Source organism: Aquarana catesbeiana, linkage group LG02, assembly GCF_042186555.1.
Source record: "Aquarana catesbeiana isolate 2022-GZ linkage group LG02, ASM4218655v1, whole genome shotgun sequence".
NCBI lineage: Eukaryota > Metazoa > Chordata > Amphibia > Anura > Ranidae > Aquarana > Aquarana catesbeiana.
Genome location: NC_133325.1, coordinates 719,526,914 through 720,680,346, shown reverse-complemented (window position 1 = coordinate 720,680,346; position 1,153,433 = coordinate 719,526,914). Strand labels below are relative to the sequence as shown.

The window sequence follows — 1,153,433 nt, the reverse complement described above, 5'->3', positions numbered from 1 at the left end:
GCGAAAACTAAATTTTATAAACGAAACAAAGAGAAACTTTTTTTTCAAAAATGTTGGTCTTTTTTAGTTTGTTTAGCAAAAAATAAAAACCCCAGTAGTGCCACTAAAAGAAAGTTCTATTTGTGGGAAGAAAATGGTAAAAATTTAGTTTGGATATAGTGTTGCATGACCGCGCAATTGTCATTCAAAGTACGACAAAGCTGAAAGCTAAAAATTGTCCTGGGCAGGAAGAGGTGAAAGAGCCTGGTATTGAAGTGGTTAAGTAAAGTTTGATCTTGTTTTTTTCCCTAGCCTGTGACTTAACAGTGAAAGGAAAAAATGCTCAAAGTTCCGAACTGCAAAAATAGATATAAATAACCTGGAGGAGTAATGGGTCACAGAACAACAAAAAAAAAATACTGTAAAATCCTGGCTTTGACCCAATGCCAAGATATATACACAATATGGCTCCCCTAATCAGGCTGTCCAGAAATCTCACTCATGTGATATAAAACATAAAGTATACATTTTAATGAAACAATGAACAATAAACAATATACTCTAAAATATTTTGCTAAAAACACAAATAAAAACAATAAAAACATACAAAAATGACCTGCCCCCTCTGATTCTATTCTTTAATTCACTTCATAGTTTAAATGCCATTCACATATACAGTATCTCACAAAAGTAAGTACACCCCTCACATTTTTGTAAATATTTTATTATATCTTTCATGTGACAACACTGAAGAAATTACACTTTGCTACAATGTAAAGTAGTGATTATACAGCTTGTATAACAGTGTAAATTTGCTGTCCCCTCAAAATAACTCAACACACAGCCCTTATTGTCTAAACCACTGGCAACAAAAGTGAGTACACCCCTAAGTAAAAATGTCCAAATTGGGCCCAAACTGTCAATATTTTGTGTGGCCACCATTATTTTCCAGCACTGCCTTAACCATCTTGGGCATGGAATTCACCAGAGCTTCACAGGTTGCCACTGGAGTCCTCTTGCACTCCTTCATGATGACCTCATGGGAGCTGGTGGATGTTAGAGATCTTGCACTCCTCCACCTTCCACTTGAGAATGCCCCACAGTTGCTCAATAGGGTTTAGGTCTGGAGACATGCTTGGCCAGTCTATCACCTTTACCCTCAGCTGCTTTAGCAAGGCAGTGGTTGTCTTGGAGGTGTGTTTGGGGTCTTTATCATGTTGGAATACTGCCCTGCGGCCCAGTCTCCGAAGGAAGGGCATCATGCTCTGCTTCAGTATGTCACAGTACATGCTGGCATTTATGGTTCCCTCAATGAGCTGTAGCTCCTCAGTGCCGACAGCACTCATGCAGCCCCAGACCATGACACTCCCACCACCATGCTTGACAGTAGGCAAGACATACTTGTCTTTGTACTCCTCACCTGTTTGCCACCACACACGCGTGAAACCATCTGAACCAAATAAGTTTATCTTGGTCTCATCAGACCACAGGACATAGTTCCAGTAATCCCATGTCCTTAGTCTGCTTGTCTTATGCAAACTGTTTGCAGGCTTTCTTGTGCATCATCTTTAGAAGAGGCTTTCTTCTGGGATGACAGCCATGCAGACCAATTTGATGTAGTGTGCGGCGTATGGTCTGAGCACTGACAGGCTGACCCCCCTCTTCAACCTCTGCAGCAATGCTGGCAGCATTCATACATCTATTTCCCAAAGACAACCTCTGGATATGATGCTGAGCACGTGCACTCAACTATTTTGGTCGACCATGACGATACCTGTTCTGAGTGGAACCTGTCCTGGTAAACCGCTGTATGGTCTTGGCCACCATGCTGCAGTCAGTTTCAGGGTCTTGGCAATCTTCTTATAGCCAGGCCATCTTTATGTAGAGCAACAATTCTTTTTTTCAGATCCTCAGAGAGTTCTTTGCCATGAGGTGCCATGCTGAACTTCCAGTGACAAGTAAGAGCGAGTAAGAGCGATAACACCAAATTTAACACACCTGTTTCCCATTCACACCCGAGACCTTGTAACACTAATGAGTCACATGACACCGGGGAGGGAAAATGGCAAGTGTGGACATTTTCACTTAGGGGTGTACTCACTTTTGTTGCCAGTGGTTTAGACATTAATGGCTGTGTTAAGTTCTTTTGAGGGGACAGCAAATTTACACTGTTATACAAGCTGTACACTCACTACATTACATTGTAGCAAAGTGTAATTTTGTCAGTGTTGTAAAAAAAAAAGATATAATAAAATATTTACAAAAATGTGAGGGGTGTACTCACTTTTGTGAGATACTGTATATGTATGTACTGTATATCCTCATTTTCTATAAACCAAAGTATATTTGCTTCCTATAATAAGAAAGGATATCAACATGGTATAGGGACTCGGCTCCTCTATGTTGGAATTGGATCAATTTCCCTCTTAATGTTGTATAGATTCAAAATGTTTAACTAAACTCATATATGGTTTAATGTACTGGAAAAAGAATACCAATGTGAAGAAGCAAAGGACAAACTTCATATATTTGTAATTCGATAGATAAGGCTGTACTTGTGCATGATGTCATTATGCAGGCCACCTAAGTGATCCAGGCAGAAGTTTGCCCCCCTTTTGCCTGCAGCATTCTTGGACACATCACAGGTCCCAGAAGACTGTGGTACTATTTACAAAGCCCAGCGTGGCTCACACATGCGCAGTGAGAAGCTCACTGTGAACCTGCAAGGAGTCATGGCCGGCTTCCCTTAGTAAATATACTGGCCCCGGGGACTTGACAACCAGTGAAGAACCAGTCCAGATGAGTAAGTTCTTTTCAAATGATATATTGCAGTTCCAAAATGCACATTTTGGAGGGAGAAAATATCATGTGTGGATCAAATAGTTTACCCCCTCTGGTAGGTACATTTTACTTAGCTAAATAAGATTTATTTTACATAATGGAATATCTTCTTTAAAGTGAATTTGTGCCAAGACTATGCACACAAAACCATTAGCATATTCCAAATAAGCCATAAACTGATATAAAAACAAGCCCCGATTCACCGTTATAGCTAAGAATTTTAGAGAAGTTAATCTTCAAATGTCACAGTAGAGGCACAAAAATCTTAGCAATTTTGTATGGAGAGCAGAATCTTGGCAGCCTATCAGCTTTTTAATGTAAACATGCAGCAGGTGTTTATAAGCTGTTAGAATCCAACTAAAATCAACTTTTTTTAATTTAACTTTATTGCTATTTCAAGGGGTTAACAAAAACCAGGGAAAGACAACTCTGAAACCGAAAGTGACAAAGATATTGGTGGTTATTTACTTATACTGGAGAACTCAAAGTCTGGTGCAAATTTAGCATAGAAACCAATCAGCTTCCAGGTTTTATTGCCAAAGCCTAATTGACCAAGCTGAAGTTAAAAGCTGATTGGCTACCATGCACAGCTGCACCATATTCTGATTGCTCCGGGTTTAGTAAATCTCCCCCATTGCCTCTTATGGCTTCATTTAATGCTAAGAAAATGTAGGAATTTATGTTTTTTGGTCTCCTCCCACTCGCCATCCCGAAGTCCTCTGATGTAGTCCTGGGCTCCCAGTGTGGGAGAGCCCGGTCACTGGGGGCCAGCTGAAGAAAATGAAAGGAAGATTACAGCTGCTATTTAAGCTTTGAGCTTGTGTTGAACTGTTCACTCTGTGGATGTACTACATACAACCGAAGGGTCAAAGTGTTTAAAACTATATAATGTTTTGGCTCTATATACACTTTAAGGAGCTATTCCTTCATAAACAATATCAGAAGAAATGACAGGGTACATGTACATGTGGCCAGGATTACAGGCATAAGGTGATAACTTTACATGCAACCCAAATTCTAAAGCTGCAGTTGCAAAATACTTTGACAAATAACTGTATTTTTATGTACTGTAGATATACAGTAGGTTCAGTAAATAAACATTGTATTTATTAGGCAAATGTGAGATCCCATCTATATGTCACAAATAACTCCATATTTTACTGATGTGCTAGAAATATTATATTAAAAATACACATTATTAGAAAAAAACCTGTATGCACATTGCAATCTGTCATTATGTGCTTCTGTTTCCCTCATTCTATTGTTACAATATCTATCTACTTTATGTGCATCTTATGATAAAAAGACAGTGAGGAAGGGTAGCTTAGCATTTTATAAATAATTAAGGGAGCAGCTCCACAGCATCCCTACAATCGGTATAATTTGTTTGCCTTTAAAAAGAAAAAATATATTGCTGAAATCATTACGAAAATGTTACAAGCTCGCATCTATTTTTAAGAGTCATTTTTCATTTTGGGTCCTAGGAGAACAATTAAAACGAGGGCTTCCCTGGCCTGTAAAATAAAACTTATAGTCAGTTCACCAAGGCTGGATACTTGAGAAAGGGGAATAATTCCACAAATAGCTTCCCCTGCTGTCACATGATCCAGAAAGAAATCAGTGCGTGTAATAGAAAGCAGGAGACAGGATAAAAACAAGAAACAGCACTGATATAGGCAATAATTATTGTGTATATTGATTATCTGTAAATGAGACATCCCTTTCATCTGCCTCTTGGATTGTCACTATGTAGGTAAAAGATAACTAGATGTATGGTATGTATTCAATGTAAATGGAAATTCCATATTAAAAGAAGAACTCCAGTCTAGTTTAACCGCTTGCCGACCGTCCGCCGCAGTTATATTGCGGTAGAATGGCACAGGCAGGCGAATCTGCGTCATGGTACATCGGTACCATGGACGGCCACTAGGGGGGCGTGTTTCTTGCCCACAGAGCCGATGCGAGTGCCCGGTAGTCTCGATCACCTTCGGGCTCCCACGATCGCTCGGGGCACACGGAGAACCGGGAACTGTGTGTGTAAACACACAGTTTCCGGTTCTCTGAGGGGAGAACTGACAGATCCTCTGTTCATACAGAGTATGAATAGGCGATCTGTTAGTTTCCCTGCACAGTTCATCCCCCCTTCAATTAGAACACTTCCTAGGACACACATTAACCCCTTCACTGCCCCCTAGTGTTAACCCCTTCACTGCCAGTGACATTTTTACAGTAATCAATGCATTTTTAATTGCACTGATCGCTGTATTAATGCCAAAGGTCCCAAAAATGTGTCAAAATTCTCCGATGTGTCCACCATAATGTCGCAGTCACGATAAAAATTGCTGATCGCCGCCATTACTAGTAAAAAAAAAAATATTAATAAAAATGCCATAAATCTATCCCCTATTTTGTAGGCGCTATAACTTTTGCGCAAACAAATCAATATATTATTGAGATTTTTTTTTACCAAAAATATGTAGAAGAATACGTATCGGCCTAAATTGAGGGAAAAAAATGTTTTTTTATATATTTTTTGGGGATATTTATTATAACAAAAAGTAAAAAATATTGTGTTTTTTTCACAATTGTCGCTCTTTTTTTGTTTATAGCGCAAAAAATAAAAAATGCAGAGGTGATCAAATACCACCAAAAGAAAGCTCTATTTGTGGGGAAAAAAAGGACGTCAATTTTGTTTGGGAGCCACGTCGCATGACCGCGAAATTGTCATTTAAAGCAACGCAGTGCCGAATCGCAAAAAGTGCTCTGGTCTTTGGCTAGCTAAATGGTCCGGGGCTGAAGCGGTTAAAAAAGTGGACTGCTGTATTTAGACATGTTGTTGAATTGACTTCATATAATCTGTGAATATCATTAAAAATTAGGGTATGGCACAATCATAGTCTTAAGTAACAATACTTGTAAAAATACAGGTGTTTTTAAGTTAAGTCCAAACTGTACAAAGTACTTAGCCTTCGCTCTAATTAAAGTACAACTAAAGGCAAAACTTTTGTTTTTAGTTCTAGACAGAGTGGAGATGGATTAGAATTTGTCCTGATTATCATTATTATTGAAAGTTAAAGTTGGATTGTCCCCAGTAAAGTAATAGAGGGGGGAATATGCCAATGGGAACATTAGTTCTGGTGACCTGGGGCTCCCCAGGGGATTCCCTTAATTTGCAGGGATTTCCTCTCATTTCCTGTTTTGGCTATGGGACAGGAAGTGAAGGTAAATCTCCCCAATGGGACACAGATTCCACAAAATAAACTGACAGGGGTTATGACCCTCCCTTACTCTATCCAAAATGAAAAAAAAAGTTAGCCTATAGTTATACTTTAACCAGTTCAATACAGGGCACTTTTACCCCCTTCCTGCCCAGGCCAATTTTCAGTTTTCAGTGTTGTCGCACTTTGAGTGACAATTGCACGGTCATGCAACATTGTACCCAAACTAAATTTTTTATCATTTTGTTCACACAAATAGAGCTTTCTTTTGGTGGTATTTTTTCACAGTTTTTTTTGCTAAATAAACAAAAAAAAGAACAAAAATTTTGAAAAAAATGCTTCTGCTTCACTTCTTATATAACATTTTGCAAATAAATAATTGTTATTCATAATTTTAGGCCAGAATGTATTTTGCCACATTTCTTTGGTGAAAATATTCAAAATGCATGTATATTATTTAATCTGTAGGAAAGTTATCCAAAACTATGGTATATACACTATACTACCAAAAGTATTGGGACTCCTGCCTTTACACGCACATGAACTTTAATGGTATCCCAGTTTTAGTCCATAGGGTTCTATATTGAGTTGGCCCACTAGTTGCAGCTTTATCAGCTTCAACTCTGCTGGGAAGGCTGTCCACAAAGTTTAGGAGTGTTTCTATGGGAATGTTTGACCATTCTTCCAGAAGCACATTTGTGAGGTTAGGCACTGATGTGGCCTGGCTTGCAGTCTCCGCTTTAATTCATCCCAAAGGTGTTCTATCAGGCTGAGGTCAGCACTCTGTGCAGGCCAGTCAAGTTCTTCCACCCCAAACTCGCTTATCCATGCCTTTATGGACCTTGCTTTGCGCACTGGTGCGCAGTCATGTTGGAACAGGAAGGGGTCATCCCCAAACTGGTCCCACAAATTTTGGAGCATGAAATTGTCCAAAATATGTTGGTATGCTGACGCCCTAAGAGTTCTCTTCACTAGAACTAAGGAGCCAAGCCCAACCTCTGAAAAACAACCCCTCACCATTATCTCCCCTTCACCAAATAATTTGGACCTTTTTTGAAGTTGTCAAGGATGGTTGGCATATTTTGTGTATGGTCAAGTTAACATAGGATTTTAAGGCATAACAGTGTGCCTGCATTTGAGCAGTTTTTGTCCTTTAGACACTTATTAGGCCCAGGTTTACTTTTAAGAGGATATGAACTTTGGAAATTGTGCCCAGAAGATTCTAAATGGTCACTAGTATTACCTGTAGGTTCTCTTTTTACTAACTGTTTCCCTGTTGTGTCTCCGTGTGTGTCTGGTCATCTTGGTAGATCAGGTCCATGTGTATTATTGTTCTTGCTGTGGTGAAGTAACTAATATGCTGTTCAGTGTGTGAACACTTCAGAAAGTATGTGAAACATGAAAACAAAACATAAACTTCCATGCTAGAATTATGGAATAATATCCCAGAGCTGGGAATAATGCGAAAGATCCTGGAAAACATCTGGTGTAGCATGGGTACAATTAAAGACGTTAAACTGAAAAGGTTTTTTTTTTTTACCAGTGTAAATGTGGTACTTGATGATTGCACGGCCAATCACGACGTGCGGCACCGCTCGCACATGCACAGTGGGTGCCCGGTTGTGAAGCCACAGCTGGGCACCCACAGTTACAACGCCAGCGCCGCCGAGCAGAGGGGGAGACAAGCGGGGCTTCGATCCCCCGCTTCGCTGGACCCTGGGACAGGTAAGTGTCCGATTATTAAAAGTCAGCAGCTGCAGTATTTGTAGCTGCTGACTTTAATTTTTTTTTATAATGGGAACACCACTTTAATACTGCTGCACTGCAATTTGTCTGCAGTGCAAGTGTGCTGAGGATTTTAAGCCGTTAATCTGTGGTTTCCCTTAAACTTTCTATCATGACCTGCATTTTTGGCATGTTTTCTGAAAGTGCCCCAAAAATCCAGCATGTAGAAAAATAAAAAATCTAATGAAAGCCATGGGTAATCCACATGAAAACCCTGTAGCCAAACAACAGCACAGTGGTGTGAACCGACCCTTACTAGAAGAGGTAGTCCAATTGAATAGTTCAGTCAAGGACAGTTGTGCTTGTGGTGAAATACATTGTTCATGTATTTTGTGCAACAACTACATCAGCCAGGAGATGGCAGTGTTTATATGTTTGTAGCTGCATCTATGGTTAAACTCTATGTCTTTTCTCTGTATAGTAAAGTTCCTGTTTCCTTTCTGCAGTTAAGCAGCAGCAAAGCCCATGTGGACTGCGCACTGTCTGTCCTGTAGGGCTATATACAAATATTCTAATAGGTTATAGGCTCAGGCATGGTCCAGAAAAAAGCTGAGAACTCAGACATAACCCAGACACCCAGTTATAGTCAGCTACAGCAGATACGTTCAAGATACAGCAAACGAAAGAAGACTGCAACAGAATAAAAGAAAATGGCCAGTAATACAGCTGCAACATAGCTTTAATTTACAAATCCGACAAACCAGAACTACCAGTCTTGGAAATTCAAGATGAAAATGCTAATGTATAAATGAAGTTAGGCTAGAAGACCCTTCAGATGAGTGGATAGAGAAAGACCAAAAGCTCAGAGCACAATCTCTCTTAGCATAGAAGATGATTAAATCATACATGCATGTAAGTGTGGCTCTGCTAAAGAAATGTGGGAAGGATTACAAAACGTACAAAAAAGAGCTAATCTCAGCAATAAACTGTATTTGATTAGAAAGCTTTACCAAACCAAAGTGATGAAAGGCCAGGATATTCAGGATTACATAAGGCACATCTTGGAAATGGTTGAACGCCTGAGAGGTATAGTGTCAGAGCTGGCCGCTCACCTGTCGGCTAATTGCCAGCTCCTATCTCTCCATAGTTACTCAGCTGTTGGTGATATCCTGTTCATCAGTCCTGCCTACTTAAGTCATCCAGCCCAAAGGATCTCTGCCTTCACCTCGGTCAACATCACAGAGCCTAGCTCCTGCGTTCCTGTTTAAAGACTTGCTTTGCTGACATCCCTTCTGGCTTCACATCCTGCTTGCTTTTCCACTACATTGATCCCAGACTTCTGGCTTGGCTGACTATCCGTTCTGGTTATAGAACTTTGGCTATGTTTTGACTAAGTTTGTTCTTTTTACTTTTATTATGAAACAAGTGTGATTTAACTGTACTTCTATCATGGTCTGATTTCATGGTTTCTGACATATAGAAGAAATACAAGATGTACATGTTGTAGCACTGTTACTCTGTGGCTTACCAGAAAGTTATGAAATGCTTGTCACAGCACTTGATGCATGTCCAAATGATGAACTGACATTGGAATATGTTAAGGGCAAGCTTGTGGATGAATATAAGCAATATTAAAACTGAAAGCATTGATAGAGGTGGTGGTTCTGCACAGAGTCCACTTTAAAGATGAAAAATAGAAATAAAAACAGTAACAAGCAACAATAAACACATGAATTTTTTTTTGTGTAAGAAACAAGTTCATTTAAAAGCAGATTGCATAATCTGGAAAACTAGAATGCAAAAACAAAATAAACTACAAAAGGCCAAAGGCGTGAAGGAAAAAAATGATTTTAAAGGCATGGTGTGTTGATTCAGGAGCTGAGTCACATGACAAATGACAGAACTTTATTCACCTTGACCAGAGTAAAGCAGAAAAAAATCATTCCAGCTAATGGGCAAATAATGGAATCAGAAGGAATGAGATGTTTTTCTTTATTTTCCTTTTTCCCAGAGTGTCACCACAATGATATCTGTGAAAAAAATGTTGTATATGTCCCTGAAACTAATCTTTTGTCAGTGAAGAAGCTCACAAAACAAGGCAATGTAGTGACCTCCCAAGATGACATTTATGCCATCACAAAAGGGGATATTTTACTTGCAAAGGACAAAATTACAGATGAACTGTGTTAGCTGAACTGCAATGAGGTGGTTAATACTGCCAAGGAGAAAAAACATTCAAACTGCAATCACACATGGCACAGATGACTTGGGAACAGAAGTCCTGACATAATAAAGAAAATCAACTGAGAAAATTCCATATGAGCTGTGGATTGGAAGGGCCCCAAATTTGAACCATCTAAAGATTTTTTGACACAAAGCTTATGTGCACATCCCAGGAACAATGTACCCAATGGGATGTTTGCACAAAGGAAGGTGTACTTGTGGGGTACAGGGAATCTCAAAAGGGATACAGAATTCTACACTAAGACACAAACAAGGTCATCATCAGTAGAAGTGTAATTGTCGATGAAACCTCAGTGTGTAAAAAATATCATGACCTAACACAGACACTTCAAACTGAGGGAACATCCACATCAGTGTCACATGAAGATAAGAAACAAAGTGACACAGAAATAAAAATTAATGAAGACAAGCCAAACACTGAAGAATTAGAAACAAGGCCATAAAAGGCTTCAATCAGGAAATCCACCAGAAGCAATAAAGGCATCCCAGAGAAACGTCTGTCCTATGCTGCTTGGGTAGCTTTAAATCCAGAGCAAGATTCGTGGGATGAGATGAAAAAACTTCCAACTCATGTGAAAAAAGTAGATCAGAAGCCTTGACAAAACTGTTTACATGAAAAAGATTTATAGAACTGAGATCTGAAATGGAACTAATATAAGGGGTAGTTGTTGAGTGGGGGTGTTGGAATACATTGTTCATGTATTTTGTGCAACAACTACATCAGCCAGTAGGTGACAGTGTTTATAAATTTGTAGTTGTATCCATTGTTAAACTCTATGTAATTTCTCTGTATAACAAAGTTCATGTTTCCTGTCTGCAGTTTAGCAGCAGCAAAGCCATGTGAACTGTGTCCTGTGTGTTCTGGGTCAGGGGTGCAGATGCAATGTAGGGCAGTGATGCTGTGGGATCATGCTGAAGGTACACATTAGGTATGTGTCCAGGCCTTTCTGTGAATGAGAGGACAGGAACTCTGGCCTTAGAAGAGGTTTATGAGAGAAAGACAGATAGTTAGTTTGGTAGGGCTGAACTTTAAAGCATGTCTAAACCCAAGAGCAAATATGTAATATACTACAGATTCATTGGATGTGATGACTGCTGTTCTTTTTTAAGGCTTTTTTGCCTTTATTTATATAAGGTGATCCTGGCTTTAACTCTTCCTGTCCTAAGATGAAATAACTTTCTTACTGCACCATAGAAACAGCATCATCACCCTTGGACAAAAAGCATATTTGGACCATACAGTACTACCCCCTCTACTCCATACTATTGGGGGTACACATTTTGGAGTCCCAACACACTTCCTACTAACATTGTTTAAGATAAGACTTTCAACCAGATTAGCTAAAGCCAGGTACACATGGGTTGAATATCGGGCGATATTTGCCGGTTAAAAAAAAAAAAACAACCGACATTTGGCCCATGTGTATTTTGGTCTGTCCGACAGAAGTTTGGCTGGCTTCTGTCGAACGAGCATGCTGGAAAACCAGCAGCCGACTGACTCCTGATCAGTGCTCTCTGCCATTGGCGGTGAGCACTGATCGGAACACTTTCAGTGGTATCTTAATAGACTAAAAGGGAGAAATTAAGAAAAGTTAAGTTTTAGGGTCTACATAACCTTTAAGTTTTCTGATTACACCTCTGTATGGGATATTTATGTTTTGCTACTACATTTTGAAATGTACCTTGGTGAGTGAACTGACTTCTTGAAGTATAAATTTGATGCTGATCCCTACAATACAGTTTATTTATATGTATATACTATTTTAAAAAGCCATTGATTCTCTTTAGCTAAAGGGAAATATATTTTCTTAATTATGAATTTCATAATTTAACATGTCCAAGAAAATACACTTGTTTTCCTACAATAAACTTGTTCTAGTTTCTCAAGTAAACTATAATTGTTTGTGAAGCTAAACTGCTATTGTTTGTTCCCTAATCTTTTTAGTGGATTTAACTTGGAATAGGATTTAGCCCTAGTAAAGTTTAATAACTGTGAATTTGGGACGAGACGAATTAAAGATTTTAGGGTCATTGTGAGGTCTCATTAACACACGCATTTGAATATCTGCTCAGGGTAGGTTGCCAGACATAATGTTTACCGCAAGGTAAGCAAAGCTTCAACAAAACCATAGATAGGGATTATGGATGCGTATAGTATGTGACTTACAACAATATACAATGTACCTGTTATCAGAGCTGGTGGCAAGATGCAGGAATATGATCCAAGGTAGCAGTTCTGTTCCTTTTACCTGTCACTGAGAACATAACATTTGGACCTGCAGCAGTAAGTGAAGTAATAATTTTCTTCATAGTCTCATAGGTCCATTCATTAGTATCAGACCTTAACGTTTATGTATAGCCTAAACATTTTTTTAGTTTAGGACAGAGAAGGGAAGGATTGGATACTCTGTAATTTTTTTTTTTTTTTTTTTTAATAGGACACATGCATAATAGGCGCTAGATCTCCTATTGTTAATAATCAGGGTTGCTAAAGACCGTCTCATTAATCAACCTGATTTGCTATGGTGAAGCTGCCTACATATGCCAGAACACACTCAAGGACATGTGGTCTAATGGGGAGGCCAACAATGAAAAAAGTAGTTAAGGCATCACACCAATAAACAAAGGGTAAAAAAATGTATTTTATAAAATATTCAATAGACTAGAAATCCAACACGTTTTGGGGGTTCAGACATGTTTCCCTTCATTAGTATTAACTATGTATATAATAAGAATCTTAATACCAGAAGTTTATGCAGCATGCTGGTATATACATCCAACTATTATTACAATCCAATCCAGTCCAGCCTTATTTGAGGTCATGTAATGCTTCAAGTAGAATTCCAGTAAAAAGCTGGTCTGGTCTTAATAATGTCCCTTCCCCTCTCCTAACACCTTTACTGGCTAACTTGTGTAAAAAGATGCAAGTACTTACCTATTTTCAGCCTGCTCTGGTTCAGTCACGTGATCCAACTCCCTTGTGCCAGGAAGAGGTGGCTCCAGGGGAGAGGAGGGAGCACTGACAATGACTGGGGCATGTTAGCCTATTGATGATGTCAATGCTCCAGGCTTTACCAGACCTTGTTGAGGACTCTCTCTTCTCCCCTGCAGACGCCACTGGCTGACAGGGCATCATATTATGGAATGTGCTGAAAACAGGTAAGTATATGCATATTTTTTATACAAGTTAGCCAGCATTAGAGGGGGAGGGGACATTTTTAAGACTAGATAGGTTTGTGCTGGAATTCTACTTTAAGCTCTGATGGATGGGGAAATGACTGGTAGATTCGCGAGTTGTCACCAGAACAAGAGGTGAAACTAAATCTTACGATTGGGACATCTTTTCCTGCAATAACCAACCTAAGAGGGGAATTCCGCTCACTTTGAAGAAAATTATTTTCCTCTTGCATCTCTGGGACACAAGGAGCAAAAAATAAATGATAGATTTAAAGGAGTTGTAAACCCTAGTTTTTTTTAGATAAAAATAACAAACAGGCCAATACTTACCTGCTCTGTGCAATGATCTTGCGCAGAGCAGCCCTGATCCTCTTCTTCTGGGGTGCCCCGCCGGTGCTCCAAGCACCTCTTCTTCATCGCGTGCCCCCACGGAAAGCCTCTTTTCCTGGGGGCACCAGTGCAGGCTCGCTCTTGAGTCCCGCTGCTGCGGCCATTGACACAGACAGTGGGACTTGGCCCTGTCCCCTGTGTCACTGGATTTGATTTAATTGACAGCAGCGGGAGCCAATTGCACCTGCTGCTATCAATCTGTCCAATGAGGAGAGACACAGCGACTGGAGCCACTGTGCTCGTGCACATCGCTGGATCGGATCAGGCTCAGGTAAGAAAAGGGGGGGTCTGGGGGGGAGCTGCAGCACAGAAGGTTTTTCACCTTAATGCATAGAATGCATTAAGGTGAAAAACCTTGAGGCTTTACAACCACTTTAAGCCATTCTCTGCTCTAGCCATTAGTAATAAAACGTTTTTCACTATATACATCCATCTACACTAAAGATGTATATGTATCCATATACATCTTTGATGTATTTAGAGAATAAATTGGTTTCTAGTACAGCAAAGGTCACTTTTATGTGGGTAAATGTAAACTATTGTAAACTATTGGTAAACTAAGAGGTTTTATTGGTTCAATGCAGTGCTGCATGAATTTAAAAAAGCCATAAACTTTCAATAACCACGATTTTTATAGTTATAATGTATGTTCCAAGCTTTATTATTTTGAGTTTTGGATAGATTCAGAAAGGATTAAAACCTCTGTCAGGTAGTGGAAGGTTGGAGAACACTGAAAACCCAGTTAGCTTTTCATTGCTGTCAGTGTCGCTGTTAAATATTTACCATCACTCGTTTTCTGGTGAAACTGTTGTCACCTTGACAGTTGGTGAGGGGAAAACTTTCGAGCACGTGTTGACCCTTGCGTATGTTTGCAATTCTGGGTGAATGCAGGGCAACGGAAGTTATGTTAAACTTTTAATTTTTGCAGACCACCCTAGGTAATGCTCACATGTGATGCTGAGCCTCCATAACTGAAAAAAACTGAAATCCAATGAATAAAAGGGGTGGATCAAAGACAGTCACATAGGTGTGCGCAGCCTATTGCATTAGGGTGTGCACCCCAAATGTATTAAAACATGGACAATGTTAGTAGAGCAGTGGACTTGTCCGTAGGGCAGAGGTTGGTTTCAGTAGGGCAGTGGATGGTGTCAGTAGGTTTTTATTTTAATTTTTTATTATTAAAAAAAAAAACAATTTTAGGAGCCCTGTTATGGCCCAGGCACACCCAGCAAACCCCTTGCGCACACCTATGGACAGTCAGATGATGATGCTGAAAGTCCTCCAGCCAGGAACTGAGGTGGACTACATCTAACTTGCTGCAGCTTCTAATCCACATTTTGACAAGCTCACAGTGTGCAGTGAAATCCAACTAAGAAATTTTAGTACAGGAGAGGGGCCTGTACAACTGTTCAAGACTGAAGGTAAGGCTGGAGTTCAACTTTAACATGTCAGTAGAGTACAGGGTCTTAACTTATAGATCCAGCTATTTATATTGTTGTCTTCTGAGACTATAGACACTTAGAAGCACAGAATCTGAACCCCTGTATCATATATCGGGAGTAGTTTGGATCCCCTTTCCAATATCATGGACTACATAGGTGGCAGGCTTGTGCTTGCTAGAAGCCAAGTGCTTTTTGTGCTTGTTGTGAATCATGAAATGGTTAAGAAAAAAATGTATAAAATAAGGAAAAATAGAAACCTACTTATTATATTAACTACTAAAGAAAAAAAAGTTTCCCTTTTGTAATAGGTACCAGCAAGACAAAATGTCTCTAGGTAAAAGCTTCCTATCACTTTATCTCCCTTGGAGATAAAGGAAAAACTGTGCTTTAGTTCAGCTGCATACAGATTTTCCTATGTATTTTCCCATCACGCCTAAAATACGTGCATGGCGTTCTCTATGGCCATATATTGTTCCACAGAGCTTTAAATAATTCTATTTTTAATAGATAGCTGGCAAGCAAGTAGTCATAAGGGATTCTGAGAAATTTTCATGCGAGTGACACAGTATTAAAAATAAGTTATTCATATTCACAGCATGTAGCTTTGTTTTGATGCATTAGGCAGTCTCATAGTCGTTCTTATATATCTAACTGAACTGAAATAACTGTAAAACAAAAGCGCTGTACTTCTACTCATGATTTTATGACTAGGTCACATTTCAGCTTTTCCCAGTGGTACAAAGGAAAAACTAAAGTTTGGCTTGAGGGCACACTTAGAAAAAAAAAATTGTTGTGCTGCCCTTAGCAGCCAATTGGATCCCTGCTTTCTTTTTCTAACCAGCAATAGACAACTGACCGCCATAATATGATTGGATGGTACGTCTGATTTTTTTTTTCTACTGTGTGCTTTTCACGTTTTAATATTATTGTCTTCATTTTCTCTGCCATAACAAGGCTCCCCTAGAATGAAGATTTGAAATACTGACCTTTTCCTCTGTCTGCGCTGCAGAGTGCATATGACTAAAGACTTTTCAGGAACCAACACTTTGCATTCCTGGTCTCCTGTGATTCCTCCTGTTGACCCCTATGTCTCTACAGGGCATGTTTGTGACATAGAGGCAGGTTAGCTAAAGCACTGGGCAGAGCAGTGGACCAGGAAAATGACACTCCTGGAAATGTCAGATTCTGGAGCATCTTCAGGCATTAGTTTCTCATCAGTACAGCATTGTTTGGGTGGTGCAGGAAGTAGAAGAGGTGAGTAAATGCAAACTTCTTTATAGGGGACCCTTGTTTAGTGCTTGAGTCACTTAGAAAACAAAAAAAAAAACATAATACTTCAATTTCATCTCAACAAACTAGATGATATTTAGTTTGCCCACACATGTGTATCAAAAACAATTGCATTTTTTAAAAATATAATGCTTGGATTCAACTTATTTCTTTATTTTGTTGTAGGGTTAATGCCATTTATCCTTTTTGCAACCAATTCCTGTCTACATGAATACATTATCACAGAAGCTGCAAGTCATTGTTCAGGAAGGGCTTCCAGATGGTGAAAATGGCCACTTATAGTCTCCAATGAAAGTACCCGTGATTGGGTAACAATGCAGGAGAGCAGTTGGGAGACAGGAAAACAGTGTTGTAACACCATATTAGAAAAAGTCTGATTAAGACCTTCATGGAAGGATCATCAGCTATAAATTTCATAAGCTGTGAATCTTTGTATATATTTTATTCCTTCATTTTAACCACTTATAGCTATAGCAATTTTACTGCTACAGGGCAGCACTTCTGTGCCTGATCTTGTATATATACGTGATCCAGCATTTCCGGGTAGGGGGTGCGCATGCGTGTTGCCAGTGGCTCGCTCTTGCTGTGATTACACACAGTGAGAGCCTATCGGCAGGTTCCGCAGACTCCATGTACGCCGGCACCCGCCGATCATCCTGCAGAGTGATGGTATGGCGGTCTGCCTATGTAAACAGGGCAGATCGCCATTCTGACAGGAGGGAGGGCATGGATCCTGTGTCTCTGCAAAGCAGGGACTAGGATCCATAGTTTTCCCCTAGTAAAAGCACCTCCCACAGTGTAGTAAAACATTGGTTAGGCACACAGTTAACCCTTTAATCTGATGTTAATCCCTTCTGAGCCAGTGTCATTAGTACAGTGACAGTTCATATTTTTGTTTTAGCACTAATCACCATTTTAGTGTCACTGGTCCCCAAAAAGTGCCAAAAGTGTCAGTTAGTGTCTAAATGCCCACCGCAATATCGCAGTCCCACTATATGTCGCAGACCATTACCTGTAAAAAATAAAAATACAGTGTATCCTATATTTTGTAGACACTATAACTTTTGTGCAAACCAATCAATATACGCTTATTGGGATTTTTTTACCAAAAATATGTAGCAGAATACATATTGGCCTAAATTGATGAAGAAATTTGATTTTTTAAAATTTTTGTATTGGATATGTTTTATAGCAGAAATTAAAAAATATTGTTTTTTTGTTTTTTTAATTGTTGGTCTTTTTCTGTTTATAGAGCAAAAAAAAACTGCAGATGTGATCAAATACCACCAAAAGAAAGCTCTATTTGTGGGAAAAAAAGGACATCCATTTTATTTGGGTACAGTGTCGCACAACAGTGCAATTGTCAGTTAAAGTAGCATAGTGCCGTATTGCAAAAAATGACCTGGTCATGAAGGGGGATAAATCTTCCGAAGTGGTTAATGAAACCCCAATGCATTGCTATAGTACTGCAATGCACCACAAGTCATGTGTCCTGTATTACTAAAAGGTTCATGTTTGATTTGTGGGCTGCTGCCTTGTGTTCGCTACCCTTTCATAATGATTGGGCTGTCCTGATGCAATGCGCATTATTGCACAATGTAATGTGTGTTAACACACCACAACAGTCTGAAAAAATATGAATAGGCTCTTAAAGTTGCTTTGCTCTTATATTGTTTCTCCATGTTTTGAACCATTAGGGTGGGCCCACAGCTATCTATCTATCTATCTATCATCTATCTATCTATCTATCTATCTATCTATCTATCTATCTATCTATCTATCTATCTATCTATCTATCTATCTATCTATCTATCTATCTATCTATCTATCTATCTATCTATCTATCTATCTATCTCTCTCTCTATCTAATATATATATATATATATATATATATATATATATATATATATATATACACACACACACACACACTATTTACGAAGTAAGAACATTCTTTTGAGACACAGAAAGTGAAGATTGCAGACTGAAAAAGCCTTATTTTATAGTTTTTATAAAATACCATTGGAGTAACAGGAGACATGTAGACAAATTCAATACAAGTGAAAATGTCACATAATTTCACATTATCTGCTCCTTAGTGCTCAACTTCAGATCCATCTTGGCTGTGTTGACTCATTCGCAGCTTTATCTGTAGTCGTGGGTCTGTGTTCCCTGATGGAACTGATTTCATGTTGTGTAGCAAAATGGGAATTACTTAATTATGCGTTGGAGGATTACCTTATTTATCACTGTGAGTTATAATGGTCATTTTGCACTATTCGGAAGCAAAACTATAAGAGAGTAAAAAATATGTATAAACAGGACAGACAGAACAGGTGAATACGCCATTGTTCATTGTAATTACAAACTATAGTGTTGTTCTAGAAAACTGATAACTTAATTATTTGCTGCTATCAGTTTAGGAGAGCCTTCAAGCATGTTGTTAAAAAGAAAAGAAAAAAGGAAATCAGAAAAAGTGAAAAAGTTCCTTTACTGTATGTATGGATAAAAATACACTAGTCTTGAGGAACAAGGTTCTGACAGAATATGATGAATTACCTTATTAGAGCACCTTGCATGACGAATGTACATGATTGGTCTTACTTCTTGGTGATGGTTGAACTTCTCCTTTGCAATACAAGTTGAATGTATTCTAAGATTGAAGAAGTTGTAAAAGTGTTTTAAAGTTAAACCTCAACTCAGGCAGAAATATAACACAACGAATGTAATCTACTGTATGTGTTTATTAAAATCATAAAATGTATTTTTAAATGACGTTAATATGAATGCCTGAATCTGTCTTCCTATTTGCCTTTTGTAATCAAATGTATGAAGGCTCTCAGACTAGGAGAGGGAGGAACAGAAGTAGAGGCCAGTCAGGTTCTGCTGCATGCAAATGTGCGGACAATAGCACGCTGGTAGGATAAGAAAGCAAAGTGAGCAGAGGGAGGACCTCATCTGTCTCATTCTGCTCATTCACTCTACATTTTAGAGGTCTGGGGGCGGAGAGAGAGGACTATCAAAATCTCAAAACTCTTCATTTACTCGTTCTTGTATGGCAGATACACTCAAATAGTAAACTGGTACCATAATCTGTCACAGGGAGGTATCTCAAGAAAACGATGTTTATACAACAAAGCTAGCGTTGAGATACCCCCATCTCATCCGTAAACATGTCAATATATTCTTAAAAGCACAAACAATTTCATAAATAATATAAATACAAGACAATGTTATTTCATGCTATAGAACAAAAGGGCTTATACATCTCTGTCTGAATCTCTGCTTCCATCAAAAAGCCCCAAAGAAACAGTTATGGTTAATTAGATGTAATATTATTACATCTATTTAGCAATATCCTGGTCTTTGCTGCAGGGGTGAGCCACCCTTGGCTTTGGGCTGTGGGCTGTGTTGGCTTCTCACTTGGAATTTCTACATGTTTAATAACCAGAACCCCTTCAGCAAAGACCTAGCTATTGCTAGATGGACATCATAATACATCTAATGAACCAAGTAAATTAGGTGTTTCTTTGGGGCTCCTTGATGGAGGTAGTTAACAAAGGGACATATTCCAAGTTGTATAGGAGATTCTTTTTAGAGCATGGAGTAACATTATCCTGTATTTATGTTATTAAATAATAGGTATATGCTTTTAAAATGTATTGGTGTATTTACTGCTGGAATAGGGTACCACAAAAGTCTCATATGTTGTATAAACATTACAATATAATGTTTTCTTGTGATATGTAAATTTCAAAATTGTACAGGCAGAAATACAAATCATTTGGCAAGTAAAAGAGCTTTCTTTTAAGTGATTCTTTATGTAGATATCTGCTTGGATTTCAGCTTCAAAGTTTAATTCCAAGCATTTTTTTCGTTACTTGTCCCCTGTATGGGGAGAAAGCAGCTTTGACTGCAATTCTTACCTCTTCTCCAGCACAGTAGTTACTTTTTGCCACTCAATAACTCCTCTTCACCACTTGAAAAAAATCATCTTGGAAGACTAAGGACATTCTATGAGTGCAAAGCCATGGAACCACCTCCTGAATGTGTGTCACACTTATATACAATGATGCACACAACTGCACTGATATCATCACCCCTGTTTTCTTTCAGCCATGAGCAAATCCTGAATGCTGCATGGAGCAATTCCATGTAATGACATGATACCACTATCTGAGTCCAGGGCAGCTTGATGACATGCTCCTAGTTGGTGGATGTTTGACTGGTTGGAAAATTTTAATACCAAAGTAGAGGGCAGCATGTTTTTAAAAAACAATTGACTCTGCAGGTAGGCTTTTACCTGTATATTTAGCTGTTTGCCTGATGTTTGGATTTGACATATTGTCACAACTAAACCATCACAAGGTGTTACCATGGGTGTATAAAACCTTGTGCAAAGTGCCACATCCTAATTGATATGAAAAAGGAAAACATGGACTTTATAGGTACCAAATATAAAAATTAGTAATTTTATTGGTATAAATTCATGAAAAAACACTAATTAAAAACAATAGTTTAAATATGTATAATCAGATCAGGCTACTAGTGTATTCGGATGACCCAGACCAGTCCTATAAGGATAATACAACCACAACCGTTTGCTTGAAGGCTGGTAGAGTCCAGGAGAAATGGGCATATGTCAAGGTAGCCTGCTATAGCTCAACATGTTTTGTGAAAATTCACTTACTCGGGTGCTTAGGTATATATTCTGAATAAATGAGAATATATAATCAAAATCATCAAAAATATATAAAGCACATTCATCATGTTTACTTAAAGGAATGATGATATCAAAAAACTCTCGTAGGATTTAGAATTGCATACGTTGGGCTGGAAAGGGTTAATCAATTAGTGAAATAAATTACTTCACAGGTCCTATCAATACATCACTCAGATAGCCATTTCTGTAATGAACAGTTCATAGATACTATAAGTATTCATTGTTACTTAACATCCACACACATTAATGTGTCAACCAAATATCCATGAATATACTGTATAGGGCTCACCTGAATTATATTAGTGGTATAGTAACAACTGCCTATCACTGGGGAGTATAGTTACATACAGGGCTTTTTTTCTCAGAAAATAGGTGCAGGAACTCAACCACAACCCCCCCCCCCCAAAACCTCGGGGGGAGGGGGAGGTTACACACAGTGTGCAGAGTTCAGGGGTGCACTACACACAGTGTGCAGAGTTTAGCCCTCTTCCACAGCTGCTTACCTCTGCATCCCCCATCCATATCTCACTTTCATCCCTCTTCAGCTCTGACCTCTGCATGCAACCCCCCTTCCACTACCCCCATCTTCTCCCTCCCTCCTTAAAAGCGCCACCATTTTCTACTTGTCTTACTTGTGTTGCTGTATTAAACTGAAACACCCTGTTGGCTCTAGTACCTCCTCACACACTGTAGGTAGCTCCTCTCTCACTTGTAGAGAGATGATCCAGTGGGGGAGTTGGGATCTGCTCTGTACCTGTATCTTCCTTGTCCACTCAGGAGATCAGATCTGTGGGAGCCATTGAGAGACAAGCTGTCCCTTGTAAACACAGAAGCCGGACTTCAATGTTTACAAGTAATAGTGGTGAGCAGGGAGCAGAGGGCCTGAGCCAGAGCTGGTGGAACTGAGTTCCACCAAGTTCCAGCTGAAAAAAAGCCCTGGTTACGTAATGTCATGTGTAGCCTCCTCCCTATGAGGGGCTATGCCCAACTTTACAAGGACCAAGTCTCCAACAGTTTTGTGCACACACCAGTTAGCAATCCACTTGGTTTCTCACCCAAAGAACCGCACCTGCCTCCCCATCCCAGCCATGCTGGGTGTATATACACGTGTCCCAACCTGGATGCCAGCACTGGCCAAAGTGGCATGTGCACGTTTGGCTTCACATTGCAAAAAAAATACAAGTAAATGGCAAGGCTGACGTAAAATATAGCAAGAATTATTTAGAAGTGGGAAAAATCCACAATGCAAAAGTAGGCTCAATCCTTCATAATTGCAATCTCAGCCCCACTTTTTGGAGTCATGTGCATACAAGAAATACTGATATAAAATATATATCTTTTGTGAAATGCATCCGGTACTTGTGGTCTTTTAGAAAGCTGTTTTATTCCTGTACCATCTATTTTTTCTTGTGTTCAGAAAGGATACCATCCAACAGAACATTTTTTTTTTTTTACTTTGTTCGTTTACCAGCACTATTATGTCATATCAGATTATTGTTGTGATACATTATATTACAGAATTCAATTCATAACAATTGTATTTAATTATTTATTTGCCATCAATCTGGATTTTGCTTGAAGTGCATTTATTCATGTCTCTGCAGAATGTTGTTTTGTGTCAGAGATCATGTGGTCATTGTCGTCTTATTATTGAGCATACTAGTTGGAATGTAGAGCAATTGTGGGTGGATACTTTACTATTAGAAAAGAAACAGTGATTGTATTAGTAAACTTTTTGGAAAATTTAAAGTGGATGTAGAAGAAAATTATAATTCATATTGTTCTCTCAGTTTCATTATGTTACTATTTCTATTATTCCATTTCATAATGTTAATATTTTTCTGCAAATTGCCTTGCAAGAAAACAGTCATGATTGTGCTTATACAAAATGTGATTATTCAGTCCTAAAAAAAATACTTCAGGCAGTTATAAAATTCTTACTCCAGCATTAAATGTATTTTCAAAATGCAAGCTGTGTAAATACAAGCAATCCCTGGGTTACAAACAGGATAAGGTCTGTAGGTTTGTTCTTAAGTTGAATCTGTTTGTAAGTCAGAACAAGTGCATTTTTTAAGTGTAGCTCCAGCCAAAAAATGATTTTTAAGCTTTTTGGATAGCATAGGGATAGCATAGGGAAGGATTAACACCCCTGTAATGTTTGTTTTGCTGTCTGTGTCCCTGTTCAGAAGATTTCACCTCACTTTCTGTCCCCATGACAATTGGATTTTGAACATTTTGGGTTGTTGTGGAAACAAGCCTTGATGATAAAGCATCAGTGGAGACACCTTTTTCCCATAATAACTCTTAAAAGAGTGAGTTTCCGTTCCTAGGGGTAGATTTCCTCTCACTTCCTGTCTTCCTCTGTTTGTAAGTAGGAGTTGTTTGTAAGTCGGATGTTTGTAACTCAGGGACCGTCTGTACTTTGACCTGGTATCACTCTTATGCAATTCCTATACTGGGAAAGGGGGGGGGGGGGGTGACAGCACAAGGAACCAATCCAGCAGGATAAGCCACGATGATCGTTGGTGTGGTGTGTCAGTCTGACACACTGCATCACCGATCTTGATAAGGAGCCTCTGACGTAGGCTCTTTACCATGTGATAAGCTGTGTCCAATCACAGCTGATCATAGTGTAAACAGGAAGATCCGTATATCGACTTTTTCTCCACTCGCACTGATAGATGGGAGTAGAGGAGAGCCCACCAGCTGCTCTCCTGACAAGGGGGGGTCCACGCTGATTGATTATCAGTGCAGCCCCCCCTAGGATGCCCACCCGTGCCCACAAGGACCACCAGGTATGCCCACCCATGACCAGGGTTGCCAATCCATGCCCATTAGAGGTGTCAATCAGTGCCCATTAGAGGTGCCAATCAGTGCCCATCAGTAACACCTGCCAGTGCCCACCAGTTCTTCATATTAGTGCCTCATCATCAGTGCCACCTTATCAGTGCCACCTCTTCAGTGCCCATCAGTGCCACCTCATCAGTACACATCAGTGAAGATGAAAACATAATTATTTAGAAAATTTCATAACAGAAACAAAGAAAAACATTTTTTTTTCAAAACTGTACTTTTTTTATTTGTTTAGCAAAAAATAAAAACCCCACTGGTAATAAAATAGCACCAAAAGAAAGCTCTATTTGTGGGAACAAAAATTTTGTTTGGGTACAGTGTTGCATGACCGTGCAATTTTCATTTAAAATGCGACAGTGCTGAAATCTGAAAATTGGCCTTAGTCAGGAAGGGGGGATGCCCTGTATTGAAGTGGTTAAAGTGGTTGTAAACCCTTACAGACCACTTGTTGCTACAGGTAAGCCTATAATAAGGCTTACCTTAAGCTACCCAGGATATCTCCTAAACCTGCACAGTTTTGGAGACATCCCCTGTATTTGCATGTGCCGACATTATCGGCACATATGCACTGAAGCAAACTGAAGCAATGGCATGTACGTGCCATTTGCTTCAGTGAGTGTGCCATTACGGCGGCTCCCGCGCACATGCATGGGAGTGACGTCATTGCGGCTCCAGCCAATCACAGCGCTGGAGCCGCGATACCTGGAAGTAACCCCCGGGAGTAATGTCGCCAGCCGGTGCTGTGTATGGGCACCGCAGCAAAAGCTTCGATCTCAGGTGAATATTACATAATGAGCTAGTATGCTTTGCATACTAGCTCATTATCCCTTTGTCTTGCAGGTGTTGTTTTTTTCAAAGTGGACTTAAAACCACTTTAATGTGTAAACCGCTGGCAACAAAAGTGAGTACACCCCTAATTGGGCCCAATTAGACATTTTCCCTCCCCGGTGTCATGTGACTCATTAGTGTTACAAGGTCTCAGGTGTGGATGGGGAGCAGGTGTGTTAAATTTGGTGTTATCACTCTCACTCTTTCATACTGGTCACTGGAAGTTCAACATGGCACCTCGTGGCAAAGAACTCTCTGAGGATCTGAAAAAAATAATCGTTGCTCTACATAAAGATGGCCTAGGCTATAAGAAGATTGTGAATATACTGAAACTGAGCCACAGCATGGTGGCCAAGACCATACAGTGGTTTAACAGGACAGGTTCCACTCAGAACAGGCCTCGCCATGGTCGACCAAAGAAGTTGAGTGCATGTGTTCAGCGTCATATGCAGAGGTTGTCTTTGGGGAATAGATGTATGAGTGCTGCCAGCATTGCTGCAGAGGTTGAGGAGGTGGGGGGTCAGCCTGTCAGTGCTCAGACCACACACTGCATCAAATTGGTCTGCATGGCTGTCGTCCCAAAAGGAAGCCTCTTCTAAAAATGATGCACAAGAAAGCCCAGCGTTTGCTAAAGACAAACAGACTAAGAACATGGATTACTGGAACCATGTCCTGTGGTCTAATGAGACCAAGATAAACTTATTTGGTTCAGATGGTATCAAGCATGTGTAGCGGCAACCAGGTGAGGAGTACAAAGACAAGTGTGTCTTGCCTACAGTCAAGCATGGTGGTGGGAGTTTCATGGTCTGGGGCTGCATGAGTGCTGCCGGCACTGGGGAGTTACAGTTAATTGAGAGAACCATGAATGCCAACATGTACTGTGACATACTGAAGCAGAGCATGATCCCCTTCCCTTCAGAGACTGGGCCACAGGGCAGTATTCCAACATGATAACGACCCCAAACACAATTCCAAGATGACCACTGCCTTGCTAAAGAAGCTGAGGGTAAAGGTGATGGACTTGTGATGGACTTGCCAAGCATGTCTTCAGAACTAAACACCATTGAGGAGTGTAAAGTCTCTACCATCCGCCAGCTCAGTGATGTCATCATGGAGGAGTGGAAGAGGACTCCAGTGGCAACCTGTGAAGCTCTGGTGAACTCCATGCCCAAGAGGGTTAAGCAGTGCTGGAAAAGCAGTGCTGGCCACACAAAATATTGACAGTTTGGGCCCAATTTGGACATTTTCACTTAGGTGTGTACTCACTTTTGTTGCCAGGGGTTTCGACATTGGCTGTGTGTTGAGTTATTTTGAGGAGACAGCAAATTCACACTGTTATACAAGCTGTACACTCACTACTTTACATTGTAGCAAAGTGTAATTTCTTCAGTGTTGTCACATGAAAAGATATAATCAAATATTTACATAAATGCGAGGGGTGTACTCACTTTTGTGAGATACTGTAGTTAGGTGTTTGACAAATACATACTTTAAGAATACTTTGACAAATACTTTAGGAAATGGGTTGTAGTACTGATTTTTTTTATATGGGAGTGTAAATAATACAAAACAAACTTTAAAGGCAAGATTTCACACTGTACTCAGGTTTTTGAACAGGCCTTGAATATTTGCTGTCCTCCCTTACTGCTGATAGAAGAAATCCAATTTGATGCTGAAAATGGCATATGTGATGTCGGTCTGTATTTCACTCCCTTAGTGTCAGTAAATCAATACTGTTTGACAACAGTGTTATTGCATACCAGGGATTCTGAAAGAATACATCTTGTTGGATCTTTTTAATTGCATTACTTGATGTGAAACTGTAGATATATGTCAATCGTCTCTCATGACAGATCCTTGCTAGAGCATATGAATGATTTCATTGAAATTTCAATTAAAGGGGAATGCCACTGTCCTGCTTTAATCTGAACTCCTTAAGTCCTGTAAATATTTGCAAACGATTTTTATTTTTCCATCAACAATCCTGACAAATGCACTCTAGGGTATAATAAAAGGGAAACTGTCAACTAAAGAGGCTGAGATATGGATATGTTGGGCTAAATTATTTAAAATATATCTAAAGCTCAAACGTAGGGTTTTGTTTTCCATTTTGGATAGAGTAGGAAATACAGTGCCTTGCAAAAGTATTCACCTCCCCCCTCCTTGTCTTTTTACCTATTTTGTTACTTTACAGCCTTTAGTGTAATGTTTTTTTAAATCTGAATTATATGTGATGGATCAGAACACAATAGTATAAGTTGGTGAAGTAAAATTAGAAAAACATATACATAAAACTTTTTTTCAGAAATAAAAAAACTGATAATTGCCAAGTGCGTATGTATTCAGCCCCTTTGTTATGAAGCCCATAAAAAGCTCTGGCGCAACCAATTACCTTCAGAAGTCACATAATTAGTGAAAAGATGTCCACCTGTGTGCAATCTAAGTGTCACATGATCTGTCATTACACATACACACCTTTTTGAAAGGCCCCAGAGGCTGCAAGACCTAAGCAAGAGGCACCACTAACCAAACACTGCCATGAAGACCAAAGAACTCTCCAAACAAGTAAGGGACAATGTTGCTGAGAAATACAAGTCAAGGTTAGGTTTTAAAAAAATATCCAAATCTTTGATGATCCCTAGGAGCACCATCAAATCTATCATAACCAAATGGAAAGAACATGGCACAACAGCAAACCTGCTGAGAGAAGGCCACACACCAAAACTCACGGACCAGGCAAGGAGGGCATTAATCAGAGAGGCAGCACAGAGATCTAAGGTAACCCTGGAGGAGCTGCAGAGTTCCACAGCAGAGACTGCAGTATCTGTACATAGGATGACAATAAGCCGTACGCTCCATAGATTTGGGCTTTATGGCAGATTGACCAGAAGAAAGCCATTACTTTCAGCAAAAAACAAAATGGCACGTTTTGAGTTTATGAAAAGGCATATGGGAGACACCCAAAATGTATGGAGGAAGGTGCTCTGGTCTGATGAGACTAATTGAACTTTTTGGCCATCAAAGAAAATGCTATGTCTGGTGCAAACCCAACACATCACATCACCCAAAGAAAACCATCCCCAAAGTGAAAAATGGTGGTGGCAGCATCATGCTGTGGGGATGTTTTTCAGGAGTCGGGCCTGGGAAACTGGTCAGAGTTGAGGGAAAGACGGATGGTGCTAAATACAGGGATATTCTTGAGAAAGCTGTACCACTCTGTGTGTGATTTGAGGCTAGGACGGAGGTTCACCTTCCAGCAGGACAATGACCCCAATACACTGCTAAAGAAAAACTTGAGTTATTTAAGGGGGAACAATGTGCTGGAATGGCCTAGTCAAAGCCCAGGCCTCAATCCAATAGAAAATCTGTGGTCAGACTTAAAGATTGCTGTTCACAAGCCCCAACCATCCAACTTGAAGGAGCTGGAGCAGTTTTGCAAGGAGGAATGGGCAAAAATCCCAGTGGTAAGATGTGGCAAGCTCATAGAGACTTATCCAAAGTGACTTGGAGCTGTGATAGCCGCAAAAGGTGGCTCTACAAAGTATTGACTTTATGGATGGTGAATAGTTATGCTCATTGACTTTTTCTGTTATTTTGCCCTATGTGATGTTTGTTTCACAATAAAAAAAAAATAAAATCTTCAAAGTTGTGGGCATATTCTGTAAATTAAATGATGCAAATCCTCAAACAATCCATGTTAATTCCAAGTTGTGAGGCAACAAAACATGAAACATGCTAAGGGGGTGAATACTTTTGCAAGGCACTGTAAATAAAACCCATGTCAAATTTTTATTGCTGTCTGTGTGCTTGCTGAGGGATTAATCCTCTTTGACTAAAGCCACAAACAGATAGGGAATGCAAAACTGTTACTGAAACTAGAGGTAAGGGGGATCCTAAAATGTGACACCTGTTGCAGTGAGAACTGTAGCCAAGTGATAAATGGATGAAAGCCCCCTTGCCTCTATTTATGGTATTTAAGCAGCCAATAAAATCATACTCACCCACACTTACACAAGCACACCACCTTATCAAGACTGGGACAAGATAGACATATACACATGAAGCATATTGAGCAGCATTGGGATACTTGACCAAGCTATACCATGGCTTGTAAAAGCTATGGTATAAAAGCAAAACAGTTGTTAAATTACTTGATACCACTGAAATACCATATCCCTGAATTTGTTTAGGCTTTAAGGCAGGACTGATTGAACCCATGGGGGGTCACATTGACCTACACACACTTCTTAGAAACACCAATTTCTTCTGGTAAACTTCTTCTCATTCAAACCACTGAGTTATTGGAGGAAGCATTAAACTTGGGTTCATTGCTAACCCAATAAAAGCTAATAAGAATGAAGTGATCACTAGCTAAGGTGAGAACTTTGAGAGTCTCTGCTGCACATTCGATTTTTATCTTGTCAAAAAATAGAAACTAAGATTTCCTTATAATGTACCATGTACTATTATTAGCCTCTAGAGGATCTTCATACCACCCACAGACCTGAAATTTCATACCTTTAAAGCTATAAGTGTAAAGATTGCTAGTGGAAGTTTACTTTGACCATTACATTGTTTTTCTTTATTTTGTTTTTTTCAAAAGCTGAAAAGCTGGGTGAGATTAGTTGAAAATTCTTAGAGCTAGTGCTAAATTCCCACTCAGAAAATAATTGCATATTAACCAAGGTTTTGTTTACTGTAGACAGATGAGTTAGATGATTGCCGACCCTTTGCACTGTTTTACTTAATAGGCCTAATTGAGATTAAAGAACAGGGTCAAGCTAGATAAATACTATAAAACCTCTCTAAAAATAAATATCACATCTTCACATTTTATTCACACACATATTCGTGAAGGGAATAACTAATTAACAGGGTGAGGGGAGTGGATTTAAAAGTGGGTACCAAAGAGTTTCAAGATTGAAAGATTAAAAGATTTGTGACTGCAGAATCAAGATTCGTCAAACCAAGCTCATTAAATGATTCAGGTGCGCTTGTCAAGTTTTTTTCCTCCATGTAAATTTTATCTCTATATTAAAATGAAATAAAGCATATTTTCTGGTTATCTTATTCTTATGGAAATATGTCGACAACTTTTTTTTTTCCCCTTTTAGTGATGAGAGTTTTCATCTAAATTTTCAAAATCATTTGGGACATAAAGTTCAAGCCTTCCTTTTTTTCTGCATTCATAAAATAATTAGAGAACATTCATTTTAATATTCCACAATGTTCCAGTCACTGTGTGTGCTGCTGCTGCTGAAATAATATAAGCTTCAAAAACCTTTAATGATGTTGAATACTTAAGTGCAATAGCTTGTTAAGAAGGATGGTGTGATGACACAGGAAAGAATGAAAAAAAGAAGATGCTTTACTGATACTGACTACTATTAAATGTGTGCTGGTTCTATACAATGTACAGGATGCCAGGGATGGGTCCTGGGTGGTCTGGTTGGAGAGCAGAAAACTGATTTACAGTCCTCTCATTAAAGATAAGTCCTCGTTTGGGACTCAGAATTCAGAGGCTCTGATAGACTTTGGGTGGGAAGAGCATCCTGACTACGGGGACTGTTGTCCTGAAAGGGTTAAAGTGTTTGTAACGCTAAAAAAAAATAAATCCTGTTCCTTTAGGCAGAATCGATAACACAGTGATTGTGCTGTGTAATTTGTCCCTTTATATGTTGTAATATATCTGTTTGATCATGCCTGTTCCTGTGTTCCCCTGTGTGTGCTGACCATGGTAATCATGGCTGCTGAGCCATGATACTGTGGTCAGTTTATGTTTATCATCCTGCTCTCTCCTCTGAGGTTCTCCCCTCTCCCCCTCCCTCCCTGTCTGTCAGTGTGAGAGCCAATCTCCTCCCTGCCTCTCCCGCCACCAGTCTGCTGCAATATGCTGACGTCAGAGGGGAATCTCAGCCCCTCCCGCTGCTCTCCTTAGATCGGGGAAGGAGAGTGGAGGGGGATCACATGACCACACGGCTTTGGTGTGAGAAAAGGTATTTTTTATTATATTTATTATTTTATTAAAACACACACACACTGTAGTTTAAACCTGTATAAACCAGTGGGGATACCAGCAAAGTCACAATGTGACTTTACAAGCACTTTAACCTGCCTGCAGGAGAGGCCTGAAAGGGCACTGGAAGCAGTCAACAAGAATCTCTATGGTAGAGTGGATCAAAACACAGAGACGCAGTTGCTAAACTGTGCAGACCTCCTCTTTCAGATCCCATAGGCTGGGGGATCTTTGAAAACCTTATTAAGGGACCAGTTTTATGGACGGTAAATCAAGCTTTTATTTTTGTGTACTAGAAATTGATGGACTCATTCGTTTGTTTTCCCCATGCTTAGGATAAGCTGTTTTCTGTTTGCCTGTTTTTGAAATTAAAAGCACAACAAATACTTTGTGTATCACAAGAATGATTATATAGTCCTTGGTAACTTTTCTAACTTTTATGTTTAAGCAATTTTGTGCTATGAGAAATACAGGGGGCCGTTTTTGCTGAAGAGGCTAGTTTCCGGGCTGACTTTGGCTTTAGAACTTTGAGTTTGATCTGCAAATAGATGGCAGCAGGGCTTTTTTTCAGCAGGAACTAGAGGGAACTCAGTTCCACCGCCTCTGGCTCAGGTCTTCTGCTCCCTGCTCACCACTATCACTTCATAACACGAAAGTCCAGCTTCTGTGTTTACAAGTGATAGTTTATCTCCCAGTAGCTCCCACAATTCAGATCTCCTGCACAGATCCCACTGAGTGCCGGACAGGGACAAGGGAGATACAGAACAGGTGCCCAGGGTTCACCGCAGTCATGGGCAGGAGAGGGTGCTTGATAGGCTGCACCCTCTGTGGTCTCCATTTTTTCCCTGGTGACCAGTTGTTGATGCTCCTACTGCATGATCTCCCTTGCAAGTCACTGTAGTATAGTATAGTATGCTGGGAGGTATTACAGCCGGATAGGTGCTTCAGCTTAATATTGCAACAAAGGTAAGACATATGACAGATGGTGGAGCTTTTAACCACTTCAGCCCCGGAAGAATTTACCCCCTTCCTGACCAGAGCATTTTTTGCGATTCAGCATTGCGTCGCTTTAACTGACAATTGCGCGGTCGTGCGACGTGGTTTCCAAACAAAATTGATGTCCTTTTTTTCCCACAAATAGAGCTTTCTTTTGGTGGTATTTGATCACCTCTGCGGTTTTTATTTTTTGTGCTATAAACAAAAAAATAGCGACAATTTTGAAAAAAACACATTATTTTTTACTTTTTGCTATAATAAATATCCCCAAAAAATATTTAAAAAAACATTTTTTTCCTCAGTTTAGGCCGATACGTATTCTTCTACATATTTTTGGTAAAAAAATCACAATAAGTGTTTATTGATTGGTTTGCGCAAAAATTATAGCGTTTACAAAATAGGGGATAGTTTTATGGCATTTTTATTATTATTTTTTTTTTTAGTAGTAATGGCGGCGATCAGCGATTTTTATGGTGACTGCGACATTATGGCAGACACATCGGATATTTTTGGGACCATTGTCATTTATACAGCAATCAGTGCTATACAAATGCACTGATTCCTGTGTAAATGACACTGGCAGTGAAGGGGTTAACCACTAGGGGGCTAGGGAGGGGTTAAGTGTGTCCTAGGGATGTGTTACTAACTGTGAGGGGGCATGGCTACATGTGACACGTCACTGATCTCTGTTCCCAATCACAGGGAGCAGAGATCAGTGACACTGTTATTAGGCAGAATGGGGAGATGCTTGTTTACATTAGCATCTCCCCGTTCGGCCTCTCCGTGAGTCGATCGTGGGTACCCCCACAGTGATCGAGTTCGCGGGACCTGGACCCGACTCACAGAGCTCCCGGCCGGCGCGCACGCAATGGCACGGCGGCAAATACAAAGGGACGTATGGGTACGCCCATTTGCCCAGCTGTGCCATTCTGCCGATGTACATCGGCGTGCGCCAGTCGGGAACCGGTTAAGGAGGGGGGAAAAGATGAGGGCTACTATTTGATGCCATTTGGCAGGTATGTGTGTGTGTTGGGCATGGTTGAGTTCCTGCAACTATTCTCTGAGAAAAAAAGCCCTGGATGGTAGTAAACAAAAGTCAAAGGAAAGTACAGTCATTCTGGGTTAGTGATTTTGAATGTATTGAAGCCATGATAGTCATTTATAGATAGAAAGGTTGGCGATAGTAGCCTACATATTCCTTTAAAGTGGAAGTCCAAGATAGCTCTAACTTAGCTTAAAAACTGCCCCCACCCCCACTCTTAACTTCTATTCTAACTACCCTGTAGAAGAATGATGCTTATACTTAGCTAATCTCAGAGCGTTCCAGTACAGTCATGTATTCAGCTCCCAGCAGCCAGCTTCAGGGGAGAGGAGGGACAGACGACAACAGATGTCCTATAGTAAGCTTATGGATGATGTCACCACCCAGGTATTCAATTGTTGTTGGTGCTCTCTCCTCTCCCATGAAGTCAGCTGTTGGTGAGATCATGTGCCCAGACTGGAGCAGCCTGAAAATAGGTAAGTATAAGCATTATTTTTTACAGGGTAGTTAGTATAGGTGTTTGGGGGGGGGGGGGGTGCAGTTTTAAACTTAGTTATAACCCAGAATTTTACATTAAATAAGAAATATGTTAAGATGTGTGTTATTTTAATAGGCTTTGGCTATTAACAGATTTGAATTTTTTGTGTTCAAGCTGGATTTCTAGATTGTCGAAGAATCAGATACATATTTATTTTAGGGTCTTTGTATAAAAATTCTGGTGTGCAAATGTATTAATGCAATAAATCATCATGGTAATTTGCTTAACATGTTTATTTCTTATAGATCATCAGTGCCATCTACTTGCAGTAATAGTATTTTTTCTGATTGTGGTATTTCAGGAAAAATTGTGTTTTATTACCACTAGGTGGCACTGCCTGTCCTAGGAAGTACACATATTAAGCAAATTACAATGATGTTTTTGTTCCACAAATCATTTATACATAGACCCCTTAGTTCACCACATTAAACTAGAAGGATGCATGTCTTTTTTCAGCATGCCTAATTATGTAACTATGTAATTACCTAAGCTAAGGGGAAATTCTCTTGCAAAAAATTCTTGAACAGTGAACAATCTATTTGTTTTTAGCAAATTAACAATATTGGTTTAACATGGTCTATTTTTGCATTAAATTTGATTATTAATGATTTCATTTTTTTGTTTTGTTTTCCAGGTAAGCAATAACACCATTTAATAAGCTGAGGCCTACAAAGGTAAAACAGATCAATACTAATAACTGTGGATGCTCTAAATCTTTTCGCCCTGTACTAAAATATATGACAGGTTGTAATGGGTAATGATATACTTGTTCTGTGATTTGTAGAATAAACAGTTTTTGAAACGCAAGTAGGAAGATTGGGTAGTGGGAAATTCAATGGCACCACATCCCAAAATAGTATATCTATACCAAGTACGAAAGAAGCGGGATTAAAAAGGTGCCCATGAAATGAACCAAACGTTTTAAAAATTCATTTTCTATTGAAACAATATTTAATAAGCCATTAAAAACATAGGACAACCCTGTCCAAACGATCAATGATACATAAGTTGGTTCTGTCTAGATCTCTTCAATTGGCAGTTTCAAGTAGTGGCCTCGACATGTTTCACCATCGTTGGCTTCATCAGGAGAAACGTAACTACCTGAAACAAACTATCAAAGAAACATATGCATATTGAACCAAGTAAACTAATGTATCTTTGATCATTTGGACAGGACTGTCCTTTGTTTTTAATGGACTCTATTAATATTGTTTTGATAAAAAACTGTATTGTTTAAGAAGTTTTGTTTTTTGGATGGGCTTTACTTTTACTTGATAAATAATTTTTGAAAAGCAGAACTTTTAGGCACAATTATACTTTCAGCATAATTTATGTTGTACCTTACTATTCAACCTCCAAGAGTATAATTCAACAGCCCTCTCCATTTAAACCATGCAATGATACCCATATGACACCACCTCCTATATGCAGCTGAAGCAAAGTTATATTTCATGCACTCTAAGTGGTTGAGAGGTGTTTGGACAACCTAAGTTTGCACTAGGGGCATCATGTTTTGGGATTCAGAGAGGACTGGCTACATTCAAAAACAACATTTCAGGTGGGAATTGACATTTTTAGACTGGAGTTCTTCTTTAAGAAGATTAATCATATACAATTGACTCATATATTGAAATATATGTTCTGTATGTAGCATGTTGATGGAGTAAGCTTCCAAGCTATAAAGTGTTAAAAAAAAATTGCCTACATCTTATAATTTTCTGACAAGGGGAACATTTTAGAAGCTATGGATGTTATACAAATGGAATAATGTATTAAATGTGATTGAATTGTAATGTTAGGATTAGATGAGGTTTTTGTGCTGTGTATGCTCACATTGTTTCAGGGTTTTGTTTTAATCTATTCGTACATTTTAAAAGTGGTGCAATGAAAAGAAAATGAATTGCTTGCCAACTGTGCCAGACAGACTATTTGAGCAATAGAAATGCTTTAGGGCAAAAGTCACTAAAATACATAAAGCTTCTCTTATGCAACAGTAGATCTGTGATGTTCAACTACAAAACCAAATAAGATGACTCCAGAATAATATATGAAGTTTTAGAAGAGATTGTGCCCATTAGCCATTTGTGTTTATTATGATGTCACTAAGTATTTGCAAATTGTGCCCATTTTTTCATACGCACAAAAGATGAGAAAAATATTCTTGTATTGCCGTGTCTAACAAATATACCAGTTACACTTCATTTCTCGATTTTTTGAAGATGCTGCAAATTCAAAATTTCAGTTCACTTTAAACAGTTAGGAAGGGTAGGTGGGGTCATTAAATCAGTGTAACCTTGCCTTTCAGTCCTAATAAGAAGATTGTGCAGTGCTATGATGTTAGGATCCAACCTAATACCATGGTGGCTGTAAAAAAATATAATAAAGGTCTTGCGAGCTACCAAATCAAAGTTCCCCTATCTTAAAATAGTATAATGATAGCTTCTAGCACTAATCACGTCCCATACTAATGTGTGAGAATCACAGATAAATAAACAAATCATGTGCTGCACGATCACCTTAATTATCTACTGAACCTGCAGCAAAAACCTTTAAAACAAAATAGTTCATTTAAAGTGATGTGTCTATAAATCAAATCCAAGAATATAATAATATATAAGCGACTAAAGTCATCATTCAGCTTACAACATCATAAAGCGTGAATATACACACATTTCATAAAATATAAATATTGATATTAAAGTGCTCAAGTGCATATAAGTCCGTGATACTCTGACCACCCAGGATCAGTTTTCAGTGTCCTTAATATAGCAATAATAAACGTGACTTGATAAGTGACTGTGAATATAGCGATCTGCAGCAGTGATTACACGCAGGTGCTCCCCACCCCAAGGTAATGGCCGCTCACCTGGAGTTTCTTTTTGATATTTATATGTGAGGAGGCTACATCTTTGAGCAGTGTGTGAACCTTGCAACCTGACCTGGAATCCGTTTTGATGATTCAAAAGCGCGTATTGACCAAACTTAATTGCGAGGTCACACGCACTGAGGTGAGCGGCCATTACCTTGGGGTGGGGAGCACCTGAGTGTAATCACTGCTGCAGATCACTATATTCACAGTCACCAAGTCATCAAGTTACGTTTATTATTGCTGTATTAAGGACACTGAAAACTGATCCTGGGCGGTCAGAGCATCATGGACTTGAGCACTTTTATATCAATATTTATATTTTATGAAATGTGTGTATATTCACAGTATATGATGTTGTAAGCTGAATGACGACTTTAGTCGCTTATATATTATTATTATATTCTTGGATTTGATTTATAGGCACATCACTTTCATTAACTATTTTGTTTTTTAGGTTTTTGCTGCAGGTTCAGCAGATCATTAAGGGGATAGGGCAGCACATGATTTATTTATTTACTATGGTGGCTGTATACTGGGATGCTCACATCAGCAGAGACTTCAGTCAATGTGAATGAAGACAGCTTAGTTGAAGTTGGCATAATACAAAGCTCATGCAGGACATGTAACCTAATGCTGGGGTTTAGGTCATGTGACTAAAATCCTGTTCTGGTCTGTTCTAGTGGAAAGGTATTTCTAAAACCATAACTCGCCCTCCCTTAACCTGCCTAATGCATCTCCATTGTTTATGACAGGTATAACATTTGGGTCTATATCCAGTTTAAAGGGAACCCATCAGGTTTATATTTCATTTATTGTAGTTTCATGAGCACATGTTCAGTGTATTGTGTTTAGAAGCCCAGGATCATTCAAAGGAAACATTGGAAGTAAGAATATGTTTTTATCCTAACTGCTAGATTGCAGTATCTGCAGTATCTTCTAGTCTTTCAAACAAATACAGTAAAACCTTGGTTTGAGAGTAGCTTGGTTTGAGTGCATTTTGCAAGACAAGCAAAAACTTGTAATAAAATTTGACATGATAAACAGGTGATGTCTTTATATACAAGTAGCGTCATGTCACAACTGAGCATAAAATAGAGGAGAGGCGCATCTAAGTGTAGCAATATGGTTACATTTAATAAAGGTACAACATTTAGCAACTGACATGGTTGATGAATAAAACAGGCACATCTAAGTATACAGGCATCCGGGGTAAAGCTGTCCCCACATGGCCATCAATGTCGTCCCTTCCACGCTGCGCTCCATGAGCACTTCAAGCCTCGCTTTCAGATCGCTCCACTGCAGGGTAGTCTTCCCAGTCACGATTTCAGACTAACAGCGGTGAGAGCCAGTGGTGCGGAGGACGGTCTATGTATTACACCGGATGCCTGCATACTTACTGTGCATGTTTTAATCATTAACCATGTAAGTTGCTAAATATTGTACCTTCATTAAATGTAATCATATTGTTACACTTAGAGGCGCCTCTCTTCTCTTTTATACTCTGTAGCTCCTGCTGGATTTTGCTTCTAAACCCCTTGTGGAGGTTGCCATTTGTGGATGAACATTTTATGGTTACACAACCTATCACATTGCTATAAACTTTTTATATGGACTATAAACTGAAGGACGTATGAACACATGATTGTGGAATGAATCATCTGAGTTTTCATTATTTCTTTTGGGGAAATTCGCTTTGATATAGTGCTTTGGAGGCATGTTTCCAGAACTTATGCTCGCAATCTAAGGTTTTACTGTATGTGTGTTTTGGTTTTGTAATCCAACATTGATTATTTTGAAGGAATATTACATAAAGCAGTATTAAACCCAAAAACAAACATTTATTTTATTGCAGCTTACTAATTGTTTGATGTGATGGATGCATTCGTTTTAGGCTTTCTTTACTTTATTTTCATGTGGTGACCCAGCCAGTAACAAGCTGCCCTGGAAATGTATCCATTCTGAGTGTTGAGACAAACCATTTACCAATGACAGGGGTGCTTACGAAGGTCAGCCTTTATTTTTTCAAGTAAAACCTTCATGTCAACAGCAAAAAAACTGTTTGTTTTAACTACTTGTGTAACTGCAGTGTGGCTTCAATTTGTTAGTGCATCTAAATCTGATAGTACATCTAATACTGCCCTTCACCAGATTAACAATGCTGCTATCTGCTGTGCCCCTGGGGTATGTTATTGGCCAGATCACCAAGTGAAAACAGAAGGAAAAAGAAAACGAAAAATGCTGTCACCACATCATTACCAATGATTAGTAAGCTGAAGCATATTACATTTTTTTTTTTAACAAGACATAAATGAACGTCTCTAGCTGCAGGTACTGTGAACTAATTCTTCCTCAATCATCATAACAGACTTTAAAGTCAGGTTCCAGTTGTTTGCAAACAGTTTACAAGCACCTGGTGTTTTATTTTACACCAAAAGGCTGCCAAGATACTATGTTTCCACTTCCATAGAAAATAAGGGGACATAAACTGTGATGTTAGTGTCTGCGTTATAAATTCAAAGGTTTCATTTCTCCCCAATGCCTAAAGATATGGAAACATTTGTAAAAGTAAGTACACCCCATGGAATTTGTTGGCTTTTAACATATTTGAACAGACAACAATTAGATCATTATTTAACCGGTTCCCGACCGGCTTCTGTAGATATACGTCGGCAGAATGGCACGGCTGCGCAAAGTAACGTACCCGTACGTTACTTTGAATTTGCCGCCATGTGCGCCGCGATCTCCATAAGTCGGGTCGCGGGTCCCGCGGACTCAATCGCCACTGGGATACCTGCGATCGCCTCACAAAGCGGACGAACAGGGAGATGTCGTTGTAAACAGCATCTCCCCGTTCTGCTTAGTGACAGTGTCACTGTTCTCTGCTCCCTGTCATCGGGAGCAGAGATCAGTGTAGTGACACACACAGCCCATCCCCCCTACAGTTAGAATCACTCCCCTAGGACATACTTAACCCCTCCCCGCCCCCTAGTGGTTAACCCCTTCACTGCCAGTGTCATTTACACAGGAATCAGTGCGTTTTTATAGCACTGATTGCTGTATAAATGACAGTGGTCCCAAAAATGTGTCAAAAATGTCCGATGTGTCTGCCATCATGTCGCAGTCCCGATAAAAATCGCTGATCGCCACCATTACTAGTAAAAAAAAAAATTATTAATAAAAATGCCATAAAACTATCCCCTATTTTGTAAACGCTATAACTTTTGCGCAAACCAATCAATAAATGCTTATTGCAATTTTTTTAACCAAAAATATGTAGAAGAATACGTATCGGCCTAAACTGAGGAAAAAAAATTTTTTTTTATATATTTTTTGGGGATATTTATTATAGCAAAAAGTAAAAAATAATGCGATTTTTTCAAAATTGCCGCTCTTATTTTGTTTATAGCACAAAAAATAGAGAATACAGAGGTGATCAAATACCACCAAAAGAAAGCTCTATTTGTGGGAAAAAAAGGATGTCAATTTTGTTTTGGAGCCATGTCGCACGATCGCGCAATTGTCAGTGATAGCAACGCAGTGCCGAATTGCAAAAAGTGCTCTGGTCAGGAAGGGGGTAAATCCTTCTGGGGCTGAAGTGGTTAAACAGTGTGTATAGTTAAAGATATACTGTATAGAGATATACCTGAACAAATGACACAAGAAAAAAATGACAAGGTACACTCAGTCTCATAATCTAAAGCAACACAAATTCAGATTTGTAGCCTGGAAGTAAGTGCACCTCGTTACATTTACCACCACTTTAAAACAATGAAATTAAAAAGAGGTGTTTCAGGTTAGTTGTCAGTGATTAGAATGTCCCTAGGTAGTAAGCAGGTGGAACATGATACCAAAGGTCTGGTATTCTTTTTGTTATTGCAGTGTGTGGTGTCATCATTAGGGATTGGCCGAACAGACCCCTGTTCAGTTTGCACCAGAACTTCTGAACACCGCGAAAGTTCGGACCCAAATAATGAACCTCATTAAAGTCAATGTGACCCAAACATCAAAAAACAAAAGTGCCCATTTTGAAGGCTTATATGCAAGTAATTGGGCAAACAATGGTTATAGGGGTCCGGGTCCATGTATCAATAACAAAAAGTTTGTAAAAAACGTCATTTTTAAATGAGCAGTGTTTTTTTTATTTTTAAAGTGAAAGCATAAAAATAAAAAAATCCTTCCAATATAGTGCCTGGGGGGTCCCCTTAGTTTACCTGTAAAGTGTCAGATCTGTACCATTTCTAGAATCTGCTGCAGCAATAATTGAATAAAGCCAAAAAAATGACATTTTCCCTGCAAGCTGCCTTTATTTTGCTCAGCAACAGCTGGAGAGCCAGTGTGAATGATGAGGCCACAATGTAGTGCACTGGGAACAAGATTAGAGATTTTTTGGATACATTCTGGTGTCACTCTGACTTTGGGTAGAAGTAATGGATGTGTAAAAATTAGTCTTTGGGTGTCGGTGGCTCCTTCCCACCATAACCCTATAGAGGTAATCTTGATGAAAGCAAGAATTGGCCTTGCTGTAAAAAATTGCAATGATATGCACCTGTCAAACAGGTGCAGAAAAATTGGTCTTTGGGTGTTAATTGTGTCGATGAAACCTATACCAAACACATTCTTCCAGATAAAATGATTGAACACCCTCAAAACTAGGCAGCCTCGAAGTCCTGCAGAGATTCCACATCCCAAAAAGACTTAATCAGGGACATCGGCATCAGGGGCTTCATAGCTGGTAATCCAGGACTGATTCATGTTTATAAAAGTCAAATGGTCCACAGAGCGTCTGTCTGTGGATAGACGCATTCTATGATCAGTAATAAAACCTCCTACACCACTGAATGCCCGTTCTGAAAGCACTCTGGATGCAGGGCAGCCCAACAACTCAATAGCATATTGGGCAAGTTCTGGCCAGTGGTCTATTCTCATAACCCAGTAAGTTAGTGGATCGTCAGCTGGAAAGCTCTCCATCTCTGTTTTGGCCCCGAGGTAAGCGTCTACCATGTGATGCAGACGCTGCCGATGGGATGTGGAAGCTGACAGCCCCGGGGCGGCGAGGACCAAAAAAAATCCAAAATGCCTCACTTAGGCGGACGCCTTCTCCAACGCTCCTCTCTTGACCAACAGAAGACTCACTACGCTGTTACCTACTGGAGTCAGGAAAAACTTCAATAAAATCCTCTTTAATGTGTCCTCAAGAGATTTTTATCTTCTGCACTCTCTGTGGGGACGGGATGAGTATTGAGACCTTCCCCTTATATTGGTGGTCAAGGAGGGTTGCCAACCAGTAATTATCCTTCCCCTTTATGCCACGCATTCTTGGGTCCTTTCACAGGCTTTGAAGCATGAGTTTGCCCATGCGCTTTAAATTTGCAGAGGCTTGAGAAGCAGACTCCTCAGGGTCACTCAGGATGACAACATCTGGAACTTCCTCCTCCCAGCCACGTACTACTCCCAAGGGTTCTGGGGTTGGAAAGCCATCGCTTATAGATTGACGCATGTCTTCTTCGAAGCCTATTAAAGTGCCAGAATTCTCCTCCTCGTCCTCCTCCCCTCTCTCCACCTGTGTGTTCTGTGACATAGGAATGATGGTATCTGGATAAAGTGGGCCTTGAGAGAAAAAGGAAGTCCTCCTCTTCCTACTGCTGCTCTGCCTCCAGTGCCCTGTCCATAATGCCACGCAGAGTCTGCTCCAGCAGGAACACAACAGAGATTGTGTCACTGATGCTTGCACTGTCATTGCTCACCATCCTTGTGGCCTCCTCAAATGGTCACAATACAGTGCATGCAAACTTAATTGACATGGGGAAAAAAAGCCGAAGCGGCCTGAGCCTGTGGTCATGCCGTACTGGCACAGGTACTCGTTGACGGCCCTCTGCTTCATGTATAGCAGCTGCAGCATTGCCAAAGTCGAGTTCCACCTGGTGGGCATGTCACAAATCAGGCGGTTTATGGTCAGGTGGAATTCCCGCTGAATTTCGGCCAACCAAGCACTGGCTGTGTATGACCACCTGAAATGGCTACAGACTCTTCTGGCCTATTTTAGTACATCTTGCAACCCTGGGTATGTACTTAGGAAATGCTGCACCACCAAATTGAGGACATGTGCCAGGCATGTGTCAACTTTCCCTGTCTAAAGGCTGACAGGAGGTTTGAGCCATTATAGGACACCACCATTCCTGGCTCCATCTGGCGTGGTGTGAACCACCTCTGTGCCTGTCCCTGCAGAGCTGCAAGAATCTCTGCTCCAGTGTGGTCCCTGTCCCCTAAACACATCAGCTGAAGCACTGCATGGCACCTTTTAGCCTGACTCATGGAATAGCCCTTTGAATTGTTCGTAGGACAAATCTTCAGCGGAGGGCATGGAGGTGGCAGAGGAGGAGGGGGATAGAGCTTACAGGTCTGGCATCATCACCACCAGCTGTATAAAGACGTGTGGGCACAACAAGCTGCAGCACCGAGCCCTGTCCTGCATTCTTTCGAGTTGCAAGCAGAGTTACACAGTGTGCTGTGTCCCTGCCCATGCTTGCTGGACCATGTGTCAGCAGTAAGGTGGATTTTATGGCTGACTGCCTTGCCCAACGATGCCAGAACATTCCCTTTCATGTGATGGTAGAGAGATGGAACGGCCTTACGTGAAAAGTAGTAGCGACTAGGAACCTGCCATTGTAGTATAGCACATTGTGCAAATTCATGGAAGGGGACAGAATCCACCAGGCTGAAAGGCAGAAGTTGGAGAGCCAACAGGTTTGACAAGCTTGCATTTAGATGCTGGGCATGGGGGTGGCAGAGACTGTATTTTTTTTCCACTGCAGGAAATGGGGGAGAGAAATTCGCCAGCTACAGTCTACAGCTGGTGGTGTGCTGCTGGCAGATGTGCTGCTAGGGCCTGGGACACCCTGTGCTATACCATCATCCCTGTCAGTGGAGGCTGCTGAGAGGTAATGACTCGGTATAGCAGGGGCAGACTGAAGTGGGTGAGGAGGAGGAGGGACAGATTTGTGCCCCTTTTGTGTGGCTTTTAGGTGCCTGGGACACCCTGTGCTATACCATCATCCCTGTCAGTGGAGGCTGCTGAGAGGTAATGACTCTGTATAGCAGGGGCTGATTGAAGTGGGTGAGGAGGAGGAGGGACAGATTTGTGCCCCTTTGGCTTTTAGGTGCTCTTGCCAACGGGCTAAGTGGTTGGACGTTAAATGCCTTGTTAGGCATGTGGTACCCAAATGGTTGGTGTTTTGCCATGTTTGATGTGCCTGAGACACAGTTTGCAGATAGCAACAGTGTGATCAGCTGCAGATGTGCTGAAAAAGGCCCAGACAGCTGAGCTTTGGGCAGTGGGCCGGGAGATAACAGCTGCAGTATGTGATGGAATAGGGTGATTGCTCTCTACTCTTTCTTGATGCTGGCCTCCTTGGGGTTGTGTAGCCTCACCTTCAGTTTCCTCCTCTGCTCTGTCTGGCACCCAAGTCACATCAGTGACCTCATCATCATCAATATCATCATCTTCATCTCCTCCATTTTCATCATTACCACTGGAGACAACTTGGCAATACACTGCGGCTTGGGGAACATGAATGCCAATTTGTCTACCAGTGTTCCTCCCTCTCTCTAGGCTCATGTTCCTGTCATCCACAACCTCAGAACCAACATCTGAATCCAGTAATGGCTGGGCATCAACAAGGAGTAAGCGGCTGACGCTGTGGTCAAATAACTCAGCTGACACCTCAATGGCTGATGTTAGGGCTATGGCAGGAATAGATGTGGACAAGGAGGCAGGTTTATCCACTCTGGGGACTGCACACTTGTCTCTGCTTGCATGACAGAGAATGAGGAGGTTGAGGAACGTTTAGTAAGCCAGTCCACCACCTCCTCTGTATGCTGTGGCTGGATAGCACGGGCAAACTCATTATACAGAGGAAATGATGCCCTGCCTGAGGAGTGACCACCACATCCACCTTTGCCTGTGGACACATTTGTTGCTGGCCCCCTTACAGTGCCAAGGGAATGTCTGCCTCTCCTTGTTGTCCTCCCAGACATTATTGGGATGGAGGGGGCGGTGCTTATAAGCAAATGTAAAGAAGTAGTTCAAATCTGTACATAGATGCACTTTAATCAATGTAAAGTGGTGTTTGGTGCACTTTAATTTGAGTACTCAAGCTACACAGACACACTCCATGGATACATTATAATATACTGCAATATAATGTGCCAGATGTACAGTGACGCACAGAACTATATGGCGTTAAACTGTCAGTAACGCACGCAAAACAAGATGACGTTAAACTGGCAGTAACGCACACAAAACGATATGGCGTTAAACTGGCAGTAACGCATGCAAAATGATATGGCATTAAACTGGCAGTAACGCACAGAAGTAAATGGCGTTAAACTGGCAGTAATGCACAAAACTATATGGCATTAAGCTGGCAGTAATGCACACAGAACTATATGGCATTAAACTGGCAGTAATGCACAAAACTATATGGCGTTACACTGGCAGTAATGAACGAAAAACAATATGGCGTTAAACGCACACAGAATGATATGGCATTAAACTGGCAGTAACGCACGTAAACCTTTATGGCGTTAAACGCACACAGAATGATATGGCGTTAAACTGGCAGTAACACACACACAGAAGTAAATGGCGTTACACTGGCAGTAACGCACAAAACTATATCACGTTAAACTGGCAGTAATGCACACAGAACTATATGGTGTTAAACTGGCACTAACGCACGCAAAACAATATGGCATTAAACTTGCAGTAACGCACACAAAACGATATGGCGTTAAACTGGCAGTAAGTAAATGGCGTTAAACTGGCATTAACGCACACAGAAGTAAATGGCGTTAAACTGGCAGTAATGCAATCAAATAGACGTTTCAATTACACTGACACTATCTGAACTGTCCCTACTCTAGCTATACACTAATTACAAGATTACTGACACCGTCTCACTACACTACACTGAAGCTATATGGGCTGTCTCTACTCCACGCTAATGTACAGTATGTATGAATGACACAGTCTCACTACACTACAGTGGAACTATCTGAGCTGTCCCTACTCTAGCTGTACACTATGCAAAGCTGAATGATGGTCCTCCTCACTACACTCACACTATCCCTAGACTGACACTAAATGAATATTCTACACTGACAATTGAAGCAAAATAGCACAGTATAGCACGCTAACTAACTGATAGAACTGAACAGAGCCCTGTTCTATCTCCCTCCATGCCAAAAACACACTGAAAATGGCTGCCATTGAAAGAATACTTTTATACTCTGGGGCAGAAATGAGCCATGATTGGATAAAGTCATGATGACAGTGTCCAATCATGACTCTGACAGTGCTTTGTGCCCTGATTGGCTGAAGCTTTCACTGCTTCAGCCAATCAGGTTTGCAATGCTCTGTTTAGCACAGCAATGCATTGTGGTCGGTTCGGGGGGCGAACAAATGATTGAACTACTGTTTGTTCGGCTGTTTGTCGAACGTCCGAACAGCTAAAGTTCAGCCTGAACTTACGCTTGGGCCGAACCGTTCGCCCATCCCTAGTTATCATGCCAAGATCATTGGAGCTCAATAAGACCCTGAGAAAGAAGTTTGTGGATGCATATACATCTACCAAGGGATTTAAAAAAGATTGTCAATTAATTGAAATCAATCATTCAAAGAAAATAGTCTACAAGTAGCATAGATTTTGAACAGCTACTAATTTGTCCATGACTGGCCTACCCAGCAAATACAGTAAAATATCTTATGGTTTGATGCTAAAAGAGATACCCAAGTACTCCAAAACTTAAGCTCAGGGTCTGCAGGTAACTCTTCCTACAGCTGGTGTCAAAGTACATGCATCTACAATTAGAATAACATTGTGCCTTCTGGGAGGGGTGCCGGAAAAAACAAAACATTGCTGTGCAAAAGTCGACTATTGAATGTTTAGGTGAAGACTGATCCTTCTACAACAAGGTGTTATGGACTGATGACTTAATGATAGAGGTATTTGGCCACAGTAACAGTTGACGTGCTTGGGAGAATCTGAGGACAGCATTTCAGGAGAAGAACATCATACCAATTATGATGTATGGTTGTGTTAATGTTATTCTTTGGAGTTACTTTGTTACTTCAGGGCATGGAAATTTTGCAGTCATTAACTCAGTCATGAATTCTGCATCATATCAAAGTGTGCTGAATTTGAAATGGATGTTTCAACACTAAAGTATACTAGCAAATCGACCAAGGAAAGGGTTTAAAGAAGGAAATTGAGGTCTAGTCAAAGTCCTAATTTGAATCTATTTGAAATGTTGTGAGGGGATTTCAATAGGGCAGTTCATGCAAAGAAATCCACAAAGATATTTAAACTGAAGGAATTGTGCAGTATTTTGGAGGAATGGTCAAAAATTTCAATAAGTCAATGTCTGAGACTGGTGCAAGTTAACACACCTACTAGAAATAATTTCTTCTAAAGGGGACAATGCCAGCTTCTGATGCCATGGATGTACTTAGTTTTTTCCACAGTACATCTTTACACCTATTGACCTATTGAAAATATTTTTTTTCTTTTGTTTTTATTCAGGTATATCATCTTTATCAGTAGGTATTGTTTTATTAAAGAATTAAAAGTTTGCCTGATAAAATATGTTGAAAACAGTTTCTATGGGCCATACTCACTTTTTCACATGACTGTAGATGTGCCTATCCTGAGCACAGGTGCACTTTAAGATTTTATATATGGCTGTATGAAAAATCCGATAATAAGGAAGGAAAACGATCATGCAATAGGTGGTGCCATTGAATTTATGATCATATTCATGACTGTACTCAGATATTATCTCATTTTTAAAATGTAAATTCAAGTATTGTTTTCTACCTTGAAAGTGAATGGTTCTGAATTCAGCAATTCAACTAAAGGCAAATTCAGATTATTATTATTATTATTTTTAGAAATAGTTATTTTCTGGTTTGGAATATAAACATTTTATTGAAGGCTAATCTCCAATTTCTGTGAAATTTCTCTTGCTTATACAAAATGATTACGGTACTTAATTCTGTTTTATAAAAATGTAAGTAGAGTAGCATCATTATATTTTACTGTGTACAGAATGTAAGCCAGTGAGGGGATGATGACCGGGGTTGAGGAGCAGTTACAGCTGAAAAGTCCTTCTGAGCTCCGTTTTTCCTTCCTATATCTCTTTTTGCTTGCACCATCTGATCGGCCTTACAAACATATGTTTAATTATGATCTAGCCATCCATGGTAACCCTATTCCTCCTATCAGCTGGTGAGTCTTTTAAAAGCATCTGTTGGATTTAACCTCTTAAGTACTTTGAACTGTTCAGTGAAGGCTATTTTCTCTCTTCTTTCAAAACACATTGCAGGATATAGGTTTGGTGGGCCAATTTTTATTGCCCTGCCACCTAGAATTAAATATTTTTATACCTACACAATTTTTTAGTCCTCATACATAATAGATTTTTTGTGTATTTATGTATCAGTTTCTTATTGTTTGATATATATTAGGATAAGAATTAAAAGGCAATCTGTAGTGTTTTCTCCTTAGCATTTTGCCATTAAGTGGGGGGCTGGCAAAAATTGCAGAGACTACATCACTAAAAAGCACATTATCTCTCCAACTTTATATATTCATTGACATTTGGTAGCATTTATCCATTAGGGAATACTCTTCTGAAAAATTATTGAATTGTATGTTCAGAAAGCGCTGCAAAAGAAAAAAAAATACTAAACTACAGCCTTAATACTTAAAGAGGAACTTCACACAGGTTTTCTAAATATTAAAACTCAGCAGATACAAGTACTGTAGCTGATAACTTTTAACAAACAGTTATTTAGCAGCCCATGGAGTCCAACATTGTCTTCCTGCTGACTCACCACTGCACATGCATGAGATTGAGTGGCACTGTGAGACTGCTCCTGCAACTTTCACGGATGTGTGATGTGTCCCAGGAGGCTGCAGGTGGGGGAGAAAAGGCCAACTGATGTCATTCTTGTCTAGGCAAGAATTGATGACAAGTACCTGTCAAAAAAGTTACCTGCTCCCCAGTAAAAAAAAAAAAGTTTGAAAATTAATTATGGGGAGGTAGAAGGTAAGAGGCACTTCTAGTTTTGGGTTAAGGTCTGCTTTAACTGAATGGAACCCCAACCTTTAACCCATTAACCCTAACTCTTATGCCCTGTACACACGATAGGATTTTCCGATGGATGTGTGATAGGACCATGTTGTCGGAAATTCCGACCGTGTGTAGACTCCATCACACATTTTCCATAGGAATTTCTGACACACAAAGTTTGAGAGCTTGCTATAAAATTTTCCGACAACAAAATCCGTTGTCGGAAATTTCGATCGTGTGTACACAAATCCGACGCGCAAAGTGCCACGCATGCTCAGAATAAATTAAGAGACGAAAGCTATTGGCTACTGCCTGGTTAATAGTCCTGACGTACGTGTTTTACGTCACCACGTTCAGAACGATCGGATTTTCTGACAACTTTGTGTGACTGTGTGTATGCAAGACAAGTTTGAGCCAACATCCGTCGGAAAAAATCCATGGATTTTGTTGTCGGAATGTCCGATCAATGTCTGACCGTGTGTACAGGGCATTAATGTTTACTTTTATAAAAAAAAATAATAAGTGCACATATTTTTGCAGGAAAATTGTGCATTTAATATTATTGTCCTTTTTTTTTCCATTGGAGCCTATAAAGCATTGCACCCATGATCAGTGGATCTCAGGGGTGCTATGCCAATCTTCTACAAACTCTTTCTCCAGCTCCCTTCCTGTACCATTGTCTGTTCTTTCAGTTATTATTATTTATATTATAATTATTATTATACAGGATTTATATAGCGCTGACAATTTGCGCAGCGCTTTACAACAGTAGGGCAAACAGTACAATTACAATACAATTCAATACAGGAAGAATCAGAGGGCCCTGTTCGTTAGAGCTTACAATCTACGAGATTGTTATTGACAGTTACTGAGCTGGAGGAAGTGTTAATGGATTATGAGTGCAGTGATCACCGCACCTGTATCCCATTGAGAACTACAATCAATCTGCTGCAGTGGAGGATGGGACTTGTAGTTCATTCTTTGACAGATTTCTGTAAAAGAATGTAATGGCTGTGCAGACAGAGCACCACACAACCACACCAATTTCATATTTGACAGCTGTGGAAGGGGAAAAGAACCCTCGCACACTGTCACGGGGCCTGCTGCTTTGAGGGTGGGAGGGTTACTTAGCAACATGTTACTCCCTAAATAGATTAGGGAGGTATAACATGCTAAAGGTGGAATTAGCCTTTATGTGAAGTTGTCATGTTACTGGCTCCCTGGAACAGCCTGCTTACCAAGCTGCCACGGCATAAACTGAAGAAAGGTCTTGCACACATTTCATGCATTTGCAGCTACTAGATATCAGCCCAAAAAAAGTAAAACTGAAAATGCACAAATCACTTACACACATCCATAATTAACAGGAAAGACAGAAAAAAAAAACATTTGTGTTTCTTTTGGCAAAGAACTGTTGCTAAGAGCATCAGTTCCAGTTTTATTTCCTACTAATTCCCACTTTCATAATGAGTCCGCACAAGAAATCAGAAGATCTGGTGTCACAAAGACAGGAAAGCGCTAAACAGCAGTAAAAGTACTGTCAATTGTTCTAAAAGATTACCAACCCACGCAGTGTCTCCACTGAATAGTTTTCCTATCACTTCCTGTCTTGGCATTGTAGGCATATTTCTGATCTCTGCATTGAAATATGACTTCTCACAAAACACCATGGAAACTCAGTGAAGGTTTATCTTCCTGCCAGTTTTAGTCAAATGAAGGAAATGTGACTACTTTACTACTCTGACAAACTCTGTATTGACTTTTCATGCTTCTCATTAAAAAAAAAAGAGAAAAAAACCTAAGCAGTCCCCAGAAGGCGTTTGTAGTTTTTAGAACAGAAGCATGTAAGATTCATGAAAAAATGTTGCTGAAATTTTTGCAGTACAGTATTTATGGCAGACCCTTTTTTATTTTTTTACTTAGCAAAGCAAATAAAAAATGCAGCATTTGATGATGTGATGGCCATAGCTGGTCCTCTAAAGTTTATTGACACCGAACATTCCTCAAAATACTTACTCTGAGCTCAGACTATTATGGATCTCCCCTTCCCACCCTCCTGGGGGGGGGGCTGCCTCATCATGTCAGACTGGGCTTACAATACTCCTGCCAAGAATGGCACTCACACATTATTCTATGCAGTAGTAAGGACAGTGGAAGAATAGAGGACCTGTGATGTCCTGTACTTGCTGGACTTAAAGTGAGCAAAATGAAATTGTATTAATAAAATTGGTGCAGGAGCGGTAGATTTGGGATTTAACTTGCATTTACTTCAACTCATGGGGAAAATCTAAAAAAACAAATGTACCTTTTTCATTCTGGGTTTGAGAAATTGTGCTAAGAACATTTGCACATATCTAAATTTCATTCTTATATTACCTTATTAAACAATCATACGTCACTCTCTGCTGCATACATTAGCAGAGACAGATCACAAGCTTCTACCATGTCCACTCTGGAAAAAAATGCTCCCCCCCCCCCACGGAGCATCGCTACGTCCTACCATTTATCTTAATTTGTGACAAGATCCTGTTGTTGGCATCTCCCTGAAATGTTATGCTTAGCAGTCCTTTAACTATGTGTTCTGTTGCAGAGCCGAATCCATTTAAAGACCTAGATTCTGGTTGGTGGTTTTATACTGTTTGCAAACAGTTCTTGGAAGTCAAATTCATTGTGGTTTCAAAAAACATCTTGTTTTGAGTACAACAAATATCACTATCTGCTGAAGTGTGCAAGGATTATGGATGCTGTTGTTTTCATGATATACACATAAGTCATTTCAATCTGATTCACTTTCTTGGCAAACTCCAAAGCTGCCACTGGGCTATTTTGGCAGGCGATTGTGAAACGGAATTCAAATATTTTTATTCTGTTTCCAGCTAACAATCCGCTGAGATGCATCCGCGCTTTTATTTTGATACTTAGAAAAAGCATGCACAAGCTTAAATTAGACTTTTAGCACAAGGTGTAGTTGTTTATTATATAGTATATTCCTTTTAGCATACGTTACACATAGTCAGTGATGTGCAATATGTTTTTTTCTTTTTTGGGGGGGTAGTTGTTTTTTTTTTTAGATGACTCATATGTTAGGCTGGGGTAAAACATGTTCAGCACTGAAAATATTTTTTTTCTGAAAAGAATTACAGTTTTAAAATGTTTACTTAACACGAGTTCATTTTAGAAAACAAACTCTGCCATAGATTTTTTATAGATTTTTAAATAAGATCTCTGGTACAGCATATGTAATAGGTTTAAAAGAAATGCAAGAGAATGAAAAATGGTTAAAGAAGAACTACAGATGATGGTGTTGTCTACCCCCAGGGCACAGTTTGTCCCCAAAGGGGTGTCCAGGGGTGAGGACAATACCCATTACCATACTTATCGACGGAACTTAGTAGTTAGTCTGCTGTTTAATGCTCATTTGTGCTTGATTTTTCTACCCATATGTGTTCACTGGATTAGTCTTGTCAACATATCATAATGTAAGACAGACAATGTCTGTTGTTTGTTTTTCTTGATAAACCTCAATAAAAAATGATTAAAACAAAAGAAAAACAAGCTTGAAAACTGAAAACCAGGAAAACAGCTATGTAGACTGTAGATGCAGACTGCTTGGGGGTTATTTACCAAAACTGCATGGTACAAAATCTGGTGCAACTCTGCGTAAAAAATGGTTAGCTTCCAGGTTTTATTGTAAAAGCTTAACTGAGCAAGCTGAAGTTAAAAGCTAATTGGCTACCATGCACAGCTGCACATGATTATGAGTGCACCAGTTTTACTAAACCCCCCCCCAGGGCCGATAACTTGCATATGGCCGTTGTATAAAAGATTACACGTGGGTGGCCAAGAATAGCTGTGAGAGCTGTGAGAGCTGTCAGCCTTCCATTGCCTCTAATCATGGGGACCCCTGCTGGGGTTATTGCATGTGATCACAGCATTCGCAGGTTTGAATGCACCTTCAAGCCGGCCATAGATTTTCTTTCCTGCAACCACAGGTTGCCGCCCCCACCGGCACCACTGGGTGAACACAGTGATTACTGCTAGCAATAATCTCATGTAAAATAGCAGCTAGCATTAATCACATGTAAAATCCAACAGGCTGGTTCTACCCAATTTGATCGATTCAGCCTGCCCATACCTGGTTTGAGTTTTGGCTGGTCCCTGCTAAACCAGCTGAGATTCAATCAGTCTATAGCTGGCTTAGAAGTCCAAAAAGAGAGACTTTATTCCAAACATATATTGAATGCAAAACCAATGCATTTTGGGGGTCACACCCCTTGCTTCTACATCAGGACTACATGATGTTGCCCTGATGAAGGGGGAATTGTGCAGCCCCTGAAACATTATGGATTTCCATTCAATATATGTTTGGAATAAAAATCCAGTGTGTTGCTTTGATTTTTACATTCAAACCCATTACATTCGCATCATGCAGCTTCTGTGATAGTTCCTTTAGTTTAGGGAACCCACCCACATGTAACACGTAATTGCCCTGGTGGGTCTTCATTGGTACAATTGTGATAAAATCAGTTTTGAACATAAAAACTCTATCCACTTAAGGTTCCTGCACCATCAGTTTACTGCTTCAAGAAACCAGTCTGTGATTGGGCACTAGTGTAGCTGGTTGGGCAGCTGGTTGCTAGTTGGGCAAGTCATCTGGTGAAGTTGTCTCTTTTCTCCCGTCCCTATCCCCCTTGTTAGCACATGTGAATGCAGCACATCTGATTGGACCCAAGCACTGTCCCGGAATGCTGTTGTACATGTGATTACAAGGGTTGAAATCAAGTCAACTTACTAATTAGTAGTTGAATCTAAAACATTTATCAATGAAAAAAAATAAAAATAACCACATTCATTTTAATTTTTCATCTGTATTTAAAACTTAACAGCTATACATATGCTGACACACAGTACAGACTAGAGAATTATCTGGCTGAAGTAGCACCAACTATCAGTCTCTGTCTGATAAACAGGTATCTTGACAATGGTTCATTCTTTAGGGAAACAACTATTTTCACAAAATTATCCAAATAAATTCCAGAAAAAGAGTACCCAGGTGCTCATATTAGAATGCTAGGTGTTGGGCATTGCATAGAGGATCATCAGTAACAAAGATGCTTACCTGGTTTGGTTTTATTACTGTGAACTGTGAAATGGTTCAGAGTTTTCCTTTTCTCATTCAAATTTACTTGACAGCGCATTCTACTGTGTTCTCAGTTATAGTAATAATTATAATATTAATAATAGTAATATGAATAATAACCAACAGCTCCATGTGCATGCTGATATTTCTTTTACCCAACTGATATACTTGGTACTTGCACAAAGTATTTCTCCTTAATACTGTTTAGTGAGTCATGTTCATCCTTGTTTGTAGAATTTAGTCAGTCAAGAACTTTGGGCTTTTTTTATATGTCCAGGATTTGGAAGCTTGTTAATGTTTAAGTCAGCAGGGTGGTGGCCTTTTATGGGGCTTACAGCCCCCCCCCACCCTTGTTTGATCTTCCCTCCAGCTTGAATCTTTAGCTCTTTTTGTCCTCCTGGATCCCCGGGTCATAACAAACATTGTTAGGATGGCAAGCAGGGGGAACCTTAAGAGATATAAATTCCTGATATCCACTGCAGAATGTAAACCTGAAAATACTCAACTCTGAGCGCTTCTAGGTTCAAAGCGGTTCAAAATGTGGCTGACAATACTGGTAAACAGGTGACTGAGCTTCTCAAACAATTGTAGTAGAAAGCAAGAGATACACTAGAGGTCAAATCACCAGAGGTCACCACAAAAGGCTATGATGACTTGTTGATGCATTTAAATTGTAGCCTTTTGATAACTTTGGGTACCAACATTTTTTGCAGGATGCACACAGCTTTTGGGCTTGACATATTTGGTATCTACTTACTCAACCTCATCTATTATTCTGTATTATTTTATTTAGTAATTTTTTGTGTGTATTTATGTATTTATTTTGTATTATTGGGTTCATACTGTGTTTGTGTGCACTAAAATGTATTTTGGTGGATTTTTTTTTTGGTGAAAATATAGAGTAGAAAACAGTGCAAATGGTATACCTAGTGGTAGTGGTTTGCCTGAAATTCAGCTTTAATCAAAACTTAACCTCTGAAAAGGTAATTCCACTAAATTAAATAGTTCAATGAGTTTCTACAGTATATTAAATAGAATTAGTCTGAAAACAAAAATTGACAGTGGAAAGTAAGGATTGATGTTGCCTTAAATAATCTCAGGTTATGAAGCAATTTACATCAATAGATAGTTTCTAATACGATGTGGGCTATCCTTTCTGGATGTTTTCTGTTTTGTCTTGTTTTGTTTTGTGTTTTACTATATACAAGGTTGCAACCTTCTTCTTTTTCTCAATAAAAATTCTTATTGGAAAAAAAAGAGCTAGTTTCTGAAAAAAAAAAGTTATAGAAATGTTTGCTCAATGTTACAGGGGACGTAATTTGTTTTAATTTTTATTCTATGTCAGGAACATACAAAAGCAGGAAGATTTTGAAGACAGGCTTAATTTTTTTCTTTCAATGATAAATTCAAAATTGAATTGGAGAAGCATTTAAATAGTTTTGCATTTTACATGTTTGTTTCTCAATTCTGCATTGTAGCTGAAATATCCCTTTAAGCGGACTATATAACATATCAAAAAGGCCACAGATATTCATTTTTTTCTCTTGTAAGCCCTCAGTTTTATAATAGATATTCCCAACCATTTTATGTCTATAAAATGCATTTTCTTTCTTCACTATTAATCTTCTCCTTTTGCTTTCAAATATACCACTGATTACTAATGGTAGAAGCACAAAATAACCAAAGGCAGTGGTGCTTCATTAAACTTGGACTGACATTCATTATTTATTACAAATAGAAAGAAAATGTCACTCTGTTGAGAAAAAGGAAAAAAATACATGATTAGTAATTTGCAGAACTTTTACGCGTGCCGAGAATAAATTTTAACTTTTTTTTCTCTGGTGTGATCTTTTACTATGCAAACTTGAGTTTACAGCAATAAAATGTTGAACTGTTCATGAAATGTTACCAATAATTTAATTTTTTTGGTTTATTACAAAAATGACCTTGACTATGTGAGGGTTTTTTAAATAAATATTGATACTACAATATATCATGTTACAAGTTCTCACTTTACAGAATATCACTTACTATTGTGAAATAATCCATAAAGATATTTTCTTTGCTATGCATTCAAGGCATTTTTTTTTTTCTTTTTGTTCTGTGTCCTTGAGACAGCTTTATAGCTCATCTCTTTCTCATTCTTTTACAGTTATTCTATTGCTATTTTAGGGCAACGTCAGGTCTCTCAGAAACTTGGTACACACATTACCAGATGTAGGTGAATGGTTAAGTCATATTTGTGTTTTCTGGTGTGCAATTGCCTTACACACATGTGCATTTAAATACTTAATGCTGTGCCATGATTTGTTGGATTTCTTTTTGTGGCACAGCTTTTTTTTTGACTATTGGCATTCTTTTGTTTTTATTATGTCTTGATGTTTGGAACTTCTTTTGGTTTTTAAAGCTAACTTTAGCTTTTATTCTGATCTTATCTGTGCTTGTCTGGACCCAACCCCGTTTTTTATATTAACTTAATTGTGGCTTACTTTAAATTGTCCTGTTGTCTCCTCAATTCCAGTCCTTTCACTTTTCTACCCTGGAAATCTTTCCAAGGCTTAAAGGATAAGTTTACCTTTTGTAGCATGTTACATATAATGCCCTGTACACACGATCGGACATTGATCGGACATTCCACCAACAAAATCCATGGATTTTTTCTGACGGATGTTGGCTCAAACTTGTTTTGCATACACACGGTCGCACAAAGTTGTTAGAAAATCCGATCGTTCTGAACGCAGTGACATAAAACACGTATGTCGGGACTATAAAAGGGGAAGTAGCCAATAGCTTTCGTCTCTTAATTTATTCTGAGCATGCGTGGCACTTTGTGCGTCGGAATTGTCCACACACGGTCGGAATTTACACAAATGGATTTTGTTGTTGGAAAAATTTTATAGCAAGCTCTCAAACTTTGTGTGTCGGAAATTCCAATGGAAAAAGTCCGATGGAGCCCACACACGACAACAAGCTCCAACAACAAGCTCCAATCGCACATATTCCATCGGAAAGTCCGACCGTGTGTACAGGGCATTACACATACGTATAATACACACATATTTGTAACATGTTACAGATGTACCAGCCCTGGCAGCCCCCCCCGCAATCCCCCATTTTGGCAGCGAGCGGGGATTCTTCTCCCCTTTTCTCCGCCTGCCCTCCCACCCAGCCACATCAATCATTCACTCATTCACAGTGTGAATGTATGGAGTACAAAAATCGACAGCCTTTGCGGCTGTTGGCTTGTAGTTATTAATGAACTACCATGGCACTGTTGAGCATTATAGTAGTTCATTGATTCTTCCTATTAGTGTAAAATTGCCTACCTGTATGTTGTGCGATGTATGATGTACAGGCAGACAGCTTACACTGACAGTCTGCAGGAGACCTGCATGTCATCAGCGATTTGCTGATCACTGGTCCAAAGCTTTCCAGGCTCCTAAAACAAAAACAGTAAATTCACATTTTTTTTACCTGCAAAAAATGTGCATTTATTATTTTTTGTTAAAAAGGTGAACTTATTCTTTAACCTAAGGTTCGTGAACCTGGGGGCTCAATTTCCTGACAAAAGCTGGGTACTTGTCATGATCTGTATACTCAGTCTACATAGTAGAAGGCCAACCCTTGGCGAGTGCAGAATCTGGTGCAGCTCTGCATATAAAACCAATCAGCTTCCAGTTTAGTTTTTTGTCAAAGCTTAATTGAGCAAGCTGAAGTTAGAAGCCAATTGGCTACCATGCACAGTTGTACCAGATTTTTACTCTCTGTCCTGCTACTGTACTTGCCACACAGGCAATTGCAGTGACCAGAAATGTTGTATTCAATGACATTAAGCCTGTGTTATTAATAGGCTCTGCATCACTGAAGTGCTTGGTCCACTGTGCCTGCCTGTTTGAGAGGTGCAGTGGCTGGGCAGAGAGCCCAGTAACTCAGAGTCTGTGATATATTTAGGGTGAACATTAATGGTTGTACTGAGGCCAGACTGTTTGATAAAGACACCCTCAGCCTCAGTGTCACTCCCCACTGCGTTTCACTGTGCACAACCCAGCATGCTTCACTGTGTTCAACCCACCATGCCTCATTGGTGGTACAACCCAATGGTGGTATTGATACAATAGAATAACGCGTTTAGGGCTATAATGAATCACTCATTAATTTCACTCATTTCTGTAATGTTCTCCAGTAACATAGACAGGCCAAGCTGTAAGAGTATATTTCATTGAAGGAAAATTGAACATTTATTATAACAAGATACCTAAACATGTTTTGATACATTACCCAGAATAAAAAGAAGTTTATTGAGCATGTTAAAACATAGCATTTGATAGACACTATCTATTCACTTTATCTTATAAGCTGGGAAGCCACGTTAACAAGCCCCACTGAAGCTTTGAGTGATCCATGAAGTGCTTGGAGCTCATCCAGCATTACCAAATACGCATTTGGCCAAACTGACCAGAGATAGTATTGCACAGTGCTTAAGCTGAACAGCAGGATTGACCCTTGTGTTTACACTCTTGAGCAGAGCCTGATTAAAGAGGGCCTTCTGCTGTTTGAGGTTTATGGGAAATTAGTTTTCACTTACTGCATAGCTAAACCTGACCAAATATTGAACTTTAAGAGAAAATTGGTCATTAAAACCTTTTTCGACAGGTTGCTACTATAATCTGAACAGCTGCAACAAAATATGTTCTACAGATTGTTTCATGTTAAATAGCCCTCATTTCAGATTACATATATGGTACCAGAACAGATGTCAACAGATAGACTGTATATACCATAAACTCAATTTCTTTCTAGTAAATTGCTTGCGGTAATGGATTTATTTTCAGGTATTCAATGTTGGTAAATAAATGTTGCAATAATGTAAAAATTTGTTGCATAAATTGATAATATATTTCACAGCTTATTTGACTTTTTAGTTGGTCACATGATTCAATGTTTCAATGTATTCCTAAACTTGACCAGACTTTGACCAAAATTTATCATGACTTAACTCCTTTTAATATTGCCTGGTGTTTTTACTTTCTTTACTATACGTGAATGTTAACTGAATGTAATTTAGTGTCTAAGGCCCTGTGTAAGCAACTGTATTTTTTTAAATACTTTTTTCCCCCTTTTTTTTTTCATCTTTTGGTGCATTTCAGTGTTGCTGATCCCTTAGAGCCTCTTTGCAGCCTTTTCATTCAGCATGCATTCGAGCTATGGCCAAGTGTTAGTATGTTAGAATGTTGTCATTGGTTGGGCTTAGATGTACTTTAACAATATTTATTATTAATTTATGACAGTTAAAATATTTGTTCTATTTTGTCCCTTCTGTTATTAAGCTAGTCTGCTAGAGTTTTTATATTAATAGTGATAATAATCATAATAGAAAATAATTACTAACAATCATACTAAATGAAGCAAAGGTCTTATTTATTAACCAGTTCAGCTCCGGAAGATTTACCCCCTTTATGACCAGGCATTTTTTTTTGCGATATGGCACTGCATTACTTTAACTGACAATAGCGTAGTTGTGCAAAACTGTATCCAAATAAAATTGATGCCACTTTTTTCCCACAATTAGAGATTTCTTTTAGTGGCATTTGATTACCTCTGTGGCTTTTTATTTTTTGCTCTTTAAATAAAAAAAGACTGACAATTTTGAAAAAAAATTTTTTTTACTTTCTTGCTATAAAACACATCCAATAAAAAAATTTAAAAAATGTAATTTCTTCATCAATTTACGCCAAAATGTATTCTACTACATAGTTTTGGTAAAAAAAATCCCGATAAGCGTATATTGATTGGTTTGTGCAAAAGTTAAAGTGTCTACAAACTATGGGATATATTTATGGAATTTTTTTTTTTTTTTTACAACTGACACTTTTCTGACACTTTTTTGGGACCAGTGACACCAATACAGTGATCAGTGCTAAAATTTTCACTGTCACTGTACTAATGACACTGGCAGGGAAAGGGTTAACATCTAGGGTGATGGAGGGATTAAATGTGTGGCCAACATGTTACTGTGTGTTGTTTTTACTAAACAATGTGCTCTTTTTACTTCCTGATTTGCAGGAAGAAAAAAACAGCACATTGCTCCTGTCAGAAGAGATTTATCCAGAAGAGGGTTTACCTACACAGGGCTCTCTTTGGTAATGTCGGGAGCCAATCGTCGGGTTCCGAGGACCAATCAATGGCTGGCAGCTGCTAAATGGTTCATGCTGCACCCAATCGCAGCACAGCCAGGGCAGAGGAGGGCATGCAGGCACGCTTTCTACCCCAGCATGCTGATCGCATACTAGGTACATGATCCAGCGCAGAGTGGCCGCCCTGCCGCTGTATATGTGCAGTGGGTGGCCATAAAGCTGTTAACAAAGAAAGAAAAATCACTAAAGTTCTGTATCTTGGCTGAGCTAAGAGGGAGGGAGAGAGTTTGGTTTGATGCGGGTTTGGCAAATATCACTAAAGTTTAGGTGCCAAATTTGAACTTCACCGAAGTCAATAGAAGCTGAATATAAAAAAAAAACAGTAAAAGAGTAAAATCCCCCCCCCAGGCATGCTTTTCAGGGATGATAAACAGAGAGATTGTTCTTGTTGATTGTCAACACAGAGCTCTGAGCTGTAAATGTCCACAGCCGATCAGCGGGTTCCAGCCGTGAATCATTGGCCGGGACTTACTGCCAGGCTCCCGCTATGTATAATCACAGCAAGTTCCAGGCAGGGGGCCCTTATATGCGTGCCCTAAACCAGGAAGTAGGCAGCAATGTATGGTTACGCTGCTTTGCATACACCGTCTGCCCGTCCCAGGTACTTTGGTATATTAGGAGAGGAAGTAGGCTGATTTTTGTTACTCAAAAATCGCCACCATTTTTTTTAACATTTGCTGTCAGCTGGGATTTCCTGGCTGGCAGCTGAATGGGCTGGGGAGGGGTGACTACTTTAGCTGTCACATTTAGCAATGATAGTAATACCTTTGCTAAATATTTCACTTCCTTGACCAAATGCCAGTTTATTTCTGCCATTTGCCTAACCTCATAAACAAGCGAAATCCTAGATTCGGACCAAACCAGCAGCTCATCCTTATGCACAAGAATAAAGAAACACACCCATAGACACTGCTTACTCCATACTATGCTTGTCTTTGGATTCTGCTAGGATTGTTGACATCCTTCAGCAGATAGAGCTATCATCCCGCTGGAAAACTGCTTGACCTAGGCCAACATTAGGTAACAGCCTGCCCTTTGATCTTTCAGTGTTGGACAGCTCAGCAGAAGTCTTCAGGGTGTTCTTGAAGGGCAATATCCATGTTTTCTTTTCCAGGAGATGGGATCTTTATTTATGATGCTACTGCCACAAACCTATTGTGGGGTTATCCTGCCCCACTGGATTTTAAGATGGTCTTGAGCAGTGACACCAGATAGTGTATTGGTATTGATAACCAAAATAGATTAGCGATTGAGAAATGTCTGATATATGTAGAGAAAGGTTTATGCAGTAAAAAAGGTTTTAATCAGAATTGTTATTTTTACATATCGTATAATATCATGTATCATAAAAATATCATGTAACGTAAAAATGACTGAAATTTATGCAAGCAGTCTGATAATTGTTTTGTCTAAACTTAAAAAATCTGTTAAAAAGTAAAAAAAAAAGGGACAACATATGCCAAATTTTTTGCCCAAAGAAATGTAGAATAATCAGATTAAACTGTGTAAAAGCCTTTTAGTTCAGTCATCATGGAAATGTATGTGTAAATAGCTTGAGTTAGTTGGAAAATACCTTTATGGTAAGTAATACATAATTGTATGTTATGATAAGTATGCTAGCAGTAAGAAGTAACATTTTGCCTTTTACTATAATCTTCAGCTGTGGTCTCAGCTAAGTCCACTTTGTTAAGTGTTCAAATTCATAGCTATTGAACTGAGCCATGTGGGCACTGTACAAATAAGCCGACGTAAAAATTACTACTTATTATTTTACTATACATGTTTATTTCTCTGTCGTCTTTAGACTCTGATTGCCTGTACCACTGCTTTCCTCGTTTAATCCAGAGATTAGCCCATAAGCAGGTCATACACTTTTTTCAATGCCAGCTTTTCTCGTTAATAAGAATACCATTAGGGAGAGATATTTTACAGCTTCAAAAGTTTTCTCAACCTTACCGGTGCTTTTCCTGGAGGTGAACCCCTTGTGATAGCATTAGATGGATGTAAGATTGATGTTTATTTGTCTCTGTAACAGCTGTTGTAACTCTGGCAGATGCTCTTAGTTTATACATTCCCTAACACCATTACACAAAATCATGCAACCTCTAGAAGATGAATGAGAAGAAAATTCTGCTCTGGAAACACTGATGCAATTGATTTTATTATCATAATTTTCTTCCAGTAGTGGGAAACTTCATAGGAAAATGAATATTTTCAATAATGATACTTTTCACTTACAAAAAAAGAATATCTCAATGACATAAAACAAATATGTCTTTTTATTAAGCACCATTCTGTATTTTCGACTTTGGCTCAAGTCCAAGAGGTAGAAAGGAAAGTTAAAAGACAGTTCTGCTGATAGTATTGCTATGTGTGTGCTTCTTGATCGTACTAACTTGTTCTGGGTAATTGGACATGCTGTGACTTTTCCCTTTTTAATTTTATTTTTATGATGTTTATTAACCCCTTGGCACCGGCCATATGCAAATGTGCAGCCTCTCTGCACCTGGTCCTTAGCGCAGAGGAGCCACATATTTACCTTAACTGCCCCCAACACATCTGCGCCGAGTGCGTGCTCGCTGCGCGCTCCCCGCACAGTTACCATCCCTTTATTGAAAGCTTTCAGACCACGTGGCCACGTGACAGCCAATCACAGTGGTCATGTGATCTTAAGCTGCACCCCACCTCCCGCTATCATTAACCTCTTAAAGGGCCAGGAGGCATCGGCGCCAAGAGGTTAAAAGTTTAGTTCACCCTTTGGAAAATGTTACTTGTTCCACCTATATTTAGGGTGGAACATATATTTCAGCTCCTGCAGCCAGTTCCCCCATTCCCCCCACTGCTTTTACTGCAGGTGATGGGATATCTCTCTGATGGGGGCAAAGACGGCAACAAAATGACATTATTTAGTACAGCAAAAAAAAAGCTAAACATGTCCTTATTTCTCTGTGCCACCAGTAACTCAAATTTATTTTGCTCTGATGTCACTGAGACAGGAATTAGGAAAAAAACAATGAGGACACAGACAGCACTACAAATTTCAAAGGATTTCAATGCCTAACATATAAAATATAAATTTTTGTAAATTTGTTATGGTCCAAAAAGTGTTTTAAGAAAGTACCTTTTAATGCAATTATCTCTAAATCCCTCCCATTTCTCCCAACTTGTTGGTCCCTACTTATCTTCTCCAATGGTTGTGGCCTAGCTGCCAAAGCTGTCCAGGACTATGCACGACTGCCCTGTAGACTTGAATGGGAAGTTGCATTTGCTTTATGGGTAGACCCCATTCAAGCCTTTAAGACCGTAATTTGCAGACATGGGCAGCCTGGCCCTGCTGCGATGCAGACAGTAAGAGGGGCCACAACCATTAGTGGGGTTAAGTATGGACTGGGAGGGTGGGGGCTTTGGGCTCCCAGCTGATTTTATTAGGAAAGCTAGGGAAAGAGGGCCAAGGTTGTTTACTAAACATAGCTTTGTACATTAAAGCAGAACGCCATGACTTTTCTATTCTCCCACGCAGTGGGGCTCTGCCCGCACTGCATGGGTTAATTGCTCGTTTTGTCTAAGGGCACAAGGGAAAGCTGTACTTACCTGGTCCTTCAATCCTCTGGAAAACCGCACTTCCCCATGTCCAGCGGTGCACTGTTTTTGCTGTCCTCACACCCAGAGCCGGTCTATGGGCATGATGACGTCAGGAACAGTCCAGTCACAGGACCGCTAGTGTGCGGGGGGCAGGAGTGGTGGGGATCAGTCAGCAGCTTGGTGGCTTAGGTAAGTACTGTATTTATTGGCGTATAACACTCACATGTGTATAACATGCACAGGTGTATAATATGTACCTTCAATTTAAGAGGAAAGTTTCAGGGAATTTTTTTTTTTAAATAAACTACTTTGAAGCAAAATAATGGTCAGTGCCCATCAATGCAGCCTTATCAGTGCCCATCTGCAGCCTCGCCATTGCCCAACATTGCAGTCTGATCAGTGCCCATCTGCAGCCTTGCCAATCATTTGCAGTCTGATCAGTGCCCATCTGCAGCCTTACCCATCATTTCAGCATGATCAGTGCCCATCTGCAACCTTGCCAATCATTGCAGTCTGATCAGTGCCCATCTGCAGCCTTGAAAATCATTGCAGTCTGATCAGTGCCCATCTGCAGCCTTGCCCATCATTGCAGCATGATCAGTACCCATCTGCAGTCTTGCCCCTCTTTGCAGAATGATCAGTACGCATCTGCAGCCTTGTTATTGCCAAAATAAACAGAGCTCGCTCGCAGTCCCACCCAGTCCCGCCCCTTGGCCCGGCTCTTATGATGGACATAACACTGGTCCAATGGCGGGACATCAATGCTAGGAGGCGGGCTGAGCGTGACTGTGAGCAGAGCCGAGTACACAGGAAGTTTGGCTCTGTCTATTTTGGCAGCACTCTTTCCCTCCTTCCCCTCCGAGGCAGCTGTTCGGCGTATAACACGCACACACGCGATTTTCCCCTGATTTTAAGCGGGAAAAAGTGTGTGCTATACACCAAGAAATACGGTATATCTCTATTCCGCAATCCCCTAGATGAAAATGAGCAGTTAACCCATGCAGTGCAGGCACAACCCCACTGCATGGGAATTTATTTTTTTCCCTGGAGTTCTTCTATAAATATAAAAACATAGGCAATGTATTTTGTTAACTAATTTTTTTTTTTTTTTTTTAAAGCCTTACATTACAAAATGTATACATGAGTCACCTATGTTTCTTGTTTTCATGCAAGTATCTATTGCTAACAACACATTACTGCTAGCAGTTTAATTGTGAGAACATGAAATCCACTGAGGACCTTTATATACAGACAAATTTGTAATTTTGTCCCCACGATCAGGTCCTCACAATTGGCTTTGCACAAGTCTTAGTCTCCCACTCTGATGTATGCACCCACCCCAACAGGTCCCCGTAGCCTTGATTTCAGCACCACAAAATTCTTTTCAATAACTTAGTCCCAGACCCTTGGTTGTGGACAGGGACCGCACAGTGACAGGCAGGCAGAGGTTCTCAGTGGCTCAATTCTAAGCCTCTATGGACATGCACCAGCCCTCTGTGGCTGTCTTCCTCGTGCAGACACCCACAGCAACAGGTCTACACTTTCTGGCTCCCCGAGTTGTTCAGCCGAGATCTCTGCAGATTTGCGTGTGAGAATCCTGGGTATTGGAGTTTGCAGCCCATAGCCTCCCTTAAGCAGCACTTCTTTAGAACTCCATAACCTATGGTCCATGGCAGCTGCATTCCTCTACAGAGCCCCCCTCGCTTATTGGCTCACTGCAGCTGCTAGGAGAGGGGGGGCAGGGAATCTCCTGCACACACACAGTTCACTGTGTCCTCAGTGCAGCAGTGAGGGGACAACAAAACCTTCAGCTGCACAGTCACAGGAGTGCTGGCTATACACTGGTGAGAGAAGAAAGGATGAGAGTTCACTATAGTTAAGCCCGCTCCACATAGCAGTCCGGCCAGGGGTGCGAGCACTACTGGCACAGCCCCCAGCTAAATACATTATTAAATATTCAGCAAAGCACTTTATCACATCTGTGAAACAGTCTGCATTCTAGTTAAACTGAGAAGGAATGTTTGTGCTCTCCTCAATAGGGTTTACCACCTTAACCACTTCAGCCTCGAAAGGTTTACCCCCCTTCATGACCAGGCCATTTTTTGCGATACGGCACTGCGTTACTTTAACTGATGATTGTGTGGACGTGCAATGCTGTACACAAATAAAATGTATGTCCTTGATTTACCACAAGCTTTCTTTTGGTGGTATTTGATCACCTCTGCGGTTTTTATTTTTTGCAATATGAACAAAAAAAGACTGCCAATTTTGAAAAAAAACTATATTTTTTACTTTATGCTATAAAACATATCCAATAAAAAATGTCTTCATCAGTTTAGGCCAATATGTATTCTGCTGCATATTTTTGGTAAAAAAATTCCCAGTAAGCTTATATTGATTGGTTTGCGCAAAAGTTATAGCATCTGCAAACTATAGGATATATTTATGGAATTTTAATCTATTTATTTATCTTTTACTAGTAATGGCGGTGATCAGCAATTTTTAGTGGGACTGCGACATTGTGGCAGACAAATCGGACACCTAACTGACACTTTTTGGGGACCAGTGACACTAATACAGTGTTCAGTGCTAAAAAATATGCACTGACATTGTACTAATGACACTGGCAGGGAAAGGGTTAACATCAGGGGTGATCAAAGGGTTAAGTGTGCTCCTAGAGAGTGCTTTCTAACTGTGGTGGGGGATGCTGTGACTGAAGGAAAACAGAGATCTGTGTTTCTGCTTAGCAGAAACACAATATCTGCATCTTCCTCCCTCACAGAACAGCAGTCTGCCTTGTTTACATAGGCAGACTGTCATTCTGCCTCTCCTGTGAACGACCAGTGCGTCCCGGCAGCCATTGCAGCTGCCAGACCCACTGATTGGCTCCTGCTGTGTCCAATCACAGCGGGAGTGGGGCGCTGTGCGCACGTCCCAGACCCACTGCACAAAATCACATACCTGTACGTGATTTCCCACAGGAAGGCCACCCTGCCATAGTATATCTGCACGGGGCGGTCCTTAAGAGGTTAAAGAGAGTTTCTCACCAAGTTAAAAAGTGCAGTAAAAACCACAGAAAAAAACACAGAAACACAGAAAACTTTTCCTTCCAGTCTTTTTCCTTCCCATATTTACTTTAATACAATACAATTATTTATCTGTTTCAATCTGTTTATTCAATTTTCAGAATTACAGTTAAACGTTGTAATTTAATACAAAAGAGTGCAAGATAACAACAGTCAACAACAAGTCATCGATAGCATGTTTTAGAGCTAAGGGATTAAGACATAAATCCATGGAGATCCGCCATTGGGTATTAGAGACTGTGACATAGTGGTCAACTTATAAGAAAACTATTATTGAGAAACATATTTGTTTATATGTCACTAATAAGTCAAACAACCTGTGGGCCTTGCATCAGGCCAACTTTGTACATTCACCATAAATTGATTTTATTCACTGGATTGTGCCTTTGAACTTGCTAAATATGACTACTCCAGGATAAGTCAATTTCCCTTTCCTCTTCTGGAAGAGTCTAATTACTCCCTGTGCTAGTCCATCTTCTCTGCCCTACTTTCACCTCCCTACCTAATCTTTTATGTTGTTTCCAGAGGAGGAATACTATACAGTGTCGCTTGAGAGACAGTTCTAAAGCCTAGTGCACACTGGCCAAATGTCGGGCAGCATTGGCCGGTTCAATAGAAACCAGCCGACATTGGGCCTGTGTGTACAGCAGCTGGTTCGACAGAAGGGTCATGTCGACCAGCTTCTGTTGAAGGGTCATGACCGATATAGGTCTGCCAACCGGCTCCTGATCAGCGGTCAGACAATGGCTTGAGAATGCTGACTGGAAAGTCCTGCCCGGGGGGCCATCCCCTGTCAAAACACAATAGCACAGCAGGAGAGAGTGCTGTACTAACATCAGATTGTTAGTACAGTTTTTTGTGTTTTTTTAAACAAAAAATAACTAGTAGTGTGTACGAAGTTTAAGTCTGCTAGGGCAACTGACATCAAAACCAAGATGGTGCACAGTGCATTTCTCTGGGCTTTTAGATGTCTACACAAGGAAGGCTTTTACAAGTAAATAACATGCATGAAATATGTTTCAAAAGCAAAAAACACTTTATGCATTTTTTTTTTTTTAATGAATGGTCTTGTAACAGGGTCTCTTTAAAATATGTAAAAAAACCCAAAAAGGTTAAAATAGTTTGGACCAAGCTGGTGCAAATGAACTATCAAATTCACTAAAAGATGCACCCACTATATTCTGGCAACAGGACAAGGATTTCCTGTCTTGCTCCTGAAAAAAAAGGAGTTGAGCATTGCTCAGCCATTCACAGGAAGCTTTGTATTTTATGAATGAGCACAAGGCTTCCTTTGATTGACTGAAATGGGAATTATGATGTCATCCACCCATCTCTCCACCTCAGCCAAACATTCAGAAAGTAGAAAGCTTTCTGTGAATGGCTGAACAGCACTCAGTCTGGCTTGAATTATTTCTAGGAACTGGACCGGGAGTCTCCATCTTACTGTCAGAACTTAGCGCTGTATACTGTATGTAGGTGATGCTAGATGCAATTTGTACAGTGCTCACAGCAGGCACATCTGTTTGTGAAGTTTGTAGTAGCTCATTGGGACCAAACTATATTAAAATGACAGAAAGCTGTAGTTCAGCTTCAGCATAGAGGGTGGGTGATACATTCCGAGAATGTTTTCCCTTTAGCTATTTCTTGGTGTTGTGAAGCAGCTCAGATGGTTTAAAATATCTTGGAGCTGCTTCCTTTTTCCAGCTCAGGAACACTTTTTTAATTTCAGCCTAAAGTAAAAGTAAACTAAAAAATGTATATATTTTAGCTTAAGGCCTCGTACAAACCATGGTGCAAAGATGTCAATTTTTCTGCATGCGTTCTGCAAGGGCGCAAAAAAAATAGTTCTTTATGTGCCCTGTTCACCCCACAGCATGCAGATTTTTTTTGCGCAGGAATCTGCAACGTGTATGCATTTTTCTGCATGGGAAAAAACTGACATGACATCAATATTGGTGTGAACAGGGCACATAACTGACACGCACGAAAACTGATGTCAACATGTATGAAAACTGATGTAAACTCCAAAAACAGGTAAGGATCATACCCTTCCCCAAAACTTTCACCCCATCTCTGTGATTAACAATGGCTTAAAGATTTTTGGCCGTCTATTAGCAGACTGCCTGGCGTCGGTTATCACTTCTCTGATCTCTCAAGATCAGACAGGCTTTATTCCATCTAGGCAAATTACAGATAATATATGCCTAGCAGCTAAGGCCATATAGGATGCTGACATTAATTCCCGGAAGGTTCTACTGCTGAGAGTAGATATTAATAAAGCCTTTGACAGTGTCCTCTGGCCCTATTTAGACTCCATCCTGTCCAAATTTGACTTTAATGTGAATTTATAAACATATTTAAGGCATTATATCATCGCCCCCAGACCTGTATTAAACTCCCAGGGTGCAACTTTGAATACTTTCCTCTGGGTCGGGGTACTAGACATGGGTGTCCCCTCTCCCCCCTTTTATTCGCTTTGACAATTGAACCATTAGCCCGCTCCATTTCTTCCAACCTTAATATTAAAGGATATACGTTAAAAATGGTCAAGTGTTTCTTTTGGACCCCCTAATCTCCCTCCCCAACCTTCTTACTACCTTAGACACCTTTTATCACCTTACAGGATTAGGAGTAAATCCATCAAAATGTATAGCTTTACCTATCAATCTCCCTCAGCCCTCAGCCCTTATTGAATACCCTCCAAACTAAATTTGAATTCACTTGGAGCTTGGGCACTCTACAATACTTGGGGATTCAACTAGCCCCCTCCCTTAAACTGATGTACATGCACAATTACCCCCAAGCCTTTTCTAATATAAAAAAAAAATACTCACCCTATGGTCATCATTCTATATATCATTCTTAGGATGAATTCAGGCAGTAAAAATGTCAATCCTTCCTAAGCAATTATTTTACTTTAGATCTTTACCCATTTAAGTCCCTATTCCACGATAATGGCAGTGCAATCTGAACTGTTTAAATTTGTCTGGCAAAATAAGAAGCCCCAAATGGGCTGTTTGTTGATGTATAGGGCCCAATCTAGAGGCAGCCTAGGCTGCCCAAACCTATGGAAATATTTCTTAGCCTCACGCCAACTAGCACAATGGCATACCTCCCCATTCTCTATTCAGTGGTTGTAGTTTGAGAGGATCTCTATTGTCCCGTTCTACCTCCCGGGTCTCCTCTGGTCACGCTCAATTTCTCCTAAAGATATTGCACCATTTAAAGGTATTGTGGGCCACTCCTTTTACCTCTGGTTCCTCTATAAGGTGGAATTCAAATTGCTCTCCCATCCTCCACGCTTAGCCTCCTTCTTAGGTGACCCTCAGTTCCCCCCAGCCTTCAATACAGGCCAAGAGTTTGCCAGTTGGACAAGGCCTAGTAACTCTAGACTCTCTACTGCAGGGTCATTCTTTTTGCTCATTTGAGCACCTACAACAGAATTACGCGCTCCACCGTTTTTCTAGTATAGTACCCCAGACCGTAGATTCAGCTAAATCACCACTTTTGCAGAGAGGCATCCAGAGATAGGGGGACTGTCTTGATCCTTTATCAATACCTTAATGATCCTAATACTACTGCCACATCTATAGCTATATTAGGATGGGAGGCGGAGGTTGACCAGGAGATCTAGGTGGAGGACCGGTACGACATGGTCTCTAATAAGCATAAATGCAAACGCTCTATCACTATTAAAGAGACCATATTCAAATGACATATCCTTTGGTATTGCACCCCCTTCAGGTTGCATAGAATTTACCCACTGGTTCCTGACACATGTTTCAGGGGATGCCGAGACAGGGGTACTCTCCTTTACACATTCTGGAGCTGTATAGTTCCGAAATCTTTATAGCAACGAACCTCTTCGCTGGTGCTCCAGATAACAGGGGTACCTGTGACCTTGACTTATCAGATGTGCATCTTATTTGCTGAGCTCCCAGGGGTCTCTCTCCCACATCAAAAGTTGGCACATACACTTTGTAGTGCCATCCAATGGGCAATTGCCCTAAACTGGCGATGTCCCTCTGTTCCATGTTCACAGGTGCTCCTTCGCATGGAATCCATTAGATTGATGTACTCTACATCACACTCTCATGGACTCCATGCACATTTTTGTACGCAAGTGAGCAAACTGGGAAGCCTACCAGGCATAATCAATAGATGAGGGTTTCCACTCCCCTATTTACATTGACTGGATTGTATTGAAGTTTTTACCAATGACCTATCCAGTACCGTTGTTTCTATTATATAGTTTTTTTTTTACTTGAACATACCTCACATGCAGTTATTTATATTTTATCTCGCAGAAGCAATGTTTCTTTGATTATATTTTCTTTATTCTGTAGTCCGTTATTTTATAATTTTTCTCTCTTATAGTCTCAATGAGAGATGTATACTTGTACAATCACACCTTGGTTCACAAATGTACTTTTTGTTCTCTCGGTGCATTTCAATTTTGTACTTGCTCAAAAATACTTTAATAAAAACGTTTGTAAACAAAAGAAAACTGATGTAAACTGATGTCTCTGCAAGTGAAATATGTGCGGTTTTCCCATCAGTTCCCATCAGTTTTCATGCACTTATGGTGTGAACGAGCCCTAAATCTGGTGGCTGCATTCATTTTCCTTTTTTAAACTTTTTTTTCTTTTATTTCACCTGGTGATCCAACCAGTAACACACTTTCTGTCTTAGGGCTCATTCACACCGTACGTGCATGAAAACTGATGGAAGAACCGCACAGATTTTACTTGCAGCGTCATCAGTTTTTATGCACGCTGACATTAGTTTTTATACACGTCAGTTATGTGTCCTGTTCACACCAATGTTGATGTCATGTCAGTTCTTTTCCCATGCAGGAAACTGCATACACGTAGAAAAAATCCACAGGAAATACCAGTGTTGTGGTGGGAACAGGACAAATACAACAATTTTTTTGTGCCCTTGCAGAACACATGTAGGAAAACTGATGGCTCTGCACCATGGTGTGAACAAGGCCTTAGGGTGTAAATGGTTTGCCTCAACCTTTTAACTTTTACTGGTCATCTTGGTCATATAAAAGAATTTGAAAAAAACACAAACTTAATGGTGAGATAATCAGGTGAAAATAAAGAAGCATAATTAAAAAAAAAAAATGAATGCAACCACCACATTTTAATTTGATACATTTTTGTTTTTGGGTTTAATATCGCTTTAAGTTCTGCTTTGATTTAATTGGCAGGGTCTTGAGTAGTTTGTCTCCCACTGCTTGGCTCCCACATTAAAGGATTTTCTGTGCTCTTGCTGAAAAAAGACTATCCTTTTAATAATAGTGATGTTGCATAACTTACTCTATGTGCTTTTGTAAGTGATAAAACAGGTCTGAGAGTCACTTGCAGGACTTTGGAAGTGTATCTGTGGCACATAGTTTAAAATTTCTTAAAACCTAACTCCAGTTTAGTTTTGGGTAGAATGTTCTCTGATCTCTCTGAAAGGTAAAAAAAAAATACCTGTAGTCTTACACTTACCAAGATATAAGGGGCTTAGGATGTGAACAGGTTAAGAAAACACTGCAGCAGTAGTAGTTCTGATTATTTTAGTTTAACTTGAAAAGCTACAGAGCTGCTGAATATATTGAATTTAGGATGACGTAGAGGGTAGTTCCAGTACAAGCAGTGATATAACAGGCACAGCTGCCTTCCAAGGTTATGGCCTAGCACAGGAAACTTTGATTTCTGTTTCTGCTTCTTTTTCCCCTACAGGGCCCTAAATTCACTGCCTGTTTGTTGCAAAACTTTGACACTTTTCTTCTTTAAATTAAAATTGGATACTGATGCTGACTAGCTCTGCAGAACAGAGCTAGTCAGAGCTCATGGAATATCATAGATCGATTCACATAAAAGGCTTGTTTTATTCAAGGTAAAAAAGATGTTCACTTTCCAAGGGATGTTGCACTTTGTAAGGGAATTTTCCCTTAGTGAATGTGGAGAAATTTCACTTTGCAAAGAATACCCAATCATGTGCACATACAAAAAAAAAAAAAAAAAAACATGGCTGGAGGATTGAAGTCAGCAGAGCTTTACCTCATTCACTAATCTAAGGGAGACTTCCCTTGCAAAGTGAACAACTCCAGTTTAAGCTGTTTCTACCCTATAAATACTGAGAATGCCAACATTCTAATTGAGTTACTAAAAGGATTTTTCACTGTGCAAAGTGAATAATTAGTAGGTAAATAGGTAGACACAATGCTCACTTCAATCATCTAATCACACACAGCTAAAAATCTATGGTTTTTTTCTTCTACTTTACCTTGAATGTGATTATTTTTCTAAATGGAAATAGCTTCCATGTGTATGTAAACCCTAACTATGGAGTTCTTTTTCTCTCCTCATTTAAATATCCCTTGGAAAGTATTTTGTTATATCTGATAAATAAGCGCATAACAAACCTGTTGCTCATATTAGAAATTTAGAGCTGTCCTGTGTGTTATGCACACTTCTCATGTTATCTCAAGGAGTCTTATTAGTCCTTTCCAATTCTTATCTTGGACTACAGAATAATTTGTCCCAATGTTGTGAAGATGAGAACAGTGGGAAGGATTCAGTAACTTTCCAAAAGACAACTGAACTGGGTTTACACCAATCAGTTCACTAATGCCCACAACGTGAAAGTATGAGCTACATGAGTGCATATTCGGCAGATCAACAGGCATTTTTCCCTACTTGGAGAGTCTTTAAAGGAAAATGATTCCAATAACCCGTTTTTGTTTGTTATTCATTTGCCTTGCTTAAAGCGGTTGTAAAGGTTCAAGTTTTTTTATCTTAATGCATCCTATGCATTAAGGTGAAAAAACATCTGATGATTACCGACCTCCCAGCCCCCCGGTTTACTTAACTGGGCCCTCAAAAGTCCCGCTCTTGATTCAGCGCTCGATCGTTGCCTGGGCTTCTCGGCTCTTCTCGCCTCTTCATTGGATAGATTGATAGCAGCACAGCCATTGGCTCGCGCTGCTGTCAATCAAATCCAAAGACGCGGGGCCACAGCGGTGGCTATGGACGCTGAATGCAGAACTCGGGAGTGCGCCCGCAAGGTAACCCCCCGGGAGAGCGCTTCTCCCAGGGGGTTATCTGAGAGGGAGGAGCTAGGAGAGCCGTCGGGGGACCCCAGAAAATGCCATTCGGGGCCACTCTGTGCAAAACAAGCTGCACAGTGGAGGTAAGTATGACATGTTTGTTATTTTTAAAAAATAAAAATCCAACCTTTAGTGTCACTTTAAGGATTAGCTAAGGTTCAGCTGAACTGAGCCCCCCCTACCTGCAGACAACCACAACCAACAAGACCCTTGTTCTTATCAACATGGGAAAAAGATGCCAGGAAAGTCCTCCCCATATTGTGGGCACCTGGCCTGGTATGAATCAGGAGAGTTGGGGTGTGCATGCTCATGTCCCCCTTTCCTGGCTTTCCAACCTGTATACTTAATTCAGGGTGGGAACTGCATATTTTCTGTTTTTTTTTCTTTTGTGAATGAAGTTCTTCCTCATATTTTGCAGGGATTCTGTGCAATTTTTATTTATTTTTTTGCTTGGATGCCCCTTAAAATCCTGACCTGAAGGGAGCACAACCTTCTTTTTTACACAATCCTCACTCCTGGGTTTAAATTCAGCTGTTAGTTAGGGATCACAGGCTGACAGCTGAATGGGTGGGGCGGGGATAACTTACGGACCGGGATGACTTACGGATGTTAAGATGCCAGCGGCTCCCAACTTCTTAACAACCAGCCTGCAGGGAAGCTTTCAAAGATAGTAATATTCTGCTAAATGTTTTACTTCCCAATGCTGCCAGAGACTGGACACCAATTTAGTTTGACTATTTGCTGAACATCCAAAAAAGCAAAATTGGGCAAGCAAAACCAGCAGCTCATTCACAATCACTAATGTGCCTTGTAGTGACATAATGGTCTGCAGGAGAAACCACAGATCACAGAGGGGGGCCATGCTTCCCACAGTCCCAGAAGTCAAGATTCTTCAGGCAGTAATATCTGATACAATGGGGAATATTGCTGCAAGCAGTGGGACTGTTTTGTTTTAAAAGACCAATTTTTCATTCAGTTTTTGTTTAAATCACCACTACATGGTGACACCCATATAAGTTCATCAGATTTTGGGTTACTGGATTAAAATCAGTATTGACTGAATTCATTTAGTTGCTATAGGTTATCACACTTTGCATATTGTTCTTTGCCCTAATAAATATCTGCCCAGTGGTGTTCTATTCACTCTCACAAACTGCTGCAGTGCTAAAATGTATATTATTATCACAATTAAAACTGAACAGCACAATCCTTTATTATCCAGAAAATCAATGTTTTATACCGTAGATTATAAATAGAGACTTTGGCTCTACTATTGTTCTGAATTTCTTTATAATGCAGATTATGGATAGCTGTAAGACCTTAATGCACCTTTTCCGACTCCATTACCACTAAGTGCGTTTTTGAGTCAATACAATTATTTTATCTCACCTCTGAATCATAGTTCATTCCCATCCCTTTAGAATTCGCTCTGAGAGCAGCAAAATCCATTGCAATGATTTGTTATGCAAAACACTGTCCTCCTTGCCATCTCCTTGTATAGGAGGTTTCATCAAGTCCACCGACTTGCATTAATGCTATTATATGAAGAAAATGTGCTGCTCTTTTGAGTATTTGTGTCTGGCACAGATCATTTAGAATATTCTTTTGTAAGTATTCTGTCTTGGTGATGTAATGCTGATTGCCCTTTTCACAATCTTTGATCTTTGAGTTCAACATGATAAAGCCTTGGCATTAAAAGATTGAGTTTGTCAAATGGTAAGCTGACATTACTTAACATTTGCTGTATCAGTGATCTGGTTGAAGACTACTGTCATTTTTTTCCTTTATCTATAAAGAATTGTTTGGTAATTGGTGGTAGCTGAACTAGATGGAAGAGACAGATTGCTCATATTATGTTAAAAGTACATTACAGAAAATCTTATTAAAAGGCTGTATCTAACAATACTGTGCGCAAAAACAAAGGAACCAAAACCATTGCCTCAATTGAACTGCATTTAAAGGATATGTACTATAATGGTATTGGTACTTGCTGTATAAACCTGGGTGCTCTCACTAATGATAGGTATACGCCCAGGCAGCAATAGTGAGACTCATGCCACATACACACGGGCGGACTTTTTGACCGGACTAGTTCGACCGGACTGGTCCAACTGACTTTCGACAGACGTTTGACGGACTTCTGACGGACTTTTGAACGAACGGACTTGCCTACACACGATCACACCAAAGTCCGTACGTGATGACGTATGACCGGACTAAAATAAGGAAGTTGTTAGCCGGTAGCCAATAGCTGCCCTAGCGTGGGTTTTCGTTTGTCGGACTCGCATACAGACAAGCAGATTTTTTGCCCGGACTCGAGTCTGTCAGAAAGATTTGAAACATGTTTCAAATCTAAAGTCCGTCAGATTTTTGACCAAAAAAGTCCGCTGCAGGTCCGATGAAGCCCACACACGGTCGGATTGTGTGCCGGATTCGGTCCGTAGGACCAGTCCGGTCGCAAAGTCCACCCGTGTGTACACAGCATCAGTGTTAAAAGAAAAAAAAAAGAACATTTTTTTAAATTTAATTTTTAAATTAATGTCCAATATTTTGGTAAGGAGCAGCCCTTGAGAAAAGTGGGCTGCACACAACTGAAAATTCAGACCAACATTAACCCTTATACTGCCAGTGCCATTTTTGCGGTTTTTGCACACATGTTCAACCACTTCAACCCCGGAAGATTTGGCAGCTCAATGACCAGAGCACTTGTTACAATTTGGCACTGCGCTGTTTTAACTGGTAATTTCACGGTCATGCAATGCTATACCAAAACAAAATTTATGTCCTTTTTTTTCCCACAAATAGAGCTTTCTTTTGATGGTATTTGATTGCCTTTGTGATTTTTATTTTTTGCAATATAAATGGAAAAAGACCAAAAATTTCGAAAAAAATTATATTTTCTACTTTTTTGTTATAAAAAAAATCCAATAAACTCGATTTTAGTCATACTTTTAGGCCAAAATGTATTCAGCCACATGTATTTGGTAAAAAAAATGTCAGTAAGCATATATTTATTGGTTTGTGCAAAAGTTATAGCGTCTAAGAACTAGGGTACATTTTCTGGAATTCACATAGCTTTTAGTTTATGACTGCCTATGTCATTTCTTGAGGTGCTAAAATGGCAGGGCGGTACAAAACCCCCCCAAATGACCCCATTTTGGAAAGTAGACACCCCAAGGAAATTGCTGAGAGGTATGTTGAGCCCATTGAATATTTTATTTTTTTGTCAAAATGACAAAAAAAAAAATTACACAAAGTTGTCACTAAATGATATATTGCTCACACATGCCATTGTTATATGTGGAATTACACCCCAAAATACATTCTGCTACTTCTCCTGGGTATGGGGGTACCACATGTGTAAGACTTTTTGGGAGCCTAAGCGCATACAGGACCCTGAAAACCAATCACCGCCTTCAGGATTTCCAAGGGCATAAATTTTCAATTTCACTCCTCACTACCTATCACAGTTTTGAAAATGCAAAGATAGCACAACCCCCCCAAATGACCTCATTTTGGAAAGTAGACACCCCAAGCTATTTTCTGAGAGGCATGTTGAGTCCATGGAATATTTTATATTTTGCCACAAGTTGCGGGAAAATGACAAACTTTTTTTTTTGTTTTTGTACAAAGTTGGCACTAAATGATATAGTGTTCAAACATGGTATGGTTATATGTGAAATTACACCCCAAAATACATTCTTCTGCTTCTGTGTATGGGGGTACCACATGTGTAAGACTTTTTGGGAGCCTAGCCGCATACAGGACCCTGAAAACCAATTACCACCTTCAGGCTTTCTAAGGGTGTAAATTTTTGATTTCACTCCTCACTGCCTATCACAGTTGCGGAGGCCATGAAATGCCCAGATTGCACAAAATCCCCCCAAATGACCCTGCTTTGGAAAGTAGACACCCCAAGCTATTTGCTGAAAGGATAGTTGAGCATTTTGCATATCTCACTATTTGTCACAGAGTTTTGAAATTTGAAAAAAGAAAAAAAATACATTCTTCTTTCTTCATTTTTAAAAACAAATGAGAGCTGCAAAATGCTACAAAAAAAGAAAAAAACAAAAAAAACAGAGGATGATCAAGGGGTTAAACCTTTAGGGGGGTTGGGGGGGTTCCTAGGCCTATCTGGGGGTACTACTAACGCTGATTAGTGTCACAAATTACACAATACAGTGATCAAAGAAAAATATGAACACTGCACTGGGTGACACAGTGACATGGAGTGAAGGGTTTTTCTGGGGGGGCGATCGGGGGATGAAATATGTGCCTATGTGTACTGTGTCAGTGTAGTGTTGGTGCAACTCACGTTTGGATGTCCTCTCTCCTCTCTCTGGAATGGAAAAGAATTCCAGAGAGGGAGATGACATCACTTCCCCTGTCTGTGTTTACACTTACACAGGCAAGGGAGGATTTCATTTGTCAGGACCGATCAGCAGGTCCAGGCCAGAAATCCAATTGGTGACCCCTATATTTTTTCTGAAAGCAGACACCCCAGAGAATAAATTAGTGGTAGTTCCAATTTTTTATGTCACACGATTTTCCTGCAAAGGTCTAGGAAATGCATACTTTCACCTGACAGGCAGCGAACAGGTTAAAATGATAATAAAGGCTTGTTGTTGTTTTTTTTTTTTTTTTTAAATAACAAACATGTTATACTTACCTGCTCTGTGCAGTGGTTTTGCTCAGAGCAACCCGGATCCTCTTCAGCTCAGGTCCCCAGGTGGTGCTCCAGGCCCTTCCCTCCTGCCTAGTGTTGCTGTCCAAAGGTGCCCTTGTGCTCTTTCATCCAGAACAGGGTCACTCTAATACTGGAGGTGTGTTACTGGTCAGATCACCAAATCAAAACACAGGGAAAAAGCCTACAAAAGAAAACAAATACAGCCATCACAGCTGACGATTGGTATTTTTGGTTTAGTATGGCTTTTAGGGTCCTTAGTACACATTTTTTTGCTAAAAAATAGACAGCTGAACAAGTTAGAGGAGTACCAACTGCTATCCTCCCCAGAGTAGAGACATAACTTCCTATAGACTAATTCCAGGATTCTGTCACTTTAAAGTAGTAGTTATTTAAGAATGTGTTGTAGACATAGCTGCAAATTCTAAAATTTGCTGCAGTAGTCAGTCATCTGAGCAAAACCATTACAATGCTTTCTTGAAATTGGTTTAAGGCTTTTTTAAATGGGGGGGATACAATCAGAACAGTTACTTTATTGAATATGTCCCCCGGTGTTTTTTTGTAATAATGAATCACAAGGAAGATTTTTACTCCAAATAACATATAATATATGTAATATGATTTGGTAATGCTAGTATCTATCTATCTATCTATCTATCTATCTATCTATCTATCTATCTATCTATCTATCTATCTATCTATCTATCTATCTATCTATCTATCTATCTATCTATCTATCTATCTATCTATCTATCTACAGTATCTATCTATCTATCTACAGTATCTATCTATCTATCTATCTATCTATCTATCTATCTATCTATCTACAGTATCTATCTATCTATCTATCTATCTACAGTATCTATCTATCTATCTATCTATCTACAGTATCTATCTATCTATCTATCTATCTATCTATCTATCTATCTACAGTATCTATCTACTTTTCATTTAATAAAATTACTAATGTTTGTCAGTTCTGTCTTTTGTCATTCCCTCTGTTTTAGTACCTAACAGAAACTAATAGCTCCGTAATTCACTCATTTAAAGAGATCTTTAGAAAAGCACTTTACTCTTCTACTTATTTTCAATCTAAGGGCTATTGTAGGTTTAAACTTGGCTCTAAAATTAGCTATTTTGAGGCACATGGGTTGTTAGGAAAAGTGCTTCCTAAGATACCTGTTGACTTTTATCAATACATGAAACAGTACCGTCTCTAATAACCAGTCCTTTCCACCAAAACTGACTTCACTTAAAGTACATCTAAAGGCAGTAGTGTTTTAAGAGGGTGACAGGAGAAAACAAGTTACTTTTTTAAGTTATTTTTATCGTTTTGCCATGTGTCCCCTTGTAAAGATTTTCCTTCACTTATTGTCGAAGACATTTCCCCAAAGTGCAGGAAATCCTCTATTAGACAGTTGGCACTATAACAAGTATCCACATTGGGAGATTTTTGCTCCATTTCTGTTTCAAGGACAACTCAAAATGTTGGATTTTGCCACACTTTCTTTCCCAGTGACAGTGTCACCAGGACAATTGGCGAGAGTGAATCTACCTTGCAGGGGCACAGACAGCAATTAAAACCTAGCATGAGTTCTAACCTTTCCCTACTACATATAAAACTGAAAAGAAAAGCTTGGTTTTAGTTACACTAAGGGTTCTGATTTCATTCTTTAAAGGGAAAGTAAACGCTGCCTCTTTTTTTTTTTTTTTTTTTTTTTCTTTTTTCTGACCTGTAAAGAAAAGCCATAATGTGTTAGTATGCATTGCATACTAGCACATTATGTGAAACTTACTTGCAAATGAAGCCCTTATTGTCAGCACTGGAGGCCACATCCATCATCGCCAGTCTGCCTTACGGGTCTGCGGACTTCGACTGTGTGACTGGCCGGAACCATGTGACAGCACTCCTGAGTATGGGTGCAGGAGGCATCGGTCATGACACAAGACTCTGGAAAAAGGGTGCCGATGGCCATTCCTTCAGAGCGTATGTGCCGATGATGTCATTGGCGACGTATGCAGTAAATATCTCCTAAATGGTGCAAGTTTAAGAGATATTTACAGTACCTATAGGTAAGCTTTATTATAGGCTTACCTATAGGTACAAACAATTCAGGAAAGTTTACTTCCTCTTTAAATGATTTAATGCTTAATTCACTAAGCTATAACAATTTTTATTTGGCACAACAACACTTATTTTCAGCAGTGAGAGATGAACAGTCAAATGGATGTAGGTTTGTTTTGTCTGGGTCAATTAACATATAGTGCAATATGACAACTATAAAAGTCCAGATAAGGTTTGTTACCCATTAAGCCCCTTTTACCGGCCAAATGTTGGGTGGCATCAGCTGGTTCAATAGAAACCAGCCGACATTCGGCCCATGTGTACCACTGCCAGTCCAACAGAAGCTGGCTGTCAAAGGGGCATGACTGAAAAAGGTCTGCCAACCGGCTCCCAATCAGTGCTCTCCGCCAACGGCACTGACCAGAGTGTTCTGGCAAGGGGGCTGTCCCCCTGTCAGAACACAATAGAACAGCAGGGGCAATCGCTCTACTAACATTGGATTGTTAGTAGAGTGGCTCCAAATAGCTGTCAGGTTTTTTTCATGTAGCCCGCTGAGTTGAATGAAAAAAAACCTAGCAGTCTGTACTAGGCTTTAGTGTACGACCTTCATCAGATTGAGATACTTTGTGACAACAGTAATGCTTCCATAACAATCAGGATAGGAAATAGTCCAACTATACAAAGCAATTAATTAACTATTAACCAACACTTACGTAGACAGCTCAATAAAGATTAATGTATATCAATAATGTGACAACATAATGCAGCTGAAAGATGCCTATTTTCTACATAGAAGAACCCTTTATCATCCATTCTGTGCATCTCTAGAATCACATTTCTTAATGATAATTAGCTGTTTCTGCTCTTTGATAGAGCAGTGCTACCAATTATGTCTGAAACAGTATTTGTTGGCCAATTCTAGGCATACATAGCTTAATGAATTCTGTTCCTGATGCTCATTATAAACAGCAGCACTCCTAACTACCAGTGCATCACATTCCTTGCCTTTACTTCAGTTACTATCCAGTTGGTGTAAACTTTGAACTATCTAAAGATAAACAGATTTCTCATTACTTATTGCATTCAAGGCAGAAAAATAACTTTTTTTCAGAAATGTCATTAATGTCAGTTAATCTGAAATTCCGCATAGAAGTTTGCATATTATTTTGTATCTTTATTCAAGATTTGACAGTTAGGTATTTAATAGAACTATGTCACCAAAAAGGGTACTTGGACATTCGGTAGTTTATTGATACTATATACAGGTTTGTTTTATAAAACTTAGCTGTCTGTTTCTGTTTTCTCAGGATAATAACAGGATTCAGGATTCAGCATTTTTTTTTAAGTGGTACTCAACCCTGCTATCCTTTACAGCTAAGGAAGTTGTCATATTTACCTATTTCTCATTTGCAGCTGTCATTTGCAGCTGCCATTGTAATGCACATGTAATCAGCTATGTCTTCAGCCGGGCTTGGAAGTTTGGTTGGGTGCTGACATAAACAAACTGGCAACTTTGATAGTTGTCACCAGAGGCATGCCTTGAATGTAATTGATTTGGGAAAGAGGGAAAATAATGTAAAACTTTTTTTTTCATCTTGAGTAGAGTAAGGCTGGCTTTTTTTCCGATCAGCCAGCAGGACGGCTGAAAAAAGCGAATGGATTCTTCCATCCACACAAATGATGTAGATGGAGAAATCCTTCCTGCTGTGCCATTGTATTCTGACAGCGGGACTCTTCCACTGTCAGGATAAACTGATCACTGGCTGCAACCATTGGCTGCAACCATTGATCTAAAAATGTTTTCCAATAAGCTCTTTGACAGTAGTCAATCATTAGATCGGCTTCTATTGAGCGTGAACAGGCACACATAGACTGACATTCAGCAGGGTTGAATTTCGATCCATCTATGGCCAGCTTTTTAACCACTATCAGGTTGGTTTTTTTTGCCATCTCTGTCACAATGTGGAGATATCCCCTTACAGAAGAAGAGTGATGACAGAAAAAAAAAAAAAAAACAAGTGGTCCATCAAGTCTGTCCCTTTTATATACATAGTACAAATATTAACTTTTTGTCTGATCCATGTTTGTCCCAAGAATGTTTGAATCCACTTACTGTTGACTGACTCCCTACCTCTGCTGGAAGTATATTCCATGCAGCAACTACTCTTTTGGTAAAATAATACTTTCTAAGATTAGTATGCCTCAAGCATGCTTGGGATAAACATAGATATAAACTCAGACAATAAAGATAAAAAAAGTAAAAGTCCAGTTCATTTTTTTTATTCAGTGGGATGCTTTTATGTGTGGTTGTCAAGAGAACGAGTGCCCCATTAAAAGATTACCCTTATTCTTGTTTTGGTGACAAAACAAAATATGGGATTTTTGTTTACTTTGACTAGTGGGGATAATGGCAAACACAACAGGAGAAAATTACGCTTCCTAATGGGGGCATAGGCGGTAAGAAAAACCTGACTTTATTTATACTTTAATCATTGTTTTTTGTTCTACTTTAAATGTATGGTCAGGAGTCAGGACAAGAAAGAAAAAAACATTCTCTCCAATGAACGCACTTTTTCCCATGTTTACCCTTATAAAAATTCAGCTAATACAGAAAACATATGGGGGCTTGCCTCTCTCTTAACATGCTTAAAACCCTGCTATGTATATTGTACTCTTATACAAAAAATGCCACTTCACTCTCATGGAAGAGCTCTAGCTCTAGCTACCACAGTAGTGGCATGGATCTGTTTGGCAATTCTGTCCTCATGTTATATCATGGAACTCCTTACCCCAACCTGTCCGATTATCTTCTACTCTATTAGCTTTCAGACGATCCCTGAAAACCCTCTTCTTCAGAGAAGCCTATCCTACCCACACCTAACAACTGCACTTTAATTTTCTCCATCAGTTCATCCACCACAATTTCACTTGACCTTTCACACCTTTTGTTTCACTTGACCCTCCCTTCTAGATTGTAAGATCTAACGAGCAGGGCCCTCTGATCCCTCCTGTATTGAATTGTATTGTAACTGTACTGTCTGCCCTCGTCTTGTAAAGTGCTGCACAAACTGTTGGCGCTATATAAATCCTGTATAAATCCTGTATAATAATAATAATATCACACTCACTTGTAAAATGAGAGATGAGCCACTAAAATTTGGGCTCATATCTTTTGGATTCAGTCTGATCAAACGCTTTCTATACAGGCCTTTGGTGATTACTAAGCTGTACTATTGATATTTCTTTGATACTCTGTATGCTCTGTATAAGTACTTTTGACAATATAATACAATTTTTTTGTCATCTGAAGAATGACTTGAAGCAAAGATTGTGAAAAGTATTAATAAAAATATCTTTAAAAAAGTAGAGAAAAATACCTGATGATCTGCTAGCAATTAGGTGAGCTCCTAATGTCCTGTTTGAACTAACAACACAGTCCCTTTGCTGCACTGAAAGCCCAACCAGCATTTTTAACCCTGACTGCTGGACTACAGAACTCCTCCTATCAACCACCCCCCTCTATCCTACTCAGCACTAATTTCTTTCTCAGCAAAACAGTGCTGCTACCTGGACTTCCAAGAGCCTGCTAAAACACTGTGTGTAGGAAAGGGGCTTTTGGGAGATGTAGTTTGGGGTGTGCTTACATTAGTTAGAGCTGACCTCTCGACCATTGCCCTGTGAGAATTACTCAAGGTTGTTAATGATGTAATATTTACTAGACTAAGTGAACATCCACTTTTCAAACTCACCACATGATTCTTTATTGGGTCACTAATAATAAGGTAGTTAAACAAGTTCAAGCCTAGCCTATTTTAGAATCATGCCCACGCTCCCCTTGCTTGACCTCTTCTGCTGTCTTCCTTCTCACTATCCCCTCTCATTTGTGCCTTTCTACTTACTCTCAAATCAATATGAATTATTCCCCCAAACCTTTAAAATACCTACATGGGGTAATGGAGTAAAAATGTCACCCCTTCCCAATTCCTGCTAATTTTTAGTAGTAACACTTAAAAGGTAACTTAATTTTTAATTTTTTTATGAAGTTATCATTTAATGTAACCTTTTCCCCTACCTAGAGATAAATGTTGCACCGCTTTGCTTTTAGTTCTTCTTTTACCTCTATGTTTCCTGCCAGTTGTGGCTGTTTTTAATAAAGTTTCATTCCTTAACCCCTTCCCGCCGACCGTACGCAGATATGCGTACTCGGCTTTCTGGGGTTATACCGGGATGATGCCCACAGCTGCAGGCATCATCCCAGTACCGTTGTTTACAGCGGGCGATCGGCTACCCGTGTATAACAACCGATGCGGCTAAAAGCCGCTCGGTTGTTATACCGGAGGAGCGGGAGGGGACATCCCCCCCTCCCGCTGCCTCCCACCGCTGTTACCGGGCCTCCCGTGCAATCGGGAGGCCCGGTGTCCAATCGGGTACCTTCGGTGGCTGGGGGCGGGCTGGAACGAAGCTGTGATTGGCTTTGTTCCAGCCTTCTCGTTGTAAACGCGGAAGCGACGTCATGACGTCACTTCCCGTTTACTCGGCTGCCAATGGTGCGAATTTAAAAAAGTACACAGTATTTAGAATCAACGTTTTTGGCGATCTGAATACTTTGAAGTTTAAAGGAGGGATGGGGGGTCTTTTAGACCCCCCATCCCTCCATAAAGAGTACCTGTCACCACCTATTACTGTCACAAGGGATGTTTACATTCCTTGTGACAGCAATAAAAGTAAAAAAAAAAAAAAATTTTTTAAAACACAATTTATAAAGTAAAAAAATAAATAAAATAAATAAAAAAAAAAATTTTTTTTAAAGTGCCCCTGTCCCCACGAGCTCGCGCAGCGAAGAAAACGCATACGGAAGTTGTGCCCGCATATGTAAACGGTGTTCAAACCACACATGTGAGGTATCGCCGCGATCGTCAGAGCGAGAGCAATAATTCTAGCCCTAGACCTCCTCTGTAACTCAAACCTGGTAACCGTAAAAAAATTTTAAAGCGTCGCCTATGGAAATTCATAGGTACCGTAGTTTGTCGCCATTCCACGAGTGCGTGCAATTATAAAGGGTGACATGTTTGGTATCTATTTACTCGGTGTAACATCATCTTTCACATTATACAAAAAAATTGGGGTAACTTTACTGTTTGGATTTTTTAAAATTCATGAAAGTGTCCCTTTTCCAAAAATTTGCGTTTAAAACACCGCTGCACAAATACCGTGTGATAAAAAATATTGCAACAATCGCCATTTTATTCTCTAGATTCTCTGCTAAAAAAATATATATAATGTTTGGGAACTCTAAGTAATTTTCTAGCACAAAATACGGATTTTAACTTGTAAACACCAAATTTCAAAAATAGGCTTAGTCATGAAAGGGATAATAGTCAACTTACCAAAACTTGCTGTAGTTAGCCACCTATACTTTTGTTCACTGTTTTCTTCCAGTTCTAATAATCTTCTGACACTTTTTCAAATGTATCTGTACATGTTAAGTGATAAGCCAGCTAATATTTTTGATTGACCCTTTCATAGATTTCTAAAACACCTGTGTTTTTATATACCTAAAAGTTGTTTTTTTTATTTAACTTTCAAGCACACTTATGTAAGCTTGACAGGACTGAATATGTCACCATTACAGATGACGTTTTAATAATGAATGTTCTTTCCAAATAATTTGACCATGGCTTTGATCCAGGTCACCTGGCTGTCATCCTAGACTTCTGTTAATTACCTGCTCAATGCCTTCTGATTTGTATCTTTTGATAGTGCTGTAAATGCACATTTACACTTTTAGCTCTGATGAAAAAGCAGATTGGGTATTCACTTAGGACATTTTTCTGCTGCACCTGTGAGGCTCCAGTATTAAATTAGTGGATATTCAAGCTAAGCAATTGCACCAAATTATCTCTTTGTGCTTAGCAAGTTGTGACTTTGGGAACTAATTTTAGTTGCCATTTACTTCTTCTGAGTGACTTCTTAAAGAGGATTCAATTGAAAAATGTAAAAATGCCATTTCAATTCATGAATATATATATATATATATATATATATATATATATATATATATATATATATATATATTTCCAATATCCAATAAATATTTTTATGTGTAGCAATGTAGCAATACCATTTATTTTTTCTTTACTCTTGGCCCTTGGGAAGGTCAGATTGCTTGCACATTCTGCTGGGACTGACATGCACCTTACTCTTTGAATATATATATATATATATATATATATATATGAGAAAGAGAGAGAGAGCAAGAGAGAGAATATAAATATATATAAATATATATACTGTAAATATAATATAAATATTGTAAAGATTAAAACTCTAGAACATTTAATGAACTTTACCGCAGCTAGTCAAGTATTTTTAAAGGCTGAGTTCACTTTCAAAGAAAAAAATAATACAACATTGTAAATTCACATATTTTCGAAGGAAAAAAATGTGTATTTATAATTTTGTTCCCTCAGGCGCCTGTAAAGGTTTGCACCTTTGATCAGTTGATTGCAGGTGCAATGTTAGTCTCCTGCGCACTTTTCCTTCAGCTTTCTGTCTATACCTCTGTACAGTCTTTTAGTTAGAAATCTGCCCAGCGCACCTGTAGTCCATTGAGAACTACAGTCCATCTGGGGTTTTGTTTGATATGTCACGAAATCTCACAGTTTTAAGGCAAAAATCACCCAGCAAGGAACTGGTGACACAGCCTTCTCAGGGTGCATCTTACAAGATCTTGCAGTTTAAACTAGACTTACCTGGGGAGGCACTGGTGATGCAGCCTGCCCAGAATGCGTCTTTCAGCTTTGCTGCCATTGCCTCATGTAAACTGGGAAGTAAATTAAGTGTAATTGATTTTTTTTATGCAAAATGTTTATTTATAAGCATTTAACAATTTGTTTTTAAATCAGCATGTAGAGATGCATGCATGCCTGGGGAATGGTCCACTTTATAGGCAGTGCAGAAAAATGTAATGCTAGTGATCTCTACCAGTTTTAAAAAAAATGTTTACTACAGCAAACCTGTAGTCTCAAATCATGCCTGTAGCATGCGAATAGTCTCCAGCTATCTTCTGCAGTATTTCTAGTCTCTGACAGTTAGCATTACATTTACTGTACATTAAGTATGCCCCATTGGATCTGTTGAAGCACTATATACAGCATAAAACAGGTTGACCACCACTGTACTAGATATTCTTTAATGTGACTATTGTATTAAACATTTGTACAATGCTCCTTGTATCAATAATGGTGTATCAAAAATATTATGTTAGGTGAGAGCTTTGATGATCGATTGTCATTGCATTCACTTTTACCCAACTTATTGTTAAAGCTAATACATGTTGGCATGTCACTAAAAAGAGCATTTTATCTTCATAAATGCTAAAACACCAGTTTCATAATGTGCACCTGACATCCTGTCTTTTAATCCACTTGTATGATTTCATTACTTCTTGTTTGAAGTTAAACTGTCAACGCATCTCGTATTCAAAGGACAGTGAAGGCAAAAATGACATTTGAAGGTTATATGTATATCTTTTTCTGGTGACAATCAAACCCTTCAAATAATGATGAACTTTCCAATTTAACTGTCACACAAAGAATATTATATATTTCTATAATAGAACATACAATTTGACTGATACTATGTGTATTTACAGTAAATTACTTCATAATCCGGGTAATTCCATGTTTAGCTTATAGAAACTCACAAGTGCTTTATTTTCCTACACACTGATTTGGTTTGAGGATTTTTAAATGCTCTAGTCCATAACATCTATGGTTATATGGTTTCAGACAACTATGCAGAAAGCCCAGACAGAAAAAAACACTATGGTTATGAATCTATAGGTCCAAACAGTCAAAAAATAGAACAATCAAATAACATTAGCAATGTTTAGCAATGTATTATGACAGGACCTCCAAGTGTATTTGATGTATGTTTATGATGTATATAAAATGTAGTTCCACTGCCAGCTTTTTAAACTACATAAGCCTCAGTTAGGTTCTTGTGAATATGCAGAAGAAGAATATAAGACAAGAGTGACAATCTTTAGGTTTCAAAGTTCCAAGAGGGTCTGGGTATTTGCTACAAGCATCTGTTTCAGTGCTCAAACTGCATAATGCATTGACCAATGAAACAGATGCCTGTAGCAAATACAGGAACCTGATGATAGGGGCCACTTAGGACCCTGAAACCAGTTGACTATTTTTTTTTAAAACAGGAATTATCACATCTATTCTAGACATACATTGGTGCATTGGGACTCTAATATTGTGTTCCTTTTCTGAAACAGTAGGCAATCGCAGTAGCAATTCTTAATGGGAAACCTATCCTAAGATAAATATATATTTTTTAAATGCTCGCTCTCTGACTGTCATACTGATCCAATGATTCAGTCACTGACCCAGAACAAGATTTACAAAAAAAATTAGCTAAAGATGTTATTGCACGGGTTCCGTGTTTTTATCAATAAAAGTAAGTTCACAAAAATGATTGTCCAGGTTAAATCTTAAAAAATACATTTTACTATGTTTACTGAGTCAAATGCAATGGCTACTGACCTTCTGAAAATAATAGTTATCTGATTGTCTTTAGCTTCTGTCTGTCTGAGTTACCCAATCAAATCAGGTATGCAGCCTAATGCTTGTGTACACACGATCGGAATTTGTCTGACGGAATTCCGCTCAAGCTTGGCTTGCATACACACGGTCACACAAAAGTTCTCAGAACTTTCCACCGTCAAGAACGCAGTGACGTACAACACGTACGACGGCACTGGAAAAGGAAAGTGTCATACGAAGCGCGCCACCCTTTGGGCTCCTTCTGCTAATCTCCTGTTTATCTCGTGTTAGTAGAAGTTTGGTGAGAGACAATTCACGCTTTTTAGCCTCATGGATTTCGGATCATTACTGCTCTTTAGTTTGTGCTTGTGGGTTCGTGGGTTGAGTGGCCAACTGACAGAAATTACACACCTTTGTGAGTTTGTCCATTCTCCTCCTCCTCCTCCCCCTCCTCCACCTCCTGCCACAACTCGATGAACAAAGCCACAGCGTGCAGGGAAGTGTGTTGTAGTACCACAGCCTGGGGACATATATGTGATCTGCTGCTGTTCCTGATCTCTCGGAGTCCAGGACCAGATTGTGCTCCCTATTGTATGGACTCCTCAGGCTACCAATTTTCTTTTTCTGAAGTTGATGTCTGCCCTGGGGTCCAAGGGCTTTGCAAATTTCTGCAGTTTCTCCAGCGTTGCCTTCACTCTTTATTTTGTTATGACCCAAAATAAATGCTAATTTTGTTTTCAGCAAATACTTGCCTATGTGTTTTTATTAAAAAAGTACAGTTTGTTTCTGAGTAGGCAGGTACATTTCAAAAATAAAATGTCAAATTAACAAGGGACACCAACCTCCTTGAGGTTAAAAAATACAAGATAATAATGTTGTTGTGGTAACTTGACACACACACACACAAAAATTATGGAGATCACTAGAAAATAATTTCAAAATAATCAAAAAAAAGGAGATCTTGATTTAAATAAAAAAGGGAAAAAATCACTATAAAAAGGAATTCTAAACATTATTATGGAGATCTGGCTTTAAAAACTAAAAATATTATTAAGGAGATCACAAAAATAATAAAGGAATAAGGTTGTCAGAACTCTGTGTGAATATCAGCAGCAAAACAACTTCATTCTTCTAGCATTATAAAGAACAAAAGAATGTGCTACATTAAATATACATCGTGACAAAGTGACGAATGTGCTATCTTCATTACTAGCGCTAGTTTTACCAGACCGAGCGCTTCCGTCTCGTACTTGATTCTGAGCATGCATGGTTTTTTGCGCGTCGGAATTGCATAAGACGAGCAGAATTTCTGATAGGAACTTTTTCTGATAGAAAAATAGTGCACCTGCTCTCAATCTTTTGCTGGCGTAAATTCCACCAGCAAAAGTCCGATGGAGCATACACACAGTCAGAATTGCCGACCAAAAGCTCACATTGGACTTTTGCTGGTGGAATTTCCCATCGTGTGTACGTGGCATAAGAATTTATGGTGAAGTCTGATTTGGATGTATGCTTAAACATCACGACTAAGTGGTCCTCACTTTACCTATGAAAATACATGTATTCCTTTGGATATAGATTGGAAATAACGGTGTTGCAAATAATCCTATATACTTGAATGTTTGTACCTATTGTACTGTAGGGCTTCTACAGTATAAACCTTTTTTGTAAAAGCATTCCTTGCAAGTGGAGTGCTTATTCTGTATATGTACATTTATTCCCTACTGCTTTCTCTAATCACATAGAAAAGAGTGTGTTAAGCCTTTTTATTGAGCTAGGAAAAAGTCCACGGTAGTTCACCAGTTAGACCTTTTACCTCGCAATGATCAATAGTTTAAGGTTTTTGTGTTGTCTGTTTTTTATGGATTGATTTGTGACTTAGAATATAAGATTATCCTAAAATAAAGGTAGTATGTGGTTCCTAAATTACTTTTCAACTAGTCCATATTCAGTGTTTCAAGTATTATTTTAAACACTTGATGTCCATAGGTTGTATATACAGTATATATAGTGACCGGCTCACGGCTTTTCAGTAAAAGTGATCTAGGTGACTGTAGAGCCACTTAATCACAGTGCTGCCTCTTCCCCCACTGCCCTTGGTGGTTACCAACCTCTGTTCTTCTGGGGAGTCCAGGACAACAGTAGACTTTGTCAGGATGCTGAACAGGAGTAGTGAGTTTAATGTTGTGTCTGTTATTTATGAAGTATCTTTTTTACTTGGAGTAAAGATCATCCTAAATTCAAGGTAGTGTGTGTAATACCTAAATTATTTTCCAATTGATATATTTTCAGTGAACCATTTAAAGAGACACTTATAATGCTGGAAGACTTTGTTTAATGAATAAGTGCACTTTAAAACAAAGTACACTTATTCCAAAGGCACTCATGGAAGCTATTATACATGTATTTTACAAAGCTGCTTTTAACTACTTGCCTACCAGGCCAATTCTGCCACTTCTCTCCTACATGTAAAAATCATATTTTTTTTGCTAGAAAACTACTCAGAACCCCCAAACATTATATATGTTTTTTTAAGCAGAGACCCTAGGGAATAATTTTTCAAATGCATTTTATTTTTTGTAAAAAAAAAGTTTCGGGCATAAAAAAAATAACATAAAGTTAGCCCATTTTTTTACATAATGTGAAAGATGATGTTACGCCGAGTAAATACGGTAGATACCTAACATGTCATGCTCGTGGAATGGCGCCAAAATTTGGTACTTCAAAATCCCCATAGGTGACGCTTTAATTTTTTTTTACAGGTTACCTGTTTAGAGTTACAGAGGAGGTCTTGTGCTAGAATTATTGCTCTTGCTTTAACTTTTGCAGGAATACCTCACATGTGTAGTTTGTACGCCGTTTACATATTTGGGCGTGACCTACATATGCGTTCACTTCTGCAAGCAAACACACTTTAAATTATTTTTTTTTATCATTAATTTTACTTTTATTTTTTCTATTTTGATGCTTTCTGTTTACATTTTCTTTTATCCCTTTTAGTCCTATTACAAGGAATGTAAACATCCTTTGTAATAGGATCTGAGATCTGGGGTCTATAAGTCTCCTGATTTCACCTTTAGGCTGGGAAGCCTGAAATAAAAAAAAAAGATCTCAGCTTCCCAGCCGAGGCAGCGTCATTTTTTTAAAATGCAGAGGCCGGCCGTGACGTCATAACATCGTGTCAGGCCTCTGAACTATCATAGAGATTTCTGTGACCATCTGGTCCACCAGAAATCTCTATCGCCAACATTCGGCGCCAATCAGTTCCTTCTCCAGCTCACCAATCACACGGGTGAGTCAGTAGAAGCATCGGAGGGCAGCGGGAGGGGACATCCCTCCCGCCGGCTGTAAGAATGATCAAGAGGCTGAACAGCAACTATGATTGTTTTTATGGTGAAGGGAATTGCCGGCTCTAGAAGAAGATATTTGAATGATGTCTGTAACTGCAGGCATCATTCAGATATCCCCACTCAAAGTCTGTGACATCATATAATGTTGAGCGGGCAGGAAGTGGTTAAATTAACGAATTAAGTGTCATGTAGACTACAACTGACCACATAGATCAAGGCACCACATTACCAAGTATTAATATAAATAAATATTGATTACAAGTTGGGACTTTACAGGCACTAGTCAACCCGTCACACATACAAAACATTTTTCACTTGTTAAACATATTTTCATTTACTGTAATCAAAAATGAAAAGGACTTCTGCTAAAAAATAAAATTCCCTAAACCTTAGGGTCTCGATATGACCAAAATTCTTAGTATTATGATTTCATGCAGTACACACTTTCTCATAATATCCTGGTTACCCTCACCCATCAACTTAACAAATATGTCCACAAAATATAATTGTTTGATCTCCTGCATTGGGTATACAGTAATGGTGGTGTCCAGGTAAAATTCTATGTATTTCTTGAGTCTATCGTCCTGCTTCATTAGGAACTGTGGAAAAGGTGAGCTGAACCATCAAGTATTTTGGGCCTCCCCCTCTCCCACACCTTTCACATGGGAAAGGAGAATTAAGGATAAAGCAGAGGGTCCTATATGCCAACAGGACCTGATGTGAAACAGGGGTCTTAAATTTGAAATTTACTTGAATTTACTTGAAATTTGTCATATGCAAGACAAATGGCAACTCAGGTATTACATGATAGATTCCTTTTTTTGTTTTATTTGGATTGCGTATTTCTTCCTTTTTTATTCCAAAATATCTACAATAATGCAAGGTGATACTGTGACCCTCCAATATTTGACCCTCTCTCTGCATCAGGACCAAGTCTGGTTAAATTATCCTTTTGCAAAAAGGGGTGGGGGGATGTTTCTATGACCTATTCCCTCTAATAGTTGATTTTTACCAAGTGGAAAAAGCTGTATATTATTGATGGATTTGACTAGCACTTGAGTCCCAATCCATAATCAATATCTTTATATATATATATATATATATATATATATATATATATATATATATATAGCAATAACTCACGGTGGAGCTGCTGATTTAAAGCAGGCTGTTTCCATTACCCTTATACCTTTAATTTCACCAATACCAGACTTAGAGTCCACGTTGAACTCATCATCTAACAATGTAGGCGCCAGTACTTTTCCAATGCTTTAATGGGAGATAACTGGAAGAAGTAGCAGGAAAGATATAGAAGAAGAGTTGCAGGGAAGTTCAAATACCTTTTCTTGGTGTAGCACTAAGGAATTGAAATCTCAGGGATGAATGTATCTTTGGTTCAGGATTAAATCTTTGCTCGCCCGGATAGGCCTCTCTCACTAACCTAGCAGCCGGTGCACAGCACAAACAGAAAGTCTCTGCCACAGACTTAAGTGAAACAAAACTGTACGATCCTCTGCCACAGGATGTAGTAGTTTTCAGTGAACAGCAACACAGTACCAGAACCTTTAAGCCGACCCGGCAGTACTATGTGGTAGGTTAACTTAAGATGCGTCCTCCAATTGAGTCACCAGGCACCTCTCCAGACCAGTGCTCCGCATGATCCTTCCATGACGGGTCCTCCCCTGGATTCTTCTCAATTGTCCAGCTTCTTCCCGCAGGACAGACAACACAGGACCATCTCCACAGCAGTTGTAGTAGGCCCCAGACAGACTTCTGGGCCCACACACACGCGGCAGCATCGCAGGCCTCCAGCCTGGAGGACCATGAGGTAGGACTCCTAACACATTCCTGTCGGCCAGGAGGGCCAGCAGGTGGAACGAAAAGATCCTGAAAATATGGCGTCTGTCCCTTAAATACCCCCTCCCAGAATGCACCGCAGGGGACAACCTCTGCTGAGTTATTTATGAGAAAGAAGAGCACTCAATACACTTCAGTCTGCTGCTTTCCAGCTCCGGTCTGTAGTGACACCGACATCTACAGGCAACGGAGTGGAACTGCATGCAACACAACCAAGGTTGGAATAGAAGCTAAATTAGCTATAGATTAAATCTAAACTATGTACAGAAAAGATGACCCACTAAATTTACATATAAGCGGTAGATTGAAAATCTGCCAGCACTACATATATATATACACACATATATATATATATATATATATATATATATATATATATATATATATATATATATATATATATATATATATATATATATATATATATATATATTAATTAAATGTTTCAGTATAGTGACACTGCCTCTTTAAATAAGAAATAAAGCCCTAAGCATTGGTAATTGTGAGGAAAGTGCCTTTCAGAAAATCTTTGGTTTTAAGATGAAATTATGGATAAAATTAATAAGCATAGTTGTAGATACTGCTTACCCTCCACATTACTTGTGAAACCCAATTTGTAAGTTCAAAGTCTGTACTAGGTACACATGGAATAGCACAGCAGAAAAAAAAAGTCCATCAAATTCCAATATCCTCTGCTATTTGTCTGATATGCCATTGCTTTTTACAGGTTTGTTTTTTTTGACAATGTGATTTCTTTTCCCACAGCCTTCATGCTGTCTTGCCATCGGGGAATTTTGATGCTGAGGTCTTGCTTGTACTGGCGGCCTGATTCCTCTCCTGCCCCCTGCTGTTCAGACTGAAGCACTGCTTTGTACTAGCAGCTGTGCTGGCTGATTACTACATGTCATCCTTGTTTTTTCTGTTAACCTTGTTACGCTGAGTCTTTGCAAAGTCTTGCTGCCTCAGTCAGTTCTTCTTTGCCTGGACCCTGCTGCTCTTCTTTGTCAGTAGAAGCTAAAACTTTCATTTTTTAGGCTCTTTACCTTAAACTCCTTCCCCTTCCCTTTTCCCACTGCTGCTAATCCTACATCAAATGCACAGTTTGATAACGTGTATCTCTCTATTCTGACAATCCAGAAAGTTTTAAGGAGATGGAGGTTTCCTGTTACTATGTAAAATATCACTACAAACAATATCCACTTTGGGACTTGTTTCAGCTAGAAAGCTTTCTTTTCCTCTTTCTTTTTACATTATCTGATTTGCAATACCTCTATAGTTTCAACAGTGGGGTGCTCTCTGGGTCCAAAGATATCAAGCTTTTAATGTGTTGGTTAAGATAAAACAAGCACAATATGGCCGCCTAGATAGTCCAGTACAAAGTCTTACCACCGTGCTCTGACAGCTCTGATAGAGCCCCACTAGAAGAGAGCTGATTGTATGTTCACATTCATCTGTAAACTTGTATAATTTGAGGTTAAGCTTTTTTTTTTTTTTGCCAACAATAAAAGTATTTCAATGTTACAAATGAACCAAATGCAACAGAAGGCATGTTTCTGATTACTAGAGTGGGACATCATTGTGTGTAATGGTTAGTTTGTTCTTTGAAATCATGGATGATGTCACCTGGGACAGGTGCAAAGTTTTACTGAATTACATTATTTCTTTATGTTTAATTACATTTAGTTACGTTCATTTAAATATAAACTCTGAGCATAAATACTTTAATTCAGTTCTCAATAGCCACAAAATATATAAAAACACATTGTGCGTATCAAATATCTTTGCTGTTCCAGCAAAGCTGTTCCATTTTAAAGTTTACATATACATGTCTGGTGGTAAGTTTCGTCTTTTCAATCACAAAACAGAAAAATCATCCATTTCTCAGCACTTCTAAGGCTGGGTTCACACTGATGCGCATTGGACGCAGCTTTTAACTGCATCCAATTCGCATTACAGGAGTTTGTTCCCGACTCTCAATGGAGCCGGTTCACACAGCTTCGGGTGGCCACGGACCGCACTGGAATTGGGTCCTGTGCGTCTTCTGGTCCATTTCAAGTGTGAATTCAGACAAAAATTCAGACTTGATTCGCACCTGAAACAGAGAATAGGGACGCACCGGACCCCCTGCTGCGATCCATGGTCGCAGCTACTGTGAACTCAGCCTCAGTCTTTACGGCCTATTTACACTTTTGAGTTGTCTTAACGTGTGTTGATGAGTTTGGGTGCTATTCATTCTGAAACACCCCCATGCATCTTGCTAAAGGATGCATGTTGCATCTGAGTGGTGTGTGTGCGCTGTGCCAGAAATACTTCATGTTTCTTTTTGTTGCATTTTGGTGAGGTAGACAGCCTATTCCAATAAATGAGGTGCCTTAATGCGCTGCACTTTAACGCACAATATAATGCATGCACTAACACAGAATAGGCCCTTAAACAAAAATCTCAGTGTGTATTCCTTTGCAAATACATGGGAATATCCACAAACAGGGCTCCTCCTCCTTAAAAATAAAAATACCCTTAACCACTTCCATACTGTGCAAATTCCAGCACTCCTCTCCTACATGGAAAAAATCATAAGTTTTTGCTAGAAATTTACTCCCAAAGATTATAACATAGCAGAGACCCTAGGAAATAAAATGGTGGTCCCTGCAACTTTTTATGTCACACGGTATTTGCGCAATTTTTTAAACACAACTTTTTTGAAGAAAAAAAAAACTCTTTCACAAATAAAAAAAACAAAAAAGTAAAGTTAGCCCAATTTTCTGTATAAACACATGTCACGCTTTAAAATTGCACACACTCGTGGATTGGCGCCAAACTTTGGTACTTAAAAATCTCCATAGTCAACGCTTTAAAATTCTTTACAAGTTACCTGTTTAAAGTTACAGACGAGGTCTTGAACTAGAATTATTGCTCTCTCTCTAACCTCACATGCATGGTTTAAATGTCATTTACATATGCGGCCTTGACCTACATATGCGTTTGTTTCTTATTGTTTTATTTTATTTTCCTTGTTTTATTTTTACACTTTCCCTTTAAAATTAATTTTTTGATCACTTTTATTCCTATTGTAATGTAAACATCCCTTGTAATAGGAATAGTACGTGACAGGTCCTCTTTATGGAGAGATGTGGGGTCTATAAAACCCCAGATCCCTCCTCCAGGCTGGAAAGCCTTAAATAAAAACAATTTACGATCTCAGGTTTTCCAGCTAAGTCCCGGCATTGTTTACTTCCGCTGGCCGGGACCTGACATCATAACGTTGAGCCCGGGCCCCCAAGAATCATAGAGATTGCCAGGGACCATCTGGCCCTTGGTTTTCTCTATGACTAACTTCCCGATCCCACGGGCGAGCCATTAGAAGCACCGCAGGGCGGTGGGACAGGGGGGATGTCCCCTCCCACCATCTGTAAGAACGATCAGCTGCTGCTATGATTGTTCTTATGTAAAGGGAATCGCCGGCTGAAAAAAAATTATATCTGAATGATGCCTGTAACTGCAGGCATCATTCAGATATCACCACTGAAAGCCCCGGACATCATATGACGCTCTGTGGTATGGAAGTACTTTAAAGTGTTTTTATTTCCTTTGTGGCTTTTGAGGCATGAGATGACATACATTTAAGGGACCTGTTTTACTTGCCATGTATTTGTATTTCTGTCCACCAAAATCTTAGATTTACACAGCTCTGCCACACCACAAAACCCTGTCTGGCAAAGAGTGAGATGTGATTTTGCTTAAGCTAAGCAACAATTAAATGTCTTCTCACCACACCTAACATGTGACTTGATTATGAAGGTTGAAGCACCAGCTTATTTCTCTGTCACTCTGCTACTATCAGCATGTTCCTTGCACTGCAGCACAACTGATTGGACACTTGTGCTGCTCATCTCTCCCCAGTCTGAGCTGTGCTCCACAGGGTCTTTAAGAGCTTGATATCATGTGAAAATCAGGTACTTACACTCCTTGCAGTTACATTTTATATTTTGTATCTGCCTGGGGTTTCAAATGAAAGGTTTGTGGTCAGAGTTGAGTTTTAATAATGTAGCAAGATATTATTCAGCAAGATAATATGCAGGATATTATTTTTCTGGTGCTGGTTGATATTATATTAAAATATTTTCCCCCTAAAGTAACGCTAGCATTTTGACCATGTCCACCATTTACCAGAGGAAGTGTGCCACCATTTATCTTTTGGCTGGTGCCTCTGGAGGATCATAGCAATACCACCACCACGTCTTTAAAAACTCATTTGGTTGTACTTTTACATAGTAGGAATTACTTCTGTTGCTCATTTCTGGTTTTTTTAAGTTCAGCTGCTTGTGTTTTTCCAGATTAGTCCAAGTAGCTCAATATTGCTATTGAGTATTTCTTTTTATAACCATAAGGAAAGTGCAGCCTTTGTCTGTAATTTCACATTAGAGTCTCGATGGGCCTTTTTAGTCAATTCAATGGTACAAAGCATCAGATGTTAAGTTTCAAGCAGCGATCATCTCTTCATCAACATAAATCATCTCAGCTTTCTGGGTGTAAAAAGCCATCAACTTTTCACTGCTCTGAAAATGGAACAACTGCCGTTCAGGATATCTTCAGTAATATTTATTTCAATTTGTATTTTCAGGCTTGATTACACTTTATATGCAAATGACTCATTATACTTTAGAAAAACAGGATGTTAATTTGATTAATTTCTTGCTTTATTTAATTCTCATGAAATGTCACCTGCCGTTCATCATGCCATCCAAGTCAGTTCAGTGGCAGCTGCAATCAGTGCAGGAAGTAGAATAAGTAACATTTTTCCAAGAAGCAATGAAGCTGGATCAGAAACGTTCTAGGGGAAGCCTGACACCACTGAATTTGCTGGAGAGGCTTTTTCTCTGCTTAAAAAGCTAATTAAGGTCATTCAATAAAATGGCTTCCTGAAAATGTTGATTATTGAGGCACAGATCACAAATTTGAAGAAGTAGTTAAAGTAAAGGACTTTTGATGGAGACAGAAAATTTGATTTGTTTTTTTTTCCCAGCAATGTGAAGGTGGAAATAAAAAACACGTCAGTTTAATGAAGCATTCTTTTTCTTCATTCTTAAGTCAGCATTTGCTGCTTTATACAGTCTAACATGATTCCACGGTAACGTGTTTAAGCCAAAGCACCATTTTTGTGAACCTTTAAGTCTCATTGCAAGAGGATAGCTGGATAATTGCAAAAAAATCATTTTTTGCTCTTATTCACTGTGAAGTAATACATCTCTAAAGTTTTATACCATGTTTCCCCAAAAATAAGGTCTTATATTAATTTTGGCAATCAAAAACACACTAGGGCTTATTTTTGGGGTAGGCTTGCCATGCAGGAATCCCCAGTATGAACATAGTAAAATTGGTTGAGGAATCCTGGAACCCTCTCTGTTACAGGATTGTGTGGTGTAAAATATGTGTGTATAGTTATGCAAATACCTTCTTATATTGGCGCTTCCATGGCCTGCCCCCGAGGTGTTGAAGAGCAGATCAGCAAAGATCAGCTGAGCACCTGCAGAGGGAGGGGGGGGCGAGATCCCCTGCTGACACCCAGTGCTTCCATGGACTGACCCAAGCTGTCTTCCCCGCTATGAACACTGCAGGGTGGGGAGCCGAGATCCCCCCTGACAGCCAGGAAAGGAGGAAAGAGATCAGCCGAGCGGCGCTGTACCGAAGGTATTTGATACAGTTGTGTTCCAGAAACACACACCTTTTACATTATATTCTATTGTGGGAGAATGGATTCAGGCATTTACAACCACTATAAGCTAGGGCTTATTTTCGGGATAGGGCTTATATTGCAGCTCTTCCTGAAAATCGCAGTAGGTCTTATACCGTAATGGTGACCCCACAATAGGAATAAAACTTTTCCACAGAAGAGAGTTTAACAGGACTCGTGGCCACTCATTAAAGTTAGAAGAAAAGAGGTTTAACCTTAAACTACGTAGAGGGTTCTTTACTGTAAGAGCGGCAAGGATGTGGAATTCCCTTCCACAGGCGGTGGTCTCAGCGGGAAGCATCTATAGCTTCAAGAAACTATTAGATAAGCACCTGAATGACAGCAACATACAGGGATATACAATGTAATACTGACACATAATCACACACATAGGTTGGACTTGATGGACTTGTGTCTTTTTTCAACCTCACCTACTATGTCTTAAATTTCGGGTTAGGTTTTATTTTTGGGGAAACATGGTAGCCGAAGCTTCTCAATGTCACTTAAAATTTTTTGGGGTGTAGCTCAGCTATCTATAAGCATAGAATAGGTGCACAGAAAGGGGAGGGGAAGTACTGGGACCCAACTTGAAATACTTCCCTTGCTTCCATTGTGAACATTGTGGATGAATTGCTTCACAGTCCCTGCAGTTACATTGGTCAGCGACAGCTTTTAAAATGTATTTTACTTTTTGGTAGCAAAATGTTAATACTTTATTGTCAATAGCTTTGCCACATATTCCTTTTATCTATGAATTTGTGTGTACTTATCAAGCAAAGAAAACATTATTGAATGTTTGAATAGTTATCTTTCTTGTGAAAATGTGTGATTTCTCTTGGTGTGTAGATAGATAGATAGATAGATAGATAGATAGATAGATAGATAGATAGATAGATAGATAGATAGATAGATATTGTTCTAATGGTCATGAATTCTAAAATGTTCCCAACCTCTTGTATGAGGGAATTTACATTTGGCACATCAGGATGATTAAGAACCAGCAGACTTTTCACAGCATGGAAAGAGATAGGATTTGATTTATCTCCATGCTTTCCTTACCACTTGCTGAGACTCTTCTTGTAAAATTTTAATATTCTTGTTACCTATAAGGCAACTGTTACGTAAGATATTAATCAAATTATTGAGGAAAAAAACACTTTGCTTTCTCACTTATTTTAAGGTAAATTTAACATTGAATGTTATGACTTACAGTTACCAGCTCTCTGCTCAGGGAGCCCTGACAATCGAGCGATCGGCGGTGTTCGAATGCGCAGTTCTCAGTGTTAGAGTCAGCGGGGGACAGATGCAGCATCGGACCAATGCTGCATCCACATACAGTAGGTAAGTATGATTAAAAAACACAGAAACACAAACCCCGTACTTCCCTTTAAATCATGACAATGTACCCATCTTAATCTCTGTCCTGTGGCATTAGGTGTAATGGTGCCCTACTGCTTTTACTTGTACATATTGCAAGATATTTAGGCTTTGAGCATTTTTTCCACATCATATTTCTTTTTTGCTTAAACTTCAGAAGCAAAATACTTCCACTTTGAAACAATTCAAACAGTTTTTGTAACTTATTATATCACTATTTGTTTTATTTCCTGCAAAATGAACACTGTTCTACAATAAATGTGCAATAATTCTGAGGTCCCAGCTATGTTTATAATCTGACATATGCAAATGAGAAGCACATCTCCCAGCGAGTGATTCCGACCGTATGTCAAATTTTAGCAGTTGAAATGTATACCATGAACATCGTAGCGATCTTCCTGTCTCCTGTTGATGGATAATATGCATATTTCAACTGAGTACATGGAGAAAAATATTTACAATCGTTACAGTGATTAGCATTCACAATGGTTCCTAAGCAAAATAAAAATACTGATGTTAGGTAGGTAACATTTCATAATAATGAGTTTACAGTCATCATCTGTCTAAATTTTAGTTATCATCAAGTTTCTAAACTTCTTGTAAAAACTTCAGGTATGCCAGGAATTCTTCCACTCTGCTATGTGAATTTTGTCAAATTCCTTCTTTTAATACTAGTAAACACTATTAGTGTTATTTTGCACCCAGGTGAGGACATCATATGGAATTAATGTGATATAAAGGTAATAGCAATATCAATATTGCCATCACACACATTCCTGGATAGGCTAAAGGATAGCGGGTGCTGCAGCAACAGACAGTTGGAAACTTGAAACTTTATAGGTCAATGTAAATAATTGCTAGCACACCATGGATCTTCAAATAACATCTAAAAGTTTTATTTAAAGTGATCATATTGCAACATTTTTTGGCCCTGAACATTGCACTCTTCCGCTGTGATGGGATCACTTTGAATAAAACCCCTGGATGTTAGGAGGATCCATGGTGTGCTGGCAAATATGTACATTGATCAAGGTTGGGGCAGCACAATGAGAAGAAAGAGCCATCAGACTGCACTCTTGGTGTGTCTCCACTTACCCTGATGTTTGAAAACTCAGCAATTAACTTATGATATTAATTATTTTTTGGTTTACTAAATATACTATTGAAAGTTTATAATGAGAAAAGAAAAGGAATTTTGGGACTTTAAATGAGGCAGGAACCAAAGGGGTAACTGCCTCCATCCCTATCATTGATTAAAATTGAGAGCAAATGGTGGGACTTTATATGAAGCACATAGCAGCACAAAAGGAAGTCAAGTGTCTGGGAAATACTGTTTATTCATGTTGTATAATCTAACATACAGCTTAATGGGTATATAACCTCCAAAAGCATTTGATCATTTACACCATAAGTTACATAGTAGTCCGCAATCATTGAGACAGTTGTAGAGCAAACAATGGATACGTATTTTAACCCTTTCATGACTAAGCCTATTTTTGAAATTTGGTGTTTACACGTTAAAATCTATATTTTTTGCTAGAAAATTACTTAGAACCCCCAAACATTATATATATTTTTTTAGCAGAGAATCTAGAGAATAAAATGGAGATTGTTGCAATATTTTATATCACACGGTATTTGTGCAGCGGTGTTTTAAACACAAATTTTTGGAAAAGGGACACTTCCATGAATTTTAAAAAATCCAAACAGTAAAGTTACCCCAATTTTTTTGTATAATGTGAAAGATGATGTTATGCCGAGTAAATAGATACCAAACATGTCAGGCTTTATAATTGCACGCACTCGTGGAATGGCGACAAACTATGGTAGCTATGAATTTCCATAGGCGACGCTTTAAATTTTTTTTTTTTACGGTTACCAGGTTAGAGTTACAGAGGAGGTCTAGGGCTAGAATTATTGCTCTCGCTCTGACGATCGCGGCGATACCTCACATTTGTTATTTGAACACCGTTTACATATGCGTGCGCGACTTCCGTATGCGTTTTCTTCGCTGCGCGAGCTCGCGGGGACGGGGGCGCTTTAAAATTTTTTTTTTTTATATTTATTTTATTTATTTTTATACTTAAAAATTGTGTTAAAAAAAATGTTTTTTTTTTTTACTTTTATTGCTGTCACAAGGAATGTAAACATTCCTTGTGACAGTAATAGGTGGTGACAGGTACTCTTTATGGAGGGATCGGGGGTCTAAAAGACCCCCAATCCCTCCTTTGCACTTCAAAGTATTCAGATCACTGAAAATGGCAATTCTGAATACTGTGTATTTTTTAAAATTCGGCACCATTGGCAGCCGAGTAAACGGGAAGTGACGTCATAACGTCACTTCCACGTTTACATTGAGAAGGCTGGAACGAAGCCACCCACGGCTTCGTTCCAGCCCACCCACAGCCGCCGGAGGCAGACGATTGGACACCGGGCCTCCCGATCGCACGGGAGGCCCGGTAAGAGCGGCGGGAGGTGGCGGGAGGGGGGATGTCCCCTCCCGCTCCTCCAGTATAACAGCCGAGCGGCTTTTAGCCGCATCGGTTGTTATATACGGGTAGCCGATCGCCCGCTCGAAACAACGGTACCAGGATGATGCCTGCAGCTGTGGGAATCATCCCGGTATAACCCCCGAAAGCCGAGTACGCAGATGTGCGTACGGTCGGCGGGAAGGGGATAAACAAGTAAACAAATATATAAAAAAAAATATAGGAAAAGAGGGGAGAAAAAAAATGAATAAAATAAATAAGAATAAAAAATAAAATAAAAAAGAAATATCATAATTCATATACTGAATGATTATAAACATGAATAAAACCGTAGAGAATATGAATTGGTCCATGGTAGAATGATAATAAAGTGTAAGGCTTGACGCGTTTCGCGGCCTTGTAGCCGCTCATCAGAAGCATAAACCATGGAAAATATCTGAAAACAAAAAATATTAGTTCTGAATGGTCTAATAGGATAATTAATTTTAGTTGAGGTAGGAGTAAGAAACAAGGCAAATAAAAGAAAAGATTGTATATGAAGGTTTGTTACCAGGTTGCACATTAAACTTACATCTGCATCTGCGCAGTGGCATGTGTGATCAGGCGCCCAGGTGAAAGCATCCCTCTCTTGAGTAATGTCTGCCCAATTGACGCTTGGGGCAGGGCTGTGGTAGATGCAGCTACTTAGGCACCTTCGTGGGTCAGTCCACAGGCACATTTCTCACTCCACACATCCTGGATCACTTCCACTTACATCGATCATTCTTTTCATCTGCAACTCATAGGTAATTATTCACTATCACCCCCGTGTTTCTGTTTTAATTTTTTTTTAAGCCATTACCACTCACCATTCACCTCACTCATTATTTTCACCTTTATTACCTATTTACATTCATTAGTCACTTTTCTTTCTCGTGTATTTTTCTTGCATCTTAGGTTTCCCATCAGGCTCACTGCTTTTACCCTTCACAAGGGTTGTTCGCTCACACACACGGCCTACGAATTGTCTGTGTTGGTTGCTATCGCCCCTTTGGTGACAGCGGTGCCAGAGATGAGACCCTGCAATTTTTTTGGAGACTTTCGATGCTGCACTGCCGCTATGCAGATGCAGATGTAAGTTCAATACGTAACCTGGTAACAAACCTTCATATACAATTTTTTCTTTTATTTGCCTTGTTTCTTACCCCTACCTCAACAAAATTAATTATCCTATTAGACCATTCAGAACTAATATTTTTTGTTTTTAGATATTTTCCATGGTTTATGCTTCTGCTGAGCGGCTACAAGGCCGTGAAATGCGTCAAGCCTTACACTTTATTATCATTCTACCATGGACCAATTCATATTCTCTACGGTTTTATTAATGTTTATAATCAATCAGTATATGAATCATGTTATTTCTTTTTCTTTTCTTTTTTATTCTTATTTATTTTATTCATTTTTCCCCCCTCTTTTCCTATATTTTTAAAATATATTTAACATTGTTTTTTACTTACCTATATTTATAATACGTATCCATTGTTTGCTCTACAACTGTCTCAATGACTGCGGACAACTATGTAACTTATTGTAAATGATCAAATGCTTTTGGAGGTTATATACCCATTAAGTTGTATGTTAGATTATACAACATGAACAAACAGTATTTCCCAGTCACTTGACTTCCTTTTGTGCTGCTGTGTGCTTCATATAAAGTCCCACCATTTGCTCTCAATTTTAATACTATTGAAAGTGTTTTTTATACCTGTTAGTTAAGTGCAAAAATATACTTGCTGATTATAACAGAAATATTGTGCATTGATTAGCTCCTGTGCTCTTTGCCTGTACTGAACTCTTATCAGTTTGAATTGTTCTCAGTTTTCTCTGTAGACTAGACATTCTGTAGTCCAAACACACTTCCTGTCTTAGGCCAGCCATACACGGTTTGAACCATTAATGGGCAGGCTGAATGTACCAAGTTGATTGATCAGTCAGCTTGGGTACAACCAGTCTGCCAGAATATCTTGCGATTATTGCTGGTGGCTTCTATAACTGCTAGTGATAATCACTGTCTTCTCCCAGTGGGAATGGCTTCCCCCACCCACCCCCCCCCTTCCCTGAAGGAAGACAATTGCTGATTCCCCTGTCAACACTGCCTGTGTTGATGGGAGAACCTGTGGTTGCAAGAAAGAAATTTGCACCATGTATGGCCTGTCTTAGGGTTACAATGCTGCTCTTTATAAATAAAGTACAGTGAGTACTTCACTGGTAAACAAAAAGGCAATACAACCATTACAGTACATCTAAGTACTGGAAAGCTGCAATATGCTTTTTGTTTGTTTGTTCTTGGGTTTAGGAACATCTTAATGGTTCTTCATGGCTGCCCATACAAGTGACCAAATACATTGCGTCCATTTGCCACTGAATACCAATGCCAACACTCTCCTTGAATAAGGGCAGACCAGAATAAATTTCACTTTTATGACATTTTTGTTTGTTCAGGTTTTTTCCTGCATCTTGTAACTGACCCAGATGGGCAAGTGGATTTAACAGACATACATCCATTTACATTGTTTTACCTCCAATCCATCATGTTTAGGTCTGAAAAAATTAAAAAGGAGGCAAACCTTTTTATGATTTTGTTTTTTTAACTAAGACTTACTTGGAGGTAGTCAAATATATATTAATGCTGTCTGTTTACATCTGTCTGCCCGTAGACCAATGTTGAGCTTCCATTCAGATCCACCTGAAAAACTGACAGACAGATCTAAATATTTAGGAAAAAAAAAGGGGGGGTAAAAACTGCGCTAAATCATAAATTTTAAACAAGTGTACCTAAAAAAAGTGATAATGCATAAAAATAATTGAATAGTGAGAAAGCAGCAACTCTGACTATATGACTCCCATATATCACTTAAAAATAGACAAAAAAAGAATCGCTCTAACCTAAAATTGAAATAAGTGAGTGTATAAAAGTACATGACACAATAATAAGTGAGACTAATCGCAATTGCAAAATAGACTGAAAACAATCAATAGATAATGGTCTCAATACATGGCGGCATCCAGTGTAAACCACCCATACAACATAAAAGTCCATAAGCAATAAAATGGATTATAGTCTCAATATATGATGACATCTGTGTGTGACCACCCGTGTAGAATAAAGTCCATGTAAATAAATAATGTTCACTCCATGAAGTGTGATCCACCACCAGGAATAGAAGGGGTTACTTCTTATAAACTTTAATAGGATTGCATAAAAACACACTTACAGTATCGCCTGATAAGGAAAGCCTTCAGTCCGGTCTGTTGGCCGTACCGACACGCACAGACCCATCCTGCTGGAGATGCGAGCACAGATTGGAGGTGACGTCAGCGCGTCGTCCTGCTCCACCCTGCCCTTTTAAAGTTTATAAAGTTTATATATTACACTATTTGAGTTCCATTTTTGTTACATGGTACACTTCTCTCATGAGTCGGTCTACACCATGCGATGATCTGAAGACCCCGCAGACTGTCACTGATGCAAGGTTCTTGTTTCAGCTGTTTTGCTAGCTATGATCCTCTGTGGTGGGGGATCATGGTATTCCAGTAAGAAGTAACCCTTTCTATTCCTGGTGGTGGATCACACTTCACGGAGTGAACATTATTTATTTACATGGACTTTATTCTACACGGGTGGTCACACACAGATGTCATCATATATTGAGACTATAATCCATTTTATTGCTTATGGACTTTTATGTTGTATGGGTAGTTTACACCGGATGCCGCCATATATTGAGACCATTATCTATTGATTGTTTTCAGTCTATTTCGCAATTGCGATTAGTTTCACTTATTATTGTGTCACATATTTTTATACCCTCACTTATTTCAATTTTAGGTTAGCGCTATTACTTTTTTTGTCTAGATCTAAATATTTAACCTGGCTCTTATTTTTTTTAGCTTTACCACCATTACCCATGCTTGGTTGAAGTGCATCTATAAAGATAAAAAAAAATAATGGGGAGGACGTATAATCCAAAAGAGATATTAGTACCTCCTCATGTTTACTTAAATGCTTTCTGCGCATATATATTTGGTTTGTTCTTGTCTCTGAAACATACTGCCTGTTAACAGTCTTAGTATTCTATGTATGACATGTAAAATGGGGATCTCAAGCTTTTTCATTTTTACCTGCATTAAAAAAAAAAACTATTAGCTAAGATCTGATTGGTTATAAAACTTAACACATTTGACTTGGATGTTGGTTTGTGTCAGACTTACTGGGGTTGATTTCTTAGAGGCAAATAGACCCAAACTGGAACTGCACCACCTTGTATATTGGCCAAGGAAAGACTAAATATGAACCTACCACAATTCCCTCAAAGACCAAATTAGCGACACCACTCATGTAAAACATATATCGCTTATTAAATACAACAATTGGAGACAACATAACAGATTGTTCACTTTGCAAGGCAATTTGCACATTGCAAGTATTTTTTTCCTTAGCTTAGTGATTATGGTGAAATTTCACTTTGCAAACAATATTAATTCATGTGCAAGAAAAACAAACAGTATTTGTGCTTGCACGCAATTGGATAATGAAAGCCAAAACAGCTTCCGCACATTCATTAAATTAAGGGAAAGGGCCCTTACAAGTGAGCAGCCTTTGTTCCTTTAGTAAATCAACCTTGCTGTGTTAAATGTTATGTGAGAAATACAGAGCAGAACATGGCTATACTTTATTCAAATATTTCTGCAAGTACTTTTTTGTTTGACAACTATGAATAAAGGGCAAGGGAATGTTTAGTATCTTAATAAATGGTGATTGACACTAATAGAGGAAGAAGTGATGTAAATTGCCCCAAGTGAAATGAACTCCTGAAATGATTAACTTTTTTAAATATTGACTTATTACAGCCGTGTAAATTGATATATATTTTTTTTAAAATGATGGCTCATGTCTTTGGTGTGCTCAGTTCCATGTTACATTATTTGGAATAAGTTTATCTTTACTGGCTAATAATTGTAGAATATAAGGTGGGTTACTGTATCTTTCTATTTCTCTATTTATCATAAGTATGTAAGTAAGTTTTTACTAAGCAACAGAAAAAAATAAAAAATAAGTAAACTCCCAGGAGTAGGGATGGGCTGGATGTTGACTCGAACATCATCTCATCGTTTGTTCATAGAGCGAATGAACATATGGGTTGTTCACGCAAAGTCGTCCGCCGCGGAGCGCCCCATAATGCACTGCAAGATTACAGTGCATTGACGGCTGCTGAATGGCCTAGGCATGCACCTGACCTGCATGCTTTGGCCAATCACAGCGTGATGGACTGTGAGAGCTATTATTGGCCAAAGGCACCCTGCATCATGGCTCAGGGGCTAAGTCCACGCTCCACACTATATAAGGCTGCTGCTTACACGGCGGTCATATATAGTGAATGGATGGAGGTTAGGCAGGTAGTGTAGTGTGCAGTCAGTCAGTGTAGTATATATAATACATTGCAGAGTATACAGTGCACTCAGTGTAGTATATATAATACAGTGGAGAGTATATAATGCCATCAGTGTAGTATATATAATATATTGCAGCGTATATAGTGCAGTCAGTGTAGTATATATAATACAGTTCTGAGTATATTGTGCAGTCAGTGTAGTGTATATATATATATATTATAGTTGAGAGTATATAGTGCAGTCTGTGTAGTATATATAATATAGTGGAGAGTATATAGTGCAGTCTGTGTAGTATATATAATACATTGCAGAGTATATAGTGCAATCTGTGTAGTATATATAACACATTGAGGAGTATATAGTGTAGTCAGTGTAGTATATATAATACAGTTCAGAGTATAAAGTGCAGTCCAGGTAGTATATATAATACATTGCAGAGCATATAGTGCAGTCCAGGTAGTATATATAATACATTGCAGAGTATATAGTGCAGTCCGTGTAGTGTATATATATATAATACATTGCAGAGTATATAGTGCAGTCTGTTTAGTATATATAATACAGTTCAGAGTATATAGTGCAGTCCATGTAGTATATATAATACATTGCAGAGTATATAGTGCAGTCCGTGTAGTATATAAAATACAGTTCAGAGTATATAGTGCAGTCCATGTAGTATATATAATACAATGCAGGGTATATAGTGCAGTCAGTGTAGTATATATAATACAGTGGAGAATATATAGTGCAGTCAGTGTAGTATATATAATACAGTTCAGAGTATATAGTGCTGTCAGTGTAGTATATATAATACAGTGGAGAGTATATAGTGCCATCAGTGTAGTATATATAATATATTGCAGAGTATATAGTGCAGTCAGTGTAGTATAAATAATACAGTGGAGAATATATAGTCCAGTCAGTGTAGTATATATAATACAGTGCAAGGTATATAGTGCAGTGCAGAATATATAATACAGTGTATTGAAGTGGTTAAGGGGAACCCTATGACAGAATTAAGAAAACAAAAAGGGCGTGGGGTCTCCCAAAATCCATAAATCCTTCTATATTGCCGGGAGCCATCAATACATTACAGCCACAAGCAAGTTTCAATTAATTTTTTTCCTTTAGAAATGTTGTTATTGCAACTTTACAGGCAGACTAAAGGGGCCCCACAGGCACAATATTTAAAGGAATATTTAATTTTATTGTTTCACTTTAAGCATTATTAAATTCACTGATCCTGAAAAAAACAGTTGTTTGAAAACCTTTTTTTGCATTGATACATGTCCTCTAGGGCAGTACCCAAGTCCCCATACACTTTTTATGACAATAACTTGCATATAAGCCTTCAAAATGAGGACTTTAATAAGGTTTGCATGTTCATTAGAACTTTTGCCTGTTCGAGGTGTTCTGGTGCAAACTGAACTGGAGGGTGTTCGGCCCATCCCTACTCAGGAGATGTTGAGTACAATGTACAATGCAATAAATTATAGTCATACAAAAAACACAAAGAAAAAAGTGTTTTGCATGATTTTGAGTTCTTAGATGAGGCAATCCCTATTATGATGTACCTGGGTGTTGGAGACATTTGAAACTACCGGCTATGTGTATGAGGTGCAGGGCTACCCTATATTTTCACCAAGTGGAGGTGAAATCTTTAAATAGACTATAGACTTTAAGCTGAATTCATCGCAAGTAATCCAGGTGAGAAGTTCATCATGTTGGCCTGGATTCCTTTTTTATAAGGTCCTATACAGGTCTACATTGTTTAAACTTAGCTTGTATACATGATAGCATCCTCAACAATCTACAAAGTTTTTACAGGCTTTTAGGAGTTTTCTTGAAGTATTGAATACAGCTGATATTGAGAGTGCTGACTGTAGCCCTAAAAAATCTTAATGTTCATTAGGCTTTTAGTAAGCCAAAAGCCTGATAAAAAAAACCTGGCTAAAGCTATATTAAGCACTGCTTTTAAGAGATAATAAGCTCTCCTAAACAAGAGCTGAAAAGTACGTTATGGAAAACTGATGGAATCCTTTTAATTGTTCATAAATACATGCTTAATTTGATCTTCTTTAGATTAGCATTTAAATTAGCATTTAAATCTAAGATTTAATGACATTCTGTCTAGATTACTATTACTATTACTATTACAGTATATATATATATATATATATATATATATATATATATATATATATATATATATGTGGGAAATCATGGGGTGGGAAATCATTCACTACAAACCTCGGACTCAGACATCCCCCTCCTAACAAATGACTGCTTTCAGAACACACTGATTAAGGATTTCCACGTGCTTATGTCAGACAATAATATCCCACACCTACCCCTTTGGACATACTTTCAGATTTGTAGCTATGTTAACAATATGCGCCGCAAGGGCCAATTTAGTAGACCATTAACTGACCTGGAGTCAGTGTGCTTGGAGAGCGATAAAATTCAAAAAGCCACCTCAGTATCATACACCTGGTTACAGAACTCAAATCAAGCACCTATGGACAGATTCAGAGAGAGCTGGTCAGAAGACCTTAATATGGTAATAAAAAACAGGCAATGGCAGAGGGCTTGGCTATTTGTGCACAAATGTTCTCTTAGCACCAGAATGCAAGAAACAGTGTTCAAAATACTTACACAGTGGTATGCCACACCTGCCAAGTTGCATAAATGGTATCCTCAAACTTCGGATCTTTGTTGGCGCTGCCAGAAAGATGAAGGTACTCTCTCCATATTGGACGAAAGTAAAGGGAATCATTCGCCATATTACAGAAACCAAATTGAAGCTTGATGCGGCATGCTTTTTGCTCCATGTTACTAATTTCTCATTCCAAAAGTACAAAAACTCTTTGTCTAAACACCTACTGAATGCGGCCAAATCTCTTAATCCGCTGTTCTGGAAATCAACTAGCACCCCATCCATTCGGGATTGGCTACACAGAATAACAGACATCTGTGATATGGAGGAGACTATTGCCCAGTCAAATGACACAGTTGAACGATAACATAAGGCATGGTCCCCTTGGTTCGCTTTTAAGTAATCACAGGAGTTTGAGAGGGTGAAATCAGACCGATTTCAGATTAAATGCTAACCTCCCCCCCAAGGAGCCTCGATCTCAACCTGAACCTTGATTTGAACCTTAGCCTATGATTGAACATGATTTGGTTTCTGGGTTTTAATGTTCATGTCCACCTGGATTACATCTTTGAGTTCGAATTCAAATACTGTAACAACAAAATTTTCAACTGTTAAATGTATATGAAGTGTTACGCCTTATGAAAGATTTTAACCACTGCTCTTTTCTTTCCCTTCCTCTGCCCACCCCCACCACCCCTCCTTCCCTTTCCACCTCTTCCTCCCTAGACCTGCTCCCCCCCCCTGCTCACTACCCTAACTCCATTCCTATCTCTCCTGTTTCTACTCTTGTATCCTCAAATATTGTGAATTTTAGATACTTCCACAAATGGGTATACATAACTGGTCATCTATACTAAGGTACTAGATGACAGTCTGAGCAGACCTTGTTTAAAACACAGCTCCAGTGAAATTTTTCGACATTATGCTAAATATGTTTTCTTTTAGCTGTTCCTGCGTCATTTATATTTGTATTCATGTGAACATAGTATACCTGTATACATTTGTTATCTTCAATAAAACCTTTAAATGGAAAAAAAAATAAATACATTTCATAACTGGGTTTTACAATCACTTAAAGTGTATATTACCCCAGCATTTCATATTAATGATATGTGTTTGTGTTACCTTGTACTTGTATAAAAAGTATCCTGTTCGCATTGCTTCTTTTGTGCGAAAGATGATCCTGTCAGTCCCCTGCTTTCCTATTTCAAACTGACCATGCCAGGGCATGAGAGCACATCCATCCCAATGTGGTCAATTTTCTGCCTGTACAGCTTGCCACTCCTCCAATCACCAAGACTTGTGCTGACTCATCACTTTACACAGCTCTACACGGGGAAGATCAGTGTTTTGCTGTTTCTCTGCCTGCGGATGACATGCCTCTCTGCACTCTCCATCCCACCCCTAAGCCCTTTATACAGCTTAGAACAGAGGTCATGTGATCACTTGTTAAAAAAAGAGAAACACAACTATTTATAATATTCTTTCTATGTTTGTACACAAATGTATTGCTTTGCTTTTCTATTTTAAACTGAATGGTTTGTTTTAAAAGGTGAGGGTTCACATATAGTGTAAGTTCTGTCTCACAGGGCTGTAGGGGGCATGCGTGAACCTGATAGGCATCCCATTGGTGAATTAAAGGAGCATGCAAAGCAGGCTGACAGTGCAGCTGCCAATTTTGATATAGTTGATGTTTTAGATGTGTGACTATTTTTTATGTTACATTTAGAAGTACATCAGTAATGGAACTGTTAGTTCTATATTTAACAAAAATCTAAATCACGAGATTCAGTGTTCTTTTGCTCATACAAAATTGCCTTGATCTTGGCTGTAAGTTTAGGCTCGGTTTACACTGGAACCTGCTGCGGATCGCACAGGAGCGATGTGCGTCCCTGTCCCCCATTTCAGGGACAAATCAGGGCCGATTCTATGCCTGAATTCGGCCCTGAAACTGAGCCAAAGTCTTCCTATACATATAAAGAAAATAATCTTCAGACATTCTTAAACAATATATGTGTTATGCAAATTGATTAAGGGGTCTGTTGGAACAACCAATCTGGCCTTCTATTTGTTTTATTGTAACTTAACTATCTAATTTTTGCCCAATACAGACAAATACAGAACCGGACGGATTTATAAAACTATATCAACAGTATAGCATAAAACAAAAGCTAGTATTTGATTGGTCACAAAATGTTTGCTTTTGCACTAGTTTTTACTGATGAGCTCAAATGCCACTGCTGTATCTTGCTTTAATGGTATATTTTCAGTATTTTATATTAAGAACAAAAAGTGATACTTTATTCATGAAGAATGAGCAGAAAAATGCCAGAACTAAGGTTTACATTCTGTTTCAATAAACATTTAACCTTATATTCTGCAATTGTTCCACCATAATGAACATGTTCAGCTTGGTGTATAATATAATAAAGGAAAACAATACAGGCTTCGCTAATCCCATAAGGATAATCTAGCAATAAAATGTAAAATATTGTGATAATACAGAGAGATAGCTAAGCAGTAAAAATGTGTTTTGCTGTAAACAGAAAGTGCTGTTGTGTTAGCTTGTGTCCAGACGTATGATTAGCAGTAAATAAATGATTTACATTATTTATGTAATGGTAGCTATGGTATAGAACTCATGTACAGGAAAAGATCGCAGTTAGCACAGAAGGAATTATCTGATGATAAAAGTACAGTATCCTCAAAGATTTTTTTATTTTTTTTTTTAATGTAGCTTAGCTGTTTCAAGATTATCCTCAGTTATGTTATCTCTAAATTCAAATTTAAACTCAATGTAAATATAAAATTAATATATTTTATACAATTATACATAAAAATGATAAATATAGTTAATAATTGCTTGTATAAATACATTAAAACTATCTTTATATTCTCTTCTCATTATCTCTCATTTTACAACTAACCTGAAGATATATGTTTATACAGTATATATATATATATATATATATATATATATATATATATATATATATATATATATATATATATATATATATATATGTGTATATATATATATATATATATATATATATATATATGTGTATATATATATATATATATATATATATATATATATATATATATATTCTCACAGGCAACTTTATTAGGTACCAACAAAGTCTGAGGAATGCCCAGGAAAAAGCCAAGGTCTACTTACCACCAGCTTGCAGACAACCAAATTGACCTATCTAACAGTAAGCGTTAAAAAAGGGGTTTAGTCCGCACGTATTTGCAAACGCATGCGTGAGCCACAGAGCTACGTCACGGCACCCTTGTATCTATGGTTCTAACACTAAACTATGAGTGTCCCCACAGTGGAGGCACATGCATTTTAATGGATAAATGAGAGCAGGTGGACTGGAGGGGAGCCCACCCCTCCTTAAAGGTACAGGAGCACACCAAACACCCAGCAATAGCACAATGGCTGCAAAGGTGTTGTTGCGCTGCTGGACCAATACAAACACTCACGTGATAACAAAAGCTTGCCACCACTCTCATTTATAGCTGGATATCGCAGTAAGCAGCATTGGGAGGCTAAAAAGGTACCAACAAAGTCTGGAGAATGCCCAGGAAAAAGCCAAAGTCTACTTACCACCAGCTTGCAGACAACCAAATTGACCTATCTAACAGTAAGCGTTAAAAAAGGGGTTTAGTCCGCACGCATTTGCTAACGCATGCGTGAGCCACAGAGCCACGTCACGGCACACGTGTTCAATTGCTTGGTAATACAAATTGCTAATCGGCCAATCACGTGGCAGCAACTTACTGAAGTTCAAACAGAGCATCAGAATATGGAAGAAAAGGTATTTAAGTGACTTTGAACGTGGCATGGTTGTTGGTGCCAGACAAGCTGGTCTGAGTATCTAAAAACCTGTTGATCTACTGGGATTTTCACGCACAACCATCTTTAGGGTTTACAGAGAATGGTTCGAAAAAAAAAAAAAATATCCAGTGAGCAGCAGTTGTGTGGACGAAAATGCCTTGTTGATGTCAGAGATCAGAGGGGAATGGGCAGACCAATTCAAGATGATAGAAAGGCAACATTAATTTAAATAACCACTCATTACAACCAAGGTATGCAGAATACCATCTCTGAATGCACAACACATCGAACCTTGAAGCAGATGGACTACAGAAGACCACACCATGTGCCACTCCTGTCAGCTAAGAACAGGAAACCGAGGCTACAATTCGCACAGGCTCACCACAATTGGACAATAGAAGATATGTTGGGAAAACATGGAAAAATGTTGCCTGGTTTGATGAGTCTCAATTTCAGTTACAACATTCAGATAGTAGGGTCAGAATCTGCCGTGTAATGGTATGGAGGATATTTTCTTGGCATGCTTTTGGGCCCCTTAGTACCAACTGAGCATTGTTTGCCACAGCCACGGCCTACCTGAGTATTGTTGCTGACCTTGTCCATCTCTTTATGTCTGCAGTGTACCCATTTTCTGATGGCTACTTCCAGCAGGATAATGCACCATGTCACAAAGCTCAAATCTTCTCACCACTGGTTTCTTGAACATGACAATGAGTTCTCTGTACTCCAGTGGCCTGCACAGTCACCAGATCTCAATCCAAGGGAGCACATTTGGGATGTGGTGGAACAGGAGATTTGCATCATGGATGTGCAGCCGACGAATCTGCAGCAACTGAGTGATGCTATCATGTCAATATGGACCAACATCTCTGAAGAATGTTTCCAAAACCTTGTTGAATCTATGCCATGAAGAATTAACGCAATTCTGAAGGCAAAAGGGGGTCCAACCCTGTACTAGCCAGATGTACCTAATAAAGTGGCCAGCGAGTGTATACATCCCACTAGTGCACAGCAATCCACATCATTTTCCAGGCTTAGATATGAATACAACTAATGGTAAATTCTAACCTGAAATAAATGACCTTGACACTTCAGGGATCAAAATCCTAGCCCTTGAATGGAAAGCAATCTGTTATGGTGCGCAGCGTGTATTCTGAAAACCGAAATCTAAAGCCTCTCACCATATATAGGTGAGAATTTGAGGTGACACATACTGATCATTCACAATCCTGTCATCCAGAACTTTACTATATATGAGGGGTCTTCAAAAAGTTTCCATACTTTTATATTTTCGTTGGAAGCAGGGAGTGCGGGAGGAGTAGTAATTGGTCGTGTCATATGACTAGTCTGTGTGGCAAGCTGGCTGACCTTGCAGTTTAGTATGAGTGATGTGATTTGGTTTTTACATTTTTAATAAAAGGGGTTTTAAATAAGTGTGGAAACTTTTTGAAGAACCCTTGCATATTTATTTATTTGTTTTGCTTGTTTGTTTTTTTTGCAAAAAACTGGCACCTTAAACTTATCTTTATATTAGCATCTCATAATTTCCTGCACATCAGAACTGGAAGTGTCAATACATGGGCTAGCAATGTGAGCTAGACTCTAAAGGCCCATACACCACGATAGGACTTTTTGACAACAAACATGCAAATTAGCTGTTTTAAGGCAACATCCTACCGTGTGTGCGCTCCATCGGACAAACTTTTTCGTTTTTCATCGGACAAATGTTGGCTGTGCAAACAGACAAACTTTCCGGCAACAAAAGTCCTATGGTGCAAAATCCTATCACGTGTACACAAGTCCATAGGACTTTAGTCCAAAGTACAAACACGCATGCTCAGAACCAATGCAAAAGATACGAAAACAATACAGAAGTTGACCAAAGGGTGGTGGTAAAGAGCTGAAAAACCACGTGATTTGGTGAAAGTTGGCTGAAAAAGTCCTGCAGTGTGTATGCTTAATTAGTTTACGGCCGACACCCTTTGTACAAAAATCCACAGGAAAGTTTGTACAAAGTCCTATCGTGTGTATGCGCCTTAACACTTTGCACAGTTCTCTCAGTCTGAAATGTTTTTGGGCACCGAATGCTCATAGAAAAATAGTTGTCTAATTAGGCTAGTGGTTGAAAGAGGTGATGAAAGCTGTATTTCTTAGCTGTAATAGAAAATTGTAGGTCACCCACGTGGCTATGAATTTTAATCATAAGATTGCTAGACAGCTCACATATAATATTGTGCCTTCATGTACATCTGTTATGTAAATTGTAAGTCTGCCCTGGGTCTGCCATCCTTGCCTACCCATGAGCCAGTGGGGCAATTTCCTCATAGTGATGAACCAGAGAGAATGCACAAGAGGTGGGGAAGTTCAGGCAGGATCTTGACTCTTTCCACTGAAGCTGAAATTAGCATAACTGAGTTATAGGATACTGATTACAAGTCAATTGACTTACAGGTATAGATTAAGACTGGAGGCAACAGAAAAAAAAATCAAGATCCACACAAATAGTACCTCTGACTGGGTTTAATTTAAGGTTCCCAACATTAGGTTACTGTATTAACGCAGAACTCCAGCCAAAAATTACAAGGTAAAACATAAAAGATAAAATAACAAAACCATGTTTTACTGCACTAGTCATTTTTATGCAACATCATTCAACTCATGTCTTCTGGATGGGCTCCATCCTGTGATTGGACACTCCAACTCTTATATACAAAGACTGTAAGGGATTGAATTACTAAAACTGGAGAGTGCAAAATCTGGTGTAGCTCTGCATAGAAACCAATCAGCTTTCAGGTTTTTTTTTTTTTTTTTTGACAAAGTTTACGTAAACGAGCTGAAGCTAGAAGCTGATTGCCCATCATGCACAGCTACACCAGATTTTCCAGTCTCTAGTTTTAGTAAATCAACCCCTCATGCCGCGTACACATGAGCAGAATTCCCGACAGAAAGAGTCCGATGGGAGCTTCTCATCGTATATTCCGACCGTGTGTATGCCCCATTGGACTTTTTCTGTCGAAAATTCAGACGGACTTAGATAGAGAACATGTTCTATATTTTTCTGACGGAACAAATTACTATCAGAAAAACCACTCGTCTGTATGCTGTTCCGATGTATCAAAAACGACACATGCTCTGAAGCAAGTACGAGACGGAAGCTATTGGCTACTGGCTATTGAACTTCCATTTTCTAGACCCGTCGTACGTGTTGTATGTCTCCTCGTTCTGGACGGTCGGAACTTGGTGTGACCGTGTGTATGCAAGACAGCTTGAGCGGAATTCCGTCGGAAATCCGTCGTAAAAACCTTCAGAGTTTATTCCGACGGTAAAATCGGTCGTGTGTACAGGGCATACGAGTCTGATATCAGCTAAGATTCATATGCATACACTGCCTGCATTTAAAAAATACTAACAACTAGGTATTAATAATTACGAGCTATATTGTATTTTATATAGTTGTGGCTAGATGGTTATGTTGGATACGGCACCTCATCCCAAAGTAATTAGATAACTGATGAATAAAAGGACAGGGGATTATAACGGTGCTAAAGTACTAAATGTGAAAATGAGAAGGAGATATAAAATTACAAAATTTTATTTCACAATATTGAATACATAGAAAGAACAATAAAATGGTTAACAACCAAAAAGCATATATATTGGGTGTGACCCAAATGCGATAGAGTGGGCTGGATGGAGACGGCCTTAAAGCAAAGGCTCGGTTTAAGCTGGACAGCCACAACATTCCAACATTCAGTTATGTTTAAAACAGTCCATTTTCTAGCGTTCCTGCTTGTTTATATGATGTTTTTTGTATTCCAATGTACAGATCTCTTTATATTGAAATAGAGCTCTTGTTCCCTGAGGAAGCCAATGCCTTGGCGAAACATGTAGGAAACCGAGCCTTTGCTTTGAGACCATCTCCATCCAGCCCACTCTATCGCATTTGGGTCACACGCAATATATATGCTTTTTGGTTGTTAACCATTTTATTGTTCTTTCTATGTATTCAATATTGTGAAATAAAATTTTGTAATTTTATATCTCCTTCTCATTTTCACATTTAGTACTTTAGCACCGTTATAATCCCCTGTCCTTTTATTCATCAGTTATTGTATTTTATATATTCATAAAGTCTAGCTTTAACCATGTAGCAGCCATGCTAATGAACAAGCACTAACTTCCCAATTTAAATATATTGGACATACATGAGTGCAATCACTTACTACACTTACTAATTAGTAAGTGATTGCCCTCGACATTCACACAGAGATGAGGCCTTCAAAAAATCTTATTAACACCTTCATACAAACTAGAATATTTTCTTTACTTATCCTTTCCGTTTTTTTTAGTGGACAAATGCAAAAGTAAAAATATATGGGGTTATATTTCCGTCAAGCCTAACCACATTTGTCTACCTCAATATTATGCAATAAAAAAGCTATATAAAATGCGTTCTCCTTCTAGAAAGTGTTTCAAGAGCTGGTAAATCAGACATCTCTTAAATACATTCAGCACATAGAATTTTTGAACATTTCTCTGCTGAGCTCATTTTAAGCATTGAAAGCCTTGTAGGAAATTGCCTCAAATTTCCTATTTCCTAAATAGTTGAAATGACAAGCTAATATTGCTGGTGTGCTAAATCATAAATTGCTAAGTTAAAAAGAAAAAAATAGAGAGAGGAAAGGGATATTTTTTGGAAGGACCACAGTGGTACACAAGATGGTTACTGCCAAGTTCTGTTCAGATGAGGAAAGTAAAGTAATACAGTTATTCAGAAAACATAATGGGCTTCATGTATCAAAACTGTCTGAAGAGAAAGCAACTGAGTTGCCCATCATAAATTAAAGGGAAAGGTACTTCTAGCAAGCACATTTTTAAGTTCTTGCAGTGCTAAACTTAAAGTTACTTAAGCAATTTTACATTCTAAATACTTAAACCACTTGACCTCCGGAAGGTTTACCCCCTTTTATGACAGGCCCCTTCATGACCAGCCGTTTTTTGTGATACGGCACTGCGTTATTTTAGCTGACATTTTTTCTCACAAATAGGGCTTTCTGTTGGTGGTATTTGATTACAACTCTTTTTTTTTTTTGCACTGTAAACAAAAAAAGGCTGACAATTTTGAAAAAAAAATTTTTTTTTTTACTTTCTGCTATAAAACATATCCAATAAAAACATTTTAAAAATCAAATTTATTCATAAATTTAACCCAATATGTATTTTGCTACATGTTTTTGTTCAAAAATCTCAATAAGTGTATGTTGATTGGGTTACGTAAACGGTAGAGCGTATACATACTATGGGATGTTTTTATGGAATTTTTGTTTCTTTTTTTTATACTAGTAATGGCAGCAATCAGAGACTTATAGTGGGACAGTGATATTGCAGTGGACTGTCAGACACTAATTGACACTTTTGATGCTTTTGAACCAGTGACACTAATACAGTGATCAGTGCTAAAAATATGCACTGTCACTGTACTAATGACCCTGGCTGGGAAGGAGTTAAACATCTAGGGTGATCGAAGGGTTAACTGTGTGTCTAGGCAGTGTTTTTATGTTTACTTTGTGCTGCTTTAACTAGGGGAATAGAGAGATCCTTATCTCTGCTTTGCAGGCCCCTTCCCCCTTGTCACAACTGAGATATGCCTTGTTTATACTGCATATCTCAAGTTGTTCGTGTTTCACTGATGATCTGCAAGAGTTGACAGGTCATAGACTCCTCAGAACTTGCAGATTAGCTTCTGCTGCGAATTATCACAGCAGAAGCGGCCCTCCAGCGGCGCGCCTGCATCCCCTGCAGGCAAAAATGTAGAATCACGTATATATATGCATGACTCTGCCCACAGCTGCTGGCCTAAAGCAAAAAAAAAAAATACTATAGGGCGGTCAGCAAGTGGTTAATGTTCCAAATTGTTGATACATTAAACATAGATTTAAAAGTAAACCACTAGAGGGAGCTGTTTTTTTTTACTCGGCTTCATCCAACCTTCATTTTTAACAGGTGATATAGGAAATTAGCCGCAGAGGGGGTGCATTGTTTTCAGCAAGTTAATTTCCTAGAGGAGTAGAGCATATTCACTTTACAAGGTGAATATTTACATAGTTTAGCAAATGAGATGAAGTTGCATTGACTTCCATTATTTAACCGTGTGCAAGTAAAAACCCCATCTTAATTTAATCTTTACAAGTAAATCAACCCCATAGATTTACGTTGCGCAAAGCAGAAAGCTGCATCTGCATATGTAATGATTAAACATGGCTGTCTGCATGTTTGTTTTTCTTCCAAACAAGAGAATGTATTGATAGCCTTGTTTATTTATCAATTTATCAATCAGCTATACACTCCCTTTAACTGGGTGAAAGTACATCAGTAGTTTTACATCCCACTGCCTGAAATGTACTTTAAGTAGAAACTCCATTTACTATTTGGCTAGTTTGCATCTAGGTTAATGCATGTCACTGTAAGCATATAGCTGTGAAAGGTCCCTAATTTCCTATTGTTTATAGATGACATGTCTAATTGACCATTATACTCATATTCTAAATATTAAACAAACCAAAATAATTTACTACAATTTTTGCACCTGTTTTAAAACTCAAAACAAATCCACATATTAATTTCAATGGGAAATCAGTTTGTTCTATGTTCAAAATAATATATCATACAGTGAAATAAAAACAAGCAGCTAAAAAAACAGAAACAAAGAGAAGAGATGACCTAAATATATTGACAGGATGTTAACAGAAAATTACTGTTTTTGCCTAGACTGTCTCCCCAGGGCGTGTGTGTTGTACATGGAACTTAGTGTATATATACCTGAGTGGATTGAAAACAATTAGGTACTAAAAGGACTCTGAAGGTCAGCAATGGGACTGCAGTTCAAGGAGAGTTGAAGAAATAACTGGCATTTATAGCGCTGTACCAGGGAGGTGCAGTCAGATGAACATTAAAAAAAAAAATGGGTTGCCGAGGGTCGTAGCTGAGGTCACAGAGACCCCAAATTTGCTGGGTAGGTAGCTAGCCCTCCACTGGTAAAAGTTTGTGCCTCCTACGACCTATGGTTCTGGATATACGGGGATCCTTGCGCAGCCTGTCAGAAGCTACAGAGTGCCCAGTTTAAATACAAGCTGGCACACTCTGTTTGCAGCAGAATGAGAGGATGAGCTCACAGTGCCTCTCACTTCTTGTCAGAAGCACTGAGCTTAATGGACAGCTTGGAGTGTTAAAGTACCCAAGAGCATTAATGGGGTATAGAAAGGAAAAAGAGATGAGAAAAAGAACATTCAACATCCAAAAATACAAGAGGTTCAACAATATACATGGTAACATAAACATAGTATCATCTTCGCAGGCTATATGCAGACATTAGAATTGCTTTGCCTAATCTGAACCTCAGGAAAAGGGAGGTAATGCATACATTTGATGCATAAGCCATATAAGCAATGGGAACCCAGTGAAGGAAAGAGAGAGCATTGTTGTGTGACAAATATGGGCCACCCATGCAGAATTAGGACAAGTAAAACAATTATAGGAAAAGAAAAGAAAGGAAGCAAGAAGAATGAGTACAGATAAAATATGCATTTTGAGGAAGGGGAATATCAGGGGAGACAGTCCAGTATCACACAGATGTGATCACAAAGGAGAATAAAAGGATCAAGTTAGAGATCTGAAATCATAAGTATCCATGTAAAGCAGAGGTGGTCAACTTTCTTGATACGGGAGGCCTCAAGTGCAGTCCTTGGCATCACGGAAGGGCTGCACATACAAATCAGTGAATATTCTTTGGCAGAGATGGCAAACACACAGCAACATATGACTATGGGCATGATACCAGAGATGGTTAGAGACTGAGGATTTATTACAAGAGATGGTCAAAGACTGCAGACACAATACTAAGCTATCATTTCCTCCATCCTTGCCAAACACTGTACTTTGCATTTAATGAGAAGTGCCCTGGGTGTTGGATATAAAGGATTTGCATTTGTAAGGACGCTTACTACAAGACCAAGGACTTATCCAGCCTTATTGCAAGATAACGGTATAGGTTGTTGGGAGACCTTAATATTCCCTAATGCTTGCTGTGACCACCTGTGTGGTCAGTGTAGTCGGTAAGGAGCCTCATTACTCACTTGGGTGTTCTTAACTCTTGAAAGTCTGGATTCTTTTTACTACGTTTTTTTTTGGGATCAGCTCCTGGATTACTTTATGGACTTTTTTTATATATTCTTTTTGCACTGTGTGTGATGGGACTCTTTCATATATTGTGATTATTATATATTTCAAAAGTTTTTTTACTTTATACTTTAATAATTTTTCTCAATTTTTGATGAATTAATTATCAATAGCACTTTCCATGATACATTATGATACACTGTGGAATATATATATACATGCATTTTCTTTTTACATGTTTCTGATTTTTTCACTTATTGCTTACTTTTAGCGCTGCATCGTTTTTATTTTATTTAATGAGAAGTGCCCTGGGTAGTGGAACTGACTGTCCTAGTTCAAATTTTCCAACCTCTGGCCCACAACACCTACACAGCAGTAATTTTTCAGTTCTGCAGGGGGCAATACAGCCATTGGACTTGTCCTAATCACTTAAGCAGGTTTAAGCATAGTTACAAATAGCCTGGAATTCTATTCTAAACTAAACTTTATGACTTTGGAAAAAAAAAAGAAAGACTTCTGTTAAGAGATGCAGAGATAGGTTTTCAACCAGAAAAGTTAGTTGTCATTGGCATAACAGAACACTCTAGGGGTTGGGTGGCCTAGATTGACTAGGATTGCATGTGCCTGTACTATGTACTGTATTTTCTGAAGTATAAGACGACCTTTTACACTTAAAAAAACTGGCCAAACAGCGGGGGTCATCTTATACGCTGGGTATCAAATGCAGCCGTCTGTATGTCAGCCCGCCGGATGTGCAGTAATACTGTATGTTGCTTCGGCTACATATAGTATACATCGCTGAGCCAATCCCAGCAAGCGATGTATTCTATTATTGAATACAGAGCCTGCTCAGATTGGAGTAACAGCCTCTGCCAATCCGAGCAGGCTACAAATAGTAGCCTGCTCGGATTGGCTTTGAGAGTCGGAGAGGCGTGGGCTGATGATGTTACAGTCTCTGCCAATCCGAGCAGGCTTTGTATTCATTAATAGAATACATTGCTTGCCATGATTGGCTCAGCATGGCTCCAAATACCTTTAGGAGGAAGGAAATATAGGCAATATGAAGCCTCCAAAGGGGGGTAGTCCTAAACAGTGAGTATAGGCAAAAACTGTAGAAATACAGTAGAATTAGGGATTCGTCTTATACGCCCGGTTGCCTTATACACCGGAAAATACAGAATGTATTTTTTGCTTTGTTTGTGTATGGCTACAGGTTTGCATAAAGTAACATACTCAGTTAGAGATGCTGTTGAGATCATAAAATTAATATGCAAAAAAAGAAAACCCATGCAACTAATGAGAACTGAAATCAAATCAGTGAGAAATGAATTGTGATTGGTTACCTTGCATTTTGCTATTTGCCATTTTGTATTTACCTCTAAGATGCAGTTAAGAAGATCCAATAAGTTAGAAAGTAAGAAAAGTACAGTTATTTTTATCATGCAATCAGTCTTTCTCCCCAAAGCTGTACTTTACTTTGTACATTGCCAGCAATTTGTGCTGCCTCAATGAATGGATCAAGGTAGTCCAGAGAGCCATTTTCCCATTTAACAGGAACATTATATTCAAGTCACACAGCTATATATTTCTGGTTAAATATTTGTACAGCACTATGTTCAATTTATATCAAAAAGGCATGTCTTTTATCTTAAATTCAAGCTGCTTTTTATGATTGTTTGAATTGTGAATCGCAGTAATTAACCCAGGAATGTGTAAGGTGAAATATTAAAATAATTAAAGCAGTGGGTTTATTTCTAATTTTCTGCCTAATTATAACTCAATTTAAAAAGTTTATTATGATTTTGTATTACAAGGCAATTGCCTTTCACTGGGCAAACTGTTCCAAATTTCGACAGATGTGACATAATTTAAGGTAGTATATTCATTCATTACATGACTGTGTTACTTTCCTAAAAAATACAATTTTTAAGAAACCTTTTAAATGTAAGCGTTATAAACAGTATACATAAGACGATTTATATGGCAACACAAACTTTGATAGCAAGAGCAATCTGATAAAAAACTGAGTATATTATGCTGTTGAGAATCATTCCATCTGAAATACTTACAAATGATCGCATGATACATTTTCTTTTCAAACATCAGTAACATTGGAGTATTTGCACTTTGACTACATTTTTTTAAATGTAGCCAATTTCCCCAAATTCGTATTGCCTGTAAATATCTGGCAATAAATCTCACTGTGCATTATTTTAGTAATTATCAAAGGCACTTGTTTGATTCATACAGTTTGTAAATGAGGCCATCAATTTTTTTTTTAAACTTAATATTATTGTAGAGCATACATATTGGGGAAAATACAGAGTAAACAGTTGAATAACGTATAAGCATACAAGTGGTGATTAAATTATCATATCAATCAATGGAAGGTCTACATACAGTTTTGAAGAAGTAATTGAGTACAGTTAACAGAGGTTTAGCAAGTAAGGGTGAAGATAAGCATTGTATTGTGTAGTAGGTGACAGACATATGAGTATGGGTAAGGCAATCAGATGTGGACAGCACTAAGGTGTCAGATATGCGGAAGTTCATTCATGGGAGGTAGGCATTTAGGGTGTTTGAGCCAAGGTCCCCAGTTCTTTTGGAATTTAGGAATTTGTAGGTGGGCTCTGGCGTGCATAAATTCCATTAGGCAGTGGTTGTTCAGGAGAGCAATTAGTTCCGAACTAGAGGGGGGTTGGGAGATTTCCAATTTTTGGCAATAGCCAAGCGAGTAGCAATAAGTACATGGGAGATGACTGTTTACAAAAGTCGGGGTCATAGTTCCATGTCCAGACCAGGGGTGGATCCAGGGGAGCAACAGGGCAATTGCCCCCCCGAAATAATAACACATACACTCTGAATGTAATTGTCTCCTGTGCTCTGCTGCCGGCCCGAGTCTCTCTCACATGTGCTGATCAGCGGCGCCGAGAGGGAGACTCGCGAGTGGTACGTACGGGCGGCGGCGGCAGTCACTGACACTGAATGAAGGATAGGTGGGTGGAGCCTCTTCCCTGCTCTGCATTCGTTGCTAGACGCCAGGCGGCCCTGGCATTAGCAACGAGTGACGTCACGGTCACTCACACTCACACTGCAGTGAGTGAGTGAGTCACGGCGTCATGTCGGAGGTCGGACTCGAGTCTCTCAGAGCCGACCGACGTGACAGTGTGACACAGTCTGGAGCAGCGCCGCCCCTGTTACAATACATACAGTATACACTTCTCCGCCAGCCCTGCATCCCTGCAGTAACTTCTGCCCTCAGTGGGCAGGCAGCAGAGAGATTACATTATCTCTCTGCTGCCTGACTCAGTCTGGGAGTCTGAGACACAGCAAGAGACAACCAAAACACCTCAACAGGCAAGTGACAATCCACAAGATGTGGCAGGTGACGTGGCAAGTGACGATCCACAATGTGTGGCAGGTGATGTGGCAAGTGGCAATCTGCAAGGTGTGGCAGGTGACGTGGCAAGTGGCAATCCGCAAGGTGTGGCAGGTGACGTGGCAAGTGACAATTCACAAGTTGTGGCAGGTGACGTGGCAATCCGCAAGGTGTGGCAGGTGACGTGGCAAGTGACAATTCACAAGGTGTGGCAGGTGATGTAGCAAGTGGCAATCCGCAAGGTGTGGCAGGCGACGTGGCAAATGACAATCTGCATCTGGTGGCAGGCAAGTGACAATCCACAAGGTGTGGCAGGTGACGTGGCAAGTGACAATCTGCATCTGGTGGCAGGCAAGTGACAATCTACAAGGTGTGGCAGGCGACGTGGCAAGTGACAATCCTCAACGTGTGGCAGGTGACGTGGCAAGTGACACACTCAGGGCTCCCACTGATTCTGCATTATGGTGAGTTGAGCTATTTCATTTTATATTATAATGTAATTATAAAAAATAATGCGCTTCAATCATCCTAACACTGTAACAACCATGGTGCTGGGATGATTGAAGCGCCAACTCCAGCTGTTTCCCCGATAAATTGCCCACAAAAATAAACGTATTTTCTGGCAGTGCCCCTCCCAAGACAAGACTCTGGATCCGCCCATGGTCCAGACCCAATAGAACCATTTGTGGTGTTAGGGGTACAGGGATTGGTAGAATAGAGAGGAGGAGGCTGGAGAGCATCGTCCAAAACTTGACGAGGATTGGGCAGTCCCACCAAATGTACAGGGGGTTTCCTGGAGATCCACAGTTCCACAACAGAGATTGGTGGAGGTTGGGTAGATGGAGTAATTTTGAACAGTTTCCCAATGAAGTAGACAATGTGAAATTTTCAAGGGTGCTTGGAGTGAGTGATGCCATTGTTGGGGAGTGTAGGAGCATTGTAGTAGATGTTAGGTAGAAGATAGAAGAAAGAAGATAGAAGAAAGAAGATGAAAAAAAAAGACTTTAAATAAAGGAATTGTCAAAAACTGTGTCTTGTCATTTTTAACATTTTTGACACTTTTTTGTGAAGTGGTAGGGGTACTTTTGTACCCCCTTACCATTTCACACGGGGGGAGGGTCGGGATCTGGGGGTCTCCTTGATAAAGGGGGCTTCCAGATTACGATAAGCCCCCCACCCACAGACCCCCACAACCACCGGGCAGGGGTTGTGGGGATAATGCCCTTGTCTCCATCAACATGGGGACAAGGTGCTTTGGGGGGCTACCCCAAAGCACCCTCCCAATGTTGAGGGCATGTGGCCTGGTACGGTTCAGGAGGGGGGCCGCCCTCTCGTCCCCCCTATTTTCCTGCAGCCTGCCAGGTTGCGTGCTCGGATAAGGGTCTGGTATGGATCTTTGGGGGGACCCCACGCCATTTTTTAAAAAATTTTGGAGTGGGGTTCCCCTTAAAATCCATACCAGACCTGAAGGGTCTGGTATAGATTTTGAGGGGGACCCCCACGCCATTTTTTTTTAAATTTTGGCCGGGGTTCCCCTTAATATCCATACCAGACCTGAAGGGCCTGGTATGGAATTTAGGGGGACCCCCACGCCATTTTTTTTTAAATTTTGGTTCGGGGTTCCCCTGTGGGTTCCCCCGTTTTTATCAATGAACTTTAATGTGTATTGTCAGACCGATAATTCATTAATAGACGCGAGTAGTTTTAAATGACTTTTTTTCCTTTGAAATGTCATTTTGCTGTCAGACTGTTCTAAACACGGGAAACATGCGCCCCTTTACAGGCATACTATAGACACCCCCCAGGTACGAAATTTAAAGGAATATTACACTTTTATTGTTTCACTTTAAGCATTAGTAGTCTTAGTGGTGGGATTGATAGTGTCAAGGAATGAGAAAGTCTCTTGGTGTTGCAGGAGAAGGGGACAGAGAGTCTGTTTAGGATGGGAGGTGAGTGCTGTTTTTTTCTATTTGGAGCCAAGTGGTTTGTTGCATCGGATTTCACCAGGTTTTGGCCTGGTCGAGTATAGTTGCTTTATAGTAAGCTCTTAAGTCTGGTGCTCCCATCCCTCCAGAGGTAACTGGTTTGCATAGGGTGATGCTTTTAAGACAAGATTGTTTTCCGCCCCATATGAAGGCTGTTATAATAGACTGGAGTTGTAATAGTTACTTTTTGAGAAAGGGTTTCGGCAAGGTTCGGAATGTATACAAGACATGGGGAAGGAGTAGCATTTTGACGAGAGCGATTTTGCCTGCCCAGGAGGCATTGGTGTGTTGGAGGTCTTGCATAGTTTTCTGGAGCTTGGATACAAGGGTATTAAAGTTGACAGAACATAAGCGAGAGGAGGGTGTGATTAGTTATATGCTCAGGTATGTGAGGATGGAGTTAGAGGACCACGAGAAAGACGTGTGGGTAGTAATGTGATTTTTGGTGCGTTGGTCTAGGCCAATACCGAGCATGCTAGATTTTTAAAAGTTAATTTTACACAAGGAGGCTTTACTGAATAAATCTAAGGTGTGGTGGAGTGCAGGAAGTGAATTGATAGGGTCAGTCAGAGAGATGATAACATCGTCGGCGTATAGGCCTATTTTGTGTGTTATGTCTCCAGTCCCAATTCCTGATATGTGTGGGTTGTCTTAGATTGATTGGGCTAGAGGTTCCATAATGAGGGTGAATATCAAGGGTGAGAGTGGACACATTAGAAATGTATAAGGGGTCAGAGAGTAGTACAGAGGTCATTACTCATTGACTAGAAGCCAAATTTCTGTAGGACTGCTGTCAAGTAGGACCAATCCACCCTGTCAAACGCCTTCTCTGCATTGAGGGAGATGAGCAGAGAAGGCCTTTGGTGTTCCACCCATTGTAGTAGGTCTATAAACCTGTGGGTACTGTCCGATGCTTGTCTGCCAGCCACAAAGCCCACTTGGTCAATGTGCATAAGTAGGATGATGCTGGAGAGCCATGTGGCCAAGAGTTTGGCATATAGTTTGGTGTCAGTGTTAGGCAGGGTGATGGGTCTGTAGCTGGCAGGGTCATCGGTCGGTTTGCCTGGTTTTGGAATGGTGGCAATAGTGACTCGGAGGGATTATGGTGAAATGGAACCAGTGCTCACAGTGAAGCTGAAGAATTGGCATAGGTAGGGGGTAAGGAGCTCAGAGAAAGTTTTGTAGTACTCGTTGCCAAATCCGTCAGGGCCTGGAGTTTTATGAAGTGGTAGGGTGGAAATGGCCGTTTCTACTTCTAATAGGGAGAATGGGGATGACTGTTGATTTAATTGGTCCTGTGATAGTGAGGGAAGGTGTACGTCATTCAGCAGAAAGTTGTCTATGTCGGTAGAAGAGGGTGGTGAAGCAGAGTTGGAGCTGGTGAGATTGTACAGTTTAGAGTAGTAAGAACTAAATTGGTCTGCTATGTCCTTAGGATTGGTGAGTTTTGTGCCACAGCGGTCGGTAAGGTATGGGATTTTGGAATGTGTTAGTTTGCATTTAAGTTGTCTGGCTAGGTATGCCCCAGGCTTGTTGTGCTGTGAGTAGGATTGTAGACGGAGGCGTTTAAGGTGGTAGTCAAAGTTTGTGTGAAGGTGGTCGCTTAGAGCCTGTCTGGCTGTATGCAATTCAGAGTTAAGTAGGGGGGAGGGCTGGGGTTTGTTGGCTAGTTTGAGTATGCATATTTGCTCTAGTAGTTTGTTCGTAGTGTTATTGTGTTGTTTTTTCGCGTGGCCCTCAACCTAATCAGAAGGCCTCTTATGTAGGCCTTGTTGGCATTCCATAGTGCGGTGGGGTTGTCTACAGATCTGGCATTGGTTGTGAAAAACTGTTGCATTTCAGATAAGATCTGTTTTTGATAGTGTGGTCGTGCAATAATAGAGGTATTGAACCTCCAAATGGTGTTGTTTTTGTTAGTGAGTGCTGGAAACAGTTTCATTGAGATGGGTGTGTGGTCAGACCACATAATAACTCCGGTTTTAGTCTCTTGGACCATTTGTAAAGTACGTTTGTCAGTCAAGAAGAGATCTATCCGAGAGTATGCGTTTTGTGTGTGTGAAAAGCAAGTGTAATCCTTTTCAGTGTCATGAAGGAATCTCCAGGTATAGGTCCTCCGAGTGGAGTAGAGAGGAAAGAGAGGTAGAACGTTTACGGGCAGGGTTAGAACTGTCTAGTGAGGGATCAACAATTTGGTTGAAGTCTCCATATAAAATCAAGGGGCCTTCTTTGAAAGATTATGAACCTGCCCTCAGGGTCTATGTCAGTATGAAGTGTTTGTAATGAAACTGTGGAGCGTATGGCAAGCCTGCTCCTACTCCTGCTTTTTTCTTGGCAGAGTTGGCGAAGTAGCAATGTAGGTATTGTTTGTGGGTGCAGGAGGGGGGTTTGCTGGAGATGAAGTGGGTTTCCTGTACACATAGTATGTCAGAGGTATGGGCTAGTCCTTCTTTCCATAATAAACTTCTTTTGTAAGGGGAATTTAAGCCTTTTGCGTTGATGGAAGTGAAGGTGATAGACATTTTGGCAGATGTTTAGTAGGGGGGGAGTATAGGGTTGTTTCCCTTAGTTGTCGCACAGAGGTGAGTGTAGGAGGAAGTAGACCTGTAATAGCATTATACAGTGGTCAAAACATTGCTAACAATCTAAAGTCAACCAAAAGTAAGGTATTGCAATAAACAGAACCTGTAGGAAACAAAGGAAAAAATACAAACGAAAAAAAAGAAAGAACAAAAGAGCTGCAAAGTGCATGGCACTTTTTCCTTCTCAGGGGAGAGAGTAAAGAGCATAGTTAGTAGTACGCTCATCAGGGACAGCGTTGAGATGTGAAAATGTAGGTGTGTTACAACAAAAATTTTCATGAGGCACCAGATGGCTTAAGAGAGAGGAGACACAGGAAATCTTTACCTGCGGGTAGTAGCAGAAGTATGGTGCCTGGTATCCTGAGAGTGCATTGCGGTCACTGAAGTAGTGGTTCAGGCGGCATTGAGGTGATTAGGCCCCAGTTGAGCAGTCGCTTGATTCCATCTTTGGGGGTAAAGATGTTGGTGCTCTAGTGCTTGTACATGACTACCAGTTTAGTAGGGAAGCCCCATTTGTATGGGATGTTGTGTTTCCGGAGGATAGCGGTGGTCTGGGAGAATTCTCTCTGTTTTTGAGCTGTGGCAGTGGAGATGTCTGTGTATAGGGACACAGATGAGTAAGAGTCAGGTAGTGGAGAGGTGGCTCTGGCAGCCACCATGATTTATTCTTTCACTTGAAAGAAGTGGATGTGTGCAAGTATGTCACGAGGCACAGATGCAGGAGGGAGGCTGGTTCGACAATGCGGTGCACCCGATCAGTAACCATGTCAGTTTGGCGCAGTTGAGGAATGAGTGTGAGGAGTAGTTGTTGGATGTAGAGGATCAGTTCAGGAGATTTAATAGATTCTGGCATTTAATATTATTCCTCCTCGAGCGATCCTCTAAATCTGCCATTCTACATGGCAGCTCTCCCGAAATAATCAGTGAGATGTTGCGGCTTGTGGAGTCTGGTATTACCCCTTCTGGACATACCACTCAGGTGCCCGATGATTCTTCTTCCCTTCGGTGTAGTGGAGGGGGGAATTTGCTGAGGATAGGCGCGGTAGGTTGCTATATATCCCACGGCTGAGAGGAGCTGAGGTTCCAGGCAGCCATCATGCTCTGCGGCCAGCCACGCCCCCCGAAGCCATCTATTTTAGGACAAGCCTCAGAATGTTCCTCCTCCAAACATTGGTTATCTTCAAACATCTGTCACTTTTCTTGAAAATCCAAGTCAGTTCTCCCCCAAACTTTTTGCTGTTCAGTTGGCCTTGTAGAGTGCACATCAACATGCTCCTCTCATTCTTCCCCCAAACCCAATCACTCTTCCTCTAAACATTTGTTACTACTTCTTCATTCTTCTTACATATCTTAACCATTCATCTTTCAGTCCTCAGTCCCTGTCAGTTATTCTTCTCATTTATTTTCCAAAGCTTAGTCATTTGTTTTTCTTAAAGGTTGAGGAGACCTTGGATTCTTGTACATCATACGCCATACACATTCCCTCCATACACAGCTTTTACTGATCATTTTCACCTTTCTTCATATAAACTGCTCATGTGTTCACATTACACTTCCTTATTCTTATCATTCATAATCCTCACTACTCCTTCTAATGCAAAAAAGAGTATTAAAAAGCATGTGTGTGCAGTTGAAGGCATAAGGGTTCATTTACACAACCCTGTGGTTGGGCCACATTTTACTGCTCCTCAACCACCTAAGACTGAGTTGGAGGAGAATGGAGCATGTACAGGAGAAGAAGAAATTGCAAATAGTGTGTGTAAGGAGGAGCACTGGTGAAGGGTAATTAAGCAGCTTGAGTGACAGAGGGTTGGAGGATTTTTGAGGTATGGGAGGAAACCCACACTGACAGGGAGATAAGACACAAATTCCTTCCAGACAGTGTCCCAAGTGGGATTCAAGCCCAGCATGAAAAAACTTCAAGGTAAGAAGTGAAGCGCTAAGCCACTAAGATTTTAGTTTTAAAAAGGAGCAGAGACAACTTTTTTCAGGGGAAGTGAGAAAAACTATTTATTAGTGAGTTTTTATAAGATATAGTGGTGAGGTAGTAGCCAAGATCTGGAGGAAGAGCGACAGACATTAGACATTTGTTGAACTATGGATGAGGTTTTGAGAAGTGCTGTGGCGTGTTATTAAATAGACACTGTACCTATATGCATGATCAGGTTATAGTTTTAGAATATAATCCTCCAGTCAGTTATGCAAATTCTACTACTTCAACTTTCTTAAAGATGAACTTATGATCTAAGTGAACATATTTTCACTAAATAGTTCTTTAAATTTGCATTAGAGCTTAAAACAAACCTGTCATCATAAAAGGTATCTTAATGTAAGCGTGTGATTCAAGCTGGACTATCTGGTGGCTGCATGTATCTTTTTGACTCAGATCAGGTTCTAAAACAACACACTGAATGTGACCTATAGCGAGGTACAAACAATTATTGAAGAATGTAGGGAGTGTACAAGGGCACTGACTTTTTATCAGGCAGCCCATAAAGGAGGAGTTCTAGAGCCCATGTTTACAATTATGTTGGTACAAATATGGTTATTTAACAGATCCAATTAGAAATACACAAAAATTCAACATATTTTACTTGTTTTGTTTTATCAAACTAGAGCAGAAAATTTGCCAATTGTGTCCTCCATTCTTAAAAAAATAAAATAAATAAATAAAACTTTTTAAACATTATTGCTGTTCTATGATCTCTGGATTAGCAAACATCAAATGACTATTCACTTAAGACCAGGCTGTTTGTGCAAGTTACATATCTACTCCCTTGTTCAGACTATCAAAACAGCTTATCTCCATCTTGCAGAGCTGTGTCTATGGCACATTTAACATTTTCTTATGGAGATTAACACAATGTTTTCAAACAATGCCTTTGTTAGTCTTCCATGCAGGTAGGATGCGAGCACTTACATGGCATTTCTTACATTGCTCATGCATTGAAATTAAATGCTGCCCTGGGTTCGCAATGACTCATTGCGAAACACTGCTGCAAATTGTGATAGGTTTGTAGTACAGAAAACAGATGGATATAAAATAACAGTTCATATTCTTTACAATATGTTGTCCAAAGAATCTTAAATTCAAAGAACGGCTAAGCAAAAAATGCAAATCTGCCACAATCTGCTGTCCTCTTTTGTATGCAGTTTCAATAAAAGACAAGTGTGTGACTTAAAGAATTACATATATTTAGCAATTCCTTTCTAAAGAATGAAGATGTTTTACAAAGGAGAAAGCCACTGGATTTGGTCCATTTCTGATAAGAATAAGAGAATACTGCAACGTGCCTTATGTCTGGTACACACTACAAGTTTTTTTTTTCATTCAACCCAGCGGGTTTTCTAGCATGCTCATCTGGCAGAAGCTGGCCAAATGTCTGGCTTCTGTCAGACAGACTGACATATACACACGGCCGAATGTCAACCTTTTTTTGTTGAACCAGCCAATGTCTCCCAACATGCGGCCCATTATGTACGAGACTTTGGTCTATAACAAGCAGTCAGATTTCAAGTTATTCCAGTAAGCTCAGTAAAGAAATGAGTTTTGATTAGTTGATAGGCCATATGAGTCAAAAGAGATATACAATATACAGTATATTGTCTTAGTCTGCGGTGCTTGTGATATTATTACACACACATACAATATATGAAAAACATCCTGCTTGTGTTTTGCTGAGTTTTCCATTGACCCTTGCTCATTTAAAGACTCTGGACAGAAAAATGTGCTGAAGTCCTCAAACCCCTTGTGTTGGTAGGTACTAAACATTTTGACACTTGGCCTACGGGACTTTCAACCTGCATAGCTCAAACTAAATAGGAGCAAAAATGTTAAACATTAACCCATGGATTCATTCTTTCCTCTTCTGCAGCCTGGTTCATTATGTTCATATATAGTGATTTGTCATTGTTTTTCTTTTTTAACTATGAAGCAATTGTTATCTGAATATATGTAACAAAGTATAACACCCTTCTCCCCAAGTGATGCCAGTGAAGTATATCAGGCTAACATCCCATTCGTAAAATGGTCATGATATCATTACATGTGGGTGGAGTGTTTGTGCAACAGATGGAGAGATACACTATAGGGCAAATAGACACCTGATAATATCACCTATACTATATGGCCAGAGGTAAACACCTATTCAATTTATTGGTTCAAGTATTTTATGGGTTCAAGTGAAGAGTACTGTTAATGATGTACACAAAAAGACATTCTACATAATTGTGTGCTTCCAGCTTTCATTCTAAATTCTAAAAACTATTACAATTCCCTACCCTAGCAATTCAGCTACCTGTCCAATATGATGCACAACCACTGATAATATAACCAAAGAATACAGTGAGTGCATAAAAATGTCTTAATGTGTGAAAAAAATGTTATAAAGTGCACTATCCAAACCAGTAAATTATAAATTAATTGAAATATTGGTACAAACTAGTTAATGCAATCCAAATAATTTAATTAACACTTCCAATTTAAAATGTCTGAATCCTTTTTGCCAGAGAAAAGTGCATTCCTTTTGGTAAATCTTTGGTAAAGTGTTTTCCTGTGGTAACAAACACCCTCAGTGCTTTAGTCCACTCCACCCTCTGTGGACAGACTCTCATCTTAAAAGAAGGACCTTATATATAGATGAGATCAGGAAATGCATGGGACAGCACAAAGGACTAAAATATATATATAAATAAATAAATAGACACAACACAACTTCATGTTGCTAATAATGGCCACGGCATTTATTAAGGGGTTACCCAATGAACAATAATCATTTATAACCAAATCTTTTAACTTAAATTCCATACCATAAAATATTTAATTTATTAATGATATCACGTAGTCCATCCAGAACTGAACTGGATGACAAACCCCAACAGCTGAAAGCCACTCAAGAACTGAGTGGCTGAAGCCCCCAAAATGCCGCGGCCTGCTCAATCATATTCTGCAATCCTACAATAAAAATGTCTAAACCAACTTCCGATAGGTGGATGAAATCAAAACCATATAAACCAGGAAGGAAACCTTCCAGCTCGACATGGCGATATGAAAAACCACCTTGGGAAATGACCAAATTGCATATTGTTCTATTAACACGTTTCCTAATCTTATCTATATAATGAAGATTACTTAATTCGGACCAAATGAGTCTAGGCACTATCTCTGAAAAAATTATTACAGTGGAAGGAAATAACAACTTAAAAGAAGATATGTCTCTTTTCATTTCACAAATCAACTCCCAAGTTTTGATCCTGCCCAGGTCATTGCCCCCGGCATGAACAATAAGAGCGTCGGGAGAAGGCCACTGACTTGACAAGTAAATTAATTGTTCCTTTACATTCCTCCATCTAAGCCCTCTTATGCCCCACCATAATACTTGAAAACGACTTTCATCCAAGCCAATATTGATTGTGCCATTCTTGACGGAAGCTCTCCTTTTGGCCCAGAATATAAATGAATGTCCAATTATCCAAATGATGCGCTTGGAAGGACCTAAGAGAAATTAAACAATAACCAGGGCGAATATACAATTTAAATCTATCACTATCCCAACGACCCAACTGCTTTAAACTATTATTGGAAAACCCAAGCAAGCTGGCTTCCGTAGCCGCCCCTATCCTAAAGGAATGAGAAGAGAAGTGAAGAGCAAAAAAATTAAGTTGTTTTAAGCAAGAAGACAGGACAGGTGAGAATTGATATCTGGTTAAAGGGGATAAATTTAGATGAATAAAAAAATGAACCCAAAAAGAGGGGACGAGCAGTCAGATACTGAGAAACTGGGCATATGGTTTCAAAAGGGGCTTTATGAAGTGTCAACCAACATCCCTTGCCTAACCTATCCATTTTTGATTTACGTATAAAGATTCTGACAGAATCATCTACAACAGAGATGTCTGAAAAAACTAAAATGGAAGGAGAGGATTTATTAGGTGCAGTAAATTCACCTAATCTCAGAGCACCAAAAAATGCCAGAACAAAAGCAGTTCTGAACAGCAAAGTTTCAAAAGGGGAAAAACAAACTAACTCCAGTGTAAGCATAAGCTGAATCAATAGATTAGAAGAAATAGGGCGTCTGCTATCTAATCTGGAGAGGATTTTTTAAAACCCTTCAGCATTTGTCTAACTGGAAAAAAGGAATTGATGGCAGGAAGACCAGACATTTTCAAAAAGAATGAAACCCCAGCTAAATTTTTTTTAATTGAAGCAGGGCCAAGTTTAGCTTTGATTAAGAAAGAAACAAAACATAATGACATTTCTACGGTAACTGTATTATACGCAAAATTATATTCTTCACAAAATTTGCACCATCTGAACCAAGCTTGTGAGTATTCTTCCCAAGTTTTAGGAGCAATGGAATGTCTTATATATTCTTCAATTACTCCCATATCAGGCCCCAGAGAAAATCTGGGCAAGAGAAACCTTCCTGGTCCGCCTCCGGAACAAGTTCCCGAAACCTCTGGAACTGCAAATGAGATAAGGAATCGGCAATCTCATTAGTAATACCCGGAACATGCTTTGCTTTCAGTCAAATGTTAAAGGTCATGCATTGCAATACCAAAAAACTGAGTAATTTTATCACTAACTCAGACTTAGATGACAAACAGTTTACTGCAAAAAATACTCCTTTATTATCTGTATGTAACATAACTTGTTTATTCTCAAAGAAATGACTCCAAATGGTAATAGCCACCACCACTGGAAATAATTCCAATAAAACTAAATTACGACTAGTCTCTGGTGACCTCCAAGAATCAGGCCATCTTTCAGCACACCAATGGCCATCCAAAAATGCGCCAAAACCTACTGAACCAGATGCATCTGTAAACAAGCGAATCTCGGAATCTTTAACAAATTCGCTCGGCCATACGGCTTGACCATTAAAGTTGATCAAAAACTGATCCCACACTCTCAGATCCTCCTTAATGGGCCGTGTAATAGATATATGAGAAAAAGGATTTTTAAAACCCCCAATAGCTAAAGCAAATCTCCGAGAAAAATTCTTGCCACAGGGATGACCCTGGATGCAAAAGCAAAAAGACCCAACAAGGACTGAACGTCCCTCAACAAAGCCCTTCTCTTGGACAAAATTTTTTTTATCAAAGACCTCATTTTTATAATCTTGTCCATCGGCAAATGGAATTCCATGGCTACAGAATCGATTGTTATGCCCAGAAATTCGATAACCGAAGTTGGACCGACAGTTTTTTCATTGGCCAAGGGAATGCCAAAAGAATTGCAAATGTTGAAAAAACAACCTAACATTTCCGAACAAATATGCGATTCAGCTGGGCCAATAAATAAAAAATCGTCTAGATAATGTATAACGCCACCTTGAGGGGAATTTTGCGACAAAACCCACTGTAAAAAGGTCGAAAAAGATTTGAAATAACTGCAAGATTTGGAAAAACCCATGGGCATGCATTTGTCAAAATAAAATTTTCCTTCAAAGGAAAAACCAAGGGAATTAAAACCACTGGGATTAACTGGCAAAAGCCGAAATGCAGATTTTATATCAGCTTTTGCCATAAGAGATACTCTCCCAAAACGCTTTAATAAGCAAAGAGCTTCTTCAAAAGAAGCATATGATACTGTTGACTCAAATTCAGTGATCTCATCATTTAATGAATTACCACAAGGAAAAGATAAATGATGGATCAACCGAAAAGAGCCTGGCTCTTTTTTCGGTACCAGGCCTAAAGGAGATAAACGGAAATTTTCAAAAGGAGGGGAGGAAAAAGGTCCAGCAATTCTGCCTTCTTTTAATTACTTAAAAATGTTTTCTCTAACTATATCAGGACATATCAGAACGGATCGTAAATTTTTTACTAAAAGACAGCCTTGTCCAGAAAAACCCGGAATTGAGAAACCAAATTTAAAACCTTCATAAAGAAGGTCCGCCATCCTGCGGTCTGGATAATGATCTAGCCAGAACTGCATTTTTGACAACCTCACTGGCATCAATGCCTTTTGCATTAATTTCCCTTGACTGAGATGTATTAGCTGATTTTTTGAAACACCGGGCTGCTGGGTGCGTACCTGCGCAGAATGAGCATTCATGCTTATATCTGCAGTTAGAAAGGAATCTGCATTGGGAATCGTTATATGCAAAGCATACTCCTTTACGAAAAGTCAATTGTACATTTTGTTACTGGAGGTCTCTGTGTGTATTGCGGCCTTTGTGGCAGCATCAGGTTTAACCATAAACCTACATCTTTAACCCCCCCATCTTAAAGATGGGTGGACAGAAAGCTTCTGTCTAAAGCTCTCATCATAGTTAAACTATGCACTTGCGCCAAAATGGCGGTATGCCTCCGCCACTATATCCAGGTGCTGAAATAAACCTGAACATTTATCTGGAAAACGTTCCCCTACAACAGAAGCAAAAATGCAAAAGGCCTGAAGCCAATTTTGAAAAGTGCGGGGAATTGCCCTCCTCCTATCTTCCTCAGACCTATCGTCTATTCTTTTATCAGATTTTAATAAAAATTCTTTAGATGACGGGAGTAATGATAAAATATCTATGAATTCTCCACGCCAATTTTTTTCCTTAACAGCATTAGATAAGTGATAACCAAGAGGGGATAATTCACAGGGGAGGACTTCTTAAAAACAAGATTCAGAAACCAAAGTTTTAGCAGGTAAAGAAAATGTAGAATTAACAACAGAAACAGGCATAGAAGGATTTACATTTATATTGGTATTATGTTTTATAGGTAATTTATTTTCACTCAGGTGATTAAAACTTATTGGAATGGCGGGGTTACCTTGTGAAAGAACAGCATTATCAGCTAAATTTAAACCTCCTGAGCCACTGCCACTCCACACATTACCAATATTAACAGGTTCACCCATTTTTGCAAGTACATTGGCTAAAGAACCAACTACTTTACCCAATTCTATTAAATGTAAATTATTTTTCTCACCAGAATAATGGTCCACGCTGACAGGTTGCCCAGAAGCTGGCACCTCACAGGATAAGCCCACAGAAGCCTCCTGAGGTGAATCTACTCTGGCTCTGTCTGAGGAGCGTGACCTTTCTTGCAAAAATTGTTCTCTCACAGGGGGAGAGGGAGAAATGTCACTTCTCAACCTCCTTCCCTTGTTACCTCTGCGACCTCTCTTTACACTAGCAGGGGGAGCTGGGAGACTGTCATCCATAATGACTTCCATAGGCACTGACTGGGCATGCTCCATATCAGCAGAGGCTGACGCTGACGGAACTGCATCTTCCTCTAGACACCGCCTTAACCATTCCGCCCCCCCACGGCTCTCAGCCTTTTGGATAAGGTGGCGCAGCAGCTCTTCCATACTTCAGGTATGCCGTGGAGCAGCGCGGTTCTGTCTTCAGCAAAGTCCCCTCAGGCGGTGACCGGAATGGGAAAGCCGCCAGCTATATATAGACACAGCCTGGCTCAATCCCGCCCGATCCCGCCCGATCCAGCCAATCCGGGGACCGTTGCTACCCACTCCACTTTCTGCCATCTCCTGGGGCAACCTAAAACAAACAGAGAGAGGGGGGGAACACTGGAAGACACCACCGCCCTCTGTACTGTCCCATGGAGCCCAGCATAAACGCTAGGGGCTCAGACATTCTCCTACTCAAGGGTTAAATAGCAGCAACAGATCTCCAGTACACCAGGTTTCTGGTTTCTAGCAGCTCAGAAAGATGAACATGTCCCATAGTGCTCTCTGTTTGATATCAGCCTCAGTAGTAATTTCCACTCTACCCTATGTGAGCAAACCTTTTTTTTTAAAGATGGATCACATGTAAAGACAAGGTCATGAAAGGTTTTCTCCCACTCGGGGGTTAAGTATCAGCAGTAATAGGGATCAAATTCAGCACACCAGGCTTCCAGGTTTTAGCACCTCAGAAGTAACATAGCCATATCCTGTTGTATTTTATGTATAATATCTGCTTTATTTATAAAGATAATTAATAAAACCATTCACCCTGACTGGTGCACTCTTATTGTGCACATACTGTAATACAGCTCAGAATGTTAGTAATATCAGGAATTCAGGGGTGCCACTCGTGCAGTGTTTCCGAATATATGCCCCTACTCCACGCAGCAAATTGACATCCCCAAGCTCTGCCATATGCATAATGTCACTTTACATGACAATATGTTTGTACATGAGGTCCATTTTCTAGGCTGGCAATACAAGTATCAGTTTTTTTGATCAGCCCACTGGACAAATTCCACAATCCACACAAGTGAGGTAGATGGAGGAATACTCTCCACTGTGTTATTGTATTCTGAGAGCAGGGACTCCTTAGCTGCAGCGCTGATGGAAGAACATTTTTCCAACAAGCTAGTTTGTGGAAAAATCGATCATTAGATTGACTTCTCTGGAACGGGAATGGCCATAGATGAATCAAAACTTGTCCAGTCCCTGCTGGTTCAGCAGGGACAGGCGAAATTTCAATCCATTTATGGCCAGCTTTAAGGTGAGAGTCTGTTCACAGGGGGTGGAGTGGAAACAAACACTGAGGCTGATTTCAACTGAAAATCACTAATGCCCTGTACACACGGTCAGATTTTCCGATGGAAAATGTGTGTTGTCGGAAATTCCGACCGTGTGTGGGCTCCATCACACATTTTCCATCGGAATTTCCGACACACAAAGTTTGAGAGCTTGCTATAAAATTTTCTGTCAACAAAATCCGTTGTCGGAAATTCCGATCGTGTGTACACAAATCCGACGCACAAAGTGCCACGCATGCTCAGAATAAATTAAGAGACGAAAGCTATTGGCTATTGCCCCGTTTATAGTCCCAACGTACGTGTTTTATGTCACCGCGTTTAGAACGATCAGATTTTCCGACTACTTTGTGTGACCTTGTGTATGCAAGACAAGTTTGAGCCAACATCCGTCAGAAAAAATCCATGGATTTTGTTGTCAGAATGTCCGATCAATGTCCGACCGTGTGTACAGGGCATATGTGTTATGTCCAGGTTACTTTCTGAGCTTCCAGAACCTAAAAGCCTTGTGTATTAAATTGGATCCATGTAAATGCTTCTACTTAACCACTGTGTCAGAGAAAGCTTTTCATGACCTTGTCCATCTTTTAGGTGAAGATGTTCACAGGTGGGAGGTGTTCACAGAAAGTGATGATGTGTGTTACCCCAGGAAGACACTAAAGGTTCACCAAAAGAAATACACTTTTCTCTGATAATAAGGATTTGGACACTTTAATTTGCGATTGTTATATATTATTATACAAACATTGTATTTTCTGTATATTTCATTGGTTTGCAAGGTGCGCTATATAACATTTTTCTTCCACGCTTTTACACTTTAAGAATTTTTTAGCGCTGTAGTCATTCTTTGACTCAAATAACAGTTTGGAGAGGGCTCTTTTCATTTTTAGCATGACTTTGCTACTGTACACAAAGCCAGGTCTATAAGGTCTTGTCTTGATAGGTCTGCACAGAGCCTTAACCTCAACCCTACTGAACACTTTTCAGGAAAATGTAATATATTTAAAAACATAGTTTTACAGAGTTTTCATACTTTCTTCATTCGCTGTGTTTTTATCATTTAAATACACAATCTACAGCAACTTTTGTAGAATGTCTTTACTCAGTGGCATTCAATACTTTGCAACTTGATTCCCAGTAGAGGTTGATTATAGTAATTTGATCACATGATTTTGGGAGACTAATGCTCTTATTCCTATACTGTGATTTTTAATTACCACTTTTATGCAACAGGAAACGTAGTAAAATATACTTCAGGGAGTTGGGATGTAACATCATATTCATCATATTTTGCTTATAAGTTTTTCATTTCACACATTGTACAGGCACATACATCAATTCAGTCTACTCAGCCCTAATACCTTGGATTAGCCAATATAATAAACAGCACAGGCACTTCATTCTTGGCAAATGCTCAGCATTGATCTATTTTAGAACAAAACTTCTGGAAATCCTTAGATTGTAAGAGAACACTGTAGATTAGCACCATAATTCATCAAAATAGATAATGCCCAAGGCAGGCAATGGTTTCTGAACAAAAAAAGTCTCTGGTAAGAGAAAACATTTAATGGAGTTTCTGAAAGCCAGAAAATGTAACTCTGTTAACAATAGACCTTCTGAGGATTAACTTTTTCAATATATCTTACCTAAATGTGGACCATTTTTAAACTTGTATTGGGAAGACTAGACTAATATGTAATGGTATATTTAAAAGTAAAAGGGTTTAATGTGTTTTTCATTTTATTTTATTATAATTATTAGTATTACTATTTTATTATTGATGACATTCTTATTTGAATTACTATATAGACATACTATATTACTATATAACATATTATGTTACAGCAATAGAAAAAAAGAACAAGAAAAATACTTTAAAAATGTTAACGAAAAAAACATAACAAATTAGAATCTGTTCTTATAAGGTGATACGTTAATGTATGTTGAACCATGATATTGAATGTTCTATGAGGGTATTAAATTTGTGTCAGTATAGGATTTATATAGGTATGACCCAATTTCCATACGCGTTTCATTGATGTAAAAAATTGGAGTTATACAAAATGTCAGATTTACAGAGTCACTATTCACATATCAAGACAAGAAGTCACATGCCATACGCATATAGAAAAGAAAAGACTGATATGGTCTACAAAATCAAGGATGAGATGGCATTCAATGAAATAATGAATAACATAAGTTAACAAATCGCAACATCCAACCAGACTAGAAAAGTAAACGCTCAAAAGAAGGGCACAAGCTATTGCAATAGAGTAGTGTCATTACCAGGGTCAATTACAGAGAGAAGAAAAAGAAGACAAAGGGAAAGAGAAAGGGGAGAAGAAGGGGAAAAGGGGATGAGAGAGAAGGTTATGCAAAGAAAACACAGGAGGAGTCAGTTGAGAAGCTGAAGGTAGGGTTCCAAGGTTGAAGATATAGACTTGTTCATTCTCCCACCCCCTGCAGTAAGGTACCTGGTTACTGGTTAGCCTTTGTATGTTTCAGGGGCAGAAGAGAGGACTCCTGATGGTTTAGGTCATGAAGGACCATATGAGCCCAAGGTGCATGCCAGCGTCCAGCACCTAGGGGCATAGGTCCTGGTAGTGAGAAACAACTTTTATTACTCTTTTTCACATCATCAGCAAACTTGTTAAAATTCTAGCAGAAACATCTACCAGGAAAGCAACACGGTGTCCCATGTCAAGTTTTGCTAATCTTGGCACAGCCCCCAGAACCACATCTCACAAGTGTCCTTCTCTACACACAGTATATGGGCAGTTCCTTGGCAGTCATGCAGCAGCATTGTTTTGAATAGAAATCATTGTATGGTTGAGGAGAGGGACAGATAGTGGTAAGAACAGCAGGAGAGAATGCAGGAATAGGTGACAACACTGCTTGAGAATACAAGGCAACAGCGGGCAGAATTTTCAGTCAACAACAGGAAGTAAGGAGGAAATAAGGAGCATTTTTATAAACTTACAGCAGTTCGTGATATATATATATATATATATATATATATATATATATATATATATATATATATATATATATACATACAGTGCCTTGAAAAAGTATTTATACCCCTTGACATTTTCCACATTTTGTCATGTTACAAGCAAAAACTTACTGTAAATGTATTTTATTGGGAATTTAGTGATAGACCAACACAAAAGTGGAACATAATTGTGGAGTGGAAGGAAAATGATAAATGGTTTTCAACATTTTCTTACAAATAAATATCTTAAAAGTGTGGTGTGCATTTATATTCAGCCCCCTGAGTCAATACTTTGTAGAACCACCTTTCACTGTAATTACAGCTGCAAGTCTTTTTGTTTATGTCTCTACCAGCTTTGCACATCTAGAGAGTGACATTTTTACCTATTCTTCTTTGCAAAATAGCTCAAGCTCTGTCAGATTGGATGGGGGGCGTCTGTGAATAGCAATTTTCAAGTCTTGCCACAGATTCTCAATTGGATTTAGGGCTGAACTTTGACTGGGCCATTCTAACACATGAAAATGCTTTGATCTAAACGATTCCATTGTAGCTCTGGCTGTATGTTTAGGGTTGTTGTCCTGCTGGAAGGTGAACCTCCGCCCCAGTCTCAAGTCTGTTGCAGATTCTAACAGGTTTTCTTCTAAGATTGACCTGTATCTGGCTCTATCCATCTTCCCATCAACTCTGAGCAGTTTTCATGTCCCTACTGAAGAAAAGCATCCCGACAGCATAATGCTGCCACCACCATGTTTCACAGTGGGGATGGTGTAATCAGGGTGATGTGCAGTGTTAGTTTTCCACCACACATAGCGTTTTGCTTTTAGGCCAAAAAGTTACATTTTGGTCTCATCTGACCAGAGATCCTTTTTCCATGTGTTTGCTGTGTTCCCCACATTTCTTCTCATAAACAGCAAACAGGACTTCTTATGGCTTTCTTTCAACAATGGTTTTCTTCTTGCCATTCTTCCATAAAGGCCAGATTTGTGGAGTGCAGGACTAATGCCGCGTACACACGGTCGGACTTTCCGGCATACTTGGTCCGGCGGACCAGAGTGTGCCGGACAATCCGCCCGTGTGTGGGCGGCGGCGGACTTTTCCGGCGGACTTCTTCCCAAAAGCCCGCCGGACCTAGATTTTAAACATGTTTGAAATCTTTCCGTCGGACTCAGTTTCGGGCGGAAAGTCCGCTCGTGTGTGTGCTGGTCCGACGGAAAGCCCGCTCGTGTGTAGGCTGGTCCGACGGACCAAATACGACACGAGGGGATGGTATTGCATCTCGCGCTCGCTGCAATAGGAAAAACAAATCTTCCTATTGCGGCGAGCGCGGGGCATACCAGGCCCTTAGGTCTGGTATGGATTATAAAGGGGAACCCCGCTACGCCGAAAAAACGGCGTGGGGTCCCCCTAAAATCCACACCAGACCCCGATCCGAGCACGCAGCCTGGCCGGTCAGGAAAGGGGGTGGGGACGAGCGAGCGGCCCCCCCCCTCCTGAACCGTACCAGGCCGCATGCCCTCAACATGGGGGGTGGGTGCTTTGGGGGAGGGGGGCGCCCTGCGCCCCCCCCCCCCAAAGCACCTTGTCCCCATGTTGATGAGGACAAGGGCCTCTTCCCGACAACCCTGGCCGTTGGTTGTCGGGGTCTGCGGGCGGGGGCTTATCGGAATCTGGGAGCCCCCTTTAATAAGGGGGCCCCCAGATCCCGGCCCCCCACCCTATGTAAATGAGTATGGGGTACATGGTACCCCTACCCATTTACCTAGGAAAAAAGTGTAAGTAATAAAACACACTACACAGGTTTTTAAAATATTTTATTAAACAGCTCCGGGGGGGGGATCTTCCTCCGGCTTCGGGGGTCTTCTTCCGGCTTCGGGGGTCCCTCCGCTTCATCTTCTCCCGGCGTCCGGTTGGTTCTTCTCCGCTCTCCGGCCTCTTCTCCCGGTGTCGCAGGTCTTCGGCCGGCCCCTCCGCTCTCTTCATGTAGCTCTATTGCGAGCGGAGGTCCGGACTTCTTGGCTTCTTGGCTTCTTGGCTTCTCTTCTCTTCCCCCAGATGTTGACACGACGCTCTCTCCGGCTGGACTGGTCTCTGAGGGCTGCGTTGTGACTTATATAGGCGGAGACCCCGCCCCCATATGATGTCACAGTCCCTGGGCATGCTGGGACTGTGACGTTTTAGGGGGCGTGGTCGACCACGCCCCCTAAAACGTCACAGTCCCAGCATGCCCAGGGACTGTGACATCATATGGGGGCGGGGTCTCCGCCTATATAAGTCACAACGCAGCCCTCAGAGACCAGTCCAGCCGGAGAGAGCGTCGTGTCAACATCTGGGGGAAGAGAAGAGAAGCCAAGAAGCCAAGAAGCCAAGAAGTCCGGACCTCCGCTCGCAATAGAGCTACATGAAGAGAGCGGAGGGGCCGGCCGAAGACCTGCGACACCGGGAGAAGAGGCCGGAGAGCGGAGAAGAACCAACCGGACGCCGGGAGAAGATGAAGCGGAGGGACCCCCGAAGCCGGAAGAAGACCCCCGAAGCCGGAGGAAGATCCCCCCCCCGGAGCTGTTTAATAAAATATTTTAAAAACCTGTGTAGTGTGTTTTATTACTTACACTTTTTTCCTAGGTAAATGGGTAGGGGTACCATGTACCCCATACTCATTTACATAGGGTGGGGGGCCGGGATCTGGGGGCCCCCTTATTAAAGGGGGCTCCCAGATTCCGATAAGCCCCCGCCCGCAGACCCCGACAACCAACGGCCAGGGTTGTCGGGAAGAGGCCCTTGTCCTCATCAACATGGGGACAAGGTGCTTTGGGGGGGGGGGGCGCAGGGCGCCCCCCTCCCCCAAAGCACCCACCCCCCATGTTGAGGGCATGCGGCCTGGTACGGTTCAGGAGGGGGGGGGCCGCTCGCTCGTCCCCACCCCCTTTCCTGACCGGCCAGGCTGCGTGCTCGGATCGGGGTCTGGTGTGGATTTTAGGGGGACCCCACGCCGTTTTTTCGGCGTAGCGGGGTTCCCCTTTATAATCCATACCAGACCTAAGGGCCTGGTATGCCCCGCGACGGGGCTAGCAAGGTGTCAATCTCGCCGATAAAAGCGGCAAGATTGACATCCTTCTCTAGTCCCGTCGCACCTGAGTCACGTTCAAAATGAACGGACTTGTCCGTGTGTGGGCAAGTCCGTTCATTCTGAAAGTCCGCCGGAACTCCGGCGAAAGTCCGTCGGAAAGACGGGCGGACTTAGCCCGCCGGAAAATCCCGGCGTGTGTGGGCAAGTCCGTTCGTTTTAAAGTCCGGCGCACCTGGCGGACAAAGTCCGTCGGAAAGTGTGCCGGACCAAGTAGGATAGAAAGTCCGCTCGTGTGTACGCGGCATATTAGTTGTCCTGTGGACAGATTCTTCCATCTGAGCTGTGGATCTCTGCAGCTCCTCCAGAGTTACCATGGGGCTCTTTGCTACTTCTCTGATTAATGCTTTCCTTGCCCAGCCTGTCAGTTTAGGTGGACGGCCATGTCTTGGTAGGTTTGCAGTTGTGCAGTTTCCATTTTCGGATGATGTATTGAACAGTGCTCCGTGAGATGTTCAAAGCTTGGGATATTTTTTTTTAAACTTAACCCTGCTTTAACTTCTCCACAGCTTTATCCCTGACCTGTCTGATGTGTTCTTTGACCTTCTTGATGCTGTTTGATCACTAAGATTCTCTAACAGACCTCTGAGGGCTTCACAGAACAGCTATATTTATACTGCAATTAAATTACACACAGGTGGATTCTATTTACTATTTAGGTGACTTCTGAAGACAATTGGTTCCACTAGATTTTAATTGGGGATATCAGAGTAAAGCAGCTGAATACAAATGCACGCCACACTTTTCAGATATTTATTTGTAAAAAATTTGGAAAGCTATTTATCATTTTCCTTCCACTTCACAATTATGTGCCACTATGTGTTGGTCTATCACATAAAATCCCAATAAAATACATTTATGTTTTAGGATGTAACATGACAAAATGTGGAACATTTCAAGGGGTATAAATACTTTTTCAAGGCTATATATATATATATATATATATATATATATATATATATATATATATATATATATATATATATATATATATATATTTATATATATATAATATTAAATATTCTTGAGATCTGCTTCATACATTTAAGAGAAACATATACTTGGAAAAGCACACCCCGAATACACTAGTTGCCTTATTCTCTGTTTATAATATTTTTCCTGTAACTGTAACTTACTTGAAACACACACAAGTCAATACAGAGTGAGGTCAGAACTCTGCTTACTTGTTGTCATTGACACTATGGAATTGATTTACTGAAGACAAACAGGCTGTTCACTTTGAAAGGGAATTTTCATTTTGCAAATACATTTTTCCCTATGCTCGGTGAATGTTGTAAAAATTCACCTTGCAAAGAGTACCTAATCCAAGGAAATGTAGAAAAAAAATGTTTTTTTGGCCTGCACATGACTTGATAATAAAAGTTAGCAGAGCTTCTCCTCATTTACTAAGCTAAGAGAAAAGTCCCTTGCAAATTGAACAGCCTATTTTTCTTTACTAATCAACCCTTAGGGCCTGTTCACATTAAACAGACAGCAGCCGCACAGTCAAACAGCAGTAACGTTACAGTGAGGCCACTGTCCATTCCAGCTGCAGATAGCCAGCAATTGTTTTCTGTGTGTCCTAGTGGTGACCTGCATTTTTAAGTGCAGTAAAATGGCAATTACTGTCGATTGGTCCTTAAGAATCAAATCCACTGAACGGGCAGGCAACTAACTTTCCCTATATGAGAAGTCAGCATGCTTTAACAATACTGTTTCATCTATGAAGCCACTAGAGGCCATACCAATTTTATATCTACAGGCCAACATGTAAAAAAGTGGTGATTCGTTTGTTGATTTTCAGATATGATTTGCAGGGATCCTAGCACAACCTTCTCAATCTGTGCTAACAGAGCTAAAATATGCTGCTGCCCTAAACACAAGTTCTAAAAGTCCAATCTATCCCTTTTAAGAGACTTTTGAAATATAAAGCTATATTTGCTTAAATGAGAAATTTGATGATTGAACTTGATTGCCTTGTTTCTTTTCTTCAGCATAGATAAACATCAGCATAGATAAACTGATACAAGAAAAATTGCAATTGTGGAATCCATTGCAAACAGATTTTTTTACAGCCTGTTTATGACTCAAAACACTTTTTTTTTTTGTTCTAACTGCTGTACAGTCTCCGTCTCTGAAAATGGCAGAGGGCGGCAATTGGAACTAGAGGATGCATTCTCCTGCAGTTTCACAGGTATATAGATACAAGGACAATTAGGAAAATAAGGCAGACATACCAAGAGGAATTCAAATTAGAAGTGTTTTGCAGGTAGACTGTAAGTCCAGAATAAATTAAAAGTTAAAATATGACTAGAAGGCAACCTGCATAAATATAAAGTACAATAAATGGTGTCCAGTAGTATTGTTTGCAAAACAATTTGGTATTCAGCGGCCTCCTAAAATATAGATTTGGTTCTTACCTATACAAAGTAACATGAGGGATTTTTATAATCAATACTATCACAGTTACAATAGTTAGCATGAATAATTATCCTGCAACAAATAGGGTTTTTACAAACCTCAGGCTTTTCAGAGGTTTTGCTTTTCACTCTTAGGAGCTATTACTAAATAGCTATTTCAGTAGTTGTAATCCAGAATCAATATTATAAATTAGAAATTCTTGGGCATTATTCATTGCATTTCCTCTCCAATGCATACAGCCAAAAATGGAAACCACAATCATTAGACCACGGTCAAAGTTGTTAGGTTTTCAAAAAGAGAAAACTATCTAGATACCAGTGCATACTGTATATTTTCTGCACAATTTACAGGCTTATGTGGACAATTCACATCAGCCATTGACCAGAAAGAAGCTTACAGTCTAATGTCACTACCAAGGCTGGATTTATATCTTGAGCCTCCTAGTCCAACTCTCTTGGGCCTCCCCCTCCTACCATTGTTGACTGGCTAACCTTACAATCACACAAACCATATAAGACATAACAAAACTGGGTGGTCAACAACCTGAAGGGGCAGGTTTCCCATTTCTCATCAATATATCTAAAAAAATACAACTAGAAAAGGTGGACAAACTGAAACGCTTCCCTGGCAGTAGTTCTGTTCGAGATGTATGCACTCTTAGTGAGTCAACCTGCAGGTAAGCAACTAATCAAGCAAGTAAAAAAGGCAATCTGTGCAAAAATGCGGATCCAACCAGATTGCATTGGCAGTCAGTAACATTTTATTATACAATGTGCTACTGACAAGCAGCAGGGTGTGTGGATGGATTTGCCAGCTATGCCTTTAATGCCATGGCCATTGTTTGCAGAAATCCAACCCAATTTCCTACACAGGCACATTACACAAATTACATTCAGTCTTAGCCTAGTTGTAGGATGGAATCTGTTAAACTACCAGTATGTTGTTAAATAGTGGGAGGAACACAGGTCAGCCCTGACCCCCGTGCACCCTTTCACCTTGTGATTTTATAAAAAATTTACAATGAAGAGTCTGATTACTGGGGGAGGAGACTTAAGAAATGCTTCCTCCTGCCTGCAGCAGACAGATGGCATCTCAGCCTGTCATCTGACTGACACTCAATGATTTTTTTTTTATTATACCATTGCTGTTTCAGAAATTATACCATGGCTGTGTTGAAAATAATACCATTGTTGTGTCAGAGATTATAGCATCCCATTATTCCATCCAGAATTTTTTCATACAGACTAGAAAAATTACTTGGATTTCCAAATTACTGAGACAAATGGGTTTTATTAGTTTCTTTATTTCATCAGAGTTATGTATAAATAAAGTTTTCTATATGTTAAAGTATTTTTATAAACCACATAATGATTGTTCTTTACAATCTAAACTGTGTTAGCTTTTGCCTAATTTTACTACTTCTTTGTTCATCTCTCTGCTAAATGGGCAGAGTCGATGATGCTATTTCTAATGGCAATTTAAAGTGTATTTCCATTTTTGTAACCAAATGATCCCATTCATGTAGCATTACTTTATTAAATATTAAAAAAAAAAAACATTGTTTACCTTTTTAAATGCTCTTTTCTGAAAACCCCAGGACTAGAAAATTATACTTAGCTTCCCCTTTTCATGAACGTTTGAGGAGCTTGGGGAATTAATGTTCACCATAATAACCCCTGTCTGTACTAGGTCTCATTATCTGTTGTGTAATAGATGTAAACACTAAAAACACAGATTACTACAAAGTTCAATGCAATCTCTAATTACTACAATGTTCTAGAATGCTAAAAATTACTCTCCATCAAATCCATGTGTGTGACACCAATCTAGATCAAGCACTGGTTCCATAATAACTCAAACATAGTTGTTATTTAGCTGCATTGTCTTTAGAAGGCTATTACTTTTTTAAGCTCTTTCTTCCAGAAATCTATTGAAAGTTAAATGTCTTTTGTCCAAAGTCATCTCTGAAAGCTGACAACTTTAAATAACAGATAATTTCTCATTTTAAAGCACACCACTTATTATGAAAATGCAGATCTGATCACACAGAGCTCATTAGCATGTTCATTTGTATCTAATTCAGCTTGAAAATGACCAACAGAGTCTAATAAACAAGGAATGTTCAGTTTATATAACGCTGATCTTCTTTGTCCTTGAAAAAAAAAATACTACTAAAACAATTGGTAATAGTCTCTGGGTAGGTAAAATGAAGTTACGAAACTGTGTAACTGTTTACCTTATAATTGTAGTTTGGGTAACATTAGGTAAGGTTTAGGTTATTTAATGATAATGAGATCAAATGGATGTGATCTATCTTATAAGTGTGTCCTTGGCTAAGTTGTTAACATTCTTGACCTGATGAGCTGGAGGTTCTGGGCTTACTTTCCCTCAGGAATTTGCCTGCATGAAATTTATATGTTTTAACAGCCAATTGAAACCAATACTCCAGGCAGACCAAAAACCTGTTGGCAGGAGTACATCTTCTAGCTGACCTGGGCATTGCCTCAGGAATTGCTGCCATCCTCAATGAAGCAAGAAAGAAAGTCTGGACAAACCAGTTAAATCATTTTCCTTTGTAAACTGTTACTAGAATAGGCTATTTAAAATATATAGATCTATCTATATATCTATCTCTATCTATCTATCTATCTATCTATCTATCTATCTATCTATCTATCTATCTATCTATCTATCTATCTATCTATCTATCTATCTATCTATCTATCTATCTATCTATCTATCTAGATATAACAATAGATGATACAAATATCATTTTAGCCCAGTTATTGTGGTGAAACTTCATTTTACAAAGACTATCCAATCATGTGCAAGGACAATAAAAAAAAGATAAATAGTATTATTGCTTACACACAGTTGGATAATGGAAGCCAGCAGAGCTTCACCTCATTCACTAACCTAAGAGAAAATTTCCTTTGCAAAAGTGAACATACGTTTTCAAAAGAAAACACCTATTTGGATTTAGTAAATCAACCCAATTTTTTACATCTAAGGTCTTTTTTAGCTAGCATATTTCAAACCTTGTTTTTTAATCCCCTCCCCACATATATCAAAATTATTTTCAGTTGTTGTTCAGAAGGTGTTGAGGTGCTATTTGGACTTATACACTGAGGTTATATAAGTTTTCTGATATTGATGCATGAGTGGAAACCTATTATATGCATTTACTATATTTATGGATATATCTTGCTTTGTATTTATCCAGTTTGAAAAATGCCCCTTGAAGTGGTAGTTAATAGGAGGAAGATTGTTCCTTACATTGGTGGTTACTGGGGAACCTGCTTCTTCTTGCAACCAGCCAATGTAAGATGCAGTTCATAAATTGGTAGACAAGTTGAAAGTGCTCTTACATAGGGGTAAGTGGGTAAAAAATAAGTGACATTGAATCGGACTGTATCAGAACATCAATCTGGTTAATAGTGTCGGCAGTCAGATGGCACTCTGTCTCTGGCTGTACCTGCAGTGAAGCACAACCATCACTGATCTAGGTACACCACTGAATATATAAAAAAACATTAAAGTGTAATAGCCCCCATCTAGCCAAAATGAATGATACCATAAAACAATTAACTTTAAAAGAGAAGTGTGGCTAAAGATTTTTTTTGCCATACTTCTCCTGTGGGTCACAGCAGTACACTTACTTGTGGTCTCCTTTGACTCAAGATCAGGTAAAGCCCTGACATCATAGAGCTGCTCCAAACTCTAGAAGGTTCCAAACAATACTGTCAGGATCCACCCAGATGCCTGATTGGCATCATGCTTAGCTTCTTAGTGCACTGTTGAGAACCTAAGCCAGCCACTTCCACCCCCTCTACAGCCTAGCACTCCAGTGAGCACTGGAGCAACAGAGCAGAGAGCGGTGACTGACAGTCACCGCTCTCAGCTCCAAGCGGACCAAGAATTGAGTGATTAGCTGTCATGTGATAACTCAGCTCTCAGGCTTAGTGGCGGAAGGGGACAGCTACAGCATCAGACTAATGCAGCAGGAGGGAGGCGAGTTCATATGTTTGTTTTTGGTATTCCCACACATCTATTTTAGGTATTTAAAGTGAACCTGTTGATCCAAATTGACCTGTGACCGGAACTGTGTGTTACTTCCTTCTCACTATTCAATAGGGGGCCTCAGCGGCCAATAGGGATATGCTACTATAAATATTTCAAAACTTCCCATCTTCCTTAAAGTTGGATACGTTAAAGGGCATTGGTTACTGTATTGTAGATCATTTACATGTAACTTGCATTTTGCTTTCACTGATCCTGTAAGCAGTGCCTCAGTATTTTAGCTTATACTTGTTTAATTTAGACTTCAGATTTATGTTTCAGTTATATAAAGTTTCATTATATATAAGGTCATGGAGGGCATATTTAGCGCAAGCTAACAAGATACTGCAAAACCCATCCCAGACACACCAGGTCATTTTTTAGTTTATTTATGCAGGCTACAAGTATGCCAGGTTTGATATTAGTAAATTACTTCTTTAGATGCAATATAAATCAAAATAATCACCGACAGTAATTTGGTGCATAGTTTTTTTTTTCTTTTGATAAAATGTACTTTTTTAAAATTTTGCTTGGTTAAAAAATATAACAGCAGAGAGGTCTATTACACTCAGCAGCAATCATAACTTATAACAATGAAAAGAAAAAAAAAACAAACTTGCCTTAAAGCTTAAGATGCCCATTGCAGCTTGACGTTCCATATATATATACTTTTTTACAAGAGATAAATCCATATTCCGCTTGTTTCAATCCTCTCCTAGTCATTCCAAGGGATATTAAAGCAGAGCCTGAAGGCTCCATAATCTGTTGGCAATCCCAGTGTTTTGCTTGTGCTTTGCTTGGATGACTTAAGCCAATTTTGATATTTCCTTTGGCACAAATCGTAAATTAGTTTAAGTCAATCAGAAAGGTCAGCATTTAGACTTTTATCTGGGCTCTTTCATTAAAGTAAAAAAAAAATTAACATTGGTGAACATACAAATGGTGCACCCTTTGTCTTTAGCGTATGGTTCATTTTGAAGATATACAAAAAATTGACTCATATATACCACTTCTTATAGTAACCAATCAGTGATTGACAGATTTCCCTACTGCAGATCAAAAAATGAGAGCTTTATTTAGCTGCTTTCAGCAAACTTCTACTTTTCACAGTTCATATATATGTCAATTTCCCTTGATTAGAGATTAAAAATCCACTAACTGTACTATTTTCATTTTAAGACAGCTGATGATTTTAAATGCAGCTCCAGAAAGCTGTTACTTTGCAAAAAATAGTATCAGCAATAAAGGAGCAAATGTGCATTATAACCTTATCTTTCCATCAACTTACACTTCATCACTTTGAGAATGTTGGCTAGATTGACTAAAAATGGAATTCAAAAAGTTTAAGACCATTTTGAAAAAACAGAGTAAAATAACATTTGAGTGTCATCCATAATCCTCAGATAGCTAGAAGGAGTTGTACTATCAGAAACTCAAGTGTGAAATGCAATTTTTCGAACATTACCAGTTTATAAAACTAGCATTATCTCTTGCTTGGTCTTATAATTGATGAAAGCATGAATAGACAAAACTTCAACCACAAAAGTCAGCTGAGAAAATTCAAAGCATGGCAATTTGAAAGAGAGCATATTATAAAATAACTGTAACACTCAGTACATTTGAAAAGGTTTATATTGGGTTTAAATTCCTTTTTTCTGACAAATGCGCTCTACGACATTCAGTATATTTAGAAACTTCTTTTCACAGATGACTAGTTTAGATCTTATATGATTGACTCGAACAAACAAAACACAGATAAACATAACTGTAAGCTCATATGAATACATGCAGTATATGTGGTTTATATATATATATATATATATATATATATATATATATATATATATATACAGTATAACACACTGTATATCATTGCCATGCCTGCCAATTGTTATTTTTGTTAACAATTTATTATATTTGGCACAATCCCCAGTGCCTATTTCATCCTCAGTGCTGGTCCTTCTACTTGGGGCTGTTAGCTTGTAGCCAATCAGTGGTTGCCAGTGTCATAGCCAAACTTTTGTCAGGCACAGTTCTAAATGGCAGCTATGCAAGTTACTCAGTATTCGAGCAACATATCTACACACTAGCAGATGGACCCCTCAGTGCCACCATGCATTCTCAGTGATCTTCTGTGTTCCTCTGTGCGGAAATTCCTCTAGTGTCCATCCTGCTTCTGTGACCTTCATTGTTACTCTTTTAGTGAATCTCAGTGACTCCCCATGTATAACTGCCTACAGCCATGGCCAAAAGTTTTGATAATGACACAAATAGTAATTTTCACAAAGTCTCCTGCCTCAGTTTTTTTATTGCAATTTGCATATACTCCATAATGTTATGAAGAGTGATCAGATGAATTGCATTTAACTGCAAAGTCCCTCTTTGCCATGCAAATGAATGTTATCCCAAAAAAAAAATTTCCACTGCATGAAGAACGCTTCAGGGCACCCAAGAATGTCCAGCAAGCACCACAGCTGTCTCCAACAGTTGATTCATCTGCGGGATCAGGGCACCAGAGCTTGCTCAGGAATGGCAGCAGGCAGGTGTTAGTATATCTGCATGCACAGTGAGGCAAAGACTTTTGGATGATGGTCTGGTGTCAAGAAGGGCAACAAAGAAGCCACTTCTCTCCAGGAAAAACATCAGGGACAGACTGATATTCTTCAAAAGGTACAGGGGTTGAACTACTGAGGTAAAGTCATTTTCTCTGATGAATCCCCTTTGCGATTGTTTGGGGCATCCAGAAAAAGCCTTGTCTGGAGAAGAAAAGGTGAGCTCTACCATCAGTCCTGTGTCATGCCAACAGTAAAGCATCATGGGACCAATTATGTGTGGGGTTGCTTCTCAGCCAAGGAAGTGGGCTCACTCACAATTTTGCAATACGTAAACAATGGTACAAAAACATCCTCCGGGAGCAACCTCACCCAACCATCCAAGAACAGTTTGGCGAGGATGTGGCCAAGAAGTTGATTGACAGCATGCCAGGGCGAATTGCAGAGGTCTTGAAAAAGAACGGTCAACACTGCAAATTTTGACTCTGCATGAACTTCATGTAATTGGCAATACAAGCCTTTGACACTTATGAAATGCTTGGAATTATACTTCAGTGTGACATCTGACAAAAGATCTAAAAACAATGAAGCATCAGACTTTGTGAAAATTATATTTGCATCATTCTCAAAACTTTTGGGCATGGCTGTACAACCTGAATCCCAGCACCTGTGCTATCCTCCTGCTTCCAGTGGCCCTGTGTAATTCTGTGTACACCTGTCAGCTTTCACTATCTCTGTGATCCCAGAGCCTCTGACAGTCTAAACTATACTCTCTAAAAACCTGTGATACTAGCACCTCTGTGTTGAAAGAGACTCTTCCTTCATACTTAACATTGTCCTAGATAGCTGCCTGCTCAGTGAGCCAGAGGGCTGCTACCTGGGAGCAGTCAGCAGTGAAACTGATCACCACTTGTGGGATGCTCTGAAGGAGACCAGTTAACCTCTTTGATTCTGCACCTTATTCCGTTCAAGGACCCTCACCTCTGCTGAATGAGTGGGCATGCTAAGCTTTCTCCTACGCTTGCCATTGGGTATCCTGCCATTTCTCTGCTGCTGCTCCAAGGCTTCCTGGAGATCCCTTTGTCACCTCAGTGGCTTACGCCACTGCCTGTCACCGCTGCTATAATCAACTTTGGATAAGCCAATCTGTCACTTAATGGGGACTGACTCTTATCTCTGACAAAATGTTCCATTATTATAAGCAGCACTTTTCTCTAAATAACCCAGCATACTCATGTACCTTCACTGAACACACTGACGCACTTTCCAGCAGTTTTTCATCTCACATTACTATATGCATGGTAAAAGCAGTACCAATAATTACCATACAAACAAAAATTGAAAAGTAAAATACAGCTTTATAAAAAGAAATAAACAAAAATGATAAAACAGTACACTAAAAATGATTGAACCAAAGTTCCAAAGGTGATTCTTCAGTTCTTCAAACAACAATGCACCCAAATTTGGAAAGCTGCTGTAGCTTGTAGTTAGAATTTCCCAACTTCCAACTATTTCCAACTATTCCTGTATCTGACCCTCTCTAACACAAAGTATAGAAAGTCCAAGGTCCTGGTTCAGAACATTTTCTAATGGCCCCTTCTCCTCAAATTAACCTACTATACTACTTAACTTAGAATGTAGAGTTTATTAAGATCTGAGACTTCATGATACCATGAAATACTTTTTAGTGGATTTTAAAAAGCATCCTGGTGGTGCATAGGTCCCAACATGCTGAGATTTAACATGTGTTTATAATAAATGAAAGGCTTCCTGCTATGTTACTCATCTTTAAGAATTTCAGTGACCAGAGTGACATGGCCTATATAACAGTATCTGTGAGTAGGAGTCTGCTGTAAAAAAAATCTTTAGAGTATAAATAACTTGAATTTTTAAACAAGGTTGGACTTCTTCTTTAAGTGATAGAGAAACAGCATTAAGTGAAAATTAAGTCTCCAAAGTAGGAATTCATCATTAGTACAGATACCCCAGCTGGACGTTTTTCCCCAACTTACTTTTGATAACAGTAAAGCCCCGTACACACGGGTAGAATGTCGGGAGACATTTGCTGGTACAAAAAATACCGGACGATATTATGCCCGTGTGCATGTAGTCTTTCGCCTAGCTTCTGTCAGTGACAGAGAGTGCTGCTTGGAGTGTTCTGGCGGGCAGACCTCCCCCAGGTCAGAACACAACAGCACATGGGGGAGATTGCTGCACTAAACTGGCATGGTTAGCACAGTGGCTCCCGACCGGAGCTGTCAATTTTTTTTCGTGCAACCCGGAAAAAAACTGTAGAGTGTACACGCCTTTACTTTTTACAATTCCCATCACTTTCTGTCCTGGTGACAGTGGACATCAGGACACATTGAGTGATTCTACCCAGTGAAGACAAAGACAGCAACAAAAACATGACAAGGACTCTTTACCACTCTATCCACAACTTGACTTGGGATAGATATTTAAACTAAACTCTAGGCAGTTAGCAAAATATTTGGTAAACATACATTATACACAGTAGTCTCTGTTTTGTCTGCCATAGAATTTATAATTTTGATTTCCACTTCGGTAAGAGTATAGTTTGCCCTAGAACACACCCACAGCCTGCTGATAGGAGAATGAATGATCCGCAGCACACTAACTATCAAGCACTTAACAGTATCTTTCCTGTCATCACAAATGCATTGCTGAATAGCCTGATTGGCTCCTAATACTGACTCTTATCTTCCCAATCTGAATTCTGTTGTGCAGGGGAGGACAAGAAGATATTAGGACACATTCAGCTACATTCCCCCAGCCCCCCTTATACTTACCTGAGCCTGATCCAGAGCTGTGCACAAGAGCAACAGCTCTCTTGGCTCTCGCCCTCTTCATAGGCTTAGAAGCCTATGAAGCTAGGCTGCATGAATGCCCCCACAGCAAGCAGCTGGGCACTTGGGGGGGGATAGCCAGGAGTGCTGGCAGGGGACCTGAGTAGAGGAGGATCAGGGCTGCCCTGTGCAAAATCATTGCACAGAGCAAGTAAGTATAACATGTTTGTTTTTTCTGAAAAAAATCACTCTAAAACTCATTGCTTTGTTCTTTTGTACACATATGTGAGCTAATAAAAAACATAAATTTATGGTAAGATCAGTAAGAATATGGAGTTCTGTTCCACAGGCAGTGGTTTCAGCAGGGAGAATAGATAATTTCAAAAAACAATTAGATAAGCACCTAAACAACCATAACATACAGGGATCTACAATGTAATAATGACATAAAAGCGCACACACACAGATTGGACTTGATGGACTTTGTGTCTTTTTTCAACCTTACCAACTATGTAACTATGCAAAACAAATATTCATTGCCCTTAAAGTATGAGTTCATTTATTCAAGGTGAAATACACATACATCTTATATATGTATGTTAAACTTATGTGAATGAACGTGACAAATATAGCAAACCTAAATGGGATTTATCGCTGGTGTATAAATATGTAACTTATCATAGTCACATGAAGTCACATTGAAAAATGTATTTTTAATTACTTAACATCACAGTTATTCACATATGAAAACATGCTAGTTATGAAACTTGACAGAACATGTACATTTTAAAAGCAAAATTGCTGTAAATAAATAGAGCTCAACAGCTAATTAATACTGTACAAAAGGCAAACAATATATACAGTACTTGGGGGCTGGAAAATCAGATATAGATATACGCTATATTACCAAAAGTATTGGGACACCTGCCTTTACACACACATGAACTTTAATGGCATCCCAGTCTAAAGCTGGATATACACTATACAACTTTTGTTGTTTGATTTCCTTTAGATTTACCTTCAACTATTTAGTACAAGGGTCTGCCTGATTGCATACAAATTGAAAGTGTTTAGGTTTCTCCTCATATGGTTTTTGGTAAATCTAAAGGAAAAAATCTAAATAAAATTGTATAGTGTGTATCCAGCTTTAGTCTGTAGTGTTCAATATTGAGTTGGCCCACCCTTTGCAGCTATAACAGCTTCATCTCTTCTGGAAAGGCTGTCCACAAGATTTAGGAGTGTGTCTGTGGTAATGTTTGACCATTCTTCCATAAGCCCATTTGTGAGGTCAGGCACTGATGTGGACGAGAAGCCTGGCTTGCAGTCTGCACTCTAATTCATCCCAAACATGTTCTTTCGGGTTGAGGTCAGGACTCTGTACAGGCCAGTCAAGTTCCTCCACCCCAAACTCACTCATTCATGTCTTTATGGACCTTGCTTTCAGCACTGGTGTGCAGTCATGTTGAAACAGGAAGGAGCCATCCCCAAACTGTTCCCACAAAGTTGGGAGCATGAAACTTTCCAAAATGTCTTGGAATGCTGACTCCTTAAGAGTTCCCTTCACTGGAACTAACGGGCCAAACCCAACCCATGAAAAACAACCCCACACCATAATCTCCCCTCCACCAAATGATTTGAACCAGTGCACAAAGCAGGGTCCATAAAGACATGGATGAGCGGGTTTGGGGTGGAGGAACTTGACTGGCCTGCACAGAGTCCTGATATCAACCCAATAGAACACCTTTGGGATGAATTACAGCGGAGACTACAATCCAGGCTTTCTTGTCCAACATCAGTGCCTGACTTCACAAATGCATTTCTGGAAGAATGGAACCTTGTGGACAGCCTTCAGAGAAGAGTTGAAGCTGTTATTGTTGCAAAGGGTGGGCCAACGCAATATTGAATCTTACAGACTAATACCCTGTACACGCGGTCGGATTTTCCGATGGAATAAGTGCGATCGGATTGTGTTGTCAGAAATTCCGATCGTGTGTGGGCTCCATCAGACTTTTTCCATCGGAACTTCTGACACACTTATGCCCTGTACACACGGTTGGATTTTCCGATGGAAAAAGTGCGTTTGAATTGCGTTGTCGGAAATTCCGATCGTGTGTGGGCTCCATCTGACTTTTTCCATCAGATTTTCTGACACACAAAGTTTGCGAGCAGGATATAAAATTTTCCGACAACAAAATCTGATCGTTTAAATTCCGATCGTGTGTACACAAATCCGATGCACAAAGTGCCACGCATGCTCAGAAAAAATTAAGAGACAAAAGCTATTTTCTACTGCCCCGTTTATAGTCCCAACGTACGTGTTTTACGTCACCGCGTTCAGAACGATCGGATTTTCCAACAACTTTGTGCGACCGTGTGTATGCAAGACAAGTTTGAGCCAACATCCGTCGGAAAAAATCCGATGGATTTTGTTGTCGGAATGTCCGATCAATGTCCGACCGTGTGTACAGGGCATTAGACTGGTAATGTAATGTAGTGTATGTAATTTTTTATTCTGAAAACTGCAAGGGCTTTTACTTAAAAGAATTTTAAAATCAGCGATATGAGTATTTCCAAAATACAGTTTTAATAAATGTTAAGTGATTATCACAGTCTGGAAATGTTTGCAAAAGGGAACCGTGGTAGGTCTTTGAGTTGTCTGGGACCTTGGCAATCACTTTCTAACTAGGAGGTTTATGCCACGACTGGACTTTCTGGCAGAAAAGGTCAGACGGAATCATTTCATCGGATATTCCGATCGTGTGTGGGCTACATCGGACTTTTCCTTTCGAGAATTCTGACGGACCTAGAAATAGTGCATGTTATAAATCAATTCCTATCGGGAAGACCGTTCGTCTGTATGCTATTCCGACAGAATATAAGACGACGCAAGGGCAGCTATTGGCTACTGGCTATTTAACTTCCTTTTTCTAGTCCCATCGTACGTGTTGTACGTCACTGCGTTCTAAACGATTGGACTTTGGTGTGATTGTATGTACACAAGTCCGTTTCAGCGGAACTCCGTCGGAAAAACTGTCAGAGTTTATTCTGACCGAAAAAACGGTCGTGTGTACGCGCCATAAGTGTCAGAAATTGGTTAAAACTATAAATCGCTGACCTTTGTAGTTTAACCACTTGCCGACCGCCGCACGACTATATACGTCGACAGAGCGGCACGGGCAAGCAAAAGGACTTACAGGTACATCCTTGCCTGCCCGCGGGTGGGGGGTCCGATCGGACCCCCCCCCGGTGCCTGCGGCGGTCGGCAAATCTCCCCCGGCGATCGGTGGTGAGGGGGAGGCCATCCATTCGTGGCCCCCCCTCGAGATCGCTCCCAGCCAATGGGATCATTTCCCTGCCTCTGTATTGTACACAGAGGCAGAGGAAATGATGTCAACTCTCCTCGGCTCGGTATTTTCCGTTCCAGGCCGAGGAGAGAAGACTGCAATGTAAGTGCACAACACACACACACAGTAGAACATGCCAGGCACACAAAACACCCCGATCCCCCCCCCGATCACCCCCGATCCCCCCCCAATCACCCCCCCCCGTCACAAACTGACACCAAGCAGGTTTTTTTTTTTTTTTTCTGATTACTGTATTGGTGTCAGTTTGTGACAGTTACAGTGTTAGGGCAGTGAGTGTTAGGCCCCCTTTAGGTCTAGGATATACCCCTAACCCCCCCTAATAAAGTTTTAACCCCTTGATCACCCCCCGTCACCAGTGTCGCTAAGCGATCATTTTTCTGATCGCTGTATTAGTGTCGCTGGTGACGCTAGTTAGTGAGGTAAATATTTAGGTTCGCCGTCAGCGTTTTATAGCGTCAGGGACCCCCATATACTACCTAATAAATGTTTTAACCCCTTGATTGCCCCCTAGTTAACCCTTTCACCACTGATCACTGTATAACCGTTACGGGTGACGCTGGTTAGTTCGTTTATTTTTTATAGTGTCAGGGCACCCGCCGTTTATTACCGAATAAAGATTTAGCCCCCTGATCGCCCGGCGGTGATATGCGTCGCCCCAGGCAGCGTCAGGTTAGCGCCAGTACTGCTAACACCCACGCACGCAGCATACACCTCCCTTAGTGGTATAGTATCTGAACGGATCAATATCTGATCCGATCAGATCTATACTAGCGTCCCCAGCAGTTTAGGGTTCCCACAAGCACAGTGTTAGCGGGATCAGCCCAGATACCTGCTAGCACCTGCGTTTTGCCCCTCCGCCCGGCTCGGCCCAGCCCACCCAAGTGCAGTATCGATCGATCACTGTCACTTACAAAACACTAAACGCATAACTGCAGCATTCGCAGAGTCAGGCCTGATCCCTGCGATCGCTAACAGTTTTTTTGGTAGCGTTTTGGTGAAATGGCAAGCACCAGCCCCAGGCAGCGTCAGGTTAGTGCCAGTAGCGCTAACACCCATGCACTCACCGTACACCTCCCTTATGCCGCGTACACACGGTCGGACTTTTCGTCTACAAAAGTCCAACGGACGCTGACGGACTAAAGCTGGCTGGTAATCCGATCGTGTGTGGGCTTCTCCGGACTTTCAACGGACTTTTTTAGCCTCAAATCCGACGGACTTTAGATTTGAAACATGCTTCAAATCTTTACGTCGTAACTACGACGGACCCCGAAATCCACTGGTCTGTGTGCTAGTCCGACGGACAAAAACCCACGCTAGGGCAGCTATTGGCTACTGGCTATGAACTTCCTTATTTTAGTCCGTTGTACGTCATCACGTACGAATCCGTCGGACTTTTGTGTGGTCGTGTGTAGGCAAGTCCGTTCGTTAGAAAGTCTGCCGCAAGTCCGCCGAAAGTCCGCCGGAAGTCTGTCGGACAGGCTGTCGGACTTTTGTAGCTGAAAAGTCCGACCGTGTGTACGCGGCATTAGTGATATAGTATCTGAACTGATCAATATCTGATCCGATCAGATCTATACTAGCGTCCCCAGCAGTTTAGGGTTCCCAAAAACGCAGTGTTAGTGGGATCAGCCCAGATACCTGCTAGCACCTGCGTTTTGCCCCTCCGCCCGGCCCAGCCCAGCCCACCCAAGTGCAGTATCGATCGATCACTGTCACTTACAAAACACTAAACGCATAACTGCAGCGTTCGCAGAGTCAGGCCTGATCCCTGCGATCGTTAACAGTTTTTTTGGTAGCGTTTTGGTGAACTGGCAAGCGCCAGCGGCCTAGTACACCCCGGTCGTAGTCAAACCAGCACTGCAGTAACACTTGGTGACGTGGCGAGTCCCATAAGTGCAGTTCAAGCTGGTGAGGTGGCAAGCACAAATAGTGTCCCGCTGCCACCAAGAAGACAAACACAGGCCCGTCGTGCCCATAATGCCCTTCCTGCTGCATTCGCCAATCCTAATTGGGAACCCACCACTTCTGCAGCGCCCGTACTTCCCCCATTCACATCCCCAACCAAATGCAGTCGGCTGCATGAGAGGCATTTTCTTTATGTCCTCCCGAGTACCCCTACCCAACGAACCCCCCCAAAAAAGATGTTGTGTCTGCAGCAAGCGCGGATATAGGCGTGACACCCGCTATTATTGTCCCTCCTGTCCTGACAATCCTGGTCTTTGCATTGGTGAATGTTTTGAACGCTACCATTCACTAGCTGAGTATTAGCGTAGGGTACAGCATTGCACAGACTAGGACACACTTTCACAGGGTCTCCCAAGATGCCATCGCATTTTGAGAGACCCGAACCTGGAACCGGTTACAGTTATAAAAGTTACAGTTACAAAAAAAGTGTAAAAAAAAAAACACAAACAAAAATATAAAATAAAAAATAATAGTTGTCGTTTTATTGTTCTCTCTCTATTCTCTCTCTCTCTATTCTCTCTATTGTTCTGCTCTTTTTTACTGTATTCTATTCTGCAATGTTTTATTGTTATTATGTTTTATCATGTTTGCTTTTCAGGTATGCAATTTTTTATACTTTACCGTTTACTGTGCTTTATTGTTAACCATTTTTTTGTCTTCAGGTACAGCATTCACGACTTTGAGTGGTTATACCAGAATGATGCTTGCAGGTTTAGGTATCATCTTGGTATCATTCTTTTCAGCCAGCGGTCGGCTTTCATGTAAAAGCAATCCTAGTGGCTAATTAGCCTCTAGACTGCTTTTACAAGCAGTGGGAGAGAATGCCCCCCCCCCATCGTCTTTCGTGTTTTTCTCTGGCTCTCCTGTCTCAACAGGGAACCTGAGAATGCAGCCGGTGATTCAGCCAGCTGACCATAGAGCTGATCAGAGACCAGAGTGGCTCCAAACATCTCTATGGCCAAAGAAACCGGAAGCTACAAGCATTTTATGACTTAGATTTCGCCGGATGTAAATAGCGCCATTGGGAAATTGGGGAAGCATTTTATCACACCGATCTTGGTGTGGTCAGATGCTTTGAGGGCAGAGGAGAAATCTAGGGTCTAATAGACCCCAATTTTTTCAAAAAAGAGTACCTGTCACTACCTATTACTATCATAGGGGATATTTACATTCCCTGAGATAACAGTAAAAATGATTAAAAAAAAAAAAAAATGAAAGGAACAGTTTTAAAATAAGATAAAAAAGCAAAAAAATAATAAAGAAAAAAAAAAAAAAAAAAAAGCACCCCTGTCCCCCCTGCTCTCGCGCTAAGGCGAACGCAAGCGTCGGTCTGGCGTCAAATGTAAACAGCAATTGCACCATGCATGTGAGGTATCACCGCGACGGTCAGATCGAGGGCAGTAATTTTAGCAGTAGACCTCCTCTGTAAATCTAAAGTGGTAACCTGTAAAGGCTTTTAAAGGCTTTTAAAAATGTATTTATTTTGTTGCCACTGCACGTTTGTGCGCAATTGTAAAGCATGTCATGTTTGGTATCCATGTACTCGTCCTAAGATCATCTTTTTTATTTCATCAAACATTTGGGCAATATAGTGTGTTTTAGTGCATTAAAATGTAAAAAAGTGTGTTTTTTCCCCAAAAAATGCGTTTGAAAAATCGCTGCGCAAATACTGTGTGAAAAAAAAAAAATTAAACACCCACCATTTTAATCTGTAGGGCATTTGCTTTAAAAAAAATATATAATGTGTGGGGGTTCAAAGTAATTTTCTTGCAAAAAAAAATAATTTTTTCATGTAATCAAAAAGTGTCAGAAAGGGCTTTGTCTTCAAGTGGTTAGAAGAGTGGGTGATGTGTGACATAAGCTTCTAAATGTTGTGCATAAAATGCCAGTACAGTTCAAACCCCCCCCAAATGACCCCATTTTGGAAAGTAGACACCCCAAGCTATTTGCTGAGAGGCATGTCGAGTCCATGGAATATTTTATATTGTGACACAAGTTGCGGGAAAGAGACAAATTTTTTTTTTATTTTTTTTTTTTTTGCACAAAGTTGTCACTAAATTATATATTGCTCAAACATGCCATGGGAATATGTGAAATTACACCCCAAAATACATTCTGTTGCTTCTCCTGAGTACGGGGATACCACATGTGTGAGACTTTTTGGGAGCCTAGCCGCGTATGGGACCCCGAAAACCAAGCACCGCCTTCAGGCTTTCTAAGGGCGTAAATTTTTGATTTCACTCTTCACTGCCTATCACAGTCTCGGAGGCCATGGAATGCCCAGGTGGCACAAACCCCCCCCAAATGACCCCATTTTGGAAAGCAGACACCCAAAGCTATTTGCTGAGCGGTATAGTGAGTATTTTGCAGACCTCACTTTTTGTCACAAAGTTTTGAAAATTAAAAAAAGAAAAAAAAAATTTTTTTTTTTGTCTTTCTTCATTTTCAAAAACAAATGAGAGCTACAAAATACTCACCATGCCTCTCAGCAAATAGCTTGGGGTGTCTACTTTCCAAAATGGGGTCATTTGGGGTGGGTTTGTGCCACCTGGGCATTCCATGACCTCCGAAACTGTGATAGGCAGTGAAGAGTGAAATCAAAAATGTACACCCTTAGAAATCCTGAAGGCGGTGATTGGTTTTCGGGGTCCCGTACGCGGCTAGGCTCCTAAAAAGTCCCACACATGTGGTATCTCCGTACTCAAGAGAAGCAGCAGAATGTATTTTGGGGTGCAATTCCACATATGCCCATGACCTGTGTGAGCAATATATCATTTAGTGACAACTTTGTGCAAAAAAAAATAAATAAATAAATAAATTGTCACTTTCCCGCAACTTGTGTCAAAATATAAAATATTCCATGGACTCAACATGCCTCTCAGCAAATAGCTTGGGGTGTCTACTTTCCAAAATGGGGTCATTTGGGGGGGTTTGTGCCATCTGGGCATTTTATGGCCTTCAAAACTGTGATAGGTAGTGAGGAGTAAAATCAAAAATGTACGCCCTTAGAAATCCTGAAGGCAGTGATTGGTTTTCGGGGCCCCGTATGCGGCTAGGCTCCCAAAAAGTCCCACACATGTGGTATCCCCATACTCAGGAGAAGCAGCTAAATGTATTTTGGGGTGCAATTCCACATATGCCCATGGCCTGTGTGAGCAATATATCATTTAGTGACAACTTTTTGTAATTTTTTTTTTTTGTCATTATTCAATCACTTGGGACAAAAAAAATGAATATTCAATGGGCTCAACATGCCTCTCAGCAATTTCCTTGGGGTGTCTACTTTCCAAAATGGGGTCATTTGGGGGGGGTTTGTACTGCCCTGCCATTTTAGCACCTCAAGAAACGACATAGGCAGTCATAAATTAAAGGCTGTGTAAATTCCAGAAAATGTACCCTAGATTGTAGGCGCTATAACTTTTGCGCAAACCAATAAATATACACTTATTGACATTTTTTTTATCAAAGACATGTGGCCAAATACATTTTGGCCTAAATGTATGACTAAAATTGAGTTTATTGGATTTTTTTTAGAACAAAAAGTAGAAAATATCATTTTTTTTAAAAATTTTCGGTCTTTTTCCGTGTATAGCGCAAAAAATAAAAACGGCAGAGGTGATCAAATACCATCAAAAGAAAGCTCTATTTGTGGGAAGAAAAGGACGCAAATTTTGTTTGGTTACAGCATTGCATGACCGCGCAATTAGCAGTTAAAGCGACGCAGTGCCAAATTGTAAAAAGTGCTCTGGTCAGGAAGGGGGTAAATCCTTCCGGGGCTGAAGTGGTTAAAGAATTGTGGAACATTTCATCCTTAAAGCTTACACAAGAAGGCCTGCAAAGTACCAAAACTCAAAGAATGCAATGAGGTTTTAACTGACGATAATCACATCCATGTGGAAATTAAGTTGGATCCTCTGGTTCACTGCATTAATAAAATATATTTTTTTCCTTACTGAAAAGTCTATACAGTATAACATTATTCAGCTAAAGGCAGTAAGAATAGGCCAAGGACAATTCTATGTGTGTCATTCAACCCATACAGCAGTTCACCTTCATTATGCAGTTTAATTACATTTATTTATTTTTGCATTGTGACCTTTTATATGAAACTATACTAGCTTTTGTCTCACTTTGTTTTCATAAGTATAAACATGTAGCATATCAATACAATAAACTGTAGTAGATGTTGATTGATAACATGCATTCTGGAAAAAAAATCAATGGATTAGATATTCTGGAAATAAATTCATTTCGGTTTCAAACCAAACTTTTATTTTTTGACTGGCTGCTCTGGTGAGATAATTGGAATGACAAACTTTAGTTCATACCTTGAACAGGGCAAACTTTTTTAAGTTGGCTCATCTCCACTCATCAGTTAGAATAAGTTGAGTTAAGCAGATAGGGTTTTGATCTGATTGCCAGAAATCTCACACACAGGAATTAGGAGGCAAAACAAAGTCTTTGTGTTTATTTTTAAATTTTTTTTTGGTGTCCATCACTGAATTTCACACTGGATCTATGTTGTTTAATGACAACTCCTTAGAAGCGAGTATCCTGCAATATGACATTTAATGATTTGTAGTTTCCAGGTTTTTTAGTAAATATTTTTTAATTTTTTCTTCTTAGTAAATTTGCATACAGATTTTTAAAAAAAGTCACATTTCAATACTCTTTTAGACAAAAAAAGAATTCTGATCAGTCCACCAAGAAAATGTGCTTAGTGTATGCTTTCCCGTGAAAGAGATTCATTACTGAGATAGTTTGAAGAGAAGAAAAAAAAAAGTCTTTGTCACCTAAAAACATTATTTCTCATAAATATTCCATACACAAGGGCAGGGCAAGAAACCAGTATTTACTTCCACATAAAACCAGGTGCAGCACTACAATGCTGGATGATGCTCTACAAAAGGCTTTTTATGCAAGGTGTTTATAATCAGAGGGCTGACCGATGTTGATCAAAGGCCAATCAACAGAGGGAATGCCAGGGAACCAGTCGTCTACCCAGATGCTGTTAGAAAATGTATTGTAAAAATTGGCATTGGCTCGATTTGCAAACTGCCAAACACACCTCATGTGTGGCTATATCAGCTGGCTGAAATGAAGGAGCAGATCCAGCACAGAAGAAAAAGACAGCAACAGCAATGCCAGTAAAATGAAGAAAAAGTGTCACATTTAGACAATAATTATATTGCAATCATTCTTTGTATGTCCTTTAGAATGTTAACAATTACATTTCTAGAGGAGCCTTCTCTTTTGTGCAGTGTTGGCTTCTTAGTGGATACTAAAAGAATGGTAAAAATCCATCCTTTATGGAGTTTGAGCTCCTGTAGCTATATAGAACGTGCTTGTAGTGGACATTTTCTTCTTCATGAAATGTTCAATAAACCTGAGCATGCTCCCATAAGACAAGACAGCAGAGTATTATGCCGCGTACACACCAGCGGACTTGCCAATGGGCTAAACTCCATCGGCATTTCCAACGGAAAGATTTAGAACATGTTCAATATCTGAGTCCATCGGAAATGGCGACAGAAAAAGTCAGATGGGGCATACACACGGTCGGAATGTCCAACCAAAAGCTCCCATCTGACTTTTTCTGTCAGGAAGTACGGCCATGTGTACGCGGAATTACAGTCCATCTTCAAGTTCTTCAACTAAGGAATTTAAGGTGTGTGCACACCAGTGAGACATCAGTTCATAGATTATGCTGCAGAATAAAATCCCAGTTAAGGGTTGTGTCTTCCTTCTCTGTGCACTCCATTTTGGCTGGGAATGGCCAATGCCACAAGTGAGAGAGAGCAGCTTGGTGGTTCTGCTTCTCTATAAACAACTCTATATCCGTCTATTATACCCAGTGGGAACCATCTGGGCTAACATATTGGAATATATAGAGATCACACCAATATTTGAAGTGATGAGTTAAGTCTGCTTTCGATAGTAAGTTGGCTAAGTTGTGTGCAGCTTGTTTTTACCCCCACAGTCTTCCAGGAAGCAGAGCTTGCCCGGGCATTGTATATCACTGTACTACACTATATTGTCAAAAGTATTGGGACATGTGCATGAACTTTAACCACTTAAGCCCCGGACCATTTGGCTGGCCAAAGACCAGAGCACTTTTTGTGATTCGGCACTGCGTCGTTTAACTGACAATTGCGCGGTCATGCAACGTGGCTCCCAAACAAAATTGACGTCCTTTTTTCCCCACAAATAGAGCTTTCTTTTGGTGGTATTTGATCACCTCTGCATTTTTTATCTCTTGCGCTTTAAACAAAAAAAAGAGCGACAATTTTGAAAAAAACCTATATTTTTTCTTTTTGCTATAATAAATATCCCCAAAAATATATAAAAGAACATTTTTTTTCCTCAGTTTAGGCTGATATGTATTCTTCTACATGTTTTTTGTAAAAAAAAATCACAATAAGCGTTTATTGATTGGTTTGCGCAAAAGTTATAGCATCTACAAAATAGGGGATGGTTTTATGGCATTTTTAGTAATAATTTTTTTTTTAGTAATGGCGGCAATCAGCTATTTTTATCATGACTGTGACATTACGGCGGACACATCGGACATTTTTGGCGCTATTTTGGGACCATTCACATTTATACAGTGATCAGTGCGATTAAAAATGCACTGATTACTGTGTAAATGTGACTGGCAGTAAAGGGTTAACCACTAGGGGGTGCTGTAGGGGTTAAGTGTGTCCTAGGGAGTGATCCTAAGGCCCCTTTCACACTGGGGTGGTAGGGGGCGTCGGCGGTAAAACAGCGCTATTTTTAGCGCTGTTTTACCGCGGTATTCGTCCGCTAGCGGTGCGGTTTTAACCCCCCCCGCTGGCGGCCGAAAAAGGGTTAAAACCACTCGTATAGCGCGGCTATAGCCACGGTATTACCACGGTATAGCCGCGCTGTCCCATTGATTTCAATGGGCAGGAGCGGTGAAGGAGCGGTGAATACACCGCTCCTTCACCGCTCCAAAGAAGCGGCTGACAGGAGATTTTTTCTTCTCCTGCCAGCGCACTGCTTCAGTGTGAAAGCCCTCGGGCTTTCACACTGAACAAACAGCGGAGGCTTTTTAGGGGCGGTTTGCAGGCGGTATTTTTAGCGCAATAACGCCTGCAAACCGCCCCAGTGTGAAAGGGGTCTAACTGTGGGGGGTGGGCTATGTGTGACACGACACTGATCACCACTCCTGATTACAGGGAGCTGTGATCAGTGTCAGTGTCATTAGGCAGAACAGGGAAATGCTTGTTTACATTAGCATTTCCCCATTCTCCCTCTTTGTGAGATGATAGCGAATATCCCCGTGGACATTGAGTCCGCGGGACCCGCGATCACCGCTCGCAAGCTGCCTCCTAAAGGGCAATGTACAGGTATATAAATCTGCCTGTACGTGACCTTCTGCCGCAGTATATCTGCATGAGGCGGTCGGGAAGCGGTTAATGGCATCCCAGTCTTATGCCCCGTACACACAGTCGGATTTTCCGATGGAAAATGTGTGATAGGACCACACATTTTCCATCGGATTTTCCGACACACAAAGTTTGAGAGCAGGCTATAAAATTTTCCGACAACAAAATCCATTGTCGGAAATTCCGATCGTGTGTACACAAATCCGATGCACAAAGTGCCACGCATGCTCAGAATAAATAAAGAGATGAAAGCTATTGGCCACTGCCCCGTTTATAGTCCCAACGTATGTGTTTTACGTCACCGCGTTTAGAACGATCGGATTTTCCAACAACTTTGTGTGACCGTGTGTATGCAAGACAAGTTTGAGCCAACATCCGTTGGAAAAAATCCTAGGATTTTGTTGTCGGAATGTCCGATCAATGTCCGACCGTGTGTACGGGGCATTAGTCTGTAGGGTTCAATATTGAGTTGGCCTACCCTTTGCAGCTATAACAGCTTCGACTCTTCTGGGAAGGCTGTCCACAAGGTTTAGGAGTGTGTCTGTGGGAATGTTTGACCATTCTTCCAGAAGCGCATTTGTCAGGCACTGATGTGGATGAGAAGGCCTGGCTTGCGGTCTCCACTCTAATTCATCCCAAAGGTGTTCTTTCAGGTTGAGGTCAGGACTCTGTACAGGCCAGTCAAGTTCCTCCACCCCAAACTCGCTCATCTATGTCTTTATGAACCTTGCTTTCTGCACTGGTGTGCAGTCATGTTGGAACAGGAAGGAGCCATCCCCAAACTGTTCCCACAAAGTTGGGAGCATGAAATTGTCCAAAATGTCTTGGAATGCTGACTCCTTAAGAGTTCCCTTCACTGGAACTAAGAGGCCAAGCCCAACCTATGAAAAACAACCCCACACCATAATCCCCCCTCCACCAAATAATTTGAACCAGTGCACAAAGCAAGGTCCATAAAGACATGGATGAGCGGGTTTGGGATGGAGGAACTTGACTGGCCTGCACAGAGTCCTGACCTCAACCCAATGGAACACCTTTTGGATGAATTAGAGCAGAGACTACATTCCAGGCCTTCTCGTTCAACATCATTGCCTGACCTCACAAATGCACTTCTGGAAGAATGGTAAAACACTGATGTTGGACAAGAAGGCCTGGCTTGCAGTCTCTGCTCTAATTCATCCCAAAGGTGTTCTATCGGGTTGAGGTCAGGACTCGCTTATCCATGTCTTTAGGGACCTTGCCTTCTGCACTGGTGCTCAGTCATGTTGGAGCAGGAAGGGGCAATCCACAAACTGTTCCCACAAAGTTGTGAGCATGAAACTGTTCAACATGTCTTGGTATGCTGATGTCTTAAGAGTTCCCTTCACTGGAACCAAGGGGCCAGGCCCAGCTCCTGAAAAACAACCCCTCACCATAATCCCCCCTCCACCAAATGATTTGGACCAGTACACAAAGCAAGGTCCGTAAAGACATGGATGAGCAAGTTTGGAGTGGAGAAACTCGACTGGCCTGCACAGAGTCCTGACCTCAACATGATAGAACACCTTTGGGATGAGTTAAAGCCGGGACTGCAAGCCAGGCCTTCTCATCCAACATCAGTGCCTGACCTTACAAATGCGGTTATGGAAGAATGATCAAACATTCCCATAGACACCCTCCTAAACCTTGTGGAGAGCCTTCCAGAAGAGTTGAAGCTGTTATAGCTGCAAAGAGTGGGCCAACTCAATATTGAACCCTAAGGACTAAGACTGGGATGCCATCAAAGTTCATGTGTGTGTAAATGCAGGCATCCCAATATTTCTGACAATATAGTGTGTATTAGATCTGTATATTTCCCATACTTCTGAGGAAACAAACTTGTTCTGAGAAATGTGACATGAAAATGACTATCCTCCAACCATCCTTGGACCAGCAACATACAGAAGGAAGAAGTTTTGCTCTCCTCAGAATACAATACCTGGATAGAGGAGGAATTGAATGTAGCACAATATGGATGTGTATCTTATCTGAATAGTGTTCAGTAGAGTGGGATGACTGTTTTTACAGTGTGATTTAAAATAAATACAAAAATAAACTTTTATATACATGACTATTTAATGTGTGACGCCATTCTGTATTGGTATATGAATTCTTAGAATCTTTCTCCAGGCAGTCCAACTGAAGCTTGCTTTGGATCGTGCTTGCCAACCATTTTCAAAGTTGGCACATGGCTACAAAGTGGGCAGAGCCCCAGGAAGAGTAGTTAAATTATTATATTTTACACCAGTCTTTAGCGTCCATCATTCAGTATACACTATATATTTTGACAGTACAATTCTGTTCCTACGGTCAGTAAGCTTATCCAAACAATTGAAATTCAACTCCAGGCAGATGTCTATCTATCTATCTATCTATCTATCTATCTATCTATCTATCTATCTATCTATCTATCTATCTATCTATCTATCTATCTATCTATCTATCTATCTATCTATCTATCTATCTATCTATCTATCTATCTATCTATCTATCTATCTATCTATCTATCTATCTATCTATCTATCTATCTATCTATCTATCTATCTATCTATCTATCTATCTATCTATCTATCTATCTATCTATCTATCTATCTATCTACCTATCTTATATTTTAAAAAAAAATTAATAATTGGACATAAAAAGCGAATCTAGGAATAATTTTCTTTAACAAAATGTAATCTAAATTTCTTAAGCATCAACATAGCCACCTTTTGCAGATACAACAGCAGAACATACTCGTTGCATTCGTGCTACAACCAAAATCAAATATTGTCTGTAAAGTTCTTCCTAACACTGTTGCAGAAGTTCCAGCAAATGTGTTGCACTTGTATTTGCTATGCTTTCACCCTCCTGTTTAGTTCATCCCAAACCAGCTTGATGGGGTTTAAGTATGGAGACTGTGCTGGCCATTCCATGATTTGGAGTGTACCATCTTGTTCTTTTCTTTTAAGGTAGTTCTGACAAGACCTGGAGGTACGTTTTGGGTCATTGTCGTGCTGTAGGCTAAACCCCTGACCAACTAGTTGAATTCCAAAGACTATTGCATGGTGCTGCAAAATGCTGTGGTTGTTTTTTTTTTTCAGTTTGCCACTCACTCATATACAATAAATAAAGTCATGTATCCACAGGGCTTATTTCATCAGAGAATAGGTGCAGTACTACCCCCTTCCAAGTCACCTTTTGTGTCCTCCTCCTAACCACCTCCCAGAACTGTCCCTTGTTTTTACCCCTTACTCACCTCCTATTCCCACCCCTTTTAGAGAAAACAGAACCAAGTATCATTTTGTGGTGCTAAGTAATTTGTATGACATGTGTTAATGATAATAAGAAAAGCAGAAGTAGGTCCCCTGCATCCAGCAATAATAACCCCCCTCCCCCCCAGCAACAAAAGATCCCCCAACAACAATAGATACCTACCAGCAACAAAAGATCCCCCCAACAACAATAGATACCTACCAGCAACAAAAGATCCCCCCAACAACAATAGATACCTACCAGCAACAAAAGTTCCCCCAACAACAATAGATACCTACCAGCAACAAAAGATCCCCCCAACAACAATAGATACCTACCAGCAACAAAAGATCCCCCAACAACAATAGATACTTACCAGCAACAAAAGATCCCCCCAACAACAATAGATACCTACCAGCAATAAAAGATCCCCCAACAACAATAGATACCTACCAGCAACAAAAGATCCCCCCAACAACAATAGATACCTACCAGCAACAAAAGATCCCCCAACAACAATAGATACTTACCAGCATTAAAAGATCCCCCAACAACAATAGATACCTACGAGCAACAAAAGATCCCCCAACAACAATAGATACCTACCAGCAACAAAAGACAAAAGATCCCCCCAACAACAATAGATACCTACCAGCAACAAAAGACAAAAGATCCCCCCAACAACAATAGATACCTACCAGCAATAAAAGATCCCCCAACAACAATAGATACCTACCAGCAACAAAAGATCCCCCAACAACAATAGATACATACCAGCAACAAAAGATCCCCCAACAACAATAGATACCTACCAGCAACAAAAGATCCCCCAACAACAATAGATACCTACCAGCAACAAAAGTTCCCCCAACAATAGATACCTACCAGCAACAAAAGATCCCCCAACAACAATAGATACCTACCAGCAACAAAAGTTCCCCCAACAATAGATACCTACCAGCAACAAAAGATCCCCCAACAACAATAGATACCTACCAGCAACAAAAGATCCCCCAACAACAATAGATACCTACCAGCAACAAAAGTTCCCCCAACAATAGATACCTACCAGCAACAAAAGATCCCCCAACAACAATAGATACCTACCAGCAACAAAAGTTCCCCCAACAATAGATACCTACCAGCAACAAAAGATCCCCCAACAACAATAGATACCTACCAGCAACAAAAGATCCCCCAACAACAATAGATACATACCAGCAACAAAAGATCCCCCAACAACAATAGATACCTACCAGCAACAAAAGAACCCCCAACAACAATAGATACCTACCAGCAACAAAAGATCCCCCAACAACAATAGATACCTACCAGCAACAAAAGATCCCCCAACAACAATAGATACATACCAGCAACAAAAGATCCCCCAACAACAATAGATACCTACCAGCAACAAAAGAACCCCCAACAACAATAGATACCTACCAGCAACAAAAGATCCCCCCAACAACAATAGATACATACCAGCAACAAAAGATCCCCCCAACAACAATAGATACCTACCAGCAACAAAAGATACCCCTGGCAACAATAGATCCTCTTCAACAAAATACCCCCCCAGAGAAACAATAGAGCCACCCCAGGAGCATTTAACCCCGCCAGCAACAACAGATCTCCCAGCAGCTAGTAACAATAGATCCCCCCCCCAGCAGGCAGCATTAATGGATCCTTCAGCACACCCCAGCATCCCTTGCCAATATATACATTCTGTGCTTGAGTGCTGGAGGTGCTGGAACTGCGCTCCTCTATGTTCCTGCTGAAAAAAAAAAGCCATGTGTATCCATTAAAAAAAATATTTAACATTTAGCTAATGTACTGTATGTACTTCACTTCAGCCTTTTGTAATGTAATGTTGGGCAATCAGGAATATTTTATACACTAACAGAAGATGAAGGATGAGCTTATCAGTTTATTGTTGCACCATCACTATCCAAACACAGACTGTAAATAGGGGGGTGACCAGGCTGTAGGGCATAACTGCAATATAGAAAAATCAGGGCATTAGTCTGGCTGTACTGTTTGGCACAATTATGTAAATCACAGGACTAAGAGGACAGTTATACAAATCCTAGTAAAGTAGTTCCCATATATGCATTCCAAGTATGTATTTAGCTGTTTCCCTGGAGTTCAACTTTAACATGAACATATTAGCAAAGGAATTATTTTCATAGCAGATTGTGGAGCTGCTCAGGGAGCCATCAAACAAGGCTATCTACAGGTATATAAATTTATTCAAGTACTGATATTATTTGGCAAATAATAATGGATAATATACATATAGCATACAAATATTTGACATCTTTATCGGTTTGCTGTTAAAGTAGATTGCCTGCTGCGGTGTATGCCCCACGGCATAAACTTAGATTAGATCTTCCTTATTTCCTCCTTTGATTAGACAATAAAGACTACTTCTATCATCTAGAGTCATAGCATAGATTGCTTAAATGTTTAAGGATGTCAAATATTATTGGTGTTTTCTTATCATTGGGTTTTAATGCACACATACTGTTATTTGGCCTATATGTTTGTAAATGCCGATAGCAAGGTAACTAATCAACTGCCATTTTCAGTTCCCAGTAAACAAAGCTTGGAAAATGTATGTGTATCACATGCCAGGGAGCAATATCAGAGATTTTTCATCAGCAAAGTAGACAAACAAAGTGTCACTTTTTTGAGAACTCACCAGTTTTATGGACGTAGAATCAGACAAGGCTACATCTAGCTAAAAGCAATTATAATTTCCTCTCTCTATGACTTCAGTGCTTAGTAAAGCTGAACTCTAGGCAGATATAAATAATGCAAATTAATTGAGCTTAAAAGTTTTTGTCTTTAATATGAGCAATGTAAGTACTTACATTTAGCTTGATAGCAGCCTCTTGCAATCTCCTGTACAGTAGAGCTCAGACTGGTAGAGGAAAAAGGAGCCCTAGAAGTCAGTTAGTTGTGCTGCAGTGCTCATGTGCTATTAAGCTGATAAGAGGGGAAAGCAGAGTGACAGAGAAAATGAATTCATCAGTCTGCTGCTTTTCCTTTTACTATCCAGTCACAAGTGGAAGGGGGTACAAGATCTGCAATGTTGTTTAAAGGAGTTGTAAAAGCAGAAGGGCTTCTCTGTGTGTAGCAGCCACCCCAGCACCCCCTAATATTTACCTGAGCCCCATCTCTGTCCGGCGATGTCCACAAATCCCTTGACCGTCTGGGACTTTCCCTCCTGATTGGCTGAAACACAGCATCGCCGCCATTGGCTCCTGCGGGCTGTCACTCAAACTCAGTTAGCCAATCAGGGGAGAGTATGAACGGACACACAGAGCTGCAACTCGATAGGAGGGAGGGGTGAGGAGAGCGGAAAAGGGACATGGGAAGAGCATGATCCAGGCTGCTCTGTGCAAAACCACTGTATAGAGGAGGTAAGTATGACATGCTTGTTATTAAAAAAAACAAAGAACTTTACAATCACTTTAACTTTACTGTTCATCAAATAAGTTTTAAAAGTGAATAAATGCCCTAGAACTATTGCTCTTACTCTGGCGTGCAGAGCTATACCTAATATGTCTTGTGCATTCATCATTTTCTTGTTTAAACTTTTTATTGAGGAAAAGAACAACGCTTACATTGTAAAGAGACAAAAGCGAGTCATCCCCTAAGGACAATGGGCAAGACAAAATATACAACATCACAGGGCAATGACAGGTCAAATACACATATTCGCCAGCACACCTCAAATCATCGATTATGTCCAAATCATTATTGAAGAATGATCACATCACAGAAGACATGGTGCAACGTTTTCGGAACTGCACAGGACCCCTTCGTCATTTATGTGATGAAGGGGTCCTGCTCGGCTCTGAAATATTGCACTATGTCTTCTGTGATGTGATCATTCTTCAATAGTGATTTGGACATAATCCATGATTTGAGGTGTGCTGGCGAATATGTGTATTTGATCTGTGATGTGTTCAGTTCCAGCTGGTTGTTGCTGCAGCTCCCGTTACTCCTAAAGCCCCATCCAGGAACATGTGTGATGGGAATATTGATACTACTAGTGCAATGACAGGGACGCAGTCCACACTAACTTAACATAATTGTAATAGGTACATAATAGATAAGGATTGGGGGACAACGCAGTGCGTGCATATACAAGGTGACACAAGTGTCCAATGCATTCCTCATTTTCATACGGGTGCACATACACCACAAGAAATTGTGTTTCTTGTGTGTATATATGTGGCAAAAGAGGGACTTTTTAAAAATGTTTGGATTTTTTTAAACTTTTATTTTATAAACTTTTTAAATTTACTGTACTGCTATCACAATGCCCCTTTGCAATGTACATGCATTGTAGTGTATCACAACATTAGGTAATGCACTACCATGCATTGTGGTACACTGCAATCACCAAACTTGCAATGCACGTTAATGTGCGTTCATTAAAAACACCACAATGAACCACCCTGGTGGAAATAAGTCCCTATAGAAATGTTATCTCTTCCCCACTCCACTACCCCATGTCTGGAACTTGTCTTTAAATATTAACATTTTAAGTTTTTAATTTTCAATTATTATATTATTATTATATTATTATAGGCTTTTGTTAGCGTATATTGCCCTACTTGTGGGTCTGCCAATGAAGACTAGTTATATATATATAGTTACATAGTTGGTGATGTTGAAAAAAGACATAAGTCAATCCAGTTCAACCTGTGTGTGTTTGTGCGTGAGTGTGCATTTATGTCAATAATACATTGTATACCCCTGTATGTTGTGGTCATTAAGGTGCCCATCTAATGTTTTTTTTTTTTAATTACCAATGCTCCCTGCTGATACCACTGCTTGTGGAAGAGAATCCACATCCTAACCACTCTGACAGTAGAGAACCCTCTACGCAGTTGAAGGTTAAACCATTTCTCTTCTAATGTTAATGAATGGCCGCGTGTCTTTTTAAATTCCCTTTCACTGAAAAGTGAAATTCCAGTACGGTATTTGTACATTGATATCATATCCCCTCTCAAGCGTATCCTCTCCAGAGAGAATAAGTTCAATGCTTTCAGCCTGTGGCCAGACCAGAGTGTTGTAGAGCGGGAGAATTATCATTTTATCTCTGGAGTTAATCCCCTTTTTAATGCATGCCAATATTCTGTTGGCTTTGCTTGCAGCAGGCTGGCATTACATGCCATTGCTGAGCCTGCCATCTACCAGGATCCCCAGGTCCTTTTTCTATCCTAGATTCCCCCAGAAGTTCTCCCCCCAGTGAGTAACTTGCATTCTTATTTTTTTGGCAACAAAATGCATTACCTTACATTTTTCAACATTAAACCTTATTTGCCATGTAGTTGCCTACCCCATTAATTTGTTTAGGTCTCCTTGCAAGGTTTCCACATCCTGTGTAGAAGTTATTGCCCTGCTTAACTTGGTATCATCTAGAATTACTATGGCAATCTTATTGCTGTTTAATACGACTTTATTCTATTTTGAAAGTCCTGTGTGTTCTTTAATAAATAACCAGACATGCTAAAGATAGAAAAAGTTGCAACTAATAATAAATAATATAATTGCATACCTTTACCTCACTAATGCCCTGTACACACGGTAGAATTTTGCGACAGAAAATTTTTGATGGGAGCTTTTTGTCAGAAATTCCGACCGTGTGTAGGCTCCATTGGACATTTTTCATAGAAATTTCCGACACACAAAATTTGAGACCTGGATCTCAAATTTTCCGACAACAAAATCCGTTGTCGGAAATTCCGATCATGTGTACACAATTCCGAAGCACAAATTTTGACGCATGCTCGGAATCAAGCAGAAGAGCAGCACTGGCTATTGAACTTAATTTTTCTCGGCTCGTCATACGTGTTGTACGTTACCGCGTTCTTGACGTTCGGAATTTCCGACAAGATTTATGTGACCGTGTGTATGCAAAACAAGTTTGAGTCAACATCCGTCGGAAAAAAATCCATGGATTTTGTTGTTGGAATGTCCGATCGTGTTTACGCGGCATAACAGTTTTAGAAAGACAGAGTCAATGTGGGCAAGTTCCCTTAATCCAATCATTATGAAATGTATCAGGACAGATCTTCATCAATCATCCTATTCTAGCTGAGCTTTTGTTGTCAGGAATATGGTCAACAGGACAGGACATCCAGATAGCAGTACAAACCTGACAGAGGTTCTAAACTATTCCCACTTAAAAAAAAAAAAGTTTTGACTGTACAAGCACTTTAACAGGATGGGACATGCTTTAAAGAAGAGGGATGCTTGATGTTAATTTGGGGTCATGCATGGAGATCACCTTTAAATGAACTAGCATAGAACTATGGGGGTTATTTACTAAAGGAAAGTCCACTTTGAACTGCAAGTGCACTTGGAAGTAAAGTCACTGTAGATCCGAGGGGGACATGCAAGGAAAATAAAAAACAGCATTTTAACTTGCACATGATTGGATGATAAAATCAGCAGAGCTTCCCCCCATTTCAGATCTACCCCTTAGATTTAGAGCGACTGCACTTCCAAGTGCACTTTCAGTGCACTTTCAATTGCACTTGCACTGAAAAGTGGATTTGCCTTTCGTTAATAACCCCCAATGTGTTCTTCTCCCACTCATTGACCTTTGGTCAGCAAGTCAGGAAAACATACAGAATTCCATATTGTAACTGATAGTGTTATGTTACTGAGCATAAGGAGTGGAGTGTAAATCACCCTTTACAAATTCACAGCAGGACTAGAAGGCAGCAGAACATCAAAGGCAGGATGTAGAGGGATGAAGCCAAATACCACAAGTAATTTTTAGAACAATATTCAATAATTATTTAAATTAGAAAAAAAATGGCAAAAATTAGGTTTAGTGTTTCAGTTTGTTTTGACCAAGAGCTAAAGTTTCTATAAAAAAAAAAAAAACATTTATAGCAAATATAGAAAATTTTCTATATGCACTACAGAGCATGTATTGTATAAACAAGTAAAAAAAACTTTTACAACAAAGTTCTAAAAACCCTCTGTGATACATAGGGAATTGAGAAAGTCATTTTTTTCTTTATTATTCTCTAATACCACAAGCTACTTAATAGTTCAGTTGGCAACATTTTCAAATGAATAAAAGCTTGATTTTATTTGTCATACTTTTGAGAATTGTTTGAATATACTAATCTTTACCACTGCAATTTGTGAGATTTGTATGCAAACCAAGAATAATTAAAAATATTATTTTTGTATGATCTTCTTTGTATTATTCAGTAAGTGCATGCTGTCACTGGGGACACTCGGAGAAACCCCACATACCGTCTTGTTTTTCTGACTTACATAAAATGTAAATGTATAAAGTTTTCTAGAATGTGGTCTGCTTAAGCCCTGAGTGCCAGCGGCCTAGATTTCTCTCATTAGAGCTTAGTATTGCCAAATCCTGATTCCTAATGTCGGGGGATTAATTACTTTTCTTTACTCCATAACAAAGAATAAGACAAGTCTGTACTACTGCCAGGCAGTTGTAGTTTGTTCATCTCACTTGTCTTTTTTTTCTTATATGCTGGATATTTTTTTTTTAATTTACCATAAAGCGAATCAGTGTTACATAGTTACATAGTCAGGTTGAAAAAAGACACAAGTCCATCTAGTTCAACTATAAAAAAATATATAAATAAAATAAAAAAAAGATACAATCCCATATACCCAATCCTATACCCACAGTTGATCCAGAGGAAGGTGAAAAAAAAAAAAAAAACGAGAAAAGCGGGATCCAATTTGCTAAAGCAGGGGAAAAAATTTCTTCCTGATCTCAGAGAGAGGCAATCAGATTTTCCCTGGATCAACTTTACCTATAAATGTTAGTACCCAGTTATATTATGTGCATTTAGGAAATAATCCAGCAGTTTCTTAAAGCAATCTACTGAGCTGGCCAGAACCACCTCTGGAGGGAATCTATTCCACATTTTCACAGCTCTTACTGTGAAGAAACCTTTCCGTATTTGGAGATGAAATCTCTTTTCCTCTAGATGTAAAGAGTACCCCCCTTGCCCTCAGTGTTGACCGTAAAATGAATAACTCAACACCAAGTTCACTATATGGACCCCTTATATATTTATACATGGTGATCACATCCCCCCTTAAACTCCTCTTCTCAAGAGTGAATACATTCAGTTCCTCTAATCTTTCCTCATAGCTGAGCTCCTCCATGCCTCTTATCAGTTTGGTTGCCCTTCTCTGCACTTTCTCCAGTTCCCCGATATCCTTTTTGGGAACTGGTGCCCAAAACTGAACTGCATATTCCAGATGAGGTCTTACTAATGATTTGTACAGGGGCAAAATGATATCTCTCTCTCTGGAGTCCAAACCTCTCTTAATACAAGAAAGGACTTTGCTCGCTTTGGAAACTGCAGCTTAGCATTGCATGTTATTATTGAGCTTATGATCTATCAAAACCCCCAAATCCTTCTCCACCATTGATTCCCCCAGTTGTACTCCCCCTAGCATGTATGATGCATGCATATTCTTAGCCCCCAAGTGCATAACTTTACATTTATCAACATTAAACCTCATCTACCACATAGTCACCCAATTAGACAGTGCATTGAGGTCAGCTTGTAAATTGGAGACATCCTGTAAGGACGTTATTCCACTGCATAGCTTAGTGTCATCTGCAAAGACAGAAATGTTACTTTTAATCCCAGACCCAATATCATTTATAAAGGTATTAAAAATGTATCAAATTACAAAACTTATTTATGTAGGCATGTAAACCCTAACAATGAACTTGTCCTACTGATATCCTATCTCTATCCAAAATTTGCTGCCTCAACCTCCGCAATCTCCAAGATAGGCCCCTTCCTGTCACCATAAAGCTTCTAATCCACTTCATGGTCAACTCCTGCCTTGACTATTGCAACTCCCTCCTCACTGGCTTACCTCTAAATATGCTATCCCCACTTCAGTCCATCATGAACGCTGCTGCCAGGCTCAGCCACCTCACAAACCGCTCAGCGTCTGCTATACCCCTCTGCCAATCCCTCTATTGGCTGGCACTCAGCCAACAAATTAAATTCAAGATACTAACTACAACTTACAAAGCCATCCACAACCTGGCCCCCAGCTACATCACTAACCTAGTCTCAAAATACCAACCAAATTGTTCTCTTCGCTCCTCCCAAGACCCCCTGCTTTTGTCACCTCATCATATGCTCACCTTCAGGACTTCTCCAGAGCCTCTCCCATCCTCTGGAATGCTCTACCCCAATCTGTCTGATTTTATCCTACTTTATCAACTTTCAGACGATCCCTGAAAACTCACCTCTTTAGAGAAGCCTATTAGGCCCCCACCTAACAACTGTACATTTATCTTCTCCATCAGCACATCCACAGTTATTACCCCTTGTATCTTTTCACCTTCCCTCTTAGATTGTACGCTTCAAGGAGCAGGGCCCTCTGATTTCTACTGTATTAAAGTGTATTGTATTTGTATGTCCACCCTCAAGTTGTAAAGCACTGCGTAAACTGGTGCTATATAAATCCTGTATAATAATAATACTGGCCCATTTTACTCTGCTAAGTATAATAAGGAAAAACGTCATACAATGTTCCACCATGCTTTGTTACAGTTTTGTCCTATGTACCTTTGTATACAATACTTGTTACTAGCTCTTATTGTATTACAGACAATGTTCATTTTCTGTTCACTTTGTTAAGCCTCAATAAAAATAATGAAGAAAATAAAGGAAAAACATGAAAAGAAAACAAATGCAGCCACAATATCTAAGGGATGGAAGGCAGCAATATATTAAATATTAGATGTTTTGGGTTTAGTTGCACTTTAGGGAAATTTAGGGAATGTCAGTTTTGTTTTGACACTTTTAGCTGAACATAGCAGCTTGGAGACATTGTGGGAGGTCAAGCAGTTGATACCTGCATTTCAACCTGAGTTAAACTGAGACAAAGTAAATACTTTATAAACAAACTAAAAAATTTAAAAATATTAAGTTATCCTAAACAGTTAAAATTTTAGACTGAATATTATTATTATTATTATTATATATTCCTTCTATGAAACTATTTTACTAATTATATTTCTGATATTTAAATACTAAAACAAACATTAGTAGTACTATATGTCTATAACAACATAACAGAAGAACTTTTATGCACACAGAGAGGTCTATAACAACATAACAGAAGAACTTTTATGCACACAGAGAGGGCTGTGGTAATATAGCTTTTAAAAGCAAATAACAATATTTTTGAACAGTAAAGCACACATGAAAACAATGTGTGTTTGTCACAGATGATTTTGCACAAATTGAGTTCTAGATTATCTTTACATAACTATAAAATTAATCCATGATTTAAAATTATGTTTTTTTTTCTAGAGTGAGTGGAAATTATTTTAACTGGAGCCAGATTTAAATCTGTAAAGGAAATTACAAAGCAGGCAGACACTGAATAGTTAGTATTTGGAAATTAGTAGCCAAACTGTGTAAAATGAAACAAAAATATTGTCACCACTTCAGGATTAACATGATCTATCACCCTGTCCAGGACATTTTTCAATTTTCAGTGGTGTAATAATTTGACAATTACTACATAATGCAGCACTGTATCCAATTAATTTTATATTATGTTTTGAGACAGATAGGATTTTCCTTTTATTTATTTATGTTTTTATTGACCACTGAGTTTTTATTTTCTAGTTCTAATATATAAAGGAAAAAAATACTGAAATGTTTGAAAAAAATGTGGTTTCCCTTACTTATTACTTACACAAAAAATCTAATTAAAATGCTAGTACAGTATAAACACCCCCAAAAGGACTACAAAGAGAATTGACCGGTCTAATAATATGCTTAAGGAACAGGGGTTTAGTTTGCACACATTTTCAAATACATGAGTAAGCTACAGGCCTCGTCAAGGCATCCTGTTTTTTGTAGTCCCTAACTTCTGAGTCTCCACAATGGAAGCACATGCATTTTAGTGGATGTGAGGACAGGTGGCCTGGAAGGAGCCCACCCCTCCTTAAAAGTACAGGGGCACACTGAACACCCAGCACATAGCACTATGGCAGCAAAGATGTCAGTGCATTACCTGACCAATATAATTAAAATACAAACGAGTGGCCACTGCCCCCACCTATAACTGGTCTATTGCAGCAAGGAGCACTGAAAGGGCGACGCATGTCAAACAAATACAAAGAGATTTCCAAGCTCAAACTTACAAACAAGCCGCGTGGTGCCTTGAGGGGGCCTGTAGTTTACGCATGTATTAGCAAATGTGAGCAGACTAAACCCCTGTTCTTAACGCATATTGCTAGAAAGGTCAATTTGGTTGATCGCTGGCCGGTGCAGTAAACATGGAAGCAAGTACTGTATATGCACATACCCCATCCTATTGTCCACTTCCCAGTCACAGCCGATCCCAGTGCAAATAGGAAGTGCCAGTTATCGGCATTCCTCTACTCACACTGACAGTGCGTGAGGAGAGGATAGCCAATAGGTAGTTTTCCTCACGGGGAGATCTGCACTGATAATCAGTGCAATGGTTATCAGTGCAGTCCCACCAGTGATGCCCATCAGTGATTCCAATCAGTGACCATCAGTGCTGCCTTTCAGTGCCTTTCAAAGCCACCTATCAGTGCCCATCAGTAGTGTACATCAGTGCTGCCTATCAGGGCCCATCATTACTGCCTATTAGTGCCCATCAGTACCCATGAATGTTGCCCATCAGTGCCACCTATCAGTGCCCATCAGTGCTGCCTATCTGTGCCGCCTATCAATGCCCATCGGTACTGCATATCAGTGACGCCTATCAGTGCCCATCAGTGCTGCATATTAGTGCCTCCTCATCAGTGTCCATCAGTGCTATCACATCAGTGCTGGCTCATCAGTGCCCATTAGTACCGCCTCATGAGTGCAGCCTATCAGTGCCCATCAGTACAGCCTCATCAGCGCACATCAGTAAAGGAGAAAAATTACTTATTTACAAACTTTTATAACAGAAACTAAGAAAAAACTTTTTTTTCCTTCAAAAGGTTTGGTCTTTTTTTGTTTAGCAAAAAAAAAACTGTAGTGATTAATTACCACCAAAAGAAAGCTCTATCTGTCTCAAAAAATGATAAACACTTTGTTTGGGTACAGCATGGCATGCCTGTGCAATTATCATTCAAAGTGCGACAGCGCTAACAGCTGAAAATTGGCCTGGGCAGGTAGGGGGTGAAAGGGCCTTGCATTGAAGTTATTAAGTTACAACTTGTCAAAGAAGAGTTAAAATAAGCATTTTCTACACAGCCCCTGACATCACTACCTGAATGCTTGTTCTAGGTCATTAAACCAGAAAGTTTATAAAGCAGAGGCAGCAACATAACTAGTATTTAGAAAATAAGGTCAGTGAGGGAAGCCCCAATATTTATCTCAGTACATAATAATTGAAGACATTTAGATGTACATGAACTGCTTCTCATTTGTAAAGAATAGGGATGACTGAAATTTAGAGTTTTTATTTCCTTGAAATGTAAATGAGTTACATGAGAAAGCAAAGTTAGGATGGCTTTGGTGGTTTTTAAGGTTGAAATTTTTTAATTATTCCTGGGGATTACAGTGTCTCCTTTTAGCCATCTTGAATATGTTCTTATGCCAAAAAAGAGCCCTTCATTTGCCTTATTATTTTGAATACACAAATTTAATTGAAAAGACTTCAAATACACAAAGAAAAAATAAAATATAAAATAAATTACAGTAAATACAGCCAGCAATAAAAAACACAGCATCTAAATAAAATAGTTGATTTAAAAAAAAAAAAAAAGCTAATTAAATGAAAATAGGAATTTGACCTTTGGCAAAATTTTACAACAATTGGTTGTTTCACATCAAAAACAGTTTTGCCCATATCACTCTACTGTAGTCTTCCCTAATGAAATGTTATTTCTATATCCATCCTCAAACACGCTGAGAAATTTCATCTGTGACAAAAGATAAAATCTAGAATATTATGAAGAAAGTAGTGTTTTATAAAATGCATTATGTATTAAGTACCGTACTTTAAACTTGTTTTTAGAGAAACTCTTTGTAAACAGCTGCTTAATGGGGTATCACTTAATAATGAATTGATTGTCTTTTCACAGAGGGTCTATATAACATTTGAAAAGATTGCCTAATGACTGCACACTTAGAAATAACATTGGGTTGAAAGTGCGTTCTTCAATTTGGGTATTTTTTTTCTAAATCACTGCTATGTATAATACCTTTTTTCAATTCTTCTTCTCTTTTACAGGCATGTACAGTAGAAGCTTAATGGAAGAAATAGTAAAGTACATTTATACTCATGAAAAACAACATAATTACAAATTATCTGTTGTAATACCCAAAGTAGAAAGTTAAAAATCAAAGTTTCAAATTTAAGATAAATAACAACAAGTAGCTGCATAGTAAATAACACATTTGCAGTAAGTGTGTTTTTATCCTTTCAATCTTTAAATCCCAATAAAAAGGTTTTAGATGACTAAAAAAATAAGCAAATTATGTTAGGGATCAAACAATATTAAACAAAAAAACAGCAAGAATATTTAACAAACAAACGTTGCGTCTCTTTTATTATAGTAGGCATCATGGATATATAACTGAATTATAGTGGCGCTATCAAGTGTAGGACTAAGGATCTAAAGATTTTTTTTTTTTTTTTAATTTTTGTTACTTGAGGAGCATTGGTCTATTACAGTAATAACCAACAAAAGCATTCTCCTGTAGTTATTTGTTATCCATACATAACACATAACAATTTTTGCTCCCTCTTCTTGGATGCCAGAGCAAATACTCTGGCAATTTAAAGTAAACCTTTACCCAGTTAATATTTTCTAATGTAACCAACACCCTTTAGTTAGCTAAAGAGCCTACACTTACCTTCCCTCATTTTTCCCACCACTGCTGGAACTTTCCAAAATTCCTCATCAGGTTTTACTTTTTTTTAAACTGAATAGCAATGGCTGTAATAGTGGCTGTTGCTGTAACAGGGGTTGATACCCGAGAATGCCTCCTAAAGGAGTGTGTGAGTTAGACCAGTGATGATAGATAGATAGATAGATAGATAGATAGATAGATAGATAGATAGATAGATAGATAGATAGATAGATAGATAGATAGATAGATAGATAGATAGATAGATAGATAGATAGATAGATAGATATTATTATGTTATTTCCTGTCACATAGCAAAAACAAGAATTGAGAAGAAAGTCCTTCAAATGAGGAAATCCTTGGTTGTCACAAGGATCACCATAACTAGTGTCCCCAATGAAAGATTTCTTTTTCTGGGGACAACTCAAATTTGCGATTTTCTTTCACTTTCTCTTTCTCTTTGTAAGTGGTACGTCTGGTTCCACTCTGCTTCCCCAGTGATTTGGGGGCGATCCAATCCAATACAGAGGGTTTTTCAACCAGGTTGAGATATACTTTGAGATGCTGTCCCAGGCGTTTCCCACGGACAGAAGCAAAGTAGGTTTCATGATATCTTTGCTTTCTGAGAGAGCCTTGGCCTGGGCAAACCCTCTATGGGAGACACAAAAACCTGTTGTCTTAAGTTACCCTGATTTAAGGCCTCCTTTAAAATGGTATTTGATGTTCCCGCATGCTCCACTTCTGCTGCCAAGTGCCTCATGTCCATCAAACAGAGTATGAGAACTGTTGCCGACTACGCAATTGAATTCCATACTCTGGCAGCAGAGGTTGCTTGGAACAATGAGGCCCTCGTGGCTGCTTTTTCTCATGGTCTCTCGAATTCCATCAAGGATGAGATTTCAGCCTGAGATATACCCACTGAGCTGGAGAAGTTGATCACATTTGCCATCCTTATTGACTCCAGACTCAGAGAAAGAGTCTCTTTTAAGGAGCGCTTGCGGAAGCCTCCTGTATGTTTGCCTCCGAGCTTTGCAGAGCCACCCATGCCTCCCTCACCTCCCATGCCTCCTGGTACTGAGTCGGTCAGTGAAGATGAACCCATGCACTTGGGCTTCACGCATCTCTCTGCGGATTAGAGAACCTTTAGGAGGAGGAAGAGATTGTGCCTTTATCGTGGCCAGGCAGGTCACTTTTTGAAGTCTTGTCCTACCCATCCAGGGAACACCTGAACCTTAAGGTCCTGTCACAGACAGACCTTAGGTGGCGTTGTTTCGTCCCCAGTTATCCAGAAGGATAAGCCTCTGGTTCCAGTCTCCCTTTCTTGGGTTGAGTCATCCGTCGAGATACAGGCTCTGATTGACTCTGGAGCTGCAGGCCTGTTCATTGATTCTGCCTTTGTATCAAAACACTCGATTCTGCTGCAGCTGCATGACGCTCCACTTGCCATTGAGGCTCTTGACGGGAGACCCATACAGCTTGCCCATGTGACTCATGAGACGGTGCCGTTGTCCATGGCCGTAGGGGCTCTTCACCATAAGATAATCCAATTCCAAGTTATTTCCTCACCTAAGTTTCCGCTGGTTATTGGTTATCCTTGGTTACAGAGGCACAACCCCTCTTTTGATTGGCTCCGTGCTGAGGTTCTCTCCTGGTTGCCACAATGCAGTGAGACATGCTTCCAGAAGTTAGCCAAGGTCCTGTGCACCTCTTCACTCTCCTCCCTGCCGGAGGAGTACCATGATTTTAGCTATGTCTTTGACAAAGGTCAAGCTGGTAGTTTGCCTCCACACTGGCCGTATGATTGCACATTTGACCTTCAACCTGTTGCCATACCCCCTCGTGGCCGGGTTTACCCTTTGTCAGTCTTGGAGGATAAGGCCATGGAGGAGTATGTTACAGACGCACTTTCTCAAGGTTTCATCCGCAAATCCTCGTCCCCTGATGGTGCTGGTTTCTTCTTCATGAAGAAGAAGAGTGGTGAACTGAGACCTTGTAGTGATTATAGGGGTCTCAATCCTTTGACGAAGAATGCCTATCAGATTCCGTTGATTACGGAGTTATTTGACCGCCTCAAGGGAGCAACGATTTTCACGAAGCTTGATTTGAGAGGGGCATACAATCTCGTGAGGATTAAGGAGGGCGACGAGTGGAAAACTGCATGTAATACCAGAGCAGGCCATTATGAGTACCTCGTAATGCCTTTTGGCCCTTGTAACGCCCCGGCAGTTTTGCAGGAATTCATTAATGATGTCCTTCGAGATATGTTGCAGTTGTGTGGTTGTTTATCTCGATGATATCCTCATATTTTTCAAGTCCCTGGAGAGCCACCACACAGATGGCTGTCGTGTGCTTCAGAAACTAAGAGAGAACAATTTCTATTGTAAATTGAAGAAGTGCGAGTTCCATCGTGAACAGGTTAAATTCCTGGGTTATGTAATTCCCACTGCTGGTTTTTCGATGGACCCAGAGAAACTTTCAGCAGTCCTACCATGGCCCCAACCCATGGATTTACATTCTCTGCAGCATTTCCTTGACTTTTCCAACTATTGTTGAAAGTTTATTTGTAACTTCTCATCTCTGGTCAAGCCCCTGACTGATATGACCAGAAAGGATGGTAACACACAGAGTTGGCCTCCGGAGTCCGTTAAGGCCTTTGCAAGTCTCAAGGCTGCCTTTGTTTCTGCTCCTGTGTTGGCACATCCTGATCCTACATTACCTTTTATCCTTGAGGTTGATGCTTCTGAGACTGGTGTTGGTGCCCTCAATGTTCTACCTCAATTACGAGATCACCCATCACCATGAGGTGACAGAGAGATGTTGGCGATCATTTTAGCCCTGAAAGAATGGAGACATCCACTCAAAGGTACCACTGTGCCTGTTCTCATTCTTACTGACCATAAGAATCTCTCATTCTTGTCTGAGGCTAAGCGCCTCTCTCCAAGAAGGGCGTGATGGGCTCTTTTCTTGTCAAGTTTCCATTACATTGTCTCATTCTTACCTGTTACTAAGAATGTAAGGGTGGACGCCTTGTCACAACAATTTACCTCCACTTCCAAGTTGGAGTTGGTTCCGGTTCCTGTGCTTCCTCCTGATCATATTCTGGCTACGGTTCGCACCAGTCTCACTTCTCCTTTGGGTGACAAAATTCTTGCTGCTCAGGTCCATGCTCCTCCTGAGAAACTTTGTGACCGCTGCTTTGTCCCAAGAGTCTCCGTACTGCCATGCCTCAGGCTTACCATTCTCTCAAGGCTGCTGGCCACCCTGGGAAGAATCAACTCTTTTGGGCTATTTTCCAACAATTCTGGTGGGCTAGTCTATGTGCTGATGTTACCACCTTCATAGCTGCCTGTTCCATGTGTGCTCAGAGTAAGACTCTGGAGCCACCTGTCTATGGATTTCATTGTGGAGTTACCCAACTCCCAGGGCAACACAGTTATCGTTATGGTGGTTGACAGTTCTCAAAGATGTGTCATTGTATTCCACTAAAGAAGTTGCCCACTTCTAAGGAACTGGCTTCCATCTTTGTGGAGATCTTTCACTTACATGGGCTACCCAAGGTGATTGTCTCGAACAGAGGTAGTCAGTTTGTGTCCCGGTCCTGGCGAGCCTTTTGTGCACAGTTCAGCTTGCTTTCTCCTCTGTGTATCACCTGCAATCTAATGGGGCCGCAGAACGAGCCAATCAGTCCTTGGAGCAATCCCTACATTGCTATATTTCTGACCATCACAACAACTGGTCATACCTATTACCGTGGGCAGAGTTTGCTCACAACGGTGCCTTGAATTCTGCTTCCCGATTGTCTTCATTTATGGCGAATTATGGTTTCCAACCTTCCATGTTGTCTGACTTATTTGTTCCACAGAGTATTCCTGAATTAGAGATTATAGGAGCATCTCTGTGGTCTTCGTTCTACTTGGGCACAAGTCCAGAAAGCTTTGCGGCATGCTAATTGTAGGTACAGACTCCATGCTGACCGCAGACTCCTGCCTGCGCCTTCCTACCAGGTTTGGGACAGGGTCTGGCTGTCATCTCGCAACCCCTGACTTCATGCTCCCTCACTGAAGTTGGCACCTCAGTTTATTGGGCCTTTCCTTATTCTTCGCAGGATTAATCCAGTGGCTTATGCATTAGACCTTTCTTCTAAAATGCGTATTTCAAATGTATTTCATGTCTCCTTATTAAAACCTTTGGTCTGTAACTGCTTTACCTCCTTGGTGCCACTTCCTCACCCTGTACAGGTTGAGAACCATAAGGAGCATGTAGTACGGTCCATTGTTGACTCCTGTAGGTTCTGTGGGTGCATACAGTACCTGGTGCATTGGAAGGGGTATGGTCTTAAGGAACGCTCTTGGGTCTCATCCTCGGATGTACATGCCCCTGTCCTCCGTGATTTCCATAGACGTTTTCCCCTCAAGCCTGGTGGTCCTCCAAGGGGAGGGGTCATTGATGAGGGGGTACTGTCAGGGCTGTGATCATGGTGAACTGTCTATTCCAATACCTGCTTTACATACCTAACATATATAAACTCAGCTTCTATGCTTATTAAGCCTTAAGACATTTACAGATATTCTGCAAAGCTCAAAGCTTGCTTAGGAACTGGACTGACTGCAAAGAGTTAATCAAAAAGTTTGTGCCTGCTTCCCAGAATACATTCAGAATATAACAGCATAACACAGTGGAGCAAGAGCAAGAGAATGCTGCAAAAACAATGATTCACTTCTGTAAATGTGCATCAGCTGAAAGCCAAAATTGTGTCACATATTTGTATTTTTATATTTGTGGTTTGTATGCGCCAGTCTTGTTGCAATCTTCAATGGAATTGTATAAAAGTCTTGAGAAGAGGAAATATTAAACAGAAAGTAATTTGACTCTGAACTAAGCAGTCTCAGTGTGAGCTTACTTGACGCATGCATGCTTTTGTATTCAACAATCTGATCAGGGTAGATATAATAATATTGGAACTTTTGTTCTTAATCCAAAACAGCCCTTCCTCCTCAGAGCTGGCTGCTCACTGTTGGCTAATTGCCAGCTCCTATCTCTCCACAGTGACTCACCTGTTGATGATATCCTGCTCATCAGTCCTGCCTACTTAAGCTGTTCAGCCCAATGGATCTCTGCCTTCACCTTAGTCAACATCACAGAGACTATCTCCTGCATTCCTGTTAAAAGACTTGCTTGGCTTACATACCTTCTGGCTCCAGATCCTGATTGCTGTTTTACTATGCTTATCTCCGGCTCCCTGATGTTTGGCTTGTCTGACTATCCGTTCCGGTTACTGAACTGTGGCTATGTTTTGACTACGTTTGTTCTATTTACTTTTATTATTAAGCAAGTGTGATTTAACTGTACTTCTGTCTCGGTCTGATTTCATGGTTTCTGACATAAGCATAACACATATAGAGGATGAATCTCCCCAATGGGGCACAGACAGCAATAACAACCTTAAAGGTGTTCTAATCATAACCCCCCTCCATTCTATCAATAAATAAATAAATAAATGTTGCCATTAGTTATACTTTAAAGTGTCATTAAACCCAGACCATGAAAAACTTTAATTACTTGCTATGTAACAGAGCATACTCACAAAGCCACTAATACATTTGCCATTAGTTATATTTTAAAGTGTCATTAAACCCAGACCATGAAAAACTTTAAATACATGCTATATAACAGAGCATACTCACAAAGCCACTAATACATTTGTTTTGTGTGGAGTGATCCTGCCCTCAGCTGTCCCTCCCATCTTCTCTGCATCCCCACTCCAGGTTGAGATTGTGTAGACCAGCTGGTGTCTTCTCCAGAGCATGCTAAATTTCAGTCCCCCATAAGCTCCTTTTTTCCTCCTTTTTCTTATCTGTGCAGCCCACAGTCACACGTAAGAGTCACACATGTAGGCATATATTCATTGGTAAAAGACACTCCCCTCCCTGGTAAAAGACACTCCACTGGGATATAGTATGATGATTGATTACATTCACTAAGAAGCACACAAAAAAGCGTAGTTTCAGTATTTATTTAGAGAATTTAAAAAAACAAAATACAGTGTCATGATATATGTGATGTATATGAATGAATATGGAAATTTACACTTCTCTGTTTAGCACTTTAATGTATTTTCTGGTCCTCTGTTAAAAACAAAACATAATCAATTTGAAATTACAACATTTTGATACAAATCTCTATGAATTTGTCATTGAAATTGATGTTCCTGTTGAGGGGATTATCCCCCACTCTCTGGGTTGTTATGTAGCCAAGAAGTAAAAGGGAATCTTCCTAAAGGGAGCATAGTCAGCCATGCAAACCTCATAGAGAATCATAGCCTTTCCCACACTAAACATAAAATGTTTAGCTTAACCCCCCTAGCGGTTTTCCCAGGTCTGGCTCGGGGTGGATTTTCAATACCAAAAGCGGTAACCCTGAGCCAGACTCGGGATCGCATCGCAGGATCCATGTAGGGGTTACTCACCTTGTCCCCTGGATCCTGCGATGTCTCCCCGCTGCGATCTGCGAGCCGCCGTGTCTCGCTCGATTCACAGTGCCGAGCTCCGTTCCCTGCGAGCGTTGCGATGCACGGGACGGAGTTCGGCGCCAAATTCAAAAAGTAAAACACACAGTATAGATACAGTATACTGTAATCTTACAGATTACATTACTGTATCAAATAATTACACATCCCCTTTGTACCTAGTGGTTTGTCCAGTGCCCTGCATGCAGTTTTATATTATAAAAACTGTTCTTTCTGCCTGGAAACTGGAGATTGTCCATAGCAACCAAAACCGTCCCTTTACATCAAAAGTGGTTTCAGACCAGCTAGAAAACAGTGATAATTAATTAGAATTACTCGCAGAATTGAGCGATAGTGATTTGTGGGGAGATCCGTCATCAAACACTGAAAAGTAATGACAGCGACAATTCTGCAACTGAGCAAATTTCAGTGTTTCTGATTTGATTACATTATTGAATAATTTTTATTATTATTTTGGTATAATTATTTATAGTTTTTTTTTTATATTATACTTTATGATTTTGTTATTCAAACTTTATCATACCCGGGATGTCTACTAGACTCTGGTTTGGACAGATTTAAGTGAATTATTCCTAAAAATTACAGGCCTACAATATAAAACGCCAAATTTCCATGCAAAATAATTGTACCACTTTCAGCACCTAAAATCTGAAATAATCATACTGCCAGGGAGGTTAAAATGTATACCAATATTGTTCATGGATTTTCAGTAAAATAATAAATAGTTTCCATGTAGTGTTTACTTTTTAGTATGTTTGTGGTACATGTAGGTAAGTATTTTGTGTACCTGGCCCTTTCACACACAGATCATCTCTGTAAATCTTGACATTTCATGGAAAACAGTCCACAAGGTTTCATCTCTTATTTATTTTGGAGATGAAGAGATTTTCAGTGACTTTTTGTGATGCCTCTGTGGCATACAGTAAGGAATTGAATCTCACTTTGAAACGTAACTGCTCAATCTGGCAGCTTCAAACCTTTATTGCTTATAATGTTAAAATTCCAGGAATAGTAAATACTCCTCCAGTCAAGCTTTCACCCTGTTCAGTAACTGAAACACATCCATACAGTATCTAATGACCCTGTAAATCCTTGGCCTCTACAAAATTCTCTCTCTACCGGTTTTTCAGTGGAACAAGGCTTACAGTATTGGTTGCTTCTCCATTTATTTATATGGTTCTAATAAAAGTCACTTTTTCTATAAAGTTGCCAGACTGCTAAAAAAAGTAACATATCTCATAAATCCTTTCATAAATATTTATGTTTTATAAACTTTAAAATGGTGAACAAAATGTTGCCAATTGCAAGCAAGCAATATCTCCTAAGAGCATTCAGAATAACAAAGGTCAGAACACAAAAATGTTTACCTGTAATACAAGCTGAAGACACTTCATGCTTGTATTAACATTTCATGCTTATTTTTTCGGAGAAATAAAATATCATGGATGAGTTATCTAAGACCGCCTGAACCTAGATTTATGCTAGATTGGGCTGATCTAAATAAAATATATGATCCCCACAAATTGTCATTCAGACTCCAAGTAAACCTTCAGGGTTCATTCACACCAGCCCCCATGCTAAAATGGGTGTGGGCTGGTGTCAGTATGGCAGTCTGTGTGGCAGCAAGGGGCTGTTACAACACAAAGCAGTGTTTACTTTTTTAGCTTTATTGAAATGACTCAAATAGAGTTGAGCAAATGGTTCGGCCAAGCAAAAGTTCAGCCCAAACATCGCCTGTTCACCAGTTCGGCAAACACCTTAATTTGTAGGGCATTCTAAGCCCTGTTTGGGCAAAGCTTTGCCCAATCGGGGTGCATTGAATAGATGATTGTTAAGGAGTGATTCTGGGAAGCCGACCAACACTTCCCTAACAACCGATGAGTCATCAGCTGTCAATGGGCTTCCCCACTGACAGCTGAATAAAAAAAAAACATTGCCGGCAATATAAAAGTGGAAAAAAACAGTGTGCCCCCCCAATCCATAAAAGGTTCTTCAGGTCCGGTATGGATTTTAAGGGAAATGTCATGCTGAAATGAAAAAAAAAATATGTGGGATCCCCCCAAAATCCATACCAGACCCTAATTCAAGCATGCAACCTGGCAGGCCAGGAAAGGGGGGGTGAGCGAGCACCCCCCTCCTGAACCATAGCAGGCCACATGCTCTCAACATGGGGGGTGTGGGTGCTTTGGGACAGGGGGGCTCACCCCCCACCCCAAAGCACCTTGCCCCTATGTTGAGGGGGTACATTGTAACCACAAAAGTGTAAAAATAAATAAAAACAAGAGGCAGTTTTTGACAATTCCTTTATTAAAAGTAAAAAAAGACAGTGTCTCCAGATGTAAATCCATCATCAATCACACCGCCAATGCCACCGCTGGACCCAAAAAAGTAACAAAAACGCTCCACTGCCAACTAAAGTATTGTCAAAAACTGCCTCCTGTTTTTATTTCTTTTTACACTTTTTTGGTGATTGGGTAGTCGTACTATGTGAACATAAGGACATGTGGCCTGGTACAGTTCAGAAGAGGGAGGTCGCTTGCTTGTCCCCCCCTTTCCTGACCTGCCGGGCTGCATGCTCGGATAAGGGTCTGGTATGGATTTTGGGGGGTACTCAATGATATTTTTCTTTTAATTTTGATGTGGGGTTCCCCTTAAAATCAATACCAGACTTGAAGGGCCTTGTGTGAATCGGGGGGCATATCCTTTTTTAAAAAACATTTTTCTATTTCCGGCAATGGTATTGTGTTGCCGGCAATTGTGATTTGACTCTTTTTTTTTCTTTAGAAATGTCAGTTTTGCTGCAGTAGGTTCTATCCCTGGTACAGATGTACCACTTTACAGGCAGACCCCCCAGGCACTTTATTTAAAGGACTTCTTCATTTTTATTATTGCACTTTAGGCATCATTAAAATCACTGCTCCTATAAAAACAATCTTTTTTTAAAAAATGTCTGCATTGATACATGTCCCCCCAGGGCAGTACCCAGACCCCCATACTCATTTTATGGCCAATAACTTGCGTAAACGCCTTCAAAATGAGGACTTTTGATTTTTCACATTCGGGATCCATTCTGTAGACTTTAATAGGGATCGGGTCAGAACTTTTTCCTTGTTCGGGAGTTCTGGTGCGAACCGAACATGGGGGTTTTCTGCCCATCTCTAATCACAAATGACAAATTATTTATTTCTACCTATCACAGTTGATCTACAGTGTAATGGCCGGAGGTGACATGAAGTGAGGTGCAAAAAAAAGCAGTTTGTCTGCATTAAAACACAATATACTGCAACCCACCTCAATGTAGCACTGTGGTGTGAACAGAGCACATATAAAACAATTGTTTGCTATATGCCCCATGCTGAACCTGTGTTGAACTACACAGATAGACGCAGCTGTACCAATGTGGTATGAATTAGGAATGAGTCAAACCTACCTTGGTTCGGTTTGAGGGAGGTTTACAAGAAAAGCTCACAAGTTCCCTCCTCCTAAACCAAACCAGGCCACATACTCTCAACAAGAAGAGGTCCCCATGTTAATGAGGATAAGGGCCCCTTCCTCACAACCCTTGCTCGACAGTTGTGGGGGTTTGCAGGTGGGGTTGTCAGAATCATGAAGCCCCCTGTGAACACAGATACCACCCCCCTCCAACATGTACACATTTTTTTACAGTAATTAAATACACTCTGGTAACTCCTTTATTTAAAAAAAGGCCCACTATGATGCTGACACATCAGGTCACCTCAAGCACACACTGAACAATAGATCCCTTAAGAATAGATGAATTGTAAGCGAAGGGGCGGGGATGGTGGATTATGTCATTGATCAAATATGGTCATTGCTATATTTGGTTAGTGAGGTCAGCCATCATCCCCACCCATATGTTTACGGTCATCTGTCAGCCAGGAACCCCCAGCTGACAGCTGAATGGCTGGGCGAGGATATGTCACTGGTTCCTATAAAGACTTGGCCACCCACAGTGGGAACAAGATGCAAAATGTTGGGGTTATATCACAGACTTGCTAAGTAAAATGTCAGTGGAACAAATCCTTTTGTACAGTATAATTTTTGGATTTATTTCTACCTAAAATATTTTCAGCTAACCTCCTGCTAATTACTGCACACTTAACAATTCTTTTTTTTTTTTTTTACTGACCTTTATCAAACTCTGTATTTGTTTTCTCAAGAAGCAGTCACTTGTAATGTTCTCAGAATATATTTTAATTTAGCATGTATGAGTAACCATAGATAATTATTGCATTGGAGGATACTAGTATCTATTGCTTAATATCATAGATTAGCTGAGCATCAGGAATGTTAATGCATCTTTAACCTGACAATTTAAAGAGGAACTCTAGTGTGAATAACAATATTTCTCTAAGGTGTAATGACAGTGAGGGCAAGATGTCTACAGTAAATATAACCTACTAATAGTGTCTGCATTTTTCAAACTGGGGGGCTTTGTACACAAATGTTATGATCATCCTGATCACATAATCATGTTCTCTGTGTCTATGCTGTTTTATGATTAGTGAGAATTAGCAGGAGCCATACTGTGTCTGTGTCTACCTTCACAACTGCATTGTCATGAGTGATGCCTAAAGCAAGGGAGGAAGAGCTTCTAGTGGTAATAAGCACATACTCCTTTTTTTCTTGCTTAATACCTCCTAGAAGAATATAAAAGGGGAAAAGGTAGAGTAGATATTTAATAGGTTAAAATAAGGCTTATCAAAATGATCACTATGTTCCAATAAACAGGCTGTATGCCTACTTTTATTTTCTTCACTCATTTACAAATGTCAGTATTTTTTAGCTCTTGGATGTGTGGATGTTTTTCAATCAGCACATTGCACAATGTTTTCAGAACAATGCTTTTGCCACCAAACTGTGAATTCCTAACTAACTTAAGTCATATCTACTGGAGCATCTTGTCATCAGACTATATTAAAGTCAGAACTTTATCCTTAGTGCTAAGCAGTCCACCAGCTAGTGCACATTAATCATATTGCTGTGTATCATCAGAGTTCCAATAGGCAGAGCTAATAAGCCAACATTTAAACTGAGACTAGTGAGACCAATTAGCAGCCATGGAGAGATGTCCCTCATACTTAAATTAGACACCACTCTCTGTCCCTAATGATTTCCTAATGCAGTTTTTTGGGGCAATCATTCATTTTCAGGGACATGTTCTGTACCAGTTTGTACTTTTATAAAATGCTGACAGTTTCTATTTCACTGCCTGCACAGTATTGCATTTCATTATTACTGGAGAAAGGGCCTCTTCCGTACTATGAGTTAAATGCACTACCAGTTAAATTTAGACAATTGTATTTCCCACTGGGATGAGGGGTACAGTTTCACACATTTAGAGATTTGATGAGGGATCCATCCTTAAGATGTCATTTGGTGTATCCTCAATTGTATGTCTCTTATTTCCCATGAGTACACCAAACCGGAATGTATTTTCTTTACCTAATTTTACTCATGTGACCCATTTTTATGTGCTCCTGAGATATTTATACTTTTTGTGCTTTTGTGTTTAACAGTTGCATTTTAAAAAGAAATACATTTGAGATACAATGGAACATAACTAAAAAGTGTGGTTTAATAATGCAGTTTTATGGAATGTCATGCTATGGTTTGAAGCTGACTGTACATCCGAGCATTATCACACGTAAATCTTATTTCCATGTTCTATGTCACTTTGTTTGGATCAAGCTGGTCCAAGCAAATTTTTTGCTTCACTAAGTGCTGCTGTGTCTCTAAGCACTGTATGTACAGCATGTAACTTCAGCTACATACAGTACACAGTGCTGGGTTTACGGCTGTGAGACAGATTTCCTGTCTCACACCCGGAACAAAACAGAGTCTGGCTGAGTGGCATTTAGCCATTCATAGTCAGTTTTGTATTATGTGAATCAATGTAAAGCTTCTTTGGACTGGCTGAGTGGGAGGGTTGGGCTGATGATGCCACTCTCAGACTCGGCCAATCAGAAGAAGCTTTGTATTCTTTCACAGAATACAAAACTGCCCATGAATGGCCGAGCACCACTCAGCCAGACTTTGTTTTGTTCCTGGTGTGAGACAGGAAGTCTCAATATTACAGCCAGAATCCAGCACTGTGTAATGTAACTTAAGTTATATACAGTTCATACAGTGCTTAGAGACACTGCAGCACTTAGTGAAGCAAATAGTTTATTTGGGCCAGCTTGGTCCAAACAAACTATTCAAAGTTACATAAAACATGGATATCAGCTTTAGCCCAACAATGGAGTGTATTTTCTTTACCTGGTTTTGCCCATATGACCCATTTGTATATATGGAGTTTTTATACTTGTGTTTTTTCCTTCTAACATCTGAATTTGTGTTTACAAAACATGATAGTGTTCCATATATTTCACTTTACCCAACTAATTAAATTCAAAATACTGACAACTACTTACAAAGCCATCCACAACTTAGCCCCGGCTTCATCACTAACCTAGTCTGAAAATACTAACCTAATCCTTCTCTTCATTCCTCCCAAGACCGCCTGCTCTCTAGTTCCCTTGTCACCTCCTCCCATGCTCGCCTCCAGGACCTATGGAACTCGTTACCCCAATCTGTCCAATTATCTCCTACACTATTAGTTTTTAGACAATCCCTGAAAACCCTCCTCTTCAGAGAAGCCTATCCTACCCACAAATAACAACTGTATGTCTATGTTCTCCATCAGCTCATCCCCCACAGTTATCACATTTTGTTTCACTTGACCCTCCCTTCTAGATTGTAAGCTCTAAAGAGTGGGGCCCTCTGATTCCTCCTATTTTGAATTGTATTGTAACTGTACTGTCTGCCCTGATGTTGTAAAGCTCTGCACAAACTGTTGGTGCTATATAAATCATGTATAATAACTAAATAATAATATTGTGTTACTGAATAGTGCATTTAAAGTTGACCATACACCAAAGCATGTAATCCTTTCTTCCAATCATGGATTGGTGTCAGTCTATACATGATTGGGCCATTTTTTATAACTGAGTTTGAGAGATCTGTCTGGTCCAACTCTAAGCTGAAATTTTGGATTGATTTAACCACTTGCTGACCACCCTATAGAAGTTTTACTGCTACAGGACGGCAGCTGTGCGCCAGATAACGTATATATACGTGATTCCACACTTCCGCCTGCAGGGGGCGTGTGCGTGCCATGGGCACAACGCTTTTGCTGTGATTATTCACAGCAGAAACCCATCTATGGGTGCCAGGCACTTGATGTCTGCCGGCACCCGCTGATCATCTGGCAGAGACTCAGAATGGAGCTCTGCCTATGTAAACAAGGCAGAGTTCCATTCTGACGGGGGGGGGGGGATTCCGTGTTCCTGCAATGCAGGGACTCAAATCCATCTTTTCCCCTAGTAAAATCATTCCACATGGTAAACACAAACACTGTCTAGGCACACAGGTAACCCTTTGATCACCCTAGATGTTTGACCCCTTCCCAGCAAGTGTTTTTAGCACTGATTACTGTATTAGTGTCACTGGTTTCCACAAAGTGTCAAAGGTGTCAGTTAGTGTTTAATTGTTTGCCACAATATCACAGCCCCACTATAAGTCGCTGATCTCTGCCATTACTAGTATGAAAAAGAAATCCAGTATACAATATATATCCCATAGTTTGTAGACGCTATAGTGTTCATGTAAATCAATATATAGGCTTATTGGGATTTTTTAACCAAAAACATGTAGCATATTACATATTGGCCTAAATTTATGAAGAAATTAAATTTGTTTCAATTTTTTTATTGTTTATAGGGCAAAAAAAAAATGCATTGGTGACCAAATACCACCAGTGGCATGGTCATGAAGGGGGTAAATCTTCCAGAGGTCAAGTGGTTAAAGAAAATAGTGGAACTGATTGTACAGTGACTGCAAGTGCTGAAAAAACCTTTTAGGGCTCCTTCACACAGGACGGATCCGAGCTGATCCGCCCCGTGAACATCCACTTGCTCAGCGGGGGATCGCTACGTGGATCCCCGCTGAGCAGGCAGATGACAGGTCCGTCGCTGCACACTGTGCAGCAATGGACCTGTCACAGTGCCGCTCTCCCCTATGGGGGATCGGATGACGACGGACCATAGAGTCCGTCGTCACCCGATCCGATCCGAAAATGGATGGAAAAGTAGGTTTTTCCTCCGTTACACTTTTTCGGTTCGGAGCGTATCGGATGGCAGCGGACATGAGGTCTATGGAGGGTCTGTTCAGGTCCACCTAAAAAACTGACAGGCGGACCTGAACTGATCGTTCGTCTGAAAGAGGCCTTACAGGATATTTAACATGCAACCCGTGCTAACTATTTCTATACTGGTTTCTGGACACATATACACACATGAATACATATAAATAGAAGGCATAAGGCTCAGGTCATGAAGGATAATGCTCTTTATTTTTACTGTGACTGTACATGTCAAATCTTACTGTACTTGTTGAATCCTTATTCTGGTATGTTAGCTTTGTGAATTGAGCCTATGACATGGAAGGGTGCCAAAGAGTCTGTATTTTTAGCTATCTTCTCAATAGAAAAATGGAAAGAGCATTTTAATAATTGTGTTGAATAATTTTAAAAGCTCCTAATTTTAAAATAATATTTTGTTTTTTTTAAGTAATGACTGCAGTCTTTAGGTAATATGTTTAGTACATTTGTAATATTGTCCACCTTAATTTGAATTTTTCCATAAGGTTGTGCAGGACCTTTTTTATGCCTTTGGGAGGAACTGCTGGCCCCTGCCAACCATTCTGTGATATGCATCATTTGTGCTTCTAGGTAACTGCTGTTAAGTATAAATAAGAATTGTGGATAATTAGCTCTCTTTGATCTTTATGTGTTAAGACAAGGGATTTGAGAACTACCTGGTGTGCATTTTACAAAGCGCAGGAGCAGAAATCCTCAGCAGACCAGGTTACTATTGACCCTACACAGTTCAGTATACGTTATAGGCACTTTAGCTCCAGGTATTTTCAGGTGCAAAGTTCACTGTGATTTCATCAAGGACACGTATTAATGTATGTTAATAATTCATCCTGGATCCTTAAGGAGCTGGTTTCACTGCTTTATAGTTTATGATCCATCTCCTGTACTGCACAGTGTTACCTAACATTCACATGCCACTCTCACTGAAATGACTAGAAGAGGGCTAAAAAAACTTTTTTTTTTTTCAACAATAGATTTTTTATTGAAGGTTTTATAAACAGTACAATTAGAGAACATGGTCAATAATATAAGGGACACATAAGCAGGGTCTACAATAAATCATCAGTGTACAACAAAGTCATCCCAGTCATACAAATGATGAAAAAGCAAGAAACTGCATCTGATAACAATAAATGGGTGGTCAAGAAAGGGGTCAAATGAGTCATGTGGGCCCATGCACACCACAACTGATTGAGTTTGTTTATAGATAAAGTTCTAAGGGCTATGTTACTTTCATGGTGGTAGGTTAGATTTATTAGGGCTATAAGCATGGAGAGGTTAGGTGTTTGGTTAGACTGCCAGAGTCTGGTGATAAGCGTCTTGGCAGATATAAGAATAATTACAGTAATATTGTGAAAGTGAGTGGAAAAAAGTTCTATACCTAAATGGAGTAAGGCCAGGGCTGGGTCAGGTTTTGTTAATATTGCTGTGGCTCGGGATATCAATTGGAAAACTTGATTCCAATAACTGGTTAGTCTCTTGCATGACCAGAGTGTATGTGGGAGGGTGCCAGGCTGTCCGCATTCTCTCCAACATAGTGAGGAATTATCAGGGTAAAATTTTGCTAGGCGGTATGATGTTAAGTACCATTTGGATAAAATCCTTTGGGATACTTCTTGCTGGGAGTAACATATAGCTACCTGCCACTGAGCATCAGTAAAAGACTGCTGAAGGTAATGCCCCCATTGAGACATAGGATTGGTTCTATGGAAAATGTCTTTGCTCTGGAGACTAGAGTAAAATAAAGAAATACCTTTGGTGGTGGAGTTAGGGTTTGTGAGGTTTTTCCAGGCATCTTGGTGCATATGTATAGAGGGTTTGGGGTGCTTATTCAGGAATGTGACCCTCACGTAAGTAAAAAGGTCCTTAGGTAAGATATGGTATGGCCCAATATGTTCTTCCATGGGTTTGAGTTGCTGCAGTTTGATGGAGAAGTGGGGGATAAGGAACTCCAGTGTGGAGAGGGGAGTGAGGAGTGAATGGGGGTGATATTTGGTAGCTCTGCAATGAGTAAAGGTGACCCAAGCCTTAAGGGCTGCTAGGGCTAAACAAACTTTGATGGAAGTATAACCATAAAGATAAACTTTAGATATAATTTTTTTTTAATTTTGGATAGTGAAGAAGGGTTATAACCTCTGTCAATTGTTATAGCTTTTAATGAACTCATTGGGGAATGAGATGAACTTTACCTTTTGCCATCTCTGAAGTATAGAATCTGTATTTATCTCTGGAAAATCCATTAGGTGAGGGTATCACGGTCTCCCCCCCCCATTAGATTACCCATATGGAGAGTGCACTTCAAAGAGGGAAACAAGACATTCAGTTTACAGCAAAATCCTAGGCGTCTCTTTGACAAGAAGTGTGGGGAAATGTTCTGTGGATACAGAAAGCAATTAAAAATATTACTGAATCTAACCATTATGTACCCTTTAATGTAATTATCCTTACTTACCTCTCTAATATTCTTTTATAGGTAAGATATGTACTACTTTTTTTTACATAAATAGTCAAGGCTACTTGAGAGAAATAATGATGTTTCAATCTCACAGCTAGATATAAATGCAGATAAATCAGTAACATTAAATGAAGCGAAGGCACACATTTTTGCACATACATCCATATATAAACATATACTTGAGAACCTAGAACAAAATAAAGAGGTAATGATGTGTTTAAACACAATATATGTACCTGTCAACACTTAATTTAAAGCTCAAATTGCATACATATATTCATAGACAAGGGGCTAATTCGGAATTTCTGCTTTAGTATTTTGCTTCATACTAGTAAGTAGTAATATATTCTTTGGAATTCCAGTATTCCAGTCTGGAAAAAAATGAAAATCTTTTATTGGGAAAAAGGACATTAAAGGTATTATTTTAGTGTTCAATATGCATAGAAATGATTATTTTCTGTTAGGATAAATTCATAAATATTGAAAGCAAGGGAAGTACATTATTTTATTAAATACTACAGTCCTCAAAGTCACAGAGTCACTTTAAAGGGTAAGGACGATTATAATCAAACCCCCTTTCCCGACTAGGCTTACAATCAAAGTTTTGTTGCCCCTTTGCCCTTACCTCTTGAACTGAGCTAGCCCACCCCTCCTTCCCTCAAAGCTCTATACGTATCAAGTTCTTTGTTTGAAAGTTTCTTTACCTTTTTACCTAGTTCAGGTCCCTTCTATAGCAGTTTTACTGCTACAGGGTGGAACTTGTGCGACAGGTCACGCATATACTGTATACCTGACCCAACACTTCCAAGTAGGGGGAGCATATGTGCGCTGGCTCGCTCCCACTGGCTTGCTCCCACTCTGATTACCCACAGCGGGAGCGATTCAATGGGTACCATGAACTTAATGTCCGCCATCACCCACAGATCATGAGGAAAATACACAGAACGGCGGTCTGCTTATGTAAACAAGGCAGATCACCGATCTGACAGGGGGAAGGCATGGATCCTGTGTCTCTGCAAAAGTGCAACTACGATCCATGTCTTCCCCCAGTAAAAGCACCTCCCCTAGTTTAGTAAAACACATGTTAGGCATGCAGTTAACCCTTTGATCACCCTAGATGTTTAACATCTTCCCAGCCAGTGTCATTAGTACAGTTACAGTGCAAATTTTAGCACTGATCACTGCATTACTGTCACTTATCCCCAAATAGTGTTAACAGCATCTGTTAATGTCAGAATGTCAGCCACAATATCGAAATCCCACTAAAAGTCGCTGATCACCACCATTACTAGTAAAAAAAAAATATATATATATATATATATATATATATATATATATATATATATATATATATATATATCCCATAGTTTGTAGATGATATAAATTTTTCGCAAACCAATCAATATACGCTTATTTGGATTTTTTTACCAAAAATATGTAGCGGATTAGATATTGGCCTAAATTTATGAAGAAATTTGATTTTTTTACATTTTTGTATCTGATAGGTTTTATAGCAGAAAGTAAAAAATGTTTTATTCAAAACTGTCAACCTTTTTTTTTTTGTTTATAGCGCAAAAAATAAAAAATGCAGAGGTGATCAAATATCACCAAAAGAAAGCTCTGTGGGGAAAAAGGACATACATTTTATTTGGGTACAGTGTCGCATAACTGCGCAATTGTCAGTTAAAGTAACACAGTGCTGTATTGCAAAAAAGCAGTCTGGTAGTGAAGGGGGTAAATCTTATGGAGGTCAAGTGGTTAATGGTGATGTTTGGTATAAAGAGGCAATTTGCTCATTCCCATTATGTATTACCATTAGACCCTTCTGCATTACCAGTTGCCCTGTTTTGCTTTTGTCAGTCTCTCTAATTTTATCACTGAATACAGTACCCACGCTCTACTGCTGGAGATGCTATCCAAGGCTGAAAACTGGTGCTCATGGCTGGGATGTGTAGTCCCTCAGTACCTTTAACGCTGATAGATATAAGCCGGCAACTCGGTGAACTTAAACGCTGAAAATCTTTATTAGCTACACAAGTACATCCAGTAAAACAATGCTAATACATTTCAACTGCTGTGGCCTTACTCATAGCATAATAAAGCACAAAGTGAACACAAATTATATGGGTTCCAGCATCTACTGCCCAACCAATGAATGAGGAGGAGCCCAATAATTAAAATCATTAGTAACATGACATATTTGAAGAGGAAAGCACTTAGCCAATGATGGTGGACATATAAACTGATAAATGTCAAATATATAAAGATTTAAACATCATTGTCCCAACAGAACATTATTTCAAAAATAAGTACAGGTCCCATCTATAGTTCAGACCGGAAGGAGCTCTGGTGCATGTCTCCCCCTCTGTCAGATCTAATAACTTTTTCTATGCCAATAAAAGAAAAATAATTCATATTTAACGATTACAATTATTTTCCTTAAAATGGCATGACACATTCAATATATATTTAGCATTTGAATAGTTCATGTCATTATATTGTTCAGCTAAACTGACCCTGAGGAGGTGCATGGTACACCCCACATACTGGAGTTTGCATGTCCCGCGCTCTTCCATATAAACCACATATTCAGAATTATGAGAAAAGATATGCAACAAGTGCAGCACGAGCCGCCCCCTTGGACTTTTAAGGCAGAAATGAGAGTAACAAATTAAGTAAAAGGCAACAAAGTGCCACTTTTATTGAGTACACAATATAATCAAATTTGTGAACATAAACACTAACATTAAAATATACAAAGTATACTAATGAACCAATTAATACATAATCATCAGGGGCCTGAGTGGAGTCAAAAAGCTGTACTATGAGAGATACATCACAATATGTATGAATTATGGTATCACTGATTATAGTATCCCCACAATATCAGAAAGGCACTCACATAGCTAATAGATCTATGGAACCATAGTATAAAGAATATAGCGCAAAGCAGAGAAGTCGAGATGTCACTGAACATAGTATATCTAAGACTTTGAAAAGGGAGCTATACATTTAATTCACAGCCCCCTGAGACAAAGCCTGGAAGAAAATATTTAAAGTTACATGCCTCATCTAGACTCCTGGAAAGGGGATACTCCAGTACCTGTCTCAAGAAAGCCTATAGAAAGACAATCAATTTATCCCATTGAGAATTACTAAATGCACACAAACAACCCTCAAATGACAAACTAGAATAATTATTAGTTACTCGACACAGCACAAACAGGTTAGGCGTCCTCAGCTGTTCTCTATACAGCAAATGAGGCCAGACACCTAGCACCATCCCCTGTGGGGATTGTCTCCCTCATTGGGCTACTCCCTATTTATAGTGCTCACACACAGCTGGCATGTCTCGGTTCAAGCACGGCCGCTGTGATGTCTGAACTCTCACCAGCATAGTGAAAGGTAATGTACTTTTGAACACAGGCAACTCTGGGCAACATATGCCCCTGTTTTGCTGTCACAGCACACTGGCTGTGTCTGTGTACTAATCCTAATACATTTATTAATTGCGTTTCTTTTTTTTTCTGGCCTTTTAAACATTATTACTCTTTTGCTGGTGCAGCCATCAGGGTGTTTCTTGTGGGTGTGAATCAGTGGTCTGTCTGGGGTTGCATGCTTGTTCACCTATGCTGTCCATGCGGACACTCTCAGCCAACATGGATCCCCTGTAATTGTTTTTATTATTTCCTCATGTTCTCTCAGTGAACCTTTTCTGTAAGTACCTCTAAGCCTAATACTATATAGATTATTATGTAAAACTATCTGTTCTTATGTACTATAGTGCAAACACTATGTAACTATATCCATGTTTCAGATAAAGATAAAGTCACCCAAATGTAAACCTCCCCTGATGAAGGAAAATACATACCAATAAATTTCCGAAACATGTTGGGTTACATGCTATAAATCTTCACGGACTGACCTCAGCTTGACTTTGGCAGTACCTGGATTATCTGCCTTGGGATTTATATATACAGTTATGTATTAATTGGTTCATTGGTATACTTTGTATATTTTAATGTTAATGTTTATGTTCACAAATGTTATTATATTGTGTACGCAATAAAAGTGGCGCTTGTTGCCTTTTACTTACTCTGTTACTCCCATTTCTGCCTTAAAAGTCCAAGAGGGCGGCTCTAGCTGAACTTGTTGCATATCTTTTCTCTCTATGTTCAGGATGTTGGCAGTCCCACACATTCAATTCTCATTAAATAGTTTCTCTCTTCCATATTCAGAATTACAATTAATATTCCGGGTAATTAAATATTTTATTCCAGCGGAAAAAGATATTACGTCAGTCGATTTTTTTTGTTTTCTGCAGTATTTACAAGTGTTTTACTGGATGTACTTGTGTAGCCAATAAAAATTTTTAATGTTGGAGTGCACAAGTTGCTGGCTCTGATTTTATATCTCATTTACAGTGTTGCTCTATGAGTTTTGTTGGCATCCACTGAGCAGATGCAAACATGGGGATCTACTTTACACTACTTTATTTTACTATAGGTGTAAAAACTCTGTAAAGGTGTATAGGTGTAAAAAAGAACTGTAAAACTCTTTAAAGAGCCACTGTTACCAAACATTAGGCATTTTGGCACAGTTTGCTCCCATAACCGCTTGCCAACTGGCTCATGCCAATATACGTCGGCAGAGTAGCACTCCTGCACAAACTGACGTACCTGTACATCAGTCCGCAAAAGTAGAATCATGCCCTCAGGAGCGTGCCCGCAGGTCCTGTGGACTTAATGTTCGCCAGCGGCCCACAATCTCAGTGAGGAGAGGCAGAACGGGGAAATGTAAACAAGTCCTTTTCCTGTTCTGCCTAGTGACATGACAGGGATCTTCTGTTCCCTGTCATCGGGAACAGTGATCTCTTTCATGTCAGTGGTAGCCATCCCCCTACAGTTAGAACACACTGAGGAAATACACATAACTCCTTGATCGCCCGCTAGTGTTTAAAGCTCTATTTGTGGGAAAAAAAGAACGTCAATTTTTTTGGGTACAGCGTCACACGACCACACAATTGTCAGTTAAAGCGACGCAGTGCCGTATCACAAAAAATGCTCTGGTCATTAAGGGGGTAATATCTTCCAGGGCTGAAGTGGTTAATAAAAGTCATTAGGCCAAAAACTTGCAGTCCTACCCCAAAGAAGTTTCTGTATAGTGCATCATACCTAAAAATGCACAATATAAACCTTAATAGTAACAAAATGACTTGCTATGCTCAAGTGTGAATAAGTACTAAAGACCTCTACTTCTGCTCTTGGTGCCATCTTCTTAAGCTACTGTACAAATGTTAAAAACACTATTGTGCCGTGATTACTGAATAAATTAGACATTGTTTAATATGAGGTTTGAATATAAAGCAGTGAATGTTACTTTTTCCATATATTCTCTGGTAGAGATTTGATCACTGTCATTTAAAACACATTGACCTGGTAGATTCTCCTGAATTAAAGTATTGTTAAATCCTACCCTAATATTTCCCTATCTTGTAATAGTCCCTAGCCGATGTGTGGTCATTTTTCTATTGTTTTATTTCCTCAGTATTTTATGTGGCTTTATACATACAAAACCTTACCCATCCAAAAGGTGCTTTTAGTTTCTGTGCCTGTGCCGTATGCAAGGGGCAGAACCCTTTTCAATGGTGTCTTGAGTCTTATGATGCCTTGTGCTTTCTGTGGGCTCAAACCTGTAAGTGCTGGAAAACTAATATCAGATTTAAGTCTGCATGTCTGGAAAATGGGAGGATCACTGGGTAAAAAAGCCAAAAAATTAAAAGAGTCAAATAATGATGCTGCCAAAACAAGTGGAGTGTAATGTTCTTAATGTTAAGTTTACATACGTTTAAAATGGGCACACCTTTCTTGGGATCAGAAAATGCAAAGTTACCTTGTGCCAGCTCTCGCAGATTATCTGCTCTAGCAGATGTTAATGCAAACATCAACTTGTCTAAAAGTCAATATTTGCATATTGCTAGGCGCACCCCTCTATACTTTTATGGTTCCTGGTGCTAGATCTTCTAGACACTGGACACTGTAATATAGAAAGGAGTAAGGAGCATGCATGTTTATTTCAAACCAAGAATTTCCAGTATGTTTTATGTGTTTGTATGTGTGTGTATGTGAGGAAGGGAGTGTTGCCGTACATCTTGATAATTGCCAGGTACATTCAAGGTACAGTGCAATTTTGCTTTGCATGAAGCCCTAATAATTATTAGAATTATAAATGCAAACTAACAATGAGTGGTTATTTATTTGCTCGCCAACTTATTTATTTTTATATTAACAATATATTGCCTAATTAATGAAGAATAAAAGATGGTGATGCCCCTTAACATTAAAAACTATGTTTTCTTAGTCTTTTATTGAAATGTCAATCTTTACTTTTGTTTCTGTTCCCTCTTCCTTTTCCTTTCTCTCCTTTCTCTATTGTTCACACGTACATAATTCATCCTGTTAAGCAGTATGCAAAAACACTGTTGTTGATAATAATAGGGGATACTTTTTCCACCTTCATTTATAGTACTTTGCAAGTTAAGCTTTTACTGTCTAAAACTGACAACCCTCTTTGACAAACTCAAATTTCCTAAGACTGACAGCACAGCACACAAGAGTTACTTATTTTGGTGCTCCATTATTTTATTTAGAAAGTTATAGTCTGAAACTTTATCTCAGCAGTTACTTTTCTCCCTGTATTTCCTATTATTTCTTATTCCTTTTTCACAGCTCATAAAGGACCTTAGACCTTTTTCATCTGCATTTTAAGTCTCAGAGTCAAAATAATGTTATTGATATTTTTTAAGCATCACATCAGTATGAAGATCAATTCTTTCTCTGGACTGTGATGTTAATTGATTTGAGTTCAAGCTTTCGCATTTTACATATCCTGCTGAGGTAATCTATCATCTTAGTATGGAACAGGAAATGCAATTCCTCACTGACAGATTCTGATAGGGCATTCTATGTGAGATTTGAGGCAGGAGCCCAGCAGTAATCAAACAGTTATGTTACATGTCACATACAAAAATGTCTATCACTTTATAAAGTGTAACCGTAGCATATATACTGGAACTGGCTTCAAAGCCTTTAGATACTCTGTGCTACATAGGTTTCGTTTGATAAAATGTAGCTTTGTGAACTAGTTATTGACAAATACTATATCATCAGTTCCACTCGGAGACACAGCCTAATAAGTAGAACATTGCCACTAATCTTCATTTAATCACCCTTAAAATGGTAATTTCGAATTGATGAGGGCACAGGGGATAGATTGTATGCATATAAAATGCTTCTAAAAATACCAACTGTTTGCCTTCACAGCTAGAACCAGAATGAAATGTCACCATATTGATGTTAGAGTAAGTACAAAACCTTCTTAAGATGTATTGCAGTGAGCTCATATTTACAGTGCTTGTAACCAACTGGTATTTATTGCTCCTAATGCAGACTAATATGATGAATGGTGTATGAGTTATGGTAAAATAACTCAGTTTACATTATTGGTTTGTTAAACAGAAATAAATGATTTATTTCAGACTACTCTGTATGCTTAAAAATGTAACAAAGCACCGCCTGCAAAATAAGAGTGTTTATACTAGTGGTGGTCAACTTTCTTGATATGAGAATCTCAAGTGTGGTTCTTGACGTTACCAAAGGGCAGCATCATAAAACTTAATGAATATTCAGTGTCAGAGACAGCAACACTATATAATCAAACACTTTTGAAAATGATCCCCCCACTACTAGAGGATGAATAATAAAGAGATAAAAAGGATCTTGTAATATATTCAAACACTGCACTCTTTGATTCCAATGTCCAAAAAGAAAAAAAATCTTATCCTCAATGACACCTAGAAGTATGTGGTGATCCCACACCTCCCAAATGACAGACACTCACTACATTTCCATGCCTTTCTGAAAACAGAAGCAAAATAGAATTTTTCAGCTTTCTGACCACCAAGAGAATAATAGCCATTAGGCATGGCATTAATAATTGGTCTGTGCACAGGATGAAAAGGACAAATTGAGCTTAAAGTTACCTAGAGGGACCGTGGTGATATCGCTGGTCTTAAGTGCTAGTATTGGCCTCTGGGTAAGTGGTGTAAGGGTTAGTGGATGGAACCATTGCACATGGGGACATCTGGAAGTATGAGATTTGAAGATTTTGTAAAACCATTGGACAGAGCCAAACTGGAGGAACCTGTTTAAGGAACTAGCCTTTACTCTATGGTGTTCACTTGGTAAAATAAAGCTACATTCACTTTAAAGGACAGAGTTACCTTTACATAAATGTATACCAGTGGCTTACCCTTGTCCTTCCTATCCCATAAATAACCCCTTCTACTTAACTCTGGTAAGGTAGTGACCTCTTGCAAGAGGTTTGACTTATGCTTGTCAGGCAGTACAGGTGTTTTTCAAAGCGCTGGGAGGCTGTGAGGTGGTTTCTCCTTTGTGCCTCATAGAGAAACCATCTTCTTGCAAGCCTGCACAAAGATGGTTTCTCTCATAGACTAGTTTCATACTTGTGTGTGTGGGCATTTGTGTTTGCAAGTCACAGTTATAGTAGCCCATTTATTTGAATGTGCTGCAGTACCTGCAAGAAATACAAGGAAAGAACTCCTCAACCCTTTTTTAAAAATGCGCCTCATGGAACATGTGCCTGAAAAATGTGGACAGTTTCTCAATGCTTGGGGGTGCCATTAGGAATTAATGGCACCCCTGTGCATCTGCTAATGAACATTGTCTTTTCCTGTAGGTTTGGAATGCACACAAATATGCACCTGTTCCCATCCTGCACATATGTGAACCTAGTCTTAGATCATATGAATTCACTGTTGTCCATGCTTAACTTCCTGCAACCTGCTGGCTCATTGAAGAGCCCTGGAGTGGTCTGAGCCAAGCAGATGTAGTTAGGACGAGCTTATGTAAAGATAGAGTTGTCCTTTTGTATAACCCCAAATGTGCAGTATAATTAAACACAAGTATAAAATAAATATTGAAGAAAGTATATGCTCTTTACTCGCTAAGATATAATTTAGTTGCACTTCAAGCAGTTATACTGCAATAGTGTATTCTGAAGAAGTTTTCCTCTAAGTTGATGAATATCCATATTTAGAGGATAAAATGCCAGAAGGCAAACTAGCAGAAAACAATGCATGTGAAGTTGAAACAACAGGCCCAGGTGCAAAGCTGCATAAAAAAAATCACGACAAGACAATTTTATCTTTTCCACTACTGTGCTTGAAGCAACAATTGACTTTGCAGAAGCAGTCCACAAACCTCAATAAAAAGCTAGCAGATTTATGTTTTATTGAAAGCCAACAATTACTTTCAGCCATAAAAATGCTCTAATCCAAAAACATCTTTTGCCTTGACTGCTAAACTGTATAAACGCGCCCTAAATAATCCAAGCTTCTAGGAAAGATTTGGAATAGTAGTTGAATGTCTGCACCCCACTGCTCATATTAATGCTGATTTATATTTCAGTCTGCATCCAGTAGTTGTAAAGGAAATTCATGTACAACATATTTTTTTCAGTGTTAATACAAGAATTATTTTCGTCGACAAGCAATACGAAAATGTATTTGAATATTTACAAAGCCTTCCCTAATATACATACATTTGCTAAGCAAAGAGAAGCCAAAGAAAAGGCTGACAACCACTATTCAGTTATACATTTAATTTTCCCTTAATAGCACTATAACTGTAGTGTTGGTAATCATTTGCGATGAGTAAAATTAAGATTTGTCAGTTCATTTTTGTGACATTTCAGTTAAAGTATATTATATTATTTAGGCAAGCAATGTCAGGGCTGGGCTCAGCCCTTCCCTCTCAGAGCTGGCCGCTCAGCTGTCGGCTAATTGCCAGCTCCTATCCCTCCACAGTTACTCAGCTGTTGATGATATCCTGCTCGTCAGTCCTGCCTACTTAAGCTGTCCAGCCCAGTGGATATCTGCCTTCGCCTTAGTCTACATCACAGAGACGCTCTCCTGCATGCCTGTTAAAAGAATTGCTTGGCTGACATCCCTTCTGGCTCCAGATCCTGCTTGCTGTTTTACTACGCTTATCTCTGGGACCCTGGCATTTGGCTTGTCTGACTATCCGTTCCAGTTCCTGAACTCTGGCTATGTTTTGACTATGTTGGTTCTATTTACTTTTATTATTAACCAAGTGGCATTTAAAGCAACATTTAAGGGGAAAGTCCACATTTTTTTTTCTATGGGTTGAACTAGATAGGCTTGTGGCTTTTTTCATCCTAACTATGTATCTATTGTGTTGGCAGGGGACTTTACATAACGTTCAGTTATGCACACTTAACTCTCTGTGTGCCATCCTCTAGCAGTGCCAGATCAGGGTTACTAGTATTGCTTCATCAGACAACAATCCTACCTCCACTGCCTCTTCTTTTGAGTTCCAGGGAGCTCCTCTTTGGTCATCGGACAGCCACTGTATTGCATATTGTCTCTAACACTCAGTGCTATTCTCAACATTTTGAGAATGAACCACGATGTACACTGCATGACGGCCGCTCTGTGCAGAATCACGTATATATACAGGTTTTGGGCGTGAGCGCACACCACAGGCGGCTCACTCCAGCTGTGATTTTACACAGTGGGAGCCGATCAGCGGGTCCCTTGGACCTGATGTCCCCTGGGACTCACTGATCACTCTGACAGAATGACAGTCTGCCTATATAAACAAGGCAGACTGTCATTCTGTGGATACAGTGAAGCAGAAATACCAATCCATGTCTTTAAGTAGTAACAGCACCTCCCCCACAGTTAGTAAACACTCCCTAGGCACACATTTAACCCTTTGATCACCCCTGATGTTAACCCCTTCCCTGCCAGTGTCATTAGTATAGTAACAGTGTATATTTTTAGCACTGATGACTGTAATAATGTCACTGGTCCCCAAAAAAGTGTTATAAGTGACAGGTGTCTCATTTGTCCAATGCAATATCGCAGTCCTGCTATAGGTCGCTGATCACCACCATTACTAGTAAATAAATAAATAAAAATATCCTATAGTTTGTAGACATTATAACTTTTGTGCAAACCAATCAATATATACTTATTGGGATTTTTTTTTAACAAAAATATGTAGCATAATACATATTGGCCTAAATTGATGAAGCACTTCGATTTTTTACATTTTTTTTTATATATTTTAGAGAAGAAAGTAAAAAAAATGTCCTTCCTGACCTGAAGTGGTTAACTTTTATTATTGTTGCAATTTTATTTTTTACAACTGCTTTTAACAAAAGTGTATAGTATTATACAATGTGCTAAAATATTGAATCCCTCTTTAAATGTTCAGCTGCTGTAGTGGGTCACCATAGAGTTGCCATAAAAAATAAACACGTAAATATACAGCACTTTAAACATAACACCAAAATTAAAACAAGTGCACAGTGCCAAAAATATAGTTTCCATAAAAAATAAACATGTAAATTGACAGCACTTCGCAAAAGCACAGTTCATCACCAGGGCCATGTAAATAGATTGTATTTCACAGCTTTTTCAAATCCTCTTCCACCTCCACCCTCAAAAAAAGACTCGCCAGATGTAATGACCCTTTATGGATGAGATAGGCCAAATTGCACTTTATTCATCCCAAAGGGTTTCCACCACTCCTTCACTGCACTAGATCTCAACCTAAAATTTTCACCTCTGATCTTCCAGTGATGCTTTTCTGAAAGAAATAGGAAAGATGATTCCAGTGAGCATGCATGGAAGGAACACAAAGGTTGCAAATTTCAGGTAGAATTGATATTTACTTATGAAGATAAAAAACAACTATAGTCGCAGATCTTACATCTTTTCTCTGCATATCATCTCCAGGGTAAACATGTGCTCCTCAATGTCATTAAGCACAATATAAGTGCTGACAGGTAATCTAATGGCTTGGTTAGCAAATTAAAACTTTTTTGTTTGTTTGTTTTTCCAAGCAAATTTTACCAAAACTGTCTGCATGCTAAAATTTGTGGCTACTATTGTGGGGAGGCAAAAATAAATAATTTTGCTGTGAAATAAATTGTGTTATATTACCAGCCCTAGATAAAATAATAGGACAACTACTACCTAGCTTTGAGGACTCTGGCTGGCTTCAACACTTTTGCAGGAATGTTTGAGGAAAGAAAAATATTCAATATGATATATCTGTAAACTAGTCGTGTATGGGCCCCAGACACAATGGCAGATCAGGAAGACTTGAAGAGGGATGCCAGTTGGGTACCATTGCTCCACAGCACACTGCAACCTTCTGTGTATTTTTGTCTATTTACATTAACATTATATCACTAGTCCTTTGTCTACATCTGCAATTATACATATTTTATTTCAATAGTATTAAATATTAACAGCTAAATTCTTATGTCTAATTACTGGAGTTGTTCAAACGTTTTTCTGACTCGGTGCCAACAATGACAGATTGCCTGCAACAGCTTTCCTTTGTGGAGGGGCCGACTGTTCAGGAGTCATTGCAGACCTCAATAGAAATGAAACAAGAGAAAGCAGCACTTAGTATTCTGAAAAATATGGAAGAGCTTTTAAAACAAGATACTCTGGCCTTTTGTTCTGTTTGCTTTTCTTAAAGCTGCTGCAGATGTCATTGAAAACACAAATGTCACAATTAAGCAGACAAAACAGTCAACAGTATATTCAAGCTGGTGTTTATTTCCTTAAAATATTAGAGCTTGCCTTTTTATTGACTGTACTAATGGACAAAATTTCAGGTTTTCATTTTATAAAAAAAAAAAAAAAAGAGTACAGCTACGGACTGGGAGCAGCCTTGGAGGAAAAAAAATGAATCAGAATTATTTAACCTTATATTGGGAGCATTCTAAATTCAATAGTAATTTTAATATAAAAGATTTCAGGAAACAGTGAAAAGCAAATCTTTGATCAGCCATAAGACTTTTTGGGCTTATGTTTCCTACCTACCAAGGCATAAATGCTTTTTAGCTGGAGGGATATTTATTTAGTATGTAATTACATGTAGACCTTAATCCTGATGTAATTATAGCTTATACTGTGATTTAACTATACATAGATCTGTTGGAGAAATTAAACTTAACAAAAGTTGTAGACACAAGAAAGCTGCCCCTTAAAAATACCATCCAGTATGGTATTTTAGGAATGATGCTATTGTCTGAAGTTTAGACTCTACCAGGACCTCACCTGCATGAGGTTTGTATGTGTATGTATGTTCTCTCAGTGTTTGCATCATTTACATTTAGTCCACTAAAGTGCCCTGTCTATGGATCATCTCAGTTAACAGTAGAATGGAAGCGTTGGATGAAAAAAAAATACAAATTAGTCTGTACTATCACATTTTTAGTTTTTCACAGATTTTTTAAATTATTTATTTTTTGCTAATGCAAAGGATTTGTAGCCAGCTCTTTTGCCCAGCCTAAGGTCCTCTCTTCAACCAGGAACAAAGCATAAAGCTTATGTTTCCCCCATGCTTGTGTGGAAGAGTTCCTTAATTTTGACCTGATTGCCTTCAAATCCCAAATTTTGTCTCAGATTAAATGTTCTTGGTATAGCCCTGTATCACGTATGTTATAATTTCCCATTGATTTTTGCACCTGGAAATGCCTTAAAGTAGTAGAGATAAAATCCTGTTCGTCACACTCCAGTGTTCTATGCTAGCTAAATAGGGACCATACCCCTCATCAAATGTCCTCATGTAGACTTGTGTTAAAGAGGAGTGTGGGCATGTATGACCAGTTTTTTTAGATAACAGAATGCAAAGTAGTCAAACATAGGTGCTCACTGGACTGCACAGTTATATTTCTGCACTCTGTGCAGATGCTATAACTGTGGATGTAAGACTATAAAAATTCAAACTTAAGTTCAATGTTTATCCAATTGAACATCTATTTTAGTGACTTCAATATGGTTTTTAGCTGTATCTATATGGTTGGGAAAAAAAATGATATTGCAAGCTTCTTTGGGGGCAGGGACTAATGAAAATACAAAATATGTTAAAGGAAAAGTACAGCCAAAGATCGTTTGGCTTTACTTCTCCTGTGGATCACGGGAGTGAAGTTTGTTGTGCACTCCTGTGACCTGTTGCTGAAGCCTGCTGTCAGCTGAGGTTACAGAGCCGGTCCACCCACATGCTTGGACCAGCACATGGCTCAGCCTCTCAGTATGCCGCTGAAAGCCTGAGCCAGCCGCTCCCACCCCCTCCACAGCCCAGCACTCTAGTGAGCAGATGCTGCATCCACCTAGGTAATAAAACACAAATTCCATACATTTATTTTAACATTGATTTTCTGGTCTAATGAAATGCTCTTAAATCACCCAATTCACCCAATTTCTACACATGCCCATTCTTGAGATTTTCTTTTTTTGGAGAAAAAAAAATGGAAGGACCAGGAACCTTTGTCCTGGGGAGCAAACACAATCAACTAGTCCCTTCATGGTAGGGACAGTCTCTGTGAGCTAAATAATGTGTACCAAATAAAGTGTCCCATGGTACTTGATTGGCTGGAGGACATAGTTAAAACTGGGTTTGGTGCTCCTAAAGGATATGAATTATTGTGGCATGCATTTTCACATATTCCCGCTTCAGCTTCTTGTACAACTCACAGCATTTCGTCACATGTCAACTACAAAGGAATCATATACTGTATATTAGTATTGGATAGGATGGCAAATGCCCCTCTGCCACCTGATTCAGTCTTCCCCTGAAACCCGATGTTTCTCTTACATGAAAAACACAAAACATTATAAACATCTCCATATAAACATGTGCTGTAAAATGGAGAGAACACTTTATTTTGCATAGAATGCACTTCCTATTTCTACAGGCTGAATGCAAATTTTATGTGTGGATATGTCAGCTCTCATAAACATTAATTTTGTGCAACCAACTAATGCTAGTGGCATCTTCTACATCTGTGTAGAAAGCAGATTGCAAGGTGAAAGTTTTATATTTCTGGTAGTTATTACCTAATGATTGACAGATGCTGATTATTCAGTTGAATTACTCCTAATTCAACTGACATATTTGTTTTATACAATTTTTTACTTTGCATAAAGCTACATTGGAAGGGGAACAATATCAATCTAATGAGGTACATGTAAATTGATACAGATGCTCAAATAAAAAAAAAAAACTTACATAAATTTAAAAAAAAAGTGGGGGGAGATTTGATGGACCACTTGGGGTTTTTCTGCTGTCACTCTTTTATGTTTCTATGTCTCTAAAGCAGGAATCATATACATATATACAAACTTCAAAAATTAAATAAAGGAAATTAATTAAGTAATGAGTGATACCTAACATATCACGTTTCAAAATTGCATACACCCATGAAATGGCGACAAACTACGGTACTTAAAAATCTTCATAGGCACCATTATATTATAATTACAACTTTAAAAACTCACCATGCCTCTTACTAAATACCTTGGAATGTCTACTTTCCAAAAAAGGGTCATTTGGGGGTATTTGTACTTTCCTGGCTTGTTAGGGTTTCAAGAAATGAGATAGGCCATCAGTACTTCAGGTGTGATCAATTTTCAGAGATTGGCACCATAGCTTGTGGACTCTATAACTTTCATGAAGACCAAATAATATACACCCATTTGGGTTACTTTTACCAAAGATATGTAGCAGTATAAGTTTTGGCAAAAATTTATGAAGAAAAAGTACTAATTTTCAAAATGTTATAATAGAAACAAAGAAAAATGCATTGTTTTAAGAATTTTCAGTCTTTTTTTCTTTTACAGCACAAAAAAAATAAAAAAACCCAGTGGTGATTAAATACCACCAAAAGAAAGCTCTATTTGTGTGAAAAAAGGCCAAAAATGTCATTTGGGTACAGTGTTGCATGACTGAGTAATTGTCATTCAAAATGTGAGAGCACCGAAAGCTGAAAATTGGTCTGGTTAGGAAGGGGGTTTAAGTGCCCAGTGGATAAGTGGTTAATGAATGATGGTATTCTCATGCTTTCCAAACTGGCTACCTCCCTGGCAGCAGCCTACAATGCTCCTTCCCTATTTAGTGACATATCATACTACAAGGTAAGTTCTATCATATGTTTTAGATTTGAATATCACTCAGAATCCTAAACAACGTCTTCAAAACAACTTCCATTTGCGTGAAAAGATGAAGGCATTTCCTACTTAGAAGTAACTGGCCAATATGCTCCAAACCTTAGCATCCCAAAGATATGCAAGGTTTATAGGTAAACTCAACGCACAACTAGCAGGACATGACATTTTGTGGTCTGGTCAGTCGGCAACTTTTAAAATGTTTATACTGCCCCAGATTCTTTATGTCTTCAGAACTGTACCCATACAAACCAAAGGTATCTACCTATCAACCCTAAAGAATAAAAAAGTAGGAGTTAGGCTTATCCCCTCACTATGCCCTTAATAACTCTTCAGGTTCTAAAACCCAATCTCTCCCTTTCTACCTGGCATCAAAATGGTATACATCTAGTACAGGATCTTTACAATGTGAAATCTATTAAAAGCTTTGAGGAGCTGATGCAGACCTTTAATCTTTCTGCTAAGAACCATTTTGTCTATTCCAAATCGTTCACTTTCTCTGTAAATATCCAGTTGAGTTCATATCCATTCCAAAATTGACATGGCAATTATATCCCCTATACTCCACCTAAGAAGAATATCCCTCTATTATAACATTCTACAAAATTATTGATGTTTAATAAAGCGATGCACTTTGTCAAATGGGAATAAGAACTTAAGACCACCTTCACTCCTGAACAATAGAGATATACTTTCCAATCAATCTTTGCAGCTATGTGTTGTGTAAACCTCTGGGAGCTAATGCACAAATTGTCCCTGCATTGATACCTAACCCCATACCACCTTTTGGAGATTTACCCAGACCATAGCCTACTTTGCTGGAGAGGTTGCGGTATGACTGGTACTTTGCTGCATGTCCTATGGTCTTGCAAATGTCTAAGTAGCTACTGGTGGAAACATTTTCAGATATTTTATTGACATCTCCTAACCGGCCCCTTGTTATTCTGAATCTTAATATAGATAGCTGCCCAGTGTTGTTGTTACACATATATTATTAGCTGCTCACCTAGTGATCACTAAACATTGTAAAAAAAGATATTGCTCCTCAGTTGTCTGAAGCTATTGCTTTACTTCAAACAAATTATATCTACGAAAGAATGCTAGCTCAGCATAATGGATAAATCTTATTGGTTTGCTGGAAATCATAATGGTTACATGAATAAATCTTCATGAACAAAGTTTATAATTCTGTCTACAACAAATAGTAGATTGTTGTGTATGACACTGTGCGGTTGTTTCTTTACCCTTTGTTACTTCTTTGTTTCCTTAATTGATTGTTTGGTTATATCTGGTACTACATTTGATGGCTACACATTGCACTTTGTCTATTGATTGGTAAGGATACAATGTTGTATATCCCATGCCTACTAATGGTTGGATCCATTATTTTATTTTCTTGTTTGTTTTTATTTTCTTCTGTATTTTGCACTTTGCACTTGCAATACTTGTCTGTTATTGGATAATTTGTACTGAAGTCTTATCTCTGTACTGTTTTACTTTCTAATAAATTAATAACAATGTATTGGGAAAAAATGTGCAGGAGTACATAATTATAAGTGCATCTGTACTTATAGTTTTTGCCTAAACTGACAGCAAAATGTCATAAATACCTGTTGAGTCTGCCAGTAAAGTCCACCTAATGCAGCTTCCTGTGAGGGTATGGCAAAGATGCTGCACTGCTTCTTAATTCACTCTAACCACTCTAATGTAGGTTGTGGATGTTGGGATGAAAAAAAAATGTTGCAGGGTATTTGCAAACCTTCAGCTTACCAGTCAGCACTTGACCACACCTAGTCCCGCCCACTGCTTTCTGACTTGGCAGCACTGCTTCTACCGTCGATGTCTTCTCACTGCTAGCTGCAGTGTCTGTGAAGGGGAGCATGTGAGAGACAAATGAAGATTTGGTTTAGTAAGGGAAGGTAAAGAAAGTTATTTGTTTACTAATGAGACATCACATTTGGTACTTGTTTAAACTGAATATCAAAACCTCCAAAAAAGAAAAGCCATATGAACTCTATAGACCTGTATATAGGTTCTAAAATGTTATTACTCACCACATACAATAATTACAACAAAATAAAAAATCTGAAGTATATCCCTCTTAGATAATTGTTTCTTAAACATACATCTTAAACCCATATACTCTGGTATTTTTAATTTAAAAACATTTTGGCTATTTAGACATCTGGCACATATTATATATCAGAAACATGTTATCAACATACCCAACCACTGTATATTATCCAACATATTATTTATAAATGTTGCCCCTCCTCTGATAACACTATACCATAATGTTTGAAAGGGTCTTTGTCCCTCTCTTAAGTGCTTTCTTCAGTTCAAGGGACATTCACAAATTATTTTTTTCAATTGGGCTTGTGCATATCAATTAGTGAGGTGGATCCAAGATGTACACCCTATAATCATCACCCTCTCTCATGTTCTGTTGTTCTGATTACACCAGGAAAGAAAATGAACATAAAACCAAAGCTTTGTGTGGCCACCAGAAGATAAATATTAAAAAAAGGTGTCCAATAGCCCAAAAACTGCACTCCACCTCTGAACGAGGCATGAGGTAGGTTTAAAGGTCAGTGCTACAGCCCAGGGTGCTGATGCCAAACAAGCTATACCAGTCCGAGATAGGTAAGCAGACACTCAGCATATGTCCTTGCTAAAACATAGCTTTATTTTTAGCACAACTGGTAAACTGACAACAAAAAAAAGCTTACATGTTTCAGCAAGCAGCCTTAGTCATATTGTGCTATGGCTAAGGCTGTTTGCTGAAACATGTAAGCTTTTTTTTGCTGCAATTTTACTGTTTGTGTTAAATAAAGCTATGCTTTAGCAAGGACATAGGTCAGGTGTCTGCTTTCCTATCTTGGATCAGAAATTGTCCAATGGGAACACTTGTTTCCATAACAACTGTCTATGAGGAAAAATATCTTACATTGGAGAACTATATTGTCACTTACTGTTGAGTTTAAATGACAGGAAGTGAAGGGATTTTTTCCTAATGAGACACAGATGGAAAAAAAGCTGATATCAGCTTTAACCCTCCTCCACTCCATTAATTTTTTTTTAAGTTTTACTTTAGATATACTTTTAACTGTCACATACATTTTAACTGTTTACCATGATTAGTCCAATTCCAGTCAAAACGTTCACGTTCTACCCTTGTGACAACAGCTTCCCCATTTCTTTTCCTGCTCTCATAGGCTGTCAGGGAGACAGAAAGTTAGGTAAAATCTCCCCAATAGGTCACGGACAGAAATAACAAAATTACAAAAGTATTTATTTTGTTAACCACTTCCCGACTGACCCATAGCAGATTTACTGCTACAGAGAGGCTGTGCTGTGCAGAATCATGTATATCTACGTGATTCTGCTCTTCTAGGTTTTGGACGTGAGTGCGCACCAGCGGCTGCTCACTTCTGCTGTGATTTTACACAGCGGTAGTTGATCAGCGGGTCCTGCTTACCCAATGTCCCCCAGAACCTGCCAATGGTTCGGTAAACTGACAGAAGGACAGTCTGCCTAAGTAAATAAGGCAGATTGTCATTCTGTCGGTACAGAAATCATGAATCCTGTGTTTCTGTAAAATAGAAGCGCTGACTTATGTCTTCCATTAGTAAAAGCACCTCCCCCACCATAGTAAAGCACTGGTTCGGCACACAGTTAACCCTTTGATTGCCCCTAATTTTAACCCCTTCCCTGCCAGTGTCATTAGTACAATGACCATGCATATTTTTAGCACTGATCACTGTAATACTGTTACTGGTCCCCCAAAAAAGTGTCAAAAGTGTCAGTTAGGTGTCTGATTTGTCCTCTGCAATATCACAGTCCCGCTATAAGTCGCTGATCGCCGCCATTGCTAGTAAAAAAATAAATAAATAAAATGATTTTATAGTTTGTAGACGCTACGACTTTTGCGCAAACCAATCAATATACGCTTATTGGGATTGTTTTACCAAAAACATGTAGCAGAATACATGTTGGCCTCAATTGATGAAGAAATTAGATTTTTTACGTTTTATTGTATGTGTTTTAGAGCAGAAAGTAAAAAGTATTTATTTTATTTTTTTTCAAAATTGTCAGTCGCTCTATTTGTGGGAAGAAAAAAACATAAATAATATTTGGGTACAGTGTTGCTAGACTGCGCAATTTTCAGTTCAAGTAACCCAGTGCCGTATCACAAAAATTGGCCTGGTCATGAAGGGGGGGTAACCCTTCCAGAGGTCAAGTAGTAAAGCTGATAAAAAATTTAAAAAAAGTTTTGGCTGAAGATGTGCTTTAAGAATTTGTGACGTTTACCACAGTCACACAATTATTACATAATTGTATTCAAGCCAACTGGGATCCACCTGCAGAGCATCTGATTTGCGAAACCACCTGTGATCATATCTAACTGTAATCTTTTGAAACAGAGCCTTTTGCATAACATGCTAAAAGTAGCATTTAGTATACCAAAGCTGTATTGAGGAATTTGAAGCGGTGCAGCTTCAAACAGTGTTTTAGTGAATATTTTGCTTTGTAATAGATTAAATATAAGTAATTACAGTCATTACCTTACTTGTTTGTGTTGATGCTTTAGTCCTTGTTGAGTTTGAACCATAATTGAAACATGGTAACAACTAGGAATGAGCTTAGGCCTGCTTGGATCCTACTGAACCCACCTAAGTTATTCCGCCAGAAAACTGTCATTGCGCACTGCCAGTCAAAAGCAGTCAAGGCATTCCCCACCCTGTAGCCACATATATAAAGAGACATGTATACATGGGGCTGCAAGGCAGGGGGATCCTTGGCTGCTACAGTGTAGTGACAGCTTTCTGGGGAGATACAGTAGCTCAGGCAGGTCCAAACCAGGATCCATAATGCCTTAGCTCCTCTTTGTTAGTAACCTTCTGAAGGCTACTAACATCTTTTTTAACTCCTTCGTGCCTACGGGTAAAACAAATCTAAATGCCTAAGCCCAAATTTTTCAAATTTAACATGTGTTAGTAAAATCATACATATCATCACAACTACTTTGTGCATCTAGATGGATTATATCTTTTTTTTTTTTGGAGAAATTGTGTTTCATTTGATGTTAAATGGTAATGAATATATCCTGATTTGTTTTGTATTATTATTGAAGGAAAGCTGGCCTAAAATAGTAAAAAAAAAAAAATAAAAACATTTTTTTTTTAAATTGTAACTGTATATTTCTTGCTACTTCCATAACCTACCACCAAAGAACAACCCAAAATTCTCCTGCTTCTGACGATCGCAGCAATACCACATATGCGTACATTAGTTATTGTTTGTACCCATAGTACAGCCCAGAATCAATAGTGCACATTTTGATTTTATGAAATCTTCACACAAACTGTCACTGATGCTAATTAAAAAAAAATAAAAATAAAACTCCTATCTAAAACATGTATAAAGAATGTGATCTGAAACCACCATAATTGGGATGTGCCTCCATCCCAATTTCATATATATACAGTATTTGCTACATTTGCCCTGGGGACTTTAGTTTAGGCATATCCCTCATAAAACAGCATAATGTATATATTTCACATGATTAGAGATTTATTGACAATGGTAAATCCGGTTAAAACATATTAAGCTGATTGGTAACATTTAATTCATACACAGTTCTGATGTTTGCATACATATATTGTTTGTAGATGTATATAACAAGCTGCATCTGATAAACTTGACACGTTTCGCGAATCACTGTTTGCTTCCTCAAGAGTAGATGCATAACATATATATATAGGGTAAAATAAAAGTAAAAGAAATATGTATATTCTAAGCCAGATAATGGTATCCCAGAAATTGAACAAATTGTTGTACAAAATCGGCCTAAACATAGCAGCGCTTGGGAAAAAGGCCGCCAAGAACGTCTGTCTCTAGAGCTGTGGCAAGACACCATATGGACCGCAGGGACAAATGGAAGGCAGGTCTGGTGCTGAATAAAATATTTTGTTAAAATTCATGCAAAAGAAAAAATAGCAAGTGGCCCAATGTTTCCCTTAATGCAGATTCCACCCAGTTATGGAAAAAACGTATTTGAGGGTATCTGCTTAGTTTTATGCAAGCAGTTAAGGTTTACTTCAAATAGCTCTGCTGCCCTTAGATACAGGGTTGACTTACTAAAATTGGAGAGTATGAAACCCGGTGCAGCTCTGCATAGAAACCAATCAGCTTCTATTTTTTGTTGTCAAAGCTTAGGCTGGCCATACATTATACAATTTAATTACAATTTCCTTTAGTTTTACCTTTAACTATGTAGTACAAGGCCCTTTCTAAATGGATACAATTGAAAGTGCTGTTTATTTTTTACCTCAATATTATATTGTATCGATTTTATATCAATATTATATGGTTGTTGGTAAATCCAAAGGAAAATTGTATAATGTATGGCCAGCCTAAATTGAACACGCTGAAGTTACAAGCTGATTAGCTACAGCGCACATCTGCACCAGAAATGTATAAATTTAAAATGTATAAACACAATAATTTGGAGACCAGGATTCTAATAAATATTTTATGTTAACAAATCCACACATTTAACCAAAGGGAAAGCAGAACAGTTGAATTCGGGTCAAAATAAGGTTTGTCCCTCTAAAAGATAACTGTGATTTTTACAGCCTGTCTTTTCCTTTTACAAGAAAAAGAAAATGTTTAAACTAATTCCAAAAAAATTAAGCATTAATCTAATTTTATTCCAATCTTCTCAAATTTACAGTTTTTATTTTTTTTAAATAAGCACCATTGTGCAGCAAAGAGCTATTTGTGATAGAAATAGTTGTTGCAGTTCATGCCTCTTACTGGTTGCACATCTGCGTATTTGTTCATAGATCCAAAAATATTAAACATATAGCAAATATGATATGAATCATACTTCTCATTATTGGCCAATGACCATACCGTAATTCAAACACAATTTTCTGGAAACAGAAAATCCCATTACAGTTCTATATTAAAACTCAGCCATGTGCTACATATTATATATTGCATGTATTAGTTTTCCATGTCTTTCTTTGGCTGGTTCCTTAACATCAGTGTGATACTAACCCTTGCATGTAATTCATACTCTAAATGCCATTTAAATGTTGTCAGGTGCTAAATTAAGACAACACACATTGCCTGTGTCTCATCTATATTCATTATGATAAGGCCAGTCTGTTGTTAAATGGTTGTATCACTAAATTATGGTCTTGTTGTAATTTTTGATTCACAACAAGACTTTTCTGAAGTATAAACTAGATATTATCTCATGACTGGAGGCAAATGTATAATCCACAATCTTCTCTTCTTGTAATTTGCCTGATCTGCTCTAACAATAATGTTCATGTGCTCTGGGTCCCCTGATCTGCCATTCTTTTTTTTCATTCTTTTTTTCCCAAAACTGCAAATACACAGCATTCATATTTTAGAATTGTAGTGTCTTAGGGTAAGCAAAAGCAAAGTTGTTTCCTCTGTGAAAACATGATCTTGTTTCTGCAGGACACAGAGCTGTTTTCTACCATGAAAGTTTATGAGAGGATGCAAGAATATGGGGGGTTTATGTGCAACATTAGCAACTTCAGGTATAATAATATGTTGCTATAAACAGATAAAGGGGTACTTTAGGTGCCTTCATTTAGTATGGAAGTATACCCCCCCGGGACAGGCTTTCTTTTGGAGGGGACTACAGGCTAGCCTCTTGTCTACTGACTATGGGCCCTGCCATTTAAGGGGGCTATATTCTTTGGGAGGTGTGTGCCTGGGGAAACTTTGGAGTAGTTTTAGTTCATATTTAAGTCAATGTGTCCACGAAACACACAGACTCTGAGAACTGGAGGACCAGATACAGATTTGGGGTCTCTGTGTTTTTTGGGGTATAGAATCAACAGCCCAAACCAGCATTAACTGTTTCAACCCCCTCCTAGACTCAGAGACTCAAAGCAGAGGATTATAAGCTCTAATCATAATCAGTGGGAGGTTTACTCCAATGTGTAATATTTGTTTTTATTGTTCACATGGTGATTGCCCATATTTTTGAAGTGTATACAAATCTATATTTCCCTTCAATAAACAGTTATTCCTTTGGATTTTACCTCAGAATCTTGCCTGTGTTTGATGCTTGGGGCTGGTATTAGCTACAGGCCTGCTGGAAGTGTTTGGAGGGCAGGAGGCACTGTTTGGCAGAAAAACCCAGTCAAGGGGCCAGGTGGTCCATCTCAAAACAACCTGATGCTGGGGTCTCCTGCTGGTATATGTAATCTGTTTATTAGGGTGTGAAGTGTCTTTCTCTCATTGTGTAATTTCCTCATAGTGTGGCCTCCTAGGCATACATTTCCATTTTTAATTGAGTAACATATTGTTTCAGTCTGGTTGCTAATCTTCTTAATTTGATTATTCTTGTGTCAACTTGATCGTGTTACCTAACCATTGTGGGAGGTTTACTCCAATGTGTAATATTTGTTTTTATTGTTCACATGGTGATTTCCCATATTTTTGAAGTGTATACAAACCTATATTTCCCTTCAATAAACAATTATTCCTTTGGATTTTACCTCAGAATCTTGCCTGTGTTTGATGCTTGGGGCTGGTATTAGCTACAGGCCTGCTGGAAGTTTTGGAGGGCAGGAGGCACTGTTTGGCAGAAAAACCCAGTCAAGGGGCCAGGTGGTCCATCTCAAAACAACCTGATGCTGGGGTCTCCTGCTGGTATATGTAATCTGTTTATTAGGGTGTGAAGTGTCTTTCTCTCATTGTGTAATTTCCTCATAGTGTGGCCTCCTAGGCATACATTTCCATTTTTAATTGAGTAACCTATTGTTTCAGTCTGTTTGCTAATCTTCCTAATTTGATTATTCTTGTGTCAACTTGATCGTGTTACCTAACCATTGTGGGAGGTTTACTCCAATGTGTAATATTTGTTTTTATTGTTCACATGGTGATTGCCCATATTTTTGAAGTGCATACAAACCTATATTTCCCTTCAATAAACAGTTATTCCTTTGGATTTTACCTCAGCATCTTGCCTGTGTTTGATGCTTGAGGTAAAGGGCTGGTATTAGCTACAGGCCTGCTGGAAGTGTTTGGAGGGCAGGAGGCACTATTTGGCAGAAAAACCCAGTCAGGGGGCCAGGTGGTCCATCACGCCCCCCTTCCCCAACCCATCAAACTATGATGCAAAATAACATTTAAAAAAAATGAACAATATGGACAAAAAAAATATTTAAAAGAGAAGTATGGGATTGTTTTTTTATTTTTGAATCATACTTACCCAGCTGGTTGCAGCATCAGTCTGATGCTGCATCTGTCCCCTGCTGGCTCTAACACTGAAAATCAAGTGATCAAACACTGCCAATCGCTCGATTCTCACAGCTTCCTGAGCAGAGAGCTGGTGACTGTCACTTTGGGAAACATGGCGGGTGCATGCAGGCCCTGTAGTAAAAGAGGTATATGGAAGCGAGCCAACAGCTGTACCATTTCCATCAGCTTTCATCGGACAGCCATCAGTCGTCTTGTTGACCTATATCAAAACCTTGATCTAGCTTTTTTTTCCTTATTTTTTCATTTTTTATTTCATTTCTAGTTATATATTGTTTACACATACTGGTTTATTTACATGTTTCTCCTCTGGCAAGGAGTGAAAGATACATTGCTTGTTATTCTCCATTCAGAAGAGAAAGCATACACCGGAGTAGTCTTTACAGTAATTGATCACTATGATAGCCAGTCAGATGCTATCACTGCAATCTGGTGATTCAGTAAATGGGCCTTCCAGTTCCTGATCATTGGTGTGGGACCCAGGACTCTCCCTGTGCTGGGAGTGTGCTGTGTAGCGTACTCCCAGCGCAAATACAGGTACATGTATATGCGGCCTTCCGGAAGAAGACCCACTTCAGTGAAGCTGCATATATGGTGAGAAGAGGTTAATTAAGTTGTTAATGGGTGACCCCATGCAAATATAAATAATGTGGGTTTCCCCTAAAAGTACATATTAGAACCTTATCTTTGATGAGCATGTGGTATAGGTTTTAAGGGGAACCCCACATTAAAAAAAAAACAAGAAAAAGAAGTGTGGGATCCCCTCAAAACCCATACCAGACCCTTATTGGAGCATGCATCCTGGCAGGTCAGAAAGGTTGAGACATGCAGAACCATACCACTCCACAAGCCTTCAACATGGGAAGGGTACTTTGCAGGGGGGGCTGTCCCTATATTGATGATAACAAAGGCCTCTTCTCCACATCCCTAGCCTAGTGGTTGTGGGGGTCTTCAGTAGGAGCTTCTCAAAATCTGAAAGCCCTATAAAATAAAGGGACTCCTAGATACCGCCCCATTTACATGAATGAGTAAGGGATGCATAGTGCCCTTACGCATTCACAAAATATATAAATAGTAAATAGACACATCCTTTTTTAAAAATAGGAAACCACAAAAATGTCCCATGATGGAAAGCTTTTATCAATCATGTCATCCAGCAATGCAGATCCCTGTTGATAACAATGACGATACCTCCGACTGGCCAAAAGAAAAAACACAGTGATCCACCAGCATGTCTGATCCTATTGGTTACTTGCTGCAAATTACAGCCTTCTGTAATCTGACATGGATATATTTTGTCAATGACCTCTCGAGGAAATGAGCATAATTCAGACAGGTAAAGGGCAAAATAAAATGGCCTGTTTGACATTTGGGGAGATCTTGAGACACAACAGGAAGTGCGAGCAGAGTTGTCTAAAGTAAGTGAAACCCTCTTATAGCTTGTGGGAAATAAAAGGGAAACAGGAAGTGCGAGCAGAGTTGTCTAAAGTAAGTGAAACCCTCTTATAGCTTGTGGGAAATAAAAGGGAAACCCTCTTAGTTTCCCTTTACTTTTATTTCCAGTGACAATTGTCTCCAGGACAAATTTAAAAAGCATAAATATCCACAGTGGGGACACAGTATAAAAAAAAAAACTGAAAGAGGTTCTACTTCTTATATATTTTATCCAAAACACAAAAAAAATTCTTTAGACATTGTTTGTATTGAAGATGCAATTATATTTAAAAGTTCTGGTGGCATTTTAGCTCATGGCTACACTTCAGTAATTGTTCTTGTCATCCTTAAAGAGAGTGGAATTTTGGATATTGATGCATCATACTTTTTAACTTCAAGTTGATGCTAAAATATAGATGGTCTTGCATACTACAGTCAGAATACTATAAAAGAATTATTAACCAAAAATGACTGAAATCCAATTATGGTGTCCTTGAACTTGCGTAACATAATTAGGTGTAAAAATATTCTGTCCTTAAAGACTCTTCACTTATTTTCGTTTCTAATTTGAAATGAAAATGACCTTAGAGCTACTAGGAGGTGACATCTGTGGTCCCTAAGAAACCTTTAGGAATAACAGGCAGTCTGATTAGTGCATCTATGAGGAACCATAATGCCACATTTTTGTACTTAGTACTCATTGAAGCTTACAGTTTGTGTATCTGAAGTCATACCACAATAGTACAATTGCAAAAACAGGAGTGCAACATTTAGGTTTAAAGTTTGCTAAAGAGTATATTTATCATTGAATCCTAAAAGCTTTTATTGGCCATTTCATGCTGCTTTAAATTCTGTTTTCTTTCATTTCCTTTGTTTTTTATATTGGCTAACATATGTCTTGTTTTTGTTTGTTTTGTTTTACTGTTTAGTAAACACTTGACCCCCGGAAGATTTTACCTCCCTTATGACTAGGCCATTATTTGCTATTTAGCACTGCACCATTTTTATATGTACTATTATGTACTTTTCACACAAGTAGAGATTTCTTTTGGTGGTATTTGATCACAACTGGATTTTTTATTTTCTTTGCAATATAAATCAAAAAGCCTGAAAATGTTGAAATATAAAACAGTATTTTTTACTTTCTGCTACAAAACATATCCAATAAAAAATTAAGAAAATCAAAATTTTGGCCAAAATTTATTCTGCTATTTTGATAAAAAAAATCCCAGTAAGTGTATCTTGATTGATTGAAAGTTATAGCACCTACAAACTATAGTATATAAACTGGAGTTGTTATTATTTTTTTAAACTACTAATGATGGTGATCAGTAACTTATAATGGGACTGCGGTATAAATCTGACACTAACTAATGCTGAGGGAAATGACTAATTGCCACTGACATCATTAGTGACATTAATACAGTGATCAGTGATAATATTATACACTGTCACTCTACTAATGACACTGGCTGGGAAGGGGTAAAGTGTACTGCTTTTACTACTAGAGCTCTAAGTTTCTCATCCCTGCTTTGCAGAGAGATTGTTTATTGTACACAGGCGATCAGCAGGTCTCAGTCATGAATCATTGGCCGGGACTTGCTGACAGGCTCTCATTGTGTCTCAATCATGTGAGTGCCCTAAACACGGAATTAGACACCCCCACAAGGGGTTAAAAGAGTTTCATCTAAGGACACATATACTTTTATATCAGTGTTATAAGAAAAGAGCCAGTCCACCCAAAAATCATAGTCAGTGAATATTCCAGGGGAGGACTGGAAACCTTTGACCTAGGGGGTAAACATAACCAACTAGCCCTTTCATGGTAGGGGATGGCTCTGTGAGCTTAAGAACATGTACCACACAAATTGCATAATTATGCTTTGTTGATTGGTGGACTTTGTGAAAGGCAGGTGTTGCTATAGAACATGGTTTATGATGACATTAACCATGTTTTAGCTAATTTTTTAGATCGTCTTCTATTACAATGTTTGGCAAGTCTGAATGAGGTAGCTCCATAATGTCCCACATGTGTCACTGAGTGCTGATCCATAAGATCACTAACATACCAATAGAAAATTCAATATGACATGGAAATACTTTATAGCATTATAACATCTAGAGATGGTCTCATGAGGGGCAAGGTTCAGTTTCAGGACTACGGATAATAAAAACAAATTCATTTTTGGTGTTATTCATATTATGTTTCGTTATAGTTTAATATAGGCAAATACTGTATATCTTTTTATTTGTCTTATAAGTATGAATGTAAAAGTGTTAGGAGTTAATGAATCCCCTTTACAGTAAAGATGTTGCAGGTTACAACCAATCAGCTTCCAGCTGCTGTCTTGCTAAGAGAGGTATGAGAAAAAACTCAGAATCTATAATTGCCATTGCTTTGCATTTCCCTTTATGTAAAAATCCATTATTAGTGTAAGTCATGCAGGAAACCACTCTCCAGTAAGAAATTACTGTATTTATTGGCATATAACATGCACTTTTTCACCCTGAAAATTGGGTGCAAATAGTGTGTGCGTTTTATACGCTGACACTTCAATTTTAGATGCCTCGTAGGGGACAGGGAGGGGGTGGGACGAGTGCCATCAGATTACATACAGTGAGAATCTCCTGTTTACTTGGCGGCCTCTATAATAGGAAGTCTCGTCTCCTGGGCTGCCATTGGACTACTGTTCTGTCTATCATAGGAGATTCTCACTGTATGTAATCTATTGTCGCTCATCCCGCCCCCTCCCTGTCCCCTCTAGGATGCAGATGGGCATCAGTCAGGCTGCACTGATGGCAATGTTGAGGCTGCTGCATTAAAGGCAATGGTGAGGCTGCTGCATTGAAGGCAATGGTGAGGCTGCTGCATTGAAGGCAGTGGTGAGGCTTCTGCATTGATGGCAATGGTAAGGCTGCTGCATTGACGGCACTAGTGAATCTGCATTGATGTGAACTGATGAGGCTGCATTGATGGCACTTGTGAGGCTGCTGATAGGCATTGATCAGGCTGCATCGATGGCAATGGTGAGGCTGCAGATTGGCACTGATCCTTATTTTGCTTCAAAGTTCCTTATTTAAAATTTTTTTTCAGAAACTCCCCTCTAAAAATGAATGTGCGTATTATACGCATGTGCGTGTTATACGTCGATAAATACAGTAATTATAAGACTGTGGTTTCCTAAGAATGATAGATATTCAACAAGTAAAAGTAAAATGAAACGCTTTCTTAAATGTCCTGCAAAATATGTCAATATGTAACTGTCTACGATTAGCGAGAACAGGGCATCGTTCAACTGATCTCTGGAGAGATTAGTAAACTAATAATCTGCAGAGTAGTATTTCAAAGTAATTGGAACTTTTAGCACTTTAGTAATTATAAGGTTCTAGACTTCACACATTTATAGGTCAATACATTCAATGTCAGGGATTCAAAATACTTGAAGACTTGTTTGACCCGATGTTCTATATTCTTTGATTAATTGTTTTTAATTAATGGTATAGTTCACTATAGGTTTATTCCTACAGTATTTTTTTTTTTTTTTTGTCTTGGCCCTAAAGGGTAACTCGCTTTGTAAAGTAATATTATAATTAACGTGAACAGCTTTTAAACCACAGTTTATATATATATATATATATATATATATATATATATAATGAAGAGAAAATGGACCGATGGCTTCATAGCCAGAGAAGCCTGATGAAGAGTGATTCACGCTCGATACTGTACAGTAGCTTGCACGTCTACACATTCAAGTTTTGTATGTATTGGAATTTTCAAGTAAAAGAAATATTTGCATTAAGCATTGGTCCATTTTCTCTCCAGTATTGATTTATGGTGGAAGATTGGGAGTCCACCCTGACGGTGCTGTGATCGGACTAAAGGACTAAGAAAAGAAGGTAACCCACCTGAAGTTTGAATATATATATATATATATATATATATATATACCGTATATATATATATATATATACACAGTATATATATAGCCACTGTCTGTCATTGCTTCGTAGTCCAGTTCTGATGTTCATGGGACCATTGTAGAAGCTTTTGGCTGTGGAAACAGGTCACCATGGGCTTCACAGCCCCATACACAAGAAATTGCAATGTCATTTTTGTTCTGTTTTCACCACATGAACTTCATAGACAACATGTTCACTTGCTTCCTAATATATCCCACCAATTTTCAGATGCCATTGTAACAAGATATTACCTTTACCTGTCAGTGGTCATAATGTTATCATTATGGGGGCTCAGGGGGTGCGGACCACACCTGGGTGACACCTGCCAGAGAGGTGACACCATCACATCTGTGACAGTGCACAAAACTAGCACAAACACGAAACTAGCTTGTCCTGCACCCAGCAGGACACTGTGGCAGGCTAGACAGGAGAAAGCCAGATGTGGTAGCCTGCTCAGTGTCTACTGCTCTGTCCTGCTCCTGCTGTCACTCCGCAGCGGCAGGTCATAGCACCTTGGCAGGCTGGGGGAGCTGCGCAGATGTGGTGGTGTGGTAAAACATCTCATTGGGGGGGTGATACCATGTTTTCCACACCAGGTGACACCAACACTTGTGATGCCACTGCATTAGGTTGTATTGCAACACAAGTGAATCACAAAACACAGCCTATTCTTGGTGCGCAAAGGTTACAATTCTAGCTTCTCATGGAATAGAACTTTGTTTATAATTATATCTATGGCTTGCCTAATGGGCTGGCATAGGTCGTGGTCTGCCCAGAGCATAATCAATTTCACAGTTCTAGTAAATTGAAGCACACAGTGTGATATCTACTCTACATACCATGACACTTCTTAACCCCCCTGGCGGTATTCCCGAGTCTGGTTCGGGGTGAGATTTTAGTACCAAAAGCGGTAACCCCGAGCCAGACTCGGGATCGCATCGCTGGATCCTGGAAGACGCGACTCACCTTGTCTCCAGGATCCCGCGATGTTCTCACACTGTGTTCGGCGGCCGGATCTTCCGCCCGATGCACTGTGTGCTCTGTGTGCCCTGGCTTCCATTCCCTGCGAGCGTAGCGACGCAGGGGGTGGAACCGGCGGCAAATTCAAATAGTATATAACACAAACACACTGATACAATGTAATCCTATTGGATTACATTACTAAATATAATAAATATAATAAAATTGACCTCAGATTGCCCCCCAGTGCTTTGTCCAGTGCCCCTGCCTGCAATTTTACTGTACTTTGTGTCTGGAAACTGCAGAGCGACCATGGCATCCAAAAAGCGCGCTTCAACCTCAAAATCGACATATGACCTGCTGGAAAACAGCGACAGCGAGACAGAATCGCTTGCAGAAGTGAGTGATAGCGAATCTTGGGGAAGTTCGTCATCAGGCACGGAAAGTGATTTCAGCGATGATCCTGCGACTTTGCCCAGCGATGTGCGGACTTGGTGCTCGATTGATTGCGGTACGGAGCACACAGCACCCCCAAGATTCCCGTTTACTGGAGCGCCTGGTATCAAAGTGGAGGTTGAAGATGACAGCCCCTTGGGATACCTCCAACTCTTTTTGACTGATGAGGTCATAGAAAGAATTGTTACGGAGACAAACCGATACCAGGAGCAACAAGCTGCAATACCTCAGAAATTTTCAAGGAGCAGAAAATGGGAACCAGTGACCAAGGAGGACATCTGGAAGTTTCTGGGCCTAATTATTCTCCAGGGAGTGGTGGGGAAACCCCTGCAGAAATGGTACTGGACAACCAACAAAATATTAGCCACTCCTTTTTTTGGCACCATCATGTTGGAATACAAATTTTCTCTCATAATGAAATATCTGCATTTTCAAAATAATGACGAATTTGATGAGACTTCTCATCCAGCTCCAAAACTGAAAAAAATTTGGGACTTATATCAAATTATTCAGAAAAATTTCCAGCAGACCTATGTACCAGACAGAGACGTCAGTATCGACGAAAGTCTTATGGCCTACAAAGGAAGACTTAGCTGGATACAGTACATCGCATCTAAGAGAGCGCGATTCGGCATAAAATCATTCATGCTCTGTGAAGCCAGCACTGGTTATATATGGAGTTCGGTCCTTTACACCGGGAAAGGGACCAAATTCAATGACAGATTCAGTCAATATGGAATGGCAACCGCTTCTGTTCTCACTTCGATTGAGCCATTGTTGAATCAGGGGTACTGTGTAACCACAGATAATTTTTATACTTCTCCAGAACTCTATGAGTTCCTTCTACAACACAAGACGGATGCATACGGGACTGTTAGAGCTAACCGGCGTGACATGCCGCCAACCTTTGCCAATAAAAAGCTCAAGGCAGGAGAAATAGTTGCCTGGCAAAAAGGCAAAATGATGGCACTAAGATGGCGAGATAAAAAAGATGTGTGCCTAATGAGTACCATTCACAACACCTCTACTCTCAAAGACGTTATGAAACACCTCAACTCGTAATGGACTACAACAACACAATGGGAGGTGTTGACAGAGCTGACCAGGCCATGACTTTTTACCCTGCTATGAGAAAGCAACAAAAAAAATATTACAAAAAAATCTTCAGGCATCTTCTTGAACAGTGCCTGTGGAACGCTTTCATTCTTCTAAAAAAAAAGAGTGACAGGCCTGTGATTCATACAGACTTCGTTTGGAAAGTTGCAGAACTCATATTTCTGAAGCACCAAACACCAACCACTGTAAATAGATCTGGACGTCGTGCTGCTGGCGTTGTGAACCCGGAACGTCTGACAGGTCAACACTTTATGGACCACATTCCACCAACGGAAAAGAAGGCAGCACCCACAAGGATGTATGTGGTTTGCTGCTCTAAACGTGACGACACAGGAAGGAAAGTCAGAAAAGAAACCCAGTTCTACTGTCCTGACTGTGACGTCGGACTTTGTGCTGTACCCTGTTTTAAAATTTACCATACCCGAGACGTTTACTAAAGCAATATGACTACTAATATTGCACTCTTGTTTGGCCAAAAAAAATGTCAGTGTTTTTGATTTATATTATTTACTAAAATTTATTGAATAAAAAGTATTATTACTATTATATTATTATTTGTTATTATTTATAGTTATTTATTATGTTATAATTTATGATTTTGTGTTTCAAACTTTATCATATCCAGGATGTCTACTAGACTCTTGTTTGGACAGATTTCAGTGAGTTATTCCTAAGAATTACAGGCCTACAATATAAAACGCCACATTTCCATGCAAAAATAATGGTACCGCTTTCAGCACCTAAAATCTGAAATAATCATACCGCCAGGGAGGTTAAAGTTCTTAGAAGAGTTCTGCTAGTGATGTGACATAAAGACACCTTAAAGGACCAGTAAACCCAATAAATAGGATGCCATCATGTTAAAATATGATGTCTACACTTTTACACTTTTGCCAGTCTCCATGCCTCTATTGTATTGCGTATGGTACTGAAGTATTTCTCTCTATATAGTATATACTATATAGGCTAACTGAGACCTACTGGAATCTCATATGGGATGACAGTTACCTAATCTGGCATTTGACCAAATGAGTGACAATGTCATGTCTGTGGAAAGTCCCTGATCCAGCTGGCTGGCTGTTGTTGAAAGAAACAAAATCTGAGCAGGAAACTAATCTATTTAATCATTACTGCTTCTTCTTGAGATCAGATTTGCAGACAGCAGTGTATGGCACTGCTCACCCATTATCTACTCCCTACGAACAGGAAGCAGAATGTCCCTAGATGTTGACCCATGGGTAAATCCCAATGCTTGAGAGTAGTCAAATTGTACATGCCCTTAAATCCCCTCTTGTATGTTGGTATGTACTCATACTTTAGTAAATGTAATCTTGTTACAAGCGCCCTAAATGAAGTAATTAAACCTTATAATCACCATTTTTTCCACAAATATCTTTCCTTTCTGGTAAACTCCTTATATTTTTACAAAGCATCCCTGAAGTTTAAGAGATTGGTTATTAAGCCAACTTTTTTCTTTATCTTATTACTTTTCTAAAAATGACAGTGTTCATGTGGATTGCTTTGAATATTGTTGGCCTTACCTCCTCGTTTTCATATTGCAAAGGTATACCCAATATACAATTTACATGAATAACATTATACTTCATATTCAAAAGTCTCAAAATTTCAACCCCATACTAGTTTATTCCTGATAGGTTGAAAGAAACAATATCTCTATCAGGTAAAGAAAGGGAATATTGTGTGACAGTATTATAAACCTATCTATATTAAAATTTGTTATCTTCTCCTGGTATTCGCTGCTGTTTTATACAGTAAAGTTTTCTTGGCAGCTTCATGCCATCCCCGGTAAAAAGGATAGACGTGGGGTGTCAAATGCTATCAAAATGACAACAAATCGCAGGAAAATGAATATTGTATTACATGGCAGAGTAATTTGTTGAGGGATCGGACTGGTTCCTACAGCTACTCGTACAGTGTCCTCCCAGATGTCCCCTTCGATAGCATGCGGGGAAAATGTAAAATTAAGCAGTCTGATTTACAATGAAATGAAATGAATCTCTGCAGAATAAATCAAATACCTGCACCTCACCCGTGAAGGGCAATTTTCTGTCTTTCAGTCACCAGACGACAGACTTCGAACAGTTATTTCTACTTTTCTTACTTGCGCAGTAAGCTTTTTTTGTTTTTTACATACATATTTTTAATAGCAGATATATGATATATTTAGTTTAGTACTTGGAAAAACAGAAATAAAATAAATGGATAGGACATCTAGTATATGCAAAGCATTGTTTGTATTTACTGAAGCAGTAATCTTGTGGATTAAAAAAATACAGTGGTTTACCTTTTGTGCATTGTGTTTTTAATTTGTCTTTGAAACTTTTTAAAGTTCCAATTTAGTTATGAAATTACCAATTTTTTCACTAAATGTTTTTTTTGCAAGTCTCAAAATTGTATTCTATGACATATTCAAATGCAATGTCTTAACTCTGCCTGTTCGATCCCTGGTGTTTCAGAGCTGTCATCCCAGGTCCCGGATAGTAGTGTTGGGCAAACGATTGTGGCTGATCAAATGTTTGGCCTGAACATAACCTGTTCGCCTGGCAAACACCCAAATTTGCGGGGCGTTCGGCATTAAGTTTACCCGCTGAGCACCCCATAATGCACTACGTGCTGCACAATGCATTCTAGGGCCCTAATTAGATTGGAAGGAATTTTTCATTTTTATTGTTTAACTTTAACCACTTAAAGACCAGCGACCGCAGTTATAATGCGGCAGGTTGGCTCTCCTGGGTGAATCACCGTCATGGTACATTGGCCGCTTTAAGACCACTAGGGGGTGCCAGCGAGATGGGAGCCGATGCATGTGTCTGGCAGCCGCGATGTCCGCCGGCCACCCACAATCGCTCCTGAGAGAGACCGAATGGGGATCTGTCAATGTAAACAGACAGATCCCCTTTATTTCAGGAGAGGATAGACAGATCGTCCGTTCTGATTAGGAACAGCAATCAGTCTCCTTCCCCAGTCACTACACTGCTCCCACAGTTAGAAATACTTCTCTAGGGAACACTTAACCCCTTGATCACACCCTAGTGTTAACCCCTTCCCTGCAAAGTGCAAAGTCTTTCTGCCTTTAGTAAATCAACCCCTTTTTGTGTTATCATGGCAGTTATGTCATCCCATGATGGCCAAGCAAGATGGCCAAAGACCATCAACCCAAATCAAACCAGGTAGATGTTGGCCCCAGTGAGGGAGCTTGCATATCCTGCATTGCAAGAGCAGAGGTAAGGATAGCCAGAGCTATTACAATTACAATTTAAGGGCTGCCCAAAGCAAATGATTGCTGAATCTGATGCTCTATTGGCAGCATTTACCAGCTATGATTAATGAATGCCTTTGTGATAGTGGTCTTATTATAAACCCTGCTGTTTGCACACCTCAAAGAGATTAGATAAATTAAAATAATGTAATAAGATAAGTACATAATACATTTAATTTATAAGAAAGCTGAAAATACATAGTGGAATCTGCATAAATAATTTGAACACAATTGCCATACCCCTTTATATTGCGTTAGTGTATTTTTTTCTGGTTCAGAAAATGCAGACTGTCATTATTTTAATTATTAACTCCATAAATTTGGGGATTTGTGAATTCACAAAACAATTAAAATAGGTCTCAGGTTTAAGTTTAATATAACGAAGATTTCCCAGTGTGATAGCAAAATGAATCTTGCCAGTTTGACGTGCTGCAGTGCTGCCTTATGAACTGTCAGGAACTCCAGAATGGAAAATAAGACAAGAATGTCAGTGGAGTTGTGGTATAAATGTAATCATTTTTACAATTTTTTTTTCTTCATTTCTACAAGCGTTTTCTCATTTTTAGTAAACTGCATTTATGAAAATATGTCTAGTCAAATGATTTGTAAAGTAATAAAAAAAAAGATCAACATGGACCTAAAATGTGTTTGTAATTGTAATGTGTTTGGGGACCCCAGTATCCCAAAGCTTAGTGAATGTAGTGACATTTAACCCAATCACATGTAAAGAAAATATAAAAAACTGAATTTTTGCTTGTACATAATTAGATGATGGAAGTCAGCAGAGCTTCCCCCATCCTTAACTAAGCTCTGGGGAAAATGTTTTTTTTTCAAAGTGCAACTTATCTTGCAAAGTGAACAGTCTATAATCCTTTAATAAATAAACCCCTAAGAGTTTCACTTCCCTTTACCTGCATTCAGTTGATATTCTGGTAAAAATCTTCACAGTTCAACAAAATTAGGAAATGGGCTGTTTTCATTTGGAAAGAGAAAATTGGAACACCTATGTGAATTCACATCTGCTTAGCATATAAGCCATCCTGCAAACACAATAGGTGTATATTGATTGGTTTGTGCAAAAGTTATAGTGTCTACAAAATAGGGGATAGATTTATGTCATTTTTATTTTTTTTATTTTTTTTTTACTAGTAATGGCGGTGATCTGTGATTTTTAGTGGGACTGTGACATTGCGGCGGACAGATCAGAAACTTTTGACACTTTTTTGAGATCTCTGAAATGTATACAGCGTTCAGTGCTAAAAATAGCCACTGATTACTGTGTAAATGTCACTGGCAGGGAAGGGTTAACACTAGGGGGCGATCAAAGGGTTAAATGTGTCACCTCAACTTGTTCTGTAGGGGGTGGGCTGACAGGGACATAACAGAAATCAGTGTCCCCGAGCACTGGGAACAGTAGATCTCTGATATGTCAAATTGGGGAATTGCCTTGTTTACAAAGGCAGTTCCCCATTCTGCCTGTGTAATAGACAAAATGGCATGAGCCGCCGTACAGCTATGGTGATTTGTGCAGGAGAGCCGACCTGCCACTGTATAATGACGGCGACTTGTTGGACAGTGGTTAAAGGTACTTATATAGTGCTGTCAATTTAAGCAGCCCTTTATATATACTGTATACAGTATTCACATTAGTCCCCGCCTTCAAGGAACTTACAATTTAAGGTCCCTAACTCACATTCATACATACACATACTAGACCAAAGTTACCTACCAGCATGTCTTAGGAGTTTTGGAGGAAACCCATGGAGGCACAGGGAGAACATGCAAACTCCAGGCAGGTAGTTCAAACTGATGACCCAAGTGCTGCTACCCTGTTTCCCCAAAAATAAGACCTAGCGTGATTGTCAGTGATGGCTGCAATATAAGCCCTACCCCCCAAATAAGCCCTACCCTGTTTCCCCCAAAATAAGTCCTACCCTGAAAATAAGACCTACAAGGACTTAAACTAGGGCTTATTTGGGGGGTAGGGCTCATATTTCAGCCATCACCGACAATCACGCTAGGTCTTATTTTCGGGGAAACAGGGTAGTTGGAAGCGCTAACCACTTAGCCACATATTAGCGATTGTTAGCTTTAACCCTAACCTCTAAGTAGTGCCAATCTTAACCCCAAGTATGCCCACATTGGAAGAAAAACACCCGCCTTGCCTATTTAAGGGTCAAACATCTAAAATATCTGGTGAAAATCTGAGCAGCCGGCACATATTATTTCCCACTAGGAGCAACATATGTATAGTCAGATTTTTTTCATGCCAGCATTTTCTTTTTGTTATTGTTTGCTAAGAATGAGATCACTGAAATGCAATAGTAATATGCTCATCACCCATAATACAACATTATAATTACAGGGCAAGTGATTGTTTTATTGTTTTATATCTTTACAATTACAGCACCATCTACCTAATTGTGTGTTTTTTGCCTTGAATTTTTACTAAAAAATTCATAGATAATGTTTAGCTTGTGAGTTACACCAAGAGTACTCATGGTATATACAGTATTCGCGACAGCTGTCTGGTTAAAGCTGCTGATTGCTAGCGTGGCTAGCAAGTATTGCCGCAGGCATCCAGTCTGTGCAACCGTTAATTGCATATTTTATCTCATGCTAGTTGGTTTATGATTACAATAACATTACTAATCAAGTCTAACATGCAGTATTCCAGAACATATTAAAGCTTGCCAATTTATTTCAAGAATTTCATATTTAGTATATTTGAAGGTAGCTTTGATGTTTTGCTGATAACATGCTGTGTTGCTGATTCAACGCTTCTTACAATATATTATGTGACTGAAGTGTATAATATTATTTCAGATAAATATGGAATAAAGTGCCGTTGCTAATCCCGATTTACTACAATGCTATTATAGGGATTCAACTTTGTGATTGGTGCAAATTAGAGTTCAACAAATTGTCATCAGAAGCACTAGAGCTATTTTACTTCTCTCTGCTCTTTAGAAGATTATGGTTTTCGCAGGGCTAACAGAAAGTGCATTAGTTTCAACCCATCAGACCTGAGAGAACTGTTATGCATAACCATTGTTCAGCACTACCAAATACGAATCACAGCTTGCAAATTTAATGGGCGAACATAGCTGCTGCAATGTACAGGTATAAATGTAAATTTATAGGTTGAAACACAGGTGACACAAGTGTGCCTGTAGGGAAAATGTTTGGTAAAATCCTTTCATCCTAGGCTCAACTGAATTGCCCAGATTTGTGTCATGATTTTTTAAAGTAAATCTTGCAGTAAAAAACAATGTCTGCCATTTGCCCTCCCCATATAAAATTAACTGCATATAGTTAGTTGTGCCTGTAAGAAAAAAGTTTGATTATATACTTACTTAAGCCTTGTCTTCACTGTTACAAGGGGTGACATCACTCTATCAAGATATCTTGGGATTGATTTTTACCCTAAATCTCATTCCAGTCCAGTGCAGAAGCATATTCTCATGAGGTTAGGCATCATCATCTTTCCCAGGATCTTGCCAAAAGGAGTATGATGTTTCAGTTGCCTAGGAGCTGTGCATGGCATTTGGGAGTAAGGTAAGTATATTGTCTAACATTTTCCTTACATGTATGCAGAGATTTTTATATAGGGAGGGGGCCCAGATCTAATAAGCAACCTTTTACTGCAAGGTGCACTATCATTTCAATTGACATCTAGGTGTTAAGAAAAATACACACCTATCAAGAATCTAAAGATAGAATTTTTTTGATTAGTGGAATTAAAGCAAAGAAGAAACAGGACCAGCCACTCTAAATACCAATCGTCTCTTGAATAACAGCGACGGCCAAAGAATCTTCAGCATTCAAGACACTTCCAGGTGTGTTGGACATCTGGTCCCTTGCCATATGCTGTGGTTCCATTTGCCTGACCTCTTTGTCACTACAACACACAGTTGTGACTAGTGATGAGCATAATGACCTAGGTTCAGTTTGTGAACACAACCTGAAATTTGTGAACTCTAAACATAATGCCTGATCCCCACTGAAGTCAATGGGAGCTGAATCTTATTTATTTCTGGCATTTTTAAAATTCATTTTGCAGACTTTTGGTAAAAAAAGGGGAAACAAAAATTGTAAAAAGTTCCAATCAGTGAGGAGTGGATTATTTAAGCATACAGGGAAACAATAAAAATGCACAATTGATTTAAATAAATAACATGCTTGGAGGATGCTTTAAAGTAGAAGCCCAGTCAAAAGCTAACTAAGATTGAACTTACATCTACCCCCATTCTAACAGTCACCTGATCCCCCCAGTTGCTGGCTTCAGTGAAGAGGAAATAGCAGTGACAATGGCTGCAGAGCCTAGGCAGTGACATCACCCCCAGGCTTACTATAAGGTATCCATTGTCTGATGTCCCTCCTCTACACTGAAGCCAGCGCTGAGACCCGACCATGTGACTGGACTAGAGTTCCCTTAGATTGGGTAAGTATAAGCATCTTAGCTTTTCAGGGTAGCTAGCATAAGGCTTAGAATGGGGGTTGAAGTAGGTTTAAGCTTAGTTAGCTTTTGAGCAGACTTCTGCTTTCAACTTGAACATAAAGTAGCTTTCCTGTACATCGTGATAACGCAAAAGTGACATTTTGAAATGTGAACTGGCCAAGCCTAGCCATTTGTCTGCCTTTTCGGTGAACTGCAAACATCTTGGGTTAGGGTTGAACTCATGATTGATCTAAATTCAAAGCGTATTCATAGTTGTGATGAGGAGTTGACAGAGAAAACCCTAGTGTGTAGCGGGGGGCAAAGGGTCTGATTTACTAAAGGCAAATAGACTGTGCACTTTTGCAAATGCAGTTCCCCAGAGCCTAATAAATGAGGTAAAGCTTCACTTTACTAGAAGAATGAACAGAAAAGAGGGCGTACCAGCCTAGTGCCTTATACCACATGTATTTATTTTGTATAAAAATTACTCACAAGCATAAAGATGGAAATACGCTCATACTGGCCACTCATTTGTGGCTATACAGTCCTGGAATCAGCAGTCTTTGGATCGTAGGGGGGAACTCACAGGCGCCCCTGTTGGTTGACATGCTTCAAAGGTTTTCCTTCTTCCTCAGCGCCACTAAAGCTTCACTTTATAAGGAATATCCAATCACATTCCTTATAAAGTGAGGAAAAGAAAAGATATATAGATATTATAGCTCCAGTCTTATCTAGGGTGTATACAGAGGCCTTTGTGCGTGGAGTATTACCAATCTCTATCTACGAGGCTACAGTAATATTAATACCAAAACTGGATAAAGATCTGAGTGAGTGTGCCTCTTATAGACCAATCTCGCTATTAAATATAGATTATAAGATCCTAGCCAAAATTCTTGCAAAAAAGGTTAAATATGGTTATTACCTCTATTATCCATAATTATTAAACAGGATTTCTTCCAGGGAAATCAACATAAATTAATATAAGAACGCAAATAGTAGCACATGTAAAAGATCATATTCCAAATACATCTGCATTGGCATTCTTGGATACGGCTAGAGCATTTGACTCTATAGAGTGGCCGTTTTTTAAGAGTTACAATGAAAAGAGTTGGATTTGGAGAAAGATTCATAAAATGGGTGGGTATTATATATAAACAGCCATGGTCAAATTTGCTGGTGAATGGTATGCTATCACCCCCTGTAAAGCTGTATAGAGGGACTAGACAAGAATGTTCCCTATCTGCATAACTTTTTGCAATAGCGATAGAAGCTTAAGATTCAGGCAGTCAAAGAATTACAAGGGAATTACTCTAGGGGAAAAACTGATTGTATTGAATTGTATGCAGACGACATCATATTATTTATGTCGGATGCTCAGAGTACATTAAATGAAGCCATGAAGATAATAGAGACATTTGGAGAGTTCTCTGGCCTGAAGATAAATTGGCAGAAATCTGCATTGATGCCATTAAGACAGGAAATACAGATGGGAGACGGGGGGGGGGGGGTAAACATAGTACAGTCCTTTAAGTATTTGGGAATTTATATTACCTCACAAGTGAAGGAGGGATTGAATGCCAATGTATATCCTCTAACAGAGCACATTAAATATAAATTGGGGATATGGTCTAAAATGCCGTTATCAGTAGTAGAAAGAATAAATCTGATTAAAAGTATAATGCCCCATACACAGGATCAGAAATTCTGCCAGCAAAAGTCGGATGTGAGCTTTTGGTCAGAAATTCCGACTAAGTGTATGCTCCATCAGACTTTTGCTGGCAGAATTCCAGCCAGCAAAAGATTGGGGGCAGGTTCTGTATTTTTCGGTCGGAAAAAGTTCCTATCCGAAAATGCGTTCGTCTGTATCCAATTCAGATGCACAAAAAATCACGCATGCTCGGAAACAATTTGACGCATGCTCGGAAGCATTGAACTTCATTTTCTCGGCTTGTTGTAGTGTTGTACATCACCGCTTTCTTGACAGTCGAAAGTCCAGAAAACTTTTGTGTGACCGTGTGTATGCAAGGCAAGCTTGAGCAGAATTCCGTCGGAAAAACCAAGTTTTTTCTGACGGAAATTCCGCTCGTGTGTACGTGGCATTATAGTCCTTAAATGCTTATATGTGTTTTCACGTTCGCCAATAATAATACCTAAAGTAATATTTAACAAACTGAACTCCCAGTTTATAAAATTCATATAGGCTAATGGAAGATGTAAATTAAAACTAACATTGCAATGACCTAAAGCCATGGCAGGTGCGGCTCTGCCGGATATATACCTATATTATTTAGTGGGCCAATTGAAGCACCTACAGAAGTGGATAGCTCAGGAGCAGGGAGATGGAGTGGAGAGGTATTGCTTAAGATGTTAGAAACAAAAAAAGTGGTGAGATATACTGATACTCCTTTGGCGATTCCAATCTGGAATAACCCAAACTTGGAGCAGTTAAAGTTATTCATGGACTGCGAGTTCTGGAAACGGAAGGGGGTAGTCACATTGACACAGTTACAGTGTATAACTATAGAACATTACACTCTCTATTTGAATATCAGTGTAAACAGCATGATATCTCATATAAATTTTTCATAAATACTTACAGCTTCATCATGTGCTACAGTTACAACTAGGTAACCAGAACCCTAAGATATCTAGATTTCCTCTTATAGGAGTACTAAGATCACAGGGCCCTAAGGGACTAATATCTATATTATATGCACATCGAATTCAGGCTAAAATAGGCAGTATCCCATTGAAAGTAAGAGATAAATAGCAGATGATTATTCTGAATATGACAGATGAGAAGTAGGAGGAGATATGCTCTATATATCTGATGGTCTCACCAGCAGCTAATAATAGATTAATTAATTATATATGGCGCATCATATATAATTTAGCCCAAGTAGACTATTTCGAATGGGGCGTAGGGCTACATTGAATTGCATGCGATGTCATCAAGAGGGAGCAGATTTTCTTCATTTAATGTGGAACTGCGACCACACTTTAAGATATTGGAACCAGGTAATAGGAAAGCTGTTGAATGTGGTGGGCAAATCGATCCCATGTAATGTGGAGGCATGCCTGTTGGGACTATTGGAAGACGAGATATGGCCTAAATATATTAAAATCTTACTGCAAGAAACATTATTTTTGGCACGGAAGCAAATAACGCTGGATGCAGGTGGAACCACTTTCGGTAAACCAATGGATGAAAACAGTTAATCAAGTGATACTCTACGAGAAAATAATCTATGAGTATAGAGGAGGGATAAAAAAATATCTAAAGATATGGTAAGTATGGAATAATGCACATGGAACTGTGGATAGGAATGAAAGATAAATTAATAAAAAGGTGACTGGCAGCAGCCAAAGGAATAAGTAAGATTGGGATATGATAGTAGTGAGAGTGTATAGAAGGTTGTTAGAGGTATGTATGAAATGTAAAATATATATATATATATATATATATATATATATATATATATATATAGATGTTGACAACGTGAAAGAAGTTTGTTTGAAATTTTTGAAATACAGATGTTTAAAAAATATATATATATGTATATATATATATATATATATATATATATATTAATCAAATAAAGCGTATTGAAAAGTGAGAAAAATAAAAAACAGCATTTTAGGTTGCCCATGATTGGACGTTGGAAGCCAGCAGAACTCTCCCCCATTTACTAAGCTCTGGGGAAAATGCACTTGCAGAATGCAACTACTCTTGGAAAAGTGCAGTCTATTCGCCTTTAGTAAATCAACCCCAAAGTGTCTGACACACCCTGAAATGTGTTTGATGTAGATAATATTTTAGATGGCAATGTTCTGGAAGAGAGAGTATGTTTTTTGGTGCAGGTAATGGATCATGTACATATTAATTATTTTCTTTGCCGAAATACTTTTTTTCAATTTTTAATCTAGGCTTTAAGCCTTTTACTGTAAATATTTCTCTCCACTATACTGCCATGATTAGTAAATATGTCCTGTATGTACAACATATCTATCCACACATCTCTTTCACATAAACTCTTTTATAGAAAGTATATCATGTATTTAAAGTGATATTTTAATCATTTCATTTCGCATGTAATTTTGTTCTATTTCTTAGAAATAATGCGTCTGGGAGTGTGAGCTGATTCTTTCACACTGAAGGTCTGATTGGGCTATTGCTTCAGTTTCATCCTAACAACAGGCAAACATGCAGCACAAATACCAGAGTTATTTGAGCAACAGGATAAGCATTTCAAATCAGTGATAATGAAAACATCAGCGGGATTCATTTATGACCTCCTGCTGTCAGATACTTTACCTTAGCTGTTGAAATTATATTGAATAACAATGAATGGTAAGACTGATCTCGCAGGAGAACAGAGAGGAGATTGGAAGTTGTAAAAGTGGGTATAATTGTATAACAACTTGCTTACAGCAAAATCTTTGCTTTAATTTTGCTTTGTTTGAATGCATTAGACTTAGCTGGTCAACCTATGTAGTCAGTGTACTTTTGTGGCTACCACACTTAATATTTCAGTATACTGTTTGATCTGCAATTAAACTACGGAGGTGGTGTTTATGTAATTGTTTATTAACTATTGTGTTTTTAACAGGTTAACTATATTGCACTGTGTATCTGACACTCTCTACAACTTACATTATTTGCATGATTTATTAAAGGGAAAGTACTGTATATTGTTCTTCTAGTGAGCATATATTTTGAAATAGTATTGCAGTGTATACCTTACAGTAATATTCTAGGTTCTTTTCAAAGTTTTTTTGTAATAAATATAGAAATTTGTAGATTAACAACTGGATGTAACTTTGTATTTAACTCCGTCTGTTTTAATCTCCCTGCTTAACAACCCCTAAGATAAGATATCCGAGGCACAGAGTGTACTTGTTAATAACCAAGTGACCCATTGGGGTCGATTTATTCAAGAAGTAGAAGCTTTGCAAAGCGGTGGCAACCCTGCGTTCAACACTTCTTACGGTCTCACTTTGATGATTCTCTCTTGCTACCCTAGTGCCCCAACGTTAATCTCGATTAGCCCTCCTTCTAGCTGACCTAACAGCTTGGATCCTCCCAAGATCCCACAGACCCCCCTTTCCTCCTCTTCCCTCTACATATTTTTTTACCCTTCTCCTTTTAAGATGTGGTTTCTTGGACACCCCTTCTTGTGAGTGTGGACTCTCACCACCTGGTAGGCACTACTATTTGACATATACTGCTAGTCAGTAACCCTGCACTACTGTCTTAATTCTAGCTCACAACTCTATATGTAAGCTAGCAAGTCTCCCCTTGTTATCTGACTAATGTTATTGACAATGGGGGTTATTTATGAAAGGCAAATCCACTTTGCACTGAAAGTAAAGTCGCTGTAGATCCGAGGGGGACATGCAAGGAAAATAAAAAACAGCATTTTAACTTGCACATGATTGGATGATAAAATCAGCAGAGCTTCCACTCATTTCAGATCATCCCCTTAGATTTGGAGCGACTGCACTTCCAAGTGCACTTTCAGTGCAAAGTGGATTTGCCTTTCGTAAATAACCCCCAATGTCTCAATATGTAATAGTCCTATACCTTAAGACCTTATGTTTTTTACCTTCTGTACTCTGAGAACCATGTCTTACTCTGAATTAATTAAAAAAAAAAAACTTGAATAAGGAAGAAGTAGAAGTTGTTGACCTAGAAAAATGAGTTTTAGTTAATAGGGTAAAGCTATGTTCACTATGAATGTAACTTGGTGTAAATAGTAAACGTACTAACAAAATCTCAAAAACCGTACAGTACCTTAAAAAATAAATGCAAGACTATATATATATATATATATATATATATATATATATATATATATATATATATTGTAAGCCAGTGGTGGTTTTCAGCATTTTTATTCTTAAAGTTGCAATAGGGAATAATTAAATCACATTAAACTATACTTAAGTTGCATCATTGCTAGCTTCACAAATATTTCCTTGTCCTTAAAACTGTAGTTCACAAACAATTATACATTGCAAGTACTTTTCACAGTTGTTGCGGTGTGTCTTTATGCCATACCATTATTTTCTCTGCCCAGAGTTTTCAACTTTTTTTGGAACTTAGAAGGTTATGATTCCACTATGCACAGTACAAGTGATATACTTTAAACCTTTGTTTCAGTTATCGTTCACCAGTGGGGAAATAAAATATTTAAAGACAGAGCAACTTCATGCAGCTAGTGAAATCAATCATTGAACTGCTATCCAGGGAACTGTTCAACTGTGCTAAAATCAGCAAGTTCTCTTACAGTAAATGACCTTAAAAGTAGTTTTATAAAATCAAATAAAACACAATCCTAGCATTATTTTCACACATTTCTGGTAATGGGTCTGCAGCCTTTTGCTAAATGATTCTTGACTGTGCAGTGTGTGCGGGTAAAGGTGCAGATGGTTCATGTGGGCCTTGAATCACTGAACACACGCTGGTCTGTATTTAAAGTCATTAGGAAATCTACTACTACTTACTATATGCACTCTATGCTTTTCATTTCATCTGTATATAATGTGCATTGATCATGTAGTTCTGTGTTGTTATTTGTTGCCCTGTACACATGGCCTATAGTAGAGTAAACCTTCACATTCCTTTGGCAGAAGTTTCTGTTTTTGTTCAAAAATGAGACATGGTGTATGGCACTGCACAGGTTAATGCATCACCTCTGTTTGTTGTCTAAAAACTGGCACTTCCTGTGAAGAAATCCCACAATCCATGTGTCTCTCAGTCCATCGTTCTTCAGGTGAGAGCTAAATAGTAAATAGATCTGACATAGACAAAAAGGCAGAACAATGAAGGAAAGGGATGTGTTACATCACATTAGCATCCCTACATTTGTCAAGCAACACAGAGGGAATTGTGTGGCATGGACTGTGACCCAGAACAAAAAGTTGCCTGTCCCTTTAGTGAATATAGACAAGCTAGGTGAATGAATACATGGACATGGGAGAATTGATCAGCCCTGACACTACAAACTGCAGCCACAATATGTGATCTCATCATTACAAAGTAAGGAAAACTGATACAGGAAATGTAACTGCACTAATACCTAGTTTAAGAAAGAAAGTTCAAGAAAAACATTTGAAAGTATACAATGCCTTTAAAAGATGTGAATACTATCAAAAACAAATATTTAGCTGCCAAGACAGTGAGGTACAAAAGGATGAATGCCAGGAATCAAACACCTTGTTTGCAAGTCATAAGAACTGTGACAATGCAGTCTTTTCATCATCAGTCCTGAGGTTTATTGTTCTGCCAAATAGTGTATCTATCCACACCCACCGAGCAGAAGTATAGCTTGAAGGTCCTGGACCCAGCAGAAATGAATGATCCAGGGCCTCTTTGTTATCTTCAGGGCTCAGGCTCAGAGATCAGTAGCTATAGCAGTAGAGAGGCTCCCAACGACCAGCTGGATAAATGCAGCAGTAGGTCACCTGGGCAGATTACACAGGATTACCCAAGTCTAAGGACAAACTGGTGTTCACCGGAGCTCCTGGTGGAGATGGGTTTTGCTGTAAGTTAGTACCAGGTCGTGGTCCTCAGGATCACCCCATCAGGAGGTGAATATGCCCAGTAGCAGAAATAGCAGGTAAGGATCAAACAGAAGCATAGTCAGTAAACAATCTAAAGGGTAGTAACAAGTGGTGGCAGGTTGGGTTTAAGCAGAAGCATAGTTGAGGAACAAGCCAAAAGTCGGTAATAAGTGGTGGAGATACAGACAGCAACAAGATTGGCAAGAGCAAGATATTGGCTGAAGAGAGCTCAATAATCTGGCAAACAGGAAGACTAAAACCAAAATGTAACCACTTAGTGACTGCCCAACGTACATTTACTGTGGCAGGGCGGCCGCCCTGTGTCAGATCACGTACCTAGTACATGATCTGACACTTTCGGGTTTTGAGGCAACCTCCCCACTGGTGCCCCACTCCAACTGTGATTATACATAGCGGGAGTCCAGTGGCATGTACAGAGGACTCGATGTTTGCCGGCGCCCACCGATTAGACAGTACAGAGGCAGAACGACAATCTGCCTATGTAAGCAAGGGGAAGGTACCGATCCTCTGTTTCTGCTAAGCAGGAACACAAATCTCTGCCTTACCCCAGTCAAAGCACCCCCCCCAGTTAGTAATGCCAACTTAGGCATACATTTAACCCTTTGATAACCCCTGATGTTAACCCCTTCCCTGTCAGTGTCATTAGTACAGTGACAGTGGATATTTTTTAGCACTGATCACTGTATTAGTGTCACTGGTCCCCAAAAAGTGTCAAAAGTGTCAGTTATGTGTTCCGAATTAACCGCCGCAATATTGTAGCCCTCCTATAAGTCACTGATCGCCGCCTTTACTAGTAAAATAAATAAAAATATAGTTTGTAGACGCTATAACTTTTCAGCAAACAAATCAATATACGCGTATTGGGATTATATGGGATTTTTTTACTAAAAATATGTAGCAGAATACATATTGGCCCACATTGATGAAGGCATTTGGTTTTTAATTTTTTATTTGGTATGTTTTATAGCAGAAAGTAAAAAATATATTTTTTTTTTCCAAACTGTCGCTCTTTTTTTGTTTATAGCACAAAAAATGCAGAGGTGATCAAATAACACCAAAAGAAAAAAATTTCTATTTGTGGGAAAAAAAGGACAAAAATTTTATTCTGTTGCAGTATCGCACAACCGCACAATTGTCAGTTAAATTAATCCAGTGTTGTATCGCAAAAAATGGCCTGGTGAGGAAGGGAGTAAGCCTTCCAGAGTAATTCTAAATAACAAACATGTTATGCTTACCTGCTCTGTTCAATGGTTTTGCACAGAGCAGCCCCGGTCCTCTTCTTTTTGGGTCCCCCACTGGTGGACCTAGCTCCCCCCCACTGAGTGCCCTCAATAGCAAGCCTCTTGCTATGGGGGGCATTCAAGAAGACTCACTCCTGAGCTGCGCTGTGTGTCCATTCACACACAGAGTGTGGTTCAGCCTCCACTCACTCCTCATTGGCTCACTAGTTGTGATTGACAGAAGCAGGAGCCAATGGCTTCCACTACTGTGAGTGCCATTGAGGAGACAGAGACCTGGGAGAGCCACTGCTCTCATGCACATCACTGGATCGAGATGGGGCTTAGGTAAGTATAAAAGGGGGCTGGGGGGAGCTGCAACTGAAGGTTTTTTATCTTAATGCATAGAATGTTTTAAGGCCTTGAGACTTTAGAACTCCTTTAAATAGGAAGTTCATGGGAAGTGCAAGGAGATCAATGTTCGGCAGAAGCAAGGCACAATGTAGGATAGTCCATTGGATTATAAATGTGCTGTCCGGTATCTCAGGTGGCTCAACAAGAAGGGACACTGCCAGAGACAGCAGAGGTTGTAGGCTCAGATCTAGGTTCTGACACTTTATTTTTTATGTTCTCAAGCCACTTGTCTGCATTGAACACCCTATATCCCTCTGCATGCAAAATCCTCCAATTCCAGCAGCTTGTGATTTCAACATCTCCCATAAATGATCATGCAAATTCAGATTCCAACCGTAACCATCGAGTCTAATCTGCATGCCATTCACTATCCGCATCAGCCAATTGGTGATATATGCAAGTAATATAACATATGTTAATATTACATAAAAAGCAGTGCCAGGAAGGACCCATAGGAGTCCAGCCACAGCTAAGATCTATGCAACTTCATTGTTCCTGAAAGAGGTCTTCCAAAGTTAGGTCTTTATTACTCTAAACTAAACTAGCTGAACTAAAATCACAGTGGTTCATTGATTTATATGCTGGTGGCCTAATGGTATTTATTAATATATTGTTTACTTTGAAAAATTATAAAATCAAAATGATGTGCATTGTGGTAATGCTTGTGTCCTGGCTGAATAGTTCATGCTGAAAATGGGAGCATACCCATGCCCTGCACAACAGCATGGTTAGTGCCTTGGTGTTTTCCAGCCGTACTACATACAGCTGGATATGACCATTTCAATTCAGAATGTTGCTTTAATATGTTATGATCAAGTATTTGTTTAAAGGGTTTTTTAGATAGTGATAACAGTAATATTTATTGATATAAGAAGAAAGACTATTTACATTATAAACTCAACATTCTAGAAAATGAAAACATAATTATATATTTATAAGCCATCACTATAAAATGACCTCCTCCTGTTTAATCCCGTACTTTGTCTAATATAGACCTAGTGGAGGGATATTTTAGATTTGTACATTAGATAAAATGCATTAGAAAGATGAAAGTATTCATAAATATATGTCTGCTTTGCAAGAACATTGAGACAGTTCTGTACTCAGTATGATAGTTCATATTCCTGTGTTATATACATTGTATTTGTAATATCAACACAGAAAAAAAATACATAAAAGAAAATAATGCAGAGAAGCACTAATTGTGGAAATCATAGATCGGGGTAGGCAACCTTAAAGAGGTGGAGATCTACCTGAACAAAATGGGAGAAGTCAAAGATCACCGGGCACAGTGATTTAAACTTCTAATTGCCATACTACCGTGTCGCAATCGCGTGCATTGCATGGCAATCATGGGTTTAAATCAGGTTGTTAGGAGGCAACGTAATGCCTCCACACCACCTGTCAAACACACTTGGATCGGTTTTCAGAGCAGCAGCAGTGCCTGCTACACTTGTGAATGAGCACTTAGTTGCATTCAGCAGCTGCACCCTTAGGGCTTGTTCACACGTATAGTGGTTGAGTGGTTGTGGTTTAGTCATTGTTTTACAGCTCTCAATCCCTACCCCCTTAAGCTTCCGAGGCAGCAGCCAAAGGTGTAAACAGGCTGCAGCAGGAATTAAACCCCTGTTGCTTTTGCTGGGTGCTACCACCTGCCAATCGCGACCCATTCAAGTAAATGGGGACACTCTGCAAGTGCTCTGCAACTGCATGCTTCTGCCAGGTCCAAGGGGTTAAAGCAACTGGTGAGAAGGTAACATAACACTGCCTGCTTTAACCCCTTGTTTGCTGTACTGCACACGGTTGCAGGGCATTCTGCAGAGTGGCCTCGTTCACTTGAATGGGTCATGCTTGTCAGGTGCTACACCCACCAACCATGATAGGCGTATAACTCCTGCTGCAGCTGCAACATGTGGTTGGGGTGGGGGTGATAAAAACACATCTTAACTATGGGGTTTTACCAACCCCAAACTGCACCGCATTCAGCAGCTTTGGTGCACTTTCAGAAAGTTCACCAAACCCGCAGGATAAAATAGAAGTCTATGTCTAAGTGCAGTTAACCCGCAGGAAAGCTGCAGGTACACTGCACTGCACCCACAGTATGAAAGCAGCCCTTTACTATTATGCCCAGTTTATTGCTTCACACTGACCTGAAGATCTCTTCTTTCCTGCTGCTGACAACACTCTGGAGACCACTAAGAAAGAAAGAGGCTTCCATCATGTCAAATGTGGAGTATGGTGGTCCCATCCCTCATGTATTAAACCAAAAAAGAGAATGCCCCCCTTAGTGGGACTTTAATAGACCACCAACTCTTATGATAAAAAATATATTTTAATGGTATACTATAAAAAGACGTGAAAATAACATACAAAAATACAGAAAATGCATTCCATACAGAATCAGAACAAGAGGTATACAAATGATAATATTAGATGTACTCTCCTAGGGGTGGTGTACCCCGATGCCCTAAGTGGTCTCTGGAGACCACTGGCTGGGATAAAAAGTGAAGTGCAGTTGGTATCAGGAGCCAGCACTACAGAGGAGGCATCAGCTTATGTGGCTCTTGCTCCCTACTACAGCTTCAACTTTAAAAGTCCAGATCTAGGCAAACAGATAATTTACCAGCTAAAATATATATAACAAAATGGGTTTGCCTGCCCAAGAATATGCCAAACAGAAGTCATTGACCTCCCTGCAGACTACACCGCAGTTGCGTAATGCAGCCGGGTCAATGCCCCCATCCCTGTTTTGTTCAGCCACACACCAATGAGGTCAAATCTGTTATTTATTAATTTTAAATGAAAACGCTCCTAGATTTGTATAGCTCTTGTGCGTTAAACTTAAGCCTTGTACACACGATCAGATTTTCTGCAGACAAAATCTCAGACTTTTGTCCGAAGGCGTGTGCCTGGATTTTGTCTTGCATACAAATGGCAAGAAATTGTCGGCCAACAAACACAAACGTAGTAACGCACTACATGGTTTTTCAGTTCTTTAGCGCCACTCTTTGGGCTCCTTCTGCTAATTTCGTGTTAGTAGAAGTTTGGGAGTTGTTGATTTACGCTTTTCATTTTTCGCTTTTCATTTAGTGCTTTTCACCTCGCACTTTTCATTTCGTGCTTTTCATTTAGCAATTTTCAGTTTGCGTTTTTCATTTCGTGCTTTTCAGTTTGTTTTTGAACAGCCGTTCATCAATCAGACATGTTGCAGAATCGGAGGAGATAACATGTTATTTATTATTGGCCTTGGATTTATTGCTTTTACCCAAGTCCAGTCCAGGAACAGGAGGAGGAGTTCTTGGACCAAAAATTGGTTGCTTTATTAATCGTCACCAATTATGTCATATGCCTTTGCTGCGGGAGCTCCAGGAGAATAATCCAGATGTTTTTCGGAATTATCTCCGGATGATAGCCCCTGCTTTCACCAACTCTTGGCATTGTTGACCCCCTATATTAAGAAGCAGGACACATGCATGAGGCTTTTATTTATTATTTTTTGGTTGAATAATAATGATTTGATTTGTTATATTTTCCATATTTTTGGATGCATAGAATGCACTTTTTGGATAAGCTCTTTTGGCAGATAGCATGTCTAATTTTATTTGTTTTCTTTTTTTAATGCACAATAAAAAAAATGTGGTGAATACTTGGCTTTTTTTGTGTTTTACTTCAAATGACAGTTTGGGAGTAGGCAGTTACATTTAAAAAAATGTAAAATTGACAAGGGACACCAACATAGTTATATCTTTGATCTTAAAAACTACGGGATATTGGTGTTGTGGTAACTTGCACCAAAAAAAAAAAAACCTTGAAAATTTGTTTGCAATAACTCCATCAGTATTACAAACAAAGCAGCTTCGTTATTATCCCACTAAAGAAGAAGAGAATTGTGTGTTGCATTTCGAGATTTATAATTTGCCATGTCACAAATGTTAATTCTCCATTCTGAATGCTAGTTTACAAGACCGACCGCTTCTGGCTCATCCTTGCTTCCCAGCATGCGTCTTTGTACTTTGGACTTTTGTCCGATGGACTTGTGTACATACGCTCGGAAAATCCGACAACAGACATTAGTCCGCGGAAAATTTTAAAGCCTGCAATCCAACATTTGTCTGCGGAAAATCCGACAACATTTGTCTGATGGAGCGTACAAACGGTCGGATTTTCCGCTAACACCCTGTCATCACACATTTCCCGTCAGAAAATCTGATCGTGTGTACGAGGCTTTAGGAATATTTTCTTGTTGTCTTATTTAGCAAACCTATTTATGAAGCAATAACTGCAAAATGTTTACTTTTATAAAGCTATATCAATATCAACCCCAGTAGCTTTGTCTATCAATAGCGCTAATCTGGGCAATTCCTCTTTTCATTTTCCCAATTTAAAAAAAAAACAAATAAAAGTAAATCATTAAATGAAATGATTAAATATAATTTATTTATAAAATTTTCCACTTGTTTTAGAATGGGTTCACACTAGCTGCGGTGGCAGCTCACAGCAGAGGGTCTTGTGCTTGTCACTATTTCAGGTGTGAATCAGGTCAGAATTTTTGGCTGAATTCACACCTGAAACCAGAAGACGCACAGGACTCGACTCTTCTGTAATTAGGACTGCGGACACCCCAGAGGTGTGTGAACTGGTCACACTCTCCTGTCAATCGAATTGGATTCCAATTTGCATCAGTGTGAACCCAGCCTTAAAAGCCTTAAAAGGAATTTTAGCATAACATAATAAATCACTTTCAGGAGAGGAAAGCTGGAAAGTAATTTTCACCAAGGTGTCATAATATTTTTTATTCTGACCAGTTTAACGTAGATGTCCACTTTTTGAAGTTTTCTTTTTATATCAACATAATAGCTATCATTGCCACATTGCAAATTTATTGTCTAATGAGTAGGCAGGTGACACAGGTTAAAAAAACACACAAAAAAAGTGTGTCTCCTGCCAGCCTATGCTCGGTGGTAGAGGTATGCTATCACTAGACTGGCTCAACAGAATTACATATTAATTGGCAGGTAAAAGTGTTCACATGCTGTATATATATTTTAAAGTGGGTCTAAAGACTTAAGTTTTTTTACCTTTATCTGCATTAAGGTAAAAAACCTTCTGTGGCACAGGTTTCCCTCCAGCCTTCCCCTTTCATATACTTACCTGAGCCTATGCCCAAGGAAAGCGTCTCTCTCTCCTCTCTCACTCTCTTACTCTCTTGCTCCTCACAAGCAGATTGATAGCAGCGGGGGCCCATGACTCTTGCTGTTGTCAGTCAAATCCTGCAATGAAGGAATGGGAGCAGGGCCAAGCATGCTGTTTGTGTCTATAGATGCCGGCAGCATGGCAGCAATCACATAGAATCTGCTTCCCTGCTGAAGAGCCAGGAGCACTGGTGGGTGACCCCAGAAGAGGAAGATGGGGGGTACCCTGTGCAAAACAATTACAAAGCACAGGTAAGTATACCATGTTTATTATTAAAAAAACAAAGAAGGTTTACAATCCCTTCCCTTTACTTACAAGTCATCTCTTATTAAAGGAGAAGTACAGCCAAAGCATGTTTGGGTTTACTTTTCCTGTGGATCACAGGAGTGCAGTTAGTTCTGTACTTCTGTAACCCGTTTTCAGCCAAAAGCAGGCAGAAGCCCACTGTCGGCTGAAATCACAGAGCTAGTCCAGGTTGGGGAAAGATTGCCACCATATGGTTGGGATCCACCTAGGAGCCTGGACCAGCACCTGGCTCAGCCTCTCAATGAGCCACTGAACCAGCCACTACTGCCTTCCCCACAGCCCAGCTCTCCAGTGAGTGTGGGGGGAGGCAGGGCAGAGTGCCAGTTACTGATAGCCACCAGCTCTCTGCTCATAGAGCACTGAGAACTGAGTGATCAGCAATGTTTGAAAACTTAGCTCTTAGTCCTAAAGCCACCAGGGGACAGATACAGCATTAGACCGATGCTGCATCCACCTAGGTAAGTATAATTTCTAAAAAAAATTATTCCAGAACTTCTCTTTTAAATAAATATGCTGGCTGCGTTGCTCAAATTCTTCTGAAAGGAAGTTGCTTGGCCATGTCTGGCATTAATATTTCTGAGCCACTAATCTGGAAGCATGCAGCAAATGAAAGTGAAAGAAAAGTCACCTTTACTTAGTTATTTAGTTGTTCCAGGTCAGAGTATGATGACAGCCTGGCAACTAGCATTTTTAGAAGTAGAGTTCAGTAATGGAAGCCTACATTTTTCTGTTAGGACACAATTCCTTTATTTGGTATTGTTCTGGTGCTCTGTTTTAATCTTGTCGTTGATTTCTAGATAACTACGTTTTTAGAGTAAAGATGGTATGCAACAGTATTTTACTAAAGTTAAATGGTTTAAAAGGTATCACAAAAATACATTCCCCTTTACTTTTGTTACATCTCATGTTCAAAATAAAATCGTGGATTCATACTGTAGTGTGAGAGATTGAAACCTTTTACGAATACAATGAACAAGAACATGAATAACATTTTCAAGTAGGTTATTCATACGGTCCAGAAACCACCAAAATATATAAAATTCACATATCGGAATCTCTAGCGTACAGAGGGGTGAATACTGTAGTCTCTGCTGATCTGCAAATCCCATTATGTCAAGTCAGGTAGGAAAAGAAAATCAGCCATGGCATTCATGCAGGGTTCGAAATCTCTAGAGGTGTTTTTACATGACAAAATACCTCTAAATGGAGGTTTGATTCAAATGTATGCTATCATACATCTATATCAGAAAATGACGTAAACATATTCTGTGTCCACTTACTTTCATCAGACCCATGGCATGAATTTCAGCTGTCTGTTCGATTCATATTAACTGGAGTCACCTTGACTTTTGCAAGTACAGAATTTCATGCTTTCTAAAAGGAAACTACCATGCATTCAGCAAGGACTCACTTCAAGTTATAAAGTTAATTTTAAAGGAATTGTTTAAAGAAGAACAATCATTACAATTTTTTACATTGTTCTGACTATACTGCCTTGCATAAAACATAACAGTACAGTACAGTGTGGACTTGTGATCACTAGAAAAATGTTCAAGTTAAAGCCATAACCACAACTGCTTGACCATGAAAATATTTTTACTGATATTGTTTGATAATATATTAAAAGTAACACTTTCTTTAAAATTCATTACAAAGCAAAAAAAGTTACTCTTACTGAAATATCTGAAGATATGATCACAGAGGTCCTCCTTTATCAAAGTATCTGAGAAGCAATAGTTTATTGTCTATGTAGAAACTTGACTCTTCTTATATTGTTCATGGAATTCCAAGGTGAATATTAATAGCCTTTTTTACATCACTAGGGCATTCATGTTTTTATTTCATGTATATTATTTATAAAAGAAAGTGCCACTTGCAATATGAGTGGATCAGGGTCACATTTCTCTCATTATAAAGCCAGTCCTAGGAAACGTAATACTGTTTATAAACGCATAAATTATAACTGGCTATATTTAAAAAATTACATTGTAGACTGCTGATTCAGGGAATATCCTATTGTCTTTTGAGATCAGAAATATTTTTCCCCAGTTTGAGTAAATTGGTTCATGCATTATACAATGTTTTTTTTTCCTCAAGATCATTTGTGGGTTTGAAGTATAACTAAAAGCACATTTTTTTTTAGTTTTGGACAGAGTTGAGAGGGATTAAAACACTTGTCAGGTTTTTATGCCATCTGTGTCTCCATTAAGGAGATTCATCCTCTCTATTTGTCCTTGTTTACCATTATCATTGAAAGTGAAAAAAAAAAAAGAATCCCACATTTTGGGTTGCCCCCAGAAAAGTAATTGAGGGGAATTTTCCAATGGGGACACTAATTCTGGTGACCTAGAGGGCCCCAAGAGATTCCCTTAGTTATCAAGGATTTCTTCTCACTTCCTGTTTGGCTATGGGACAGGTGAAGGGAAATTCTCTAAATTGAAAAACAAAATTGTCCATAGTTCTACTTTCAGGGCCTGGGGATGCATGTTTTTAGTGTATTTTTATTTTGATAAAGAATAAACATTAACCAACCTAAGGCTAAACATGTTCATGGGCTCAGTAGAGTATGGTGGTATGTAATGTGGAGAGTATGAAACAGGCTGAAAATACAAAAGGGAAGAGGTACTCATACATATATGGGTATAAAAATATTGTGGATGGAAGCTCTTACAGGCTAAAGTACTGAACTCAAAACATGGCCTATTTCACTAATAAAGTAAAATCCAACTATACTGAGTAGGAACCTAACTTTACTGATGGTAGTGTGTTAAGCCCCATTCAAACTAATTTGAAGATCCAGTATACAGTACACAATGGGGTTTATTTACTGAAGCTAGAAAGTGCAAAATCAGGCTCACTTCTGCATAGAAACCAATGAGCTTCCAGGTTTTATTACCAAAGCTTAATTGAACAAGCTGGGGTTAGAAGCTTATTGGTTTCTATACAGAAGTGAGCCTGATTTTTCACTTTCTAGCTTTAGTAAATAAACCCCATTGTGTACTTAAAAGCGGGGTATGCCTGTACTTTCCTCCTACCTAATATAAAGGCATGATCACTCCCTCTAAGGGTAAGATCTATACTCTGTATGACCTGTATTTTAAGCGGTTACTTAATTGATCCATGACACAATGTTTAGCTACATTTATGTTTTTTCTGTTTTCTTCTACTGTTAGACAGATGGTCCCTCATCCGATCATGTAGTCATCTAGTTGTCTTTTCAACATGTTGAATGTTTGGAATGGTGCTGCTTTTCCTGTATTGCTTAACAATTATGTTTATTGTCCTCACTGGCAGAAATAAAACTAGTCACTGAACCTTTCCTTGAAAGTATAGTATTAAAACTGGCCTCTGCTGTGAAATGACAGAAATGTATATCATGGGTGTATCTTTTTAGCAAGACAGCACTACAGCGCTTCCTCATTCTGCACTAAGGCTGGGGTGCTACTGTTTGTGGCATATGGGTGCACATGTCAGAGTATCTATGATGAAAAGAACAGATTGGTTGGCAGTAGGATGGTTTGCCAATATTAGGCTCCATCTTCTGTTAATTACCATTTTAAGGCATGAACTATCATGCCATTATCATAGAAATCATAGCGATGACATCACTGATTCACAAATATACTGTAAATTACAAACAAGCGTTATTTCTAGATTTAGATACGATCAGAACAGGACTCTACCAATAAAACCTGAGGAGTGGAAGCTGCTAAACTTGTAATCAGATACATAGGACAGGCTACTAAAACAGAAACAGATAGGATATGTGTGACAGGCCAGATGTTAAAGTAAATATTTCAGGGAATAAACCAATGGGCTAGAAAGAGGGGGATGTAAGGGGCTTATAATCCGAGAGAATCCCGAAATTTGAGTTTACCTAATGAGTTGGTTAAGTCAGCTCGTAAGTACCAGTCAGTGTAGCAGAATGGTTTTGTATGCAATGAAATTTCAGCAAACCAGGAGCAGGAAGATTGAGATGGGTATGCAGAGTTATTAAAAAAAGGGTATAGGCTCGGTGTGCAATTTGAATGGTGTTTCACGCCAAGGTTCACAGATGACCGTACAGTTCTGAGATCTACACAACTTTACCACACAGCACAGTCCTGTCTGGCAGGGCAGGAGACCTGATTTTTCTCTGCTTCAGTTAAATAATGCTTATTGGTCTTGTACCTCCCCAGCCTATAACTGAACAGTAACAGGAGAACCAGAAGACTGATGAGCTCATCTCTAGTTCAGTCTGCTTTGTCTTCCTACCATATTGCTTTTGCTATCATATGAACACAGAAAATTAGCAAAACTGAATGACTTCTTGTGCTGCTTCTCTTTCTCCCAGTATTGCTGCACAAGGATTACAAAAGACTAATACCAAGTCAAATTAAGAGAGAAAAATGTAAAAACTTAATAGTGTAAAATAATACAAACAATTTTACATCAATTAATGTCCTTTGCTTGTAATTCAGCTTTAAGAGGATGACAGTATTTTAAAGTTTTAACTTGAATATTAGTTTGCATACTTCATGGACCATATTTACAGAACTTTAGCATATATATCGCTACAGGTCATTTTATCAATTGCATTTTTAAAGTCTGCATACACAATTAAAGGAGGATGACAGATTCCCTTTAATGATTGTTGCCCGATTCATTGTTGCAATTTTGACTCTGACCTCCTGTTAAACTTGTTGTATCATTTGATATATCTGTGCTGAAGAAGATAAGAACAGAAGAAGCAAAGTTTGTGACATGTTTACCTCAATGCATACTCAACAATTGACTTTCATTGTCCTTCCGGATTATATTGTGTTTGCTCAGTGTAGCATATGCACGCTTTTTGTTCTAATGCAAACTGCTTTTAACATTGCTTTCTTTCTAGCAAAATCTGAAATGTGCTCAGAATTACATTTCAGTTTACATCCTGTGTTTTATAGTAGATAAAAAAAGTATTGAAATCTTCCATATTTCTTTATTAAATAAGCATTATTTTCAATATTCCACATTTATTCACTGAGTTTCTGATTTGCAAATGTGAGTGGAAGATTGACTTTAAATTTCCAGAGATGATTAGCTGCCAGATCTAATCAAATTGAGAAGTAATTAGCAAATTAAAGCTTGATTAGGTCTTTGCTTGATTTTGCTGAAATTATAGTTTATGCAGTTTAAATGATGGGGGAGGTGAAATCTTTGCACTTTTTAAGTAGTGTGCACAATTGAAAGCAAAAATTGTGGAGTCAGGGCATTTGTTGGATGCCAACCAAAGTGGTTTTCCATATCACTGTATTAAGAATGAGTTCCATTTGTATCGTTTAAAGAATAAGACTGTATCTAGCAAAATACTATTTAACTGTATTTCATTGGTGAGGATTGGGAACAAATAAATGGTTTTGAAATCAGACACATGCTTTTAGTTTTTTTTACTTTGCCACTCTATACATTTGGAACATCATGTTGTTGGCAAACATTTAATAGGGAAGTTTGCTAGTATAATTGTTATACACATTATGAAAGTAAACACTTTGCAGTATGGTCATTGAATCAGTTTTAATAATTGTTCTGCTCTAAGCATGCAATAATTATTTATATGGACATATTCTGGCATTGATACTATGCAGCAGCCAGTAATCTACAGGAACCCATACAAATTACATTTTACTGATCTGAGCACAATAAACCAATACCTGATTTGCTTTGGGTTACAAACTATAAGTGGAGCACAGCAGCAACACAGGGCAGATGCTGAAATGGAAGAAAGTGCACCATTGAGTGAGGCATTGAAAAGAGACTCTCTACCCAATAATCTCCTGCCTTTACATCTTACACACAAACACACACATACTTCCATACACAGAATTTGAGGTCTGTTGAATGGTTAATCTTAATGCAAGCCCCAGATGAAGCCATTATTGTAAGAATGATGGTTCTCCGGGTAGCTGCCTGGCTCACCCAAGGTTAGAAATGCACATGTTTGTACAGCTTTGTTAACCCCTTGGTGCCAGACACACTCAAATATGTGGCCTCTTGGCGCCTGGTCCCTGGCACCGAGAGGCAGCATATTTGCGTGAATTGCGGTCAATAGGACTGTGCCGAGAGCTCCCGCCTCAGTTACCGGTGCCTAACCAAAAGCTCCCAGTCACTGCTTGGGACTGGGATTTTTCAGATCACATGACCGCCGTGATAGCCAATCATGGTGGTCATTTGATCTTAAGCCCCGCCTCGCCTCCCGGAATCCTAAACCTCCTAAAGATCTGGGAGGTTCCGGCATGAAGAGGTTAAATAAGCTAATATGAGTAGATAATACTGTGTTTGAACTATTATACTTCATAAAATAATGGCAGTGAAAGGGTTTTAAAATGGAATTTACCTGTATCTGCGCACCACAAACTGAAAAGACTATTTATTTCATTTTTAATTTTCAAAGCAAACTCACCCATCCATACACGTGTCCATGCTTTATTTTGTTGAGAAATCACTTTGAAAAACAACCCCCTAGCATTTCTTGCTGTGGCCACCTTGAGTAAGGGCAGATGATTTATGTAGCTTTTTTACTTCCTTTAATTAATCTGCCCTTAACTCGGGCATGCACAAAGGAGGGTTTACTTAGCTGAAAAAGTCCCTCCTTTAGATGAAAAAAAAAATAACAATGAAGACTCCTGGGATGTATGACATCAAATAACTAATGTTAGCAGCATAATTAAAAATAGTTAATGTTGATTAGGAGAGTTTAATTCCCATTTATTCTGACAGTTCTCAAGATATATTGATCTAACTTTAAATGAAGCCAATAAATCCATCTTGCAATATTCTCCATACCATTCTCCTCCATTCAACCATTAAAACAGCTACAGCTGACAGCAAGTGAAATCAATAAAGTATCTTCCAGGAAATATTGCAATGCTAATTACAATAATGTGTAAATGCAACACTTGCAGATGTTTTTCATCTTTCAGAAGAGATCTCAGTATTTCTCTTGGCAAAGCCTGCATTTTCCTTTCTTGTAAGAAACACATCACTATCTCGATTGGGTATTTAGTTATTGGAAGGAAAAGCTGGCCTAGAAGTAATGCAGTCATAGAAATGATGGTGTATGGACAGTAGCTTTTATGTTCTTGCCTGTGTGTAAGTGAGTCATAACACACAGCTTAGCCTCCTACTGTTGACTGGATAAAAAGGATAGCTGCTCGATTGTACGTACTGTCTGGAGTTGGAAAAACCTCTCCACACTCTGACAATGATCCATGCGACAAAGTGAAGCCAGCAACCAGGTGTTATCCATAGATATCATTTATTCACTACATGGTGGGTTAACAGCACTAATGGCTAACATGTTTGAGCCTAGCCCAGTAAGGCTCTGTAGCTGAAACATGTTAGCCCTTTGTGCTCTAAACCCACCATGTAGTCAATAATATGAGCAGCACAGTGACTAAGGGGTTGATTTACTAAAGGCAAAACGTCTGTACACTTTGGAAAGTGCAGTTGCACATGGCAAGAGCAGTTGCTCCAGAGTTTAGTAAATGAGCAGAAGCTCTGCTGACTTTCATCAACCAATCATGTGCAAGCAAAAATGCTGTTTTTATTTTCCTTACATGTGATTGGGTATTCTTTGCAAAGTGAAGCTTTACCTCATTTACTAAGCTCTGGATCAACTGCACCTGCAGAGTACAATTGCACTTTCCAAGGTGCACAGTCTGTTGGCCTTTAGTAAATCAACCCCTAAGTGTTTAGCACTTCTGCCTAGTAGCACTAGGGTCAATGGTTTAAATCCCAGCCATGGCACTACCTGCCCAGAGTTTGTATGCAAATTCTATTCACAGACAACACCTGGTTGCTGGCTTCACTTTGTTGCATAGCCTCCTACTGTTACCTCCCACTCTGTAACTGTAAAGTGGTATGAAACCAAAATACAAAAATTGTATTAAGTTGCAGCCTACCAATCCTAGGATGTGGCAGCTGCTCTCATTTTCTTTTTTTTAGGCTTTTTTCTTGTATTTTCACCCGTTGATATGGACAGTACATTTGGTATTTTTCAGCTTCCTTTAACAGACCAAGCTATCTAGCAAAGTGTCCGAATATTGAGACAACCATTTACTACTGACATGGGTGCTTACAATGGTCCGCTTTTATTCATTTGTGTAAAACCTTTAACCCAAAAGAAAAAAAAAATTGTTGCTGTGACTGCTTAAAAAGTGTTAGCTGGAGTTTGGCTTTAATTTGTTAGTTAAGTCCATCCAAATCATCTAGTGCATCTAACATTGCTTCCCAATGGTGTCTCTGTTGCTCCTTTATGAGAGTGGAGTTACTCTAAGACCCTAAGACAGGAAGTGTGTTACTGACTGGGTGAACAGGATGAAAACAAAGGAAAAAGCCTAAAAGAAAAAAAGAACAAAAACAAATGCAACCACCTGATTTAAGGATGAGCTGCAATACGCTCTATATATTTTTTTTGGTTTATTTTGCTTTAAGAAAGTTACAGTGTACCAACTGAGTGGTCACTGGGAGGGGGGGGGGGAGAGACTGAGGAAATATGTACCCTTGCAGCAGTAGTCTGATGACTTGATTCTTCAAGTGTATATTTCTTAGGCAGATCTTGAAATTCTGTTTAGGCCTAAACACTTCTGTAAAGTTCAAAAATAGATTTTTAAAGATAAAAATAATGTAAAAATTATATATTTTATCATTTTCGTTTTTAGCTATTGATAGGTCAACTTTAGCATGAGCTCCATATGATGCTGCAAGATCTGGAATTCTCGATGCTGCAAAATTCTCATACATGTTACTTGGAGGGCTTGAAGTGAGATGATTAGGTACTCTGAAGCTTTCCTTTCTTTGGCAAAGAGGCAGCAGTGGGGCAATGGGCAGGACTGAACATACCGGGCTCAAATATTCACTTAGGTAATTGGTGTATTCAGGAAGCCATATCACCAACCATATTACTTCCCAATGGATTAGACTTTTTACTTTTGAGTTGAATGACTTATCACAGTCCTAGTAAACATTTTCATCAGGATAGAAAGTTGTATGGAATTCAAAGTTGTACAGTTCTAAGCAGAAAAGCGGGTGAGGTTAAATCTTACAATAGGATCACTTGTTCTGGTGACAAATGGTCTAAAGGGATTTTCCCTGAATTTATATAAATTTCCAGCTTCTTGTTGCATCTCAGAGTCATAGAAGAAAAAAAAATTGAAAAAGGGATTTAACATTTCCCTACTCGATCCAAGAAAAAAAATGTCTTGGCTATACATTAACTTATTAAAGATAAAATTATTCCTTTTTAACATAGATCACATGCTAAGGTGGCTTATGAAAGTACACAGGTATCAGATCTTATAGAAAATATTTGTGCTAAGGCAGGAGAGACATTCATGAATTTGTGTACTTGTGACCAATTTGCGCAACTATGCAATGAACAAGCCAACACAAGTTACACTTGTGTGCTAATGAGTGCCTTCTTTACCATTAGCACCTATAGATGTGTAAAGGAATTCTGCTTTGATAATTGAAACATTATTATTGATTGTGATAAGTAGGATGAATTCAGGGGCTTGAGGTACATTTCAATGTAAAAGGTCAGATCTGGGAAGTCTAGTTGTTCATTCTTTCCTATAACACTGCTCTTTGCCCAAAGATCAGATAAGGATTCAACCCATGTTTCAAAACTACAATTAAGATAATTGACAAAGACAAAACAAGTTCAAAATGCTAATTGGATTTTTCCATGTCTTCACTTTCAATTAGTCTCAATGAGATGACACCTTTTTTTCATTTTTAATGCTTTACAGTTATCTATGTACAGAAAACATAGTCAGTCAAGTAAGTAGTGATTACTGAAATAGTTCTGGAGCCGAAACAACATTTTGGGATGTTATAATTGCCCTCCTGTGTTTGAACAGCTGTGTCTTGTAATTAGTATTTACTTCATTTATATAGCAGTTGGGATATGCACTAAACATACGGAGAGCTTTTTGCATTACAGAACACACCCAGTTGACTGGAATGCAAAGAAGCCGGTGAGCAGAATGTCAATGACTCTGATGTGCTCTCTTACCCCTAGCATAGTATCTCTGGCAATTGACACCATTTCTTTTAGCTCTTATCTCTATAGTTTTGGGAAATTGCATATTTAATTATTTAACCCAGAATCCATTCCTGTGAATTTCATTATATTCGCCCTTGCAGATATGTTTTCATAAAACGAGGACGAGATAAAAAGTTAGATAGTAATTGAGTTTCCCTAGCATAACAGAAATATGACATATGCACCCAAGATGAAAGAACATGGACAAGTAACACAGGAGAAGAGGCAATGTTAATGAATGTTATTTTGCTTTTCTTTTAAGACTTGAACTTGGTGTATTGTATTAGTTTTAAGAGCATGATACAGTAAAACATTATCATATATCATTTAAACTGATTTAGGAAACAGCGGACCTTGCTCTTATTTTTATATTGGGATTGTGATAGCCCGCCCCTGGCTGTCCCAGTAACTACATTCCTATGATAACTGTTCTCATCTTCTAAATGACCCAGAATTTGATCTCTTGAAAACAGAATCAGTGTTACCTAACCCATGCACATTGGAGGTTAGATGCCAACCTGGTCAGATGCCTGCTATAGGTGGGTGCCTTTGACCACAAAAAAGTTTAAAGCAAGTCTGTCAGCCCTTTTTAACATTTAAAAGTAAAATGTAGTCCAATAGCTGGGGTTGGATTCACTTCAATTAGAATTAAGCCCCACCAGCTGTTTGTTACAAGGGTTTATTGGTCCACTAGGCACTCTCATTGCACAGGTGGATAGCAATTGCCAAGGCTTAGCCCTTGGCAAGTCAATCCTCTAGTATCAAATGAAACTTGATGAAAATTGTTCCAAAGGTGGACACAAAGAAGTGGTTTAAATAATAACAGACAATGCTGTTGGTTTACCAGAGGACATGTTCACTTCCAAAGCAAATCTTTACTGTACAAAACGATTTTTCACTTATTGTTGAATGAGGTGAAACAAAGTAAATACTGTTTTCAAAGAGTAAGTAATTATGTGCAAGGTTTTATCCTCACACATGATAGAATTAACTGAAGTCAGTACAGTTTTACCTAATTCAGTAAGCTAGGTGGATTTTCTCTTTGCAAAGTGAATTTTCACTTAGTTAAGTTAATGAGGTGAAGTTGTAGTTACATCTTTCCTCCTCATCATGTGTAAGCAAATATCAAGTTTTTTTCAAAATTTCCTTGCACATAGGTGTTCTTTTCAAAGAGCATTTTCACTTTGTCTCACTTCATTCAGTAAGATAAGTGATAATTCACTTTGCAAAGTGAAAAATGTACTTTAAAAGTGAGCATGCTATACTCATTCAGTAAATCAGGGTCATTATGATGTCTCTTTGCTTTAAGGCAAGCCTTTAAAATGTTCAACATGACGATCTGGGTTACATTAAATAACTTAAGTGGACTTTCTAGCTTTAACACCTTTGCAGTGTTTTTTTCTTAACAGCAATATATTTTTTTTTCCATAAGCAAAGTAAGGATTTTGTTTTACTTGCATTCAGTAATCGGTGTAGGGATTACCATAAGGCATGTGAAATTTAGTATAGCTGCCAGGTTTGCAGAATAGCCAACTGTTCTTGGTCTTATAACATCTTAAGATTCAAGCCTAGCATAAAACCCAAACCTATCAGTGCACCCTGTATACACCAACCTAGTTCTCATTTTACATTCTAAAAAGATTAAAAAGGTATGTGAAATTGGTTGCAACTGGTTATATTATTTTACATAATACAAATCTATGTATTTTTCTAAAGATATCAAAAAGAAAGACAGGTTTTACATTATGTTTTCCAAAAATCTTGATAGTAAGAATATGAATATGAAAATATTACAATCAGAAAGCACCTGAATCAGCTGGAGAGTAGAATTATTCATTGCTTACTTGAGCAAGTAAAATTTCATCTCTCCAACTTTCTTTTATGATAAATAAAATAAATATTTTCCTGCTAAAGACTAAGGTATTCAAAATCCATATAAAAGATGATGATAATGAATTTTACACCAGGAGCAACCATTGTTAAATTACCATGATTAACTCAATGATTATTTTATGGAATGTGAACTTCCTCTTGTTAATCTATCCAAATTAAAGTTTTTTCAGTCATGATAAGCAATCATTTGGATCAATGACTTTCAAATGCTGCCCTAATAATAACAGATATGTCTAGATAGTCTAGGTATGTTGTTTTCTTTGCAGTTTTCTGTATATCACTGATCTGAAAATTAAGAATACTTTTTATTCAAAATTATGAGTTTATTGAATTTATAAAAAAAAAAACACACACATTTACTGCATTTACACTAATTGTGGACAGTTAAATATTATATATTATAAAGTAAAGGCTTCTGAACTTGATGATGTACATATGTTGGCTGACCTCACTAGCTTGCTACTGTCTGGGAAAACAATCAGTTGGTCCCATTAGAAAGCAATTTCCTCCTACAGACTGCTGTGGCAGGCATCACCACTTATCTAATCTTTCCTTCCCCACTCCATTCTCAAAGAAAGCAATGTGTAGCTATGACAGCCCCAAGTTTGGACCAGTAACACAAGAATGTATTTGGACCAATAAGGGGACAGGGAGGACGTTGGGTTGATTTACTAAATGCAAAAAGACTGGTCACTTTACAAGGGAAGTTGCACTTTGAAAAGGTATTTTCCCTTAGCCTAATGAAAGAGGTGAAGCTCTGCTGACATCCATCATTCAATCAGGTGCAAGCAAAATTGCTGTTTTTTCACATTTGTCCTGAACGTGATTGGGTATTCTTTGCAAAGTGAAATTTCACAGCATTCACTAAGCTATGGGGAAAATAATATATATACAGGGATGTTGACTCTGGTTTAGTGAAACTTTAATGTTTATACAAAACACTACAAACTTGGTTATTACCAGCATAACAAGAAGAAGCAAAAACTGTGAAAAGTGTTGAGATGTTAAGCTGCTGAAAGTTCCACTAAACCAGATTTAACATTCCTGTATATACTGTATATTATCATGGTTATTTTGTATGGTTAGATATAGTGGACTAATAGGATTTTTTTTTATGCATACCTTATATTGGAATGGTTTTAATATTTTGTATGCAATAAAATGTAAAAAGCTTGTTTAACTATCATGTATGTCTGTTAATTCCTGAGATGCATTTAGCAGAGCATAAAGTCTCATATTTTGCTTTAATTTCTTACATTTAGGGATGTGGTGTTACAATACCCACTCACACTATATTTATATTTATGATAAGCCACCTAAATATTGTGTTTCATGATAGTACTTTAGTTCCACCAGCACATTGTTAGATGAGAATATTTGTGGTTTATATTCAAGTAACATTTTTTTTTTTAACATTCAATTTTTTTATTTAGTTATCAGAACATAACAAATAAAGACATTAAGACAAATATAACAGGATTCACACCATTACAGTTACATAGTATAGCAAATGCTTTTTTGATAAATACAATATGTCAGTATAATAATCGTGAATAATCCTTCAAATTCATATCTTTAAATTCAGTTTCTAGCTAGTAAACCTCCAAGAATAAACCTATTCACCCCTAGTGGAGCAAACTGTGAACAGGTCTATTCTAACATGAATAAACAAAAGAGAGAACAGGATGTCGTCTAGTAAATCAATGTATTCTAGCGAGTCTCTACAAGGAATAAGTGATACCAACAGGCTACCTAGTGGTAGTTAAGACTGAGCGTACAAGTCTTTTAGTACTGTAGATGCTTTAGGATGTATGATCCATACATGCCAGTGCTTCTTAAAGTGAATTACATTATAATTTTTAAGTGCTAACAATAATTCATAGTACACCTGGGTGTTGACTCTAAGAATGACATCACACAGATTAGGGGCCTCAATTGATTTCCACATTTTTGTTATATTCAAGTAACATTTTAATAGAGAGATGGTCCAAAGTTCTGCAAAGCCATCAGGGCTGGGATAAGGGGTGGGCAAGAGGGGCGGCTGCGCTGGGCACGGTGATATTGTGTGAGGTGGGGAGGGCACCACAAGGAAATTGGGGGGAGGGAATTTGTGTTGAGAAGGGAAATTCGAGGCGTGGCATCGGGTAAGATATGTTCTAGGAGGGCAAATTTGGAGAGGCGTGCTAGGAGTGGTGATTTGGGGACATTTGTGTTGAGAGTGGGGATGGGGAAAGAGGATTTGTGCTAGATGGGGGGATTTGGGGTGTTTGTGTTATAAAAGTAATATGGTAGAGTAGAAATATTTTTTTTTGGAAGGGGGGGATTTGTGCTAATAGAGATGATTGGAGGATTTGTGCTAGGAGGGGAAATTTGTGTGTGTGTGTGGGGGGGGGATTTGTGCTGGAAGGTGGGATTTTGAGTGTTGGAGGGGGATTTGTGCCTGGAGGGGATATTTGAGGGGGGAAGAGGATTTGTGCTAGGAGGAGGAATTTGTGCTGGGGGCATATGGTGAGAGAGAGGATTTGAGATGGGGGGCAAAGATTTGTGATGGGGGATTTCAGCAAGGGGGCAGATTTATACTAGGAGGATGGGAAATTTATGCTTAAGGGGTGAGCATGCAGATTAATACTCAATTTTATTTTGGTGGGAGGGGATTTTCCCCGACTTATAACGCTCATACATCTTGGGGAGTGGGCGTAATTTGGCTTGTTCGCCCTGGGCTCTAGATGACCTTGCCCAGGCACTGAAAGCCATCATAGGTCACCCTGAAATCCCTTCTCTATCCTGCCTCCACCCAACAACTGTACTTTTAGTTTCTCCATCAGCTCATCCCCTAAAGTTATTACCTTTTGTATCACTTGACCCCTTCTCCCTTAGATTGTAAGCTCTTTAGAGCAGGGTCCTCTGATTCCTTCTGTATTGAATTGTATTTTAAACATACTGTCTGCCCTCATGTTATAAAGTGCTGCACAAACTGTTGGCGCTATATAAATCATGTATAATAATAATATTAATAATGACTTAAGGGCGTTATGGCAAACCTTATGTTTTGGGACTACATTTCCCATTAAGCTCATGCACTCTGCAGTGTAGTTGAACATAATAGGAAATGTAGTTCCAAAACATCAGGGTGGGTGCCAAGGTTCACCATTACTGACCTAGGGCATGAGAGCTGGATGGAGCAGCATACTATCTCCCATAAGTCATGTTGCTGATTGTCAGTAACACATTTGGGCATTTTTGTTAGTGGAGATTGAACTGTCTATTTATTGTTCAGTAGGTCACAGTTTGCCCTACACATGGTCATCAGTATGAGGTGTACTGAAGCAGTCAGTTGATCAAAAAAAACCCTGAACAGTTTCCTTACCCACACATTTGAGGTGGATGAAGGAATCCTTCCCACTGTTCTATTGTATTCTGACAATGGGACTTTGCTGCCAAAGTACACTGATCAACACTTCAGCTGATTGGCTGAATGTGTTGATAGAACACAAAATTTCCAACATTCCCATTCTAAAGGACTTAATCACTAGGTTGACTCCTCTCAAACGAGAACAGACACTTTTTTTATCAATCTATGGCCAGCTTTAGGCAGTTGACTGAGGAATGGATGGGGAGTAGAAGAGAGTATCATATCCCTCTAGAAGACAGTTGTTCTAGAGGGATATGAAGTTTAAATCTCATCTTGAGTAGAGAAGAAATTTGCAGTGTTATTGCTATAACATATTTCCAAAGTGAATTAAACATGAATCAAAGCTACAATATAGCCTGTAAAGGTAAACACTAATAGGTTGCATTGCAATATTGTCTTAAACGTTTTTAACTGAAAGCATGTTTTCCGTCCAACAAATCTGACTTCTTTCTAAATTGAATGACATTGTTTACCTTCTGCACTTAGAGGCGCCTTTGTTTGTTTTTCATGTCATTTTAGACCCTGCTTCAAGTCTTTTAAAGTTGCAGCCCTTTTTGCTGAAGATTACCATCCTCTCATCCCTATCCACCAACATTTCTCCTGCTCATTTTGGACTGTCGATCCTTTATAGAGACATTATTTGGACTACAACAGTCCTGTGCGCCCTAGACCACTTTTTATTTCTAAATTGAATGCCCCCATATTACCGCCGCTGGCCTCCCTCAGTTACACACCTGGTTTGTCTTGCTTTCATTACAGAACATTCATTAATTTATTCATTCTTTGCTAACATTACAGAAAAGAGAACAAGGATCTACAAGTAACTCTCACATTATGTAACTCTCATTTTATATTTAAAAGACAGTTTTTTAGAGTGAGTACACTAGGTGTTTTGGGACTTCAATATTTAAAAAAATGCTGTATAGGTTATCAGTTGGGTATACAGTACTTAGAGATCTATTTGTACATTTGACATCTAGACAGTTGTTTCAGTTAAATTGAATTAACTCTTGAATATCCACTGTGCCCAATTAGGCATGTTCAAAATATGTTTGCTGTCATGGGAAACTCATGTTAGTTGTCTACGTGTGAAAGTAGTAAAAGTGTTAAAAATTTCTAGTCAAAAACAGGGATATGAAACACAGGATAGCCAATAAACATTCCTGCAACTCAGGATCAGGGCCCTCAATATCTTGTTCCAGGAAGGTCCACAGACCAAAGGGCCCCCTGATCATCATCTTTGTGAATGCAGCAAATGCATACTATCAGCATCAATGATGCTGCTATTAAAGCAACCATTCATTAAACAGAAGCCTGTACAAGAAGAAGTTTAATATTTACTATTCCAGTGGATGGGGAATTATATAATATCTCTCTTTTAGAGGCACTGGTATCCGACAATTTGGGATTATTCAGTTACGTAAATAAGATACAGCTACATGGAATATTCAATCTTATTCAAGAAAAAATAAGCTTTTCCCATCCATATGATTGAATTAGTGCAGTAAACATAGCTTAAAGTGTTTGTTAAGGTCAAAAATGTTCTTCTATAGTTCCATCTGGTATATAACACTAAGCTCCCCAGTGGATGTCATTTTAACCACTTCCCGCCCGCCCTATAGCGGATTGACGTCCTGGAAGTGGTTCCGTTATCCTGACTGGGCATCATACGACGTCCAGCAGGATAACATGCCGCCGCGCCCCCCGGGGTGCGCATCATGGCGATCGGTGGAGCGGTGTGTCAGCCTGACACACCGCTCCACCGATCTTGGTAAAGAGCCTCCGGTGGAGGCTCTTTACCACGTGATGAGCCGTGTCCAATCACGGCTGATCACGCTGTCAATGGGAATAGCCGTTGATCGGCTTTTCCTCACTCGCGTCTGACAGACGTGAGTAGAGGAGAGCCGATCGGCGGTTCTCCTGACAGGGGGGTCTGCGCTGATTGTTTATCAGTGCAGCCCCCCCTCAGATCACCACACTGGACCACCAGGGATCGCCAAGAGGACCACCAGGGAAGAGGCAACATGTGGATGGCCAGGTATGTACCCCATGGCCATCCACATGTGCCCAATGTGCCCAATCTGTGCCAATCAGGGCCCACAAATGGGCCCTGATTGGCACCATTATGTTGCAGCAATGCCCCCAATATGTTTTATGAGTGCCACCTGTCATTGCCCATCTGTGCCATCTGTCATTGCCCATCGGTGCCACCCGTCAGTGCCCATCTGTGCCCATCAGTGCCCACCTATCAGTGCCCATCAGTGCCACACATCAGTTCCACCCATAAGTACCCATCAGTGCCACCCATATGTACCAATTGATGCCACCTACGAGTGCCCATCAGTGCCGCCTATGAGTGCCCATCAGTGCCACCTATGAATGCCCATCGGTGCCGCATACCAGTGCCACCTATCAGTGCCCATCAGTGCCCATCAGTGCCGCCTATCAGTGCCCATCATCAGTGCCCATCAGTGCCACCTCATCAGTGCCACCTCATTGGTGCCACCTCATCGGTGCCCATCAGTGCCGCCGTATCAGTGCCCATCAGTGCAGCCATATCAGTGCCCGTCATTGAAGGCGAAAACGTGCTTATTTACAAAAAATTTTTAATAGAAACAAAGAAAAACTTGTTTTTATTTCGAAATTTTCTGTCTTTTTTTATTTGTTGCGCAAAAAATAAAAACTGCAGAGGTGATCAAATACCACCAAAAGAAAGCTCTATTTGTGGGAACAAAATGATAAAAAATTTGTTTGGGTACAGTGTAGCATGACCGCGCAATTGTCATTCAAATTGCGACAGCGCTGAAAGCTGAAAATTGGCCTGGGCGGGAAGGTGTCTAAGTGCCTGGTATTGAAGATATGCGGTATAATAGCTTACTTCAAAGTGCCATTTGGTACTCAGCTGACTGTCCGACAGTCTCCTGTCCCAATCTGATAGCTGCAGGGGAAGGTGCTGGGAAACCCCCGCTGACGTCAGCCCAGCCAGGTGCAAAATATATACTGTATGTCAGAATCAATATTATAGACATGCGGAACATAAACTGCGTCCGCTGAGTCAAAATCAGAAATGCAGAATTAGTCTGCACTTTCAATAATCTCTCTTTCTGCTTCCTCAGCTGTCTTCAGCTTTAGACAGTGATTTAGTTTTAAGTTTTAGATCACTGGGCTGGTCTTGGAGGCAACACAGAGTACATAAAAAGACAAAATAAAAGATATTCCCTCAACAACTGTGTTGTTGCTGTCTGCCATTCCAAAGCTGAGTCATGAGTATCACAGTGATGCACAGAAAATATTTATTAGACACATTTAGGATAAACAGGAACATGAAGCAGAATTCTATCAACTGGACACGTCTAACCAGAAAGCACAACTTATATCTTATATGAATGCAAAAGATTAATATTACATTTAACTTTAAGTTTAAAGACGTGTAGTTGGAATCTGATCACCATGTGGCTATTCCCAACCACCAAAAGGATGGTAATACAATTACCATACCTGTTGCATTAACCTGTTCCTGTTGGCTGTACACATATACACTATATTGTCAAAAGAATTGTGATGCCTGCCTTTACACACACATGCACTTTAATGGCATCCCACTCTTAGTCCGTAAGGTTCAATATTGAGTTGGCCCACCCTATAACAGCTTCAACTCTTCTGGGAAGGCTGTGCACAAGATTTAGGAGTGTGTCTATGGGACTGTTTGACCATTCTTCCATAAGCCCATTTGTGAAGTCAGGCACTGATACATATATTTCACATGTTCATATATATTTTATCTATGAATTTTATCTATAATTTTTTAGCCAAGAATACATTTTTTCTACTACAGGCATACCCCACTTTTAAGTACACAATGGGGTTTATTTACTAAAGCTGGAAATTGCTATTCAATTCTATCCATTGGATTTTTTAACATTAGTCCTGTTCTATGCATAGCCTGTCATTCGCAATTTAGCTATTGGCAACCCGATACTTAATTGGCCAATTAACTTCCTTTGTGTGCAGAGCATATAAAACCCGTTCCTTTCCTTTCCCCATATCACTTGACAAAGCAGTGTGCATGCTCTGTACGAGCTTTGCGCATGCTCTGAAATGAGTTGTGGTTCCCCATACCCCGGGGACGTCACACACAAAGAGGTGTCATGCTCTGGGCTAATCACTACAGGTTTGCCAGTCATCACACATGATTAGCCGGCATTCCTTCCTGTTTCACCGCAGTATTCGCGGCGGGTTCCCAGCTCACTTAGGAGACGTTCTTGTTGATGATCACGGGAGAATTCATTGCTTTTATTCATCATCCCTTACCTATATGTAAGTGTTGGAATACTTATATTACTGTACAATAAACATTGCACACAACTTGCGCTTTTCTGTTTCTTCCTATGTTGTCATGGGATACAGGTAGACTTTGTTTAAAAGATGAGCTTATAGTAAACAAAAGTGCAGAAGCACAGGTTACCTTCAGTGTAAATTACACATCAAAATAATGAGTAGGTTCAGAAATGTAGAAAGCCAATATATCTCAAGTCCCAATTTTCTTGCAATAGTTGAGCTTGGCCCCACCTTTTTACAAGGAATTGGATTTGTATGTATCTTCTGCTGACTATGTGTCTTGAGCCAATATTTTATCACTGTGATTTTCACTGAAGGTGACCTCTGCATATGCATTTTTCCAGCATATGCTCAGTTTATATTGCCCAGGTTTATTACAGGTTTTATTTAAATCACAGGTTCGTTCTTATCCTGTTATTTCCACAGCATGCTGAGAGCTCAGGTTAGAAGAATTCAAATGCAGTATGATGGAAGCTTTTTTACAGTTTAGTAATACAACATCAATCTCTTGCTGGCAATTGCTACATTTGAAACACACCAATTTAAAGGCTGACTCCACCTTTTGGACCACGTTACATATTACACCTGTATTTAGAGTGTATTATGTAGCATGGTGCAATGGAGGCACCCCCACCCTCAAAACGGAACCCTCATAGCCTCGTCTTTTTTTTTTTTACAAAGATCTGTGAATGAATAAACTACAAGTTCTGTTTGCCACTGCGGTCACCACTGCACTTGTAGTCTATTGGCACTTCCTCCAGCTCTCTAACTGAAAGTCCATATCTTGGTACAAAAAATAGGACTAGAAGTGTCTGCAGAAACTTGGCATTACACCCGCAATCCACGGATCATGGTTGCAATGATTTGCAAGGAAATAATAAATGAACATTTTATTTGCTGCAATTATATGTGCATTTATTCTTTTTTCTGTATAAGGTTGAATTTTAGGACTTGATAAATAAGACAATTGTCAAAACAGACTCTTTTACTACCAGGAGATTAAAAAAATGCCATATGTAGCCGAGTTCTTAGATAAGACAGCACAGCTGTTATTTTGGGAAGAAATAAAGACTCAGAAAGAAATCTTGAGAGAGAATGGGATGTGAGATGTGCCACCTTGTATTAGCATCGGTATCTCCCTCTAGTTTTTTCTCTATAGCTTGTGCTTACTTTGGTCTATCTCCTCAGTATACCATTCCAAGTACCAAACCTCACTTCAACCTATATTATCTTAGGTATTATCTTAGGTAAACTTTACCATAATAGCCTGTGTGTGCGCAGATGAGAAAAAAAGCTTAATGTAAACTTTTCTGCCTGGTTAGAGGTTCAAAACTAAAAGTTCACCCAAAGAGCAAGCACCACCAGTTTTCTGCCATTACCTTTATAGTTTATTAGAAGATACACTCTGTTCAGTCATTTCAGAAAAATTTGAACCAAAGTCACCATAACCTTTGGTATGTCACTTAGGGCCAGTTCACACCTACACATTTTTAGCACACATTAATGCATGTGCAGTTCAATTTAAAGGCTATGACCGTGAGTGCATTAAGAAAGCATGTCAACAACACACTTTTAAAACAGGATGTAACATAAGTGCATGAAAGGGAATCCATTCTGAGAAGGAAAACCTTTGCTGATAAAAATATGGGGGTCTACACCACTGACAGTAGAAGGAAATGCAAGGAAAGGTAACTGCACTCAAAAATTAAAAACCATAATTGAGGATTTAATGAATGGTTTGGGTTCAGACAGACCACCTGAACTCTGCCCTCTGGTGCATTTCACTTGTAATGAGCCTATTCAAAGAGTCACAGGTAACAGAGCAAAGCCTATATGAACCTAAATCTCTGGACCAAATTCTGAGTCACTGACCTAGAACAATTAGGAAAATCAGGAGTTCGGACTCTACTATGACCTCAGTTTCTGTATACTTGTTCCAGATCAGTGACTCTATTGAAGCCAGAGACAACCAGGCATCTAGTATTTTCAGAAGCAGGGTCAGCAATAGCAGCTTATGTGTATATTTTTCTTTCAGTACTGGTTTAAGATAAAAAGTAAAAGCAAACTGCACAGTCTCTTGTCTTACATGTGACCGATTTGATTTAAACAGTTTTTGAAGTACATTCAAAGGACCATCTATATATATATATATATATATATATATATATATATATATATATATATATATATATTTAGCAGATAGAAAAATACAGTAGTATACAGAATACAACTTTTTAAAGAAAGTTGTAGCTGGTTTTGTGCCTGCTGTAAAATGTCACCTTCTATTCAAGGCTGAAGGAATGCTCTTTAAAATAAATAGAACATTAATCTCCTTCAAAAGAGAAAGCAGTATGTGATGAGATAGTAAGTGAATGTTCATGTGTACATAATGCTTTATTAGGTGATGCATGTAATGCACTTCAAGTGTCAGGTCAGGACATTTTTATTAAGTAATAGGTTATAAAATCTGCATTGGCCTACTGCCAGCATGTCTGAGGTCATTCTGGCATTTGGCTACTGTTAATAATGTAAAATTGCAAAGTTTTGCCAGTATTTGTGTATTTTTTAAGCATACTTTTGACCCTGGGAACTGTCTTTGTAAATAAACCGTGCTCTTACCTGCTCCTTATTTTTGATATAATTCCATGCTCCGTTTATCTTCCAGGTCACTTGCAGTTCTGAAGAAAGCATTATAAATCAAACAAAGGAATTAAAGCTCAGTTGAGCCCTCTGCATTTATTACTGTAAAGCAGTCAAACATTCAAGGTTTAGTTGGGCTTTAATTTCTAAGCTTCATGCATTGTCTTTTATTACGTTTTGGATAGTGTTTAAGGGTTTTTCGGAAGGATGTAATAAAATCTTCCTTATTGAGGAGTAGGGTTGCCACCTTTGTTCTACCAAAATAATGGATGGGAACAGAGTAGAAGATAGGACACCCTTATACTGGCAGAATAAGGGATGAGGTGGGGGTAATGGGAGGGCAACATTTTTTTCTCACCCCATGCTAAAATGACTTTAAAGCAATCCCTTACAACAACACACATGGTTTACTGTGCTTCATTCAATGGAAGGAAACACAAGCACACATACGCACACACATACACATGCATGCACCCACAAGTAAGGAGCATCACAGACGACATTAACCTTAACTCCCGGAAAGTAGAAACATGAAGTAGGGTGTAGCTCAGTTAAACTAGATTATGGGCATGGCCTAATAAAACATGCTTTCAACAAGAAAAAAAAAATAAATACAATAGGGGAGCTTGTTGCTAACCTAATGTCCCAGTAAAAAGAAGGACCTCTACAGGTAGAAAGATGTATAATGCCTGTAAATCCCTGTAGTGCTATCAATTTATCAAATCAACAATAAACTGTAATGTGTATTGGCCACTACTGAGCAAAAAATGGAAAATGTGCATGTATTACAAAGATCAGATATCCTGCATGTTTTTATTTTTATGCATAGACATGTACTTTAACCACTTCAGCCCAGAAGATTTGGCTGCTCAATGACCAGGCCATTTTTGCAATACGGCACTGCATCATTTTAACTGACAATTGCGCGGTCGTGCGCCGCTGTACCCAAACAAAATGGACGTTCTTTTTTTCCCACAAATAGAGCATTCTTTTCTTGTTATTTGATCATCTCTGTGGTTTTTATTTTTCGCGCTATACACAAAAAACGAGCGCCAATTTTGAAAAAAAAAAAACACAAAATTTTGAACTTTTTGCTATAATAAATCCCCATTTTTTTTTAAAGGCTAATTTTTTCCTCAGTTTAGGAATGTATGTATTTTTCTACATATTTTTGGTAATAAAAATCACAATAAGCGTATATTGATTGGTTTGCACAAAAGTTATAGCATCTACAAAATAGGGGAAAGATTTATGGCATTTTTATTATTATTTTTTTTTTATTAGTAATGGTGGTGATCAGCAATTTTTATTGGGACTGCAACATTATGGCAGACAGATCGGACACTTTTGAAACATTTTTGGGACCACTGACATTTATACAGCAATCAGTGCTATAAAAATGCACTGATTACTGTGTAAATGTCACTGGCACTGAAGGGGTTAACAGTAGGGGGCAATCAAGGGGTTAACTGTGTTACCTAAGGAATGATTCTAACTGTGGGGGGGATGGGACTGCCTAGGTGAGGAGAGCGATCGTTGTTCATACTTAGTATGAACAACATATCGCTCTCCTCACCCCTGACAGCAAGGGAGATCTGTCTGTTTACACACTGACAGATCTCTGTTCTGTCTCTGTGTGGAGCGATCATGGGTGCCCAGTGGTCATCATCATCATGATGTCCAGTGGGCATCGGCATTGGCTCCAGTGTGGCACCCCCTAGTGGTCAAATGGCGCGCCAGCGTATAGCTATGGCTCGCCCAGGGGAGCCAACCTGCCACAGTATAACTGCAGCGGCTGGTCGGGAAGGGGTTAAAATCACATCATGTCAAATCATAATAAAACACCCATATATGAACATGATAAAAACAAAAAGTACAAACAATAATATGGTTATAAGTAATGTATATATATACACGCACTACAGTGTTCCTCTTCCCGTGCCTCCCTCCTGTAGAGATTTTGCTTCATACACAGAATTCTACAAAACTTTCTGTGTTGCTAACTTACAACGGACAGCTATTTAAGATGTCCTTGTAGGTTTTACTTCACTTTGACATCTGCAATTACTAAACGTTGTCCTGGGAAGCTACACAGGAAAGGTTGTGGACAGCAAGTTTTCACCCAGAGGTTTTTCTCTTTTTCTTCCCTGTTTTATTTAGTAGGAATGGCAGAGCAGGGTCATGGAAGTATGATTCAGCTGAAAGCGAAGCTTGTACACAAGTCAGTCTATTCCTAGGCCCCCCTCTGGAGATTCTTAGGTCATTCATTTCATTTCTGCCTGGGTGACAGCTTGTGTGTGGGATTCTATCAGCTGTGTTGCTATGTTTCTAAATTCTGCACCAGAAGCCTTTCAATCACTTCTCCTCCTTTCATGGTTGGCTTGCTAATGTATAGCCTGTTATATGTAGCATTAGCATACATTTTAACATTTTAGCCTTTTACCTGTGCTGCTGTGCCAATCACCAAGATTTGCTAAGTAATCTTGTAGACAAAAAAAAATAAAACATACTCTATATTCTCAATTACAAATATTTTCTAACTTGTGCAATGGGAAGACAATTATATATTTTGTTACACTTCTCATTGCATTATACTTCAGAAGGACGTGGCAGGTATACAAACTTCTTCTCTTCCAAAATATTTGCAATTGTGTTTAGCTTGTCTTGTTTTGAGACACCACTGTCAGATGGTACAAGCAAGTCTAACCCCATTTGAAACTACTTTGCAGTCTGCAATAAAGTTTAATGTAGAAATCAGCTGATTGGTTAATGAAGGAGCAGCAGAACACTAATATGATTATCATCCTACTCCCCTTTCAGGAAACTCATCATGTTTAACTGGCAGTGCTGTGCAATACTGTAGTGCCTGATTGAGTTTTGACTTTTCCTCTCCTGGGGGGTGAGTGGTACTGTGCAGAGGATTGCTGATTTCAAGACAAAATTAGATACTTTTTTCTTGCTTTGACTGAAAGTACATTTAGAGTATATATGAAATTAAAACTTTTTTTTTTCTTTTTAAGTTTGGATAAGGTGTGGAAGGGTTTATCTTTACTAGTTTGTGTCAGCTGCATATAGTGGAATTGTTTATTTTACACTTAGTAGAGCCACTGCTAAAAAAAATGTACATTTACTATTTTTTTTGTTTTAGGAACCTGTAAAGCATTGCACCAGCGTTCAGCAGATCGCTGGTACCATACACTCTACAGGTTTTCAGGAGTCCTGTATCTGTTGGCTCATACCTCATATGGGCAGGCAGATACTCACTGACAAGAAGAAGGAATGAACTACCACAGTGCTCAACAGTATGGTGGTAGCTCATTGAGGACTACAAGCCGACAGCCGCAAATGCTGCCGGGACCTGTTGTTTCCCATTCACAGAGTACTGTGAATGAAAGACGTGGCCAGACAGGCGGAGCCTATTTCACTCCAGTAAGTGGTAAGAAAATTAGAAAGCATGGTAATAGAAGCTTAATGCATCACCTGCTGGCTCAAAATGGGAATAGAAGATAATATGCAAGATAATATGCAACATTTCATATTTCCATGACCAAAAAAAAGGTAAAAAATGTAGTCCTGGCCATTTTTAACCACTTAAGGACCACTCCACCTACATATATTGTGACAGGGCAGACCTTAAGTGCGAAAGCACATACCTGTATGGGATTTTTTCCATTGGCTCGGGGGTGCGCACGCACTGCCAGAGCCCAGATCCCGCTGTGATTGGACATAATGGGAGCCAATCAGCGGGTAAACCGGCGATCGTTCCGAGAGAGGCAGAACGGTGGTCTGTAAACAAGGCAGATCGCCATTCTGCTAGTAAGAAAGACAGAGATCTTGTGTTTCTGCTAAGCAGGAACACGGATCTCTGTCTTTCTACAGTTAAACCATTCCACGCACAGTAAGAAAGCACTCCCAGGGAACACATTTAACCCTTTGATCGCCCCTGATGTTAACCCTGCCAGTGTCATTAGTACAGAGACAGTGCTTTTTTTTAGCACTGATCACTGTATTTGGTGTCACTAACCCCTAAAAAGTGTTAAAAGTTTCAGTTAGGTGTCCGATGTTTCTGCCGCAACGTTGCAGTCCCGCTAAAAATCGCTGCATGCTGCCAATACTAGTAGAAAAAAAAAAAAAGTCCATAAATATATCCCATAGTTTGTAGATGCTATAACTTTTGCTCAAACCAATCAATATACGCTTTTTGGGATTTTTTTTTTTACCAAAAACATGTAGCAGAATATGTATTGGCCTAAATTGATGAAGAAATTAGATTTTTTACATTTTTTATTTCAATATGTTTTATAGCAGAAAGTTAAAAATATTGTTTTTTTTTTTTTTTTTCAAAATTGTCTGTTTTTTTTTTTTTTTCACCGCAGAGGTGATCAAATACCACCAAAAGAAAGCTCTATTTGTGGGACAAAAAGGACACCAATTTTATTTGGGTTGCACAATTGTCAGTTAAAGCAACACAGTGTAGTATCGCAATAAAAAAGGCCTGGTCAGGAAGGGGGTCGAACCCTCCAGAGCTGAAGTGGTTAAACAAATAAATAAACAGTAATGTGCCAGGTCATTTCCTTAAGGCCCTTCCCTAAGTCACAATGTGAAAATCATGACTAAAGTAAACCTTAATTAACAAACAACACACACAGCACCTTGCTTTATCTTTTCTGAAACTCTTGTTTAAACAGTCAAGACCCTTGAAAATTTACAGTAACATTAAAGATACAAATTTATTTTTTTAATTTTTTTTTTTAATTACTTTTTTTAATTGTCAAATTAGGTGGCCCCTTTATGGCCAACTATTAATAGCTGGCCCTGCTAGGAGTGGAAAGCTAATACCTGACTGTTAAGGTTCAGGGATGATATTTTTAGTTGCTTCACAGAAATGATTTTCAAGAGACAGCTTGTACCTTTTTTAAAAGTCACCTTGATCTTAGGCAAGAAAAGAGCTTAGGTGGCTATAGACTGAGATGTAAAACCACAGGTAGGTTTTGATGAAAATCTTTGCCTCATACAGAGCACACACCTTCTATACAGCCTTGTAGTTTACCTGCTTTGTTTACTGGAAGCCGGATACATTGTGTAGTAGTTTTGTTTGATAGAGTACCTTTCTATATGTGGATATTGCTATCTTATTTCAAGGACATTTATCAGGCTGTTTGTTTTATCTAGTCTTTATAACTCAAGATGGGCATATTAAAGCAACTGACATTTTTTTCTGCCTCGTCCTTTATAGTCTTCATAGAAGCCCCTTGTTCTTCTGCGGTTCACAGCTATGTCAAACATTGAATGTAGGAATCAAACTCTAACACTTTGATCATTCTCACACTTTCTTTGATTAAGGTTTTCAGAGTATGCAGCCTAGCAGCAGGGGACAGGTTGATCTCTGTTGCTTCTAATGGGCAAATGCAAGGAGAGAAATAGTGTTTAGAGACCGTTTGAGATCAATCAGCTCTTTCTATGTTCAAGATTCAAAACAGAGCCATGAATAGACACTGTAAGTTTAACATTGAAACATTTTTTTAAGGTTCTAATGAATCTCACAAGTACATTTAAATAATTACTCTGTACCCTGGGAGCAACTAAATCCATACTTTCATTTTCACTCATTCAACCAATCAGGGGAAAAAACAGTAGAAGCTTTGTGTTCTCCCCTTTTTTTTAGCTAGGCTTAAATTCTCATTTAAATGTCACGTATCAATCCAGTATATACAGTGCAATATACAGTATATATATAGATATATCTATATATATATCTATATATATATATAGATATATATAGCAAAATCTGATGTGCATTTTCAACCATGTAAGGTAATCATGCTTATTCAGCAGATCAGTGTGCTTAACAATGAAGATGACCACAATTCGAAATACAACTCCTAAGAGCGAAAGTTTAGAAAACTATTTTTAACAACTAATTCTAGTTATCGTTGGTCTGTCGGCAATTGTATTGTTAAATTCATAAATATAAACTGATAAATACAGAGTTGAAATGCATTGCTGGGAACTGTTTTACCTGCTGGAGGGGGGGGATATGCTCATCATGTATAAATACATAAATGGTTCATATAATGAACTTGGTGAACAATTAATCACTTTAAGGTAATTACAAAAGACAAGGGGCACTCTTTACGCCTGGAGGAAAAGAAAAGTAGCCTCCACATACAGAAGGGATTCTTCACAGTAGAAGCTGTGAAAATGTAGAATAGGCTCACCCAAGAACTAGTTCTGGCCAGCTCCCTTGATTGTTTTTTAAAAAAAGTTGTATGCTTTCTTAAATGCTGGATATTGATATTTAGAGGTAATAACACCAGAGACCATTGATCAGAGAAATATCCAGTTGTCTTTTGGGGGATCAGGAGGGAATCCCCCCTCATCTGTAGCAAATTGGATCCTGTTTTATATGGTTTTTTCCATTCTCTTGATCAACTGAATATAGGGTTATGCATATTGGGCTGTTTATTTTTTTTTCTATTAGTTGAACTAGATGTTTTTTTAACCTGACAAACTGTGTAACTATGTATATACAAGTAAGAGGCGCAAGGAACTAGAAACAATAAATGTCCCACAGTTAAAGTTTTTTTGTGCTGCGTGGACATACATGATATGTGTATACTTAGGATAACATCCTATGAGTCCACAGTCTTATAGATAATTAAAAAGTCCACAAAACGTATAAGATGATGATGAGAAGGGGGGGTATTTTCTGAACTCAGGGCTGCCGTCCCAACAGTACTGCAAATAAACGAGGAAGAGGTGCCTCTGGGTGCAGAAGTAAAACAAATTTTAATGTAGATACATTCATGAGCAACTCACATTTGAGTAGTTAAAACGAGCATGGTCCCAACATGGGGGTATCATCAGTATGGTCAATCCATGTCTGCTGTAGGGGCACTTCTTAGTTTGTTTTGGACACCACTGGATGGAACCCGGCCGGCCGTGGTGGACATGCACTTAGAGTGAGGCTTGAGGCGCAGATGGATCCAGATGAGAGCGGATGATGTCACTGGTATGCAATGCATTTTGTGAGTGTGCTAGCTGCGAGTGATGTGGCAGCTGTACTCCTTCATCAAGCTCATGATGAAGCCTCACTCTGAGTGCATGTCCACCCCGGCTGGCCAGTTTCCATCCAGCAGTGTCCAGAACAAACTGGGAAGCCCCCATCCAGCAGACACGGATTGACCATAGTGATGATACCCCCATGTTGGGACCATGCTCATTTTAACTACTCAAATGTGAGTTGCTCAAGAATGTATCTACATTAAAATTTGTTTTACTTCTGCACCCAGAGGCGCCTCTTCCTAGTTTATTTGCGTAACTGTGTATTATGTTCTGTGGGCAGTGTTGTTGTATAGACACCCATACTGGACACCATCTGCTACAGCTGTGGAGCTACAGCTGGACCAAGGCAAACCCCAACCTGCTATATGGACAGTTAAGATACCCAATATGACCACTTTGTTTTCTCATATAAACACTGCTAAAGAAAGACCACAGCTAGATGCTTTTTCAGTTACAAATGTTTATTGGAAAAGAAACCAATACAGCATTGATGGTAATACACTGTGAAATGTCACGTTCACATAAAAATGTCAGTAGCATAGAACCATCATAATAAGGCTAGCAGGAGAGAGAAGCTATATTAACAAAGTATTAGGAAAGAGCTCCTTCTAAATGCAGCAATGCAACATTATGAATACATACACTATGAAGGTCTGGAAAGAAGGATTATAGTGGCCTTTCAGACAAACCAGAGGGACATATGCCAGAAATTTCGGAAATGCATAGAAAAAAGAAAACGTAGGGCTAGAATAGAATCATCAGAGTAAGAGAAGGAAAGAAGGGGAAGACAGGGAAGGGGAAGTGAACAGGCCAAAGAGAAGAAGAAAGGAAGGACAAAAGTGTAAGAGAAAGGACAAGAAAGGGAAGAGTCCCAGGGGATCAGCTTATATTGAGATTAGTTGGTAAGTAGAGAATCATCAAATCACAGAGGCTGAGAATAAGATACCCAAGGTTGCCATGTAAGGAGAAATTTGATGATGTGCATGTTGTCCAGTATTGCTATAATTCTTTTTACGTATTATAATACCAGACTTCTGCAATCATTCATTTAGTGCAGTGGTTCTCAACTATTGTCCTCAGGATCCACTAACAGGCCAGATTTTACCTTAGGGACAATTGGGAGATGCAGACTAGAACACTGCAATGTAATAACTTGTGATGTATTTCAGTTATCTTGCAAACCTGGCCTGTTAGAGGGTCCTGAAGACAGGAGTTGAGAACCACTGATCTAGTGGCTGTGAGAATGTGAAAAACCAGCGCATATTCTGTACTAATCATTCGAAAGTAGCACAAATTAAACAGTATAAACAATTCCTTGAGTGCTCACACACAAATCCTTTGTGCTAAAAGAAACAAAAACGAAATAAATGACATGTATAACAATAAAACAAGACACACACTCTATATTCCTGCATGTTGCTTCTGAGCTGAGTTGCTTCAATGTTGCTAATGCAGAGCAAGCATGTGTGTGCCTAATGCCTAACTCTAATAACAGTGCACATGCTACATCAATGCCCTTGTACTGGTGACATCACCTCCTACCAAACTGACATTTTTCGATTTGATACCGCCAATCTTTCTCAAGGAAGCTTCCATTGTTTTCAGAGGTTTTTTTGTATTGTATACAGTTGTCAGTGGCAAGGGCCCAGCCTGTTTGTGTTAGGTTGATAAGTGCTCCTCTTCCTTGCTCTGCTCCTATTGTACCTGTCATTAGGCATACTCATACTTGCACTGCACTAACAACATTGAAGCAACACAGCTCAGAAGCAACATGCAGGTGGCAATATAGAGTGAGTGTCTTGTTTTATTGTTAAGGCCCATACACACGATCGGACTTTTTGACAACAAACATGCAAATTAGCTGTTTTGGAGCAACAACTGACCGTGTGTATGCTCCATCGGACAAACTTTTTCTGTTTCCATCGGACTTTTGTTGGCTGTGCGAACGCACAAACTTTCCGGCAACAAAAGTCTGATGGAGCAAAGTCCGATCGTGTGTACACAAAAACATCGGACTTTTGTACAAACTACAGTACGCAGCCGCAAGAAAGTTCTCGGCGACAGGGTACTGTACATCTCGCGCTGGCTGCAATAGGAAAAACACATTTTCCTACTGCGGCAGGCGCAAGAGGGAATTCTCTGGGGGAATACCAGGCCCTTCGGTCTGGTATGGATTTTAAGGGGAACCCCCCTACGCCAAAAAACGGTGTGTGGGGGTCCCCCCAAAATCCATGCTAGACCCTTCTCCGAGCACGCAGCCCGGCCGGTCAGGAAAGGGGGTGGGGAGGAGCGAGCGCCCCCCTCCTGAGCCGTACCAGGCTGCATGCCCTCAACATGGGGGGTGGGTGCTTTGGGGGAGAGCGTTGAGTCAACATCGGAAGAAGAGAAGAGGGAAGAAGACTATCCGGAAGTCCGGGGCACCGCTAGCAAAAGAGCGGCAGAAGATAGCGGAGGAGCCGGCAAAAGATCTGGACACCGGGAGAAGACGCCAGAGAGACCCCCGAAGTCGTCAGAAGACCCCCGGAGTCAGAAGAAGACCCCCGAAGTCGGAAGAAGATCCCCGGAGTCAGAAGAAGACCCCCGGAGCTGCCTAATAAATTACTTTAAAAACCTATGTACCGTGTTTTTTTACTGACACTTTTTTCCCTAGGTGCATGGGTAGGGGTATGATGTACCCCTACTCATTCACAAAGGGTGGGGGGCCAGGATCTGGGGGCCATCTTATTAAAGGGGGCTCCCAGATTCCGATAAGCCCCTCGCCCACAGACCCCGACAACCAACGCCCAGGGTTGTCGGGAAGAGGCCCTTGTCCTCATCAACATGGGGACAAGGTGCTTTGGGGTGGGGGGTCACAGGGCACCCCCAAAGCACCCACCCCCCATGTTGAGGGCATGCGGCCTGGTACAGCTCAGGAGGGGGGCCGCTCGCTCATCCCCACCCCTTTCCTGACCGGCCGGGCTGCGTGCTCGGATAAGGATCTGGTATGGATTTTGGGGGGACCCCTTAAAATCCATACCAGATCTAAGGGCCTGGTATGCCCCTGGAGGGGAACCCATGCCCCTCAAGATTCATACCAAACACAGTGCCTGGCATTGGCGGGAATCCAAGTCGGATCCCCGCACCAGTGTGAACCCAGCTCGCAAGGTGTCAATCTTGCCAATAAAAGTGGCGAGATTGACAAAATATCAGACAACAATACAGAAGCTGACCAAAGGGTGGTGGTAAAGAGCTGAAAAACCACGTGATTTGGTGAAAGTTGGCTGGAAAAGTCCTGCCGTCTGTATGCAATACAAACTTATGCCCTTTGTACAAAAATCCAAGGAAACGTTTGTACAAAGTCCTACCGTGTATATGGGGCTTAATACATGTAATTTCTTTTTTTTAATGTTACTTTTTGCACAAAAGATTTGTGTGTGAGCGCTGCATTCATTGTTTATAGCAAAGCCTCATAGGTGTCTTTGTAAAGATTAGTTGGAAGTAATGCGAGAAAAAGATAATAAACCCAAATGCAGAGTCTGCTCACAATTGTCCACCAAATGTGTGGCATCATACCTGCATGAGAACAGACACAAATGGGGTACATCAGGATGAAACATGCCAAATGAGTTGGGGTGTAGTACCACTGATAAAGGGTTTTATGAACAATATTCAGGAATTAGGATGTTTATAGCTTTTGGCTGTAATTTGCCAGATGTCTTGCCAATCTTCTGTTTTAATAGAGGTGTTAAGTTCAGTTTCCCTTCAGATTTGATATGCCCTAGTAACAGCACATTTAGATGACACAATAGATGCATTAATAAGAGATAATAAACCAGGACCATGTGAATCAGACTATCATTTACTTTTTTCAAATTAGTAAGTCAGTTATTGATATTTCAATTTCTGTCTCTTAGCGCTGGCTGCAATTTTCAGAGTTTAGCCTGGATATGAATTGTTCTTTGTGTGGTTTTGATTGTGTGGTTATCTCCTGTTGCACCATACAGCCAGGAATGAAATACATAGTGCATTTAATTATTGGCAGTAGTACTCCAAAACTGTATTGTAACTGTTTTAAGGTGATCTGGGAAAATGTTATAGTCTGACGCCCAATGTCTTCCATGTTTATCCACAACAGATGTTTATTCCCAAAGGCTCAAACATTTTGATACAATATCTTGGGTTCTAATCCATACATTCAAAAAGCCCTACTTACTTGGATACTCTTAAATCTGCTCTTATGAAACTGAGAATTATGTCTTTTTCATTGTCTTCTAGATCCTTCTTAAAACATATTCTAGGTAATTAGCTAATACGCCAACCAAGAGGATAAATTGATTTGTTTTTGTATGTATTTCTTGCATGTTTTATTACATGTTAGTATGGGTGGACTCATGAACTAATCCACAGGCAGCCTATAAAATCTCTGCAGCTAACTAGTGTAGGTGCAGTACTGAACTAGCCACACAAAAAAATTGGTTCTGCTCTTTTTAGTATTCTAAGCAGATGGGGAAAGTTGGGTTAGGAGACCTTGCTTTTTTTTCCTTACTGTTACTTTTTTTTTTAAATTTCTAGTCAATTTTAAATAGCGTATGAGTAACACAAACTAATGATATTCACTAAAAAATAGGGAATATCAGAGTGGATTGCTTATTAGTAGCATTCGTGGGAATAAAAGAAAACCTTATTCCTGATTAATGTGTTTATTCTTTACCATTATTGCTCTGCCATATTAGTCATGATATATTAGTCAATAAATCAATAAATTAGTCAATAAATTGGTCAATAAATCTCTATTTCGGTAACAGTTCTTTTAGTCTGCAGTAATAGCACCTCAATAACAGGGTAGTAGTCTGCTTCCACAACACACCATTGAAATATATATATATTTTTTTTAATTTTTTTTTAATCGTGCGACGCTGTACCCACCCCCAAAAAAAATGATGTCCTTTTTTTTCAACAAATAGAACTTTTGATGGTATTTGATCCCCTTTGCTTTTTTTTTTTTTTTTTTTTAAACAAAAAAACGCTTTAAACAAAAAAAGAGTGATAATTTTGAAAAAAAACAATATTTTGTAATTTCTGCTATAAAACATATGCAATAACTTTAAAAAAAAAAAAAAACAAATAAAATTGGTGTCTTTTTTCTCCTACAAATAGAGCTTTGTTTTGGTGGTATTTGATCACCTCTACGGTTTTTATTTTTTGCACTATAAACTAAGCTATAAAAAAAATACAGACAATTTTGAAAAAACAAAAACAATATTTTTACCTTTCTGCTATAAAACACATCCAATAAAAAAAATGTAAAAAAAATCACATTTTTTCATCAGTTTAGGCCAATATGTATTCTGCTATATATTTTTGGTAAAAAAAATCCCAATAAGTGTATATTGATTGGTTTGCACAAAAGTTATCGCGTCTACAAACTATGGGATATTTTTATAGCATTTTTATTTATTTTTATTTTTTTTTACTAGTAATGGTGGTGCTCAGCGATTTTTAACGGGACTGCAACATTGTGGCAGACAAATCGGACGCCTAACTGACATTTTTGACACTTTTTTGAGAACCAGTTAAATCATTTATATAGTGATCAGTGCTAAAAATATGCACTGTTACTGTACTAATGACACTGGCAGGGAAAGGGTTAACACCAGCAATGTTCAAAGGGTTAAGTGTGTCCCTAGGGGATGCTTTCTAACTGTGTAGGGGGTGGACTGACTGAAAGAACACAGAGATCCATGTTCCTGCTTAGCAGGAATACAATATCACTGTGTACTTTCCTGTCAGAATGGCGATCTGCCTTGTTTTCTGAGGAATGATCGGTGGGTTCCCCCTCCCCCTCTGGCCAAACAGCACATGCCCCTGCTATCTATTGTATGAAATGACGTACAGGTACGTAGTTTTGTGCAGTAAAGCATTATATCTGTGGTGGGTGGTCTTTAGGTAGTTAAAATACGAGGGGTCTTCAAAAAGTTTCTGCACTTTTATATATTTATATATACAGTAGAGTTAAAAAAAGTGCAGAAACTTTTTGAAGAAACCTCATATTATATCTCTCTGTAGGTTTTGTGGCCTGTCTTAAGTAGCATTCTTGTCTTTGGCCATTCCAATTTGTTATATAAAATAAATAAATGTTCAGTGGGTATATACACCTACAGTGACATCAGAGAAAATGTGCCACAGGAAGATTTAGAAAGATTCTTGGCAGAACCTGATGAAAGAGATGCTGCCTTTCCTTTGTACGATAGATCACAGTTCAGCCTCTGAAACACAATTCAGAAAGGTGAAAAACATTTAAAACTCTGTCACAACATCACAAAAAATCATTAGGAAAGCCATAGTTTGTCTGGAATAAAGTCATAATTAGAATAAAACAAATAACCTTCAATAAAAATACTTATGGGCAAGCCAATATTATTTAAGATTTTGATTGGTTTAAACTTTTATACGATACATATAAAATATTGAGTACATCATGAACAATGCATGACCCTTTTATCTGCATGTGCAGCCTAATTTCTCTTTTCCTTACTATACAGAGTCAGAAAAGCTCAATTGCCAGTTTTTATTCCATGGAAAACAACATCTAAATAATGGACTTTGTTCATAGGAGAAAATATTGAATATTTTATTCCAAATGACTGGACCTGACTCTGTCTATTTTGCACATCTTTCTGTCTCTTAGAATTTTTATTTTTTTAGAAACTGACTTATAAATAAACCTTAAGAGACAAGGGCAACTGAATATACAATATTGAATACTGTATTTAATTGAGTATTTGATAGCAAATTAAGTGTATATATTTTTAGGAACTGTTGTAAAAATCCATTCATTAAGCCTGGCCAAGTGTCTACCTTACAAGGCTGACAAACGATGTACAGAACATTTTAACTAAAACAGTATGCAAAGTAGCTCATGAATATGATAATATTGTTGCATTTCCACCTTAGTCATTTTCAGAAGCTCATTAGTCCATATTTAAATATAGCTGGTACCTTAATAAACACTTGGATTTCTGAAACAATTTGTTGACTCTAATATATTACTTTTTAATGCGTAAGTATGTTTCTGCGAGTTAGGTACTGTTTGGGTACAATTTGTATCATATATTGACTGGAAGTTAATTAAAATAGTGATATGTCGATTCTGGTTTAATGTGCTAATGTCTTCAACTGCATTTTTCATCTTACCTTCAAGGCTATATTACCAAAGACCCCCTGTGGGCCATTGCCTACAGGCTTGTGTTCATGGACTTTAAATGTTAAAGCAATGCAACATAACACAACACAAAAATATGCATATGATCCAGTTATACGTTTTTTTAACAAACTCTGAGATTCACTTAAACTGCTATATTTTAAACAGATCTATGATGTCTGACCAAAGGTATCCAAGCAAATGTATATATATATATATATATATCCTTTTCTTTTTACAAGATTATAAGTATTTCTAAAACATTTTTTAAATCTGTTTTGGATTGAACAGGAAAGAATTAAACCTCTTTACTGGCATTTATCTGCTTTCTGTGTCACATTAGGGTGATCACTTTTTGTTCCAGAGATACAGTTAAAGAGAGATAAGAAACAGGTTTCCATTCCAACGACAAGCATGACAAGTTGAATTCCCCATCATTCTTTGCCCAGGGTACAATGGGTGGTAGAATGATTACAGAGGATTAATCCCAAGCACAGGCACAGACCGCATTAAAACCTGACAGTGGTTCTAATATTTTAACAACCTGTTCAAAACTAAAAAAAAAAAAAAGTTTTTTCTCGGGTGACTTTAATGTGGAAAGCTTGTAATGTCACTGAACAAAATCCATTGATATTTGTCACTGCAGCCTATAAAAATACCACTATGATGAGCTATGATGAAAATACTGTACATTGATAAGGAGTTACCAGCCCCCAGTACACTTAGTCTGGTCCTACGCTTTAATAACTTAAAAGGACACCTCACTAAGGTCCGCCCCATTAGTGAGATGGCGGTGTGAAGTGCAAGAAGCAACATTGAAGTTTGGCAAGTGCACACTCTTTCACATGTTTCCAGGTAGAAGACAATCCACGTTTAAAGAAGATTTTTTTTTTTTCTTTTTACTTTTTCTTTCCTTTTTATTTTTTAAGGTTAAGTCTTCATGATAATTTTTTCTAATCATCGCAGGAATGTGACTTTAACATCTTTGTTCCTTATAGGGTTTGACGTGGTGGGGGGAGGGAGAAACCACAGCTGCAGGAATACCCTTTAGTGGTGTTCCAATGCGGCGCGGGCAGTTGTTTCCGCGCCCTGCTCCGCTGCCTCCGTTAGGGGGGGTGGGGGGTGCGGAGGGGTTGGGTCAATCTCCCTGGTGGTCAGGGGACTGGGGGCCTTTTGGCCTCCGTGTCTGGGCCATCGGGGACTAAGTTTTGGTTGCACCTTCATGTCTTATAATGTTTCATCAATAAATGTTTAGTTCTGTTGTTTTTAATTCACTTCCACTAAACCTGAGTTCAAAGGTTCCTAGTCTCTGCTCTCAGCATACATTTATAAGTCACGATTGATAAATGATAGGTCGGTGGTTCCGTTGGACCAATGCTACCCCCGATGAGTCAGCACTTGACCGAGACGGCTGTTTCGGCCAACGTCTTACTCGAATGTGGGTCTTTCAGCCCACAAAATAATGCAATTAAGGTATTGTTGTTTATCCAACTTCGAGATTCCCTTATTACCTCTACCTTACCTGCTTCACTCTTTCTCTTGAGTCCTTTTCTTGTCCCCTGTCTTCTTTCCCCTTCCCCTTGGTCTGCGGGATGTCTGACTGGAAATTTATATAGGAGAAACCCCCTGTCCCCATGACCCTTAATTGGCTTACTCTGAATGTTCAGGGTATGAACTCCCCCCAGAAAAGGGTCAAGATCTTTAAATACCTAAAACAACAAAAATTAGATATCACTTGTTTGCAAGAAACGCATTTTTCTACTACCTCTTGCCCTAAATACTTTGCGGCACACTACCCACAGGTATTTCTGGCTAATGCATCTACTAAACACAGAGGTGTTCTGATTGCCATAAGTAAAACGGTTCCATTTATTTGCAGTAAGCAGATAGCAGACCCAAATGGCAGATATTTAATTTTGCAAGGCACGATTCAGGATAATGAGATAACAATCATGTCCTATTATGCTCCGAATACTAACCCAGGGCCCTTTCCTACCCACGTCTGCTCTCTGTTGCGATCCCACCAAAAAGGAACCCTCCTGGTGGCAGGAGATTCTAATGTTACGTTGAAGCCCTCTTTTGACAAGTACCCACCGGATCATAAACCCCGCTCTGCGGCCGCCAAATCCTTTTTACAGTCCCTACAGAATTCTGATCTAATAGATATATGGCGGGAACTCCATCCCCTAAGCAGGGATTATACCCATAATTCACATCCTCACCACTCTCATTCTAGGATCGACCATATGTTTGTCCTCCGCAAACATCTTCCCTTAATAGAATCAATTTCTATCTTTGCAGCCCCATGGTCAGATCATGACCCCATCCTAACGGTTTGTCATTCTTTATTGAGTAAGTCACAATTCTCCCCATGGGTGATGAGTGACTCTCTCCTATCCTATCCAAGATCTTCAAACAAAAACCTACTCCTACTAATCGCAAACTCTTAGATAAGGCCCGCACAGATTTAGACCTGTGCCTAACTGATGAAGCAGAACGGACCCTTCAATGGGCCCGACAGAAGTGGTATATTAAAGCGAATAAACCTAATGCAATGCTAGCTAATAGATTACGCACCTTTGCCCCGAAATTTACTCCTATTACTCTTCGCACCCGCCACAACTCCCTAACCGGTAATCCCCAGCGAATCCTGGAGGAATTCAGACATCACCTCACTAAACTTTATTCGGAACCGGATCATCTTTCAACCCAAGGCCTAGATACCTTTCTCAAAAACTTATCATTACCCTCCTTGTCTGAAACTCATACATCCTTGATGGACCGAGATATACAGGTCTCAGAAGTCCTCCAATGTATTAAGGAGCTAAAGGTGGGCAAGAAACCTGGCCCAGATGGCTTCACGGCACTTTATTACCGGCAAATGGCAGATGTCATTGCTCCGCATTTGACAAGGATGTATAATTCAGTCAAGGATGGTTGTCACTTCACATCCAATCAACTGACCGCCAACATTGTCATGATACCTAAGCCAAATAAAGACCATTCATCTTGGGCTAACTTCCGGCCCATATCACTCATTAACATTGACATGAAAATTTTAACAAAGATCCTGGCCACTCGCCTTAATTCCTTTCTTCCACGCCTAATAAAAAAATAGCAAGTGGAATTTGCCCCAAGGAGACAGGCAGGGGATGCAATAAGACGCCTTCTCCAAATACAACACATGGTTCATAACAGATCCTTAGAAACTATGTACTTATCATTGGACATCAACAAAGCCTTTGATACACTGTCCTGGCCATACCTGATCCAAACACTAAAGCACTTTGGTTTTGGCACTTCTTTTATGGGCTGGATTTCGGCCATCTATAATTCCCCTCAAGCCAAAGTGAAGTACTATGGGTTTGAATCATACACCTTCCCAGTCAGAAGGGGCACTTGCCAGGGATGCCCACTCTCTCTATTGTTATTCATTTTAGCATTAGAACCCCTAGCGGAAGCCATTAGATCCCATCCTGATATAACTGGCGTGGATATAGCAGGTACCCCGCATAAACTGTCCATGTTCGCGGATGACATTTTATTGACTATCACTAAACCGAGAATCACCCTCCCTAATCTGCTAGCCCTTCTGGAAACCTTTGCCAACTTCTCGGGTCTTTCGGTCAACCCCGCTAAATCCAAAGCAATGTCGATAAATCTCTCACCATCTGAATTAGAATCCCTACAGTCACACTTTTCTTTCCAATGGCTGAATTCTTTACCTTATCTTGGTATTCGACTTACTCCAAAGTATTCAGGTTTATACCAAGCTAATTTTCCCTCATTATTTAGAAAACTCACTAACATGCTCTCCTCGTGGTCCGCTCTCCCGTTGTCCTGGTTTGGTAGGATTACTACCGTTCGCATGTCCTACCTCCCAAAACTGCTTTACTACTTCAGGGTTCTCCTGGTCCAGGTCCCCTCCCATATCCTCTGTATACACCAGCGCAAGATTATGCAGTTTATTTGGGGCTCCAAGAAACCTAGGATTAAAAAGCAGGTACTATTTGCTTGTAAAATTAATGGAGGTTTATCAGTACCCAACCTACAAGCTTATTACACAGCGGCAGCCATAGCTCCATTATCCCATCTCCATGAGAAATCTCAAATGCCATTATGGGCTACTATGGATATGGTAGACTCTCACCCGATACCCTTAGCCTCTCTTCCATGGCTCCCCCAAGAACATCGTCCTAGTGTTATGGGCCCTTGTTTGGCCCATTCACTATGGTTATGGGATTCAGTCAAATACTCTGCAGGTTTAATCTCCCCACACCTTCCCCTACTTTCCCTTCTTCACTGCCCATTGTTCCCACCAGGGCACGATAACCCGCAACAATTCCAGTGGTGGACTGAGCAAGGCATTGTGGATGTCCACTCTATGCTTTCCCCAACTAGGATCACAACATTTGCAGCCTTACGCTCCTAACATGACATCCCCCTAAGAGAACATTTTAGATACATGCAAATATGACATTTCATAATAAACCCTTATAAAATCTCATGACGCCCCTTATACACTAACTCCCTTTGAACATCTTTACAGATCACGACCCCAGTCCCCAGGTTTGATTTCATTAATTTACGCAGCCATTATTGGCTCCACAAAACCGCCCATAAGAGCATATCATCTCCAGTGGGAAGCAGAGCTGGGTAAAAAGGTAGACCCGGAGGATTGGCAGGCCATGACTATTTCATTATCCAAGTGCTCCAAGAATGTTTTGTTCTTGGAAAATGCATACAAAATTCTTTATAGATGGTACTACACCCCAGCCAGATTAGCGAGGTTTATCCCATCATATTCCCCTTTATGTTTTCAAGGGTGTTCACATGAGGGCACGATGGCACATATTTGGTGGAAGTGTCCTAAGGTATGCAGACTGTGGGTCAGAGTGTATGCACTCCTTCGAAATCTCTTCAACACTACTATAAAGAGGGACCCCTTTGAAGCCCTTTTGGGGAAACCAATCACAGGAACTGTTGCGACCAGAGCATCAATTAGCATCCCATATACTTACTGCAACTAAACTAACTATTGCAAAATCATGGAAAACTCCAGCCCTAAGTTTTGAAGCAGTTAAAAACCACATTAATGATACCATGGTTAACGAAAAACTGACGGCAGTATTATCAGATACACGTGACAAATTTCTCCGAATATGGCAACCATGGGTAAACTATGCCCACCCCTCCAGATTCGACTCGGCACTACTGTCCTTGTAATGAATTCACAGGCTCCCCATCCCGCGGACCTCTTCCCCCCCCTCCTTCCCCCCCATCTCTCCTCTCCCCCCACTCTTTCTTCTCTATTTCTCTCTTCTCTTTCTTTTTCTTAATCACTAAGTCAGTTCCTCATTACTCCCTTTTTCTACCTTCATTTTCGGCTACTTTTTATATTTTTATATTTTTTTTAAATCCGCAGGTTTACCCCTGACGGAGATAATGTACAGGCTGACAACTGTTTACGAACATATTTTGCCTCTTTAGTGCTTTATGTATTGTTACATGGTCATATGATATGATTCCAGTTTTCATTTCCTTTTATTTTTTGTATTAAGACTATGTAAACATGTTTTCGCATTATGTTCATTTATATGTTTCTTCCGTTGTACTATTAATGCTCTTTATGTTCAATAAAACTTTTGTACAAGAAAATACTGTACATCAGTTTAAAGGAAACTGGTGTTACCCATATACTATATTTGAGATTTAATATCTCTCAAATATGATTTGGTTTAAATTAGAATTCTTTGACCATGGGTGAAAGCTTTAACACAGTAACAAAAATGTATTGGTATATAGTAAAGTAGGCCTAGACTGATACACATCAAGCTATCTAATTGTACAGAAAAATGGTAAAAATCATGGATTACATGAAGGAATACAGAGTATATTCCTTAAAACATTAATCTACAAACAGTAGGACAGAAAATACATAAGCAACATATATGACCAACAAATATGACCAACATATTTAGATACACATACAAGAAACATTTCCCATATTTACCATTCCCATAAAGGTTCCATTCATGTGACTGCTCTGCCATAGAGTGTGTGTTTCCCTCCCATCTAGTCTGTGTATATCATTACAGGCTGTTGCCTCATTGGTTGGCATTAGGGATGAGCCGAACACCCCCCTGTTCGGTTCGCACCAGAACATGCGAACAGGAAAAAAGTTCGTTCGAACATGCGAACACCGTTAAAGTCTATGGGACACGAACATGAATAATCAAAAGTGCTAATTTTCAAGGCTTATATGCAAGTTATTGTCATAAAAAGTGTTTGGGGACCTGGGTCCTGCCCCAGGGGACATGGATCAATGCAAAAAAAAGTTTTAAAAACGGCCGTTTTTTCAGGAGCAGTGATTTTAATAATGCTTAAAGTCAAACAATAAAAGTGTAATATCCCTTTAAATTTCGTACCTGGGGGGTGTCTATAGTGTGCCTGTAAAGGGGCGCATGTTTCCTGTGTTTAGAACAGTCTGACAGCAAAATGACATTTTGAAGGAAAAAACTCATTTAAAACTACCCGCGGCTATTGCATTGCCGACAATACACATAGAAGTTCATTGATAAAAACGGCATGGGAATTCCCCAAAGGGGAACCCCGAACCAAAATTAAAAAAAAAAAATGACGTGGGGGTCCCCCTAAATTCCATACCAGGCCCTTCAGGTCTGGTATGGATATTAAGGGGAACCCCGGCCAAAATTTAAAAAAAAAAAATGACGTGGGGTTCCCCCTAAATTCCATACCAGACCCTTCAGGTCTGGTATGGATTTTAAGGGGAACCCCGCGCCAAAAAAAAAAAAAAAAACGGCGTGGGGTCCCCCCAAAAATCCATACCAGACCCTTATCCGAGCACGCAACCTGGCAGGCCGCAGGAAAAGAGGGGGGGACAAGAGTGCGGCCCCCCCTCCCTCCTGAACCGTACCAGGCCACATGCCCTCAACATTGGGAGGGTGCTTTGGGGTAGCCCCCCAAAACACCTTGTCCCCATGTTGATGAGGACAAGGGCCTCATCCCCACAACCCTGGCCGGTGGTTGTGGGGGTCTGCGGGCGGGGGGCTTATCGGAATCTGGAAGCCCCCTTTAACAAGGTGACCCCCAGATCCCGGCCCCCCCCCTGTGTGAAATGGTAAGGGGGTACATAAGTACCCCTACCATTTCACGAAAAAAGTGTCAAAAATGTTAAAAATGACAAGAGACAGTTTTTGACAATTCCTTTATTTAAATGCTTCTTCTTTCTTCTATCTTGCTTCATCTTCTGGTTCTTCTGGCTCTTCTGGTTCTTCTGGTTCTTCCTCCGGCGTTCTCGTCCAGCATCTCCTCCGCGGCGTCTTCTGTCTTCTTCTCCTCGGGCCGCTCCGCACCCATGGCATGGGGGGGAGGCTCCCGCTCTTCTCTTCTTCTCTTCTTCTTTTCTTCTTTTCTTCTTTTCTTCTCTTCTTCTCTTCTTCTCTTCTTCTTCATTTTCTTCTCCGGGCCGCTCCGCAATCCATGCTGACATGGAGGGAGGCTCCCGCTGTGTGACGGCGCTCCTCGTCTGACAGTTCTTAAATAACGGGGGGGGCGGGGCCACCCGGTGACCCCGCCCCCCTCTGACGCACGGTGAATTGACGGGACTTCCCTGTGGCATTCCCCGTGACGTCACAGGGAAGTCCCGTCAATTCACCGTGCGTCAGAGGGGGGCGGGGTCACCGGGTGGCCCCGCCCCCCCCCGTTATTTAAGAACTGTCAGACGAGGAGCGCCGTCACACAGCGGGAGCCTCCCTCCATGTCAGCATGGATTGCGGAGCGGCCCGGAGAAGAAAATGATGAAGAAGAGAAGAAGAGAAGAAAAGAAGAAAAGAAGAAAAGAAGAAGAGAAGAAGAGAAGAGCGGGAGCCTCCCCCCCCATGCCATGGGTGCGGAGCGGCCCGAGGAGAAGAAGACAGAAGACGCCGCGGAGGAGATGCTGGACGAGAACGCCGGAGGAAGAACCAGAAGAACCAGAAGAGCCAGAAGAACCAGAAGATGAAGCAAGATAGAAGAAAGAAGAAGCATTTAAATAAAGGAATTGTCAAAAACTGTCTCTTGTCATTTTTAACATTTTTGACACTTTTTTCGTGAAATGGTAGGGGTACTTATGTACCCCCTTACCATTTCACACAGGGGGGGGGCCGGGATCTGGGGGTCACCTTGTTAAAGGGGGCTTCCAGATTCCGATAAGCCCCCCGCCCGCAGACCCCCACAACCACCGGCCAGGGTTGTGGGGATGAGGCCCTTGTCCTCATCAACATGGGGACAAGGTGTTTTGGGGGGCTACCCCAAAGCACCCTCCCAATGTTGAGGGCATGTGGCCTGGTACGGTTCAGGAGGGAGGGGGGGCCGCACTCTTGTCCCCCCCTCTTTTCCTGCGGCCTGCCAGGTTGCGTGCTCGGATAAGGGTCTGGTATGGATTTTTGGGGGGACCCCACGCCGTTTTTTTTTTTTTTTTTGGCGCGGGGTTCCCCTTAAAATCCATACTAGACCTGAAGGGTCTGGTATGGAATTTAGGGGGAACCCCACGTCATTTTTTTTTTTTAATTTTGGCCGGGGTTCCCCTTAATATCCATACCAGACCTGAAGGGCCTGGTATGGAATTTAGGGGGACCCCCACGTCATTTTTTTTTTTAAATTTTGGTTCGGGGTTCCCCTTTGGGGAATTCCCATGCCGTTTTTATCAATGAACTTCTATGTGTATTGTCGGCAATGCAATAGCCGCGGGTAGTTTTAAATGAGTTTTTTCCTTCAAAATGTCATTTTGCTGTCAGACTGTTCTAAACACAGGAAACATGCGCCCCTTTACAGGCACACTATAGACACCCCCCAGGTACGAAATTTAAAGGGATATTACACTTTTATTGATTGACTTTAAGTATTATTAAAATCACTGCTCCTGAAAAAACGGCCGTTTTTAAAACTTTTTTTTGCATTGATCCATGTCCCCTGGGGCAGGACCCAGGTCCCCAAACACTTTTTATGACAATAACTTGCATATTAGCCTTTAAAATTAGCACTTTTGATTTCTCCCATAGACTTTTAAAGGGTGTTCCGCGGCATTCGAATTTGCCGCGAACACCCCAAATTGTTCGCTGTTCGGTGAACTTGCGAACAGCCAATGTTCGAGTCGAACATGAGTTCGACTCGAACTCGAAGCTCATCCCTAGTTGGCATGGCGTGGCTCTGATTGGTGGGCTTCCTTATTCCTGGTTAAGGACTGGCTACATCTCCAATCCCTGTACTTTGCATAAGTCAGCCCCCTTTAATGCAAATCCTTGTGACTATTCTGGGCAGGAGATTAACTTGACCTTTTCCTGGGTTGTTAAGTATTGATTGCGGGTTGGCCTCCCTTCACTGCATATCCAAACATGGGATCCTTTGAAGTGATTATGTGTAGAACAAAGAAAGTTTGGGTGCCATTGTTTAGATACACAAGCCTAGGCACCGAATTGTCTGGTCTAACAGAGACTTCTGTGAAGATCATATTTTACGCCCTACATAGATACAAGCTAAATGAAATATAATTACAATATTTTACAGCTATTAATGGAGATTTCACATAAACTCATAAGGCAACACTGGCTTGACTCTGTATTTAAATTGGCGGTAAAAAAAACTTTTTTTTTGGCTGGAAAAAAGCCAAAAAGACAATTTGACATTTGAGTTGGGGAACCCGCACACTGATTGGAATTTGGCCGGTCCAATGTTTGGCCAGCTTTAAACAATTGTACTAAATCTCAATGTTGTTGTTTTTTTTGTTTTTTGTCTTTGCCTACTATATGACACTTATGGGCAAATGCAGCAGTGAAAAGAGTGCAAGGACACGTATAAGTAATCTTTGAAATACCTCTCTACAGCACATGCAACATGTGGGCATTATCTAATTTTTTGCAAATGTCTGACCAATGGCCTGTAGAGTCAACAGATAGCTTTGTTTGCGCTCTATGTGTTAATATACCTCCAACAAAATACTAATCACTGGCAATTATTACATGCTTCTGCTTACCCCACAACTCACCTTTTTTTTCTATGGTTCCTATATAATATCTTCTGATATTATATATTATATCTGAAATTGAGTAACATGGGTTACATAGAATGGAGTGTTGATAAGGAAAAGCATGTGCTGCTAAAAGAGGACATGAACTATAGACACCATGCCCAAATTAGGCAAAAAAATAGTCATTAGTATTGCTTCTGTGCTCTCTGCAGCTGACCTTTTTCCTGCTACTGACTTATCGCACATCATGAGTCTCTGTGTGGAGATGACAATCTTTTTAGAGACAGGGCTTTGCTTTCTTGTGTCAAAACTGCTTTCCTGATGACTGGTGATCTGATAAGTAATGGAAGTATAATCAAAAAACTAAAATAGAATTTAAGAAAGCTGATATCCACAGAAATAATAAATCAAAAGCAGAGAGAGGCTTGCAGGCATGCCCTGGGGTACAGCTTCTTCTTCAGTAAGTAGAACTATGGGCAATACAGTGGTAACATCATGAAGTCTCACTCAAGATCTCATGAGACTAGCAGTAAGAAGCATAATGCCTCTCACACTGTAGATATAAAATTGCAAGGCTGTAGGCACAGAAAGTGCTCTACTATTATTTTGTAGGAATTCTAAACAAAGGGTTCATTTTCCTGGGAGCACTGCTTAGGCACAATTAACACTTACAAATGTGCCCTATAAAAAAGCAAATTTCCAGACAGATACTATGTAAGAGGGAGTATGGCTAATTCTGCTTGGTTTTGTTTAACTTCATTGTACTGTACCTGTCCTGGTTGCTAAGCCACTAGGCTTGCCTGTTGTCGGAGGAAGAAGCCTAGATTCAGTGCTAGCTCCTGGAGACCTTCAAACAAAGTTTGCATTACATCTGCCTCCACTTATCCATAGTAGCTATATAACTGTCAGCCATGCACTATTTTATAAACACAAATACTTTTTTTAAACTGGAGATAATTGTGGACCATGATACTAGAAGTAGTGTCATCTAGATACTCTGTGTATTTTTTGTTTCACCCCAAATCAACCAAATTGAGCTTTTTTGGCCGTAGTCTTATTCCTAACTTAATTCTGGGAGTTATTAAAGCAGGAGAAGAAAGAGCTGTTGCTTAATCCATCCAATCAAAATGCTCTGTAAGTGGCAGATGACACTTGACTGGCTGCCACTGGCAACAGCTCCATTCTTGTGCTTGTTTCTTTTTCTCTTAATGAATCAGTGTCTGTATCTGAAGATAAAGCACATAGTCTGTTTCACTGTACATTGACGTTTTTCAACAATATACTGTGTTGTTTTTATTTACAGTGCTGTGTGAACCTCTATTTTCTAGGCTCATGCAGATGTTGTGCAGCTGTATAGAAAAGAACTAGTGAATCATGACAAATTCTATAAATGTCTACAGGCATGTTTCTCTTCTACTGTGATATCAAATAAGAAAGTATTTTCATGAATGCATTTTCCAGCAATAAACAATTTGCATCTGTAATGGACTAAAGTGAATGTCGGATGTGTGAGCTAATGTTATATTCCTACAGGTGTCAAAGTGTTCTATATATTATGCATGTTGATTGAGGCAGAAAAAAGCACAGAGATGGAAGAAGAAAAGTAATATAATTTATAGCTAAGCAGTTTTTTTTTTTACTTTATTGCAGTGTTTCAGCTAACTGCATGATTAGTGCAGGTGGGGATGTGGATCTTACAACTGCAGGGCTGATGAGTTTTCTTGTATGTTGTACAATTCACAATCTAAGCTGTTTCTATAATATATACAAAAAAGTATTATGTTGCTTCATTACATTTTTATTATTTTTTTCTTCCATCTTTATATGTAGAATAAATAAAAAATGTAAGTACATTAACATATACTATAAAGGAGGGCTTTCTTTGCAGCTGCCAGCCCATAGGTTACTAAGAGGTTTAACTATTTTTTCAACTGAATAGAAGCTACACAGGAGATTTTAGTGGTTCAAGTCTGCTAATGAAATTGCCAGTGATTTATTCCCTAGGTATAGCTAATTATCACTTTACAAATGGTAACAATTCCTCCCTATGGAGCAGGCTCCACAAAAAGCATGTATTGGCAATCAATCTAGCATGACTGCACAAGTGGTCTTTTATGTGCAATTGATCACTACAAGATGCTACATGTGTACCTTACTTCATAGAGAACCATTTGTTAATTCTGTTTAGCGATCATTTGCTACATCTACAGTAGTGATTAAATTGCTAGCAATCTTAGTAGCAGGAAAATCTCCTGTGTAGCTTTGGGTAGCTGTTCAGGTAACTGACAAAAAATAGATAAATCCCTTAGTAGCAACAGAATAAAATTGCCAGGGTACCCATGGCCTTAATGGTAGAATAGTTAAGAGATTTGAGGAAAAACTTGTTGATCAGTTTTATATTGGCATTTTTTAATGGAATTTACATATTTAGGTCCATGATCATCATGAAAACCATACAAAAAAGTAAGGTGGATCTTATTCCTTGTTTTAATATGTGAATATTTGCTTTTCATGTCAGACCTTTGCTTAAACAGGCATGTGGACCTAGGGTCAAGGGCAGTGAGATCAGCATATTTTCAGTTCAAGCAGTATGAGAATTCAAAAGAGAGCTTCCTGGTGTAGAATGAGGTAAATATGCAGAAGTCATTTTATTTTAGGGATTATTTTTTGGGTTAGCTTAGTATTAGGGTCAACGATAAGGGGTTGTTAGTTTAGCTTTTAGTGTTAAGTTTATCTAGGTTGGGTTTTCGGAGACTAGTTTTAAGTTTTAGTTGGTTTTAAGGGGTAAGAACTAAGGTCTCACTTTTGGTATAATGTTAATTATTAGGAGAGAGTTCAGTAGTTACTGTAGGTGCTTGTTTTTGGCATTAGATTAATTGTTACATGAAGTAGTAGGAAGATTCTGTTTTAAAGGAAAAGTTCACTTTTTGGAACATGTTACACATTACACCAATATTTAGGGTGTAACATGTAACATGCTCTAGACCTGCCCACTACACCCTGATCTCCCACTCTCTGCGATCCTCTCCCCGAACCTGCTGTCACAGTTCAAAAACTGTGTGACTGTATGGGACAACACCCACAAAGCTGTGTCATCCATTCACAACTGAATATCCATGAAGTAATGGACTACAAGTACTGTCTGTCACCATGGATAATGGCTTGTAGTTCTCAGTGAGGTGTGAGGGTGTCATAATTCATTGATTCCTCCTGCTCTTTAGTAACTGTCTGCCCATATGGAAAACAAAAACAGCACTGCCACCTGATAACTTCCCCAAAAAGAAAATTAAAAAGACCTGTTGACACGATCTTCTTCCTGCACTCACTTGCATCATTAAATGTAAACAAAGAGGGGTCTCCTGGGTGATGCCATTGTCATTGACCATGACAATATTTTATAAATGTCATTATCATGTCAATGTAATTTCCCAAATGTGGTCATATTTGATCAGTGATGTCAGCATTATCCCCACCTTCTTGTGTTTACTGAGGATTCCCAGCCAATAAATCAACAGGGCCAGGTGACATCACTATTTGCTAGGGACCCACTGCTTCCATAATAACCATTGACAGGAAGGCCGTCATATATAGTGGCAGTGGAAATGCTACAACTATGAAGTTTGGCTCCTGCTGAACAAGCTCATCCCTACTTACATAGTTACATGTTTAATCTGGTTGAAAGACACAAGTCCATTCAGTTCAACAAAAAGTTAAAAAAAAGAAAAAGAAAACCAACGCACTCAAAATATCCATATACACTATTCAATACACAGCTGAGCTAGAGGAAGGCAAAAAAAACAATAAAGCATGATCCAATTTGCTCCAGCGGGGGGAAAAAATCAATATTGATTTTTGGTATTTATCTGTTGGCAGGACAAACAGTGCCAGCACCTGACCATATTGGATAGGTGTGAGGGCTGGGATACATTTATTTTTTTATGTTTACCTCAATGAGGAAACAATATAGGTAATACATTTTTGTTTGCAAATTTATTTATGTTATCTGTCCTTACAATACCACAATATTAACCATTTTCCACCTGGCCTGTTGTCAAATGACGGCCAGACGGGACATTCGTGGTTCCAGGTGGATGTCACATGACATCCTCCCGGATCATGCCTCGCTGTCACTGGAAGGGAAGGGGTTAAACACTAGGCAATCAAGGGGTTAAGTGTGTTCTCTCTGTGTGTTCTAACTGTAGGGGGGATGGGCTCACTAGAACATAACAAAGATCACTGCTCCCGATCACTGGGAGCAGTAGATCCCTGTCATGTTGCTAGACAGAACAGGGAAATGCCTTGTTTACATAGGCATCTCCCCGTTCTGCCTATCCGTGCCACGATCGCGGGCCACCGGACATCGAGTATGAAATTTATTAATTATTTTTCCCCAGGTGGCTTCCTTATTATGTGTCCTCCCTGTACTGTATTTAGTGAAGTTCTCCATATTATTTATAATTAGCTTTGCTCCTGGCGTTTTTTATTTATATGGCCACGGATATGTGTTATCTTTCAGGTAGAACCACAATAAAATACCTATGGTGGTGACCTGCGGTTTCATTACTATGACCGCAGTTGTGGTTATCATTGGAATACACCTACAACAAAATGACGCATATTGTGGCTACACGTCAATGGCCACTGGCATAGTATATATTCTAGTAATCTCCACCATTCAATTAGATCACCCTGAGGAAGACACGTGATTAGCCCTGTGTCGTCACTTGTAGGGGAGGGGGCAGGACGGTGGAGGAGCTCGGATACATGCTTGTTTGTACAAGCTGCTGATACATATAAGTTTGGAAGTCATTTGGAGAGGAATCCTATGCTTAATGCTTTTATAGTTTGGTGTGCTGGAAGCATCTAAAATGTGTGAGTACCCTGATGTTATGTTTTCTAAATACATTTTTAAACTAGCGATAATGTATTATCCAGCCTCTTTCTTGTTTTAAAATTGAGGACATTCTGGATTTTCCTGTGGGATCCTGCTGAGCTAGTTTTACTTAGAGCCCAGGAGTGGTTCAATTGCTTATGTGGACCAAACTTAAATGTGCGGTCACACTGTTGGAGGTGAGTGCATTCACACAGGGGCACATGTGGGAAGTCACCCTCTTCTTTTTTTCCAAAAAGGGGTCATTTGGGGGATATTATTATTGTCCTGGGGTTTTCGTGTCTCAAAAATTTAGGCCGACAGTATCGCAGGACTGATACATTTTCAGATATGTACAGTACCATAGTTTATGGACTCTATAACTTTCCTACAGACTAAATAATATAAACTGATTTGGGTTATTTTCACCAAAGAAATGTAGCAGAATACATTTTGGCCAAAATTTATAAAGAAAGATTATTTATTTGCAAAATTTTATAACAGAAACAAAGAAAAATGCATTTTCTTTCAAAATTGTCAGTCTTTTTTATACTATTTATGAAAAAATAAAAAACCCAGTGGTGATTAAATACCACCAAAGCTCTATTTATGTGAAAACATTATTATCATTTAAAGTGTGAAGAAAGATACAATTATTCTTAAAAACTTAAAAGCAAACCAGAAACTTATGTGATGTGTAAATTAATTGCTCTCTATACTTTTCCACAGTAAATCAAGGTCACTATTTATTAATCCTTATTAACTTGTGTAGATCACATGTAATTATATGTTACAAGCCATTAATGTAACTACTTATGTAAATGCAAATTCCGCTAAGACCACTGTATGTTGATTTTTGGCTTCATAAATACTGCAATAGATACTGTTCCTGGTTATCTTCAATCTTTAATTAAACAATATCAGCCAAGTCAGAGTTTACGCTTGTCTACTAAGAAACTTTCATCACTACCTGGCACTCATTTCTGGATTAAATCCTTCACCTCTCTGGCCCCATTTGTATTAAATGCACTCAGCTTTATTTTTATATTAAACAAAAGCTTGAAAAATGCCAATAAAAGTTTCCATAGTTAAATAAGGTACCTTTCATTTTTTCTAATAATAATGAAGAGTGTGTAGTTTTTTTTGTCATTGTAGCAAAAAAGGTCAATGCATTAACGTAGTTGATCATTCTTTCTTATATCCTAACCTTGCATGCATATTTAATGAGCATAAGTCTCAGTTGTCATTTGTGGTGGAGAACAGCTAGTTAGGCTGGAAAGGAGAACATACGTGGTCAGAATGCTAGTTTAAAATCGAGATGCATAGAGCGATGACTAATGATATACAGTGACAAGCTTATTTGTTTTTAAATGGACCATGTGGGATTGTAAAAATTGTAAACCTACATGATAAGCAACTATCACCTTCAAAATGACTTACCATTTTTAACCCCATTTTTATGTTTAGCTTGGAACAATATACATGAAGGAGAGTTACTGTCTGTTTTGCTGCCTTTTTGCATTGGTTGCCCCCCTTTATTCTTGACAAGAGATGGGACACAATCAACTAAATTTTGTTTGCTACAGTCAACTGTCAAATCAATATAATTTATATTTGATAGGGCCTACATAGAGACAGAGTAGTGAACTTTATGTGACATCCAACTGTTATGTGCAGCACAAAAATACACGCTCTAGGGCCTGATTGGGAAAATCCAGTTGTGGGGACAGGCTGTCACACATCACAGGCTTGCTCTCCAAATCATAAAGAAGAACACCTACCAGGGTTGGCGCTACATAGTTTACATCAACTGACAAATCTATATTGAATGCAGTTGGTGAAGCGCCAGCTACATCTAGGACAGTGGTCTCAAACTGGAAGCCCTCCAGCTGAAACTACAAGTCCCATCATGCCTCTTCTTGAGGGAGTCATGCTTGTAACTGTCAGCCTTGCAATGTCTCATGGGACTTGTAATTTTGCTACAGCTGGAGGGCCGCCAGTTTGAGACCCCTGATCTAGGACCATGCCTTAATGAATTTGATTTTCCATTTTTATACCATTGAGGATCTTCTCAGTGGCATTCCACATTTCTGCTTTTTCACTGGGGACCTGCCAATGCTTAGCAAAGAGTAGTTTAATAAGAAAGACACAGAGTGGAGCCCATATAAGATTACAGTAAGTAGCAGATTATAGCATGGAAAGTGGTTAGATTACAATCATATGACCTTTTTTAATCTCTTGGTTCTCATGCTTCAATAACTAAAAGGGGAAGAACTTAAAGGCACCATGCAGTAAAATCTGAATTGTTGATGCTGTCCAGTAAAATTTGCAGCAATGATAAAGACAAGGGATCCCATTTCCTTTCCCTTAATATTATGGAATCCAATGCAGCCATAATCAGTAGACAGTTAAAAGGGCATTTAGATGATTTTGTACTGTACAACATCTGTCCCTTGGGCTACAAGTGTTAGGGTTGGAACCACTTGTTCACCTATAGTGAAGAATCAATATTACCACAGTCAGTTGTCTTATGTGCATTTCAAACAATGGTTTTCAACTTTGACTGCAGTGTGTCGCTCGAGTGGTCCAGGCTTTGTGTGACCCCAACTTGGAATCCACCCACATGCCTAAGAGCCAGATGGCTTAGCCTCTCAGCGCTTCTGTGAGCCTGAGGCAGTCGCTTCCTTCCCCTCCCCTGCCTGGAGCTCCAGTGAACACTGGAGGGGCAGAGCAGAGAGCTGGTGACTGACAATCACTGCTCTCTGCTCACTGAAGAATGAAAACTAAGCAATCAGCAGTCTTTGATCACTCTGTCCCTGGTGTCGAGGAGGCAGGTGACAAATGGAGCATCAGATCAATGATGCATCCACCTATGTGAGTATGTATGTTTGTTATTTTAAAATACAACACTTCTCTTAAGAAAAAAAAAATACAACAGAAAAGTTTATGTGGAATATACATTATATCTCCAGTCAAAGAATAAACTATTTAGAGTTTTAAAGTAATTCAAATTAAAATGCTATTAGTTTTATCCATCACATAGAAAGTAACATATTTGCGCTCTCATAGCTGAGGAAGAAGGAAATACATTAGTAATTATAAAACCGAAGTTATGAACAAGAATTTTAGAGTTCATGCTTATAAGTGAAGTTACTGGAGTTACATGAACAATCAATTATCCAAAATAGAAAAAGGAGAAAAGTAAAAATAAGTTAAAGCAAATGGGCATATCTTGTACAGGTCACGACATTTCCACAAGTGGAAATTCTTTTCTGCACCAAAGTATTAAATAATTGAAGAAGTCTGACATGCATAAACAAATTGAGTTATTACAAACTCATTATTTAAGAGATGCTATTTTATGCTATGACACACTGATTTAATATAAAAAAATGACGAACATTAAGTAACCATTATTTACTAATTTCTGATTTATTGGCAAATATTATTATAAAGAGTAGCTTTCATCCTTGGTGTTGAAGCCATGGGTGCTTCCAATATACTAATACCATTTTACATACAGTATGCTCCATTCAGTGAATTAATGAATGTACGAGATGGCAAAAAATAACCATGAATAACAGGTAAACAGTCCATTTCAACACTTGTAAAGTTTGTGCTATATATTGTAAGTCAGTAATTATACATTTTGAGCACAAACTATAACGTAAAAAAATAAATAAATAAATAAAATGAAGAAGGCAGAAAGAACAAGTGAATATTTAAATAATACAACGTTTTAAACTATAGTAGTTGATATATGTAGTATTACTTTCTTTTTTATATTTAAAAGTTCATGGTTCTGCTCTGTTTTTCTGATTCAGAGGCAGTAGTAGAGAGAATACAAATTAAAGCATAATTATTATTTATTAGTAGTTAAGCTAACCAGTTAAGCTAACCATGCACTAATCAAAATTGAGCTGTTTCAGCAGGAACCTGCCAAATTTCTATCAGTGTCTCATTGAGAATGGGGGTGGGGATTCCTCCATTGACCTTGTTTGCATGGATGAACCCATCTGCTGGTTGAAAAAAAAAAAGTAAGGTCAGCTTTAGTCACAACTTCACTTGTGAGTGGCTTCCTCAGTTAAAAAAAATATATACAGTGTCTCACAAAGTGAGTACACCCCTCACATTTTTGTAAATATTTTATTATATCTTTTCATGTGACAACACTGAAGAAATTACACTTTACTACAATGTAAAGTAGTGAGTGTACAACTTGTATAACAGTGTAAATTTGCTGTCCCCTCAAAATAACTCAACATACAGCCATTCATGTCCAAACTGCTGGCAACAAAGGGAGTACACCCCTGAGTTTAAATGTCCAAATTGGGCCCAATTTCTCCCCGGTGTCATGTGACTTGTTAGTGTTACAAGGTCTCAGGTGTGAATTGGGAGCAGGTGTGTTAAATTTGGTGTTTTTACTCTTACTCTCTCATACTGGTCACTGGAAGTTCAACATAGCACCTCATGGCAAATAACTCTCTGAGGATCTGAAAAAAAAAAAGAATTGTTGCGCTACATAAAGATGGCCTAGGCTTTAAGAAGATTGCCAAGACCCTAAAACTGAGCTGCAGCATGACGGCCAAGACCATACAGCGGTTTAACAGGACAGGTTCCACTCAGAACAGGTCAACCAAAGAAGTTGAGGGCACGTGCTCAGCGTCATATCCCGAGGTTGTGTTTGGGAAATAGACATATGAGTGCTGCCAGCATTGCTGCAGAGGTTGAAGGGGTGGGGGTGAGCCTGTCAGTGCTCAGGCCATACGCCACACACAGCATCAAATTGGTCTGCATGGCTGTCATCCCAGAAGGAAGCCTCTTCTAAAGATGATGAACAAGAAAGCCCACAAAGGTGGTGGCAACCAGGTGAGGACTTGGAGTACAAAGACAAGTGTGGCCTACAGTTAAGCATGGCTGTGGGAGTGTCATGGTCTGGGGCTGCATGAGTGCTGCCGGCACAGGGAAGCTACAGTTCATTGAGGGAAACATGAATGCCAACATGTACTGTGACATACTGAAGCAGAGCATGATCCCCTCCCTTTGAAGACTGGGCCACAGGACAGTATTCCAACATGATAACGACCCCAAACACACCTTCAAAACTACTGCCTTGCTAAAGAAGCTGATGGTAAAGGTGTTGGACTGGCCAAGCATGTCTCCAGACCTAAACCCTATTGATCATCTGTGGGGCATCCTCAAAATGGAAGGTGGAGGAGGGCAAGGTCTCTAACATCCACCAACTCCATAATGTCATCATAGAGTAGTGGAAGAGGGCTCCAGTGGCAACCTGTGAAGCTCTGGTGAACTTCATCCCCAAGAGGGTTAAGGCAGTGCTGGAAAATAATGGTGACCACACAAAATATTGACACTTTAGGCCCAATTTTGACATTTTTACTTAGGGGTGTACTCACTTTTGTTGCCAGAGGTTTAGACATTAATGGATATGTGTTGAGTTATTTTGAGAGGTCGGCAAATTTACACTGTTATACAAGCTGTACACTCACTACTTTACATTGTAGCAAAGTCTAATTTCTTCAGTGTTGTCACATGAAAATATATAATAAAATATTTACATAATTGTGAGGGGTGTACTCACTTTTTTGAGATACTGTATGTGTATATATATATATATATATATATATATATATATATATATATATATATATATATATATAGGATGAGTAGAGTGAAGCATCTTCAGCAATACAGGACAAGTCCTCATTAATGTGACTAACAACTACTGAATAATTACTATGAGCAATACCAGACCTGGATACATGGAAAATGTATTAAACATTATTATTATTGACATCATCATCATCATCTGATCTAAAGAGAAGGAGCTGCTATGTTAAATGCAAACGAATGTCCCTAAAATCCCTTTAGGTTTGCATGCTCCTTGTTCCTCCCTTCTCGACAATCCTGTAAACATGTAAAGGAATGCAATGGATGCTTGCTTGATTTATCCTTGTATGTACAGAACAGTGTGTCTGCAGGTAAATTCTGTTGGGAAATAGAACATTGAGAACATATTAAACAATCACAATTTACTTCTCAAAGGATGACAGGATAAAGGGTTAAAGGTCATAACTATGATTTTGCTTGATTTACTTGTCTTTGCTAAAGGAACCTTTATTGTGGTAAGTATGCAGGTCTTTATTGGTAGCCCCTCTTCAAAAGGGAAGCTGCCCAGCCGTTGAATCTATAGTTTCACTAATGTCTAATTCACTGACACTGAAGCAGTATGCAGACCAGAATTTATGACTTTATATGTGCTGCATGTTGATTACAAGTTAATGAAAGTATTAAAACAATGGCAGATATTTATTTCTCCCATAATTTTTAAGCACTGGAAATATTTTTCACAGTTGCATTCTACTGTATATTGAGAATCATCGATTTATATTTTTGTAAACACTGAGATGTCTCAGTATCATTTGTTTAGATGGTGTAATTGGGTACTGGTTATGACTCATGTTTGATAGGAGCATTTGTTGAAAGCTTACTTTTTCAGACAATAGTCACATTTTAGAAGCCCTAGTACCCATATGGCCATTAGGACCAAGATAATGAGAACACGTCTTCCATCTCTGCATTTGTGTCTCTGTTCATAATATGCACTTAGTTAAAGCCCAATTCAAGCAAAAAAATTGCCTTTTCACTAGGGTAGGGAATGGTTGGAACATTGTTTTATTGCTGTTAGCATCTTCCCTCATTCTTGTTCCATGGACAGATGTCACTAGTGGGGAAATTGCACCAACAGATAGACCAAAACCAAAATAAAGTTCAGTCTGATTTTTAGTATTGTTTTCATTCACAAACTTTGGCTTTCCAGTCAAGGGTGTCACCAGGAGTGGAAGTGAGGGGAATTCTGTCCAACAGAGGCACAAATGATGACAAAAACTGACAAGGATTCTCATTTTTCATCCTTCTATTTGAACCAAAAAAGAAGTTTTGGCTGGAGCTTCACTTTAAGTTACATAGTTAATCCTCTTCTGTCTTCAAAACTTCTTATCTGTCTGCTCTAATTTCTTCTTCTGTACAAATTATATAGCTATGGACATCTTCAGAAATAGCAGAATTTTATTGATTTTAATTACGTTTGTGAAGACCTGCAATTAATAAAACATAGTATGCAGTCTAATGAAAGTGATATGCAGTTGACTCAGAAATTCATTAGGGGAGCATCTTAAATTAATGCAAAGTTAAACCTACCTAGTGATTATTAGAGCAGATTAAAAATAAAAAGAATATACAAGGACTATTCTAATGATCTGCCTGGGTTATAAAATAATAATAAAATTTAAATATTTCATTACTTTCTATCTATGTATGTCAGACTCAGGAATAAAATTCTTAATAGAAAAGGAGAGAATCTAAAACATTCACTCAAGGCCAAGCTTTCTTGGTTTACGTATGTGATTTCCTACTGGAAATACAGTTTTTACTCAAAAGTGTCAGAAGTAATAATGAGATTAAAATGCTGATAAAAATAATATTGTTATTGTTATTCATTCCTGTTCATTAGGTCTGTTATTAGGGACCAGCTGTTGATGTTTTTTAAACAGATTTCACGGTGAACTGTGCATTATTTGCATTGGTTAATAACCCCACTTCATTATTATATTAAGTTGCTCCTAATTTGTCTCTAGATAATCAAGGTCTCAATTGATATTCATCCAATATTCTCTCTTTTTGCAATGCATAAGCCATATATAGAATGATCACGCAAATAGCAGCATGGTGCCCGGCTCTTAGGTGACAAAACAGAAATGTTATTAGTACTTGGAAGACAGTGCTTAGTCTTAGCATGCCTTACTACTTTTTTTTACAGAATTTGGAGGAATGAATGAATGGTCTCTGTGTAACAAAGTGTGTGAATGACTGTGTTCCTTTTAACAACCAATCTGACTCTGCATACCATTTTACCAGTGCAAGTATGAGGCCTAAAGCAATTGAGTCAAGCTGTAATCAGTAGACCATGGCAAAGAAACATGTTCACTTTAATTCTGCTCCCTACAAATGCTTACCTCTTCTTTGAAACCCCACTTCTCTGCTTGTGGAAAAAATAGAAGCAGGCCTATGTGCTCTCAAGATTGTGACTTTCAATCTGATTCCATGGGACAGCTCCAGTGCTTTCTATGTGTCCAGAAAGTGGAGAAATGATTACTTTATAATATGGTGCTGGTGTAAGTATCATTTAATATACTTGGCAATGCAGGCTTCTCTGTGGACACAGGACGCTATAAAGCTGTCCATACACTTTGTCTTGAAACCGCCACTCGCTGTAGCCAATCCTAGTATGGATGTATACTTGTGAAAGCTTCAGTCAATGCCACTCTTGCCATGCCCCTGACATGAGGCTTAATCATAGGGGAAGGGAGTAAGAGCAGGAAATAGAATTTATACATTATCGGCTGTGAAGAGTGAAGGAGTGACACGTGTGCATGTGATTGCAATGAAAACTGCATTGAAAGAGTGTGAGAAATAAAGTGAAGCTTCCTCTAAAGTGAATGGAAAAAGCAGGGAGGACAAAGAGTAAGAGGAACAAGAAAAAAAGAAAATAGAAAATAAAAATGATGAAATAATAAATATTTTAAATTAAATGAATTGTGAGTGTGAAGGAATATACATGAGTGAAATGTGCGAAAAATTAATAAACAATGAGTGTATAAGTGAAAGACGGATATGTAAAAAAACGTGAAAAAGTGTCCATACACTAATATTTTTTTAAGCCAGCAGTATGATTGAACCTTCCACTGAGGCTACTGTATTCTGACAGCCAGAACTAGCTGCTGTCAAAATACAGTGGGTGCTGCCAAAGAGTGACTGCAGCTGTTTGAATGCAGTCACAGTAAGGTTAAAATATGTCCACCCAGCTTCTCCAATTTTTATATCAAAGCATATCAGTGTAGTAGGGTGCTGATCAGAAACCAGACACAATATGATCACTGTATGGCCAGCTTTAGTTGCAGAAGGATAGTTTCCTCATCAGTGATAGAGCCAGGAGCTTGCCAGACTCCCATTGAACATTTCTATTGGCCAGTAATTGACCAAAAATTGTTTGTAGAAGGAGGGAGGAGGCTGATGAGTTATAGATGTTATCAGGAATAGGGATGAGATGCCAGGTTCAGACTTAAGTTTGCTTGTTTATGCATTCGTCTGAACGCTGTATTTTCAGCCCATTTGGCAGGAGCCAATCATATATAAAAATGTTTTTTTCTTCCACTACTATATATGATAACTTTGTTCTTCCTGTCAATGGTTGTTAATAAAACTGTAGGCGCTGTTTCCTTAAAGGAGAAGTATAGCCAAAGCAATTTTGGCTATACTTCTTCTGTAGGTCACAGAAGTATATTTCATTCTGCACTCCTATGACTTATTTTCAGTTGACAGCAGGCTAAAGTCAGCTGTCACCCGATATCACTCAGCTGGTCCAGGCTATGCAAAGCTCCAACCTATATAGTCAGGACTCACCCAGATGCCTGGACCACCACCTGGCTCAGCCTCTCAGCCCAGTGCTCCAGTGAGAGCTGAAGGAGCAGAACAGAGAGCCAATGTCTGACAGTCATGGCTCTCTGCTCTGAGCAGAGGGGGAGAACTGAGCGATCAGCTGTGTTTGATCAGTCTATTCTCACTGCAGTCTATTCTCACATCAGAATTGATGCTGCATCCACCTAGTAAAAATGTTATTTTGTCCATACTTCTCTTTTAATAAAAATTGACAGGTGGTCTGTCGACACCTATAATCCTTGGATAAGATAGTTTGAAAAAATACATTTTGTGAGGGTTCCCCCGTAATTAATTCCAGCTCTTATGGGTCTTGTATGGATTTTATAGGGGAATCCCATGCAAAAAATCAATAAAAAAGTGAGGTTCCCACCAAAAATTGACACCAGACTCTTATCCAAGGACTCGGGTGTGTTTGTCCCATCACTAATCAAGAAGCGCATTAAAGAATGTATATGCACTGCTAGGTATTGATGGGTTTATTTTAAAGCGGGATGCCAGCCAATTCTAAATAATACAAACTTGAATTATATATATGCAGACTGTTTAAAATGTCAAGTGTTTTCACTCCATTGAGGCATTCCCATCACACAAATGATTACTGGGCTGTGAGCATTGTCACACTGTTATAACATTGTATTCAATAATAGGTATTGATGTTTCAAATATAGATAACAGGTTTAAAGGGTATACATTCCCACTTCAAAATTCAACAGTGTGACTTGAAACTATGCATGGTACCAACATCCCAATATTGTTAAAGGTAGACAAAAAGAGAAATGGGTGAAAGAGACTTTAATGGTACCATACAGTAGATTACAGACAACCCATTATTTAGTATAAGATAAACACAGCTTTATTATTATCAGATTAAAAATATGGAATAAAAAGACTAAACACAGGCTGTATTATAATGAACATCCTATGTTGCTCTAATGGTGTTCACATATACGTAGCATAGAGTGTACCGACATATTAATCCAATATACAGCAAATGTATGCCCACATGCTAGGGTCAATACTCGGCGGAGGAGAGAAGGGAAAAATGCTTCCTCTTGCTTGGTGCAGACTGATAGCATCATCAAAGTCTAAGAAAAGTCACTTGATTGGAGCTGAAGGATTGCAGGATTACTTTAAATGCAAAATGTTCATGCCTGACAGCGCTTACCTTTGAAAAAAAAAAATGTGTGTACATTAAAGTGAACTTGTTGGAATTTTTAGAGGCCTCTAGAAGGCAAGCAAGGCTACTAAAGTAGTTTGTTTAGAAATAACCTTGCTTTTAAAGTTTTTTCTCACTCCATGGTAAGATAATACCTATACAGTCTGGTCCTCTCATACAGAGAGGAAAATTAAAGAGTTGATAATTTATACACATAATTTGCTCTTATTTAAAAATGAGTGCAAGAGATGTCTGTTGATAAAAACAGTGTATATTGAGGTATAAATAAAGTCAAAAACTGATTGGTCAGTATAAAACATTTATATTTCTTTAAATATAGGAGTTTATTTAGGCTTAAATAATATTTGCTAGTAGGAGTGGAAATTCACTTTGATTTGTGAATAAAGCAAGCTGCAAGGGGATTAAAAAAGGATATTTCCTTGCATATGAGTGGATGTTTTAGTTAGAACATAGCTTCACTTTATTCAGCAAACTAAGTGAACATTCTCTACTCTCCTTTAGTAAACCAACCCCAATGTCTTCAAGCAGTGATTCTTATAGGAAGACAGGCATATATGCAACATAAGAGATTACTTTTAACATTTAATTATTTTTTTGTGTTGTATTTCTTATTTAAAAGGTAAATTTAAAGCATAAATGTTGGTGCCTATTAATTTTTTTTATAGTGGTTGCTTTTTAAACCTTTTACTTAAAGGTTTCTGAATTCATGAACTAAAATTGGTCTTTTGTTAAATTAATTCTATCCTCTCCAACCTTGGATACTTTCCATTGCAAAGTGAAGAAATACAGAAATCCCGTATGTCTCAGCATCCTGTTGATTAAATTATATGTAATTCCAAATTAACAGTCATTCAGCAAAGTCCTAAAAGTGGTAAAATGCAAACAAATAAAAGAAAACACAGAGAGCCAAATGCCTTAGTACGGAACTGTGTCTGACTCATGGCTTTGTCTGCTAATTGTTCTTTGAGAGGTTATACATTATTAGTATGCTTTGTAAAAATTCCTGACAACTGGTGAGCCCAATCTAATGAAAAAAATGTCTCTTACTTATGATGTGCCTAATTACTGCACTGAGAACAGACCTTTTGACAATTTATGCAGTCTTTAATTTAACAGAATATAAATGGCATGAAATGCCTTTTAGTTTGGGCTTTGGCTGCCATTGTGTATCTCATTTCAATGAACAACATTCACATGCAAATACAGTTTGTTTAGAGTGGATACAAATGCCACTAACATGACTGATGAGTGCTTTTGATCAGAGCTTCTGAAATAGAAGACACTTTTTTTTCAGATTGGCATATGCAATTCTAGGAATTAATTATTTAATTGTCATTATTCATAAGTACCTTTGAAGAAAAAGGTTCTTTAAAAAGTTATAGAGGAAGCAGACACATTTGTGTCTGGATTTTCCATGAGATTGTACCTGCAAGCTGTTTTTAGCTCAGTGTTTCTATATTAATAATGCTTTCAATCTTTAATGCTTTGCACTTATTAACTAGTTGCGTTAGTTACAGGTGAGATTTAAAATGACACAGTGACAAGATAATTTGATCATATAAATTGCACTTCTTACATCATGTCTGAAGGTGAATAATACAGTTAATACACATTTTTGGCCAATGCCTTCATGGCTTTTAGCAAGATGGAGTAACAACATAAATAGTTAAAGGGTAACTCCACTTTCATGGTAAAAAAATGATCAAATAAAAAAAAAATAATATAGCATCTACAATTGAGACCCAAGTTATAGTGTAAATTGATTGTAAAAATTACCTTTTCTTTTTAATCTGCAGCTCTGTAATTTTCTGTAAAATGCAATGCAATATGGCAAACTGGAGGTGTTCTGCACACAGATGGTGTACAGAACGCACTCAGATATGTAATTTGCTGCTGGTGTGATTGGCTCACTGATTTTCCTAGAAGTGTGCACTAACATATAAGATTTTTAGTATCCCCTGCAACAAAAATATAATTTCTGGTGTTATACTCTCAAAGGGAAATCACATCTAAAGGGATGCAGACCCTGCAGCTCTTCTCATTAGAGCCCTGCAGGTGCAGCAGCTGATTGATAATTATAAATCCACTTCCATACTGATTCACTGAGCCCATGGTCACAGACAAACAGCTATTCCTTCAGAATAACAAAAGGTAGGAATCTGCAACAAAGCTTGTTAAATTCCCTGCAATGTACATAGATTACCCTGATGGGAATGTTATTTTCTCAACAATAGTGAAGTTAATATTTAAGGCAGTTATAGAATGTGAGTGATATGTGAATGAATTTATAATTCAGAAATCTGTACATATTATACTGCAGAATATGGTGACAGCTTCTAATAGTAAATAAAACTTGTAGACTGTAAATGTAAAATGTAAACTTTTGGTACCGAATATGAAGTACTGTAAGGGATATCCCCAGGATTTCTGTATTATCCTGCATTATCCTTTTTATGACATTACTTGATGTGGGACCTATAACCTGTAGAAGGTCCTTTATACTAGTTGCTCAGATGGTGAAATGTGGGGTAATCGACTTCTTTGAACTGGATTAGCTTTCAGACTGATAGTGACCAGATTTGGGAGATCCTGGGCCAGGTCATGGATGATATGGTTATTTTTAATATCATGGATTGAATTTTTTCATTGCTTCCTTTTTAGACAATGTCATTTGTTAATATTTTTAATGTCAGGCTTATTTTAACGACTTCAGCTCTGGAAGGATTTACCCCCTGAATGACCAGGCCATTTTTTGCGATACAGCACTGTGTCATTTTAACTGACAATTGTGTGGTCCTGCGGCGATGTACCAAAACAAAATTAATGTCCTTTGTTTCCCACAAATAGAGCTTTCTTTTGGCGATATTTGATCACCTCTGTGGTATTTTTTGCGCTATTAACAAAAAAGACTGACGATTCTGCTATAATACATATCCCAAAAAATATATAAAAATTAGTAATATAGTAACAGAAGAAGTATTCACAGCTCAATTGCATAAACTAGTAAGAACACTTCAAGTTTCTGACTTAAAAAAAGTCATTTTCGGACTGTTTCCCCCTTTTAATGAATGCATTTTTGCCATGATTAACCAATTAAGGACAGGAAGGATTTGCTCCCTTAATGACCAGGCCATTTTTTGCGATACAGCACTGCGTCGTTTAACTGACTATTGTACGGTCGTGCAACGCTGTACCCAAACAAAATGTATGTCCTTTTTTTCCCACAAATTGAGCTTTCTTTTGGTGGTATTTGATCACCTCTGCGTTTTTTTTGTGCGAAAATTTTGAAAAAAAATATATTTTTTACTTTTTGCTATAATAAATATCCCCCCCAAAAAATGTAAGGAAAACAAATTTCTTCATCAGTTTAGGCCAATATGTATTCTTCTACATATTTTTGGTAAAAAAATTGTAATAAGCGTATATTGATTGGTTTGCGCAAATGTTATAGCATCTACAAAATAGGGGATAGATTTATGGCATTTTCATTATAATTTTTTTTTTTTACTCGTAATAGCAGTGATCAGCGATTTTTAGCGAGACTGTGACATTGCGGTGGACAGAACAGACACTTTTGACACTTTTGTGGGACCAGTGACATTTATACAGCGATCAGTGCTAAAAATAGCCACTGATTACTGTATAAATGTCACTGGCAGGGAAGGGGTTAACACTAGGGGTAATCTAGGGATTATGTGTTCCCTAGGGAGGTGTTTCTAACTGTGGGGATAGTGTAGTAACTGGAGGAGGAGACAGATCACTGTTCCTAATCACTAGGAACAGCAGATCTGTCTCTCCTCCCCTGACAGAACAGGAATCTCCCCTGACAGAACAGGAATCTGTCTGTTTACATTGACAGATCGCCATTCTGTCTCTCTCCGGAGCGATTGTGGGTGGCCGATGGACATGCAGCTGCTGGCCATGCGCATCGGCTCTGGCGTTGCACCGCGTGTACGCGTGCACCCCCTAGAGGTCTTAAAGCAGCTGATGTACAATGACAGTGATTCGCCCAGGAGAGCCAACCTCCCGCAACTGAGGCGGCTGGTCCTTAAGTGGTTAAAAGAACATCTCCTATATGCTGAAAATATTTTAAAAGGTATTTTGCATAATCCAAATTGTAGTTCCTGCTTATTGGTCCTTTAACATGTAATTGAATAGCTGAATTTAATTCTGACCAAGTAACCTTCTCTGTTTGTGTGGGTTTCTTTCTGGGTTTTGCAGAATACCCTTGCATCCAAAATGTAGATTTAAGGCCCTGGTTATGCTATACTTAAAGTGGAACTTCAGGATATCATTTATTGCCATAGGCAGAGTTGAAGCCATTTATTTTTAATGTTTATTAACTTATTGCTGGCTGTCTACTGGTTATTGTGTAAATCTTGGATTCTTAAAGATTGAATATTACAGGCAGTGTTCTTTTTTTGACACTGCCACCACACTCATACAGTAAGGCTAGGTTTACACCTAAGCATCTCAGAGAGCTGCATTTTCACGAGCATGGCAAGCCATTCATTTAAATGGGTGGCTGTGCCAGTGTTTTGCACTGGAAAAAGGTTTTCTGCTCCTTTTTTTAGACTTCAGCCAGAGGGAAATCACATGGTGCATTTGCACCATGTCCTTTCCTGCACCCAGAAACACTCTGCACTTTCAGATGCGTCGGGTGCAATTAAGAATGAATGGCAGCCCCACACATCTGCAAAGGAGCAGCGCTGTTTGACTGCTGGTGGTTTCGGGGGCAGGAACAGGTGTACTTTATACACTGTCCCACACCCGTAACCACCCACGCAAGCATGAACCTAGCTTTCAAGATCACAGCCCCATCATCTCCCCTCATCTATTTACAAAAAGCCATGCAATATTTTCAAAGAATGCTAGGCATCCTGTGAGTGGACAAGCCTGTTCTTTACCTCCCCCTTGTCCATTCCAAAAATACATTCCATTCTGTAAACATAATACAGGGATTTTGTGAATTAATTAATGAATTAATGAATGAATGGAGAGGATGGGGAGGGTTAAATGAAATGATCCCTGCACTGTACTATAGCTGGAACTGTCAGTAGCAGCAGTGGAAGAAGAGTTCTGTCTCTAGTATCCAGACTGTAAGAAACTAAGGTTTGTATAGTTACCAGCAACCAGTCGATTATGCCTATAGCAAAAATGTGTTTTTTACTTGGTTAAAACCCCTTCCCGCCGACCGAACGCACATATGCGTCCTCGGCTTTCCGGGGTTATACCGGGATGATGCCCGCAGCTGCAGGCATCATCCCGGTACCGTTGTTTTCAGCGGGCGATCGGCTACCCGAATATAACAACCGATGCGGCTAAAAGCCGCTCGGCTGTTATACCGGAGGAGCGGGAGGGGACATCCCCCCCTCCCGCTGCCTCCCGCCGCTGTTACCGGGCCTCCCGTGCGATCGGGAGGCCCGGTGTCCATTCGGGAATCTCTGGCAGCTGGGGGCGGGCTGGAACGAAGCTGTGAGCGGCTTCGTTCCAGCCTTCTAATTGTAAACGCGGAAGCGACGTCATGACGTCACTTCCCGTTTACTCGGCTGCCAATGGCGCCAAATTTAAAAAAGTACACAGTATTCAGAATCGCCGTTTTCGGCGATCTGAATACTTTTAAGTGTAAAGGAGGGATGGGGGGTCTTTTAGACCCCCCATCCCTCCATAAAGAGTACCTGTCACCACATATTACTGTCACAAGGGATGTTTACATTGCTTGTGACAGCAATAAAAGTAAAAAAAAAAAAAAAATTTTTAAACACAATTTATAAAAGTACAAAAATAAATAAAATAAATAAAAAAAAAAAAAAAAATTTTTTAAAGCGCCCCCATCCCCGCGAGCTCGCGCAGCGAAGAAAACGCATACGGAAGTCGCGCCCGCATATGTAAACGGTGTTCAAACCACACATGTGAGGTATCGCCACGATCGTCAGAGCGAGAGCAATAATTCTAGCCCTAGACCTCCTCTGTAGCTCAAACCTGGTAACCGTAAAAAATTTTTAAAGCGTCACCTATGGAAATTCATAGATACCGTAGTTCGTCGCCATTCCACGAGTGCGTGCAATTATAAAGGGTGACATGTTTGGTATCTATTTACTCGGCGTAACATCATCTTTCACATTATACAAAAAAATTGGGGTAACTTTACTGTTTGGATTTTTTAAAATTCATGAAAGTGTCACTTTTCCAAAAATTTGCGTTTAAAACACCGCTGCACAAATACCGTGTGATAAAAAATATTGCAACAATCGCCATTTTATTCTTTAGACTCTCTTCTAAAAAAATATATATAATGTTTGGGGGTTCTAAGTAATTTTCTAGCAAAAAATACGGATTTTAACTTGTAAACACCAAATTTCAAAAATAGGCTTAGTCATGAAAGGGTTAAACTTTAAGGCATGGATTTTTATTAACATTCTTGGACTGCTAAGAATTAGGATTCTGTTTTTTGCTGTTGAAAGTAATAAAGGGGGTTAGAATACACATACAATTTTTCTGCATCTGCAAACAGTACTCTACACACCACACACACACACACACACACAAACTATGAAACAGAGAAGAATGTTCCAGCTCATAGACCCACCACTCAATCTTAGTGCCCAACCAGTGTCAGATCATTCACACACTTGTGACAGCTGCCATAAGCCTGTTGGAAGCCTAACATTTATCATTGAATGAAGCATCCACCTTCTATTTTTCTTTCAGGAATTTTGGAGGAGATATCCATATTTGTTCATCTTCTGATGTCTTTATGACACACTCAGCTGATTAATACTAAAGTAGTTATTTATTTTAAAATAAAACAGGAAAACTGATTGCTGTCCCAGGCACCCCAAAAATAAGGCAGGAAGCATAGAAGTGATATCTCATCTCTGTAACCCACAAAAGTTCACAGAAGAAAATAGATGTTTCAGCCCACCAACCTCTATTAAAACCTGAAATAATAATTTTGGTGGTCGGACTATTTATTGAGTAATGTTTTGACAATAGAATTGACATGACTTCTCAGGCCCCTCTGTGGTCATTGACTGATGTTAATGATAGCATGTTTACTGTAAAGCCTGATGACATATGTTGAGACCTAATAAAATAAAATATGGAGCAGCATTGCATACTGGTGAAAGCCATTTGCCTTTATAAATATTTAATAAAAACACAATCATAGAAAAATTTTAATACCATATAAATTTATCCGTACTGAATGGGAGTACACTACATCACGGCACCTTTATGCTTCTGGATTAATGTAATGTGCTTCCTGCTGCGTGTGCTTGTTTTATCACAAATCAATATACCACTTAACAGACCAATGCCCTTTCCAAAATGCCAATCTTCACAGCAATCATATACACTTAGAGGGCCGTAGTAGAACTTTACAAAGAGATCTGTCAACATTTACATTTTATTGCAGAATCCACCCTTAGTAAAGTGTTCTGGTTACTAAAGCATAGTGCTAAACTGAAACAAATATACATAGAGAAAGCTGTCAAAAGAATATACAATGTATGGTTCAATGCTTTTAAACTTTATATTTATGTCTGCAGCCTACACCACTGAAAATCATGGTCATATTAATAAGTATTACATACATTGGGATCATTGGGCTGCAGTGCTTCATTAAGCACAATAAGGGGCAAAACAACCAAGTGCAGAAAAGTCTTTAAAGCTAAAACAGAAAATGCCTTACCCTAATAAACTATAAAATGGTTATATTTGTGAAGTTCTAATTGGTAATATAAGTGGAAATATTTTACACTGTTTTCTGTGTTTCTGGATGCAACCTATTTTTTGTGCTAGCAGACATTTAAGGTAAGGAGATGATGAGCCTGGTTTTATGTAGTTAGCCCCATATTAACCCATTCCCCTCCAGCGGGAGACTGAAAGTGGCGTCCAAATCCTCAGCATGTCAGTGGGCATACACAGGCAGCAACAACAATGATGGCATTGTGCATGCCCAGACACAGACATCCGGCCACCACAGGCAAAATGGCTGCACCAGAGTCCACATCAAACAGCCGAGAACTTGTGCGCATGCCCTGTGCAGAGGGACCCACAGGCACCTCAGGAAAACCATGTGAGACTTTGGATGCAGGCATCTCAAGCCCACAAGTCCACAATTTTGGGTATGATCTAACCCAAAATAAGATCAGGCTTGGAGGGCATATCCAGGGTCCCATTGATGCTGCTGCCCCCCCCCCCCCCCAAAAAAAAAGAAGTTGGGACAGAGCCCTAACACGCCAAAAGCAATCCCATAAAAACAAGGGGAAGATGCAGAATCTAACAAGATACAGTCCCCAAAATCCCCTAAATCCTTGTAAACACAATATAATTATCATATCAATAACTCAAACACCGTGGCCCCTTATGATGAGGCTATCATGATCCATACATCTACACATCCAATGCACACTGTCTATAAATTTCACATCAACAAGATCCTGGTGTGAAACATAAAATAAGACAAAGACAACAACCAATAAAGAAAAAAAAACATATAACACCAATGCATATGTAAAAATAATATAAAGGTTACTCCAATGATAAAAGTGTATAAAAGAATACCACATACAATTCACAGATCAGCGTCCAGAAGTCAAAAGTCTACAAAGTTTATTAAATTCCTATAACTTGAATATTTTTCCCATTTTTTTCCCAATTTTTTTTCCCAATGTTTTCTGAATGTGTGACCCTGAGGTGCAGTAGGATCAGTCATCATCCAAATATTCTACCAGATCAGTGTAATCTGGTTAATCTACAGTATATCTTTAAAAAAGGTTTGAAGCTCAAAATCTCATTTAGGCCTGGTGTAAAAGTAACCCTTTAGGATTTGGATCCAGTGAATCTCCAATTGGAGCAGCTGTTGGTTATCGACATTGCCACCTCAGTTTCCCAACTTTAGTAATTACCACAGACGTTTCATCTGAAGGAATTTCTAAAAACATGACCTGTTGGGGGTACTTGAGGACTGGATTTGAGAAACATTGTTCTGATGCATAGAAACAAATGTAGTCAGAATCAAACGTGTGGTACAACCCCACATGTCGACTAATTGGTGAATCTATTTTGCCATTGGAAATCAAATATAAATGATCATATATCCATTTCCAAAATGGGTACTTAGTTTTCCCTATGTAAAAAGCCATACACTGAAAGACCAATCTGATACACTACCCCCACTGTTTGGCAATTCATTTTGATAGTGAGGAACCATTTGTGCCAGTTGGGTAATGTTATATATCTACCCTTTTTAGTCTCTCTCTTAGTACATCGATTTATGCTTAATTCATCCTCCGTGACTGCACACAATGTGATCTTTGGGGGATTTTGAGAGGTCTTTGAGGGATTTCATTATCTGATTTTACTACTGACATGATCTAGCAGTGTAAACAAGGCTGACATCTAAATATGCAGAATTCTGCCCTAGATGGCATTCTCTCTAAAGATTTCAATCAACTTTTGTGGATGAAACTGGTCTAAATACCTCAATTATTTAGGGGCTAAAACAAGACTAAACTAAATAAACCATTTTATAAAATATTATTTAGAAGGGTAAAAAAGCAGAAAAGTAAAAATGGATACATTTTTATTTCAGTAACCCTTAGATTTGACCACCAAGAAATGTATTGACTTAGTTTGGCATTAGACAGTTGATCTCGTTCAGATGTTTTCATATGATCACCTAGCAATCTTTTTTTTTCAGTCCAAGATGCACATACAAAAACACATGTATATCCTATAGACTTTTACTGGACCTAATGCCACTTCTGTGTCAGAAGTAAAAAAAAAAAAAAAAAAATTCCAAACTATCTATTAGCCTTTGCTTTTGATAGTTAAGCTCCAAAGAATGCATTGAATAACTTAAGACACCCTGTAGGCCAAGCAATGATTGTATATCTATGATTTCCTGTAATTTAACAGATTTTAAAAGGAGTTCTCAAAATAATAGTATGATCCCTTTTCCAGGAAAACCTAAAACATAAGCATGAGGTAACACATCCCTTACTTGTTGTCAGTTCTTTTTAGGCTTACTAATAAAACTGCAAAAAAATGATACTAATAAATAAGAATTAAAGTTAAATAAGTATGCTAGAATAGAAAGAGGTCATATGATTGACAATGCTTTGAGCTCTCTACTTATTAATATATATTTTCTGCATTATGCTTTTACTAGAAGCAAAAACCATCAAAACTAGATAAATCGGCACAATTCATTAAAAAAAGTTTGAAATATAATTCAGAGAGTTTGTCAACAGTACAAAAATTGTCTAAGTTATCAGTTCTTTTGCCATCAAGCATATAGTCATTTTCTCTGGTGGATTATTTATTGAGCCAACACTTTAAAGAGCTTTATTTGTTTAGTGAACTGTAAAAAGATACCTTGAATCAAAATAGCCTGAATTCTATTATCAACTAGAAAAAAAAAGATAATGGAAAAAATATCCATACAAAATACTCATTAAGCCATGTCTAATATGCTTTTAAAAATCCCTGACACTCGCATTTTTCAAGGTAGTCGGCAGTGTTTCGGGGATCTCTATTAAATATTGATAGACCGATGGACTTAAAAAGCTGGTAGCTCTATGCATGGTATGGGATAAATGATTTGGCCAACACATATCACAATGTCTGCTGAGAACATTTTAGGCAGAGGGTGCCTCAAGGCTTTATGATGCTTTTTGTGTAAAACATCATACATGGGCAAACCAGCTGTCACTGCAAATTAGGTCTGTGATGGCAGCTGACAGCACAAGGTAGAATTAGTTGCAATTATTATAATGAATGCATCAAGTCAGATACAATAGCTTCAACCGGATATGGAGAATTTCAAGTTGCAGGTCATCTTAATACGTTTTTTAATATGATTTGCAATTGGCTGTCTTTCCTTTTTTTTATTGTTTAATTTTTTAATGTATTCTTGATTCTAGAATGTTGTTTTTAGTAGCATGATGAACCTAGACAAGGTTATAAATGTACATTTTAAGCAAATATTGTCCCTTTTATCAGAGTTAGGCTCTTTTACTTTAGTAACCAAATTACAAATCTTTGAACATAATAGGATACACTTATGCCCTGTACACACGGTCGGATTTTCCAATGGAAAATGTCCGATCGGAGCGTGTTGTCGGAAATTCCGACCGTGTGTGGGCTCCATCGGACATTTTCCATCGGATTTTCCGACACACAAAGTTTGAGAGCAGGAGATAAAATTTTCTGACAACAAAATCCGATCGCGTCAATTCCGACCGTGTGTGGCCTGTTCCGACGCACAAAGTGCCACGCATGCTCAGAAAAAATTTCGACACGGAAAAGCTCGGTCTGGTAAAATTAGCGTTCGCAATGGATACAGCACTTTCGCCACGCTGCAATGTTAAAAATGGTTTAATACAGCGCACTCTCTTCTTCTTTATAATGTGACAAGAATTAAGTAGTTTTGCTGCTCATATTCACACACACTTCTCACAAACTTATTTTTTTGTTTTTTTCTTGGGATTCCCTTAATATATTGTTATTTGTCACATCTGACAGAATGTTTTTTTTGGGGTTTTTTTTTTTTTTTGGCTTTAAAGCCATTTTTGGGTTAGATTTTATGTTTGTATTTTTTCCAAGGCTGATCTTTGTTTAATGTTATTTTTAGTTTTACTCCAGACTATTTTTGTGTGTGTTTTGTGTGTCAAGTTACCACAACACTATTGATATCTTTTATTATTTAATCTCAAGGAGATTGTTTGTTGTTGGTGTCCCTTGTTAATTTCACATTGTCTTTTTGATATGTACCTGAATCCTCACAAACAAACTGTCCTTTTTCAAGTAAAACACACATAGGCAAGTATAATTCAAAACAAAAATCCTTTATTAAGGGCTCAGAACCAAACAAAGAGGGAGGCAACACTGGATCAGCAGGAGAAATTAGCGAAGCCTGGGACCCCCAGGGCAGACAACAATTCTTGAACATCAAAATTGGTGGCCTGAGGAGTCCATATGTAAGGAAGGGCAGTCTGGTCCAGAAGTCGCAGAGATCCGGAAAGCAGCAGATGACATCTGTGTCCCCAGGCTGTGGTACCACAAGAGGCTGCATCTTTTGGCCGACTAGACTGGATCCAGGGTCATCACTTTCTGGTCTTCCTTCCACGCTTCATTCCGGGCTGTGGCTGTGCTGTTGGAGATGTGGCAGGAGGAGGACCTTGAGGAGGAGGAGGACTGGGAGGACCTGGAGGAGAAGGAGGAGGAGGAGAAGGAGGAGGAGGACCTGCAGGAGGAGGAGGAGGACCATCTGTGAGTTCGCAAAGGTGTGTCTGAGATGTAATTTGGCCCCTCATACCTTTATTAAGAGCCTCCAATATGAGCGACTCACACATGAGTTGTTGTCCCTCCTCCATCCTCTGCATTTTAGAGGCAATGATGGCAGCAAAGTCATCCTCCACGGTGTGTGGTGCTCCCAGGGCCTCTGTAGCCCTCCAAAAGAGGCCTATGGCAGCCTCCTCTAGGGAACTCCTCCTCCTGCCACTTTCTCTTTCCAGGTGTTGGGGAGGGACCTGCAGATCAGCCAGCCGGCTCGGCCCGGCCACCTCCTGGCTGAGACTTCCCTGTGTATGAAAAAGGGACATGGTTTTAGTTTTTGCATCATCAATCACAATCATAAATTAGTACTCCAAACTAACATCTAGTTAACATCATTGATTGGACAACCTGAACTATTTAGAGGAATGCTATACCTGGCTCAAGCTGGGCTCCTCCACATGTTGTTGCCTGGAAGGCCCAGGTTGGCCGTCAGAAGCCTCAGCTGGGGGGGAAGGAAGCATGGAAGGAAGACTGGAGAGTGATGGCCTGGGTTCAGTCTGACCTGCCAGAAAATGAAGCCTGTCATAGTACCACATCCTGGGGACATAGATGTCATCTGCTGCTTCAGATCTCTGCGAATCCTGGACTTTCTGGCACTCCCTTACATAAGTGCTCCTCAGGCCACCAATTAAGATCTTCAAAAATGTGATGTCTGCCGTGGGGATCACCTGCTTCACAATTTCCAACAATTTATCCAGTGCTGCCTTCCTCTTTGTTTGGTTCTTGTAATGTGGGTTGTTGATCTCCCACAGACATGGCAACTCCCTTAACATATCAATGAATAGTGACATGAAGTCATTATCTTTTACTAAGATATCCATGTTCATTGCAAGACACAACACAAGACAAACCCTAATGTCAGACAAAACTCTCCTAATCTTGTTACAATATAGGCCTCAATCTAGAAGCAGTATAGGCACAAGTTTGGCTCTTACCTTTGTTCTTACGATCAGCGCGTCCAATGATCCTTCCTCCGCTCACAGATCGTACGTAATACGCACGTGTGTTACGCTTTATATACACTGTGCATGCGTGTAACTCCGCCGGCCCCTGACGTTCTTTCTAGTCTATTCCCCGCCCCTTTTCGTTCGGCGCAGTGGGTGAAGAGCACATGGTGTAGTCAGAGCAGGTGCGTGCTAATTATAGCAACAAGGAGGAGGAAAGCCCGGATCCGGAAATGTCCCGATCCAGAAGGAGACGATTTAAGGCAACAAATATGTCCTTTGGGGAGATGTTGGAGATGGTGGTGATCCTGAAGAAGGCCGACTATGACGGGAAGTATGGGCCTTACCCCAACCCCAATATCAGAAAGGCCAAGATCATGGCAAAAGTGGTCAAAAGTCTGCACAGGAATTTCGGGGTACGACGATCGAAAGATCAGCTCAGGAAGCGGTGGTCGGACCTGAAATTGAGAGAGCCTGAGCAGTACCGAAAGATCCGGAGAGTGCTGCAAAAAAGTAAGTAGTTGTGCTGTGTTCATATTCTTTTTGTCTTTCTTACGTTCGTGCTGCTCCATATGCTTTTCTTAATTGTACAGTTTAAAATGTCAATTTTAATGTTCATGGGCCCATTATTCGTTCGTATCAAACATTTTTTTTTTCGCCCTCTAAAATACCATTGTTTAGGCCATATGCATTTTCCTACATTTTTTAGGGCCTACTTGGATGCAAAATATTTGGTTGTGTAGATGGGTTTGTTACTAGAATTAAATGCAAACTAGATTCTGTGTAAGGAGAGGACACTCAGCAGCTGTTTTCACATCTGGACACTGGAGCACTAGTGTAGGACACAAGAACACCATTTTTATTAGGGGGGGCACACAGGTGCTCCAGTGTATACTATAGGGGGGTCTCCATCTGTGAAGCTTGTACTAAACAGGTAAAGTATTGAAGCTTGACAAAGGCCAATAAAAAAGCGACATCTTGGAACTCTGCTAAAATTGACAATTGTACCCCACTTCCAAGCAATGTTTCCTATTTATAGTTCTGCCATCAAATATCTGTGTGCTAATTATACCATTTTTGTTTTACATAGGGGAGAAAAGATTCGGAGGACACCTCTCATCCGAGGAGAACAGAGACCCCCCACCTCTGGAAGTAGGTGAAATACCCCCAACACAAGCGGAGCAGGAGGAAGAAGAAGATGGGGTTGAAATTGTCACCACAACAGGTGAGTGTCTGCGACCACAGGCTCAGGTAAGAGATGTATGCTGGCAGATTTTTGATACCTGTTTTTGTTTGGTTTCTCTCTTTTTAGGTGATCGTGATGTTAGGGATCGAGATCCTTTCACATCAGAAAGTGCCCAGATCCTGATCGGGTAGATCATGGGGTGTAATTTAGAATTGGAAAACCTCAAGAAAAAAATAAATGATGTGATTCAAAAAAATAATAACATCATTGATGTTTTTGGGCGAATTTAAAACCCCACAAAATCACTTTTTTTTGTGTGGTACAATGTTTTAAATATTTTAGCAATGTTTGGAAAAGCCAAATTTGGAGGATGCACACAGTGTGCCAACATGTGCTATCTGCCATCACAGGAAATCAATGGACGCGTTTTTGTGATTTGACCCCATCTGAACGCAATATCAAACACAGTTCCTAAATACTCATGTCTGATATTGCCTTCAAGTTTTACCAAATGTGAACTTTGTAAGTTCAAGTTTTTTGTCTTTCTTGTTGGTTTTACACAGGCCTGTTTTATCATAAATGGACATTTCTATTTTTGATAATGCCACCCCAAAAATTGTTATACAAAAAACATGTTGGTTTGTTCAAAAAACCTTTTCTAAATGTGATTGTGCAAGTATTAAAAAGTTTGTTAACCAATAATGTGTGGATTATTGTCTCAACGCTATAACACTTTTGGGGTGATGTAATTGCTGTTTTATGAGAAAATGGGGGTTATTTCCTAAGGGCAAATCCTCTTTGCACTACAAGAGCACTACAAAAGCATTTTCATTGCAGTTTCAAGAGCACTTGTAGTATAAAAAGTGTATACGCCTTTAGTAAATAACAGCCAACAGTGCTTTGTATAAGGTTACACAATCACGCCATTTTCAGGACTCCCCACATTTCTCTCAGGGTCAGCTAAATTAAACACAAGCAGTAAATGTCCACAAAGAATTTCTTTTTTTTGCTTTTTTATTTGAAAAAGGCTTCACAAATTTGAAGGCATATTGATGGCCCCCCTACCCGCAAAGAACTCCAGGTATCATAACCGGACATCACGGGCACTCAGGGAGGGCAAGCCAGGACGGCCGCTTTCAAGCGCCGTCAGTGTTGTTTCAGGTATCACTCCGGCCTCAGGCCCAACTGAGCCAGCATAGTTGGCCGAATGTTTCCGTAAAAAGTTATGGAGAATACAGCACGCCATGATTATATGATTAAGTTTATACTCTGCCATATGGATAGGTGTCAGAAATAGGCAGAACCGGCTGGCCAGGATTCCAAATGTGTTCTCCACCACTCTTCGGGCTCTGGCCAGCCGGTAATTAAAAACCCTCTGTTCCGGGGTGAGGGTCCTCATAGGGAATGGCCGCATAAGGTGGTCCCCCAGCGCAAACGCTTCATCAGCAACGAACACGAATGGGAGTCCTTCCACATTGTCCTCTGGAGCTGGCAAGTCCAAGCTGCCATTCTGGAGACGCCTGTAGAACTCCGTCTGGGCGATGACTCCATCATCGGACATCCGGCCATTCTTCCCCACGTCCACATACAAGAAGTCATAATTAGCCGACACCACCGCCAACATCACAATACTATTGAACCCCTTATAGTTGAAATAGTACAACTCCGAGTTGGGTGGTGGGATGATGTGGACATGTTTCCCATCAATTGCCCCTCCGCAGTTAGGAAAGTCCCACCGCTGGGCAAAGTGGGAGGCCACAGTCTGCCATTCCTGTGGCGTGGAAAGAAACTGTTGAGGAAAAAAAAAGTAATATTTTTGCACAGAAACATGGCAAGCAGATTAGGCACAAACATTCTGGGGCAACCTCCAGATAGCATTTATTAAGGGGAATTTTACAACACCAAAGTATAAGGTACACCTATCATATTCCCCCTCCCCCCCTCTCATGGGCCATTTCTAACATTATGGGGGGTGTGGAAATCTTGGACAGGTAACCCTCTTCACTTCATTGAGAGATGAATGCCTAAATACAGGGTATTACTTGGAACAGCCCCTCCTTTTAGTTACACTATAGGCAGCCACTGGACAGGTAAGAAGTGTCCGAATACAAAGATAGAAATACACACTGTACACATTTGAGCACATTTGAAAATTCTGCTATTACCTGTTTCAAGATAATAATAGGATCTTAAAAATTCAAACATTACCATTTGAAAGTATACAGGCAGGCCCTTGCACTGCATGCTTTGGGGAATTCATCCATAAATCAGAGCACAAAAGAGATGGGTATAGTGTGTATGGGTTTGGCAAAGTCAGCAGATAGATGATTGAGGATAGATAGAGAAATGGGATCAGCTGACTTAGCAGTTGGGGGAGGGAGGGTTACTAAAAATGATTTGGGGACACCACAAAAAAAAGCCTATGCCACTCTGCCTGAATTTAAAGCTAGAATAACATTTCTAAACATTTTAGGGGGTGTTTGGGGTAAAGCACTACTATGGAGCTGATAAAATACATTGTTTTAAGTGACTACATGCGGTGAATATAGGGCCCGTAGAGCATGCTGGGGAGGTTAGTGAAGGACAATCTGTCTGAAGGACCTAAAAAATTAATTACATAAAAATCCAGCATGCATGAGGACAAAGGGGACATTCACAGGATATTACAATCATGGTAATTAGGGAATGAGGAAAGGTATACAATATATTAGCAAACATTAAATACAATAAAATGTGATATTAAAGGATAAAAATCTTACCTTCATATACTCCTTCTGCAGGACCTGTATGATGGCAGAACAGGTCTCTGGGATAATGATCCCCAGAGCATGGGGGAGATGCCTGTCGAGAACTTCGAGTCCTGCAGGGTTCTCCCTGTCGCCAAGTACCGCAGGGTAGTGACGAGCCTCTGCTCCGGAGTGATGGCTTGCCTCATGCAGGTATCCTGCCTGCTAATATAAGGGGTCAGCGAAGCCAACAGACGGTGAAACACGGGGTCCGTCATCCTGAGAAAGTTCCTGAAATCATCAGGATTATTCTCACGGATCTCACGGAGCAAAGGCATATGAGAGAACTGGTCACGCTGAAGCAACCAATTCTAGGTCCATGAACTCCTCCCCACCCTGTTCATGGACTGGACTTGTGTCAAGGTCAGGACCCCAACACCAAGCCCCCGCACAGCACGAACTCTACGAGGAGTACGCATTCGCAACATGGCTAGAAAACGGTCGGCTGCTCAGAACGAAGTAACAGAACGCACTGAAGAACAGCAAGGCCTGTGAAGAGCGACCTGAAAAACAGTAACGAACGAACAAGAACACAATGACTGATTAAAGTCACGCGGAACTTGCTTGCACGCACTGAAAAGCAGATACAAACCCACAAGCACAAACTGAAGGGCAGAAAACGATCTGAAAACCACGAGTCTGAAAAAGCGCGAATCGTCTCTCACCAAACTTTTACTAACACGAGATTAGCAAAAGGAGCCCAAAGGGTGCTGCACTTGGTTCTGAACTGGCCTTTTCTAGTCTCGTCGTACGTGCTTGACTTCACCGCATTGTTGTCGATCGGAAATTCCGACAACTTTGTGCGACCGTGTGTACGCAAAACAAGTTTAAGCCAACATCCGTCGGAAAAAATCCTAGGATTTTGTTGTCGGAATGTCCGATCAATGTCTGACCGTGTGTACATAAGAATAAGAATGTTGTTATATATTCATACAGTAAGTTTTCATTTAGTCACTTGATTGCACATTTCTGAATTACTGTAATATTCCTTGTATCAATACAATGTTGTTACAACAGCCAAAACTGAACCCACAAACAAATACAACATTTACCTCCCTTCCAATTCCCTCCCAATTTTGAGTTGTCATAGGAACAGTATTAGATGGATGTTTTCTGATAACTCCAATAAGGACACAGCTGTCTAAGAGAGGATTTCTCTTACTTTAGAGAAATGTGTCTCATCTCTTACTGTGTCTCTGAGACAGAAAGTGAGAAAAAAATATTTCTAAAAAAAGTGTTGGCTTTAGCTATACCAATTCCTGTTACATAACATAAAACCACCCAATTGCATAAGAGCTCTCAACTCATAAGGGACTAAGTGTATCTACAATGAAAGAAATTGATCTAAGTATATTGAATAATCCAATGCAATCAGCATCAATGATGACCAAGGAGCAGTAACCCATAGCAACTAGCCAGTGGTCCCTTTTCTGAAGAGAGAAGGCCAAGCAGTGAATTCTGATTCCTCTCTGCAGGTTAAGGTGCTGTGTACTCTCTGCCTTTATTTAATTTGATAAGTATAGGGGAACATTCAGATCTTGTCAAGGGAGGGAAGCTGGCTATATTTCTGCATTCCACAGCTACCCCCTGTACATATACATATTTTTTCTATTTTAAATTATACCATTATATCACCAAATTATAAACAAAATTAATATATACTTGTGACTAGAGTTTTATGAAAAATTCAGAACCATAAAAATACTTATTGCTCCTGTAATAAAATTATCTGCCTCAAAATCAGGGGAATACCAGAATGTACAGGATCCCAGGAAAAAAATTGATCACTTTTTTCACATTATTAACATGAGTTGTCAAAGGTTAATGACTTAAAAAGCACCATTATATGATTCTTTTTATACCTATTAACAGCAGTTGCTTCTGTTGAACTATTATATGCAATAGCCAGGCATTCTGCATGAGTCACACCACAGTTATTGACTGCGCAACTTAATTGATGGTGTAGGTAAATGATAATACCTTGTCAGCACTACATCCCTTCATAGACAGATTTGAAAGGAGATGAATGGGACTTTTAAGGTGCTTAACATAGACAGTAATTAACTTAAGTCATAAAAAGTTCACAATTTATTGAATTACAACATTAAAAGTTCCATATTAAAAACAAGTGAGCTATAAACATGGTCTTGTTGCTCTTGTTTTCACAGTGGCACAAAGGTAGACACTCCAAACATGTTTCACCCAGTAGGGCATCTTCAGGGAAAGTGACCACCGATATTCTGAGAGCTGTATTGCAAAAATCAAAAAATATATAACCAATCTGACAATAGGACCTCATGTTTTAACCACTGTATCCTAGAATTAAACATGCACAATGTTGGCCCAGTTATGTTTACCCTGTGATCTATCAACAATCAATTAGAAAGATAATGGCATCTCAAATTGATGTCAAGTGCAAGATTTAGATTAGTTTTCAAGTGTGGGGTTGATGCACAGTATAGGATAAGAAACACAGAAGAGAATATATGTATACAATTTTTTGGTACTACAGAGCACTTTGAAAAGAGACATCACTGATTTATTTACAGAGGAACACCATTGGAAAGCAATTGGACACTTTGTATATGGACTATTATGTTTGAATATAGGATAGGAAAAGCAATTTTTGTATTTTTTTTTGTATTTATTAATTCACAGGAGCACTTTATGTGAATGATTAAATGTATTTGTTTCACACAGTTGATTAATAGGAATAGCTATTAATAGCAGCAGAATAACACAATTGAGTGCTGTCTACAGAGGTTTATTAATTGTTACAATAGAGCTGACTGAATTAAATAAAAAAAAACTTGAATCTTAGCCATATAGTCAGTGAAGAAAAAGACAGATCCTGTTGCTTGTCTGGGCACCCATAGCTACTGATCAGAGTGTATACCCTCTGCCTGAAGCAATGCCAACTTTGGTGGACTGAATATTCAGCCTTGAGAAGAAATATCCTTTAGTGAAGATGATAGTAACAATATAAACATAACATGTCTAACAATGTTTAGAATATTAAACAAATGAGATCCGAGCTGGAAGAATTTATTGGCACCTTACTAAAGATTTTAATTTTTACTTGGTGACTATGAAAGATTTTTGGTCAAGGGTCATGAAACCAGGATCCTGCAAGTTTGAGTTCCTTAGTCATCTACTCCAAGTTTACTTTGGATAGATCAACAATCTGTTTGGGAGCAGTCCAGTGGTGCTTATCTATAAGACTTCATTAAGAATTCTGCAATCTCCTCTGCAAAGTAAAGCAAGGGTTTGCCATTTAAGTTAAACTGTTTGGTGACTGTAAGCTTTCCACATAGTAATTTGCTTTTCCGTTTCTTAAATCAATATAAAATACCCAGTCTTTGTGCTGAGATGTGTTTTTGGTAATGAAAAAAGTAATTCAGCTCCATGTCAAGTAGGTCAGACATTAGGAGAATATTCCTAGAGCGTATTTCATTACTTTTATAAGGTCCCTTGCTTATTTATGACTTTCAGACTTATTTGGGCCACAAGGTCCCAGTTCAGATCTGAGTCTCTTTGGTTATTAATGTCATTAAATTATGTGCACTTGCCCTACTAGTCCTGATAAAACGATTAAGTTATCAAATGCCTGCACTTTTTAAAAATTTTCTTCCCTCTTGGGTTTTGTATAATTTATATTTTTGCCCACATTGCCAGTACTTACTTTTTTAATGTATCTAGTATTTATTTTTCAATAGAATTATCAGGTTGTGGACCTTCACCTCTCTTAATCAACAGAACCACTTTCCTAGATTAAATTAATGTTATAGTGTTATTACAGTGGGAACTGATAACAGCATAATTCCAAATTAGTGTTAATACACTACATTATAATGCATGCATAAAGTTTTATAACCATTTACTTGACGCTTGACTACTGTATTTATTTTGCAATTGCGCAATCATTTTCTTTTTTTTTAATTAATAAAAGCATTCCAATGTTATAATTACCGCTTGTACACTGATTTTTTAAAATGGTAAACATGTATATATTTTGCATTCTAGTTCAAATATTAAAGGCTACTTTTGAAATTCTCTTATAATGCTGTTTATCACTATGCAGTTTTGTTTCATTGCAACATTTACTTTTGGGTAAAAAGGCTACTACCCTTAGCCCCAGTCAACCAGGCCCCTTCCCTGTTAACCCCTATGCCATTTAGGGTAACTCACAGGAAGACTTGCACATGACACCAAGCCTGTAATTGAAGAGGCACTAACCTTTCCTCTGGTCTGTGTGTTGAAATGCCACTTTTCTGCTTCCCAGTTGCCAGACTGCTCAAACACCTGTTACCCCCTTCCACACAGAGCGGTTCCTCTCACCAGCTTTACATCTTGTAATGATTTAGGAGCTGGTGAAGGGAACCACAGCATGTGGTGGAGGAGCAGATTTTCCACATTTCCAGAAGTATGGAATACATGCAGTAGCTGGAGAGCAGTGAAGCAACAACATTCCAACACACAAGCCACTAGAAAGGTAAGTACATTGCCTCCGCTTTTGCAAGCTTTGCATTTTGTTACACACTGATGTCATGTTACCTAACAATGAACTAAAAACCCTCTCAACAATCGAAAGCAGTTTCATCTGCTTATAAACCAGACGTATGCTTAATTATGTAGTAGTAAACCAATGAGGGGCCCAACAGACCATTCACACTTTTATAATTGAATAGCAGAATCCACATTGTTTATACTACATTATCCATGATATTAAATACATTATAAATCCAGCATGGTCAGTAAGACCATTTGTAGTGAACCTGCTTGCTGGCTTGACCTGGAAAATCCAGATCAGAAACCTCACCAGTAGAGTCTCCAGAAGGTCAAAGAAATTGTGTGATTCAGCTTGTAGTTATCTGCCATAAAAATATCAATATTGGACTGGCTTCTAAAAGAGTAAGCAAACATTTTTAAGAGCTATCAGAAAAAATGCACACATTTTAGGCTGACAAATAACTATTGTTTAAAGGCTATAATCACCTTTTTTTCTAAATTCCAGCTACCCTATGTACCAATATACCATTAACCAGAAAAAAATAAAATCTTTCTTTGACTTTTAGAATAGGCCATACCTTAGCCCCTGCTGTATTTCTTAGAAAGCTTCATCACTTCCTGGTATATACTGTAGATTTGGGACAGAAAAAAGAGTAAGACATCAGAAGCAGTTTACGAGCTTACCCCATTAGCACACACTCTTCACCCATCAACTATGTTTGCACAGGATCCCCCACATCCCTCCACATGTGCATTTGTCTGGCTTGTCAATGTAAGCTGCCACAGCTGCTATGTTTGCTATGTCTGCATACTAAACTCTCTGGGGCTGCATGCGGCCAGGGGATTGCATAACCCTGATGTAGTGCAAGGACCTGCCTGAGTCCATAAGTTTAGTAAATCTAAAGGAGATTGTATAGTGTATGGCCACCCTTATGGCCACCTAAATTTGACTAGTTGCGCTTTCAGTGCCATTAATTGTTAACAGCACACCAAAAGCAAACACACATTTTGCAACATGAAAAAGCAGGTGACAAATGCATCAAAAAGCATAGTAAAAAATCCACCGCGCTCCTTTCTATTAAAAGTTCTCGGGCTTCTCTGGTGCGATATTTTGCACAGGGCAGCCTGTTCAAGTGATTGGGTTGCCCTATGCGTGATGAGCAGAAACGCTCCAAAATGCCCCTCCCCCCCCAAAAAATATGTGTATGTGAACGTGAGTTCCTGCTATGTGAAGATGTGAACTGACATGATGGGGCCTGACAGCTGGGTGTCTCCATCCACTCTCTCCTATGTACTTGTATTAAGATGACCATACACTGTACAATCTCTGTACAACTTCCTTTAGATTTACCAGAACTATGGAATAGGAGGACCCACATGAACAATATATTCAATTTGAATCAAATCAGACAAGCTCTTGCACTACATAGCTGATGGTAGATCTAAAGGTGATTGTACAACCAGATTGCAATGTGTATGATCACCTTAAGGGAAGAAGTAGGTGGTGGTATAGTAATGAGGGAGGTGTGGTCCAGACTGGTAATACACACCCTATCACACCCTTTTCTGTGATGCAAAAACACAGAGAATGATGGGAGCTGACCTACAGGAAGTGATGCAAGCAGAAAGAATGTTTTCAAACTGAAACATGACAGAGGACAGAAACATGATATTGCAAACCTTTTGTGCATGAGGTAATTGAGAGGTAAGAGCAATGTGATTGCTAGGGCAGAAATTATATTACAAAAGGATTCTATTTATTATGAAAAATGAAATTCTACCAGAAAAGGTGAACTTAGCCTTGATAGATTCACAACTCCATATAAATATTATTATTATTATACAGGATTTATATAGCGCCAACAGATTACACAGTGCTTTACAATATAAAAGGAGACAATACAGTTACAATACAATAAAATACAAGAGGATTAAGAGGGGTCTGCTCAGAAGAGCTTACACTCTAATAGAGTGGGGCAGGTGGTACAAAAGTTTGTAACTGTGGGGAATGAGCTGATGAAAGTGGTAGGAGATTAGTTGGAGATATGATAGGTTTTCCTGAGGAGATGAGTTTTCAGGGATCGCCTGAAGGTAGCAAGAGTAGGGGATAGCCAGACCAGTGGAGGTAGCAAGTTCCAGAGGATGGGAGAGGCTCTGGAGAAAGCCTGGAGACGAGCCTGGGAGGAGGAGACGAGAGAACTTGAGAATCGGAGGTTTTGAGAAGAGCAGAGAGGACAATTCGGGTGATATTTGGAGACAAGATTGGTGATGTAGCTCAGGGCAGAGTTGTGAATGGCTTTTTTGTTGTGCTTAGTATTTTGAATTTATTTGCTGGGTGATTGGGAGCCAGTGTAGGGATTGAAGTAGAGGGTTGGCAGACACTGAGCGGTTGGTAAAGTGGATAAGTCTGGCAGCAGCATTCATGAAAGACTGAAGAGGGGATAGCTTATAGAGAGGCAGGCCAATGAGAAGGGAGTTGCAATAGTCAAGGTGAGAGATAACAAGGGAGTGAATGAGGAGCTTGGTGGTTTCATTTGTTAAAAAGGGGCGAAATTTAGAGATGTTACGGAGGTGAATTCTACAAACTTTCGACAACGATTGGACTTGGGGCTGAAATGACAAGTCAGAGTCTAGGATTACACCGAGTACCCTGGTGTGAGGGAAGGGACTGATAGTTGCATTGTTGATTTTGATGGAAAAGTCATGGAGGGGGGCACGGGCGGGGGGGATATTAATAGCTCAGTTTTAGAGAGATTTAATTTAAGGAAGTGGTGCGACATCCATGATGATATGTCAGTAAGTTAGTAATGTGAGAGGAGACTGAAGGAGTGAGGTAAATAGTAAATTAGCACATTTAGCTCATTACATATATGCACACTTATTGATATTTTTTGAGCATTGTCTTAATGTTACCCTTTCTGAACTGTCCATCCAGACGTTCATACATTTTTCTGAAATAGAACACATCTCTATTCAGATCAGTAAATGGAGACCTGCTTATCATATTAAAAGGGAACAATTGTGTACATGTGTTTTTGATGTGCGATTGATGATCTGCACTTTTGATGTAGTTGAATGGAATCTCGTAAGTGGCCAACCACTGTATGACTTCTCTTGATGTTCTATGAAAATAATTTCCTATAGAGGAGCACAATGCACATTTGCATCATTCCTCCAAGTCATATTTCCACTTTCCTTTAAAAATGAATGACCTAACTATAAATTTATGAAACTATATTGAACACTGTTTGTGTATTTTGCTCTATAAGAGCTAACTGCTGTAGCTTTTCGGTGTAATGCAAATCTGATGCATTTACTGCTCTTCAGGTGGCTGTCTGGTCTGTAAAATGCTGCATAACCAAAATGTAGGCAAATTGAATGTTAAATTCAACAAAAATTTGTGTCCTTTTTATTGATGCACTCTGGTGGTCTGAATCACTCTCCAATTTTTATATCACTATAAAAAAATCCAGTAGGGGCTCTGTGCATTAGAATTCCTATAAAATGTATCCACTATTCATGGAGCTTGCATCCACCTGTTCTAAAGGAATAGGTTAAAATCCTCCTGCTTTATTTTCTGAAAGGACATGAAGTCCACAATGAATTAAGAATCCAACAGGCGGAGTGTGAGTTACCTTAGTAAGCACTGTGATAGGAGCATGTACCTGTGCAAGCCTATGGAAAGTCGAAGGAGAGGGCCACCGCTGTCTAAAAAATTGATTAAAAAAAAAAACCTGGTAAAATCCTCAATTGACATATTAATTGTGTGCTGGTGATGTGCATATATATATATATATATATATATATATATATATATATATATATATATATATATATATATATATATATATATAGATTATATATAGATATATAGATCTATATATATCTATATATAGATCTATATATCTATATATATAATCTATATATATATATATATATTATATGAAATTGTTGACTTTTTTTTGGGAGTCATAGGGGGTGAATTACTTAAAGGGTAAAACCTATTAGCTTGGAAAATTATGTAAAGTTATGTCCACTTTTATTACTCAATCATGTACAAGAGGAGTTAAAAAATATTAAAAAAGGATTTTTTCTTGCACATATTTGGCTTATTGAGGTGAATGGACCCCCAACTTAGTAAGCAAAATGAACAGTCTCTTTACTATTTGTAAAGCATTCTGATGGAGCTGCGCATACTTTCTTTGACCATTTTATTTTGTTCCTTTGTTACCCAAAAGATACAAAAAAGCTGATGGTTTATGGAACCCTTTAGTATGTACCCAAATTGACATATCAGTTTTGGGTGATATGACCTTTGATATAATCTCTAAATGTGTTAATTGAGCATCTTTCTAATGTGTATTTTCTATTTATTCTCTTCCTCGCATGCAATCATTTCCTTGATACCAGTGTCAGCTGTGAGGAATAAAGGCAAAGGTAAGTTTTGTTGTTGCATCCAGACTCATGTGTAAGTAGTAACAACATTAGACCACCATAGTTGTGAGCTGTTGTAATAGTTATTGTGTACACAGTGTTGCTTTCACTGATGCTTGTGCAACATTTGTGGTGGAGCTTGGTTAGCTTGATAAAAAATATGTGTATGCTGGTTTATATACATTTTATTATACTCTTCCCAATTTTTTTTTTACAATTGATATGACCAAGAAAACTATTTTATGTTTATCCAGAACATACTAGGCGTCTCCAGCCTTAGTACTTGCTCACACTTGTGTGTAGACCTGAATTTTTCTGTACTAGAATAACACAGGCCTCCACAAGGGCACACAGAAAATAATTACCTCTATATGCTCTGCTCACATTAAATGCAGGCATCAGGTTCAGTGCAGAGCCGTGCAGAAATTTGCAGCATGTCTGCATTTTTCTGCACCGCTCCAGAGCTCTTGCTCTGGCTGTGCTTTTCTATACACCTCAGCTTTGTGGCATTTTGATAAAGTTAATAAAAAAAATGAAGAAAAAAAGAAAAACACTGCTCTTACCCCCCTTACCCCTCAACTCTTAAAGCTTGTACAGCATGGACAGCAGCTTGCACAGGAAAGCTGATCATTTTTTGTGTGTGGGTAGTGTGAATGAGCTCTAAAGAGCCTGTTATCAAATGCAACAAAGTATGAAGTGTTCATCACTACTGGCCAGTGCAGGGTGTGTGAATGGGGCCTTACTTACTAGTTTTGCCATTGTGGGGATTGTAATCAATAATACAGTTTTCAGCACAACTTATATAATAATTTCTTTAAAATGAAAAAAAAATGCTGAATTTAGTGTCTTCATATTTCACCTTTCTATAAAGTATTTCTAAAGCCCCAAATTTTCTTTTTTCACTTATGATAGAGTAGAGCACCAGCCCAAACTCCAAACTGCTGGCCACGGTCCAGATGCAGCCATTTGCTTGCCTTTATCCATCCTCCAATGGATACAAGGCACTATTCATTGACACCAGAAATAGGGCATTACCCCCCTCAAAATCAACAATGGGGCATTAAAAGAGAAGTATGGATTTTCTTTTTTCCAAATCATACTTACCTAGGTGAAGGGACGGTAGAACGGCTCAGGCTCCCTGTGGCTCGCTGAGAGATTGAGCCGTGTGCCATTCCAGGCATGTGAGTGAATCTTGACTTCATTTTTGTGATCTTGCCCAAGCCTGGACTCCGTGACATCAGCCGACAACTGGCTTCAGCACGCTGTCTGCTTAAAATGGGTCACAGGAGTGCAGAACGAACTGCACTCCAGTGATCCACAGGAGAAGTACAGCCAAACAAGCTTTGGCTGTACTTCTCCTTTAATACCACTGATAATAACAATAGGCACCACTCCTCCTACTATTGCCTACAATGTAACACTGTTCCTCCCACTGATACCACCAATGGGGCACCCCACTGATCAAAACAATGGGGCATTGTTCCTCCCACTGATGCCACCATGGGTGTGCCCCACTGATAATAACAATGGGGCATTGTTCCTCCCACTGATACCTATGATGGGGCACTTTTCCTCATCCTAAAGACCACAGGCATTAAGTATTTTTTTTACTCCCACTGACCACCAAGCTTGAGGCCCCTAAAACCCCAAAAGTTTAGAAAGTTTGGAGACCAATGGAATAGGGAATGGGTAAAATCCATGTCAGGTCTTTTTCCCATTGAGAAAATCACCCTTATTTTCTGTCCTGTTGACAGAACAGGAAAATGAAAGGAAATCTCTCCAAAGTGCTCACTGGAACAAGTGTCTCCATTGGAAGATATCCCCCTTATTCTTTTTCTGGTGAAAACTTAACATTTTTTAATTTTGGATTTAACATTTTGAAATAAAAAAAGGCAGCACTGTGTACAAGTGTATATGCATATAAATAATTGTGATAATCTCAAATGTGTAGCAGTCTGTGATGATAACTCTAATGCCCTGTACACACGGTCGGACATTGATCGGACATTCCGACAACAAAATCCATGGACTTTTTCCGACGGATGTTGGCTCAAACTTGTCTTGCATACACACGGTCACACAAAGTTGTCAGAAAATCAGATCGTTTTGAACGCGGTGACGTAAAATACATAAGTCGGGACTATAAACGGGGCAGTAGCCAATAGCTTTCGCCCCTAATTTATTCTGAGCATGCGTGGCACTTTGTGCGTCGGATTTGTGTACACACGATCAGAATTTCCGACAACGGATTTTGTTGTCAGAAAATTTTATAGCCTGCTCTCAAACTTTGTGTGTCGGAAATTCCGATGGAAAATGTGTGATGGAGCCCACACACGGTCGGAATTTCCAACATCAAGGTCCTATCACACATTTTCCGTCGGAAAATCCGACCATGTGTACAGGGCATTATTATTACTACCCAGCGATCCTATATAACGATCCTGTATAACCAGATAGTGGTAATCTATACATTAATACCCAGTGATAATAACATGTGCAAATATAAATTTAAATTTAAAACAACCTATAATTTAAATACATAAATAAAAAAGGACCAAACAAAACACGTGAAACAAATGTGAAAAAAAACTCTAAAAACAAAGAAAATAAAAAAAAAAATCAGTCAGTGTTCTAATGCCCCGTACACACGATCAGATTTTCCGACGGAAAATGTGTGATAGGACCTTGTTGTCGGAAATGCCGACCGTGTGTAGGCTCCATCACACATTTTCCATCGGATTTTCCGACACACAAAGTTTGAGAGCAGGCTATAAAATTTTCCGACAACAAAATCCGTTGTCGGAAATTCCAATCGTGTGTACACAAATCCGATGGACAAAGTGCCACGCATGCTCAGAATAAATAAAGAGATGAAAGCTATTGGCCACTGCCCCGTTTATAGTCCCAATGTACATGTTTTACGTCACCGCGTTTAGAACGATCAGATTTTCTGACAACTTTGTGTGACCGTGTGTATGCAAGACAAGTTTGAGCCAACATCTGTCGGAAAAAATCCTAGGATTTTGTTGTCGGAATGTCCGATCAATGTCCGACCGTGTGTACGGGGCATTGTAGCAAAATTTATATCTATAAATCATATCCAAAATTGTATGTGACTCTCAAAATCCACCCTATGATTCTCCTAATTATGTATATCCAAACATGACAGGTGACATATTGATCTTCTTCTTGTGTTGAACACCGTATATAGTAACTAATCCTTCCCCACTCACCAATGTTTAGTGGCTGGTATTAGATCCACCAGCAGACAGACATTTCCCTCTGCAGGGAGCAATAATTTGTAGCTTCGTAAAGGTAGATATTCACACTCCTCTGCTCTTAGTACTTCATATGGTTGTGATAATCAGCAGGCAGACAGGCTTTGCTGGGCACAATACTCTGTGGATCTGAGATAAATTATCCCAGAGATCCTCCACTGTTACAGATCAGTATCTCCAGGAAAGTGAAAATATATGGAAAAGAAGCGCAACATAGCATAAAATCCTTTTATAAAATCCTTATTTCATTAAAATCATGGTACACTCACATGTGAAGCATATGAAGGTGTCTGCCGACACAGGCATATAAGCATAAATATATATATATGGGCTTGCTCTGGATCTGTGAATCCCACAAGCAGACACCCGATGTAGCGTGGTGATGGTGCATCCAAACAGCACATCCTATGTACGTTTCGTCACTGCCCCATGAAGACGTCTAACGATGGAACATACATAGGGTGTGCTGTTTGGAGGCATCATCACCACACTACATCGGGTGTCAGTTAGGCGTCTAATTTGTCCGCCTCAATATCGAAGTCCCACTGTAAGTCGCTAATCACGGCCATTACAAGTAAAAAACAAAAAATAAATAAATAATACCATAAATATATCCCATAGTTTGTAGACGCTAAAACTTTTGCACAGACCAATCAATATACGCTTATTGGGATTTTTTTACCAAAACTATGTGTCAAAATACATTTTGGCCTAACTTTTTGAAGAAATTTGGTTTTTACATTTTTTATTGGATAGGTTTTATAGCAGAAAGTAAAAAACATTGTTTTTTTTTTTTTCAAAATTGTCAGTCGCTTTTTGTTTATAGTAGCATAAAAAATAAAAACCGCAGAGGTGATCAAATACCACCAGAAGAAAGCTCTATTTGTGGGAAAAAGGTCATAAAATGTATTTGGGTACACTGTTGCATCACTGTGCAATTGTCAGTTAAAGTAGCGAAGTGATGTATTGCAAAAAATGGCCTGGTCAGGTGGGGGGGGGTAAATCTTCCAGAGGTGAAGTGGTTAAACAAATGAGAGAGAGAGAGAGAGAGAGAGATTATTGATTATTATTTTCCGAATATTGCTTTAAATGTGTATGCTACCAACTTACAGGCACTAGTTTTACTAGTAACCAAATATCTCTATTACGCTACACATATTCATCCAATGTGTATTGTTAAGTCAATGCGTATTTGGGAAAAAATAAATGATGAGACAGAAAGTTTAGCTTGAACTGAAGGAATACAAGGCTAAAGGTGAACTAATTGGACCTTATGACAGACCTTGACTCCATTAGGGCACTTTCAAGTAACATTTTAGAAGCTTCAGTTCACAAGGGTACATAGGTTACTATAAGATAATATAAATCAAATTCCCCTACGGTGTTATTTTATCAAAGGCTAATTGGATTCCTGCAAGCCTCAAGAAACACTTAAAGATGACAAAGCTTTCAATATTCTTGTGGCAGAAAACAAATTTATATCTCCATACCAAATGGAACCAAGAACACCTAAGGCCAAAATAGATGCTGCTCTATAGGATTTTCACTTATGTGACCGGCTCAGGCTGAGGCATTGTCAGCTAGAGTAAATCTATAAGAGAATCAGGCTGACTTCTACCAGTGGGTTAAGAAAGAGAATTATAAAAGTCTGAAGAGTGTATTAAAAAGTACCAAAATAGCAACATAAATTCTATCTTTAAAGGTACACTCCATATTATTACTGTAAAGTGGTCTAGCGACAGGAAAGGAAAAGGAGTAATATGTTCAACTCTAACCCTAAATCAAGAAATGTATTTCTTCCCACTCCTGAATTGTAACAATGGATGCATAATCATAATTATAGTAAATATAATGATAACTCCTCTAGCCTTTACAGGTTGAATTTATTTTGTGGCAGGGGTGGGCAGCCTCTTGAATCCCCAATTGATTTCTTAACCATATTCTATTTACGTATAACTTAAATATAATTTTTGATCAGTGATCCTTTATTTATTGCAAGCTGTTCTGAGTTATGTAACATTTTAAATCACATGCTGAACCTTCCAAAAGGCCTTATATGTACAGATAAGTATTTTTTTGCCTTGTGCAAGATCCTTGCATGACCCAGAAAAAAAGCAGAGGTACAGAACTGCAAAATTTGATGCATCCCCATCTAAGAGTCTGGTTGCATCTTGCAGTTACTATATGAATGCTTTAGATGCATTATGCATTTGCTGTGATAACTTGGTTACCACACTTAAAAAACAGGGCTTTTGTCATCAGTGTTCTTCCAATATTCCTAAAGGGAACCTTTACATGACAGCTTGTGAGTTGAATTAATTGCCTGACACAACTACTGTATGTGAGAGAGGGGCGTGAAACACGTTCAAAAGGTTCTTGTCTCTTGTCTGGCATGGTGACAATAAAGAGCTTTAAAGATTTTGACTTTGTTGTGGTGTGCGGCCATTCTCTTTTCTTCATTTGCACCCAAGTCCTGATGGGGCATTAACCCTTACCTATCTACATTCAAGATAGATTCAACTATTTTAACTGATGTTTCCCCTTTAAAATAAAGTTATATTTGTACCTGACAGTATATTACTATGAGCAGCTGATTTACTGTTCAGCATTCTTACTGCAGGACACTATAATCATTCTGCTTATACCTTGGCTTCTATGAGCAATAATATAGTAGAGTTGGTTAGACCCAGCCCTGTAATAAATTATAAAGTCAATCTCTGGTACAAATCTAAAACCTCTTCCTTCCACCCATTTTGCATTTTTTTTTAGTCAGAGAAGTAAGGTATACTTACCTAAAGCAAATATAATGTAGGGGCACTAATTAGTGCTCCAGATATGCCATGCGGTTCTCAATAGTCTCATCATGATGATGCCACTTCTCTTCCTGAAAGAACCCCATCATTTCCTGAGAGAACTCTTCCATTTGATAGGTGTCTCTGTCACTGTTACATAGACAACAACATGGACACTTGGAGAATGACCCCATTAGATGTAAACAGTAGGTTAGAGAAGACTTTGGCCTCAAGTGTCATGTGACCATGGCTTTACCTAAGTAAAAGGGTATTTAGATATAATTTTTATTAATAAATCAATCAAACAGCTAGAGGAGGGTGGAAGGTAGGGATTGGAAGAACTTCCTGCCCAGAGTTAGGTTTTAATATGATTTCAAATACAGGATTTTAAACTTCTGTTTAAAGTTGATATAAGGTCAAAAATGTAAAACAAGTTTTTAGTTGAAAGACAGACCAACTGTTCTTATGAAAAGTAGTTAAAAAGTATTTGAAATCTGTTTAAATGACATACTGTATAACTTACACCCTACCGATAAATATGATTTTCAAAACGTCAGGCTCTCTTTAAATAAATTCAGTTTTGATAAGCTCCCAAAATTGTAGCATATTTATTTTTGATTATTATTAAAATGTCTTTTACATTTTCATACAAGCCGAACTGTGAATCATTGGAAAACACTAGCTTAAAAAATATGAGAAATCCTAGTTTTACCAGCGTGTTGCTGCAACCAGCATTTAAAAAGGATTTTTTTTTTCAGAATAAATTACTCAAAGTTCAAGGCCAATATTCTCGAATATATGATGCCATGCATGACACCAATATCGTGCAATTTATCCCACTGGTAACAATGGGGAATATTGACTGATGCTTGTGCAATGAATAGCATTGTAATTATTAGGAAAGCGAGGGACAATCTTTCTGCCTCCTGTGCTGGGTTAAAGCTATGTGTGCGCCTAGAGTTTCTGCAAACATTATGCGATCTCTATTCGTTTAAGAGGTTTCTAGGTCAGGAGCAAGAATAAGTACCTACTTGTTACAATAAATCCTATTGGCCTCCCATTGCTTTGGCAACATAATTTCATGGTTGCGACAGGGAACACACTGCAAGGCTTTTTCATCTAGCAATATCCATCTTTTTCATTCCTCTTGATATTGAACATTTTCTACATTAATCTATTCTAAACTGTGCTGCTGTTAGGTCATAAATAATCAGATTTCTTCCCCGAGAGTTATGCCGAGGGTTTCTGTTGAGAGTTTCAGCGATGCATTGCCATTGTACTCAGCATTGTACGTTTACATTGTTGCCTGTGTTTGAAGTCATCAGCATTTTACTGACATTTGTCGGCATGCTGTCTTCGTTTCAAGGCATGCAGTAGGTAAACTTCACTGTATAAATTAGATAATAGAAACAACTGTTAGTTCAGTGATCTTAAAGGGAATCTATAGCCATTTTAATGTTTTTGTTCTATACTACTGTATATGGCCAAAGATTTGTGGGCACCTGACCATCACACATAAACGATATGGCCAAAAAATAGTGTGCAATCAATAATAATAATAATTGCCTGTAAAATTGTTGAAATCTGTTACTTGTCCCTTTTGTGGGAAATTTACAATAATATAATTTGCTTAACCCTCTGTGCATCTCACCCACAAAGACCTACATCTTCACTTTTGTTGTATTTCATTAAACATTTATTCTTTAAGTCTGATCTTGCTAGGTACCATAACCCATTTGTAGAATGGTTTAGAATTGGCTAAGATTAGGGACTTTTTAGGCACTTACACATAAGATATTATGAAAGTAGAAACACGTTAATATAACTTCATTAAAAACATCACATAGAACCAGCAGCTGATCAACCACAAGGATATATATACAGAGACCATCCTCACATCTACAGGTAACAACCACATGTAAGTAGATGAAACCCCAAGGCATTTCAATTTTTCAGAAAATCTTCATCATAGGGAAGATTTTATGATGAAGATTTTCTGAAAAATTTAAATGCATTTTGGTTTCATCAACTTACATTTGGTTGTTACCTGTAGATGTGAGGATGGTCTCTGTATAAATACCCTTGTGGTTGATCATCTGCTGATTGTCTATGATGTTTTTAATGACATTGTATTTATACATGTGTACCTTTATCATATCTTGTGTGTAAGTACCTAAAAACTCCCTAATCATAGCCAATTGTATTGCATTAAACACTTTATTGAAATGATCCCCTGCATATATTACACAGAGAGTAAACGGGAACATAGCCAAAGTTTTTCTATCTATACTGGATGCATGTTGCAAAATTGCTTATTTCTTAAATTGCCTGCAGATATCAGTCTAGTATGTACTACTTTTCTGACCTTCCTATAATTCCATAACAAGTGGAAGTATTCTACCTATATATATACTGGCTAGAGTCTTAGAGTATCAGCCCAGTATTTACTACCTATATTTGTGACCTTCCCATAGATCCATAAAAGGTGGATGTATTTTGTCTATATTGGCTGCAAAAAAATCTCCAAATCACTTATTTCTTACAACGCCTATGACTATCAGCCTAGTATATGATCCCTTTCTGACCTTCCTATAATCCATAAATAGCAGAGAGATTCTACCTGAGCTGGCTGCAAATAAATTCTACCTCTAAATCACTTGTTACTACCAATGCCTGCAAGTATTAGCCTAATATATACTATATTTACATAGTTACATAGTAGGTGAGGTTGAAAAAAGACACAAGTCCATCAAGTCCAACCTATGTGTGTGATTATATGTCAGTATTACATTGTAAATCCCTGTATGTTGCGGTCGTTCAGGTGCTTATCTAATAGTTTTTTGAAACTATCGATGCTCCCCGCTGAGACCACCGCCTGTGGAAGGGAATTTCACATCTTTGCCATTCTTACAGTAAAGAACTCTCTATGTAGTTTAAGGGTAAAGCTCTTTTCTTCTAATTTTAATGAGTGGCCACATGTCTTGTTAAACTCCCTTCCGCAAAAAAGTTTTATCCCTATTGTGCTGTCACCAGTACGGTATTCATAAATTGAAATCATATCCCCTCTCAAGCGTCTCTTCTCCACAGAGAATAAGTTCAGTGCTCGCAACCTTTCCTCATAACGAATATCCTCCAGACCCTTTATTAGCTTAGTTGCCCTTCTTTGTACTCGCTCCATTTCCAGTACACCCTTCCTGAGGACTGGTGCCCAGAACTGGACAGCATACTCTAGGTGTGTCCAGACCAGAGTGGTGTAGAGAAGGAGAATTATCGTTTTATCTCTGGTGTTGATCTCCGTTTTAATTCATGTCAATATTCTGTTTGCTTTGTTAGCAGCAGCTTGGCATTGTATGCTATTGCTGAGCCTATCATCACTAGGACCCCCAGGTTCTTTTCCATCCTAGATTCCCCCAGAGGTTCTCCCCCCAGTGTATAGATTGCATTCATATTTTTGCCACCCAAATGCATTATTTTACATTTTTCTACATTAAACCTAATTTGCCGTGTAGTTGCCCACCCCATTAATTTGTTCAGATCTTTTTTGCAAGGTTTCTACATCCTGTGGAGAAGTTATTGCCCTGCTTAGCTTAGTATTGTCTGCAAATACAGATATTGAACTGTTTACCCCATCCTTCAGGTCATTTATGAACAAAATAAATAGGATTGGTCCCAGCACAGAACCCTGGGGGACCCCACTACCCATCTCTGATCATTTTGATTACTCCCCATTTATCACCACCCTCTGAACTCCCCCTTGTAGCCAGTTTTCAATCCATGTACTCACCCTATGGTCCATGCCAACGGACCTTATTTTATACAGTAAACGTTTATGGGGAACTGTGTCAAATGCTTTTGCAAAATCCAGAAACACCACATCTACGGGCCTTCCTTTATCTAGATGGCAACTCACCTCCTCATAGAAGGTTGATAGATTGGTTTGGCAAGAACGATTCTTCGTGAATCCATGCTGATTACTTCTAATGATACTGTTATTGTTACTAAAATCTTGTATATAGCCCCTTATCATCCCCTCCAAGAGCTGGCATACTATTGCTGTTAGGCTAACTGGTCTGTAATTCCCAGGGATGTATTTTGGGCCCTTTTTAAATATTGGTGCTACATGCTTTTCTCCAATCATCTGGTACCATTCCAGTTAGTAGACTGTCAGTAAAAATTAGGAACAATGGTCTGGAAATTACTTGACTGAGTTCCCTAAGTACCCTCGGATGCAAGCCATCTGGTCCCGGTGATTTATTAATGTTTCCCAAGTCTAATTTTAATTCTGTCGTCTGTTAACCATGGAGGTACTTCCTGTGATGTGTCATAAGGATAAACACTGCAGTTTTGGTTACTGAAGCCCCCCGATTCCCTTGTGAAGACTGAGGAGAAGAATAAATTCAATACCTTCGCCGTATCCCCATCCTTTGTAACCAGATGTCATTCCTCATTGTTTATGGGGCCAATATGGTCTGTCCTCCCTTTTTTACTGTTTATAAACCTATCTCTCCTCCGTGTTCTTTGTTCCTAATATTTTATCCTAATTCATGCCTTCTAACAAGGTTCCTAGTTTAGGGAAGTTGGCTCTTTTGAAATTCGGTGTCTTTGTATTCCCCTTATGTTTCCTATTTGTATGATTTTTACATTTTTTTTTAAGCCAATTGTCGCTTTTTCCTAAATTGCCCCGTATTTCCACATCTGTGATCAGGTCTGTAGCGTTGGTAATCAATAGATCCAGTAACGCTTTATTTCTAGTTGGTGCGTCTACCATCTGAACCATGAAATTATCCTGCAAGACATTTAGGAACTGGCGAGCCTTAGACAAATGCGTGGTTCCCTCCGCCCAGTCTATGTCTGGATAATTAAAATCCCCCATTATAATAACACTTCCCATCCTTGCTGCTAATCCAGCTTGTGATAGGAGAACTGTCACCCCCTCCTCCCTCAGGTTAGGGGGCCAATAGCATACTCCCAGTAATATTTTCCCCTTAGCTTCATCTCTTTGGACCTCTACCCATAAGGATTCAACCTCCTCCCTAGCTCCCTTAGTTATGTCATCTCTCACATTCACTTGTACATTATTCTTGATATATAGGCTTACCCCTCCCCCTTTTTTTACCCTCTCTAGCCCTGCGATAAAGGGTATACCCTTGAATGGTTGCCAGCCAATCATGAAAGCTGTTGAACCAGGTCTCTGAAATTCCCACAAAATCCAAATCCTCCTTGTACAACAGTATCTCTAGTTCACCCATCTTGTCCACCACGCTACTGGCATTGGTGAACATGCCACATAGTTTAGACCAGTCGCATACTATCCTCTTATTGGGTGTTCCAAGATTGCAACTAGGACTTGTTACTATACTTACCTTGGGTTTATGTGCTTTAGTCAACCTACCACTAATGCCCCCAATACTACCCTCTGGAATATGTTCTGTGCTGACTATCTCTACCTCTGGGCCCTCCCCCTCATTGCCTAGTTTAAAAACCCCTCTAAGAAGCACAGACTCTCATCAGTAAGTACTCCTTGAGAGACTGAAATCCCCCTAATTCACTCTTGTTTATTCGTAACCGATAAACCTGCAAAGGAATGAGGCCCGCTATCTCGCCACCCCCTCCTTCCCCCCTTTTCCCCCCTTTTTTCCCCTTTTTTCCCCTTTTTTTCTTCTTTCATTTCTAAATACTCTCTCTCCCCATCAGCTCTCCCCCTCTACTATTACTTCCCCTCTTTCCTACCTCTCCTATCCCTAGTTATAGATAGCCATTCCATGTGATTACAAATACTCTTGGCTCTTGGTATGAGTATTACTGATAGTTGAGAGACTTGAAAGTACTCTGAACCTGGGTTCTGACAATTAATAATGATTGGTTTAGACACATCTACTCCCTCGGTTCCTGGACGCAGCAGGATCCCCTAGGGATCATGTACTAATTACCATTTACTCTCTGATAAGAGATAAAAATGCTAATAAAGTGCCCCAAATCCCAAACATAGTGCGCAACCCACCATCAATCATCTCATGATACTTTTAGGTGCACTTTATATTAATATGAAACTGTAAAAAAAATTGCTAATCTTTAGTGAAGTTTAATCAGCTTTCATTTTACCTTCCTTGTTTTCTCCCTTTATCACCATACTAATGATATCCTTCAATAAAACATTTCTGTTTTCATTACATACCTTATTTTAGATCCAAGTGACATCCTCACTAGGTATTTGTGCTTCTCTATGCAATAGAGGCAGAGGGACTAAAGCCTCGTACACACTAGTAGTTGTTTTTCCTGGGTTGAATGAAAAAAAGGTCGGAGCCACTGTACTAACAAATTGATGTTAGTACAGCGATCTCCCCGCCAGAACACTCTGGTCAGTGCTCTCAGTCACTGACTGAAAGTGCTGATTGGGACTCGGATGGCAGACCTTTTTCGGTCATGAGCCTTCGACTGAAGCCAGCCAAACGGCGGCTTCTGTCAGACTGGCTTCCGTACACACGGGCCAATGCTGGCAGACATTTGGCCTGTGTGTACTAGTTTATACAGAATGCTGTACATAGCTTTCTAAAAACATCACCACACCCTGCCTTAGTGGTCACCTCAAGAGCCATCAGCCTTAATACAAGCAGGTGGTTGGAACTTGGGAGGAGTTATACAAATATCATGATGGTTTAGTCTGATTTCACTGCACACATTTCTTGCAGTGTGCAGTGAATAAGTATTTTCAGTACAGGGTAAAAGCTTATGAAACCGCATAAGACTAAAGGTATTTTATTTGACTAGTCTCCCCGTGAGGTCTCTACACACCAGCTATATGATCTGCTGGGGGTTCCTTTGTTGCAGCATTAGGATATTCTTGCTCCACGGAGTTATACACCATCTTTTTGGCCACATGGAGCTCTCATTCACACCTCAAGCTCTTGTCCCATCCGATGCTGCATTCCTGTATTATGCCGCCTCAGCTCCCGCATTGAGGCCATATTCTCGGCCAACCCTACACCGATCACCCCACTTTGCGGTCTATGCCTGGGTTGAAATGCCTGACGCATCCGATCCTGACAAGTGGGAAAACCCACGAAACGCGTAGAGCTTTATTTTGATGCCGCAGCCATATACCCCATACGGATTGAGATTTATTTATTTATTTATTATTAATACATGATGTTTTTTATACCATCTGGTGGATACAGATGTACCATGTGGGTGCATGTGCCGGTGGTAGGCCTGCTGCTATTGGCACAGACGTGTCATTCTTATGTATATATAGATTTATTATTCTGACCATATGATGTTATGCATATATTTTTCCACTCTACATACTCAGCCCTTGTGCATGCCTCTTGTGTATATATGATGTGAAATATTTTTTAATGTATGTAGACCCATGCTATTAAATAAATATGTTTATATTGTAATCCACCTCCACTACTCAATTGCTTCATATAAAGTCCCAACTTCCCTTTCCTATGATGCCATACAGGGATGGAGGCACCTTAGGGTGCTTCATATAAAGTCCCGCGTGATGGAGGCACCTTAGGGTGCTTCATATAAAGTCCCAAACTCCCCCCATTTTTATACACATAAGACTAAAAGTAAGGCAGGAGTTCAGCTTTTACCTCTGGGAAACTCTGAGATCTCCCAAACATTGCCCTCAGTTTTACAGCAGAAAGACAGCTCACTCATTTTGTTGCATCTGCCAACATAAAACAAAAAAAAATCAAGAAGGAGAATGAAATTCCTCTTTTATTGGCAATGGCCATGATTTCACTCTCTCATAGCATCTGTTGTCTTGGTTCATAAACATGACAGCCAGTCAGCTACCATTTGTAATCAGCAATGGTAACCTTCATGCATTTTCTAAGAACAGGCCTTCAGGTCATCAATCTGTTATCCTGTTACACCCACACAAATCACATCCACAGAACAATGATAATATCACACTAAACATAGTCAAATGGACCCTTATTTTTTCTAGTGGAAATACCAGTTAATGTTTATTAATATGTAGCAGAGGCAAGAGTTTTTTTTTTTTTTAAGAATACTGAAGTGAACTAATATGATACAATGTCTCTGCAATTCAGGATTTGTTTTAGTTGTTTTATGATATTCCCAAAGTCCTTATCTCAAGAGCTTATGCAATAATCATCTGTTTCAATAAGCTTATTCATAATCATTATGTATCCTTCAACAGTCAACATTAACAGCTCTTATGTTAAAGTATACAATTGGTGACTGCATTTTCCATTTCAAAGACATAAAGATGAATATCTGCCACTGCTTATGGTTAGCACTTCTGTGGCTTACATTTATTTCTGTAGTTGGTGCCAGACCACGCTGATAGGCTGTTCAAAATAAAATTTTTTGTTCTTAAGACTAAAGTGTGTGAGTACTGCTATAGAAAAATTATAGAGGGTCCACTATTGTCGCTAACAGGAAACCCACCCTAAAAATTGACATGGAGCCATTACTGAAGTGCATGTAGAAATGAAGTTGCTGGGCGATCAGCAGCACTCAACATTAAAAAAAAAAGTGAAAAAAAAAGTATTTTATTATTGTTTTAATTGTTTATAATATTTAAAAATACATGAAATTTAGTCAGGATTTACATTTACTTTACTCCAATATTGACACTTTAACTGTTACACTAGCATTTTCTTTTAATGTAAAGTTTGGATAGATATTTCATTGGTATCTGAGGTCTGTTGGAGAAATTTCATTTAAGCTGTGACCCATGACCAATGCCTAAAGGTCCCCACACAGGCTGTCAAGGTCCGGTGAGTTGGATGCCACTGGTTAGTGAGGGTGCAGGCTGAGGAAAGGTCTGTCCAGACCCAAAGCATACTGCAAAAATGGGAAGCGATAGCCTGACCGCCGCACACTTCACCCGGCCTTAGTGGTTAGCAGGTGACAGCAGGTAAAAGCAGCCTCAGCTCCATTCATCCAAACCTCAACTTCAACATGTTTCACCCCGCCCTCGGTTACATTTTTTGAGTAGTTTACCTACATCAATATTTAGGCAGCTGATGATGGTATTTATTGCCCTGGCACCAGCCAGACCACAACACCAACATGTTTCGTCCCACCCTCGGTTAAAATTTTTGAGCAATTTACCTACATCAATATTTAGGCAGCTGATGATGGTATTTATTCCCCTGCCACCAGCAGACCCTCATTTCCATCATTAAGCCCCAAGGGCGGGGCAAAACATGTTGCAGTTGTGATCTGGATGAATTGAGCTGAGGCTGCTTTTACCTGCTAACCACTCAGGCCGAGTGAGGTGTGGTGGCTGGGCTATCTCTTCCCATTTTTGCAGAAATTTAAGCTGGCCATAAATGAACTGAACCATGTGTCACTGTACCTGTTCAATTAACAATGGGTTGTTAAATTGACTTCTATGAAACAAGAATGGTGGAAAATGTTTCCTGATCAGTGGCTGCAGCTGCTGATCAGTCTATTCTTATAGTGGAATATCCTGCTGTTAGAATACAATGCCCTGGCAGGGGGACTCCTCCATCCACCTCACTTGTGTTGATGAAAGAATCTGTTAATTTTTTTGTTCATCCTGCTCGATGAACAATAGAAAATGGATCATCTATGGCCAGCCTAACACCCGTTCCTGTGTTGCGGTTAATGGTTTCACCAGACAGGAAGTGAGAGAAAATCTACAACAGGGAGAGAAATAAAAAAAAAACTCCATTGCTGCTGAGTGACTGTCACATTGGGGAAGATTTACTAAAACTGGTGAACACAGAATCTGGTGCAGCTGGGAATAGTAACAAATCAGATTCCAGGTTTTATTGTCAAAGCTTAATAGATAAACTGAAGTTAGAAGCTGATTGGTTACTATGCACAACTGCACCAGATTCTGTGTGCACCAGTTTTAGTACATTTTCCTCATTGCTACTCAATGAGGAGACTTCATTGCTGCTCAGTGACTGTCACATTGTTACTCCAAGAGGAGAGTTTAGTACTGGTTTTAAAGTACAGTAAGTATATACTGTATATATCTTTACAATTTTGTTACAATGTGTTTACTACTGTCTTTTTCATCATAAACAAGGCACAAACTTTGGTTGCTTTTCACTATCTGATTCGGATCTGTGAAGTCACTGTTTTCTCTGGGTCCATCTAAGTTTTATTTAGTTTTGATCCCTGATGAAGGGGGAGTGGTGTTTCCCCCAAATCCCACTGGATGTTTTTATATGACTAATTTGCCAACAATTAAAATGATCTTGGACTCTTTTATACGTTTTTGGTCTGGTGCTCCTTTCTGTATTTCTATAATTTGAATTACTACCAGGTGGCCATGGAGGGAAGCCTTTTTCTAAATTCTGTCATGTATAGTAGAGGAGTCCTCAGTGCAAAAACAAAAGGTAAAAAAAAGGATTTTGAGTCAACTCAATGTAAAGAATGGAGGGAAGGTGTACGTTAATTAGTAAACCCAAAAATGTTATTTTATTCAGTAATAAAAATAACATATAACATACAAAACACACTTAAACTTGGCCACTTAGTTAAAGGAGACCAAATACAAACTGGCTAACCTCTTGATCAGGTTGCATTGAGGACATTAATCAGGCTGCAGATGGGCATTAATCAGGCTGCAGATAGGCATTAATTAGGCTGCAGATGGGCATTGATCAGGCTGCAGATTGGCATTGATCAGGCTGCAGATGGGCATTGATCAGGCTGCAGATGGACATTGATGGGCACTGACCCTTAACCGCTTGGCGATCGCGTTATAGCGAATGACAGTGCAGTCGGGTAGCTCTGAGAATCGCGCTCCCGTGCACCCCCGCGCGCCCCCGCGCGCCCCCTGGGGCACGCACCCGGGAATATCCATGATCGCCGGGTCCAGAGCTGGTAGCGGCTGTTTACCACGTGATCGCTCCATCAAATGTCGGAGAGATCACTTGTAAACAAACCGGCATCACGTCCGGTCCTCTCTCCCCTCTGTATCGATCGGTACAGAGAGGAGAGAGATCAGAGGCAGCAGTGCTCTGGGCTGGATGTGCAGTGCCCACAGCGCTGATATGTGATAACTCCAGCACTCATCAAGCCATTCATCCATCCATGCTCAGCCATCCATCCTCATTAATACTTAGCCATCCATCCTCATCAATACTCAGCCATCCATCCTCATCAATACTCAGCCATCCATCTATCCTCAGCAATACTCATCCATCCTTCCATCCATCCTCAGCAATAATCATCCATTTATCCTCAGCAATACTCATCCATCCATCCATACTCATCAATACTCATCCATGCTCAGCAATACTCATCCATCCATCCATGTTCAGCCATCCCATCCATACCCAGTCATACCCAGCCGTACTCAGCCGCACTTAGCAGCACTCAGCCGCACCCAGCCGTACTCAGCCGCACTCAGCCGTACTCAGCCGCACTCAGCCGTACCCAGCCGTACCTAGTCATACCCAGCCGCACTCAGCCGCACCTAGCCGTACTCAGCCATAGTAAGCCGTACCCAGCCGCACTCAGCTGCACCCAGCCGTACTCAGCCACACTGAGCCGTACCCAGCCATACTCAGCCGTACCCAGTCGTACTCAGCCATACTCAGCCATACCCAGTCCTACCCAGCCATAGTCAGCTGTACCCAGTCGTACCCAGCTGTACTCAGCCATACCCAGTCATACCCACCCATACCCAGCCGTACCCATCCATACCCAGCTGCATCCAGCCGTGTTCAGCCATGCTCAGCCGTACCCAGTCGTACTCAGCCGTACTCAGGCATACTCATTCATGCTCAGCCCTCCCCATCAACGGCTCATCCATCCCCATTCATTCTCATCCATGCCACATCAGTTCTCATCCATGCCACATCCATGCCACTAGAGTTCCGCACAAAAGTGCAATAGGTAGTCAAATTAGATTTGACATTTATGCCCCTAGAACACCTGACAGTGCTCCCTGCATGTTGGGCCTCTCTATGTGGCCAGGCTGTGTAAAGGTCCCACACTTGTGGTATTGCCGTACTCAGAAAGAGTAGGAGAATCTATTTTGGGGTGTAATTTTTGGCTATTTGTTAGAAATATTGTATAAATGGACAACTTTGTGTAAAAAAAATGTGTTTTCATTTTCTTTACACATTTTCGAAAAATTTGTAAAAAAAAATGACATGTTCAAAAGACTCATTATGCCTCATAGATTATACGTTGGGTTGTTTTTTTTCCAAAATGAGGTCATTTTTGGGGTGTTTCCAATGTCCTGGTGCTCCAGGGCCTTCAAATGTGTAAGAGGTAGTCAAGAAATTATATGTAGAGTGGGGACGGAAAGTATTCAGACCCCCTTACATTTTTCACTCTTTGTTATATTGCAGCCATTTGCTAAAATCATTTAAGTTCATTTTTTCCTCATTAATGTACACACAGCACCCCACATTGACAGAAAAACACAGAATTGTTGACATTTTTGCAGATTTATTAAAAAAAAAAAATACTGAAATATCACATGGTCCTAAGTATTCAGACCCTTTGCTGTGACATGCATATATTTAACTCAGGTGCTGTGCCTTTCTTCTGATCATCCTTGAGATGGTTCTACACCTTCATTTGGGTCCAGCTGTGTTTGATTATACTGATTGGACTTGATTAGGAAAGCCACACACCTGTCTATATAAGACCTTACAGCTCACAGTGCATGTCAGAGCAAGTGAGAATCATGAGGTCAAAGGAACTGCCTGAAGAGCTCAGAGACAGAATTGTGGCAAGGCACAGATCTGGCCAAGGTTACAAAAAAATGTCTGCTGCACTTAAGGTTCCTAAGAGCTCAGTGGCCTCCATAATCCTTAAATGGAAGATGTTTGGGACAACCAGAACCCTTCCTAGAGCTAGCCATCTGGCCAAACTGAGCTATCGAGGGAGAAGAGCCTTGGTGAGAGAGGTAAAGAAGAACCCAAAGATCACTGTGGCTGAGCTCCAGAGATGCAGTCGGGAAATGGGAGAAAGTTATAGAAAGTCAACCATCACTTCAGCCCTCCACCAGTCGGGGCTTTATGGCAGAGTGGCTCGACGGAAGCCTCTCCTCAGTGCAAGACACATGAAAGCCCACATGGAGTTTGCTAAAAAACACCTGAAGGACTCCAAGATGGTGAGAAATAAGATTCCTTGGTCTGATGAGACCAAGATAGAACTTTTTGGCCTTAATTCTAAGTGGTATGTGTGGACAAAACCAGGCACTGCTCATCACCTGTTCAATACAGTCCCAACAGTGAAGCATGGTGGTGGCAGCATCATGCTGTGGGGGTGTTTTTCAGCTGCAGGGACAGGACGACTAGTTGCAATCGAGGGAAAGATGAATGCGGCCAAGTACAGGGATATCCTGGACGAAAACCTTCTCCAGAGTGCTCAGGACCTCAGACTGGGCTGAAGGTTCACCTTTCAACAAGACAATGACCCTAAGCACACAACTAAAATAATGAAGGAGTGGCTTCACAACAACTCCATGACTGTTCTTGAATGGCCCAGTCAGAGCCCTAACTTAAACCCAATTGAGCATCTCTGGAGAGACCTAAAAATGGCTGTCCACCAACGTTTACCATCCAACCTGACAGAACCGGAGAGGATTTGCAAGGGGGAATGGCAGAGGATCCCCAAATCCAGGTGTGAAAAACTTGTTGCATCTTTCCCAAAAAGACTCATGGCTGTATTAGATCAAAAGGGTGCTTCTACTAAATACTGAGTAAAGGGTCTGAATACTTAGGACCATGTGATATTTCAGTTTTTCTTTTTTAAATCTGCAAAAATGTCAAAAATTCTGTGTTTTTCTGTCAATATGGGGTACTGTGTGTACATTAATGAGGAAAAAAAATGAACTTAAATGATTTTAGAAAATTACTGCAAAATAACAAAGAGTGAAAAATTTAAGGGGGTCTGAATACTTTCCGTCCCCACTGTATAATTTATGCTCCAAGAATGCCTGACAGTGCTCCCTGCATGTTGGGCCTCTGTATGTGGTCATGCTGTGTAAAAGTCTCACACATGTGGTATCGCCGTACTCAGGAGGAGTAGCAGAATGTGTTTTGGGGTGTGCATATGCTGTGTGTGAGAAATAACCTGCTAATATAACAATTTTGCGAACAAAAAAAATAAAAAATAAAAAAAAATTGATTTTGCAAAGAATTGTGGGAAAAAATTACAACTTCAAAAAACTCACCATGCCTCTTAAATATCTTGGAATGTCTACTTTCCAAAAAGGGGTCATTTGTGGGGTATTTGTACTTTCCTGGCTTGTTAGGGTCTCAAGAAATTAGATAGGCCATCAGTGCATCAGGTGTGATCAATTTTCAGATATTGGCACCATAGCTTGTGGTAGCAGTATAAATTTTGGCCAAAATTTCTGAAGAAAAATGACTAATTTTCAAAATCTTATAACAGAAACCAAGAAAAATTCATTTTTTTAAAGAATTTTCTGTCTTTTTTCTTTTATAACGCAAAAAAAAAACCCCAGTGGTGATTAAATACCACCAAAAGAAAGCTCTATTTGTGTGAAAAAAAAAGGACAGAAATTTCATATAGGTACAGTGTTGCATGACTGAGTAATTGTCAGTCAAAACGTGAGAGCACCGAAAGCTGAAAATTGGTCTGGTTAGGAAGGGGATTTAAGTGCCCAGTGGGTAAGAGGTTAATTTGCTTCAAAGTTGTTTATTTAAAAAATATGTTTTTTTTCCAGAAACTTCCATAAAATTAGGGTGCGTGTTATACGCCTGTGCATGTTATATGCCGATAAATATGGTATATACTCTTTAGCTGTATGTTGATGTGTGGTCTTCAGAATGCTTACAACAGTGCATGGTATCTTTTTAGAACTGTATCTTAAAACAAGCCACGTACTTGAAAAAGTCACGTACTCTACACAATAAAGTATATACCATATGCCCTTGACAATGACCATAATTGGTTAGAATGAAAGCATTTCCTCCAGTTTTAGAAAGATTGTAAAATGTCTATTTGTATAAGGATGTGGAATAACTTTTTAGAAGATTGTAAGATAGAAAAGCACCTTTTGTGCGTCATATGTTTTTGATTGTGTAGCTTAATGAAGATGTGACTATGCATGGACTGTATGAAGATATGGTTTATTAATGATTTGAATGACTGAAAATTCAGGAATGAAATAAATAGACATGTAACTGGTTGATACCAGAAAAATATATGTACATTATCTATTGAACGTTTTCCTTATTTTCAATATATTGCAGCAATACAAGTTAACTGTATATACACTATATTCCTTTTACTATGTCAGTATTTTTAGCAGTGGTCCTTAGCACCTCTTGCCGACCATCTTCCGCATATATACTGCGGCAAGGTGGCTCAGCTGCACAAACTGACGTACCTACACGTCGGTCCGTGCATAAGATACAGTAGGCACGCTATGTAAACAAGACGGATCCCCGTTCTGACAGGGGACAACATTGAGATCTGCTGTTCCTAGTGATTAGGAACAGTGATCTCTGTGTTGTACTAGTAAGCCCACCCCCACACAGTTAGAACACACCCAGGGAACACAGTTAACCCCTTGATCGCCCCCTAGTATTAACCCCTTCCTTGCCAGTGTCATTTTTACATTGATCAGTGCATTTTTTTATCACTGATCACTGTAATAATGTCACTGGTCCCCAAAAAATGTCACTTGGGGTCAGATTTGTCGCAGTCCCACTAAAAATAGCAGATCGCCACCATTACCAGTAAAAACAATAAAAGTCTATGAATCTACCCCATATTTGGTAGACGCTATAACTTTTGCTCAAACCAATCAATATACGCCCAATCAATATACGCTTATTGAGTTTTTTTTTTAAACCAAAAATATGTAGAAAAAACATATTGGCCTAAACTGATGAATACATTTGTTTTTTTATATATTTTTTTTGGATATGTATTTAAGCAGAAAGTAAAAAATATTGTTTTTTTTAATTCCAAATTGTCAGTCTTTTTTTGTTTATAGCGCAAAAAATAAAACCCGCAGAGGTGATCAAATACCACCAAAAGAAAGCTCTATTTGTGAACATCAATTTTGTTTGTGTACAGCGTCGCACGACTGCGCAATTATCAGTTAAAGTGAAACATCAATTGTCTGATTTGTGAACATCAATTTGTTTTGTGTACAGCATCGCACGACTGTGCAATTGTCAGTTAAAGTGAAAAATGGCCTGGACATTAAGGGGGTAAATCCTGAAGTGGGGCTAGAGATGCTTGATGCTTAAAGTTTTCAGGATTTTAAAATAATTGCTTAAAAAAATATAGAAACCATTTATGACTTCTGTACGGGGTTATGTTGCGTTTTGCCCACTATATGGTGGACAGAGCTCAAGCAGTAAGGCAGACTATTCCTTCCCTTTAATTGAAATAGGAACTGAAAGGTTGACTCTGGAGGTTATTGGGAACAAAGGCAAGACATTTAAATTTTAAAAAGGTGTTGGTAAAGATGTCAATGTACATGTCTACAAGAAAAAAAAGTAATAGAAAAGGCAAATATTTGCAATGGTGGGTGTGTTCTGCAAATAGTAATGATGCGCAAATTTGTCCAGGTTTGATTTTGTAAAGGTTAGGTGAGTCTTGTCTGAAATTCTGCAAACCCAAACTTATAAGTACATTTGACTGAAGTTTAAGGGGTAAAATCTTGTTAAAGTGTTACTAAACCCTCAACAGTAAAATCAGTCTGTATATGCAGCAAAGTATGCTTGTTATACTCACTGTGCAACCTTAGGGGTTAATCCTCTGCATTGTTTAAAAAGGCTGTTTGATCCTGTATGCACAGATCCTCCCCTTCTTGCATTGTCTCCAAAACATGTCTGGATAAGTTACTGGAGTCAGGCTGCACATGCTCAGTTTGGTGTGTATTGCTGGAGAGTTTTTTTCTTCTTAGGAGAGTGCATGTGGTCAGCACAGAGCCAATCAGAACTGTCCAGACAGAGGGTCAGGGGCCCTGCATCCTTATAGGTCAGCCAGTGCAGTATGAAAACTCCTCCTACAAGCTTTGACAAGGCATTGATAGAAGTCACAAGACATTGCTGATGAAAAAGGGTATTTATCAGTTTATATTTACTAAATTATTTAATTTCCATGTTCTGTGTACTGTGGGAGACCAGATATGGTGAATGCAGGGTCCTGGGTTTTATAACACTTTAAATTCTTCACATTTTGACATGGGCAAGCTACCGTAAAAAAAAAAAAAAAAAAAAAAACTGCATGGAAATGTGGGTACTGCTATGTTGGACATGAACTAATACAAAATGTAAGAAATACCATACGACAGGAAAGAGGATTCTTTCATGCAGCTGCAAAAGCAACATTAAAATTACACATATACTTAAAGTGAGTGTAAACCCTTACTCTCCGTATAACTAGTAGACATGTGCATTCGTTTTCGTCCGAATGCATTTTCTTCCGAATTTCAGGTATTTTCGTTATCGTTTGTTAACAAACGATAACGAAAGTGCAGAATTCGAAAAACGAAAGATCCGACATAAACAAATGCTTTATTTTCGTTTTCGTTGCTACAACAGTTCGATATAGATAGGAGATTCGACATGATGAGGACAATAACAATCTGTGTCCATCAAACCTGTGGTCCAATGTTCCTAACCTTAACTCTATTAGTCCAAGATTATTCTACATAGAGAGAAAAGATTCGACATAGAGAGAAAAGATTCGACGTAGGGGAGAAAAGATTTGACGTAGGGGAGAAAAGATAAATAAAAATAATGATGATGATGAATGTTATTGGCTGATTGTAACCAAAGAGGAGGAGCAGTAAAATAGCTAGAACTAAGTACACACGTACTTTGGCTTATGGTGTCTGTTGAAAGTTCTAAGAAGATTCGACGGAGCAGCTAAACTATCCTACAGTTTAGCTGCTCCGTCGAATCTTCTTTGAACATTCGACTGACACCATAAGCCTTCAATGACAGATTCAACCTTAATTTGGATTTTCGGACGAATGCTATTTTTAACGAAAAACGAAATAAATAAAAACGAATTTCGGGAGTAACTAAGTAAATGTATTTTTCGGACGAAAACAAAATTCCGAAATGAAATATTTCAGTGTGCACATGTCTAATAACTAGAGTGACTAACCTCAGGTGATAAACAGGGAAGAAACCAATCTTCCTACATAAGTTGTACCTGTTTATCTGCAGCAATCTCTCATGTAGTTTATTCTAAAACCACACGGATTTAAAGATTTATTTTTTCAGCTCTACAGTAGCTGCAGGAAGGGATATGATGTCACACACACAGCAGATCTAATGCACAGAGTTCCCTGATATCTAATCGGAGGAAAGGGACACACCCCCCTCTATACAAGCTCACAGGTTCGTATAAAAATACACAGAGCTAAGGATGTGAGTTTGCTGCTGTGTACTGGGGGGGCATGTTGTGGATGTTGTTTTGGGGAAAATTGTGAGAAATGACTCATGCAGGTAGCAGAGAGAGAAGAGATCAGAATAGAACCAGACTGAGTGGTTTGTATTCAAGTGAATATACACTATAGTAGGATGTGCTTTGTTCATTTTTCATGTCTGAGCTTTACAATCACTTTAACCACTTCAGCCCCAGAAGAATTGGCTGCTCAATGACCAGGCCATTTTTGCGATACGGCACTGCGTCGCTTTAACTGACAATTGCGCTGTCATGCAATGCTGTACACAAACAAAACTGATGTCCTTTTTTTCCCACAAATAGAGATTTCTTTTGGTAGTATTTGATCATCTCTGCGGTTTTTATTTTTTGTGCTATAAACAAAATAAGAGCGACAATTTTGAAAAAACACAATATTTTGTACTTTTTGCTGTAATAAATAGCCCCATTTTTTTTAAAAAAAAAGCTAATTTTTTCCTCAGTTTAGGTCGATATGTATTCTTCTACATATTTTTGGTAATAAAAATTGCAAAAAGCGTATATTGTTTTGTTTACAAAACGGGATAGATTTATGGCATTTTTATTACTATTATTTTTTTTACTAGTAATGGCGGCGATCTGCAATTTTTATCGAGACTGCAACATTATGGTGGATACATTGGACACTTTTGACACATTTTTGGGTCGAATGACAATTATACAGTGATCAGTGCTATAAAAATGCACTGATTACTGTATAAATGTCACTGGCAGGTTAGGGGGTGATCAACGGGTTAACTGTGTTCCCTATGTGTGTTCTAACTGTGGTGGATGGGACTGACTAAGGAGATGAGAGATCTTGGTTCCTAGCTCAGAGGAACTCACAATCTCTCTCTTCTCTCCTCACAGAACTGGGATGTGTGTTTACACACAGATGTCCCTGTTCTGCCTTTGAGAAATTGAGAAAAATTAAGATCTCAAATTTTGTTTGTCAGAAATTCCGACAGAAAAGTCCGATGGAGCCTACACATGGTCGGAATTTCCGATAACAAGCTCCCATCGAACATTTCCCATTGGAAAATCCGATCATGTGTACGCGGCATAACACTTATGCCCTGTACACACGACCAGTTTTGCCGTCGGAATAAACTCTGAAGCTTTCTCCGATGGAACTCCGATGCAATTCCGCTCAAGCGGTCTTGCATACACACGGTCACACCAAAGTCCGACCATCCAGAACGCGGTGACGTACAACACGTACGACGGGACTAGAAAAAGGAAGTTCAATAGCCAGTATCCAATAGCTTCCGTCTCACATCTCGTACTTGCTTCAGAGTATGCGTCGTTTTTGGTCCGTCAGAACAACATACAGACGAACGGTTTTCCCAATAGGAATTGGTTCAGTCGGAAATATTTAGAACAAGTTCTATTTCTAGGTCCATCAGAATTTTCTAAAAAAAAGTCAGATGAGGCATACACACGATCGGAATAGAGGATGAAAAGCTTCCGTCTGACTTTTTCTGTCAGACATTCCGCTCATGTGTATGCGGCTTTAGGCCTCATGTACACTGCTGCTGGTAAACGGATGTTTATGAGCAGTTGGGCGTTTTTTTCAGCTGCCCCTGAACTCTCCTCTATGTTATCTTATCAGTACATGTACACAGGGTCGTTTATAGTCGTTTCTAGGCAGATGAGTTTAGAAGCATTTTTTAGAATGCAAAAAAATGCGTTCAGGATGGATGTTCAGAGGCATTTGAATGCCTGTAACAGCTTGTAAACGTGTGTAAATGCAGTAACTCGCGTTTAGCCGCGTTTAGTTTACAGGCGTTTTTCATTTTTGATAATTTGAAAAAAGAAATAAAAATGCAGCATTTAAACACGACAAAATGGACATTTTAAACATCGGTTACTATCTGTCAAATTAAATAATTCAGGAGAGGTTTTAAAAATATCCTGTGCCCCTTCCCTTCTATAGTGAGAGGGCTGGGTTATACAAAACCCCCTTATTTTCCCTTCTAATGCCCTGTACACACGATCAGAATTTTCGTCGAAAAAACCTTAGATGATTTTTCTGACGGAATTCCGCTCAAGCTTGGCTTGCATACACACGGTCACACAAAAGTTCTCTGAACTTTCGACCATCAAGAATGCGGTGACATACAACACATACGATGGCACTAGAAAATGGAAGTTCCGTACGAAGCAATGATTCTGAGCATGCGTGGTTTTTTGCGCGTCGGAATTGAATACAGACAAACAGAATTTCCGATAGGAACTTTTTCCGACGGAAAAATAGAGAACCTGCTCTCAATCTTTTGCTGGCAGAAAATTCTGCCAGCAAAAGTCCTATGGAGCATACACACAGTTGGAATTTCAGACCAAAAGCTCACATCGGACTTTTGCTGGCGGAATTTCCGATCGTGTGTACAGGGCATAAGGCTATTGCCCATAGTTCAAAAGCCACCTTGTGTGTTATGGTTAAAAAAAAAAAAACTCCTGAGCAAATCTGCTCAAAAATTCCAACTGTCTCAGAACCTGTAGGTACAGGAGAAAGTTTGTTTGTTCTGTAACTTGCTACCTGCTCCTTTATCTATTAGAACTTGACATTTTATATGATTGAACGCAGATAAAATAGAACATGATATATCACAGATCACTGATATATCTCATTATGGATGCCCTTATAGTCAGATAGTGTACATGGTCCAGTGCTTTTTGGCTGTTCTTCCAATGTTGATACAGTAAATTACTTAATATAGAAACATCCATTTAATGAAATTATAAAATAAGCTCTGTTAATAATGTCATAAATCCCAATTTAAAGTTCTATTTTTTAATGTTTTAAAAGTGGTCACATAACCACCATTTGTTAGATCGTCCTCAGGCCATTGAGGGCAGGGGAGAGTAGACTTCTGACAAATGTTAGCTTCCACTCTGCTGCTTAAGGTGTGACTATTATTTTGCTATACAGTTGGGGAAAATTATCAATCCTGTCATAAGGCAACTCATTGCTAAACAGCATTATTACAAAGCTACATACTGTAAGGCAATGCATATAAGACAATGCAATAGACCTTGCAGGCAAGCCTCCTTTCCCAGTCGATGCCTGTTACAGGGAAGCGCGTCGGATGGAGCCACTTCTGTGACTATGCATGCATGAGCCAGCTGGCGAGGTCCGTGGTTGTGTCTGTTTGTTTCTCAATCCACTGTTTTTTAACTTTATAACTGTAATGCCACATACACACGATCGGAAATTCCGCCAGCAAAACTCAGATGAGAGCTTTTTGTCGGTGGAATTCCAGCCAGCAAAAGATTGAGAGCATGTTCTCTATTTTTTGGTCAGGAAAAGTTTCTTTCTGAAAATGTGATCGTCTGTACAAATTCCAACGCGCAAAATTCCTACGCATGCTCGGAAACAATTCGTCGCATGCTTGGAAGCATTGAACTTAATTTTCTCGGCTCGTCGTAGTGTTGTACATCACCGCGTTCTTGATGGTCGAAAGTTCAGAGAACTTTTGTGTGACCGTGTGTATGCAAGGCAAGCTTGAGCGGAATTCCGTCGGAAAAACCATCCAGATCCACTCGTGTGTACGGGGCATAAGTGCGATCCTATTACAATAAATTGGAATGCTTTTAAATACTACACTATGAAGTGCTTCCTTGTTCCTTTTGCATGAGAAAAATTGAGGACCCCTTTTCTCCATTGGCTGGGCTAAATACTTGTTATTGGTTTGGTTGAGCGTAAGGCTGAACCCTCCAGGGATGATAACCTATCTCTTCTCAGACACACAGGGATGTGTGGAAACAAAAAGCGGGCTTGATCTCTATGGTTTTGCACAAGCACCCTGCCTTTGTTTGCTGCAGCTGTCTTTCTGCATTTCCGAAATCACTGGGACAATTTATTTTCCTTTAAATTTTTATTTTATTTTGGATGACACATTTATTTACACAAATGGGTTCTTTTGAAAATGGCGATATTATCTAAAGTTTATATCATATGCTTTTGCTGATGATTTGTTTGGGATGCACACCTGGTCACTTTTTTATCAACTTTTTGAGTCTTGAATATGTTTTGAACATACCTTTATGCTTGGTTGTATTTTTTCATTTTGCATTCGTTATTCATCGATTTTTTTTGTGAGGTTTTATTTTTTCACAGTTAATTTGCTTTTGGGGGATAAACACAGGATTTTGTCTGTTTTAACAATTACAAAGCTACAGCCTGCGTTATAAATCTTCCTTTGACTATTCTAAAGCAATTGAAACTGAATAAAAGCTGACCCTGACCACTTCTCAATTATGTGTCTGTTTAATGTGGAAATCTGTCTTATGTTCAGTAATAAGCTTGTCTTTGCACTTTGCAAACTGTCACTTTTGGCTGTTCAGTAATACAGATGTGCAAGCTGGAAATCTGTCGCAGTAACTTTGCTGAAGAAGATGCAGCCTGATTCAAGACTAACTGTGTTGCTTTTTGCTTGATAAATGTCCCCTAGTGAGTCCCTGAATGGTAGCTGCTGAGGGCAGGGCTAAGGGCATGTCATCTTATGATTACACAACAGGCTTGCTTGTCTTTTGTACAGAGTCCTGCTAGTCCCATTGAAAGCTGAACTGTACGTCTTTCAATGCTACCATAATACTGAACCCGTGGAATAATCCTGACAGAATGCAGCAGAAAGTTGTGGAACATGGCAGAAAAAATATCAAGGTAGAAAAAAGTTTGGCAAGGTAAGGATACAAAACAGTTAAGCGTGAAGAGAGTGATCATATTTTTTTACATATACCTTCACTTTAAGACTTGCTAATATATGCTTAAAGTTTAACTAAAGGCAAAACTTTCTTTTTTAGTTGTGGATAAAGTGTAGAGGGATTCGAACACCTCTCTATTTCAGATTCAGAATACTTTATTAATCCGAAAGGGAACTTGTTATATTATTAATTTTCATCCTGTTATCATGAAAAGTAAAAGAAAATCCCAAACTGTGAGTTAACATCAGAATACTAATAGAGGAAATATCTTCCAATTGGGACACTGGTTCTGCTGACCCTGGTGACACACCGGATTCCCTCACTTTGGAGGAATTTCCTCTTATTTGATTTTTCGGGAAAGGCAGTGAAGGGAAATCTTCCCAATGGGACACAGATGGCAAAAAAAAAAGGTCTGGTGCTTCTGGATACGGCTACACTCCTTAATCTACTCGGTCACTATGGTTAACCCTACAAAAGATCCTCGGATCGAACTACTCAATGAACCTGTGAAAAACATCCAGAGATCTACAAAGACTCTAATATACTACATGTTCCTGGTGGCTAAAATAGCTATTGCTACTGCTGTGAAAAGCCCCATGATTGATTAGCCCTAATGAAACGAAAGCTTACCTGGATCATATTACACAAACAACTTGTCAGTGTCCTGCGGGATAAACAATCCCTGTTTGAAGGTTATGGACCCCCTGGCTCTCCCTGGTCCCAGACATCTGAGGTCGACATCGGATTGGTGGTCTTTCTTTGTCTTCTCTCTTTCCTTTTTCCTTTCTTGTTCTCTTTATTCCCCTCCCCCTTTCTTTCCCCCTTTTTATTTTTTATTTTCTGAAGCATTGTCAGCCCTGTAGTTTAACCTTTTTCCTCGTTTTAAGGTCACTGACAAGGTTTTGCATTTGACAAAGTTCCTTAAAGCGGAGCGCCGCCGAAAATTTTTTTTTTAAAAGTCAGCAGCTACAAATACTGCAGCTGCTGACTTTTAAAACATGGACACTTACCTGTCCAGGGCGCCCGCGATGTCGGCACCCGAGGCCGAAGCGTCTCTCCGTCCTCGGGTGCTGCCGCCTCCATCTTCGGTAAGGGAATCAGGAAGTGAAGCCGTGCGGCTTCACTTCCCGGTTCCCTACTGCGCATGCGCGAGTCACGCAGCGCAATACGGATGGTCCCTGCTGCCTCTGGGACCCGTGTGTTTCCCAGCAGGCAGCGGGGAGGGAGCAGGAAGTGGCGTAAATAACCGCAGATTCTGCGGCTATCTATGCCGGAAGTGGGTGCAGATACCTGTAATATACAGGTATCTGTACCCCTCTCCCCCCTGAAAGGTGCCAACTGTGTCACCGGAGGGGGGGAGGAATCTGATGAGTGGAAGTTCCACTTTTGGGTGGAACTCCACTTTAAGAGATAGGATGTTGATATACTTGTTTTTGTTCTCATTTTTTTTTTCTCCTATGATATCTGGATAGAGATACAACTCCACTATTTGGTACCATAGAGGTTTCACTTGGTCGAACACTTTGATGTAGTTTCTCACACCTACTTATGGGTTCATAGTGAAATCCTTATCATCTTTCATCCATTTTTGTCATTGATTTTCTTTATTGTATACTGCCTATGTTGACAGTTCTATTTTGTACTAATTTGTGCTACCCAACAATGTCTCATCTTGTTGTTTAAAAATCTTATTAAAAAATATTGACACAGAAGAAAAAAAAGGATAGGTGTTCTAGGCCTTCTGTAATCTATCCAAAATGGGGGGAAAAAGTTTTGCCTTTAGTTACACTTTAGGGCAAGCCAAAGTGACCTTCTTCTGTCCACTAGTTGAGCCAATTAGGAAACAGTGGTGGGTGGGTCCCAATCGTGCACATAATTGGATGCTCCCCTCCCACCCCCAAGCTTTTTATCTATCTGTGGCTAGCATAACACAGTTCAGTCAAGTCAGTAAATAAAATATCAGATAGAAGCAATACCAATGAATGTAAAGCCTTACTGGACAAGATTTTTTTAAATCAGACTAAAACCATCTTTGGAAATTCAGAGCCATGAAAAACCCAAGGACAAGTGTTAAAAGATCTGGCAAACAGTCAGTATGTTTAATTTACAAATGTAAAGTAAAGCTATATTAATATTACATAGTTACATAGTTTCATAGTAGGCGAGGTTGAAAAAAGACACAAGTCCATCAAGTCCAACCTATGTGTGTGATTTTATGTCAATATTACATTGTATGTTGTGGTCGTTCAGGTGCATATCTAATCATTTTTTTTAATTATCAATGCCCCCCCCTAAAACCACTGCCTGTGGAAGAGAATTCCACATCCCAACTGCTTTTACAATAAAGAACCCTCTACGCAGTTTAAGGTTAAACCACTTTTCTTCTATTTTTAGTGAATGGCCACGTGTCTTAATAAACTGCCTTTTGCAGAAAAGCTTTATCCCTATTGTGGGGTCACCAGTACGGTATTTGTACATTGAAATCATTTCCCCTCTCAAGCGTCTCTTCTCCAGAGAGAATAAGTTCAGTGCTCATAACCTTTCCTTATAACTAAGGTGCTCCAGTCCCTTTATTAGTTTTGTTGCCCTTCTCTGGACTCTCTCCAGTTCCAGTACATCCTTCCTGAGGACTGATGCCCAGAAATGTACAGCGTACTCCAGGTGTGGCCAGACCAGAGTCTTGTAGAGTGGGAGAATTTATGTTTTATCTTTGGAGTTAATCCCCTTTTTAATGCATGCTGATATTCTGTTCATTTTACTTGCAGCAACTTAGCATTGCATGCCATTGCTGAGCCAGTCATCTACTAGGACCCCAAGATCCTTTTCCATACTAGATTCCTCCAGAGGATCTCCCCCTAGTGAGTAGATTGCATTCATATTTTTGCCACCCAAATGCATTATTTTATATTTTTCTACAATAAACCTCAATTGCCATGTATTTGCCCACCCCATTAATTTGTTGAGAACTTTTTGCAAAGTTTCCACATACTGCGGAGAAGTTATTGCCCTGCTTAGCTTAGTATCATCTGCAAATACAGAGATTGAGCTGTTTATCACATCCTCTAGGTCGTTTATGAATAAATTAAATAGAATTGGTCCCAGGACAGAACCCTGGAGGACCCCACTTTCCACCCTGGACCATTCCGAGTACTCCCCATTTATCACTACCCTCTGAACTCATCCCTGTAGCCATTTTTCAATCCATGTACTACTATGGTCAATGCCAACGGACCTTACATTGTACAGTAAACCTTTATGGGAAACTGTGTCAAACGCTTTTGCAAAATCCAGATGCACCATGTCTATGGGCCTTCCTTTATCTAGATGGCAGCTCACCTCCTCATAGATGGTTAATAGATTGGTTTGGCAAGAATGATTCTTCATGAATCAATGCTGATTACTGCTAATGATACCGTTGTCATGACTAAAATCTTTTATATAAAAGTCCCATATCATCCCCTCCAAGAGCTTGCATACAATTGATGTTAGGCTAACTGGTCTGTAATTCCCAGGGATGTATCTTGGCCCTTTTTTAAATATTGGTGCTACTTTGGCTTTTCTCCAATCAGCTGGCATCATTCTAGTCAGTAAACTATTCGTAAAAATTATTTCCTTAAGGACCCTCGAGTGCAAGCCATCTGGTCCCGGTGACTTATTAATGTTACATTTTTCAAGCCTATTTCTAGTTCTGTTCTCTGTTAGCCATGAGGGTGCTTCCTGTGACATGTCATGTGGATAAACATTGCAGTTTTGGTTACGGAAGTCCCCCGATTCCCTCGTGAAGACTGAGGAGAAGAATACATTCAATACCTTCGCCATCTCTCCATCTTTAGTAACCAGATTCCCTTCAGTATTCTTCATGGGACCAATATGAGCTGACCTCCCTTTCTTACTATTTATGTACTTAAAGAATTTTTGGGGATTTTTTTTTACCCTCCTCTGCTATGTGCCTTTCATGTTCTATCTTAGCCGCCCTGATTGCACCCTTACATTTCTTGTTGCATTCTTTGTAAAGTTGGAATGCTGATGATGATCCCTCAGCCTTGTATTTTTTTGAAGGCCTTCTCCTTTGCTTTTATATGCATTTTTACATTAGAGTTAAGCCACCCAGGACTTTTATTAGCTCTTTTAAATGTATTTCCCATTGGGATGCACTGGTTAATGCCCTCATTTAACATGCTCTTAAAGCATACACATTTTTCCTCCATGTTCTTTGTTCCTAACATTTTATCCCAATTATTATCTTCTAGCAAGGATCGTAGATTAGGGAAGCTGGCTCTTTTGAAATTCAGTGCCTTTGTATTCCCTTATGTTTCCTATTTGTGTGATTAATACTAAAACTAATTGACCTGTGATTGCTTTTTCTTAAATTGCCCTGTATTTCCACCTCCGTGATCAGGTCTGTATTGTTGGTAATCAGTAGGTCTAGTAACGTTTTTTTTCTAGTTGGTGCATTTACCATCTGACCCATGAAATTGTCCTGCAAGACATTTAGGAACTGGTGGGCCTTAGATAAATGCGCAGTTCCTTCCACCCAGTCTGTGTCTGGATAATTAAAATCCCTCATTATAATGACACTTTCCATTCTTGCCGCTTATCCAAATTGTGATAGGAGATCCGCCTCAGACTCCTCCCTCTGCTTATGGGGCCTATAGCATACTCCCAGTATTACTTTCCCCTTAGTTTCCTCCCTTTGTAGCTCTACCCATAAGGATTCCACCTCCTAACTTGCTCCCTTAGTGATGTCATCTCTCACATTCACTTGTACATAATTTTTGATATACAGGCATACCCCTCCCCCTTTTTTACCCTCTCTATCCCTGCGATATAGGGAATACTCTTGAATCGTTGCCAGACAGTCATGAGAGCTGTCGAACCAAATCTCTGTAATCCCCACAAAATCTGAATCCTCCTCGTACAACAGTAGCGCTAGTTCTCCCATCTTGTCTGCCAGACTCCTGGCATTGGTGTACATGCCACGTAGTTTATACCAGTCGCATACTATCTCCTTATTGAGTGCTCTGGGGTTGCAAATAGGACTTGTTACTATACTTACCTTGGGTTTAGGTGCTTTAGTCAATCCACCACTAATGCCCCCAAAACTACCCTCTGGAATATGTTCCACGTTAACTATCTCTATCTTTGGACCCTTCCCCGTCGCCAAATTTAAAAGCCCCTCTAACTTTTCACCGTCTTCACTCCCAGCAGATCTGCACCTTCCATGTTTAGGTGCAGTCCATTCCTTCTATAACCGACTGAGAAGTCGCCCCAGTTCTCCAGGAACCCAAACCCCTCCTTTGTACACCAGATCCTCAGCCACTTGTTTACTTCCCTAATCTCCCTCTGCTTTTCTGGTGTGGATTGAGGTACCGGTAGTATTTCTAAGAATACTACCTTGGAGGTCCTTTTCCTCAATTTAGCTCCTAAATCCCTAAAATCATTTTTAGAACACTCCATTTTCCTCTGACTTTGCCATTGGTGCCAACATGCACCATGACAGCCGGGTCTTCCCCAGCCCCCCCAATAGTCTGTCTACCAGATCCGTGATGTGCCGAAACCCGAGCACCCGGTAGACAAAATACAGTTCGGTGCGTCAGGTCTTTGTGACAGATTGCCCTCTATGTCCTTCTAAGAATTGAGTCCCCTACCACCAGAATCTGTCTTTCCTTTCCCTTGGCTTTACTCACACCCTCATTGGAGGAATCATTCCCCTGGCAGCTAGGGGAGTGACTCAGCTCCAGCAGTGCTGGTCCCTGACTGGTTTCACCAACATCACTCAGCTGGGAGTACTTATTAGGATGTTCCAGCCCAGGACCGGCCTCCCTGAGTCTTTCCCCTCTATCCTTCCTGACTGTCACCTATCTACTCTGCTTTGGTGTCTGCCCCTCTTTATCTCCACCCGCCTCTGTTAAACATCATGTCATGTGTGGTGATTGAAGTTTCTATTTTTTTACCTTTCCCTGTACATAATTGTGTGTTAGAAATCAGCACAGATTTACATCTACTAAAGTAAATAACCCATAATCTGCTTGAAAAATTGCATGGAGACCTTTAAATCTATAATGGCAAAAGTAGACATAAACCAGTGTAATTGTTAACGCCAGATAAAGTATGTCCTTTCATTGTAACAATAAGAATGTGGAATGTGAATACTGTAACCTTCTCTACTTTTTCTGTAACTATGCAATCAAGACTTTTTTTGCAACATCTCTTGCTAAATAAGTTAACATTCCTATGGATCATTATGCTAGTTGTCAACAAGTTTAGCAGTTCATCAGATCCTGGCACAAAAGAAGGTGTCACATTTAAATCATTGATAAGGTAATGAGAGTCTGCAAAAATAGACTTCCAATTGAACTATATTTAAAATTTCATATTAAATGCATTCACCTCTTTAGTTAGCTCAGAGTTTGCACAAGGGAATCAATACAAGATGTACTTTGTAATGTAAAATGAAAAATTATCAAGATGAATGTGCCTGCAAAACAATGTTATTTGGTCTTTACAATATGTTTTCTTCGGGCGAATGATTACTATGGCCTTCCATTGTCAAAAAGCAACTGAATTCTAAAACTGGATTTAACTGTTGTTGGTCTTTATGTGGTTTCATAGCACTGGAACACATAACAAGTAGCATATCTGCTTGTGTTGATTTAAAGGCACGCTCTGTGAACAAGTCCCAGAATTCACGAATTGTGAATTATAATGTGAACTCGATTGAAGAGGTGAATCCTGGAAATCAATTCTCTTTGTTTTCATGGGTTTTGAAAGCTGGGCATTGCCAGAGGGGACATGTATCAATGAAAAAAAAATACTGTTCTTTGGGGAGCAGCTCTTTTAATAAGGCTTGGTGGGTGTCCATGTTAGGGGCATGTGGCCTGTTATGGTTCAAACAAGGAGGGGGTTGGGGTGCTCACTCACTGTTCCCTCACTTTCCTGTCCAGCCAGGTTACAAGCTTGGATGATGGTCATACATAGATTTTGGGGGATTCAATGATTTTTTTCTTTTTGTATAAGATATCCCCTTGAAATTCATACCAGACCCAAGAATCTGGTATGGATTTTAGGGGGACCCACATCACTTGCATTTGGGGGGACCCTACATGAGTTAATTGCATCCTAGCAATCAATTACATCATCAGCTGGTAAGGAAGGGATAAGCTGTCATTTAGTAGGCGTAGTAATAAGGCCTACTGAGGAAGCCCAATCAGAGGGCGTAACACATAAATGTAGGAGGTGCAGAAGCCCATGACGTCATACATTGCATACAACTATCAGCTGGGAGAGCTGGAGGTTTTTATATGCCTGTTATCTGATGTTCTTGTGAGTGTTTTTAATCTTGATTTTTGCAATAAGTATGGGTGAATGGAGAGCACTATGGTGTTTCTGTTCTATTTCATAATATACATAATACATAATATATCCCCGATCCGGGGATTCAAGAGGGAGAGGAAGTAGAGGCATCCCCAGATGGGAAGATAAGGAGATCTGGCTACATTCTCTATAGGAAGAGTATACTGAAGGCTTATTTGACTCTGCAGTGGGGTCAAATATTTGAGGTGAGCGAGCACTTTACCTGTTGTTCTTGGGTCACCAGAAGCACTGTGAAGAGTGAAGAAGGCTTATAGCACATTAGCAATTACACAGATTGTTATGAGATTATTGTTGTTCACTATTGGCATTAGTTTTATGATATGTGGAATCGCACTAACATTCACTTTATTTTTAGGTGTTTATAATATGTAGAGTTGAGGAGTTATTAGCAGGCTCCAGTCGTATATAATATTACTTTAAAAGGTTATGTATAATTGATTGTATTTGTTCACATACCCGTTGCGCCACACTTATTCACACATTTTTTAAGCATATTTTTGTAGAAGCCAGAGGGTAATGCAGGCAAGCAGGTTAAACTGGCCCTTTGGTTAGCTCGGTCTATGAACATCAAAGTTTGGCATAAAATCTAAATAGCTGTGGATGCTAACTTCAGCCCCAATAACAAGTAATGATGGGTTAATGAATACAATAAATTTTGTGAACTAGCATGGCAAGCTCAAATGAAACTGAGTGCTAAGGATAACCCAAAAGGAGGTACGGGCCACACTTATCTAATTAAAATGTTATTATAGCATTTTTTGGGGGATTAATGTACAGATTTAAAATTCTTGCTTTTGAGAACACTGTAAATTATTAACAAATATTTAGTCTATTACATTTTATACTCCTAAAAGTTTAAGTCACTAAACTGTAAAATACTGAAGGGAAGAATCACATTAATGAATTATATGAAAGACCAGGACCTCATTCATTTGAAATCCTTAGACTGTCTGAGGGCCACTATGAAGGATTAAATGGGCAGCATGTGGGACAAAACATGACATGTCTGTTGTAGGAGTTCCATATATTTTTTTGCGGCGTGCTGTAATGTTTAGCTAACAAACCTGAGTCCCTTTTGTCACTACAAGTATACTTCTGCCCCCTGCCCTTTGTAGTACCCTGTCAGTAGAGGTTTTATCAATAGCCACAACATTCTATATACTAGCACATCAGAACACCACAATTGTTTTCAGTGTGCTCTGTTGCTGAATACCTGTCAGACAGTGCTGCTTTGACACTGTGGTCCACTATAACATCTATTACATTGCCTGGATGAAGAGTCCTGCTATTACACTCTTCCATCATTAGCAACAGCAGCAGCATTTGTTAATTACATGTTTTATAGCAAGTGGCTGTTTTAGATTGTTTTAGTTGCCAGTAAGCTGACTTTTCACAGCACTTGCTATCATTTCTAGTGCAGAGTCCAACAGAAAACACACACGCAGGGACAGCGGTTATGACTTCCTATAAGCAAGGTCATAGCAAGTACAAATTCAGTAGAGAAATGTGGTATGTAACATGACCTGCTCAGCACATCCATGCTGCAACAAGCATAACCGCTGGAAAAAAGAATATGTATAGATTTTTTTTGTTTAATTGAGCTAAAAATACCAGCTATGCAGAGTAAATACATTTACTGACAAGCAGCAACATCCAGGCTATTAACAATGCAGTAAATTATTTGCACATTTTGGCTGTCATGTTGAATACACTTTGGTAAAACAAATATCCATTTTTCACTTTTCAAGCTCTCTTGAAGACGTTCCCAGATCAGTCTTCATTTCGATCAAGTAAAAAAAAAACTCAAACCCAAAAGACACCATCCTATCTCCTCAAACCAAAATAAAATATATTGATCTTCCCTGGTGTAAAAGTGAAGACAGAGGTTTTAGATCCATGGGAAAATAAAAGCAATTGAATTCAGAAGAAATAAAAAATGGCAGACTCCATATTTTCCATGTTTCCTTTCAATGGAATGTATTGTTGATTTAGGCCTCATTCACACCATGTGCATATATTTTCTGCACCTGTTTTGCAAGGGCACAAAAAAACAACTGTTCTCTATGTGACATGTTCAAACCCACCACAACACTGGTAAAACGTGCAGATTTTTTCTGTGCAGAAGTCTGCAACAAGTATACATTTTTATGCAAAGAAAAAAAACTCACATGACGTCAACATTGTGATGTGAACATGGAACATAGAAAACAATTGTTTTCTTTTTGTCTTTGCATATGTGTAATAAATATGCACGTCTCTGCACATGGTATGAATAAGCCTATGCAAAGTCCAATCTGCCCATTTTTTCCAACATTTTAATGCACGTATGGTGTGAATGAGGTCCTTTACATATTGAGTTTATTTATGAAGGCAAGCATTCAAAAATAGTGCATATATACATAGTGTATATATGTAAATATGGATTTTTCCTAATTCTATTTTTATATAATTACAGTTATACAAAAACAGCAGTGCTAACATGAGAAAATATAAAACTTATAAAAGATAACACATTTGGAATAGTCAATCCGAAATCGGGACATAGAAGATCCTGAAGAATCTGAAAGGGTGGAAAAATTCCATTGAAAAGTTATGACGGGAGCATGAAACCTCCCCATAGTAAGATAGTAAGTAAGAGACATATGGTGCATTTTGGAAAGTATAACTGGAAGTGCTGTAAAATGTTTTTCTTGTTCAAATTATGGGAGAAGGGGCAGGAGGGGGAATCAAGTTTCAAAATAGCAATTAGGTTAGGAGGAGGGAACTATAAAATATTTATTTATTTATTTTTTAATTTATGTATTATTTATAGACAGGTGGAACTTTAGGTTTTTTCATCCTTACCATCTCTGGTAAATACCTTGTTATTTGCAGAGCTTATTAGCTCAAGGCCAGGTATGGATTAATGCACAGGCTGGTCTAGGCTGCAGCCTAGGGCCCCACGTGTGCAAGGGCCCCCGATTGGCCAGGATATTTTGATTTATTTATTTATTTATTTATTTATTTTTTAAAGTAGTTTATTAAGTTTTCACAAAAGTAAAACAAGTGAAACAAATATATGCACATGTTACAGGTTGGCAATGGATAAGGTTAACAGTTACATCATAATTGGCTATTTTATATATAATATAGCACAATATTAAAGGCAGTAATAATTGGCATATAATGAACCTGTTATGGTCCGTAAAGAAGAGTAGAAATAAAAATAAATTGAGAAATAATAATAATAAAAAGTGATGTTGAATGAGAATCGTAGGTTGGAGTTGCATTATGCCTGAAATATCCCTGTGGAGTAAGATAACACATCTGGTTGTAGTTTTCCTGGCCGAAATGTCTCCACTCCCGCACCCGAGCACCCCTATATGGGCACTAACTGTGCCCGGGTGGAGGAGTATATGGAAATGTTAGTCAGTGGTGAAGCATTTCAGGTCAGGGAAATTGTTCTGATGTTGAGGTATCTCCCCAACGTATTGGGTAGCCTTTGTATTGTTAAGTTTTCAGGGTTCAGTCGATGTAATGTTGTGGGAAAAGGGGGTAGGAGGAGGGGGGGGGGAGACGGAAAGTAATGGTCAGTTAAGTGTTTATTTATGGAATTATGTAGGCATTTGTGTGTTTGTGGTTCCCCCTGAGTCTGTGGGGTAGGGAGTGGTTGAACTAGTCTGTATTTGGGACGATTTAAAATAAACCCAACAAGCCCAGATGTTCATGTATTTGGTTGGAGTATCTGCTGTTTGGTGAATAAGGCTTTCCATTTCAGCCACTCTATCAACCCTCTGAATCCATTCTGTTATGGTGGGGGGGGATGTGGTTCTCCAGTGTACTGGGACACATAAGTTTGCCGCATTGATGAGGTGTAGAACCAGGGATCTCCTATATGTGTGTTGTGGAAGTGAGGTATGGTGGAGCAAATATTGTGCCGGAGTGAAGTCTGGGGTGAATGTCGTTATCTGAGTAATTAATCGATGGATTTCAGTCCAATATGTTTGGATAAGAGGGCAGTCCCACCATATATGGAGTAGTGTGCCTCTCGACGCATTACAATGCCAGCATAGGGGAGGGAAGTTGGGTTGGTACCTATGAATCCTGTCCGGGGTCCTGTACCATTTTGTAAAGATTTTATATCTATTTTCCTGAGTTGATATATTGCATGAACCTTTATGCATATGATAGAGGGCTTGCTGCCACTCCTCTGCGGAGAGGTCTATGTTCAAGTCCTGCTCCCACCTTCTAATTAAGTCATCAGTTTTGATTTCGTCTGTTGAAAATAAGAGTTTATATAGTGATGAGATGAGGTGTCTTTGGGGTTCAGAATTGTTACATAATAGTTCAAAAGGCGTAAGGTCTCTGTGCAGGTCCACCGCGGGTTTGAGGCTATAGATGAAGTGATGTATTTGCAAGTATTTGTGGAAGGGAATGTGGTAGTCTGGAAATGTGGAAGTTAGGGCATGGAACGTCAAGAAATTTCCATTGTGGAACATTTGATGTAACTTGAGTCGTGATCTGCTGGGATCTGTTACCGGGTGGAGGGTGTGTACTCCTGGGGTAAACTCTGGATTGTTTTCCAGAGGTGTCATGGGACCGGGAAAAGGTTTCAATTTGAGTGGTTTGCAAGCTGCTTTGAAATTTGTTAACATGGAGTTGATAAGTGGATTTAGTTTGGCTTGTGTTGGCACTATTTTTTGGTTGATCCATGGTAATGTGTGTATCGGTAGAAGCGTTCTCGATATAAACCCAATCTTTGCTTGTATTGTTAGCATGCCAGTCTACAATTCTGGCCAGGTGACATACCCAATAGTATTTTTGCATGTCTGAAATGTTTAATCCCCCCTGTGACTTAGAGTTTGCTAGTCTTTTCCAATTTAATCTGGGTTGTTTGGAGGACCATATAAAATTTCTACAGAGCCTTTTGAGGGTGGAGAAGAAGGCAAGGGGAATTTGTATGGGTACGGTCTGAAATAGATATAGCAGTCTGGGGAGCACATTCATTTTTAGGACAGCTGCTCTTCGAAACCATGAAAAAGGCCCCGAGGTCCATTTTTGTAAGTCTGTTCGTATAGTATTTAGGATAGGTAGGAAATTCAACTTATAGATCTCTGTCAGTTTGATGGGTATTTTAATGCCTAGATATGTGAGAGCCTGGGTTTCCCAGCTGAAAGGGAAATTTTGTGTGCATTGGGTGACTATTTCGGTGGGTAAGGAGACGTTAAGGGCTTTAGATTTAGCTAGATTGATCTGCAGGTTGGATAGAGATTTGAATATAGCAAAGTCTTTGAGGAGGTTAGGTATTGTAGTGATTGGGTCTGTTAGAAATAACAGGACATCGTCCGCATAGGCCGCAATTTTAAATTGTTTATGGTCTATTTCCACACCTTTGATATTTGGGTTTTCCTTAAGTTTGCGGAGGAGTGGTTCCATCGTGAGAATGAAGATTAAGGGGGACAGGGGGCAGCCCTGTCGCGTCCCATTGGAGACGGAGAAGGCGTCCGACAGGTGCCCATTCACTCTTATTTTTGCAGTGGGTGAGGAATATAAAGCCATAATCATATGGATTAGTTGGAGTGGAAGGCCTATAGAGTGTAACGTAGCTTCCATATAGTCCCAAGCAACCCTGTCGAACACCTTCTACGCATCCAAGGACAAGAAAAAGCCTTTGGCGTTATTGGTGGTCATCCAGTAATGGATGTCTAGGGCTTTAGTGGTGTTGTCTCGGGCTTCCCTTCCCGGGACAAAACCAACTTGATCTGTGGATATTAGTTTGGGAATTAGCGGTAACAGACGGTTGGCAATAGCTTTGGCGTATACTTTAATATCAACATTAAGAAGGGAAATTGGGGCGGTAGTTGGAGACCATGGTAGCATCCTTACCTGGTTTGGGAATAAGTGTTATGTGAGCTTCTAATGTTTCCTTGGATGCTATACTATGGGGCGAGAGGTTGTTCAGCACTTTGACTGGGGGGGGTATGAGTATGTCTGAGAAGGATTTATAATACGCTACAGTAAGCCCGTCAGGTCCCGGACTTTTACCTGGTTTCATCCGCTTTAGGGCTAGTGTGATTTCTTTTGGTGTCAATGGGGAGTCTAGTGCATCTGTTTCTTCTGTCGTGAGGGGTGTGGGAGCGTATTGGGAGAGGAATGTTTGGATTGTTGCCCGTCTATCTTCTGGAGTATCGGTTTGTGGAGTGGAGCGTAGGTTGTAGAGGTCCGTGAAGTAGTTCACGAATTGTTTCGCTATGTCTCCAGAAGTAACAGATGGCTTGCCTGAAGGGTCTTTGATTGTGTGTATGGTGTGGGCCGCACGTTTAGCTTGTAGGGCTCTCGCTAGGAGCTTCCCCGATTTGTTGCCATATTCATAGAAGCATTTTTGTTGCAACGTATATTTGCGCTTAAGTCTGGTGTGTAATTCGTTCAGTAGTTCAGTTCTAGCTTGTGTTAGTGCTGTGAGTGCTTCAGATGCCAGAGATTTTTTATGTTTTTGTTCAAGTTGAGAGATGCATGTAGTCAGTTCTTCCAGTTTAGCTTTTCTGAGCCTATTTCGATGTGCCGCTATCGAGATGAGCGTGCCCCTTATAACGCATTTATGTGCGGCCCAGACCACATCTGGCGAGGTATCACCCGGTTCGTTGTCTGTGAAATAATTTGTGAGGTGTTGGGAAACCTTGCTTGAGATATCAAGATCGGTAAGTAAGGAGTTGTCTAATCTCCATATATGGGGACGCACCGACTTATTGGGAAGGTGAAGGGTCAGTGTAATTGGGTTATGATCTGACAAAACCATCGGCTCGATAGTGGTGTGTTTTAGCAGTGGAAGATCCTCTTGAGATATAAAAAAATAGTCGATTCGTGAATATTTAGAGTGTGGCGTGGAGAAGAACGTGTAATCCTTTTCATTAGGGTTCATGGTGCGCCAGGTGTCGTGCACTAGTAGGTCACTAAGTTGTTTTTTTATGGCACGAAGGGCTCTGTAAGTGATGGAGGAATGGCCATTAGAGGTGTCTAGGGCAGGGTTGAGGGGTACATTGAAATCGCCTCTGATTATTAACGTGCCCGAGCTAAAGGCCGCGAGTAACTGTAAAGTATCTCGGAAAAAGGAAACTTGGTGTGCGTTCGGGGTGTATAGGTTGGCAATTGTGATTCTTTTCCCGTATAGGGTGCCTTTTATGAAGAGGAAGCGTCCTTGTGGGTCATTGTGTGTGTCCGAGACAATGAATGGGCAGTCTTTTGCAATGAGAATGCAAACTCCTTTTGATTTAGCTTCATTGTTGGTGGCATGGTAGATTGTGGGGAATTGTTTGTTGTGTAATTTGGGGGTAGCGTCTGTTCTGAAGTGTGTTTCCTGAATTAGAGCTATATGTGTTTTAGACTTATGTAGCAAGGCGAGTAGGAGAGAACGTTTTTCGGGCGTATTTAGGCCCCGGATATTGACAGATTGGAGATTCAGGGATGGGTGTGATTTCGCCTCAGTGTTTGTTGTTCAGTTGGTATCCATTATTTCCGTCAGGGTCAAAAATAAAGGACCGAGATAAACAAATAAAAATTATAAAAGAAAGAGTGAGGGGGAGGGGGTGTGTGGTCTGGGTAGAGTTTCTTCTATTCTTAAGTGAGGTTAGGTGATGTATGGTATCTAAGAACTCTGTAGAATAACTGATGAGTCCACCGGGATAGTAAATTATCCCGTGTCCTCACTTTGAAGAAAGGGATCGGTAATGTACAGCTCAGGCGCAATGCACAACCCGGTGTGAACAGGCCGGTACACTACTCCGAAGCTGTGTGGGGGTTGGAATATACCCGACACGAGAGAGTTGGCAGAGGAATAGAAGAAGTGAGTGTCCCGCCACCTCACGGCCATTGAGCAGATTAGGGATAGGTGGAGGGGTGTGGAAAGAGCCTGTGTGGAGTGAGTGTACAGCCGATGCCAATGAGAGTGTGCATACAAACAACAATATAGAGATCTAATAACAATTATAACTTCAGTAACCGCTCTAGTAAGAAGGATGAACAAAATGGATATGTTCCTCAGTATCAAACTCTGCGGGATGTCAAGTCAGACTACCGGGGTCGCACCCACACCAGTGGGAAAATGCACTGGGTAATCATGGGAGCGAGTCGCGGCATATCATGCAGGGCTGCGAGTACTGAGGAAGTTGAAAAATTCCACAGCTTGAGCAACTGAGACTACTTATCAAGCGTTGAGTAACTAATAATTGCCCAGGATGATATGCGTACCATTCATGTGAAGTACATAAACACACAATAAGGTAAACTCAGGGTATACTTGTAGGTCGAGCTCCAGGGCTTAAAGTTGCTCAGGGCCATGGATACCTCAGAGTTTTACCCTGTTCAGTGTTGTATACCCCCTCCCTCTCTATATCCCTTGGGACAGGAGAATCTGGGACACAATGCTTTCAGAAAATAGTCACATATCTTAAGACCTTAAATGTGTCCTGGGAACCGTTCTGGGGAGTGTGTGGTGGGTAATCAAATACCTCTTGGGGTCCATTGCTCACTCCGACTTTAGGCATTAGGGTAAAAGTGGGTCCTGGTGAACAAACGGAGTTAGGGGAGTGTCCCATCTGGTGCCAAGCAGACCTCATGACAGTAAGATGTCGTTGCTACGTTGAGGTTCTTTGCTGTGGATGCGTATGACGAGTGACTCTGCAGGCGGTATCCCTGAAGCGATCATCCATGGAGAGCAAGTCGTCTGAAGAGTCAGGATGACGTAGCGTGGTGTCAGGTGACTGATGTTGACGCTGGTCATGGGGATCGTTGAGGAGGTTCCGTCAGTCGTCCTTCTGTACAAGCCTGATGTCTTCGGTTGCGGATCCGTACATCAGGTAAGCGGGATGAGCTGTGACAAGTGCCGTATTGTGTGTTTGCCTCCGTCGCTGTGGTGGCGGATATGCTAGTGTTCATCTGTATGAGGGCAAGGAGGTTTCCGTGTCCTATAAGAGGGTCCCCTCGCACTTCCGGTTTGCGCTGCATTATGATCGTTGTAGTCTGCTGCTCAAGCTGTGGGACGCCAGCGAAAGAGGCACATTAGCTAGGGAATCTTTTGAGTCCCAACAATAAACTTGGTTTACTCATACAGGGCATGTGTACTCTCTGTTTATCTCGCTGGATGATGACAGCGTTAGGGGTAACATGTAGCTGAGAGTCATGACCAATAAGTAGCAACAATTAACTGTAATGGAGAACAGAGAGAGCCTAACGTGGCATAACAGAAAAAGAGGGTTACTGCAAAATTAAGTACTGCCTTGAGATATTAGCGATCTCTTCTGGCTCTCCTGGATGTGGGCGAGTCGGCTGTGCTGAGGTCACGGTGCTGGGAGCGGCGGGTGCCATGATACGCTGAGGCGGAGGGTGATCTTCTCCTCCTGTGCCCTGTATTCATGGTATCCATAGGCATTTCATGGTGCTGTTCTCTCCGCACAGCTGAGCGACGAAAGTCCGCGTACCAATTAGGTACTTCCACAGTGGGGATATTGAGGGTCTCGCAGAAATAGGGAAGATCCTCAGGCACTTTGAGGAAAGCAGTGCGACCTTGCGAAGTGGCAGCCAGGCAGAAGGGGAACTTCCATTTATAGTTGATGCCTTTGGCGCGAAGGGTGTCTAGTAGGGGTTTTAGGTCCCTTCTGTGTTGGAGAGTTATGCCTGACAGATCTTGGAATATCTGGATAGGTTTACCCTCTTGTATTAGCTGTGGAATGCTTCTAGCCTGTCTGAGAATATCCTCTTTGACTTTGTAGTCGGTCAGGCAGCAAATTATATCCCTGGGCGGGTCAGTGTCCCTTCCTTTGGGTCTTAGTGCGCGATGAATTCTTTCAAAATCCACAGGTGTCTGAAGGGGCCTGTGTAGAATGCCATTGAATAGGCTGATAACTGATGGGGTCAGTTGATCTCCTTCAATCGACTCCGGGAGCCCCCGAACCCTCAAGTTGCGTCTTCTGCCCCGATTGTCGAGATCCTCGAGGTGTCTCTGCATATCCCTCATCTGTAGGGTATGTGAATCGACATGGCGGGTGGTTTTGCGCAATTGAAGGTTTTGTTGTTCAGCCATTTGCTCTGCCGTTGTGACTCTGTCAGACAGGGTACGGAATTCCAGGCGAAGTTCTGATATGGCAGCCGACAGTGTGTCCTTTATATCATTGGCAATCATCCGCAGATCATTTATGTTCAGTTGGTGGTGGGGTTGTTCCTCTGGTAAAAGTTCCCCCTGGAAGCTGACCGGTGGGGCGAGAGACGGCGCTCCCTGCTGAGAGGACGATGCGGCCTGTGAGCTCCTATGGCGGGAGGACGCCATGTTGCTTCTGCCCGTCCGGAACATTTCAGGGATATTGTGTTCCGTGCGTTCCGGGTGTCCCCTCGGTGAACAGGAGCGGGAGGCTGAAGTGTTCCTAGATGCAGTCCCCATGTTGTGAGGTAGGTTTCGTTCGGCTGAGCCTCCGGTAAGTGAAGTTCAGGTCATGTGGTGGCAGGAGCTGAGGAATTAAGCAGCCATCTTTGTGTCCCTTTGATTAATTTATATATATTTATGTATATGTAGAATAAAAAGAATGTAAAAATGGATGGGGAGACCTTTTTGATAGTGCTGTGTGGGCCCATGAAACAAGGAATGGCGTGTAATGCTGAAAAAAGGAGGGGATAAAGAATGTGCGAGATGAAAAAAGGGGTTTGAAGAAATAATGATAATGGATGGTTTCATGGGCCCACACAGCACTATCAAAAAGGTCTCCCCATCCATTTTTACATTGTTTTTATTCTACATATACACACACACAGTTTTTCATTATGTTTGGTTCAGCCTGTCGTTTGTAATATAATGAATGCACCATGTTATTAATATATCCTGGTATCTGATGTTATCTAATCATCCACTTCCCGAATAGCTCTGAATGATCGCAGCATTATCCAATGCACGGAGCGTTTTGTCAACCTATCAGTGTCACTCACTGGCTGTATAAACCCTGCCCAATCACAGCCCACGTTAGGCCTGAGGAAGGAGCGTAGCTCCACAAACGCATCGCCTATTCGTGCCCGCTTCCGGAAGTGACGTCATCCCCCTGGTTCCCACCGCGCGTTCCAATGGCAGGAAGTGCCAGCATCCATCGGCACAGCCTGTCCATCGGACACCACTGCAATCCAGGAAATGGACCAGACTCACTCCCAGGATATCCAGCAGCTTTTGCCAACATGCTTGTTCACTATGTACCTTTGTGAGTAACTTCTTACAGTTTTATTAAAATTGTTTAGACCTGAGAGTTGCACTTGAGGCGTATAATATAGGTCTACCCTTTTACAAATGGCATTAAATAATTTATTTTCTGGTAAAGCATGCTTAGGAGGGGGCCACACAAAAAGTAGCCTAGGGGCCCATGACCACCTTAATCCGCCACTGCCCACACCCACACCCACACACACACACACACACATATACAGTATATATGCACAATTACAAAACAAATTTGTATCAATAGGAATTCATAAACAATTGTAAAAACAAATAAATACATTTGCTCGTATTAGTTTCCCTTTAAGACCTTTAGAAGGGCAGGTTGAAGAGTTTTAGGGTAAGCATTATTATAATTATATGTGCTGACATGCTTTAACCACTTGCCTAACAGGCACTAACACCCCCTTTCCTGCCTAAGCCATTTTTCAGCTTTCAGCGCTGTCAAACTTTGAATGACAATTGCGCGGTCATGCTACACTGTACCCAAACAAATTTTTTATCATTTTCTTCACACAAATAGAGCTTTCTTTTGGTGGTAATTAATCACTGCTGGGATTTTATTTTTTACAAAAAAAGACCAAAAATTTTGAAAAAAAATGTTTTTCACTTTTTTTCTGTCTGTAAATTTTGTAACTAAGTGATTTTTTGCCTTCACTGGTGTGCGCTGATGAGGTGGCACTGATGGGCACTGATAGTCTGAACTGGTGGGCATTGATGAGGTGGCACTTATGGGCATTGATGAGGTGGCACTTATGGGCACTGATGAGGCAGCACTTATGGGCACTGATGAGGTGGCACTGATGAGGAGGCGCTAATATGCCGCACTTATGGGCACTGATAGGTGGCACTGATATGTGGCACTGATGAGCACTGTTAGGCAGCACTGATGGGCACTGTTAGGCGGCACTGATGGGCACTGATAGGTGGCACTGGTGGGCACTAATAGGTGGCACTAGTGGGCACTGGGCACTGATAGGCGGCACTGGTGGTCACTGATAGGCGGCATAGCCGCATGGTACTGATGGGCACTGATGGGCATTGATGGGTGGCACTGATAGGCGACACTGATGAGCATTGATTGACAGCAGTGATGGGCATTGATGGGCAGCACTGATAGGTGGCACTGATTGCCAGCACTGACTGGCATCACTAATGGGCAATGATTGGTGGCACTTGTGGGCAGTGGTGGGCACTGATTGCTGGCATTGGTGGGCATTGGTGGGCACTGTATGGTAACAATATTTTTCACTATTGTAATCAGGGCACTGATGAGGAGGCACTAATATGCCGCACTTATGGGCACTGATAGGTGGCACTGATATGTGGCACCGATGAGCACTGTTAGGCGGCACTGATGGGCACTGTTAGGTGGCACTGATTGGCCCTGATAGGTGGCACTGGTGGGCACTAATAGGTGGCACTAGTGGGCACTGGGCACTTATAGGCGGCACTGGTGGTCACTGATAGGCGGTATGGTACTGATGAGAGAGGGGTAGAGAAGGAAGCGCCACCTGAGTGTAGTATTAACACTACTACTGATGGGCTCTGATGGGCATTGATGGGTGGCACTGATGGGCGAAACTGATGAGCAGTGATTGACAGCAGTGATGGGCATTGATGGGCAGCACTGATAGGTGGCACTGATTGCCAGCACTGACTGGCATTACTAATGGGCACTGATTGGTGGCCTTTGTGGGCAGTGGTGGGCACTGATTGCTGCCACTGGTGGGCACTGATCGCTGGCATTGGTGGGCATTGGTGGGCACTGTATGGTAACACTATTTTGCACTATTGTAATCAAAGCACTGATGATCAGTGCCCTGATTACATTCCTAAATGTCCCCCTGCATGGAGGAGCCACTGATTGGCTCTCCTCGCCACACACTCTGTCAGTGTAAGGTGAGGAGCGCCGATTACCTGCATTTCCTTGTATACATGTGACCAGCTGTGATTGGGCACAGCCGATCACATATTTAAAGAGCCGCTGCTCTTTCCACAGATCAGGGTCGCGCCGTGTCCTAGTAACATGGTGCGGCCGCGATGGGCATGCAAGAGCGGCCGTTCTGGGATGCCGTCATATGACGGTATCCCAGAACAAGAGCCCCACTGCCCCGCTCTCATTTGACAGTGGGCGGGCGGCTACCAGTTAAAGAAGTGTGGACACAATTAGTATTTTCCCCATAGATTATGTTGTAGTTGTTGCAAAGTTTGGCAAATAGTAAAGGTGTTAAGTAATTAAGCTTTCACAATCACTGAAAACTAATTAATAGACAAACACTTAAGGACTACATCTAAATAATGTTATTCAGTGACACTTTGCAGAATAGAACACAGTCAGTGAAAAGTATAATAATGATGAGGCCATTAAAAAGCTGTGAATCTACTCTGTGGACCTTAAGAATATAGTTATGAAATTTCATCTGTGAGATAATAAATGACATTAGCATATGTGATAATTTTCACACTTACAAGACCTGTAAAAAGGATACCTAATTTAAACATTGAATGCAGAGTAAGAATATAAATATATAGAGCCTTTAAAAAGTATTCATACTCCTTGAAATTTTCCACATTTTGTCATGTTACAACCAAGAAGGCAAATGTATTTTATTGGGATGTTATGTGATAGACCAACACAAAGTGGCACATAATTGTGAAGTGGAAGGAAAATGATAAACGGTTTTCCAATTTTTGTATACAAATAAATATGTGAAAAGTGTGGCATGCATTTGTATTCAGCCCCACTAGGCCAATACTTTGTAGAACCACCTTTCACTGCAATTTCAGCTGCAGGTCTTTTTGGGGATGGCTCTACCAGCTTTGCACATCTAGAGAGTGACATTTTTGCTCATTCTTCTTTGCAAAATAGCTCAAGCTCTGTCAGATTGGATGGAGAGCATCTGTGAATAGCAATTTTTAAATCTTGCCACAGATTCTCAATTGGCTTTAGCTCTGGACTTTGAATAGGCCATTCTAACACATGAATATGCTTTGATCTAAACCATTCCATTGTAGCTCTGACTGTATGTTTAGGGTTGTTGTCCTGCTGGAAGGTGAACCTCCACCCCAGTCTCAAGTCTTTTGCAGACTCTAACAGATTTTCTTCTAATGCCGCGTACACACGAGCGGATTTCTGATCGGAAAAAGATATGACGGCTTTTCCGACAGGATTCTGCTCAAGTTTGCCTTGCATACACATGGTCACGCAAAAGTTCACTGAAATTACGACCGCCAAGAACGCAGTGATGTACAACACTACTACGACCTGAGAAAATGAAGTTCAATGCTTCCGAGCATGCGTCGAATTGTTTCCGAGCATGCATAGGGATTTTGCGCGTCGGAATTGCCACAGACGTGCCACAGATGATCGCATTTTCGGATAGGAACTTTTTCCGACCGAAAAAATAACAACATGCTCTCAATTTTTTGCTGGCTGGAATTTGGCCAGCAAAAGTCTGATGGAGCATACACACGGTCGCATTTTCCGATGAAAAAAATCTCATTGTTCTTTTGCGGGCCGAAATTTTGATCGTGTGTACGTGGCATAAGATTGCCCGGTATTTGGCTCCATCCATCTTCCCATCAACTCTGACCAGCCTGCCTGTCCCTGCTGAAGAAGAGCACACCCACAACATGATACTGCCTCCACCATGTTTCACAGTGGGGATGGTGTGTTCAGGGTGATGTGCAGTGTTAGTTTTCTGCCACACATAGCGTTTTGCTTTTAGGCCAAAAAGTTCAATTTTGGTCTCATCAGACTAGAGCACCTAGTGTCCCCCACATGGCTTCTCACAAACTGCAAATGGGACTTATTATGGCTTTCTCTCAACAATGGCTTTCCTCTAGCCACTGTTTCATAAAGGTCAGATTTGTGGAGTGCACAAGTAATAGTTGTCCTGTGGACAGAGTCCGCCACCTGAGCTGTGGATCCCTGGAGCTCCTCCAGAGTTACCACGGGGCCTCTTGGCTGCTTTTCTGATTAATGCTCTCCTTGCCTGTCACTTTAGGTGGACGGTCATGTCTTGGTAGGTTTGCAGTTGTGCCATACTCTTTCCAATTTTGGATGATGGATTGAACGGTGCTCCGTGAGATGTTCAAAGCCTGGGATATTTTTTTATAACCTAACCCTGCTTTAAACTTCTCCACAACTTTATCCCTGACCTGTCTGGTGTGTCCCTTGGCCTTCATGATGCTGTTTGTTCACTAAAGTTCTCTAACAAACCTCTGAGGGCTTCACAGAACAGATGTATTTATACTGAGATTAAATTACACACAGGTGGACTCTATTTACTAATTAGGTGACTTCTGAAGGCAATTGGTTCCACTAGATTTTATTTAGGGATATCAGAGTAAATGGGGCTGAATACAAATGCACGCCACACTTTTCAGATATTTATTTGTAAAAAATAAAATTAAAAAAAAAAAACATTTATCATATTCCTTCCACTTCACATTTATGTGCCACTTTGTGTTGGTCTATCACATAAAATCCCGCTAAAATACATTTATGTTTGCGGTTGTAATATGACAAAATTTGGAACATTTCAAGGGGTATCAATATTTTTTCAAGGCATTGTATATAGCTATATCTTCCCTATGCAATTTGGACAGGAATTTGGCTATTAAATAGCTGTCATAGAGAAGCATGCAAATTTAGTTGTTCCATGCTATCAGATTTTACCAAGAGGGGACAACCTTGGTAAAATATGTAGTTGTAGAGCTCCACTCTTCGTATTATGGGTGTGGGGAAGATAGTGTCAGTAAAAATAGAAAAACGGTAAGGAAGTTTTTGGTAGAAAATAGACAGAGTGTCTCTCCTACCAGAAAACTGTACCTACTAGCATTTTTTTTCTGACTGTAGTTTCGCTTTAAGATGCAGAAAATGTTTTCTGATCGGTTGTAAACATTTTTTTGTACATTCTTGCCATTTACAGTCTATTAAACAAACCCACAATTTCATATATATTTCTGAGCCACAACTTTTTCCCAGTTCACTGTAGCATTATTTTTATATGATCTGACTCAATTTTTCCCATGGTAACATTATTATCTGTCAATTTTAGATGTTAGAGGATATAATTTAAGCATCATTCATAATGCTTTAATGGCATTCAGCCAGCTGAGTGGATATATTACATTTGGGGAATGTAAAAGGAAAAAAAAAAGGAACACAGAATTAATATAGTTACTGCAAAATAGAAGTAAAATTAAAAATGCTACCTTGCTGGAAGGAAAACACGTTTCCATGCATTGCCTTGGCTCTAATGATAATAGAATGTAAGAACGATTGTAGCCTCATCATTTCCCACCAAGATGACAGTAAACTGTCACTAGTAATGTGCTTTTGAACCCATTTTTCTTCCTTTGTTCCACTGAGTGAACAAGACATTACAAGGTCACTACAAGGGTAAGTACTACTGAAATAAATGGAAACAGTATGACACAAAGTCCATTTTGCTCTTTACAATTCACACCATTATATATTGTAAAAAGTAAACAGGTTAGATTGACTATTGTATTAATGCACCTCTGTAGATAAGTAATCTGCCTTTCAGAGGAACTGAGAGCCAGCAGAATGAAAAGGAGAGAAACAAAAAGCACTTAACTAGTGCTTACACTTATAACTAAATCAGCCCATTCACACACGACAGGCGTGAAAAAGACTAAGCTATGTATTCTGTAATGTCCACCTAGTTCTGAAACTGGGAGGATTATTATGAAGTGTTATTACATAGCTTAGCAAAGCCAGCTTTGTGGCTTAGTAATAAAACCTTTCTTCCATTTATGAATAATAACAGGGATATGTGCCTGTAAATAGTGCGCTGCTCAGCCCAAGCAGTGAAGAGTGGGTTTGGCCTGCATTATATACTGAGCACCGGTGGTTTTATTGCTACATTCAAAGTGTGTTGCTATGGAGAGAAGTTTGAAAAACGATATTTGCCACTAAGCATAGAGGCAGCCTATGTTCTAGTAACAACCACTAGAGTGTGCAATTTTTATTTAACTAAGACATTGAGGCAAGGGCAACTACAATATCTGTGTCATCACCCCTAATGTAACCCATACTTTAGCATGAGTTGGGTGGTTTACCTGTTGGTCTTCAACTACACTTTTAGAAACTGGGTTGCTTATCAAAGACTCTGCTTTCTGATGGCCAGATGTTGACAAGACAAAACTGCCCCATTGATGTGAAAATGTCAGCTGCGCAGTTAAAGTGGCGGCTGACTGAAAATGTAGCAGTCCTTTATCACTGGGATTAAGACAGTGTTTCTCAACTACAGGCCTCAAGGCGCCCCAAAAGGTCATGTTTTCAAGCTCTCCATTATTTTGCACAGGTGATTTCATCAGTTTCACTGCCCTAGTAATTACCACAGCCATTTCATCTGAGGGAAATCCTGAAAACATGACCTGTTGGGGCGCCTTGAGGACTGGATTTGATAAACACTGGATTAAGGAATGTGGACACATGCCACATTCCTATCCATTAAAGGGAATGTGTTGTGGCATTCTGCATATTTTCTTTCTTTTTTTTGTAGTAAGGTTAATACAGAAAAATACATATGAATAATATATATTCTTGGATCTGTTATTCAAATGGGACCCTCAGCTACTAATCACATTTCACTTCTGTATCTTTACTATGTTGTAAATAGCCTTTTGTTTACAGAATTCAGTAGCCCAAACTAAAATGTATACTTACAATTACGTCATAGCTAGGAATCCTCTTAATGGGGCAGTTCAGTCTAAGGTTTCAGTGGGTAAAATATATATGAAACTAATTGAAACAAAGATCAGAGGAGTGTGCAGAAGAAACTTTTCTTTAATGGCAGGGATCTTGTGCTGTTTTCTCAAAAGGCAGAACTTTTGCTTTGAATGTTTGAATGAATCACATCTATATCTCCATTTCATAAAACCAAAGGTACGTTCTGTGTAAGAAATACATACTTTTATATTGACCCAGTGCCTCTATGTGCCTGTCAGTGCAGTACTTGTACTTTTCAGCTTTCCATAGCTGAGCTGCCTAAGACTGAAAAAAAAAATTGCATCCATTATTCAGTTGAAACTTTACCTGCTTTGCTTTTTGCAAGGTGTGCCTTCTGGTGGAGTGGTGGGTTGGCTAAAAACATGCAATAAAATCTTCAAAAATAACACTACTGGAACCAAAACAAATTGGCTTATCTTTGCAAACGAATAAAGTGATTGATCATGGTGTATCACCAGGAAGGACCTCTCCAAAGGGAAACCCAATCACACCAACAGTTGCTGAAGGCACTCTTGCTAGGTATCCCGCAGAAGGAGCCAACAGCAGCTGAAGACACTCTTACTAGTTAGCCTGCAGAAGGATTGATGTGAGCAAGGGTGCAAACTTCTGAAGGAAACACTGCAGGAACCTTGGAGCAAGGCAATACAGAAACATGTGGGAGAAGGGACACTATTGCTATGTAGTTGGCAGAAAGAGAAACAAGAACAAGAGTGAAAACATCAGAAGTGGACACTGCAAGGACCATGCCCCTTCTCGCACATGTTTTTGCATTGCCTTGCTCCATGATTCCTGCTGTGTTTACTTCAGAATTTTACACCCTTGCTCACATCCTTCCTTCTGCTGGCTACCTAGTAAGAGTGTCTTCAGCTGTTGGTTTGACCTGGTTTCCCATTAAAAGGTTCCCTCTGGTGTTATGACCAGATCAATTCACTTTATTCTAAGTGCAACTTTACCACTGCCACCACCATGTTTCACAGTGGGGATGGTGTGTTCATGGTGATGTGCAGTGTTAGTTTCCCACCACACATAGCACTTTGCTCTTAGGCCAAAAAGTTCAATTTTGGTCTCATCTGACCAGAGCACCTTCTTCCACATTTTTGCTGCTTCTGTGATCAATGCTTTTCTTTAGATGGACGGCCATGTCTTGGTAGGTTTGCAGTTGTGCCATACTCTTTCCATTTTCAGATGGTGGATTGAATAGTGTTCCATGAGATGTTCAAAGATTGGGATTTTTTTTATACCCTAACCCTGCTTTTAACTTCTACACAACTTTATCCCTGACCTGTCTGGTGTGTTCCTTGGCATCCATGATGCTGTTTGTTCACTAAGGTTCTCTAACAAATCTCTGAGGACTTCACAGAACAGCTGTATTTATACTGAGATTACATTACACACAGGTGGACTTTATTTACTAATTAGGTGACTTCTGAAGGCAATTGGTTCCACTAGAATTTAGTTAGGGGTATCAGAGTAAAGGAGGCTGAATACAAATGCACGCCACACTTTTCAGATTTTTTTGTAAAAAAAAAAAAAAATTATCATTTTCCTTTCACTTCACATATTGTGTTGGTCTATCACATAAAATCCCCCTAAAATATACTAAAACATTTACGTTTTTGGTAGTAATATTACTACATAACAATACTTTTCCAAGGCACTGTATATAGGGTTAAAATGGTGTATTTATTTATGTCTGTATTTATTTTATCAGAAAGCAGAAAAAAATACTTCTACATTTTCACACATCACCCCCTATTCACCTGAACACACATCTTGGAAGATGTCCAGAAGAAAATATTTCAGGTGAAATATGTGTTTTGCTTTGGGCATTAAGGCACCTTCAGCATCTTGGGTTGCACAGGGAGGTTGAACATTATAAGAAATAAAAACAGTGTATAGCTTAAAAGAGTTTTTTTTGTTAACTTTATATTGTAGTTACACAATAAAACATCAGGTCGTTTAACACAGGACCAGGACAGGAAGCTGACAATGACAAAATAAAAGGTTAGCTGATGGTTAGTAAAAAATAAAAAAAAAAATCAGAAAAAGGATAGGTTGTGACATCCTCACTGGAACAGAAAAGCTAACTCTAAAAAAAAGTCTTAAAGAAAATATTTTTTTACAGAGTGGTAAATTTCTAGACTTAGATGACTAACAACATCAGACTTTTTTCACTGCTAAGAGACAGTTGTGGATTCATTAGCCAAACTTGGACAGGCTAACCTGGAAGACCATACCAATCCTCCAGTGAGCCCCACAATAAAACTCAAAATGAGCTCGGTGGCTAGTGTGATTAATCTGATCGCCTTGGCACCACCTCTCAACATGTTCTGTCCTTCCCCCTGATAACAATGCCTGCACTACTACTCAGGCAGGAAAGAGAGAGAGAAAAATGGGCAGCATATCATGGTGCTAGGGCTGTGGGTGACATATTGCTGGTCTGGGGCTTATGGATTAATGATTGCATATAGTACTTTGGTAAGTTAGAATAAGATGGGGATGTATAGTTTGCTTTTGTTGCATGATCAATTAGCCCCCCTACACACATTTGTGGTGTGTTAATGCATGCATGTTAACATGCTGTAGGTCACGAGTTGATGAGCGTTAAGACAGTCTATTTATTTTGAATGGCCTGCAAATACACTCCATAATGCACCTCATATGGATATAACCCTTTTTTGACAACACACCAAACTACAACCTATTGTAGTGCTGTATTGCAACACAATGCTTTGTTTTAATATATTAGGGTGCCATTGAAAATGAATGGCAACACAGTACACCAACATGTGCATGGTGTGTTACCACAAGGTAAAGCTTTTAGGCCATCCCAAGACACAAATATGGTGCAATACATTGTAGACCTCTCAACGTCCTAAACCACAGAGGACTGCCTTGGGATTTTATAAAAACCTCAGAGTTCTAGAGTCCTAGGCCATGTGTTTGTTAAACTTTGGCTGTGGAACAGCATTTTAATAATCACACACATTGTCAACTTTTTGCCTCAATATGTTTATCTTATTCTCATATATCTTTATTTCTTGAATTTCTTGAATGTTAAAGTAGGGAGGTATACGTAATGTAATGTTGTGATTTGATCAACACAACTAATTGTTTAAAAATTTTGTTGCAGTTTGTTAAACTTTTAATGGCTGACTGGTTGATATAATTCCAGTGGTGGCATGGTATGCTCTTGCTAGGTAATATAATTGTTGTTTTAATTTGGTATCATTTGCTATACTATCCTTGTATTATGTGCATTAGTGTGATATAATTTGCTGTTGTGGCTAGATATAATGAGGTATAGTAGCATGTTATAATATACTATGGTGGCATTGTATAATGTATAGACATGTTACCATCAATACATGTCCCTGAAAACAACACAATTTTCACGTCCACTCACAGTAATCCACACCCACAATTTGCAATGAAGCATTACACACACCATTGTGAGGTAGCCCCCTGTCATTGCCATGGCATAGAAAGGACTTTTGTCTTTTGGTCACACAGGACAGTTGATAATGAAACAGATAAGGTTACTGATAGGGCAGTGGCACTACAATGTGATCAGTGATGGACTTTAACTTAAGGAGGAGGTAGGGTGGCTGAAATGAAAAAAGTAATTGGCACTGGTTAGGTTATGTGACCCGCACTGGAAGAAAAGAGTTTACAGGATTAATGGAATGTAGCTATTTGACATATCTTTGTAATGTTTTTGTGATGCCTGAGGGAAATTATTTTAAATAACCCAGACTATTGTAGATAGTTTAGGTCCATTTTACAGAAGAGAGAGAAATGTAATATTTTATCTTTTTCTTTCACAGTGGGAAAACAAGTTTAACATACATTTTTCTGCTCAATATTCAATTCTTAGCAATAGGTCAGCATAAAAATTGTAGATATCAGCATTGCTATCTAACGTTATATTAATATATATTCCACGAAAACCCAGCTCCAAACAAATTTTTTTTTGTCCCTATAACATCAGGATAAAAAGTAAGCAGAACCTGGGTCACTAGCCCAGATAGATGCACATAGCAGTAAAAAAACACATTAAAATCAACAGAGGTGCTTTCTCTACTCCAGTGTTTTGATGCTGGCTCTGTTTCCTTTGCAAAGATTTATATTAGCTTTTTGTCCCCATAAAACCATGACGGAAAATAGGGAAAGATCTCCCGATTTGGGACACAGACAGCAATAAATACCTTGGTGTTGTTCAAACCCATAATTACATTTCTGGAACTGGGCTTTACAATGTAACTAGGCTGAAGGCATGGTTACAGGTTATCAGTACCTCTCCAGCCGCAGTAGATAAAGAAGAAAGAAACATTATGTAGGAAAAGATATGAAGCATGAAATGATTAGTAGTGATGATCACATTCAAATCTGGACTTGTTTTGTAATGTTGATGACATCATTTAGTTTGTTCAAACCACTGCTATAGTTCTGTTGAAGAAGTGGGTTGGAGAGGTTATGACATGCCTTCAACTTACAGTACAACAGACAGATTGAACAAGTCAATTTGAATGTGGCTAACCAGTACTATCATGACCTGGTTAAATGAAAACCTTCACAGACAACAGCTTGAAAGTTCTTGGGATCCTTTGGTTTCAAAATCGAATCTAGGGCTTTAGTATTTTTATCCTGGCAGTATTTTGAAGCACTTTGGAAGGACATGAAACATATAATTTAAAATGACAATATATAGATTATCCCTCTTTATTCAACTTTACCCATCCCTCTTATCCAACTTTACCCATGCAAAGGCATGAAGCTAAAACCCTACATTAACTACATTACCTAATACATTTTAACCCTGTTAACATTTCACATTTTAGTAGCGTAAAAATAGGTAAGTACTGTATAAACATCTTTTTACACAGGTAAGCATTGGTGTTTTGGGGGGGGGGGGGGGTAATTTAAAGATTAGTTAGTATTACCCTGGGAAATCAGCTGGTTATTGCAATAAAAGACAGTGTCCATCTCTCCAGGTGGTCCACTTCTCCTACGTTCCCATGTGCAGTTTTGGAAAACCTCTTTGACATTCAACAAATGTGTCAAATACATGTATTTCCTGGTGTGTGGTTGGTTCTTTCCTCCTGACCAGCATTTAGAGACCTAAGACAGGAACCGGCTGAGATTCAAACCATTAATGGGTAGGCTGAATGTAACAAATTGATTGATCGATCAACTTGGGTACATCCTGCGTGCCAGATTCACTACCAATTATCGCAAGCAGCTGCTATAGCCCCTAGCGATAATCACTGTCTTCTCTCAGTGAGGATGCCTTCCTCCCTCTGCCAAGCTGGCCACTGCAATGTACACAGGCTTTCCCCTGTCAAAGATACCTTCCTCCCTCTTCTCTTGGCGAGGATGCCTTCCTCCCTCTGCCAGGAGAAGACAATTACTGATTCTCCTGTCAGCACTGTCTGAGTTGATGGGGGAATTGTGCAAATTCCTTTTATGCAATTCATGGTTGTGTAGCGGGTATCTCCATTCTTCCGTGACTCCACCAAGCTCCGTGATGTACACAGGCTTTCCAGCCTGAAAGAGGGAGAGAGCTGCCTGTCAGTGTCTGCATGGGCTTTTCATCCCCATCCCTCTATTCGCTTACATACACAGGCATCAGACTATTCTGTTCCTCCCCTGTATTCCTATTGGCAGGAGGAAGAAAGTCAATTAAAGGAGCAGTAACAGGAACCAATCGATGGGGATTTACGAAGCAGCAGGACTCTGGAATATGAAGTCTCAGGACAGAGTGGCCTCACTGACTTTTAAAGAGGCAGGACTACAAATCCCAGCATGCTCTGCTGACAGGGAAGGAGAGACTCCATTTTGATTCCCTGAGGAGAATTTAGTCAGCACAAAGCAGAGGAAGAGATCAGACCTGAGGGAGAGATGCTGTCTCTCAGGTGATTTCACCGGGCAATTCAGGCCTCCGCTGCCAGTCGGGACATCCAGCCTGAGAGAGGGGGATCCCATGTGCACATCCAGGTGCACCTGCACCAATGAGGAAGGGTTCCAGAGTGACGTGACCGGTCGGGTCGTCAGGAGAGCCTGCCTTTTCCAGGACGTTCGATTGGGCTTTGACCACAGGATCTGGGTGAGGGGGCTTTTGCCCATTTGCAGGAAACAGAGACATTGCACCACAGAAGGAGTTCATTGAACACTGCATACAGATATCATTGCTGGTAGTCATCTTGCTTACACTTGTAGTGCTACAAGGATAAAAGATAAGGTCATTAATTTCTGGGGACACTGTATACAGACATCATTGTCCTTTCACCTTGCTGAGAAAGATCCTGCCTGCCTCACTTGATAATCTGGGCCAGTTGTGTGTTTGTCCCTGCTATCCAGGATTTTAAGTGCACCAATGAAAGTGGCTAGCTGAAGACACAAAGTTTTATCTTTTCTTCAAAAGGACTGAAGGTACTAGTGCCATACGGATCCCCACACACATATTCAGGGCTTTGTATATGCAGTAGGTGTGTGTGGGGCAGCTTATCTAGGAGGTTAAGCCATTACATGTTGATGTGAATAAAGTGTTTAAAGATGGGCCTGTGGTGTCAGGGAACAGAAGAGAGAGGCCTGACACAAAAATGGGTCATTTCTCTGCTCTCCTCCAGCCTGGACTCATGAAACCAACCTGAGTAAAGGTAACCAAGCCGATTTAAAGTGTCATGTTGTGCTTTATTTGTAATTTAAGTGTGCCTCTGCTCTTGGGGACAGTCTCAGGTTTGGAATCCCCTGAAAGGAACTTGAACATAGGATTGAGAGCTATATTGCTCTTAAATCTCAGTTATGGCTCTCTAGTTGTTTCATTGAGTATATATTGTTACTGTCTGTTATTCTTCCACAGAAATATTGCAGTAAAGACAATTTCTGTGTTTTATCATAATGTGTGTGCCTCTCATTGATCATTACACTTACACTATTCCCAGGTGTGCCAGAGGGGGCTGAGGCTGTTATTAGGGTTGAGAGGCAGAGTAATAGACTGAACTAACTTAAGCGGCTCTTACGGGGGTAGCGCTACATTTGTAGGAAAGAAATTTGCATTGTGTATGTCTGGACTAACAGGGTCTTTTTAAAACATTTTTGAGATAAGTTAAAGCAAGTCGATATATTTTGCTTGCTCCTATAACAAAGTAAAACGTTCAGTTCATTCTCTTTAGCGACTCTAAACTCTTAAACCAAACTCCCTGCAACATCTATTGGGGTCTCCAACAAAGCTGTCTCTAGACTCACCTCTAGCTCTTTAGGAAGGGGTCTCAGGTCTTATACTTAATGGTATTTATTGAGCTGATAGCTGAAGGAATAAGTGTAACTGACTTTTTCTCATATTGCCTTGAGGAAAAAAGGGGTAGACCCTGTATCACGAGGGGAAGCTCTCACTGTTGGAGACCCTGAGAAATATAAAAATCCCACACTTGATTTAATTCCCTTCTATCCAACAAAAAAAACTGAAATATATTTTCAGTGAACTTATACTTTAATAAGAAAGCTGTGTGCACTAAGACCTCTATAGAAGCATATACTTTTATTGCTTTGCCACAATATATACAATTATATCAAATTTGTGGAATTACAAAAGAGTAAAAAAAATAAAAAAAACATAGTGACAGATCCACCCCAAGCCAAAAAAACAATAACATTTGATAAATGACAAGGACAAAGAATGAAATAAACTCTAACAGCAATGTGGAAGAAAATGAAAAGAGTATAGGAAAGTAAGACTAGCTGGGAGATGGAGGGAGGTTACAGAGGTGAGAATGGTCATAAAACAGACATAAAAATATCTAGTTGTGATTTAAGAATCCCCGGTCACTATTAAGTCAATTTTCTCTCCTGTCAAAAAGTATTATCACTGTCACTTCAAAATGCTTCTTCCCCTGAATGTTTCCAATTTTCTTTTGCGGGACAGAGATATTATTAGCTTCCTTTACTAATCACCCTGTTTTGTGGCCTGTTATTGCATCTCTGTTAATTCATTGTCACCCAGTCACTCTATAATAAACCACAAAGGACATCACTATTATACACCAGTGGGATATCATTTTGACACTCAATAAAGGACCTTGAAATAGAACCTCAAAGGCAAAGAAAATATATTTAATTAAAATTAATGGCTTTTGCCCTGAATGCTAGCTTTACAGTGACCTGGGCTGCTTAAATCCCATGGGGATTTAGTAATCATTTCCTCTGTGCCTTGTGCGCTGTCTTGTTTGCTGTGTTTCACCATTTTTGCTTTCTTTTGCTATTTAGATATCATTCAGGTTAGAATTCTTTCCAAGGTACTTTCTCCAGCGCTGGCAAATGATTTGAATATGAAAAAAATGCATTGTTTCCCATGGGGCTTGTTCACACCATGGTATTGTGATGAGAGGTGTAACATTGTCATAATAATTTCAACAATTTTTTCCTGTGATGACATACAAAATGCTTCAAAGCACCTGTAAACGCTTAAAAAATGCATATAAAAATGCTTGCCCTATACTGTACAATGGTTTTGAAAGTAACTGTCATTACTGACTTCAAAGTTCAGTTCACATCAGTTTGCTAAAACACTGTGTACTCTTAAAAGAGAAGTATGGACAAAAAACAAACTCACCTAAGTGGATGCATCTGTCCCCCGCTGGCTCTGCAGGTGAGAACTGAACAATCAAACACCGCTGAACGGTCAGTTCTCCCCACTGCTCTGAGCAGAGAACCGTAACTGTCAGTGTCTGGCTCTCTGCTGTGCCACTCCAGTACTCACTGGATTGCTGGGCTGTAGAGGGGGTGGGAGATGTTGTCTCAGGCTCTCTGAGCGGCTGAGCCAGCTGCTGGTTCAGGCATCTGGGTGGACCCCAGCCATATGATCCAGATCTTTTCAGAGCCTGGACCAGCTATTTACAAAATGGGTCACAGCAGTGCAGAACTAAGTGCACTTAGGAGAAGTATACCCCAAAAAACTTTGGCTATACTTCTCTTTTCATAGCTACTAGATATGTGCATGACGAAAAAATGTGTTTTGTTTCGTTTCGTTTAGATTAGTTAATCTAGTTATTTTGTTTAGTTAAATTTGGTTGATTCGTTGTATTTGGAATTCATATTCGGAATTCTTTTTATGTTTTTTTTTACATTTTTTTCAAATTTACAGATTTTTTCTATTTAAAGTGTTTAAATCGATACATTTTGAATTGACCGAATCGAAAACTTTAAGATTTTTTTTTTTTTTTTCGTTTCAAATGTGGCAAAGTAAATAAACAAAATAAAAACCTTCATGGGATGATTACAATGACTCTTTAAATCACCTTTAACTTAACTAAAACAGCATTATTTTGAAATGGTACTCTAATAACACACACAGTCTTTGATTTCAGAAACATGTTTACAGTTCCAATTAGACTGGAATTCTATGTAAAATTTGATTCAAATTTCAATTCGAATTTCAAAAATTTGGACGAATTTCGTTTCATTATTCGGAGCATTTGTTTGTACTGTAATTCGGATATTCGGATATATCCAAATCTCCGAATAATGAAAAATGTGTCCGAATATTTATTCGGAACAAAACGAACCGCACATGTCTAATAGCGACTGTATCCCACTTGGGCCAATGTAACTATGCATAAACCATACCCAGCCAATGTCACTGAAAGATGGAAATCACTGTATTAATCATTGCTACTACAGTGATCTATACTAGCTTCTGAGTCCTGCTAAGGGGCTGCTGTGTTGCATTGTGAACAAAGGAGGTTACCCACTCATTATAGGAACAATTCAGAGATTCCTTTGCATTTTTTCCATGAATACAAAGCATTTTTTGATTGAATGAGGTAGAGAGGCAGGGTGAAGATGTCACAATCTTCCTCTCATCCAATCAGAGAATGATTTGCATTCATTGGGAAAATGCAAAGCGTTCTCTGAATGGTACCCATGCCAAGCATATGGTCTTCTGTGTTGTGTAAGTATCAGGGCAACTGTTTAGCACAGGACCTGGAAGCCAGTGATGATCACTGTAGTAGCAGTGCCTACTACAATGATTTCCAACTTCTTAGAGGGATCAGCCAAGTATGGTATATACATAGTTACACTGGTGCATATGTAAAAACATCCATACCTAGGATTCTTCTGTAAAAATTGTCATTTTTTTCATCCTTATTTGGATTTTCTGAACTTCTGCAGCTTCGTTTGCCACTTCCTGTCTACATGCTCCCTCCCACCATCAGCGGAATATCATTGCTCAGGACCAACCTTCTGATAGTGACCATGCAAACACTGTAAAACAAAGAAGAAATAGCACACCAGCCTTGTGCAGTACCCAAGTGGTGTCTTTAATAATAAATGAAAGGAAGTGTGCTCACAAACAAATCAATGATAAAAGCACATCAAGGTTCATAGTAGACACAAAACAACCAGGTCACGGGGACTGTTCCCAGCTTGTTCAAGGACCTTTCAGATGGCTGAAGCGTTTGAGGGGAGATTCTCTCTTCCTAAGAGCCAAACCTGAGTGACCATGCAATGTGTGACAGTATCGTTGTTTTTAATCTCCACCAGGGGCTCATGTGAAAGGAGGGAATAACTAGACTGAAGAGTAGGGGGCACATTTTCCCTTCAATTCAATATATTGGACTGGTGTTCCTGAGTGTAATTTACTATTACGATATTGATCAGTATGGGACCCGCAGTTAGAAACACACATAGGGCATTATATAGCTATTTCCTCCTTCTTAGGATTTGTGTTCATACAGTAGCTTCTGGCAGAGGGAAGCCTTTCAGCTCTTACATCATTTGTGTCTTTGAGATGTTATGATGCTGATGTTGAAAGATGCGAAATGAGATGTCACATTAAATCTTTTATCTTGGTGACCATTAGCTGCAGCAATTTGTTACACTCTACATGGTACCTGTTCTTTAGCCCACAGAAATCTGTCCCTACCATGGTCTCTACCATGACAGGACCTGCCGTGGTCTGTGTCTGGTCAACCAGCAAGGGATCAGAACCAGCACAGAACAGATAAACAATTAGTATGACTCCTGTGCAACCAATAAAATTATAATAATAATGTGACTTGGTTGAAATAGCTGCTGCTAACATCTGTGTTCCCATGCCTTAAAATTATAAATGAAAAGGAAGTTGTTGTGCTGCTAATCAATTATTTAAATTACGTGAATTATCCCAATGTGTGTAAATTCACAAATAAAACTTATGACATAAACATAGTGTCAATTAATATCAAAGAAATATGCAAACACAAATTGCTGGACATTAAACAACTTATGGTGATCAGTTTCTTCTTGAACATCCAGTAATTAAGATTGTGTTGCTTCTTTCATGCTCTTAAATGTCCCACAACAATATGGGTATAAACGTGCTCCTTACAAAACAGACGTGGCACCTCAGTGCTCTCAGAACTCTCGCCTTCAATCAATAAAAATTGTGCCTGAATGTGATCATTAGGGATGAGCTCGATGTTCGGGTCGAACATGAGTTTGACTCGAACATCAGGTGTTCGCCCGTTCGCTGAATATTGAACAATATGGGGTGTTCGCGGGAAATTTGAGCACCCGCGAAACGTCCCATAATGCACTGCGAGATCGCAGTGCATTGCTGTATGATGATTGGCCAATCCCAGTGCCCTCTGCTAAGAGAGCCATAATTGGCCAAAGGCAGGGTACATTTGGCCAATCATGGCTAAGGGGGACTAAGTCCACGCCCCACACTATATAAGGTTGCCTGCACGGTGGCCCTGTGTAGTGTTGTTGGCGTGGACGGAGACATAGCTTGATTTAGATTGAGCAGGCAGGTTATTCAGTTAGTGGCAGTGTATTTAATACATATATACAGTCAGTCCAGTATATATATATATATATATATATATATATATATATATATATATATATATATATATACTCTGCAGCATCCAGTCAGTGTAGCCCAGAGATCTACATTCTAAAGTGCATTCCGTGGTGTACTATTTCTAATCTACTTGAGGCGGTGTATTTGATATATATATATATATATATATATATATATATACAGACAGTCTAGTATATATATATATATATATATATATATATATATATATATATATACACACACACACACTCAGCAGCATCCAGTGTAGCGTATATCTACAGTGCATTCCGTGGTGTACTGTTTCTTTACTTTTCTGGTGGTGTACACAGCACACAAAACAGTGCAACCATAGTGTAGCTGCTCCTACTTTTCTGGTGGTGTACACAGCACACAAAACAGTGCAACCGTACTGCAGTTGCTCTTACTTTTCTGGTGGTGTACACAGCACACAAAACAGTGCAACTGTAGTGTAGTTGCTGTAGTTGCTCCTACTTTTCTGGTGGTGTACACAGCACACAAAACAGTGAAACCATAGTGCATTTGCTACTACTTTTCTGGTGGTGTACACAGCACACAAAACAGTGCAACCGTAGTGTAGTTGCTTCTACTTTTCTGGTGGTGTACACAGCACACAAAACAGTGCAACCATAGTGCAGTTGCTCCTACTTTTCTGGTGGTGTACACATTACTTAATGCACTGCATCCACAGTGCAGTTGCTACTACTTTTCTGGTGGTGTACGCAGCACACAAAACAGTGTAACCGTAGTGCAGTTGCTACTACTTTTCTGGTGGTGTACACAGCACACAAAACAGTGAAACCATAGTGCATTTGCTACTACTTTTCTGGTGGTGTAAACAGCACACAAAACAGTGCAACCGTAGTGTAGTTGCTCCTACTCTTCTGGTGGTGTACACAGCACACAAAACAGTGCAACCATAGTGCAGTTGCTCCTACTTTTCTGGTGGTGTACACATTACTTAATGCACTGCAACCGCAGTGCAGTTGCTCCTACTTTTCTGGTGGTGTACGCAGCACACTAAACAGTGTAACTGTAGTGCAGTTGCTCCTACTTTTCTGGTGGTGTACACAGCACACAAAACAGTGTGACCGTAGTGCAGTTGCTCCTATTTTTCTGGTGGTGTACACAGCACACAAAACAGTGTGACCGTAGTGCAGTTGCTCCTACTTTTCTGGTGGTGTACACAGCACACAAAACAGTGTAACTGTAGTGCAGTTGCTCCTACTTTTCTGGTGGTGTACACATTACTTAATACACTGCAACCGTAGTGCAGTTGCTCCTACTTTTCTGGTGGTGTACACAGCACACAATACAGTGCAATGTGGTGTAGCCAAACAAATTATACATCATGTTCGGAAGGCCACCAAGGAGAGGCAGACGCTCACAGGCCACTAAAAGAGGGCAAGCATGCTCTGTGTCTACATTCAACAGTCCTGGTCGCGGACATGGTGCATCCTCTGCAGGTGGCTGTGGGGCATGCTTGTCCTTTTTTCCTGCCTTTGGCCGTGTTATTGAGCCAGAACATGCATAAGAGTTGGTGGAGTGGATAACAAAGTCATCCTCATCCTCCTCATCCTCTGTCACCCAGGCTCAGAGTAGTTTGCCTTCCAATGCAGCTGCCAAAGTGGCCTATTCAACCAGCTCCTTGTCCACAGTCACTCCTTCCGTAGCCCCACCATCATGCACGGAGGAGCCCCCCGAACTATTTGACCACAGTGTTGGGTACATGCTGATGGAGGATTTGCAGCGATTAGAAGGCTCCGATGTTGGTTCTCAGGTTGAGGAAGGGAGTAACGTGAGCCTAGAGAGAGGGGGTGCCCAAGAAGGACTAGAAACTGGCAGTCATGTTCCCCCAGCCACAGCATACTGCCAAGTTTGCTCCAGTGACAAGGAGGGAGGGGATGATGAGGTCACTGACTCTACTTGGGTTCCTGATAGAAGAGAGGAGGAGGAGGCACAACTCCAATGAGGCAGGATGTCCTCTAGGAGGCAGCTTAAGGGCAGCCACCCTACTGCATCACACCGCAGAGCTCCGCAGGTTCAGGGCGCTGCTGACTCCCCACTGATTTTGAAAAGTTCCTTGGTGTAGGCCTTTTTTGACACATGTGCAGCAGATTGCACCATTTCTGTTTGCAACCTGCCCACCAACCGCCTCATTTGTGACATGCCCAACAAGTGTAACTCAACGTTGGCAATGCTGCAGCGGCTGCACTCGCAGCAGAGGGCCATCAATGAGTACCTGTGTGAGTATGGCACCAGGACAGGGTCAGGGGAGCTTGGCTTTTTTTCGCCACGCCAGTGGCTACTGATCAAGGATGCATGCACTGTCCTGTCACCATTTGAGGAGGCCACAAGGATGGTGAGCAGCGACAATGAATGCATCAGTGATACCTTCCCTCTTGTCTTCCTGTTGGAGCACATGCTTTGTGGAATAATGGACAGAGCACTTGAGGCAGAACAGCGGGAGGAAGAGTAGGACTTCCTTACCTCTCAAGGCCCTGTTTATCCAGATAGCATTCCTGTGGGCCCGCCAAACACACAGGAAGAAGAGGAGGAGGAGGATTGTGTCAGCATGGATGTAGAGGATAACACTCAGCAGCAGTCTTCAAGGGATGGTTTTCAGTCCCCAGAAATTCAAGGAGTTGTACGTCGTTGGGAGGAGGTAGTTTCTGTAAACGTACACTGCATGGCCTCCCTGGTGCTGCAAAGCCTGCAAAAGGACCCAAGGATTTGTGGTATCAAGGAGAGGGATCATTACTGGCTGGCAACCCTTCTTGATCCACGTTACAAGGGTAAGGTGGCAGAATTCATTCTGCCTTCGCAGAGGGAGCAGAGGATGAAACATCTTCAGGAGGCCATGAAGAAAGGTTTGTGCAATGTGTTTCCAGACCCTGGGAGGTTACAATCTCCTGGTGCTGGACAACGTGTTACTGAGGCTTCGGTCAGTCAGAGGAAGAGCGGTGGAGAACGCGGCCGGCTGACCGATGCCTTTAGACAATTTTTTAGTCCTCAGCGTCAAGGTCTGATAGGTTCAAGCAACCATCACCAACATCTGCATTACATGGTGCAGGAAAATCTTGGGGCAAGAGCAGACTTGGAGACCTTTCCAACAGACCATCCATTGGGATACTGGGTCTTAAGGATGGACCACTGGCCAGAACTTGCTCAATATGCAATTGAGCTACTGGCCTGTCCTGCATCCAGTGTTCTTTCTGAACACACATTCAGGGCTGCTGGAGGGTTTGTAATGGATCATAGAGTGCGCCTGTCCACAGACTCCATTGATAGGCTCACATTCATAAAAATGAATCAGTCTTGGATCAGCAGCAGCTATCAAGCACCTGATGCTGATGTAACTGATTAATTTTTTCTATGGATGTGGGATCCCTTGAATACTGCCTATGCTGAGTGACTATCTTATTCCTCCTCAATCTAGATGATGCTAGCTGACCAACAATATTTTTGGTTTAGGGTACCACCACCACTGCCTAAGGCCCATTTTTTTCTGCAATTACATTTTTTGATCAAATATTTCATAGCAGGGCCCCTCCCTGCGCCCAACATGCATAACTGTCAGGGGTTACAGTGTTGTGGCACCACCATCACTAGCGAAGGCCCTATTTTTCTGCCCCTGTTTAACAGGGGCATGTAATTACAATTTTTGATCAAATATTTCACAGCAGGGCCCTTTCCTGTGCCCAACAAGCGTAACTGTGAAGGCTTACAGTGTTGTGGCACCACCACCCAAAGCCCAATTTAGCTGCCCCTGTTTAACAGGGGCACATAATTACAATTTTTTATCAAATATTTCATAGCAGGGCCCATTCCTGCGCCCAACAAGCATAACTGTGAGGGGTTTTAAGTGTTCTGGCACCATCACCACCACTGCCTAAAGCCAAATTTTTCTGCCCCTGTTTGACTCGGGCATGTAATTAAAATTCTTGATATAATATTTCATAGCAGGGCTTGTTCCTGCGCCCAACAAGCATAACTGTGAGGGGTTACAGTGTTCTGGCACCACCAACACCTAAGGCCCAATTTTCTGCAGAGTATTTAGGGCAGGCCGTATAGTATATATACTTCTGTTCAGAGTATATAGTACCTGGGGCCCCCACACCATTTTTTTTTAATTTGGGTGCGAAGTTCCCCTTAATATCCATACCAGACCCAATGATCCTTGTAATGGGCTGGGGGACCCATGCCGTTTTTCTCAATGATTTTCATGTATATTGCCGGGACCCGACAATACATTACAAATGTAATTTTGCTGTGGTATTGTTCTAAACACGGGAAAACTGGGCCACTTTATAGGCATACTATAGACACCCCCCAGGCATGACATTTAAAGGAATATTTCATTTTTATTGTTTCACTTTAAGCATTCTTAAAATCACTGCTCCTGAAAAAACGGCCGTTTTTAAAACTTTTTTTTGCATTGATACATGTCCCCTTTTTAGGGCAAAAACTTGCATACAAAAATTAGCACTTTTGATTTTTCACGTTTGTGTCCCAAAGACTTTAACGGTGTTCGCATATTCAAACAAACTTTTTGGCATGTTCGGATGTTCTGGTGCGAACCGAACCGGGGGGGTGTTTGGCTCATTCCTAGTGATCATCCACCAAGATATCTCCAATTTACGGACACTCCAAAGCCTTCTGTCCACAATGAACTCTCCTGCTGCAATGCACAATGCAGTCAATATATCTGGGGTATGGTCCCTTTAAAACTCCGGACTACTCACGCAGCTATACTCATGTTGGAAAAGAACATATAAAAACTCCCCAGTGTAGTATGTTAAATGTGCTTTTTTATTATAATGCTAATGCACTTACAATGTAAAAACTTTTAAAAACACACAGTAAATGATTGCTATTTTTTAATATATTCCCCCCTAATCCAAGCCTTAAAGGTGTCCCATAATATGAGTGGACCTGAGGTTTCTGCATTACTTGTCCAAAAGTTACACAATGCCTCAGGTATTTCTTCTTGAATCTCTGTGTCCATAATCCAGTATTTGGATAGCCTCCACACCTTCCGACCCCCAGGCAAAGCCGCCCGGACCGTGACCAGCAGAGGGGCATGATCCGAGATGCCCCGAGAAAGAATTTCAGTGGATGCCACCTCCCTTAGCAGGCCACGGGATGCAAAGGCCAAGTCTATACGGGACAGTGTCCGATAGGTGGTGGAGAGGCAAGTAAACTGGGCATCGGAGGGGTGGAAGTGGCGCCAGAGATCCATCAGGTCAAAGGTGTATGCCCATTGAGCCAACCCAGTGTGGGTAGGGGAGGTAGCACGAAGTCTATCCACTTCATTTGACATAACCAATTTAAAATCTCCTACATATAACACCCTATCCACCTCGTATTGTGTAACAGTTTGCATCAAAGAATGCAGTAAGGTGATATCAGCAGGCAGGGGCAAGTATATTCCCACTATTACATAGGGTATCCCTACAATCAATGCATGTACAATAACATACCTCCCCCGGGATCAGCTTTGACTGTCACAAGCTGGAAAGCCAGGGATTTGTGCACCAACACACTCACCCCCTAGCGTAAGTGGAATAAGAAGCATGGTAATGTGCACCGACCCAGGCTCTCTTTAACTCTAGAATCCTGGCACCCACTAAGTGGGTTTCCTGTAAAACACAAATCTTGGGATTGTGTTGCTGAATATATTTAAACACTAGAGACCTTTTAATGGCAGAATTAAGGCCTCTGAGGTTCCAAGAGAGCACAATGAAGTCAGCCATATTTCCTACAGAGCCATAAATGAAGGATACTTATTTGCCAAGGGATGCCACATCCATCCACGGGTGTGCAGCACCATGTCATCCTCAGTGCTCTAGCCACCTCCACAACTAGACAACATGACTGATACACACCCGCAGATGCTCCCCCGTAGCATGTTATAGACATGATGTAAAGACCAACCAAAAAAAACAAACAATAGAAAATAAAAAAAAAATTCCCATACTGATGGCAACGGCCATCCAATTCCTTCCCCCACCCCATGCACCTCTAAACAGCGTGAAGCACATGATCCCAAAAATTAACTGTTATCAGAGTTAGGAAACTCGTGAGGCGTGCGTCCAATTAAGCCATTTCAACATTTGTAGTCACAGTTCAAAATTGAGAGGGAGAAACTAGAATAAAAAAGAAAAAATAAATCTGCTGATTAGAGTTGCTGGAAAAAGTAGTGTCTCAGATAATAAAAAAAAATTCATCTAAGACATTCAACTGGGTTATGTTACGGAACACACATAAGATCTGCAGCTCCGTGACTCCATATCAGGATACAGTACAAGGAAAGTCACGGTCAGGAGAAAACTTAGCCCGGGAACAACAGGAGCGCAACAACAGCTCAAAGTTCTCAGGGCCACATTCCCAGGCTAACCTGCACAAAACAGCCACCTCACCTCCTCATTGCAAATCCTTCAAACCGAGACCTCAATCAGAATTAGGCAAGCTTGGGAGAGGAAGAGCACTACGGAGGTAGAGTCTCCAGCCGGGCGCCGGCATCTTTAGGACTTGTGAAGATCCGCACTGTTTCTCCATTGGCGACCCGTAGCTTTGCCTGGAACAGAATGCTATAGCGAATCCCTTTCACTCGAAGCATCGCTTTTACAGCGTCAAATGAACAACGCTGCCTTTGAGTCTCCAGTGTATAATCCGGGAACATCATAAGCTTAATGTTACGGTATGGGATATCACCCGCCTCACGGGCCGCCCGCAGCAGCTCATCTCTGTCCTGGAAATTCATTATTCGTAGAATAAACATACGGGGGGAGCACCCTCCGGCCCCGGCCTCGTGGGTACTCGGTGAGCCCTCTCCATCGTGAAAAAAGGGGAGAGCCAAGCCACCAGAAGCACCGATCGCAGCAGGTCTTCGAATGAATGAATGAATGAATGAGTGACTTGTATAGCGCTACCTATGCGCACTGAATCGCCTCAGGGCGCTTTTTAACCTACCAGCATGTCTTTGGAGTGTGGGAGGAAACCAGAGCATCCGGAGGAAACCCACGCAGGCACAGGGAGAACATGCAAACTCCAGGCAGGTAGTGCCGTGGTCGGGATTTGAACCAGCAACCCTATTGCTGCTAGGTGATAGTGCTATCCACTACACCACTGTGCTGCCCGGTAGGGTTGCGCTCCTCCACTCACTCCGGTAGACCAACTATACGGAGGTTATTCCCGCGGCTGTGGTTTTCAGCGTCTTCTGCCCGATATTTAAGCACCCGCACTTTTGTTTGGAGAGATCTGATAGAGGCCTAGTGGTCAGTCACGGTATCCTCCACTGCACCAACACGCTGCTCCGCAACCGTTATTCTGGACCGGTCCTTGTCTAGATCTTGTCGCAGTAAACCCACGTCTAGTTGCACAGCCTCTATTTTGGATGTGAGCTCTGTTTGGCAGGTAGTTATAGCCGGCATCACCTCCGGAATACCAGGTGGAGCGGCCTGCAACTGCTCCTCATGGTCTGTCTGCGACGCCATGTTGCAAAGGCACGCTGGTGTGTGCTGCCGATCAAAGGACGGGCTCACCTCTTCCACAATGCCGGGGGGAAATTTCAGTTTCGGGCCCCCAGGAGTTCTAGAAGGCATACAGGGCTTTTTGGACCACCTAAGTACTATATCTACCCAGATACTGATCTATATACGGATGACTTTCCAGCAGAGCTCAGGCAGCACATCTGCTCAGTCTTCCATCCCGGCCACGCTCTACACACAGTAAATGATACCAGGTACCATCACTTCTGGTCTGTGCCTGCCTCTGCTCACGCCCTACACGTTACATCACGGTCACGTGACTTCACCAGTTGACGGTGATATAATACAGAAGGCAAGACCGGAGACAGACGCAGACCAGAAGTGATGCAGGAGGGAGCGTGTCTCGGTACCTGGTGTCATTTACTGTGACTTTTTAAAAGTTTTTGCATTGTAAGTGCATTATCATTACAATAAATGTTTGTTTTTTTATACTGCAGGCACTTTCCAGACCCATATAAGATCTATGAATGACTTTATGTAAACAGACTTGTGTCTGTTTACATAAAAAAATAGAAAATAATGTAGACTTTTTCATTTTGTTCCTGGACCTGGATGAATTAGGAGGTAATGAAACATGCATCCGTTTATATCTGCCTGTTAACAGACTTACATTGAGCGTGTCATCAGGTTTACATGAAAAAATTACATTCAGACCGGTTTGGATTTCCCTTTTGAAAGGGGCCTAAGCATAATTTGTAGGCTGTGTTGCTGACTTGTCCTTCAAAAATTGCAAGTTGCCTGGCTGTTAACCAAAAAACATCAACATGCCCCAGGGTAGCCAACACCACTGATTCTATTTTTTGACCGAGACAGAAGAAGGAAAGGCGAGGTTGTGCAGGCAAGTTGGTTACAAGGGATTAGGAGACTTTCAGAGATAACTGTTAGCAGAAAGAGGTCAATGCAGAAGGCAGGACCCAGTGTAAGCTTCTTAGCTACTTCACACCACAACATGTGCCCTAACAGCGCATTAAAATTCAGCATAGAAAGTCTAAAAGGAGCTGGCCTTGTGAATCAAACAACTTCAAATGACGCAAACAAGCTCTCATCATTTTGAAATCTAAGTCACTAGAAAAGACACGTTTTTAGTTATTTATACTTGAAAAAGTTTCATCCTAGTATAAAACCAAGTACAGAAGTAAAATAAGTAGTTTTCTAATATTGATGTGCTATCTAAGTAGTGTCTGGCTCGTATTTAGCTTTCTTTGTCTTTTCTCTGTCTAGCCAGTGCTATTTACATTACAAGATTGCTTTATTCTATGTAAGCCCCATACTTATCCGCTCTTCCTTTATCTTGTTCTAATCTGTTGCATATCCCTCTTCCTTTATGAGTCTCAGCATTCTCTGAAGAGCTCTTTCTTTCTTACCCACAGAGCCGTGTCACATCAGAAATAATTTTCTTTCCCGTCTTTGGTATTCTTCCCACTAAGCTTCTCCCTTCTTTAGGTTCTAATTGAAAATATACTTCTATGTTTTCAAATAGGAATTACTGTAGACTAAGAGACTAGTGAATAGAAACAAAGAGAGGCATAGTGGAATGGCTCAAACCCCTGATGTACTTATAATCCTATTGCACCTGCATGGTTCCCACTGTGGATGATTTGGACTCACAGATGGCATTTAATCTCGGATGTACCTTTAGCAGCATCTTTATGCCATTTCTATTACTTTTTTGTCATAGTGATGCACACTGTAATTGCTTTTTACAAGTTATTAAAGTGAACCCTAGGTAACCAGTAAAAAACATAGTTGAAATACATATATGTGAACTGCTTTTTTTCTGCCAAAGGAATTGTAGTTCTGTTCAGCCAGTTTTTTTAGAAAGTGCAGCCAGGTCCTCAGGGTTCATAGGAACATCAGCGCAGCTCCACCCAAAAAGGAATGTTCCGCTTTAAGGCCTCCAACCCAACTCCTGTTTGTGAAATGGATCTTTTGGGGATGTTGACAGGTACCAGCTCTCCTTCACCCCCTCCCGCCCACAGCCTTCTAAAAACTGTCATGTTGCGGGACCATTCACAGTGCGTAGAGCCACTCACGCATGTGCAGTGGGCACCTGACTGTGAAGCCGCAAGCTGCAGCCATAGTAAAAATGCCGGTGCTGGGGAGAGAGGACGCAGGGTGAAAATGGCTGGGCCAAGCACAGCGCTGGATCGTGAGACAGGTAATTGGCTGTTTATTAAAAGTCAGCAACTTTTGTCTTTTATTTTTTACATTGGAGACTGGAGCTCCACTCCCACCTGTTGATTAGACTATGAAGGTGTAAAAGCTCATTGATGAGGTTATCCTTTTGCTCTGATCCTCAGCTGTGGTTGATAGCACTGTGCCAAACAACAGAGCCCTGTTTGAGTGCTGCCAATCCACTTCCACTCTCTTTGCTGCTGTATAGAGAACAGCCAGGAAATGACATCAGCCTGCTAGGTCTATCTAACACATTTTAGGTAGACCTAGCATGATCTATGTTTCTCCATGTTAAAATAAAACTATAGGCAAAACTTTTTATTTTTTTTTTTCATTTTGGATAGCGCAAGGGATAGTTATAAGTCAGATTTTTTTCGCCATCTGTGTCCCATTGCAGAGAATTGCTTTCACTTCCTGAGAAAACAGGAGGTTAGAGGGAATCCCTGCAAATTAAAAGAATTCCTTGGTGACCCCCAGGTCACCAGAACTAGTGTCCCCACTGGAAGATTTCCCTTCTATTACTTTTCTGGGGACAACCCAAAATTTGGGATTTCCTTTTACTGTACTTTTATTTTCATTTTCAATGATAATGGTAAACAGGACAAATAGAGAGGGTGAATCTCCTTAATGGGGGAACAGACAGCAAAAAAACTGACAGGTGTTCTAATCCATCTACACTTTGTCTAAAACTGAAAAAAAAACATTTTGCCTTTAGTTATACTTTAAATGCAGTCATGCTGGGTAACATGTAGGTAAAACAGTTACAGTTACTTAAAGTGTATGTAAACCAGAAAGTTCTCTTATTTGCTCCATTTTGGTTTGTGAAATAAAGCATTGAAAGTGCAAAAAAAAAAAAATAAGTTGTCCATCCAGCCAGAAATCTTGTGAACTGCTAACTTCCTGCACAAACTGCTTCAGGGCTGTCCTCAGCATTGTTCCATGCTATTTCTTTGGACTACAGAACAGAGAGAGGTGTAATGCCGCATACACGCGACCAGTTTTGCCGTCAGAATAAACTCCGAAGGTTTTTCGGACGGATAGAATTCTGCTCAAGCTGTCTTGCATACACACGGTAACACTAAAGTCCGAACGTCCAGAACGAGGTGACGTACAACATGTACGAGGGGTCTAGAAAAAGGAAGTTCAATAGCCAGTAGCCATTAGCTTCCATCTCATACTTGCTGCAAGTCATTTTTGGTCCGTCGGAACAGCATACAGATGAGCGGTTTTCCCGATAGGAATTGGTTCCTTCGGAAATATTTAGAACATGTTCCATTTCTAGGTTCGTCCGAATTTTCAAAAAAAAAAAGTCCGATGAGGCATACAGACGATCAGAATAGACGATGAAAAGCTTCCCTTGGACTTTTTCTGTCGGGCATTCCACTCGTGTGTACGTGGCTTTATGCAGTCTTAACACAGGGTTATCTAGTATTAAGACACTCCTTGTCCTAGGGTGACAACACTCCTCTGTATGGCTGTCACCCTAGGAGTGGAAGTGAGTTAATGGCAGAATTACCAAGGTAAAATAAAGTAAATAAAAGTGTGAAAAGAAAACGAATGTAGCCACCACATCTGAAGGCCGGTAAGCTGCAATGCTATTAGTGTTTATTCTTGGGTTTAGATGCACTTTAATATCTATATAAGAGCTAATAGTACTCCCCTGGACAATGCTATTGTCTGCTTTTATTTGCAGGGAGAACAGCACCCTCTTTGTTCAGGCATTATCCAGGATCACATCTACCTCCTGTATTGAGATTTGTACTTCAAAATAACAAAACTGAGTTTTTTTATGTTTTTTTTTAAAACACTACACACAACTATCTTGGATTTTATGTAGTGTTTATCAGACAAGCTAATGATCACTCTGAAATTTCAGATTTTTATGTCACAAAAGGCTTAAATCCAATAATGGATACAATGCAGTCACTGTTTAGCAGGTAACTTTTCACCAAGTTCAGTCAATTTGAAATTGACTTTCGAGACAGGTGCTGCTTGCAAGTACACATACAGTTCGAATTTCAACTGTTTCACAAATTGATCTGTTTATAGCCAGCCTTAGTATGTTGTTACGGGTTACTTTTTACACACAAGTAATATTTACACATCTACCATTGGCTACAATTAGATACTTTAAAAAATGTCACAGACAGAAAGAAAGAAAATTGGAAATTACTGGAGTTTACTGAGTATTTCACTATTCTCCCCTTCAAAAGTATTTTTAATTTTTTATTATTAATATTTAATATTTTATATCATATTATGTTTTTTAATTTTTAGTTAGGATTATAATGTGTTTACATTATATTTATTTATAAAACATCATAATGCACTATTTTGATTTTTGAAAGTATATCTCTGTGGACAATATCATTCTATAAGCCTCAAATGCGTGTATCGAACATTAGCATGTCATAATTGGTGCCTATTCATTTAGTTATCCCAATACTAGTGGGTGTGTAATGTTCAAATCACAACAAAGCAATATGACAAATAACAAATTAATATTCTTGTATGCAGTGGCTGTGTTGTAGAATCCCCCTGTGAAACATTGAACAGTTTAAGCTTTACAGTATAGTTCCATTATTATTTTCAGTTTTTTAACCCCTTGCCGACCGGCACATGCTGATATACGTCAGCAGAAGGGTGCGTACAGGCATATTAACGTACCTGTATGTTGCCCTTTAAGACGCAGCATTGTGGGCACGCACACGCTGCTGCGAGCTCCATGAGTGTGATCGCAGGTCCCGCGGACTCGATGTCAATGGGGATACCCACAATCGTCTCACAGAGAGGAAGAACGGGGAAATGCTGATAAAAACAAGCATTTCTCCACTCTTCCTAGTGACAGGACACTGACCACCGCTCCCTGTGATCAGGAGCGGTGATCAGTGTTGTGTCACACGTAGCCCATCCCCCCCACAGTTAGAATCACTCCCTATGACACACTTAACCCCTGCAGCACCCCCTAGTGGTTAACCCCTTCACTGCCAGTCACATTTACACAGTAATCAGTGCATTTTCTATCGCACTGATCGCTGTATAAATGTGAATGGTCCCAAAATAGCGCCAAAAGTGTCCAATCTGTCCTCCATAATGTTGCAGTCATGATAAAAATTGCAGATCGTCGCCATTACTAGTAAAAAAAAAAGAATATTAATAAAAATGCAATAAAACTATCCCCCATTTTATAGATGCTATAACTTTTGCGCAAAACAATCAATAAATGCTTATTGCGATTTTTTTTACCAAAAATAAAAATGTTTTTTTTATATATTTTGGGGGGATATTTATTATAGCAAAAAGTAAAAAATATTGCATTTTTTTCAAAATTGTCATTTTTTTTTTTTTTTGTTTATAGCGCAAAAAATAAAAACCACAGAGGTGATCAAATACCACCAAAAGAATGCTCTATTTGTGGGGGAAAAAAGGACATCAATTTTGTTTGGGAGCCACGCCGCATGACTGTGCAATTGTCAGTTAAAGTGACGCAGTGCCGAATTGCAGAAAACGCTCTGGTCTTTGGCCAGTCAAATGGTCCGGAGCTGAAGTGGTTAATTAGTCCTATTCTTTACTATGAATCAACGACCCACCTTTTGTTTGACCAATAGTTATTTTTTCCATTCCAAATGACAATTTTAAAGCCTCACCCAGATAGACTCATGCCCTGAACCAGTGCTGGATTAAACTCTGTGGAGATCCCCCAACCTTGGGGTCCCCCTTGCAGGTTTCTTCTACACATGGAATAACATTGAACTAAGTAGTGTGCATGTCAGCTGATAGATTGAGATGACCATCACTACAGTAAATTACATGTATGTAGGTTGCATCAAACTTTTTTACAAACTGACAGCTAAAAGAAGATTAGCTTTTAAGAGACAAACTGTAATGAGATCCTGATGTCTATGGTTTATGTAATTTACTGTAAGTTGTTATTGGGTACATTATATTAGTACAGTATTTTTTCTATAGAGTCTTTAATGTAAAGTTTTTGTTTCTAGAGTTGGTTCATTTTTTCTATCTTTAAACAATTTAAGAACGCTTCATTGTCATTTTCCAACAGGGTGGAGCCCATAGACCAGTGTCTACTCTGCCTATTTGGTAATCTGGCATTGCCTTGAACCAGGCCATAATTAGTCAAAACTATTGACATTTGCAAAGTTCTACTACTTTGAAACAGTAGTAAACTCTGCTTTATTCCATTAAAATATGTGAACCCAGCGCTACCTAACAAAAAACTCCTGTGCTAAGCTACATATTATCACTCTGTGCAGATGGTCTTGAAATCATCTACATAGATATAATAATACATAAATTCATAAAGACATCAAATAAAGTTCATATACTGCTGCATACATCTGTGCATCTATACAGTGGCCAATGATTGATTTAGTCCTTTAAAGTGCAATACGTGCTTCAGTATTCTTGTACCAATGATGTGCAATGAAAAGCAATAAAGTGCTGTGCTCCCCCCCTCATGTTACGGCCTCATCATGACTCCCAATAGGTATAGCGCCTCTTAGGTATATGACAATTCTGAGATGTCTATATGGGCAATTCACAACTCCTTCATATGTTCCAGCAGGGTAACAGATCTCTCTTATACTATATATAGAAAACCTGTGGATTCCCACTGGTTTGCTCAGTACGGAGCCCACGCTTTTGTGATGGTCTGTATTCAGTTGCTGCTCCGGCATAGGTGATCAGTGTTCTTCGTACAACTTTAAACACCTGGAAGAAGGTGAGAGTGTGAACATCCCTCACTGTAAAATTATTCTATGTATATGAGAGACCTGTTACCCTGCTGGAACATATGAAAGAGTTGTGAATTGCCCATCACAGGCACCTGATAAATATCATATACAGTGGGGACGGAAAGTATTCAGACCCCCTTAAATTTTTCACTCTTTGTTATATTGCAGCCATTTGCTAAAATCATTTAAGTTATTTTTTTTCCTCATTAATGTACACACAGCACCCCATATTGACAGAAAAACACAGAATTGTTGACATTTTTGCAGATTTGTTAAAAAAGAAAAACTGAAAAATCACATGGTCCTAAGTATTCAGACCATTTGCTCAGTATTTAGTAGAAGCACCCTTTTGATCTAATACAGCCATGAGTCTTTTTGGGAAAGATGCAACAAGTTTTTCACACCTGGATTTGGGGATCCTCTGCCATTCCTCCTTACAGATCCTCTCCAGTTCTGTCAGGTTGGATGGTAAACGTTGGTGGACAGCCATTTTTAGGTCTCTCCAGAGATGCTCGATTGGGTTTAAGTCAGGGCTCTAGCTGGGCCATTCAAGAACAGTCACGGAGTTGTTGTGAAGCCACTCCTTTGTCATTTTAGCTGTGTGCTTAGGGTCATTGTCTTGTTGGATGGTAAACCATCGGCCCAGTCTGAGGTCCTGAGCACTCTGGAGAAGGTTTTCGTCCAGGATATCCCTGTACTTGGCCGCATTCATCTTTTCCTCGATTGCAACAAGTTGTCCTGTCCCTGCAGCTGAAAAACACCCCCACAGCATGATGCTGCCACCACCATGCTTCACTGTTGGGACTGTATTGGACAGGTGGTTTTCTCCACACATACCGCTTAGAATTAAGGCCAAAAAGTTCTATCTTGGTCTCATCAGACCAGAGAATCTTATTTCTCACCATCTTGGAGTCCTTCAGGTGTTTTTTAGCAAACTCCATGCGGGCTTTCATGTGTCTTGCACTGAGGAGAGGCTTCCGACGGGCCACTCTGCCATAAAGCCCCGACTGGTGGAGGGCTGCAGAGATGGCTGACTGTCTACAATTTTCTCCCATCTCCCGACTGCATCTCTGGAGCTCAGCCACAGTGATATTTGGGTTCTTCTTTACTACTCTCACCAAGGCTCTTCTCCCCGATAGCTCAGTTTGACCAGACGGCCAGCTCTAGGAAGGGTTCTGGTCATCCCAAACATCTTCCATTTAAGGATTATGGAGGCCACTGTGCTCTTAGGAACCTTAAGTGCAGCAGAAATTTTTGTAACCTTGGCCAGATCTGTGTCTTGCCACAATTCTGTCTCTGAGCTCTTCAGGCAGTTCCTTTGACCTCATGATTCTCATTTGCTCTGACATGCACTGTGAGCTGTAAGGTCTTATATAGACAGGTGTGTGGCTTTCCTAATCAAGTCCAATCAGTATAATCAAACACAGCTGGACTCAAATGAAAGCGTAGAACCATCTCAAGGATGATCAGAAGAAATAGACAGCACCTGAGTTAAATATATGAGTGTCACAGCAAAGGGTCTGAATACTTAGGACCATGTGATATTTCAGTTTTTCTTTTTTAATAAATCTGCAAAAATGTCAACAATTCTGTGTTTTTCTGTCAATATGGGGTGCTGTGTGTACATTAATGAGGGAAAAAATGAACTTAAATGATTTTAGCAAATGGCTGCAATATAACAAAAAGTGAAAATTTTAAGGGGTCTGAATACTTTCCGTCCCCCCTGTACCTAACAGGCGCTATACCTATTGGGAGTCATGCGTGAGGGCACATGAGGAGGGGAGCACGGAACTTTATTGCTTTTCATTGCACATCAACCTGAAGCACGGATTGCACTTTAAAGGACTAATTTATTTGTTGGCACTGAATAGATGCATGGATATATGCTGCACTATATGAACTTTAATTGATGTTTTTATGAATTAATATATATATATCTATGTAGATGATTTCAAAACTATTTGCACAGAGTGATAATATGTAGCTTAGCACAGGAGTTTTTGTTAGACAGCACTGAGTTCGTATATTTTAATTTTAAAAGGACACCACACTTTTCACCGCAGCAGCAGTCTATATTACCACATATCACATTGGTACATTCACCGCAGCACAGGGACACTAATACTTAAACTCTGTTTTATGACTTGTATATACAGGTGAGCCTATAATTAAAGATGAGTCAAATAGCCCCCCCCAGTTCGGTTCGCATCAGAGCATCTGAACAGGCAAAAATTTTGAACAAACACGCAAACACTGTTAAAGTCTATGGGACACGAACATGAAAAATCAAAAATGCTCATTTTAAAGGCTTAAATACAAGTTATTGTCATAAAAAGTGTTTGGGGACCCGGGTCCTGCCCCAGGGGACATGTATCAATGCAAAAAAAGTTTTAAAAATTGACTTTTTTGGGAGCAGTGATTTTAATAATGCTTAAAGTGAAACAATAAAAATGAAATATTCCTTTCAATATTGTGCTTGGGGGGTGTCTATAGTATGCCTGTAAAGTGGCGCATGTTTCCCGTGTTTAGAACAGTACCACAGCAAAATGACATTTCTAAAGGAAAAAAGTCATTTAAAACTAATCGTGGCTGTAATGAATTGTCAGATCTCGGCAATATTGATAAAACTCATAGAAAAAAATGTCATGGGTTCCCCCCAGTCCATTACCAGGCCCTTTGGTTCTGGTATGAATATTAAGGGGAACCCCAAACCAAAAATTTAAAAAAAATTGCATGGGGGTCCCCCCAAAATCCATACCAGGCTCTTCAGGGGGGACCCTGCGCTAAATTAAAAATAATGGCATGGGGTCCCCCAAAATCTATACCAGACCCTTCAGGTCTGGTATGGATTTTAAGGGGAACCCTGAGCCAAAATTTAAAAAAAAAATGGCATAGGGGTCCCCCAAAATCCATACCAGACCCTTATCTGAGCATGCAACCTGGCAAGCCAAAGGAAAAGAGGGGGGACAAGAGAGCGCCCCCCCTCCTGAACCATACCAGGCCATATGCCCTCAACATGGGGAGGGTGCTTTCAAGTAGCCCCCAAAGCACCTTGTCTCCATGTTGATGGGGACAAGGGGATCATCCCCACAACCCTTGCAAGGTGGTTTTGGGGGTATGCAGGCAGGGGGCTTATCGTAATCTGGAAGCCCCCTGTAGCACGTGATGTCAGAGTAAGGTGGGGTCACACGTTTACATCACTGAGTTGCCCCGCCCTCGGCTATATAACAGCTGTCATTGAGAAGAAGCGTCACTCGCTCCCATGGGGCGGAGGTGTTGCAGCTAGATAGTATAAACATTGGAACTAAATTTAAGAACTATAAGCCTGCAATGTTCAGTTGAGCTATATTGCATATAGCCAGATTCTTCCTGCAAACAGGCTGGCCCGATAATAAAAGCTACTCTAAGAGCAGTGTACCTTTTATTCACTATGGGCTATACCTCTTGGAACTCATATGTATGAAGCATATACTTTTGGTTATCTTTTTCTTGCAGAGATGTTGTTGTCACTAATATTCAGCCATGTCCTGCAGTTGGCATGCCATAAACTGTTACAGTGGAACATATAACCTGCTATAAGCCAATTGTGTGCCAGCTAGTGCTCTGTGCTGATGGATTCTTGATGGTATTTCATATTATAGTCTACTCTACTGTCATATTTTTTTCTGATGTGATTCTGGACAAAGGGGCATGATTTTAATAGACATTTAACATAAAGTTATATTCAACAGAATTGCAGTTTTAAATGTACATTTATGTTGTATATTCATTTTAGATTTTCTTATGTACAACTGAAGATGTGTTTATGGTTTAGTGACACTTTCCATTTAAAGCTTTTTTTTTAAATAACCTTAAAATGGGGCACTCCATATTGCAAGGGTTAAATGGTTGTTTATTCTACATGATAAATAAGTTGTAAAATATACCTTATTCCTTGTTCTCCCGGCTGCTAGCACTCTCTCTGACTCTGCAGGTCATGAGTGGGCCCTTATCATCTTCACATACAATGCAGGACTGCTTTTCGTACACTGTACATGACAAAAATGTCAGAAACACTATGACCCGATCAGATGGTTTTGGGGTGACTGGTCACACAGCGAGGAAGCCATCCAGATCAAGGAATAAGAAAAGAGTTACTGCCTATTCCTCTACTCCTTCTACCCCTAGACTTAACAAAAACATTTTACTCTTGCAGTGCCTGGAGGCCCCACTGTAAGGGTATTTTTATTTATTTTTTGCTATCCGGATTGGAACTTGCTCTGTTCTTCAATAAATGTAAAATTAGTTAGAATAATAGCATTGTGTGAGGCCGCAATAGGCTATTTAATTATACCAAACATTCCAACCATTTCTATTTTTACAATGCTCTTATTAAACCTGAGCTTCCTCACCATAATTTGCACCTTGACAAGTATAATTGCATTGTTACTGGCCTACCATCTACAATCAATAAAACATGCTATTGTATGAGGCTTTGTTCTCTTCAAATGTTGCAGGTATATTTGCATGAGACAGAAAGCAGAAGTGGCTTTGATTTTAATCAGAGCATCATTAATGCAGACTATGGTTTCTTTCCATTCTGTTTAGGAACATGCCCAATGACAACTGGGCATTTACATTATTCTGAATGTTTGCTGCAAGGGAAATACATTTAGCAAACTTTACTTCAGGTTCTTGAGAAAGGCCATACTCTCTTTGGATACTTCCAACTTTGCAAGGCTAGGGACTTTATTGGGGTTTCTATGTCCCATATAAGAGATTTGGGAATGAAAATTCTGGAAAATTCAATCTACACATTAAATAAAGTTTCCATGGTTGCAATGAGAATGAATTAGATTTTTTGACAGTTCTATAAAGTCATGTATGGCTACCAATGGCTAAAATTGGTTGCAGTGTAAGGATAAAATTGTTTTTTTAGGCTAAAAATGGGTTTTAATGTCACAGGTAACAAACCTGATAAGTGCTTAAAATGTAGGCACAAAAAATCTGAATAATGGACCCTCGGTTAATTTACAGCAGCCAAACAATGCAAATGTGCACTTGAAAATTACAGTTGAAAAATGGGCTTTTGAAATTCATTGGTAGCTATGAGCTGAGAATTTTTTTTTCTGAAGATGGTTGTATAAAGGTAAATGTGTTTTTAAACCTAACAAAATCCATCCCCATGTAGTTTGTTTTGCTGTCTGTCCCAGTTTCAGCATGTATCACTGCACTCCCTTTGTCCACACATTTTATATACTGACCTGCTGCCTTTGTGCTTCCTGTCTCAGCTCCCATTCACATTTGTATGTAGCCTGCTTCTGCTTTGAACTTTATATGTAACCTCACGTTACTCAACTTGGCTGCCTGCCTTAGCTTGTATCCTTTTCATACTTTCCTGGCTGTGCTAGCCGTGGAAATAATTTCATTTAGATTAGAGTGTGAAGTGCAGGTAAGTGTCAGTGGGCAGTGGGTAAAGCTCTCTGTATGCCCCGAATGGGCAAAGTGACAGATTCTCTTTAATCTCTTGTCTACTGCCGTATGTTTTTAAATGATGGTAGGTTGCACATGATATTCTGAAGCCCCATTTTTAAATAGTGTTATATTTACCACCTGTCATTGCACAGCACAGGTCACAGGCAAAATGTAGAGTGCCAATCAAAGTGGTTCTGTGCCTTGTGATTGCTGTGATAGTGAATCACAGTGATCACACTTGTAAACAGTATTGCTGCTTATGTTTTAGAGCCCTCTTCTTCCTTTCACAACAGAAAGAGAGGTGGAAAAAAAATTGAACGGGGGTTAGGACATCCTAGGGAGGTAGTTAGTTGCAGAATAGGGGTGTAATGATGTGCTGTATCTTCTAAATGTCATGTTTTACCCACCTCAATACTAGCATGTTTCTTCATTTCCAAAACATTTTGGAAAACAATTAGATCACCTTGGGGTATCACCTTTCCAAAAAAAGGTAATTTTGGGGATGTTTGTATGTTTTTGTTATAACAGAAAGTGAGGGACACAGTGTTTTTTTGTTCTTTTTTCCTTTCTATGGTAAAAAAAAGTGGTTATTACATGCCATTAAAATGATGCGCTATCTGTCCCAAAAAAATATCAGTCAAACTTTCACAGCACTGAAAAATAAAAAAAAATTGCCTGGCAATGAAGGGGTATATACTGGCTGGTACTCTGTAAGTGGATAAGCTGTAGTATTTTGCTTACGTATACTAAGGGTAAAAAAAAATCGTCACTTTCCCTTTTAATGTAAGCATTACACTAATGGTTCAAAGTAGTTTGTTGCAGAAGAGTGGTAAAATGATTTCTTCCTTTCCAAAAATTTTGGAAAAATATTAGATCACCTTGGGGTGTCATCTTTCCAAAAAAGGGTACTTTTTGGGGATGTTTGTATGTTTTTGTTACAACAGTAAGAGAAACTTTTTTTTGGTCTTTATTCGGTAAAAAAACAGTGGTTATTAAATGCAATTAAAATAAAGTGCTATCTGTCTCAAAAACATTATCAGTTAAACTTTTACAGCACTGAAAAATGAATGGCCTGGCAATGAAGGAGTATATACCGGCTGGTACTCAAGTGGACAAGATAAGATAAGCTGGAGTATTTTGCATATGTATACTAAGAGGAAAAAAAAAGTCTACCGTTATCCTTTTAATGTAAGCATTGCACTAATAATTCAAAGTATGTGCTCACTGGGAATACATTAAAGTCTCCCTTTTAATGTATTAATTGGATATATTTAGTGTTTTCAATGGGCTGTCATTTTAAAACAATATCTTGCTTAGACTGGATTTAAATATTAATATTAATATCAGTATTAGTACTACTCAAGCATACTAATATGCCAATCATGGAAAGTTAATGCAAAACATTTTCACTTCAATCAATTTTCTGACTTAATATTTAAAAAAAAAAAATCTTCCTATTAAACTGTTATAGAAAATCCTGATCAGTCTGAATGTATATCCAACCCCAATGTTCCCATGTCTAAAAGAAAACTGCTATAATTCAATAAATGCCACTCTGATTCACCCAGATCATCATTACCTAGCTGTCATCTCTCCTTATGTCATTCATTTTCTTGGAGCAGCTCGGAACTTAACCAATATTTCCTATAAGATGTTCATTGATAGTGACAGAACTCATTCAGACAGAAGCAAAGTCTACAATCTAAATATATTTGTCTGAAATGTTGTCTGACAGCCATATTTAGTGCATGTATGTACATTAAAAACATAGAATAAACCTTTAATGGATCCAATTATTGCCCAGCTGCCAGACTTCAAAAAGTGTCTGTTTATTTTATCGTCTTTATACTGCAGTAGAACCCTGAACAGTATGCAAATGATGGATTGTTCGGAACACTGCCTTCCTTATACACTGATAGAATTCAGTATGGTTCTGGAAACTGATTTGCAACTGTCTTTGTATGCAGGATAGCGAGAACTACCACATAGGGCTGTAAGTAGCACAGCTCAGATTAATGGCTGACATGGGAACCCTTCTAGCAGGATATCCCACAGAGTTCAGACAAGGGTAGCTCAATATGCTTAGGCAGTATTAAAGTTAATTAGGAAAAGATTCACCTGCAGCTCTCCAAATCCATATCTCTCCTGGGTATCAGATTAAGAGCTAGTCTGTGCGTAGACGAAATCAGATAGCAACACTTGAGGCTTCGGAGTCTAATAGGAGTGTTCAGTGGATTCGAGCTGCCAAGATACCTGTTTATTTGTTCACATTTTTTTCCAACACTAATACACTTTAGAGTGAATTTTCACAGAACTTTTACAATTTGTCTAAAGAGAAAATACAATTTTTATCATAATAATATCATATTTTATTTCTTACATATCCAGTATTGAAGGTGTCACGGTTCATAACATGTTTGTATTAACATCAAATAACTGATTTTATTTATTTTTTTACTTCTGTGAACAGCTACCAAGGGGAAATCATAGTGGTGCTCATGGCAACTAAATACATTTTGGTGTTTATTTTTTTTTTTTTAGAAACTTTTTATTACAGTTTTTTTTTTCAAAGAAAAATGTACCATACATTTTCAAAAGTTGTGCCACAGTATCATAGATAAGCACAATATAGATAGAAATGCATAGTCTGTATACATTTTACAAAGGTAAAATTCACAGACGAAATGCAAGAAGCAGTATATACCATCACAGAAAATTATTTCACAAAGCACATGAGTGAAAAATGGAGTGCAGGGAGTGTTGGTTGTGAGGGAAGAAGGAGCGGGATCAGATGGAGTCCAGCCATGCAGACCAGATTTTATCATATTTAGGTGGGCAGCCTCTACTCATATAATTCAGTTGGTACAAGGGAAGTGTGGCTCTAACAGTCGGACACCAATCAATGTAAGAGGGTGGGGTAGTTTCCTTTTAAGGGGGATTTCCATCCTGGCATGTGTTTAGCATGTTTCAAGATAGATAGGGAGTCACAAAACCTAACAATAGAACCAAGCGATCCAGGGTTAAGGATACATTTTTATTTTATTGGCTCAATGCTAAAACTTCAGCGGTTGTTATAAAAATCATCAATGACCTGTTGACATGACAGTGTTTTGGGGTCAGATTCAATTTTAACTGGAGCTAAAGCAGTAGGGAAAAAATAACCAAATGGGTAAAGGTACCCATAAGAACATACAGTCATACTAAGGACTTGGAGATCTACCAATAAACATTCATGCATGTTTGTTTTATTCAGACATCTACAACACCAGGAAAAATAGATTCCAGGTAATTCATTTTCCTTCTGAGATTGGTCAACCTAATAGGGAGTGTGAATTTTTATCAGCAGGATAAAGTGATCATCTTATGTCTGTGGGTATCTTAACGTGAACCTGTCAGGTTCTAAGAATTGGCTAGGCTAATAATAGCACTGAAGTTACCTTGAGGTGCCTGCAAGTGCTTGTGATAGATTCAAAGTAATCATTTTGTTCCTATGGATCTTCTGAATTTCACACTGAGGCTGTGCACTTGGTCCTGCTGGTGAGACCCACTGTCCCCTGCCATTCACAGTCTAATATACTGTAAACACTGATCAATGTGGTTATGGCATTGGGCAAAAAAATGGTGCAGTTGGGCCGTGCAATAGGAGAAGGGACTAATGTAGACTGGATGGAAGTAGAAACCCAACTCTGAACCTGGAATCTAAGGTCTCCACTGCCGTGTATCGATTGGTTGAAGAGCTGCACAGATACTTACAGGTTACACCTCAAGCCACTTGCACTTAAGCAATATAATTAGCTTAGCTAGATTTTAGATTCCACTTTAGTGTATGTATACAAAAAGATGGCAGGACATTTCCACCACTCTCCTCATAAAAATACTCTGAACATAGAGGCTAAATGCAGATAGGATTCTATCTCCACTGCTTTAGCCTTCACTACAATGGGAATTCTTTACAGCAAGTATGGAGCCAGGTGCCTCTCGTGTAGTACTCAGGCATGACTTTGAGCGCTATAGGCATGGATGCATGAGCTGTGCCAGGCGTGATAAATAGTAAAAGTAGCATTAAATACTCTCATTTTTGTTAACTAGTGGATCAAAAGCAGCCTTGGTAACTTTCTTTAGCACATCATTTCATTTTTGTAGGGTCACAAACATGTATTATCTTGATTAAACACCACCACTGGCTCTGGGTCCCTTAGTTCAGATTCTTTGAACCTCCTTGCCACTGGACATGTGTTTTCATGCATGCACACAACTTAGAGACACACAGCTGTCCAGGAGTGTACATGCAAGGTGGTACTGTAGGGCTTTGCAAGGAAAAGGGAAAGGAACCATCTTGGAACTGGATGGCAGGGCTATCACTTAAGGGAGCAAGCTAAATGAGAGTAAAGGAAAACTTAGAAAAATAATAAGAAGAAATTTAACGCAATAAGTCTTAGGTAAGAAGACATATTGCCAAAAGTTTTTTTTATCACATTATGTACTTAATTAGTGTATTTGGAGATTGGTATATAAGTCTGCTTCGTAGTATAAAAATCTAAGCTTCAAAAAAAGTAAGTGTTTTGGTAAACCCCAGAAATGGAGCCTCTTAAAGCAGTATTAAAATGCTTGTAAACCATAACATATACCCAGTGAAATGACTGGCCTCAGCCTATACACAAATCCTCCTAAATAACTTGTACCTGTTTATTTGCAGCCTTTCCTACTCCATCCAGAATTTATAAAGCTTGTCTGAGCTGTCTTAAAAAAGGGGGCAAAGAGCTGAAATGACACTCTGCAGAGCTCAGAGCTTTGAAAGCTACTTGGAGGAAAGAGACACACCTTCCCCACACTCAGCTGGAGCTCCTCCCCATCACCTTTTTTCTCTTGGTGTCAGGGAAAAGTGACTCTTGTTGATAGCAGAGGAATGAAGCAGAAGATAGAATTGACACTTAGTGCTCTGGATCGAGACACGTACACAGTATAGAAGGATATGCTTTGCTCATATTTAATGTCTGAGGTTTACAACCCTTTTAAAGCCAAAACCAACAGTGAAATATATATAAAACCTTACTAATCCTTAGTTTTATTTTTTAGACTTAGGTAGTGTTAGATATTATAGCAGATATAGATACACTAATAAATTGAAGCAAAACTTCTACTAGTTTATTGCAGTTACTGTACATCAAACATTTGTTTACCCTTTTGGGATACATTTCATCACCATTGTAAGCATCCCTGTCAGTGGTAAATGGTGTGTCTCATCCTTGTAACTGCTCTATCTGCAGGACAGCTTGTTCTTTTGAAAATCAACTGACTTACTAAAAATAAAGGAAAGAAAGTCTAAAAAAGAAAACGAATACAGTCAAATTATTTAGGAACTGGTAAGCAGCAATATAATAAATGTTTGCTGCTGGGTGTAATACCACTTTAATCTACTGTAAATGGTCTTGTCTGCATCCAATGTGTCCAATGAGTGTGTACTCTTAACAGGGTTGTAACATGTACCAATAACTGTGCTGAATTTCATTCAAATATTCCCCTAGGCTTATTCAATCTAACATTATGGCATGCAGATTAAAAAAAAAGTTCCAAAGTAATGTAAAGACACTGTCTCAAATGACACAGTGCAACCTCCACTTTATAACATGCAGTAGTTATGCAATAGTATATCTTGTATGATTGATGGGTTTGTCATTTACAATCTATCACTACATTACACCCAGGGCCGGATTAACATAGGGGCTGGTGGAGCTGCAGCTCCAGGCCCCTCCCTTAATATAGGCCCATGGCAGTGGCTTATGAATATCTGTGTGCCTTCCTGAAGGAAGAGGAGCCCTCTGTGCACACATGGAGGAGACAAGAGTTAGTCAGTGCAGCCCAGTCTTGTCTCTACCGATGCCTGACTCCTATCACAGGATCTGTTACATTCGCACAGATCCTCCTATCCTCCTCAGTGTCTGGGAGCTGTCTGGGGGAGGGGCGCTGATGTCCTAACCAGCAGGAGCCCGGGAGGAAGGACATCTCCCATGCTGTTGTTGAGATAAGGTTAGTACATTTGTTAGGGAGGTGTTTTATTGTGCTAGGGGAAAGACTGCTGCTTCCCCCCATGTAATGTGCTCTCTTGTGCCCAGTGCCCACCATGTCATGTGCATTGCAGTGCCCTCCATGTAATGTGCTGTGCCCACCATGTCATGTGCATTGCAGTGCCCTCCATGTAATGTTCTGTGCCCACCATGTCATGTCATGTGCATTGCAGTGCCCCCATGTAATGTTCTGTGCCCACCATGTCATGTCATGTGCATTGCAGTGCCCCCATGTAATGTGCTATGCCCACCATGTCATGTCATGTGCATTGTAGTGCCCTCCATGTAATGTGCTGTGCCCACCATGTCATGTCATGTGCATTGCAGTGCCCCCATGTAATGTGCTGTGCCCACCATGTCATGTCATGTGCATTGTAGTGCCCTCCATGTAATGTGCTATGCCCACCATGTCATGTCATGTGCATTGTAGTGCCCTCCATGTAATGTGCTGTGCCCACCATGTCATGTCATGTGCATTGTAGTGCCCTCCATGTAATGTGCTGTGCCCACCATGTCATGTCATGTGCATTGCAGTGCCCCCATGTAATGTGCTATGCCCACCATGTCATGTCATGTGCATTGTAGTGCCCTCCATGTAATGTGCTGTGCCCACCATGTCATGTCATGTGCATTGCAGTGCCCCCATGTAATGTGCTGTGCCCACCATGTCATGTCATGTGCATTGCAGTGCCCCCATGTAATGTGCTGTGCCCACAATGTCATGTGCTGTGCATTGCAGTGCCCCCATGTAATGTGCTGTGCCCACCATGTCATGTTCTGTGCATTGCAGTGCCCCCATGTAATGTGCTGTGCCCACCATGTCATGTCATGTGCATTGCAGTGCCCCCATGTAATGTGCTGTGCCCACAATGTCATGTGCTGTACATTGCAGTGCCCCCATGTAATGTGCTGTGCCCACTTTGTCATGTGCTGTACATTGCAGTGCCCACCATGTAATGTGCTGTGCCCACCATGTCATGTCATGTGCATTGTAGTGCCCTCCATGTAATGTGCTGTGCCCACCATGTCATGTCATGTGCATTGCAGTGCCCCCATGTAATGTGCTATGCCCACCATGTCATGTCATGTGCATTGTAGTGCCCTCCATGTAATGTGCTGTGCCCACCATGTCATGTCATGTGCATTGCAGTGCCCCCATGTAATGTGCTGTGCCCACCATGTCATGTCATGTGCATTGTAGTGCCCTCCATGTAATGTGCTATGCTCACCATGTCATGTCATGTGCATTGTAGTGCCCTCCATGTAATGTGCTGTGCCCACCATGTCATGTCATGTGCATTGCAGTGCCCCCATGTAATGTGCTATGCCCACCATGTCATGTCATGTGCATTGTAGTGCCCTCCATGTAATGTGCTGTGCCCACCATGTCATGTCATGTGCATTGCAGTGCCCCCATGTAATGTGCTGTGCCCACCATGTCATGTCATGTGCATTGCAGTGCCCCCATGTAATGTGCTGTGCCCACAATGTCATGTGCTGTGCATTGCAGTGCCCCCATGTAATGTGCTGTGCCCACCATGTCATGTGCTGTGCATTGCAGTGCCCCCATGTAATGTGCTGTGCCCACCATGTCATGTGCTGTGCATTGCAGTGCCCCCATGTAATGTGCTGTGCCCACCATGTCATGTCATGTGCATTGCAGTGCCCCCATGTAATGTGCTGTGCCCACAATGTCATGTGCTGTACGTTGCAGTGCCCCCATGTAATGTGCTGTGCCCACTTTGTCATGTGCTGTACATTGCAGTGCCCACCATGTAATGTGCTGTGCCCACCATGTCATGTGCTGTACATTGCAGTGCCCCCCATGTAATGTTCTGTGCCCACCATGTCATGTCATGTGCATTGCAGTGCCCCCATGTAATGTGCTGTGCCCACCATGTAATGTGTTGTACATTGCAGTGCCCCCATGTAATGTGCTGTGCCCACCATGTAATGTGCTGTACATTGCAGTGCCCCCATGTAATGTGCTGTGCCCAGTATGTCATTTGCTGTGCATTGCAGTGCTCACTATGTAATGTGCTGTACATTGCAGTGCCCACCATGTCATGTGCTGTACATTGCAGTGCCCACCATGTCATGTGCTGTACATTGCAGTGCCCACCATGTCATGTGCTGTACATTGCAGTGCCCACCATGTCATATGCAGTTCCCACCATGTCATGTGCTGTGCCCACCCTGCCATGTGTTGTGCCCAGCATGTAGTGTGTTGTGCCCACTGTGCAATGTGCTGGGCTGTTCAGCAGTGCCCACCATGTCATGTGCAGTTCCTAACATGTAATGTGCAGTTGCATTGCCCACCATGAAATGTGTTGTGCCATTCAGTGCCCACCATGTAATGTGTTGTGCCATTCAGTGCCCACCATGTAATGCACTGTGCCATGCAGTGCCCACCATGTAATGCGCTGTGCCCACCATGTAATGTGCTGTGCCATGCAGTGCCAACCGTGTCATGTGCAGTGCCCACCTTGTAAATTACTGTGCAGTGCCCACCCTGTCGTGCTGTATTGTGCCCACCATGTCATGTGCTGCGCCATGCAGTGCTTACCATGTAATGTGCTGTACATTGTCCACCATGGCATGTGCCGTGCAGTACCCACAATGGAATGCGCTATGCAGGGCTCACCATGTCATGTGCGGTGTCCACCAATGAATGTGCTGTGCTCACAATGTAATGTGCTGTGCTGTGTCATACAGTGCCCACCATATAATGTGGTGTCATGCAGTGCCCACCTTGTCATGTGCAGTAACCACCATATAATATGCTGTGCCCACCTTATAATGTGCTGTGCAGTGCCCACTTGTAACGTGCAGTGCCCACCATGTAATGTGCTCAGCTGTGCCCGCCATGTCATGTGCTGTGCCCACCATATAAGGTCCTGTGCCCACCGTGTGCATGTGCTGTGTTGTGCCCACCATGCAATGTGTTGTGCAGTGCCAACCATGTCATGTGCTGTGCCCACCATATAATGTACTGTGCCTACCTTGTAATGTGCTGTATTGGGCAGTGCCAACAGTGTAATGTGCTGTGCCCGCCATGTAATGTGCTGTGCTTCGCCCACCATTAAATGTTGTATCCATGTATCCACCATGTAATGTGTAGTGCCAACCCATGTAATGTACTGTGCTATACACTCCCCCCCCCCGTGTAATGTACTATGCCCCCCCTCTCTCTCTTTCACCCTGTTCTCTCTCTCGCCCCCTTCATCCCCCTCTTTCCTACCACCCTCTCTCTCTTTCACCCTCTCTCTATTCCCCTTTTTCTCACCTCCTCTCTCTCGTCCCCCTCTCTCTCACTCAACGCCTTTCTCTCTCTTTTCCCGTCCCTTTCATCCCCTCTTTTTTCAGCCCCCCATCTCGCTATCACCCCCCTCTCTCTCTCTTTAATTTAATTCAACAAAAAACATTTTTGCGTTTTCATTTTATTTATTATCATAAAAAGGCCCACCAAAATCCTTAGCACCAGGCCCATGTTGCTCTTAATCTGGCCCTGATTACACCCCACTCCACCTCTTGAATTATTTTTCACCTCCCAGCCCGCGCCTTCTCTCACACCTCCCACCCTCTTCCTTAAGCAAGATGTAAAAATCTGTCACAGTTCCAGAAATGATTTTAAAGTATAGCTTGTCTAATGTATGAACAACCTTCCAAAGCAGTCTGCATCATCTGCAGAAGAGTAAAACACTGATGGAAAGTTTTAGCAGTTAGAAAATCTCTTTCATAAGACAGTCTATTGCTTTCTCTATCTCCTAAAGCCAAATAATTCTGGAGATGAAACTACGAATGTATACTTAGCAAATATTAGAAGAGGGAATAGTTCATCAGCTGTAACCTAGGCTGGTCAGAAGCATTTCTCTCATCATTTTCTGAGAGAGATGGAGATCAGCTTCTTTACTTCCCACTCAGTGGGCACTCTCACCCACAAAGATCTTTTTCTTTCACTATGGGAATGTTTCTTTTTTGGATGCATGCCCAAAGAAATCATTGTTCTCTTATCAGAGGTATTCTTGCTTGAAGAGCTACTGGTACTTTTATGGTACATTATTATTTCTTAGCCCTCAGACTGTCCAGTGGAGATAAATAAACTGCTTAAAGGAAAAAATATAACTTTTGGTCAGTTTTATTTACGTTTATTTTTTAATGTTTTATAAACTAGATTTTTTTTATCAATAATTTATATTCAGTTTTATCAATATACAAAAGGTGTACAACATTTGCCAAGTATCAACATGTACTACAGATGGTGACACAGATGACCATAGCTAACAAAGTCGTGCATCTACATTAACATTGATAAGGGTTTCAAGTGATACTTATAGGGCAAGAGGTGTTTCTCCACTCCTCCAGCCACCCCATTGGGAACTTACTGTGTCTTGGTGGAGGGACAACCCCTGCAGGCCCATGTCTCTATTATAGCAATCACAGGTGGGAGATGTGATCAACTGATCTCTCCAGTAAGTAATAGGTTCAACAGGTCTACTGTTATTAGCAGATATTCACCAAGAACTTATAGCTCTTAACTAAAAGGGAAATAAATAAGGATCAACTCAGAGACAAAGGGAAAAGAAAGAACTTGAACCTTAATTAGGGTACATTTTCTCAGGACTCTGCTGGAGAATATGAATAGTTGTTTTATGAGCTCAGGATCATCACCTATGAGGATTTTTCTTATTGTGTCTTGTGGGCGTTATACCATTTTATCCATGGTTGCCAGTGTGGAAGGAATTTTGCGCATTTTCCCTCTATGGATGCCAGCATAGTTTCATAAGTGTAGTGAATGGACAGTGTGCGAATGGCCTCTTTTACCTCTGGAGGGTTCGGAGATCTCCATAGTCTGAGTATTACTAATTTAGCCGCTAGGAATAGGTGGGTGGTGAATTTCCTATTGAGCGGTGGTATGTCTTCAATGCTCATATTTAAGAGGGCTAGAGAAGGGGAGTATTGTATAGGTAGACCTGTCACTTGGTGGAGGATTGTGAATATGTTGGACCAATATTTAACCTCCGCAATTCCATAGAATATGAAAGATGGTGCCTGACTGTGCACAGTTCCTCCAACACAAAGGAGGTGTGGAGGGGTCAAATTTGGCAATCCCGTATAGTGTCAGGTACCATCTTTGTGTGACCTTGTGGGAGAGTTCCCAGAGGTTGGTGCATTTAGTGGCTGAGTGAGTGTGTTGTAGGGCTTTGTACCATTGTTCTTCCGAAAAGGAATTGTTGAGATCCCTCTTCCATGCTAGCATTGAGTTTGTTTTCACAAGTATAGACTTGTCATTTAGGAAATTGTAGAACAGTGAGATGCCTCTCTTACAGCTTTACTTAGCAGTGAGGTGGATTTGGATCTGCCAGAATAAATTATATTTGGGAGTATTATTGCTTTTAAGATAGGCTGCTATGCGGATGTAGTTAAATTGCTCTGAAGTAGGTAGACCATACTCCAATTGTAAAGCAGAGAATGGTTTCATAATTTTGCCCGAATATAAATCCGATACCCATTTTACTCCCCGTTTTGTCCACCTGTCCAAGTGTAATTCAGGGATTATCATTGCTAGTGTGGATGTGGGTATTGATAGGGGAATAGTAGGGGTTGATAGAGATTTGGATGTCACCAGGGTCTTCCAAGAAATCAGGGTTGCTAAAATTGGGAGTCGGAGATCAGTGGACTTGTATTTAAGGTGAGGGTAAGCTAGGACATACTCATATAAGATATTCATGGTATTAGAGTGTGTTCAATGATCCCCCATAGTGGGGTGTGTTGGCTAGGAAACCATCCTCTAATTTGTGCTAATATTGCAGCTATGTGATAGTCAGCTAAGACTGGTAAACCCACTCCTCCTGCTCTTTTTGCCTTGCTAAGCTTGGAAAAAGCACTTCTAGCATTTTTGCCTTCCCAAGGGTATCTATAAAGTATTGTTTGTAAAGCTGGAAAAAATTTTCAGGGGACTGGGATAGGTACTGTGCAATATATGTAAAATAAATGGGGTAAGAGTTGCATTTTGAAGGCTGCTAACCTTCCTGACCATGATAATGTATGTTTGCTTAAGGTTTGTAATCCCTCCTTTAATTTTCTTTCAAGTGGAAGGTAGTTAGCCTTGAATAATTGCTCAGGTTGGGAGGTGAGTTTTAGGGATTAGCTTGTAGGCCCAGCTTGTCTTGTGGAGTTACTCCCAGATCTAAAATATAAGATTTGGTGTAATTTACTTTGTAGTACGACGCCATACCATACCCTTGCAGTAGATGAGATACATGCACCAGGGAAGACACTGGATTTGTGAGCATTAAAATCACGTCATCCGCAAAAGGGCTTATGACGTGTTTATGGTTATTGATCATAAAACCATGTATGTCAGTGTTTTGTCTAATGCTGGAGGCTAATGGCTCCATAGTATAAGACATACCTGGGATTGTCGCTCCAAGTAAACACATAGAGATAGTGAGCTTTAGAGGAGTTCTAGATATTTCAGAGGCAACAGCAGTTACTCTTCTTCACGCTGGAAATAGTAGTCCACAATCCCAAAATATGTGTCTAAAGGTGCCTGGAAGTTGACAGCCCCAAAAGCATAGCCCAGATGTTCCTGGGAACATCACCCAGAGTCTGTAAGGAGTGTAATACCATCTGGTCAATGCCTTATAGACCGTTTCCCTAATCGCCAATGATTTAGTGGCCTTACGTAGGTTTTCTAGCATGGTATCCCAATCCTCCGGAGTGAACTTTTCATTACAGTCAGTCTCCCATTTACTTCTATATGGAGGTTCATCTGAAAAATATGAAGCCAACGCTGTTTTTTAAAGAGTTGAAATTAGGCCTTTTTGCCTCTGGGGGAGTAATAGCAGATCTGTTCGAAGAATGGGGGGGGGGTAAGACTATGATGGGAGATAAAAAAGTGTCTTATTTGTATAAAATTATAGTGTTCCTGAAGTGGGATTTGATGTTGTGTGTGGAGAAGATCGAATGTGGAGAATGTATTTCCAAGCTGAAGAGCAGCTAAGGTGACCAGGGACTGGGATTTCCACCATGCAGAACTTTCAGGGTGATGAAACGCTAAGGCAAATAATGGTTCTCCTAGGAAGGATGAGCCTGGAGGTGCAGGTTAAATTAGTCCAAGTTTGCTTTTATACCAGTGCCAAAGGGTGAGTGATTGGGAGATGATAGAGTTAAGGGGAGTAAGCTTATGTGTGGAGTTGGAGGGTGATCATAATATGTACAGAAGGCAATAAGGTCTAATGGAGGTGGATTCAAATTTGACCCAGGGTACTCTTGAATCTTTGATGTTCCACTGAGCTATTTGGGAAAAACAGGCAGCTAAGAAGTAAAACCAAAGGTTAGGAAGACCCAAAACTCCGGTGGATTGAGATTTATATAGAATGTGTTTTATATAAACTGAAACTGAACCCATCAGGACCTGGGGTGACCTATCGTTTCAGGGATTTGATTACAGTAAGCAGTTCTTCCTCTGTAAAGGGTGCATTAAGAGATTTTACTTGAGAGGTTGTTAAAGAGGGTAGAGGAAGGGAGGATAGCCAGTCATGTGAAGTTTGGGAAGGGTAGGAGGGTGGGTGGGAAAGTAAGTTGCAATAGAAATTTTCAAAAATAGTCAGGACTTCTTTAGGGTGCGAGACCATTTGACCGGAGGTATTACAGTGTTTATATAGATGAGGGGGGTGTATAGTCTGATACAGTTTACGGGTGAACATGGAGGATGCCAAATTGCTATGTAGAAGGAATTTGGCTTAGTACCAACGGAGGGACTTTTCGTTTTTTGTGGATAAGAGGGTATCTAACTCCAGCCTTTTCTTGGCTACCAATTGTGCGTTGGACAATGTTGGATTCCCTATTTGTATCTTGTGTAGTTTCTCCAATTCTGCGGTCAGTGCATTAATTTGTTGCCAGCGTTCTCTATTTTTTCTTGAGGCTATGCTAATGAGACAGCCCTTTAAAACAGCTTTGTGAGCCACCCATAGAGTGCTGGGGGATATGTCCGGTGTGGCATTCAAAGTAAAGTATTCCCCGATGGCAGTAGAGATTTCTTGTCGTGTGATAGGATCTGCAAGCAGGGATTAATTTAATAGTGTGCTCTTATTACTCCACCAAATTGCAGCCTATTCACACCAAAGTGGCAACGTTATTCAGCTTTCTTGACAGTGTTTTGATTCTGTTGGAAGAAGGTGGTGAATAAATAGATTAATATGTTATAGCTCACCATTAAATTACTAAAAAGGCAAAGTTTTAAATGTTTAGTCCTTATAAACATAGAACACATTTTAACAAGAACTCTTAATATAGAAAAAATGTTTTCAGAGGCTACATGGACTTTTATGGCACTTGTATGGACAACAACACATAGATAATCTAAAAATATTTTTTATTAATAAAAGATTATTTAAAACATACAAAGTACCAGCATACAAATCTCTCTGTAATGCCCACACATAGGCATTAAAACTGCTCTCTACTTACTGGAAAATTACATAGAAAAGCTGATTCTTATGGTCTATCACAACAGGTTAATCCATCTCTTCTCAACATGTTTCGCGGCAGTAACTGCTTCCTCAGGAGTGTTTTTAGAGAGCAAAATCATCTATAAGAAACTGGTAAAATCAAAATACAGGAAAATATATATGTGTAAAGTACAATAGTGTAATTTGTATGTCCAGGCATAGAGATTCAGGTATACAATTGCATATGAGCTTACCTGTCACCCATTAAGATGGACAGCATGTAGAACGCCAGGAGGCAAAGTAGTAGGCTGTAATAGCTCTTTATAGTTATATTGTTAGTCTGGTTGAAAAAAGACACTAGTCCATCCAGTTTTAAACAAAAGAAGGTCCATGGTACATTTCAAATCATAACCCTAGCGATCTTGTTTACAACTTGAAAAGTATTTATGAACACACCCACTATGAACATTAAAAACGTGATAAGTCAATCACTAATAAACCAGGCTTATCAGTATATTTTTTTATTTTTTATTTTTACATTTTGTAGATTTGGCTAGCCTATAAAGAATAAATTGAATATTGGGTTATGATGACTTAAAATCTGAATGGCTTGGTTCTTTAGAGATTAGACAGATTTGCATGCAAAGATTCAATCACATAAATTTGGTTATCCCAAAAAAAGTCCCAGCTGATTTTAAACCCATCACAGCTTTTGAACTTGAAAAACACACCCCTAAGAATCCAGATTATAATAATTTAGTGGACAATTATAAATGTAGTCTGTTGTCATCAACAGCTGGGATGGAAGAGTGCCAAGTACAACTACTGAAAAAAAATTACAAATCCAACAGCAACCACTCTGCTTCTACAGTCATGGTATATGAAGGCCATCTGTCGTTTCTGATGACACAATGTGGAAAAGAATAGACAGGCATGTGGCAAAATGGAAAGGTGCTTTGGGCCGGCATGGGGAAGACCAACAAAGGACAGGAACTGAAGATAATCCAAACTATTTTGGTTCAAATTAATAAAAATTACTAGAAATGAAAGGAAAGGCAATCTAGGCAAGTTGTTGCAATCTGCTATCACCTTTTTGTTCTGATACCTGGCACAGAAACCCTGCTAGGCTCTTCTTGGGGAGACTGCAGGGTTGATTTACTAAATTCAAATAAGTGGTTGAGTTTGCGAGAATATTCAATAAGTTGAGTGTGTTTAGTGAAAATTCACTTTGCAAAGAATACTGACTCACACAAGGAAATACAAAAAAAAACAAGCATGTTTGCTTGCACATGATGGATGATGGAAGTCAACAGAGCTTCCCTTCATTCATTAAGCCAAAGGAAAATTCCCTTGAAAAGTAGAAATGCACTTGCAAAGTAAACAGCCTATTTGCCTTTAATAAATCAACACCTGTATGTCATAACCCCTAACCTGACCGATATTAATTTCCATATAGTAAAAAAGGGAAAGCTAAAACCAGTCTCAGAAAGCAGAAATGCAAAAGAAATATTGTATATTTATTCCACTCTAAGAACTGCATATATCATCTAGTCATTGAATACAGCAATATAACAATTTAAATGCAAATGCTTATATATTATATATGTTGTACAATTACTACTGTATGCATTAGCATTGGCTTTAGTTTCAAAAACTGTGCGACAAGACATTAGAGTGGTTGTAAACCTCTGAAATGAAAATGAACAGAGCACAGCCTACTATAGTTTGTTCTAGTCTCAATTCAAAGCACCTAGTGTGATTTCTGTATCCTACCTCTTCCCTTTGCTATCTGCATTAGTCACTTCTGACAGGTTATTCTGACACCACAGAATCTCGGGAGATGGCTCCACTACCCTCCAGCACACAGAAGGCAATTGACCGCTTCGGCTGTGCATGTTTCATTATGAGACTTTGTAGAGGGGGGGTGTTCATTCCCCCACTTAGGTCTCAGAGTATGCTCAGCTGATGTACAGTGTGTGACGTCAGATCCCCACCCTGCCTGCTAGAGCTGAGAAAAAACCTTTGATCTGTGTGTTTTAGAAGGATAGAGAGGATAGAGGATAGAGAGGTGCAGATAAACAGGCACAACTTATGTAAGAGGATTTGTTTCATCTCTGTGTAACACCTGAAGCTTGTCACTTCAGTGGGTATATGTAAGGTTTTAAACCAATCAATATACACTTTTTGGGATTTTTTTTTTTTCTTTACCAAAAACATGTTGCAGCATATATATTGGGCTAAATTTATGAAGAAATTTGATTTCTTTAATTGTTTTAGTGGATGTGTTTTATAACAGAAAGTAAAAAAATATTGCTTTTTTTTCTTAATAGTTTTGTTTATAGTGCAAGAAATAAAAACACAGTGGTGATCAAATACTTCCATAAGAAAGTTCTATTTGTGGGAAAAAAATTACATAAATTTTGTTTGGGTAGTGTCGCACGATGCACAATTTTCAGTTAAAGTAACGCAGTCGTACCACAAAAAAATGGCCTGGTCGTTAAGGGGGGGGGTAAATCTTCCAGAGGTCAAGTGGTTAATAGACCTTTTCACACTTTTGATGTGCCTAGGAAGGTTTTTAATTATTTTGGCTAAATTAAGCAAAATAATATCAATTTTCTTGAGTGAAAACCCACTGATTCCTATTCTTTTTTTTTCATGCTTCTACGAGACAGATCAAAATATCTTTGTGCCATCTCTGGATTCTCAAGTTAACAATCTATTTCTCCCTATGGAAAATGCAGCTTGATAAGCGAGACACCTTCAATTTTACTTATATAATTTAGCCAACTGGCATCCAGAAAAAAAATAAAATAAAAATTCAGGTGAAATGTGCTTTTTTTTTAAATAACAAACTGCAAAAAAAGACAACAACCCCATTTGTGGCATATATCCTTCACAGATGATTTCCAAAATATATCACATTTCTCTAGCTATTTTCTGCCCTTTAGCTACCAGCCTAAAATACGCCTTTACGAATTTTCTGCATTCTGTCAGCATATGCATATCTTATTCCTCTCAGTGTTCTCTCTGATAAGGAAGTTATCATTAGCAGCAGTAACTGGCAACCTTAGCAACAGATCAGACTGCAGCAATCTTGTTTAAATTGTTTCAGATTCATTGTGCTCTAACGGGGCCTCAGAGAATAGAGAAATACAGCACTCAAAACACAATTATGAAAAACATTTAATGAGTTTTAGTGAAAAAAAAAAAAAAAGAAATGGAAAAATTCAACTTGTTAGTCATGCCGTGGAGGTCAGCTTCGATGAAAGGAAAAAATAATGCCTGTACTGTAATAAAGGCCCCTGTATAGTATGTCACTAACCAAGACTTTTCTGGTTGTTATTATAGTAGCACTGCTGTCAATAATATTCCAATGAATAAACTATTACAGACACACAGTCACTCGATACCAATCCATTCTGGAATATACTGATGTGAAGAAAGAGTCAAATATTGATTGTCTGGACAGTGACTGAATCTCTTATAGTATGCGGAACAGCAATATACTCATTTATATCTGAAAGCGGTATTGCACTCTCCTCTACATCCACCCAGACTTTAGAAAGCTTGTCTGAGCTATTTGAACAAATGGGGGCGGAGAGCTGAAGATACACTCTGCAGAGCTCAGTGAGTAGAGCTCTGAAAGCTGATTGGAGGGAAGAGACACACCTCTTTTCATACAGTACACAGTATCTGTCCCCTCAAAATAACTCAACACACAGCCATCAATGTCTAAACTGCTGGCAACAAAAGTGAGTACACCCCTAAGTGAAAATGTCCAAATTGGGCCCAAAGTGTCAATATTTTGTGTGGCCACAATTATTTTGCAGCACTGCCTTAACCCTCTTGGGCATGAAGTTCACCAGAGCTTCACAGGTTGCCACTGGAGTCCTCTTCCACTCCTCCATGATGACATTGCAGAGCTGGTGGATGTTAGAGACCTTGCGCTCCTCCACCTTCCATTTGAGGATGCTCCACAGATGTTCAATAGGGTTTAGATCTGGTGACATGCTTGACCAGTCCATTACCTTTACCCTCAGCTTCTATAGCAAGGCAGTGGTCATCTTGGAGGTGTGTTTGGGGTTGTTATTATGTTGGAATCCTGCCCCTGCGGCCCAGTCTCTGAAGGGAGGGGCTCATGCTCTGCTTCAGTATGTCACAGTACATGGATAGTAAATAATAAATGTAGCGCTATGTGTAAAATTATAAATATAAAGTGCAAATCTCTAAAATAAATAAATCCTACATATAAATGAATAGTCTATAAAATGAAAAAATTAAGAAATAAAACATGTGATCAGTGTATCCACACAATTCCCCCACAGTGATTGTTTGTCCTCAAAAGGAGTGCACACCACCACCAGTAAAAATGCACGCTCACCTCCCAGATGAGTCAAAACTCATATGCGGATCTCCCCACGAGCTCTTTGCTCTCACTTCCTCTTCCCAATCAATGGTGGGTAATCCAGATGGCTCTTTTCTTAATGGTAACTCACCTCATTAATAAGAAGCGGATCATCTCCCAGCTTGGCTCAAGATTCCATGAGTTCAGAACATGTAAATAATAAGTATAGAGACCATAGTGTTCTCCGTATACAAATTTATTCAAAGCCCCCAAATAGACAAGTTGCACTTACAAAATAAAAACGATAAAATCACATAAAAACCTCCAGAGTAGCACCACCGTGTCCACATACACAGTGCTTGGATAGACTTGACTATCAGCTCCTCCCTTCTAGACGCGTATCGGCCAATCACAGGCCTTCCTCAGTAGATCTACTGAGGAAGGCCTGTGATTGGCCGATACACATCTATTTTAGAGATTTACACTTTATTTTTATAATTTTACACATAGTGCTACATTTATTATTTACTATCCATTTTGAAATTAGTGTGGTGTACCACTTGGAATGTTTAGCAGCTGTGCATGTTTATTATTAGGTTATCTTATTTGAACATCACAATATTTTTTACTTGTGGTGCTGATTGTTTCACCTTATAATGTCACAGTACATGTTGGCATTCATGGTTCCCTCAATGAACTGTAGCTCCCCAGTGCCGGCAGCACTCATGAAGCCCCAGACCATGACACTTCCACCACCATGCTTCACTGTAGGTACTAGGCAAGACACATTTGTCTTTGTACTCCTTACCTGGTTGCCGCCACACACCTTTGACACCATCTGAACCAAATATGTTTATCTTGGTCTCATCAGACCACAGGACATGGTTCCAGTAATCCATGTCCTTAGTCTGCTTGTCTTGAGCAAACTGTTTGCGGGCTTTCTTGTGCATCATCTTTAGAAGAGGATTCCTTTTGGGACAACAGCCATGCAGATCAATTTGATGCAGTGTGCAGTGTATGGTCTGAGCACTGACAGGCTGACCCCCCACCCCTTCAACCTTTGCAGCAATGCTGATAGCACTCATACGTCTATTTCCAAAAGACAACCTCTGGATATGACGCTGAGTACATGCACTCAACTTCTTTGGTCAACCATGGCGAGGCCTGTTGTGGAACCTGTCCTGTTAAACCACTGTATGGTCTTGTCCACTGTGCTTCAGTTTGGTTTCAGGGTCTTGGCAATCTTCTTATAGCCTAGGCCATCTTTAAGTAGAGCAACAATTCTTTTTTTCAGATCCTCAGAGAGTTATTTGCCATGAGGTGCGATGTTGAACTTCCAGTGTCCAGTATGAAAGAGTGAGAGCAATAGCACCAAATTTAACACACCTGCTCCCCATTCACATCTGAGACCTTGTCACACTAACTATTCACATGACACGGGGGAGGAAAAATGGCTAATTGGGCCCAATTTGGACATTTTCACTTAGGGGTGTACTCACTTTTGTTGCCAACGGTTTAGACATTAATGGATGTGTGTTGAGTTAGTTTGAGGGGACAGCAAATTTACATTGTCATACAAGCTGTACATTCACTACTTTACATTGTAGCAAAGTGTCATTTCTTCAGTGTTATCACATGAAAATCTATCTATCTATCTATCTATCTATCTATCTATCTATCTATCTATCTATCTATCTATCTATCTATCTATCTATCTATCTATCTATCTATCTATCTATCTATCTATCTATCTATCTATCTATCTATCTATCTATCGGCCCTATTGTGAGTGAGTGACCGAGGAGAGTGGGGGTATGGGGTTGGTTGGGGCTTTGTTTGGGCCCCCCCCCCCAAAAAAAAAACGGAGCACCAGCCGCCACTGATAATAACAATAATGCGGAATTCTGCATCATAACAATCCTAAAATATATATGTTCAGTAACATATAAACTTAGAACTATGAAATAAGTATGATTGCGCAATATATAAGGTGAATTAGTTTATTATTTACAGCCAGAGATACAGATAAATGGGATAAGCATGCTTTGTATTCATTTTTTTAATCATCACAAAGGTCCCTTGTGGCTGCTTTCCCCCATATCCCTGTAGTGGCAATCTTCCAGTGTTGCGGCGTTAATATGAGAGACCCTTTCTGTCCCCCTCCTGCATTCATAGAAGCTGTACTATAGCTTCTAGTAATGAAAAATGCTCTAGGAACAGAGGACGAGTGGATGAATGAAAATTCTACCTTCTTCATGGCTTTACCTGAAGTAAAACCTGGTCCATACGGGCTGAAAATCATCTGGTTGCCCGGCTTTCAGTCCGCGTGTACAGCTGTCTGTTCAACAGAAGCTGGTCTAATGACCGGTTTCTGTTGAATGGGCATACTGGAAAACCAATATTTGATCAGTGCTTGCAGCCAGTGGCTGTGAGCACTGATCAGTGTATTCTGACGAGATAGATCCCTGTATAAACTGTATTGTAAACTGTATTGTATTGTTTTCACGCTATTGGATTATCGTTTCTGCACCTTGGATTACTAACCCGATCCCTTTTCTGGCTGTGGACTTTTTTATACATATTATTTATTACACAGACTATCATTACCTATTGTATGCGCTGCATCATTTTTACTACACACCTGTATAAACATCGCTCGTGTTGATGCTGGAATCTATTTGTTTTATTTTTTCATTAAACCTGCTGGTTGAACAAAAAACTGTATCTGTGTACCCAGTTTAAAACTATGTGGGATTCAACTGCTTCCTCTTATTAAAAGCTGTCTGTGAATTCTGCCAAGTCGGTAAGTAACCATATTGTCTGCAAACCAAAATCTAAGGAGAGATTTAATTTTCCTAAAATGGCATTTGAAACAGTACACAGTTATGATTCTATAGGCAATTGTTATGAAGTTTAGTAAGCTTACTAAGTAAAGTAGTACAAAGAAAAGTATGTAATTTATAGTAACCAAAGATAATCTCAGGCCATACATACATGGTATGGTATGATACCTATCTAAACAATCTATTTAAATCAATCTATGTATTAAAACTTTACCTCTGTAGAGTAATTTCCTGTAATTAATACTAATCACTGCAGCTCTTTCTCTTTGTACAGAGTGATTGGTCTTGTCCCTGCCCCCTCCTGTAGTTTCATGCAAGGAGCCTGTAGTGTTTGGACCTGCTAGGCCCCTCCCACAGCTCTGCGAAGCACAGTGATGATGTCACACTACTTTTAACTTATATGGTAACATTTAGGTTTACCAAGGGGTTTGATGCACACAAATTGGATTTATATCATCAGTAGCTGTTGAGAAATATACTTAAAGAATATGTAAACCTAATATCATATTCATGATATGGGCCTGCTATACCATGCACTTGTATAAAAAAAGTACCGTTCTGTTCTCTTTGTATTGCTTCCTTTGTGTGAACTTCCTGGTGTTCCTGCAGTCCTTCTGCTTTCCTATCAAAATTGACCACACTAGGCATTAGAGCACAGCATGGTCAGTTTTATGGCTGTTCTGGGAACTCAGACTGCTCTGCTCCAATGATCAGGCTGGTGCTGACACCCCCCCCCCCCCGCACGCCCATTCACTGGGAAGACCAGTGTATTACCTACGTAATACATATTAAAGAATAAACAAATTATATGGGACTTTACGTGTGCCTCATGGGGTATAATAAACAAATACAAATGCTATACAAAAAAAATACTCTTTTTTTAAAAAATATCACAAATATATAAAAAAGGTTTTACAAATACATATCCGCAAGTGAGCCATCCAAGATGGTTACTTTCCTGGCTTCAAAATCCATTGCATTGACCCATTGACAAGCTGGGCAGTTGGAGCAGAGAGACAGAAGGAGAGGAACAGTTACAGAGATAACAATCTCAGGAGCTGATCTAACATTACAGCCATTGCTGGGAGGGGGATTAGTGAGGGATGACTGTCTTATTCTCAGCAGATAAAAGCACGCAGCAGGGAAAGGGGGAGAGACCAGCTTTCAGCTGCTGGAGGAAGAGTTCTGCAATTGTCCATCACTAATTGCCCTCGATGTGTGGGCCCCCCTGTGTCCTTGGGCCATCTACAAGGCGACAGGTGGTCCCCCTATCAGCGGCCCTGGCAAAAAGGCATTTTATTTTCAGACATTTTTTAAACTCATATTACCCTCAGGAAGGGTTCAATCAGTTAATGCGCTAAATATTGGTTGCAAAATATAAATTGTATTGTACAATCATATTGTATATGGTCAGCTTTAAGGTATCAATTGAGTGGGAAAAAAAAAACTCAGTGATCATTTCTGTTGTTTGCCCTCCCCAACCCTTGCCCTATTGATGGATTTTTGTAGCAGTAAGGCGCCGTTCACATATGTGCGGGCGCAGTTTCAGCGTGTCAGTCTGGTGCGGTTCTGTTCACCCGTGCAGGTGTGATTCAGGTGCAAATTTTTTCCTGAAATCGCACCTGAACCGGATTGAAAAACGCACATGACTCTTTTTAAAACCGCATTGCGACCACTCTGCACATGTGTGAACCGGCAGCATTGAGAAGGCATTCAATTTGCAAATTTGTGAACAGAGACTAAAAGTATGTTATTTTGGCAATTCACATTGACTGAGCGAAAACAGAAAAGTTGAATTTCTTTGCCATGCACATGTTTGGCATTTCACCGAGAAGTTTATAGATCCCCCACATCAATGCTATAAAATACTGTGGGGGGAATTTATCAAGACTGGGGCAGCAAGAATTTGGAGCAGCTGTGCATGGCAACCAATCAGCTTCTAGCTTCAGCTTGTTCAGTTAAGCTTTGAAAATGAAAGAGAGAAGCTGTTTGGTTGCCATGCACAACTGCTCCAAATTCTTGCTGCTCCAGTCTTGATAAATTCCCCCCTGTATATCTAGATCACATAGCATGCACTATGCAATAAATCTAAAAAAAAAAAAGAAAAAAAAAGAAAATAGTAAATTCAAGAGTGTGTTTAGATGTGTGAAAGAGATTTTTTAAAATTCTATCATCTTTCCTCTGGACCTGCAGGTGTTATGAAAGGTTTTAATTGACAGACATCAGTCGTTTCCAATTTTGTTAATTAAGAAAATAAAACCAATATTAATTTACTTTTATCATCTCAGCTCCAATTGTAAATTGGGATATTAAATCTGACCTCCGGGAGAGATTTAAAAGACACAAATTTGTGCAGCTCTGTATTTATTGTATCATTAAAAGATAACTCCACTTTTTTGGTTAAAAATACAAACAAAATATAGCATATACAATTGCTACACAAGTTGTATAGTAATTGACTACATCTCTGTAATTTTCTGTAAAATGCAATATGGCAACCTGGAGGCCTTCTGTATACAGATGGTATACAGAACGTCCCAAAAAAATGTAATTTCCAGCATGTGTGATTGGCTCACTGCCTTTCCTGGAAGTCTACACTAAGATACAAGTCAGATTTTAGACATCTCCTGCAGCATTTTTGGTGAGATACTTCCACAGGGAAATCGCGTCTAAAGAAATGCAGACCCTGCCACTTTCATCATTAGAGCCCTGCAAGTGCAGCAGCTGATTGATAATTATAAAGCTGCTCCCATACAGATTCAGATGCACATGGATACAGACAAAAAACAGCTGTTTCTTCAGAATAACAAAAGGTAGGAATCTGCAACAAAGTTTTTGTTTTTTTTTCAAATGTGGATTTACTCTTTAAATGTATTTTTGCTAAATACAAGCAGTGTGAGAAATTGAATTGGACCCGGTATCAGCTTCTTGCAGTTCCAGTACAGCAGAGCTTAGACTGTGGGAGGAAGAAGCAGTGCAAAGAGACAGTCAGTTGCAATGTAGTGCAAAGAGCAGGCAAATAGGAGGTGTGATCAGAGTGACACAGAGAGGACATCACTAGTCTTCTGCTTCTCTTTTCACTGTCTATTCACAGGCTGGGGATGGAAACCCATAAAGAGACCTGTATGTAACCAGGGCAGTAGTATCCAGGTAACACACTGTGGGTGTTTATACATACAGTTGTCAGAGAACAGACATTAACGGACTAGTGTTTCAGTGATAGTATACTCGGTAGGGCCCAGTATTTCAGCAGCAGATTACTCATAGGGGCTCTGGGGTTGATTTACTAAAGGCAAATAGACTGTACACTTTGCAAAGTGTGGTTGCACTCTGCAAATGTAGTTGCTCCAGTGCTTGGCAAACTAGGAAAAGCTTCACTTTGCAAAGAATACCCAATCACGTGCAAGGTAAATTGAAAAAAACAAACAAACAGCATATTTGCTTGCACATGATTGGATGATGGAAGTCAGCTGAGATTCTGCTCATTTACCAAGCTTTGGAGCAACTAAACTTGCAGAGTGCAACTATAATTTGCAAATTGCACAGTCTATTTGCCTTTAGTAAATCACCCCCACAGAGTTACAGCAGCAGATTAGTCGGCAATGGCTCAGGTTTCCTTTTTCAAGGTGGCTCCTTTCTCTTGTAGCATCCTATGGAGCCACCCTCGCATGCAGGGACTATACGTGTGTCTCCCTATACTGTGTACAGCCCCATAGCATAGGATAGCAAGGGGCTCCCTTGCTCCTCACTCCTCCTCCTCGTCCCTTCTCCAAACTAAGAGTAACTCCAGGCTGCACTGTCCATTGTTATTTTATTTATTTTTTCCTGTGAAGACCAGAAGTTCAGGTAAGCAGCACTGAGAGTGCAGGAGCCAGCAGCATTTAATGTTGTAACCCTACATGTGCTGGGATAAGATTTGTAACAAATAGTTTATTGAGGAATGTTTATTTTATTGTGCTCAACTAAAAAATGTTAAGGGTTTAATACTCCTTTAAAAATATTTGTGCTGATGCCTTCTTGCTATTGTAGGGTTCCTATGCATTTTATGATTACAGACCCCCAATAAATTGCTGATATATCCCCATACTCTTCTAACCAGACTGCCGAAAACATCATCATTCATCACCAGTCTATTAGGTACGAATGTGACTTCAAAGGATGTTAATAGCTTGGCTTATTTTACATAAGCTAAGAATAGAAAAGCTGAAAGACAATCATAAGCATTTTACCATACTCAAATAAAAAAGGAAAATTGAAAATTCACAAGTGAGATATCTGCTGTTGTTTTCTGTGATCGAAGCATGCAATCGAGGTAGAGTTGATCTCTCCACTTAAATTTCAGGTTAAATTATGCAGAAAATCAATTTTTTTTTTTTTTATATTTAGAAATCCAGTTCCGTACCACATCATTTTGTTCCCATACCCCAAGAGGTATAAAAAAAAAACCCCTGCTAAAGAAACCCGATCCACTGCATTAGCTGACCACATTTTACAGTCACTTTATACTTAACAAATCCCATTACTTGGGTGTCCTAAATAAAATGTCTTTTCTCTTTTTAATACCTACCTAACCTACAGGAAATAAAATCCATTTACTTTTTACCTGCATTACACAGAAAATAATATTTAGTTATCTATCGTTCTTAGTTTCATGCCTATTGATCTTCTCTGCAGCATTTGGCCTAATCATATAAATCATAATCATGTAATTGTTTTCAACCTTATGGCTTTCAATATAACTTATAGGGGACATAAAAAATAGATTTTAATGTTGCAGCTGACCTATTTTTTTAAATCGGTATAACCCGGACTGTGCTTTAATGGATTTCCTGCTGTGGCATATTCTCAACACCAGTGGAAGTCTTTTAAAGCCAGGTAAGATGTCATAAACCTTAGAACGGTAATGGTTGAAGCATTCACCCACAGGACATATGAGCTTCTGCCTTTATTGTTAATTTGCTATAAAGATTAGCCCTGTAAGCAGTTTTCAGAGCAGAAACTTTTAAGGGAAAATTCTTCCAATACAGAATTATTATTTTGATACAATTCACAGAAAGCAATTATCATTAACTTGCATTGCTGTTATCGTTACTGATGTATTTCTTTATAAAGATGTTGTAGCACAGATGTTAATGAAATACCTAAAGTAAATCATTTAAATCTTGTATAAGCTTTAATATGTTCATTTTATTTCAAAAGTCATTTAGAATTTTTTTTTTAATACTGCAGTTTCTAATTAATATCTGGTGTTCCTGCCATTAATGTCCTTGCTTAGGCAATTCCAGTTAGGCTAGGTTCCCAACTGTGCAGATGGTGCCATCGGGGGACCCGCACAAATTTCAACCACCCACACAGCACAATGCACGACCAGTGGGTGGGTGCCATTAATCCTAATGGCATGCTGCCCGCACTGGAAATCGCACCCGCACTAGGAACCTCGGTTCCCAGGTGGGCTGTGATTTCTAAAATTGTGCTGGAACTTCTTTTCTGCGTGTTGCGGGGCAGGGCAGCCCATTCAAATAAATGGGCTCTCGTGCCTGCGCAAACCTCGGCCTGCACGGCCGCACAGGTGTTGACCTAGCCTTATAGAGTGACAACACTCTGTCACTCTCTACCAGTTGTGCTGCTGCATTGTCACCCTGTCACACGAGCTTCCGATGAGGACAACAAGTAGCTTTTCAATACACCTTTTGGGTAATTCACTCAAAATGTCTAAAACACGCTTTAGAATTCTGATGGGCCTTCACATGAAAAATGGCAGTGTGGGCGATAGATTCATGTACCTTTTGTAAAAACGTACATGCATCAGGGCCTTGCACTGAATGTGGAGGGGCACTGAGGCCAGCATGCATATATGAACACTCCACCCTCCTCCTGACAGCGCAACAGTGGGGGGAGCTTTTAATCTGAGAGGGTGGAGCCTGATGGGTAGTCACAGACACTAGCTGGATGCTTGTGACATTCATCCAATGAATGTTTTATACATAGACCCTTACGTATGGTTTAACTGCTTCTTTATTGTGACTCACAAGTTGATTTGCAAGTCAGGCGATTTGGCAAATTGGAAACTTTTCACCTTTGTAAAATGTATACATGGTGATTTATGCAATTATTTAGATGCATAAGACTGTGTAATTATCAATGATTTTCCAGACTGAACATCCCTAGCCCTTAACCCCTTTTTGCCAGTTCCCACTGGCCCTGGACTACACCATGAGTATCCTAAATACTGTGATTGATGGTCACAGATCAGGAGCCCATCCTATTGGATCCTGATCATTGCTGTGTGACCAAGAGCTGTCAAAGACAACATGGACACATTGCCAGGGCAAGAGACTAAGCACGTTCCCAGCACAAACTAGCCTTTGTTTAGGTAGCTTTAGCAGCAGTATATGCTTTTTCATCAAACAGTAATAAGCTCACTGTGACTGGCATATACAAATTGGCCAGTATTTTGCTGTGGGTGTCCCTGTTCTAAATGGCGTATGCCTAAGTGCCTAAGTTTTGTGTCCCCTATGGGGATAGGGGTGCAATGAATGTGAGTGAACACATTTGAGGTAGTTTAGGAGCATACTGTTCTTCTTTTCCATTCAAGTGAGATAGGCAGGAACAAGTAAATGCTCCACTTTAAGCATCCCAAACATAAAAAGGCCATATCAGCTTAAATGAAAAAAAAAAAAAAAACACAACAAAGAGGAAGTGGAAAAATTAAAAAATCCCCCCCCGATATAAAAGTCCATATTTTAAATAAAAGATTGGCAACACAAAAAAGTTTGGCATGGATGGCCAGCAGCTGATATTGACCACCAACATCAAATCAACCACCAGACAAAATGAAACCCAAAAAGCCAAAATGAGAGAAAATAAAAAGACAGCAAGAGAGTTTAGGGCCCGAAGAGATACACTGTATTATTATAACTGACCCTAATCCCTCCCCATGCCGTTTGTCAGTTTCCCCTAAAACAGCTTCCAAAACACTGACACTGTAGCTGCTCTGTTCACGCCTCTCCTTTTAGACTCCTTTCTCACTGAGGCACATTTCAGGCATTTTAGCGCTAAAAATATTGCCTGTAAAGCGCCTCTCATGCCTCCCCAGTGTGAAAGCCTGAGTGCTTTCACACTAGGGCGGTGCGCTTGCGGAACATGAAAAAAAGTCCCGCAAGCAGAATCTTTGTGGCGGTTTGGGAGGAGTGTATACACCGCTCCCAAAATGTCCTGCCCATTGAAATGAATGGGCAGCGCTGCCGAAGCTGCAACACTGGCATTTTTACCCTTTTCTTCGGCCACTAGCGGGTGTTAAAAATGCCCCACTAGCGTCTGAAAAGCGCAGCAAAAACGACGGTAAAGCACCAATAAAACTAGCGGCACTTTACTGCTAATACAGGGCGCTTTCATTATGAAAGTAGCCTTATAGTAAGGGGGCTGGCTTATCTAAAAAAAACTCTTATTTGCCCCTGTAAGCTTGCTGGCCATAGCTTGAGGGTAATTGGTATATTATGGTTTTAAAGATTCTCCCTGGCAAATCTGCACAAAAATTTGCCAGGATTGAGAATCTTGAACTTGCGGGGTTCATCTCAGAACCATGGTAGTGGAGAGCCTGAGTCTACTCCCCACTTCATTGGCTGCCCAGGTAGCCCAAAATGAGTAGAATGTCCTCAGTCCTGTGTGAGCACCAAGTTGTGATTTTAAACTTGTACAAAATTTCCTATCTTTACTCCTGGTGACCAAATAGAAAAAAATCCAGCCCAATCCTCTCTAATGCTTATGTATTGTCTATGCTGTATAATACCAGCCCACCAGGATCTTTGTTATGAAACAACTTGAAGTGGTTGAAAACACTGTGTTTTTTATATCCTTTACGGATATAATTTATGTGCTCACTAATTTGGACCAACAGTTTCCTTGTGGTTCTCTCCAAATATTGGAGGCCACAAGGGCACTTCAAAATATATGTAATGTGGGTGCTATCACAATAGATCACATGAGATAAATTTTTCTATATGGTTCCTTTTGTGCATATAATTAGACTTAAATGCCATCTTTTTCTTTTTACCTTTCCACACAACAACCATTTATTGCACCTATAAAACATGATTTAATCTAAAAAAGTGATTTTTTTTTCTTAGGGGCATCAGGAACATTATGTACTATTTTTGTCCACAGTGCCGGACCCTTCTTAATAAAGTAAGGTTTTCTGGGTATAATTCTACCCAAAGTACCAAGTAATATTGGCTAATACTTTTTGACACAATTTTCAACTACTCTATATTATTTATTGCATCCTGTAATAAAGGTCATATTGAAATACTGGGCTTGTTTTACTTTTCAGTAATTCTTCTCTATCCATATTCTGGACCAGTCTTTTGATACTTTCCAGGTTTTTTATTAATATCCTTTTTCTACAAACCTGTCCACCAATATATCAGCTTGGGCTTCATAATCAGATTCAAGGTCAAAATTTTTCTTATTCTCATGAGCTGACCTTTAGGAATGCCATTAATCCACTTTGAACGATGACAACTTCTTGTAGATATGTAACCATTCTTATCAGTTTCTTTAAAGTAGGTCTTTGTGCATAAATTTCCCTCATGTTTAAACATCACCAGATATAACAAAATTATGGTTTTCTGGATGTACAGTATGTGCCATGTGACCCTTATCCCATACATGTTCCCATCCCTTCATTCCCTCCACCCCCCCCCCCCAATTGGGGCTGGGGGTGGTGATTTTGGGGGAACCTACCTCTATTATTTCCCCTGTTCTTCCCTCTAATGGGTCTTTTGGGGAAATGGTCTTGATTCGCATAAAACCTAATGTATTTACCTGGGAACATAGCTCTAAAAGGTTCATACCTATTGTGAATAGGTACCCTAAAATTGTGTGTTTCATAAAATCTTCTATTGTAATTATCATATTATTTCCTCTGTTGTGGTGTATTGTTGTTCCCCATCTTTCATTCTATTTGTGTCAGTGGTGTTTGCCCACCTTTATTATTACCTTCCCTGATGTTGAACTTGAATATTGAATATTTCCTATGAGACTATTTCCCGATTTACTGAAGACTCCCTGGAAACAAATGCCTTCTGATCCCCTTGTCATTTCTGTTTTTTATTGTCCTTGTTATCTTATTGATTTATTTAATTTCTTTTGTTTGGTTACATTATCCAATTTTGTAAGGTACCCTTGTTGTGCCTTCTCCTTAAGTTCTATTATGCCCATATATGGCACCAACTTTTAGCGCTGACATTTTGACTTCAACAACAGCTAATTTCATTTTCCTCCTATCAATAATCACATTTACAAAAAATATAGAATAAAAAGTAAAACAATAATTTAAAGAATGAAAATATCCTGGTTCACAGTTATGTGATGCGGGAAACGCAATGGATCCTGTGCGTCCCACGCATCGCAACCGCATGGCACCAACGCAACCTGCCACAGGCATCAGAGTTGTGTAATGACACCCTGAAACAAATTGCAAAACACAGCGTGACTGCCAGAATCGCACTGCGCAAATGTGGATACTCACAGATGTGATTCAGGTGCAGAGGAAAAAGGGGTTCTGCACCAAAATGACACAAATACATTTGAGGGTTTCATTTATCACTGGCACAGTAGGTAGTAATTGCTTTATCATCGCTGATCTAAGCGCCACTCTATTACATACACAGTATGGAGCATCCAATCGTACTTTACATAACCTGTAGTTTTCCGGAAATCTTTTTTTTATAAAACACAGAATGTATGTATGTATATGTACAGAAAAAAAAATATATATATAGATAAATATATCTATATATATATACCATGGATATAAAAAGTCTGCACACCCCTTTTTAAATGTCAGGTTTCTGTGATGTAAAAAAAGAAACAAAGATAAATAATTTCAGAACTTTTTACACTTTAATGTGACCTATAAACTGTACAACTCAATCGAAAAACAAACTGAAATCTTTTAGGGGGGGAGTAAAAATAAAAAAATAAAATAATGTGGTTGCATAAGTGCACACACCCTCTTATAACTGGGGATGTAGCTGTGTTCAGAATTAAGCAATCACATTCAAACTCATGTTAAATAGGAGTCCGTACACACCTGCCATCATTTAAAGTGCCTCTGATTAACCCCAAATGAAGTTAATCTGTTCTAGTAGGTCTTTCCTGACATTTTCTTAGTCGCATCCTACAGCAAATGCCATGGTCCACAGAGAGCTTCCAAAGCAGATGGAATCTCATTGTTAAATGGTATCAGTCAGGAGAAGGGTACAAAAGAATTTCCAAGGCATTAGATATACCATGGAACACAGTGAAGACAGTCATCATCAAGTGGAGAAAATATGGCACAACAGTGACATTACCAAGAACTGGATGTCCCTCCAAAATTGATGACGAGAAGAAAATGGGTCAGGGAGGCTGCCAATAGGCTTACAGCAACATTAAAGGAGTTGCAGTGCTATCTGGCAAGTACTGGCTGTGACAACAATCTCCCATATTCTTCATATGCCTGGGCTATGGGGTAGAGTGGCAAGACTTTTTTATGAAGAAAAACATCCAAGCCCAGCTAAATTTTGCATCTGAAGTCTCCCAAAAGCATGTGGGAAAATGTGTCATGGTCTGATGAAACCAAGGTTGAACTTTTTGGCCATGATTCCAAAAGATATGTTTGGCGCAAGAACAACACTGCACATCACCAAAAGAACACCATACCCGCAGTGAAGCATGGTGGTGGCAGCATCATGCTTTGGGGCTGTTTTTCTTCAGCTGGAACAGGAGTCTTATTCAAGGTAAAGGGAATTATGAACTGCTCCAAATTCCAGTCAATATTGGCACAAACCCTTCAGGCTTCTGCTAGGAAGCTGAACATGAAGAGGAACTTCATCTAACAGCATGACAATGACCCAAAGTATACATCCAAATCAACAAAGGAATGGCTTCACCAGAAGAAGAATAACATTTTGGAATGGCCCAGACAGAGCCCAGACCTGAATCTAATTGAAAATCTGTGGGGTGATCTGAAGAGGGCTGTGCACAGGAGATGCTCTTGTAATCTGACAGATTTGGAGTGTTTTTGCAAAGAAGAGTGGGCAAATATTGCCAAGTCAAGATGTGCCATGCTGATAGACTCATACTGAGTACTGTAATAAAATAAAATTGTGCCTCAACAAAGTATTAATTTAAGGGTGTGCACGCTTATGTAACCATAATATTTTCGTTTTTTATTTTTACTTCCCTCCACCTGAAAGATTTCAGTCTACTTTTCAACTGAGTTGTACAGTTTATAGGTCACATTAACCGAATCACACACATATACTGCGGCAGAAGGGCAATTACAGGTAGAGTAACGTACCTATACGCTGCCCATTAAGAGGAGGCTTGTGGGCGCACGTGCCAGCCGGGAGCTCCGTGACAGTGATCGCGGGTCCCGCGGATTCGATGTCAGCGGGGATACCCACGATCGTCTCACGGTGAGAAAGAATGGGGAGATGCAAAGGTAAACAAACATCTGCCCGTTCTGCCTAATGACACTCTCACTGATCACAGCTCCCTGCAATCGGGAGCGGTGATCAGTGTAGTGTCACTCACAGCTCCTCCCCCCCACAGTTAGAATCACTTCCTAGGATACACTTAACCCCTACAGCCTAGTGGTTGACCCCTTCACTGCCAGTCACATTTACACAGTAATCAATGCATTTTTAATCGCACTGATTGCTGTATAAATGTGAATGGTTCCAAAATCGAGCCAAAATTGTCTGACGTGTCCGCCATAATGTTGCACTCATGATAAAAATCGCTGATCGCCGCCATTACTAATAAAAAAAAAAATATTAATATAAATGCCATAAAACTATCCCCTATTTTGTAGACGCTATAACTTTTGCGCAAACCAATCAATAAACGGTTATTGCGATTTTTTTTACTAAAAATATGTAGAAGAATACATATCAGCCTAAACTGCGGAAAAAAAATTAAAGCGACGCAGTGCCGAATCGCAAAAAGTGCTCTGTTCTTTGGCTAGCCAAATGGTCCGGGGCTTAAATGGTTAAAGATGAAAAAATTTCTGAAAAGATTTCTCTTCAAATTTTTACATCACAGAAACCTGACATTTTAACAGGGGACTGTAGACTTTTTATATCCACTATATATATATATATATATATATATATATATATATATATATATATATATATATATATTAAAGTAAAGTTGAACCAAAAGTACTAAAGTTCCCAGACCCATACAAGCTGCTTATATAAAACAAAAGACCTTACATGCCATGAAAAAGAGAGCAGAAATGACCACCACTGGAACTATGTGAAATTGTATAATTTGTAGTGGCCCGAAAAAACAATATGCCATCAATATTGCTCTAGAAATTTAAAACCCAATTATTCTACTGACCAGCAGTCTCCCACTCAACCTTGTTTATTCATTTTATCTTTATTGCCCCATAGTGTTCAGTAAAATTCAAATTTTAATTTCCAGTGCAGGTTTTACATGGCCTTCTGCTCAGTCTTGCTCTTTTTTACAGTGTAATTACATTGCACCGTATATGCATCTAGGTGTAATTGGAGGGATTTGGAGATTTGGAACTCTATTACTGTTATTGTGGATAGAGTTTATCATGCTCATCATCAAGCAAGAAGATTGGATTATTACAAATGTCATTTGAGGATTAACCACACATACTTATAGGGGACATTTCTACTACAGACCTACAAGCCCATGTAGAAATATGTTTAGTAGTCAATAGAGTTGATTAGACTGATCGATTCATGGATATGGATGAGTATATGGTGCCTTACTGGGTTAAATGCTTATTCTGATTTAGGAAAGCATACTTCTGGGAAATTACATTAACACAGAAGCCCAGCGAGTCAAAACTCTTAACACTGATTTTGTAGAGCATGACTCAGAAGAGGGAAAAAAAAACTGAAGATTACTCAGGCTAGTGCTAAGACAAATATGGAGAAGAATTTACTGATATCTTTAAATGAAACAACAAAACAAGATTAAAATGCTGTAATGGAGAACAGAAAGTTGACTTCAAAACTAGCTCTAAAAGTTTATTCTGTGCACCTGCTGGTTCTGTTGGTGGCTGATAATTGCTCAAACATGATTTAATTGATTTTTACTTTTCTGTGGAGCTTAGGGTGTTAGATAGAGGTTTCCAGCAGACACTAAATCTCTCTGTTTCGAGCTTTATGTTACGTCCAAATCCACGCAAGCTGCACTTGCTAATTTAGATGAGTTTCCAGCTTTGGGTAGCTCTACCTGTAGTCAAAACTCTCACGAAGTTTCAGCTGTTAAAATGGTTGTAAACCCTTTCATATACCCAGTGAAGTGACTAGCCTCAGGTGAAACACAGAGATGAAACAAATCCTCCTACTTAAGTTGTACTTGTTTATCTACAACAAAGTCCTTAATTTTTTACAGCTTGTCTGAGCTTTCAGAAAGCAGACGTTACCCTCTGCAGAGCTCAGTGAGAGCTGATTGGAGAGATTACCTCCCTTCACACAGCATAAAGCAACAGAGCTGAGGCTGCTCCCTTCCCTGTCACCCTTTTTACTGCTTGGGGCCAGGAAAACTTGTCAGAAGTGACTCATGAAGATAGCAGAGGAAGGACCCAGCAGACAGAAATGCCACTTAGTGTTCTGAATTGAGACAAGTACACACTATAGAGGGATATGCTTTGGTCATATCTCATGTCAGAGGTTTACAACCACTTTGAAACCATGGGCAGGCAACATCATCCAATGTCTTAGGCAGCAGATTCAGCAGCAGCGTCAACACATACGGCCACATAATAGTAATATTTCAAATAGAAATGATATGTACCCATTATTGTTATACTGTGCCCCATGATACTGTCAGGTTTTCTTCTCTGTGTTAGCCTCTGGTGGTGCAAGTTACTGATTGCTAGCAAGGAAAAATGGTTCCTATAAGTGCCAGCTGACACTTTAGTTACTCTCCACCTTCTGCTAGAACGTTGGGGGGTCCCTTGTATAAACAGGAGCACATCTGGATCAAAATAAATACATGATTATAAAAGTTTGGATTTCCCATCACTTTTTTCACCCTGATGACAATGGTTTCCAAGACGGACGAAGAGAGTGAGGAAGATTTACTAAAATTGATGTGCAATAGAATCTGGTACAGATGTGCATTGTAACTAATCTGCTTTTAGGTTTTAACCCTGGTTCACATGGGTGCGATTTGACATGCAATTTCACATGTGAAATCGGCGGCAATTGCCGGCAGTAGCACCTTCCTAATCGGTGCGATGCTGCATAGATTTCAAAAAGTAGTTTCTGTACTACTTTTTGAGATTTCGGTGTGCGATTTCCATTGACATCTGTGCAGAAACCTGCACAGATGTCTGTGAAATCGCAGCTGAAATCGGAACTGACATGTGGGAGTGAAATTGTGAAAGCTGGGAGGTAAGAGGAGGGGAGGAGAAGTGTGAAAAGGATAGTCACCCTATGTTAGTCATTATATATAAGAAATAAAAGTATATATAATGGACTGGGTTATTAGTTCATGGTGAGCAATTTATCATCTTTGACTGTACATCTTGGGTTGGATAGCCAGCAATCCCATTTAGCTCTAAATGATTTGCTCTTGAGGTCGGTGATTGCTAACAGTTTCTCCATTTCGCATTGGTGGTTTAGAGTAAATATAGCATCAGCGAGAGATGGGGATTTGGCTGTGTTCTACAGACTTGTGATAGGTATTTTTGCTGCTAACAAATGTTGTGTTATCATTACTCTTAATTTGGGTGAGAATTTGTGTATTGTTAGGTAATAAAGAAAGTTCAGTGTTGGGATCTATATGTCGGTCGCATATGTCTGACATTATTGAGAAGGTATTGTTCCAGAAGGATTGTATGGATTTTCATGACCATAGGATATGGTACAATGTGCCTAATTCTCTGCATTTCCTCCAGCATAGGGCTGTGTGGGCAGGGTAGTACTTAGAGAGTTTGTAGGGGGTAAGGTACCAGGAGTGTATTACATTTGAAAATGTTCCCAGTGGTTTACACATCTGGAAGATGAGTACTGTATGTGGTGGAGAATGCTATTTTCCAGTAGTTATCTGGAAAGGTCCTTACCAGGGTTTTTCCCCATTTAATCAGAGTAGTCGTTTTGGAGAAGGAGTCTTGGACATTCTAGATGCGGTAGAATATGGAAATTCCTTTGATTGAAATAGTAAGGTCCTGGAAGAACGTGTATATCGAGGCTGGTAATTCCAAGTAGAAAGCTAGGGGGTGTTTCTTCAGAAAGGTTCGAATTTGTAAATAGAGAAAATGTGCAGAGGGGGACAGGTTAAATCGAGAGACCAAATAATCAAAATTGCGGAGGGATGTGTCCTGATATAGATCTTTTAGAAGATTAAGATCTTTTGATTTCAAAAGTTTCAAGTCAAGGCAAGGTATGAAATGTTCGAGCACTGAAATTGGGGTAGAAATTTTACAGAGTGATCCGTTAGTTGAGGAGGAAGTAGCTCTGACCATATTCTAGTGGATATCTGTACTGTTGGGATAGGAGAGTAAAACAAAGGATTCGCCCTGGGACTTTAAATGAAGTGGGTACCGTTTCCGCCAGTAAACATAACAGTAGTAAATACAGTATATGGTTTATTCAAGTAAAATTGTTTACATGCATAGATAACACCAACAGTTGCAAAAAAAAAGATATATAAACAAGAAATATTGGTACATGGATGTAATAGCAGTCATAGTACACGGGCATCATACTACCCGACTAGTTTCGCGAGATCCAGCTCGCTCTTCAGGGGTGGATGTGTGTAACATTGTACCTAAGATAAAAAAAGTATATAGTTGGCAAAATGGCACAGTATTGGTTATAAAGGCACAGGGCAGGAGGGGTTATGGGTCCCCATACTCACCACTGAGCTTGACCATGGCTACAGGTGTGCAGCTCCAAGATAGCGGCAGCAGGTGCCATGTCCTTACCATCTATGGCCCAGGCCTTTTACTTATATATACATATCTGTATGCCAATACTCATTGATTTTACTTTACTACTTTAGATGCCTGACAAACATACTCATGTTTATAGCCTAGACTTTTTTTTTTTTTTTTTTTTGAAAAATGTTTATTGTATTTTATGGCATACAATAGTATAAAACGGAGTGTAACAAAGGTTACAGCGTATTAGTTGTTACAATTTGTAAGGAACAATGACTTCTCACAGTAGTTGAAATAAAGGCTTGTCATATCAGTTACAACAAATGAGAAGAAACAGAAAAACATAAAAATAAAAAGGAAAAATTTGGGGAAGGGGAGGTCAGGGGAGTTCATGTTTGCCATCTTATCAACATGGAGCGTAACATTGCTCGACATATGAAATCTTAACATCTAGGTATCTTCAGGAGTGGAGGCAGCGTGTGTACATATCTGGCTGAGCATGGTATATATTGGTCAGGGTATAATAAATAACCTGATTGATCTCACTATACTAAGAATAAATGTGGGGGAGTGGATGTCAAGGAGCACAGTGGATTTGTGGGTATCCTACGGTGGGTTAAAAGTAAAGGGGTCCGGGGTGGGGGGTATTTTAAGTCGGCCAAGAGAGTTGGAGATATCCTTTGTCAAGTACCATTTCGTGTAGCGGAATGGGTGCATTATATCCATCAGTGCCTGTGGAGCGAATGTAGCTTCGATGTATTTTCTCCATCTTTTGAAAAAACGGGAAGTCGATCGGAAATTAAGGATGATGGTGTCCAGTCTGTCTAGATGGAAAAGTGATGCCAAGGCCTTTTTGAACATTGTTAGGGTAGGTGGGGTAGCTGATATCCAGTGAGACATAATGGTCCTGCGAGCCACTAGAAGACACAGGTGAGCCCAATGTGGAATATTTTGTGAGACCCTCGTAGGTGATGAGGGTGAAGGGGGTATGCTAAACAGGCATAATAGGCGGTCCTTAGTACACTGAATTTTGTGGACCTCGTTGATGTAGGTGATCACCTTAGTCCAATAAGCATCAATCTTGGTACAGTCCCAGAGCCTATGTAGTAAGGTGGGGTGAGGTAGGTTACACCAGGAACATTGCGCTTGGGTGGGGTCCTCCTTGTTGAAACGGAATGGAAAATAGGCCCTGTGAATGATCTTGAATTGTGTTTCCCTCCAAGATTCGGAAGCAGTAAGATTGCGGACTGTTTTGTATCCCTCAAGGATTTTTTCAGGTAGAGACTCGTCTTCTAATACATGTGACCACTTTTGAAAGGGTTTTAGGGCATATTTCCGTGTTTGATGTTGTATGAGACAGGAGTAAATATTGGAGATGGAGTAGTTATTGCTTTTGATGAGAGTATCAATGCAGGATGTTTCAAGTGGATTGGTATTGGGGCCAGAGCAGGATTTGAGATAGTTGATGAGTTGGTGGTGGAAGAAGACATGAATTGGTGGTAGGGAGTACTCCCGCATCAGGGTTTGAAATGGTTTGAATTTGCCCGGCTTGTTGAGATAGAAAGACGAGACATCCGTGAGGCCTTTAAGTTTCCATTGGCTAAAAGCTTTATGGATGATAGATGGAAGGAACATAGGGTTGCCTTGTATTTTGAGATATTTGGAGATGCTGGATGGCAATTTAAGCAGTTTTCTTACTTCTCTCCACGCAATGACCGTATCCTTAATTAGTACACTTGTTTTGAGGTGGGGGGTAATATATTGGGCTTGGAATGGAGGATGGCTGAGAGGTCGTATGGGTGTACCATAGCCTCTTCTAAGGATAAGTTAGAATATTTAGAACCACCAGTTAACCAGTCTAAGCCCTGTCTAAGTAAACATGCCAGGTTGTAGAAGCGCATATTGGGCAGTCCCGCCCCGCCCTTAGGGAGACATAGTTTCTGCAGCGCTATGCGAGGTTTCTTGCGAGACCATATGAAGGCAGTTAGGGACTTCTGGATTTTTTGGATATCTGAATGTTTAATTAGAAGAGGTATGGTCTGCATTGGGTATAGCAAGCGTGCGAAAGATACCATTTTGAAAAGGTGACATCTCCCAAAGAGCGAGAGAGGTAGGGCCCCCCAAGCCTCCAACTCCTTCACAATTTTGGTTATCAAAGGGGGGTAATTCAAAGAGTACAGAGAGGATGGTTCACGTCCTATTTTAATGCCCAGGTATGTAATATGTTGGTTGGCTATAGCCAGGGGGGATAGGTGTTTCCATTTACTGGAAAGATGAGGGTGCAGTGGTAGGATCTCACTCTTATCGAAGTTGATTCTGAACCCCGAGCAAAGTCTAAAGTCTGAAAAAATGTGTTTGAGTCTGTCAAAAACTGCTATAGGGTCAGTAGAGAACAATAGTATGTCGTCTGCAAATAGCGCCGAACGAAGAGTGTGGTTCTCCAGAGTGATGCCGCTGATTCCCTCAACTGAATTTAATATTCTGGACAGGGGTTTGATTGCTAGATTGAACAGGAGTGGAGACAGGGGGCAGCCCTGTCTCATTCCTTTTGTTAATGGAATCGTGTCTGATATAAAGTCAGGGGTGACAAGACGTGCAGTAGGGGATGCATACATTTGTAGAAGGAATCACATAATCTGTCCTGAGAATCCAAATTGTGTCATCACTCTAAAGAGCCAGGAGAAGCTGATGTTGTCAAAGGCTTTTTCCGCGTCTAAGGACATGATGGCAATGTCTTGGTTAGGGTGGGTTTTGGCATACTCCAGAGCCATTAATACTTTGTGAATGTTTAGGGTAGCTGATCTGCCCGAAACAAAGCCAGATTGGGCTGGGTGTAGTAAAGATGGCAGTAGGGGAGCTAGGCGCGACGCAATTATTTTGGATAGGATTTTGACATCGACATTGATTAACGATATCGGTCGGTATGAACCCGGTAATAGGGGATCTTTCCCTTTTTTTAGAGATTAATTTGATGTGGGCCTGTGTTCCCGTAGGAAGATAGGGCCCTCCGTCCCACATGGCTGCGTACACATGTTTTAAGGTGTCCGGAATAAATTCCCTGGTCATTTTGTAAAATTCGGCGGTGTATCCGTCGGGTCCCGGGGCTTTGGCCGAGGCCATGTCTTTAATCGTATATCGAATATCATCAACCGTTATGGGGGCATTAAGTGTCTCCAGTTGTGTGTGGTGGAGTTTGGGTAGACGTATTTTGTCGAGCAGTAAGTCAGTAGTAGGTAAGTCAGTCGGGTCAGCTTTGTATAGATTAGTGTAGTATTCCACAAGTAGGTTGCTTATTTCAGCTGGGGAGGTGACCAGAGAGCCTGTCTTAGTTCTAAGAGCAGATATACGTGTAGGACGTCTAGGTCCTGAGCACATCTTGGCCAGGAGCCTGCCAGCCTTGTTGCCAAATCTATGGAAATGTAGCTGAGAGTATGATGTTTTGGCCGCTTCATGCTGTCCTGCCCAAATGTCAAAGGTGCTTTTAGCCTGTCTCCATTTTTGTATGTTCTCTATGGTGCGGTTTAATGTGAGCTGTTCATGCGCCAAGCGTAGGGCTTCACTTGACTTACTATATTGTTGTTTGGCTCTTTTTTTGAACTGGGTTGTGTATGAGATTATTTTACCCCGTAAGAAGGCCTTACCTGCTTCCCAGAAGAGGTTAGGATCTGTAATGTGGGCTCCATTAGTGGAGATGTACTCCTCCCAGGCGCAGTATAGTGTATGTTGGAAGTCCTCATTGTCAACTAGATAGGAGGGGAAGCGCCAAGTAGGGGAGGGAGATGAACGAGCTGTTTGGTTTAGATGAACCACAATTGGGCTGTGGTCTGAAATCACTGCGTCTTGTATGTCTGGTGCACTGATTACAGAGCTTAGGGCCGGGGAGGCAAAAAAATAGTCTATACGTGAGAACGTATTGTGCGGGGGTGAAAAAAAAGTGTATTCCCGATCCGTTGGGTGCATTAAGCGCCAGACATCCACAAATTGCATGGAGGCGACGGATTGTGACAGTAGGGTAGATGCAGATGATGAGGGGGTATGGGTGTGTGTTCTATGTGTCGGGGGGCCTGTGCGATCAGCTAGGGAGGACATGACTGAATTAAAATCCCCACCCATGAGGTGTAACGTCTCTGGGGTAGTTAGCACCCATTTCACTAAGTCTTGAAAGAAGGAGGTATCAGGAGAATTGGGAGCATAAATGTTAGTAAGTGTTACAGGTTTGTCGTCTATAGTCAGATGTAGAGTCATTTTCCTTCCTTCCGAGTCAACCTTAACATCCCTAACAGTGTGTTGTAAATTTTTGTGTAGAAGGATAGCAACACCCGCTTTACGGCCTACTGCTGGTGAACCATAAACAGATCCCACCCACAATTTACATAGACGTTGCAAGTCGTCTGCAGCCAGATGTGTCTCCTGAAGTAGAGCCACATCAGTCCGGAGACGCCGCAGGTGTCTGAGGATGGACATGCGTTTATTTGGGGAGCGCTGCCCCTTAACATTCCACGAGACAAACCTTAGGTGACTCCCATCTGCAGACTGTGACATGGTTGGCAGTTAAAAGTGGTTTGGTTTAGGGGTTTGTATAAGAACCCCTTTGTAGATGTGTTATCTACCTTATGGGAGCCACCAAAGCTCCTCAGAGCCCCTGAAGACATATGAACTAGATTGGCAAACATGAACTTAAACTTCTCTAAGCAACAATAAGTTATAAACATTAGTAAGGCAGAATATCGGATAAGGAAATATATAACGTGCCTTGTGGACTTTTTTCCACATGAGGTCCCACCTATCTAGTTAGCATAGCTCCCATTGATTGCCAGCTCCTCACGTAGGGGAAGGGTGTTAGCAACGGGGGGTGAGGACAGGTAGGGTAGGGGAGAGGAAAGGGGGATAGGGGGAGGGAGGGGGTATCGGATAGGAAGGGAGGGTAGTCTAGTCTAGGGGGGATCCCCTGAGGAAGCAGTGCAGATTTAAACTAATCAATGGCGAGATAGGCTAAACACAAGGGGGGGCCCCCCTCTTCAGATTAGGGTTAAACAGACCAAAAAATAGAAAACATAAATAACCAAAAACATTGCAAGTGTTCCTGAAAAGGAGGGTCCCCCAGGTTATGGGGGGCTATCTCCGTTATTTAGTTACATGACCATATCACTATAAATGTATAACTTTTAGCTACCGGCTGGTAGGGGTAGTGCTCCAGAAAGAGCATGCACGGCAGTTTCTAGAGGCAACAAAAGCGTCCTCATCTTAAGGATAAAAAATTAAGAAAAGAAAAACGTATGAGATGGGTTGATACTACCCGTTCGTAGATGGCGAGGTGAAAAAGGTGGTGATGCTGAGTCCTTCAACGATTCCCAGAGCGATCTTCCTGGTTGGTGAAACGGCTGCGTTTGTATGGTGGTTTGGTCGGGCTTCGAGGGAGTTTAGGGAGTCCATACGCGTGCTGTGAAGATGGCGATGGTGAGCCCTCTGTAGCGGCGCTGTGTTCCATTTCGGAGCTTCTGTTGGCTAGGTAGGTTTCCGCCTCTTCAGGTGTATTAAAGGTGAGCTGCTCCCCTTCAGGTGTTTGAACGCGGAGGACAACTGGATAAGCTAGGGAGAATCGGATTTGATTGTGGTGCAGAGTGGAACATACCGAGGAGAATGCCTTTCGTTGTTTCATTACCTCTATGGAATAGTCCGCAAAGAGCAACAGTTTTGCGCCATCCACCACCAGTGAGCGCGTGTGACGGAATTTTTGCATTATGGCGTTTTTGTCAGCATAGTTCAAATATTTCACTATCACATGCCGAGGTTTAGCGCGTGTGTCTGAATATTGACCCATACGATGCGCTCGTTCAACAGTGCATGGTATGCGGAGGCCAAGTTGCTCTGGGATGGTTTTTGCACATATATTTGTAAGGTGGGAGGCCGGGATCGACTCTGGCAGGCCAATTATGCGCAAGTTGTTTCTTCTTGAGCGATTTTCTAAATCGTCCAGCTTGTCCCATATGTCTCTATGTGAGGCAGTGATGCATGCAAGTGCTGCAGATGAGGCTGTGCAGTCATCTTCAAGTATAGAAATTCTCTCCTCCACCTGAGTGACGCGCTGGGCCTGAGCCTGGAGTTCTATGTGTAGCTGTTCCAGCCCTCTGTGCACTGCTGCGTCCACAGTGGCTGTTAGGGATGGCCCCAGAAGTTGTACTACAGCCTGGACAATGTTAGCAGGGGATGTGGGGTCGGTTTCAGCCATAGCAGGGGCAGGGGGAGGTTGTGGCTGCTGCTGAGGTAGCTCTGCTGTGTCCGGAGCGGCCACCATCTTGGCTGTGTTGGCCGCTATGTCTCCCGCCGGCGGAGCTGTAGAGGGGGGCGAGGACAGCGCCCGAGCATAGGATCGCTCCACGAAGCGATCCCTGTCTGCCTGGGATGGAGAAGAGGCAGTAGGGGTTCCCCCCGGCGCTGTGGCAGATTTAGATGCTGGTTTTGTGAGGAGCTGTGCGGGAGCTGAGGCTGCTTACCTCCTCCTCATGTGGCGCCGGAACCGGAAGTTAACCTAGACTTTTTATGGACTAACGAGGTTTCTAGGGATACATCACTACTTTACCATTACACAATCACAGTCCACCTCTTTCACATCTTTTTCTTTTCATCCGTTAATATCCCTCTTATATCCTATGTTGCTTACCATCTCCATGTTCCCTACTATCTACGGGTCCAGGCCTCTCATTTCATGCATATATACCCTTATGCTAATACTTATTGATTCTACTTTACTACTTTAGATGCCTGACAAACATACTTATGTTTACAGCCTACACTCTTTATGAACTAACGAGGTCTCTAGGGTTACATCACTACACCTATGCCATGCCTGCTCGCCATTTGGCCCCTGGTGGGGTCCCATCTGACTTCGCCCCCTCAGGGCCCTGGTGAGGCACCTGCTGCCACTATCTTGGAGCTGCACATCTGTAGCCATGGTCAAGCTCAGTGGTGAGTATGGGGACCCATAACCCCTCCTACCCTGTGCCTTTATAACCAATACTGTGCCATTTTGCCAACTATATACTTTTTTATCTTAGGTACAATGTTACACACATCCACCCCTGAAGAGCGAGCTGGATCTCGCGAAACTAGTCGGGTAGTATGATGCCCGTGTACTATGACTGCTATTACATCCATGTACCAATATTTCTTGTTTATATATCTTTTTTTGGCAACTGTTGGTGTTATCTATGCATGTAAACAATTTTACTTGAATAAACCATATACTGTATTTACTACTGTTATGTTTACTGGCGGAAACGGTACCCACTTCATTTAAAGTCCCAGGGCGAATCCTTTGTTTTACTATATGTTATAGGGATGGAAGTGTGTTACTGGGGACACCAGACCTTTCTCTTTTTTCTTTATGTTGGGATAGGAGAAGTAGGGACAGAAGCTCCTAATTTGATGGCAATCAGGGTTGATTTGAGGTCTTTGTGCAGAGTACTGCTAGCCTCTATGGGTGTCCAAGATTTATGTGTGGAGGGGGTCCACTAATATTTAAGCTGGTCTATGACACAGGCTTTGAAATATGCTGAAACATTGGGGACTCCCATCACACCATGTTTTCTGTGTTTTAACATAATAATGAGAGAGCACCTAGGCGATTTGCGGTTCCATATGTACTGGTTGAAAATTTTTGGAACCGAGGAAAGGAAGGTGAGTGGTAGGGGGATTTTTATTGTGCAGAATAAATAGAGGAGTTTAGGGAGGATCAGCATTTTTAATGCTGCTATTTTCCCTGCTGTTGACAGATCTTGGATGTTTAGGTGGGACAGTTGTTGGGGTAAACAGTCCAGGAAGGGCTTAAAATTGTATCTATAAAGTTGTGAAGTGTGTTGGGTCTGTTGAGTTCCCAAAAAGGACAGAAAGTGGGGAGACCAAATAAATTCTCTGGTTAATGAGGTTCGCTTTAGGGGTAGGGACGTTGATACCTAGTATTTGGTATTTGGTGGCATTCAGTTTATAGTATGACACGGCACTGAATTCATGTAATAGTTTCTGTGTCTCGGTCAGGGATGTCTTGGGATTAGATAGCATGCGCATGACATTGTCAGCGAACAGGCTTATTTTATGTTCTTTACTGGCTAAAGAGAGGCCTGTGATATTATGGTGGGATCTGATACTCTCTGCTGACGGTTCCATGGGAAGTGTAAAAATTATTGGTGATAAGGGGCATCCTTGCCTTGTCCCATTGGTTATGTGTATCGATTTGGAGGTAATCCTTGAAGTAAGTACAATAGCCGAGGGAGTGGAGTAGAGGGACAAAATGGCTGTTTGTATCCATCCTGTTAATCCAAAAGTATTAAGTACTGTCTTAAGATATCACCAGTGGACCCTATCAAATGCCTTCTCCGCGTCCAAGGAGAGAAGCAGAGAAGGCGTTCGAGAGGGTCCAGCCTGTGAGATCAGGTTGATAAGGTGTCTAGTGCCATCAGAGGCTTGGCGTCCAGGTACAAAGCCCACTTGGTCTAGTGGGATGAGGTGAGGTAGAATTTTCTGTAGTCTAAGAGCTAGGAGTTTGGCAAATAATTGTACATCCGTGTTCAGATGGGATATGGGTCTATAGTTTGCAGGACTGGTAGGATCTTTGTTAGGTTTCGGTATTGTCACTATCACCGCTCTCAACATTTCAGGTGGAAAGGTTCCAGAGGACAAAGCAAGATTGAAGACTGATTGTAGATATGAGGCAGTTTCCTTGGAAAGGTGTTTATAGTACTCATTTGAGAAACCATCATCACCCACAGATTTACAGTTGGGTAGATTGTTGATAGCTAAACAGATTTCTTGGGTTGTAAATGGTTGGGAGATAGAGTCGAGTTGATCCCTAGTAAGGTTAGGGAGTTGTACTTTATGTAAAAATGCATTAATAAGTGCTGGTGATGGTTGAGGGGTAGATACGTCATTGCAGAGGTCACAGAGGGACTGATAGTAATCTGCAAAGGTATTGGCTATGTCTTTAGGGTTAAAAAAGGTGTTATGATTTAGTGGGTGGGTGAGGGTAGCTATTCTTTGCTTGATCTGTTTTTCTTTCACTTTCACTTTCCTAGCCAAAGCTCCCGTCTTGTTGTGTAAACCATAATAGTTTTCATGCTTGTAAAGGAGTAGAGACCTCAACTGCTGTCTGTCCTGGAGAATATTTTGTGTAAGCTGGGGGACTGTTTTAATTTATCTTGTTCTTTTAAAGTTATGGAATTGAGCAAGTCTGCAATCTGCTTCGTCCTTCGTTTTTTAACATATGAAGCCATTTTGATCAGTACCCCTCTCATATACAGTGGGGACGGAAAGTATTCAGACCCCCTTAAATTTTTCACTCTTTGTTATATTGCAGCCATTTGCTAAGATCATTTAAGTTCATTTTTTCCTCATTAATGTACACACAGAACCCCATATTGACAGAAAAACACAGAATTGTTGACATTTTTGCAGATTTATTAAAAAAGAAAAACTGAAATATCACATGGTCCTAAGTATTCAGACCCTTTGCGTGACACTAATATATTTAACTCAGGTGCTGTCCATTTCTTCTGATCTTCCTTGAGATGGTTCTACACCTTCATTTGAGTCCAGCTGTGTTTAATTTTACTGATTGGACTTGATTAGGAAAGCCACACCCCTGTCTATATAAGATCTTACAGCTCACAGTGCATGTCAGAGCAAATGAGAATCATGAGGTCAAAGGAACTGCCTGAAGAGCTCATAGACAGAATTGTGGCAAGGCACAGATCTGGCCAAGGTTACAAAAAAATTCTACTGCACTTAAGGTTCCTAAGAGCACAGTGGCCTCCATAATCCTTAAATGGAAGATGTTTGGGACGACCAGAACCCTTCCTAGAGCTGGACATCAGGCCAAACTGAGCTATCGGAGGAGAAGAGGAAGGGTGCCTGGTTTACTCCACACATACCGCTTAAAATTAAAGCCAAAAAGTTCTATCTTTGTCTCATCAGACCAGAGATTCTTATTTCTCACCATCTTGGAGTCCTTCAGGTGTTTTTTTTATCAATCTCCATGTGGGCTTTCATGTGTCTTGCACTGAGGAGAGGCTTCCGTCGGGCCACTCTGCCATAAAGCCCCGACTGGTGGAGGGCTGCGATGATGGTTGACTTTCTACAACTTTCTGCATCTCTGAAGCTCAGCCACAGTGATCTTTGGGTTCTTCTTTACCTCTCTCACCTAAGGCTCTTCTCCCCCGATAGCTCAATTTGGCCGGACAGCCAGCTCTAGGAAGGGTTCTGGTCGTCCCAAACGTCTTCCATTTAAGGATTATGGAGGCCACTGTGCTCTTGCGAACCTTAAGTGCAGCAGAATTTTGAACCTTGGCCAGCTCTTCAGGCAGTTCCTTTGACCTCATGATTCTCGTTGGCTCTGACATGCACTGTGAGCTGTAAGGTCTTATATAGACAGATGTGTGGCTTTCCTAATCAAGTCCAATCAGTATAATCAAACACAGCTGGACTCAATTGAAGGTGTAGAACCATCTCAAGGATGATCAGAAGAAATGGACAGCACCTGAGTTAAATATATGAGTGTCACAGCAAAGGGTCTGAATACTTAGGACCATGTGATATTTCAGTTTTTCTTTTTTAATAAATCTGCAAAAATGTCAACAATTCTGTGTTTTTCTGTCAATATGGGGTGCTGTGTGTACATTAATGAGGAAAAAAAATGAACTGAAATGATTTTAACAAATGGCTGCAATATAACAAAGAGTGAAACATTTAAGGGGGTCTGAATACTTTCTGTCCCCACTGTACATCTTAAAATGCCCTATATACACGGTCGGACATTGATCAGACATTCCGACAACAAAATCCATGGATTTTTTCCGACGGATGTTGGCTCAAACTTGTCTTGCATACACACGGTCACACAAAGTTGTCGGAAAATCCGATCGTTCTAAATGCGGTGACGTAAAACATGTACGTCGGGACTATAAATGGGGCAGTAGCCAATAGCTTTTGTCTCTTAATTTATTCTGCGTATGTGTGGCACTTTGTGCGTCGGATTTGTGTACACACGATCGGAATTTCCGACAACAGATTTTGTTGTCGGAAAATTTTATAGCAAGCTCTCAAACTTTGTGTGTCGGAAATTCCGATGGAAAATGTGTGATGGAGCCCACACACATTCGGAATTTCTGACAACAAGGTCCTATCATACATTTTCCGTTGGAAAATCCGACCATGTGTAGGCATAAGTGTTCCACAATGTGAATCTATTGATTTCAGGAGTATCATTGCAGTTAAAGAAGTTCCGATGTTCTTGCACAATTATTTGACACAGTAACTTGTCCTCCAAAAGGGAGGTGTTTAGTCTCCAGACTGGAGGGGGTGAGTTATGGAGTTTGTCGTCAAATTAAAGAGTAATTGGGACATGGTCTGACCAAGATATTATGCCAATGTCCAAGCTCAGAACATTGCGGGAATAAGAAGAATATACAGCTGACAAGACCGTATAGTTCTTTTCAGAGCAATGGAAACACCTCTATACATCGTACAATTCATACTTCTCGAGCAGGGGAACAATAGAGTATATGGGTCTCCTGGCATGGGTAGTGGAGTCCATAGAGTGATCCTAGATAGTGTTGAAGTCTCCACCCAGAATGAAGGTGCCTTGTACTACTTCCGAGACTTTGGTAAACAAGGGGGCAAGGAATTTCCGTTGTTAAGTGTTATGAGCGTACAGGTTGACAAGCGTAAAGGTTGCTTGGTTCAGTTCGCAGATAAAAATTATATACCTGCCTTGGGGGTCTTGAATAGTGCGGATGTGACAAAACATGACTGTGTCCTTAATAGCAATGAAGACTCCACATGCTTTTCGGGGCCATTAGCTGTGTACAGATGGGAGTAGCATTGGAAGTTCAATCAAGGGCATTTGTGGGTAGCAAAATAAGTTTCCTGGACAAAAATTATATCCACTTTAAGAAAACGGGCTTCCTTCAACAGCGCGGCATGCTTAAAAGGGCTATTGAGGCCCTTTGGGTTTATAGACAATAACTTCAGAGGCATTGTAGAAGTTGGTTATATGCTGGGATAATGCAATGCAAGGATATATTGTAATACTGAAGGTGAAGAACAGAGTACCTGTGCGATGGAAACTTAGGAATCTGGAGAATAGTTCTGCTTGCGGAAACAGTAGTGGAGTAGTTCATATTCATCTCGATGGGTAGCAAGTTCTTGATGTCAGAAATCCACGTAGGTAGTGCAGTCAATAATCCATGTCCATTTGTAGCTGGAAAAGCATAGGCAGTGACTAGGTGGGCAGAGGGTGCTAGGAAAAAAAGAATAGGGAAGAAAGGAACAGTAACAACATGTGTAAAAAACACCTGTTAAACACAAGTACAATGGGCAGCTTAGGCTCCCGTGGTAACTTGGGGGGTAGGCAGACCAGTAGTGCAATGCACTAGGTACTGGTAGAGGAGGACAAACCAAATGTTTGGTCTCCATGTCTCACGCTACTAAGGAGTAGTATTGATAGGAAGAGGCTCATTACTGATTATGGAGAACGGTTTAGGTCCATGCCGTGTCCAGGCGTTCCGGGGTGGGTTGAGCAGGAGGTTGTGCATCTGGAGGGAGCAATTGCCATTGTTTGAAGAGTAGAATGCCTTTTTTCACACTGTATATAATAAATAGTTTGCCATTCCAGGTGACGAGTAGCTTAGTGGGGAATCCCCAATGGTATACAACGCTATTGTTGTGTAGAATCTTTGTGAGTGGGGTAAGTTTCTTTCTGTTCAATGCAGTCTCTTGTGATATATCTGTGTATAAGGAGATACCAGTAAAGTCGTCTGGGACTGCTGGGTTTTGTTTGGCAGCTGCCATGACTCGCTCTTTCACATGATAATAGTGAATGCATGCCAGGTTATCTCTAGGTGCTCTGTCAGGTAAAAATTTTGGTTTGGGTATGCGGTGGGCCCTGTCAACGCATAGTTCAATATCATTCAGAGACGGTATGAGGGCTTTCATGAGGCGTTGAACAAATTTGGTAAGTTCATTTGGTGGGATAGATTCAGGGATCCCTCTGAACTTAATATTGTTCCACCGCGAGTGGTCTTCTAAATCCGCCATTTTATTTTGGAGGCGTTGCATCTCTGATTCTGATCAGCTTATGCATCAAGGAGATCATTGTGAGCCGTATAGAGATTGCCCATTTTAGATTCTAGGTGCTGGATTTGATTAGTTTGAGTTTGAACTGTATCATTTAAAGATGCGAACATATCTGAGAAGTCATGAAACTTGGTGTTTCTGAGGGATAAAAGCATATTTTCCATAGTGTTCTCTGATATGGCTTGGTCTGTGGCTGGGAATCCATCAATCAAGGGCTCTGAGTGTGTGCCTTCCTCTTCTTAGACATGGCTACTTGGGGTGACTGCTGGATCAGTGAGTGGTTTCAAGGCTCGGGGAACCTTTCCTGGATGTCACTGTGCAGTTGCTGGAGCGTGAGGCAGAAGGAGCTCTCAGCTATGCTGCCATCTTCTCTGCCGGCCAGACACACCCCTCCGCTACAACATTTTCTACTGCTTTGTACAATATATCACCCTAATGCTGGAAGCTTGCTTGTAAAATGAGAGCAGGCTAAGCAGAGTAATGACCTTGTTGGTTTGGGTCTTCTTTATGCAACCAGCAGGCTGGGGGTGTGTCAGTTAGGGGAATTTACTCTGATTGTAGCAGGCAGAATCTGGAACAGCCATGCATGGTAACCTATCAGCTTCTAGATTTCATTTTCAGCCTAGGTTCACACTGGTGCATTGGGAGGAATCAAACTGCACCTGCACGAAAAAGGTGCTTTTTTTTTTTTGCCACATTGGAAGCAGATCGTGTGGGTTTTCACACCTACAATCCAATTCTGCAAATCGCACTGTGTTTTGCAAACCGTTTTGGGGGTGTCATTAGGGTAACATTGACACCAGCAGCAGTTCACATGAATGGAGTGCAATTGTGATGCGGTGGAGGAAATGCACAGGAATCGCTGCGAATCTCACCACATCAGTGTGAACCAGGGCTCAATGCTTAACTGAACAAGCTGAAGTTAGAAACTGATTGGTTACTATGCACAGCTGCGCCAGATTCTATCTGTTCCAATTCTAGTAAATTCCCCTATGTGACCCAACTGTACTGCTCAGCTATGGTGAAGAAAAGTAAAAGTCTGGCTGTGTAGTCTTCTGATAGGGGTGCTTGGATAACAAGACTAGCCAAACAGAAAGAGGTGCTTAGATGACAAGACTAGCCAAACAGAATTATAACAAAACTTTAGCAGCTAAGATTATATATATATATATATATATATATATATATATATATATATATATATATATATATATATATATATATATATTGTACATTGGCATTTACCTGCTGTTCTGTAGCTTAGCTTTGCAAACCTTGCTATATTGCTACAGCAAAACTAAACTTTTGTAAATTGCTCTCTGTATGCAAAAATAAAAAACTTATGGCACGGGCAATACCGTGTTATTTTTAGGAAAGCCTATATGTGTGAAACACAGTGATTGATGTATATTGGAAATGCATTTGAATAGCCATGACATACTGCATTAAACTTAGTAATAGGTATAGCTCACACTGTTCTCATTATCATATTGATGAAGGTGCTTTTCTATACAAAAATGATTGACTTATGCTTTAATCTTGATAGCCAGAGCTAAAAACTATTTTTCTGAAATCTGTACTCATTTCAGCATTGTTTAATGGACTTTTCTGAAAGTTTCATTGTTCCGCCTGTGCTCTGATATCCTGCCACTTCAAATTAACACTTTATAGGCTTTAAGAAAACTTCTGCTTTGCCCATACAGGCTAACTTTATTGGCAGCCTCACCAGCAGTACATATTCACCTTCTCTTATTTTCTTTAGTGCTTCCAGGTAAGGGGGACTTTCTCTACTTCCTCCCATACAACAGTGCTGCTGCTTAATGATTGGCATCCCAGGCAGTCAATGCTATCATTAACCCAAGGTGAAAGTCTTGGACACTTTAGGTCACTACTTGGAGCTAATACAGGGCTTCCTCTATTCACCAAAATTAGGAAAAAAGAAGTTAAAATAAAATCTGTACATACACATTGTGCGTTCCAAATTGTCACAATGCAATCCATACATTAGTGACTCAGCAGATATGCCAAGGTCAATATAAATCTCTAGCCTGTGAACAGAATCAGCTACATATGCATAACTGCTGATATACAGTTGTGAAAGTCTAGTCAGATTGTGCCTGTCAGAGCAACCACACATGTCCCCTAATCAATTAAAGTTAGTGCTGAAACGTGTTTTGACTTGGAGGAAAACCATAAGGACAAAGGTTTTTGACATTTTTTAGGGCAACCTCTATGTTTATAGGTCACTTCTTTTCTCCTCAAGTTAGAATTGATGGCATTCCTCCATGAAGTTGCCTTTTACCTCCACGAGTAACAAATACATACATTGTAAATAAACCTTGTAATTGCTACACAAGCCTTTTGCATAAAAAGAAACATTGGATATATCAAGCAAGGGTCAGGGTCTTTGATAGGTTTTAATTGTGACGTTTCTCCTTACTTACATTCAGGACAGGTTGTGATGGGAAATCTCTTCAATGTGGACACAGACATGAAGGAAAACACATTTTAGTAGGCTGGGGAAGGGTATGATCTTATGAGATTGTTTTCATTGTCATATGTGCCTCCCTTTCCTGATGACAACCATACTGCCCATTTTTGTTCTTATGGTGTCACATGTGGAAGAAATTTGGGGAAATTTCCTCAGTGGGGATACAAAGTAACTCTTCTTCAGTCTACACAAATTAAAATGAAAATGATTTAGTTAGAATTTAGCATATTTAATTCGGCCCATTAAAATAAAAATGACTTAGCTGATATCTAACAGTAAAGAGACCCACTTTGCCCATTCGGCTGTGTAAGCTCCATGTTGGATGATGTCAGAGCTTACACAATGTTGATAACATCATCCTTTTAATGGTGATTTTTTGCTAGGCCCAAACACTCTAACATAGGGTATTTTTTGTGCACAGTCGAGAAGTTGGGAAGTGTAGGAAAGATGAGTATAAATGAGATGGCAGATGGACTCTGTCACTTTACTCATTTAGAGCCAAGCTTCCTGTGTTAAAATGGTTCCTCCTGCTTCCTAGGATAGCTATAGCATGAGGCTTTAAGAATTTCTGCTTCTTTGCCTACCAAACCCTTAACATTAAGTAGAGAACTACCCCTTCATATTAGTGCAATATAACAACTGTCTGGTCTTAAACATTTTTTAATGTTTTGGCAACCGTTAAAGTAGATCTGAAACCAAAACCTTCTTTTTTTTAAAATAGTAGATGAGAGTTTTAAATAATGCTGTATGTTTTTGTTGTCATGATTTTATCCACATCGTCATTTGCCTCATATAAAGTCCTAATCACTTTCCCCCTGCTTCCAATACTAGATGTCCTCATTGAAAATTTCCTGGAATTTCCGGAATTTCCCCTCTATTCCTGTTTTGGTGGCAACTACGAATTTTGGATTTACCCTCACTTTCATTCCTGGTGACATTGCTGATCAAGACTAGATAGAGTGAATCTCCCAAACAGGGATGCAGACCACAAATAAAACCTGGGTGGTTCTAATCCCTCACCACTCTAAACATTTTTTTTTTTATTTTACTACAGGCATTTATATAGTGGTGTCTATTCACACAGTAATTTACATTTTGTACATTCATCAGTCTCTGCTCATGAGGAGCTTACAATCTCAGGTCTCTACCTCACATGCACATACTAGGGCCTATTTAGACAGGAGTCAATTAACCTATCAGAATGTATTTGGAGTGTGAGAAGAAAACAGAGAAAATGAAGGAAACCCATGCAAGCATGGGGAGAACATATAAATTCAATATAGGTGGTGGATGGTTAGGATACTAACCAATGACCCTAGGCAGAAGTTCTAACTACTATGCCACTGTGCTGGCCTTTAAAAGGGTTTGGAGTATGACAAATTTCTGTATATGCAGTTAAAAATATTCCTATTTTCCCCTATAATTGGACTTAATACTATGAGACTGATCCACACAATATGTGTAGCAATACACTGGTTGATAGCATTCCATTGGAAATCCTCATCAATTCCTCTATCACATTTGAAAACCAGTATTAACAATATTAATCTTATGGAAAAAATATTCCACACATTACAGAACACTAATCATTTTTATAATAAAAATGGGACCCCTGGTCTAACCTTTCTAACCTCTTTTTCAACCTGGAATAAGATTACCAAGAACTGGCATCCGGTGAACAATATGAGATAAGATATGTATATATATATTACAATTATAGAGATTATTGTTATCTTGTTGACTCTCCAAAAAAAAAAAATATATATATATATATATATATATATATATATAAAACAATATATTTTGATAAGTCCTTATGTGTAAAATACCTGTACTGTACTTTTTATGGCACATGACAAAAGATTTTTGTACCACTTTTTGTTCCTAATGAGAATAGTTTGTAAACAATAAAAGAAATATTTGATTGACTGATTTTGCCATTATTCCCAGCACTGTATTAACAGTCAATGCCCATTGTGTGCTGTGTGCTTAATATTGTATATGAATGCGTGGGTGTACAAAGGGTATTTTGGTAGTGAGGCCATTTCAAATCAATGACCACCATACAATAACTGTTATTGCCTTAGCAACTCCTTCTGTGTATAATTTAATGTGAAACATCTCTAACACTGTCCACTGCTTTACTGCACATATATATATATATTATAATGATCATTAGGCGACAAGGTGGATTTGTTTTAATGGTTTAACTAGTTTAGTATTTGAAGATTTTTATTTTCTAAACAAGATAATTAACAGACCATTTTTGTGAAGGAACTGCTAACAAAAGCAACATTCACATTCGTTCATCCATGTAAAATGTACTTGCATAGAAAATTAGATATGTTATATTTATATAACTTTGCTGGGTAGCCTATTGTTGTATGGAAGCTGTCATTGTAGGCTAAATGAGGCTTGAAACATGACTGACGTGTTACATAGTTGCCTAATCCAGAGGTGTCAGCACATGGCCAGTACCCCAGAGTGCCTGCACATCAGGTCCCTATTCAGTGTAGAGGTTCTAGGGGCCCAGAATACCCAAATCATTTATTATGCACAAACTTCCTGGATTGGCGGATCCAGAGACTGATTTTCCCCATTCCATATTTTGTTCCTTACTGTTCCAGTACTGTGACAGCCTCAATGAGCATTGCTGGATTAGGTAAGTATGTAACACTTTAGGTTTAATATGAGGTTAAAAGAGGTAAAGTGTGTTTTGGAAACTTTCGGAGTTTCAGTTTGAGACCATTGAGAGATCATTCAAAATTAATAGAAAGGTAAATTTGATCTGTAGTTGACTTCTGACCTACATCTGACTTGCTTTAAGCAGATTTTTTTTTCCCATAGACTTGTATAGGAATACAGAACTATGTGCACTCATTTATCAGTCCTTAGTAACATAGCTGGTCCGACACAACCCCCCCCCCCCTTCTTGATTTGCAAGACAAGTCTGTGTGACCCTTGAGGGGACTGGCACTCAGCAGCATTTTCACTGAGAAAAAAATTAAGGCATTTCAAGGCAAAAACAATGAAAATCAAAACATGCAGGGTACGTGACTATAAAGATGTGATCTTTTACTTGGGATTTTTAGATGAGACATGGCAGTTTTATGAAGATGGCAATGCTCATGGGACTAAAGCTGAGTGTACACCAATGAGTTGAAAAAAAAGAAATCACAGATCCCTGAATCCATGCAAGCTATGTTGATGCAGAGATCTCTTCTCCTGTGCTATTATATTCTGACAGGGACTCCCTCTCAACCAGAATATATTGATCAGTGATGTAGCCATTGGCTGCAGTGGATAACCAAATGCTGGTTTTCCAGCAATAGTGTTCAACAGGAAAAAATATTGTGGTGCCCGGATCTACCGCACTATTAGTATACAACTATTTAGATAATTAAAATAGTAATTACTTCTTACTAACTGAACACTATGGTTGAATTTAATTAAATTTTATTTAGAAAAAACACACCATAATAACAAATATTACAAAATACGAAAAATAGCGGTCTGAGTATAACCTTCCAAAACATTAAAAAACTCAACGTTGTCATTTAAAAAGAGGGATCACAACTGCACATACATCCACACAATCAGACATACACACAGCCTAAAGGATGGGAGTTGATTGAAGTATTGTTGAACAATATATTGCATACAGTGGGGACGGAAAGTATTTAGACCCCCTTAAATTTTTCACTCTTTGTTATATTGCAGCCATTTTCGAAAATCATTTAAGTTATTTTTTTTTCCTCATTAATGTACACACAGCACCCCATATTGACAGAAAAACACAGAATTGTTGACATTTTTGCAGATTTATTAAAAAAGAAAAACTGAAATATCACATGGACCTAAGTATTCAGACCCCTTGCTCAGTATTTAGTAGAAGCACCCTTTTGATCTAATACAGCCATGAGTATTTTTGGGAAAGATGCAACAAGTTTTTCACACCTGGATTTGGGGATCCTCTGCCATTCCTCCTTGCAGATCCTCTCCAGTTCTGTCAGGTTGGATGGTAAACGTTGGTGGACAGCCATTTTTAGGTCTCTCCAGAGATGCTCAATTGGGTTTAAGTCAGGGCTCTGGCTGGGCCATTCAAGAACAGTCAAGGAGTTGTTGTGAAGCCACTCCTTCATTATTTTAGCTGTGTGCTTAGGGTCATTGTCTTGTTGGAAGGTAAACCTTCAGCCCAGTCTGAGGTCCTGAGCACTCTGGAGAAGGATTCATCCAGGATATCCCTGTACTTGGCCGCATTCATCTTTCCATCGATTGCAACCAGTCGTCCTGTCCCTGCAGCTAAAAAACACCCCCACAGCATGATGCTGCCACCACCATGCTTCACTGTTGGGACTGTATTGGACAGGTGATGAGCAGTGCCTGGTTTTCTCCACACATACCGCTTAGAATTAAGGCCAAAAAGTTCTATCTTGGTCTCATCAGACTAGAGATTCTTATTTCTCACCATCTTGGAGTCCTTCAGGTGTTTTTTATCAAACTCCATGTGGGCTTTCATGTGTCTTGCACTGAGGAGAGGCTTCCGACGGGCCACTCTGCCATAAAGCCCCGACTGGTGGAAGGCTGCGATGATGGTTGACTTTCTACAACTTTCTGCATCTCTGGAGCTCAGCCACAGTGATCTTTGGGTTCTTCTTTACCTCTCTCACCTAAGGCTCTTCTCCCTCGATAGCTCAATTTGGCCGGACAGCCAGCTCTAGGAAGGGTTCTGGTTGTCCCAAACGTCTTCCATTTCAGGATTATGGAGGCCACTGTGCTCTTAGGAACCTTAAGTGCAGCAGAATTTTGAACCTTGGCCAGATCTGTGCCTTGCCACAATTCTGTCTCTGAGCTCTTCAGGCAGTTTCTTTGACCTCATGATTCTCATTTGCTCTGACATGCACTGTGAGCTGTAAGGTCTTATATAGACAGATGTGTGGCTTTCCTAATCAAGTCCAATCAGTATAATCAAACACAGCTGGACTCAATTGAAGGTGTAGAACCATCTCAACGATGATCAGAAGAAATGGACAGCACCTGAGTTAAATATATGAGTGTCACAGCAAAGGGTCTGAATACTTAGGACAATGTGATATTTCAGTTTTTCTTTTTTAATAAATCTGCAAAAATGTCAACAATTCTGTGTTTTTCTGTCAATATGGGGTGCTGTGTGTACATTAATGAGGAAAAAAATGAACTGAAATGATTTTAACAAATGGCTGCAATATAACAAAGAGTGAAAAATTTAAGGGGGTCTGAATACTTTCCGTCCCCACTGTATAATATCATCCTCCTTCCTAATTAAGCAGTGGATTGTGGTCATCACAAACAGGATATGTAGCTGTAAACTGATTGAGATGTGGATGTGCATAAACAAACAAGTGGGTATATCATAGGCCGTCCTAAGTCATTAGTACAGAAATTAAGCTATGGCACATAGGTTTAGGGGCTCTCATTTGTCTATTGGAGGCACAGGTGGCTTGATTGTATAAGCTGCAGTGTCCAGTAAGCAAGGCTGTGGGGGTAAAACTTCTCAAGTATAATACTCATTCAAAAGTTCACTGATCCATCACAAGTAGGTTTGGGGAGGGAGGAACAAAGCAGGGGGAGTTGTTGTTGTCAGTCCACAGCTAATCAACAAGTTCAACTGAATAATGGCAATGTAAAATACTCTCATATGGAGATACTCTCCATATACTCTGCAGTACTCTGTATTCTAGTACTCTAGTACTACAGAGTGGGGTGATGCTCAGACGGAGGTTTTTTCTCCTACACAGAGGTCCAATGATGACTTAGAGTGTGCTACATATGGATAAGAAGCCATACTGAGGCTTCGGATAGCGTCACTGCCTAAATCTACAGACCTTGTAGTTGGCAATTTGCTACATATGTGTCCTTGGTTGGTCATCTATTGGCGCCCCCGTTGGCGGTGCTTCATTCTTTTTTCCAAGTTGCATAATGAAACATTTTGCATGTAAGACAAAACTATGACTGCATACACTTTTACCAATACCCCTGACGAAGGTGCTTGAACCAGAAATGTGTCGGGTACCGGAGACCACTCTGTACCGGGGAGTAATTTTTTATGTCATTCAAATCATGAAACCTGTCATGTTTTTTGTCTTTCCCTTTTTTTCTTTTTTTGATTTTTGTAATATGTATACATTTTTTTTTGATATGTCAAACAAATGACCATTTCATGTTTAAATGATGGAACGATTTTATGTACATACAATAAATATATTTTCTAATCTACCTATCTGTGGTTGTTGCCTACAAAGTCCCAATGAAGGGGGATTTTCTTTTTCTTGCTGGAATTTAAAGAGAGTTTAAGAACTCTGCAAAGTTAGAATGGAGGCGGCACAGACACACTATGACTCACACTAACCCCATATGATCCTAAAACACAGATGGCAAAATATTTGGGGTGTCTAATCTAGGATTTATCAGTGACATTTGGCAATTTTTTTATGCTGAGCACAACGTTATTTCTTTTTTTTTTAATATCAAAATGTTATTAGAATTTTTCATAAAACATGTAGCACTGGTAGAAGTCTTCTAAAGAACAATAACTGAATAAACAGAGGTAAGAGAAATAAAGTAGTAGTCTATAAGTAGTATAATGGTGCTTATTATATTGATGTTATTGAACAATTCTAGGTAACAAAATAAACTATTTGTTGGGTTTAGGCCACATTCACACGAATGTCTACATCTCAAAGTTTAGCTGCATTTTAGAAGACTGTTCTAAAAGCAGCTGGACTCACACAATGCAAAGTAATCATATTATTCATACACAACAATAGTTGCATACAGTTCAGCTGTGATTAGGAAATGAAGGAAAGTGCTGCGGCCAAAGTCAACTATCTGCAGCTATTTGCAGCTAAACATGCATTGCATTTAACTGCAGATAGCTGCAATCCATTTAGCAGCAGAAAAAGACACACTTCCCCTTTTCTTCCCTAAATGTGGGTATCCGGCCCCATTCATTATAATGACAAGTCACCGACGGCTGCAGCTGATTGCAAATAGCTGCAGCTGCTGGAGACCTGTCATTATAGTGATCGGGGCCGGTGGCTGCACCTAGCTGTATAGAACAACAGAAGAATTTGGAAGATTCCTTGCGCTACAATTAAATACAATTAAATAATAGTTTAAATGTAGCCTTAATCTCATGTCGGGTCTCATTCATCCTCATGTTGGCATAATCTAGCCTGTCTGCTGTGGGGGTGCAGTAAGTCTGGGGGGCAGAGGATGAGAGGTCAGCAGGGCAGTGTACAGGGGGCAGCAGAGTAAAGCATAGGGTCAGCAGTTTGTAGGGCAGTGTACAGAGGCCCTTCATTTGTTGGGCAGTGTACAGGGGTCAGCAAGGCAAAGGAAAAGGATCAGCAGGGCAGTGACAGGGTCAGCAGGGCAGAGTACAGGGGTCAGTAGTAAGTAGGGCAGGGCAGCCCCCCCAGCCCCCCTACTACTTACCCGAGCCCCATCTTGATCCAATGATGTGCACGAGAGCCTTGGTTCTCTGGAGACTGCTGTCAATTACAGCCAGTGAGCCAATGAGGTGAGAGAGGGGGCGGGGTTGAGCCAAAAGTCTGTGTGTGAATGGACATGCAGAGCCACAGCTCAAAAACGAATCTGCTTGGGTGTCCCGATTGCAAGCTGCTTGCTCTGGGGGCACTCAGAAGGAGGGAGGGGCCAAGACCTCCAGTGAAGGGCCCAAGAAGAGAAGGATCTAGGCTCACAGAGCAGGTGTGTATGACATGCATGTTATTAAAAAGAAAAAGGAAGCCTCATATATATATATATATATATGTGTGTATATATATATATATATATATATATATATATATATATATATATATATATATTAACAAACAAAATAAGAAGTAAGCCAAAATTCATATTTCTACTTCTAGAGATATTAAATAATAGATTGAGATCATTGTTGGAAGATGTTGCCATCTTCTCTTCTGTGTTTTCTAATGTGTTAAAGCATGATAAGCATGTCTCAAAACATTAAAACATTACACGCAGTTAGGGCATACATGGAAAAAATGCATTGGCAGGGAAAAAATTCAATCATGTATAATTTTTGAGGTGGAAAATTAATGCACTGAAAAATGTAGCACCGTTACCCCTTGCCAAAAACAACCATGCCATTGTTCAATAGCCAAACAATAATGCACAAATCAAAACAGTATAACCATTAGAGACCTGGTAATGATGTCTTATTCAGAATAGAGTTATTTAAAAAAATTGCTGAAGTGAGATTGGAATAATGTCAAGACTCCAAATGAAGCATTTTGGCCTCTCTTCTTGCTGCATAGTAGGTAAAAGACAGAGAAAAACACCTCCGGTCACTAAAAAAGAATAAATAAAACATCTGAGCTTTTCATTACTAAAGGAATGTGTGAACTTTTATTTATACTGTCAGAAGAGTGATGTGTACACTTCCATCACCGGCCAAACTCATCTGTTTTCCAGGAGCAATATCAGTCTATCAGCCGCAATTCGAGAAATATGTGAGTAAGGGTTATAGTCTTAACATTTAATTCCATAGCATTTACAGCGTATCATAAAGGTGTCGTTTTGCTGGATAACATCTGTAATGCAAGATTAAACACAGATTGGACACTGGATTTAGATCATTGATTTCTTGAATTAGTACTGGCTGGAGTTTGTTCTCTGACAGATTTGTTATTATCACACAATCAGTCACTTCTGTTTAACTCAACTGTTTGTTACAAAGTATAAGGTTAATGTAAGATACAAATACCTCTTACAAATAATCAAGCAGATGCTGAGGATTTTCGTAATACGTTTGGGAATTTTAAAATGGTTCTTTTTGTAATGGTAACACTTTTTTCTGCTAGAGATTTGAACATGAAATTGATGTTATGTCCAAGTTGTAATGCAAGTGGATGTTCTCAGCAAAGTAATAAAAATCTTAAAAGGACTTTAGCACTTTTTATCAAAAGTATTTTTTGTGAGAAGATACAGGTATATTATACATATATTCGCATGAGTAGGAATTCATGTAGTGAATCTACATAGTTTGGTCTTAGCCAAGTTTATCATAGATGCAGCAATTTTCCTTGCTGGCAAACCCAGAGAGTTTAACTTCTTTGTACTAAAATGGTTTAAGGAGCTGCTTACCAGTTAACTTGGAGAGTGAAAACTGGGCTCTCCCCACAAGAAGTCCATTCACCAAGTGTATTCAGGTTCTCCAGTAGGATCCAACACTGCATTTCAGGCTTATGTGATAAACACCCCTGCCCCTATGACCTAATAATGGATAGCATACACCATTCCATCAATAACTTTATGACCACCCATACTGAGTACATCCCCCTTTTTGCTGCCAGCAGCCTTGACCCATCGAGGACTGGATGCCACTAGACCTCTGAAGGTATGCTGTGTAGGAGCAGATCCTTCAAGTCCTGTACATTGCCAGGTGAGTCCTCCATAGATCAGATATGTTTTTCCAAGCACATCATACCGATGCTTGATTGGACTGAGATCTGGAGAATTTGGAGGCCAAATTGACACCTTGAACGCATTACTAGATAGCAAGCAATTGAGCTGCAAGTTTGAAAACGACTTGCTAAGCTATTGCTAGACTTGCAAGGCTTCACAAGTTTGTTGCACAATTGCAGCAAGCCTGCATTGCATGACTCCAGATCAACTTTCTTTGCAAACGTTCTACAAGTTCTGGTTCAGTTATGTTGTGAAATAGTCATCCCACCACAGGAGTCACTGTGACTTGCAGAGCTCTTGCTGTAGACTCACCACTGCAACTTTGCTCTTGCTAGAGACTAGCCATGCAAATTGGCTACAAAATGGAAACATGTCAACTAGAACTTGTCCTTCAAGTGCTCTGCAGTCTGCAAGTGAACAACTTGCCAGTGAAAAGGTGCAGCAAGTGAACAAGACTTACTCCCAGATAGCAAGGATAACTTGTCCCAAATGTGTGGCAGTGTTGAACTGAATTGTAAGTCTGTTAACTTGCTGCACATTTTCACTGGCAAGTTGTACACTCGCAGAGCACTTGAAGCTCAAGTTCTAGTTGACACTTTTACAATTTGTAGCAAATTGGCGTGGCAAGTCTCTAGCAAGAGCAAAGCTGCGTTGGTAGTTTACAGCAAGGCCTCTGCAAGTCTACAGCAATTTAGCCACAGTGACCCCTGTGGTGGGATGACTATTGCACAACATAACCGAACCAGAACTTGCAGAAGACTTGCAGAATGTTTGCAAAGAAAGTTTATCTGGAGTCATGCAATGCGGACTTGCTGCAATGGTGCAACAAACTTGTGAAACCTGGCAAGTCTAGCAATAGCTTAGAAACTAATTTTCAAATTTGCAGCACAATTACTTCCTATCTGGGCTATTCAACACTACCTCAAATTTGTGACAAGTTATCTGAGTTGTTGTGTTCCTCAAACCATTCTTGAACATTTTTGCAGTGTGGCAGGACTCCTTTTAAAAGAGGCCAGTGCCATCAAGAAATACTGTTTCCATGAAGGGGTGTACTTTGTCAACAACAATGTTTAAGTAGGTGGTATGTGTCAAGTAGCATCTACATGGATGGCAGCACTCAAGGTTTCCCAGCAGAACTTTGCCCAAAGCATCACACTGCCTCCACACTTGCCTTCTTCCCATTCTGCATCCTGGTGCCATCTCTTTCCTAACTCACACCCAGCCATCCACATGATGTAAAAGAAAACATGATTCATCAAACCAGCCCACCTTCTTCCACTGCTCTGCGGTCCAGTCCTGACGTTCACATGCCCATTGTAGGGGCTTTTGTCTGTAGACACGGGTCAGCATGGGCACCCTGACTGGTCTGTGGCTATGCAGCCCCATACATAACAACATGTTTACTAGCTGCCTAATATATCCCACCAACTTTCAGATGCCATTGTAATGGGATAATCAATGTTATTCACTTAACCTTTCAGTGCACATAAAGTTATGGATGATCGGTGTATATTATTACTAGGTAATGCTATAACAAAAAAGTTTATTACTATGCTATTTTGACAAATGTGTCACCTGATCATGAGAGTACACATTTCTTGTTCGAGCGGGTGATACTCTGCATTTTATAGAATTAGTAAGTGGTCTTTCAAGGCCATTTTTTCCCAGATCGTTCTCATGCCTAAGCAATATGAATATTCAACTGGTGCAGCAATTAATTCTATCCATTGAAAAAAAGAAGAGTAAGAACAGAAAGATGTTAACATGTTGGACTTTTATTTCATGTAAAATATGTGATGAAATCTTTGAGTACTGTAGCAGGGCAGTACTTTGCCAGGATCCAGGTCTAATAAACAGCCAGTTCACTAATGAGTAAGCTGTGTTCTGGGCTTTAAGTAATACCCAGACCAAGGCTCTAGGCTCCCAGTTGGAAACGACTCCACCCTGCAGACAGGAGGTCTGGGCATGGGAATCAGTAGGGCTTCACCTAGGAGACAGAGGTTGGAGCCAGTGTAGCACAAGGCTACTTGCTATACACATGGAGGTGCTGAGGCAAGTGTTACATTTAAAACTGAGAATGTGTTGCTTACTGAGGAGATTAAAAATTATGTCTTAAATAAGGGGTTAATGCGACCTGCTGAAACAGCAGGGTCATATAAAGCTAATGAAGCATCGTCAGTGCACAGTGGTGAAAGTGTGGTATTGCAGTCAGCTAGGACAGGGGTGACCACTGAGAGAAAGATGCCATTGCCCCTAGCAACTGTGGAAGTCAGGAATGCTAATGAGCAATTTATTTCTAATAATGTTGTTAAGAAGTATAGTACTGACAAGAAAAGTCTTTCAGATGCTGCTGAGCCACTCTGTCCTGTGTCTCCTGGGGCAGTTGGAGCGGTACTGTGTAGTACCTCTGCTGGGAGCAGAGAAAGTAGACTGGGTCAGATGGGCCACAAGCCTGTTGGCTTTAATGAAAGAGATCTCGATTTTTAACGTTAGAGCGGCCACAATTTCTGCTGTGCTAAATGGAGGGACTGCAGAGCAGTTTTTGGCCAAGGGCTCACTAGCTGCTGTTGAAGATGGTATCCAGCACAAGACTGAAGGGCCAAGTGAGCACATAGCGGAGGTTGTCCCCACAATGCACCAAGGATATGATGATGTGGTAATTATTAATGTAAGGCCAAATTTGTTAATGGAAGTGCCAGAGGGCACAGGTGTATATAATGATGATCAGGTATCAGGACAGTTGCTGGAAGAGGATCATGTGCCAGTGGAATCAGTGGTTATTGAGGTTGCCACGGGAAACAACCACTCAGCTTTGTGTGATTCCTCTCCAGACACTGCCTTGCAGGACACTGGGGAAATTAGTCCTGAAATATGTGTGGATATTTCTGACATTGAGGAAAACACTGGTAAATGCTGATGTTACCTTGGGTGACAACGCAAATATTGGTAGACCAGAGTGTCAAGTTGAAATGGTTGCTGATAACCCTGATAAATGTGGTGAGATGTGTTATGATATGACAAGCACAGCGGAGGTAGATGGTGGCCCCCTACAGGTTCAGGAGGGAAAAAAAAACCCAAAGCTGAATAAGGTGTCAGTAAAAGGGTTTGATCCCCAAATAAAAGAACCCACGCCTATTGCTAAAGTATTTAAAAGGGTGACCCCAAGGAAAATGGGCAGATGGGCCCTTTTGGAAGTGCACCTGTAAAAAGTCACGGGGGTGTCAGTGTAGCAGGGGGACACAGGGAAGGCCACCTGATAAGACTGGGTTTGGCCCTTGTGGGGAAGAGCTGGCACAGAGGTGCCAATTGGAAGAGAATGGGTTGGTGTGTTACGCCCCCTCCAGGGTCGAAACGGGGGGGGATATGTAGCAGGGCAGTACCATGCCTCGATCCAGGTCTAATAAACAGCCAGTTCACTAATGAGTGAGCTGTGTTCTGGGCTTTAAGTAATCACCAGATCACCAGTCTAGGCATGGGAGTCAGTAGGGCTTCACCGAGGAGAGAGATGTGGGAGCCAGTGTAGCAAGAGGCTAATTGCTGGACGCACAGAGGTGCTGAGCATCCGGTCTGTGGCAGACAGACCAAGGCCCTAAAGTGTAAGGCCTGAGCTGAAGAGCTGCGTTTACAAGCCAGGAGGGCTGAAAATCATTTACTTTGATAGCAGGACTGAAGTACTGAATACCCCTGCGGGGGAATCTTCTGTGTTTGTTTTGAACTTTTTTAAAATAAAAGTGGGCAGAACCAGCCCCGAAATGGATACAAACGTGTGGCGGTGTCCTTAAAGCGCAGGAGTGAACCCCTGACAGTATGTACTATGTAAAACAAGCAATTAATTCTATTTACCCATTTTGTCATATCTTCACAATAACTGTTACATTGTCTATCTGGCATTTATGCTCTGATTATAAGTACAGCTTTGGAATTTGAAGCACCATTCCCATTTTTTTGGGTGACCAAATGTTGTTAAGCCCTTGAGAAAACAAAGGTAATTATAAATGCTAATTAATAATGTGTTATTTTTAAGCAACGCAAACATGTTAGATCTACTACTTTATATTATTGGCTTATGTAAGAGTTAGGAGCCGGATAATTTTCATATGATCCCTGCTAAGTTAGTCAAAGAGTGGACAGTGACAATGCTTTGACTAAATAATGCTTGTCTCTATATTGTGACCCACTCTTCCTGTTAGATCAGTGTTTTTTGTGAAAAAGAAAAGCTTGTTTCCAGCTTGGTATAGGGAAAAGTGGTGGAATTTGTTATATATATATATATATACGGTAGTTATCTTTTTCCTTGTATTTTTTACCTTATTTACCCATATTGCTAAAATATGAAAAGTGTATCAGCCAGAGCATGGCATCAGAATGAAGGCCTGATAATCCTGAAATAAGCAATGTCAAGTTCAGTTTAAACAAATGTCACACTAGCACATATCTAAAATTGCTCTGGACATGAAAGGTGGGGGTGAAGGTAAATCTGCTGGATATGCTTTACTATGGTGTTAAAAAATAATTTACTGGGGCTAAGAAGTCCAAAAGAGCTCAACAAAGCCCTCAGGTACTTTCAGATATATTTGTCCTTCTGACATCAGCCAGAACTGCTGGATTTTTATTCTAGACCTTTAGTTTTCTATCCAGTGACAGACTGCAGATAATATCTTGAGTGACAAAAATAATGTTTTTCACCCTATATTAATAGTGATGGTTTGGGTGTGATCATCCTCTAAATAGTTAAAAAAAAAATCATATGTCTTAGCTATTCTTTGTATGCATGCTTTGTTTATTTCATTTATTTACTTACATATAGGCCTGTTTCACACTGGCAGCAGACTTTACCACCCTATGGAAAGTGATCCATGGTGGATTGATTATCAGACAACGGTTAACATCCAGTTTACAGGCATTCATGAGGCGATATAGCTGTCTCCTGCAATCCCCTTTGGTTGATCCCCAGGGATTTTTTTTTTCTATCCCAGTGGGGATTTCACATTAATCTACTGTGCAAAAACTGTCAGACACATTTGGCACAAGGTTGTGGCGGTCTCGTTGACTTCAAGTCAATAAGTTTGACAGTCAGTGTTGGATGTCAGAATTGATATGCTGAGTTAAAATTGCTACATGCAAAGTAAAGCATCATGGCTGAGACAATTTGTGCCGGGTGGAAGGGAGAGGCCATAATATAGCAGATCAACTACTTATTTTTGCCGCCTGTCCATCACTATTGTGAACTTAGCCTTAGATAGTTCCAGCATATTCTTAAAGTGTAAGTAAACCCTCCTATCATTTTCAGCCAAGGAAGCTGCCATCTTGGCCTCTGTTTAATCTACAACTGCCATGATGCTGCACATATGATCAGTTATGACACCACCCATTGGATGGTTTGACAGTTTAGTTGAGAGCACAACCAATGGGAGTGTTACATTTCCGGCACATGCCGGAAATGAAACTGTTTTATGGATGGGTTTACTTCTGCTTTAACTGCTTTAAAGTATAAAGAAAGTTTACTATTAAGCTAAGAATGGAATATTATAAATAGTTACATAGGTGAGGTTGAAAAAAGACACAAGTCCCTCAAGTCCAACCTATGTGTGTGATTATATGTCAGTATTACATTGTATTTCCCTGTATGTTGCGGTTGTTCGGGTGCTTATCTAATAGTTTTCTGAAACTATCGATGCTACCCGCTGAAACCACCACCTATGCATTATAGTTCTTTGTAGGGACTTTGGATCTGTGGGTGGATTTACTAAAACCTGAGAGGACAAAATCGGTGTAGCTGTGCATGGTAGCCAATCAGCTTCTAACTTCAGCTTGTTTAATTAAACTTTGACAAAAAAACTGGAAGCTGATTGGTTTTTATGCAGAGCTGCACCAGATTTTGAACTCTCCACTTTTAGTAAATCAACCCCTCTATGCGTTGGATACTTTAACAGTAATATCTCCCTGACTGTTCTTTCTGGATTTCTGAATGTTCTTACCCATTAAGTGTGCTCAGTTCCTTCCATTGCATTCATCATAGAATAAATAAAATATTGTAAAAATCCAACAGGGAAAGTAGGACCCACTTGCAATGACCTCAGCAGGTGTGCAGACCCAGGGACTCAAGCACAGATATCTCAAAATAGTGTCCTCAAGATGTATAAAATCAGGTAGTTTAGCTCTCCTGTTTCTAATAAAAACTAAAATACAAGATAATACCACCAGTTCCTGTCTCTAAAGAAGCCTACAACCCAATGACCCTATCACAGTCATGTAGCCACTTGTTGGGACTAGATTGATTGGAATCCAATTGAACACCACTGTAGTCACAAAGAATTCCACATATAGTTGGTATCACAATTTATCAGGTATAAACAAAACAGTATGGACAGACAAAATTCTTACTTATAAAAAAATATGTAAAATTAGGGACAACGGAGATTTTCTAAAGTGTACTCATCTCTATCTAATAATTATGATAAACAGGAGGGTCAAGTAGACACTAATGACCAGGAATTTGGCCAAGAGTGCTCCATTAGTTATAAAAGGGGTTCACTCATTGCTCTATGTACAATTTCACTTAAGGTAAACCCTTTTACAACAAAATACATATCTCATGTATATTTCCATGTTGATTTATTATTTTACAGCCTAATGCACAGTAAAATAATACATATTTTACTGACAATACCAAGCAGTTTTGCAGATGAGGATGTTTTATTTTTTTATAAAGAGGAATAATTTTACAATAATAAAAATAAAAAGATACCAATGGCACATAATTTTGCAGATTTTACATTCTGCTCTTTAAAGTTTCTTTGTAGTGTAATTGCACACATTCATTTAGAAATAACTTGTTTATGTTCCTGTGCAGTTTACAGGAGACATTACAGGGATGTTGAAGAGCATAGATCGGGTGCTCTTGATTGGTGATTCGTCTACTTAGAGGGGAAGAATGTACACTTAGTAAATAGAATGTTCACTTAACTTAGGGAGCAATGTGAATATGCAATCGTGTGCATTTATATCTTTGGGAATTTGCTCTTGGATTTGAAATAACACATCTTTATTTATTTATTTAATTTAATTTTATAAGTGAATATTTTCTGCTTCTTCTATAAAGGGTTAAATCCCCTATCAGACTTTACAACTTTCTAGGACTCTGCTGGAGAGATTTGTCTCTCATCTATTGTCACAGTTACACCAGTTTCACCAGCTAGAAAGTACTGAAAAATACCCAATAGCAACACATAGAGCAAAAAAAAAGACCTAACAGAATAAGGGAAGGCTAGACAGCTGTTGTAAGCCCCAGTACACCTTCACAGTGCTCCAGCCCCATGTCTGTTCCCTTCTCTATACCCGTTATAAGCCTCAGTACACCTCTCCAGTGCTCCAGCCCAGTGTCTCCCCCCCCCTCCTCATACCTGTTCTAAACCTTAGTACACTTTCACAGTGTTCTAGCCCCATGTCTGTTCCCTTCTCTATACCCGTTATAAGCCTCAGTACACCTCTCCAGTGCTCCAGCCCAGTGTCTCCTCCCCCCCTCGTCATGCCTGTTCTAAGCCTCAGTACACTTTCACAGTGCTCCAGACTCATGTTTTTCCCCTGCCTATAAATGTTCTATAGTCTCAAGCTAGCCATACATAGTTAGATTTTCTCTTATTCAGCCCACCAGCTTAATACGAGAATGTTAATTGATTCCCCCATTAAGGTTTGACAGAATGGATGGGGAAATCTCCACTGCTAGCTTTTGAATTCAGCGGCCGCAGCATTGCAGAACAGTGGGTACTTCTAATACAGTACAGTCAGTGTTTGGCCAATAACTTTCTATGTGACTTGGTCAATTTTGAAATCAACTTTTTGCAGCTGGGTGATACTTGCAGGGCCATCCACAACTGAAATTCAGCCAATTCAACAGGAATTGTCTAAAACTCAAGCTGTTAATGGCTCAGGTCCTTAGTGGTCAAGCTGTATGTCTGTCCCCATTCTGAACCTCTGTACACCTTCACAATGCTCCAGCCTCATGCTTGTTTATCTTTTCAAAACAGTTCAAAGTTCCAGTACACCTCCACAGTGTTCCAAACGTCATGACAGCCCCCCTTCTCAAATCTTTCCTAAGCCTCAGTAGACTTCTACAGTGCTGCATCTTCATGTCTGTCCCACTACTTCTTTCCTAAATTTCGCCCCCCCTCAGTACATGCATACATGCAATGCAAGCATGTTCTGATCCCTGGCCACGCATGTGACTTCTTATAGCCTGCTATGGTCTTTAAGCTTTCTGCTATGCCAGCCTCTTTAGACACAATACACCCTGACAATGACAGGCATACTTCTGCTGCTTTACTTGTTGATGCCAAAGCACCAGATAAAACCCAACAATCTTGCTGGAGATATACAGCAGCTCTGGACTGTGTTACAGCCCACTCCAGGAGACTGACAGCTCTTGGCAGATGCCAGGTTGGCAGTGCCACACCTGCATTCACTACCACAGGAAGGACTCATTATGTCTATTGAACTGAGGGGGAGTAAGTAGCTATGGAGAAGAGGGAATGCAACAGATTATCTGTGTTCTCTGCCAATCACCGAAACAGGATCAGAGCTTACATACATGGCCTGCCTGGGGAGGATTTGGGGTGAGGTGGCCTTCCTACCGGCATCCCCTGCCAAGCTCCCCTGATGACCTGATGGGGCTTGGTGCGGGAGCTCAAAGGACATTTTTTTTTTTTTTAGTGGCAGTTTTACATTTAATTATTTTAGTTTATAGTTATTTCACTAAACCATTTTACTTGTTAACTATAGTTGCTATTTTTGAAAGAGAACTATATATATATATACATATATATTATGTCTTATTTAAATTCAAGGTATAAAAATAAAACCTTATCGTACAGCAAAGGAATGAATGCTTCTTATAGGAAAAATATTTTACATTTTTTCCCCCTTCACCAGTGGAACTGTTCTGCTTCATAGCATAATTCACTCATGTAGAAAACTACCTTATTGTGGCTATCAATAAAAATGAATATTTATTATTTTACAGTAGATTAGACTGTTTAATTCTCATCAAATCACCAACTGTTTTATTGCAACAATAATAAAAGCTATTATTTTGTTCTTGAAATATAAATACATGTGTTCCAATATTATTGTAAAATAAAAAAAAGTTATAACAATTAAGCAAAAGCATTAATTTTCTATAAATAGTATAGGAATGTATTGAAAGGAAAACATGGAACGGATTTAAATGAAAGACTATAAATATGCTTATTTATATAATGTGTATAATTATTGAATCTATATTTAAGGTTGATGTATATGTAATGGAATTATGTATTGTTAAATGTCCGGTAGAATGGGAATATGTAGTATTTATTACATGCCCATAGTAACTCTGACCAGAATTTATGGGATCTTAAGCAGCACATCTTTACACTCAATAATACATTGTGTTAATGTATGTGCCCTAACACAATACGTAGCCTTAACAGGCCTAAAAAGATAACAAAAAAGATAACAGTACTTTTAGTACAACAATCCCTGTTAGACCCAAATGCCTAACCAAATCTGTACCTGCTCCACCATGATCTTTACTGTGCTGTCCACACAGATCCACTCCTCTTTAAAATTCTGCCAGCTGGGCTTTGCTCCTCTTACACATGCATGCCACAGTTTGAACTTGTTTGAGAAAATTGTCCATCACCAGGAAAAGAAAACTAATAGGGTGAGGCGAAGATGTTCTGTGTAAGGTCAAAGTACATCAGGGTGGAGCTTGCACAAAACAAATGCTCTCCTTGCTCCCACAAGACAGTGCTGACTTCTGGTGATCAAGGGAAGAAAGAACAGGAGTCACATGCTTTTGATGGTCCAAAGTACCTGTTAATTAACCTTGCTCTGACAGGCAAAGTGAGCAGTAGGGTGGCAAAATAAGGCAAATATAAGCAACTGGGGTGTTGGGGGGCAAAAGAAACATAAATATAGGCAACTAAACAGTGGGGAGCAAAAGGAAGGCACAAATACTCAACTGGGAAGGGTGCACATCATTTAACCCAATGCTTTGCCCTACAACTATATCCAAACTTTAAAAGAATAATAAAAAAGGGTTTGCCTATAGTTAGGCTTGAAGTGTTACATGACATTTATTTCACCCATTTCCAAACCGAGAAAGTTTCTTCTTCTTAACTATCTGTAATATTAAACATTCAGAATCAGTTGTCAATATTCTTACTCTGCACCCATCCAATAATACATCCAATGCTTGGCTGCAGGTTTTAAATTTTTAGAGAAATAGTTTTCTCACTGTGGAGTGTGTCGCGCATGCAAATGTCCCTTCAACTTCATGAACAGATGAATCGAGTGAGCTTTTGCTGAAACTCTCATTTATTCATGACTTGTTTAATCCAGGGTGGTCCTGGAATCAGTAAGATTCTCTACAAAGAAACTGTGCTCACTAAGCTCCAGCTTTTTTATCACAAGCCCTGCGGCTGATTCAGGATTTCTTCTCCTCTATCCTTCCCTAGATGATATGTTTTGTTAATCTCCAGGAGTAATGGTCACGCTACACTGAAAATCTAGCTAAAAAGATAGACGGTTACACTGAATGTACTTGTATCCTTATCCCTTTTCTGATGTTCTGCAACAGTCAAAGTGAAATTGGCAAATGTCATCATGAGCAACAAGAAAGGCGTCAAACATGGAAATGTTGAAACACAATATTGATCAGAAATGATTAAAGTGATGTCTGATACTATCATCCGAAATAATGGCTGTGTCTTATGACAGCCTTTGATATGTCCGTAATCAGTTATATTTAGAAGTAAGGGGGCTTTAGTGGTTAGCACCATGGTCCTGCTATGCTGGAGTCCTGGATTTGTTTTCACTAGAGACACTTCTCTGCACAGGGTTTGTATTGTTTCTGTGTTTGGAGTTTGGAGTTCTGTAGCCAATGGTTTACTCTCAAAAAAATAAAAAATAAATGGAATGTTTATTGATGACCACCGAAACTGACTGTGCCTGTATACCTTTTGTGGAGATTGAAAGCTCCTATGGAAGCGAGGCGTGTGTGTGCCAGTATGACAATGATAAGTCCAGTATATTAATGAAATTGTAGCAAGAAGAAACACAATAATAGTGCAAAATGATCCACAATTCAAACGGTTATAAAAATAGGGGTGGGGGGACAAAAGGGTGACTACTGTTAGAAAGTCCCAATGAGTTTTAAAAAGAACATTGTGGATGTGAGCTGCTCCTCTGTAAACAAGTCTTGTGTCACCTGTAACACATATGAAAAGGAAAACCAAAAAGAGGGTGGAAGAATCTAAGTGCAGGTTTTTATTAAAACAAGTCAAAGAAGGGTTAAAATGCACTCACTGCATATGAGGGGTAAATCAACACATCACAAAGAGCCAGGATGGAATATGCAGGTGTCTATGGAACATGCGCAATTGCCATAAATCCCATGCCCATGCTTACTTTTATCAGTCCTCCTCACCTGCAGCAGAGCACAAATCCAAGTGTTTTGGGGTATATGGAAGCATGTGTCACATTTCCTACCTTACAACAGTTAACCCCATGTAGTCTGTGTGGCCGATTGCCAGGACCCAGCACTGTCAGTTGGGATGGGATGTCTTTCACTGTGCAATTGTTGGCAATTCTTAGTATTACTAGTGATTTTCTTTGACATCAACCCACAAGAAGAAGTACTCCCTAAAACAAATGTCTACACTACAAAGATCATATGAAAAAATAAAAAAATATTTTACTATAAATTACACAACACTATACAAATGTACAACACCCTACAGATATAATCCACAGATTAAAAACATTTAAAAACATACAACCCTCCCAATTGGCCTCATCTTAGAACATGGCCGGTTATACCACAATAATGAACTCCTAATAGTTGATCACCTTGGTGCAGCTTCTCATATTTGCTGTTGAACTTTCAATGGGACATTGATTAACCACCCACCCCTTTTTTATTTGTGTTGATGTCACCATTTTTATATATACTGGCTCTGATGGCAGTTCTTTATTGTACTTGATTGTATTGTGTTCATTTTTACATAAAATCAACAAAAATCTCAATAAAAAGATTGAAACAGAAAAACATACAACCTCCATCAAAAATAAAGGACCATCACCAATCCCTAGATGACACCAAACTGAGTCGCTGTCAGAAACCATGAATCAGACTGAGACAGACGTGCAGTAAAAATCACACTAGTTTAATAATATTAATAAAAGGTAAACAGAGCAAACGTAGTCAAAACATAGCCAGAGTTCGGCAACCGGAACTGATAGTCAGACAAGCCAGGACATCAGGGAGCCAGGGATCAGCGTACTTCAGGACAAGCCAGGAAATCAGGAAACCATAGAATCATAGTAGTGGAACAGCAAGCAGGATCAGGAACCAGAGGGGACGTCAGCCAAGCAAGTCTTTCACAGGTACACAGGAGAGAGTCTCTGATATGTTGACCAGGCGAAGGCAGAGAGGATCTGGACTGAACAGCTTAGTTCACCATAAACAGGGACAATTGAGAAGCAGAATTCATAGCACTATTGTGAGCAAACTCCGCCCAGGGTAAGAGGTCGGACCAGTTGTTATCATGGTCAGAAATATAGCAACGTAGAAACTGTTCCAAGGACTGGTTGGCTTGTTCTGTGGCCCCATTAGACTGTGGGTGATACGCAGAGGAGAAAGCAAGCTGAATTCCCAACTGTGCACAAAGGGGTCACCAGAATCAGGATACAAACTGACTACCCCTGTCCGAGACGATCACCTTGGATAGCCCATGTAAGCGAAAGATCTACAGAGCAAAAATGGAAGCCAATTCCTTAGATGTGGGCAACTTCTTAAGTGGAATGCAATGAGACATTTTCGAGAACCGATCAACCACCATAAGGATAACTGTTTGCCCTGGGGGGTTGGGTAACTCTACAATGAAATCCATGGACAGGTGGGTCTAAGGCCTCTCTCCATTGGGTATGGGTTGTAGGAGGCCCACTGGAAGATGTTGTAGTGTCTTACTCTGAACACAGATGAGAAAGGGCACAAAGAGTTGATTCTTCCCTGGGTGACCAACAGCCTTGGGAGAATGGTAAGTCTGGAGCACGGCAGTACTCTCGGGGACAAAGCAGTGGTCACAAAGTTTCTCAGTAGGAGCATGGATCTGAGCTGCAAGAATCTTGTCACCCAAAGGAGAAATGAGACAGGTGTGAACCATAGTCAAAATACGATCAGGAGGAATCACTGATACAGGAACCGATTTTAACTTGGAAGTGGAGGAAAATTGTTGCGACAAAGCATCAGCCCTTACATTCTTAGTACCGGGTAAGAATGTAATTGAAGCTTGACAAGAAAAGAGACCATTTCGCCCTTCTGGGAGAGAGGTGTTTAGCCTCAGACAAGAATGTTAGATTCTTATGGTCAGTAAGAATGAGAACCGGCACAGTGGTACCTTCGAGGAGATGCCTTCATTCCTTAAGGGCTAAAATGATCACCAACAACTCTCTGTCCCCAGTCTCATATTTGCATTCCGCGGGCGACAATTTCTTGGAAAAGTAGCCACACGGATGCATAGCGCTCTCAGAGGTAGGATGTTGAGACAGAAGGGCGCCAACTCCAGTCTTAGAAGCATCAAGCTCAAGGGTAAAAGGTAACATAGGATCAGGATGTGCCAACACAGGAGCAGAAACAAAGGCAGCCTTGAGGCTCTCAAAGGCCTTAATGGAGTCCGGAGACCAACTCTGTGGGTTATCGTCCTTTCTGGTTATATCAGTCAGGGGTTTGACCAGGGACTAAAAGTTACGAATAAACTTCCGATGATAATTGGCAAAGCCAAGAAAACATTGCAGAGGATGTATACCCTGGGGTTAGGACCACTGTTGGACTGCAGAAAGTTTCTCTGGGCCCATCGAAAAACCAGTGAAAATTACATAACCCAGGAATTTAACCTGTTCGCGATGGAACTCGCACTTTTCCAATAGAGATTGTTTTCTCTCAGCTTCTGAAGCACATGACAGACATCTGTGTAGTGGCTCTCTAGGGACTTTGAAAATATGAGGATATCATCAACATAAACCACCACACATAGCTGCAACAAATCTCAGAGGATATTGTTGATAAATCCCTGGAAAACTACCGGGGCATTGCAAAGGCCAAATGGCATTATGAGATACTGATAATGGCCTGTTCTGGTATTAAATGCAGTTTTCTGTTCATCACCCTCCTTGATCCTTACGAGATTGTATGCTCCTCTCAAATCAAGCTTTGTGAAAAATGTTGCTCCCTTGAGGTGGTCAAATAACTCTGTAATCAACCAAATTGGATAAGCATTCTTGATTGTGAAATGATTGAGACCCCTATAATCAATACAAGGTCTCAGTTCACCACTCTTCTTCACAAAGAAGAAACCAGCACCAGCAGGAGATGAGGATTTGCAGATGAATCCTGTTGAAAGTGCATCTGCAACATACTCCTCCATGGCCTTATCCTCTGAGACCGCCAAAGGGTAATACTGGCCCGTGGGAGGGTATGGCACCAGGTTGAAGGTCAATTGCGCAATCATACGACCGGTGTGGAGGCAAACTACCAGCTTGGTCTTTGTCAAAGACATTGCTAAAATCGCGTACTGCTCCGGCAGGGAGGAGGGTGAAGGCCACCTTCTGAAAACATGTCTTGTAGCAACAAGGAAAGAACCTCAGTGCAAAGCCAATCAAAAGAAGGGTTGTGCCTCTGTAATCAAGGATAACCAATAACCACTGGAAACTTAGGTGAGGAAATGACTTAGAATTGGATTATCTCATGGTGAAGAGCCTCTATGGTCATGAACAATGGAACAGTCTCACGAGTCATATGGGCAGGCTGTAGAAGTCTCCCATCAAGAGCCTCAATGGCAAGTGGAGTGGCACGAAGCAGCAGTGGAATCGAGTGCTTAGATACAAAGGCAACATCAATGAACAGGCCTGCAGCCCCTGAGTCGATTAGAGCCTGTATCTCGATGGATGACCAGGGACTTATCCTTCTGGACAACTGGGGATGAAACAATGCCACCTAAGGTCTGTCCGCCACGGAACCTCAAGGTTTGGGCGTTCCCAGGATGGCTAGGACAAGACTTCAAAAAGTGACCAGCCTGGCCACAATAAAGCCACAATCTCTCCCTCCTCCTAAAGGTTCTCTCATCCGCAGAGAGACATGTGCAGCTCAAGTGCATGGGTTCCCCGTCAACGACCGAGTTGGTACAAGGAGGAATGGGAGGTGAGGGAGGCAAGGGTGGGACTGCAAGGCTTGGAGACAAATGTACAGGAGGCTTCTGCATGTGCTCCTTAAAAGAGAGCCTTTCTCTGAGTCTGGAGTCTATGAGGATGGCAAACGTGATCAACTTCTCCAGCTCAGTGGGTATATCTCGGGCTGCTATCTCATCTTTGATGGTATTTGCGAAACCACTAGAAAAAGCAGCGATGAGAGCCTCATTGTTCCAAGCGGCGACCTCTGCTGCCAGAGTACGGAATTCAATGGCGTAATCAGCAACAGTTCTCGTACTCTGTTTGATGGACATGAGGCACTTGGCAGAAGAAGAGGAGCATGTGGGAACATCAAATACCCTTTTAAAGGAAGTCACAAACTCTGGGTAACTCAGGACAATAGGCATTTGCTCCTCCCATAGAGGGTTTGCCCAGGCCAAGGCTCTCTCAGAAAGCAAAGATATCACAAAACCTACTTTGCTTCTGTCCGTGGGAAAGGCCTGGGGCAGCATTTCAAAGTATATCTCAACCTGGTTGAGAAACGTGCTGCATTGGACTGGATTGCCCCCAAATCACTGGGGAAGCAGAGCAGAACCGGACATACCTCTTATAGAGGTAATACTCGAGGCGGATGCCTGCACAAAGACTGGAGCAGCAGCAGGGACAGCCTGAAACACTTCTGTAACGCCATGGCAAACTGATCTATGCGGTGATCCTGCTTATCCAAACTGGAAAAAATATTACCAACAAGTGGATTGACTGAAACTTCTGAATTCATGGCCTTCAGAAACCATGAATCATACCGAGACAGAAGTGCAAAAAAAAATCACACTGGTTTAATATTAATAATAAAAGGTAAACAGAGCAAACATAGTCAAAACATAGCCAGAGTTTGGTAACCGGAACGGATAGTCAGACAAGCCAGGACGTCAGGTAGCCAGGGATCAGCGTACTTCAGGACAAGCCAGGAAATCAGGAAACCGTAGAATCAGCGTAGTGGAACAGCAAGCAGGATCAGGTAACAGAAGGAACATCAGCCAAACAAGTCTTTTACAGGTACACAGGAGAGAGTCTCTGATATGTTGACCAGGCAAAGGTACAGAGGATCCGGACTGACTACTTTCCGTCCCCACTGTACATACTTGGGAATTAATAAAAAGCATGTAAGACAAAGTTTGTCTCAACTTCACTCAAATGAAGCAAGGCCAATCAGCTTTCAAATTTTCATTTTCCATAGGTGTGGAAAAAATTAAAAGTAGGCAATGGCACCAGTTAAAACAGATCTTGTCTAAGACATCTTCATTAACTCCCCAATGTGTGTTTTATAATATATCAAATAAACACCTACAAATATATACATATATATTGTGCAAAAGTTTTAGACAAGTATGAACAATGCTGTAAATTAAGAATGATTTCAGCAATAGAAGTGTTCATAGTTTATTTTTTTCGGTTAAAGAAATGGAAAGTAAATGAACAGTATAAGTATCTGCCTGTATTTCTCAGCATTCAGGACACCATTGATCCTGATTCCTGACCAAATCTCCAACTCCATTTGCAGAAATGGAGCCTCAAACTTTCAAAGAACCTCCACCATTCTTTACTGTTACCTGCAGACACTCATTATTGTACCCCTCTCTAGCCATTTGTGATCAAACTGCCTCCTGCTACAGCCATATATTTCAAATTCTGACTCATTGGTCCAGAGCACTTGCTGCCATTTTTCTGCACCCCAGTTCCTATGTTTTCATGCATAGTTAAGTCGCTTAGCCTTATTCCCTTCCTATGCATGAAAACGTGAAAAATATCATTAAATAAGTGAATAAGTAATTTGAAAAAATAATTATATATATTTATTTATACAGTATATATATTCACAATATGTCCTTATGCACTTAATGCAACCAAGGTGAGTGCTGAAAAGTGTGAAATGTTATAACAACCTATTTATTGAGCGACAACCTTGTTTGTTCCAGTAACATAGTATATTGGTTGTTCCTCAAGGCTAGGGTATTGGCTTCACTGCTTTACTGTACATTCCATCTGTGAACATATGCTTTCAATGAATCCTATCAAGCAAATCAAAGGAATTCTACCATACATTCATACTGACACACACCTCTGTATTCTGCAGCCAGCAAAGAATTCTGTTGTATACATATATTATTTTTTTTTGCCTGCCACAATGTACAATATGTGGGCATATGATGTGATACATCCCATCTGGTATGTAACTGGGTAAAATAACTATGTTCGGATATTTTTTAAAAACAAAATAGACATTGCTATATTTGTTTTCTTGGGTTTTTATCTTGTAATTGTTCCTATACACCTTTTAGGAGTAGGAAGCAGCAACAAATCTGATAGATGTTCAGACCCTTCCTATGGCATCAGAAAATATGGTTTTTTTTGCCTGTGTTCCCATTCGGAAGATTTCCTCTAGGAAGGTTTGCTTCAATCTGATACCAGTCACTAAGACAGGAAGTAAGGAGAAATCTACTGAACAGAGTAAAAAAATAAAAAAATACACACAGATATTCTACCCCTTTTCTCACTCTATTAAATAAATAAAAAGAAACGTTTTAGGTGGAGTTGTGCTTTAAGTTTGATCCTCGGAAAACAACTGCCCTTCAGGATGTTGTACAACAATATAGAGTAAAACACTGCTGTTATGTTGATTAGATCTGCAATTTATATACAAAAGGGGATACACGAAACACAAAGTAAGCACAGAATACATAATTTAGATGTAAACCTTATAGCTGGCTATACACTAGTAAACATTTGTTAAATGTTTTTGTTTTTGTTTTAAGAACATTAGTTCATTTTTTCTAATCGTTAGTGTGGTCAAATCAACGTTCATTTTTTTACCACACAGAATTCAGAGGACCAGGATGGAAAATTTTTCTCGAACGAATAAATTTTTAACAGTTAATGTGTTTTTTGTTCATGATATTACATTAATTCCAAAACTGAATGTTAAAAGTAATCGAGAAAAATGTTGGTGTACTTTTGAAAGACATTCGTCAAGTCATCCATTGTACAAATAATTTTTGGAGGATAGTTCATTTGAATATTCGTGCAATTGTTTGTTTAAAAATCTACTACTGTATGGCCAACTTTACTGAATGAAATTTAGTTTGCCAAAGTATGGTATATCCCGTTTGCCGCCGAGCGTACGCAATTATGCGGCCTCGGTTTTAGGGGGTTTTACTGGGATGATGCCCACAGCTGCTTTTTAGATCGGGCGATCGGCTATCCAGGGTTAACAACCGATGTGGCTAAAAGCTGCTCAGGTTGTTATCCCGGGGGAGCGAGAGGGGATATCCCCCCTCCAGCCACCTTCCACCACTCTTACCGGGCCTCCCGTTCCACCAGGAGACCCGATCCTCGATCCGCCACTTCCGGCGGCTAGAGACAGTCTGGCACAAAGCCTGAAATGGCTTTGTTCCAGTCTTCTCTCTGTAAACACGGAAGTGACGTCACAACGTCACTTCCTGTTTACTTGGCTGCCAATGGCGCCGTTTTTTTTAAAAACATACAGTATTCAAAATTGTCATTTTTGGCGATCTGAATACTTTGAAGTGCAAAGGAGGGATTTTTCTTTTAGACCCCCGATCCCTCCATAAAGAGTACCTGTCACCACCTATTACTGTCACAAGGGATGTTTACATTCCTTGTGACAGCAATAAAAGTGATCAAATTTTTTTTTTTATAAAAACACAATGTAAAAAAATAAAAATAAATGAAATAATAAAAAAAAAATTTTAAAGCTCCCCTGTCCCCACGAGCTCGCGCAGCAAAGAAAACGCATACGGAAGTCGCGCCTGCATATGTAAACAGTGTTCAAATCACACATATGAGGTATCCCTGCGATCATCAGAGCGAGAGCAATAATTCTAGCACTAGACCTCCTCTGTAACTCTAACCTGGTAACCGTTATTTTTTTTTTAAATTTCGCCTATGGAGATTTCTAGGTACCATAGTTTGTCGCCATTCCACGAGTGTGCGCAATTTTAAAGCGTGACATGTTTGGTATATATTTCCTTGGCATAACATCATCTTTCACATTATACAAACAAATTGGGCTAACTTTACTGTTTCATTTTTTTTAAATTCATGAAAGTGTCTTTTTCCCCAAAAAGTTGAGTTTAAAAGACCGCTACACAAATACCGTGTGACATAAAATATTGCAACAATCGCCATTTTATTCTCTAGATTCTCTGCTAAAAAAATACACATAATGTTTGAGGGTTCTAAGTAATTTTCCAGAGAAAAATACAGATTTTAACTTTAAACACCAAATGTCAGAAATAGGCTTAGTCATGAAAGGGATATCATAGCCAATTGTAATTTTTAACCTGTTCTATTCCAGACTAATTCTGACATCCCTCTCCTATATGTAAAAATGTGCATTTTTGCTAGAAAATGACTTAGAACCCCCAAACATTATATATTTTAAGCAGAAGCCCTAGAGAATAAAATGGTGGGTGTTGCATATTTCTGAGTCACGCAATATTTGCGCAGCGTTTTTTTTAAACACAATTTTTTAGGGAAAAAATACACTTTTACACAACATAATACCCAATTCTTTGGTAAAATATACAAATCTCTATGTGCGGTGCTTTAAAAGCCTTTACAGGTTACCATTTTACCATGAATTTACACAGGAGGTCTGGTGCTAGAACTATTGATCTTGCTCTGATGTTTGTGGCAATACCTCACATGTGTGGTGCGATTACCATTTACATATGCGCGTGGGACTTGCGTGAGCATTTGCATTTGCACATGAGCATGGGGGATGGGACACTTTAATATTTTTATTTTATTATTTATTTTTTACATTGTTCCTTTAATTTTTGACTTTTTTTTGGATCAACTTTATTGCTATTGTTTTATTAACATGCCTTGTGATAGCATAGACCGTGATAGGTCCTCTTTTTGGAGCAATCTGGGGTCTATTAGACCCCATATTTTCCCTCTGGTCTCCAAAGCATCTGATCAAACCAAAATTGGTTTGATCAGATGCTTTCACAAGCCAGTAACGGCTTGTTTTTATTAGATTGAAACTGGAAGTGACTAAATCTCCGGTTTCTGACATCACACCGTGTGAGGAACAACATCAGTTTCTCTTACTGTGTCCCAGGAACTAGGTCACTTTTAGATTACTGAGAATTTCTGGCTCTAAAAAATGAATGGTTGTAGCCTCCTGGTATAACCACTAAAATAAAATACTGTTTATACCATTTTTCATGCTTTGTGCCATATCAGCACTACTGATTTCCTGAGGCCTCTTACTGTTTGCATCAGCTATTTTCAACTAGGATTCCATGGAGCACTAGGATTCCTCCAAAGGTTGTCAGGATTTTCTTGAGCTGTGGACGATTGACCTCCCATCTAATGATGCCTGCATAGTTCCAGGGCCTATGGTCTTTGGCAAACCATGAAACCATGCATGGCACCAATGATATGTTTGCTGTATGCAAGGGTGTCATTGTGACAATCACTATAAGAGGTGGCAGTGTCTCTATTGATCACTAATGTAGTGGTTATTTTTTTCATTGACCACCAATAACACGAGCACTCTTCCTACTGGCTATTATTGTAGGGGCGTTTTTCCCATCAGCCTATAGTGAATTGGTTTTGGTAAAGGTTGCCTGAGACCTGAAATGTATTTTAGAGGTTCCTCTTGAGGAGAAAGGTTGAAAAAAACTGGTTAACATGCACGCCGGCAGGGCTTTTTTTCAGCCAGAACTCACCAGAACTGCGTTCTGGAACCTCGGGCAGCCCTCTCCTCTCCTCTCCTCTCCTCTCCTGGGAGTGACATGTCTGCTGTCTGCACGATCATCAGATTCATGTCTCCCATTCCTGCAGCTGCCTGTCTCACTCACACACTGCAGAACAAAGCTGTCTCCTCCCCCTCCTCTTTCTCATTCAGCTCTGTATACACAAGAGGAGGGGGAGCAGGAACACGCGCTGACTTCAGGTCTGTACAAACTTTTCTATGCTTTATAGATAGACAGGGAGGAGAGGGAGAGAGTGGCTGGGATTGGGAGGCAGGAAACAAAAACGATGTACACTTGGTGGAGTGATTGGGGGATTAGGAGGATATGTGCTTTGGTATGAGAAAGGAAATATGCCAGAAATCAGTGTGGGATAATTTGAAACCTGACAGCCCCTTCCAGCACTAGCCCCCCTCTCCCCAAGCACATTTCCAACCCCCCCTTCCAGCACTAGCCCCCCTCTCCTCAAGCACATTTCCAACCCCCTCTTCCAGCACTAGCCCCCCTCTCCCCCCAGCACATTTCCAACCCCCCCTTCCAGCACTAGCCCCCCTCTCCCCGAGCACATTTCCAACCCCCCCTTCCAGCACTAGCCCCCCTCTCCCCCCAGCACATTTCCAACCCCCCTTCCAGCACTATCCCTAGCCCCCCCTTCCAGCACTAGCCCTCCCCCCCTTCCAGCACTAGCCCTCTCTCCCCCTTCCAACACTAGCCCTCTCCCCCTTCCAGCAATATCCCTCTCCCCCCTTCCAACTCTAGCCCTCTCCCCCTTCCAGCTCTAGCCCTCTACCCCTCCCCCTCCTAGCACTAGCCCTCTCCCCCTTCCAGCACTAGCCCTCTCCCCCCCTTTCAGCACTATCCCTCTCTCCCCCCTTCCAGCACTAGCCCTCTCCCCCCTCTCCCCCCCTTCCAGCACTAGCCCTCTCCCCCCCTTTCAGCACTAGCCCTCTCTCCCCCCCTTTCAGCACTAGCCCTCTCCCAGCACTAGCCCTCTTCCAGCACTAGCCCTCTCTCCCCCCCTTCCAGCACTAGACCTCTCCCCCCTTCCAGCACTAGCCCTCCCCCATCCAGCACTAGCCCTCTCCCCCTTCCAGCACTAGCCCTCTCCCCCCTCCCCCCTTCCAGCACTAGCCCTCTCCCCCCTCCCCCCTTCCAGCACTAGCCCTCTCCCCCCTCCCTCCTTCCAGCACTAGCCCTCTCCCCCCCTTCCAGCACTAGCCCTCTCCCCCTCCCAGCACTAGCCCTCTCTCCCCCCCTTCTAGCACTAGCCCTCTCCCCCTCTTCCAGCACTAGCCCTCCCCCCTTCCAGCACTAGCCCTCTCTCCCCCCTTCCAGCACTAGCCCTCCCCCCCTTCCAGCACTAGCCCTCTCTCCCCCCTTCCAACACTAGCCCTCTCTCCCCCCTTCCAGCACTAGCCCTCTCCCCCCCTTCCAGCACTAGCCCTCTCCCCCCTTCCAGCACTAGCCCTCTCCCCCCCTTCCAGCACTAGCCCTCTCCCCTCCCTTCCATCACTAGCCCCCTTCCCCCTCCCAGCACTTGCCCTCTTCCCCCTCTCAGCACTAGCCCTCTCCCCCCCCCTTCCAGCACTAGCCCCCCACCTTCCAGCACTAGCCCCCCTTTCCAGCACTTGTCCTCTCCCCCCTTCCAGCACTAGCCCCCCCCCTTCCAGCACTAGTCCTCTCCCTCCCAGATATTCTCCTTCTCACAGAGGGCATGATCATGGCATCTGGCACCCCGAGAGATGGAGGACATTTACCTTGGAGGCCCACACTAGCTCCTGCTTGACAAGTTAGTGGAGCCTAGTGCCAGAACTTGTTCCAGCACTGGGCTCCAGGACTCAGCCCAGATTCATGGGACACTGGGATTTTGTTTAAATTTCAGGAAAGGCCCATTAAAACTGGGACAGTATGAAGGTTTGAATTTGGATTAGAAAGGGGGAAAGGATTTGTGTTTGTGGGGGAAAAGTTTGTACTGGCAGGAGGGATTAGGTGGGAAGATATGTGATGGAACTGGGGAGAGGACTTGTGTAGGAGGGGCTTGGAGGAATGAGGACAAGGGGAGAGGAATTGTTCCAGGATGGGGAGCATCTTGTGCTGGAAGGGGAGATTTGGGGGAGAGAATTTGTACTGGGAGGAGGATTTATGCTTGTGGGATGTTGGGGTGGGGTATTTTTGCTGGGATGAGGAACTGTGCTGGGATATGGATTTGTGGGGTGGAAGGAGATTTGTGCTGGGAAGGGGGATTTTTTTTTAGGGAGAGCTTTGCAGAGACTGAGTTCATTCAGAGAGGTGTGCACTGTGAAAGTGTGTGGGGAGGGGGAATATGTGCAGAGAGGTAAAGTTTGTGTGCGTTTAGCAGAGGGGAGAGTATTGTACACAGAGGAGAGCTTGGGGGAACTTGTGATGAAAGGGTAGCTGAGAAAGTATGTGTGTGGATGGCGAGGTCAGCAGAGAGGAGAGCTGGGGGGCTTTGTGATGAGAGGAGAGCTAGGAGGGGATTTGCGATGAGGAGAGCTGGGGGGGGATTTTGGGAAATTTGCCCTATGTGATAAATTTGGCTCTGCTGTAAATCTCTCTTCTAAGGAAGGTGTGGCTGGGGGCGGGGTTTGGGTGTGGTTGGGGCAGAGAGTTGGACAGAAAGGGTGAGTTCCTGCACCTTTTCTCTGAGAAAAAAAGCCCTGCACGCCGGTAACAACTGCCAGTCTCTTATTAGGGCACAATTCCCAATAATGACAGAAGCAGAACATGCCTGTGCAATGTGTGTCAGCATAGCTACTTGTAGCCTCCATTGGGAGAGCATGTGACAGGGAGACAATGCAGAATCACATCTGGGGATAGGGACAGAGCATTGTCATCCTATAATAGAAAGCTGCTGAGCAAAGACCTTCACAACAGAATCACTAGGAATTATTTAAGTAAAATGCACTAGAATTTAAATATTAAAAACAACTTTTGAAATTACTCTATAGGCCGGCTCTCTGGGCACCATGACTATTACGCCTAAAAGACTTTTATCATTGATTTTTTTTTTTTTTACAAGGTTGGTAGCCAGGTTTTTCCTTAACCCTCCCTATGTGCTTTGCTTGGGACCAGCATGCAGAATGTGATAACACAAGTGCATAGCCAAGATGTATACAGATATTATGGCCAATTTAGACAGGAGCCAAATAACTCACCAGAATATTTTTGGAACATGAGAGGAAACCCACACAAGAACATGGAAACTCAATACCGAGTGGAAATAAGGAATGCTAAAAATTCTACAGTCTCTCGATTTATGTAATGTTTCTCAATAAAGAACAATGGATGGTTGTTAGATTTGAATAATATCCAATAGAGCTGCAATTGAAAAGTTCCTGGTGCTTGAATTTTTACCTGAATGCTTTCTCTGAATGGGCAATGTCATTCCTCTCCCCTTTTTGTTCTGTTTGTATGATTCTTCTGAATTACCTTTTGGAATTAGCGGGGTATGGGAAGCAAAGTTAAGTGATTGCTGACGTGGGACCACAAGGCCTTTGCAGGCAGTGCTTTGCACTAAATCAAACAATCCCTGCACAGTTCTGAAGTGTGTTTATGATGAATGACTGCCATTCACTCTGTAGAAGTCTACAAGCTGCTCCAAATCCATGCAGAGCCTATATATAATACATTATCTATTCCAGCTTTGTACAGCAGGTTCCTCATTGAAGGCTTTTGAGGGTGTGTGTTCTATAAAGTCAATACAACCTTTGTATAAATTTAAAAAGGACCTAGCATCAGATATATCTTTTCCTGCTAGGTATATGCATCCCAAGCAATGTGTAAATGTTACATTTTATGGTATTTATTACTGTCCAGAGATCACAGTGTACTCCCCTCTGCTAATGCCTTCTCCTGCTCTTCCCACCATCTTTGTTCACATATATGTATCCAGGGTCAGCATCTACATCTGGAACTAAGATGCTGGTTTGAAGATGACACACTCATGTATATCTTGGTGCCTGTACAATTCTTGGCTGTGTTAACAACAATGTTAATTTTCATATTAAATTTCAATTTAGTTTTAGTCATTTGATTACAATACTATTTTAGTTTTAGTCATATTTTAGTCATCTGACGTGTTTTAGTTGTATCTCAGCCGACTAAAATCTCCAGTACATTTTAGTCAACTAAAATCGAATGGGTTTGGTTAAGTTGCAATGCATTATTTAACCATTTCTCTAGAATTGCCAAACTCATGATATACTCCTGTAAAAATAGTAAAACTCGAATAACGTGTTACTATTTATGGTATCAGGGCCCGTTCACACCTGAGCGGTTTTCTGCTTGAAGCTTGTAACTTTAAAACGCTCAACAAGCCAAATCCCATTCATTTCAATGGACCCTGTTCACATCTGAGCACTTTCACTGATTTTTGGCCCCCCCTTTACTTCAATAGAAATGCCTGACTTGAGCATTTTACGAGTGTTTTGTCACTCATATTTTGCTTAAACAGCAGCTCGCCGCCCCTAATTTCCTCCACCTCTCCTCCTCCTAGTGACATCTGTTGGCTAAACAAAAATGCCTGAAGCTGTGAAACACTTGTAATACGCTTCTAAAACCCTTTAAAAACACTTGTAAAAAGATGCAAAAATGCTTAAAAAAACGCCAATAAATCGCTACGCTCAGGTGTGACTGGAGCCTTAAGGTTTGGACAAAGTACACAAAATCAGATTTAGCTGTTGTCATATATAACGTCTTTATAAATAAAAACAAGTTTCATAAACAAACAAAAATATTGCTTTTTGACAAACAGAAGTGCAACTTTAAAAAGCTTCCCTCCAACCACGTTGCATGTTATTTTATATATACTGTGATTCTGTACTTGCCAAATATCCCTCCACTGAGTCTGACTGCAGCCATTTTAACTGTGGGCAGCTGAAGCTGCTGCCTGTTCACTTTCAGGATTTACACAGACACACAGAGGCACACCTCCAGCTCTGCAGCTCTCATTGACCCTCTTATGACTCATCCCCCCTCCCTTCCTGGCAAACTCTCACTAGAGTGAGAGAGAGAGAGCTGTGCATGATGTCATAAGCCTAGGCTTTTTACCAGACAAGAAACAGGACGTAGGCTTTATAAGGTATTTACTGCCGGAAAGTTAAAAAACAAAATGACTGAAGGTCCACTTTAAGACCCCTTTCACACCAAGGCCTTTTTGCAGCGTTTTTGCAGTGTTTTAGCAAAAACGTTCATAAAACGCTCCCCATGCATCTCAATGGACCCTTTCACACTAAGGCGTTGCGCTGGCATGGCGTTGAGAAAAGTCCTGCAAGCAGCATCTTTGGAGCAGCTTTTGGGCGTTGAAAAAAGCGCTTCAAAAACACCCCTCTCCATTGAAATGAATTGAAAACGCTGTAAAAATGCCTGAATAACGCCTATAATCTGCCCTGAGCTGTGGAAAAGTCACATGATCTCACAAAAAGGTAAACATGCAAGTAGAAAAAAGAGCATCTACAACAACAGGACTAAAATTGTGGGAAGGTCAAAATGAATAAACAGACCATCAAAGTGCCAAAAAAACAAAATTAAAATGCCAAAAAAAGAATTATTCCCAGAAAAATGAAGATTTGAAGTAAAAGACACTGCATGTTACTTTACAAGACACAGCTTGTTCTGGTTCTGGGACTAGTTGGAGTGGGATTAGGGTTGGGATTAGGGATTTGGGACTAGTAGGAGTGGGATTAGGATTAAGGTTCTGGTTTTGGGACTAGTGGAAGTGGGATTAGGGTTAGGGATTTGGGACTAGTGGGAGCAGGAATTCGGGTTAGGGATTTGGGACTATTGGGAGCGGGATTAGGGTTGGGATTAGGGTTAGGGATTTGGGACTAGTGGTAGTTGGATTAGGGTTGGGATTAGGGATTTGGGTCTAGTGGGAGCGGGATTAGGATTAGGGTTCTGGTTTTGGGACTAGTGGGAGTGGAATTAGGGTTGGGATTAGGGATTTGGGACTAGTGGGAGAGGGATTAGGGTTAGGGTTCTGGTTTTGGGACTAGTGGAAGTGGGATTAGGGTTAGAGTTAGGGATTTGAGACTAGTGGGAGTGGGATTAGGGTTAGGGTTCTGGTTTTGGGACTAGTGGAAGTGGGATTAGGGTTAGGGTTAGGGATTTGGGACTAGTGGGAGCAGGATTAGGGTTAGGGATTTGGGACTAGTGGGAGTGGGATTAGGGTTGGGATTAGGGATTTGGGACTAGTGGGAGCGGGATTAGGGTTCTGGTTTTGGGACTAGTGGAAGTGGGATTAGGGTTAGGGTTAGGGATTTGGGACTAGTGGGAGCAGGATTAGGGTTAGGGATTTGGGACTAGTGGGAGCGGGATTAGGGTTGGGATTAGGGATTTGGGACTAGTGGGAGTGGGATTAGGGTTAGGGTTCTTTTTTTGGGACTAGTGAAAGTGGGATTAGGGTTAGGGTTAGGGATTTGGGACTAGTGGGAGCGGGATTAGGGTTGGGATTAGGGTTAGGGATTTGGGACTAGTGGGAGCAGGATTAGGGTTGAGATTAGGGATTTGGGACTAGTGGGAGTGGGATTAGGGTTAGGGTTCTGGTTTTGGGACTAGTGGAAGTGGGATTAGGGTTAGGGATTTGGGACTAGTGGGAGCAGGATTAGGGTTAGGGATTTGGGACTAGTGGGAGTGGGATTAGGGTTGGGATTAGGGTTAGGGATTTGGGACTAGTGGGAGCGGGATTAGGGTTGGGATTTGGGACTAGTGGGAGTGGGGTTAGGGTTAGGGATGTGGGATTAGTATATAGATACTTACGTTGCAATGCTCATCCCAGTATAATTTTTGAACTTGTCTGGGTGCACTCTCAAGTCCTCGTATAGCAATGCAAATTGTCCAATTGAGGTGTGCGCCTGGAGGATGGGATGAACCCAATAGGGACGGTGCTGCCTCTGTTGGTGGATATGCTCCCAATAGAGTAGCACAAATAACAAAAACAGCTCCATAAACTCCATCTTCTTTATTTACCCTCTTTCACCTCAACGAGATACCAGGAAGTACACAGGAAGTGATGAAGGGAGGTGGGGTTGATCTTTGACGCCCATGCTTCAATAACGCTTGAAAAACGCTGTTAAAATGCCTGCAGCGGTGCGTTAATTTTACCGCTAACGCCCCTAAAACGCTAACACGGTAATAATACTAAGGCGTTTTAGGGCGTTTTTGAAGCGCCTTGGTGTGAAAGGGGTCTAAGTGAAAAGTTTGATTTTTGTTGCTCTATAACCTAATCAGATTCAAACCACATGATGACATCATTGCTGCTCTTTGCAAAAGGTGATTATTGCAATGCAAGCTATTTTATTAAGCTTTTGCTGCTGGAGGACCATTTATTAAAAAAAAATATGCCTGGAGCTGGGCTTTTAGCTACATTATAACTTCAAGGTCATTATTATCCTTTCGTGTTGTTGACCTCAATAACATGCAACTTCATTTATTTTTCTGCTTAAATATGCATTATTTTTTAACCATGCCCTTGAATGTTTATGCCTTCATGTGTTATTTAATACTATAGCACGTTAAATGTAAGTCCCCAGTGTATTGCCTACTTTTTGTCGAATTTACTGCTCCTCGGACTTACCTTTTCCAGCCTGTCAACCCTATAATATATCTGTGTCATGAGCAAAAAGAGATACTTTCATTTTGAGCCTCCTAATGAATATATTAGATGGAATAGGTCTCTGCACAGATCTCTAGGGATCTCCACAGTGACTTACTGTGCCAGGCTGATATTTACTACAAAGTGAGTTCTTCCTATGTGATCAACATGTAAACATGAAAAATGGATGGTGTCCACCACTAAATAAATACCTTAATTATATTAATGAAGTGTAAATGCATTAAATGGCATGGCTTCAAGCTTTAGTATAGATAAATTCCAATATAAAAGCAGCTTAGTAAATAAAATAGCAAAAGTTTTTTTTTTTTTTTTTTTTTTTTTTTTTTTTTATTTCTGGTGAAGGTTGTGTGTGTTTGTCACAGGTTAGCGGATAAATCATGTCACCAGTTAATAGTACTTCTTTTAGTTCTTCAGGATTAATTAACTACTGTTCTGACTTCAGGCATGGCTTAATGAAATAGTGTGGGTTGGATATGAAAGAAGTGATGTCTACGGTTTTTCAGACTGCCATTTTCCTTACACTTGAGAGGAAATGTTCTACTTTGATATACTGCTGCTGCTAATGCGTGTTCTTTGTTCTGTACTGGCTTTTTTTTTTTCATTATACCAATTTTGAGATAAAGATTTTGAGGCTTGGCTGTCACTTGTTAGAGTAATGATGGGCATTGTGGGAAATGGAAAACTGGCCTGGATGAGGAGTCTGGAAACCCTTACAGATGCCAAGTGCCATGACCGGTCGTACAATCTAAATGGACAACCTCCTTTAGATCAACCAACAACTCTGTAGTTGAGGGACATGTCTGATTGGATATAAATCAAACGTATTGTTTGGTTAGACTTCATAGTTTTGGTTACTCACTGTACAAAGGTTGCACAGTTATATTTTAATGTGTATGGCTAGCTTAAATTGGAGATCCACCCACTTTTTTTAAGTTATTCCCCACACGTTGGTGATCACATTTCCATCACTCCTTTTTTCCAAAGCTTTTTACCTTATTTTCCCATCAGAAGGTTCCTCTTCTACTGTACCTCGCCGTGGCGTGGTACATCATATCCAGCCACCCACTGGCTCCTGGGATATGAGTGTCATCAATCCCAGAAGTCAATGGGCAGCCTCAGCTTCTATTTCTATAGCTGCACTCTGTGCACAAGATTGGAAGGTGCATGCAGGATAGCCAGCAGCACCATATCCTTGAAGGAACAACAAGTAGGCTTCAGATGCCCACACTGAAGATGGGAGCATGCTGGCTAAGGATAGGACAGTGAGTTTTCAAAAGAACAGTCTAATAGGCAAAACTGCATCAAACCGAAGTTCCACCCAAAAGGGGAAGCTCCACTTTTTTGCATCCTTCCCCCGCCTCCGGTGCCACATTCGGCACCTTTCGGGGGGAGCAGGTACCTGTTTTTGACAAGTACCTGTCCCCACTTCTGGGAGATTTTGCCGCAGACCCCGCCACAGGAAGTTTGGCCTCTCCTCCTTCCCCTATCGCTGAGCCATTCAGAAAGCACACAAGAAAAGGCAAAATAGCGCAGGTTACTTGGTTTGTGATATATTAAATGTTGCTGAAGATATGTCCTTTAGAGCAATGCACTCTCCGTGAGATGAAAGCAGTCTATGTGCTGGGCAGCCTTTAGATGGGAGGTGAAGCCGCTCCAAATATACAAAAGGAAAAACAACAAGAAAGGCGCCTCTTAGTAAACTGTACATTTAATAGCGTATTGGTATTAAAATCACTCACATTTCAAACTTAAATAGTCCGGCGTAGAGAACTCAGTATAGGCATACGGGATAGCGTCCTCCTCTGTCCCACAGTCTTTTTCTCTCTTGCTGACGGCTGGTCTGTGTGGCATAGACTTCCGGGAACAGTGATTGTCCAGAACGAGGCTTGGCCACCGCCGAGCAGTTGATTGAGAGGCAGGGACACTGGAACGCACATCCGAAGTATGTGCTGTACTGCCGTAAGGCGACGCGTTTCGGAGCATGCGCACTCGGGCGCGCTCCTTTCTCAAGCTAGGGATAATACAAAGAACTGCAGCCTATTTAAGTGCTCTAATGGCACCGCCACCTAATGGACATAGTAATAATTACATGCAGAAATGGACAAATGGAATATTTTGTCTATTGACTAAAGAAATAGAATATAAATATGATGTACCTAACATTAATATGTATGTGGTAATTAAAACAATGTGTTTTTCATGTTGTTATGTATATCATTGTTGCCTGGATTAAATAGGTAGATAAATTAAAATAGACTAAAATAATAAGTCAACTTGTGACCTGAATAATTACATAGTTGCCTACGTGCACTAATGAACCATATGTACTAGCCTAAATATAATATGTGGGGATAAACACTGTACTAATGGGCATATGTGTTAGTACATTGTGCATGATGACACTATATAATAATAATAACAATTACAGATTAACAGACAACACAGATTTAATCATCAAAACTGCCGATAAGGGCGGCGGAATTGTAATCCAAAGCAGAGTGGATTACATAAAAGAAGCAGAACGCTTACTTGCAGACAGTTCCACCTATCAAAAGTTAAGGTCGGATCCGCTACCAGAATTCCAAAATTACATAAACCTTCTTGTCAATGGTGCTATTCAATCAAACATCATTAGTAAGAACGAGGCATCCTTCTTACGGAGGGATTTCTACCGTACCCCATATTTCTATCACATACCCAAAATTCACAAAAATCAGACCAATCCTCCAGGAAGACCCATAATCGCAGCCATGGATAGTATTACTTCAGGTTTATCGAAATATATTGATCACCATCTACAGCCCCTAGCTCAAGGACTGCAGTCATACATCCGAGATGGAACCCATCTATTGGACTTATTGAAACCATATAGATGGGAGAATCAATATATTTGGATATCCCTAGACGTGAACTCGTTGTACACGTCCATTCCTCATACCTTTGGAATATCAGCACTCAATCATTTCTTATCCCAGGACCCATACATGAGCAACAAACAGGCTTCGTTTATTTTGGATTGTGCTAATTATTGTCTAACTCACAATTATTTCACATTCAATGAGCAATACATGGCATTGTTTTAATTACCACATACATATTAATGTTAAGTACATCATATTTATATTCTATTTCTTTAGTCAATAGACAAAATATTCCATTTGTCCATTTCTGCATGTAATTATTACTATGTCCATTAGGTGGCGGTGCCATTAGAGCACTTAAATAGGCTGCAGTTCTTTGTATTATCCCTAGCTTGAGAAAGGAGCGCGCCCGAGTGCGCATGCTCCGAAACGCGTCGCCTTACGGCAGTACAGCACATACTTCGGATGTGCGTTCCAGTGTCCCTGCCTCTCAATCAACTGCTCGGCGGTGGCCAAGCCTCGTTCTGGACAATCACTGTTCCCGGAAGTCTATGCCACACAGACCAGCCGTCAGCAAGAGAGAAAAAGACTGTGGGACAGAGGAGGACGCTATCCCGTATGCCTATACTGAGTTCTCTACGCCGGACTATTTAAGTTTGAAATGTGAGTGATTTTAATACCAATACGCTATTAAATGTACAGTTTACTAAGAGGCGCCTTTCTTGTTGTTTTTCATTCAGAAAGCACAGCATGCTTGGCACATGCACAGTAGGGTAAGCGTTGGCTTACATTATCACTGGCATCATCATTATCATTATCACCCATCCATTATCATCCAAACATTTAAAGTTTATTTAAAGCCATTTTTTTTTTGTTTTGTTAAGAGCAGAGTATCGTTAAATCTGCTGTCATTCTGTATTTACAGCCAGCAGGGGAAGCTCTAAGTTTCCTTCCATGTGTTTACCAGACTAGTCTTAGCCAATCTGTTTTGTTGTGTTTAACCACTTAAGCCCCGGACCATTTGGCTGGCAAAAGACCAGAACACTTTTTGCGATTCTGCACTGCGTCACTTTAACTGACAATTACACGGTCTTGCGATGTGGCTCCCAACCGAAATTGACGTCCTTTTTTCCCCACAAATAGAGCTTTCTTTTGGTGGTATTTGATCACCTCTGCGGTTTTTATTTTTTGCGCTATAAACAAAAAAAAGCGGCAATTTTGAAAAAAATGCATTATTTTTTACTTTTTGCTATAATAAATATCCCCCAAAAATATATAAAAAAAAACATTTTTTTTCCTCAGTGTAGGCCAATACGTATTCTTCTACATATTTTTGGTAAAAAAAATTGCAATTAGCATTTATTGATTGGTTTGTGCAAAAGTTATAGCGTCTACAAAATAGGGGATAGTTTTATGGCATTTTTATTAATAATTTCTTTTTACTAGTAATGGCGGTGATCAACGATTTTTATCGTGACTGCGACATTATGGCGGACAGATCAGACACTTTTGGTGCTATTTTGGGACCATTCACATTTATACAGCGATCAGTGCGATTAAAAATGCATTGATTACTGTATAAATGTGACTGGCGGTGAAGGGGTTAACCACTAGGTGGCGCTGTAGGGGTTAAGTGTGTCCTAGGGAGTGATTCTAACCGTGGGGGGGGCTATGTGTGACACGACACTGATCACCGCTCCTGATTACAGGGAGCTGTGATCAGTGTCCTGTCACTAGGCAGAACGGGGAAATGATTGTTTACATCAGCATTTCCCCATTCTTCCTCTCCGTGAGACAATTGCGAGTATCCCCGTGGACATCGAGTCCGCGGGACCCATGATCACGTCCATGGAGCTTGCGGCGGGCGTGCGCTTGCAAACCTCTTCTTGAAGGGAAACGTACAGGTACGTTAATATGCCTGTACGTGCCGTTCTGCCGAGGTATATCGACGTGAGCCGGTCGTCAAGCGGTTAAAGAGCTAGAAAGCTCAATCTTCAGAGACGAAGAATCTAAAAGCAAGTGGCTTTTGTTGGGCTTTCTCTGTAACCACCTGAACTCCACAAGATTTACCCCCCCCCAATGACCAGGACATTTTTTGCGATACAACAGTTAACCTTAAACTACGTAGAGGGTTCTTTACTGTAAGAGCGGCAAGGATGTGGAATTCCCTTCCACAGGCGGTGGTCTCAGCGGGGAGCATTGATAGCTTCAAGAAACTATTAGATAAGCACCTGAATGACCGCAATATACAGGGATATGTAATGTAATACTGACACATAATCACACACATAGGTTGGACTTGATGGACTTGTGTCTTTTTTCAACCTCACCTACTATGTAACTATGTAACTATGTAACACTGCGGTATTTTAACTGACGATTGTGCGGTCATGCTAATAATAAAAAAAGACTGCCAATTTTGAAATAAAAGAATATTTTTTACTTTCTGCTATAAAACACATCAATAAAAAAAATAGAATAAAAAACAAACTTCTTCATAAATTTAGGCCAATATGTATTCTGATACATATTTTTGTTAAAAAAACCCTCAATAAGCATATAATTGATTTACGCGAACGTTATAGCATCTACAAACTATGGAATATATTTATGACATTCTTTTTTTATATATATATACTAGAAATGGTGGTATTCAGTGACTTATAGCAGGACTGCGATATTGCTGTGGACATTGGGACACTGACACTTTTGACACTTTGCGGGAACCAGTGACACTAATACAGTGATCAGTGCTAAAAATATGCACTATCACTGTACTACTGACACTGGCTGGGAAATTGTTAAACATCTAGGGCTATCAAAGGGTTAACTGTGTGCCCAGCTAGTGTTGGTGTTTACTATGTGTGCTGCTTTTACTAGGGGGAAAAGATGAGTATGAGTCCCTGCTTTGCTGCAACACAGAATTTATCCCCCCCCCCCCGCCAGAACGGCAATCTGCCTTGTTTATGTAGGCATATCCCCACCCTGTATAGTTTACGAGTGCCGGAGGACAAAGAATGCCCACACCCGCAGATTGGCTTCTGCTGTGAATTGTCGCAGCAGAAGCAGCCTGCAGGCGGCGTGTGCGCCCCCGGCAGTGGGAAGTGCAGAATCACGTATATACACGTGATCCTGCGCAGAGCTGGCACCCTGTAGCAGTAATAGTGTTATAAGGCGGTCAGCAAACAGTTAAACACATAATTGGAGCCCATTGACAAGACTGCAACATAAATGCATATATGTAAAACATATAAAAAAGATAAAAATGTTTATAAAAAAATAAGTAAAACATTTTGTAACTAGAAAAGCTACAATTTCTGGGGAAATTGTGAAAGTGTTCTTGCCTCTACAACTGGAGTGGGCGGAGTAACTGGGTGGGGTGGAGTGGCTTGAGTAACTGTGAAAAGTGTTAAAAAGCTTAATATTTTAAAAATTATAAATAGTAGTAAAAAAGTTCCATCATTCGCTGAAAGAGCTGAACATTTTTTTCAAAAGTAATTTTTTTTTTTCAAAAATGAATTTTTTTTAATCAAAAATGAATTTTTTTTCTTCAAAAATGATTTTTTTTTTCAAAAGTAATTTTTTTTTTCAAAGGTAATTTTTTTTTTCAAAAATGAATTTTTTTATTTCAAAAATAATTTTTTTTTCGAAATTATTATTTTTTTTAAAGTAATTTTTTTTTCAAAAATAATTTTTTTTTTCAAAAATATTTTTTTTTTTCAAATATATTTTTTTTTCAAAAATAATTTTTTTTTTAAAAGTATTTTTTTTTTCAAAAAAATTTTTTGTTTTCAAAAATAATTTTTTTTTTTTCAAAAATATTTTTTTTTTCAAAAATATATATTTTTTTTTTTCAAAAATGATTTTTTTTTTTTCAAAAATTATTTTTTTATTTTTTTCAAAAATTACTTTTTTTTTTCAAAAATATTTTTTTTTTACATGGGGCGGTCATAATGTTTTGGCTGATCATGGGGTGGTCATAATGTTTTGGCTGATCATGGGGTTGTCAGCTTTTGTCACTTCCCACTCTAGTATTGAACATTTCGCCATTCATTCCTATGGGACCAATTTCGCCGCAAAAACGTCATTTCGTGGACCATTCGGCAAAACATTCCACAAAGTAATAACACGCCAATCGGGAACAATCCGCTCGTTTCGGTATATTATTTGTCTCTGTAGTGTGAAAACTGTGGGAGGAGTCTACAAGCATTATCAAGTCTAGCAGATGAAATCACATGCATTTGGAGTGTCTCAGCATCTTGTGTTTACAACCACTGTTTCCTAGCAACGCTCATGCCCTGTTTATGCTTCCCAAATACTGCTTCATCAAAACTGCCCCATCAGAATTACCCCATCAAAACTGCCCCATCATATTCCTCTATTATAAATCAGTACATGGTGTGTCTGTCCCCTCCCCCGGGCTCTGTAATCAGCTGAGATGCTCCAGCCACCTCCCCCCTGTGTATAACAGAAGCTTTGGTAACCATGGCAACAAAACAAACACTAACAGTACACTCTGATTAATGGCTAAAATTTCCTGAAATGACCTCTAAACAAATGGCCGTATTTTAAAAACTGTACATCCTACAGCGAAGATCTTTATATTGTGAGAATCACAAGACCCAGACCTAGATTTTGATGTATAGTATGTCTCTGAAATATTAAAAATGAAGGCACAGTCGCAGTTTAGAAATTGCCCTTCAAATTTGGAGGGGGCTAGAGTGTAGTTTCAATGAATGTCAATGGACGGCGTGAGTTACAAACAAATGGTCATATTGTGAAAACTATCAGGACTATGGCTTAGCCGTGGACATGTTTAGTGGCAGCAGGGATAGCTGAACGTTTTGATATAAGATTTGTGTAGGTGGGCTTGAAAATGAGGGAGTGGCGGCAGTTTAGAAATCATGTTCTGATTTTCCAGCTTTTGTCATCTCCCACTCTAGTTTCCCCATTCATTCCTATGGGACCAATTTCGCCGCAAAAACGACGATATTTCGTGAACCATTCGGCGAAACGTTCCACAAAGTAATAGCACACCATTCGGGAACAATCCGCACGTTTCGGTATATTACTTGTCTATGTAGTGTAAAAACTGTGGGAGGAGTTAGGGTGGTACATTTGGCTATAATAATAAGAACTAGAAAAGGTACAATTTCTGGGGAAATTGTGAAAGTGTTCTTGCCTCTACAACTGGAGTGGGCGGAGTAACTGGGTGGGGTGGAGTGGCTTGAGTAACTGTGAAAAGTGTTAAAAAGCTTAATATTTTAAAAAGTATAAATAGTAGTAAAAAAGTTCCATCATTCGCTGAAAGAGCTGAACATTTTTTTCAAAAGTAATTTTTTTTTTCAAAAATGAATTTTTTTTAATCAAAAATGATTTTTTTTTTCTTCAAAAATGATTTTTTTTTTCAAAGGTAATTTTTTTTTTCAAAAATGAATTTTTTTATTTCAAAAATAATTTTTTTTTCGAAATTATTATTTTTTTTAAAGTAATTTTTTTTCAAAAATAATTTTTTTTTTTCAAAAATATTTTTTTTTTTCAAATATATTTTTTTTTCAAAAATAATTTTTTTTTTAAAAGAAATTTTTTTTTCAAAAATATTTTTTTTTTTCAAAAATAATTTTTTTTTTTTCAAAAATATTTTTTTTTTCAAAAATATATTTTTTTTTTTTTCAAAAATGATTTTTTTTTTTCAAAAATTATTTTTTTACTTTTTTCAAAAATTTTTTTTTTTTTTCAAAAATATTTTTTTTTTTTCAAAAATATTTTTTTTTTTACATGGGGCGGTCATAATGTTTTGGCTGATCATGGGGTGGTCAGCTTTTGTCACTTCCCACTCTAGTTTTGAACATTTCGCCATTCATTCCTATGGGACCAATTTCGCTGCAAAAACGTCATTTCGTGGACCATTCGGCAAAACATTCCACAAAGTAATAACACACCAATCGGGAACAATCCGCTCGTTTCGGTATATTATTTGTCTCTGTAGTGTGAAAACTGTGGGAGGAGTCTACAAGCATTATCAAGTCTAGCAGATGAAGTCACATGCATTTGGAGTGTCTCAGCATCTTGTGTTTACAACCACTGTTTCCTAGCAACGATCATGCCCTGTTTATGCTTCCCAAATACTACTTCATCAAAACTGCCCCATCAGAATTACCCCATCAAAACTGCCCCATCATATTCCTCTATTATAAATCAGTACATGGTGTGTCTGTCCCCTCCCCCGGGCTCTGTAATCAGCTGAGATGCTCCAGCCACCTTCCCCCCTGTGTATAACAGAAGCTTTGGTAACCATGGCAACAAAACAAACACTAACAGTACACTCTGATTAATGGCTAAAATTTCCTGAAATGACCTCTAAACAAATGGCCGTATTTTAAAAACTATACATCCTACAGCGAAGATCTTTATATTGTGAGAATCACAAGACCCAGACCTAGATTTTGATGTATAGTATGTCTCTGAAATATTAAAAATGGAGGCACAGTCGCAGTTTAGAAATTGCCCTTCAAATTTGGAGGGGGCTAGAGTGTAGTTTCAATGAATGTCAATGGACGGCGTGAGTTGCAAACAAATGGTCATATTGTGAAAACTATCAGGACTATGGCTTAGCCGTGGACATGTTTAGTGGCAGCAGGGATAGCTGAACGTTTTGATATAAGATTTGTGTAGGTGGGCTTGAAAATGAGGGAGTGGCGGCAGTTTAGAAATCATGTTCTGATTTTCCAGCTTTTGTCATCTCCCACTCTAGTTTCCCCATTCATTCCTATGGGACCAATTTCGCCGCAAAAACGACGATATTTCGTGAACCATTCGGCGAAACGTTCCACAAAGTAATAGCACACCATTCGGGAACAATCCGCACGTTTCGGTATATTACTTGTCTATGTAGTGTAAAAACTGTGGGAGGAGTTAGGGTGGTACATTTGGCTATAATAATAAGAACTAGAAAAGGTACAATTTCTGGGGAAATTGTGAAAGTGTTCTTGCCTCTACAACTGGAGTGGGCGGAGTAACTGGGTGGGGTGGAGTGGCTTGAGTAACTGTGAAAAGTGTTAAAAAGCTTAATATTTTAAAAAGTATAAATAGTAGTAAAAAAGTTCCATCATTCGCTGAAAGAGCTGAACATTTTTTTCAAAAGTAATTTTTTTTTTCAAAAATGAATTTTTTTTAATCAAAAATGATTTTTTTTTTCTTCAAAAATGATTTTTTTTTTCAAAGGTAATTTTTTTTTTCAAAAATGAATTTTTTTATTTCAAAAATAATTTTTTTTTCGAAATTATTATTTTTTTTAAAGTAATTTTTTTTCAAAAATAATTTTTTTTTTTCAAAAATATTTTTTTTTTTCAAATATATTTTTTTTTCAAAAATAATTTTTTTTTTAAAAGAAATTTTTTTTTCAAAAATATTTTTTTTTTTCAAAAATAATTTTTTTTTTTTCAAAAATATTTTTTTTTTCAAAAATATATTTTTTTTTTTTTCAAAAATGATTTTTTTTTTTCAAAAATTATTTTTTTACTTTTTTCAAAAATTTTTTTTTTTTTTCAAAAATATTTTTTTTTTTTCAAAAATATTTTTTTTTTTACATGGGGCGGTCATAATGTTTTGGCTGATCATGGGGTGGTCAGCTTTTGTCACTTCCCACTCTAGTTTTGAACATTTCGCCATTCATTCCTATGGGACCAATTTCGCTGCAAAAACGTCATTTCGTGGACCATTCGGCAAAACATTCCACAAAGTAATAACACACCAATCGGGAACAATCCGCTCGTTTCGGTATATTATTTGTCTCTGTAGTGTGAAAACTGTGGGAGGAGTCTACAAGCATTATCAAGTCTAGCAGATGAAGTCACATGCATTTGGAGTGTCTCAGCATCTTGTGTTTACAACCACTGTTTCCTAGCAACGATCATGCCCTGTTTATGCTTCCCAAATACTACTTCATCAAAACTGCCCCATCAGAATTACCCCATCAAAACTGCCCCATCATATTCCTCTATTATAAATCAGTACATGGTGTGTCTGTCCCCTCCCCCGGGCTCTGTAATCAGCTGAGATGCTCCAGCCACCTTCCCCCCTGTGTATAACAGAAGCTTTGGTAACCATGGCAACAAAACAAACACTAACAGTACACTCTGATTAATGGCTAAAATTTCCTGAAATGACCTCTAAACAAATGGCCGTATTTTAAAAACTATACATCCTACAGCGAAGATCTTTATATTGTGAGAATCACAAGACCCAGACCTAGATTTTGATGTATAGTATGTCTCTGAAATATTAAAAATGGAGGCACAGTCGCAGTTTAGAAATTGCCCTTCAAATTTGGAGGGGGCTAGAGTGTAGTTTCAATGAATGTCAATGGACGGCGTGAGTTGCAAACAAATGGTCATATTGTGAAAACTATCAGGACTATGGCTTAGCCGTGGACATGTTTAGTGGCAGCAGGGATAGCTGAACGTTTTGATATAAGATTTGTGTAGGTGGGCTTGAAAATGAGGGAGTGGCGGCAGTTTAGAAATCATGTTCTGATTTTCCAGCTTTTGTCATCTCCCACTCTAGTTTCCCCATTCATTCCTATGGGACCAATTTCGCCGCAAAAACGACGATATTTCGTGAACCATTCGGCGAAACGTTCCACAAAGTAATAGCACACCATTCGGGAACAATCCGCACGTTTCGGTATATTACTTGTCTATGTAGTGTAAAAACTGTGGGAGGAGTTAGGGTGGTAAATTTGGCTATAATAATAAGAATAATATATATGTGAGATAACAGTAAGTGGTCTTGCTATGCAAGAACACTTAATAATATATATGTGAGATAACAGTAAGTGGTCTTGCTATGCAAGAACACTTAATTAAATACTTTTGGCCATTATGACAATTGTGGTTTATCTTTTAGTGCAGTAACTGATATCAGCGAAATGCACTTATTGTCAGGTGAAATCTGGGCAACTAGTATGTGTGGTGTTTTCCTAAATCTGGACCTACTTGCTGCAAGAAAAGTAGAAAAAAGTGATCTGTTATGTTTACCCACTTGACCTCCGGAAGATTTACCCCCCTTCATGACCAGGCCATTTTTTGCAATACGGCATTGCATTACTTTAACTGACAATTGTGCGGCTGTGAGATGCTGTACTCAAACAAAATGTATGTCCTTTTTTCCCACAAATAGAGCTTTCTTTTGGTAGTATTTGATCACCTCTGTGGACAGATAATTTTGGAAATAAAACAATATTTTTTACTTTCTGGTATAAAGCATATCCAATAAAATACATTTTTTAAATTATTTTACTTGTAATGGCGGCAATCAGTGAGTTATAGCGGGACTGCGATATTGCTGGCGGACAGTCGGACACTAACTGGCACTTTGACACCAGTGCTAAAAATATGCACTGTCACTGTAATAATAGCATTGACTGGGAAGCGGTTGAACATCAGGGGCAATATAAGGGTTAACTATGTGCCTGACTAGTGTTTTAGTGTAGTGGGGGGTGCTTTTACTAGGGGAAGACATGGATCCATGACCCTGCTTTGTAGGGACATAGGATCCATGCCTTCCCTCCTGTCAGAATGGCAAACTGCCTTGACTATAAAGGCAGACCGCCGGTGTGCTGGATGATCGGGGGTGCCAACAGACATCGAGTCCATGGTACCCGCAGATCAGCTCCTGCTGTGTATTATCACAGTGGGAGTGGATGAGGAGTGGCGTGCATGCGCGCCCCAGACCCGGAAGTCTGGGGCATGCACTAGGTACATGATCCGGCTCAGCAGTGCCACCTTGCCACCATATAAGTAAGTTATATGACAGCAAGTGGTTAATATTTTCAACAGCTTCTACTTCAACCATCCTATATGTTCAGTAAGGCCCTTTACTTTCACACAGGCATTCCCTCAGGCTGTGTATCCCTATGGGTGGCTAGATGTAAGTCAATGTGTGTCTATTTATATCTGTGTACCTTCATTGGATCAAATTCTAAGACGTTTGTGTCCAGGTCCCCTTTTGCGCATCTGACCGGATGTGGGCGCCGCCTGTCAGCGGGAAGTTGAAGCCTTGAGGGACCCGGAGAGGACCTCCTTCATCAGCTTGGCTGTGCCTTCAAAACGCACTCTGATTGGCCAGACACAGTGGTAGGCGGCTCCCCACTCTGACAGCTCCGGAACACTCCTACACAGAGTTACACAGCCGGCGTCCTCTCCAGGTCCCTCAAGGCTTCAGCTTCCCGCTGACATACAGCGATCGTGGACTCTACCACAGGGACAGCCCTGGAAGCTCTTCTGTGATGCTGGATCTGGAAAGCACCTACCCTCACTAGCACTATGTAAATGCACCTTGTACTGTCAGCAATTTGTATTTTAATCCAATAAAATAATGCTGCACTAGGATTTGCCAGGCTCTTCTCTTCCTTTTCCCATAGTGATCGGGTCCCCCAGCCCGCGCCTGAAGAAGTCTCACTCCCTTTGCAGCATTTGTTTCAGTGACACAGAGTTAACAGGAGCGCACCCACTAGAACTCTATGTTCACCTCATTCATTTCAGGACTTTGATCGATTTTTTACAAAAACTTTATTTTCTTTTATTTTTTTTTATTCAGTTTTTACCTCTACAATATATATTTTTGTTGCTATTGATGAACCAGCATGTCCTCCCACTATTTTTCATAATCAGGCGTTTCAGCGCTGAGCGTTACACTAGTTCTTTATGTGTGTGTGTTTTCCAATGTTAATTTGTCTGATGGAATGATCCCCTACTCAGTTCCTTAAATGTCTTCTCGACTCCACAAATGAGATATCGCTGACGGTGGTGAATACATAACCGGGATAAATTTTGTTTTTCTATCTGCCTGAAGTTCACCTTGAATATAGTAATTTATTTGAACAAAGCCTTTGGAAGTCATATTCACTACTATGTTTAGCAATGCTGATACTGAAACAAAGCTCTGTCCTCAGTGAATATATCCAAGTGCAGGCTTTAAACTTTTCACCTTTAATTTATTTCCTTTACTTTGCCTTGAGACAGAATTTGTTGTTTTATTTCACAATATTTTTACATTTTCAACAGAATATTCTGTTTACCTACGCTGTAGAAACAGATGCTTTTTTCTTCAATTTTTTTTGCAGCGATGGCAGACAGCGGGAGACTGTCCATTATCAATTTACTCCTGCAATAAGTCTGTGCAGCACATATACTAAATTGCCTTGGGTGGATTCCACTACATAAGGGTGAATAAGGATTAGGTCCTACAGCCTTATAATTCACAACATCAAGCAATACTGCACGCTGGAAAAGCGCACTGCTTGACACTAAACAATAGTTATAGAACACAAAGTAATATAATACCAGCGTGTCTGCACTGAATATAGAAAGAAGCCCTGGTTAGGTTGAAGACAAACAGAAACATACTTTTTCATTTGCTTTGCACTGTGCGTAATATTTTTTTTTTCATAACATACAGTTTTTACCTTTTTTTCATCCTTTGATGCCTCTTGGTTCTGCTGATCTCCTGTAGCCTCTTTTCAGACTTCTTGTCTACACTTGCTTCAGTAATGGCTGAATGGCATTTCTCTAAGAAGGGTTTCTTTATTTAAACAATCCTAATAATCTTTTCATTTGTGAATGTTTGCTTTTCCAAGGGTAGTGTGGCATGCACTGTGCATTATTGGCAGATACAAAGCTGTGAGGGTCATTTCATGGGTCATTTGTCCTCTACTTTTTTTTTTTTTGTTGTTTATCAATCATGGCTTGTAAAATTGAAATAGCAGACAGAGAGAGAAGGACAAAGCAATGTGAAGAAAAAATTCAGAAGGAAATGCCTAACTATACATGAGAAATTGAGGAATGCACTAAAAATGTGTAAATATTATAAAGGTGAAATTGAGATTTGAAGGCTAAACACTCAACACTAAATGTTAAGCTGGCTTGGTAAAGGAAAAAAATATATATTTGCACATTGGCCAGGACTTGATTTACCAAAAGGCATGTGCCTATCAGATAAGGACCAATAAAACAAGCAACTGCTTTCTTTGTGGTGATCCTAGCAGATCAGTAAGGCTTTGCGTGCCAAATCTTGTTTGCCTATGGGCTCCAGTGATGGAAACCTGCTCAGGACAATGGCTGTTTATTAATGCAAGTCTTTGGTGGCCCTTAGACAGGGCAGGTGCCTTCTCAACAGCAATGGTTGAGGACTCAAGGACAAATCTGCCATTGCCTATAGCATTGGAATTTGCTGATGTTTCTTGTTCAACTTGCAGTATACTATAGCGGTAACTTTAACACCATCCTTCCCACTTTTTCCCTCTTTTTGTCTCTTTCTGACTTCCTAAGCAGTAGCCAATAATGGTCCAAAGCGTGTTCTTTGTTTATAGCCAGACTATGCATCAGGTTTCACCTTATAGAAAATAACACTTTCAAGAAACCAACTTAGACTATCTCAAGGACCATTAACCACTTCACGCGAAACAGCGTACACAACAGGAGACCCGAGTGACCAGCCGGCGCATCCGCCGGCTGGCTGGAGACCCCAACAAAGCCAGAATCAGCTCCGATGCAAAAACCTGGAAGCGATGTCACGACATCACGACGTCACATCCGGTTTACTCTGCTGCTAATGGTGCCGATTTTAAAAAAATATCAGTATTCCAAAATGCAGATTTTGGCGTTTTGAATACTTTTAAGTGCAAAGGAGGGATTTTGGGGTCTAAAATACATTTTAAACCGCCTCCATCCCTGCGTGCTCATGCACAAAAGAAAACGCATACATAAGTCATGCCCGCAAATGTAAACGGTGTTCAAATCACACATGTGAGGTATCACCATAATATTTCTAGCAAAAGACCTCCTCTTTAACTCTAAACAGGTAACTGTTAACATTTTTTAATGCCTTGCCTATGGAAATATTTAAGTACCATAGTTTGTCGCCATTCCACGAGTGTGCACAATTTTTAACCGTAACATGTTTGGTATCTAGTTACTTGGCGTAACAGCATCTTTCACAATGTACACAAAAATTGGGCTAACTTTATTTAGTTTTTCTTTAATTCAGTGAAATTTATTTTTTTCTTAAATTGTGTTTGAAAGACCGCTGTGCAAATACCATGTAACATAAAATATTGCAACAACCACTATTTTATTTTCCAGAATCTTTGCTAAAAAATAAATAAATTCCTCTCTCTCTCTCTCTCTCTCTCTCTCTCTCTCTCTCTCTCTCTCTCTCACTCTCTCTCTCTCTCTCTCCCTCTCTCTCCCCCTCTCTCTCTCTCTCTCTCTCTCCCTCTCTCTCTCTCTCTCTAATGTTTGGGGGTTCTAAGTAATTTTCTAGCAAAAAATACTGATTTTAACTTGTAAGCAACAGTTTTAGAAATAGGCTTGGTTCTTAAGTGGTTAAAGGAAATCTCTGAGGAGAAAAATGTGGCTAATAGCTACAGGACCATTGTTTAAACCCAGGTTTTAGTACCTTATGAGCTTCTGTCAGGATGGGGATTCAGCCTTTCTAGACTTCATTGCCTGTATGCCTGTTGCAGGTTAGTGCCTCACTTGGAATTTGTAGCCAAGATCCTGAATCTTTTTTTAAAAAGTCAGCAATGGCAGTTCCCATTTTCCCAACTATTCTCTCATTAGAAGTTAAAGAAAACTAAGCTAAATGCCAAAGCTGGTGACGTGTCAGAGTTCTGAAAACTACCAGCAGTGAAATGGTGATGTCACAGCGAGGGGTGACAAAAAGACTAAGTCATTGACAGGTTTATACTGCAGAGGGTTACATGACAGTGGATTTACGTAAGTTAAAAGAAGCTTCTCAGAACTTTTTATAAAAACAAAAGATAGAGTGACTTTGTGGAAGAAGCTAATCTAGATTAATACTTAGAGGCTATCAACCCAGTACGTATATACAGAATAAAGGGAGAAAGAAGCACTTTTTTCAAGCATAATCTCTTCGTATATCTGTCAGTTATCTGTCTCAACAACTGATGTAGTTAAAAAAAAATCACATCTTTATTATAAATAATTAAAACACATATACATAGTGAAAAGTGCATTAAAACACATAAGGCAAAATTCAGATGAATAGGAGACTGTCCCATGCGTTTTGGCGGTCACAGCCACTTACTCAGGGCTTCAGGAGCCTCTTCATCTGGCCTACAGTGTGGTGTTAACAATTGAATAAATATAATCAATCAATCTTATACACAGATATCATAGATACAAATATGTAAACCCCTATCCCCACAAGATAAGGCACAGGAAAAATAAATAAATAAATGATATCAATAACAAATTTTTATAAAAAGTTGTATATGCATGGGAGGGTGTGGGTTTATATACTTTTTTGCACATCAATAAGCTTTACAATCTAAGTTTACCTTATAAAAAATACAGAATCAGCACAATGGATTTTACTTTCCTTCAGCATGATGTGTTCTCTCTCTGTGCTTTTGTCTTTTAGCTGAGTAGAAATCTCCCATCCTACGATGTTCCCCTCACAGAGATTATGGCGAGGGTCAATAGAACTGAGGAGCTGTCATAGGTTCTCATCAAGAGCACCTGGTTATGCCTTTCTTCCAGCCCCTTCATTCATAGAAGCCATTACTATAGCTTTTCTGAATGAAACAGGATCTATTAATGGAAGATGGGTGGATGACTAAAAGGTTTGTCCCCTTCATTAATATATTATGCCTTCATTACTAGCATCCTCTTTGCTGTAGGAAACAGCCTTCCCACTCATGATCTAGATAGATAGATAGATAGATAGATAGATAGATAGATAGATAGATAGATAGATAGATAGATAGATAGATAGATAGATAGATAGATTTAGATATGAAAAATGGTACTTTGTTCTTTAGCTGTATAGCTGTTCTTATAGAGTTCAACTATTTCTCATTTGGAGGAACTGTTGCTGTTTCGTAACCAAATATCTCTGTCCTTCTTTGCTCCTCAGTTCTCCCTCTTCTAGATGTGAAATTCTGAGTATTTCCCAGTACTACATGCCAGATGCTGTTCATAAGTGGAAACTAAATCAACTTGCTTAATAATCTCACTGATATTGGGTGCTAGATTTTTCTTCCAGTTTCTAAGGATGATGAGCCTAGCAGCATACAGTATATGCATAGTTAGCGTTCTGAAAGTAACAGGTATCTTAATCACATTGATGCTCACTAGTGCTTAGTTAGGGTCCATTTTGTGTATACAACCAGTAGCGAAGGATATGTCTAAAAACTGAATTCCAGAAGCTTTTTATATTTGGGCACTTTCACAGCGCATGATCTAATGTACCTTCTTGTGAACAGCCTCTCCAACATAGTTTATTACCTGATGGTGAAAATTTTGCTATTCGGGATGGGGTCAAATACCATCTGTAGTCCCTCTTTTAGATGTGACGTATGCACCTCTACAATGACTACTATTGAAAGCAGATCTTGCCCCTAAATTACAAGGTCTGCCTATTTAGTAGTAAATTTTAAAACACCCAAATAAATGTAAATGAAACACCTGTGGAAGAAAAGTTAGATAATATACTTGCCTTTCCACCGGCTTCCATTCACAGTACCTAGGTCAGGGTGCTGTCATCATCCTTCCAGCGAGAGCTTAGGGAGTGTTGAGTTGCCCAAATATCACAAGAAATTGGTCCTGCTCTGTGATGTAGGGTCTTCTTGCAAGATTTGAAGTATTCGGCATTACCCTGAATATCATCAACAGGATAATGACATCCCCCTCTGCACCACAGAAGGTGAAAAGTAAGTATATTATTTACAATTTTCCATCCCCAAGAGTTTTCTTAAAGTTTAATAGAGTGTATTAGTAAGGGGAGGGGGCTATAGAAAACACAAAACGTTTAATCAAACCTCTAATGCCGTGTACACACGAGCGGAATGTCCGACAGAAAAAGTCAGACGGGAGCTTTTCATTGTATATTCCGATCGTGTGTATGCCTCATCTGACTTTTCACGTCGAAAATTCTGACGGACCTAGAAAGAGAACATGTTCTAAATTTTTCAGACAGAACCAATTCCTGTTGGGAAAACCACTCGTCTGTGTGCTGTTCCGACATACCAAAAATGACGCATGCTCGAGACGGAAGCTATTGGCTACTGGCTATTGAACTTCCGTTTTCTAGTCCTGTCGTACGTGTTGTACATCACCGCGTTCTGGACGGTCGGAATTTGGCGTGACCGTGTGTATGCAAGACAGCTTGAGCGGAGTTCCGGCGGAACACCGGCGGAAAAAACCTTCAGAGTTTATCCCGACGGGAAAACCGGTTGTGTGTACAAGGCATAAGTGATTGCATTTAACCAGTCATTTTTGAAAAAAAAAATTGATTATTTTCAGTTTAAATGTGGAAAAGGTAGAGGTGAGCCCTTTGCCTACAAACTTTGTGCTGAAAGTTTTCCTTCTTTATCTCAGAGGTATGCAGCACCTATCTGGATGTATGGTCTGTAACTGACCACTGTGTGTGTGTCTCTTAATCATAAAAGCTGTCAAAGTTCCAAATTTGTATCATAACAGTATACCAAGTATTTTGCTTCCTATCGGAGGCAATATGATTTACTTTTTAATACTAGTAGAAAATCTTTGTGCACTAGAGAACTGTCTTACATTTTTGTCATGGTATGATCTACTTTGTTAACCACATTAAAAAGTCCTATCTTTTTGTTGTAAACTGGAGACCTGAATATGCTTGTTGCCCTTTCTTGGCATAACCCACTATAGCTGAACTCCACTGGAAATATAATGTTTTTTTTCTTTGTAAACTAAAGTCATGATCTGACTTTGTACTCTAGCCTCGAAGTACCGATTTTGTGGACTCCACTGAAGTGTCAGTTCTTTACTTTTTAAACTGGAATCATGACTTGACTTGCTGCTCTATTATACTATTTCTTACTTTCTCTGGAAACGTGTTGATTTTTCATAGCAGCCAAACAGGATTCCTGTGGTTCATTTGGAATATCTGTACACCATTGGTAAATGATTTTTAGGCCTCCTACTGGGCTAGAAGTCTGATCAGGCCCAGATTGCTACCCAGGTGCTCTCCTACCCACCCTTCCACCTTAGCAGCACTCCCCCCCCCAAAAAAAAAAATAATACTATTACACTCTTTTTAGCCTTGTGGAATTTTGCTGGGAAAGAGGATATTGGGAATGATTTATGTGAATCAGAAAGAGAGCAAATTTTCTTTAAAAACATTTGGTTTCAGCAAAAAATAAATCTTGTTAGAAATATGCTTTAATATCTCTTTATTTACAGCCAATTACCTAGACTTATTGTATCTAAACTGCATGCAGAGGAACATAGATTGTTTTTTTGGGGTTAAGCAATGTATCAATAAAATGTATAGTAAAATGACTTTGGACAAGTGACAACACCGAGCTTCTATATGACAGCTTCCAGTCTGTTTAACTGACACATTTTAATCAAGCAAAGTTGTTAGTTGTGTTTTATTTACACCTTGTATGATACTATTTATACAGAAGGGAAAGCAAGAAATAAAAATCACACCTGTCAGTATGAACCACTCCAAGCTTCCCAGGGCTCAAATGAAAAGTGAAAAAAGCAGTGGGTTGCCATCAGCTAATCTTTGCCACAGGCATGAACCCAAAATTCACCGGTTAATGATACACTTTAACCAGTATTGCAAAGATTGGTTGCCAAATCGGAAAACACAGCATTAAGAGCAGCAACATATTGGGCTGTTCTACAGTGAAAATGCTTTGACTGCTCCCTGCTGCTGTTTTCATATTGTGTTTGCACCTAGATAACTGTGTTAATGCAGAAGTAAGTGGATCCTGTTTTGCTCTTATACTTTCTTCACTAAACAAGAAATAAACAGTTAACATAACTCCCATCTGTGTGTGTGTGAGCTGAAATGACTCTTGGTATTATTTCTGTTTTTTGTACATTACTTTTTAGATCTGGCTCTCCTCTTGCCTCCTCGCCCCTTCATTCTCATACTTTCCTTCTTTTCTTTTCCATTGTCCATTGCTTATCCTCTTATCTCCCATCCTATTCCCCTCTCCCCTCCAGTGCCCTACTTTAAATGATCTGATTTCCCTTCCTGTAACTCCTCTCCCCTCATTTTCCCTTCCAATCCTCTCCTTTCTCTTCTCCACCTCCTTTCCCTTCTCTCCTCTCCCTTGTCCTTCTTTCTCTTCTTTCCTCTCCCTTTTCCTCCTCCTTTCTCTTCTTTCCTCTCCCTTCTCCTCCTCATCACATTCCTTCCCATTATTTCCTCTCTTCTTCTCTCCTTTAATTTCCTCTCCCATCACCTCCCCTCCCAATCTCCATTCTTATCTCCTACTAGATCAGTGTTATATGTGATTGCCATTTGGGGCCATTTGCATCATTCTCTTCTCTACTCCCTGTTCTCCTCCATCGCCTTCCTTTCCCTTCCTCTTTCCATTCTTTCCTCTCATTGTCTCTTCTTTTCTCCCCTTCCCTCCTCGCCCCTTGATTCTCATCCTTTCCTTCTCTTTTCCATTGTCCATTTCTTATGCTCTCATAACCCCTCCCATTCCCCTCTCCCCTTCCTTGTCCTACTTTTTATCCTCTGCTTTCCCTTCCCGTACCTCCTCTCCTAGTCCCCTCATTTCCCCTTCCTATCATCTCCTTTCCCTTCTCCTCCTTCTTTCTCTTTTCTCCTCTCCTCTCCTCTCCTCTCCTCTCTATTCTCCCCTCTCCATCCTCTCCCTTCTCCTCTACTCTCCCCTCCCTTCTCCTCATCATCACATCCATTCCCATTATTTCCTCTCTTCTTCTCTCCTTTACTTTCCTTTCCCACCACCTCTCCTCCCAATCTCTTTTCTTCTCTCCTCCCCCTCCTCCTCCACCACCTTCTTTTCCCTCCCTCTTTTCCATCCTTTCCTCTCACTGTTTCTTCTGCCCTACCTCCCTTTTTTTTTCTCCTCTCCTCTTTCTCTCTTCCTCCTCCCATTCTCTCCTCTCTTCTCAATTCCATTCCTCATCTCTCCTCTTCCCACCATCACCTCCTCACTCACCACCCATCCCCTTCTCTTCTCCGTAAATTCATAATTTTTTTTTATTATTTATCATTCAACGTTTATTGAAAAAGAGAAAGAAAAGATGAACAATACGCATGTCGCAGGTACAACTGCATAAGTTTGTAGTACAGCTCATCATACATTACATTAACCCGGAAAATATTATCACATTCTCAATTATTGTAGGTGTCGGAAAAGGCCAGGTCGCTATCAACCGACTCTAAGCTCTCATCACCAAAGAAAAAAAAGCTTTGGTTTAGCCTCTGTCATTAACTGAATAATACAAAAACAATGTTAACCCAAATCTAGCTTATTTTCTTGTCGTCATCTGCTATCTAAGTTGTAAAAGTAGCAAGAAAAAAGTAAGAGAAGAGAAAAGAGAGAGTTTAGATACAGTGTTATAATTCAATTGTGTGGAAACAGTGTGAGTGTCAGATACGGTCCCGGAAGATCATGCCTTTGCTCCGATATTATGAGAAGTGCAATGACATAGCGGCCTCAAATTCCTGGGAGAATCTAAAAAGAAACCAAGGTTGCCAAGTTTTTGCCAAGTTTTGTGGAATCTTTCGACACTATCTGTGGCCTGTGCTAAGGTACAGTATCTTCCATGTCACAAATGTCTTTGACCTTATTTAGCCAGTCTGTGGTGGATGGAACCCGGTGGGAGTTTCCAGTGTAGAGGGATTAATGATTTGGTCATGTTTAAAAGATGTTTAGATAAGGAATGTTTGTATCTTTTAAGCAAAAAGTGTGTCACGTGTAATAAGCAGCAAGCTGTGTTTCAGTTAAGTTTAGTCTCTGTTATCCTTTTGATCAGTTCCCTGACCTTATCCCAGAAGGGTGTGATTAGGGTGCAATGTCACCGTATATGGGTCAGTGTGCCCGTTTCTTTGAGACATCTCCAGCAAGACGCCAGCTTTTGTGGGTTCACCTGTGTAGCTTATCTGGGGTGTTATACCAGTGTGTCAACAGTTTGTAACCTGTTTCCTGCATTTTTGTACTTATGGAACATTTGTGTGCTAAAATGCAAGCATACCTCCATTGTTTATCTGTGTTTTCTATCTGAAATTCCTGTGACCACCTCCTCCTGTGTCCATCCATCCCGATGGTCCTAGAATGATGTAACCATGAATAAGTGATTGAGGTGGCCTTGATAAATGGGGTGCTACCATGGCGCACTGTCTCCAGGTCTGTTAGGGGTCTATGGAATACCTGTGAGCTCCCTTTCTTACCTAAATAGCTCCATTGCTGCAAGTAGGACCAATGTTGCATATGGGGGAGGTTGTTCTCTGTCTTGAGTGTGGTCCACTCTTATATTTTGCCCCCAGTGAAACAGTCACCTGCCAACAGAGGGGTATTCTGTTGTGCTGATTGAAAGGTTGTGTTCTGGAGGCCAGGGATAAAGTCTGGGTTGACTTTCAGTGGTGTCAATGGGCTAAGAGACATAGTGATGGTTGAAGGTTTGGCAATGGAGTGAAAAATCTCCAATGTGTTGCCTGCAAGGGGATGCCATTGTAAACTAAGGGGACAACTAAACCATGGAATCCAAGGAGAGTATTTCAGCGGTATTGGGTTCAGGTCCGCTTCTAGTGTGACCCAGTCTTTCATGTGTTCATGGCAGTGGCTATTACTCTGGCAAGATGTGAGGCATAGTTGTAATGTTTGAAGTCTGGTATGCCCATCCCTCCCAACTCCTTAGATATAGTCAACCAATTAAATCTAATTCTGGGCTTCTGTTGGCTCCATAAGAATCTCCAAAGTATAGAACTCATTGCCTTGAAAAACTTCTGGGGTATTCTGATGTGTAGAGTACGCATCAGATAAAGAAACTTAGGCAAAATCACCATCTTGATGATTGCCACATGGCCAAACCAGGAAAAATATCCTCAGTGCCAGCCTTTAAGGTCCTTTTCACAACTCTTAAGTAGGGGTGGGGGGGGTAATTTTGTTCAAAGATAGTTTGTGATTGTAGAGTTAGCCAGACTCCTAGATATTTGAGTGCCTGTGGTTCCCATCTGAAGTGTGAATTGTCTTCAATCATTGAAGGTACGCTGGAAGTGAAACGTTCAGCACTTCAGATTTTGTAAAGTTTATCTTCAAATTTGAGATATAACCATGATAGGCAAACGCCTTCAACAAATTGGGCAGAGATATTATCGGGTTTGTTAAGAAAAATAGGAGGTCATCAGTGTAAGCTGCAATTTTGAATTCCCTGTCCTGAACCCAGAAGCCATTATCTGCAGTGTTTGATAAATGGTTCTAAGGAAATAATGAATAACAGGGGAGATAATGGACAGCCCTGCCTAGTTTCATTCCTTATGTGCACCTTTTCAGATAGTGCGCCGGTGATTTTTAATTTTGCCGAGGGATTTTGGTATAACGCAGAGATCCGTGACATCATATGAGGGCCCAGACCCACATGCCTGCACACTGCCATCATAAAATCCCAAGCAACATGATAGAAGGCCTTCTCTGCATCAGTGGAGAGGAGAAAGCTTTCAATGTCCCGCAATCTCACCGCATGAATTAGAAGGAGGGCTTTGGTCATGTTATCTTTGGCTTCTCTACCAGGCATAAACCCCACCTGTTCCAGACCAATGAGATCCAGAAGAAGTGGTCCTAATCACAATGCGAGGATTTTTGCAAATAGTTTAACATCCAGGTTTAGTAGGGAGATGGGACGATAACTGGCACAGTTTGTGGGATCTTTACCTGGTTTTTGGTATCACCGTATTATATGCAGAGAAGAAGTCTGGAGTAACCTCCCTAGGTTTGGACAGGGAATTTAAGGCTGCAGTAAGTGGTTCCGTAATAGTATTTATAAAGGTTTTGTAGTAGATGGGGGAGTATCCATCTGGCCCTGGGCTTTTCCCCGATTTCAAGTTTTTGATGGCTTGTCTGATTTCTAGTGGGGTGATTGGTGCTTCTAATAAGGAGGTGTCAAGGTCTTTTAAAGTCGGGAGTCCACTCTTAATTAGATAGTCTTGAATCATTTGTAGCCTATCTCCCTCCATACCCTCTTGTCTGTGTTGTGGGGTTAAGTTATATAGCTTCGTATAGAACTTGTGGAAGTGTTTAGCTATCGACTCTGTCTCCACGTCAATGTTACCATTCTTTCGTTTGATATCGGTGATGTTATTAGCATAGGTCTGCTCCCTCAAGGCTCTGGCCAGAAATATACCCGTCTTGTTCCCTGACTCGTAGTGAAGCTTTTTTTTGAAAAACAGGATTTGCTTTATTCTGAAGTTGAGTATTTGTTGTAGGGTCTTTCTAGCGTCTAACAGTTTTTCCACTGTTTGTACAGAGAGGGACTGCTTGTGGAGGGTTTCTAATGTCCTAAACTTTTTATCTACCAGACTTTGAATATTTTTCTCCCTTTCCTTTTTGTATTTTGAACCCATCCTGATCAGTTCCCCCCTAATTATGCATTTGTGTGCCTCCCAGACTACAAGTGGGTCCACATCCGGTGTGGTGTTATGTCTGAAAAATTCTGTCAGCGCTGAGGTGAATTTGGGAAGAAGTGATGGCTCAGTCAGCAGTGAAGCGTTAAGTCTCCAAGTCAGTTGCCTATGGGGGGGAGTCATCAGGTCCAATGTTAATGAGATGGGGGAGTGGTCTGAAAATGACTGAATACCTATATGTGCCTATTTCACTGTTGGGAGGTCTCTGTGGGAGACAAACAGGTAAGCTAGATGCGCATATCTGGAATGCAGGGTAGAGAAGTGCGTAAAATCTCGTCCCTCGGGATTAAGAAAGTGTCAGGTGTCAATCAGCACAGGGTAGGTTCCATCTGTGGGGGATTGAGCAGCCTCAGAAAGCATACAGAGTAGGATGTGATTCCTCAGGTAGGGGGTCATGGGGCTATGGCTCTGACTATGGGGGTCAAAACAAACCAGAAAAGTAGTCCTGGGATCCTGTGTCATGGACAATCAACAGTTGTAGGGGGGCAAAAACATGATCGTAAGCTCAGTGCTTCCATGTAAGGGGCTCATGCTTAGAGGCAAGACACAAGGACTAGACAGGCCCCACAATGGATAGTGGGCAGTCAAGTGCTATTAATAGAACAGGCTCCTCATGGGAAGTAGAGCTCAGTGGAGCCACTGGTTGCTTTGTGTGACAGTTAAAGGAGTCAAGTGTTTTCTATAGCCAAGTCCTGGGGAGTGGAGTGAGATGTGTGTTACCTGGTGCAAGCCTAGCCACGTGGACCCTGAAAACCTATTGGTGGACCTGGTGTAAGATGTAATTACTCCTCGAAAGAGGGATTTAACTGAGTAAGGGGCAAGATGACTAGAAGCTAGGCCTTAGGCCACCATCTGTGTATGGAACAGTATTGGTTTAAACTGAACAACTTGTGACACCCTGCAATTTATATTTTCTGCATGTGAGAGCCACATGAAATTAGTGGGCAAAATTTCACACCTATTGACAGGCTAGAAATGTTTCTAGCTTCTTTAAAACACTTTTGTACAGATTGCAATGGGATAGGACAGGTGGCAAAATTCCAACACGCTGGGGGTAACGTGTTGGGGGGGCTGGCACCTCCCCATTCTTTTATATGGTTAATTGTACTGTGCCTGGTAGACTTCAGTTTACTATCTTGCACCTCCCATATTCCTCATTCACCAGTGGTCGACTTCCCAAAGCAGATGTTTTGATTAGGTATCTTGCCGTTTTGCTTGATTCACTGTGCATATTTAGGATTGCCAACTTTGTAAAGAGGTAAAGCACAATACATCTGAGGTCTTGGCCAAGCCTAAACATGTCCACTCGGCATTAATGGTCAGGTTTTCTATCTAAAACTGTGGTTGTGTTTACATTGTTTTCATTGGTAACAGAATAAGAAACAAAATTGCTGGCAAATTTCTTCATCTACAGGCCCAGTTTCCCATTAAAGAGACCCTGTCATCAACCTGAAAAAATTCAGGTTAAAACACAGAAAATTCAGGTATTTAAAAAACTTATTTACAACATTTTTTCCTTTCCAAAAACATTTTTTTATGGACTTGCAATTTGCCTCTGAATTGACTTAGGAGGGTCAATTCCCTAGCACAGCCGCTTCCCTCCTTGCACTTCATAGCCCTCTCTTTTTCTGGGAGGGTCTAATTGCTGTCTGTATGGCAACTCCTGTGATCCTCATCTTCCTAAATAAGCTTTTATGTAGCAGCTTGAGGAGTGAAGGGGAATACTTTAGAGTGTCAATTGAGTTACAGCTCTGAGTCTGCTGGAGCTGCTGACATCACATCTAAAATGCCAGCACCCAGCTTCAATGTCAGGGCTTTTGAATGTCTACACAAGGAAAGCTTTTACAGGTAAATTACAAATTAAAATAATGCAAAAGGTTGAGCCGAGGTGGTTTGGGCTTTTGGGGGTTAAAACAAGCAGCAAACAGGCAACATATCACCTCCCAACCACCTGTCAACTGAACTCTGAAAAGTGATTCACCATAGACTGCTTTTCAGAAGGACTGCAAGGACTGACGCCAGTGTAAAGGAGCTCTTATTTTTTTTTTTCTTTTACACAATAAAGTGGTATGCTTCGAGCACAAGGCAGCTTCAAGAATAGATGGCCAGTAACAATTAAATGTTGAACTTCAACCACCCCAAACTTAACAAAAGGCCCTGTCAACATAAAAAAATATTTAAAAGATTTACTACAGAGAGAACGGCCTAAGTTAACATAACGATTTCAATAAATATAAGTACCATCATCCCAAATGTCAAAATCAAGGAAAAGGAGGGTAGGGCGACGGCCGCAGTTGCTGCCACTTTTAATAGAAACCATGTTCATATGGTTTCTATTAAAAGTGAACTTTTATAAAATATTCCAATTTTCTTCTCTATTCCCTACCTTTATTGTATACCTTATCGAGTACCGTAATAGTCCCCCTCGTTTCCCTTGTTGGGGGGTGGAGACGTTGGCTGACAGTAGCAGCAACTGCCGCCATCGCCCTACCCTCCTTTTCCTTGATTTTAAAAGATTTAAACCCCCAAAAGCCAGTTTTTAATAGCAAGTCTCGCAGCAGAAAAAGATGTTTGGTCTAAACAGCAGCTAAAGTAACCCCTGAGCTCATATCAACCACAAAATAAAACTGAAGGCAAAAAAGACCCTAATAATAATAATTATTATTATTATAAAGCAGCCCAAAGAGTTAGCAATCAGAAGTAAGTACAGTTTTCTAACTGACCCTAACTTTTCCCTATGCAATTAGTCAGCTTTTCCTATCCTTTCCCTACAGCAGCATTCAATACAAACACTATAGCTACCTTATTTGCCCCCTTCATTTATAATAAGAGGACTCGCACATTCAAAAGCCACCTTACTGGTCCTTCTAAGTCTGCCAATCATAATTTGAAGGTCATGCAGTGCATTATGGTTTAAAAATATTCTCTCAAGTGAATTTGAACATTAATGTGCCAGGACCAAGAATCACAAACCCACAGGATTCCCATCAGACCCACAACAGCGATTAACCCAAGCCTCATCTCTGGATAGGAGGTACATAGCACTTAAAGTGGTTGTAAAGGCACAAGGTTTTTTACCTTCATGCAGCATTAAGGTAAAAAACCTTCTGTGTGCAGGAGCTCCCAGACCCCCTATTACTTACCTGAACCCCCTCTTGATCCAGCGATGTCCACGAGAGCCTTGCCTCTCCAGGGACTCGCACTCCTGATTGGCTTTTGGCAGCAACCATTGGCTCCCACTGCTGTCAATCACAATCAGTAAACCAATCAGGAGACAGAGGGGACAGGACCAAACCACGGCTCCATGTGTGGATGGACACACAGAGCTGTGGGTTGGGAGCATGCCTGCTTGGGTGCCCCCACAGCAAGCTGCTTGCTGTGGGGACACCCGGCAGGAGGAAAGAGCCAGGAGCGCCAGCGAGGGACCGGAGAAGAGGAGGATTGGGGCTGTTCTGTGCAAAACCACTACACAGGGCAGGTAAGATAACATGTTTGTTATTTTATTACAAAAAAACAAGGCTTTAGTATCACTTTAAAGTTTCATTCTGTGGCATGTCTATACAGTTGTAGCCCTCACCCCATAGAAGCTGCTGATAAATGTTCAATTCTGCACCCTGCCTATCAACCCCAAGAACAATTTCGGCCCCTCTGGCACACCTGTATGATGATATTAGTGTAAGACCCAACAGTATAGAGAAACACAGCAAAGACACACTATACAGTATATTTACCATAACCTTGGTCTCCATCACTGCACCAGCTGCAATGAAGATAGATACTCACACAGGGTATCAATTAACCATATGAAAGTTTACTGAGATAGATGTTTAACACAATGAACAGTGTGATGACTCAGAGAGAGTAAATGGCAATATAACAGTAAATGTAAATGTGAAACTGTATTTAAGGATCACCATAGATGGCATATGCAAACAGGTGCACAGTGGGACAAGTACTCAATACTAATCAACAACTATATTGATCACCTTCCCACTGAAACCTCCGAGAACACACACATATACCAATACTGCAGCACAATGCTATGAACATGTAACAGCACAATACAATATATTTATGTCCTGTACTCAAGGGCTCCCCCTAGGTGTTAATGCAATGTTCCAGATGTAGAGTAAATGGTGATAAATGTTCCTTGTCTTCAGAATCTTCGCTAGCTTAATGGTATTAGACTACAGTATTTGTAATTCCAAACGGGGAAATAAGTAGAGAACAAACTGTAGAATAAGAAGATGCTGATAATTATGTACTGGCAAACAGAAGCAGTTATAATAGTTTCTCCTTAGCAGTGGAAATGATGCAGCATCAACTTCGTAGCCCAGGGAAGACAACCCTGAAGTTTTCACTGTATGCAGTCTATGGATTAAGTGAGATCACTCCTGTGGGACTACAAGTCTCACTGGTAGCCTATAGATGACACACTTAGTCAACAGTACACTATATTGATCTGGGCAAGTGCCCGCTCACCACAACAGGCCCAGATGCTCCTTTCCTGATATCTCAGTCCGATCCAAGCTGGTGCCATCACACCGCACCACTCCTTCTGATGGCTGATGACTGTAATGCAGGAAACCTTTAGAAATCTTGGGTCCTCCGGTCCATCCTCATGCTGATCCAGCTGACTGTGCTCTGGAACTCCTCAGGGGCCAAACAATTCTGCTCCGTGCCTCATAGACCGCAGTCTGTCTGTCCCACTCACAGACCTCACTGCAGACAGGTGATAAATGGTGTCCTAAGAGTCTGGAAACATGCCACACTTGTCTCTTTTATCTGCTTACCCAGCAGGCTGTTCTGTGACTTGGGCTTGTGGGTAGGTGAACTGGGCATTGTGGGTCAGTAGTTCCCAAACTAATTTAAACACATGAGTCACTTCCTCATTAAACTACACAGCCCATAATGCATAGTTGTTAGCCTCCAAATAGAAAAAGATCATGCCAAAATTTTATGGGCAACTAGAAGGAGCCTTAAGGAACAACACATTATTCAGTAAGGTGATTTTAGTAAACCCCTGCGTTACACAGTAATACTCCATATACATATAACCTACTGCAAAGCACTAACGTTAAAGTATCTTCAGCAGAAGCTAACCTATTTTAAACTTCTACAAGGATGGTCAAACAAAGTGATACCATGTTTCTGCTCCATAATATCCCTATAGCTATTTTCCTATAAAATCTTGTTAATTCTTACCTTTGAGAAAGCGACTACCTAGAGCACTGCAGAACCAAATACTGTTTTGAACTACAAAGGACTTTTACATCAAAGATTGTAAACACTGACATGATATTTGAAGGCTAGAGAAAGAAAATCTTTTTGAAAGCACAAATGATCAAAAAATAATAAGATAACCTTCTGTTTATGCCCTGGCTCTTTTCAGTAAACATTTGTTGGACTGTGCAATGCTTAATTCAACCGGTCATTGTTGTTGTTAAGAGCCGTGCTTGCAACAGAATCACAAAATGATGGGAGAATAAAACATTATACACTATGCAGAAAACCTGAAACACAAAAGCATGATAAGGTGGGTCTTTACAAGAATGAAACCTTGAGATGTACTTTATATTAAAATCACATCATGACCGCCAGTACATTTTTTATGTGAAAGACAAATTACACTTTCATAGTAGCAGGACAGTGTTCATCAGACATCAGAGGCTTAAATGTAAGGTGGCATATTGTTGAAGGATAGCTGTACTCAGAAAAATACTGTGAACATTGCTTTAAAAATGCTGTTTGCTTGGCTGACTTTGGTTTCAAAGCTTTGAAGTTTAAAGAGTAACTCCACTTTCATGGTGGGATTGTCCCCCTGTGAGGATGTTTTGAAAACATCTTTTTGACTTTTATACTGCAAAATTATGGACACAACTATCCATGCATCACCCGAAGTGGCTCTCCTGACCATGATTTCTGGATCTCTAAAGTTAGCGAAAAAGGATGTACTTAGACACTTTCTTGCTGCAGCTAGAGCAGTCATTCCTCGCCATTGGAAATCAACATTTGTACCCTCCCTCTGGGAATGGGCAACCACATTAGACTCCATTAGAGGCCTGAAAAGGCTGTTGGCCCAGGAAATGGGAAAGGAAAAAACATTTTCTCACACTTGGACTGCTTGGTCCAAGTTTCGACACTCATCTGAGTTTCAGACCTGGGCTAAAGGAAATACTACGAAAGAAAAACTGTGCTAGAAAAATGTATATATAAAGCAGCAGCTATCAGTGAGGTAAACACAACAAACAAATGGAAAATAGAAAAGTCGCGCTTAAAAATTAAATAAATTCATAAATATAATCTCTGTGAAAAATTAATAAATTGGTGATTCTAAAAAGTCCAAATTAATAGTCCCAACTTTCCAAATATTAACCCTCAGTGATTGGGTAAAGCGGAATGTATCCCCAACTGATAGATGGTATGCTTACCAGATTGGTATATGTGAAAAGAACACAAAGCGTGTGATGGTTATTTAAGATAAAAACCAAACCTCCAAAAATCTAATAAAATAAATGAGGCTGCTATCAATAAAGAGTGCTCAAAATCTCTACAAATAAATAAATATAAAAAAAGATTGAAGCGCTTCACTGCGTGATCAGTGGATTTAAAAAAAATATGTGTGTATCCCACACAAAAATACCCAGCTAATGTGCGATGAAAATGCAGCTATAATATGTAACCACACGTGTTAAAAATAATAAATACCTATGTCAAAATAGAGTTGTGTTACAAATATATATAAATACAGTGAAATATAAAACCAAGATAATTAGCCATCAAACCATAAATAAAATAAATATTAATTGTTTCCAAGTGATTAAAATGAAATAGACACACTAATAATATAATATAAATATGGAGAGAGATAAGACAACCCATTCAAATGAAGGATAAATGTAGTCCCAGTATTAGAGGTTCTTAAATTGCTTAATTGGAGTGCTTGCTTGTTAATCCTGAACGATAGTATGATTCAACTCCAGCCTCATAAGATGTGGTTTTCAGCACCGAATATCATATGTAAAGCAAATAAAAGAAAAAAACTTCATTGCACAATGCTCTGAAAAAATAGTATACCAGCAAACATGCTATGAGATCCACTCACATGCGCCCCGTATTAGGAAAGACATATGCAGGATACCTTGAGACGCACTGTGCAGTCTGTCAGTTTGGCTGTGCACCGCAGCGATCCTGCTCTCGTCCTCGGCGGCTGACTGCTAATCATATCTGCATATGTCTTTCCTAACATGGGGCGCACGTGAGTGGATCTCATAGCATGTTTGCTGATGTACTATTTTTTCAGAGCATTGCGCAATTAAGTTTTTTTCTTTTATTTGCTTTACATATGATATTCGGTGCTGAAAACCACATCTTATGAGGCTGGAGTTGAATGATACTATCGTTCAGGATTAACAAGCAAGCACTCCAATTAAACAATTTAAGAACCTCTAATACTGGGACTACATTTATCCTTCATTTGAATGGGTTGTCTTATCTCTCTCCATATTTATATTATATTATTAGTGTGTCTATTTCATTTTAATCACGTGGAAACAATTAATATTTATTTTATTTATGGTTTGATGGCTAATTATCTTGGTTTTATATTTCACTGTATTTATATATATTTGTAACACAACTCTATTTTGACATAGGTATTTATTAGTTTTAACACGTGTGGTTACATATTATAGCTGCATTTTCATCGCACATTAGCTGGGTATTTTTGTGTGGGATACACACATATTTATTTTAAATCCACTGATCACGCAGTGAAGCGCTTCAATCTTTTTTTTATATTGATGATTACCAGATTGTAAGCCAATCGGGCAGGTGGCTTTAACCCAGCCTGGGCCTTGATGTAATCCAGTCACAGTAGGGTCTAACGATTTTCACTCACAATGGATGTAGGTTAAATCCACGAAAAATTATTTATCCCAAAAAAATATAAAATAGCAACATAGCGTAATACTGACACATAAATTATTGTGACATATATAGATAGGAGTGACACTCACATTGTGAAAAAAATTCCATATATTAAACACCCAGTGTTTTAAAATTGATGACTGCAAACACCACACAAAGGGGCTCCTTACCAGATAGCAAATATTGAGTGCCAATCATATAGGTATGTGAACCATCAACCAGTGTAGAAATCTATAAGTGCAGCAACACCACACTGAGAACCTGCTTACCAGATGGTAAAATAGCAAGTGTGAATCCTGCAGATATGTGGGATGTCAGCTTAACCTCTACCAGTGAAGGGATTAGTAAGTGCACCAACACCACACAAAGAGCCTGCTTACCAGATGCTAGACTCAAGAAGGCAATTGTCTTAACCACCAGATGGGAATACAGCTAGATAAACAGAGGTTGTGGATGATCCATCCCTGCAGACTCATCCGAAGGCTCCACGACTCACATGATGTAAATAGGACCAATCCAGAATTGGACAGAAAGCTATCAGTGGTCATGTTCAATCGGTTCCACCTTTTACAACAACTGAAATGTAAAACATAATAATTTGACATGTAGTAAAATTCTGCGTTTTCTGTTTGTTTTTCCGCTATGCACACCACATACAGTGACCTGCGTTTTTGCCTCACACCAAACCTACGCAAAGGTTCAAAACACAATGCTGTGTAGATGTGTAGATGTGCTCCCCAACATAAGTATGGGAAATTTGACTATTTAAACTTTAACTATAACACTTTAACTCTACTAAATGCTGATATAGATATTTTTTTATATTTAGGCAAAGTATATCCTTGGTTTACGGCAGGTATACATTGTAACCTGAATATATGTGCAGATGTTTATTACATATGCACCTTTTTCGCTCACTGTAAATTCAATTTTTGTTCTGCATATTTGAAAACTTTAATAAAATAAGATTGAAACAAAAAAAATTGACTATAGCATATACCATTGCGACTTCTGCAAAATACAATGCAATATGGCTGCCAGAATGTGTACAGAACACCCCCCCAGAAACATAATTTCCCACTTGTTTGATTGGCTCACTGATTTTCCCAGAAATCTGCACTAAGATATAAGTCATTTCAGGCATCCCCTGTAAGAAAAATGTCATTTTTGTTGAGATACTCCCAATAGGAAATCACATTTAAAAGGATGCAGAGCCTGCAATTTCCCCCATTAGAGCCCTGCAGGTGCACAGCTGATTGATAATTATGAAACCACTCCCATTAGATTCAATTACCACATGGACACAGACACACAGGGATTTCTTCATAAATAACAAAAGGTAGGAATCCGCAACAAAGTTTGTTAAAAAAGTTCCACTTTAAACCATATTTCACCAAACTGACCTGGGATGTGAGAAATCTCACTAACTCTTAATTTCTGCACTCCTAATGCCTTGTACACACGGTCGGATTTTCAGACGGAAAATGTGTGATAGGACCTTGTTGTCGGAAATTCCGACCGTGTGTAGGCTACATCACACATTTTCCATCGGAATTTCCGACACACAAAGTTTGAGAGCAGGCTATAAAATTTTCCGACAACAAAATCCGTTGTCAGAAATTCCAATCGTGTGTACACAAATCCGACGGACAAAGTGCCACGCATGCTCAGAATAAATTAAGAGACGAAAGTTATTGGCTACTGCCCCATTTATAGTCCCGACGTACGTATTTTACGTCACCGCGTTCAGAACGATTAGATTTTCCGACAACTTTGTGTGACCGTGTGTATGCAAGACAAGTTTGAGCCAACATCCGTCGGAAAAATTCCATGGATTTTGTTGTCGGAATGTCCGATCAATGTCCGATCGTGTGTATAACATTTGGATATGTACAGGACTTTTCTACGAAGGGTAGCAAGCAGCCACATAGTTGGCTGTCAGTATTACATTCTGGTGTAAATAAAAAGTTCTGAACTGCTACTCTGTCTGCCAGTGCCAGCTTGCTGGTTCCTTATTTGTTGGTAGAATAGTGTATTGTACAGCATACTCCCAGCCTCAGTGTGCCTTGTATAGAATTGATGCCTGATTTTTTTTAGCCAATACTAAGGCTATCTTTTTAATTGGAAACAGAAGAGAACCAAAAGTCAAATGTATGTGTAAATCTGTACCTGTTAAAAACAGTGAACCCCACCCCCCCCCCCTTTGTTGGGGACTGATCAGTGGAGGTCACCCCCTTTGGACCACCTCCAATCAACAGTTACTTGATCACTGAAAACTAGCTTGGAATGGTTTTAGTAATTTGAGAAAGTTTTCCTTTTCTTTACAATGCAATTCAGTCTATCCAACTGCATCATAATACTTGCCCCATAATACTTGAGACACATCCACAGCACTTGTTGTAAGCCTCTTTGCAAGCACATATTTAACATGGCCAATCCAGTAGACTTAATAACATTTTGTGTTCATCTTTTGATTTCTTATGCATATTCAAAGTATCTTCAAACATGCACAAATTCCTCTATTGACAACTGCTGTGAAATATGGCTGTTATTTTTATATAAGTATTTCATTGGATGTCTCTGCTGACTGACAGCTTAGATAACCAATCACAGACAATGAAAAGTTCCTGCAAAAACTGGATTGAGGAGAACGTTACCAAAGTAGATCTCCAGTCAGTATAAAAAGCTAAATTAGCTGAAAATAATAACAACAGTTAATTGAATGAACACTTTATATAATACTGTTTTGGAGTAGACACAAGATTGACTCGCTAAGGTTAAATAAATGTATTTCTAATGTGCTGCATTTTCAAATGAATCATGCTTACTCAAGAATGTAGTAAAATGAAGATGGCAGGTAAGGAACACCATGAAATGAAATTTCCTCATTAAACTAACCTGCTCTGTCAGTCATGAAACAATAATAATTGGTAAATTGTATTGGAGTTAAAAAGTAATCAGAGTTTAGTCAAAGTGGCATGTTTTACTTTTACTTTTAATTGTATTCTGAATGGGTGAGATTTGTATTGTTGTTTGCCTTGTGTTTATAATGCTTGATATATTCTATTGTTATTGTAGACTTGTCTTCTAGACTTGTATTCTATTGCTGTCATAGTCACCTCAAATAGAAGTAAAAAGTAGCAACTTTGTAATATCCTTCAAAATTTAAGACACTGGACTGTGGAAGTGCAAATGTCCTAATAAAAGGGTCCATTCAAGAGGGGCTTTCTATTTTATTGTATATTTTGTTATCACAGATTTTTCCATTCACATTTAAAGGAACTCTGCATGGTTATTTTTGGAAAGGTGTTGCAAAGAACCAAAAGTCTCTGGAAAATACAGACCTTCTAAAACCAATCATAAGTCATTGTTCATGTTTTAGCCACTAGTTGGTGGCTAAAGGTGATTACATCACCTTTGCTTTTTGTACTACATTATTGATCTATGTTTTTTAAATTATAGTCATCTGAAGAAATAAACATCTGTGCAAGAGCCTCATGGCTTAGTACAAGAGAACTTTTGTGGTGGGTGGGGAGAACCTTGACAAGTGTGAAGGTTCTACTTTTAGTACAAAGTGAACAACACCTATAAAGGGTCCTTAAAGTGGAACTGAGGGTGCATGAGGCCATAGGAGCATTTGTCCACTTTTCCTTCTTCTACAGATGACTGCTGACATCTTCTCAGGTGCTTCTTCTGCAGCCGGCATCATTTTTCTTTAGTTATTGAGTGATAGTGCGGCTCCCACAGATGTGCAAAGGCATGACATTATGCTACTCTGCTCTAATATGCATATATACAAAGACTCAATGCACAAAGATTACCAGTAAACATTTACTAGCAAATTTGAATCGGAAGTGAGTATAAAACTTTGGGTGTTGCTAGGGGAGTATTTAACATAAATGATTATACAAACATATAATTATAAGGAAGGAATGAAGACAAAAAATGTCACCAACCCTACAGCAAGGGAAAAAAAGCATTTTAATGCATTTTTACTTTCAACCATTCCATCTATGTAAAAAGTCAGCTGAAAATGTTTAGCTTTCAACATTCTGTGCATGATTTCAAGGAGAAAGCACTTATCAAACTAAACTATGTACAGTATGTCCATGTACCAGGAGTTTGTGGTGCCTGCTTGGAAATACCTGTAGTGGCTAAACAAGGTTTTCTGCATCAGTAAATCAGCTAGTTAAATGTTTTTTTCTGCTCAGCCATGTCAGATAAAAGGTCTTCCTGCTAAAATTTTTAAATACTGTTCTTTTGTTAAATACCGCTCACCTTCCAATGTGGTATTTTTGAATAATGAGTGCCCAGTCAATCTATGTCTTTATAGCTACTTTGCACTGCTCCGTGGATCAAGCTGGTGACCATTAACAATCTATCCATCCCTGTATGCAGGGTAATATGGATGAGTGTTAAACTATGGGGAATAGAGCTAGGACAAAAAAGTATTATTATCACTAAAAGCCCAGCTTAAAGCAGAACTACACTGCATCTGAGCACCACAAGACAACATTTCTATTTAATTTATGTTTAATATTCAGAGAAAACTCACCCATCCCTTCATGGCTCATTCTTTATTTTGCTGAGAAATCACTTTGAAAAACAGCACTCTAGTATTTCTGGCCTTGGTCATGTTGAGTAAAGACAGATGATTCATGTAGCATTTTCTGTAATTACTGTAATCCATCTGCCCTTAGTTCAGACATGCAGGCAAGAGGGTGTGCTTATCTCAGAAAAGCCCTCCACCCATCCTGAAGACTTTTGGGATGTATGACATAATTTGCCTAGGAGTGGAAACCAAGAAGTAACTAAAAAAAATAAAACAATTTTTTAAAACAAATAAATATGATATATTTTCTATCTTTTTACTAATGGTAGCAGCATAAATAGTCAATGTTGATTGAGAGTGAAGTTTCGCTTTAACATGGTGTAACCATCATTATCAGAAAAGACATTCTTAAAATATTGGTTGACCAATAATTCCTCAAGTATGGGAGAAGATACTGGAAACCAGTGGCAGCTGGTGCTCCATTTTATTTTGGTGGGGGAGATGGCAAACAAACAGGTCTGCACTTGCCCCATCCAGGTCTTGGGTGGCTTGGGCGGCTTCTCCTCCTGGCCAAATCGGTCTTAAAACCCTATTCCTGTCCTAATTGGCTGGGAGGAGAAGAAGACAATAGCCAATGTTGATTAGCTAATGTCACAAATGAGTTGGTCTTGGGGTGCATTGCTCTGCCACCTGAGCCCAACCTTTTTGAAGCCAATTAGAGCCTCAGGCTCTAATCATGTGCTTGAAAAAAATGTGTGGAAATCTATGCGTCCGGCGCACCGCATGGAGATTAGGGGCCGGAGCATGGAGGTTAGGGGGGGCGACGCTCCTGCGCCACTTATGAAACTGCCTCCGCTGCTGGAAGCTATGTTCTAAAGATAAAAAAGAGGGATGTTTTACCTGATCTAATGCTGGTGTGCAGCACCATGAAACAAGATGTATACTGCATTTGCAATATGGAAGTCATAAAAGTCCTACATCTACATAGCTTTGCATAGGTAATGCTGCATTACCTTATATGCTCATTTCTATTCAATAAAATGTGAGTGCAATTCTGGAAGCTTGGTTAGTGCATTTCTATGTGTTAACAAATATACTACACTATTGGAGATTATTTCCTTTTCCCTGAGAGCTGTATGGAGGTATTCTCTCTGAGGAAGTTAGACAAGTAAAGAGGGTCTGTGTGGAGAACCATTACCTTGCGAGATTAACTATCTATATGCTATATTGGCCAATTTGTGGGTCTCTAATTAAGGTGAGTGTGCATTTCACCAGGTGGCGGAGCACTACTCAATGGTGTGATAGAGCACAGAATGGATGTAAGGATTAAAAGTGTTTTGTATTCCCTATGAAGAAGCACTATAATGCCATGTACACACAGGTGGACTTTTCGGAATCAAAGGTCCGACGGTCTTTCCGACGGACTTTCGACGGACTTTTGACGGATTTCCGACGGACTTTCGGAACGGACTTGCCTACACATGATCACACCAAAGTCTGACGGATTTGTATGTGATGACGTACGACTGGACTAAAATAAGGAAGTTGATAGCCAGTAGCCAATAGCTGCCCTAGCATCGGTTTTCGTCCGTCGGACTAGCATACAGACGAGCGGATTTTTCAACCAGACTCGAGTCTGTCGGAAAGATTTGAAACATGTTCCAAATCTAAAGTCTGTCTGATTTTCGACCAAAAAAGTCTGCTGCAGGTCCGATGAAGCCCTAACATGGTCGAATTGTCCGACTGATTCGTTCCATTGGACAAGTTTGGTCGAAAAGTCCGGCCATGTGTACACCCATTAGAGCACTTTCTTTTGGACTGTTGGGACTTTTTCTGTTCACTGTTTTGGATACTATTACATCTTTTTTTGTTATATTCACAGAATTTATATCACCTTAACTTTTTGGCAGAATATGGGGCAGCTATAAATCTTTCATAAGAAAGCTTGCATGGATAAAACAATCCTGATAAGTCATGCTTAATATTGTATACAGCATATGCATTATCTTCTGTCACATTTTGTGTCTCCTCTGGGAATGTAACATTTATAACTACATTTAATCTGCATTCTTAAATTGTTTATATGCAAAGCTGTTATTCTTGGTGCGATAATCAGTCCAAGAGGCTTCCAGAGAAGAACGATTCAATAAATAAATCAATGAAGTCCTTTTATATCATCTCTTTCACTGCATGATTAACTCGAGTGCCACACACGGCATTCATATAGCCAGACATTTGCCTCAATATTCCTTTCAAGCTCACTTGTTTTCCGCCCCATTTCTAAAACAGTTTTGTATGTGCTTTTCTTAATTACGGGGTAATCTCCAGCAAACCTTTCATCTCTGACAATTTGTTTCTACTAAGCAGCATACATGTAAGCTGGCAATAAAGACTTGTGTGCTCCCCTGGGAACGCTGGAAGAGACCTAGTTAACTATGCATGAACCAGCCTTGTGTTACTGGGCTTACATGATAGGGAAAAAAAAATAGTAAATCATTTACCGTATCCAGGGTAAGCCTGACCCATAATAGGCCCAGTAAGCAGCCACTTTTGTTCTCACATACTATGAGGCATGGTATTATTATAAAATTAAGCTATATTGTATTTACCATAGAGCGAAATGAAGAAATGGTCCTAGTTTATAAATGCCTAAAGGAATCCAAATTTTAGGTAATCAGTACTGACCACCACAAGCAATCAGAATATCCTTTTCATTCTCTCTGTGCAGTATAGGTAAATGAAATAGGAAAAAGTCTACAGACTTTTTTTTATGAGGCTCAATGATTGCAGTAAAATTTTCCGTAGGGCATCGTTCACATGGAGATAAAGAATCGTTAGCTGCTTGAGTTACTGAGCCATCATGTTACTGAACCTTTTCATAGCTTTGTAAAGCTAATACCTGTTCTGTAACATAATAGCAAATAGAGTACTATACATATCAGATTCAGAATGTGTTTGCATCACTTTGCTTAATGTTCTTTTTTGATCTCAAGAGCAACATCTGGCAAAGTTGTTTATTGCTTCAATTCAAGTCAGTTGCAGTGCTTCCTATATCAAGGCTCTCATAAGGCATTTTTTATGCATTATTATATACAATAATTATGACCTTTATACAATTATCTTCACTCTATGTTCACATAGAACCCTAAATTAATATTTAGGCAGGAGTTAGTTCATTGTGCTTTTAAGGGAGAATTCTTCTTAAAGTTCTCCCAATAAGTAAGGTAAGTTCACATCCTTCCTGGCAGGATCCTTTAATGGTTGGTTGAAGCTTTGGGTGAAGCTTAGCAAGTGTTCAGTTGGCTGATGGGAAAGACAAAGACTGATCTAAGAATGAGATAAAGACTTTTATGCTTACCCCGAGGATGGGCACCCTTAACACTGGGTTCTGGGAGGTACACTACCATGCAACATGACTTGTTATGGTATTGCATGGAAGGAATTACATTTATTGAAACTGTTACTATGGACCACCTCACTTTAAATTAAATGGAGTTGTACCGAGCCTATGGCTCCTTTGAAGTGAGTAAAGTGGATTCCTGTTACCATTGGAGATGTAAGTTGGGACAGCACCCCATTAGACTAACTGCTAGACTGGTGCATCTCATGAAAAAACAAACAGTGGGATGTAGGATCCTGAAGAAGCAACTCCATTGCAAACCTGGTTGGGTTGGGGCAGGTGGTAGAGGGTCAAACTAACCCTCTCTATACAGAAAGCAGCAATTGACCTAGGCCTCCATGTCCCATGGGTCTCAGTTGTTCGGTAACCACAGAGGAAATGCGGGGCCCAGGCAAGGAGTGTCCCCAGCCATGAAGGGTCATTGCTAGTTGGGACCAGAAGTAAGGTTATTGACATGTCTAGGACCTACCATACGCACATGTGTATTAGAAACAGAGTTCTGCATATGCTGTGTACTGTGTGTGTGCCCAGTGTGTTAGGCATTAGTCAGCCCTATTTTAGGCAGGCCCTGGTGCAGAGAGTTTGGGTGATATAGTCATGTTATTTTTCCCAGAAATGGTTATCATTACACCCATAGAGTTTCACAGTCAAAAAATATAGTAATGATATACAGTATATAATATTATTTATCTGGGGTATTTTTTTGTGACCACTTTCTATCAAATTCCTTTAATGTGGTCAATATAACATACATTAGAAGATTACCACCCATTTCCCTGTCCCTCAGCAAAAAAAAAAAAAAAAAAAAAAAAAAAAAAGATCTTTATAAATGTCAAACTAGCGCTTCAACATGCCACTTAACCATGCAACAGCATTTACCTTTAATTAATTTAAAAATTACTTTTTACGAAAGCATTGCCTCCTAAATAAAAGATATGCTATATTTATTTCACAAGTGTTTTAACATGTTTCTTTTTAATTAACTGAACTAACTTAGAGCTGGCAAGCAACCACACATAGGGGTTGATTTACTAAAGGGAAAAAGATTGTGCACTTTGCAAGTACAGTTACACTCTGCTAATGTGTATTTGCTCCAGAGCTTGGTAAATGAGGGGAAGCTCTGCGGACTTCCATCATCCAATCACATGCAAGCAAAAATATTTTCCTTGCGTGTGATTGGGTATTTTTTACAGTGAAGCTTCACCTCATTTACTAAGTTCTAGAGCAAATGCACTTGCAACATATGCAGTCTATTTGCCTTTAGTAAATCAACCCCTATGTGTGGTTTCTTGCCAGCTCTAAGTTAGTTCAGTTTATTATTAACCAGGCATTAAAAAGTAACCCCTAGATATAGAACTGGTGATGCTTGATCTTGCTGGGAATGGAACTAATATAGTGCAGTGCTCAATCTAGTCACTGGCAATATCCTGACATAAGAGCAGTAGGCCTGAGGTAGAGAGGGATGATGCTTCAGTGTCTGAGAGGGTGAAATTGATAAAAGCTTACTACCTGGAAATAAAGCATTTTTTGTGGTGTTTGGGAACAATTGAAGGTGGAGCTTTTCTTGGTATAAAATAATCTTAGTTCCATCTTAAAGCGGAGTTCCACACAAAAGTGAAACTTCCGCTCATTTGTCTCCCCCCCTCCGGTGCCACATTTGGCACCTTTTGAGGGGGGGAGCGGACACCTGTCTTTGACAGGTATCCTATCCCCACTTCAGTGAGTCCCGGCTACCTCCTCCCTCCTCCTTCCCCTGCTGCTGGGCCAGGAGGAGAGTGCAGCGGTGCCTCGCGATTGCGCAATAGGGACCCGGCGTGGAGCCGTAATGCTTCATTACAGGGTTCCCTTATCGGCAATGGCAGCGGAAGCACCCGAGAGCCGATGGAAACTCTGGACTCTAGGACAGGTAAGTGTACTATTATTAAAAGTCAACAGCTGCAGTATGTGTAGCTGCTGGCTTTTAATTTTTGCAGGGGTGGGTGGACCTCCTCTTTAATATCCATTATAGTTGGACTGGTAGAAGATGTTCATTTCTTGAGAGACAGTGTATGTTAACACTATATTCTATACAGATATCAAATATAGCTATAAATGTAGTTCTTTACACATTTGTAAATGTAATTCTTTAAATGCAAGCAGTGGCAATACCTGAATTTGACTTGGAATCAGTCTCTTGCATTTACTGTACAGCAAGGCTCAGTGTGGGAGAGAAAGAAGCAGAGCAAGCAGGCAATCATTTCATGTGCTTACAAAGGAGCATGCCGATAGGGGGACAAAGCAGAGTGACAGAGAAGTGAGCTCATTACTGTACTGCTTTTCCTTCACTATCCAGTCACAGGTTGGGGGCGGGTATATGACTGCCTGGTCTCAGAGGGTGTTGATTCAGTGTTGCTAACTATCATGCAACCTGGAAGACTGATGGGATCTTGTGGCAGGAGTAGAAAAAAATCATGGGAGCCGAAGCTCCAGGTTGTCCAAATTGAAGGTGAATATTGCAGCAAAAGCTGCTTTTTCTTTTTTTTTTTTTTTTGTATGGGCTATTCATTTTTTTTTTTACTATAGTTCTGCTTTAACAGCCTATGGGCAGCCAGCTGACAGGATAATTACAATATATCAAGACTTCAGACCACCTCTGAGCTTTTGCTCTTGGTTCCAGAGTCATCCTTAAAGTAGGACTATAGGCAAAACTTTTTTTTAAAATTGTGGCTAGAGTAAGGAAGAGTTATAACCCACATCAGATGTTCTTTTCGCCATCTGTATCCCATTGTGGATATTTCCCTTCACTTCCTGTCCCATAGCCAAACAGGAAGTGAGAGGAAATCCCTGCAAATTGAGGACCCCCAGAACTAGTGTCCCCATTGGAAGGTTACCTCTGTATTACTTTTATGGGGACAACCTAAAATTTGGGATTTTCTTTTACTTTCATTTTCAATGATAATGGTAAACAGGACAGGTAGATAGGGAGAAGCGCCTTAACCACTTCCCGACCGGCGCACGCTGATGTACGTTGGCAGAATGGCACAGCTGGGCAAATGGGCGTACCAGTAAGTCCCATTTGAATCTCCCGCTGTCCCACTGCGCGTGCACCGCCGGCTCCGTGAGTTGGGTTGCGGGTCCCGCGGGCTCGATCGCCGCGGGGATACCCGCGATTGCCTCACAGAGAGGACGAAGGGGGAGATGCTGATGTAAACAAGCATCTCCCCATTCTGCCTAGTGACAGTGTCACTGATCTCTCCTCCCTGTCATCGGGAGCAGAGATCAGTGACGTGTCACAGCTAGCCCCTCCCCCCTACAGTTAGAAAAAAAAAGTTTTTTCAATTATTTTTTGGGGATATTTGTTATAGCAAAAAGTAAAAATCAATGCATTTTTTTCAAAATTGTTGCTATATTTTTGTTTATAGCGCAAAAAATAAAAACCGCAGAGGTGATCAAATACCACCAAAAGAAAGCTCTATTTGTGGGAAAAAAAGGACGTCAATTTTGTTTGGGAGCCATGTCGCACGACCACGCAATTGTCAGTTAAAGCGACGCAGTACCGAATCGCAAAAAGTGCTCTGGTCAGGAAGGGGGTAAATTCTTCCGGGGCTGAAGTGGTTAATGAGGGCACAGACTAGAAAAAAAAATCCCTCTCCAATCTATCCAAAATTAAAAAAACTAAAAAAGTTTTGCCTTTAGTTATACTTTAAGGTAAGTATACAATACAAAATAAAGGGGAAAATATAAGCATTGCATAATTGGGAATACACAGGTATAATAACTTAAAGCAGTGTTCTTCCAGATTCAGGATCTTTCGCCACCTTGACTGGCCATGTCTGACATCCAGCAGATGCTGAAATTGTACACTGAGCTGTGCATGTGTACATTGTCAAGAAGACTGCGAACAGACAGGTCATATAGAGTACTGTATGTCTCTTCTGAAATAAAAAATGGCCTGTTTACACATTTTTTTTTTTTTTTTTTTAGGTGTAAAGTTCAAATTTTTGCAAGCCTAATTGCAACAGGTTATTTTTAAAGGGCAACTCCAACTAAAAAGCTAAATGAAAAAATCAATCACATTCTGTATATAGGAACTGTTTTAGCTGGATGGAGGACAGAAGGATAATTAGAAATTTTCAGAGCTCATAGGTCTGCAGACCCTATGTTATTGCTCAGGCATCTTCTGCTAGTGAAGATCATCACAATGGCTAGCTGAATTGAAAAATAATTTAAACGTGGACTCCAGCAGGCTTCAAATACAAACATGATAACCATTTTTCTTGCCAAAAGATATGTAAATCTTTGTGGATCATTTTGTGATTTAGCATAGCTTAAAGCGGAGTTCCAGGCAAAAAGAGGATTCAGTCTCAAACAAAAGAACACCCCACCCCCCCCCCCTAGTTTTTGGAATTTTTTTCCTTTTTCTCATTCCTTTTTTGCATGTTTTCTTCTGGACTTCTGTCCCATGTTACCACAGAGAGGTACACCACTTTTGCGGTTTTATCCGGCCCCCCTCCTTGCCTTCTGGGACCTGTGCATCCCAGAAGATGACGGGACCATTCAGAAAGTGCTGCTTCGACTCGTGCATGCGCCTAAAGGCTCCACTGCCAGTTTCCCTTACTTGCAATGCCAGTGCCTGCACCTGTAGCCGATGGATAGATCAGCTTATGGTGCCGACATTGCGAGTTTCCTGGACAGGTAAGTGTCCTTATATTAAAAGTCAGCAGCTACAGTATTTGACTTTTTTTCCCCAGGCTGGAACTCCGCTTTAATCAAGAAGACACCCTCAGTGGACAGTGAAGGAGCAGCAGCACACTGATGAGTCTCTCACTTTCTTTTCTGCTACTGTCAGCACATATGAACTGCAGCAGAGCCTGATTGGCTGTTGCTAATGCTGACCCTCCTTCTCAGTCTGTTGAGATTACAGGAGATTGATATCAAGACAGGTCTGGTTCTTAGACCATTAAACTACTCTTATGCATTTAAACCTAATTAACCTCCCTAGCGATATTCCTGAGTGTGGCTCGAGGTTAATTTTTATTACCAAAAGCGGTAAACCCGAGCCACACTCGGGATTGCATCGCAGTATCCTGGTACAGGTCACTTACCTTATTTATTTATATATTTATTTCAGGTACTTATATAGCGCCATCAATTTACGCAGCGCTTTACATATACATTGTACATTCACATCAGTCCCTACCCTCAAGGAGCTTACAATCTAAGGTCCCTAACTCACATTCATACATACTAGGAACAATTTTGGACAGAAGCCAATTAACCTACCAGCATGTCTTTGGAGTGTGGGAGGAAACCGGAGGAAACCCACGCAGGCACAGGGAGAACATGCAAACTCCAGGCAGGTAGAACCAGCGACCCTTCTTACTGCTAGCCGAGAGTGCTACCCACTACACCACTGTGCCGCCCACTTACCTTGTCCTCAGGATCCTGCGATGTGATCCTGATGTATCCTCTGCCGGATTCTCAACCCAATGTATTAATGTTCCTGGCAGCAAATTCAAAAAAGTACAAAACACATAACACACTGTAATCTGTAGATTACATTACTGTATCAAATCATTTCACATCAGTTTTGTCCCTAGTGCTTTTTCCAGTGCCCTGCCTGCACTTTTATATTATACAGGCATACTCCACTTTTAAGAAACCAATGAGCTTCCAGGTTTTTTATCCAAAGCTTAATTAATTGATTAATTGAAGCTCCTCACTTTCTATGCAGAAGTGAGCCTGATTTTGCAGTTTCCGGCTTTAGTAAATAAACCCCATTGTGTGCTTAAAAGTGAGGTATGCCTATATATACTGTTCTTTCTGCCTGAAAACTTGAGAACGTCCATGGCATCCAAAAATTGTCCCTCTACCCCTAAGCGGTTTCAGACCAGCTAGAAAACAGTGATAGTGAATTAGAATCATTTTCAGAATTGAGCGATAGTGATTTGTGGGGAAATTCATCATCAGGCACTGAAAGTGACGACAGTGACATTTCTGCGACTGAGCACATTTCAGTGTTTTTGATTTGATTACATTATTGAATAAAATGTATTATTATTGTATTATTACATTTTAGAATTATTTATTATATTATAATTTATGATTTTGTGTTTCAAACTTTATCATACCCGGGATGTCTACTAGAATCTTGTTTGGATATATTTAAGTGAGTTATTCCTAAGAATTACAGGCTTACAATATAAAACGCCAAATTTCCATGTGAAACAATGTACTGCTTTGACATTCAAAAATCAGACATAATCATACTGCCAGGGAGGTTAAATTGATCCATTTAATCATGATTTAATGAATGCATAACTACAGTAAATTGTGTTTTTTATATTTGCAAGTTACCAACAGAATCAGAATTTTGTGTGGTGCACATCAGGCTTCCTCTTTTGGCATAAATGTGCATTTTTATTTCTGTTTGTGAAGCATTTTTTTACATTTTACATTTATATTTTATATATTTATATTTTATACATTTTACATTGTTCTTGGAACAGTTTTTGCTTAAAACACAGCAACATGTAGGAAGTGGTCAGGCAATTGTCTTATCCCGGTGCAGTGCTAGTTTTGACCAGCATGGTGGATTTTATGAACTAAATGGTGGTCTTATAGTAATCTTGCCTCTCAGTCTGTCTCTGTGCTCCTTGCTGGGCGGCAAAGTTGATTAATCTCTCCAGTGTCGTGCTTGTTTCCATGACATTAGAGATTTCCTCATATTGTTTGTATTAGGACTCTAGCACATTCTAATTTATCACCCGATTGGAAAGTTGTTTATGGTAACAATGATTCAGACCCCTAAACTGTTGTTATTTTACACTATTTCTTTCTTTATTTTTTTTATTTTGTTCTGACATATATGGATGGCGGGTTGCAAACTTTCGTTTTGAGTAATGCTGTCGTCAACTTGCTTTACTCATTGCTATGCAGTTATTTTCCGAGTATTACCTGTATAGGCTGTCTGGCTTGGTAATTATCTGCTAATGTATTTTCAAACATTTGATTTGTATGATGTGGCTTGGATTTTTGGTCTGCCTGTGCCGATGGAGTTCTACAACTTGGTATTAAGGGCATAACTATTTTATGTATCTTCTTTTTAATTATATGGTTAATAAAGGGCACTGAATGTAATTTTATAAGGTATACTCATTCTAAAGCTGGGTATATACATAGTTTTTTTTTTCCGTTTCCGCCTTCTGAAACACATGAGCACAACTTGATGGATGCCGGAGTTTTGGGATAACTAAACTAATTCTTAGCTAAGGTTAAGTTGGACATGGATGGATCAAAAATTAACCGGTTCAGCAGAGACTGGCCACATTTTGATCCATCTATGGCTGTTCCTTCTAAAGAGAATTCGACCTAATGACTGGATTCTCTCAAACAGAAAGGTTGGAAAATTTTAATTCAGTCAGCGCATGCAGTCAATCATCTTCAGCACTGGTCACTGTATTCAGACTGAAAAGGAGTCCCCACTGTCAGAATACAGTACCCCAGTGGGGAAGATACCTCCATCCACCTTGATTGTGTTGATGGGGGAATCCAATCCGTTTTTTTTTTTTTAAACAGCTGACTGGCTGATAGTAAAAAAAAACGAAAAATCAAAACAAAACAATCTATTGATCTATCTATGGCCATCTTTAGGCTCTATCGTGTCTGTGACTAGCCACATCTGCCTGAGGAACAACCATGTTGCACAAGTGGTCATCTGAAAGCAAATCAGGTTGCTTAAAATGGGTGGGCTTACTAGAGATGATTTACTTAGGTATAAAGGCTGTCCACTAAGTAAATGTTCAATAAGCTTAATAATTATGTTGAAGTGCATTTACTTCAATCTACCATTACATCTGAAGGAGTCTGGACATATATATATATACGACTGAACTGTTCTCAGGAGCCTATCCAGGGACTGTTCAGTTCAGAGTGTTTGTTTCTCTGGAATGGAGAGAAGGAAGGCGTTGGGTGATGTTGTTGCATGCTGCCAGAAAGGAACACGTGATGTGGAAAGGATTTCTAACCTGGACGATAACCATGATCTAATAGCCAGGTCCTGTGCTGAGTGGCTTCCTGTTGGAGCACTAACCACAGGAGGGTCACTTAATCGGCACTGCCATTATTTACAGAATACCATGTATTTTTTAAAATAAATACTAAGCACTGGACAAGGCAGAGAGGAGGGATGACAAGGTCACAGTTTCCCACTCATCCAATCAGAGAATGTTTTGTATTTATTGAAAAAAATATAGTGCATTTTGTGCATGGAGGCAGTGCTAAGCGACCCATATGGTTAGTGTGCAGAGGGGTTGCCACACATGAGCTGGAATATTGCGGCTATAACTGCAATAATGCTGGCTACTACAATGATTGTCAATTTTGCCCAGTGCTCCTTCAAGTATAAAATATACAAACTGGATCAAGATGGACCAATGTAAGTATGCAATAAAGATCATACCTGTAGATTAGCTTTAAGTCTATGATATGAAGACTTAACTGACCTTAAAGTGGGGCTCCATACAAAAGGGGAAACTCCACTTGTTCGCACCCTCCACTGCCACATTTGGCACTTTTTTGGGGGGAGTGGGTACCTTGTTTTGACAGGTACCCGCTCCCACTTCCGGGTAAGATCACCAATCGGCGATCTATGTGCTTTTCTGCCCCTCCTCCTCTCCCCACTGCTTTCTGGGAGACATACAGGTCCCAGCAGACAGCGGGACCATTTAGAAAGTGCAATGCACAGTAGGAAACCGCTTTCCCTTACTTACAATGCTGTCAATTGACGAATTGTTTCTGGGTGCCAACATTGAGGGATCCCTGGACAGATACCTGTAAGTGTCCAAATACTGTAGCTGCTGACTTTTATTTTTTTTTTTCTAGACTGGAGCTCCCTAGGCCCTGATTCACACTGATGCGATGCAGGAAACATACAAGAATCGCTATGTTTCCCCACATCACATTGCACTGCAAGCTGATCGCACGTCTTCCATGCGAAGTGCTTAATGCGGAATTTCAGCATTTAATTTTTATCCTAAAGAACACTCTCACAATGGTCGCAGCTTATAGAATACATTCTGGCTTATGTATTAAATGTAGTCTTTTTTTATATTGCTAAGCAATGATCTCACTGTCACCTCTGTAGCAAGTGCACTCCCATCTTCAGTGCGGGCATCTGAAGTGTGCCCATAGGTCCTTTCCAGGATACGGTGCTTCTGGCTACCCACATGCACCCCCCCCCAATCTCGCAAAGTGAGTGCAAATACCCCAATGCTAGATGCAGAAGCTTCCGCTGGGATTGATGATGCTTATCCCAGGAGCCAACAGACAGCTGGATTTTTTTAGAAAAAAAAAAAACATTCTGACCATTACTGGCACTGTGATCAGCAACACGGGGAGAACTTCAAAAAGTGGGTGGAACTCAAAGCTTTAAATTCAACACAAGACAAGTTTTTTTGTTTTTTTTCATTTTATTTATTTCAGCTTTTGATAGAGTAGTGAACAGTTAATATTTCACTTAGGTTTACGATCGTCTACAATCCCTCATTTTTTTCCCTTGTAATGTGTGTACAAAATGATAAGAGCTTAGCTGTCCCTGGGACAGAAGGGCAAAAATATCAAACATTGAATCTCCAGCTCTTCTACACTCTTTTAGTTTGTGTCCCCATTAGAGAGATTTCCCATCACTGTCAGCAAATGATGGGAAATCCTCTCAATATGGACACAGACAGCAATACAAAACTTGACACTGTCTCTAGCCCTTCCCTGCTCTATCTACAACAACATAAAACACTTTTAGCTGGAGCTGGGCTTCAAACACTTTACAGTTGCCCATCGTTTGAAGCAAGACATGTTATCCTGTCTTTTATATTTAGCTGCTTGCCTAGGCTTAGAAACCTGACAGCTAAAAGAATGTCTTTTACAACTTAATGATCATGCCAGCTTATATTTGGCATATTTTTTTGGTATTTGAAAATTCAATATCCTGTAGTTCTGAGGTTTATTAAAGGTTATATTTGGATTATTCCAAATGTTTTTAATTTTACAAAGCGGTAACATACTAATACATTCGATCCACATTTTTTACAAAAAGTTATGAATGTTTTTTTTTTTTATTTTTTTTATTGTTTTTTTTTTTTTTTAGTTGGTACATGGTTGGTTTAGTTGGTACATGGTTGTGTATGGGAAAGGGTGAGATCAAGTGTGAGCACTGGGCATTTAACTCAGATAACTCAAGTAAATGAAAAGTTGGTGATGTTGTCAAGACAAACCTATAGTTACTTTAAAGTTTAAAAAAAGTTTATCTAAAGTTGAAATGTTTTCATTGCTGATCTTTTAAAGTAGAGATTTTTTAAGGCTCTTGTCAGTTTTTTGGGTTTTTTTTGTTTTCTGTATCCCATTGGGGAGCTCTTCCTTCATGCCTTGTCTCAGGAATCACTCCAAAGCAAATACTCTCTTGTCATGGGATAAGGTGTCCTTGTTAGAACACCCTTTCCTGGCGAGAATTCAAAATTTTGGAATTTCCCTACTGGCAATGGCCTCCAGGACAAACAGAGAGGACTTTCTCCCTAACAGGGAAACAGACAACAGTGGCAATTGGATATGGGATCTAACCCAACCCCGCTTCCTTCTAAATTAAAAGAAAGGCTTCAGATACATTTTTTTAATTCTTTTCAGGGATTGCTAAAATTACAAGACAAGTGCTTTAGTTCTCCGGGAACCTGAAACCCGAGGTAGTCAATTTTCCTAATCTCAACTTCACTAGAAAAGCTTGAATTCCTGCTAACCTACCCCCACTCTCCATGTCCTGCAATTACCTTTAGTAAGGTAGGCTGTCTGTCACTCTACAGGACAAATAGAAAGGTGAAAAAGATATGATAAGGGTTACCTGTGCCTAAAGCTGGATACACACTACTGTTTTTTTTCATGCAACCCCGCAGGTTGCACAAAAAAACTGACAGCTCCAGTCGGGAGCTGCTGTACTAACCATGTGAGGTTAGTTCAGTGATCTCCCCCGCTCAGCTCTTGTGTTCTAAAAAGTGGACGGCCCCCCCACCAGAACACTCTGATCAGCGCTCTCTGCCATTGGCTGATCCAAGGCCAAACGGCCGACTTCTGTCGGGTGGACCGACATACAAACGGCAGAATGTCTGCGTTTTTTTTTTTTAAACCGCCAAATGTCGCCCGACATTCTGCCCATGTGTATGGGGCTTATATGTTCTTAGGACACTGTTTACATCTGGTGAAGCTGAAATGTTGTGTTTTTCATGCTTTTTTTTTTTTTACTTTTTTTGCTACATTTTTGGAGGGACACCATTTAATTCAAATGCCCTCCACTCCAAAAATGCACCAGGGTAGCACCTTGTGCCTTTTTGAACAGCACATTTTGTTGTGCACATTTTGCCGCAGTTTTAGCAAAATCCGGATTCTGAGTCACACAAATGGGAACCTTAGTGAAGTTGAGGTTCATGTAACAGAGAAACTCGAAGCCTGTTACTTTTACTTATCGTTTACCATGAAGAATGCTCTAATATGTCATCATTTTCAAAGATATAAATGTTTTTCTTGAGTAACTTTTAAAGTGTAATTAAAGGCAACACTTTTTTTTTTTTTCATTTTGCATCGAGTAGCAGGGTAGGAAGGTTATAACTCCTGTCAGTTTTTTCTTGTGTCCCATTGGGGAGCTTTTCCTTTACTGTCCCATAGCCGAAATAGGAAGTGAGACAAAATCCCTCCAAAGTAAGGGAATCCAGGTATGTTATCAGGGTTTCCGAAGCTAGCGTCCTCATTGGAAGATTTCCCAATGTATTGGTGTTTTGATGTCCACCCAAGAGAGGGTGAATCTCCCTAATGGGAACACTGACAGCAATAAAAACTGACAGGTGTTCTAATCCTTCTCCATTCTATCCAAAACTAAAAACAAAAAGGTTTTGCCTTTAGTTAAACTTTAACTAGTTCTCAGCAATATCTGTATCATTCAAGGCTATCTACCCTACTTTTTATATCATTTATATAAGTTTACATTATTTAAAACAATATATAAAACTACAGCACTCAAGTGCTAGAGGATACAGGAAAGATATTTGACTGGAAACCTCTTCTTGTTCTCTAATCCAATTTCTATGATATCAAGCAATCAGTTATGGCTTTGCAGCTCTCACCAGATTGGAGAAATCTTCAATATTAAAATTACAAAAAGGATTGAGCACACTGGCATAGTGTAATAGTTTAAACACCACATTATCAATAAAATTAATTGAAATACACCAACATAATAAAATCACAGGCATGCAACCAATACAGGGTCTCTGCACCTCTCCATAGTCTGGATAGCCAGTAGAAAGATACAGGACACTAGTCTGGCCAATGGCTTCTTCTATTCAAGCCTTATCAGGAGGGCTTATCCCTCAAAATGCGTTAGTCTTCTTGCACCTGCTGTACTTTGTTGCAATTTGTTGAAGAGGTCTTTCCGCTGGTTATCCAGATTATGGAGATGTGTCTAGACCCTGTAATTGTGATATGATGGTTACATGTCTGTGATTTTTTTTACTGACTTTGTGGCGTGCGTTTCCTCCCTTCTCCTTCCTCCTCCTCCTAGGCAGCCAATATGATCGCTTCTCCTCTCAGAAAATTGGGTGACATGTCTGTGATATGTTTATTATACTTTGTGAGTATTTCAGCAATTTCTAATAATAAAATAGTATCCGAAGCAGTGGTGGTATATATTTTTGGAGGGGGGCCAACATGCACCACAGCCCCCTGGTCGGTCAGTCACCAGCCCCGCACTTACCCTAGCTAGGTCATGGACATCGCTTCCTCCAGGCAGTGGGCGGTGGCCTCCCTGCGTCTCCTCCTCTGCATCACGGCGGCTTCCGCTGTGCGTCTCCTCCCTCCTCCTTCCTCCTCCTCCTAGGGTGGCCAATAGGATCACTTCTCCTCTCAGCAAATTGGGTGACGTGTCTCAAGACCGGCTTCCTTGAGAATCAGGAGGAGACAATAGGGAATATTAATTTGCTATTGTCACACAACTGGTTTAGCTCACTGCTCGAGAGCCTAACTTTTTTTGAAGCCAATTAGAGCCTCAAGGTCTAATCATATGCTTCTAAAAAGAAAGAAAAAAAAACCTTGGAATCAATGTGTTCAGCACCTTGCATGTAGATTAGGGGCTGGGTGCATGGATTATGGGGGTGGTGCCCTTGCACCCCATATGAACGGGCTGCCACTGGTCTGAAGTATTGCACTAGGCCGGGTGCAGACTCTTCTTTTTGTCATTAATGTAAGACAATATGTACAAGGAAAGCAGCAATATCCATCTGTATACTCTGACTATACAATAATCATCAATATACTCTGTTCTATTACTATTTTTTGGGGTTGGCTGTCCCTGCTGTCTTCAATCTATCTCTGGTGCTGAGAAAGCAAGGTATAAACACATAAGTGGGACATGAAGTCTGGCTATTACACCACAGTGACAATTTAAAGCGCCTGTATATTTAATTTACTTTCTGCACAAACTGAAATGTGTAGGTATAGTAAGTTAGCTTTATTTTTTAATTACCAGGAGCCTTCCCTCTCTAGGGACATGGAATCAAATTGTTTTGATCATGCCTTTGCATTCTCTACAGTCATTAAATGCATTCCAATTCATAAACCTTAGAGTGCATTTCGAGTGCGAAGACTAATTTTTTTTTTTTTTAGAAGACCTGCAGCAGCTCTCCATATTAACAAATCATGGGCATTTTCAAGTGAATCTGTCGCAAGGAAAAATACATATGATTAGCTTCTGATGGAAGACATAGTACTAGTACTAGAGGCTGTTAACATAAGCTAATTGACTGAGGTAGATTTACTAAAGGAATAGTAAATTCTCACTTAGCTTAGTGAATCATGTGAAGTTTATGTTCACTTTGCATTCCCATAATGTGGTTATGAAATAATAATAATAAAAAAAAAAACAAAACATAACACCGGAGGCTGTCCACCTTGCAAAGTGAACTGGATGTTACTCAAGCTTAGAAAATGCGAAGTTGTGTTCAGTTCAGGCCTTTATCCCTATGCAAGAATAATCTTTTTTTTGTATTCCTCTTTCACTTGACTGGGTATTCGTAGTGCATACCAGCTTGACTTTATTTACTAAGCTCATTAAACATTCACTTTGTTGGGTAAGCAGCCCATACTCCTTGTGTTACTCACAAAGAGCCACTCAAACTACACAAGATATTAGTTTGGGCAATCACTTCTTCCATTAGGAATTTTTTTTTAAAATCACCTTTTCAGTGCCTCACCCCCATCCCCGCACAGCCAAGGCGAAATGCTTGTTAAGTTTAGGGGGTTAGAGAAGAGGCTGCTTTATATACCTGACTGCTCAATCCAGGCAACTACAATGCTTTCTTTTTCCATCTTAAGCTCCTGTCTATAGGTGTAGCCTTGCCATCATCATGTACAATACAAGGACTCTGACCCTGTATTGTATGCTTAAGAGGCTGGAGTTTGACCAGAGTTGGTCACGGCTTACAGAGAAGGCTGGGGGGACAAGTGCTTGAGGAACCCTGCTAGAGCTAGGAATAATGTATGTAGCACTAACTCTCAGTGGAGCTGCTGGTTTAAAGCGGGCTGTTACCTTCACCCTCGATGCCTTTGTTTCACCGGCACCGTGTCTAAGGTCCCATTGAGTTTACCTCTGGACGATATAAGCACCAAATACTTGAGTATATTTTCCAATGCTTTAATGAACAAGTAATAAAGGAAGTAGCAGGAAAGAGGCAGAGAAGCTCAAATACCTTTCCTTAGTATTCTTTAGAACATTCTTTGGAATTGAACACTTGTAGTTGAATGCACTCCCCTTGTGGGATTCAATCTTTGCCCGCCTAGATAGGCCTCACTCACTTGCCTAGCAGCCAGTACGCAGCATGAAAAAAAGTCTCTGCCACAGACTTGTTTGGAATAAAACCCATACGATCCTCTGCCACAGGATGTATTGGTTTGCGATGAATGTCAGACACAGTACTTGAACCTTTAAGCCAACCCGGCAGTACTATGCAGTAAGATTACTTCAGTATACGTCCTCCAACCGAGTCACTGGGTCCCTCTCCAGACCAGCACTACACATGATCCTTCCATGATGGGTCCTCCCCTGGGATCTCCTCGGTTGTCCAGCTTCTTCACTCAGGATAGACAGCTCAGGACCATTCCTCTGCTGCTGTGGTAGGCCCCAGACAGGCTTCTGGGCCCACCCACACGCCGCAGCGACATGGGCCCCCGGAACGGAGGACCACGAGGTGGTACTCTTAACGCATACCTGTCGGCCAGGAGGGCCAGCAGGTGGCTGAAAACGAACCCCTAAACATGGCGTCTGTTCCATAAATACCCTCTCCCAGAATGCAACTCGGAGGACCACCTCCACCGAGTTGTCTCCGGGACAGAGGAGCACTCATACGCTTGCCTTTCCAACACCAGCCCATGGTGACAACGACACCCACCGGCACAGTGTGGAACTACACGCAACTCAGCCAAGCTGGAACAGAGGCAAATCTAACTTCCTCTAAGGAGTAACCCACAAGATTTACCTATCAGCGGTAGACTAAAAATCTACCAGCGCTACATGTATTTACAATGAACACCTTAATCCTCTGCTCTTAGACTAAACATGCAGTCAAACCTTCAGTGCTGGGGGCCCATTGCAAGGGTTTTTTTTTATTTCCTGGAGTGAGCCTTATCACATAATAATAATAATAATAATAATAATGATTATTATTATTATTATTATCATTATTATTATTATTATGTACATTTTCCACAACCTATTTATGGCCAGGGTTTGGCGATACCTTTTTGCCGTGAGAGGAGCAAAAGTACACCGGTCAATAAAGAAATATGGGTGCTGCTATTTCTTACCTCTCCTCCTGAAAATACTGATTTCCTGGCTGATCTATCAACTTCAACTCCATCAGAATGCCTAATTATTATTATTATTGTCATCATTATGAATTATTTTGTTATATCAGTAGTATTTATATTTATATATTTTTTTTAATAACAGGAGTATTTAGTCATTGGGTTCCAAATTTTGACACTTGCCAGCCAGCAAAGCTGTAATAATACAGCTAAACTAACTAACCTGAACCCTGGATCACTTAAATTAAATGAGGGAGATGGCGTTCATAGCCACAAATTAGAACTGTGTAATCATTATCCATGCATAACACATTTTTCAGCAATGCTGGTGCAGCTGTGCTTAGTAACTAATCAGCTTCTAACCTCAGAGTCTTCAATTAATCTTTGAGAACAAACCCAGAAGCTCATATGCACAGCTCTGCCGGTTCTGTGTGCACAAGTTTTAGTAAATCTACCCCATAGTGTGCTGGTGTATGTTGTTTAGAAGTGGTAAGGCGTACTATGATGAACGCATTGTTATAACGTATAGCACTGTTAACTTTTTTCTTAACCCCTCCTCCTGGCCCTTTAAGGGGTTTAGGATGCCGGGAGGTGGGGCAGGGTTTATGATTATGTGGTTCCGTTATTGGCTGTCACGTCTGTCACATGATCGGAGAGCACCCGTTCGCAAGCAGCGATCGGGAGCTTTCTGTTAGCTGCCGGTAAACTGTGCTGGAAGCGCACAGGGCGAGCGCTCTTGGCACATCTGTTCTTACACTAATGCACACAAACATGGGGCCGCTCTGCGCCAAGGCCCACCTGCCGAGAGGCTGCACATTTGCGTGCAGCCAGCACCAAAAGGTTAACTGAATTAAAGTGGTTCTAAAAGCAGAAGGTGAAAAAACCTTCTGGGTGCAGCTCCCAGCACCCCTTTATACTTACCTGAGCCCCATCTCGATCCAGCAAGCAGTCGCTCTCCCGGGTCTCTCTCTCCTCATGGCCGACCCATGCTCCGTGTGTGATTGTCCATTCACGGGAGCGTGGCTTGGGAGTGAGCCTGCTCCCAGGCCACAAGGCTTGCTATTGGGGGCACTCGGCAGGCGGGGGAGCCAGGACTGCCGGCAGAGGACCCAAAAAAGAAGAGGATCGATTGCACAGAGCAGGTAAGCATAACATGTTTGTTATTTGTTTTTGAATTTTTTTAACCTTTAGAGTCGCTTTAAGTGTCAAAAAATGACACTCAGTTAACAGTATGCATTGCAGCACGGTGCGGTGACATGCAATGCAGTGAGCTGTTCTTGGTAAAAAAAAGCATACATGTTGCTTTTTTACTCAGCACACACCACTGCACATTTACGGCGTGAACATGGGGCAATGCACTGAGCCTGCCTTAATCTATGTAGACAGGGTTATTTACTAAAGGAAAATCCACTTTGCACTGAAAGTGCACTTGGAAATGCATTCGCTGTAGATTCGAGAGGGACATGCAAGGAAAATAAAAAACAGCATTTTAGCTTGCACATGATTGGATAATAAAATCAGCAGAGCTTCCACTCATTTCAGATCTACCCCTTAGATTTACAGCGACTGCACTTCCAAGTGCACTTTCAGTGCAAAGTGGATTTGCCTTTCGTAAATAACCCCCATGGCGTGAATGTGCCTTTACTAAGTTGTTCAGTCCTAAATAAGTGATTTTTTTTTTTTGTTATAGGCAGTGCTTGCTCATTTGGGGTTAATATATTACTGTATGTTGGTGACAGGTTTGAATTACTTCCATTGCAACCCTGTGCTCATGCAGAAACGTACATTTTTTCATCATGTATATAGTAAAGTAATCCAAATAAATAACCAAACCTAGAGATCAGAGTCTCATTACAATGAAATTCAGAAGCATGTTAGGGCCTAAGACTAAGGCCCAGAGCAAATGTATTTTTGATATGTAGCTCGAGTAAAGAAATCTTATCCGGAAATTGATTGCCTTCTTTTATTTCCCTGTGCATTGCTTTCTCCTGATTATTGTGTGTCTCTCATTCCATATGTTGCTGATGCTTTACATACAATCTATTACATCCTTGGCTCACATCAAATATTCTCTTATTCTTCCTCTAGTGACCCAAGGGCAGTTCCCAGTCACATGGAATGCTACAGTCGTTGAAGGAGGAACGGTTAATTTAACCTGTCGAGTGGATCAAAATGATAACACTTCCCTCCAGTGGTCAAATCCCGCTCAGCAAACCCTATACTTTGATGACAAAAAAGGTAATCCTTCCTTTTCTACATCCCAGCACTGTTCTTCACAGGAGCTGTACGCTCCATATATATTGCTGTAATTATGAGGCTAGCTCAGATGACCGATGTCTGTTTTTAGATGCATTATGCTTGGTTTACTAAATGATTAGAGTCTATTCATGTAGCAATGCTCACTTAATGTGTGCTCACGCTGTTTAGTGAATAAGGTGATGTGCTATGTTCACGTATATGTTCGAAATATAAAATAAAAGAAAACAGGAATTTTGTTTGCATGGGCTTGGATAACTGAAGTGAACATATCTTCACATTATTCATTGTAGAGACAACAGAAAAATGGGGTGGGGATTTTTGGAAGTGCAGAGATATCAACAGATATATTCAATAAAAAATAGTTTATTTCTTGTTTTGAGAAGCAAAACAGAAAATATGTACATAAAACCAAAGGACACAGCCATATACAGTACAATTGTTATGATGTTAAACAGGACAGCATAATAACAAAGGGGATTTGTAATCATGCTGTCCTGTTTAACATCATAACAGCTGTACTGTATATGGCTGTGTCCTTTGGTTTTATGTACATATTTTCTGTTTTGCTTCTCAAAACAAGAAATAAACTATTTTGTATTGAATATATCTGTTGATATCTCTGCACCTCCAAAAATCCCCACCCCATTTTTCTGTTGCCTCTATGTCAGTTTGGGGATTGGTGCCATTATCTGGCTGTTAAATCAACGACCAATCATTTGTTCTTTATTCATTATAGTGTAACTAAAGGCAAAACTTTTATTTTTCATTTTGCATAAGGAAAGGGGAGGGTTACAACCCCTGTCATTTTTTTGTTTGTTTATTTGTTTATTTGTTTTGTTTTTTGCCATCTCTGTCCCATTGGGGTAATTTCGCTTCACTTCTTATCCCATGTGCCACAACAGACAGTGATGGGATTCCCTCCCTTTAAAAGTCATTTCTGAGGTGTCACCTGAACTGTCCTCATTGGAATACTTCTCCTCTACTACTCCTCTACTACTGTTCTGGTGTTAACCCCAAATTTTCGATCTTCTTTTACTTTCATTATCAATGATAACAGTAAACAGGACAAATAGAGAGGATGAATCTCCCTAATGGGGGCACAGACAGCAATGAAAACTGACAGGTGTTCTAATCCCTCACCACTCAAAGCAAAATAAAAAATAAAAAAGTTTTGCCTCTAAGTACACTTTAAACCTAACGTAATAAAGAAATACATATATACTAGGGCTGTGGAAATTAAGGATTAATTCCTCGATTAATCGTTAATTTTTTTGCTCGATCAAAATTCTTTTGCTCGGTACTCACCTCTCCGCCGGCTTCCGGGTCTTCAGGGAGTCCTGTCAGAGATCTGGTGACGTCTGAGACATCGACGTCACCGGACGCTTCCCCCCTTCCCCAAGTGCCTCCATCTGCTAATGAAGGCCTGACAAACCAGAGCTGGTTTGTCAGGACCTGAGGCAGATGTCCTACCTGGAGAAACAGTTGAAGTCACGAGCCGTGGCTCTACATTCTGCAGGGAGAGCGATCTAGAGCTCCGGGTGGAGTGTGGACAAGGAGATGAAGGTCCAAGGAGGTGGAGGAGAGGTGAGCAAGGTCTAACGTTGTACGGTGCTGAAAATGATTCAGGGATCTTATCCATGTACAGTTATTTTAATGCAGCAAAATTTGACCCTTCAATAATCCCATGGTCATCTTAAAGTGTATCTAAAGGCCAAATAGCTGGATCCTCTTGGTGGGGAAATCAACAAAGAAAAAGGAGGAGATGGCTAAATATTTTTAAAAAGGAGACAGAATCTTTTTTAGGTTTATCAGTGATGGATGGAAAAAATACCATGGCATTACTAACATGAAAACTGGGTACAACACTCGTGGGGCGGTGCAGCGGCAGTAAACACTTAGATTCCAGTTACAGTAGCAGAACTGTATTGAAGTTGATTAAAGTTCAATAAAACGCAACTACCCAATGAAACTAACTAGTGTCGGGTGATTGTATATAGTGCATACCACATTTACCACTGACTAATGCAGAGTTGCAATGCAAGCAGATCAGCTAAAAGTAGTTGGATCTGTATGTGCGTTATAATTGATCAAAATTAGTCGATTTATCGATTAAAAAATATCGATCCCGAAAATTTTCATCAGTAACAGCCCTAATATATACACTATATTACCAAAAGTATTGGGATGCCTGTCACGTACATGAACTTTAATGGAATCCCAGTCTAATGCCCTGTACACACGGTCAGATTTTCCGACGGAAAATGTGTGATAGGACCTCGTTGTCGGAAATTCCAACCGTGTGTAGGATTCATCACACATTTTCTATCGGAATTTCTGACACACAAAGTTTGAGAGCTTGCTATAAAATTTTCCGACAGCAAAATCCGTTGTCGGAAATTCCGATCGTGTGTACACAAATCCGACGCACAAAGTGCTACGCATGCTCAGAATGAATTAAGAGACGAAAGCTGTTGGCTACTGCCCCGTTTATAGTCCCGACGTAAGTGTTTTACGTCACCGCATTCAGAACGATCGGATTTTCCGACAGCTTTGTGTGACCGTGTGTATGCAAGACAAGTTTGAGCCAACATCCGTCGGAAAAAATCCATGGATTTTGTTGTCGGAATGTCCAATCAATGTCCGACTGTGTGTACAGGGCATTAGTATGTAGAGTTCAACATTGAATTGGCCCACCCTTTGCAGCTATAACAGCTTCAACTCTTCTGGGAAGGCTGTCCACAAGGTTTAGGAGTGTGTCTATGGGAATGTTTGACCCTTCTACCAAAAGAGCATTTGTGAGGTCAGGCACTGATGTTGGACGAGAAGGCCTGGCTTGCAGTCTTCGCTCTAATTCATCTCAAAGGTGTTCTATTGGGTTGAGGTCAGGATTCTGTGTCTTTATGGACCTTGCTTTGTGCACTGGTGCACAGTCATGTTGGAACAGGAAGCATAAAATTGTCCAAAATGTCTTGGTATGCTGAAGCCTTAAGAATTCCCTTCACTGGAATTCAGGGGCCAAGCCCAACCCCTGAAAAACAACCCCACCCCATAATCCCCCCTCCACCAAATGATTTGGACCAGTGCACAAAGCAAGGTCCACGAAGACATGGATGAGCGAGTTTGGGGTGGAGGAACTTGACTGGCCTGCACAGAGTCCTGATCTCAACCCGATAGAACACCTTTGTGTTGACTTGAGCGGAGACTGCAAGCCAGGCCTTCTAGTCCACATCAGTACCTGACCTAACAAATGCTCTTCTGGAAGAACGGTCAAACATTCCCATAGACACACTCCTAAACCTTGTGGACAACCTTCCCAAAAGAGTTGAAGCTGTTATAGCTGCAAAGGGTGGACCAATGCAATATTGAACTCTACGGACTAAGACTGGGATGCCAAGTTCATGTGCGTGTAAAGGCAGGTGTCCCAATACTTTTGGTAATATAGTGTATATAAATATATATATATACGGGCAGGGACAGCCCAAACTGTCGTTCCTATGGTTTTTGTTCATTATGGTGCATAATATTTTTGGAATAAAATTCTTCATTATTGCGTTGTACTCCCTATCCCCCAGTCCAAACAGTTGCATCCCATTACAGGAAAGGTCTGAACAAGAACCTTCATGGCAGGTCATCTAGTAATATTTTAATGACATCTGCTGATTTTAAAAGACTAAACACAACTTTTAGAATTACCGTACATTAACATGTGAAATATTAGATGAGCTTGCATATACTTTAGGGCTAAGGATATGCCACAATTTGTTAATCTAGTTATTAATAGTTTATATAATTTGTACATGCTAGTCAGAAGAACATCACATTCAGCAGGCATTAAGCAAGCTTCCGCAAGCATTTTAGGTGTGTGCAGAGCACAGCCAACTAGACTTCCATAGAATGCTAAATATAAATTAAAGATTACTAAAAAGCCTGGTAAAACCTACCAAATATATTATAACTATACAGCCAGTACTAGTATTAACCCTTTCATACCCAGCCCTAGTGTTCCTTTAAATGAGCTATTACTCCCAGGGGGGTGGGAATTGGCTATCACAGTTAACGCATGATCTGGAGCCTGTCCTGTTGGTTCCTGATGTACATTAATAGAGACCAGGAGCTGCATTTGACAGCTCAGTAACTGTGCTGGGAGTGTGCAGTGAGCACATTGTTAGCATAGGAACCTCTGCCTATCGTGGACACATGGGCAGCATGTGGACATTAACTTTCTCCCTCTATGCCACTAAGCATATGCATTAAAAGGGAGCCAACCGGTTGTGATCTGTGTTCAGCATTATCAGACTGGAGCCTAAAGGAAACCCAAAACTAGCCCAAGGCCACATTTACACTTGCTCAACCACATCTTTTTACCACCCCCCAGCCACCCCCCCTTAAATTTCCAAACTTCTCTTTTAACTTGCAAAGGCAGTGGAAGTGGGTGTACGCATTTCACATTACAGTGCAGGAAAAATGATCCCCTCTGTTGGGTTTGGAAGGCAGTAACACAATCCATTCAGTTGAATGCAATCAAATATACATGGTTGCAGCACGCGTGTGTGGAGTTTAAGAGGTTAAAATGGGTGGTGAGGAGGAGATATAATGCCTCCTCACAACCTGTAAATGTGGATCGCTCCTCAAAGGGGGAAGCGCATTTCCCCCTAAAGCACCCAAAGCACCTTGTCCCCATGTTGATGGTCACAGGAGTTATATAAGAAGGATACATGTAACCAGGGGCGTTGCTAGGTCTACAAAAGATCTGGGGATAGAGCCCATAGCAGCGAAGTAAAGAAAGTCATACGCTTGGACGGGCATACACATGTATATAATATATGTGTCTGTGTATATATATTACATTATATATTATATATATTATCATTACATCAGGGTCCCCAGAGAGCCCCCCACTTACATCAGGGTCCCCAGAGAGCCTCCCCCTTACATCAGGGTCCCCAGAGAGCCTCCCCCTTACATCAGAGTCCCCAAAGATTCCCTCTTACATCATGGTTCCCAGAGAGCCCCTCCTTACATCAGGGTCCCCAGAGAGCCTCCCCCTTACATCAGAGTCCCCAGAGAGCCTCCCCCTTGCAGCAGGGTCCCCAGTGAGCCCCCATCACATCAGGTTCCCCAAAGAGCCCCTCCTTACAATAGATTCCCCAGAGAGCCTCTGCCTTGCATCAGGTTCCCCAGAGAGCCCCTGACTTACATCAGGGTCCCCAGAGAGCTTCCCCTTACATTAGGGTCCCCAGAGAGCCCCTTCCTTACATCAGGGTCCCCAAAGAGCCCCCACTTATATCAGAGTCCCCAGAGAGCCCGTTCCTTACATCAGGGTCCCCAGAAAGCCCCTCCTTACCTAATAGTCCCTGAGAGCCCCTTGCATCAGGGTCCCCAGAGAGCCCCCCACTTGCATCAGGGTCCCCAGAGAGCCTCCCCATACATCAGGGTCCCAAGAGAGCCCCCCTTACTTTAGGGTCCCCAGAGAGCCTCCCCATACATCAGGGTCCCCAGAGAGCCTTCCCATACATCAGGGTCCCCAGAGAGCCCCCCTAACATCAGGGTCCCCAGAGAGCCCCCTACTTACATCAGTGTCCCCAGAGAGCCCTTTCCCTACATCAGGGTCCCCAGAGAGCCCCCCCTTACATCAGGATCCCCAGAGAGCCCCTACTTACATTAGATTAGGGTCCCCAGAGAGCCTCCCCTTGCATCAGGGTCAACAGAGAGCCTCGCCCACTTACATCAGGGTCCCCAGAGAGTCCCCACTTACATCAGGGTCTCCAGAGAGTTCCCCCACTTACATCAGGGTCCCCAGAGAGCCCTTCCCTACCTCAGAGTCCCCAGAGAGCCGCTCTTTACATCAGAGTGCCCAGAGAGAGGGCGGGCAGTGAGAGATGATGCGATCTCTTTGCTGCACAATGAGAGCGGGACAGCTTTGATGCAGGGCGGGCAGTGAGAGATGATGTAATCTCTCGCCTGCCCGTCTCTCCCATGCTGCCTGCCCACTCTCTGGTGCTGCACGCTGCACTAGCAGCCCGGCTGCAGAGGGGCCAGAGCCACCTCTGAGAGACTTGGGGCTATGGGCCCCAGATTCGGGGCTATAGCCCCAAAAGCCACCCCCTATTGACGCCACTGCATGTAACTTTCTGTAACGTTTGCATAGAAGTCTATAGGGAGTTAATGCATGGATGCAGCCAGCAAAAAGATTTCTGCTATGTGATCTGTAGATTGCAGCAGCTTGCGGGCATTTGATGCAGGTAATTTTACTTCTGTGGAAGTTAAGGTAGGTTATTTTTGGTCATATCGGTTAGGGATGCACTTTCTGTGAAGCTTCCCTTATCCTTTAACTCCAATTTAAAAAAAAAAAATGTTCCCTTTGTCTGAATGGATTTAGTTGAGCCCAGAGAGATATCACAGTTCTGTACCAAGGCCTAAAAATCATTTCATTTCCTCTGTGCTAGGCCAGGAGCACAATAATAAACTGAAGCATTCCCACCTTCTCTCATTCTCACTTTCTATTTTCATATTTCCAACAAATAGCAGGAAGGGTTTCTAACTGTACCGTTTGCACATGAAAAGCCCTTTGCTGTGTGGCTTTGTAGGCCTTAAGAATAGATTCTCTACATTAGCTGTGAAATTCCTTAGCCTGGTGCTATGGAATATACCTCATATTGAGAATTTGTACTTGGCACTACAATAAGCTCAGTGCTGAAGAATGCAGTCCCTTTTCTCTGTTGAGTATAATTGAGGACGCTGCACGAAGCGCTAAATGAAAAGCTTACATGCACGTTGGAGAATCCCCAAAGGTCTGCAGGCTTTGACAATGTGAGAAATATTACGATAAGTCACATAGACGTATTTTTCAACATTTGTAGGAGATTCTACAAGACATGAATAGGATGTGGGATGGTTTATTACTAATTTTCTATGAAGTCTTGAAAAGAAAATAAACTCCCCATTCATTTTAGCCAAAAGGTTTCTGGAGATCAGTAGATGTGAAAACACATTTGTTATGCCTTTCACACAAGCCTGTGTCATCTGCAACAAAACTGATTTTTAACTGTCTGATTAGATAAAATGGTGTTAATGCCTTTTCCAGACAGTTTGCACATACTGCCACACTTCTCTCCGATTTTTACAACATTCTGTCAACTATTTTTTTTCCATCTTTTTTAAAATATTTATGAACTAAAATTTGACACACATTTCATCACTGTGTGTTTCTAAAAAAAAAAAAAAAAAAAAGAATACAATTTTTATATAAATCTGTCACTTTCTAAAGTCTTATAAACTGGTTACATGAAAAATGTAAGGTGCCTAGAGGTGCACATACCTTCATCCTTGTTTATGAATGACATGTGAGCTCTGAAACTACTAACCTGCTTAGATGCAAATGCTGACATTTCTTTTCGCCAGCTTTTCCAATCCCACCTCTTGCACCTCTCTCTTAGTAATTGGGTATTCTATTATAGTAATTGGCTAATAGGGAGATTATTTAAATGGGAAGGCACAGGACAACACTTGGCTTTACCAACAAAATTCAGGTTTTGTATATATGAGCACTCATGGAAATGTTTAGCCACTTGCCTGCCAAGCCAATTCTGACACTTCTCTCCTACATGTAAAAATCATATTTTTTTTGCTGGAAAATTACTCTGGACCCTTAAACATTATATATATATATAGATCTATATATATATAGATCTATATATATATATATAGAGATCTATATATATATAGATATATATATAGATATATATATCTATATATATATAGATATATATATAGATATATATATCTATATATAGATAAATATATAGATATATATATCTATATATATATCTATATATAGATATATATATATATTTTAGCAGAGACCATAGGAAATTATTTCTTGGGAAAAAAAAAAAAATTCATGAAAAAAACAAAAAACATAATATTTACTCCATTTGTCTTGTATAATGTGAAAGATGATGTTAGGCTGAGTAAATAGATACCTGTCACACTTTAAAATTGCACACATTCATGGAATGGCGCCAAACTTCGGTACTTAGCAATCTCCATAGGCTACGCTTTAATTTTTTTTACAGGTTACCAGTTTAAAGTTTAGAGTTATGCCCCGTACACACGGTCAGACATTGATCGGACATTCCGACAACAAAATCCATGGATTTTTTCCGACGGATGTTGGCTCAAACTTGTCTTGCATACACACGGTCACACAAAGTTGTCAGAAAATCCGATCATTCTGTACGCGGTGATGTAAAACACGTACGTCGGGACTATAAACGGGGCAATAGCCAATAGCTTTCATCTCTTTATTCATTCTGAGCATGCGTGGCACTTTGTGCGTCGGATTTGTGTACACACGACCGGAAATTCCGACAACGGATTTTGTGGTCGGCAAATTTTATAGCCTGCTCTCAAACTTTGTGTGTCGGAAAATCCGATGGAAAATGTGTGATGGAGCCCACACACGGTCAGAATTTCCAACAACAAGGTCCTATCACACATTTTCCGTCGGAAAATCCGACCGTGTGTACAGGGCATTACAGTGGAAGGCTAGTGCTAGAAATATTGCTAGAAATATTGCTTTCACTCTAACGTTCGTGACGATACCTCACATGTATGGTTTGAATGTTGTTTACATATGCGGGTGTGACTTATGTATGGTTTCATTTCCGGGACCTGTCAGTGTCCCAGAAGACTGCAAGGGGAGAAAGGGAGAAAGGGAGGAGAACTGCCATTTCCATGGAAATGGGAAGGGGGTACATGTCAAAATTGGGTACCTGCCCCCCCCCCCTGCTCCTCAAAAGTGGCAATTGTTCAAAAAAAAAAAAACTTGATACATTTTGCAGCTGAACAAGCTTCTTCAGGGGTCCATTGTCTATCAGATTCTATAGTAATACATACAACAATAATTATACAATGTATTTGCAAAAAAAAATGTGTAATAAACAACCTAATTTTTTAACATCATCTCTCATACAAACAAACGGCCTTGGAGTCATCAGCATTGTGTTTCGACATCATGGGGATGTTTACTTAGTTACATAGTAGGTAAGGTTGAATGAAGACCATCCAGTTCAACCTGTGTAGGTGTACGTTTGTCAGTGTCTATAATTATTTCCCATATCCCTGTATGTTGTGTTCTTTAGGATGCACATCCAAGAGTCTTTTAAAAATATCTATATTCCACGCTGCCACCACCAATGTTGGAAGAGTTCCACATTCTTACCGCCCTGACAGTGAAAACCCCCCTGTGCAGTTTAAGGTTAAACTGCTTCTCTTCCAATCTCATTGTGTGGCCCGTGTCCTCTTACACTCCCTGAAACTGAATCGTTTTTTCCTATGCTGGGATCACCATTGAGGTATTTGTAAATTGCTATCATGTCCCCTCTCAAGTATCGCTTCTCCAGCGAGAATAAATTTGTTTGTAGTCGTTCCTCATAATTGAGGTCCTCTAGTCCCCTTATTAATTTTGTTGCCCTTCTTTGGACTCTCTCCAGTTCCAGCACATCCCTTCTGAGGAGTTTTATAAAGTGGCAGGATTATTGTTTTATCCCTAGAGTAAATTCCCTTTTTTATGCATGCTAGAATTCTTCCACCTTTGGTAGCTGCAGCTTGATGTTGCATGCTATTGCTCAGTTTGTCATCTACTAGGACCCCCAGATCTTTCTCCATCCTTGATTCCCCCAGCGGTTCTCCACCTAATGAGTAGTTTGCATTTCATTTTTTAGCCCCCAAGTGCATTACTTTACATTTCTCCACATTAAACCTCTTTTGCCATGTAGGCGCCCACTCCATCATTTGGTTCAGATCTTTCTGTAAAATTTCTATATCCTGATGTGAAGTTATTGCCCTGCTTATTTTTGTGTCAGCCAAAAAAACTGAGATTGAGCTATTTATCCCATCCTCTATATCATTTATGAATTAATTGAATAGAACTGGTCCCAAGACAGAACCTTGGGGTACCCAACTTACCAATTCAGACCAGTTACAGTACAGGTTATTTATCATCACCCTTTGGACATGTCCCTGTAACCAGTTTTTTACCCAAGAACAAACCTTACGGTCCATGCCTGCAGACCTCAGCTTGTAAATTAAGCATTTATGGGGAACTGTATCAAACGCAGATACACCAAATCCACAGGTCTCCTCATATCTAAATGGCAGTTCACTTCCTCGTAGAATGTTAGCAGTTTGGTCTGGCAGGAACGACCCTTTGAAAACCCATGCGGATTACTACTAATGATACTTTTTTCTTCAGTAAATTTTTGGATATAGTCCCTTATCATCCCCTCCAATAATTTACCTACTATTGATGTTAGGCTGACTGACCTGTAGTTTCCAGGGATTTGTCTCTGCCCTTTTTGAATATTGGTACCACATTGGCTTTTCTCCAATCAGCTGGTGCAATTCCTGTCAGTATGTTGTCCGCAAAGATTAGGAACAGTTCTCTGGGGACTCTCGGGTGTAAACCATCTGGTCCTGGTGATTTATTTGTGTTAGGCTCAATGTTTCTAGGATTTGGTCCCAATTGATATTATGTAGTAATGACCGCAGCTCAGAAAATGTGGCTCATTAGAAATCTAGTGTTCCTGTGCTACCCTCGTGCCTCCTTTTTTATGATTTACGCTAAATGTAATCATACTATGATCGCTAGATCCCAAGTTGTCCCATATTGTCTCATCTAAGATCAGACTTGAATCATTCGTAATTAATAGATCTAACAGTGAATTCTTTCTAGTTGGGGAATCCACTAATTGAGACATGAAGTTGTCCTGTAAGACATTCATGAAATGACTGTCATTTAATGAGTAAGCTGTTCCCTCTGCCCAGTCAATATCGGGATAATTGAAGTCCCCCCATTATGATGACATTTCCCAATCTCGCTGCCATTTTTAACTGTGATAGTAGGTCCAGCTCCTCCTTCAGGTTGTGGGGCCTATAACATAGCCCCACTATTATTTTCCTACTTGCTTCTTCTCTTTGAAGTTCTACCCACATGGATTCCGCCTCCCCCTTTCCCATTTACAATGTCACTCCTCTCTACCATCCTTGCATCATTTTTGACATATAGACACACCCCTCCCTCTCTTCTACCTTCCCTGTCCTTCCGATACAAGGGATACCCCTGGATATTTGTTTGTTTATTGGAGAGATGATGTTTCAAGAAGTAATTGTTTGTTACACGTTTTGCAAATACATTGTATATTTATTGTTATATGTATTATTATAGATTTTGATAGACAGTGGACTCCTGAATAAGCAAAATGTTCAGCTGTAAAATGCATGCATTATGTTTGTTCTTAATAAATGATTTTACAATTTTGTACAAATAAATTATATCTGTTTTATATGCTGTAATTTGTTTATTCTGGTGCGATAAAAAAAAAAAAAAAAAAAAAACAAGTGCTAAAGTGTTTGTAGTTTCCCATTGTTTGAGATTTCAGTTCTGTGAACAAGAAGTTAAAAGGATACAATATTTCTGACAAAGTAAATAATGTGTCCTTCGCGCTCGTCGGATGAAAACTTATAAACTTATTTCAAAGTGAAAAATGCATAAAATCGCATAGTGAATTGGTAGCAATATTGCAGCAAAATAAGGTTGTTCACACCAACACTTCATACAATATATAATAGAGATAAATTTTGCGCAATATTAAATAAAGTAAATAAAATAAATAAATATCCACGTGTATCAAATCAGTGTAAACAAATAGAAATATAAAATAAAAAATGGTGCCAATTAAGATACTGGTCGATAGGCTATCACTGCAAGGACCAAATGTCTCTAAATTGCAGCATATAGCTGTGGCCACTATCTTCTAATTGTGATAGTTAATTACAAATTTAACGTGAATAAAAAACAATAATTTTATGCAGCCATTATTTAGAAGTGGTTAATAAAATGTGTAAATAAGTGCAATGAATCACATCCTGAGACATCAAATATAATAATCTAAAAAATAGTGTGAAGAAATCCTCATCAGCGCTCTGTTATAATGGGGAATGAAAGTTTTTTAGGAGATCAATGGGTTGCAGCATACAAAAGTCTGTAAATATATATATGGAGTTCTTCTATTCAATTCTGGCACATAGGGTATAATATGTGTGTGACCCTGCTGGTGGTGTCTCCTCTAATAGTCTCTCAGAACCCTCACCTTCAGATTGTAGGAAAGAAGCATTCAGTAATTAAGGATTTTTGGTGTGGAAGCTGTCACTGGAATCCTTGCTTTCTCTATCACTGATCCTCCATCATTCTTTCTCTGTGCCTCCAAGCTGGTTCTCTCTTACATTAGGGTGCTTCGTGTTATTTTTTTTTTAACATGTTTTCAATTTTGTCTTCTTTTTCTTTCCATGTATCCAAATTATCCACAGAGCCCAAAGATGTTCACCTTGAAGAAATCCCTGTTACTCCTTTTCTTCCTTGGGACCATCAACTTATCTCTCTTTTGGGGCCTAGTAGTCACTCGCTGCTCCCTCCCTCCACGTGGTGCTAATGGCCGAGTGTCCGCAGACGGGCTTCTGGCTCCTCCGGGCCGCACCACGGAGACTGTCCGGACCTTCCCAGTTAGTTCTCCTCCGCGGTCCCTCCCAGGCAGTGGCAACAGGCGAATCAACCTTCTGGTTTCCCTTCCTACACAGCACCTCCTTCTGCCTCTCATGCGCTCCAAGGACACGTTGGAGCGCATGAGAGGCAGAAGGAGGTGCTGTGTAGGAAGGGAAACCAGAAGGTTGATTCGCCTGTTGCCACTGCCTGGGAGGGACCGCGGAGGAGAACTAACTGGGAAGGTCCAGACAGTCTCCGTGGTGCGGCCCGGGGGAGCCAGAAGCCCGTCTGCGGACACTCGGCCATCAGCACCACGTGGAGGGAGGGAGCAGCGAGTGACTACTAGGCCCCAAAAGAGAGATAAGTTGATGGTCCCAAGGAAGAAAAGGAGTAACAGGGATTTCTTCAAGGTGAACATCTTTGGGCTCTGTGGATAATTTGGATACATGGAAAGAAAAAGAAGACAAAATTGAAAACATGTTAAAAAAAAAAATAACACGAAGCATCCTAATGTAAGAGAGAACCAGCTTGGAGGCACAGAGAAAGAATGATGGAGGATCAGTGATAGAGAAAGCAAGGATTCCAGTGACAGCTTCCACACCAAAAATCCTTAATTACTGAATGCTTCTTTCCTACAATCTGAAGGTGAGGGTTCTGAGAGACTATTAGAGGAGACACCACCAGCAGGGTCACAAACATATTATACCCTATGTGCCAGAATTGAATAGAAGAACTCCATATATATATTTACAGACTTTTGTATGCTGCAACCCATTTATCTCCTAAAAAACTTTCATTCCCCATTATAACAGAGCGCTGATGAGGATTTCTTCACACTATTTTTTATGTTATTATATTTGATGTCTCAGGATGTGATTCATTGCACTTATTTGCACATTTTATTAACCACTTCTAAATAATGGCTGCATAAAATTATTGTTTTTTATTCACGTTAAATGTTTTATTAAATATCACAATTAGAAGATAGTGGCCACAGCTATATGCTGCAATATAGAGACATTTGGTCCTTGCAGTGATAGCCTATCGACCAGTATCTTAATTGGCACTATTTTTTATTTTATATTTCTATTTGTTTACACTGATTTGATACACGTGGATATTTATTTATTTTATTTACTTTATTTAATATTGCGCGAAATTTATCTCTATTAAATATTTCTGACAAGATCAACCAAAATTCTTCTATACTTACAGAAAAAGTACTTAGCATGAAAGAAAACTGATACAGCTACATCCAGGTCTTTTTTTCAGTGGGAACGCTGAGGGTATTTTGTTGTAAGGGATCAATTGTTGCTGGGGAGGTCTGTTGTTGCTGGTGGAGGGGGTAGTAGGTTGCTGGGGAGTCCATTATTGCTGCAAGAGATCTCGATGGATTGGGTACATATAAGGAATTCTTCTGGCAGAGAGGCTGGACCACCACTGCAATCTGTGCTCTTAAGGTCTTAGGTTTCCCTCAAGGGAGAAGGACTACCCCAGTCCGGAGGGACATGAGTCAGCATTCTTGCCTAGCAATCAAATGGGGTTGAGGGGCTGAAGAAAAGTTCAGAGCATCATGCTAGTACTGCTGGTGAGTCGGTGGCATGTGTCATAAAGAGTTGTTTAGTTGGAAACTTGAGAAGTTAGCCATTGGCTTTTCCCAGTGTCTGTTTTGCACAGCTTGTGGAAGCTGGTGGGTATACCCACAGGTGGTCTGGCTCTGATTTGGGACCGTCAGCCCCTGAGTTTAAAGAAAAATCCTGGGAGGATCAACCTCTCTTTGTGTCTTTGGTTTGTCCCTGTTAGCACCAACAAGGGAAGGCACCCCCCATTGGACCTATACACCCAAAGGGTCCTTAATAGGAGCCCACTATTATGGGTTTGCCACTGGACATTGATCCTTCCGGCATAGAGCCGGTATGCAAATGGTTCGTTTGAATGCTCTATTCTTTAGTCGGCTCACCAATTATGCCTGTTGATATCAGCAACTCAATGTATGCATTAGCTTTACATAGCCCTGGTCTGGCACTTACAAAAACACGTTATTTAATCCCAGGGGCCATGGGTGCTATCTGAGCACAGAGTCATTCTTTTTTTAATTCGCATATGCACAAAATATCTACAACTCTCAAACCTCTGATGAAGGTACTAGATTACCGGAAATGCGTCGGGTATCAGGGTACACTACCCTTGTGAGAGTATATCTATTTTTTGTCCCCCTATATATATTATCTGTTTTGATTGTTGTATCTATTATGGAATGAATTTTTATTTTGTTTGTTATAGACGCTTGCACGTCTTTTTTTAAAACATATCAATAAATTTTGTATTTTTTTATTTCACGAGTTGGTGGCCTGTTAAAATCCCACACTTAGGGGGATTTCTTTTTCTATGGTTGGTTTGACAAAGGAGCACATGCTCCAAAACATGTAACTGCCACTTCTGACGTCACTTCCAGTAAATGTGCTCCAAGCTGGTCCTGAAAGTTGCTAGGCCATCTTGCTTCTAACATCTGTCTTTCCCTCTGCTGCTGGTCGGGTAGTGAGGATCCAGGAGAGCCGTGACAGGAGACCTACCACCACATCTGTGTGGGATGATGAGCTCGTTTTACACTACTTTTCTGTGAGTTTTTTTAGCGCATTTGTTTAATAAATACTGGTGTTACTGCACTCAGAAGTGCCTCTTTTTCCATTTATCTTTGTGTCTTTGGGAGCTGGAGTTCAAGGAGGAGTCAGTGGAGGAGTGAGTAGAGAAGAATGGCCTGGGGAAACATAGGCTCCCAGTGTAGGGGAAAGCCGCCAGGGCCTTGTGTACTCCCTAACATTGGCAGAAAAGAATATACACTATATTGTCAAAAGTATTGGGACACCTGCCTTTACATGCACATGAACTTTAATGGCATCTCAGTCTTTGTCTGTAGGGTTCAATGTTGCGTTGGCCCACCCTTTGCAGCTATAACAGCTTCAACTCTTCTGGGAAGGCTGTCCATAAGGTTTAGAAGTGTGTCTATGGGAATGTTTGACCATTCTTCCAGAAGCACAGTTGTGAGGTCAGGGACTGATGTTGGATGAGAAGGCCCGTCTCGCAGTCTCTGCTCTAATTCATCCCAAAGGTGTTCTATCAGGTTGAGGTCAGGACTCTGTGCAGGCCAGTCAAGTTCCTCCACCCCAAACTCGCTCATCCATGTCTTTATGGACCTTTCTTTGTGCACTGGTGCGCAGTCATGTGGAAACAAGAAGGGGCCACCCCCAAACTGTTCCCACATGTCCAAAATGTCTTGGTATGTGACGCCTTAAGAGTTCCCTTCACTGAAACGAAGGGACCAAGCCCAACCCCTGAAAAACAACTAGGCATAATCTCATCTCCACCAAATTATTTGGACCAGTGCACAAAGCAAGATCCATAAGGACATTGATGAGCAAGTTTGGGGTGGAGGAACTTGACTGGCCTACACAGAGTCCTGACCTCAACCCAATAGAACATATTTGGGATGAATTAGAGTGGAGACTGTGAGCCAGGCCTTCTCATCTAACATCAGTGCCTGACCTCACAAATGCTGTTCTGGAAGAATGGTCAAACACTCCCATAGACACACGCATAAACCTTGTGGACAGCCTTCCCAGAAGTGTTGAAGCTGTTATAGCTGCAAAGGGTGGGACAACTCAATATTGAACCCTATGGACCAAGACTGGCCATTAAAGTTAAATGTGTGTGTAAAGGCAGGTGTCCCAATAATCTTAACAATACAGTGTATATAAACACCTATAAAGTACAGAAGGGGTAGAGGACCCCTTTACTTTTTTTGTTTTAAAATCTTTTTTTTTAACCACACAAAAGTCACAATAACAATAAATACACAAGTGAGAAGAACATGTACCTCCAGGCATTTGCAAGCTGAGAATAGTTACGCTGTTCAAATAATACGTCCACTCCGTATTAATGCCATCATTAGATAACATCTGTTAGTATCTCTGCACATAGAAAACACACAGCTCTAGAAGGCAAATGTATCACAACTAAAAAGCCCCCCAGGGATTGCTTAGCTTCATGAGATGCCTCATCCAGGTACATGTTCTTAATACGTAATGTAAAAATAAATGGGGGATGTTTCTGCAGCCTTGTAATTTCCCTAAAGGGAGTTTTAAACACCAGAAACAACATTGTGAAGTATCTTGGGGAGAATGGGCTTCCTTTTTTGTTATTGAGCTGAAACTCCCAGGATTCCATAGTTCTAACAAGCAAAAAAAAAAGATAAATTGCCTTTTATTCTGCACTGTTAGCCTTTCTTATGCCTAGGGGTATATCCAACAATCGTGCTTAGTATGTATTATATAATGTGTCCTACAAGACTTCTCATAAAAAAAAATCCCCTGTCAGATGATAACTGTTAACATGTCTTCGGTATACCTATTCATTTTCTCAACCTAAATTTCTCTGCACAGTGTGGGCTATTTTAAGAAATGGATATAGTAGATAAAACCATTCCATGCATGTCTGTACACTCCAGTTTTAAAACCTTCAAATACATAATGAAATAAAAAATACTTATTTAAGGAAAACATCTTAATTGCAGTCCTAAAATAATAAATTAAAGATACTTAGGACTATGGTTGGATAGAGGGGGGCAAGTTCTGTTATTTAAAGGGAAAACTGCACTTTTGCTAAAAAACGATATAGTATTTAAATGTTATTAAAAATTACTGCTCTATTCCATCTTCAGTTTTCCATCCATCAAAAGCCTTTAAAAGCATTTTTAAAGCAAGGTGGCATATTAAATATCTTAAAAGAATTGTAACACACCTCTTTTTTAGGGGAAATGTAGCTGGATGTTTGGATTTCTCTTGCATCTTGCTACACCTCACTGGAGGGGATGTGCAGGACTGATCAGGGTTTTTACATCATTTTACTAAGCCCCTGCAGACAGAGCAATGTCCTGTAAATCTAAAGGGCTGTAGGTAGAGCTAGACTATTCACTGACAATCCAGCAGGAATTTTACTTTAGTTTAGGAGTTCCTAAACAGTGGTTCTACTTGGTGGATCAACAGTTGTTTTCAAAATGCTTTACTAGGTACTTCAAAAAAAAAAAAAAAATGAGATCCCAGACTAACTGTAATGGAAAACCTACATCACATATGAGATTTTATAATTTGACTATAGTTTAACCACTTAAGGACCAGAAGGATTTGCCCCCTTAATGACCATGCCATTTTGTGCGATACAGCACTGCGTCCCTTTAGCTGACAATTGCGCGGTCGTGCAAAGATGTACCCAAACAAAATTTACATCCTTTTTTCCCCACAAATAGAGCTTTATTTTGGTGGTATTTGATCACCTCTGCGGTTTTTTTTTTTTGCGCTATAAACAAACAAAGAGCAACAATTATGAAAAAAAAAAACTTCTTTTTTTTTTACTTTTTGCAATAATACATATAAAAAACAAAAATATAAAAAACAAATGTATTCATCAGTTTAGATATATATTCTTCTACATATTTTTGGTAAAAAAAAATACAATAGGTGTATATTGATTGGCTTGCACAAAAGTTATTGCGTCTACAAACTATGGGATAGATTTTTTTATTTCTACTGGTTATGGCAGCGATCTGCAATTTTTAGCAGGACTGCGACATTGTGGTGGACAAATCTGACCCCAAATGACACTTTTTGGGAACCAGTGACATTATTACATTGATCAGTGCTATAAAAATTCACTGATCAATGTAAAAATGACACTGGCAGGGAAGGGGTTAACACTAGAGGGCGATCAAGGGGTTAACTGTGTTCCATGGGTCTGTTCTAACTGTAGGGGGGATGGGCTGCCTGGGACATGACAGAGATCACTGTTCCTGATCACTGTGAACAGTAGATCTTTGTCATGTCTCCTGTCAGAATGGGGATCCGCCTTGTTTACAAAAGCAGATCCCCATTCCGCCTCCGCAGCTTGCAGCGAGCACAAGAGCACGCCAGCGGTGGTGCATGCCTGCCCGCAACTGCGCCTGCGCGAGCTGACATACAGTGAGGGTGTCATGGCTATGGAGTAATGTTTGTTTGTCAGCTTACCTCTCCATGTGTTCTGCTTAAGAGGTCAGCCACTCTCACCTGGCTGCTTAAGTAATCTCTCCTCAAAGCATGGCTCCACCCCAGCCCATGTCAGGGAATTCTATATTAACCTGTGCACTGCAAGCCAGCTCTGCTGATAAATATTGTGTGATTTTGTGTGCGACTTGCTGTGTTTTCTACATCTGATTCCAGTTACCGATCTTGGCTTGTTCTTGACTATCCTTACCTGCTTGTTTCCCTGACCTTTGGCTATCACCTGACTATCCTTCCTTGCTTGTTGCCCCGACCTTTGGCTAACTCCTGACTATCCTTTGTTGTCGCTGTCTGCTGCTTCCACTCTACCTCCCTGTAGTCTACCATGAGCGTGAGCTGGGAGGCCCTAGAGGTCACGACCTGGGGCCAGACTGCAGCTAAATCCATCCCCACCACTAGGGGCTTCTGGTGAACACTCACTGGCTCTTAGATTCTGCGCCCTGGGAAATCTCATGCTCTAGCTCCCAGTGTCATCCATGTAGGTACTACAGAGTGCCTGCTCTCCTGTATATCCTAGAGCTCCATCTGCAGCAGTCAGCCGTTGGGTTCACTACCTTGCGGTGCATCTGTTGCCTGGGCTCAGGTGACCTGACAGATGTGCAGGAGAGCCAACCTGCCGCAGTACAACTGTGGTGGGCAGTCATTAACTGGTTAAAGTGATTCTAAAGGCATTCTCTGCATTAAGGTAAACAACCTTCAGTATGCAGTAGCTCCCCTCAGCCTCCCCCCTAATACTTACCTGAGTCCAATCTCGATCCAGCTCTGTGCACGAGAGCAGCAGCTCTCTTGATTCTCTCCCTCCTTATAGGCTTAGACACATCAGTGGGGGCCATTGGCTTCTGCTGCTGTCAATCTCATCCAGTGAGGAGGAAGTGGGGGGTGGGGCCTGAGGAACATTCGGGATCGAGCCTGCATGAGTGCTTCCCTAGCAAGCTGCTTGCTATGGGGCACTCATCAGGATTGAGAAGCCAGGAGTGCCAGCGGGTGACCCTAGTAAAGAAGGATTGGAGTTTTTCTGCTTAAAACCTCTGGACAGAGCAGGTAACTATGACATTTTTTAAAAATGAGAACCTTTACAATAACTTTAACTTTAAAAATATAATTTAAAAAAATATATGAATATTGCTTTCTTGCAATATGCGAACAGTGAACATTTTATGCATTGTATATGCATAAAAGACTTATTTTCAGGCCTCCTTCTGTCCAGACCCAAAAGGTAATGTAGATCCCTCTCCTCAGCTCCTGCCTGGAGGCAGAGCCCCCAGCTCCAGGATCCCCTCCTAGGCCTCACAACAGCAACCTCAGGACTCCACCTTCAAACCAACTCCCTTGCTGGCCAGGCTCCATGATATTTAAGAGCTGACCCAGCCACCCTGCCAAGGCTTTCTGCCTGGGGATTGGTCAGATTCCCTCAAGTATGCAGATCAGGACCTCCTACCCTCCGCTCACTAACTTCCAGAAGCTTCTCCAAGCTTCTAGAACCAGGGGGATACCAGAGACCTGCCTTGTAGAGCCCTCCAGCCTAACCTGGAGTAACCCGACCCAATTACAGGCTTTATGTTTAGTTGTGTATTTAAAGGAAACCAGTACACATTATTCATGTAAAGCTAGTATTAATATTCAAATCTGCTATTGTGTTAGCTTCCCAAAAAAACATAAGGTCAGCACGCTTGAACAGCAAGGTGCAACAGTTTCAGCCAGCCAGGCTGTGTAGCCTTAGACTAGAAGACTGTTGACAGAAGGAATGAGAAGCATGATCACCCCATCAGTGTACTGCTGCACCTTCTTTTTTCAATCATCAGGCTTGGGTGTAAGTGACAAAACCATGTAGCTTGAGAGAGGAGTTCTCAGTACAGCCAGACCATGCATGTCTAGTGTGGTCAGTTGATAGGAAAGAAGAGGCATTAGCAGGGACACCAGGGATTTCATACAAAGGAAGCGATACAAAGAGAACAGGATAGTTTTTCATACAAGTACATGATACAGCAGGCACATATCAGTAATATGAAATGTTGGTTTTACATATTCTTTAACCTTGTCCCATTAAATTATCAACAGCAGGATAGAGAAGGGCATGATCAGCTTCATCCTAAGAATGAACCTTATTGCCATCTAAATGTACTTTTTTTTTTTTAACACAGACTGCTTTGCCTTTACCAGAATATTCATGTTATCTGTCTGATACAGAGGGAGAACATGTCTGCACATATGATTAAATAGCTATTACATCCAGTGTTTTGAAGCTTTCCATGCATCTTTACACACTCCATTCGGCTGGCAACCTATATTTTATGCATGTTGTTGCCCATGGCACGTTTGCCAATCCGAAGCCAATTTCAAAGTTTTGCTAGCACAATATGTCATATTAGATCATAGAAACAGTGATATAGAAATGTTACCCAACAGTGGGAGAGATAACACGAGTAACATCTGAATTTTAATAAATGAATGTATGATTGCCTCGCGGTATTGGGATCTGGTAGAAGATATATTGATTTGCCTTTAGCTTTAGGGCATCCTAGCAGTGAGACACACTCAGGAATATTAAGACAGAAGATGAGTGTTTTATAATAATGGGCTGATGTGTGGGAGGCGGCAGTATTTTGTGCTGGAGTGTAGGCGTTTGGAAAAACGCAGTCCCTTCGTTCTGCTTTCACTGCGCTAGAGTTCAATGGGGAATGAATGTGATGTGCAGAAATTCAATGATGTGAAACAGTGATTATAGGTTTACGGCAAAAAGTAATCCTCCCTATACCTTAATTTTACACACACCATCAATTTTATTTTTTTTCTCTTCTTTAAAAACAGTAGTGAAATTACAAGCAATGGCTCTGTTTAGGTGAGTTTTAGATTGCAATGCTCAGCCGTCTGGAAGTAAGGTGTGACAATGACTCCCATAGCTTTCATGGGAGTTGACAGTAGAATAGGAAAAATATCTCATTGCCAGGCTTTATTTTGTAAAATCTACTGTTTTGCATTTAGGTTCTAATGATTCTTTGTAATTCAGCTGGCATTTAAACTATGTGGCTGAGCAATGTTTTCTTTTGTGGCATTTTGTCTCCTATGCTGTTAGAGGTTATTGTATATTAAATATTAAAGTAGAACAAAATTCTAACTGCATTTGGTTTGCTAAAGTACTGTGCACTATAAACAATTTATGCATTTGTTTCCATGTAAAAAATACTATGTTTATATCTTTATTTGTCTCAGTGCTGCTGATCTCCTCCAGCTGTTTTGTAGCCGCTGCCTGTCAACATGCTTTTGCTCCAGCAGTGACTGCAATATCATTACTTAGGACAGGTTTGACAACAGCAGAACATATCTATGTAATGATTATTGGCCAGCCACTTAGTATCACTAATGCCCAGGCATCTGGGGCACTTGCACCACATCTGCTGTTCAGTGCGCCAGGTCCTGAGGCTGAAAGCCACCTCCCATATAATTTAATTTCCTTTTTACTGTGCACAGTGTGCAGCATGCACTGGTACCCCCTGCCCACCATATTTGGTTGCGGGCATTCAGGCAATATTTCCATGTGGTGCTTCTCTCCCCAAGGCCATCCATATGTATTTCTCCAGGAGGAGCACCCAGTAGATGTACACTTTCAACAGCCTTGAAATGAGAGCTGGAGACTTAAAGCTGAATTCCAGGAATTCAGCTCCTTTGTAAAAGGAGAAGGCACACTATGGGGTTGATTTACTAAAACCGGAAAAGTGCAAAATCTGGTGCAGCTATGTATGGTAGCCAACCGGCTTCTAACTCTTCCAGCTTGTTCAATATGGCTTTGACAAAAAAAAAAGCGGCACCGGCTTTTGCAATCTTCAGTTTTAGTAAATCAACCCCTGTTAGTTAAGTCTAAGGAGGTACATGATCCTTCAAGTCCCAGCATCTTCAACAGTAGAGTTGCTGCAGCTGCTGAGCCCACCCCTCCCCCCTTCTGCCCAATCACAGAATTCTTTGAATTAGGTAAACTCATTTACAAAATACAAAGGCTTCTCTGAATGGGCAGCAGAGGAGAATGGCTGCTCTGTGTGCATCTCTCCTGGGTTTTTACTAACAGAAGCTAGACAGTACTAGGAGAATGCTGAACACCTTGGCACTGCTTAAGGTACAAGAGGGATGAAAGGTGGTCTCAACTCTGGGGCTCCTCCTGATAAGCCATGCCTCTAATGCATTTCACCCCCCCCCCCATATTTACAAAGAAGCTAGATAGGGTTTTGTCATTTAGTGGTGGTAGTACTACCTCCATTAAAACTGTTTGTGAACAAAAAAAGTCACTTTTAAAGAATGGCATGGTACTACTCCTTAATTTCACATGCAGGTTTAAGGCACCCCCTAAGCAAATTATTTAGTTAGTATGGTACTATATTTGTGTATTTTTAATGTTGCCCTTCAAGCTACATGCTACATTAAAACACCCTTTCTCCAGTGAACAGTATTTTTAACTTATTTTTGTTTTATTGGTACATGTCCCCAATGGTGATGCCCAGCGACTCATGTCTTTTAATAAACTAGCCTGTAAATTAGTCTTTAAAAGGGCCAGGAAAAAATAACAATAGACTTCAACGGGGTTCAATATTATGATGGGGGTTCTGAAACTTCAGGTTCTTCAAATGTGCAGTGAACCAAACTTTTGCTCATGACTGGCTTAAAATGGTTAAGATTAGGCCCTTCCCCTTTTTGATGCTAACTCAGTCACCTGTCATTCAACAGGCAAATGCCAGAGGCTCTACTGCTCACTGAGGTTTAAAAGATAACTATTCTTTCCCATAAGTATCCTTTATATTAACATCTCTCCAATGTTTTATATTTACTTGTCCACACTTATGCCAGACCCATGCTGTGCAGCCCATGGGGAGCTGCAAACTATCCAGCCAATCCCTTCTACTTCTCATGCATGGAAAACATCCAATTCATCCCTCTAGATAGGTTTTCTACTATGCATGCTAATACTAGATAGCCTACCTTTCGGAATGTATGAGATTTTTCTGTGTATGCACAGAGCAAGGGGCTGAATATAAGAATTTGCAGCAGCAATTGTTTGTCCCCCATGAGCTGCGCAATGCTGATTTCACAGGAGTGTAGATGGGTGGGTATAGACCCTCCTCAGTACCGATCCCCACCTAGCTCAACCCTTTAGTACAGACCCTCCCACAAAGCCCCTTCACAGGACAGACATTTCAATACAAGCCACCCCTGACAACAGACCCCATCCCCACCCACCAGTACAGATTCCTTCCCCCCTTAAACTCCCCCACCAGATGCAATGTAGACCTCACATGTAGCAGATTTGGAAAGCCCTCCTTTTGGCTGTGCTAAGTGATAGAAGCCTCCCTTGGCTTTGCATATGAATAGGAAGCAGTCCAGTCATATGCAAATCCCTCAGTCACCTTATTTATATGTCAGCATATGGTGACTCGTTCATATGCAAATCATATATTTAACTGTATATGAAGGAGGTGTGGGCACACTGTAGCCAGGGCAAAGCCTTTGCAGAGATTTTGCTGAACAAAGCCTCTGGATCTCCGGACAACACTGAAAGTGTAGGACAGTCCCTCACAATCTGGGGACTGCTTGGAAGTGTGCTTTAACCCTTTATATGCAGCAGCAGCAGCATATACAGTGATTCATCCATATACAAATTCCATGCCAAATTGCATATGAATGCAGTGGGCACATTGTAGCAGGGGCAGATCCTTTGCACATTAAAACTACACTGAAAATGCAGGACAGCCCTCACAATCTGGGACTGTTGGGAGGTATGCTTGAATCCTTTAACTGTCACTGATGTATGTTAAAGGTCATAGGAGCAGTATATCTCACAAGCTGACTGTCGGCTTTTAGATGAAAGCAGCCAGTCTAAAATTAAAGTTACACCCAAGCACCTACATATGCACACATTCACCTGTAAATGCATACGTTGGGGCATCTACGTACGAAAACATTTGTGCTACATATGTTATATATTGCCACATATGCTGGAATGGGAGCAATAATTCCAGGCTCAATATTAACAGTTACAGTAACTCTAAACTGATGACCTGTATAAGCTTTTAAAGCGCCAGCGCACCTATGGAAACTTTAGGCTACTGAAGTTTCTCGCTGTTTCATTGTCACATGCAGTTATAAGACTTGACATGTTGGGTATCTATTTACTTGGCACAACCTCATCTTTTATATGTTACTGAAAAAAAATAGATATTATATTGCAATGTTGCCCTAAAATTCAGTTCAGTGTTTTTTATTTTTGTGCTTGATAAACAGTTGCCCTAATATTGTATGACATTAAAAATGTCTATTAATATTGTATTCTCTAGGATCTCTGCTTTACTTCTGTGTGTCTTCAGATCTAGAGATTACTAGCAGGTCTATGGCCCTGGGGAGACCAACTATTCCTCTTGCTTTTAGAATGCTTGCATTAACCCCTCATTGCCTCAGTCAACGATTTGGAATAGTATTTCTACTTTTAATAATGAAAATTTAAAATGAGAATAAGAATTAAATAAAAAAATGAAGAAAAAAAGTTTAAAAAAGGTTTAAAAAATAGCATACAAGTTATCATTTTAGTTACTTGTTGGTAGGATTCTGCTTCAGATTTAACCCTGAAACAGCATGCAAGCCTGACTGATTGTTCAGTGTGGATGATCTGAAGCGCTCTAGACATCTGTCAGACAGGGCATGTCTGCAAAAGTCAGATCACAGCACAATAATTGAGTGAATGGTTGATGAGTTGGAAGTTTGTTTGCTCATTCATGGTCAGACTAGGACAACTTATGAAGATGTTTACTAGCAAGCTTCAATAGTTCACTGAAATGTGCATACATGATCGCTCTTTAAATCTGAAACTAGTGATAAAAATTACTATATAGTGTCCTAATATATGGATGTAAAGTTGTATACATGCCTGTTTAGTGCAAAACATATGATTACCTTTCCCCAGTATATGGGTTCTTTAAAACAAACTTTAAGATTACTGTTCAAGGTAACAACAAAAAAAAAATGATGCCTACCTGGGGTTTTGATAGTCCTCAGATCATGTTATCTTCTCAAAGGGAACTCCCCAATTTTGATCAGTGATGAGCCAAACATTCATGGGTTCAGTTCGGGGTTTGTTTATTGAAAATGCCTAAAGTTTGGGTGCTGAATCCAAACCTCATTGAAATCAATAGCAACCACATTTTAAAAATCAGTTCCAGCCATTTTCTAGTCTAATATGATGGGGATTGTCAAACAAATGGCACATGGCACTCCAGTTGGCGGGGGGGGGGGGGGGTTAGTAATGCTTAAAGAGGAGCTTCAGTCATTTCTTTTAAAAAAAAAATGTGGCTACTGACAGTTTCTTCACCGGTCTTCAGGGTAAAGGCGCCAGCATGTTAACTGTGGGCAAGCAGCTGTGACTCCTCACAGCTGGCTGCCCACTGCACATACGTGAGCCATGTTGCACATTGTGAATGATCCCGCAGCATTCTGGGACCTGTCCCAGAAGTCTGTGGGCACGGAGAGGGGAGGAAAGTTCCACTCGGATTGCCTAAGTGATCCGAGTGGAAGTGGGAGCGAGTACCTGTCAAAACTAGGTGCCGTATTCCCCCCCCACCACCCCCAAAAAAAGTGTTCCAAATGTGACAGAGGAGGAGGAAGAGCGGAACTTCCCCTTTTGAGTGAAAATAGAAGAAAGAAAGCTTAATAAAGAAAACAAAGGCAGCCATTACATCTAAGGATTGGCAAGCTGCAATATAATACATGTTCATTTTTGGGTTTAATGCTGCACATCTTTGCAAAAACCCTGGGGGCCAACATCTGGTTAGTTCTCTTTTATTGATGAAAATTGCAGTGAAATGCATTTTTTTCGGTCTTTTTCCCTGTTCTTTATGACTGCATAACAACGTCAATGTACACATACCCTTAGTGATGTAGCAGTAGAAACCTAAGAAGTCATTTACTTCAGTCAGCTACCCACAGAAATTGAAAACTCCAATATGCACACTGCTAGAGAGAATATACAAAGATTCTGCTAAATGAAGTTCTGCTTTAAACCTCCTTGAGAAATAAATCTTGTTCTACAGTAGGTTTTAGTGTTCTGCTCTCCAGGCTTGGTAGGACAATAGTTCTGACTAAACAAAAGTTGCCAATGAAAAGCTTGAAATCATTTCATTCATTTTTGCTCAAGACAGCATGATAGAAAATTTCTGACACGGCATGTACAATGATGGCCTAAAAATGAAGGATGGGGCTGAAAAGAAGGAAGAATTATGCTTTTGAGTTAAACCATGGGGGACTTCTGGAATATTTACTGGCGTATTGGCTCATTGCTTAATCAGATGGCAGAAAGATTTTCACAGTGTGAATTCTTTTATCCTAATTTAAATGACTATTAACCCACAGTAAACTATATTCTCAAAGTTTTTTTTCTTTTAGGTGATTGACATGCTTAGTCATTTCACAGCTCCTTAACTTTTTTTTTTATGCTTCATTATTTTTTAGATCGCATCTTACAAAAGAGCAGGATCAGGTCATTGCCCCAAAGATGAAATATTTTATTAATCTCATCTTTAGGGTATGTTTGGAGTCACAGCATTGTGTTTAGCACAAATGTTACACAAAGAGTTTTCTTTATTTTCCTTTTTTTCCTAATAGCTATCAATTTTTTAACAGTACGGTGCAATATTTATCTTCACTGTCCACCATGTGAAAGTCATTACAGAGGACAGATTTAGGTTATGTTGTCCCACAGGGTAATGAAAAATAATATCAATTGGTCTAACATTTAAATAATGTATTTCCAGCAACCCTAAGGAAGATTCTTTAGCGGTTATGGATTTGTATTATAATCTTAGGCTTGGACTTGGATTTAATAAAAATGTAATATTAAAAATGGCTACAGCATTCACCTGGTAATTTGACACAAATGACATTTGCAGATGACTCTTAAATATCTCTGCTATTAAATCAATGTGTCAAAAGACACAGGATGTGGGGAGATTTTCTTGTGGCAAAAAAGGTAAAATAGACCCTTTAATAAATCTTCAGACTATTTACCATATTATAAAATAGGAATGACATTTACAGATGTCTCCCTTCTATTTATATCTGCTTTTGTGAATATTTATTGGAAGAATACATCCCAAAGGCTTGGTAGGCGCTGTTAGGTTATACATCATGTTGGGTATTTTAGTTTTCAAGTCTTTTTTGACATTTTCCCATAGTTTTAGAAGGAAGCATACACAAGAATTCTCTCTCTGACACACAGCACAACATAAATCATCTGAGATAAAATCATGGTGTGTACAAAAATCTATCCATACAACATGATGCATAAGCACTCACGCAAGAGTAAATAAAATAAGAAAATGGAACAAATGTGGCTATTATTACATTCAAGAAGGGGACTTGTATTTTCCCATTGTTTTATGCAAGACTTATTGAAAAATGCTTATAAGCCTGGAATGCCCTGAAGAAGTAGAATGTGCTTAGTACTATTTTGCTGAAGTTAATGACTGCACAGTTGGGTCTTTCCTCTAGTGGGGCCAGCAGAGGATAACACAATCATTTCCCAGGGCTGTTCTAGAAGATGAATAACATCGAGGTTTATGGCTTAACACTGCCAAGAAGAAGTACAAAACACAGCAAGCAAGATAGTATAGAAAAACTCCACTGCATCAAAGGAAACATGTACATACAAAAATAAATAGTCTTCCACTGCTAACAAGTCCATTTGAAAATCTTAATTGGCCAACTGTCATATTGATCCTAGGGATTCTAAATTTTTTTGTGTCATTGACCACAGAACGGGTATGAAGATTCATGGATTCGGTGACTCAGATTGTAGTAAAGCCATTGACAACTAAGTAACTAACATTGTCAGAAGAAGAACAGCAGTGGGGGCCTCTGTATTTCTATCACTACATGTTTCCTTTAACCCTTCCACTGCCAGAGCCATTTTTTTTTTTTGCACACATATTTAAAAAATCATTTTAGGCCCGAAGATTACCTAAAACCCACAAACATTATATATTTTCTGAAAACAGACACCCTAGAAAATAAAATAGTGGTTGTTGTAATTTTTCATGTCATGTCAGCTGATATTACCACAAAGGTCTAGGAAACACTAAGTTTCAGTAAAAAACACACTAATGTGAATTTTAGGGCAAACAGGTGCAATACATCATCCACATTTTTTGTAAAATATAAAAGATGAGTAAATAGGTACCCAACCCGTCAAACCTTAAATTTGTCTGTGGCCATGAAATTGAGACAAGCTTCAGTATCCTATATTTTCTATAGGCGACGCTTTAAAAGCCCCCTATAGGTCATCAATTTAGCGTTATAGAGGGGGTTTTGTGCTAGAATGATTGCTCACACTCAGGCCCGTTGCCACAGGACAGGCAAAACAAGCAATTGCTTGGGGCCCTGAGCTGGCCTGGGGCCCCAGTCGTGCCACTGGCCGCCGCTTCCTATAAGCTGCAGCCTGTAGCGTGGCCAAGCTCCTCTTCCTTCCTCCTGCAGTCCGCTCGGTACGCGCTAGGGAGGGGGATTAAAAAGAACACGGGGAGGGGGAGTAGTAAGGGGGGAGGTAGTCATCAAGACCCATTTAGTAATAAATATATGGTAGCTTGCTGACCATAATAAAAACAATTACCATAGCTTTCTTTCCATTTTTTTCTTTCTTTACCATCCCATTTCCATCTTATTGCTTCTTTTTTAAATCAGGTAATATTTAGCTTTTTGCAAAAATTTACAAAGCAGAGAAAAGTTAGTATGTGTGCGTGTGTTTTAAGTATGTTGGATTTAGTTATTGTGCACTTTTTCAATGTATATTTGATTTTATGGTACAGTGGTGTTTTTTTGCAAATGTTCAATTGTTGAAAATGTTCAAATTTTATGCACATTATATGCAACAGCAGTATTTGCAATGTAAACCTTTTTTATTTATATAAAGTGTTGGTGAACTTAAACTGTATTGCTATGCTGTGATTCCTGTAGGCTTTGCGTGCATGCGTGCGCGGGGGGGTTGGGGGGCCTCCATGTCCATTTTGCTTGGGGCCCCCAAATTCCTTCAAACGGCCCTGCTCACACTCCATTATGCGTGGTGTTATGTAACATGTGCATTGCAATCACACACATGTGCCTTTGGACGTGTGCGTTTACATTGATACGTGCATATACAATATGTGGGGGCCTCAAAAAAAATTGGGGGGGGGGGGGGATTTTATGTGTTTGGGTGCAACTTTATTTTGTTGCAAAAAAAATTTTGTTTTGCTCAATTTTTCTTTTTATCACATAGGGGACAAAAAGTCCCCTACGTGATGATCCTTAATTGACATGTTCTCTTTAACCACTTGATGACTGCCTCACGCCGATGTACATCGGCAAGGTGGCACGGACAGGCAAAATCACGTACATATACGTGATTTGCCTTCCGCGGGTGGGGGGTCCGATCGGACCCCCCCCCGGTGCCCGAGGCGGTCGTCTTTTGTCCCACGGCGATCGAAGGTGAGGGGGAGGCCATCCGTTCGTGGCCCCCCCCTCGTGATTGCCGCCGGCCAATCGAATCATTCCTTTGCTGCTGTATGCTAAACAGCAGCAAAGGAAATGATGTCATCTCTCCTCGGCTCGGTAATTTCCATTCCAGCCCGAGGAGAGAAGACAGGTATGTGAGTGCACCAACACTACACAACACAGTAGAACATGTCAGGCACACAAAACACCCCGATCCCCCCCCCCGATCGCCCCCCGATCCCCCCCCAATCACCCCCCCCTGTCACAAACTGACACCAGCAGTTTTTTTTTTTTCTGATTACTGCATTGGTGTCAGTTTGTGACAGTTACAGTGTTGGGACAGTGAGTATTAGCCCCCTTTAGGTCTAGGATACCCCCCTAACCCCCCCTAATAAAGTTTTAACCCCTTGATCACCCCATGTCACCAGTGTTGCTAAGCGATCATTTTTCTGATCGCTGTATTAGTGTCGCTGGTGACGCTAGTTAGGGACCTAAATATTTAGGTTTGCCGTCAGCGTTTTATAGCGTCAGGGACCCCCATATACTACCGAATAAATGTTTTAACCCCTTGATGGCCCCCTAGTTAACCCTTTCACCACTGATCACCGTATAACTGTTATGGGTGATGCTGGTTAGTTTGTTTATTTTTTATAGTGTCAGGGCACCCGCCGTTTATTACCGAATAAAGGTTTAGCCCCCTGATCGCCCGGCGGTGATATGCGTCGCCCCAGGCAGCGTCAGATTAGCGCCAGTACCGCTAACACCCACTCACGCAGCATACGCCTCCCTTAGTGGTATAGTATCTGAACGGATCAATATCTGATCCGATCAGATTTATACTAGCGTCCCCAGCAGTTTAGGGTTCCCAAAAATGCAGTGTTAGCGGGATCAGCCCAGATACCTGCTAGCACCTGCATTTTGCCCCTCCGCCCAGCCCTGCCCAGCCCACCCAAGTGCAGTATCAATCGATCACTGTCACTTACAAAACACTAAACGCATAACTGCAGCATTCGCAGAGTCAGGCCTGATCCCTGCGATCGCTAACAGTTTTTTTGATAGCATTTTGGTGAACTGGCAAGCACCAGCCCCAGGCAGCGTCAGGTTAGCGCCAGTAGCGCTAACACCCACGCACGCACCGTACAGCTCCCTTAGTGGTATAGTATCTGAACGGATCAATATCTGATCCGATCAGATCTATACTAGCGTCCCCAGCAGTTTAGGGTTCCCAAAAACGCAGTGTTAGCGGGATCAGCCCAGATACCTGCTAGCACCTGCATTTTGCCCCTCCGCCCAGCCCAGCCCACCCAAGTGCAGTATCGATCGATCACTGTCACTTACAAAACACTTAACGCATAACTGCAGCGTTCGCAGAGTCAGGCCTGATCCCTGCGATCGCTTACAGTTTTTTTTGTAGCTTTTTATTGAACTGGCAAGCGCCAGCGGCCTAGTACACCCCGGTCGTAGTCAAACCAGCACTGCAGTAACACTTGGTGACGTGGCGAGTCCCATAAGTGCAGTTCAAGCTGGTGAGGTGGCAAGCACAAGTAGTGTCCCGCTGCCACCAAGAAGACAAACACAGGCCCGTCGTGCCCATAATGCCCTTCCTGCTGCATTCGCCAATCCTAATTGGGAACCCACCGCTTCTGCAGCGCCCGTACTTCCCCCATTCACATCCCCAACCAAATCTGCAGCAAGCGCGGATATAGGCGTGACACCTGCTATTATTGTCCCTCCTGTCCTGACAATCCTGGTCTTTGCATTGGTGAATGTTTTGAACGCTACCATTCATTAGTTGAGTATTAGCGTAGGGTACAGCATTCCACAGACTAGGCACACTTTCACAGGGTCTCCCAAGATGCCATCGCATTTTGAGAGACCCGAACCTGGAACCGGTTACCGTTATAAAAGTTAGTTACAAAAAAAGTGTAAAAAAAAAAAAAATATATAAAATAAAAAAAATAGTTGTCGTTTCATTGTTCTCTCTCTCTCTATTCTCTCTCTCTCTATTGTTCTGCTCTTTTTTACTGTATTCTATTCTGCAATGTTTTATTGTTATTATGTTTTATCATGTTTGCTTTTCAGGTATGCAATTTTTTATACTTTACCGTTTACTGTGCTTTATTGTTAACCATTTTTTTGTCTTCAGGTACGCCATTCACGACTTTGAATGGTTATACCAGAATGATGCCTGCAGGTTTAGGTATCACCTTGGTATCATTCTTTTCAGCCAGCGGTCGGCTTTCATGTAAAAGCAATCCTAGTGGCTAATTAGCCTCTAGACTGCTTTTACAAGCCGTGGGAGGGAATGCCCCCCCCCACTGTCTTCCTTGTTTTTCTCTGGCTCTCCTGTCTCAACAGGGAACCTGAGAATGCAGCCGGTGATTCAGCCAGCTGACCATAGAGCTGATCAGAGACCAGAGTGGCTCCAAAAATCTCTATGGCCTAAGAAACCGGAAGCTACGAGCATTTTATGACTTAGATTTTGCCGGATGTAAATAGCACCATTGGGAAATTGGGGAAGCATTTTATCACACCGATCTTGGTGTCGTCAGATGCTTTGAGGGCAGAGGAGAGATCTAGGGTCTAATAGACCCCAATTTTTTCAAAAAAGAGTACCTGTCACTACCTATTGCTATCATAGGGGATATTTACATTCCCCGAGATAACAATAAAAATGATTAAAAAAAAAAAATGAAAGGAACAGTTTAAAAATAAGATAAAAAAGCAAAAAAAAATAAAGAAAAAAAAAAAAAAAAAAAAAAAAAGCACCCCTGTCGCCCCCTGCTCTCGCGCTAAGGCGAACGCAAGCGGCTGTCTGTCGTCAAATGTAAACAGCAATTGCACCATGCATGTGAGGTATCGCCGCGAAGGTCAGATCGAGGGCAGTAATTTTTGCAGTAGACATCCTCTGTAAATCTAAAGTGGTAACCTGTAAAGGCTTTTAAAGGCTTTTAAAAATGTATTTATTTTGTTGCCATTGCACGTTTGTGCGCAATTTTAAAGCATGTCATGTTTGGTATCCATGTACTCGGCCTAAGATCATCTTTTTTTATTTCATCAAACATTTGGGCAATATAGTGTGTTTTAGTGCATTAAAATTTAAAAAAGTGTGTTTTTTCCCCAAAAAATGCGTTTGAAAAATCGCTGCGCAAATACTGTGTGAAAAAAAAAAATGAAACACCCACCATTTTAATCTGTAGGGCATTTGCTTTAAAAAAATATATAATGTTTGGGGGTTCAAAGTAATTTTTTTGCAAAAAAAAAAATAACTTTTTCATGTAAACAATGAGTGTCAGAAAGGGCTTTGTCTTCAAGTGGTTAGAAGAGTGAGTGATGTGTGACATAAGCTTCTAAATGTTGTGCATAAAATGCCAGGACAGTTCAAACCCCCCCCAAATGACCCCATTTTGGAAAGTAGACACCCCAAGCTATTTGCTGAGAGGCATGTCGAGTCCATGGAATATTTTATATTGCGACACAAGTTGCGGGAAAGAGACACATTTTTTTTTTTTTTTTGCACAAAGTTGTCACTAAATGATATATTGCTCAAACATGCCATGGGAATATGTGAAATTACACCCCAAAATACATTCTGCTGCTTCTCCTAAGTACGGGGATACCACATGTGTGAGACTTTTTGGGAGCCTAGCCGCGTACGGGACCCCGAAAACCAAGCACCGCCTTCAGGCTTTCTAAGGGCGTGAATTTTTGATTTCACTCTTCACTGCCTATCACAGTTTTGGAGGCCATGGAAAGCCCAGGTGGCACAACCCCCCCCCAAATGACCCCATTTTGGAAAGTAGACACCCAAAGCTATTTGCTGAGAGGTATAGTGAGTATTTTGCAGACCTCACTTTTTGTCACAAAGTTTTGAAAATTGAAAAAAGAAAAAAAAAATGTTTTTTCTTGTCTTTCTTCATTTTCAAAAACAAATGAGAGCTGCAAAATACTCACCATGCCTCTCAGCAAATAGCTTGGGGTGTATACTTTCCAAAATGGGGTCATTTGGGGGGGTTTTGTGCCACCTGGGCATTCCATGGCCTCCGAAACTGTGATAGGCAGTGAAGAGTGAAATCAAAAATTTTCACCCTTAGAAATCCTGAAGGCGGTGATTGGATTTCGGGGCCCCGTACGTGGCTAGGCTCCCAAAAAGTCCCACACATGTGGTATCCCCATACTCAGGAGAAGCAGCTAAATGTATTTTGGGCTGCAATTCCACATATGCCCATGGCCTGTGTGAGCAATATATCATTTAGTGACAACTTTGTGCAAAAAAAAAAAAAAAAAAAAGTGTCACTTTCCCGCAACTTGTGTCAAAATATAAAATATTCCATGGACTCAATATGCCTCTCAGCAAATAGCTTGGGGTGTCTACTTTCCAAAATGGGGTCATTTGGGGGGTTTTGTGCCACCTGGGCATTCCATGGCCTCCGAAACTGTGATAGGCAGTGAAGAGTGAAATCAAAAATTTACACCCTTAGAAATCCTGAAGGCGGTGCTTGGTTTTCGGGGCCCCGTACGCGGCTAAGCTCCCAAAAAGTCCCACACATGTAGTATCCCTATACTCAGGAGAAGCAGCTGAATGTATTTTGGGGTGCAATTCCACATAGGCCCATGGCCTGTGTGAGCAATATATCATTTAGTGACAACTTTTTGTAAATATTTTTTTTGTCATTATTCAATCACTTGGGACAAAAAAAATAAATATTCAATGGGTTCAACATGCCTCTCAGCAATTTCCTTGGGGTGTCTACTTTACAAAATGGGGTCATTTGGGGGGGTTTTGTACTGCCCTGCCATTTTAGCACCTCAAGAAATGACATAGGCAGTCATAAACTAAAAGCTGTGTAAATTACAGAAAATGTACCCTAGTTTGTAGACGCTATAACTTTTGCGCAAACCAATAAATATACGCTTATTGACATTTTTTTTACCAAAGACATGTGGCCGAATACATTTTGGCCTAAATGTATGACTAAAATTTAGTTTATTGGATTTTTTTTATAACAAAAAGTAGAAAATATCATTTTTTTTCAAAATTTTCGGTCTTTTTCCGTTTATAGCGCAAAAAATAAAAACTGCAAATACCATCAAAAGAAAGCTCTATTTGTGGGAAGAAAAGGACGCAAATTTCGTTTGGGTACAGCATTGCATGACCGCGCAATTAGCAGTTAAAGCAACGCAGTGCCAAATTGGAAAAAGACCTCTGGTCCTTAGGCAGCATAATGGTCCGGGGCTCAAGTGGTTAATGTGAAATGCAGGGTCCAAAAGATCCACTCTTGGCTCCACTGAATGTATTGCAATGCATATCGCATTGCAATACATTCCTTCCCGGCTATGCTAGCCAGGGACACTGGGAGGCTGACCCGGAAGTGACATCATACAAGTCACTTGTTAAAGGGGGCTTCCAAAGTCCGATAAGCCCCCTGCCTGTAGACCCCCACAACCACAGCCCAGGTTTGTGGGGAAGTGGCCCCCGCCCCAAAGCAGCCCCCATGCTGAGGGCATGTGGCCTGGTATTGTTCAGGAGGGGGGATGAGTGAGCATCGCCCCCCCTTTCCTGACTTGCCGAGCTGCATGCTCAGTTAAGGGTCTGGTATGGATTTTGGGGGGGACCCCACGCCATTTTTATTTTTACATTTTGCCATGGGACTCCCCTTAAAATCCATACCAGACCCGAAGGGCCTGATATGGATTGGGGGGGACCCCACACCATTTTTGTTAACCTTTTTGTATTGCCGGGAATTTAAATGTAATTTTTTTTCTTTTATAAATGTCATTGTGTCTACAGATCTAGAGATTACTAGCAGGTCTATGGCCCCGGGGAGACCAACTATTCCCCTTGCTTTTAGAATGCTTGCATTAACCCCTCATTGCATCAGTCAGCGATTTGGAATAGTATTTCTACTTTTAATAATAAAATTTTAAAATGATAATAAGAATTAAGTAAAAAAATTAAGAAAAAATTGTTTAAAAAAAGGTTTAAAAAATAGCATACAAGTTATCATTTTAGTTACTTGTTGGTAGGATTCTGCTTCAGATTTAACCCTGAAACAGCATGCAAGCCTGACTGATTGTTCAGTGTGGATGATCTGAAGCGCTCTAGACATCTGTCAGACAGGGCATGTCTGCAAAAGTCAGATCACAGCACAATATTCGAGTGAATGGTTGATGAGTCGAGTTGGAAGTTTGTTTGCTCATTCATGGTCAGACTAGGACAACTTATGAAGATGTTTACTAGCAAGCTTCAATCGTTCACTGAAATGTGCATACATGATCGCCCTTTAAATCTGAAACTAGTGATAAAAATTACTATATAGTGACCTAATATATGGATGTAAAGTTGTATACATGCCTGTTTAGTGCAAAACATATGATTACCTTTCCCCAGTATATGGGTTCTTTAAAAACAAACTTTAAGATTATTGTTCAAGTTAACAAAAAAAAATTATGCCTGCTAGTGCTTTTGATAGTCCTCAGATCATGTTATCTTCTCAAAGGGAACTCCCCAATTATGATCAGTGATGAGCCAAACATTCATGGGTTCAGTTCGGGGTAGGTGTATTGAATATGCCTAAAGTTTGGGTGCTGAATCCAAACCTCATTGAAATCAATGGCAGCCACATTTTAAAAATCAGTTCCAGCCATTTTCTAGTCTAATATGATGGGGATTGTCAAACAAATGGCACTCTATTTGGTGGTGGCGGGGGGGGGGGGGGGGGGGGGTAGTAATGCTTGAAGAGGAGCTTCAGTCATTTCTTTAAAAAAAAAATTGTGGCTACTGACTTTTAATAAACAGACACTCACCTGTTTAGGGATCCAGCGTGGTTCTCACCGGAACCGGTTTCTTCACTGGTCTTCAGGGTAAAGGCGCCAGCATGTTAACTGTGGGCAAGCAGCTGTGACTCTTTGTGGCTTCACAGCTGGCTGCCCACTGCACATGTGCAAGCCATATTGCACTTTGTGAATGACCCTGCAGCCTTCTGGGACCAGTGACCTGTCCCAGAAGTCTGTGGGCAGGGAGAGGGGAAGAAAGTTCCACTTGGATTGCCTAAGTGATCCGAGTGGAAGTGGGAGCGAGTACCTGTCAAAACTAGGTGCCCCCCCCCCCCCCCCAAAAAAAAAAAGTTTCCAAATGTGTGGTAGAGGAGGAGAAAGAGCGGAACTTCCCCTTTTGAGTGAAAATAGAAGAAAGAAAGCTTAATAAAGAAAACAAAGGCAGCCATCACATCTAAGGATCGGGTTTAATACTGCACATCTTTTCAAAAACCCTGGGGGTCAACAGCTGTTTAGTTCTCTTTTATAGATGAAAATTGCAGTGAAATGCATTTTTTTCGGTCTTCCTCCCTTTTCTTTATGACTGCATAACTACGTCAATGTACACATACCCTTAGTGATGTAGCAGTAGAAACCTAAGAAGTCATTTACTTCAGTCAGCTACCCACAGAAATTGAAAACCCCCGCCCCCGCCCCAGAGCAGCCCCTATGCTGAGGGCATGTGGCCTGGTATGGTTCAGGAGGGGGGATGAGTGAGCATCGTCCCCCCTTCCTGACTTGCCGAGCTGCATGCTCAGTTAGGGGGCTGGTATGGATTTTGGGGGGGACCCCACGCCATTTTTATTTTTACATTTTGCCATGGGGCTCCCCTTAAAATCCATACCAGATCCGAAGGGCCTGATATGGATTGGGGGGGACCCCCACATCATTTTTGTTAACCTTTCTGTATTACCGGCAATTTAAATGTCATTTTTTTTTCTTTTATAAATGTCATTGTTGCAGCAGGTTCTATATACAGTACAGATGCGCCAGGCACTATAATTAAAGGAATTTTGTATTTTTATTGTTTCACGTTAAGCATAATTAAAATCATTGCTCCTGTAAAAACATTTTTTTGCATTGATATATGTCCCCCAGGGCAGTACCCAGGCCCCCATACCCTTTTTATGGCCAATAACTTGCATATAAGCCTTCAAAATGGGTACTGATTTTTCAAATTCGGGTCCCATAGACTTTAATAGGGTTTGGGTCGAAACTTTTACAATTGAGAGTTCTGGTGCAAATTGAACTGGGGGTCTTCAGCCCAACTCTAGTCCCCATTTTTAAGGCTTATTTGCGAGTTATTGGCCATAAAAAGGCTATGGGGGCCCTAAAACTGCCCTGAGGAACATGTATCAATGCTCGATGCAAAGAAAATAAAAAATGAAATATGGTTTTTAAATGAGGAGTGATTTTAATTATGCTTAAAGTGAAACAATAAAAATGAAAATTTCCTTTAAATATAGTGCCGGGGGGGGGTCCCTCAATAAAACTGACATATATAAAGAAAAAAAATTACATTTAAATTGATTTTCCCTGCAAACTTTCTTTATTTTGCAAAACAACAGCTTGGGGAGCCAATCTGTATGATGAGACCACATTTTAGTGAACACAGACACTGTTTGTACCCTCACAGTGGCATGGGAACCTCTGCCTCTCCTAGTTGGCCTCCCAGACATAATCGGGGGGGGGGCTTATTATACAAATTTATTAGAGAATAGGAAATGGGTGATTGGATGCACTTTATTTAATGAAATGTGTACAATTGAGCATTGCCACTGACACAAATTGAAAAATAAAAAAATAAAACACCGGGGGAACACCGGCGTCGTAGTAAGACAAACTGCGGCTGACAATTTAAAAAAAGGGTGCAAGGGAAAGAAAAAAAAGTGTGTATACAGCACTGTATACTGCACTAACTGTAATGATGTTAAACACTGCACTACACTGACACTACACTATACTCATACTACACTCATACTACACTCACACTACACTCACACTACACTAATACTACACTCTGGTCACACTACACTCACACTCTACACTCAGTCATAATACTACTAATTAGCTATCACTGAGCTTTGCTCTATCGATCTCCAGCAACACACTGCAAAAGGTTTCTGTGGGAAGGAACCCTTTATAGTGTGGGGTGGGACTATGAGCACTGAGACATGATTGGGCAAAGTCATCATGACTTTGTCCAATCAGGGCTCTGACAGTGCTCTGTGCACTGATTGGGCAAAGTCTTGCACCTGACTAGCGGTCAGGTGCATTGCTTCAGACAATCAGGGCCCTGGAATGCACTGTGCAGCACCAGGGCATTGTGGGGCATTTGTCGGGATGTTCACCCGCAAATTCAGGTGCTCAGCGAACACCCGAAGGGGTGCTTTTCATGGCTGAACCAATGCTCGGCCTGAACCGTTCACCCATCTCTAGAAAACAGCCTGCATGTTCTCCAGTAGCCAAGACATCTGCTGACACGCCCCCCCCTGCACAGCCCTTCACTAGGAAGATCAGTGTATTGCTCTTTCTCTGCCACTTGCTGACAAGCCCCCTGGCAGTCTCCACCTCCACTTCTCCAGACCCCTTAGGCAGCTGAGAACAGAGGTCATGTGATTACTTTAAAAAATGTATATATACATGTTTTGCCTTGCATTTCTATTTTAAAGTAAATGGGTTGTTTAACAAGGTGAGGGCTCACATACAGTATTAAAGGGACTTGGTCATTAACCAAAGTACCTGTGTTAAGCTGCCAATCCAGAGCATATGTTCAGCTTCACTGCACTCAGAGTAATATAGCCGAGTGCTCTGCCAGTTCTGCACCTCTCCCCTTGCTCGACTCCTCCCCCTTCCCCCCCAGAGTAGCATTCAGAATGGTTGTGCTGCGACAGGGGTGAGGTACAGCTGCTGGCTCTGTGTAATTCCTCGCTTACCCTCCTCATATCAGCAGTGGTAAGACTGTATAGAGTAAGAGGAACAGAGAGCAGCTGTTCCTTTTCCCTCCCCCTCTAGAGGATGTGAGCAGGCAAAGGACACTGGGACATATAGCTCCCACAGGATCCCTGGTTAATGGAGGCTATGAGGATTTGAATTACAACCACCAGAGAGCTCTGTTTAAAGAGGAGGAGAGAGCAGAGATTTGCCCAGGCAAAGATATAAGCAGAGTTCAGTGTGGTGAGGGACAAGCCTGTGAGAGTAAGGTGCTGTGCAGCACAGTCCTAAAGGGAGAGAATGAGACACTGGAAAACCACAACTGTGTGGGGAAGCCAGAGAGGACAGAGCTGTGACCTGAGTGTGGAAAGACATGGACACTACCAGGATACAGGCTTTGCTGTGCTACCTACTGGAGTCGCCATAGGCAACCCAAAGCAAGTGGATGCCTATTCTTTGGGACCACTGCTGCTGTGTTGCTGGGATTGATGAGAGGGCCTTGCAACCATTTCTTTATGCCACCACCATAGACAGAGCCCTTAGGTACTACCTAACCAGCTGCCTTATAGCAGCTGCCTGCAGGTCTTGTTGACTATCTCTAAGCGCACCAGCAGTTTTTGGGCTCCAATGTTACCCAGCTGAAGATTCAGGACTAAAGAGTGCCCCTTAACAGTTACTAATCAGGGACCTTTGCCCCTTTTCTTAGTTTAGGACTCGTATTACATTTAACATTTATTTACATTTACAACATGTTTATTGCTGATTTGCTAATTCATATATTGATTTCAGTTAGTGCTATAGAGCCTGATTCTTAAACACTTTGAAATAGTTATTATTCAGTCTAGCAGACTGTGTCTGAATTTCCCAATTGTGTGCTCATTTATCTTTGAACCACCATTTATTCTAACCTGTATCAATATATCAAGTGCGTCTACCACTACACAGGTGGTATTTCTACTTGTGTCTTTATATCTAACTACCATTACTTTTATTCAACCACGTGTATCAGAGGGGCTTAAGGTTGTTTTTTGAGTTGATGCATAAAACAGAGAACCCAGTGGCTCCTTCAGGGGTAGCTACACTAATATTTAGCACATGAGCCATTGAATGACTGCTTCCATAATTTCCTAATCATACAGGTACAGTATTTGTTTGAAGTGCAACTTTTAGTTTTGTGGGAGTGGGAAGTATTAAAAACTCTGTCAAAATTCTATATCCTCTTAGGGAGATTTCCATAAATCTCCCACCTCCAAAGACACAACAGAAAGTAAGTGGAAAAGTTCCCAAAACAAGAGAAATCTCACCTCTTACTGTTGTCACAGAACTAAGTGTCCTAATTAGAAGATATCATTTCTACTCCTATTACTGTGACAACCATTACATCTTGGATTTGTCTCACTTTCTTTCTCAGTGACAGCGGTCTTGAGAACAAATAGTGAAGGTAGATCTCTTCAGCGGTGACGCAGACTGCAACAAAAAACCTGGCAGAGGATCTAGCCCTTTCCCACTCTATCCAAAAGTTTCTAGAAAAAGTTTCAGATTATGTCCTTTTTTGTAGTAGAAAGTGTTGTACTGTCAGAAACCATGAAATCAGACTGAGACAGAAGTACAGTTAAATCACACTTGTTTAATAATAGTAGTAAAAAGAACAAACGTGGTCAAAACATAGCCAAAGTTCAGTAACAGGAATGGATCGTCAGCCAAGCCAGGAGTCAGGGATCCAAGTAGTGGAACAGCAAGCAGGATCTGTAGCCTGAAGGGATGTCAGCAAAGCCAGTCTTTAAACAGGAACGCAGGAGATAGTTTCTTGTGATGTGACCAAGGCGAAGGCAGAGCTCCTCTAGACTGGACGGCTTAAATAGGCAGGACTGATGACCAGGATCAACAACAGCTGGGTAACTGTGGAAAGAGATGGGAGCTGGCAATTAGCCGACAGCTGAGCGGCCAGCTCAGAGAAGGAACGGCTGAGCCCAGCCCTGATATGTACTGACTAAATCTGAAAAAATGTGTCAGCTGAGACCATGGTGAAAAGCTAAGAAGCAAAGTGGACAAACTTAAACATGAGAGGATAAGGACAGACCTGGCACCCAGCCACGGGTAAAGGGAAAGTGTCCACAACCTGTGCAACATGTTCCTCCACCTATTGCAACCAAATTTGAAAAAGACATCCTGCATATATTAATACTTGATAGCCTGTAGATCATCTGCTTGGCAAACCCCTTCCAGGACCCATATGAGGTACCTCAGAGTGGCATGTTGGTTATGCTTTATGCAATATGCCTGCTTCCCACATCCTTCCTTAGTGCAGTACAACAGCTCATACGCTGTATGGTTCATGTCCCACTCATCTTTAGAGTAAAGCCCAGCTAAAGCACAGCAGACAGCAACAAGCAACCAGCACTGGCCTGCCCACTCACTGTCAAAGTCTGCGCCTCTGTGGCATTCACTCACTGACTTACTCAGTGTTAGTGGGTCTGGCTTGGCCAAACAGTCTGTCCTGCCTCCCTGGCTGCTAAGCACACTAATATTCATTGTTCTGCTGGAGGTACTGAGCCACAAAATAGTTAAAAAAATGTGTTACATAGTGCATAATAGGTGAGGTTGAAAAAAGACACAAGTCCATCAAGTCCAACCTATGTGTGTGATTTTATGTCAGTATTACATTGTATATCCCTGTATGTTGCGGTCGTTCAGGTGCTTATCCAATAGTTTTTTAAACTACTGATGCCCCCTGCTAAAACCTCCACCTGTGGAAGAGAATTCCACATCCTTGCTGCCCTTACAGTAAAGAACCCTCTATGCAGTTTAAGGTTAAACCTCTTTGCTTATAATTTTAGTGAGTGGCCATGTGTCTTATTAAACTCCCTTCCGCAAAAAAGTTTTATCCCTATTGTAGGGTCACCAGTACGGTATTTGTAAATTGAAATCATATCCCCTCTCAAACGTCTCTTCTCCAGAGAGAATAAGTTCAGTGCTCGCAACCTTTCTTCACAACTAATATCCTCCAGACCCTTTATTAGCTTTGTTGCCCTTCTTTGTACTCGCTCCATTTCCAGTACGTCCCTCCTGAGGACTGGTGCCCAGAACTGGACAGCATACTCCAGGTGCGGCTGGACCAAAGTCTTGTAGAGTGGGAGAATTATCGTTTTATCTCTGGAGTTAATCCCCTTTTTATTGCATGCCAATATTCTGTTTGCTTTGTTAGCAGCAGCTTTGCGATGCATGCCATTGCTGAGCCTATCATCTACTAGGACCCCCAGGTCCTTTTCCATCCTAGATCCCCCCCAGAGGTTCACCCCCTAGTGAGTAGATTGCATTCATATTTTTGCCACTCAAATGCATTATTTTACATTTTTCTACATTAAACCTCATTGTTGGCTGCTGTATTTAAAAAAAGTAAGATACTTATAGGTTTCATGCCAGAAAGCTGAATGAGTGTGTATGTGTGTGTACAAATCCAAAAAATGAAAAGGATGGAGCACAATTTTTTTTTGCTTTGTCTTTATTCAAACGTACAAACGTAACACTGATTTTCTGTGTGTGTGAGATCTGTACTGGTCACTGCTAGTGACACTGAAACCTGTACTGGTTCCTGACGGGAAAACTGTGATCTTTACTAGTCACTGCTGAGGGCACTGGATGACACTGAGATCTGTGCTTGTCACTGCCAGAGATTCAGAGCTTATTACTGGTCACTGCTAGAGACACTGAGATCTGTACTGGTCACTGCTGGGGACACTGAAATCTGTACTGGTCACTGCTGGAGACACTGAAATCTGTACTGGTCACTGCTGGGGATATGGAAACCTGTACTGGCCACAGCTGAGGACACTGGGATTTGTACTGGTCACCACTGGGACATTGAGTGTGTGGAAAATATATGGAACTTTACTGGTTACTGCTGAAAACTCAGATCTATACTGATCACTGAGGGCACTGAAATCCCCACTGGTCAAAGATGGCAACACTTATGCCCCGTACACACGGTCGGATTTTCCGACGGAAAATGTGTGATAGGACCTTGTTGTCAGAAATTCAGTGTGTAGGCTACATCACACATTTTCCATCGGATTTTCCGACACACAAAGTTTGAAAGCAGGCTATAAAATTTTCCGACAACAAAATCCGTTGTCGGAATTTCCGATCGTGTGTACACAAATCCGACGGACAAAGTGCCACGCATGCTCAGAATAAATAAAGAGATGAAAGCTATTGGCTACTGCCCCGTTTATAGTCCCGACATACGTGTTTTACGTCACCGCGTTCAGAACGATCGGATTTTCTGACAACTTTGTGTGACCGTGTGTATGCAAGACAAGTTTGAGCCAACATCCGTCGGAAAAAATCCTAGGATTTTGTTGTCGGAATGTCCGATCAATGTCCGACCGTGTGTATGGGGCATTAGATCTGTGCTGGTCACTGCTAGAGATGCTAGCATCTGTGCTGATCACTGCTAAAGATTCTGAGATCTGTGCTGGTTACTGCTGAAATACTGAGATCAATACTGGTCACTGCTGGGAACAGTGGTATCTGTACTGGTCACTTCAATGGACTCTAAGGTCTGTATTGGTCACCGCTGGGGACATTAAGACCTAAACTAGGCAGTCATGAAACAGAGCATTGAGACCTATACTAGGCAGTCATGAAACAGAGCACATTTTTGTGTGCAGAAAATCAAATGTAATGGAAGAGTTTAACTTATAAAAAATATATATCCTTTGTCCTGAGGTTTGTGCAAGTCTGTGAGAATGTCAACTGCAGCACAATCATTAGGAATATTTTGTGGGAACAAAGACTTTGGCATATCTGGGCAGTGTATAAAGTGAATAGGCTCAGGTTTATCTTGAAATGTTGATTAGATTTTATGAAATGTGTATTTTATTCCAGTGAAAACACAATTCTGCCCAAGTTTAGGCCTCTCTCGACCTAAGCTTTGTTGCAGGGATATAATGTTAAGGCAGCATTTCATATTCAGCACTAGGGATGAGCTTCGTGTTCGAGTCGAACCCATGTTCGACTCGAACATCGGCTGTTCGATCGTTCGCCGAATTGCGAACGATATGGGCCGTTCGCGCCAAATTCGTGTGGCGCGTCACGGCCCATAATTCACTGCGGCATCGCAGTGCATTGCTTGCTGATGATTGGCCAAGCATGCACTATGACCCGCATGCTTGGCCAATCACAGCGCCGCCTTAACAGAGAGCCATAATTGGCCAAAGCCAAGGAGGCTTTGGCCAATTATGGCTCAGGGGATTTAGTACACGCCCCACACTATATAAGGCCGCCTGCACGGCGGCCCTGTGCAGTGTGTTCCGGTGTGCTTAGAGAGAGAGAGAGACAGTGTCATTTCATTTGAGTTAGCTAGATTAGGCAGGACAGTCAGTCAGTTAGCTGCACTTAAAGTGTATTGTGTATATATATGCATCCCAGGTGTTGCATATATATATATATACACTGTATTCAGTTTAGCTAGATCCGTTCCTGTTATCTTCTAGACTATTTACATTTAGTGCAGTGCGTCCTGCTCACAGTGTTCAGCTAGATCCGTTCCTGTTATATTCCTACTGACAGGCAGGCTTGTCTTGTTACAGTATTTTGAAGAAAATTACTGGTGTTCTTTTGATCCTATTAGTACCACAGTCAGGCAGCTAGACTATTTACATTTAGTGCAGTGCGTCCTGCTCACAGTGTTCAGCTAGATCCGTTCCTGTTATCTTCTTACTGACAGGCAGGCTTGTCTTGTTACAGTATTTTAAAGAAAATTACTGGTGTTCTTTTGATCCTATTAGTACCACAGTCAGGCAGCTAGACTATTTACAGTTAGTGCAGTGCATCCTGCCCACAGTGTTCTGCTAAACCTACAAGTAAGTGGGGTGCGTCCTGCTCACAGTGTTCAGCTAAACCTACAAGTTAGTGGGGTGCGTCCACCTCACAGTGTTCAGCTAAACCTACAAGCTAGTGGGGTGCGTCCTGCTCACAGTGTTCAGCTAGATCCGTTTCTGTTATCTTCTTACTAACAGGCAGGCTTGTCTTGTTACAGTAAATACAGCTACCTGAAGAAAATTGCTGGTGTTCTTTTGATCCTATTAGTACCACAGTCAGGCAGCTAGACTATTTACAGTTAGTGCAGTGCGTCCTGCTCACAGTGTTCTGCTAAACCTACAAGTTAGTGGGGTGCGTCCTGCTAACAGTGTTCAGCTAAACCTACAAGTTAGTGGGGTGCGTCCACCTCACAGTGTTCAGCTAAACCTACAAGCTAGTGGGGTGCGTCCTGCTCACAGTGTTCAGCTAGATCCGTTTCTGTTATCTTCTTACTGACAGGCAGGCTTGTCTTGTTACAGTAAATACAGCTACCTGAAGAAAATTGCTGGTGTTCTTTTGATCCTATTAGTACCACAGTCAGGCAGCTAGACTATTTACAGTTAGTGCAGTGCGTCCTGCTCACAGTGTTCTGCTAAACCTACAAGTTAGTGGGGTGCGTCCTGCTCACAGTGTTCAGCTAAACCTACAAGTTAGTGGGGTGCGTCCACCTCACAGTGTTCAGCTAAACCTACAAGCTAGTGGGGTGCGTCCTGCTCACAGTGTTCAGCTAGATCCGTTCCTGTTATCTTCTTACTGACAGGCAGGCTTGTCTTGTTACAGTAAATACAGCTACCTGAAGAAAATTGCTGGTGTTCTTTTGATCCTATTAGTACCACAGTCAGGCAGCTAGACTATTTACAGTTAGTGCAGTGCGTCCTGCTCACAGTGTTCTGCTAAACCTACAAGTTAGTGGGGTGCATCCTGCTCACAGTGTTCAGCTAAACCTACAAGTTAGTGGGGTGCGTCCACCTCACAGTGTTCAGCTAAACCTACAAGCTAGTAGGGTGCGTCCTGCTCACAGTGTTCAGCTAGATCCGTTCCTGTTATCTTCTTACTGACAGGCAGGCTTGTCTTGTTACAGTATTTTAAAGAAAATTGCTGGTGTTCTTTTGATCTTATTAGTACCACAGTCAGGCAGCTAGACTATTTACAGTTAGTGCAGTGCGTCCTGCTCACAGTGTTCTGCTAAACCTACAAGTTAGTGGGGTGCGTCCTGCTCACAGTGTTCAGCTAAACCTACAAATTAGTGGGGTGCGTCCACCTCACAGTGTTCAGCTAAAGCTACCTGTAGAAGGTTGGTGGTGTTCTCATACTACAGGCAGGCAGTTGATTTTGCTAGCTGCAGTATCAGTACATATATATATATATATATATATATATATATATATATATATATATCCCAGCTTAGTGCAGCTACAGGCCATTAGTATGTCTGGAAGGCCAAGAAGGAGAGGCAGAGAGTCACAAGCCAATAAGAGAGGGCAAGCAGGCTCTGTGTCTAGTGCTGGTCATGGAGACGGTGCATCCTCATCAGCACGTGGCCATGGGACACGCTTGGCCTTTTTTTCGGCAGCTGGCCATGTTGAGCCGCAACATGCGGAAGACTTGGTCGAGTGGATGACCAAGCCGTCCTCATCCTCCTCATCCTCTCTCACCCATGCCCAGGGTACTTTGTCTGGCAAAGCAGCGGCCTCTTCCCTCGGCTCAATGTCATCAGTGACTCCTTCCCTAGCCCCACCATGTCCTCCTGAGGAGTCCCTCGAACTGTTTGACCACAGTGTTGGGTACATACTTCAGGAGGATGCCCAGCGTTTGGAAGGCTCTGATGATGATACTGAGCTCGATGAAGGCAGTAACACGAGCACGGACAGAGGGGGTGCCCAAGAAGGACAGCAATCTGGCAGTCATGCTCCCCCTGCTGCAGCATACTGCCAGGTTTGCTCCAGTGATGAGGAGGGAGGGGATGATGAGGTCACTGACTCAACGTGGGTGCCTGATAGGAGAGAGGAGGAGGAGGAGGAGGAGGAGGCGGCACATCACCAACGAGGCAGGATGCCCTCCAGGGGCCAGCCTAAGGGCAGCACATTGACTGCATCACACCCCAAAGCTCCACATGTGCAGGGCGCTGCAGTCTCTGCGCGTTATTCAAAAAGTTCTTTGGTGTGGGCCTTTTTTGAGACGAGTGCATCAGATCGCACCGCTGCTATTTGCAACATATGTCTCAAGCGTATCTCGCGTGGCCAAAACATCTCCCGCTTGGGTACCACATGCTTGACCAGACATATGTTGACCTGCCATGCAGTTCGTTGGCAAGCGTATCTAAAAGACCCACACCAAAGAACAAAGAGGACCTCTGCTTGCTCCTCATCAGCTGAGATTTCCAACCCCACTAGACCTTCAGTCCTCTCTGAGACCTGCACTGAGAGGAATGAAGGTGTAGAATTAGGTGTGTCACAGCCACGTACTTGTGGGCAATCTGATTTTGGTACACCGACGTCAGATTGTACCAGGCAAATTTCCCTGCCCCAGCTGCTGCACCGCCGAAAGAAGTTTGCTCCCAGCCATCCACATGCCCAATGGTTGAATGCTAGCTTGGCAAAATTGCTAGCACTTCAACTGCTGCCTTTTCAGTTGGTAGACTCTGCCCCCTTCCGTGAGTTTGTGGAATGTGCGGTTCCTCAGTGGCAGGTACCCAAACGCCACTTTTTCTCACGGAAGGCGATTCCGGCTCTCTACCAGCATGTGGAAGGCAATGTCCATGCCTCGCTGGACAGGGCGGTCAGCGGTAAGGTGCATATTACCGCTGACTCATGGTCCAGCAGGCATGGACAGGGACGTTACCTAAGTTTCACGGCGCATTGGGTGACTCTGCTGGCAGCTGGGAAGGATGCAGGACAAGGTGCAGTAGTGTTGGAGGTTGTTCCGCCATCACGCCTCCAAAATGCTAATGATTGTGACACACCTCTCTCCTCCACCCCCTCCTCTTCTTCTTCCTCCATGGCCTCTTCCTCGGAACCAGCGGTGCTCCGTAGTCGTTCAAGGGGCTACGCAAGTACGCAGGCCAAAAGATGCCATGCGGTGCTTGAGCTGGTGTGCTTGGGGGACAGGAGCCACACTGGGGCAGAGGTTCTGTCAGCTCTGCAGGGGCAGGTTCAGAGGTGGTTGACGCCACGCCAACTTAAGGCAGGAATGGTGGTTTGCGACAATGGCACCAACCTCCTCTCTGCCCTCCGACAGGGACAAATGACCCATGTGCCCTGTTTGGCTCACGTCCTTAACTTGGTGGTGCAGCGGTTCTTGGGCAGGTACCCGGGCTTACAGGATGTCCTGAGGCAGGCCAGGAAAGTCTGTGTGCATTTCCGCCGGTCATATAATGCCAGTGCTCGGCTGACGGACTTCCAAAAGGAGTTTAACCTGCCCAAGAACCGCCTAATCTGTGACATGCCCACCAGGTGGAACTCAACGTTGGCCATGCTGCAGCGGCTGCACATGCAGCAGAGGGCCATCAATGAGTACCTGTGCGACTATGGCACCAGGACAGGGTCAGGGGAGCTTGTTTTTTTTTCCCCACGCCAGTGGGCCATGATCAGGGATGCATGCACTGTCCTGTCACCATTTGAGGAGGCCACGAGGATGGTGAGCAGTGACAGTGCATGCATCAGTGACACTGTCCCCCTTGTCCACCTGTTGGAGCACACGCTGCATGGAATAATGGACAGGGCACTTGAGGCAGAACAGAGGCAGGAAGAGGAGGACTTCCTTAGCTCTCAAGGCCCCCTTTATCCAGACAGTGTTCCTGCGTGCCCGCCGATCACACAGGAAGAGGACGAGGAGGAAGAGGAGGAGGAGGAGGAGGAAGATTGTGTCAGTATGGAGGTGGAGCCTGGCACTCAGCATCAGCAGCAGTCTTTAAGGGATCAGTCCCAAGAAACACATGGACTTGTACGTGGCTGGGAGGAGGTGGCTGCGGACCATGTCGTCCTTAGTGACCCAGAGGACTCCGGACCGAATGCCTCAGCAAACCTACGCTGCATGGCCTCCCTGATCCTGCAAAGCCTGCGTAAGGATCCTCGTATTCGTGGTATCAAGGAGAAGGACCAATACTGGCTGGCAACCCTCCTTGATCCACGTTACAAGGGTAAGGTTGCGGACCTTATCTTGCCATCACAGAGGGAGCAGAGGATGAAACATCTTCGGGAGGCCTTGCAGAAAGGTCTGTGCAACGCGTTCCCAGAGACTGGGAGGTTACAAACTCCTGTTTCTGGACAACGTGTTGCTGAGGCTTCGGTCAGTCAAAGAAGGAGCGGTGGAAAAGGTGGCCGTCTGACCGATGCGTTCAGACAATTTTTTGGTCCGCAGCCCCAAAGTATGATCAGTTCCAGCAACCATCGCCAGCGTCTATTTTACATGGTGCAGGAATACCTAGGGGCAAGATCAGACTTGGACACCTTTCCCACCGAAAATCCTCTGGGTTACTGGGTCTTGAGGATGGATCACTGGCCAGAGCTTGCACAGTATGCAATTGAGCTACTGGCCTGTCCTGCATCCAGCGTTCTTTCGGAATGCACATTCGGTGCTGCTGGAGGCGTGGTAACCGATCACAGGGTGCGTCTGTCCACTGACTCGGTCGATCGACTTACCTTCATAAAAATGAATGAGTCTTGGATCACCACCAGCTACCAAGCACCTGATGCTGATGTAACCGAATAATTTTTTTTGAAATCTCAGATCCCTTCAAAGACTGCCTATGCTGATGCTGAGTGACTATCCCTGAGTAATTATCCTCTTCCTCCTCAATCATCACGCTGATAGCTTGTAAGAACATTTTTGGTTCTGGGTGCCACCACCAGTGCCTAAGGCACAATTTTTCAGCCCCTGTTTAACAGGGGCGTGTAATTACGATTTTTGATGTAATACTTTGCAGCAGGGCTCGTTCCTGCATTCCAACTAGAGTGTCTGTGAGGGGTTGCAGTGTTGTGGCACCAGCACCAGTGCCTAAGGCCCAATTTTTCAGCCCTTGTTTAACAGGGGCGTGTAATTACAATTTTTGATGCAATACTTTGCAGCAGGGCTCGTTCCTGCATTCCAACTAGAGTGTCTGTGAGGGGTTGCAGTGTTGTGGCACCAGCACCAGTGCCTAAGGCCTAATTTTTCAGCTCCTGTTCAACAGGGGCATGTAATTACAATTCTTGATCTAATATTTCACAGCAGAGCCCTGTGAGGGCTTACAGTGTTGTGGCCACAGCAACACCTAAGGCCCAAATTTCTGCTGAGTATATAGGGCAGGACCCTACTTTCAAACAACTAACTTACAAACGACTCCTACTTGCAAACGGAAGGAGACAACAGGAAGTGAGAATAAATCTACCCCTAGGAAGGGAAATTCTCTCCTGTAAGAGTTAATATGGGAAAAACATTTCTCCTTTCCACTGATGCTTTCCAATCCATTGGGACAAAAAGTGAGGTGAAATCTTCTGAAGAGGAGGAAAGACAGCAAAACAAATGTCACAGGGCTGATAACCCTTCCCTATGTTTTCCAAAAAGCTTAAAAAAGATTTTTTGGCTGGAGCTAAACACGTTAAAAATGTACCCGTTCAAAATTACAAAGAGATTCTACTTAACAACAAACCTACAGCCTGTATACTGCTGTTCAGAGTATATAGGGCCTGGTGGCCCCACACCTTTCCTTATTTTAATTTGGGTGCGGGGTTCCCCTTAATATCCATACAAGACCCAAAGGGCCTGGTAATGGACTGGGGGGTACCCATGCCGTTTGTCTCACTGATTTTCATCCATATTGCCAGGACCCGACATTACATTAAACCCGCAAGAAGTTTTAAATGAGATTTTTTCCTTTAAAAATGACATTTGGTGCAGGGACTGTTCTAAACACGGGAAACACACGTCACTTTACAGGCATACTATAGACACCCCTCAGGTACGATATTTAAAGGAATATTTCACTTTTTTTTTTTTTACTTTAAGCATCATTAAAATCACTGCTCCCGAAAAAACGGCCGTTTTTAAAAGTTTTTTTTGCATTGATACATGTCCCCTGGGGTAGGACCCGGGTCCCCAAACCCTTTTTAGGACAATACCATGCAAATTAGCCTTTAAAATGAGCACTTTTGATTTCGAACGGTCGAGTCCCATAGACGTCAATGGGGTTCTAACGTTCGTGCGAACTTTCGGTCCGTTCGCAGGTTCTGGTGCGAACCGAACCGGGGGGTGTTCGGCTCATCCCTATTCAGCACCTCATACAGCAAAAATCCTAGGAACACCCTTGGCTAGGGGAAACAGAGATTAGGATGTAAATAATGTACACAAACATTTATACGAGGTTATGAATACTCAGTACAGGTAAACTCGAGACTCACTTACACTAGAGCTGAAGAGGACAAGCAACAAATTAGGAATTTCATAGGTCAGCTGGAGAGAAAATGAAGCACCAAAAGAGAGGAAAAGGAGACAGACTGTCAAATGAGTGAGACACAAAGTATAGAAACTTCAATGCATGAGACAAAACAAACATTGGGTTGGGAGGTGATATGGGAAACATGACCAAATATAGGATCTGCCATTGGGAGTCAAACAAAAGAAAGAAAATGCAGAGCCCAAGCTGAAACATAGAGAACACAATACCACAAAACATTAAAGGAACTGTCATAAATGGGGACAACCAGACAGTAGAGGCTGAGTTGCTAGGTTTCCAGGGATGACTGCACAGAGGCAGAAGCCAAAGACAGATGCACATTGGCATGGAAGGTGGGAATGTTGCCAAAGCAGGATTATAGACCTCATATACACTAGGTCAGGCTGGCATAAACAGAAGGCAAATTACGCACATTACGTGCCAACATCAGCTGCTATTAGCAAAGAATATAGGGAAAGTCAAGGGAAATGTGAAAAAAAACTATTGCACAACAGGTAGTATTCCAAATGTATAACTGAGCTAATGCTGAGTTTGAGTTTGGCAAATGTTTTTGCAATTCGGAGGTGTCACTGTATGTGAATAACAATTATCTTTACATACAATTATGCATTTATATGTTTTGTTTTTTAATTGTTATATTTTATTTTAATATATATATACTGTGTGTATATAAACACGATTTTTTGGAATACATGAAAAGGTTAATCCTGATTGGTCTAGGAAGGGACATAAATGAATAAACAAAGTTCAAAGAATCTTTCCATTTTAATTACATTTTCTTCTTGGGAGCTCTTTAGAAGGGTTATGCAAATATTAAAATGCCTTGCTGGGTGGGTGTCTGAAGGAGTTGGCATTCCTAGGCAGACTGCATTTGTATGCAGAATGCCCTAGATAAGGCCCACATATGATGCTGAGCTACTATAAGTGAAAAAAAATGAAATCCAATAAATGAAAGAAATGGACCAGGGGCCGTAATGACCAGCGACGCAGAACATCCTTCATGTACAAAATTAGGTGGGCTCTATCTTTCTTTCCGCAGCTTCTAATACACACTGTGAGAGGCTCACATTATACAGTAAAAATAGGAGTAAGCAATTTCAGTACAGAAGAGGAACCTCTACAACTGCACATGTCTGACTCTGAATGTAAGGCTCAGCTTTAAGGGATCAATTTGGGAACAGTACTATATCCGAATCTGTACATTATTAAGGTGTATTATATGAGTCCCCCGTTGTAGTTAAATCAAGCAAATCAAAGAAATGTATTATTATTTAAGTTTGCCTAATAAAGAGAATGATAATGTTATAAAATAGCAGACAAATGGTGTGCGCAATGTGCACATGCCTGAGCTGCTGAACTAAATCTAGTCTCTGTAGGTATTATATTGGTATTATAATACTAACATGAATGTTCTGTCATTATACCACCTGAGGCAACACTTAGCATGCTCCCCTCATCCTTCACCTCATTACTTTTACAGTTACTGCCATTGCCTGTTATCAACTGGAGGGGAAAGCAATGATCTGGGAGTTGGGAGGTGAAGTGAGATCATTGTTTGCCTTTTGGGCAAGAGGGATGGGACCCTCGCCTACACTCCTGGCAGTAATATATCTGCATACTTCTATTAATTGTCATAGTTTTTCCAGAATGATACAAAAATTCTTGTTCTAGGTCACCAGATGTGGCTGTGCTTTTTGTAAGAATGCTTGGTGATGATCAACTATTGATTTTCTTACATGTGCAAGTTGAAGTAAAACTTGTCCTGTTGTTAAATGGGAAGAGGTCATACCAATCCAAGAATGTCTGATACATTCAGCTCCTCTGCTAGATATATATATCTATATATATCTATATATAGATATAGATATTTATTACAGTATCTCACCAAAGTGAGTACACCCCTTACATTTTTGTAAATATTTTATTATATCTTTTCTTGTGACAACACTGAAGAAATGACACTTTGCTACAATGTAAAGTAGTGAGTGTACAGCTTGTATAACACTGTACATTTGCTGTCCCCTCAAAATAACTCAACACAAAGCCATTAATGTCTATACCGCTGGCAACAAAAGTGATATAATAGATATAATAAAATATTTACAAAAATGTGAGGGGTGTACTCACTTTTGTGAGATACTGTGTGTATATATATATCCAGTCCAAACAGCACAGACAGTTGCCTTGCTCCCATCCCACACACAAGGCTCTGGCCGCTCGGCTTGGCTCCCTTGCACCATGACATCACACAAAACACTCAGGCACTGCCTGCCCCAGACCAGCCCCCCCACCGGCACCACCCGAACACACTGTAGCAGTCACTTTGATGGTCTTGGTGGCTCTGGACCCGAGCTGCCCATGCCCAGTTCCGAGCCAAGCGTCACAGCCATATTTTTTACTGGCATTTACTGGCAGGAGTAAAGTGCCCATTTTTTACTGGCTGTCAGTAAAAATACTGATGGTTGGCAACACTGGTTCCTGGTTTATTTTAGTATATGGCTTATGCGTCTGTTCCCGATCTGGTCCAATACTTGTCTTATATAGTCTCCTCCCATGTTGCTCTGCATGATTGGATGCTGTCATTTTTTTCAGTGTGCTATTTGCTGACCGCTGTGACCATTTAAAACCTATTGTGGTTTTTTTAACCACTTTAGCTCCAGAAGATTCACCCCCCCTTCCTGACCAGGCCATTTTTTGCGATACTGCACTGCGTTACTTTACCTGACAATCTTGTGGTTGAACAAAAGAAATGTTCTTTTTTCTCCACAAATAGAGCTTACTTTTGGTGGTATTTGATCATCTCTGCAGTTTTTATTTTTTACACTATAAACAAATAAAAAAAGGCAATTTAAAATTTTTTTTTTCTACTTTATGCTATAAAACACATCCAATAAAAAATGTAAAACATCTAATTTCTTCATCAATTTAGGTCAATATGTATTCTGCTACATATTTTTGTTAAAAAATCCCAATAACAGTATATTGATTGATTTGCACAAAAGTTATAGCGTTTACAAACTATGGGATATATTTATGGAATTATTTATTTATTTATTTACTAGTAACGGCGGTGATCTGCGACTTATAGTGGGACTGTGATATTGCAGTGGACAATTTGGACACTAACTGACATTTTTGACACTTTTTTGGGGAGCAGTGACATTATTACAGTGATCAGTGCTAAAACTATGCACTGTCACTGTACTAATTACACTGGCTGAGAAGGGGTTACTATCAGGGGTGATCAAAGGGTTAACTGTGTGCCTGTCTGGTGTTTCAGTGTAGTGGGGGAGGTGCTTTTACTAGTGGAAAGCATGGATCGTGTTCCTACTTTACAGGAATACAGAATCCATGCCTTCTGTACTGGCAAAACGGCAATTTGCCTTGTTTTGTTTTCTGCCTGTGTACTCAACGATCAGCAGGTGTCGGCGGACCCAGAAGTGTAGGATTGTGTATATATACATGATCCTGCAGAGCATGGTCACCCTGTAGCAGGAAAACTGCTATGGGGCAGTTGGTAAGTGGTTAATTTTCCTTGTGTGTGATTTGGTATTCTTTTCAAAGCAAAATTTTACCACATTCACTAAGCTCTAAGGAAAACTTTCTTGCAAGGTGCAACATCCATAGCAAAGTGAACAGCCTATTTGACTTTAATAAATCAATAGACATGTGCAATTTGTTTCGTAACCAATTGAAATTCGTCCAAACTTTGCATCTTCTGAATGTCCGAAGAAAAAAATTTAAACTAATACGAAAGAAATTATAGCTAAAATAACAAATGAATTCCACATGATTCGTTCATTCGTTACAGGTCTAATGAAACAAAAGGTCAACCCAGAGTAAATCGTATGCCACGTACACAGGATCGGAATTTCCGGCAGAAATATCTTGGATGGTTTTTCCTATGGAATTCCGCTCAAGCTTGCCTTGCATACACACGGTCACACAAAAGTTCTCTGAACTTTTGACCGTCAAGAACGCGGTGACGTACAACACTACGACGAGACGAGAAAATGAATTTCAATGCTTCCGAGCATGCGTCGAATTGTTTCTGAGCATGCGTCATTTTTTGCCCGTCCGAATTGCATACAGACGATCGCATTGTCAGATAGGAACTTTTCCCGACCGAAAAATAGAGAACATGCTCTCAATCTTTTGCTGGCTGGAATTCCGCCAGCAAAAGACTGATGGAGCATACACACGGTCGCATTTTCTGACAAAAATCTCTCATCGGAGTTTTGCTGGCGGCATTTCCGATCATGTGTACGCGGCATTACAGTCCAATCAGCTGATTAATTTTGTGCTGGAGGTTGGATTTCTGGCAAAGTGCATTCCTGAGAACTGAGTGAGAAGGGTGTTGTATTGTATTTGAGCAGAGGAGAAGAGATATTGTCATTGTGTGTTAATAGATTTAATAAAAAAAACAACTTTCCAAACTACCACTGATTATCATGCGTATATATACATACAAAAATATTGAATCTAATCGATATACATACAAAACAAATCGATTTGTGTAATGAATATCGACACTCTACAGAAATAACAAATTATTTGAAAACGAATTAACGTAACATATCGAATATAACAGAACTAAATTATGTATTACGAATGAAAACGAAATAAAACTAAACAAAATTTTCCATTGTGCACAAGTCTATAAATCAACACCAATGTTGAGAAAAAGCAGGTTGGTTGGTTTCAGCATCAAGTTTTCAGATGGAAGATTTTGCATCTTAAGTTTTTGCCACTTACCGTATATACTCGAGTATAAGCCGACCCAGATATAAGCCGAGGCACCTAATTTTACCATAAAAAACTGAGAAAACTTATTGACTCGAGTATAAGCCTAGGGTGAGAAATGCGCAGCTACTGTAAGTGGAAAAGAGGATCAACAATGCCCATTTGCAGCCTCACTGTGCCTATTTGCAGCCATAGGTCCCCCAAACTTTAAACTCGGTAGTTAAGGGTTCCTAGATGCCCCCTAGCTGCAGCCAAGATTTGGGGTCTCTGGACCCAAAGGGTCCCGAAATGACATTGCTGCAGATGGACACAGTTGACTGAATTTGGGGCCCCGTATCTCAGGGCCCTTGGTGCTAGGAACCCCAAATTAGGTGTGCAAACCCAGCGCTATAACATATCCAAAGCTGGGGTTCCTAGCACCAAGTGGCCCCGAGATACAGGGCCCCAAAAGTGCAGCAGAGAATGACATTTTCCGAACTGACTTTGGGGCGCCATATCTTGGGGTCACTTGGTGCTAGGAACCCTAGCTTGGATATGTTGTAGTGCTAGTTCCACTGGATTTGCACACCAAATTTGGGGTTCCTAGCACCACGTGGTCCTGAGATACGGGGCCCCAAAGTCGGTTTGGAAAATTTCTGAAATGTCATTCTTTGCACCAGAAAAGTGCTTGACTCGAGTATAAGCCGAGGGGGGCACTTTCAGCACAAAAAAATGTGCTGAAAACCTTGGCTTATACTCGAGTATATACGGTACTCTAATTTTCAGTAAAAAAAAAAAAAATGAAATGGACACAACAATGTGATATAAAAGTCCTTTGTGAAGATGACTTTTGATACATTTCAAACTGGATTGGCATAATTTATGCCACTGTGCTGTCGTCCTTTTTCACTGGGCATTTGAAAAGGAATGGAGTGTGCTTTATTATAGGATATCTGCCATGTGAAATGAATAGCAATGAACCTATTTACATCCTAATCAGTTGAGTCTGACTGATAATCGGTGAGGTGATCATTAATAAACATATTTCAACTTTTATACAAAGGTGATAGTTAGCAGTTCATTTTTTTCACATTACGAATCCAATGGAGTTTATCATTTTTCCTTTTGCACCTAACTGCTTGCAGTAATTGCCGATGTTTAATGTTACACTGATCAAGGGCAATAAGATCAGAATACTTACTCAAGAGGTTACGTTGGAAGTCAAGTTTAATTTGCCAGTTTTAAACATGGAAATTACTTGGTGTTTGATAGCAGTATGTGGTATTCTTGTCCCTTATCATAAATAAGGGTCTTGTGTTGCACTGTATATCAGATCGAAAACAAAATTTCACTCCCTGTGCTTAATGTGCTTGGAACAGAGTGTAATTGAAAATGAATCAGACTTTTTTTTTTCTTTTGAATTGCTGTTATTGGCAACTTTAGGAACAGTTCAGCCAGCGTAAATTGTTCGTACTTTAAACACTTTAAAATGAGTTTGATAGATGATAGTTAGAGCTGAGTCTGCTCCCCCATGGAGATGATTTACCACTTCTAAAACGAGCCCCTTGGTTTTCAGTGACCTCATCCAGCTGGCACCTAGCATACATTCGGGGGTCGAATAAATGATATAAGGAAAAATAATCTTTGTTCTATATACATAAATATAATCAAAGCTTCAGTTAGAACTAGGATTTTGATTTAATAAAGGGACACAGTAATAATGCCATAAACACAGTGAGCTATGTTTTAAAAGTTTATAAATGACTATAAATTTCTAACTGTTACTATAGGACCAGGGCTTTTTTTCAGCAGGAACGTGGGGGAATGCAGTTCCGCCACCTCAGCACTGAATGTATGTAATTACAAGGGGTGCTGGAAGGTCTATTGATTCTGGCTGCTGGTGGATCTATTGTCACTGGGGGGTCTATTGTTGCAGGGGAGGTTTACTGTTGTTGTGGGGGGGGGTGTCAATTGATACTGATATTGATCTACTGTTGCTGGAGGGGTCTGTTGTTGCTGGGTGTTGAGAGATCTATTGTTGATGGTGGGGGTCTGAGGTTACTAGGTGGCCATTTGTTGCTGAGAGCGATCTACTGTTGAGGGACGGGTTTACTGTTGCTGGCTGCTGGATGGTCTATTAATCCTGGCTGCTTGGAAAGCTATTGTTGCTGATGAGGGGTCTATAGTTGCTGGGGGTTATTTTGTTTGTAGGAGGTATAATGTTGCAGGGTTTTGCTGTGGGGGGGTTGTCTATTGTTCTGGGCTGCAGGGCATAGATTTTTACCGCTTTTCTTGTTAGTAACAAATTCTATACAACTTACTTGGCACCACAAAATAATACTTTGTTTTGTATTCTCTAAAAGGGGTGGTACTGAGAGGTGGGTAAGGGGGGGGGAACATAGGGACAATGTTTGAAGGTCGGTAGGGGGCAGAGTTAAGGATTGACTTGGAAGCTGGGGGTACCTGCACCTACTCTTGGAGAAAAAAAAGCCCTGCTATATGAGAATTATAATGTGTTTTTTTCAACAGGATGTGTCGGGTTTTAAGGGAAAAATAATGATAACACGATGGCTAACTTATAGTACTGTATATCTAAAGCCAACTTTTTATTTATTTATTTATTTATTTTTATTAGCACAACGTTGTTGTAAACCTCAGAATTTGAAATACAAACAAAGCATATTCCTCTATAGCAGGGATATGCAATTAGCGGACCTCCAGCTGTTGCAAAACTACAAGTCCCATCATGCCTCTGCCTCTGGGTGTCATGCTTGTGGCTGTCAGAGACTTACTATGCCTCATGGGACTTGTAGTTCTGCAACAGCTGGAGGTCCGCTAATTGCATATCCCTGCTCTATAGTGTGTACTTCTTTCAATCCAGAGAGTCATTTCTGTCTACTGCCCCATTCCACTGCTATCTGCATGAGTCACTTCTGACAAGTTTTGTTGACACCAAGAGAAAAAAGTGACAGGAGAGGGATATGCAGCACACAGCTTGTGATTGACAGCCTCAGCTCTGTTCCTGCGTGCTGTCAGAGTTCTCCTCACTGAGCTCTGCAGAATGTAATTTCAGCATTCCGCCCCCTGTTTTCTGACATCCCAGACAAGCTTTATACATTCTTGACTTTGAACAGATGTAGAGAAGAGGGGGCTGAAGATAAACAGGATTTGTTTCATCTTTGTGTAAACCTAAGGCCAGTCACTTCAGTTTTACAATTACTTTAAGGAATAGTTAAAGCTGAACTCTGAAATTGGTGCTGAAAGCCCCTTTGTACGAGAGATGTCTGCCCAATTTTAAATCACCAATTCCAGAATATTGTTGTAGTAGAATCACCCAAGGTTTTCATCGCTATCTGTCCAGCATAAAAAAAAAAAACAAAACCTGTTGGAGACTCCAGTACCAGTTTATCCAATATTGAAAACAATATTGCTACACTTGATACACTTTAAATGAGAAGTTTATTAACTGGAATCCGATTGGTCTGTCCCCAAAAAATTATAGCATTTTACAAATGAACTTGTGCAGCATACCCGCAGGTGTTGGATTTATTAGATATACAGGTATAGCTCCTACCTAAAGCTTGAGATAACCTTGAAATCCCAGGACACATTGAGACAGACAATTGTAAATAATATGCAACTATATTTATTGGTGACTGAATGCTGACAATAAGAAAAATGGTTTGTACAAACAGAACAGCAGCTTAAATTATTAGGTGGAATCACAGTATTGACATTTCAACATTAACAAATGTGATCGAGCAATTCACTTTTCCCTGTTTTACTAAGCTAACTATATAATACTGTAAGTTCCAAACTTGTCCATTAGTGAGCTCAGAGAATTGTGTGGGGCCCTGAATAACTGTACACCAACGGATTCCTTTCCAAGGCAACAAGGTAATAGCTGATGTATTATCTCTATAACGTACTACACACTGAATTAAGCAACAGGTATCCCTTTAACATGATCTACCCTAAAGAAAGTCACTGATTAGTCAGCTTACTTTAACCTGCAGACTCTGCTGGAACAATTGCCTGTATTTAGTCTCTGTATTTAACTGACATGTCTTTCCTTTATTATGCAATACAGTCTATCATGCTAGCTCCTGAGGCCATAGATATAGTAGTACTGTGTTGCAGGAAATTAATGTAACTTCAAGAATCTTAGAGACAGTTACTTTAGCACAATAAACTTCTCTGTGCAGACAATGTGACACTTTCAATCCAGCAATCAGTTCTGCTCAGTCCTCTAAGGTAGACAGAAGAAACAGATGGGATCAGTTAAAGTTTATCTGTGCTATGCACCATATTAGCAGAAATCTACCCAGAAGAAAAAAAAATAGCAGGGGATTCCTCCTATTCCTTTTTTTTTTTTGCTTCTTCCTCATAAAATGTTCCTCTCAGACCTTCATCCCTGACTGTGCTGCCAAAACATTCATCCATTTGATGTCACTAGCTCTGTCATCTGGCAATATGTGTCTCTCCTTTCAGTAACTGTCCCATAGAGTTGAATTGTGGTGGCCATTTTGGGATAGCCTGAAGTCAATTGAACTCTATTGCTGGTAGTTTGTTTAGAAGCAGATTAAACTCCAATGGAAAAAAAATCTATATGAAATGATGGACAGTTCTGCAACATAACTGGTGAAAATTTCAGCTTTGCGCAATAAAAAAGTTCTGCCATACCTCAGTACAAGAGGTAGCATAGCAAATGTCTCTGAGGTGGCTATACCTCTATTTTTTTGTTTGTTTTTAATAATGTTTTCTATGATTGTATTCTTATCCAAAGTCAGCAGTAGCAACTCCCATATTATATTTTGACAGGTTCCTTTTAATGTTTTCAATATTTTCAAAATGTTTTTCTTTTTTAACCTGATTACCCTCAAACATGAAAATTATGTTGGTCAATTATTGAGCAGCTGCTTTTAACTACTAGGTATACAATTCATTTCCTTTTAAAAAAATGATCAAAATAAACACTATGCAACAGCCATCCTCACTTTCTTACTGTATAACCAAATAAAATTAATGCAAGCTAAGCCAACCCAACCTCTATCTCTTAGCTAGCACATTCTGCATGATGTGAAGAGGTTACAATTTCAATTAAGCAATTAAATGGCCTGGAAAAGTCTAAATTACAGGGTATATTGGCCACTGCAGTGACAATGACTGTCCCTGTTAACCATACACTGTCATCAGTCACTTTCATTTACTCTCAAACTCCGTCCAAATTTTTTTAACTGTAAAAATTGAGTTAACCCTTTTGCTATTGTTGGTTGATCCATATTTTGAACTTTATCCGGTCAAGGCAGTTTTTCAGTTTTCACATACACCAGTGAAGTGCACAGTACAGATGATAGACTACCCAAACCATACATTTGTTAAAGCAGTGAACCTATAGAACTAAATGATAATATCCATAATTATTGAAGGTCCCATTTTAAGTTCCAAGATTCCCCTGCAAACATGAATAAAAGAGTATCATATTAAAAAAGAACACTATGATTGTTATAAGTACACAAAAAAAACAATATAAAAGCCTGTGTAATGTCACAGATAAAGCTGCAGTGAGACAAACATTTCAAAACTAAAAATTGTGCCTTATTATAAAACAGATAATAAAAAACATTACTAGAGGAAATATTGACACTCATTAGTCATCCATCTCATTAACACAGTACAGACCTTTAAAGCAGTTAAATGGAAAGCCACTTCTGCTCCCATGATAGGTCAATGGATACAAGCGGTTAACAATCTAATGATCTAATGAAAATGGAAGATCTCACATTGTCCATTAAAAAACAAGGTGTCTGTCTTTGTAAGACCTGGTTCTACTGAACCTGATTCCAATCATTTGATACATATAAAGAACTCTTGGATACCATTCTCCATAATAATGTTTAGACCAATGTGGCCATTGGCCAGTGTCTTTCCCCTGAGGGGAGAAAGAGGGAGAACCTATTAGGGGAACGCAGTCCGGATTTGGGTAGCGGCGGAGAAAATTTAATTAGCTGATGGTGGATTTGTTTCACATATGCAGATATGCGAGTCGAGCTGGTGCTGGTCTGGGCACTTTTTAATGTAAGAGCATAAAGTATGGGATGGGAGTTTTAAGGGAATTTTAAATAAACTATGTTGCCGATCACTGTGTTGTCTTCCTTTCTGGTGCTTAACGTTTACCCACTTCTGCATATACCCATGGTCTGGCGGAGGTCATGAGGAATATCAAAGGAAGCAACAGTTCTAAATTTGGGCTTTGTGGGCCATAATAACACAAAAAGGCTTGATTGGTCCTGGGGACCTTAGGGCTCTGGTGAGTGCGAAATTAATAAGCACTAGTGGTGGAGCACTGGAATATACTGTTTTAGCAACACCTATACAAGAGCATGGTGGATGGATGAATGTTATTTAGAACACACAGATTGAATTTTTTCATAACAAAGGACTATTTATTATATTTTTTCATTTTTTTCTTTGTTTTTTGTCACAATATTTGCATATTATACATTTTTGCAGATGTTTCCAAATTTGTGGAAACACAAATGTTAATATATATTTTTTGATGACACAAAGTATTTGATATTAAGTGTATGTATAGTCTATCACGGAAACACTTGTAGAGGAATAGCGCCTACCTTGAATGTTTGCTTCTTATTTTGTAGTGTATATTACATTTTTAAGGGGCAGCTGTCACTGAATTTTGTAAATCTATATAGATATATGTAGGGTTGGCGTCACTTGTATTTAATTTTACAAAATAGATGTAAACCCTAAAAACTCAAAAACAATTTCCATTTTTGTTTTTAATACAAATCTTGGATTGTATAAAAATGGTCATGAGAGCTCAATAAGTGTCAGGGCTGGGCTCAGCCCTTACTTCTCTGAGCTGGCCGCTCATGCCAGCTCCTATCTCTCCATAGTTACTCACCTGTTGATGATATCCTGCTCGTCAGACCTGCCTATTTAAGCCATCCAGCCCAAAGGCCTGCCTCTCTGCCTTCGCCTTGGTCAACATCACAGAGACTATCTCCTGCGTTCCTGTTAAAGACTTGCTTGGTTGACATACCTTCTGGCTTCAGATCCTGCTTGCTGTTCCACTACACTGATCCCTGACTTTCTGGCTTGGCTGACTATCCGTTCCGGTTACCGAACTTTGGCTATGTTTTGACTAAGTTTGTTCTATTTACTTTTAATTTTTAAACAAGTGTGATTTAACTGTACTTCTGTCTCAGTCTGATTCATGATTTCTGACAGTAGGTGAAGGCCATGAATTCAGAAGATACAGTCAATCCACATGTTGGTAATATTTTTTCCAGATTGGGTGAGCAGGATCACTGCATGGATCAGCTTGCCATAGCGTTACAAACGCTCCTTAGTCGCACAGCTCACCTGGAATCTCCCACTGTGTCTGCACTGGTACAACTTGTGTTGCAGGCCATCCCTGCTGCTTCTCCAGTCTCTGTGCAGGCACTCGCCTCGAGTATTACCTCTATGAGTGGTATGTCTGGTTCCGGTCCGCTTCCCCAGGATTTGGGGGTGATCCAGTCCAATGCAGAGGGTTTCTCAACCAGGTTGAGATATACTTTGAGATACTGCCCCAGGCGTTTCCCATGGACAGAAGCAAAGTAGGTTTCATGATATCTTTGCTTTCTGAGAGAGCCTTGGCCTGGGCAAACCCTCTATGGGAGACACAAAAAACCTGTTGTCTTGAGTTACCCTGAATTTGTGGCTTCTTTTAAAAGGGTATTTGATGTTCCCGCATGCTCCGCTTCTGCTGCCAAGTGCCTCATGTCCGTACTCTGGCAGCAGAGGTTGCTTGGAACAATGAGGCCCTCATGGCTGCTTTTTCTCATGGTCTCTCGGTACCATCAAGGATGAGAAAGCAGCCTGAGATATACTCACTGAGCTGGAGAGGTTGATCACGTTTGCCACCCTCATTGACTCCAGACTCAGAGAAAGACTCTTTTAAGGAGCGCTTGCGGAAGCCTCATGTACATTTGTCTCCGAGCTTTGCAGTCCCACCCTTGCCTCCCTCACTTCCCGTGCCTCCTGGTACCAAGTCGGTCAGTGAAGTTGAACCCATGCACTTGGGTTTTACGTGTCTCTCTGCAGATGAGAGAACCTTTAGGAGGAGGGAGAGATTGTGCCTTTATTGTGGCCAGGAAGGTCACTTTTTGAAGTCTTGTTTTACCTGTCCAGGGAATGCCTGAACCTTGAGGTCCTGTCACAGACAGACCTTAGATGGCGTTGTTTCTTCCCCAGTTATCCAGAAGGATAAGCCCCTGGTTTCGGTTACCCTTTCTTGGGCTGAGTCGTCCGTATAGATACAGGCTCTAATCAACTCTTGGGCTGCAGGCCTGTTCATTGATGCTGCCTTTGTATCGAAGCACTCAATTCCGCTGCAGCTGCGTGCCACTCCACTTGCTATTGAGGCTCTTGACGGGAGACCATTACAGCCTGCCCACGTCACTCATGAGACTGCTCTGCTGCTCTGTTGTCCATGGCCGTAGGGGCTTTTCACCATTAGATAATCCAATTCCAAGTTATTTCCTCACATAAGTTTCCGCTGGTTATTGGTTATACTTGGTTACAGAGGCACAACCCCTTTTTTGATTGGCTCCATGCTGAGGTTCTCTCCTGGTCACCACAATGTAATAAGACGTGCTTCCAGGAGGTAGCCATGGTCCAGTACACCTCTTCACTCTCCTCACTGCCGGAAGAGTACCGCGATTTTAGCAATGTCTTCGACAAAAGTCAAGCCGGTAGTTTGCCTCCACATCGGTCGTATGATTGTGCAATTGACCTTCAACCTGGTGCTATACCCCCTCGTGGCCGGGTTTACCCTTTGTTGGTCTTGGAGGATAAGGCCATGGAGGAATATGTTGCAGACACACCTTCTCAAGGTTTCATCTGAAAATCTTCGTCTCCTGCTGGTGCTGGTTTCTTCTTTGTGAAGAAGAAGAGTGGTGAATTGAGATCTTATATTGATTATAGGGGTCTAATCGTTTCACGATTTAGAATGCCGATTTAGTTGATTACGGAGTTATTTGACCGCCTCAAGGAGCAACGGCTTTCACAAAGCTTGATTTGAGAGGGGCATACAATCTTGTGAGGATTAAGGAGGGTGACGAGTGGAAAACTGCATTTAATACCAGAACAGGCCATTATGAGTACCTTGTAATGCCTTTTGGCCTTTGTAACGCCCCGGCAGTTTTCCAGGAATTTATTAATGATGTCCTCTGAGATTTGTTGCAGTTATATGTGGTGGTTTATCTTGATGATATCCTCATATTTTCTAAGCCCCTGGAGAGCCACCACACAGATGTCTGTTGTGTACTTCAGAAACTAAGAGAGAACAATCTCTATTGTAAATTGGAGAAGTGGGAATTCCATCGTGAACAGGTTAAATTTCTGGGCTATGTCATTTCAACTGCTGGTTTTTTGATGGACCCAGAAAAAACTTTCACCAGTCCTTCAGTGGCCCCAACACATGGGTTTACATCCTCTGCAGCGTTTTCTGGGCTTTGCCAACTATTATCGGAAGTTTATTTGTAACTTCTCAGCTCTGGTCAAGCCCCTGACTGATATGACCAGAAAAGACGGTAACTCACAGAGTTGGTCTCCAGAGTCCATTAAGGCCTTTGAGAGCCTCAAGGCTGCCTTTGTTTCTGCTCCTGTGTTGGCACATCCTGATCTTATGTTACCTTTTATCCTTAAGGTTGATTCTTGCTGCTCAGATCCATGCTCCTCCTGAGAAACCTTGTGACCGCTGCTTTGTCCCAGAGAGTCTCCGTACTGCCATGCTCCAGACTTACCATTCTCCCAAGGCTGCTGGCCACCCTGGGAAGAATCAACTCGTTTGGACCATTTCCCAACAATTCTGGTGGCCTAGTTTACATGCTGAAGTACCTTCCTTCCTAGCTGCCTTAACCACATGCCGACCAGGCCATAGCCGAAAGATGGCTGCAGCGTGGTCGGCTTATTCTGGGAGGACGTCCATGGATGTCCTCCTAGAATCTTGCTCCCGCACGCGCCCTGGGGCGTGACCCAGGAATATCCATGACCACCGGGTCTGGATCACGATAAATTGCCGCTGATAGCGGGCATTTACCACGTGTTCGCTCCGTCAAATGACGGAGCGATCACTTGTAAACAAACCGGCATCATGTCCGGTTCATCGCTCCCCTCTCTGATCAAGTGCTGCAGCGCTGTGGGCTCGATGTGTAATGTCCTCAGCACTTATCTGTGCCCATTCCTGCACTAATCCATCCATCCCAGCAATACTCATTAATACTCATCCATCCCAGTAATACTCATCAATACTCATCCATCCCAGCAATAATCATCCATCCATCACAGCAATACTCATCCATCCATCACAGCAATACTCATCAATACTCATCCATCCATCCATACTCATCCATCCTCAGCAATACTCATCCATCCATCCATACTCATCCATACTCAGCAATACTCATCCATCCATACTCAGAAATACTCATCCATCCATCCATGCTCAGCCATCCATACTCATCCATCCATCCATCCTCAGCAATACTAATTCATCCATCCATGCTCATCAGTACTCATCCATTCATCCATGCTCAGCCATCCATACTCATCCATACTCAGCAATACTCATCCATCTATCCATACTCAGCAATACTCATCCATCCATCCATACTCAGCAATACTCATCCATCCATCCATACTCAGCCATACCCAGCCATCCCATCCACACTCAGCCATATCCAATCTCAGCCATACAAGACCCAGCCATTCTCAGCGATACCGGACCCAGCCATACTCAGCCATACCTGACCCAGCCATCCCATCCATATCCAGCCATACTCAGCTATCCTATCCACACTCAGCCATACCCACCCAGCCATACCTGACCCAGCCATACCCAGCTATCCCATCCATACCCACCCAGCCATACTCAGCCATACCCACTCAGACATACTCAGCCATCCCATCCGTCCACATTCATGGCTCAACCATGCTTAGCCATCCCATCCCCATGCACGGCTCATCCATTCCACTACAGTGCCTCAAAGTATAATAGGTAGTCAAATTAGATTTGAAATGTATGCCCCTACAACGCCTGATGGTGCTCCCTGCATGTTGGACCTCTATATGTGGCCAGGTTGTGTAAAAGTCTCACACATGTGGTATCGTTATACTCGGGAGGAGTGGGAGATTCTATTTTGGGGTGTAATTTTTTGCCATGTACATGCTGTGTGTTAAAAATATTGTAAAAATGGACAACTTTGTATAAAAAAATGTGTTTTCATTTTCTTTCCACATTTTCCAAAAACTTGTAGAAAAAAATGATATGTTCAAAAGACTCGATATGCCTCATAGATTATATGTTGGGGTGTTTTCTTTCCAAAATGGGGTAATTTTTTGGGTGTTTTTATTGTTCCAGGGCCTTCAAAAGTGCAAGAGGTAAGGAAGAAATTAGAATTTAGTAATTTAAAGTAATTTATGCTCCTAGAACGCCTGATGGTGCTCCCTGCATGTTGGGCCTCTCTGTGTGGCAGGTATTGTCATACTCAGGAGGAGTAGTAGAATGTATTTTGGGGTGTAATCTGTTGTATGCGTATGCTGTGTGTGAGAAATAATCTGATAATATGATACTTTTGTGAAAAAAGAAAGAAAATATTGATTTTGCAAAGAATTGTGGGAAATAATTACAACTTCAAAAAACTCACAATGCCTCTTTCTAAATACCTTTGAATGTCTACTTTCCAAAAAGTGGTAATTTGGGGGGTATTTGTACTGTCCTGGCTTATTAGGGTCTCAAGACATGAGCTAGACCATCGGTACTTCAGGTGTGATCAATTTTCAGTGATTGGCACCATAGCTTGTAGACTCTATAACTCTATATCACACAGACCAAAGATACACCTATTTGGATTATTTTTACCAAAGCTATGTAGCAGTATAAAATTTGGCCAAAATTTATTATGACAAATTATTAATTTGCTAAATTTTTTAACAGAAACAAAGAAAAATGTATTTTTTTACAGAATTTTTGGTCTTTTTTCATTTATAGCGCAAGAAATAAAAAACCCAGCAGTGATTAAATACCACCAAAAAAAGCTCTATTTGTGTGAAAAAAGGACAAGAATTTCATATGGGTACAGTGTTGCATGATTGAGTAATTGTCATTCAAAATGTGAGAGCAATGAAAGCTGAAGTGGTCAAGTGGTTAAAGTGGGCCTCCTACAACCCATACCCAATTTAGAGAGAGGCCCTGGACCCACCTGTCTATGGATTTCATTGTGGAGTTACCCAACTTCCAGGGCAACACAGTTATCCTCATGGTGGTTGACCGGTTCTCAAAAATGTGTCATTGTATTCCACTTAAGAAGTTGCCCACTTCTAAGTAACTGGGAGATCTTCCACTTACATGGGCTACCCAAGGTGACTGTCTCGGACAGGGGTAGTCAGTTTGTGTCCCGGTTCTGGTGAGTCCTTTGTGCACAGTTGGAAACTCAGCTTGCTTTCTCCTCTGCGTATCACCCGCAGTCTAATGGGGCCTCAGAACGAGCCAATCAGTCCTTGGAGCAATTCCTACATTGCTATATTTCTGACCATCATAACAACTGGTCAGACCTGTTACCATGGGCAGAGTTTGCGCACAATAGTGCCCTGAATTCTGCTTCCCAATTGTCCCCGTTTATGGTGAACTATGGTTTTCAACCTTCCACGTTGTCTGACTCATTTGTTCTGCAGAGTATTCCTGCATTAGAGGAGCATCTCTGTGGTCTTCGTTTCACTTGGGCACAAATCCAGGAGGCTTTGCAACATGCTAATGATAGGTACAGACTCCATGCTGACCACAGACGCCTGCCTGCATCTTCCTACCAGGTTGGGGACAGGGTCTGACTGTCATCTCGCAAACTTCGACTTCATGTTCCCTCTCTAAAGTTCATACCTCTGTTTATTGGGCCTTTCTGTATTCTTCATAGGATTAACGCAGTGGCTTACGCGTTAGTCCTTCCTTCTAAGATGCGTATCTCAAATGTATTTCATGTCTCCTTATTAAAACCTTTGGTCTGCAACCACTTTACCACCTCGGTGCCACACTGTACAGATTGAGAAACATGAGGGGGGCATGTCTGGACAAGCAACAGAGAGGATGTGTGGAAGCTGAGCTCCGTCTAGAGTACAGGAATCCACAGCCATCCTCGCTCATCTCAAGCTTTTAAAGCTTCATCTCGATACCAAAAGCAACTGGCTTCCTTCTGCTGCTGTCCCCGCGTGATATTGATTGTACTTGCAGCTATCTTTGATTCTCGGCCTGCAGTCAGACCTAAGCCCTGTGCTTCTGCCGCTATCTTGGGGCCTGCCTTGTGATCCCAGCCTGCCGCTCTCCTCTCCCGTGGACCGGAGGATAAGAGAGACTTCTTCTCCTAGTCAGGCCGCCATCGGATGACATGGAGGGCTTGTGAGACGGCGCAATATTGCCTTGGGATCTTGCGGCCTGCCAGTCCGGCCTCGGCATCACAGGGACACAGTGAGTAAAGTGCCATCCGCACATTCCTTTCCCTGCCGGCTTCATTAATAGTGCCTATAGACTTTCATAACATCGGGGCCCTGAATTCTGTGCCTTACAGAGGTGTTCTAGGCCTATAAAAAGCGGTGCTCACCCGGCCGGATACGGCCGTCAGGAAAGTCCGCGGCTTCGGCCTGCTCCTGGAAGTCGGCAGCCATCTTGGTGCTCCACATACTCCCCTTACCAATCTGTTCCACCGAATGCCTCACCAAAGCTCTCTTAAAGTAATCATTCATCAGCTGGATCCCCCCTATAGTGCTGGGACATACACCTTTTGCTGTGAACTTGAATTTTTAGGCCTACATACTATAGCAGCCCCAGGCCGGCCACTACCGCTAGGAAAGTCCGCGGTTCTGGCCTACTTCTGGAAGCAGGCGGCCATCTTTGTGCTCCCAGTACTCCCTAACTCATTCTCAGCTGACACATTGCCTGCACAGCTTCTGTTCCTATAAATTTTAATCAAAATAACCCTCTTTGCTCCACTCTGCGGCTGTTGAAGTGAATTTATTGCTATCTGCATACTATCTACATGGGAATCCCTTTACATGATAACAATATTTTGATATATGCTTAATATCGATCAGATGTGAGTGAGGGGTGCCCTTTACAGCTATCGGCCATATAGTTCCAGCTATGCCTGCCAAAACACCTAAACTTCGGTCTGCCTCAGTTAAACGTCAAGGCAAGATATCACTGTCTATTCCAGTTTCTACAGGTTCCATTCAGCAATACTTGGCCAAAGCACGTGGTGACCAGGCCCGAACCTCGAGAACAAGCGCCTCTCCATCATCCCACGCTGCCTCGGTGAGGGAGAGCTCTCCGGCCTCCTCTTATTGCTCGAACCTTATGGGCGATCCTGGATCCCCGAAATGACTACACTCATGAGCGGTCTCAAAAAAGAACTTGCAGGTATGTTTCACAGTTTGGAGAAATCCATTAAAAAAGAAATAACTGCTGTTAGATCTGATATGTCACATATCCTGGTCAGAGTGGAAGAAACAGATCAACGGCAGGACACACAAACCTTAGCCATTAAAGAATTGCAGGACACTGTTACCCAGCTGGCATTTGCTCATCGGGCCTCTTTGTATAAGCTCGAAGACCTCGAGAACCGTAACCGTAGAAATAATATACGTGTCATAGGTCTGCCGGAGGCAACTGGAGATAGTGATCTTGAACCTTCTATAAGAGGCATTTTTAATACCATCCTGGGTAACCCTGTCACTGAACCGCTGTGCTTCAACCGTGTGCACCGTGCCTTAAGACCCCGTAATGCTAACTCAGACCAGCCCAGGGATGTTATCTGCCACTTGCATTACTTTTAAGATAAAAATGCTATCATGATGAAGATGCGGGGCTTGCCTAACATTGACTTTGATGGGGCAGTCATCACCATATATCCAGACCTCTCCAAGGATACTTTGGACCGTCGTAGAGCCCTAAAACTGCTGCTTGATCGCCTACGCTTCCCTGCCTGCCTGATTGCCACAAAAAATGGCAGCTCCCATACACTAAGATTTCCTGATGAACTCCCAACTTTCTCATCTCTCGCCCTTGGAGCTCCCAGGCTGGCAGGATCCAATCCCCAAATTCTCATGTCCAATGGATCCTCTTTGGAGAAAAACCCCCTCAAAGAAAAGACGTACTTCCCTCCCAGGCTCTGCACAAAAACATGGTTGAAATATATACTTTCTCATCCATGCTATTGTCATTAATGTGAACAATCTATCTCCTACAGGGTTTTTTCTACAGAGTCAGGGTTTGGCCGCAGTTTTTTCTACTCTTGTCTGACTATACATGGCCAAAGCTGACATACCATTAAGCTGACCAATGTTTAATTTTTTCCTTTTCTTTTGTTATTTGGTTCACGTTCCAGTTTGGTCTACATCTGTGCTACTCTGTAGGATACATACTGTTTATTGTGATCCCGGTTCTGCATATATAATTCTCATATTTCTAATTGGAACTAATTATTTACTTATAGTTATAAGTTATTCGTTTTTTACAGGCCGTGTGCTGTTGAGGCGCACTTCCCTCACTACCCCTTCCCTAGAGCGTAACCCCGTCCCCATCTCCTTCTGGGGTTGGCGAGTGTGAATGGCCTTAAAGTTGTCCTCTTCAATCCCTGTTCAGGGATTGGGATGGCCCCTCACTCTCTCTTTCCCCAATGGGACCACTGCAGCTTTCTGCGTGATATTCATCTGTTTCCCACAAGTTCTTTAATTCATGTATGTACTTTCTGTATATGCTTATCTTCTTCCTTATTTCTTCATCTCTCTCTCCAAATAACCTCTCCCTTTCTTTCCCCCCCACTCCCCCCTCCCTGCTGGCATGCATGGCAAGATAGGCTGAAGGTTCACATTTTATTTTAACAATGGCTACGTTAAAGATTATATCTTATAATGTCAGGGGTCTTAATGTCCCTGCTAAGTGACACCAAATATTTTGTGAACTAAAACAAGCCACATGTTCCATTGCCTTCCTTCAGGAAACGCACCTAACCCACACAACACCTGTTAAATTAACATCACCCAACTTTCCGCAGTGGTACTATAGCCTATCGGACACCAATAAAGCTAAAGGAGTAGCCAATGGCTTTTGCAGAAATGTATCCTTTAGGCTATCTGATATGCTAGCGGATGATCATGGTCGCTTTTTTTCCTTAGGGGATTCTTAGGTAACACTCAATGTACTCTTGCAAATATATATTGCCCAAACCATAATCAACCTGCTTTTCTCTCACAAATCCTTACTAAACTGTCACACTTCGCTAAGGGACTTATTATCCTAGCGGGAGACATAAACATGCCATTAGACCCAATTATTGATACGTCCAAAGGCCACTCTAATATCTCTTTCAAACGATTGAAATTTGTTAAAAAAAAGGCTTCTGGACCTTCAATTAATGGATGTATGGCGCCTTCTCCATCCCAAGGAGAAGGATTTTTCACATTTTTCCATAACACACCAATCCTACTCCAGAATAGACAATATATTCTTAGATCATTTCCACCTCCCCCTTTTACAATCTTCTCATATAGGCACCGTGTCTGTTTCAGACCATACACCTGTGTCAATGACGTTGACCATGTCTTCCCTACCACGGCATACTACCAACTGGAAACTTAATGACTCCCTTCTCTCTAATGAAGCTGAGGTTTCCATGTTACCCTCTCATTTATCGCAATACTTTAAGGAAAATAAGCCTTCTGACACCTCTCCCTCCATAGTTTGGGAAGCTCATAAGGCTACTATTAGAGGACGACTCATTGAGCTTGGTGCAAAGAAAAAAAGGGAACATGGTCAACAAATTAACCAGGTTTTACAACAGATAGCGGATCTTGACAACAGCACAAACTCTCTTTGCATATTGAGCACCTTCAATCCCTCACACTTAAATGAGAAGAATTAAAATCCCTCCTTAACTTAGACACCAAGAGAAAATTCCAACACCTGTCACAGAAAGTTTATGAATGGGGGAACAAACCAAGTAAATTATTAGCTAGATCACTAAAGACTAAACAGTCGCAATCATTTATTCCCAAAATCAAACTTTCAACAGGCGAGCTGGCACACGCAACTCCAGACATTGCTAGAGCCTTTAGAGAGTATTACGCGGACCTTTATAACGTTAAAAATGACTTATCATCTTTACCTCAAAAAGAGAGAAGAAACCGCATGCTTTCCTACTTGAAAGAAGCTAATCTTCCTAAATTGCCCATTTCTGTCCTTAAGGAAATGGAGGAGGACTTCTCGATTGAGGAATTTCAGGCAGCATTGAAGTCCTCCCCATCCGGTAAAGCTCCTGGACCTGACGGGTTCACTATTTTATATTACAAAACATTCAGTGACATTTTACTTCCTCGCCTCTCTGCGTATGCAAATTCTATCTCTCAATCCTCAGGACTATGCCCAAAATCACTTTCAACTCATATCACTGTCATTCCTAAACCTGATAAGGACCCCACCCTATGTAACAGTTTCAGGCCAATATCATTAATAAACGTTGACATTAAATTATTTGCCAAAGTAATGGCAAATCGCCTACTCCCCCTATTACCCAGCTGGATCTCAGCAGACCAATCAGGTTTCATACCCAATAGAGAAGCAAAAGACAATTCCCTTCGTGCAATCTCCCTAATCCAGTATGTTCAGAGATGCGCCCAACCCACCCTACTGCTTTGAACCAACGCAGAAAAAGCATTTGATAGGGTGGACTGGGAATATCTTAAGTTGACCTTACGACACTTTGGTCTGGGTCCTAAAATGTTTCATCGTATCTCATCCCTTTACCCTAATCCCTCGGCACAAATTAGAATTAATGGAACGTTAAGTGACCCCTTTGTCTTACATAATGGAACTAGGCAGGGCTGTCCCCTCTCCCCTCTTCTCTTTGCTATTACTTTGGAACCCTTCTTAGCTACAATTAGGAATAATGTTAAGATCAAAGGCATACAAATAGGTAACAGATCCCATAAATACGCAGCCTATGCTGATGTTGTACTATTTTTTATTCAACAGCCATGTATTTCGATTCCCAACTTGATGTCTGCATTTTCCACGTTTCACTCAATTTCTAACTTCAAAATAAACTTTTCCAAATCCGAAATTTTAAACATTAATATCCCCAAGTCCGAGGCTCTTTCTCTCAAACCCCTCTTTCCCTTCAAATGGGAACCAAAATGCATGAAATACCTAGGTATTTATCTCACTTCTAGTCTCCAATCCCTTTTTCGATACAACTACATCCTCTTGCTAAATAAGATTAGAGAAGACCTACGAAAGTGGTCTAGCCTATCACACACATGGTTGGGGAAAGTAAATATTATTAAAATGAATATATTACCTCGCATTCTCTTTATCTTTCAAATGCTCCCATTGGGAGTACCTGTGGGGTTTTTTACTATTTTACAAACCATGATTTCCAGATTTATTTGTAAGGACAGACATCCCAGAATATCCAGAGGGTTATTGTATCGCCCCAAATGCTCAGGTGGTCTGGCACTTCCTAATTTTAAAGCATATTATCAAGCGGCTGTACTGGCCAGACTGGCTGATTGGAAACATGCTCTTAACTTGAAATTGTGGGTACAAATTGAATATTTTTTAAGTGGCATAGATCTCTCAATAGCTCCTTGGATACCCCGTTCTTACAGGAACCTTGCTCAAACTACCTTGGTTCTTACCACATCCTCTTTAGATATATGGGACACCATACACAAAAAATTTTCATGGAATTATGATTCCCCCCTATTACCTCTCCTCAACATAAATATTTTCTACCAGGTTTACTTGACCCAGGCTTTAAATCATGGAGGTCGGAAGAACCTCTCTTACTACATCATATTCTGAATGGCAATATACTTAAACCATTACATGTGATTCTTGCTCCTAAACTTGCCACGTTTCTAGATAAATGGAGATACCACCAACTACAGCACTTCTTAAGCTCCCTTCCTAATCCGCTTAGGGGCATAAGTGATTTAAATGATATAGAAGTAATATTTTACCCAAAATACCCTTCTATACATAGTATTTTTCTCTTTTACAAAGCTCTTATTGCTCTCCAAAATCCCGACTTTCCAACTTTTATAGCTAAATGGGAAACTGATTTGGAGTCCTCCCTTACTGACAACCAAAAGGATAAGATGTTACAACTAGCCCAAACTTCATCCCTAGCCTCAAAAATGTCAGAGGTCAACTATAAATTGCTCACTAGGTGGCATTACACCCCAGCTAGATTACACCAAATGTTCCCCGCCAGCTCCCCATTGTGCTGGAGGAACTGTGGGAACAAAGCTACTCATGCGCACATATGGTGGTTTTGCCCACTTATTCGACCATATTGGGATGTCATTCGCGATTTGATCGTCCAGATCTCTGATGTCAATAAACCCAACGACCCATGGACTATCCTTTTCCATGCTACAAAAACTCCCATAAGTTTGTATAAGCGATCAATCATTCCTCATCTACTGAACACTGCCAAAGCCTTAATTCCCACTGTATGGGGCCAACCAACAATCCCCTCTATAAAAGTTTGGCTACAAATGGTTGACAGCGTACACCTTATGGAGAGTATTACCCACAATATTAGAGGTACCTCCAAGAAACATTCTCTAATCTGGGATTCTTGGATAAAATTTCTGTCCACCTCCTTATATAAGGACCTTATAACACAAACCCCTTAAATCTGTCAATTAAACTTAGCCATTTAATATATAACTTTCAATAATCCACCCTTCTTTTCGGTGTATCGACATGCATGCCAGCAAACCCCCCCCCCCTCCTTTTACCTTCTCTTCTTTTACCTATCCTTCTTTTCTTTTATCTCATCTATTCTCTTTCCTATCATCTCTTTTTTCCTACTTATTATATGTTGTTTTCTCTTATTCTTTATTCTCCCTAAACCAAGGCTTCATTTTTTTCTCAAATTAAGTTTGGATTAAAGTGTTCACACAGTAAGAATTCTCTTTCTAATTAAATAGCATAATAACTCTTTGTCTTATTCCAGTGACATTTAATGTACTGCTAGTTTATTTCTAAATTGGTGTAATATGTGAATACTGAAACCTATGTTATTATGATACTGAAAATATTTTCTATCTTGAGATATATGTATATCTATGTTATATTTTTCTTAAATAAAAATTTATTAAACAAAAAAAAAGATTGAGAAACACGAGGAGTAGGAAGTACATCCATTGTTGACTCCCGTAGGCGCATACAGTACCTGGTGCATTGGAAGGGGTACGGTCCGGAGGAACACTCTTGGGTCTCATCCTCGGACATACATGCCCCTGTCCTCCGTGATTTCCATAGACATTTTCCCCTCAAGCCTGGTGGTCCACCGAGGGGTTGTTGATGAGGGGGTACTGTCAGGGCTGGGCTCAGCTCTTCCTAATCTGAGCTGGCCGCTCAACTGTCAGCTAATTGCCAGCTCCTATCTCTCCACAGTTACTCACCTGTTGATGATATCCTGCTCATCAGTCCTGCCTACTTAAACCTTTCAGCCCAGAGGATCTCTGCCTTTGCCTTGGTCAACATCACAGAGACTCCTGCGTTCCTGTTAAAGACTTGCTTGGCTGACATCCCTTCTGGCTCCATATCCTGCTTGCTGTTCCAATACACTGATCCCTGACTTTCTGGCTTGGCTGACTATCCATTCCGATTACCAAACTTTGGCTATGTTTTGACTACGTTTGTTCTATTTACTTTTATTATTAAACAAGTGTGATTTAACTGTACTTCTGTCTTGGTCTGATTTATGGTTTCTGACAATAAGATGCTAAGAAGTCTCAATAAGATGATAATTTAACTAGTACAACTGCTTTCTGAAACATGGAAGAGACTGAAGAATTTTACTTACTTTTTGCTGTGCTCTACTATGCTTTCACATTACTATACAGTTCTTCCTTTGAACCTTAAAAGAGCTGATTGAAAGATTGACAATATAAGCCTTTAATGCTTCCTCCTATTTATAATTTACTTTTTTCATGCTGACAATATTTGAAAGGGGAAAAATACATAAATATTTGACAAAGAAGGTACACCCAGACTACTCCATTTGATGGAAGAGCTTGCCATTATTTATCAGTGTTTTGAACTGACACAAATCCCTTCTACTGAAATGATGCAAGGATTACCTTATCTACTGGTGTACTTAAAGGGTAAAGCATGATTACAACTCTTCCAAAAATGCAGGCTGTTTTACATATTGTATCCTAATATTTGATGCTTGAAAGAATTTGCATCTCAATCTTCAGGAAATCTGGATTGAAGTATGCAAGCATTCTGTGCACAAGGATCTCATCTCAATGAATGTGTGACTTTGCCATATTAAAATACATCACAATATGATGCATTAAAAATTGAACCACAAGAAGAAACTGTGCTGTGAAATATATTATTTAAACAATTTAATAGTAAACGTAAACCTTTTAAAACTTTTGTTAGATATTCTGTAGAAGAATTGAGCTAATCCATTGGGCTGTACCATTTGGATTTTTTCTCACTGAAAATGTCCAGAGGCTTAATTGCTTTCTATGATCTTTTCTTCAGGCTTAGGAAAGTCCAAAGAAAGACATCTGTCTCAGGATGAGATAGTCTACGTCTAAAGCCATGTACATACATTATCAGTATAATATGATTGCATATTGGCGGTTTTATGGGCCTGCATAAGCAGGGAGCCCACAATTGCCTCTAAAAGACAAAAAAGAATGCCGGGCCAGATAAGCTGGAACCCACCTAACTAACCAGACTTTAAAGGCTCAGCGTGGGAGACAACAATGAAAGATATATATTTTATTGTACAAAATGTATAAAAACAAAGGTATACAAGCCCAAAATAGATCCATCAATAAATGTATACACAATCTCTACTAATAATGAGTGATGCTATGCTTTGATACCTACAATTATGGTCTTCCAGTACCTTAGTAGAGACTGTGTATACATTTATTAATAGATCTATTTTAATGTATGCCTTTATTTTTTACATTTTGCACAATAAAATCTATATTTTTACCTAAATGTTGTCTCCCATGCTGAGCCTTTAAAGTCCAGTTAGTTAGACAGGTTCCGGCTTATCTGGCCCCACATTCTTTTTGTATTGCACATTGCAGATGTGGCTCTAGTCAAAATTTATTTTTTGTCTCTGGAAGAGTCTGTGCTGTTTTGGGAATAGACAATTTGGGCTTTCAAATGGCCCATTGCCAATTAAATTAAATTGAATTAATAATGGTTTTGGGCTAATTGTATTTTTTTTCTGTTTTAAAGTTTTTGTAAAAATGTATTTATATGCTCTGTACACTTGTTGTTTTACATATAAGCATTTGACACATGGTGCATTTATGACATAGGTTTCACCTGGATTTTCCAGGATAGAGGGCACATAATATCTTTTGTCTTTGATTGGGATTGCAGACAATGACCCAGATGTACTAAAAGAGTAGAGCATGTTCACTTTGAAAATGAGCTGAAACAAAGCTTAAAGAGGGAGCCCACCTAAAAAAAATTATTAAAAGCCAGCAGCTACACATACTGCAGCTGCTAACTTTTAATAAATGGACACTTACCTGTCCTGGAGTCTAGCGATGTCGGCAGCCGAAGCCGATCAATCGCTTGGCTCTCGGCTGCTGCCACCACCATTCTCTGTGAGGGAATCAGGAAGTGAAGCGTTGTGTCGTCACTTCCCGGGTTCCCTACTGCACATACGCAAGTTGCGCTGCGTATCCTAAGTGGTCCCCGATATCTCCTGGGACCTGTGTGTTTCCCAGGAGATAGCGGGGGGGTGTGGGAAGGGGCGTGACTCCTGCGGGAGTCTATTTCAGGAAGTGGGTGCAAATACCTGTAGTAGACAGGTATCTGCACCCCCCTCCCTCCTAAAAGGTGCCAATTGTGGCACCGGAGATGGGAGGAATCAAATGAGCGGAAGTTCCATTCTTGGGTGGAACTCTGCTTTAAATTCACTTTTCCAAGTATATTCAAGCACACAAGAAAAAAAACAAGCACAAACTCACCTCATTCATTAGGTTAGGAAAAGTTCACTTTGTAAGAGAAAATTAATTTAGATTAGTGAATGAAGAGAAATTGTTCTGAATTAATTCACCCAGCAATGATCAAATTTCTTCAAAAGGGTGCTTGCTGTTGCATCTTTGTTTTCCATATTTTACAATTACAAGCTTGGAGAGGCAAGGTAACTAAAGAGGCAGAACCACAGCAGCCATTTTTTTATAACTAACTCAGATGAGTCATAATAGGGATGAGCCAAATGTACATGGGTTTGGTTCAAGGTGGGTTTGCAGAATATGACTAAAGTTTGGGTGCCAAATGCAAGCACTTTGAAGTCAATGGAAGCCAAATTAAATAAAAAAATAAAATAAAATAGCCATTTCCTAGGCTAATTTTGCAGGGTGCAGAAAGCTTTAACATGAAAAATGCAAAGAACCTTTAAATAAAATTCCTGGGGAATGCTTTTACCTGCCCAGGAAGTGGTTCATCTGGCCAACACTGACACTTACAATGAAAAAAAATGCTGCTTATATTGCCAGTAAATAAGTGGTTCAGCTTCTTACATCTGTTTGTAAACAAAGCAGATGGGGATTCTTCTATACTGAACCCTTAACCTAGATGAGGTATAGATACTAATGCCGCGTACACACGAGCGGACTTTACGGCAGACTTTGCTCGGCGGACTTTTCGCCGGACTTTGTCGGCTCCTTGCGCCGGACTTAAAAAGGGACGGACTTGGACACACACGATCACTGCAAAAGTCCGCTGGTTTGGAACGCGGTGACGCACAGCACGTACAACGGGACTATACAAAGGAAGTTCAAGCCCCACTACGGCACCCTTTGGGCTCCTTCTGCTAATCTCGTGTTTTTCTCGTGTTAGTAGAAGTTTGGTTAGAGACGATTCGCGCTTTTCACACTTCAGCTTACTTCAATCGTTTTCTGTGGTTCAGTTTGTGCTTGTGAGGTTTGTATCTGCTTTTCAGTGCGTGTTGGTCAGTTCGTAACCTGCCTTGCGGGCCAGTCTGGTCCGCTCGTTCCTGATTTTCAGGTCGTTCTTCATAGGCCTTGCTGTTCTTCAGTGCGTTTGTTATAAGTTTGTTTGACCAGCCGACCGTTTTGAAGCCATGTCGCGTGGACGTACTCGTTCTCGAGTTCGTGCTGCATGGGGACTTGGTGTTGGGGTTAATACTTTGACCCGAGTCCAGTCCATGAACAGGGCGAGGAGGAGTTCATGGATGAAGAATTGGTTGCGCCAGCGTGACCAATTCTCGCATATGCCTTTGCTCCGTGAGCTCCGTGAGAATAATCCTGAGGATTTCAGGAATTATCTCCGGATGACGGACCCTGTTTTTGAGCGTCTGCTGGCTATGCTGACCCCCTATGTCAGCAGGCAGGATACCTGCATGAGGCAAGCCATCAGTGCAGAGCAGAGGCTAGTTGCCACGTTATGTTACTTGGCAACTGGGAGAAGTCTTCAGGACTTGAGGTTCTCGACAGGCATCCCCCCCCAGGCTCTGGGGATAATAATCCCAGAGACTTGTTCTGCCATCATTCAGGTCCTGCAGAAGGACTATATAAAGGTAAGTTTTATCCTTTAACATTACATGATATGTATTAAATGTTTGCTAATGTATAGTCTAAATGTCCTCCTTACCTAATTACCATGCTTGGAATATGCTGTGAATGTCCCCTTTATCTTCATGCATGCCTGTTTTTGGACATTAATCATTTTTTGCCCTACATGCATATTTACATTCAATAACCTCCCCACCATGCAATCCTGGGTCCATTTATATCTCTAGCATATAGTCCCTTGAACAATGTATATTGTCAGCTCCATTGTACTGTTTGACCCTCCCCCACCCCTCAAATGTTTTAAAATGTCAGGTGTGTTTTTCACCCTAATTAGAACCCCTCCCCCACCCCTCAAATGTTTTAAAATGTCAGGAGTGTTTCTTAACCTAATTAGAACCCCTCCCCAACCCCTCAAATGTTTTAAAATGTCAGGTGTGTTTCTTAACCTAATTAGAACCCCTCCCCCCACATTAAAATTAATCAATGGGCCATCAGAGGGGGTGATTAATCTTATAAGTGGGCCTTATGTTTTTTCTAATTTAAATTCCAAACACACATATTAATAATGTTTGACTGCTGTTATTCAGTAATGTTTTTGTGTAATCTGATATCCAAGTTATGTTTTAAATTCCTTATATTAATTTTTTTTGTTTTTTCACTCCACAGTTTCCTTCCAGTACACAGGAATGGCAGACTGTGGCCTCCCAGTTTGCTGACCGTTGGGACTTTCCCAACTGTGTTGGGGCGATTGACGGGAAGCATGTCCGCATTGTGCCACCACCGCATTTGGGGTCTTATTTCTATAACTACAAGGGGTTCCATAGTGTAGTTTTGATGGCGGTGGTCTCGGCACAATTGGACTTTGTGTTTGTGGATGTGGGGAAGAACGGCTGGATGTCTGACGGAGGAGTGTTTGCACAGACCGAGCTGTGCCAGCGTCTCCAGACTGGTGGCCTGGGATTGCCACCTGATGACCAGACTGTGGATGGACTCCCCTCAGTTTTTATCGCTGATGAAGCGTTTGCTCTCGGTGAGCACTTGATGAGGCCGTTCCCCCAAAGAACACTCACCCCTGAGAGGAGGGTATTTAATTACCGGCTGGCCAGAGCAAGAAGAGTTGTGGAGAATGCCCTTGGTATTCTGGCCAGCCGGTTCCGTTTGTTCCTTTCAGCCATAAATCTGACGGCCTATAAAATTAATCACGTCATACTTGCTTGCTGCATACTACATAACTTTTTACGTAGACATTCTTCTACATATCTAACCTCTGTTGGGTCTGAGGCCGGACTTGTACAAGATCCAACAATGACAGGCCTGGAAATTGGCCATATTGGCTTGGCCCCCCGAACCGCACGTCAAGTGCGTGAGCGATATGTGAATTATTTTAATGGTCAGGGGGCCATTGCTATTCAAGAAGAGCTTTAATTTTACAAAATTTTTTAAAAAAATCTTGGTTTTATTCTTGTTTGCATTCAATTTGGTCTGTCTCCTAGTGCACTTGTAGTAGTGGCAACTGCATTTACCTTTAGTTAATAAGGCCCTTTGTCACTGTAACCACACACAAATTTACTAAACATATTATTGAGAAATAATCAGCCACACACATTGTAGTAGTAAAAACATTTTACTGTGTGCACATTGAAAGGTGCATTTTTTGAAACTTTTTTTTTTTTTTTTTTTTTTGGTTATTTTTTTTATTTTTTATTTTTTAACAAAAATAATTTATTTTTTAGAAAACTTTATTAAAGGCATATTTAAACAAAAATACACCTTGTTTAAAATCTTAAAATTCACAACAGTGTTTTGAAAAACATAAAAAAAATCAAAGAACTTACAAAGTTCAACATTTGAAGAACGGTGCTGGTGATGTCACCCTTGTAAATAGAAAATTTTGAATATGCTCAAAATTGAGCATTACAAAAGGGTCAAGTCAACATGTGCTATCTCCCATCATGGGTGAGCAATGTACGTGTTTTGTGTGTGCAATCCCTTTGTTCCTCTCACCACTCAATCATTTTGAGGATGAAGGGGTTGCAAACACAAAACAAGTACATTGATATCCCATGATGGAAGATAGCACATGATGACACACCGTGTGCATCATAAAAATTTCTTGGTAATGAAAAAACTTGTAACCAAAATTTCAAGAAGAAAGAAACTTCACAAGGAAATGAAGAACATGATTGATGTTTTTAGGCAAAACGTTATTATATTCTGCCCAAAACATCAATCATGTTCTTCATTTCCTGTTGCATGGAGTCCAAGCGAAGTTGCATGCTGTGAATTTGATCACGCATTTTATCAATTTGGCCATTCCACAGCATTATCTGGCCAATCAGTCTTTGGGCACTGTCTGTGGTGAATGGCTCTGCCGCTTGGCCTTCCACAACCAGAAGCTCACCTAAAATGTGTGAAAAAAACAAGGGTTAAAATACGCACGCCTAAATACATTACCTTATGCTGGGGTGTCAGTCACTCACTTAGTGGGGTTGAAAGGTCGCACACTTCCTCCACCTCTCCTTCCTCCAGCTCGCGGGTGGGCGTGGTCTTGGGCTGGGGCTTGGGCTATCCTTAGCCTCAGGCTGGTGACTTGGGGGGTCCTGGGATCCTTGGACTGTTGTCTGAGTCTTTTCTCCCCTATGATAAGTCAACAAAAGGTATAGTTAAAACACAGTGTTATTTTATATTTTTAAAAATAATCTGAAATGTTGGTTAGGAGTTATGGACAATTGCCTTTTTTTGTCCTCAAAAAATTAGAAGACAGGATGAGCATTCCCTCTGAACAAAAATTCTAAACAATACACATTTTCATGCAAGTTTCACAGATGCAGATACCTCAATGATCTCCTATGTGTATTACCCCTCTAAAATTTCTTTATGGTCACATAATACACTAGTGCTCTTGAGTCCAGATGTGGAAGCAGCTGCTGTGTCCTGTCCTTACATTACACTGAATAATTTTTGAAGAAGCATTATATTTTCCAACACATCTACACCACATCCACAAATTATTGGAATACGAAAAATTAGCAAGACATAAATGTATATGTCCAACCCTGTACCATCGTATCTGGCGAAAAAAACCCATCATTTTCTTTAGTATCATATGTCATATCATATATCATAACGGTCTTTACGAACGATGCTGTATAAACGAAAAAAATATGGATGAGCATGCAAGTTAAGTATCTCAATAGGAAAACACAACAAGTACTTACTTTTTTTAAGCAGCTTCATTCTCTCAGCTTTATTCGCAAATATTGTTCTGGCTCCCGACTTTTGATGTCAGACCACCGCTTCCTCAATTGTTCTTTAGACCGTTTTGTGCCAAATTTAGCTTCTAGAGCGGTGACAACTGAGGACATTATTTTGTTCTTACGCATATTCGGTCATATGTACGGTCCTTTTTTGCCATCGTAGTCCTCCCTTCTCAATATGGACACCATCTCCACCATCTCTTCAAAAGCCATGTTGGTGGCCTTATATCTCCTCCGGGATATGGATGGTTGTGGCTCCGGGCTTTCCTCCGCGCTACTTCCACTGATTCTCTCCGCCATCTTTCTCTATCTACTCCCACTGCGCAACGAAGAGTGAAGGGGCGGGGACGTACTAAAGAACGTCAGGGTCGGGCGATGCAGGCGGAGCATGACACATGCGCAGTGTATATAAAGCTATTACGATGGCCTACGTATGTCCGTGCGGAAGTAGCGAGCGTCAGAAACGAAGGTAAGATTAAACGTGGGGGTGTGTGTGTGTATATGTGTCCCCTAGATTCTTCCCAAAATAATCCTGGGAGTTCTGACTGACATTACAGTTTTGATCTTGTGTCTTGTCTTTCAGCAACAATGAATCCCTTTAAAGAGGCAGATTTTTTGTCGCGATTTATTGACCTACATCAGGAAAAGAAAAACCTCTGGGAGGTCAAACACCCACTATATTACAATAGAGATGTAAGGAAGGCAACACTGGGCACACTTTTAGAATTTGTCCCCCAGGCAGGCCTCAAGTTTGTGGACAAGAAAATTGGTATCTTGCGAAACATGTACAAGCGGGAACACAATAAAATCCAGGAGTCGCTCAGATCCGGTGCAGCAGCCGACCAAGTTTATGTACCCAAGTTGTGGTACTACCACAAAATGCGATTCCTGGATGACCAGACAGAAGCCAGGCAATCACCCTTCCCCCCACCCTTCCCCCCATGCTTCCCTCCAGCCTTCCCCCCACTCTTCCCTCCAGCCTTCCATCCACCTCCACCCCAGGTGAGGAGTCCCATGAAGAACTGGGCCTTTTCATCCCTGATGAAGTGGATGCGCCCAGCTTCAGCCAGGTATCCTTTTTTGTGGAATTTGTGATTGTGTAAATGTTATTAATGATGTTAACGTGTTACATTTTTAAGTGCTTAATAAAAAATGACTTAATCACAAATATTAATATGTAGACATATCACTAGACAGTAGTGGCCAAAAATATACTTCTGCAAAGCTCAAATACATATGCATGTGTATATGTACTGATGGTGTCAGTAGGGCAGTGGACAGTGTAATTTTGTTTATTTTCTTTGCCAAAAATAATTTTCTTTTATAACATTTTTTTGGGGGATGAAATATCAGTGATCTAAACATGGGGGAATATGCACCACACAAGGCGATTAGGGTGTGCCGAGGCACACCTGGCACACCCTGTGGGCATGCCTATGTACTTCAGATATTGTTGATCACCTGAAATAATGGTGGTGTCAAATAGATAGCCTTTACTATTTGTGGACAATTATATTTGCAAATCATGAGCTGAAAATTGTGTGTGATTGCGTAACACAAAATTACAACTATGTACCTTTTTTGACACAGGATGACCTCAGCCAGGAGGAGGCCTTGACCAGTGGGAGAGAGGAGGAGGCCTTTCCCAGTGGGAGAGAGGAGGAGGCTGTGGCTGGGCCGAGTAGAAGCCACACGGAGTGTCAGGTGCTGCATTCTCACCAAAAGGCCCAGGAGAATGACCCAAACTGAGGAGGAATCCCTAGCCCTCATACGTGAAGCAAGCGAAATCCTGAGTACACCACCCAATGCAGAGGAGGCGTATGGGACATATATGGCCACCAGATTGCTGGAATTGGAAAAGGGGCAATGCCTCCTCTGTGAGGGTTTGATTTTTCAGGCCTATCAGAAGGGCTTGAGAGGGGAGCTTATTGCTACCACGTATCTGGCAGATGAAGCCACTCCTCCTCCTCCTCTTCCTCCTCCTCCTCCTCCTCCTGCCCCAAGTACACCACCAGAGGCCCAGCCTCCGAGGAAGGCTGCAGAGAAGTGTAGAGGGAAGGCTGCAGAGAAGCATGCAGGGAAGGCTCCACGGAAGAGTCGAAAGTGATTGCCTGGCTTCTGTCTGGTCTGACTGTGCTCCCTGTGCTCCCTAGTCACAAGATATCAATTTTCTTTTGATTCCAAAATGACATTTTGTTTGGGAGTAGGCAGGTACAGGTCAAAAAGAATATGGGGTTGATTTAATAGAAGCAAATCGACTGTGCACTTTGCAGAGGGCAGTTGCCCTCTGCAAGTGCAATTGCTCCAGAGCTTAGAAAATGAGGTAAGGCTTGCAAAGATTACCCAATCCTGTGAAAGGAAAATTCAAAAAACAGCATTTTTGCTTGCACATGATTGGATGATGGAAGTCAGCAGAGCTTCTTCTCATTTACTAAGCTCTGGAGCAACTGCTCTTGCAGAGGGCAACTGCCCTCTGCAAAGTGCACAGTCGATTTGCTTCTATTAAATCAACCCCATATTCTTTTTGACCTGTAACTTTTTCCCTTTAGTAAATCAACCCTTATGTGTGTTTTTGCCAAAAGGCTAAATCATTTCTAAAATCAAGTGAAAAGTAATAGTGAAAAGTTCACTTTAGAAATTGCACAGCAAGTGCACTTGTTGGAAGTGCAGTCGCTGTAAATCTGAGGGGAAGAGCTGAAATGAGGGGAAGCTCTGCTGATTTTATCATAGAATCATGTGCAAGAAAAAGGTTTTTTTTTGGGGGGGTTCCTTGCATGTGCCCCTCGGATCCACATCGTAGGCACTTCAAAATGCTCTTCCAAGTAGAATTTGCACTTGTAGTGAAAAATGAATTTGCCTTTGGAAAATAAACCCCCCTATGTCTAATTAACAAGGGACACCAACCTCATTAAGGTTCCATAAAACAACACAAAATATTAAGGTTATTGTGGTAACTTGAAAATACAAAAATAAAATAAACCAAAAAAAAGTTTGTATAATTTAGCACACATTGTAAAATAGATAAGTGTTGAAATCAATAAAAAAACAAAAAAGATGAGTCCAAAATCGAATTTAATACTTTATTTATAGAGATCTGGCTTTTTAAAAATATCATATTAGTCATGGCATGAGGATAAACCATGAAGAAAGTAGTTTGTGACAACTCTGTGTGAATTTAAAACAGAAAAACAACTTAATTCCTCTCGCATTATAAATAAAAAAAAAAGCCCTGTATTAAAAGATCACAGAAGAGGAATGTGCTAGCTTCAATACGAAGGCTAGTTTTACCATACCGAGCGCTTCCGTCTTGTAATTGCTTCAGAGCATGCATCAGTTTGAGTTCGTCGGACTAGCACACAGGGGACCGGTTTGTCCACTAGAAAGAAGAGTCCGTCGGATAGATTTAAAACATGTTTCAAATCTAAGTCCGTCCAACTTTTGAGCAAACAAAGTCCGCTGGAGCCCACACACAATCGAATTGTCCGACGAAATCTAGTACGCCGGACCAAGTCTGCCGTAAAGTCTGCTCATGTGTACGCGGCAAAAGGGGGACCCCACACAATAAACAAAAAAAACATTAAAAAATGGGGTCCTCCCTATGTACCACACTAGATCCAAAGGGTCTGGCATGAATTATAACAAGAAAAAAAAACATGAGGCCCCTCCTAAAAATCCATACCAGAACCTTATACTGTATGATGCATGTAGCCTGGGAGGCATGGAAAAGGGGGGGCTGGAGATCATGTGCCCCACTTGGCAAAGTGCCTTGTTCTCATATTAATGAGGACAAGGGCCTCTTCCCCACAACCCACTGGGGTCTGGAGATCAGGGCTTATCAGAATCTGGAAGCCCCTCTTTAACAACAAGGAGTCTCCAGATACCACCCCCACCTATGTGAACGAGTAAGGGGTACAAAAAAGTAAACAGTAGAAAAAGATGCTTATACTGTTTTTGACAGGTCCTTTATTACAAAAAGTCCCATGTGGTCAAATTTGATCAGTGATGTCATGATATCCCTACTGTTTTGTTTACATGGCCTGGGATTCCCAACATATAAATGAATGGGGCTGGGAAGTGACACTGGTTGCTAAGGACATGGTGGGTGCCTGCACCTGCCACTTCCTTAGCGACCATTGACTGAAAGGAAGCTATGATATATCTTAGCAGTAGAAATAATGTTACTATACATGACATTTGGCTCCTTCCGAATGAGCAAAAAATCTTTGGACAAACACCCGAAGAGTCAAAGTTTGTCCCAAATGTGTTTGGACAAAACCTTGAGTTCCCTCCTAGTCAGCATGGTTGTCATTTCAGGGGTAGGAGGATGCTGTGCATGAAAATATAGGAGTAATTTAGGATAATTTTATGAAGCACATAATTGAGTTCCTAAGATGCAGCCTGCTTTCCTGAATCCGTTATTTTGTCTGTCCTCCTGCAATTCATCTGAAATCCCATTTTCTCAACTATAAGGAAACATTATTCTTAATAATAAGTTCATGTTGCCTGAAAATATGTGGTTTTGAATTTATTCTCATGCTGCAAGCAAGGCAAGTCATACAAAGCTTTCATCACATTAGACTCTTTATTGCAGCTTTTTTTGTATAGTCACTTCAAGTAATTTTGCCTTAAATTCCATCATTGCTAAATATTTCAAATTATTTCTGCAATAGCTTGATATATGCACTCAACAAATACATCCCATTTATATCATTACCATTCTGTATGTTTTGTCAGTGCATTACCTAACATGAGGTGCATTTATTAACAGAACCAGTGCAATTTTTCTCTAATTCAAAAGAGTTTGAATGATGGGAACAGAAATGGCTGTTCAACCAACAGAGTGTACATTCCTAAAATTTCTATTTCTATTTTCTATTAATTTATTTCAGAGAAAATACAAAAACAATATTAAAGTAAATATGTTATGCTATTTATCTGTACAGGAACAAAGGACCTCTACCCATGCCACATCCGAATAAAATCTATAGAAAGGAATTTTGTGCAAGATCTAAGTCTTGGCAATGGTGGACTTTACTGGTAGGGATGAGCCAAACACCCCCCTGTTCGGTTCGCACCAGAACATGCGAACAGGAAAAAAGTTTGCCCGAACACGCAAACACCGTTAAAGTCTATGGGACACGAACACAAATAATCAAAAGTGCTAATTTTAAAGGCTTATATGCAAGTTATTGTCATAAAAAGTGTTTGGGCCCCAGGGGACATGGATCAATGCAAAAAAAAGTTTTAAAAACGGCCGTTTTTTCAGGAGCAGTGATTTTAATAATGCTTAAAGTCAAACAATAAAAGTGTAATATCCCTTTAAATTTCGTACCTGGGGTTTTCGAAGAAAAAAAAAACATTTAAAACTACCCGCGGCTATTGCATTGCCAACAATACACATAGAAGTTAATTGATAAAAACGGCATGGGAATTCCCCACAAGGAAACCCCGAACCAAAATTAAAAAAAAAAAATGACGTGGGAGTCCCCCTAAATTCCACACCAGGCCCTTCAGGTCTGGTATGGATATTAAGGGGAACCCCAGCCAAAATTTTAAAAAAAAATGATGTGGGGTTCCCCCTAAATTCCCCCCTCTGACGCACGGTGACTTGACGGGACTTCCCTGTGACGTCACGGGGAATGCCACAGGGAAGTCCCGTCATGTCCCGTGCGTCAGAGGGGGCGGGGTCACTGGGTGGCCCCGCCCCCCATTATTTAAGAACCGTCAGATGAGGAGACGCCGTCACACAGCGGGAGCCTCCCTCCATGCCAGCATGGATGCGGAGCGGCCCAGAGAAGAAAATGAAGAAGAGAAGAAGAGAAGAAGGAAGAAGAGAAGAGGATGAAGAAGAAGATGAAGAGAAGAGCGGGAGCCTCCCCCCATGCCATGGGTGCGGAGCGGCCCGAGGAGAAGAAGATAGAAGACGCCGCGGAGGAGATGCTGGACGAGAACGCCGGAGGAAGAACCAGAAGAAGATGAAGGAAGATAGAAGAAAGAAGAGGCATTTAAATTGTCAAAAACTGTCTCTTGTTATTTTTAATATTTTTGACAGTTTTTTAGTGAAATGGTAGGGGTAAGTACCCCCTTACCATTTCACACAGGGAGGGGGCCGGGATCTGGGGGTCCCCTTGTTAAAGGGGGCTTCCAGATTCCGATAAGCCCCCTGCCCGCAGACCCCCACAACCACCGGCCAGGGTTGTGGGGATGAGGCCCTTGTCCTCATCAACATGGGGACAAGGTGTTTTGGGGGGCTACCCCAAAGCACCCTCCCAATGTTGAGGGCATGTGGCCTGGTACGGTTCAGGAGGGGGGGCCACACTCTCGTCCCCCCCTCTTTTCCTGCGGCCTGCCAGGTTGCGTGCTCGGATAAGGGTCTGGTATGGAATTTAGGGGGAACCCCATGTCATTTTTTTTTTAAATTTTGGCCGGGGTTCCCCTTAATATCCATACCAGACCTGAAGGGCCTGGTATGGAATTTAGGGGGACTCCCACATCATTTTTTTTTTTTTAATTTTGGTTCGGGGTTTCCCTGTGGGGAATTCCCATGCCGTTTTTATCAATGAACTTCTATGTGTATTGTCGGCAATGCAATAGCCGCGGGTAGTTTTAAACGGGTTTTTTTCCTTCGAAATATCATTTTGCTGTCAGACTGTTCTAAACATGGGAAACATGCGCCCCTTTACAGGCATACTATAGACACCCCCCAGCTACGAAATTTAAAGGGATATTACACTTTTATTGTTTGACTTTAAGCATTATTAAAATCACTGCTCCTGAAAAAACGTCCGTTTTTAAAACTTTTTTTTGCATTGATCCATGTCCCCTGGGGCAGGACCCAGGTCCCCAAACACTTTTTATGACAATAACTTGCATATAAGCCTGTAAAATTAGCACTTTTGATTTCTCCCATAGACTTTTAAAGGGTGTTCTGCGGCATTCGAATTTGCCACGAACACCCCAAATTGTTCGCTGTTCGGCGAACTTGCGAACAGCCAATGTTCGAGTCGAACATGAGTTTGACTCGAACTCGAAGCTCATCCCTATTTACTGGTACTAAACATGAGACCATAAAAACATTGTTGAAAATAAAACATCCGTTTTATTACAAAATGTAAAACATGCTAATATACATAAAAGCAAAAAAAGGGTAATGACAATCACTAAAAACATGATATATGACATGACATTTTGGCTCCGGTATATACCTTTTAGACCATAGATACAACTGTAATCAAGAGAAAGGAATATTCTATATATCGGGCCACCTCAGCTGGTCAACGTGTTTCGCCAAGATGCATAGCTTCTTCAGGACCACTGATAAAAGATGTCATATTCTGCCAAATATAACAAAAGTTTTTTTACATCTTTGATATCTATATATATATATATATATATATATATATATATATATCCTTTAACACTACATCATCTATCACTGATATACTTATATATACAGTGATAATACACTAACATGGTTACATTGATTTTACCCCCTAATATCAAGGGCATGCATAATAGCAAATACCCCAGAACTCACAGCATGTAAGGCAGATCCAAACACAGGCCATGAAGGTCTGGGATCGGACATAGGGAAACTGGATTGCAAATGGGATTTGTGCTGGTATATTGTGTGGTAATAGCCCAATAGGACTGATACCTTAAAAGAAAGAAAACAGATGGCCAAACAGATGGCCAAAATTGGCAAATAAATAGGCCCAAGGAGTATAGCTCAATATTATGATGGTGTTCCTAAATATGTACCTGGTGAGTCAATGATGCATCCAAACCAGGATTACACCTAGGCTGATCAGGTACAATTGATATAAGATAATATCACAGAATGCGGGCATAGATGGTATAATTCTGTAAAGTATAAATAAACAGTATTTCTATATACTGGACACACATTAATAGCAAGTAAGGGGCTAGATATATTATCTAAAAGGGGGGGGCATAACAAATATTGCATACCTGCAAGAGGATATATCCATGATATACAGCCATGCTAATACCCAAAGGAGAGGTAGAGCAGGTAAAAAAAATTGAATATGGCTGGACAAATCCCTGGATGGAGGACCAGAAAGGTATAACATGAAGCAATCAACATATCAGCAATAAATTATATATATGTCCACACCGGGACTAAACAGAAAATTTCCCCCCAGTATTTGGATCCAAAGTCCAGACTGGTGAGACAAAAATAAGCCATCAAATCAGATGGCCAATCAGAAAAAGAAGCTGCCAAATAAAAGAAGAAAGGAATGTATATGCAAATACTGTACCTATGCACCACACAAGCAGCCTGTACATTAATAGAAGTGTAGTCAATAGAGACAGTAGCTCTTACCTCCGCAGACCCTGTCCTCAGAGCTGCCCATCCACGCTAAACGGAGGGATGACAGCGGTTGAAGGGATCCTTTTATTCCCCGAAAATGAAGCGAGTCCCCTGGTGAAAACCGGAAGTGACGTTGCCGCATTGCATGCATTCCACCCACTGCGAATGCGCAAAATGGCACAGAGCATGACGGTGACCAAGCCTCGCTTTGGGTTCTAACCAAATAAGAGACCCTGCCTTCCAGGAAGAGATGGGAAAAGGTGAAGCCAATCTAGTGAAGGATGGAACAATAGCTAATCCACATATTTATCTGTGTCTACTCCGAAAAGGTATTATTCATTTTTTTAGTTTCACATATACATTAGAGGTTGCCAAATCATATGGTATAAGGGAACTCAAGTGTGGCCCTTGACATCACCAAATGGTCACCCATACATTTTGGTTCATGTATTTCTTAAGAGGACTGTCAAAGACTGCAGGCATAATACAGGAAGTGATGGTCAGAGACGATGGACATTCTATGAGTATGGGTACAAGCTGAAGACATACTGTACTTTATGTACAACACAGGTTTCCCACATCTGCATGTTGTTCCCTGTTGTTTTTCTAATTCTCATGATTCTGCCAATAGTACAAACCTCCTGTAGAAGGCTGATAATGCTGACAGTGCTGCGCTGAAATGCTAAGCAGATTTGTCATGCTTAACACAGGAAATTTCTGCAGCTTGACTATAGGACAATGTGCTTATAGTTACATATTGTATGTCCGAACATTGCGCTCTGCTTATCTCCCTGACTTTTGCCTAACTGCCACTGAACTCCTGGAAAGTGATAGTGCGGGGTTGATTTACTAAAGACAAATAGACTGTGCGCTTGGCAAAGTGCAGTAGCACTCTGCAAGAGCAGTTGTTTCAGAGTTTTGTAAATGAGCACGTTCATCATCCAAGCATGTGCAAGCAAAAATGCTGTTTTTTTTTTATTTCCTGGCATGTGTTTGGGTATTCTTTGCAAAGTGAAGCTTTACCTCATTTACTAAGCTCTGGAGCAGCTGCACCTGCAGAGGGCACAGTCTATTTGCCTTTGGTAAATCAATAATTGAGTGTCAAGCAGTGTCACCCCCCCCCCTTTTACATGCCGCAGCTGCCTACACTTGGTGCCCATAGATGGACATCTTTACCGAAGATTCAGAAGTGATTCTGAATCTGTGAATGTACTGCTGGCAGGTACAATAGTTACTTACAAGTCAATTTTACCTCAAATGAAGAAGAATGTTTGAACCTCTATTGGATAGCTCAGTCTGAGATTTTATTCAGGCAAAGGTATCTGCAAAGCAAACAGAATCTGCTAAGTTGACTCTTTATCTTTTTTAGAGGGCTTTGTGATGTAGAAGATTTTACCCCCTTTCTGACCAGAGCACTTTTTCCGATTCGGCACTGCATCGCTTTAACTGACAATTGTGTGACATGCGACGTTGCACCCAAACAAAATTGACGTCCTTTTTTTCCCACAAATAGGGCTTTCATTTGGTGGTATTTGATCACCTCTGCGTTTTTATTTTTTGCGCTATAAACAAAAAAAGCGACAATTTTGAAAAAAAAATACATTATTTTTTACTTTTAGCTATAATAAATATCCCCCAAAAATATATAAAAAACAATTTTTTTCCTCAGCTTAGGCCAATATGTATTCTTCTACGTATTTTTGGTAAAAAAAATCGCAATAAGGATATTTTGATTGCTTTGCGCAAAATTTATAGCGTCTACAAAATAGGGGATAGCTTTATGGCATTTTTATTTATTTATTTATTTATTAGTAATGGCGGTGATCTACGATTTTTATCAGGACTGCGACATTATGGCGGACACTTTTGACACTATTTTGGGACCATTGTCATTTATACAGCAATCAGGGCTATAAAAATGCACTGATTACTGTGTAAATGACACTGGCAGTGAAGGGGTTAAGCCCTAGGGGGCGATGAAGGGTTTAAGTGTGTTCTAGGGAGTGATTCTAACTGTGGAGAGGATGGGCTTCAAGCCACATGACAGCAATCACCGCTCCCGATGACAGAGAGCAGTGATCTCTGTCATGACACAAGCCAGAACAGGGAAATGCCTTGTTTACATAGGCACTTCCCCATTCTGAGGCTCTGTGACACGATCGCCGGGAGACCAGCAGACATCGAGTCCGCTGGTCCCAGGTGCACAGTCACACTGTATGCAGCGCGTGCACGCGCCTGCTATCCCCGGCTCTTAATGGGGACGTACAGGTACGCCCATTTGCCCACCGCTGCCATTGTGCCGACGTATATCGGCGTGCAGCGGTCAGCAAGTGGTTAAACTTTGTTGTCTTGTGCCTTGTTGCCCATGTTCCCTTGTCAGTCTGTCACTATCTGTGAAATCTTAGGTCCAGTCACCCTCTGGGTTCAAAATCTTTGGCCATTGTGATTGGCCAGCCCAGGTTAAAATAACTACCAAGCATGTGCAAGGGAGCTAATTAATTCTGGCACCCAGCAGATGTCAGGATTGTACCATGAACTGCACATGCGGGTGTGCATTTAAAAACATTGTTGGCAGGCAGCTAATGTGCTTTTTTTTCCAAAGAGACACACAGTGTCCTAAGTAGGACTGTGGGACAATAGGGCCAAAGGGTAAAGTGGTTCTAAAGTTAAAACATTTTTGTATCTTAATGCATACCCTGCATTAAGGTAAAATACATTTTACCATTTGTTGTGTCCCCCTCAACACTTTCCTTAGTCCTCCCTCAATCCAGCGCTGTGCCTGGCTACAGCTCTTCTCTCTTCTTCCTAGTTTCACAGGACGCGGAGGCAGCAGCAAGAGCCAATTTTCTGTTGCTGCTGTCAGTCAAATCCTATGAGTAGGAAGCAGTGGGAATGGCCAAGCTGCGCTGTGTGTGTCCAGGGATGCACACAGCCAGGCTCAGGAGTTCACCCCATGTGTGCCCCCATTGCACACAGCTTGCTATGGGGGCACACACAGGAGAGGAGGAGCAGACAATGCCAGCAGGGGACTCCCGGAGAAGAGGTAAGGGTTCGCTCTGTGCAATACTATTGCACAGAGCAGGTGAGTATAAATCTTTTTTATTTTAACTAAATAAAGGAATTTACAGATACTTTAAGGGGAGCAACATCAAACACCAACATTTACAAACTGCAATAAATTTCATTTTTTATTTCCCTCTTCTGGGCACCTTCAGATTTGTGACTAAATTTAACAAATAAACACAAGGGGCCAGTATGTACAGTCTCTGTAGTTCAAGAAACATGATGTTACCACCCCTTTCTTTTCTTTTTCAGTCCCTGCAGTTATCAGGTCTGTGAGTATATAGAAAATATCATGCTTTCTCCAATAGTACCATGTACAAAAACATTTGCATGATACAAGGGGTAGAGCATATACCAAATTGCATTGTCATTCATGTGTTACTGTTGTCAAAAAAGTATGTGCCCTGGGAGGGGAAAGAAAGATGTTACCATTGGTAAATATGTACTTTCAAGGCAGATTTGCCCACTCTTGGCAAAATAACATTGAAAAATATAACCTCAGATCTTTTTGAATCTTAAGTAATTAGCTGAATGCTTTTATTCAGTCTTAGATGGAGTAAGTCTTAAAAATGTTATACATTGTAATTTAGCTTAATGTTTACTGAATGATGAAAAATAACCAATGCGGTCGAAATATCACACAGTGATTTAAATGAGAATATTTTGAAATATAGTTTGAATGTTGGAACAGCATGTGCAGATTTTGATAGAATCATCCAGGAGGTCCACAATTTGAAACATCTCAGAGTATTGTAGCGAAATTGTTTAACCAACTGAATCAACTCTATTCATTTATGCCTTCGCCTGTTCTCAACTTTTCCTCTTGTACGAATAGTAAATTGTACGTTTCTGAACTTCCCACAATGCTTCTGTGACAACTACTGAAAAATATTTATTATGTTTTGTCTGTTCTTGAAAATATGTTTCCAATTTTGACACTTTACAAAAAAACTGATTTTTTTATTTGAATGTTGCCTTATTATCTAACATCAAGGGGTTAACTGATCGAAATTTGCTTAAGGACAACTTGGTACAAAAAAAGACTGCAATCAATAAAAGAAAAAAAAATCTCAATTTATTAAAAAGAAAAAAGGAATACCCTATAGATTTCAATTGAATTATTCTTCTACAATGTTCTTTGTTCCTTGCAGCATAGTGTAAAGCCTAACTCCACTTTTGCTGAGAACCCCCCCCCCCCCCCAGGTGATATACTGTATGTACATTGCAGGCAATTTAACAAACTATGTTGCAGATTCCTATCATTTGTTATTCTGAAGAAATCCCTGTGTGTTTGTCTGTGCCTCTGTGCAGAGTGAGTCTAATGGGAATGGTTTCATAATTAGCAATCAGCTGTGCAACTGGCAGGGCACTAATGAGGGAAGCTGCTCACCAAGCATGACATTTTTGTTCCAGGAGGTGCCTGAAATCTGACTTGTATCTTAGTGTAGGCTTCTGGGAAAATTGGTGAGCCAATCACACAAGCAGGAAATTATGTTTCTGGTGGGTGTTGTGTACACATTCTTTGTACAAAACACCTCCAGGTAGCCATATTGCATTGCATTTTCAGAAAATTACAGTGGCTGCAGATTGAATGCTATATTATTTTTTCTTTACTTGCTATATTTTTTTCCCCACAAAAAAGGAGTTACCCTTTAAGTTCATTCCAAAATGCTGAAAAAAATCTGTCATTTAGTTATTATGTTCCTAGTACAAACAGATTTATGTATGTTTACACTGAGGCAGAGTCACCTGTGTATATAGTGAAATATTATAATACCTCATGATTGGTGTATATTTACCATAACTGAGCTACCAAATATGAAATACAGCCAGGATGTCAGAAAAAGTCCTAATCAAATATATAAAAAAATGAAAAAATGTATACATTTGTGTATGGTTAAGTAATTCAGTTTAATAGTTTGAGCCAAATGGAAGTTTATGGCAAAATTAACAGTTGAATAATAATTAAAAAAAATATTTAAAAAAAATGAGCACACTGATTATCAGTACAGCCCCCTCAAATGTACCAATAAGCTGCCAATCGATGCCCAGTCAGTGCCCCATCATAACCCCCTGCCAGTGCCCAATAAAGTGCCAATCAGTGCCCACCACAGTGCAAATCAGTGCCCACCAGAGTGCCAATCAGTGTCCATCACAGTGACAATCAGTGCCCAGCATTAACACCTGTCAGTACCTGCCCAATCAGTGCTGCCCATCAGTGCCATCTATTAATGTCCATCGATGCCACCTGCCAGTGCAATCAATGCTGCCTATCAGTGCCAATCAGTGCTGCCAGTCAGTGCCCATCAGTGCTGCCTGTCAGTGCCCATCAGTGCCACCTGTCAGTGCCCATCAGTGTCGCCTGTTAGTGCCCATCAATTCTGCCTGTCAGTGCCCATCAGTGCCGCCTGTCAGTGCCCATCAGTGCTGCATATCAGTGCCACCTATCGGGGCCCATCAGTGCTGCATATCAGTGCCGCCTATCAGTGCCCATCAATTCTACATATCAGTGCCACCTATCGGTGCCCATCAGTGCTGCATATCAGTGCCGCCTATCAATGTCCATCAATTCTACATATCAGTGCCAACTCAGCAGTGCCCATCGGTGCCGCCTCATCAGTGCCCATCAGTGCTGACTCATCAGTGCCCATCAATGAAGGAGAAAACAAAATTTATAACAGAAACTAAGAAAAACGTTTTTTTTTTCAAAAATGTCGGTCTTTTTTAGTTTGTTTAGCAAAAAATAAAAACCACAGAGGTGATCAAATACCACCAAAAGAAAGCTCTATTTGTGGGAACAAAATGATAAAAATTGTGTTCGGGTACCATGTTGAATGACCCCGCAATTGTCATTCAAAGTGTGACAGCACTGAAAGCTCAAAATTGTCCTGGGCAGCAAGGGGTGAAAGTGCTTGGTATTGAAGTGGTTAATGGAGTTAAAATGCAAAAGTATTTACAGAGTCTGTATATATAATCACAATGCAAAGTCTATTTTAATACATTTTAAAACAAATGTAAATGACTGTATATTAAGAGTTTGGATACCTGGGTTAGATATTGCTTTCAATGACATAAGTAAGCATGGTGATTCCATAGCAGTTGCAGTCAAACTGGTTAAGTTCACCTTTAACTCTAGTACTTGAGAGTTGGAGAATTATTATTACCATTAGTGTTTTGAACCTAATTCTAACTTGGGTATTAACTACTGGGCCCTTTTACCCCCTTTCTGCCCAGGCCAATTTTCAGCTTTCAGCACTGTTATACTTTGAATGACAATTGCGCGGTCATGCAACACTGTACCTGTATGAAATTTTTAGAATTTTTTTCACACAAATAGAGCTTTTTTTTGGTGATATTTAAGCAAAAATATTGAATAAAAACAAAAACATTTTTCATAGTTTGTTATAAAATTTTGCAAACAGGTAATTTTTCTCATTTACTGATGTGCGCTGATGGGGTGGCACTGGTGGGCACTGATAGGTGGCACTGATGAGGTGGCACTGATTAGGCACAACTGATGGGCACTGATAGGTGGAACTGATGGGCACTGAATAGGCGCCAATGGTGGGCACTGGTGAGGAGGCACTGATGAGGCTGCACTGATAGGCCGCACTGATGGGCACTGAAGGGCACTGAGAGGTATCACTGATAGGCGGCACTGATGGGCAGTGATAGGCAGCACTGATGGGCAGTGATAGGCAGCACTGATGGGCACTGATAGGCACTGGTAGGCAGCACTGATGGGCACTGATAGGCAGCACTGATAGGTGACCCTGATGGGAACTAATTGGCAAAACTGATGGGTACAGATAGGTGGCACTGATTGGCAGCACTGGTGGGCAGCACTAATTGACAGCATTGGTGGGCACTGGTTGGCAGCACTTGTGGGCATTAATTGGCACAACTGGTGGGCACTAGTGGGACTGCACTGATAATCAGGACACTGATAATCAGTGCTGATGTCCCTTTAACATAACCAATTTATTGGCTTTATTCTCTCCTCAAGCTGTCAGTGTGAGGGAAAAAAAGCAGATAACCGGTATGTGTTTACATCCTGTGATAAGTTGTCATTGGCTGAAAGCTGATCACATGATAAGGGGTTGCTGTGATTGGCCCTTTACCTCGTCCATGGATGCCCTCCCGGCAAAAGAAGCCTGCGCTGTAGCCGTCTTCTGGCTATAGCCAGGGCTGTCTTAAGGCATGGGCACCCCTGGGCACTGCCCAGGAGCCCCAGTTGCATGGGGGGCCCATGATAATTTTGCATTACAACACTTGCCGACTGTCCCGGATTTGCCAGAACAGTCACGCTTTTTACTAAGCTGTCCCACAGTGGCAGCATCTCAGAACCTGTACTGTGCCCTCCTGATCCCAGTATTGTGCCCTCCTGAATCCCCTGTCATATGATGTCTTCCCGGATGGGGCTGAGCTGCGGCACAATCTTTCACCAGCCATGTCCATTGGACAATCACAGGTAATCACAACAAAACACACTAAATGGATCAGTTTCATTCAGTAAAGGTTGCTTTTACCAGTGAAATTCACTGGTATAAACAATCATAATATGTAAAAAAAAAAAAAAAAATCCTGATCATTTTCCGCGAGTAGTACAGTATTACTATGGTAACACTGTATTGCTCTGGTCACAGTGTGTAAAAAAATTGTAAAACAAAGAAAAAAAAAGAAAAAAATATTTTTTTATGTACTGTCACCAGTTAGTGTCCTTGATCAATTCCACACCAGTTATATGATGACGCTGGTGACAGTATGTTAAGAAAAACAATGCTGAAAAATGACAACTTCAAAAAACTCCCCATGCCTCTTACTAAATACCTTGGACTTTCTACTTTACAAAAAGGGATATTTGTACTGTCCTGCCATTTTGGGCTTCACAATGTCATAAACCATAGTTTGTGGACTAAATTTCCTACAGACTCAATAATATACACCGATTTGGGTTATTTTCATTTTAGGAAATGTAACAGAATACATTTTTGCCTAAATTTATGAAGAAAGATTATTTATTTTCAACATTTTGTAATAATATACCACCCCCTCCCTTTAGAATGTAAGCTCTACGAGCAGGGCCCTCCTGTCCCTTCTGTATTGAACTGTACTGTAATTGTGCTGTCCCCCCTCTACATTGTAAAGCGCTGCGTAAACAACTTCGTTGGCACTATATAAATCGTGTATAATAATAATAATATTTTATATATAATTTTATAATAGAAACAAAGAAAAACATGTTTTTTTCAAAATTTGTTTAGCAAAAAGAAAAAACCCAGTGGTGATTAATTAATACCTAAAGAAAGCTCTATTAGTGTGAAAAATAGTGATAAAAAATGTCATATGGGACAGCGTTGCATGCCCGTGGAATTGTCATTCAAAGTGAGACAGTGCTGAAAGCTGAAAATTGGCCTGGGCAGGAAGGGGGCAAAAGTGCTTGGTATTGAAGCAGTTAAATCATTTTTATTTAAAGTACTAATAGATATAGATAGATGTTTAATTCTATCAATTATTTGTACTTTAATTCTTGAGAGTAGGTGCACTAATTAGGACAGGCCAGTAGGGGCCCCCAGTGCTTTACTTTGTCCAGGGGCCCATGAGGCTATTAAGAAAGTAGTAAAATTGCTTGCCCAATTACTTTTAAAGCTGACTATATGCAGTTATATTATGTCATTGAACTTGTTGATCTTTCATTTTGCTCAGTTTGATAGTGATGAACAATGTCAAACTCTCAGACTACCAGCACAGATTATATGAAATATGTTTTTGAGGTGAGATAGTGCTATCACTTTTGAAAAGAACACAAAACTTAAACAATTATCATAAAAAAAGTAATGCATCTTTAATAACTAATACATATAAGAGCATAATGACATTTTTATTCAATTGAGTCTCAAACATCAACATTTTTTATTTTAAACTCAAAAGCCCAACAAGATGGAGTCTATATACAGGCAGCCTCCGAGTTACAAACATTCGACTTACAAACGACTCCTACTTACAAGAGTGAGAGGAAATCTACACCTAGGAAGGGAACTTCACTACTGTAATGCCCTGTACACATGGTCAGACATTGATCGGACATTCCGACAACAAAATCCAAAACAAAAAAACAAAATCATTTTTTTCTGACTAATGTTGGCTCAAACTTGTCTTGCATACACACGGTCGCACAAAGTTGTCGGAAAATCTGATCATTCTGAACACAGTGACGTAAAACACGTACGTCGGGACTATAAACGGGGCAGTAGCCACTAGCTTTCATCTCTTAATTTATTCTGAGCATGCGTGGCACTTTGTGCGTCAGATTTGTGTACACACGATCGGAATTTAACTGATCGGATTTTGATGTCGGAAAATTTTATAGCCTGCTCTCAAACTTTGTGTGTCGGAAATTCCTATGGAAAAAGTCAGATGGAGCCCACACACGATCGGAATTTCCGACAACACAATCCGATCACACACTTTTTCTGCCGGAAAATCCGACTGTGTGTACAGGGCATAAGAGTTATCATAGGAAAAAGGTGTCTCCATTCCCCACCAAAGATTTATCACCAATCCTTATTTCCACAACAACCCAAAATTTTCAAAATCCAATTGTCACAGGGACAGAAAGTGAGGTGAAATCTTCTGAAGAGGGGTAGAGACAGCAAAACAAATGTTACAGAGGTGTTAACCTTTCCCAATGCTATCCAAAAAATGTAAACGTTATTTTTATGGCTGGAATTACCTGTTCCAACTTACAAACAAACTCAACTAAAGAACAAACCTACAGACCCTATCTTGTTTGTAAGACGGGGACTGCCTGTATATAAAAAAATGCTTTGAGAACGTTTCAATATTCATACAAGTTTTTAACCACTTGACCACTGGGCACTTAAACCCCTTCCTAACCAGACCAATTTTTAGCTTTCTGTGCTCTCACACTTTGAATGACAATTACTCAGTCATGCAACACTGTACCCATTTTTTTGTCCTTTTTTTCAAACAAATCGAGCTTTCTTTTGGTGGTATTTAATCACCACTGGGTTTTTTATTTTCTGCGCTATAAATAAAAAAAGACTGAAAATTCGGTTAAAAAAAATGTGTTTCTGTTAAAATTTATTGCAGAGTATTGGCAGAGTATTGGCAGGGTATGGGCACTGAGCAGCGCTGTGGGCTGGATCTGTAGTGCCCACAGCGCTGTAAATGATCTCTCCCTCTCTCCTCTCAAACTGTACCAATCAGTACAAAGAGGGGAGGGAGGAACTGCCTTTATGACATGACGCCGGTTTGTTTACAAGTGATACTCCGTCATTTGACGGAGCGATCACATGGTAAACGGCTGCTATCAGCGGCCATTTACTGTGATCTGCTGGGTCCCCTGGACCCGGCGGTCACGGATGTTCCCAGGTGCGTGCCCCAGAGGGCACGCGGGAGTGCGATTCTGTGAGGATGTCCATGGACGCCCACCCAGAATAAGCCGACCGCGCTATAGCCATCTTTTGGCTATGGCCCGGTCGGCATGTGGTTAATATCTGTATAATAATTTTCTTGTTGCCTTTCACCAGGCAAATGTAACATTACCTAACATTCAGTCGAAATTGGAAAATAGCTATGAGAACATATGACCATGAGAGTTAAAGCGGTTGTACAGGCAGAAGGTATTTTATCTTAATGCATTCTATGTATTAAGATAAAAAGCCTTCTGTGAGCAGCAGCCCCCCTCAGCCCCCTAATACTTAACTGAGCTCCATCTCTGGCCAGCAATGTCTACGACTGTCTCAGTCGTCCAAGATTCTCCTTCATGATTGGCTGAGACACAGTAGCGGCGCCATTGGCTCCCGCTGCTGTCATTCAAAGTCAGCTAGCCAATCAGGGGAGAGAGGGGGCGGGGCTGGGTCAGGGCTCTGTGTCTAAATGGACACAGGGAGCTGTGACTTGGTTCGGGTGTCCCCATAACAAACTGCTTGCTGTGGGGGCACTGAACAGGGGGGAGGGGCCAGGATCACAGAAGAGGGACCCGAGAAGAAGAGGAGCAGGGCTACCCTGTGCAAATCCACTGCACAGAGGGGGTAAGTATAACATGTTTGTTATTTTTATAGGAAAAAATAGACTTTACAATCACTTTAACACCAACAGAGAAAATAGCCAAATGCTGCGTACACACGGTCGGAATTTCTGACAACAAATGTTCGATGGGAGCTTGTTGTCGGAAATTCTGACCATGTGTAGGCTCCATCGGACATTTTCTGTCGGAATTTCCGACAAACAAAATTTGAGATCTGGAGCTCAAATTTTCCGACAACAAAATCCGTTGTTGGAAATTCCGATTGTGTGTACACAATTCCGATGCACAAAATTCCACACATGCTCGTAATCAAGAGCCGCACTGGCTATTGAACTTAATATTTCTTGGCTCATCATACGCGTTGTACGTCACCGCGTTCTTGACATTTGGAATTTCCAACAACATTTGTGTGACCGTGTGTATGCAAGACAAGCTTAAGCCAACATCCGTCGGAAAGAAAAACATGGATTTTGTTGTCGGAATGTGCGATCGTCTGTACGCGGCATAACACTATTGGCTAAGAACATTCGACCAGCAAGGCGAAATAATATAAGGGGGACTTTCGCACTGTGAACAGTATATGGAGGATCTTGTGTAAATGACAAACCAAACCTCCAGCTGCAGTGTGAAGCAGAACATTTAGCAATGGTATTATTTTCACTGACAAATGTGACAGCTAAATGGGACAGCTTCTTACTGGTTGTTAGGGAACCTTCACCCATGACTGTCCTCATTCCCACCCTTCAAGTCTGGTATAGATCCCTGACTCATTTGTTGGGTAAAGTTATATGTGCCAAGTGAAAGGCAACAAAGAAACTATTATACTCATATTGCAAACATTACAGGTATTATTTGTTACACTTGCATGAATGCTGAAACATTTGCAAAGCACATTTTTGTTACAAGTAGACCCCTGTGTTATATTTACAATACATAGTAAAGTTTGAGTTTGGAGGTTCATTCCTCGCAGTACTTGTCCTATTCATTTTCTAATTGGTCAGTGCTCATAATGATTGCAGTAGGTGGTGTTGTACCATACCCCAACTATAGGAAGTCACCAGCATTCCAATCAAATGCTTTCTTACATAGTTTATTGTGAAGACAGAATCAAGCATCAATTTTGTACAGTGTCTTCACAATACAATATGTGAAACCCATTTGATTGGAGAGCATTGGTGACTTCCTATCTCTATATTCACAATACAGGCATTTAGTTTATTTTGTCTGACTTTCTATTGCCAATGTCAACATTTTTTTTTAAACCAGTGTTGCTTTTGCCATTGTTTTTTTTTTTTTTTGTTAACTTACAAATAAAAGTGATTTAAAAAAAAAAGTAATTTCCTTGTGTGTTTTCCAAGGTCAAAGTCCATTTTTTGTTGTCTCCATGGATACTATCAAGAGCTTAAGTATGCTTTAGAGCCAGAGCAACACTGAATTATTTCAGCCATTTGTAATATTAACATTGGCACATAACTTTTGCTAGACATTAAAACTGCATGTATTGTAAAAAACACACATTTTTTTTACTTGGACTGCTGTGTAAATCTGCAGTATTTTTTAATGACTTTTGTTTACTTTCAGGCACTTTTGTAAATACCAGTGTGTGTATATAAATTAAAATATTCATTTAATTATGTCACAACTGTAGGCAGATACAATATCCCATGTAAGCCAGTTTTGTATTCATAAAAAAAAAACATGCTTGAAATTATTTGTATTAACTTCCCACAACCCTCTGCACAGTACTCATAGAAGCAAAGAGAGTAAAGTGGTTACCTCATTAGCAGGCTATTGCTTCTTGTGAAGTCAACCTGGAGATACATTTTTGAAAAAGCTGTACTGCAGTGGAAAACAGTGAAGGCAGAGACCAGTGTTAAAAAAAAAATATATAGTTTATGTTAAAAACTTTATGGATGGAAAGGTGACCACAGAAGCATAATGAAACTTTACTCCTACTCCTCTTTAAAGATGAAGTGATATGTAAATACCTTTATCCCTCTTACTTAAAGTTGAACTCCCAACACAAAATGCCTACAAATAGCTATAGCCACTTGCCTGTGTCTTTAATTGTCTATCGTTTAGCAAAATATTGCAATATACTGTACATCGGATTTTTCTGAAAAGGCTGCTTGTTACATGAGAACTTTTGAAAATATTTAGGACTTCTCTATCTGCTGTTCGGGTCTTCAGCTTGCACTGTGATACTTTACACTCTGTGATCAGAGGCAAAGAAAACAAACCCAAATTCAGTACTGGAACTTAGTATAGCAGCTGAGGACTAGGGGTTGTGAAGTGTTTAAGAAAAGGGACCCCTGAAACTTTCATTTAAACCAAATGTTGTATGGACTAGCATAACTATATCTTATAGAAGTTTATTTCTGCTTTTTGATATGACTGCAGTGGTATTTTTTTATGTACACATTTTAGAGTTATTATTATAACATTGGCCATAAAGTATTTTACACGTTTTCGACAATTAATTTGCATGCTTTTCTATATTTAAATTTTTTTAAATTATTTAAAGATTTATAAATTATTTCTAAAATACTCATCTATTTATCAAGTTGCATGAATAGCACCATATGAAAAGACCCAGTCTTATAATGATTTTTGAGACAGAGCAGACTTATATATGTATAGTCTTAACATTAAATTTTGCCCATCTTGAGAAACTCTGGTCATACTTTTCATCTCTCTCTATTCCCATTCAACTCCCTTCCCTTGTTAACTCCTTCAGATCCGCGCTATAGCCAAATGATGGCTACAGGGCGGAACTACTTTGCTGGGAGGCCATCAATAGACATCCTCCCCTTTGCACGCTCCCCATGCGCCCCCTGCAGGGCACGTGCAGCGCATGCTGTGATCACCGAGTCAGAGAGACTCAGGCGATCACAGATCAGAGTAAGGTGCCAATCCCAATGAGATCAGAGTCAGCCAATGACAGCTCATCATGTGATGTAAACAGAACTGACAGCGTGAGGAGAAAAAAAAGCTGATCACCGGCTTCAGTGTAAGGGACATCAGTCCCGAAGAGGAAGTGGTGAAGTCACCTCATCTGTGCCCACCAATACCACCATCCAGTGCCACCTGCCAGTTCCCACACAGTGCCACGAATCTGCATAAGTGCCAGCAATCAGTACCACCTATCAATGCCCAGGAGTGCCACCTATCAATGCCCACCAGTGGTGCCAATCAGTGCCACATAGCAGTGCTGCCTATCAGTGTTACCTCCCAGTGCCGATCAGTGCCCATCACTGTCATCCATCAGTGCCCATCACTGTCACCTATCAGTGCCCATCACTGTCACCTATCAGTGCCCATCAGTACCACCTATTAGTGCCCTTCAGTGCTACCTATCAATGCCCTTCAGTGCCACCCATCAGTGCCATCCATCAGTGCCACCCATCAGTGCCCTCCAGTGACCATCAGTGCTGCCTATTAGTGGTCATCAGTGCTGTCTATTAGTGACCATCAGTGCCGCCTATTAGTGGCCATCAGTGCCAGCTTATCAGTGCCCATGAATTCAGCCTATCGGTGCCCATCAGTGCAGCCTATCAGTGCCCATCAGTGCAGCCTCATCAACGTACATCAATGAAGGAGAAAAATTACCTGTTTGCAAAATTTATTAACAAAATATAAAACGGTTTTGTATCTTTTATAAAGAATTTCGGTCTTTTTAATTTTTTGTAACAAAAAATAAGAGGTGATCAAATACCACCAAAAGAAAGCTCATTAAAAAATGATAAAAATTTCATTTGGGTACAGTGTTGTATGACCATTTGTCGTTCAAAGAGTGACAGCGCTAAAAGCTGAAAATTGGTCTGGGCAGGAGGGGGGTTTAGGTGTCCAGTAAGCAAGTGGTTAATTGCCCATTTTCTGCATCTGGGCTTTTCTGATCATTGAGCTAGTGAATGAGCATTCAGCTCTTTGTACTTACAGACTGTTATAATCCTGTGTGGATTCTTATGATTCTTATAGTCATGTGTTGGTAGCACCATCATGGGCTTTTAAAAACTGTTTAGAATATGTGCATTCAATGCCAGCATTTTAGTGCACCTGGGAGGCATAGGTGCAGCATCCAGCCCCACTTGCTGGAGTCTATCAAAGTCTTTGGCAGGCTGAAATAGTCTGTGGCTGGACAGAGCTGAACACTATACTGAGTTATACTTATGTTTGGGCACCTATGCATTCAGGTATGTATGCACAGAATATTCTAGCCTTCTATCCACTTTGACTGGCTTCAGGCAGTGGGGCTTGATGCTGCACTAAAACACCAGGATTGAATGCACATGGGCTAAATGCCTTGTGTGCAAGGGGCCCAACCTGCTTTATCCACAACTGTAACATTTTAGCTTTCTCTTCATTTTCTAACCCATGACAACATTTACCAGAACAGGAAAAGAGGTTGAATCTTCCAAACAAGGAAACAAAGCAGTTACAAGCTGAACCCCAGTCCATCTAAAACAATGGGCTTTGGGTTCATTTGTGTTTATGACAAAGTCTGTGTTAAATTGAGAGGTAATTTTTGCTAGTGGAGTACTGTTAGAATGAAGTGGTCTTCTATAGCCCTATTTGCTTCACTTTCTCTTATAGCTAGTCTTATATGATTTTTACCACACCACTTACTATGTAAAGATATGTAGATTATATTACCATTTTGCCTACAGTATATGAACCATTTTAGTATATAGCTACATCTTTAGTAGAGCTTAAACGCCTTTTAATGCCAACTTTCAACTTGCACATACTTTTTTTTTCAGAAATCGAACTTTAATATATTGTTCAAGCTATCTCTTGCTCTTACTAAATGCTTTAGTATTGTGTTTTTTACAGCCACCTGCTATGAGTTTTCATTGTATTTTAGAAGCGTGTCATTTAAACTTATTCACCCATACACTACAATTTGTCAAAATTAGCTTTTCTGATAATTGTATATTAGTCTTCCAATTTCTCTTGGCATTTTCAGTGTTTTGGAAATTGAGTTCTAACCCCATGAGCAGTCATTTCTGTTCACTACGTATCCATGTATCGCAAACATCTCTTTCAAAACCAGAAAATTATATTTATATTGTAATCATTTTTCTATTGAAATTGTAATTTTTTTTGTTGCTTACTTTCTGAATCAGATGGAAAAAAGCAATACGGTAATATAAATAAAGAGACTGTAGGATATAATTTTTTGAGCTTTTGCAATTGTTTTCCTTTTTAGTACACAAATCAATATATACATTGTGCACCCCAGAGGCCAAACATTCTTGACATAATATATATATATATTGTTATGCAGTTGTGCTCAGTATGTAAAAGACATAAACTTCCAAAATATTAGCCAAAAATGGGCACTATCTATTAAATTCTGTACTTGATTACAAACAATGTAATCAAAGGATTCCTGTTACTTTATTTTATACCTTATGGGAGAGCGAAGCATTGGGTTTATATTATGTAAGGAAAACTTGAGATCATCTCATCCTAAAGTAAACCTAAAGCAAAAAATGTAACAAACTAAATGCTAGGAATAAGGCATCATAGGTTTCCTTCTTGCCACTGCCTTTACCTCTGGTATCTATATAATTTATTAGGAAAAAAATGTGGGGCCAGATAAGCCGGAACCCACCTAACTCACCGAACTTTAAAGGGAGATTTTGCATGGGAGACAACATTTAAAAAAATATAAATTTTATTCTACAAAATTATAAAAACAGAGGCATACAAGCCTAAAATAGATCCATCAATAAATGTAGACATAGTCTCGACTGTGGTACTGGAAGACCATAAATATAGGGGTTAGAGCACAGCATCCCTTGTAGAGCTGTATGCTTCCAGTAACCCGGTCTGCCAGCTCAATGTTTCGCCGATAACATGGCTTCTTCAAGACCCATTGAGTCAAGGTAGAGCAACAGATATTGCAATGGATCACATGGGCACAGCAAAGTACAGTCTGGGGGCGGGCACAGGGGCACCAAGGCCCACAAACAGGTGGCTTGAACTGTCATGAATAGAGATAATGAACTCTATAATTAACTTTTCAAGAAGGACAGCCGCACTTAGGACACCAGTTATGGTCTTGCTGAGTCAATTGTGTGAGCTTGTGTCATAGAAAGTCAACATAGGGCCCTGTCATACAACCAAGCAGTTTAGGGAACCAGACATATTTTAGCAGACACCTCCCAGAATACGGTCCAAATATAGGTAGTCAAATAAGGTGTCTGCCAGGGTTTGCTGGTGCTCCAAGCTGCCGCAAACAACCGTCCGCTGGACCGCCATATAACTTATTGCACCTCTGAAACATAATATTTACGTTGAATAGACAAGCCCTCCACCTGAGAGTGCTTAGGCCACGTGATAGGTAACTAAGGTGCTGATGGCTGCATAGTAAGATAGAGAAAGTGGTGTTCCTGCCTTTCTTATAATCTATTGTCCCAGTGTTTCTGCAGGCTATAGCAGTCCTGGAAAGTGGGTTTTTCTTATGGACAGAAATGAGCAGGCAGCTTGTGTTGCCAATTTTCTCATCAGAAATTCTGGTTCTGGATGCAGTGAATAATCTTGTGACTGAAAAGCTAACTTTATGGATAGTCTAGTATGATGCAACAGTGCAAAGTGTCTGCCGAAGTCTTAAGGCACTCATGGACCTTTTATATAAGCTGGGTCAGGAAAAAAAGTTGTAGTATCTATGAACAACATATGAGCTGGAGCAACACTAGAAAGGGGAAACCACTGTGAATTTAAAACATGTACAGTGCCTTGAAAAAGTATTCACACCCCTTGAAATTTTCCACATTTTGTCATGTTACAACCAAAAACTTAAATGTATTTTATTGGGATTTTATGTGATAGACCAACACAAAGTGGCACATAATTGTGAAGTGGAAGGAAAATTATAAATGGTTTCCAACATTTATTTTTGTTTTACATATAAATATGTGAAAAGTGTGGCATGCCTTTGTATTCAGCCCCCCTGAATCAATACTTTGTAAAACCACCTTTCACTGAAATTAGAGCTGCAAGTCTTTTTGAGGATGTCTCTACCAGCTTTGCAAATCTAGAGAGTGACATTTGTGCCCATTCTTCTTTGCAAAATAGTTCAAGCTGCGGCAGTTGGATAGAGAGTGTTTGTGAACAGCAATTTTCAAGTCTTGCCACAGATTCTCAATTGGATTTAGGTCTGGACTTTGACTGGGTCGTGCTAACACATGAATATGCTTTGATCTAAACCATTCCATTGTAGCTCTGGCTTAAAGTTTCGGGTCGTTGTCCTACTGGAAGGTGAACCTCCACCCCAGTCTCAAGACTTTTGCAGACTCTAACGTGTTTTCTTCTAAAATTACCCTGTATTTGGCTCCATCCATCTTTACATCAACTCTGATCAGCTTCCCTGTCCCTGCTGAAGAAAAGCATCCCCACAACATAATGCTGCCACCACCATGTTTCATGGTGAGGATGGTGTGTTCACAGTGATGTGCAAGGTTAGTTTTCCGCCACACATAGCGTTTTACTTTTAGGTCAAAAAGTTTGATTTTGGTCTCATCTGACCAGAGCACTTTCTTCCACATGTTTATGTCCCCCACATGGCTTCTCGCAACCTGCATACTGGACTTCTTATGGATTTTATTCAACAATCGCTTTCTTTTTGCCACTCTTCCATAAAGGCCAGATTTAGTTGTCGCATGGACAGATTCTCCCACCTGAGCTGTGGATCTCTGCAGCTCCTCCAGAGTTACCATTGGCCTCTTGGCTGCTTCTCTGATTAATGTTCTCCTTGCCCTGCCTGTCAGTTTAGGTAGATGGCTATGAGGCTCTGAGGGCTTCACAGAACAGCTGTATTTATACTGAGATTAAATTACACACAGGTGGACTCTATTTACTAAACACGTGACTTCTGAAGGCAATTGGTTCCACTAGATTTTTAAGTAGGGGTATCATAGTAAAGGGGGCTGAATTCAAATGCACGCCACACTTGTCACATATTTATTTGTAAAAATTATTGAAAACCATTTATGATTCTCCTTCCACTTCACAATTATGTGCCACTTTGTGTTGGTCTTTCATATAAAATCCCAACAGATTATATTTAAATTTTTGGTTGTAACATGACATAATGTGGGACATTTCAAGGAGTATGAATACTTTTTCAAGGCACTGGGGGTTATTTACTAAAGGAAAATCCACTTTGCACTGCAAGTGCACATGGAAGTGCAGTCACTGTAGATCCGAGGGGGACATGCAAGGAAAATAAAAAACAGCATTTTAGCTTGGACATGATTGGATGATAAAATCAGCAGAGCCTACACTCATTTCAGATCTACCCCTTAGATTTAGACTCAAATCCACTTACAAGTGCACTTGCAGTGCAAAGTGGATTTGCCTTTCGTAAATAACCCCCACTGTACCAAAAGAAAATATTTAATATGACTATATGCTTGCTTGTTGTTCTGTATTTTGATTGTATTTTATATACAGATTTGTCAATAATTCCAGATGTTTTTGTCATCTGTAATTCAGGGAATATAATCAGCTTAAGCTAAATTCAGATCACTAGCTTCCAACAACACAGTTTCTTCATAGGTATAAATTAGTGCAGGTCTACTTTGCTTGCATGTCAATAATTTTGGAACATAAGGTAAGTGTATATCTAAAAAAGTTAAGTGACAGCCTGATGGTTTAACTAGATTGTAGTTTAAGTTATAGTTTATGAACAGGAAATTGGATTTAAATATACAAGTGAATTGTAAGCGTTAGGGTGAAGGTTAGGAATAGAGATAGGGCTAATTGTTAGGATTTCATTGTTAGGATTAGTTTAACTGTTATAGGAGCCAATGCATGCTTTTGCACTTCTCATGACTGTAATGACTTGCCAAAACTGCACCGACAAACACTCCTGTGATCATCACATTCAACAAACTGGCACTTTTGATAGTATTTATCTAATGCAAAAATAGTAAAAAAAACACTATAGTTTCTCTTTGAGAAAGGGGGTGGCTCCAAATTCTAAAAAACATTTGTTTCTAAACAAATCCTTAAAAACAGAATCTGCTCGTGTAACTGATGTAGGTTTTAAAATGAAAAATACAATACTATGATAAATATGCATTTGTATTTAGTAATGAATTCTTCTCCACACCTTACAAATAGTTTAACGAAACACAGGAAGGCTGAGTCTCAGGTGTTCTGTAACAATTATTATGATTGGCTGCAATAGATCTTTTTATGTGGCATTTCCGCTTGATAAAGCAGACCTGCGTGTCATGGATATTCAGTAGTCAGAGAGTAATCATGGGAATAACTTTCTCCTTTCATCACCTCCAGATGTTTTAATACACTGCCGTAATGGGTACATAACGTTTTTTTACAGAGGGAAAACAACAGCAAGTTCCCTATTAATTGGAAAGTGTGGAGTAATTTTGTATTGTGTTTTCTAAAACTGTTTTGTAACATTTAATATGAAAGTAAATTTCCAAGTATGGCGTCAACTGCCCCCTCGTATGACTGGCCATTACAGTAAGCAGCATTGGAGGGAAAATAGATATAATACAAGACCTAGGATAAACCCAAGGAAAAATTCCAAACGTACTTACCTACCAGCTCGCGGACAACCAAATCAACCTGTCTAACTGTATGCGTTAAAAACAGGGGTTTAGTCTGCACACATTTGAAAAAACATTCTTAAGCTACAAACCCCGCCTGTATCTTACGTATGTATTTGCAAATATGTGCAGACTAAACCCCTGTTTTTAATGCATACTGTTAGACAGGTTGATTCGGTTGTCCACGGGCTGAAAGTACATTTCCAAGACTTCCCAATTTCTACTTGTTTGCATCTGCATGTTTTCATGAGTTTATTGCATAGGGAGAGTATTACATTTTCTTTCCAGGATATAGTCTGCTAGCTTCTAAGCTGAGCAACTGCTAAGAATAAAGCTGGGTGGGTTAAATCAACCAATTTTCCCATGTCCACTAAACAGCATGGATGAAATCTGCAATGATGGCTATTGTGCCCTGACAGCTAGCACCGGCGGCTGTCAGAATATCTAAATGGTGGCTGCATCTGATTGGATGAAGGCATTGTTTGGCCAAGAATTTTAACAAAAGTCAAATAAAGACATGGATGAACGAATTTGGGGTGGAGGAACTTGACTGGCCTGCACAGAGTCCTGACCTCAACCAGATAGAACACCTGTGGGATGAATTAGAGTGGAAGCCAGGCCTTCATGTTCAATATCAGTGCCTGACCTCACAAATGTGCTTCTGGAAGAATGGTAAACCATTCCCATAGAAACCCTCCTAAACCTTGTGGACAGTTCTCCTAGAAGAGTTGAAGGGCCAACTCAATATTGAACCCTACGGACTAAGACTGGGATGCCATTAAAGGGCATGCGCGTGTAAAGGAAAGTGTCCCATTACTTTTGGTAATATAGTGTATATACAGTATATATATATATATATATATATATATATATATATATATATATATATATATATATATATGTTTATTTACAATTGTGCGTAGTGGTACAAACACTCCAAACTACTTAGGTGTTTAACCACTTGCTTACCGGGCACTTAAACCCCCCTCCTATCCAGACCAATTTTCAGCTTTCAGCGCTGACACACTTTGAATGACAATTGCGCGGTCATGCAACACTGTACCCAAATGAAATTTTTATCATTTTTTCCCCACAAATAGAGCTTTATTTTGGTGGCATTTGATCACCTCTGCGGTTTTTATTTTTTGTTAAAAAAATTTAAAAAGACCGAATTTAAAAAAAAAAAAATTATTTTTTTTATATTTTGTTATAAAATTTTTTAAAAGGGTAATTTTTCTCCTTCATTGATGTACGCTGATGAGGCGGTACCAATGGGCACTGATAGGTGGCAGTGATGGGCACTGATGGGTGGCAGTGATGGGCACTGATTGGTGGCAATAATGGGCACTGATCTTGTACACTGCTAGGTGGCACTGATTGGCACCACTGGTGGGCATTGTTAGGTGGCAATGGTGGGCATTGATAGGTGGCACTTGTAGGCATTGATAGGTGGCACTTATGGGCATTGATACGTGGCACTGGTGGGCACTGTGGGCACTGTGATGTGGCAATGTCAGGTTGCACTGTCAGTGGGTACTGTTGGCACAATTGAGGCACATATGAGGCATTATTGCCTCCTCCTCTTCGGGACCGATGTCCCTTGCTGCTGAGCCGGTGATCGGCTTTTTTTTCTCCTCGCACTGTCAGCGCAAGGAGAAAAAAAAACGATCACAGAGCTTTTGTTTTGATCATGTGATCAGCTGTCATTGGCTGACAGCTGATCACATGGTAAGGGGCCGTCTCAGTGACTCGATGATCACAGCGCGCTCCACGCGCGCCCTGCAGGGCACGCGCAGGGCACGTGCACAGGGGAGGCCGTCATATGACGGCCTCCCGGGAATTCAGGTCCGCGCTGTAGCCGTCATTCGGCTATAGCGCGGATGCCAAGCGGTTAACACCTATGAAGTGGTAGTAATTCAATAGATTATAATCGGCAATCATGGGTCTTCCATAGGAGAATAATGGTGTAATGGATTAGCATTATGCTAACACTATTATCTTATGAATGGAAGTCCTGTAAGTGCCTACTATAGTCTATTATATAGAGATATCTATTTATATCTATATATATAGATATATATAGATATATATATATATAGATATATATCTATATATATTACACTCAGTGACTTAATGAGAGTTTTATATGGCTTGTTATGCAAATCAACCAGTGTATTTGAGGTTTATGGATTTATAAACTATTGCTACGTTACAGTTTTACAAAAACACATGAAAGTAGCCTCCTGTGTTTATGTAACTTAACCTCAAATCAACTGTTGCCCACATTAAAGTGAACTATGTGTCCAGGAGATATACAGACTGCTAGACCATGTTATTATTACATTATTCAACAGATCATAGTAGTTATCTGCCGATAGTGACAGATACCATACTGTTAAAATCCATTAAAGAAAAAGGTAAGCTTTATTATGGACAAGAGTCCGAGTGTCATGCTGAGTTGCATTTCCATTTGGTTTGGAGAGCTGCTGTTCCTTATTGCTCAAAATACAAACTTAAAAAATTACACCTCCAGACACAGTGTCAAAAGAAAATTGTGCGTCTTAGGTTATTACATTTGATAGCTTCCTTTTTTTTCTCTATTGCAATATTGGAAATGCTTGTGGGCTGAAGAACAATGTTATTATTTTCATTTTTAAGGCTAATTGAAGGATACATTTTTTTTCCATAAATGAAGGATACAATATTATTTAGCTGCAGGTGCAGTATGCAAAAAACAAACTGATCAGAGTTGCCTTTGAGATTGTTCTGTTACTGTCATAAACTCTTTTTCACATGCATAATTTCTGAATAATAAAATAAAACAAATTTAATAATTTCTAATTTACAAATTAGATTAAAAAAACATGTGCGACCAGGGTCTCGTGGAAAAAAAAAGAACAAAACCTATGTTGTGTGTATCCATGTTTGTTACAGCTAGTATACAACATTTCTTGATTTAAAAAATCCAGAGAAGCAAATGATCAGATATTTTGGCATTTATTAGAAGAAAAGTATTAAAGAAAAATTATAGCTAAGCTTTTTTAGCTATACTTCTCCTATGGATCACAAGAGTGCAATTCATTCTACACTCCTATAACTCGATTTCAGGCCGCTAAAGTCTGCTGTCAGCTGGCAACACAGAACTGGTCCAGGCTCTGAAAAGATCCATAGGGTCGGGATCCGGCCAAAACTCTGGACTGGCACCTGGCTCAGCCTCTCAGCGATCTGCCGAGAGCAAAGAGCCCCTGACTGACAGTCATGGCTCTTTACTCAGAGCAGAGGGGGAGAACTGAGTGATCAACAGTGTCAGTTCTCACTACAGAGCTAAATCAACTTGGGGTTCAACTAGGGGACAGTTGCAACATCGCATCCATGCTGCATCCAACTAGGTGAGTATAATAGGTTTTTTTTGTTTTGTTTTTTTTAAAGCCATAATTTTCTTTTTTTTTTTTTTTTATGTTTCACTAAAGTCACATTGTGGAGTTGTGTTATCTAAATGTAGTCGTAGTAGGTCTTGAATTAAGAAAATGTGTCTCTTTCTCCTGAGTCTGCTTTGCTTGCTCTAGGTCAGGATTATTGCAATTATTGAAGAGCTAATGAACCCCAAACTGATTTAGTGAATTTGACAGAAGAATATTAGGGCATACACTTGTGATCAAATAGGCAGCTGGGGTATACAACGCAACAATTATCTGTGACATAGGGTTATATCAATAATAGAATTACACCAATTACACCAGAATATTTTTCAGCGGGCATGTCAGATAGCTGAACTCATTCCCAATACAATGCTGTGGTGTTATCAAGAGGAAGATATCTCAAAAATATTGATGCACCAAGTCGTGTATACAGCAAGGGTCAGAATACCTATTAACTTCTAAATAAGCCTCATTAGCAGCTACAGAAAAATCAGCTTTAGGCTATTGCCTATAAAGAAGGTTATATTTTTAAGAGACCCTGTCTCCAAAAGACAATGAAGGTAAAAGCACAAAAATCAAGTATTTGAAATGCTTACATGCAGTGTTTACCTTTCAACACATTATTTTTTATTTACTTGCAACATGCCTTTGAACTTGCTAGAAAATTTAACTAGCCCCTCTCTCTTTGCATGTCATAGCCTTCTCCTCTTATAAAAGGGTCTAATTATTCTTGATGCTGACCCAGCTCCTCTTCCCCTCCCCTTCCCTCACCTCCTACATACTGTAGCTATTTTTAGCTGCCAGGGGAGGAGTGAAAGAGACTACTGTAGAGTAAAATTTGAGTCAGGCTGCTGACATAACATCCAAGTTGGCAGCATATAGCACCAGTATCAGAGCTTTTGACTGTCTACATGTCACAACATGCTTTTAAATGTGCATATAATAAGAGACTGCAGCTCCTCTTTAAGAACTACCATAGTTATGAAGAAATCCAGAAATATTCCATGTTTTTGCAATTTTTTTCACAACTGTGTCTGTATGTCAAAGTGCAGTGAGCCTTAATGCTGAATGACTGCTGTCAGAAAAAAAAAATCCAAGTCTAAAAGCAAAGGTCTGACTTCCATTATGGTAAGAAGAGCAGTAAAGTATAAATCACAGGGATGCACTATTGCACTATTAATCTGAAAGCACAATGAGTAGAGTATTGTGCAGAGCAAATTAATAAATATATATATATATATATATATATATATATATATATATATATAGATAGATAGATAGATAGATAGATAGATAGATAGATAGATAGATAGATAGATAGATAGATAGATAGATAGATAGATAGATAGATAGATAGATAGATAGATAGATAGATAGATAGATAGAGATAGAGATAGATATATATATAGGATATACAAGTATATACAAGTGTATATATAATTTTAATGGAATCTCTTTAATTGAATAAGAACAGAAAAGGCTGACATCAAAATTAATAACCTTTATTGCCCCACTGACCTGATTTACAGGATTGAAATGTGAAGAAGGTGGAGTTAAGCTTTAATCTTTGTGGATAGTCATTTTCCATTCATACATCAAAGTTGTCAATATAGGATTCTTTTTTCTATGGCTTTTTAATAATAGAAGCTGACATATTGAGAATATATTCCTTATTATAATTTATAAATTATACCTTTATGTTGTCGTATAATATAAAGAAAAATTAAAGGTCAAACAGCTGGGTCTTGCATTCATCTTCCTAGCTCTGCATCTATTAAAGAAAAAGGAGAAAATGATTGTCAGGAAAGTTAAAAAATATTAATAAAATATAGATTAAAAAGAGGGGAGGAAAAAGCATTATTATTCAAATAATATTTTTAATAATGGCATATTATATACGGTACATACAGTACATATCCATGTGTATATTAATTAAATGAAAAAGTTATTTTCTAGATTTTGAAACTTATTTTTTTGGCAGGGAATTACTGGGCTTAGAGGGAACATATCAAAAATCCAGTCAGTAAGCAGTATGCTTTGAAAAATCATGTGTTGTTCCCCTCCGAAACCAGATTCTGTGAGTAATTTTTCTGAGGGTCATTTACATGGGAATGCAGATTGCATTTCCTCCCTTTGTTTATAGTGTAACTTAAATTTACCAAATAAATAACACAGACACCATCGAGTGGCAAGATTATGGGCACGGCCCATTTATTGGTTTTAAATAAAATTTTCGATGAATAACGACTTCATAGAAATATATTATTTATTAATAAATTTCCTTGAACTTTATTACTCTAACTTTGCTCAGCCATTAAACTTTATCAAATATAACTTTAATAAAGTTTTATGGCTGAGCAAAGTTTATTAAATTTCCTTGAACTTTATTAATATAACTTTGCTCAGCCATAAAATGACTCGAGCACAAATCTCATGAATCATAAATACCAGTCCCCAACCGCTGGACTTGCATCTTCAAGTCTGGCCCCACCCCAAGACCACGACCAACTGTACTAGACTGTAACCCTAAATTAAATATATCCAACCCTACCTCAGATAAGTGCACGCCATCTGACCTATATAAGCAACTAAATCCTCCTTCAAGATCTAGGTGTCTATGAAAATCCACCTATAATAGGCATACATTTTTCCATTATTTTATTTATTCTACGTCTAATTTTTTCCAAATTTTTAAAGTTAGGATTGCTTAACCACAAAAGTCTGGGAACAATTTCTGAAAAAATGACTCTAGTATTTGGGGACGACACCCTGGATGCCTTTCCAGAATACTTGAAAATTAGCACAATCTAAGGACAGATTAGATGTGTAGCAAAGTAGTGCAGCTCTTTTAAATGCCCAGTAAATAAATGAGTGTCCTAGAATCCAAACAATTCTTCTATCACCTGAAATTTAAAAAGAAAGGTCAGGTCTCACATACATTTTGAAACATTGAGATTCCCATGTGTATGATGGATTCGTCAAGTCCCATTCTTGCAGCCTTCGTAGCTGCCCCGATATGAAAAGAATGGGACGTAACTCTCAATTGTTGTAATCCTAACCTTTTCATGCAACCGTTCAAAACAAAATGAAACTGGTACCTGGTCATAGGAGAACTATCTACATGAATAAGAAATTGAACACCTGCCTGAGGCCTAATGCGAATGTAATTCCTTACCAGGACTAATGGGCATATCATTTTATTGCCACATGTATGTAGATTAATCCACTTACCTCTACCGATCCTATCTGTCTTAAAAAATGGGATAAACAATTTACTCCCTGCATTCAAGACTTCCACATGCTGTAGCAAAAGACCAGTATGAGCTAATTTATTATTTGGATACAGTTCTGAGATTTGTAGTGCTCCAAAAAACACTAAAACAAATGTTACTTTAAATAGCCCAGATTCAAATTTTGAGAAACAAACTTCTGAAGTAATCATACAAATCTTTCTCAATAACTCAATTGAAATATGTCTCCTATGTACAACTAGGCAGACCTTGCAGTTTTAGAAAAAATGATACTCCTGCCAGAGTTTTAGCAATATGGCTGTAAGACACTTCTTTATGCATTAAGGAACATAAGAATGCTAATATTAACTTTGCTGAAGGAGAATCAAAATGGAAATTAAAATCTCTAGCAAAATTGACCCATTTGTTCCATGCAGCAGAATATTCTGCCCATGTGCTATTTGCGACTGACTTTTTTATATAGTCTGTAATGGTTTCTAGAATAAATCCCAAAGGTACTCCGGGCATGTTATCCCCTCCAATTCGGCGTTGGGTAGTAACTAACGGAATATTGAAATCTGAAATCGAGATAGAGTGTCCGCTATTTGATTCTACCTTCCCGGCAGATGTTTAGTTTTTAACCATATGTTGTGATGTAAACATAGGAATTCCAATTGTCTAAGTAATTTGATCACTAATAGAGATTTTGATGATAAGCAATTCACCGCGTACAATACACCTTTATTATCAGTTTGTAATAGAATCCATTTATTGGCAAATTGCTTACCCCAATTTTCAAGGGCCACTACTAATGGAAATAACTCTATAAGAACTATGTTGTTTGTAGCATTTAATTTTACCCATCTAGAAGGCCATTTACCGCAGCACCAATGCATCTTCCAAACTGCCGAGAAGCCACAAGACCTCGCCGCCTCTGTAAAAAACTCAAAATCTGCAGAAAATATGACATTTTTGAAATATGAAAGAGCGACCATTGTAGCTGTCAAAAAACTTTAACCACACTACTAGATCTTTTTTTAGCTCAGAAATTAGCCTAACATGTGCAAACAGGGATTTGATGCCTGAGACGGCCAGATAAAGTTGACGTGAAAAGGCCCTACCAACTGGCATTATGCAAGACGCAAAGGCTAATAAACCTAATAACGACTGTAGTTCCTTTAATAAAACTTTCTTTTTTTTTAAACCCAGATATTATAAATTTAAATGTATCTATTTTGTCTAAAGGTAATCTAAGTTCTAAATTTACTGTGTCAATATTAATGCCTAAAAAATGTATTGAAGATGTGGGAAGCACTGTTTTTTCAGCTGCTAAAAGAATACCAATGTATTCAGCAATCTTACCAAAATGCTGAAGCATGAAATAACAGATAAGGGAGTCTGCAGGACCTATGAAAAGGAAGTCATCCAGATAATGTAGGATTCCTTTATATCCAGACTCAAATGTTACCACCCATTCCAAAAACGTGGCAAATTTTTCGAAATAGGTGCAAGATATTGAGCAGCCCATAGGTAGGCACATATCATAATACAAGTTATTTTCAAAATGCATACCTAACTAATTATATGCCTCTGGAGTTATTGGTAATAAACAAAAAGCCTTTATATCAATCTTGGTTAACAAAGCTGCCCTACTGAATTTTCTGATTTTAAAGACTGTCTCTTCAAATGTGCAGTATGAGACTGAAGACAAACTTTCTTCAATCTCATCATTTAAAGATGCCCCCTTTGGGTATGACAGGTGGTGTATAAGCCTATATGCATTGTGTTCCTTTTTTGGGATAATACCTAATGGCGTGATTCTAAAGTTGATAAATGGAAGATTTTTAAAAGGACCAGCCATACGGCCTTCCGATACCTCTTTACTTAACTTTTCTTTTACAATATGAGGGAATAGATTAACAGACTTTTGAATTTCAACCATATTACAGCCTGTACCACTGATTATGGGCAATGGGAAACCATGTGAAAATCCGTTAACTAAAATTTTGGCTGTCTCCTGGTCTGGATAAATTTCCAACCAGTGAAGCATTCTTGCTAATCTCACTGGTGTGCATGCTTTTTGCAGTATGTTCTCTCTGTCCTTGAAAATAACCCCTTTTGAAACACTTAACTAATGGTTGTGTACCTGAACATTGTGAACATTCATGCCTATATTTACAGGCATTAACCCATCTGCATTATGTTTAGTTAAATGCATAGCAGAAACCTTTTTTGTATGGCGAGATAAAAGACGTAGGTGCTGGCTTAGAAAATGTAGATTTTCGTGGCAATATTGAATTAAGCCATAGCCCCACGTCTTTCATACCCCACTTTAAAAATGGATAAATAGACAGTTTTTTTCTGAATGATTTGTCGTAATTATGCCATCCTAATCCTCCGAAATTCTTGTTTGCCTCCAATACATGTTCCAGATGCTGAAAAAGTCTACGACAGAATTCTGTGTGTTTTTCACCCAGAATGCTTGCATAAATTGTGAATGACTGAAGCCAGTTATGAAATGATCGCGCCACTGGTCTCTGCCTATCATCTTCACTTTTTTCTTTGAGTTTTCACTCAGATTTTGTTATAAAATCTTTGGAAGATGGCAATAGTGACAATATGTCTATAAACTCACCCTTCCAGATTTTTTATTTTGTTTGATTGGAAAGATGATATCCCAATGGTGAGATCTCACACGGTAGCACTTCTTTCATACATGTTTCAGGAACTGTTGAAATAGCCCGAGAAATTCTGGAGGAAACAGGAATTTCAACTACAGAATTTAAGTTATTAGAGTTTGCCACATAATTAGTGTTAATTCCATCTTCAACTGTATTCATGTTACTTGAATTACTAGACCATACTGCTGCATAATTAGGGCTCACATTCACATTTGCAGTCATTTTGTCAGATAATTTTGCAATAGATTAATTAATATTACTTAGTATGTTGTATAACTCACCGTGAACACTAGGTGGTATTGGTGCATTGTTGTGAATGGGAGCAGCTATATGCTACTCGCTGTTTCCTCCGCTGGTCAGTGAGGGTATTGGCTGCCCATGCTCTGACATTAGGCTACTTTCATGGTTTACTTGCCTGGAGCTGTGACTAGCCTGTTGCCCAGCACCCGCTCCTGTGACTGGAATCTCCTCATGTTCCCCACTCTGAATAACTTGAATGGGTTTACCTCTGCCTCTTCTGGGTGGTGATGGGGATAGAACCCTCCATTTTTTCTTATTCCTCTGACTTGTTCTGATATGTTCAGCCACCACGGCCGCATTTTTCAGCTGTGTCTGCTGCTGTTCTGTAATACCCAGAGGTGGGGGCGGCTGGGATGGCGGACCCCTGCAGCTCTGACTGTTCTGTTCAGGGCTCCTTAATGGTGGTCTCCCTCTCCTCAGGTGGTTAACAGGAGAGCCTTCATTTCTCTCAGCTGTTTCTTCTGTTCTCTGTCCCCGCTGTGTCTCTTCTTCCTCAGCCAACTGAAGGCACCATTGTAGCCATTCCTCTCCCCCACTGCTGATCATATCCCCTGAGGAAGATACGAGTTAATCCTGGTATTGACATGCGTGGGGGAGGGAACAGGATGGTGCAGGAGGCAATGGAGCATTCTCAGCTAAGGGAAAGGACACATTACTTCAGTAGTATCCCTAAGCTTGTAAAGAGTGGTGCACTGTAGCACCCTTGAAATGTGAGTACCCCACAGTAGGGGTTAAGTTTTATTTATACAATAAATTGTTTAAACAATATCACACTATCAAGTTTTTTTATCATACACATGTGGATCACGTTACCAGCAACCAGCCCAGGATTTCAACATAAACTGAACCCCGAGGTGGTTCCTATGCGTGTATTGACCAGGCTTAATTGCAGGTCACACGCTTTAAGGTGAGCACATATACTGAAGGGGGGAGCACCAGAGTGGACCCAAGGACACGTTTTGCCATCACCAGTTGCCCTGGATGTTTTGAACTGTGAATGGACTGTATATATAATGCATGTCAGCTTGTGAATCAAGCACAATAGCACTTTGCACATAGCACTTCTTAGTGCATGGGTACACGTTTGTGAATATTTTGAGCATATATATTGGATTTATTTTATGACAGAGGTTGATATTTGAGTATTAGTGTATGTATTGTATTGTGTTGCACAGAGTCACTTTAATTAATAATTAGTTGTGGCACTCATTAGCACTATATGCATGTGATTTTCTATAGGCAGTAGTAGAGTGTGGTTATAAGGATAAGCAGAGATACTAATCAATTAGTAGTTCACATACTGCAATATAATTGAGCACAGAGTTACACCAATTTGAGTTAGTGGTGTCATTATAATAATTTTAAGTGGTTTTCTACAGACATAGTATAGCCTGTGTATACATGTGTATTAAACAGACAGGCACTTTTTAACGCAGCACTTTTTAGTGCAGCACTTTTTTAATTATATTTTTTGCTGAATGCACAGCCTTATGGAACGTGATCAGTGCTAGCAGCTGAATATATTAGAACTGACAATTTGTGTATGGTAGCTTGCAAGATCACCATTGTTTAGATTAGTACTCTCCCCCACTGCTACCTGACTGCTCCAGCACCTGCCTCACTAGTAATTTAGTGGACATGACAGCGGTGAGGTGGAGCTCCTTCAGTTGTGACATACCCACTGTCAGTTTACCTCAGAGCGGGGTCCTATGTATAATAAGCTCCACTTCTAGAATTTTCCGATTGCATCACGTGATGCATATCCCAGTCTAATTGTTCCCGTTTTCCACCTGTTGCTATTTTGCATATTTAAAGTGGTATTACCCTATAATATATGAACATATCATTTTTTAGTTTTTTTATATTAAGAAAGGGAGGGGCAAACGCATGCCCATGTTGTCGTGCCTATATGCTTGTGCCCTCCTTCTTATTCTTGATCTAATAACTTTTTGTTCCAGTGAGGCATACTGCTTGCAGTGGTTCCCAAGAGCAATGGAGGAGTGTACAAATTACTTTTTTGGAGCTGTGTAGCCCCCCGCACTTAGTTTTAGCCTAGTGTAGCATGGGGGATTGTCCAGCTCAGTGGTAGATGCGTTTTCATGTAGTGACGCCATATCAGACAGGCGTTTATAGTTAAGGGCCTGGTAGCCCACGTTTATTAAGTGATAAAAATGAAACAAAAGTTCACTCAGGAATCCCACGCAGAGGTTTAAACATCATTCAGACACAGTTGAAAATACAAGCCCACCTGGCTACTCTTCAACAGCACTGCTGCTACAGGTACTGATCCCTCAAACCACCAGCTGTTCCAGCAATCAAACAACAATAAACTTCTGCTCTACCAAGCCTTACTGTGTCCATAAACTGAACAGTCTTTGGTCTTGTAGTAAGCGTCCTTACAAACACAAATCCTTTATACCCAACATCAGGGATGAGCAGCCATGCTCCTAGATGTCTCCTCACATGGAGACACACTCTCTCTCTCCAAGAGCTAGGACCAGCTGCCTTAATCAAGACCTGAAAAGAAAACCTTACACTGCGGTCCACGGACTTGGAAGTCTGTGCCACCCGGATCTCTATTAGACTCCCAATAAAACCAGCCCCAGAATGGACTTTATCAATACAGGGTAAAGAACTATCCTTCTTGACCCTGAAGTCTTTGCTGGAATTATCTTAGATTGCCAATCTAAGTATCCGTGGAGGAACATATATCCCCATCAATCACTTTTCCTGTAAATTTTAACCTGTTTTACAGGCACCCGCTACACTAGTTTAGAAGTATACTGTTTAACCATACAAACAAATGGCCACTGCCCTCACCTATAACTGCAAGGAGCACATGAAAGGGTGATGCATGCAAAACAAAACCTAAAAAATTCCCAGTTCAACTTACCCACCAGCCTGCAACCAACCGAATTATCCTATCTAACAGTATGCATTAAAAACAGGGGTTTAGTTTGCACACTTTTGCAAATACATGCACAAGCTACAGAGCCCTATCAAGGTACCCCAGTATTTTCTGTAGACCTCTAAATTTTGAGGGCCTCAACAGTGGAAGCACATGCATTATAATGAACAGGCAGAGGGCAGGTGAGCCTGGAGGGAGCCCACACCTCCTTATAGGAACAGGGGTGCATTGGACACCCAGCATATAGCACAATGGCAGGTGTTTAGTGCATCTCCTCACCAATATTTCAATAGTACAAACTGGTGTACCCTGTTACCCTTACTTTCTGTTATAAATATTGTAAATAAAAATACATGACAGCACAAACAACGCCAGAATGACTCAATTTTGGAAAGTAGACACACCAAAGTGATCTATTTTTTCCATATGTATTTAGAAATAAAGAAACATGTTGATATTGAGGTAGTTAAAACACAGAACTTAGTAATGGTGCATTAGATAGTGGGCATACACAGAGTGAGGAGGAGGTGAAAGGTTAATGTACAGGTCTCATACAGTGGGAGGTTAGAGATGAGGGGTTTAAGGTGCCAATGTGTGGGATAAGGGAGGAGAAATGGTTAATATACTGTACATTTACTGCAGAGACAAGATGGAGCTTAGATTTAGGGAGAGGAGTGTGGTAAAAGAGTTTAAAACTATCTCATAATCGAAGGTATACCTCCAACATCTGCTGCTGCTTGTAATCTTTTACTAATGAATGAATGGCTAATTTTTTCATTAGGTCCTGTTTCCTCACATCCCTCCATTGTAAGTGAATGGGAGGGTTTTCCAAAGTAAACACTAGTCTGTTTACATTTGTGATCCCTTAAAGCAATCACAAGGCATTTGGCTTGGCTCTGTACACTGTGTCTGTGAAAGAAGTTGTCAGATAATGGCCCAGTTCACAGCCATTAACAAGTGCACTTGCCACCACTTTGCCGTTTTTGAACCTACAGCAGTAGGTAAGTGTGTGCTTAATGTATTTTTCTGCCCTGTGTACCTTTATATTTTTTGCCTGTTGCCATAATAGTCCTAAAAGATTATCCTTTGGATAAGCCTGTTGTGAAAAGCTCAACAGCCATTTTCGACTTGAGGACATTCCCTGTAACTCCCTTCCACCAAAATCCCTCTCAGTCTAATCTATTCAAGTGTAATTGCCTGGAACTTGGTTTGGCATTCAGAATTGAAGAAAGAGGTGAAGTTAAGGCTTCCATACTTGAACACTCATAGTTTTGGGGTTTAAATGCACCTGGAGGTGCCTGCATTTAGAGAAATGTGGTTTTGGGACATTAGGAAAAAGTTAACCTTGCATGTCAATCAGATAAAGAGAACTTCTTTGGAAGTTTGGGCTCAACATTGCACTTCTAAAATACCCCAAACTTAAAAATGTCAGAGAATTACAACATATTGCTTTGTCATGTTAGTGCATTATTGCAATAAAATTACAGCAAAAAAAAGAAAAAAAAAGGAAACTGAGCTGAGATTTTCACAACATCCTGGTAAGTGGGACTCCAGATAAGCAATCGGGCACTTGCCATTTTTTGGGGGGTGAGGGGTTAAAGCACCAGGCCACTATATGTATCATCTAATCATTTACTACTTTGTACTCGAACCAAATAACGTGCCCAGGCTGAATGCAATGTGAAATGGTCTTAATGTATTTTAATTAATTCAATCATTCATTCATTCCTCCTTTCCAGATACACATTTTTTTGTCTAAGAGGCCTATAAATTTTCTTACTCTCAATGAGATCTGTGAATGCAGCACATTAGAACAAGTGAACTGTACACTAATTATGTTTATTACTGGTCTACTTTATGTTGTAGATTTGATTTCAGACTTATATTCAAGTATGTTATTCCTATTAATGCCAATGAATTTCTGCTAAGCATGAATGGCTTTGGTGCTTAAGGGATGTTGTAGGTAATTCCCTGGTGTTCTATGCATTGATGATTGAGGTCTTTTTCTTAATAAGATGTTGGATAGTAAACGTTTCGAGAAATTACCTTTTTACATGCATTGCAGATAAGCCGTTAACCCATAACTCCCAATCACTTAATCCACATTAGGGCAGGTGATACAATTATTTCAGCGGTTGAAATTATGTCCAGTCATCTCTTGTCAATAGTAAGCAACAAAAATTGTGGGATGAAAGTGTTGCCAGTAACCCATTTCCTCTGTTCAGCATATATATACGGGCTACAGCCTCAACACTCATTTTCAATTCCAATATTGTTATATTGGTGAACTACTAAAAATCACATACAATAGTTTGAAAATAAAGACAATGTTAGCATTATCACCTTGATCATTTGTCGGTCATTATTTGCAATAATTCTTAGTTCATTATATCTTTAACTGATAATATCGGTTAGGTTGATTGCTTTTTAATTAGCCACAAATGTCAATGTTCTTGGCACAATTGGGTATTTATGCAGAAAATAAAGAAAATTGATAAAAATAAAAAAAAAACACCTATAATGGCTGCGTAAGTGGTCAGACTCTTTGCCCAGTTTGTTGGATAAGGATTAGGATGTGTTCACAGACCAAACTGAAGAAAATTTGAAGTAGAAGAGTTAAAAACTTTAGACTTTAAGATGAAATTCCTCCCTTTTTAACCTTAGAAAATACTGTAGCATTTGAGTTTCATGTATGCTTCCTATCTATGTATATGTTTTATTTAGAATGATTTATACCTTATTATATATATAATATTTTTTAAGGCTGCTTTTACACTGGGGCGTCAGCGCCGTCGGTGGTAAAGTGCCGCTATTTTTAGCGGCACTTTACTGTCATTTTTGCTGAGGTTTTCCGTCGTTAGCGGACGCTTTTAACCCCCCGCTATTGGCCGAAAAAGGGTTTAAACGACCCGCAAAGTGCCGCTGCAGTGGCACTTTGCCGGCGGTTTGGCGACGCTGCCCATTCATTTCAATGGGCAGGAGGGGGGAAGGAGCAGTTTATACACCACTCCTTCACTGCTCCAAAGATGCTGCTTGTAGGAGTTTTTTTAATGTCCTGCCAGTGCATCACTTCAGTGTGAAAGCACTCTATGTATGCTTTGTTCATTTTTCATGTCTGAGGGTTACAGCCACTTTAATATACAACTGCCAGATAGGAACACAATGCTAACATCTTCAGCTTAAAATAGATTCTTAAAAGTGTGTTCTGTTGCTAAGCCCAATGCATAATATTGCTTATGATCTGACATTTCTACTGACTGGATTTTGGATATGAATGTTATGCTATCAAACCAGGGCTGAGCGAGAATGTAAACTTTAATGGACTGCACCAGTTCACAAATATGAATATTTAATATCATTAGCAAAAATAAGACTAACATTGTCATATTTTCTTCAGCTCTAAGGGACAACAGAATTGAACTCATCCGAGCTTCCTGGCATGAATTGAGTATCAGCGTTAGTGACGTCTCTTTGTCAGATGAAGGCCTATATACTTGTTCCTTATTTACGATGCCTGTCAAAACATCCAAAGCTTACTTAACAGTTCTGGGTGAGTACATTTTCTTGCTATAAATAAGTCCACTAACCAATGCATACATTGCATACATTTTATAATTGTGTTTTGACTTTAGATAGATTCAATCACATACAAAAAATATTCACAATTTACCATGTAGACATCGTTCAATCTGACATGTTTGGATTTCTGTATTTGAAGAGTAACTCCACTATTGTTGAGAAGAAACAACCTCTTCTGGATGATCAATTAACATTGCAATGGATTTTAACAAAGATTGTTACAGTTTTCTTACCTGTTTGTTTTCCTGAAGAAATAGCTGTTTTAGGCCTCTTGTACACTGACGCCTGAAAACTCTCAGTTTTCAGGCATACAAGTGATCTAAAATGCAACCCATTGCTTACAACATATCTGTACACACAGGCATGTAAACAAGCACTGTGTTTTGATCAGTAAAAAAGAAAATCACAGATCCCGTTCAATATTTTGCGTTCATATGCGCAAATACATGCAGATACACGCAAATATGTGCAAACACACAAGCGCAGATACGCTCAAAACACCTAAAATAAATGCCAGCAAATGCATCCAAAAATGCTGATGTTCAAACATCAGTACCGTGTGCAAGAGGCCTTACTGTATCCTGTGTATATTGAATCTGAATGGGTAGATCTGGTTTGTTACAATTACCTGTTGCACTCCCAGTGTTCTGATGAGAAAAGCTTCAGTGCCTGCATCCCTATAAAAGTAATTAACCCATAGGAAGTATTTCACCAAAAACTGAATTTATGTTGAAGAGGATGCCTAAAACCTGACCTATATCTTAGTGCAGACTTCTGGACAAAAAAAAAACAGCAGTGTACAAAAAACCTAGCAATTGTATATGCAATATTATTTTTTGATTTACTTTTTTTTGCACAATAGGGGAGTTGCCCTTTAAACAGTCTTCTATACATTTAAAAAAATGTCAAATTATGTCTAAATTGTAGCAAAAAATCAAGTATTCCCTTTCAGGAAATGTAATTGATATGAATTGTTAAACATTTTCTGTAAAAAAAAAAAACAAAACAAAAAAAAAAACCCACAGAATATCCTATAACACTATATAAATTAACCACTTGACCTCCAGAAGATTTACCCCCTTACCAGACCATTTTTTTGCGAAATGGCTCTGCTCTACTTTAACTAGCAACTGTGCGGTCATGCAACACTGTACCCAAATATAATTTATGTCCTTTTTTTCCCACAAATTGAGCTTTCTTTTGGTGCTTTTTGGTTTGGTTCTTTTGATCACCTCTGCATTTTTATTGTTTGCCCTATAAACAAAAAAAGACCCACAATTTTGAAAGAAAAATGTATTTTTTACTTTCTGCTATAAAACATATGCAATAAAAAAATGAAAAAAATCGAATTTCTTTAGAAATTTAGGTCAATATGTCTGCCACATATTTTTGGTTAAAAAAAACAAATAAACGTATATTGATTGGTTTGCGCAAAAGTTATAGTGTCTAAAAACTATGGGATATTTTTACTTTTTATTTTACTAGTAATGATGGTGACCAGTAACTTATAGTGGGACTGCAATATTGCAGCAGACATTCTGACACTAACTGACATTTTTGACACTTTTTGAAAACCAGTGACACTAATACAGGGATCAGTGCTAAAAATATGCACTGTTACTGTACTAATGACACTGGCTGGTACAGGGTTAAACATCAGGAGCGATCAAAGGGTTAACTGTGGGCCAGACTAGTGCTTTACTATACTGTGTGAGGTGCTTTTACTGGGGGAAGAGATGGAATTTATTCAGGGGCACTAACTCTGTCACTTCCGCCCTGTCAGAATGGCGATCTGCCTTGTTTACATAGGCAGATCGCAGTTTTGTCTCTCTCCCCCGATGATGGGGGGGGGGGGGGTGCCAGCAAACATTGAGTACCTGACACCTGCCGATTGGCTCCTGCTGTGTATTACACAGCGGAAGCGAGCTGCCACCAGCACACATGCGTGCCCCCTACCCGGAAGTGTCGGATTTTGTATATATACATAATCCGGTGCATAGGTGTCACCCTGTAGCAAAAAACGCTATAGGGTGGACCTAAAGTGGTTAATAAAACAATTAACAGAGTTAAGGATGAGGTTTGTCTCCAAAAACTAGTTGAAAAAAATCTGATCTGTCCTGTTTTTTGTTTTATACTTCCCCTACAGCTATTTAAAAATATAAGGCACTATATAAATTAAACTTATATACAGTGCATGCTATTAATATTTTCTTTGAACAGTTTTCTCTTAACGCTGTACTTTTTTTAGTATGTCTCAATTTTTTCCTAACTGTCCCCAAGGGACTTACTTTTGGCTACATCCTAACTTAAACCTTTCAACTATATATTTTCAAGGACATGGTGGCCATAAAGCTCTAAAATTAAGGAAAGTTTTATAGCTGCTTGCTTTTTTCTTGGCTTAGTGTTTTTCTTGGTTCCTGTCATTTCTTTCGTCCACTATTAGTTTTTGTTGTTTTATTGGGAGCACTTTGCCATTTATACTTTATTCCCTAAATGATCTCTCCTCTTTTTTTCCTCCGAGGGTTTCAGTGACACTAAAAATGAAAGATTTATCGAGAAAGCCACGAAATAACACTTAAACTCAACACTCTATGAGATTCATTGAATGTCAGCAGCTGAATCAGATGAAATTGCCATAGTTTATTGCAAACACGCCTATGTTCCTAACCTGTTATATAATTTTAAAGATTGATTTTTTTTTGTCCCTGAACTTCAGTTATTTTAGAATACCAGGCTCTTTCACTTAATAGGACTAATGCTGGATGCCAGTCATATTAAAGTTAATCCAGCTAGTGAATTGGTTTTGTGCATAGCATGTGAAAGCTGTTTTTTCTTTAAGCCCCACTGAGACTATTTTACTAAAAAAATCTTTACAAGTTTGCCATTAAGGACAAAAACTACCCATTCTAAGCACAGTATTTCAGGATAATAACTTCCTGAGCTTAAAGCTTTTCCATGGAGACCCATCTTTGGATCCAAAGTATAAATGTCTAGCTAAATCCTCCATATGAACTGATGGTGTGGCATATTAGAATATACTGCAAAGGGGAAAAGGTTTCCATATACAAACGGCTTGGGATTTAAATTTGTGATTATTAAAGTGATTTTGTGAGAGATTTTATATTTCTTAGCCAGCCACATTGTCAGTATGTTGTTTACCATTGTGTACATGGCTTATTAAATTTGAATGTTTCATCTTTTTTTTTTTTTTAATGTATAACAGTAAACCAGTAAAACAGCTAAATAGACTTAACAGAATAGTGAAGCAGATTTGTTGGATCTGATTTACTAAATTGTGATGTGATTGAGTACAAAGTAAACCTAAATATCCAATCTACAGGTCAGTTTAAAGTGATTGCAAAGCATTGTTTTTTTTTTCTTTAAAATAACAAATATGTTACACTTACCTGTTCTGTGCTATGGTTTTGCGCAGAGCAGCCCCAATCCTTCCCTTCTTGCGTCCCCTGCCAGCGCTCTGGGCTGCTCCCCCCTCCGCGAGCTCCCAATACAAGCCGCTTGCTATGGGGGCACTCATGCTTCCTCGCTCCTGAGCCCTACTCTGTGTGTCCATAAGAACCACCCCTGCTTCCTCTAAACTGGCTGTGTTTGATAACAGCAGCTGCCAATGGCTCCCACTGCTGTGTCTGAACCAATGAGGAGCGAGAGAGCGGAGATAACCTTGACTATCATGCACGTTGCTGGATTGAGATCGGGCTCAGGTAAGTATTTAGCAGGTGCAGGGGAGGAAGTTACATGCAGAATGCAATAAGGTAAAAATCCTTCTGCCTTTACAATCACTTTAAAGTGAATAGCACATCCCTTGCCCATGGTAGGATATCTAGCAATTCAGGCCCATTGTCCATTGAGCAGGCAGGTAACACAGAAAGCTGAAAAGCTACAGTAGGAAGTATTAGTGTCACTTACTTAGCTAAGTCATGTGACAGGAATGTGTGAATCTTTAGGGTGAAAAATTCTGAATAATTTGGCAGGTAAATTAATTTATGGGTATTTCAACTGTATACTTAAAGTGTAAGTTCAACTTTACAGAAAATCTGTAAGGTGAACTTACACTGGAGCCTTCCCACTGCACCCGGTCCCGCATTACCTGAAGCTGGCGATCTCCCATTCTGATAGATCGTATCACCGCTTTACCAGTAAGGGGATTTTATAACCTCCTTAGCTTTCTCTCCTCTTCACCCCGTGGTGACAGGATGGGCTACGCGGGTTCTGATTGGTCGGTGCCGCCCATGTAATGGCACCGACCAATTAGATGAGGTACATTTTGGAGATTGAGCTGCGGGGTTTCTAACCCAGGCTGGTGAAGCGGCGACCTGGTGTGTCAGTGCGGGTGATCGCCGGTCTTCAGGTCCAGGGGGCTGAGGAAAGGGTCCTGTGTAAGTTTACTTTACAGATTTTTCTGTAAAGGGGAACTTACCCTTTAAAGTGGTTCTAAAGGCAGAAGGTTTTTTTTATCTTAATGCATTCTATACATTAAGATAAAAAGCCTTCTGTGTCCAGCAGCCCCCCTTAGCCCCCCTAATACTTACCTGAGCCCCATCTTGATTCAACAATGTTGCATGAGAGACACAGCGGTCTGGGACTCCCCTCCTCATTGGCTGAGACAGCAGCGAAACACCATTGGCTCCCGCTGTTATCAAAGTCCATAAGCCAATCAGGAGAGAGAGGGGGTGGGGCCAGGCTGTGGCTCTTTGTCTACATGGACACACGGAGCTGTGGCTCTGCTTGGCTCGGGTGCCCCCATAGTAAGCTGCTTGCTGTTGCAAGACCAACTGCACAGAGCAGGTATAACATGTTTGAAATTAAAAAAAAAAAAAAAAGACTTTAGTATCACTTTAACTGTTTGCTTTGAATCCCACTTCAGAATCAAGACAGTGATAAATGATGATGATGGCATATGGAGTGTTATGGAATGTTGGTTTCCACTTGTCAATGTCTCAATGAAATGTCAACTTCTGTAGGGGACACTATTCAACCTGACATCTGCAAATTTTAATACATGTCTGCTATTTTTTGATTAATTTAACAGACTGTAAATAATAAAACATGAAAAAGGATGTAACACTCCCTTTGGCAGAAGCCTTTTTATAGCCAGCTAACAGTCTTTCTAAACTATTTTAGTTCAGAAATATTCTTAGGTTGTCTTGCATACACATCATATTTGATGTCTACCATAAGATCTTAAATTGTGTAGTCGTGTAGCACATATTTTCTTTACGTAATATGGTTAAGACTAAATATAGAATTTGCCTTTTTCTTTTCCTAAGTCAGATACTGTAGATATAAATAATGATTTCTAAACAATTTGCTTTCTTATATTTGGCCAGCAGGGGGCACTGTTGGACCTTTCTCACATGTTTGCTGTTTTTTTTTTACAATATATATATATATATATATATATATATATAAAATTATATTGCCCTAAAGGCATTATAGTTTCTATTTGAATAATATGTAAGTCTGGTGACTTTGAAGAGGCACTGTTACCTTGCCCATGCAGGGCAAAATCTTTGCAGACATCCCCCATCTCAATATCCTGCTTTACCTGTGCTCCCTTACAGCTCCTTGTTCCTCTGCAGACAAATAGAATATCCAACACTTCTGGGTATTGGGAAACATGTGACCTTCATACTTGTGCACAGGCCCAGCAACTATTCTGTGAGCCTGGTCACTGTAACAAGCCTGGAGGAGTGATATCACCTCTCCCACAGGTAGCTAGCACAACTGTTTTCAGTGCCCGGCTACAAAGGACCAAGTAGTTGCGAGGAAGCAGATGTAAAGTGGGTATATGGTGGGCAGAGAATGCCCTTTCCAGAGACACCGTCACTTTGCCCTACATAGGAAAGTGGATAGTGTCTCTTTAAAGCAAAATAAGTTCTCACTGACCTCTGTAATTGCAGGCACTGTGGAGAAATTCATTATCAAACTCCAAAACATAGGCACTAAAATTCAAGCACATCTCGTTTGAAGCAGAAACTTTGCAGCATGCTGTACTTCCAATGTAATCAAACAGCAGCTACCTGTAAGCTAGTGGAAACTACCTGAAACCCAACTTCAGAATCTTTGTTTTGATAGTTAAGACTAAATAGTTTCAGAGCCTGGCCAGAGGTACACTTATAGAGCCAGTTTCGACTTCAAGACTGCTTTTCTCCCCCTACAAGCCTGAAACTGGTCAAATCTAGGTCAATTACACCGTCATTGAATTCTGAATGATCTCAAATGTATTTTGATATCAGAATCACACTGCATTTGCCCATTATAGCCTGTTGACACAGGCCCTAAGGGCCCATTCACATTCATGGCAGCACATTACAAAGCACATAATAGGAGGTGTTTTTTGAGGTGCCACTAAAAATGATTACCACTGCATTTCAGAAATGTAAAATGGTAAATAGGCCCTTAAAGTCCTTTAAAAACATTAACATTAACTTTTCACTAGTTCATGATTGTAAAATACCCAGCCTTTTTTGTACCTCCAAGCATAACAAATCCACTTCCATGCTTAACAGCTGACACGAGTTCTTCTGATCTCCATCTTCTTACATTCATAAACACACATTTGGCTATTGTAGCATATATATATATATATATATATATATATATATATATATATGTTTTTCGTCATTTAGATCATACTGTTTGGTTCCAAAATGCAGTTTAGTGTTCTATACACATTCTTCAATAATTAGGTCACAAGTCAGAACCAATTCTGTACAGTGGACTGTTGTGCTCCTACTCCTATTGCAGCTGAAACTTTCAACAGGTTCTTTGAATTATTAAATGTTTTTTGCTTTCCAAAGATGACCAATCTAAATGCAATTCTATCAAATATTATTCTTGGTCTCCCAAAGCTTTTATTAACTTCAGTAGTTTCCCTTAACTTCTAGCACCGTGAAGGGGCAAGGCTTATGGGTGTATGCACAAGACCTTGGGATGTTCTAACTATCATAGAGTTCAATAATCTTTAACATTGTCTTTACTGGACTTGGAACAAGGCCCCAACAGGACAATACAGTTCTGGAACCTACAAAAAATAACAGCAGTTACTTAACTGGATCAGTTGTTAAACCTTTGCAATTGCCACTTTTGATGTTTATTTCATGTGGGTTTTTTTCATTCTATTAAATTCAGCAAATAAATAAGGTGTGCATTAAGAATTACAAAAATATGTTATGTTGATGTATATTCACTGCAGATGTGGTGCTTTTCACTAAAAGGATCAAAAGACCACTGAGAAGAACAACAAAACATGAAACATGTCTAAGATTGCACAAATATTTTCATAAGAATAACATAATTATATTACAATCATATATAATATAAATCACAATACATTTTTGGGTAATGCTCATAATATAAATAACCATTGTTTAGACTGAATGGTGTTATAATTGTTAAGGTTATATGAATAAAACCATTGAAGCAATAACGTGTATATATTTTATTTAATTTTGTTGGTGTAAAAATAGTTTTACTTATTCATGTGGCTTTTTCCTAATTTAATATTCTTTTCTGAGTCTTACACCCACTAACACACACAGCAGGGCTCATTTTGGGCGGATGTAAAATAATCTGTGTTTTTTCACATTTTGAGAGGAAATTGATGCAGTGAAATGGATAACAAACAAACTCCATGGAGATGAAGCCCTTAAAAAGAATCAAACCATAGACCCTAGAATGGCAAATCAAGACTGCCACCTACTTAGGCAATGCTGCTATGTTCCTGCTTTTAAAGTGGTGGTAAACCCAGTGAAGCGACTGGCCTCAGGTGACACACAGACATGAAACAAATCTTCCTACATAAGTTGTACTTGTTTATCTGCAGTCGTCTTCTCTTCTCTACAGCCGTTAAACGTCAAGAAGAACTGATAAAGTTTGTTTTAGCAGACAAAAGGTGGTAGAGAGCTGAAGTTACACTCTGCAGAGCTCAGTGAGAAGAGCTCTGAGACTGGATTGAAGGGGAGGGACACGGCCCCCTTCACACAGCACACAGGAACAGAGCTAAGGTTGTCAATCACAGGTTGTGTGCTGACTCCCCATCAATTTTTTTTTCTTGGCATCAGGAAAACATAGTCAGAATTGACTCATGCTGACAATTAGTGCTCTGGATTGAGACAAATACATACTATAGAGGGGTATGCTTTGTTCATATTTCATGTCTGAGATTTACAACCATTTTAAAGTAGAACTATGGCCTCATATTCAAGATAAAAATATGCTGCAGCAATTCATTATAAACTCATCTCTACTTATGTTTTCTCTTAGTCCCCTTGCCCAAATACCTATTGATCCTGCCAGTGAAGTCCACCTAATTCAGCTTCCTGTGATGTGGGGGGCAACAATGCTGCACTGCTTCTGAATCCAGAGCAGAGTTGCCACTCTCATTTGGGCTGTGCCTGCACTACAAGTGTGAAGAAAAAATGTATGCAAGGAAGCATTGCTATTAGTGTTGCCACTGCAGATTCACAAGCCTGTAGCTTATCAATCAGCACCTGACCACACCTAGTCCAACCCACTGTTTCAGGATTGACGACACTGCCTCTGTTACTGACACCCCCCTCCCATTGTGAGCTGCAGTGCCTGGGAGGGGGGAGTTTGAGACACTAATGAAGGAGGATTTGGCTCAATCGGAGAAAGTTTTTGTTTTGTCTTTTTTTTTGAGGTTTGTACTTCAGATAGTAACGAGATGTGGTACTTGTTTGTCATATAGTAGTCTTTAGTCATTCTTTATGGATATATATATATATATATATATATATATATATATATATATATATATATATTTGGTTTAAATGAGAATTATATGCATAGATATGTATTTAATATGTGTTTTCCTACTTATGTCCTTAGGTGTCCCTGAAAAGCCACACATCAGTGGATTTACATCACCAGTTATGGAAGGGGAAATAATTCAGCTGACTTGTAAAACATCTGGTAGTAAACCAGCTGCTGATATACGATGGTTTAAAGGAGACCAAGAAATCACAGGTAAAAAGGAAAACTAAAAACGGATTTGTTATTGGCAATTCTGATTTCAGAAGCTTACTGTACCTTGTGGCTTTTTATATCAGATATGATAATAACGTTTGATTCACCGAGAAGGAAAGTTTGAGACTTTTTTAAAACTTGGGATTTCTGAGAGAAGTGCTGAAAAGCAGGAATTTCTTTCCTTTGCAATTTTTAGCACCCAATTCAAACAGCTAGTTAAAGTATATCTACAGGCAACACCTTTTCTTTCCATTCGGGATAAGAGATATGTCATTTTTTAGAGAAAGTGAATCTGGGGACACAGACAGCAATACAATCTTGACATTGGTTCTAACCCCCCATTACTCTTTCCAAGATTATAAAAAAAAAGTTTTGGCTTTAGCTATACAGTTACATTATGAAGGTGCAGGTAAGCTTTAACAAAATGCATCAATATATTTATCAAATTAAATTGGCATATAATACATATTTTATGTATTGACATTAGACGTACACTGCCGAAAAATTTGTTTTTTTTCGTTTTCATATAATTTGTTTTTATTTTGTTTTTCGTATCATTCGTTATGACCGATATTCGTTATTTTGAATAAATTCATAACTTTAGATAAATTTTTATTAGTTACGGTCTATTTGTTTAGATGCGGTAATCATTAATTCGATAATTCGTAATAATCAGAAGGAACAAAAATCCGAAATTTGAAAATCCTAAAATTTGAAGATAATAAAAATGAATTACGTTTTATTGACCATTATTATAGTTTTTTTTACTATTATTATTACTATTATTACTAAATAATAATAATAATAATAATAACCATAATAATAGTTATAAACTATTAAATTATAGGTATTGGAATTTCCTTTCAAATTTGGCTGTCAGTGAACGTAACAAATATGAATTTATCCGTAGTTAAGAATGATCCAAAATAACGAATGCCAGATAATTCGTAACTTCAGATAAATTTGTATTAGTCACTAACAGCCAAATTTAAGAGGAAGTTGTAATACCTTTAATTTAATAATAATTCATAAATAATAATAATAAAAAAAACTATAATAATGATTAATGAACTTAATATTTTAATTATAATAGAAATGATCCAAATGTTTTTCGTTCTTATTTTCAGATTTTTGTTCTTATTTTCGGATTTTTGTTCTTATTTTCGGATTTTCATTCTTTCTGATTTTCTGATTTTCAATTTTTCACATTTTTGAACTTTCAGATTTTTTAATTTTCAGATTTCAGATTTTCAAATGTTCTGATTTTCAAATTTCTGACTTTAGTTCTTTCGAATTTTCATTCTTTCTGATTTTCAAATTTTCGGATTTTCAAATTTTCGAATTTCGGATTTTCAAATTGTCGGATTTTCGAATTTTGAATTTTCATTCTTTTGAATTTTCTTTCTTTTAAAAAAAAAATTTTTAAAAATTGTTAAACGGTCTTTCGTTAATTTTTATTTTTCCGAATGAACAATATGCCGAATTTTGGCGAAAAATAAATTCAGAACAAAACAAATTGCACATGTCTAATTGACATACATGTATTTTTACTGCTTTACTGTTTTACTGATGTCTGTGCCCCTGTTAGCGAGATTCACCCTCTCTATTTGTAGTGTTTACTGTTATCATCAAAAGTGAAAGAAAAACACACATTTTGGGTTGTCGTCAGAACAAGAATAGAGGGGGAATCTTCCATTGCGGATGCTAGTTCTGGTGACCCTGGGGATAACCAGGGATTCCCCCACCATGGAGGGAGTTCCTATCACTTCCTATTCTGGCTATGGAAGAGGAAGTGAAGGGAAAATCTTCCCAATGGGACACAAATGGCAAGATAAAAACTGACAAAGGTTATAACACTCCCTTACCCTATCTAAAATGAAAAATATGAAGCGTTTTGCATTTAGTTCTATTTTAATGGTCCTGTAAGCAATTTTTCATTAAAAAAAATTCTTACTGTGTTTTTATGCATCCATGTAATGTCCTCTGTGATCGAGGACTTCAACCACCCCCCACTTCCTTTTGTTCAGAATGAGCAGTACGGGTTAGTTGCAGTCAATGCACTGCTCTATGTACACTACAAATCCCAGACTCCCTAGTCCATCTCAGGAGTGAGCAAAAATAGGGTGGCTACAGTCCTACATATGGCGGGACCATGGAGAATGAACGTAGCCATCCTCTAACAGGAAGTCAGATTACAGCGGAAAAAAGGAATTTGGAGATTTGAAGGAGGCTGAGAGCAATAGAAGGTACTTTTGAATGCGTACTCAAATAAAAATTTTTTTTTAAATTGGAGCTTAGTATCAAATTAACCAGTTTTGGACCTCCCACCGCATATATACTGCGGCAGGGCAGCCCATGTACAGGTACATCATTTTGTGCATGAGATCCGGAGCGCCGCTCCCACTGTGATTGGACACAGTAGGAACCAATCGGCGGGTCCAGCGGCTGCGATGGCTTCCAGCCCCCGACGATCGTTTGGAAGAAGGAAAGAACCGTGGTCTGCCTATGTTAACAAGGGAGATTTTTTACAACGGATCTCTCTTTTCCTCAAGTGCATCTGTCCCGCACACTGTTATAAACCACGCATAACACACTTAACCCCTTAATCGCCCCTGGTGTTAACACCTTCCCTGCCAGTGTTATTTATACAGTGTCAGTGCATTTTTTTAGCACTGATCACTGTAATAGTGTCACTGGTATCTAAAAAGTGTCACTTGGTGTCAGCTTTGTCCACCGCAATGTCGCAGTCCTGCTAAAAATTGCTGATCGCCGCTATTTAAAAACAATAAAAAAAGTCCATAAATCTATCTCATAATTTTTAGACGCTATAACTTTTGCGCAAAGCAATCAATATACGCTTATTGGGATTTTTTGTTACCAGAAATATGTAGCAGAATACATATTAGCCTAAATTTATGAAGAAATTTGATTTTTTTAAAAAAAATATTGGGAATGTTTTATAGCAGAAAGTAAAAAATATTGTTTTTTTTTTTTCAAAATTGTCGAAGACAATTCAAAAATTCAAAAATATGTAGAAGAATACATATCAGCCTAAACTGTGGAAGTGTTTTTTTTTTTGGATAGTTTTTATAGCAAAATATATTTATTTTTCAAAATTGAGGCTATTTTTTTGTTTATAGCGCAAAAAAAAAAAAACGCAGAGGTGATCAAATACCACCAAAAGAAAACTCTATTTGTGGGAAAAAATGGACATCGATTTTATTTAGGTACAACGTTGCATGACCACACAATTGTGAGTTAAATCAACGCATTGCCGTATCGCAAAAAATGGCCTGGTCATGAAGAGAGTTAAACTTTCCGGAGCTGAAGTGGTTGAACTCCACCAGGGAATACAGAATATGGAGCTATTTTTTGCTCATTGGTTGGGAAATGAAGGAGGATTCAGGCCAGCATTGGTTTAAGCCAATGGGTGCAGAGAATTCTATGATGGTGTATTCCTAATGTTCAGTGGCTGCAATACCATATAGATGAGGAACAACTGTATTTTGCTACTGCTCTATATACAAACAACTTGATCTTATGCTGTGTAGGGGACCCAACGTATCTGCTTTCTGGCACTTTTTTCTAGGATCTTACCTGACTGTAGCACATAAATGGTACAATAGTGGATGGTTGAACACCCAGGGATTGTTGGATTTTACCAAGTTTAAAGCTGAACTCCAGCCTTACCTTCAGTCTTGTCAATGACCAGGTCATTGGCTTGAAGAAGGAACCAATCAGTAGTTCCGAAACGCGTCCCATTTTGATGACATGTTTCCTGTTTGCGGTCCATGCTGGTTGTTGTCCCCTCCCGCTGACATCATTTCTGGGATTCATGCTCCATGCTGACTCAGATGACGCGATTGCTTCACCAGTGTTCCCAGAGCCTGGGGTGTTCACCTGCTGGTTATCCTGGGACCTTCTGCTGCTGCATATCATTATCCCTGGAAAACTGTGATACACTGGGACCTCCTGATGCCGGATCACCTGCTTCATACATCCATGTTATGCCTCTTCTTATCCTTGATTCTGTAAGTGTTTTTAATTTTGTTTGGGGATATTAAAAGTTTTAATTCTGCTCTTAGAGGCACCTTTTTTTCTTTCATTTGTTAATAAAGGGTGTAGAGGAGAACCAGGCAAGGCAAAATATAAGCAGATTAAATTTCACCTTTAACCATTTCAGCCCCGGAAGAATTTACCCCCTTAATGACCAGGCCATTTTTTTTGGATACGGCGCTGCTTCGCTTTAACTGACAATTGCACGGTCGTGCGACACTATAACCAAAGTTCTTTTTTTCCTACAAATAGATCTTTCTTTTGATGGAATTTGATCACCTCTGCTGTTTTTATTTTTTGAGCTATAAACAAAAAAAGACTGACAATTTTGAAATAAAAAACAATATTTTTTACTTTTTGCTATAATAAATATCCCCCAAAAATATATAAAAAACACATTTCTTCTTCAGTTTAGGCCGATATGTATTCTACATATTTTTGGTTAAAAAATAATCGCAATTAGAGCAAAAGTTATAATTTTTACAAAATAGGGGATAGATTTATGAAATTTTTTATTATAATTTTTTTTTACTAGTAATAGCGGTGATCTGTGATTTTTATCTGGATTGCGACAATTGGGCGGACAAATCGGACACTTTTGACACTATTTTGGGACCACTGACATTTATACAGCGATCAGAGCTAAAAATAACCACTGATTACTGTATAAATGTTGCTGGCAGGGAAGGGGTTGACACTAGGGGGCGATCAAGGGATTAAATGTGTGTCCTAGGGAGTGTTTCTAACTGTGGGGGGGATGGAGCTGCCTGGGGGAGGAGACCGATCGTTGTACCTAAGCAGTGGGTACCTAAGCTTTAGATCAGTCTCCTCACCCCTGACAGAACAGAGATCTGTCTGTTTACATTGACAGATCTCCATTCTGTCCTTCTCAGGAGCAATCGTGAGTAGCCACGCGCGTTGGCTCCTATGTCACGCGGCAGGTGCCCCTATACTCCTTAAAGCGCCTGCTATACAGCTACGGTGATTTGCGCAGGAGTGCCATTGTGCCGCCGTCAATCGACGGCGGCCAGTCGGCAAGCGGATAAATATCCTACTATGCGGTAGTTATCAATAGAATGCCTTGATCTGTCTTTCTACGCATGCAATAAAAGGCAATGCTTGCACTCATTGTCCGGGTCTGTTGTGCCATTATCACCCTCAGGAAGCCAACCCTAAGTAATGGTATGTAGCTACTGCCTGATCACATGCATGTAGACAGGAAGTGACTGCAAAGAGGCTGGAGGAGATCATCAGCACTACAGAGAATCAAAAAACCTGATTGATCTGAACACAACTCAGGGTAAAATTGCTTCTTGTATAAATCAGTCATAAAAAGTGCATCCTAGAGTTCTTCTTTATGTGTGTTATTAACTGCTCCCTGTAGAACATGAGCTGTGCTAACTGGAAAAAACTTTAGATATTAATAGTCTTAGTTTGAAACTTATTTTTTCCCAAAGCTTTTTTTGATGTGTCCTGTTTTTTTTACATGATTGCATTTGGGTAAGGATGAAGATAATTTGAAAATGTGCAACGAAAAATGTATGTGAACTGTGTCAAATTTGCCTGCCCACTTCAACCTGTCATACCATCTGGCATGCAGATAAGATGCAGCTTGTGACTGCACTGATGCTTCCAGTCGGCATTTATATACTCTTTGTAAAGTTTAGTTGTAATAGTTTAACCTTTATTAATATTGCTTCTGTCAATTTATCTACTCATTCCATCTAATAAAAGGCATTTCATATACACCACATATTTTCCATTAGTGTAATTATTTCCGCAAAATGTTGACTTTTTACATTTCTACTGTATTCATGGTTTATTCTTAGGGTTTAACCCCTTCAGCTCCGGAATGTTTACTCCCCTTCCTGACCAGGCCATTTTTTGCTATACTGCACTACGCTACTTTAACTGACAAATGCGCCGTCATGCGATACTGTACCCAAATACAATTTTTGTCCTTTTTTCCCCCCAAAAATAGAGCGTTCTTTTGGTGGTATTTAAACACCTCTGTTTTTTTTTTGCGCTATAAAAAGACCGACAATTTTGAAAAAAAAAAATATTTTTTTTACTTTCGGCTATAAAACATACCCAATAAAAAATGTAAAAAAATCTAATTTCTTTATCAATTTGGGCCAATAAGTATTCTGCTACATATTTTTGGTAAAAAAAATCCCAATAAGTGGCAAACTATGGGATATTTTAATTAATTAATTTATTTTTACTAGTAAGGGTGGCAAGTTTTTTTTTATTAGTAATGGCGATGATCAACGAATTATAGCAGCACTGTGATATTGTGGTAGACAAATTGGACTCCTTCCTAACTGACACTTTTGTCACTTTTTGGGGATCCGTGACACTAATACAGTGTTCAGTGCTAAAAATATGCACTGTCACTGTACTAATGACACTGGCTGGGAAGGGGTTAACATCAGGAGCGATAAAATGGTTAAATGTGTGCCTAGGTTGTGCTTACTCACTGTGGGGGAGGTGCTTTGACTAGGGGAAGGCAAAGTTCTGTGTTCCTGCTTTGCAGAAACACAGAATCAATACCTTCCCTTCTGACAGAATGGCAACTTTTCTTGTTTACATAGGTAGATTGTTGTTCTGCCTGTGTCCTGTGTAATCGGTGGGTGCCAATGGACATTGAGTCTACAGTACCCGCTGCTAGGCTCTCGCTGTGTATAATCACAGCGGGTCGCTGGGGTGTGTGCCCCAGACCCAGAGCAGTTAATAGAGTCTCCTTGTTACCAACCAAGGACGGTCTCTAATCAATTTCTAGCATTCTTGGAGCTATCTTAAAGTTTATTTCCAGCTGTGCAGCCAAATTGGGATAACATCTAACTTATATATGTTGCATGAGCCCATTCACATAACATACGTTAAATAAAAATAAAAACGGCAGCTTACCTTTTATTAGACAGATATTATTGCTGGACTACCCAGCAAGGAAAAATCCAAAGTGTTTCTCTTTGTTTATGGAGGGGCTGGGCAGCTGTGTTTGCCCTAATTAACCCTGTCTGTACTGTGTAGGCAGATGTTCATTGTCAATTGTAATGAGTTTTGAACGCTGTCTGTCCTAACAAAGGGTTAAAGGTGTATTGCATTTTATGTTAATGAGGACTGCCTTGGGACAGACTTACTCTAACATTGTTGTCAGCCATGACACCTCCTAGTGAGAAATCTAAAAGGAAAGTAATATTTAAATAAAATTTAAGCAAGCTTTTTAAATGGGAATGCATATCAAATATACAGTAGAGTGGGGTTCTCTCAAATTGTAAATACGATTTAAAGTAACCCTGACACTACAGAGTCAAAACAGCAAAAAAATGCACACCCGGATAAAGAAGAGGCATTATACATACCTTTCTGGAAGCCCTCGTTTTGAACCATTATGATGCTGCTCCCCAGCTGCTACAGGTATTTGACCAGTTGGATGCATTGAATAACAATTTCCCCTGCCACAAGCAGTGGTCCCACCCCTGACTTGTACAGTACATCCTGAATGAGTCATTGGGAGGAACCACTATGTGCTGTGGGAGGAGGTACTCCCACACCTGGAGGTGTTGACTACCTGCTGTAGCTAGAAGCAACATAGGGCATTTCAAGACATGAGCCACCAGAAAGGTAAGTAAAATGCCCCTTTTACCCAGGTTATGCCTTTTTGTTCTTTTGACCCTCTAGTGACAAAATCACTTTAAAGGGTAACTAAACCTAAAAATAAAAATGTAGTATATTACAGCTTACACCACAGATGTGGTGGCTGCATTTTTTCAATCTAAGAAATTGTTTTAGCTAATACAGAAACTACCTGTTGAACTTGGCAGGACTGCTGTTTACCAGAGAATATCTTCCTGCCTAGCTATCTTATGTAATATAGCAATTACCCTGCCATCCATGTAATGGAGATGAAGAAATATAGACGTGTCTGTAGTCCACACCGTGTGTGCAGTCTAGGGTGAAAACTATGGCTCCCTTCAGGTAACGTGGAGGAGTGACATGTATGGAATCTCAGCTGGTCCCCGCTGATCCGGCCGAATTTCAATCCTTGTATGGCCAGCTTATATTGTTGGAGCTATATAAAAACCTGTATTAACCTCCCTGGCGATATGATTATTTCTGATTTTAGGTGCTGAAAGCGGTACAATTATTTTGCACAGAAATTTGGCGTTTTATATTGTAGGCCTGTAATTCTTAGGAATAGTTCACTTAAATCTGTCCAAACAAGAGTCTAGTAGACATCCCGGGTATGATAAAGTTTGAAAAATGAAATAAAAAATTATAATATAATAAATAACTATAAATAATTATGACAAATAATAATATAATAATAATAAAAATTATATAATAATGTAATCAAATCAAAAACACTGAAATTTGCTCAGTTGCAGAATTTTAGCTTTCGTTACTTTTAGTGTTTGATGACGGATCTCCCCACAAATCACTATCGCTCAATTCTGCGAGTGATTCTAATTTATTATCGCTTTTTTCTAGCTGCTCTAAAACCACTTTTGATGTAAAGAGACAGTTTTGGTTGCTATGGACAATCTCCAGTTTCCTGGCAGAAAGAACAGTTTTATATATATAAAACTGCATGCAGGACACTGGGCAGACCACTAGGGACAAAGGGGATGTGTAATTATTTGATACAGTACTGTAATCTGTAAGATTACAGTATACTGTATCTGTACTGTGTGTTTCACTTTTGAATTTACCGCCGAACTCCGTCCCCGTGCGTCGCAACGCTCGCAGGGAATGGAGCTCGGCACTGTGAATCGAGCGAGACACAGCGGCTCGCCGATCACAGCGGGGAGACATCGCAGGAACCAGGGGACAAGGTAAGTATGCTCTTCCTGAATCCTGCGATGCAAGCCCGAGTCTGGCTCGGGGATACCGCTTTTGGTATGAAAAATCCAACCCGAGCCAGACTCGGGAATACCGCCAGGGAGGTTAATTAAATGTTTCCTCTGGAGGTATATTTCACAGGGTGACAACACAGAATAGCAATTGAGACACACAAACAGAGAGTTGAATCTTTACCCCAGAATAACCAGTTATATTAATGAAAGCTACAGATTAAAAACAATTGAAGATTACTTTTGAAATTACACTTTACATTTTAGTGATATGAGATCTCAGTGACTGGGCTGAAACCAATTTTAGGTCATACATTCAAGCATGCCAAAAACTTCCCAGCGGTACAGTTTACAACCTAGCCCAAGGAAACCTCATCCAGACACACCAAATATGCCCGTATGTTTGTTAGACCATTCCGATGTGTATGCTTCACCCATGAAGATGATCTAATATCTATAAATCTACCAGGAAAACAGGAATTATTTTTGAGTGTGGTTTAGATACAACTGGGTTGGAGCATTGTAATTTACAATGAACCCAAAATAGTTCCTGGAAATACACAGAGTGTACATTTTACGACACAGAATATGTAATTTTATATCACTATAATTGTTGAAACGTTACATATCTTTTTGACCTATATTTTTTTGTGTAGCATACATTTTTGCTGTTAGGGACATCTAAGGACAATCTTAGCAATGCTTATAATAAAACAGATATGACTGTAGTGCAATGACTATTAGTAAATTCCTATCTCAGGAATCATCTCTTAACTGATCTGACCTCCCTATACTGAAATCCAATTAGTTGCAGTAGTTATGGCACCTTGCTTTTGACATGTGCCCTTGTACTCTTTTATTAAATAAGTTTGATAGATTCAAAAGATGACTTGTTACAATTGTCTCACATAAAAACCTTATCAAAAAGAATGTGACTTACCATCAAATTGGCTTTCTTAGTGTTCTTTTTCAATAAAGAGTTATTTTTCATGTGCCAATTCTTAAATGCAGCAATCGCAATCTATCTTGTACTTAACTGACTTCAGCATAGCTATTTCTAACAGGTTACTGTGGGTCGATGGACTTATAAACCCAAATAATTATAGTTACACTTAGCTCTGGTTTAACAAGAAAAAATAATTCTATTCAAGTATGTATTGTTAAGTCAAAAATTACCTTTATTGCTCTCAGCATCCTCTAAAATTCATTTTTTGTGCTGTATAGGGTGCCCTAGGTTTATTCTCCATGGTCCCGCTGTATGTAGGAATGTAGCAACCCTCTCTTGCCTACTGCTGATATCAGTGTATATGACAGCAACTAACAGGAATTATTCCAAATAAACGGATATGGGAGGGAAAAGGAGAGCTTCGGAAGCTCATAGAGGACCTCATAAGGAGGCAGAAAAACCCAATAAGAAACAAGGTCATGAAAAATAGTTTACAGGGTCATTAATTAGTGGATGTGTATAGATTATGAATGGAGAAAAAGAATATTATTGAGTGTTACTTTAACCACTTCAGCCTCGGAAGAATTTACCCCCTTCCTGACCAGAGCACTTTTTGCGATACGGCACTGCGTCGCTTTAACTGACAATTGCGCGGTCGTGCGACGTTGTACCCAAACAAAATTGACGTCCTGTTTTTTCCCAGAATTAGAGCTTTCTTTTGGTGGTATTTGATTGCCTCTGCAGTTTTTATTTTTTTGTGCTAAAAACAAAAAAAGATAGACAATTTTGAAAAAAACGCATTTTTTTTACTTTTTGCTATAATAAATATCCCCCAAAAATATATAAAAAAAAACATTTTTTCCCTCAGTTTAGGTCAGTATGTATTCTTCTACATATTTCTGGTAAAAAAATCGCAATAAGCGTATATTGATTGGTTTGCGCAAAAGTTTTAGCGTCTGAAAAATAGGGGATAGATTAATAGTATTTTTATTTATTTATTTTTTTTTACTAGTTATGGTGGCGATCTGTGAATTTTATCATGACTGCGACATTATGGTGGACACATCGGACAATTTTGACACATTTTTGGAACCATTGTCATTAATACAGCGATCAGTGCGATTGAAAATGCATTGATTATTGTAAAAATGTCACTGGCAGGGAAGGGGTTAAAACTAGGGGGCGGTGAAGGGGTTAACTGTGTTCCCTTTGAGGTGATTCTAACTGAAGGAGGAGGGACTAACTACAGGAAGTGACAGATCGTGGTTCCTAGCTAATACGAACACACGATCTGTCACTCCTATCAGAACAAAACAGGGAAGTGTGTGTTTACACACACTCGTCCCTGTTCTGTTTCTCTTGGTCACGTTCGCTCGTGGCCGGTGGGGGTCGCGCCTGCTATCCGGACCCCGTGAGATCACGTACAGTAACGTGGTTTCGCGCAGGGGAGCCAACCTGCCGCAGTAAAACTGCTGCGGCTGGTCCGGAAGCGGTTAACTTATTCTCCCAGTAAATATCTTAAATATAGCATTGCAAATGTTTGATAAAAAAAAAACTACTTTTGATCCTGCCAGAAATCCAGTGAATTTGTAACTTCCAGTAGTGATTTTACCAACACAGTGCATCTGCTACACAGAAATTCCAAAGAGCCTTACCAGCCAATGTTACGAACTACAGGACACCTCTACCCTACATACTGAAGATGGGTTTAGATCCACTTAAAATTTGAACTTTAGAATATGATCTCTTCAGTAAACAAGGCTCTTTATTTTGCTTATCAACTTACACATAAAACATATTGTAAGCATAAAATTTGTTAGCATTTACATGCTATCATATTAACTGTTTGATTGAACTTTTCTCTTTAACAGGTATACAGAAATTACAAGAAAAAGATAGCAATGGAAAGACGTTCACAGTTATTAGTTATCTAGATATCCGAGGGGATCGCAAAGATGATGGCGCAATTGTTCGTTGTAGAGTTGACCATGAATCTCTAAACTCTACACCACATATAGCAATGCAGCTATTAGAAATTCACTGTAAGTATAAATAATATACATCATTACAAAATAAAATTACTTTAATATAAATAATTTTAATTTTGGATCAACAGTTGGCTGAATTTACTATTGAATGATCAAATTTATTTTTTATTTAATACAGGCATTTATATTGGACCAACAATTTATGCAGCGTTTTACATTTAGCTTAGTCCTGACCTTCAAGGAATTTACAATCTAAGGTTCCTATCTTACATGAATACACACACATGCTAGGGCCAATTTAGACAGGAGCCAATTCACCTACCTCCTATTTCTTTTACACTCCAATGGTGAGATTTCCCTGCTGCATTGGGTGTCTTCATTCTCTAACACAAGCGCAAAATGCATGTGTCACTCTCTCGCAGCTTGTCTCCTTAGTCTTTTTGTTTGCTACGCTTTATTTAGAATCAAATACAACTATATGCATTACAGCATTCTTATCTATGCTGCTATATTTTGCATTGGTTTGTGAAGAAAATGCATAATTTATTATTATTTTTAAGTGGTTGAAATAATGAGCTAATTAATATTCTGTATAAAGTGAACATAAGTCTATTCTATTCATGAGCTCATTAAGAATCTGTTCAATTTTTTTAAACATACATAGCCTCAGGGGAGAAATTCTCCTTTCATAGGTGACCTGCCCCTCAGATACGGCAAGTGTTAATAGAGGGCACATAGAGAACATTTTGGTTTGCTAGAAATAACCATTATCTGGAGGAAACTGAGCAAAATAGCAGTATTTCTAATATATTTCTCACACTGTTACTTTTTATGTGCAGCTGGTCTAATAGATAGATAGATAGATAGATAGATAGATAGATAGATAGATAGATAGATAGATAGATAGATAGATAGATAGATAGATAGATAGATAGATAGATAGATAGATAGATAGATAGATAGATAGATAGACAAGTATGTTATGGAGAAATAGATAGATAGACATGCATTTTATGGAGGAATAGATAGATAGATAGATAGATAGATAGATAGATAGATAGATAGATAGATAGATAGATAGATAGATAGATAGATAGATAGATAGATAGATAGATAGATAGATAGATAGATAGATAGATAGAGAGATAGCCAACTATAATTATTATACAGTATGGGATTTATATTAAGACAAGATTGAATAGAGGGATCGCCAAAAAAGAAGTATCAGACGTACCTCATTGGGGGCCAGAGTGCTGAGGGGGCTTCCCTTGTGGCTGAATGGTAACAGGAGATGCTGCACCCAAAGAAGCATGGGTTGCCAGCTGTGATAGGCTGAAGTGCTGAAGAGATGTTCACTGGATGATGGCTGGACGAGCAGGATACACTACAGGGCACGAGTCCTTCAGAAGTACCAGGCAATATTTGGCAGTAGGGAGAGCCAGGAGCAGGTTCAGGAGCCAGGCCAGGATTCATGCACTGGAGTTCTGCCAGGAGCAGGAGCAAGTAGCGCAATCAGGAACAAGCCAGGGTCATGCACAGGAGATCAGGCAGCAGCCGAGTTAGGAGAGCAGGCCAGGGTCATACACGAGAAATCAGGCGAAACAGAGTCAGTAGAACAAGCCAAAGGTTAGAGTCAGGTATGGAGATAAGACAGGTCAATAGCAAGCCAGGTCAGTAGCAGGGAATCCAATAACAGCATAAGCAGGAACACATGGGGGGCGGCGGCTGACAATCATCCAGCAACCTGTGGATCAGACTGCTGACTTTAAATAGGCCACTGGGCATCAGGATTTGTCATGCATTGCATGTGCCATGGCACACACGCGTGCGCTATTCCACATCAGTGTTCACAGCCATTCACGGCATTCTAACGGGCACACACCCGAATACCTGCAAACATCGTCTGCAGCCCTTTTGAGTGTTGGCAGTTGTGCCAGTTCATTTGTGGACCATCCTCTGACGTGGACACTGAATGGTTGCTAAAGTGGATGAGCCTGGCAGCAGCATTTATGATAGACTGAAGAGGGGATAGCTTATGTAAAGAAAGGCCAGGGAGGAGTGAGTTGCAGTTGGAAACTCTCTTGCATTCTTTTTGGCAGATACCTAGAGTGATTCATTGATTGATGACTTGGCTGATACGCTAACCTTTTTTGCAATTTTAAAAAAGTGCCACTAATGTCCCTTGTACTACAGCCAGACATGTGTTTATGTATTTGTGTGGGTTTGAATAGTTTGACAAAACCGTTGGTCCTGATAAAAGCCAAAATGTTGATTAATAATATGAATTCAAGTTTGTTCACTGAGACGGTGCAAAGTGCAACTTGTGAGCTTTTAAATTAATCACCTGTATATTTTAAGGCATATATCTCATTAAGCATAAGGAGAACTATAAATTTAAGAGTCTGGTCAGACATGCTGTCAAAGAGAAAAGTAGGTAGCCATGTAATTAAACTTGCAGTTTAGTTCTTTTGAGGAGGTTAAAGCAGGTAGTAAAAGTTGATACAGACTCATCAATGAGGCAAAAGATAGCTATTGGGACAAAAGATAAATGCTCCACTGACAACTCTGATTCCCCTGCTCTCACTGATGACAAGGGAACAGTCTTTTGTCTGGATCCTATGATTAAACTCCTTGCCAAGTTAAACACATTAGGGTGTTTGTATCTCAGGTGGACTGATCAGATTGTTGGACTGATGAAAAAATTGATTTGAAGAGTTTAATATAGTGAGTTGTTCCCTTTCTTCTTTTGAACCTGCTGGGACAGGTTTTACAGAAAAAAGTGAGAGAACAAGCAGTGGGACAGAGCGTTTCATAAACCTGTCTCCTTGTGTTTTTTTTAACATTGCTTATTGCTTAAGAATTTTTTCCAGCATGCATTACAGAGTTTTAAAACAAAAATTAAAAACTTCTAATTCTACAGCTCCTTCATACCATATGGAAAAACACTCACTGAAAAGAAAAAAAACTTAAAGTTATAAGAGATCATTCAAACCCTTTAATCCAAGTCTAGAGGAACTAGATGTCGGATTACACTTTCAAGACAGACTTTAAGTTTAGAGCTAAATTTATTGTTATACTCCATTAGGAATTTTTCTGTTATTGTGGTCTTTTTTATGTGCCACGAGACATATTGGCACATTTGTGTTAAAGAGGAAGTAAACTCAGCACCTCAAATGCTCCTTCTTAACAAATCCAGTCTGATAAAGCTTTCTATAACATTCTGCATTACTCTTTCCAACCTTCAGATGTTTCTTACTACTTTCCCAGTTGATTTTAAATTCTTGCTTCCTGGATGCAACCAGCACCATCTCAGCTACTGTCTTCCGAGTCTGCAGTGCAGTTTACTTTTGTCCTTTCTGTATGTCTCTTGTGTTATCTCACCCATGCTCAGTTGTGTAGCCAAGCCTTGTTTTCATTTGCGATTGCTATAACAACCATGTCCTGCATATCAAAGAAAAAGGGTTGGGACTTTATATGAGGCCTAGGACAGTTACGTCACACTTTGCATGAAGCATGCAGATTTGAAAGCAAAAATTAGCTAATGAGTCTGATAATGTTAAATTTATTAAATATTACATGGTAAAATGCATCAAAAGCAGTGATTCATATTGTATCATACATAATGACATACATTAATATATTACACATAGAAGGCAATGTTCATGTAAATTGGGTAAAACAATATATACAGGATATATTACAGAACTGCATGATTGTTGGGTTTATGGCTTCTGAAGCTTGACACGTTTCGTGGCTATCTTGCCACTCATCAGGAGCTGATATAAATTGGATGTCTATAAAACGAAAGTATTATACCAAACAGTGAGTCAGGCTTCTATATAAAAAGTAAAGGTAAAAGGAATATGCTTGAATCACCCCCCATACTTACAGGTAAAGTGATGGGAAGGGCGTGACAGTGGTTGCAACATGCGGCAAAGCAGGGAAGCAAGAACCATGAATGTGAACTAAGTGGATGAGCCTCACTATAAGGTTGATGGTAACACGTGTACAGAGACTCTTGTACCATCTGGGGCTAGGCGTGAAAAACAAAAACCAGAACAAAAGCAAAAAAACAAAAAAATGTTAATGCGTGCAGGAGAAAAATCTGGACAGCCGCACTCCGGAATAGGCAGGTAAAATAAAATCTTCTTTATTCAATAACGTAGCATAAAATCAGTACATAGCACTGTTGGAATAATACAGCATAACTTCTAACGCGTTTCACGCTCTTACAGAGCGCTTACTCATAGCTCAGGAGATTTGAACCCGAATAGCCTTGAGCGGTGGTAACTATCTTGTTAAAAAAATTTTAATGTTGAGGGAGTGATAAGCACTGAGTTAGAACAGTGAAGCAATAGATGGTCAGTGAAAAAAAAATTAAACAAATGTGTAGTAGCAATGTGACAGGAATCTGTGATAGTGAGACTGTGTTGGATGCAATGAGGATGCTCCCACGTAGTAAACACTAACGTTTAAAAGGTGAATGAAAAAAGAAGAGAGAGAAAGAAAAAAGAAAGAAAAAGGAAAAGAAAAAAGGAGAAAAGAAAAGAAAAAAAGAAAAAAAAGAGAAAAAGAAGAAAAGAAAGGAAAAGGAATGTGTGACAGTGAAAACGTGTTGAAAGCAAAGAAAATGCTCCAACATAGTGAATGCTATCGTTTAGAGATAAGAAGACTTGAATGTGTGATAGTGGAGTTGTGTTACAAACAATAAAGATGCTCCAACAGAGTAAATACTATCATTGAAAGCTGTGAGCCAAAAGAATGTGAAAAGGGAAAAAAGGAGAAAAAATGATGATGTGTGCTGAATATGTTACCTGGATGTATTGAATAGAGCGTGCACTCCACTTGATGCATGGTATTCCCAATTCAGCAACCCCTGTGTACGTGTGTTGATATCTGTGCTACGGAAAATGTTTGCCTCGCCGCAGCCGCATATGGCCGCCAACATCACGCTGGCGACTATATAGGAGGAGGAGGCGCCACCTCCCAGACAACGGGTGGCCGGCGAGTGGCGCCAAACTACTCTCCCTCGTGTCAAGAGGCCTATGGATTCACAGTGCCCACGTGATGACGCCTACAGCAGTCGATGTCAGATGTGTAGCGCCGCATGCGTGGTGTCGATGCACTATCCCCCAGAGGGGGAAGGGGAGGACTCCCCATATGCATCGCAGATCCCTGAGCCAGACAAATCCCCATCTAGCACCACCAAACCCACAAAGTTCAAGCCCCCCACATGACACCGAACCCATGGAAAACAATGGGACTGTAAAAATAGATCAAAAATTGCATGGACAATATCAGGACAAGAGACATTTCCCAATCTTAACCTACAGTATGGTAGGAAAAGAAACCAATTCTGACACTGGGGTATTGTGTCAGAAATGCTCTAGAAACCTATCCTGAATCTTATCCCGCAGTATTGCAGGGACCAGAGGAAAGGAACGAAGCTTGACACATAATTATCTGTGTCAGCTAAATGCTATAACAAAACCGCATGCTTCCATCCCTGGTTGTATGAACAAGGAAAAAGGGTTGGGACTTTATATGAGGCCTAGGACAGTTACGTCACAATTGCCTCCATCCCTATCAAAACAAAAAAAGAGGAGAAGTTGGGACTTTTCACTTTCCTTTCTTTTCTTCTTTTTTTCTTTTCTTTTCTCCTTTTTCTTTTCCTTTTTCTTTCTTTTTTTCTTTTTCTCTCTTCTTTTTTTCTTTCACCTTTTAAATGGTAGTGTTTACTACGTTGGAGCATCCTCATTGCTTCCAACACAGTCTCACTATCACAGATTCCTGTCACATTGCTACTACACATTTTTTTCATTTTTTTTTTCACTGACCATCGATTCCTTCACTGTTCATGGTTCTTGCTTCCCTGCTTTGCCGCATGTTGTGCCACCTCAGCTCCCGTGCCAGATCCTGTCCCCAGCTGCCTACGCAACCACTGTCACACCTTTCCTATCACTTTACCTGTAAATATGGGTGGTTGATTCAAGCATATTCCTTTTACGTTTACTTTTTATATACAAGCCTTGACTCACTGTTTGGTATAATACTTTCGTTTTATAGACATCCAATTTATATCAGCTCCTGATGAGTAGCAAGATAGCCACGAAATGTGTTGAGCTTCAGATGCCATAAACCCAACAATCATGCAATTCTGAATATATCCTGTATATATTGTTTTACCGAATTTACTTGAACATTACCTTCTATGTGTAATATGTTAATGTATGTCATGATGGATGATACAATCTGAATCACTGTTTTTGAAGTATTTTACCATGTAATATTTAATAAATTTAACATTATCGTACTCATTAGCTAATTTTTGCTTTCAAATCCGTATGCTTCATGCAAAGTCTCAACTTCTCCTCTTTTTTCATGTTCTGCATATCGAGGCACAGACAGGCAGGCAAACATTTCAGCACATATTAACTGTGTTAACTGTGTAGGTTTTTTTTAACAATGTAAAATGCATTTTGATACATAATGCAACTGATCTCCATGCTCTGGGGTGCTGTGTAATGTGCCGATGTTTACACTCTCTGTGACATTGCAAGTCACATGGGGTGCTTCAGGAACTGAATGGCACTGTAATCTTGCGGGATCTCGGAACAGTGCCGCAGAGAAGAGATGCATATTACCACTTCAGCCCCAGAAGAATTTACCACCTTCCTGAGCAGAGCACTTTTTGCGATTCGGCACTGCGTCGCTTTAACTGTCAACTGCGCGGTCGTGCAGCGCGGCTCCCAAACAAAATTGAGGTCCTTTTTTCCCACAAATAGAGCTTTATTTTGGTGGTATTTGATCACCTCTGTGGTTTTTATTTTTTGCGCTATAAACAAAAATAGCGACAATTTTGAAAAAAAAACGCATTATTTTTTACTTTTTGCTATAATAAATATCCCCAAAAAATATTTAAAAAAACATTTTTTTTTCTCAGTTTAGGCTGATACCTATTCTTCTACATATTTTTGGTAAAAAAAAAATCTCAATAAGCTTTTATTGATTGGTTTGTGCTAAAGTTATAGCGTCTACAAAATAGGGGATAGTTTTATGGCATTTTTATTGATAATTTTTTTTTACTAGTAATGGCGGCGATCAGCAATTTTTATTGTGACTGCGACATTATTGCAGACACATCGGACAATTTTGACACATTTTTGGGAACATCAGGTCCGTGGGACCCGCGGTCACGGAGCTCCCTGCGGGCACTTGCGCAAGCCGCCTCTTGAAGGGCAACGTACAGGTATGTTAATCTGCCTGTACGTGCCCTTCTGCGTGAGGCGGTCAGGAAGCAGTTAATGAATGGACTGATGACACAACAAGCGTGCTGTAAATCAGGGAGAATATGCACATGTGCCAGTGACGTCATAAAAATGAACAGGACAGATTACAAGCAAACGGAGCAAGTGAGAATCGATCCATGCAGAGCAATTTGTACAGTGCTTATTAATGATTTAAATGGGGAAAATTTATTGAGGAGGGCTTACCACCACTTTAACTTGTTATATGTAAATTTTCATTAGAGGCAGTGCTATACAGTGCTATTCAGTAAAGCCAAATAGGCTGCTAAATTTGCAAAGGAATGTTTCCTTAGCTTAGTGAAAGAATACCCAATCACACGCAAGAAACATAAAAAAACAATATTTTTGCTTGCACATGATTGGATGATAAAAGGCATTAGAGTTTCACCTCATTCACTAAGCTAAGGGAAAATTCCTTTGCAAAATTAACAGCCTATTTGCCTTTAGTAAATCAATCCCGTTGCATCTAATTCTGTTTTAAGGTGTTAATTTACTTTATTTATGTATAACAGCCCTCTCAAAACTCAGAAGATGATACAAAAACTTTTTGTATAGCCTCTCAGTGTCCTGATGACTCAGGGCACTTGTGTGCACTACAGTAGTAGATTTTCTACACAAACAAGAGCAAAATTGGTTCTACAGCTGAAGTAAAAGGCTTACATTTTTTTTTATCATTTTTGTTCATTTTTTCTTAGGCTTCCTTAAGTTTTAGTTGTGGTAAAGGACTTTCCAGTGCTTTTTAAAAATGAATAGGTTATTTTTACAACCTTTTTTTTTTTTTTTTTTTTTAAAGCGATGGAGTGAAAATTGCGCCAATCCAAACTGAATTGAAAGATTTGGAAGTGAAGGGCTCAGTGAACCCAGTTAGTAATATCTCTGAAGACTAAATAATTTTTTTGTCAATGATTAAAGGAAGAAAAAATTGCTGTCAATTTGGGGTAAACTGGGGGGCTTGAATGGCTACAGAAATTGCTACTTAAAATGTAGTTTTCAGGAAGGGCATCTAATTTGTACAGCTCTTGCTTTCATGTTCGTATTCCCTTAAACCTTGCTATGGGTGCAGTCTTTTTAAAAAATGTATCAAAAGTTTGCATATTCGATGTTTCTTCAACATTCAGCCTGTCTCTGCACTGCAGGGGTGCCACTGGAATCAAAGAGAAAGTCAGTCGAGTCAGGCTTATTCCTTGCTTTGCGGATTCTGGTATCTGCTTACAAGATAGAAAGAAATGTATTTTATTGAAAAAAAACACACACATGTAAAGAGAAATATATTCTTTTTAAACCATCTGTAGGAAAAGGATTTTAGGTTGTTATTGCAGCCTGAAATGTGCTCACTACCATTATTATGAAGTTAGCTTACTTCAGAAGGAATGTAGTCAGTGGAGAGCAACAGAGATCATAGTATACCATTAGGAAAGGCAGAAACAAGGCACTCTAGGGTGTAACGAAAGGGGCAAAGTATAGAGCAGGGTCCATGTGGCCAGAGAATTTAAGCATGGTTGCTTCTACCCTTTAATTTACCAACTGTGTGTTCTTATTCTATTTTGTATTAGATAATACTATATCTGTCTTTTGAGTCTTGTTTTCCATTGCATCTGCTGTATTATTCTCTTCATGCATGTCCTTTATTTAGTGAACATAAAAAGTTAGAGCATTAAAGTTCCCATCCTGAATGTATTTTGGAAACTTCACATTGTAATGTAAAATCCTTTATATAACACTCATTCCAGGGCATACACCCCTAATTTACAAATACCCCTTATTTTGCTATTTTTACTGTACGGGACTCTGAAAATGTTTAATATGAAGACCCCTCAATATTTCCTGATAAATCCACTCTTTAGTTTCTCTATCTATCATGTTACCATGTTTTCTACATAATTAATGTTACATAGTTAGTTAGGTTGAAAAAAAAGGCCATCTACTTCAACAATAAAAACATAAAATACCAAACAAATGTATAAAAAAAATTAATATAAAGCCTCCATATATGGAATTCTTTATCCACAGGTAATTTAGTTAACACATAAACATACATTTATATTATGTGGCATATATTAAAGCTGAACTGTGCAATGGAAAAAAACTCCTTGCAGTTGGGGTCCCCACACTGCAAGGGTTAACTGCTCATTAAGTCTAGGGGTAAATGAATAAGGAATGATACTTACCTTATTCCATCAGGCTGTCTCCAAGCATGCTACCAGCCCCACAATGTTGCCTCTTTAAGATACTCTCAGCTGCTATCACATGCTCTCCTCCTCCATGTACAACTTAGGTTTGATAGCCCTGAATTGTACATGGTGGTGCCAAGGGACCTCTCACAGAGCTGCCAGAGTGCCATAGAAAAGAAGACTAGAAATAAAAATCCTGCACCAGTGGAAGGAGCACCAAATGATACAAGAGTCCAAGTTAATTTATCGGTGTACACACAAAAAAAAAATGTGTTTCAGTGGCCAGAAGAAATTCTCCCTTCATCAGGGCTTCAATTAAAATTAGGCCCTTGACTGGACTCAAAATTTAGCTAATAAGTTAGTTTTATCATTTGGTCTGGTGCTCCTTCCATTGGTGCATGTTTTTTCTGGTAACCTGCTAGATACTGTTGTGATCAGCCTAAACTAAACCAGTGAGCTCTCTGAATGTTTTTGTTTTTTGTCCTCTCACTACTTTGTATCAACTCACATAAAAGTCTCCACACCTCTTGGATGCTTTTTTTTTTAAAGAGAAGATGACAGCGCTAAAGCTAGCCAGAAAAGGGAATACAGTAAATAAAATGCCTTATTCAGTACTCTTAGAAATATTAAGTATTTAATCCTTTCAGTGCAGGGGGACCTGACTACAAAGGTCATTTTTTGCAATCCTGGAGTTTAGCTGTAAAAAAAAAACCTAATTGACAACTATTTGACATTTTTTTTTTCTTATTTATTTTTTTCAGTACGTATGTTTCTTACCTACGTGATAATCAATACAGTTCCACAAATGTATTTCTACATTCTTTTACTACAACCTCAGTTTACAGCCTTAAATACGTGTCGACAACCAAATTTAGTATTGTATTCCCCCGAGAAGCAGAACACTCCAAGGAGCTATAAACAAGAAAATCTCAACATAGTGACACATTTCCACTCAATATCAATTTTACTCAAATGTGGAAATATGATGTTCTGGGTAGCTACATTTTTTTCACTATTATATTATTTCTGATTGTCTTATCTGTGAAAGCCTAAAAAATTTTATTATTTGTTAATGTTTTATTTTTCAGTATACATAGTCCTTTTATACAAATGCCCAGCAAGAAATAGTTGTAGATCAGTATTCATAAATATGTTTGCAAAGTGGAAGCAGGCTATTTTGGTAAAGTGGGCCTAATTTTCAAATTCATACTTCATATGAATCAGTGGGGAGCATGTCAGCTTTCCCAAATCACATTATTATTTTGAGTAAAATCTAGTAACTCTCTCCTGTAAAAAAAACCTGTTGCTCCCAAACTTTATTGTAAACGGAAGCCAAAGCAGTGTAGATCACATGGTCTCTGGAAACCACAAGTATTCTACGTCATTAGAGAATGGAGGATATTTCATTGTATTTAATTAGATATACCCTGTCTAACAGACTATGGGGCTGCATTACTAAACCCGGGGAATACAAAATCTGGTGCAGCTGTGCATGATAGCCAATTTGCTTCTAACTTCAGCTTGTTCAGTTAAGCTTTGAAAAAAAAAATGGAAGCTGATTTCTATGCATTTTTTACTCTCCAGTTTTAGTAAGTCAACACCTATGTCTTATATAAGAGAAATAGCAAGGCACAACTTTGTAGTACTGATAAGCAGGATGTAAAGTCTGCACATGATATACAAATATGGTTGCCCCATGTACATATACTATACATAGACACAAGATTGTATATGCTGTACATTACAAAATGTAATGACATTATGTACGTTAAGATGGTGTCTTTCCCATGCATAGAGAGTGCCTATTTAAAAGTCTAAACTTCCCCTAAACCTTCTTAATCTCCATTTGTTACTCATTAGGTAAGCAATAAGATCAACACTGACCTGTATCACAGTAAATAGATTTTGTTAACTCTTTCCTATTAGTAAGTTACAGTGAGGGTTTATACACATAGGCATCAAAATGGGGTATCTGGTATGCATAACTAATGCCCACATAGTTGTATGGAGAACTGGTTCCAAAAAGGCACCACTGAGCCAAATCAGGGCCACCATTACAAATCATGGGGCCTGGTATGTCCTACCTGATCAGATGGTTCACATCATGTACCTGTCTCCTTCCCAGTTAGAGTAAGGCATAGCATTCATTTTTCAGTGTTCTGGCACATTGAACTTTGCTTGCAGCATCTCTAAATATGACCCTGATACAAGTGGCTCCTTAAGGTTTGTGCACTATAGGGATGAATCCAGCCTGAGTTTGCCACAGTTTGGAAAACAGCTGAACAATATGGCCATGTTTGCCTAGGTCACCTGCACGCATCTCTGGCTGCTGTTTGTAAACCAACTTGCTTAGAATCTTTCATTTAGTGGCAGCAACACTACTGTTACACTGCCATTAGAGCTACCACTGCACGAGCATAACCTCCTTTATCCTTTAGAATACCCAGCTGGATCAGTTACAAACAGCAGCCATCCAAGGATCTATCATTTTGTGGTGGTACTATCACTGCTGCAAAATCGCACATCCTGGCTGGATGCTGTTTGTAAACAAACCAGCGAAGGAAGCTTGGTGTCATTTGACCAAGTTTGGCCATGACCATATTTTGTCATTGACATCACCCAGGATGCCTAACTGGTTTATTAACAAACAAAAGCTGGCCAGGAAACTGTTATTTTGTGGGGGTACCCTGGTGGGTCAAGATCATGGGTCGGTGGGTGTGTTCCCTCAGTGTGTTCTAACTGTATGGGGATCGGACTGAGTAGGAGAGGAGGCATATCGCTGTTGCTGCTTACTAGGAACAAACAACATGTCTCCTCTCCTCTGACAGCACATGGATTTGTGCGCTTACACACACAAACCCCCGGGCTGGCGCTCGTGCACGCACTCATGACCGCCGGCCATGTGCATCAGGTCTCTGCCGTCTAATACTATCTATGTGTAAAACATATATGGATTTTAGACAAAATTAAATTGAAGGCTTACACTATCCCTTGTAAAACAACAGAATGCATATTACACTAATATCCAGTAATGGTAAATAGTAAACAATAATGCAAGAAAAAGTTGCACTTCCACTACATTATATATGCTTACTAATGAATATTTAATAATATTTATTTGAACATGTCCATGCACAATACAATTCTCTTCTTCTTGCCTGTGTACATATACAGTATCTCACAAAAGTTAGTACACCCCTCACATTTTTGTAAATATCTTATTATATCTTTTCATGTGACAACGCTGAAGAAATTACACTTTGCTACAATGTAAAGTATTGAGTGTACAGCTTGTATAACAGTGTAAATTTGCTGCCCCCTCAAAATAACTCAACACATAGCCATTAATGTCTAAACCGCTGGCAACAAAAGTGAGTACCCCCCTAAGTGAAAATGTCCAAAATGGGCCCAATTAGCCATTTTCCCTCCCCGGTTTCATGTGTCTCGTTAGTGTTACAAGGTCTCAGGTGTGAATGGGGAGGAGGTGCATTAAATTTGGTGTTATCGCTCTCACTATCTCATACTGGTCACTGGAAGTTCAACATGGCACCTCATGGTAAAGAACTCTCTGAGGATTCAAAAAAAAGAATTGTTGCTCTACATAAAGATGGCCTAGGCTATAAGAAGATTGCCAAGACCTTGAAACTGAGCTGAAGTACGGTGGCCAAGACCACACAGCAGTTTGACAGGACAGATTCCACTCAGAACAGGCCTCGTCATGGTCGACCAAAAGGGTTGAGTGCACGTGCTCAGCGTCAAATCCAAAGGCTGTCTTTGGGAAATGGACGTATGAGTGCTGCCAGCATTTATGCAGAGGTTGAAGGGGTGGGGGGTCAGCCTGTCAGTGCTCAGACCATACGCCGCAAACTGCATCAAATTGGTCTGAATGGCTGTCATCCCAGAAGGAAGCCTCTTCTAAAGATGATGCACAAGAAAGCCTGCAAACAGTTTGCTGAAGACAAGCAGACTAAGGACATGGATTACTGGAACCATGTCTTGTGGTCTGATGAGATCAAGATAAACTTATTTAGTTCAGATGATGTCAAGCGTGTGTGGCGGCAACCAGGTATGTCTTGCCTACAGTCAACCATGGTGGTGGGAGTGTCATGGTCTGGGGCTGCATGAGTGCTGCCAGCACTGGGGAGCTACAGATCGTTGAGGGAACCATGAATGCCAACATGTACTGTGACATACTGAAGCAGAGCATGATGCCCTCCCCTCAGGGACTGGGTCGCAGGGCAGTATTCCAACATAATAAGGACCCCAAACACACCTCCAAGATGACCACTGCCTTGCTAAAGAAGCTGAGGGTAAAAGTGATGAACTGTCCAAGCATGTCTCCAGACCTAATCCCTATTGAGCATCTGTGGGACATCCTCAAACGAAAGGTTGATGTCGTCATGGAGGGGTGGAAGAGGACTCCAGTGGCAACCTGTGAAGCTCTGGTGAACTCCATACAAAAGAGGGTTAAGGCAGTGCTGGAAAATAATGGTGACCACACAAAATATTGACACTTTGGACCCAATTTGGACATCTTCACTTAGGGGTGTTCTCACTTTTGTTGCCAGCGGTTTAGACATTCATGACTGTGTGTTGAGTTATTTTAAAGGGAAAGCAAATTTACACTGTTATACAAGGTGTACATTCACTACTTTACATTGTAGAAAAGTGTCATTTATATGAAAAGATATAATAAAATATTTACAAAAATGTGAGAGATGTACTCACTTTTGTGAGATACTGTAAGAGCAGATCGTCATTTCTCAGGTCCTCACAACACATGAATGCTTATAGGACATCACTCAGTTATACTGTATGTTAGGCAAAAACAGGCCCATCCAACCACATCCTTGGTGTATACCCAACTTTACAAAGTCCAAGTTTTTTGTGTGGGGATAGAGTTTGATGGAATATTTACCCTCAGGAGGTACCATCCCCAATAAATACTAGAACCCAAAAATTTGTGGGACTTTAAATGTACCTACTTGGGTGTAATAGACACAGACTCATACCGTATATAAAAATATAACACATTTATTAAAGATATTACAAATATTAAAAAGTAATCTTAAAAACAAATCCACAATTTAGCTAACCACAGTGATGTTTATCCTGGCCATGGGTTCCGATTAGTCCCACATATTTTTGGGTTCTAGTATTTACCAACTTTACAAAGGAAGATATTGAAATATGTGTCAATATAAGCTACGATAAGACATTTTTAAAAACATTGTCTGGTAGCTGGCATGTTTTATTTATGGTTTGATGAACAGTGTCCACCTTATTTGATATAAAATTTAGAGACATATTTCCCTTGCCCAATTTTATTTAAGAAAATAAGTTTATAAAATAAAACTGTATGAGTAGAACTGGCTAAGCTTCATTCACCTTATTGTAAATACATTTTAGAACGTGCAGAACACAACTATTTAAAAGTGTGGCTGTACACATACCAACTGCAAAAATTCTCTTCTCTAAAATGTTTTTTTGTTTTCTTCACTTCTAAATGGAATATCCAGGTTAAATGAAAGACTTCAATCTGTCTTTGTTTCTTTTGTGTACTAGCATGGAGAGATTCCCTCATCTCATAAGCTATTTTATAAACAAAAGCACAGACCTCATTCCCTATGTGAACCGAAGACCACAAATTCAGAGACAGTTGTGCTCATAAAACGCCATTATATTTCAATGTACAATATTTGATCTCAGATTCATTATCAAGTGGCTGGTAAAATGTCAGATTCAATTAATGGTAAAACAAGGAAGATCTGAAAGGGAGAAGTAAAAGATATGCTTTAATTTAAAACTGGAAGTCTGCCATAACTATTGCCTATTTAACTTAGCTCTAGAAAGAGTTGAATAATTTGTAATTTATGCTCTCAATTTTAAGCACTGTTTTGCAGTTATCACATTGTTTTCTTTAATCCACCTTGTGATGAAGAGCACATTTAGAAGTCAGTAAACTTTCTTATTGCAAGGTGAGATTTTCCAAAATGTTGGTAATTTGAAAGGGCCCTAAGGCTCGGTTCACACCGCCGTGACTTGGAATTCGAATTGTGAGACCCCAAGTTGTGTGACATGTAAAATATAATTTTAGTCAATGAGAGCGGTCTTAATTAGCACTACTGAAGTCGTCCTCGACTTTAGAAAAGGTTCCTGTACTACTTCAAGGCAACTTCCAGCTTGTGCCCCTAGACTTTATGTAAGTCGTCTCCAAGTTGGATCCTCATCTTAACCAGTTAAGGACCGCCTGCCACAGTTAAACTGTGGCAAATTGGCTCCCCTGCGCGAATCACCACCATTGTAAGTCGGGCGCATACACGGTGATTTGTGGACACACGCCCTCCCATTCGCGAGTGGGGGAGCCAACCAGCGGGTCTGGCAGACTCGGTGTCCGCCGTCCACCCGCGATCGCTCCAGAGATAGGCAGAATGGAGATCTGTCAGTGTAAACAAACAGATCCCCATTCTGTCAGGGGAGGCGAGACAGATCATCTGTTCCTAGTGATTAGGAACAGTGATCTCTATCCTCCTTCAGTTAGCCCAACCCCCATACAGTTAACAACACCTCTCAGGGAACACATTTAACCCCTTGATCGCCCCCCCTAGTGTTAACACCTCCACTGCCAGTGACATTTATACAGTAATTAGTGGCTATTTTTAGCTCTGATCGCTGTATAAATGTCAATGGTCCCAAAAAGGTGTTAAAAGTGTCTGATCTGTTCGTCGCAATGTTGCAGTCCTGCTAAAAATCGCAGCTCACTGCCATTACTAGTAAAAAAAATAATAAAAATGCCATAAATCTATCTCATAGTTTGTAGACGCTTTAACTTTTGTGCAAACCAATCAATATATGCTTATTGCAATTTTTTTACCAAAAATATGTAGCAGAATACATATTGGCCTAAGCTGAGGAAGAAATTCGTTTTTTTACATTTTTTGGGGGATATTTATTATAGCAAAAATTAAAAAATATTGTTTTTTTTTTTTTTTTCTAAATTTTCGCTCCTTTTTGTTTATAGAGCAAAAATAAAAACCGCAGAGGTGATAAAATACCACCAAAAGAAAGCTCTATTTGTGGGAAAAAAAAGGACATACATTTTGTTTGGGTACAGAGCATTGCACGACCAAGCAATTGTCAATTAAAGCGACGCAGTGCCGTATCGCAAAAAATGGCCTAGTCATTAAGGGGATATATTCTTCTGGTCCTTAAGTGGTTAATTGATGTGATTTGGATCCAACATTACAGGAATATTGCACAGGCATTTCCTGAAGTTGCTACAAAGTTGCGCTGAAGTTGCGCTTAAGCCACGCCAAGTCACTCCGAAGTTGCGCCAAGTCTTTCCGAAGTCTGTAAGTTGCGTGACTTTCAGGTTGTGGCAGTGTGAACCGAGCCTTATTCTCCACCCTCCATGGAGTTCCATTCTTCTGCAGCTGGCAGTAATGTTTAGGGATTGTGATGGATTCTAGCACTTGTTTGGGTTCTGTGATAATGGCCAAATATCTCTCTGGCCATCTTTCACAAAGATATCTAACCATGGCCAACTTGCTTATATCTACAGAAGTAATCATTTAGATCAGTTAAAATGAAGCAAGGAAGAAATCCTGTGACTATTTTGTCATTAGTTAATGCAGAACTCCAGACAGATATGAAAACACAATAGATGTATTTATTTAAAAAATACATTTTAAATGTGAAATGCTGACAGGAAGAGAAAGCAGAGAGATTCTTGTATTAGTCTGTTGTTGCTTCTTTACTGTCCACTCACTGGCTCATGACTGGGAAATGACCCAGCTGTGTTGTTTAACATAAGTAGAGAAAAATAAGGTCACCAGAAAGGCTGTATTGTCTGGCAGAACTGTGTAAATCTCAGGGCTGGGAGGGCATAAATACAAATCCTTTGACAACTAAAACATTTCCTATATACAGTATATAATCACTTATGTGCTTATCTGTCTGCCTAGAGTTCAGCTAACTATTACCTTGCTATTTTTCTATTGTTTCATTACAAATTCCTATTATCTTACTATGTTGCTTACTGTAGTTCAGGTTCTGATGTGATCAATCCTACCAAAGTTTTTGTTAGCATGTACTGACTTAACTTTTTTCTCTCTATTTTTTTCTGAGATGTTCCAAAAATAAGCAATAAAAGAACAGTCACAATCAGTTTCTGTTGTAATTTTTCATTGCACGGGAGGTCTACAATGCCTTGCATTGTGTTGTTGTATTAAAGGCACCAGTAGGACTAAATACCCTTTGACATCATTTATTTCTCAAGCATATGGGTCATCACACATTTTGCACTGTGTCAAGAGAGAACCTCTATAGCACAGTTACTTGCCCATTATTCTCTATGTAATCAAGCCTTCCAAAGAGCAGTGAAGGCATATCTGTAATTCCAACAGAAAATTTGTGATGCTGTTTTATAGTTGATTTATGCTGCACTCTGAGCTTTGAAAGTGTATTTTGAAGCATAAAATAGCTTTTAGCTGAGCCCTGAAAGTAAAGTTAATTTATAGTTGTAGCAATATGTTTCACAGCTTACCATTGAACTTTAGTGGGAACATAGTGTAGGGGACTAGCATATAAGTAACCATTTTCCAAACAAAGTATGAGAATATATGTGGTATATACAGGCAGTCCCCGGGGTTTCAAACAAGATAGGGACTGTAGGTTTGTTCTTAAGTTGAATCTGTTTGTAAGTTGGAAATTGTACATTTTTTAAGTGTAGCTCCAGCCAAAAAATCTATTTTTAAGCTTTTTGGATAACATAGGGAAGGGTTATCACCCCTGTAACATTTGTTTTGCTGTCTGTGCTCCTGTTCAGAAGATTTCACCTCACTTTCTGTCCCAATGACAAATGGATTTTGAAAATTTGGGGTTGTTAGGGAAACGTGGACTGGGGATAAAGTATCAGTGGAGACACTTTTTTCCCATATTAACTCCTACAGGAGTGAATTTCCCTTCCTAGGGGTAGATTTCCTCACACTTTCTGTTGTCTCCTTCCGTTTGTAAGTAGGAGTCATTTGTACAGTAAGTCGGATGTTTGTAAGTAGGGGACTGCCTGTAGGGTGCACCGCAGCATAACATTACATAAATGTGCAGATTACATTTTTTCAACTTAATAAACTATTTCTTCCCTGTATACTGTATGCTTTAAAACTTGATATAAAAGATTTGCAGTCCATATATATATATATATATATATATATATATATATATATATATATATGTACAGTATATACAGTATATTTATATAGTGTCCTTGTTTTAGACCTTTGAATACAGCAATTTCTTATAACCATTTACAAAGCTAAGCTAAAAAAAATAATTTAAAAAAATGTGGAATTCAACACTGAAATAGTGATAACATACAGAGTCATGACTGAGTTCTGAAATTAGCCTCTTCCTGACAGTCATGTGCATATACAATATGAGACAGCATGGTGGTAGGCATTTGGCCTCAGGCACATTGGGCATTTTAAACGCTGCTTTTAGAGGCATCTTGCGTTTTTTTTTGTTTTTGTTTTTTGCCTATAAATGCCTCTCAATGTTAGCCTGTGTCCATGTACATGTAGGCATTTACTGGCATTTAGAGAAAAAAAAAAACCCACCACCAATGCATTCAGGTGATGTGCCTAAATGTGTGTAAATGCATATCGAAGCATATAAATGCACCTACGCACTAGGCATGTCAAGTGTTCATATATTTCAATAGACAGAATGAATTAATATTCTGGCTAATTAAATAAATAAATAAATGCCCAAGAACTTGACATGCTAAAATGTGCCTAACCACGTTTGCAGAAATGTGGCTTTAGGCATGTTTTTGACACTGCTTTTCTCTTGCCAGGAGAAATGCATTTAGAAGAGCTGGGCAAACACCCAATGTGCATGAGGCTCTAATGCCATGCTACCACATAAATGCATACAACTTGTGTTGTAAAGCGCTGCACAAACTGCTGGCGCTATATAAATCCTGTATAATAATAATAACTTGTGGGAGCTTGTGCTGAGCATTGTGACCACTCTGCCCTCGACATATCCAGGTCATTGTTTACCGCTGTGACAGCCAGCCAGTGATTACATGATTGGGAAGCCCAGGAAATTACTCTGGTGTAAAGATCTCTTTAAAAAGCCAGCTCCCACTGGCAGAAAGTAGTTAAATAGCAAATATGTCAATGTGTGAGCACATATATTTGACAAGACTTACAGTATAACTCCTCTATAATTATACATTTGTAGATGTCCCAGCAGCTTTGAAAATGCCAATATACCAGATTACCCTATCTGAACAGAAGTTGTATTTCCAGCAGCATGGCCTATAGTCTTTTGGCTCTGTTATTAGGAGAAAGATTTTGTATTCAGGGTAATGTAGGAAACCCATCTCCAAACAGCACCATCTAGTGGTGGCCAGGAAAGGCTTGTTGGGCTTGTTGGCTGCAAAGATAGCTGCTAACAGTGGCTAACAAAATTAATCCCTAGAAACTGTAACTCATAGCATTTTTTTAGGCTACAAGGGCAAATGTAAATGTAAAATGTAAGGAAAGTGCAGTAGACTACTGATAATGACCTTTTTAAAAAAATGCTAGTTACTTGACTGTCTTCTGACTTCAGTACTTTCTAAGAGCTAAGTTATTCACCCTGAACAAGCAACCAACCAATGAAGAAGGAATGATGTCAGAACTTACTGAACTCAGCACTGTATAATTATTCTAGGTAAGTGAACCCGAAATAATTGTAGCTAGAGGAACAGTATGGTAGCCAGGAAACTAGCATTTTCAGAAAGAAAATAGGCAGCCTAAAATATTTCTCAGTATAGATTTTCTTTAGCAGGCGGATTAAAGCTGTTGCAATCAAGCCCTGTAAACACATACAATGGGCAAGTGGTGATGCTGTTTTACTATTTTAAAAATGGGGCTGTGTGCTTCCACAGAAACCATTGCAGAATAACTACTACTAAGCTGGATGAAGACTTCTTACCAGTTTATTGCTTATATGTAGCTCGGTTTATGATGGAGAAGAGAACTGAGCTTGCGCTACCAGCCTTAGCCTGACTTGTGTGGGTAGAACGTGCAAAGAAGGATTAATTATAAATTCTGTGCAGCAAAGCAAGAAAAATGCCAAATGATTGTACTGCACCACTTCAAATGAGTTACTACAGAGTGCAAACAATGAAAAGGCCAGAACAATAAGTTCAAATGAATTCATCATGCGATTCTACCAATTCTTACGTTTCTATAATTCATGAAAACAGATCATATAAGAATATTACTTTGCGAGGCACAGGCTTGCAAGACTGTGGGCGAAGTGTACATGTCACTTAGGTTTCTCACAGTGTGAGGGGCTCCAAGGTTTATGGCTGATGTAGAGGAAAAAAAAAAGCTTCTTGTTTTCTCAGTCTTAATTAAGTACTGTTTCGGGTCCTGGAGCCCAAAGGTTTTGTAGAATGTTGGGAAGGTTTAAGTGTCCATCCCTAGGTCCACATTTTACTTGGTAGAGGATAGACCTTCAGCTGTGCACAGACCCTTATATATGTCTCCTGACTGATGCTCAGATCTCTCTCTCTCTCTTGCTTTTTCTGGCGTGGGAGCCTACTGCTAGGTGGAAATGCTAACTGCTGTCAAATACTACTTTTTTTGTTGGAAAACCCATTAGGGGGGACTTGTTAGTCAGGATTCAGGAACTGACATGAGTTTAGTTGGTGGCTTGGATGAGCTAATGTTTTTTTGTATGGACTTATGGACTTACAAATCATCCTGTGTTGATATTGTGTTTGCTGCCTTGCTGAATAAAAGTGCAGGGCAAATCCACTTGGACTGTTCATAGGTGTCCCTGCCTCATTTAAGGTTTACTGCTGCCAGTACCAGTTGTGTTTATATCCCTTACAACACCTCATTTTAAAATATTATGAAAATGTGTTGCTTTATTCAAACAAAATTAAAGTCAGGATGTAAACAAGTAGTAAAAAGCAGTGCTGGAACCAAATAGGGGAAAAAAATGCCCATAACTGATTCTTCACGAACCAACTTTACAACTGTAGCTCGCTTACATTCAATGTAAAATAAAGACCAGTCACACCAGTAATCCAAGGAGCAACATGCCAGTGACAGAACTGCTATGCAAGGCTAAACAGAGTAAGGAATTAAAAGTGTTAAGGTACTCAAGCGCTAAAGTGAATATATAAAACTGTAAAATGTTGTACAAAGTAGTGTAAAAAATAAATGAATAAATAAACTAATATATAAAAAAACCTTTGAAAAAGTCACGTGTCTAGTGATGATACGCGTGAGGGAGAAGTAGCCTGTCAGATCTTGTCAGTGTGAAGCCTGCAGTGATCCTGAATAGCAGCAGCACATAGGAACACAAAGGCAGTGATTTCTACTGACCATACATCAGTGAAATGCGATCTAGATCTTTTACATCATGTGAGTGGATCTATTGGGCTCTTTGTTAACTTTATTTAGTAGAAGTTATGTGCGCAATGGTCTTGTCCCACTTTTGTATTTCATGTGGGGGGAAGCATATGAACAGGAGAAGTGGAGATTAGATGATCCTAGCCGGTGGATGTAAGCCTATCCTCTGCTGATTAACCCAGACTCAGTAAGCCTTGTTTAAACACAGATAAGAGGTATCTTCTAACCTGCAAAGGAATCACCTTTTCAAGTAAGGTGTATGGGAATCCACACAATTGTAATCCTTTTATAATTGTTACCAACTACATATTTATTGAATATATCTGTTTTAATATATTTTTTCACTCTATTTTTTTCACCACCTTTTTCCACATATTTTTGTTTATTTCACAAGAACAAATGGTGAACTAACTTTTGGATTTGTATTTCGGGAGGTCTCCAATTAGACTTTCACAGCAGACTTTTCAACACATTGTATTTATATTTATCTATTTATATTATGCTAATCACTGTTCAAGTTTTTGTATAGTTTGTAAAAAAGTATCCACAAGTAGAATGTGACCTGTCAACACATTGAATAGTAGGATATCCTATAGATATTACGAGTGCATCACTTTATCTATTTAATTATTTATAAGAGTAAGGAATTAGTTACCCATTTGTATGTGTTGTTCTCTTGCTTTCTAGATGAGTGAGATATTGCTCTTTTGCTGGGGACCTGCTATCATTTTTAGTAATCCTGGTTGCCTCCAGTGCTAGAATCAAATGTGTGACATTGGCCTAAAGCAATATTGTGGTCAAGGAATGAAAGGTGGCCTGTCCTGGGTTGTAGGATGGTAGGCCAAATCTGCATTGTTATAACCACTATCATTGATGTCATACAGTATATTGTTAATAACTGTATGTAACAGAATTCCAGTAGTACACTACAATATTACTTTAAAGCCCAACTTCAGGCAGCATAATGTTTCATATTTGCAGTCCCTATTAGCCCATTACCTCTAAAAAACCTTTATTTGCAAGTCATGCTCCAGGAAACTAGAGCTGAAGCACACTGCTCTTCCGTGAACCAGAATAGTCAGTAACTGGTAGGAAAATCTCTCTGTTGAAGTATCTAAGACCTATAGGAAACCAGGGGCTAACTCAACCCAGAAAGATCTACCTATTATTAATATGCCACTTTTGAGTGAACTGATTTTTTGAGAATGACTAAGAAATACAGAAAGACTCAATCTACTTTTAAGATTATTCGCAGTGACCTGAGCATTTTATATTAACAATTATTCCCATTTTATTAAACTTTCTTCTTCAAAATTTTTAACTCCTATTTACATCACTTTTATATACGAAACTGATAGGTTAATGTCATTGGTTGTCTAAACTGCAAATGCGTTGTAAAATGTTTTCATTGTGCTGGATCAAAAGAATACATTTGAAGGTTTTCCCTTTATTATGAATTAAAGAAATGTACAGCTAATGACACTTGGATTAAAGATGAATGTTATCTATTAAATTGCTATACAAAAGCTTTAGAAGTTGACTACTAATAGGAAGGTATTTATATTTCATAATATATCCTTTACAATATTAAGCAGTTGATTTAACATGGTATAATTCACCAGTCTTTATCATTAGACTTATTCATAGAGTTTAAGTAAATATTCAATACAACATATTTTGATTAACCTCTTCCCATCCCGCGTATAGTAACATGATGGCCGCAAGGTGTCTCTCTCTTCCTGGGCGGCCGTCTTATGACGTCCTCGGCTTCCTGGCCGCTAGGGGCACACGTACCCGCCTCGTCACTTGGGAGCCGATGCGCGTGTCTGGCGGCTGCGATGTCCGCCGGGCTCCTGCGATTGCCGGTCAGAGAGCAGGGACATGTATCTGTGTGTGTAAACACACAGATCCACGTCCTGTCAGGGGAGAGGAGATAGATCGTGTGTTCCCAGTACAGGGGAACACTGATTGGTCACCTCCCCCAGTCAGTCCCCTCCCCCAACAATTAGAATCACTCCCTAGGTAACACATTTAACCCTTTTGATCGCTCCCTAGTGTTAATCCCTTCCCTGCCAGTGACATTTATACAGTAATCAGTGCATTTGTACAGCACTAATCGCTGTATAAATGTCAATGGTCCCAAAATAGTGTCAAAACTATACGATCTGTCCGCTGCAATATCGCAGTCCTGACAAAAATCGCAGATCGCTGCTATTACTAGTAAAAAAAATGTAAAAAATAAAAATCCCATAAATCTATCCCCTATTTTGTAGGTGCTATAACTTTTGCGCAAACCAATCAATATATGCTTATTGCGATTTTTTTTTACCAAAAATATGTAGAAGAATACATATCAGCCTAAAGTGAGGAAGAAATATGTTTTTTTTTTTTTTTAATGGGATATTTATTATAGCAAAAAGTAAAAAATATTGTGTTTTTTTTCAAAATTGTCAGTCATTCATTATTTATAGCACAAAAAATAAAAAACGCAGATCAAATACCACCAAAAGAAAGCTCTATTTGTGGGAAAAAAATGATCAAAATGTCATATGGGTACAGTGTTGTATGACCACGCAATTGTCATTCAAAGCAGCACTGAAAGCTGAAAATTGGCCTGGGCAGGAAGGGGGTGAAAATGCCCAGTATTGAACTCGTTAATAACATATTGCTGTTTTCAGTGTAAATGATAGAAAGTTCTGTCTGTTTGGGCGTTTTAGAAATATGTCTGCTGGGATTCCAGAATCTGTTTTAGAATTACTATATATTGATGAATCCAGTAGATTGTGTTAGAAAGCAGATTGTTGGGGCCACGGAACAATGGAAAACAGTCCATTTGAGAACAGCTTTATTAGTCTATTGGTAGCAGCTTGTTTATGTTACCTGACACCCCTATTATCAGCATGCCCTTGATGTGGGGGGCTAAACTCTAAATCCCAATATGCTAATGTAACTGGACACCAAATTTAACCCCTTGCCACCGAGTGTAAGCAGATACGCGGCCTCGGCTTTCGGGGGTTATACCGGGATGATGCTCACAGCTGCAGGCATCATCCGGTACTGTTTTTTAGAGCGGGCGATTGGCTATCCAGGGATAACAACCAATGCGGCTAAAAGCCGCTCAGTTGTTGTCCCGGAGGTGCGGGAGGGGACATCCCCCTTCCCGTCGCCTTCTGCCGCTCTTATCAGGCTTCCCGTCCCACCGGGAGTCCCGATCATAGATCCGCCACTTCCGGTGACTAGCGAGAGACTGGCACGAAGCTGGAAACGGCTTCGTTCCAGTCTTCCTCTGTAAACAGGAAGTAACGATGTTACTTCCTGTTTACTCGGCTGCCAATGATGTAGATTTTTAAAAAATATACAGTATTCAGAATCATCGTTTTCAGTGATTTGAATACTTTGAAGTGCAAAGGAGGGATTTGGGGTCTTTTAGACCCCGATCCCTCCATAAAGAGTACCTGTCACCACCTATTACTGCAATAAAAGTGATCACATTTTTTTTTAAAAACACAATGTAAAAAAATAAAAATAAATGAAATAAAAAAAAAAAAAAATTTAAAGCGCCCCCGTCCTCGCGAGCTCACACAGCAAAGAAAACACATACGGAAGTCGCGCCCACATATGTAAACGGTGTTCAAATCACACATGTGCGTTATCACCGCGATCGTCAGAGTGGGAGCAATAATTTTAGCACCAGACCTCCTCTGTAAACTCTAACCTGTAACCGTTATTTTTTTTTAAATGTCGCCTATGGAGATTTTTAGGTACCGTAATTTGTCGCCATTCCTCCAGTGTGCGCAATTTTAAAGCGTGACATGTTTGGTATCTATTTATTCAGCATAACATCATCTTTCACTTTATACAAAAAAATTGGGCTAACTTTACTGTTTTGTTTTCTTAAAATTCATCAAAGTGTCTTTTTCCCCAAAAAGTTGCGTTTAAAAGACCGCTGCACAAATACCGTGTGACATAAAATATTGCAACAATCACTATTTTATTCTCTAGATTCTCTGCTAAAAAAATATACATAATGTTTGGGGGTTCTAAGTAATTTTCTAGCAAAAAATACAGATTTTAACTTGTAAACACCAAATGTCAGAAATAGGCTTAGTCATGAAAGGGATAAATATGCTGCTGTCATGGGGCACTTACTTAAGCCTAGCACATACGGGCAGAATTTCGGCCGCCATTGGCCGGTTCAATAGAAACTGGCCGACATTCGGCCAGTGTGTATGGCAGCCGGTTTGACAGAAGCCAGCCAAACAGAGACATCTGACCGGAAGAGCCTGCCAACCGCCTCCTGTTAAGCACTCTCAGTCAATGGCTGAGAGCGCTGACCAGAGTGTTCTGGGGGGTTGTCTCCCTGTCAGAACACAATAGAATAGCATGGTAGGTCACTGTACTAACATCAGCGTGTTAGTACAGTGGTTCTGACCTGAGCTGTCAGTTTTTTTCACTGGGTTGAACGAAAAAAAAACTAGTGGTGTGTACTAGGCTTCAGGGATTTAGAAGACTCAGGTTTGCAAAGATAAATATTCAAGTAATGATAAATTGATTCATTAGGGAATTAGTGAATACACCAACCTTTAGATAGAATATTCACTAGGCATTAAAAGCCTAAACTAAATGGGAGTTGTATGCTATTCCTAATTTAATTCTTATATAAATATGACAAATATGCTTGGTGGGATAAGCAAAAATGCTTCAACAACTTCAATATACTGTTTTGATCATCCAAAAAATAGTAACATACCCATTCACCTGTGGGTAAAGAGTTAAAACAGAGACAAAATATGAAGCTTTATGGGTAGATATGTGTAGTGAAGATTCTGGATTTACAGAAAATTAAGGTAATATTCATTAATTATTCAACCAAATTCGTAATCACTAGTTACATGATCTTAAAATGTTTGTCTATTAAACATAAAGATAAAGGAAGGGTTAAAACCCCTGTGAATTTATGTTTTGCTTTCTGCATTCCACTGGAGAGATTTACCTATGCTCCTTGTCCTAGAAACACAACAGGGAATAAGAAGAAATCTCTACATGTTGTCATCAAAACAGCGGAAGATTTCCGCTCACCTCTTATTTTAAGAACAAGTGTAAAACTTGGGATTTCCTATCACTTTTTGTCTGATTAAGATTTGTGAATGACATTAAATTCCCATTGTAGTTTCTTGTGAATCCCAAATATCCAGCTCTATGTACTCTTACATAGGGTTATGTCAGGTTTAGGGCAACATAAACTTCTAGTAAAAGGAGCTGCTAAAACTTAACTCATTTAAAGGCAATATTGCATAAACAACCAAGGGCATTGCTATACATCGAAAAACTGTCTGAATAAAAATCTAAATTTGTACCATAAAGTAATTAATGAATACTAATTTTCTTCCAATTTGACTTTTCAAATATGGTATTCAAAAATCTCTACAATAAAATATGAATACCTTCATCAGTGATACTGTAACAGCACGAAACCAAAAAAGCAGCAAAAGAGAAAGAAAAAAACTTCTGCTAAAACATGAAAGCGGAAAGCTACAATCTGCATGTTTAAATGAGATCAATTAGGTTAATGATGGATGGAGATTGGAAATTAATGATTTAAATGCAAAACAATTTAAAATGCTGCTTCATTGGCTTCAAAAATCTCATGCTGAATATAATAGGAGTGGATTTCTAAAGGTTAATTGTGTATTAATACCCTATGGACAAAGCTTTTCAGGAGTTACCTAATAAAACACACTTTTCAGGATCAATTACTTGTTAATATTGGATATAATTATATCTATTAGAATTATATTTATTTTTTAACCCTTGTGGTAATGAGGGCATTGATGGAATAAATCTACTTTGTTAGTAGGATCTTGTCTGTTATGGACTAGAAATGTGCATATGCCTATAGTGATGATTCATCACTTGTCACTATTAATTTGTGTTTGTTTTCTGGGTCATCAGTGGTAGGTATGGGCTTTCCTGAAGTGCAGAGTCTAAAAAAAAGTGCCCTGTCCTTGCCTGAGACTTGGATGTGGCTGCTTGACACAACTTAGCTGCAGCCCCTAGCTTTGCTCCATGGGTAACAGCCAACTCACAGTCAACTGAAGAGATGTACAGCAAGTCAAGTGCAAATACTTACACAGGAAGGGGTGAGGGCAGGTGGTTTTACACATGTTAGTCAAATAAGCAGGCAGACAAACCAACAGCAAGTGAAGACCAGCTATAACCTAGCTTGTCAACAGTATATAAAGAAGGATAAAACAAAATACTTTTCCATTTGATGCTTATTTTACTTTAATGAAGTAACTAACTCTTGAGTAAAAACATAATTTGCTTTTAATTGGGCAAAATACGGTAGGTAATTAAAAGCCTATGAATGCATAACTGCACAAAAGAGGAAAAAAGAAAATGCTTTGTAATATACTAAAGCCGGCCATACATGTTTCAAAATTTCCAACCATGTATGGGCACACTGGTTTACCAATTGACTTCTGTACAACCAACCTCTCGGTTTTTCTTGATTGATCAGTGTCACTGGCTATTGCTGGCATCACTTATTGTGAAGTCTTCTCGCCATCAGAACACAATAGCACAGCCAGAGTACTCAATGTGGATGGGGGAATTGGATCATTTTTTTTCATTCAGTCAGCATTTCTTGCTTTGCCCTACCCATGAATTTCAATAACTCAACTCAACTTAACTTAACTCAAAAACTATTAATAAAGGAATAAAACAGGTGTTAACTGATAAAAAATGATCATCTAAAGTAGGGACTTATTTTCAACAATAGGTCAATCATCATAAACCCCAAAAATATTTTTAAAAGAAGCAACTGTTCTTTATTGTAAATTTGTCTTTTTAAAATTCATGTTTTGCATAAAACTTAATTTTGTAATAAAGCTGTTAGCTGTGACATTTTGAAAACCTTCCTACAAGCCCGCTAATTTTTTCAAAAAAATAAATAGTTAGCCAGGTTGGAAAAAGACACAAAAAAAAGTCCATCTATAAAAATCCAACCCTTTAAAAGGGAAAAAGAAAAAGAAAGAAAAAAATTACAATCCCATATACACAATCCTATACCCACAGTTGATCCAGAGGAAGTAAAAAAAAAAAAAACAGCAAAGCATGATCCAATTTGCTTCAGAAGAGGAAAAAATTCCTTCCTGATCCCCCCGAGAGGCAATCGGATATTCCCTGGATCAACTTTACCTATTAATGTTAGTATCCAGTTATATTATGTACATGTAGAAAATAATCCAGTCCTTATGAATTTATACATGTTGATCATATCCCCCTTAAAGCAGAGTTCCACCCATATAAAAGTCAGCAGCTACAAAAAGTGTAGCTGCTGACTTTTATTAATCAGACACCCACCTTTCCCACGGTCCAGTGATTCAGGCGAACGAAGCCCCTCTCCTCACCCCCTCCTCTCTGCAGGGCCGGCATTGTCATTGTGGGCGCCCGGCTGTGGCTTCACTGTGCACACTGTTACTGGTCAGGCAATCATCTGGGACATGTGACCGCGGTGCCCCAGGAGGAAGTGGGAGCTGGATCCCTCTAAAAAGAGGGTATATCTACCCCCCAAAAAAATGACATGTCACATGTGGCATGTCAGGGTGTTCACCTGCACTTAAAGAGAAAGTTCCATTTTTGGGTGGAACTCCACTTTTATCTCCCGTTCTCAAGAGAAAATAGATTCAGTTCCTCTAAACTTTCCTCAGAGCTCCTCCATGCCTCCTACCAGTTTGGTTGCTCTTCTCTGCACTTTTTCCAGTTTTCTCCAGTTTGGTGCCCAAAACTGAACTGCATATTCCAGATGAGGTCTTAATAATGAATTGTATAGGGGTAAAATTATATCTTTCTCTCTGCAGTCCATACCTCTCTTAATACAAGAAAGGATTTTGCTTGTTTTGAAAACCGCGGGCTTAGCATTGCATGCTATTATTAAGCTTATGATCTACAAAAAGCCAAGATCCTTTTCCACCATTGATTCCCCCAGTTGTACTCCCCCTAGTATGTATGATGCATGCATATTCTTAGCCTCAAAGTGCAAAACAATTATCAACATTAAACCTAATTTGTCACATAGTTACCCAATTAAACAGTGCACTGAGGTCGGCTTGTAAGTTGGAGACATTTTGTAAGGATCTTATTCCACTACATAGCTTGGTGTCATCTGCAAAGACTGAAATGTTACTTTCAATCCCAGACCCTATACCATTAATAAATATATTAAAAAGTAATGGTCCCAACACCAAACCGTGGGGTACACCACTGATAACCTTAGACCATTCAGAGTATGAATCATTAACCACTACTCTCTGAATTCTGTCTTTTAGCCAGTTTTCTATCCATTAACAAACAGACCTGTAGACTTAACCTTACACATTAACCGTGTGTGGGGAACTGTGTCAAACGCTTTTGCAAAATCCAAGTATACCACATCCACAGCCACTCCTTTTGCCTAAGGTTTTACTTACCTCTTCATAAAAAATAATCAGATTTGTCTGACAACTTCTGTCTTTCATGACTCCATGCTGTCTTTTGCTTAAAATACTTTTACCAGCAAGAACTCATCTATGTCATCTTTTATTAAACTCTCCAGTATCCTCCCAACTATATAAGTTAAGCTAACAGGTCCATAGTTACTTGGTACAGACTTTGGTCTTATTTTAAATATAGGCACCACATTAGGCTTACCATGTCCATCCTTTTATTAGGGATCAGAATATTTTACCATAGCACTGAAAATAATGAACTCTCACATGAGTCTGAGAAATGTTTACAAATTAATTGTGCTTTTTGCTGTTGCTTAATATTCAACAATTGTTCTAACCGTTTCTCATTAATGTTAATGTAAATTGTTTTTTTTTCTTGTGCATTTGCAGTTGTTATATGTGGATGAACAAATGTATTTGTAGTTACTTTTTCTCTAGTTCAAAAAATATTGCCCAATTATGAAGTGATACACAGTCTTTCTCGAGTGAGAATCTGTATTTGCTCATTTAGTCTTGTGTAGTGAGATGCATCCAGCTCGTAGATTAGGTGATGGAATACAATTTAACTTTGGAGGTTTCTTCATTTGCAGAAAATGATTTTTAATCAAAGCAAATAAATAATCTGAAGCTACAGTCCTTAACAAAACATTTTCCTTAAAGTGTACCCATCATCAAAAATTTTTTATTTAGCAATATGTTAAAACATTTCATATATCTTGTCAAGTTCAGGAAACAATATATTCATTTTTGACATTTATTTTATTAGCATTCCCATGGACTCATATTGGGAGAAAAGCAGTTCTGATGTAAACAAATACTCATGTAAGCAGGTGGATACAGTCCATGCCCACTAGCATTTTTTTGGTCTCTGAAAATTGATGGGACCAATGCTGCTATCCAACTGGGATAAGAATATACAGGAGACGTGGTATTGTAAACAATGTAGTTACTGGAACACTGTTGCATTGATGTTGTTATTTTAGAAAAGCTTTCTTAAGATGACATCACTCAATACCATGAAACACTTCTTCCTACTTAAAGGGGGTGCACTACCAAGCAAGGTCACCTTTTTCAGTGCCACTGCATGACAAAAATGCTTTTCGTGAAATCTGGGGGATTAGTTGGTTAATAGACTTACCTTGGCTTCCACCCATAAGGCCTAGTGATGACATTATCCTTTCAGCTAGGTCTGAGGAAATACTGAATATTCAAAATATCATAAGGGGATGCTTCTGTTCTGTGAGATTTTGGGTTCTTAGCATTCCCTGGGATAACTCTGGAAAGAAGGTGACAGAAGCAGGGGAAAAGAGCCAGGGGAAATGTTTTTACCAGAGCTGCTCTTAGGGTCTGCTTTAAAACGTTTAATTGCAACTCGTGAAACTGAGGCAAATGTTGTATAAGTTATAAGCCACATATACACCATTCAGCCATAACATTATGATTACCTAATATTGAGTAGGTCCCCCTTTTGCTACCAAAACAGTCCCCTTTGCTGCCAAAACATCACTGACTTGTTAATGGCACCAAGCCGTCATTAGCAGATCCGTTAAAGCAATATTAAAGCCTTGTTTAAAAAATAGAAAATATCAAACAAGGTATGCTTACCTGCTCTGTGCAATGGTTTTGCACACAGCAGCCCAGATCCTCCTCTTCTTGGGTCCCACACAAGAGCTCCTGGCTCCTCCCTCCTGCTGGGTGCCCCTCAGCATGCAGCTTGCTCTGAGAGCACCTAAGCAGATGTGCTCCTGAGCCACTGCTCTTTGTGTCCATTCACACACAGAGCTGTGGTTCACCCCCGCCACCCATTTCCTGATTGTCTCACTGGCTGTGATTGACAACAGCAGGAGCCAATGGCACTTGCTGCTGCCAAAAGCCAATTAGGAGTGGGAGTCTCAGAGAGGCAAGGCTCTCGTGGACATTGCTGGATTGAGAGGGGGCTCAGGTAAGTTTTAGGGGGGCTGTTGCACACAGAAGGTTTTTTTACCTTCATGCATAGAATGCGTGAAGGTAAAAAAAAGTGTGCCTTTACAACCACTTTAAGTCCTGTAAGTTGTGAGTTGAGGGCCTCTATGGATCAGGCTTGTTTTTCCAGACATCCCAGAGATGCTTAGTTGGATTGATCACCTGGCGATGCACATGATGTCAAAGAAAATATGATTCATCATACCAAGCCACCTTGCTCTGTGATCCAGTTCTGATTCTTGCATGCCCATTATAGGCAATTGTGGCTGTGGACATAGGTCAGCATGGGTCTAGCCATTACAATTTGGCCCTTGTCCGTATGTTTGCCCATTTTTCAGTTTTCAGCACATCAACTTCAGGGACAAAATGTTTACTTGCTGCCTAATATATCCTTCCAAATTTCAGATGTCATTGTAACAAGATAATCAATGGTATACACTTTACCTGTCAGTGATCTATGGTTGATCATTGTATATAAAAGTCAGATATTTTTTATTTATTTTTTTAACCTGCTGTATAAGCAAGTAGCATAATCTAATTGGCTAAAAACTTAGCTGGCTGGCATTTAATGAATAACAAAAAATGCCCTTATTAAGCAGTTTTTTTCTATATGTAAGCCAATTTGTTAAATCCCCATAGATAAATTGAGCCATCAGCAAATTTATGTAAAGGCTTAAAAAATTGCACTAAAAACTCTGATCAACTTATGGCTGTACACGATGAAAAGGCATATGGCTGATCAAGTGACAGAGCAAACATCTGGGTTATGTGTCATTTTTAGACAAACTCTTGATGAGAAAGGCAAAGCAACATGTTTTTATAATTAGTTGTTGAACAGACATTTTGAAGATGCAAAATAAGCGATTTTGGAAAAAACAAATACATTTTGGTATAGGCAAATGGCTTCTGTTTTCATTCATTTGCTCACAAAACCTGAAGGCAGTAGCAATACCTTTTGTGCTTCTTATGAAAATAAAAATAATACTTTTTTTTTGCATTTTTATTCTTTCTTTGGGGCATATTTATAAAGCAGCCAACCTTTCACTGCAGGTAAATATTCTTGGTGCATGTGTTTTGAAAGAGAAGTATGGCCAAAGCTCTTTTACCTATACATCACATGTGGATCACAGAAGTGCACTCCTGTGACCCAGAATAAGCAAACAGTGGGCAAAAGTCCACTGTCAGATGACGTCATAGATCCACTTCAGACTCTGGAGGGATCTTAATAATGTCACAATGCACCCAGATTCCTGACCAGCAGCTGGCTCAGCCTCTCAGCATCCTGCTAGAAGCCTGAGTCAGCCACTCCCCCCTCTCTCCTGCCTGGTGCTACAGTGAGTATTGGAGGGTCAGAGCACAGAGTGGAGACTGACAGTCAGTGGACCCGCTCAATTCCTCAGTTCTGAGTGATCAGCGATCACATGATCACTCAATTCTCAGGCTTGGAGCCAGTGAGGGCCAGCTGCGGCATCAGATGCTGCAGCAAGGAGATGAGTATGTATTTTTGCTCAGTTATATTCCAGCACTTTTCCTGTAAATGACAGTGATTAATTCATCACCAGTGAATGTTTGGTGAAATTCACATTAACAGCTTGATAAATATGCCCCTAGAGTTGTCTCATTGTTAAGTAAAACCTATTACATATATATTTTTATTAGTTAATAAATGTGTACAATAGTAAAAATATATATATTGTAAGATCAAGGTGAATACTGGTAAGTGGTAGGTGCATTTTCAAAGCATGCACCAGTCCAAAACTGTATTTTCAAGGGCATGGTAGCCCACTTTTATTTAAAACAATGGAAAAGTTCACACAAAATACATCAGAAGCCCATGCAGAGGGTTCCACCATTACTGTACCTTGCACACTCAGAATATTTCAGCCTCCTGACTTACTCTGTTGCCACACGGCTGCTTCAGGCCTCAAGCCTAGGCCTTAGGTCTGCTCCTCAGACCAATAGAGTTCCTTAGAGCCAAGCTCTCTCATAGCTTACTTAAAATCAGCTCCTTGCTGCTTTTGTCACAGACTAAATTTTCCTCTTGCAGACATGCACGATTTGACTGCCCCATGCAGCCTCTCTGACTCCTGGAGAGGATGGGTGTCCTCCTGACTCCCATGCACAAACTTCCTGTCTGTTGGGTGGAGCCCTGAGCCCTAGCTCTGGGTTATTATGAAGCCAGCCCACAGCTGGGCAATCAGTGTGTCTGTTTCGCCAAGAATCGGGCGTAAACCACCATATACATATATATCTATATATATATAGATATATATAGAGATAGATAGATAGATAGATAGATAGATAGATAGATAGATAGATAGATAGATAGATAGATAGATAGATAGATAGATAGATAGATAGATAGATAGATAGATATAATATTATAATATTTATTGTAATCTGGTAATTATTGCATATTAATATTTTATATTCTTATATACATTTGAAAGGCCAGTATTTGTGTTTTTTCATGTATACCTATTTCTCCTTAGCTTGTTTGTTATAAGAAGCCTGTTGTTTACACAGCTCTGGAGCTCAAGCTGAAAACACATGCAAATGAATCAGTTAAGTGATATACCCCTCTCTCTCCCAAATGGAACCATCCCATTTTTCAAACAGAGTACCTAAAATTGCCTAAAAAGGAAATAAGTTCTGCTCTACTCCTTTTATGAAAAAGCATACTGCTCTGGAAATCCCTGTTAAGGTTATATAAAGATCTAAGAATAGATATGTGTCTAACATTTAAATACTAGTATTTTCTGTCAATTACTTTTGTGGCCACTTTATTTAGGCATATTCAAAATAGCCACATTTGATTAGGGATAAACCTGGGTTTGTTTCAAGGTGAGTTTATCAAACTTTGCTAAAGAACTGCTCTTGAATCTTAACCAAATTGAAATTAAAGAGAGACAAACATTTAAAACTGGTAAATGACATATGTAAAACAGATCCAAAGCTTCTACATTATTAATGTGACTAAGTGGTGGGGTACCAGAGGGTTGCTGAATTTTGCTTTTTAGGAGAGAGGGAGTCTATATCTGTTATCATTTTATAGCCTAAATAGATGTAAAAGTAGCTTTTAACCTGTATATTCAGATGGCAGAGTTTAGTTGGAGTTTACCTGGTAAAGAAATAGATGCTGTGTCTATAAAATTCCTTCAGTCAAAATGATATTAGACGCAGAATGTGTTTCAATTATAGGCACAAAAATGTACATGCTGTATACAAGCTATACAAGCTATGGGGCTGATCGCTAAAGTATCACTCCATCCTAAATTAACCCTTTCCTTGGTTAAGGGTGGGAGCCTCTGTCAGGTATATACAGTATCACTGTGTGAGACTTAAAAAGGGATATTTCCACTTTCATGTTGTTACCTTTGCAAGAAAATCCTGATTACGGACACAAATTTTAAGGCAGTAGCCTTCCCTTAAGCTAGCTATGGATGGATTGAATGTGGGACGATTCAGCAGGGACCAGGCTAGATTCTATTCATGTCTAGGCAGTCCATCACTTGACTTCAGTACAACCGGCCTGTGAGAATTCTTGCATGCAATCATTGCGGGCAGGGGGGTCGAGCGGATCCGTGTGTTCTGCTGGTGGGGGGGGGGGAGGCATTCCCCCATCAACACTGATTGTGCGTGCATGTGTGTGTGTTTTTGTTCTTGATTTAAGTAAGATGAAATTGGGATCTCTGTTTTTTTTCTGCTTTAAGTTGTAAAAGTCTGAATTCACACTCAAAGGGCCATTGGTTTGAAAAGAAACTCTTTAGCTGTTTACTGAAGAGGAGTTCAGTCCCAGCAAGCCTAATGAAGTGATACAGAGGGGCTCTACTTCACAGCTTACCACCTGGAACCACTTACCCTTGTTAGTGCATGAAAAAATATAAGCTCAGCAGGACACATCCAAATGATTTTAGAGAACAAAAATGTATATATTTTCTGAGTAAGCAGTGATAAGTGTTTTGGAACACTGCACTGTCCAAAACTCAAAGAACACAAACCAGCTGAATGACATTATAGTTGGATACAGTATATATTTATTAAACAGAACACAATAAAATATAAAAAATAAGTGTAATAAAATGTTCTTTTTTCTTTTATTATTTTGCATTGACCTTTATCTAAAAACTCAATATCCCTACATCTGTTATTTAACAGTAGAATGAAAAAAGTATGTATATGTGTATAGTGTGTATACTGTATATATTAATTTATTTTTTATTTCTTTGATTTTAGTATATGTATAATATGTATATATATATTTTTTAGTCTACTTTAATATTTTTTTTTAGTCTACTTTAATAATTTTCCATACATACTGGATGGGATTTAAAATGCATGGTACTATAGACATGCATTTACAAGTTGTTTTTAAACTAAGTAATACAATGGCTGTATTTACCAAACAGTAAAATAATTAGAAAAGACAGCACTTCATTTTCCAGAGAAGTTATATACAAGACATTCTGTGATCAGTTTAATAAATTACACTATTGCAGAGCTAGACTATAAATGCACCCAAAAAAGTACTACAGTCAATTTTAAATGAAGTACTAACTGGAGTACTTCAGCCAAGTGCTAGACCACAGTTAGTGCTGACAGCTGTCAACATTTTTAAACCTGATTAGGAGTGGAAATGACAATCCTGCCATTTCATAGCATAACCACCCCCAGTCCAGGCCTTTTCTGGCACTTTTTGTTCACATGTAACAATCAATATTTTTTGCCAGAAAATTAGTTAGAACCCCCAAACATTATATCTTTTTTAAAGCAGAGGCCCTAGAGAATAAATTCGTGGGTTTTCTAATGTTTTTTTTTTTTTTGAAAAATATTTATTGGGTTTTATAGCATACAAAAGTATAAAAACTTAGTGTAGCAAAAGTTACAGAGTATTATCCGTTACAATCTATAACATTCAATGACTTCTCATAATAGTTGAAATACAAGCTTGTCATATCGGTTAGAACAAGGGAGAAGTAACAGAAAACATAAAAATAAAAGAAAATTAGGGGAAAGGGAAGACAGGGGAGTTCATGTTTGCCATCTCATCAACACTATAAGTCGCAACTTTGCTTGACATATGAAATCTTAACATCTAAATACCTTCAGGAGTGGAGGCAGCGTTTGAATAAACATGGGGGGGGGTGGATGCCAAGGGGCACAATGGATTTGTGGATATCCTACGGTGGGTTAAAAGTAAAGGAATCTGGGGTGGGGGGTATTTTGAGTCGGCCAAGAGAGTTGGTGATATCTTTTGTCAAGTACCATTTCGTGTAGCGAAATGGGTTCATTATCTCGATCAGAGCCTGCGAAGCGAATGTGGCTTCAATGTATTTCCTCCATCTTTTGAAAAAACGGGAAGTCGATCGGAGATTAAGGGTGATGGTGTCCAGTCTCTCTAGGTGGAAAAGTGATGCCAGGGCTTTTTTAAACATTGTTAGGGTAGGAGGAGTAGCTGATATCCAGTGAGACATAATAGTCCTGCGGGCCACTAGGAGACATAGGTGAGCCCAGTGTGGAATATTTTGTGAGACCGCCGTTGGCGATGAGGATGAAGGGGGTATGCTGAACAGGCATAATAGGCGGTCCTTGGTGCACTGAGTTTTGTGGACTTCGTTGATGTAAGTGATCACCTTAGTCCAGTAAGCATCAATCTTGTTGCAGTCCCAAAGCCTGTGCAGTAAAGTGGGGCGAGGTAAGTTACACCAGGTACATTGCGCTTGGGTGGGGTCTTTCTTGTTGAAGTGAAAAGGGAAATAAGCTCTGTGAATGATCTTGAATTGTGTCTCTCTCCAAGATTCAGAAATAGTAAGGTTACGGACTGTCTTGTACCCCTCAAGGATTTTTTCTGGCAGAGATTCGTCATCTAATACGTGTGACCACTTTTGAAAGGGTTTGAGGGCATACTTCCGTGTTTGGTGTTGTATGAGACAAGAGTAAATATTGGAGATGGAGTAGTTATTGCTTTTGATGAGAGTATCAATGCAGGATGTTTCAAGTGGGTTGGTGCTAGGTCCCGAGCAGGATTTAAGATAGCTGATGAGTTGGTGATAGAAGAAGACATGAGTTGGTGGTAGGGAGTACTCCCTCATCAGGGTTTGAAATGTTTTGAATTTGCCCGATTTGCTGAGATAGAGAGGCGAGACATCTGTGAGGCCTTTAAGTTTCCATTGGTCAAAAGCTTTATGGATGATAGACGGAAGGAACATAGGGTTCCCTTGTATTTTGAGGTATTTGGAGATGCTGGATGGTACTTTGAGCAATTTTCTTACTTCTCTCCATGCAATGACCGTGTCCTTAATGATTACACTTGTTTTGAGGTGGGGGGGTAATGTATTGGGATTAGAATGAAGGATGGTCGAGAGGTCATATGGGTGCACCATAGCCTCTTCTAAGGATAGGTTAGAATATTTAGACCCACCAGTTAGCCAGTCTAAGCCCTGTCTAAGTAAACATGCCAGGTTGTGGAAACGCATATTGGGTAATCCCACCCCGCCCTCGCCCTTCGGGAGACATAATTTCTGTAGCGCTATGCGAGGTTTCTTGTGAGACCATATAAAGGCAGTTAGGGCTTTCTGGAGTTTTTGGATGTCTGAATGCTTAATTAGAAGAGGTATGGTCTGCATTGGGTAAAGTAGGCATGCGAAAGACACCATTTTGAAAAGGTGGCATCTCCCAAAGAGCGAGAGAGGTAGGGATCCCCAAGCCTCCACCTCCTTCACAATTTTGGTTATCAATGGGGGGTAATTTAAAGAGTACAGAGATGATGGTTCACGTCCTATTTTAATGCCCAGGTATGTAATGTGTTGGTTGGCTATGGCCAGGGGGGATAGATGTTTCCATTTACTGGAGAGATGGGGGTGTAATGGTAGGATTTCGCTTTTATCAAAATTGATTCTAAATCCCGAGCAAAGTCTGAAGTCTGAAAAAAGTTGTTTGAGTCTGTCAAAGTCTGTTATGGGATCGGTGGAGAACAATAGTATGTCGTCTGCAAATAGCGCCGAACGAAGAGTGTGGTTCTCCAGAGTGATGCCACTGATTCCATCAGCTGAATTTAGTATTCTGGACAAGGGTTCGATTGCTAGATTGAACAGGAGTGGAGACAGGGGGCAGCCCTGTCTCGTTCCTTTTGTTAATGGGATCGTGTCTGAGATAAAGTCAGGGGTTACAAGATGTGCGGTAGGGGATGCGTACATTTGCGAAAGAAATCGCATAATCGGTCCTGAGAATCCGAATTGTGTCATCACTCTGAAGAGCCAAGAGAAACTGATGTTGTCAAAGGCCTTTTCGGCGTCTAATGACATGATGGCAATGTCTTGGTTGGGGTGAGTTTTGGCGTATTCCAGAGCCATTAACACTTTGCGAATGTTTAGGGTGGCCGATCTGCCCGAGACGAAGCCAGATTGGGCTGGGTGTAATAATAATGGTAGTAGGGGAGCCAGTCGCGTCGCAATTATTTTGGATAGGATTTTGACATCGACATTGATTAATGATATCGGTCGGTACGAGCCCGGTAATAGGGGATCTTTCCCTTTCTTAGAGATTAGTTTAATGTGGGCCTGTGTCCCCGTGGGAAGATAGGGCCCTCCGTCCCACATAGCTGTGTATACATGTTTTAAGGTGTCCGGGATAAATTCCCTGGTCATTTTATAGAATTCGGCGGTGTATCCGTCGGGTCCCGGGGCTTTGGCCGAGGCCATGTCTTTGATCGTAGATCGAATATCATCAACAGTAATGGGGGCATTAATCGTCTCTAATTGTGTGTGACTGAGTTTGGGTAGACGTATTTTGTTGAGCAGTAAGTCAGTAGTAGGTAAGAAGTCAGTTGGGTCGGCTTTGTATAAATTAGTGTAATATTCCACGAGTAGGTTGCTAATGTCGGCTGGGGAGGTGACCAGAGAGTTTGTCTTAGCTCTAAGAGCCATAATACGGGTAGGACGTCTGAGGCCTGAGGACATCTTGGCCAGGAGCCTACCAGCCTTGTTTCCGAATCTATGAAAATGTAGCTGAGAATATGACGTTTTGGCCGCTTCATGTTGTTCTGCCCAGAGGTCAAAGGTGCTTTTGGCCTGTCTCCATTTTTGTATGTTCTCTGTGGTGCGGTTTAATGTGAGCTGTTCATGTGCCAAGCGTAGGGTTTCGCTTGACTCAGTATATTGTTGCTTGGCTCTTTTTTTAAACTGTGTTGTGTATGAAATTATTTTACCCCGTAGAAAGGCCTTGCCTGCTTCCCAGAATAGGTTAGGGTCTGTAATGTGAGCTCCATTAGTGAAGATGTATTCCTCCCAGGCACAATATAGTGTATGTTGAAAGTCCTCATTGCCAACTAAATAGGAGGGGAAGCGCCAGGTAGGAGAGGGAGAGGAGCGAGCTGTTTGGGTTAAATGAACCACGATTGGGCTATGGTCTGAGATCACTGCGTCTTGTATGTCTGGTGCGTTTATTACGGAGCTTAGGGCGGGGGAGGCAAAGAAATAGTCTATACGTGAGAACGTATTGTGCGGGGGCGAAAAAAAGGTGTATTCCCGATCCGTTGGATGCATTAAGCGCCAGACATCCACAAAGTGCATGGAGGCGACGGCTTGTGACAATAGGGTAGATGCAGATGATGAGGGGGTACAGGTGTGTGATCTGTGTGTAGGGGAACCTGTGCGATCAGCTAGGGAGGACATGACTGAATTAAAATCCCCACCCAATAGGTGTAGCGTCTCTGGTGTGGTTAGCACCCATTTCACTAAGTCTTGAAAGAAGGAGGTGTCAGGAGAATTGGGAGCATAGATGTTGGTAAGTGCTACAGGTTTGTCATCTATAGTCAGATGTAGAGTCAGTTTCCTTCCTTCCGAGTCAATCTTGACGTCTCTGACAGTGTGCTGTAAATTCTTGTGTAGAAGGATTGCAACACCCGCTTTGCGGCCTACTGCTGGTGAGCCATAAACAGAGCCCACCCACAGTTTACGAAGACGCTGTAGGTCGTCTGCAGCCAGATGTGTCTCCTGAAGTAGAGCCACATCTGCCCGGAGACGACGCAAGTGTCTGAGGATAGACATACGTTTGTTTGGGGAGCGGAGCCCCTTAACATTCCACGAGACAAACTTTAGGTGACTCCCAAGTGCAGACTGTGACATAGTTGATATTTAAAAGTGTTTTGGTTGAGGGGTTTGTATAAGGACCCCTTTGTAGATGTGCTATCTACCTTTTGAGAGCCATCAAAGCGCCTCAGAGCCCCTGAAGACATATGAACTAAGCTGGCAAACATGAACTTAAACTTCTCTAAGCAACAACAAATTATAAACATTAATAAGGCAGTATTTCGTATAAGGAAATACATAACGTGAGTTGTGGACTTCTCTTTTTTCCACATGAGGTCTCACCTATCTAGTTAGCATAGCTCCCATCGACTGCAAGCTCCTCACTTAGGGGCAGGGTGGTAGCAACGGGGGGTGGGGATAGGGATTTTAGGGGAGAGGAAAGAGGGATAGGGGGGAGGGGGTATAGGATAGGAAGGGAGAGTAGTCTAGGGGGGGGATCCCCTGAGGAGGTAGTGCAGGTTTGAAGCAATCGATGGTGAGGTATGCCACACACAGGGGAGGGCCCCCCTCTAAAATTAGGCATAAACAGACCAGAAAATAGAAAATAAAAGAGATTACAACATTGCATGTGTCCCTGAAAAGGAAAGTTTCCCAGGTATTGGGGGACTATCTCTGTTATTGAGTTCCATGACCATAACAGTATAGCTGCATAACTTTTAGCTGCGTACTTTTCAGCTACAGGTTGGGAGGGGTAGTGCTCCACAAGGAGCATGTACGGCAGTTTATAAGGTCATCATCAATAGCATCCTCCTCGTAATAATAAAACATTTTAAGAGAAAGAAAGGGTATGAGATGGGTTGATACTACCCGTTAGAAGATGGCGATGTGGAAAAGGTGGTGATGTGGAGTCCTTCGACGATTCCTTCAACGATTCTCAGAGCGGTCTTCCTGGTTGGTGGAGCGGCTGCGTTTGTATGGAGGTTTGGTCGGGCTTCGGGGGTGTTTGGGGGGTCCATATGCATGCTGTGAAGATGACGATGGAGATCCCTCTGTCGCGGCGCTGTGTTCCATTTCGGAGCTTCTGTTGGTTGGGTAGGTTTCCGCCTCTTCAGGTGTGTGAAAGGTGAGTTGCTCCCCTTCAGGTGTTTGAACGCGGAGGACAGCTGGATAGGCTAGGGAGAATCGGGTTTGGGTGCGGTGCAGACTGGAACATACCGAGGAGAATGCCTTGCGTTGTTTCATTACCTCTATGGAATAGTCCGCGAAAAGCAGCAGTTTCGCGCCATCTACCACCAGTGAGCGCGTGCAACGAAATTTTTGCATTATGGCGTTTTTGTCGGCGTAGTTTAAGTATTTTACTATCACATGCCGAGGTTTAGCGCGTGTGTCAGAATATTGACCCATACGGTGTGCTCGTTCAACAGTGCATGGTATGCGGAGGCCAAGTTGCTCTGGGATGGTTTTCGCACATATGTTTGTGAGGTGGGAGGCTGGGATCGACTCTGGTAAGCCAATGATGCGCAGGTTGTTCCTCCTTGAACGATTTTCCAAATCGTCCAGCTTGTCCCATATGTCTCTATATGAAGCATTGATACGTGCAAGTGCTGCAGATGAGGCTGTGCAGTCATCTTCAGTTATAGAAATCCTTTCCTCTACCTGCGTAATGCGCTGGGCCTGAGCCTGGAGTTCTATGTGTAGCTGTTCCAGCCCTCTGTGTACCGCTGCGTCCACAGTGGCTGTTAGTGATGGCCCCAGTAGTTGCACTACAGCCTGGGCAATGTTGGCAGGGGATGCGGGGTCAGCCTCTGCCATTGCGGGGGCAGGGGGAGGTTGTGGCTGCTGCTGAGGCCGCTCTGCTGTGTCCGGAGCGGCCGCCATCTTGGCTGTGTCAGCCGCTATGTCTCCCGCCGGCGGAGCTGTGGAGGGGGGCGAGGACAGCGCCCGAGCGTAGGATCGCTCCACGAAGCGGTCCATGTCTGCCTGAGATGGAGCAGAGGCAGTAGGGGTTTCCCCCGGTGCTGTGGCTGGCTTAAATGCCGGTTATGTGAGGAGCTGTGCGGGAGCTGGAGCTGCTCACCTCCTCCTCATGTGGCGCCGTAACCGGAAGTTCTAATGTTTTAATGTCACACGGTATTTGCGCAGCGGTTTTTCAAATGCAATTTTTAGAACAAATGCACTTTTTTAAATTTTAATGCAAAAAAAACCCCCCACAATACATAACCCACAGTTTTGTAAAATATAAAAGATGAGGTTACACTGAGTAAAATGACACAAAACGTGTCACACTTCAAAATTGAACGCGCGGTGCAACGGCGATAAACACATACATTTTACTATCCATAAGTGACACTTTACAGGTTACCACGTTAGATTTACAAAGGAGGTCTAGAACTGGAATTACTTCTCACGATCTAACGTTCACAGTGATACCTCACATGTGTGGGACTGACATGCGCGTTCGCATTTGCTCGTGTGCACAGGAGGATGGGGGCACTTTCATTTTTTTTATTTAACTATTTTTTATTTTATTTTTTATTTTTACACTGTTGCTTTAATTTTTTGTTATCACTTTTATTGCTGTCACAAGGTATGTAAACATTCTTGTGACAGCAATAGGCATGTGACAGGTACTCTTTATGGAGAGATCTGGGGTCTGCACTTAAAAGCATTTTTAAGGCACCAAGACTGGTGTGTCTGAATGCTTTAGATTTTTAAAACTGGTGCCAATGGTTTCTGAGAAAAGGTCATGTCATTGCTTATGTTTTACTATTACTAACAGCCAATCAAAGCCGATCCCGGAAGCACCGGATGGTCCCTCTGGTCTTCCGGTGGGATGGAAGAGCCTGAGGGAGCCTTGGAAGGCACCGGGATAGGGAATGTCCTCTCCAGCTGCTTGTAATAGCAATTGAGTGGCTAGTAAGGGTCTAAAAACGAGCTGCAGGCATTATCCTGGTACAACCACCGAAAAAGCCCAGCGACTTACGGGTACGTCACTGGATAGGAAGTGGTTTTTAAAGCCAAACAGATAGTCAGTTAGACAGACATTGTACTAATTATCTTCAGGTCTGTATGATGACACTTGTGCTTATGGGTGGGGCTTTTACTCAGCTATGCCAGCACAGAGCAGTGGAAAGAGAGAAAAAAAGGATGTTTTAACTATTTCCAAACCAAATAAGTCATACATTCATAACATACTCCTTACTTGGACTTGAAATATGGTCTTAGACTTAAATTAGGCTTTACAGTAGATCTAAACCCAATCACCAAATTCCATAGTAGGTTTTAACATGTCAATGTAATATCAACAAGTGTTATGAACCTTTTTGATAGCTTCATCGTTTATTAAAATACCTGGTGGCCCTGCCATTAATGTTCTGTCATGTGGTGACAATTATGCTCCTCCAGTGTCATCCTTGCTTCTGGCAGAGGCTACAATTGGCCTTGCCAACACACAGTGCACTGTCAGAATGCCAGTTCAGACCAAAGATGTGCAGCTGACATAGAGAGTTTATGTAGACAGGAAGTTCCTGAAGAATGCTGGAGGACATAAACAGTAGTGAGATGGAAAAATTTAAACAGTATTTTAGTGAGAAAAAAAAACAAAAACTGTTGTTTGTAATGAAGTGGTTTAGCAAACTAAAAGTCATCCAGTTAGGGTTTACATCTATTTTAACAAATAAGAAAAGAGTTTTAAGAAATATCCCCCTATTATTTTAAAATTTCTCTTCCTAATTTTAAAGCATCCCACAGGGCTCTGTACAGGCATTTACTTATATAAGCCCAAAAGGTTGGGGTGGCCGCAGTTTTTGTCTTCTATGATAGTGTGGAGATAGTAATTTTGTACCCGGACATGCTGGATCGCCCCTTCAAGTCAATAGGAAGGAGTAATAATATGCTACATTTTTGCACCACTGAAGGGAAGTGCACAAAATGCCCCCCACCCGGCATGATATTTAGCTGTAAAAGCTTCCCTTGTGTAGACATCCAAAAGCCTTGAAAGTGCTGCTGAGCACCACCATCTTGGATGTGATGTCCGCAGCCCTAGCACACTCAGTGCTGTTACTCAAGTGGTAGTATTTAATTTTGCTTCTATCTAAGCTGCTACATAAAAAGGCAATGAAGAAATAGTGAGTTGGATAAGCACCGAGAGTAATCAAACCCTACCAGAAGAGGACAAAGCTATGACATCAAGGAGGAAGGTGCTGTTCTCTGGAACAGACTAATCAAATTTGCTAGCAATTTCAGAGGCACGTTGCAAGGTAATGAAAAAATATTATGGAAAGAAAAAACACTGCCAATACATTGTTAGCCAGTGGGAAGGACTGGTAAACTCATAACTCAGCACTCAGGCATTAAACATACCAAGGAAAAGCGGCCAGGAAAAGTGGTCAACCAACTCTGGTTTCCAATGGACCATTGGAAAATAAAGTTTTCATTTAAGTTAAGATGACTTTCTGACTAAAGAATAGTGGTTATGTTTATTGGATAGTATGATCAGCTTTGTGAATGATGTTACTTGCTGCCAAGATTTGATCTTTAATTACATTTAAGAAAAAAATGGTTAAAGTCTAAATTATAGACAGCTGCAGAGTTATGGAATTTATTACAGACCCATTAGTTGTGTCTACATTTTATAGTAAGAATGTGTAATTTATATTGCCAATAAGAAAAAGTAGAAATCATTTAGCTGAAGTAAGTTTTTAGCTTGACATCCCACAATGTTTCTGTCATTTACAGTCCTAAACATTTAAGAAAAGATTTTTTTTAGATGCGAGTCTGCTTTTCCTAGATAACTTGTACGCTTGTGCACCACATGTACTCCTCAATGTCTAATTAGGCAAATGTACCTTCAGTTGATGTATCATGCATGGTTCCAGACAATTAATTCTACAGGTGGCTGAACACAGAGGATGCTGTCATTCAAAGTCTATGTCTGTTAACATTAGGGAATTTTTTTTCTATTAAAACATTTTTCTTTATCATTCACAAGATTTTGTCTTTAAGCAAGGAAAAAATAGCTCAGTATATTACCATATTGCCTTCAATAATGAAGACCAATCATTCTTAAATATAGTTGTATATTTAATATTAATGTACTGTTTTATGGAATAAGTAACACAATAATACACCTAACTTTATTTTTAAGGGCAGCAAAAAATATATATATATATATGCACCTGGGTTTACAACATAGAAAGTTTAATACATTCTTATACTGTTCTATATACTTAAAATAGGGGCACAGTATGAGAAGCCAACTTTTTTTTAGTGTTAGTGAGCATTTCAGTGAGGAACAAGCCACACACACACACACACATATATATATATATATATATATATATATATATGTTTATGTATATATATATATATATATATATAGTCATGGCCAAAATTGTTGGCATGCCAGAAATTTTTCCAGAAAATCAAGTATTTCTCACAGAAAAGTATTGCAGTTACACATGTTTTGCTATACACATGGTTATTCCCTTTGTGTGTATTGGAACAAAACAAAAAAAGGGAGGAAAAAAAGCAAATTGGACATAATGTCACACAAAATTCCAAAAATGGGGTGGTCAAAATTCTTGGCACCCTTTCAAAATTGTGGATAAATAAGATTGTTTCAAGCATGTGATGCTCCTTTAAACTCACCTGGGACAGGTGTGGCAATATAAAAATCACACCTGAAAGCAGATAAAAAGGAGAGAAGTTCACTTAGTCTTTGCATTGTGTGTCTGTGTGTGCCACACTAAGCATGGACAACAGAAAGAGGAGAAGAGAACTGTCTGAGGACTTGAGAACCAAAATTGTGGAAAAATATCAACAATCTCAAGTTTACAAGTCCATCTCCAGAGATCTAGATTTGCCTTTGTCCACAGTGTGCAACATTATCAAGAAGTTTGCAACCCATGGCACTGTAGCTAATCTCTCTGGGCGTGGACCGAAGAGAAAAATTTATGAAAGGTTGCAATGCAGGATAGTCTGGATGGTGAATAAGCAGCCCCAAACAAGTTCCAAAGAAATTCAAACTGTCCTGCAGGCTCATAAAGCATCAGTGTCAGCACAAACTATCCGTCAACATTTAAATGAAATGAAACGCTATGGCAGGAGACCAGGAGGACCCCACTGCTGACACAGAGACATAAAAAAGCAAGACTACAGTTTGCCAAAATGCACTTGAGTAAGCCAAAATCCTTCTGGGAAAATGTCTTGTGGACAGATGAGACCAAGATAGAGCTTTTTGGTAAAGCACATCATTCTACTGTTTACCAAAAACGGAATGAGGCCTACAAAGAAAAGAACACAGTACCTACAGTGAAATATGGTGGAGGTTCTATTATGTTTTGGGGTTGTTTTGCTGCCTCTGGCACTGGGTGCCTTGAATGTGTGCAAGGCATCATGAAATCTGAGGATTACCAAAGGATTTTGGGTCGCACTGTAGAGCCCAGTGTCAGAAAGCTGGGTTTTGCGTCCGAGATCTTGGGTCTTCCAGCAGGACAATGACCCCAAACATACGTTTAAAAGCACCCAGAAATGGATGGCAACAAAGCGCTGGAGAGTTCTAAAGTGGCCAGCAAGGAGTCCAGATCTAAATTCCATTGAACACCTGTGGAGAGATCTTAAAATTGCTGTTGGGAAAAGGTGCCCTTCCAATAAGAGAGACCTGGAACGGTTTGCAAAGGAAGAGTGGTCCAAAATTCCGGGTGAAAGGTGTAAGAAGCTTATTGATGGTTATAGGAAGCAACTGATTTCAGTTATTTTTTCCAAAGGGTGTGCAACCAAATATTAATCCAAAGGTGCCAAGAATTTTCACCAGCCCATTTTTGGAGTTTTGTGTGACATTATGTCCAATTTGCTTTTTTTCCTCCCTTGTTTTGTTTTATTCCAATACACACAAAGGGAATAAACATGTGTATAGCAAAACATGTGTTACTGCAATACTTTTCTGTGAGAAATACTTGATTTTTTGGAAAAATTTCGGCCATGACTGTATATATGTATAGAAATGGGTTCTCCTCATTTCAGCCTACTATGGGTAAGCTCCAGTTCCACTCTTCGGACCCTCTCTCGTCTCCCGTTAAATGTTAAGGCTCCAGCTATATAAGCTTACTTTTTTACCTCTGAATCCACTTCCAATTGCCTTTTGTGTTTCTTCAGTACATCTTTCTCTGCAGGAGCCTCAGCCAACAAACTGAAGTGTAGGTCAAAAGATTAAACATTTCTGATGCAAAAGGTACTCTCAGACAGCACACCCGATTGGAAGAGAAAGAGGAAGTATGGTGTGGGTAATAGCATGGTTAAAGTCCCATCCTTGTCATGCAGCAGCCAATCAGAGTGTTACAGCATCCAGTTGCCTAGCAACAAGATGCTCTGCACACCATTCTACTGGCTGCACCCTCTCTCTGTCCAGTCAGAGGAGCTCCAGCTATGTGGTCAAATGCTGAGGGTGTGGAAACATTCAAGAGGCTGGAATCAAGCATCCCCATTGTCTAGTAGAGGAATGCCGCACCTCAGTGCCAATCAGAGGTGAACTGGGAGCCACATCAGACCCTGAAGGGGGACTTTCTGAACACATGGATGACGTGATACCCCACCTGCTCTGATCACCAATGTAGCCCAGCACCTGGGGCACCCACCATATAGATTACTACGAACACAGGGGACTTTTTACACAGGAGAACCTGAACAGGCAAGGGTGCTTCTTCAAAATGGTTTCAGAGAGAATGAAGTAAAAAAGAGCACTAGGGTTAGTAAATAGCTTTATTTTATTTTTTAGTTAGGTATTGTCCTAAGGAGAAGTCAGAAGGATGGAGCTGACCCAGGCAAGTCCTGAATTTCCTTAAAAGTATTTGCACAATACAGTGCAGCTAAACAACAAAGCTTGGTTTAGAACACAACCAAGCCTGTGATTGAACAATTAAGGAGCGGCACAACACTAAGATCATCCAAGTGCAATGCAGTAATACCTGATTAGCATACAATTCTTGTCTCTCCCTCTGCCATGCTATGAAAGGTATTGTAGGAGGCTTATATCAAAATAGATGTGAGTTTTGGCATTTGTATTTAAAACATACCTAACAATTGCTTAACAAACGTATGCTTCAAAAAACATTATATGTAAGAATTTTTTTTTAAATGATGCCTGATTAATAACTGGCCCTCCTCCCCATAGCAGTTTTACTTCTATAGGGTGGCTCTCCTGGGCAGAATCACATATATCTATATCTATATATATATATATATCTATATATATATATATATATATAGATATATATATATGTGAATCTGCACTTCTGCCTGCAGGGCGTGCGTGCAGCAAGAAGCCCATCTGCAGGTGCCAGGCACTCAATGTTCTCTGGCACCCACTGATCGTCGCTAATACAGACAGAAATGAGATCTGCATATGTAAACAAGACAAATATCAGTTCTGACAGGGGAAAAGGGATGGATTTTGTGTTCCTGCAAAGCAGGGACTATAATCCATCTCTTCCCTTAGTGAAAACAACACATACAGTACACAAAAACACTGGCTAGTCACACAGTTAACCCTTTGATTACCCTAGACATTTAACCCCTTCCCAGCCAGTGTCATTAATAAAGTGGCAGTGGATACTTTTAGCACCGATCACTGTATTAGTGTCACTGGTTCCTGCAAAGTGTCAGTTAGTGTCCGATTGTCCGCTGCAATATCGCAGTCCTGCTAGAAGTTGCTGATCACTGCCATTACTAGTATAGATGAATAAAAATGCCATACATATATTCCATGGTTTGTAGGCACTGTAACATTTGCATAAACCAATCAATGTACACTTATTGGTATTTTTTTTTACCAAAAATATGTAGCAGAATACATATTGGCCTACATTTATGAAGGAAATATATATTTAACTTTTTTTTGTGGATATGTTTTATAGTAGAAAGTCTTTTTTTGTTTTTAGCGCAAAAAATAGTACCAATAAAAGAAAGCTCTATTTGTGGGAAAAAATTACATACATTTTATTTTGGTACAGTGTCGCACAACTGTATCAACTGTATAACTGTAACGCGGTGCCGTATTGCAAAAAATGGCCTGGTCATGAAGGGGGGTATATTTTCTGGAGGTCAAGTGGTTAATATCTCTATTGCATTCAATTTTAATTCTTTCTTTCACCTTTTTAGGGTTTATTTAATACTCAACTTTGCTGTGCTTCTGGCTACACTTACTTTTAGAAATCTGGTTCGTTCAAATCAAAACCGGAATGTAATTACTGGAAATAAGTAGTCTGCCACAGTACTATTCTCATAAACATCAGCAGAGAATAATCGGTGCAACTATTTTTCTTTCTAGCCACATGAAATATGAATCAAATACAAGTGAAAGTAGGTCCTAAACATTGTCATGTGATGCATCAAAGTTTTTGTGTTTTATTTCTTTGGCTGAAAAGGGGAACTTAGACTTTAATGACATGTTCAGCTTTTGGCACTGTGTTTCAGTGCACTTCTGTTGCCATGGATAAGTTGTCAATGACAGCTGCTTTCACAATGAAATACTAAAAACCGGTAACATTGGTTACTAGATTTTGATCGCTCTCAGTGGATGGGAGTCAGAAGACAAAGCAGTGTTTTCTAAGCACTGAAGTACTATTCTGTCTCAAAATTCTGACTAGCAACAAAACCGTGAAAGACAGACTTCCACATTCCCTATCTCTCTAGTTAATAATTTAAATGTGTAGATTAAAATGAAAAGAAAGCATTCCAGTAGAAATTCTCCTATTGCTGAAATACTAAAATAGTCCTGACTATAAAAGGCATAGCCCAGCACAGTGTTGTGTTGTTATGTGTTGCTTGTTATGTGTCATTTATGAATGAGATTCTGAAGAAGGTTGTAGCTGCAGGAGGAAATCCATTCAAATGGATTGCAGAGTGCCACAGCTTTTGCTCTCCTGCCAGCTGTATGTTTCTTTACAAATTATTTATATTGTTAACTGATAGTCAAGGGTTTTATGTAGCCAGGTCATGGTACCTTACCAACCACTCAGTGTCTGCCACCCCTCTCTGCCAATCCCTCCGCAGGCTCTCAATCACCCAACAAATAAAATTCAGAATACTAACAACAACATATAAAGTCATCGACAACTCTGCCCCAAACTTGTCTCAATATATCACCGAAACATTCATCTCCACTCTTCCCAAGACCTCCTGCTCTCTTGCTCCTTGTCTCCTCTTCCCATGCTTGCCTCCAAGATGTCTTCAGAGCATCTCCCACCCTCTGGAAATTCCTACCTTTTGTCCGGCTAGCTCTTACTCTTTCCACCTTTAGGCAATCCTTGAAAACTCATCTCTTTAGGCAATCCTATCCCATCTCCACCTAACTACTGCACTTTTAATTCTTGGATAAGCTCATCCCTGTTACCTTTTACACCACTTGACCCTTCCTATTAGATTGTAAGCTCTAACGATGAGGGCCCTCCTAACCCTCTTGTATTGAATTGTATTGTAACTGTACTGTCTCCTTTAAAATTGTAAAGTGCTGCATAGACTGTTGACGCTATATAAATCCTGAATAATGATAATAAAAATAATATCTGTAGTTGGCAGTGATTAAAGTATAACTAAAGTCAAAACTTTGTTTAAGTTTTGAAAAGAGTGGAGAGGTATAAGAACACTTGTTGTTATTGCTACCGCTGCCCCTGGTTAGGATATTCATCCTCTCTATATGTCCTGTTTACCAATATCATTAAAAGTGAAAGTAAAGGAAAATCCCAAATTTTGGTTAGCCCCAAGAAAAGTAATAGAGGGATAATCTTACAATGGGGACACTAGTTATGGTCACCTGGGGGGCACAAGGGATTCCCTTAATTTGAAGGGATTTCCGCTCACTTCCTGTTTTGACTATGGGACAGGACGTCCAGATAAATCTTACAAGTGGAACAAAAAAAACTGACACTGCTTGTAATCCTCCATAAGTCTATCAAAAATAGAGGATAGAGTAGGGAAAGATCAGCAACCCTAATGGTTACTCCCTGTGTTCACTCTGGGCAGATTAATCCTCTCTTTTGTCCAAGTAACCATTGTCACTGGAACTGAAAATGATGGGAAAACGAAAAATTGGATTTGTCACTGGAAGAGGAGTTGAAGGCAAGCTTTTCATTGGAGACACTTGATAACTGTTTAAGAGAGGATTTCCTTTCTCATATAGAGATTTTTCCCAATTACTGATGTGTCTGGGGGAAGGAAGAGAAGGAGAATTTCTCCAATGAGACACTGACGGCAGCAAAAAAACCTTCCCTAGTGTATCCAAAACTAAAACATTTTTGGTTTTATATACACCATAATCACAAACATCTGAACCTTTTTTGTAATGTTGACAATGTTTCATCACTAATCTGCATGGTTGTTGTTTGACAATGACCCAGTTCTGGAATTCATTGAAGGTTGATCTGTTTTATTAGCAAAGGATCGTGCAGGCTTCTTGTTAAATCTTGGAAACAATTGATCCCTAAAAAAATAATTGTGTTGTCTTGGGCAAACTCAAAAGTGTTTTAAAAGGCCAGAAGAAATACAGTCACTTGATAATGATAGCAAAGTCTATAACAACTATTATCAAGGACACATTTACCAACCTTGTAATAGACATGTGCGCCCTCAATAAATTTGTTTTGTTCCATTTTGTTCCATTTCGTATTAGCCGTTAATTCGTATTTCATAATTTGTGTCCGAAATTCAATATGAATTCATACGAAATATGAATTTTCGATATGATGAATTTATCATTATGAGGGGCTCCCACCATCCCTGTGCCGTGCTGACTTCCTGGGTTTTTAACTTTTAGGTTTGTTAACTTTTCGTAACAATTACGCAGTTTCATTATAATGAATTTATCATTATGAGGGGCTCCCATCATCCCTGTGCTGTGCTGACTTCCTGGGGTTTTTAACTTCAACGAATAATCGTAATTAACGAACATTCTTATTTTGTCTGATTCTGAATCTCCCATCGACTACCAGTACCAGTCTCCCACTCCCATATTAAAAAAGGTAATTTTCCCAACCCTCACTCAGCAGCAGAAGAAAACCTCTGATCAACAAAACATCAGTCACGTTTCCGTTGTAACGGAATTTGGATACGAAATTCGTAAACGAAACTTCGTATTTCGTACAAAATTCGGAAGCATAGCAATTCGTATTTCGGATCCTCCCAAATGTACGAATTTACAGAAATCTGTACGAATTTTCGATTTGTACGAAACTAATCGCACATGTCTACCTTGTAATAAGGGCAGTCAGCAAGGCACTCTCACACCTTAATTTAGGATATCCTGTATTGATTTATAGTTGATACATGGAAAAGCACAGCAATCATGATATTTTAGGGGAGTAGTCACCTTTATTCAGGGATTCTATTTTGAACTGCAAGTGTACCTTGTTACAGATGTGCCAGAGAAGACTTATTTTTCTATATCAACCACTGTGTCCCATCCAAAAATCAATTAAAAGTTTTAAATAGATTTCACCTTTAATATTTTCTGCACATAATACTCCACCTGCTGGAAAGAACCTTTATCAGGGACCTGCAAGCTCCAGACATTCTAAATATCAGATTCCATACACACATCCACTTAGGCACTTAACGAAAATGTCCTCTTGAATATTTCTTTTTTTTTTCTCAAAGCATGTAAAGTCAGACTCTAAATCCTAAAGCTGTGTATTTTTTTCTCATTTCCAGATACACCTAGCGTCAAGATCATACCCTCAATTTCTCTTCCACAAGAAGGACAGCGACTGCTTTTGACGTGTGAATCTAAAGGAAAGCCACTGTAAGTGTTTTATTTGTATTGTGTGCTCAGTCCAACCCCCTTCTTCAATAAGAACACTGTGCAGTTAATTTACTAAAGGAATAGAGAATGTTAATTTTGTTTAGTAAATACGGTACAGCAGGGAGTGTGAAATTCACCCAACACTCATCAGTGGTTAATCATTCCCTGTGTTTTAAAACACATGCACCAAGAATATACACATACAGTGGATATTTGTTAAATGTCACATTTTACTGCTTTACAAATATGCCCCAGAGACTCTAATAATTCTTTGCACCATATGGTATTGCGTAGTAGTTAAAAATGCTGCAGTGCTTCTGTTGCATTGTTTACTTATTGCAATAGGTATGACCAATCACAAAAATCTCATAGGGGTTGGTTTACTAAAGGCAAATAGGATGTTCGCTTTTCTAGGGAACTCTCCCCAGAGCTTGGTAAATGTGGCACAATATCACTTTGCAAAGGATACCCAATCAGTGACAAGAAAAATAAAAAAACATTTTTTCTTGACTTGACTGGATAATAGAAGTAAAAAAAAAACAAAAAAAAAAAAACGAACCCCTTTACAACACCTATTCACAGCTGCCTTGTCCACGTGTCAAACTTAAACAACATTTTGGTTGATGTCATCCTTTATATGTATGTAAATCCTAAATCTTTGTTAGCATGTTGATAATGCTGTTGCTAATTGCCAGGCAGTGGCTTTGTGTTACTGAAGGAACTTGAGGAAAGTTGCTGTAGCAATAGATTCAAACATTCAAAAATTTGCCTAAAGGGTAACTGCACCTTTGTGGAGGAAAAAACAGCAAATAAAAATGAAATATAAATAAAATAATATAGCATCCTTTTCAATCTCCAGTGCTGTAAGTTTCTCTACAATTCAATGCAATATGGCAACCTGGCAACATTCCACAGTTGGTGTGCGGAACACCCTTCAGAAATGTCATGTCCTACTTGTTTGATTGGCTCACTGATTTTCCCAAAAAGTCTGCACTAAGATACAAATCAGATTTTAGGCATCCTCTCCAGCAACCATTTAATTTTTGGTGAGATATCTCTAAAACATTAATCATATCTAAAGAGATTTATGCACTACAATTTTTTCCTTCAGAGCAACAAAGGGTAGGAATCTGCAACAATGTTTGTTAAACTTCTTGCAATGTACATTGATCAAACAGAGGGAAGTGTTTTTCTTTACAAAAGTGGAGTTACTCTTTAAAATGCACCTGTGCCCAGATTATAGACATTAAAGTATTTACAAATGCTTAACAGGCACTAAAAGAGCCTTACAATGGACAATCTCTGACTTTCTAGGTGCATGTATTTGTATTTTGAAGTGATTTATTCTCCAATTGATTTCTAGCAGCTTACACACACTTGTGTGCTTTCATTGGAAGACTAGCAGGCCACCAAGATTCTTCCTTCATAGAAAGTAAAAGGAAAAGAAGCTTAGATTTTTGTGCCTCTGTTATAAAGATTAAAGTGTTTGTAAACCTTTTTTTATATATAAATAACAAACATGTCTTTACTTAACTGTTCCGTGCAATCCTTTTGCACAGAAGAGAAAACCAGAAACACTCTTTTTCTCCACATAACAATAGCAGTTTCAACTATGCTGATGCCTTTTACGAACAGTTGCCCTATTTCAGAATTAATAACAGGTAAAAGTTTCAAATAAAATTTACCAATGAACTGAAGAGTTGTTATCTCATCCCTTCCAATTCCAAATGTCAAGTTTTACTAAGGCTACATAATTATTTGGACAGTTCTACAAAATAATAGTAAGAATTGGGAAATTAAACCCTGCCTGTCATCGTCTTACACGGCTTTACAAACTGTGTGTAATTGCTCTTCCTTCAGGATGTATTTAGAGGCAATTCACAAAATGTTGACATTCCACTTATTTTGAAATATTAATGCAACTTTTTCGTAATTATGTTCAGCCTCCAAGGCTTAACATCTGATTAAAAGAAAATTTAAAAGGTTGGTCCCAATTGATATATGTTTTAACACAGATTTAAAATAATTAGATTTTGACTGCGCACATGGAATACAAAATAAGTAACAGAATAGACTAGATCACAGTTTGAGGTAGCCGAGGAATACACAAGGTTCCCTGTAACTTCAGTAGCATTGATAATGATTAAGCACATGATTAAGTGTGAAACGCATCTACGTGACTAAATATCCGGTGTCCTGGTATATCCTGGTGATTTTCAATAAAGGCACGTTTTTGGAACCTTTGGATATGCAGCCATTTCTTCTTTTTTCTTCAGTAGCATGCCTGAAAAATAAAATGTATTCTGACAGTTTAAAAAAAATAAATGCCTGTGTTCTGGCATTGGTACTTGCCCAGATTCTTCCTTAAAATCACAATTTCTCTTTTTGTGACAAACTTGTGCTGAGGCAAGTACTGTTATAATTATCATTGTTCTTTCTGTTTAGAAACAGAATTATTTTTCTTTCTTGCATTCCACAATACAAATTGCTAGATTTACACATGGTAGTGTTAAAATAAATACTAATCTGTATCTAAAGCTAAAACTTTCTTGTAAGTTTTTCTTTCAATCTTTTTTATTGAACAAGGTATAAAGTCATTACAAACATTTACAATGTAATATACATCCATTTATCCAGAGAAGAAATACTGCTTATCTTGTATCAATTCCATCACTCTTTAAGTATACGCCTATGTATTATGTGTGATTTATTTGTTATTTTAATAGGTAAAACAATCTGTGTCTTAGGATTTGCATGATCTCTCAGTATGGTCGCATCCTCCAAGCTGATGCCTTATCTATATGTGTTCACTGCTTTCCTTTTCATTACACCAAGTTTAATGGATTTAATGGTTGTGTATACAGTATATAATAACTTTTGTGCTTTAGTAACCTTTGTACCTTTGGTTATAGTACAGCACAGTAACTTAACATAAAAGTAAAAAGAATTAGAATAGATAACAGAATAGAAAGAAATCATAAATAAAAAATAGAAATCAGTCAGATTACTTATCTTGTCCAGTTAGAACCACATTCTCAAGGTGAATGGATTATACAGTGTTCAATTGCCTTGAGTACCATTCATTCCATGGCATCCATAACTTGGATACCATTTCATACTTCCCCGGTGTTGTTGAGTGTAATACTTCATAAGTGCCGTGTGTGTGGGTGGTGGCTAAAACTTCTGATATAGACGGATCCTCTGTGTCTTTCCAGTTTCTGAGAATTATTAGTCTGGTTACAAGCATTATATGGGACAATACTGTCCTATGAGAGGGTGGAGTAGATTCTAGGTCTAGTGAGAGTATAGCCATTGCTGGTTTTAATGAGTGGTTCAGTCGTGTGATATTTTGTATAATGTGTTCTATCTGGGCCCATAATGGTTTGATTTTAGGACAGTTCCAGAGAATATGATTTTCTTGTAAGTTTTGAATGGTGTTGAAATGTTAAAATCCCTGTCATGCTTTTATTGGTGTCTGTGTTTCCACTGCAGAGGGTCAGCTTCTCTATTTGTCATGATGTCCATTATGAGAAGAATTTGTGGCAGACCCAAAATTTCCTCACCGGCTCTCCTGGCCCCTTCCTCCTGTCGAGTGCCCCCACATAAAGCAGCTTGCTATGGGTACACTCGAGCCAATTCAGACACGGGTCCATGTAGACATGGGGCCTTGGTTCGGCCCCGCCCCTCTCTTTCTCCTGATTGGCTAACTGACTTTGATTGACAGCAGCAGGGGCCAAAGGTGCCGCTGCTCTGTCTCAATTAGAATGGGAAGCCTGGAATGCTGAGGCACTCGTGCACATTGCTGGAGGAAGATCGGGCTCAGGTAAGTATTAGGGGGTTGAGTGGAGCTGCTACACACAGAAGGTTTTTTATCTTAATGCATAGAATGCATAAAAAAACCTTCTGACTTTACAACCACTTTAAATTGATTTCTTCTCATTTTATGTTTTGTCAAGGAGTCTTTTCATGAGATACGAGGTGGTATCAAAATGTTTTGAGACTAGTTTTGTAACACACCCACAGATGGCAGCACAAGGCTTCACGCACAGTCACAGGAAGCACCAACCTTCATAAGTCAGTGTGCCAACAGACAACATCCTGCGTACATCGGGAGCTGTGCAACTGGTGCTATTCTGACCACGTGCATTACCACCTCTGCTATTTCATCATGGGCAGCAAGTTAGAACAAAGAGAAAACATGAAATTCTGCATAAAAACTGGGCAAATCTGATATGTTTGACACAATTTGGCAACTTTACAGCAATGCTGCAATGAGTTGAAGTTCCAGCTCAAATGTCGCTGTTGTGACACCATTGTGGAGATCTAGCATGAATAGCTGAAGGTGCTAGACATATTTCGAAAAGAAGACTTCCAGGCACATTCCAGAAGTGGCAGGAACACTGGGAGTGCTGTATTGTTTTGTAAGGGGACTATTTTGAAGGTGATAGTGTGTACTTTCTTGTAAACAGAGCTAGTCTCAAAACTTTTTGATACCACCTCGTAAATATGGATGTCATTGCTGACCACTCTCTAAAGATGCTAGTTGTTTGGCTGTCATGCTGATCTTAATAGTGCCAGTACTGTGGCCCCATTGACAATGCTTCCCTGACAAAGTGACAGTTGGAGAGCTGCCATAGTGTACAGATAAAGTTTATATCATACACATGTCAAAGCAAAGTGAGAGAGTCTCTTCAAAGCCCATATCCCATACTCCCTTTCCTCATGCTTCCTTACTTCTGTTGCTGTTCTTCTGTTAATCCTTTATAAGCTCTGTTTTAGGTGATGTCGGGGTTACTCAAAGTTGATGACACTATAAACCTCCTCACATGACAATGTTCAGGACTAGTTATTACCTGCTAGGCCTGAACACTGCTTCATGGAAGTAGGTTAGAAACCCCCCCCCATTCTCAGAACTTGATGCTCTAATTAGTCAAGACAACATAATAGGGAATAGCAGGTGGTGGGGTTTGGCTAAGATAAGGAAAGTTAAGAAAGGCACACAGGGGAAGGTGTCTGACTAAAAAGTGCCGGAGCTTAACAAACTAAAGATAGTGATAGATGATAAATGATAGACCAAGCTGCCCCTAAGTGCTCCCTGCTGCTTGATCCTTAAGCTGCTGTCAGGTGCCCTTCCAAGCATGTGTCCTTTCTCTACAACCAAGTGTCATAGTAATAAACTGGCGGCACACTGATGAACTCACAAACATTTAAAATCAGTTTAATCCAAGGACTCAGATATACAGCATGGTAACCTGACTGTCATCCACCTACTTTATTGCATTTTGTCCGAAGAAAGAGCCTAATCATAATTAGGCCTTTCTTTGGATGAAGTACGCTGGAGTGGATGGATGACAAGTGGGATGCTGTGCTATCTGAGTCATTGGGTTAAATTGCTTTAAACTTTTGTGACGTTATCAGTGTGTGGCCCATTTATTCTTCAAAGTCAGAGCTTGGTCACACCATAATACAGTGAGGACGGAAAGTATTCAGACCCCCTTAAATTTTTCACTCTTTGTTATATTGCAGCCATTTGCTAAAATCATTTAAGTTCATTTTTTTCCTCATTAATGTACACATAGCACCCCATATTGACAGAAAAACACAGAATGGTTGACATTTTTGCAGATTTATTAAAAAAGAAAAACTGAAATATCACATGGTCCTACGTATTCAGACCCTTTGCTCAGTATTTAGTAGAAACACCCTTTGGATCTAATACAGCCATGAGTCTTTTTGGGAAAGATGCAAAAAGTTTTTCACACCTGGAATTGGGGATCCTCTGCCATTCCTCCTTGCAGATCCTCTCCAATTCTGTCAGGTTGGATGGTAAACCATTTTTAGGTCTCTCCAGAGATGCTCAATTGAGTTTAAGTCAGGGCTCTGGCTGGGCCATTCAAGAACAGTCACTGAGTTGTTGTGAATCCACTCCTTCATTATTTTAGCTGTGTGCTTAGGGTCATTGTCTTGTTGGAAGGTAAACCTTTGGCCCAGTCTGAGGTCCTAAGCACTCTGGAGAAGGTTTTCATCCAGGATATCCCTGTACTTGGCCGAACTCATCTTCCATCGATCTGTCCCTGCAGCTGAAAAACACCCCCACAGCACGATGCTGCCACCACCATGCTTCACTGTTGGGACTGTATTGGACAGGTGATGAGCAGTGCCTGTTTTTCTCCACACATACCGCTTAGAATTAATGCCAAAAAGTTCTATCTTGGTCTCATCAGACCAGAGAATCTTATTTCTCACCATCTTGGAGTCCTTCAGGTGTTTTTTTAGCAAACTCCATGCGGGCTTTCATGTGTCTTGCACTGAGGAAAGGCTTCCGTCGGGCCACTCTGCCATAAAGCCCTGACTGGTGGAAGGCTGCAGTGATGGTTGACTTTCTACAATTTTCTCCCATCTCCCGACTGCATCTCTGGAGCTCAGCCACAGTGGTCTTTGGGTTCTTCTTTACCTCTCTCACCAAGGCTCTTCTCCCCCGATAGCTCAGTTTGCCCAGATGGCCAGCTCTAGGAAGGGTTCTGGTCATCCCAAACGTCTTCCACTTAAGAATTATGGAGGCCACTGTGCTCTTAGGAACCTTAACCCCCCTAGCGGTATTCCTGAGTCTGGCTCGGGGTGGATTTTCAATACCAAAAGCGGTATCCCCGAGCCATACTCGGGATTGCATCGCAGGATCCTTGTAGAGGTTACTTACATTGTCCCGTGGATCCTGCAATGTCTCCCCGCTGTGATCTGCAAGCCGTCGTGTCTCGCTCGATTCACAGTGCCGAGCTCCATTCCCTGCGAGCGTTGCGACACATGGGGACGGAGTTCGGCGCCAAATTCAAAAAGTAAAACACACAGTACAGATACAGTATACTGTAATCTTGCAGATTACAGTACTGTATCAAATAATTACACATCCCCTTTGTCCCTAGTGGTCTGTCCAGTGTCCTGCATGCAGTTTTATATTATAAAAACTGTTCTTTCTGCCTGGAAACTGGAGATTGTCCATAGCAACCAAAACTGTCCCTTTACATCAAAAGTGGTTTTAGACCAGCAAGAAAACAGCGATAATAAATTAGAATCACTGGCAGAATTGAGTGATAGTGATTTGTGGGGAAATCCGTCATCAAACACTAAAAGTAAAATTATACCCCTTTCAGCATCAAAAATCTGAAATAATCATACTGCCAGGGAGGTTAAGTGCAGCAGATTTTTTTTGTAACCTTGGCCAGATCTGTGCCTTGCCACAATTCTGTCTCTGAGCTCTTCAGGCAGTTCCTTTGACCTCATGATTCTCATTTGCTCTAACATGCACTGTGAGCTGTAAGGTCTTATATAGACAGGTGTGTGGCTTTCATAATCAAACACAGCTAGACTCAAATGAAGGTGTAGAACCATCTCAAGGATGATCAGAAGAAATGGACAGCACCTGAGTTAAATATATGAGTGTCACAGCAAAGGGTCTGAATACATAGGACCATGTGATATTTCAGTTTTTCTTTTTTAATAAATCTGCAAAAATGTCAACAATTCTGTGTTTTTCTGTCAATATGGAGTGCTGTGTGTACATTAATGAGGAAAAAATGAACTTACATAATTTTAGCAAATGGCTGCAATATAACAAAGAGTGAAAAATGTAAGGGGGTCGGAATACTTTCCGTCCCCTCTGTATTATGGTGTGACCAAGCTCTGACTTTGAAGAATAAATGCCCCCCCCCCGTTCCCCCACTGTGTGTGTACATAACAAACATGTCTTTGTGTGTTGATGCAACTTGGGTGAAAACAGCCCATTCATTTTAAGTGGGCCCTCAACATACCTCAACAAACAAAACATTGTAAATGGACTATCTTTGGTAATGCAACAAACTGTAAAGCACATAGATTCACATCTGTGCACTGTAGATCACTATAGTACAAGTGCCTTATGCTGTAAATCTGTGCTGGGGTGAAATGAAAAAGGCATGGCAATACAGAGCAATACACATATGGAGCATTTTACTGTGCATTTCAGTAATACACATTAAAACATGGGTATCAGTGCATGTTGTTGTATGCTCTATGGTGTGAACAAGCCCTAAGAGAACATTTTAATTGTCCCACAGACTCACTTTAAACGGGAAGGTAGCTCTGAAAAATTCAGATACATTTGTTAAAACAGAATTATGTCCCTCCTAAAGATGCACAATTATTTTTTCTCTTGTAATTATAGGGATGAAATCTGAACACAAGTTAGCACAGTTTAATGACAGGTCTTTAGAATAACTCATGTAGAGTTATTTCTGCATTGTCTGCCTTTCACAATTTATCAAGAACTAACTTTTAGGGAAACTTAGAGAAACTCATGACACTAATAAGAGAAACACTGTGTGACTAAATCATTACAGTAAACTCCCAAGAATTCCACCAACATAGCTTTCCAGCAGTTATTTTGAATGTAGCATGCCCATATTTTATTTATTGCAGATCACAACAGTACCTTTGATGATTTGGGATTATTGTGTCCTAGACTTAAGAAACCTTTGTAAAGTTGTTCTAAAATGATCATACTGTTTTAATTAAATCATATTAGAATAGAAGCATCCTAGGAAAGACAGGCTAATATTTTATGCGTCTATTAGGAAATCTTCTGTGCACCACTGCTTTTTGGACACATGGGGGATATATGTGCAATCAATCATTCTTACTCAAATACTGCAAAATGTAAAATAAAGGTCCCAAATGAGCACAGAAAAATAATAACATGTACCTAGAAAAAAAGCCCACATTGTAAAGTTATTGTGTTACTTATTTCCTATTATAGCTGTATATTTAGAACAGTCAATAGTATGAATTAATACAATTTTTTGATCATTACAATGTGCTACAACATACATTTCATGCAGGTAATTACTAAATATACAGTACAACATATTTTGAAAGTGAATGTTGTCATTAGTTCACTGAATAATGTAAATATGTATGCAATTCTATCTTCCAAACATGTGCAGATACTTTTCCTTGCACATGATTGGGAATTCAAAGTGAATATAGCGTGCTAAGCTAGGTTACCTTTCACTTTATAAAGCAAACATTCTCTAACTCACTTCCGGTTCCTGGGCCATAATTAATGTTTTTTTTTTCTTTTTTTTTCTTTTTAAAGGTAAATGAGAGATTTGGGGTCTTTTTGACCCCAGATCTCTCAATAAAGAGGACCTGTCATCCTTATTTATATTACACGGGATGTTTACATTCCTTGTAATCTGAATAAAAGTGATAAATTAAGGCAAAGTGTAAAAATAAAAAATAAAAAGTAAAATAAATAAGAATTTTTTTTTTTAAAGCATCCCATCCCTCCGTGCTCACGCACAGAAGCAAACTCATATGTAAGTTGCGCAAGCATAAGTAAATAGTGTTCAAATTGGGGTAAATATTATGGGTTTTTTTTAATTCATTAAAGTGTATTTTTCCCCAAAAAAATTGCATTTGAAAGACCCCTGTGCAAATACTGTGTGACATTAAATATTGCAAGGATCGCCATTTTAACGTTTGGGGGTACTAAGTAATTTTCTAGCTAGAAACGCAAATTTCAACTTTTAAACAAAAAGTTTCAGAAAATCCTGGACTTCAAGTGGCTAATCTCTGATTCTGTCCCCATGACGTACATGATAGATAGATAGATAGATAGATAGATAGATAGATAGATAGATAGATAGATAGATAGATAGATAGACTAAAGGTTTTACCACCTACCCCCTTTTGTGTCAGCTTGTACTCCCTTGGATAGAAGTCTCATGCTTTTTAAATGTGTCATTAAGATTCCACCAAAATATTGTTTGTGTGGTCAGGTATTGATATTGGATTGGAAGATCTTGTTTGCAGTTGTACTTTCAATTCATTCCCAAGGTGTTCAGTAAGGTTCTGGTCAGGTCACTGGAGTTCCCCCATACCAAACTCATCAAATCATGTCATTATGGACCTGAATTTGAGAGGTCAGAGTCAAGCTAAAACAGAAAAGGATTTTCTGGAAACTATTGCTACAAGGTTGAAAATACACAGTTGTATAAAACGTGTATAATATTAACTTATTATTTGGTGGAAACTTCTGTAGAGGGGTGTCCATGTACATCTGACAATACAGTAGCTACAGTGTCCACACAATTTTGACCATACACTGTAGATAGATAGATACTGATCATGGGAATTTGTGATTTTTGCGCATTGGGCTGGTAAATGTATCAGAAAAAAAAAACCTGTATTGGCCTGGGTGGAGATTTCCAACAGTATATACTAGAGCCATGGTGCCCACTGGTTTTGTGGAGACCCTGAAAAAATGGGGTACAAAACCCTCTGCTCCTTGTCATCTCACTACACTCACCTGAACATAGAAATTGCATAAAGGTTTTATAAAGAAAACCAAAACTAAGAGAATACAGAGGTTGCCATTTCTGATTACGTTGTACAGCTTCTTAAAATGCTAGTTGCCTAGCTGGCATGCCAACCCAATGGCTTTCTGACGCATGGACCTGGCACAAGTATGTGACTCAAGAGATCTGATTTCATTCTGACTTATGTCAGCATCCTTTTTCCAGGTCAGCAACTCAGAAATTATTGATGCTAAGGACAATCAGTCAGCTAGTATCTTTATAAGGGAGTCAGCAATAGCAGCCCCCATATGTCTCATAGTTTGTTCGTTTTTTTTTAAAGGCCTATCATGATATAAATATAAGGGCTTTGATTCCTGACCACTTTCTGCTGAAAATTTTTAGCTTAAGTGATACCTTTAAAGAGTAAATTTACTTTTTCATGAAAAATTAAAGTGTACTAACTCCAAATAACCTGCATGCATCCTGCATGCTGCTGGTGTAGCGATCCGACACCACACATCGCAATACACAGCTCTGAAATGAGTACTCATCATAATGCTTGCAATGGCAAGTTCATTGGTCAGCGCAGCCACCTGACCATGCTGAAAAGTGTACCTGAGGCTTCTTCTTCCACTAAGGTGTCCCAGAAGAAAAAAAGTGCTTCTCATTGGCCTGTGCAGTCATGTGGTCATGCTGAACAATGAACACTTGCCATTAGGAGCCTTATGATGGAGCTCTACTCTTGGTCTGTAAATTGTGGTGTGCAGTGTACAGACCACTACACAAACTCCATAACACATCTAAATCACATTTATCACTCTTGTGCATCAATAAAATATTGTTGTATTTTTAAAATATTTATATTCACTGGCCTTATTTGTACCACTAGTTTTAAATATGTTGGTTTTAGAACCATTTTCAGAAATGTATAAAGCCTGAAGAAGGGATCTAAGGAAGCTTGTATCTTTAATAACTAGCTAATAAAGGGTATCACTTAAACACCATAAATTCTGCATTAATCAATGGCTAACATGGTACAATCCTCTACTACTAATACTGAATAATAATACAATAAAGTGAAGTGCCAAGTGCTTCCAATGGCAGTTCAGGCATCCAGGTTGAAGGAGTCTCAGAGAACACATTCAAAGAACACACTCCCCTCTTGTGACCCCACTCACCAGAGCTTATGGACCCTCAGCTTTGCAGTCCAGGGGTCAGAAATGCTTTGTGGAGTTGTGATGTTTGGATCCAAAGTCAGAGAGGCTTCCACAGACGATTTACATGCGGATCGTAGAGGATGATGTGTATTTAAAAAAGAGAGAAGGTACATAGTGAAGTACTACCGGCACTGAGTTACTGCGCATAAACAAAAACGCCACTCACAAGACGGCTTGAAAAAACAGGCATCAGTGTGTTACGGGTTCGCATCTGCAGCCTGCATTCCACGGATACCGGAAGTAGCGTCACTGGTACGTAAACCGGAAATGCGGTCAGAAAAAAAATCACGGCTAGAAAAAAATCAGGGCTAGAAAGTTTTTTTTCAACCACCAATCAGATTCAAATCTTCTTTGAACATTTGTATTTTATTGGTGACATATGCAGAGAGAGAAAATGGAGCTTACACAATACAGGCTTCAGGAACTACAGTCTCACTGCCCCTGTGAGGTGCTCTCTACACTCTTGCAAGAGTGGCTTTCACAGAACTCAAAACTGTTTACTGGCCAACATTAGTAGCTCGATGAATGGTTTTACTTCTTTTTTAATTCGGTTCATTGTCCTAGAATTCTAGTTTTGACAAAAAATGACTGTACTGAAAGACACATTAAAGATTTGAAAAGAGTTATCAGCAGAAGACTAATATTGACACAGCATTTTTAAATAATTCCAATAAAACTCCTTATTTTGTGTAAACTGCATATATCAATGTGATTCTCCTATATACTTCATTGCCATCACATTTTTTGGGGAATACATACTACTGTGAAAGCAGTGAGAATTAAAAGTAAAGACTGGTTGTGTATTTCCCTGCAGAGCACAGGAGACATCTGACAAAGGCTGTCAATAAATGATGTGATACAGAGATAGTTGCTCTCTGCAGGATTTGCCATTGATTATTTTGGCAAACCTGTGATATGTTTTGATACATTGCAGCATGTCGTGTTGTCAATAAAAAAGGTCACATTCCTATAAATTCACTTTGAAATCCATTTTCACCTTTTGTCAGTTTTTGTTTGTTTGTGGCTACAGTTTTTTTAAAAGAATTCTTCAATTTTACAAAACCAGCATGTACCAGTGTTCTGTAGCTTTCAGTGTTGTAGTGATAGGGTATAGTTTATTTTTGCTCATAAGTCTTTAAGAAATTTCAAGTTCCCCATAGGGTTTCTTTCTCAGGCCCTATATGTGAATGCCAAAAAGGATTGCTGATTTTATGATTCCTACAAAAAATAGCCCAGCACAGAACAACTTTTAGACATGGCTTTTAGTTAATACTGAGAGTCCGGCACAGAACCCCTACCCTCCTTTTCCATTTCCTACCTACTACTTGTCTGTACTGTCTTTACAGGCATATGAAGCAGCTATTGATGGTAATGTTCTACAATTCATAGTCAGTGAACAGTGTTTGAAAAAAGTTCTTGGAGCTACCCTTTCCTATTAACAGTTTTGTATGATATGGCATGAGGCCTTGGAGCACTGAAAGTGCACTTTAAGTGCCTAAATCTAGATATCTTCTGATCAGTCAAGTGCCATTATTCTTCTGTTCCAATTATGGCAGTGGGCAATCTTAAATGCTGCAAAAAATGAAGGGCAGGTAGTGGCATCTGTGCTGTTCTTTTAAAAGGGGTGTGTCTCATGGGCAGTGGATTGAGTAGGATTGCTGGCTGTCGTTCAACCAGGAAGGTGACCAGCAGCAAGATATGGGAACAGAGAGTCTTTAAGAGATGTACAGAATTTTGTAAAGCTGCATTTTTATTTTAATAACTTAATAAGCAATGCAATTCTAAAAAATATAAACTACAGAATATGCCATCTAAATAAAAAAATAAATTAAAAAAATGCAAGTATAAAGTGCAAGTACGTTCATTAGGCTCAAGTTTCATTGGTGATTTGCCCCTAGTGATTTCTAGTCACTGGACAGGGCTGATTCTTCTTGTATTGTTTTTGCTTGTGTTTTTTTGTTTGTTACTTCTTTCGCTAAAGAGGTGTGTGATAACCTCCACCAAAGAATTCCAGTCCAGAACACCAGCCATGGAGGCTACTATCTTTAAGAACTGCAAATATGTAGGCCCCTTGTAATGTGAACAGTGGCATGCGTGCCCAAAGATTTCCTCTCATTACAACAACCTGGTCCTGACAGATTCTTCTGTGCCTCTGGAGGCTGGTAATATTGCTGGAGTGTCTCAAATGTGGAAAAGTAATTTTCTATCCTTACCCCTGGGGAATAGGTGAAGGGGCACATTGGACTCCTTATCCGTTCACCCCCAAGGTAAACTCAAGGGAGAGGATGGAAAAAAAACTTCCTTTACATGCACTGTACGTGTATTTGACCTTTTTCTGGAGTTTATTTTAAATGTATTTTCAGAAGAAATCTCAATATTTTTAAAATATAGTTTTTATTAAAATAATACCTGGTCATCCTGCCATTAAGGTCCTTGTTCAGCTGCTTCCTTTTACAGGGTGACAATGCTCTCTTTCTGTCTCCCGTTGGTGCACTGGATTTGTCACTTGTTCACATGGGCTTCTAAGAGATGCTACAAGTTGCCATTTCAACAATAATTATGTAGGCATTACATGTTGTCACTATCAGGAAACCCATCCTGATAATTGCCATAAAACAATCATCAGCACCTATGTGTTGAAGTGGCCGGAGAGAAATCAACAGCACTGTGATGTAACAAAGAATAAATAAAATATATTTAAAATGGCTGTTGATTATAAGGCATTGTGATAACTAAATATCATTCGGGTATGGCTTACATCCACTCTTCAGCATCTACCAAAAATGTTTTAATTAGTTTGGGCACATCCATCTGACCTATTTAAACCCTTAAGTTAGAGCTGACCTTTTAGAAACTGCAATGAATGGTTCTTCATGTTTCCCAACATCTGATAAGTTGTATTTCAATCCAAAAAAATTATACTGCAGCTGTAAACTGCCATATTAAGAAAATCATCAACCATTAGTGATTAATCTGTCCCTGAATCCTTCTGCTCACCTTGTCTCTAAATATTCATGCAAATAAAGCACTGCTAAAATCATCCAATATTTGACCCAATTTATGCAGGTGATTGCCTGTTTTAAATGCCTTTGAGATGAAGTCATACTTATTTTCTGCTTTGTTAATTTTCCTCATCTCTTCTGTAGCAGACTTACAATTATGATATAATTGGGCACAGTCATAATGCAAAACAATGGTCAATCTACAATTTACTGTGAATGGTCATATGCATAATCTAGCCTCGTGTTTTAATAGTAGCTGTGCTGTTTCGTAATCTATAAATAGGTGTATAGAATATTTCAGTTTCAATGTTTTAAGGGAAAACATCACAATTTTTTTTGTTATTAAATACCGTATGTTGCTGATATAGTTAATAATAAAATAAAATATATATAAAACAACATATCATTTTTCTTTTTATTTCATTGGCAGACATGTCAGTCCTGAGAGTAATGTATCACTTCTACTGTGATTACATATAGCTCAAACTTTTCTCTTTTTTTTAGTTTTATTGAGTGGGTAGAGTATTCTCTTTTAAGCTTTAATTTGTGCCTGTGTCCTTTCTGGTGAGAATTACTCTCAATTTTACCTGATGTCCATTATTACTGGGACAGAAATTGATGGCAAATCCAAACTTTTACAGTTTCCACCAAACCAGAAAAGGTAAAATTTTCCACCTGTTCTGAAACCAGAACCACTGTGTTCTACTACGTGGTTACTGTCTAATAGGGAATTGGGAATTTCTTCTCACTTTTTGGAGATTTTTCCTAGCACTTACTGTTGTGACTCCAGGACAGAAATTAAGAGACATCTCTTCACTAAGTCTCAGACAACATGACATGGTGTTTGAAATGAGTAAAGAGGAGCAAATATTCCTGGATTCAGTTCACCGTTTTGCAAATCATTCTAAGTTTGCATACTTTCTGGTGAACTCTGTGAATTCAATGGGGGGAGGGGGTTGGATCTTATTATTCAATTCTGGCTATTTGAAGGGCTAATTAGCAAGTTTTTGTTAAACACAAGGTATAAGAAGCTGGGCACTGCCATGGGAACATATAGCAGGGCCAGCATTTAACCTCCCTGGCGGTATGATTATGTCAGATTTTTTATGCTAAAAGTTGTACAATTGTTTTGCATGGAAATTTGGCGTTCTATATTGTAGGCCTGTAATTCTTAGGAATAACTCACTTAAATCTGTCCAAACAAGAGTCTAGTAGACATCCCGGGTATGATAAAGTTTGAAACACAAAATCATAAATTATAATACAATAAATAAATATATATATATATATATATATATATATATATATATATATATATATATATATATATATATATATATATATATATATATAATAACAAATAATAATATAATAATAATACATTTTACTCAATACATTTTAGTCAATAATCAAATCAAAAACACTGAAACATTTTTTGTCCAAACAAGGGTGCAATATTACTAGTCATATTGCTTCAGTAAACATACTGAGTATGATACATTTTAAAATATGGCACCTGGTTTCCTTTAGGATTTTATTTACACTTATTTACACTGTCATCACGCACAAACCACGCACATCCTTGTGGGTGCTGACTTTTTCTCAGTTGGTGGGTTGTAGTCCATGAAGTGACGACCAGTCAGGCGTTCTGGGTTGACAACGCCAGCAGCACGACGTCCAGCTCTATTCACAGCCATTGGTGTTTGGTGGTTCAGAAAGATCAGTTCGGCAACTTACCAAACAAAGTCAGCATGAACCACAGGCTTGTCATTTGTTTTTTTTTTGCAGAATGTAGGCATTCCACAAGCATTGCTCAAGAAGATGCCTGAACATCTTCTTGTAATACTTTTTTTGTTGTTTTTTCATTGCTGGATAAAATGTCATTGCTTGGTCAGCTCTGTCAACATCCCATGGTGTTGTTGTAGTATCACTACCTGTGGCTTCATGATGTCTTTCCCACCTTTTGTGTGTACCAGGACAGTGAAGGTATTATGGATTGTACTCATTAGGCACACATCTTTTTTGTCACGCCATCGCAGTGCCATCATTTTGTCTTTCCTTTCTGCCAGGCAACCATTTCTCCAGTCTTGAGCTTCTTATTGCCAAAGATTGGCGGCATATCACGCCAGTTAGCCCGAATGGCTCAATCAGTGAAAGAACGGAAGATGTTGCCATTCCTTAATTACTGTATTTTGGGTTGAATTTGGTTCCTTTCCCAGTGTATAGGACAGAATTCCAAATGTAACCAGTTGTCGATTCACATAGCATGAAGGATTTTATGCCAAATCATGCTCTCTTTGATGCCATATATTGTATCCAGCTGAGCCTTCCCTTGTAGGCCATTAGACTTTCATCTATGCTGATGTCTCCGTTGGAAATTCTTCGGAATCATTTAATATACTTCCCAAATTTTCTTTGGTTGTGGTGCTGGATGAGTAGTTTCATCAAATTCTTTATTGTTTTCAAAGTGCAAATACTTCATTATCGGGGAAAATTTGTATTCTGACATGTCCGTGCCAAAGAATGGAGTGGCAAGTAATTTTTTAGTTGTCCAATACTACTTCTGCAGGGGTTTCTCCACCACTCCCTGAAGAATTATTAGGCCCAGCAATTTCCAAATGTCCTCTTTGGTCATTGGTTCCCACTTTCTACTTCTTGAAAACTTCCGATGCATAGAAGCTTGTTGCTCTTGGTACCGGTTTGTCTCCATAACTATTTTTTCCAATAACCTCATCGGTCACAAATAGTTGTAGGTATGCCAAGGGGTTGTCATCTTCAACATCCACTTTCATACCAGGTGCTCCAGTAAATGGGAGCTCTGTGTGATCTGTACCGCAGTCAATAGAGCACCAAGTCCGCACATCACTGAACTCACTTTCTGTGTCTGATAACGAATTTCCCCATGAATCGCTATCAGTCAATTCTGCAAGTGATTCTGTATCACTATTGCTGTTCTCCAGCAGGTCATAAACCGCTTTTGATGTAGAGGCACGCTTTTTGGATGCCATGGTCGTTCTCCAATTTCCAAGCAGAAAGAACAGTAAAACTGCAAGGCAAGGGCACTAGACAAAGCACTAGGGGGCAAACTGAGGTCAAATGATTTGATACAGTAGTGTAATCCAATAATATTACAATGTATTGTGTGTGTTGTAATTCATACATTTTGAATCTGCCACCGGTTCCAACCCCCTACGTCGCTCGCAGGGAAGAGAAGCCAGGACACACAGACCATCGGGTGGAAAATCCAGCCGCCGGACACAGTGGGAGTACATCACGGGATCCCAGGAACAAGGTAAGTCACCACTTCCAGGATCCAGCGATGCAATCCTGAGTGTGGCTCGGGGTTACCACTAATGATACTGAAATTTCACCCCAAGCCACACTCAGGATCACCGCCAAGGAGGTTAAAGAAATGAATGAATTAAAATTTTAATGTAAAAAAAAAGTATCTCTCCCTACACAGAATTTCAGCTCTCCCTGACAGCTACAAAACATGCTGCAAATATGGCTGCTGTGAGCCTACACTTAAAGAAAGGGATTCGGGTTATCCATTCCTTTAAATTATATGGCTCTTATGACTCTGGTGACCAGGGCAAAGGCTATGCACTGCATAATACATTGCTTCTTGTTTTTGGCAGTAAACTCTGCAAACTATTTAGCCCACCGTTCGTGATTCACAAACCTGAGCTCAACCCTAGATACGATTAAAGGTATACTCACTCAAACGTTGCCTTACTCAACATTTAAATAAGTAAATCCCATCATGTGTAGATCTTCATGACAGATGCAGTCATAGTAAATACACATTGTCAGTTAAAAGGTAGATAAAGCATGTAGACCATGTTACTGTGTTCATAGCAACTACTTAAACAAAAGTGTTGCGTTGCAGTTTCACATCTATAAAAATGTCTATGGTTTACAGTCACTGTGTTATCTCATTAGTATCTTTCTTTTCCAAGTAAATTGTGTAAAGCTTTTCCTGTAGCACTATAAATCTTAATTTCTTAAAAGAAAAATGAGGCAAATTGGGTATGTGTGATCTTGTTGAACACAATAACTTAGTCATTGTAGTTGTATTACCTGTAACCCTAAGTCTAGCATCTGCTTTACTCCTAAGAGAAAAAATATAGGCTGCTAAATCAATTTAGAAATATCTACGAAGGTGCACAATAAAGAGACAGATTGATCTACAAGTTAATTACTGGGAAAACTAGTGAGAGGGCATCTGCCTAATTTTTATGACTCTGGGTTATGCTAAATAGTATCTGGGGACAAACAGATGCAGAAGTTACATCTTCTCTTCTGAGTGAGACAATCTCATCGTGTGATGGTAGTGGTTAGAAACAAACACTGGCACTAGGGCAGTTTATCTTGACTCACCTGGGCTTTTAAATAGGAAGTAAACAGTTTGCTATAAAATCTTCCTACTCTCATACTTGTTGTGGTATAGGAGCTCTGAACCATGTGGTGGTTTGTTGTGAAGTAGTATGTAGTATGTAGACATGTGCATTCGTTTTCGTCCGAATGCATTTTCGTCCGAATTTCAGGTATTTTCGTTATCGTTTTAACAAACGATAACGAAAGTGCAGAGTCCGAAAAACGAAAGATCCGACATAAACAAATGCTTTATTTTCGTTTTCGTTGCTACAACAGTTCGATATAGATAGGAGATTCGACATGATGATGACAATAACAGTCTGTGTCCATCAAACCTGTGGTCGAATGTGCCTAAGCTTAGCTCTATTAGTCCAAGATTATTCTACATAGAGAGAAAAGATTCGACATAGAGAGAAAAGATTCGACGTAGGGGAGGAAAGATTCGACGTAGGGGAGAAAAGATTCGACGTAGGGGAGAAAAGATTCGACGTAGGGGAGAAAAGATGAATAAAAATAATGATGATGATGAATGTTATTGGCTGATTGTAACCAAAGAGGAGGAGCAGTAAAATAGCTAGAACTAAGTACACACGTACTTTGGCTTATGGTGTCTGTTGAAAGTTCTAAGAAGATTCGACGGAGCAGGTAAACTATAAGGCGTTGTACAGTTTAGCTGCTCCGTCGAATCTTCTTTGCACATTCGACAGACACCATAAGCCTTCAATGATAGATTCGACCTTAATTTGGATTTTCGGACGAATGCAATTTTTAACGAAAAACGAGATAAATAAAAACGAATTTCGGGAGTAACTAAATACATTTATTTTTCGGACGAAAACGAAATTCCGAAACAAAATATTTCAGTGTGCACATGTCTAGTAGTATGCAGTCCTGGGGGGAGCTCACCAACAACCATTGTGTTCTGCTAGACCCTGGGAGGAGTTTGCTATTAAAAAAATATTGAAATAATGGTAGAACCACACTAGCTATACAGTCCACAGGGATTTTATTCTGTAGCAAATTGCAATACAGTTCAGCCCCCTCCCCTAAAACGCGTTGGTTTTGTTACAGAATAAAATATTTTATGGACTATAAGAAGTAGCGTGGCTCTTCTATGGTTTCAGTTTTATTTATCTTCACATTTAGTTACAGGTATCTTGCAGTATAGGTCCTTACTACAGATTATTTTTCACCCAGTCTCTTTGGCTTTCATTCCTTCTATAGTATTGTATATACCATTCTTAGTACAATAAGCATGGCAATGTCATAACCTTTTAAATCTCATAAAAATGAAAAGCTTCTGACTGCTGACATTATTGTCTACGGCACACGTTTTCATAATGAAAATGATGTGCCCAGACAGGACTGGATGTATATCAGAAGAAACTGGAGAGAATTTTTATTATAACAGATGGCCAAATAGGCATGAAACTTGATTTGAAGGTTTTTTTTTCTGCTTTATATTTGAAGTGGCAGTATGTATTATTAGAGATGTAAATCTCAGACAAAAGTCAGTATTTATGAGACTTTAAGAATTTCTCAGTATTAAAATGGTTTTATAGCATGTATTTCCTAATAGGTGTCATAAATTGCTGGAAAGTATAAATTTAAATTCTTCAGAAACTAGTTATCACTAGTTAAAGGAAAAATTTTTTTTTGAACATTACATGGCCACTGTTCATATTGTAACTATGCATTCATGTTTTCCATATTTTACCTGCTAAAATATTTTGATTTGCTTATCAGAAAGCTGGACACAATATTTTTAATGCCAAACAGAGTAAAAGGGCAGCACATAGGAAACAATCAGAATTTGCTTTATAAGGCCATACAAGATGAATTCTGTACTTTTGCTACCCGAATAATTTACTAAATAACCCTGCATGTGTCCATGCATATTGGGATGGCAGAATATTCTATTTAAGACCTATATTAAGAGGTGGTACTCTGAAACAATCTGTTGAAAAGGACACTCCAAGATGGAAAAAGAGTTGTATAACTGGATAACTGCAGATGCCACAAAACCATAAGAAACATGTAGTGAATATTGAATCGTATGGTTTATAAAGAGGATTGATTATACAGATTGTACATGCTAAGTGATGTAAAAAAAATATAAAAAACATAAAACACATATAAAATATAGCTTTAGCATGTGTCAGTACATTAATTAACTGTTTGCTGACCAGCCGCCAACATTATACTGTGGCAGGTTGGCACGATCCTGTGAACCGTTGTAGCTGTATGTCGGCCCTTTAAATGCCTATAGCAGGCGTGCGCACACCCGATGCACGGTGGGGAACCGATGTACGAGAGCCAGAACAGGGACATGTGTGTGTGTAAACACACAAATCCCTGTTCTGTGAGGAGAGACAGATCGTCTGTTCTTACTAGCTAGGAACAATGATATGTATCCTCCCCTAGTCAGTTCCATCCCCCCACAGTTAGAAAAACAAACGAGGGAACACATGTAACCCCTTGATCGCCCCCTAGTGTTAACCCCTTCCATGCCAGTGACATTTGTTCAGTAATCAGTGAGTTTTTATAGCACTGATCGCTGTATAAATTTCACTGGTTCCAAAAATGTGTCAAAAGTGTTCAATCTGTCTGTTGCAATGTCGCAGTACCACTAAAAATTGCTGATCACCGCCATTACTAGTAAAAAAAAAATATATATATATATATATATATATATATATATATATATATATATAAAAATGCCATCAATCTATCGCATAGTTTGTAGACGCTATAACTTTTGCGCAAACCAATAAATATATGCTTTTTTGCGATTTTTTTTACCAAAAATATGTAGAAGAATATATATTGGCCAAAACTGATGAAGAAATTTGATTTTTAAAAACATTTTTGGGGATATTTATTACAGGAAAAAGTAAAAAATATTGTTTTTTTTTCAAAATTGTCGGTTTTTTTATTTAGAGCGCAAAAAATAAATCCATACCACCAAATGAAAGCTCTATTTGTGGGAAAAAAAGGACATCAATTTTGTTTGGGTACAGCGTCGCACGACCGCGCAATTGTCAGTTAAAGCGACGCAGTGCTGTGTCATAAAAAATGGCCTGGTCATTAAGCAGGCAAATCTTCCGGTCTGTAAGTGGTTAAACTAAAATTTGTATCCATATATAAATAAATGTAAAAAATATGTAAAAGTTACAATTAAAAAAAAAAATATGTGCCCACTTATTCAAATAATATAAAAAAATTATAATAAAAATTTGACAACATTTAATGAAATTATCAGAGCCCATGCTAAAAATCATAAGAAAAAAATGTAGTAAAATAATAAAAAGGGCAAAGAGATTCATAGTGAAATATAAATGTATGAGACCAAAGATCATAAGACCATTTGATGAAGGTGAGACACTTAGAAGCTAATGTGACTGCAAATAGGATGGAGGAGTTACACTTAATATGTCTAGCAAGAATGGTTAGCAGGGATTTATTTAAGATTTAATCTCTTGAAGATTGTGTGTATGAAGATGCTATGGAGTTGATTTTGTTAAATAGGTTAAGTGTATATGTGAACACTCTCCAGTCACTGTAAGAGTATTTACATATGCATAGCTAGATCTGAGGATTCTTGAAGAAAAGAAGTAGTTCAGTCTGCGATATACATTTAATGATAAGGTTACATAAGATTTACAAATAACACACTAAACAGTATTTACAATACAATGCACAGTATACGTATGGAGTTTGTTTACCTCTCTGCTTCAGATCTGGTCATACTGTGTGTTTATGTGTCCCAGGATAAAAGAGAGAGCACAGCTTGGTAACAATTCATTATATCCCCCTCTCCTTTCTATACAGTGGGTAATATAATACTACCTAATTGGTCACTACACCTAGCAACTGTACTGTATATGTGGTGCAGTCTGATTGAAGAATTTAAAGAAGGCTGTTGTTAACAACCCATGTGAGATGTGATAAGGAAAAACAATGGTCAGGTCTTTTAAGTAGTTACATAGTTAGTCAGGTGGAAAAAAATAGTCAGTTTAGTTCAACCAATAAAAAACACACAAAAAAACAGAAAAAATCCATATACACTCTTTCATCCAGACGAAGGCAATTGAACCTGTACATCCAGAAGAAGGTAAAAAAAAAACCAAAAAACAATAAAGCATGATCCAATTTGCTACAGTGGAGGAAAACATTATTCCTGAATCCCCATGAGGCAATCAGATATTCCCTGTATCAACTATCTCTGGTGTTAGTACCTCTAAAAATTTGTATTTGGTTCTGTTTTGTGCGTTTAGGAATGCATCCAGCTCTTTTTAAAACAGTCTACTGAGCTGACAAGACCTGGTTTTTGAGGTTATTTCAAATTTTCACAGCTCTTACTATGAAGAAGAACTTCCATATATGGAGATTAAATCTTCATTTCTCCAGACAAAAGAGTGCCCCTTTGTCTTCTGTAATGACCTGAAAATTAATAACTACACCAAGTTCACTATATGGACCACTTACGTATTTATCCATGTTGAACCGTGTTGATCATATCCCCTCTTAATCACCTCTTCTCAAGAAAGAATAAATTCAATTCAGCTAATCTTTCCTTAAAGCTTTTCTCATTCATACCTCTCATCAATTGGTTGCCCTTCTCTTCACTTTATCCAGTTCTCAGATATATATTTTTTGAACTGATGACCAAAATCAAACTGAAAATTCCAGATGAGGTCTTACTAATGATTTGCACAGAGGCTAAAGTATGTTTCTCTCTCTGGAGTCTATACCTCATTTATTACAAGAGAGTATTTTACTAGCTTTAGACACTGCAGCTTGGCATTGTATACTATTATTAAGTCTATGATCTACCAGAAAAGTAGAAAAATGTTTACAGTAACAGCAGTTGGGAATCTAAGAGTGGCATAATGTAGAAACACACTCAATGGTTTAAATATATTCCCATCTAACTAAAATATATTTTTAATTACAGTATTATTTACATCTGTTAATGGAGATTTCACACAAACTCATATGTAACAATTTACTAAATGGAAAAAGGCTGTTCACTTAAAATGTATGTCAAAGCAAAAAATAAAAATATTTTGTACACCTCTGCAATAAATGCACATTTGCCAATGTTTTATGGGGATTTATAAACATGCTGTAAGTACAGAAAAATAACTGGTGGTGTTTCAGAAATATATTGTGCTTCTAACTTCTTCTTTGACATGGCAATATGGTGTATTTTTAGTTCTAAATTCCAAAGCACAAGTTTTTCAGTCCGGCCTCATTAATCCCCTCTCCCCGGCCTCTTCATAACCCCTCCTCTCTACAAGGCAGAGAGTAACGGAAGTTTTCAACTCACAAGTTTTTTTCCAAACTCAACAGTTATTTATTGTACTTATCAACCGGATAGAACAAAAAAAGGCGTAATGGAATATTTAGGAACACAAAAGAGAGGAAAGTTCATATACATACACTTTAAAGTATATATAAAGCCCTCAGCTTTACCTTATTTACTAAACTCAATGCTCATTTACTTTGAGTACATTTTTTTTTCCTTTAGTAAACTAACCCAAATAACCAGGGCATCATTTGGTACTTGTTTTACTTAAACAACATTGAAGATGCTATTATCAGGGGAAACTTCTAAACACTAAATCTTTTTTAGTAAATAATTTGAGAATTTCTAAACAATAACTTGTGTGAAGATTCGCATCAGTTACCAGTTAGGTAAAAAGAAATATCTGTTTACTGATTTCATCTGCACAAGTGATTGGATAATTGAAGGGAACCTTTACACAATGTATTGTGTGAATATTCTGATATCCTACAGTAAATCAGCTTTAAACAAAGTTCTTACTTTCCTCAGGGTAGAACGACTCCATTCATAGAAAAAAAAAAATTGACATTGAACTAGCTGGGTGCAAATTGAAGTGTGTGGTAGGACTGTGTGGTAGGACTGTGTTTAGGATAAGTCCAGTTCCATTATTCCTAGTAATCTTTTTTACATTCATTTGGCTATTAAGTGTATAAAACCAAAATTGCTTGGACAATAGCCAGCTTTATAATTATGCAGCGTTTGTGATATTTACTTATTTTTCAAAACTCCTTGAACAAAATTGTGATGTTGCCTATAGCAGAAAATAAGGTTCACACTGCCAGTACTCCGGAGCATGTTAGAAAATGCAAACATTCAATTTATGTCTATGGGCAAGACTTTTATTTTCCTGCTATGTTCGTTTTTGAAAATTATCCTGGAGATATGATAAATACTGAGTACAGTACCTAAAAAAAAAAAAAACTGCAGCATTATGTAAGACTGTTAGACTAATATGTAAAAGTGGAAGTAAAGGAAATATATGCTCTTAGCAGCCAACATATTTCTAGATTAAATTTTTCTTACTTCTGCTGGTAATATGGAAAACTGCAATCTGATTGTTTGCTATAGGTTACAACTTTTTCTTTCTTTGCTCACATTTATAGTAGTGCATTTGTCTCTGGGATAGTTGTGTGTGCTGTTATTTAGCTGTGTGAGAAAAAAAACATGTCAACTGAATGTCAAACTGTATGGCCTCCATGGAGGCTGACCTTGTCTCCTGCTTGAGGTCAGAGTTGATGGCTGTTTTTAGGGTGTCGGAGAACAAAGCCCCTTTCATTTAATCTTTTGTCAGTTTTTATCATCATAAAGAACAGGCAGGATTTACAGCCTGGTTCGTCTTCTCATACAGTGAGAGATCACAAAAAAATAATAAAAGAAAGTCAAATAATTTGGGGCTATGCCACTCTAACAACAAGCAACTAGCAAAAACTCACCAGCCACAGGATCACTGCATTATGGGTCAAAACACTGCAGAATATTGATTGCCAACGAAGGAGCAGGGACAGAGTAACATCTCATTGGTTCAGCCAGCAAGAGGGCAATATCACTGGTGTAAAGTAGCACACTGAAAGCAATCCTGCTGCTGGTGACTTTCCGCCAATAAAAGGATTGCTAGTGTGACAATGACTCTATAGATGTACTATTATAATTTAGGAGTATTGATTTAGATGTTTAAAAATAGCCATTGGTGACTCTTTCTTGTAAAAGTGTATCTAAGCCAAATAACAAAAATGTAATATACTGCATTCTACCAGTCCATAGATGTAGTGGCTGCATTCATTTTTTTCAGGTTTTTTTCCCTTTATTTCCACCTGGTGATCCTGCATGTAACTAATTTCCCTTTGTAGGATGTCAACACACAATTACCATACTGCAAATATACAGGAGCGGTGTACAGATACACCCCCCTTACCTTATCTCCTTAACATTGTGGGGAGTCGTTCTGTAGTCTACAGAGAGAACTGGAAAGAACGTTAAAGTATAACTAAAGGCAAAACTTTTATTTTAGTTTTGGATAGAATGGTGATGGATTAGAGCACCTGTCAGTTTTTATTGCTGTCTTTGCCCCTCTTAAAGAGATTCTTCCTCTCTATTTGTCCTGTTTACCATTGTAATTGAAAGTGAATGTAAAAGAAAATCCCAAATTTTGGGGTGTTCCTAGAAAACTAAAAGATGAGAAATATTCCACTGGAGGCACTAGTCCTTGTAACCTGGGGGTCCCCAAGAAATTCCCTTAATTTGCACGGATTTCCCCTCACCTCCTGTTTGGCTATGGGACAAAAAGTGAAGGGACATCACCCCAATGGGACACAGATGGTGAAAAAAAAAATCTGATCGGGGTTATAACCCTCCCTTACTCTATCCAAAATTTAAAAACAAAAAAGTTTGCCTATAGTTCTACTTTGACTGAAAACAATGCAGCAGAGATAAAGAATACAGAAATTCATCAGATTACTAAAATTCTGGGGGCCCAACAGGTAATTTTGGACACTTAACAAACAAATAACACATAGAAGTTTTAGTGCATAGGATACGTTCACTTTTTTTTTGAAAAAATAATAAATGCACATTTTTTTGCAGGTAAAAAAATATGTATTTATTATTTTAGTTGCGGGAACCTGTAAAGCAGGGGTCCTCAAACTATGGCCCTCCAGTTGTTCAGAAACTACAATTTCCATCAATTTCCATCAAGCCTAGTCATGTCTGTGAATGTCAGAGTTTTACAATGCCTCATGGGACGTGTAGTTCTGCAACAGCTGGAGGGCCGTAGTGTGGAGATCCCTGCTGTAAAGCATTGCACCAGCAATCAGCATCTGGTGCCATGCAGGTTTCCTGCAGATCTGTCAGTGTATCGGCTTGCCCGTAGCCTGTACAGGAAAACCCAATGAACTTCCACGGTGCTCACAGCACCATGATAGTTAGTTGTAAACTACAAGCCGACAGCCGCAAAGGCTGCCAGACCTTGTACTTGTAGTTTTCCATCCGCAGAGGACTTTACCCGGCTGGGTTTTTTTGAATTGATGCAACAGACATGGGGAGAAGATCTCTGGTCTGCTGTCACAGCAGGGATCGGGGTGGGGGAACAGGGCCAGTGCATTCATTACATGTTACACACTAAATATGGGTGCAACATATTATGAAAGGTAAACTTATCCTTTAACAGACCAAAGGAGAGCAAATATGAGTTTGAGTTGTGTTTGGTTTTACATACACTTTAAGGTTTGTGCCAGGAAGTGGGTTAGAAACAATGAAACCTGTCATAAAAGAAAAACATTGCTGATATTACTGAGCCTCTTCTGATAATGCCATCTGTTGAACTTTTAAAGGTATCCGCTGCAGTCACTGGGGTTGATTTACTCAAGACAAATAGGCTGTTCACTTTGGTGAAATGTCACTTTGGAAAGAATATCCAATCACTTCCTTGGGAAATAAAAAAGAGCATTTTGCTTGCACATAATTGGATGATGAAAGTAAAACAGTGTGCCATCTTATTTACTAAGCTCTGGGTGAAGTTCCCTTTCAAAGTGCAAACTTTTCAAAGTAAACAGCCTATTTGCCTTTAGTAACTCAATCCCACTGATGCAAAACATGTATTCAGCAAGTGGCGTCAAAACTCGTGACTTGTATTCTTTTGCAGGGCCAGTGACTAAGAAAATAAGGCAGGAAAAAGAAGGCAGTGAGCAATAGTGGCCCCAATATTTTACCGTGACAAAACTAATTGCAGTTTGTCATGGGAGGCAATTAAAGAACTAATATCCAGATGTAAAGACATACGTATTAGGGTACCTTATTATTATTGCAGTAAATTTAATTTGAATATTTGAATAAATAAATGTTTAAATAAATCATATTAAAACTGATATTGGCTAAACTTCATTTTAACTTTTAATAAAGTAGAGTATTACCTGGCAGAGAAAATCATGTTTTTTGTGCATTTCCATACATATTTATTAAGTGGATCTTGTTTCACAGAGAGTTGTAAACCTAGATGTGACATCCAATATGAAATATTAGAATTTTATTGAATTCCTATCAGTTAACAACAGGAAAGAGGGAAAATAAAGATTTAGCTTTTGCTCATCGTACAGCTTTTTCCCTCAGTGACATGACATCATCATCCCTTTTTATATGCTTGAAATTAATGTATTAACTCCCGTCTGCAGGCGTTAAATGAAATGTAAGATCTGTATGTCGACATAAATGTAAGCAATAAGAAAACTCATAATCAATTTTCCATATTTTAAAAATTGTACTGGAATTAGTAGAAAGCCATCTGCATACATGCAGAGCTCTGGAGCTGGCAGACACAGGTGGGGTGCTGCGATAAAAGTTTTGGAAAATAATTGGACAAAGTCTAAACTGCAAAAATCTGAAAAAAAAAGTGGGCATTTTAATTGTATATTTGCCAGTTTGATCAGAAAGTACTCATGTATACTGCACACTTTGAAATATTTTAGTAAATGTGGAGTCTTTCGGGGGAAAGCATGACATTTTTTTTGTTATGCTGTTATTTATTTATATTTTTCAGACGTTGATAATGTGTTTTAAATAAACATATTTACACATGCTTTTATTTAATATCCGAGTTCTGGAAAAACTGTGGATATATAAATATATGAAAAATTTACTCCATGGAGGAAAATAAGAAGTTCAGCTCATATTTTAGTGGACCTTGTATCAAAACACACTGGGGTTGGTTTACTAAAGGCAAATAGTCTGTGCACTGAAATTGCACTTGCAAGTGCATTGTAAGTGTACTGCAAGTGCAGTTGCGCTAGATCTGAAAGGAAGCTTTGAAAGCCCTGCTAATTTCTATCATCCAATCATGTGCAAGCAAACTTTTTTTCTATTATTTTCCTTGCATATTCCCCTCAGATCTAGAGCAACTGCACTTGCAGTGTACTTACAAGTGCATTGCAGTGCACAGACTACTATTTACTTTAGTAAATCAACCCCAAGGAATCTGGTGTGAACTAGCACTCAGGCTTCTTTCTTTTATTTTTGACCTGGTGACCTTTCTGGTCCCCTGTCCCATGTAATCTTCACCTGTAACCATGATTTAATTGAAGTTTGACAACTATATGTAAAGTAATACATCTGTGATTGGCTCCTAGTGCTGTCCCTCCCTTTATCTGTTCTGATGATTACAGAAGTCTGATATTATAATATATATCACACTCCTAATATTGGATAATTTTGGATCAATTTATTGGAGCATTTTTATAAATTTGTATGAGGTTCACTTTATTAAATAGATTTTAAAGGCATTTTTTAAATTAAAATAAAAAAGAGGTTATGCTTACCTGCTCTGTACAATGATATTGCACAGAGCGATCCTTCCCCTCCTCTTACAGTAGTGTTTCTTAAAGTGGAGTTCCACCCAAAAGTGGAACTTCCACTCATCAGATTCCTCCCCCCCTCCGGTGACACAGTTGGCACCTTTCAGGGGGGAGGGGGGTACAGATACCTGTATATTACAGGTATCTGTACCCACTTCCGACATAGATAGCCGCAGAATCTGTGGTTATTTACGCCACTTCCTGCTCCCTCCCCGCTGCCTGCTGGGAAACACACAGGTCCCAGACGCAGCAGGGACCATCCGTATTGCGCTGCGCGACTCGCGCATGCGCAGTAGGGAACCGGGAAGTGAAGCCGCACGGCTTCACTTCCTGATTCCCTTACCGAAGATGGAGGCGGCAGCACCCGAGGACGGAGAGACGGTTCGGCCTCGGGTGCCGACATTGCGGGCGCCCTGGACAGGTAAGTGTCCATGTTTTAAAAGTCAGCAGCTGCAGTATTTGTAGCTGCTGACTTTTAAAAAAAAAGTCAAGGCACCCTTTAAAATTATGGACAATCTCAAGGCGCCCTCCAAAATTATGGATAGTCTCAAGGCACCCTTTAAAATTATGGACAGTCTTGAGGAACCCCATCCTAAAATGTAAAAACAATTCTAATAGTTTTACATAATGCAACAACATCCACACATGTAGGAGACCCAGCATTAGAGGTGCAAATCGGTACTGACTAGTATTCCAGTGTTTCTCTTCTGCCTTAGTTTTTCTACATTATTTAGTTAATGTGACCCCCAAAGCTCATGGGGAGGCAGGGGAGGGTCAAACAAGGATGGTATACAGGTGACTGACATCCTCCATATCAACTGATGATGTAATTGGTCGTTAGGAGGTTGGCAGCTAGAAGGTTGTAATGCTGCACAATAGAAAATCTGTGGCTTTGTGTAACTAAAAGGCAGGCTTCATCCACCCGCCACCTTGTGTACAATTCGTGGGTATGTTTTTGTTATATCTATACCCAAATGTTTTGCCTTTCATTTCTACTTTAAACTGAATGGGTTGTTTTACAATGTGATTCTTTACACTCACTTTAAAGTGGTTGTATAGTCAGAAGGTTTTTTATCTTAATCCATTCTATGCATTAAGATAAAAAGCCGTCTGTGTGCAGCAGCCCCCCTCAGCCCCCCTAATACTTACCAGAGCCACCTCACTATCCAGCAATGTCCACGAGTTCCTCGGCCATCCAGGACTCTCCATCCTGATTGGCTAAGACACATCAGCAGTGCCATTGGCTCCCACTGCTGTCAATCAAACTCAGTTAGCCAATCAGGAGAGAGAGAGAGGGTGGGGCCGAATCTCAGCTCATTGTCTAAATGGATACACGGAGCTGCAGCTTGGCTTGGGTGCCCCCATAGCAAGCCGCTTGCTATGGGAGCACTCAACAGGAGGGAGGGGCCAGTAGCTCCAGCCAGGGACCCGAGAAGAGGAGGATCTGGGCTGCCCTGTGCAAAACCACTGCACAGAGCAGGTAAGTATAGCATGTATGTTATTTTAATAGAAAAAAGGAGACTTTACAATCACTTTAAGGTAAAAAACTGTTTGTCTTTAGAGCCACTTTAGATTAAAACCTGTACTACTGTTTCTTTTGGTCTTACTTTGAGAGTAACACTTGTAAAATAGTAACAAGAAGTCTAGTTTCAATTCTCGGACAAGATGTTGGATCTCTTTGAGATAACTAAAAAACTAGCAGAATTTGCACTAGTTACTCTTAACATATGTCAACTATCTTATGATAATATTTCAGCATTTTTCATCCAAGATTCACAATACACTGTTGATAAAAATAACTACTTACCATGCAAAATTAATTTAACAAAGCAGCAGATATCATGCCATGGAAGTGTTAAATATTTTTATCTTAAAAAACAAGCCAGAAAATTCAAGCTGTGCATACCAGAGGCTATCTGCCCAGGCCAAGATTAAAAACAGTAACTTTATTTCATTTCTAATATATTTTGCAGAACTTGTTTATTGAACAAGATTTTCTGCTTATAGCAAACAAAATGAAAAATGCATTATTGGTTAGGGATGCAATTTTGAATATATTGATATTACATAGTGCAAAGCAAAACATTTCCAGAGATCTCCCTTACGATTTACAAGACGAAATGAAAGACACAAACCTGTAAGAATAATATTTCTTAAAGCATAAACCACAGAGAGCAAAATCCCATACAAAGATACAAAGTACTAAGTTACCAAGGGCTAGATCCTTTCCAAGCAAGAGTACCAATAAAATAGCATGCAACAAAAAGTAATATATATTTGAATTTGTTTTGGTATTTGTAATAAACAACTTGATTTTCCCTTCTTCCCTTGTTCTCCTTGGGCAGAGCTCTTCAATGCAGGTTGTTATACAAACAATTAATTGTTCCATCTTTTACCTGTCTCCTGCTCTCTGTGTATGTTGAAAGAGTTAGATACATTTTCCAAACCTTTTAGCATAAATCTGCAATGCCAGGAAGCTGTGGGAATAAAGAATAACACTTCATTCCGACATTGATAGTATGATAGGAAAATTATTTATTTATTACAGATATCTATATAGGGCTGACAATTTACGCAGCAATTTAAATATATATTTATCAGCTTTATTTTGTACTCTTGTACAATAACATAATTATTATCCACTGCAGAAACATCTCTGGAATCAGAAGGATGGCATTTATATGCATGGGGATCGTGTAACAATATCTGTGCCATTGGAGAACTCCAGCTTTGGTCACAAAAGAGATACCTGTAAATGGTGAATGGCACTTGAGGGTGTAAAAGTGACAGCAGAAAAATCTATCCCCTGTTAATGTACAGTATATATGTATATGTAGACTGATTTATAACAGTACATCTTGTTATCCATGATACCACTCTTACATAAGGGTGGCAACAGTTTATCAGTCAAAAATCCTCTCCATCTGAGTTTTCTCCTCAGATCCATCAGCCAAGGTTGTCTGCTGAGCTCTGGAGTAACTTGCAGGAATCATGATTTTAACGACTTGCCTACCGGGCACTTACACCCCCTCCCGCCCAAGCCATTTTTCAGCCGTTGCACTTTGAATGACAATTGCGCGGTCGTGCTACACTGTACCCAAACTAATTTTTTATCATTTTCTTCACACAAATAGAACTTTCTTTTGGTGGTATTTAATCACTGCTGCGTTTTTTATTTTTTACAAAAAGAAAGACCAAACATTTTGAAAAAAAAATGTTTTTTACTTTTTTTATGTCAGTAAATTTTGTAACTAAGTAATTTTTTGCCTTCACTGATGTGCGCTGATGAGGCGGCACTGATGGGCACTGATAGGCTGAACTGGTGGGCATTGATGAGGTGGCACTTATGGGAACTGATGAGGCGGCACTTATGGGCACTGATGAGGTGGCACTGATGAGGAAGCACGAATATGCCGCACTTATGGGCACTGATATGTGGCACTGATATGTGGCACTGATGGGCACTTTTAGGTGGCACTGATGGGCACTGATAGGCAGCACTGGTGGGCACTGATAAGCAGCACAGATAGGCAGCATGAATAGGCGGTATAGATGGGCATTGATGGGCATTGATGGGGGGCACTAATGGGCAACACTGGTGGGCATTGATCGACAGCAGTGATGGGCATTGATAGGCAGCACTGATAGGCGGCACTGATTGCCAGCACTGACTGATTACATTCCTAGATGTCCCCCTGCATGGAGATGCCTCTGATCGGCTCTCCTCGCCACACACTCTGTCAGTGTGAGGCGAGGAGAGACGATTACTGGCATCTCCGTGTTTACATGTGACCGACTGTGATTGGACACATATGACTATACTTAACCTTTTCCACTGTCATGACCTCTGAAAAACGTTGACTGTCTGTTAAACACCAATTAACATCAATAAATTTATTTGGACTCTTATTTTTTGGTCTGGCACCCCTTCTATATATGCACGTCTTTTCCTGGTAACCTACTGGAGTACCCACAGTAGTGTAGCCTTGCCTGTTGTGAGCAGCCTAACCTGAGCCAGTGGGCTCTTCAAATGTTTCTTGCTGTCTCACTTCCTTGTTTAACCACTTCAATACCAGGCACTTAGGCACCTTCCTGCCCAAGCCAATTTTCAGCTTTCAGCGCTGTCACAATTTGAATGACAATTGCGCGGTCATACAACACTGTACCCAAACAAATTTTTTATAATTTTGTTCCCACAAATAGAGTTTTCGTTTGGTGGTATTTAACCACTTGACCACTGGGCACTTAAACCCCCTTCCTAACCAGACCAATTTTCAGCTTTTGGTGCTCTCACATTTTGAATGACAATTACTCAGTCATGCAACACTGTACCCATATGAAATTTTTGTCCTTTTTTTCACACAAATGGAGCTTTCTTTTGGTGGTATTTAATCACCGCTGGGTTCTTTATTTTTTGCGCCGTAAAAGAAAAAAGACCGAAAAATCTGTAAAAAAATACATTTTTCTTTATTTCTGTTATAATATTTTGCAAATTAGTAATTTTTCTTCATATATTTTGGCCAAAATTTATACCGCTACATATCTTTGGTAAAATTAACCCAAATCGGTGGATATTATTTGGTCTTTGTGAAAGTTATAGAGTCCAAAAGCTATGGTGCGAATATCTGAAAATTGATCACACCTGAAGTACTGACGGCCTATCTAATTTCTTGAGACCCTAACATTCCAGAAAAGTACAAATACCCCCCAAATGACCCCTTTTTGGAAAGAAGACATTCCAAGGTATTTAGAAAGATGCATGGTGAGTTTTTTGAAGTTGTCATTTTTTCCCACAATTCTTTGCAAAATCAAGGTTTTTTTTTTTACTTTTTTTTTTTCCCACAAAATTGTCATATTAGCAGGTTATTTCTCACACACCGCATATGCATACCACAAATTACACCCCAAAACACATTCTGCTATTACTCCCGAGTATGGCGATACCACATGTGTGAGACTTTTACACAGCGTGGCCACATACAGAGGCCCAACATGCAGGGGAGCACCTTCAGGCGTTCTGAAGCACCCAGGCCAATTCTGACATTTCTCTCCTACATGAAAAAATCATCATTTATTAGCTAGAAAATTAAATAGAACCCCAAAACATTATATATGTTTTTTTAGCAAAGACCCTAGAGAATACAATGGCGGTTGTTGCAACTTTTTATCTCGCACGGTATTTGCGCAGCAATTTTTTAAACGCGTTTTTTTTGGAAAAAAAAACTGTTTTGTGCTTTACAAAAACCAAAACAGTAAAGTTAGCCTAATGTTTTTGCATAATGTGAAAGATGAAGTTACGCCGAGTAAATAGATACCCAACATGTCACCTTTCAAAATTGCACGCGCTTGTGGAATGGCGCCAAACTTTGCTACTCAAAAATCTCCATAGGCGACGCTTTAAAATTTTTTACTGGTTACATGTTTTGAGTTACAGAGGAGGTCTAGGGCCAAAATTATTGCTCTCGCTCTACCGATCGCAGCGATACCTCACATGTGTGGTTTGAACACCGTTTTCATATGTGGGCGGGACTTACGTATGCGTTCGCTTCTGCATGCGAGCACACAGGGACAGGGGCGCTTTAAAATTTTTTTTTTTTTTTTTATTGTTCATTTTACTTTATTTATTTTAGTTTGATGCTTTTTTCCAAAAAAAAAAAATTTTTGACCACTTTTATTCCTATTACAAGGAATATAAACATCCTTGTAATAGGAATATGGCATGACAGGTCCTCTTTACAGTGAGATATGGGGTCAATAAGACCCCACATCTCACCTCTAGGCTGGGAAGCCTGAAATAAAAAAAAAAAAAAAACGATCCTGGCTTCGATCGTAGCGGTGAGTCGGTAGAAGCGTGGGAGGGGGGGGACATCCCCTCTCGCCTCCCGTAAGAACGATCAAGCAGTGGAACAGCCGCTATGATCATTCCTATGGTGTAGGGAATCGCTGGCTGAAAAAGCTGATATCTGAATGATGCCTGTAGCTGCACCCATCATTCAGATATCCCCGCACAAAGTCAAGGACATTGTATGACGGCCGGTGGGCGGGAAATGGTTAAAACGCTTTTTTTTTTTTAACACAAAGTTGTCCATTTATACAATATTTCTACCACATAACATGTACATGCCAAAAATGACACCCCAAAACAGATTCTCCTGCTCCTCCTGAGTACGGCGATACCACATGTGTGAGACTTCCACAGCCTGGCCACATACAGAAGGCGAGTACAGCTGAGCATGGCAGGGTATGGCGGGGTATTGCGGAGTATGGCGGGGTATTGCGGAGTATGGCGGGGTATGGCAGGGTATGGCGGGGTATGGCGGAGTATGGCGGGGTATTGGGGGGTATGGCGGAGTATGGCGGGGTATGGCGGGGTATGGCGGGGTATGGCGGAGTATGGTGGGGTATGGCGGAGTATGGCGGGGTATGGCGGAGTATGGCGGGGTATGGCGGAGTATGGCGGGGTATGGCGGAGTATGGCGGGGTATGGCGGGGTATTGCGGAGTATGGCGGGGGCATGGCAGAGTATGGCGGGGGCATGGCAGAGTATGGCGGGGGCATGGCAGAGTATGGCGGGGGCATTGCAGAGTATGGCGGGGGCATTGCAGAGTATTGCACAGCATTGGAGAGTATTGTGGGGGTATTGCAGAGTATTGCACAGCATTGCAGAGTATTGTGGGGGCATTGCAGAGTATTGCACAGCATTGCAGAGTATTGTGGGGGCATTGCAGAGTATTGCACAGCATTGCAGAGTATTGTGGGGGTATTGCAGAGTATTGCACAGCATTGCAGAGTATTGTGGGGGCATTGCAGAGTATTGTGGGGGCATTGCAGAGTATTGCACAGCATTGCAGAGTATTGTGGGGGTATTGCAGAGTATTGCACAGCATTGCAGAGTATTGTGGGGGTATTGCAGAGTATTACACAGCATTGCAGAGCGTTAGGGATGGCTGAGCATGGATGGATGGATGTCTCTGTGCAGCGCTGTGGGCACTACACATACAGCCCACAGCGCTGCAGACATCCATCCATCCCCCTCCCCGCTCACTGTGTCCTGATCGGTACACAGGAGGGGAGGAGAGGAACCGGCGTCATCAGATGACGCCGGTCTGTTTACATGTGATCGCGCCGTCATTTGACGGCTCGATCACATGGTAAACGGCCGCGATCAGCGGCCATTTACCGGGATCCATGATGCGCCAGGTCCTCTGGACCCGGCGGTCACGGATGTGTTCGGGTGCGCGCCCCAGGGGGCGCGCGAGAAGGGAATTCCGGGAGGACGTCATATGACGTCCTCCCAGAGTTATCCAACCGCCCTGCAGCCGTCATTCGGTTATGGGCCGGTTGGTAAGTGGTTAATCAGCTCTGCGGTTTTTATTTTTTGTGCAACAAATAAAAAAAGACAGAAAATTTTGAAAAAGAACAAGTTTTTCTTTGTTTCTGTTTTGTAAATAAGTAAGTTTTCTTCTTCAATGATGGGCACTGATATGGCTGCACTGATGGACACTGATAAGGTGGCACTGATGAGCACCGATGAGGTGGCACCAATGAGGTGGCACTGACAGGCACTGATGATGGGCACTAATAGGCAGCACTGATGGACACTGATAGGTGGCACTGATGGGCACTGATAGCTGGCACTGGTATGCGGCACTGATGGGCACTCATAGGCGGCACTGATGGGCACTCATAGGTGGCACTGATGGGCACTTATGGGTGGCACTGATGGGTACTTATGGGTGGCACTGATAGGTGGCACGGATGGACACTGATGGGCACTGATAGGTGGGCACTGATGGACACGGATGAGCACTGATAGGTGGCACAGATGGACATTGATGGGTGGCACTGTTGACACTGATTGGTGGCACTGATGACATTGATGGGTGGCATTGTGGGCATCACTGATTTATAATGGTGCCAGTCAGTGCCCATTTGTGATTGGCACAGATTGGGCACAGACTGGGCACATTGGGCACATGTGGATGGCCATGGGGTACATACCTGGCCAGCCACATTTTGCCTGCTTCCCTGGTGGTCCTGGCGGCTTCCCTGGTGATCTAGAGCGGGCATCTGAGGGGGGCTGCGCTGATAAACAATCAGCACAGACCCCCCTGTCAGGAGAGACGCCGATCAGCTCTCCTCTACTCGCGTCTGTCAGACACGAGTGAAGAAAAGCCAATCAATGGCTTTTCCTATTGACATCGTGATTAGCTGTGATTGGACACGGCTGATCACGTGGTAAAGAGCCTCCGCCAGAGGCTCTTTACCAAGATCGGTGGAGCGGTGTGTCAGATTGACACACCACTCCACTGATTGCTGCGGTGCGCGCCCCCACGGGCGTGCAGCGGCTGTTATCCTGAAGGACATCATATGACACCCAGTCAGGATAACTGAACCACCGCCCGGCTGTCAATCTGCTATAGGCCGGGCGGGAAGTGGTTAAACTCATATCAAAGTCCCAGCTTCACTTGGATGCCCTTTTCATTGATGTGACCATCGACATTGGCCCTTCCTTTTCTTAAACTAGTGAGTATTTCATGCCAGGGGAGTGGGCTATCGGGAGGCATGGTTAATTTATTTTGAATAGATAAAGTCGCAGTGTCTCTTTAAAGTGGTTGTAAACCCTTTTGTCTTACTTTTATCTATAGGTAAGCCTAGAATAGGCTTACCTATAGGTAGTGGAAATATCTCCTAAACGTGCGCTGTTTAGGAGATATTTCACTTGTAGTATGCCGATGTCATCGTCGGCGCATTCGATGTGAAGAAATGGACCCCGTGCCGTTTCTTCCCCCAGTGTGTGCCGTGACTGACAGCTCCCGCGCGCATGTGGTGTCACGCGGCTCCGGCCAGTCACAGAGCCGGAGTCCGTGGCCCCAGAAGGAAGAGGGGCGAAGATGGACACGGCCTGCACAGGGGACAGTGCAGGCTTCGTTTGCAGGTAAGTGTCATATAATGGGCTAGTATGCTATGCATACTAGCTTATTAAGCTTTTAATTTGCAGGCCTTGTGGGGAGCAAAGGAGGAAGTACTTCCTCTTTAAACTATGTGATTATTTAATATTCCATTTCCACTCAAAATGATTGCAAATTATTCTGTTTTGTATAGTTGATACAGCCTAGTCATTCTCAACAAAGAATTTCAAATCTTAATTTTTAAAAGGCTAGTTTTAAAAGCAGGGGTTATTAAGAGTTGTTGAAATATGATTTATGAGCTTCTAATTAAGACAAAATAAATGTACCACAGCTACTTTGTTGCGTTTTATCGTTTGTGATCTCTGTCCATCTTGGGAATATTTTTGCATGAAAACTAAAAACGTGCTTTGGGTCAACTTAATAGTGCAACATTTTGAAGCATTACATTGCAGAGAAAAAAACATTCAGCCGCTTTTGATTTAAAATAGCTGTCCTTTGAGCAATATGTTCACTATCATAGCAGCTGCCGGACAAATGAGCCAGTGCTAATGAATAAACTGAAGCTTCATATTTTCAGTTTGATGTGTGAACTGTATTTAAAATAATTATTAGAGTGCATTTAAACCACATTTACATGGAGGAGGCCTGTTTGAGTCTCCCAGCAGCAAATCATGGCTGACAAATACTTCCTCACATTTGATCAAGAAAACATTATTGACCCCAAGAGAAATACTTCCACGGCTTTATGTTAAGTTGTTCTACTTATTTAACACATTTGTTTTTTCATTGGATGATGATTTGCAAGGAAAAAAGAATGCATTTGTATTAACTATTTATAGCTTGGGTTTTAATAGATTGAAAACTTTATAGCAGCATTTTTAAAGACAATGTGGGGGAAAATTACTAAAACTGGAGCACTCAGAATCTGATACAGCTGTGCATAGTAGCCAATCAGCTTCTAATTTTAGCTTGTTTAATTAAGCTTTGACAAAAAAAACTGGAAGTTGATTGGTTTCTGTGCAGAGCTGCACCAGATTTTGCATACTCCAGTTTTAGTAAATCTTCCCCTATAAAATGGCAAATGCATTGCTCCACATTTCCTAGTTTTAGCCCTTGCGATGGCCATGCATTATGCCCATTTTTGCACGTATCACATACACTGACTGGCTAGTGCAAGCGTTATAAAATATTTACTCCCAGCTCATCTCTGCAGGCAAAACGGAAAATTTATATCAAATACTTACCGTAATTTTCCTTTCCTGATGGACTCCATGGCAGCATACGTATGGGTTAATCCCGCCTCTCATACCTCATAGGACCCCACTCCCATAAATCTTTGCTCCTAGCCAGAGGCCGTGTTCCGTAACTTAGCCTACTCCAGCAAATGGGAGGGAACTCCTGCTGCCATGGAGTCCATCAGGAAAGGAAAATTACGGTAAGTATTTGATATAAATTTTCCGTTTTCCTGACAGACTCCATGGCAGCATACGTATGGGAAATGACTAGCCATACACTCCCGGGTGGGAAATTGCTGGTTTAAAGAAAAAAAAGGTTTATTTGGCACCGTCAACAGACAAGACATGCAAACCAAAATTAACCGAAGACAAGGAAGCCGGTTCTACACAATAATGCGTCATAAACGTGTTGATCGACGACCAAGAGGCTGCTTTGCAGATCACTTCCGGAGATACATGACGGGAAGCTGCCCATGACGTAGAAACGCTCCTGGTAGAATGAGCGGTCACCACTTCTGGAGGAGTCAGACCCTTGACTGCATAAGCCCCTTGTATAGCCTGAACGATCCAAGCTGCAATGACTCTGGAGGAAGCACGCAAACCCTTGTTCTTTCCTTGAAAATAAACAAACAAATAATCGGATCTTCGGAAAGAGGCAGTGACTTCAAGGTATTGCCTTAAAACTTCTCCCACATCCAAAGGGTGAATGCTAGAGTCCTCAGTTGTCCGGAAAATTGGAAGAACAATCTCCTGATTCTCATGGAATACCGATGTTACCTTAGGATTTGATCCTAGCATAGGAATCAGGACCACCCGGTCAGGGAAGAAGGTAAGGAATGGTTCTTTACATCCTAGAGAACTGATTTCGGAGACCCTCTTGGCTGATGTTATAGCCACTAGGAATACAGCTTTTAGAGAGAGATCTTTAATAGCTGCTTGATCCACAAGTCGTATTTCCTTTTCAGAAAAGAAATCCAGGACAAGAGGAAGATCCCACTTGGAAAACCTCGGCTTTCTTTGAGGCCTGAGCCTTATTGCTCCTCTGAAAAATTGCCTTGTAAGGGGATGTCTGGCCCAGGATATACCTGTGAAGGCAGAGATTGCGGAAACCTGAACTCGTAGAGAACTTACTGATAAGGATAGATCCAGACCTTTTTGTAAGAAACCCAGAATATCCTGAATCCTTGGGTCAATACAGGAACCGTCAGTGGTGGAAACATAATCTGCGAATTTTGACCAAATTCTCTGATAAACTCTATTGGTACCTGGTCTTTTGGCATTTAGTAGAGTTGAAATAGCTGCACTTGGGCATCCTAGGGCTTCCAATCTTTCCCTCTCAAGAACCAAGCCATCAGATGGAGCTGGGATGGGCATGGGTGAAGAGATGCCCCTTGTGATAGGAGATCTGACCTGGATGGGAGAGGAATTGGATTCCGGTAGCTGAGCTGTAATAAGAGGGGGAACCACGGCCTGTTGGGCCAATATGGAACAACTGCCACTATCTCGACTTCTTCCCACCTGAGCCTCGACAGAAAACGTAGAATGACCGGAACTGGAGGAAAGGCATAAGCCCTGTGGAATCTCCACTGGTCCGTCAGGGCATCCACTCCGAAGGCCTGGGGACAACGACACCTCGTATAGTATTTCCCTATTTTGTAGTTGCAAGGGGATGCAAACAGGTCTACTTCTGGTGTCACTCCCAGGGATAGAATCCAACTGAAGACTTCTGCGTGGAGAGACCAGTCGTTGTTGTCCAGAGCAAACCTTGAGAGAAAGTCCGCCTGGACATTTTGAGCTCCGGGAAGATAGACAGCCGTCAGATTTGTCAGGTTCGTCTGAGCCCAGGACATGATTGGACCCACTTCCCTCAGTAAGGAGAGACTGCGTGTGCCCCCTTGTCTCTTGATATAGGACACCGCTGTCATGTTGTCCAGCCTTAGGAGGACTGAGGCTCCTGAAGTTAAGTGGAGAAAGGCTCGTAGAGCACAGAAGGCAGCTCGAAGTTCCAGAACATTGGAGACTACACCTCGGGATGGAAAGTCCCACTTGCCTTGGGCTACCTCTGCTAGACAGAGAGTGCCCCAGCCTCTGCTGCTGGCATCCGTTGTCACTGTGATCCAGGAATCGGGTGCTATGGAATGACAGTTGAGGAGGTTCTTCCGCTGTAGCCACCAAGGGAGACTCTCCCGCATGAACGGGGTTATCCGGACCAGATGGTCTAGAGATCCCGGATCCCACTGCTGGAGAAAACCCTTCTGGAAGGGGCACATCTTCCACTGTGCCCATTTCACCATGGGGGCTGTTGCTACCATGGTGCCGATTATCCTGAGACACTGAGAAGCTCTGAGTAAGGGCGATGACATTGCACGATGAATTCTGTCCCGAATTAACGGGATTTTCTCCAGAGGCAGAAAGATGGTGCTCTCTATGGTGTCGAACTGGGCTCCAAGGAATATCAAAGACTGAGTCGGGTCTAGATGACTTTTCTCCCTGTTTAACAGCCAACCGAACTCCGTCAGAGTAGAAATGACCTGATCTCGGTGCGACAACAGATGTTCTCTGTCCTGTGAAAGCAGGAGTAGATCGTCTAGATAGTGGTGTCATCGGATACCCTTGACCCTGATTAAAGCCACGACAGCCAGTAAGAGCTTTGAAAACACTCGAGGCGATGTTGTAAGCCCGAATGGGAGACATGTAAATTGGAGATGCCTCTGATCCACTGCAAAGCGAAGATACTTCTGGAAGTCCTTTGCAATCGGTACGTGAAAGTAGGCATCTTTCAGGTCCATGGAGACCATCCAATCGCCTGGTTGAATTGTTTGGCGAATTGTTAGTAGCGATTCCATCTTGAACTTCTCCTTCTTGATGAAGGAGTTCAGGTGTGTTAGGTCGATGACTGGCCTCCAGGAGCCATTCTTTTTGAGGACCATAAAAAGGGGGGAGTACACCCCTTGAAATCTCTCTTCCGAGGGTACCGGGATGGCCGCACCTTGAGCTATCAGTGAGTCCGTGTATGATAGAAGAATTTGTTTCTTCTCCTCCAGGTGAGGAAGGACTGTGGAGACAAACTGGTGTAAGGGTGGGCTGCTGAACACCCACGAATGACCTGATGAGACTATCTTGATTGTCCAGTAGTCCCTGATCGAAGCTGCCCAGACGTGCTGAAAAAGGAGTAACCGAGCCCCAACTTGCTCCGCCTGGACAGGCTTTATATCAAAAGGACTTGGAAGCCTCCCGTCCACCAGAAGAGGATGTCTTTGAGGACTTCTGACCAGAAGGTTGATTTCTCCTCCAGTTCTTTCTGAACTCGCGACCGGGCTTGTAGCGGCAGGCATCTCTAGAACGCTCTTGATCTTGCCTGGGTTGAGGTCTTCTCTGACCTAAGAGGCGACGGTCCTGGGGTAAGAACCCTGACTTACCCCCTGTAGCACGGGTGATGGCGGAGTCCAGCTTATTCCCGAAGAGGGAAGAACCCTCAAAGGGAATTCTGCACCAGGCCTGTTTAGAGGCAGGATCCGCCACCCATGGGCGTAGCCACAAGGCGCGCTTAGCTGTGACTGAAGAGAGCATGACACGTGCCACTAGGCGAATAATGTCAAGGGATGCTTCACCCAAGAAGACTGACGCCAGTTTCAGCTCATGAATCGGTGAGTTTTTAACCAAATCTTCAGAGACACTTGCCAAAGCTGCACCCACATCACTCCGACCAGGATTCCATGGCTTTAGACAAAGCTGCAAGGGCTAAGGCTGGTTTACAAGCCATACCTGCCGTGATGTAGATACGTTTAAGATCCGTATCGATTTTCCTCTCTAGACCATCCTTGAATGAGACGGTATCCTCGAGAGGGAGAGTGACATGTCTCACCAACCTCATCAAAGCAGCATCAATGAGAGCCGATTCTAGGTGCTTAACCTCTTCACTCCTGAATGGATACATTTTAGCCACTTTTGAAATCAACGAGTTTTTCCTCTCGACTTTAACCCATTCCTCAGAAATGATTTCTCCGAGTTCCCCCAGGAAGGGAAAATTTGGGCGATCCTTCTTAAGATGTTTGAAGTATTTCCTCTGTTTAGAGGGTGCTTCCACTGGATCTTCCCATTTCAATGCATCCTTCACAGCCTTGACCAACCGTGGTACCAGGGAAAAATCAAAACCCACTCCAGGATTGTCCATCTCAACCTCACTCTCCGAGGATTCACTCAAAGAGGGACTACGTCTGGAGGGACCAGGAGCCCCAAGGTCGTCCCTGCCGGGAGCCAATGTAGGAGCAGAGGGAGCAATAGTTGTGCGGATGGGATCCGTTCTGACAGAGATTCCTGAACCACTTTCCGGACCAGGGCCTCTACCTGCTGGTCTTCTGCTCCCCTTTCTTTTGCAGCTCGGGAAAAACATAGCTCACAGAGGGATTTACCCTCTGGGACCTGAGCTTTACATCCCCAGCAAGCTCTCTTCTCAGAGCGACTGGAATGGCGGTAGGAATGACGCCCAGACGTGGACTTGGGCTCTTCGCTATGACGCCTAGAAGCTGAACTAGGGCGTCTGGAACTAGATGAAGATTGTTGGTGATGTGATCTGGAACGATCCATATCTTCGCGTGCTGAGGACCTATGTTCAGACCTAGAAGGGCTGGGCAAGAAAAGGAAAGAAAAATAGAATCCATAGAAAAGCAACCCAAAAGAAAAAATACAAGCAGAAGGAAAGGTAAATTTCCTACCTGCAGCGTAAGGGTTGGCCACTGGGGGGCGGTGACACGTCCATAGTAGAAACCTATAACTGTAATGAAAATCCATAGTCAGCCTAGGAAACACTAACAGAGGACACAGGAGAGCTGGACAGCCAGCAGCATAGCTTCCTACCTTGGCAGAGACAAATCACTGCACCGGGAGGCCGCCGTATCATCTGCAGATCATCCCAAGTAATAGCTGTATTTTGACAGCTATTTAAACTTGGCGCCGATGATGACGTCACCACGCCCCCAGCGTCATCCAGCGGAACTCGCGCGCATGCGCGATCGCCGTTCTTTCCCCGGAACTGCGCGTGCGCGAACCAAGCCTCGTTTTCAGACGAGGCTGGCCGCTGCACAGAACCCGGAAGTACCCGGCGGACTGAGACGCAGATGCGCTCCAGCCGCCATAACAGGAGAACACAGGGGAGGAAGACAAACAAAACACACACAGACACTGCTGCTATAATAATATGCAAGGCAAAAGGCTGTATACGATACCACTCAGCACGATCCTGGTCCATCCTGGTTGGGAACGACCATCCATTGCACGACCGGGCTTTCAGTAAGGGGGGGCCTCCTACTAATAGCAAGGACGTTTGGCTCAATGCCGCTTGCCTGCCAATGGCGAGGATAGAAGCTCTTCATGGCATCACATGTATAGCCCGTCTCCACCCTGCTAATAGCCGGGAATGCTGGACTCCAGAACCGCCATCAGGACAATCGTGCACGCCAGGACCGGACCGTAGATAAATCCATAAGGTAAGATACACCTTGGTCCTAGGAGGAGGACAAAAAAGGAACACGGCCTCTGGCTAGGAGCAAAGATTTATGGGAGTGGGGTCCTATGAGGTATGAGAGGCGGGATTAACCCATACGTATGCTGCCATGGAGTCTGTCAGGGAATATGAACTATCCTAGGGAGCAGGCACATTTAAAATTGTGCCTTGCCAGGTATAGCTTCTTAGATATACCTCCATTGGGAAATGTTTTTAAGAGGTTCTCAAATTGTTAATGTGGTCTTAACACATTGAAATGTTTTTTTTTTGTTTTTTTAGTGCAGAGTTCTTGGCATAGGGTGCAATACTCTGCACTAGGGCCCTTCTCACAAGTCTGTAATCCTTACCAACCACTAACCTTTCCTGTAGCACTGACCTTTACACTAATTTTCCTTTTAACCCTGACATTAACCATTACTTAAACAGAGTATTGGTAACTGTAAGCGCAAACACACAAGTCCATATATAACAGGAGATATAAGGGGCTGGGCAACTTAGTCCATAGGGGACAGGCTGGAAGTTCAAGGGTTAAGTGGTAACCGGTAATGCAATGGTTAAAGTAGGCTGGTAGGCTAGGCGGCTGCTGTTTCCTCAGAGAGCTGGCTCTGTGATGGATGAGAGAGGGGTAGAGAAGGAAGCGCCACCTGAGTGTAGTATTAACAAATGATGTTTAATGACACCAGGTAAAAACACACTTACAGGATAAAAACATATAAAAGGCTCATCTGTATGAGTATGTGGTCCTCAGTGTTCCCTCTGATCCTGTGGTGGTGACGCTACAGGGATGCTGGGCTGCAGAAGGTGGATTACCAGCCGGGAGCTCCTTCTGTGGCCATCAGGAAGAGACTAGGGGCCGGCGTGGAGCGCACGTGAAGCGTGCATGACGTCACAGGTCCTCCGTCCTTCCTTCTCTACCCCTCTCTTAACCATTACTTAAGGAGGCACTTCACCCATTTCCCTTAAATTAATTTGCAATATGCCATTTGCCTTTCATGGGCTTTTTTATCCATAAAAAACTTTCTAAAACCCCATAAAATCCTGTGTTGTCCTTTTCTCCCTGCTGCACATACCTTCCTGCACTGTCATTTTTCTTTTCTTCATCATCAGGAGGTTGTTTTCCCTTTCAGGTTCTTGCAGCCGGCCCCCTGATAATAAAACTCTCGGTCTGCACTCCAGTGCTGTGTAATTCATCAGCTAATTGTTCATTGGATATGTGGTGTCAGTATGCAAGGAAGCTGCAGGGCTTCATGTCATTCTTGTATATGTAAGAAAGGAGGCAGGAGAGCAGAACAAACATGAGTTTAATCACTTGACACCCAGCCGCCGTCATTATACTGTGGCAGGTCGGCTTGTTCCCACAAATTGCCGTAGGTCAGTACTTTTAAGGATGATAGCAGACACGTGCCCGCTGCACGGCGGGGAACCCAATGTGCGTGGCCGGAGGCTGCAATGTTCGCCGGCCACAGGAGAGCCAGAATGAGGATCTGTGTATGTAAACAGACAGAGACCCATTCTGACAGGGGAGGAGAGACAGATCTGCTGTTCCTAGTGATTAGGAACAGCGATATGCCTCCTCCGCCAGTTAGTCCCATCCCCCACAGTTAGAAACACACTGAGGGAACACATTTAACCCCTTGATCGCCCCTAGTGTTAACCCCTTCCCTGCCAGTGACATTTACACAGTAATCAGTGCATTTTTATAGCGCTGATCACTGTATAAATGTCAATGGTCCCAAAAAAGTGTCAAAAGTGTCCGATCTGTCTGCCGCAATGTCACAGTCATGCTAAAAATCGCAGAGCACCACCATTACTAGTAAAAAAAAATTTAGATAATAAAAATGCCATAAATCTATTGCCTATTTTGTAGATGCTCTAACTTTTGCGCAAACCAATCAATATACACTTTTTGCATTTTTTTTTTTTACCAAAAATATATAGAAGAATATATATCAGCCTAAAATGATGAAGAAATGTATTTTTTTACTTTTTTGGGGGGGGATATTTATTATAGCAAAAAGTTAAAAATATTGTTTTTTTTCAAAATTGTTAGTTTTTTTTTGTTTAAAACATAAAAAATAAAAAATACCACCAAAAGAAAGCTCTATTTGTGGGAAAAAAAGGACTTTAATTTTGTTTGGGTACAGCGTTGCACCACCACGCAATTTTCACTTAAAGCGACGCAGTGCCATATCGCAAAAAATGGCCTGGTCATTAAGGGGGTAAATCCTCCGGTTTGTAAGTGGTTAAAGCACAATTCTTAAGTGAAGGTCTGATTTAAGTAAACTTGACTCCTGATTGTAAATCCCACCTCTCCTAGATCCTCTGCACTAAATACAAGCTTTTCTTGCAGTACAAAGTTAATAGTCTGAGGATTCAGCTCCAGAATCCACTTAGCAGGTGATAGGAGACAGATAAACAGTGAAACCTAATAGTGTTCACATTCAAATGGACTTGCTGAGGCGTTTCCTTACTCATCCAAGTGTTTTTCAGTTCTCATGAAGGCTTTGTGTGAGTTATCTGTGTGGCTTTAAATGCTGTGGTGTATTCCTGACACTAAGTAGAACTAAAGAGGCCACTTGGACAAGTCCAAATAAATGTGACCAACTACTGCTAGGCTACAGTGGCCTGCCAAGCAGGTGAGTTTATACAAAAACATGGTTTGGTTTTTGGGTGTGGGATTCTGAGTGTAAAGTTAATATTGTGACCATGATAGACACGCACAGCCATTTTCAGTGGCACCCAGAGGATTGATAGTCACATGTCTACATTTTTTTATTTTGAATTTCTTATTAAAACATAACTGTAGTAAAGTTTGTTAAAATATTATCTAGTCCGTAGTGTGGTGAATTTACATGTTCCTATGTTTGAAAAAGATGGCCTGTATTAGGATCCACATATATAGTACACAGTATGTGCAAATCATTTTTTTACAATTGAATATAGTGTTAAGACCATCTTAAACCAGCTTACAACAAGTAGTTCAGAAGTGTGTGCAGCTAAAATTGTTATTCTACAGGCCAGACACTAAACTGGACAGGGACAAAGATCACACTGAAACTTTAAGCCCAGTTTAATGTTCACTATACTTATTTTGTGTGTGTACCTGTTTATATAATAATAATTAATGAGTTGAACCTGCCATTGGCTATACAACTATGAGCGCAAAAATGTAAATTAACTATATGGCTGAATGTAGTGCCAATGGCACATTTAAACATCCATACTGGGATTACCCAAAGAGTAAATGTTTTTGGTCACACAACTACCAGATAGTTTATACTATTTTAAATAGTTCTCTCAGAAAAAACCCAGTGGAAGCTCTCCTGAGCTAAAAGCCAGACAAGAGTACAAAATCTGTTTGCTTACCCAACTATCTCTTTTTCAAAGCATAAGTCTCGTATCAACCTATGTACGACATTTTAGGAAATGAAGGCCACTCTGGATGATTGTCTAAAACCTAGGACCCTTTGGTTACACACATTTTACAAGTGGATTTTGACCACACTCTTTTCACTATTTCTTTTACTTGGAACTGTCCACCTACTTCCTAGGACCTTCCCCCTTTTTTACCCTTTCTTGTAATTATTTTCTTCCTTTCCATCACCTCCTGCCCTTCTTTTCCTTTTCCCACTCCTCTCCTCTTTGTTTTACTCATTTCATTTGTTTTATGATATTCCTTACCCCTTAGTTGCCCAACATAGAAGAATTTTCCCTTCTAAGTTCTCTCATCCCTCAATCCTTTAATCCTGGAATAAGATGTGCCCATGATTGTTACTTCTGGTTCACATTATGAATGTTAAAATAGACTAACATCTTGTACTATGATGTGGAATGAGGACTTCTTTAGGACTCTTTTATATAATGATGATTTGATTGTAACAAGAAGATTAGGTGCTACTTAAGTTCATATATTTTGACATTTATGAATATATTAAACATTCTATAAAAATTATTAACGGAAGATTAACTATATGGCTTGGTGTGCTCTTGTTCACTGGCACATTGCTTGTCTAATAGATGGAGCAGAGTCTAAAGGGTCTATGTATAAACTTTTGTCATACGGATGTCTTAATCATTTGCACAGGCACAACAATTGATCTACTAGCCATAATATGGTATTTTCATGAAATACTTCAATAAAAAAAAAATAAAACTATGGCCACTAGATTGAGCTGAGAAGCATAAGAGATAATCATATTACAAATATACAGCAATCATTTGTTGGGTCTGTGCGAATGCTTAAAGGGATTGTAGGGAAGGGACTTTTTGAAGTGCAGCAGCCCCCCAGAGCCCCCCTTTTACTGACCTGAACCTGATCGTTCCATCGACGAGGACAAGCACAGCAGCTCCAGCCGCTGTCTCGGGTCTTCAATGGATAGATTGATAGCAGCGCAGCCATTGGCTCCTGCTGCTGTCAATCAAACCCAGTGATGCAGGAGTGGGGGGAGGCGGGGCCAAGTGTTGCTGTCTGTGTCAATGGATGCAGCAGCAGGACTCAGGAGAGCTCCCGGGTGTCCCCTTGGAATGCAGGTCTCCAAGGGAGCACTCGATGGGGAGAGGAGCCAGGAGCACTGCTGGGGCACCCCAGAAGAGGAGGATTGGGGCCACTCTGTGCAAAACCCTTGCACAGAGGAGGTAAATATAACCTGTTTGTTATGTAAAAAAAAAAAAAAAATTTCAACCCCTTTAAGACACAGCACACAGCACATTTTTAAACATAGACTGCCTAATGTAAAAAAGGTTGCTGACCACTGCCTTAAAGAATAAAAAAACATAGTTTATTGGAAAACATCATATTAACCCAGTAAGTCAGATTCACATCATAAAATTATTGACCTATCTTTACTTGTCACAGTACATATTCTAATAAAAATGCCCTTTAGATCAAATCATCTGAAAAAAACAAAAGAATTTAGTTGCCCACACATCATTTTACTCTTCTGTACTGCATACAAATTATAAGGGAGAAACCTTTTGTTTCAGGAGCAGTTCATCCTTTAGACAATTTTGTCTAAGGTCCAGTTTTGGCATAGCAATATTTTAGGGAAGAAGAAAGAGAATCTGAATACAACTTTGGTTCTCTTTCCCCAACCTGTTCACCCTTTAAATAAATTATATTAGGCCATTCAGATATCATTACTATTAGCTATACATACCTAAGGCCTGATGCAAGGCTGAATAAGTTGTTTAAGTACCATAACAAATAACAATTGACTGCCAAATTAACTACAAGAAATCCATAAGGATTTCCAAAAAGCAACCTTAAAAAGGAACTGCAGTCTGCTCACATAATTTGTAATAAAAACATGTTTGCCATTCTAAAGCTTCCCTCCAACCACTTTGCATATCATTTTATATATACTGTGATTCTGTACTTGCCAAACATGCTGTATAAATCTCCCTCCACAAAGTCTGTCTGCATCCATTTCAACAGCTGAAGCTGCTGTCTGTTCACTTCCTGGATTTAGACAGACACACAGAGGCACACCTCCAGCTCTGCAGCCCTGCAGCTCTCATTGGCCCACTTATGACTCATCCCCCTCCCTTCCTGGCAAAGTCTCATGGAAGTGAGAGAGAGCCTAGTCTTTTTACCAGAAAAGAAACAGGAAATGAGCTGTATAAGGTGTTTACTGGCAGAAACGTTTTACTATCCAAAGTTAAAATAACAAGGGCAGAAGATTTAATAGATGGAAAGTTGAAAAAATGACTAAAGGTCCGCTTTAAGTTCTTATCAAATATAATGCTTTACAACAATTTACATGCTTACATTTTTTAGCATTCTGGATGTAAATTTATTATTATGTGAATATACTCCTGTCTTTATGTTTGTGTGACTCATGATGTGAAAGAATTTAAGGAAAGAGAATTTATTTGAATGTTCCTGGCCACAGCTATAGGACCTCAACTATTAAAACACCATAATCATAACCCACAAATTCTCTAAATTAGCCTTTTTCTTGTACTTTGATGCAGACCAGAGCCAGTATTATGGACAAAGGATGGAGGAGAGCTTCCAGATCCCGAAAGAATGGTAGTGAACGGAAGAGAATTAACAATAACCTTTTTAAACAAAACAGATAATGGAACATATCGATGTGAAGCAACCAACTCCATTGGTAAAAACAGTGCAGAGTACACCTTGATAATAAACGGTAAGTGTATCATACATTATCTTCTGCTATGAGAGTTATATAAAGTCGTAACAGTAAACATCTCAGGCATAATTAATATGGGAGCACTGAGTGCAATGTCTTTGTAGAGAAAGCAGTAACTAATAGCAACTAATCAGATTTCACTTAAGGAAAAGAAGCATGCTTTCTGCCATGGGTTAATGTACTTTGTATATTATCATTGTACTTCGCTCTCTGTATTAAATAAGCCTGTTTGTGTTTTATCATATTATGAAAAGCATGTTTTCTACTTGTCAAGTATTCATCGTGTTTCCTGAAATGGATATAGTATAAACTACTTTGCTTGAACTCTCAACACCAAATACATTAGCTCTCGCTTGATGTATGCAAAATGCAGTATGCATATTGTGTTCTGTAAAAATTCTAAATGATATTGAATTGCAATATTCTCCAAATAACAAACATAGGTAAGAACAGAAAACTTCTATGGAAAATATCCCAATACTTTTGCTTGGGATAGCATATTTTTCAGTTGCAAATCTTATTTGCTTTACATCTGCAAGAATGCATAATTACTATCACTGGCTATTGCAGGTAACACATTAAAGAAGAATTCCAGGTATGGCATTTTTTACATAGTTACATTGGTTGAGCTTGGACCAATGCAACTATGAATATACCATACCTGTGAGAACCCTCTAGAAGATGAAAATCACTGCAGTGGACATCACAACTCCAGTAATCTCCACTAGCTTTGGGGTCCTGTGTCGGGTTGCTGCCTTGCTGCTTGTGAACACAGGAGGCTGCTTGGCATGGGCACCATTCAGAGAATACTTAGAATTTTCTCATTGAATGCAAGGCATTCTCTGATTGGACGAGGTAGAGGGCATGATGTCAGTGACTCTCTCCACCTCATCTGTTCAGAGAGTGCTTTTCATTCTTTGAGAAAACACAGAGTGAATGCTGAATTGCCTGTGCCGAGTGGCTGACCTCAGCAATGGGACAACCACTGGGCATAGGACCTGAAAGCTAGTGGAGATTACTGAAGTAGTGATGTCTACTCCAGTGATTTCCAGCTTCTAAAGGGCTCTCACAGGATAGATACTATGTAGTTATATAAAAAATGCAATACCTGGAATTCATCTTTAACTCTGTTCATTCTTAAAATCCTCTTCGGCCCTGTTTGAAGAGCATACTATAAGATATGGTTACTTTATGTGGTTGATTAAGGAGTATAAAATCACTTAGCAAAGAAAATCTGTATTTAGCTTTAGTGAATAAAGTTAAGATATATTCATTGTAATCATCCAAGCACTTGCAGGGCAAAATTGTTTTTTTTTATTCTTTTAAAATTGTTTTAAAACGTCTCTGCTCATGACTTGGATTGACTTGGGAGTAGAAAATGTTCAATTAGCTTAGTGAATACGATGGAGCTTTTTAATAGTGTTTTAACATTAAAAACATTAGTCAGTATCCAAAGTGAACACATCTCCATCCTTTTTCCTAAACAAAGCAAGCATTCACTTTGCAAAGAGAACATTTTCAATCAAGGCCAAACAGTTTACAGTTACACTTTATGCTGCTTTAGCAAAGCAACCCCTACATGTGTTTTCATACACATTTTATCATAATTCAGTTCAGCTCTTGTGCTTGTGTGGGTGTTTTGTAGTATTTGTTTGGTCTTGCAGAGATGGCTTGATGTGAAGATGGCTTGGTATTTATGTAAAAATTTGATACTATATATTTTGACTTTTGAACAAAAAATCATAACAGGAAAGATAGATAGATAGATAGATAGATAGATAGATAGATAGATAGATAGATAGATAGATAGATAGATAGATAGATAGATAGATAGATAGATAGATAGATAGATAGATAGATAGATAGATAGATAGATAGATAGATAAATAGATGACTTAATTTATCTGTCAGCTGTAATAAAGCAGATCACTTGCAATCTAGTTCTTGGTTATGTGACTAAAAGGCAGAAATATGTCACATGGCTCCAGGTAGCCTTCGAGTTAAAAATGCTAACATTTGAGTCTTAACATTGCAGTTTAGTGTGTGTGCACAACAGTATTAAATTATCATGCCCCATAGATGTTAACACTCTGGTGATGTCTGTTATTTGACACAGCTATGTACACTCAGGAGCTGGGAGACTGTTTTTTAGTCAAAGTAACTAAAGCTAAATAAGGCAGAAATTATAACTAATTCACAAATAGCCTTGTACAGTTACATTTATTTAATACTGAACATTCAAATTCTTTCATAAGCCAAACTTTAGAGGCAAACTTCAGGCAAAATACAATATTTATTAAGGAATATAATTAACTTCTGTCTACCTGAGTCTGCTTTTTATTGTTGGATGAAGTCTTATATTAAAATTAATAAAAGTTTGGGGTCTTCAGAAGGACATTAAAGAGATATTAAAGCCTTGTTTAACCACTTGCTTACTGGGCACTTAAACCCCCCTCCTGCCCAGACCAATTTTCAGCTTTCAGCGCTGATGCACTTTGAATGACAATTGCGCGGTCATACAACACTGTACCCAAATTTTTATCTTTTTTTTCCCCACAAATAGAGATTTCTTTTGGTAGTATTTAATCACAGCTGGGATGACAAACAAAAAAAGACGGAAAATTAAAAAAAAAAAAATCATGTTTAATAGTTTGTTATAAAATTTAGCAAACAGGTAATTTTTCTCCTTCATTGATATGCGCTGATGAGGCTGCACTGGTGGACAATGATAGGCTGCACTGGTGGGCACTGATAGGCACAGTTAAGGAGGCACTAGGGATGAGCCGAACACCACCCCCGGTTCGGTTCGCAGCAGAACTTGCAAACAGGCAAAAAATTTGTTCGAACACGCGAACACCATTGAAGTCTATAGGACACGAACATGAATAATCAAAAGTGCTCATTTTAAAGGCTTATATGTACGTTATTGTCATAAAAAGTATTTGGGGACCCGGGTCCTGCCCCAGGGGACATGGATCAATGCAAAAAGGATTTTTAAAAACGGCCGTTTTTTCAGGAGCAATGATTTTAATAATGCTTAACCTCCCTGGCGGTATGATTATTTCGGATTTTAGGTGCTGAAAGCGGTACAATTATTTTGCATGGAAATTTGGCGTTTTATATTGTAGGTCTGTAATTCTTAACAATAACACACTTAAATCTGTCCAAACAAGAGTCTAGTAGATATCCCGGGTATGATAAAGTTTGAAACACAAAAACATAAATTATAATATAATAAATAAAAATAAATAATTTAAAAAAAAATAAAAATAAATAGTAATAAAATAAATTTCCCCACGATTCACTATCGCTCAATTCTGCAAGTGTTCTAATTTACTATCACTGTTTTCTAGCTGGTCTAAAGCCACTTTTGACGTAAAGGGACACTTTTTGGTTGCTATGGACAATCTCCAGTTTCCAGGCAGAAAGAACAGTATATATCATATAAAACTGCATGCAGGGCATGGGCCAAAGCACTGGGGACAAAAGGGATGTGAAATAATTTCATACAGTACTGTAATCTGTAAGATTACAGTACTGTATGTGTTATGATTTTTACTTTTTTTTTAATTTGCTGCCAGGCTCCACCCCCGTGCGTTGCGCCGCTCGCAGGGAACGGAGCCTGGCACAGAGAGGCTTCGGAGGAGGACGGAGCCCACGGACACTGCGGGGGACATCACAGGATCCTGGGGACAAGGTAAGTAAAGCCACACCAGGATCCTGCGATGTAATCCTGAGTGTGGCTCGGGGTTACCGCTAATGGTCCTGAATTTTAACCCCGAGCCACACTCGGGAAAACCGCCAGGAAGGTTAAAGTGAAACAATAAAAGTGTAATATTCCTTTAAATTTCGTACCTGGGGGGTGTCTATAGTATGCCTGTAAAGGGGCGCATATTTCCCATGCTTAGAACAGTCTGACAGCAAAATGACATTTCAAAGGAAAAAAAGTAATTTAAACTACTCGCGGCTATTAATGAATTGTCGGTCCGACAATACACATAAAAGTTCATTGATAAAAATGGCACTGTTGTTGAGGCACTGGTTGTGGGCACTGATAGGTGGCACTGTGGGCACTTATGGGTGGCGCTGGTGGGCACTGGTAGGCGGCACTGTTGCCTATTGCTTGGTGGCACTGGAAGGGGGCACAGGTGGGCACTGGGGATCTGGTGACAGCTCACCATGATCGGGACTGATGTCCCTCTGGTGGCCGCGGGTGATCGGCTTTTTTTTTCCTCCTCATGCTGTCAGCGCAAGGAGAAAAAATAGCCGATTACCGCCTCTGTTGACATCACATGATCAGCTGTCATTGGCTGACAGCTGATCACGTGGTAAGGGGTCGAGATTGATCCCTTACTCCGATCTGTGATCCAGCGAATCTCATAGACTCTCTGATCACAGAGCGTGCTGTGCGTGCCCTACAGGGAGCGCACATTGACGTCCTCCCAGCAAAGCAGGTCCGCGCTGTAGCCGTCATTCAGCTATAGCGCAGATCTGAAGTAGGTTAAAAAAAAAAAAAAGAAAAATAACAAACATGTTATACTTATCTGCTCTGTGCAGTGTTTTTGCACAGAGCGGCATGGGTTCTCCTCTTCTAGGGTCCCACGCCAGCACTCCTGGCTCCTCCCTCCTGCTGGGTGCCCCGACAGCAAGCAGCTTGCTGTCGGGGCATCCAAGCAGGCACGCTCCTGACCCATGGCTCTGTGTGTCCATTTTCACATGGAGCCATGGCTCGGCCCCACCACCTCCGTCTCCTGATTGGCTCACTGACTGTGATTAACAGCAGCGGGAGCCAATCAGGAGTGCGAGTCACCTGAGAGGCAAGGCTCTCGTGGACATCGTTGGATCAAGAGGGGGCTCAGGTAAGTATTAGGGGGGCTAGTGCAAACAAAAGATTTTTTACCTTCATGCATAGTCTTGTCATAGTCATGTCTTTAAACACTTTGTTTCTTTTCATGTTGAAAAGACAATTAAGCCCTGGTTTACACCAGTGCAGCTTTTAAATTGCACTACTTCAGTGCGATTTGGACCTAGGGCTTGCGACTTCATTTAACAGAAGTCAATACAAGTTACAATGAAATCGCAAAAAAGTAGTGCAGGAACCTTTTCCAAAGTCCCTGCAACTTGAGTCACAACAATTTGAATGGTTCCATTGCCGGCAATGGGGTACGAATTGTCTTGCAACTTTGAACCTTTAACTCACATGACAAATCACACTGGTGTGAACCTGGGCTAAACTAGCTATTACTTACAATGCCTTTCCCTAAAATGCATCTCTTTCACTATGCACACAGGAAACCTGCACACCTTCTGGGAACTGATTGCTAACCTTCAACACAGACCATTCCATAGCTTACAATTAATACCAAGAATTACCTAAGTATACATTATGGATATTCTATGTTTTAGTGACTTTTTTTTCTGTCTGGGTTTCTGCTTAAAAATGCACTTGTTATTTTCCATCCCGAGATGTCCGCGGACTACTATAAGCTAATAACCGCTGCGCAGAATATTTATTTGTTCCTTAGTGAAGTTATTCACAATACCACCAATCTGTTTCTATTAAGCTGATAGAATTTTCATAAAAATGGAATAACACCCCCAGGTATGAAGGAGTCTACAGCTATTAGTGTAATATCAAGCCAGCAGGTTTCCCAGTGGGTGGTAATCTGTTTACACATAACAATGCAGCTTCTTCATATTGCTCTATACATTGATGCCTATTTTATGAGTAAAATTTAAATATGAAAAAGAACCGTTTCTGACCATCTGCACAACCTACCACTTTTTATTGCAAAGGTCAAATGTTTAAGCTACAAAAGGCTTTGAATATATTAAGATACATACCATGCAGAACAGCATGAATAGTGGATTTTAAATAAATACATACTGAAGAAATACCTCAAGGAATATACAAGTTATGCACTGGTACCATTTAAGTATTATTGTGGTAGTATGTGTGTTGAAAGTTAGAAATTATTTTCCAACAAGCGTCCTGCTTTCTGTGTGAATAATGTTCTGTGCTGATGCTTTTTTGGTCAATGGTACCTCTCCCTATACAAGTCAATGGGAATGCAAAAGCAGATTGAAACAAGCAGATGCAGAAGATTAGAAGAAGGTGAAGTACAGGTCAGAAGGAGATCAACGGCAAGCTAAGGTAAATGCAACTTTCTTCTAGGTACATTCCCTTTGCGTTTGAGATTTGATAGTTGTGAGATAAGTTCATTGACAAGTCAGGGCTGTCCTAAATGGATCTTAAATGCAAGTGGAATACACCTGGAAGTGAACTGCATCAACTATTTAACACAAGTCCAAAGTCCTTCAGCCCTAAAAGCAAAAAAAAAATAAAAAAAATCCCTGTTCCCTGTAAAAGGAGACTATTAATACTTACCTCTCCAGCAGGACATGAACCTCACCTCTTCATTTTCAAAAGTTATGGCAGAATCTTGATGCCAGGCAGATGCCTGATCCTCTACTCTGCATTGCTATTCCTATAGTGACATAAGGGGTGGCATATGGAACCACAGGGCATGGCAGGGGAAACTGGCATCCAACATACTGTATATACTCGAGTATAAGTTGCCCCGAATATAAGTCGAAGCACCTAATTTTACCACAAAAAACTGGGAAAAAGTATTGACTCGAGTATAAGCCTAGGGTGAGAAATGCGCAGCTACTGTAAGTGGAAAAGAGGGTCAACAATGCCCATTTGCAGCCTCACTGTGCCCATTTGCATGCCTCACTGTGCCCGCTTGCAGCCATAGGTCCCCTTCAAACTCGGTAGTTCAAACTTCAAAGGATTCCTAGATGCCCTCTAGCTGCAGCCAAAATTTGAGGTCTCTAGACCCAAAGGTTCCCAAAATGACATTGCTGCAGATGGACACAGTTGACCAACTTTGGGGCCCCGTATCTCAGGGCCACTTAGTGCTAGGAACCCCAAATTTGGTGTGCAAACCCAGTGGAACTAGCATTATAATATATCCTAGTTCCTAGCACCAAGTGGCCCCGAGATACGGGGCCCCAAAATCAGTTCAGAAAATGTCAAGCACTTTTCTGCAGCAGAGAATGACATTTTCTGAACCGACTTTGGGACCCCGTATCTCGGGGCCACTTGGTGCTAGGAACCCCAAATTTGGTGTGCAAACCCAGTGGAACTATATATCCAAAGCTGGGTTTCCAAGCATCAAGTGGCCCCGAGATACGGGGCCCCAAAATTGGTTCAGAAAATTAAATTTTTTGCTGCAGAAAAGTGCTTGACTCAAGTATAAGCCGAGGGGGCACTTTCAGCACAAAAAAATGTGCTGAAAAACTCGACTTATACTCAAGTATGTAACCAGAAATGCCACATATGAAGATCTTGACCATAGCAGAATGAAGTGAGGACCCACACTTTACTGGAGAAGTAGGCATTAATAGCTTTTTTTTGCGGGCATATTGATTTTTTTATTTTTTATTTTCCCCCATCCTCTTCTTCTGGGGTGCCCCACCGGTGCTCCAGGCCTCCCCTCTTTATCGGGTGCCCCCAGGGAAAGCCACTTTCCAGACAGCTGGACTTGGTGCCACTTCCGTGTCACTGGATTTGATTGACAGCAGCGAGAGGCAATCGTTCCTGCTGCTATCAATCTGTCCAATGAGGAGAGAGACTGCGGCTGGAGCTGCTGCGCTCGTGCACATCACTGGATTGGATCAGGCTCAGGTAAGAAAAAAGGGTGGTTCAGGGGAAGCTGCAGCACAGAAGGTTTTTCACCCTAATGCATAGAATACATTAAGGTGAAAAACCTTGCAGCTTTACAACCACTTTAATGTTCACTTAGTTTAGTAAATAATGTGAAGTAGTGTTCCCCTCAATCATCCAAATATGAGAAAAAATATTATTTTTTTATTCATATGCACATGACTGGCTATTCAATGTTGCCATGTATTACTTAAGTAATATAAGCCACATTACCATTCACTGCTTCTTTAATAAATCCACCCCTTTGCCTTAGACAGGCTCCATTTCAGGCTGCATGTCCTAGGCTGCATGTATTAACATTTTTTCAGACAGTGCATCCAGTAATGACATAAGAAAATAGCTGATTACACAACAAATGAAAATAAGGGCTGCACTGGATGCCAATTGATCTGCTCACATGGTCCACTTTTTTAGCTTTAAAATAAACTGGATAGCAGTAATTAATTGTAGATTTGTTGGTTGCTTTCCCTTTTTTCCCTTTTATTTTAACATATATGCAGGGTCCTTCTCAAAGGACACCATCCCAGCACACTGCACCTTGTGTCCCCATGTCTGAAAAAAAACAGGAGCTTATGTGCCTCAAAATTAGATAATACCAACCCATTTGTCTGTGTCACAGACCATATACTACTGAGGCAATCCGGCTGGTTGGACCCAGGTTCCATTCGCAGTCACACCAGTCAGAAAGCAGGTTGTGCATGTCTTTTTGCAGTTTATTTGCTGGTTTAACTTGGGTGGGTTGGTAGTGAGCCTTGGTATACTTCAAAAGAACTAACAAAATTGTGATAGAGGGCACTCACGCTGAACTGCTCCTTCAGAGTGTTAACCACCCTCTTGACTGTGAAGGCAAATTAACTTCAATGCAGGAATGTTTCAACATGAGTATAATCCTGAGCAAACTGTATTGAGCTCTCCTAAAAATGGCAAATAAAGTCTCTAGGATTTTTAAAGCTAGTACTCAGCGTGCTCTGGGTACTGTAAAGCCACCGTAATACCAGCCAGTCTCTGGTCCCCAAGCCCTAGCTGGAACTCAGACCCCAAAAAGGATTTCTTCAGTGCTGTTACCAGCCTCCGAGGTTACTCCCCCCAGGAACAAGAGACTGCTGTTCTATGCCCCAACTCTCTTTTTTACCTCTCTCAGCCCTGCTGGTCACTCACTCTCCTGACCAGGGATTGGCTGAAAGTGCATGAATATGCAGGCCAGGGTCGAACTCTCCCATTCACTATATCCCAGAATTCAGTGGGATGCAGAGGAAAGTAGTTGAGCCTGCACCTGCAGAATCCAGAACAGATATAAACAAACGATTACTGCTCCCCTGCTACAGGGTAACCAAAAACTATGATAAATCTACCTAAAACACTAACAGCCTACCTAGGAGGGCACTACATGTCTTTCAACACTGAAGTGGGCTTTTCAAGAGAAATGCCCAGAAATGGAACTCACCTCTTAATGCACTGGTTCCCAATGCTGATGGGAGCCTACGTTTTCAAATAGCTTGGAAGCCTCTGAATAAGGCATTGGCAACAGAGAAGAAGAGAAGAGGGGCTTATGTACAACTTGCCTTCCTTTCTTTTAGGCTGGGAGGTGAAGCTGGATTGCCAGGACCTGTCCTAAAGCAGCCTTTTATAGTGATTACATGTTATGAACTACATAGGAAAACAAGGGCACATTACTTCAGTTACATCATAGGAAGTCTTGTGACCACATTCTATGCAGGATCACACTGAGAAAAATTCATCTCTCTTTACAAGTGTAAACCAGCCCTGAAATGTTAAACTGCCTCAGTCTTGGACAGAGTCATTACCCCTAAACAAGAGATGGTCCTGTTGGGGTTAGTCTCAGCAGTTTCGTAAATCTTGTTTACTCCCATTTAGAAATGAAGCCTGTTCCAGACTGTTGCTTTGTTATAGATCCTCTAGGGCTGCAATGCTCTTTAACACCAACCTTTACTCATTATTTAACCCTTAGTTTACATATATAACCTCACCACCACCTGGATCCTCTAAGGTGAAGACTAACCTTTCATTACAGTGCTGGAGTCCCCACTTTTCCTAAAACTTCTAAATGAGAGTACCTTCCAAGAATAGAGGAAAAAACAGTCAGTATCACATTATTTCTTTGAATGGGGCCCTTGACTTTATCATCTTCAAAGTACAATACTTATTAACTCTGCTTGATGGTAGTTGATGGCTTCGAAGGCAAGGCAAAGGACTGAGAAGTGCAGATTCTAAAAAGTGTGGTCATCTTTTTTATACTATGCAGTTATACTGTGTAGTCCAGTGGTAATAAGCTTATTATAAAGAGTATAAATATACAAAGACTGTTTTTGTATGTGTGTCTATGGGGTTTATTTCCTAAAGCTGGAGAGTGCAAAATCTGGCTCACTTCTGCATAGAAACCAATGAGCCTTCAGGTTTTATTACCAAAGCTTAATTGAACAAGCTGAGGTTAGAAGCTGATTGGTTTCTATGCAGAAGTGAGCCTGATTTTGCACTCTCCAGCTTTAGTAAATAATCCCCAATGTGTGTGTGTTTTTTAATAATGTATTTATCTATTTAGTCATTTGGCTGGAGCTCCACTTTAAACACACATGCTCAGAGATGAAAAAAAAAAAAAAGATTTACTTGTACCAAGCATCATACAGCTCATGGGACAGTAACTTGCTGGATCAGAGTAAGTTTTATAGCCTGATGTTTGGTATTACTGCAGGAAAGTAATTGTAAATTCAGACTGGTACACAAAACACGAAAGGATGGCAGACAATATGAGCTAAGATTTATCATCAGAAGGAGTTTAATATAAGACAGAGAGTTTTTTTTCCTTTTTAATTTTATAAATCTGATGCTGCTTAGCGTGAAGGAGAATGGAAAGACACTGATGAATGTCTAGACGAGTAAAGTGAACCATATTCCAGAATTTATTCTCATATCACCTCCTTTTAGACTCAACAGCTCAGATAAATGTTCATTTGCACTAATGCAGAGGTGACATGCTGCGGTAACAAGTGGCGGACGGCTTCAGTTTGTATTTCCTATTAAGATCCTGCTAGAAGCATAATATTGCAGGTCACATTTTCAATCTGAATCGTCTCATTTGAAAGCTGGAAAGATAACTATGAATTATTTATCAAGTTCAGATCTGCAGCTGTGCCAAGGTCCCTATGACGAGAGTTGCCTAACGAACCTAATCCGTGTTGTGCCATCTTGGGCTCAGTGTGAGGCACGCAGCGGAAGCCTCCTTGGTGGTTGTTCATCAGTCACTGAGTAAATTGTTAACAAATGGACCAAAAAGATACATTTCCTACATGTACACTTTTATAAAAAAAAAAAAAAAAAAGAAAATCCAGATAAATTATGTACACTCAGTAAATAAACTCTAATGCCATGTACACGCGAGCGTAATGTCCGACAGAAAAAGTCAGACGGGAGCTTTTCATCATATATTCTGATCATGTGTATGCCCCATTGGACTTTTTACTTCGGAAATTCTGACGGACCTAGAAAGAGAACATGTTCTAAATTTTTCTGACGGAACCAATTCCTATCGGGAAAACCGCTCGTCTGTATGCTGTCCCGACGGACCAAAAATGATGCGTGCTCTGAAGCAAGTATGAGACGGAAGCTATTGGCTACTGGCTATTGAACTTCCATTTTCTAGTCCAGTCCTACGTATTGTACGTCACCGCGTTCTGGATGGTCAGAATTTGGTATGACCATGTGTATGCATGACAGCTTGAGCAGAATTCTGTCAGAACTCCAACGGAAAAACCTTCAGAGTTTATTCCGACGGGAAAACCGGTCGTGTGTACAGGGCATTACAGTAGTGTTTGCAATACTGGAAACTATTTGGTCTTGGTGACCACAGAAGGCTATTGTTCTGGGCAAGAGTGCTAGATATGCTTATTCAAATCTCGTTCTGCTCAGATATACTACAATCTTTTTCTCCAGGTCGACCGAGATAATGATGTAGTGCACATGCAGTGTAGTGACTGATCATTTCTTTTGTATGGAAGAAAAATAAAATTTTCTGTTGCTTTAGTGAGCTAACTTGATTGTAAAGAAAGATGTCTCATGATATGCAGGCCGTAAGGAGGCCCTGTCCTCTTCTTGCTGCTGAACTTCTGGTACTGTGGGAGGTTAAACCATAAGTACAGCCAAAGCTAATTTGGCTGTACTTCTCCTGTAGATCACAGGAGTGCAGTTTGCTGAAGCCCGTTGTCGGCTGATGTCACTGAGCTGGTCCAGACAATATGGGCCGGATCTGCCCACAACCAGGAACTGTCACCTGGCCACCTGGCTCAGCCTCTCAGCGAAGCGCTGAGAGGCTGAGCCAGCCGCTCCTGCCCCTTCCATAGCCCAGCGCTCCAGTGAGCCCCGGGGGGGCAGAGCAGACAGTAACCAGCTCTCTGTTCATGGAACTCTGAGAACCAAGCAATCAGTGGTGGTTGATTGCTTGGTTCTTAGATCGGATCAATGCTACATCCAACTAGGTAAGTATGGTTTTGAAAAAACAAAACAAAAGCAAACTTCTCTTTTAATAGCTTTGTGTCTTCTGTTAAGCTGCTTCGAAAATGCTCCCAATGAGGACCCTCCTCCTTTCTCCTCCAGTAAGAAATGTTCTTTCATTGCTTTCACTGCTTGGAATAGGATTTATGAATGCTGGAATGTCTGACAAGTGAAAGGATTCTCTCCCCAATTCACAGATTGTGTTGTTGGCCGTAGAAGCATTAAAATAAGATTTCTCAATGGAGGAGGAGGGAGAAGGGGGCAGGTCCTCATAACAAACATTTTCACAGCATCTTCACAGGATATTCAAGCTTTTAACCCCTGATGCGCCAGAAATTCAGAGACAGGAAGAGGACAGGGCATTCCTGCAAAGAAGATTTCTACTGGACCCAACTGTCTGCAAAATGTGAGGAAACTTTCATTACAGGTAAGAGAGCTCAACGGCGGTGACCAGATTTAGAATAAAATACCTTTTGTACTACATGGTACTCCATAACCCTGGCACACCATTTATATCCTAGTCTCTGTTAAAATGAGAATAAGATGGATGCAAATGTCCAGTGCTGTGAGAAGTATACGCTGGCTGAGAAGTGTTTTTTCATAATGGCTGCATAAAGTTCTGAACTGTTTCTATGCTTTTTGCACCTTAAACTGAACACAGATTAAGAAACAACAAGAAAATTGAGCACTGCTGGAAATTGAGCACTTGTGCCTATCTTCTAGGGCTATGCTTATAAAGAGGCAACATAAATATTCATACCATAGCCATCAGGATAGAGAACCACAAATAGATATAGAAATGTGAAGGAGCCCATGTTTCAGTATCTCTTGAGGATATGGCTCACCCAGTATTGGGCATTCATCGACATAGGGTTCGTTATTGCCACTATGCTCTAAACATGCATACAGTAATTACTCCCAAGCAATTTATTTTGTATTCAAATAGGTTTAATTCTTGTACATGTACTGCTAGTTTAGAAACATTGCTTTTTGAAGAGAACCCTTTGTTTTGAAGCAGATCTAAACTCGCCACATTTAACAATTGTTATTTAATTCTTAGGCTGATATTCAAATTGCCTTTTTTTGCAGTGTTTTTTCTTTTATGTTCTGCAAGCAGGGAGACACAGCAGTGCTCATCTGAGTGTAGTGGGTTATATAATGCACATGATTTATTTAAAAGTAAAGTGGTAACTCACAAAGGCGCATTTCAAAAAGGCAAATTACAAGGGTGGCCTCTCGGTGTGATCCCAGTCCAAATCACTGGCGGTGTCTGGCACCGCTGGTGGCTGGCTCTGGGATTCCCGGGGCTTTAAGTAAATCCGGCAGTCACCTCCTCTTCAGCTGTGATGTCACTGGGCATGGGGCCTGGGCAATCAGGTGTGTGTTTGGAGCATGCATGCTCCTTCTTTTGTCTGTGATTGCATACAGTAACCTGGATCATCTTTCCCGTAACATCAAAAGAAGCTGCCTGCTGGTAAGTGGTGCTCATCCTTGAAACTATGTTGGCTAAAGCCTTAAGAGCTTGTTCATGTGCAATTATTTCACTTGTTTGGCTCTTCTGATTAGTAAATGCTTGGAATAAATAACGAATGCAGTAATGCATACAAGCACAGACCTTCAGGAATATATTTAAACAAAAAATTCAAGTGAGCTTTAAAGAACAATGGAATATTTTTTAACTTATGAGAAAATGTATATCTCAAACATTAACATTGTATTTGTACAAATGCTTGTAATTTTGTAGCAGATCATTGTAAACACAATGCTTCTGCATTGTGTATTCATTGGCAGTGTAGTGACATTACATGTAACATCACAGCACTTCCTCATAGTGTGGAGGCTGGGAAAGAGCTGCCCAATCTCTGTCTAGCATTTCCCTGAAGAAATAGATCACTGATATAGTAATGCTGGCTGACTGCTGACAGCTAGGAGTAGAATACTATTAAAAGTGATCTGTGACTACAAAAATGCATGGGGTGGGGGCTAGATCAGGTCTCCACTCACCGTATCCAGAACAGCTCATGAAAAAAAGATACAAATAGGGTAAAAATCATGTTCCCTCCCCAGGTTAATCTCCAGGTCCAACAAAGATATTGGATCATCTGGATGACATTTGCATTTTTTCCGCAAGTGAATGTAATGTTATTTATATTCTTAGCAATTCTAAACCTACTGTAGAGCAAAGTCATTATCGCACTAATTTGTACCCTTGCCAACCCAATTTGATTGTATTCTAATATTATGCTCTCATGTCACGCAAATCATTTTTACCTGTGTGCACCTTAGTGAAGTGTCTACATGGTAATAAAGCACTCCTAAAGTAAAATCCTGTGGTAAAATTTGGGGTAAATATCTGGGCGTGTTAACATTGTACATGAAAATGCAATTTTTTTTCTTTTTCGACATTAGATTTTTATTGAATATAAAGTGGAACAATACAAATAGTATTAGGAATAGAATAAAGACATGTGGGATATTTGTACATCATTTAAGATGTGAATCGTAAAGGGATGTACAAATTATTAGTACAAATTAAAAGTACAAAACAATTATATAGGTACCAAGAGACTAAAGTATCATGTCAAAAATGCTATTTTTTTTTAATAGTTTTTCACTACTTCTAGGAAATAAAAAATGTATACATATCTTTTATCAAATTTAAGGCTATTTGCCACCCCACCCAAAAAAAAAGATATAGAATAAGGTAGACTACGAATGGTAAAGCTATAAGGTGCAGAACCAGACATCTCTGAAACTAAAACAAACACTCTGGTACTCAAGAAGACTAGGAAAGAAACTGATCCAAATGTCCCAGAACTTAAGGGGTTAACATGCATTTAATTTACATTAATTTACATTATTTTAATTACAATTGATTAATTATTTTGAGGGGGAGTTGGTTTATTTTTAGTCCAAGTCATCAGTTTAAAGTGGTGTTGCCGTGTGCAATAATCCAGACTTTCACTGTATAAAATATTTAGCAAGACCACAAGGAAAAGTTTGCAGTTCATTTATCACTCTGACAGTGAGGAACAAACAGATAGTGCCCTGGCCAGGGCTGACTGGAAGTAATACTTGTTTTTTAAAAAATTAAAAATGGTAGGACAACATAAAAATATTCTGCTGCTTGAAATCTTAGATAGTAAAGTGGAGTGTCTGTGCTTGTATGCATTACTGCATTATTTATTCCAAGCATTTACTAATCAAAAAGAGCCAAACAAGCTAAATAAATGCACATGAACAAGCTCTTAAGGCTTTATCCAACACAGTTTCAAGGATGAGCACCACTTACCGGCAGGCAGCTTCTTTTGACGTTACGGGAAAGATGAAATCAGGGGACATCTGATCTTTTCATACGTTTTATTTATCTATTTTTTTTTCATATATTTATACTTTTCTTTGCTTTGTAAAGTCAAACCCAAAAACCTAGAAGAAAAAAGCAAAGTACAGAACAGCATGCATTAAGCCTTTTATATGTGCTTGAAGAGTTTTATTTACCATAAAACATGCAGTTAGCCTAGTTTTCACACTCATAGCAACACGCTGTTAACATCAAGGAAACAATATCAAAATTTTTATCCAAACTAACGTATGTCTAGAAATATATCCTCATGAACTTGAAATGTCTAAGAAAGGAATATCCATAACTTAGGAGAGATTTCCTCCCACTTCTTGTTGTAAATCCAGGAGAGGAAGTTTTGGAAAATCTCTCCAGTTTGTCACAGACTACAGAAAAACCTCCCCCACTTTATCTAAAACTCAAAAAAGTTTTAGCTATACAAACACTTAATTCCTGCAGGCAGCGGGTAGCATCCAGATTTGCAGGGCAATGATGCAGCATTAGTGATTTGTAAGCTACTTATCTCTATGAATCATATAAATCTTTTTTAATCAGTGACAAGGAGTTCTGCAATTCTGTTGTAACTAAAATAGGTTTCTCCTTTCAAAGATTTGCCTTCATCTCCTGGTTACCAAGACAAATAGAGAGGGTGAATCTACCTGGTTGGGGCACAGACAGTAAATGTGACAGGGGTTACCTGTTGTATGCTAACAAAACTAGAAAAAAAAAGGTTTTGGTTATGCATATAAAATAGAAATAAAAATACATATTTTAAAGATAAAAATATACAGTATATATATATATATATATATATATATATATATATATATATATATACATTGCGGATTGCAAGTGGTTTAATGGCGTTATGGCTGAAGCTATCCGCCATAACCCCCGGTATCTTTTTTTTCAGCCGGCAGCTGGCTTTCTCATGAAAGTGATCCGACAGTATGGCTGGCTGATCACAGAGACAGTGAGAGACTAGATCATCTCTGATTGCCTCTATGGTCTTGGAGGACTGGAGTGACGTCATGATGTCACTTCATGTCTAGGGCAGAAGTAAAGAATTTTTTTTTAAAGCAAAAGATCAAGAACACTTTTTTTTTGATCTTTTGCTTTAAAAAAAAAGGAGAAATTTGAAGTCTTTTTGACCCCAGATCTCTCCATAAAGAGGATCTGCCATCCTTCTTTCTATTACAAGGGACGTTTATATTCCTTGTACTATAAACAAAAACTAATTAAAAAATGTTTAAGATTAAAGGGACAGTGTACAAAAAATTAATAAAATAAATAATATGTAACTCTTCTTATGCCCAGGGAGAAGAAACAGATAAATGCTGGTGAATATTCCCAATGTTGGTGCTTTCAGCAATATCGCACAAAAATTGGTTCATCAGTAATAAGTTTGGAACAAATTTATTCCCTTTTTCACTTATTAACAAGCAAAATTAGAGAAGTTGGAGGTCCAAGTTGAGGTTCAGTCCTGCCCCCTCCTCACACTAGTTTTTACCATAACTTCCACGTACAATAGAGGTTCTGGCATTTTACATTTCAATGAAAGATAGCTTTGCACTTGACAAGGCAGAATCTAATCTTAACTTTAGCAGTTCAAAGTGGACCTTCATTTCCCCCCACTCCACAATCTCAAAAGTAGATTTTTTGTTTCTTGTTTGCTCTCTTTATTTTTTCCCTGGCTTGTCCCCTACTTAGGAAGAATGACACGTACCTTGCTCCAGCAGCCTCCTGAGAAATCTGTGACAGAATTCTCAGAAGTTATCAGTCTACAGACAGTGGCTGTAAAAAAGCAGACTTGACAGCACCCCATCGGGGGTTCATGGCAAGTACGTAGAAAAGACAGCTGGCTCTTAAAGACATCAGATAGGAAGATGGCAATGCAGGACCTGGTGTGGGGCAGCAGAGTGGCAGACCACAGCAGGACAAAGCTGGATTCATTGGGTGCGTATGTTGTTTGAACTTATGCCAGGAAAACAGGTAATGGGGGGATAAAAGCAAAATTGACCTTGGGGGGAGGGTGAAGTTCCTCTTTAAGCCCTACGTATAGGCTGATCCTAATTTTAGGCTTTATAGAGACATGGAAATCAATCTGTAGACTAACAGAAGTACCTAGAACATAGGTTGGCCATACACAGTACAAATTTCTTTTCTGCAACCACAAGAAATTTGCACTATTTCCCGGACAACACAGACAGTTCTGACAGGGAAGTCCCTCCTTCTCCCAGCAGGGGGGCAGGGCAGGCGGCCGGGGAAGCTGTCCCCACTGGGAGAAGACTGATTATTGCTAGCGGCTATAGTTGTACCGAACTTGATTGATTGATCTACTTGGTACATTCAGCCTGCCTATTAAAGGTTCAAATCTCGGCCGGTTCCTGCTGAACCAGACGTGATTCAAACCATGTATGGCTGACCATATCTGCACTACAGTACAGGTTTTACTTTTAAAATGTTGTAGGCCAAGTCAGGTTCACTTTCAGAAGATTCTTCTTAATGTCTTGTACTATAAGCTTATCTGGGGAGTGCTTTGTCTCATACCTTAAAAAACACTTGAACTGCTTATGCTGTTTGACACAGAATAATGGACATAAACTGACTGACATTGATGGGAGGGCATATCTGTGCAAATGCCATGCAGAATTGACTTAGTGATACAGAAAAACCAAACCAGCTTAGAATATCTCTACCCACCCTCAGACTGAGATTGGTCTACTTTGACAGCTACCAGATCAGATATAAACAAGATATTATATAAAATGCTGCCTACACAGACATAGTGTAAAAGGGCTATAGGGACTAAATAATGTTTGTAGTAATCAATTTTACTTTGGAGAGCATTTCTTCTACTCTCTGCCCAGAGTTTGTCTGGTCTCTATTTTCCTATTCCACTTTACCAGGTATATCCATAACCCAAATACATTATGGTATTTTGGTTATCATTCATCTAATTTGGTCGTTGTTGGCCTCATTCATCAGTGATATATAATCTTTATCTCAGGTTGCAATTGTAAAGAGGAAATATAATGACATACTATGGGCAACACAAGCTGTCTCAAACAATTATTAGAAAGAAAAGGAGGGCGCACCCACCTTGTGCGTTACCAAAGATAACATTTATTTAAAATTGTAACAACAAGAGTAATACTCACAAACAAGCATTTAAAAAAGGCTTATCAGAGCTCCAGCAATTCAGAACAGTGTCTCTAGACACCTGCAACCTAGACCAGATGTTAGGAGGAACCAGATAGCATCACAGACGGCTTATGCGTTACGAGGGAGTACCCTCTTCATCAGAGCCACAGCAATAGTAGACTGACCTCCTCAAATTCCCTCTGTATATAGCCACATCCACATGTCTAGGTGGACGCCCACCAGAGCTTGCCACACCCATCCAGATGGGCACCGCCCACCATGTCAATCCATCATAACATACTATATAATGCTATCAACCATCTAGGCACTAAAGTTTTTCTACTTAGAGTTGACCTTTGCCCCATGAGCAGGAAGCCATATCCCTGTGCTAGCGACAGGGCGCAACTTCAGCATTCACTAGGCTGTCGTCTCATATAGCGATTAGGTCTAGTATTCCCCATATCACATTGCAGCATAATACTGATTGATTTCCATGGGATACACCTACCCTTTTTGCTGTGTTTATCCACCTCAGGCTGTATACCATTCAAGCCGGGTGTTCCCCTTTTCAAATAAGTTCACTTATAGGATAAGGTGGAGGGGGTGCTGGAGGAGGGGGGAAAAGAGATGGGCCTCCGTCATTTAATTTTAATTTTAGTTAGTGGGGTCCGCACTCCACACTGGGTGCTGTGTAGCAAGATGCTTGGCACTACCACAACCTGGATCATGGCTGGACATTGGCCGGGGAAAGCAAGCATTCTCCCCTGAAATGATGGGGACAATAGGGCAAGGTGTCCCAATTACAAGCTGCCATAGAGGATTTAACTATGGTTGATAGCTCAAATGTAAGCAAATGAGCATATAGGTATACATGTGTATATAGAAATGGAAGGACAGGCATATAGCGGCTCATTCTTGTTGCTTGCATTCCCTGGCCAATGCTAGAACTCTGTGTATGTGTGGGCATCTAGTGGCCTGTCAGGCCGTAAGCTCGCACAATAGGCCGCCAAACCACTAGAGGGAGAAGGGCTTTGAGAGCCAGACAGCTCGAGTTTGTGTACTCTGAGCTATTGCACTGGAAATTACGTCAATCCGAAGTTCTGGCGGGGCGGAAGTGATGTCTGCCGCAGCTGGAAGTGACGGTTGGAATGCAAATCCACCCACGCTTCCTGGTTGCAGTGCAGAGTGCTTACTACTCCAGGTAGTGGTAGCGCCAAGCACCTTGCTACACAGTGTGGAGTGCGGACCCCACTAACTAAAATTAAAATTAAATGATGGAGGCGCCCCATCCCCCCCCCCCCAGCACCCCCTCCACCTTATCCTTGCCCTATAACTGTATTTATTTGAAAAGAGGAACACCCGGCTTGAACGGTATACAGTCTGGGGTGGATAAACACAGCAAAAAGGATAGGTGTTTCCCTTGGAAATCAATCAGTAATATGCTACAATGTAATATGGGGAATACTAGACCTAATCGCTATATGGGACGACAGCTTAGTGCATGCTGAAGTTGCACCCTGTCGCAAGCACAGGAATATGGCTCCCTGTTCATGGGACAAAGGTTAACTCTAGAAAAAATTTAGTGCCTAGATGGTTGATAGCATTATATAGTATGTTATGATGAATTGACATGGTGTGCACGCCCATCCGGATGGGTGTGGCAGGCTCTGGTGGGTGTCCACCTAGACATGTGGATGTGGCTATATACAGAGGGAATTTGAGGAGGTCAGTCTACTATTGCTGTGGCTCTGATGAAGAGGGTACTCCCTCGTAATGCGTAAGCCATCTGCGATGCTATCTGGTTCCTCCTAACATCTGGTCTAGGTTGCATGTGTCTAAAGACACGGTTCCGAATTGCTGGAGCACTGATTTTAAATGCTCGTTTGTGAGTATTACTCTTGTTGTTACAATTTTAAATATATTTTATCTTTGGTAATGCACAAGGTGGGTGCGCCCTAGTTTTCTTTCTATATATTCCAGTTCTGAGGATACCCATTGTTCTGAGGAAGACCGTTGACATTCCATATTCCATCCGAAGGGTTGGCTACACTACTTACTCACTGACTAAGCTCCTGAGCACAGGAAATTGTGTCGTGTTGTTTCAAACTAAATTTTTAAGCAGTATTAAACCCAAAAACAAAAATGTAATATACTGTATATTGCAGTTTGCCAATTCTTAGGCCTCATTTGCACTAGCACTGTTAAACTTTCCTTTATATACATTTAGAATGCATTTCTAAAAGCATGCAATGGTTTTTCAAAGGTTTCATTCACACTGAGTGTTTACCTGTGGTCAGTTTAGCTGCACTTAGGTCTCGTTCACATAGGTGCCGTGGCTCATATATCATGTACATGCCATTTTCTAAACTCCAAGTGATATGTGCAGATAGCCCATTCAAGTCTAATAGAATGGAGTGGCAGGAACACAGCCGCTCATCCTAATGTGACAAGTGTGTAGGTGTGGTGATAGACTTGAATAGGCTACCTTCATACACCTGAAGTTTAAAGACATTGAAAAAATGTCATGATATAGGGGCATCAGCACCTATGTGAAAGAGGCCTTAGAGAAAATAGAATTCTGTGCATCCAGATTCCAATTAGACTGTCAGGATCTGAACCTGGAACCTCTGCGGTGTATGGCTGTGCCTCTTCTTGCTGTGCCACCTGAGATGTTGGTCAATACCATTAACTTCCTGATTTAGTCCATGTCTCCATCTCCACCATCAGGAGCTCTGATGAATACCGGCTCTTGGGTGGGGGTGGGCCCACCTCATCTGCCAGGGTGATCTGCACATGTACTTATCCTGCTGGTCGGTGAGAACCTTTCCACTGCTATAGCTACTAGTCTTCTAGCTTGACCCCTGATCATGACATAGACAAATCTAAATGCGGCCAAACACATGTGAGCGTGACTAAACATGTCTAAACACGCCTAAATGTGGCTGAAGTAGGTAGATCTAAATGCAGGAAAAAGTATCTGGAAGGCATAAATGTTGTTTAGATCACTTCTACATTTAGAAAATCTAACCACAGGTGTACCAGCGTGAATAAAGCATTAAAAATGAGGGCTCCATTAGGCTTCATGTACACATAGCCTATTATGACCATCAGCTGCAGGAAAACGCAGAACAAGGCAAAATTGCACCATATTTTTACAGCACTTTGTGGCTGATGATCAAAACACTGAAGAATTGCGTTCAGGAGAAGGAGGTTGAACCTCTCCTAACTGCAGCAGCTCCTAAACGATCATAAAAGCCTATGTGTACATGGACACTAGGCTTTTATGGAGTTGAGTTTAAGAGCTTTGGCAAAAAAAAATTTCTTTAACAAACCAAGCTGTTTAGCAAAAAAGACAAACCACCTAATACCGTCAGGGGTGCTTACAATCTTGAGCTTATATTCATTTATGTAAAACCTTTATCCCCCCCAAGAAAAAAAGTTACTGTAGCTGTCTAAAAAGTGTTAGCTGGAGTTGAGCTTTAACTTGTCAAGTCCATCTATATCACCTAATGCAACTACAATATCCGCTCCAAAGATTGACATTGCTGTTGTCCAAAGGTGTCACTGATGTTCCACCATCCAGAGACGACAAACCCTAAGATAGGAAGTGGGTTAGTGGCTGGATCACCAGGTAGTTTTACTGCTACAGGGCAGCACCTGTAGGTCAGGAGCATGGCTCGCCACCGGCAGCTAGCTTCCATTGTGATTACACACAGCAGAAGCCGATTGGTGGGTGCAGGGTACTCAATGTCCTCCAGCACCCACCGATGGTCAGGCAGAGACACAGATTGCTGTTCTGACAGGAAGGAAAGGATGGAGTTTGTGTTCCTGCAAAGCACGCAATAAATTACATCTCTTGCCCTAGTAAAAGCACCTTAAACAATATAGTAAAACATTCCCTAGGCTCACAGTTGATCCTTTGATCGTCCCTGATGTTAACCCCTTCACAGCCAGTGTCATTAGTACAGTGACAGTGCATATTTTTAGCACTGATCATTGTATTAGTGTCACTGGTCCCCAAAAAGTGTCAAAAGTGTCAGTTATTGTCAGAATGGCCACTGCAATATCGCAGTCTCGCTATAAGTCGCTGATCACTGCCATTACTAGTAAAAAAATATAAATAAATACAAATGTCCCTATAACTTTTGCAACCAATCAATATAAGTTTATTGGGATTTTTTTTTTACCAAGAATATGTAGCAGAATACATATTTGCCTAAATGTATCAAGAAATTTGATTTGTTACATTCTTTTATTGGATATGTTTGATAGAAAAAAGTACAAAATCATGTTTTTTTTTTTCAAAATAGTTGGACTTTTTTTGTTTATAGTGCAAAAAAATAAAAAATGCAGTGATGATCAAATACCACTAAAAGAAAGCTGTATTTGTAGGAAAAAAAAGGACATACAGTTTGTTTGGGTATAGCGTCACATGACTGCAAATATTACAGAGATCAAGTGGTTAAGGGCTTATCTACAATGGCATATTTTAGAGTACAACATAAACAAACTAGCATATTTTTGTGCTTGGCAGTTCCTAGTCCTAGACATGAATGGTTGCAGGAGGCTGTATGTAGCTATTAGGGATGAGCCGAACACCCCCCTGTTCGGTTCGCACCAGAACATGCGAACAGGAAAAAAGTTTGTTCGAACATGCGAACACCGTTAAAGTCTATGGGACACGAACATGAATAATCAAAAGTGCTAATTTTAAAGGCTTATATGAAAGTTATTGTCATAAAAAGTGTTTGGGGACCTGGGTCCTGCCCCAGGGGACATGGATCAATGCAAAAAAAAGTTTTAAAAACGGCCGTTTTTTCAGGAGCAGTGATTTTAATAATGCTTAAAGTCAAACAATAAAAGTGTAATATCCCTTTAAATTTCGTACCTGGGGGGTGTCTATAGTATGCCTGTAAAGGGGCGCATGTTTCCTGTGTTTAGAACAGTCTGACAGCAAAATGACATTTTGAAGGAAAAAACTCATTTAAAACTACTCGCGGCTATTGCATTGCCGACAATACACATAGAAGTTCATTGATAAAAACGGCATGGGAATTCCCCAAAGGGGAACCCCGAACCAAAATTAAAAAAAAAAAATGACGTGGGAGTCCTCCTAAATTCCATACCAGGCCCTTCAGGTCTGGTATGGATATTAAGGGGAACCCCGGCCAAAATTTAAAAAAAAAAATGACGTGGGGTTCCCCCTAAATTCCATACCAGACCCTTCAGGTCTGGTATGGATTTTAAGGGGAACCCCGCGCCAAAAAAAAAAAAAAAACGGCGTGGGGTCCCCCCAAAAATCCATACCAGACCCTTATCCGAGCACGCAACCTGGCAGGCCGCAGGAAAAGAGGGGGGGACGAGATTGCGGCCCCCCCTCCCTCCTGAACCGTACCAGGCCACATGCCCTCAACATTGGGAGGGTGCTTTGGGGTAGCCCCCCAAAACACCTTGTCCCCATGTTGATGAGGACAAGGGCCTCATCCCCACAACCCTGGCCGGTGGTTGTGGGGGTCTGCGGGCGGGGGGCTTATCGGAATCTGGAAGCCCCCTTTAACAAGGTGACCCCCAGATCCCGGCCCCCCCCTGTGTGAAATGGTAAGGGGGTACATAAGTACCCCTACCATTTCACGAAGAAAGTGTCAAAAATGTTAAAAATGACAAGAGACAGTTTTTGACAATTCCTTTATTTAAATGCTTCTTCTTTCTTCTATCTTCCTTCATCTTCTGGTTCTTCTGGTTCTTCTGGCTCTTCTGGTTCTTCCTCCGGCGTTCTCGTCCAGCATCTCCTCCGCGGCGTCTTCTGTCTTCTTCTCCTCGGGCCGCTCCGCACCCATGGCATGGGGGGGAGGCTCCCGCTCTTCTCTTCTTCTTTTCTTCTCTTCTTCTCTTCTTCATTTTCTTCTCCGGGCCGTTCCGCAATCCATGCTGGCATGGAGGGAGGCTCCCGCTGTGTGACGGCGCTCCTCGTCTGACAGTTCTTAAATAACGGGGGGGCGGGGCCACCCGGTGACCCCGCCCCCCTCTGACGCACGGTGACTTGACGGGACTTCCCTGTGGCATTCCCCGTGACGTCACAGGGAAGTCCCGTCAAGTCACCGTGCGTCAGAGGGGGGCGGGGTCACTGGGTGGCCCCGCCCCCCATTATTGAAGAACTGTCAGACGAGGAGCGCCGTCACACAGCGGGAGCCTCCCTCCATGCCAGCATGGATTGCGGAGCGGCCCGGAGAAGAAAAGAAGAAAAGAAGAAGAGAAGAAAAGAAGAAGAGAAGAGCGGGAGCCTCCCCCCCATGCCATGGGTGCGGAGCGGCCCGAGGAGAAGAAGATAGAAGACGCCGCGGAGGAGATGCTGGACGAGAACGCCGGAGGAAGAACCAGAAGAGCCAGAAGAACCAGAAGAACCAGAAGATGAAGGAAGATAGAAGAAAGAAGAAGCATTTAAATAAAGGAATTGTCAAAAACTGTCTCTTGTCATTTTTAACATTTTTGACACTTTTTTCGTGAAATGGTAGGGGTACTTATGTACCCCCTTACCATTTCACACAGGGGGGGGCCGGGATCTGGGGGTCACCTTGTTAAAGGGGGCTTCCAGATTCCGATAAGCCCTCCGCCCGCAGACCCCCACAACCACCGGCCAGGGTTGTGGGGATGAGGCCCTTGTCCTCATCAACATGGGGACAAGGTGTTTTGGGGGGCTACCCCAAAGCACCCTCCCAATGTTGAGGGCATGTGGCCTGGTACGGTTCAGGAGGGAGGGGGGGCTGCACTCTCGTCCCCCCCTCTTTTCCTGCGGCCTGCCAGGTTGCGTGCTCGGATAAGGGTCTGGTATGGATTTTTGGGGGGACCCCACGCCGTTTTTTTTTTTTTTTTTTGCGCGGGGTTCCCCTTAAAATCCATACCAGACCTGAAGGGTCTGGTATGGAATTTAGGGGGAACCCCACGTCATTTTTTTTTTAAATTTTGGCCGGGGTTCCCCTTAATATCCATACCAGACCTGAAGGGCCTGGTATGGAATTTAGGGGGACTCCCACGTCATTTTTTTTTTTTAATTTTGGTTCGGGGTTCCCCTTTGGGGAATTCCCATGCCGTTTTTATCAATGAACTTCTATGTGTATTGTCGGCAATGCAATAGCCGCGAGTAGTTTTAAATGAGTTTTTTCCTTCAAAATGTCATTTTGCTGTCAGACTGTTCTAAACACAGGAAACATGCGCCCCTTTACAGGCACACTATAGACACCCCCCAGGTACGAAATTTAAAGGGATATTACACTTTTATTGATTGACTTTAAGCATTATTAAAATCACTGCTCCTGAAAAAACGGCCGTTTTTAAAACTTTTTTTTGCATTGATCCATGTCCCCTGGGGCAGGACCCAGGTCCCCAAACACTTTTTATGACAATAACTTGCATATTAGCCTTTAAAATTAGCACTTTTGATTTCTCCCATAGACTTTTAAAGGGTGTTCCGCGGCATTCGAATTTGCCGCGAACACCCCAAATTGTTCGCTGTTCGGTGAACTTGCGAACAGCCAATGTTCGAGTCGAACATGAGTTCGACTCGAACTCGAAGCTCATCCCTAGTAGCTATGTGTCACTAGTTGCATGAGGTGGCACGTGTGCATAGACATAAGTTCCTGAACACAGACAGCCTGCATTTGGAAACATCTGGGTGCATGAGTCACAATATGCAAGTACAGGTGCCTGCAACTGTTTCTGTCTGTGGCCATCTGTATGGGGCACCTAGAACTCCTGGACACAAAAATAGTTTGTTTACACTGTAAGGGCTCATTTACACTTGCTTCAGCTTCAATGCACATTAACAGCTAGTTTACACTTGCCTCAAAACAAGGCTTCGGACATGCTTTGTTAAAGCTTTTTGAACGCTAGTCAAAGCTTCTGTCACTAATTAAAATGCTTAGCTTTCAGTCCTGTTTACACCTTGCTTTTGCTTTGCTTTGCTTCGGCTTCGCTTCAAAAATTATACCCCACGTAGCTTTAGTGGTGCTTCAAAGCGTCTTCAAAGCCTCCATAGAAGTGTATGGCAAAGCTCGCTTGAAGCCCCACTGAAGCCCTACCAAAGCCTCGTTGAAGCTTCAGAAAGCCTCACCAAAGCCCCACCAAAGGCTCATCAAAGCCCCATTGAAGCTCCATCAAAACCTCATTGAAGCTCCACCAAAGCCTCATCGAAGCATGTGTATACAGGACTGTAAGCTAAACATTTTTTTTAGAGACAGGAGCTTTCACTGGCATTCAGAGAGCTTTAACAAAGCTTGTCCGAAGCCTTGAATACACCCGTATCCATAACTTTTGCTAAAGATGTTTCTGTGGCTGTTCTTGGGACATTCATTGGCAAGTTCTGCTGAAGCATCAGCTATTGTGAAGGTTACATTTTTATGTCTGTAAAGCATAGCAGAATATATTAACAATATGAAAAATGATCAAACAATATATTTTCTAGATCAATTTATAGAATAAAAATTCAGTGCATAATTCATATGCATGTCTCAGAGTCATTCATGATTGTTTATTTGAAAGTATTGTTCTCTTGTTTGTATTATGCCGAGCAACTAATAAATTGTACACAGACGGCAAGCTTTCTTTTTGCATTCCAAAACATTCTGTTTGTTTAGGCAAATGAAAAGTGTGAAGCGGGCACAAAATACAGTGGAGATTGTTTGATCCCTAATTGACTAATCTAGACGTGGTGGAACAGCTCAGAGAGACAAGGTCATTGGCGATAACTTTTTTTTTTTTTTTTTTCAGGTTGAGGAGGGAGATGAAAGGCAATACACTTTTTATGTCAGTGCTGTAGATGATAGTCCAAATCAATACAGATATGAGCAGAATAATTACAATTCACTTGTAACAGTTATTTTCCACTAACATCAAAATAGCAATATTATTTCCATTTTTCATCAATGGCGGGTTTAAAGAGAATATGCGTTTGCTAGGGGAGGGGGCAGCTGTAAAAGATCCTATGTATTTTTTGTTGAGTGGAAGGGATCAAACTGTTAGAATTCTCTGTGCTACATTTGCTGAATCAATACAGCTGCTACATTCATTTGTCTTGGCTTTTATTGTTAATAATAAATGTCAAGAAAACACTCACAGAAACAGGAAGGTGTTCACAAAGTCAGGGATTATGGCAGACGCACAATGCCAAGAATTGTTGTTCAGTGGATATACATTCATATCATTTAGGAGGAGACAGGGCTGTGTCCTTTTACCACAGTCTAATTGACTGGTTTAGCTCCTCCAAATATATATCATGAGAATGCGGTTTATTTTCTGCTATGGCTCTACCGATTGTTAACATGCAGGCAACATATTGAGATTTTCTTATTATGTCTAAATGTATTTTTTTTTTTTTTTGCTTTTTAAGTTTATTTGTTTTTTTTTAGTTCAAAGCACATCTTCTGCTATGAAACAACAGCCACAGTACTTAAATAGAAATTCAAGCTAACAATGTAAATGAGCAAAATGATGCTGTGCTGAAAGAGGGCAAAACATATCGGTAATGTCACAAATGCAGAATTGGGGCTGATAGAAATTAAAGAAAAGAAGACCAAGGCAGAAACATAGCTTTTGCATAGAACAGTAATTCAGGTTATAATTAGATTTTATTGAAAACAGGTCTATACGTGCTCCAGCTTGCATAAATCAAAGCTCGAAGGCTATTGCACTTTGTATGTGATGTTCTTGATGAATTCCTCCCAGAGTGCGTTTAGAAATGTTTTTTTTTTTCTGTTCTGTGTATATATTTTAGTTTTAGTTTGGATCTTTAGAGAATTCTACTTTCTAGTTTTCAGAAGATTAAAGACAGACTCCAGTCAAATTTAATTTTAACCACTTAAGGACCGAGCCTCTTTTTGACACTTGTTGTTTACAAGTTAAAATCATTTTTTTTTTGCTAAAAAATTACTTAGAACCCCTAAACATTATATATTTTTTTTCTAACACCCTAGAGAATAAAATGGTGGTCATTAGAATACTTTCTGTCACACCGTATTTGCGCAGTGGTCTTACAAGCGTACTTTTTTGGAAAAAATACACTTTTTTGAACTAAAAAATAAGACAACAGTAAAGTTAGGCCATTTTTTTTATACTGTGAAAGATAATGTTACGGCAAGTAAATTGATTTCCCAACATGTCACGCTTCAAAATTGCACCTGCTCATGGAGTGGAGACAAACTTTTACCCTTAAAAATCTCCATAGGCAATATTTAAAAATGTCTACAGGTAACAAGTTTTGCGCTAGAGGAGGTCTAGGGCTAGAATTATTGCTCTCACTCTAAGAATCGCGGCAATACCTCACATGTGTGGTTTGAACACTGTATTCATATGCGGGAGCTTTAATTTTTTTATTTATTGGGTCACTTGTATTCCTATTACAAGGAATGTAAACATCAAAAAGCATGAGAGGACCTCTTAAATATGAGATCTAGGTCAAAAAGACCTCAGATCTCATATTTACACTAAAATGCAATAATAAAAAAAAATGTCACTTTGAAAAAATAAAAATAAAAATTCTCCTTTAAGTGCGATGGGCAGAAGTGACGTTTGACGTCACTTCAGCCCTCTCATGCTATGGAGCTGCGTGGGGGCCATCTTCCCCTCAGTTGGCAGTCAGGGATCTAAGGGAAAGGACGTGATTGATAAGCGGCGGAGGCGACCGGAGCACGGCGGGAGGGGGGTGGGCACCTCTCCCGCCACTGATAAAAGTGATCTCATGGCGAATCCGCCCCAGAGACCACTTTTATCTCAAAGAGAAATGCACAGCGTTCCCAAAAATACCAGGGTTATGTCATCTAGTTGCTGCCATAACCCCGGTATTTAATGTCAAAGTACCGACGTACGGGTACGTCGTTTAGCGTGAAGTGGTTAAGATCCCTATAAGGAGCCCAGCCTTTCTACTGAGTAATTTAGCTTTTCACCCATGCATTGCTATATTGTTCCAGTCCAACCCTTCCCATGTGTCGGTAATATAGTGAAATGAAATGTAGATGTTGGATACGCTGGAACACCCATTCAAATTCCTTGCTGCCTCACACTTACAGACTGGTGTGAACATGCTGTAAATTTTTCTCCAATCACCTATACAATTCAAACCTGCTGAGAACAGCACAGGCTTGAGAATGAACATTCCAACTGTCCTCCTATGGGTCCTGCGTATATTAGTGTGCCTATTCTGCAGCACATTACACAAAACTTAAATGAAAGTGGTAGTAAACCGCAGAAAAAAAAAAACACAGAAAAAAAAACCCTGCAAGAAAATAGCATAATGTGCTAGTATGCAACGGCAAGTTCTGGCAGGATACGCAGGACCTGTAGAGTGCATGCGCCACTGACATCAGTGGTTGTGTGCAGGGTCAATATCTCCTACACCGTGCAGGTTTAGGATATATTCTTTTTACTTACAGGTAAGCCTTATTATAGGCTTACCTGTAGGTAAAAATCTACTAAGCATTGGTAGCTCGCTGAAGGCTTTCATTTTTTACCTTGAACTGTTTTTTAAAACATGTCCTTGTCAGTGGTGGCTGATGTTAAACTTTTTGGGGGGGCGGCAAAGGGACCAAGGTCAGGGACTCCCACCCCGATGCTAGAGGTCCCAGGCGGTCTGGGAGGGTTCAGCCACATGGTGTGGCTTGATGAGCATTTTTCCATCTCTGTTTGTAGAGTAGATGTTGTTTGTTAACACCTTTTTATAAATATTTGATGGATAATGCAGTAGGCCAGTGCGCCTCTTTCTTCAATTTATTTCTGCAGTGCTTCAAGGACAACCCCAGTCCTAGAGGGCAGCAAGACTTCCAAGGCATTATCCACATTTGCTACGGTGGAACAGACACTATTGGGTCCATTCACTCATGTGCAGGAGTATTTTTGTTGTCCTGGGTGAATCCCAACTATATGGTCGACATCTTTCCCCAGCCTGGACTGACTCTGTGACATCAACTGACAGCAGGCTTCAGCCCACTGTCGGCTGAAAACGGGACACAAGAGTGCAGAACTGCATTCCTGTGATCTACAGGAGAAGTACAGCCAAAAGAGATTTAGCTGTACTTCTTCTTTAGGGCATGGGATGTAGCACAGTGATTTTGCCACATGTTTATCATGGCTGCTGATCCATGATAGCATAGTCAGATTACGTGCCTTCATCATCCATCTCTCTCCTCTGCATCTCTCCCCTCCCTCTCTCTCTAATGCCCCATACACACGGTCGGATTTTCCGATGGAAAATGTGTGATAGGACCTTGTTGTCAGAAATTCCAACCGTGTGTAGGCTCCATCAAACATTTTCCATCGGATTTTCCAACACACAAAGCTTGAGAGCTTGCTATAAAATTTTCGGACAACAAAATCCGTTGTCGGAATTTCCAATCGTGTGCACACAAATCTGAAGCACAAAGAGCCACGCATGCTCAGAATAAATAAAGAGATGAAAGTTATTGGCTACTGCCCCGTTTATAGTCCCGACGTACGTGTTTTACGTCACCGCATTCAGAATGATCGTATTTTCCGACAACTTTGTTTGACCATGTGAATGCAAGACAAGTTTGAGCCAACATCCCTCCGAAAAAATCCTAGGATTTTGTTGTCGGAATGTCCGATCAATGTCCGACCGTGTGTACGGGGCATTAGTCATTTCCATAATCTGTGTGAAGCCGATCTCCTCTCCACCCCATCGCTTCCCCTCCCCTCTCCTCCTGCCTTCTTTGAGCAATACTATTCTCTGGCAGCTGCTCCTCCCCCTCCTTTATGATGCAGAGGAGAAGTAACTGAAACAAATTCTCATAAGGTCAACGTGAGAGAAGACTGAACCATGTGACCACACAGAAGAGTTCCTATTTAAAGGTACTTAGAGAAGATTTTGCAAAAAAAAAAAAAAACGCTCTCCCATTACTATTGACACACAACAGAATGGATAATAGAAGTGTGTTTATGAGACTTTACAACCACTTGAAGCTCTCCAGATGCTACTTCATGATCACACAGCAAGAGGAAAACATAAAAGCAGCAAAAGAGTTTAAGGCTTCATATACACTGCGGTTGATAAACGGACGTTGGAGCAGTTGGGCATTTTGCCCCTGAACCCTCCTCTATGTTATCTTATTAGTACATGTACACAGGGTCATTTACAGCAGTTTCTAGGTAGCTGAGGTTTTTGTTGGAACGCAAAAAAATGGGTGCAGAAACTGAGTTTAGAGGCATTTCAAGAGCCAAACGCTTCTAAACACGGCTAAAGGCGAGTTACAGCGTTTAGCCACGTTTAGAAGCGTTTGGTGCTCGAAATGCCTCTAAACTCAACTTCTGAACTCTCAGCTTCATTTACAGGCGTTTTTCTTTTTTGGCTATTTTGAAAAAAAACTATTTTTTTTTTTAGACACAAACGTGGCAAAACACCGCTAAATGCGGCATGTAAATGCAGCAAAAGGGACGTTTTAAACGTGGATTACTATCTGTCAAGTTAATTTGTTCAGGAGAGGTTGTAAAAACGTCCTGTGTACATGAAGCCTAACTCATAAAGATGTTTATTAAAAAACAAATAAAAATCAAACTTACAAAGACAGCTCACAGTGCGCATAGAACAGCAAATGCATAAATTACCTGCTTATGCACTGCTTCAAGTTCAGCCCAAATATCTAGTTTACCTCTCTTCAGCTTGTCCCAGATACAGCATTGATTCTGGGTGCATGTCATCGGTTGTTAGATCATCCTGACATCATAGGCTCTGATGCATTGACCTCATACTGTAGCACTGACTAGGTTCAAGGGCAAATGAAAATCTTATTAGAGATGTGCTACATATGTTTCTTCGATGGTAGACATTAGGCCACATTCACACTTGAGCAGAGCATCTTTGGTCATTTTTTAAATCACTTTTACATGTGATTCAGCCTTGATTGATGTTATTTTTTTTTTTGGCTAATGGCATGCATTGCATGCATTTTGCTACATTTTTCCAACATTTTTCAGATGCACTAGTTTGCACTAGACAAACATTTAGTAAAGCTTTAAATTGCCTTTCAGGGTCTTGTGAACAGGGTCTTAGATTGAGAACATCTAGTGGCAGAAAAAGTTCTACATGGGGAATTTTTGGATTGAAGGTAAATATTGCAGAAAAAAAATGTTTTTTGTTTAATTTTATTTTCTAATGGGCTATTCATTTTAGCTTGTAACTGGTCTTTGGAGTTCTGCATTAATTAAAAACAGTGTTTTTTTATTAATGAGTCCAGAGCAGCCCCAATCCTCCTTTTCTGGGGTCCCCGCTGGCGCTCCAGGCTCCTCCTCTTCATTGGGTGCTCCCACAGAAAGCCGCTTTCCATTAGGGCACTAGTGCGGGCTCGCTGCTGCATCTATTGACACAGACAGTGGGACTCGGCCCCGCCCACCACTCCAGTGTTACAGCTTTTGATTGACAGCAACAGGATCCAATGCCTCCTGCTGCTGTCTATCTGTCCAATGCGGAGAGCAACAGATGCTGGAGCCACTGCACTCATTCACATCACTGGATCAGATCAGGCTTGGGTAAAAAGAAGGGAGGTTTGGGGGAGGAGCTGCAGCACAAAAGGTTTTTCCCCTTAATGCATAGGACGCATTAAGGGGAAAAACCTTAAGACTTTACAACCACTTTAATGGGAATGGCAATTCCATGTCATGTGAGTGTGGGGAAGAGCTAGCAACTCCATAAAATTCCCCGCTCTCCCAGTCCCTGAAAAATATTGTCTCTCATTATCAAATGCAATCAACAGCAGGAATGACAAAATAATGGGGTTGATTTACTAAAACTGGAGAGTGAGAAATCTGGTGCAGCTGTGTACTACAGGATCATCGTTGATCTGAGTGCCACAGAAAAAGCACATCAATTTATGTTAGCGCGTTACTAGTACTAACATATAAGATACTAACAGAGAAAGTAAATGTCAGAATAAACACAAAATTGAGAAAAGATGGTATAAACAAAGTGTGACTAACCTGTATCAAAGAGGAGACACAAAACACTGTTGCTCACTTGCTTTCCAAGTTTAATGGTTTCAGCCTTCTGAAGTCACACTACAAATCATTAGAGCTCCCTCTAGCTGCAACCTAGTAATAGCATCACTGGGAGGTTTATTTATTTATTTGCTACATTCACAGAGAAACCAATCAGCTTTCAGTTTTTTTTTTTTTTGTCAAAGCTTAATGAAACTAGCCAAAGTTAGAAGCTGATTGGCTACCACCAGATTTTTCACCCTCTAGTTGTAGTAAATCAATGTCTTACTGTATGAATCATTTACCAAATAAAAACTTTTTACATAGATATACATAAATATGTGTACATAAATTTACAAAGATATGCGTCAACTCTATATATATGGATAGAATTGCCCAGCAAATTTTCATTCCAGACATATTCGTTGGCTTTTGAAAGGTTGATTGTAAAGGTTAAAAGTTCATTACTGATTGTTTCATCTGTCATTCTTATAATTCATCTAAAACAAAATGTCAAAACATTTTACAGGCCTCCATTCCTCACTAGAAAATGTCATTGTTAACAGAGAGAGCCAAATTTTGAAAAAAAAAAATTCTCTATCTGTGTGAATTACATACATACATACACATTGATATGAAAGACCAGGGAAAATGCTTCTGGACCTAGCATAAGGTCACTTAACCACTTGCCGACCAGCCACAGTACATATACTGCGGCAGGTTAGCTCTATTGCACAAAACGATGTACATGTAAGTAATTTTTTGTAATAGATACTGTGAGCGCCCGATTACATGCCGCGGGAGCATGCGTGGGTCCAGTAGACTCAATGTCCATCAGCCACCCGCGTTCGCAGTACAGAGAGGCAGAACTGGTATCTGGTGTAAACAAGGTGGATCTCTGTTGTGATGGGTACAACATGAAGATCTGCTGTTCCTTGTGATCAGGAACAGCGATCTATGTGTTGTCCCAGTGAGCCCATCCCCCACACAGTTAGAACCCACCCAGGGAACACAGTTAACCCCTTGATCGTCCCCTAGTGTTAACCCCTTCCCTTCCTGTGTCATTTATACATTGATCAGTGTATTTTTTTAGCACTGATCACTGTAATAATGTCACTGGTCCCCAAAAAGTGTCACTTGGGGTCAAATCGCTGATCACCGCCATTACCAGTAAAAACATAAAAAAATAATAAAAGTCCATAAATCTATCCCCTATTTTGTAGACACTATAACTTTTGCGCAAACCAATCAATATAGGCTTATTGCAATTTTTTACCATAAATATGTAGCAGAATATATATCAGCCTAAACTGATGACTAAATATAATTTTTTTTTTGGAAATGTAATATAGCAGAAAGTATAAAATATTGTTTTTTTTTACAAAATTTACAGTCTTTTTTTGTTTATAACGCAAAAAATAAAAAACGCAAAAAAATACCCGCAAATACCACCAAAAGAAAGCTCTATTTGTGGGAAAAAGGGACATCAATTTTATTTGGGTACAACATCGCATGTGCAATTGTCAGTTAAGGTGACGCAGTGGCATATTGCAAAAAATGGCCTGGTCATTAAGGGGGTAAATCCTTCCGGGGCTGAAGTGGCTAAGTCACTTCTTGTAGTTCAGGATCCCCAAGATTTAAAGGGCAAGCCTTTGTTTTTTTTTAAATTTTAATAACAAACATGTCATACTTACCTCCACTGTGCAGTTGGTTTTGCACAGAGTGGCCCTGATCCTCCTCTTCTGGGGTCCCTAAGTGGCGCTCGTGGCTCCTCCTCTCCTCAAGTGCCCTGTCGGAGAAGCACTCTCCTTCAGGATACCCCTGCGGGAATGCTCCCGAGTCCTGCTACTGCGTCTATTGACACAGACAGCAGGACTCAGCCCCACCCCTGGCGCCCTCATCATTGGATTTGATTGACAGCAGCGTGAGCCAATGGCTGTGCTGCTATCAATCTATCCAATCAGGACACGAGACACCAGCTAGAGCTGGTGTGCTCCTCCCCGGGGCAATAAAGACTAGGTTCAGGTAAGTAAAATGGGGGGTCTGGGGGGCTGCTACATGACAGAAGGTTTTTCACCTTTAATGCATATAATGCATTAAAGGTGGAAAACTAGGAGGGTTTACAACCCCTTTAAATCATGTTTAATTGCCTTAGATAAAACTTTGGGTAAAAACCTTGTGAGCTACCGCACTAAGCCTAAATTATCCTAAAATAAACACAGAAGATATAACTATAATCAGCTGCCCGCACTTCCCACACTTCCTCAGATTGTGATAATGCAATATATTATATATAACACACTGTGCCGCGCTGATATATATGGAAACATATAAAATATATGAATCCAATAAACACTATCTATAACATAAATGTCTAACGCATAACAACATATAAACACTTTAAATAAAGTGCTCGTGCTCCGTGATATTGCACTCAGTCCTCAATAAGGTTATTAACCACTTCCATACAGGGTATTTTCACCCCCTTCCTGCCCAAGCCAATTTTCATCTTTCAGCGCTGTCACACTTTAAATAACAATTGCGCGGTCATACAACACTGTACCCAAATGACATTTTTATCATTTTTTCCCCACTAATAGAGCTTTCTTTTGGTGGTATTTGATCACCCCTGTGGTTTTTATTTCTTGCACTATAAACAAATCAAGAGCAACAAGTTTGAAAAAACACTATATTTTTTACTTTTTGCTATAATAAATATCCATTTTTTTTTTTTTTCTTCATTTTCTTCCTCAGTTTAGGCCGATACATATTCTTCTACATATTTTTGGTAAAAAATATCGTAATAAGCGTATATTTATTGGTTTGCGCAAAAGTTATAGCGTCTACAAAATAAGGGGATAGATTTATAGCATTTTTATTATTATTTTTTTTTACTAGTAATGGCGGCAATCTGCGATTTTTATCATGACTGCGATATTGCGGCTGACACATCGGACAATTTTGACAAATTTTTGGGACCATTCCCATTTATACAGCGATCCGTGCTATAAAAATGCATTGATTACTGTTGACAATGAAGGGGTTAACCAGGAGGGGGCGCTGTAGGGTTAAATGTGTTCCTAAGGAGTGATTCTAACTGTGGGGGGAAGGGATTCACAAGGGGAGGAGACCGATCGGTGTTCCTCTGTACAAGGAACACACCATCGGTCTCCTCCCATCTGACAGGACGTGGATCTGTGTGTTTACATACACAGATCCACGGTCCTGCTCGGTTACCGGGCAGTCGCGGTTGCCCGGTAGACATCGCGGCTGCCGGGCACGCGCACTGAGACTCGAGTGACGCAGCGGGCGCGCGCCCCCTAGGGATCCTGGAAGGCAGCACCGTTATATGACGGCGGCCCAGGATAACAGCTGCACCGTCCCGCCGTCATATGACGGTGGGTGGGCAGCAAGTGGTTAAACTAAACAGCAACAGTCCATATATATGAAAATAAAGTGCTTGTGCTCTGTGACTTTCAAAAAATCCTTGATGAGTGTTTAAACTAAACAGCAAAAGTCCATAGTAACATCAACCATGTGATAACTGTGTCTTCATGCTTTGTGCACACACAACCCCCACCGGGTGTACCCTCGCCTTAGGGGCTTAAAAAATAATGGTTTATGGAACACTTGTACGGAACACAGGCCACCTGCTACTTCCGATAATAACCCAGCTTTAGAGGTAACTATTTTCTCTTGGTATGTTCAGAGACTCTCCTCATATAAATCACATGCGGGAAATGACAGAGGCATGCAATAGCTTGATATATTTTTAATTGCAAACAGAACTCCACATATATAGAACTCACATTTCAAATAAATAAATAACGCATCAGCAGTCTTACAAGCACTGGGCATAAAACAGTATATGGTTAATCTGATAATGTCCCTATATGCTAAACCCTTGGCTCGGATTAGAGTAAATAACACCCTGTTGAATGCCTTCTCCATCCATAGTGGAACAAGGCAGGGATGCCCCCTGTCTCCTATCCTTTTATCCTCACCCTGGAGCCTTTACTTTGCTCCATCAGGCAGAACCCAAACATCCAAGGGATCAGAACCAATCAGAGAGAATACAAAATATCTGCTTACGCAGACGATATCTTATTGTTTCTCTCAAACCCTCACACCACGTTACTAGATGAATTCAGATGCTTTAACGTGATCTCCAACCTTAAAATAAGTTTCTCTAAGTTTTTTGCCCTCAATATATCTTTACCACAATCCTTAGTCATACAATGCAAAGAGAATTTTCTCTTCCAATGGCAGACAGATGCAATCACTTATCTTGGAATTCAACTACCCACCAAATTGACAGACTTATATACGAAGAACTACTTACCGATACTGACCAAACTGACCTCTGACCTTAAAAATTGGAACAGACCAGTGTTCTCATGGTTCGGAAGGGTGGCGATATTGAAAATGAATGCGTTACAAAGAATGTTGTTCATCCTACAAACAGTACAAATACACATACCGCAGGCCTTCTTCAAATAGAAGCCTTTGCCCCAACTTCATATAGGGAGGACACAAGTCCAGAATAAAATACACACACTTAACATTGCCCAAACACCTAGGAGGCATCGGTCTCCTGGACCTTCTGAACTACTATAAGGCAGTCCATCTGACCAGAATACTGGACTGGAACCTACACGCATCCTCAAAAGACTGGGGGGGTCTTGAAGACTCTTTTTTGAAATTACATCTGGCATTAGTACCATGGATACTTGATCGCCATATTTCCCTGGAGCTTAAATCACATCCTCTCATCAGGCCAACCACTCAATGCTTTAGCAAAATATGCAAACAATCCTCCCTATCGAATATACCAGGCCCATTATCTCCAATAAGATTGAACCCTGACTTCCCCCCAGGCATGTCTGCTGACTTTTTAACACAACATTGGTCGGAAGAAAAGGTTCTTGCTCATCATTTCTTTGACCAGGGTAAACTTTACACAGCACCTCTCCTCTCTACACGATTTTACAGACCCCCGATACCTCCATGGACATACCTTCTAATCGCACAGTTTTTAGGAACATTAGCCAAGAAATCCTCATGCTCTAGACAGCTTATGCCTTTTGAACACCTCTGTTCCCAGTCGTCCCCCCAGACACACTTGATCTCTGCTACACATTCCCTTCTTTTTATGGATTGTCAGTCCAACAGCTCAGTGATTTGCAAAGTTTGGGAAAAAGACCTGTCACTTTCTCTCACGCAAGTAGATTGAGGTAACATTTATCTCAACCTCCACAAAGGGTCCATTAATGTTTCCACTCAGGAAAATGGTTATAAAATTAAATCCCGATGGTACCGCACACCTGAATTACTACACAAATTTAATCCAGCAATCACAGATTGCTGCAGGAGATGCAACTCACAACCAGGCACATTTCTGCACATCTGTCCACAAATCCAATCATTTTGGAAAAAAGTACATCACATAACCTCACTTGTCTCTACATATGATTTGGACTGGTCACCTGCTCAATTTCTCCTACATCACTCAAACCTATCACATCGTACCTATCACAAATCCCTGGCAATGCACATGGTAAATGCGGCAAAACAGTGCATACCGATGCATTGGAAATCCCAAACCATCCCGTCATTGAAGGAATGGTTCTGTAGAATCAAAAGAATTGCAGAGTTAGAAGAATTAATTCACATAGCAAGAGATTCCCCCAGCAAATTTGGCATAAAATGGGCATGTTGGAAACATTTCCAAACCACACCAGAATACGCCCTCCAACAAACCAAAAATTAACCTATAACATACCGAACTCAGAAATCTAGACTTTCTATGAATTAATAGAACCATCCACTCCTCACAATTCCATAGAAGCCTACAGATATCCGGGGGATAATCCCACGAGGAGGGAAGCAAGAGAAGGTCAACCTTAATCCCAGAGACAGTAGCCCTGTTCCTCATATCATCCACTCTCTCATATGGGCCCCTCCCTCCCACACCCATAGACAGCTTCTTTCTATTACTATTAAAAACAACCCCAAGCAGGGACACACCTACCCCCACCCCCACCCCCCCTAGGTTAGGTGTCATTTCCCCTACCCTCATATGTTTCACCCCCCTCCCTCCCCCTTTCTCTTTATCCTCCCCACAACTAATACCATAACAGGTTACCAGCAACCGCATAATATACACTTATCCTACTCGATCCTCTCTCTAATCTCTGAGATCACCCACGCACTCATAGAGATGACCTAGCTGGTCAAGAGAGAAACCGACCGATTGATCCCTCACAATATTAGAAACGGTTTCTATATCAGGGTAATACATTCACTCCTACAGACCCAAAATTGGGATGACACAACAGTTACTAAGAATTACCACAAGTTGTAGACTTGATACAGACAATAGAACCATTATATTTGAAATGTTTTGATGTCTCGATACTGCAAACCAAAGTCTATAGAGACGCTAAGGATCGTTACCGTTATCTGTACTTTAACCTGTTACTCTGGATGTTTTGATTACTGTGTATGTTCAATTATTCCATACGAGAACAAATGTTAACCTGTTTGTGCAACTTAGCAAATAAAAACATTTTGAGAAAAAATAATAAAAACGCTTTTTAAAGTGCTATAGTGCTGAGTGATAGAGTCACCTGTGGTCCGGTTCTGCAGCCCCAGATTTCACGGCTTCCCCCTGTCCTATGCCAGCTCTGCAACACTTCCTGGTACCTCTCTCGTCAGCTGATCAAGCTCCTGCTTTATGAGAGAGGCATCAGGAAGTGTTGCAGAGCTGGCATAGGACAGGGAGCTTGATTGGCTGTCGAGAGAGGTACCAGGAAGTGTTGCAGAGCTGGCATAGGACAAGGGGAAAGCTGTGAAAACACAGTGAAAACCTCCTTGGAGAAACTTGATCAGCTGACGAGAGAGGTACCAGGAAGTGTTGCAGAGCTGGCATAGGACAGGGCCCAAATGATTGTTTACAAATTCACTGTTGAGTTAAAAATATGCAGTTTCCCTTCAAAGAAGCCCTGACATCCCATGTGTGACATCACTGTTAAAATAAGGAAGTGTTATATTTCCTCAATAGGATACAATCTAATAAGGAGTTACTTCCTTAAAAGGCCAATGATGTCATTGGTGTGGGCATTGTTGCCGCATAACCTCCTTTAGCTTTGAAAGTTAGATCCCTGTTAGATCTTGCCAGTTAGCCAGATGTGTGGGGAGCAGTGGGCTTCCCCTTTGAGGAGCACTGTTCTTTCTGTCTGGAGAGCTGTGTGCTTCCCCTTTGAGGAACACTGTGCTATCAACATTCAATATTGAACTGATAAAGGGTCTTGTGGACCGGTTTGGCAATTTACGAAATTAATCAGATTTCCAGCTTATCTCTCCTTCATAGCTCCTTGTGTTGTGGTCAGAGTTTAATATAAAACGTATTCTTTAGACTTCCATACTTGAACTGCTCTTTGCCTGCTGTTGTTATGAGCTGAATCATGTATGATTGGCAGTTACAATGAAGTTGAGGTGAATCCTGCAACTTCTGTGTGTCTTTTACCTGGTATAGATGATCGTGCCTAAAGGTCTGCTATAATTTTTGTTACAAATGTATCACAGTACCACACAATTTGTGAGACAGCATATTTGTTTTATCTCTTCAGATGGATAAGTTTGTAATTAGAGAGTATAAAAGCTAAATAAATTGATGCAAAGCATAACTTGGTCTTTACATGTTCCAAGCAGCGGGGAAGAAAGCTGTTAAACAGCTGGTTTGAGCATTTCACTGTACTTTTAACAAATCATTCCCTTAAGCAAATATGTACCAAATCTGCCCACATTCACGATAAAGTCCAGATCTTGGAACTGTTGTTTGCTCAATATAATTTTTTTTACCAAACAGTAACTTGTATCTTCCTACATCTTTTAATAACTACTGAAAAGGATTACGTGGCACTTCTTTTCTCAGATCTTACTAACAATACCACGTTGAATATTCTTAGTAAAATATACATTAACAATAAATATACAAATACAGATGAATACATAAACTTTTAAAATCATATTTAAAATGGTTCTGTCATTGGGTCATGTGTACATAGTCTGGCTTTGCTGTATAGGTTCTCCTGTAGTTTACAGGATATATAGAGCTTTGATTTTTGTTACAGAAAATACATTATTATCCAAACCAATGGTGATCAACTTTTTGATTTAGGGGGCCTCAATTGAATACCCTGACATTACCAAAAGCCACACATAATGCCCAGTGTATTTAATAGGAATGCAATAAAAGTGGTTAGAGACTGAACATACTATAGTAAACGGTCAGAGACTGAGGGCACGTTACAACAGGTTGCTAGAGAATAGATTACTGCCATTACAACACCTTTACAAGAGAATGCTTATAAGATACTGGTATCACATTTGATATTCCTCTCATCAGGAGCCATTATAAAAGTCAGGAAAACAAATAAAAAAAACAAACAAAGCAAACAAAACAAAGAATAGACAACACAGAAAAAGCAATATAGTTTGAAAAATAAAGCAAAATAAAGCAAATAATTTAGCTAGTGGTGACCAGTACAATTAATCTTTTCCTTCACTTTCCCTAAAAAAGCACTTAGGCAAGGAAAATAATGACTACTGGCTGCTGGGGTTAGAGACCACGGAGTAAATATTAAAGGACTGTATGTGGCCCTTGGGCCACGTGTTAGGCACCAGGGAACTAAATAGTAAAGAAAGTTTTGCAACCCAGGTTGACGCAGTTTTCGACATCTCCTGTTGATGAATGAAAAACAGAAATCATACAATTCACAGAGGCTCCAAAGGTCCATGTAGCATAATTATAGCATATCTTTGCAATATCAGTGGAGAACCTTTTCCTACTATGCAGGCTACTTTTCTGCTATGCCCAGTCATCTTAAAGGTTAAGCCACAAATGCTATAAGAAGTTACTATAATACTTTAATGTTTACAGAACAGGAGCCGAAGATAAAAATGTAATTCTAAGCAACCATGGGTAACACAATATTGGTGGTGCACATTTTTGTACAGTATGTATTCTTCATAGAAATGTATGACTGTTCACTTCAGCCGTAGACACTATAGGTTTAGCTGAAAAGATGTTATAGTCTTCCATTGTTGGAGTAGATTTCAATTGTGATTTCTATTGTGATATTCCAGAGACTATTTCTATTATAACTTTTATTATAATAAAAGTTATAATAACTTTTATTATAACTTTTTTTCTGCAGACATTCCTAGAGACTTATTGTATGTGCCCAGTATTGAGCACATACATAGCAGACACCCCTGGCACTACTTTTATTCTTTGTGGAGGTTACAATAGGCTGTTAGGGCTGTTTGTTGGATTTGAAAGGTTCTGCAGCATTTAGCTTTGATCAGCCCCTGTAACCAATCTGCTGCAGTGCTCATCAGTGTATTCTAACACAGCAGGGAGCATTCCCGCATCCACCTATAATGTGGATAGGGGAATTGGTTCCCTTTCTTCTTTTCATTCAGACGCCTGACTGAACGAAGAAAACTAAAGCATGTATGGCCATCTTGACTCATGCCAGTCCTGCCAAAATCATTTTGATTAGTCACTGATCATCAATGTGTAATCAGTAAATTTGATTCCTGTTTCTGATTTCTAGTGTTCCAACCTGTATGGCAAATATTCATTTAGATTTTAGTGGAGACACAAATTTTTGGAACCAAGAATACTGTCAACTTCACAGCTAGGGTCCCGGTTATATTTTAGGATGCTGCCATCCTTAAAAAAAGCACAGTAAAGGTTGTTTATAGGTATCTTTTCTGAGTGACAAAAAAAATAAAATTTTCTTCTACATTCAGAACATTTTCTTGGTATTTTTCTTGCACATTATAACAGCAGTTATAAATAACCAATCTAGAACATGTCAAATAAAGTTGGATCTGTAGAATTTTTGATTTGTGTGACTTCCTGCAGCCCAGTTCCTTCCAAAAGAATTTAATGTGTCCGCTGCAAGCTGTTCACAGGAACACCTTAGATTTAAAACTTAGAGCCTTTGATGCATTAAATGTGGGGAAAAAGGAAACGTGAACAAGGGTTAACAGTAGCATGCTCTAAAAATGATCTTTCGTTCCAAATGGAATTACACCTGGTGATCTGTAATGGATTGTATTTCATGCTGACACTTTCATTCTTCTGCTGTACTGCTTTTGAGCATCTTCTTTTGTAAGCTGTTTCACTCAAAAAGATAAACAGACAAAAGCACGGCAAGACAGCATGGAACTGAAAGGCAGCCATGTGGAGAGACATGCTGCCTAGTAACAACCTCGCCCCATGGCGGCCATATTCATTCACGGATAGGAGCTTGCAGGCAGTTATCTGCCTGCACTCAGATTTCATGAGTGGGAAGAATGGTAAAATACTGGGGTCAGATGGAAGACTGAATGACTAATTTAAACAATTGGATGCAGAGGATGACTTGTGCTTCAATCTTGGGAACTCAAAGCATACACTTTAACTTTGTTTACAGCTCTAGGATATTTTATATTAATCAGAAAATGGATCTGAGGTTTGAATACAGGGATAGGAAAAAGTAAAATGTGTTACACTTTGTAAAAAAAAATCTGGCTCCTTGAAAAATACTTAAAATAGTTTCCCCAAGACAAACTGGATGTCATGTATAAGTGCATCTGAAGGGACAATATTGATTGTTAAACATAACAACTAAACGGACCACTATTCATGTGCAGTAAAACATAGGAGATTGAAATAAGAGGTCTTATTGGTTGCTGTGGTTAGCAAAAACGATTCTTAATTCAGCATCTGAGCCTTTGTAGGCTAAGCACTTTTCCAGACAAACCAATAATTAATTAATTATTATATTAATAATAAATAATAAAGTTAGTGTTAATTTGCAGACATTTAGCAAGGTTCAGATAATGAGCAATTAATATTCAAAAAAATGTTCTGGCGCTAAAGTATTTGTATTGCAGCATCCAATGTAAAAAATGCATTGTGATGTTTGAACTATGTTTAGCTCTAACATTTATTGCTAGATTTTACTTACACCTATTCTATACATTTTCTGCTTTCCGACTCAATGGAATGAACAAAATGCAGGTCTCCTCTCACTGTATTGTGCTATCTGCTTATGCTAAAAGTTTGGGCTTGCTGAAACCCTCCAAAGCTTTCCACATGTGCCTTATTGGCATGAAGTGTATTTAGAAGATACAAACACTTACACTTGGGTCTCTTGTCATTGTCTCTTGTCTTTTTCTCTTATGACTAGATAGTGAGAGGCAATAGAGGGTGTCATTGCCCTTAGAGACTCCCACAACAAGTAAACTGCCCAACTTACTTTATTGAAGCAATCAGCTCCTTATCATCTATAAAAGCAATTTTACTTTCATTATGGCATAAGTCTTTAACTCTTAACTTTGAACTTCATGCCTTACAGACAAATGGGGGTATTTTATTTGCATGTCTTGCTTCCATTCAGTGGAGCCAAAGTTGTGGCATTTGTTTGCTCTTTCTTTGTGATTCATACGTTTTTATACAATTTCTGTTAATGGGGACCTTTTCTTCTCAGTGGGCTTGGATATGATTGACATACTGTATATACACATATAAACACATATTGCAATATTGTCATTACCCTATTGAGTCATTGATGCCAAAATACTTCTACCCGAAAATACACAGAATGAAGTTCAATAAATTACTTTAAATCAAAGAGCTGCATAGGGAAAATATATGAAGGCATCTTACTTGTAAAAACATTGTATTTGATAAAGCTCTTTTTCCTCTGCAGCTGCTGCCATGCTGACTTCTGTCTTCCGTGTTCAATAGTGTTATTACTTCCGCCCTTACTCCCTTTCCATGTCCCTAATCTTGCGTGCTCACTTCCGGTTAAGGCTCAGCTTGTGAATGGCAGACAGTCTCGCGGGATCTCGGAGCTGACGTCAAGCAAAGGAAATGATGCAGCCCTGGCATGTAAACACAATTTTTCCAGCAAAAAGTGCACAGAATGGGTTTATTACAGATTTCAGGGCCTCCATATACTGCATATGTTCTCAAACAATTATAAACAGAAGCAACATGTGCAAAAATAAAGTAAGAGACAAACAAACCCATAAAACATAGAGTGGGAAAGCCCTACTAAGGTACATGAGTTTAAAAGCAGAGGGGCACCCAAATATCTTTGCTGCAGGTCTACAAAATGTAGAAGACTTTGAGTGACTGTTGCTGCTCTATCATTATGATTGCAAAGAGTGAAGAACTCCAGAAACTGCCATGTACAGTATATTATAATTAGGAATAAGGGAAGTAGAACTAAAGGCATTTTTTTCAGTTTGGATAGGTTAAGGGAGGGTTATAACTCCTGCCAGTTTTTTGCTTATTATCTGTCTCTCATTGGGGAGATTTCCCTTCACTTGTTTTGCCTTAGTTAAAACCGGAAGTGAGAGGAAATCCCTTCAGAGTGAGGGAATCCCTTGTTGTCACCAGGGTAACCAGAACAAGTGTCCCCATTGGCGCATTTCTCCTCTATTCCTGTTTTGACAACAACACGTTGGATTTTCTTTCAGTAAAAAAAAGTTTTGCCTTTAGTTATACTTTAAGACAGTTAAGACCATGATTCTCAACTCCTGTCCTCAGGACCCACCAACAGGCCAGGTTTGCACGATAACTGAAATAAATCACAGGTGATAACATTTGCTGCTCAGTGATTGCAGTATTCTAGTTTGCATCTCCCCAAGGTAATACTTAAAATCTGGCCTGTTGATGGGTCCTGAGGATAAGCGTTGAGAACCACTGCTTTAGGAGATCTGTTGAAAATGAGATATTTGACATTTATATAACCTTGCTGTGCAATCCAGTGCTCTATATTCACTGCTGTTGTAGGTACAAGGAGACAGAAAAATGAAAGCTGGCAGTATTCTTGTATGTGGGTAGTAAACAAGTCAGCTGTTTGCCTAAAAATTATGTATTCCTCAAGATTCCACCAATCTTGTAATTTCCTAAAACACTTTAATATTTTTCCAGAAGTATTATTATAATCTATTTTACATAAACTATTTTTGAAAATTGTACAGTTTATTTGCAGTAGCACTTTAATGTTCAATGGAGAACAAAAATCACCTGTAGGGCTGTACAAGTGCTACAGATTTGGGTAAATATAAATCAGTGCAGTGCCCATGCAGGATTACTGGACTCAGATTTGCTCATTCATGCAATGCAAAGTGGACACTTCCATCCCCCAAACCCCAGAAGTTCTATTGCTTGGCGTTCTTGAATCTTTTATTTCACACTCTGCCAACAGAACTCTGTTCAGCTTATTATGCTTCTATGCATGCAACTCTATACTGATCCTTTGGAAAAACCCTTGTACTCCTACTACCAGTATGTTTATGGTTTTGGTAGATGAAGCCTCACCTAATAACCTTATCCTCAAAGCCAGGGTATTCTCAGATAAATTAAATAAAATCTGTGGGACCTGGTTAGGACTGCATACTAATGTTCTTTAACTTCTTCTTTTATACCCATTTATATTATTTCTATATGATTTTTTTTGGTCTATATGATATTGTATCACTTTGGACTTAACTTGACACAGTGGAGTTGATTTACCAAAGGCAAATAGTCTGTTCATTTTGCGATGGAAGTTGCACCCGGCAAAGGAAGTTTTCCCCAGAGCATTGTTTAGTGAATGAGTTGAATCTCTGTTGACTTCTATCATTCAGTCTTGTGCAAATAATAGTGCTGCTTTGTTTTTTTTCTTGCACATGCTTGGAACTCTTTGCAAAGTAAATTTTCACCACATTCACTAAGCTAAGGGGAAATTCACTCTTGTCGAGTGAACAGCCTATTTCCTTTTAGTAAACCAACCCCATTGTCTATAAAGAGGGGGTAGGGTTAATCAAACGTGTGTATGTGGTATGGAAGAATATACTGTATGTCTGAACTAGTATTTGCAACTTATGTTGTGACATGTTTTTGGCTTGTGTCCTTTTGTAACTACTTTTAAGAGCATAACTAAACACCTAAAATAAATTTGCAGGGTTGACTTTACATCATTTTTTGGTTTATTTCACCAGGGAAGAGAAGTAAGAGTGGGCAAGCTCATTTTAGTGATTTTTTGGTTTTTTAGGGTTTCCTACCCTTCCCATTTAATGTCTGCAGTATCATTAATGACAGCCATGCCCATGTTTATATCTCTATTGTCTTTTTTAATTCAAGTGGTTCTAAAGGTATGCATTTTTTTTGCCTTAATGCATTCTATGCACCTTCTGCAAGCAGCTCCCCCTTATACTTACCTGAGCCCAATCTCGATCCAGTGATATGCATGAGGGCAGTAGCTCTCCCAGCTCTCTCTCTTCATTGGACAAAGAAGCAACAGTGGGAGACATTGGCTCCTGCTGCTATTAACCAGTGAGAAGGGAGTGGGGGATGGGCCAAGCCGCACTCTGTGTGTCAATGGATACGCACAGTTGGCTCAGGAGCCAGTCATGCCAGCGGGGGACCCGCGAAGAAGAAGACCAGGGCTGTTCTGTGCAAAATCATTGCGCAGAGGAGGTAATTATAATGTGGTTTTTTTGTTTTTTAATACGTTTAGAATCAGTTTAAAAAAAAACATTGTTATGGGTTTAAAATTTCCATATTTTACTTTTGTATTGTAAAAAATTGTACATTTTGGGGCAACAATCTAAGCTAAATATTTACAGTGAAAGCAGCTGTCACCCAATATGAAGGCAGCCATCATAAATAGCCTTAGTTAATGTCAGATTAATGACCCTATAACCATTTTAAATGAATGTAATGTGTCTTATGCCACAAAAGAAATGTCTAAGCATAAAGCTCTGATTTTAGAGTGGCCAATAAGAGTCAGACTAGTTACATTGCAGACACTCTGGCACAATTACCGTAAACAAGAAACGCATTTGAATAAGTAGCCAAGTGCCAGGCGCCCTACAGAGGATGCAGTGAGAAATAGCAAAAACAGATTAGTAAGGACACAAAAGCATGATGGCCAAAAACATAATTAAGGATAAGTGCACTTCATTCATATTTGTTTTTATAATGACTTGAGTTCCAAGGTGAGTTTGGAAACCACATGACATGAATGCATTCATAAATATATTTCAGTATACTGCCTTGAGAGATTTTTTTTTGTATACAGTCATGCAGATAAAAAATAAGACATAGCTTGTTTTGTGTATTTTCTTATTTGTTTTGCTTATAAATATGGATATTCTAGCTAATGAACATTTTAAATAATTACACCTATTAACATCATCACAGGTCTAAATAATTATTCACTTAGACATTTCATCCAAAAGAACTGAGGATTATTAAATGTAACAAAACCCAACCAAGTTACCATATTCCACCCTTGAATACATTCCTATTCTACCCCAGCCCATATAGTGTGAAATTAATGCCCCTATCTATTTTAAAATAAAAGTACAGGGATGCAGTTAATTTGTATTTCTAAGGGTTTCCATCAGATCAAGCCAAAATGTCTCAGCCTTAGTTGGACACTATCTTTTTAATTACTGCCACCTTTGATGGGATTGCTGACCAGACACTTGGTGGTACATTGTGGTAGGCTGGGCACAGCAGTGGGATTGTTGGTATGTGTGATTAGTTTTTCTTCTATAAAGGCATCTGAAATCAGTGAATCAGTAGGCCCCAAGGCTAGAGAGGTAGAATTTCTCTTTAAAGTGTGTACCCACCAGTATATAAAGGAGGCACACTGACCACCAATGTAAGGGGCACACACTGCCGACTTATTTAATGGAGGGCAATTACCACCAATATGCAGGGGCATACTAACTACCACTGTAAGAGGGCACTGCAGTGACCACTAAACACATATGTTATGGGGGCAACAACATCACTAACCGCCATCATTTAATGGGGACTTTCAACACTGACCACTGACATAAGGCGTCAAGTGCAAGTTACTATAGTTAATTTCATCACATTATAAGTCTGTATAATCCACCAGTAACCACTATACATAACCTATTTTTGTTTAATAGTGTACAAACTGCACTCTTTGGGGTTGATTTACTAAACACAAATAGACTGCACACTTTTCAAATTGTAGTTGCACTCTGCAAGAGCAATTGCTCCAGAGCCTAGTAAATGAGCAGAAGCTCTTCTGACTTCCATCATCCAATCATGTGAAAGCAAAAATGCTGTTTTTTCTTTTTTTTTTCCTTTGCGCTAAAAATTCTTTGTAAAGAAACTTTACCTAATTTACTAAGCTCTGGAGAGTGCAACTGCACTTTGCAAAGTGCACAGTCTATTTGCCTTTAGTAAATCAACCCCTTTATGTGAGGAAGTGCGAGTGATCTACAATCCAAGCAACCCCCTGTAAATTAGGCTGCTCATCAGATTTGCCTGACCTCTTGAATAAGGATGGTAACAGCACTGATTTATTATTCCCCTAGTACACAGAGTTTTTTTCGGTCTTTTAGGGCCTGTTCACTCATTAACATGCACAAATGCAACACAATGCAATGCAGGCCAACGCAGCACAGTAGTGGGAATATGACACATAAAAAAAAAATATTTTTTTATGTGTTGATCTGCATTTACAAGTGCGCCAAAATGCAGATCGATACACTAGAGTGAATTTGCCTTAAATGCTGGCATGTAGCCTCCCTTGTCCATGCGTAGATGTCACAGAGATTTGCCCCACCCAATGCGTTTCATTATCAAGGACAATATCCAAGGATTTTGCACTGTCTGAGTTTATATATACACCTCTCTATCAAACTTCATACCATTCTCAATCACATTGCCAATCTTTCTGGCCTTACCTGACAAGTTGTATTACTTTCAAATCCTGATCATAATAATTAAATAACGAAAACGTATACAGAACCACTACACAGTCTATTCAAATAATATACTGTATATGAAATAATATCATGCTTATACAGTATGCAATGTAAGTACCACTGTGTCAAGAATAGAGGAGGAATTCGTTTTACCCCTCCACTGAGCCCTTCTACCACTTGCTGGCATGAAAGGATCCAAAATAACCAGTCCCTGCTCACACACTCCAGGTTATATAGAAAGTGCCTATTCCAAAAGGAAGAGATACGTCAAAGTGAAGTCTTTTAGAAAGCGGCTTCATGCTATTAAACAGTTTTCATACTATGCTTTTTAATGCCCCATGTCCTTACCTGTTCCCTTTTGATGTTACAAACTTCTTTCTCCTGTGCCTGCTTTAACATATTTTTTTCTTTTGGGATTTGTGTTATATTAATATTTTTATCATCATCATTACTATTATTATTATGCTGTATTGTTCAATAATTACATTTTACCAAAATAGCATTTGTATTGTTAGAGCGTATGTAAACCATTATAGTGAACATCTCTTATTTGCTTCCTTTTGGTCTGTTAAATATTGCATTTTGTTATATTTGTTTGATAAGTGCAAAAAAAACCTGTTGATGCTGTTAGAAATTCACAGCTGTACTGTATCCTATGCACACTTCCTGTGCTATCTCAAGTCTAATCAGCCCTATCTTGGACTACAAAACACCGCCCTAAGGCTAAAGATGACTGGGGAGGGCTGACACAATTTCTTGTGATTTCAATCCAGAAAAGGTACTGTGTTGGAAGCCTATACAAGGAAATTAGAAGCTGAGTGCATTTCTGCTAGGGTCAAGAGATATTTTTCGGGCGTTGCATTGTGTTTAATAAAATAAAACACAGGGAAATGTTTATTTTTTACAGAGATGTCCTGCATATGGTTTTTATTCCTGACAGTGATGACACTTTAAGATGGTTAAATGTTGATCACCAAGCAAATTGAATAACTTTATAGATTTAATCTTTTGTTGCTCGATAATTGTCAGCAATAGATAAACTTTCCATCTACGGCATCAGTAAGTTTCTATGACTCAAAGGGAAAACAAGGAGATTATATGGTTTTTGCTTTCTGTTGGCTTGTTCCTTCCGGTGAATGGCTACAGAGTACTCTACATAAAAAAGCCACTTGCTTCTTAGTTTTCACTGATATATACCTTAGGAAGGCACTGCAGGTGAAATATTCAGTTTTAACATATAATTTCCATTTTCTTAGCATGTTATTATTTTCTTGTTTGTCTCCCACATCTCCCCAGCATGTTGTTTTATCCACTCCTGATCTCCACTGTACAACCCATTGTATGGCACAAAGAAAGCTTGGTTCTTGTCAATTAAATCCACTCTCCATGAAAAAAATTGTATTTTGTGCAATAACCAGTAATTTAAATCTATACCGAGGATTTTTTTTTTTACACTTTGGTAATTATACTCCTCTGTTAAGTATGAAAAAAGTGAGAGTGATTTAATATAAAAAAACTACCAAGTGTCTGAGTCACTTTGCTTTAAGCATGTCTTTGTTAACATTATGTCTACATTACCCGAGTTAACCATTGTTATGCTTTTTTTTTTTGTTTTTTTTTTTTTGTATGATATAATTTTGTCTTTATGTTTCATGTCTCTTTTTATGTTTTCCCATTGACCAGATGCCCCTACCACTTTAATTCCAACCACAATCATCCCCCTTTCCACCACTGCAACAGTCACAACCTCTGTTTCCATACCAACCCGTTCAACCACATCCGCTTCCAGCAGCAAAGGTATGTCTGTTCTACTGTATGCCTCGTATAACAGATTGATTGAAATGTCTGAAACATCATGACTCGATGTAATTAGCTATGACATTTACATTTATAGTGAGTTAAAGTGTTAATAACAAGCGTTGTTATGTTTTGTGCTTTTTTTAATGATTTGAACAAATTAAAAGGAACACAGTAACATAGCAACAATTTGAAAATAATTGCAAATTACACTTTGCTGTTGATATGGCGTAGACTTAGTTACTCAGGGCTTTATTGTCTTGGAGGCAAATGATGCACCACAATCCCACATGAAAGAGATTTGGGGATTTTTTATTTTTTTTTTTGGTTATAAAATTCTTTAGAACATTTTTGGATCTTTAATGCTCTATAGTGGCTGTAGTACACCTCAGAAGATGAATTCTTATAGACTATGCTACATGTCAGGGCAGTGTGAGCAGCCAAAGATGTATACAGCTAAAATCAAAGTCAGATCAATTGAGTTTAAATGGAGCTCTTAGGTTGCCGTATGTATATATATGGGGGCATCCTAAATTAATAAAAAAAATTGATATACAATGAAGAAACAGAATTGACTGTTTCAGCAGAACTCTGGCTAAATATTTAAAAACAGTGTTTAGTGCAGTTGTGTATCCTTTAAACAGTGCTAGCATGATCAATAAAGGATTGAACTTAATACTAATGTAATGAGGGGAAGAAGTATCGATTAGACTCAGGAAGCTGCAGAGCTGTCTTTCTGAACAATGATACCACCTCTTGCGGTGGCAGATAACAACTATGGCAGTTGGAAAGGCAGCCCAGGGCCCAACCTCCTGGGGAGGAAGATGTATGCCTTTCTTCTGAGAATACTTCCCACTGTGCTGCACAATGCTTTCCAAGTTATTATTGTTTGGTTGCCCACTCCTCATTCTGTTATTCCATTGGAGAAAATTATTATGCATTCTCTGACTCTGCTCTTTTCTATGTATGCATGAGGTATACTAGTATATTTCTTTATCTATATGCTTGGTATAATTCCCAATATCTGTTTATATTCTGTATGTTTGGATATTTCCCAGTACCAATTTTCTTGTTCTGCATGCTGAGTGTAATTCTTAGTATTTGCTCTAAATCTACTTGTATGAACACTGCACAATATTACTTTCCTTGTTATGTATGCTGGGTGTAGTTATCAGTATCTGTTTTCATAATGTTTACTGTATATGGATGATTCATAGTAGCACTTGCATTTTTATTCTGGGTGTAATTTTTAGTATCCATTCTTATTCTGCATGTACAGTATGCATCCATTTCACACTGCCATATCTAATATTCTGTATGCTGGGTGCAATTCTCAGTACCTTTTTTTATTTTGTATAAATCAACACTGCACAGTATCACTTCCCTTGTTCTCTATAAATGATGTAATTATTAGTATCTGTTTTTACTATGTATATATGGATGTGCACAATAGCACTTCTCTTCATCTGTATGCTGGGGATAGGTTTTAAATCTATGTATACTTTCTTATATTTCAAATTTTCTGTGTTTGTGTTTTTTCATTGTAGCATTAAACTGTTGCCAGATTTTTTGCTCCTGCAAATCAAGATAAAGAATACTTAAGGTCACTTTCACACCATTGTGTTGCATTTATGTGCATACTGCGTTTAGCTGCACTTTAATGTGCATTGCATGAGCTGTCCAAGGCATCAAAATGCACCAAAATGGGTGCATTTATTATTATTTTTGCAATGCTTGGGGACTCTTGGTGAGATTTCTTTGCTTACCGGTCCATGAAGTCCAGCATTGTCTTCCTTTCAGCCTTAAGAACTTCCTCTGTTCCAGTGCAGCCATCTTGGTCATACAGTATATCACACACACATGTACACATGCCACGGGTCTTTTTTAGGTCTATATAGACCTGGCGAGCCTTGTAGCGCTTATGCACATGCACAAATTCCCACAAGCCCCCACACATTCACAGACATAATAATAAACAAAGTGTGCAAAACCTCTAACCATAGAAATCACAATGAAAACAAACAGTAAAGTGATGCAAATAATATCAACATCAATAAATAAAAGCACCAATATAGTGGAAAAATAAAACCATATTTCAGTATTGTCAGAAACCATGAATCAGAAAGAGAAAGAAGTAGAGTCAAATCACACTTGTTTAATAATAAAAGTAAATAGAACAAATGTAGTCAAAACATAGTCAAAGTTTGGTAACCGTAACAGATAGACAAGCCAGAAAGTCAGGAGCCAGGGATCAGCATATTGGAACAGCAAGCAGTATCTGGAGCCAGAAGGAATGTTAGCCAAGCAAATCTTTAACAGGAACGCAGGAGATAGTCTCTGTGATGTTGACCAAGGTGAAGGCAGAGATCATCTGGGCTGGACGACTTAAGTAGGCAGGACTGATGAGCAGGATATTATCAACAGGTGAGTCACTGTGGAGAGATAGGAGCTGGCAATTAGACAACAGCTGAGCGGCCAGCTTTGAGAAGGAAGGGCTGAGCCCAGCCCTGACAATTATAAATCAAACAATGATAAAACAGAGATTGATGTCCACACCCAAATGAATATTAAGGGCTCTACTAGGGGGGGATTTTAACCACTAAGTCACCGCCAACCGTCATATGACGGCGGGACGAGGCTTCTCTTGGTCTGGGCGGACGTCATATGACGTGATCGCCCTCCCGAGCCACTAGGGTGCCCGCTGCGTCGCTCTGGACCCGGTGCGCATGCCCGGCGGCCACGATGTCCACCGGACACCTGCGATTGCCGGGTAACAGAGCAGGATCGTGGATCTGTGCATGTAAACACAGATCCACGTCCTGTCAGAGAGGAGAGGAGACCGATGGTGTGTCCCTTGTACATAGGGACACCGATCGGTCACCTCCCCCAGTCAGTCCCCTCCCCCCACAGTTAGAATCACCTCCCTAGGTCATACATTAACCCCTTGATCGCCCCCTAGTGTTAACCCCTTCCCTGCCAGTCACATTTACACAGTAATCAATACATTTTTATAGCACGGATCGCTGTATAAATGTGAATGGTCCCAAAAATGTGTCAAAAGTGTCCGATATGTCCGCTGCAATATTGCAGTCACAATAAAAATCGCAGATCGCCGCCATTACTAGTAAAAAATAAATAAATAAATAAAAATGCTATAAATCTATCCCCTATTTTGTAGACGCTATAACTTTTGCGCAAACCAATCAATAAATCAATATATGCTTATCGCGATTTTTTTTTTACCAAAAATATGTAGAAGAATACATATCGGCCTAAACTGAGGAAAAAATTTGTTAAAAAAAAAAAATTGGATATTTATTATAGCAAAAAGTAAAAAATATTGTGTTTTTTCAAAATTGTCCCTCTTCTTTTGTTTATAGCGCAATAAATAAAAACCACAGAGGTGATCAAATACCACCAAAAGAAAGCTCTATTTATGGGGAAAAAATGATAAAAATTTCATTAGGGTGCAGTGTAACATGACCACACAATTGTCATTCAAAGTGCGACAGCGCTGAAAACTAAAAAATGGCTTGGGCAGGAAGGGGGTGAAAGTGCCCTGTATTGAGGTGGTTAAACAATCTTGTGGGAAAATGAAAGTCCTGTCCCAAAAGAATATTTCAGGGCTCCACTAGGGAGCCAGTGTAGAATCTTGCGTGAAAATTAAATTCCAAAGTTCCATGTTTTTTAGTCCCAAACCACCTCAGTCATAGATATATGCATTCCCTTACTGGATAACTAGGATCTTCAGATTATAAGAGATCGCTAGTGCAGGATACACTAAGTGTGAATCACACCACGGTATGGTAACAACCTCCATGCCCACCAAGTACTCTGCTGGCTGTCCAGAAAGCACAATTCTCCACAGCAAGATACAAAGGACTATAGCGTAATATTGCTAAAAACACCAATTTATTCCATGCAAATATTCTTACAAGCATCTCCAAGCAGAAAAGGCTCAAAAACACCATGCTGTATTACCCCAGCAGGTGTGATAACATCATAGGCCGCTAGCCCTTTCTACACATTTCATTTATGCGAAGTACTTCCTCAAGGGACATGAAGAAGTTTCTTTATTTTTCCACTATATTGGTGGTTTTATTTATTGATGTTCATATTATTTGCATCACTTTACTGTTTGCTTTCATTGTGATTTTTATGGTTAGAAGGCTTGCACACTCTTTTTGTTTATTCATTTGTTTTTCCTGTATGCAGAACATAGTGTGCAGCATTACCTTCTAGCCCACTGAGCACATAAGTATTTAGTGGTTTATTTGCATTCACAGACATACCTTTCTTATCTTCCAGACCCCATATATTGTCAGAGACCTGTTGCCTTTTGTGGCTACATGGGGGTTTCACCTAAATTTCATGCATGTGCGGAAGCACTGCAAGGCTCTGCCAGGTCCAATAGACACACTGCATGTCTGTTTATGTGTTAGATTTGTTCTGATTTCATGATTCACACATCATCCTCCCCTTGGTAAGGATACAGGAAGCAAAATTTTAAAATGGCTTAAAAATTATTAATTAATTATTAATTTTACTTTCATGGGCTAAAGTCCACTTTAACCTGACTTCTGATCCTCTTTAACTGCTTTCAGTGTTCCCATTGACTATGCTGGCCGACAGCTCTCACAGACTTAGAGACAGTAGCTCAGTAGTTAACTTTTTTGATTTAGCTGGCGGAAGCACGTAACAACTTGCTTACATAAGAATACTCAGCATAATAAAGGGTCACCTAACTGCTCCCTGCAAATCACAAAAAAAATAACAGCACTATTTTCAGTAGATCCCTAAATATATAAATAGTCAGCATTTTACATGAGTCCTCCAGGCCCCATTTATAACTAAACTATCACTTTAGGATGGACTGATATTTTAATGCCATTGTTGCAGCACAAGCCTGTAAGAGGCCTATTGAAGAGTGTTATTTGTGTATAATTTTGTACTCCAATGATGTCTACAAATAAGAAATGTAATCTAAATAGCAGGGTGAAGGACAGGATGCTCATGAAACCTGGTAAGTTTTATTCAAGATTGATCTAAAAATGATTCTTGCTTTGAAACCTCTTTTTGGTAACAGTCAAATCTGATATGATAATCTAACTCTTCCAAACTTCCAATTCTTATCCTGCCATCTTACTGAATCACATGGTATAACTGGTTTCCTTTCCATTTTTTTCTTTAATGTTTAAAAGAATTTATCTGAAGACCACAGAGATTATCCGAATGAGAGAATCAGTCGGTGGTTTAACTTATTCCTGGCGCAGTATGATAAACTTTGTTATCTTATGCATATTTTCCTATTGATGACACTGTGCTTAGAATGGAGTTGGTGCAAAAGATTAGACAAAGGATTTAAAAAGTAAAAAAAAAAAATTGCAAATTCCATTTAGAAGATGTAGATTTGAAAACACTTCGTAGTCATGATCGTGATTGTTTACTTACAATATCATGACTGAATTAAATGTCAGAGGAGAAATTAGTGAGTATGTCAAATATGAGCTGATGCATTTACTATACAAAAGCATGCATGTGTTTCATGTACTAATTAGGTACACAAATTAAGGGATAGAGATTCATAATTCTATTCATTGCAGTAGGGCCAAACAATTAGGTAAAGCAAAAAGCAGTCTTTTGCTGAGATATTAGCAAAAAAGTAAGCCTGTCCTGAGTGAAATCGTTTCTTTTGACATTTCTTTCTGAAAATGCTAGTTTCCTAATTGTAACACTAACATTAAACAATGTGCATGTTCTTAAGCATAGCTGTTTGTAATGTTAAGTAATTGATTCTCAAAGATCCTCAAACACCACAACAAAGACACTAAAGGGTTGATTACTAAAACTAGAGAGTGGAAAAGCAGGTGCAGCCATGCATGGTAGCCAATCAGCTTCTAACATCCACTTGTTCAATTAAGCGTTGACAAAAAAACCTGGAAGCTGGCCATTTTTTGCTATTGGGCACTGCGCTACTTCAACTGATAATTGCGCGGCCGTGCAATGCTGTCCGCAAATTAAATTTATATAATTTTTTTTGGTGGTATTTGATCACCACTGGGTTTTTTTGATTATATAAATGACAAAAGACCAAAAACTTTGAAACAAAAAAACAATATTTTTTATTTTCTGCTATAAAACATATTCAATAAAAAACTTAAATCTATTTTTTTCTTCTCTAAATTTAGGCCAAAATGCATTCTGTTTTGGTAGAAGAAAATCCCAGGAGGTGTACATTATTTGGTTTGCATGAAAATTATAGGGGTTGATTTACTAAAGGCAAAAAGACTGTGCACTTTTCAAAGTGCAGTTGCTCCAGAGATCAGTAAATGAGCAGAAGCTCTGCTAATTTCCATCATCCAATCGTGTGCAAGCAAAAATCTGTTGTTTTTATTTTTCTTTGCATGTGATTGGGTACTTTTTGTAAAGTGAAGCTTTACCTCATTTACTATGCTCTGGAGCAACTGCACTTGCAGAGTCTATTTGCCTTTAGTAAATCAACCCCATAGCATCTACAAACTATACTATATATACTGGAATTTTTATTTTATTTTTTTAATACTAGTAATACTAGTAATGGTGGTGAACAGTGACTTACAGTGGGACTATGATGGTGTGATGGGCAGTCTGACACTAGGTGACGCTGGCTGGGGGATAAACTAACTGACACTGACATCAATAGTAACACTAATGCAGTGATCAGTGCTAATATATAGCAAATCACAGCACATTCAGGGGGGAGCGCGCGTAAGTGCACACCCCTTAACCAGAAGTGCTGATCACTTATCAGATACATGATCCAGCTCACTGGAGCTGCCTTGCCGCAGTAAATGTACATGTGATCGTTGCTAAGTGGTTAAGCAAATGTCCTTTCAGGCTGTATTGGCCAATTTGCCTGTGTGCATGGTCCTTAAAATATCTTATGTATGTTTTAATTTGAGAGCTGGCAGACTGTCTAGATTCTACTCTAATCGAAAACAAAGCTGACATTTCAGTTTTTCTAATGTGTATAAAATGAATTTATCCACAATACCTATACAGATACAAATACCTATACAGATATAAAATAAAGGTAAATGAGGGCTTGTTGTAAAGTTCTTTCACTGCTTGTCCAGAATTTGCAAATAATTAAGTGTCATGATCTGGATACAAGTTCACTTTAAGAATGTGAGAGTGAGGTTTATGGAAAAAGAACAAAGACAAAAATTTCATTGCATGATATGTTCACTTAGTAGCCTGCACATACCATTGATATTGGGAATGGTGGGGTCACAGCTGGTTTATAAAAGGGTCAGTCTATCAGAGATTACTATTTAGTTATTAGATTATCCTGACAGGTAGAAGCGCCCACTAGCTTTTTTTTATCTCAATGAAATTGATTGACAAGATTTGCCCAGGGAGTGCAGAATTGGGTATGTCTTGTACTTATGTAATCCTCCTTGACAAAACAAAGCATTGAACCCTTGCAGTGTGGAGGGAACCAATGCAATGTAATATTTTAGATATACTCAGAGTTCAGTGTGAACACTTAATTCCTCCTCCATTATTAATAACATTTAACTCTTAACTAACCCTTTAACTATCCACAACCCTAACGAATCCTTATCCCATCTTAAAGCTTAAAGTGGATGTAAAATCCATTCATGAAATGTGATCTGGGCACATATATCTATAGCGTTTACTTATCTCTCTCCAGAGCTCTAAGTGCCGTGTCTTTCTGCTGCTCCATTCCTCTGTTATCAGCATGATAACTTCTGGCAGGTTCTCCAACACAGGGTCCGGCTTACAGTGGCAGACCTTCAGAGCCCATGATGGAAATGGAGGCTCCCACGCGCATGTGCGGGAGTGACATTCTCATGTCTCTAGCCTGCAAACCCAGAAGGAATTTGAGGGAAGATGTCAGCTGTCTCAGCGTTGACATTGTGGCACTGGAGGGCTTTGTTCTAAGTTAAGCCTATCATAATGTGCTAGTATGCGATGCATATTAGCACATTATGACATTGCCTTGCAGGGATTTTTTTCCAGCAGCAGCGGGTTCACACACCAAGATCTAAGACTAATTATCACCTTTTCTGCTTTATACTAACTTCCTCCTGCACATTGCAAAGAAATATGAGTCAACCTGTTTATTTTAAAACTAAGAAATGACTGTGTTGCATAGACCTCATTTAATGTGTTTATTAGAAAGTAGGTATGCCCTATGATGTAAATAAAAATAAACAGTCAATGTGTGAATATATGAAAGGGATCTGTATTTTTTAGGAGCCTGAGTTAATAGGCCTTTATCAGTCAGAGCTGCTTCGTTCCCCATAGTCAATAGAAATGCAAAAGCAGCTTGACACAGTTTGATGCAGCTTAGAAGGTGGTCAAATGCAGGTCATAAGGTGGTTCACTTCAGGTCAGATGCACCTGTCAATGAATTCTGAAATTCCTCAGAAGTGTTTCAAATACACGCCTAATGCAAGTCTTATTTCCCATCAACACAAGTCTCTTTTTTCTTCTACTTATCCACTCTTTCTAAAACCAAAAACAAGCTTTGGCTATAGTTGGGCTTTATATTGCAAAAATGGCTTGTAAAGCCATGTCATATGTAACCCAATTTTACACAAAACAGTTTTTCTTTTGACTGATGCTTTTTGGCATCTATCATCAGATCCTTGACGCAATAAATCTGTCATCCTGCCTTATAAGGTATGTCTGGAGCAAATAACCAACCAATCATTGCTGAATATTATTTGTTAAAATTTCTAGCAGTGGATCAAGTGTCATCTGCCTGATCCTACCCACTGAATGCTATTCAGGTCCAATAAAGCCAATTATATAGCTGTGATCTGTTTTCTTAACCACTTCAGCCCCAGAAGGATTTAACCACTTCCTGACCAGGCCATTTTTTGCTATACGGCACTGCGTTGCGTTAACTGACAATTAAGCGGTCATGCAACGTTGTACCCAAACAAAATGGTGTCCTTTTTTCCCACAAATAGAGCTTTCTTTTGGTGGCATTTGATCACCTCTGCGGTTTTTATTTTTTGTGCTATAAACAAAAAAAGAGCGACAATTTAAAAAAAACAAAAAAACAAAAAAACAATAATTTTACTTTTTGCTATAATAAATATCCAAAAAAACGAAAAAAAGATTCTTCATCAGTTTAGGCCTATATGTATTCTTCTATATATTTTTGGTAAAAAAAAAATACAATAAGCGTTTATTGATTGGTTTGCGCAAAAGTTATAGCGTCTACATAATTGGGGATATATTTATGGCATTTATGGCATTTTTTTTACTAGTAATGGCGGTGATCAGCAATTTTTAGTGGGACTGCAACATTGCAGCGGACAGATCGGACGCTTTTGCCACTTTTTTGGGACCATTGACATTTATACAGCGATCACAGCTAAAAAATAGCCACTGATTACTGTATAAATGTCACTGGCAGGGAAGGGGTTAACACTAAGGGGTGATCAAGGGGTAAGTTTTCCCTAGGGAGGTGTTTCTAACTGTGGGGAGATGGGACTGACATGGAGTAGAGAGAGATTGCTGTTTCTGATCACTAGGAACAGCAGATTTCTCTCTACTTCCCTGACAGAACAGGGATCCGTCTGTTTACATTGACAGATCCCCATTCTGGCTCTCTGAGGAGCGATCGCGGGTTGCCGGCTGACATGACGGTCACCGGTCACGTGTATTGGCTCCAGCATCATGCCACGGTCACATGTACGTGCCGCCGGAGGTGTGCTCGTTGCAAGCTGCCGACGTACACCTTCAGCAGTTTGCGTAGCTGCGCCAACCTGCCGCAGTATAATGATGGCGGCTGGTCGGCAAGTTTTAAAAGAGTTTTGGACCCTAGGAGAAGTGCTTAGAAAAAAAAAGTTACACAATCAACTTTTTTTTTAGATGACGAATGAAAAGTAGGATAGACAGTATGACGCCAAACTTTAGCTGACAGCAATTATTTTAAAAATAGATGTACATTAGCGTAAATCCAACAGTTACAGCATAAAGAAAGGATATCTAAGAGATAAAAAGTTGAGCTGGAGAGTGATTTTAAATATGATTGTGCTTGGGGTGATCTTAATTTGGTAGGGAGAAAAGTGAAATCTGATATAATCCATTTAATACTTTTGAGCCCATTTATAAACTTCTAAAATTCATTTTCATCTACTGCCACCTTCATAAATCCCATTGGCATGCCTGATTTCAGTGATATGTCTCTTACATTTAAAATAACTTATCTCAAGGACTGCAGGGATCATCTTTAGGAGGGAATCAGCTGGTGTTCCATCATATTTCTGGCTCAGTATGATGAACTGTTTCATCGTATGGCTCCTTTCCATTACAGGGCCCAGGTTTAGGAAGGAGATTGCAAAAATATGGAATCTTAAAGATAAGTGGGTGAAGATCAATAAGATTTTGTGGCTGAAAAACATTATATTACACTGAAGGTCATCAGGTGGTACAAGGATGAAATGAACAAAATGACAGATTAATTAACTTAATGAATTGTGGTGGAAACAGGTGACTTCTAATAAGTGGTCTCTGACAACCAAAATGAAATATTTACAGTGTTTCATTTCCTTTTTATCTGATGAATATATTAATGAATGAATCTGTGTTTGCTACATTCTTTTTTATAAGTATGAAATTGTGTTCTTTGTTACAGATTTTAGAGTTATATATAATGGTCTTATTTTTATTTCATCCTAGGATTTAACCAAGGAAAGAGTGTATGTAGAGCCTAACAATGAACGTTTGTTATTTGCTCCCTTTTGGTCTGTTAAATATTACTTTGAAAGTGTTTTATTATATTTAATCAGTAAGTGCAAAGAAATACCTGTTGATTCTACCCTAAACTGATGTGCTTGTAGCTTCCTGTGTTCTCTGCCCTATCCGTTAAAAAAAAGAGGAAAAGGGCTTAAAAATATAAAACGTATGCAGCCACAACATCTATGTCACTTCTATACCGATAAGCTTTAATATATTATTTTTTATTCTTGAGTTTAAAAAAAATGTAAAGTAGACATGAGCCTTCACATTCATATACTACTAGGGTATGTAACAACCCTAACCGTTTTGTAAATACTTTTTTTTTTTTAATACTCTTTTGCTTATGTGACCATCATAGGGTTTTCCCCACTTCTCCCCAGGGCAGGGAGTGGGTGTGAAGAACACATAGTCAGGGACTTTAGATCCCATCAGCCTTTGCCACCTTTGTAACCGCTTTTTGGAGAGAGTCCCACTGATATGCAGTATGATGCACAGCAACCTTGGAGAGACTACAGAGACACTGTAGATCTGCATGGCTGCCTGTATCTCTGTGAGCATGGAAAGCAGTCTGACTACACCACTGGCTGTAATGCAAAGCCATGTATTCATGTTGTCACCCTACTACAGGAAGTGCTGTGACTGGAAGGGTCTCCTGGTAAAATATATCAGAAATAAAAGCCAAACTGTATACAAAAATCTTATTTTTTGCTAGAGTAAGCACATGGCATGTGTAATACATTCTGGGTTAATGTTTAGAAACGATTTAGTTTGGCAGAACTGTTTAAGACATTGGGATAACTGCCTACATCTGCAATTAAAAATTGTTATGTATATTCAATGATAATTTAACCTATATAGGATTCAAATAAATGGATATACTCCTATTCAAAACAGAGGAAGCATAATTTAAAAAGACAAGTACCATTTTATTGATGCACTACCAGTTTGATTCTGGAACCCCCAAATATTGCTCTCAGCTTTTCTGATGTTATACAAATAATATAACTTCTAATTTTGTTCATCAATAAGGAATAAGGATAAGTAAAGTATTATTATTATTTTTTTAAATATTTTTTTAATTGGTGCACAGAATTTTTTCTCTATGCAATGCTATTGGGGATGTGTCTCTTTTATACTTATATTATCCAAGTCTGTGTCTCAGAGCCAATTTAAGTAGATGACTGAATCCAAATTTGGATTAATATTGACTTCTGCCAACCAAGCATTGCTACAAACATTTGAACTCCCCATGTCCTCAGAGACAACTAGAAAATTGGGTATTAGAAGCAGAAATAAAGGACTGCATGTCTAATGGGAATTTGAGGTAACACAAGAGTACTCCAATAAGCCAATTGTGTGAGAAACTTCTTATAAACTTTTACAGTGTTGGGACCACATATTGTTTTTTTTTGTCTAGAGACACCTCCTTAACTGACTCTGAATGCAGTACAAATAGGCTGTCTAACCTTTTAAAACACACAGTACAGCGATGATTTAAGCCAAGGCAACTTGGACCTGACATGCACATGAAATTGCAAAATATGAAAAGATTTATATATACCATTAAAAATTGATCAATTAACTGTGCTAACAAATCAAGTCCAAAAATATGAGAAAACTAGGCTGAATGATTCATGCCAGAAGCAGTTCCCTAATAGCTTTTCCAAATGGCTCATTCTCCATAACTTAATGGCCAAAAAAACAGGACTTTGTTGGCCTGTATTGCATAGCCCCAGGTCAATATTCCTTCAACATATGCAAAAGTTTAAATAATCCAACAAATTGTATTTGGTCTCCGAAATGCTAATTAAAGTTTAATTTGCTCTACAAATGTAAGAGATGTTGTTTTAAAATGCTAAACGTTATTTAAATTTTTAGAAAATGAGTGTGATATTTGATCTGTTGTAACTTTTGCCTTTTAATACATATACCCTCCAGCAAATTCACTTGACATATTTTTCTAGGTTACACATCAAAGTTTAATAGGGAAGTTACATTCACTTGTTTTAAGTCTGGAAAACCGGATAGTATAGTTTGTTTCATTACAGCATGCCAGACCTAATTTATTAAAACTAAAGAAAAGAAAAGTAGACTAGTGACTCTAACAGGCAATTGAGTTTCAGCCTTTGTTTCTCTATTAAAAACTTTACCAGCCAACCCAAAAGTATGAGATATGCACCACTGGAGGCAAACAGCATTAATACATGTAGCACAAAGCAAGGCACAGAACTAACGGACAAGACAGATTTATAGGAAACTATGGCCATGCTACTGTTGGTTACACATCATTAACCACTTGCTTACTGGGCACTTAAACCCCCCACCTGCCCAGACCAATTTTCAGTTTTCAGTGCTGATGCACTTTGAATGACAATTGCGTGGTCATACAACACTGTACCCAAATTAAATTTTTATAATTTTTTTCTCACAAATAGAGCTTTCTTTTGGTGGTATTTAATCACAGCTGGGATTTTTATTTTTTGCTAAACAAACAAAAAAAGATGGAAAATTAAAAAAAAAAAAATAAATCATGTTTTATAGTTTGTTATAAAAATTTGCAAACAGGTAATTTTTCTCCTTCATTGATATGCGCTGATGAGGCGGCACTGGTGGGCACAGATAGGCACATTTAATGTGGCACTGATAGACACATTTAAGGCAGCACTGATAGGCACAGTTAAGGCGGCACTGATAGGCACAGTTAAGGCGGCACTGATGGGGACAGATAAGGCGGTACTGATGGGCACAGATAAGGTGGCACTGATGGCCACTGATGGGCCCTGATGGGTGGTACTGATGGGTGGCATGGATGGGTGGCATGGATGGGTGGCACTGAGGATCTGGTGGAAGCTCGCCGTGATCGGGACTGATGTCCCTCTCACAGCCGCCAGTGATCATCTTTTTTTTTTCCTCCTCACGCTGTCAGCACAAGGAGAAAAAATAGCTGATTACCGGCTCTGTTGACATCACATGGTCAGCTGTCATTGGCTGACAGCTGATCATGTGGTAAGAGGTCGGGATCGACCCCTTACTCCAATCTGTGATCAGGCGAGTCTCATAAACTCGCTGAGTTTATGAGACTCGCAGGCACGCAGGCCGCTCGTGCACGGGATGATGTCAATGGAGGTAGCCCAGCAAAGCAGGTCCGCGCTGTAGCTGTCATTCGGCTATAGCGCAGATCTCTAGTGGTTAAATACCAGATTATATTCCTCTACTTCAATCAATCCCAGGGTCTATTTGAAAGAATGCCTCGAATTTATTTGCATAGCACTGAATGATGAACAGAGTCTGCTGTTATTAAATAGTTATGCATAACTGTCATTAAGTAGGTTAGCATAAAATGGCAGTGTCACAGATTGGGAATCTGCTCCCACTAGCAGCAGACTGGCTCACCAGGATTTGGTTATAGCAGATGAGGAAGTAAGTGTCAAAAGCCATGAAGTCGGCCCAGAGATTTTGCCCACTGGATTAATGATGGTGAGAGCCCTAAAAGCCAAGGTGCAGAATCTAAGATTGCCATCTTGTCTTTACCAGAATTCCTGAAAGTGGAGGCCCATCCATACGGAGCGCAGGGTGCTGCCCCCTAATCTACTTGCAGGCCCCTAATTTATTTGCAGGCCACCGGAGGCATGGATTCAAATGTTTTTTGTTTTTTTTAGAAGCACGTGATTAGAGCCAAAGGCTCTAATTGGCTTAAAAAAAGGGTGGACTTGGGGCGCAGAGCACTATGCCCTGAGCCCACCCAGTTGTGTGACAATAGTAAATTAATATTCACTATAGTCTTCCTGATTCACCTCTCAGCCAATCGAGAAGCCGGTCCTGAGACCCACCACCAGATTGGCTGGAAGGAGGATAGGTGGAGGGGAGGAGAGAAGAGGGAGTGCTGACTGCTCCGGGGCTACTCATGGACTTTTCTGGAGCCTCCGGCCACTGCTCTTACTGGATGATGTTCAGACTGTAGCTGGAGGAGGACCTGTCACTGGCAGCAGATTGCAGTTAGTGCATGAAGCCGGCGATCGGCCCTCTTGCTAGTGACATCACTGGGTACACTGTGGGCTGCTGGGGAGGGTCCCCACATCTGGCCATAGGAGATTGAAGTCCCAGCAGTGGGTGTGTGTCACTTATAAGATGGCACCAGGCTGAATAGCTGCCTAGTGCCCTGTGTAATTAGCAATCTGTGCTGGTGACAGAGAAGCTGTGCCTTTCATCTGGGACCTGCCCGCCGCCTTCCCATCCCTGTACATCTAACCCCCCGGTGGGGTGTGTCTGGTGTTGGTTTGCCGCCCCCCCACCCCTCAAAATATTTAGCACCAGATGCCACTGGATCCTGAAGGTGGTAAGGTTACACTGCAGGTAATTCCAAGGTTGTGTTTCTTTGACCTGAGCGGGTACATACTGAGAGCAGGTGAGAGTCGCTTGTGGTGCTGGGATGCTGGATTCACAAGGCTCTAAGTAATACAGGGGTTGATTTACTAAAACTGAAGAGTACAAAATCTGGTGCAGCTCTGCATAGAAACCAATGAGCTTCCAGGTTTTTGTTTGTCAAAGCTTAATCAAACAAGCTGAAGTTAGAAGCTGATTGGCTACCATGCACAGCTGTACCAGATTTTGCACTCTCCAGTTTTAGTAAATCAACCCCACAGTCCTAACGGATAGATGTAAAAGACACATAAAGGTACAGAGGAGAAACATAGACTGGGGTTGCAGAGGTGTGGGTAATAAGGGGCTGGCTGGAAGTCACATGGAATCACAATGGTGCAGAGGAGCACAGAGGTTGACATGACAGTGGAGGTGGCAAGAAAGCAAGGAGTCACTGGAGAAGGATACAAACTGGGGAACACAAGGATTACAGGCACAAGGTATAAGCTGAAGTACACTGGGATCTCAAGGCTGGATGCAGGATGGAATGACTAATGCCACTGTGGAATTCTAGGGTCACTGGGACAATGCAAGAATGCACTAGGGGACACAGGGGCTCTGGCTGATTGTGTTTGGACACTTTAGTCAAATGGCAAGCAACACACCAGCTGCTCTGGAACATGGAACGGGTGAATGTGACAGGCTATAATACATAGCATAATGTGCTGATACTGAATATAAGAGCAGAATGTTATGATGCTGACTAGAGAAATAGAGTATGATGTGCTGAATACTGACGCAGAGTTTTCTGATACTGAATAGTAGGGACAGGGTTCTGTTTCGCTACTACCAATGGTTTGAAATTTGCAATCCCAACAAAATTATTCACCCAGAAGAATAAACGATAACATACTGCATAATCTTTGAACTATGGCCAGCAGGCTTAAGCTGGACATAGAATGAATGATTTTCTTTCCTGCAACCACAGGGTGCCCCTTCAACACCGTCCAAGTTGATGGGGGAATCCCTCCCTTTGAGTTATTGGGGTTGATTTACTAAAGGGAAAAAGACTGTGCACTTTGCAAAGTGCAGTTGCCCTCTGCAAGAGCAGTTGCTCCAGAGCTTAGTAAATGAGCAGAAGCTCTGCTGACTTCCATCATCCAATCATGTGCAGCCAAAAATGCTGTTTTTTTAATTTTCCTTGCACAGGATTGGGTACTCTTTGCAAAGTCAAGCCTTACCTCATTTACTAAGCTCTGGGGCAATTGCACTCACAGAGGGCAACTGCACTCTGCAAAGTGCACAGTCTATTTGCCTTTAGTAAATCAACCCCATTGTGTTCTCATGGTGGGGTCCCTGCTGACAGAACACACATGGATTATTGCTAGTGGCCATAGCAGTGTAGTACTCTGTAGTAGAACTGAATAGAGAAGTAGAGTATGGTGATACTGAATAAAAAAGCAGTATGTTGATACTGAAAAGAGTAGCAAAAAAAGAGCAGTATTTTGATACTCCAGGCACCACAGGGGGTGCTTGGGTGTGGTATAGCCCCCCCACCCCACACTAATTCTTCAAACTCCCTCAAAGCTCCCTCATCATATTAGCAGATTAAAATACACTTTACATGGTGACATTCCTGATTCTCAGGAGCCCTCTATTTAATGGTGTTTTCTGTTGCTTGGTGCAGGCAAACCAGGCCCATCCGCACCATGGAGCTGCTTGATGCTGATCCAGGGTGGGTGGGTAATATGTAGTGCCACCACAGAGGTCAAAAGAGCTCTGAAGTCCACCTCCATCCAAACCTGCTCTGCCTGCCACCTTCTGCAATATTGAAGCTGCTGTACTGCTTAAAAGGTAAGGAACTGATGTGAACCCCTGAAGTCACTGAAGTGAGGAGGGCTCTGGGGGCACTGATGTGAGGGGACTTTTTGGACACTGATGTGATGGGGATGCCGATTACACTGTTGTGGGGGGAGCTTTGATGATACTGAAGTAAGGGGATTATGAGGACTCTGATGTGATAACTCTGATTTGAGGGGGCTATGAGGACACTGATGTGAAGGGGCTCTGAGATTAATTATGTAAAAGGGAGCTCTGAGGACACGTATGTGATGGGGGCTCTGAGGGCTTTGATTTGGGGGCTTTGAGAGCACTGATGTTAGGGGGCACTGTTGTAAGGGGGTTCTAAGGTCTCTAGAGTAAAGAGGGGGACTCTGATGTGATGAGGGTCTTAATGTGAAGGAGGCTCCTGATGTGAAAGAAGGGACTCTGATGTGAAAGTTCACAGGCTCTTGGAGATTGCAAATACAAAGTGGAGCAATGCTGTAATGCTCACAGCAACTCCAGCCTGAGTCTGGAGTGACTGCACTGTTGCATAGCAGAGAAGTAGGTTAGGCTACACTTGAAATGTGTTGGGTTAGTGAATCAGCCACTCTTTGTTATAGATATATTGCAAATTAAAATATTAACTAATTGATTTGCATTTTAATTGATATTATGGTAAAGTATAAATGTGGGTGTTAAATGTTTAAACAGGGGAGCAATTTCAGTGCTTGACACAGGAGTTATTTTCAGTATCTATGCCCCTGGAGTACAAGTAAAAGGGCATAGTGTGTTTCTGACAGGTGTGAGCAACATATAATTGCTACAGTAAGTAAGACTAATAATAATATTAATAATAATTTAGAAAAGGTGAATTTCCTTAGCAGAGACAAAGATAACAATATAAACTTGTCAGAGGTTCTAAACCCTTCTCCACGCTATCTGAAGCTAAAGAAACAAACAGAAAAAAACGTTTTGACTCTACTTACATCTTAAATGTATTTATGACTTTATTTCCAATTGGTCAAGAAAGTGGAATGTTTTCAGTGCAGCATTAGTGATGATATTTTTAGATATCCTTAATTATGAATAGAAATACATTCTCTACTTCAGTTTTAAAGACATCTTGGATTTTGCATAGCAACAATAAGTACACTGCAGCAGGATAATAAAGGAAGAAAATGGGAAAAACATGGAATGTACAGTATTAGCATTTGAGATTTAAATTTGAATCACATGATCAGATGCTAATAGAACAAATTAGAAAATAATAATGTGATGTGCACTTTGCTTCCCCTTAGTCACATGGAATGAATGGTCCACTTTTGTTTATTGATCTCGTCCATTAGAGATCTTTCCTGTAAAGAACAGTGTAAAATGTCAGCATGCCCTTCTTGGAAAGCTTGATGTTTACTCTATCAGTAGACTCATTGACTTCCTGCAATCTCTCATATTGGATGATTACTGTGTGCTATACTTGTCCTAGTAACAACATGAATGTACTGACATATTCTTTTCAAACTCAGAAGAAAATTTCACTTGAGGGTAATTTCTTGACCTGTTTGCTCATATCAGTTTACAGTTTAAATGTACACTGATGCATTATAAGTAGTGTGTGAACTTAGACAGCTTCTGCTGTGTCTTGATAATAACTAAACCTATTGTTTTCCTATTACAAAATTATTTTTTAAAGTGTATATAAAGCCCAAACTATTTATTTCAGAGTGGGAAGGGTTAGCACCTCTGCTGTGATTTTATTGCTGTCTGTGCTCCCCCTCTCCATTTGTCCTTTTGATCATTGTCACCAGGACGGAAGGTGATGCATGATCCCATATTTTATAGTTGCCACTGGACCAGGGATATAGGAGAAGCCTTCCAATGGGTACCCTTGTTCCAGTGACAATGGTGTAAAAAGGGGAATTCCCCTCATTTTCCCATCATTTGGAGAAATCTCTCCACACATATTTATTAAAAAAAAATTGCTGTGCGAATGTCATAAGCACTTGTACAGCCATTATAAATATTTCTCATATTATGTTTATTTCATATGATCGTCAGCTCCATCTATTGGCTATACAGCAATATTTTGATGAAATACCATAATCAGAAAAAATACTGCACTATAACCACTAGGCAGAGCGGATGATCATAGGAAATAAAATAAATTAAGACGGTTGTGAGAATGTTTGAGACATTCGCACATCAATGTTTCTTATAAATACTATAAATCTCATACTTTTGTGTCTCCTAGAAGTGAAGAGAAAAATTTCCCAATATTTAATTAATTGTGTCTATTCTGGGCCAAGATTTTCATTCATGCAATAAACTGTGTCCCTGCATGATGCTTGAACAGAAGAAATTTAAATGGACAAAAACAGTATTGTAAGGGGGGGTTAATTTCTTGAGAATTAATAATTACAAATATTACACTTACACATAATTAAAGGACAATTTCTACAGGTAACCCATTTTCATAGGCAGGTTACCTATTGAGTCACATTCCCTCTCTGCCTCCCCACACCGCCAGAGACCTAGCTAACAGAGTGGGGCTTGCAAGTATGAAGGAGCCCATAACCTCTTCCATTTGAGACTGCTCTGGTGTTAATGCCCAATCACCAGGCATGAACATTGTCATGTTTGAGGGGGCTGTGATGCAATTCCCCTTTCTAAGCTCCGGTACCAGTTAATGCTGAGATTCGAAAGGCTGGCATGCTGCACTGGTAAGCTGCAAGACAACAAGACCCAGTATGTATAAAAACCTAGATGGGGATGTAGTTTTTCCAGACACTGGGCACAATTCACTAAGCAATGTTTTATCATTTTTTACCATTTACCAGTATGCGGTAAAATAATAATGTTCTGAAAAAAGAAACGCTCCTTAAAATCTCACATGCGGTATCTTTCCGAAGTATGCCTTAAATACCGCATGAAACTATGTGGTCAGTTATCGCAAGCATCTGATGCGGTGCTTTTCCAAAAAAGTGTAAGGACAATTTAGTCATGGGTGGTATGGCATGGCTTCTCTGGGTTGAGGGCTCAAGTTGGGTATAAAGCTTGGATAACCTGAACTTCTGCAGGCATTGTGTATTGATCCAGCAAAGTGCGCTCCTTATAGCTTCTTTCCTGTAAAAGGACCACTTGAGATCTTCTCCTGCTCTGTATTGCCTTCAATTCCAGAAGACTGGATTCAAAGGGGTCGATCATCTTTGCTATGCTGTCTTCCAGTCTCCAGAAACAACCCCTGAGTAATATCTAGCTGACACCTGATCCAGCTTACACTTTCCCACAAATGTTTTTAACCAATCACTGGGAGTTCTGACCATTGCCATAGGTATTGCATAGTTATCGGAAGCTTGGACCAGTAGTTTATAACCACATGCATTTATTTATTTATTTTCTGTTGTGAATTGACTTTATTGCTTTTTTATGCAGCATTTTTTGGGCTAAATACTGCATATGAGCAATAGTGAATTTACCTTTTTCATTATTGCATGCATTGAGTGGTCACATGACCATCATAACGCATGAGATAACCTTTAGTGAATTGTGCCCAGTGTCATTTTGCCCAGTCAGTTGATGCTGGGATTGATTTATCAAAGGCAAATAGGCTGTTCACTTTGCAAAGGAATCTTCCCTTAACTTAGTGAATGTGGGGAAGCTCTGCTGACATCATCCTATCATGTGTAAGCAACATTCCTGTTTATTCTTTCCTGTCTTTGTACATGGTTGAGTATTCTTTGCAAAGTGAATATTCAACACATTTGCTAAGCCAAGGGAAAATGTCCTTGCAAAATGATCAGCTTATTTTCCTTTAGAAAAAGCAGCCCCAGTGTTCTTTTAAATACAGGTTTGTTTTGGCCCCTCAAAAAGAGTATACTTGTAGACTCCTAAAATAACACAAAACAATGCCCTTATTCTCGAAAAAATAATCCATACACATCTGCTACTTAAGGGTCATGAGTTTTTTTTCTTACTGTGTTTTTCCTACATACAGTGGAACCATGGAGAATGAACGTAGCCACCCTCTAACATGAAAAAAAACATGAATTTGTAGATCTGGAGGGGGCTGGGAGCAATGGAAGGTGTATTTTTTCTGTTACAAATACACATTTTTGCATAGATTTAAAAAAAAAACAGAGGATAGCGTCACTTGAATATATAAGCTACACACGGTGATCTTTTTGTGAAAATTCTAGTTATCTTTCTGTCATCATGAGCCAAAATGATCATGCAGCAAGTGATGTCAGAGTTTTACCTTCTCATTCACATTGTTTTCATGTTAAAATCAAAGGATCAGTATGACATTCGGGCAACTAAATCAGCAATGGCAGCCTCTGCACTTCTCATTGTTTTAACCACTTATGGACTGTCCACATATACATATACTGCGGTAGGGCGGCCGCTCTGTACCTAGTCCATGATCTGACACTTCCAGGTCTAGGGGCATGCGCCCACACCACCGATGGCCCGATCCCACTCCTGCTGTGATTCTACACATCGGGAGCTGATCAGCGGGTATGGTGTAGTCAATGTCTGCTGGCACCCAGCGATTGTTCATTACACAGGCAGAATGGCAGTCTGCCTATGTCAATAAGGCAGTCTGCCCATTCTATGAGAACAGAAGGCATGGATCCTGTGTTCCTGTAAAGCAAGAACACTGATCCATGCCTTCCACTTTTAAAAGTACCTCCCCCACTCCCCTGAATCACAGGCTAGGCACACAGTTAACCCTTTGATCGCACCTGATGTTAACCCTTCCCTGCCAGTGTCATTAGTACAGTGATAGTGCATATTTTTTAGCACTGATCAATGTATTAGAGTCACTGGCCCCAAAAAAGTGTCAAATGTGTCAGATTTTTCTGCCGCACTATTGCAGTGCCACTATATGTCGCTAAATGTTGCCATTACTAGTAAAAAAATAAACTAAAAAAAATTAATACAAATATCTCATAGTTTAGTGCTATAACTTTTGGGCAAACCAATCAGTATACGTTTATTGGGATTTTTTTTACCAAAAACATGTAGCAGAATACATACTGTATTGGCCTAAATTGATGAAGAAATTAGATTTTTAAATTTTTTTTATTGGATATGTTTTAGAGCAGAAAGTAAATAATATGTTTATTTTTTTTCAAAATTGTCGGTCTTATTTATAGCACAAACACAGAGGTGATCAAATACCACCAAAAGAAAGCTCTATTTGTGGGGAAAAAAATGACATACATTTTATTTGGGTACAGTGTTGACTGACTGCACAATTGTCAGTTAAATTAATGCAGTGCCGTATCGCAAAAATGGCCTGGTGATGAAGTGGCTAAAGACATTGCTTAACTTGTTTTTTTTAAATGTTTTAATTGCAGCATTAATGCTGCACTCTATTACAAGCATAAGTTAAAAGAGAAATGTAAACCCACCTAATTATTTTCCTAAAATATGCATCCAAGTTCACTTTTTGACAGATATGATCTCATTCAACAGATTATTTTTCTACTAATAAAACTTTTCCTTACTTAATTAGTTTACCATTTACAGTTGTTCATGTTTGTTTGTTAGGCCTCTGATAATTGGGACTTTATTAAAGAAAATGGCTTTGTTAAGGTCAAAATGCTTCATTTGCCAAAGAAAAATGATATGGTTCTCACGGTACTAACCTTGCATATCGAACTGACAATTACATATAATCAGATATTCTACTTAACAAGACTCATATGAAGCCCCCAAAAGAAAGAGAAAAGCTAAAAATGTTGCCTGGTTTTTATTACTGCCTCAGTGACACCAAATCTAGAAGTAAAGACAGTAAGTGTCATTGTATTAGATTGATATTCAGTGCTCCAGCCAGAAATATACCCCCCGCCTCGGGTGGAATCTTTACAATAAATATAGCTTAATCAGCTCTTAAAAATACAGTCTCAAAAATACAGTCCTATATCATTAATCTTAGTCTTCCTTTTTAAAAGTTATTTTAAATTATTTGCAAATCCTGTGACCCTTAGGCAGGCCATATATGGGTTGATTTTCGAAAGATTTTTCTTTCGAAAATCTTATCTAAGAATTTTTGTTCATATTTCGCACCATTAGTGGGCTGCAGCAACAGCCGATTTTCGTGTGGCCATTGAATTTGAGTAATCGGACATGTTGGAATTTTTTTGAAAAACGAACGATTTTCTAATCAATGATGGGAGAATTGTGCGAAAAATGTAATTGAAAAAGAAATGTGCATTTGCAAGAAAAGAACATTCCTGGAAAGAAAAGAAGATTTCCAGCCATGAAAATTCTTTTCTGTAGCAACATGAGGTGATATTGAAGGCTTGGTTGGTCGAATTTCGAAATCAATGATGGCACCATTGGATCTCAAAATGCACAAATTTTCTGATTTTCAAAAGAAAATTCTTTTTTCAAATTCGACCATGTATGTGCATATGAGGATCAAATCAAGTTTTTAAAACAATCCAGGTGTCCATGTTTTCTTCATCTAACACTGTCCTATTCACCTCCAAAAAGTATATCAAATAGAAGGAGAAAACAAAGCCATATAGTGTAATTCATTCTAATGCAAATCATATCTACTAATAAGTGATTATACTCACATATATTGTGCCAATAAATTGCAAAAATGTACCCTTCACCAGGTGCCATATCCCACAAGCCAATATACTCTTACCAAACTCTGTTGTCTCAAAATCCAGGTCAAAATCCCACATCCTCAAATTTCCTCCTCAGACTCCAGTGTTCACCATTTCCATTTTCTCCACAGTTTGTACCCAAAAAAATATATAAACGCTTATAGTGTAGAATGCTAAAAATATAAAAATAAATAAAGAAATGTGCTCACATTTAAATGTGATCTTAAAATGTCAATCCAACAATCACCATGGGGTTGATTTACTAAAGGCCAACAGACTGTGCACCTTGGAAAGTGCAATTGCACTCTGCAAGTGCAGTTGCTCCAGAGCTTAGTAAATGAGGTAAAGCTTCACTTTGCAAAGAATACCCAATCACATGCAAGGAAAATAAAAAAAAAAACAGCATTTTTGCTTGCACACAATTGGTTGATGAAAGTCAGCAGAGCTTCTGCTCATTTACTAAACTCTGGAGCAATTGCTCTTGCCGTGTGCAACTGCACTTTCCAGAGAGCACAGTCTTTTTGCCTTTAGTAAATCAACCCCCATGTGTTTCTCTCACCATGTGCGACATCCCATATGTCTATATGCACTTACCCAGACCTCTTTGCCGGGGCCAGAAAGCTCATGTCAAAACAATCATCCCTTTCTTCCAGTTCACCACAGTCTCCACTGTATGATATACAGCATCCCCATATGCAAAAGATATATCCAAGCAAAGACCATAGTGCAGCAGATTCAAAACTACTTTATTAAAAACAGAGGTGCTAACATATATAAGGCAATGTAACATTGCAAAAACATGCATCCAAGATGGCGAAATGGACACTTTCGGTTCCGGTCTGACATTACTTCCTCAAGTTCATTGTCACATTCTTTTCTCTTTTTCTTTTCTTCTCCTTTGTCCTTTGTCCTTTATCCTTTAAGCAGACCCATACTAAAAGTTAAAGGAGTTAAAGTATAACTAAAGATTTATGCTACATATATGCATTTTTAATTGATTCTGCAATGAGAGAATATTGTATTTTAGGGTTTGTTTTATTATGCTGCTGTAATAGATTTTCAAACCACTAGATGGCATCTTCTGTTTTCAAACCAGGGTTCAGGTGATTTTACAGTTTTTAATTTTAGTTTTGCCCATTCAATTATATTGATATTGATTCGTTTTGTTAAGAATTTTAAAATCATGTTAAGGTAAGCTGCATAGGTTTCTGTCCAGTATTCCGGTATTATTACCGGTATTTGCATTTTGTGTCCATCATACAGGATGTTTACATAGGGCTCCAACCGATTTTGGACCGTGGAGCCATTTCCTGTTGGTGAAACGCTTTAAGCACTTCAGCCCCGGACCATTTGGCTGCCCAAAGACCAGAGCACTCTTTGCTATTCGGCACTGTGTGGCTTTAACTGACAATTGCGCAGTCATGCGATGTGGCTCCCAAACAAAATTGAAGTCCTTTTTTCCCACAAATAGAGCTTTCTTTTGGTGGTATTTGATCACCTCTGTGGTTTTTATTTTTTGTGCTATATACAAAAAAAGAGCGACAATTTTGAAAAAAAGCCATATTTTTAACTTTTTGCTATAATAAATATCCCCCAAAAATATAGAAAAAAACGTTTTTTTCCTCAGTTTAGGCCAATATGTATTCTCTACATATTTTTGGTAAAAAAAAAAAAAAAATCGCAAAAAGCGTATATTGATTGGTTTGCGCAAAAGATATAGCGTCTACAAAATAGGGGATAGTTTTATGGCTTTTTTATTATTAATTTTTTTTTTTACTAGTAATGGCGGCGATCTGCGATTTTTATCGGGACTACGACATTATGGCAGACACGTCGGACAATTTTGACACATTTTTGGGACCATTGGCATTTTAACAGCAATCAATGCTATAAAATTGCATTGATTACTGTAAAAATGTCACTGGCAGTGAAGGGGTTAACCACTAGGGATCAGTGAAGGGGTTAAGTGTGTCCTAGTGTGTGCTCTAACTGAAGGGGGGATGGGACTGTGCAGGTGAGATGACAGATCGCTGTTCATACTCTGTATGAACAGACGATCTGTCTGTTCTCCCCTCTGAGAACCAGAAACTGTGTGTTTACACACACACAGATCCCGGTCCTCCATGTGCCCCGAGCGATCGCGGGAGCCCGGCGGTGATCGCGACTGCCAGGCACTCTCATCGGCTTTGTGGGCGCGCATGTGCCCCCTAGTGGCCATCTATGTTACTGACATGACATGGCGGCGATTCACACTGCCAAGCCATGTTGCCGCAGTATAACTGCGGCGGCTGGTTGGCAAGTGGTTAATCAGGCCAATGGTGGTTACTTCCGGCCTCTATCACTTCATTGTGGAGTCACTTCCTGGTGGTGGAATGCACTAATGGGGCCTCTGGTGGCTGCCACGGCCCATACCACTATATAAGGCGTCATATGCATGAGAGGCCATGGCCCGATGATGTCTATATGATGAAATGCGTTGGTTGGAGCTTGGTCACTTGACATCGCCGTGACGTGGTAGTCGGACATCTTTATGGTTGGAAACTTTCTTTTGGATTGACATGCAAATTTTATACCTATGCTTGTGAGTACATTGGATTACTTTTAATAAACTTCTTAAGTGTCAGTAATAATGCACAATAAGGTGTCCTCTATTTATCTTCATACTCTGCACGAGTTGAGGTTTGTTTTCCACTGGAAGGCCTCCTGTCAGTGTGGTTACAGACATCCGTGCATCCTGATGATCTTGCAGTTTAGAGCTGGCTTAATTGAGTATGATTGACCATTCTATTATATGGTCCACTATTGTAAGGTAAGGTAAGGGTCAATGTGTACTGTACTCTTGGTGGAGGACCTCTACAGCACCTTTCTGTGTGAAAACTGCACAGGTTGGATTATAATCCAAACACAAAAACACCAAACTCACCGCTGATCCCACAAACACTACTTCAATAAAAACAGTTTATGTCAAAGTTCTCTGGTTATAGGTGTTGCAGCTCTCTCAAAAATCCACTGCGTGGCAGACTCAGTCTGAAACATACAAAGAAAGAGAGAGCGCATGGCTACCCTAGTGTAATACCGTTTTAATGGTTAAAAATGAAAATATAAAAGTAGAGGTGTTGCACTCACAGACGTAGGACATAAATCGCGTTTACAGCTGAATAGATGCCTCCTTTCCTGGTCTACGTCACTGAGTGGTATCCCAGGAAAGAATGGTGGTGGTGAGGGGTATAGATATAATCTTCCTTCCTCTCTCGTCAAGCTGTGTATATTGCTAGACACACGCTCGGTCAAGCCGGCGCTGTATGATGTCACTCTTAGCCAGAAAGGGAAGTCAAAGTGAGTGCAGTCTCGGTCACGGGTTGGATTAAACAGTCTGGATTTACAATACTCCCCTAAAAATGACTTTTATTGTGCACTCATATTATAACTAAAGACAAAACTTTTTTTTTTTGGATAGAATAAGGAAGCGTTATAACCCCTGTCACATTTTGTTTTGCTATATGTGTCCCATTGGGCAGATTTACCTTCACTTACGGTACCATAGCAGAAACAAGTGAATTGATACTCATTATTCTGCTAAAAGTGGTTGTAAACCCTCACATATACCCAGTGAGGTGAATAGCCTTAGATGATACACATAGATGGAACAAATCTGCACTCTTCCCTTCCCTACACCCTTTCTAAAGGGCAGAAAAGTGTTAAAAACCTTTCTTCATCTGTCAGGAGTAGGGATGGGCTATCTTTTCGAGTCAAACATGAGTTCGACTCGAACATTAGCTGTCCTGTTGGGGTGTTTGCGGCAAATTCGAAAAGCCACAGAACACCCTTTAAAAGTCTATGGGAGATATCTAAAGTGCTAATTTTGGTTAATATGCAAGTTATTGTCATAAAAAGTGTTTGGGGACCAGGGTCCTGCCCCAGAGGACATGTATCAATGCAAAAAAGAGTTTTAAAAACACGTTTTTCGGGAGCAGTGATTTTAATAATGCTTAAAGTGAAACAATAAAAGTGAAATATTCCTTTAAATTTCATACCTGGGGGTGTCTATAGTATGCCTGTAAAGTAGCACATGTTTCCTGTGTTTATAACAGTCCGAGAGAAAAATTACATTTCTAAAGGAAAAAAAAGTCATTTAAAAGTACTAGCACTAGTGTCAGCTATTAATGAATTGTTGGTCCCGACAATACACATAAAAGTCATTGAAAGTCATTGAAAAAAAAAAATGCGTGGGGGTCCCCAAAATTCCATTATCAGGCCCTTCAGGTCTGGTATGGATATTAAGAGGAACATCGCGCCAAAATAAAAAAAAAAATGGCGTTGTTTCACTTTAAGCATTAAGCATCACTGCTCCCGAAAAATGGCTGTTTTTAAAACTTTTTTTGCATTGATCCATATCCCCTGGGGCAGGACCCGGGTCCCCAAACACTTTTTATGACAATAACTTGCATATTGACCCTTAAAATTAGCACTTTTGATTTTTCATGTTCGTGTCCCATAGACTTTAACGGTGCTCGTGTGTTCGAACAAATTTTTGGCCTGTTCGCATGTTCTGGATGAGAACAGAACAGGGGGGTGTTCGGCCCATCGCTAGTCAGGAGCAAAGAGGTTGTGAAGAGGTTGCAGTTACAGTGTGTGAGAGCTGATTGGAGGAGAGGAACACGCCTCCCTACACACAGCTGAACTGTGTTGTGAATAGACAAGCTCCATGCTGAGCTCCCTCCCAGACACAAATTTTATCTCATGTGTTGGGAAAACTTCACAGAAGTGACACATGCGGAAGGAACGAAGCACCAGAGAGAAACAACACTTTGAGCTTTGGAGAGAGATACGTAAACACTATAGACATATGTGCTTTGCTCAGATTCCATAACTGAAGTTTTCCACAATAAAATAGAAGCAAAAGTGAGCAAATCCCTGGTGGTCACTAAGGTTACTAGAACGAGTGTCCCCACTGGAAAATTCACCTCTAATTTGGGGTTTTCTTTTACTTTCACTTTCAATGATAATGGTAACCAGGAAAGATAGAGCGGGTGAACCTCCCTAACAGGGGCACAAACAGCAATAAAAACCTGACAGGTGTTCTCCTAAAAAAAAGGGCATTCGTTGGTGACCCAACCCTAGGATTCTCCAGGACAGCCCGGGTTTCCAATCATGTGTCCAGGTTTCAGCGGACTGCAACCTGGACACATTGTTCAGACCGGACTGTGGCTCCCCAAGTAACTAAGATAGTCACACACAAATCTGTTGCTGTCCAGGAGCTGTGGGCAGCTGTCTGGGGGCAGGTTCTGCATCACTGGGCGGCAGGGTGATGATGCCAGCAAGAGCAATTTGGCCACACCCACATTTTGCTGCGGCACACTATACACACCGCATTACTACTCTCCTTGGGGCACCCAAAGGTGTCCCAGGCTGCTAAAGTGTTTGGGTTTGGCTTGAGAAAAGGTGGTAACCCTAGCCAACCCCATAACAAGGCAGGAATGACTGGTCTGTCTGCACTGATATAGAATAGTACATATAGGATACATATCTGCAACACTCAAATAAGGTGTTAAAATCCCTGTAGGTGGTGAAAACATGGATTTATAAAAGACACAACACACTTGCAATATTTCTGTGCCTGTATTATTATATGTCTTTTGAATTTGATACTCCTATGATGAATGGATGTACCCATTTGTTATCTGCTTATTATATACCTAAAAAATATGGACTGGAAAAAATAAGATCTCCCCTAAAACGGAATAATGTAGTATTGAGTAGATGGTCATTAGAAAGCACATACGATTTTTAAATCCAAAATGATGCTGTCAATTTCTCTAGCTGTGAAGTCTCTCTGCTTATCTGTTCTTCTCAATATTTCTGCTGCCACTGCCTTTTGTTGGTGTATCACACATTTCACCTTGAAGTCAGTGGAAGTTACATGTCCTTTTGACAGGCAGATGTACATTGAGGATTGAAAAAAGAGAGGTTGATCCCCATAGCAGGGTAAGGTAGCCCTGTTGTAATTGTCACATCCAAATAAAACCCTGTTATTAGCTTTGGTGGAGTTCTATTTAAAGCATATTTTTTGTTACTTTTTTAAACAGCATTTCATTGATACTACTGCAGAATACTGCAGATTTTTTCTCCTAAAGGTTTAAACCTGTGAAGAAGTCTTCATCTTTTATGAATATTTTTTTTTTTTTTTTTTTTTTTAGTATGACACATTGGAAGTTAGCATTTTAAATACAATATTTGTTAAAAGATTGGTTCAAAGAAAATGTCAAATTAATTTTGTGCCATTAAAAGCAACAACATTTTCTGCCGTACAGTGTGGGCCAAGTGTTAGCAACTCTCTGGGCAACGCAAACTAAGTAAGCTGCTGTATTATAAATAAATGAGCTGTTTACATTAATTATAGAAAAGCTGGACCGAAACAATCTAACCCTATTAATATTTAAGCCTGCAGTGAAGAACACATTGATAGTAGAGAGTATTTATTGTCACTTCTTAGACTAAAGAGAGAAATCTGTATTGAATGTAAAATGTGTTTGTGTTAAAATCTTTCAGAACATTTCCACTGAATGGGCTATGGAATACATCCCCATTCACACTTGTTTAATATAAAAAGGCAAAACTTTGTTTTATTTTTTATTAAATCAGGGAGTGGTTCAAATCCTTTTCATTTTTTTTTTTTTATTTTGGCATCTATGTCGCATTTAGATGTCCATTTATTTCCAGCCCTGTAGACACAAAGGGAACTGATAGGAATAAATCCCCAAAATAAGGGAAATGTCTACTTATGGTAGCCATAGACTGTATAATCTGATTGTACAATGGTGGGAAAAGAAAAACCAAAGCGCTGATGTGGATACTGCGTGTGGTGATAAAACACCAGAGGAGATGTGAGCTGCAGCTAACTAATTAGTGCTGTGACACAATTGCTATAAATCAATATAAAATGTGTTGGTGTGCTTATTGAACCCTCCCAATCTGTTAAATTAGTGCATGGGTTTGCAAACCTAAACCATGATAAATATGATGCAAAATTAAAGTATATAAGTGCAAATAAGTACACCAAAAAACTTATAGGGGATCGCTTATCCCAAAATAATTAATGACAGATAAAAAGTATAAGAAAAATAAATAATGTCTGCGGGTACTAATCAAGGTCAGATCCGCATATGAATGTCCAATCCGATGCCTTTGACAGACTTGCTTGTTATTCCAGACAGATCACAGTTGCATAACGAATTACATTTGTAAGGTGATGATTCACATAAAAATGAAGAAAAAAGCCTTCATTGCGCAGTGATTTAGATAATATGGAACTGTGCAAACAATGTGATCCACTCACATATTAGTAGTAGCTAGATCGCTTTTGGTAAAATGGTCAGACAGCTTCAACACCGCTCATACAGCATTCGCTGTGTTACCGAACACTTGCGATGCCTTCACTGACTCCGCCTCCCGACGCGTTGCGTCACATGTCACGTGACTTTCTCAAGAGTAGTCATGTGACCGGCCGAGCTTCCTTTTTAAGCTGTGGACGGCGTATTGGTTGTCATAGTGATATCGGTAATGTAGTAAATTAAATTACCGATATCACTATGACAACCAATACACCACAGTGAAAACAGATTAACTCAAAAGACACCGCGCTTGCTCTATCAAAGCAGCTCACACACAAAGTAAGGAAATTTGTAAACAATATGGATATAAATAGTGTAGCGCTAGTATTAAATCACAAAAAGGATAGAAATCGCAAAAAGCATAGTATCCAACTTGGACCACCATAAATTTAGAGAGTGGTGCCAAGAAGGATTTAAATAGATCTCTATTCCCCTCACAGAAATCTATAGACCAATGAAGGATCAGATTCTAATGGTAGTGTCTGTGCACCCCACAACTAAATTACATAAGGTAGTGAACAAAAAAAGGAGCAAAGAAAATATGTATATAACTCTTTGATTCATAACACTATATACTCTAAATGGTACTGGAAAAAGTCTCTATAAGCGTCTATTTAAATAGAAGCTAAAGGTTATAAGAGTCCCAAATGGATGATGATGTCTATACGCCACATAGGTTGAGAGGAGATGGTATACAATGATGGAGGCTTACCGGAACAGTTGGACTCACAGAGACATATATCCCTTGAGTCAGAAAAGCTTGTGTTGCCACCGGGCAATAGAATGAGGTGTCACGCTAGACCAATACGGAATCCGGATGCTGTATCCAAAGCTCCCAACGACTTTCTTTCTTGTGTGACCGAATTACGTGATGGCTCATAGAAAGTAAAAAAGGGGCCACATAGTGTAATACCATTTAAGAGAGATAAAATTTATTGTGGTAGAAAACTTACATGTTCCATAGTAAAAAAAAGCGCTTAATTTAAAATCGATGGCAGGCAGTGGAGTCTCCCAAAAAAGGGAGACTCCACTGCCTGCCATCGATTTTAAATTAAGCGCTTTTTTTTACTATGGAACATGTAAGTTTTCTACCACAATAAATTTTATCTGTCTTAAATGGTATTACACTATGTGGCCCCTTTTTTACTTTCTATGAGCCATCACGTAATTTGGTCACACAAGAAAGAAAGTCGTTGGGAGCTTTGGATACAGCATCCGGATTCCGTATTGGTCTAGCGTGACACCTCATTCTATTGCCCGGTGGCAACACAAGCTTTTCTGACTCAAGGGATATATGTCTCTGTGAGTCCAACTGTTCCGGTAAGCCTCCATCATTGTATACCATCTCCTCTCAACCTATGTGGCGTATAGACATCATCATCCATTTGGGACTCTTATAACCTTTAGCTTCTATTTAAATAGACGCTTATAGAGACTTTTTCCAGTACCATTTAGAGTATATAGTGTTATGAATCAAAGAGTTATATACATATTTTCTTTGCTCCTTTTTTTGTTCACTACCTTATGTAATTTAGTTGTGGGGTGCACAGACACTACCATTAGAATCTGATCCTTCATTGGTCTATAGATTTCTGTGAGGGGAATAGAGATCTATTTAAATCCTTCTTGGCACCACTCTCTAAATTTATGGTGGTCCAAGTTGGATACTATGCTTTTTGCGATTTCTATCCTTTTTGTGATTTAATACTAGCGCTACACTATTTATATCCAACCAATACACCATCCACAGCTTAAAAAGGAAGCTTGGCCGGTCACATGACTACCCTCGAGAAAGTCACGTGACATGTGACGTAACACGTTGGGAGGCGGAGTCAGTGACGGCATCGCAAGTGTTCGGTAACACAGCGAATGCTGTATGAGCGGTGTTGAAGCTGTCTGACCATTTTACCAAAAGCAATCTAGCTACTACTAATATGTGAGTGGATTTCATTGTTTGCACAGTTCCATATTATCTAAATCACTGCGCAATGATGGCTTTTTTCTTCATTTTTATGTGAATCATCACCTTAGAGCACCTTTGGGATGTGGTGGAATGGGAGATTTGCATCATGGATGTGCAGCCAACAAATCTGCAGCAACTGCGTGATGCTATCATGTCAATATGGACAAAAATCTCTGATGAATGTTTACAGAACCTTGTTGAAACTATGCCATGAAGAATTAAGGCAGTTCTGAAGGCAAAAGTGGTCCAACCTGGTACTAGCAAGGTGTACCTAATAAAGTGGCCGGTGAGTGTATATATCCACTAATGCACAGCAATCCACAGGCTTAGATATGAATAAAACTAAAGGTACATTTTAACCTGAAATAAATGAACATGACACTTCAGGGATCAAAGTCCTAGTCCCTGAATGGAAAGCAATCTGTTATGGTGCTCAGCGTGTATTCTGAAAACCAGAAGTAGACGTGTCATGCTCTTTACTAGATAGAAGTCATCATATAGCACCTCTTATTTTCTCTGCTGCCTAGAAAATGAACAAGAAATTCACTCAGCCCTATCCATGGGGGTCATGGGGAATGGGGTTTGTTGTAGGAAATGTCACAAAATAAAACAATTTGTATGAAACTGTGGTGATCACAGAACACAATATAACCAGGTGTTCCTATGCCAAAAAGAAAGTACAATACATAAACAACGTAAAGTAATAACATTTTATGATAATTCAAATTGACACAGTAGAGATTACAGGACAAAGTAACGTACATTAAAAAAACAAAAACAATAATGAATCCTTACTCGCAGGGTTTCCCTAATAGGATTACCCCAAAACAGACAGCCTTTTTTTTGTATTCTGTTAGCAGTCAGCCAATTCATCCAGCCTCTAGCACCAGTCAGTTCCTATAAAAAGGCCTGTGGACAACTGAGACTAATTAATGAAGTCTGGCTTCAGGTAAAATGTGAAATTAGGACTGGAGGCTTTTCCAACCAAAGCTCCACAGAGCCTCCAGGCTCCAGGACCCAGAACAGAACTTATTAAGATGGGTAATCATCATTACACTTGCTTTGCCTTGAATCAGCAAAACACAGGTTTACCTTAGGCAGGATTCACACTGCTGCAGTGTATTGGACATTACTTTAAGGAAGCCTATTCATTTTATTTTAATGCTCCATAATGTATCAATTGAAGCAAACTTTACCCAAAACAATGCATTAAAAAAATGTTATTCTTTAGCAAGAAACATACATTCCACATTAATAATTATGTTACCAAAATGAGTATGTGCTGTCAATTTCCTTCAGCATTGCTTCTGCTTGAGGTCGCCATTTTGTTGAAGTCCACTTCCTCATTGATAACTCCCCCCCTCTCCTTGGTTTCAAAAACTATATGTCGCTTTCTCTAATTAAATGTGTGAATTTCCAACCTTAGTTGTATGTCTTGGCTCAGCTAGAAGTAGCTGACAGTGACAGTGATCAAGTTCACAGATGCTAATGCAGAGGGAGAAATGAGGGAATAATCAGGGAGATAGGATAAGGTGATATCCTTGTAAATGTACCTCTTGTATGTTTTCCCAGCAGCAGAGTTTGTCCTGTCACCTCTCTTGCTTTTATTTTCTCCCTCCCTTATCTGTCCTGCATTGGCAAAGTATGTGCCATTCCTGTTGTTTCCACCCCCCCCCCAGTAAATCTTAAATCTGTCAGCAGATTGGCCTCTAATAACTCACTGATTTTCGCCACAGTGCCATGAATACAGAGCAACTGAGGCTGTGCAGAGCACAGTGAGACAGGGACTTACTGAATTTTACACAATATAGGCACTTATTTGTAATGTTTGACACAGGTATACCTGCAAAAGTGGCCAGCATGATGTAATTCATCTGGTTTTAATTTTCTGACTGAAGTTCAGCTTTAATGTGCATGCACATTACAGCGTTACCGTGTATGGTGAGGCGCCTCAGTGCACTTACTTTGGGGTAAAAGCATCCCATCAGTTATCAATATGTACTGTATAGGCAGTAGACTTTTATGAAAACTCTTGATTTTTCTTATAAAAGTTGGACTTCAGGCCATTCCCGTCCACCTCCTAATCCTGCCTGTTGGTCACAGAGACTACTCAGGTTCAGGAGGAGGGAGGGGCATGGCCAAGCTCAGTTTTTATATAAAGCAGATCTAAAATCGTTAATTTAATGGTTTCCCAAAACAGTTCCATTCAAGAAATGCAGTGAATGAAGCTGTTACAGTTACTTGTGCTCTCAGTGTTTTGTCAAGCCATCAAATGGTTGGTGTCATAAATGATCACATGTGCACGCAGCGCCATAGCAACTGCAGATCAAACAGTGACAAAGATGGCAGCTCTCTTGTCTGTAAGGGATAGAAGGATTTAGTTCTGCTTTAACAGAATTGCATATAACTTTAGCGGTCTTTATCTCTATATCTACTGATACTTTTGATTGTAAATTATGTTGATGCTTTTTTGTCAATGGATTAACTTAAAGTCTAGCTTACCAATATTGTAAAGTGGTTGTAAACCTAAAATACTGTTTTCGCAAACAGTGGCGGCCCGCCCATAAGGGGCGTATGGGCGCCCCCCCCGTCCATTTGTCTTGACCCTAATCTACATGCAGGTCGCTGGATGCATGGATTCAAGGGGGGGGGGCGTGTATTTTTGAAGCACGTGATTAGAGCCAGAGGCTCTAATAGGCTTCAAAATAGGATGGGCTTGGGGTGCACAGCACTGCGCCCGATGCCCACCCAGTTGTGTAACACTAACAAATGAATATTCGCTATTGTCACACTAATTCTCCTCGTCGGGAGGAGGAGACGTGAGGAGAGGAGACGCAGGGGAAGCTAGCTGGCCGCCCGTCCGTTGCCCAGAGGGAAGCCCAAGGAGAAGCTATGCTGGCCACCAGGAGGAGGGAGGAGATACGAGGAGATGCAGGGGAAGCCAATCGCCTGGAGGGAAGCATGGGTAAGGGTTGCGGCCGGGTGACCGACCTACTGGGGGGGAGGTGCGGGTGACCCGACTGGGGGATGTGTGGAGGCTGGCTGTGCACTGTTTGCCCCCCCAAAAAAAGTACCACCGTTCACCAATCAAATTATAGAACAGTGCAAAAAAAAATGTTTCCAAATACCGTCATCCACCCTTTAGTCTTAAGTGACCACTGTGCTCTTTCGCAGAACCTAATGGTCTAGGTGGTGGGCAGTAGCATCTGCCCTACCCTGGATCGCACTTACAGGAGAAGCCATTGTCAATCAACATTCTTACTTACCTCATCACCAGCAGCACTGTCTGACATGGCGGATAAGAGTATTTGATTGACAGCGGCTCCTACTGTCATTGCCCTTTGGGCCATACATGAGCAAGGCAGGGTAAGCCATAGGCACAACTTTTTTAGAGCATGCATAAGTGATGGCAATGCTGTTAATAAAAAAAAAGAAAAGGCACACAATGTTATATAAATGTATTGTAGAGACTATATAAATATATATACAGTGTATATATATATATATATATATATATATATATATATATATATATATATATATATATATATATATATATATATATATATATATATATATATATATATATATATATATATATATATATATATATATATATATATATATATATATATATATATATATATATATATATATATATATATATATATATATATATATATATATATATATATATATATATTTTTTTTTTTTTTTTGGGGGGGGTTACTGACATGTTAATATGTGCACAATTATCTACACATTGTTTTGTTTATGCCTATCAGTGTAGACCTGGTGAATTTGCCTTTAAAATCTTTCTCAGATTGACTGTACCATATATAATAGCGGCATCCAAACATACCTCAAGACACTAACAGGCTTGCTTGTCTCAGGTAGACTGCAGACAGGAATGTCTGGGAAGCTGCCATCAATACTGAAAGTCTGTTGGATGATTCAGAAAGTTGACAAGTACACTGGAAAGTAACTTACTATGTGACAGGAGACTGCTACAGGCCATTGTCTTAAACAGACAGTTTTGGATGGAAAAGAGCCTATTTTGTTAATGTCAACATTCATAAAAAGTTTTTTTTAAGTTTCAAAACTGTGACTCTCCCTCAACATTTTATATACAATATTATACTTTTTAAGTTGTACTCTGTTTTTGCTCAGGACGATAAAAAAGGATCAGTTAAGCTATATATATATAGCAAAGATATTAGAAAACTTTAGTGCATAATCTGAGCTTTCTCTGCTTAAACAAAATGTATGTTTTCTTTATCCTTTCTCAAAATGTCTTGGGAATGGGAGTAGGGATGGGCGAATGGTTCGGCCCGAGCATAAGTTCGCGCCAAACTTTGGTTGTTCGGGATGTTCGGCGAACACCGAACAATATGCGGTGTTCGGGGCAAATTTGAAAGCTGCCGGAACACCGTTAAAGTCTATGGGACACGAACATGAAAAATCAAAAGTGCTCATTTTAAAGGCTTATATGCAAGTTATTGTCAAAAAAAGTGTTTGGGGACCCGGGTCCTACCCCAGGGGACATGTATCAATGTAATTTTTTTTTTTTTTTAAACGGCTGTTTTTTCTGGAACAGCGATTTTTTAATGCTTAAAGTGAAACAAAAAAATGAAATATTTATTAAAAAATAAAAAAATAAAAGTGTCCAGCGATGTAAATTCACACCGCCCAACGGACCAAAAAAAAGGTAAAAATCAAAAACAGTTCCGCCTCAATGGGAGGCTCCCGCCGAGTGATGCTTCTTCTGGGTGACAGCTGTTATATAGCTGAGGACGGGGCCACCCAGTGACGTAAACGGGTGACCCCGCCCTCAGCTATATAGCAACTGTCACCCAGAAGAAGTTGGCGGGAGCCTCCCATGGAGGTGGAACACTTGCAGCTTTTTTTTTCTTTTTTGGTCCATCGGGTGGCGTGAATTTACATCGCTGGACACTTTTATTTTTTTATTTTTTAATAAATCACTTGTCCCAAGCTGTCTCTTGTCTTTTTTACCATTTTTGTAAATTTTTGTGAAATGGTAGGATTACCAATTCACATGGGGGGATGGGATCTGGGGTCCCCTTGATAAAAGGGGCTACCAGATTACGATAAGCCCCCCACCCGCATACCCCCACAACCACTGGGCAAGGGTTGTGGGGATGAGGCCCTTGTCCCCATCAACATGGGTCAGACCCCAAAGCACCCTCCTCATGTTGAGGGCATGTGGCCTGGTATGGTTCAGGAAGGGGGCCGCTCTCTTGTCCCCCCCTATTTTCCTGCGGCCTGCCAGGTTGCATGCTTGGATAAAGGCCTGGTATGGATTTTGGGGGGACCCCCACACAATTTTTAAAACATTTTGTTTTGGGGTTCCCCTTAATATTCATACCAGACCCAAAGGGCCTGGTAATGGACTGGGGGAAACCTATGCCATTTTTTTCAATGAGTTGTATCTATATTACATCTATACTGTATGTTAGACCCGACAATTCATTACAGCCGCGATCAGTTTTAAATGACAATTTTTCCTTTAGAAATGTCATTTTGCTGTGGTACTGTTCTAAACACGGGAATACCTCGCCACTTTACAGACATACTAAGGACACCCCCCCCCCCCAAGGCATGCTATTTAAAGGAATATTTAATTTTATTGTTTCACTTTAAGCATTAAAAAAATCACTGCTCCCAAAAAATGCATTGATACATGTCCCCTGGGGCAGGGACCGGGTCCCCAAACACTTTTTATGACAATAACTTGCATACAAGCCTTTAAAATTAGCACTTTTGATTTTTCATGTTCGTGTCCCATAGACTTTAACGGTATTGTGAGTTCTTCAGAATTTTTTGCCCGTTTGGATGTTCTGGTGCGAACCGAACTGGGGAGTGTTCGGCTCATCCTTAAATGGGAGGATTTGCCTTCATTACCACCACTTGAACAGTCTCAATATTGTATTGAGAGCAAGAACATGATCTGCATCTCCTATCCCTGTAAACTGTCTCAGAAAGAATCTAAAAAAATGTAATTGCTGTTGCAGGGAATGTCTTTCATTTAAATTCCAAGTCTATGCAGACTTTTGGGAAAAGCAATGGGACAGTCTCATAAGTAGGAAAACAATATATTGGGTCATTCTGTATGCAGACTATAAAAAAAAAAAATCAATCAGGCTGCTATTTGTAGCTACTAATTCCATATATAAAATAGCAGTGATCAAAAGTACAGAGTACATAGACCAGGAGCATTAAAGAGTAACTCTACTTTTGTTGAGAAAAAAACATTGTCTTCTCGGGATCTATGTTAATTGCAGGGATTTTAACAAACTTTGTTGCAGGTTCCTACCTACCTTGTTATTCTGAAGAAATTCCTGTGTGTTTGTGTCCATGTGGTAAGCGTATCTAATGAGAGTGCTTTCATAATTATCAACCAGCTGCTGCACCTGCAGGGCTCTAGTGAGGAAAATTGCAGGGTCTGCACTCTCTAGATGTGATTTCCTCCTGGGAGTTTCTCACCAAAATTACATTTCCCAGTATCCACTTCTTCAGCGGACGGTCCGATTTCAGATAAAAGTGGTCTCAGCGGCGGATTTGCCGCAAGATTACTTTTATCGGTGGTGGAAGAGGGGCCCCCTCCCGCCACTCTCCAGTGCCCCCTGCCGCTTACCGAAGCCGCCGGCAGCGGCAAGGCGATTGCTTCCTCTTCCCTGCTTGCCATGGAGCTGAGTGAGGGGAAGAAGACCCCCGCTCGGCACCATAAAATTGCAGGGTGGAAGCGACGTCAAAGCGCCACTTCTGTCCATAGCTCTTAAAGGGACATTTTTTAGTTTTTTTTTTTTCCAAACGACTTTTTTTTATTTGTATTGCATTTTAGTGAAAAAATGAGATCTGAGGTCTTTTTGACCCCAGATCTCATATTTAAGAGGTCCTGTCATGCTTTTTTTTTCTATTACAAGGGATGTTTTTTTTTTCCAAACAACTTTTTTTCATTTATTTATTTTTTTATTGCATTTTAGTGTAAATATGAGATATGAGGTGTTTTTGACCCCATATCTCATATTTAAGAGGTACTGTCATGCTCTTTTTCTATTACAAGGGATGTTTTTTTTTTTTTCGAACAACTTTTTTTTATTTTTTTTATTTTTTTATTGCATTTTAGTGTAAATATGAGATTTGCGGTCTTTTTGACCGCAGATCTCATATTTACGAGGTCCTGTCATTCTTTTTTTCTATTACAAGGGATGTTTACATTCCTTGTAATAGGAATAAAAGTGACACAATTTTTTTTAAAGAACAGTGTAAAAAATGAAAATAAAAAGTAAAATAAATGAGAAAAAAAAAATTATTTTAATGCACCCCGTCCCGCCGAGCTCGCATGCAGAAGCGAACTCATACGTGAGTAGCACCTGCATATGAAAACGGTGTTCAAACCACACATGTGAGGTATCACCACGATCGTTGAGATATCACCACAAGTAAGAGCAATAATTCTAGCCCTAGACCTCCACTATTACTCAAAACATGCAGCCTGTAGAATTTTTTAAACGTTGCATATGGAGATTTTTAAGGATAAAAGTTTGTTGCCATTCCACGAGCGGGCGCAATTTTGAAGCATGACATGTTGGGTATTAATTTACTCGACATAACATCATCTTTCACAATATAAAAGCATTGGGCTAACTTTACTGTTGTCTTATTTTTTAATTAAAAAAAGTGTATTTTTCCCAAAAAAAGTGCGCTTGTAAGACCGCTGCGCAAATACGGTACTACAGAAAGTATTGCAGTGACCGCCATTTTATTCTCTAGGGTGTTAGAAAAAAATATATATAATGTTTGGGGGTTCTAAATATTTTTCTATCAAAAAAAAATTATTTTAACTTGTAAACAACAAGTTTGAAAAATAGGCCTGATCTTAAAGTGGTTAACACTAAGCTTAAAGTGTTAGCAAGCCCACAACAGGAAAATCAGTCTGTAGATGCAGTAAACCATGCATGTTATATACTAACTGTGAAACCTAAGGGTTTAATCCTCTGCACTGTGTAAAAAGGCTGCTTGAATCTGTCTTCTCTGATCATCTCCTTCTTCCACTGTCTCCAAAAATATAATCTGATATTTACAGAGCCAGGGGTTAGGCTGCACATGCTCAGTTTGTATTGGGAGGGTGCATGTGGGGCCAAGCAGCACTGTCCAGACAGAGGGTCAGGGGTCCTGCATTCTCACTGGACAATCGTGGGAGAGTGAAAACTCCTCCTACAAGCTTTAACCAGACACTCATAGAAGTCACAAGACTGCTCTAACTGCTAATGAAAAAAAGGTATTTAATAGTTTATATTTACTAAAATAATTGCATTTCCATGTTATATGTACTGTGGGAGACCAGATATAGGGAATGCGGGGTCCTGGGTTTAGTAACACTTCACAAGCACAAGTCAATACCTGTAACTCAATACTCACCTTGTATAATATAATTAGGATCAATGGATGTCATGCTGATCCTCAACCTTCACTACTTATAGGCTGGGCCAGAAGATGTATGCAGCCAGTTGGGTCAGAACAACTCCTGAGTTGCATTTTTTAAAATCTAAAAACATTTTTTAGAGAAACGAAAGGATCGACATGACTGACAATGATCCAAAAGCTTCTAAAAGAAGTTGGAAGTGGCAGCACTTATATTTCAATCCTAGAAGATTAACTTTAAAAGTATTTAAATCATATTAAACAGCCAAAGTATCATATATTACCAGCACTTAATCAGCTCAGAATGTATAAAATTCGGCAATGTTTCAAAGAGTTTTGCTTCAGAATTATCTTTCCCAGTATAAATCTTACATGCTCATTATCTGCTGTAGAAAAAAACTAATGGAACTGTAAGCCAGTTTTCTGGAGAAGATGACTTCTATATTATATATTTCAGATGTAGAATTAGGACTCATTAGCTGAATTCCAGACAAACAGCTGAATGTAAAGTTGAACTACATTCTACATACAGTGTATATGAAAGGTTTTATGTGCCAAATGTTTTGCAGTTGTTTTTAGCCAGGCTTATAATCAGAAACACTCCTGCTAGACAAAACAGCCAGGTTGGTAATATCATTATTCCCTGCTGTAAAGTAAAAAAGCTTGGTCACCAAGTTTCCCTTAAACTATCATTGGAAGTTAAAGGAGAAGCAGCACACTGGTGAAATCGCCCCTCTGCTCTTCCTTCCTGTAAGTACTTTCAGTATGTTGACAGCGCCGTGTAAAGCAATAAATCCCTGATTGGCTCAGAGTGCTGCCTATCCCTCTCCCAGTCCGAGTGCTGCTATGCAGGGGATTACAGGTAATTATGCTACTTCCAAGTCACAATGCATTTAACAATATTTTAATTCAATACATAACTGCAAAAAAAAACATGTGCTGTGACAAATATGGAGGCTGACATCACATTCTGACAATGCCTGTTGCCTGGTTGTCACGCTCTTCAGTACACTCAATACTTTCTGAGTCACTGGATTGGAACAAGTACTCAGATCAAAAGCTTTATTCTGACTTTACTTTCTGCCTGATTTTTCTAGTTTAGAAATAAAAGAATTTATTAGGTCAAGTTGCCAGGTAGTCAACAAGCATTTTGAGTAGTAGGCCAGCTATGATAACCCCCATATCTCTCTTATTACATTCTTGCTTTAGAGAGTTTTTATTTGCTTGAAATTCAGCTTTTACCGTTGGTCGGTTCCAGGGTTTTTTTTCTCAGAGAATAGGTGCTGGAACTCCTACCTACTGAGTAACTTCTTGTCTCTGCCCTCTGCCCACCCCCGAGCAACATCTCTTGGTTCCACCCCTTATCCACCTCCTAGCACCGTCTCATTCAGAGAATACAGAGCCAAGTATGATTAATATCATGCTATGCGAAAGTAATTTGTATGGAAATTGGTAATAACAAGAAAAGCAGTACAATAGATCCCCTGCAGCCGGAAGCAATATACCCCCCCCCCCAGTAACAATAGACCCCTAGCAACATAGGACCCCTGCAACAAAATATCATCCCAGCAACAATAGACCCCCGGCAGCAGGACTAGGTCTCCCAGTGGCCAGCATCAATAGACTCTTCAGCAGCCAGAAACAATAGACCCATCCTTTAACAGTAGATCCCTTCCAGCAGCAGTTGACCCCCCAGCAACATAACCTCCCCCAGCAACAATAGATCCCCCACCAACAACAATAGACCTCCCAGCAACAATAGGCCACCACACAAAAACAGATCCCCTCCAGTAAAAATAAATCTTCCAGCAGCCAGCATCAGTAGACCCTCCAGCATACCCCAGCACCCCTTGCCACTAGATACATTCAGTGCTGGAGGTGTCGGAACTGCATTTCCCCGCATTCCCACTGAAAAAAAGCCCTGGTCAATTCACAAATAGCAGCAAAATACTGTAAAAAAATAAAGCTAATAAAGCTACCATTAACAGTGATTGGGCAAAGTGCTCTGGCTCTCTGTCCAAGCTTGGATAAATTGACCCCCTATGTGATCACTTGTTCATATCAGATATCTACATTTTTCTATGAAATTTTGGCAAAAAGTAAGAGATTTTGGTGAAAGAGCTCACCATTTTGGCACTATTCATTGGAATCAAGGGGGGACAGGAAATACATTGAAACTAAAGCTATCAATTTAAAGAGAGAGCTGATTGGATGGAAGAGACACACTCCTCCCTCCACACAGCACAGAGGAACAGAGCTGAGGCTGTCAATCAGCTGGAGCTCCTCCCTGTCACCTTTTTTCTCTTAGCCCTGGTTCACACAGGGGTGGAACGACTTGCAGGTAGCCTCACCGAGGCGACCTGCACACGACTGCCACGGCGACTTGCAAAACGACTTCTGTATAGAAGTCTATGCAAGTCACCCCAAGTCGCCCCCAAAGTAGTACAGGAAACTTTTTCTAAGTCGGAGCGACTTGCGTCGCTCCTATTAGAACTTGTCGCCTGACAAGTCGCCCCTGTGTGAACCGGCACTAGCTGTCAGGAAAACTCATTAGAAGTGACTCAAGCTGATAGCAGAGGAACAAAGCAGCAGACAGAAAATACACTTACTGCACTTAATTGATACAAGTACACACTATAGAGGGATATGCTTTGTTCATATTTCATGTCTGAGGTTTACAACCACTTTAAAGTGGTAGTAATACCCTAAAAAAATAAAAATAAAAATCTTCTACCTATTTATATCATAGTGTGTTACTTGAAAAGTAAAGCCCTCCAGTGGAACGCTGTCACCGCTGACGGGGCTTCCATTGTCTCCTAGTCTTCCTTCCGGGTTCGTGGGCAGCCGCCGTTTAATAGGCCAACCCACAACGTGCACGGGAGTCACAGCCACAACACCAGTCTATCTATGGACAGCACACTGTCCATTGAGAGTGCAGTGCACATGTCTCAGTGCTGCAAAAGTAACTATTTCCTAAATGGTGCAAGTTTAGGAGATATTTATTGTACCTACACCTTAAATGCTTATCTATAGGTAAGCATTTTAAAAAAAGGCTTTACTACCACTTTAACTGTTTCCCAAACAGTTACATTCAAGACATGTCATAAATGATAACTGTCACATTTGCTTGTGCTCTCAACAGAACTGCCAAGCCATCAAATGGTTAAACAGAGGCTAAGATGACAGCTTATTTGGTTGTAAAGGGTTCCATTGTAAAGTGGTCTTTGGTGGTTTTTAAGGGAAAAAAATGGACTTTAAGTGGTTCCATAGAGTTACAGAAGTTCCTTCCAACTATCCTGGACTTGTTTTGTGCCTCAATAGCCTTATTAACTCCTTCCTGCCCCAGCGCCCCTTTAAACAGTTTGGAGGTCCAGGGGTGGGATAGATCAATTAAATAGCTCAGTGAGCAAAATTTGGACTACATAATATTACACAGCTATATAATATAACAGGGTTCAGATGACCACAGTAAATGCTACTTAGAGATTGTAAAGGCTAGTTTATTTAATTTTTTTTTTAAAAAACATGTTATACTTACCTGCTCTGTGCAGTGGCTTTGAACACAGTAGCCCCAAGCCCCACTGGCTCCTGTCTCTCACCGAGTGCCCCCATAGATAGCATCTGACAATAGAAACACTCATGCATGTTCTCTTCTGAGCTCCACTATCCGCTCATAAGACACACGGAGCAGGGCTCAGCCCCGCTTAGTCCCTGGCTGTGATTGACAGCATCAGGAACCAATGACTCCCGCTGATGTATATGAGTCAATGAGGAGGGAGAGAGCTGAAAGAGCCTCAGCGCTCGTTCACTCCTCTGGATTGGGATCGGGCTCAGGTAAGTATTTAGGGGGGCTGCAGGGGAAGCTTACTGCATAGAATGCGGTAAGGTAAAAGTAAAAGTCTGTCTGCCTTTACAACCACTTTAATCATTGTTTGCCAGATAATAAAGTTCTAACATTATATAACTGCTTCAACTGTGTGTTTAGCTTCAAGCTGCCCTTTAAATATTACAATTTCTATCATTAAGGTGATAATGCCACACTCTCTATATTACTGTCTCCAGCATTATTTACAGAGGGAGGCAATTTTCTCAGTTATAGGTTATTCTTTTTCAGCATGCATTAATAATGTCATCCTGACTATTCTTCCGGGCTCTCCATGTCCTAGAAGCCCTTAGGTCAACAGTGCAAGAAAACTATGTCTCTCTTGAAACTGTAATGTATCCAGTTTGCCTATAAGGTATGCTAAACAGCTGCGCAATGTCTGCTGCTCCAAAACAGTTTTGCTGTTTGACATTCAGTGACATTTTTAGCCTGTGGCACGTTATGTACAGTGAATTGGAGAGATAACTGTCCTGAGCTTACAAGAAGTGCACTTTTTTCCTTCTCTTCCTCCCCTCAGTACAGAGTGAAATTTCACACCTCTCTGTAATCTACGCTCAGCCCACATGTGCTCCTTCGAAGCTCAATCTGTGCTAACCCGACACACATTCATTCCTATAATTCACTCCTAGCACAGAGCCCAATTTCATTTGCATAACATATGCAGAAACATTTTCTATTTCCTTATGCCATCTGCGCTGTACATATTCTTCCTCTCTTGTGCTTGTTAAAAGCAATGATTTTGCATGATTGTCCATTTGATATTGAGGCTTAAGGGAAAATATTCAGGAAAAAAAACATGCATGTAATATGATTAAGATAAACGGTAAGACAGAAAAACACTATTATGAGAGGTAGAGCGTTTGTATGTTAGATTGAAGCTTCAAAAAGCGTGGCGTAGAAGCTACTTATAAATTAAAGGTGTATTATAAAAGATGCTGAGGCAGTAGAAAAAATGTTTCCTACGTAATATTGAAAGGTTTTAAAGAAGGGGCTGCATAGTTTATACTCTAGGTACCAGATAATTGGTGTCCATTATAAAGCCTAGGAATATCTGGGATTGATTGATGAAAATTGAAGTATCAGTTCATATTGGAGGCCAATTTGATGACTAAAATAAATATGTTTCCAAGTTCAGCCAAGGTGGTTTCATCATTAATAAAACCAGAAATCTCATAATCTATTTAAACATACATAAAAGACATTGCTGCTGCAAGGGAGATCTGCTCACCTCCACTTTGGGCCAGTGGTTCATCTTAGCTTGTTTTAACTGAAGTGTAAATCATCCACCGTACGTTGACCACACATATGCCCCGTACACACGGTCGGATTTTCCGATGGAAAATGTCCGATCGGAGCGTGTTGTCGGAAATTCCGACCGTGTGTGGGCTCCATCGGACATTTTCCATCGGATTTTCCGACACACAAAGTTGGACAGCAGGAGATAAAATTTTCCGACAACAAAATCCGTTGTCGCCTGAACCGTTCACATGCATAGAAATATATGGAATCTGTTACTGCATAATATGGGTTAACTTTCCAGGGCCTTCAATCAATCAACTACAACCCTTGTATATCCTGTTGTTCTCCCTTTTTTTTTTTTTTTTTATTCTGTTTTGCTCTCATTGGCGCTTCTGGGTTTTTCTCTTTGACACTTGAGCAGATACAGCCCAGATTACGCCTCTGGAACTGGTTTACAAAATGTACCATGGTCTGTGGCTTCATAGGAGGTGGTGCCGGGGGGGGGGAGGGGGGGTGGCGGGGGAGGAGTGATAAGTATTGTTCTGGGGGGGTATTATGTGACCCAGAGGAGTGGCGGTCTATCTCGGCAATTTGCCGCCTGGGCGGCAGGGGGAGGGTCATGCGGAACCCAGACATGTTTAGCTCTGGGCTGTGACCCCCACTGATGCACAGAGAGATGGCTCCATACCTTCGGTTTGGAGGTTCGCTCCGGTGGGTTCGGGGTGACATTACTAAGATTCTGAGTTCCTGGCGCTAAGCCAATTTTTCAATTATGCCAACTTGTGTCATTATATGGTTATGTATTAGAAGTTTTTATTGAGATAGGGCCTTTGACGCGGCACGTCCACCCCCTAGACAGCTAACAGTAGCGTTCCAAAAGACCCTCTGGGTCTTGACTATCCATGCAACAGGTGGGCTGTTTGTCAGGGGTGGGAATTACGGACCGGAGGAAGTCCCTAGCACTCAAAGTTGATTTATGATGAATAAGAAGTGTTGACTTTTCCATTTGATGCCTCTGCCTTCATTTTATATTTCCTTTTAATGTGTTGTTTTGTTTTTCAGTACACTATTTCAGTGGTGGGTCTGGAGAGGGAGCTCTCGATCCCGTCTAGTGCAGTCACAACCCCACATAGGTTAACACCCCTCTGAGGCCCCAATAGGTAGCTCCACGGGTGTATTGAGACTTAGTCTCTCTAGCGCTCTAAGCGCATTAGTTATCCGAGTATACTGACGAAGTAGCTCGTTCTCTTAGCTATCTGCTTCTCTGTCTTGCCTTCTCTTCTATTCTTACTCTTTTTCCGTTTCTACTCCCCCCTCTTTTATCCTTCCCCCCTCCCCCCCTTTTTTTTTTCTCTCTCTCTTCTCGAATCCCCCCTTCCCTCGCCCCTCCAGCTCCCCCTCGCCTTCACTCCGGCTTAGCTCGTTACGTGAGTTCAATGGAGTCTATCAGGCTGATGTCCATTAACGTGAAGGGGCTTAACACCCCGGAGAAAAGATCCATGGTATTATCCAACATACGACATGCGAAAGCCCAAATATGCCTCCTCCAGGAAACTCATTTTCGTGCCAATAGTAACCCGAAACTCCACAACAGATATTTCCCAACTGCCTATCACGGGTGTTCCGTCGACTCCAGGTCCCGGGGAGTCAGCATACTGATACGCTCCACGACACCGTGGACGCTCCGCGACACTTGGAATGACAAGGAGGGACGGGCCCTCTTCGTGAAAGGGGTTCTGGGTGGCTCCCTGGTAACCTTAGTGAACCTGTATCTCCCCAACGCAGGCCAGATTAATTTCTTAGAACCCATTATGACCAAATTATTAGAATTCGCTGAAGGTTAAGTGATCTTGGGAGGTGACCTCAATTTTGCCATGGACCCCTCCTTAGACACTTCTAGGCAATCCTCCCAACTCTCATACGCAGCACTCAAACGTCTAAAAAATAACTTTTACGCTTTCCATCTGGTAGATGTCTGGAGGATACTACATCCGACCCAGAAGGACTTTACCTTTTACTCACATCCACATGACTCATATACCAGAATCGATATGTTTCTGCTGCCCCAATCTCTTCTATCTAGAGTTAGGTCCGCATCGATAGGTTCTATCACTTTTTCGGATCACGCCCCTGTGTTTGTTGACATAGAAATACTACCCCATAGACCCAAACAATGGCAGTGGAAGCTCAATGACTCACTGAATCAGTCCCCAGAAGTGACTGAGGAAGTGGCGAGAGAGTTAAGGAATTTTTTCTCAACAAACGCAGAAGGAGAGTGCGCCCCCTGTTGGTTTGGGAGGCTCACAAATGCACCATTAGAGGGATCTTAATAAAAATCGGCACACAAATAAAAAAGGAGAGAGCTCAACAAATTATTGACCTCTTAGGAAAGATCAGGAGCCTGGAATCTACCCACAAACAATCTTTAGCCACCCAGACATTACGGGAGCTTACGACCCTTAGGGGTCAATTGAGATCCCTGGCATTAGATAGGGCGAAGGCAGTCATAGCAAAGTGCAAACGCACTTTTTATGAACACAGCAACAAGTGTGGCAAGCTGTTAGCAAGGGCCCTGAAAGCCCAAAGGATACAAGCCTTTATTCCCGAATTAAAGGGTGATGATGGCTCTAAAATATACACTACAGAGGGAATTTTGGAACAGTTCCGCAAATACTACACCGCGCTATACAACATTGAACTTCCGTCCTCGGGAGTTGATAAACCCCGCGAACTAGAAGCCATAAGGACTTACATTCAGAAATCAGGCCTTCCTCGGTTACCTGAAGAAGTCTTAAAGACCTTGGAAGAGCCGTTGTCGGGAGAAAAGGTAATTAAGGCCATAGCGTGTATGCAAACGGGCAAAGCCCCAGGCCCCGATGGATATACGTTGACGTATTTCAAGACCTTCAGCAACATTCTGACTCCACACTTCTTAGCGGCCTATAACGACGCCGGTGAGGGGGCATTGCCCCCAGAAGACTCCCTACGGGCCTTCATCTCGGTAATCCCCAAGGAGGGCAAGGACCCCTTACTATGTTAAAACTATAGACCAATTTCACTTCTCAACATTGACCTAAAGATTTTCACTAAGGTACTATCCATGAGGCTGACAGAATTAATTCCCTCGCTGGTTCACTTAGACCAGGTAGGCTTTGTACCCTCCAGAGAGGCGAGGGACAACACCATAAAGGCAATCAACCTTATCCACGCAGCCAAAATACGTAAAACCCCGTTGTTACTTCTATCTACCGATGCTGAAAAGGCATTCGATAGAGTGAGTTGGCCCTTTTTATTTGAGATGCTTCAACAGATAGGCTTTGGTGCTCGGATGATGAATTGGATTCATGCCATCTACTCCAAGCCCACAGCAAAAGTAAAAGTTAATGGCCAGCTCTCATCCCCCTTTGACATCTCCAATGGCACAAGGCAGGGCTGCCCCCTGTCCCCACTAATATTTATACTATCTCTAGAACCCTGCAAACATGAAAAACTAAAACAATGGATACAAATAGAGCAATTTTTGTCGGGGTTGGAGCTCAAAGGACTTCCCTGGTGTCAGAGGAACCTGCCAGCCCACATAGTAAATCATCCTACGATAGGAGAGACTTGGCGAGTAACACAAAAAATTAACCGAGAACATGCGATCGCGCCTGCCCCCTCCCCACTCACCCCGATCATTGGGAACCCGGATTTCAGACCGGGATGGCAAGACGCCAGCTTTCAGGAGCTGAAAGGTAGTGACAGGAATCAACTTAGACACTTCATACTGAATGGACAGTGGATGTCCAGGAAAGATATTATGGATGACCCACTCTTGGCCGGCCTATCCTTCTGGCAAAAATTACAATTAGCTCACTTCATTAAGGCACAAACTACGCCGACACCTTATTTAAGGCCCCTGACACCATTCGAGCAAATAAGCCTAGAACAAGAACCAATGCGACACACCATCTCGCTAACATACCAACTACTGCTTTCATCCCCTAAAGGCCATAAACCCTCATATTTAATCAGATGGGAATGAGATCTGGGCATACAGCTTACCGAGAAGCAAGTGAAAAGAATTTTCCTTTTCACTTTCAAAACCTCAATTTGCGCTAACCAGCAGGAAACAGGATTTAAAATTCTGTCTCAATGGTACTATACCCCAGTTAAGATTCATAGGATGTTTCCTCAGAGTTCGGATCTATGTTGGAGATGCGGAGAGGAGGTGGGCACCCTTCTCCATATCTTTTGGTCCTGTAAGCATCTAACATCCTTTTGGTCTGAGGTCCATAGAATTACACAAAAGTTCACGGACAGGGAGCTACCCAAGAACCCAGAATTCTTTCTATTACATCATCATGAAATCCCGAGCAAAGCTTACAGGAAGTCGATTCTTCCCCTGTTGAACACAGCAGCGAAAAGCCGCATCCCTCTGCTTTGGAAGCAGACGGAACCCCCGGCGGTTGCGTTGTGGCTAAAGAAAATAGCTGATATCTATAATATGGAGGATTTAATAGCAACAGAAAAAGGGAACAGTGAAAAATTCCTTAAGAAATGGTACTATTGGCGCAAATTTTTCTACTCGGAGGAACATGCTGGACTGCTAGCTTAAACACGGAGAAAACATTGGATTTTATAGGGCTAAGGGATGAAAAACAGACAACAAGTAATCTATCTGGAAATGGCGGGGGAGCTGGGGGGCAGGGAAGAGAGATCATGTCAGTCCCCTTGGCTACCCCTCCCCCTTCGCCACTCTCTTCCTTTCCCTGTCCCCTTCCCTTTTTCCCTTTTTAATATATTTTATTTTTATTTACGGTCACGCTTTCGCCCCCCCCCCCCCCTTTCTTCTATATCCTCATCTGTTTTATCTTCTTTTACTTTCTAATTACTCATAGGACCGTCAGGTTCCTTTTTATTCTACAAAAGAAATGGATGACCCTATGGTCAGACCTTGCAGGTTTCTAGTTTCATACATATAGGAGTCCAATCACACATGGGACTCAGAAAGCTCCCTAGCCTTGAAATCGTCTTCTTTAGTAAAGCGGGTTTGGTCGCAATATTCAGAAAGGCTTTCAAGGTTGGAGGGTAGTGCCCAGACAAACAGAGATGTTCCCTAATGGAATTAAAATAATGCTGTACCCTATGTCTTATTATTTCTACCTGATTATGCTTGTATGATGTTAATTACAACGTTTATTGTACAAATAAAGAATTTGAAAAAAAAAATCTGGAGTTGTTCTAAGTGTGGTATTTGCTTTTGGAATCTATTGCTGTGAACCTACATCATGCGTTTTAAAGGCACTGTCCATGCAAGTGAAACAGGCTATTGTAATGCCCCGTACACACGGTCGGATTTTCCGATGGAAAATGTGTGATAGGACCTTGTTGTCGGAAATTCCGACCGTGTGTAGGCTCCATCACACATTTTCCATCGGATTTTCTGACACACAAAGTTTGAGAGCAGGATATAAAATTCTCCGACAACAAAATCCGTTGTCGGAAATTCCGATCGTGTGTACACAAATCTGACGGACAAAGTGCCACGCATGCTCAGAATAAATAAAGAGATGAAAGCTATTGGCCACTGCCCCGTTTATAGTCCCGACGTACGTGTTTTACTTCACCGCGTTCAGAACGATTGGATTTTCCGACAACTTTGTGTGACCGTGTGTATGCAAGACAAGTTTGAGCCAACATCCGTCGGAAAAAATCCTAGGATTTTGTTGTCGGAATGTCCGAACAAAGTCCGACCGTGTGTACGCCCTAATAGACTTTTGGATATGAGGACACTTCTTTTAAATCGAATCCGCGCAAACAGTGGGATGACTAGATACTCCTTGATGCATTTTACTGAAATAGCATAAACAATTCAGATCTTTAAAAAAAAGAAGAAAAAATATTTAAAAATAAAGTTATTATTGTGGGTAACAGGTATATAGAATTACACTGAACACAGCAATCAACAAGGAAATGACACAAATACATAATTTACCTGGAAATTATGTAATAAAACTGAAATCAGATCAACAGCTAATCACATACCTGAAATACATATGTGAGAACTGTTTACCTGCAAAAGTAATTGTGTGTATGCCCATCTGGCAAACAGCAGAGCCAGGTTAGTGACCTGGCTGTCCTTTACTTAATAATCAAAAAATAATCAAAGTGCAAATATTCCACTCAACCGGTAGTGCTGTGATCAATATTTTCAATATCATGAACATAAAAATAAGATCAATATAATAACTTCAAAAAATCTTCAAACAATAAAACATTAAAATAAAATTAAAGGAAGGTAAAGCCCAACTCCTTCCTGAACTCTTCATTTTAGATTTAAATTATTGTAGAACAAGGTTTTAGTGCTGTTCATAACCTCATTGGGGAATTGCCCTTCACTTCCTGTCCAGGTGACAGCCTTTGACAACAGGACAAGTAATGTGATAAGTTGTCACTGGGACAGAAACATACAGTATATATATATATATATATATATATATATATATATATATATATTAATAACGACCTTAATTAGGTCCTAGGTCTCCCCCATTTTACTAAAAACGTGTTTTATTCTAGCCTGTACCAACTGTGTTCCAACTGGAGACATATCTTATCCCTTCCTCTTTGTCAAGGAAAATAAATATCTCCAATAGTCACCTCTAATTCTCCAGTCACCACCATGGAGGCTATGTTGGATTGTCCTGACGGCCCTACATTCCACTCTGTCCTACTTGCACTGCTGGTCTCCTCTGGATCTTTGCCCACAGCTCCTGGGTCAGATGTCCCTGGCAGCTACTGTTGGGTTAAGCATGCAATATCCTGCAATTTTGTAAGTATGGATTCCCAACTTGATCCCCACATGTGTATAAATATAACATATTTCCTACTATCCATGTTATACATTTTTCAATTATTTTACCCTTTAGATATGTGTATATGCATCAACTCCTGTAGAAGTGAGAACTCACAAAACATGTCGGGTCACTCAAGATGCTATGTTACATTTACTTTGGACCTACTGTAAAATGTTGTATATTACTATGGATTGTACATGTATAGTTGGGCCAATTTATTTGGCAACATGGAACCTTCTTTCAGATGACCTTATTGCTACTACCTCCAATAAATTTCTGCTATATTTTCTACCAGCTGTGTCGTGCCTCATCTAAAGTCCCATGGGCAAAACTCTGTATTTTTGTATGCATAACAGGGATGGAGGCACCTCACAGGGTACATTGAGCCTTATTTTGCTCTTTAGCTAAGTCTCTCCAATAGGGTCATAAATCACAAAGTTATATCTCTACCCCACTCTGTCCAAAAGTAAAAATAAAAGCTTTGACTAGACTACAGCTTTAACTGGGGGCTCTCTGTAGTGTTTTCCAATTGAACAACAATTCAGCCATGCATTAGAAATTGTCTCTCCCAAAGGTTAAATACATACCAGGCCTGATGTAGGATTCAAAGTACTCCAAAGCTTGTCCTTTTACTCTACACATTCAGCCAATAAAAGGTATCAATTCAACTCTACATGAACCATATTGTCATTCAAATTTAAAATTCCTTAGGGACCTTATCCTATTACTGTGGTGAGCCAGACAACTGCACCCCGATAACGCTGAGAGACTGTATTCATTATAAATTTGTTTAATTAACTATGAATCGCCTGAGTTTATCAACAGGCTGGTGTGTTTTCTTGTTCTTCATTTAATGTGCGACAATAGCTATTATCCAGCTGACGGTGACAAAGATATGTCCTACAACTTTCTTTTACAATATGTGTGTACAGTGTGATTAGAATGTTTATAATGAAGTCAGCTGTATTAGTAGTTATTTAACGTGTGTCATTTCATTAGCTCGGCTTTACTAATGGACTTGCAGCAGATGAGGATGCCTCTAAATGACTGACATTACCTATATTTTCTCTTAACGCTAGATGAATAATCAGCATGCTGCTCTGTTAATGAAGATACTGATGCTTTCATCAAAGCTATTGTCCACACTATAACTTGAATTACTCGAGGCAGATGGTCATTATTGTTTAAGCACTATTAGCGCACTGGAATGTATCCTGTTTTCCATAGCTGTTTATCAGATGCTGCTCTTTTTAACTTAATGTAAAAACATGGTATCTCCTGATGTCAGATACCACACGGACATTATTCTAAGACAACAGCCAGCTGCTACTTAAAGGATATACTCCAGTTACAATATAAAGTAAACCTATTATAGCAATTCAGATACATAATAGCCATTATCCCTGCTGCATAGCAGAGACTCCCATTGACATTGAACATTGGTATGTGCAGACTATTGCATTAGGGTGTGCACCACAGAGCATAAACACACATGCGTGTATATCAGCAGAGCAGTGGTCGTGTCAGTAGAACAGAGATTGGTTTCAGTTATTTTTAGTTTTATTATTTTTTTTTGGTGAAATATCAGGGGTCTAAACAGAGCCATAATGTCTCACTTTTGAGACCGAGAAAGGGACTGAGGACACAGATTCCCCAGTCCTTTTTTCTGCAGCCTCACTTGCACTGAACAGTGAATGAATGGGAAGTGATCTGTGCTCAGTGGCTCCCTGTTCATTCACAAACTGAAGGATAGTAAACATAGTTTACTATGCTTCGGTTAAGAATGAACACATGAGCCACTGGTACAGATTACTCACTGTTTTCATTCAGAAAAGGAAGGGGCTGGTAATTGAAATACTGGACCCTTCCCTTGCTCTGCATCCTGAAACATCCCCAAAAGCAGCTGGAGGGAGAGGAAAGAAGCTGACAGCACTACAGGGGGAGATAGGGGGCAAAAGGAAGCTGAGGAAATTGGCAATGCACAGGGTGATTAGGGGGTGCCCACTCTGTGCACACGCCTATGACATCAAACCAGTCTCCTGTCTTCTAGATCTGCACTGCAGCCTCACAAAAAAAACCTGGTAATCCAGATATGGGCCAAGAATACATGCTTTCTTTTGCCTCCCACTGTGCAGGGGTGGTACAAGGTATATCTGAGTGCTGTCACATGGGGGTGGAAGAGGTGTGCCTATCTGTACGCAAATGCCGACTTGCAGAAAAACCAATCTAGGCATAGGATCTTTACCATAACTGCAACATGTCAGTGCAGTGGACATCAGTCAGCTAGTTTGTGTTGAAGAATGTATTTATTCTTTCACAAATAAATAAGCTGATCTAGAAAGTTTCAGAACAAAGATAATTTTAAATGAAAGAGGAATGTCACTCCTGTTCTTAAAAATTAAAACTCAGCAGCTACAAATATTTTAACAAACAGGTACAAACCAGCTCATGGAGTCCAGTGCTGTGTTCCCTGGAACCTATTCTTTGCTGGGCCTCAGACTCTGGCACCGCCATCTTGGATGTGAAGTCTCAGCCAGCTCCTCAGTGTACATTTGCACTGTAAGACTGGTCCTGCAGCCTCATGGCACATGTGACATGTCCCAGGAGACTGCGGTCAAAGGGAGGGTTAAACTGAAATCATCTTTGCCTAGGCAAGGATTGAGGAAGTGGAAGCCAGTACTCATAAAAAAAGGACCGGCTCCCTGAAAAAAAAACACAGCAAGTCAGCAGATGAAAGGAGAAGGATGAGTGGTACTTTTACTTTTGAGTGAAGGTCCACTTTAAGGCGGTAATGTGGAGGTTGATTACTTCCTGAAAAGGATTCATAAAGAAAAAAAGACATGCTTCCTATTGCCTCCTTTTATTTTCTGGGCCAAGTAATGCAGAGTTCTCAATTATGTACCAAAGTTACTTACAAAAATGTTCATGATCTTATTTTCTTGACAACATATAGTTGTGATTGTTGATCTTTTTTTATTGGTTTGGGCATGTGGTACTTTAATTAGAAATAATCCCTAACCATTGATGATTGCAATAAAGGTGTATAATATATCATACTGTCCTCTGCAAATAGAAGGCATTCTCTTTCCCAAGTCAATTTTTATTTGACATCTTTCTTACTCTACCAATGTCATGCTTTATGTGTTGTATATATTTTTTTTTTTTGTAATCGGTTTTATCTTCAGCGGGTCTAGCTTTCAGATTTCAGCCTGTTATTAAAAAAGGAGTAAACAGGTATTAGGTCAGAGCTAATACACACAGATAGCTAAATATTTCAAGCTTTCATGGCAAAATGGTTTACCCACTCATAATTGATTTGAGCCCTTTTGCCCTTACCTTGTTCTTGACAGTTCCTAGGCTGTGCAGTTGCTTGGTAACACCAACTTACCCCAGTGCATTATTGGTAACATAAAGCTATTGCATTTCTGGGTTGCTACGCAACTGATTTTAATTAAAAACTGAAATACACATCTAGTGCAGCAGAATATAGTACCAGGTGGATGTATAAGAGATATACCAAAAGTTTGAATTGTAGTTTTATTCAGTAATATAACGTTACTGGGAACCCCTGTCTTGAAATTGTAGCAGTTCTGCATTTGTCTTAAAAGTAAGAGCACAATACAATGAACAACCATATGTGGGTGTTGTAGAGTCAAATTTGAAGTGTTTAAAGATCTGGTATATAGTGTAACTGCAATGGTACTTTCTGTGTTTTTAACAGCATCTAGTTAAAGGGGTCTGATGCGTCTGTTATGCATAGGAAACTGGCTACTGGCTACATGACATCACTCAGTAAAAAGGCCATGCTTACGGACTGTATAATATCACTCCTTACTAGGCCACGGCTACTGACTGTATGGCATGGCTTAGCATAAAATTGCTTCATGCTGATATTATTGAAACAAGAATATATAAGATAAATGATTAAATGCATTGGAGATATTGTCGGGTCTTTGTGAATGTCAGTAAGTTAATGCAAGATATTATTTTCTATTAATTTGCAGCTGTTGTGATTCATGAATTTTGCCATTTACAAATTTGCAAAAAATATTATTTCAGAATACAGTGTTAAAAGTACGATCACAAAATGTCTATTTTGCTGTGCAGCCTCTATTAGAAATTGTTGCCTAATTAGTGAAGTAGGTGGAGAAGCTGAAGCACCATAATGATTTTGCCCCAGCGAAATATCTGTTTTCTTTATATTAATAGTCAAATTTCAATATAAGGATTCAGTACCCTTTCCTTTCCTTCCCCTTCCCCTTCCCCTCATACTCTACTTGTAGGTTGGGACAAAGCATCATGTTACAGTTCCCCACCAAATCAGTCTTGTAAACTTTAAAGCATTTGCATCTATTTTAATACATTTATTACAGTTTGGTGAGAGTAGTGCAAATATTCATTGTTATTTTGTGAAGGAAATGAAAGGAAATGTAATCTAATTCCAAAGCATACGAATATTTATTGGCTATCAATTGGGATTGCTGAGCAGCTTAATATCATGCTCTTTAAATTTGTATACTTAAACATGAAACATTAAGATCCACTACATCCATCACATAACTTATAAGTATTCTGCATATTGTTTTGTGTTAATTAGGGTTTAGAAACTGGTTTATAAACTATATATATTTATTTGTGCAGAAAGGTGTCAAGAACCCAGAGTTACAGTATGCAGCAAATATGTAATTTTTTTACTGAATCAAATGATCAATTCCAGAACCATAATTAGGAGCTTTTCACTATTCGCAGATTAATTACACACAGGCAGTAATGTCTAATAATAAGGATATGAATATACAAGAATGCATGCTACAGCAAAATAAACAGTGTCAGCAGCTGACATTAAAGCATGTTTCAGAACTGCTGAGTTTATAATTACCAGGTTTAATATCTGCCGTATGTCTACTGTGCAAAACTGCCTGTCTGAAACTGGGTTGCAGTGTTCAATATAAACCTAAACCCTGAAAAGGAAGAAATAGGTCCTTATCACTAATTGTAGACAGAAATCTCCAGGGCTATACGTTTTATCATTGCTTCAATATTTAGGGGCCAATTTACTCTGGATTTTACAGCCTATTTATAAAATGTGATTTGCACTATGGAGTCTGTGGTGCCCTATCTAATTCTGCCGGGTTTTGTTTTTAACTTTGGGTTAGGGTAGAGTGGTGTTCTCCTGGCTTTAGACCTCCAAGCACAGCTCTAAGGCACATTGCCTTTTTAATGTGCATTTTACATTTTTTTTTTTTACAATACTGCTGCTTTATAAAATGATCTTAAACTGGCTATATACGAGTACATTTCAAACAGAAGTTCTTGCAAACCTGTGTATGAAAATTCTCATCATTATATTCAATGACATAAGCAATTCCATTTGAAAGTACTTCAAAAAACATTTGCTTTTAACATTCGATTTTGGAATGAATAGACTTTCCTGAATGAAAACCATTATCTCTGTTAGAAATTAATTCATGCGAAAAAAAATTTAATTTTTCAAATTTTCTGGTCATTGTGGTTGAGAATGATTGTCAATTTGACCCTACTAATGATTAGAAAATTGAAAAAAACATTCTTAAAATGAAAACTTCCTAATAAAATTCTACTAGTGTATGATCAGCTTTACATACTGTATATCTCAAAACTTTTTTTTTTCACTATTTTTTCACTATTTACATGCTTGTTCTGGGTTAAAGAACTAAATAAGTAGTGATACAAGAATGAAGATGGCAGCCCAAGAGCTTAGCAAAGTGTTCCACCATGAATGTGGTGCTAAGTGTGATGGATTCTTGTTTAAAAACCTTGAGATGGTGAGGTGGCCCATCGTCATTAAACTTTATTGGACTGAGTAAAAAGAAATGACTACATGGACCCAAGGTTTCCTGTAAATCATGAACTGTTCTATTCATACAACCCTTTCAATTCCTGATTCTATATGACTCACTTAATTCACCTATGGTTTAAAGCAGATCAGAGAAAATTTCCTATGGGCAACGGGGAAGCAGGCAAATGGAAATTAGATCACAGAGCAAAATGGGTCCCTCAATATAACCTGTTAATTTTATTTGATTATTTTTAATTAGACTTCCAGAATAATCTGCTGTCTGTTCCTCCCTGTTTTAGAAGCACTGTGTGTCAATGAGAGGCATGCTTTGTCTGTGCCAGCTCATATCATAGCATCATCAAGATTGACTGATGTAAGCTCAGCAGGGAACTCTTTTGTTTGTTCAAGTTTCCTGCTGAGTTACATAACCAAATGTTTTCAAATGTTTATACAAAAAAAAATGAAGAAATGGTATACATTATGGGTATATTTCTCTAACAAGGAACTATATCCATAACTTTATAAAGTATAGATGGATACATGTGCTCACCTTTGAGCTAGTTTATAGCCTTTTTATACACCTGGCTTGTATTCTGTGATGAACATACATAGGAGAAATCTGAAGGGAACCGTCCTTTGAGCTTATGCTGATTTGCAGCTTTTTACAGGTGAGCCTCCATTGAAAAACATATCATAGTTAGAATCAGAGGAAAAAGAAGTGTGAAATGTAATATTTAAAACTAAAAGAAAATGTGCTGTATCAAAGCCACATGGGGAATAAAAGAAAGAAGACAAAGAAGCATGGGACTATCATGGATTAAAGGAGGATAGGGGTATCAAACGGTATCAAATGGTGTGAAAGTGATATAAAATAATATCAATGGGCAGTTTACCTTCTATTCTTAAGAGCATTACGTTCAGTTCTAAGAGAAGTAAAGTGACTACATGAAAATGGTCATGCTAATGAATTCAATTCAAGCGGGACAGGTATACAAGCAGGTCAGCCTGGCTAATGACATGGGTTCACCTGAGATGCAGGGTTTAAATACTAACCGGTATTCACCAGAGCTACTGATGGTGGAAATGGCTTACGTTGCATGTTAGTACCAGGTTCTCAGGATTGACCCACCAGGATGTCCAGTTGCAGATAAGCAGGTATGGATCAAACAGAAGCATAGTCAGTAAACAAGCCAAAGGCCAGTAATGAATAGCTGCAGGTTTGGATTAAAGCAGCGGCAATAAGGAATAGGAATAATTTAAAAGAAAACCTGCAAGACAAAGGCATAATGTGCTAGTATGCATCGCATATTATCACATTATGAAATAATACTTACCTTAGAACAAAACCCTCTCAGCGGTGTTCGGTCACCACTGAGAGGGCTGACATCTTCTCCCATCCTTTCTTCCGGGATCATGGGCTCCGGTGCTGTGAGTGGCCAGAGCTGCAATTATGTTGCGGTACCGGCAAGAAGCTCTGAGGTTCCGGAACAGTAAGCCAGACCTTCAGAGCCCCTGATGTCAGCAGCTGCATGCAGGGTGAATATCTTCTAACCTGTGCAGGTTTAGGAGATATTAATTTTACCTACAGGTAAGCCTTATTTTAGGCTTAACTGTAGGTAAATATCAGAAAGAGGGGTTTACAACTGTGTTAAGCAGAAGTGTAGTTGAGGAACAAGCCAAAGGTCAGTAACGAATAGTAGCAAAGATAAGGATCGCAGCAGGAGAGACAAAGGTGAGATATTGGCTGGAGAGAGCACAATAATCTGGCAAACAGGAAGTGCAGAGACATGTCTTAAATCAGGAAGTTCATGGGAGGAGCAAAGAGTTGAAGGTTCAAAACAAACAGGATGTAGGGCAGGATCATTCAAGGAATTGTCCAGAAAACTGTCCAGAATTCTAGGTGGCTCAGCAAGAAGAGTGGTTGCTAGACACAGCGGAGGTCCCAGGTTCAAGTCCAGGCCCTGACAACTATAGACATTAGCACCTTAGTAAATAGTACATGGCATGATATAGTAGACTCTTCCTGCAACATAGATGGCAGCTCCAGTGTTCAGCACTTTTTGAGCCCCACCTCCTCCTACTGAAGCACACAACTTGACAGCCTCTTCTGTCTACCCCTTGGCCCTGCTCCCTGCCACCTTTCCAAATGTATGTTTTCTCTGTGAGGTTGTCCATATTTCTAAAGGATCAGTCTTTAGGCTTAGGAGAAAGGAAGTAAACAGTGTCAGTTGTCAACTTTTTAGTTGAATTTGCCATTTTTTTTAAATTTGAGTGTTCTGGGGCACTCTGAAATCTAACTGATGTTGTGTGCAGCCAACTGGAGATCAGTGCTAGACTGGTCTCTCTCTTCCTGCTAGTAAGCTTCCATTATTAAACTGACAGCACAGTTCAATGTAGGACAGGTTGATTGGCACTCCGTGCTACAGCCCTCTCTCCCTGTAAACGTATTTTCATGAAGAGTTTACAGGAAGAAAATATAAAATTAGATAAGGTACGATTTTTTAAAGAATACATACACTCTTTTATATCTGCCGGTGGTTCCACTTAAAGTCATAATTATTTCAAGCATTTAAAATTAAATGCGCCCACAGTATGTAGATTAGCAGAATTTTGTCAATTTCTTGTGTCATTGCCTCTTCATTCCCATTAACATCCACAAATCTTAATAATGCACCCCACCTGTGGCTACATTTATCTGGAGGCCAGGTAGAAGTTATACAAATATACTTGTCAAATGTATCTTTCACACACGTTTTGCATTATTAGCTTTTTGTGCTGTCATGGAAAATCTTTTGTTGACCACCGGGAACTAGTCTGCATTTCTATTCATTATTAAGATATTATTTAAAAGCTGGAGCAAAGTAGATTGTTAAATACAAATGAAACATCTAATTTGATTATGCCAGGGAATTCTTATGGGATAATACAAGATTTAAAAGTGCCTTAAGGCAACTACAGGCAAGTGCACCGTAGCTGAGATCCAAATATGGCTTAAGCAACAACCTTCACATAAGCCACAAGTTTTGTCAAATGTAAAAGTTTAAAAAGAAAGAAAAAAAAAAAAACTTTCTTAATTACAATAAGTTATTGCACTGCTTCTAATTTTCACATGGCTGTGAAATGTGGCCAATTAACAATAAAACTACCTCAATTGCAGTAAACATTCAATTATCCTTAATTAGAAAAACTTAAATACATGAACGTTATTTCTTGCATTTTTACTATTTTACATTAAAAATACTTGACTATTAGAATACTGGTCATCTAAATGGAAACACAAAAATCATGCTAATATTTAGAAAATATTAAGGGTACAGCATAGCATTTGGAATGGATATGGAAGCCTTGATACCGAGTCATCTAATATATGCCAGATATCAACTCTCTACCAAGTAAAGTATTTCGCAAAGCTGTTCAATATGTTACATTACACTTTCACATAATAGTCCTTTTTTGATTACTAGGAAGTTATCTATCAAGTTATGCTGTACATGTAGTCTCACACATTTAGGAAGTCTATGGGGCAAACATTCTTTGCAGGTAATTTAGTCCCCTGATCACATGTACAAGGAAAATTCATCAGCAGTAAATAGTGGCTTTATAAATGTTTGTCAAATCATCTTTGACAAGAGAAAAATTATAATGTCTAGACAACTGGGTCAGAGCAATTCCTAAACTGCAGCTTTAGTGGGATGTTCCTGGTCTGCAGTGATCGGGACCTACCAGAAGTTGTCCAAGTAAGGAAAAATGCTGAATCAGTGACAGGGTCATGAGTGACCGCAGTTCACTGATGCACATGGGGAGTGAAAACTGACCAGTGTAGTCTCATCCAATAGAAGAGCTACTATAGCTCAAATTGCTGAAAACATTATTGATGGTTCCAATAGAAAGTTGTCAGAACACACAGTGTATTGCAGTTTGTTGTGTATAGGGCTTCGTAGCTGCAAACTGTTAGGATGTCCATGCTGACCAATGTCCTCAGCCAAAAGCGCCTACAATGGGCACATGAGCATCAGAATTGGACCATGGAGCAGTGGAAGAGATTGGTCTGATCTGATGAATCATGTTTTCTTTTAAATCATGTGGGTGGTGCATGTGTGTCACTTACTTGGGGAAGAGATGGCACCAAGATGCAGTATGGGAAGAAGGCAAGCAGGTGGAAGCAGCATGATGATGATTTGTCTAGTGAAGCCCATGCCCTGATGGATCAGGGCTGTTTAGCGGCAAAAGTGGAACCTACTCAATCTTACATGGCTGGTCATAATGTTATGGCTAATCCGTGTGTATATATACTGAATATATATATTGTAATATCGGGGACCATTAGCTCTCGTGGCAGATGCATTTGTCAGTGATTCAAGCCAGTCAGGAATTATATTTAAGGGCATGGTAGCCCATTTGTATTAAAAAGGCAAATAAAAGTCTGTAACATAAAGGGTTCCCAAACAGGGGCTCATCTCCAGCAAATAAACACAATAGAAAATGCTAGCCCACCCGGCTCTCTTTAGCAGTACCTCTGCTCTTTATCCTGGTCACACAGACCACAGGATTCCTCAATGTGGATGGCTTCACTTTAGCACCCACAGCTCCGCTTTGGCCTTTGTCCTCAGGCCGTTCCACTGCCTCTTGCAGTCACACGTTCTGGCTGCCTCCTGCAGCCCCTCTGACTCCTGAAGACCTCCTGTCTCTCTGGGTGTGGAGCAGTCTCCAACTGGGAGCCATGAGGTCTTCCCATACCCTCATTATAAGTGCTGTGCTCACCTGAGCACACACCCTGCTGGTAATTTACAAAGTCTGGACACAAGGTTGGAGATCCCGTCCCACCCAAGACACTATGGAATCTCCAAACTACAGAGCTCCATGACCGAATACCAAAACCTGGAGAAAGCTGCGAAAGCAGTTTTCTACAGTCCACATTTATGCTCTGTAGCCTTGCACCAATCAAATGTGCATACCCTGTGTCCCCCAAACTATCAATTTTACCTTGACAGCATCTCCTACTGTCACATATCCCCTCCCCCTGTTTAGAACCTGAAGGGGGCGGAACACACCAGCCCAAATCCTTGATTGGAGCACCTCTGCACCAGCTGTTTGCTGCGTAGGCCCAATCTTTTTTTTCGGGTGCGTTTCCAGGCACTCCCTACCCTGGATCGCAATGGGGTCCTACAGTTCTGTACCCTCAGCCTACTCCCTCTGTCCTTGGGGTTCCTGAGCTCACATTTCTTTTCTGTTGGCCCCCTGCCTTTCCTGCTACTTCTTTCCAACTCAGTTTCCCGATTCTGTAGAGAACCTGCTCCAGACACTACGCCTGATGAATAACCACCTTTTCCCTCACTGGTACCCGTTTTCCCTATCACAATAGGTCTCTTGGGTTTACCAACTCTTTTGCCGTTACCTTTAACTACCAACTCCCCAGAGCTCAATATCTGTTTATCATGCTCATTTTCCAAGGAAAAATTAATTTTCATATCCAAGCCACTATTTACATTAACATTCAGCAATAAGTCACCATTTCTCCAATTACCAATACCGTCAGTTCTTTCTTGCTCGGGGTTTGTTAGGGCCAGGCTCAAGGAGGGATAACACACAGGTGAGCAGCTATCCCCTATGAGACCTTCACAAGGCTTCACTTCACCTGTTGTCCAAATCTCTGTGGGCAGTTGTCCTAACAACTGACATTGAACAACGCATGACCCATTTCTAGCAGTACCAATCTTTGCCAGCTCAAACTTTTCCACGTCACAATTTTTGTTCCTCTCCATTCTATATTTGAGAGCGTCTCTGGGTACCCCAACTTGTACCTCTCTGTAGGTGACAGACAGAGTCTCTGCTTTAGCCGCGTCCATATCTGGCCCTTCCTTCTTAGGAGGTCTAGCGGGTGAGGCAGTATCCGCACCATTTACTAAACCCTGCTAAGCTGCACCTTGGACCGCACTAGCGAGATGTCCATAACCACAAAAGGCGGAGAGACCTCTCATGTCTCCAGCAGCCCCCCAGAGCGCCTTCCGTACTGAATCGTATCTGGAAGCACCCTCACAGGGAACTGTGAGATCACTTGCCAGACTATTAATAAGCACTGTACCACCCAGTTCCACTGGTGATAAATGTTACCCAGCACAGCTTGCATTACCTGGCTCCACCCTTTGGTACCATGCAGCACTACCACATCAGACTGTAGTAGAGGCACCCAGGTATACAAGGAATGTGCTTTCACCAGTTCCACTAGCATATCTGTAATTTCTACACACTCCACATCAATATGCAAAACATTTTTGGGGACCTTTCCCTTATTAGAGACATGGAGGGCCTAATTCACTGCAGCTTGAGGGGCCACAACATTTAAGGGGCCCTCCACCTCACTGGAAGTACCCATCACTTCCTGACACTCCTCTGAACCACTGTCAGATGCATGTCTCCCACTCATGTCCTCTAACTCACCAATAAGTCTCTGCAAGTCAACATTCATTACATTGTCACCTTGACACTTGACATTCAGCTGCTGGGCTGTGAACACCACATCTGCCATGCATGCACCCTGATCTGGTCCTTCCAACTGGAGGGAAACAACCCTTGCAGGGACCAACGCACCCTCAACCATCGGTCGTTCTGCAATCTCCCTGTCTGGCATAGCAGTTGTTGTACTCACACCCCTGTCACTCAACATAGCCTTGTCTAACATGGCTAGTAATTGTTTGGCCCAACTGTCCCAATCCATTGTGCTTCCATTATGAGGGCTCAGCAGTACCTCATCATCTGCTCTAAGAGGCACCTGGGATTCTACAGCACAAACAGTACCTTTGTCATTTCTATAGAAATCACATTTTGACAACATGCTTTTACTCTTTGCTAATGCTTCATCAAACAAGGCAGGCTGCAATACACCATCACCACCTTGCTCCTGGGGTGCTAACACACTCATCTGTGTACCTTCAGCTTTGGCCAGCTGACTTAACACCCTTACCAACTGGGTTACACAGATGGTAAATGGACTGCTCACACAAACTCTTACTGCATGGTGTAGACCCAGTCTGTTCCACCAGAGCAAATTCAGTGCTGTCCTGGAAAATCTCTCGCTCAAATGCATGGAGAGGCCCTGAGACTTCCATGGACACCCCTGTGGCTCTGCGTCTGGTTGCCAAGGGAGACATCCCTCTTTCCTCATTACTTTTGAACACATCACAATAAGTACATGTATCATCAGCCATACCTTTACCATCAGCATTCATAGACATAGCAGTGTTATAAGCTTTAACAGGCCGTTTTTGGTCAGAACACACAGCACCCCGTGTACCTCAGCACACCACCCTTCCTCTCCAAAGGCATTCTTTTGCCCACTAGGGTGGCTCCACAGTTGTCCTGGGAAACCACGTGCTTCACCACTGCGGTCTCCTGGGAGGTTTCCCTGGGCATCTCTGTAGCACCTGTCACTAGGGAACCTGGCACACAAACTGTATTGGTCACCCCTAGGTTATCACTTCCAGCCCTCTGGTGGATTACACCAGGCACATACAGAGTCCAATCTTTGAGTTCTTAACCCTGCTGCAGGTTGAGCTTCAACCTGTGTCTCCCCAAAACTTGGAGTAGCACACTGCAGCAAGTCCATTTTTTCAACTTCTGCCGATCTCCCAGACGGATATACTCCCACTGCAAACAGTCTTACCATAATCTGTAGCAGGTAACTCTGGATTCATTTGAGTACGTTGTCTATCCTTTATCGCACTCCCTGCAGGCACAACAGGTACTTCCTCACTGTTGCCAGAGGTGATTGAAAACATGTTTGTACAAAAATCTGGGCTTGCAGACAAAGACTTCTGCCCAGTAACCACATCTCCAGGCATGTTCCATAACCTGGGACAAGAAAAAATTCCATGCCCCAGTTGACCACATTCTAGGCATGGTACATTTCTACACATATCTTTAGTGGGACGCCACTCCACATCTCCACTGTATCTCCTCCTTCCGGTTAACACCCAATCTCTTGTTGCTAAGGGAGATGGCACTCTTCCAGCTGTACTTTGCTGACTATCCCAAACGCAGCGACTTTGCGCTCCTTGAAGCATTGTTGCTTTCAACTTGCCATGATCCTCTGTCAGCAATAAGTTTCTCACGTAGTCCACAGACTTTACATCACCACCGTTGCTACGGGCAACCACATACTTCTCGAACTTCTGATCAGCCTTTTGGACACTCCTGGGACTTAAATCAGGCTTCCCAAACATTGTTGCAGACCTTTGTCTGGCCATGTCACCTTGTATTGGAGACTGGAGACAACATGCCCCCACTCTCTGCACCGCAAACAGCGCTCTTGCTTCAGAGCCTTGACAGGGCTTCCCCAATTGCATCCTCTTGTAAGCTTGGGACTTTGCACATTAATAGCTGGCCTGCTCGCACCAGCGTTGCCAGGGGCAACAGCATGCACTTCCCCTTTAACTGGAGTTGGTGTAGCAAAAAACAGTCTGCAATATTCTCCGGCAGGCTCAAACTCTTGCTTCATCTTTGCAGTCACTCCACCACACTTTTGCGCCCTCCAGCAAAAAATGAAGCACTGTCATTTTAAAGCAAGTTGCTTTTCACTTCATACAAGCTTTCCACACCTGCACAGTGCACACACAGATTGTGCTGTCTCATGCACACAAACACAGTTCATAGCAGAAAAAATAAGTTTGACTTTTCATTCACAGGTACACCACCTGCAACATGCAATGCCTTTTGCCTGGCTGCACTTTCACACACAGCCAATAGTTCCTAACTTGAACTCACTGTGGAGCAAGGACCCGGATTTCACCGTCTTGTGCCCGCATCCAACAACCACTTGTAATATCAGGGACCATTAGCTCTCATGGCAGATGCGTTTGTCAGTGATTCAAGCCAGTCAGGAACTATATTTAAGGGCATGGTAGCCCATTTTTATTAAAAAGGCAAATAAAAGTCCGTAACATAAAGTGTTCTCATGCAGGGGTTCATCTCCAGCAAATAAACACAATAGAAAATGCTAGCCCACCTGGCTTTCTTTAGCAGTACCTCTGCTCTTTATCCTGGTCACACAGACCACAGGATTCCTCAATGTGGATGGCTTCACTTTAGTGCCCACAGCTCCACTTTGGCCTTAGTCCTCAGGCCGTTCCGCTGCCTCTTGCAGTCACACATTCTGGCTGCCTCCTGCAGCCCCTCTGACTCCTGAAGACCTCCTGTCTCTCTGGGTGTGGAGCAGTCTCCAACTGGGAGCCATGAGGTCTTCCCATACCCTCATTATAAGTGCTGTCAATTTTACCTTGACAGCATCTCCTACTGTCGCTATATATATATATATATATATATATATATATATATATATATATATATAAATATATATATATATATTATATACAGTAGGGATCGAAAGTTTGGGCACCCCAGGTAAAAATTTGTATTAATGTGCATGGAAAAGATGGAAAAATCTAAAAATGGCATCAAATTACAGAGTAGACATTCTTATAATATGTCAAAAAAGTTAGATTTTGTTTCCATCATTTACACTTTCAAAAGTACAGAAAACAAAAAAATGGCGTCTGCAAAAGTTTGGGCACACTGCAGAATTTATGACATGCACTGCCCCCTTTGCAAAGCTGAGACCTGCCAGTGTCATGGATTGTTCTCTATCATCGTCTGGGAAGACCAGGTGATGTCAATCTCAAAGGTTTTAAATGGTCAGACTCATCTGAACTTGCCCCAACAATCAGCACCATGGGTTCTTCTAAGCAGTTGTCTAGAAAACTGAAACTGAAAATAGTTGACACTCACAAAGCCGGAGAAGACTATAAGAAGATAGCAAAGCGTTTTCAGATTTGGATATCCTCTGTTTGGAATGTAATTAAAAAATGGCAGTCATCAGGAACAGTGGAAGTTAAAGCAAGATCTGGAAGACCAAGAAAAATATCAGACAGAACAGCTCGCAGGATTGTGAGAAAAGCAATTCAAAACCCACGTTTGACTGCACGATCCCTCCAGAAAGATCTGGCAGACACTGGAGTTGTGGTACACTATTCCACTATAAAGAGATACTTGTACAAATATGGTCTTCATGGAAGAGTCATCAGAAGAAAACCTCTTCTACGTCCTCACCACAAAAATCAGCGTTTGAACTTTGCAAATGAACATATAGACAAGCCTGAGGCATTTTGGAAACAAGTTCTGTGGACCGATGAGGTTAAAATAGAACTTATTGGCCGGAATGAGCAAAGGTACGTTTGAAGAAGAAAGGGCACAGAATTTAATGAAAAGAACCTCTGTCCAACTGTTAAGCATGGGGGTGGATCAATCATGCTTTGGGGTTGTAGTGCAGCCAGTGGCACAGGGAACATTTCACGAGTAGAAGGAAAAATGGATTCAATAAAATTTCAGCAAATTTTGGATGGTAACTTGATGCCATCTGTGAAAAAGCTGAAGTTAAAGAGAGGATGACTTTTACAAATGGATAATGATCCTAAACACACCTCAAAATCCACGGGGGATTACATCAAGAGGCGTAAACTGAAGGTTTTGGCCTTCACAATCTCCTGACCTCAACATTATTGAAAATCTATGGATAGACCTTAAAAGAGTAGTGCGTGACAGACAGCCCAGAAATCTCAAAGAACTGGAAGACTTTTGTAAGGAAGAATGGGCAAAAATACCTCAAACAAGAATTGAAAGACTCTTGGCTGGCTACAAAAAGCGTTTACAAGCTGTGTTACTTGCCAAAGGGGGCAGTACAAGATATTAACTCTGCAGGGTGCCCAAACTTTTGCAGACACCATTTTTTTGTTTTCTGTAATTTTGAAAGTGTAAATGATGGAAATAAAATCTAACTTTTTTTGACATATTATAAGAATGTCTAATCTGTAATTTGATGCCATTTGGAGATTTTTCCATCTTTCCTTGGCTTCGTTATGCACATTAATACACATTTTTACCTGGGGTGCCCAAACTTTCGATCCCCACTGTATATATATATATATATATATATATATATATATATATATATATATACAGTTAGGTCCATATATATTTGGACACAGGCACAATTTTCATACTTTTGGCTCTGTATACCACCAGAAAAAAATTAAAACGCATTGGCACATTTTTTGTTTTTTCAGATATTTACCAAAACATATTCAAGCTATAGCTATATAATGGATATGGTCTGAAAGTGCACACTCTCGGGTTTAATTTGAGGGTGTGTACATCCAAAACGGAGGAAGGGTTTAGGAATTACAGCGCTTAAGAATAGCCATCCCCCTTTTTTAAGGGACCAAAAGTAATTGGACAATTGAATCAAAAGCTTTTTTATGGCCAGGTGTGGACTACTCCTCCATTTAGTTCTTCATCAGTTAAGCAGGTAAAAGGTCTGGAGTTGTTCTAAGTGTGGTATTTGCTTTTGGAATCTATTGCTGTGAACCTACATCATGCGTTTTAAAGGCACTGTCCATGCAAGTGAAACAGGCTATTGTAATGCCCCGTACACACGGTCGGATTTTCCGATGGAAAATGTGTGATAGGACCTTGTTGTCGGAAATTCCGACCGTGTGTAGGCTCCATCACACATTTTCCATCGGATTTTCTGACACACAAAGTTTGAGAGCAGGATATAAAATTCTCCGACAACAAAATCCGTTGTCAGAAATTCCGATCGTGTGTACACAAATCCGACGGACAAAGTGCCACGCATGCTCAGAATAAATAAAGAGATGAAAGCTATTGGCCACTGCCCCGTTTATAGTCCCGACGTACGTGTTTTACGTCACTGAGTTTAGAACGATCGGATTTTCCGACAACTTTGTGTGACCGTGTGTATGCAAGACAAGTTTGAGCCAACATTCGTCGGAAAAAATCCTAGGATTTCGTTGTCGGAATGTCCGAACAAAGTCTGACTGTGTGTACGGGGCATAAGGCTTCAAAAACTAAACAAATCCATCAGAGATAGCAGCAGTAGGAGTGGCCAAATTTACATTCCGAGGAAAGAAGAACGCACTTGGTGAGCTCAGCAATGCCAAAAGTCCATGGAAGACAACTGTGGTGGATGATCACAGGATCTTCTCTATGGCAAAGAAAAACCCATTCACAACATCTAGACAAGTGAAGGACACTCTCCAGGAGGTGGACGTATCTTTGTAAACGTCTACAATCAAGAGAAGACTTCACAAGAGCAAATACAGAGGGTTCACCACAAGGTGCAAACCATTCATACGCTTGAATAATAGAAGAATAGAAAAGCCAGATTAGACTTTGCCAAAAAACATCTAAAAAAGCCAGACCAGTTCTGAAAAAGCATTCCTTGGATGGATGAAACGATGATTAATCTATACCAGAATGACAGGAAGAAAAAAGTGTGGAGAAGGCTTGGAACAGCTCATGATCCAAAGCACACAACGTCATCTGTGGTCACACGGTGGAGCTTGCAATGTGATGGCATGGGCATGCATGGCTTCCAGTGACACTGTTTTTTTTTTTTTGATGATGTGACAGAAGCAGCCAGATGAATTCTGCAGTGTTTAGAGATATACTGTCAGCCCAGATTCAGCCAAATGCTGCAAAGTTGATTGGACAGCGCTTCACAGTCCAGATGCACAATGATCCAAAACACACTGCAAAAGCAACCCAGGAGCTTTTGAAGGAAAAGAAGTGGAATTTTCTGCAATGGCTGAGTCAATCACCTGATCTCAACCGAATTGAGCATGATTTCACTTGCTGAAGGCAAAACTAAAGGCAGAAAGTATAAAGAACAACTGAAGACAGCTGCAGTTAGAGCCTAGCAAAGCATCAGAAAGGAGGAAACCCAGTCTTTGGTAATGTCCATGGCTTCCAGACTTCAGGCAGTCATTGCCAGTAAAGGATCCTCAACAAAATATTAAAAATAAACATTTTATTTATGATTATTTTTATTTGTCCAAATACATCTGAGGCACTGAAAATGGGGGGAGTGTGTGTAAAAATGGTTGCTGTTCCTAAAATTTGTACTTGATATTTATGTTCAACCCCTTGAATTAAAGCTGAAAGTCTGCACTTCAAATTAATTTGGATTGTTTTGTTTTAATTTTATTCTGGTGGCATACAGAGTCAAAAGTATGAAAACTGTACCTGTGTCCAAATATATATGGACCTAACTTTATATATATAGTGTGTGTGTGTGTGTGTATATATATATATATATATATATATATATATATATATATATATATATATATATATATACACATAAGTATAGTTATTGGAACTTGTTTATATAATTGTGATACATTATTGGTAGACTCTCAAACATTAAAGAAATCCTATAAACTATTAAGCTTATAAACAACTCATTGGTGCACAGACAGTAAAGAAAAACTCTGCTCCAGTCTGGCTCCAAAGCCCCACCTAGTCCTACACTGGTGCTTCCATTTGGTCTCTCATGCAGAGAAGGTAATGCTAAACTGTTAACCGTAGTCCAAATTTCAGACATTACAGCCTTCCTGTGTCACTGTTATTTGCATATGTCAAGGTGGGGCAATGATTTATGAGGGACCATCACCCAATATATATGCCCCGTTAGCAGGACCTTAAGCATACAACATTTCATCTGTGCCGTTCCTACTCTGCAGTCATACCCCCCCGCCACCTTTTTTTTTCTGGATACTAATTCTGTGCCTTATCTGTTGCATCTTTACCATTCTACACTGCATGCTGGTTCAATTGGGACTGACAATAAGTGCAGCAAAACTTCTTAAAGATGGCAAATAAACCGCTTAAAGAACTACCCCTTCCATTGAATCACCCTACACAACCCTCCTTTTCTTTTTCATTACTACTGTTTTCACATGGAGAGTGTGTATCAGTCAGTCTAGGTCTGGCATAACCGCCATTAATGCACTCTGGCAGTATAGTCTCACATTTGGTAGTTTAAAGTGTTTGTAAACCGCAGGTGATTAAGAAAAAAAAATCCCTGCAAGTCATAATGTGCTAATATGCATCCCATACTAACACATTATGATAGACTTACCTGAGAATGAAGCCCTCCAGCGACGTGATGTCACCACTGAAACTGCTGGCATCTTCCCCTGTCTTTCTTCTGGGTTTGTGGCCTTTAGCTACATGAGTGGCCAGGGGCGTGATGACATCCCTCCCGTGCATGCGTGCATGAGCCTCCATTTCTGCCACGTGCTCTGAAGGTCTGGCACTGTAAACCGGACCTTCAGAGCGCATGCGCAGATGATGTAATTGGCTGCATTCACTCTAAATATCTCCTAAACTGTGCAAGTTATAGACTTGACTGTAGGTACAAGTGATAGTACAGAGTTTACTACCACTTTAAAGCAGAGATTCACACAAAAATTAAACCTCCGCTTTTCGGAACCCTCTCCCCCTCCGGTGTCACATTTGGCACCTTTTAGGGGGGTGCAGATAGCTGTCTAAGACAGGTATTTGCACCCACTTCCGGCATAGACTCCCACGGGAGTCTATGCCTCTTCCCGTCCCCACCGCGCTGTCTGCTAGGACACACACGGGTCCCAGAGACAGCAGGGACCAGTTAGGAAGCGCAGCGCGACTTGCGCATGCGCAGTAGGGAACCGGGAAGTGAAGCCGCAGCACTTCACTTCCTGATTCCCTTACAGAGAATGGTGGCGGCAGCACCCGAGGACCAAGGGACGATTCGGTCTCGGGTGCCGTCATCGCTGGACCCTGGAACAGGTAAGTGTCCTTATTTTAAAAGTCAGCAGCTGCAGTATTTGTAGCTGCTGACTTTTAATTTTTTTTTTTTTCGTGGGACTCCCTCTTTAAGTTTCATTACTGCCCATTGCTGCACCTATGGTGGCTTTGATACTGTTTATGCTGATATGGAAACCAATAGTTACTTTTATATTAAGTCCTTACTACTCAACATTCTGTCTGTCAAAATTGTTACCACCATTGTTGATCTAACCCTATGTGTACGCTGTCACCCCCTTTGCTTAATGACAATATATTATTTTACGTTACTGAGTTGCTTAATGTCTGGTGCTTTGACAAAGTATTATTTTGATTGCCAAATGCTGGCCTAGCCTTCCAGCGGCAGCTACGGGGTAGTGCTACAATTGTTTATTATATGCAGGCTGCATGTTTTGGAAAAAGGAGAAATGTATCAGAAACGACTGACAGAGCAGATTATAAAAGCACCACAACAGGTACAGTACATGTTTGGGGACTTGAAGGGATCTCATTAATATCACATCCTGCTAACTTTGTCTTCAACAATCATGTATTGTAACAAATTTACTGAGAATGATAAGGATGGTTGTAGGAAGACATTGCAGTCTATGGAAAAAATTGTAAGACAGTCAATAATGTTTGATTACCTTATAAGCTCTCTATTTATGTCCAATGTGCGAATCTTAGCTCTGATTTAAGCAGAACTAACCATTTTCTTCCGTTTTAAAAGCCAGTCAAATATTTTTCGGGGCTGTACACTCCTTATTCACTCATGGTATTCTACTGAATATTCACCTGTATATAACCACGTTTTTGACATTCTACTGTCACCTGGACATACATAACTCCTGGCATTCTACTGATACATGGACTTATATTACAAGACTCCCAACATTCTGCTGTCATGTGGACACACATAATCAGGCTCTCCTGACACCCTACTATCTCCTGGACATACATAACTAGGTTCCTGGCATTCTGCTGACTCAAAGACATACATAACCAGGCTCCTGACATTTTCTTTACATCTAGACATACATAACCAAGTTCCTGATATTTATCTGACATGTGGACATGCATGACCAAGCTCTGAACATTCTACTGAAATGTGGAGATACATTTCCTGGTTCCAGGCATTTTACTGAATGTGGAGATACATTTCCTGGTTCCAGGCATTTTACTGAATGAGGAGATACATTTCCTGGTTCCTGGCATTCTATTGACATGTGGAGATGCATTTCCTAGTTCCTGGTATTCTGCTGACATGTGGAGATACATTTCCTGGTACCTGGTATTCTACTGACACCTATACATATATAATCAGGCATCTACTATTCTACTGACACCTGGACATACGCAACAAGGTTTCTGGTATTCTGTTGATACTTGTACCTGCATATTCAGGTTCTTAGCTGTTTGCTAACACATATATACCCAGGCTCCAGTACCCCCCTTCTGAATCATGCTAGGACATATGCCCTCAACATGGGGAAGGTACTTTGCCAGGGGGGAACAAGAGCCTCATCCCTACATCCCTGGTCTGGTAGATGAGAGGGTCTGTGGGGGAGGTGCTTTTAAGAATCTGAAAACCTCCTTTGGAAAAGGGGGCTGTGTATACCTGGCTCCCACATAGACAAGTAAGAGGTACATAGTACACCTTGTTACTCATTCACAATTAAAATGAAAGTGTAAATAAATACACTCACATCATGAAAAAGCCTTATTTTTTTTTAAAAAGTCCACTAGCAAAAAATCATCATCAATCACATCATCCATCAATGTAGACCCATTGCCAATCACGATGACTCCCTAAATCCTCTCCCGCCAGATTCTTACCACAACTAACAGTCTCTGCTGGCTAATAAATATACAGGTCAGTGATGCTGGCTGATGTCAATAAGCTGACAGAGAAAGATCTGTCATTTACTGGCAATTATTTTTTTTTAATGTCACATTTGCTGCAGAATATCTTACAGGTGAAGCAATTCACATACAGATTTAAGGCATCTCCTAAACCTGTTTGTATTTTATTGTTGCCTTTTAAGCAATAATAAAAGACTAGCCCCCACTAAACAGTATTTCAAATATGCATGCCCATATTAACCAAAAGCTTGTAATATAGCCTTGAAAAAGGCCAAAAACATATAAGATTTAGCTCCCATAGACATCAATAGAGTGGTTCGTGTTCAGGTCTCAGGAATTTTAAACTGGGTTCAAGAGTCCCCCCACAAAACTGAATCCAGACTAGTTCGCTCATCACTAGTGGCCCTGAATGTGTATGTGACACATTCACTAAAGATTTGCAGTTATTTACTTTATTTTTGTCTTTCACATTTTCGGAGATGTCTGTTTATTGGATTCCCATAAGACAAGTCTCATGCTTTTATAAATAAAAAGGTTCTACTAGTAATACCACTACTACTAGACAAAATACACCATGAAATTTAGTGAGTAAAGAATAAATAAAGATCAAAAACCATTTCTAAAAATAAGTTTGGTTATTCTGCAGAGAGAGATCCAAGGTAATCGAAAACAACCAGTCAATGACAAAAAAAAAAATTCTCTCAGAGAATAAATTGGAAAAGACAACATGCCAGAGATAAATGTATTCCACTTCATTTTCCACCCCTTCTGGAATCAAACACACATCTAATTTTAAATAGAAAAATTAAAGATTACTTTACCCATGTAAAAATAGCACTTGAGAAATAATTGCATTATTATAATTATTCATCACTGTTTGTGCATTGCGTGATTTACTTTATTGCCCTTGTTGTCATTTTTTTATGAGGAATAAAATACTGTCTTAGACAGGTGGATTAAATAAATGCATGCTTGCTAGATGCAATCACACTGAAATAATAAAAAAAAGCTTTACAGCTGCTTACATGAACAAATAATAGCCACTCACTGCCACCAGAATATTAAATGAGTTAATGTTGTACTACAAAAGGGAGCAATGTAAACTGGAAATTAAAACCAAAAGATTAGAAACCGTATTTGTGTCAAAAGGAAATGCAATGTGAAACAGTGAATTATTTTGACTTTGGAAACAAGAGAGTTTTTTTTTTTTTTTTTAACTAACATAGATAAAATTTGGACATTAATGCATATATTGATCTTTTATGTTATCAGACTTTATGCAAGTTAACCCATTCCAAATAGCAATCATTGAATTAAAATGTATGTAAACCTCAGATGTATTTTTTATTATTCTTGGCATCATGCCTTACTGTATACCGTTTTCTAAAAGTGGAAATAAACCCATGAAAAAAACTTTTTTGGCTTTATTGTAAAAGAGGCATGCTTTGTTTTTCTTCTGCAATAAAATAAACTTACATGCCTGTTCACAAACAGTGAACTGTGCATGGGCAGCTTCGAGTACATTCTCAGCACAGTGCCTATGTACCTATGTGCTGAGATCCTGCCAGCAACAGCACTTCCTGTGGAAGGCTGAAAATGTTAAGCCAGTGCCTCACAATTAGCAGCAGTGATGTCAACATGCTGTAAGTGCTCCTTCATTTGGCTATTGGGCTGCCTATCTACCTGATAGGTACCACCGTGGCTGACTGAAGGAGCACAAATCGCAGGCTGGCAATGCTGCTGATTATTGGACAGTGGCTTTGCATTGTCTGTCTACAACAGGAAAAAAAATTGCAACAGATTCACTAAAAAATATTTGCTGAAGAAGCTGCATAGGATAAGTCACCAAACATACTGAAGAATAGATTTCAGATTAATATATACACTATGTTACCAAAAGTATTGGGACACCTGCCTTTATACACACATAAACTTTAATGGCATCCCAGTCTTAGTTTGTAGAGTTCAACATTGAGTTGGCCCACCCTTTGCAGCTTTAACAGCTTCAACTCTTCTGGTAATGGAGCAGAATGGAGGGGAACACGGAGGAAGAATGGAGGGGCACAGCAGAACAGTGGGTGACACAGAGGAAGAACGGAGGGGGACAGCAGAACGGAGGGGGATACGGAGGAAGAATAGAGGGGGACACGAAGGAAGAATGGAGGGGGACAGCAGAATGGAGGGGGACACGGAAGAAGAACAGAGAGGGACAGCAGCAGAGTGGAGGGGGACAGCAGCAGAATGGAGGGGGACAGCAGCAGAATGGAGGGGGGCAGACAGCAGAAGAATGGAGGGGGAGCATGCTCACTGTAACAAAGTGTGTGTGAGTGTAACACAGTACACTAACCTCCTGTCTTGGTCCCGGAAGTTTGTCAATGTCTGGCACTGCAGAGGAGGACTCGGAAGAGGCTCAGGCTGCTCAGGAGAGAAGTTGAACTGTTACTTCTCTGATCTCTATGCACTGCTGGCAAATGGCAATGTGCTGCGGAGAGTGGCTGCGGGCAGCAGGAGTAGTTGGCGGCGGCCCCGGCCGGGACTGGCACTGAGTCTGACTGGGCACAGGCTGGAGGATGATCCTGTGCTAGCTGCTCTCTCTTTCTCGGAGGCCCGCGCGCTGCTCTCAGCCGTAGGGTGCGGGTACACTGACTGCCCACGTGTCAGCCCTTAGCCGACATCACTGGTTGCTAGACACAGGGCGGCCCTAGCCTAGCAACCTGCCTATGATGACTCATGTGTGAGACTGTGTAGTAGTGTGTAATGTTTATAAGGGTGGAGGCGGAGGCGGCGGAACGGACTGGTCTGGCGGTGTGTTTTTTTTTCCAATACAGTGTCACGGAATGAAGGTGCTCTGGACACGGGACAAAAATAAGAAATCAGGGACAATCCCGGGCAATCCGGGACACATGGGCACCCGAGTGAATCTCCTGAGTCCTGTACCGCGCGGACTGCAGGAGGAAGGAAGAGGAGCTCGGCCACACTACAGGCTGCAGCTTATAGGAATCGGTGGCCGGCGGCGCAGCTGGGGCCCCAGGCCAGGTCAGGACCCCAAGCAATTGCTTGTTTTGCCTGTCCTGTCGCGACGGGCCTGAACAGGGACATAGGCAAAGATTAAAAGACAAAGAAGCTGCATACTCAGTCAGCGATTACATCAGCTGCTGAAATTGCTTAAAAAACTGAGGATTCAATATAATTAATTCTACATCTTACCCTAATCCTAATCCCAAATCCCTCTCCCCTGACAATAAGCCTGTCTGTGCTTTAAACCCTAACCGTATCTTAAGTAAAAAAGTAAAATTTTACGAAGTGTCAAATGACACTGTGTGTATATATATATATATATATATATACAGAGAGAGAGAGTTCTCTATATCTATATAGATATATAGATATATATACAGGCATACCCCACTTTTAAGTACGCAATGGGGTTTATTTACTAAAGCTTAAAAGTGCAAAATCAGGCTCACTTCTGCATAGAAACCAATTACAAAAGCTTAATTGAACAAGCTGGGGTTAGAAGCTCATTGGTTTCTAAGCAGATGTGAGCCTGATTTTGCACTTTCCAGCTTTAGTAAATAAATCCCATTGTGTACTTAAAAGTGGGGTATGCCTGTATATATATATATATATATCAAAAACTTGATCAGGCAAGGAAAAGTCAATGATAGCTCAAGCCAGCAAAGGTTATGAGCATAAACTGTATTTACTTTGCTATGCAGAAATATTCTTTATAAAAATATACAGAATGTACATAGGAGGAATTAAATTGCTTCATAACTTCCCCCTTCTCAGTGAAATCAAACAGGTAGTCATGGAAACCAATAAAGTCATCCTATATGGAATATATGTTGTATTTGATCAAGGAGTCACAAAACTGTAAATGCTGTGGAAAATACTGGTAAAAAAATAATATAACTGTAAAACTGTATTCACTTGCCAGCCTCAAATAGAGACAACAAAGGTTTTTCTCAAAGATTTATTTCATTTTCCTGTGATATTGTACCCCCCAGTTTAATCTGCATGCTGTCGTCTCTGGACATATGCCCCTTCTATTGTCCCCTAGTAGCTCCTGTTAATAAATACTTATAAAGCCAGTAAACCTGAAAACAAGCTACATAGAAAAGCTAACAATACCATTCATAATCACTGTAAAGCCAACCATATGTGCACAGATTCTTGTATTTATTTTGGGTAATGCTTCTGATACAAAATAGTGTAATTTTCTTTGTTTGCCATGTGTCAAGCATTATATAGAACCCCACTTTACGAATCAGACCTATTTAGCTGTGTGCTGACATTACCCCCTCTCCCTTTATAAATCCTTGGCTCTTCCGCTGTTTTCATAGAGCAGACTTTCTTGACAGCTGTGCCCCTTTCTGAGCAGTTCCTGAGTTCCAAGTCAGCTCATGCCAACAGCACTCAGAAAGGGCTTTAGAGTCAATTTATCCTTTGAGTGCTCTTAAGAACAGTGATCCATTAAGTCAACAAGGATGGATAGACAGGGAAGTTCAAGGCCCTGGTATTCATATAATTTCAGTTCATTTTTATTTGAAAATGTATTTTGGCTATTGCTTGCACAGACCTCTGTTCAGTTTCTCACACCGAAGTTTACAATCTTACCCATCAACATACCAGCTCTCAGAAAATAAAACAGTGCTTGGTGGCAAATAGACATTCAGACTGTCTAAGGTTTTATCTAAGTAAAAGTTTTTATCAGGCATGGTGCATTACCTTGTGCTTAATTCTGTGGTGCACTAATGTACAGCAACCAATCAGAATTCAACAAGCAGTGATACATTCCGATTACTTGCGCCTAAGAATTGGTATTTATAAATTAGCACTCATTTTATTGAATAAAGGTGTATGCTTAAAAATGTATCAGTATCCTTATTTAAAAGTAGGAAAGAACATCTTCTTCTTTGTATCATCAATGGCCATTTCAAGCTTGGTCTGCAACTGCAAAGTACGCTCTATAGCAGCCGTTCTCAACCTTTGTAAGGTGGAACCCTTGACAACTTACTAGTATCAGGAAACCTCCACTTATAATTACTATATATATATACAGCTTACTGTAGATGAGTGTGATGGCCACTGAGAAGATGCACGTCGGGACCCTTCGGGGTAAGACTGCGCTATATTAAGTTTCAACTCAACTCAACTCCTTACATTTGTGGTGATTGGAAACATTCCCCCCTTACAAATAGCTAAAAAATAAATAATTAGAGTCAGTAGTTATCCATATTGCTTATTGCTCAAGGTACCCCTAGCATCTCTTGGAACCCTGGTTGAGAAAGGCTGCTTTATAATGTTACACTGAAATGTTCAGTATATAGGAAGCTGCGGTTGGGGCTTTTGTATCTAGCATTATGCTCCACATCATTACACTTTAATAGCAATAGCGTTCCCACCTTGGGGTGGGGGTGATGTAGAATGTGCTCTGTTTGGGTTGCCTTGATTTTAATGAAATGCAATTGGATATTAAAACAAGGGTTTGGTTTATTTACAAATAAATATATGCATTGAGGATAAATGGTAACTAAAAGAGAGATGATAGGGAACAGCAAGCTTTGACAAAGCATTTGCAGAGTTTTCAGCGAGCTTTCTTGAAGCTTTTAAAGTACCAGTTAGCGTTAGTTTGTAAATGTTGAACACAGACCCTAATGGGAATGCTGATTGCCACTTTAAGCAATCAAGCTGCTAGCCCAAAGAGATTGTAGCAGCCTCATTATGAGGCCTATCAGACCTATTTGCTCACTTCTTAGGTATCATCCTTTTATGAATTACTAATTAAATAATCTTAGATAATATCATGTGGTAATGTTTTATTACTTAATGTATGTTCTGGTTACTAAGCTGACTACTATGTACAGAGCTCCAATCTCTTTAATAATGTTTTCATACCCATCTCCCTTGTTATTGTTTGAAAATTCTTTGAACAAGAAAAAACAAGCTGCTAGCAGGCTTCAGCATTTCTTGAAGCTTGTTGTAAGCCTGTTGAAGCCTACTAGTAGCTTGCATAAAATGGCAATCAACACTCCTATTAGGATCTGTGTTCAACATTTAGAAACTGGAGCTGAATGGTACTTTAACCACTTCAGCCCTGGAAGCTTCCTAACCAGAGCATTTTTTGAGATTCGGCACTGCGTCCCTTTAGCTAACAATTTCGCAGTCGTGCGACATTGTACCCAAACAAAATTGATGCCCTTTTTTTCCCACATATAGAGATTTCTTTTGGTGGTATTTGAATACCTCTGTGGTTTTTATTTTTTGCGCTATAAACAAAAAAAGACAATTTTGAAAAAAAAGCAATATTTTTTTCTTTTTGCTGCAATAATTATCCCCCAAAAATATAACAAAAAACAAATTTCTTCCACAATTTAGGCCGATATGTATTCTTCTACATATTTTTGGTAAAAAGAATTGCAATAAGTGTATATTGATTGGTGTACGCAAAAGTTATAGAGTCTACAATATAGGGGATAGATTTGTGTCATTTTTATTGTAATTTATTTTTACTAGTAATGGAGGCAAAATGCGATTTTTATCAGGACTGCGACATTATGGTGGACAGATCAGACACGTTTGACACTATTTTGGGACCATTGACATTTATACAGCGATCAGAGCTACAAATAGCCACTGATTACTGTATAAATGACACTGGCAGGGAAGGGGTTAAACACTAGGGGGTGATCAAGGGGTTAAATGTGTTCCCTCAGTGTGTTTTAACTGTAGGGGGGATGGGCTACCTAGGACATGACAGTGATCATTGTTCCTGATGACAGGGAGCATTAGATCCCTGTCATGTCACTAGGCAGGGAAATGCCTTGTTTACAAAGGCATCTCCCCGCTCTGCCTCTCCTTGTCTCAATCACAGGCCGACGGCAAACATCGAGTTCCCGGGACCCGTGGGCATGCTCCCACAGCATGTGCGCGTGCCCGCTAGGCGGCAAATTCAAAGGGACCTACAGGTACGCCATTTTGCCTGCCCGTGCCATTCTGCCGACGTAAATCGGCATGCAACGGTTGGCAAGTGATTAAAAGCTTTAACAAAGCTTGCTGATAGCTCTGCAAATGGTTTGTAAAAGCTCGTTGTTCACAATACTCTTACACAAGCGAGAGCCTGTGTGAAACAGGCCATTAATTGTAAGATCCACAGGCAATCCTCCTAATCCTCTTATTTTGAATTGTTTTGTAACTTGTCCATCTCCCTTCACTTTGTAAAGTGCTGTGCAGACTGTTGGCACTATACTATAATTCCTGGATAATACTGTATTAATAATGTCAATAATAATAATGAATCTTGAAACCCTCTATGATTAATGTACCTGTACTTTGCCCTTTAAGAAGCGGTTTGCGGGCATGACCTCCGTGAGTGTGACCGCGTGTTTTTTTATATATTTTTTGGGGATATTTATTATAACAAAAAGTAAAAAATAATGTGTTTTTTTCAAAATTGTCTCTATTTTTTGTTTATAGTGTAAAAAATAAAAACTGCAGGGATGATGAAATACCACCAAAAGAAAGCTCTATTTGTGGGGAAAAAAGGACGTCAATTTCATTTGGGAGCCACGTTGCACGACCAGTCAGTTAAAGCGACGCAGTGCCAAATCACAAAAAGTGCTCTGGTCTTTGGGCAGCCAAATGGTTCGGGGCTTAAGTGGTTAATCAGTGACATTGCTCAGCCAGCATTCAATATCTACTTTAAAACCCCCATTTGCTTGAAATTCTTAATGATATGTGTGGTCTGCTTTTCATCTGTATAGCAGCCACTGTTGCAATCATTCAACAGTCATTTGAACACACATCTGATTAGAAAATGATCCTGTGAATAGATGCCACAAAACATATTTCATGTCAGACATGTCACTTTTTCCCCTTTATTTTTGTTACATAGGGTATTCTATGCTTGACACATCATAATGCTTCCAAATTAAATCCTGTTGCCTTCTCCTACTTAAAATTGCTAATCAATAGAAGCAGGCTCCATTAAAATCCTCCTACTTGATTTGGCACATTTACTCTTGAATTACAAACTTGATATGTTAAGATTGATTGCTGTAAAGTCCTCAGCCATCTGTAATATGTGGAATGTGTCAGAAATGTCCGTTGGATGATAAATGTCTATCCATATCATTATAGATTTATTTTTTTATTTTTAGGCTTTTAATGAAATGTGTTGATGTGTACATGGTTGTTGTTAATGGAACAAAAACTATTAGAAACATTGGACTTATGTCTTGAATTTGAATGCACCGAGGAAGAAATGGACAGGGGACTATTATGTAATATAGTCAAGGTTCCCCCTTATCAATGGCCATTTAAAATAACACTGTTCACTACCATAACATTTTTAAACATTTAAATAATGTAAAGAAATTATTAGTATGTAGCATTTTTTATCTATTGTCTTTATTATTGCTGTTATTGATGTTGGGTTTTATTTGGCGCCCATTGGAGATTTTTCCTAACACTTCCTATTCCAGTGACCGCTGTAAGAAACCACAGTGAGGGGCCATTGGCTGCATGCAAAACTTATTTCCCAAAGCACATTTATACTTAGCATAAGCTTTAACCCTTTGTAACTGTGCAAAGTTATGTGATGCAAACATGTAATTATGCATTTGTGGCACTCATGTATCTGTATATAAAGGCCAACAGCAGATATCAGGACCACTATGGTCTTGGAAAGACCCAAATTATTAATAATTTTCAAGACTTTCAGGACATGTGTACAATATTTTTTTATACAAAAATAAATATAGCTAAACTGTATGGGAGTTATGGTCAAATACACTTTTTTGAAACTAAGATTGTTATAAAAAATGTACATAAGCTGATAAGGTGACTATGTGAGACCTTATTACCTGAAAACAGCGCACCCGGAAGCAGGCCTCATCCCACCATATCGGTCCTCCTTCCGGGTTTGTGGTGCTGTGGCCGCTTGAAAGAATGAGCCATGATGATGTCACTGCAGGCTAGGTTAAGTTCAGTTGTTTATCACTGTGATAGGCTAAAGCAGATGGTGGGTGGAGTTAGAGATTTGGTCAGATGAGAAGGGCAGCCATTTTTGGCAAAGGAAAATGTGTCCTGCCAATATGACCTTGGCGTTTATTGTTAACAGTTATAGGACGTTAGGCCCCTAATCACATTTAGGTGTTTTTCAGCTTGTTTCCATATGCCTGACTACACCTGACTATGCTCAGCATGCAGAATCCCATTCTTTTAAACTGTCCCTGTTCACACGAGTACACTCAGTCACCCTAGACCAATGATGGCGAACCTTGGCACCCCAGATGTTTTGGAACTACATTTCCCATGATGAACTACACTGCAGAGTGCATGAGCATCATGGGAAATGTAGTTCCAAAACATCTGGGATGCCAAGGTTCACCATCACTGCCCTAGACACTCTGCACCCTATGCCGAAGAATGCACCTGAGCTTTTATTTTGTTTTTTTTGTTTTGCGTTTTCAATTGTTTTTTAGTGTATTCAAGTGTTTTTTGATGCTTGAAATGTGCACAAAATTGTTTGTAAAACAATTCAAAAAGCCTGCAAAAAAATGCTTCAAATCACCTGGAATATGTTTTATGTAATTTATTTTAACACTGTTAGGGCTGTGCTTGGAATTCCATAAATTCTTAGTGGAACGTGAAGTCACTATTGTAGGTCAGTTGCAGGTTGGTTGGCAATATCATATAATAGATAGAAGTTAAAATATACCGTATCTATTTATTATTGATATACGGTTGGTACTTATTTAGTGCCATCAGTTTTACACAGCGCTTTACATATATATTATACATTTACATCAGTCCCTGCCCTCAAAGAGCTTACAATCTAAGGTCCCTAACTCATGTTCATAAATACTAGGGCCAATTTAAACATTAGTCAATTAACCAGCATGTCTTTGGAGTGTGGGAGGAAACCAGAAACCCACGCATGCAAAAGGAGAACATGTAAACTCCAGGCAGGTAGTGTTGTGATTGGAATTTGAACCTGCAACTCTAGTGCTGCTAGGCGGACGTGCTAACCCCTTAGCCACTGTATCTAAAACTAAAACATTTCTCTTTATATCCTGCTCCATAGGGCCAATGGGAAGCAAGACAAAATTTAAATCCCTCCTTTGACAGATATCACACAAACAGGTGTTCTAATCGGAAGATTTCTCCCCATCTGCTCTTTCAATGACAGCCCATTATTTTGCATTTTCCCTCGCTTTCAGTCCCACTTGCAATGGTCACCAGGACAATAACAGCAGATGATGATAAAAGCCCTTCCCCATCCTAGTTGCCATCTTTAGTAGGATGTCCCTCCATATAGAGGGACCTTTATACTTGCCCCCTCCTGGATAGAATGGAGCCTTCTGAAAATAATTACCGATTACTGTTCACTGTATTATGTTAGCTCATACTGCTAAGAACTAGCTTGCTTCTCCATTCCTTTCCTTTTCCTTTTCCTTTCCCTTGCTTCCCCCTTACCCCCCCCCCCACACTTGTTTATATTCCCTTTATCCCTATTCATAAAAGCCTAAGGCGCTGAATACTCGATCCATCCTATATTGGATCGAACCAGGTACTGTACACTCTTCCTTTGTTATTAATGCCAGTTGACAACTCTCATTGTTCTCTAAGTTACTGTACTTTGCTTCATTTCTTTTTTCAATAAAGAAATATTGTTAAAGCGGTTTTATATTGTACGGTTTAGGAGATATTCACTTTACATGCAGCCACTGATGTCAGCAGTGCATGCGCTGTAAAGGCCCGGCCGAAGGTCCGGCAGACAGTACCGGACCTTGCGGGAAAGAATACTGCCATGCGAATGGGCAGGAGTGACGTCATCACGGCTCCAGCCACTCACAGCGCCTGAGCCGCGAACCCGAAAGAAACGCAGAGGGCAAAATGTCAGCTTCCTTGGCGTGGACCAGCATCTGATATAGGGACCTTGTTCTAAGGTGAGTATTTCATAATGAGTTAGTATGTGGTGCATACTAGCTCATTATGCCTTTGCTTTACAGGGTTTTTCTTTTTGTGTGTTTTTTTTTTTTTCCATGTGCGGGTATACAACTGCTTAAAAAAAAAAAAAAAATAATAATAATAATAATAATAAATAAAGCCCTTCCCTACTTTACCCAAAAGTGAAAAAAATACACAAAAAACTTGGCTTCAAATTCACTTTAAAATGCTGAATTAGGCTATGTTGATATCATTTTGAAGCCATGATAATAGTTTTATGGAAGATTTTACTTGGACTAAAATTCTTCCAAAGTTTTGGTGTGGTGGCACAGATGATGCATTCATATGTTCTGTATGTACTGAGACATGGCAACTGGCTATTATAGAATTGTCATAATTTGGTTTGGAATTAACAAAAAAGCCATTATAACTAGCATGATCAGGGATTTATATTCTATTTAAATTGCATGTTAAGGAGCTTTTTTCTTTGTTATTTAGGTTTTTTTTTTTGTAATGATGTTTTTATAGATTGTACAGCTTTCTGCACTTCAATAAAACTGTAGTCACTTTCCTCCAGAGGAAAATGGGTATGTGTAGTGTTATTTCATGGTTATTTCATGTTAGTTAAGGGGTAACATCTTGTTAGCCCTTGGTCAGGTCATGACTAATTTGCTCTTCTTGTAATCCAGGGAACTCTCTACAGTTTTCTAAACACCACAGTTCAAAAATGTCAATTTTCCAGTGCTCAGCTGTACCGATAATTCAGCTCTCCCTATCATATGTTACTAATAGGAAGACCATAACTCTGCTTATTACAGCCTTGTCCAGATTTGACATAGTCTTCTTTCCATGAAGCAAGAATTTTATACTTTCAAGGTTGTGGTCACCGCAGATAGATTTTTGAAGCATTAAAAAAGAATGCCACTACTTTCAGTGCTTCATCATCTATTTGCATTATCAATTTTCTAACCTATCTTTTCTCTTGCCACCCTATATTCTTATTCTCTACCACAATTGCTTGGTTTTACATATATTTTAAGTGAATCACAGCCTGTGAAATAGGTACTATTTATGTGCTTTTAGTTATTTTTTGATGAAATCTCAATGCTACTTCCAATTTGAAACATGTCTGACATCTTTGTTAACTATGCTAGTTAACACCTTGCCAACCATCATCGCAAAACTGTATGTGCCTTAATGTTTATGCCTTCTGCCCCTTCTGTAACTTTCAGTAGCCAATCAAATTTTCACCTGACATGGGAGGAAGCACATTTGAAAAATGAATGTATTTCTCTGTTTTTGAAAGAGTGGGAAAAGTTTTTAATCCATACTTTGTCCCAATTAAAGCACAGTCTTGATATATAAAAACCTAAAATAAATGCCCATATCAACCAGTCCAACAACTTTCTTTAGTTTTGAAGAAAATTAACGTTGAGTCATAAAGTTGCTATTGGCAATTCCATTTTTTATCTTTTTCTAGTCTTAATTTTCTTCTTTTTTAATTAATTGGTTCCTGTATCTAAAAAGAATGCTCTTATTTTAACCAGCTGCAGCCATCATCTCAGTACCAAAATTAGCAGCCTGCGTCACTGTAGAAGTAATCTGAATGGCTCTACGCCCACTTGATCACTTCTACAGAGAGTGGAAGGGGGTCTCCCCAGCCATTGCCACCAGCCTCTTTTACCGAGCTCTCCTATGCATTCAGGGAGTCTAGTACTGCCTCAGCTTGGTGCATTTGTAATGTGATAGGGGATGAAGACACATTTATACCTCCTTCCCCTCTGTGATGTAAGAAACTGGAAGCAGCAAGAATTTTGTCACTTTCAGTTTTGATTTGTTGTTTACAAGCCATTACTGGCTTGTAAAGTATGTGATCAAACCAATCTCCATTTGATCAGATGTTTTAGAGGGCAGAGAAGAGATTGGGGGTCTAATAGATAGATCTCCCAGTAAAAAGTATCTGTCACTGCCCATGTTATCACAATGAATGTTGTTCATCCCTTGTGATGTCAATAAAATTGATCCAATATAAATAAATAAATAAATAAACAAATAAATAAATAAAGGAACAATGTAAAAAAAAGTATAAGTAAAATAAATATTAGTTAAAAAAAAAATTGCTTCCACCCCCCGTGTTAATGTGCAAATGTAAACGCATGTGTAAGTCCCGCACATGGGGTATCACTGAGAACGTCAGCATGAGAGCAATCATTCTAGCACTAGACCTTCTGTTTAACTTTAAACTGGTAACCTCTAAAAGCTGTTGAAGTGATGCCATGGAGAATTTTAGGTACCGTAATTTGTTACCATTCCATGGGCGTACGTATTTTAAAGCATGACATATTGGGTATCTATTTAAACCATCTCAAAATAGAGTAATATACTTGTATATACTCCACAGTGTCAGATTTTTAGGGTACACACGAGACAGCCACAACTTGTATAAAACATATAATTTATTCATGACATTAGCTTAAAAAATAAGGAACCACAACAATTTACTTAAAAACATTATCAGAACAATATTCTTGAACAAGACCGGACACCTCTGAACATAGTATAATTATCTGACATTATTGTAGTAAAGTAATGAGGGGGCAGCACTGGGTGGGCCCAGGGCTGGATGGACTGGTTGGTAGCTCTGGATACCATTCCTAGCTGGGCGCTGTCTTGTGCATGCACAGTTACTCCACACACGCAGCATGATGTCATCCAGCCGCACCCAGTGGGTAGGGCCAAGGCATCAGACATTGCCATGAGATATATATATGGGGGCTGCTTGGTGTAATGGTCATGGCGATGGTTGTAGAGTGAAGCTATGCTGCATCTATGGGCACAATCGATGGTGAATTGATTTGTTAATATCCTATGATAGTAGTAGTATTTTGACAATTATCTATCTGTAATTCATGTGGTGATGATATAGGAAGTAGCCTATTACCTGGAACTATGAATACAGGATAAAGATCTCTCCTTGGTTTTGGGTTCAAGTTGTGGATATTTCAGCCTGGGGAAATGTGCTTTAAAGCATAGTGCTTTATTTATAGACAGTTTCTTGGTTATAAGGCATAATGAACCTAGCTTTGGTCTCCTTAGTTACTTTCCAATGTGTATACAAGGAATTACCTTGGCTTAAATGGCTAGTGGATGTATATCATGGTCTTCCCCCTCTTATCTATGCATTTGAGATCAGAAAGTGCAGTTTTTCTTTGCATTTGGACCTGTATTTTGTGATGGTTTAAAATTTGCTAATGTGTTAGTGTGGAGGTTTAATTTAGCAGGTGTCTACAGTATTTACTCAGTGTAACATCATCTTTAATATTTTACCAAAAAAAGATATTATATTGTGCTTGTATGCACTAAAATGCATCAAAGTGCTTTTTTCCCTGAAAATGTTTTTTCCCTGAAAATATTTAAAAAATCTTGCTACATAAAACATTGCAATCACCCGCATGTTATTCTCCAGTGTCTCTGCTTTCAAAAAATATATAATGTTTGGGGTTTCTAAGTAATTTTCTAGTAAAAAAAAATCTGATTTGTACATGTATGTGAGAAGTGTCAGAATTAGACTTAATTTCATCTTGTATACATAGGCTCACCCATTTACAGATTTGACAGTTTCATATTTCTTTTCAATTTGTTTTTATTGAGCAATATTGCAAATTACATTGGATCAGCCATTAAGTCATTGTGCAAAATATACAATGGTACTGATAGATCAACAAATTATTTTTTAGCATATTTAAGCATATAAGATGCAATCAGAAAAGTTATATACCATAAATATTTTCCCCAGTTGGGGAGTTTTACATTTTAAAAAACTTAAGGGGTAAAGAAAGAGTAGAGAACTAAAAATGGATGTAAAGAAACAAAATGAACATAACATAGACACCATATTATACCAAAACAAGAGAATTCCAAGAGGCAAGATCCTATTTGGCCTTCAAATAATGTATCCCTTATCGGGAATATACAAGACCAACACTTCCAATTATTATTACATTTTTGTAGTGAGTCCGTACTGTGTGCTAGTAACTGTTCATATTGGGCAGATTTTTGCACTTTTTTGATAATTTCCTAAACATTAGGGGCTTTATTGGCTTTCCAGAGTGATGCTATAGCCATACGGGCTACAGTGAGGATTTGGACAATTAGAAAATAAAATTGTTTAGGAATTTTATCTAACTTGTGATGTAGGAAAGCCATCTTCAGCGTTGGGGGAGTGAAGAAGCCCGCGACCTTAGAAATCAGGGAAAATATTCCATTTCAAAAGTTGCAAAGGCTTCTACAATTTCAAAACACATGAAATAAAGTTCCTATGTCTCCACAGCCTCTCTAACATTTTGAAGTAGAGTCGGGGAAAATTTTTGATAGCTTGAGGGGAACAAGATAGATTCTGTTAAGCATTTTTAAGAAGTTGTCCCAATGGTTAACACACATTGATGCTTTAAAAGTAATTCCTCTAGCTTATTTCCATTCTAGATGAGTAAAATTAGTGGATCTTTTTCCCAAGCCAACATAGGGGTCATTTTGGTGCAGCTGTCATCGGGTTGTAGATGGACATAAAATCTTGAGATGCCTCCCTTTTTAAATGGTCTATCTTGGAGCTCTTGCCAAATATCCCCATTTACCTCTATGGACCGTACATCTCATTTAGTAAGCAAATGTCTTACTTTTAAGGCTTCTAAATGGTTATAGTTCGGTTTCTCTATGTTAATGTTTTTAATATAATGCACACTGTGAGAGATCCAGGGTTTTATTTTAAAAGAAGGAATTATGTACTCTAATACTGAAACAGGGGTGGTGACAGGGATATTTGTTATTTTTTTACTATGTTTTTGATGGATCGGGTTCCAGGAGTACACAGATGCCTGGATTGCAGGGAGATTGGGCATATTTACTGGAAGACCTGTTCTCGAAGTTAATAATAGGGAGGTAAGGTCTGAGTAATCCGTTGAAGCCCTTTCTAAAGAAACCCAGTGTTGATCAGAAGGAGAGTCGAACCAGGCATGTAGCTGTTCTATTAACACTACTTTATGATAGCTTTCCAATGCTGGGAGACCCCCCTTTTGTTTTTGCCTTGTTAGTGTAGAAAATGCAAGGAATGGTATCCTCCCCTGCCATATAAAACTTTTAAGGAGGGCGTTGATCTTCTGGAAAAAGCCAGCTGGTATTATGATGGGAATTGTCCTAAAATGATAGAGAATTTTAGGAAGCACCATCATTTTAAATGCTGCTATGAGGCAAAACCAATTTAGTTGAAATTTTGCAATATGTAAAAGATCTTGAGAGACTGTTTGATTGAGAGGTTGAAAATTAACTTTATATGTATTGAGTGAAGGAGACGTTAGGACTATACCTAGATATGATAATTTACCTTGTGCCCAGGTGTAGGCAAATAGTTTTTTTTTAAGGATTCTAGTAAAGGTCTGGGAATATTGATTGGTAAAACTGTGGACTTAATGGTATTCAGTTTGTAATAGGAGATTCTGCTGAAATCATTAAAAATAGTTTGAACTGCTGCCCAGAAAGACTCCGGATTGGTGAGAGTGAGGACTAGGTCATTGCCAAACAGTCCAATTTTATGCTGTTAACCTGCTACTGTAATTCCTGTGACGGCTTGGTTAGTGCAGATTGATTCAGTGAGGGGTTCCATTATTAGAGTGAATATTAGGGGGGACAAGAGGCACCCCTGTCTTGTACCATTAGTAATTTGAAAAGCCTCGAACAGTGCATTGGATGTGAAGATACTTGCAGAACGGTTAGAATATAATGCAGCGATAGCAGACAGAGCTAATCTTTGAGGTCCAAATTTTGCACAGAGTAGCCTGTAAGTAGCCCCAATGCACCCAATGGAATGCCTTTTCGGCATCGAGAGCTAAGAATGCTGATGGTGTTGTTCACAATTTGGCTATACGTATACAATTAGGCGTATGACGGGTGCCATCGGGAGCTTGCCTACCATGATCAAATCCCACTTGATTTGACTTGACTAATGTTGGGGTGATAATTGCCAGTCTATTAGCTAATACCTTTACATAGATTTTAAGATCCAAATTTAAACACGATACGGGGCGAAAATTTTGTGGGCAATTCGGAGCTTTTCCTGGTTTTGGCAAAGTCACTATCGTAACATTTCAAAGGGGAAAGAAGCTGTACAGGCTGATAGGTTTAACAATGCATTCAGATGTGTTGTTAATACATCCTGAAAAGTTTTATAATATTCAGCTGTAAACCCATCTGCACCAGGTGACTAGTTATTTGGCAATGATTTTTTAACAGCTAGAATCTCATCATCTCTAATAGGGGAATTTAAAGCATCAAGTTCCTCTTTAGATATCGTTGGTAGAGAGACGGAGGAATTGTTGGATCATTAGCTAAGTTATAAAGGTCTTTATAGTATTTACGGAAAGCATTGGCAATATGCTTAGAGTGGAATACTTTAGTTTGGGTTTCAGGGTCAATAATGGAAGCCAGTTTGGATTTAATTTGTCTTTGTCTGAGATAGTTGGCTAGAAATTTCCTTGCTCTGTTGCATTGGGAGTAGTGTAAGGCTTTAATTCTCCTCAGGGCTTTCTCGTGGTTTGATTCTAAAAGAGATTTGAATTGGTTTCTATAGTGTATCAGTTCTTGTAGTTTGTCCTCTGCCAGAGTAGATTTAGGCTGAGATTCGAGCTGTTAAATTCATAACAACAAATTAGAGATGGCTTGCAATCTACACCTTTTCTCCTTGGCTGCCATTTGTAGCAATAGGCCTCTGATGAAGGCCTTGTGAACACACCAGACCAAGGAAAAGGGCACAGCTGGGGTGATGTTGTTGATAAAAAATTCCTCTTTAAATGGCAGCCTGGAAAAGAAGCTTACATTATTACGACACGTGTAAGTGGACCTTTTTCAGGTAAAAAGGGCGGCTTGGGAAGCCTGTGCACCCTGTCTATGATAATTTCCCTATTTGGCACTTCAGGTAGGAGAGTTGCAATTAGCTGCTGGATATGGTTGTGCAGATCAGCTGGGAGTATTGTTTCAGCTACTCCACGGAACATTACATTGTTCCTCCTGGAACGATCTTCCAGGTCTGCTCATTTTAATCTAATAGCCATTAGTTCATCTTCGGCTTCATTATTAACATCCACAAGCTCATTATGTGCCACCACAAAGTCTCCCATTTTATTCTCCACATGGTGCACTTTCTCTCCCATATCATTCACCTCCCATCTGATTTGTGAAACCATTGATATCATATCTTTATGGAGGGATCCCCTCAGAGACACCAGCATGTCTTTCAGTGTCTTATCTGAGAGAGGCTGCCCCACAGCAAGGTAGTCATCTATACATTCAATAAACTCACGTGTTGGGTCTTCAGATATATCCCCCTGTACCCTCTCATCTGCATATTGGTGTGTTGGAGACTTCTTGGAGTTTGAGTTATCTGGGCTATTGCCTGGAGAGTCTCTGTGAGAAGAGCGGCTACTGCCGCTGATGTGAGCTCCGAGCGGAGTGCTGTGAAGGGAGGGAGAGCATGGCTGATCCTGACCGGCACCATCTTTGGCTGAGCATGCTGCGGCGGAGCCAAAGTATGTAGTCAGCTTGCGGGGACCCGGAGGTGGCTTTCACTTCCCCATGGCTGGCTGTAGTGTGGCATCGACTTATAGAGGTTGGAAAGGCACTTGTCAGCTGTCTGCCATCGTTGTGCTAGGCTGGGAACCGCTCTGAGGTTCGGAAGCTCTTTCCTCACGCTGCCATCTCCTTCGGCTGCTGGCTCCACTCCCCGACAGTTTCATATTTCAGTCACAATATATATAATAGTGGTGGTGCATTGAATGAACTTTGGACAGAGTTTGGGAATTTGTCAGTATTTGATATTATACTTAAAAAGAAAATCAAGAAAAATGCATAATTGCCCCCGCCAAGGCTGCATGCAAGGCTTCTGCTTGGAATGTGTGTTCTTCCAGTACTTGTGTAGATTTCCTTCCAAAATCATACTGGTAGTTCAGTTGGCTGACCAGAGACTGCCCTGGCCCCTTGTGTGTGTAGGACTTTGGCACAGAGACAATAAATTTCAAGTTGTGTGTGAAAACATACTAATATGAATGTTTCTCTCTGGAAAGTAACGATTAGGCGTTGCAGCAGTCTTTATAAGAGCTTGATATGACTTATTTTGCCATTTTAACTGGGGTTCTAATCTATTCTCTGCAAAATGGATTAATTCATTTTTTTTTTAAAAAGTCCTAGCACAGCTAGTATTTTCAAATGTTGACATAATGTGAATTAGAACATGCAATTTTATGCAATATAATCATATGTAATTGATTTTTTACCTCTAGGATATCTGCCATTAAAAGAAAGCATTTTTCTTGTATGTTATGGAAATGGGCTTGATGTATATTACACTGAAACAAAGCTTTCAGGAAAAGGTGTTATAAGTCGTCAAACCTTAACCAAAAACTGCAATGCTTCAAACCTCAGGTTAATTACCGTAAACACTTTCAAAAGAAACCCATGGATAGAGTATTCTTTGGTTCTATAAATTGATTAGGTTGCAAATAAAGAAAATGAAACATTTTACAGTTCTATTATAACAACAATAAATCTCAACTGCTGTGCTGCTTGACAGGGCAAAATTTACCTTGCTGGGGCTGGAATGCAATTTCTAGGAAATATGTTCAATATTTTTTTGCTTGTTTACAATAATCTTGCCAGCATAAATTTACTGTGACTACACAATTTTTAGGTTCTGAGGTGGAAAAAGATTCTTTACAAGGGCTGTGCCGCAAATGGAAACAGATGAGCACATTTTGTAAGACAAGAGCAATGATTCTGATTTAAATGGATGGCAAAAATGGCTACACAAGTAGCGATTAATCTCAGAGGATCACACATTGTTCCGATTGTATGTTAATGCTTTCTACTGCATGCTACATGTGTAGCTTCCACTATAGGGATTTATAGTTTCTACCTATTTAGTGATGAATTGTCCTATGATTGAGCTATTAAGTATGAAGTGCAGTGATGTGCACCTACTGTATGTGCATTTTAAACTTTCAATCATGCAAAAGGGGGTTTGAAAATTACATTTTTTGAGTGAATGGATGTTTGAAGCAAACACAAGTGCACTTAAGTATAGGATTGATTTACTAAAGGAGTACATGATGTTCACTTTGCAAAGTGAAATTTACCATTGAAAGTGATTTTTCACGAAGGTGGTGAACATTTTCTTGGCAAAGAATAACCAATCATGTGCAAAAAATAAATATATAAGGAAATTATAAATCAGTCTTTTGGCGATCTAATACAGGACAGTACTTGAATTATTCATTTGATACAAGGATTTATTACATCTTACTATTAGAGGGCGCTTATGGGCCCAATTTAAAACACGTAATTGTCAGAACTGGACGGAGAGGGTTGCTTGTGGTGTTCCCACCCCCTCTTCTGGTCTTATCTATTATGTGTTTCTTCCCCTCCCTATCCCCGCCATCCCCCCTTTTTTGTCCCCCACTAATTGAATTCTTAGTAAATGGGGGATGTGGGTCTGGGAACCAGTTTGGCAATCTGGCTCCTAGTTTCACTCCCTTCCTGACCTGCTGATTGACCTGCTGATTGACCTGCTTACGAATACCTATTTACCCCTCCAGACTAGTTACTATATAGCTCTCCCGCAAATGATTCCAGAGATGTAAGTTGCTATTAATGCTATTAATAAGTTATGGCCTCAGTGTGGGGTCACTGTACAATACACATCATAAGTAATAGAGGAAAATGTTCCCCTATGAAGCACATTAGCTTTGTATTTCTTTTACTTCTTGCTCCGTCTATGAAATGTCATGTAATTGGAACCATTTGTGTTACTTGCCTCTGTAATTCTTGTAAAACTTTTCAATAAAATGTTTATGTTAAAAAAAAAAAAAAAAAATATATATATATATATATATATATATTTTTTTTTTTTTCTTGCACATGACTGAATGATGGAAGTTAGCAGACTTTTACCTCATTCACTAAGCCATTTAACCATTTAACATTTTCAACATTTTTAGGCAAGACTAAATAGTTTGGATATAATTGCTAAGTACTAATTGAATTACTTATTTTTTAACCGTGGAGTTAAAATATAATTATACAATTTTATAGTTATCTTTTAACAAGAACCCCACCTTCCCCCTAAGCTATCCCCCAAAGTTTAAGGGTAGATTTAGAAGGCCATCAAAATCTCCTGTTTCTCTGAAGCCTGATAGACCTACATTCGGATATTGTTTTGGAGGCTACTGACAGCGAGGAAGTGCTGCTATGCCTCCTCACCCCATTTTTGCTGACAAACGTGCACAAGCATATGTATTTCACACATGTATTGCTTGTATGGGAAGTGTTTGGCGGGCTTGCCACCTGCCGATCACTACATGCTGGGTAAACTTTGCCACGTGTGCAAAATGAAGCATCACAACCATGGCATGTAAACACCCTTGTCCACTGTCCATTGCAGCATAAGAGGGGGGTGGTTGGCGGCAATAAAGGCGCAGCTCAAAGATGCATCTTTGCCCCCCCAGCCGTACATCTAAATGAAGCCTTATACTCATCTCTCAATGATGCTGTAAAAACCACACTTTGCAACCCATTGGGGGCCACACAGTTGCTGCTGCAAACTTTCCAGACATTCCAACAAAAGATGACCTCTTTAAAGGAATGAATGAAATTTTTCTGAGCTGCATGGGACACACAGCTTGAATCAAGCAGTAACCTGAATACATGGCCATAAAACTTTGCAGGATTTGGGTTAAGCCACCGGAGCCACGCTCCCACTATGATTGGACACAGCAGGAGGCAATCGTTCACTGGAGAGGCAGAACGGTGGTCTGCCTATTTAATCAGGGCAGACCACCGTTCTGTCAGAGAGGAAGAGAGAGATTGTGTCTTCCTGCTAATCAGGAACATGATCTCTCTCGTCCTTCAGTTAAGCCACCCTCCCACAGTTAAAAATCACTCCCTAGGAGCACACTTAACCTTCTGATGACCTCTGATGTTAACCCATTCCCTGCCAGTGTCATTTATACAGTGACAGTGCATTTTTTTTTAGCACTGATCACTTTATTGAAGTCACTGGTCCCAAAAAAGTGTCACTTAGTGTCAGATTTGTCCTCCACAATGTTGCAGTCCTGCTAAAAATTGCTGATCACTGCCATCGCTAGTAAAAAATGTAAAAAAAATAAAAAGTTCCTTAATCTATGTCATAATTTGTAGACGCTATAAGTTTTTCGCAAACCAAGCAATATACGCTTATTGACATTTTTTTTTACCAAAAATATGTAGCAGAATACATATTGGCCTAAATTGATGAAGAAATTTGATTTTTTAAATTTTTTTATTGGATAGGTTTTATAGCAGAAAGTGACAAAATATTGGGTTTTTTTTCAAAATCGTCGCTCTTTTTTTGTTTATAGGGCAAAAAATAAAAACTGCAGAGGTGATCAAATATCACCAAAAGAAAGCTGTATTTGTGGGAAAAAGGGACATCAATTTTATTTGGGTACAGCATCACATGATTGCACAATTGTCAGTTAAAATAACTGTGCTGTATCGCAAAAAATGGCCTGGTCATTATCGGGTAAAACCTTCTGGGACTGAAGTGGTTAAAGTGGCCTAATTTGCTTCTTTGTAATGTTTTTTTTTTCTTCGTGGATTTTTATTACGTTTTTAACATACAAATAATGCAAGGTACGTAGAGTGTAAATGCACTGTGTATAATCAAATAAAATAACAACAGCAAGTGTTGTGTGCATGTAGGATTCAAAAGAGCAACAATTTACAAAGTGGATCAGAAAAGAATATTAGAAATGTAGATAAACATGCACTGAAGAAACCACCTATCCACTATACATAGTTACCACCTATACCAATCATTCCAACAGTTCCAGTGTTTATCAAAGGATGAGCAAGAGGCTTTCCTTATTATGAGCCTTTTATACTGGTAGTTGAGATCAACCTGTACCAGGACTTCTGATGGGTTAGGAGTATAGGTGTTCCTCCAACACCTGGCAATAACCAGTTTAGCTTTAATCAGTAAATTAATAACTATTATTATTATTATTTATTATTATACAGGATTTATATAGCGGCAACAGTTTGCACAGTGCTTTACAACATGAGGGCAGAAAGTACACTTACAATGTAAATCAATACAGGAGGGATCAATATCAGAGGGCCCTGCTTGTTAGAGCTTACAATCTAGAAGGGAGGGTCAAGTAGAAACAAAAGGTAATAACTGTAGGGGAGGAGCTGATGGAAAAAAATGAAAATACAGTTGTTAGTGTTGGTAGGGTAGGCTTCTCTGAAGAGAAGGGTTTTCAGGGATCGTCTAAAAGCTAATAAAGTAGGAGATAAGCAGACAGATTGGGGTAGGGCATTCCAAAGGATTGGAGAGGCTTTGGAAACATCCTGGAGGTGAGCATGGGAGGAGGTGATGAGGGAGCTAGAGAGCAGGAGGTCTTGAGAGGAACGAAGAGAACAAGTAGGTTGGTATTTAGAGACTAAGCTAGTAATGTAGCTGGGGGCAAAATTGTTGATGGCTTTGTACGTAGTTGATAGTATTTTGAATTTAATTCTTTGGCCGAGCGGAAGCCAGTGGAGGGATTGATAGAGAGGAGTGGCAGACTAAGAGCGATTGGTAAGGTGGAATATAACTATAACTACCATGCAAAATGTCGGTGGATATTTGTCTATTCCTAAATGTAGGATTGCTAACACTGGTTCAGAGGATACTCTTTGTAATGTTTTATGAACTACGCTGTGGGGTTGATTTACTAGGCAAAAAGAATGTGCACTTGGCAGGTGCAGTTTCCCCAGAGCTTAGTGAATGTGGAGTTGAAGAATGAAGTTCTGCTGAATGAATGAGTGAATGATTTGTAAAGCGCTGCAAATGCGAACTGAATCGCCTCAAGGCGCTAGATGCATTCTGTGTTGTCAGCTTCTTAGAAGAGGTAGGTCTTGAGTTTTTTCCTGAAGGCCTGATGTTTTTCTTCCATGCGGATGTAAGTCAGAAGAGCGTTCCATAGCCATGGTCCTTGGACTGCGAATCTTCGTTCTCCCTTTGATTTGTAGCGGTATTTGGGAATGAGGAGGAGGTTTTGGTTAGACAATCGAAGACTGCGATTGGGTGTGTAGTGTTTTATTTTATCTCAAGGGTATTGAGGAGCGTTTCCTTGTATGCATTTGTGGATGAGGCAGAGGGTCTTGAATGTGATCCGATTCTTTACGGTTAGCCAATGTAGGCTGATTTCCATTATCCAATCATGTGCAAGCAAAAATGCAGATATTTCTAAATTTACCATGTACCTGATTTGATATTCTTTATAAAGTGAAGCATCACTACATTCACTAAGCTCTGGGTAAAATGTGTGCAATTGCACTCGCAAATTGCACAGTCTTTTTGCCTATAGTAAATCAACCCCCCTGAAAGTTGCTAACAAAAGAACAAATAACCTCTTAAACATCACTGGAAGTAATGACAGAAAAAAAATGCCACATCTTTAATTAGACCCGAATATAACAGTACTACAATCATCCAAGAATGTGTTTTTCTACACAATTATCACTATGATGTTCAAGCTCTGTTGCTTAATTTCTGTAGATAGCAGTGTCATAACAGTACAAGTTGACTCAAAGTTTTTTGGATTCAATTATGACTTATTAATTCAACAGTTTGGTTCTAAGAGCTAATACTTTCAAAATGTGTCATCCCCAGTTTGAAAAACACACAAAAAATGGCAGATACAAACACTTTATTGATAGGATTTTAGCTTCCCAAACATTAAGAATGAATGATTTTGTTGAAACTATATGGATTATTAAAGCTGAACACCAGCCATATAGCTAAATATACTGTTGAAATGTCTCCAAAGGTTTTGTAATTTTGCCCATCCAGCACTGAGCATTGCTAAGCAGTGTGAAGAGCAAAGCCTGGTTGGTGACCTCATATTTTCCTTTTGCCTTTAGGCAACACAGCATGGTCACCTTGCTGTCCCCAGCTTGTGATTGGGCAATGGAGGAGTACCATCAGTTCATCTCTTTTCTCTCTCTCTCTACCGTCAGTAATTTCTTGTCAGCACATGGTCATGCAGTTGAGGCTGTAAAGCGGATTATAACAAACTGATATTCGCACATATTTAGTTGTACAAGTAGCATGTATAACTACAATATATGTATATATATATATATATATATATATATATATATATATTTTTTTTTTTATATATATATTTATATATATATATATATATATATATATATATATATATATATATATATATATATATAATCTGCATTAAATTACTGTATGTTTTTAAACTGGACTATATTAGTCTAGTTTTGACAAATAATAAACAATCACCATATATACTGTAGCCATTGCATAAATCCACACAGGATTCTTATATAATGGCTAAATGGTTTTATACAGAGTAAGAACTTCATTATATTTTTATATTTTTATATTGCATACTAGCACTTAAGGGTCAATCTGGATCTAATATGTAAGTTTTGTATGGCTGTTGGCTGGGTACCTGACATTACCTTGTGTACTATGAAATGCATTACAGCTACACGTACTATAAAAGGTACATTAGACTGTTACTTCAATCTCTTGTAGTGTAATTTTTGTGCTGTACAACCTCTCTCTCAACCTGCTGTTGAAGTGCATGAGGCTTCTATGGGCTCAGAGTGAGAGGTGCTGGAACCATGAACCATCTGATCATTAGGCAATGGTTGGGCACTCATGCACCGTGCAGCCACCACACAATTTCCCCTGGTCCTGTTTCCTCCCTTAAAGTGTTACTAAACCCACAACAGTAAAATCAGTCTATAGATGCAGTAAAGCATGCTTGTTATACTCACTGTGGAACCTAAGGGGTTAATCCTCCACATTGTGTAAAAAGGCTGTCCCCAATCCATTTCCTGATAAGACAGAGCGTTTGGAGTCACTCTGCACATGCTCAATGGGAGGGTGCATGTGATCGGCACAGAGCCAATCAGCACTGTCCAGACAGAGGGTCAGGGGTCCTGCAGCCTCATAGGACAATCAGAGTAGAATGAAAAGTCCTCCTACAACCTTTAACTAGACACTGATAGAAGTCACTAAATTGATATCTACTACTGATGAGAAAAGGTATTTAGCAGTTTATATTTATTAAAACTATTGCATTTCCATGTTCTGTGTACTGTGGGAGACCAGATATAGTAAATGCAGGGTTCTGGGTTTAGTAACAATTTAACTAACATGAATACAGTAGTCACATGAACACTAATTTTAAAGTAAGGGAGGGGAATCCAATGGGCTAGGGAAGACAATCCTGGAACCCGGAAAAACAATAGTTTACATGTTTCCAAAATCTAGAAAAAAAAAAAAAAACACGCACTTGGGCTGTCATGCCCCACATCATAAGCATTGGATTGACAAATGTTCTGGCCAAAATAATTATAGCGAGAGATGTGCTCATGTTCGTTGACACATTTAAAGTCATTCAATAGGTAGGCTCTATTTCCTGTGATTACTTAATTGTGTTACCCGCACTACAGGTGTGTAAGCATAAAAAACCCCCTGAATATTCCAAAAACTTGTGAACAGCGCTATGGAAACTCATCCTCATAAAGTCTATATAAGACAGCGACTATGATACAGTAACACTTTGGGACTGCATAAAAAATATGTCTTATATGGGCTTTATGATGATGAATTGATGTTAATTTGACATTTTTTTAATTTAATTTTATTTCTCTTTGGTCACACTATAAGAATTTCAATAGCGCTGTTTACAAATTTTTTGTATATTCCGGCTGTATTCCCTGAATTTATTTGCAAAATATTATGCTGTGACTGAAGTGTAATTCAAATCTATCTGTTATACACTGCAATAGAGCAGCATATTTTAACTTATATTATTAGTGCTCCAATTTTGATTTACATGACTTTCTCAGGGGCATGTAAAACTAGTATTTTTAGCTGATTGTGAACCTTTTTGCATCTCTCAGCTAGTTTTAGAATTTAAACTGAAGGAGGCCTCAATGGTTATAAAAGCTCCACTGCCATTAAGCCCAACTAAACTTCAAAATATCAAAATGAACTGAACATCAAAGTACGCTCCTTTTTTACTATGTCAGAATGTTCCAACATCAGGAAGAGGTGAGGAAAATTCTATAAATTGTGGGGATTTTCTGCCAGTGAAGCTCAACTTAGAGGTCATAGAGTTTGCCAAGGTCCTGCCACACCTGAAGAGTGTAATTTAAAAAAAAGCAAAGAAGAGAGATAAATTTCCATGGCGTTTCCATTTCTGTTTGAATGCATGCACATTTTGTTTCCAAATATGCAGCAGAAATTGCAATAAAAAAAGAAAGTTTATTTCTGCTTTAGTTTGCAGCTCAGCACTTTAGAAACTGTCTTATGAACTCTTTCTATGGGATAAAATGCTTAAAGTTATGCATGTTAATATAATTTTGAATCGGGGGGGTGGTGATCGCTGTCTAAGATGCTACATAAGACCATAGCCCCGCTCTGAGCTCCGAGTTATATGGCCCATCCACAAGCCCACCACTCCTCACGCCACAGACAATGTCACGGCGGAAGAGAGAAGAGCCACCACTTCAGAAGCTGGCCACATTCTTTCTGACAATCCAAAGAGGACCACAACAAAATGGCAGCGGGAGACATCAAGATGCAGCTGAGGATAGACCTCAGGGAGATGGGGAGAAAGGAGAAGATGCAGGATCTGACGGGGAAGTGTCCCCAGGCACCCCTGACATTGGCAGCCATGCTAAATCTCACCCCAGGTGAGATTCTGATGAACCTACTGGCCCATGCATGGAAGTATGTGACCCCACCACAGCACTAAGCAGCACAGCTCCTGATCCTATCTCCTCCTTTCCTACAGTAGGACAACCAATGTCAGATATAATGATGAAAGACATACAGACTTAACTATTGACAGGATTCATAGCATCCCCAAACCATAATCTCTTCTGGATGAAGTTCCAAGGGATGTTCTTCTATGATGCACTACTTCCAATGAAAGAAACAGTCCTCACAGCATTCCATAAGAAGTCTCAACTCCCTGAATGCAGAGCATCAGTACAAGTCTTCCCTGACCTCTCTGCGCACACCTTACAGAGACACAAAAATGTAATCTCTATCACAAAAGCCCTACGAAACCAGGAAATAAGATACCAGTGGAAGTACCCCGCTACCTTGAAAATCTTGCATGCTGGCTCAACTTTCTTCATCAACCCTCTTTCAGAGGGGGCTCCAACTTCTGAAAGAGTGGATCCACCTGACCATCCACAATCTCACCCATTGACTATACCATCTTGGGACTGGAATAAGTTGTCACACAAACGCAGCACCAAGATAAAATCTGCGCTGGGCAGTCATACTTGACCGAATCAAAGCCAAGAAGCCGTACCCTTATGAGAAGAGAACTCTCAATTCTTGTTTTGTTTATGAGAAAGCTTCTCTATTTCTTCCCCCCCACCTGATATGCAGTTTGGCTGCCCTGAGTTCTTTAGAACTTTCCTTTTTACCCTCACCTCAACTGAGCTATGTACTATGCATTATATCGATCATCTTCAGATTTTTATATGCATCGATTCTTCATGAGGCACCTACAACTCCACCTGCACATGACTGTATATTATGTTTCAGTATCTAACTTCAAGCACAGAAAGAACTAGACCGGATCTACATCTACCCTCAACTCCATGTCTCTTAAATTACTATCCATCAATGCTCGGGGCCTCAAACACCCAGCTAAACGCTTCTCATTATGGAAGGAAGACCAATGCAGATGTCGTAATTGTACAAGAATCTCACTTCAAGACCTCAGCAGCTCCAAGATGTCAGCACAGAGACTTCCCATATGTTTTCTCAGCTGACTACTCCTCCAAAAAATGGGGAGTTTTGATTGCCATCAAGAACTCGGTATCCTTTAAGCTACACTCTTCCTTCATAGATAAAGATGATACATATGTTTTACTGGTGTGTCATATTAATGAACATTTGTACACAATAGTAGGGGTGTACGCTCCTAACTCAAAGCAAGGTTCCTTTTTTCGTACATTATTCAAATGTATAGCAAAACATAAGCAAGGAAACCTAGTTGTAGGCGGTGATCTGAATTTGGTCGTAGACCCTAAATAGGACACTGCCTCAAATAGGAGGCCAAATTCATTCTCCCTAGCCAATCTCTTACTAAAAGAGGAGATGTATGATGTATGGAGATGTCTACATGCATCCGAAAAAGATTACTCATATTATGCCCCTAGATTTAATTCATACTCTAGAATTGACCTATTTCTAGTGGACAAGTGGTTGTTACAACCGGTGTCCCACTCTGACATAATGGATATCATGTGGTCTGACCATGCTGCAGTCTCTATCACAATCTCAGAAATGGCCCCCTGTCATCCAACCTTACTGTGGCGATGTAACCACAAACTTCTTGATGACCCAACCATTAAAGAGAAGATCCACCACCACCTAGAGAAGTATTTTACCTTCAATGATAAACCGGACATAGATATATTCACACTATGGAATAAGGCATATATCAGAGAGGTATTGCTACAACTAGGTGCACATGCTAAAGGGCTCCATACCGCTAATCCACAACAGATAATGACCAAACTTAATGACCTAGAGAGACAAAATAAAGAAAATCCAGCCCTTCTAAAGCCTCTCAATTAGCTAAGTTATGCATGGACCTCCACTCCCTGCTTCAAGGGAATCATGATCACATGCTCAGGCAACTCAAACTCAAATATTATACCTCTCATAATAGAGCAGGGAAATTTCTCACATCTAGGCTCAAAGCAAGAAGACTTAATGGGAAAATCCCATTCTTATATCATCCACATACCAAACAAAAAGTGTCCAACCCCAAGCAAATAGTGGATGCATTTGCGGAATATTATGAATAACTTTACAACCTGAAGGACGACCTATCCACTCCACAACTTACAAGTGACTTAATTTCCTCATTCCTATGCAAATTGAACCTACCTTCAGTAACCACCTCGGAACATGAGGATTTAAATCGTCCTTTCTCTAGACCTGAAATACTTAAAACTATTCAATCTATGCCAAGTGTGAAATCTCCAGGGCCAGATGGATTACCAGGTGAGCACTACCAGGCAATAAGTTCTAAATTAGTCCACCACCTACAAACCATGTTTACTGCCGCAACGATCTGGGCATCCTTTCCCCCGAGATGCTGTGGACGAACATAGTCACCCTACCAAAGCAGGGGAAAAACCCTGACTGCCCTGCCAATTTTAGGCTGTTAAACCGCTCCTATTTCTCCTTTGAACCCGGGTTGGACCTATGGGTGTATGGATAGAACTCTCTGATCGATCGGGTAATCAAGACACACACATGGGATGGTGAATCGAAATTACAATGATTTACTGGGTTTGCATATATCTTATACACTTACAGAGATAGAGAGAAAAACCTCCCTCTTATTATCAGCCAATGAGATTGAAGCATAGACTTTATGAAAAAATAAGCATAAAACGTCATAAATTGCATATAGATATCCCTCAGGCTATATCTAAATATAAGTTTATATATATATGTGACCACGTATTCTAGGCAATGTTCCAGACGCCCAACTTCTAACATGTTATAACTTTGTTATTCATTGTCTATATTAAAATGTCAGGCTAACCACATGTACATCCTGTTGAAGTACATAGCTCGCAAATCATCTTTGCACTTCTAATTTTCTGCATAAGAAAGCAAAATACATTTCTTCCTGTATAACATATCTTAAAGCAGCACTCTAACATCCTTACATTCCCTCCTTTGATCATAACAGACGAAAAGTCTGTATTGATCACCAATATTATTCATTATACCATCTATGTTTTGTGTAAAGCATAGAAAAAAAAGAACATATTATACATGTCATTGAAAAAGCTGATAGGCAGATTGATAAGTTTCTTTTGGGGGGGGGGGGAGAATCTGGCAAGTCACTTCACCCATTTGGGGAACAGGGGGAGAACCAGAGTCTGTAGGGGGTTCCTGTTATTGAGAGAATTAGAGTTCCATTGTTTCATCTGTGGTCATGTATAGTTTTCAGTGATCAGGGGCTTTCTTTATCCTTGATTTGTGGATCCATTGTGGGCTCTGGTCAGTCAGGACTGCTGTTCTTGCAACTTTCAATACTTCAAAAGATCCTTGGAAGATCTTCTTGCTGCTAATTGCTTGACCAACACCCTGTCTCTGGGTATAAAAGGATGTGTTGGTTCTGTGGAGAGAAGAGGAAAGGTGAGAGCTACCTTGTCATAATTTTCTGTAAAGCTACTTACCAGGTTTTTCACGTACTCTTCCTGCAAAGAATATAGATTAGGTTCCTCTCCTATTTCTATCTATTTCCTCTGTGTTGGTTTTCCCATTAATATCTCATAAGGGGATAAGCCGTTTCTGGAATGGGGTGTGGTACGGATTTGGAAAAGTATTGTGGAAAGAAAATCTAACCAGTTTCTCAAAGTTCCTCCTGTCTCTTTCTTTAGTTTATCTTTAATATTTCTGTTCATCCTTTCTACTACTCCTGCACTTTGGGGATGATAAGGGATGTGTAGTTTCCATTGAATACCTATCAAATCAACCTATCAGCGAGTGCATTCCCTTTTGCTATTTCTGTTTTATCATATGAGTGCCCGCGAATCTTAATTACATTAATGTGGCAAGGAAGAAGGAGCGTTTCAATAAAGCGTCCACATGCTATCTGTGTAAACATTCACATCCTGTCCTTCAAAGAGGAGTTGCGCTGAAGTTACTCGCAGTGGTTTACCTTATAAGATATTGTCTGGGAGTCTGACAACTGAGTAACCAGTCTTGTATGTGTGATCCTCAGGACGTGTACAGCTATCATCTACAAACACATGTAGGTAATCAGGGTTGGGGGTGTCTTTTAAATCAGAACATGGAGAAGTAGATTCTAAAAGCTGTTGATTACAGTCATGTTGAAGAATAGGATCAGTTTCTGAAAGATGCAAGAGAGAGTGTAGAAACCTGACTTGTGGTGTGGTCTCTGAACATGATTTGATGTCAAGATGTTGTGTGTTAAAGAGTATAACTTCATAGCCACTTGTTCGTTGTGCTGTCATGTGCTGAGTACTCATGTTCTGCATAAGGTGAACTACCGAATGTGTTGTGTATAATGTTGTCTGCCCTCCCAATGTTAATTTGGATGCCTCCTTTACAGCCATTGCACAAGCCCCGAGAGCTTGAAGGCAAGAGGGCATCCCCTGAACCTGCACGGGTAAGACCCAATGCAGGTGCCCTTGAGAGGGACGCAGTGAGGGTGGTAAATGCTTGTAGCATTTCCTCAGTCCAATTAATCATTTTTGAAGAGCCCAACAACGTAGCTGCTCTAAGGATCAAATCCCAGTGTGAGCAATCAGGTATCCATTGTCTGCAGTAGACAATCGAGCCGAGGAAGGAGAGAAGCGCAGCCTTCTCCTTCAGGGGACTGAGGCATGTAAGTACTTTGACCCGAGCCGGTGACACCAAACGTTTCCCTTTTTTGATTATACACCCCAAATACTCAACCTGCGACCTGCACCACCGGATCTCTTTGCAAGACACCTAGTGACCTTCTGAGGCGAGGCGATGCTCAGAGTTGGACTCACAGCGTCCCTGGCTCTCACTACACAGCAGTAGGTCATCTACATATTGAAGCAGTATGGAACCCTGAGGAGGTGTCCAGTCGTCAAGGGATTGTTTCAATACCATAGAGAAGGCTGCTGGGCTGTCAACAAATTCTTGTGGGAGCCATGTCCAATTGACCCGGCCCCAAACAAAACCAAAGATCCTTTATGCGTCCTCCCCAACCGGCACAATAAAAAAAAAATGTGTTCCATGGACTAACTATTTCCTTTAGTATGCCTTCCTTTTTGTATTACTCAATCAATGGTGAAATGCCCTGCAGTTTTTCTTCTGTAAGGGGATATTGTTTTTGGAAGTGTGATATTGTGTTGGGTTTGAAAGTAGGAGATTAAGGTGTACAATAAAGATGTCCTACAGAGGTTTTGTCCTTAGCCCAAATTGGGTGATTTTCTAGCGGTCCAGGTAGAAGCATGTAATGTCCCCTGAAGTCTTGATATTTAGGATTAGTCAAGTCACATAGTGGAGACTTTGCTGTCAATCCACCTTCTTGGTCAAATCTTATATTGATTCTTAAAGCAGACATTAAGTCTCTTCCCATTAGGGAAAGGTCAGTCAGTCAAAACAGCAAAACACATAGTTGTAAGAAGTTTGTCCTGTAATGTACTAACTTGTAATGTAGGAGTCACTTTATGTTGGACATCAGTTCCATTAATACCCATTGAGCAACCCTCTGTACATTCTGAAGTGATAAACCTACAATCAGTGCGTGATATATTTTATGTAGACAAACCAAAAATTAGTAAAAATCTTCCCCTGGATTTTGTTTGCAAGACAACATAGTGTGTACACTTGTATGCTTTCTGCCAAGCTAGTCCTAGTTGGCCCCAAAAAATATCCCACCCTTCAGGTTTGTCATAGGGATCTGCCGTGATAAAAGCTGCCACATAAAATTCAACCGTGATTTCAGGGTCTACTGCTTGAATAATGATTTGGAGATCTTCTGCACCCATCCTAGCTCCTGTACAATACCTTTTTAGAAAAGCTGCAGCAGCTCTAGGATCCTTTCTAGGTTTAGGGCAGGTGTCCCTTATATTAGCTGACAGGGAGGGGGATCTGAACCTGAGTATTGCCTATCGTGATCAAAGGAAGGGCCTTAAAGGGTTCCTTCTCTTTGTTTGCAGAACGAAGGATTATCTGACCCGCAGACTCTACTTCTTGTAATGCTATAGCTAGTTCTTCCAATTTTTTTTTTTCTCTAGCCTCTTTGCTTCCCTCACTCCTTTCTCTCTGTCTTTCTCTTAGTACATTTTACAACATTTCATCATATATTTACAATCCCAGTGTCACCCGGGGGGTAATTGTGTCGATTATGCGTCCCACAAATTTTCATTACCTCCTCCCAATCTTCCAGGGAACACGGTCCCAATGACCCCAAGCCTGAAAGATACAACTGATGTGCACGAGTTTGTACATTTCCCCAAAAAGGATCGACACAATTTGCCCCACAAGTGGCTTTTACAAAATCATAGGGGGAAGGTTGGTCCCGCTCACCTTCGGGAACTTCCTTCCCTAATTTATTTCCCATAATTATTTCACAATATCCTTAATGTCACAATGATACTTATAATACTTATTACTCCTCTTACTGTTAAACATTATTTTGTATATTGAATCTCAACATTTGAACCCTTGGGGTACCTTCTCTTAATAAAGGTTTAGATGGTAATACACTCAAAACACCTTTGTGACATTTGTTTAACACACAACAAACACAATAACACTGGTATAACTCTATAACTCTATGTATATCACTTATCAAGATCAAACCAAATAGTAAATCAACTCCCTTATGTCGAAGTATATATTCACACATGCATGTGATCACAACAAAATACAGAGCAATATATTCACGAAGAAACAACGTTAAATTGTGTGCACACAATTTCCCCTTCTGTTTTTTTAGAGCTCCATACACCCGTCCTGTATTTTAAGAAAGCATCAAATGCTCTCTATAATCCTATAAGTCCGGCCAGCCTAGCGGGACATCATTTAACCATTAAAACTATGCCACTTCTTTATCCCAGGAGAGCCAACCTAGCAATCCTCGAGATTATGCTACCTCTTTATCCCAGGAGAGCCAACCTAGCAATCCTCGAGATTATTAAATAAAAAAAAAACAATAGGGGTCAATCGCGCTAGGATACGTGAAAAGGCTTCGTAAAATAAATTTACAAAGTTTCCACTCACCTTGCAGTCGATCGCCACCACTTCTGGTACCATTTCTGTTAAGCCGCTCCTATTTCTCCTTTGAACCCGGGTTGGACCTATGGGTGTATGGATAGAACTCTCTGATCGATCGGGTAATCAAGACACACACATGGGATGGTGAATCGAAATTACAATGATTTACTGGGTTTGCATATATCTTATACACTTTCAGAGAGAGAGAGAAAAACCTCCCTCTTATTATCAGCCAATGAGATTGAAGCATAGACTTTATGAAAAAATAAGCATAAAACGTCATAAATTGCATATTCTGCCTATAGATATCCCTCAGGCTATATCTAAATATAAGTTTATATATATATATGTGACCACGTATGCTAGGCAATCTGCCAATGTTCCAGACACCCAACTTCTAACATGTTATGTTATCTTATTCATTGTCTATATTAAAATGTCAGGCTAACCACATGTACATCCTGTTGAAGTACATAGCTCGCAAATCATCTTTGCACTTCTAATTTTCTGCATAAGAAAGCAAAATACATTTCTTCTTGTATAACATATCTTAAAGCAGCACTCTAACATCCTTACATTGACCCTTATCTCTATTTAACCACTTGGGGGCACAGGTGGGCACTGATGATCTGGCGGCAGCTTGCCGTGATCGGGACTGATGTCCCTCTCACGGCCGCTGGTGATTGGCTTTTTTTTCTCCTCACGCCGTCAGACAGCTGATCATGTGGTAAGGGGTCGGGATCAACCCCTTACTCCGATCTGTGATCCAGCGAGTCTCATAGACTCGCTGATCACAGAGCGCACCGTGCACGCTCTTCAGGGGGGCGCTCAGGCTGCTCGTGCACGGGACTACGTCAATAGACGTAGTCCCGGCAAAGCAGGTCCGCGCTGTAGCCGTCATTCGGCTATAGCACGGATCTGAACTGGTTAATGTAGACAATGTAGGAAATAAGTTCTAAATTATTCCACCACCTACAAACCATGTTTACTGCCGCAACGACCTGGGCATCCTTTCCCCCGAGATGCTATGGACGAACATAGTCACCCTACCAAAGCAGGGGAAAAACCCTGACTGCCCTGCCAACTTTAGGCCCTTATCTCTATTTAACCACTTGCTTACAGGGCACTTAAACCCCCCTCCTGCCCAGACCAATTTTCAGCTTTCAGCGCTGACGCACTTTGAATGACAATTGCGTGGTCATACAACACTGTACCCAAATGAGATTTTTATCATTTTTTTCCCACAAATAGAGCTTTCTTTTGGTGGTATTTAATCACAGCTGGGATTTTATGTTTTGCTAAACAAACAAAAAAATGGAAAATTAAAAAAAAAAAAAAATCATGTTCAATAGTTTGTTATAAAATTTTGCAAACAGGTAATTTTTCTCCTTCATTGATATGCGCTGATGAGGCGGCACTGATGGGCACTGATGGGCACTGGTAGGTGACACTGTTGGGCACTGATAGGTGGCACTAATGTGCAGCACTGTTGTTGAGGCACTGATTGAGGGCACTGATGGGTGGCACTGTGGGCACTGATGGGTGGCGCTGGTGGGCACTGGTAGGCAGCAGATATTGTAAAAGGTCTTAACAACACCTTAATCTCTGCACCATACTTTATGCAGATGTGTGGAAACCACTAAATCTAAACCAACTGCCTCCTACCACTAATGCATCCCTAATAGAATGGAGAGCGATAGTACATCTTACTCCACATCCCTCTCAATGCTACAAGTTAGATATCCCACTCACTACCCTTCAATACCTTATTCCAGATCTGTATTTAAGGGATTGGGGGGACTGGGGGATACACCAGATAAATGATCTCTACTCGGATGCAGCCCCTATCACACCAGAGAATATCATATCCAAATTCAAATTACTCAATTCAACATACTTCACACTTTATCATATACACAGTTTCCTATTATCTTCACCTCCCCCGCTAACCATGGTACATTCCAAAATATGGCAATACCATGGGAATACCCTTAAATCAGCAAGAGGCACATCCCTTATTTATAGTTTACTACAGGACAAAATTACCTTCTATAAGACAAATCCTATGATTAAATGGGAAACAGATCTTAAAGCTTCCTTCACCAGTGGACAAGAACTATCAGACACACATATTCCAACACTCACTGTGTGAACCACTGGGAGCTAGCACTTAAGATATTGCATTGTTGGTATCTTACCCCCTATAGATTAGCATCCATATACAAAACAAGTTCTTCTCTATGCTTGCATGGTTGTGGTGACTTGGGGACCCTTGTTTCTGGCATTCCAACTGATTCTGGAAGTTACTGGCATTATTACCCCCTCAAACCCAGCTTTAGCCCTACTTAGCATAGGCATAGACCAATTTCCACCTCATTTTCGTGGTATAGTAGCCAATATCTTACTCTCAGCCAAGCTAATTCTCACCAGGCATTTGCTCCTAACCCGCCAGAAATTGCGAATGTTACCCAACAACATTATATGCATGAAAAGTCCCTGAATCCACACATACAGTATCTAACAAAAGTGAGTACACCCCTCACATTTTTGTAAATATTTTCTTATATCTTCTCATGTGACAACACTGAAGAAATGACACTTTGCTACAATGTAAAGCAGTGAGTGTACAGCTTGTATAACTGTGTAAATTTGCTGTCCCCTCAAAATAACTCAGCACACAGCCATTAATGTCTAAACAGCTGGCAACAAAAGTGAGTACACCCCTAAGTGAAAATGTCAAAATTAGGCCCAATTAGCCATTTTCCCTCCCTGGTGCCATGTGACTTGTTAGTGTTGCAAGGTCTCAGGAATGGGGAGCAGGTGAGTTAAATTTGGTGTTATCGCTCTCACCCTCTCATACTGGTCACTGGAAGTTCAACATGGCACCTCATGGCAAAGAACTCTTTGAGGATCTGAAAAAAAGAATTGTGGCTCAACATACAGATGGCCTAGACCATAAGAATATTGGCAAGATCCTGAAACTAAGCTGCAGCACGGTGGCCAAGACCATACAGAGGTTTAACAGGACAGGTTCCACTCAGAACAGGCCTCGCCATGGTCGAACAAAGAAGTTGAGTCCATGTGCACAGCGTCATATCCAGAGATTGTCTTTGGGAAATAAACGTATAAGTGCTGCCAGCATTGCTGCAGAGGTTGAAGGGGTGGGGAGTCAGCCTGTCAGTGGTCAGACCATACGCAGCACACTTCATCAAATTGGTCTGCATGGCTGTCATCCAAGAAGGAAGTCTCTTCTAAAGATGAGCACAAGAAAGCCTGTAAACGGTTTGCTGAAGACAAGCAGACTAAGGACATGGATTACTGTAACCATGTCCTGTGGTCTGATGAGATCAAGATAAACGTATTTGGTTCAGATGGTGTTAAGCGTGAGTGGCGGCAATTAGGTGAGGAGTACAAAGACAAGTGTGTCTTGCCTACAGTCAAGCATGGTGGAAGGTGGAGGAGAGCAAGGTCTCTAACATCCACCAGCTTCATGATGTTGTCTTGGAGGAGTGGAAGAGGACTCCAGTGGAAACCTGTGAAGCTCTGGTGAACTCCATGCCCCAGAGGGTTAAGGCAGTGCTGGAAAATAATGGTGGCCACACAAAATATTGACACCTTGGGCCCAATTTGGACATTTTCATTTTGGGGTGTTCTCACTTTTGTTTCCAGTGGTTTAGACATTAGTGGGTGTGTGTTGAGTTATTTTGAGGGGACAGCAAATTTATACAAGCTGTACACTCACTACTTTACATTGTAGCAAAGTGTCATTTCTTCAGTGTTGTCACATGAAAAGATATAATAAATCTGTAACACTATAAAATATAACACTTTTATGAGATACTGTACATTCTACTCACGCCTTCGAACACATATGGGGTCCATGGGTCTCTCGGTATCCAACTTAGGGTCCAGAGTACCTTTGGTCCAAGTTAAGATATATTAATATTAGTGTTAATATTAATGTTTGAGATTGTTTCAATTACAACATATTCGGGGCTGCCTTATTATCTCTTGTTCAGATAACCATGACCCTGCTTATGTAGTTGTATTCTGTTAACTGCCTTAAAAAAAAAAAAAAAAACTTGATGTCCAGTCCATGCCTACAGTTTGAACCCATTAGGGGTAGGCTGGTCCAGGATATCAAGTGTTATATAACTATGCAACAGCATTTCTGAATTACTGTAACTATTCTTGTTATTAATGACTGAAATAAATAAAAATTTGTATTGTTACATAATAATTTTAATAAAAATTATTGTTTAAAAAAAAATATATAATTTTGAATCAACCTTTCTTTTTTCTGATTATAATTAAGCGCAATAGATACATTACGCTCATTCATTTGAGGGTGAAGTGTCTAAATAAATATATATATATATATATATATATATATATATATATATATATATATATATATATATATATATATATATATATATATATAACAGGTTTCAGACAGGTCTTAGAAGAAGAACAATTGCCTCTCACGCTCCGTTTCATCTAAAGTTTCATGCTGTATTGGCCCTTATCTCAATAATGAACATGACTCAAATAGCCACAGAAATTGAATCTGTCTTCAAATACTTTCAATCGAGCTGTCATTTTGTAAAATAAACATGGCACTATTATTTCTTAATGACAAGCTTAACAACCTTCAGATTAGAACATAGCTCATATTCTCCCAGTGGGCAGCACTTAAGGAGTGAGTAACATTTCAGCCTGCCTTCGTAGAGAAATCCCAAATGGAGGCAATTGATGATTCTGCATTAGGGACTCATACAAGAAATGTATTGTAATATGTCTGTCGAAATCAGTGCCTTTGCACATTTGATCAACAGCAAGATGAAGGCTTTTATCACATTTATTTAATTTGAAACTTGAGTTAGTACTTACATTGGACCCTTGATTCAGGGCCTTATTGCTCTCTGCAGGGAATAAAGGAAATTACTTTTTCAGATCTGATGTAAAATGGAGTTGCCTTGCTGAAATTCAAATATGTTGGCGTTTCTAACCGTGATTATTTTCAATATCAAGCAGCAGCAAGTTTGAGATATTAGTGACAAAATTCAGATAATTTATTATCTCTACTATGTAAAAATATATTATTATCATTTGCAGGAGCAATTCATATTTTTGAAACTGGAATATAATTGTTATCAGATGACCAGATTGTATACTGTTTTATGTATTTATGCACATTCATGCACATACATATATTCCTTCCTTACTTCCTTTTCCCTTTTCTCCATACCAATGTCCCTTGTCTTTCTTCTTAAAGTACTATGGCCTCTAATTAAAAAATATGCACTTAATTATAAATTAACCTACAATTTTCTCTTAGCCCCCCTGCAAAGTCCCACAAATACCTGTGGATCTTGCCAGCGTCCACCTAATACAACTTTCTGTTATGGGATGGCAATGATGCTGCACTGTTTATAAATTCAGAGGACAGTTGCCACTTTGTAGTAGGCTGAGCCTGCTTGCACTACTGTGGGATAACAAAATATGTTGCAGGGGGCTATCAGCATTGTCGCTTCTTAAACAATACTTGGCCCACCTATTCCTTCCTACTGCTTTCTGGATTGGCAGCACATCCATTGCTAAAACCCCTCCACTGTGAGTTGCAGTGTCTGGGAAGGATAATTTGAGACACAATTGAAGGAGGATAGGGCCAGTGAGGGAAGGTAAAGGTATTTTTGGTTTATGTTATGCTGTACCTCACATAGTGACTGTCAGGGCTTTTTTCTCAGAAATAGTTGCAGGAACACCTCTCTTCTGAGTCACCCTTTGTCTCTGCCCCCTACCCACCTTTAAGCACCGCCCCATGGTTCCACCCCATACCGCCACTTTTAGAGAATACAGAACCAAGTATCATTTTGTGCTACTAAGTAATTTGTATGGAATTTGATAGACCCCCATCCCAGCAACAATAGACCCCCAAAACAACAATAAATCCCCCCAGCAACAATGGACCCCCTGCAACAAAATATCACCCCAGCAGCAACAACAGATCTCCCAGCAGTCAGCATCAATAGAACCTCCAACAGCCAGCATCAATAGACCCTCCAGCAGCCAGCATCAATAGACCCTCCAGCAGTCAGCAGTAATAGACCTCTCCCTCGACAGTAGATTCCTCCCAGCAACATAAGACACTCCAGCCAGCAACAAAAGACCCCACACAAAAAGAGATCCCCACCAGAGACAAAAGATCCCCCATCAATCAGCATCAATAGACCCTCTAAGCACACCCCAGTACTCCTTACCATAAAATACATTCAGTGTTAGAGGTTCTGAAACTGCGTTTCTCCCGCGTACTCGCTGAAAAAAGCCCTGGTAACTGGATTTGGTGCTTGATTAGACTGTGAAATATTAGCATTCAGTTTTACTTTGAAAATAAATGTATCCTGAGAAATATACTGATTGGTTGTGAATAAAACATTGTGACCATCTGATTTCTGCCAAGAGCAAGGTGATTGTAAAGCTATGATGCACTGATTCTGTTTTTTTAATAGTGAATACTCAGTATGGTGGGTTGAGCAAAACAGTTTTCAAGCTTAATCTTTGTTCATAAAAGCCTGATAACTTTTGTTGCCAAAGTACAGATCTTCAGGGTTAAATAAGGTTTAGGTAACTGGTAGAGCTTCAAGGCTTTACTACCTCATTCCCTCCTCCCTATGTTTAAAATAAAAGTTTAGAAAAGCAGTATTCGCCCTTGCCATGATATAGTACTGTCCTTAGTGCCCCCTCTTGTTGCCATTCAGTCTCATTCAACCACTTTTTACAACCCACCATGGCAAAGAATCGCTGAATAGAATGGTGGTCACATGTCATAATGCAATTCTATACAGCAGTAAAGACTGCTGATGCTGGAAAAGTAGGATAAATATCTGCTTGTCATGTGACCAACTGGAAGATGATTTGAAGTATGTATACTGGAAATATTGAAACTAGGGCTTGGAGGAAGCGGGGGAAGTGCAAAACTAGAATTAAAGTCATTGCAAAGGTTTTTTTCCATAAAAATAACAAACATGTTATACTTACCTGCTCTGTGCAGTGGACTTGCATAGGGAAGACCAGATCCTCCTTTTCTCTGGTCCCTCTTCAGTTCTCCTGGCCCTTCCCTTCTGTTGAGTGCAGGAAGCAGTGACTCAGCTTGGGTGCCCCCACAGCAAGCTGCTTGCTGTGGGGGCACCCGAGCTGAGTCACTGCTTCCTGTGTCCATTCAGACACAGAGCTGTGGTTTGACCCTGTCTCCCCTCTCTCCTGATTGGCTAACTGACTTTGACTAACAACAGTGGGAGCCAATGACACCGCTGCTGTCTCTCATCCAATCAGGAGGAGAGTCCTGGACAGTCAAGTCACTCGTGAACATCGCTGGACAGAGATGGGACTTAGGTAAGTATTAGGGGGTGCTGGGGTGGCTGCTGCACACAGAAGGCTTTTTATCCTAATACATAAAATGCATTAAGATAAAAAATCCTTCTGACTTTACAACCACTTTAAGCTTTAGGTGTTAAGTTAACTTTTTAAACATTTTTAAGTAGTACATTTCTAAGGTTAAGTTAAGTGTCAAGGGAAAGTAAAGACTTAACCTCATTTAAGGCAAGGGTCTCCAAACTATGGCCCTCCAGTTGTTCAGGAACTACAATTCCCATCATGCCTAGTCATGCCTATGAATGTCAGAGTTTTACAATGCCTCATGGGTTGTGTAGTTCAGCAACAGTTGGAGGGCCGTAGTTTGGAGATCCCTGATTTAAGGGATTTGATTAAGAAAGGTATTCAGTTCGAAATTTGGTCTCCACGCACTTGGCTCCTCTCCCTTCCTTCCATCTCTGAAGGTACCCAGCAAGTTTCTTATATATGTATTGTATAGTCTTCAGGTAGTAATATGTAGCGTCCTTTTCCTCTGTGCTTCTTTTTAAGAGCTTAATGGTCCTCAGTGATGCAGAGTCTTTTGTATCATTACAAAGTGCACAGCGGGATGCCCCCCCAGAGGGTGGGTCCATGACACCCTATACTTTCAGCATGTCCTCAGTCTGCCAGGTTAAAAAGATGCTGGGTGTCATTCAGTTCAAAAAACTGAGGTGATCTAGGTGGGGAAAGAGATTAATATGGGGAAAGCAATCCACAGCAGTGTTGCAGCCAGAGCTGATTTTTTTTATTTTAAAAACCTGCTAGGGCACCATAGACAAAAACTTTGCCAGAGTTGTGTTAGGGTCAACCTAATGGAACAAGTAAGGTCAGCGCATATGGGAGGACTTTTTTAATATGGAAACTTTGGGTACAGAAGTGCATTGGTAGGGTGTACAGGCTGCCAGGGGCTTTGTTTACAGAAGGAAATCTGTGGAGAGCAATCATTGAGATAACTTTAATTTACAACTTTGCATTTACCTTCCCAAATTCAGAGATTAGATTATATATTTATGGTATTTTCTATAAGAACAGTCTTTTTACCATTCCAAGTAGGAACTAAATCAGGAAGTTAGTAATTTGCAATTTATTGTGGGTGTTTAATTAGAAATCAAATGACTTCATAAATCTAATACAGCCTTTCACCCGCAAACACCAAGACTGTCTTCTATTCATTAATTTCCACCTCCTCAAAGGCATAGCAGGAATTCTCTTAAAAAAAAAAAAGAAACATAAATTTAAGTGACAGCAGGTTGCTTTTCTTCTACTTTGCACCAAGGAAGACTTTTTATATTCAAATAAATATCATTCTATACAAACCTGTCTGTTTTTTTTTAGAATTTACATTCTGTGAACTGAAATACAGCACAAAGGTGCCATACAACATATGCAGCTGTTATATATCTGTAAAGCTTTGCATCCTATTCCATTGTAAAAGAAAAATAAACCAAATTTACTAAACCAATAAATTGGACTCTGCCCAGTAAGTCTGTGCTTATTTCAAGCATACAGATAGCGTAAAAGGAAACTATAGTAAGTTCTACGTAATCACATATTTCAAAAGGTACTGTAAAATTTACCTTATTTGTTAATACCATTTTACATATTCACATGCTTGATACTTTCATGACTGTAATTGGTTTTGGACTTTCTTATGCTTTTCCTTTTATGATTATCCTTAAATCAGACGATAAAATCTGAACATTTGCTCATTGTCTATTGAGATCAAACAAATCACAGGTAAGCCACATAGAGAGTGTATTTTTTTACTATTCAGTCTGAACTGACACAAAGAAGTTGATTTACTAAAGGGTTTTCGCTTTTGCAAGGGGATTTGAAGTTAGCATAGTGAATGTGGTGAAAATGCACTTTGCAAAAAATCCCAAATAGCTTGCAAAGGCGAAAAACTGCTTGGCCATGAACAAATGATGAAAGTCAACAGAGCTTCAACTCATTCACTATGCTGTGAGAAAATTCCCTTACAAAGTGAAAGCTCCCTTGCAAACTGAACAGCCAATTTGTCTTTATTAAATCAACCCCATAGGGTCTGATTTATTCAGCATTGTGGCTTACTGAAGCAAATGGTAGCTTCAGAATATTATAAGAATATAGAAAAAACTGAGGAGTAAGTGAGGACTTAAAGTAAAGAATATCTTGTTTGGCAGAACACTAAGTACAGCACAATAGTAAAAAACTGTAAGCAGGAACGTGTTAAAGGCAAATATGATCAAATCTAAATAAAAATAAAAATCTGGAAATTGCAATTGTAACTGCAAAATTTTTCTTTATTCTATTTTCAATGGTAAATAGATATTTACATGTCATGACGTTATAGTAATGTTATAGTGATTTTATTAATGTTATAGTACTCAACAGTACATATATACGGTTTTTAGTTTCAATCATTTTATATCATTTGTGGATCACAGAAGCTTGTCACCACCCCTAGTAGTTTCAGTAAAACAAAAATGTTAAACTGTATCTGCATGCATACACGACATGCCTGTGCTCATCTGGGAATATGTGTTGCCCTTCTGTCTGTCTTAAAATATTAGGATTGAGGATGCCTGTCAAGCTGGAAGACCAGCAACTGGCTGGCCAAATAACAGAAAAAGCTCTCAGATTCTGTGTGTGCATAACAGTATCAATGTCTTGGGTAAATTAAAAAGGGGGGCTTCTAAGCTGTGCTTTTTGCTCAAAATCATCCACAAACAAAGAAAGTAAAGTTAATTAGGATTGCAAGTATAAATCTGTAATAGATAAACCTGCACAGGAGAAGTATTGTAAACTGTGGGTTAATATTTATTTCTTCATATGGTCCCCGAGCTGATTAATAAAAAAAAAAAACCTTAGATTTGGCTGGAATGCTCATCTTAAATCTGGAACTGTCCCTCACAGTACTTCTGTTCCTTTTCAAAATGGCATCATTATTCCTCATTGAATTAGGTCAAGTGTAACCCTGGGACACTTAAGAACAATACTCTTATTGCAGAACACCATAGGCCTTAGGGGGCACAACCACAGCTTTTTTATTTACATTATAAAGATGTAGACAAGTGCATCATTGAATGGGTCTGAAAACTTCAGAATAAGGTAAATATACATATAAAAAAAGCATGACAGATAGTTGTAAGGTTGGTTTTGGTTATTTTCCTGCAGAGAATGGATCCATCTTGCATAAGAAAATCTTGCCTAAGAGCAGGTTTGACTGGTTCTCTTATATCTAAAAAATGCCACAGTTGCAAATCTAAAAAGTTTTATTGGATGTAATTTCCCATGCTTCAGTAGTGCAACATGACATGAAACACATACATTGTATAATAACCTTGCCTGTATTTCATAATAAAGTAAGGTGGGTTTTGTAATCTTCCACCGGCATAACATTTTCATTGTCCTCCAAAGTACTTCAATACAATGCTGCCAACATAAGAAACCTCAAACAAGTGACAGCTTGGCCTGCTGCCAGTAGATTTTTCTTATTTTACCCTCTCCTACTGAAAACTTAACAATAAACATCCGCTCTCAGCCCTTGGCTTTTTCAGAAAGAACCACAATTACCTGATCTGCATGTCGGAAAAAATAAAGCTGGCCATAAAATGTATAAATACATAATACTCCAAAGTCACAAACTGCAACATAAAGCAAATGAACCATTTTACAAAAGCTACCTTGTACCCTAAAGGAGCATGAAAAAATATATATACAAACACACCAGCAATAGCAAAAGAAAAAGCTACAAAAAGGCACATTACATAAAAATTACGACAAGTAGCAAATCTCCAAACTTTGAAACCATTCCTAGGGAGGAAAATGAGAATTTTATCATAAATAAACTCATTAGGTTCGAGCTTTGCGCTTTTTACTTTTACGAGATGGATTTGGGGAATTTCCAAGCTTCTGTTGACTGTTTCCAGAGATATTTTATTTTATTCTTTCCATAAATTTAAAAGTAAGATCGTGATCATCCTATATGTGAAAATAGGACAAATTTTCACAATCTGCAACTGTTTCCATTAGCAGTTTCTGAGATGTTTAATATGGCATAAAGTTTTACTATCGCTATTGAAGAACGAGTACAGTCAGTGGAAATTGCCCCTGCATTTACAGCTACTGTAAATTATAAGTGCTGAAATGACCATGAATAAAAATAATTTTATTAGGCTTCACTTTGGACGTAAAAATTGAGACAGTAATAGACTATAATCTATAAATTAGAAACAGTGCTTGCAATTGTTAAACAAATTGTGTGTGTGTGTGGTTGAGAAGGTGCATGTACTGATTTACTTAGCAAGGAATATTTAAATTTCTTAATATCCAAAGGAGATTTGCATCTCTAACTGAAATTATTCTGATGAATAATTTTTTTCCTTGTTCAAACATGTTATTAAAGAAAACAGCAGTGTACAGGCAGTAACAAAGCATGTACAAAATTACAATTCAGGACACTTCATTGTCATAAGAATCATATTTTACAGGTTTCATGAGATGTGCATTTGGTGATACAACAGGATAGGTGATATCATGAAGCACATTATAACGATAGCCACATACATGGAATCCCTATCATACAAGGAATGTGAAATACACAAAGCTTCAAAACCCTAATCGGAGGGATGATTTTTTTTTTTTAAAGAATTGATTAACTTAACCACTTGCCTACCAGGCACTAACAACCCCTTCCTGCCCAAGCCATTTTTCAGCTTTTAGCGCTGTCGCACTTTGAATGACAATTGCACGGTCATGCTACATTGTACCCAAACAAATTTTTTATCATTTTCTTCACATAAATAGAGCTTTTTTTGGTGGTATTTAATCACTGCTGGGTTTTTTATTTTTTACAAAAAAAAAAAGACCAAAAACTTTGAAAAAAAAAAATGTTTTTTACTTTTTTCTGTCAGTAAATTTTGTAACTAAGTAATTTTTCACCTTCACTGATGTGCGCTGATGAGGTGGCACCGATGGGCACTGATAGGCTGAACTGGTGGGCATTGATGAGGTGGCACTTATGGGCACTGATAAGGCGGCACTTATGGGCACTGATGAGGTGGCACTGATGACGAGGCACTAATATGCCATATTTATGGGCACTGATAGGTGGCACTGATATGTGGCACTAATGAGCACTGATAGGTGGCGCTGATGGGCACTGTTAGGTGGCACTGGGCACTAATAAGCGGCATTGGTGGGCACTAATAGGCAGCAGTGGTGGGCACTGATAGGCGGCACTGGTGGGTGCGGATAGGCGGCGCGGATAGGTGGTACATATGGGCACTGATGGGCATTGAAGGGTGGCACTGATGGGCGACACTGATGGCTTTTGATGGACAGCAGTGATGAGCATTTATGGGCAGCACTGATAGGCGGCACTGATTGTCAGCACTGACTGGCATGGCTAATGGGCACTAATTGGTGGCACTTGTGGGCAGTGGTGGGCACTGATTGCTGTCACTGGTGGGCACTGTATGCTGGCATTGGTGGGCAATGGTGGGCACTGTATTGTGACACTGTATTTTACTATTGTAATCAGGGCACTGATGATCAGTGCCCTGATTACATTCCTACATGTCCCTCTGTGAAGAGATGCTGCTGATTGGCTCTCCTCTCCTCACACTCTGTCAGTGTGCGGCGAGGAGAGCCGATTACCGGCATCTCTGTATTTACATGTGACCGGCTGTGACACAGCCGATCACATGGTTTAAGAGCCGCGGAAGTGGCTCTTTACACAGATCGGGGTTGTGCCGTGTCCTAGCAACATGGCGCAACCTCGATTGCCACATTGCATGCCCCCGCGGGCGCATGAAAGCAGCCATTCTGGGACGCCTTCATATGACGTCGTCCCAGAACAAGATATGCACCGCTCCACCATCATTTGACGGTGGGCGGGCAGCAAGCAGTTAAAAGAGTTGTAAAGGCAGAAGGTTTTTTTAATTTAATGTATTCTATGCATTAAGATAAAAATCTTTCTGTCTGTAGCAGCCGCCCCAGCACCCACTAATACTTACCTGAGCCCCATCTCTGTCCAGCGAAGTCCACGAGTGAATCAGCCATCTGAGATTCTCCCTCCTGGCTGAGACATAGCAGTGGTGCCATTAGCTCCCACGGCTGTCAATCAAAGTCAGCCAATCAGGAGAGAGGGGGCAGGGCGGGGCTGGGCCGCATCTCTGTGTCTGAATGGACACACAGAGCTGTGACTCAGCTCGGGTGCCCCCATTTAATATTCCAATAAACTTTACTTGGAGCCCACGTGAGGTGCAGCCGTTTCTTATTTTGACGATTTACCACAGAGGTGAGGGGCTAGCACTCAGGGGTGTGTTCCAGTGGGCATATCAGTTGGAGTGGTGAGTTCTTTTCACTTGGACTTTCACTTGTCCCCATAGCAAGCTGCTTGCTGTGGGGGCACTCGACAGGAGGGAGGGGAGGGGCCAAGAGTAGCAACGAGGGACCTGAGAAGAGGAGGATCCGGGCTGCTCTGTGCAAATTCAGTGCAACAGAGCAGGTAAGTATAACATGTTTGTTACTTTCTTTTTAAAGAAAACAAGACTTTTTAATCACTTTAAACCTAAAAGCAGAACCTTCCACCTTGTCTTCCCCATCAAAATTGTATAGATATAATTACAGAGTTTGAAGTGCATGTAAAGCCAAAAACTTGTTTTCTAGTTCCTTTCTTTAGAAAGGATTAGGATTAATGTTTTTATTTTTTTCTGCTATCTGGGGTTCCGTTACCAAGATTTACACTCAATTCCTGTTAGGAGCAATGAAGGAAATTCAGTGGGTGAAATACAGTGAGACCCATATGGAACCATTGCATTTTATGGTTGTGCTACAAGGTTTCAGCTGCAGAGCTACAGAATGATTTGCCTTATTGATCTATATCACTATCGGGTTTATAGGTCAGCCGACCTACTAAAAATAATCCACTCTGTGTGGCTCTCATCTTATAGCAACAGTTCTTAAAGTGGATATATTTTATGTTAAATTCATCCATGTAATATGTAAGCATAACAGTGTCATAGTTTTGTAGTTGACAAGGTTGAATAAGGACGCTAATCCATCCAATTCAACCTGTGTAGGTGTATGTGTGTCTGTGTCGATAATCATTTCCCCTGTATGTTGTGTTTACTAAGATGCAAGTCCAAGAGTCTTTTAAAACTATCAATACTCCCCACTGATACCACCAATTGTGGAAGAGAGTTCCACATCCCAATTGTCTCTTCCAGTCTCATTGCGTGGCCTTGCATCTTCTTACACTCCGTGAGACTGAATAGTTTTCTTCCTACGCTGGGGTCACAATTGAGGTATTTGTATACCGTTATCATAGCTCCAATGGTTTGCAAGTATTTGTTAGCACGCAAAATAATCACAGTACCTCTTCTGACAATGCTTCCATCTTCCTTTCTGCACATAATATGCATGGCTATGGGATTTTATAAAGTAAGCATATTACTGTGTGCACAGAATATTGAGCACATTAAAATGTTGATGTTCTTATGAAAAGCACCATGAGTGTATCTTATGCTTTAAACTAGCCATAGATGGATCAAAATTCAGCCGGTTCAGCAGGGACTGGCTGAATTTCAGTTCATCCATGACCAGTCGATCTACTTATCATCTGCTCATTAACAGACTTGTTGGAAAACTTTAGTTCAATCAGTGCTTCAGCTAATAGGTTGCAGTGCTGATCAGTGTATTTTGACAGTTGAGGAGTCCAGCTGACTCCTCGACTGTCAAAATACAATGACATGATGTGAAGGATTCCACAATTCAACTTTTGTGTAGATGGGGGAATCTGTTTAGTTTTTTTTTTTTTTCTCAGTCCACTGGCAGTGCAAAAAAAATACTGATCCATGTATGGCCTGCTTTACTCTGATTTACAACATACCTGGAAAGAGGAAGAAATGTGAAGGAAAATGGTGGAAAGTGCTTCTAAAACATCTGAGGGGGGAAAAGGTTCATTATGACCTTTATAATCATGCTCACGGTGAATGAAGCAGTCTATTGAAGTGGATCATAGTGAATTTTAGATATTTATTTAAGAATGAATTTGGACTCTTCATTGAGGACATTACATTTCCAGCACAGTGGACTAAATTTATATTGAAGTGTTGCACACAGTGGGTGAAGGGATTAGTACATGGTGGTTTAATTGAGGATGAGTTGTTTTTGCATAGTTAGGTGAAATATGTTTTTGTGGGATATTTTGAAATATCATGAAACCATGAAATTATGTATATTAGTAGTGCTGCACTGATTAAAGTGGTTGTAAAACGGAGTCAGGGAATCTGACCAAAGCATGTATATCTGTAATGTTTACTTATCTCTATCCAAAGCGCTAGGTGTCCTTTCTCTCTTGTGCTTCATTCCTCTGTTATCAGCAAGAGTCACTTCTGAGAAGTTTTCCCGACACATGAGATAAATTTGTGTCGGAGAGGGAGCTCAGCATGGAACTTGTCTATTCAGAACACAGTTCTTCTGTTGTCTGAAGGGGTATGTTCCTTTCCTCCAATCAGCTCTCACACACTGTAACTGCAGCCTCTCTGCCCCCTCCTCTGTGCTCCTGACAAATAAAGAACGATTTTAACACTTTTCTGCTCCTTTGCAGGGGTATAAAGAGGAGAAGATGGCAGATAAACAAGCAAAACATGGGATGTTTTACTTGTTTATGTAGAATGTAGGAGAATTTGTGCCATCTCTGTATATCATCTGAAGCTGTTCATTTCACTGGTTATACAGTGCCTTGAAAAAGTATTCATACCCCTTGAAATTTTCCACATTTTGTCATGTTACAACCAAAAATGTAAATATATTTTATTGAGATTTTATGTGATAGACCAACACAAAGTGGCATATAATTGTCAAGTGGAAGGAAAATGATAAATGTTTTTCAAAATGTTTTACAAATAAATATCTGAAAAGTGTGGCGTGCATTTGTATTCAGCCCCCTTTACTCTAAAACCCCTAACTAAAATCTAGTGTTACCAATGGGTTACAGAAGTCACCTAATTAGTAAATAGAGTCCACCTGTGTGTAATTTAACTAGTTGCCGCCCACCTACCATCAAATGAAGGCGTGGTGGTGCGGCTCTCATTCTGGGACGCTCCCGCGTGCCCGCAGGGGCAAGCATCACGGCGATCGAGGCTGCGCCGTGTTGCTAGGACAGGACGCAACCCTGATCTCTGTAAAGAGCTGCATCCATGGCTCCTTAACCATGTGATCAGCTGTGTCCAATCACAGCCGGTCACATGTAAACACGGAGATGCCTTAATCAGCGCTCCTCATCTCACACTGACAGAGTGTGTGGCAAGGAGAGCCGATCAGCGGCATCTCCACGCAGGGGGACATCTACATATGTAATCAGGGCACTGATCGTGAGTGCCCTGATTTTAATATAGCGCAGAAAATGTCACATATCAGTGCCCACCATTGCCCACCAGTGGCAGCAATCAGTGCCCATTAGCGATGCCAGTCAGTGCTGGCTATCAGTGCCACCTATCAGTGCTGCCCATCAATGCCCATCACTGCTGTCAATCAATGTCCATCAGTGTCACCCATCAGAGCCACCCTTCAATGCCCATCAGTACCGCCTTTACAATGCTGCCTATTAGTGCCCACCAGTGCTACCTATCAGTGCCCATTAGTACTGCCTATCAGTGCTCATCGGTGCCACATATCAGTGCCCATAAGTGTGGCATATTAGTGCCTCCTCATCAGTGCAACCTAATCAATGCCCTTCAGTGCCGCCTCATCATGCACATCAGTGAAGGATAAAAATGACTTAGTTACAAAATTTACTGACAGAAACTAACAGCGCTGAAAGCTGAAAATTGGCTTGGGCAGGAAGGGTGTGTAAGTGCCCTGTAGGCAAGTTGTTAATCTCAGTATAAATACAGCTGTTCTGTAAAGCCCTGAAAGGTTTGTTAGAGAACCTTAGTGAATGAGCAGCATCATGAAGGCCAAGGAAAACACCAGATAGGTCAGTGATAAAGTTGTGGAGAAGTTTAAAGCAGGGTTAGGGTATAAAAAAAATCCCAAGCTTTGAACATTTCACGGAGCACTGTTCAATCCATCATCCAAAAATGGAAAGAGTATGGCACAACTACAAACCTACCTAAACTGACAGGCTGGGCAAGGAGAGCATTAATCAAAAAAGCAACCAAGAGGCCCATGGTAACTCTGGAGGAGCTTCAGAGATCCACAGCTCTTAGTTGTGCACTCCACAAATGTGGCCTTTATGGAAGAGTGGCAAGAAGAAAGCCATTGTTGAAAGAAAGCCATAAGAAGTCCCGTTTGCAGCTTGCAAGAAGCCATGTGGGGAATAAAGCAAATGTGGAAGAAGGTGATCTGGTCAGATCAGACCAAAATTTAACTTTTTGGCCTAAAAGCAAAATGCTATGTGTGTCGGAAAACTAACACTGCACATCACCCTGAACACACCATCCCCACCATGAAACATTGTGGTGGCGGCATCATATTGTGCGGATGCTTTTCTTCAGCAGGAATGGGGAAGCTGGTCACAGTTGATGGAAAGATAGATGGAGCCAAATACAGGACAATCTTAAAAGAAAACCTGTTAGAGTCTGCAAAAGACTTGGGACTGGGGCAGAGGTTCACCTTCCAGTAGAATAACGACCCTAAGCATACAGCCAGAACTACAATGGAATTGTTTAGATCAAAGCATATTCATGTGTTAAAATGGCTCAGTCAAAGTCCAAACCTAAATCCAATTGAGAATCTGTAGCAAAACTTAAAAATTGCTGTTCACAGATGCTCTCAATCCAATCTGACAGAGCTTGAGCGATTTTGCAAAGAAGGATGGGCAAACATGTCACTCTCTAGATGTGCAAAGCTGGTAGAAACATACATTTACATTGCATGTAAAACAATCAGGTATGACTTTCATGCAACGTTTGAGGGTTAACATTGAAGTCTATGGCCCTCAAGTTGCATGAAAGTTGGACCAAAGTAGTGCATAAACCACTTTGATGTTGCTACGACATTAAGTCACACATATGAATGGTCATCACTGGAAAAACATGGGGTGCGACTTGTCATGCAAATTTGATGTCCAATGTCATATGACAAGTCACACAAGTGTGAATAGGGTGTTAAAGCTGACAGCAAAATTTCACTTTACAACATTGCATTCGTCACTATTGCATAATCTAAAAATATAACTGTGTGTGTGTGTTTGGTTCCTTTACCTTTTATTCTAAGTCCAGTCCAACCCACGTCTGCCTCCATCTTTGCTTAGCAAGAATAACCTATAATATATTTCTAGCAGCCTTCTGGGACATCTAGTTCCCATATCCCAGGAGGCAGCAACTTACATGGCAGCAATGGCATGCCACTGTGTGCTCAGTTCTCTTCACATATGATTACTCTGACCTCTGCTGCATGTTGTGTGACTGTTTTCTAAATCAGATTTTCTACAAATTAGTAAATGCTGCACAGATAGTTCCATGGAAATTGCTGGTGCTATATAACTGTGTTAATTACTTCTGACCCCTGCACTCTGCATTACATACTACTGACCCCTGAACTCTGTGCTGTATACAACTGATCTCTGAACTTTACGTGTTACTTAATCCTTAGCCCTGCACTATGAACAAAAGTGAATGCCAAATTTCTCTCTGAAGCTAAAATGGTGGAATACGTTTAGAATTTTACTGTGACATTTGTATTGTTATATTTTCCTAATTTGTCTTCAAATCTCACATATGCATGTGAATTATATCAGAATAATTTTTCAATATTTGTCATGGAACTTGCAGAACTTGTAAGCAATCAATCAAATCTGGATGAGATCATATGTGTTACTATACTTTACTTTTGATGATATGACAAAAACTAGTATGTACTGTATACCATGAGGTGACATCCACATTATTAGCCATGCCTCCAGGTGTTCAGTGGATGGCACGCTACTTGATATATATTTTGTACTTATACCTTGAATGTCTGACTTTTGTTCAAAAATCCTATGACCAATTGTTTGAGAGCGTAAGAAAAATGAGATTTGGTTTTGTGGTTGAGGCTACAAATGGGATGTGATATTGTGGGTGTGGTTAAAAGTGGATGTAATAAGTAGGGTGTCCCCATATTTAATTTAAAAAATCTGGTATCCTTATATCCTTATTTTAGTTAGATACAGAACACACTGGTGGCTTATCAAGAAATGTTTGTATTTAACAAAATAACAAAAATAATGAAGAGCAAGTATATGCAAATAAAAATGTCACATCAAACACTAAACAATGCAACAATGGCGTAAAATATGTGCTCATCAAAATTGCAGTTCACTTTAACCACTTGCCTACTGGGCACTTTCACCCCCTTAGGGAGGGTTGCATTTTGAATGACAATCATGCAACACTGTACCCATATGATATTTTTATATATTTTTTGTGACAGATAGATCTTTCTTTTGGTAGTATATAATCACTGCTGGGTTTTAATTTTTTGCTAAACTAACAAAAAAAAACCTGAAAATTTTGAAAAAAATAAAGTTTTCTTCGTTCCTGTTATAAAAATTAGCAAATAAGTAATTTTTCTTCTTTACTGATGTGGGCTGATAATGCTGCACTTATAGGCTGCACTGATGGGCACTGACAGGCTGCAATAATGGGCACTGATAAGGCTGCACTGATGGGCACTGATGAGACTGCACTGATGGGCACTGATGAGGCGATACTGATGGGCACAGATAGGTGGCACTGATGGACACTGATATGCTGCACTGATGGACACTGATGGGCACTGATAGGCATCACTGATGGACACTGATATGCTGCACTGATGTGTTGCATTGATGGGCACTGATATGCTGCACTGATGGGCACTAATATGCTGCACTGATGGACAATGATCGACACTGATGGGGCTGCACTGATAATCAGGGCACTGATGATCAGTGTTCTGATTGTCAGTGTAAATGTCTGCTGTCTCAGGAAAGACAGTTATTGGCTTTCCTTTCCTCTCACAGTAACAGCGCTAAGGAAAGGAAATGCTGATAACCGGCATTTGATTACATGGGATCAGCTGTGATTGGACACAGCTGAACACATGGTAAAGTGCCAATGTCATTGTCAGTTTACCCCAATCAGTGATATGCTGTGTCTGAGGGACACGGCTCACCACCGATCGACGTACTGCACGCTCCCAGGGGCACGTACGAGCAATGTGACTGGGAGGATGCTATATGATGTCCACTCGGAAGGAGGAGAATCCCACCCAGCCATCAATCTGCTATAGGCTGGGCTGGAACTAGTTAAAGATCAGCTGACATGATATTGACCTGAACTGGCCATCAGAGTCTTAGTGTGTGTATGACTAAGTTTAATCCACTTTTATAGATTACGTTGTTAATCAAACTAATCAACATTACACTATAATATTTTGTCAATGAATATATTTATCTTGACTGAATGGTTGCAGATATGAATAGAATACAAGTGGTTTTAAATAGAAAATGTAGCACATCTGTTTCTTGCCAGACTTTAAGAATGTGATAACTGGTGGTTTTGACAGCCAAAGAAGGTGTGCATACTGCTGTTATAGATCTCTGTAAAAAGAACATACGCATTATTGAAGGAGCGATACTGTGCCAGTCTTCTGTCTCTTGTCAATGTTTGTGCCTAAGTACAGGTCAAAGCCCTCTGTCCCCAAAGAAGACTACAACAATTCATTGAAGGAAAATTACTTTCTGAAGCAGTCTCCTGTAAATATGACCAAAATTTTACTGCTGGTAACAGCAGCATAGGCCTAAAAGTGAATTATACATTGCCTGACGTATTCTCCAAATCTCAACATTCCTGTGTAACAGAATTACATTAAAGGGAAACACCAACCTATTGGTAATTGAAAATGTAGATATAAAATCTAGAGTATATCCTGTCTTCCTAGAACTTTCAATTTTCCATCAAAACATAGCAGGCATACATTAGGACATCTCATGTCCAAACTTTCAGAAATTTAGTGTTCTAGGAACGCCATCTTGCTGAGCATTTGAACGTGAGATTGATATTTCTGATCAGGCCTACTTACTTCTTTCAATTTGGAAGGCCAGTGGATGTATCAATAATAGGTTTTAGGGGTTGTAAAGGTTAAAGTTTTTTTACCTTTATACATTTTGTGCATGAAGGCGCATGAAGTGTCCAGATGCCCCCTCAGCCCCCCTAATACTTACCTGAGCCTGATCCAGCAATGTGCACGAGGCTCTCCCTGGTCTTTCCCTTCTCATTGGCTGAGATGCAGCAGCAGGAGTCATTGTGAATCACAGCCAGTGAGATGGGAGTGGGAAATGGGGCTGAGCCGCGCTCTATGTGGCTTATGGACACAGAGAGCCGACTCGGGAGTGAGCATGCACCAGTGTCCCCATAGCAAGCTGCTTGCAATAGGGTCACTCGGAAAGGGGGAGGGGCCCAGAGCACCGGCAATGGGCCCAGAGAAGAGGAGGATCAGAAATACTCTGTGCAAAACCATTGCATAAAGCAGGTAAGTATGACATGTTTATTTATTTTTTATTTATTTTTTTCCTTTACAATACTTTAAACCCAATTTTCAGGTAATGTTAAATTAGGACTTCAAATTTCAGGGATTCAGATGGCTGAATCCAAAATTAAATGTTATTTTTGGATTTCCAAAAGGCTTCTAAAAAAAGGGACTAAAGACTGCTTCAAAAACTGCTTCTGCCTTATATCAACCTCTGCTACTTGCTGGGCATCCTTAGCTTGACTGCAAGTACCACCACCTCCCACACTTCTATCTACTTCACATATCCCTGGTAAAATGTTTAACCACTTGCCGACCAGCTGCAGCAGTTTCACTGTGGCCGAATGGCACTGCTGGTCGAAATTACGTTATGTTACGTCGCTTCACCCTGTGGCCACTAGGGGCGCGCGCATCCGCTGCTTGCCCCTGGAGCTGATGCGAGTGCCCGGCGGGCACGATGACCGCCAGGCTCCCGCGATCGCTCACGACACAATTAGAGCCGGGATCTGTGTGTATAAACACACAGATCCCGGTTCTCTGAAGGGAGAAGAGACTGATCGTATGTTCATACAAAATATGAACAGTGATCTGTCATCTCCCCTAGACAGTCCCACCCCTCTTCAGTTGGAAAACAGAGAGAGAACACAATGAACCCCTTGATTGCCCCCTAGTGTTAACCCCTTCCCTGCCAGTGACATTTTTACAGTAATCAGTGCATTTTTATAGCACTGATCGCTGTATAAATGTCAATGGTCCCAAAAATGTGTCAAAAGTGTTTGACGTGTCCGCCATAATGTCACAGTCCCGATAAAAATCGCAGATCACCGCCATTACTAGTAAAAAAATAATAATAATAAAAATGCTATAAATCTATCCCCTATTTTGTAGACGCTATAACTTTTGCGCAAACCAATCAATATATGTTTATTGCGAATTTTAGTACCAAAAATATGTAGAAGAATACATATCGGCCTAAACTAAGAAAAAATTAGCTTTTTTATAAAAAAAATGGGGATATTTATTTTAGCAAAGAGGACAAAACCTTGTGTCTTTTTTTCAAAAGTGTAACTCTTTTTTTGTTTATAGTGCAAAAAAATAAAAACCGCAGAGATGATCAAATACCACCAAAAGAAAACTCTATTTGTGGGAAAAAATGTACGTAAATTTTGTTTGGGTGCAGCGCCGCACGACCGCGCACTTGTCAGTTAAAGCAGCGCAGTGCCGAATCGCAAAAAATGGCCTGGTCATTCAGCAGCCAAATCTTCCGGGGCTGAAGCAGTTAAAGATAGTTTCACAGGCTGTTTTTTGGCCCCACCATCCTATCACACAGGGCTGCCAAAAAGTTCCTAAACCATTCTGCAGAATTTGCATTACTGCCTGCTTTGTGATACATAATTTTTAGAGTTTGATTGGAAATTCCAATGGGAATTCAAATGAAACTCCAAAAAGAGTGTACTACAGAGCAGTAAGTAATACAAAATTTTGAAGAATGGTTTAGGAACTTTCTGGCAGCCCTGCCTGATGAATTACAGAGGTTAGCACTTTTAAAAATATTCTGCCAAACAACAATTGGTCAAACTTTTCCTAACTTTGCTCATTTTTAGTCATTGGAGTAGACACATTTGCAATCTCCATTAGCAAATCATTTTAAATTTTTACATTTCAGATTTTTTGGTTTAACATACATGCTTTAAAACTATATTTATTTTTTATTTTTTGCTGGAGTGTGTAATTTTCTTATTTTGTTGAGTATTTGCAACATAAAATAAATTCTCTTCCATCAAATTATAGTGGGGGGATATTATAAAGGGAGCAGAGTGATATGAAATAGACATCTGTGCATTTCTTTGGAACCTAAAGCAACTTTGTCATCATTTAAAAAAACGAAAACAAATGTCTCCTTGCCAAAAAGAGGTTTAATATTTTCTTGTCCCTTTACCCATATGGCCAATCTCGGCTGCTTTGAAGAGATAAGCTTGTTGAAATATCTCTACATCTGACACTTACTGGAGCATTGGATGCCTGGTTCCCCTCAGTGGTCTGCTGTTTCCCCATGCAATGATAGGATATATTTTCCATTCAAATCTGTCTGCTCCAGCAATAGAGTACATAGATGAGTGTCTTGGCTTTGGAACCAAGATAAGTAAGCAGCTGGAGTAAGGGTTAGTGCAGTTTACAACAAGGGTGTCGGGGATCAGGTTGCTGGAAGTTTAGTATAAGTTAAACCTGTAATAAGTTAATAGCATTTACAGGAGATCAGCAATGGAAACCCTCATATTTCACTCATAATGGATTTGTTTTTAGGGTGAGGGCTTTAACTGACCTACACAGGGCCGATCCTAGGGTCACCGGCGCCTGGGTGCAGAAATGTTTCTGGCGCCCCCACATGGGCGTGGTCATCTTACCAACTCCTCCCCTTTACAAATGTTTCTATGGCAATGACTCAAACACAGAGATGCTCCCCTAAGAAGTCTTTGTTACCCTAGGATCCTCCCATGATCTTTTAACAATAAAAAAAATACAGGAAGAGCGTACACTAATGAGACCTGGAGCAGAGTCTCTCTGATGCACACAGAGATGGCTTCTGTTAGAGAGTCTGTTAGAAAGAGCCCGCAGACATATTACAGGAGATGGTCAGAGACTGCAATCATGGTACAGGAGATGGTCAGAGACTGCAGACATAGTACAGGAGATGGTTAGAGACTGCAATCGTGGTACAGGAGATGGTCAGAGACTGCAGATATAGTACAGGAGATGCCCAGAGACTGCAGACATAGTACAGGAGATGCCCAGAGACTGCAGACATAGTACAGGAGATGGTGAGAGACTGTGGTTATGATACAAGAGACAGTCAGAGACTGCAATCATGGTACAGGAGATGGTCAGAGACTGCAGACATAGTACAGGAGATGCCGAGAGACTGCAGACATAGTACAGGAGATGGTCAGAGACTGCCGACATAGTACAGGAGATGGTCAGAGACTGTGGTTATGATACAAGAGACAGTCAGAGACTGCATTTATAGAACAGGAGATGGTCAGAGACTGCAGACATATCACAGGAGATGATCAGAGACTGCAGACATAGTACAGGAGATGGCCAGAGACTGAAGACATAGTACAGGAGATGGTCAGAGACTGCAGACATAATACAAGAGATGGCCAGAGACTGTAGTTATGATACAAGAGACGGTCAGAGACTGCAATCATGGTACAAGAGATGGTCAGAGACTGCAGATATAATACAGGAGATGGTCAGAGACTGTAGACATAGTACAGGAGATGGTCAGAGACTGCAAACATAGTACAGGAGATGGTCAGGGACTGCATACATAGTACAGGAGATGCCCAGAGACTGCAGACATAGTACAGGAGATGGTCAGAGACTGCAGACATAGTACAGGAGATGATCAGAGACTGCAGACATAGTACAGGAGATGGTCAGAGACTGCAGACATAGTACAGGAGATGATCAGAGACTGCAGACATAGTACAGGAGATGGTCAGAGACTGTGGTTATGATACAAGAGACAAAGACTGCAATCATGGTACAGGAGATGGTCAGAGACTGCAGACATAGTACAGGAGATGGTCAGAGACTGCAGACATAGTACAGGAGATGATCAGAGACTGCAGACATAGTACAGGAGATGGTCAGAGACTGTGGTTATGATACAAGAGACAGTCAGAGACTGCAATCATAGTACAGGAGATGGCCAGAGACTGTACACATAGTACAGGAGATGGTCAGAGACTGCAGACATAATACAAGAGATGGTCAGAGACTATAGTTATGATTCAAGAGACGGTCAGAGACTGCAATCATGGTACAGGAGATGGTCAGAGACTGCAGATATAATACAGGAGATGGTCAGAGACTGCAGACATAGTACAGGAGATGGTCAGGGACTGCATACATAGTACAGGAGATGCCCAGAGACTGCAGACATAGTACAGGAGATGCCCAGAGACTGCAGACATAGTACAAGAGATGCCCAGAGACTGCAGACATAGTACAGGAGATGGTAAGAGACTGTAGTTATGATACAAGAGACAGTCAGAGACTGCAATCATAGAACAAGAGATGGTCAGAGACTGCAATCATAGAACAGGAGATGGTCAGAGACTGCAGACATAATACAGGAGATGATCAGAGACTGCAGACATAGTACAGGAGATGGCCAGAGACTGCAGACATAGTACAGGAGATGGTCAGAGACTGCAGACATAATACAAGAGATGGTCAGAGACTGTAGTTATGATACAAGAGACGGTCAGAGACTGCAATCATGGTACAGGAGATGGTCAGAGACTGCAGATATAATACAGGAGATGGTCAGAGACTGCAATCATAGTACAGGAGATGATCAGAGACTGCAGACATACTACATTAGATGATCAGAGACTGCAGACATAGTACAGGAGATGGTCAGAGACTGCAGACATAGTGCAGGAGATGATCAGAGACTGCAGACATAGTACAGGAGATGGTCAGAGACTGCAGACATAGTACAGTAGATAGTCAGAGACTGCAGACATAATACAGGAGATGGCCAGAGACTGCAGACATAGTACAGGAGATGGTCAGAGACTGCAGACATACTACAGGAGATGGTCAGAGACTGCAGACATACTACAGGAGATGGTCAGAGACTGCAGACATAGTACAGGAGATGCCCAGAGACTGCAGACATAGTACAGGAGATGCTCAGAGACTGTAGACATAGTACAGGAGATGGTCAGAGACTGCAATCATAGTACAGGAGATGGTCAGAGACTGCAATCATAGTACAGGAGATGATCAGAGACTGCAGACATACTACAGGAGACGGTCAGAGACTGCAGACATACTACAGGAGATGGTCAGAGAATGCAGACATACTACAGGAGGCAGTCAGAGACTGCAGACATACTACAGGAGACGGTCAGAGACTGCAGACATAGTACAGTAGATGGCTGTGTGGCTTTCCCTCTGGTGGCGCAGGGCAGCGAGCGGGGTTCTCTCTCTAGACCCCCCAGGACAGATCCCCCCTACATTAGTACAAACCCCCCAGGACAGACCCTCGCTCCATTAGTAATGACCCCCAAGGACAGACCCCCCTCCATTAGTACAGACCCCCCCATTAGTACAGACCCCCCGAAACAGACCCCCCTCCATTAGTACAGACCCCCCTCCATTAGTACAGACCCCCCTCCATTAGTACAGACCCTCCCTTCATTAGTACAGACCTCCCCCATTAGTACAGGCCCCCAAGACAGACCCCCTCCATTAGTACAGATCCCCCTCCATTAGTACAGACCCCCCATTAGTACAGACCCCCCTCCGTTAGTACAGACCCCCCTGCATTAGTACAGACCCCCCTCCATTAGTACAGACCCCCCATTAGTACAGACCCCCCTCCATTAGTACAGACCCCCTCCATTAGTACAGACCCCCCATTAGTACAGACCCCCAGGACAGACCCCCCCATTAGTACAGACCCCCCTCCATTAGTATCGACCCCCCAGGACAGACCACCCCCCCATTAGTACAGGCCCCCCTCCATTAGTACAGATCCCCCATTAGTACAGACCCCCCTCCATTAGTACAGATCCCCCAGGACAGACCCCCCCTCCATTAGTACAGACCCCCCAGGACAGACAACCCCCCATTAGTACAGACCCCCCTCCATTAGTACAGACCCCCAGGACAGACTCCCCTCCATTAGTACAGACTCCCCAGGACAGACCCCTCCTCCATTAGTACAGACCTCCCCCCATTAGTACTGTCCCCCCAGGACAGACCCCCCTCCATTAGTACAGACCTCCCCCCATTAGTACAGGCCCTCAGGACAGACCCCCCCTCCATTAGTACAGACCCCCTCCTCCATTAGTACAGACCCCCCTCCTCCATTAGTACAGACCCCCCTCCATTAGGGTACATAAATACACCTGGGCGTCAGCTGGAGAGGAGAGGACAGTGTGCAGCTGCCCTGCCCAGTTGGAGAGCAGAGCAGTTCACAGCAGGCAGGAGTGAGAGACACAGAGAGGAGAACAAGTCAGGCACGGACCGCCCCGCTCCCCCTCGCAACATCACTGCGTGGCTGGTCTCTCTCCACACAGAGACCAGCCGCTCTGCCTCTAATCTCATCTCTGGCTGGCAGCTGCTCTCCTTCTCTTACAGGAAGAGGGAGGGGCTTGAGCAGCAAACACAGCGGTGCCTTTCTTCTTAGAACACCGGCAGAGAGCCGCCGCCGGATTCAAACAAGAGGAGGAGGAGAAGGGAAGGCCTCAGCGCCCCCACGTCTCTGGCGCCCTGGTGCACTGCACCCCATGCACCCCGTCTGGGATCGCCCCTGGACCTACAGATGTTCTTAGATATAAAAAGCATTTGCCCAATAAATAGATGGTATATGGGTATAATTACTGACATGGTGAATATCATGAGTGTTGGTCCCACAAAACAAAGGCTGTGATGGTTATCTATTGCTAATACAAGTTTGGCAAATAGTTTGCTCTATAGTAGTTTGTTTTCTGCCTTTCCCTCCACACAGTGATTTGTTTGAAGGGGGTGTACACACATTTGTCACTGTCTCAGTACTAAATATGAACTATACACAGAATAATATGACACATGCTTTATTTCAGGAGAACAAATAATTAATAATTCCAAGACTCAGCCAACCTTAAAAGATTGTTAGAAACACTGCCCACAATCCGTAATCTGTCTCACGTAAAATATGGTCAGCCATTAAATATTCCTTTTACTCTTACTCTTCTTTTAAATGTAATTGCAAATGAGACTTAAGCAGCTCACTGCATGGCAACTAAAATTGATCAGCATGATGCATTTTCTTCTTCTTTCAGTTGAAAGTTATTTTAAACTATATTACTAATCTAAAAATAACCACTACTGAGAAAAAAAGAAGGCATACTTTATACCCTGAAAAGTTTTGGGTGTACAATTGTAACTGAGACACCTGGCAGTTTATTTCTTGCTGTCACCAATAATAAGACATATAAGGTTTTGCCTCTAACTACACATTAAAAAAACAAGAAAAACATGTAAGCCCCTAAAAATCCATACTAAATTTGTATTTGAGCAAGCAGCATGCAGGTCAGGAAAGTGGGGGGGAGGCACCAGCCTGCACCCTCAGACTACATAAACCATACCACATCACATTCCTACATGCCCTCAACATGAGGTAGGGTACCCCTTCATATTGAGGGCACGTAGCCTGGCTTTGTATGGTTGATGAGGGGCAAGGACCACATGCTTTTATTTGTTTTCTTTTATGAAAATGATTTCCTCTTAAAATACATTCCAAACCTGAATGGTCTGATTTAGAATTTGTAACAAAGCCCATGCCTTGTTTTTTGTTTTTGTTTTTTGTGGGCCCCTCCTTAATATCTATACCAGACCTAATGTCTGGTCTAATGTAAATTTTGAAGGGGCCCAATTGTTCTTTTTTTACATGATCCCCACCCCTTTGTTTACATTCACCAGTATCCCCAGCTGACAGCTGAATGGGCCAGGTGGGAATTAGTCATGGTTGTTAGGATGCTGGTGGCTGCTGTCTCCCTAACATCCAGCCTAAAGGAAAAATGCTGTCACGTTTAACAGTGGTAGTAACCCTACTACTAAATGTTTTCCTTCCCATTGCAGTCAAAGGTTCTGAACAGTTTAGCTGTTTGGTGAACCTCTGAACAAGCCACATTTGTTCTGAACATTGCCTATGACCAAACCAGCAGCTCATTGCTAGTATCAGTATTCCCCTAACTGAGGCCTTTTGCTTCAACCGCAGCAATTTCACTTAAGGCCTGTGCACACGATTGGACTTTTTGACAACTAACATGCAAATTAGCTGTTTTGGAGCAACATCCGACCGTGTGTACTCTCCATCAGACCAACTTTTTCTGTTTCCATCGGACTTTTGTTGGCTGTGCGAACACACAAACTTTCCGGTAACAAAAGTCCGATGGAGCAAAGTCCGATCATGTGTACACAAAAGCATTGGGCTTTTGTACAAACTACAGTACCCAGCCGCAAGAATGTTCTCGGCGACAGGGTACTGTACATCTCGAGCTGGCTGCAATAGGAAAAACACATTTTCCTACTGCGGCAGGCGCGAGAGGGAATTCCCCCCTGGGGAATACCAGGCCCTTAGCTCTGGTATGGATTTTAAGGGGAACCCCCTATGCCAAAAAACGGCATGGGGTCCCTCCAAAATCCATACCAGACCCTTATCTGAGCATGCAGCCCGGCTGGTCAGGAAAGGGGGTGGGGACGAGCGAGTGCCCCCCTCCTGAGCTGTACCAGGCCGCATGCCCTCAACATGGGGTTTGGGTGCTTTGGGAGAGGGGGGGTGCCCTGCAGCCCCCCTCCATTTCAAAGCACCTTGTTCCCATGTTGATGAGGACAAGGGCCTCTTCCCGACAACCCTGGCCGTTGGTTGTCGGGGTCTGTGGGCGAGGGGCTCATCAGAATCCGGGAGCCCTCTTTAATAAGGTGGCCCCCAGATCCCGGCCCCCCACCCTTTGTGAATGAGTATGGGGTACATCGTACCCCTACCCATTCACCTAGGGAAAAAAGTGTCAATAAAAAAACACAGTACACTGGTTTTTAAAGTAAGGCACCTCCGGGGGTCTTCTTCTGACTCCGGGGGTCTTCTTCCGACTTCAGGGGTCTTCTTCCAACTTCGGGGATCTCTCCAGCATCTTAACCCGGTGTCCGGATCTTCTGCTGGCTCTTCCACTATCTTCTGCCGCTCTTTTGCTAGCGGTGGCCCAGACTTCTGGATCGTCTTCTTCCCTCTTCTCTTCTTCCGATGTTGACACGACACTCTCTCCAGCTGGAATGATCTCTGAGCACTCCGCAATGGACTTATGTAGGCGGTGACCCCGCCCCCTTATGAGGTCTCAGTTCCGGGGCATTCTGGGCCATCGCTAGCAAAAGAGCGGCAGAAGATAGCGGAGGAGCCAGCAGAAGATCCAGACGCTGGGAGAAGATGCCGGAGAGACCCCCAGACCTGGAAGAAGACCCCCGGAGTTGGAAGAAGACCCCTGGAGCTGCCTAATAAATTACTTTAAAAACCAGTGTACTGTGTTTTTTTATTGACACTTTTTTTACCTAGGTGAATGGGTAGGGGTATGATGTACCCCATACTCATTCACAAAGGATGGGGACCGGGATTTGGGGGCCATCTTATTAAAGGGGGCTCCCGGATTCCGATAAGCCCCTCGCCCACAGACCCTGACAACCAATGACCAGGGTTGTCGAGAAGAGGCCCTTGTTCTCATCAACATGGGAACAAGGTGCTTTGGGGTGGGGGGGCCGCAGGGCGCCCCCTTCCCCAAAGCATCCACCCCCCATGTTGAGGGCATGCGGCCTTGTACAGCTCAGGGGGGGTGCTCGCTCATCCCCACCCCCTTTCCTGACCGGCCGGTTTGCGTGCTCGGATAAGGGTCTGGTATGGATTTTGGGGGACCCCCATGCTGTTTTTTTGGCGTAGGGGGTTCCCCTTAAAAACCATACCAGATTCAAGGGCCTGGTATGCCCCTGGAGGGGAACCCATGCCGTTTTTTTATTTAAAATTTGGCGTGGAGTTCCCCCTCAAGATTCATACCAAACACAGTGCCTGGCATTGGCGGGGATCCAAGTCGAATCCCCACACCAGTGTGAACCCGGCTCGCAAAGTGTCAATCTCGCCGATAAAAATGGCGAGTTTCACACAATATCAGACAACAATACAGAAACTGACCAAAGGGTGGTGGTAAAGACCTGAAAAACCATGAGATTTGGTGAAAGTTGGCTGGAAAAGTGTTGCCGTCTGTATGCAATACAAACTTATGGCCAACGCCCTTTGTACAAAAATTCAAGGGAAAGTTTGTACAAAGTCCTATAGTGTGTATGGGGCTTAAGACTCGTAATTGTAAAAGCCTTTCTTAGAGTTAAATCTTGTTCCAAGAGCAGTCTTTCTTTAATTTGGTATGTAATCTTTTTTCTACTAGTTGGTATCCTATCATTTCATCTGTTAAAGCACCAAACATACAGGTAACAAAGCTGCAATAAATTGTTCTGTGCATTTATCATTATGCTGTTCATATTACCAGAATTTATATAGTTCTGCAACCATGTTTACGTTATGCACAAGAAGCTCTTTAATGCAGTGACAGTTGTATCGTAAGTGTCATGTGCTGCTGGTAGAATATAGGAAATATGGAGTCCTTCTGCTCCCAGACAGTGAATAAGTAAATGAATATAGAAAACCTGTGCTCAGCGCAAAATAATATTATATATTATAGGCAAAAACCTAAGACAGCAGCCATCACTGGTATCTGAATACAAAAATACCCCAACAACCTGTGAATTGAAAAAGGTAATATCAGTATAAAGGATGGTGTGGTATGAAAGTATACCATTTATTTATAAAAAAGGTACTCACAAAATAAATAAAAAAGACCAGCATATGAAAAAAACGTCGCTTGGCTGAGCAGGCATGATAAAGTCACCACTAAGCTCTTCCTACATAGTTTGTCAAAACAGAAGTTCCCATGCTATGCCCCTGGACCATGTCTGTTGTGATGAAACATATCGGACGTAGCATAGCAATGACATCATCATGCCTTCTTGGCTGAGCGGTGGTATTTTGATATGCTGGTCTCTTGAATTTATTATGTGAGTGCCTTTCTTTTAAAAATAAATGGTATGTGTTCATGCTACACAATGTTTTATCCTTCATACTGGATAATACCTGTCCTGATTCCATTGGAGCTTTGAGCGAAAGACACAGTGTCTAAGTCACCGATTAGAGTACCCTAATATACACTATGGTACCAAAAGTATTGGGGTGCCTGCCTTTACTAAGGATGAGCCGAACACCCCCGGTTCAGTTTGCACCAGAACTTGCGAACAGGCAAAAAATTTGGACAAACACACGGACACCGTTAAAGTCTATAGGACACGAACATGAAAAATCAAAAGTGCTCATTTTAAAGGTTATATGCAGTTATTACCATAAAAATTGTTTGGTGACCTGGGTCCTGCCCCAGGGGACATGTATCAATGCAAAAAAAAGCTTTAAAAAAGGACGTTTTTTTCGGAAGCAATGATTTTAATAATGCTTAAAGTGAAACAATAAAAATGCCTAGGGGGGTGTCAATAGTATGCCTGTAAAGTTGGGCAGTTTTCCCGTGTTTAGAACAGTACCACAGCAAAATGACATTTCTAAGGGAAAAAAAGTAATTTAAAACTGATTGCAGCTGTAATGAATTGTCGGGTCTCGGCAATATAGATAAAACTCATGGAAAAAAACGGCATGTGTGTGGGGGTCTGCGGGCAGGGGGCTTAGCGGAATCTGGAAGCCTCCTTTAACAAGGGGACCCGCAGATCCCAGCCTCCCCCCCATATGAATTGGTAATGGGTACATTGTACCCCTACCATTTCACAAAAAAGTGTCAAAAATAGTAAAAAAGACAGGAGACACTTTGGCACAAGTCCTTTATTAAAAAAAAGTCCGCTGACAAACTGAAAAAAAACCCCCAAAAAAACTACAACAGCTGCACCTCCATGGGAGGCTCCCACCAAGTGGCGCTTCTTCTCAGTGACAGCGGTTATATAGCTGAGGGCGGGGCCACCTGGTAATGTAAATGGGTGACCCCGCCCCCCCTCTGACCCCTCGTGACGTCAGACCTGAAGGGTCTGATATAGATTCTCGGGGGACCCCTACGCCATTTTTTTTATTTTGGTGCAGGGTTCCCCTTAAAATCTATACCAGACCTGAAGGGTCTGGTATGGATTTTGGGGGGCCCCTACGCCTTTCTTTTTATTTGGTGCAGGGTTCCCCTTAATTTCCATACCAGACCTGAAGGGCCTAGTATGGGTTTTGGGGGGACCTCCATGCAAATTTTTTTTTTTATTTTTGGTTCGGGGTTCCCCTTAATATTCATACCAGACCCAAAGGGCCTGGTAATGGACTGGGGGGGAACCCATGCCATTTTTTTCAATGAGTTTTATCTATATTGCCGAGACTCGACAATTCATTACAGACGCTATTAATTTTAAATGACTTGTTTCCGTTAAAAATGTTATTTTGCTGTGGTACTATTCTAAACACGGGAAAATTGCGCCACTTTACAGGCATACTATAAACACCCCCCAGACACAATATTTAAAGGAATATTTCATTTTTACTGTTTCACTTTAAACATTATTAAAATCCCAAAAAAAGTCTTTAGAACCCGTGTCCCCAAACACTTTTTATGACAATAACTTGCATATAAGCCTTTAAAATGAGCACTTTTGATTTTTCATGTTAATGTCCCATAGACGTTAATGGTGTTCAGCGGCTTTTGAATTTGCCACGAACACTGCATAATATTCGTTTTTCGCCGAATGTCCGAACAACCAAAGTTTGGTCCGAACTTATGCTCGGGCCAAACCGTTCGCCCATCCCTAGCCTTTACAAACACATGAACATTAATGGCATCCCAGTCTCAGTCCATAGGGGTTTATATTGAGTTGGGCCACCATTTGCAGCTATACCAGCTTCAACTCTTCTAAGAAGGCTGTCCACAAGGTTTAGGAGTGTATTTTGGGAATGTTTGACCATTCTTCCAGAAGCCCATTTGTGATGTCAGGCACTTATGTTGATGAGAAGGTCTGGCTCACAGTCTCCGCTCGAATTCATCCCAAAGGTGTTCTATTGGGTTGAGGTCCTGACTCTGTGCATGCCAGTCAAGTTCCTCGACCTCAAACTCGCTCATTCATGTCTTTATGGACCGTGCTTTGTGCACTGATCCACATCATTTGGTGGAGGGGGATTATGGTGTGGGGTTGTTTTTCAGGGGTTGGGCTTGGCCCCTTAGGTCTAGTGAAGGGAACTCTTAAGGCATCAGCATACCAAGACATTTTGGACAATTTCATGCTTCCAACTTTGTGGGAACAATTTGGGGATGGTCCCATCCTGTTTCAACATGACTGTGAACCACTGAACAAAGCAACGTCCATAAAGACATGGATGAGCGAGTGCAGAGCAATAGCAAATGGTCACATATCACCTTCCCCTCCTCTGCAATACATACTTGCCTTTCCTTGATCATAAGCTGCTCCATTTGGCTACCTGATCCATTAAAAGAATGGCCCTTTTAAGCTCTAAATCAACTTGTTCGAGCTCACAGTAGGCTGTGAACTGCATTCCATATGACGGAGCAGAGTCAATCATGAAGCACCTAGAATTGTCAATCATGAGGCACCTAGAATTGTCACATGAGCGAATTGTCACATTGCTCCCATCAGCTAAATGGAAGGACAGAGGAGTGAGTAAACATGGATACGCACTGTTGGGAAGGGTAGAAGTTAAATTACTCTTTTTCTTTGATTTTCTATATTTAAAAATAAGGTTGTCATTTTTTTATAAATGTGTATAAGAACTAGATAAAGGTTTTTTATGTTTGCTGGGAGTGCTCCTTTAAAACCTCTTTTGCAGTGAACAGAGCGGACTTTTGTGGTTATGCTGTAATGTATCATAAAAATCAATAAATACTAATGGTGGTTGCTGCTCTGTAGATCTAATTCTTGTATGTTTTCTATCAGACTTAATGCACTACAGTGAGGTCCTGTTAGCTCAAACTGGAATAGAGTACAATAAATCAAGAAATGTCAAGGAAAGCCATATATTTTCATTCTGCTAGAGCTCTGCTTTGTATTAAGCTGGTAAAAAGGCACTTTTCTTTGTCTGCAGTATTTTACATTCACAAAAAAGTATTATTTTCTGTGCACCTCTGAGCACTATTCTTTGAACCTATTACACTCAAATTACATAACATTTCCAGGTATGCTTATAGCAAATTGCACTAAAGACTTTTATTTTAATTATTGCTGGTTTTAGATGATCAAATCTTTTAACAGTCATCAAGAAACCTAAATATGATTTTTGACCCAGCTCATATGACTTACCTGGTAAAAGGCCATTTTTTTTATCATAATCAGTCTCTGAAATTTGCTAAAAAGTCTAAACTTACCAAATGGATGGTCTGCCTTGATGTTTTTTTAGCTGTAAAGTAACCATCCTTGCACTCTTGTATCCTCTTCATGACTTGCTGATATCTCCCTTTGTAAAGGCAAAGTACAGTGGCAGAAAGCATTATCTGTGATATAGAATTCATTATAAACTATCAACGTATAGTCAGCTTGTTTTTTTCACTAGAAAAAAAATAGAAATAATAATTACATTTAGCTTGTATAACTTTGAGCCAACATAGTGTTGGGGTTCTGGGGCCGTGGAAACCTTTGTGCATCTTTTGGAGTAATTTGCAGCAATTTGGTTAATGATAATTTTTTACTGCTTTGCATAACAAAAAAAAATTCATGTTGCATACAGCACATAGCATCTGAATAATTTTTTTATAATAAGCAGAAAAATAGAAAAAATAGGATAATTGCAAATGTGTAATTTATTTGTTTTGTGTAATCATTCCCATAGCATGTCAAATATTTTCATAACTGAATACTTTGCAATGTTTGAGTTCAGCGGCTCTCCTCTCCTTAATTAGGAAGGCATGTAATAATAAAACAGATATTTGTGTGTCACAAGTCACTGAGACTCAGAAAGGAAGGGCCCAATAAACAGAAAGTATATAGTCTATTTGCTCTCAGCTATTCAGATATAACAGATGCATCATATAATTTACACAGAAAAAACAACCAGATGGCATAGTGGCCCTAACACTTCTGGTATATTCTTAATGTACAATCAATTTAATTTAAAGATTTAAATGCACTTTCATAAGACAAGGCCTTCTTTAACTAGTAGATGTATGGCAATCTTGCTTTGGATTGCAAAAACTGCAAGCAGAAAGTGGGGTTGTATAATAAAAGTCCATTTCAATGCATTGTTCTGAAACCTTCCCAAAGCCACCTGGCTTTGTTACAGAATGCAGTCTCTGTGTTGAAGGGCAGAGAAAGTACAGCAGCAATAGCTCAGAAATGATAAGGATATTGAAGGTATTTCCCACTGAGAACAGGCTGTATAAATAATGCATTATTCAGACGGTGTTCTGCCAGTGCTGTCTGATCCCTAATTCTCAATTCCTTTTATTTTCCACTAAAATAGCTAGGATCAGATTCTCTAGTTAAAATAGTTAAAATAGCTGGACAGCTTTGCAAGTCATTTCCTTTAAATAACCGACAGTATGCAGTTAGAAGAAGTAGTCTGACAGGCTTTTGTGTTAAGTCAGAGGTAGGCAACCTGTGGATTTCCAGCTGGTGTGATGCTAAGAGACTCAGCAGGAAATCAGGGCTGGGAATTCACTGGGGAAATCTAGGTATATGAGCAAAACAGCCCCATTTTATGGGATTTTGTGTGCCCTCTTCAGGGAACCTGAGTAATGTTAAAGCATCATTCCACTTCTGAAGACAATAGAGGAAAAACTGAAAATCATTGAGATAGTATTTCTTCTAATATTTTTTTTGCCAATTTGTAACTTGGCCGGCAACTCTGATTTCACAGTTCAGCTATTTTCTGCCTGTAAAAATGCAAACTGTCAAAGGAAATGCTAACTGCAATTATTTATTTTTCTCAAACATGCCCCTGGGTCAGATTTATAATCCACTCAGACCTTTTGTATGCTGACCTAAATTTGGTTGTTTTATGCAACTGCCCTTCATCCCATGTTTGTAACTGCTTAATTCTGAGCTCCATCCTTATCAGATTACCTTGTAATAAATGGTGCTTGTCTTCTTATAGACAGTACAGCATCTCTTTTTGTGATAAAGACAGAGTTGGCATCAAACTGTAGTTTAGGGATTCACATGTTAAACAAAGGGTAAGTTCACTACCCATCAGACTGTTTTGGGACCAAACTGTGGCCAGCAGGAAAAAAAAAATTGGAGGTCAATGGGAGCACAGCATTGATGGAAGTGAAAAAATGCCCCTGTTTCAGTGGGAGTAATACATGTGTTGGTTGCCATTTGGAGGAATAGTGTCCCACCATTGGGATCAGTAGGAGGAACTTTGTCCCATTATTGGTGTCAGTGGGATGATTAGTGTTCTATTGTTTGGATCAGTGGGTGGAATAGTTTTGCACCATTTATGGCAGTCGGTGAAAAATTTTCCATTCTTGTGTCCTTATGTCAGTGAATGGAAAGGTTTCCCATAATTGGTAGGAAAGCATTAAGGTTTACCATTCAATACTTGTCATATCCCATGCCGCTTCTCTACTGGCTGGATGACATCATGAATTGAACTATACATGTACAATCAGGGAGGAGATCCCTCCACCCTATAGTGCCTAAGGTACACTGCCACATGCTGGGATGCTTTGGGTTTTAACCATGGCAACAGCTGCCATTCTGCATTTAGTGGCTTCACCTGCATATAAGAAAAATATAAAGTAAACATACATCGCTGTCTGCAACCAATGTAAAAAAGCAGCTAGCACAGCAATAGATCAATTGAAAAAAATTAAAACATGTGAACAGTAAGTGCAACGCTCAGAATAGATCTCAGAATAAACTGAAAAGTGTTTCAGGCAATATTCTCTGCTCATATTCAGCAAAATGCTTCAGAACTCATTGGACGGCACTTCACAGTGCAGATGGACAATGACCTGAAGCATACTGCGAAAGCAACCAAAGAGTTTTTTAAGAGAAAGAAGTGGAATGTTATGCAAGGGCCAAGTCAATCACCTGACCTGAATCCGATTGATCATGCATTTCACTTGCTGAAGACAAAACTGAAGGGAAAATGCCCCAAGAACAAGCAGGAACTGAAGACAGTTGCAGTAGATGCCTGGCAGAGCATCACCAGGGTTGAAACCCAGCATCTGGTGATGTCTATGCGTTCCAGACTTCAGGCTGTAATTGGATTTGCAACCAAGTATTAAAAAGTGAAAGTTTGATGGATGATTGTTAATCTGTCCCATTACTTTTGGTCCCTTAAAAAGTGGGAGGCACATATACAAACTGTTGTAATTCCTACACCGTTCACCTGATTTGGATGTATATACCCTCAAATTAAAGCTGAAAGTCTGCAGTTAAAGCACATCTTGTTTGTTTCAGTTCAAATCCATTGTGGTGGTGTATAGAGCCAAAAAGAATTGTGTCGATGTCCCAAAATTATGGACCTGACTGTATATACATAAAGTGCACATAAATGATCTAAGAAGAAACTCAAAAAACATATATATGTGGACAATGTGTATAAACACTAAAATATACTTGTATGATAGACCAAAAAATGAATGTACTATGTGACAATCAAAATATGAGTGAATGATGTCCAATAATGTGAAGGAAAAAATTCTTCTAAAAATAAATTATAGTCCTTAATGTTTGGACAGGTGAACCAAACAATAAATTGTACATATCCAAAAGGTGGTTCAAAATAACTGACACTTGAACTGGATAACGATGTGACAACCATCTACCACCAGAGAGTCAAAAGGCTTACTGGAGCAATTGAACTCAAATGAGTGTACACCCAATGGGTCAATCAGGCTTGTAGGGCCACGCACCCAGGGGAAACTGTCACAGAGGACATGACTTCCAACCAGAAGACCAACTCCAACAATGGACCTCAATGGGATAGGTAATGGACAGAGAGCCACATGGATAGTTGCTCCAATAGGACAAATTTATGAAAAAGAAGAAGAAGCAGACACATAGTGTAATCCCATTTAAACTGGAAAGTAATTTATTTAATACAAAAAGAAGGAAATACACCCACATTTTAGTAGATAAAAAAGCACTTAGAAATAAATCAGTGACTTCAGCAGATTGTCCCAACGCGTTTTGTTTTAAAATACATCATCGGGGGTGCTCTTCTGCTGTAGGCACTGTACTTATATAATAAAAAGGTACCTGGGTAATGAGCCACAGCCTCATGGTGTCAATTGTGTGGATTAACATCCACTTCCTGAAACAGACAAAATGGCGCCACGGCTTGCACTCCAAGCCTCATTCTGAAAGCGCAGGAACTGTAAGTGACATAAAATCCAGGAACAAACAGGATGTTGTCACTGCATGTGATCCACACAATTGACACCATGAGTGATGTCCCTTCCTGTTCTGGTCTCTCCAAAATGAGGCTTGGAACACATGCAGTGACGACATCCAGGCCCTTATCGGAGCATGCAACCCAGCAGGCTAGGAAAGGGGAGAAAACAAATGTGCAGCCCCATCCTGATCCTGAACAATGTCAGGTGGTTTTGGGGGTGTGGTGGGGTAACTTATCAGAATCGGGAAGTCCCCTTTAACAAGGGGGCACCCAGATCTCATCTCCCCCGCCTATCTGAATGAGTAGGGAGTACATACTACCCCTACTCATTCACTAAAAAAGACTAGTGTAAATAACAACAGCAGACAGTTTTTGACAAGTCCTTTATAAAAAAATGTCCCCCACTGTAGATCTATTGGCAATCATGATGAATGCGGCCCACCGCCCCCACACAAACAAAAAGATACTCCTGATGCTTGATTCCTGCCAACTGACGCAAAACTTTCCCTCGTTGTTTAAGTAAACCATGGGGGTGGGGTCAAAGATGTCACAAGGGGTGGGGTGATAAATTGATGTAATTAATCCCACCCCTGTCAACGACATCACAGACTGTTCCTGAGTATGACATCATTGACAACGCCCCCTTTGCTTACTTATGCAGTGGGGGGGAAGTGGCGTGTGGTTGGTCAGAGTCAAGCACCAGGAACAGTGTTTTTTTGTGTCTGAGGACAGTGTTCATTGTGATTGATGATGGATCTACCTTGGAGGACATAAAAAAAAAATTGATAAAGGAATTTTCAAAAACTGTCTGCTTTTTTTTACACTAGCCTTTTTGGTGACTGAATAGAGGCCCTATGTACCCCATGCTCATTCATATGGGTACTGTGGAATATTGGGGCCGCCTTGTTAAAGAGGGCTTTCAGATTCCCATAAGTTACATCTCTGCACCCCTACAACCACTAGCCACTTAGCGTGATGCTCCCCCCAAAATCCATACAGGACCAAAGGCCTATTTTTTGCAAGTTTTGTTTACATACTGCTGTCAGCGGAGAACCCCTGCTGACAGCAAATGAGTCACTGGTTGTTAAGGACATGACAGGTGCTGGCTCCTTAGCAACCAGCTATTCACTCTTTGTTAAGGACGTTGGTGGGTGCAGGCTCCTTAACAACCAACTAGCATTTGATTAAATACCACATGGTTAAACTGCCCCTTATTTAACAAATGTTGTGTGAACTGACTTTTAGACAGGTCTATGCAGTATTTCCCTAGCGTATATCTTGAGATGTTTGGGTTCAATGTGTCATAGTTAAATGCACATAGAATGGCTTCTGTTATTCCTAATCTATGACACAGGCCTGCTTAAAATATTGTATGTTTGATTTGAATAAATTCTTGACATCATTATGTTTATTGGAAATGACCAACCGCTCTTACAAAATGTGATTTATGATCATTGATATTCGAAGTAAACAATGTAGACAGTCACAACTGAAAAAAGTACAAGAGTTTACCCATTGCGTTTGCCTCTCAAAGGCTAACATATGTTATTCAGTATATTACATGTATTGTTACTTTTTTTTCACAGATCCAAATGCTTATCCTGGTCCTGCGGCCCCAGACCATGCTCTAATAGGAGGAATTGTAGCTGTAGTTGTATTTGTCACATTATGTTCAATTATCTTGCTTGGACGATACTTGGCAAGACATAAAGGTAAGCTGACGGAAACTACTGTTTTATTGACACTATTAATTCTAAGTGGTCTATTAACAAATGTTTTTACAGAAAAGTCATGACTAGGCCAAAATTGATGTATTAGAGCATATGGCTGGCACATAATAGATTCCTAACATTACCAAATGGGGACAATCTCTCCAAAATGAAGGGACATCCCCTCTTCGACAGTTGTAACTAAAACAGGTGTCACCTTTAAAAGATTTCTTATCACCTCCTGTATCAGCAAACCCTGTAACATTTTGGTTTTCTGATCACTTTCTGCCACAATTATAATGGTCAACAGGACAAACAGAGAGGAAGAATCTCCACAGTGAAGACACAGATAAGGGTAAAAGGTTAGCAGCGGTTCTAATCATTTCCTACTCTATCCTTCAAATACTATAAGAAAAATGGAGCTTATTGTTTTAGCACAGATGCATTGTTTACTGGATTGTATTAGCAATTGACTGTTTTACCTGTGTCCAGGATCTGCTGTTAAATATGACTGTGTAGTCAGTAATTTTTTTGAATGCATTTTAGGAGTTGGTGCTGGTACAAGCAGGGAGGGGAGGGGAGGGGGAGGAGGACAGAGGAGAACAGAGGAGACAGACACAGGGAGAGCCACAGAGAGCAGGGCTGCGGCTGATGGAATCACGCTGTCAGGTCATCTGAGACCAGGTGACAGATGCATAGACTACAGGAGATAGAGGAAGGAAGCAGCAGGCTGGAACAACAAGGATAGTAAGGGGATAAGCCAAGGTCGGGGCAACTAGCAGACAAGGACAACAGAGTACACGCCAAAGGTTCAGGGTTATAGGCAAATGGATAGTCGGGGACACGCCAAAAGGTCAGGGTCATGAGCAGACAGGAATAGTCGAGAACACGCCAAAGACGCTAACAGAGACAAACGTAGAGCACACGGCAAGCAGGAAACAGGAAGCCAAACACACAATGGTTGATCAGCAAGGTTGGCTTGCAATGCACAGGTTAATATAGTGTTCCTAATAAGAGGCTGAGGTGGAGCTATTTATATATGCAGTCTGGTGAGAGTGGCTGGCCCCTAAAGGAACACATGGAGAGAGGTACGCTGAAAGACACACATTACTGCAAAACCATGACACACGCAAACAGACAGCGATGTCAGGGCTCAGCAACCATGATTATCGAGGTCTGTTTGCAGGGGAGAGGGTACAGTCAGGCATGATCAGCCAGGTTTTTTAGAGTATAGAGGGGGCCAAATGACACAGCACACGCACTGTGTTGTATAACATGCTTTAAAGGAACAGTATCTGTGGGTTTTTTGGGGGTTTTTTGGTTAACAAATGCTTTAAAGCGGAACTTTGGTCATTTTTTTATTTTTCCATCTATTAAATCCTCTGCTCTTGTTGTTTTAACTAATACAGCCCACTTCCTGTTTCTTGTCTGGAAAAAAACCTAGGCTTATGACACAGTCTCCCTCTCTCACTCTCGTGAGAGTTTGCCAGGAAGGGAGTTTATGCAATAATAACCCCTAGTATTGGTGCCAGTTTATGCAGTAATAGCATAGTAGTGTTTAAATTACATGCAGGGTAGGATCTATTCTATATACAGTATTTTTATATGTACACTGTACTAGCTATAATATTCATTCCTATTTTGTAATTTAAATTTAATAAAATAAAACTATTTTTACTTTTTATAGTCTAACTACTCGTGTGCCCTCAAAGTCCAATTCCATTAGTTCCCATACTTTACATATATTATCGGGACATTGGCACACCATTTTTAGTAGTACCTACAGTGTCACCCTGTTCTCAGGTACATACCCATTTGGGATCTTTTGAAATATGCAGTAATAGCCCCTAGTATTGGTGCCAGTTAGGAAAGAGCTTTGAGTCCGAGTCGAACTCATGTTTCGCCAGTTCGCTGAACAGCGAACAATTTGGGGTGTTCGCGGCAAATTCGAAAGCTGCGGAACACCCTTTAAAAGTCTATGGGAGAAATCAAAAGTGCTAATTTTAAAGGCTTATATGCAAGTTATTGTCATAAAAAGTGTTTGGGGACCTGGGTCTTGCCCCAGGGGACATGGATCAATGCAAAAAAAGTTTTAAAAATGGCAGTTTTTTCAGGAGCAGTGATTTTAATAATGCTTAAAGTAAAACAATAAAAGTGTAATATCCCTTTAAATTTGGTACCTGGGGGGTGTCTATAGTATGCCTGTAAAGGGGCGCATGTTTCCCGTGTTTAGAACAGTCTGACAGCAAAATGACATTTCAAAGGAAAAAAAGTCATTTAAAACTACTCGCGGCTATTAATGAATTGCTGGTCCGACAATACACATAAAAGTTAATTGATAAAAATGGCATGGGAATTCCCTACAGGGAAACCCCGAACCAAAATTTAAAAAAAAATGACATGGGGGTCCCCCCAAATTCCATACCAGGCCCTTCAGGTCTGGTATGGATTTCAAGGGGAACCCCAGCCAAAATAAAAAAAAATGGCGTGGGGTCCCCCTCAAAATCTATACCAGACCCTTAAGGTCTGGTATGGATTTTAAGGGGAACCCCGCGCCAAAATTTTTTAAAAAAATGGCGTGGGGTCTCCCCAAAAATCCATACCAGACCCTTATCCGAGCACGCAACCTGGCAGGCCGCAGGAAAAGAGGGGGGACGAGAGAGCGCCCCCCCTCCTGAACCATACCAGGCCACATGCCCTCAACATTGGAAGGGTGCTTTGGGGTAGCACCCCAAAACACCATGTCCCCATGTTGATGGGGACAAGGGCCTCATCCCCACAACCCTTGCCCGTTGGTTGGTTGTGGGAGTCTGCGGGCAGGGGGCTTATGGGAATCTGGAAGCCCCCTTTAACAAGGGGATCCCCAGATCCCGGTCCTCCCCCCTGTGTGAAATGGTACCCCTACCATTTCACAAAAAACTGTTAAAAATTACAAGAGACAGTTTTTGACAATTCCTTTATTTAAATGCTTCTTCTTTCTTCTATCTTCTTTCTTCTATCTTCTATCCTCTTTCTTCTATCTTCCTTCGGTTTCTTCCTTCATCTTCATCTTCTTCTGGTTCCTCTGGTTCTTCTGGTTCTTCCTCCAGTGTTCTCGTCTGGCATCTTCCTCCACGGTGCCGGCGTCTTCTTCCCTTCGTCTTCTTCCCTTCGTCTTCTGGACCGTTCCACATCCAGCATGATGGGAGGCTCCCGCTGTGTGACGCTTCTCCTCCTCTGACGGTTCTTAAATAACGGAGGGCGGGGCCACTCAAGTACCCTGCCCCCTCTGACGCACAGTGACTTCCCTGTCTGCCCCCTCTGACGTCACGGGGAATGCCACAGGGAAATCCCCATGCGTCAGAGGGGGTGGGGTCACCGGGTGGCCCCGCCCTCCATTATTTAAGAACCGACAGAAGAGGAGAAGCTTCACACAGCGGGAGCCTCCCATCATGCTGGATGCGGAGTGGCCCAGAAGATGAAGGGAAGAAGACGCCGGCATCACGGAGGAAGATGCCGGACGAGAACACCGGAGGAAGAACCAGAAGAACCAGAAGAACCAGAAGAAGAAGAAGATGATGGAGGAAGAAACCAAAGGAAGATAGAAGAAAGAAGAAGAAAGAAGAATCATTTTAATAAAGGAATTGTCAAAAACCGTCTTGTCATTTTTATCATTTTTGACACTTTTTTTGTGAAATGGTAGGGGTACTTACCATTTCACACAGGGGAGAGGGCCGGGATCTGGGGTCCCCTTGTTAAAGGGGGCTTCCAGATTCCAATAAGCCCCCCACCTGCAGACCCCCACAACCACCAGGCAAGGGTTGTGGGGATGAGGCCCTTGTCCCCATCAACATGGGGACAAGGTGTATTGGGGGCTACCCCAAAACACCCTCCCAATGTTGAGGGCATGTGGCCTGGTACGGTTCAGGAGGGGGGGCGCTCTCTCATCCCCCCTCTTTTTCTGCGGCCTGCCAGGTTGCGTGCTCGGATAAGGGTCTGGTATGGATTTTTGGGGGGACCCCCACGCCGTTTTTTTAAAAAATTTGGTGCGGGTTCCCCTAAAAATCCATACCAGACCTGAAGGGTCTGGTAGAGATTTTGAGGGGGACCCCACGCCATTTTTTTTTTACATTTTGGCTGGGGTTCCCCTTAATATCCATACCAGACCTGAAGGGCCTGGTATGGAATTTAGGGGGACCCCCATGTCATTTTTTTTTTAATTTTGGTTCTGGGTTCCCCTGTGGGGAATTCCCATGCTGTTTTTATCAATGAACTTCTACGTGTATTGTCGAACTGACAATTCATTAATAGCTGCAAGTAGTTTTAAATTACTTTTTTTCCTTTGAAATGTCATTTTGCTGTCAGACTGTTCTAAACACGGGAAACATGCGCTCCTTTACAGGCATACTATAGACACCCCCCCCAGGTATGAAATTTAAAGGAATATTACACTTTTAGTGTTTCACTTTAAGCATTATTAAAATCACTGCTCCAGAAAAAAAGGCCGTTTTTAAAACTTTTTTTTGCATTGATCCATGTCCCCTGGGGCAGGACCCAGGTCCCCAAATACTTTTTTTGACAATAACTTGCATATAGGCCTTTAAAATTAGCACTTTTGATTATTCATGTTCGTGTCCCATAGACTTTAACGGTGTTCGCGTGTTCGAACAAATTTTTTGCCTGTTCGCATGTTCTGGTGCGAACCGAACAGGGAAGTGTTCGGCTCATCCCTAGTAATAATTAATAAAGCCTAGTATTGGTGCCAGTTTATGCAGTATTAGCCCTTTTTACTAGTGCCAGTTTACACAGTAATAAAGCCTAGTATTGGTGCTAATTTATGCAGTAATAGTCCCTAGTATTGGTTCCAGTTTATGCAGTAATAGACCCTAGTATTGGTGCCAGTTTATGCAGTAATAAAGCCTAGTATTGGTGCCAGTTTATGCAGTAATAGCCCTAAGTACTAGTGCCAATTTACACAGTAATAAAGCCTAGTATTGGTGCTAATTACAGTATGTCACAAAAGTGAGTACACCCCTCACATTTTTGTAAATATTTTTGTAAATAGTTTATTATATCTTTTCATGTGACAACAGTGAAGAAATTACACTTTGCTACAATGTAAAGTAGTGAGTGTACAGCTTGTATAACAGTGTAAATTTGCTGTCCCCTCAAAATAACTCAACACACAGCTATTAATGTCTAAACCGCTGGCAACAAAAGTAAGTACACCCCTAAGTGAAAATGTCCAAACTGGGCCCAATTAGACATTTTTCCACCCCTGTGTCATGTGACTCTTTGGTGTTACAAGGTCTCAGGTGTGAATGGGGAGCAGGTGTGTTAAATTTGGCGTTATCGCTCTCACTCTCTCATTCTGGTCACTGGAAGTTCAACATGGCATCTCATGGCAAAGAACTCTCTGAGGATCTAAAAAATAGAATTATTGCTCTACATAAAGATGGCCTGGGCTATAAGAAGATTGCCAAGACCCTGAAACTGAGTTGCAGCACGGTGGCCAAGACCATATAGCGGTTTAACAGGACAGGTTCCACTCAGAACAGCCCTCGCCATGGTCGACCTAAGAAGTTGAGTGCACATGCTCAGTGTTATTTCCAGAGGTTGTCTTTGGGAAATAGACATATGAGCGCTGCCAGCATTGCTGCAGAGGTTGCAGGGGTGGGGGGTCAGCCTGTCAGTGGTCAGACCATGCACCACACACTGCATTAAATTGGTCTGCATGGTTGTCGTCCCAGAAGGAAGCCTCTTCTAAAGATGATGCACAAGAAAGCCCGCAAATAGTTTGCTGAAGACCAGCAGACCAAGGACATGGATTACTGGAACCTGGAAAAGTAATTGTTATCTTATGGATTGAGTTTTTTGTTCTCCTTCCTTTATCAGCTGTACCTCCAAATGTGACCTGTCAGCACACCACAAGATATTGCTGGTTATGTAGCGCTGCCTACACAGAATTTAGGTTTTGTGTTTTCTTTAATATTTAGTTAGCTTGCCTTTGGTAAGCATTATGGTAGCAGCTCACTGTGTTTTACCATTAATTGGTTTATTTAATACGTATATTTGTCATGTCAGTTTGATCAAATCCATAAGCGCTTAATATTTGTAGGAGGAGGTTTCAGGGCATCTACAATTGTCTCTCATGTCCTGTGGTCTGATGAGACCAAGATAAACTTATTTGGTTCAGATGGTGTCAAGCATCTGTGGCTGCAACAAGGTGAGGAGTGCAAGGACAAGTGTGTCTTGCCTACAGTCAAGCATGGTGGTGGGAGTGTCATGGTCTGGGGCTGCATAAGTGCTGCCGCCACTGGGGAGCTACAATTCTTTGAGGGAACCATGAATCCCAACACGTACTGTGACATACTGAAGACGAGCTTGATCCCCTCCCAGAGACTGTGCCACAGGGCAATATTCCAACATGATAACGTCCCCAAACACACCTCCAAGATGACCACTGCCTTGCTAAAGAAGCTGAGGGTAAAGGTGATGGACTGGCCAAGCATGTCTCCAGACCTAAACCCTATTGAGCATCTGTGGGGCATCCTCAAATGGAAGGTGGAGGAGCGCAAGATCTCTAACATCCACCAGCCCTGTGATGTCGTCATGGAGGAGTGGAAGAGGACTCCAGTGGCAACCTGTGAAGCTCTGGTGAACTCCATGCCCAAGAGGGTTAAGGCAGTGCTGGAAAATAATGGTGGCTACACAAAATATTGATACTTTGGGCCCAATTAGGACATTTTCACTTAGGGATGTACTCATTTTTGTTGCCAGCGGTTTAGACATTAATGGCTGTGTGTTGAGTTATTTTGAGGAGACAGCAAATTTACACTGTTATAAAAGCTGTACACTCACTGCTTTACATTGTAGAAAAGTGTTATTTCTTCAGTGTTGTCACATGAAAAGATATAATAAAATATTTACAAAAATGTGAGGGGTATACTCACTTTTGTGAGATACTGTATTATGCAGTAATAGCCCCTAGTATTGGTGCCAGTTTATGCAGTAATAGTCCCTAGTATTGGTGCCAGTTCAAGCAGTAATAGAGCCTAGTATTGGTTCCAGTTTATGCAGTAATAGTCCCTAGTATTGGTGCCAGTTTACGCAGTAATAGCCCCTAGTATTGGTGCCAGTTTATGCAGTAATAGCCCCTAGTGTTGGTGCCTTTTTAAGCAGTAATAGCTTCTAGTATTGGTGCCAGTTTATTCAGTAATAGCCCTTAGTACTAGTGCCAGTTTACAGCAGTACTAGCCCCTAGCATTGGTGCCAGTTTATGCAGTAGCAGCCCCTAGTGTTGGTAATAACCACCCAAAACCAGGGTTAACAATGTGACTTTGTACAAATTATTAACTCCTTGGGGAAATTAGGGGGGCACTAGTAAAACATGGTGTCCCCCCCCCCCTACTGCTCGGCCTTCTGAGAAACCTCAGATCTGGACCCCCCTTTAAAGGAACAGTAGATGATTCTATTTTCTGGTGAGGAACCCTTAATCTGGACCCCCCCAAAGAACCAGTATATGATTTTCCCCTCTAGGGAAACTCCATCTGGGCCCTAGATCAACCCTACGGAGTTAATGAGTCCCCCCCTCTAAGGAACCAGTACATCATTCCCCCTTTTGAAGAACCCCGATCTGAATGCTGATCAGGATCCCCTGATCAATACACTGGACCCTACTTCTGAGGAACTCCTAATCTAAATTATGAACCTCCCATCTCAGGGACCCCAATTTAAACTCTGGACTCCCCTCCTCTAAACAGCTAGTAGATGATTCAGCCCACTACTCTCCACTCATAAATTAAACATAACATTACAATTGATTGTACCCTCTATTTCAGAAGTTTTTCCTGAGTCTCTGGGGGTCATCTGCCTCATTGTCCCTCTCCAGTTGGAGAACCTGTTATTGAGCTCCTGCATTTAGCCTTCTCTTTGATCCTGCTGGCTCATCTGCCAGGGTGAAGTCCACGATGTCCTGGAATCGGGCTGGGGGGAAGCTGCATCTCAGCCTGACCGAGGAGGACTTGTAGACAGCCAGGGAGGAATAGGAGAAAACCACCCTGCTGCTGGACAGACTGCTGCTGCCACTATCACCACTGCCAGAGCACAGAGCACTGTCCAGGGAGTACCAGCTGCTGTTGCTAGAAGTGACATTTTAGTGGCTGCTGGAGGAGCTGGACCTGGGATTTCCCAAAAGATATTATTGTAGGAAGCTGGTTGATGGGCAGAGGCAAAGCCGCTGGGTGTCACCGCCACTCTACGTGGGCCTGATAGAGCAGGGAGCTGCATAGGACCCGGGACTGGAATCGGCCTTAAAAGTACAGCGGGGAGCCCAGGCCTGGCCCAGGGTGGAGAGGACAGTGGCAGCAGCACAGTGCCAGGCACCTGAGCCCCATCCCCCCAGGCCCGTACACTACATCACTGGCTCATAGGGTCCCTGACACCCTTCTACCTGGGGGTAATGCTGCCCCTGAGTGACAGGGACAGGAGGGGGGACGCTATAGGGTACCCCTATGCATGCGAACCTGAGCCACTGGGTAGCAAGGGCTGCAGTGACAGGAGGGGAGAGGAGAGAGAACACAGCGCACCTTCCGACTCTCTTCTCCTGTCCTGACACGGCTGCCCAGTAACCTATTTTAGGGGGGGGGCACAGTATAATGTCGGGGGGCCAGTTCCCCCTCTGCCCCCCCTTGTCCTGCCACTGTCAGCATGGCAGTCAGGTGCATAGGATTTGAAAAGGATGTCAGCAATGATATGAAAAGTTAACTTCAAGAAAATTTGTGTTGTGCCATTCACACCTTTCCTGGTTGCAGTCTTGATCCTAATTCATTGTTATGTAACAATCAAATGCCCCAGGAGATCTTAAGTTTACCATGCAGTACATATTGCAAGTTGACCATGGTATTTAATCACTTCTGGGTTTTTTATTTTTTCCTAAGAAAAACAAAGACCGAAATTTAAAAATAAAAAAAGTTTTCATTAGTTTCTGTCAGTAAATTTTGTAAATAAGGAATTTTTCTCCTTCACTGATGGGCGCTGATGAGGTAGCACTGATGGACACTAATAGGCTGCACTGATGGGCACTGATGAGGCAGCACTTAATGGCACTGATTAGGTGGTACTGATGAGGAGGCACTAATATGCCGCACTGATAGGTGGCACTGATATGTGGCACTGATGAGCACTGATAGGCGGCACTGATGGGTGGTACTGGTGGGCACTGATGGCACTCATAGGTGGCCCTGGTGGGCACATATAGGCGGGACTGGTGGGTACAGATAGGAGGCACGAATAGGCAGCACTGATGGGCATTGATGGGCAGCAGTAATGGGCACTGACTGGCATCATTTGCGGGCACTGACTGCTGGCACTTGTGGACACTGATTTCTGGCACTTGTGGGCACTGATTGCTGGCACTTGTGGGCAAAGTTGGGCACTGATTGCTGGCAGTGGTGTGCACACATTTCTGGCACTGGTGGGCACTTAATTGTAATCAAGGCACTGATGATCAGTGCTCTGATTAGATCCCTAGATGTCTTCTGAGAGGAGATGCCTCTAATCGTCTCTCCTCTCCTCACACTCTGTCAGTGTGAGGCGAGGAGTGCCGATTACCGACATCTACATAGTGTTAAACCATACGGTTAAACCTCTTTTCTTTTAATTTTAATGAGTGGCCACGTGTCTTGTTAAACTCCCTTCTGCGAAAAAGTTTTATCCCTATTGTGGGGTCACCAGTATGGTATTTATAAATTTAAATCATATCCCCTCTCAAGTGTCTTTTTCTCCAGAGAGAATAAGTTCAGTGCTCGCAACCTTTCCTCATAACCAATATCCTCCAGTCTAGACTCTTTATTAGCTTAGTTGCCCTTTTTTGTACTTGTTACATTTCCAGTACATCCTTCCTGAGGACTGGTGCCCAGAACTGGACAGCATACTCTAGGTGCAGCCGGACCAGAGTCTTGTAGAGCAGGAGAATTACCGTTTTATCTCTGGAGTTGACCCCTTTTTAATGCATGCTGATATTCCATTTGCTTTGTTAGCAGCAGCTTGGCATTGCAGGCTTTTACTGGGCCTATCATCTACTAGGACCCCCAGGTCCTTTTCCATCCTAGATTCCCCTAGAGGTTCTCCCCCCCCAGTGTATAGATTGCATTCATATTTTTGCCACCCAAATGCAATATTTTACATTTTTCTACATTAAACCTCATTTGCCATGTAGTTGCCAGCCCCATTCATTTGTTCAGATCTTTTTGCAAGGCTTCCACATCCTGCGGAGAAGTTATTGCCCTGCTTAGCTTAGTATCATCCGCAAATACAGAGATTGAACTATTTACTCCATCCTCCAGGTCGTTTATGAACAAAATACATAGGATTGGTCCTAGCACAGAACCCTGGGGGACCTCACTACCCACCTCTGACCATTCTGAGTGCTCCCCATTTATCACCACCCTCCGAACTTGCCTTTGTAGCCATGTACTCACCCATTTATGGGGAACTGTGTCAAATGCTTTTTGCAAAATCCAGATACACCCCGTCTACGGGCCTTCCTTTATCTAGATGGCAACTCACCTCCTCATAGAAGGTTAATAGATTGGTTTGGCAAGAACAATTCTTCATAAATCCATGCTGATTATAGTTAATGATACAGTTTTCGTTACTAAAATCTTATATTGTCCCTTATCATCCCCTCCAAGAGCTTGCATACTATTGATGTTAGGCTAACTGGTCTGTAATTTCCAGGGATGTATTTTAGGCCCTTTTTAAATTTTGGTGCTACATTGGCTTTTCTCCAATCACCTACTACCATTACAGCCAGTAGACTGTCAGTAAAAATTAGGAACAATGGTCTGGCAATTACTTGACTGAGTTCCCTAAGTACCCTCGAATGCAAGCCATCTGGTCCCGGTGATTTATTAATGTTATGTTTCCCAAGTCTAATTTTAATTCTGTTTTGTTCTGTGTTCTGTTAACCATGGAGGTATTTCCTGTGATGTGTCATAGAGATAAACACTGCAGTTTTGGTTACTGAAGCCCCCCGATTCCCTCGTGAAGACTGAGGAGAAGAATAAATTCAATACCTTTGCCATATCCCCATCCTTTGAAACCTGATGTCCTTCCTCATTCTTTATGGGGCCAATATGATCTGTCCTCCCTTTTTTACTGTTTACATAAGCATTTCTTGGGATTTTTTTTGCTCTCCTCCGCTATGTGTCTTTCGTGTTCTATCTTAGCTGCCCTAATTGCACCCTTACATTTCTTGTTGCATTCTTTATAAAGTCTGAATGCTGATGATGCCTTCTCCTTTTTTTTATATGCATTTTTACATTGGAGTTAAGCAATCCATGACTTTTGTTCACTCGTTTAAATTTATTACCCAATGGGATGCAATGGCTAATGCCCTTATTTAATATGCTCTTAAAACACACCCATCTCTCCTCCGTGTTCTTTGTTCCTAAGATTTTATCCCAATTCATGCCTTCTAACAAGGTTCGTAATTTAGGGAAGTTGGCTCTTTTGAAATTCAGTGTCTTTGTATTCCCCTTATGTTTATTTGTGTGATTTATACTGAAGCCAATTGACATGTGATCACTGTTTCCTAAATTTCCCCGTATTTCCACATCCGTGATCAGGTCTGTATTGTTGGTAATCAGTAGATCCGGTAACACTTTATTTCTAGTTGATGCGTCTACCATCTGAACTAGGGATAAGCCGAACACCCCCCTGTTCGGTTCGCACCAGAACATGCGAAGAGGCAAAAAAATTTGTTCGAAAACCGTTAAAATCTATGGAACACGAACATGAATAATCAAAAGTGCTAATTTTAAAGGCTTATATGCAAGTTATTGTCATAAAAAGTGTTTGGGGACCTGGGTCCTGCCCCAGGGGATATGGATCAATGCAAAAAAAAGTTTTAAAAACGGCCGTTTTTTTGGGAGCAGTGATTTTAATAATGCTTAAAGTGAAACAATAAAAGTGTAATATTCCTTTAAATTTCGTACCTGGGGGGTGTCTATAGTATGCCTGTAAAGGGGTGCATGTTTCCCCTGTTTAGAACAGTCTAACAGCAAAATGACATTTTAAAGGAAAAAAAGTCATTTAAAACTACTCGCGGCATTCAATACTTAGGTACCAGAATTCCTGCAAATACAAAAGATATCTTTGCCCTGAATTTTCGTCCCTTCCTAGCGACGCTCAGTACAGACCTTAAGAAATGGGATCCCCTTGCTCTATCTTGGTTTGGCCGGTGTAATGTACTGAAGATGAACGCAATGCCTCGGCTCCTATATTTGCTACAAGCCTTACCTGTAAAATTACCGCAAACTTTCTTTCACAAAGTTCGCTCAAGGTTTATTAAGTTCCTATGGCGTGGTAGACACCCACGAATGGGTAGGGCGTTGCTGCTTAGGCCGAAGCTGAGGGGAGGCATTGGATTCCCAGACCCTGCTCTCTATTATACTGCAACGCACATGACCCGAGTAATTGACTGGTGCCATCATAGGGATTGTAAACTCTGGGTAAAGTTAGAACAGGAGATGGCCCATTGGCTGGACTACCTTGGGCGGGTAAACATCTTGACCCCCACATAACCACTCACCCGCTGATTGGCCCTTCTCTCGTAGAAATGGATAGATTCTTTCGTCTTTCTTCCTTGCCTAATTTCCCTTCTCCCATGACCCCAATAATAGGACATCCCAAATTCCCCCCAGGCATGTCAGACCCAGCCTTTACTGGGCAATTCCCGAAAGGGCTCCTGCATGCATCTCAATTCCTGGGACCCACGGGTTGGATCCCTGCAGGGTCCGTGACATCAGGACAGGCACCCATCACATTGAATAGTTGGAGGCATGCTACCATAGACCCCCCCTTCCTAGCTAAGTGGGAAAGGGACCTACAAATCACATTTACTACTCCACAGAAGAAACGCATACTCTTCTTCGCTCATAAATCGTCACTTTGCAGCAAATATCAAGAAATCCCCTATAAGTTGACCACATGCTGGTACCGCACACCGGCTGTATTGGCCAAAATATTTCCCAACCAATCTGATCGCTGCTGGCGATGTGAGCAACAAACTGGCACTATCCTACACATCTTCTGGGAGTGCCCCAAATTACAAAATTTCTGGCAACCTGTCCTCCGCTACATCCACAAATTCACAGATATTTCCTTAAACAATGACCCTGCTGCTGTGCTCCTCAACCTCACTCCCATGTCAGGAAAGCGATATCGTAAATCTTTTCTTAAACACCTACTCAGTGCTGCTAGAGATTGCATACCAAGTCAATGGAAGCAACAGTCTGCTCCGACTGTGGCCCAATGGTTCGCAAGGGTCAATGATATCGAATGAATGGAGGACCTCACTGCTACGACCTGGGACAAATCCGAGGAACATAAGACTATGTGGTTTTATTGGACCCAGTTCTGCTTCTCAGGGGAATACCTCCGCGAGACATGGCCAGCCAGGCCACATTGAATACCAGAGGCTCTTGTTCCTAATTATAGCCGCCAGTTGGCCTGGGGAGTTGAGGGCGGTCCTTGCTCTCTGGGTGGACTTCTAACTCCCCCCCCCACTCTTCTACCATACCACCCTTCTTCTTTCCCTCTTCTTCATTCCCCTTTCTCACTCTCTCTTCTTCTCTTTATTCTCCTTTATTCTTTTCCTCTATTTTAATCCAAAAAACTTCATTCAGTTCATTGATAAAAACGGCATGGGAATTCCCCACAGGGGAACCCCAAACCAAAATTTAAAAAAAATGACGTGGGGGGGGTCCCCCTGAATTCCATACCAGGCCCTTCAGGTCTGGTATGGATATTAAGGGGAACCCCGGCCAAAATTAAAAAAAAAAAGGTCTGGGGTCCCCCTCAAAATCTATACCAGACCCTTCAGGTCTGGTATACATTGTAAGGGGAACCCCGTGCCAAAATGTAAAAAAAATGGCGTGGGGTCCCCCCAAAAATCCATACCAGACCCTTATCCGAGCACGCAACCTGGCAGGCCGCAGGAAAAGAGGGGGGATGAGAGAGCGCCCCCCCTACTGAACCATACCAGGCCACATGCCCGCAACATTGGGAGGGTGCTTTGAAGTAGCCCCCCAAAACACCTTGTTCCCATGTTGATGGGGACAAGGGCCTCATCCCCACAACCCTTGCCCGGTGGTTGTGGGGGCTTATCGGAATCTGGAAGCCCCCTTTAACAAGGGGACCCCCAGATCCCGGCCCTCCCCCCTGTGTGAAATGGTAAGGGGGTACAAAAGTACCCCTACCATTTCACAAAAAAGTGTAAAAAATGTTAAAAATGACACGAGACAGTTTTTGACAATTCCTTTATTTAAATGCTTCTTCTTTCTTCTATCTTCTTTCTTCTATCCTCTGTCTTTTATCTTCCTTCGATTTCTTCCTCCATCTTCTTCTTCTTCTTCTGGTTCTTCTGGTTCTTCCTCCAGTGTTCTAGTTCGGCATCCTCCTCCACGGTGGCGGCGTGGGAAGGGGGGTACCCCTACCATTTCACAAAAAAAGTGTCAAAAATGTTAAAAATGACAAGAGACAGTTTTTGACAATTCCTTTATTTAAATGCTTCTTCTTTCTTCTATCTTCCATGTTCTGTCTTCTTTCTTCTATCTTCCTTCGGTTTCTTCCTCCATCTTCTTCTTATTCTGGTTCTTCCTCCGGTGTTCTCATCCGGCATCTTCCTCCACGGCGTCGGCGTCTTCTTCCCTTTGTCTTCTCGGCCCGCTCCGCATCCACCATGATGGGAGGCTCCCGCTGTGTGATGCTTCTCCTCTCTTCTGACGGTTCTTAAATAACGGATGGTGGGGTCACCCGGTGATCCCACCCCGCTCTTATGCACGGTGACTGTCCGCCCCCCTCTGACATCACGGGCAATGCCACAGGGAAGTCCCCGTCAAGTCCCCTGCGTCAGAGGGGGAGGGGTCACCGGGTGGCCCCACCCTCTGTTATTTAACAACCGCAGAAGAGGAGAAGCAACACACAGTGGGAGCCTCCCATCATGGTGGATGCGGAGCGGCCCGAGAAGACGAAGGGAAGAAGACGCCGACGCCGTGGAGGAAGATGCCAGATGAGAACACCGGAGGAAGAACCAGAAGAACCAGAAGAAGAAAAAGATGGAGGAAGAAACCGAAGGAAGATAGAAGAAAGAAGACAGAACATAGAAGATAGAAGAAAGAAGAAGCATTTAAATAAAGGAATTGTCAAAAACTGTCTCTTGTCATTTTTAACATTTTTGACACTTTTTTTGTGAAATAGTAGGGGTACCCCCTTAGCATTTCCCACAGGGGGGAGGGCCGGGATCTGGGGGTCCCCTTGTTGAAGAGGGCTTCCAGATTCTGATAAGCCCCCCGCCTGCAGACCCCCACAACCACCGGGCAAGGGTTGTGGGGATGAGGCCCTTGTCCCCATCAACATGGGGACAAGGTGTTTTGGGGGCTACCCCAAAGCACCCTCCCAATGTTGAGGGCATGTGGCCTGGTACGGTTCAGGAAGGGGGTGCTCACTCATCCCCCCTCTTTTCCTGTGGCCTGCCAGGTTGCATGCACGGATAAGGGTCTGGTATGGATTTTTGGGGGGACCCCACGCCATTTTTAAAAAAATTTTGGCCGGGGGTCCCCTTAATATCCATACCAGATCTGAAGGGCCTGGTATGGAATTTAGGGGGACCCAATGTCATTTTTTTTTTATTTTGGTTCGGTGTTCCCGTGTGGGGAATTCCCATGCCATTTTTATCAATTAACTTTTATGTGTATTGTCGGACCAGCAATTCATTAATAGCCGCGAGTAGTTCTAAATGACTTTTTTTCCTTTGAAATGTCATTTTGCTGTCAGACTGTTCTAAACACGGGAAACATGCACCCCTTTGCAGGCATACTATAGACACCCCCCAGGTATGAAATTTAAAGGAATATTACACTTTATTTTTTCACTTCAAGCATTATTAAAATCACTACTCCTGAAAAAACGGCCGTTTTTAAAACTTTTTTTGCATTTATCCCCTGGGGCATCTCCCCTGGGGCAGGACCCAGGTCGACTCGAACTCCAAGCTCATCCCTAATCTGAACCATGAAATTGTCCTGCAAGACATTTAGGAACTGGCGAGCCTTAGACGAATGCGGGGTTCCCTCCGCCCAGTCTACAGTATGTCTGGATAATTAAAATCCCCCATTATGATAAAACTTCCCATCCTTGCTGCTAATCCAACTTGTGATAGGAGATCCGTCTCCCCCTTCTCCCTCAGTTTAGGGGGCTTATAGCATACTCCCAGTAATATTTTCTGCTTAGCTTCATCCCTTTGGAGCTCTACCCATAAGGATTCCACCTCATCCCTAGCTCCCTTAGTGATGTCATCTCTCACATTCACTTGTATATTATTCTTGATATATAGGCATATCCCTCCACCCTTTTTACTCTCTCTATCCCTGCGATAAAGGGTATACCCCTGAATGGTTGCCAGCCAATCATGAGAGCTGTTGAACCAGGTCTCTGAAATTCCCACAAAATCGTAACCCTCCTTGTACAAAAGTATCTCTAGTTCACACATCTTGTCCGCCAGGCTCCTGGCATGGGTGAACATGCCACGTAGTTTAGACCGGATGCATGCTATCCTCTTTTGGGTGTTCCGAGATTGCAACTAGGACTTGTTACTGTACTTACCTTGGGTTTATGTGCTTTAGTCAACCTACCATTAATGCCCCCAATAATACCCTCTGGAATATGTTCGACGTTGACTATCTCTACCTCTGGCCCCCATCTACTAGTTTAAAAACCCCTCTAACTTTTTGGCCATCTTTACTCCCAGCTTATCTGCACCCTTCTTATTTAGGTGCAGTCCATCCCTTCTATAGTACTGGTGATCGACTGAGAAGTTGGCCCAGTCCTCCAGGAATCCAAACCCCTCCTTACTACACCAGCTCTTCAGTGCCCCAGTAGACAACATACAGTTTGGTGCTTCAGGTCTTTGTTATAAATTTCCCTCTCTGTCCTTCTAAGAATTGAGTCCTCTACCACCAGAATCGGTCTTTCCCTTCCCTTCGCTTCCACCCCACTCTCACTGGAGGAGTTCTTCCCCTGGCAGCTAGGAGAGTCCCTCAGCTCCTGCAGTGCTGGTCCCTGACTGGTTTCACCAATGTCGCTCAATGGAGCGTACTTATTGGGATGCTCCAGCCCTGGATCGGCCTCCCTGGCACTTCCCCCTCTACCATTACTGACTGTCACCCATCTACTCTTTCCTAGTGCCTGCACCTCTTTGTCTCCACCTGTCTCTGTGCTGGCCCCTGCCAGAACCTGCCATGTACGTTCCTGGCTCTCCCTTAGTATGGAGGGACTTCTCAGTGCTGACAGTTGCTTCCCCAGATTCAGAACATGGGCTTCCAGGGAAACAATGTGCTTACATTTTGCACAGCAGTATTCGCCCTTGACCGGATGATCAAGGAACGCATACATGCCGCAAGATGTTCACCGAGTCGCAATTTCCACACCCACTGGGCATCGTACCTACTAATTTAATTAGGCCAATGTGCACCCGCTGACTAACGTGCAGCCCAATTGGACACCGCCAATCACATGGTTAAAGATCCACTTCATCGGCTCTTTACAGAGATCAGGGCCATGATCGCTGTATCCCCCCCCCGCGCGGACCTGCGAGAGCGTTCGTTCTGGGAAGCTATCATATGACGTCTTCCCAGAACAAGAGCCACACCGCCCAGCCGTCATTTGACATCGGGTGGCGGGAAGTGGTTAAACAGAATAGGGTGCATGATATAGTTACATAGTTACATAGTAAATCTGCTTGAAAAAAGATACAAGTCCATCTAGTTCAACCCACAGAAAAAAAACACACATACAAAATGAAAACCTCCATATACACAATCCTATGACCACAGTTGATCCAGAGGAAGGCAAAAAACCTTATTAACCACTTGACCTCCAGAAGATCTACCCCCCCTTTCATGACCAGGCCACTTTTTTGTGATATTGCACTGTGTTACTTTAACTGACAATTGCACGGTTGTGCAACGCTGTTCCCAAAAACAAAAATGTATGTAATTTTCCCCCAAAAATACAGCTTTGTTTTGGTGGTATTTGATCACCACTGCATTTTTTATGTTTTGCCCTATAAGCAACAAAAAGATATACAATTTTGAAAAAAAAAAATATTTTTTACTTTCTGCTATAAAACATATCCAATCAATGTTTAAAAAGTGACAAACTATGGTATATATTTATGGGATTTGTATTTCTTTTTTTTATACTAGTAATGGCGGTGATCAGCGGGACTGCGATATTGTGGCAGACACTTTTGACACTTTGCAGGAACCAGTGACACTAATACAGTTATCAGTGCTAAAAATATGCACTCTTAATGTACTAATGACACTGGCTGGGAAGGGGTTAAACATCTAGGGCATTCAAAGGTTTAACTGTGTGCCTAGCCAGTGTTTTTCTGAACTGTATGTGCTGCTTTAACTGGGGGAAGAGATGGATTTTAGTCCCTGCTTTGCAAGAACTCAAAATCCATCCTTTACCCCCTGTCAGAGCAAAACTCTGCCTTGTTTACATAGGCAGAGCACGTTCTGAGTCTCTGCCCGACAATTGGCGGGTGTCGGCAGACATTGAGTGCCCAGCACCCACAGATCAGCATCTGCTGTGAGTAACCACAGCAGAACCAGCCTGCCGGCCCGCACCCTGTAGATGGGAGTGCAGGATCACGTACAGTATCTCACAAAAGTGAGTACACCCCTCACATTTTTGTAAATATTTTATTAAATCTTTTCATGTAACAACACTGAAGAAATGATACTTTACTACAATGTAAAGTAGTGATTGTACAGCTTGTATAACAGTGTAATTTTGCTGTCCCCTCAAAATAACTCAACACACAGCCATTAATGTCTAAACCGCTGGCAACAAAAGTGAGTACACCCCTAAGTGAAAATGTCCAAATTGGGCCCAAAGTGTCAATATTTTGTGTGCTGTCATGTCTTTAGTGTTGTCACATGAAAAGATAGAATAAAATATTTACAAAAATGTGAGGGGTGTACTCACTTTTGTGAGATACTGTATATATATATATATATATATATATATATATATATATGTGATCTGGCAAAGAAATGCCGCCCTGTAGCAGTAAAACTGCTATAGGGTGGTAAGCAAGTGGTTAAAGCATGATCCAATTTTCTCCAGCAGGGGAAAAAAAATCCTTCCTGATCTCCCAAGACACAATCGGATATTCCCTGAATCAACTTACCTATAAATATTAATATCCAGTTTCATTTTGTGCATGACAAAAATTTTAAAAAAGGAATTATTGCATATATACATCAATTGTGTACATATGTTATAAGACAAGATGTGAAGATCTCAAAATTGTGCTAAGTCTACAGAATAAAGTCCAAAAAATGCTGATCACAACGTGTTATCACAAGAGTGCAAACTGAATGAAAAAAGTCACTTTGTGCAATCATACTTTAACAGCAATCTGCCAAAGCTTTTCTCCAAAACCTTGTGAAGTAATGTGTGAAACAAAAAGCCTCTATCATGATCCCCCCTTTTGGACATACCCTCACCTTCTGAGAATGACCCCTACAACACAAGACACTGTACAATCCGATCATAATGTTTGTAGTTAGCTTTAAAGGAGAAGTCCAGCCTAAGCTTGTTTGTCTGGGCTTCTCCTATGAAATGAATTGCACTCCTGTGACCCATTTTCAGCAGAGAGCGGTCTGAAGTCCGCTCTCTGCTGATGTTACACAGATCAATCCAGGCACCATGTCATCCCAACTCTGGGAGTCTGGATCCTCCAGGTGCCTGGACTGATAGTCGTCTCAGCCTCTCAGCAAGCCGCTGAGACGCCTGCTCCCTGCCCACTCCCTGCCCACTCCCTGCCCCTCCACAGCTCAGCTCTCCTGAGCGTGGAGGAGCAGAGCAGGAGAGCTGCTGTTTGACAGGCAGAGAGAACCGAGCCGAGGAGCTGAGAGAACTGAGCCATCGGTGGTGTTCAATGGCTCGATTCTCAGTGCGGGGGACAGATGCAGCGTCGGACCGATGCTGCATCCACTTAGGTAAGTATAATTATGGGAAAAAATCAAAACCCATACTTCTCTTTTAAAGAGACACGTCTTGCTCATTCATAGCAAAAGTGATGGTGTATTTGCAAAGGGGCACCCAAACTCACTGATTCTTACCTTACCAGTGCTCCTTCCTCCCTTGCTGCTGGTGACAATATCCTTTAGGGGTATGGGGGCAGTATATGACCCTGTCCCATGTGACAGTGCTGGAGTCTAGCAGCCATTTGCTAGGCCCATGCAATTTCACATGAAGAATGAATCTGACACAAACTAATAATGGGAATTTTAGTTCAGAAGGAGGAGTGCTGGCAAAGTATCTGTAGCTCAAGGGGAGCCCTTTGCAAAGATGCTGGCACTTTGCCTTGAATTAGCAGTGTCTCTTCAAGGGATAGTGTATTTTAGTGCTGCAGAATGTTTGGAAATAAGATGGAGCCATGTTACAGGCTTATTTTGCATACAGTACAAAATTAAATTTTGATTTGAAATACAAACCTACCCATGGTAACTAATCTGATTCCAGTATACTGAAGTCTGAAGTCTGGTTATTATTGCTCATTGCACTTTGCATGTCAGTGCTGCTGTTTGCACTGCCTTGCTAAAAACCTTTTTGTGTTCTGAAAATATACACCAAGGCAACATTGCTGTGGTTTTGTTATGCTCTGACAATAATTTGCCTTGTAGACTAACATTAAAAACAGTGTTTCACCTGCCATGGCAAGTCCAATCAATGCAAACATTTGGCACTGCAGAGCCACATTAATGTAATCTGATGTAGATCAGAGCATTGTATATAAATGATATGGTAATGTATTGTAAGCGGCTTTGCCTTGCATCCATCTCTAAATGAAACAAGAGACAGCTGATGACGAGCAAAATATCTAACAACCATTTTCTGTAATCTCGATCTTTGCAGGGACATACTTAACAAACGAAGCAAAAGGCGCTGAAGATGCCCCCGATGCAGACACAGCCATTATCAATGCAGAGGGCAGCCAAGTCAATGCAGAAGAGAAGAAGGAATATTTCATTTAAATGCAAACCCGGGTGACGACGCATTTCACTTATCAGGCTGACTGCTGGAAAAAACTGGCTATCACTTTTCAGAATTCATTCCCCCGCCATCTTCTGCTCCATTTTATTAACTTCTGCTATCAATAGCCAGCTTAGGCCAACAATCAGCTGTTGACGGCATCATAAATTAATTGCATTTCATAATGCGGGACTTTTCTTACTGCTAAAAAAAAATATAAAACAAGAAAAAAAAAATGTCCATCACTCTGTTATAATTCAGTCATACAGTGCTTGAATATACAGCCTTAACAGTTTCTTTTCCACTTTTTATTTTTCAGAACATATTTTATTTTTTATGTTTACGTAATGACAGACTTCCAGGCTGCCCTTTTCTATATATTCTCCAGCACACATACATGAACACACAGACATGTATATTTAGTCCATGTTATTGTACTACAATGCTCTGAGTCTATGACCTACTCATAGATAACCATTATTTCGGTAGGATTTTGAGTAACAACTCCCCATGTGGATGTCTGAGGTATTACGTACAAAAAAATTGCAATAATTTGGACTACACTCATTTATGCATGTATACCGTATGGTGTGTGTGTTAAGCCATCAATCAACACTAATTTGATACAGACTTGATTAGAATTCAATACCACAAGGACGGTAGTTTCAATGCTTGTAATCCCCAAAGGGTCTGTTTTTTGATTATGTACCACAAAACCAACAGAAATTCATAAACACAACAGATAGTGGTACTAATTCTAGAGGTATGCTTTATCATAACAGTAGTAGTTCTAAATCTGTCAGTATCACCAAGGCAGAGCCATACATTGCATTCTTTACACAGTCTTTATCTAATATAGGCTTGAGAAGCTAATTAGATTATTAAAAATAAGCCCAGGTTTTATTAAAATAGTACTTCCACATAGTTTTTATTAGTCTATAAGATTATGATTTAGGATGTTTAACACTGTTTATTTTCCTTACTGAAATGTGTTTATTTAATGTTACAATCTTATATCCATATTTATTGTTACTGTATGGATGCTATTTTTTTTTTAGGAAAAAATGTAAGATTATCTGTGCATTTCAGTATCTTGTATATAGTACATATATTAAATCAAGTTGAACATTATTTGATACATATTTAACTTTTTTGGATGTAAGCGAGTCACAAGTACCCATTTTCTAACAGTCCTCCCCTCTTGGATATGAAACTAAATCAGTATTATGTGTATGATGTATTTGAATTTCTGTCTGTATGTCCGAGCACTGTTCCAAACTTTTCTAGATCATTCTAATTTTTATCTGTCACACAACGGAAGCACAATGACAAAGGGAAGATATTTTAATCTTGCAACCAGTGTCGAGCCTCAGGTTTTCAAGTTTAACCATAGCTGAGTAAAACTCTGAAAATATTACTTCATTGCTTAGTTTTAATTTTCTTTTACAGTTTAGGAAAAAAATGTAAAAATATTGTTTTGATTGTTTTTTTTTCCTTTACATTTTTTTGTCTGATCTTATTTTCTGTTGTATTGATTTGCCAAAAATCAAGAAAAAAAAGATAAAAACATTGCAGCAAACAGTACATAGTATAAATGGACTGATTCTATTAAATTCCTGTCTATGCATATTGTTAGGTATAACATGTCATATTTTGAACACGCTTTAACTGCACAGCGAAAGCTTCAGTGTCAATTACCCTCAAGATGAGATACATTTCTAAATCTATTTGTGAAGTTTTATGATCAGAAATCCACCTAGCTGATCATGGACTCAAGAAGTCTGTTGGCTTGATTTTCCTTCTTTTTTTCTTTGACTTACAACAAAAATCGTTAGATTGCACTTTCAGTATTGTTTCCCAAAGCTGGAAAAAAGAATCACCCTGAATTACACATTGTCTCAATCATCCAGACATTGGACATTTGAATCGGGTATTGTTAACAAGGTAGCTAGACATGTTAGGAGCAAGAGCATTGACAGCTTACAATGCAAAAATGACATCTCTTTTTTTAGAGCATGGAGTCAGGAACATAAGACACTTTAAAAAAGTTGTCTTAGAATATGTATATAGGAAACAAATTTTGTTTTTCTTTTTTATGTTTGCTCATTCCCAAGAGGATTTAAAACTTGGCAGAGGTTCCCAACCTTTTTAAGTGAGACATTCAAAGAAGTGGCTGTAAACCCTATGAATCATGAATAAAAGCATAACACAAATTACCTTTTTTCACAATAATAAATATACACAATTTATTTACTCTAAATTCAGCATTGACATCTGTGATTTAATGACTTTTTTTCTCTAATTACTGAACGCAGAAAGCACTTTATGCAACCTGCATAATCACAAACTGTTTTTATTTCAGACAGATATTTGGAAATCTAAAAGAAAATTTTGTTAGAAAAAATACTAAGAAATAAACATTTAGAACAAGACAACTGCTTTATAGAGCAGTACATTGTGTTGGTTAAAGAGAGAACAACACAAGTACTTCCCTTTTAGACAAGGGGGGGGGGGGGAATATCTCATCTGATGCATTCACTTATGTGTGAAAATTTCAGCTTCAGCCATTGGCCTCTGCAAATGGATTATTTAATCAAAGGAGCTAATGAGACCCAGGAAAACAAGTAAAAAGAAGCCAGGAGCTCCATGTGCTGGCTGAATTGAAAATGTATAATACCCATATGCAAAATTTATATTTACGCAACTAAAGACAGAAAACATTTAGTCCTTCCTGACCTTAAAGAAAAACTGTAATGTGTACAAAACTATACATTCCCTATACTATACCCATAAGCAAAACTAAAGAGTTAATATTATGATTTACAGTAAATGATAATAATATAGGCAATAGAGAAGTAGTACATATCACTACATTCTCCTTCTCAGATCTCCAGCCTTGCAGCTTTATGCACCATCATATTAGATTGTGCCTCACATCTTTAGTCAAAAGACCCATACAGAGAAATATGTACGAATGCTTCTCTCTGGTCAAGATCCTCTAGCACTGACTGAAACCAGTAAGGTTGTCTAACAAGCATATCAAGAGCTTTAGAAAACCACATAATGGCAATGCAGAGGGTTCCAGTACTGGATTTTACCACCTACCACATCCAGTGCAAAGATGACAACTCTCTTGGAAAAGTTCAGTAGGCACTTTTCCTACAATGTGAAAAAATGGTCAACAAGGTCATATATACATATATTACCTGCTGTTAGAAATTAAAAGAAGAGAGGGCAAAAATTCTCATCTATGTCTCACAAATTGGTTGGGAATCACTGCTAAAAATCTCACCCTTTCTTCTTAGGATATACCAAGTATATATAAACATCACATGATTGAGTGTGATCATATACAATCATATATGATATTACATTTCAATGAAGTATGTCTTTCTTGATGTGGCTGCATGCTTGTTTTACGATACACACCATAACATATGTGGAAAAAATGCAATAATATGTTTAAATATAGTAAATATGATAGTAAAACCAACAGGAGTCCTGTAGCTGCTAGAACAATGTCAAGAACTGTACAGGTTTTCGAAACTCAACAAATAAATTGTACACTCCCAATCTAGTTAGGAGACACAATAAAAAGAAAGGTCACACAATTTGATCACTGAAAACAAGAGCTGCAGACTAAATTCTGTTGCAGGTATATTGTCACATTTTTGTAATCTCTGTAGTGTATTTTTTCTGTTCTGTACTGTTTGTGCTATAATAACTGGGTCTCTTTTGCTGCAACTATATCTGACTTAACCCTTCTGATGACTGTGTTGAGCATGGTGGCTTATTTTTAAAGCATGGTGTAAAGTAGACAAATGCATTTTATCTCATAGTCAGGGCTGTTTTAGTCGAAGAACCAATAAAGGTGTTGGGAGAGCATATCTCTAGACCTCAGTAATGGAATCTAGATAGCAGAACCTCTAAAATGCATTGTACTTTAACCTCCTAAGGTGGTACACCTCCTCCTTGTTCATGATAAGGTCACATGGCAATGCAGCCTTTGTTGCCTTAATGGATTTTTTTAAAGAGTGCTCAGTTAGGGAGAACTTAGTCTAAGAAACAAAGCCACCAGATGTTATATCTCCTGAGGATTCTACCCTCCCCTACACTGTTGCATTCTATAATGATAGTAAGAATATAAATGAAAATTGTGTAACAAAAGAAAGGACCTCTCAGATGGGCATGGCAACTGAGATGACCACTCATATGTGAATATCCCACTGCCACAGTTCCCAAGAGATATAAAAAAAAAACAGTGAGTGAATAAACCCAATGAGATCTATCAAAAACTAACTGTTAAATGTCTATTTAGGGATAACATTAGTATTACAATATACAATCAAATTGGTTTGCTTTTACTAACTTCCATGTCAAATCTTTAAAGGCGTGTAAAACTGGGGCCAGACCAGAGAGATGAGTCAGTGGACCCCATATGAATCAGGGATGAAGAAAATTTTAAACAGTCACCCATACCCTAACATATAGTTATTTCCTTCAGCTCAAATGACAAAAAAATGTTGTCCTGCTGAAACATCAACCAACCTCCAGATATCTGTCATTAGCTCATTATTGTGTTAAAGTGATTCTAAACATACCTTTATATAAGTCCAATTTTAGTGGTCAAATCTGTTACCTGCTATGGGTCATAGTGCATTTGTGACATTTGCACAACATCAATTAATAAGCCATCAGTTAGTATGAATGGTGTGACTTTAGCTGTCTGTAACTGTTTTTACTGGGATGAGGATATATCTAAAATTTAGTGGTGTGGGCATATTCTTCAGGGCTAGAGTAAAAAATCTAAAATTTAAGTTAGGAAATTGTTATGCTACCAAACAAAAAGAAGATTACTGTGGAATTGATATCCCTAAAGCAGAAAGCATCTGTATGTTTTATGGGGAGCAAAGCTTTATAATAGACATCACAAAGTCTAATATCATATTATTACTAGTACGTTTATTAACAGTTAGTGATCGAAAACAATGGTGAATATGTTATGCAAATTCAGAGTGCATATTTATCTAGACATTTCACTCTAGACAGGGTTACCAGCCTTCATGTTTTTTTTGCTGAAGATCAGAATAAATCTTTAGAAATACTATGAAAAGCAAAAATAAAAAAAATACTATGTTACAAAATTGAATTAGTAATGAAAATAATATATACCTTGATTAGTAATGGTGTTATTTCTGATATCCAGAGTGTATTTATGCTGGTGTTATTATTATAACCCCGCCCCAAAGCACCTAAAATGCTGTACTGTTATATTGCCCATACACTAGGCAATACAATATATATAGAACAGCACTACAATATATAGGCAGTCAGACAGATAATGTACTAATAATCTCCATTTTCATTGACATATCTTCACTTTCCTGTTACAGTGGCTATTAAGGGTGTCTAAACATACGCTGCATTCAAAGGGTAACAAAGCAAGACCCAATACTCTCAGTTAGTGAAAGACTTGACCAGATACACCCTCTCTCTCCCTCTGCAATACAATCTGTGAGGGGAGTGGCTTTTACTCAGCTCTTCCAGCAGAGGTCACTGCAGAGTGAGGACTTAAAGCAGAATTTTCACTGAGAGAATAATATATTTTCAGACATATTCTAGTAAAAAACAGTTACAAATCATAACATTCAGGGTACAGGACTACAAATAGATACATAAATTGTGAAGCTTTTATTGAGCATTAAGAACGCCTGGACAAATAACGTGTTGATGCATTAGCACAGTGCTAGCGGACATATACATGACCTATTTTTCCTAGTTAGTATTTATTTCATAAAGTCTTTTTTTTTTCAGTTATAAAAATATAAATGTAGATGTCAAACATTTAGTGAACGCAAGATGTCCTAAGGATATTTCTGAGCTAGAAGTGTTATGCAAGGAAAAGCAAGAAAAAGTTCCTTAAGCAAAAAAAAATTTTAAGTTAAAGTGATACTAAACATTATCCTTGTTCTCCAAAAGCAATTCATACACATCCACTATTTAAAGGCCCGGTAATCTATTTTTCATGAAACCTCCTTATATCATTCCCCGTGAGCTCTTGAACCTCTTTTTTTCCTCTTGTGTTTATTTGTTTAGAATGAGCAGTGCACATTTTTTGCACACTAAAAAAATTTCATAGTCCATAGTTCCTAGTCAATATCAGGAATGAGCAAGAGAGGGTGGCTACATTTGTACATACAATGGTACCACAGAGAACATACAGTTAGAAGTTCTAACAGGAAGTCGGATCACAGCAGCAATGAAAAAAAGGGTTTTGGAGGAGAGCCATAGTAGGCATTTTTGAGTTAGTATTAAACATACTTGAATGTTTTTGTTAACCAGAGTTTAGTGTCACTTAATTTTTTTGTAGTCTGTTACATTCAGAAAATAAACAGTAATGATACACTGAAATATGTATTCTATAGGTTTGATCCTTATGCCCCGTACACACGGTCGGAAATGTTCGATGGGCGCTTGTTGTCGGAAATTCCAACCGTGTGTAGGCTCCAGCGGACATTTCCTATCGGAATTTCCGTCACACAAAATTTGAGATCTGGAATCCGTTGTCGTAAATTCCGATCGTGTGTACACAATCCCGACACACAAAGTTCCACGCATGCTAGGAATCAAGCAAAAGAGCCGCACTGACTATTGAACTTCATTTTTCTCGGCTCGTCGTATGTGTTGTACGTTACCGCGTTCTTGACGTTCGGAATTTCCGACAAGATTTGTGTGACCGTGTGTATGCAAGACAAGTTTGAGCCAACATCCGTCAGAAAAAATCCATGGATTTTGTTGTCGGAATGTCTGATCGTGTGTACGGGACATAACAGGGGTAGTATTAATATGTTTTTACTTACTAGAAAAACAACAAAACATAAATTGACCAGGGATGCCTACATTTTTGCACATGAATGTAAAATGATTGTTTGACAAACCAGGTTAACAAGATCTAAATCTATAACTAGTTGTACCTGCAACCCCCTTCTACCCCTATTACTATGCCACTGTTACTGTATGTGTTACATTATTGAGCTTTTTATATAGTACACCTGCCATTAAAATAATATTTTTAAACTGGCACAAAGATTATAATCTTAAGAAGATGTCTTGTGATATCTTCTTGATGGTCCCAGAAGTTCTGAATAACACTGAACTCTAATATGCAGGTTTCAAGATTTCCTAGCCATGTCAAAAAAACTATCTTCTCCTTGCTACCTCCCTCACCATCATATTGGACCTTTACTAGGACAGACAGTTATGTTTTATGGTCTCTTAGACCATCTGTACAAAAATATACAGCAGCATATGCATATGTACAGTATATAGACTGAAATTAGGAACTCCTATTCTAATTGAATACTTATGTTAATTAAATAATAATAGTTATTAAAAATAACGATAACAAGTTAAAATCTTCAGTAAAAAATATTGAAAGGCTTGGCATTCCTACCCTCATTATCCAGAGAAACCATATGTAAGAGCTGCAATTTGCATGTTTCTCTTTTCTATAATGAGGAAGCAATATCTCTGTCCATAATACTGTGTGCTCTATTTCTGTAGCCTCTATACATAGTAAGCGTAAATGCATAAAAATGTATATAAGGGACTTATGATGTCATTTAAAGGTTTGCGGTGTAGAGCTGTGTTTCCCAAATATAAAAATCTAGTTCTGTAAACTTTTTCAGCTGCATGTTTGTGGAATATGTGAACCGATAAGCACCATCTTGATTCTAGATAGAATATTCCATATTTATTCATTGTTTGCATTATATATTATTTTATTGCCATGTTTGCATCAACATTTAGCAAAATTACCTGAATAAAATGCATCACCGAGAGAAACATAGCATTATAGAACTACAACATTAGTAAGACATACATTTTGTCCAACTGTTAATTAACTCATCTTTCATTAATGGACAATAATGTGCATTTGCTTAATGTTCCCCAGTAAAGGACAGGGATTACTTAATAGCATAACACAAAGATAAATGGTGTACTGAAGCTGCAGCAAAAAATCAGAGACTGGCTTCAACAGTTTTGTCCAACTACTAAAAGCTGGCTTCCTATTAGATGCCATGAGCTATTTTATACCATGGTTCTTTGCACTATGTTATTGAAGTTATATTTTACCCCCTTTTGAATGAAAAAAAAAGCCCATATATGTAAGTTCCTTTTGCAGAGCCTCTTACCTCACCCTCTACTGGTTTACTATGAGAAATAGTGAACTTAGCCCAGAGGTTAATTGGGGCCTGCCAATGCACCCTTTCTAGCCAATATCTGTGGGATGTACTTCCAGTTTGTGACACCATTTGAAAGCAAGGAAGCAAGGTTTTAATACTCTACCTGTCAACAATAGAAGAGTTGCAAAGGGGTTTTGTTTTGAATTTCTATGGCCTGGGACTGTAGGAGTTGAGGGGACTTGAATTTGATAGACAGTGGTCTTTCTGCCAATGTATTACCTTTGTGACAACCAGCCAGATCATAGTGTAGAGGTGTAGAGTGTAGAGTTCTGATACCATCATCCAAAATGAGCTAAGGGTGATGTAAGGTACCCCGCATTTACATATATTCGGCCCAAGGCGGATTATCAATTTAAAATTATGTGAAGCACCAAATGATTTTACAAACTGATAGTGAAATTCACATAGATAGCTGATATAAACGATAGGATGAAATGTGAAAACAATTATTTTTATGTCCAGTTTCATGGTCTGTGGGTGATAGGCAGTGATGAGAACAGCACAGATGTTCCAAGGTCAACAGAAATTGTCCATGACTTTGGAAGCTATTTTGGAATGTCACCCGCTTTGCAAAAATCATCAGTTACTAATAACACAATGGCTTTTGTAACCATTTTGTAGAGTAATTCACCTCAGAATTCACTCCCGTTAAAAAATGACATGGACAACTGGCTTTAAAAAGTCATTCTAGAAAGCCAGCCACTTTGCAATCTTCATCAGTTAAAAAAGAAACAGTAGTGGCTTTAACAATTGGTAGCCATTTTGTAGTGTAAACCATCTTGCAATAACTTTGCAAGTTCACACATTAAAAATCTTGATGGCTCTATATTTAGAGGTGTAAAAATAAAAAATAAATAGTAAATACCACAAATCATGGGGAACTAGCATGCATTCAGTATATCCAAACCTAGTACTTGTGAAAATAGATGGTCTTACTGTAGCATATTTCTGCAATTGTACAGTTTACAGTGTCTATTAATCATTGTAATCACAAATATACTATATATATGTATCTATATTTTTTCTTTTGATGGGCTGAAATGTTTATATTTAAAATGTTGCCACTAATACTGCTTCCGATAAATCTGTTTACCTGTCAGCGTCGCATCAAGAAACTGGTTTATGGAATGTGATGAGGAATTTACTCACATGAAAAAAGTGGTAGATGTCACATATTTCAAAACTTTAAAGGGGGTTTCTTCTACACAGTAAAAATGGAGCTCTGTTGTCAATTACTCTCTCTTGTAACATGCAGCAGTCCTGCTCTCCCACTGACCCCCCATAACTAAAAGCAGGATACTTGCTGATGGTGCTTTATTTGCCAGACAAAAGAAGTCTATTCAATTAAGCAATAGTGACCAATCTGAACACTACTAACTGTTTGAGGAATAATGCTCAAATGTGATTGGTTTCTATAAGCCAACTTTTTGGTGAATCATTACTGTTTTTTACTATGCCTTAGTGAAAAAGCATACCTTCTCATACAGTGACCATAGAAGGGCCTTAGGTCTGAGTGGGTAACCTGCAATCCAGTTTTCATTTGTAGTGGCACTGGAGGTTCAGTCTAAGATTTCACTTCTGAATGTGGAAGAATAGGAGGGGCAATGGCAAATGGGACCACTTCATGTTACTGTAATAAGGGGTCTCCAGAAAGCTTCTATTTTACTAAAAAAGTGGAAACCCTCTTTAATTCTTTTTCAGTTGATACCTAAAGCAAAAATGAATATAGCAACTTTTTTTCTAAGAAATGAAATTTAACACCTCATGTATTTTCATTTTACTGTTGAAATAAACGAAACCTCTGAATGAAAAGGTTCATGTGTGTTATGATGTGATTCACAAATGTGAGAGGGTTAAGTTTACTGTGCACACGTGCGAAAGCACGCAATGTAGTTACATGTTCTTCCATGTAACATAGCAAATCGTAGTGTAACTTAGTGCCACTTATCTGTTACCAAAATGAAAATATCTGTACATATGCTTCTTTTTCCCTGTTAAAGGTGAGATGAGCATCTCTCATGTGGGACATTTCTATTTCTTCAATAAAAACCTAATGAAGTATTTGAAGTGTCACAGTGTGTGAGGTTCCTGTGTAACAGTTGATGTTCAATCAAGTATGGAAGCATTGGCCTGATGGTCACAAATGATCTATGAGTATAGCTTCTGTGTCCCAGAACACGTAGCGCGATTGTGGGTGAAACACAATTACGTAAGCGTACTACACCTTCTAAAATGTTCTCTTCTTTCTCTGCCTGGATTTCCATAACCTTGTGGTATACAGATTTTTTAAATGCAGTATCCTAGCTTATCTTAACCTGGAAATTAAAGACACTTGGCTAACAATAATTGTGTATTAATATCAGTGGGTCTCTGTACCTGCAAGCTCTGTGGAACAATTTATCCTTAAAGTTCACAGAAAAAGCATTGAAGTCTTTTTATCTCAGCCACTCAGATGATTTTGTGCCCCTCTCTCACAGAACATGTACTTTATGTTTACATTCAAGATAAGACGTGAAAGGCTGCTGGGTCTCTTCTCCCAAAGGCGTTCTATCAGTTTGAAATCAGGACTCTGTGCAGGCTAGTCAAGTTCCTCCACCCCAAACTGGCTCATCCATGTCTTTATGGACCTTGCTTTGTGCACTGGTCCAAATATTTTGGTGGAGGGGAGATTATGGTGTAGGGTTATTTTTCAGGGGTAGGGCTTGTCCCCTTAGTTCCAGTAAAGGGAACTCTTAAGGTGTCAGCATAAAAACACATTTTGGACAATTTCATGCTCCTAACTTTGTGAATACAGTTTTGGGGTAGTTCCTTCCTTTTCCAACATGACTTCACACCAGTGCTTAAAGCAAGGTCCAGAAAGACATGGATGAGCGAGTTTGTGGTGGAGGAACTTGACTGGCCTAGTCAGAGTCCTGACCTCAACCCGATAGAACACCTTTGGGATGAATTAGAGAGGAGATTGCGAGCCAGGCCTTCTTGTCCAACATCAGTACCTGACCTCACAAATGTGCTTCTGGAAGAATGGTCAAACATTGCCATAGACACACTCCTAAACCTTGTGGACAGCCTTCCCAGAACAGTTGAAGCTGTTATAGCTGCCAAGGGTGGTCCAGCTCAATATTGAACTCTATGGTCTAAAACTGGGATGCCATTAAAGTTCATGTGTGTGTAAAGGCAGGCGTCCAAATACGTTTGGTAATATACTGTATCTTAAGGGGACTCTGCACTTATGGTGAAACAATCCTATATCCCACATCAGCTGCTGTACACCTATCTTTATTACAAAAAAGAAAATAGTAATATCAAGTACTTATTCACAAAAATGCAGAGCTTTAAGAGCATAGCAGTAAAAAAATATATTAAATACAGTTGTGCTTATAAGTTTACATACCCTGGCAGCATTTATGATTTTCTGGCCGTTTTTCAGAGAATATGAATGATAACACAAAACTTTTCTTTCACTCAAGGTTAGTGTTTAGCTGAAGCCATTTATTATCAATCAACTGTGTTTACTCTTTTTAAATCATAATCACAACAGAAACTACCCAAATGACCCTGATCAAAAGTTTACATACCCTGGTGATTTTGGCCTGATAACATGCACACAAGTTGACACAAAGGGGTTTGAATGGCTAATAAAGGTAACCATCCTCACCTGTGACCTGTTTGCTTGTAATTAGTGTGTGTGTGTATAGAAGGTCAATGAGTTTCTGGACTCCTGACAGACTCTTGCATCTTTCATCCAGTGCTGCGCTGACGTTTCTGGATTCTGAGTCATGGGGAAAGCAAAAGAATTGTCAAAGGATCTGCGGGAAAAGGTAGTTGAACTGTATAAAACAGGAAAGGGATATAAAAATATATCCAAGGAATTGAGAATGCCAAGCAGCAGTGTTCAAACTCTAATCATGAAGCGGAAAATGAGGGGTTCTGTTGAAACCAAACCACGGTCAGGTAGGCCAACTAAAATTTCAGCCACAACTGCCAGGAAAATAGTTTGGGAAGCAAAGAAAAACCCACAAATAACTTCAGGTGAAATACAGGACTCTCTGAAAACAGGTTGTGTGGCTGTTTCAAGATGCACAATAAGGAGGCATCTGAAGAAAGATGGGCTGCATAGTCGAGTCGCCAGAAGAAAGCCATTACTATGCAAATGCCACAAAGTATCCCACTTACAATACACCAAACAGCACAGAGACAAGCCTCAAACCTTCTGGCACAAAGTTATTTGGAGTGATGAGACAAAAATTTAGCTTTTTGGCAACAACCATAAAGGCTTCATTCCTACTGTGAAGCATGGAGATGGATCGATGATGTTTTGGGGATGTGTGAACTACAAAGGCACAGAAAATTTGGTCAAAATTGATGGCAAGATGAATGCAGTATGTTATCAAAAAACTGGAGGAACATTTGCATTCATCAGCCAGGAAGCTGAGCATGGGACGTACTTGGACATCAACATGACAATGATCCAAAACACAAGGCCAAGTCGACCTGTCATTGGCTACAGCAGAATAAAGTGAAGGTTCTGGAGTGGCCATCTCAGTCTCCTGACCTCAATATCATTGAGCCACTCTGGGGAGATTTCACACATGCAGTTCATGCAAGACAGCCCAAGAATTTACAGGAACCAGAGGATTTTTGCCAAGAGGAATGGGCAGCTTTACAATCTGAGAAGATAAAGAGCCTCATCTACAAATACCACAAAAGACTTCAAGCGGTTATTGATGTTAAAGGGGGCAATACATGGTATTAAGAAGTGGGATATGTAAACTTTTGATCAGGGTCATTTGGGTAGTTTCTTACATAGTTACATAGTAGGTGAGGTTGAAAAAAGACACAAGTCCATCAAGTCTAACCTATGTGTGTGAATATATGTCAGTATTGCATAGTATATTCCTGTATGTTGCGGTCATTCAGGTGCTTATCTAATAGTTTTTTGAAACTATCGATGCCCCCTACTGAAGCCACCACCTGTGGAAGGGAATTCCACATCCTTGCTGCTCTTACAGTAAAGAACCCTCTATGCAGTTTAAGGTTAAACCTCTTTTCTTCTAATTTTAGTGAGTGGCCACGTGTCCTATTAAACTCCCTATAAAAATTTTATCACTATTGTGGGATCACCAATATGGTATTTGTAAATGGAGATCATATCCCCTCTCAAATGCCTCTTCTCCCGAGAGAATAAGTTCAGTGTTTGCAACCTTTCTTCATAACTAATATCCTCCAGACCCTTTTAGCTTTGTTGCCCTTCTTTGTACTCACTCCATTTCCAGTACATCCTTCCTGAGGGCTGGTGTCCAGAACTGGACAGCATATTCCAGGTGAGGCTGGACCAAAGTCTTGCAGAGTGGGAGAATTATCACATAATTCCTGGAGTTAATCCCTCTTTTAATGCATGCCAATATTATGTTTGTTTTGTTAGCAGCAGCTTGGAATTGCATGCCATTGCTGAGCCTATTATCTACTAGGACCCCAGGTCCTTTTCCATCCTAGATTCCCCCAGAGGTTCACCCCCTAGTGAGTAGATTGCATTCATATTTTTGCCACCCAAATGCAATATTTTACATTTTTCTACATTAAACCTCATTTTCCATGCAGTTGCCCACCCCATTAATTTGTTCAGATCTTCTTGCAAGGTTTCCACTTCCTGTGGAGAAGTTATTGCCCTGCTTAGCTTAGTGTCATCCATAAATACAGAGATTGAGCAGTTTACCCCATCCTCCAGGTCGTTTATGAACAAGTTAAACAGGATTGGTCAGAGTACAGAACCCTGGGTGACCCCACTTCCCACCTCTGGCCATTCCGAGTATTCCCCATTTATCACCACCCTCTGAACTCGCCCTTGTAGCCAGTTTTCAATTCATGTACTCACCCTATGGTCCATGCCAACGGACCTTACTTTGTAAAGTAAATATTTATGGGTAACTGTGTCAAATGCTGTGACGTTGTGGCCAACAGAGCAGACACTTTTGACACTTTTTTGGGACCATTGACATTAATACAGCGATCAGTGCTATAAAAATGCACTGATTACTGTGTAAATGTCAGTGGCAGGGAAGAGGTTAACACTAGGGGCGATGAAGGGGTTAAAAGTATCCCTGGAATGTATTTCTAACTGTGGGGGAGTGGACTGACTGGAGGAGGAGAGAGATCACTGTTCCTAATCACTAGGAACAGTAGATCTCTCTCACCTTCCCTGTCCGAACGGGGATCTGTCTGTTTACATTGACAGATCCCTGTTCTGGCTCTCTCTCCCACAATCGAGGGTGGCGGCCGGACATTGCGGTCAATGGCCACACACATTGGGTCCCCCGCCATGCAGTGGGCACACGGGCTCCTAAAGGAGCCGGCGTACACCTGCGGTGATTTGCCAGAATGAGCCGACCTGCTGCAGTATGACGGTGGCTGGTTGGCAAGTGGTAAATGACTGGCATAGTACCACTGGATTGAAGTAATGGAAAGGTAGTGCCTATATTTAAAAAGGGTTCAAAGTCTTTACCAAGTAACTATAGACCTGTTAGGTTAAATTTGATAGTTAGGAAGATACTGGAGAGTTTAATAAAAGACCACATGGATGAGTTCTTGCTAGAAAAACATATTTGAAACAACAGAAAGCACGGATTCATGAAATACAGAAGTTGTCAGACAAATCTGATTTCTTAGTTATGAAGTGGTAAGTAAAACCTTAGACAAAGGAGTAGCTATGGATATAGTGTACTTGAATTTTGCAAAAGCGTTTGACACAGTTCCCCACGCATGGCTAATGTTTAAGGCAAGTAAACAGGCCTGCAAAAATTAGTTTGTAAATTAATAGAAAACTGTCTAAAAGACTGAATTCAGAGAGTAGTGGTTAATGATTCATACTCTGCAAGAGTTTTTAGTGGTGTACTCCAAGGTTCAGTGCTGGGACTCTTCATTTCTAATATATTTATAAATGATATAGTGTCTGGGATTACAAGTACCATTTCAGTTTTTGCAGATGACACAAAGCTATACAGTGGAATGACATCCTTACAGGATGTCTCCAATTTACAAGCCAATCTCAATACACTGTTTAATTGGGCAATTATTTGGCAAATGAGGTTTAATGTTGATAAATGTAAAGTTAAGCACTTGGGGCTAAGAATATGCATGCATCATACATACTAGTAGGAGTACAACTGGGTAAGTCAATGGTGGAGAAGGATCTGGGGGTTTTGGTAGATAATAAGCTTAATAATGGCAACCAATGCCAGGCAGCACTTTCCAAAGCGAACAAAGACCTTTCTTGTATTAAGAGAGGTATAGACTCCAGAGAGAGATATCATTTTGCCCCTGTACAAATCATTAGTAAGGCCTCATCTGGAATATGCAGTTCATTTTGGGCACCAGTTCACAAAAATTGTATTGGGGAACTGGAGAAAGTGCAGAGAAGGGCAACAAAACTGATCACCAGAATGGAGAAGCTCAGCTATGAGGAAAGATTAGAGGAACTGAATGTATTCTCTCTTGAGAAGAGGAGATTAAGGGGGGATATGATCAACATATATAAAAACATCAGTGGTCCATATATTGAACTTGGTGTTGAGTTATTCACTTTAAGGTGATCACAGAGGACAAGGGGGCACTCTTTACATGTGGAGGAAAAGCAATTTAATTTCCAAATTTGGAAAGGCTTCTTCACAGTAAGAGCTGTGAAATTGTGGAATAGCCTCCCTCAAAAGCTGGTTCTGTCCAGCTCAGTAGATTGCTTTAAAAAAGGATTAGATTATTTCCTAAAGGTACATATTATAACTGTATACTAATATTTAGAAGTACAATTGATTCAGGGAATATCTGATTGCCTAGATGGACTTGTGTCTTTTTTCAACCAGACTTACCATGTAACTATGTGCGGAGTGGCACCTTGAGTTCATAAACACTGAATTTTGCCATGGGCACACTTGTTGAGCATTGTAAAACAATGCAGATTGACAAAGAAGATTTGTATGTTTTTGTATATGAACTGTGGCATAGCAAATTGACACTTTATTGGGAGCACTTTAGAGCACTTTGGATCACTCTTTTGGCACTGAAGATTTATATGTTTGTTCTATATGAACCATGCCACAATTGATCGACACTTTATTGGAAGCACTTTATTTTATTAATAAGGTGTTTATAGATGAAAGAATAATGATTTGTGTCATATTTTTTACAATGTAAATTAATGAGGTTTATTTAATACATATATTTTTTTTCCTGCTATGGTCTTAGAGTGCTGCACCCCTTGTGAATAAGTAAGTTAGTTTACTGTTAAGAAAATGTAAATGGTAGAATGTTCATTCATAGCCTGGCCATGACTACACTTCAAAGTTTTCTGTTAACCACTTCAATACTGGACACTTTTGCCCCCTTCCTGCCCAGGCCAATTTTCAGCTTTCAGTGCTGTCACACTTTGAATGAAAATTTTGCAGTCATGCTACACTGTACCCATATCAAGTATTTTTAATTTATCCACACAAATAGAGCTTTCCTTCAGTGGCATTTAATCACCGCTGGATTTTTTATTTTTTGCTAAATAAATGAAAAAAGACCAAAAATTTAGAAAAAAGCTATTTTTTCCTTGTTTCTGTTATAAATAAATAAACTTTCTTCATAAATTTAGGCCAAAATGTATACTGCTACATGTCTTTGGTGAAAACAACCCAAATCAGTGTATATTATCTAGTCTAAAGCAAAGTTATAGAGTCCACAAACTATGGTATATACCGTATATCTGCAAATTGATCAATTCTGATGTACTTATGTACTCATTTCTTGAGGCCTGAAAATAGCAGGACAGTACAAATATCCGCCAATGACCCCTTTTTGAAAAGTAGACAGTCCAAGGTATTTAGTAAGAGGCATGGCAAGTTTTTTTAAGTTGTCATTTTTTGTCACAGTTTTTCAAAAATGTTTTTCTTTTTTATTATTTTTTTTTTTGTTACCATGCCATAGTAACACTGTATAACTCAGGGGAGGTGATCAGGATTTTTTATTTTCATTTTTACACAATACCATTGGTTATAACTGGTTATAACTGTGAATATTACAACCATTTTTTTCTGAATAAAAACTATTCATTAAGTGTTTACTATTGTGATTATCTGTGATTGGCCACAGCTAATCACATGGTACAGATAGGCTGTGATTGCCCCTCTCTGTATCATGTGATCACTTTGACCAATCACAGAGCTCATCACAATAGTACACAATGAAAGGCATTAATAAAAGCCTTACATTGTGTACAATTGTCATGTGATCTGCTGTGATTGGCCACAGTGATCACATGATACCTGCAGCAGGCCGGTACAGTTATCTGTCATCGACTGTGTCCGGTGGACACAGCGGGTGACAGATCGCTCCATCCCAGGAGCACATCCTCCCAAAATAACAGGGCTCCCGCTTAGCCGTAAGATTGCAATAGGCCGGACGGGAGGGGGTTAAATTTAAATTGGGATTATGTGCAAAATCATAAAATACATGTATAGCACCTCCCCTGACCCCCAAGTGCTGGTGGGACCTCCATAAACACAGGGGATCTAGAATTTCACCTTGTGGTTTCCAATGGTGTATACATTTGTACAGGTGGGCTCCAGTTATTTTTGATGCAAAACAATAGGAGTTTATTGACTTAAAATTCCAAGTTTAAAGGTAAGGGCACAGGATACCCATAGACTAACATACTCCAGAAAAGTGGAAAAAACTTCTTACAGTCTTCGCAGTACTTACAGTCATCACAGATGGAGAACCTTAAAGCCAACCCGGAATTCTGTGATTGTACCTCCTGACTGTAAACTTTATGTCAGTTCCACTGCCAAAACCCTGGTGGAGAAAACACTATACTCTACTGATTTCAAAGCTTCAAATCCCAGCTTCTTTGGCCCCTAAAGACATCTGCAGTTCCTCCATGGCTCCTCAATCCCCGTGTTTCACAAGCTAGACCTCAAACTCAGGCCTTGGTCCAGTCACATGATCAGACAGCAAGCCTTAGCAGATTCAACAGTCAAACACAGCCCCCCCTAGGTAGGAGGCCCAGGAGAGAACTAACTTCCCAAGGTCACTTACTTAACATTTATACCCTCACCCAGTTTGCACCACTGGCAATAAACTTCCTAGTGGTTGGCCAGGGAGAGATATATATTCATAGGTCTAATTAGTACACCCTCTCATACTATTGCCAGAGGTACCAATATAGCCTAGTGGTGGCAGACAGAAACTAACAGTAACCAGAGCCTAGTAGAGACCTAAGAAAGTGGAATTGACTACAACTTAGCACCATTAAATTTAAATAGAAATACCTGCTTAGGGAAGGTTGGCTACACATACAGTATCTCACAAAAGTAAGTACACCCCTCACATTTTTGTAAATATTTTATTATAACTTTTCATGTGACAACACTGAAATGACACTTTGCTACAATGTAGTGAGTGTACAGCTTGTATAACAGTGTACATTTGCTGTCCCCTCAAAACAACTCAACACACAGCCATTAATGTCTAAGCCACTGGCAACAAAAGGGAGTACACCCCTAAGTGAAAATGTCCAAATTGGGCCCAAAGTGTCAATATTTTGTGTGGCCACCATTAATTTCCAGCACTGCCTTAACCCCCTTGGGCATGAAGTTCACCAGAGCTTCACACGTTGGCCCTGAAGTCCTCTTCCACTCCTTCATGACAACATCACAGAGCTGGTGGATGTTAGAGACCTTGCGCTCCTCCACCTTCCATTTGAGGATGCCCCACAGATGCGCAATAGGGTTTTGGTCTGGGGACATGCTTGGCCAGTATATCACCTTTACCCTCATCTTCTTTAGCAAGGCAGTAGTCATCTTGGAGGTGTGTTTGGGGCTGTTATCATGTTGGAATACTGCCCTGTGGCCCAGTCTCCGAAGGGAGGGGATCATGCTCTCCTTCAGTATGTCACAGTACATGTTGGGATTCATGGTTCCCTCAATGAACTGTAGCTCCCCAGTGCCGACAGCACTCATGCAGCCCCAGTCCATTATGCCACCACCATTCTTGACTGTAGGCAAGACACACTTGTCTTTGTACTCCTCACCTGGTTGCCTCCATGAATGGGGAATGGGAGAGGGATTGAAGGATGGGATCAAGAGGGGGGGGGGCATGCATGTCGTCATGTTTTAAGATAATAGTACCATTTGGAATGATATTATATGAAAGGAGGATAATTCACAATCTGAAAAAGAGGAATCTCTGAAAATAGAAAAAAAGAGTTCTAAACAATGATTAAGGAGATAAGCTCATATGGGTTGTGTTATAATTTCTTTGTAGTGGGAGGAGGATGTGAACTCTCTCCAGGGTGTCCATGTAAAAGTGTGTCTCTGGGATGTACCTCTGATACTGTGGGTTATATCCTCTAGGTGATGAACCTCTGAGACCTTATGCAGCCAATTTTTTATAGACGGGATTGTGGGTTGACCCCAAAGTGTGGGGATTAGAGCCTTGGCAGTATTCAACAGATGAGGTATGAGTGAACGTTTGTATGTACCTATGGATTCCTTAGTAGCATGGAAAAGGACAATCCAAGGATCATGAGGGAGATTAATATCTGTAATCAGTCTTAAGAGATTAAGAACACCGGTCCAGAAAGGAGGAATGATCGGGCAGTGCCACCAAATATGAGCATGCGTTGCTTCGTTCCCACAGCTCCTCCAACACAAAGGGGAGCTGTCAGGGAACATTTGATGCATTTTGAGTGGGGTATAGTGCCACCTGGAGAGAAGTTTGTAATTGACTTGCCATTTTTGAAGTGGGTGAGGAGACATGAGCGAGTTTTAGGATTTTATCCTTCAAAGTGTTTGTTATGGGGGAGTCTAAATCTAATTCCCATTTGGTCAGGAAGTGCGGGTACATAGGGTTAAAAAGGTCGGTAAGAGCCTTGTAAAACAGAGAGATGCCATGTAGGGGAGGGTCCTTTGGGTGGAATATTTCTTCAATGCTATTCAGATCTTGTAACCCTCTTAACGGATGAGGGAAAGAATGTAGAAAGCGTTGTAACTGGTGATATCTCCACTTATCCAAAAATGTGATATGTTTAGTGCTAAGAATCCCGGAAAGAGGTTTAATTGTGTTGGCATGTATAACATAATGTAGCAGTAGAGGTCCTCCTGCGGCCCATGATTTAAATCCTGGGTCCAGTAAACCTGGTAGGAAATAATGGTGATTAAGGAGAGGCATCAAGGGGGAGTCATAGTTCCAGGAAAATTTCCTGTATATGGCATCCCATATATCCAGTGAGGATGTGGTAAGTGCTGAAACAGTTTGTGTAATGTTCCTATGAGCTCGGGGTAACCAGGGGACAACAGAGAGATCGACTCCTCTCAGGGAGTACTCTAATTGTACCCATAATTTTGAATTAACCGGGTATTTCCAATCCGCCATTCTAGATAATATGACAGCATGATAATAGGTCTTAAAGTTTGGGAGTGCCAGTCCCCCAGAGCTTTTGGAATGAAAAAGAATGTCTCTGGATATTCTGGGGTGGCTGTTCCCCCAAACAAAGCGGGAAATCATCGCCTGCAGGATAGTAAAGAACCCCACAGGAATGCCCAGTGGGATCATTTGAAAAATAAATAATATGCGGGGGAGAATGTTCATTTTAATGATGTTTATTTTCCCCAACCATGAGTGGGATAGATTAGTCCATTTTCTAAGGTCCTTTCTGATGCTGTTTAACAGTGGGATGTAGTTGTATTTGAAAAGAGAGTGCAATTTAGGTGTGAGGTATATACCCAAATATTTCATGTGAGTCTGTTCCCACCTGAACGGGAAGAGGGGTTTTAAAGAGGTCGCTTCTGACCTGGGGAGGTTAATGTTCAGGATTTCAGATTTGGAGAGGTTTATTTTGAAATTTGATATCGTTTGGAAGGTAGAAAATGCTGACATTAAGTTGGGTAGAGAGATGCATGGTTGTTGAATAAAGAAAAGTATGTCGTCGGCGTAGGCGGCGTATTTATGAGTTCTGTCTCCTACGTGAATGCCACATATATTGGTATTGCGTCTAATTGTGGCTAGGAATGGTTCTAAAGTGATAGCAAAGAGGAGGGGAGAAAGAGGACAGCCCTGCCTAGTGCCATTATGTAAGGTGAAAGAATCGCTTAGTGAGCTGTTTATGCGGATTTGCGCAGAGGGGGCAGAGTATAGTGAAGAAATGCAATGATACATCTTCGGGCCTAATCCAAAATGACGTAAGGTCATCTTAAGATAATCCCAGTCCACCCTATCGAATGCTTTTTCAGAGTCAGTAGAAAGGAGTAGGGTGGGCTGGGCACATCTTTGAACATACTGGATTAGGGAAATTGTCCGTAGACAATTGTCCTTAGCCTCTCTATGTGGTATGAAACCTGTCTGATCTGCCGAGATCCAACTAGGTATTAAGGGGAGTATGCAGTTAGCCATTACCTTGGCAAACAGTTTAATGTCTGTATTTATCAAAAAAATTGGTCTGTAGCTGCTGCATAGGTATAACAGTGATATGAGCTGAAAGTGATTCTGGGCGGAGGCCTGAAGATTGGGAAATTAAATTAGCGTAGGCTGTGAGACGAGGGAGTAAGATATCCTGAAATGTCTTGTAATAAAGTATAGTGAACCTGTCAGGGCCAGGAGCTTTACCTGAAGGAGAGGATTTTAAAGTGGACTGGAATTCTTCAATCGAAAAATCCTCTTCCAATTCCTTAAGGGCTGACCTAGATAATTTTGGGAGGTTCACCGCCCTCAAATAGGAGAGGATGCGCGAGTGCTTCTCTGATGGGGCAAAGGAGCTAAACCATTTGTAACATTATAAAGATCTGCATAAAATTCCCTAAAGGCTTTGGCAATGTGTGGGGTTGCATGTACTAGTTCCCCCGTTGAAAGTTTAATTTTAGGGATAAATGACTTCGTTTGTTTCGCCTTAAGGGATCTAGCAAGTAATTTGCTCGGCTTGTTGCCCCACTCGTAGAATTTTTGTGATATGCGGTGGAATTTCTTCTTAGTGTCTAAATCTAGGAGATGTTTTAGTTCTTCACGTTTAAGTGTGAGGGCTTTGAGGTGCGCGCTATGGAATGAGAGTTTATGTTGTTTATCAAGGTCAGTTACTTGTTGCAGTACCTGTGCAATTTGATGACCATGCTCCCCCTTTTTCCCGGCACCGAGCTCAATTAATCGTCCCCATATAGTTGCCTTATGAGCTTCCCAAACAATAGATGGGGAAGCCACAGAGGGTGTGTTCTCCTTAAAGTAATGCTTCAGGTGAGTGGCTAACATGGAGACTCCAGTTTGATTAGAGAGGAGTGATTCGTTAAGTTTCCAGTTATTGGTGCAATGAGATAAGGTGGGCATGGTCATGCGCATCGTCACAGGTGCATGATCGGATAAGGTTGATGTTCCTATATTGGCAGATTTGAGGAGAGGGAGGTGGAAGTGATCTAAAAATATATTATCTATTCTAGAGTAAGACAGAAGTGTCGCAGAGAAGTGTGAGTAATCTTTATTTTTAGGGTGGAGCAGGCGCCAGACATCTATTAGTTGATGATCTAAGAGCCTTTTTTTAACAAAAGCTATACGTTTAAATGAAATGTTAGTGCGGCCCTGGGATGTATCCATTGTAGGATCTAGGGGCATGTTTATGTCCCCTGCGAGGACAATGATACCTTTGGCAAATTGTGATAATTTAGTGAGGGTTTACGAAAGAAAGGTTGGTTGATTCTGGTTTGGGGAGTATATATTTGCAAAAGTACATTGAGTGTTGCCTATAAAGCCCTTAAGGAAGAGAAAACGACCACAGTCATCTGTAAGCATTTCCGTTAGACAAAAAGATATCCTACTGCTGAAACCAATGGCAAAACCCTTAGCCTTGTTAGTGTCAGAGAGACTGTAGTATCACTGCGGAAAGTGGGGTGAGGTCAATCTGACCGGTGTGGTGTGGGTTAAATGTGTTTCCTGGAGAAAAGCAATAGAGCAAGCATTGTGCTTTAGCTCGCGCATTACTTGCTGAAACCAATGGCAACACCCTTAGCCTTGTTAGTGTCAGAGAGACTGTAGTACCACTGCGGAAAGTGGGGTGAGGTCAATCTGACCGGTGTGGTGTGGGTTAAATGTGTTTCCTGGAGAAAAGCATTGTGCTTTAGCTCGCGCATTACTTGCTGAAACCAATGGCAACACCCTTAGCCTTGTTAGTGTCAGAGAGACTGTAGTCCCACTGCGGAAAGTGGGGTGAGGTCAATCTGACCGGTGTGGTGTGGGTTAAATGTGTTTCCTGGAGAAAAGCATTGTGCTTTAGCTCGCGCATTACTTGGTGTCGTTTACCAGCGACATTAAGGCCTCGGACGTTATATGAAGTAATGATCAGAGTTGCCATTGGTACAGTGGAGAGGGATACCTCAGCCTATACTTCCATGCATGCCAACATGGAGGAGGGGGAGAGAGAGAGGGATGGGGAAAAAAAGTTTTAGGGAGTAGAAGAAAGGAGAAAAAACACATAGAGGAAACATACAAATGTATTAAAACAAATGTGGGAAATACAAGAAAGACTCGCAGAAATCTGCAGTGGTCCCTGAGTGGAGGGAAAGAACGGGCGGCCATCCAGAACTCTGGAGAGAGTCCAGGTAAAAAAACCAAGTGGGCCACTCGATCTCACCAACCCCAAAAGGAAGGGGGGTGGGGGATGCACCAAAGTGAAAGAGCAAAGGATTAATGTGCCCCGCCAGCATTCGGCCTGTTAGAAAAAAATATTATAAGTACATGGAATGAGCTCCAGCAAAAGATTTATCCCTGCAAGAAAAAGTTTGCAACTGAACCGTTCAGATCCAAAAACAATAAAAGGAAAAACTAAAAATTGGACCATGGGATACCCAAAAGTAAAAATGAGTGTCGGGTCTATATCCTCTAAGCCAATAAGGCTAACAGAGTTCAAAAAGTCTGACCAGAGCATAACAAGCATTGAAAAAATGAATATCGGTATTCACATAAAAAAAAGAAAAAAATAATAAAAGGAGAAGCCAAGATGAGTAGAGAAAGGCATATCTCAGCCATGTTTCTGTGCGGAGCCGGGGATTGACGTGCGCCTTTTCTTTGACAGAGTTTTCCACCATGGAGGGTCCAAGGGGTTTCAAAATTTCGGAATGTGGTCTTGCCAGCCCGAGAGCTCAACAGGCGGAAGATTGAGATCTTGAAGAAAGGTAGAGAGTTCCTCTGGGAAGCGAAGAGTGTGAGAACGGCCATTTTTGGTGGCTATCAAGCAAGCTGGAAAACCCCATCTGTATGTGATTCCATCTGTGCGTAAGTGTTCAAGGAGCGGTTTTAGGGCTCTGCCGCGATCAAGTGTTTCCTTGGACAGATCAGGGAAAATCTTAATGACTGCACCGCCAAATTCAAGGTTAGGAGTGTTACGGAGTTTCGTCATGATGGCGTTTTTATCCTCAAAATAGTGCAAACGACAAATGACATCTCTGGGTTGGTCTAAATTAGCATTACGAGGTCGCAGTCGATGAACACGATCAAATTGCAGTGGGTCAGTGACAGGGTTTCCCAGAATTGTGTTGAGAATTCCACGGATCGATGGCTCTAGGTCATTGTCTCTAGTTGCTTCTTGTAGGCCTCTGATACGTAGATTATTCCTACGGTTACGGTTCTCGAGATCTTCAAGTTTGTAGAGAGAGGCACGATGAGCAAAGGCAAGCTGGGTAACAGTCTCCTGTAACTCTTTTATGGCCGTTGCTTGGGAGTCCTGACGCTACTCTGTCTCCTCAACTCTAGCTAAGAGATGGGACATGTCAGTTCTCACGGCTGTAATTTTTTCTTGATGGATTTCTCCAAACTGTGAAACATACCAGCAAGTTCTTTTTTAAGACCACTCATCAACAATGTCATTTATGAGCCAGCGGGGGAACCGGGGTCCTCCATGAGGTCTGAGCAGTAAGATGAAGCAGGGGAACTTTCCCTCACTGAGGCAGCATGGGAGGAGGGAGAAATACTCTGTCTTGAAGTTCTGGCTTGAATATCTAGCGCCAGCTAGATATTGCTGAATAGAGCCAGAGCCGACTGAATGAGATTTCAGACCCTTTCCGGATCTTTTACCTATTGTGGAGCGGGTTTTAGGTGTCTTGGTGGGCATAGCTGGAGCTATAAGGCCGGTAGCTTGGTAGGGCTCCTCACGTTCACATCAATTCACATGCACAAAGAGGGCAGTAATTTTATTACTGAATATGGTAGGCAAATATAAATGAGTTCCCTTTAATTACTGTGTGATAATGTTGTGAGCCATAGAATGCATAAGTTCTGGAGGGGAAGGGGACTTGATGCTGTTGGAGTAAAGCAAAGAGATGTAATCTGGTGTATTAGGAGTAGCAAGATGGCCGCCTGCATGCAGGACTAGGCCGAAGCTGCAGACTTTCCTACTAGGAACAGCCGGCTGGATAGACTCTACTCCTCGCAGGACACAAAGCTCACTCTGCAGGCTCCGATTACAGGGCCCCGATGCTACAGCGGGTAAGAGTCACTGCAGTGTGCGGGGATACAGGGGGGGGCTGCTACTCACTGCGTCCCAGGGGCGAGGAAGATCAGACCGGCAGGCCTCAAGATGGCATCAGGCTGCGGTGCTCTGGAGCAGAGAAACAAGGATCCCGGGTGGTTTATCACAGCCGTCTCCCCAATCCTGGGGCTCCAACAGCACGGCAGTCAGCCAGTCCCTGGGAAACGTCCATAGACCTCCCGGAGCACCGTGATAGCGGGCGGAGGGCTCAGACCGGGTGACAGGCCACAAGATGGCGACGGGCGCCTGTAGTGTGAATCAGTCTGTAGGCCCAGATAGATATTAAGTGGCCAGATCCTGGGAAGACCCCTCCAGGGGTATAGCAGGAGGGTCCAGGAGGCAAAGGGAGTGTGATGGAGATTCGCCAAATGGTGTTATGGCCGGGATGGCAATGGATTTGTTTTGCCTGTGTGGAGCACAGCTTCCACACGTCCTCCTCGGTGTGCGTCCGGACACGCCCCCCTGGAACCTGTCCTGTTAAACTGCTGTATGGTCTTGGCCACCGTGCTGCAGCTCAGTTTCAGTGTCTTGGCAATCTTCTTATGTCATGATATGACACATAAGTGGAGTCTGAGAGACTGCACACCCCGAAATGGCAAATCTTAAAGAAAGAAGAAAGTTCCCCATGGGGTTTTAAAGCAGCAATTGAGAGTCACAAAAATATGTTGTAAAAAATAAGGTATTTTTATTAGCAAGGGACAATTGGACAATACTATACAAAAAAGTTAAAACATGAGCTCTGGTTTACACTATGCAAGACTACTAGATTAGTAAAAAAGGGGGAAAAAAAGGTAGACCATACCAAGAGAATAAAAATACAAAATATTTGACTTTTAGTGGTGAAATTATGGTAGTGCCGTCCAATGTACAGGAGAAAAAAAGCCCCAATGCATTTCGACTTAAATGTTTTGCAGTCTTCCTCAGGGGGTTCTCATATTTCTATGGGTACATGAAAGGCAAATTCTAGTCATCTATGATATAATATACAATTATAGTTATTTATACATCTATTGTGAATGTAAGAGAATGGTAGTCATTTCATATTTACCCTCTCCGTCAAATAGGCTCACTTAACCAGATACTTCTTGTTAAAATACACACATAAAGATTGCAGTTGGTTTTCCCCTTGGTGATCCTGGAAAATGCTGAAAAAGTCGCGCTCACCTCCACCCCGATGGGAGCCGCCCCCGGACATAGAGCTTACAAGTGGTCACAGGTAATTGGTCACCCCAAAGGGAGAAAAGGGTAAAACCTGAAAATTTATCATGATTAATGTGATAAGTATATACTTTTTCTAGGTTTATGTGAGTGTAATAGTTGAATGTGAAAAAGGAAATTTTTGTTTATTTCCTTTTCCACATTCAACTATTACATTCACAATAGATGTATAAATAACTATAATTGTATATTGTATCATAGATGACTAGAATTTGCCTTTCATGTACACATAGAAATATGAGAACCCCCTGAGAAAGACCGCAAAACATTTAGGTCAAAATGCATTGGGGCTTTTTTTCTCCTGTACATTGGACAGCACTATCATAATTTCACCACTAAAAGTCAAGTATTTTGTATTTTTATTCTCTTGGTATTGTCTACCCTTTTTTTCCCCCTTTTTTCTAATCTAGTAGTCTTGCATAGTCTAAACCAGAGCTCATGTTTTAACTTTTTTCTATAGTATTGTCCAATTGTCACTTGTTAATAAAAATACCTTATTTTTTACAACATCATTTTTGTGACTCTCAATTGCTGCTTTAAAACGGGGAACTTTCTTCTTTCTTTAAGATTTGGCAATTTTCTTATAGCCTAGGCCATCTTTATGTAGAGCAACAATTTTTTTTTCAGATCCTCAGAGAGTTTTTTGCCATGAGGGGTCATGTTGAACTTCCAGTGACCAGTATGAGAGAGTGAGAGCGATAACACCAAATTTAAAACACCTGCTCCCCATTCACACCTGAGACCATGTAACTGTCAGAAACCATGAATCAGACTGAGATAGAAGTACAGTTAAATCACACTTGTTTAATAATAATAATAATAAAAAGGTAAACAGAGTAAACATAGTCAAAACATAGCCAGAGTTCAGGAACCAGAACGGATAGTCAGACAAGCCAAAACATCAGGAAGCCAGAGATGAGCATAGTAGAACAGTAAGCAGGGTCTGGAGCCAGAAGGAATGTCAGCCAAGCAAGTCTTTAACAGGAACACAGGAGAGCATCTCTAGAGATGTGACCAAGGCGAAGGCAAAGATCATCTGCGCTGGACGGCTTAAGTAGGCAGGACTGACAAGCAGGATATCATCAACAGGTGAGTCACTGTGGAGAGAAAGGGGCTGGCAATTAGCCGACAGCTGAGTGGCCAGCTTTGGGAAGGAAGGGCTGAGCCTAGCCCTGACAGTGCCCCCTCCTCAATAACCCCTGCCCCTCAGAGGACCACCAGGCCTGAGGGGAAAATGTCTATGGAAATCATGGAGGGAGACAGGGGAATGTATGTCCAAGGATGAGACCCAAGAGTGTTCCTTTGGACCGTACCCTTTCCAATACACCAGGTACTGTATGTGCCTACGGAACCTACGGGAGTCAACAATGGACTGTACTTCATACTCCTCATGATTCTCAACCTGTACAGGGTGAGGATGAATCACCGAGGTGTTAAAGCGGTTGCAGACCAAAGGTTTTAATAGGGAGACATGAAATACATTTGAGATACGCATATTAGAAGGAAGGTCTAATGCGTAAGCCACTGGGTTAATCCTGCGAAGAATATGGAAAGGCCCAATAAACCAAGGTGCGAACTTCAGGGAGGGAACACGAAGTCGGAGGTTGCGAGATGACAGCCAGACCCTGTCCCCAACCTGGTAGGAAGGCGCAGGCAGGCGTCTGCGGTCAGCATGGAGTCTGTGCCTATCATTAGCATGTCATAAAGCCTCCTGGACTTAAGCCCAAGTGGAACGAAGACCACGGAGATGTTTCTCTAATGCAGGAATACTCTGTGGAACAAATGAGGCAACATGGAAGGTTGGAAACCATAGCTCACCATAAATGGGGACAATCAGGAAGCAGAATTCAAGGCACTATTGTGAGCAAACTCCACCCATGGTAAGAGGTCTGATCAGTTGTGATGATGGTCAGAAATATAACATGTAGGAATTGCTCCAAGGGCTGATTGGCTCATTCTGTGGCCCCATTAGACTGCGGGTGATATGCAGAGGAGAAAGCAAGCTGAATTCCCAACTGTACACAAAAGGCTCGCAAAAAACAGGACACAAATGGACTACCCCTGTCTGAGACAATCACATAGGGTAGCCCATGTAAGCAAAAGATCTCCCGAGCAAAAATGGAAGCCAGTTCCTTAGAAGTAGGCAACTTCTTAAGTGGAAGACAATGGGACATTTTTGAGAACCGGTCAACCACCATAAGGTAACTGTGTTGCCCTGGGAGTTGGGTAACTCCACAAAGAAATCCATAGACAAGTGGGTGCAGGGCCTCTCTCCATTGGGTATGGGTTGTAGAAGACCCACTGGAAGGTGTTGTGGAGTCTTACTCTGAGCACACACGGAACAAGCAGCTACGAAGGCGGTTACATCAACATGTAGACTAGACCAACTGAATTGTTGGGAAATGGCCCAAAAGAGTTGATTCTTCCCAGAGTAGCCAGTAGAGTTGGGAGAATGGTAAGTCTGGAGCATGGCAGTACGGAGACTCTCTAGGAAAAAATAGCGGTCACAAGGTTTCTCAGGAGGAGCAAGAACCTGAGCAGCAAGAATTTTGTTACCCAAAGGAGAAGTGAGACTGGGTCGAACCTTAGCCAGAATACGATCAGGACTCCATCTTGGAAATAGAGGAAAATTGTTGTGACAAAGCGTCAGCCCTTACATTCTTAGTACCGGGAAAGAATGAGACAATGTAATTGAAACTAGACAAAAAAAGAGCCCATCACGCCCTTCTGGGAGAGGGGTTTAGACTCAGACAAGAATGTGAGATTCTTATGGTCAGTAAGAATGAGAACCGGCACAGTGGTACCTTCGAGGAGATGTCTCCATTCTTTCAGGGCTAAAATGATCGCTAACAGCTCTCTGTCACCAATCTCGTAATTGCACTCTGCAGGTGACAATTTCTTAGAAAAGTAGCCACAAGGATGCATAGCGCTCTCAGAGGTAGAACGTTGAGACAGAAGGGTGCCAACTCCAGTCTCAGAAGCATCAACCTCAAGGATAAAAGGTAACATAGGATCAGGATGTGCCAACACAGGAGCAGAAACAAAGGCAGCCTTGAGACTCTCAAAGGTCTTAATGGAATACGGAGACCAAATCTGTGGGTTACCGTCCTTTCTGGTCATAACAGTCAGGGGCTTGACCAGAGATGAGAAGTTATGAATAAACTTCCGATAATAGTTGGCAAAGCCCAGAAAACGCTGCAGAGAACGTAAAACCAGTGTCGCTAAGCGATCATTTTTCTGATCGCTGTATTAGTGTCGCTGGTGACGCTAGTTAGTGAGGTAAATATTGAGGTTCGCCGTCAGCGTTTTATAGCGACAGGGACCCCCATATACTATCTAATAAATGTTTTAACCCCTTGATTGCCCCCTAGTTAACCATTTCACCACTGATCACTGTATAACTGTTACGGGTGATGCTGGTTAGTTTGTTTATTTTTTATAGTGTCAGGGCACCCGCCGTTTATTACCGAATAAAGGTTTAGCCCCCCGATCGCCCGACGGTGATATGCGTCGCCCCAAGCAGCGTCAGATTAGCCGCTAACACCCACGCATGCAGCATACGCCTCCCTTAGTGGTATAGTATCTGAACGGATCAATATCTGATCCGATCAGATCTATCCTAGCGTCCCCAGCAGTTTAGGATTCCCAAAAACGCAGAGTTAGCGGGATCAGCCCAGATACCTGCTAGCACCTGCATTTTGCCCCTCCGCCCGGCTCGGCCCAGCCCACCCAAGTGCAGTATCAATCGATCACTGTCACTTACAAAACACTAAACGCATAACTGCAGCGTTCGCAGAGTCAGGCCTGATCCCTGCGATCGCTAACAGTTTTTTTGGTAGCGTTTTGGTGAAATGGCAAGCACCAGCCCCAGGCAGCGTCAGGTTAGTGCCAGTAGCGCTAACACCCACGCACCGTACACCTCCCTTAGTGGTATAGTATCTGAACGCATCAATATCTGATCCGATCAGATCTATACTAGCGTCCCCAGCAGTTTAGGATTCCCAAAAACGCAGTGTTAGCGGGATCAGCCCAGATACCTGCTAGCACCTGCATTTTGCCCCTCCGCCCGGCCCAGCCCAGCCCACCCAAGTGCAGTATCGATCGATCACTGTCACTTACAAAACACTAAACGCATAACTGCAGCATTCGCAGAGTCAGGCCTCATCCCTGCGATCGCTAACAGTTTTTTTTTGTAGCGTTTTGGTGAACTGGCAAGCGCCAGCGGCCTAGTACACCCCGGTCGTAGTCAAACCAGCACTGCAGTAACACTTGGTGACGTGGCGAGTCCCATAAGTGCAGTTCAAGCTGGTGAGGTGGCAAGCACAAGTAGTGTCCCGCTGCCTCCAAGAAGACAAACACAGGCCCGTCGTGCCCATAGTGCCCTTCCTGCTGCATTCGCCAATCCTAATTGGGAACCCACCACTTCTGCAGCACCCGTACTTCCCCCATTCACATCCCCAACCAAATGCAGTCGGCTGCATGAGAGGCATTTTCTTTATGTCCTCCCGAGTACCCCTACCCAACGAACCCCCCCAAAAAAGATGCCATGTCTGCAGCAAGCGCGGATATAGGCGTGACACCTGCTATTATTGTCCCTTCTGTCCTGACAATCCTGGTCTTTGCATTGGTGAATGTTTTGAACGCCACCATTCACTAGTTGAGTATTAGCGTAGGGTACAGCATTGCACAGACTAGGACACACTTTCACAGGGTCTCCCAAGATGCCATCGCATTTTGAGAGACCCGAACCTGGAACCGGTTACAGTTATAAAAGTTACAGTTACAAAAAAAAGTGTAAAAAAAAAAAAAAAAAAAAAACACAAACAAAAATAAAAAAAAATAAATAGTTGTCGTTTTATTGTTCTCTCTCTCTCTCTATTCTCTCTATTGTTCTGCTCTTTTTTACTGTATTCTATTCTGCAATGTTTTATTGTTATTATGTTTTATCATGTTTGCTTTTCATGTATGCAATTTTTATACTTTACTGTTCACTGTGCTTTATTGTTAACCATTTTTTTGTCTTCAGGTACGCCATTCACGACTTTGAGTGGTTATACCAGAATGATGCCTGCAGGTTTAGGTATCATCTTGGTATCATTCTTTTCAGCCAGCGGTCTGCTTTCATGTAAAAGCAATCCTAGTGGCTAATTAGCCTCTAGACTGCTTTTACAAGCAGTGGGAGGGAATGCCCCCCCCACCGTCTTCCGTGTTTTTCTCTGGCTCTCCTGTCTCAACAGGGAACCTGAGAACGCAGCCGGTGATTCAGCCAGCTGACCATAGAGCTGATCAGAGACCAGAGTGGCTCCAAACATCTCTATGGCCTAAGAAACCGGAAGCTACGAGCATTTTATGACTTAGATTTCGCCGGATGTAAACAGCACCATTGGGAAATTGGGGAAGCATTTTTTTACACCGATCTTGGTGTGGTCAGATGCTTTGAGGGCAGAGGAGAGATCTAGGGTCTAATAGACCCCAATTTTTTCAAAAAAGAGTACCTGTCACTACCTATTGCTATCATAGGGGATATTTACATTCCCTGAGATAACAATAAAAATGATAAAAAAAAAAAAAAAATGAAAGGAACAGTTTAAAAATAAGATAAAAAAAGCAAAAAAATAATAAAGAAAAAAAAAAAAAAAAAGCACCCCTGTCCCCCCTGCTCTCGCGCTAAGGCAAACGCAAGCGTCGGTCTGGCATCAAATGTAAACAGCAATTGCACCATGCATGTGAGGTGTCACTGCGAACGCCAGATCGAGGGCAGTAATTTTAGCAGTAGACCTCCTCTGTAAATCTAAAGTGGTAACCTGTAAAGGCTTTTAAAGGCTTTTAAAAATGTATTAATTTTGTTGCCACTGCACGTTTGTGCGCAATTTTAAAGCATGTCATGTTTGGTATCCATGTACTCGGCCTAAGATCATCTTTTTTATTTCATCAAACATTTGGGCAATATAGTGTGTTTTAGTGCATTAAAATTTAAAAAAGTGTGTTTTTTCCACAAAAAATGCGTTTGAAAAATCGCTGCGCAAATACTGTGTGAAAAAAAAAAATGAAACACCCACCATTTTAATCTGTAGGGCATTTGCTTTAAAAAAATATATAATGTTTGGGGGTTCAAAGTAATTTTCTTGGAAAAAAAAAAAATTTTTTCATGTAATCAAAAAGTGTCAGAAAGGGCTTTGTCTTCAAGTGGTTAGAAGAGTGGGTGATGTGTGACATAAGCTTCTAAATGTTGTGCATAAAATGCCAGGACAGTTCAAAACCCCCCCAAATGACCCCATTTTGGAAAGTAGACACCCCAAGCTATTTGCTGAGAGGCATGTCGAGTCCATGGAATATTTTATATTGTGACACAAGTTGCAGGAAGAGACAAATTTTTTTTTTTTTTTTTTTGCACAAAGTTGTCACTAAATGATATATTGCTCAAACATGCCATGGGAATATGTGAAATTACACCCCAAAATAAATTCTGTTGCTTCTCCTGAGTATGGGGATACCACATGTGTGGGACTTTTTGGGAACCTAGCCGCGAACGGGACCCCGAAAACCAAGCACCGCCTTCAGGCTTTCTAAGGGCGTAAATTTTTGAATTCACTCTTCACTGCCTATCACAGTTTCGGAGGCCATGGAATGCCCAGGTGGCACAAACCCCCCCCCAAATGACCCCATTTTGGAAAGTAGACACCCAAAGCTATTTGCTGAGAGGTATAGTGAGTATTTTGCAGACCTCACTTTTTGTCACAAAGTTTTGAAAATTGAAAAAAGAAAAAAAAAAAATTTTTCTGGTCTTTCTTCATTTTCAAAAACAAATGAGAGCTGCAAAATACTCACCATGCCTCTTAGCAAATAGCTTGGGGTGTCTACTTTCCAAAATGGGGTCATTTGGGGGTGGGTTTGTGCCATCATGGCATTTTATGGCCTTCAAAACTGTGATAGGCAGCGAGGAGTGAAATCAGAAATTTATGCCCTTAGAAATCCTGAAGGCGGTGCTTGGGTTTTGGGGCCCCGTACGCGGCTAGGCTCCCAAAAAGTCCCACACATGTGGTATCCCCGTACTCAAGAGAAGCAGCTGAATGTATTTTGGGGTGCAATTCCACATATGCCCATGGCCTGTGTGAGCAATATATCATTTAGTGACAACTTTTTGTAAATTTTTTTTTTTTTTTTGTCATTATTCAATCACTTGGGACAAAAAAAATAAATATTTAATGGGCTCAACATGCCTCTCAGCAATTTCCTTGGGGTGTCTACTTTCCAAAATGGGGTCATTTGGGGGGGTTTTGTACTGCCCTGCCATTTTAGCACCTCAAGAAATGACATAGGCAGTCATAAACTAAAAGCTGTGCAAATTCCAGAAAATGTACCCTAGTTTGTAGACGCTATAACTTTTGCGCAAACCAATAAATATACGCTTATTGACATTTTTTTTTACCAAAGACATGTGGCCGAATACATTTTGGCCTAAATGTATGACTAAAATTGAGTTTATTGGATTTTTTTTATAACAAAAAGTAGAAAATATCATTTTTTTTCAAAATTTTTGTTTTTTTCCGTTTATAGCGCAAAAAATAAAAACGGCAGAGGTGATCAAATACCATCAAAAGAAAGCTCTATTTGAGGGAAGAAAAGGACGAAAATTTCGTTTGGGTACAGCATTGCATGACCGCGCAATTAGCAGTTAAAGCGACGCAGTGCCGAATTGTAAAAAGTGCTCTGGTCAGAAAGGGGGTAAAACTTTCCGGGGCTGAAGTGGTTAAATGGATTGTACATATCATAGAGAGAACCCCATACAGGTTAACCCACTGCTACCTCCCCATACCTTACTTACTATACCATTTTATATATATCTGTTGGTTATATTTCTTCTCCACTATTTAATTCTGGCACAATAGGAGGGCCCAGGTAGATGCTCATATACTCATAGACGCATGTAGACGCATATATACTCATTCGCACATTGACTATTGTATGTGTTGATGTACTCTGTTCATCAATTTACCTTCTGATACTTATATTCTACTATATTTATATTTAGGGCTGCACATTCCCTCATCATTCCCTCCGCTGACACTGTTCAGCTGAGGTAGCTGATGATGCTGAACTGTGTCCGTCCCTCTAGTGCACTATACAATAGATTAGTAGTGCACATCCCCCGCCCAGTATAGGCGTGGTTTTCTCTACTCAGCTGTTTTTAAACCTCCAGTTGCAGACACACTTTTGAGCTGCACACCTAGACTGCACATCTAGGAGGAGATTGATGTCCTTTCTAACAGTCTGACAACTTTAAGTAAGTACTGACAACTTAAGTAAGTACTAGAGATATATATATATATATATATATATATATATATATATATATATATATATATCTCTAGTACTTACTTAAAGTGGAGTTCCACCCAAAAGTGGAACTTCCACTCATTAGATTCCTCCCCCCCTCCGGTGACACAGTTGGCACCTTTCAGGGGGGAGGGGGGTACAGATACCTGTATATTACAGGTATCTGTACCCACTTCCGGCTTAGATAGCCGCAGAATCTGCGGGTATTTACGCCACATCCTGTTCCCCCCCCCCGCTGCCTGCTGGGAAACACACGGGTCCCAGAGGCAGCAGGGACCATTCGTATTGCGCTGCACCCGAGGCGGCAGCACCCGAGGACGGAGAGACGCTTCGGCCTCGGGTGCCGACATCGCGGGCGCCCTGGACAGGTAAGTGTCCATGTTTTAAAAGTCAGCAGCTGCAGTATTTGTAGCTGCTGACTTTTAAAAATTTTTTTTTTCGGTGCCGCTCCGCTTTAAAGTTGTCAGACTGTTAGAAAGGACATCAACCTCCTCCTAGATGTGCAGTCTAGGTGTGCAGCTCAAAAGTGTGTCTGCAACTGGAGGTTTAAAAACAGCTGAGTAGAGAAAACCACGCCTATACTGGGCGGGGGATGTGTACTACTAATCTATTGATAGGTGGGCCCAGGTAGACGCTCATATACTCATAGACGCATATATACTCATTCGCACATTGACTATTGTATGTGTTGATGTACTCTGTCCATCAATTTACCTTCTGATACTTATATCATATTATATTTATTTAGGGCTGTACATTCCCCCCTTCCTCTCCTTGCTGTTCCTTGTGGACACTGGTGAATTCCCATGTTTGACGCATCTGGGAGGCTCTAAGATCCCCCAGTATTATCACTACAGAAATTTCATCCAACCTTTGGCCCTTGGCTTTCACTATATAAGCCTATATGTGGCTATATATATCTAAACACAATGCGTAACTGATGCTGTGGTGACTAGGATATGGAGCACCATCTGTTAAGCTACCAAGTTACAGTCCGGCCTGGGATATGCACACATTTCTGTGAACGAGTAAGTCCTTTCTCTTCCTTATGATATATATGAATATACATAAATTTCTCGTTTTCCCAAGTTCTTATCATGATTGTTTGCCCTTATAAGCTCCTATGACCTACCATTTATAGCTATATGTATAATGTATACTGTATATGCGTACTAATGATTGTTATATTCTACCTATGTACCCCCCAGATCATACAATATCCTTACAGGAAACCCCTGAAGAAGGAATTGCATTTTTTATCTGAAACATGTTGGGTTCTCAAGTACCACGTATATGCATGTTTTCCTTGATTAAAACACTCATGTATATGCTCTAGATATTTTGTATGAACTGTTCACTGTTTTAAATATTTCTTTTGCATATTTCAAATAAAGTATATTATTTTTTTATTACTCCTGGGTACCTGTATTACCAATCATATTATCCCTTCCAAACCCCCCCCTCTTCCCTCCTTACCCCTTAGGTAATTTACTTCCACTCTCCCCCTCACCCGTACAATCCCAAGGTCTCTTTTGTTTATCTCTCCAAAAATTGTCGGGATGTGGTGAAGGGGGTATCCACTTACCTGTATACCTCATGTTTGGCAGTGTATCAATTTTTTAAAAATTAAACTTCAGCCTCATCGCAGAGGTCACGTGTCCATGTCATAGAGGTCAGAAGGTGATAAATTTATCCAAAAGCCAGTATATCAAATCAAAACCAAAAATAATGTATATAAAATTTATAGGTGGGCCTACCGCACCATGCTCTCATGCCAGAAGGAATATGTTAACACCTAATGGCAGGGAGCACGTGCGGGCCCACCTAAATATAGAAATAAGAAAACACAAACTTAAATGGCAATGCTAATAGGCACCCAGAAACAAATAAAATACTAAATGAAAAAGCATGTAGTTATGTATCCCATCAAGTTATTCCACACACAGTGTCCACTGTGTGCATGCCACAAACAGCATGCACACGCCTACACATATATGAGGAACCCTTTAATGAGAGACAACTCACTAAGGGACATATAAAACCAGAGGGTGATCAGTGATGATGCGGCATAAAAACGCCTGTATTACAGGTGGCTGGATGTGTGTTTAATGGGAAAAGCGAATGCATATGGAAATTAGGAGTGACTAAGGCTAATCGTGTCATTGTCTCAGTGCAAACAAAAAGAGAGGAATACACTGATTTACCCCTGGTTGCTTTTTGTGTGACACAGGCTGCATGTAAGGAGCGACTCCGCTGGGGACACCTGATGGCATCTGGTGGCAGGCGACATGCTCGGGGCTCCCACTGATTCTGCATTATGGGGAGTTGAATTATTTAATTTTATATTACAATGTAATAATAGTAATAATGCGCTTCAATCATCCTGACACCATAACAACCATGGTGCCGGGATGATTGAAGTGCTAACACCAGGTGTTTGGAGTATCTTTATCTGCTGATTGTTAAACTTTCTAGAATACACATATTTCCATTGTTGTGTAGGATCTGGGGCTACCGTCCCTCCATCCCTCTGTCCTTCTCCCTCCATCCCTCGTTCATCTCAGACGCTAACCACACCACCTTAGAGCCATGCCCACTATTTTGCTGAAACCACGCCCATTTTCACCAAGTGGGAGGGGTCAAAAAGGAAGGGCAGGGTCCAGCACCCCCCCATCCTAAAACTTCACCAGCCGCCACTGACTGACACAATGACACGATTAGCCTTAGTCACTCCTAATTTCCATATGCATTCGCTTTTCCCATTAAACACACATCCAGCACCTGTAATACAGGTGTTTTTATGCCGCATCATCACTGATAACCTTCTGGTTTTATATGTCCCTTGGTGAGTTGTCTCTCATTAAAGGGTTCCTCATATATGTGTAGGTGTGTGCATGCTGTTTGTGGTATGCACGCAGTGGACACTGTGTGGAATAACTTGATGGGATACATATCTACACGCTTTTTGGATTTTTGATCTAGTATTTTATTTGTTTCTGGGTGCCTGTTAGCATTGCCATTTAAGTTTGTGTTTTCTTGTTTCTATATTTACAGTAGGTGGGCCCGCACGTGCTCCCTGCCATTAGGTGTTAACATATACCTTCTGGCATGAGAGCATGGTGCGGTAGGCCCACCTATAAATTCTATATACATTATTTTTGGTTTTGATTTGATATACTGGCTTTTGGATAAATTTATCACCTTCTGACCTCTATGACATGGACACGTGACCTCTGCGATGAGGCTGCGATGATTCCCCATTCCTGGTGAGGGGAATGTGGGCTTGTATAGTGCATGCCGAGGTGGTCACGCATTACACCAAGGTTGTTGTGTCATGTGACCTTGTGTACGGCGAGAAGAGCGTGGGCACGCATCAGGCATGACAAGGTCGTTATGTGACCATGATGTTGTTGTGCCACGTGACCCGATAATGAGAGTACGGCGACGTCCCTTTTTTGGAGATGTAGATCCGTATGACGTCTAGCATTAGTGTCACATGATCCTTTAACCATGACTCACTTCCACATCAGCGAACCTATTAATCAGGTGATGACGAATATCAGTTACCCCGACGGTGAGATCGCAGCGATGCGCGGTTCTAGTCCAATTAGGGCTAGCATTTATTTCACCCCACATTGCTTTTTATATCTTTTTATATTTTGTGATCACTTTTTAATTTGTCATTTGTGACATATGACATATTTCAATAAACCTATTGGTTTGACCTGCACTCTCTGGAGCCCTCCCTCCTTTTTTTTTTTTTCTTCCATGTTTGTTTCGTTGGAGTTTATGAGGAGCTGTTCGGGGCCACACCTACCTTGATTTCACTGCACTTGTGGAGCTTTGGGATGGAGAGTCGGGGATCCTGCACCTGATCCATTTGACCATCTCCCATGCACAGCGCTTGATCCGGACCCTTCAGGATCTTGAGCCTTTTTGACCCACTGTCATAAGACATGTGTGTCCATCCCAGCTAGTAAGAGTATTTATTTACTTACCTTTGAAGAGTTGCTTAGAGTAACTACAGACAACCTGTTTACTTCCCCCCGCTGGTCTGGTGTCATCTTCACAGGAAGAAGTCTCCTTTCAGATCTCTGTGGACTTCATCCTGCACTTGTTTTGGAGTTTATATGAACTATTGGACTCATGCGTTTATCGTGTTCACTGTATTAATGCACATTTATTTTCGTTGTTTACACACCTTTTTTTAACACATACAGATTGTGTTTAAGCACATGTATTGCTATTTTATTAGCGCTACACTGTTGTTCCATTATTCACGGTAGACTTTGTTTGAGTGTTAGCAGCTTTTTTCATTCATCTTGTTTTAGCGCAGTTTTTCCCCACATTTTTCATCATAATATAAGGGGACAGCAAAGTCAACAGATGGTGAAAAATGGGGTCCGTCATCCGGAGATAATTCCTGAAATGACAGGGTTATTCTCATGGATCTCCCGCAACAAAGGCATATGAGAGAATTGGTCACGCTGGAGCAACCAATTCTTCATCCATGAACTCCTCCCCGCCCTGTTCATGGACTGGGCTTGGGTCAAAGTAAGAACCCCAACACCAAGCCCCTGCACAGCACGAACTCTACGATGAGAATGTACCTGCAACATGGCTTCAAAACAGTCGGCTGGTCAGAATGAACTAACAGAAAGCACTGAAAATCAGAAAGGCCTGAGAAGAGCAAGCTGAAAATCAGAAATAAGCGGACAAGAACACACTGAGAATCAAATACGTAATATAAAAATACACACTGAAAACCAGATGCAAACTGACTACACGCACTGAAAACCAGATACGAACCCACAAGCACAAACTGAAGAGCAGTAATGATCTGAAAAGCACAAGGCTGAAAAGCGCGAATCGTCTCTCACCAAACTTCTACTAACACAAGATAAACACGAGATTAGCAGAAGGAGCCCAAAGGGTGGGGCGCTGGCTATTGAACTTCCTCTTTATATTGCTATCATGCATGTTGTACGTCAGCGCGTTCTTGACTGTGGTCAGGAGTAGGTACAGTGTCTTGAAAAAGTATTCATACACCTTGAAATTTTACACATTTTGTCATGCTACAACCAAAAAACGTAAATGTATTTTATTGGGATTTTATGTAATAGATCAACATAAAGTAGCACATAATTGTGAAGTGGAATGAAAATGATAAACAGTTTTCAAAATTCTATACAAATACATATGTGAAACGTGTGGCGTGCATTTTTGTTCAGCCCCCCTGAGTCAATACTTTGTAGAACCACCTTCCGCAATTACAACTGCAAGTCTTTTTGGGTATGTCTCTACCAGCTTTTCACATCTAGAGTGTGATATGTTTCCCATTCTTCTTTGCAAAATAGCTCAAGCTCTGTCAGATTGGATGGAGAGCTTCTGTGAACAGCAATTTTCAAGTCTTGCCACAGATTCTCAATCGGCTTTAGGTCTGGACTTTGACTGGACCATTCTAACACATGAATATGCTCTGATCTAAACCATTCCATTGTAGCTCTGGATGTTTAGGGTTGTTGTCCTCCTGGAAGGTGAACCTCCACACCAGTCTCAAGTCTTTTACAGACTCTTACAGGTTTTCTTCTAAGATTGCCCTGTATTTGGCGCCATCCATATTCCCATCAATTCTAACCAGCTTCCCTATCCTTGCTGAAGAAAATCTTCCCCACGTTTCATGGTGGGGGTGGTGTGTTCAGGGTGATGTGCAGTGTTAGTTTTCCACCACACATAGCGTTTTGCTTTTAAGCCAAAAATTTCAATTTTGGTCTCATTTGATCAGAGCACCTTCTTTCACATGTTTGCTGTGTTCCTCGCATGGCTTCTCGCAAACTGCAAACGGGACCTCTTATGGCTTTCAACAATAGCTTTCTTCTTGCCACTCTTCCATAAAGGCCATATTTGTGGAGTGCATGACTAATAGTTGTCCTGTGGACAGATTCTCCCACCTGAGCTGTGGATCTCTGCAGCTTCCATGTTACCATGGGCCTCTTGGCTGCTTCTCTGATTAATGCTTTCCTTACCCGGCCTGTCAGTTTAGGTGGACAACCAAGTCTTGGTATGTTTGCTCTTTCCATTTTCGGATAATGGATTGAACAGTGCTCTGTGAGATGTTCAAAGCTTGGGATATATTTTTATAACCTAACCCTGCTTTAAACTTCTCCACAACTTTATCCCTGACCTGTCTGGTGTGTTCCTTGGCCTTCACGGTGCTGTTTGTTCACTAAGGTTCTCTAACAAACCTCTGAGGGCTTCACAGAACAGCTGTATTTATACTGAGATTAAATTACACACAGGTGTACTCTATTTACTAATTAGGTGACTTCTGAAGGGGGCTCAATACAAATGCACGCCACACTTTTCATATATTTATTTATAAAAAAAAATTGAAAACCATTTATCATTTTCCTTACAATTCACAATTATGTGCCACTTTGTGTTAGTCTATCACCTTAAATCCCAATAAAATACATTTACGTTTTTGGTTGTAACATGACAAAATGTGGAATATGTCAAGGGGTATGAATACTTTTTCAAGGCACTGTAACAGTCTCTTACATTTCTGGTCAGCAAGTGCAACAATCAGTTTAATAATTGGTGTCAGGGTGCATAAAAATAAACTATAGTTGCCAACACTTGAAAATAATTAGGAGCGACAACTTACCAGAGCCACCAAGTCTTGAAAGGTACTGAGAAGAAAAATGCTGTGCTTGTGGACATGACCAGAAACTAGCAGTGATCCATGAAATTGGTTTTGCTTCATGGTGTATTGCCTGGGACCCTTCCCTCCCAGGGCCTGGGAGTACACTGAAGAGATTGTGGAAGTAACAAAATCACTATTGTTGGTGTAAGTGGCAGTAATAACTCCCAGCATTATTGTTAGTGCAAACAATGATAATCTCTAACATGTGTCAGGGCCAGCAATAATCCCCAGAAAGTGTCAGGGCCAGCAATGATAATTTCAAGCAATAGCCCCCAGAATGTGTCAAGGCCAGCAAGAGCCTCCAGCAAGTGACAAGGCAAGCAATAACACCCAGCAGGTGTTAGGACCAGCAATAATAATCTCCAGCAAGTGTCAGCGCCATCAACGATACCCCCAGCAATAATCCACAGCAAGTGTAAGGGCAAGTAATAATCCTCACATCGTAATAACCATCAGCACAATAACCCCCAGTATTGGTGTTTAGAAGTTTTACTGAGCAGTGATCACCCACTCCAGCAAAGATCCCTATCCCCTGCACTGAGGCCGAAACTATATTTATTGTTGGGCACGGGGTACACAGCCACTAAAAATACTGTAATATACCCTGGAATCCAAGAATATTTTCCCCATACCACCAACCATTATCCTCAAAAGCATTATAATATCCCCCACTACCCACACCATAATACATCCTATCAATACAAAAATATTATTTTAGCACTAAAATAAAATGGTCCTGCACCTTAATAATGTAAAAACAATAAAATATGCTTTCTGGTTGAAGCTTTTTGCTTCACAGGAAAGAATAGCCTCTCAGATCCGGGCTTTTTTTAAAACACACCGACACTTAACTGATGTTCATTTGAAATGGGAAGCCACTCATTTAAGAGGGATTTTCATTCAGGAAATACAAAAGGTTAAACACAACTCCTCGGTCCTGTTAGAACAGGTGGGAGACTTGGTGAGGCAACTAGAATTAACGTATGTAACTGACCCTACTGACTCCACCAGGGAGGCATGGATGTCGGCCCAGGACCCCTTAGACTGGCTGAGATCCTCCACTGTGGAGTGCAAAAGGTTCTTCACGAAGCTGGCGTTTTACGAGGAGGGGGAAAAGACGGGCCACCTACTTGCATAAATTGCACGATCACAACAGCAGTCACCAGCCATTGGAGCTATTCACGCTGCCAATGGGAAAGTAGTTAACTCACCGGAGGTCGTTATATCCGAGCTGGCATCCTTCTATGGAGACTTGTATAAGCCGAGGGATGCTTACTCGGATGCAGATCTAACCGCATACATGTCAAACATTGATTTACCTTTATTGTCTCCAGCAGCTCAAAAACAATTAGATGCTCCAGTGACTCTGGAGGAGCTTCAGATGGCGGCCTGCTCTTTTCCCACATGTAAGGCACCGGGAGAGGATGGCCTCCCTATGAAGGTATTTAGTCAATATGGTGAACAGATACTTCCTGAATTGTTAAAAGTTTTTAATGCTTGCCTGGAAGCGGGTAGACTCCCTGGATCTATGGCAAGAGCGAATGTAATTCTACTTCTTAAACAGGGGAAGGATCCGGTTGACCCCAGCTCCTACAGACCTATCTCATTACTTCAGAGTGATGTGAAAATCCTTGCCAAGGTCTTGGCGCTCCGGGTCAACGGAGTTATCTCCTCCATTATACACCAGGATCAGGCTGGCTTCATGCCACAAAAGTCCACAGCCACAAATCTGAGCAGGCTGTTCCTAAACATGCAAATGTAAGCAGACAATAGGGGTCAAAGAGCACTGCTGTCTCTTGACGCCAACAAGGCTTTTGACAGCGTCAGCTGGAGATATCTATGGGCAGTATTAGAAAAATTTGGTTTTGGGGAACGTTTTATAGCATGGGTTAAGTTACTGTATGCATCCCCTCAGGCCAATATTAGAATGTCGGATAGAGTTTCACATGCCTTCGCCCTGGGCAGGGGGACGAGGCAGGGTTGCCCGTTGTCCCCGCTGCTCTTTGCGATCGAAATAGAGCCACTGGCAGCCCTGATAAGAAACAGTGCCCAGATCCAGGGGTTTCAATATGGAACTCTGCACGAAAAAATAATGCTGTACGCGGACGACATGTTACAATTCCTGGGGGATCCAAGTCATTCCTTGTCAGAGGTGATGTCCATAATACAGATGTTTGGCCACCACTCCAGGTTAACCATAAACTGGTCCAAGTCAGCCCTGATGATGCTGGATGGGGATCATGGGGTTGCACTTCCTGAGCATTGCCCCATCCCCCTGGTTACTAGTTTCAAATATTTGGGCATACAAATAACGCCAAGGATTGGAGACTACTGTTCCCTAAACATATATCCCTTGCAGTCCCGTTTTCGAGACAAAATAAATACCTGGAATAACTTGAAGATGTCTCTTGCAGACAAGGCTAATTTAATTAAAATGATCTTAATGCCCCAGTTGCTATACTTCCTACACAATACACCGGTAGTAATTCCTCTAAAAGTTTTCAGAATAATAAATACACTTTTTCGTCGATTACTATGGAAAACTAAACATCCCAGAATTAAGCTAGAACAGTTACAGCAGTCTAAGGACAACGGGGGGTTGGCAGTCCCCAACCCCTGGTTGTACTATATAGCGTCCCAATTGCAACAGCTGGTTGGCTCCATGACTCCAGAACCACAGGGCTCAGCGGCGCAGATGATGCTGATTGCCTCTGGAGCGGAGACAATTCCCATGGGCCTTGAGGCACAACTGTTTGCGAAATCCAACAAACAGACCCCAACGCTGTCACTAGTACAGAAAATATGGAACAAGGTCAGACAACTCCAGGGGGTGCAAGGCTTCACAGATTACAGTCCAATATGGGGCAACCGCTCTTATACTGAGCTGGGAAAATTACAACAAGGGCGTAAATGGTGTAATTACAGGGTGAAACTGCTTTCACATATATTTAGGAATGGTAAACTGCTTTCCTTTATAGAACTGCAGGCCAAGTTTAACTTGCCGGATAACATGCTCTATTCCTACCTCCAATTGCGGCATGCTGTCGCTGCGCAGGGGGATGCCAGTGAATGGACATTGTCATCCACTCCTGTGTTCCATGTACTGCAGTCCAGTAGTGTAACTAAATGAATTATATCCCAATGCTACCAGGTGTTACTAGCAAGACACTTGCGGGCCTATCCATGCAATGCGGTGTCTGCCTGGGAGGGGGACCTTGGCCAGATCACAAGTGAGCAATGGGAGGAGGCCCTACAATCCATATCTACGTGTTCCCTTAATGTTGCACAAAAGGTTTCCCAAATGTTCATAGTACTGAGAGTGCATTACACCCGGAAAAAGCTGCATAGGATGGGAAGGGCGGCAGATCCTTTATGTTCCCATTGTCAACAACACGGCGGGGACCTTATTCACCTCCTTGTCCAAAGCTCCATCGGTACTGGCATGAAGTGATGGGCATGCTCAATGGGGTGTTTCAGACAAAGGTTCCCATGGATCCTATGTGCTGTATACTGGGGGTCCTGGAGGAGGATTTCGCGTTCTCCAGGGCTCTATTCCAGGCTAGGAAGCTCATCCTAATGGGGTGGAAATCTACGCTTCCACCTACTGGCAGCTCCTGGGTGGAACACATGGGACAAACTCTCATTAGGGAAAAGTACATATACCAGCACAGGGGATGCCCGAGCAGGTTTGAACTTATTTGGTCAAAATGGCTAGACACACCAGGATTAAGCCCGAGAGAGCTTGTGATGTCCAGACTCCTGCAGTCTCTTTAAACAGGATGAGGGGATGCAAGACAGATTGTATAATACAAACGGTGCAGGCTGGGATGGTGGGACCAGGGAGAGGTGAACTGTCAATATCTGGAGAAATGCAATAAGTGGATAGATAAGTTGAAACAAATACAGTATACATGTACATGAACCAAACAGGAAATAACAATGTATTTGTAACTGCAACCTGAGCATTGATTATTGCTGGAAAATATGTGAATGTTCACTAAAACCTTTTTTGATTTAAAAAAAAAAAACAATAAAATATTAGCAAGCATTACATGAATTAGAGCTCTTACCACTAGGGATGAGTCAATGGTTTGGTCCAAACCTAGGTTCAGAATAGACTCTGACTGTTCAGGTGTTTGGACAAACACCCAAACTTTAGCCTGTCTGGCCCCCTGTTTAGTGGGAGCCATGCTTCACATAAAGAAGCAGTATTTCAACCGCTTCCATATATGGCAGATTCCCATTGTCACTTTTGCTAAGGAAGATGCAGGTGCATTTGCATTCCTAGGGACCACTGAGGTCACAGGGAATCCCTGCTCCTTTTAAGTAAAGATCTTCATTAGGGATGAGCTTCGAGTTTGAGTCGAACTCATGTTCGACTCGAACATCGGCTGTTCGCCAGTTAGCAGTGAACAATTTGGGGTGTTTGCGGCAAATTCAAAAACCGCAGAACACCCTTTAAAAGTCTATGGGAGAAATCAAAAGCGCTAATTTTAAAGGCTTATATGCATGGTATTGTCATAAAAAAATAAATGGAAGGGTAGATGACCGCGCTTAGGACCTGCCTAGGTATGCTGCCTCCCCTGATATAGCTCCCCTGGGGGTCTATGAATACAAGTTTATATTGAGAAGGGGATGGTGGCGCTCCCTGGTTTGGGTAAAAGTGTCAGTTAGTGATGTATGCTAAACACAAAAGTGGTATAATGCAAATTAATATATTAGATTATAACATATAATGGTCCGTGAGCTGCAAACCCGTGAACAGTGCTAGTAACTATTAGTTACTTGAACGGGGTGATCTGCTATCAAATTAGCCTATCCCTACTCAGTAGACATTTTTACACTAGTGAATATAACACAATAATATATCTCTAAGGTAAGTATTGAGTTAATAAGACTCCATATAAATACCGTGCTTGGCAATCATAAATGATTATGTGCTAGTACCAACTTTAGTGAATACATGCAAGTAAAATTATATTATATATAGGCACTTGTTAAAAAAAAACATATTTAAGGAAAAAACCTTATTTAAAACAAAAGAAAATAGTGTTGGTACACATATGCATCCTGATAGTTCATAAGATGTACTAGGTCCCCACTCAGGATTATTAGCACAAACGGGTGACTATAAGTGTTTTTTAAGGAATCTTGATATACCAATGCATAGCTAATAGTCCATCTGATAAACACAGAAATGGTGACTGTTTGTGCTTCCAGGAATTCCAATCGTGACTTTGTGCTCCCCCTCCAGGATTCCCACTCACCAGATCCCCTCACCCCCACGGGGGTAATGCGCTTGTGTTTAAGACCACTACGGTTGCTTCACCATCCTTATCCAAGGGTCTGGGATGTCCCTCCTTCTTTCAGATAATTTCTGATGTACTCTGTGGTAGACTCCTCATAGAGGAAAAAAGATGTAGGCTCCCATAGTGTAGTAAAAAATGCTGGGTTTATTGAAAATATACAGCGACTGGATACAAAACTAACGACCTTAAATAAAAGTATATTAAAAATATATTAAAATGGTTCCTGGAATGCCTTAGCATACCCCAAAGAGCAGCACCCGGGGCCGTAATATAGGCGGCTAGTGTTGGGATATGTCGGCCGAACAGTGCAGCGAATGTTAAGGTGTCTCTGTTGGTGACAGCAGCAGCGCGCTGCGTTCCACCTGCGTTCCAGCTGCCTGTGCCAGGAAATGACGTAGTGTGCGTGGTGCCGTCGTACGCATTTCATCATAGATGTCCTCAGCGACGGTATATGTTATAATCTAATATATTAATTTGCATTATACCACTTTTGTGTTTAGCATACATCACTAACTGACACTTTTACCCAAACCAGGGAGTGCCACCATCCCCTTCTCAATATAACATTGTCATAAAAAGTGTTTGGGGACCTGGGTCCTGCCCCAGGGGACATGGATCAATGCAAAAAAAAGTTTTAAAAATGGACGTTTTTTCTGGAGCAGTGATTTTAATAATGCTTAAAGTGAAAAAATAAAAGTGTAATATTCCTTTAAATTTCGTACCTGGGGGGTAACGGAGGGCAGGGCCACCCAGTGACCCCGTCCCCCCTCTGATGCCCCTCTGACACACGGGGACTTGATGGGAACTTCCCTATGGGTTTCCCCGTGACGTCAGAGGGGTCAAGGGTCTGGTATGGATTTTTGGGGGGACCCCACGCCATTTTTTTTTTTTTAATTTTGGTGCGGGGTTCCCCTTAAAATCCATACCAGACCTGAAGGGCCTGGTATGGATTTAGAGGGACCCCCAAGCAATTTTTTTTTTTAATTTTGGTTCGGGGTTACCCTGTAGGGAAATCCCAAGCCGTTTTTATCAGTGAACTTTTATGTGTATTGTTGGACCGACAATTCATTAATAGCCGCGAGTAGTTTTTAATGACTTTTTTCCTTTGAAATGTCATTTTGCTGTCAGACTGCTCTAAACACAGGAAACATTTGCCCTTTTACAGGCATACTATAGACACCCCCAGGTACGAAATTTAAAGGAATATTACACTTTTATTGTTTCACTTTAAGCATTATTAAAATCACTGCTCCTGAAAAAACGGCCGTTTTTAAAACTTTTTTTTGCATTGATCCATATCCCCTGGGGCAGGACTCAGGTCCCCAAACACTTTTTATGACAATAACTTGCATATAAGCCTTTAAAATTAGCACTTTTGATTATTCATGTTCGAGTCCCATAGACTTTAACGGTGTTCGAACACATTTTTTGCCTGTTCGCATGTTCTGGTGCAAACTGAACAGGGGGGTGTTCGGCTCATCCCTAAACTTTATTGTCTACTCCTGGCTTCCCACCGCCAGGAGAAGACAATTGCTGATTCCCCTGTCAGCACGGTTTGTATTGATGGGGGAATCGTGTGAATACCTTTCCTGCAACCCGTAGTTGCAGGAAATTAATTTTCATCATGTATGGCAAGCCTAAGTTGGGTTTTGTTGAGGAATTTGGTAAGATTAAGACCATTTGTTTACATTTTGAATATAATAAGAAATGGTTAATACCCCTGTCAGATTTTTTGCCATCCTTTTTTAAGCAGGAACGTTATAGCAAATCTTATAGCAAAAGTGAGGTACATCTCCTCTTAGATAGTTGTCTCTGAAATAGATGTCCCGATTGGAAGATTATCTCCAGTATATCCAGTGCATGAGATCTTGGTGGAGGGCACAGGCAGCCGGTAGCCTGTAAAACTCTATGAGAGAGTCCCGCTCCACACCCAGTGAAAGTAAGTATAACCTGCTTACCAGTTGTACGTGACCACTAGATTATAGGGGGTCCAACCAAGCATAGGGAAATAGGTCACCCCACAACCTAATAAGCTCTCTTCAATCCACATCGTTGACATGGAACTCGGAAATAGAAAAGAAAACGCTTCCATAGTGCAGTAAATCACAAATCCAATGCACGGTGATGTTATCACGCTATACCTTCCGAGAGGTCAACACATGAGTGTACCTGGAAGTGAAGCTTGTAGGGACGCTGCAATCTTTCATTTATCTAGTGGATTTTACTACATGCTGATTTTATTTGAACTCCTGTAAGTGCAATCATCTTGCTTATTAAATTCGATTTGTGATTTACTGCACTGTGGAAGTGCTTTTTTTTCTATTTCTGAGTTCCGTGTGAGCGGTGAGGATAGAAGAGAGCTTATTATGTTGTGGGGTGACCTATTACCCTATGCTTGGTTGGACCACCTATAATTTAGTGGTCACATACAGCTGGAAAGCAGGTTATACTTAGTTTGACTGGGTGTGGAGCAGGACTCTCTCTCGTTGAGGGAACCTTTCACCCTTTCTTCACCTGCAGTGTTTTATGCCACATGGAGCATGGATGATGATTCTTGTATCTATCACTGATTATATGGACTTTTTTATATGGGACTTTTAGTTCTACTTCTGCAAGTTTTACCTTCAATCTGTGTTTTAGCCACTTGCTTACAGGGCACTTAAACCCCCCTCCTATCCAGACCAATTTTCAGCTTTCAGCGCTGACGCACTTTGAATGACGGTCATACAACACTGTACCCAAATGAAATTTTTATCATTTTTTCAGCACAAATAAAGCTTTCTTTTGGTGGTATTTGATCACCTCTGAGGTTTTTACTTTTTGTTAAAAAAATGTAAAAATCTGAATTTTTAAAAAAAAATTTTTTATTTTTTTATATTTTGTTATAAAAAATTTAAAACGGGTAATTTTTCTCCTTCATTGTTGTACGCTGATGGGTGGCAGTGATGGGCACTGATGGGTGGCAGTGATGGGCAGCACTAGCAAGTGGCACTGATTGGCACTACAGGTGGGCATTGATAGGTGGTACTTGTGGGCATTGATAGGTGGCACTTGTGGGCACTGTTAGGTGGCACTGTGGGCACTGTTAGGTGGCACTGTGGGCTAGAGTTGCCACCTCATCCCTTTAAACCTGAACACCTTTGAATTACACAGGTTCTGAGGCTAATTAAATGCAGATAAGGCACCAAGTGAGTTTAATTACCACCTTAATCAGACACAGAACCTGTGTAATTAATATGGGTTCGGGTTTAAACGGATGAGGTGGCAACCATACTGTGGGCACTGTTAGGTGGCACCGTAGGCACTGTTAGGTGGCACTTTTAGTGGACACTGATGAGGCAGATGTGCCTCTTCCACTTCGGGACCGATGTCTCTGACATGTGAGCCGGTGATCGGCTTTTTTTTCTACTCGCGCTGTCAGCGTGAGTAAAAAAAAAAAACGATTACCGATCTTTTGTTTACATCATGTGATCAGCTGTCATTGGCTGACAGCTGATCACATGGTAAGGGGCCGGGACCGGCCCCTTACATGGATCGGTGATCAGCCGAGTCTCAGTGACTCTGTGATCACAGCCCTGGAGGGCACGCGCAGGGAGCGTGCACAGGGGAGGCCGTCATATGACGGCCTCCCGGGAATGTAGGTCCGCGCTGTGGCCATCATTCGGCCATAGCGCGGATGTCTAGTGGTTAATGCTTTAAAAGATTAATGTCATTTATTTGTTGTTCTAGCGCTGCACTGTTCGTATATACTATTATCTGTGGAGTCTGTATCTTGACTTTTTAAGTGCTGGCAGCTGAATTCCGTTTTCTTTCTCTAGCACAGTGTTAGCTTCTGCTTGTTTTAAAACTCTGTGAGAGACTGAAAGCTGCTGGGGCTGGATGGGGCTGGACAGTGCACCAAGTGTTACTTATATGAGCACATGATGCCTGGAATGCAGACTGCTTATGTTATAGACATTCATCCTTGGGTGCATACTGCTTGTACCTTCCATCACGACCAAAACACCAGGATCTCATGCACCAGGGATAAATGCCCAGTGTGCATGAAGCCTTGGGCAGCATAAATACACAAACACAAGTCAAGGAACAAATCACATTCACTTTTTTACTCACAATGCATGGCGTTGCATTCAATTAAATACATATGAATCAATGAGGTACACAGAAACTGAAAACAATACAACAGTTTATTTCAGGAAAGTTGCTGCAGGGCATGCTATTACACTGAAGCATGTAACTACACCATGTGTTAGTGGCATCTCTTGCTCCATTGTTTACCTTTTTCATTTTTTTCTACAGATGCTTTTCTCCATAGTCACATTTGTCTAATGTGCTGCTGTTTACTAACACTTATAATTTCCTTCTTCTGCAGATCTTTCTTCTATGTGTCCTTTATGTTCTTATGATTCTTTTAGCAATGCTGACCTCATTGACTCACTCACCAATACAGCAAGTACACTCTAATGCCCGTACACACAATCAGACATTCCAACAACAAAACCCGTAGAATTTTGTTTGAAGGTTTTTGGCTCCAACTTGTCTTACATACACACGGTCACACAAATGTTGGCCAACAATTATGAACGTAGTGATGTACAAGATGTATGGCGAGATGATAAAAAGAAGTTCAGTAGTCATGCGCCACCCTTTGGGCTTCTTCTGCTAATGTTGTGTTTGGTGTGCATTGATTCCGAGTATGCGTGTTTGTACTTTGGACTTTTATCAGACAAACTTGTGTACACACAATCGGAAAGTTCGACAACACACATTTGTTGACGGAAAATTTGAGAACATGCTAGCCAACATTTGTTGGCAGAAAGCCTGCCAACAAATGTCTGATGGAGCATACACACGGTCGGACTTTTCGCCAACAAACTCACATCCAATATTTGTAGTCAGAAAATCCAATCATGTGTATGCAGCATTAGTCAGTCAGTGATGGTGAACCTTGGCACCTCAGATGTTTTGAAACTACATTTCCCTTGATGCTCATGTGCTCTGCAGTTTAGTTGAGCATCATGGGAAATGTAATTCCAAAACATCTGGGGTGCCAAGCTTTGCCATCACTGCTCCAAGTGCTTGCGTCCAATCAGAGTTTAAGGACCAATCCCCTAAAATGTATGAACTATTTAAAGTGTCATTAAACCCACATCATTAAAAACTGTGAGTACATGCTGTATTACATGCTGTTCATACTCACTCAGTCACTATGGGATTTGTTTTCTGTATTCTGCAAACAAATCTGGTTGATCCTGCTGTCCCTTCCTTTTTGTCTGTGTCCCTTCTGCCGCCTATGATTATGTAGACCAGCCGTTGCCACAACTACTGAGCATGCTCCAGTTTCAGTTCCCTTCTAAGCTGTTTGTTTCCTTTATTTTATTATCTGTGCAGCCCATATGATTATAGAGCCACACATGTGGGTGTATACACTCTGGATAAATGACAGCTCACTCCCTCCCTCCACCTCCATGCCTACTAAACATCTACACTATGGGGGTGGGATATTACATGTTGATTGATGGAGGCTTCACCTCTATGTATTTCTAAGCACATATAAACAATAAACACAGACTGGAGTGGTGTGAAACAGGCTGTGATTGGCAGAACCTCCCCCTACACAGCCCACACCATGTTTTTGAACAAAAATAATAGAGAGTTGAGTTTAAACACATGTTTGAATGCAAATTTAAAACATTTATTTGATATTAATTATGTATTTTCCCCTATATCTTGAAGGCTGTATTTTTTTTTTTTTGAACATGGGGCCATCAGAAGAAGACTAGAAGCTCATCCCACTGATGTTTCCCTGCAGACAGGCTGAGAGAGAATTAGGTCATGTGACAGCTGTATATTGAATACAACAAAAGTCATTAAGATGTTTTTTTTTTTTTAATTAAAATAAATAAATAAATACAGCGCCACATCCCATATAAATAAAGAGAAGAGATCATGTACATTAAACAGTGTGTGTTTAGTATGTCTTTAGGGTGAGTTTATTATTTTACCTAATGATTATTTTCTAAAAATGTTCAGTTCACAAAGATACGTAGGTGTAACATTTAACTTTTAAATGTGATAGCACTTTAATGCCTTAGTTGATATCAGAAGTGTTATTTTACCACCTGGCTCATACAGCTAATGTTTCTCCTCTTCTCAAATGACACATAGAAATTCTTTTTAAAGAGGAACCCCACGCTACTTCCAATCCCCTACAATAAACATCCTATTTTTTAGTTGATCCCACTAATATGAGTAGCAACACCACATTACTTCAAAAATAAAATATACAAAATAGTGGAGTGCTCTAACCAACAAATTAATATGACATTTTCAGTGTAAACATTAATGTATAAAAATACTGTAATACTGTGCATTACCACATTTTATGAACCAATTATATGTGCATTTATATCAATCTAATATAAACATATAAAGTGCATGTTCGCTAATACCAGAAATAAAGTGCACCTGTGCTTTTTCATCAAGAAAATCTAAAATGACAAGTAGTGTTGAGCGAACGATTCGGGCCGAGAAAAACTTTGGCCCAAACATCACCTGTTTGCGTGTTCGGTGAATACCCAAATTTGCTAGGCATGCTTCACAGTGCATTCTAGGGCCATAATTGGATAAAGCCTTGCACCAGACCGCTATGCAAGGCTTTGCCAATTAGGGCACAGAGCACTGTCAGAGCCCTGATTGGACAAAGTAATGATGACTTTCTCCAATCACGGCTCAATACTCACAGTCCCACCCTACACTAAAAAGGTTTCTTCCAATAGGAATCTATGGTAGGGTGTTGGAGTGGAGATAGATAGAGCAGGGCTCAGTTTGCTACTAGTGAGTTAGTGTGTTCACCTATTATGACTCTGAGTGTAGAGTGTTAGTGTAGTGTTAGTATAGTGTGTGAGTATAGTGTAATATCAGTGTAGTGTGTTAGTGTAGTGCAGTGTTTAACCACTTCAGCCCCGGAAGGATTTACCCCCTTCCTGACCAAGCCCTTTTTTTATATATATCACTGCGTTGCTTTAACTGACAATTGCGCGGCCGTGCAACGTTGTATGAACAAAAATGGCGTCCTTTTTTCCCCACAAATAGAGGTTTCTTTTGGTGGAATTTTATCACCTCTGCGGGGGGTTTTTTGTGCTAGAAACAAAAAAAGAGCGACAATTTTTTAAAAAAGCACTATAAAAGCACTATAAATATCTACAAAAAATATATAAAAAACAAATTTCTTCATCAATTTAGGCCAATATGTACGCTTCTACATATTTTTGGTAAAAAAAATCACAATAAGCGTATATTGATTGGTTTGCGTAAAAGTTATCGTGTCTACAAAATATGGGATAGATTTATGGCATTTTTATTATTCATTTTTTATTTGTGTAGTAATGGCGGCAATCTGTGATTTTTATCGTGACTGCGACATTGTGGCAGACAGATTAGAAACTTTTGACACTATTTTGGGACCATTCGCATTTATACAGCGATCAGTGTTAAAAAAATGCACTGATTACTATGTAAATGTCACTGTCAGGGAAGGGATTAAACACTAGGGGGCGATCAAGGGGTTAACTGTGTTCCCTCAGCGTGTTCTAACTGTAGGGGGGGTGGGCTCACTAGAACATGACAGAAATCACTGCTCCCAATCACTGGGAGCAGTGATTGGGAACACCCCCCTGTTCGGTTCGCACCAGAACATGCGAACAGGAAAAAAGTTTGTTCAAACACGCGAACACCGTTAAAGTCTATGGGACACGAACATGAATAATCAAAAGTGCTAATTTTAAAGGCTTATATGCAAGTTATTGTCATAAAAAGTGTTTGGGGACCTGGGTCCTGCCCCAGGGGACATAGATCAATGCAAAAAAAAGTTTTAAAAACGGCCGTTTTTTCAGGAGCAGTGATTTTATTAATGCAACAATAAAAGTGTAATATCCCTTTAAATTTCGTACCTGGGGGGGTGTCTATAGTATGCCTGTAAAGGGGCGCATGTTTCCCGTGTTTAGAACAGTCTGACAGCAAAATGACATTTCAAAGGAAAAAAAGTCATTTAAAACTACTCGCGGCTATTAATGCATTGCTGGTCCGACAATACACATAGAAGTTCATTGATAAAAACGGCATGGAATTCCCCACAGGGGAACCCCAAACCAAAATTTAAAAAAAAAATGACATGGGGTCCCCCTAAATTCCATACCAGGCCCTTCAGGTCTGGTATGGATTTTAAGGGGAACCCCGTGCCAAAATAAAAAAAAACGGCGTGGGGTCCCCCCAAAAATCCATACCAGACCCTTATCCGAGCACGCAACCTGGCAGGCCACAGGAAAAGAGGGGGGGACGACAGAGCGCCCCCCCTCCTGAACCGTACCAGGCCACATGCCCTCAACATTGGGAGGCTGCTTTGGGGTAGCCCCCCAAAACACCTTGTCCCCATGTTGATGAGGAAAAGGGCCTCATCCCTACAACCCTGGCTGGTGGTTGTGGGGGTCTGCGGGGGGCTTATCAAAATCTGGAAGCCCGCTTTAACAAGGGGACCCCCAGACTTCTTCTCCTTCTTCTCCTTCTCCTTCTTCTCCTTCTTCTCCTTCTTCTCCTTCTCCTTCTCCTTCTTCTTCTCCTCCTTCTCCTTCTCCTTCTCCTCCTCCTCCTTCTCCTCCTTCTCCTCCTTCTCCTCCTTCTCCTTCTCCTTCTCCTAGACTGTTCTAAACACGGGAAACATGCGCCCCTTTACAGGCATACTATAGACACCCCCCCAGATATGAAATTTAAAGGGATATTACACTTTTATTGATTCACTTTAAGCATTATTAAAATCACTGCTCCCGAAAAAGCGGCCGTTTTTAAAACTTTTTTTGCATTGATCCATGTCCCCTGGGGCAGGACCCAGGTCCCCAAACACTTTTTATGACAATACCATGCATATAAGCCTTTAAAATTAGCACTTTTGATTTCTCCCATAGACTTTTAAAGGGTGTTCCGCGGCATTCGAATTTGCCACGAACACCCCAAATTGTTCGCTGTTCGGCGAACTTGCGAACAGCTGATGTTCGAGTCGAACATGAGTTCGACTCGAACTCGAAGCTCATCCCTACTAGGAAGAACAGGGGAATGCCTTGTTTACATAGGCATCTCCCCATTCTGCGTCTCCGTGTCACGCTCCCGTGGCACGCGGTGGGCACACGCGTGCACCGCTCGCTAGCCGCCGATGATGGAGTACGTACTGGTGCATAGTTTTAGGCAACCGTGCCACTTTGCCGATGTATATGGGCCTGAGCCGGTCAGCAAGTGGTTAACACATTATTACATAACATTTAATGCTGTAAGCCATGGCCAAAATAATGACACAAATAGAATGATACAAATAATAAATTTCGCAAAGTCTGCTGCTTCAGTGTTTGTAGATATTTTTGTCAGATGTTACTATGGCATACTGAAGTATAATTACAAGAATTTCATAAGTGTCAAAGGCTTTTATTGACATTTACATTAAGTTTATGCAAAGAGTCAATATTTGTAGTGATGACCCTTCTTTTTCAAGACCTCTGCAATTCCCCCTGGCAAGCTGTCAATCAACTTCTGAGCCACAGCCATAGACAGATCCCTTTGACAATGTGTTTGAGCATGAAACACATCGGGAAGGGTTCTATACACTGATGTTGTTGCCGTTGTGACCTCGTGGTAGGAGTGCTGGGCTTTTCTTGTATTTTATGCTGCTATTTTTATGGCCTTTGTGTACATGTACTCCTATTTCATTTAATAAATACTACACCATATTAGCTATATTCTTGGCTCCCAGTGAGCTTTTTTCATGCAGTATAACCCCATTGAAGGGCAGCGTGGATTAATCGCTGTTTACTCCACTTCCATCTGGATGCTGATCATTGGCGCAAGACCTGGCTGACATCATCATCTGTTCACGTGTTTTATAACACAAGGCTCATCTTTATTCATCTTCTGGTTAGTGCATTATATACTGGTGGTGGGATACCACCGTTGAGATTCTACAGACTACACTTTGGGTGGAATACTCTCTACTTGAGATGCTAGCTTTCAGCTGATGTCTAACACATGTTTTGACACCCCTTAGTTTCCTTGAAGCAAGATGTTCTAAGAGACTTATTAGTTTATTTTTTATGCACTTTTGCATTTTATGTTCAATCATTCACTATATTCATTTTTTAGCGCTGCACTTGTTTGATTTTACATCCTGACTGATGGCTGCCCATTCTTGCATAATCAGTACTTGGAGTTTGTTAGAATTTGTGGGGGAGTTTTTGTTCAGAAGCCTCTTTAGGATTGACCACAAGTTCTCAATGGGATTAGGGTCTGAGGAGTTTCCTGGCCATGGACCCAAAATGTTTTGTTCCCCAAGCCACTTAGTTAGCAATTTTAACTTATGTCAAGGTGCTCAATCATGCTGGAAAAGGCATTGTTCATCACCAAACTGTTCTTGGGTGGTTGGGAGAAGTTGCTCTTGGAGGATGTTTTTGTATCATTCTTTATTCATGGCTGTGTTCTTAGGTAAAATTGTGAATGAGCCCACTCTCTTCGCTGAGAAGCAACCCCTCACATGAAAGGTCTCAGGATGCTTTACTGTTGGCATGACACAGGACTGATGGTAGCGCTCAACTTTTCTTCTCTGCACAAGGTATTTTCTGGATGCCCCAAACAATTGGAAAGGGGATTCATCAGGGAAAATTACTTTGCCCCAGTCCTCAGCAGTCCAATGTCTGTACCTTTTGCAGAATATCAGTCTGTCCCTGATGTTTTTCCTGGAGAGAAGTGGCTTCTTTGCTGTCCTTCTTGACACCAGGCCATCTTCCAAAAGTCTTCGCCTCACTGTGCATGCAGATGCACATACACCTGCCTGCTGCCATTCTTGAGAAAGCTCTGCACTGGTGGTGCCCTGATCCCGCAGCTGAATCAACTGTAGGAGACGGTCCTTGCCCCTGCTTGACTTTCTTGGGCACTCTGAAGCCTTCTTCACAAATGCAGTGGAAATGTTTTTTTTTATAGGATTAAGTTCATTTTCATGGCAAAGGGACTTTTCATCTGATCACAATTCATAAGATTCTGGAGTATATATGCAAATTGCCATCCAAAAAACTGAAGCAGCAGACTTTGTGAAAATTAATATTTTTGTCATTCTCAAAACCTTTGGCCATGACTGAATACAGTGCTGTATACCCTTTTTTTTTGCTGAAAGTTTTTTTTTTTTTTGTTCCCTGCCTGCCGCCCCCCTCTTTTATTTAATTGTCAGCTGGTGTTCCCCCTTTAATATTTTTAATTTTTTTTTTTATAGTTTTTACACTTCTATCAGCCTGTTTGGGAGACCAAGAAGGAGAGGCAGCTGTTCCCATGCCACTTTGAGAGGTCCAGCAGCCTCTGTGCCCACGGGCAAAGTTGGACATGGTCCGTCCTCAGGCAGGGCACATTTGTCTCTGTTTAGTGATGTTGCCCTTGCTATCCAGCCACAGCATGCAGAGGAGGTGTTGGACTGGCTTACTAAACCATCTTCATCCTCCTCATCCTCTATGACCCAAGATGCCACTAGTGCGCAGTCCACTGCAGTTGCCAGAGTGGCTTATTCACCCTCCTTGTCCACAGCTCCTCCTGCCAAAGCCCCAGCACCATACATGGAGGAGTCAGCTGAATTATTTGAACATAGCATCAGCCACTTTCTTCTTGAGGATACACAGACATTACTTGATTGTGATGTTGGTACTGAGGTAGAGGAAGGGAGTAACATGAGCCTACAGAGAGGGGAGAACACTAATAAGTAGGGATGGGCCAAACACCCCCCGTTCGGTTCGCACCAGAACATGCGAACAGGAAAAAATTTGTTCGAACACCGTTAAAGTCTATGGGACACGAACATGAAAAAATCAAAAGTGCTAATTTTAAAGGCTTATATGCATGGTATTGTCTTAAAAAGTATTTGGGGACCTGGGTCCTGCCCCAGGGGACATGTATCAATGCAAAAAAAGTTTTAAAAATGGCCGTTTTTTTCAGGAGCAGGGATTTTAATAATGCTTAAAGTGAAACAATAGTGTAATATTCCTTTAAATTTCATACCTGGGGGTGTTTATAGTATGCCTGTAAAGTGGCGCACTTTTCCCGTGTTTAGAACTCCGCGCGCCAAAATTTTTTTTAAAAATGGCGTGGGGTCCCCCCCAAAATCCATACCAGACCCTTATCCGAGCACGCAACCTGGCAGGCCGCAGGAAAAGAGGGGGGATGAGAGCGCGCCCCCCCTCCTGAACCGTACCAGGCCATATGCCCTCAACACTGGGAGGGTGCTTTGGGGTAGCCCCCCAAAGCACCTTGTCCCCATGTTGATGGGAAGAAGGGCCTCATCCCCACAACCCTTGCCCAGTGGTTGTGGGGTTCTGCGGGCGGGGGGCTTATCGGAATTTGGAAGCCATAGGGATGTCTCTGTGCGTCAGAGGGGGCGGACCAGGTTGCCCCACCCCCCTCTGACGCTATGGGGGAAACCATAGGGATGTCCCTGTGCATGAGAGGGGGGCGGGGTTACCGGGCATTGACACCATGTGGCCCCACCCACAGTTTTAAAAGAGCTGTCACCTGCGAGGATGCGTCATATGGCGTGTGCCTCCCATGGAGGCAGATCTTCTTTATTTTTTTTGGTCCGTCAGAGGAGAAAAATGGATTACATGGGACAGTTTTATTTTTTTATTTTTTAATAAAATACTTCTCCCACGGTGTGTGTTTTTTTTTTTTTTTACTATTTTCACACTTTTTTTGTGAAATGGTACTGGTACAATGTACCCGTTACCATTTCAAACAGGGGGGGCCGGGATCTGGGGGTCCCCTTGTTAAAGGGGGCTTCCAGATTCTGATAAGCCCCCCCCGCTCACAGATCCCCACAACCACCGGACAAGGGTTGTGGGGATGAGGCCCTTCTCCCCATCAACATGGGGACAAGGTGCTTTGGGGGGCTACCCCAAAGCACCCTCCCAATGTTGAGGGCACGTGGCCTGGTATGGTTCAGGAGGGGGACCCCCATGCTTTTTTTTTAATTTTGGTCCGGGGTTCCCCTGTGGGGGAATCCCATGCCGTTCTTATAAATGAACTTTTATGTGTATTGCCGGACCGACAACTTATTATAGCCGCGAGTAGTTTTAAATGACTTTTTTTCCCGGCACGGCAATCCCCCCGCCGTTTGCTTTTTTACAATTATGCTGGTTCCCGCTGCCTTACCCATATGTAATACATGGTTATTTTTTGACCCTTCGGGGTCTCTATTCACTTATAGATACATATTTCGTTTTTATATGTAGTTGTTATCTGCAGTTTTTGCTGGGGTATAATTTACTGGGCAAGACTGGGACCCTTTAGTGGAATACAGGGGGTTTTTTGATTGCATATAATGTTATTGTTCCACTATTGATCTCTCTGTGCAAAGATTTTACGGTCGTCTCCACTGCAAACCATTCACCAGTGTCCGAATTGGTCTTGGCTACATCCATATAGCTTTGTATGCTTTTTATGTATGCATCCAATTAGCTTTACTTATTTTTGGAATCTAACTCCTTTGTCCCTTTTCTTTTTCAGCGGTGCATACATTGTGAGATGTCACATTGGTGGACGCTGGCTTCTGTGTGCAGACAGAAGCCAGCGTCCACTCCAGCCCTGGGTCAGTCTCTTGACTGTCACCAGGGAAGGTTAGCCGTGCTGGTGGGAGTTGGCTGCGGCGCGTCACTCCACAGCGTGGCGTTGTGACGTATGCCTGTGCTTGCGTTCCAGCTTGGCTGGTGTGCGTGCGCGGTGCGTCGTCGAGGCTGGCGCCACGGGGAGGCGTGGCGCAGCCAACACTCAGGGGGCCCATTGGTGGGACGAAGCGATACACACCTCCATCAAGCTGACTATCAGTCAGCGGTTGATGGATGGGATGGGTAGGGTCTGGGACATCCCTCCTTCCCAGCTGATTCTTTTCATTGAATCAGCTGGCGATTTACCTCGAGGCTGTTAAATAAGCTGGCTCACTCAGTCTGACCTCCAGGCTGGAGTGGGACGCTGAGTCTGTGCTGGCAGTTCTGGCTGTTGAAAGTAAGTTAGGCATATTTATGTTTGGGGTTGTACTTGGGCTACTTATGGTTTAAACCATCCAAGCTTCTTTAGGGTACCTGCCCAGTTTCTCTCCCTTACTTATTGTACTTTGTTAGCACCACTTAGGTTTAACCTAGCTCCCTATAACCAGGCTCCTTCACTTTCTTACAGCCTGTTGGTTACAAGTCCAGATTCCCAGCCCTCTCCCCTTTCCCATCAGCTGAAGGTCACACCCTTGATTTTTTCTTACAGGTATGTTTATATATATATTTAGTCTTGTTTTTTCTTTACACCATTCCCTTCTCCCATCCTATACATTGCTGTGTCTTTGTTTCCAGGTCCCTAGCTGCTTGGACCCCAGCCTGCACACAGACGCTGCACTCGCTTTCAGGGTGCGGCGATCCTCAGCGCCATTAGGGGTACTTGGTACCTCTTTGGTACCCTTGCCATTCCGCGATACTACTCAGGAATGGATACCCTCCAGCCAATTTTCAGGTGTACATTGCCGTTGAGACTTCCATGAAATTGTTTTTATGCCATGGATACTTATGCTGTATTTGTATATTGGAAGTAAGTGAGGTCTATGTTTTGATTTGTTTTCCTTTTTGTTTTTTGTTCTTTTTTTGTTTTTTTTTTGTTTGTTTTTTTTGTCTGTTTTTCTCTGAGGAGGTTTTTACATGTGATGTTCATTATCTCTTTAACTTTACAACCCCCCAGATGCCAACTCTCACTCTACGAACCCTGATGAAGGATTTTCTGAAACGCGTTGGTTCAGTGAGATTCATTAACCTCTATATACGGTTTTCTTCCCACCACCTCTATTTGTATCCATATGTATATATGTACTTTGTTTCCAATGTATTTTGTACATAATTTTTGTAACAGTTTTTTGTCCTAATTTGTATATGTTTTGTTTTCTGATCATGTAATAAAGTATATATTTTATCTACACGGTATTGACTTGCATGGTAGTGCCTTTAAAATTCTGCCACAGGGGAACTCTTGTTTTCTTATTGATCTATGGGATGTGGGACACCTCTCTAAATCTACTTCCTGTCAGATTCTCTCATTATACTTTTATTGTTTCACTTTAAGCATTATTAAAATCACTGCTCCTGAAAAAAACATCCATTTTTAAAACTTTTTTTTGCATTGATACATGTCCCCTGGGGCAGGACCCAGGTCCCCAAACACTTTTTATGACAATAACTTGCATATTAACCTTTAACATTAGAACTTTTGATTTCTCCCATAGACTTTTAAAGGGTGTTCCACGGATTTCGAATTTGCTGCAAACACCCCAAATTGTTCGCTATTCGGGGAACGGGCGAACAGCCAATGTTCGAGTCGAACTCATGTTTGACCCGAACATAAAGCCCATGCCTACTAATAAGCAACAAATTGACAGGGATCTTCCCCAGTCGCAAAGTGTTTTGCCAAGTTGGGTCCAGTGATGATGAGGATGGAGGGGATGATGATGAGGTCACTGGCTCTGCTTGGGTGCCGGATACAACGGTGGAAGAAAGTGAGGGGGAGGAACAACCCAAACAGGGCAGTATGTTCTTCAGAGGCAGCCATCATGGAAGAGTGGAGAGCAGCCACACAGATTCTGGAGCTGTTATCTCCCAGCCCACGTCCCACAGTTCAGCTGTCTGGGCATTTTTTAGCACATGTGCAGCCGATCGCACTGTTGCAAGAAGAATAAACATGGCAAAAACACCAGCCATTTGGGTAACACATGCTTGACAAGGCATTTATCCTCCCACCACTCATCCCATTGACAAGAGCACCTGAAAGCCACACAGAAGGGACACAATTCTCCTCCTCACTCCTCACCTTTCATGTCTACGCCTGCTATATCTCATGACCTCTCAGCAGCCTCCACTGACAGGGATGATGGTATAGCGATGGGTGTCACAGGTCCTTGCAACACATCTGCCAGCAGCACACCACCAGCTGTAGAGTATAACAGACAAATTTCTCTGCCCCAGCAGCTGTATCGAAAAAAAAGTACACTACCTGTCACCCACCTGCCTTTCCATCTGGTGGATTCTGCCCCCTTCTGTGAATTTTGCCACCATGTCTCCATACAGCTGGTGGTGATTTTGTGAGATCTGTCAGCTCCACCCCCTCCTCCATGCCTCTGCTAGATTGCCTTATAAACCACCAGTACCCCCCCCAGGGATAAAGGGGCCATTTAATGATTTAGACCAAAAGATTCCATGCAGTGCTTCAGCTGGTCTGTTTAGGGGACAAGAGCCACACCGGAACAGAGATTCTTTCAGCTCTGCAGGGGCAGGCCCAGAGGTGGTTCACGACACGCTAGCTTGATCCAGGAATGATGGTGTGTGATAATGGCACTTCTGTCTGCCCTTCGACAGGGAAAGTTGACAGATGTCATGCCTGGCACACATCCTCCATTTGGAGGTGCAGCATTTCTTAACCTCTTCCCGCCCGGCCTATAGCAGAATGACGGCCCGGCGGTGGTTCAGTTATCCTGACTGGGCGTCATATGGCGTTCAGCAGGATAACTGCCGGTGCGTGCCCGTGGGGTGTGCAGTGCAGCGATCGGTGGTGCGGCGTGTCAGTCTGAGACACCGCTACACTGATCTCGGTAAAGAGCCTCTGACGGAGGCTCTTTACCACATGATCAGCCATGTCCAATCACAGCTGCTCATGATGTAAACAGGAAGAGCCATTTATCGGCTTTCCCTCACTCGCATCTCACAGACGCGAGTAGAAGAGAGCTGGTTGGCAGACCCCGCCCCCCCCTGACATCACGGGGAATGCCACAGGGAAGTCCCCGTGCGTCCTCCGTTATTTAAGAATCGTCAGAAGACGAGAAGCATCACACAGTAGGAGCCTCTCATCATGGATGCGGAGCGGCCCGAGAAGAAGAAGGGAGGAAGACGCCGCGGAGGAAGATGCCAGACGAGAACACCGGAGGAAGAACCAGAAGAAGAAGATGGAGGAAGAAACCGAAGGAAGATAGAAGAAAGAAGATAGAAGAAAGAAGAGTTAAAAGGAAGATAAAGATATTGTCAGGAAGGAAGAAGATAAAGGAATTGTCAAAAACTGTCTCTTGTCATTTTTAACATTTTTGACACTTTTTTTGTGAAATGGTAGGGGTACCCTTTTACCATTTCACACAGGGGGCCGGGATCTGGGGGTCCCCTTGATTCTGATAAGCCCCCCGCCCACAGACCCCCACAACCACCGGACAAGGGTTGTGGGGATGAGGCCCTTGTCCCCATCAACATGGGGACAAGGTGCTTTGGGGGGCTACCCCAAAGCACCCTCCCAATGTTGAGGGCAAGTGGCCTGGTATGGTTCAGGGGGGGCGCTCTCCCGTTCCCTCCTCTTTTCCTGCAGCCTGCCAGGTTGCGTGCTCGGATAAGGGTCTGGTATGTATTTTTGAGGGAGACCCCCACGCCATTTTTTTTTTTTTATTTTGGCCGGGGTTCCCCTTAATATCCATACCAGACTTGAAGGGCCTGGTATGGAATTTAGGGGGACCCCCACACCATTTTTTTTTTTTTTTAATTTTGGTTCGGGGTTCCCCTGTGGGGAATTCCCATGCCGTTTTTTTCAATTAACTTTTATGTGTATTGTCAGACCGGCAATTAATTACTAGCCGCGAGTAGTTTTAAATGACTTTTTTCCTTTGAAATGTCATTTTGCTGTCATACTGTTCTGAACACTGGAAACATGCGCCCCTTTACAGGCATACTATAGACACCCCCCAGGTATGAAATTTAAAGGAATATTACACTTTTATTGTTTCACTTTAAGCATTATTAAAATCACTGCTCCCGGAAAAACGGCCTTTTTAAAACTTTTTTTTGCATTGATCCAGGTCCCCAAACACTTTATGACAATAACTTGCATATAAGCCTTTAAAATTAGCACTTTTGATTATTCATGTTCGTGTCCCATAGACTTTAACGGTGTTCGCGTGTTCGAACAAATTTTTTGCCTGTTCGCATGTTCTGGTGCGAACCGAACAGGCGGGTGTTTCAGCTCATCCCTACTGAGGAACACTATATAATCATTGACTCCCATGGAGCCCTCTACTCTGGCGATTAGGCACATGCTTCATAATTTTTTAACTTTGTTTTATCTTCTCTTCAATCCTTAAGTATACACGCGATCTGTTGGCAACAACTGCCGCCTCTTTGGGATGCTCTTCTGATGGGATGCATAGCACCGCCTCCCCATTCATGGGGGACATGAGCTGCGTTCCATCTAATCCTGATGCACCGACACCGCTCGCACGCCCTCTCTACCTCTGCTCACGCATGTGCAATCACGGGGAGTGAGTGCGCACGCGTGGGAGTCTGGCGCCATCATACAAATAGATCCTCGCTTTGACAGTCTGACAGGCACTGCAGATGCCAACCATATAGACCTGTTCATGTATATTTTGTAAGTACATTTATTCTGGATAGCTATTATAGATCCTACATGGGCCGTCTGTGGACGGCCATGTGCATTTATATTTTAAGATGTTCCCTGAATTGCTGTCTTGTCCCCCTTAGGCAAAACATATAGTCACGGAAATAGGGACATACTGGCGCTACTTACTGATCCAGAGCCTTATTGAAAGTTCTGACCAGCTACCTACCTTATTTCCTATACAGCGAACACTGGTAAATATATATATTTTTTTTATGCTCTGGTATTTCTTTTATAATATAACGCTACACACATGAGGGTTCTATATAATATATGGTTTGGCAAATAGTCACTAAGGCTCCATATTAAACATTACAAGCAGTGTTTACTTCTGCTTTTTTCTTTTTTTTCTCTCCCTTTTGTTTTGCTTTTTTTCTGTTATCACATTAAGAAAGTTTCTTTATACTTTATTTATTTTGGTGCTGTGAGCATTTATCGCCAGTTCAGCTAAATTGCTGGAATTCTTCTGCTGACTTCATCAGACTTACCACAAACTGGGAACTTTTTGCTCCAAGATCTTACTACTGCTTGGTTGGCATCCATCTACACCCCCACTGGCACAGTTGCTTCACCCATTTTTTTTATGGAATCATTTTGCATGGTATGTACTTTCTGAAATGGCATGTTTGTTCATCTGACTTCTATGGCTACTGTGCATACCCCATTCTTGTCTGTACCACTTTTTGATATGTCCTTTTATTTTTTTAACAGAAAAGTTTATTAGACAAATCAGCATTACAATACAAAATAATATAGTGCATTCAGTGAAATAAAGATATAGACAGGAAAAACCACCTTCATCCGGCAGTCAATGTTCCAGCTGTGCAGGTGTCATAAGTATCAGTTACATAAACACATTAGTGCATGTCAGCATTAGTGAAACCTCACAAACATTATGTATATATCTGATATTCAAGTGGGCCGGGGGGGGGGAGGGGGAGAAAGGGGGAGATGCAGCAAAGCAAGGAGTAATCAGCGTAAGTAAAGGAAGAAGGGGGGCGTAGGAAGGGGAGGAGGGGGGGACAAGGTGTGAAGGATAGGCATGAGATAGACAATATCCACTGGTGTGATTCAAGTCATAATTAGGGGGAGGGGGGTTCAGGGTCATCAGAGGCATCTATCCAAGAGAACCAGATTTTATCAAGATTCCCTGGGCATTGTCTACTTTCATAGGTCATCCCATACAGAGGGAGTACCGAGGTCACCGACCGTCTCCACGAGGCCAGAGTAGGAGGTTCCTCTAGTATCCATTTCAGTAGAATTTCACATCTAGCATAATATAATGAGAAGGTAAGACACAATTTACAATACCTGTCCCCCTCAACATCTTCCAAATGGCTTAGTAATGGAATCTGAGGATCAACCTGTATATTCAATCCCGTTACATTACTAAGTGTAGAGGCCACTGCCGTCCAATAGGGTTGGAGTTTGGGACAGGACCAGACCATGTGCCATAAGGTACCCACCTCCTGCCTGCATCTCTGACAGTTAGGGTCTCTTTGATGGAAAATGTGCACCAGCCTCTGTGGGGTGAAGTATGCCCTGTGTAGGAACTTAAATTGTATAAACCTATCTTTTGCAGAAATCATAGAGGGAATGTATGAAATTAAACATTCCCTCCACTCCTCTTCATCGAGGGATGGGATATCCATCCTCCATTTTTCCCAGGTTTTGGTTAGTTTGGTGTCCTATTCTACTATGAGATATAAGTATAATGTCGAGAGAGGCTTCCCCATCACACTGGAGATCAAGACACGCTCAATGGAGTCTGACTCTAAAGTAAGGGGGGCAGGGAACTGGGCCTCAAAGACGTGCTTCAACTGCCAGTATCTGAAGTGAAAAGAGAGCAGAAGCGCGTATGTTTGCCTCAGCACCTGGAAAGTCATAATCCTACCGTCTTGAAATATGTGTTTTAAGGTAATGGTTCCCTTTTTCGCTCACAAAGAAGGGTCTGGAATGCTGTAAAGGTGGGAGAGCATAGGATTACCCCATAGTGGCATGTGTGGTGAAATGTGATTGGGTTTCCCATAAATCTTCCTAGCCTCCTGCCAGACCCTTACTGTGGTTCGCATCAGAATTATCATAGATGAACTAGCCCTAAGTCCATGGAATGGCAGGTTGCTCAGGGCTGCAAAGGAGCCCAGGATGGCCGCTTCTAGAGTGACCACTGGATTCTGTGCGGGCTGGGAGAACCACCAATGAACTGCACCCAGTAGTAAAGCTAAAAGTTCGGGAGCGCCAATCCCCCCCCCCCCCGAAAGTGGGAGATATAATATCTGTTTGGCCACCCTGGGGGTCCTCCCAGCCCAGACAAAGGATATCAGCAGACTCTCCAACCTCCGGAAAAAAGTCCTGGGGATGTGTGTGGGGGTATTACAGAAGAAGTATAAGTATTTGGGAAGATAGATCATTTTTAGCAGATTAACTCTGCCCACAGGGGTCAAAGGGAGGGAACGCCATGCAGCACATCTAGCCGCTAGATGTGTCATGAGTGGTCGAAAATTGTTTTCCTTATAATCCTGCACTTTACTACTAATTTTAATCACCAAGTACTTAAAATTGTCTACCCATTTGAGCTGCGGATGTGGCACTCTAGGGGTCGAGGGATGGAGCGGGAAGAGGACCGATTTGTCCCAATTAATACTAATCCCTGAGTATCGACCAAATTGGTTAATTAGTTCCAGTGCAGTCTGTAAAGAGGATGACACGTCAGCTAGATAAAGCAGGGCATCATCCGCATACAGTGACAGCTTTTCCTCAATTGGGCCTACCTGAAGTCCCCTTACACCAGGATCCGCTCTTAGCAATACAGCCAGGGGCTCCATTGCGAGAGCAAACAGGCTCGGAGAGAGGGGGCAACTCTGTCTCATGCCCTTAGCTAATTGAAACTTCCCTGATAGGCAACCGTTAGTACGAATCCTAGCTGAAGGACCATGGTATAACATGCAAAGCCAATTCATGAAACCTGGACCAAACCCGAATCGTGAGAGCACTTCCCATTAGTAACCCCACTCGACGGAATCAAAAGCCTTCTCCGCGTCAAGTGAGGCCACCATTCCCAATGTCGTCGCGTCTGCTCTATCTATGTAAGTAAGAAGGCGTCTGATATTAATATCAGTGCCTCTTCCCGGCATGAAGCCCGTTTGGCCCCTGTGGACAAGGACAGAGATGACCAAGTTTAGCCTATTAGCCAACACTTTTGCCAAGATTTTCGCATCCACATTTAGCAGGGATATGGGGCGATACGAGGAGCATAATGTGGGGTCCTTTTCCGGCTTGGGGATCAAGACTATGAATGCTTCACTCATTGTGTCAGGAAGTTTCTCGAGGCGCATCGACGCAGAGAAGAGACTATGGAGTTTATCAACGAGTTCTGCAGCGTACTGCTTGTAGAACTCCACTGGAATGCCGTTGGGTCCCGGAGTTTTCCCTGCCTGCATTGATTTAAGTGCCTGCATTATCTCCAAAGTTGTAAGAGGGGCATCGAGTTTGTTACGATATGTTTCAGTAAGGGTCGGAATGTCAATATCAGCCAAGTATGATGTCAGGTCTTACTTACTGTAGTCTGCCCTAGAGGTGTAAAGGGATTTGTAGAATTCTGCAAAACAGCGATTAATCCCGTCTGGGGTATGAATCAGCTGTACTGAGGACTCCCTGATATGTGAGATGCTCATCCCCCTGCCTGTTCTCTGGAGAGCCAGGCCAACAGCCTCCCTGACCTCTCCCCTGCTCAAAGATCCTTTGGGACTGTGCTAACATTTTCCTCTGGGTAAGAGAGGTGCGGAGGCGAACAACCTCCTTAGCTATGAGCTGCAATTGTGAGTAATGTTGGGGATCTCGAGTGCAAACAAAAAGAACCTCAGTGCTAACCGCCTTCCTCTCAGCCTCAATCAAATCTGCCCTGCATTCCCTGTGAACTCTGGCAATGATGGTCTGGTAGTGTACCCTCGTCATGGCCTTGAAGGCATCCCACAAACCAGCATTAGCCGCCCAGTAGCCAATCAATTCAGTTCTGAATTGAGCGTCCACAGCAGTGTCTGAAATCCAAAATCTAGATAGCCTCCATAACCTTTCAACTGAGCCCAGGGAGAGGTCTAACGTCAAGAACAAGGGTGCATGGTCTCAAATTCCCCTGGGCAATATTTGTATGTCTGTGACCCTTGGAAGGATCGGGCTCCCATCAAAGACCAGGTCTATGCAGGAGAATGTTCTATGGGAGGCCGAATGGCACGTAAATGCCTGGGCCTGGGGGTGTCTCCACCTCCAGACATCTGTCAGGCCATAGGTATCCGCCCATTCAGCCAACCCAGGGCAGTGATGTCCCGCAGTCGTGACTCTGTCCAGGTCTGGGTCAGGGACTAGATTGGAATCACCCAGGATGATAGCATTGTCAAAGGCAAACTCGGCCATCTTGCTGGTGATTTGATTCAGCACCAGCAAGGATGCCGGAGGAGGTAAATATAAACCACAATGGTCCACGTCAACAAGTGGATCTTAGCGTGAGTGATGACATACCTACCATCTGGGTCCAGGGCCAAATCCAAGAGCCGGAATGGAAGAGACTTCAATACCTGGACACTAACACCCCTGGAAAAACTGGAATGCGTGGAGTGATAATGGTAGCCCGCCCTGCTCCCTATAAGGTACATTTCTTGGAGCACACATATATGTGGGTTATAAGCTTTAATAAATTGGAACACCAGGGAGCATTTGACCGGGGAGTTTGACCCCCTGGTATTCCATGAAAGGATGTTAAGGGTAGACATGAGCCCCAGGGGCAATAGAAATATCAGGATCAGTATAGATCTCGGCTCCCGAACTGGACCTCTGGACCCAAAACGGACACAACTGAAAACAATGCAATGCTGAAAAATCTAGTATTTTAGTGTATATATAAAACAAAACAAAACTAAAAACGTGTAAGGACCCAATAACTAAAGTAAAATAAACTGGCCCCATAAGGGGAACTTTCGTCACCCCCCCACCCCACCCAACCCCCTAAACTGAGGCGGGTATTCATCCCAAACAGTTTCAGCTCGCCGGCTGCAACAGGGGGTCTGTGTAAGAGGCGAGCTTAGCCCCCCCGAAACTTCTTGGGGGGGCAAGCAGCAGTTCAAGCAGCTCTTCAAGTGTGAGATTACCGCTGGTTTAATGTAGCAAGCTGTAAGGGACACAGAGCCAAAAAGAGAAAGGAAAACTGTAGTGCATCCCCACAGTGAATTCAATCCAGTATTAGGTGGGTATACATAGTGTGAACTCTAATGCTCCAGGAGAGGAGCAAAACAAGCATAGAAGAACGGCAGATTACAACAATCTCCTGACCATGTCCTTTGTCAGGGGCACTGACTTAAATGTCCCCAACAGGGGATGGTTGACTTCCGCTGTCAAATCCGCACACACCATGGGTGTAAACAGGGCACAACAGGTGCAACAAAGATAGTTCATCCATGGGGTAATTTGTGGGCAACCCAGGCCTGGGCCTGGATTAATTTGAGCAAAATTGAGGGTGTCATGCGGCACATGCCATTTGGTCGATCAGCGGATCGGTGGTAGCGAGTCCAGCCAGGTAGATGCCTCTCTAGGTGTGCTGAAGAATCGGGTTGTCTCACCATCCTGGAGTCTTAGATGGGCAGGGAAGAGAACGCTGTAGCGAATGTTGTGCGCTCTCAATGCCACTTTGACTTGGTAGAAGGATTTTCTGAGCTTTTGGGTCTCCACCGAATAGTCAGGGAAAATCATCAACTTGGCATTCTGGTATCGGAGGCCCCCAACATTTCTAGAGGCACGGAGGATTTCGTCTCTGTCCCTGAAGTTAAGGAGACGGAGAATGAAGGTGCGCCTGTTTAGGTGGTACGTGGTGTGTTCCCTTCTGCTCCCTCAGGTAGGCCAACAATACAGAGGTTATTGCGCCGGTTTCTATTTTTGGCATCTTTGGCTCTGTACTCCAGGGCCTTTACTTTGGTTTGAAGGGTGCGGAGTCCTGCTCCGTGTTCTGCCGTTGTGTCTTCGTTACTACTCAGTCTTTGCTCCGTCTCAGTGACTCTCGACTGGAGTTTGTCTATGTCTTGGCGGATTAGGCCCATATCCAACTGAACAGCCTCAATTTTTGTTGTTAATGTAGATTGGCAAGTGGTGATGGCCACTGACGTCCACCAGCCAGGGGGGTCGGGACTCATCCGAGTCCATGGGGCCCATCTGTGAGGCTCTGTGGGCACCACGGGTGGTGCAAACCTCCACACAGAGGTCGGTGGGTCCGGCTGTGGTGGAAAAGTCAATTTTTTACCCCCTTTGCTAAACTTTGCACCTGAGTTCCTGCACCTCATTCAGATGTCTGGGGCCACCGTATTGGCTGTATGGGCTATGGGCAACTTGGATAGCCTGTTAGTGGGGCCAGAAAGTCTCCAGAAGAATGGCTTGTTTGGATTAGGGCCCACCAGGCAATCTACCCCCTCACCTGCAGTCTTTGGAGTGCAGCAGGCTTCCAGGGTCCGTCAGGGATAACTGCTTCCACCATGGCCTATCTCTGCGAGCAGGCCGGGATCTGTGTTGGAGATGATCCAGACCTTCTCTCGCTCCTCAGGCCGTGTCTCATGGGCCGCACAGAGCACCCGCCTCCCGGGCGGAGGCCGCGTGATACCTCTGGGCCAGTCCGGATCCCCTGGGCCATCAGGAAAGGCCGTGGCCACAGCCTAGTTGTTCGTGGGGGGATGTATCCACAAGTGCAGCCTGTGTCCACTAGAGATTGGGCTCCCCCATCACCACCAGCCACCTGCGTGAGCTGAGATGCTCCTTCCTCCAGAGCAGGGCACACGAGAAGCCTCCGTCCCACTCCGAGGCCCAACAGGAAAGTCTGCAGCTGCGGCCTAACCACACGAGGCAGGCCAGGAGATGTCCAGGGGGAAAATGCCGACTACGGCTCTAGGACCGGAACTCCTCACCCCTCACAGCAGCAGGCAAGCCCGTTCGCCCTCCTGGTCAGAAGCGGCGAGTATCTGGCTTCAAATCAGCCCTGGATCCGGATATTTTGACAAGAAAGAGCGAAGCTCTCTGAAAAGCAACCGCTCACAGAGCCATCTTGGCCACGCCCCCCGTCCTTTTATTTTTTAGAGTAAAAACAAATTATGACTATATCCACCCTTATCCTATATCCCTGACGAAGGTGTATAACCAGAAACGCGTCCGTACCGGGGATTACTATTCACCGGAGAGTATCATTATCTCTTTGTCATGTTTTTTCATGTAAATTGTTGTGTTTTGTTTTTGTTTTTTTCATATGTATGTATATTCCGTACAAATTTTGATGTTTTTTAATATCGATCATTCAATTTGATGAAGAGTACCTCCAGAAGGTTACGGGGTGAAGGCACCACCAACAGCCAAAGACCAATTTTCCACATCAGTTTGACAGGGACATCAAATTTAAAATTTTTACAGCAAGGCCAATTCTTTGTTAACGGAATACAGTCAGCGCAAAAATACAACTAACACAAAATATAACAAGCTGCTGTGCACTGAAGGTAAACATATAAAACCTCAGAGAACGTATAATGAAGTGAAGCAGTGCAGCGCTAAACCCAAAAGTCCAAAAACAGTCCCTTTAAAAAGAGTCAATAGTAGATAAGGAAAAAAAAAGGGGGGTTCTCCTCCGTGGTGATATAGGTGCTCAAGATATTCCATGCAGTGCTACATATCCGTGATACCACCACCGGCCAACCAAACCGCTCACCTCAGCACATGGACCCCTGAACTAACAGGTAGGTCAAAACAGCATTGACCACACTTGGTGGAGGGGGATGCAGACTTGTCTGGGAAGATGGTCCCACGGTAATGAAGATGGCACTCAAAATTGCAGGTCATGTCACATGTAATAAAAATGAAAATACATAGTGCACACTGCGTGGCTAAAAACAAATTTCGTTTATTAAAAATAAAGGTACTCACAAGCACAGCACTATACCCTAGTGCTGGGATACAGATAAAATGTCATCAAGGATAACGTGGGTTAGAAGGTGGCTGCAGTGATGTCCAAAAGCTTCCGCACGCGTATCGTCCTCCTCGGGACTTCATCAGCGGTAATGGAGATAAAAGACATCACATCTATATATATAGAGCCCAAAATAATCTACTTCCTGTAAGGTGAAACACCCCCCTAGGGAACCGACCAATCGGCTCCGGCTATCCTGGGGTCAAAGGGATTGCTTCCTACCAAACCTATTGAATCACTATAGTAACCCAGGCTTATATGTCAATAGTGCCCGGTCATGTGACATTAATAAGCAGGAAAAACCTATTAACCACTTACCAACCGGCCCATAGCCGAATGACGGCTGCAGGGCGGTTGGATAACTCTGGGAGGGCGTACTATGACGTCCTCCCAGAATTCCCTTCTCGCGCGCCCCCTGGGGCGCGCACCCGAACACATCCGTGACCGCCGGGTCCAGGGGACCCGGCGCATCACGGATCCCGGTAAATGGCCGCTGATCGCGGCCGTTTACCATGTGATCGAGCCGTCAAATGACGGCGCGATCACATGTAAACAGACCGGCGTCATCTGATGACGCCGGTTCCTCTCCTCCCCTCCTGTGTACCAATCGGTACACTGTGAGCGGGGAGGGGGATGGATGGATGTCTGCAGCGCTGTGGGCTGTATGTGTAGTGCCCACAGCGCTGCACAGAGACATCCATCCATCCATGCTCAGCCATCCCTCACTACTAATGCTGTGCAATACTCTGCAATACCAGCACAATACTCTGCACTACCCCCACAATACTCTGCAATGCTGTGCAATACTCTGCAATACCCCACAATACTCTGCAATACTCTGCAATGCCCCCACAATACTCTGCAATGCTGTGCAATACTCTGCAATACCCCCAAAATACTCTGCAATACCCCCACAATACTCTGCAATGCTGTGCAATACTCTGCAATACCCCCACAATACTCTGCAATACTCTGCAATGCCCCCACAATGCTGTGCAATACTCTGCAATGCCCCCACAATACTCTGCAATGCCCCCGCCATACTCTGCAATGCCCCCCGCCATACTCTGCCATGCCCCCGCCATACCCCGCCATACTTCGCAATACCCCGCCATACTCCGCCATACCCCGCCATACTCTGCCATACCCCGCCATACTCCGCCATACCCCGCAATACCCCGCCATACTCCGCAATACCCTGCCATACCCCGCCATACTCCGCCATACTCCGCCATACTCTGCCATACCCCGCCATACTCCGCCATACCCCGCCATACCCCGCCATACCCCGACATACTCCGCCATACCCCGCAATACCCCACCATACTCCGCAATACCCTGCCATACTCCGCCATACCCCGCAATACCCCGCAATACCCCGCCATACTCCGCAATACCCCGCCATACTCCGCAATACCCCGCCATACCCTGCCATGCTGAGCCATGCTCAGCTGTACTCGCCCTCTGTATGTGGCCAGGCTGTGGAAGTCTCACACATGGGGTATCGCCGTACTCAGGAGGAGCAGGAGAATCTATTTTGGGGTGTCATTTTTGGTATGTACATGTTATGTGGTAGAAATATTGTATAAATGGACAACTTTGTGTTAAAAAAAAAAAAGCGTTTTAACCACTTCCCACCCGCCGGCCGTCATACAACGTCCTTGACTTTGTGCGGAGATATCTGAATGATGGTTGCAGCTACAGGCATCATTCAGATATCAGCTTTTTCAGCCGGCGATTCCCTACACCATGAGAACAATCATAGCAGCTGTTCCACTGCTTGATCGTTCTTACGGGAGGCGAGAGGGGACGTCTCCCCTTCCCGCCGCCTTGCGGTGCTTCTACCGACTCACCGCTACGATCGAAGCCAGGATCTTTTTTTTTTTTTTTTTTTTAATTTCAGGCTTCCCAGCCATATTCCTATTACAAGGATGTTTATATTCCTTGTAATAGGAATAAAAGTGGTCAAAATTTTTTTTTTTTGGAAAAAAGCATCAAACTAAAATAAATAAAGTAAAATGAACAATAAAAAAAAAAAAAAAAATTTTAAAGCGCCCCTGTCCCTGTGTGCTCGAATGCAGAAGCGAACGCATACGTAAGTCCCGCCCAAATATGAAAACGGTGTTCAAACCACACATGTGAGGTATCGCTGCGATCGGTAGAGCGAGAGCAATAATTTTGGCCCTAGACCTCCTCTGTAACTCAAAACATGTAACCAGTAAAAAATTTTAAAGTGTCGCCTATGGGGATTTTTGAGTAGCAAAGTTTGGCGCCATTCCACAAGCGCGTGCAATTTTGAAGGGTGACATGTTGGGTATCTATTTACTTGGCGTAACTTCATCTTTCACATTATGCAAAAACATTGGGCTAACTTTACTGTTTTGGTTTTTGTAAAGCACAAAACATTTTTTTTTCCAAAAAAACGCGTTAAAAAAATTGCTGCGCAAATACCGTGCGAGATAAAAAGTTGCAACGACCGCCATTGTATTCTCTAGGGTCTTTGCTAAAAAAACATATATAATGTTTTGGGGTTCTAAGTAATTTTCTAGCTAATAAATGATGATTTTTACATGTAGGAGAGAAATGTCAGAATTGGCCTGGGTGCTCCAGAACGCCTGAAGGTGCTCCCCTGCATGTTGGGCCTCTGTATGTGGCCACGCTGTGTAAAAGTCTCACACATGTGGTATCACCATACTCGGGAGTAATAGCAGAATGTGTTTTGGGGTGTAATTTGTGGTATGCATATGCGGTCTGTGAGAAATACCCTGCTAATATGACAATTTTGTGGAAAAAAAAAAAAGTAAAAAAAAAACCTTGATTTTGCAAAGAATTGTGGGAAAAAATGACAACTTCAAAAAACTCACCATGCATCTTTCTAAATACCTTGGAATGTCTTCTTTCCAAAAAGGGGTCATTTGGGGGGTATTTGTACTTTTCTGGCATGTTAGGGTCTCAAGAAATGAGATAGGCCGTCAGTAATTCAGGTGTGATCAATTTTCAGATATGCGCACCATAGCTTTTGGACTCTATAACTTTCAAAAAGACCAAATAATATCCACCGATTTGGGTTATTTTTACCAAAGATATGTAGCAGTATAAATTTTGGCCAAAGTATATGAAGAAAAATTACTAATTTGCAAAATATTATAACAGAAATGAAGAAAAATGTATTTTTTTACAGATTTTTCGGTCTTTTTTCTTTTACGGTGCAAAAAATAAAGAACCCAGCAGTGATTAAATACCACCAAAAGAAAGCTCTATTTGTGTGAAAAAAAGGACAAAAATTTCATAAAGATACAGTGTTGCATGACTGAGTAATTGTCATTCAAAATGTGAGAGCACCAAAAGCTGAAAATTGGTCTGGTTAGGAAGGGGGTTTAAGTGCCCAGTTGTCAAGTGGTTAACAAGGGTGAGTCAGCGTACACCACCACAGTGCACAAATGGATTTATCCTCAACTCCTTTGATGGGCCTCACCACGGTGATAGGCACTCAATATCAGGACTGCACATTTTTCACCCCACTGTTCCTCATCTTCACCCTTTGTAGCACATCTGCCACCTATTTAAAAAATAATCTATGTTCCTGAGATCTTCAGTGCTGTCTCCTGATGTCATGGATCCTCTTCATCTTTATCTTGCTCCATCAGTTAGCAGGTCCTAAATGCGGACTCCTCTGGATTCTTCTGTGACCCAGGCCAGCTTCCCCATGGGATAGAGTAATTATGTTAGGAATAATTCAGCCTGGGAAATGAGCATCACTGGACCTCGAAGAGCTGAGTTTGGGGGACACACCTTTAAAAAGGAACTAGGGATCTCAGTGAGAGCTGTATTTTTCATTTTTTTGATATACTGAGCAGTGGATTTTTTCTCTTTTTTTGCTAAATCTAAAGTTCTGCTTTAAGAAATGTATGACAATCTTTATTGAGTGACTTTTATATTGGAATTTAAAAAAAATGTGAAAGAAAAATAATAAAAAGTGTGCATTAACCCCTTAGCGCTGACCATGCGCACATATATGTCCTCGGCTTTCAGGGGTTATACCGGGATGATGCCTGCAGCTGCAGGCATCACCCCGGTACCATTGTTTAGAGCGGCGGTCGGCTCTTTAGGGATATCAACTGATGCAGCTAAAAGCTGCTAGGTTGTTATCCCAAAAGAACAGGAGGGGACGTTCCCCCCCCCCCCTTCCACCGCTCTCTCCGGGCCTCCCATCCCTCATCCACTATCCAGCACTTCTGCCAGCTAGAGTAAGCCTGAAACAAAGCCAGAAATGCCTTTATTACAGTCTATTATGTAAACACATGAAAGCAACATCTCAACGTCACTTCCAGTTTACTCGGCTGCCAATGGCGCCGATTTTTTTAAAACTACAATATTTAGAATCTACGTTTTTTGGTGATCTGAATACTTTGCATTGCAAAGGAGGGATTTGGAGTTTTTTAGTATCTGCCACCACCTATTGTGGGGCGTACACACGGTCGGACTTTTCGACCGGACTGGTCTGACGGATGCCGACGGACCAAATCCGGCGAACAATCCGATCGTGTGTGGGCTTCACCGGACCTTCAGCGGACCTTTCCAATCGCAAATCTGACGGACTTTAGATTTGGCACATGCTTCAAATCTTTACGTCGTAACTCCGCCAGACCCAGAAATCCGCTCGTCTGTATGCTAGTCCGACGGACAAAAAACTACACTAGGGCAGCTATTGGCTACTGGCTATCAGCTTCATTATTTTAGTCCGGTGTACGTCATCACGTATGAATCCGTCAAACTTTGGTGTGATCATGTGTAGGTAAGTCCGGTCATTAGAAAGTCCGTCGAAAGTCCGCCAAAAGTCCGTCAAACGTCTGTCGGACGTCTGTCGGACAGGCTGTCGGACTTTTGTAGCTGAAAAGTCCGACCGTGTGTACACAGCATTACTGTCACAAGGGATGTTTATATTCCTTGTGACAGCGATAAAAGTGATCAGAATTTTTTTTGTTAAAAGTGACAATGTAAAAAAAACTAAATAAAAAAAAAAATATTTTAACCACTTGACAACTGGGCGCTTAAACCCCTTTCCTAACCAGACCAATTTTCAGCTTTCAGCGATCTCACATTTTGAATGACAATTACTCAGTCATGCAACACTGTACCCATATGAAATGTTTGTCCTTTTTTTCACACAAATAGAACTTTCTTTTGGTGGCATTTAATCACCGCTGGGTTTTTTATTTTTTGCACTATAAATGAAAAAAGACCGAAAATTCTGTAAAAAAAAATATTTTTTCTTTGTTTCTGTTATAAAATTTTGCAAATTAAGAATTTTTCTTCAAAAATGTTGGCCAAATTTTATACTGCTACATATCTTTGGTAAAAAATAATCCAAATTGGTGTATATTATTTGAGCTTTGTGAAAGTTTACAAACTATGGTGCCAATCACTGAAAATTGAGCACACCTGAAGTATTAACATTTCTTAAGACCCTAACAAGCCAGGACAGTAAAAATACCCCCCAAATTACCCCTTTTTGGAAAGTAGACATTCCAAGGTATTTAGAAAGAGGCATGGTGAGTTTTTTGAAGTTGTAATTTTTTCCCACAATTCTTTGCAAAATCAAGATTTTTTTTCTTTTTTTTTTTTTTTTTTCACAAATGTGTCATATCATCAATTTATTTCTCACACATAGCATATGCATACCACAAGTTACAAACCAAAATACATTCTACTACTCCTCCCGAGTATGGCAATACCACATGTGTGAGACTTTTACACAGCGTGACTACATACAGAGGCCCGACATTAAGGGAGCGCCATCAGGCATTCTAGGGGCATAAATTACACATCTAATTTCTTGACTACCTCTTATGCCCTGTACACACGGTCGGACATTGATCGGGCAATCCGACAACAAAATCCTAGGATTTTTTCAAACGGATGTTGGCTCAAACTTGTCTTGCATAAACACGGTCACACAAAGTTGTCAGAAAATCCGATCGTTCGGAACGCGGTGACGTAAAACACGTACGTCGGGACTATAAACGGGGCAGTAGCCAATAGCTTTCGTCTCTTAATTTATTTTGAGCATGCGTGGCACTTTGTGCGTCGGATTTGTGTACACACGATCGGAATTTCTGACAATGGATTTTGTTGTCAGAAAATTTTATAGCAAGCTCTCAAACTTTGTGTGTCGGAAATTGCTTACGGAAAATGTGTGATGGAGCCTACATGCGGTCGGAATTTCCGACAACAAGGTCCTATCACACATTTTCCATCGGAAAATCCTATCGTGTGTACAGGGCATTACACTTTTGAAGGTCCTGGAACACCAGGACAATGGAAATGCCCCAAAAATGACCCCATTTTGGAAAGATAACAACCCAACGAATAATCTATGAAGCATATTGAGTCTTTTGAACATGTCATTTTTTTCTACAAGTTTTTGGAAAATGTGGAAAGAAAATAAAAACGCGTTTTTTTTTTATCACACAAAGTTCTCCATTTATACAAAATTTCTAACACATAGCATGTACATGGCAAAAATAACACTCCAAAATAGATTCTCCTACTCCTCCCGAGTATGGCAATACCATATGTGTGAGACTTTTACACAGCCTGGCCACATAGAGAGGTCCAACATGCAGGGAGCACCATCAGGTGCTCTAGGGGCATAAATGTCAAATCTAATTTGACTACCTATTACACTTTGAGGCACTGTGGTGTCATGGATATGAGATGATGTGGAATGGATAAACTGTGGATGGGGATGGCTAAGCATGGTTGAGCCATGAATGTGGATAACTGGGTATGGCTGAGTTTGGATGGGATGGCTGGGTATGGCTGAGTATGGATGGGATGGAGGGATGAGTACTTCTGAGCGTGGATTAGTATGGATGGGATGGATGGATGAGTACTTCTGAGCATGGATGAGTATGGATGGGATGGATGGATGAGTATTTCTGAGCATTGATGAGTATGGATGGGATGGATGGATGAGTACTTCTGGGAATGGATGAGTATGGATGGGATGGATGGATGAGTACTTCTGTGAGCATGGATGGGATGGATGGATGAGTACTTCTGTGAGCATGGATGGATGAGTACTTCTGTGAGCATGGATTGAATGGATGGCTGGATTGGGCACAGAGCAGCGCTGGTGGCGCTACACATCCAGCCCACATCGCTGCAGAACTTGATCTCTCCCCTCTCCCCTCACACTGTACCAATAGGTACCGGGAGGAGAGAGAGGAACCGGACGTGACTCCAGTTTGTTTAGAAGTGATCTCTCCTTCATTTGAAGGAGCGATCACGTGGTAAACGGCTGCTGTCAGTGGCCAATTACCATGATCCATGATGCGCTGGAGGATGTTCATGGATGTTCCCGGTTGCGCGCCCCAGGGGGCGCACGGGAGCAGGATTCTGGGAGGACGTCCTCCCAGAAGAAGCCGACCACACTGCAACCATCTTTCGGCTATGGCCCGGTCAGCATGTGGTTAAAGCGCCCCCGCCCCTGTGAGCTCAGGCAAAAAAAAAATGCATATGTAAATCGTGCCGCATATGTAAACGGTGTTCAAATCACACATGTGAGGTATAGCCGCAATCGAGTGAGACAAATAATTATAGCACTAAACCTCTGTAACTCTAACCTGGTAACCATTAAAAAAATAAAATTTGTCGACTATGGAGATTTTTAGGTATTGTAGTTTGTCACTAGGGATGAGCCGAACACCCCCCGGTTCGGTTCGCACCAGAACCTGCGAACGGACCGAAAATTCGCACGAACGTTAGAAACCCATTGACGTCTATGAGACTTGAACGTTCGAAATCAAAAGTGCTCATTTAAAGGCTAATCACCCCTGTGACATTTGTTTTGCTGTCTGTCCTCCTCTTCAGAAGATTTCACCTCACTTTTTGTCCCAATGACAAAAGTTTTTTGAAAATTTGGGGTTTTTTGTGAAACAAGGATTGGAAAGCATCAGTGGAAAGGAGAAATGTTTTTCCCATATTAACTCTTACAGGAGAGAATTTCCCTTCCCAGGGGTAGATTTCATCTCACTTCCTGTTGTCCCCTTCCGTTTGCAAGTAGGAGTCGTTTGTAAGTTAGATGTTTGAAAGTAGGGGCCTGCCCTATATACTCAGCAGAAATTTGGGCCTTAGGTGTTGTTGTGGCCACAACACTGTAAGCCCTCACAGGGCCCTGCTGTGAAATATTAGATCAAGAATTGTAATTACATGCCCCTGTTGACCAGGGGCAGAAAAATTGGGCCTTTGTTGCTGGTGGTGGTGCTGGTGCCACAACACTGTAAATCCTCACTCGCTCTTGGTGGGCGCAGAAATGGGCCCTGCTGTGAAATATTAGATCAAGAATTGTAATTACATGCCCCTGTTGAACAAGGGCAGAAAAATTGGGCCTTTGGTGGTGGTGCTGGTGCCACAACACTGTAAGTCCTCACAGACACTCTAGTTTGGAATGCAGGAACGAGCCCTGCTGCAAAGTATTGCATCAAAAATTGTAATTACACGCTCCTGTTAAACAGGGGCTGAAAAATTGGGCCTTAGGCACTGGCGGTGGCGCCCAGAACCAAAAATGTTCTTACCAGCTATCAGCGTGATCATTGAGGAGGAAGAGGATAATTACTCAGGGATAGTCACTCAGCATCAGCATAGGCAGTCTTTGAAGGGATCTGAGATTTCAAAAAAAATTATTTGGTTACATCAGCATCAGGTGCTTGGTAGCTGATCCAAGACTGATTCATTTTTATGAAGGTCAGTCGATCGACCAAGTCGGTGGACAGACGCACCCTGTGATCGGTTACAAAGCCTCCAGCAGCACTGAATGTGCGTTCCGAAAGAACGCTGGATGCAGGACAGGCCAGTAGCTCAATTGCATACTGTGCAAGCTCTAGCCAGTGATCCATCCTCAAGACCCAGTAACGCAGATCTCGTCCCCATTGAGAACGTCCATTTGATGACGAAACACATCTGGGTACGCACGCAGCGATGCTACCACGTGACCAGGAAGTAGGACGAGCTCCGCTCCCATGTTTTTATGCCGGCCGGCGATTTGTACTCTATGCGATACAAGTTCTTTTATTCTGTAAGTGCATTACTTTATTCATTAAATCTGGTTTTAAACGTATTTCACCATGGAGAGTTTATTTATATTCTGGGTTATATACTGATGGTATGAATTCCTGGCTAATGTGGATGAATCAAGTGTTCCCTGTCAACCATCGATCAGTTCCTAGTTTGACATAAAGCCTGGTTACCACCGTGAGTCGGTAAGCGCGATCTACAGCCACGGTGGTGGGTTTTCACTTCCCCTCTCTCCTTTTTTCTTTTTGCTGTTTGTTCTTGTGTGCTCACCAGGGTGTTGGTACGTCTGCATGTCCATGCTAAACATCTGATATACTACACTATGGCCATTTTTTTTTTTTG

At 40.3% G+C, this 1,153,433-nt stretch overlaps 1 protein-coding gene across 2 annotated transcripts; it reads left to right on the top strand.

The window, feature by feature from the left end:
• The first annotated feature begins 351,143 nt into the window (after window positions 1-351,143).
• Window positions 351,144-1,080,464, top strand: CADM2 (cell adhesion molecule 2). Of its 2 annotated transcripts, XM_073617013.1 has the most exons (10): window positions 351,190-351,240; window positions 588,088-588,237; window positions 718,033-718,185; window positions 727,083-727,220; window positions 738,950-739,120; window positions 793,143-793,233; window positions 844,473-844,651; window positions 896,839-896,952; window positions 1,048,943-1,049,068; window positions 1,070,039-1,080,464. In XM_073617013.1, the coding sequence occupies exons 3-10, from the start codon at window positions 718,146-718,148 to the stop codon at window positions 1,070,155-1,070,157; spliced, it is 978 nt and encodes a 325-aa protein (XP_073473114.1). In that variant the 5' UTR covers window positions 351,190-351,240; window positions 588,088-588,237; window positions 718,033-718,145; the 3' UTR covers window positions 1,070,158-1,080,464. The 2 variants fall into 2 exon arrangements, with proteins under 2 accessions (XP_073473115.1, XP_073473114.1); XM_073617014.1 differs by lacking the exon at window positions 896,839-896,952 and having other exon boundaries at window positions 351,144-351,240.
• The last annotated feature ends 72,969 nt before the right edge of the window (window positions 1,080,465-1,153,433 follow it).

Coding starts and splice junctions, on each gene's coding strand:
- CADM2 (XM_073617014.1), top strand. CDS start 351,159: ATGTGTATTTTCTATTTATTCTCTTCCTCGCATGCAATCATTTCCTTG. Junction 351,241..588,087: donor TGTGAGGAATAAAGGCAAAG/GTAAGTTTTGTT, acceptor TTCTTCCTCTAG/TGACCCAAGGGCAGTTCCCA. Junction 588,238..718,032: donor ATACTTTGATGACAAAAAAG/GTAATCCTTCCT, acceptor TATTTTCTTCAG/CTCTAAGGGACAACAGAATT.